The following is a 1,153,433-nucleotide window of genomic DNA, read 5'->3' as shown; positions in this document are numbered from 1 at the left end:
TATTTTATACATTAAAGAGGACATGGCAAGTGCTATAAAATAGAAATATGCCAATGTTCTCATGTCCCTGCTGTTTGTACATGCTCTCCCCCTTTGTTACAAAAACCTAGATGAAGTGGAATATAAGTTGGTATGCATGCACCTGTTCACACTGGCCACTACACAGACAAAATCTAAGATAAAAACAAAATGAGCAAGTACCATGCAATAAATAAATAAATAAATAGTAAATAAAATAGGGTACTTAGTTAACATAATTTTGATCAAAAAAGCGTAAAAGCTATCTCACCGCGTCAAGATGACCCTATTCAGGTTGGTCCTAACCTCTAGTGTTAAAACCTTACCATATGTCAAGTGATGCAAATGTAAATAAGGGTCGATATCTAGGTCATGTTGACCGTTATTCACATTTACATAATTTGACGTGTGTTAAGGTATTAATACTAGAGGTTAGGACAGTCCCGAATAGGGTCACCTTGATTCGGCGGGATGGCTTTTACTTTTTTTTAATTAAAATTATGTTAACTAAGTACCCCATGTTATTTTTAAGCACTATTGCTATTTATTTTTTACTGCAGGGTATTTGCTCATTTTGTTCTTATCTTAGGTTTTGTCTCTCCATTAATGTCTACAAAATACTCCCATAGAAAACACTTAAGGACCACACCCACTTGGATAAAAAGACCTAATTTCCATGAAGGGAAGTGGGGATCATATTTCAGGAATGGAGAGGAGCTGGAACAAAAGAACAATAACACCAGATTCAGGAGATCAGTGTAATTTACAACAGGTAAAGAAAATTACATATTTATGGAAATCTGACCAATCTGTCCTCATTAAAAGTACCTTTGGACCAGTGTAAGGCTGACTAATTGTTATGCTAGATAACTATTTAAATTGTAACAATCCTTGCCAAGTTCCTGTGTGTTGGTCTAAGAAACATAAGGAATAGTTTTTCTTGAGTAAATTGTCACGTGGCCTAAAATTTAGTTCGTAATTGAGTATAAAAAAGTTTGCAAAACTTATCAGTTCATAAACAAAGCAAACATATGATGGAGGCACCTATGGGCGCAGCATGTAGGGAGGATGGGCACCAGCTCTGGTTGGCACCTTTTCTATGGGTGCGGTATAATTCCAGAGGGATTCCCTTGTCTACAGGCACTTTGCTTGTAAACAAGGAACAGAAGTGGGGGAGAGGCAATGTGAATCATTCTGCTAAAAGCTAAAAAGTTAGATTGACTAAAAACAGGCAGTGCATCCTCCACCCAAGGGTGTGGATGGTGGTGATGGGTTCTCTATTTTATTATTATGATTAATTCTATTTTTTTTATTAGCCTAACTTGTATTGACCGAAATAAAAAAAACTTACTGTTCATGTGCAGATCTGACGAGTAATGAATGCCTGAAATCTTAATGACAGTGCAATCCAAAATTATGTGCAGGATACACCCATCGTGCTTATAACATTGCAAATATTAAGTGCCAGGAAAGTAGCAGAGCATGTGCGCAGGACGTGTCTCTGCAAAACCCTGTGAGAACTGACTTATCAGATGTGATATGACAATAGTCTAGTCGAAAAAGTCTCCACCTATATCTGGAAAACATCAACACCCATTAAAAAAGGTCTTAAAATAGCTTCTGCCTCAGCCCTATTCATGAAAACATTGTAATAATCATTTTCAAGGTGCAAAGAATCAGTAACATAATTATAAGAACAGGCACGTCATCAGAAGAAAATTTGCATTGTCCACAAAAGACCAAGGATTAACACTGGAATAATTGAATTATTAAGTGATTATTTGCCATCTACCAGAAAAACATGACGGCACCAAGCACATTACGTACTTAACCTCTGCTATTCGTTCCTATATTAAAGTGTGAAACTTGTTAATATTTCTAAAAGAAAGTCAATCATTACATAAAAATTCTAATCCTATTTTTATACATACACCCTCAGGCTATGGAGTTTTTGCAAAATTGTTATTATACTAGTGAGAACACTCTTTTCACAACAAGTAAATATTTGCCCTTGGAAAGGTTTTCTTTTGCCAACTTGTAGAACATTATGAACACTAGAGAACATCATACATACCTGCAATCCTTCCAAACCTAAGCTCACTCATGTTACGCTCTAGGTGGTGCGCCACAGACCGGACCTACCCTGGAGGGGCACAACTAAGCAGCTACCTTGGTGTTCGCTGGAGCCTCTAGTGGTGAAGTCAGACTTGTGCGGCAGGTAGCTGCCAGGTGCTACTCCAGGGCGTGTTTGGCAGTAGAAGCTGACCCCAAGGATCAACTACAATAATTCAGGGCAGGATGGCCATTTGGGACAGGTTCAGACAGGACGGCCACTTGGGACAAGTTCAAACAAGACGACCACTTGGAACCAGGATGGACTGTGTAGACAGGATGGCCACTTGGACAGGGTTCAGACTCACTGGTCTTCGGTAAGAGGCAGGTACCGTCGATGATGCCACGGGGTACAAATACCGCCGACATGGTTTCAGGTTCAGGGTTCTGACCTGGGTACTCAGCCACGAGGGGAGGCAGACTGGTACCACAGATGCGGTTTTAGGATACGGACACCGCCGAAGTGGTCACAGGAACAAGGGGAAACTAGACTAGACTAAGGGACTCAGGATACAGGATAATATACAGACTGGAGACGAGGACCTCAGTCTCTCTCCCTCGCACACCCTTCGAGGTCTCTGTCCCATACCGCTTGCTAGCATGTGTAACATACCTGGCGGCGTCCTTGCATGGTGGTCCATCTCCCACTGTGCAAGAGCGCGCACTTGATCTCCAGTCCAGAATGTCTCTCTGGCTTCCCTCCATGCTGTCTGTTTGTGTCTGTTTCTGCTGCTTAAGGGCGGCGCCCGATCACTTCCTGCTTTTTGTACCTGCTGTGGGTCACACCCCTTGTGCGTCCTCAGCCTATTGCTGTCTGTCACCTGGTATATAGCTCAGCTGCTCCCATCTATTCCTGCCTGAGCATAGTGTTTCTTTCAGTGTGTTCTTGCACTCTGAAGGTGCCAGGTCCCGTTCTGTGTTCTCTTGTCTGCCTATCCTGGAGGCTGTATTTCCAGGCCTGTCTGAACACGCTCCTAGCCTGTTCCTCCTGCCTTCTAGGGGCCGATTACCTAGACCCGTTCCTGTATCTTGTCTGACCTGTCTGAACACGCTCCTAGCCTGTTCCTCCCGCCTTCTAGGGGCCGATTACCTAGACCCGCTCCTGTATCTTGTCTGTCCTGTCTGAACACGCTCCTTGCCTGTTCGTCCTGCCTCTCTGGGGGCCGTATTCCCAGACCCGCTCCTGTATTCTGCTGCAGTGTCGGTCTCTTCCGTACACTCAGTTCCAGTCTGAACTCTCTCCTATCCTTTACCTGTTTTGCCTCTATGTCCGTTCCCTTCCTTTTTCTGCAGAGTCTGAACTCGTACCTAACTCCTGCTTGTTGTCTCTGTACTCCCGTTTGTGAGTTTGTGGTCCACTCGCTACTTCTCTGCAAGTACCCTGTGGGTGTCTGGCTCTGCCTTTCCCTTCCTGTCTGTTCCGTGTGAACAGAGCCCTGTCCCCCCTACTCAGCCTTGCCTGCTCTGACTCCTTTGCTCACCGCTCCGGCGGTTCTAGCCTGCTCTGGCTCCTTTGCTCACCGCTCCGGCGGTTCTAGTCTGCTCTGACTCCTTTGCTTACCGCTCCGGCGGTTCTAGCCTGCTCTGACTCCTTGCTCACTGCTCCGCAGCCTTGCTCCGCTCTGACCCTTTTGCTCACTGCTCCGGCAGTCCTGTCCTGCCCTGCTTCTGCCCGCTGCTCCGGCAGTCCTGTCCTGCCCTGCTTCTGCCCGCTGCTCCGGCAGTCCTGTCCTGCCCTGCTTCTGCCCGCTGCTCCGGCAGTCCTGTCCTGCCCTGCTTCTGCCCGCTGCTCCGGCAGTCCTGTCCTGCCCTGCTTCTGCCCGCTGCTCCGGCAGTCCTGTCCTGCCCTGCTTCTGCCTGCTGCTCCGGCAGTCCTGTCCTGCCCTGCTTCTGCCCGCTGCTCCGGCAGTCCTGTCCTGCCCTGCTTCTGCTCGCTGCTCCTGCAGCCCCGTCCTGCTCTGTTCTTGCCCTCGCTGCTCCTGCAGCCCCGTCCTGCTCTGTTCTTGCCCACCGCTTCGGGCGTTCCCTCTCTGCTGTGGTTGTCTACCGCATCTGCGGTTCTGTGACCCAGTCTGTACTGGGTCTTAACCTTTCTGTGCTCCAGCCCGTCCTTTCGGCCAGTACCTCCCTGCCTGCATACTCGCCTGTATCTACCCATCTGCATATCTGCCGTGTTTGCTTACATCCACCAGTCTGTGCCAGCCTAACCTGCCTGTTCCAGTAATCCCAGTGTGGGTCAACCCCCGTGTCCGGAGTTTTGACCTGGAGTAGCACCTGGTCCCTCTGCCCGGTTTCTCCCTGGTGCACTGGCGTCGTATGCCGTCGTGCCACCTTGGTCGGATCGGCCAGATACTTAGTCACGCCCCTCCAGGCACTCTCCGGTCCATGGTCCAGTGGAACCACAACACCCGCACACGCCAGTCAGTCCGGGCGTGTGCATAACAGCATGCTCAGGCCATGGTTCCCGTTGAGCCCCACGGCCTTCACTCTCTGAGAAGTTTTCCAGCGAATACATGCATTAAAATAAATAAATAAATTTTTTTTTCCCTTTAGCTGAGTTCCAGGCGATTTACGCACCCGTCCAGATGGATCTATCTGCTCTCGTTCCTGCGGATCCGCTACGTTATTATGGGGATCCAAGACAAAGTCGTGCATTTGTGGAGCAATGCATGCTACACTTCAAGTTCTACCCTCTATGTTTTCCCACCGATCGGGTTAAGGTGGCATTCATTATGTCTTACCTGGCGGGTGATGCCTTGGAATGGATCAACCCCCTATATGAAACACAGGATCCGATCCTCCTGGACCTAATGGCCTTCCTGGTGGCCTTTCTAATGGTCTTCGATGATCCTAACCCGGAGGCTCCTGCTGAAGCTTCACCTCCCAATATCCCGGAGCAGCCCCGATGGGTAATGTGTGTGGGTAGCGCAATAGTCCTCCAGCCCAATGAGACTACTGCCCACCCAGAATCCTCACAGGGTGACTACGCTTTCCGGAATACTTCTCCCAACCTCAAGAGGCAGTCCAGACGTGCTAGACGTAGAGGCAAGCCGTCACGCCAAGGTCTGTCCTCCCTGAGACCTCCTGACCCCAACCTTGAAGTCCCTACTGAAGCTTCATCTCCCTGTATCCTGGAGAAGCCCCAACGGGTAATGTGCGTGGGTAGTGCACCAGTTCTCCTGCCCGAAGAGACTTCTGCCCATCCAGACTCCACACAGGAGAACTTCCTGCACCCGGCATCAGATGCTTCACCCACTTTAACCGGTGTGCATGTCCAAGGATGCTCCAAAGCTGTGGTTACCTCTGAGTCTGTGCACCTCTACTACCTGGCGGAGGACCCCCTGTTGCCTCCTGAATCCTCCGGGATACCACTCGATGACAAATGGAGAGAGACTTCTCTACACTCGGTACTCGATACTTTGTCCGCTTCGTCCTGTGAGCCTGACAATGGGTACCCCAAAGTGGTAGTTACCCCCGAGTCTCTACACCCCTCCGACCAGGCGGAGGACCTCCAGTTGTCTCCAGAACCCTTCGGGGTGCTACCTGGTAGCGAAAGGACAGAGACTCTCCTATACTCTGTACCTGATACCTCGCTCGCTTCGTCCAGTGAGTCCAACCTAGTGTACTCTGAAGCAGAGGTTACTCCCGAGTCTCTACACCCCTCCAACCAGGCGGAGGACCTCCAGTTGTCTCCAGAACCCTACGGGGTGCTACCTGGTAGCGAAAGGACAGAGACTCTCCTATACTCTGTACCTGATATCTCGCTCGCTTCGTCCAGTGAGTCCAACCTAGTGTACTCCGAAGCAGAGGTTACCCGTGAGTCTCTACCCCCCTCTGACCAGGCGGAGGACCGCCAGTTGTCTCCAGAACCCTTCGGGGTGCCACCTGGTGGTGAATGGACAGAGACTTTCCTATATCCTGGATCTGATACCTCGCTTGCTTCGTCCAGTGAGTCCGACCTAGTGTACTCTGAAGCAGAGGTTACCCGTGAGTCTCTACACCCCTCTGACCAGGCGGAGGACCGCCAGTTGTCTCCAGAACCCTTCGGGGTGCCACCTGGTGGTGAATGGACAGAGACTTTCCTATACTCGGTACCCGATACCTCGCCTGCTTCGTCCAGTGAGTCCGACCTAGTGTACTCTGAAGCAGATGTTTTCTCTGAGCCTCTGCACTCTTCTGACCCGGCGGGGGATCTCCAGTTGTTTCCTGAATCCTCCGGGGTACCACCAGATAACAAAGAGACAGTGACTTTTTCTCATTATGTACCTGATAACCCGTCTATTTCTTCCTGTGAGCTTGACAAGATGTACCTCGAAGCAGAGATTACCCTCAAGTCTCTGTCCCCCTCCAACCCGGTGAAGGACTTCCAGTTGTCTCCTGTACCCTCTGGGGTGCCACCTGAAAATATGTGGAGAGAGACTTCCTTGTGTGCTGTTCCTGGTACTCCACCCGTTTCGTCTGTTGCTGAGGATGGCTGGATAGGAGGTAGCATCCTAGCTAACCAGATGAGATCAGTTTTTCCTGTGGACAGTGGAAGTGATCTCCTTGAAGTGAACGACTGGTCCTCGAATTCCCTGCGGAAGATTCTGGCAGGCCTGAAGAAGAGGGGGCGTAAGGGGGGGGGTACTGTAACATACCTGGCGGCGTCCTTGCATGGTGGTCCATCTCCCACTGTGCAAGAGCGCGCACTTGATCTCCAGTCCAGAATGTCTCTCTGGCTTCCCTCCATGCTGTCTGTTTGTGTCTGTTTCTGCTGCTTAAGGGCGGCGCCCGATCACTTCCTGCTTTTTGTACCTGCTGTGGGTCACACCCCTTGTGCGTCCTCAGCCTATTGCTGTCTGTCACCTGGTATATAGCTCAGCTGCTCCCATCTATTCCTGCCTGAGCATAGTGTTTCTTTCAGTGTGTTCTTGCACTCTGAAGGTGCCAGGTCCCGTTCTGTGTTCTCTTGTCTGCCTATCCTGGAGGCTGTATTTCCAGGCCTGTCTGAACACGCTCCTAGCCTGTTCCTCCTGCCTTCTAGGGGCCGATTACCTAGACCCGTTCCTGTATCTTGTCTGACCTGTCTGAACACGCTCCTAGCCTGTTCCTCCCGCCTTCTAGGGGCCGATTACCTAGACCCGCTCCTGTATCTTGTCTGTCCTGTCTGAACACGCTCCTTGCCTGTTTGTCCTGCCTCTCTGGGGGCCGTATTCCCAGACCCGCTCCTGTATTCTGCTGCAGTGTCGGTCTCTTCCGTACACTCAGTTCCAGTCTGAACTCTCTCCTATCCTTTACCTGTTTTGCCTCTATGTCCGTTCCCTTCCTTTTTCTGCAGAGTCTGAACTCGTACCTAACTCCTGCTTGTTGTCTCTGTACTCCCGTTTGTGAGTTTGTGGTCCACTCGCTACTTCTCTGCAAGTACCCTGTGGGTGTCTGGCTCTGCCTTTCCCTTCCTGTCTGTTCCGTGTGAACAGAGCCCTGTCCCCCCTACTCAGCCTTGCCTGCTCTGACTCCTTTGCTCACTGCTCTGGCGGTTCTAGCCTGCTCTGACTCCTTTGCTCACCGCTCCGGCGGTTCTAGCCTGCTCTGACTCCTTTGCTCACCGCTCCGGCGGTTCTAGCCTGCTCTGACTCCTTTGCTCACCGCTCCGGCGGTTCTAGCCTGCTCTGGCTCCTTTGCTCACCGCTCCGGCGGTTCTAGTCTGCTCTGACTCCTTTGCTTACCGCTCCGGCGGTTCTAGCCTGCTCTGACTCCTTGCTCACTGCTCCGCAGCCTTGCTCCGCTCTGACCCTTTTGCTCACTGCTCCGGCAGTCCTGTCCTGCCCTGCTTCTGCCCGCTGCTCCGGCAGTCCTGTCCTGCCCTGCTTCTGCCCGCTGCTCCGGCAGTCCTGTCCTGCCCTGCTTCTGCCCGCTGCTCCGGCAGTCCTGTCCTGCCCTGCTTCTGCCCGCTGCTCCGGCAGTCCTGTCCTGCCCTGCTTCTGCCCGCTGCTCCGGCAGTCCTGTCCTGCCCTGCTTCTGCCCGCTGCTCCGGCAGTCCTGTCCTGCCCTGCTTCTGCCCGCTGCTCCGGCAGTCCTGTCCTGCCCTGCTTCTGCCCGCTGCTCCGGCAGTCCTGTCCTGCCCTGCTTCTGCCCGCTGCTCCGGCAGTCCTGTCCTGCCCTGCTTCTGCCCGCTGCTCCGGCAGTCCTGTCCTGCCCTGCTTCTGCTCGCTGCTCCTGCAGCCCCGTCCTGCTCTGTTCTTGCCCTCGCTGCTCCTGCAGCCCCGTCCTGCTCTGTTCTTGCCCACCGCTTCGGGCGTTCCCTCTCTGCTGTGGTTGTCTACCGCATCTGCGGTTCTGTGACCCAGTCTGTACTGGGTCTTAACCTTTCTGTGCTCCAGCCCGTCCTTTCGGCCAGTACCTCCCTGCCTGCATACTCGCCTGTATCTACCCATCTGCATATCTGCCGTGTTTGCTTACATCCACCAGTCTGTGCCAGCCTAACCTGCCTGTTCCAGTAATCCCAGTGTGGGTCAACCCCCGTGTCCGGAGTTTTGACCTGGAGTAGCACCTGGTCCCTCTGCCCGGTTTCTCCCTGGTGCACTGGCGTCGTATGCCGTCGTGCCACCTTGGTCGGATCGGCCAGATACTTAGTCACGCCCCTCCAGGCACTCTCCGGTCCATGGTCCAGTGGAACCACAACACCCGCACACGCCAGTCAGTCCGGGCGTGTGCATAACAGCATGTATTGTTGGCAGAAATAAAGGATATGTTCAGAAGAATTGGTGAGTGCTACCTTTATTTTTTCTTCAATTTGATGAGAGAGAGAGAATGTTTAAGGTATTTTTATTACTTACTGCAAAGTCAAAAGTTTACATATAGTGATGAGCGAGCACATTCGCAAGTGCTCGGTACTCGCCCGAGTATCTCAGTACTCGAGATGCTCGGAGCTCGCAGAGTACTTGCGAGATTCTCGGGCGGATGATCGGGTCCCTTCGCTGCATGTTTGGCGCTCTTTACAGAGCCAATGAATATTGCCTGCCACTCACTGTAATGCCGCAGCCATGTTGATTATGGCATTACAGTGATTGGCTGGCCGCACAGCGTCATCAGGTCTATATCAGACCTGGCGCCGCCATGCTCGTCAGTCTACTCCGCAATCAGACAGTGTAGGGAGAGGTGCTGCTGAGCTAGGGAGAGATTTGCTTGTTAATTAGGTAATGTAGGTAGAACAGAAGTACATTACACATATCCATCTCAACAAACAGTCCTTCTGAGGACTAATCCATCTGCAGAGATATCAGGCAGGCAGGGTGTATAGGCAGGCAGTGTATATAGCAGACTGCAGTGCATATAGCACAAGATGCTCCATTCCACTTCTAGAAAACACTTTGGCCAACATATTAGAAAACTCACGGGTCAGTGATGACAACAAGGACCTGTTCACCACTCATGGCCGTGAGTAAAAGGTGCCTACTCAGAGAACAGATTGAAAACAGCAAAAATGAGTAAGAATGGCATAAAACAGCAAAATTTTATTAATCAATTAAAAATGTACAATAATGATACAAAAGATATATAAATACATATAAATGTAAAGACAATGGGTGATTATTGGATCAAAAAAAGAAAAATCCCCGTAACATCTTCAAACCCCTCATATATATATATATTCCAGGGTACAATAGGTACAGACAGAATCCACAGGAGATTAGGTAAAGAGGAAGGAAAGAAGAGAGGGGAAAGAGCAGACAAAAATATGCGGGGAGGGTGGAACCAAAGAGAGAGTATAAGGTATCAATCAGATAAGCAGGATGAGATAACCCTTAATTCTAATCCCCAAGTGGGAGACCATAGTAATAGTAAAGATGTTACGGGGATTTTTCTTTTTTTAATCCAATAATCACCCATTGTCTTTACATTTATATGTATTTATATATCTTTTGTATCATTATTGTACATTTTTAATTGATTAATAAAATTTTGCTGTTTTATGCCATTCTTACTCATTTTTGCTGTTTTCAATCCATTCCAGTTCTGTCTGCTGCTGCTGCTGCTGCTGTTAGACATTTGTAGACATAGGCCCAGATCTCAGGCCAGGAATAATTTTTTTGGGATCTTAATCCTCATTATTTGCTTAAAAAGCAATCCAGAGAACACCATTTATCTGCGCCATTTGCTTGTTGGCACTGCAGAATACAGCCAGGTCCTTTCCATATTATAGCGCTAAAAACCCAGCTATTTAAAACTGTGGTTTGTCCGTCACATGGATCACATATAATTGCGCTGAAAATATTGCCATTTCTGGACTCCATTGAAATTTTGTTGCAGTGTGTCAGTGAAGCTATTGACACCAGTTTGCTGTTCAAAATAGTTACCTACAGGCCAGGTATTTAAAACCGTGGTTTCTCCGTCACACGGATCACATATAAGTTTGCTCCAAATTCAGCCATTTCTGGTCTCCATTTAAATTTTGTTGCAGTGTGTCAGTGAACATGGATGTCAGACAGACATATCAACTTAATATCTCTTATTCTTGAAGCGGATAGGTCTGCAAAAATGGGGTAGTACCAGAAGGCCCTTGTTGCGGAACTATTAAAAAAATTCCCATCTGAAAACGCTGGCGGCAGAGGTCACAGTTCGCTGGACAACCAAGGACTACAGGCGAGAGAGACACAACTCCAATCCAGCAAAGGCAGGGAAACATTGTCAAAGTTCTGGGAGAATTTTCTCAGCCCCTCCCATCGCACAGGCCCTGAGGCGCGGGGTACTCTCACAAAGAGTGCAAAGTTTGGGAAGATGCTGAGGGAGTACCTTGCCGACCGTACCAACGTCCTCCGTGATTTCTCTGTGCCTTATACACTGTGTTCCAAATTATTATGCAAATAATATTTTCTCAGATTTTCCCAAATTACCTATATGAATTGCAGTCATTGTAATTTTCCAGTCAAATAACTATTAGAGTACAATTGAAAGGGTTTTGTACAAACTGTCTATGATAACAGTATATTTTAAAAAAAATAAAAAACTCAAACTGCACTCAAAATGCATGTTCCAAATTATTATGCACAGCAGAGTTTTCAACCTTTTCATTTTAATAAAGAACAAAAAAATGGTCATTTTTGAAATTATAAGCATTAGCAGGTTATTACAAACTGAAATCAAACAGTTTTCAACTCAAAACTTTATTCTAGGTGATGTTACATTTGCACATAGGACCCCTTGTTCGAAAGGAGCTTCTGAACTCTCTCGTCCATTGAATTTGTCAGGTTTTGGATGGTTTCTGCTTTAATTGTTTTGCATGAGGACAGAATACCCTCCCAGAGCTGTTGCTTAGATGTGAACTGCCTCCCGCCATCATAGACACTCCTTTTGATGATGCTCCAGAGGTTCTCAATGGGGTTGAGGTCAGGGGAGCATGGGTGCCACACCATAAGTTTGTCCCCTTTTATGCCCATAGCAGCCAGAGATGCAGATGTGTTATGTGCAGCATGAGACGGGGCATTATCATGCATGAAATGATCTCGATGGTCCAGATGGATGGAGTGGAGGACGGCTGGTTGATGGACACCCCATGCAAACATGGCTACGGCACTAACAAGGAGGAGGTCGAGTAATGTTTTGGGCTGGAATCATGGGGAGAGAGATTGTCGGCCCTTTTAGGATCCCTGAAGGGGTAAAGATGAACTCCATAATGTATGTTGAGTTTCTCAAACAGCACTTCCTTCCATGGTTCAAGAAGAAGAACCGTGTATTCCGCAGCAAGATCATTTTCATGCATGATAATGCCCCGTCTCATGCTGCACATAACACATCTGCATCTCTGGTTGCTATGGGCATAAAAGGGGACAAACTTATGGTGTTGCACCCATGCTCCCCTGACCTCAACCCCATTGAGAACCTCTGGAGCATCATCAAAAGGAGTGTCTTTGATGGCGGGAGGCAGTTCACATCTAAGCAACAGCTCTGGGAGGGTATTCTGTCCTCATGCAATACAATTAAAGCAGAATCCATCCAAAACCTGACAAATTCAATGGACGAGAGAGTTCAGAAGCTCCTTTCGAACAAGGGGTCCTATGTGCAAATGTAACATCACCTAGAATAAAGTTTTGAGTTGAAAACTGTTTGATTTCAGTTTGTAATAACCTGCTAATGCTTATAATTTCAAAAATGACCATTTTTTGTTCTTTATTAAAATTAAAAGGTTGAAAACTCTGCTGTGCATAAAAATTTGGAACATGCATTTTGAGTGCAGTTTGAATTTTTTATTTTTTTAAAAATATACTGTTATCATAGGCAGTTTGTACAAAAACCTTTCAATTGTACTCTAATAGTTATTTGACTGGAAAATTACAATGACTGCAATTCATATAGGTAATTTGGGAAAATCTGAGAAAATATTATTTGCATAATAATTTGGAACACAGTGTAATTATTGGGTATCCAAGCTGGATACGTAGAATGAACTGGCTCTCTACGCCTTGGAGGTCCTGGCCTGCCCTGCTGCTAGAGTTTTATCAGAGCGGGTTTTTAGTGCTGCTGGTGGAATTATAACTGATAAGGGCATCCGACTGTCAACTGAAAATGCTGACAGGCTGACTCTTATAAAAATGAACAAGGGCTGGATTGGGCCAGATTTCTCAACACCACCGAATGATAGCAGTGTAACATAAACTCAAATCCAGTGTCTTTTTTGGGAGGTGTATCCCCATGCACCCACACATGGGCATACACTTCCTGATTTTGGCTATTTGCTCTTGTCCTCCTCCTTCTCCTCATCTGCATCCTCCACCACCATATCACCAGGGTGACCGTGGTCCGTGATGCAACACCCACATAATTTTTTTAAAGGGTGTTTATGATGCCTGTAAAAAATTATTTTTATACAGTAAGTTGTATACCACCCAGGGGTAAATGTTTGTCAGCCCATACACTTAGTGCATGGGCATTACAAGTATAGGAGACCTGCTCCTTTCTAATGGGAACATTTTTTTATGAGGCCCTCCTCCATGTTTCTTCCAAGAGGCATTGTAGTGCCTCCCAATTTTCGGCAGCCCTTGCATTCACTGCATAGGCCAACACTATGGGAGACCCACTTCCTAATAATGGGAACATTTTTTCATGAGGCTCTCTGTTACGGATCCGGGTGGTGGAACCTCTGTACCGCGGTGGAAGGAGGGACCCAGAGGGGCGTGACTAAGTATCAACGCAGACCGACCCTGGTCGTACAGCGGCTAACGACTCCGTGACCAGGGAGGGACCGAGCAGAGGGACCAGGTGCTACTCTGAGGACGACCTTGTAAGAGAGCAGGTGGCTCCCACGGGTCAGATGAGTGGGACTGACCGGTATAGCGGATGGGCACAACAAGCAGGCAGAAGTCTCTGGGTTAGCTGACAGGTGGTCACGGCACGTGACGGCAGAGCAGGCAGAAGTCTCTAGGTTAGCAGACAGGTGGTCACGGCAAGTGATAGCAGGAGCCTCCAGGTAGGCTATCAGGTGGTCACGGCAAGTGACGGCCGAGCCTCCAGGTAGGCTAGCAGGTAACAGGTGAGTGCTCCCAGGTGAGCGGGCTAGCAGGCTTGGCAGGTAGCAGGCAGGTAACTGGCAGGTGCTTCCTGGTAAGCAGGCGGACTTGCCCATAGACAGACTGGCGGGTAGAACGGAAGACAGACTCTCGGGCTGGAGAGTAGTCAGGCTGGCGGACTGGAACAGTAGTCAGGCTGGCAACTGGACCTGAGGGCTGAAGCAGAGGTAAGTATACTGTGCAACAACTATTGCTCGGGCACCTCCATTTTGGAGGAGGTGCCTTATATATGGGAGGTCCTCCGGCTATTGGCCGGGGACTCCTTAGGACGGCGCACGCGGCCCCTTTAAGAGAGAGGGAGCGCGCGCGCGCCCTAAGCACAGTGCCCGGGAAGCAGCACGCGCTGACAGCAGCAGCAGGAAGAGGAGCGCTGGAGGACGCCGCGCGGGGAGCGAGGAAGTGAGAGGGACCGCGTCTCTGCCTGGCAGGGGACAGAGACGCCGATACTACAGTACCCCCCCCTTTACGCCCCCTCTTTTTTAGGCCAGAAAGAAATCTTTCAAGGAGAAGCGGGGCGTGGATGTTCTCCTTGGGTTCCCAAGTTCTCTCGTCTGGGCCAAACCCCTTCCAATCCACCAGAGAAAAGGTTTTTCCTCTTACCCTCTTGGTGGCCAGAATATTCTCTACCTCAAAAACGTCTTCAGCGGAAACCGGGGCAGGGGAAGTACCTGGATTGTTGGAAAAAGAATTAAAGACAACTGGTTTGAGGAGAGATACGTGGAAGGAGTTGGGAATCCGTAAGGTGGCTGGAAGCTTTAACTTGTAGGCCACTGGATTGATTTGTTTAAGAACTTCAAATGGACCAATGAACCGAGGACCCAACTTGTAGGAGGGTATTTTGAGCCGAACATGTTTGGAGGAGAGCCAAACCTTGTCTCCCGGATGGAATTGAGGCGGATCCAGACGTCTTTGGTCAGCAAATCTCTTCATCCGCTCGGAGGACTGAAGAAGTGCGGACCTAGTATTCTCCCAAATGGTGGAAAATTCGCTGACCAGAGACTCCGCGGCAGGGTTGTCCACAGAAGCGGAGACGGGAAACGGAATCCGGGGATGCTGACCATAGACTATAAAGAATGGGGACTTGGAAGTCGATTCGCTCTCATGGTTGTTGTAGGAGAATTCGGCCCATGGTAGGAGGTCCACCCAATCAGTATGGTGAGCATTAACAAAGTGCCGGAGGTAGCCGGTGAGGATCTGGTTGATCCGCTCCACTTGACCATTGGACTGTGGATGGTAAGCGGAGGAGAAATCTAGGGTGACATCCAGCAGCTTACACGTAGCTCTCCAGAAACGTGAGGTGAACTGAACCCCTCGATCCGACACAATGTGGAGGGGTAGACCATGGAGACGGAAGATATGAAGGAAGAAGTCCTTAGCTAGCTCTGGTGCAGATGGGAGACCAGGAAGAGGGATGAAGTGGGCCATCTTAGAAAAGCGGTCGGCGACCACCCAAATGACTGTACAACCGGCAGAGACAGGGAGATCTGTAATAAAGTCCATAGCAATATGTTGCCACGGGGCATCAGGTACGGGAAGAGGTAGGAGATGACCGGCTGGTAGATGTCTGGGAACTTTGTTACAGGCACAAGATGAACAGGCTGAAACGAAGTCTACCACATCCTTGCGCAGGGTAGGCCACCAGTAATGTCGGGTAACGAGCAGGAAGGTCTTTTTCTGGCCAGCATGGCCGGCTAGTTTAGATGAATGACCCAAGTGAAGAAGCTTCTTCCGATCTGGTACTGCTACAAACGTCTTGCCGGGTGGAAGACGAGTCAGATCCAAAGGTGCCACATTCATAACCTTGGAGGGATCGATGATGTGCATAGGCTCCTCCTCTTGGTCGGAGGACAGGAAGGATCGGGACAAGGCGTCGGCTTTGACATTCTTGTCCACCGAGCGGAAATATAGGATGAAGTCGAAGCGGGCAAAGAACAAAGACCACCGGGCCTGACGCGGATTGAGTCTTTGGGCATTTTGGAGATATGCCAGATTTTTGTGATCTGTATAGATGATCACCGGGTATAGAGCCCCTTCAAGCAGGTAACGCCACTCCTCCAGTGCCAACTTGATGGCAACAATTCTCGGTCTCCAATGGAGTAGTTGCGCTCAGACGAGGAGAAGAGTTTGGAGAAGAAGCCGCAGGTTACCATTCTCCCGGATGAAGATTTTTGGGGTGAGCACCGCTCCGGCTCCGGAGGAGGAAGCATCAACCTCCAGGAAGAACTGTTTGTTGCAATCCGGACGGTGCAGTACTGGGGCAGAGGAGAAGGCTTGCTTTAAGGAAAGGAAGGCCTCCTCAGCTTCGGGCGACCATACCTTGGGATTTGCTCCCTTACAAGTGAGCGCAGATATAGGAGCAGTCCGGGAAGAGATGTGCGGAATGAAGAGACGATAGTAGTTGGCGAAGCCCAGGAATCGCTGAATCGCCTTCAACCCCTCCGGACGGGGCCACTTTAGGACAGCAGAGAGCTTATCGGGGTCCATTCGTAAGCCTGTCTGGGAGATGACATAGCCCAGAAATGGAAGAGAGGTCTGCTCGAAGAGGCACTTCTCGTATTTAACATAGAGGTGGTTCTGCCTGAGCCTAATCAGGACCTGACGAACATCCCTCCGGTGTGTGAGAAGATCCGGAGAGAAGACCAAGATATCGTCCAGGTATACCACCACACAGGAGTAGAGAAGGTCACGGAAGATGTCATTGACCAATTCTTGGAAGACGTCGGGAGCATTGCAGAGACTGAAGGGCATCACACGGTATTCATAGTGACCGTCCCGGGTATTGAATGCCGTCTTCCACTCGTCTCCTTGATGGATACGGACCAGGTTATATGCTCCACGTAGATCCAACTTGGAAAAGATCCTGGCGCCCTTGAGGCGATCAAACAACTCGGAGATGAGTGGCAGGGGGTATTCGTTTTTTACCGTGATCTGATTGAGTCCTCTATAATCCATACAGGGGCGTAGCGAGCCATCCTTCCTCTTGACAAAGAAGAATCCGGCTCCAGCCGGGGAGGAAGATTTCCGGATGAATCCCCTAGCCAGATTCTCCTCAATGTATTCGGACATGGCCCGGGTTTCGGCCGCCGACAACGGATAAATACGCCCACGGGGTGGAGTGGCGCAAGGTACCAGGTCGAGTGGGCAATCATATGGCCTATGGGGTGGCAGTGTCTCTGCTTCCCTTTTACCGAAGACATCCGCATATGACCAGTAAGGAGCCGGAAGACCGGGTAAATTAGCTGGGGTAGGTGGTGGACGAGCCGGGCGAACCGGAACCAGGCCGGTCCTGTGGCAGTCCTGACCCCACCGGAGTACTTCACCGGATTGCCAGTTCAGCACGGGTTCATGTGTCTGGAGCCAGGGTAGACCTAGCAATAGGGAGTGGGAGAGTCCGGGTAGCACATGGAAGGAGATTTTCTCAGAGTGTAGCATTCCCACCTGCAGGGTTATGGGTTCAGTGACGAGCAGGATGGTCACCGAAAGGAGTCTTCCATCCACGGAGGCGACAGACAATGGTTCAGCCATAGGTTTGGTGGGAATCCGGTATCTCTCTACCAGGGACTGGGAAATGAGGTTTCCAGCAGCTCCAGAATCCAGGTGAGCAATTTCAAAGTGACGGTTTTCACCCCAGGAGATAGAGACGGACAAAGTCAGGGATGGAGAGGGCTTACTTTTGCCTAGGACGACCTCTCCGAGCGGTCCTAGACACTGGAGTTTCCCGGCTTCACCGGGCAGAAATGGATCAGGTGCTCCTTACTGCCACAATAGAAACAGCTCCCCTCAGCTCGGCGTAACTCTTGGCGAGATTTGACCATCTTGGTCTGGTCGATCTGCATGGGTTCGGGCGAGTGTGCCCGGGGAGTGACTGGTTGAGAGGCAGGTCTCTGGAAGGTGGGAGCAAGACGGGGAAACTTTCTCTCCCGGGTGGTCTCTTTGGTGCGTTCCTGGAACCGGATGTCAATCCGGGTGGCTAGTGACACCAGGTCATCCAGGGTGGTAGGAATGTCCCGACCAGCTAGCTCGTCCTTAATTCGACCAGAAAGGCCCTCCCAGAAGACGGACACCAGAGCCTCGTTATCCCAGGCAAGCTCAGAAGTGAGGGTACGGAAATGTATGGCATATTGGCCCACGGTGAGATTCTCTTGGCGGAGACGTAGCAGAGAGGAGGCTGAGGAGTATTTTCGTCCTGGTTCATCGAAGACTTTCCGGAAAGCAGCGAGGAAAGACGACAGGTCGGACACCAGGGGAACCCCTCTCTCCCACAGGGGATTTAGCCATGCCAGTGCCTCCCCAGTGAGATGGGACATGATGAATGCCACTTTGGCCCGGAAGGAGATGAACAGATGTGCCAAGAGTTCAAAGTGCAGGGTGCACTGGTTTATGAAACCTCGAGCTAAGATGGGGTTGCCACCAAAATGAGGAGGTGCAGAAAGCCGGGGACCGGAGCAGGATGCCATAGTATTGATGGGCAGCGGCGCTGCCGGAGCGGAAGTCGTACGACTCGAGGTGGACGCAGGAGGAACAGGCAGTATGTCCAGGCGGGAGTTGACACTCCGCAGGAAGTTCAGGATGGTTTCCTGTTGGGATCTCTGACGGGACACCTCCTGGTATAGGTCAGAGAGCGAGGGAGCTTGGGTGCCACCGGGTTCCATGGCCCGAGCAAACTGTTACAGATCCGGGTGGTGGAACCTCTGTGCCGCGGTGCAAGGAGGGACCCAGAGGGGCGTGACTAAGTATCAACTCAGACCGACCCTGGTTGTACGGCGGCTAACGACTCCGTGACCAGGGAGGGACCGAGCAGAGGGACCAGGTGCTACTCTGGGGACGACCTTGTAAGAGAGCAGGTGGCTCCCACGGGTCAGATGACTGGGACTGACAAGTATAGCGGATGGGCACAACAAGCAGGCAGAAGTCTCTGGGTTAGCTGACTTGTGGTCACGGCACGTGACGGCAGAGAAGGCAGAAGTCTCTAGGTTAGCAGACAGGTGGTCACGGCAAGTGACAGCAGGAGCCTCCAGGTAGGCTATCAGGTGGTCACGGCAAGTGATGGCCGAGCCTCCAGGTAGGCTAGCAGGTAACAAGCAGGTAACAGGTGAGTGCTCCTAGGTGAGCGGGCTAGCAGGCTCGGCATGTAGCAGGCAGGTAACTGGCAGGTGCTTCCTGGTAAGCAGGCGGACTTGCCCATAGACAGACTGGTGGGTAGAACGAAAGACAGACTGTCAGCCCGAGAGTAGTCAGGCTGGTGGACTGGAACAGTAGTCAGGCTGGCAATTGGACCTGAGGGCTAAAGCAGAGGTAAGTATACTGTGCAGCAACTATTGCTCGGGCACCTCCATTTTAGAGGAGGTGCCTTATATATGGGAGGTCCTCTGGTTATTGGCCAGAGACTCCTTAGGACGGCGCGCGCGGCCCCTTTAAGAGAGAGGGAGCGCGCGCCCTAAGCACAGTGCCCGGGAAGCAGCGCGCGCCGACAGCAGCAGCAGGAAGAGGAGCGCTGGAGGACGCCGCGTGGGGAGCGAGGAAGTGAGAGGGACGGCGTCTCTGCCTGGCAGAGGACAGAGACACCGATGCTACACTCTCCACGTTTCTTTCAAGAGGCATTGTAGTGCCTCCCAATTTTCGGCAGCCCTTGCATTCACTGCATAGGCCAACACTATGGGAGACCCACTTCCTAATAATGGGAACATTTTTTTCATGAGGCCCTCTACGTCTCTTCCAAGGGGCATTGAAGTGCCTCCCAATTTTTGGCAACCCTTGCATTCACTGCATAGGCCAACAGTATGGGAGACCCACTTCCTAATAATGGGAACATTTTTTTTCAGGAGGCCCTCCTCTACACCTCTTCCAAGGGGCATTGGAGTAGGTCCAAATTTTTCGCAACTCTTGCATTCACTGCATAGGCAAACACAATGGGAGACCCACTTCCTAATAATGGGAACATTTTTTTTCAGGAGGCCCTCCTCTACGTCTCTTCCAAGGGACATTGGAGTAGGTCCAAATTTTTGGCAGCCCTGCCACTCACTGCATACGCAATAACAGTATAGGAGACCCACTCTTTAGTAATGGGAACAAAAAAGCATAGCCGGCTGATGGCTCTCTAAGAATAGTGAGGGCCAACTGCTGGCCCTTTAAGAATAGTAAAGGCCGCCTGATGGCCCTATAAAAATAGGCTTTGTGACTTTCAGAGTCCCTCCTTCATAAATGAAACAGGATGTGTCTGATGATGTGTCACACACCACATGGCCAGATAAGGTTGTATAATGTTAAAATGACATTTCCCGTTGAATGCATTTGTCACGGTTGAAAGCAATACAAAAGTGCAAAAACGCATCAAAAACGCTACGCGTGAACATAGCCAATGGTGTGGAGGAGTATTTTTGTTTTTGGTTATTTATTTTGCCTTATATACAAGTCATTACCCTGGAAAGGATGTTCCTTAACATATTTCCCAGGAAAATCCATTTTGGTTTCGTTTTTGTATGTTTTATTGTGAATCCATAAAAGTGGCGTAATACCTCTGACAACATTGTTAACAGCAGTGACCTGGGAGTCAGAAATGCTTCCAGGGGTCTTCCCCATGCTGTTCCCATGTCATTTGAGCACTGTTCCCAGCGATTTGGGCAATTTTAGGCCCTCTGCAGACCGCCGGGGGGAGCCACCTGAAAAATGCTCGAGTTTCCCATAGACTTACATTGGGCTCGTTGCTCGGGTCGAGCACCCGAGTATTCCAATGTGCTCGACCCAAGCAACGAGCACCCGAGCATTTTGGTGCTCGCCCATCACTATTTACATACACTAAGATTACTATGCCTTTAAACAATTCTGGACTGCCCATATTATGATGTCATGTGTTTGGAAGCTTTAGATAGGTTTTAGGCAACATCTGAGTTAATTAGAGACACACATGTGGATGTATTTTAATGCACACCTGAAACACACTGCTTCTTTGTGTAGCATCATGGGAAAGTCTAAAGAAATCAGCCAAGATATCAGGAAGAGAATTGTGGACTTGCACAAGTCTGGCTCATCCTTGGATACAATTTCAAGATACCTGAAGGTGCCTCGTTCATCTGTACAAACAATTATACGCAAGTACAAACAAGATCGGAATGTCCAGCCATCATACCGCTCAGGAAGGAGACGGGTTCTGTATCCCAGAGATGAACTTGCTTTGGTCCGACATGTGCATATCAACCCAATTACAAAAGCAAAAGACCTTGTGAAGATGATGGCTGAAGCTGGTAAGATTTTGTCAATATCCACAGTGAAACAAGTACTGTATCAACATAAGCTGAAAGGCCACTCTGCCAGGAAGAAGCCATTACTCCAAAAGAAACATAAAAAAGCCAGATTAATGTTTGCAAATGCACACAGGAACAAAAACCTTAATTTTTGGAGACATGTCCTGTGGTCTGATGAAACTAAAATTGAACTTTTTGGGCATAATAACCATCATTATCTTTGGAGGAAAATGGGAGAAGCTTGGAAGCTTAAGAACACCATCTCAACTGTGAAACACGGGGGTGGCAGCATCATGTTGTGGGGTTGTTTTGCTGCATGAGGGACTGGTGCACTTCACAAAATAGATTGCATCATGAGAAAAGAAGATTATGTGGCAATACTGAAGCAACATCTCAAGACATCAGCCAGAAAGATAAAGCTTGGGCTGAAATGGGTCTTCCAAATGGACAATGACCCGAAACATACTGCAAAATGGTAACAAAGTGGCTTAAGGATAACAAAGTCAATGTTTTGGAGTGGCCATGACAAAGCCCTGATCTCAATCCTATTGAAAATTTATGAGCAAAGCTGAAAAGGCAGGTGTGAGCAAGGCGACCTACAAACCTGGATCAGTTACACCAGTTTTGTCAGGAGAAAGGGGCCCAAATTCCGACCAACTAATGTGAAAAGCTTGTGGAAGGATATCCCAAACGTTTGACCCAAGTCATTCAGTTTAAGGGCAATGGTACCAAATGCTAATGAAATGTATGTAAACTTTTGACTTTGCAGTAAGTAATAAAAATACCTTAAAACATTCTCTCTCTCATTATTCTGGCATTTGGCAAATATTAAAAATTAAGGTAATTCTAATTGACCTAAAAAGGGAAAGGTTTATTCTGATTTCATGTCAGATATTGAGAAAAATATGCCTATGTGTCTTTTTATATAGTGTATGTAAACTTCTGGTTTCAACTGTACATAGATACATCAGCTACATTCTGGACACGCACTTGGTGCAAAATAGATGCCAAGGACAAGCAAAACTAAAAATGAGATGCAGCATTCTAGTAGTTCAAGGGGAAATAAGTGAAAGTTCAATCCATCCACCTGTTAACTTTTTTCAACTTGATCTACTGGAGTGCTGCCTCTATATGTGATATTTATATTTATTACTTGTTCCTGCAGTGTCTGTTTCAGACAAAAAGTGGCCCTGGGCTAAATTAAAAGTGGAGCCCTTGCAGCATATTGCACTATTTTTGTTATTTTGTATCTTCCTATATTGGATAGAAAATAACCATCACGGTGCAATATGCTTGGTCAATGTACTGCAAGGGCTCCATTTATAATCTTGTCCAGGGCCACATTTTGTCTAAGACCGGATCTGCTACATGAATTATAAACTATTTTTACTAAATACAGTAAACAATGTGCAGACTTTCACAGATTCTTCAATTAAATTATAGGTTGGAATACGTTTTACCTGTAAAAATGGTTCTTCCACGTCTGACTCAGAGGCAAAGTCTCCCATCTCTCTGGAGCTAAGTTTCCTAGTCAGGACAATAAGTTGTAATTCATTATTTATTGCATGACCATATATTATTATGTTATTACATTTTTTAATCAGACAAGTCAGACGAGTGCAGAGAATAAATTAAAAACCTACAAATAATAAATATATTTGTAAAAAGTGCACAGGGAAAGAAACTAATCTATGGGTTAAAAGTTATATTATTAAAATATATTGGGCTGCGTTTACGTTTTTGGCATACCGTATTTTATAATATTATCCAGCTTGCTGCCCATATTTAAACCCAAAGTCTTGTGGTCTGGGCCCAGTTCTTCCGACTTATTTATAAACATTCAGAAGGAAGGAAATAAGCTTCTGCCAGACACAATCACAGCTGCGGCTCCCAAGATAAAATAGAGTCAGCATGTTAAAATCCAACGTACTTGATCCTTCTTTAACCCTCCTGGAGAGTTAAGAGGGTCCCATACACATAAGATATTCTTCTGATTTCTCCAAAATTGGTGCATTTGGCAACTTTTCTTTTTTTCTACTATAGTTTCCATTTTTTTTAGAAGAGCAAACACAGTAAGTTTAGTTTTTTCACTGTTGTAGATTAAAGTTTTACAAACTTTTAACCCCTTCACGACTTCCGACGTAAGTCAAAAGTTGTGCTCCTGACATCTTTCCCCGCACATGACAGCTGATTTAATTAGCCATCATGTGCCTTTAAACAGCCATGGGTGGATCGGAGCTCCGCCTCCAGCTGTTAACCTGTTAAATACCGCTGTCAATCTCTGACAGTGGCATTTTTCACGTGCTGGCAGGGGTGCACGTCATTCCATGTTACATTTGGTGCACGTGTGGCGTGTTCACGAGGCGCTGTTGGGTTGTCATCACAGCCAGGGGTCTGCTGATGACCCCCGTGCCTGTAATTCAGATCCTCCTGTGAAAGCCAGTTCGTGGCCAATGTTCATAGAAGATTGTGATTTTTCGCGATACATAGCAATGCTGAAGTTTTTAAAAAAAAATTTAAAAAAACACAAAAGTTCAAATCACCCTCCTTTTGCTACACTAAAAATAAAACAATTAAAAAAAAATAAAATATACAAATATTTGGTATTGCTGCGTTCATAAAAGTCCGATCTATTAAAATATAAAGTAAATTAATCTGATTGCAAAAAAAAAAAATCAAAATGCCAGAATTACGTTTTTTTGGCTGCCGCAACATTGCAGTAAGATGCATTTAGGTGATTAAAACATCAAAAAGGTATCAGTAAAACTGACAGCTCAGGGAGCAAAAAAATAAGCCATCACACAGCCCCACATCCCAAAAGCAAAAAAAAATTTTCTTACAAATTTCTGTTTTTTTTTCACCACTTAAATAAACAAAAACGTATACATGTTTAGTATCTGCGTCCTAGTACTAACCTGAAGAATCATATTGCCAGGTCTGTTTTATCATAGTGAACATGGTAAATAAAAAACGCAAAAAACAATTGTGGAATTGCACTTTTTTTTTGCAATTTCATCAAATTGGAATTTTTTTCCCCGCTTTCCAGTGCATCACATGATACAATGAATGGTGTCATTTACTAGCACAACTTATCCTTTCGAAAAAACAAGCCCCATACGGCTATGTGGAAGGAATAATAAAAAAAAGTTATGTTTCTTAGAAGAAGGGGAGGAAAAAACAAAAACAGGAAAAAAAAAGGAAAATCGCTCGGGGGTTAGGGGTTTAATAAAATACTGAAATATAAGAGTGGGATATATTACATGTTTTTTAATCAACACACAGGCTTCAAAACCCAACAAATTGGTACATACTCCATCTCTACTTATAAGAGTTGTCCAGAATAGAAATATAAACTGTCCTGTGCATGTCTATCGGTGGCGCGTGTTATTACAGATCTGTCCCATTCACTTGAATGGTGCTGTAATACCAGACATAACCCAATGGGGAGCTATTTTGGATGAAAGCGGTCATGTTTTTCTATTCCTAGACAATCCCTTTATATGTCATCTACAATTCTGAATTCTGAGTCGACGAGGCTTGGTTCTGTTCTGCTTGTTTACACAGGAGTTGATATAATAAATGCTGTGTCCACAACCGAGAAGAACTCGGCAATACAGAGAGAATACATAATGCTACAGACTTAGAATAATGAACGTCACCAGAGTGCAAGCCTCTATTATAAGGCTGAACACAAGATATATACCACTATTGCCGTCCATATGTTCCGTGCACTGCAATCAGTTTCCTCTCCATTAGGCATTTATCTGAGGCACCTGTAACTATATGACGGCAATATAAGTTAGCAAAAAGGATGTGTAGCCAGGCGTTAAAGAAAATAATAGTTGTCATTGCCTACAAAGTCCTGTTCACATGCAAATGTAGCGCCCCGAGGGTTCGGTCGCTACAGAGGTATTGCATCTCACCTAGAGGTGTGATATCTCACTTCCAGGTAAGGATGGAGTGTGGCTCAGGACCCTGACACCCACATGCACTACACCACATTTCCGGGGCGCAGGGCGACAATGCTCCCAAGAGTGAGCACAACTGCCCCTGTCCCTGGCTGGAGTGGGGGGAGGGAACACCTAGAAAGGGGGAACCCGGTAGTGTGTGGGTGGGGAGAGTAGATCCTGGGTGCACTGATGAGAGAGGTATAAAAGGTGGGAGCCATCTTAGAGTTCAGTTCAGTCAGAGGGAAGAAGTGACAGAGCAGGGCCTCTGTGGAGCTCTGCTCCGAAGGGGGGCCTAGCCTGTGAGGCCCTGCTAGGACTGAAAGAGAAAGGAGTAGAAAGTGAGAAAGAGCAGAGAGAGAGAAGGAGGCTTGGAGCAGGGGCTCTGCATGGGCTCTGCTCCGCAGGCAGGCCAAGTCTTAAGGCCTGGGCCTGAAGGAGAAGGAAGGAAGGGAGAAGAATGGAGGAAGCTCTAGGAGAAGACTGAAGGGATCCCAGGGGTGCGGACCGACCAGCCGCCACCGCATGCCCGCCGCTACCAGAGTAGGGGGGTCAGGCCAAGAAAAGGGAACCGGATCCCTCATCTAGTGGAGGAGAGCAACTACCCTCAGCTAGAAATTGGAGCCCGTGGCATTGCACGTGTTACGGCCCCTCACTACACCCGTTAGGAAGGCACAACATAGGACCCATGGAAACGGAACATATGTTTGCCCGCCAAGGCCCGAGGCAGCTGGACAGAAACGTGGTCAATTGTGGGGTACGACAGGTCAGAGAAAGGACACACGAAGGGGTCCTGAAAAGCACTCCAAAGGTACCTGGGAGTTGGCCGAGCCCCTCACCTGGTGAGCACAGCACGACGTGGGCAGCCATCATCTGCAGAAGTGGCTTGGAGTGTAAAACTGTGAGTAAAGACCCTGGACTGCATCACTGGACTCTAAGTCATTACTGCTGCTCCCGCGCACCATCACCCCCACCATCCGCACTCACTGCCCTGAGGCTATACTCCTCCCATGGGGAGTTATACTACCCCCTGCTGCGCACACAACATTAGCCTCAGCGGTCTGCCCGCAGCGGCGGTTCTCAGTGACCGCAATCCACGGGTGGCGTAGTCGGACATTTAAGCATTACAAAACCCAAATAAACAGATCCGCCACTGGTTTGACCACCCTGAGCCACGGGACCAGGTCGCCGCCACGGAGACTACAATCCCCAGCATTACACAGAGACCCGGCTCTGGGTATTCCCCCACATACGGCCCAGGGGGCGCGTCACATATACTCGCCAACATTAGTGTTGGGGTAAAATGCCCTTAACCCACTTGTTACCTCCCTCGTTTAGGTGGTGTTTACGATAATCCTGGACCTCTTCATTTGATTCTGGGATAGTCTGAAGTTTCCAGCAGAGCCGGTTTTAAGCTTTATTCACACATTTGTATTTTTAATCAGTATTTCATCAGTATACCAAAACCTGGAGTGTCTCCAAAACACAGACCAGGTGTCAATTTTTCAATTATAGTTTTTCTCTCTAAGTTTCACTCCTGGTTTTGGCATCAAAACACTGATGAAAAATACGGACTAAATACTGAGGTGTGAATTGGGCCTTACACAAAGTTTAGCTAATATATTGAACCATCATACAGACAAACTTAATGTGCATTTACACTAGCCCGTTAAACGATCAACATTCGACTATATTCAATTTCTTTGGCGCTTGTTTGCCGACCTCTTTACACAGGAAGCGCATCGTGTAAATGAATGACCATCATTTTGCTGGTTCCTTTGGTGATCGGCAACAAACTGTCCTTAGTAATGCCAGTATGTATAAATGTGGGTGCTGCACACACTGCGTGTTACATACACACAGTATGCTACATATACACACACTCCATGCCACACACACACTGTATGTTACATATACACACACTCCATGCTACACACACACTGTATGTTACGTATACACACACTCCATGCTACACACACTGTATGTTACATATACACACACACTTCCTGCTACACACACACAGTATGTTAAATATACACACACTCCATGCTACACACACACACACAGTATGTTACACATACACACACTCCATGCTACGCACACAAACACTGCATGTTACACACTTACGTACTTCATATTAAACACACACACACAGAATGTATGTTATACACCTACACACCAGTATATAACACACAAAGTATATAGGACGTACCATGCTCCCTCACCTTCTGATCCTCCATACTCCCGCAGGGTGAATGACTTTTGTCACATGACCATGATGTCAGAAAAGGTCCCTCTGACGGTCTAACCTTGTAAACTGCACTGATAATACAGGACTGGCATTATCTGTGCAGATTCTGGCTTTAAAGGCTGGGGCCAGAGGCATAGCTAGGGTTTCAGCACAGTGGAGGGGGAAATATCTGAGTTGACTCATAACTTAGGTTACCATGTTTACAACTATGATGGTGCAACCTAATCATAGTGGGTAAAGGGGAACCTCAGCAGATGACCATGCTGTTACTGAATAAGAAACACTATACAAAGACCTACACCGATATCATGGCTAAATGGTGACTGACACAAGAGCAGCATCCGAAACGCACGTAGGGGTTTTGGCATGCCACGCACAGGCTTCCGTACGTTCAGGTATTTCACCTTCCTTCCATAGATGACCGCATGTATACTGTATTGCATATAAATAATGGACACGAATCCTGTATCTAATATACCTACCTATATTGCATTTAACCCTATCTGATCCACAGCTTATTGCTGTGTTAGTCCATCATAGGAGGCTGTTTTTTATTTTTATTTCTACCTAAAAACAAATTCAGTTAATTATTTATATTCTTTGAGATCTCATTTCATTATTCCCTATTGAATGATCCAATTATGGGTGGTATTTATACATTATATGCTGCGTCTCTGTGGCAAAATATCATATATATATATATATAGGAATGGTGTTTAGAATTTATCACCATATGTTCATACAGAGTTAGCTATATATCTCTTTTACACCAATGTATATTTTGATCCTTGTATGATCTGTGATTTGATGTTACACTTTATGTATGATACAGCCATTGGTCCTTCTACATATTATATGTAAATAGATACCAGTCCTGCAGAACATATAAGAGATTACAGTGTAGTTATAGATACTGACAAACAGCTGAGGTTCTTTCTGATGGAGTCATTCACTCTTCCCATATCTTCCATTTGGCCCAGGCCTCCATGATAACTTTTCCAACTCATCTGCAGCGTTTAAAACAAAGACACATTTGAAGTTTAACACTTCCAGCCCCATCTTTATGTATTCTCACCCTACACAAGCTCTACTTTGTGATGATATCCCAATGCTGAGTGTGCTACTGCCATGTTTGTACCTATTACTACACCTGTGTGACATAGTGCCAATGCTCCTCTTAGTGTTCCACATAATAATGCCCTTTACATAGTAAAACGTGCTTTGTGCCCTTTAGATGGTACAGTTGCCCCCTACAAAATAGTAATGCCCTGTGCATAAGACAGTAATAATGCCTTCTACAATGGGGAAAATAAGTATTTGATCACTGCCGATTTTTGATAGTTTTCCCACCTACAAAGAATGTCTGTAATTTTTATCATAGGTACACTTCAACTGTGAGAGACAAAATAAAAATAAATCCAAAAATCACCCAATAGAAAATCTTTGGAGGGAGCTGAAATTCAATATTACCCAGCGACAAGCCCGAAACCTGAAAGATCTGGAGAAGATCTGTATGGAGGAATGGGCCAAAATCCCTGCTGCAGTGTGTGCAAACCTGGTCAAGAACTACAGGAAAGTGTGACTTCTGTTATTGCAAACAAAGGTTTCTGTACCAAATATTACGTTCTGTTTTTCTATTGCATCAAATACTTATTTCATTAAATAAAATGCTAATTAATTACGTAAAAATCATACAATGTGATTTTCTGTTGTTTTTTTTTAGATTCTGTCTCTAACAGGTGGAGTGTACCTACGATAAAAATTACAGACCTTTCCATTTTTTGCAGGCGGGAAAACTTGCAAAATCAGCAGTATATCAAATACTTATTTTTTCTACTGTATGTGCCCCTATAATCTACTAATGTCTTGTTAGTGCCCACTTAACATTTAATATTGTCCTGAGTTTAACTAAAAATTAATATTGTCCCCTAATGCTCCTACAGCCCCCACACAGTATGATGAACCCTCACACAGTGGAATAGTCTACACATTCCCTCCACACAGTATGATGACCCATACAGCCTCCATCCGCACACAGTATGATGGCCCCCCATACTACATTCCTCCACACAAAGTAGAATAGCCTCCCGTGCAGTATGATGGATCCACAGTAGACCCCAACAGTATAATGCCCCTACATTCCCCTCAAATACTGGCTCATAAAACAAAATAAAATAAACACTATATATTCACTTAACCCCTAATCCTTGCGAGTCTACCTTCATGCCCCATCCATTCTGTAGCTATTCAGAATGTAGTGTGGTAGGGCAAGGAAACCAAGATTCACTGCTCTATTGGAGACTTTAATTGTATCAGCATGCTATGCACGCCAATGCAGTTATAAGTAGCAGTCACTCTGGGTAGGTCCTGGTGTGTGGGCTCATGGCGATCACCCCCTCTGTCTCTCTAGTACTTGAGGAGGGCTTTTTGAGGAAGGCAGCTGTCACAATTCTGTTGTCGGGCATTCCAGGACCAGGGGCTCCTTCCCTGTCCCTAACGCTAGGGGCGCCCTAACTGGCCCTGTTTCCCGGATTACATCTGAAGGTGAAGACACGCGTACCTTATGTGAGCTCCTGAATCCGCCCTCAGTCTGTTCCCTCCCCCCACCCAGGAAAGTGGTGAGTAGTTGTGCATGACAGTACACGAACCAGACTAACAAGGTTATACAAACAGGGATAAAGGAAAATACCAATCATACAAATATATGCATACAAACAACAGAGGTTAACACTTGGGAGTGGAGGATGGGGAAAATCCAAAGTAGGAGAAGAAGGGGATTAACACACAACCAAAACCAAGCAACAGTCTTAGCTAAATCCACCAAACGCCTTCTCAAACAGTAAACCATCAAACTCCTAACCATGCAGCATGAAGCTAGCTGTGGCAATGACTGCTTGTCAGAGCCCAGAATATACACGAGGGGGTAGTGGTTAGCAGTGAAAAGCTGAGAGCATCACCCTGTGAAGCTTCTAAAAGCTCTCAGCAGCAGATTAACCCCTGCACTGCTAAAATAAACCTGCACCATTTAATATGAAGGTGAAAGGCTTCTAATGAGTGCAGGAGTGGGAGGAATGAGACGCTACGGTCTTCTGGCTCCTCTATGTCACGGTAAACCCGTGAAAGCGGCCCTGCACAAATGCCAAGCTTGCCCCCACCACCCCTAATGCCTACCCTGACTGCCAAAACTATGGGACCGATTCATCAATTTGTATCAGCGCAAAAATATTGTGACTTTTAGAGTTTTACATCAGTCCCAGGCAGCTCTGACTACTTTTTGAAAAGTGGCCAAAAAAGTATGAAAAAGTAGAAAAGCAGCAGATGGCTTAAATTATTACAGAAATGTATGCCAGTGCCTGACTCATGTACATTTCTTGGGCTGGCGCACAGCAGCTGAAAGATGCACCAAATTCATGAAGAGGCACATGCCTCCTAATCAACTTACTCCAGTACACTGCTCATCAAGGTTGGTACGCAAAACACTAGTCTTAATAAATCAAATTTAGGCACAGTGCAAGTATGCACGCATTCCCCATGCTATGGTGGACCCTTCTGACATGTAGTGCAGTGCATTGAGCTCCCTATCTTCCTCTCTATAAACAGAGAGAAATCTGTCAATCAGAGCAATCACAGTGAGGAAACATCAGATTTTCCTTTCATAATCATCTCCTTGAGGTGCAAGTAAACTTTCAAAGTTTCACGCTTTACTACGTTTGCTAACAGATTTGTATTTATTTGATTGGCTTTTTGAACAATAAAATAGACTTGGGCAACTGAAATGTTCTCACAGTTCCGCTGGTTATTTTTTAGAACAACCAGCTGTTAATTTTTTTTTACCAAAATATTAAGTTATCCCCTTGAGTCTGATCACTAAGACTACAAACAATCCAGAGATTGGATCATTGTTTTCGGCTTTCTCTGGCAGTTAACAATAGATGGAGTGGAGGTCGAGCATGTGCACCTCCACTCCATTCAGGATGGGTTTGCAAAGCAGAGCCGCATTCTTGGAAGCCCCAGCAGTCAGACCCCCACTGATGCGTTACTTATCCTGCCTACATGTGTGTGTGTGGGGGGGGGGTAATAACCCTTTAAAGGATGTAATTATAATATAATATCTATGATATGACCTAAAACAGTAAATGATGTGACAGTGTTAGTGGACAGCCTTCAAACTCCAGTTCAGGGAGCTGTCAAAAGTTGTGTGTAAAATCATATAGATTGCATTTAGTCTTATTGCAACCCATTAAAATCGGAACGGCTGTCTATAAATACATGTATATACATTTTACACAGGAAAAAGATTAAAGTGGGTTTCCACAAACAAAAGTTCATTTTAATCAATAGATCTTGGAATAATAATAACTTCCACAATTGGATGTGTTTAAATAAAATGTTCCTGTGCTGAGATAATCTTATAAATGTGCCCCTGATGTGTACTGTGTAATGGCTGTGTCTGACCGTGCTGGAACATGGTCTGATCATACCACATAAAAGGAAAAAAATAGGAACAAGTCCGCTCACCTTGAGGGGTGTGGAGTGTGTGCAATCCCAAACGGATTCTGTCAGAGCAGCTGTGATGAGGACTAGGAAAAAATACAAAACGATCCAGCGGGAACTGCTAAAAAGTTAGTAAAACTTAGCTTTTATTTAGCCTTTAAAACATAATACTCCACCATATATTGGCATTAGTGCACAATAAGAGTTACGACTTACGCGTTTCGATGTTATTCTTAATCATGGTCTGACTAGCCTGATGGTAACAGTGACATATATGAAAAAGGGGTGTTACCCCTATGTGCAGAAAAAACAATTAGAATAGAATCATTAACATACAATTAAAATCACAACAACAAAAGTCATTTCCTTAATGAAAATTACATAAAAACTTATTCAAAAAGTATATAAGCGACCAAATAACAAATCCATATACATTCCTGGCTAATACTGAAGAATCAAATCATGTCTGAGATTTAACCCATGAGGTGAACGTGTCTCCAATAAAAAAATCCAAAAGGATTCTCTGTTAAGCAGCTTGCATTTGTGATCACCACCATGTATAGGTCTATAAACCTTTTCTATCCCCTGAAATCTGAACGCTGATACATTTCCCCCATGTTTAATCAAAAAATGTTTAGAAACCGCAGACGTATTGACCGCTTGGGGATTAGCCGCATCAGACAGATGCCTCCTTATACGAACCTTGAGGGGTCCAGTAGTGCAAAAAAAGTGAAAAAATCAGCTGTGATCCCCTGCTGTCCTGTCTGCATACTATTTTGCGTCCTCACCTGCTCAGGAGATGTGGTATGATCAGACCATGTCCCTGTATGGTCAGACACAGCCATTACACAGTACACAGCAGGGGCACATTTATAAGATTATCTCTGCACAGGAACATTTTATTTAAACACATCCAATTGTGGAAATTATTATTATTCCAAGATCTACTGATTAAAATGATCTTTTGTTCGTGGGAAAATCCCTTTAATTTTGTTGCTCTAGTCCAGTTTAAATGCCTGGACAACACAGAGTTGAGTTGTGTGCTGGGCTTCCCCCTTGGCACCCTACGCTTGGTCCACATGGCCTAACAGCCTCCTTCTCCCAGCTACAGCCCTGCTGTAGGGTTAAATACGCTCTTAGTCGCTGCTCTCTGCTCTCAATCTAACTCTAGATTGAATGCACTGATGCTAGTCTATTGATGCCCTATTATAAAGGGGCCTTTCTTATGGCCGATCCTCTTCACTGCACACTCTGTAATCATCATTATTTAATAGTCAGTTACAGTTTCTGAAACGTGTCATCTTATCAACTAAGCATTATTATTGCCACAATAATTATCTAGCATTTACATTTAAACTATTTATGAAAGTAGGTCAATATTTTAACTGATTGGCAATTTAGAAATGTTCTGATTTGTGTGTTTAAGTCACATATATTAATTTTTATTATACACTGCTCAAAAAAATAAAGGGAACACTCAAATAACACATCCTAGATCTGAATGAATGAAATATTCTCATTGAATACTTTGTTCTGTACAAAGTTGAATGTGCTGACAACAAAATCGCACAAAAATCATCAATGGAAATCAAATTTATTAACCAATGGAAGCCTGGATTTGGAGTCACCCCGAAAAATTAAAGTGGAAAAACACACTAAAGACTGATCCAACTTTGATGTAATGTCCTCAAACCAAGTCAAAATGAGGCTAAGTATTGTGTGTAGCCTCCACGCACCTGTATGACCTCCCTACAATGCCTGGGCATGCTCCTGATGAGGTTGCGGATGGTCTCCTGTGGGATCTCCTCCCAGACCTGGACTAAAGCATCCGCCAACTCCTGGACAGTCTGTGGTGCAACGTGACGTTGGTGGATGGAGCGAGACATGATGTCCCAGATGTGCTCAATCGGATTCAGGTCTGGGGAATGGGCGAGCCAGTCCATAGCTTCAATGCCTTCATCTTGTAGGAATTGCTGACACACTCCAGCCACATGAGGTCTGGCATTGTCCTGCATTAGGAGGAACCCAGGGCCAACCGCACCAGCATATGGTCTCACAAGGGGTCTGAGGATCTCATCTCGGTACCTAATGGCACTCAGGCTACCTCTGGCGAGCACATGGAGGGCTGTGCGGTCCTCCAAAGAAATGCCACCCAGCACCGTTTGAAACCAGGGATTGAAGCTTGAAGAGGACAATTTGCATATTCCAGGTGCCTTCTGGGAAAAGCGAAGAGTCTCCTTCAGCTAGAAGATCGTTGGGTACAGCCGGGACCAGCTGCTTGAAAAGCATCACCAAACCAGGGATTGAAGCTTGAAGAGGACGATTTGCATATTCCAGGTGCCTTCTGGGAAAAGCGAAGAGTCTCCTTCAGCTAGAAGATCGTTGGGTACAGCCGGGACCAGCTGCTTGGAAAGCATCGCCAAACCAGGGATTGAAGCTTGAAGAGGACAATTTGCATATTCCAGGTGCCTTCTGGGAAAAGCGAAGAGTCTCCTTCAGCTAGAAGATCGTTGGGTACAGCATCGCCAAACCGCGCGCCGTCAGCGCGGTGACGGCGTGCGAATTTGTTTAATTTGTTTATCCTAGGGTATCACAAGAAAGAAGACAGACATCAAGTCAGCAGGGACAAGGAGCAGCATGGCAGATGTGACAACCTACATGGTGAGCTGCAACATGTGCTACATGTTCACAGATCGACCAGAAGCTGAAACCAACTTCACCTGCCATAAGTGTAGACTACTGGCTCTTTTAGAAGAAAAGGTGCGGGGACAGGAAGAAAGAATTGCGACATTAAAACTTATCAAGGAAAATGAAGACTTCCTGGACAGAACAGAAGCGTCACTACTGGTCACGGAAAGAGAACCTCCAGAGGCAGACAAGTGGAGGCAAGTGACCAAAAGAAGCAAGAAGACCATGGAGACACCACCAACCACACAACTGAGAAACAGATTCCAAGGACTTGTGGAGGACGAAGATGGCACACCTAAGGATGAGGCACTACCAGCAAGCAAAAAAGAAAAGAGCACCCAGAAACACCCAGAAGCGACAAGAAAAAGGACAGCCAAGAAGGGAAGAAGAGTGGTGGTGGTGGGAGACTCACTACTGAGAGGAACAGAAGCAGCTATCTGCAGACCGGACATAACCGCAAGAGAAGTATGCTGCCTCCCAGGGGCGAAGATCAAGGATGTTACCGATAGGATACCGAAGCTCATCAGTTCCAAGGATGTCCACCCATTTCTTCTGATACATGTTGGCACCAATGACACGGCAAAGAAGGACCTACCGACAATCTGCAAGGACTTTGAAGCATTGGGGAAGAAAGTAAAAGAACTGGATGCGCAGGTAGTTTTTTCTTCTATCCTTCCAGTAGACGGGCATGGCGTCAGGAGATGGAACAGGATCCTTGATGTGAACAACTGGCTGAGACGATGGTGCAGACAACAAGGATTTGGATTCCTGGACCACGGTGTGAATTACCTCTATAACGGACTCCTTGCCAGAGACGGACTACACCTCAACAAACCCGGGAAACACACATTCGCCAGGAGACTCGCAACACTCATCAGGAGGGCGTTAAACTAGAAGAAGAGGGGATAGTTACATAGTTACATAGTTTATAAGGCCGAAAAAAGACAAGCGTCCATCCAGTTCAGCCTATTTCTTGTGCACTGCAGCTATTCCGCTATTCCTATACCATGCGGTATAGGCCAATTTACATCATTGAGGAAAAATTCACTTCCCGACTCCAATCTGGCAGTCAGATTAAATCCCTGGATTAATTAACTAAGCATAAGATGTAATTTTATTGTTCTCAAGAAAGTTGTCCAGGCCTCTCTTAAACTCTTTAAGTGAGTTGGACATCACCACTTCCTCTCCCAGAGAGTTCCAGAGTCTCACGGCTCTGACCGTAAAGAATCCCCTTCTATGCTGGTGCAGGAACCTCCTTTCCTCCAGACGCATAGTGTGCCCCCTCGTCTTTGTCACCATCCTTCGTATAAACAGGTCATGGGAGAGATCTCTGTACTGCCCCCTGATGTATTTATACATGTTTATGAGGTCTCCCCTAAGCCTTCTCTTTTCCAATGTAAATAGGCCTAATTTTGACAACCTCTCTGGGTATTCTAGTCCCTCCATTCCCTTTATTACCTTAGTCGCCCTCCTTTGTACCCTCTCTAGCTCCAATATGTCTTTCCTGAGCACCGGAGCCCAGAACTGTGCACAATATTCTAAGTGCGGCCTTACCAGCGCTTTATACAGAGGAAGAACAATGTTCTCATCATATGCCCCTATTCCTCTTCTGATGCATGCCATGACTCTATTTGCCTTCGCAGCTGCTGCCTGACACTGGGCACTCCAATTTAATTTGCTATTAACCAAGACGCCCAGGTCCTTCTCCATGTCAGATTTCCCCAACGGTTTCCCATTTAATATGTATGGGTGACTGCTGTTTTTCTTTCCCATGTGCATGACCTTACATTTATCGGCATTGAACCCCATTTGCCATTTTTTAGCCCAACTCCCCAATTTATCCAAATCCTCCTGTAGCTGTGCCCTGTCCTCATCTGTATTAACTACTTTACAAAGTTTAGTATCATCTGCAAATATTGCTATTTTACTATGCAACCCTTCCACTAGATCATTAATAAATATATTAAATAATATAGGGCCCAAGACAGACCCTTGAGGCACCCCGCTAGTAACCCTGACACACCCTGAGCTTACTCCATTGATAACCACCCTCTGCTTTCTATCACTCAGCCAGCTATTTACCCACTTGCACACATTATCCCCCAGACCAAGCATTCTCATTTTATATACCAACCTTTTGTGTGGCACAGTATCAAACGCTTTGGAGAAGTCAAGGTATACAACATCCACTGACTCTCCCCGGTCCAGCTGTGAGCTCACCTCCTCGTAGAAGGCGATCAGGTTTGTTTGGCAGGAGCGATCCCTCATGAATCCATGTTGATATGGAGTTAGACAGTTATTATCATTAAGATATTCTACAATAGCATCTCTAAGAAATCCTTCAAACAATTTACCCACAACAGACGTTAAGCTGACTGGTCTATAGTTCCCAGGGTCACTTTTAGACCCCTTTTTGAATATTGGTACCACATTTGCTTGGCGCCAGTCTAGTGGGACAGTCCCTGTCCATAAAGAGTGCTTGAATATAAGATACAGCGGCCTGTCTATCACATTACTTAATTCTTTTAGTACCCGGGGGTGTATGTCATCTGGGCCTGGTGACTTGTCTATTTTGATATTATTTAGGCGTTTCTGAACTTCCTCCTGGGTTAGGTGGGTGATATTTAGCGGAGGGTTTACTTTATCACTCTGCATTTCCTCCGATAAATTGTTTTCTTTTGTGAAAACAGTGGAGAAGAAGCTATTGAGTAGGTTTGCTTTACCCTCATCGCCCTCTATGATTTTACCCAGGTTATTTTTCAATGGCCCAACGCCATCAGTTTTAATCCTTTTACTGTTTATATAGTTAAAGAACAGTTTGGGATTCTTTTTACTTTCCTTGGCAATTAGTCTCTCTGTCTCCTCTTTTGCTATTCTTATTTGTTTCTTACAGATTTTGTTTTTTTCCCTATAAGATATTAGCGCTTCCTCACTGCCTTCTTGTTTAAGTTTACCGAAAGCCCTTTTTTTGTTTTTCATTGCCCTCTTGACTTCCTTATTTAGCCACTGGGAAGAAAAACGCCGATGGGAATGGGAATGGGATGGGAAGAAAAACGCCGGACACGAACATGCAACCAGAGAACATACTAATGAAAGATATGAAGTGCGACAAAGAAGGTCCAAGACAAGATACTTGGAAGGGAGGTAAGAAAATTTCTAATATAATCCACAGGGATAAGATTGCAACAAAACAAAATCGTGTAAACTGCGTGCTAGCAAATGCCAGAAGCCTGACAAACAAGATGGATGAACTGGAAGCAAAAATATCTACAGGTAACTATGACATAGTGGGAATAACCGAGACATGGTTAGATGAAAGCTATGACTGGGCAGTTAACTTACAGAGTTACAGTCTGTTTAGAAGGGATCGAAGAAATCGGAAAGGGGGTGGAGTCTGTCTATATGTAAAGACGTGTCTAAAGCCTACAATACGGGAGAATGTATGGGAGGGAAATGAGGAGGTCGAGTCCTTATGGGTGGAGATACATGGGGCAAAAAACAATAATAAAATTATCATAGAAGTCTGTTATAAACCACCAAATATAGCAGAAGCCACGGAAAGTCTATTAATGAGACAAATAGGCGAAGTAGCAAAAAATAACGAGGTGATTATTATGGGGGACTTCAACTACCCCGATATAGACTGGGAAACCGAAAGCTGTAGATCTCAGAAAGGAAGCAGGTTTCTGTTAATTATCAAAGACAATTATTTGTCAAAACTTGTGCAGGAACCAACTAGAGGGACAGCCCTTTTAGACTTAATATTAACTAACAGGTCAGACAGAATAACTGAGGTGCAGGTCGGGGGGCACCTGGGAAATAGTGACCACAACATTATACAATTCCACATGTGCTTCAGTAGGGTGCCCAGCAAGGGAGTCACAAAAACACTGAACTTCAGGAGGGCAAAGTTTGATCAGCTAAGAGATGCCCTTCACCTTATAGACTGGGATAGTATCTTCAGTAATAGGAGCACGGATAGAAAATGGGAAATTTTCAAAACAGTCCTACATAGTCACTGTAGAAGGTACATACCTTATGGGAATAAAAGGGCTAGGAATAGGAGGAAGCCAATGTGGCTAAATAAGGAAGTCAAGAGGGCAATGAAAAACAAAAAAAGGGCTTTCGGTAAACTTAAACAAGAAGGCAGCGAGGAAGCGCTAATATCTTAAAGGGAAAAAAACAAAATCTGTAAGAAACAAATAAGAATAGCAAAAGAGGAGACAGAGAGACTAATTGCCAAGGAAAGTAAAACGAATCCCAAACTGTTCTTTAACTATATAAACAGTAAAAGGATTAAAACTGATGGAGTTGGCCCATTGAAAAATAACCTGGGTAAAATCATAGAGGGCGATGAGGGTAAAGCAAACCTGCTCAATAGCTTCTTCTCCACTGTTTTCACAAAAGAAAACAATTTATCGGAGGAAATGCAGAGTGATAAAGTAAACCCTCCGCTAAATATCACCCACCTAACCCAGGAGGAAGTTCAGAAACACCTAAATAATATCAAAATAGACAAGTCACCAGGCCCAGATGGCATACACCCCCGGGTACTAAAAGAATTAAGTAATGTGATAGACAGGCCGCTGTATCTTATATTCAAGCACTCTTTATGGACAGGGACTGTCCCACTAGACTGGCGCCAAGCAAATGTGGTACCAATATTCAAAAAGGGGTCTAAAAGTGACCCTGGGAACTATAGACCAGTAAGCTTAACGTCTGTTGTGGGTAAATTGTTTGAAGGATTTCTTAGAGATGCTATTGTAGAATATCTTAATGATAATAACTGTCTAACTCCATATCAACATGGATTCATGAGGGATCGCTCCTGCCAAACAAACCTGATCGCCTTCTACGAGGAGGTGAGCTCTCAGCTGGACCGGGGAGAGTCAGTGGATGTTGTATACCTTGACTTCTCCAAAGCATTTGATACCGTGCCACACAAAAGGTTGGTATATAAAATGAGAATGCTTGGTCTGGGGGATAATGTGTGCAAGTGGGTAAATAGCTGGCTGAGTGATAGAAAGCAGAGGGTGGTTATCAATGGAGTAAGCTCAGGGTGTGTCAGGGTTACTAGCGGGGTGCCTCAAGGGTCTGTCTTGGGCCCTATATTATTTAATATATTTATTAATGATCTAGTGGAAGGGTTGCATAGTAAAATAGCAATATTTGCAGATGATACTAAACTTTGTAAAGTAGTTAATACAGATGAGGATAGGGCACAGCTACAGGAGGATTTAGATAAATTGGGGAGTTGGGCCAAAAAATGGCAAATGGGGTTCAATGCTGATAAATGTAAGGTCATGCACATGGGATAGAAAAATAGCAGTCACCCATACATATTAAATGGAAAACCGTTGGGGAAATCTGACATGGAGAAGGACCTGGGCGTCTTGGTTAACAGCAAATTAAATTGGAGTGCCCAGTGTCAGGCAGCAGCTGCGAAGGCAAATAGAGTCATGGCATGCATCAGAAGAGGAATAGGGGCATATGATGAGAACATTGTTCTTCCTCTGTATAAAGCGCTGGTAAGGCCGCACTTAGAATATTGTGCACAGTTCTGGGCTCTGGTGCTCAGGAAAGACATATTGGAGCTAGAGAGGGTACAAAGGAGGGCGACTAAGGTAATAAAGGGAATGGAGGGACTAGAATACCCAGAGAGGTTGTCAAAATTAGGCCTATTTACGTTGGAAAAGAGAAGGCTTAGGGGAGACCTCATAAACATGTATAAATACATCAGGGGGCAGTACAGAGATCTCTACCATAACCTGTTTATACCAAGGATGGTGACAAAGACGAGGGGGCACACTATGCGTCTGGAGGAAAGGAGGTTCCTGCACCAGCATAGAAGGGGATTCTTTACGGTCAGAGCCGTGAGACTCTGGAACTCTCTGGGAGAGGAAGTGGTGATGTCCAACTCACTTAAAGAGTTCAACAGAGGCCTGGATGCCTTTCTTGAGAACAATAAAATTACATCTTATGCTTAGTGATAGTTAATTAATCCAGGGATTTAATCTGACTGCCAGATTGGAGTCGGGAAGTGAATTTTTCCTCAATGATGTAAATTGGCCTATAACGCATGGGTTTTTTTTTACCTTCCCCTGGATCAACGCTGCGGAATAGCTGCAGTGCGCAAGAAATAGGCTGAACTGGATGGACGCTTGTCTTTTTTCGGCCTTATAAACTATGTAACTATGTAACTATGTAACCATTACTGACCCACTGCCAAACCGGTCATGCTGAAGGATGTTGCAGGCAGCAGATCGCTCTCCACGGCGTCTCCAGACTCTGTCACGTCTGTCACATATGCTCAGTGTGAACCTGCTTTCATCTGTGAAGAGCACAGGGCGCCAGTGGCTACTTTGCCAATCCTGGTGTTCTGTGGCAAATGCCAAACGTCCTGCACGGTGTTGGGCTGTGAGCACAACCCCCATCTGTGGACGTTTGGCCCTCATACCACCCTCATGGAGTCGGTTTCTAACCATTTGTGCAGACACAGGCACTTTTGTGGCTTGCTGGAGGTCATTTTGCAGGGCTCTGGCAGTGCTCCTCCTGTTCCTCCTTGCACAAAGGCGGAGGTAGCGGTCCTTCTGTTGGGTTGTTGCCCTCCTACGGCCCCCTCCACGTCTCCTGGTGTACTGGCCTGTCTCCTGTTAGTGCCTCCAGCCTCAGGACACTATGCTGACAGACACAGCAAACCTTCTTGCCACAGCTCGCATTGATGTGCCATCCTGGATGAGCTGCACTACCTGAGCAACTTCTGTGGGTTGTAGAGTACATCTCATGCTACCACAAGTGTGAAAGCACAACCAACATGCAAAAGTCACCAAAACATCAGCCAGAAAGCATTGGTACTGAGATGTGGTCTGTGGTCCCCACCTGCAGAACCACTCCTTTATTGAGTGTGTCTTGACAATTGCCAATAATTTCTATCTATTGTCTATTCCATTTGCACAACAGCATGTGAAATTGATTGTCAATCAGTGTTGCTTCCTAAGTGGACAGTTTGATTTCACAGAAGTTTGATTTACTTGGAGTTATATTCTGTGGTTTAAGTGTTGCCTTTATTTTCTTGAGCAGTGTATTTTGACTTTTTGCTCATTATACATTCCTTAAAATATTTTTCTTTCCAGGAAGATTCTATTATTGTTTTAGGAAATAGATGCATCTACTGGCAATTACCTCTACAGTAATTAAGTTGTACCAAGCTGAACAAAGATGTTTTGCATTGCTGAAGAAACATTTAGTGGTCGCAGTGCATACCTCTTTTCTACAATAGATTAATTTAGGCTAGAAAATCATATATCAAATTCTTATAAAATTATTCTTTACCTTAAATTACATTTGCCAGGTAGATCACCAAGTTTTAAAATATATTATAGTTATACATATATGGTTTTAAAATAGATTTTAAAAAATGTATTTCATTTTTTTATATTGAATAACCCATATGAGTAAATGTTTCAGATGGAAAAAATGGGATATGAATAAACTATGTGAACCATCGAATTAATTTATTTTTATTACAATATATCTAAGATAAAAACTGAATCAACTTTAAAAAAATGTAAAATAAAAAACTGATGATTATTTAAAGATGTTGGCCACTACTTTTCTATTGATAGCCTATCCTTAGGATAGGTAATTAACATTTGATTGGCGGGGGTGTGGCACCCGGCCCACCCGCTGATCAGCTGTTACTGGTACTGGTGGCTGCAGAAAGTTCTTGGAAAACAGCTGCTCTGTCAAAACTATAGTAGCCGCAGTCAGGTAATGTAGATCCCCCCCTATATATGTATGTATGTATGTATGTTTGTAGTACCCAGCAGTGATCACTGTTGTTTTGATGTATCTGCTGTGTTCTGGCAGTATCCGAGAACGTAAGGCCACCAACACCAGTAACTGCTCATCGGCAGAGTGACGGTGTCACACCCCCACTAATCAGATATTGATGGCCTTTTCTTATGGATAGGCCATCAATAAAAAAAGTAGTTGCCAACCCCTTTAATTAAACTAGTTTTTCAAATCTAATAATCATAACACGCAGTTAGGTTGGTGCTCCAAAACTTACCATAACCCCTCTCTCTTTCTCTATACAGTGATTGACCAGCTTGTTAGGGATATTTAGCAGCATGTTGGAAAGTAACTGGTCTTCAGAAGCACAGCAATCCGTCATGGCGTAGTATCTTCTAGGTGTTGAAATATTTCTGTAGGAATATTGGACAGGATAGCTTCTTGACGTTGCTACAAGTTGTATGGAGGGTGCTGATGTTATAAACATCAAATTTCACCTTGTGTCTACCATGCTGTATTGAATTAAAATATCTGGGAACTGTGAAGACCAGGAAGACAAGAAAAAACTCATTACCATATTCCTGCTGCTACCAATTGTCCTGCTGAAAGCTTGGTAAACAGTTGCTATGAAGCTGCCATTAAGGGATGAACTTGGTAGGCCACAATGCATGGTTAGGCCCCACTGTCTGTCCATGGGTTTTAACTTGTTAATGGACTGTGAAGTACATTTTAGTGATTCGTCGCTAATAGTTGTAGGAAGAGAGCTCAGGAGCTGAGTGCACTTCATATGTGGCAGATATCTGTGTTAAATAGCCAGAATCTATAGTAGTGTACAAAATAATAGCAGTGTGTTCAAAAACATGAATTAAGCACAAAATCTTTATACTAGCTTTAATTTCCATGTATTGGGGACACTGCACACTGTTTTCTAATTCAAAACATGAAGAGAAATGTATATAATTTGTAACTACTTTACAGAAAATAAAAAAAATGAACATTAGGCTGTTCTAAAAAATAGTAGTGTCTGCATTTGTCTTTACAAACTCACAATATGTCTCTTTTTTGTGGATTTAGCATTCCTGTGAATCACTAACCTAATGTTTAGTTGTATACCCACAGTTTTTTAGAACTGCTTCACATCTATGTTGCATAGAGTCAACCAACTTCTGGCAGCTGTCAACTGTTATTCCAGCCCAGGATGCTTTGACTACATCCCACAATTTTTTGGCATTTGTTAGCTTGGCCTCATTACCTACATTTTTATGTCACCTTACAAGTGTTTTATCAGATTAAGGTCCTGGGATTGGGCTGGCCACTCCATAACCTCAATTTTGTTGGACTGGAACCAAGATTTTGCTCATTTACTGGTGTGTTTAGGGGCGTTGTCTTGTTGAAATTTCAAGGGCATAACCTCTTCAGCGTAAGGCAACTTGACCTCTTAAAATATTTTGATATATGTAAACTGGTACAAGATCCCTGGTACGCGGTAAATAGGTCCGGCACCATAGTAAGAGAAACATGCCGATATCATGATGTTTGCACCACCATGCTTCACTGTCTTCAGAGTGTACTGTGGCTTGAATACAGAGTTTTGGGGTCATCTGACGAACTTTACTTTCATCAGTCCACAAAATGTTTCTCCATTTCTCTTTAGGCCAGTTGATGTGTTCTTTGGCAAATTGGGTGTTCCAGCTTGCAGGCGCTTGCAGGTAAAACCTTTCCCCAATCACCTTATCCATTGGACTTTAATAGGGCATTAGTTAATCTCCCTGAGATATTTACAACACTCACCCAGAGGAATCCCTTGGTGACCTTTGGGGGTGTTTGGTGGTTGTCTATTTTGTGCCCCAGGTCTTGATATTATCAGGATCAAATATAAGAATTATCTTTCAATTTAAATTTATTCCTATGAGGGGAAAGGTTTTTATTAATGATTTTTACTATTTGTGGTAATATTAATTTAATTCCTGCTCTGCAAAGCCAAGAAGGTTCTTGAGTTATTATACTTGAACTTGTTATGCATATTGGAACAACTTATGTATTGATTGTTTTAAATGTTTTTTAAAAAAGGTTTTTTGCATATGCTTTGTCTGCTAAATGTTTAATAAAGGTCCTTTTGTATTTTTCAAAAATAATGTGAGTGCACGGCTCTTGTCTCTTGCCTTGCGTCTTTTCTCTCTTTAATCTACGTTAATTATCTGCAAGGCCCTCTTAGCACCCTTTTGATAATCATATTGATGTTCACATATGTATAGCTGTGCCTACCCATTTATATAATCTTCTTTGGCAAATTGTATCTGCTTCAGTACATCTATTTTTTTTTAACAGTGGGAGAGATTAGCTTCACACAGGCGTCTTCTAACTGTCACAGTACTCACAAGTAACTTGAGACTGTCACCCTGAAGCTGATCATTGGCTGAACCTTTGCCATTCTGGCTAGTCTTCAATCCATTCGAATGGTAGACTTCTATTTTCTTCCATGTCTCTCTGGTTTTGCTTTCCATTTTAAAGCACTGGAGATCATTTTAGCTGAACAGCCTATCATTGTCTGCACTTCTTTTTAAGTTTTACCCTCTCCAATCAACATTTTAATCAATGTACACTGTTCTTCTGAACAATGTCTCGAATGCCCCATATTTCTCAGACTTTCAAGGAGAAATACATGTACAACATGTGCTGGCTTCACCCTTAAATAAGGGCCACCTGATTCACTCCTGTTTCTTCACAGAATGATTGACCTCACTAATTGAACTCCACACTGCTATTATCTTGAACACACTCCCTTTCAATTTATTATTCAAATTCAGACTCAGAAACATGCAGATCATGAATGCGGAGTCTGTTGGTTTTCTTAGAATCTACTGCACCAACTGGTAAATTGTTTGACATGTGGTAATATAATTTACACCAAAAACAGTGATTAATCTGGTTAGTCATATTGGATTGCTATTTTTTTTAACACTACTGTACCTATGACTGAATCGATTGGCATTTACAGTAGGGGAATTAAGTATTTGATCCCTTGCTATTTTTATATGTTTGCCCACTGACAAAACATGAACAGTCTATAATTTTAAGGGTTGGTTAATTTTAACATTGAGAGATAGAATATCCAAAAAAAATCAAAAAAAAAATTGTATAAATTAGATAATTTTTTTTGCATTTGCAGTGAGAAATAAGTATTTGATCCCCTACAGACCATTATGAGTTCTGGCTCCTACAGACCAGTTAGATGCTCCTAATCAACTTGTTGCTTGCATTAAAGACAGCTGTCTTACATAGTCACCTGTATAAAAGGCTCCTGTCCACAGACTCAATTAATCAGTCAGACTCTAACTTCTACAACATGGGCAAGACCAAAGAGCTTTCTAAGGATGCCAGGGACAAGATCATAGACCTTCACAAAGCTGGAATGAGCTACAAAATGATAAGTAAGACGCTGGGTGACAAGGAGACAACTGTTGGTGCAATAGTAAAAAAATGGAAGAAATACAAAATGACTGTCAATCAACATCGATCTGGGGCACCATGCAAAATCTCACATCGTGGGTGCTTTTCTGCAAAGGGGACATGACGACTGGACAGTACTGAAGGGAAGATGGATGGGGTCATGTATTGCAAGATTTTGGCCAACAACCTCCTTCCCTCAGTAAGAGCATTGAAGATGGTTCGTGGCTGGGTCTTCCAGCAAGACAATGACCCAAAACATACAGCCAAGGCAACAAAGGAGTGGCTCAAAAAAAAAAGAAGCACATTAAGGTCATGGAGTGACCTAGCCAGTCTCCAGACCTTAATCCCATAGAAAAATTATGAAGGGAGTTGAAGCTCCGAGTTGCCAAGCGACAGCCTCAAAATCTTAATGATTTAGAGGTGATCTGCAAAGAGGAGTGGACCAAAATTCCTCCTGACATGTGCGCAAACCTCATCATCAACTACAAAAACGTCTGACTGCTGTGCTTGCCAACAAGGGTTTTGCCACCAAGTATTAAGTGTTGTTTGTCAGAGGGATCAAATACTTATTTCTCACTGCAAAATTAAAAAAAAATTATCTAATTTATACAATGTGATTTTCTTGATTTTTTTGGGGGGTATTCTATCTCTCAATGTTAAAATTAACCTACCGTTAAAATTATACACTGTTCATGTCTTTGTCAGTGGGCAAACTTACAAAAACAGCAAGGGATCAAATAATCATTTGCCCCACTGTAAATGCTGCTGTCAATGCCTAACATCTGCCCTTATATGATGCTATTGCCTGTGCTCACACTAACCAGCTCCCATTGTATGGCAGCATATAGAATAAAGAATCAAATGATCGCAAATTCAAGTCTCATAGGGGAAATAAAAATTTAGTGAAAATGAAGAAATATATATATATATATATATATATATATATATATATAATGTGTATATATATATTTTATACACACACATATACAGTGGTGGCCAAAAGTATTGGCACCCCTGCAATCCTGTCAGATAATACTCAGTTTCTTCCTGAAAATGATTGCAATCACAAATTCTTTGATCTTATTATCTTCATTTAATTTGCTTGCAAGGAAAAAACACAAAAGAGAATGAAGCAAAAATCAAAACATTGATCATTTCACACAAAACTCCAAAAATGGACCAGACAAAAGTATTGGCACCCTCAGCCTAATACTTGGTTGCACAACCTTTAGCCAAAATAACTGCGAACAACCGCTTCCGGTAACCATCAATGAGTTTCTTACAATGCTCTGCTGGAATTGTAGACCATTCTTCTTTGGCAAACTGCTCCAGGTCCCTGATATTTGAAGGGTGCCTTCTCCAAACTGCCATTTTGAGATCTCTCCACAGGTGTTCTATGGGATTCAGGTCTGGACTCATTGCTGGCCACCTTAGAAGTCTCCAGTGCTTTCTCTCAAACCATTTTATAGTGCTTTTGGAAGTGTGTTTGGGGTCATTGTCCTGCTGGAAGACCCATGACCTCTGAGGGAGACCCAACTTTCTCACACTGGGCCCTACATTATGCTGCAAAATTTGTTGGTAGTCTTCAGATTTCATAATGCCATGCACACGGTCAAGCAGTCCAGTGCCAGAGGCAGCAAAGCAACCCCAAAACATCAGGGAACCTCCGCCATGTTTGACTATAGGGACCGTGTTCATTTCTTTGAATGCCTCTTTTTTTTTCCTGTACACTCTATGTTGATGCTTTTTCCCAAAAAGCTCTACTTTTGTCTCATCTGATCAGAGAACATTCTTCCAAAACGTTTTAGGCTTTCTCAGGTACGTTTTGGCAAACTCCAGCCTGGCTTTTTTATGTCTCGGGGTAAGAAGTGGGGTCTTCCTGGGTATCCTACCATATAGTCCCTTTTCATTCAGACGCCGACAGATAGTACGGGTTGACACTGTTGTACCCTCGGACTGCAGGGCAGCTTGAACTTGTTTGGATGTTAGTCGAGGTTCTTTATCCACCATCCGCACAATCTTGCGTTGAAATCTCTCGTCAATTTTTCTTTTCCGTCCACATCTAGGGAGGTTAGCCACAGTGCCATGGGCTTTAAAATTCTTGATGACACTGCGCACGGAAGACACAGGAACATTCAGGTCTTTGGAGATGGACTTGTAGCCTTGAGATTGCTCATGCTTCCTCACAATTTGGTTTATCAAGTCCTCAGACAGTTCTTTGGTCTTCTTTCTTTTCTCCATGCTCAATGTGGTACACACAAGGACACAGGACAGAGGTTGAGTCAACTTTAATCCATGTTAACTGGCTGCAAGTGTGATTTAGTTATTGCCAACACCTGTTAGGTGCCACAGGTAAGTTACAGGTGCTGTTAATTACACGAATTAGAGAAGCATCACATGATTTTTCAAACAGTGCCAATACTTTTGTCCACCCCCTTTTTTAGGTTTGGTGTGGAATTATATCCAATTTGGCTTTAGGACAATTCTTTTTGTGTTTTTTCATTGAAGACAAATTAAATGAAGATAATAATACCAAAGAATTTGTGATTGCAATCATTTTCAGGAAGAAACTGAGTATTATCTGACAGAATTGCAGGGGTGCCAATACTTTTGGCCACCACTGTATACAGACCTGGCAAAAAATAAGAGACCACTGCACAGTTTTCTAAAAATCACCACCTCTACATGTCTGACAGCCATTCCATTCCAGTGTCAGTTGAATTCCAACCAAAGTCCACCTCATTCTACTTAATGTGCTGATTGGGTGATCACCTGAACCAAATCTTATGTAACAAGGGAAAGTACAAAAAACACTGCTGTGGTCTTCACAATCCTCTTGCAATAGGACAAGCTGGATGGTAAAACAAGTGCTTGGAATAGCCCAAAAGTAATTTGAATGAAAAAATAACTTTTAACTATGCCAAAGGAGTTGAAAAGAAAAATCTTGAGTGAGGAAAAGAAGGGCTCAATTCTGGCTTTACTAGCAGAGGGATACAGTGAGCATCATGTTGCCTCCATCCTTAAAATTTCGAAGACGGCAGTCCATTACAACAAGGTCAAGTAGCAGACATTGGGGACAACAAAGCTACAGACCGGCAGAGGGTGAAAGCGACTCTCCACTGACCGGTATGACCGTCATCTTATTCGAATGTCACTCAGAAACTGCAGGAAGACATCAAGTAACCTACAAAAGGAATGGCAAATGGCAGCTGGGGTGAAGTGCACGGCAAGAACAGTTCGTAATAGGCTCCTAGAGGCAGGCCTCAAGTCATGTAAAGCTAGAAAAAAGCCTTTCATCAATGAGAAGCAAAGGAGAGCCAGGCTGAAGTTTGCCAAAGACCATAAGGATTGGACCATAGAGGACTGGAGTAAGGTAATCTTCTCTGTTGAGTCTAATTTTCAGCTTTGCCCAACACCTGGTCGTCTAATGGTTAGACGGAGACCTAGAGAGGCATACAAGCCACAGTGTCTTGCACCCACAGTGAAATTTGGTGGAGGATCGGTGATGATCTGGGGATGCTTCAGCAAGGCTGGAATTGGGCAGGCTACTCTTTGCGAAGGATGTATGAATCAAGCCGCATACAAGGTTATCCTTGAAAAACACTTGCTTCCTTCTGCTCAGGCAATGTTCCTCAACTCTGAGGACTGTTTTTTTCCAGCAGGACAATGCCCCATGCCACACAGCTAGGTCAATCAATGTGTGGGTGAAGGAGCACCACATCAAGACCCTGTCATGGCCAGCCCAATCTCCAGACCTGAACCCCATTGAAAACCTCTGGAATGTAATCAAGAGGAATATGGATAGTCACAAGGCATCAAACAAAGAAGAACTGCTTCCATTTTTGTGCCAGGAGTGGCATAAGGTCACCCAAAAGCAGCGTGAAAGACTGGTGGAAAGCATACCAAGACACGTGAAAGCTGTGATTAAAAATCATGGTTATTCCACCAAATATTGATTTCTGAACTCTTCCTTAGTTAAAAGATGAGAATTTTTGTTTCTAAATGAATAAGAACTTGTTTTCTTTGCATTATTTGAGGTCTGAAAGCACTGTTTCTTTTTTATTATTTTGACGATTTCTCATTTGCTGCAAATAAATACAAAATTTGTAGCTTTGAATTTCGGAGACATGTTGTCAGTAGTTTATAGAATAAAACAACAATGTAGATTTTACTCAAAAATATACTTATAAAGAGAAAAATCAGAGAAAATGAAAATTTTGCAGTGGTCTCTTAATTTTTGCCAGAGCTACAGTGGGGTACGGAAAGTATTCAGCCTCCTTTAAATGTTTTACTCTTTGTTTCATTGCAACCATTTGGTAAATTCTAAAAAGTTCATTTTTTTTTCTCATTAATGTACACTCTGCACCCCATTTGACTGAAACAAACAGAAATGTAGAAATTTTTGCAAATTTATTAAAAAAGAAAAACTGAAATATCACATGGTCATAAGTATTCAGACCCTTTTCTCAGTATTGAGTAGAAGCACCCTTTTGAGCTAGTACAGCCATGAAATATACTTATAAAGAGAAAAATCAGAGAAAATGAAAATTTTGCAGTGGTCTCTTAATTTTTGCCAGAGCTACAGTGGGGTACGGAAAGTATTCAGCCTCCTTTAAATGTTTTACTCTTTGTTTCATTGCAACCATTTGGTAAATTCTAAAAAGTTCATTTTTTTTTCTCATTAATGTACACTCTGCACCCCATTTGACTGAAACAAACAGAAATGTAGAAATTTTTGCAAATTTATTAAAAAAGAAAAACTGAAATATCACATGGTCATAAGTATTCAGACCCTTTTCTCAGTATTGAGTAGAAGCACCCTTTTGAGCTAGTACAGCCATGAGTCTTCTTGGGAATGATGCAACAAGTTTTCACACCTGGATTTGGGGATCCTCTGCCATTCTTCCTTGCAGATCCTCTCCAGTTCTGTCAGATTGGATGATGAACGTTGGTGGACAGCCATTTTCAAGTCTCTCCAGAGATGCTCAATTGGGTTTAGATCAGGGCTCTGGCTGGGCCAGTAAAGAATGGCCACAGAGTTGTTCTGTAGTCACTCCTTTGTTATTTTAGCTGTGTGCTTAGGGTCATTTTCTTATTGGAAGGTGAACCTTCGGCCAAGTCTGAGGTCCAGAGCACTCTGGAAGAGGTTTTCATCCAGGATTTCTCTGTACTTGGCTGCATTCATGTTTCCTTCAATTGCAACCAGTCGTCCTGTCCCTGTAGCTGAAAAACACCCTCATAGCATGATGCTGCCACCATCATGTTTCACTGTTGGGATTGTATTGGGCAGGTGATGAGCAGTGCCTGGTTTTCTCCACACATACTGCTTAGGATTATCGCCAAAAAGTTCAATCTTTGTCTCATCAGACCAGAGAATCTTATTTCTCATAGTCAGGGAGTCCTTCATGTGTTTTTCAGCAAACTCTATGACTTTGTTGAACTTTCTCCCATCTCCCTACTGCATTTCTGGAGCTCAGCCACAGTGATCTTGGGGTTCTTCTTTACCTCTCTCGCCAAGGCTCTTCTTCCACGATTGCTCAGTTTGGCTGGAAGGCCAAAGGGTCTAGGAAGACTTCTGGTGGTCCCAAACTTCTTCCATTTAAAGATTATCGAGGCCACTATGCTCTTAGGAACCTTGAGTAATGCAGAAATTATTTTGTAACCTTGGCCAGATCTGTGCCTTGGCACAATTCTGTCTCTGGGGTCCTTGGGCAGTTCCTGTGAGCTCATGATTCTCATTTGGTCTGACATGCACTGTTAGCTGTGAGGTCTTATATAGACAGGTGTGTGCCTTTCCAAATCAAGTCCTATCAGTTGAATTAAACACAGCTGGACTCCAGTTAAGGAGTAGAACCATCTCAAGGAGGATCACAAGGAAATGGACAGCATGTGACTTAAATATGAGTGTCTGAGCAAAGGGTCTGAATACTTATGACCATGTGATATTTCAGTTTTTATTTTTTTGATACATTTGCAAACATTTCTAAATTTCTGTTTTTTTTCAGTCATGATGGGGTGCAGAGTGTACATTAATGAGAAAAAAAATGAACTTTTTAGAATTTACCAAATGGCTGCAATGAAACAAAACAAGAGTGAAAAATTTAAAGGGGTCTGAATACTTTCCGTACCCACTGTGTATATACAGTACAGACCAAAAGTTTGGACACACCTTCTCATTTAAAGATTTTTCTGTATTTTCCTGACTATGAAAATTGTACATTCACACTGAAGGCATCAAAACTATGAATTAACACATGTGGAATTATATACTTATCAAAAAAGTGTGAAACAACTGAAAATATGTCTTATATTCTAGGTTCTTCAAAGTAGCCACCTTTTGCTTTGAGGACTGCTTTGCACACTCTTGGCATTCTCTTGATGAGCTTCAAGAGGTAGTCACCGGAAATGGTTTTCACTTCATAGGTGTGCCCTGTCAGGCTTAATAAGTGGGATTTCTTCCCTTATAAATGGGGTTGGGACCATCAGTTGTGTTGTGCAGAAGTCAGGTGGATACACAGCTGATAGTCCTACTGAATAGACTCTTAGAATTTGTATTATGGCAAGAAAAAAGCAGCTAAGTAAAGAAAAACGAGTGGCCATCACTACTTTAAGAAATGAAGGTCAGTCAGTTCGAAAAATTGGGAAAACTTTGAAAGTGTCCCCAAGTCAGTTGCAAAAACCATCAAGCGCTACAAAGAAACTGGCTCACATGAGGACCGCCCCAGGAAAGGAAGACCAAGAGTCACCTCTGCTTCTGAGGATAAGTTTATCTGAGTCATCAGCCTCAGAAATCGCAGGTTAACAGCAGCTCAGATTAGAGACCAAGTCAATGCCACACAGAGTTCTAGCAGCAGACACATCTCTTCAACAACTGTTAAGAGGAGACTTTGTGCAGCAGGCCTTCATGGTAAAATAGCTGCTAGGAAACCACTGCTAAGGACAGGCAAGAATCAGAAGAGACTTGTTGGGCTAAAGAACACAAGGAATGGACATTAGACCAGTGGAATTCTGTGCTTTGGTCTGATGTGTCCAAATTTGAGATCTTTGGTTCCAACCACCGTGTCTTTGTGCGACGCAGAAAAGGTGAACGGAAGGACTCTACATGCCTGGTTCCCACCGTGAAGCATGAAGGAGGAGGTGTGATGGTGTGGGGGTGCTTTGCTGGTGACACTGTTGGGGAATTATTCAAAATTGAAGGCATACTGAACCAGCATGGTTACCACAGCATCTTGCAGCAGCATGCTATTCCATCCGGTTTGCGTTTAGTTGGACCATCATTTATTTTTCAACAGGACAATGACCCCAAACACACCTCCAGGCTGTGTAAGGGCTATTTGACCAAGAAGGAGAGTGATGGGGTGCTACGCCAGATGACCTGGCCTCCACAGTCACCAGACCTGAACCCAATCGAGATGGTTTGGCGTGAGCTGGACCGCAGAGTGAGGGCAAAAGGGCCAACAAGTGCTAAGCATCTCTGGGAACTCCTTCAAGATGGTTGGAAGACCATTTCCGGTGACTACCTCTTGAAGCTCATCAAGAGAATGCCAAGAGTGTGCAAAGCAGTCCTCAAAGCAAAAGGTGGCTACTTTGAAGAACCTAGAATATAAGACATATTTTCAGTTGTTTCACACTGTTTTGTTAAGTATATAACTCCACATGTGTTAATTCATAGTTTTGATGCCTTCAGTGTGAATGTACAATTTTCATAGTCAGGAAAATACAGAAAAATCTTTAAATGAGAAGGTGTGTCCAAACTTTTGGTCTGTACTGTATATGGGGTCATAAGGCAGATGCAGACCAGGAGCTGATAGAGGAGCAGAGCAAACAAATAGAACACAAGACCAGGAGTCTTAAAGGGAATCTGTCAGCAGGTTTTTCCTATGTAATCTGAAGACAGCAGGAGATAGAGGCTGAAACACAGAGTTCGGGGATGAGTCACTTGTCAAAGTGCGAGCTGTTCTTTACTAACTATGAAGGATTTATCACTAAGAGATTAACATTGCTGGACTAGCAGGCAACTAACCATGTCTATGGACTTTGTACATGGAGAGCCTGGTGGGGGCGGGGTTAGCTTTCTCAACTCTGCTTCTTTCTAAATCTAAAAGCTCTGATTGTTTCACAACTGCTGCACCCAGTAATCTAGGTGATACACTGTTGGATTCAGCTTCTCTTTGTCTACATCGTGCTGCTCTCAGATGAGGCAGCAAAACCTTGCTGACAGATTCTCTTTAATACCAAGACACAGGAGTGTGTCTTAGTGGGCCTTAAATAGGCCTGGGCAGATGATTTCATGGAGGCATGCCAGGCCACTTGTAAATCCCAATGTGGAGAACAGTAGAGAGCAGCAGCCATTGGGGAAGGTGGTAAAGCCCTGCCAAACTGAGGCAGATGCATAGCAGTTACGCTTCTGGAAGGAGAGTAAAAAATGAAAATGCAAAAATGAAAAATAGTCATGATGCAAAGGGGTTAAAACTGGTGTGGTTTAGTGAGAAAGGGATTAAGGTGCCAACATTTGGGTGCAAATATCTGCCACAAAGTAAGCTAATAGGTTGTGTAATCTTATGCTGTATAATCTACCATTGCGCTACATATATCAAGCAGCATGAACCACTATGATAAACCACAGAATTTTTAGACTGTCTAGTCTAAGTTTGCACTAAGAATTAGACAGTATTGATAAATATTCCTCAGTATATAAATCCAAGGCAGGTCATGTTTACTTAGACCGTGTGATGACATGTTGTACTGGGCATAGAATCAATTTCTGGAAGCAGAGGTTTGTTGCCATCTATACTGACATGGCAGCAGCATTCAGTGATGTGCCCAATAAGTTATATGATGGCTCGGCTTAATTAAACATAACTTACTAGTCAATCAAAACACAAAGATTTAAAAATTGGGTAGATTACAATTTGTTGTTTTTACGCATAAAAATATGAAATGGTCTTTTCTTATTTAAAAAAAAATGCTAAAAAATATCCAGTAAAATATATAAGATAAACCCATTTAAAGAATAGCTGCAGCCCCTGAGGACTCTCACATGTGGTTACTATTCACAAACAGGAATAGGGAGCGCTGGTAATATTTTTTTTCATAAAGTAATTTAATATTTATTGTGAGAAATTTAAGTTTACAGGAATACACAATTTATGGATTGTTGTGAAATCATTAATTTGTAATGCACAGATGCTACAACACTGTATGACTATAAACCTTATTCAGGAAGACACATAGATCTCGTAGGTTCCTCTGGGGTGGAGTCAGCATCAGAGGTCATACAAATAGTATAATTTTCTCTTGCTCAAGTAACAGATTTAATTGTGCACATTTTATATCATACGTAATAGAATTTATATAAGTTGTGCAAACTGTGTTTACATCCTTGAAGTGACTAAGAATGAATGTTAATATGAAAAAGTAAAGAATTACCTATGTAGAAATGTGCAAGGCTCAAAATCAATAAAAAATATTTTCTTTATTAGATAACATAATTAAAATCAAAGCATAAAAATAGACATACAAAAGTCAGACATACAAAATAATAAAGACTCCCTTGTTGAATACTACAAATGTGCTCCATAACAGTATTGAGGACAGATAAGCGTAAGGTAAAAGACAAAATAGCAAGTGCTGTTTAAGTTAAGGTACATACAAATAAACAGGGAGAGAGGGATATCACATAATTGTTCACATAATGATAGTAATGCACAGTGGCATGGAGTACACTTTATCTATCAAAGAAAAATGCACACAATGCGTGTTTCGCATCAAGCTTCATCAAGGGGTGAAAAAGTAATCAATCCTGGGTTTTAAAACTGCAGATATACTTCTTAAGATATTGCAAAAGCCTAAATGTGCCATTTCTCAATTTTTCAGCATAACAAAGTCAGTGGTACTTATTATGGTCTTAACTATTTGCTACAAATATTGCAATGAGAATTTTCTGTGGCTTTTTGTAATTATTAACTTAGAAATACGAATGGCTAAGAAAATATAACATGCCAAACTTTTCATACAAAGTAAATATGATTGCACAAAAAAGGAAGAATAAGATCCTCAAGGACTCAAAGAAATAAGAGTTATGAATCATAGAATGAAGATTAAATGGCCTTGCTGTGCTCTCGCCGCTAGCTATAAATACTTCAACCATGGATAAACTTTTCCGGTGTAGGCAATTTGCCTAAACAAAACATTTGATGAAAATACTTGTTGAACTGAAATAATAATTAATGTGAGGTGTTTTTTTTAATTGAAAAGGAAATCTGGTTTAAATGTCACTTACAGATTTAATCTTTGCAGTCAAAACAATGAAACCTCAACAGAACCCCGTGGACCCTATTGTAAGTCAATGAGGCCCATCAGGCGGCACATAGAAGCGTTAGGGCAGATGCAAACATAGCCTAATTTATTTGTTCATTTGACAGACATGAGATTTACTGTATGTGAATAAGTTGAATCACTAGATACATGTAAATATAAATATCACATATTATCATCACATCCCACCCCAACAGAAGCTGCACAACCCCCTGTGGCTTTATAGTACTTAGTGCTCAGCACTTCACATTCCACCATGTAGCCCCGTGTGCAGCTCACTATTACTGTAATATTCTACTTTTGAAGCAATGATTGAAAATTGAGACACATGGAGGTAGCAAGGTCCCATAGAAGTCTATGGAAGCTATGCTGGAGTTAAAAAGCCTATGTGCATTTGGCGTAGAAGAGAGAGGAGTGTAAACCCTCCTGCATTTTTATACCCCGGCACAAAATATGTAGTCATTTTATCACTGCTATTATATTGCTATATATTGCACTTTCAGCCTTTTTAGGGATTTATGTTATCAAGCAAGAAATAGAAACTCCCCTTTCATCCCGATATAAGTAAGAATGGGACATTATTGCCTGGTCAGGAGAGGACAGCATTATGGTGATTTTTAAGGTTGCAGTTGAAGGTTTGCAACACTGAAAAATGGCAGATGACATGAGGAAGGGAAGACAAGACCATAATTACTGTTCAGTGTCTTTAAAGGGAACCTGTCACCAGCTTTTGAGCCAGTGAACAAATGCCACCACATTTAACTGCTCGTGTGCTGCATCCCACAAATGTGTCTATCAGCTCCAGTCCTGGCTTATGCTCCCACACTGTATGTAAATGAGAGTAGTCCGGTCCAGTGGTTCTTTTTATTCAGGAGCATTATAATAACACTGTTATTTTTAAGGGCACCGCGTTGGAATGTGCTGCAGAAGACTGAAGAAGATGGAGATCTGCAGAGATTAGCTGTGCATGGGAAAAGTCATCATGGCACCAGGGCCTTTGAGGTACCTAGATCTAAGAGTGGCTAAATACATTAGCTAAATGCAGATTTTAAATGACCGCTGATGTGTTATATTAAGCAGATTGTCAGTCATTTACACTGTGTTCCAAATTATTATGTAAATAATATTTTCTCAGATTTTCCCAAATTACCTATATGAATTGCAGTCATTGTAATTTTCCAGTCAAATAACTATTAGAGTACAATTGAAAGGTTTTTGTACATACTGCCTATGATAACAGTATATTTTTTAAAAAATAAAAAACTCAAACTGCACTCAAAATGCATGTTCCAAATTATTATGCACAGCAGAGTTTTCAACCTTTTCATTTTAATAAATAACAAAAAAATGGTCATTTTTGAAATTATAAGCATTAGCAGGTTATTACAAACTGAAATCAAACAGTTTTCAACACAAAACTTTATTCTAGGTGATGTAATATTTGCACATAGGACCCTTTGTTCGAAAGGAGCTTCTGAACTCTCTCATTCATTGAATTTGTCAGGTTTTGGATGGTTTCTGCTTCATTTGTTTTGTAGGAGGACAGAATACCCTCCCAGAGCTGTTGCTTAGATGTGAACTGCCTCCCACCATCATAGACACTCCTTTTGATGATGCTCCAGAGGTTCTCAAAGGGGTTGAGGTCAGGGGAGCATGGGTGCCACACCATAAGTTTGTCCCCTTTTATGCCCACAGCAGCCAGAGATGCAGATGTGTTATGTGCAGCATGAGACGGGGCATTATCATGTATGAAAATGATCTTGCTGCGGAATGCACGGTTCTTCTTCTTGAACCATGGAAGGAAGTGCTGTTTGAGAAACTCAACATACATTATGGAGTTCATCTTTACCCCTTCAGGGATCCTAAAAGGGCCGATAATCTCTCTCCCCATGATTCCAGCCCAAAACATTACTCCACCTCCTCCTTGTTAGTGCCGTAGCCGTGTTTGCATGGGGTGTCCATCAACCAGCCATCCTCCACTCCATCCATCTGGACCATCGAGATCATTTGATGCATGATAATGCTCCGTCTCATGCTGCACATAACACATCTGCATCTCTGGCTGCTATGGGCATAAAAGGGGACAAACTTATGGTGTGGCCCCCATGCTCCCCTGACCTCAACCCCATTGAGAACCTCTGGAGCATCATCAAAAGGAGTGTCTATGATGGCGGGAGGCAGTTCACATCTAAGCAACAGCTCTGGGAGGGTATTCTGTCCTCATGCAAAACAATTAAAGCAGAAACCATCCAAAACCTGACAAATTCAATGGACGAGAGAGTTCAGAAGCTCCTTTCGAACAAGGGGTCCTATGTGCAAATGTAACATCACCTAGAATAAAGTTTTGAGTTGAAAACTGTTTGATTTCAGTTTGTAATAACCTGCTAATGCTTATAATTTCAAAAATGACCATTTTTTTGTTCTTTATTAAAATTTAAAGGTTGAAAACTCTGCTGTGCATAATAATTTGGAACATGCATTTTGAGTGCAGTTTGAGGTTTTTATTTTTTTAAAAATATACTGTTATCATAGGCAGTTTGTACAAAAACCTTTCAATTGTACTCTAATAGTTATTTGACTGGAAAATTACAATGACTGCAATTCATATAGGTAATTTGGGAAAATCTGAGAAAATATTATTTGCATAATAATTTGGAACACAGTGTAAATAGTCTGTTTAGACAGTCTGTGACCACACTTTCATGTGCACAGGACGATCTTTACATGATCGTCCTGTGCACATAGAATAGCATTGTTCTTGGCAGTATGTGTTCACAGGACAATGTGCTGCCAAGAAAGATGATATTTAAAGGGCGTCTGTCATCCCCCAAATGATAATTAAACTTCGTAAACATTTATTTAGGGAATGTAGCCCATATAAAAATCATACGAGGCATATACAGTTTAACCTAATAATGAAAAATCTTCTTTTATTTTTTATGCAAATGAGGGTGCGTTGGTGCTCGTTTGCAGCGGCCCATGCATTGGTGCACCATTACACCCTTCAATTTGCATATTAAAGCCAGTCACCTGTCTTGATTGACAGCGCTCTATCGATAGGAGCGAGCGTTGCCTAAAATCACTGCGCTCCAAGTGTCAGTGTGTCTGTGCACACAATGTGGTTGCAGGTGCGTTCTTATTTCTGGTTCCTGCCTGTCTTTGGCTGCCACTAGAGCAGCTTCAATGAGGAGGATGAGGGGTGCGAGCAGACAGCATGTACATGTCACATGTTGCTGTCCTCCCTGAAGTCACTCGCTACACTTACAGGAGCATCAAGTGGCGGCCACGGACAGGCAGGATCCACGTATCAGAGCACGTCCGTAACCACATTATGTGCACACCCGCACTGTCACTTGGAGCACTAGCTGTTTTCAGCGGACCGCTGTCAATCAAAACAAGGGACTATGCAAATATTGTAACAGTGCACCAATGCATAGACCACACCAAGGGTGCACTGAAGCACCCTCCTTTGTATATTAAATAATCGTGGCTGTTTCAGCAAATGTTAATATAAACTGTGTACACCTGGTATGATTTTTGTATGTGCTACGTTCCCTATTATAAATGTTTATGCAGTTTCATTGATATTTTGTGGGTGACATTCTTCCTTTAAGTAAGCTTAAAAATGTCACCCTATGAACAAATATTTTGCTCCTGCATCTGGTGATTGACAGCCTGTTTAGGTAGACAGATAATCGGCTGCAGTGTAAATGCATCTTAAAGAGTAAACGTTTGAGAGATTGTTTTATATGTTTTAGGGTCATTAATTCTGAGCAGATCTGTGGGGAACATCGTCCCGAGTCCCCTACCAATTGCTGAAAAGACCTTAGAAAAGCGCAGCTCAACAGACAGGAGAGGAGACACACAGAGCAGAGCGGATGCAGTAGAAAGACCGCAGCCTCTGCCCCCTGATGATGCTTCGTTTAAGTATCCCAGCATGCACTGGGATTCTTAAATGAAGCATCATCAAATAGGAAGTATAAAAAAAGAAAGAAAAGCAGTTAGTCTAGTTAAGGAAGGATAGGGAATTTTTAATACAAGTATATTTTAAAATAGTTTAGATTGTGACAATAAATATTTAAGGATTTAGAATGAAAAATTACTTTGCCTTTGGACCACCCCTTTAAGTTACTCTTTAAATGTTTGCTAGTGCTTCAGCCTGCAACTAATTAGTACTGTGGTTCCTGTATGGTCCATAGTTTGATGATGGTTGGTACAATAACTCCAATCATCTTCTTGCCATTGTTATGGACATACTGGGAGTTTCAGTTTCATGAGATACGAGTGTATAACTGGGTGCTAACCTGGCCTTGCAAAGTATCGCTGTACTAATCTTGGTGATGTATTTATCTACTGACTGCGGTTCTGGTGCTGTGTTTCTGTACTGATGATTGTTCTGGTGATGTAGTCATGTACTGACTGTGGTTCTGGTGATGTATCTACAGTGCAGACCAAAAGTTTGGACACACCTTCTCATTTAAAGATTTTTCTGTATTTTCATGACTATGAAAATTGTACATTCACACTGAAGGCATCAAAACTATGAATTAACACAAGTGGAATTATATACTTAACAAAAAAGTGTGAAAAAACTGAAAATATATCTTATATTCTAGGTTCTTCAAAGTAGCCACCTTTTGCTTTGATGACTGCTTTGCACACTCTTGGAATTCTCTTGATGAGCTTCAAGAGGTAGTCACCGGAAATGGTCTTCCAAAAATCTTGAAGGAGTTCCCAGAGATACTTAGCACTTGTTGGCCCTTTTGCCTTCACTCTGCGGTCCAGCTCACCCCAAACCATCTCGATTGGGTTCAGGTCTGGTGACTGTGGAGGCCAGGTCATCTGGCGTAGCACCCCATCACTCTCCTTCTTGGTCAAATAGCCCTTACACAGCCTGGAGGTGTATTTGGGGTCATTGTGCTGTTGAAAAATAAATGATGGTCCAACTAAACGCAAACCGGATGGAATAGCATGCCGCTGCAAGATGCTGTGGTAGCCATGCTGGTTCAGTATGCCTTCAATTTTGAATAAATCCCCAACAGTGTCACCAGCAAAGCACCCCCACACCATCACACCTCCTCCTCCATGCTTCACGGTGGGAACCAGGTATGTAGAGTCCATCCGTTCACCTTTTCTGCGTCGCACAAAGACACGGTGGTTGGAACCAAAGATCTCAAATTTGGACTCATCAGACCAAAGCACAGATTTCCACTGGTCTAATGTCCATTCCTTTAGCCCAAACAAGTCTCTTCTGCTTGTTGCCTGTCCTTAGCAGTGGTTTCCTAGCAGCTATTTTACCATGAAGGCCTGCTGCACAAAGTCTCCTCTTAACAGTTGTTGAAGAGATGTGTCTGCTGCTAGAACTCTGTGTGGCATTGACCTGGTCTCTAATCTGAGCTGCTGTGATTTCTGAGGCTGGTGACTCGGATAAACTTATCCTCAGAAGCAGAGGTGACTCTTGGTCTTCCTTTCCTGGGGCGGTCCTCATGTGAGCCAGTTTCTTTGTAGTGTTTGATGGTTTTTGCAACTGCACTTGGGGACACTTTCAATGTTTTCCCAATTTTTCGCACTGACTGACCTTCATTTCTTAAAGTAATGATGGCCACTCATTTTTCTTTACTTAGCTGCTTTTTACTTGCCATAATACAAATTCTAACAGTCTATTCAGTAGGACTATCAGCTGTGTATCTGTAGCGCCCCGAGGGTTCGGTCTTACAGAGGTATTGCATCTCAACCAGATGTGCGATATCTCACTTCCAGGTAAGGATGGAGTGTGGATCAGGACCCCGACACCGGCATGCATTATACCACATTTCCGGGAGGCAGGGCGACCATATGCTCCAAGTAGAGCACGACAGTCCCTGGCTGGAGTGGGGGGAGGGAACACCGAGGAAGGGGGAACCCTGTAGTGCATAGGAGGGAGAGGGCAGTTCCTGGGTGCACCTAGAGGGAGGTATAAAAGGTGGGCACCATCTTAGATCAGTGAGAAGTCAGTGGGAAGTCAGTGAGTTCAGTAGCTGGGAGCAGAGGCTCTGCATGGGCTCTGCTCCGCAGACAGGCCTGAGAGAGAGGCCGAGGCCTGGAGGAGGAAGAAGGAAGAAAGAGGAGTGGAGGAGGCTCCAGGAACAAGGAACGAAGGGACCCCAGGGGTGTGGACCAGCGAGTCGCCACCGCACGCCCGAATCTACCTGCGTAGAAGGGTCAGGCCAAAGGGGGAGACCGGTCCCCGAAACTAGTGGAGGCGGGGAACTACCTTCAGCTAGAAACCGGAGGCTGTGACATTTCACGTGGCGCAGCCCCTCGCTACACCCGCTAGGAAGGCACCATATAGGGTCAGGGAAACTGGCACCAAGGTTTACCAGAGAAGGCCCGAGGCAGCTGGACAGAAGCGAGGTCACTGGCGGGGTATAACAGGCCAGAGAAAGGACACACAAAGGGGGTCCTGTGAAGCGCTCCAAAGTTATCTGGGAGTGGGCCGAGCCCCTCACCTGGTGAGCACAGTGCGACGTGGGACGTTATGACCAGCTGTAGTAACGTGGATAAAGAACTGTGAGTAAATACCCTGGACTGCATTACAGGACTCATTACTGCTGCTCCCGCGCACCATCAGCCCCAACATCCACACTTGCTGCCCTGAGGCTATACTCCTCCCATGGGGAGTTATACTATCCTCTGCTGCACCCACAACACCAGCCTCAGCGGTCTGCCCTGCAGCGGCAGTTCACTCTGACCGCAATCCACGGGTGGCGTAGTCGGACATTCAGCATATAGACTGCCATTTGGTTTGACCGCCCTGGGCACGGACCGGATCGCCGCCACGGAGACTACAACCCCCAGCATCCACAAGAGGTCCGGTTCCGGGTATCCCCACACACACACGGCCTAGGGGGCACGCCATATCCACCAGACTTCTGCACAACACAACTGATGGTCCCAACCCCATTTATAAGGCAAGAATTCCCACTTATTAAACCTGACAGGGCACATCTGTGAAGTGAAAACCATTTCCGGTGACTACCTCTTGAAGCTCATCAAGAGAATGCCAAGAGTGTGCAAAGCAGTCATCAAAGCAAAAGGTTGCTACTTTGAAGAACCTAGAATATAAGACATATTTTCAGTTGTTTCACACTTTTTTGTTAAGTATATAATTCCACTTGTGTTAATTCATAGTTTTGATGCCTTCAGTGTGAATGTACAATTTTCATAGTCATGAAAATGCAGAAAAATCCTTAAATGAGAAGGTGTGTCCAAACTTTTGGTCTGTACTGTATGTACTGATGGTGGTTCTGGTGATTGTATTTACAGTGTGTACGAAAAGTATTCAGACCCCTTACATTTCTCACTCTTTGTTTCATTGCAGCCATTTGGTAAATTCTAAAAAGTTCATTTTTTTTTCTCATTAGAGTACACTCTGCACCCCATCTTGACTGAAAAAAACAGAAATGTAGAAATTTTTGCAAATTTATTAAAAAAGAAAAACTGAAATATCACATGGTAATAAGTATTCAGACCTTTTGCTCAGTATTGAGTAGAAGCACCCTTTTAAGCTAGTACGTCCATGAGTCTTCTTAGGAAAGATGCAACTAGTTTTTCACACCTGGATTTGGGGATCCTCTGCCATTCTTCCTTGCAGATCCTCTCCAGTTCCGTCAGGTTGGATGGTGAACGTTGGTGGACAGCTATTTTCAGGTCTCTCCAGAGATGCTCAATTGGGTTTACGTCAGGGCTCTGGTTGGGCCAGTCAAGAATGGATCTTAGAGTTGTTCTGAAGCCACGCCTTTGTTATTTTAGCTGTGTGCTTAGGGTCATTGTCTTGTTAGAAGGTGAAACTTCGGCCAGGTCTGAGGTCCAGAGCATTCTGGAAGAGGTTTTCATCCAGGATATATCTGTACTTGGCCACATTCATGTTTCCTTCAATTGCAACCAGTCATCCTGTCCCTGCAGCTGAAAAACACCCCCATAGCATGATGCAGCCACCACCATGTTTCACTGGTGGGATTATATTGAGCATGTGATCAGCAGTGCCTGGTTTTCTCCACACATACCGCTTACAATTATCACCAAAAAGTTCTAGCTTCGTCTCATCAGACCAGAGAATCTTATTTCTTATAGTCTGGGAGTCCTTCATGTGTTGTTGAGCAAACTCTATGCGGGCTTTCATATGTCTTGCACTGAGGAGAGGCTTCCGTTAGGCCACTCTGCCATAAAGGCCCGACTGGTGGAGGGCTGCAGTGATAGTTGACTTTGTGGAACTTTCTCCCATCTCCCTACTGCATCTCTGGAGCTCAGCCACAGTGGTCTTGGGGTTCTTCTTTACCTCTCTCACCAAGGCTCTTCTCCCACAATTGCTCAGTTTGGCTAAACGGCCAGGTCTAGGAAGATTTCTGGTGGTTCTGGTGGTCCCAAACTTCTTCCATTTTAGGATTATGGAGGCCACTGTGCTCTTAGGAACCTTGAGTAATGTAGAAATTATTTTGTAACCTTGGCCAGGTCTGTGCCTTGCCACAATTCGGTCTCTGAGCTCCTTGGGCAGTTCCTTTGAGCTCATGATTCTCATTTGGTCTGACATGCACTGTGAGCTGTGAGGTCTTATATAGACAGGTGTGTGCCTTTACAAATCAAGTCCTATCAGTTTAATTAAACACAGCTGGACTCCAATGAAGGAGTAGAACCATCTCAAGGAGGATCACAAGGAAATGAACAGCATGTGACTTAAATATGAGTGTCTGAGCAAAGGGTCTGAATGCTTATGGCCATGTGATATTTAAATTTTTCTTTTTTAATGAATTTGCAAATATTTCTACATTTCTGTTTTGATTTTTTTAGTGAAGATGAGGTGCAGAGTGTACTTTAATGAGAAAAAAATAAAAAAATGAACTTTTTAGAATTTACCAAATGGCTGCAATGAAACAAAGAGTAAAAATTGTAAAGGGGTCTGAATACTTTCTGTACCCACTGTATGTGCTGATAATGGTTCTGGTAATGTAGTGTACTGATGGTGGTTCTGGTGAATTAACAATGTAGATGCTGTAGTCTTTAATTTAGTAGACATGATACTAGATCATTATAGGTTTAGTGTGTGGGACTGATAATACAGCAGTCTGAATTAGACCACATTTGTCAGCTGAACAAGTGTTTAACTAATGCCCCATATAATATAGACAGCTGTCTGATCATTCGGCCAGCAGATATCTCGCCCCAACTCTCTCATATACAGGAGTCCTCATTTTGCCAAGCGCTTCTGTGTTCTCTATAAGAGAGCCGCTGCCAGACATCTCTGGAGACTTATCATTTAGAGAACATAAGGATTTCAGCCTTAAATCTGACATGCTGTATCCTTATCTCCCCAGACATCATCAGTCAGGAGCACCCATACACATTAAGGCCCCGTCACACTTAGCGATGCTACAGCGATCCCGACAACGATACGACCTGTCAGGGATCGTTGCTGCGTCGCTATGTGATCGCTGGTGAGCTGTCAAACAGGCAGGCTCACCAGCGATCAGGGGAGCAGCGACATCGTGGAAAGAATCTTTCCACGATGTCCTGCTCCTGGTTACCAGCCTGCTGAAGCAGGAGCAGGCTGGTAACCATGATAAACATCGGGTTACTAGGGGCATACGCGAACCTAGTAACCCGCTGTTTATCATGGTTACCACTCTGCTACGGTGAGCGGGAGGTTACCGCTCACCGTAGAAGAGTGGTAACCATGATAAACAGCGGGTTACTAACTGCGCGTGCGCCCCTAGTAACCCGCTGTTTATCATGGTTACCAGCCTGATCGCTGGTCCTGCTGGTCACACACAGCGATGTGTGCTGACCAGCAGGAGGGCAAAGACCAAAAAATGGTCCAGGACATTCTGCAGCGATCAGCGACCTCACAGTAGGGGCCTGATCGCTGCAAAGTGTCACACATAGCGACATCGCTGGTGAGGTCGCTGTTGCGTCACCAAAACCGTGACACAGCAGCGATCTCCCTAGCGATCTCGCTATGTGAGACGGGGGCTTTAGACTACCAGGGTAACCTGTGGATATAGGCGGATTCAGACAATTTTAGTCTGTATATGGTAGCGCTTAACTACTATCTAAAGGGTATGGGAGCACAATGTCTTTTAGACTTCTGCAAATTTAATGAGTTTTTCAGGCAGAAAGCTCTTCAGGACACGCCGGCATCTTTTTTGCTAAACCTACTTTTTTTGCTTCTTTTCAGTCATGTTTTCTGACATCTTTTGGGGACCATTTTTTAATTTAATTGTATTAAATAATCTAGTGAACAGTTTCCAAGTTTAAGTCATCTGAGGAATAGTCGGGTCACTTTGTTCAACCACTTCACATCTTTTGAAACCTGAAAGGGTAAAAGAAGCTCAAAAGACTGAACATATGATCAGCTAGTAATTTTTATTCTGCAATGCTTATATATTCAGTCTTTTTAGAGTTTATTTAGCAGTTTTTCAGGTGGGTAAATCAGCGGAACCGCCTGAAAAAGATATTGTGTGCTCATACCCTTAGTCTGACTTACCAGTAGAGGGCGTGAAAACTTAAAGTGCCTAGGGCAGCATGAACACGAAATATGGTCCTGATTAGTTGGTTTACAAACTATCTAGATGGGGGGTGGTTAAAAGGATATGTACTGTAGCCCACCTAGAGGTACAATAGTGTACTGGCAGATATACATGGAAAGCCTTAGAGAGGCGGGCAAAAACATACAAGAGAAAAACTGTTATCCCCCGCAAAAAAACAGCAAGCTACCTTCAAGTCATGCAGGAGACTGCAGGCTGCTTTCAACCCATGTTGTGTATCAGACTGCGAGATGCCTTCAGCATATGTCATGTATCAGACTGTAAGCTGCCCTTTGCCTATACTACGTATCAGGATGCAAAATGCCTTCAGCCTGTGTTATGTTTGCGACTGCAAGATGCCTTCAGGCTGTGCAACATGTGAGACTTGTTCACCGAACTGGGTAGAAGAGGCCTGACAACATAGGTATGAACATGTGTCTATGTCTGTGTGGGTAGGGAATGTGTGAGTTGTATGATGGCATTGTAAGAAGTAATGCACTAGCGATACATTACCCACACAGATGAAATATAGGGATATTAGTTGGGGGCTCCGGATGTATTAGCTCAGAATGACTTTGTGGCTTTTCTCGATTAAAATAGGGGTTCTTAATAATTATGGCATTGAGTACTCTATTGAAGTGTTACTTGGTGTCACGGGTGTGTCAGGTGTGACAGACAGTCGCTCTGGAGCCGGCTGCAGGTCACTGCGCTTGGGTTTGCAGACGCTTTCTTGATTCTCTCATCTCGTTAGTATTGGTATATCCTTCTTCTTTTAGGACCCAGGAGCTACCTCCATCTTCTGCTGCTGATTGACACACCCTTGCTTGGTAGTTAAAAACTATCAGCTTCTACAGAGAGGCGCCGGTGATAGTTCTATGTACTTCTGTGTTGGCTTGAGCTCTAGCAGTTGGCTAGTTTCTTCTCTGGTGCCCTTGGAGGACAGTTGGCGTTATCTCTCTCGTGTCTGCTCAAGCTAAGTGTATCCCCTTTGTTTGTCTACCTTGTTGTCTTTAGTTTGTAGTGGGGCTTGACTAGTGCTCACCCTGTCCACTCCCTATCTAGGGCCAAGCTCTAGGGAAATTCAGGGCTTAGGTTCCTGCTCGGCGATAGATGTAGAACCTATATAGGAATGATAGAGTAGGCAGGGTGATATTACATCTGCCTAGAGGTCTCCACTCCCCCTTTCCCTAGTGTTTGAGCTTCCTTCCCCTCTTCCCTTTGTGTTGCACTTAGTCTTTCCCTCACCTTGCGTGACACTTGAGTATTGTTGGTTGTAATGGTGACAATATAGTATAATATTTTGCTCATAAATTAAATTGTTTATGAGTTATGACTTTTTGGGTATTGCCTAAAGGGAATATGTCAGTAGGATCAATACCCCTAAGCTGTGTATATGGCCATGCAAGTCATAGAAAGTTTAATACATTTATACCTTGATCCAATGTTTTATTCCAGAGAAATTCACATTTTTCTCAATATGAAAATGAGCTGTTAAGGTCTAGGGGCCGGACATAGATCTCTCTGAGAATCTGTCTCCTGAGCTTATTTTAAATGAAAAGGGGGCATCACCAGTGTGAGACATGTAATGACTGACAGTCTACTCTGCTGATCTACATGTCTCACATTAGTAACGTTTCCTTTCATTTAAAAGAAGCTTTGGAAGCAGATTCTCAGGAACATCTGTGTCCGGACCATAGACAAATCAATTTACCTTAACAAATCATTTACATATTAAGAAAAGATGGATTTCCCTGGAATAGCACATCAGATCAAAGTAGGAGGGTTGATCCTACTGAGAGATTCCCTCTAAAATTCTCTTAATAAAGGGATTCTCCATATACAACAGAAGAGTTTCTAATCTGCTGTCACATGTTCTGCAATCATACCATTTTCAGACTGGTAAGGAGACTGATGTTAAAGCCTTAAACTCCACCCATGCCGTATCTCTAATGTTATTTGTAAAGCAAATATGGTATCAGACCAGTCACGCAAACATGGGCAATGGTCCAGGTCAATGCTCTCCGGCTGTGGACAGGAGCTGCGCAAATTTCCTGAGCTTCTAACATGTTATTCAACGGCCTACTGTGATGTCATCTGGGCAGCGTGCTGTGCGATGTCATGTCTCCCCAGTCTGGCTGATCATAAGCCTGAGATTCTGGAGGGTAAGGAAATTCGCACAGCGCCTGTCCACGGCCAGGGAGCACAGACCTGGACCATAGACCGGGGTTGTATGAAGTGAGCCACTCATCTCTACTCCTAATAGCAACATTTCCTTGGGACTATGTTCTCTGCACTTTTAGGGGCTGCAAAGTTGGACCATACAATTATCTGGAGAATGTATAATTTTGCTGAGGTTGTAGCAGGAATGAGTTATGGATTCAACCGCGAATTATTTTAATGCTCCGCTTGTTTAGTAAGCAGATCTCTAGTCTTTAAGTACAAAGGTCTTGTAAAGAGTAGACGTCGCCTTTCCTTTTGCCTGTTTGCCTTTACCAAAACTGATCATGTTGTCTTATTTTACACTACATTTATTTATTATTTATTTTACTCACTTATATAGCGCCATTAATTCCACAGCGCTTTACAGGTATTATCAGCACTGTCCCCATTGGGGCTCACAATCTAAATTCCCTATCAATATGTCTTTGAAGTGTGGGAGGAAACCGAAGAACCTGGAGGATACCAACGCAAACAACATACAAACTCCTTACAGATGTTGTCCTTGGTGGGATTTGAACCCCTTACCACAGTGCTGCAAAGCAACAGTGCTAACCACTGACCCTATTGATTCTGTGCAATTTTATTTAAATATGTTGCTAATTTTATGTTTAATTTAACAGTGTTTTGTTGTGTGGGTAAAAGTGGTTCTTTCCTCTTTAGTCGACAGGAGTTGTAGTCTCCTGTTGGATGGGTAACATGGGACCTAAGGGAATTTGCCCTTAAAGGGAGTGCATCATCAGAAAGTGACCTCTTGTTTAAATCAGGTTTTTTGTATAGCATGTATTTTTTTGGCAGTGTTTTTTTTTCATATTATGATCTTTATTGAAAGAAAAAAAAAAGTAAAGTTAGTTATCCAGCAATTTTCACAATTTTATAATTCTTGTTCTTTTAGGAAGCATTTACAGCAAGGCTCCATATTATTACAGGGAGGATTACAATGACGGGTAACACCTCTATACACAGCTTATAACACAGGATCCGCTAATCACAATAGGTGATGTCACAGCTCACCTGCTTCCCCTCCCTACACAATGATCTTTGCACACGCTCATTAGATGTTTTAATATAAAAGATCGGGTCAGATTCTGAAATTGTGGCTTATGTACATGTGTTATTTCCTGAAACAATAGAAAGTTAAAGTCTAAAAAATCCCCAGTGGCTAATGTGAAAATTGCAAGTGCACTGGCACTATGGAATTATTCCCCCTCATTGTTAAAGGGGTTGTCCAGGACTTTAACATTGGTGGCCTATCCTTAGGATAGGTCATGGATGTCGAATCGATGGGGGGTGTCTGATCCTTGCTGTTCAGCTGTTCCCAGTATCAGAGGTGGCTGGAACTGATCAGTTACGGATCCACACAGCTCAGCTCCATCAGCGGAATAATGGCAGTGGCCGAGTACTGCAGTCAAATCAATAGGGGGGCGGATGTGCAGCACTGAACCGCGGCCACTATTCCGTTGACAGAGCTGTGCAGCCCCATAACTGAGCAGATCCAGCCAACACTGGGAACAACTGATTGGCAGGGTGCTGGGTGTCGCACCCCCACCGATAAGACATTAATGACCTATACTACAGATAGGCCATCATTGTTAAAGTCCTGGAAAACCCCTTTAAATTAAACCTTTGCTATGTGAATATTTTGAATTAACCCATTCTGAATTCCCGTCTACATTGCTTCCCATGAGATGAATCACTCAGTCTGTCTCTGACAATAATACCCTGTTTATTACAGGTAACATGGGCGCAATCAGTCGACCGTACAACACGGATGACGAATGCATTGCAGTGGACGGACTGGCCGACGGCTTTCCTGAACTGAGCGTGACAGCATGTATTTCAATGCTCGAGTCAGGAGAGGCCGCCGGCCAGTCTGAGCATTGCGATGCGATCATCATCCGTGTTATACAGCCGTCTGACTGTGTCCTAACACTGTCTTTGCATTGTACGGTATTTTACCTAATAATTCTTGTTTTAGTTTTTTATATATATATATATATATATATATATATATATATATACAGTTATATGAAAAAGTTTGGGCACCCCTACTAATCTTAAGCTTATTGTTTTATAAAAATTGGTGCTTTTGCAACAGCTATTTCAGTTTGATATATGTAATAACTGTTGGACACAGTAATGTTTCTGCCTTGAAATGAGGTTTATTGTACTAACAGAAAATGTGCAATCTGCATTCAAACAAAATTTGACAGGTGCATAAGTATGGGCACCTCACCTGAAAAGTGACATTAATATTTAGTAGATCCTCCTTTTGCAAAAATAACAGCCTCTAGTCGCTTCCTGTAGCTTTTAATGAGTTCCTGGATCCTGGATGAAGGTATTTTTGATCATTCCTCTTTACAAAACAATTCCAGTTCAGTTAAGTTTGATGGTCGCCAAGCATAGACAGCCTCTTCAAATGATCCCACAGATGTTCAATGATATTCAGGTCTGGGGACTGGGATGGCCATTCCAGAACATTGTAACTGTTCCTCTGCATGAATGCCTGAGTAGATTTGGAGCGGTGTTTTGGATCATTGTCTTGTTGAAAGATCCATCCCCTGCGTAACTTCAAATTTATCACTGATTCTTGAACATTATTGTCAAGAATCTGCTGATACTGAGTGGAATCCATGCGTCCCTCAACTTTAACAAGATTCCCGGTGCCGGCATTGGCCACACAGCCCCAAAGCATGATGGAACCTCCACCAAATTTTACTGTGGGTAGCAAGTGTTTTTCTTGGAATGCTGTGTTTTTTTGCCGCCATCCATAACGCCTTTTTGTATGACCAGACAACTCAATCTTGGTTTCATCAGTCCACAGGACCTTCTTCCAAAAAGAAATTGGCTTCTCCAAATGTGCTTTTGCATACCTCAGCCGACTCTGTTTGTGGCGTGCTGGCAGAAACGGCTTCTTTCGCATCACTCTCCCATACAGCTTCTCCTTGTGCAAAGTGCGTTGTATAGTTGACCGATCCACAGTGACACCATCTGCAGCAAGTTGATGCTGCAGCTCTCTGGAGGTGGTCTGAGGATTGTCCTTGACTGATCTCACCATTCCTCTTCTCTGCCTTTCTGATGTTTTTCTTGGCCTGCCACTTCTGGCCTTAACAAGAACTGTCCCTGTGTTCTTCCATTTCCTTACTATGTTCCTCACAGTGGAAACTGACAGGTTAAATCTCTGAGACAGCTTTTTGTATCCTTCCCCTGAACAACTATGTTGAATAATCTTTGTTTTCAGATCATTTGACAGTTGTTTTGAGGAGCCCATGATGCCACTCTTCAGAGGAGATTCAAACAGGAGAACAACTTGCAAGTGGCCACTTTAAGTAGCTTTTCTCATGATTGCATACACCTGGCTATGAAGTTCAAAGCTCAATGAGGTTACAAAACCAAAAAAAGTGCTTTAGTAAGTCAGTAAAAAGTAGGTAGGAGTAGTTAAAACAAGAAAATGAAAAGGGTGCCCATACTTATGCACCTGTTCAAGTTTGTTTGAATGCAGATTGCACATTTTCTGTTAGTACAATAAACCTCATTTCAAGGCAGAAACATTACTGTGTCCAACAGTTATTACATATATGAAACTGAAATAGCTGTTGCAAAAACACCAATTTTTATAAAACATTAAGCTTAAGATTAATAGGGGTGCCCAAACTTTTTCATATAACTGTATATATATATATATATATATATATATATATATTTCATCCCTTTTTGCTTTAAAAAAACTGCCAGCGACAAAATCCAGACTAGCCATGTAAAAAGTACAATAGGTATGGAAATAGGAGAGAGTAAGTATTCTCATGGCAGGAATACAGCTTGCTGTTTGAGGTCTATTTTACACGGTTCAGAAGTAAACACTGCTCCTAGTTTTTGTTTGCTCTGTTAGAAATGTTAGGATCTGGCGAGGAATAAGCATAAACACAACCCCAGATAGTGTTCATCTGCTATAAACAGTCGCTCCAGGTGCAGGGAACATGTTCATTACATGACAAATCTGCAAATAAAATATTTTCTATCTTTAGGGTACAAGTATATTCTGCACCGATGATTCTTTTCTCCTACGGGCTGGAAACTACAATAGTGGAGCATCTATCAGGAACCTTGCGAGGAGTCTTATTATGAGTCTTGCATGGATCTACAGTAGAGGGAGTAGCACATATAAAGTTGTGATATAAAGCTCTTCATTTCTACTAAAATGTGCTATCATTTTGTGCTAAAAAAAATCATCAAACTATGACATATTCCAGCTAAGTTACAAAGCAGGAAACATGCAGGGCAGCTGGTCCCGAGCTGATATGCCGTCTGAAGACATAAAACCAGTAACTGACACAAGTAGGAAGTCATCTGAGACGTAGATAATACAAGAAGTACGGATGTCCCACTTGACATATAAAGCTTTTGTCAAACTGAAGATTTTAGTGTGAACTGATGACTTATATGACCAAGTGAACACATCCAAACATAAACCACAGAGATGAGAAGATAAAGTTGTCAATAATCAAAGTGTTTATGGCAAAAAACTGGAGTAAAAAATGTTGAAAAGTCGCTAAATATTTGTGCAACTTGCGTAAAAATGTTTTGACTTTTGGCATTTTCACACCAGTCATGGGCATGGACCAGAGGAATGTGGTGGCAATGCTCGCCCGTCAGATTCATGACCAGACATGGCGGGAACTGGAGTACGATGTCTGGCAAGGAGCAGAGAAGGGTATGCCACTTGTAAGATGAGCCTGATTCATTAAAGGGGTTGTCCAGTACTAGCAAAATCCCTTCTCGATCTTTATGTTTGCCCCGTTAAAATAAAAACACATATACTCTCATTTCTAATATTTCCGCAACGGAGAGGCGAAATAAAAAAAAATAATAGTTTAAGTGACAAATATTTTCTCTAAAAAGTAATTTGTATTCTTCCATGTTACACAAGGTTTATACACATATGTTCATAGAACATGCACCCTTCTGTTATATATGTGATATTTTCAAGTGAACCTTCTCCATTCAATCTCATTATAATGTAATCAAATTTTGCTAAAAAGAGGTTTTTCCCCACAATTTTTTTTCCTTTCACAAGATCTGTTAAACCTATTTGCTTAGGTTATGTCGACAAAAGACAGAAAAGTTTTCAGACACAGAAAAGAGGAAGCAAAAGTAAGTTTATTAACCTGCTCTACTGAACCTGATAGTGTCCGTTTACCTGCAGTGTCTCTGTTAGTTGCTTATATTCTGTTATTCAGTTAATAAAATAAGACAATCTGTAAGCCTGTAAGGGATGGGACTGGCCGGTGATTACTTCTGTGTCCTTATACATCCTGCTACGGTTATCTTTGAGTGTGCGTGCGCGTTGTGGGGACTTGTTGCTCACCCCTTATTGGGCCACAAGTGGTATGATGGAATGGGGACTTGAACTTCATGCGACGAACCAGACAGACTAACAACCGTTTAAAAAAAATTAAAACGTCTTTACTTGAATTCTTGAAAAGGTTTCCCAATATCTGATAAATGGCATGCATTTCTTTAACCATTTCTTCCACATAAAGCAGAGGCTCATATCTTAGTTTCTTTACAAATGTCATAATGATGATATTCAGTACAGTTGCAGAGTAACAGAGCATTTCCTCTACCACTGTCAATATTCTTCACTATGGTGCAATAACACCGTGCTCCTTCCTGGTCAGAGTAAGATTCTACTTAGTCCTCCAGGACCAGTTTGACACGGTGTCAGTAGCCCACTCCTCACTAGCTGCCTACGGGAATCACACTTCCATCACATGTATTTATGCCACTGCAGGTACTTACAGAAAGTGAAGAATCTTCTTTGTATATTAGTCACACGGGTCAATATGTGTCGCTGTGACTTCCTTTCTACCTCGGCACTCCAGCTGCCAAATGGTAAGATGGCTTCTGTAACTCCATTCTGCACTTTAACCCTTCAATAGAGATGAGCGGTGTTCGACTCGAACTGTTCGCCAATCTCAAATTCGAGCTGTTTTGGGCGGTGTTCGAGTCGTTCGACGAACTCGAACAATTTGCAAAAAATTCGGCTGTTCGAGGTTATGTTCGATAACTGTTCGTGCACCAAAATCATAACTGGATTTTTGCTCAGTAATGCTGAAAATTAATGTTAATAGACAGTTTCAGTGTAGAGTGGGCGGGGGGAGGGGCAGGGGATGGATCTCTGCAGAAATAATGAAGATCTCCATTTTTTTTTTCTTTCCCGCATTTACAGTGGGGCGGTGCAGTCTGTCAGCCAATCAGCAGCGCACACACGGAGCGAAGTGCTTTTTTTTCACACAAGCAAGGGCATGTGTTAATGGCTGTGTATGTCACATGTCCTTGCCCTATAAGATCTAGCCATTTTCCCCGTCGCCACCATTTTCTCACTGCTGCAGCTGAGTGTTAGACGGCACCGCTGCTGCTGTGGGCGCTATACAGTATAACTGTGTGAATTGCGAGCGAATTTCCAGTTCCATAGAGAGATAGGTTTAGGGAGTAGGGACTAGTTCTAATTGCAGCCCTTTTGAGGGCTAGGTTACAGCAGTTCATAGCACTTTTTGCCAGGCAGGTCTGTTCCAGTGCTGTGCAAGTGTTTTTCACAGCATTTGGCGAAATGTAGCTCAGACAATCCTTTTGGGCCTGTAGCAGTGTCTGTTAGTCATTGGAGTAGCCTATCTGTGTTGCAAGCTACACCACCTGTGTATCTAATACCAATTTTTTACTGCATCTAAGCCAGCCAATCCTTTTGGGCCTGTAGCAGTGTCTGGTAGTCAGTGGAGTAGCCCATCTGAAGCAAGCTACACCACCTGTGTATCTAATAACAATTTTTTACTGCATCTAACCCAGTAAATCCTACTGGGCATAGTAGCAGTGTCTGGTAGTCAGCGGAGTAGCCTACCTGTGAAGGAAGCTACACCGCCTGTGTATCTAATTCTAATTTTTTACTGCATCTAACCCAGGAAATCCTTTTGGGCCTAGTAGCAGTGTCTGGTAGTCAGTGGAGTAGCCCATCTGAAGCAAGCTACACCACCTGTGTATCTAATAACAATTTTTTACTGCATCTAACCCAGCCAATCATTTTGGGCTAGTAGCAGTGTCTCGTAGTCAGTGGAGTAGCCCATCTGAAGCAAGCTACACCACCTGTGTATCTAATAACAATTTTTTACTGCATCTAACCCAGGAAATCCTTTTGGGCTAGTAGCAGTGTCTCGTAGTCAGTGGAGTAGCCCATCTAAAGCAAGCTACACCGCCTTTGTATCTAATAACAATTTTTAACTGCATCTAGCCCAGGCAATACTTTGGGCCTAGTAGCAGTGTCTGCTATTCAGCGGAGTAGCCCAGCTGTTAAGCAAGCTACACCGCTTGTAGATCTAATTACAAATTTTTAACTGCATCTAGCCCAGGCAATACTTTGGGCCTAGTAGCAGAGTCTGCTAGTCAGCGGAGTAGCCCAGCTGTTATGCAAGCTACACCACCTGTGCTTTGGACACTTAATTTTTTCAAAGGAAACGCTTCGGGCCCCGGTGGCACTCAGTCAAGAGCACACTGTGGCGAATCTTTTGGGCCCAGGCATAAGAAGTCATCGAGGTAATGGATAATATTTGTCCCCTTAGAAACGTCCATGATGACCCATTCGAGGAAGCAACTAAACGCCTCAAATAGTGAGCAGGATATGGAGCACCCCATGGCAAACAGCAATCTATATAGTATGCTCCTTCCCAGAAGCAGCCCAATAGGCAGACACTATTTGGAGGCACAGGTAGTAAGTTACCGGAACACCCCCTAAATGTCAGTTTTGGCCATTAGGGTGCCCCTTCCCAACTTCTTGAGCCGCCTGATTGCCTTGTCAAAGGAGGTACAGTATATACTACTGTACTTGGTTCCGCGTCGATGTTGTCGTTTACTGACCTGCCCCTTGGATATGACAAATGGTGGATTAGTCCGAATGTATTGGGTTCCGTTTTTAGCACGACACCCAACGGGGATACCACTACGTCTTGTAAGGAAAGTGTTCTGAATGGAACCGCCATTCTACCTAAAGATATTTATTTTTTTAATTTTCTTGTCACGACGTCTGGGTGTTGGTAGGCTGATTTTAGATTTTTACTCCAGCCTTTCTTGATTTTAGAAGGGCATGACATGGCTATATCTGTGTCTCCTCCTCCTTTTACTCCTCCACCTCTTTTCTGTTCGCATGACTATATGTACTTGTCACTTTTCCATGTGTTAGTTGTGTCATCTGAGCAGTTTGTCAGCTTTTGGACACCTTTGAAGGTGTTTTCTATGTGTTTTCTATGTGTTTCTATGTGTTTTTGTTTGCCTGCCATTGGTTTTAACGGTGTTCGATGGTGTTCGACGAACCGTTCGACGAACCAAACTGAACCCGAACACTACGAGGGTGGCTCAACACTACCCTTCAATTCTCAATCGCAGTACACTTTCCACTAGTGGCCTGTAGCTGTATGATGCTCTTGCTACTTTAATTGCTCAACTCCATAAATGATTAACAGGAACTAGCTTTCTGTACAAATGCACCAGTAACTCTTCACCATCTGGGCTGGCATTAAGTGTTAACCCTGTCCTAGGCAAACAAGCTGCTGCAGGCTAGCGAATGTAAAATCATATAACTATGTCACGTAAAACAGCAGATCCATACAATAATATTAGAGAAGTCTTCAGAGAGGGTGTTTGGACAACTTCTCCACCTTTACAAGCTCACTATATAAAATATACCCTATCTACTAGATATTAGCAACTTTATATTCTATCTCTTGTATATTACAGTGACAATTTGGGGGTAAATTAATTGACAAGATCACCATCTTCTAGCTTAGATGGTTGGCACACAAAGAACTTTGCCCCAGCACAATGATTTTTCATTCAAAATCTATCCACATCCAGCTTTATTTTCTAAATGGGACCAGGAAGGATAGTTTAGCTCTGCGAGGACAGACCAGATCATGTATTGTGCTTTCCCTTCCCTCAATTTAACATGGTTCACATTTGTCTTTTTTCAACTGTATTAACTATGTAACTCTGTGTAGGGGAAGAAGAGCTCAATGAACTCAATGCACTACTAGTGATCACTCCATCGCTGGCATTGTTGCACTAAGGAGCGCAGTTAAAAAAATAAAGAAAAGTAGCACTGCACGAGTGTCGAAGACAAGGTGAAGGGCAACTAAGGGTGATAGAGGAAAGTCCCCCACCATGTAGTGGCACAACTGTTAGGCAATTAGAGCATTGGTAGAGACTGATTGGATTGTAGACGGTATGGCCAGCTCCTGGAGCAGGGACAGTCGTATATACAGTATGCCCTAGATCAAGGGTGCACAACCTTTTGTGGTCCGAGAGCCACACTGTCATATTGAACTATTTTCAAGGGTTGCAATAAAACTTAAATGGGTATTACCGTTTTGAGAGGTTTATTGCATGATATCAAAAGAATATCTATGTCATAAATGTGTTAGAGATGCAGATTCCACTACCAGGACTCCCACATATCTGGAGGATGGGGGTGCTCTTCTCTCCCAAACAGTATTCTAGAAAGGAGGAGACCCTGCACACCTGTAACTCTCTCTATTGAAGACTATGGGTGTTGCAGCAGCTGGCTGCATGTGACAGAACAGGGGGACATTAATAAGCACAGCTGCATACAGTATGTTTGGTAGGTTAGTAAGAAGCAGGGGACTAATAGATGAGGCAGAAGAACATGATTTACCTTTATCAAAGCATAGCAGAATACCTTTTGTGATGGCAGAACAATGTGTATCTTATACTTGTGTTTATTCTTTCCTATCACATTATCACATTTTAGCTCATTGCTCACTTCCTGGCACAAGTTCCCCTTTTACCTGATATGTATCAACACATGGTTACTTTTTTATTTTTTTTTTTCTTTAATTTACAATTTATATTTTTTGATTATTTTGAATATTTATCCTTTTTTTGTATAAGAACGTAGGAGGGTAAAAGCTTTAGTCAGGAAAAAAAACGGACTGTAATATCAGGGCTCAGGTACTCCGAATAAGCCGACTAATAACCTTCTTCCATACAGGAAGCTAAGGATAGAAAACTACAGTATATGAATAGAGGTGCAGAATTATTTTTGCCTTTTCATAAATAAGATTTACCTCTACAATTAAGGTCTCTTAGACATGGTTCACACATTGCATATTTGGTGCAGAGTTTGCATAGGAATTTTCCGCATGAAAAATACTCAGTTGTACAATACGAGAAAAGTTGGATGAGTATTAACTTGATCTCATCCACTTTGCTGCGTTTTATTTTTGGTGGAGAACACACATGGCTTTTGTTGTGTTCTTTAAATCAATATCATGTCAAATTGTGTTGCGGAAATGCACCTTTTTAATACGAACTTTACTCTTTTATATCAATAGTCTAAATCCACAGGTGAAATAGCTGAGCTGGTCTGGAATTAATTTGCTGCTTTTTTGGTGCAATTCTGCAACAGAAAACACACATAAAAATGCATTAATAAATGCGATAAATGTGCACTGGTTTTCGATGCTGCGGATTACAGTTTACAACACTTTCATAGAATTTGTGAATATAGAAAACAGATGTCAGATCACAAGAACAAGAGGGATCCTAGTCCTCTTTTTTTGTGTAGATCTAGTAATTTCATAGGAATTATTTATTATTTAATATTTTAATTGTGGTTGTAAAAAGTGGATGTCATATGGATGTAAAATAACATACATACCACCAAACCAATGATACATACCACCAAACCAATGAAAAATCATCCATTTTTTTTTACAAAATACAGATATTTCAAAGCTTGTGTGAACTTAACCTAAGAACTCGTTCAGATGAGCGTACTATACATGCATGTGCTCTCCACAGGCAAATTGGATAGCATATGGACAGCACACAGACCAATGCAAGTGTAGGGATGGTAAACTGTGCTGCAGCGTTCCTACCTCTGAAGATACCAATCGCGCTATGTGTATTGTGTAATGTGTATTATGTCATTCGTCTTAGTATATATTCTGTCATGTGAATTGTGTTGTAACGTATAATGTAAAATAAGTGATGCACAGTATAGGGTATATAGTGTAGGACATAGTGTATAAGATAGGTAGTATAGGGTAAGATAGGGTTAATGTTTGGGACTAGCCCAGAGTGGGAGGGGAAAGTGTTAGGGTAAGTGACTGCTTCCTGGATATACAGTGGTGTGAAAAAGTGTTGGCCCTCTTCCTGATTTTTTTTTTGCACATTTGTCACACTTACATTTTTCAGATCACAAAATAAATTTAAATATTAGACAAAGATAACACAAGTAAACACATAATGCAGTTTTTAAATGAAGGTCTTTATTATTAAGGGAAAAAAACCAAACCTACAGGGCCTTGTGTGAAAAAGTGATTGCCCCCCCCCCCTTAAAACATAAATTATCTGGGGTTTATCACATCTTTGGGAAGCTGAGTTCAATTTCCCTATCCACACACAGGCCTGATTACTGCCACACCTGTTCTCAATCAAGAAATCACTTAAATCGGACCTGCCTGACAAAGTGAAGTAGACCAAAAGATCATCAAAAGCTAGAAATCAAGCTGCGATCCAAAGAAACTCCGGAACAAATGAGAAACAAAGTAATTGAGATATATCAGTCTGGAAAAGGTTATAAAGCCATTTCTAAAGCTTTGGGAACCACAGTGACATCCATTCTCCACAAATGGCGAAAACAAGGAACAGTGGTAAACCTTCCCAGGAGTGGCCAGCTGACCAAAATTACCCTAAGAACGCAGAGACAACTCAACTAAGAGGTCCCAAAAGACTCCACAACAACAGACAGAAAACATCTTGATGATCGCCAAGACTTTTGGGTGAATACTCTGTGGGTTGACGATACAAAAGTTGAACTTTTTGGAAGGTAGATGTCCCATTATATCTGGCTTAGAAGTAACACAGAATTTCAGAAAAGGAACATCATACCAACAGTAAAATATGGTGGTAGTAGTGCGATGGTCTGGGGTTGTTTTGCTGCTTCAAGACCTGAAAGACTTACTGTGGTAAACGGAACCATGAATTCTGCTGTCTACCAAAAAATCTTTAAGAAGAATGTCTGGAAATCTGTTTGTGACCTCAAGCTGAAGCGCACTTGGGTTATGCAGCAGGACTGTGATCCAAAATACACCAGCAAGTACACCTCTGAATGGCTTAAGAAAAAAAAAATTAAGACTTTGGAGTGGCCTAGTCAAAATCCTGACCTTAATTTGATTGAGATGCTGTGGCATGACCTTAAAAAGACGGTTCAAGCTCGGAAACCCTCCAATGTGGCTGAATTACAACAATTTTGCAAAGATGAGTGGGCCAAAATTCCTCCACAGAGTTGTAAAAGACTCATTTCCAGTTATTGCAAATGCTTGATTGCAGTTGTTGCTTCTAAGGGTGACCCAACCAGTTATTAGGTTTAGGGGGCAATCACTTTTTCACACAGGGCCCTGTAGGTTTGGATTTATTTTTCTCTTAATAAAAGAACCTTCATTTAAAAACTGCATTTTGTGTTTACTTGTGTTATCTTTGTCTAATATTATTTTTTTTTTGTGATCTGAAACATATGTGTGACAATGTGAAATGCAAAAGAATAAGAAATTAGGAAGGGCGCAAAAATTTTTCACACCACTGTAGTTAGTTGGAGTTTAGAGTGTAATGTGAGCAGTGCTGCCGCTGGGGTAATCCACAGTAAGAGGACACTTAAGGACAGGGATAGGGAGATCCTAAAGAAGAGGTGACGGATTAGTCACAGTGGCCTCCCGAAGGAGCCATCCATGGATAGGACTCTAAGTCACGAACACCAGAGCTTGCACCGCTGAATGTAACGGACCTAAACAGGACTGAGTTTGTGGGATTGATGGGGTCCCAAGTAGTGTTGAGCATTCCGATACTGAAATATCGGGTATCGGCCGATATTCGCGGTATCGGAATTCCGATACTTAATTCCGATACTTTTACAATATCGAATACCGGAATCGGAAGTTCCCATAATGCCTGCGCTCTGCAGTGTCTCTGAAGGATGACAAGCTGGATGGCAGAGCTCAGCTAAGATCCAGCCTGTCATCAGAATGCCATCCCAGCGTGGGAGAATTCTCCTGATTGTTTAAAAGCCGGCGCGCGGTAAAAAGCCGCCGGCTTTTAAACAATCACACAGCCCCATACTGCTTCCCCGCAGCCTCCCACCCCGATCCTCCGCTCCCCTCGCCACCTCCCATCCCGATCGTAAGTTAGGACCGGGCGGGGAGCGCAGCACCAAGGAGCGGGGAGCGAAGGATCCGGGCGGGGAAGCCGGCAGTGAAAAGACTTCACCGCCGGCTTTCCCGTTCTGTGCTGCGCTTTCCCGCCGGTTATTTCAAATGAATAGCTGAGGTATCAGGTGATGCTGATCAGCTGTTCATTTGAAGTCGCCGCGGTGCCCTCAGAGGGTTCATGTGAGTTCATGCTTGACTGCATTGCATGAACTCACATGAACTTTCCCACGGCCGCACAGGTCAGCCTCACCTCCCAGACCGGTCATGATTGGTGTGTGTGGGTGTCTGTGCGGGTGTGCGCGGTGTGTGGGGTGTCTGTGCGGTGTCTGCGGGTGTGTGCGGTGTCTGTGCGATGTCTGCGAGTGTGTGCGGTGTCTGTGCGATGTCTGGGGGTGTGTGCGTGCAGGCAGACATAGGCCGATGTGACACTACTACTCCCATCGGCCTATGTCTGTCCCCCGTCCACTCGTGCCAGCAGGATCAGCTCGATGGGAGCAGTAGTTCCCATCAGCCTGATCCTGCTATTTAAATTGCCCTACTGTGTCCCCAATAAATTTTAAATACATGTCATTGGTGGCCAGTGGTTACCTACAATAAATTAGTTCATACATGACCTGTCCCCGCCGATCGCCACCTAAAATAAAGTAAAAAATAAAAAACTACACCTATACTCACCTAGACACCTAATTCCCCGAAGCCATCGATCTCCTGTAATAAAATATAAAATAATAAACCACAACCTTATCCTTACCCCTCCGTAGTAGTCCACGAGTGTCCCACGATGATCTCCAGTTCAGAGCAGCCACATAGAATGTGACCGCTCTGAACCGCTGCCGCCGCTAGAATGATGGGGCCGTAAAGCAGCCCCGTCATTGCATAAGCGAGTTCGCCGGAGTTCAGGCAGCGCTGCTCCGGTCAGCTCCTTTACGGCCCTGCTGTATCGTGAGAAATTCCCACGGTACAGCAGTGCCGTAAAGGAGGTCTCCGGAGCTGCGCTGCCTGAATGCACTCCGGTGACCTCAGTCAGTGGCTCCCGCTGCCGGGAGCGGACGTGTTCTCGGCAGTGTGAGCTTACAGCAGCCATGCACAGCTGTCACCATCTCCAGATGTGACAGCTGTGCATGGGAGATCAGCACAGGAACATGGACAGGTAACTATTTTTTTTTAGTAAACTAAGAATTAAATAAAATGGTGTGGTTTATTTCAAATAAATTATTTTTTTCTGGGTGTAGTGTGTGTTTTCTTTTTAACACTTTGTAGGTTAGTAATGGGGGTGTCTTATAGACGCCCATCATTACTAACCTGGGCTTCATGGCAGCTGGCGCTGACATGAACCCCAGCCCCATTACCCCCTGGCACCGCACCAGGGCAGCGTGGAAGAGCGAGGCTAAGTGCCAGAATTGGCGCATCCTATGGATGCGCCATTTCTGGGGCGGCTGACGGCTGGTGTTTCTAGCCTGGGAGGGGGCCAATATTCAAGGCACCCTTCCTGGGCTATTAATATCAGCCCCCAGCTGTCTGCCTAGCCTTTGCTAGCTATTAAAATAGGGGGGACCCCATGTCATTTTTTTGGGGGGGTCCCCCATTTTAATAGCTAGTAAAGGCTAGGTATTCAGATGGGGGCTGATATTAGTAGTCTGGGAAGCTCCGTGGGTATTACCCCCTTCCCAGGCTTCAAACATCTGCCCCAGCCGTCTGCTTAACCTCCGCTAGAGACTAAAATTATGGGGCATCACACGCCAATTTTTTTTTTAAATAAATCCTTTATTTTAACACTAAATGACATTTGAGGAGTTAATAAAGATGCAGTCCCTAAATTATTATTTATTTTTTAATTAATTTTTCCCAAAAATTTTGACGTGGGCTTTGCCATATTTTTGTATGCCAGCCAGGTACAGCATCCAGCTTCTATGAACGCGCCATTTTCTGGGGTGGCTGCGGACTGCAATTTGCAGTGGGGGGGAGGCCCAGAAAGCTTGGGTCTCCCTGCGCTGCAGATTCCATCCCCCAGCTGCCTAGTTGTACCTGGCTGGACACAAAAATAGGGAGAAGCCCCACTTATTTTTTTTTTTAATTATTTCATGAAATATTTTTTTTAAAAAAGGGCTTCCCGATATTGTTGTGTCCAGCCAGGTACAAATAGGCAGCTGGTGGTTGGGGGCAGCCCGTTCCTGCCTGCTGTACCTGGCTGGACACAAATATAGTGCGAAGCCCCACGTCAATTTTTTTTTAATTATTTCAGGAAATTCATGAAATAATAAAAAAAAATTGACGTGGGGCTTCGCACTATATTTGTGTCCAGCCAGGTACAGCAGGCAGGAACAGACTGCCCCCAGCCACCAGCTGCCTATTTGTACCTGGCCGGACACAACAATATAGGGAAGCCCTTTTTTTCTTAATTATTTCATGAATTTCATGAAATAATTAAAAAAAAAAATATGTGGAGCTTCGCCCTATTTTTGTGTCCAGCCAGGTACAACTAGGCAGCTGGGGGCTGGAATCCGCAGCGCAGGGAGGCCCAAGCTTTCTGGGCCCCACCCGCTGCAAATTGCAGTCCGCAGCCGCCCCGGAAAATGGCGCGTTCATAGAAGTGCCATCTTCTGGCGCTGTACCCAACTCATCCAGGGCCCTGGTGCGGTGGCTCACTGGGTAATAAAGGGGTTAAGGCCAGCTTGGCAATATCAGCTGGCCCTAAGCCCGAAATTCATGGGGTCACGCCAATATTAGACATGACCACCATGAATTTCTAGTAAAGTATTTAAAAAAAACACAACACCCAGAATAAAGTCCTTTAATTGAAATAAACACACAATTCTTTATTGTTCTAAATTAAACTATAATTACCATCACGCCCATTCCAGCTGAAGACAACGATCTCCTGCAATAAAAGAAAAATAATAAACCAACCTCATCCTTACCTTCCCATGGATCCCACGACAGCTTCAGCTCTGCTACATCGAGATGACAGGCTGGACCGCAGCAGAACGCTGCCATCCAGCCTGTCATCCCGCAGACACTGAGAAGCGCAGGCATGCTTGCGCTCCTCAGTGTCTCTCTGTGACGTCATCCAGATGAGCCGAGTTCATGTCCAATGAACTCAGCTCACCTCATGCACGTCACTGACAGCGTGGGAGAATTCTCCTGCACTCAGCGCTTCAGCGTGAGAATTTTCCCACGCTGTCAGTGACGTGCATGAGGTGAGGTCATGTCCAATGAACTCAGCTCACCTCATGCACGTCACTGACAGCGTGGGAGAATTCTCACGCTGAAGCGCTGAGTGCAGGAGAATTTTCCCACGCTGTCAGTGACGTGCATGAGGTGAGCCGAGTTCATTGTCGGCTCATCTGGATGCCGTCACAGAGAGACACTGAGGAGCGCAAGCATGCCTGCGCTTCTCAGTGTCTGCGGGATGACAGGCTGGATGGCAGCTTTCTCCTGCGGTCCAGCCTGTCATCTCGATGTAGCAGAGTTGGAGCCATCGTGGGAACCATGGAAAGGTAAGGATGAGGTTGCTTTATTATTTTTCTTTTATTGCAGGAGATCGTTGGCTTCAGCTGGAATGGGCGTGACGGTAAGTATGGTTTAATTTAGAACAATAAAGAATTGTATGTTTATTTCAATTAAAGGACTTTATTCTGGGTGTTTGTGTTTTTTTTTTAACTTTGACTATGGGGTTAGTAATGGGGGTGTCTTATAGACGCCTCTCCATTACTAACCTGGGCTTGATGTCAGCTGGTATTATAAGCTGACATGAACCCCACCACTATTACCCCCTGCCACCGCTACAGGGCAGTGGGAAGAGCGAGGCTAAGTGCCAGAATTGGCGCATCCTATGGATGCGCCATTTCTGGGGCGGCTGACGGCTGGTGTTTCTAGACTGGGAGGGGGCCAATATTCATGGCACCCTTCCTGGGCTATTAATATCAGCCCCCAGCTGTCTGCCTAGCCTTTGCTAGCTATTAAATTAGGGGGAACCCCACGTCATTTTTTTTGGGGGGTCCCCCATTTTAATAGCTAGTAAAGGCTAAGTATTCCGCTGGGGGCTGATATTAGCAGCCTGGGAAGCTCCGTGGGTATTACCCCCTTCCCAGGCTTCAAACATCTGCCCCAGCTGTCTGCTTAACCTCCGCTAGAGACTAAAATTAAGGGGAACCCCACGCCAATTTTTTTTTAAATAAATCATTTATTTTAACACTAAATGACAAGTACAGTAAGCAACACTGTCACTGTACTTCATATATATGTGACTGACATGTTTCTATCTATCTAATCTATGTATGATTCTCTATTCCTTCTATTCTAAATTGTCGGGTACAGATGCTGAATTGCCGGCCGGCTTTTTTAAAGAGATGGTGCATGAAAACACTATTATTTTTTTAAATAAATCCTTTACACTAAATGACAAGTACAGTAAGCAACAATGTCACTGTACTTCATATATATGTGACTGACATGTTTCTATCTATCTAATCTATGTGTGAAGCTCTATTCTTTCTGTTATAAATTGTCGGGTACCGCTGCTGAATTGCCGGCCGGCTTTTTTAAAGAGACGGTGCATGAAAACACTAATATTTTTTTTAATAAATCCTTTGCACTAAATGACAAGTACATTAAGCAACACTGTCACTGTACTTCATATATATGTGACTGACATGTTTCTATCTATCTAATCTATGTGTGAAGCTCTATTCTGTCTGTTATAAATTGTCGGGTACCGCTGCTGAATTGCCGGCCGGCTTTTTTAAAGAGACGGTGCATGAAAACACTAATATTTTTTTTAATAAATCCTTTGCACTAAATGACAAGTACAGTAACCAACACTGTCACTGTACTTCATATATATGTGACTGACATGTTTCTATCTATCTAATCTATGTGTGATGCTCTATCTTTCTGTTCTAAATTGTCGGGTACAGATGCTGAATTGCCGGCCGCCTTTTTTAAAGAGACAGTGCATGAAAACACTATTATTTTTTTTAATAAATCCTTTACACTAAATGACAAGTACAGTAATCAACACTGTCACTGTACTTCATATATATGTGACTGACATGTTTCTATCTATCTAATCTATGTGTGAAGCTCTATTCTTTCTGTTGTAAATTGTCGGGTACCGGTGTATGCGCTGATGAATTGCCGGCTTTTCGCATAATACATTCTACATTATTCTTAGTTGTTTTACTTCATGTAGAATTAACCTACAAGGAAAGAAAGGGTTTATTTTCATTCCGATATTTCTGTCCCATTGACTTGCATTGGTTTCCGGTATCGGAATCGGCGATATCCGATACTTTTTGAGTATCGGTCCGATCCAATCCGATACGATATTTCCTGATATCGGAAGGTATCGCTCAACACTAGTCCCAAGCGATAGATCCAGGGCACCAGTAGTGGAAGAAATAGGACGCGGAATGAAAGAGAGACTTGCTCTTCAGGACTGGGTTGTAGCGATGTAGGATGAAACAGTGTGCCTCACTAGCCCTGGAGTGGAACTACAGAGGAAGGATACGGTGTGAGGGGAGAATGCTTTATACCGTAGAGGAAATGTCCATGTTGTACCCGCTATCCCTTGTATATAACCTTGGCCAACTTATCGTTCAGTAAAGACTCTATGTCTGAATGACGGCCTCCTTTATTGAACTGTGGAACCTATGGTCATGACCAGCCTACACCACCGGCTACATGCAGCCTACACGGGCGTGATGCCCTCACAACAGAAGTCCACACACCCAGACAGGATCCACACTTTCAAGTAGGGAGCTAGAGTATAAAAGAAGACAAGTGCCTCGCCCACGGCTATTGCTCTGAGCTGCGCTACACAAGTCAATTGTGTTGTTCCCATAAATATTTCTACAAGAAGAACAGTTTCTTCGGTGTCTTCTTTGGGGGTGTGAGCTTTCACCCCTCCCTCCTAGATGCTTCCATTCACAGCTCAGCACCATCTGAGACTGATATACTGCCAGATCAGCTGCCGAGCTGCAATTAGCAGCGTCTGGGATGGAGGCGTGAAAGTGCAGAGAAGACTCTGAAGAAACGCCCAGTTGGACTGCAAAGCAGAAATTTTACATATTGCTTTCCAAAGGCAACAGTATCTGCAATAGAGTGACAGCACAAAAAGGACAAGAGTGGCAGAATCAGGGGAGCTAATTGATTTTTTCAACATATTTAACACAGTTTTTTATCAAGTGACGTATTCTCTTTCACACTTTGGAGAAATCTACATGAAACATGAAAAGTTTTGTTACTTTGTCATTACATTTCTGTTTGGTACTATATCTAAGGTACACTGCATTGTTCATCCACACCAACGGTGTCACAAGCACCTAACTAACATTTGAATAAAGGTTGAGGTTTTTTTTAGCAAATACAGGATTAAAACACTAAGGCTATGTTCACACATCTGGGTTTTTTCAGCGTTTTTTGATTCAATTTTTATGCAAATTTGCAGCTGTATTTTACATTACCAGCAAAGTCTATGAGATTCCAGAAATCTCATGCACACATCTTGGTTTTTTTTAATCAGGATATTGTGCTTTGCATGATTTTTTGCAAAATAGAGCATGTCACTTCTTTCAGCGTTTTTCACCCATTGGAAGTAATAGGTAGTGAAAAAAACGCTGAAAAAACGCCTAGTGTCAACATAGCTATCAGGTTTTGCTGAGTTTTTAGTGAAAATAAGCAAGTACAACAGTATGTGAAACACATTTATTCTTGTGATTTTACCATCTTGTCTTGGTCACTGAGATGGTTGCTTGTATTAGAAGAGTTTAATTAAATTAGTGATGTGTACAGTGTAAACATTCGCTGAGCTACCTGTAAGATTGAACAATACCTGTGGCCCAGGGAGGTGTGAAATTGAACAATGCCTGTGCAACTGAATGGCAGACCATAGTGTTAAAGTAAATAGTGTCATACAAACTCAATGCACTGCCAGTGTCTTAGGTAAACTATTCCTGAACAATTCACCTCCCCCACTGTTATGCCAAAACCAGAATGAGATTTTTTTCTTACTGAACTTTATGTACATGCATAAAAGAGACAAAATGACAGTGAAAAAAACACTGCAAAAACGCACCAAAAAAACAAGCAAAAAAGCAAGAAAAATCCTGAACAACCTCCTGGCAAGAGATCTGTCATGGATGTGTAAGGTGTGACAGACAGTCGATATGGAGCCAGCTGAAGAAGGTCACTGTGCTTGTCATTGCAGATGCCTTCTTTATTCTCTCATCTGTTTAGTGTTATTATATCCTTCTTCCTTTAGGACCCAGCAGCTACCTCCACCTTCTGCTGCTGATTGACACACCCTTGCCTGGTAGTTAAAAACTGTCAGTTTTTTCAGAGAGTCGCCGGTGATAGTTCTAGTACCTATGTGTTGGCTTGGAGCACTAGTAGTTGGCTAGTTTCTTCTCTGGTGCCCTTGGAGGACAGTTGGCGTTATCTATCTGGTGTCTGCTCAAGCTAAGTGTATCCCCTTTGTTTGTCTACCTCGCTGTCTTTAGTTTGTAGTGGGGCTTGACTAGTGCTCACCCTGTCCCCTCCCTATTTAGGGCCAAGCTCTTGGGACATTCAGGGCTTAGGTTCCTGCTCGGTGATAGGTGTCAAACCTATATAGGGACCATAGGGTAGGTAAGGTAATATTAAATCTGCCTAGGGGTATCCACTCCCCCTTTCCCTAATGTTTGGGCTCCCTTCCCCTTTTCCATTCATGTTGCACTTAGTCTTTCCCTCACCTTGTGTGACAAGATCAGGTTTTGTTGCAGTTTTGCTTCAGAAAAAAACGCTGAAAAAAACATGATGTGTGAACATAGCCTAAAGGTGCAATTTTTATTACAATGGTATTTGAAAGTTTGCTAACCCATGAGTAGTTTTCCTATTTGTACACAAATTTGACCTAAAACTATATCACATATTCACACAAGTCCTAGTAGATAAAAAGAACAAAATCATAAAATGAGTGAAAAATATTAGACTTTGTAATTTTTAAGTGAGGAAAAAGATCAAATATACCATGTCTGTAAGTGGAAAAAGTATGTGAACCTTTGCTTTCAGTATCTAGTTTGATCCCCATGTGTAGAAATAACTGCATCTGATTCTGATAATTGTTGATTAGTCCTGCACATCGGCTTGGAGGAATTTTTAGCCCATTCCTCCCTACAAAATAAATTCAACTCTGTTGCGTTGGGGGTTTTTCTCCCCTGAACTGCTCACTTCAGGTCTTTTCACAATATTTCGATGGGATTAAAGGGAGACTGTAACCTACAAAATGCATTTTAAATGGGCTATACAGGTTTTATAGGGGACTTTATAACAACCATACTAGAACTGTACCTGTTACTCAGGGGATACCCCCCATAGCAGCAGACCGAGCGACCGCTATGTGGCCAAAAATCTGTGGGGGCTTGATGCTGAGTGGCACCGCCATCCAATTTCCTCCGCCAGATGTTGCAATTTCAATGACAGCCAGTTCAGCAGTGCATTAGTACAGAGACAGCTGTCAGTCAGTGCCGGCCGCAAACCAAGCCGCACAGCTTCAGAAATCTATTAACCTGCAGATTAACCCCATATCTGCAGATCAATAGTGTTTTTTTGACATGACAGGTTCCCTTTAAAAAAATAAACAAAATACAGAATCACATGTTTTTGTTCATTTTGCCTAACAAAGAATGTAAGAAATAGTGATCAAAAGTCACATGTACCACAAAATGGTAACAGTGAAAACTACAGCTTGTCAAACACAAAATTCAAGCCATCATACAGCTCCAATAAGGGAATATTGTAAAACGTATGGGGAAACAAAGACAGATAATATTGTAAGAAATAATTAATTTGTTGTACAAAAATATTAAAACATAAAAAATATGTGACGCGCCCCCTGGGCCGTGTGTGTGTGGGGATACCCGGAACCGGACCTTTTGTGGATGCTGGGGGTTGTAGTCCTTGCGTGGCGGGGACCCTGTCCCGTGGCTCAGGGTGGTCAACCCAAATGGCGGTCTATTTATAAGGTTTTGTGATTAAATGTCCGACTACGCCACCCGTGGATTGCAGTCAGAGTGAACCGCCGCTGCAGGGGAAACCGCTGAGGCTGGTGTTGTGGGTGCAGCTGAGGGTAGTATAACTCCCCACGGGAGGAGTATAGCCTCAGGGCAGTAAATAGGGATGTTGCGCGGGAGCAGCAGTAACCATACGGAGTCTGTCATGCAATTCAGGGTCTTTACTGTTGGTGGTATTAAGGGACCCGTCCGGAATACAGGTTAACAAAGGAGGCCTGGTCAGTCTGAGAGCAACTGGGCAATCCCGCTGGTCAGGGGGAGTTTGTAGGCCTACCGTGCTGACTTCACTCTTTCTTGGCTATCCCGCTGTAGCGTGGTGGTAGCCCACATCTCTGAGTGTACCGTGTTGTTCTCACCCATATGACTGGCGACTCGGGCCCTCCGTACTTCTCACCCCTCTAGGGCAGTAGTGGTCCCTCTCGTGTGGCTGAGCCTCCGGGCTTCCTTGGGCCAGAGGACTTGAAGTCCCCTGCATGGTGGTTTTCAGCTGCTTATAACCCTCACAGCCTCGGACTCCAGTGTCCGGCTTTGCAAGTCTCTAGCCAGGATGAGCTCTGCTAGCTCCCCTCCTGGCCTTGTGTTCCTCCTCTGCCTACAGGGACTCCTCAGCCTGCTGCTGACCTGTCCCTATCTGCAACCTCACTGGAACTTGTCTGGAACGTCTCTGGAACTTGTCTCTAACTGGTCTCTCTAACCCCGCCCCAGATCCAGTTTATAAAGGGCAGATTTCTCCCCTCCCTGGACTGAGGCAGGAGATGCTGCATGCTAATTGTCCCCAACCAGGGAACCTCCCACCTGCTCTCAGACATGACATTGCTGCCACTGTGGCGACCAGACCTGGGGTGCCACATTCCCCCCTAGTGAAATTTAGTATTCCGGGACTAAACACATTTTGCAAAAACACAACAGGTAATAACAATACAGTAACATATATACAAGAAGTTTAGTCTTTTAAGGTCACGGCGCTCCCGTAACCAGGTGTCCTTGTCACACAAGATGCACTTTGAGGGACCGGTTCCAAACCCTCCACATAGGCCCTGGGGTGGCTACAGGGCATTGATGATCCGGAGTTGGACCACGTCTTCAGCCACCTCCACGGGTTTTGTGTTCTGTGGTCATCTTCAAAAGAGGGCACCTTACCAGTTGCAACTAAGTACAAAGTACAGTTCCGGCTATTCATTGTCCCATAACCTGTTAGTCCATGAACCCTGTCGGGTAACTAGAAAAACATAATTAGTATGTAGGCAACAAATACTTTAACATTTGCAATATACAGGCATTTATATCACATTTAGATTTAGATTTTCCAGCGAGCGGGCATCTGACCTCTAGTGCTCCTGGTGGACCTGCGTAACACACTATCTGGTGGTACTCTATTCGGGTCCCCTGTTTCCACCCCCTGTGTACTGGGTGTGCTCGTGTCTGCACTAGAGGTGTTTGCAGATGTTTCGGGTAGGTTGGGCAGCTTTCTGCGTACTCTTTGGCTCACCACGGGCATGGCAGGTTCACTACTAGCAGAGGGTTGATTCTCCTGAGCTGCTGGTATGTACTCTTCTGCCTCCGGGGCCACTTGCTCTTCCAACACTACTTGCTCTTCTGCAGGCCCTTGAGAGGCTGGCTGGAGAAAGGTAAGGACGGGTACCACTATAGCGTTGTTGATTTGTGTCCAGGACCGGGGAAATTCTCCGAGCACTGTACTGACCATTTCTTCCCTTTCCTCTGCGGGTTGAGGGCTATCTTGGTCTTCATCATCGCTTTGCAGCTGTTCGGGACACTTCTTCAGGTGGTCTCTGGAGACAGTGGCTGTGGTCTCTCCTCCATCCTTACTGATAACACATACCTTTGGGTTTTCATGGCTTGAGGGCAGTACATTGTACGGGTCTTTCTCCCACTAGTCATCCAACTTGTGGAGCCGTCTCTTCCTCTTCAAGACCTGCTCTCCAGGTGCCAGGGGAGCAGCAGGAGCATGCTGGTTGTAATTCCTCTCTTGCCTCTCTCTTGCTTGAGACAGACTTCGCTCCACACTCTCCTGTACTTTCCGGTACTGCTGCTGTCGTTCTGTGTCCCAGTCTGCTTCTGGTGAGGTGTCCTCGGGTGTCAGGACTCCCATCTCCAGGTCAATTGGCAGCTTACCAGGTCTTGCTCTCATTAGGTAAGCTGGGGTGCAGTTGGTAGAATTTACTGGGATATGGTTATACATGTCCACCAGATCCGGCAGTTTCTCAGGCCACAGGCTGCGTTCCTCCAGGGGCAACGTCTTGAGCAGGTCTATTACGACCTGGTTCATTTTCTCACACATCCCGTTGGTTTGGGGGTGGTAAGGCGTTGTCCTTATCTTCTTGCAGCCATACAGGTTGGAGAATTCCTGGAAGACTTCAGCCTCGAACGCTGGACCTTGATCAGTCACACTTGCTCTGGATACCCGTGTGGGCGGCAGAAATGCTGCTGAAAGGCTCTGGCGGCAGTCTGAGCTGTTAAGTCTTTGACAAGGACCACCACTAGGAACCGGGAGTAGTGATCTACGATTGTGAGGGCGTAGACGTATCCCGATCTGCTTGGAGCCAGCTTTACGTGGTCCAGGGCCACCAGCTTAAGGGGCTGCTTTGTGATGATGGGCCGCAGGGGAGTCTTCTGGCTGGTGCGGTCCTTCCTCCTTAGGTTGCACGGGCCACAGTCTCTGCACCATCTCTCTATAGCCCATCTCATGCCTACCCAGAAGAACCGCTCACGCAACAGGAACTCCAGCTTCTTCCATCCAAAGTGCCCTGCTCCGTCATGGCATGCTTCTAGGACCATAGCCGCATCCCGCCTTAGGACCACTACCTGCCAGGTCAGCTCATGTGTTCGACAGTTGACAGTTCTGCGGCACAGCCTCCCCTCGTAGAGAAACAGCTTGCTCCTTTCCTTCCACAGCTGTTTGGTCTCTTCTGGAGCATCCGGATCAAGGTGGGCATCAGCCTGGGTCAGCATCTCTTTTACCAGGTGGACTGCGGGGTCACTATCTTGTGTCTCTGCCCAGCTGTGGTGGGGTAAGGGATTGAACGTAGCGGTAGCAGAGCACCTCTCCTTTACGCAGTGGGAACACTGGGTGATCCCATGACGGTGGAATGCAGGGAGTTCAATTTCTTCCAGTTCTTCTGGATCCTCTCCCCCGTCCTGCAAGTGAGGCATTCTGGACAATGCATCTGCGTTGGCATTTGCGCGCCCTGTCCGGTATTTGATAGTAAATTCATAATTGGACAGCCGGGCCATCCATCTCTGCTCTAGGGCACCAAGTCTTGCAGCGTCCAGGTGTGTCAATGGGTTGTTGTCCGTGTACACAGTGAACTTAGAAGAAGCCAGGTAATGCTTGAAGCGTTCGGTGACTGACCACACCACTGCCAGGAACTCTAGCTTGAAGGAGCTATAATTCTCAGGGTTTCTCTCTGTGGGTCTCAGCTTTCTGCCAGCATAAGCAATTACCCATTCTCTGCCCTGTTGGATCTGGGACAGTACGGCTCCTAGCCCACCGTTACTGGCGTCGGTGTGGAGGATAAAAGGCTGGCCGTATTCAGGGTAGGCCAGGATCTCATCCCCCGTGAGGGCCATCTTCAGCTGGCGGAAAGACTCCTCCTCCAGCTTGTCCCACTTAAAGGGCGGCTTCTGACTTTTAGTCTTTGACTGATGTTAAAGGACGGGGTTTTCCTCCAAAAATATCAGTAATTAATGGGGGAACTCTCCTACTCCTCTATTGAGGTCCGATATTAACTATTAACATCAAACTTGATTATTAATAATTAATATCCCCTAACGTTATCTGTGCCTTATACTATACACCAACTGAGACAAAACCGTGTGCTAATAAAAGGTATTTATTACACAAAAGTCTGCAGTTAATATACTACTATTTATCCCACTAACACAGTACACAATAATAATAACAATATACAATTGCCAATTACCTATTTTCCACCCATGTTTCCTAATCACTCATGCAATATCAGCCCACCCAACTATACTAACTTTCCCTATATATATATATAGATACAAGGATAGTAAGGTTAGTACAATGTATGTAGGGCTAGTAAGTAAAGAGTTACAGGGGAAGAGAGATACTCAGCCATGTGTTATGTCCATCTCTCCATCTCTCCGTCCAAAGAGAAAAAAGAGGGCCTAGCACATAAGTGCTCTGGGGTTTTAAGTCCTGCACAGGAAATGAGGTGGTATTTCCCCCCCACTGGCTAAGGTCTTTGTTCATGTCCAACCATACTAGCAAAACCTGTTTTAGTACATGGCTGGACATTTTGTTGATCCTGCCCCCAACAGCAGCAAGCAGACTGAAACACATTAAGGAGATGGGGGCCAATATATACATGTATACTTATCTGCAAGCATGGCTAGTATGTAGATACATATATACATGTACAACCTAGGACACTTCCCTTTACAACTGACCTAACAGGAGGTCCTGCATAGGGGCTGCCATTTTGGTGAACCCGGAGATGAATCTTCGGTAGTAGCCTACAACCCGAGGAACTGCCGCACTTCCTTTATGCTGGGGGGTCTTGGCCAGTCCTTAATCACCTTGATCTTGTCAGGGTCTGGGGCTACTCCGTCAGCACTCACCACGTGTCCCAGGTACTGTACTTTTGGCTTCAGTAGATGACACTTGGAGGGTTTCACCTTTAGGCCGAAGCCTGCCAGGGCATCGAACACCTCTGCCAGGTGCTTTAGATGGTCCTCATAGGTCTTGGAATACACAATGACATCGTCCAGGTAGAGTAGGACCGTCTCAAAATTTCTGTGCCCCAGACAGCACTCCATCAGCCTCTGGAAGGTCCCTGGTGTGTTGCAGAGTCCGAACGGCATACAGTTGAATTCACTGAGACCCATCGGGGTGGTGAAGGCGGTCTTCTCCCTGTCTGACTCTGCTACAGGAACCTGCCAGTACCCGCTAGTGAGATCCAAAGTAGAGAAGAAGTTAGCAGATTTTAATGCAGCCAAAGACTCCTCTATCCTAGGTAACGGGTACGCATCCTTGTGTGTTATTCTGTTGACCTTTCTATAATCTACACACATCCTCATCGTGCCATCTTTCTTTTTTTACAAGAACTAGAGGAGCTACCCGGGGGCTACAGCTATCCCTGATCACCCCAGCCTCCTTCATTTCTCGTATCATACCCTTGGCATTCTGATAGTGTGCAGGGGGTACAGGCCAGTATCTCTCTTTTATGGGTGGATGGTCTCCTGTGGGGATTTGGTGTTCTACCCCCTTTACCTGCCCAAAGTCTAGCGGGTGTTTGCTCTTTTGTACTCCTGAACCACCCGGTAGACTCCCTGTTTGTGGTGTGAGGGAGTGGAGTCGGTGCCCACATGCAGTTTCTGACACCAGTCCTCCATTGGTTTCTTGGAGCCGTTACCCTCCTCTGGTTGAGATGGAGGCAAGGATTCCACGGCCTTTACAGAGTTTTGGTTAATGGTGAACAATTTGGCTAGAGTGGCATACCGGGGCAAGTGTACTTCTCTTTCCCCAATATTTAGGATGCGGACGGGTACCCTCCCATGGCGGACATCAACCACCCCCCGTGCTGTCAAAATGGTGGGCCTACTGTCTGAGTAAACGGGTTCTACCATAGCTTGGTAGTCTCTACCTCTTAACCCGATTGCAGTCCGGCACCAGATCATCATTTCGCTTTTTGGGGGCATGGCGATAGGGAATGGGTCACTTATCCTAACGCTACCAATCTCACCACCAGACAGTTCTACCTGTTGCCGCTTCATCAGGGCTCTGATCTCTTTTTGTAAGACACACCGCTGGCTGGTGCTGGCATTCATTGCAACCTGCTGTAATATAACAATTATCTCTGAAAGACAATTTTCAATAACGTTAGTACCCAAGGTTATTTTAGGGTGACTTTCACGACGGTCAATGTCCACAATAATCAGTCCTTGCGCCGGCAGTTCAACTTTACCAATTTTGATGGTCACCTCCTTGAACCCCATCTGCGGCATGGGCTGACCATTGCTGGCGATGATGCTCAAGTCATTATCTGGGTAGCGGGTAATATCCGTGTCATTCTAGTACCGCTTGAAAAGTACATAGGGGATGGTGGTTACCTGTGACCCGGTGTCCAACAGTGCACTAATGGGAATGCCATCCAGTACCACAGGCAAGACCGGTCCCCCCCCCCACATACTTGTCACGCCAGTTTGACGGGCCCAATGATCTTACGCCTGGGGGTTGGCCCTCTGCCCCAGGTTGGGCTCGTTTAAATTACAGTACCTCGCAATATGTCCTGGCTGGCTGCAGCGGCGGCAGATGGGTTGTCCATCCTGGTCGTAGCGGTCCGTTGGCTTCCCTCTGGACGGTGGGATCCTCTTCTGTCGGCGCCACGGGACGTCCTCCGGACTGGTAGCCAGCTGGATCTTTCCTGGAGAGGATACCTGTAACGACTGCACAGTCCTGGTTAGTGCGGCAACGCTTTTGGTCAGTTTTTGGACCTGATGGTGCAGGTCTGTAGACGGGGTACTATTCGTAGTCTGTGCATTGGCTCCTGCAGGTTCTATAGACTGGGGCGCTGCCTCCTGGTAATAAGTAATAGCAGGGCGCCTGGAGGCCGCAACGCCACCGGGTGCAGGTTCTCTGAGTACCCGGATGGCTCTGTCCTTAAACTGTGCAAAGTCTAACTCAGGGTTCTGCAGGGCCATTAGGCGTAACTGGGTTCGGTGGGAGCTGGACAGCAGACCCTCAATGAATTGTTCAGTCAGCAGTTTATCTGCATTCCGCACACTGTCAGGGTCTGCCTGCTTAATGGCTCTCTGGGCCTCTTGCGAATTCAAAGCATAGTCTCTTATACTGTCTTGGGCCCGCTGCTTGCACCCATAAAATCTCATTTTGATCTCTGCTGAGGTGCGAGTATCAAAGTGTCCTTTAGACGGGCTAAAATCTCCTTCACGGTTCCCTTGCCCCTGACTGACCAGGACTTTACTTCTCGTTGGGCCGCGCCGGTTAACTGGCCTATCAGCATGCTTACTTTTTGTTCCTCCGTCAGGGGATACACTTTGAATAGGCTATACAGTCTCTCTTTAAAGTCGCTCAGGGTATGCGACTCCCCTGAGTACTGGGGCAACCAGGCCGCTCCGGGGATATAAGGCATCGTGAACGGCATTACTGCGGCAGCGGCCGCGCTGGCGGTGGCAGCTCCCTCTGCTTCCGACATCTTCTTCCCCCCTAGTCAACCGTGGCCTATCTTCCTTTGCTTTTCTTCTGTAGGCCGCGGCTCCGCAGGCGACCGTCGGGGTTGAGGACCTTGCGTCGCGTCCTGGTGACGTCAGTGTCCGCTCGGTTCCTTTCAGGACCCTGCGCAGCGTCCGTGCGTAAGGCGGGGCTCCATTTCTTGCGCGCTTTCGTCGTCCACGCCCCTCTTCTTCCCACGCGGCGTCCCAAAGATGGCGCCCGATGGCGGGAAAATGGCTGTGGATGGCGGGAAACAGCTGCGGATGGCAGGAAACTCCACCAAGGTAAGTATTACAGTCTTTCTTCAGGCACGCAGTACCCGTTGGTGGCGGGCACGAAATCCTGCCGACTACGCCAAAAAGTTGACGAGCCCCCTGGGCAGTGTGTGTGTGGGGATACCCGGAACTGGACCTTTTGTGGATGCTGGGGCGTGGCGTGGCGGGGACCCGGTCCCGTGGCTCAGGGTGGTCAACCCAAATGGAGGTCTATTTATAAAGTTTTGTGATTAAATGTCCGACTACGCCACCCGTGGATTGCGGTCAGAGTGAACCGCCGCTGCAGGGCAGACCGCTGAGGCTGGTGTTGTGGGTGCAGCTGAGGGTAGTATAGCCTCAGGGCAGTAAATAGGGATGTTGGTGGTGATGGTGCGCGGGAGCAGCAGTAACCACACGGAGTCTGTCATGCAATTCAGGGTCTTTACTGTTGGTGTTATTAAGGGACCCGTCCGGAATACAGGTTAACAAAGGAGGCCTGGTCAGTCTGAGAGCAACTGGGCAATCCCGCTGGTCAGGGGGAGTTTGTAGGCCTACCGTGCTGACTTCACTCTTTCTTGGCTATCCCGCTGTAGCGTGGTGGTAGCCAACGTCTCTGAGTGTACCGTGTTGTTCTCACCCGTATGACTGGCGACTCGGGCCCTCCGTACTTCTCACCCCTCTAGGGCAGTAGTGGTCCGTCTCGTGTGGCTGAGCCTCCGGGCTTCCTTGGGCCAGAAGACTTGAAGACCCCTGCATGGTGGGATTTCTGCTGCTGGGATTATAACCCTCACAGCCTCGGACTCCAGTGTCCGGCTTTGCAAGTCTCTAGCCAGGATGAGCTCTGCTAGCTCCCCTCCTGGCCTTGTGTTCCTCCTCTGCCTACAGGGACTCCTCAGCCTGCTGCTGACCTGTCCCTATCTGCAACCTCACTGGAACTTATCTGGAACTTCTCTGGAACTTGTCTCTAACTGGTCTCTCTAACCCCGCCCCAGATCCAGTTTATAAAGGGCAGATTTCTCCCCTCCCTGGACTGAGGCAGGAGGTGCTGCATGCTAATTGTCCCCAACCAGGGAACCTACCACCTGCTCTCAGACATGACATTGCTGCCACTGTGGCGACCAGACCTGGGGTGCCAGATATGCAAAATTTGGCATTGCCATAATCGTACTGATCTACAGAAGAATAAAGTCCACACTTTATTTGTGAATCAAAGTGAATAGTGTAATATTTAAAATGTAAAAAAAACAGTGGAAGAATTGCTCCTTCCTTCAGACTCCTTCCCATAAAAAGTTAGTCAATGTTTATTAGTAGTGATGAGCGAGCACTAAAATGCTCGGGTGCTCGAAGCTCGGGTCGAGCACATTGGAATACTCGGGTGCTCGACCCGAGCAACGAGCCCAATGTAAGTCTATGGGAAACTCGAGCATTTTTCTGGCGGTCCCCCCTGGCGGTCTGCAGAAGGTCAAAAATTGCCCAAATCGATGGGAACGGTCTTCAATTAAACGTCAGGCAGGCAGAATATATAGGCAGACAGGCAGGCAGGGTATATAGGAGGGTGCATGAAAAACATAGCAGGGCAATTGGAACACACTAGTGCCCTCCGATTTTCATGCACCCGTCTCTTCAAAAAGCCGGCAATTCATCAGCGGCATACACCGGTACCCGACAATTTAGAACAGAAAGAATAGAGCATCACACATAGATTAGATAGATAGAAACATGTCAGTCACATATATAATAAGTAAAGTGACAGTGTTGGTTACTGTACTTGTCATTTAGTGTTAAAATAAAGGATTTGTAAAAAAAAAAGTAATAGTGTTTTTGTCTCTTTAAAAAAAGCCGGCCGGCAATTCATCAGTGGCATACACCGGTACCAGACAATTTAGAACAGAAAGAATAGAGCATCACACATAGATTAGATAGATAGAAACATGTCAGTCACATATATAATAAGTACAGTGATAGTGTTGATTACTGTACTTGTCATTTAGTGTTAAAATAAAGGATTTATTTAAAAAAAAATTGGCATGGGGTTCCCCGTAATTTTAGTCTCTAGCGGAGGTTAAGCAGACGGCTGGGGCAGATGTTTGAAGTCTGGGAAGGGGGTAATACCCACGGAGCTTCCCAGGCTACTAATATCAGGCCCCAGCTGAATACCTAGCCTTTACTAGCTATTAAAATGGGGGACCCCCCCAAAAAAATGATGTGGGGTCCACCCTATTTTAATAGCTAGCAAAGGCTAGGCCGACAGCTGGGGGCTGATATTAATAGCCCAGGAAGGGTGCCATGAATATTGGCCCCCTCCCAGGCTAGAAACACTAGCCGTGAGCCGCCCCAGAAATGGCGCAACCATAGGATGCGCCAATTCTGGCACTTAGCCTCGCTCTTCCCACCGCCCTGTAGCGGTGGCAGTGGGGTAATAGGGCTGGGGTTGATGTCAGCTTATAATGCCAGCTGACATCAAGCCCAGGTTAGTAATGGAGCGGCGTCTATAAGACACCCCCATTACTAACCCCATAGTCAAAGTTAAAAAAAACCCACAAACACCCAGAATAAAGTCCTTTAATTGAAATAAACACACAATTCTTTAATGTTCTAAATTAAACCATACTTACCATCACGTCCATTCCAGCTGAAGCCAATGATCTCCTGCAATAAAAATCAAATAATAAAGCAACCTCATCCTTACCTTTCCATGGTTCCCAGGACAGCTTCAGCTCTGCTACATTCACATGACAGGCTGGATCGCAGCCGAAAGCTGCCATCCAGCATGCCATCCTTCATAGACACTGCAGAGCGCAGGCAAGCTTGCGCTCTGCAGTGTCTCATCTGGATGCCGTCACAGCCAGACACTGAGGAGCGCAAGCATGCCTGCGCTTCTCAGTGTCTGCGGCATGGCAAGCTGGATGTCAGCTTTCGGCTGCGATCCAGCCTGTCATGTGAATGTAGCAGAGCTGAAGCTGTCCTGGGAACCATGGAAAGGTAAGGATGAGGTTGCTTTATTATTTTACTTTTATTGCAGGAGATCGTTGGCTTCAGCTGGAATGGGCGTGATGGTAAGTATGGTTTAATTTAGAACATTAAAAAATTGTGTGTTTATTTCAATTAAATGACTTTATTCTGGGTATTTGTGTTTTTTTTTAACTTTGACTATGGGGTTAGTAATGGGGGTGTCTTATAGACGCCTCTCCATTACTAACCTGGGCTTGATGTCAGCTGGCATTATAAGCTGACATCAACCCTAGCCCTATTACCCCACTGCCACCGCTACAGGGCAGTGGGAAGAGCGAAGCTAAGTGCCAGAATTGGCGCATCCTATGGATGCGCCATTTCGGGGGCGGCTGACGGCTGGTGTTTCTAGCCTGGGAGGGGGCCAATATTCATGGCACCCTTCCTGGGCTATTAATATCAGCCCCCAGCTGTTTGCCTAGCCTTTGCTAGCTATTAAAATAGGGGGGACCCCACGTCATTTTTTGGGGGGGTCCCCCATTTTAATAGCTGGTAAAGGCTAGGTATTCAGCTGGGGGCTGATATTAGTAGCCTGGGAAGCTCCGTGGGTATTACCCCCTTCCCAGGCTTCAAACATCTGCCCCAGCCATCTGCTTAACCTCTGCTAGAGAATAAAATTACGGGGAACCCTACGCCAATTTTTTTTTAAATAAATCCTTTATTTTAACACTAAATGACAAGTACAGTAATCAACACTATCACTGTACTTATTATATATGTGACTGACATGTTTCTATCTATCTAATCTATGTGTGATGCTCTATTCTTTCTGTTCTAAATTGTCGGGTACCGATATCTGCTGCTGATGAATTGCCGGCCGGCTTTTTTAAAGAGACGGGTGCATGAAAACACTATTATTTTTTTTTTAATAAATCCTTTATTTTAACACTAAATAACAAGTACAGTAACCAACACTATCACTGTACTTTTTATATATGTGACTGACATGTTTCTATCTATCTAATCTATGTGTGATGCTCTATTCTTTCTGTTCTAAATTGTCGGGTACCGGTGTATGCCGCTGCTGAATTGCCGGCTTTTCATGTTTCACTGTGAGCACTGTTCCCATCGATTTGGGCAATCACTGTAATGCCACAACCACCATGGCTGTGACATTACAGTGAGTGGCAGACAATCCCTGCATGATTGGTGCTCTAAATAGCGCCAAACATGCAGGACGGCGACCCAAGCTCCCGCCCGAGCATCGCGCAAGTACTCGGCGAGCTCCGAGCATCTCGAGTACTGAGATGCTCGGGCGAGTACCGAGCAGTGGCGAGCATGCTCGCTCATCACTATTTATTAGTAAGTTGTATCATGTATCCCAACATGATGCCAGTGGTTAATACTCTGTGTTTACTATATACAGTACTGTTTGCTACACTTCTTAACAATGAATAACATTTTGCTATTTCCTATAGGCATACAGAATTTTACACCTTTGCACCAACTACAGGAATGCTCAGCTATGAAGTTAACATGTCAGATTTTGTGCACGGTGAGTCAGACGTGCAGCTCCTATTTATAATGCATTAAAGTGAATCTGCCTCAAAATTGGGCTGAAAAAATGCTTTAAAGAACTAACATATTTTGGTGCAAAGATTACATCATTTGGCGAAAGCTGCGACTTTTGCGGTAAAAAGTTGCAAAACAGGTCAAAGAACAAAATATACATTTTTGCACTTTTGTTTTTTCCTCCCCTTCTTCCGAGAGCCATAACTTTTATATTTTTTCCACCGACATAGTTATATGAGAGCTTTTTTTTATTGTGAGAAGAGTTGTACAATTTGAATGACAACAAAAATTTTAAAATGTGATATACTGGAAAGAAGGGAAAAAAATTCCAAGCATGATGAAATTGTGAAAAAAAAATCCAATTCCACCATTGTTAAGTTTTGTTTTTACAGGAGTCATTATATAGTAAAAATAATCAGGCATAATGATTTTCCAGGTCAGTACGATTACAGCTATACCATCCATTATTTTTATTCAAGTGATAAAAAAAAATGTGGAAATTCCAAAAATTTCATGTGACGGCTATTTTCGAGACTCGTAACTAGTGTTGAGCAAGCATGCTCGACACTGCTCGGTACTCGCCCGAGCATCTCACTACTCGAGATGTTCGGCGAGCACCGAGCATTTCCGGGTTACTCGGGCGGGAGCTCGGGTCTCGGCCCTGCACGTTTGGCGCTCTTTACAGAGCCAATGAACATGCAGGGATTGCCAGCCAGTCACTATAATGCCACAGCCATGTTGGTTGGGGGCATTACAGTGATTGGCTAGCCGCACAGCGTCACCTCGAATATTTAAAACCGGGCGCCGCCATCTTGGACACAGTCGCTCCGGATCACACAATGTAGGGAGAGTGCTTCTGAGCTAGGGAGAGATTTATACTGCGAAATAGGTAGTGTAGGGTCTCTAAAGCCTGCAAAATCAAACAAACAGTCCTTCTTAGAACTAATATCCATCCCAGATATCAGGCAGGCTGTATAGGAGATGCAGTGGTTATACCAACAAACACTGCATTACAGTCCTGTGTGCTGCTGCTCAAATTGCTAGACTTAGCCCCAGGTCTCAGGGGCCAGGAAAAATCCTTTTTTTCCCTCAGTCAGACTGTACAAATACCGGTCTTATTAATCTTTTGGTATTTCCACCCCCCCAAAAAAAAAATTGAGTGTGTCTGTGAGTGTTCAGACACAAATATATCTGTTTAAAAGAGTCTGGTTTCGGCCAGATAACTAGAACTGTGGTTTTGCAGTTCCACGGTTCTAATATCTGTATTATCCATTTTTTTGCCTTTTTTTCCATAAAAAAAACAGTTTCAGTGTCTCACTGACTGTTCAGACACAAATATATCTATTAAAAAAAGTCTGGTATACGCCAGGAAATTAGAACTGTGGTTTTCCTCTTCCATGGATCTAATCTGGGTGTTATCCACCTTTTTGCCTTTTTTACATAAAAAAAATAGTTTGAGTGACTCGCTGACTGTTCAGATACAAATATAGCTGTTTAAAAGATTCTGGTGTAGGCCAGAGAACTAGAACTGTGGTTTTCCTCTTCAACGGTGCAAATCTGGGTGTAATCCAACTTTTTGCCTTTTTTACATAAAAAAAACAGTTTGAGTGTCTCGCTGACTGTTCAGACACAAATATATCTGTTTAAAAGATTCTGGTGTAGGCCAGAGAACTAGAACTGTGGTTTTCCTCTTCCACGGTTCAAATCTCGGTGTTATCCACCTTTTTGCATAAAAAAAACATTTTGAGTGTCTCGCTGACTATTCAGACACAAATATATCTGTTTAAAAGATTCTGGTGTAGGCCAGAGAATTAGAACTGTGATTTTCCTCTTCCACGGTTCTAATCTCCTTTTTATTACCATTTTGCCATTGATAGTGCGAGTGTAAGCTATTTTACTTCATTTACAATGGGGAAGGCGCGTGGCAAGGGACGTGGAACTGGACGTTCTGGTGATGGTGCGTGCAGAGGACGGGGCCGTGGCCAAGGTGAAAATGTGCCACAACCAACAGCCACATCTTCTCGCTTCCAATTCTTAACCTAATTACTAGGGAAGCACACAACAACACCACTATTGCGAACTGATCAGTGTGAACAGGTTATTAATTGGATAGCAGATAATACTTACAGTCACCTGGGCACCACAACCTCCGGTCTGTCTTTCACACGGTCAAGTCTTAGTAGCCGTGAGTCTCGACCACATACTCCTCCTCACCCTGATGCTCCTTCCTCCCACCATGCCAAGTGTCGTCAGACAGCAACTGATCCCACAGTTGGACACTCTGAAGAGCTGTTCACTGGTCCATTTCCATATTTGGGCCCCTCGCCTGCTCCGCTTGAAGTGGTGGAAGAGGAGATCCCATGTAGCGATGACCAAATATTTGAACAGCCACGGCCACGGGAAGGCGATGCTGGCAATTTGTCACAAGAGGTGGACAATGACGAGACCCAATTGCCTCGAAGTGAGGAGGAGGACCGTGGTGCTGAAGTGGAAGAGGAGGAGGTGGTCGATGATCTAGTAACTGACCCAACGTGGCAGGAGGACACGCAGAGCGAGGCCAGCAGCACACAGGAGGAGGGAGGCAAAGTACCCCAACAGGCAGGAAGAAGCAGTGTGGTAGCCGCAGAAAGAAGGTGGGCAACCGTTCATCGTAACACCAACACGAGGGACGTTGCCAGTACAACTGGTAGGTCTTCCAGAGTCTGGAATTTTTTTAAAGACTCTGCTGATAACCCCAAAAAGGCCATTTGTACCACCTGCCAGGCCAGCATCAGCAGGGGTGACAAAACTACCAGCCTGACCACCACCAGCATGATCAGGCATATGTCAGCAAAGCACCCGACTTTGTGGGGCAAACCCCAGGGTCCGCGACCAGTGTCAGCGGGTGTCACCACTGCTTCTTCCGCTGTTGTGCGTGTAAGAGAACCCCCTGTTGTGCGTGCAAGGCAATCCCCTGTCCATACTGCATGCAAAGATGCCCCCTCACTCAGTCTTCACTTGTTATGGCAGTTTCTCAAGAAACAGCATCAACGTCCACATCCACGTCATACCGCAACATTCAATTGTCCATATCCCAGACCTTTGAACGAAAGCGCAAATTCGCAGCCAACGCCCCACAGGCCACAGTCCTAAATTCGCACATTTCACGACTGCTTGCATTGGAAATGCTGCCTTTTAGGCTGGTGGAGACGGAATCCTTCCGCAACCTTATGGCGGTGGCCATCCCTCGGTACTCGGTCCCCAGCCGACACTATATTGCCCGGTGTCCCAAAACATCTGCCGTGCCCTCAACAATGCAGTTACTGGGAGAGTCTACCTGACAACGGACACGTGGACAAGTGCTTGTGGCCAGGGACGGTACATCTCCCTGACGGCACACTGAGTAAACATAGTGGAAGCCGGGACCCAGTCGGACCTTGGGACGGAACACATCCTCCCCACACCGAGGATTGTGGGCCCTATGTCAGTCAGAGTGGCCCCCACAGTGTACAGCTCCTACGCATCAATCTCCTCCTCCTCCTCATGTTCAGCCTCCATCTCAGATATCACCACATCAGTTACAAGCTGGAAGCACTGCAGTACTGCCTCAGCCAAGCGGCAACAGGCTGTGCTGAAACTCATAAGCTTAGGTGACAAACCTCACACTGCGAGGCGAGATCACACAGGTACCATGCCTGGCTCATGTGTTAACCTCGTGGTTCAGCGGATTCTTAAATCGTACCCCGATTTGCCAGATCTGCTCATCAAAGTACGCTGCATGTCAGCTCATTTTCGGAAGTCGGCTACAGCTTCCGCCGCCCTTGCTGTGTTGCAGCAGCGTTTGCAGCTTCTGGCACACCGACTGGTGTGTGATGTCCCCACACGATGGAACTCTACCCTCCACATGTTGCAAAGGATTTGTGAGCAGAAGAGAGCAGTTGTGGAGTACCAGCTGCAACAAGGCCGTCGATATTCAGGTCAGACTCCACACATAAGACCTCAAGGGTGGACCTGGATGTCTGACATATGTACCATCCTGACAAACTCTGAGGAGTCCACCAAGATGGTGAGTGGCGATGACGCCATCATTAGTGTCAGCATCCCACTTGTCTGTATTTTGCAACGCTCTCTGCAGAGAATTAAAGAGGAGGCATTGCAGCCAGAGTATGATGAGATGGATCAAGAAGCCGTAGCGGGTGATTACACACAGCCCAGACTCATCTAATAATAATAATAATAATAATAATAATCTTTATTTATATAGCGCCAACATATTCCGCAGCGCTTAACAATTCACAGGTTCATGTACAACAATCATAAGTAACATAACTAAAGATAATACAATAATTACAGCAAAAATAATGACGACCCTGCTCCTAAGAGCTTACAATCTACAATGAGGTGGGGGTGACACAAAGTACAATGGCTTATTTACAAGGATGGTCCAGCCATCTTGAGGGGATGAGGGATAGATAGAGGCTGCATGAGCTTATCACCAGCCAGTATCTGTAGTGCTTTTTGGTTAGGTGGAGACTTATGTTTGGAGAAATAAGGAATGGGCTATAAGAATATAAAAGGACTTTGATTAGGGAACGTGATAGGCCACCCTAAACAGATGTGTTTTTAGGGAGCGCCGAAAACTGTGTAAATTGTGGTTCATCCTAATTTCTTGGGGTAGAGCATTCCAAAGAATAGGTGCAGCTCGGGAGAAGTCTTGAAGCCGGGAGTGGGAGGTACGGATTAGTGCGGATGTTAGTCGAAAGTCGCTTGCAGAGCGTAGAAAACGGGTAGGCCGATAAACAGAGATGAGGGAAGAGATGTAGGGGGGTGCCACACTGTGGAGAGCTTTGTGGGTGAGAACAAGCAATTTAAATCGGATCCTATAATTCATGGGCAGCCAGTGCAATGACTGGCACAGAGCGGAAGCGTCTGAGTAACGATTAGCCAGATAGATGACCCTGGCTGCAGCATTAAGGATGGACTGGAGGGGGGAAAGTCGAGTGAGGGGGAGGCCAATTAAGAGAGAGTTACAGTAGTCAAGGCGGGAGTGGATCAGGGCAACAGTGAGGGTTTTTGTTGTTTCCAAGGTGAGAAAGGGGCGGATTCTAGAGATGTTCTTCAGGTGCAAGCGACAAGAGCGGGCAAGAGATTGTATGTGGAGGGTGAAGGAGAGATTGGTGTCAAACACAACGCCCAAGCAACGCGCCTGCTTGCTCGGCATTATTGTGGTGCCACACAATGAGAGAGAGATGTCAGATTTAGAGAGGTGAGTAGACGGAGGGAACAGAAGAAGTTCAGTTTTTGAGAGGTTGAGTTTCAGATAGAGAGCGGACATGATTTTAGAAACTGCGGCCAGACAGTCACTGGTGTTCTGTAGTATAGCGGGGGTAAGGTCAGGGGATGAGGTGTATAGTTGTGTGTCATCAGCATAAAGATGATACTGCAAACCAAATTTGCTGATTGTCTGTCCAATTGGGGCTGTGTAGAGAGAGAAGAGAAGAGGGCCAAGGACTGAACCCTGAGGAACCCCAATAGTGAGAGGAAGAGGGGAAGAAGTGGAGCCAGAAAACGATACACTGAAAGAGCGGTCAGATAGGTAGGAGGAGAACCAGGAGAGAGCAGTGTCCTTTATGCCGATTGAGTGAAACATAGAGAGTAGGAGGTGGTGGTCAACGGTGTCAAAGGCTGCAGAGAGGTCAAGAAGAATGAGCAAAGAGTGGTCACCATTACGTTTTGCTGTCAGAAGGTCATTGGTTACTTTGATCAGTGCAGTTTCTGTAGAATGTAGAGGGCGGAAGCCGGACTGTGATGGGTCTAGAAGAGAGTGAGTGGAGAGGTAGCTGGTAAGGCGGGAGTAGACCAGGCGCTCCAAGAGTTTAGAGATGAAGGGAAGATTGGAGACTGGTCTGTAGTTGTTTGTGCAGGAAGGGTCAAGAGAGGGCTTTTTTAATAATGGAGTGATGATGGAGTGTTTGAAGGAGGAGGGGAAGATACCAGAAGAGACGGAGAGGTTGAAGATTTTAGTTAGGTGAGTAGTGACGACTGAAGAAAGAGACTGGAGTAGATGTGAGGGGATGGGGTCAGTGGTGCATGTGGTGGGATGAGAAGAAGAGAGGAGCCTGGAGACTTTGTCTTCTGTGACTGGGTCAAATGTGGAGAGGGATCCAGAGGGGATGTGGGGGGGGTGGGAGTCACGGCACTTTGTGGCTGGGAGCTGATTTCCTGACAGATGGTGTCTATTTTCTCTGTGAAGTAGGAGGCCAGGTCCTCAGCACAAATGTCCGTGATGGGGGCCTGCGCTTTAGGACTGAGGAGGGAGTGAAAGGTATCGAAGAGTTTTTTGGGGTTGTTAGATAGTGAGGAGATCAGGGTGGTGAAGTAGGTCTGTTTGGCGAGGTGAAGGGCAGAGTTATATGTTTTTAACATAAATTTGTAGTGGATAAAGTTTTCTGGTGTCCGAGTTTTCCTCCATAGCCGTTCTGCACTTCTAGAGCATCGCTGGAGAAATCGGGTTTGCGGTGTGAGCCAGGGCTGTTTAACTCTGTGTTTAGAGATTCTGAGGGTGAGGGGTGCTAATTGGTCCAGCATGCTTCTGAGAGTGTCATTGTAGTGGTTTACAGCCAGATTAGGACAGGAAGAAGAGGAGATTGGGGACAGTGATGAGTGAAGGGAGTCTGTAAGTGTATGAGGGTTAATGGCTTGTAGATTTCTGAATGTGTAGTAGGTAGGAGTGTGTTGGGGCGGGCGAGGATTTGTGAGCGTGAAGGAGAGAATGTTATGATCAGAGAGGGGAAGAGCGGAGTTATTTAGGTGGGGGATTGAACTAAGCCGGACAAAGACCAGATCATCCCAACGTGCATTGGGAGACAATGAGGGAGAGGAGGAGGTGGAGGAAGAACAGGAGCTGGTATCATGCGCTGTAGACGGTAGTACCTGTACAACTGTCAGAACGTCGGTTCAGCGTGGGTGGCCTGAGGACAGGGGGGAGGAGGAGGAGAGCATGGTCAGTCGTCATCTTGGTGAGGACACGGAAGTCTTGCTCGTTACCAGTCTGGCACGCATGGCTGACTTTATGTTACGCTGCCTTAACCGTGACCCTCGCGTTGTCAAAATGTTGGGTGACAGTCATTACTGGTTGGTGACACTTTTAGACCCCCGCTACAAGGAGAACTTTCACTCTCTTATTCCTGAGGTGGAGAGGTCTACAAAAATGGGGCAGTAGCAGAAGGCCCTAGCTGCAGAACTGTTAAAAAAATTCCCATCTGAACACGCTAGCGGCAGAGGTCACAGTTCGTTGCCCAACCAAGGCGTACAGGCGAGAGAGACGCAACTCCAATCCAGCAGAGGCAGGGGAACACTGTCATCGTTCTGGGACAGTTTTCTGAGACCCCCCCAGCTTACAGGCCCTGAGGCGCGGGGTACTCTCACAAGGAGTGGAAAGTTTCAAAAGATGGTGAGGGAGTACCTTGCCGACTGTACCAGCGTCCTCCGTGATTTCTCTGTCCCTTTTAATTATTGGGTATCCAAGCTGGACACTTGGAATGAACTCGCTCTGTACGCCTTGGAGGTCCTGGCCTGCCCTGCCTCTAGCGTGTTATCGGAGCGTGTTTTTAGTGCCGCTGGGGGAATTATAACTGATAAGCGCACTCGCCTGTCAACTGACAATGCTGAAAAGCTGACCCTTATCAAAATGAACAAGGGCTGGATTGGGCCAGACTTCTCATCACCACCAAATGACAGCAGAGTAACATAAAGTCAAATCCACTGTGTTATTTCGGGAGGTGTATTCCCATGCACCGCTTCACACCCACACATGGGTATATGCTTCCACATTTCGGCTGTTTTTTGCTCTTCTCCTTATCCTCAGTCTCCACCACCACTATACCACCAGGGTGACCGTGGTCCATGTTGCCAGCATTGCAAGTTCCTCCGTCCTAATTTTTGGCAGCTTTTGCTTGGAAGGCATTGGCAAAGACTATGGGAGACCCACTCCCCAATAATGGGAATAATGTTTTTAATATGCGGTACTGCATGGCTCTTGTAAAGGGCATTGCAAGTTCCTCCGTCCTAATTTTTGGCAGCTTTTGCTTCGAAGGCATAGGCAAAGACTATGGGAGACCTACTCCCCAATAATGGGAATGTTTTAATATGCTGTACTGCATGGCTCTTGTAAGGGCCATTAAAATCGTCTTGTTAAGCTACTGTGACCTCCACGTCTCTTCCAAGGGTCATTGATATTGTCTTTTTATTCCACTGGGACCTCCACGTCTCTTCCAAGGGGCATTGACAGTGTCTTTTTATTCCACTGGGACCTCCACGTCTCTTCCAAGGGGCATTAAAACCATCTTGTTAAGCTACTGTGACCTCCACGTCTCTTCCAAGGGTCATTGATATTGTCTTTTTATTCCACTGGGACCTCCAGCACTCTTCCAAGGGGCATTGATATTGTCTTTTTATTCCACTGCGACCTCCACCACTCTTCCAAGGGGCATTGATATTGTCTTTTTATTCCACTGCGACCTCCACCACTCTTCCAAGGGGCATTGATATTGTCTTTTTATTCCACTGTAACCTCCACCACTCTTCCAAGGGGCATTGATATTGTCTTTTTATTCCACTGGGACCTCCACCACTCTTTCAAGGGGCATAAAAACCACCTTGCTAAGCTACTGTGACCTCCACGTCTCTTCCAAGGGGCATTAAAACCATCTTGTTAAACCACTCTGAACTCCACGTCTCTTCCAAGGGGCATTAAAAGCGTCTTGTTAAGCTACTGTGATCTCCACGCCTCTTCCAAGGGTCATTGATATTGTCTTTTTATTCCATTGGGACCTCCACCACTCTTCCAAGGGGCATTGATATTGTCATTTTCTTCAACTGCGACCTCCACAACTCTTCCAAGGGGCATTGATATTGTCTTTTAATTCCACTGGGACCTCCACGTCTCTTCCAAGAGACATTTTAACAGTCTTGTTAAACAACTCTGAACTCCACGTCTCTTCCAAGGGGCATTAAAACCGTCTTGTTAAGCTACTGTGACCTCCACGTCTCTTCCAAGGGCCATTAAAATCGTCTTGTTAAGCTACTGTGACCTCCATGTCTCTTCCAAGGGTCATTGATATTGTCTTTTTATTCCACTGGGACCTCCACCACTCTTCCAAGGGGCATTGATATTGTCTTTTTATTCAACTGCGACCTCCACCACTCTTCCAAGGGGCATTGATATTGTCTTTTTATTCCACTGTAACCTCCAACACTCTTCCAAGGGGCATTGATGTTGTCTTTTTATTCCACTGGGACCTCCACCACTCTTCCAAGGGGCATTGATATTGTTTTTTTATTCCACTGGGACCTCCACGTCTCTTCAAAGGGACATTAAAACCGTCTTGTTAAACCACTCTGAACTCCACGCCTTTTCCAAGGGGCACTAAAACCATCTTGTTAAGCTACTGTGACCTCCACGTCTCTTCCAAGCGGCATTAAAACCGTCTTGTTAAACCACTCTGAACTCCACAGCTCTTCCAAGGGGCATTGAAATGTTGTTTTTAATTACCTCTAACCTCCACGACTCTTCCAACGGGCATTGCAATTCCTCCTAATTTTAGTCAGCTTTTGCTTTTCAATGCATAGGCGAACACTAAGGGAGACCCACTCCCCAATAATGGGTAGAAGGTTTTTAGTACGCTGTAATCCACGTCTATTTCAAGGGGCATTGCAGTTCCTCATAATTTTTGGAAAGCCTTCAATTCACTGCTTAGGCCAACAGTGTACAGGAGACCCAGTTGCTATAAATGGAAAAAATGGTTTAGTTAAGGCCCTCTGACCTCCATGTCACTTCCAAGGGGCATTGGAGTGCTTCGAAATTTTTGGTAGGCATTGCACTCACTGTATGCCCTATAACTGTGTAGCCGAACCGCTCCTTTTGGTACAGAAACATATCCTACAAGACATGTGTGGTTGACTGGCCTGATATTGATGTGAATGGTCCCTGTTCCTCCTGCTCTTTCTTCTTTGCCACCACCTTATCCATCATTCATCACCTGAAGCTTTGTTTTAACGGGAGTCATAGAACTGGGATAGTAGCAGGAAAACATCCAGCAATCCTCGGAGGAGGTAGGATATGCGCCAAAACGCTGACCACCTCAGGCCTAGCCGCTACTACATACATGCTCTTGAATTCCAAGGAACAGAAAGCTAAGGAGATGGATGGCCTCATGATCATGAATAATTTACTCGGTGTGTAGGAGGCCGACCACTGCTGCGCTCTACCTTCTGAACTTTGTGTTGAAGCCTGATTGACTCAGGACCTGCAATCCTCTATGTCTGGAGGACGTGTTGCATCCCAGTGTCCAACTGTGTCCCGGCTTCCACAATATTAACCCAGTGTGAAGGCGTCAGTGAGATGGACCATGCCTGGCCACATTCACTTGTCCAGGTGTTTGTGGTTAGGCTGTCCTTCCCACTAAATGCACTGGTGAGGGCACAGGTAATGTTTTGGTATGCGCGCTTGTGTATAAGGCGCACCGGGAGAAATAGGGGTGGCTGGGGACTGTTTATGGACACCCGGCCGCCCCCAGGCGGCTGGAGACTGTGTGTGGGCACACGGCCGCGGTGCGGCTGGGGACCGAGTATGGACACCCGGCCGCCCCCTGGACAAAATGTTAATATTTTAATAATGCATTTAAAACATTTTCAGTAATGCAAATTTATGTAAACATATTTAAGTTTTGGGGTACATACGATGTTTTGATCGCTTCTTATTGCATTCTTTTGCAGTGTTGCGGCGGCCGAAAAGAAACACAATTCTGGCGTTTTTTTTTCTTTTCTTATTACAGCATTTACAGAGACTTAGAGTTGTGCTCAAAAGTTTACATACCGAATTGTCCCCTTGTTTCAGAGAATATGAATGATAACAAGAAACCTTTTTCTCCACTCATGGTTATTGGTTGGGTGAAGCCATTTATTGTCAACTGTATTGTAAACTGTAAACTGTATTTATTTAATCAAACTAGTTTGAAAGCAAATCGTTAGAGACAGATTTAAAGCTTTAAGGGCTCGAGCAGACAACCATATTTTCGGTCAAAGTGCGATCCGATAAAAGATCGGATCACACTTGGACCAATGTTGTTCTATGGGTCGTGCGCATGTTCGGTCTTTTCCTTGGCAAAGTCTGTCCAAGGAAAAAGATCGCAGCAAGACAGATTTGCATTCTACATTTGGATCAAACTCAACCATCCAAGTCCATGAGTCCGTGGGAAAAAAATCGGATGATTTTCATGGACTGACAGAATGGAGAAGATGGAGAAATTTTTTTATCATCTTCACCTCATCCGAGACAATCAGATCACACGGTGATCATACACTGATCTGAGTCTGATCATTGTGTGAGTAGCATAATCGGCCTGATTTTCTCGGATGAGAGAAAATACAATCGAGTGACCCTAGTCTAAAGAGGACCTGCCTCCAGGTCAAATGTGGTGAAAAGAAAAAGAGAAAAGGCGCTCCAAGTGTGTTACCCCTAATATAAGACACAGCGAGCAAAGGATTGTATATGCTCACCTGCCTGGGTTGTGACTTGTAAGAATGAAGGGCAGCTGCTCCGACTGCTGACCCACACTCTGGTGGGAAGAAACGGAACCAAAGAGCTGTAATTCCCGGGCGCTGCCACAGAGTGAAGACAAAGGTGTCTGTTCTCTAGATCTTTATCCATACAACGCGTTTTGAAGTTGGGTTGACTCCTTTTACTTTATGGCAGCACCCGGGAATCACCGCGCTTTTTCCTGTTTGGTTTGAATACATTTCTTCCCACTGGTGTGTGGGACAGCGGTCCGAGAAGCAGCCCTCCATTCTTATAAGTACGGAGTTCTGCCAGTCACAACCGAGTCAGGTGAAAATTCCAGGTCAAATGTGGCCAGAGTTGACTCTTATTGTATTCTCGCTGCTCACCTGAGTATTCTAATTATTGAGTCTTTTAAATCCGCCATACAGTTCCAGAGATATGAGACTTTTTACTTATTTAGTCAGAATTTGTATGGTCTTTACAAAAGGGGTGTTGTTCTTAGGGAAATAATACAGAGCAGCCTAAAGACACGACCCCACAGAATCCTGCTAGCAACACCCCATTGGTAAAGACCATACAAATTTGCCCTAAATCAAAAGGCACATATCTCTGAAACCATTTGGCAGATTTTAGAAAAAAAAATTACTCAGGAGATCAGCGGGAATAAAATAGAAGCAAAAACAAGTCCTTTTTGACCTGATGACATGTCCAGCATACAATAATTCTAAATACAGATGAGCACATAACATATTTCCATTGTTAGCGGACTGTGTGCCAGCATATAACAGCTTGTGTATTGATTGGGAATTAGAATGGCCGTCCTTTATCTCTGGAGTACCAGTCTCCACAATCGTGTCTCCATTTCTGATTGCTCAGCAGATGTTGACCAAACATAATCTACAGGACGTTCCTGAAAATGACCAATAATCCTTAAATAACATTTCCACGTAGAAGTAAAATGTCAGTGATAAAGGTGCAGTATACCGGTTACCAGAATGAAGATTTACTACAGTACTGTATATACCACATAAATAGAAGTTGATGAACACAATTTTAATGGGGTTTTCTGCTTTGGACACCTCCTTTCTGAGTATCAGGTACCCCAATAGCAAGTTCTCACATAGGGGTGTCCAAATGCAGAGTCCGCAAGTTCAAAATGAAACTGCCTATACTCAGGGCCGGCGTCAGCACCCGGGCAAGTGTCGGGGCCCTGAGCAGGTGGGGGGGCCCACTAGTCATCTGGGACACCGGCGTGCTATGTGACCCGTGAGAGGGGGAGTCTGGGCCTAGCGCCTGCAAAGCCCCCCCCCTCACGCTTGCTCAGGGCCCGGCACAATACTTACCTCTCCCAGTGCCTCCACAGCAGGTCTGGTCTCTTCCGCGGCTTCTGCACTGTGACGTCTCAGGTCAGAGGGCGCGATGACATCTTTCCACCGTGCCCTCTGCTCGTCAGTCACAGTGCAGAAAGTGGGAAGATGGCGACGCTGAGGAGTCCTGAGCTGATCAGCGGTTGTAGGAGAGGTGAGGTATTTGATTTTTTTATGTATGGAGACATGGAGCATTATGTAGAGCCCACTATGTAGGGAGCATTATATGGGGCCCATACAGCATTATATGGGGGCCAGTATTCTGCATGGAGCATTATATGGGGACCATACAGCATGGAGCATTATATGGGCCAAGTATTCTGCATAGAGCATGATATGGGGGCCAGTATTCGGTATGGAGCATTATATGGGGCCCATTGTACTGTATGGAGGACTATACTGTCCAGTCTGCTCTGTGCGCTGTGAGAATTCGCCGGTTTCTGAGCTATTGTAGAATTTACAATAGATATTGCTCATGTAATGTAAGAAGTGAAATCTTCGGCCTTGTACTATATATATATTTCTCTGCCGTATCGGTGCATCATGAATCGTGGTATGTGTTAAAGGGGCCCACTGAGACTCTTTCGTCCGGGGCACACGAAAACCTGAAGCCGGCCCTGCCTATGCTACTTGGACGTGGCAGGAAGAGGATGCTATGACCACCAAATTCCTGGGAAGGCAGGTGGCCAAAAACCCGCAAAATTTAGGAAATGCTGAAGGTCTCCATGTCAGGACTCAACGACACACACTTCACGCGACCCCAGGTAGAGCCGGTGCAGACATAGCCGGGATGGCAAAGGTGAGTATAGGCTGTAATTATTTTACTTGGGGGAAATATAGTGACAGAAAAGCAAAGCCTCAGAAAAGGGGATTAAAATCCCCCCCAAAATGTTAAAATTAACATAACAAAAAAGGGTAACAGTATTTACTTGCCCAGGTCCCAGAAGCTAATGCATCAGGATTAGTGTTGAGCGAGTATGTTCTGTCCGAGTATGCTCGGGCCGAGCTCCGAGTATTTATAGCTGCTTGGTGATATGGTTGAATTGCTCCCGTGTGCATGATTTGCAACTGTTTGACAGCTTTATTACATGTGAGGAATGTGTAAGAAATAGACATTCCTCACATGTAATAAAGCTGTCAAACAGTTGCAAATCATGCACAGGGAGCGATTCAAACATATCACCGAGCAGCTGTAAATACTCGGAGCTCGGCCCGAGCATACTCGGCGAAAGGGTAAATAGAAGATACTCGCTCAACACTAATCAGGATGCAAGAAATCCACTTAATAAAGATAGAGGCAACAAATGAGCAAAATACTGATGCAACAACCTCTCACAACCTACTATTCATGGAGGGGATGATAGCTTAGTATTAAAAGTGCACCCCATCAGGACAGACATTAATGGGCTTGGCTGCGCCTTGCATAAGAATATAACGTCCAAAAAATATATATAATATACAGTCATGGCCGAAAGTGTTAGCACCCTTGAAATTGTTCCAGAAAATAAAGTATTTCTCCCCGAAAATTATTGCAATTACACATGTTTTGTTATACACATGTTTATTTCCTTTGTGTGTATCGGAACAACCCAAAAAAACAGAGAAAAAAAAAGGCAACTTGGACATAATTTCACACAAAACCCCAAAAATGGGCCGGACAACATTGTTGGCACCCTTAACTTAATATTTGGTTGCACCCTTTCGAATAAATAACTGCAATCAATCGCTTCTTATAACCATCAACAAGCTGCTTACACCTCTCAACTGGAAATTTGGACTCTTCTTTTGCAACGGCTCCGGGTCTCTCATATGTGAAGGCGCCTTCTCCCAACAACAATTTTAAGATCTCTTCACAGGTGTTCAATGGGATTTAGATCCGGACTCATTGCTGCCACTTCAGAACTCTCCAGCGCTTTGTTTTCATCCATTTCTGGGGTCTTCTTGAAGTATGTTTGGGGTCATTGTCCAGCTGGAAGACCCATGACCTAGGATGCAAACCCAGCTTTCTAACACTGGGCACAACATTGTGACCCAAAATGCTTTGATAATCTTCAGATTTCATGATGCCTCGCACACAGTCAAGACAACAAGTGCCAGAGGAACCAAAACAACCACAAAACATCTTTGAACCTCCACCATATTTGACTGTAGGTACTGTGTTCTTTTCTTTGTAGGCCTCATTACATTTTCGGTAAACAGTAGAATGATGTTTTTTATCATAAAGTTCTATCTTGGTCTCATCTGTCCACAAGACGCTTTCCCAGAAGGATGTTGACTTACTCACATACATTTTGGCAAACTGCAGTCTAGCTTTTTTATGTCTCTGTGTCAGCAGTGAGGTTCTCCTGGGTCTCCTGCCATAGCCTTTCATTTCATTCAAATGTCGACGGATAGTTCGCGCTGACACTGATGAGATCTGAGCCTGCAGGATAGCCTATCAGACTCTGATAAGAGTTTGAACAGAGTGGGATCAGATTAGGTGGTGGAGGTGGAGAGAAAAAAAAAGATTCTCCACCTTCTCTATTCTATCAGTCCATGAAAATCGTACCGCACTCCAATGTCATCTGAGTGCAGTCTGACCCATAGACTTGAATGGCGATTTCTCAGATTCTTGGAGGTAAATTGTGCACGTCATGTGCACAAGCCCTGAGGCCATGTTCATATATTGCTGCCGCATTTACATTGTTTTCCTGCGCTTTTGAAAAGTGTCAAAATTTTGCTTCAAAAAAGGTGTTTTAAAAAAAAAAATGAAAAACCCACCGTGGCCGCAATGCTTGTGCTTAGTTTATACTGTCAGTTTCTGTGGGCAGCCCCCAAATGATTAGGCATCCCTTATGCACAGAATAGAGATAAGTTACTGATCACTGGGGTCCGACCACTGGGACCACCAATGACCCCAATCACTGGGCTCTGGACCCCAAGAAGGTGGCAGCTGAGCGCCATCCTGAATGCAGCGGCAATGTGCCTGCTCCACCTCCGCTCTCGTCATTGTCATGGGACTGCCGGATATACAGTACAGACCAAAAGTTTGGACACATCTTCTTATTTAAATATTTTTCTGTATTTTCATAACTATGAAAATTGTCCATTCACACTGAAGGCATCAAAACTATGAATTAACACATGTGGAATTATATACTTAACAAAAAAGTGTGAAAAAACTGAAAATATGTCTTATATTCTAGGTTCTTCAAAGTAGCCACCTTTTGCCTTGATGACTGCTTTGCACACACTTGGCATTCTCTTGATGAGCTTCAAGAGGTAGTCACCGGAAATGGTCTTCCAACAATCTTGAAGGAGTTCCCAGAGATGCTTAGCACTTGTTGGCCCTTTTGCCTTCACTCTGCGGTCCAGCTCACCCCAAACCATCTCGATTGGGTTCAGGTCTGGTGACTGTGGAGGCCAGGTCATCTGGCGTAGCACCCCATCACTATCCTGCTTGGTCAAATAGTCCTTACACAGCCTGGAGGTGTGTTTGGGGTCATTGTCCTGTTGAAAAATAAATGATGGTCCAACTAAACGCAAACCGGATGGAATAGCATGCCGCTGCAAGATGCTGTGGTAGCCATGCTGGTTCAGTATGCCTTCAATTTTGAATAAATCCCCAACAGTGTCTCCAGCAAAGCACCCCCACACCATCACATCTCTTCCTCCATGCTTCACGGTGGGAACCAGGCATGTAGAGTTCATCCGTTCACCTTTTCTGCGTCGCACAAAGACACGGTGGTTGGAACCAAAGATCTCGAAATTTGGACTCATCAGACCAAAGCACAGATTTCCACTGGTCTAATGTCCATTCCTTGTGTTCTTTAGCCCAAACAAGTCTCTTCTGCTTTTTGCCTGTCCTTAGCAGTGGTTTCCTAGCAGCTATTTTACCATGAAGGCCTGCTGCACAAAATCTCCTCTTAACAGTTGTTGTAGAGATGTGTCGGCTGCTAGAACTCTGTGTGGCATTGAACTGGTCTCTAATCTGAGCTGCTGTTAACCTGCAATTTCTGAGGCTGGTGACTCGGATAAACTTATCCTCAGAAGCAGAGGTGACTCTTGGTCTTTTTTTCCTGGGGTCGTCCTCATGTGAGCCAGTTTCTTTGTAGCACTTGATGGTTTTTGCAACTGCACTTGGCGACACTTTCAAAGTTTGCCCAATTTTTCAGACTGACTGACCTTCATTTCTTAAAGTAATGATGGCCAGTCATTTTTCTTTACTTAGCTGCTTTTTTCTTGCCATAATACACATTCAAACAGTCTATTCAGTAGGACTATCAGCTGTGTATCCACCAGACTTCTGCACAACACAACTGATGGTCCCAACCCCATTTATAAGGCAAGAAATCCCACTTATTAAACCTGACAAGACACGCCTGTGAAGTGAAAACCATTTCCGGTGACTACCTCTTGAAGCTCATCAAGAGAATGCCAAGAGTGTGCAAAGCAGTCATCAAAGCAAAAGGTGGCTACTTTGAAGAACCTAGAATATAAGACATATTTTCAGTTGTTTCACACCTTTTTGTTAAGTATATAATTCCACATGTGTTAATTCATAGTTTTGATGCCTTCAGTGTGAATGTACAATTTTAATAGTCATGAAAATACAGAAAAACCTTTAAAAGAGAAGGTGTGTCCAAACTTTTGGTCTGTACTGTAGCTGAGGACAGAGCTTGCTTTTCTCAGACGTGGGCTTCTCCACTGCATGCAGGACGCAGCTTTCTTGGGGTACAGAGCCAGTTATTGGGATCGCTACTGGCTCCAGTGGTCGGACCCCCAGCGATCAGTAAGTGGTCGGACCCCCAGCGATCAGTAAGTGGTCAACCCCCAGCCATCAGTAAGTGGTCAGACCCCTAGCGATCAGTAAGTGGTCGGACCCCCAGCGATCAGTAAGTGGTCGGACCCCCAGCGGTCAGTAAATGGTCAGACCCCCAGGGATCAGTAAGTAGTCGGACCCCCAGTGATCAGTAAGTGGTCGGACCCCCAGCGATCAGTAAGTGGTCAGACCCCCAGCGATCAGTAAGTGGTCCGACCCCCAGGGATCAGTAAGAGGTCGGACCCCCAGAAATCAGTAAGTGGTTGGACCCCCAGCGATCAGTAAGTAGTTGGACATTCCGCAATCAGTAAGTGGTCGGACCCCCAGCGATCAGTAAATGGTCGGACCCCCAGCGATCAATAAGTGGTCAGACCCCCAGCGATCAGTAAGTGGTCCGACCCCCAGCGATCAATAAGTGGTCAGACCCCCAGCGATCAGTAAGTGGTCTGACCCCCAGGGATCAGTAAGAGGTTGGACATTCCGCAATCAGTAAGCGGTCGGACCCCCAATGATCAGTAAGTTACTCCGAGCCATAAACAGCCCATTACTCCTCATTACCCCCATGGTTTATACCCTCAGTATTAGGGGAGTGGACCGAACTTGTGGGAGGGGTTCATAAAAAAAACTCCCCCAAGCTGATTGCTAAAAGTCGCAGGATGCGGTCACACTATACGATGCGGTCACACTGTGACTGATGGGGCTGAGCCTTTCTGCGCAGCGTCTCCACAGTAAAACAATAGGTGACTCCCAGCAAACACCGACTACTCAGTAACTTGCTATCTGCTATTAGTGCCGGTGATAAGGTGTGAGGCAGAGAAGTCGCAGAGCGCGGAGGAGAAGGCGCACAGTCCGGGCTGCACGCCCAATACACTGCGCTAGAGCCGGCAATCTGCGGCCGCCCTCCCCGAGGACGAGCATTGCTGTGTGACTCGCGCTGTGACTGCAGCCCGGGCGGGGGCGGAGCACACGGACTCCCCGCCCCTTTCAGGTGTTGTTTAATATAATACGGATTGCGGCGCCTGCGCACTGCTCTCCTCTCGGTGATGGCTCCGTAAGAAAAAGTTTTAGTTGCTGCAGTGAAACAAGTGATAAAAAGGCAGCGGGGGCGGGAAGCGGAAAAGACGCCTGGCCGGGAACGCGACACATACTGCGGGCAGAGCTTGGACGCGCTCACACACAGCGGCTGCGGGCGGCATGGAGTGACGGACATGTGAGTGCGGGTCTCTGCTGCTCGTTATTTCCGCCGCTTCGGACACGGGCAGGGGCTCATGGTTGTCTTTGCTCTGCTCGCACAGGTTGGTTGAGCACTAAGAAGGCGACGAGGAAGAAGACGGCGCTGGCCATGGATGAAGCGGCGCTGGAGGAAGCGCAGACCAGGGCGATGGTGACCGAGAAGAGGAAGGCCTGGGCGAAGAGCAGAGATTCCTGGCAAGCATCGGAGGCAGAGGATGTCTCAGCGGAAGCCAGACACATTACCCAGGCTGTGCAGGGGAAGCTGCAGCTGGGAGAGGGCTCCGGTCAGTAAGCGCGTCCCCCCGACTACTGCGAACTCTGCACCAGCTCCAGGCATGTAGAGAGCGATCAGCAGCCCCCCAGACTCATCAGCGACCCCCCCATTCTCCTCCTTATCAGCGAGCGACACCCCCCCTGTACTCCTTATCAGTGAGCGACCCCCCTCTATACTCCTCCTTATCAGCGAGCGACCCCCCCCTGCCTATACTCCTCCTTATCAGCGAGCGACCCCCCCCCGCCTATACTCCTCCTTATCAGCGAGCGACCCCCCCCACCCCCCGGCCTATACTCCCCCCTATACTCCTCCTTATCAGCGAGCGACCCCCCCCCCCCTGCCTATACTCCTCCTTATCAGTGAGCGACCCCCCTCTATACTCCTCCTTATCAGCGAGCGACCCCCCCCCCTGCCTATACTCCTCCTTATCAGTGAGCGACCCCCCTCTATACTCCTCCTTATCAGCGAGCGACCCCCCCCCGCCTATACTCCTCCTTATCAGCGAGCGACTCCCCCCCTATACTCCTCCTTATCAGCGAGCGACCCCCCCCTATACTCCTCCTTATCAGCGTGCGACCCCCCCCTATACTCCTCCTTATCAGCGTGCGACCCCCGCCCCATACTCCTCCTTATCAGCGTGCGACCCCCCCCCCTATACTCCTCCTTATCAGTGAGGGCCTCCCCCATACTCCTCTATCTTTGAGGTGAGACCCCCACACCCCTAATCAGCGAGCGCCCCCCCCCCCCCCCCCTCCCATACCCCTCATGTGCCGGTGCAGAATGTAAGCAGAAGGAATAATGTTAAACTGTTCCTTCGTTTCTTATACTTGTACTGTCCGGTTGCAGCCGGAGGGGCTCCGCTTCTATAAACCCCAGCCCCGACCTATAGATGCAGTGATACAATATTATACTTGTGTATATGTTTAGTTATAGAGACTCTAAAATCTGAGCTGATCTGCCAAAATTGTATTGAAAAGTCTCCATCTGGGAGGCTGCTCTGATCCTGGATGATGGGCAGAATGTATAATGTATAGCAGAACGGAAGATCTGGTCAGATAGGGTCTTTCTGAAGACGGTGGCGACATAATCCAAGGTATAGAGAAATCAGAAATGCCGTTACCAACCCCCGCCATGTGCTGGACCCTCATAGGCACCAGTCATGACTTTTGTGCCCAATTGTGCAGTCATTGGTCCATTATTCCCCTCACATTCACAGCTTCTTGATGTTGGCCACATACAAGTAGTGTGTTTTTGTTGGTTTTTTCTCTCTCCTAACTTGTGGTTATGTTGAACCTGTTGTTTTGATGATAATATTGTATTAAGGTCAGCACGGCGTGTTCTTAACCCATTACTTGCCCAATTAGCAATTTTCATTTTTTTTTTTTTTTTTTTGGACCTAATTAAAAAATCTAAGTTGCTAGAAGCAAAAAATTAGGCGTCCCAAAAAAAGGACATTGGTAGATAATGGGTTAAAGGAAGCTTGTATAGTAGCATTCATGTGGGCGACCCGGTTCTGTTATTGTGCGGGTAAACCAGGCTGATGGAGATCTGTCATAAGGACAGTCGGGTAACGTGTGCTGAAGGCGATGGCCACGAGTATAAATGCAGGCAGCAAACTTGCAACGGAGTTTCATGTAAAAGTTTGCAAATAGCCTTTTTTCTTGTCATCTTGTATAGTTCTAATCAAAATTAGCGCACCCCATTGCAAGATGTAGAAACTTTGCTGCTGTTTGCAATAAACCAATCAAACAAGAGCAATATAAATGACTTGACACAACTAAAATTACAAGTGGTTTTTGAAAATTCAACGCTTTTACTAACTATTGCCATGTCTGAATTGGTCATCCCCCTTCATGACAAGAGTCTTTAGGACTTGATGGAGCCCTGGCTGTTGTAACCTGAAACATTGCCAGACTCCAGCTTCTGACAGCTTTCCTGAGGAGTCTTGGCCCAATCCTCTTAGGTTATGGCATGAATCTTGGATTTTGGGCATGGAGACCTTCTGTGTTTATTATGCACTTGTGGCCAGGTTCAGACTGCCAGTGAGGCTTTAAGTGCATGTTCAGCCTAGGCGTTTGTGGACCATGAAATTCGGCCGTCTGGACTGTGCATACCTAAATCTCAGTCCCTGCTACCAGCGAATCTTGCAGATCTTTTGCAGTTATTCGTTGACTGTCTGCCTCCTCAGGAATCTGGTGGCAGCCGGTGACGGCTTCCTCTTTCTGCCACATCCAGGAAGTGTAACCAGCGTTCCTATAACTTTGAACTTGTGAATTATGTTTCCAACAGTATCTGCAGGTACATTCAATCACTATATCTTTATATCCTTGATTGTACAACGTCTCAATGTTGTGCTTCCTCTCTTGATTTCTGAAGCCCTTGCTTCCTTACATCAGATGAGCTTAAAACGCCTGATTTGCAAATGTGTGCGCTTATAAGTGATTCTATCCGGGGGGAGAACAATTCTGAGACTGCGGCATCAGGAAAAGCGTCACTTTGTGTTGAATGTGGAGAAACTGCTTATGACATTAGTTGTTTTATGCTGTTGAAATTGCAGTAAACCAGTGAGAAAAGAGCAAACTGCAAAAAGTTTGTAAAAGTTGCAAATTTAACTTGCAATTGTGGCTGTATGATTTATTTATTTTTGTCACTGTTGCTTTAAAATATGGATTTGATTACAGATATCTTAAACTTGCGTTACTATTTCTGTGTTTTACGTTCTATAAGTTTTCCTTTCTGCTATATTCATATACACAAGGCATCACAAGATTAGTAATGATCATTATTTTTATAGTAACCGTATATTCCACAGCACTTTACAATTAAGTGGGGACAGGTGCTAACAATAAAGGCAGTTACAGGAGAAGTGAAGGCCCTGCTGACCATCTACATACAACCTTTCTGTCTTGGAAGAAAAATGAACCACTTCCTGACTAGGTCCTCTGAATACCATGCAATGAAAAGACTTATTGACTTTTTAGGAAATTCCTCATGTTCGCTGCCATATTTTGGAAATTTTATGGTGCTCAAAGGTGTGTGTGTGTTGTGTTTTTTTTTTTTAATAGATCATTGTGTCTATTAACCCGGTGCATGTCCTAATCTCATCAGTTTACTCGAGTCAGACTCTGCCATTCATGTCTATGGGAATCGATGAAAGACCCCTAAGTTTTCTATTAGTTTTTAACTGACCTATTGCTAATGGACAGTGGAAAAATTTAGACAGTTTACCTCCTTTTAGCTATAAAAGCATGAGCAAAATGTAGGGCAAAAAACGGATGATAAATGAGAAATCCATGTCCGTTTTGACAGACAAAAACTGAAATGGATGTGTGAATGCAGCTTTGTAGCAACCAGTCTTGGCACGGCCGGCCAGTTATGTAATATGTATTTTGCCTGGTGTAAGGCAAACTCCAGCCCGTGGGCCAAATCTGGCCCGTAGGGTGCTTATGTTTGGCCTGCAACACCAGAACCGCCACTCCTATGTGGGGCCCGTTACCCAGTATGGAGGACTGTGTGGGGCTCATACTGTATACTGGTTGGCCTGTGACTTTGTCCAAGTTTTTCATTTTGGCCCTCTGTGTGTTTAATTTTAACATTCCTGGTGTAAGGGAATGGGGGATCCTAGGATCAGACATATTTGTTTTTTTTTTCATATGTCCAGCCATTTTGTTATGAAGTAAAAGCCACCTGAGCTGTCTGGCAGTGCTTTATTCCTCCTCCTCTTTATTGAGAACCCGTGCACTTGGTTGGTCCATAAAGACCCTTGTACACATTGAAGTCGTCTGCATCCACCAGAATTGACTGATAGTTTGAGTATGGAGGCCTCCTGACTCCCGGATGTCTATTTTCTTTTTGGTCTCCTTGGGGATGAGCCGCTGCCAAGTGATTTATTCATAGAGAACACAAGTTCCCGGCCGAGATTTCCGATGTATGAGGGAGTTGAGAGAGATGGCTCTCGCTGAACATACGATGTAATGTGTGTGTGGGTGGGGGGCCTTGCCTTAACTTTTATGGGGAGATCAGAAGAAACTGCTTACGGAAGGTGTGTGATGCCTTTGGGAAAGTGACACCCATGTGAAGCGTTGGCGCGATGTCCTTTTTATCGGGTAGCACACAGACCCATCGAGTCCTCCAGAATCTGATCAGAATGGGACATATTCTGGGTCTCACAGATATTTCACCCAGATGTGTGAATAGATCATGAGACTATAGGTCCTTGTGCTGTTAGGCTACACTCACACATCTGTGTGAAATTACTAAAGTGGCAACCACAGAGATTTTGAGACTGTCTGACCCAAGAATGGACTACAGAGATTTACAGTGATTATGTACAGCAGAAGAATCGCATGGATCGGTTGCTTGACTATAGGATACAAGTGTCTTGTGCTCAATGTGTTGCACTGTACATAGGACACCTCGGCGGCACTGATCCTGGACAATAAGAGAGTCCTTATCTAAAATGACCAGCAATGCAAGATTCTTCCCAAATCCAGGGAACATCATGTCTGTTTTCATAGTGAAACATCACTGTAAGAGAGACATTTGCAAATATTTTTCCTGCTTGTTCCCCCCCCCCCCCCCCCAATTAAAATCTGGTTATATTGTGGGAAATGTTTGTATTACCCACAAGTCTTTCACCAGACAATGACCCTACAAACTTGAGGCTGAGAATTTTTAATGCTTGTAGAGTTAAGCAACCAGTCATTTCTATGATCATCCACTGATCTGTTCTCATAAAATCACTTGTGTTCTTAACAATAGTCTGTGTCTGGTGTTTGGTCATTTCCGTTAGGCTATCTGCACACAACATCTTTAAGATGCTAACGCACCTGCCAAACTTTTCCTGGGTGAAGCCGCATCAGGCAAAAGCTGGTGGCCTTTTTCCTGAAGCGGTTTTTCCATTATTTTTGCAGAGTCCCCACCACCGGCATCTATTTTTTGCATGAATTTAAACTGACTTGAGGTTGTAAGTATGAACCTACTACTTCATTTACACTGTTTCTGAACCGTGAAGCGATTACTGTACAAGGTTACTTATTTTTTTTTTTTTCATCTGAAAGATGTTGTGTGCACATCTTCACCGGTTTTATTTTTGGAAAAGTGATTTTCATCTGTTGGAAAATTCCAAAATTGGGAAAAGTTGTAGACAACCCAACTTTTTTAGATGACCTATAGAGATTTTATGTCGATAATGGGATCTTTATGGTCACAGCCGTTTGGACTTCAGGATTTTTTTGCGACTCTCTAATGGGTTGTCCAAGACTTGTATATCAATGACCTAACCTTTATGACCTACTGTGGAGTCCGACACCCAGCACCTCCATGTACCTTCTGTGGCTGAATGTAGACAGTGTAGTGACTCCATGAGATTAACCCTAACAGTGTACAGAGCTGATTTGTTCTGACGCTCAACACTTTACAGCTCCTGCTGCAGTCAGATGTACAAACGTCTAATTTGTGAGCGTATCTGACCCATCACAAACCAAAAATCTGAGCTCGGTTCATTATTGCATTGATGCTTATTTTTGGGTTTATTTTCCTGTTTTGTTCCAAGTTTTTCTAAGTGGCACCTAATTTGAAATCTACTGTATTTTCTACTCTATTTTTTTCCCACAAAGTTCTTGAATCCACATGCCCCGTTTTGAAGAATTCTGCACTAATGTTGGCAATGAATACCAGAAGAGGGGGGTGAGGGGGAGTGATTTAACTCTGCAATGATGGCTTGGGTCCTGTAGAGCTTTTTGCAATTTGACTTTTGGGATCCATCATATGCATACAAGTTGGGCTATGTCTGCATTGAACTTATTTGCCAAAAATTTGCAGCACCAAAATCTGTCCCAAATCCTGAAGATTTTGATGTGGAAAAACTGTGTATTTACCACAAATTTCACCCTTTAAAGGGGCTGTCCACTACTTTGACAATTATGCCCTAGGATAGGGCATCACTGTATGATCGGCCGGGGTCCTGCACCCGGCACCCCCCCCCCCCCCCCTCCCTGCCGGCCGGTAGTGCTTACCTATGGTGCTTAGCCCTCAAGTTGTAGTGGCCGATGCTTGTTACTGCACATCTGCCTTCTATTCAATTAAATGGGAGGCGGATGTGCAGTACCCCACTGTGGCCACTACAGATGGACGGACAAGCACTGCAGGTGAGCACTGGCGGCCGCAGCCGGCACCAATGATAGCCGATCGGCGCTGCTGCTTGCGGGACCCCGGCCGATCATACATTAGGGCATCAGTGGGAAAGTAGTGGACAACCCCTTTTTAAGGAAAAAAAAAATAATGTAATACATGCTAAGGCTAGATTTGTCTTATGGGCATCATCATCCCCAGACGCACCCAGTTGACTTATAAATGGGTCACGGTGCCCATCCTTTTAATGAAAAACCTAGATCAACGTCCAATGCAATTAGAATACATATAGAAATGTTTCCTACATCTGAAATGGTGAAAGTGTTTAAGCTGCAGGAATGTGACCTTGTAGAAGTCATTGTAGTTTCCTTATGGTCCTGCACCCCGCTGAACAGTCAGTGCGCGCATAGTATAGATTACACAGTCTGACGGATGTGGCACCATATTGTCTAAGCCTTGTGTAAGCCTCTGTGTACACTGCATCTGATGGAGTCTGCTGGTATTATATAGGAATGCCTTTGCTGTGGTTTTTTTTTTTGCACGACCTGTGCGCAGAGCAGCCACATTCCTGGTGGTGGTTCTCATTATTATATCCTCACCTGCAGACCTGTACAGAAGTCTATCTAATGGATTTTTCTGGTTTTCTTTCTCAGCCAAAATGACAAGATAAGCAGGAATGGCCGGTTTAAGGTGCCTGCAATCTGTATCCTTTAGTTATGTGTCATGTTCTTCTGGAAGGGCAGGTGTTATAATATTTTAGCCCCATGTGTCAGATTAACTCTTTGGGAAAATGCTATAATTTTAAGGCGCTCCCTACAGTCACAGAGGAGCTTTATGAGGTCTCATTAAGGTCTAGTAATTGTTGTGCCGTAATGTTTGATATTCTGTGTAATATATAATTGGCTTTATAAGAAAGAAGGGGAAACACATACCATATTTTTCGTACTGTAAGACGCACCTAGGTTTTAGAGGAGGAAAATGGAAAAAAAAATTTAAGCAAAAAAAATGTGGTCACGATGCACCTTTAAGGGGGAGCGGGTTTGCTGCTGACACTGGAATAGGGGTAATGTCCACCAATTCTGATATCTCCCATTCTGTTAGATATGCCCCCCTTCCTATTATACTTGGCTCCCATCTCCATCCTGGTATGCATGGCACCCCTCATCCCTGTCCTGGTATGCATGGCACCCCTCATCCCTGTCCTGGTATGCATGGCACCCCTCATTCCTGTCCTGGTATGCATGGTCCCCCTCATCCCCATCAGGCTACTCATAAAAAATAAACACTCCTACTCATCTCTCTTCTCTCCTCCAGCGCTGTGTCCTGTCTGCCTGCAATGATCTCTACATGTGAGCCGCGCATGACGTCACTGCCATGCGCAGCTCACAAGGAGAGATCTGCTCCCCACACCGGGACTGTGTGCGTGGGGAGCAGTGACTTCACTCTCCTTTATAGCCGGCACACAGTGTAGGCGCAGCTCCTGCTGGGCGATCGCATGTGCCCGCTGTTAAAGGGCATGAATATTCATCCCCTCCCCACGCCTATGGGGAGAAGTGAATATTAATTTTCTTTAGCAGCATGGACGGTGTAGACTGCAGCAAGCGACTGCTGCCTCCTGTGCCCCGCTACCCCCAGCACTGTGTGTGTGTCTCTATCCCCATATCCCCCCAGCAACATTTGAACTATAAGACGCACCCCCCATTTTCCTCCAGAACTCCTCAAGAACGAACATTGCTTTTTTTTTTTTTTTTTTTTTTTTATATATAGGGCCCTAGGCTTAATGTACTGTATCTTGAAAAATTAAGTTAATGTAAGGATATGCAGTGGCAAAAAAACTGGCCTGGTCACATTAGCGACATCATTCCAGTGGTCCTCACCATTTATTTTCTGCTGCAGTGATGTGGTGAGTGCATCCAGTCGCTGCGCTCGAGGCTAATGCTCGCTTTTATGGCATGTCACCGTTGAGATTAATAATTGGCATCACATTCATGCTGCAGAAAAAAGGGACAACTGCAGCAGGGATTTGTAACGTGTTTTTTTTTTTTTTTGCCTGCATGTTCTTCGGACATTGGAGTACTTAAAGGGGTATCACACATTTAAGTTAATTTTAAAGTTGATTATAATCAATACATCTTAAAATAATAATTTCCACAATTAGATGTGTTTAAATAAAATGTTCCTGTGCTGAGATAATCTTACACAGTACACTGCAGGGAACATTTATAATACATGACCGTACAGGTACATGTTCTGATCATATCACATCTCCTGGGCAGGGGAGGATGCAAAAGAGTATACAGACAGGACAGCAGGGGATCATAGCTGATTCTTTTGGTGAGATAAAACATTTCCCTGCCTGTTTTTAAAAAAATCTTACTTCAAAGAGAGAGTTTTGTGACCCCCCCCCCTCTTTCCCCCATGCTGTCCTGTCTGTATACTATTTTTTTGCTTCCTTCCATGTCTAGGAGCTGTGGTATGATCAGACCATGTTTCTGTATTGGGCACATCCATAAGATTATCTCAGCACAGGAACATTTTATTTAAACATCCAATTGTGGAACTTATGGGAACTTTGTTCATGGGTCTGACATTCGTGGTAATAGTACGTCCTTGTGCATTGGGCCTATTACGCAGAATGCGATCGCGCCTGCACACAAGCTGTGCGGGGCGATCACCACCAGGTGTCAGCTATGTGCCATGAGTGGTCCCGCACAGCTCCCTACACATTAACCCCCGAAATGCTGCGATTGAAATCGATCACAGCATTCCGGTGGCAAGGGGAGGGAAGCGCCGATACTTGCCTCCTCTCCGGCGTCCCACGCTGTCTGTGCGGGGTCCCGGTAGTTGTCATGGTGACCCGATGTTGTCATTACAACATCCGGGTCACCAGACAGCAGGAAATTGAGTAGACCGTGCTCAATGCACGGTCTAACTAACTTGTGTGCGCAGGGCTGCAGCTTGCATAGCATAGAGATGCTGCTGCAGCATTTCTATGCTATGCAAGTGATCTGGGTGAAAAAAAGTCCCATAGTGGAACAAAGTGTAAAAGTTTAAAAAAAAATAAATAAATAATCCCCAAAAAATAAAAATATACTGTAGCCATGAATAAAATATTAGTCTGAAAAAAAACAATAAAAGTACATATTTAGTATCGCCGTGTCCAGAGCGACCTGACCTATAACACTGTCCCACTAGTTAACCCCTTTAGTGAACACGGTAAAAAAAAATGCTGCCAAACAAAAAATGGAATAAAACGCGATCAAAAAGACAAATATAAATAAAAATGGTACTGCTGAAAACGTCATCTTGTCCCACAAAAAACAAGCCGCCTACAGCACCATCAGCCAAAAAATAGTTATAGCTCTCAGAATAAAGTGATGCAAAAAATGAATTTCTATTTATTTTACTCGTGTAGTGCCATTAATTCCACAGCGCTTTACAGACATTCTATAAAATGGCTTTTATTGTGTAAAAGCGCCAAAACCTAAAAAAAATATAAATGTGATACCGCTGTAAACGTACTGATCTGAAGAATAAAGCGGTCTTATCAATCTTCACACGCAGAACGGCATAAAAAAAAAGTGTGACAGCTGTCAATCATAAAAAAAACCCGATATGAATCTGGTATCGCTGTAATCGCACCGAGCCGAAGAATAAAGTTGTCTAATCACTTATACCGCACGAGGAATGGCGTAAAAAATAAACGCTAGGGTCAGGGTTGGGATTTTTTCAAAAGTAAAGCAGAAAAAAATGACGATATGGCGACTAGTGTTGAGCGCAAGTGCTCGCTACTTGAGTTTGCATTGTGCACTCGTGTATGCATTGAGTATCGTGGGTGCTCGAGTCTCCGCCCCATATGCTTCGCGGCCAAAAAAAACCTTGCGGGGATTGCTTGCCATGCACGAGCGATCCCCGCCTGTTTTTTTTTTTTTTTTTTGGGATGTCTAATAACCGTGAAACATGCGGGCGGGGACTCGAGCATGTCACTCGAGCACCCGCGATACATGATGCATACCTGAGTACACGATGCAAACTCAAGTAGCGAGCACTTGTGCTCAAGACTAATGACCACTTATTCAATATGATGACCTAATGTTATCAAATTCTGTGTCGTACCTCTGGGTTCAAAATGTTCACTATACCCCTTGATAAAATCCTTGAGGGGTATAGTTTCCAAAATGAAGTCACTTGTAGGGGGATTCCACTGTTTAGGCACATCAGGGGCTCCCCAAATGCGACATGGCGTCTGCTCTCGATTCCAGACAATTTTTTTTTTTTTTTTTTTCCACATTCCAAAAATTCCTGTGAAGCGCCTGAATGGTTAATAAACTTCTTGAATGTGGTTTTGAGCACCTTGAGGGGTGCAGTTTTTAGAATGGTGTCAATTTTGGGTATTTTCCGTCATAAAGGCCCCTCAAAATCACTTCAAATGTGATGTGGTCCCTTAAAAAAAAAAATATGGTTTTGTTGGGAAAATGAGAAACTGCTGGTCAACTTTTAACCCTTATAACTTCCTAATCTAGCAAAAAAAAATTTGGTTCCAAAATTGTGCTGATATAAAGTAAACATGTGGGAAATGTTATTTAACTATTTTGTATGACATATCTCTCTGATTTAAGGGCATAAAAATTTAAAGTTTGAAAATTGCGACATTTTTGCCAAATTTCCGTGGTTTTTTTTTTGTTTGTTTTTTCCCCCCCCCAAATAAACGCAAGTGATATTGAAGAAATTTTCCGACAATCATGAAGTACAATATGTCACGAAAAAACAATCTCAGAATCAGCGGGATCCGTTGAAGCGTTCCAGAGTAATTACCTCATAAAGTGACAGTGGTCAGAATTGTAAAAATTGGCCTGGTCATTAACGTGCCAACCACCCTCGGGGGTTAATGTTCTCATCTTGCCTGTCTCATTGGCGCTGATATTCCACATTCAGAAATGTGTAACCCGCCATTCACTGGACATCAACATCCGGCTGTCTGTTTGGGCACTTGACATCTAAACACTCGCTCCTTTCTGTTTTCAAGGGAGATGAGCCGCTGCCAAACACCTGTGTTTTCCCATCCGCCAATTGAAAATCCATGAACGTTCATAGTATGGGGTAGTCGGGAGAGGTTCGGCTGATGCCGATCTTGGGAATGGCCGGCTTTATACATCTGTTTTAATCTATGGTTTTAGTAACTTTGTATATATGGCATTTTCTAGTGTTTTCTTCCAAACACTTCTCAATTTCTAAATAAAGTAAGAAATGCGTCTACAATGTTTGTTTTTTTTTGTGCATTGAACTTTTCTCATTGCCGTGTACACATGGTAATTAAATGCAGGAATTTGGTTCTATTACACAAAATCTGCTCATCAGCGTCTAAAAACACATTCCTGCCCGACTGGTTTATCAGCTAGGGAACTGCCTTTTTTTGTCCTCCTTGCAGAATATAATGGGCAGAAATATTGCTTTGACATTTATGTTGTAGACATGCGAAGAACATCAGCAATCCATTTATGAATGAAATCCCATATCCATCACTTTAGTTGGGGGCAATAGGGCCACATTTCATATGTAATGTTCATGCATTTTATTAGGTTGTCATCTCCACTTAATATGCCTAACCTTACATGGCACCTCTGGTATAATACTGCTGTAGGCTGCATTTAGTAAGAATATGGGCATAGGATGTGGAAACCTTTCCAGTTTTAGCCTGTTATCGAATATTTTCGGCAAATTTATAAAGCAACTGTAATATTTTCTATACCAATAAACTGCAATCCAGTTTTGATCCGGTTTATATCTTGTAGAAGAATCCCAAAAAACATCAATTGTGCTAAATTTTCTGCCTGCGTTATATTGGGGACCATTAATAAAGTTGATGATAAACCTTCTGTGCACATGATCAGGAATTTTCCTGACAATTTCATGTACGGAAAAAGAAGCAGCATGTCCATTCTGTGCCGATTTGCCTGTGTTTTTCCTATATAATGCACTGGCAAAAAACACAAAAAAGAAAAAAAAAAAAAAGTGCTTAATTTCCGCAGTGTTTTTGATGCCAAGAGGTGCAGAAATTTCTGCAAGCAATTCTGGATCGTGCGCACATAACCTTATTGTGTGTTAGACACTGGGCTGGATTCATTTTTGAATTTGTAGACTTTTTGGTGTGTGTTTTTTTTTTTTCTTCATTTGCTTCTAATTTTTAAAACCACATTTTTAATAAATCTTCTAGAGGTAACCTGTACTTTAGCTTGACAAAGGAATTTGTCCGCCTGTTAAGTTTTAACTCCTTTTTACACCTGTGTAATATATAAATATTTATACTATTTTTTTAAGGGTGTGCAAATGTATTTTAGTCCCTCCCCTTGAAGAGATGTTGTGCATTTTTTTTACAACTTTTTCACTAAAGTTGCAAAAAAAAGTTTAAAAATTGATTTATTTTTTTTTTATTCTTTTTACTTTGTGCAAAATTCAAGAACCGTGTACTCCAGTTTGAAGAATACCACAAGACAAAAAAAAAAAGTGACTTTTTATATATAAACCCAAATAATGAAGCAGGGCCTGAATGTTCCTTTCCAGACAAGGTTCTAGTTTCTAGACAGGGGTGCCGCCTAGCATGCAACACTGCAAAATTTCTTGCACCCAGTAACCCAACTAACAGGTGAAGTAAACTTAGACTAGACGTTATAAAGATGCAACATGAACTACTGACAAATCTGATGCATTACAAGACTGTCTGGTCTAGGGCTTGCACTGTAGTATAGATATTTATGCCACAGTGTGTAAATTGCAACATTTTTGTAAAAACTGTTGGTAAGATGATTCACGGTTCACTGTACTCTCCTATAACAGCTTCTTCTCATTTCCATATATTTGTATAGATAACAGTAATGTTTCAGTGCACTGATAATATGTATCCACAGTAGAATATACAAATATGGGTCTATTCAATAGACTTTATTGGGTATTTCCCCTTCATGACAATGTAATATGTCCAGTAAAGGGCACCTGTCAGCACGCCTGCCTTGCCGGGTTTAGTAAATAATGGAATGTCTTTATTTTTTCTTTCCCTGCAATCTGCTGTTCCTGGTCACTTCTCTATAGGTATGGGGCAGCATAATTCCTCCTAACATTGTATAAATTGACAGCTTGGCACAATCATTCTCATTTTCAATAGGGCTTATGTGTTCTTATGTACTCTTGTTCACAGAAAGGATCCCATATAGCTGAGATATGTGAACATGTCGTGTTTTTGCTACACAAAAAAAATGCAGCATTTCACTGTCCCAGCAAAGTCGATGAGAATTCAAGTCTCATGCACATGCTGCTTATTTTTTTATTTTTTTTTCTATGCAGATTGGAAGCAATATCCAATCTGCAGCATGTCAATTCTTTCAGTGCTTTTGCATCCTTCTTAACCCATTCTAGTGGCTGGGAATTTTTTTTTTTTTTAATAAAAACGTAGCAAACATTAGTTTTTGTTTTGTTTTTCTGCAGCATTTTTTTTTTCAACCATGGGAAGTAATGGATGGTGAAAAAAGAAAAAAGCGCACAAAAAACGCAGGTGTCAGGTTTTTCAGCATTTTTTTTTTAAGGTTTTTTGTGCCAAAACCAGAATAAGGTATTTTTTTTTTCAATGAACTTTATGTACATGCATAAGAGACAAAAGGACAAGCAAAAAAAGCAAGACAAGTTCTGGACAAACCTCCTGGCAAGAGATACGGTTTTGCTGCAGCAAAAAACGCAATGTGTGAACATGGCTTAAAAACGCATTTTTGATACACAATGGTCTGCAGTATATAGTGAACAACATGTGTACATGCCCTTGCTAATTATTCCACTGAATTACTTTTTGCCAAAACTGGTGCTCGGCTTTTTTTGTAACTTGCAAATGTGATTTCATAGTGTGGTGGCCGGAAATTGGTGAATGATGGCTGAGTTCTTGTTCTCCCTAAGAGGTGAGATCTGCACTTTCTATGAATTTATTTCCCATCTTGTGACCTTCTTCAGATGGCGATACTCCTTTACCTTAGTCCTCTAATACGGAGTTGCACAAGCAGCGATAGTCACTTACGGTAATAACTAGAGCATATCCTAGCTGGATCAGTCAGGACCTATTGACGAGGTTAGAGTCCGCTAGTGCTATCTGTAGCCCATTAAGGGCAGAAATGGCTGTATGTCACGTATCCAATCTGGTTTCTCGCTGCCTATATTGGCAATGTCTTGTTTCTTTCCCTGATGTAATGGTGGCCAAGGGACATATGTCATTTCCTACTGTGAACAATCTCCTGTCTATGGTCGGCCTGATAATGCTTCCTCCAAATTCTTATCGATGGCAAAGCTGAAACTGTTTTCAGCTGGTGGGAATGTATTTTCTGTGGTAGCATTATAGCATGTACTTGGTTTATTAATGGGGTTATCTTGTTAAAATGTCTTTTTCTATTTGCAGGTAATATTCCTAATGAAAAGATTGCAATATGGTTAAATGACTGCAGGTAAGGGTCTCCCCTTCCCCCCTTTTTTAAAATAGTTTTAAATTTTTTTCTTCTCTGCAAACTTCCTACTTTCCTTCTCTTCTTCCAGTGGTTCTTCTAACTTCTGTATCTTATTTCGACTTTCTGTCCTGACTTCCTTCCTGAAGTTTTCATGATTGTCCTGCTGTAATCTGCCTGCTTAAAGGTAACAAACTGTGTTCAACCGCATGGCAAATGTAGAGGTGGAAAAATGGGTTCCTGCAGTGTGTGCTGATCTGTTTTCTTCACATGTTGCCTCAAAATACATTGGTCGAGTGTGTGACATTTTTTGTTAAAAGGCAATCTGTCAGTAAGATGTTAGACCATATGAATGTGTCGCTGAATTTACATTTTCAGTCACTGCTCTTCCAAGTAATTAGCATTTTATACTTGTATGTAAATTATGCATTAAGTGCTCTGGGCGTGACAGAGCACTTAAGGAGCAACTGCCTTCCCAGGTTGTTTCCCTGCCTAGGGCCAATATCATTAGCTTAATGGCTCATTGTCTGATTTTCCTTTCCTGAAGTCACACAGACGTTGATCGATCATCAAGCAAAAGAGGCTGCTGCTGGGGGAGGAAACAACCTGAGGAGGCAGTTGCTCCTTACAAGGATTCTCAGATAAATGTAATAAAATGAAACGTTAAACATTTTTCTAAGTACCTTTTATTTGGCAAAAATATGTTTTATCTAGTGCAGTCTGTCAGGATTTTAAAGATGGCAATTATGCAGCCCATCATAGATTTCAGAAGACACGCAGTAGGACGGGCTGTGCGCAGAACAAGACAGACGCACTAAAATGATCAGGCTGAGTACAATGGATGTTCATTCTCAGTTAGCCTCAAAAAAAGTGTTTATCTTCTCCTTTAGTTCTGTCCACTCGGTGTCCTGTCAGGTTGACTGAACAGAGGAATGTGAATTTCACAATGCCTGGCCGGCCGCTTGCCTCGTGCAGATGTTCTTCATCTGATTTTCATGCAGCCTGCCCTACTGTGTGCCCTCTTGAAATCGAAGACTGGTTTTGATTGATGGCAGTTGCCATCTTTAAAATCCTGATAGTGTAGTAGATCAGGGGTGCACAACTCCAGTCCTCAGCGGCCACCAATAATTTTTATTTTTATAGCGCCAGCATATTCTGCAGCACTTTACAATTTTAGAGGGGACTTGTACAGACAATAAAGACATTACAGAATGTCTTCAGGATTTCCTTAGCATTGCACAAGATGTTGGAATCATCACATGTGTAGGTGATTTTGACAATAATGTTCATCCAGGCCAAATGCTCTCCCAAGAAGCCAGTGAACACTGTGGGTATATATTTTCCAAACTATCTTTATTTCTCAAGTAAATGCAACGCGTTTCGACAAGATTGTCTTCTTCAGGTATATCTCAGAAATTTTTAAGATGCAACTTCTTAAAGGAAGCAAAAGCACAGTTTTTTGTGGGGGATGTGTTCCCACAAAGCAGACACACCCATTCCCTTAGACATCAGTAATACTATAAAATCCAATTCATCAATCCACAAAAAGTCTTAAGTATAAAATATACTAGTTCATAACGCTTGTTATGTTAAATACTTTGTTAAAAGATATGTAAATGAATATTGTCCTGATTAAAAACAAAGAAATTAAAACAGGTGAAAATGAAAGTGTATTGATAAATAACAAATGGCGGTATAATTTTGTAACGGCGTATAATCGCAATAATACAGAGATTAGAAAAATTTTGAAGAAGTATTGGTACCTAATAAAAAAGGATGTATATTTGAAAAAAAAAATATTACTGCAAAAGCCAAATATAACTTTCCAAAGGGGACGAACTATAAAAGGTATCATTGCCCCCAGCAACCTAAAACAAATGGGTCAGAGGGAACATCAAAAAATGGATCATAGAAAAAAATCTTAATCTTAATAAGAGTCCTTAAATGCCATATTAAAAAAATGCTGCTGCTGTAAAATTATCGATCATAATGCCGACTCCATATTGTCAAATAATATGGGAGAACGAATCCAAATTACCCAGAGGCTTTCCTGTGATAGCGACTTTGTAGTATATGTGATTACTTGTACCTGTGGCCTTCAATACGTGGGTCGTACCACACAGACGCTCAGAACACGTATGAATGGCCACAGGCACAACGCAAAAAATAGACTGTGCTTCAACAATCTATCTAGACATTTATGCTTTAAACATAACAAAAAAATTTCATATAACTGTGACACCAGTCGAACAAATACCAGCTGATTGCTCAAATCGTGTGGAAAGATTGAACCGAAAAGAATCCTTCTGGATATTTAGACTAGGGACGCTGTACCCGGACGGGCTGAATGACATTCTAGAAGGTGTATAAGAAAACATGCAAAGGTTCTTCTGAAATAAAGTCTTATATTTATATTCGTATATAAAAAATAATTTTTAATAGGGTTTCATAAGTGTAGTTTTCTAGTGTTTTAAAAGTAAGGTATTTATTGTTTGTTTTTGTTTTTTTGGGACATTAATTTTGATAGGTTTGGACAATATTCATTTACATATCATTTAACATAACATAAGCGTTACGAACTAGTGTATTTTATACTTTTAAGACTTTTTGTGGAATGATGAATTGGATTTTATAGTATTACTGATGTCTAAGGGAATGTGTGTGTCTACTTTGTGTGGAACACATCCCCCACACAAAACTGTGCTTTTGCTTCCTTTAAGAAGCAGTTGTATCTTAAAAATTTCTGAGATTATACCTGAGGAAGAACTAAATCTTGTCGAAACGCGTTGTATTTACTTGACAAATAAAGATAGTTTGGAAAATATCTACCCACAGTATTCACTGGCTTCTTGGGAGCACATTTGGCCTGGATGAACATTATTCTCAATCTCTTTCCTATGATAACCCGAGCAGGGCTATCGAATAGCCGCCAGGTGTATGCCGCAAACCAGCTGAAAGGAGAAAATCCCTTTCTTTGTGATCCTTAAGGCCCCGTCACACATAACGAGATCGCTAGCGAGATCGCTATTGCGTCACCAAAACGTGACTCATCAGCGATCTCGCTAGCGATCTCGTTATGTGTGACGGGGCCTTTAGAGATCAGTAAGCTGAATTGAAAGACCAAATAAAGGTGAGTGCAAAAGACCATTATAAATATTCATATTACTGCTATATACTACACTTAGACTGGTGCGCTCTCTGTTTTCCTTTCTCTCTTTTGTGGAGATATATGTGCAGGTGATTAAACGATTATCACCTGTGCAATACTAAGAAAATCCTGGAAACATGCACTGTTGGTGGCACTTGAGGACTGGAGTTGTGCACCCCTGTACTAGATAAACATTTTTCTAAATAGCTTTTTGCTAAAAAAAAAAGTGTGCTTTAATATTTAATTGTGTATTTCATTAGCTTTCCTGGAGAACCCCTTTAAGTGCTCTGTCATGCCCAGTGCACTTGATGTGTAATTTGCATATCAGTTAAAATGCAAATTAATCTAGAATGCAGCAACAATTTGAAGATATAAAGATGTCCATGGATTTACATTTTAAAGACCTGCATGCCTATATATATATATATATATATATATATATATATATGTATGTGTGTGTATTTGGGGGTTGATCTTGCTGACACTCCCTGGCAAATAAAGTGCCTAGGCGTCATATTATACCCTGTAACTCAACCCTATCTTTGACATTCCTGCGGGGTGTTTTGGTCTTTGGTTAGATTTTAGGACCCTCTTCTATTACTGCTGGAGCCAATTCACCTTTTTACTCCAGGCTGCAGAGCTTCCACAGACATAAAAAATTCAACCTAAAACTCTGGCTGTACTTTTCTTGGGGTGGTCTCTAGTGATATGGCTCCTATGCAGGAAGTGACACAAACTTGCAATGCCTATGTTCACATGTTGTCATTGTGAGGATTTACACTAGAAAAAACACAACTTTGTGAAACCATGTAATAGAAAGACTAGCCTTTAGGAGAACCTGTGCGCCTTAGAGCAGATATTGAAGGGCCTGGAAATGTGCCCCTCTATAGTATGTCTTCTGAAAGCCTATTAACATGCATGACATTATAATGCAGATTTCAGTGGTTTTTGGTCTGAATCCATTAGAAATGGACGTGGCATGGTTTATCCGATGAAAATTCTCACAGTAATAGTGATGTACCAGATGCGGATAAAATGGCTCCAAAAAAACACACTAAAAAAACAGAAAAAAATGCATAATGAAAGGACACAATCTGTATCACCTATAGATGCCAAGACTAATGCCAATGCGTTCTTGGGGGTCTGTCAGACCCTGTTGTGTTACAGATCCTGTACTGCGCTGTGGTTTGCGTTTTATAGCTTATTTTGATGTGAACAGTACCGATATCATTTCATCTTGTATAATAACATGCAGTTGTGCCCACCAGGTGGCGCTCTGTTGCATTAGTTTGCGGCTGTAATTGCGGCATTTTTGCAAAAAAATAAATAATAATGAACACGCAGCTTTGTGACTTTAGCTTTCCAGAACTGCATCTGTAAAAAAATAAATAAATAAAATAAATTGGGAATGTTGGTTTATGATTTTTTTTTTTTTTTACATGCACCTTCAGGCCAGGAAGTAGGGTGCGGTGGGGGGGGGCGCTGCTTTGAGAGACACAGGTTATCCTCACACCAGTCTGTAAGTGAAACAGATAATTATTGCAGTCGGCCTGAGCTAGTGAAAGCTTGATCTGGCCAGCGGGGTTTCATTTGAGGCAAATCTTCAATCCGTTTCCGTCTTTTTCTTGTTATATGTAAGTACAGAAAGGCAATTCATTCTTTATGCCTTTGTAGTGTGAGCTTCGTTTTCAGACCATTGATGATTTTACATTTTTTGGGACCTTATGCTTTAGAAAGTGTCAGTATATATATTTTTTTTATTTAATAGCCAGGTCAAGGAGCCGGCTTCAGACGTGTTGTGCCAGTAATGTGCTGCTAGACTGGATCTATACAGCCTTCCCATTTTTTCCATTTCAGAGCAGCCCACTCTCAGCCCCCCACAATGTCTTTCTGCATAGTCAGATTAATTTTTGCACTTTCACTGCTACTTGCACTCATCCCAACTTCTTATGATGGATCTACATTTATGATTTGTAAGGTCCAATTTGTATTTGAGGTCTAATATTCTGTTAGAAATCTGACAGTTGCATTCAGGAACTCCATAGTAAATGAAGCCTCGCAGAACTTTCTGTACTTAGTAGAAGGTGTGCTTAAGGACCAGAGGGCCTCGCTGAATATCACTTGTAGCTCTATTGTGGAACATCTTCCACTCGTTTCCCATTTTTAGCTATTTTTTTGCATTAATTGCTCTTGTTGTCTTAACACCTGAAACTGGGTATTAATCTTATAAAGGAAAACCATCCTGTATTATAGGACATCCTCTTCTAGAGATGCTGACTGTTTACAATTAGCAGAATTGTGCTTGCAGCTCCTGTCTATAATGCAGGCTGGGAGCATTTATTATGCAGTGGTACTTATATATGTAGCTACTTACTATTCTTTTTTTTCATAGCCTAATGACTCGCTTTTAGCACTTTTCCAGTTTTGTGAACCTAGTTTTTTTCCAGAACCTTGTTTTAGGCCCATAGAGGGAGAAAAAAAACTGGCAGGTGGCTATCTGCCGGCACGGAGTGGCCATTATCCAGTCCTGCCAGCGATTCAGTAACTTCTGCTGACGTCATGTTGATAGAGCACCATCTTTTCTTCTGCTCTTTGTTGATGGGACTTGACAGCCGACTTCATGCTGATTGACAAGCGTCTCCCCACTGCATAACTGCGGGAAGCCAGCGGTCAATCAGCATGACGTCCGCAGTGATGCCCTGTCAACAGACATGAGGAAGAAGAGCTGCTCTGTTGACACTGAGCAGTTGAATCTCCAGCAGGAGCAATCTGTGACCAGTCTGTGCCAGCACTGGGTAGAACAAGCTGGTAGTTGGCAACTACCTGTCTGTTTTTAGTTTTTAGGACCATAGTATAAAGAAGAGAAATGAAGAAAAAAAACAAAAAAAAAATAACAGATGTAGATGGTCCAAGCTCCCGAGCTCAGGACCACATTGGAGACTCTGTGCTGGCTCAAGGAAGGTTAAAAAAAAGTGTGGTGTCTAATTGTTTTTTTACAATTAATTGGGCTAGTAGATAAGTGTTTCTCAAAGGAGATAAAACCCTTAAAGGGAACCGATCATGTGAAAAAAACGCTATTAACCTGCAGATATGGGGTTAATTGCGCCGTTACCGCCGCTGATCTATGTACACAGAGTGCTGACTGAACCATCGCCGCCCCGTGACTAAAACCTGATCTCTGCTGGGAGGAATAAAGTTAACTTCCTCCAGGTAGTGGGGCTCTAAGTGCCGGGGCCAGGCAGTTTCAGAGTGCTATTAATCTGCGGGTTAACCCCCTTATCTGCAGATTAATAGCGTTTATTTACCATGACAGGTTTCCTATAAAGTTTGTTCATGCTGAGGTTATAGGAGTACCACGGTCAGCATGATGCGACCTCTGATCGCTGCACGTTTACCAAATGCATGATTACACAGGAAGCAAACGATGCGCTTTGAGCAGTCCATACTGATCGCTTAGTGCGCGTAGGCGGCCATGGCCAGTGCCAGTACCATCGAGAGTGATCTTCTGCGCTGGGCAAAAAGATCATTCCTCCCGATGAACAAGCTCCTTCATCAGACGGTAGACGGCCTGTTTACAGTGCAAAATAACCGTAAAAAGCTGCATTTTTTTACAACGCTCATTCACAATTATCTTGCAATGTGAATGATCGTTATTTTGCAGTGCAAATACCCCTTTAGACAGTCAGGTCAGAGGATGGGTTGCTGGTAATTGTTACCAAAACTTGATTCTTCTTCTACACTGAATCTAATCCAGAGAGAACAATGATCATAAAGTCCAGCTAAATGCATAAATGTACAATATGTTCTTTTCAACTACACTATAACACAGCGACTTAAAACACATCACAAATAAAATGCAAGATTGTCTCTTTAAAAAGAAAAAAAAAAACTATGTAGGAGTGAATGAATTGGACTAGTTAATTGTTGCTTGGCCCGAGGGTGTCTGGTAGGTCTTCACTTGTCTTCAGTACTTGGGAATGCATTCATTTACAATGAAGTAAAACATATATGTATATTGTCAATCTAAATAATGTTAATAATGACCCTTTCTCAAAAGAAGCTTCATTCTAAAAACAAAAATTAATGTCAATTAGTTCTATTTCTTAAACACTTCTTCCCGGTTATATAGCTCTGACATATTCTGTATTGTTAGACTCGGCCCCGGTGGTGTGCACATCTCTAAAACGAGTGCACGAGTCTCGGCTGGTGAGCGGATATGGACATCGGCGGATAACTTTAATTTCTATGGAGCAGAGCCTTGTTCTAGTCCTCAGTTTGCAGCTATACTTTACTTTACATGCCTTCTATAGGCAAAAAATGTAGACAAATGAGAAGTCATTCCTTGTTTTCTGACTTTTGCATTTCATCTAGCAACACATTGTGTACACGTTGACGCGCGTCCATGTGTGTTTATGGCGTTGGTAGATGCTTTCTCTTCCACCTTGGCTTGCTGTGAGCTGATCGGCCTCCCACCCTTTCTCATATGTTTACTGTGTAACAGAGGAAGGATATGAGACAATTATCAGCACTATGAGACACACTAAGTTGGGTAATCTTGTGGTTTTCAGAACACCACTGGGAGCTTCCCTAGATGAACAGAGCGCCCCACCAGGCTTTCCGAAGGGTAAGTGATCATCTGCTTATGTCGCTATATTTACTGACATGCCAATTAATAACTTTGTTCTGTGTCTTATGCAAACGTAAAGTGGGATTATATCATTGGACTCGCGCTGCCCTAGAACAGACGCCTATAATCTCGCGTCCAAAATATAGATTGTCTGTCTTAAAGTTGCATATTTTTATACATGTGTATGTAAATTATATACACACTTTTTTTTTTTTTTTTTTTTTTTTTTTTTTGTTAGTGGGAAAGGAAGATCTGGCATAAATGTTATCACTACCAGTTCTATTAAAATCCTATTAATATTGCAGCATCCCCCCCTTCCACCCCTGGCAATCATCTGCTTCAGGGAGTCGTTCTATAATCAGCATTGCCAAAGGAGGCTGCCAAAAACCTTGCATTACCAAGCTTATTTGAATTTGCGTGCCCATCTATTACCGCCTGTCAGGATGAGCGCCCCTTGTTTGTGTTGAGAGCCATATATCATTATAGGAGGTTGGGCAGGAGGGGATTGTCTTGACTAATATTCCATGAAACCCTTGCCAAACTATGACAAATCCTCATACGTTTATAAGCTGAAAGTTCACGTGGAGTCAGCAAAACTTTCATTCATTTGAGAAAAAAAAAACTGAATAAACTTTTCCCAAAGTTTTGGAAAGAACTTTAGTGCAGCAAGAAGTAGCACTTGTATCCTTTTTTTTTTTTTTTTTTTTTTTTTTTTTTTTTTTTTTGCTTTCTTCATTCTTCACTTTAGCTTTACAATACGGAAGTGAAACATGTTGCATTAGCATTTGTCTGTCTTTTTTTTTTTTCCCCTTGTTTGAGCTGTGCTTAGTTTAGCTGAACACTGACCTTCAGTACGCTGCAGGCATCTGATATGGTAACAAGAAAAACATGTGGCACTTCTGGCTAAGCGGTCATTTTACATTTTTTTTTCCTAGGAATGATTTTAAAAAATGGCAGCAGTTTTGAAGATGACTTGTCCCTTGGAGCAGAAGGTCAGTATAGCACCCATGGTCTACGCCGGCAGTATCTTGCACTATAGAGGGTCTGCCGGGCTATTTAAGGCCTGTAATATGGTAAAATTTTTGCAGGTGTTGGGTTTTATTTTGTGTTGGATTTTGACACCTGATATAAGAAGGTATTGTGAAAACTTTTTCCTTGGGGCAAGTTCTTTTCAGACATAATATGCTGTTTTATATACCAGCTGTTATAGTTACATACATAAAGATTTCCGTGAGGGTCTTAGAGCCTTTTATTCCCAACTTCTTTGCCCAACGTGACTTTGTAGGAAAGCCTCCGTCAGGGATGTCATACCAGTCACTAGCTGCTCAGTAAAGTAGGATTTATGTATATCAGAATAATCTTCTTCAAGGGCGTAATTGTGCTACATTGTACATAAAACTACAGCGCGGTGTCAGGTAATAGATTTAATTACCCTTCGACGGTATAAAATCCTCGTGTATGAACACGCCAGTTTCGTTCACTGTGAAAATAATTTAGTCTTATGTAATCCGGATACAGAGCTCAGTATTCGAGTCTCAGGGGGGCGTCCCTTATGGTAAATTACGTTATATTGTTAGAAAATATCTAAATGTTTATTATGGGCTTTACTAATGTAACAATCCGGGTTTTTATTGTCATTGGTATCTCGGGCTGCATCCTGAATATATAGCCTTATTAATGTGTAGCGCTTGCTTTTTAGAAGTGGACTCGCCTTGTAAACCTACAGGAGTGCATTATAGGAGGAGTATATAAAGCACTAATGTGTCAGGCAGCTTTAGTTCTCAGCAGTAAATGTAACACTAATGTAAAGCTGGATCATCTACGGCTGCAAGTTGTGGCAGGCTCCGATATGGCGCGAGTTAGATGTGGAGCTGGGAGGAGGAAAATAAGTCTTCCAGAGCTTTAGCGAGTTGTAATGGTTGTTGTTTAGCTTGTGTATTAGCACAAGAACCAGATCTGTCAATTTGCTCCTTTTGTGTTCAGAATTAACTTCCTAGCAACCTCACGCGTGCCTATTTACCCTGATCTGGTGGATGTGACAAAGATTTAAAGTGTCGCTGGTCGCCATGTCAAATGTGGAGTTTGTGTGCAATCCTGGTCTAAGTGAAGTACAAAAGTAGGGAACAGAGTCATAAAGGGGTCATCATTGCTGATGGCTGCCGGTGTGGTTTGATCCTTAGTAAACTGTTACCTTTTTTTTTTTTTGCAGCTTTTTATACAACTTGCTCTTAATTTTCAGAACTGATAGAAACTGCTTTAATTTAGAGGGAAAATGGGCTCTGAATCACAGTAAGGGCACAGTCAGACGGCCGCATAAATCGGAGTGTAGTGCATGGACTGGTCGGCTGCTCTCCCGTGCCGAGCGTGATGGCCTCATGTACTTCTATGCAGCTGTCACGCTCTGGTCTGTAGAGCTGCTGGCCAGTCCGTGCACTGCGCTCCAATCCCGGTCTTGATTTAAACGGCCGTCTGACTGCACCTTTAATTTGTCTTTGAGCTCGTTCATGCCAAGTTTGCAAATTCTACTCTTCTGTTAAAGGGGAAGTTTTGTGTATGTTAATATTGATAGCTGTATGCTAGTGATAGTTCATCGGTATCACTGTTGGGAATTCAACACCTCCACTGTCTGGGGTTGACTGGCATCTGTTCCTCATCTGTTCCTCACCGATCTAATCCCAAAGATTTCTCATTATTGGAACCTCTTGATGTTCTTTCTGGGAGTATGGATTCAAAGGCTGGGCGCTCTCTTATGGCTCTGATGGACTGAACATTTTACCCTTTCATCAGCCGTTCTTTTGCTGGGTTGCATACAGCTCTTATTCTGCAGAGGAGCTGCATGACCACAAGCAACATCTCCCAAGAACAAACAGCTCATGCAAAAAAAAAAAAAATGCAGCATTTTACAGTAAAACTGCATACAGTTATTCGTCTAGGCAACTTAACACCCTATTCACATTTGTGTTTACACCAACATATGTCAAATGTAACACGGAGCTATGTGCTGTCTCATTCCTTAGACTCAGCATGTTTGGTCCTCCAATCAAACCGAAGTAGCAGATGGCTCTTTATCTCATGTCCGGTTGTATTTGCAGACTGATGGCCAGCAGCTAAAACAGACCTGTGATTTGGGCCAAAATGGGAATAAAAAATACCTAATTAAAGTCTTTTACCCTATAGGTCTAAGGGGTAACGTTACTCCTTATGGAGAGTGATATACTGCCTCTGCCACACTAATGTAAGGAGGCTTATTTTCCCTGCAATGCTCCTCTGGGAAATTTAATATGCAAATTGCCTCTTAATAGAGGAAGAGTATTTGAACTCTATATAGCGCCACCTGTTGGAAGCTGCAATCCTACAAGTAACTATCGACCCTTTAACGAGTAGCATTGCACGGCGATTAAGCCTCTTTACCTTGACATGCCAGAGCTGATACTTCACTCTCCACAAGGAGAAGCGTTACCCCTTAGACCTCAGTCCAGAGCCTCTCATGTAGCCAAATCAGGTCTCATACTTTGCACTGACGTGGGGCAACAGCCCGAAACACCGTGTCTGCAAATTGAGATTCTGATTTTGCCTTTATCCGAAGTCCTAATGTAAGACTCGTTAAAGGGTCGATAGTGCTTCCAACAGGTGGCGCTATAGAGTTCAAGAAGAGGCAATTTGCATATTCTACCCTATAGTCATGTGTTTTACACAAACTATGATCTACAAATTAGATTGTTCCCCGGCATTAAAGGTTATGTGGAGAATGAACAGGGGAAGCTCAGAATTGGGCCATAAATTAATGAAGGGTATTCTCAGTACTGGCAATTGCATTGTAAATTATTCTCACCCCCCACTCCCCACTCGAAACAGAAATCACTATCTCTTGACTAATTCCATATATAGTGATTTACATATTCAGCGGCAGTGGAAAGCACGCTTGTATGGGCACGCACCAGTCCTCCGCCGTGCGATGCAGTAGATGAGGACGTGTATGCGGTGGATCATCCCGTAAAAGGAATTCGCTGTTTCTGAAATAAATCCTGTAATTGATTTAACAAACAAAACCTGACTATTGGAGACATGAGCCCCGTCCTGTGAATGAGGCAGCTGCTGCTAATTGTTTAAAATCTGTAAAAGAATTTTCACAGTGGCGTGTACCTGCAAATCTGACAGGTTGGGTATTTAGAAAGTATTCTGAGACGCGAGCCCTTGCCAGCAAAAAATTTGAAGTTGTACATCCCTACAGTAACTAAAGCATGACTAACGTCTCCTTATTGTTTCTAGCTAATCATCTCCATCAAAGGTTCTTGCCGATGGAGCCCACCTTGTAAGTAGCATTTCTCGATGCCATGCTCCATCCTTCCTCCCTGAACTGATTATCATTATCAATTGTTCACGCTTGCGTCTTTCTGCTTTTAAAGCAATGGCATGCTGGCAAAAGATCGACGACTCCAGTTTCACCAGAAAGGGAGAAGCATGAACTCTACTGGATCTGGTAAAAGCAGCGCAACTGTATCAAGGTAGGCATTTCCCGGCACACTGCAAGTGTATGCAACGCTGATCTGTGTCTTCACCTCGGGATTATTGTATGGAAGCAACTTTGGGTCGGATTAAATCTCATGAAAAAAGAAAACCTACTAGTGTGAACTTTTAAGACCCCTTTATTTTCTGCATACCTGCCTGCAGTCTTCGGTCTTGCCTGCTGTTCTATGGCGAGCATTGGTAGTGGAATATCTATGTGGCTCTTTCAGGGAATTAAATGCTTTTGTAAAGCATTTTAATTGAGAGGTTTTTGGATCTGCATTGAATGTAGCATTTGTATGGATTTTGTAAAACCATCATTGGTTCAGAAAAAGAAAGCATTTGATGCAAAGGCAGTCTTCTAGTAGGAACGGTAATGCCTACACAGGACACCACTTTTGGCCTTGTGTTGCGGATTTTATTTTGTTTTTTGTTTTCTTGCGGGTCCTAAACACAAGTCCCTTCTCTAATTACTCAGTATTGCCCAATAAAGAATGATGGAGGCTTTTTTCTAAATTAGACAACCCCCTTTAAAACGTAACATGTAGTTTCCTGTGAACTTTCAGCAGATTGCCTCTTTCACCTCCATAGAACTTGATGAGCAGTAACTGTCATCCCCCGCTTTCTCCGTAGTGGGAAAATCTGTCTTCACTGAAGACAGATTTTACCTGTGAATTCAGTGTGAAAGATCAATCAAGCAGGAGAAAGAAGCAGATTTCTCTGCTAAGATATATTCTAAAGTTTCTTATGTACTTTTTATTTATGAAATAAAAATTAAACCGATGGTCACTCGAAGTCTCGTTGGTTGTTTTTCTTCCATGTCTAGTGTTTCAGAGCTTCTAGACCTCTATGAAGAAGATCCCGAAGAAATTCTTTATAATCTTGGGTTCGGAAGGGATGAACCAGACATTGCTTCCAAAATACCCTCCAGGTTTTTTAACAATTCCTCTCTCGCCCATGGGATTGATATCAAAGTTTTTTTAAATGCACAAATGCAACGGTTGGAGTTGGAGAATCCAAACTATGCCTTAACAAGTAAGTGTCCTGAAACTGTTATGAAAGTCTTCTCAGTGATTTGTTGAGTTTATATTTCATTTTTTTTTCTTTTATTTTTCTAAGCTTACTGGAGTCTGTGGGGCGTGCTAGTTAAGTACTGTGTGTGTGTGAGCACAAATGATGCCTCTAGTCATTGAATAGTCCATTGTTGCAGCCTAAAATTCCAGGCCTTTTTGGCATCATCCTCATGCTGCTTAGAGTAGAATACTTTACTGGAGTCCCTGCCAAAGCTCAGGCTCCTCTTGTTAATTGAATATAAAGCATTTCCTTATTTATCCTGAGCATTTTATTCTCATCTGTAGAACTTGTGTAAAGTAGCAGGGTAACTAAGCTCTCATAAACGTGTTTTTTTTTTTTTTTTTTTTGAGAAACGTTAAGTGTTTAGATTTAATTAAAAAAAAATTGTCTTTTGGATCCCGTGCAGTTTTAATTCAACATGTCCTCATAGAAGTTGGCCTCTTCCATGTCACTTCTCAGATTCTATTCTGTACATTTAGTCTGTCTTGAAAAAAGTGCACTTTCATCCCATGAAAATGAGTGGCTGTCATTATCAATAGGAGGTGTAATAATAAATTCAATAATTGATGTGCTTGAGCGTAGTGGATCTATTTCATAAATGCCTTTTTAAAAGTGTATTCCTATCTCCAAGATCCTATCCCAATATGTAGTAGGTGTAGTAATAATATTAGCAAATACCTCCAATTAGAAATGTAGTATAGTTCTCCTGATAACATATGTCACTTGCATAGTGTGCAGGGCATTGCAGTAGCTTAGGGATCCATGGTTACGACCACTAGCAACTGTCACTATATACAGTACAGACCAAAAGTTTGGACACACCTTCTCATTTAAAGATTTTTCTGTATTTTCCTGACTATGAAAATTGTACATTCACACTGAAGGCATTAAAACTATGAATTAACACATGTGGAATTATATACTTCACAAAAAAGTGTGAAACAACTGAAAATATGTCTTATATTCTAGGTTCTTCAAAGTAGCCACCTTTTGCTTTGATGACTGTGACGCGCCCCCTGGGCCAGTGCTGTAGTGCGGCGCACGTGTGCGCGGGGGGAATACCCGGAGCCGGATCCGATGGGGGTAGTAGTCTCCGAGTGGCGGGGACCCGGTCCGTGCCCAGGGTGGTCAAACTAAGTGTGTGGCAGTCTTTGTAGATGTTTAAGTGTCGACTACGCCACCCGTTGATTTGCGGTCGCAAGGCCGCCGCTGCAGAACAGTCCGCTGAGGCCGGTGGTATGTGTGCAGCAATGGTGGTATAACCCCCAACGGGAGAGGTATGGCCTCAGGGCAGCTGGTGCGGGTGAAGGGAGTGATAGAAAGGGCGTCCCGGTACCTTTAGTGCTGGTAGTGCGATGGAACACAGAGACTGATTGCAGTTTTCAATGCTTTACACACAGATGTTATCAGTGTCAGTCCTGCAGGTGATGACGACCCGAGCCGTGCTGCGTCCACCAGGTACGGGGCTCGACCAACCCCCAGGCAGTTCCAGAGTGTGACCTTGAACTCCTTTCTCCGTTCCTTTCTCTGGCCGTCCCCACTAGGGACCCACCCATGTCCAGCTTCCTCGGGCCTTCTGGTGGCGAAACCTATCTCCGGTTTCCCTGACCCTATGTGGCGTGCCTTCGTGGTGAGTGTAGTGAGTGGTCGCGCCAAGACGTGGCCACGACTTCCGGTTCCTGGCTGAGGATAAGTGGCCTCCACCAGTTCGGGATCCGGTACCCTGATCTGCCAACCCTTCACCCGCTGACTCCTAGCGTGTTCGGGTTCCCTCTTCCTTCATGTCTCTGGGCCTTTCTCCAGGTTCCATTCCTTCCTTGTTCCTTTCCTCTTGTCTTTCTCTCTCTTGCTCCCTTCAGGAGCAGCACCCAGACAGGGCTGCTGCTCCCTGTCACTACTCTTCTCCTCTTCTTCTGTCTGACTGAACCCCTAAGATGGTGCCCACCTTTTATACTCCCTCTGACACCCGAGCCCAGGTGACTAGCCACCAATGGGCTCCTTCCTATGCCCAGAGTCCCTCCCCTCTCTGCTCCTGCACCACTGGGATATTCCTCCCCCCCTCCCACTCCAGCCAGGGACAGACGCTGTCGTACCTGCACATCTATCTGGTGGGAGTACCGTTGATCTGTCCCCCGGAAATGGGATGTATGTGGTGCATGCAGCTAACTGAGTTCTAGTCCACACTCCATCCTTACCCGGGAGTGGAATACCACACCTCTGGTTCGAGGTGCAATACCCCTGTAGCAGCCGAGCCCTCGGGGTGCTACAACTGCTTTGCACACTCTTGGCATTCTCTTGATGAGCTTCAAGAGGTAGTCACCGGAAATGGTTTTCACTTCACAGGTGTGCCCTGTCAGGTTTAATAAGTGGGATTTCTTGCCTTATAAATGGGGTTGGGACCATCAGTTGTGTTGTGCAGAAGTCTGGTGGATACACAGCTGATAGTCCTACTGAATAGACTGTTAGCTGCTTTTTTCTTGCCATAATACAAATTCTAAGTAAAGAAAAACAAGTGGCCATCATTACTTTAAGAAATGAAGGTCAGTCAGTCCGAAAAATTGGGCAAACTTTGAAAGTGTCCCCAAGTGCAGTTGCAAAAGCCATCAAGCGCTACAAAGAAACTGGCTCACATGAAGATCGCTCCACGAAAGGAAGACCAAGAGTCACCTCTGCTTCTGAGGATAAGTTTATCCGAGTCACCAGCCTCAGAAATCGCAGGTTAACAGCAGCTCAGATTAGAGACTAGGTCAATGCCACACAGAGTTCTAGCAGCAGACACATCTCTACAACTACTGTTAAGAGGAGACTTTGTGCAGCAGACCTTCATGGTAAAATAGCTGCTAGGAAACCACTGCTAAGGACAGGCAATAAGCAGAAGAGACTTGTTTTGGCTAAAGAACACAAGGAATGGACATTAGACCAGTGGAAATCTGTGCTCTGGTCTAATGAGTCCAAATTTGAGATCTTTGGTTCCAACCATTGTCTTTGTGCGATGCAGAAAAGGTGAACGGATGGACTCTACATGCCTGGTTCCCACCGTGAAGCATGGAGGAGGTGGTGTGATGGTGTGGGGGTGCTTTGCTGGTGACACTGTTGGGGATTTATTCAAAATTGAAGGCATACTGAACCAGCATGGCTACCACAGCATCTTACAGCGGCATGCTATTCCATCCGGTTTGTGTTTAGTTGGACCATCATTTATTTTTCAACAGCACAATGACCCCAAACACACCTCCAGGCTGTGTAAGGGCTATTTGACCAAGAAGGAGGGTGATGGGGTACTACGCCAGATGACCTGGCCTCCACAGTCACCAGACCTGAACCCAATTGAGATGGTTTGGGGTGAGCTGGACCGCAGAGTGAAGGCAAAAGGGCCAACAAGTGCTAAGCATCTCTGGGAACTCCTTCAAGATTGTTGGAAGACCATTTCCGGTGACTACCTCTTGAAGCTCATCAAGAGAATGCCAAGAGTGTGCAAAGCAGTCATCAAAGCAAAAGGTATTTTCAGTTATTTCACACTTTTTTGTTAAGTATATAATTCCACTTGTGGTAATTCATAGTTTTGATGCCTTCAGTGTGAATATACAATTTTCATAGTCATGAAAATACAGAAAAATCTTTAAATGAGGTGTGTCCAAACTTTTGGTCTGTACTGTAAGTGGTTGTAACCATGGATCCCTAAGCTACTGCAATGCCCTGCACACTATGTAAGTGACATAGGTTATCAGGAGAACTGCTAATATTAATAATGTATTTATGTATTATTTAATAGAATATTTATTGGGATCTGATCTTAAAGATGGGAATAGCCCTTTAAAGCTGGGATTTAATAAAAATGTGAAGGAAAAGGAATTTTTTTTTTTTTGTTGTTTTTTTTTTGTCCCGTAATGAAACTTTACATTTTTGTAAAAAAAAGAAAAATAAATAGGACTTTCAAACCAGTCTTTGTTTGCCTTTTAGCTGCATTGATACCAGAACTTATTAACGTGGAGTACGGATGATTGCAGTGAAAAGATCAGCACCTGTACCTCAAATTCTGTGGATAAAATTGTTGCAGGAGACTATGGCGGAGGCACACAGTAGCCGATGCTGCAGCTGCCACGTGTGCCTGCTGCTAAAGGAAAATGAATATTCACCCTTCCTTGCGCCCCTGGGAGTGGAGAGGAGTGAATATTCACTTCTTTAATAGTGGGCGCACAGTGTCCGCAGCTCCTGCTGCGGTTCTGCAATCCTCTTTGCCTGCTATTAGAGGGTATGAATATTCACCCTTCTCCACGCCCCTGGGTCAGCTTATACTCGAGTATATACAGTATTTTGATGTGTTTTTAGTATTGCCCTAATTGTGAAGCTGCTTATTTTGTATCTATTGATCCTTTTTTCTCTCCAACCAGGTCGTTTTCGTCAAATTAAAGTCCTTACTGATGTTGCGAATGCTTTTTCATCTTTATACTCTCAAGTTTCTGGAACTCCACTCCAACAAATTGGCAGCTCAAAGTCTTTAACCTCTCCTACTACTGTTGAAGCCAAACCAGCACCTCTTACCAGGTCTTCCAGCCAGACCGCGGCTCGTCTTATGGAGACACTATCCAGACTTAATTTATGTGGCACCCGATCCTTAGGGGAAGCGAGCAATTCTCCTTCTCCGGATGACAAAGGACCTCATCCAAACTGTAACGATGATGAATCCACCAAGAATGATAAGAAATTACTGAAAACTTCCAAAAAGACTTCTCCGCCTCTTGCCACGGTTAAAGAGGAGGCGCCGAGTTCTTTAGTCACCGACTCAAATGGCCTTGATGGATCTGCCGTTCCCAATGAGAATGGTGTTTTACAGCCTCTAGCGAATTCCAGCACGAATGGACAAGGACAAACTTCAACAAACCTAAATAAATGTGATGTATGTGTTATGGATTCCCCCACTAATAAGGATCTGAGTGTATCTACTGATCAGGATTGTGAACACTATCTACCAGAAAAAGATCCATCCACATCGACACCGGAACGGGAGCTGACGGCGACTAACCCTTCCATATCCAATCTTAAGAAGCAAGATAAAGATTCTTTTGAGCTGGAAGAGGTATGAACACTGATCTATTTTTTTTTTTTTTTTACCTTTTGTCAGACCATATTTATGCACTTCACATACTTTAGTATTGGGCTGAAAATGAGCTGCTTGTAAATTCTGAGACTAGTTGGATTTTTGGAAAGTAAAATAAATCGGCCATCACGAGTGAATGAGCAAACACTATAATTTCTACTTTGTCATAGGTTAAGGTAGTGTTCCCTCATTTGACAAAAGTTTCCGCGCTGCTTTTTTATGCCGGTGTTTGCACTAAAATACGCAATAGCAATGTTTTTTTTTTTTTGGTGTTTTTTTTTTTTTTTTAGGTGCTTTGAAAATTGTTTTTTGCAGGATTATTTTATGTGCAGAAATGCTGGGATATTGCAATTACAAGCGCAGTTGTTTCCTAGTCGTTGTCCCCCACAGTCTCCCCATATAGGCCTGTTGATCAAAAATGCATGGGTATGAGTTTTCATGAAATCATCTGAGCATGGCATGATGTAGGGGCAGAGGCCATTATTCCAGCAATGTCATTTACAGTACTGCTTGTTGTCATTTTGATTAAAATCACTGTTTTATTTGCTGCGGATCTTTTAGCTCTTTGAATGCTCATCTTTGTATAATCCCGTCCACACCACTGTGCATAGGCAGAAAGTGTCCGATCCGTGATCGGGGCGTGGTTTTATAGAGATCAAGTCCTTTTAGTGATCTCCCTAAGTGATTTTTTTTTTTTTTTTTTTTCAAAACTACAGCAAGCGGCTCAGTAAGTGATATATCACTGGAATCCGGGTATATGCTGCTACATCATGCTTCTAAGATTAGAAGCAAAACCTGGTAACAAATTCCCTTTATTTTGCACTACATGGTTTTCTCACTAAAACATTTGGTCACTGCTGTTGTGCCCCCATTAGAGTCTGGAATGAAACTGCTTCTGCATTCCTAAAATATCGCCATGCCAGAAGTGTCATGTTGCCCCCTTCACTTTTTCACAGTGTTTAGACCTGCCTTTTAAAAAGATGTAATTATCTCAAAGCAAGATCTAGCGCAGAGACTAAAATCCCATGCACAAGGCTCAGACTTTATGTCAGTCTAGGTTCAAATCGTGAGTTTGAACTTTTTTTTTTGTGTGCATATACATTCTCCTAAACTTTCATTTAATACTTCTAATAATGGATTTGTCCATCTGATGCTCTTGGAGATTGTATGTATTTTTATATTTATATTTTTTTGGGTTTTATGTAATTTTTAATGTGTGATGGATGGTTTAGTCTCATGCATCGCTCAGCATATTCTCATTATAATGGCTAACGATTAACACTGATAACTGACAAGCCAGTGAGGCAAAGGTAAAATGGCGATGACACAGGTTTCTTGCAGATAGATAAGAAGATTGCTTACCGTCATAAACGATGGAGCACACGCTCGAACTTGCATGCTTCAGGCTGGATGCTTGAATTAAAGGGCTATTCCTATCGGATGTAGATCTAGGTGAAGTCATGGATACCTGAAGTGTATGGGCAGAATAAAGAGACTGCAATTCATTTCTATAGGTTTGCAATGTTGCAGATTCAGAGGCAATAGTAGTTGTGGCGAATGGCTGCCCAAATCTACAGCAATTTAAAAGGAATCTGTCACCAGGTTTTTGCTCTGCTTTTGAGAGCAGCCTGATGTAGGGGCAGTGACCCTGATTCCTGCGATGTGTCACTTACTGGGCTGCTTTCTGTCAATTTGATAAAATCCCAGTTTTCCCTTCTGCAGATCTAGCGGTTATTTGAATGTGGCGCTCTATAACCCCGCCCACGCCACTGATTGGCAGAAAGCTGCCAATCAGTGGAGGGGGCGGGGTTGTACAGAGCTCATGGTTATGCTTGATTACCTGGCAGCAAGCCAAGTAGTCCTCTAATGTCCTGCTGATTAAACAGTGATTTTTATGAAAACTACACTAAGCAGCCCAGTAAGTGACACATCGCTGGAATCGGGGTCTCTGTCTCTATTATGTTGCTCTCAGATTAGGTGGCAAAAACCTGGTGACAGATTCGCTTTAATGATAGAGCAAGGATGTTCCTTTTAGCATGACTAGTGATGTGCGATCTGTCCTGATGTTTCCCAATGTTTGGTGCAGATACATGTTGTTCCTGGTTACTGTCCTGCAGCATAAACCTTATGTATCTGCAGCAGTAATGTCTGAATTATTTCCTAAATCTACGCAGGATTATCACCCAGGTAATGGTGTTTTCTTTTAATCCAGCTTGTTAGAAAGTTTATGGTCTGCGTGGATGGCTATGACTCAGTTGTGGGTATGAATTCCTTATCACATGCTGCCACCCACTTGGCCCCCTCCCACCAAAGTTATGGCCATTGTTTTTCCTCCCGTCTCGGGTCTTATCTGTACTTGCCATTACTCCGCCCTTCCTAAAAAAAGAACAAGGGAGCCGGTTTCATAATCTTGGTAAATTTAGGTTCTGTTTTTCAGAAATGTATTATCTCTTGTTAAATGTTAAACACACTTGTGGTAGGTGCTCTTCTGTCCATAGAGCAGCCCTCGAATTATACGAACAAGTGTTTCAGGCCCTTCTTCAAACCAAGCAGAGAGGGCGCTATCCGGTGCTCACAGCAGTACATTGCATTATATAATGCGGCACAGACCAGACTGGAATCACCCATACACTGACTGTATATAGGAAATGCTAACCTCCAGTAATACAAGTGGATTCCTGCGTGTTACCTTTCTTCTTAAACATAATATCCATAGTTTATTCTATGATTGTCTGATAGGGAGAACGGGGCGCCCTCTCTCTTCTTCCACGGGGCGCCCTCTCTCTTCTTCCACGGGGCGCCCTCTCTCTTCTTCCACGGGGCGCCCTCTCTTCTTCCACGGGGCGCCCTCTCTTCTTCCACGGGGCGCCCTCTCTCTTCTTCCACGGGGCGCCCTCTCTCTTCTTCCACGGGGCGCCCTCTCTCTTCTTCCACGGGGCGCCCTCTCTCTTCTTCCACGGGGCGCCCCCTCTCTCTTCTTCCACGGGGCGCCCCCTCTCTCTTCTTCCACGGGGCGCCCCCTCTCTCTTCTTCCACGGGGCGGCGCCCCCTCTCTCTTCTTCCACGGGGCGGCGCCCCCTCTCTCTTCTTCCACGGGGCGGCGCCCCCTCTCTTCTTCTTCCACGGGGCGGCGCCCCCTCTCTTCTTCTTCCACGGGGCGGCGCCCCCTCTCTCTTCTTCCACGGGGCGGCGCCCCCTCTCTTCTTCTTCCACGGGGCGGCGCCCCCTCTCTTCTTCTTCCACGGGGCGGCGCCCCCTCTCTTCTTCTTCCACGGGGCGGCGCCCCCTCTCTTCTTCTTCCACGGGGCGGCGCCCCCTCTCTTCTTCTTCCACGGGGCGGCGCCCCCTCTCTTCTTCTTCCACGGGGCGGCGCCCGCTCTCTTCTTCTTCCACGGGGCGGCGCCCGCTCTCTTCTTCTTCCACGGGGCGGCGCCCGCTCTCTTCTTCTTCCACGGGGCGGCGCCCGCTCTCTTCTTCTTCCACGGGGCGGCGCCCGCTCTCTTCTTCTTCCACGGGGCGGCGCACGCTCTCTTCTTCTTCCACGGGGCGCCCTCTCCATTAAGTTTAATGGGAATAACTGGAACTAACCAGGTGATGGCTACCAAACTTTAAATAAGAAAAGCACCCCCAGTGGTAGGACCTCCATAGTTCTGAAGACTTTGTCTTCAGAACTCTAAAAGACCCAAAAAAGTTGAGTTTATAGAAACTTTAACCGCTTAGACCCTGGGATTTGTCCTGAATTGATGATATTTTTTGTTAGGTGGCACAATAAGTAACATGATGGCTCGGTGGTTAGCACTGTTTTGCAGCGCTGGGTTCAATTCCCCACCAAGGATAACATCAACACGGAGTTAGTACATTCTCCCCGTGTTTGCGTGGGTTTTCTCCCACATTACAAAGACATACTGATTGGGAATCTAGATTGTCATCACTGTCCCCATTGGGACTCACAATGTCTGTAAAGTGCTGCAGAATATGATGGTGCTATATAGGTAAGAATAATGAGGTACTATGTGAATTTCAACACTAGCCGAAACATACGTTTGACGTTCCTCGTTTCTAGAAAGAGCTACGTAAGGTGTTTCTTACAACTTGGGCATATCCCCTGTATAATATCCCTCCTAATTGTCATTAGTCATGATTTCTTAAATTTATTGCAGATCAATCAATATTGCTGAGTTTAAGGTGTTACGGGCCAAAAAAATGAAGCCGTCTTTGTCTTGGTCTGCAATCACACATCCAAGTTTCCTCATCCCTGTACAGACTGGGATATCCAGACCAGCCATAGATCTGCTGACCAGAGCTTGACATCTTTATTTAACCCTGTGAGGCTTGAGTTCAGATCAGGAGACCTCGTAACTTGGACAGGAGATTGCAGCCTAAAATGGGGCAAATGCAGCTTGGAAATGAGAAATTTGCAGTTCAGCAGATTTTCTGGGTTTACCATCTGTCTACTCATGATGAAGTGTGGTGTTGTATCATCTGGGTTTATAGGCCTGTAATAAAATGATTTGCAACAAGAAGAACTTGGCAGAATTGGCCCTTTAAACTTTTTCATGATGCTGATGTCTGGGCGTGAGGCTCCTGTTCTGGGGAAATGTAGATTCACATTTCATTTCCAGCTGCCGGGGTTTTAATCATGGACATGTGTATAAGGAAGACCGGACGGACTACCTGCTGTGGTACAATAAAGGAGATGAGGATGGATTTCTTAACTGTACCTAGATAGGATCACCCTGATTATATGCTTGCGTAAGAAAAGCAAACAGTGACTGACCTAGAACACCGCCTACGCAATGTGGCAAGGAAAAAATGCTTAAAGGGCAAGGAAAAGCTAATATGGATCATTTCTATAAAGAAGCCATTGTGTTACCTTTTGTTGCCTTTGAATTTTCAGTTACTTTGTTATCCTTTAAGGGCCCCATATACAAAAGAGAGCCATCAGACAAATGATGGTTTATCTCCCGACTCCTCCATACACAGGAGCGCTCCTGCGTTCTTTAAGGCTATGTTCACATGTTGCATGTTTTTTTTTTTTTTTTTTTTGCTGCATTTTTTTATGCAAATTTTAAGCTGCGTTTTACAGAACCAGTTCATTTTTAAAAAATGCAGCATGTCCCTTCTTTCAGCATTTTTTCACCCATAGAAAGCAATGAGTAAGTGCAAAAAATGCAGGTATCAAGTTTCGCTGCGTTTTTAGTGAAGAAAGTATGTACAGCAGCATGTGAAACCCATTTATTTTTGATAGAATTTTTTTTTCACCAAGTTTAAACCATAATGTCTTGGTCTCCTCACGTGAGAATAGCAGTTAGGATTAGTACAGTTTAATTAAATTAGTGATGTGTAAAGTAAACATTGTCTGACCAAGGTGTGAAACGAAACAATACCTGACAAGCTCAAGGGTGGACCAAAGTGTGAAAGTAAACGGTGTCCTACAGACTCAATGCTCTGCCAATGTCTTAGGTAAACTATTCCTGACCAATTCACCTCCCCTGCTGTTAGATTTGTAAATATGCATTTTTTTTCATGAACTCATGCACTTTTTTGTTCAGAATAGTCACTATTGATTCAGACCATAAAAAAAATCTTTTTTCCATAAATAATTTGATCAAATTGCTCTTTTTTTTTTTTTTTTCAAAAATGGTTTTATGGTTTCACATATGTCATGTATTGGTGACCTAACACCTTGCATTGTTCATGCTTCTGTGGTGGAAGCAAAACTGAAATTTGGGATCCTGAGAAACGCAGCAAAATCTGATTTTTGTAAGCTGCTTCTTTACTGCCAAGAGAGCAGGTTTTGCCTTCAGCAAAACGCAGCATGCAAACACAGCCTAAAAGAGAGCCACTGTCGCTCCTCAGTCAGCGCCAAGAACAAAATGGTCAGCAGTCTGTAATCGCACCCCCTCCATCCCTCCGGTCACACGTAATTTATCAGGGGTGGAAGGGAGTCGGGAGACCCTCGTACACATTTGACTCTTAGCCCAGCCTGTTATCGGCAGGTTTGGCTATAGTTTGTGTATCGGTGCCTTTAGACTAAACCATGCCCCCCACCTCCAAACAATTGACTTCATGTGCCTGATGTTGGGCCTTAAGAAAGGTAAATTCATATGATACAGTTGACTTCCCCCAAAATTATATTCTGCAAAAAATCTTCAAGATCTTGAGGTACCCCTATAAAGTTGGAAGCTAGCACACACGTGTTAAGACTGGCCTCTCACAGCCAGAAGGGTTTCCCAAAATCTGTAGAAAATTTCTTAAATGGAGGAAATGGCATAATATATCAAAATAACTTTCACCCACATTTTTTGTGGTGGCCTCGAACAGCAGCCGACTTAGTTTCTCTTGTCGTTCCTCCAGTTGACGAAATCCCCTTTTATTGTGCTAAAGTGGATTTTGCTGGCCCATCTGTGAGCGCTTAACGTAGGGGCAGATATCCTAATTCCACCATTGTTACTGCTTGACTTTTTGCTTTTGATTTGCTAAAACATTGTTTTATCTGCTGCAGTCTTCTCAGCGATAAGAGCATGCTATGTAGTCCTAGGCATGAATGAGCTACAGCTGTACCTGTCCTTGCCAGTGATTGACAGCTTACTGCTTACCCTGTGCATAGGCAAAAAGCTGATAATCGGTGGTCCAGAAGGAGTTATACCGAGCGCCTGATTGAGAAGACTAACAGCTGCATCATATAAAATTGTGCTTTTAAGAAAACTACAGCAAGAAGCCCAGTAACAGATACAACACTGAAACCAGTGTATCCCTGTTTTATGCTACTTTGCTTGGAATGAACAAACTTGACAGATTCCCTCTAGTATTGTGTTTGAGATCTACAGTAGTTGATCACTTGAAGTCACCGCTGACACCCACACCTTGCCTCCCTGTAGTAGAAGATGTAGGCTTTAGGTGGTTAGGGTCCCCCTCCATTCTATAAAAGCATACTTGCTTTGGCTGAGTGTGCATGTGTTCTCATGGGGGGAAAGGGAAATAAGCCGCTAGCAGACACGCCATTTTATCTTCAGCAAGGGTTAAGGATTGGCAGCTTTAAAAGTAAATATGCCTAATCGTCCTTTCACATGGCATTTTGGGGTATCCAATCTCATTGGCAACTTTGGCCAATGTTCATCTAATGGCCACCTTAAAGGGAATCTCTCACCAGGTTTCTTCTACTCCCACAAGAGAGCAGCATGATGAAGGGGCAGAAAGCCTGATTCCAGCGATGTTACTAGACTGCTGATACTAGTTTTAATAAAATCTAGTTTACTCTGCAGCAGTTCTCTGAATGCCGAGCCCTGTATAACCCTGCCCACATCACTGATTTTCAGCATTTTGTGTACAGTGCATAGGCAGAAAGCTGGCTATCAGTGGTGGGGGCGTGACTGGACTACCATGGCAGCAGGTTTACTAGCCCTCTTGTGACAGCTGATTTTTTCAGGAGGATATTACTAAACCTACAGCAAGCAGCCCAGTAAGTGACACATCGCTGGAATCAGCATATCTGTTAATACATTATGTTGCTCTCAAATTGTGTCAAAAACTTGGTGACAGATTCTTTTTTAAGGCTTTTCTCTCCCCTTCACTTCTTTATCTCACAACCCTCAGCTTTCTTGGTAATTATGGCAGTATTGGGTTTCTATTCTTCTCAGGTTTGTTGGTTTTTTTTTCCGATATTTGAAGTCTTGTTCTCTCCATATATCTTGAAAAGGTATTTGCTCAGTTAGAACATACTGAGAGGTGTAGTTCTCTTTTTTTTTTTTTTTTTTTTTTTAGAGCCCCAGGTCTAGACATTATGTAGAAATAATGTAGCATATCTAAATACCAGGAATATATGCTGACTCTACTGGTCATGAAATACATTTCCATGAACACTGAATTTGAGGAAACCAATGTGTGTAAAATTGCTTGGTTTTGCACATTTTCCCCTTGCACATGCCTTCCGGTTCACTCTACAAATTCAGCCGAGGAATGGGGAAGTTTTGATCGCTCTGGATAACTTTTGTGCATACTTTTCTACGCATTCTTTTAAAAAGAAAACGTATATCTTATCTGGTTTAATTCACTGCGATCATTGGATAGATGTATCAGACTGCCCTATCTGAATGCTTCTCCAGCGTATGAGCAAGACTTTTCATGCAATGCCTGGTTTAAACGTAACCGATCATCTCAAGAAATGTTTTTTACCTGCAGATTTGGGGTTAATCTGCTGATAAGTTTTCTTTTAAACCATATGTAGACTGCTTACTGGAGCAACAGCTACAGGGAGAAAATCAAGTTTTATTTTCCTTGTAGCTGCTCTCTTCCAGTCATTACTGGTTACTGTCTCTACTCGCTATACAGTGTTCATGGCTGTATATTGGTCACCGGTGCTGATGGTCAAAGCGCTAGGCCAGGGTCATTATTTAACAGTGACTGTAACTGCTCCTTGCACCGCCCCAATGACTTAAGCAAATGGCAACAGGGAGAATAAAACTTCTTTTTCTCCCTGTAGCTGCACTTCCAATTAGCCACATGAAGTGCACACTCAATAGATTTCAGTGATTTTCTTCTGGAAATCTGTGTTATGTAGATCTCTGTTTATAGACCTTTTAAACGGATGTGTTTCTGCCTGATCCATGATTGTTTGCTAGCAAGCAACATTTTAAGTGACACTCGCACCCCCCCCCCCCCTTTTTTTTCCCCCTTCTGTTTCGATAATGACGTTACAGGTTTGTTGTCTTATTCAGAATTCTTGTTGATTATTTGGGATAATCTCACCTTGTCTCATTAAAAAGCTGTTACTCTGAAAATGACGAGTGTATTGGTGACAGGAAACAGAAGTTTGGGTTGGAAGGCGACTTTTAAACAAAGGAAGACTTCTCCCTTATTTCTGTGTATTTAATTTTTTCCAGAAACTGTAAATGTCACTTGTTTTTCATATGGGTTTGGTCACTCAATGCCATGTGTTCCCTGCAGCATTAGATAAGCATACATTTCCTTTTTAATATACCACCAAAGAAAAAAAAGCTGAAAACTTGTTGATGTGACAGGCTTGAAAATAGATATACAAGAAGCACAGAGAGTCCTACGACTAAAGAAATTTTTAAGTTTGCTATTCATAAACGTGCCAGGTCTTCTCCGGCTCGGTCTCCACATTGTGCACTTCTTCCATCAAAATTTTTATCCTCTTAAAGGGATTGTCCAGTCTAAATTGATAAGTCTGCATTCACTCTGTGACTATAGACTCATGAATCCCCCCAACACGCACACAGTGCGCTGCAAGGATTCACTGGTTTCCGAGCCAGGATCGGCGGTGTACGTACAATTGCTCATTTTGCCTTTCTACCTGACAAATTCTTCTTTTCTCTGCTCTATGTAGAATCGGGAAGTCTCTTGTTCTTGTATTTAATCACTGTGACTGCAGACTCCTGAATCCCTCCAGCGCATGCACTGTGCGCTGCGAGGATTCACCAGTTTCTGACCCGGGACCGGCGATTATGTATGCGTTATACATATTCCTGGCCTGAGCCAGTCTAGTGGTCACAGCCTCGCTCCATACAAGTGTATGAGTGCAAGAGACTTACTGTTTCTATATGAAGCAGAGAAAAGAGAATTATCTGGGTAGAAAGGCAAAATGAGCAATTGTAAGTACACAGTGCTATATAATATGAAGACTGCAATATATTAAGAGGAGAAAAACTTGATGGTGGGGAGGAGGAGGGCTTCTTTAATTAATTATTGGTAGTTCCGAGGTCTTCCCAAAACTTAGCTTGCTTTAAACCAAGGACCCTCTTTCTTAGGGTCTCCAGACCCTAAATTAAATGGATCAACGTCTTTCATGTTATAATGTAAATGAGATTTAATTGTGGTTAGTGCTGGCATCTTAATATTTAATACTATTTTTTGTTTAATACTGCCAAGAGTTTGCTGCTATGAAGTAGCAGTACAGAGAACGAATAAAGTAAATGGCAACACTTTCTATAACCTAGGGAATAATAAGGTGTCCATAAGTGCCAAGTTTCTTCTTTGTGAGATACATTTCCAGCATCAGACCTCCCTCCATCACTATTGAGTATTTGTAGACCTTTCTCATGTTGTATTGTTAGACACTTTCAAGGATGTGGGGTTTTCTTTGGTTTTGTTTTTTTTTTGCCTAAAAAAAAACAAACATCTGGGTATCCGTAAAAATTTTGACCCTTTTTGGTTTCCTACGGACTAAATGTCTTCTTGCAAATTACTTAATGAAGGAGTTAACTGAGAACCTGTCAGTTCACTATAGAAATAAGTGGGTTTTGTTGAGTCTGATCTCTACTGTGCTGATTTTATGATCACAGACCATATCAAAGTTGAGCTAAACTTTGTGACTCTTATCGGTCTTCCTGAGCTTTCAGAGCATTTGATGTGGTGATAAAACAGGTGACTCCACTGCTTGCTGCAGAATGAGTGAACTGAAAATCCATCAATGAGCAGGAAAATACAAACTGTGAAAGCCAAACTGCAAAACGTATAATGATATGCAGTTGAGTATTTTTAGCCTAAAATGCATACCTAAATACACCACCAGCTGACGGGGCATCTCCTGTGCTAACTTGAGGTGTTCTTTATTAGCTATTAAACTTGAAACTCCTTGTGTGTTGTGTACTAAATTTTTGCAGTCACTGAGATGGAGACACTTGCCTGAAAAGCTATCCTGCCCGATGTGGCTTGATTGTCCCTGTGTATAAGACTTTGGGTGACATACAGTGGGTGCGGAAAGTATTCAGACCCCTTTAAATTTTTCACTTTGTTTCATTGCAGCCATTTGGTGAAATTCTCAAGGTATTTTTTTTTCTCATTAAAGTACACTCTGCACCCCATCTTGACTGAAAAAAAAAAACAAAAACAGGAAATGTAGAAATTTTTGCAAATTTATTAAAGAAAAACTGAACTATCACATGGTCATAAGTATTCAGACCCTTTGCTCAGACACTAATATTTAAGTCGCATGCTGTCCATTTCCTTGTGATCCTCCTTGAGATGGTTCTACTCCTTCACTGGAGTCCAGCTGTGTTTAATTAAACTGATAGGACGTGGTTTGGAAAGGCACACACCTGTCTATATAAGACCTCACAGTGCATGTCAGACCAAATGATACTCATGAGCTCAAAGTAACTGCCCAAGGAGCTCAGAGTCAAAATTGTGGCAAGGCACAGATCTGGCCAAGGTTACAAAAGAATTTTTGCATTGCTCAAGGTTCCTAAGAGCACAGTGGCCTCCATAATCCTTAAATGGAAGAAGTTTGGGACCACCAGAAGTTTTCCTAGACCTGGTCGTCCAGCCAAACTGAGCAATCGTGGGAGAAGAGCCTTGATGAGAGAGGTAAAGAAGAACCCCAAGATCACTGTGGCTGAGCTCCAGAGATGCAGCAGGGAGATAAGAGAAAGCTTCACAAAGTCCACCATCACTGCAGCCCTCCACCAATTGGGCCTTTATGGCAGAGTGGCCTGATGGAAGCCTCTCCTCAGTGCAAGACATATATGTAAGCCCGCATAGAATTTGCTCAAAAACACATGAAGGATTCCCAGACTGAGAAATAAGATTCTCTGGTCTGATGAGACAAAGATAGAATTATATCCAAAAAGTTCTAAGCGGTATGTGTGGAGAAAACCAGGCACTGCTCATCGTCTGCCCAATACAATCCCAACAGTGAAACATGGTGGTGGCAGCATCATGCTATGGGGGTGTTTTCCAGCTGCAGCGACAGGACGACTGGTTGCAATTGAAGGAAACCTGAATGCGGCCAAGTACAGAGATATATCCTGGATGAAAACCTCTTGCCGAGTGCTCTGCACCTTAGACTTGTCTTGTTGGAAGGTTCACCTTCAGCCAATATCCTAAGCACACAGCTAAAATAACAAAGGAGTGGCTTCAGAACAACTGTGACCATTCTTGACTGGCCCAGCCAGAGCCCTGACCTAAACCCAGTTGAGCATCTCTGGAGAGACCTGAAAATGACTGTCCACCAACGTTCACCATCCAACCTGATGGAACTGGAGAGGATCTGCAAGGAAGAATGGCAGAGGATCCCCAAATCCAGGTGTGAAAAACTTGTTGCATCATTCCCAAGAAGACTCATTTCTGTACTAGCTCAAAAGGGGGCTTCTACTCAATACTGAGCAAAGGGTCTGAATACTTATGACCATGTGATATTTCAGTTTCTTTTTTAATAAATATAGAAATTTTTGAAAATGTATTTTTTTTTTCAGTCAGAATGGGGTTCAGAGTGTACTTTAACCTCTTTAAAGCCCAAGACATATTTATACGTATCTGCGCCCTGGGCGTTAAGAGCCTGATACGTATTGGCACGTCTTTGCGATCGCGCCCGCACACAGGCTGTGCGGGCACCATCGCCGCCGGGTTTCAGCTGATTGTCACAGCTGACACCCGGTACACGGTAAGTCGATCGCAGCATTGAGGTGGCAAGGGGAGGTGATCACAATACTCGCCTCCTCTTCCAGCCTCCAGCGCCGTCTGCTGCGGCTTCCCGGATGTCGCCATGACAACATCCGGCTCACCAGACAGCACTAAGATAGTTTGGTCATGCGCAGTGCATGACCGAACTATCTTCTCCCTGTGCAGCACTGACAGCCTGTATAGCACAGGTATGGTGCTCCTTTCCTGTGCTATGCAGGCAATCAGAATAAAAAAAATTAAAGTCCCATAGTGGGACAAAGTGTTTTTTATTTATTTATATTTTTTACTTTTATAATCTACCAAAAATAAAAATATAATGTACCCATCAATAAATATTATCATGAAGGAAAAAACAAAACAAAAGTACACATTTGGTATCGCCGTGTCCAGAACGACCTGACCTATAAAGTTGTCCCACTAGTTAACCCCTTCAGTGAACACTGTAAAAAATAAACTAAGCAAAAAAACAATGCTTTATCACCATACCCCCAAACAAAAAATGGAATAACACGCAATCAAAGACTAATATAAATAAAAACAGTACCGCTGAAAACGTCATCTCGTCCCGCAAAACACAAGTCTCCATACCGCTCCATCATCCGAAAAATAGTTATAGCTCTCAGAATAAAGCGGTTTCAAAAAAGTATTTTTTTCTATAAAATTGCTTTTATGTAAAAGCGCCAAAACATAAAAAAACTATATAAATGTTGTACCGCTGTAAACGTACTGACCCGAAGAATAAAGCTGCCTTATAAATTTTACCACACGCGGAACAGAATAAAAAAAAACGGTTCCTGAATTGTTGGTTTTTGTTTATTCTGCCTCCCAAAAATCAGAATAGAAAGCGATCAAAAAATGTCGCATGCCTGAAAATGGCACCAATAACCACGTCAACTCATCTCGCAAAAAACAAGCCATCACATGACTGTCGGACAAAATATGGAAAAATTATAGCTCTCAAAATATGGCGATGCAAAAACTAGATTTTACAAAAAAATGCTTCTCAGTGTGTGACAGCTGTCAATCATAAAAACCCGATATGATTCTGGTATCGCTGTGATCGCACTGACCCGAAGAATAAAGTAGTCTAATCACTCATACCGCACAAGGAACGGCATAAAAAAATAAACTCTTGGGTTAGGGTTGGGATTTTTTTCAAAAGTAAAAAAAAAAAAAAAAAAAAAAAAAAAGCAAAAAAAAAACTATATGGCTACTAGTGTTGAGCGCAAGTGCTCGCTACTTGAGTTTGCGTTGGGTGCTCGGGTATGCATTGATTATCGTGGGTGCTTGAGTCTCTGCCCCATATGCTTCGCGGCCCAAAAAAAACTTTTGGGGATTGCCTGCCATGCACGCGTGATCCCCGCATGTTTTCTTTTGGGTGTCTAATAACCGTGAAACATGCGGGCAGGGACTTGAGCACCCGCGATACATGATGCATACCTGAGTACCCGATGCAAACTCAAGTAGTGAGCACTTGCGCTCAAGACTAATGACAACTTATTCAATATGATGACCTAATGTTATCAAATTCTGTCGTACCTCTGGGTTCAAAATGTTCACTATACCCCTTGATAAAATCCTTGAGGGGTGTAGTTTCCAAAATAAGGTCACTTGTGGAGGGTTTCCACTATTTAGGCATATCAGGGGCTCTCCAAACGCAACATGGCGTCCGCTCTCGATTCCAGCCAATTTTGCGTTCAAAAAGTCACACGGTGCTCCTTCCCTTCTGAACTCTGCCGTGCGCCCAAACACTGCATTTTCCCCACATATGGAGTATTGGCGTACTCAGGAGAAATTGCACAAAAGTTTTTGGGGTCCGTTTTCTCCTCTTACCCTTGTGAAAATAAAAAAATTGGGGCTAAAACATCATTTTTATGGAAAGTTTGTTTTTTTTATTTTCACGGCTCCCTGTTATAAACTTCTGTAAAGGACTTGGGGGTTCAGGTTGCTCACCACACATCTAGATAAGTTCCCTGAGGGGTCTAGTTTCCAAAATGGTGTCACTTGTGGGGGGTTTCCACTGTTTAGGCACATCAGGGGCTCTCCAAACGCAACATGGCATTTCCTAATTATTCCAGCAAATTTTACAATCAAAAAGTCAAATGGCGCTCCTTCCCTTCCGAACCCTGCCGTGTGACCAAGCAGTGGTTTTCCCCCACATATGGGGTATCTGCATGGCCAGGGGAAATTGCACAACAAATTTTGAGGTCTATTTTTTTTCTTGTTACCCCTGCAAAAATAAAAAAAATTGGGTCTAAAGTAACACATTTTTGTGAAAAAAGTTTAAATGTTAATTTTTTTTTCTTCCACATTCCAAAAATTCATGTGAAGCACCTGAAGGGTTAATAAAGTTCTTGAATGTGGTTTTGAGCTCCTTGAGGGGTGCAGTTTTTAGAATGGTGTCTCTTTTGGGTATTTTCTGTCATAAAGACCTCTCAAAGTGACTTCAAATGTGATGTGGTCCCAAAAAAAAAAAAAAAAAAGTTTTGTAAATTTTGTTGGAAAAATGAGATCGCTGGTCAACTTTTAACCCTTAGAGCTAATAAATTGGTTCCAAAATTGTGCTGATGTAGTAGACATGTGGGAAATGTTATTTATTAACTATTTTGTGACATATCTCTCTGATTTTAAGGGCATGAAAATTCAAATTTTGAAAATTGCAGAATTTTCTACATTTTCGCAAAATTTCCGTTTTTTTTCACATATAAACGCAAGTGATATCGAGGAAATTTTACCACAATCATGAAGTACAATATGTCACGAAAAAAACAGTCTCAGAATCAGGGGGATCCGTTGAAGCGTTCCAGAGTAATTACCTCATCAAGTGACAGTGGTCAGAATTGTAAAAATTGGCCTGGTCATTAACGTGCAAACCACCTTGGGTTGTAAAGGGGTTAATGAGGAAAAAAAAAAACCTTTTTTAAAATTTACCAAATGGCTGCAATGAAACGGAGTGAAAAAATTTAAAGGGGTCTGAATACTTTCCATACCCACTGTACCATCTCAAAATCCAGCACCTGCTTTGGCAGCTACAGAAACTTATTTAAAGTCTGCCACTTTCCCCTCTACCCTTTTTTTCTTTTTCCTTTTCATAGCGCCACCCTTTGTGCATTTGGGTGATGATGCCGATTCTCACAAAGCCTGCTTTCTGTGAAGTTTTAAGAGCCTTTTCTGGCTTTAAGGATATTTACGGACGTTTTCGTGTAGGATATCTATCCTTTTTCCATGAGTTGTCAGCTTTGCAGGAGGAGCACATTCGGCCAGTCGTGATGATTTTGTGATAAAAAAAATGCTGCTGACAAGTTGCCCTTTAAAGCGTTTGTCTCCATGGTAAGACAAACCAAATCTGCATAGTGTTTCCGTAGTTGCACTACTTTTAATCTGTCCCCATCTTCGTAATATACTGAATGTGATAGGGGGGTGCAGACTTTATTCTTTGTGATGCTCCTGTTAGTCCTCCCTAGACATTTATGCTTAAAATGGCCAACTGGTTGTTGCGAGCAGAGGGAAGGTGTCCCTGCATACATTTCACCAATTACTTCTGTCTTTATTACACTGTAGGGACACGTCCTTTGACAAGAGAAATGGTAACAAGTTATAAAATTATTCATCAATTTCCAAAAAGGATAACAAACGATACAACACAAAGTTAAGATGCCTGAGATTGAAGTTTCATGAGGAAAGCAAGTATTTAAAAGGGAATCTGTCACCGGTATTTTGCTATCCCATTTGCCTTTTCATCATTCTGGTCTGACACCCTGATTCCAGTCTTGTCACTGGGCTGCTAGCTGTAGTTTTGATGAAATCGCTTATCTGCTGCAGATCTACCATGCTGAGCTTAATATGACTCCACTGGTTGGCAGCTTTCTGCCTATGCACAGTGCACACAGAAAAGCTACCAATCAGTATTGGGGATGGGGTTATATAGAGCTCATGAATATGAAGCACGGCAGCAGATTTACTAGTCCTCTGGTAGTGAACTGATTTTTATACAAACTGCAGCAAGCGACACATCGCTGAAACAGGTCTGTCTCTACAATGAATGGCAAAAAGCTGGTGACAGATTTCCTTTAAGAGCCATGATCAAGGTCGTGAGAGCTCCACTTGTATTGTGGGATTTTTCGTTATCCTTACACATGTCCCCATCGAAATGCAAAGCTAGTCTATTGATACTTTATTTTTTTTTCTGCTAGGGTCGTAGCAGTTCTTACTATTTTAAAACTTTATCATTTGGGAATTTTCCATCTGCTGGCTTTTCTGTTCTGCTTAGCGTATTTATAGAAAGGCCGCTCTGATCTGCTGAAGAAAGCCTTTACATTCCCAGGTGAACACTGCTATCTTGTGGCTGTGGTGTGGAAACTTGCTTTGTCTTTTATTTTGCTTGAGTGAACATAGCATTAGGTTTTTCTGCAATCTAGTTGGGCCATCTTGACACACTTTTTTGTGTTTGCTGCTCCCCCCCCCCCCTTTAAATCCTAGTACAGATTGCCTGGTGCCTACAAGTTTGTTTTATTTTAGTACGAATTTTAGATTTTTTTTTTTTTTTTTTTTTTTGGAAGCACACATTTTTGAAGGTTGTGAGCGTCTCTATAGTTGTCTGAGTGCTCCTCCCATCAGTCTAAGGCCTCTTTCACACGTCCGTACGTGTGGTGACAGTTTTCACATGTTCTGAAGACTGACATGTGGCACCCCAGGGGTCTGGTTTCCACAGTAACAGCAGTGTTATGTCTGAGAGCAGGTGGGAGGTCTCTTGGTCAGGAATCCTATGCATGCCGCACCTCCTGCCCAGTCCTGAGAGGGGAAGAACTTCCCCTATAAAAACCTGGGGCTGAGGCAGGGTGAGGGAGTTCAGAGGGAGAGTTCAGCCAGGAGGGCTGACAGGGAGCTGTGGCTCCGGCTGGGCCCAGCTCCTGGGCCATGCCAGAAGTGGAGAAGAGTTGAGAAGAAGAGAAGCAGCATAGGAAAGAAAGATCAGGAGCTCTGTGGGAGCAGGCTAAAAGGAATCAGGGGCTGGCAGCTGAAGAGCTCGCCCTGATTGAAGAGTTACTACCGGAGTCCGAGGCTGTGGGGATTAACCCAGACCCAGCAGCAGAAACCGCCCGGCAGGGGATTTCAGGTCCTCTGGCCAAGAAACCCGAAGGCACGGTCACACGCGTGGGACCAGCACCGCCGTCGTGGAGCGGAAGCCACTAGAAGGCCCCGAGTCACCGGCCATACGGGTGAGCACCACACGGTACACTCAGGGACGTGGGCTACTTTTACCCGCCTCTAGCAAGGTAGCCAGAAGAGTACGATTAGTTGGGGAGGCCTACAACTCCGCCTGGCCAAGGGGGATCCCATCTGCTCAAGGACTGACCAGGCCCCGACCGCTAGCCAGTACTCCGGGAGGGTCTATCTTTGTCACCAGTAAAGACCCTGAACTACACCGCATCGTCTCTGAGTGGTTCCTGCTACCCCCATCATCCACGTCGGCTGCCCTGAGGCCATACTCCTCCCGTTGGGGGTTATACCATCTACGCTGCACTATCCTACCACCGGCCTCAGCGGTCTGCCCTGCAGCGGCAGCTCCATAGCTGCATTCAACGGGTGGCGTAGTCGTCCTACATCTACTGCTAATACTCAGCCACACAGTTTGACTCCCTGGGCACGGACCGGGTCACCGCCACGAGACTACTACCCCTATCAGATCCGGCTCCGGGTAGGCTCCCGCGTGCGCAACGCTACTCAGCACAGGCCCAGGGGCGCGTCAGACACACAGACCCATTTCTGTGCACATGTCAGTGTGTTTCCACGGACTGTGGGTTAGTGGGCAAAACACGTTGACATGTCGGGTTTTTTTTGTTTTGTTTTTTGTTTGTTTTTTCACGCCGCATGAGTCGCAAAACATCCCACACACATGCACACTGATGACATCCGTGTGTCATCAGTATTACACGGACCTACATCTGGGAATCTGTGTACAGTTCGTGCTGTTCCCTGGTGCTGAAGGAATCTCTCATCATTGTCCCCTGCCAGCACTGAGATCAGCACCAGTAGGGGACAATGTTGAGTAGTATTCTGCCCCGATCATCTCCTAGTGTAAATATAAGAATAAAATAAACACTTTATACTCTCCTTTTACACCTAATTCCCTGAAGACATTGTCCCCTTTAAACAAACCAAAAATAAAAAAGAATATACCTCACCTGTCCGAAGTTGAAATAATCCAATGTCCCATACTGTAATCAGTCTTGTGTGACATGTCTTCATCAGCGTGCGCGGTGGCTTGAGGTGACTGCACACGCAGAGGAGAATGACTCAATGCAGCAAGTGGGCCCCTGAAGTTCGCTGAGCTCAGTGAGCGGTGTCCTGTCACTCGGTGAGCTCAGCGCAGTTCAGGGGCCCACTTGCTTCTACAAGTGTTTCTCCTCTGCTCCTTGTTGTGTGCGGTTGCCACATGTATACCACACAGGTACACACTGATATCTCCGGTACTGTTTTTTCCAGTACTGGAAATATCCGGATGTGTGACGTGTGAAAGAGCCCTGAGGTTGTTTCTGAATTTTATAAGGCTGGACCCCTTTAAATTTAGTCCTTGGCTCAAGATGGGTATATTTGACAGCATCTTCCCGCCTACATTGCTTGTGGCAGTAATTGGCAAATTTTTGCTCTAAGTGCCGCAATTTTAGGGAAGCATGGTGGCTCAGAGCTGGATTCAAATCCCACCTAGGACATGTGCAACATAGTGTCTGCAAATTGGGATTCTGGTTTGGCTTTTATCCTGTCTCATATTGCAAGGGTCGATATTGACTCATAGGATTGCTACTTCCAATAGGTGGCGCTAGAGTTCAAGTCCTCTTCCTCTCCGAAGAGGCAATTTTTGCATATTTAATTTCTCAAAGGAGCATTGCAAAGACGTATGTCTCATACTGGCATGCCAGACCTAGCTTGTCACTCCCCACAAGAAGGAACCTTACCCCTTAGATCGATGTTCTCCTTGTATCTGTGTGGGTTTCCTCCCATACTCCAAAGACCTACTGATAAAGAATCTAGATTGTGAGCCCCAGTTGGGGGTTGGGGGGCAGAGATGAGTCTAAAGTGCTGTGGAATTAATTGCACTATATAAATGTGTAATAAGTACAGTCTATCTAGAGCAATAATAGAGTTCATATTTCCAATGTTTGCCTATAAGTTGGTCACAGTGCTGCTGATTTTTTTTATGCATATACTGCAGTCACAGCAGCTCGTTTCCTTCATTCTTTTTGGAGGTGCTGGTCATTTTTATTTTACCTGCCAGTTTATTATTTTTGACAATTGGTGGAAATGAATATCCCTTTTCTAGAAGTATTCCTGTGCAGTGCACAAAGGTTAGACCAGGATTGGCATGAAAGCTGAACTGCAAGAGCAGACCAGAGCCGTATGTACACTATGTGTGTGTTTTTATGTATGCCTGATAATCCGAGGGCTGGAGAGCCATCCGGGCTTTGTGGTCCATATGAAACCTGGACACACGAGTTCCGCCTTTAGTCATTTTGTTCTGACTAGTACATTACCCTTATGGAAAGTGAATTCTGAAGTCTTGTGGGTCTCTATCCTAATCCCAAGAGTATTAGATTGTGATAATGCTCTGCTGTGTGTATATATAGGTCAGCTGGTTATGTGCCTTATTGCTGTCATGCACTTTTATATTTACTTTGTTGCTGAGTAAACCTGCTTTATCAGATTGTGCGGCACATATTTTCCATTTGTGTGCTGTGTAATGTTCTCATGATTTGACTTTGCAGCTACAAGTGTTATGGATTTTGTTTTACTTTACTACTAACTGACGCAGCTTCTGAAATGTCCCATTTTTGCTGTTCACCTCGTGATTTTTTTTTTTTTTTTTTTTTTCCCAAGTGGATACAGCTATTAAGATCTAGATTAAAATATTGAATGTGCAATGATTTAATTGCCGCACAGTACAGATAGAAAAGCCTTTACTGCCCACAATGGATGTTTACCTCCCCGATGTCTTGCGTCTGCCAACCTATTGTAAGACCTCTTATTGCCGTACAGGAAGCCGGTGTGTGATTCATAGTTTCAGTAACTGCTTTTTACAACTGGAAGGCTTTGTTTAAAACGTGTCACAAGGTACTTCCTCTGTTCTCTGGAAAGTATTGTTGGGTTATGTTTTGTCGTTTTTTTTTTTTTTTTTTTTCCCCCCCGAAGATAGATGGATATATTTATTTTATTCAAGTTCTTGTGCTCCTATGTGGGCTGCTCAGAGTTTTGAGGCTTTATCACAAGAAAGACATTCTTGTTGCAGAGCCCGGTCACATTTATCTTCTGACAGCCACATTTTCAATCATCTTAAAATAGTCTGATGCTCCAGAATGTGTTTCCGTATTGGCCCATAAACATCGCTTCTAACTGTTCTATTCTTTGCAGTTGCAGAGCGCAGAGGAGGAACCTCCCCAAGTTACACCCTTATGTCATTTGGCTTTGGAAAAAATAGGCAAAGGTAAGTCACTCATGTTCCTACTTAAGCAGCGCTTTAGAAATGTTTGTTTTCCTTGCTAGTGTAATCTTCGATGATATTGAAGATTGTAGATGCTTTAATATGTTTGAGGGGTCTTCCCTGTTGATACTTTGTCTGATTTGGTTCCCTTAATGCAGACTACATTTCCAACACAGCCTCTAATTTCAAGGAGGGGGCAAGCTCTAATTTTAGGATTCTTGAAGAACAAGTGATAACTTAAGTTGCATCATACAGGATACATTAGCTCCACTGCCTGCTGCTGTTGAAGGATTTCTTCCTGTCAGTTGTCAAAAGCAGGAGGCAGTGGAGACTGCTACATAACTGTCCCATAATTTCTGCCTTATCTCGTCAGCTGCATGGGGACAAACAGAAGCAAGAAGAAAGTGGCCTCAGTTTAGGGAAAGGTGTCGAAGAGTTCCCAAGAGGGTTTTGATAGGTGATGATTCTATCCTGTAGTTTACAGCAAATTAGAAAGTGTCTTCCTGATACATATGAGATCATGTGATCCCCGGTCTAACTACTGATCCAGAACATATTGCTGACCGTAATGAACAGTTAATATATAGGTGTGCATCTGGCTTCTATTTTTTGTGTAATAATAGTCAGAGTGTACACAAGATATAGAGTGGCAATCATGAATGGGCTGTGATCAGCAGTTTAGAGAATTTTGTTTTACAGTGGTCACATGGACCCAAAAGTGGTCACACCTTTTCAGTAGCTGTTAGTTGAATTATCATTTCACCAATAACTTTCTACCAACCTTTTTTACCCCATTAACTGAGCATGTATGTGTTCTGAATAGCTTTAGAAATAATTTTTTTTTTTTCAGACAAATTCCCCAATTTGTCTTGTGTTCTGAATGGGGAGAAGCAGGCAAAGCTGCTTTCAGATACCTGTAATGGCAGCTTATCTAATTTTTTAAATGCAACATGCCCGATCCTTTCTCCCCATTATCTGCCTCTCTCTAAACATCATTCAAAAGTCAATGCATTCAAGATGATTGGCCTCAGTAGTGGGGATCTGTAAGTTTTGCAGGCTATTGTCTGTGTATAGCCAGCCGCGTTCGGCAATCTCCATTAAAGCTATACATATTGGAGGTGGATGAGATAGATGACGTCACGTCTAGTGGGATGCATGAGCGATTGGTAGATGTGATGTCACCATCTCCGCTCTCTTCCCTATGTGGAAGTGAACCAAGCCAGGCTGTGGAGTCGGTAAGCCAAACCTCCAACTCCTCAATTTCCATGACTTCGACTCCCTCATACACGGCTCATGTTTAAGTGATAAATTTACTGTAGCACAGATTCAGCTAAAAGTCTAGACCCTTAGATCAGGAATAGGACAGACATTTATAGGACATTTCATAACTTTCCCAAATTCTTATGAAAAAATATGCGGTCACATGACTGCACGCTGTAATTACTACCCCCAGGAACTGACATCACTGCCCACATGATCCCTGCAACCATAGCAACCGGGACGCAAGCAATACACATTGCACAGAATGCAGTCACATGACCACTACTGCCGCGATGTACCCGCCCACAGTCCTTAAAATCTGCCTGGATCTGTGGCCTGGGTTGGTTAAATATATAAGATTGTGGGTGTATATGCCACGGTAGTAGTGGTCATGTGACCGCATTCTGTGCAATGTGTAGGGTTTGCGTCCCAGTTGCTATGGTTGCAGGGATCATGTGGGCAGTGATGTCAGTTCCTGGGCGTGGTAATTAGAGTGCAGTCATGTGACTGCATACTGTGTGATAGCTTGTGCACTTATAACATACAAGGGATAGGAGGTCGTGATGGGTTCTTTGGTGTCCATGGAGATGAATCTCTGAGGGGTTTGGTTCATTTTATCCATGCCACCAGGTGAGATATATATTTTTAGTGTTAAGGTTGTTCATCTATGACTCTACAGAAGGTGATTGGTGGTCGGTGTCCGGGACGATGATGCATCTCACTGATTGGTTGGTGGGCGGTTTACACCTAGGTTAAATGTGTTTACATACTTGTTAAGCATTATATTTTCCATCTATTTATGTAACGATATATTGCTATGTTTGTATATATTTTGAAGTACTCTGTATGTGATGATGTTTCAGTGGGTGGGCCTCGTGTAGTGATTGGTCTGTTTGTTCACCACACTATATTAGGCCACCATGTTTGACTATGTGTATGCTGTTGATAAAGACTCCTTGGAGTTGAAATGTTGTGTGGTCTTTTTGACATGGCGGAATAAAAAAGGTTTATAAACGTATGACACCCTGAAGTGGATGCTGTCTGTTTTCCTTGCTCTTCACCAGCTGAAATCTATCAGTAATTAGAAAGCAATCCTGACACTTAGGGGGCAGACAGACGACCATATTTCTCATGCGAGGATCACATCACAATCCTCTGACTTAGTCGGCTCTCCTGACCTGAGCTTGACAGCTGCATAGAAATACATCACGCTGTCATGCTCGGGTCAAGAGAGGTGTCGGGCCAGTCCGTACACTGCGATGCGATCCTCGCACAAGATCTATGGCCATCTGTCTGCACCGTTGGTGAAAAATATGAGCTGGTTCAATTGATGGCCTGTAAAAAGGTCTCATTACCAAGGTGTCACAGAAGAAACTTCTCATGATGGGTAAAACTAGTGAGCTGTCTCAAGACCTTCACAACCTTATTGATGAAAAGCATACTGATTACATTGGTTACAGAAGAATTTCTAAACTACTGAAGGATCCAGTGAGCCCTGTTGGGGCTATAATTCAGAAGTGGAAAGAACATCATTTCACTATAAACCAGGTGCTCCATGTGAGGTTTCAGACAGAAGAGTGAGAGAAATTATCAAGAGTTGTCAATCAGCCAAGGACTACCTGTGGAGAGCTACAGAAAGACCTGGAAACAGCAATTACAATTGTTTCAAAGAAAATAAGTAATGCACTCAACCTCCATGGCCTGTATTCACGCTCACCACTCAAGACTCCATTTCTGAACAAAAAGCATGTTCAAGCATGTTTAAAGTTAGCTCAACATTTAGATAGGACTGTGAAATACTGGGAGAATATAGTCTGGTCAGATGAGACCAAAATTGAACTCTTTGGAGGCCAAAAAGAAATGTATATCTCCCCAAAAACACCATTCCACCAGTGAAGTTTGGAGATAAGAACATAATAGTGTTGGGCTGTTTTTCAGCATACAGCACGGTCAAACTTCATAAAATTTTAAGGAAGGATGAATGGACAAATGTACCGAGACATCGTTGATAAAAATCTGCTGCTATCTACAAGGATGATGTGAGTGTGGGCATTTCAGCAAGACAGTGAAACCAACTGAGCGTTTCCTTGGCTGTATTTGGAATCAGAGAGGGAAGATAATTCTGCTAGAATGGCCCAGCCAATCACCGGACCTGAATCCAATAGAAAATGTATGGAAGTAACTAAAGCTCAGATTTCATAGGCGCCCACGGGACCTCTAGGATGTAAAGTGTGTGGAAGTATGGGCCAAAATCCCACCTGAGCAATGCATGCAACTAGTTTCTCAATACAGGGGGCGTCTTAAAGCGGTCATCAGCAACAAAGGCTTGTGTTAGAAGTATTACATTTCAGTAAGTATGTTTAATTGCTCATTCTTGTACATAATTTTAATTTATGGACATTTATGGTTTGATTTCTTTACGTGTGTGGATTGGATGGGTTGTTGCTGACATCTGGTGAAATTTCATGTCCATGGCGCCTTCAGAAATATATTTACTTAGAAAATTGGTGAAGTGTTTGATAATTAATACTTATTTCACTGCATGTATATTAATACTTATTTCACTGCATGTATAATTGGTGAGATGTAAAGTCATACTTGTGCAAGGCTTAAAAAGCATTTTGAGATGTACGTTGAGCAGTTATTTTATGGTTAAGCTGATGGTCTACGTGACTGGTCATGACGGATCAGCATCCTCAACCAGAAGTAACACAAGAATGGAGTTTACCTTGGAATATGAAGACTCCCTTCTTTCAATACTATAATGATTGAAAAGAGACCTAATTTATCATTTCAGATAATCTGCTGAGGACTGCTAGCCAGCACTCCGATAGCAGCGGATTTGCTGAAGACACATCTGGTGACTGTCTGACAAATTCTCTTCCGGTAAGAAGTCGTCATGTTTTATTTTTCTTATTTTTTTCCCTTGGAATTAAGACTTTTATTGTAATACACACAATTGCTTAACTTGTAGGCAAATTATTCAATTACAGGTACCCATGTTTGAAATATTCCTTTTCCCTCCTCTCTATCAGAAGCTGACCTATTTAAAAAATGTCTTCGTTAAATCTAAAATATATAATGTATATATTAGTTTACATTTTTGTTTCTTTTTACATGTTTGAGTTGTTGGTTTTCCTTTTAATATAAATTTGAGATGGTGCCTAAATGTAGAAGTGTTGCAGTTTTCACACTGGCCAGTGGAGCTATTCTGTACTCATACTTTGTGTTCTTTCAGGTAGTCCTCGTGTACCACAATAGACTGACTTTCAATCTGTTTTTGTATTGAAACCTCTAAGGCTATGTGCCCACCATCAGGAAGAGCAGCGTTTTGGACGCAGCTCACCTGCGAAGTGTCCAAAACTCTGCGTTCTACATTAGAAGTACAGTGGATGGGATTTATAGAAATCTCCTGCTCACTGTTCTTCTATTTAACGCTGCATAAACTCACCCTCGGTGCGGGTTTACGAGCCGCAGCCTGTTAATTATCTGCAGTGGAGATGCTAGTTTCACCCATAGCCATTCATTAGATGATGGTAAATCCGCATGGTTCAATGAACACATGTGGATTTAACTGCGTGATTAGAATGCAGCGTTTTATTTTGAACTTTGCAAAAATACACTGTGTCCAAAACGGTGGTATTTGTAAGAGAGATCTACGGCAGTCTGTCTGCACTCTTAGTGAAAAATATCAGATGGTTCAACTGATGGCCTGTAAAAAGGACTCATTACCATGGTGCCACACAAGAAACTTCTCATGATGATTTAAACTAGTGAGCGGTCTCAAGACCTTCGCAACCGTATTGTTGCAAAACATACTGGTTACATTGGATACAGAAGAATTTCTAAACTACTGAAAGTTCCAGTAAGCCCTATTGGGGCCATAATTCAGAAGTGAAAAGAACATCATTTCACCATAAACCAGCCACGACCAGGTGCTCCCTGTGGGCACATAGCCTAAGGGGTTTGTGTGTGTGTGTGTGTGTGTGTGTGTGTGTGTGTGTGTGTATAGGGCATTGTGAAGGGAGGGAGAGCTGTGAGAACACCTACTGTGATTAGTGGACCCTGTGTTATCCGCTGTATGTAGAGGGGTCATCTGACAGTGATCGTGCCTCTGCACTTGAGAAACTGCTGAAAACTCTTCCTGAAAGGACAGGAACAATGGGTCAGAAACTGCCGCAGTGGCCAGAGTGAATATTACAAGATTACTAAAGTGTTTTTTTTTTTGTTTTTTTCCCCCATACAGATCATGATATGAAAAAGCCAAATATGAAAATACATGTGTAAAAACCTAATTTGAACAATGGGTCATTTTCAGATGACTCATTCCCTTCTTAGTATGTGCAGTAGTGAAAAAACCCTTTGTGCTAAGTTTATGCCTATGGGAGGGCCTGTATCCGGTCCTCAACATGTGCTATAAAAATTGTTAAATAGTAAGCATCCCAACAGGTTTTAATACTTTTGCACTCATATCAACAGTCTTCTAACAAGAGATTTTTAATACAAAGCATTTGCTGCTCCTTTTTCTTGGTGTAAATCCGCTTTTACATTTTTTAGAATCAAAATGTTATCATTTTTAATGTATCAGAACGGACATATTTTGTTCCTCTTTTTAAACATGTTTGCATGTTCTTCTTTATCTACTACTTTAACGCGGACCTAGTTCCTCTAATGTTTGGACCGTATTCATTACTGTTACTTTCCCTTTGATCTCCTATTTCTGCTTTTTGTTCTTAGGTGCAGGATTCTTTGCAGGCCATGGGAAGCAGCGCAGACAGCTATGACAGTGAAACTACTGTAACCTCCACAGGAGAGGACCTAAGGACTCCACTTGCACTTGATCAGTCGGAATCCATTGACCTGGATGATGAGTTCCTGACTCCTATTGACTTGGGAAGAAATGCTTTTTTTTCCGAAAAAGATTTGGCTACATTTAATATCAAGGTTGAAATGACATACAATCAAAATGAGGAGCTGAAGTCTAGTGAAGACCTTAACTCTGCTGCCGAGGACTCTCGTGACCTAAGTGAAGAAGACTCCGACTTACAAGCCGAATGTACGGCTGATAGCGAGTTGGAAGTAAACAGCGAATATGACTCCATTTCTTACACCACTCATCACATATCAGAAGCATTGGACAGTTTTCCTGAATATGATAGGTTTCCTGGTTTGGGTAGTTCAGAATCTCGGTCTCTGGATCGGGTTAATGTGGCATTACAACGGGCACAGAAGAAAACGTTTGGTTCAGAAATAGCGGAATCCAGAACTGGACGCAGCATGGTCACTTCAAAAGACCTGTTACACCGGAGGCTTAAGTTTTCCAACTCTGGGTACCCGCTGCGACGGACTCAATCCCTGCCCTCTCCACTGCTAAGTCCTGTAAGAGTGGTTTCCAAAGTAAACATAGTTTTAAATTCCGGAAAGGCAGCAGTGTGTAGCCCTCCATCATTCTCTTACAAGTATACACCAGAGGAAGATGAACTGTCTGAACAAACCGAGGAACCTAACACTACAAGTAAATCTAGAGTCTTCACTTCTCCTGCTTCTGATGCCAGAGATGCACAGAAAAGTGGCATGGGACAAATCGCGGAGGATCCGATCCGTAGACCGCAGTCATGTAATGCCCATGCCCCATCTCACAGGTCACAGTCTTCCTGTTCACTTCATTCCCTACAGTCCGATTGGCACGAACGGCCGCTGTGTGACCATGCAAGAGCCTGGAGCACGCACAGTGTCCCAAACTTTTCTGGTGCATCTTGCGGTGCGCTCATGTCCCCATTTTCCTGTCCAGTTAATCAGAGATTTGGCTACGGGTCTCTTCACCGATCTTGTTCTGGGTGCTCTTTACCGTTAAGTTCTCCACCGTCCACTACTGAAATGCAACTTCGGAGAGTACTGCATGATATAAGAAGCTCCCTGCAAAATCTTTCTCAGGTAACGGGAAGTGGTGCGTCTTCAGGGGTTACTGTAATGCAACCAGTCATATTAAAAAGTCCAATAGTAGGGAGCCTTGTGTAGCCTTTAGTCCACTGCTTGTATGTCTGGTGACATAAGGATAGTGTAGGAAACCAGCTGGAAGCTATCCGGGGAAAAATAAACTGGAAGCCTCTATATTTGTCTTCCTTGTGGAGGATATTTTTGTGAACGTCGCATTAAATAAACAGCTCTTCAACTTGTCTGTGAAAATGGAGACCACACAGGGGGCTAAAAGGCGCACACCCCAAAAGTTTTATATTTTTTAAAGATTTTCGTGTGTAGTTTATCGTAGCCCACGAAAATGACCAAAATTTATATAAAAAAAAAAAAGCTTGACTCTATAAAGTCTAATGTATATATCGGATATCTTGGTATCCTGGTCCCAAAGCCTTGAGATACAGTAATGTGTACAGACAAGTTTACTTTTATTTCTACATCCTGTGTCTGTGCACTTGGTTGAATGTGTCCCGGAGAAGCTCCCAGCATACATGTGTACGTTTCCATTCACCCGTCGGAGGCCGTATCCCTTTTTGGCCTCTGGCTGGTATGAATTGGCATAACCTATTAAACTGTAAAAGAAAGTGCTGCACTTTCCTCTAAAAAAATAGTGTACCAGTATGTCTCTTCATAATGGATGCTGTGACAACCATCCATCTTAGGGCTCCAAGTCTCTGGCCTCCGTCAGACTTGCACCTCCATGAGTATATTTGCGCGACAGTAAGTGCATGCGCTTTTATGCAATTTAGCCTAAATCTGTTTTATCTTCGGACATAAAATGCATAGATTAATTATTATATCATATTATTTTTCAGCACCCTGTGATGCGTGGACATGACTTGACTGCTGGCAGTTACAGCCAGAAATCCTCTATTCTCTCTCTGTATGAAGTGAGTGCTTTCTCTTTATTTTGATCCTTTTTTATATGAAGTTTTTTCTGAAGTGTATAATTGTATGTTAGAACAATATTGAAACATGAGTCCTCAGTAGTTTATACCTTTTTTTTAATGGCTAACTGAAAAGATGGTAACAATTAGGAAGTTTTCGAGACTACTCCGGTCGCTTCATCAGGGTCAGTATAACACCAAATCTGAAGAGTCACATATTTATTATACTCAACAGGACACAGGAATAATGCAGTAATAACTGTGGCTTAGTGGTTAGCACTGTTGCTTTGCAGCGCTGGGGTCCTGGGTTCAAATTCCACCAGGAGTTAAATCTGCAAGGAGTTTGTATGTTCTCCCCGTGTTTGTGTGGGTTTCCTCCCACACTACAAAGACATACTGATTGGGGCTCACAATCTAGATTCCCTATACGGACAGTGCCAGAAATGTATGTAAAGCCCCCGTCTCACATAGCGAGATCGCTGCTGTGTCACAGTTTTGGTGACGCAACAGCGACCTTACCAGCGATGTCGCTATGTGTGACACTTTGCTGCGATCAGGCCCCTGCTGTGAGGTCGCTGATCGCTGCAGAATGTCCTGGACCATTTTTTAGTCTTTGCCCTCCCGCTAGTCAGCACACATCGCTGTGTGTGACCAGCGGGAGCAGCGATCAGGCTGGTAACCATGATAAACATCGGGTTACTAGGGGCACACGCGCACTTAGTAACCCGCTGTTTACCATCGATACCACTCTGCTACGTGAGCTTCAGCAGGCTGGTAACCAGGAGCAGGACATCATGGAAAGATTCTTTCCGTGATGTCGCTGCTCCCCTGATCGTTGGTGAGCCTGCCTGTTTGACATCTCACCAGCGACCACATAGCGACGCAGCAACGATCCCTGACAGGTCGTATCGTTGTTGGGATCGCTGTAGCGTCGCTAAGTGTGACGGGGCCTTTAAGCGCTGTGGAATTAATGGTGCTACATAAGTGAATAAAATTAACAAATGGGACTAGTGACGGGAAGGGGAAAGACAGTCATTGCAGTAAATAGTAGAGGAGTTCTTAGATCAAGAGTGTAAAAGTTTTATTGTCCTGAGCTCTGGTTCAGGGTTGTGATCCCCCATGAGGTCTGAGGAGCACATTCCTTAAAGGGGTTGTCCACTAATTTTTCATTGGTCGAGGTCTGACACCCGGCACCTCTGCCATTCAGACATTGATGACCAATAAGCTGTTATCGGTGTCAGCGGCAGGGTACTGCGCACATCTGCCGCCTATTCAAATCAATAATGGGCAGATGTACAGTACCCTGCCGCGGCCACTATCAGAAGACTGCGGAGCCGAGCAGTTCTGGCCTGATCAGTTTTGGCAGAGAAAGAAGCAGATTTCTCTGATTAGATTACAAAGTTGCTTATTTCCATGTGTACTATTGATTGATGAAATAAAATAAAAAATACTATGCCTGATGAGAGCAGGGTAGTCTTGACAGCTATTTGTTAGCCATTAAAAAGGTAACCGGGAAGATGGTATCAACCACTGAGGACTGTTAATACTATTCTATTTACTGTCAACATGGTAGAAAGATATATCTTTCCTGATCTAATTGTATGTTGTCCTTCAGAATACATTCCAGGAGCTGCAGATCATGAGAAGAAGCTTAAATTTATTCCGGAGCCAAATGATGGACCTGGAACTGAACATGTTACGGCAGCAGACTATGGTTTATCAGCATCTAACCGAAGAAGAGAGGTGATTTAGGTTTTGTAAGGGTGTATGTGATCACCAATGTATCAGGACTTACTGTTGTCACAGTGCATGCTGGGACACTAAAGCGAAGAGTTATCAGGGGGAACAGGCTACTGTCACTGCCCCTGCCTCTCCCTGAAACCAAGCGCCATAAGTGACTCAATTCAGGGGCTGAGCTAGTGCCTGTGCAGTGTGCACAATGACAGCGTGCTCTCTGCCGCCTCAGATCAGCAGTAATGAGCCAGCAACCGAGCGGTGTCAAAATACCCAGCGTACAGAAACGAGTGACAGCTCCCCGCAAGTGACATCACTGGTCTGTGCACGCCAGGTATTCTGACAACACTCTCCTGACGGCTTGTTACTGCTGATCTGAGCCGGCAGCATAGAGCACTGTCATTGTGCACATCACCTAGCTCAGCCCCTGAAACGAGTGTCACCGATGGAGCTTTGTTTCAGGGAAAGGGCAGGGACTGTAGCAGTGACCGACGCCTCTTCCCCCTGACACTTCGTTTGAGTATCCTAGCATGCACTGTAATTCTCAAACGAACCGTCAGCAAAAAGGAATTAGGGGAAAAAAATAAAAAAAGCAGTTGGTGTAGATAAAGAATTTTTAATGGAAGTATATTCAAAAATAGTTTAGATTATGGCATTAAATAGGGATTTAAAATGGAAATGTCTTTGCTTTCGGGCCACCTCTTTAAGCTTCCAAAACTACAGTATAATCAAATGCTTTTGTTTTATTTGCATATATAGTCCTTGCTGATGCCTGAAAGGACCTGACTGATTTATGTATTAGATAAGTGGATACAAGAGTAAATTTGCTAAAGTCTGCTTTCTGCTGTAGGTATGAAGCTGATCAATTGCAAAGTCTGAGGAACTCTGTCCGAGTAGAGCTTCAGGAATTAGAACTACAGCTGGATGAACGGCTCCTCACCCTTGAAGAGCAGCTCCGTAGTTTTCACGTTTCTTCTCCTTTCCAACGACAAGCAGCAATGGTTCGTTTTTTTTTTCCCCATTTTTTTAATACATTATTATAGAGATGACCGGATCAAGCGAAATTCTAATTCACCTATATGTGAAGATTCTTCTAGGAAATTCAATTAACAGAAAAGTTATTCTTTGAGAATGTAATGTCCTTCATGCTCTAAGGTCTATCCAGACTGCAGAGAATAAAAAATAATATAGAAAAAACAATGATCCTTACTCTTCCAGCCCCACCACTCCTCAGTCACCCGTCCAGTCCTTTGTGGCACTTTCTATTTCTTGCTACTTGCATTGACTTGCACCGTGACCTTTCATGTGTATGCACAGGACCGTACAGTTTTGAAATAAATTGGCTAGGGACCACTATTTTGGTAAATGCAGATCTTCATAATATTTGAGTAGCATTCAACTCCTCTAATTGTTTGCTATAAAAAAAAAAAATTTTTGTAGATTAAATTAGTTACAAATGCAAATGAAGTTTAATTATGCTTTCTCTTTTAGGGAATGTATGGCGGAAGAGGAAGTACAGACAGTTTGGTATTTTCCACTCCACTGAATGTCATAGAACCAGTAAGAACTTTTTTCTTAACTTCTTACTATTTCATAACCTACATAAAGGGATTCTTTCACCCCCAAAATGTATTTTAAACTTGCTATACAGTGATATAGGGGACTTGAACCCTATAAAAATGAATGGGTATAACTGCACCAAGCTCTTGGCTATGCCAAGATGGCGCCACAACCCCTCATTTGCATTCAAATTATGTTTTCAGACACTAAACCAGTTATTAATAGTATGATTTATATAGGGGGCTTAGTTCCCCCATATCACTGCAAATTAACTCTTAAAGAGAGTCCGTCAGCCCCAAAATGCATTTTAGAGTTTATCAATCTCATACATTTATGGCATATTCATGAGTTCTCCCAAAAAAACGTGTCAGATGCTAGTCTCAAAAATTGATAAACTGTTTTCGGGACTCCCTCCAAGAGTTGTGAAAAAAGACTTGCTGCACTCTGGTGCAATGGCCAGTTAAAGGTCCTCATTCTCCAAATAGGTGTGGATTCCACCACTGGGCCTTTTATAGAATCATAAAATGTTAGCGTTGGAAAGTACCTCCAGGGTCATCTGGTCCAACCCCCTGCTCAATGCAGGATTCACTAAACCATCTCAGACAGATGTCTGTTCAGCCTCTGTTTGAAGACGTCCATTGAAGGAGAACTCGCCACCTCTCGTGGCCGCCAGTTCCACTCATTGATCACCCTCACTGTCAAAAAGTTTTTTTTAATATCTAATCTGTATCTTCTCCCATTCAGTTTCATCCCATTGCTTCTAGTCTTTGCAGAAATGCTCTGGATTTTTCCTGAGCGTTTCTGCATCTCCCTGGCAGAAAAAACGCATGCGGATTGTACTTGCTTTTTTCTTGCCAGGGACAAGCTGATGTGAAGCGTTCCTCACATGCATTTCCGCATGCGGGTTGTCAAGCGCTTTCCAAGCGATTTTAGCATCACTTGGAAAGTGTTTGACAACTTTGTCACACTATATAAATCCATGCCGGTTGCATGAATTTATATAGTGTGACCATAAAAGAATGGTAAAAAATAAATATTATACTTGCCTTCTGATGGCCCCCCGGTCTCCATAGCAATCCGTCCTGGCTTGCCGGCAGCTCGTGGTGGACTAAAAGGACCTGCGGTGACGTCATTTAGTCATGTGACGGGTCACGCGACCGTCTACGTCAGCAATAGTGTGACCCGTCACATGACTAAATGACATCACCGCAGGTGCTTTTAGTCCACTGCGAGCTGCCGGCAAGCCAGGACGGATCTCTATGGAGACTGGGGGCCATCAGAAGGCAAGTATAATGTATACTTTTTATCTTTATTCTTTTTTTTTTTTTTTTTTTTTTTTTTTTACAGGTACTATGTTACCTGGGTCTGGAGGAGAGTCTCCTCTTCTCCAAACCCGGGTACCATCCGCACATTGAATCCGCATGTGCAGATGCAGTGATGCAGATGTCATGCGGTCCAATGCAAGTCAGTGGCGGCGAAAACGCCGCAATTTCACAAAATAATTGGTAGTGCTGGTATATTTTCGCAATGATAATCCGCAGCGGAAATTTCTGCAGCATGTGCACAGCACATGCGGATTATCGTTGGGGAGCATGGCAGGCCTTCTACCATGCGTTTTTAAGTGTTGCTGCAGCGGAATTGCCGCTGCGGAAACGCTTAAACGCATAGTGGGCACACAGCCTTAAACTGATCCCTCTACAGTGTGACAGACCTTGAGATATTTGTAGACAGCTATTAAGTCTCCTCGCTGTCTTCTCTTCTGCAAGCTAAACATTCCCAAAACCTCTAACCGTTCCTCATAGGACATGGTTTGCAGACCGGTCACTATTTTGGTCACTGTTCTCTGAGCTTGCTCCAGTGTGGTGCCCAGACCTTAAACTCGTCTATTAGATTTAATGGCAAATCCTATGTGCATTCTCATTTTAGCAGTCACTATATCCAATCTTTATGTATTACACATTAATTTGTGTGTTCTGTTTTTATTTACTAGGTGAATGAGCTGATTAGAGAGCAGAGCCATCTAAAATCAGAGCTAGGTTTAGAAGATTCAAGATTGGAGCATGGAGTTGATCGGTGTGAATCTGTTTTATCCCCAGCACCTTCTGATTCTTCCTCTGTTTGCTCCAGTTCACTTAATAAATACAGGAAAGGTCCACTAAAGTCTTTGGACTCCCTTGATAAACCCAAAATCCAAACTTTGCCAGGAAAAGCTGTATATCGTGCTACTGTAGCTTTGACTCCAAGTCCTCCAACCAGAACTGGAGCCAGTGAGAACTTGACAGAGGAGTCACCAGAGGAACATGGGAGCCTAAATCTGGAGTCCACAGAAAAGCGAGAATCAGAATTTTACCAACCTGTTGCTGAAGCTGGTCCACGTTGGAGTCCTGAAGAAAATCAAGAATTGCAACAAGTAATCCGAGAGGTAGGTTACAGTATCTCAGACACTAATTCAAAACGGTTGCTTAAATGGAATGTGTAATCAGAAAATAACCAGTTGATTTAAGGGTATGTGCACACATTCAGGAATTGAAGCAGAAATTTCCTGAGCGTTTTTGCCTCTCCCTGGCAGAAAAAAACACATGCGGATTTACTTGCGTTTTTGACTCGTTTTTACTTTTTTTTTTTTTTTTAAGCGGTTTTTGAGCATCAATGAATGATTTTTGGAGCTAAATAAAGTTATTTGGTGGGACATTGCTTAAGCCCTTGGATTACTATAAGAACTGGGGTAAGTATTTTGGTTCATTTAAATGATTAAAGAATGGGTCTGCCATTAGGCAAACATTTCCCTGGCCATTAAATAACATTTCACAGCTGGTTCATTAGCCACTACATTCCCTGATCAGCACGCAGCAGCGATTTGGACACAATATATTTATGTTGCATCCAAAACGCGGATTTCTAATGCTGCACTTTTGTTGTCGGTACATGTGAATCCACTACATATAATGACACTTCAATCAGTCAATATCTGCAGCGGAGACTATAGTGTCCGCTTCAGAAATTGACATTCTGCGGGTGAGTTAGGGTATGTGGCCACGGTCAGGAGCCGTTACAGGTTTGACACTGTGTGTATATACAGCGTCCAATCCGCAGCGTCCAGATGTTACCACATAGTGTATGGGATCTCTAGAAATCCCATATCCGCTATGCTTGCATAAGAGGCTGCGAATCACTCGCTGACACTGACATTTCAGGACCGCAGCAGGTCAATTTCTCTTGCGGAGTCGCTAGTCTCCACAACAGAAATTTGACCACTAGAAAGTATTGAATGCGGTAATTCTCCATGGTTCAAGTGGCGTGGGCTCCCACGTCATTTTTATAACCAGCAGAGGGAATGCCGACCGCTGGGGGTTGGTATTAGTAGCCGCTGAAGGGGCCATTAGCGAACAATGTTTTCTGGCCATTAATATCAGCCCACAGCTGTTTGTTTATCCTTTACTGGCTAGATTACAGGGGGACCCCAGAAGAAAAATTGACGTGGGGTGCCCCTATAAAATCTAACTAGCAAAGGCTAAACTAGACAGCTGTGGGCTGATATTAATAGCCAGGGAAGGGGCCATGGATACTAGACCCCTTCACGGCTATTAATATCACCCCTCAGCAGTCCCAGAAATGGCGCATCCAGAAGATGCACCAAATCTGGCACTTAGCCACGCTGTTCCCACTTTAGCGGTGGGGTAATGGGGTTGGAGTTCACATCAGCCTTGTATTGGCGGCTGACGTGAAGCCCAGGTTAGTAATGGAGGGCATCTATAAGACTCCCCCCATTACTAACTGCGTGGTAAAATGGTCACCGCTTTTTCAATAAAAGACACGGCCCGAATAAAGTGTTTTAATGAAATAAAACACACACAGTTCTACAATTTTTTTTTTTTCATTTATTTATTTTTTTTTTTTTATTACACGCCTCCGAAGCCCGCGATCTCCTTAAAAAAAAAACGTAAAAAAAACCAAACCATATTCCTCACCTGTCCACCATCAACGACGCAGTCCACGTAATGCGAAGTCTCCACGGCAATCTGTGTCACTTCTACAGCAGTGAAATCAACCATCACTGATGTCACTGCTGTAGAATACAGCACTGTATACTGACAGGAGTGTAAAATCACCCCCTGTCAATATGCAGCAAGTTACTGGGGTTCATCAGCTAAAGATCAGCTGATGAGCCCTTGTGAGTTAGAGACCGTGGAAAAATTCTTGTGAATGTCCCCACGGTGAGCATCAGCTGATTACCGGCGTTGGTAATCAGCTGATGGTCACGTGACCAGCTGATCGGTGACGTCAGCGATCACCTCATGAATGCGTGACCATCAAGTGATCAGTGATGTCACCCCAGGTCCTGCCAGTACACTGTGGGGCACGAGCCCCCCCACTGGCCGCCAACAAGAGGATCGCCGCCAGGGACCAGGAGGCCACTGGGGGCCGCCAGACAGGTGAGTATGAGGGTTTTTTCTTTTATTTTTACTTTTTTTTTTTTTTTTTTTTTTTTTTTAATTTATTTATTCATTTTTTTTATATAATACTAGTGCGGGCTGGGAAGAGCAGACTGCTGCTTCTCCCATCGACCCTGCTCTCGCGGTTATCAGCCAGAGCAGCGGTCGGATGAGAGGAGTAGCAGCCTCCTCTTCTGACCGGGTACCAGCCGCAGCGCGATTTTGCGCCTATTGCGTTTCCATGGAAATAAGCAAATCCGCAGGTATGGATATTATACATGCGGATTTGCTGTGATTCAATGCAAGTCGGTGGGCGCAAATTCGCCGCGGAATCGTGCCTGAATTGCTTATGTTGCTTTTTTTGCTGCAATGATAATCCGCAGTTGAAATTTCCACATCATGTGTACTGCACATACGGATTATCATTGCTATACATGGCAGACCTATTACGAAGCGGTTTTAATGCGTTTCCGCAGTGGAAAAACCGCCGCGGAGACTCATTAAAACCGCATCGTGTGCACTCAGCTCAATTGTTTTGCATGCTTAAATAATACTTCTCCGAATTATACAGCCGCCTGACTCAGACCCCATTTACTTGTGTAGGAGAGGATGGTAACGCAATGCTCGGACTGGCCGTCTTCTCTATCGACCCGAGGATGACAGCGTGTATTTCTATGCAGCTGTCATGTTCTGGAGAGCAGACGGCCAGTTTTGCTATCTGGATACCATGGTGAGCAGGAGTTGAGCATTTCTCTACTAGGATTCAACAGAGTTTTGAATCCGAGTCATTTTAGGTCCTTTGACTTTTAAAACATTGTATGAAGATTTAAAATATAATTGTTCTAAATGAAAAACTTTAATGCTGTGGAAAGATGGCGCTTTTGACTGCAGAATTGGGGTTTAGCTTTGTAGAATAGTTATTCACTGGCGGGTTACTGTTGTGTGGTGGGAGTGAGCGGCATCATTCCTGGTAGAACAATGTGGAGAACAGATGATATTCTGTTCACTGCTGATATAAATGTACATACATTTCTGAATAGAAGGTGACCGAAGAAATGTGTGGCTGTAGTTACTACTACTCTGCTGGGAACAGAGTCTTATTCATCTCGCGGATCATGTGTCTGTGTTTGGGTGGTATGCATGACTGTAATGTGCCCTGGGCGCTGCCCACTGTACGCACCCACTGCTGAAGCCATAGATCGTGTGTCATCCAAATTCTAACCATTTACTCCTATTTGTGCGGCTAGGCCTCATTTGGTTGGGTGTTATCAGGGCACATTATAGCATGTATGTTACTATGGTTTGGGTTAGTAGCAATCTTGCCAGGTGACAGGTGTATATATAAAAATATATAATCTTACACGTCGGGGTGTAGGACGTCTGTTCATACGCTTGTTCCACTCTGCACATAGCCGGTGCCTGCTGCGTTATACTCCTGGCATCTGCCTTGGCTCCAGTCACTGCTGTTTTAACCATTTAAATGCCACAGTCAGTATGACGGCTGCATTTAAATGGTTGTGATCCGATTCGGACACCTTTTTGGACATGTTGCAATGCTAGTCGCCACGGCATCCTGAAGGCTCCGGTGGCTGCCATCTTTCTGATTCTATGAAGCACAGCCCGTGACTGGGTTTCTTGAGATTGCTTGTACTGTATACTCCAGTACTGAAGTGTTGCTTTATTGAGGAAAATTAATAATCAAATGATTGCAGTTTCAAGTTCCCTAGATGAACTAAAAAATCTTGGAAATTTTTTTTTTTTTTTTTTTTAAATACTTCATCGTCACCCTTTTTTTCTTTTATCCGTTTTTGTCACCACGCTCAGCCCCAAAAAGGAAATGCAAAGCGATCAAAACATCATATGTACAACAAAATATGTGGCTCATCCATGAAGTTATTAACTCTTGAATGCAGTAGAAAAATGCAGAGGTGCCAGAATGAAAGATGGCTGCATCCTTACTGTGTTAAAGTTGCCAAAGGGGTAGAATTTTCATAGCCAATATGGGGGTATTTTCAAGTTTGAAAGTTAACACCTTTCCTTTGATTCCTTCCTGATCACTGGAGTGCCAACTGCTATGGGCCCCCAGTGATCCTAAGATGGAGCAGCAACATGACTGATCGACCTCCACTTTGGTGATCCAGACAATCAGGCTCTGAAGAACCCGGTGTGAATAAAGTGGAGGTTGATCAGTCGTGTTGCCGCTCCATCTTAGGATCACTGGGGGCCCCTTGCCAAATTTAAGAATACCCCTTTAATGGTAAAGCCATGTGAAAACACAGGCACAGCTTTTCTCAGTGCTCTGCCCAGTCTATTAGGCTGAACCAGTTGAATTCTGTACTTTTTTTTTTTGTACCAGTTTTGCATAGAAAAATGTGAAGGCAGTTCAATGTTGGTTGGAAAGCTCCTGTGCGTGCGTATATTGTTTGCACATACTGTAGATGTTTCTGTAGCGGTTAGGTTTTAGCTGGATGATACTGATGTTGTAGAAGACTTGACCCGTAAACTCAACATTGTCCTGGAGACACAGGAGCGTCCGCCCATGAACCGTGTTTAGATTTCACAATCTGTTTTTCTAAGACTTGAATGGAAGTGTCTACTGATACTCTGCAGATCTCCAACTGGTTACTTGTGGGGCTGTGTCGTGCCCTTTCCTCATCACTTCTGTACACAACAACTGTTACATAAATGTTTATTATGTCATAGGTTTCTAAGAATAAATTGCCTATGTGCGATTCTGTGCCACTAAAGAATTTTTATTTACTTGGTGCTGTTCAGCCATGAATTAAAAAGAAATAAAAAAAAAAAAAAAATCCCAATTAATGACTTGTATGGACAGGATATAAAATAATTACCAAATAGACTAACTATAGAAATAATCACATCCTCTCTATTTTTAAGATTAAAGAAGCCATTGTTGGAGACATTCGACGAGAAATAGTAAGTGGACTTCTAGCAGCTGTATCTTCTCCAGTGCGATCAATGGATGGAAAAAATGATGGGAGGATTTAAAGGGTAAGTTGTCGGGATGCTTGATGTCATTCACTTGAGTAGGACAAAGCTGCAATCCCACTAAAAGCAAACTATTGTGCTTTACAAAAAATGTTACGCTGAGCGGTACCCAGCACTTGTAGGATTGTCAGTCCCTTTTAAAAGCTGATCACTGGGGGAGTCGGACCCCACCGTTCTGTTACTGGAGGCCTCAATGTTTAATAACGGTCTGATCCGTTTAACAGAGAAGAGGGAGTGGGCACGTTTAAGAGGTTGTCCTTTACTTTTACATTAAGATAGGTCATCAATGTCTGATTGGCCTGGGTCCGACACCCAGCACCCCCGCTGATCAGCTGTTAACGGTGGTGGTGGCCACAGGCTGGAAATGCTTGCGTTGCTGGCCGTCTACTTGTGGCTCCAGGAGGGTACTGCTCATCTGCCTCCTAGTCAAATCAATAGGAGACTGATGTGCAGTAACAAGCCCCGGCCACTACAAGTAGATGGCCAGGTCCGCAAGTGAGTACTTCTGGCCGGCAGCCACCGATATCAGCTGATGGGCAGAGGTGCTGGGTGATCACACATTGAGGACCTATCCTCAATGTCTTATCAGGCCATCAATCATGATCCTGATAGGCCATCAATGTAAAAGTATTGGACATCTTCTTTAACCAAAATATTATTATATTTATTTATTTATTTTTACCCTCCAGATGCCCATAATTGCTTCTTAAAGGGGTTGTCCTGGACAGATATTGAAGCGCTATCCTTAACATAGGTCATCGTTCTCACATTGGGGAATGAGGATCAGGCGTCCTCACCAATTACCTGAAATCTCCTGTGTTGTACAAAACAGAACTCGACAGGGCCATACATTGGTTACTGCACGTCATTAACCACTCACATGCTTAATGGCCACTGCCGTATGTTGCGCAACCACTGAGTGAGTAATAAAGCGCCGTACATGGCAGCAGATCTAAGCAATGTAATTACAAGGTTACAGAGTGAGAATTTCATGTGATTGGTGGGGGTCCCACTACTGGCACTGCCACCAATCTCATATTGGTGACCTATTCTATACTTTTTTTATTTTTTTTTTATTATTGTATTTAAAGGATGTACCACAAATTCTTTTGTTAAATATTAGACCGACAATTCTGCTATGTTCTTATCCTGTAGCATTGATACCCTGGGACAATAAACAGAACAATACATGTTCATGGCTTTAGAGGTCTTCGAGGTTTTCAGTGGCTCTTTTCTGTAGCTGATATGACCCAATAAACCTGTCATGAGTAGTATTGTAGACACCCATATAAAGAGATGGACTGTTGCTCTGTAGGACACTTGCACCTTTAAAATTAAGAGATAACCACCCTGCTCTGACTGTAGAGGTATAATACGTAGCTTGGCTCCACTCACTTCTCATGCGATCATAGAATGAATGCAGCAATTTGTGCCTTTTTTCGGCATTTCTCTTCTTTCTTGTACTTCTTTTAAATGCCTAAAGTTGTTTTGTTTTTTTACAGATTTGAGTTCACTCAAGTCGGTTGAACTCTTGGCAACCCATGAGAAGAATTTGGATGAAGCTATTGTGCCAAGTTCAAGAACCCAGGAGGACTATCTGCTGCTGAAACTATCTACTGTTCATCTTGTAACACCCCTGAGCTCTTAATGTTTGACCATGTACTTTGTGTAGTTTGGGCACTTTGCTTAGCTTTCTGCCAATAAGAGAACTGTGGAGGTTTAAAAAATATATATTTATTTTAATTGACCTATTTGCTAATTTTTTTTTTTTTTTTCTTTCAACTTGAACTTTTTTCTTTTTTTCCCTTATGTTGCCTACTCGCTATATGGGGATCTAGAAATGTGGCAAAGTAATGCATTTTTGGGTGAAATAAAATGACTAATATTAAAGTGCCTCCATGAGGTATAGACTGTGCAATAAGTGATTTTTGCTCTGAGCTTGTAAGGAACTTTTTTTTCTTTTTTTTTTCTCTACTGCTGTGGAGTGTCGCTCCATAAACAGTCACCTGCACTAAGAGAAAACAGCCATCATTTGATAATACGGATATAATGGAGCCAATGAGATATGTTAAGACATAATACAGACGTGCTTAGGTGGCACATTGCTTACACTTTACATGCCAAGAGCTGCCTTAGCTGTTACCTTTGTGGTGGATTTTATGCATTTACCTTTTTTAAGCTACTTTTTAAAGGGGTCGTAAACTAACGTCTAATTGTGGTAAACTGAGCGCACGGAATGCTTGCACTAAGCGGCAAAAGTGCGGCAAATATTGCAAAAAATAAAAGTGCTTCCTGAGAGTCTGGACTCACTGCAAAATCATATGTGCCTACAGCTCCAAGGTTGACGCTGCTTGGATTGACTACTCTTTTAGCAGCTCCATCTTCAGCTCTGTAACCATAAAATGCAATATCCTATTCCAGTAGATTGTACTGCAAAACATTTTTCTTCTGGTAATGTGAGCACTTAAAGGGATAAAGACTTTAAAGGGGTATTCCCATTTTCCAATATCTTTTCCCAATATGTAGTAGGTGTAATAATAGGATTAGCAAATACCTCCAATTAGAAATGTAGTATAGTTTTTCTGATTCACAATGTCTTTCCTCATGTGCAGGCATTGCAGGACCTTGGGTATCTAGCCAACTGTTACTAGATCAGTGGTTGTAACCATGGATACCTAAGGTCCTGCAATGCCTGCACGCTAGGAAAGAGACCTAGAAATGTAGTATAGTTCTTCTGATTTGCTAATTGGAGGTATTTGCTAATACTATTACACCTACTACATATTGGAATAGGATCTTGGAGATGTCAATACCCCTTTTAAGTAAAAAAAAAAAAAAAAAAAATACTAAAGGCAGGGACTGTGCAAAAATGAAGGGGAGAAAAAAATGCTTCTACTCGTCTGCCAATTCTCTGGCTGATCTAGTAGTCTGTCCTTTTTTCTTTTTGACTTGTTCTGCGGTGATCACATGCTGACCATGGACACAAGACCACCTCAGTCAGTCGCTGGACTCTGCAGTCTTGTGCCACATTGGCTACAGCATGGTCATCAACAAGACTAGCCGAACAATCAGGTCAATGAGGGAATTATCAGTTGAGTATAAGCCATTTTTAATTTTAGCACATCCCTTGCTTTTACTAGTTTTTTTTTTTTGTTGTTGTTTTTTTAATTTGGGACAATCCCCCCTAATATACTCCTCCTAAGCTGCTAGACTATACTAGACCCCTTTTTTATGAGTTTTTACACTGAAAGTAATTAATCTTCATACACCGGATTTCTCTAACATTAGCGGTCTGTAGCTCAGAAGCTACCTTCATGTGCCATATCTAACACTATGACTTTTCTGTCATTTACTCATTGCAGAAAGGTCTTTTTCTATTCTGCCAGCCCTTTCTGGTTTTGTTTCCTTAACACGGTCTGTTAATTGATATTAAAATATTTATGTGAGCGTGATGTTAAGAACTGGCTTATTATGGCACATTGGAGCAGAAGTGTTTTTTTTTTTTTTGTTGTTTTTTCTCATTTTTAGATTTTTGTTCTTATGAGCTCTTATCTGAACAATAGTTGAGAATAAAACTGTTGTGGAAAATCTAAAACTATATACATTTGTTACTCTATACACAAGGGCTGATTTCTAAATATATTAATAAAGTATTTATTTTGCATAAAAAATTGTTTTTGGATTTTGTCACTTTTTGTTTTCTGGGCATTAAAAGGATCTTGACGTGTCCAAAAAAAAATTTGCTAACAGATGTATGCTGAAATTGCACACTGACACATTGACAGCTCACGCACTCAACACGCATACTGATTGTAAGCTCTACTTATCCCGCCTCGATGACTGGAAGTGAGCGGCTGCAAGGAGCATATAAGTTAAGTGGCTGCTGCTCCAGTAAGGCAGATTAACCCTGTAATATGCCGGTAAATGGTGTTTGGTTTGTTTGTTTTGTATTATACATGACTGGACCCCCTTTGACAACAATTTAATAAACTTGTTGAGTTATTAAAGGTATTTTAACCTATAAAAGAACCACTAACCAAAAAGTGGAGCATACCCCTGAACTTAAAGCGCACCTGTCAGCAGGATTGTGCTTAGTAAACTACATAAACTGTCAGGTGGGCTCCGTTACACTAAGTAAAATGATACCTTTGTTGATGAAATCCGTCCTGTGGTTATTTTATAATCTTTATTTTCATTCCTGAGATGAGATGCTCGTGCTTTGGGCAGCCTTTGGGGAGGGGCTTTATCTGGTGCTCTGCTTATGTATTCCTATGTCTGCTTTCTGACAGGTCACTTTGCTTTCAGTCACCTGCCTCCTATTTTAAATGCTGCCTGTGTAATTGTGTTCGAAACCTGAAATTTACATGCAGCAAAACGGCCCGCGTATGCGCAGTATGCAGACAAATTAATTTTTTTTCCTCCAGCAAAATGGCGCCGCTAGCGGTGGTTGTGCAGTAGCATCTGTCAGCAAGCTTTAGATGCTACTGCGCAGGCACCATTTTGCTGGAGGAAAAATATAAATTTGCCTGCAGCAATATGGCACCGACAGCCGCGCTTGCGCAGTAGCCTATTTCGGCAACAGAGAGATGCTACTGCTCATGCAGAGGCCGTTTTGCTGCATGTAAATTTCAGGTTTGGAATATAATTACACAGGCAGTATGTAAAATAGTAGTCAGGTGACTGAAAGCACAGTGACCTGTCAGAAGGCATATAGTTGAATACATAAGCAGAGCACAAGATAAAGCCGCTCCCATAGCACAAGCATCTCATTATGTCAAATGAAAATAAAGATTATAAAAGAACTACAGGATGAATTTCATCAACAAAGGTATCATTTTACTCAGTGTTTTGTCGCCCACCTGACAGCAGGATTGTGCCCAGTAAACCACATACTGACAGGTACACTTTAACTATTCAACCAAAGAAGATGGGTTCTCTATCTACGTTCAACCTGACCAAGATGACATGTAGTAATACTACAAAATCTAAATTGTGTGGCCAGTCAAGAGATGATGGTGAAACCAAAAACACTTAAGGGGTTAATTAGAAAAGAGAATTTTATTGAACAATATTTTGATAAGCTTGCATAGGGAAGGAGAAAACATGGAGTAAGGGGAGAAAGACTACTAAAAACAGATATAGGAAATTATGTAAAAAGTCACATTGTCAAAAGGGAGACAACAAATCCCTCATAGTAAATGCATGCTCCTGAAAAATATGCTGAATACCCCTGCAGAGGTATCATACATAATGTCCTAATATAGAGTAACTATATATAGGTAACCTGTCGGACATAATTTGTTCCACACAATTGTAACAACACTAGGGGATCAAAAGGGATTTAATCTGAAAGATCACACTCGAGGCCATTGCACTATGCCCCATGTGTTCCTGTAACTTCTGACACCATGTCTCAAGGTAATTCCTGTCATTTACTTCACTTGGTTTATATGGTCTGATCAACTTAATCATAGTGACCAGGTAACTCTGATGGTATATGTTTTTGGGTCTATGGGTTATGAACGGATTTAAGCTTATTCTCTATTTATAACCTGTACTCTTCCAGATTAGATCCCTTTTTAGTCCCCTAGTGTTACATTCTAGCTACAATTTTGTGGAACCAGTCATGTCTATCTGACGGGTTACCTATATACAGTAATATATGAAGCACTGCTCTGAAGATGGCCAGATCACTGGGTCGGGCCATCTTTGGTGTCCCTCGGCTCCGTGAATGCTGCATCGTACAGCGCCCAGTCCGGACTAGAGACTCCACTATAGCAAGCGGGAAACTGGGAGGCCAGGGGCACGGTGTGCTACAGATGAAGGATTAGACTACACCTTTTAATACCAATTTATGCATCTTATTTCACCGTCAAAAGAAAATACTGCTTAATTGCTTTACTATGAAGCAATTACTGTAAATTTATGTTCTAGACCATATATCTGAAGTAAGATCGCACGCATGCCGATGTACAGAATTTATCTTGGAAAATGTAACTGCACCTTTAGCAAATCGCAAATGAAGTCATTGAAGTTTTCTACATCTGTATAGTTAAATTGTCATCTTGTCCTGCACAGCTTAGTAATTATAAATGGCTAGAATACATTCTGCCAATGTGATGTCTTGTAGTGAGTTTGAGGTCACCTTGCCTTGGTCTCAATAGGAACTAAAGAGGCTAGAGTGATAAAGGACTTTGTTACATTACAGAAGAAAAAAAAACAGGTGAAGTGATTTCCCTGTTCTAAATAGACACCCAGCCCTCTTGTTTTTATTGTTTTTATTATTGAGACAAGATGAGGGCATAGAAATGTATAGATTATGGCAGTCTGACCTATGACTTGAGTAGGAGCTCTTAATGCCACTTTACAAAGATGGGGGTCAATCGAACTCTGCTAATGGCGTTCATCTTCAGTAGTGTGTTCAAAAACATGAGTTAAGCACAAAATCTTTACACTAGTTTTTATTTCCAGGCATTGGGAACATTGCACGCTGTTTTCTAATTCAAAACCTGAAGAAATGTATATAATTAACTACTTTACAAAAAATAACAAAAAATGAACATTGGGCTGTTCTAAAAAATAGTAGTGTCTGCATTTGTCTTTGCAAACTCACAATATCTACTCTCTTTTTGAGGATTTAGCATTCCTGTGAATCACTAACCTTGTATTTAGTTGTATACCCACAGTTTTTTAGAACTGCTTCACATCTATGTTGCATAGAGTCAACCAACTTCTGGCACCTGCCAGCTGTTATTCCAGCCCAGGATGCTTTGACTACATCCCACAATTTTTGGGCATTTGTTGGCTTTGCCTCACAAACGATATTTTTTGATGTCGCCGCAGAAGTGTTGTATCGGATTAAGGTCCGGGGATTGGGCTGGCCACTCCATAATCTCAATTTTGTTGGACTGGAACCAAGATTTTGCTCATTTACTGGAGTGTTCAGGGTCATTGTCTTGTTGAAACACCAATTTCAAGGGCATATCCTCTTCAGTGTAAGGCAACATGACCTCTTCAAGTATTTTAATATATGCAAACTGGTCCAGCACCATAGTAAGATAAACATGCCCGTATCATGATGCTTGCACCACCATGCTTCACTGTCTTCAGAGTGTACTGTGACTTGAATGCAGAGTTTGGGGGTTGTTTGATGAATGGTCTGCGACCATTGGACCCAAAAAGAACCATTTTACTTTCATCAGTCCATAAAATGTGTCTCCCTTTTCTCTTTAGGCCAGTTGATGTGTTCTTTGGCAAATTGTATCCGCTTCAGTACATGTGTTTTGTTGTTTTTTTTTTTTTAACAGTGGGACTTTGTGGGGACTTCTTGCTAAGATATTAGCTTCACACAGGCGTCTTCTAACTGTCACAGTACTCACAGGTAACTTTAGACTGTCTTTGATCATCCTGGAGCTGATCATTGGCTCAGACTTTGTCATTCTGGCTATTTTTTTCGAATAGTAGTCTTCTGTTTTTTTCCATGTCTCTCTGGTTTTGCTCTCCATTTTAACCCCTTGATGGCCTAGGGCGTATTAGTACGCCCTAGGCAATCACCCCCGGGTCAGCGTGTGCTCCTGTGCTGAACTGGGCACATGTCAGCTGTAAGAATCAGTTGACATGTGCCCACAACAGCCGCAGGTGGAATCGCGATCCACCTGCGCCTGTTAACCAGTTAAATGCCGCTGTCAACAGCGGCATTTAACAGCACCGCACCGGAAACTTGGCATTAGCCCCGCCCATCAGTGACCCCGTCACATGATCGCAGGTCACCGATGGGTGGGCATGACAACCTGGGGTCTGCAGCAGATCCCTGTGGTTGTCATGTCTCGCTTGCTATGAGTGCCATCCAGTGGTCGGCGCTCATAGCGAGTGTGCATTTCTGCTACACAGAGGCAATCTGCTCATCACCTCTGTGTAACAGAGCCAATCAGATAACTGCAGCTTCTAGTCTCCTATGGAGACTATTGAAGCATGCAGAAAGTGGAAAAAAAAAATTTAAATATATATATATATATATATATATATATATATATTAGTTTAAATCACCCCCCTTTCGCCCCATTCAAAATAAAATACTAAATAAAAAAAACACATACACATATTTGGTATCGCCGCTTTCAGAATCGCCCGTTCTATCAATATAAAAAAAAGAATTAATCTGATCGGTAAACGGCGTAACCAGGAAAAAATTCTAACCGCCAGAATTACGTTTTTTGGTCGCTGCAACATTGAAATAAAATACAATAACGAGCGATCAAAACATCACATCTGCCCCAAAACAGTATCCATAAAATCATCAGCTCGACGCGTAAAAAATAAGTCCTCACCCAGCACCAGATCCCGAAAAATGGGAGATGCTACGGATCTTGGAAAATCATGCCCTTTTTTTTTTTTAAGCAAACTTTGGATGATTTTTTTTCACCACTTAAAAAAAAAAAAAAAAAAATCTATACATGTTTGGTATCTACGGACTCTTAATGACCTGGAGAATAAGAATGGCAGGTCATCTTTAACATTCAGTGAACGTGGTAAAAATAAAACAACTGTGGAATTGCATTTTTTTTTTTTTTTTTTTTTTTTGCAATTTCACCGCACTTGGAATTTTTTCCCATTTTCCAGTACACGATATGGTAAAACCAGTGATGGCGTTTAAAAGTACAACTTGTCCCACAAAAGAAGCCCTCACATGGCCATATTGACCGAAAAATAAAAAGGCTATGGCTCTGGGAAGAAGGGGAGCAAAAAATGAAAACTGAAAAACCCAAGGTTGTTAAGGGGTTAAAGCATTGGAGATCATTTTAGCTGAACAGCCTATCACTGTCTGCACTTCTTTATAAGATTTACCCTCTCCTATCAACTTTTTAATCAAAGTACTCTGTTTTTCTGGACAATGTCTCGAACAACCCATATTTCTCAGGCTTTCAAGGAGAAATGCATGTACAACATGTGCTGGCTTCACCCTTAAATAAGGGCCACCTGATTCACACCTGTTTCTTCACAGAATGATTGACCTCACTAATTGAACTCTACACTATTATTTTGAACACACCCCTTTCACTTATTTAGTCAAATACACAGACTCATAAACATGCAGATCATGAATGCGGAGTCTGTTGGTTTTCTTAGAATCTACTGAACAATCTGGTAAATTATTTGACGTGGTAATATAATTTAGCCCAAAAACAGTGATTAATCTGGTTGGTCATATTGAACTGCTATTATTTTGAACACTACTGTACATGGGTGCATAATTGCATATCACAGAATTAATTTTAGGCTTGAGATCAAGAAAAAAACAAACAAGAAGAGGTTTAATACCTGAAAATAAACATTCTACTAGAACAGCTTCAACAAACAATTAGTGGGTCTAAGGGATCAGTAATTACTACTTGTTTATTTGAAGCACAAAGTGTTGTCCAGTTCCCATTAGAATGAAGCCACCACAGCTGACAACATATCGCTGGTGGTCCAGCTTCATTCCTATTCCGACATGGGAAAGCCATTCAAATAAATGGACATCCATGTAATCAATGGTTAAATAGTGAAAGGACCCATCTAAGTCTGATGTCAAAAGCCCTGATGGGATGACTTGTGGGTTTGTAGGTTATCTATCTAGAATTTTTCTTTATTGGATGTCTTTAATGGTTTGTTTGTTTTTTAGTCGTTTTTTTTTTTTTCCTCTCCATTGCCTTCAATATTGCATGGGCGAGGAAAGCTCCACTTGCCTCCTTTTGTCATGCACTAAGGTTCCTTTCCCACCCCTCCTTATTAAATTTTCTCTCTTAAATGTGGCCTATCGGCAACATATCTCACTTTTACATGTATCCAGTAGGATACGTAGGAGCATTTCGTTGGATGTGCTAAGGTAGATGAACTTATACCTTTATCAAAAGGTTCTTGCCTTTTTAAAAACATTTTGCCCCAGTTACTGCCATGTTAGATATGTGATAACAGAATTTTTTGTAAAAGTAATTTAAAAGTTCAGCTATACTAATATCACGCATATATGTTCCAAATCTCAATTTTCAACAATGTTACAAGATACACTTTCTTCTCTATTTTGTTCTGAAGGGTTCATAGAAGCTAAATCCCTGTAGTTTTTGGAGCCCAATTCTAATATATGGTATATACTTTTTTTTTTCTTAATGAACTACTGTGGTGTTACAACGTTATTTCAGCAGCAGAAGGGAAGGAAGGGAGACACAAATCCATTACTTAGTGGGTAGGCGGAGCCCCATAGGATAGTTCACCTCAGATTAGAAAAAGTGACGACCGGCCCCTCCAGTATAAAGGCTCCTCCTACTCCCATGTTCTCCAGTCTTTTATCTGAGGTCTCAGAGGATAGTCGCTGCCTCGGCAGCTCCTTAGAAGAGTTTGTTTTTTTATATCCAGCGAGACCTGGACTCCCCGTGATCTAGAGGTCTCAGGGGGTCTCGGCACTACTGAGACCCCTGACCCTCCCCTGGCGGCTCTGTGTACCCCTTGAGGAGGTCCCCACAGAAGCCTGCCGGCCCTGGGGGATACAGGGCGCTCCCTGGCGGAGGCGCACACCACATCTGGGGGTCCCTGCGTGTTCCGCCGTAGGGGGGAGCAAAGGGCCACGGCGCCACACATCCCTGAGGATCTCTGTGGCGTTCAGCCGGGTAAGTGCTCTTTTGTATAAGAGTGCCTTAGGCTGAGTGCCCACGTAGCGTTTTTCAAGCGTTTATGCTGCGGAATTTCCACAGCATAAACGCTTGTGAAACGCTAGGTAATCCGCACCCCATGGTCCCCAAGGGGATTCCGCATGTTCTATGCACATGCTGCGGATTTTTCCGCAGCGTTTATGCTGCGTACAAAAATCCGCAGCATGTCATTTAATTTTGCGGAAGCGCAGCGGAACTCCCGCCATTGACTTGCATTGAGACGCCTAGAAACCGCGACTGTACATTTTTACAAGTGGCTTCTATGCGTCTCTATGTGCGGATGGTACCCAGTTCTGGAGGAGAGGAGACTCTCCTCCAGACCTGGGTACCATTGTACCTGTAAAAAAAGAATAAAATAACAAAGTTTATATTCACCTGTCCGGCGGCTTCTCTCTGAATGCTGGCATCGCTTGAGGACCTGCGGTGACGTCACAGTCATGTGACCGCAGGCCCTTCACCGCTCTGTCTCGCGATGTGCCGGCAACCCGGAAGAAGCCAGGACGACTGCTGCAGCACACGCCGGGGCCTCGGGGGTGAGTATAGCTTTATTTGTTTTCATTTTTACGGTTCACACTGTATAAATCCATGCTGTTTGCATGGATTTATACAGTGTGACCTAGTTGTCAAGCACTTTCCAAGTGATGCTATCGCATGGAAAGCGCTTGTCAATCTGCATGCGGAAACGCAAGTGAATCCGCATGTGGATCCGCATGTATTCTGCAGGAAAAACGCATGTACAATCTGCATGCGTTTTTTCTGCCAGGGAGATGCAGAAATGCTGCAGAAATTTTCTGCTTCATTTCTGCATCGTGGGCACATAGCCTTAACGGCTGCGGCAGCAGCCGCCGTTTCTATAAGTGTGACTGCCTGTGTGTTTTTGTCTATTGCAGACGCTGCCTTTACTGGGGGGAGCAGAGACGGAGGCCAGTAATGTTTATATGTGGCCCCACATTGCTTAGCTTCCTACCGTGTATCAGGCAGGAAGCTTTTTGTATAAGCGCACATTTTTTCTTTAAGTTTTTTGGCTTCCTGCCATCATTGGGGCAGGAAGCTCTCTTTATTAGCGCACACTTTTTCTTTTCTTGCTTCCTGCCTTCATAGAGGCAGGAAGCTCTCTGAATAGCGCGGGCTCTGTCGGGGGCGTGGCTTAGCGTCTCCTGGCTTCTTGCCGTTATATCTCAGGCAGAAAGCTCTTGGTTTGGGCGCGCACTGTGTCAGTCCCTGCTTCTCCTCCGGCTTCCGTGTTCCATCGGGCACCTCCTGCTCTCTGCTCCCCGTCCACCGACTCAGGAGGAGCGGTCGCCGCGGTATCGGTGAGTTCCCTCTGCCTGTAGCAGAAGTTCCCTGACAGCGTTTTTCACTTTGGCTAACCTGCTAGGGAGACATAGTGAGCGCTACCGCTTCTCTTTTGAAACTATTTACTTCGCTGACCTTAGTAGGCAGTGTAGTATTTTAGTTGCAGTGATATTAACCCCTTCTGAACAGGATGGTTCTTTAGGGTTGTTTTTGCTTTTCCTGGGGAAACACCTTGTGTTTGAGGGCGCTTCTCCCAGTTGATTAAGTTAAATTATTTGCTCTGCAGCTCTGGGGTAGCTCTCTCTAAGGGTGAGCTTTAACCCTTCAGAGCTTGAGGCATACAAAAAAAAAAAAAAAAAAAAAAAAAAAAAAAAAAGAAGAAGAGTTTTGAAAACAGGCTGTGCAACTTTCACACTTTTATTTGCCATCCTTATTGTAACATCCTGGCATCTGTTGTGGGTGGTATGTCGGATCAGGGGCCTGGGAGTGCGGACCGCTCTCCTGATCCGTTCCAAGTTCGGTCGCACGCTTCTGATACACCCAGGCCTTCCACGACGTCAAGTTCGACCCTTAGTGATGTTAAGGTGGAAGCGCTCACTCGCTCCATTGATAGTCTTTCTAGCCTCCTGGGTCAGTGGGTGTCAGCCAGATCGCATCCGTCGCCACAAGGAAAAAAGCGCCGCAGGACTGTGGCACTATCTCCCTCGCACAGCGCATCAGAGGTTTCGGTTTCACCAACGAGTTCGGTTGAGGAAATCTTTGATTCCGAGGAAGAGGATCGACGAGGTCGCTCTATTTCACTTTCAGGCCGCGTAGATGTGCTTATTAAGGACATGCGGGAAGTGTTACAGCTGTCTGAAGAGCCGGCAAGACCGTCTAAGTCTGCCCGGCTATATCAGGAAACGCGCCGTGCTCGTCCAACGTTGCCTGCGCATGAGGAACTTAACGAGGCAGTGGAGAAGGAGCGCCCTTGTCCGGATAAACGCTTCCAGGGGATGCGGTTTTTTGATGCTCTGTATCCCTGAGCTAAGGAGTAGTGTTGAGCCACCCCCGTAGTGTTCGAGTTCGGTTCGGTTCGTCGAACACCCGTGTGTTCGTCGAACTGTTCGTCGAACACCTTCGAACACCGTTAAAACCAATGGCAGGCAAACAAAAACACATAGAAACACAAAGAAAACACCTTCAAAGGTGTCCAAAAGCTGACAAACTGCTCAGAAGACACAACTAACACATGGAAAAGTGACAAGTACATATAGTCATGCGAAAATAAAAGAGGTGGAGGAGTAAAAGGAGGGGGAGACACAGATATAGGCATGTCATGCCCTTCTAAAATCCAAAAAGTGAGAAGCCGACACGGCCAGTCCGCTCCTGCCCGTGCCACCTCCGTGTCGCCGGGTTTGTGCCAGAGCCGCGGTGAACCCTGATGGCCAGCCCCCCTCTCCCAATACTGGTGCCTGTCCGCTGGTGGGTCGAGCGAGCCCCCCTGTGGTGGAGGCAGCTCTAAGCTTTTTAATTTAAATTGTCTCTCTAATTTGAATGAATACACTTTAAATCCATTTACAAGGATCTATTGGAGGGCAAGTCTCATGCCAGCAGCCGCGTAATTCCAGCTCCAGTAGCGTCCACTAAAGCTGCTGCAGTTAAAAAGCTTTTATAAGGATCGAGCTCGGCTGTCCACCGCAAGGCATCCTACTGCCAGTCCCAGCCCCTATGCCTTGGGGTGCCTCCTGATGCTCTTCACTGAGTATCCCATGGTCCCGAAGCATTTCCTTTGAAAAAATTAACTGTCTAAACTACAGGTGGTGTAGCTTGCTTAACAGCCGGGATAATCCGCTGACTAGCAGACACTGCTACTAGGCACAAAGTATTTCCTGGGCTAGATGCAGTTAAAAATTTGTAATTAGATACTCTCGGATGCTGAGAAAGCATTCCATAGAGTCTCCTGGCACGCCATATATGATTCTCTTAAAAAGCTTGGAGTAGGGGTCTAGGGGACCCTTTTATAGCCAAAATCACGGCCCTGTATCGCAATACGTCACCTAGGCTGAAGATAAATGGAACTGTAGCACCCTGAGGGCTCGGTTGCTACAGACGTATTGCACCTCACCCAGAGGTGTGATATCTCACTCTCAGGTAAGGATGGAGTGTGGATCAGGACCCGACACCTGCATGCATTACACCACATTGCCGTGGGGCAGGGCGACCAATATGCCCCTGAGATGGGCACGACAGTCCCTGTCCCTGGCTGGAGTGGGGGGAGGGAACACTGAGGAAGGGGAACCCTGTAGTGCAGGAGCAGGGAGGAAGCAGTTCCTGGGTGCATTGAGAAGGGAGTATAAAAGGTGGGCACCATCTTAGTTCAGTGCAGAGAAGTCTGAGCAGAAGTGGCAGGGAGCAGGGGCTCTGCATGAGCTCTGCTCCGGAGGCGGGCCTAGTAACAGAGGCCCAGGCCTGGAAGAGGGAGAAGGAAGGAAGAGGAGCGGAGAAGGCTCCAGGAACGAGGAATGAAGGGATCCCAGGGGTGCGGACGGGCGAGTCGCCACCGCACGCCCGAATCCACCTGCGTGGAGGGGTCAGGCCAAAGGGGGAGACCGGTCCCCGAACTAGTGGAGGCAGGAAACGACCCTCAGCTAGAAACCGGAGGCTCTGACATTTTATGTGGCGCAGCCCCTCGCTACACCCGCTAGGAAGGCACCACATAGGGTCAGGGAAACTGGCGCCAAGTTTACCAAGAGGAGGCCCGAGGCAGCCGGACAGAAGTGTTGGTAAGAAAGGCCAGACAAAGAACACACAAAGGGGGTCCTGTGAAGTGCTCCAAAGTTATCTGGGAGTTGTCTGAGCCCCTCACCTGGTGAGCACAGTACGACGTGGGCAGCCGTTACCTGCAGACGTGGTCTGGATAATAAGAACTGTGAGTAAAGGCCCTGGACTGCATCACTGACTCCGTGTCGTTACTGCTGCTGCCCTGCACCATCACCCCCATCCTCCACATACACTGCCCTGAGGCTATACTCCTCCCGTGGGGAGTTATGCTACGCTCTGCTGCACCCACAACACCAGCCTCAGCGGTCTGCCCTGTAGCGGCGGTTCACTCTGACCGCAATCCACGGGTGGCGTAGTCGGACATTTAAACATCAAAACCACATAAATAGTTCCGCCACTGGTTTGACCGCCCTGAGCCACGGAACCGGGTCGCCGCCACGAAGACTACAACCACCAGCATCCACCAAAAAGGGTACGGCTCCGGGTGTCCCAAGGCCCAGGGGGTGCGTCAGAACATTTTCATCACCTTTCACAATCACCAATGGGACAAGGCAGGGATGTCCTCTGTCCCCTCTCTTATACATCCTAGTGACGGAGCACCTGCTCTCATCAATTCGCCATAACCCCAATATTAGGTGGATTGAGGTGGGAGGCACCGAGTACAAGTGCTCTCTATTTGCTGATGATGTCCTAGTATATATCACTCAATCACATATATCCATCCATGCTGTTATGGCTGAAATAGATCACTTTGTTACATGGTAAAATTTTAAAATCAATGCAGCGAAGTCTGAGGCCCTCGATGTCTCCCTCCCCAAATCCATATAGGATTCCATCCAGTCCAACTTTCCCTTTGCCTGGCCCTCACAGGGTATCAAATACTTAGGAATTCCTATTCATAGAGACCTCTCCCATCTATGTTATCTTAATTTTGGGCCCTTTATTGAACAATTCCATACAGACCACGGTTGGCAAGTTAGAACTGTAAGATTCACTACGTGAACCGCTGGTGTTTTGTGGAAAAGCACATGTACACCGCGTTCCAAATTATTATGCAAAAAGTGTTTAGGAGTGATAAGGGAAGAATTTGTTTGTTTGTCAGTTAAACTCATTGATGGTGATGTGTGTCAGGGCTCTTTATATCACTGTAAGCAATTGCAGACACCTGTGCTAATTAGTTTGGCAGGTGTGTCCAATGAAAGGCAAGACTACTTAAGAAGGCTCTCTCACATTATTAAGCAGCCTACATTTTCTGCCAAAATGGGAAAGAAAAAGGATGTGTCGGCTGCTGAGAAGCAACAAATTGTGGAGTGTTTAGGTCAAGGCATGACTACAATCAACATTGTGCGATGATCAGGATGAAGTGTCTTGGCAATCAAGAAGTATGTAGCTGATTCACAGTACACACGTGTGCGTGCTGATAAGGGCAAATTGAGGACTCTTTCCTACAGGCAATTACGTCAGGTTGAAAGAGCAGCGGCAAAAAAGCCTTGTCATAGCAGCAGACAAGTTTTTGAAGCTGCTTGTGCCTCCAACGTCCCCCGAACAACAAGATGCAGGGTCCTTCAGAGGTTTGCAGCTGTGCATACGCCATCCTGTCGACCTCCTCTATCCACTTCACACAAGCAGAAACGGCTCCAGTGGGCCAAACATTACATGAAGACTGATTTCAAAACTGTTTTGTTCACGGATGAGTGCCGTGCAGCGCTCGATGGTCCAGATGAATGGAGTGGAGGATGGCTGGTTGATGGACACCCCACGCAAACACGGCTACAGCGCCAACAAGGAGGAGGTGGAGTAATGTTTTGGGCTGGAATCATGGGGAGAGAGATTGTCGGCCCCTTTAGGATCCCTGAAGGCGCTAAAGATGAACTCCATAATGTATGTGGATTTTCTCAAACAGCACTTCCTGCCATGGTTCAAGAAGAAGAACCGTGTATTTCACAGCAAGATCATTTTTCTGCATGATAATGCACCATCTCATGCTGCACATAAAACATCTGCATCTCTGGCTGATATGGGCATAAAAGGGGACAAACTTATGGTGTGACCCCCATGCTCCCCTGACCTCTACTCCATTCAGACCCTTTGGAGCATCATTAAAAGGAGTGTCTATGATGGCGGGAGGCAGTTCACATCTAAGCAACAGCTCTGGGAGGGTATTCTGTCCTCATGCAAAACAATTGAAGCAGAAACCATCCAAAACCTGACAAATTCAATGGACGAGAGAGTTCAGAAGCTCCTTTCGAACAAGGGGTCCTATGTGAAAATGTAACATCACCTAGAATAAAGTTTTGAGTTGAAAACTGTTTGATTTCAGTTTCTAACAACCTGCTAATGCTTATAATTTCAAAAATGACCATTTTTTTGGTCTTTATTAAAATGAAAAGGTTGATCGAAAAGTTTGGGGGATCTAAGAGTGTGGCAACCCAGTAGTCATGATTACTTCGAATTCTGACAATATGAGGGTCATGCTGCAGGTAGTGCAGCAAGAAGGCACTTATGTGTCTTGCGCAACTCGGAGCCCCAAAATTATTTTCCGGGCTAGATGCAGCTAAAAATTATTTTTAATTTTAAATCTGGTGGAGCTTATTATAGATGGCCTAATAGGATCAGTGCTGCACACTGCTACAAAGCCCAAATTATTTTCCAGTCAAGATACAGATAAACATGATTAGTAATTTGAAAGCTTAAAACGTTTGGTAGGGTGATTTTAACCAATCATCAAGCTTTTACTCTCCCCAGGATGACACAGGGGTAGAAAAGTCGTTTCGGATCCATGATTTGTTCATCTTTATGAACGTGAGTCTGTCTACATTATCAGTGGAGAGCCGCGTGCGCTTATCTGTCAGCACACCACCAGCAGCGCTGAACACACGTTCAGACAGAACGCTGGCTGCGGGGCATGACAAGATCTCCAAGGCGTAAGTGGCTAGCTCCAGCCATTTATCCAGATTGGAAGCCCAAAAAGAGCAAGGGTCCAGTGACACAGTCGTGGCTTCAATGTTTACTTGGAGATACTCCTGTACCATCGTCTCTAGGCGTTGACTATGTGTCAGACTTCTTGTCTCCTGTGGCCTTGCAAAGGATGGGCTAAAAAAGTGGTGAAATGATTCCGCAAAATTGATGTTACCAGCAGTTACTGTGGTTCTGTTACGGTTTGAGTGCTGAACACTTGACGGTCCCACGGTTGGCAAGTTGGAACTGTGAGATTCACTACGTGCACCACTGGTATTTTGTGGAAAAGCACATGTAAGATTCTGCAACAGTCTCTGCTGATACTCCTGCATGCGTGCATCCCTTTCTATGGCAGGAATAATTTCTGCAAATTTACTTTTGTACCGGGGATCTAACAGTGTGGCAACCCAGTAGTCAGGATTATTTCTAATTCTCACAATTCGAGGGTCATGTTGCAGGTAGTGCAGCAAGAAGGCACTCATGTGTGTTGCGCATCCAGGAGCACCAAGTCCCTGTTGTGTTGGTGGCGAGGTAACAATCATGCTTCCTTCCTCTGTCCTCTCCCCCCAACCTCGCACAACAGAAATGTGATCAAGGTCTCCCTCATCTGATGAGTCTTCCATCAGTTCGTCCTCCACTTCTTCCTGGGCTCCTGCACCTTCCTCACTAGTTTGGCTGCTACCATGCGCCCTGGTAAAACCATCTCCCCCACCCTCACATGCCTGCCGCCTTGGTGCTGCCGACCTTCTGGACCTTGCAGATGTTAGCCCTTCCGCATACAACTCCTCCTCCTCTACTTCCTCCACCTCCTCTTGTGCCACCACCTGACTCCGAATTCTGTTTAACATGTGCTCCAGCATGTAAATCACCGGAATAGTCATGCTGATAATGGCATCGTCAGCACTAAACATCTTCGTCGCCATTTCAAAACTGTGCAGAAGGGTGCATAGGTCCCTGATCTGAGACCACTCCTCCAGCGTGATTTGCCCCACCTCTGAATCTCGTTGGCCCAGGCTATACGTCAGAACGTATTGCACCAGGGCTTGTCGGTGCTGCCACAGTCGCTGCAACATGTGCAGAGTTGAATTCCACCGGGTAAGCACATCGCATTTTAGCCGGTGAAGTGGCAGGCCCAACGACTTCTGTAGAGATGTAAGTCGCTGAGCTGCGGGATGCGAACGGCGGAAGTGAGCACACAGCGACCGTGCCCTCTGCAGAAGGCCATCTAGTCTGGGATAGTGGGCTAAAAATTGCTGGACAACCAGGTTCAACACGTGAGCCATACAAGGCACGTGTGTGACATTGCCCCGGCGAAGGGCCGCACCCAGGTTTGCAGCATTGTCGCACACGGCCTTCCCTGGTTTCAGGTCCAGTGGAGACAACCATTCATGAAATTGGTTCTCCAGAGCTGACCACAACTCCTCAGCTCTGTGACTCACATTTCCCAGACATTTCAATGTAAAAACCGCCTGATGACGTTGAGCCCTACTGCCAGCATAGTAAGGAGGTGTGCAGGATCCCTTCTGCGCAGTTAGAAAGCTTGTGGCATGACCAGACAGGCTTTGGGTGCAGGTGGAAGACCGAGAGGAGGTTGAGGAGGCAGAAGCAGTGGAGGAACTTTGACATAAAGAGGATTGACGCACAACTCGTGGGGACGGCAAGACTTGGACAGCAGCCCCTTGTCCTGCTGTCACCATAGTTACCCAGTGCCCAGTCAGCGACATGTAACGCCCCTGTCCATGCCTACTCGTCCAAGTGTCTGTGGTGAAATGCACCCTGTCACACACAGAGTTTCTCAAAGAAGCGGTGATGTTGTGTGCGACATGCTGGTGGAGCGCAGGCACACCTTTCTTTGAGAAGTAGTGCCGACTGGGCATCTGGTACTGGGGCACTGCGACGGACATAAGGTCTCGAAAATCCTCTGTGTCCACCAGGCGGAAAGGCAGCATTTCTGTAGCCAAGAGCTTGCAGATGGTGAAATTCAACCTCTTAGCTTTCTCATGGCTAGGAGGAAATGGTCTTTTACTTGTCCACATCTGAGGGACCGAGGGCTGGCTATTGTGCTTAGACGGGGTTGATAAGGGTGTCCCCGGCAAACTGCCGGTCTGTGAGGAAGATGCAAGCGGACATGTTAGGTTGCCTTGATCCAAAGGTGGTGCTATCGATGTCGGACAGCGCTCAACACCAGCTGGTGTTACCACCTCCAAAGAAAACGATGACCTGCCAATCACGCTGGCTGTTGCGGGTAAAGAGGTGGCAGGTCTGCGCCCAAAAACAGGTGTGACTGCTGTCCCCCCAGTCACAGAGGATAAAGAGGCCGCGGATGCACAAGATATGGCAGACGGTGGTTGGCCCGGCCGGCTAGGCCGCATTGTAGCACACTGAGCTTCCCACTGCAACTTATGCTTCATGTCCATGTGCCGGTTCATGCATGAAGTACTCAAACTATGTATTTTTTGGCCTCTACTTAGCTTTTGCTGACAAATGTTACAGATAACACGAGTTGGGTCATCTTTATCGATCTGAAAAAATGCCCAGGCTATGCAAGGCTTAGCACCCATGCGACCTGAAGAGCCACCACGACTTGTGGTGAGAGGCAGAGTTGTGTTTGAGGATGCAGTTGTTGACGTGCTTCCAGTACTACGTCTCTGTCCAGGAAGGCGCAACCTGACCTCGTCGTCACTAGCATCTTCCTCCACCTCCTCTGCTGACCTCATCTCTTGGCTGACTGTGGGTTGACAGTAAGTGGGATCTCCGACCTCATCATCATCACCCTGTGCGTTATCACACCCGTCGTCCTCAGAGCCAACCTGTTCCTGCCCTGACAAAAAACTAAAGTTGTCGCTCCAATCAGGTATTTGAGTCTTATCATCGTCTTCCTCATTGTCTCCACCAACAGGAGTTACAGTTTGGGAATGAGGGTCTACATTATGGTCAGAACCTTCTGCGTCTGGTCCTGGATCCGACTCATAAAGATTCTGGGCATCAGTGCAGATCATTTCCTCGTCTGGATTCACAGAAGCGCTGGAGTCGACCTCTGATTCCCAGGCTATAGTATGAGTAAACAGCTCTGCAGACTCAACCATCTGTTCTACCTCATACTCAGACGGGCAGCTGGAGATTTGGGAGCTGTGAGGAAGCAAGTGCGATTTGGGTGACACCTTTGAGGACTGGAGTATTTGTGATGTTGAAGTTGATGTGGAGGAGAGCCCACTTAAAGGAGCACTTGATATCCGTTGAAGCACCTGCTGTTTTTGTGCCTCATCTGGAATTTGTAGCGATTGGCGTGGCCGTAAGAAAGGGATCTTATCACATTGTCCGCTAAAAGAAGTAGACATTTTAGTTTGGCTGGAAGATGGTCTTTCTTCTGCAGATGTTACTGTTGCTTTAACACCTACCCCACGGACACAACCTTTTTTCCCCTTCCCAACACGCCTATTCCCCTTTCCACCAGCAGCAGGCCTTTTTCCACTCATTTTGGTGGTTAACTAATTCACAACTCTGGAGTTGTTTGCACAAAAAAACAATGGATGGTAACCGAGCAGAGCTGAGTGGCCAAACTGTGGTATTAGGCCAAAACTATTGGCTGGGTTAGATGCAGAAAAAAAATATTTTGAATTTGCAACCTGATGGAGGTCAGTATAGATGGACTAATAGAGAAAGTCCGACACACTACTAGAAGGCCAAATATTTTTTCAGAGGTAGATGCAGAAAAAAATATATTCAGTTTGCAACCTGATGGAGGTCAGTATAGATGGATTAATAGAACAAGACCCACACACAGCTAGAAGCCCAATATTTTTTCAGAGGTAGATGCAGAAAAAACTATATTCAGTTTGCAACCTGATGGAGGTCAGTATAGATGGACTAATAGAACAAGTCCCACACACTGCTAGAAGCCCAAATATTTTTTCAGAGGTACTGTAGATGCAGATAAAAATTAGTTTTAATTTGCAACCTGATGGAGGTCAGTATAGATGGACTAATAGAGAAAGTCCGACACACTACTAGAAGGCCAAATATTTTTTCAGAGGTAGATGCAGAAAAAAATATATTCAGTTTGCAACCTGATGGAGGTCAGTATAGATGGATTAATAGAACAAGACCCACACACAGCTAGAAGCCCAATATTTTTTCAGAGGTAGATGCAGAAAAAAATATATTCAGTTTGCAACCTGATGGAGGTCAGTATAGATGGACTAATAGAACAAGTCCCACACACTGCTAGAAGCCCAAATATTTTTTCAGAGGTACTGTAGATGCAGATAAAAATAAGTTTTAATTTGCAACCTGATGGAGGTCAGTATAGATGGACTAATAGAGAAAGTCCGACACACTACTAGAAGGCCAAATATTTTTTCAGAGGTAGATGCAGAAAAAAATTATATTCAGTTTGCAACCTGATGGAGGTCAGTATAGATGGATTAATAGAACAAGACCCACACACAGCTAGAAGCCCAATATTTTTTCAGAGGTAGATGCAGAAAAAAATATATTCAGTTTGCAACCTGATGGAGGTCAGTATAGATGGACTAATACAACAAGTCCCGCACACAGCTAGAAGCCCAAATATTTTTTCAGAGGTACTGTAGATGCAGATAAAAATTATTTTTAATTTGCAACCTGATGGAGGTCAGTATAGATGGACTAATAGAGAAAGTCCGACACACTACTAGAAGGCCAAATATTTTTTCAGAGGTAGATGCAGAAAAAAATATATTCAGTTTGCAACCTGATGGAGGTCAGTATAGATGGACTAATACAACAAGTCCCACACACAGCTAGAAGCCCAAATATTTTTTCAGAGGTACTGTAGATGCAGATAAAAATTAGTTTTAATTTGCAACCTGATGGAGGTCAGTATAGATGGACTAATAGAGAAAGTCCGACACACTACTAGAAGGCCAAATATTTTTTCAGAGCTAGATGCAGAAAAAAATTATATTCAGTTTGCAACCTGATGGAGGTCAGTATAGATGGATTAATAGAACAAGACCCACACACAGCTAGAAGCCCAATATTTTTTCAGAGGTAGATGCAGAAAAAAATATATTCAGTTTGCAACCTGATGGAGGTCAGTATAGATGGACTAATAGAACAAGTCCCACACACTGCTATAAGCCCAAATATTTTTTCAGAGGTACTGTAGATGCAGATAAAAATTAGTTTTAATTTGCAACCTGATGGAGGTCAGTATAGATGGACTAATAGAGAAAGTCCGACACACTACTAGAAGGCCAAATATTTTTTCAGAGCTAGATGCAGAAAAAAATTATATTCAGTTTGCAACCTGATGGAGGTCAGTATAGATGGACTAATAGAGAAAGTCCGACACACTACTAGAAGGCCAAATATTTTTTCAGAGGTAGATGCAGAAAAAAATATATTCAGTTTGCAACCTGATGGAGGTCAGTATAGATGGATTAATAGAACAAGACCCACACACAGCTAGAAGCCCAATATTTTTTCAGAGGTAGATGCAGAAAAAACTATATTCAGTTTGCAACCTGGTGGAGGTCAGTATAGATGGACTAATAGAACAAGTCCCACACACTGCTAGAAGCCCAAATATTTTTTCAGAGGTACTGTAGATGCAGATAAAAATTAGTTTTAATTTGCAACCTGATGGAGGTCAGTATAGATGGACTAATAGAGAAAGTCCGACACACTACTAGAAGGCCAAATATTTTTTCAGAGGTAGATGCAGAAAAAAATATATTCAGTTTGCAACCTGATGGAGGTCAGTATAGATGGATTAATAGAACAAGACCCACACACAGCTAGAAGCCCAATATTTTTTCAGAGGTAGATGCAGAAAAAAATATATTCAGTTTGCAACCTGATGGAGGTCAGTATAGATGGACTAATAGAACAAGTCCCACACACTGCTAGAAGCCCAAATATTTTTTCAGAGGTACTGTAGATGCAGATAAAAATTAGTTTTAATTTGGAACCTGATGGAGGTCAGTATAGATGGACTAATAGAGAAAGTCCGACACACTACTAGAAGGCCAAATATTTTTTCAGGGGTAGATGCAGAAAAAAATATATTCAGTTTGCAACCTGATGGAGGTCAGTATAGATGGACTAATACAACAAGTCCCGCACAGAGCTAGAAGCCCAAATATTTTTTCAGAGGTACTGTAGATGCAGATAAAAATTATTTTTAATTTGCAACCTGATGGAGGTCAGTATAGATGGACTAATAGAGAAAGTCCGACACACTACTAGAAGGCCAAATATTTTTTCAGAGGTAGATGCAGAAAAAAATATATTCAGTTTGCAACCTGATGGAGGTCAGTATAGATGGACTAATACAACAAGTCCCACACACAGCTAGAAGCCCAAATATTTTTTCAGAGGTACTGTAGATGCAGATAAAAATTAGTTTTAATTTGCAACCTGATGGAGGTCAGTATAGATGGACTAATAGAGAAAGTCCGACACACTACTAGAAGGCCAAATATTTTTTCAGAGCTAGATGCAGAAAAAAATTATATTCAGTTTGCAACCTGATGGAGGTCAGTATAGATGGATTAATAGAACAAGACCCACACACAGCTAGAAGCCCAATATTTTTTCAGAGGTAGATGCAGAAAAAAATATATTCAGTTTGCAACCTGATGGAGGTCAGTATAGATGGACTAATAGAACAAGTCCCACACACTGCTAGAAGCCCAAATATTTTTTCAGAGGTACTGTAGATGCAGATAAAAATTAGTTTTAATTTGCAACCTGATGGAGGTCAGTATAGATGGACTAATAGAGAAAGTCCGACACACTACTAGAAGGCCAAATATTTTTTCAGAGGTAGATGCAGAAAAAAATATATTCAGTTTGCAACCTGATGGAGGTCAGTATAGATGGATTAATAGAACAAGACCCACACACAGCTAGAAGCCCAATATTTTTTCAGAGGTAGATGCAGAAAAAAATATATTCAGTTTGCAACCTGATGGAGGTCAGTATAGATGGACTAATAGAACAAGTCCCACACACTGCTAGAAGCCCAAATATTTTTTCAGAGGTACTGTAGATGCAGATAAAAATTAGTTTTAATTTGCAACCTGATGGAGGTCAGTATAGATGGACTAATAGAGAAAGTCCGACACACTACTAGAAGGCCAAATATTTTTTCAGAGGTAGATGCAGAAAAAAATATATTCAGTTTGCAACCTGATGGAGGTCAGTATAGATGGACTAATACAACAAGTCCCGCACACAGCTAGAAGCCCAAATATTTTTTCAGAGGTACTGTAGATGCAGATAAAAATTATTTTTAATTTACAACCTGATGGAGGTCAGTATAGATGGACTAATAGAGAAAGTCCGACACACTACTAGAAGGCCAAATATTTTTTCAGAGGTAGATGCAGAAAAAAATATATTCAGTTTGCAACCTGATGGAGGTCAGTATAGATGGACTAATACAACAAGTCCCACACACAGCTAGAAGCCCAAATATTTTTTCAGAGGTACTGTAGATGCAGATAAAAATTAGTTTTAATTTGCAACCTGATGGAGGTCAGTATAGATGGACTAATAGAGAAAGTCCGACACACTACTAGAAGGCCAAATATTTTTTCAGAGCTAGATGCAGAAAAAAATTATATTCAGTTTGCAACCTGATGGAGGTCAGTATAGATGGATTAATAGAACAAGACCCACACACAGCTAGAAGCCCAATATTTTTTCAGAGGTAGATGCAGAAAAAAATATATTCAGTTTGCAACCTGATGGAGGTCAGTATAGATGGACTAATAGAACAAGTCCCACACACTGCTAGAAGCCCAAATATTTTTTCAGAGGTACTGTAGATGCAGATAAAAATTAGTTTTAATTTGCAACCTGATGGAGGTCAGTATAGATGGACTAATAGAATGATGCTATGCCCAAAAGATTTTACTTCACTAGGTGCAGTAAAAAAATTGGTATTCTATACACAGGTGGTATATCTTGCAACACAGATAGGCTACTCCACTGACTAACACACTCTGCAATAGGCCAAAAAGGATTAGCTTTGCTAGATTCAGCCAAATGCTGTGAAAAAAACTTGCACAGCACTGGCACAGACCTGCCTGGCAAAAACTGATAGGAACTCATGTAACCTAGTCCTGAAAAGGACTGCAATTACAATTAGTCTTTACTCCCACAACCGATCTATTTAAGAGCACAGACCTCCCTGATAAAAGTCGTAGGAAATGCTGTAACCTAGTCCTTAAAAGGACTGCAATCACAACTATTCCCTACTCCCAAGCTATCTGTATATTTGTGCGAAAATTGGCTTGAAATTAACAAGGTATAGCGCACACAGCAACAGCGGTGCCGTCTAACACGCAGCTGCAGCAGTGAGAAAATGGTGGCGACGGGGAAAATGGCTTGGTCTTATAGGGCAAGGACATGTGACATACACTGCCAATGACACATGCCCTTGCTTGTGTGAAAAAAAGCACTTCGCTCCGTGTGTGCGCTGCTGATAGGCTGACAGATTGCACCTCCCCACTGTAAATGCGGGAAAGAGAAAAAAAAATGGAGATCTTCATTGTTCCTGCAGAGATCCATCCCCTGCCCCTCCCCCCACCCCGCTGTACACTCAAACTGCGTATTAACATTAATTTTCATCATTACTGAGAAAAAATCCAGTTATGATTTTGGTGCACGAACAGTTATCGAACATAACCTCGAACAGCCGAATTTTTCTCAAATTGTTTGTGTTCGCCGAACGGCTCGAACACCGCCCAAAACAGCTCGAATTTGAGATTGGCGAACAGTTCGAGTAGAACAACGCTCATTTCTACTAAGGAGATGGTCACTGATTGGGTTCCTTCTCCCGAGGTGGATATATCCCTGTCTCAGTTGAGCAAGTCCTCCTTGTTTCCGGTTAAAGGGAAAGCCAATCTTCAGGATCCTCTGGACAGGAGATCGGAGTCAGCGGCGAAATCCATCTATGAAGCCGCAGGTCATGGTTTCCGAGCGGCCTTAGGGGCCATGTGGGCCGGTGAGGCTTCCCTGCGGTGGTTGGATCAGCTGCGAACGGCATGGCAAGATGGGACTCCGCGTTCAGAAGTGGAAAGGCTTTTTCAGTTGATGGAAGAAGCCATGTGTTATGGCAGGGATGCAGTACTGGACACAACTTCAATTTTGTCCAAGGCTCAAGCTTCGGCCGTCACAGTTAGAAGAGCACTGTGGCTTAAGCAATGGACCGGAGATACAGTATCCAAGCAAGGTTTGCTTAGTCTTGCATATAGGGACGGTCAGCTTTTTGGTTCGGACCTTTCGGAGCTGATTGCCAAGGCCAAGGACAAGGATGTTTCCCTGCCTCTAAAGAAGACAGCGGCATCCACATCTGGCAGGTCAGGGTCCGGTAGAGGTCATCGGTCATTTCGGACCAGGGGACGATTCGGTCAGCCTTCTTGGAGATCAGGTCGTCCTTCGTCCTCTGGCAGATCCTCCCAGAAATCTCGTACTCCTTGGAAGCAACAGTCCTGTCAGGACAGACGGGAGGTTGACAAAAGATCCGCTAAGGCTAATTGACGCCAGAGATCCCCCCGAGGGGTTCTCGGGTGGGAGGTCGTCTGCTACAATTCAGGTCAATTTGGGCATCCCACATATCGGACGCCTGGGTGACGCGGGTTATGTCGGCAGGCTATTTCATAGAGTTTCATTCTCCACCTCCAGACAGGTTTCGTCAGACGTGCATTCCATCCATGCCAAGGCTGGCTGCTGCACTGTTACAGGAGGTCGACTCTCTCCTGCTGCAGGGTGTGGTGGTTCAGGTTCCTCCGGAAGACCAGGGAAGGGGTTTTTACTCCAACCTTTTTGTGGTCCCCAAAAAGGAGGACAAGTTTCGCCCGGTACTGGATCTCAGAGATTTGAACATTTACGTCCGAACAAGGAAGTTCCACATGGAGTCTCTCCGTTCGGTGATAGCGACACTGTCGCAGTACGATTTCTTGGTGTCTATCGACATCCGCGACGCCTATTTGCATATCCCTATCGCCAGGGCTCACCAGCGTTTTTTGCGTTTCGCCATAGGTCAAACCCATTACCAGTTTGTGGCCCTACCATTCGGGTTGGCCTCGGCACCCAGGGTTTTTACAAAGGTTCTGGCTCCTCTCATGGCGCTTCTTCGAAGACAAGGGGTTACGATCCTCCCCTACCTGGACGACCTGTTCATAGTGTCGCCCACAGCGGAGGAGGCGATAACAGCTCGCCACCTCTCCCTTCAGTACCTGATGGACTTCGGGTGGCTTATCAATTGGAAGAAGTCATCATTGGAACCAGCGCAGTCCATTCTGTTCCTGGGGATGCATTTCGATACAGTTCGGGCAGTTGTGTCTCTGCCTCCTGTCAAACAGGCGAACCTTCGGCTTCTGGTCCAGGCTATGAGGTCGGCGTTGTCAATGTCCCTTCGGGAATGCATGCGCCTTCTGGGTCAAATGGTGGCAGCTATAGAAGCAGTACCATTTGCGCAATTTCATTCCCGGGATCTCCAAAATCTTATTCTGACACATTGGGATCGATCTCTGACTTCTCTGGATCGCTCGGTCGTTATCTCCCGCAGGGTGCGAGAGTCTCTTGGATGGTGGTTACGTCCAGAGACTCTATCCCTGGGGAAATCCTTCCTTCTCCCGAGGTGGTCGGTGATTTCCACCGACGCCAGCCTGACGGGTTGGGGGGGAGTTTGGAATGACCTCTGGGTTCAGGGGGTCTGGTCGTCAGAGGAGTCGTCTATCCCGATCGACATTTTGGAGTTGAGAGCGATATTTCTCTGCCTCCAACATTGGACTGTCCTTTTGAACGGTCTACTGGTCCGGATTCAGTCGGACAATGCGACGGCGGTCGCATATATCAACCATCAGGGCGGGACGAGAAGTTCCAGACTCATGATGGAGGTCTCTCGGATCTTGGTTTGGGCCGAGTCCAGGATTCCAGCAATCTCTGCAATCCACATCCCAGGTGTGCTGAATATCTCGGCGGACTTCCTCAGTCGCGAGCAGGTGGATCCTGGGGAATGGAGTCTCCATCCAGATGTTTTTTCTCTGCTGTGTTCCCGTTGGGGGACTCCTCAGGTGGACTTGATGGCATCCAGGCTGAATGCCAGGGTTCCGACGTTCATGTCCAGGTACAGGGATCCGGAGGCTGTGGCGGTAGATGCTCTAGTAGCCCCGTGGGACCAGTTCGAGCTGGTCTATGTATTTCCGCCGATATCCTTACTTCCTCTGGTAATCCGACGGATCAAACTCGAACGAGTATCAGTAATCTTGGTAGCACCGGATTGGCCACGAAGAGCGTGGTATTCGACGCTGGTATCTCTTCGAGCGGCACTTCCGTTTCCACTACCCCTTCGCTCGGACTTGTTAAGCCAGGGGCCCATTCGTCATCCGGACCTGAGGTCACTTTGTTTGACGGCGTGACTCTTGAGACCGAGATCCTGACCCGTCGCGGGTTTTCGCCCGAGGTCATTGCTACCTTGCGGGCAGCCAGGGGTCCAGCTACGACTAGGATTTATCACAGAACTTGGGAATCTTTCTATTCATGGTGTTCTGGATCTTCAAGAAACCCGAGGGTTTTTTCCATCCCCAACTTCTTGGCTTTTTTGCAATATAGTTTGGCCAGGGGTCTAGCAGTTAGTACTGTGCGGGGTCAGGTATCTGCACTTTCCACACTTTTTAGAAGGGCTATTGCCTCACGCAGGGATGTGCGTTCTTTTTTTCGCGGAGTCGCACGTCAGTTTCCGCCGCGGTGGGCAGTTGTGGCTCCGTGGCGGCTTAATCTAGTCCTGGAAGCCCTTCAGCATAGGCCTTTTGAGCCTATGGATTCTGCTAAACTTTCGTTACTTTCTTGGAAGGTGGCCTTCTTGGTGGCAGTCACCTCTTTGAGAAGGGTGTCGGAGTTGGCGGCACTATCTTGCTCGCCTCCTTTTCTGGAATTCCTTCCGGATCGCGTGGTGCTTCGTACCCGTGAAGATTTTTTACCTAAGGTAGTGTCACAATTCCACATTAATCAGGACATTGTGTTGCCTTCTCTTTGTCCAAAACCTAAGAATCCAAGGGAGCGGGCCTTGCACTCGTTGGACTTAGTGCGGGCATTGAAGTTCTATCTTACAATCACGCAAGGTTTTCGGAAGTCGGACTCTCTTTTTGTGATTCCGGCTGGTCGTCGGCGTGGTCAACGTGCTTCCAAGGACACGATAGCTCGGTGGATCCGTTCAGCTATCCTGGAAGCGTACCGGCTCAAGGGCGAGCCTTGTCCGGTTAAAGTTCAAGCTCATTCCACGAGAGCCATTGGCTCATCGTGGGCTTTTCGTCAGGGGGCCTCGGCAGCGCAGCTCTGCCGGGCGGCCACCTGGCGCTCCGTTCACACCTTTACTAAGTTTTATAAAGTGGACGTGAGTGCTTCCGCTGATGCGGCCTTGGGACGCAGGGTCCTGCAGGCGGCGGTAGTTTAAGTTATCTCTTTATTGTTTATTTTTTCTTTATTCAGCGCGGTTTGCGCTCTTGCCTAAGTTGTTGGGGTGTTGGAGATTCTGCCACTATTTCCCACCCTTAAGTGAGGTACTGCTTTAGGACGTCCCACTAAGTAATGGATTTGTGTCTCCCTTCCTTCCCTTCTGCTGCTGAAAGTCGGATTTTGGTAAGAACTTACCTGCAAAATCCTTTTCAGCGAAGGAAGGAAGGGAGACACAGCACCCTCCCATGGCAGAAGTGGTTTTTTTGTGTTTCTAGATGCAGCGCGTCTCCTTCTTGATGACGATCATCTGGACTGGGTTTAGCGCTCTACGGCTCTCCTTCCAGTATCGCCAGCTCTACACAGTTGTCAGGTCCAGTGAGGTATGCCTAGGACTGTGTGTTTCTATTACATAACCTGTTTTCTCTCATTTCTGAACTTTCAGAAGGGGATGTGTTGTTCTGCTGGTGTTGTCTGCTCTTCCTTAGCTTGTGTACAGACTGGAGAACATGGGAGTAGGAGGAGCCTTTATACTGGAGGGGCCGGTCGTCACTTTTTCTAATTTGAGGTGACTATCCTATGGGGCTCCGCCTACCCACTAAGTAATGGATTTGTGTCTCCCTTCCTTCCTTCGCTGAAAAGGATTTTACAGGTAAGTTCTTACCAAAATCCGACTATTAGACTGATCCACTTAACCTATTAATCAATTTTTTATATAAAACTAAAGGCAATTTATTAGCTGTGAATGAATTTTATATTTCAATTTTTTTTTTACAAATATACTCACGCGACCGCTAGAAGTGGGAGTGCCCACTGGTGTGCAATTCCCTTCCCCGAGGAACACCATACAATGCAATCAATAAAACCTTCTAACTGATGGCTGCCCAATCAACAGCAGTTGCTGTCAGATGGATTACATTTGGAGAAATGGAAACAAACACCTACATGCCCATGTGCCATGAATTTGTCATATGGGCACAGAGTGTGTATGGAACTGCATCTGCTTTGTAACTGCAGCGACCAGAGTAAACTCCAATTGCTGCTTTTTAACAATTTAAAATCTTCTTTAAATCACTGATGTAGCATTTACATGGCTGGATTGCTGGTGCTCATGTGCAAAAAAAATAAATAAATCCAAGCCCTCACACAGCCCCCGTCAACATAAAAAAAAAAAGTTATGAATCTCAGAAAATGGGAGAATTTGGAATTTATTATTTGTAACCATTAAAACATAAAGAAAAGTTTTGCAAGTTTGGAATCAATGTAACTGTACTGACCTAAATAATTTTATTGCCACGTCACTTTTACTGCACAATGAACATTGTAAAAACAATGGCGCAATTGCAGTTTACTTTTTTTTCACCATTTCACCCTACCTAGAAATGTTTTCCCACTTTTCAGTACATTATATTATAAAGTGAATGGCAACATTCAAAACTACTTGTCAAACACAAAAAAAAAGTGAGTCCTTGTTCAACTAATATAGATGGAAACAAAAAAACGTATTGCCAAGAAAGAAGAATTCGGCTCACCACTTTCATTGCTCTGCACTTGAGTGGGAATGGAGACCTCGCACGGAGCTGCCCTGGTACGGGTCGAGGCGAATACAAAATAAGAAAAATAGAAATGCTCCAACGATGAAAAGGTTGGTATAAAACTTCACTTTTATTAGTGATTTAATAAATTGTGTCTGACCTACCTCAGAGGTTAGGGCAGCCGACTCATTTCAATGTTCAAGCATTAGTCATGGTTTGCATGGTTGTGTCCAACAAAAAAAGCGAGTACTCAGCCAACTATATTGATGGAAACATAAAAACAGAAAATTGTCCGGTCGTGAATGGGTTAATGAAATTTAGAGTTGCTTGAAATAGAAAGGGAATATCCAAAAATATCACCTAAACAGTTGTGGCTTCCTGCGACAACTCTAAATTGACCTTAACTAATTACTTGACTGACGTTTTCAATTTTCTCCTGCGCTGCTGACAATTAATATCAATTTGTTTGCCTTGTACAAAGGATGATAAACCTTTTTGTCTAAACATCAGGACAAGCTAAAAGTGGCGCGCTAGATCCATGGTACTACTGCCCTCCTCACTTTCGGATTTGTCACGATCAAATATTAATGGTCCATCAGCAATACTCGGAGGGAGCTTATATTGCATTTTTGAGTAGACTGTTAGTAATGTACAGTGGATCTATCCACTTTTCCAAATCCCAGGGCTCTAGGCCATTCAAGGCTAGCACTGCATTTTCAATTAAGCTCTGAGTGAATCCCTGGCATGTGTAGAAGCAGAACTGCTGCACAATTAGCTTATTGTTCCTTTAGCTTTGTGTGGAGAGGATCTAAAGGACTGAAGAAAAAAAAAAAGCGAACCAGTTACAAGAACTGCTATTGATGTGGAATAAGGGAGTTGCTCTTTTCATGCAGGAGCACTTGATAAGACTGAAAATACAGCTATCTCCAAACTGCATTGAGAGTCATCTTAAAAGCGTTAGCCAGAGGCTAGATACTTGGACTACTCGGCTTTAGCGGGGGTGCCAATTTTTTTTTTCTTCCAACCGCCATCTGTCCAAAATGGAACCCAACAGTCCTAAAAAGATACAGTTTGCTGTGCCATCATTTCAGAGTCAACTGGATCCGGAAGCATCAGAACAGGTAACATTAAAAAAAATACATAATTATAATATATATATTTTTTAATCTGTTTTTTTATAACATATTGATTCTTAGATAGCAATTATATTAATTAACATTATTAGGACGCGGGGCATTCATGTGCATGGTTCTCCTATGTATCAGTCTAGTTCTTTTTACATTCCATCGATCTAAGTATTTACTACATAAGACCTTGTATATATATATATATGGACCTTCGGGAGTTCCCTTTTTTTCTCCCAAAAATGGGAAAACACCTAGAAGGAGGAAGTGTAAAAATCTTTCCTTACGGAAATGTTTTCCTTCCAACCCTAACCAATCCCGTTTTTGGGGAAAAAAAAAGTCTAAGATCATGGCCCACCAATACAGCCATGTAGATGAGCCTGTAGAACATCTTGTGGTCTAGTTATCATAACATGGAAAATGTTGTGTTCTCCTAGAATGAGAAAAATATTGTGAATGGTGTTAAAATAGGATTATAATACAACATGGGGTATTGACGTCTGTTTACCTAGAACACTGTGTATATTAGATCGCTCACTTACAAATGGAAATTTCCATTAGCACTAATCTAGCTCAAATGTCTGGTCATAGTACGGCCGCCCCCCCACTCTTCACGTTGGAGTAAATATGCTTACATTCCCAACAGTACAATGCTTTCTCAGATACCAAAAATCATTTCCCATGTCCCGTTCTCTACTTTTTCAAATTTGGTATCGCAGAAGCTCAAACTGTATTACATAAACTGAAGTGCTGATCTCAGTCACGTATCACCTTCAAATTATTTGTTTTACATTAAGTTATAGTTTGCTAAAACAAGAAATATATATAAAGGGATAAATATATATAAAGGGGTATATATAAAAGGGTGTTGCAATATAATATACATATTTATACTGTATATATATTATAAGGGGTGTTATAATATAATATCTATATGTATATATATATATATTATATTATATTGTAACACCCCTTTAAATTTAAAATAGGCCATGTTCTGTTTTCTAAAAAGGAAAAATAAATTTATATATATATATATAGATTTTTTTAAGATTTTTTAAAAAAATGTTTCATATTTTATATAGAAAATGTTGGGAAAAAATGTTTAAAAGAATCTGAAATATATATAATTTTTCTGCTTTTATTTATTTTTTCTCTTTTTTTTAAAGTATACATAAATATGAAAAAGGTATACCTTTTTTTATAAAAAATAATATGAAAAAATATATAAAAAAGAAATTATATATTTTTATACATTATTTTTTATATAAAACAAAGAAATACAAATATAAAAATTTTTATATTTGTTTAATTTTTTATATAAAAAAAATATATGTTTATAAAAAACTGAAAAAGAAAAATAAATATTTTTTTCTGTTTATTTTTTTTCATACAGTACAGACCAAAAGTTTGGACACACCTTCTCATTTAAAGATTTTTCGGTATTTTCATGACTATGAAAATTGTACATTCACACTGAAGGCATCAAAACTATGAATTAACACATGAGGAATTATATACTTAACAAAAAAGTATGAAACGACTGAAAATATGTCTTATATTCTAGGTTCTTCAAAGTAGCCACCTTTTTCTTTGATGACTGCTTTGCACACTCTTGGCATTCTCTTGATAAGCTTCAAGAGGTAGTCACCGGAAATGGTCTTCCAACAATCTTGAAGGAGTTCCCAGAGATGCTTAGCACTTGTTGGCCCTTTTGCCTTCACTCTGCGGTCCAGCTCACCCCAAACCATCTCGATTGGGTTCATGTCTGGTGACTGTGGAGGCCAGGTCATCTGGCGTAGCACCCCATCACTCTCCTCCTTGGTCAAATAGCCCTTACACAGCCTGGAGGTGTGTTTGGGGTCATTGTCCTGTTGAAAAATAAATGATGGTCCAACTAAAAGCAAACCGGATGGAATAGCATGCCGCTGCAAGATGCTGTGATAGCCATGCTGGTTCAGTATGCCTTCAATTTTGAATAAATCCCCAACAGTGTCACCAGCAAAGCACCCCCACACCATCACACCTCTTCCTCCATGATTCACGGTGGGAACCAGGCATGTAGAGTCCATTCGTTCACCTTTTCTGCGTCGCACAAAGACACGGTGGTTGGAACCAAAGATCTCAAATTTGGACTCATCAGACCAAAGCACAGATTTCCACTGGTTTAATGTCCATTCCTTGTGTTCTTTAGCCCAAACAAGTCTCTTCTGCTTGTTGCTTGTCCTTAGCAGCAGTTTCCTAGCAGCTATTTTACCATGAAGGCCTGCTGCACAAAGTCTTCTCTTAACAGTTGTTGTAGAGATGTGTCTGCTGCTAGAACTCTGTGTGGCATTGACCTGGTCTCTAATCTGAGCTGCTGTTAACCTGCGATTTCTGAGGCTGGTGACTCGGATAAACTTGTCCTCAGAAGCAGAGGTGACTCTTGGTCTTCCTTTCCTGGGGCGGTCCTCATGTGAGCCAGTTTCTTTGTAGCGCTTGATGGTTTTTGCAACTGCACTTGGGGACACTTTCAAAGTTTTCACAATTTTTCGGACTGACTGACCTTCATTTCTTAAAGTAATGATGGCCACTCATTTTTCTTTAAATAGCTGCTTTTTTCTTGCCATAATGCAAATTCTAACAGTCTATTCAGTAGGACTATCAGCTGTGTATCCACCAGACTTCTGCACAACACAACTGATGGTCCCAACCCCATTTATAAGGCAAGAAATCCCACTTATTAAACCTGACAGGGCACACCTGTGAAGTGAAAACCATTTCTGGTGACTACCTCTTGAAGCTCATCAAGAGAATGCCAAGAGTGTGCAAAGCAGTCATCAAAGCAAAAGGTGGCTACTTTGAAGAACCTAGAATATAAGACATATTTTCAGTTGTTTCACACTTTTTTGTTAAGTATATAATTCCACATGTGTTAATTCATAGTTTTGATTCCTTCAGTGTGAATGTACAATTTTCATAGTCATGAAAATAATGAAAAATCTTTAAATGAGGTGTGTCCAAACTTTTGGTCTGTACTGTATATGTAGTTTTTTTTGCTAAAAATATATTTAATATGCAAAAATATGAAAAAATATAAACCCAAAAAAATATTTGTATATATAAATATTTATTTTCTTTTACTTTTTTTTTTTTACAAGACGACATGGCTTTTTATTTTAAATTTAAAGAGGACTTGCTGTTTCAGAAAATAAAGCTACCATGCTTTGTAGATTGGAAAAAAAAAAGCTGTACTTGCAGTTTTTAAAACCTCTATGTGCTGGATATTTTTGATTACTTGCCTCTGTCTCTTGACCTTTGTGTCAGTTATTTTGAAAGTTATTTTGTTTTGATGTTTATTACGGAAAAAAAATGTTTCTAAAATCTCTTCTTGCTGTTATTATTATATAGGAAATGTGGATACAAATCTGTCCTGATCCTGTGATGGATACGAAGTTGCACAGATCCTTACAAGACCGAACTGAAATATATGGATTGCTACTACCGTATATTCAGTCTTCCACCTGTGTGACCATCACATGGACAGGCAGATTATTATCCACTGAAGTGAAAATTTCTACTGAATGGCAACAAGCTGAGATCTGGAAAACGATAAGGAATTGATAGTGATGTGAAGGCTGATTACACTTACAGTACAGATCAGGGGCGGATATATCATTGGTGCAACCTGCGCCACCGCCGCACAGGGGCCACATCCAGCTCCAAAGCAGGTGCAATTTTGAATTCTGATGAATTATTGGACTGCAAAAGAACCATACACTGTTTTTGCACAGGGGCCTTTTTCTGTCTATGTCCGAGAGTGGTACTGAATTCAGAGCTCAGCAAGTAGAGATATTACAAATTGGGAAGAATTGATTGTGAAAATATTTTAGAAAATTGAAACGCTATATAGAAAGAATATCATGTATCATCAAAAATATTTGTAGTTTTAAGTAAACAATGACTTATCATGAAAACACTAATTATGATGCACCGTTAGAGGTTAATTTAAAGGGGCCACCATTTATCATGATAGTCGATGTACATTGTGGTCTAGGTGAAGGGCTGCACGTTTCTAGGACATTGCTCACATTCAGTGTCTATGTTTTAAACAGATCAGAAAAAGAAGGCCGACACCAGCGTCTCTGGTTATTATAAATGAGCCATCTCCGCCAGGTAAATGCCCTGTTGTATATAACACAAGGAATCTTCTAATATGCGCAGATCTCTCTGCTCCACCGGGGTCAGAGGATTCCACTTCCCAATGCTGTCAGTTGTATTGAAATGGCGCTTAGGATGTGAATTTGCTCGTTGCTTATAAAATGAAGGGTTTTTATTGTCTATTATACTTGTGAAAAACAGATCTCAGATCAAGTAGAATGAAAAATTAGGTAAATGTCCATCTCTGGTTAGTATTGGCTATGTACCTTTCTTTCCTTTTTATGCGGTTTCTGTTATTTTTCAGTGCAGTTTTTACTTTGTAGTGTGGAAAGTGTTGAGGCAGATCCATAATCAGATTGCACAGTACAAATGCATACATATTAGCAAGATCTCTTTGATCTGAAGAGGCTGGAGTATTTTGAAAATCCACTTAAAGGGGTTGTCCTGGACCTTTACATCGATGGCCTATCCTTATGACAGGTCCTCAATATTTTATCGGTATTGGTGCGACACCCAGCAGCTGTTGCCGATGCAGGAGGAGGCCAGAAGTGCTCAGTCATAGCCAGATTATAATGAGGACCATCTTGACTACCGCCTGGGACCCGAGGCCTGATTGCCCTCATAATAATGTTTTGTGTGCCTCCAATGTGACTCGCATATTCCGGGAGCCCCGGGCTGCTCCCCCAGCAGCTGTACAGGGCTGCCTGCTTCTTCTTCAGCCGGCCGCGTCACAGCTAACAGAAGCGGCCCTGTGCGCAGCTGTGTCTGCTAAAGTGACGTCATGCAATGCGCACTGCACTGCTGCTTCCCACCGGGGAGGAGCTGAACGCCGGGGGAAGGTGAGTGACATGTACTGCTTAGCAATGTAAAAATACCCCTAGTGTGTCTGTGTGTGCATATATGATTGTGTTTATCTATGTATGAGTGATATGTCTGTTTATATGTATTTTTGTGTATGTCTTCAAATATGTTTATAATACTGTGTCTAGGGAGCCACATGCAGGCTCATACTGTATATAGGAGGCTATATGGGTACTCATACTGTGTATGGGAGGCTATATGGGGGCTTTTACTGTACATAGGAGGCTATATGGGGGCTTATGCTGTATATAGGAGTCTATGTGAGGGCTCATACTGTATATAGGAGGCTATATAGATACTCATACTGTATATAGGAGGCTATATAGATACTCATACTGTATATAGAAGGCTATATAGATACTCATACTGTATATAAGAGGCTATATGGGTACTCATACTGTATATAGGAGGCTATATAGATACTCATTTTGTAAATAGGAGGCTATATGGGTACCCATACTGTATATATGAGGCTATGTGGGGCTCACACTGTATATAAGAGGCTATGTGGGGGCTCAAATTGCATATAGGAGGCTATATGCGGGCTCATACTATATATAGGAGGCTATGGGGGCTCATACTGTATCTAGGGAGGCATGTGCAGGCTCATACTATATCTAGGAGGCTATATGGGGGCTCACACTGTATATAGGGCGCTATGTGGGGGCTCATACTGTATGTAGTGGCTATGTGGAGGCTCATACTATATGTAGGGGGCTGTGTTGGGGCTCATACTGTATATAGGGGGCTATATGGGTGCTTATATTGTATGTAGGGGGCTATGTGGGGGTTCATACGATTTATAGGAGGCTATGTGGGGGCTCATACTGTATATAGGAGGCTATGTGGGTGCTCATACTGTATATACAGTGCTGGCCAAAAGTATTGGCACCCCTGCAATTCTGTCAGATAATACTCAGTTTCTTCCTGAAAATGATTGCAATCACAAATTCTTTGATATTATTCTCTTCATTTAATTTGTCTTCAATGAAAAAAACACAAAGAATTGTCCTAAAGCCAAATTGGATATAATTCCACACCAAACCTAAAAAGGGGGGTGGACAAAAGTATTGGCCCCCTTTGAAAAATCATGTGATGCTTCTCTAATTCGTGTAATTAACAGCACCTGTAACTTACCTGTGGCACCTAACAGGTGTTGGCAATAACTAAATCACACTTGCAGCCAGTTAACATGGATTAAAGTTGACTCAACCTCTGTCCTGTGTCCTTGTGTGTACCACATTAAGCATGGAGAAAAGAAAGAAGACCAAAGAACTGTCTGAGGACTTGAGAAACCAAATTGTGAGAAAGCATGAGCAATCTCAAGGCTACAAGTCCATCTCCAAAGACCTGAATGTTCCTGTGTCTTCCGTGCGCAGTGTCATCAAGAAGTTTAAAGTCCATGGCACTGTGGCTAACCTCCCTAGATGTGGACGGAAAAGAAAAATTGACGAGAGATTTCAACGCAAGATTGTGTGGATGGTGGATAAAGAACCTCGACTAACATCCAAACAAGTTCAAGCTGCCCTGCAGTCCGAGGGTACAACAATGTCAACCCGTACTATCCGTCGGCGTCTGAATGAAAAGGGACTGTATGGTAGGATACCCAGGAAGACCCCATTTCTTACCCCGAGACATAAAAAAGCCAGGCTGGAGTTTGCCAAAACTTACCTGAGAAAGCCTAAAACGTTTTGGAAGAATGTTCTCTGGTCAGATGAGACAAAAGTAGAGCTTTTTGGGAAAAAGCATCAACATAGAGTGTACAGGAAAAAAAAAGAGGCATTCAAAGAAAAGAACACGGTCCCTACAGTCAAACATGGCGGAGGTTCCCTGATGTTTTGGGGTTGCTTTGCTGCCTCTGGCACTGGACTGCTTGACCGTGTGCATGGCATTATGAAGTCTGAAGACTACCAACAAATTTTGCAGCATAATGTAGGGCCCAGTGTGAGAAAGCTGGGTCTCCCTCAGAGGTCATGGGTCTTCCAGCAGGACAATGACCCAAAACACACTTCCAAAAGCACTATAAAATGGTTTGAGAGAAAGCACTGGAGACTTCTAAGGTGGCAAGCAATGAGTCCAGACCTGAATCCCATAAAACACCTGTGGAGAGATCTCAAAATAGCAGTTTGGAGAAGGCACCCTTCAAATATCAGGGACCTGGAGCAGTTTGCCAAAGAAGACTGGTCTACAATTCCAGCAGAGCATTGTAAGAAACTCATTGAAGGTTACCGGAAGCAGTTGTTCGCAGTTATTTAGGCTAAAGGTTGTGCAACCAAGTATTAGGCTGAGGGTGCCAATACTTTTGTCCGGCCATTTTTTGGAGTTTTGTGTGAAATGATCAATGATTTGATTTTTGCTTCATTCTCTTTTGTGTTTTTTCCTTGCAAGCAAATTAAATGAAGATAATAAGACCAAAGAATTTGTGATTGCAATCATTTTCAGGAAGAAACTGAGTATTATCTGACAGAATTGCAGGGGTGCCAATACTTTTGGCCAGCACTGTAGAAGGCTATATGGTGGCTCATATTGTATATAGGAGGCTATATGGAGGATCATACTATATATAGGAGGCAATATTGGGCTCATACTGTATCTAGGGAGCCATGTGCAGGCTCATACTGTATCTAAACCTACAAAAGGCAAAAATATATCTCATACCCTACCATCATTATATATAAATGTAAAGCAAAGTTGCATAATAAATATAGGGTACTTAGTGAACTATTTTTGATCAAAAAAAATATACAAGCCGTCCCACCAGCGGCAAGGTGACCCTAAATTGGGACGGTACCTATACTGCCTATATTAAAAACCTTACTGTATATCAAAGTTGAAGTAATGCATATAAAAGGGTAGACAAATAGGACCGGGTCCCAACTCCAGACCACCTAGGCCCGTGGTAAGCTACATATATACTAATCAGCTCAACAAAGGGGATGCCACACCCTTAAATTGCACAGAATGCAAACAAGACAAAAAACCAAGCAATGTGAACTGAGGTCTAAGATGGTAGACATGCAAGAAATAGGAGCATGTTCACACTAGCAAAAAGAAGCAAAACCTACAAAAGACAAAAATATATCTCATACCCTACCATCATTATATATAAATGTAAAGCAAAGTTGCATAATAAATATAGGGTACTTAGTGAACTATTTTTGATCAAAAAAAATATACAAGCCGTCCCACCAGCGGCAAGGTGACCCTAAATTGGAACGGTACCTATACTGCCTATATTAAAAACCTTACTGTATATCAAAGTTGAAGTAATGCATATAAAAGGGTAGACAAAAATAGTTCACTAAGTACCCTATATTTATTATGCAACTTTGCTTTACATTTATATATAATGATGGTAGGGTATGAGATATATTTTTGTCTTTTGTAGGTTTTGCTTCTTTTTGCTAGTGTGAACATGCTCCTATTTCTTGCATGTCTACCATCTTAGACCTCAGTTCACATTGCTTGGTTTTTCATACTGTATCTAGGAGGCTATGTGGGGGCTCACACTATATAGAAAGCTATGTGTGGGCTCATACTGTATGTAGGGGCTGTGTGTGGGCTCATACTGTATGTAGGGGGCTATATAGGTGCTCATACTGTATATACGGGGCTATATGGTTACTCATATTGTATGTAGGGGGCTATGTGCAGGCTCATCCTGTATATAGGGGTATGCCAGCATACCTAATTGTGCTCAATATTAAGTCATACAATCAATGTAAAAAAAAATATATATATATTAATATTGAGCAGAATTAATTTCAGCCAATTGCTTCAGCTTCCACAACAGTCACGGTCTCTCATGTGGCCCCTTGAGAAAATTAATCTCCCACCCCTGTTCTATTATGTATAGCACTATGGTATGTATAATGCTGTATATAAGGGTACAATGTATCTCTGTCTTTTTCCATCTACAGATGTGCACCAGATCACCTGTATGTTACTCACATGACCTCTCACATGTTCTATCAAAGGGGATCATGTGAGATGTCATGTGATACATTGGGTACCTGGGGGGGGGCATGTCTTCTAAATTGCCCAGGGGCCCTGGCTACTCTTAACCTACCCCTGTGCTTAGTTGTGGAGCTATATAGCACAGCTCCATCAACATTATAGTGGCCATGGCTGGGTGCTGCACAATCACCCCCTATTTGAATCAACTGCAGCTGAGCACTCCCAGCTATCGCTAGCACTGGAAACAGCTGATCGGCGGAGGTGCCAGGTGTCGGACCCCCACAAATCAGATTTTGATGACCTATCCTAAGGATAGGGCATCAATGTAAAAGTCAAACACAACCCCTTTAAATGATATTACCTCCAAAAAACAAATTATTGTGTATTTATTGACAATCAATGTGTAGCAGAAGCTGTGCATTCGCACCTCCACTACATTCAAGATGGAGGCTGTAGAGCACTGCTTTCGGGATCACTGGGCATCCCAGCAGCCAGACCCTCAGTCATCAGCAAGTTATGCAGTATACTTTAGATATGGGATAGCTAGGTTTATTAGATTAACCCTTTAAGAATGGCTGTGTTATCGATTTTTAAAGTTGTCCTCCTTGCTAGTGAAATTAGCATTTTATGAGTCCAGATCTAGCTGGACTTATAAAATGCTCATTTTAATATAAGAACTATACAGCCATTTTGATATAGATTTTCAACGTAATTAAACTGGCGTCATCAGGTTTTTGAGATCTATTTAATTATGTATATACTGTTGTTTGCATGGTAAAATCTGGAGACAGATTCACTCTCACAAGCAAGTTAGTTGCTGTTGACAGATCTTATGAATTTGTGTTTCTAAGGTCTCATTCAGATGTATGTGATTTTTCGTAAACGACGATTTTTATCAGTGCTTTGAATATAACGGGTACAGGTTCTATTTGTGAAAATCACGGATAGAACATGTGCATGAAAAATGGACGCCAAAATGAAGCCTAAGAAGTCTCATTAATGTCTATTCTGCACTGGTCATATATCAATGCACAATAACAAAACTATTTTTTTTACATGTTGAGTCAGTTTCTTATAAAAATTCACCTGGGAAAGAGTCTGACCACAGAGGGTATTATAGTGTTAAAAGGTTATTCACCAGTTTTTTAATGGATAAAATTGTAAAGTGCAGGTAAAAGACATGCAACTTTGCAATTTACTAAGTTTTAAAAATACTCTTTCTCAAAAACTAAGGAATTAAAAATTTTATTCTTTACTATTTATTGCCTAGGTTACCCGCCACCTCTGCAGTCTATCAGCAGTGGCCGGTCTCCTAGGCTAGGAACGCAGTGCTTACAAAGTCTTTGCATTAGAGCTAGCAGATGGTGCTTTGCCGCTGGCTGGTCTGGCCAGATTCTGTACCCCTATAGTCCTCTGATGTTGCAGAGGCACGGGAGTAACTACAATAGGTACAGGAGTTGCAATTTCACCTGGTCAATGGAGCTTAAGGGGCCCAAAAAGTCCCTTTGTTCTATATGAAAAGATCAATATTATTTAACATTTTCAATAATTGGGGGCCCCATTGGAGCTTTTGCATTGGGGCCCATGAGCTTCATTGTTACACCACTGTGCAGCGGTTAAGCTTCCTGTGCTGCAGCATTGTAGAGAGCTCACAATTAGGACCAGCAGTGTAACAATGCTACCAGCCTGAATTGTCAATCAGGAGCACATTGCCCCCTGGCAAGCAGGAAACTGGGAGACGGGGGAGCGTTGCAATCTTGATAACATATGATGATAAAACCCCATTAATGGGCACTTCAAGTAGGAAATGGAAACACAATAATACAATAATTAGGGTAATGTAACTCAATGTATTTATATTTAAATAAATTATTAAATTATTCAGCTGATTTCTGCCTAAGGCCACGGTCCCACTATCAGTATTCGGTCAGTATTTTTTCTCAGGAGTGGGAGCCAAAACCAGGAGTGGGTGATAAATGCAGAATTGGTGACTTGTTTCTATTATACCTTTTCTATGATTGTTCCTCACCAGGTTTTGGTTCCCACTCCTGAAAAAAATATTGACCGAATACTGACCAAATACTGATAGTGTGGCCGTGGCCTAAGACTACCACTTTAGTGGTGTGGCTCTATAAATCCAGAGCTGTCAATCAAAGAGGAGGATGGAGATAGATGGAAAACAAGCAGGTGGGAGGGTCCAGTTAAATATTTGGCTCTGCCATGGTGCACCGAGCACCTGTACTTAGTTTGAACAGTCATTTTGTGCTGACTTTAAAGGGTTATTCCAATCTCAGTCTTTCAAGGCAAAAAACAGGTGTCGCTCGATCCAGTTCTGACCACAGGATGTGGAGCACAATGGCAGCTATCCAAACTAATTCCATCAACTAGATGGTTTCAAGAAGTGAGACCAAACCCCAGCATCCTAAAGATTGATCCTGCCATTCAGAGCTGAGAAGCCTCAATTGATGGACTTCCCTGCAGGACTATGAATATTATATATGTTCTTAACTCCGGTGCTGAGTCACGTGTTATCTGTAATTGACCAGCGTAAACATGACACGGCAAATCAAATTGGAATGATAACTGGAGACGATGACGTTGTAATGTCTTTTAATCTCCTACACTTACAAAAAAGCTGCGGATTCGCTCTATTCAAATGGAGTCGAGCCTGGATTCTCTGACCCATCTGCTGCAGAATTTACTTTTCGAAAAAAATCCAAGTTTTGCAAATCCGTCCAACATGAACATATCGTAAGGGTATATAGATGCCTATAGAATTTTTCTGGAAAATGTGTCATCTAAACATTAGCGGATCAATTCGCTTCTATTCAAATTCATTACTAAATTTCACAAAGATTTCTGATCCAAAGAATCCTCTGTGTATCGTGTCAAACGTGAGATCTAGTCAGCGCCAGAAGATCTGAAGACCAGATTGAGCGAGTGGAGGACCGGGTGGGCTGTTTAATTATTTTTTAACCCCTTCCCATCCTTCCTTTTATTATGTTCTTTGGTCTGGAGAGACCTCAGAACATAACAAAGCTCTTTTTTAGGGGGTAGGGTGGTGAGTTTTGATTCAGACTAAATTGAATTTCCTAATAGATTCAAGTGAATCTACCCAAAATAGATTTTGTGAAATTCACTCATCTCCAGTGCCATCACTTGGCTCATTACAAGTGCATAATGACACATTGTGTTTTAGACATATTTTTAGTTTTCGAGCTCAACAGGGAGATGTGACTTAAGATGCAACAAATTTGCTCCAAAATTTTGGAGGTGATGTAACGTTACAAAAAAAGTGCACAATGAACTAAATTTATCATACACCATTTTGCCTGAGCTTCTATTTTACAGCACCTCTATGATATGCCTAACAGCAGCCTCATAGACCTCTAGAAACTGTAGCCTGGAGATTTTTAATGAAAACCTGTCAGTTCCCCTAAGTCTCCTAAACTGCCACCATTATTCTGCATAGCCCTATTTGTGTATTATATTTATTTCCTTGAAAACAATCAACTTTTACTGTGAGACTTGTCATATGCTATTTAGCCAGGACTAGTCCAACAGGGCATTGCTTCCTCCAGGCTAGTCCAGCCGCAGATGCTGTAATCACAAACCCTGGATGCAGGCTCGTACTGGCCCATAGGGGAACAGGGGAATCCCCCGATGGGCCCCTGTGCAGATATGGGTCCCCAACCCCACTGTATGGGCAGTACTTGGCATAATTCACCTAATTCAATCTGTACAGAAATAAACAGCATATCATCATTAATTAATCAAACTACCCAGTTTATTATTATATAGAGATATAGGTAAATTTGTGAACAAGGGTAATGTAATATTTACATGCAGGTGAAAAGTGGGGCCCTCAAGGTCAAGGTTACTGGTGGGCCCTTGGCACTCCAGTCCGACACTGCCTGGATGTGATTGACGTCTTCTCTAGTGTCCACGTAATCTCAGGGCCACTGTAAATCTCATTTTTAGATACAGCAATAGATACAGGGTTCTGGAGCGCAATGGTGCCAGTTTAGGAGGCTTGAGGGAGCTAGCAGCTTTTTATTAATGACTGTATAGGAGTGTGTTGTGTGCTCTGTGATCTGTGCAGAGGTCATTGTGCGGGGAGGGGAGGAGGTGAGCTGTAGCTATCACTTATTTTGAATGGTGAGTCCTGTGTTATATACAGTACATATAGGGGTTACCTGTCACTGTATGCTTAACCCTTGATAATAATGTAATTCTTGAAAAGTGATCTCCATCATAAGATTCAGTAGTCAGTACTGCAAGATTTTATGATCTTTTTTTTTTTTATACAGTGACATGAAAGTTTTTATAATATTGAATTTTTATGGCAACACTGAAGAATCCGCTATGAGTTCTATGAGTTGTTCTGACTCTTTATATGAAACTACACTAGGAAGTAGGCATATTTTATACTCTTTATGAATAGTCAGTCTCCATTTCAATAGCTCTATTGTTAAACACAAAAACTGTTCTGCATAATATAGACAGACGGATGGAGAAAAATACCCTACTGTATATGTCATGCACTGTAGGTGCAAATCCTCCAATGTATCTGAAGATAAATATTTTCTGAATAATAATCTTTGGTCCCTAAAGACTTAGGGTCTGTTTATTTAGATGGACTGACCTGCAGCACTATATGATCGCCGATCGGTAAACTTTTACTGACTGGCAGTCATTTGATTGCTTGCTTGAACAGGCAGACCAAAGCAAATGATGCACACAGCCATCTGTGCTAGATGGCTCAGTGCGCATAGGCTGCCATTGGTCTCGACTGTGCGAGTCCTGTTTACACACAATGCGCCGCCGGGAACGATGATCTTTTATGCTGCATAAAAAAATCATTTCACTCGATGGACAAACGTGCTCATTGATTTAGCGATTAGCAGCCTGTTTAGATTGCAATATTACTATTATTTATTATTATAGCGCCATTCATTCCATGGCGCTTTACATGTGAAAGAGATATACATAGCACAAACAATTACAATAAATTTGAACAATACATGTCGGTGACTGGTACAGGAGGAGCGAGGACCCTGCCCACGATGGCTCACAATCTACAAGGGATGGGTGAGGATACAGTAGGTGAGGGTAGAGCTGGTCATGCAGCGGTATGGTGGAGCGAGGGTTTCTGCAGGTTGTAGGCTTGTCGGAAGAGGTGGGTCTTCAGGTTTCTTTTGAAGGTTTCCATGGTAGGCGAGAGTCTGATGTGTTGGGGTACAGAGTTCCAGAGTAGGGGCGATGCACGGGAGAAATCTTGTATGCGATTGTGGGAAGAGGAGATATGAGGGGAGTAGAGAAGGAGACTGTCTGACCCATGTGTACCCCACCATGAACTTAACAGCACCCTCTAAACCCAAGCCAAAGACCTCTCAATCATATATGGTGCATACATGATGCGTCAACAGATTGCGACTAATGAATACATGAACTCCAATATTGCTATAAACATTAAAAACGTAAGGTATTTTGTGTGGTTTTTTTGATCAAAGGGCGCAAAAGCCATCCAACCACGTCAAGGTGCACCTAAATATGGATGTTCCCTTTACACTAATGTCCTACCTCTCCATGTACCCAACCATACAATTATAACCTTGTGCTCAGCACACCTATCCAGTCATCTTTCTCTCACAAGATTTGAATTGTGAGCTACGCCTGGTCTACTTTCACTCCCCAATCAGATGAGGTCTGGTTTGGCACATGGAGAGGGAGGACAGTAGTGATAGGGACCATCCATATTTAGGTACACCTTGACGTGGTTGGATGGCTTCTGTGCTGTTTGATCAAAAAATATTGGAGTTCGTGTATTCATTAGTCGCAGTGTGCTGACACATCGTGTATGCATATTTCATTTTTTCTAAGACATCTCAATCAGTTGCTTAACCAGTATCCTGCTTGTGCTGATGAGAGTCAGACACCCCAAAACAGCTGTTTTTGTATGAGTCTCTGGGTTGGCTGATATCCTTACTTATGCTGTATGACTTGTTAAAGGGTTATTCCCTTGATCCATTGGATAGGGGATAACTTACTGGTCACTGGAGGTCCGACTGCTAAGTTCCCCCCCAGCAAACCCAAGAATGAGGCTCTGGAACAAATACGATTTTCGTTTAAGACTGTTAAGTGCAATGGAAATCATAGCCAGCTATTTATTGTTACAATCATCTAGGATACATTTTAGCAGTACTGTAAATTTATAAGAATGGAAAATATGGTGGTTAGCCAGTTGTTTTCCAGTTAAGGCCACATGCATCCCGACATAATGTTTCCGTTGGAATATCACTATGTTCCACCGATATATAATGCAGAATACTGCAGAATTATTTTTTGCTGATTTACAGAAAGCAGAAGTCAAGTTAAGGTTAACGCTATTTTACAGTATGAGAATAAAATAACCTTAAACCTCGCAGTCAATGTTAGCATGCTCCCTAAAGACCATGGTTGAGCCCTGTATTGTGTGAATTGGCCAAGTGCCAATCTCTGAGCTTTTATCCTTGGTGTTCTGCTTCCTCTTAATATTTTATGGCTGACAGTCGAATCTGATATCTTACTGTAACTCAAAAGGAAGTTGACTTCTTAGAAGCAGATGAAAAAAAATACAGCGCTCTGCATGGAAACATGTTTTGTTTTGCTTTATTCTTCACTTTAAATTCTTCAGTTGTGTTTATAATTAGCCTTTATAGATATTTTTTTAGCGCCTCCCAACTTGGTGTTTTAAGTTTCAAAAGTATTACGTTTTTGAGTGTTTTTTAAATATTTGCTGTTTTTGCAGTCATCTGCTGATCTGTAGCTGTATCAACCCTTTCTTACACTTTATACTTGTAAATTTGGAAGCTAAAAGTGAAGACCACAAATTAATTTCCAGCCAATCTGACACTGGAATTATTCTTGACCATTGCTAAATTAAAATGGATTCCAGATAAAACAGCTCAATATTAATCGTCCGGTGCAAAATTTTTTGTGAGTCTCTTTTAATGGTGTCCAACCAACTCCTTGTTCCCCCCCGTAATTTCTATTCTCTTCTTTTGGTTGGTACCCCTTAACCAACTATGAAGATAGACCACCCATGACTAGCCTCATAATTGTGCTTTCCTTGTTCCACTACAAAGGAAGGTGCGCAGGATGCGTCATATTCATACCGGGTAAAGACTCTTCCATGTCAGGGTTATATTAGTGATGTGACTTTGGTGCCTTGAGAGTTAGAGATGGCTTATATCCTGGAAAAACACAACTGTTAATGAACTTGCCTAACTGGTACAGCTATGTGTGAGCAGGGAAATGTCATAAAGGGTGGCAGAAATCTCTAACTGAATAGTACACATCTACATTTAGTAATCCATAAAATTATTAATTACTGAATCCCACTGGCTAAGTTTTGGCACCAGTAGCCCTATTGTTTGGTCCATGGCTCTTGTACTATGTAGGGTGATGTTTAAATTTGCTTGTTTTTCCAGACAACCTCATGTAGGGTAGATATAAAAAAGTCTACACACCCAGGCCCTGTCTGGTAATCTGCCCTATCGGCCAGATGCCTGCTGGGCTGCCAGGACACTGGGCTGCTAGGGTTGTTCATGTATAGGCACGGTAATGTTCTGCGGGCCAAATGCGACCCGCCAATGGGTTCGCTGTGGCCTGCTGAGCTCTCCAGGAGATGCCGGATTTCTTCTTCCTATATTCAAATGTATTTGCGTCTTTCAGACTCAAGTACATTTAAACAATGTGGCACCGGGACATGGGCCACCACCATGTGCAGCAGTGTGATGATGCTAGAGGCAGTGTGGAGAGATGGGGGCTACTTTATTCAGAGGGGCAGTGTGTGTGGGGGTATTTCTTCAGAGGGGAAGTGTGTGTGTAAGGGGATATTTTGCAGAGGGGCATTTTGTGTGTGTGGGGTGTTTTGTAGAGGGGCTGTGTGTGGGGGAATATTTTGCAAAGGGGCAGTGTGTGTGCAGGGGGGGATATTTTGCAGAGGGGCAGTGTGTGAGTTACAGGGATATTTTGCAGAAGGGCAAAGTGGCAGTGTGTAGGGGAAATATTTTGCAGAGGGGCAGTGTAGGGAGGATATTTTATGCAGGTAGCACAGCAGTTATTTATTCAGGGAAGCAGCATAGGAGATATTTATATTTATGTGGCAGTATAATGATACTTTTATTTTTAAGGGCACCATGTCGGGATGTGCTGCTGAAGATGGAGAAGAGGGACGTCTGGAGAGACTAGCTCTGGGCATGAAATCTCATCATGGCGTCTGTGCTATATGGAGACAAAAGTGATGGGAATGACTTTGTGAGATGGGAATGATTGGACATTGTTGTACTATTGGACTCCGGCCACAAGAGGTCACTGTTGCCTCTAGAATAGACTCTGACAGACCTCATAGTGTTCTAGTCAGTTGGAGCAGGAAGCTGACTGAGCAGGACAATCGTGTGGCATCCTGGAAGCTCAGCGTGTGCAGTTTGCTAGGAGCTGATCAGATTACTGAGGAAAGGTGTAACTGTTCCTGTGAGAGAGGAAGAATTACCTTGGGGGGTGGGGGGTGGGACTACCGTTTGAAGCAGAGCTGGATTCCACCCAATGCATCTGCTGTGATGTGAATGGCTGCCTGCTCTCCTTTCAGGCTAAAACTATGCTCCAGGTGACAAGTCCAGGATCCACTCCTTGGCCTCCCAGCTAAACAGCTGAAAGGACGATGAGGCAGCCTCTTCATGATCAGGTTACGGCCGGTAAGTCCTGAGTTCAGGCCCCACCATAGGGATCCCGGTGGGAGCAGGCTTGCAGACTTTAGAAAGAGTTTGGCGCCAAACATAGATTCTCAGAAACATTGTTTGCTAATAGGGCTATGTGAACCTTAGCTAGATACTCTCCTCAGTGGGTGAAATGTGTACAGATAGCATAACAGAATTGTAATCTTAGAGAATTGTTACGTTTGTGAATCTCTGCGCTGCACCACTGCAGAGACCGCCTCTTGCACCCATCTAATTACACCCTTGCTCTGGGTGACTCTCGGTTACCGCATTAGGCAGAACCACAGGTAAGGCAAATTATAGTGTTTCCAAAAGAACATACTGGGCATATTGGTTCCTAGCCAACCGGGGCTAGTTGTGTGTGAAATTTAACTGTGTTTCTTTCTTGTGCTGTCGGGGTATCTTTCGTTATTAGTAAAAAGTAGTTCCTTAACAAATTGCCTGGTCGTGTTCTTTGTCCTCGGCCCGCTGTATTCTGGGAGAGACCTCCCCGGTGCATGGTCTACAACTTCAATCAGAGAAGATGTCACCTAAAAGTTACCTGGATGTAAATGTTTACGTGTGATCCTGCCTGCATCTCTTCAGTTCTGTGGTTCTTGTATGGTCTGCAGTCTGATGATGACTAGTAACAGTAACTCCCAGCATCTCCCTACCATTTTTAAAGACATACTCGGAGTTATAGGTTCATGCGATACATGCAAATGTATATGGGGTTGACCTGTCATTGCAATTAATCGCTGTACTAAGCTTGGTGATTTATTCATGTACTGATGGTGAATCTGGTGCTGCATTCATGTATTGATGGTGGTTCTGGCGCTGCATTCATGTATTGACGGTGGATCTGGCGCTGCATTCATCTGCTGACAGTTGTTCTGGCACTGCATTCATGTGCTGACGGTGAGTCTGTCACTGCATTCATGTGCTGATGGCGGGTCTGTCGCTGCATTCATGTACTGACAGTCGGTCTATTGCTGCATTCATGTACTGACGGTCGGTCTATCGCAGCATTCATGTACTGACGGTGGGTCTGGCACTGCATTCATGTACTGACGGTGGTTCTGGTGCTGCATTCAAATGCTAACAATGGTGGTTCTAACATTGTACACATGTAGCAATCCAAAATGTGCTTCATGACTATGTTAAAATTTACAAATCCTCAGAGCTTAGAGTTTGGACATTATGGCATTTGATTTTTGCCACAGTTATAGCAAAAATGCACTGTTGTGCCACAATTTTCAAAAATTGCCATAGAAAACACTGCAATGTGTGAACGCAGTCTATAAAGTTTGCTCACTTCTGCATTAAGAGGTGAGTAGCGCTGGTAATGTCATGTTTGCACATACCTATAAGGACACATGAATAAATAGTCATATCCTATTCTGAGGAAAAGGACAGGTAAACTATACCTTGCGAATGTGCACACTTCCTAACAGGTATGTGTAGATATGACATCCTTAGTGCTGCTGATCTCCCAATTCAGAATTACTTTTCAACCCCTTTAGGAGAGTGGTGGGCGGTGTGACAAAGAAAATTATGCAATGGGAATGTTGCACTTTATTCTTGGGATCAGGGAGAGGCTGCATTGTATGTGAGCCGATGGGGTCAATGTGGCAGCGCTGTTTTTTAGTCCCAGTCTGGCCCTGTACACACCCCTGTTAAAATGACAGGTCTATGTCATGTAAAAAAAAAAGTTAAACCAAGAAGAATCATTTCAGAACTTTTTCCACCTTTAATGTCACCCATCATCTGTACAATTCAACTGAAAAATAAACATAATTCTTTTTAGGTAGAAAAAGAAAAATAAGGAACTAAAATAATGTAGTTACTTAAATATGTGCAGCCTTAAACTAATACTTTGCTGAAGTACCCTTAAAACTTATGGCAGAATTCAGTCTTTTGGGTAGGAGTCTATCAGCCTGGCATATCTAGAATTGACAATCTGTGCCTACTCTTCCTTGCAGTAGAGCTCCAAATCTGTTAGATTGTGATGGTATCTTCAGTTCAACCACAGATTTTAAATTTTTCTTCAGGTCTGGGCCATTTCAAAACTTTGATCATCTTTTGACTAAATCATTATTTTCTTTATTTGGAGTTATGATTAGGGTTGTTGTCATACTGAAATGTGAAATTCATCTTCAGCTTTTTAGCAGATGTCTGAAGATTTTGTTGCAAAATTGATGGATATTTGGAACTGTTCATAATTTCCTCCAGCTTGATTAAAGCCCCACTTCCAGCTGCCGAAAAACAGCCCCAAAGCATAATGCTGCCTCCACCATGTTTCACTGTGAGTATGGTGTTCTGTTGGTTATGCGCAGTGTTGGCTTTATGCCAAATATACCTCTTGAAATGATGGCTAAAAAAGTTTCATCTTGGTCTCATCAGACCATAACATGTTTTCCCACAAGCTTTTGGCAGACTTGAAGTAGGTTTTGGCAAAACATAGCCAGGCTTAGATGTTTTTCTTTGTCAGAAAAGGCTTCCGTCTTGCCATCCTACCCCACAGGCCAGACATATGAGGAATATGAGAGTTTGTTGTCACATAGAGTACATAACAAATACTTGCCAGAAATTCCTGCAGCTTCTTTAATGTTGCGGGGACATTCAGTCCTAGGTAATGTTACTGTTGTGCCAAATTTAAATCCCTTCTTGATGACTGGCTTCACAGTGTTCTATAGTATATTTAGTGCCTTGAAAAAAATTTGGTACCCTTCTCCTGATTAATAACTTTCATCAACGAGGTCCCTTTGCTGAGTTGTAAGCAGTTTACGGATCATAGCTTTTGATGTAAAATGCAACAAAGAAAATATCAGGGAAATCCTATTAGAACAACTAAACTTTATATGGGTTTAATCAAAATCACTTTAAATGATTCAACGTGAGTTAAAATGTGATTGGCTAATTCCGTAGACAACCACAGCCCCAATGATATACAACCACATTATTTTAATTTTGTTATTTTTCATTTTCAAAATGATTTCAGTTTGTTCATTAATTGATTGGTGCAAGTTATGGATGACATTAAAGGTTGAAAAAGTTCTGAAATAATTCTTGTTATGATTTTTTTTTTTTTACTTGACAAAAAACAGGAGTGTGTAAACTTTTTATATCCTCTTTAGATGTGCAGAACCTGATGGGCCTTAACCTTTTCGGGGCCTAGCAGTAGATATAGAATATGTAAAAAAAAATCTACCAAAAGTTGTTATTAACACTGAATCCATTAGTTCTGAGATTATATAATGTAGTGTCTTGGGGCTCATAAAAATGGTTACTCCTTCCACTTTACACTGCGGTTGGCAGTGACTAAGCTAATTTGTAAATAGGTATCAGTTATCCGTCTGGTAATTGCATTGCAATTTGAACTCTCAGTCTAAGTGCAAATTGTTGCTTTTCCCCTGTGATATAGTCTGAAGCTCATGGGCCCCAATGCAAAATCTCCAACAGGGCACCCAACTATAACAGGTCTTATTCTTCTCTTATGGATGAAATGGACCTTTTGGGCCCTTCTAAGTTCTAGAGCCTGAGTGCGACTTCAACAACACAACCTACTATAGTTTCACCCCTGTTGTTCCCTTACGTTGGCCAATCTATACATATTCTTGACTAAATTATGATGAATCATAATATAGTACTATGTATGATTTACATGAGTGTTGCATATTTATGCTATCAATTCTGAACTGACATTTATCAAATTTCTGATAATCCTATTAATCATTTCTAGGGTAAAGCCACCCATACACATTAAATAGTCAGCCAAACGATTGTTGTCAGCTATCTCCCCCGAGTTTTAGATACACAAAAATGCTGGGCTCAGCCAAATGCTGCTGTGTTCTCTATAAAAGAGCTGCAGCCAGATTCCTCTGGCAGCGATATATCTCCCAGAGAACAAATGGATAAGAGTTTGGATTCCTTTTCTCCCCTAAAATTACTATCAATCTGACACGTCATCTGAAATGCAGAAAAATGAAATCTGATTATCAACACATGTGGAATTTGCATTTTGATATTTAAATAAAACATGTCAGATCCCCCATCTCTTTTAAACTGTGCACTCATGACCTTTCAGTCCTTTATCTGGGAATTTCAGTAATATTTTATTTTCTAGCCCTGAATAAATTTGGATAAAATAGACTTATATACATACAGTTGTGCTCAAAAGTTTACATACCCCGGCAGAATTTTTGCTTTCTTCGCCTTGTTTCAGAGAATATGAATGATAACAAAAAAACTTTTTCTCCACTCATGGTTATTGGTTGGGTGAAGCCATTTATTGTCAAACTACTGTGTTTTCTCTTTTTAAATCTTAATGACAACCAAAAACATTCAAATGACCTTGATCAAAAGTTCACATACCCCAGTTCTTAATACCGTGTATTGCCCCCTTTAACATCAATGACAGCTTGAAGTCTTTTGTGGTAGTTGTGGATGAGGTTCTTTAATTTCTCAGATGGTAAAGCTGCCCATTCTTTGTCAGTCAGTAGAAAGCTTCATTATGATCTCAGCTCCACCTTCTAATTTACTGATCATATGTGTGATTTTTAAAGGACAGATTTTTATCCACTGAAATCTATTCTGTGATGATTATTACACAGTAAATAATGAATGTCCCTCTTGACTGCAAGCCAAATATCTTAGGAACTATAAAAATTACAAATGCAGTGAATAAGCTTTACTTGTGTCGACCATTAAAGTGGGTATTCTCAATTTATTAAATTACTTCACTTAGCATAAAAATAAGCAAGTTTGCATTTGACTTGCTTTTTCTATCTCCTGTCATTCTTCCTCAATAAGAGGATTTATCTTTCATAATGTACAGCTGATTCCCATGGAGTTCAACCTGGCCAGTGCCTGCTCAGACCCTGGCCTAGTGGGTGCAGTAGTTACATTCCAGGAGAGAGGCTAACTCCTAATACCCCAGTTACCTCTCCACCCCAATGTTTTCCATACAACGGTTAGCTGCTCAACTTCATCCCACTCCCTCTCACCTCCTGACAAGCTGCTGTTATAAATCTTGCAAACTCACTGTCCCCACCATCGACTGCTTTCAGAGTAGGTATCTTAATCACGCTCTCACTGAACCAAGATTTATCTAAAAGCGTTTCTTTACCCAGTATGGCACATGACAATGCTGATTACAATCCAGTATGCCAAAGCATTTCAAGTGTATACACCACTCCATTTCATAGGATGATACAAAAAGATTAACCATGTTCTAAATTTTAAAACAACCCAGGAAAGGGAGGTTCATCAATCATCAGAGGTGTTGCAAGGGCCCACATCATTAAATCTGTATGAGCCCCTTCAGTCACCTGATGTGTCATGTGAAATGTCACATGATGTTGGGAGGGTCATGTGATATGTCACATGATCAACATACAGGTGGGGAAGTTTTGCAGATGGCAGTAGACAGAGAAAGGAGCACACATTTAGTAGTACGGTGTGCCACTTTTTTCCCCTTGTGGATACACTATACATATCAAGAGAGGACACTTTGTAATAAGAAACAATGCTATACTTAATAAAAGATGACACTATGTAATAAAAGATGGCTCAATAAAAGATGATGCTATGTAATAAAGGATGGCACAATGTTTAATAAGAGAGGATGCTATGTAATAAGGTGTGGGCTATACATAACAAGAGAGGATGGTATGTAATAAGAGACTGCACTATACATAAAAAGATAGGATGCTATGTAATAAGGGATGGTGCTATATGTAAAAAAGAAAGGACATTACTGTACATACTCATAGATGGTTCTATACATTGTAAGAGAGGACACTGTAATAAGGGTATGAAGGGCATCTGTTGCCATGAAGCGAAATGAGCATCTCGCTTCAGGCAGCAGTCTAAGCTGTCTGATAAGGGTTGTCAAAATGTTGCTGCTCTGTCAGACTGAGATGTTGTGCATTGACCAGCAGTCAGCAGCCAGTCACAGCATTTCAGACAGAGGCATGAATATTGCGAGAGTAAGGAAGAGGGGAGCCTGCCGATGCCTACCCTATTCTCAGCTGAATGTGAGTCCTCTGACTCCAGTTAAAAACTATTGTGGAGCAGAGAGCCACTGACTCCATGCCCCACAATACCTTTACGTATAAATCAAAGAACAGCAGCAGCAACTGATGCAGGCAGTGCAATGATTTTACTGCATTGCACTGCCTTCAATGGGAGATAGATGACTGCTGAGAGGAATAAAACAATATACAGAAAACACTGGTACCCACTATAATAGCTACAGGCAGGACAGACAGGCCCTGTGTGTTGGCCTATTAGTAGTGATAGTAAATAAAGAATTATACATGTCATACTATTGCATTATGAGTGATTTAATAACCAGAACACATACAATGCGGTATGATTATTTGCCCACCATTTTGCACTTATGTATATGCTATTATTCTCAGTAAGGTGAGAGGAATAGTTATTTTTTTTAATCAACATGTAAAGAGTGCCACAGAGGGAGACATTATATTGTATGGGGCCAAAATGGGGGACACTATATGGTATGGGGGTCACAATGGGGGACATTATACTGTATGGGCACCACAGAGGGGGAGATTCGTGACTCTATTGGGGCTAAAATTGGGGACATTATACTGCATGGGAGCCACAGAGAGGGAGATTGGGGACTATATTGGTGTTATAATGGGGGGACATTATTACTCTATTGGGGCCAGAATGGGGGACATTATACTGCGTGGGGGCTAGAATGGGGATCATTATACTGTGTGGGGGCAACTGAGGGGGACATTGGGGACTATATTGGGGTTATAACAGGGGACATTATTACTCTGTTGAGGCCAGAATGGGGGACATTATACCGTATGGGGACACACTATACTGTATGTGGGCCACGATGGAGGACATCTACACTAGCCAACTTGCAGCTTTAGGCCATGTGCCCATGTAGCGTTTTTTGTAGCGTTTTTGCGGCATTTTTACGGCTGCGAAAACGCTTGTAAAACAGTCTGCCATGCAAAGCAATGTGAATTCGGATGTGCTGTGCACATGATGCGCTAATTTGCACGCCGAATTCGCATTGCGTTGCAAAACGCAGCATGACCATTTCTACTGCGATTACGCTGCAAATTCGCGGCCATTGAGGAACATTGAAACGCAGCAAACCCGCAGGTATATGTGGATTTGTTGCGTTTCAATTAAATTCAAAGGCCGCGAATTTGCAGCGTAATCGTGGTGCGTGTGGTACCCGGGATGAAGAGGAGACTACAACTCCTCTTCATCCCGGCTACCATGCGGTGAAAAAAAGAAATAAAAAAGTTAAAAATAAACAAAACCTGTATATTCACCTCTCCGGCAGCCCCCGGTCTGCTCTCCGGTCTCCTCCAGTCTGCTCCCGGTCATGTCCTCTTTCCTTGGCGTCCCGCGGTGTACTGTCAGGACCTGCGGTGACGTCCTTTAGTCACCTGATGGTCACGCGACCGCTGATGTCGGCGGTCAGGTGATGGTCTCGTGACCATCAGCTGACTAAATGACGTCATCGCAGGTCCTGACAGTACACTGCGGGACGCCGAAGAGAGAGGACCGCAGGATCGCCGCCGGGAGGAGACTGGAGGAGACCGGAGAGGTGAGTATACAGGTTTTTTTTATTTTTAACATTTTAATTCTCTTTTTTTTTTTTTTACTATAGATGCTGCATTTAAAGCATCAGTTGTTCACACATTATAAATCCATGCCGGTTGCATGGATTTATATAGTGTGACCAACTTGTCAAGCACTTTTCCAAGTAATGCTCAAAATCGCTTGGAAAACTGCTTGAAAAAACGCATGCGAAAACGCATGTAAAAACGCTCTCTACAAACTGGCTGTCATTATTCTTGAGCGAGCACATGCCCTCTTTACAAATGATGATGTGCTGCTGAGAATGATGATTTTTAAGCTAGCCTAAAAATCATTTTGCCTGCCTGAAAAGCATCAGTGAATGAGTATATGATGGAGGATTAGTGCATGTCATGATGGTTACTGTCAATATACAGACAGTGGGTATAATAATAATTTTATTTCTATAGCGCCAACATATTCCACAGCACTTCAGAATCCCGGTGGGATATGTACAGATAATAAAAACATTACAGAGTAATACTCAATCTTGCAGCATAGGTGCTGTGAGGCACTGGGCCGCCCGCTCTGCTGTTGTATTGTCACCTAGACTTTGGTCAGCACATGGCACCGCTCCTTTAAGGCTATAAAAAGTTAGGACACACTGAGAGGTTCACCGTGACGTGACAGTATGCTTCATACACTCTGATCAGAATGGTAAAGTTAGATCCTCATATTCAGTTATAGATATTTCTGCCAAGTGGCATTAGGTCAACAACTCAACATATGATTTTTGGATGTGCGGTCCATGTCCTTTTTTTCAGCATAATACATAATTCAATAGATACTAAGAGGAGTGAGGGTCCTGCTTGCAAGCTTACAATCTATGAGGAAATAGGGCAGGCGCAAAAGGTAAATGGTAAAATGTGTTTACATTCTATGGTCTAGTCATCAATATAATAGGGCATTCAAATAACGCTGCATAAACCAGTCACCAGTTAATATCTGTACAAGTAGAGAAACTGAGTGCTATTAAGTGCATGGAGAGTGTGTAAACAGGTGTTTCAATGGACCACATTTGTAGGAAAAATGTTGGAAGGGCGAAACAGGAATATTTCGATAAGTGAGGTGATAGGCCAGTCTAAAGAAATGCGTTTTTAGGGCACACTTAAGACTTTGAGTATTGGGAATTAATCTAATTGTTCAGGGTCGTATATTCCAGAGAATTGGCGCAGCATGCAAGAAGTCTTGGAGAAGGGAATGGGAGGTTTGGATTATTGAGGATGTTAGTCTTATGTCATTAGTGGCTAACTGATACGAGAGGCCCGGAGGGTGATACACAACCGTCACTTGCAGGAAGAAGGGTCAAAAAAGTCTGACAGTGTGGATCTCAAAAGAAGAGAAGATAAGTGTACTGGGGGATAACCTGAAAAGCACATTTTGTTGAAACACCTCCACCTGGTCTGTTTCAGGTCTTGTGATATGAAAAAAATGTAGGCCACCAAACAAGAGAGCAGGAGCGGTGCTGGTGTCAGACTGCTGGTTCCAGGTTTCAGTAAAAACCCGAAGGTATAGGGAATTTGAAAGGAAAAAGTCATGGATGTAGGAGATTTTGTTTACCGCTAACCATGAGTTCCAGAGGGCACAATTAAAGGAGACAGGAGAAGGCATGCAAAGAATATCAATGAGATTAGCAGGGTTTCTGAGTGTAGCAAACAAGGAGTTAGACTTACTATTATAGGAAGGGCCTGGGTTAAGGGAGAAATCTCCTGTGACCAGGAATAGAGAGAGTGACAGATGGTTCAGTGTTTGTGAGAAGAGTCTATTGTGTGGTATGATGAGAGTGAATGGATTTGTGGGGTTTTAGATTAAGGAAAGAGCATGAGAGCTGTACATAGGAGAAGGGAGTAGAGAGCGACAGATATGAATGGAGTGCATAGAGTGTGTGAAAGGGTGGTAGATATGAGTGATTTTGTAGTACAAATGAACTGGAAACAAGTTCGTTTGAATCTGTTACATATCATTCCTGTCTCCTGACCTGTCCAAATGCCATGTTTAACTGCCCTGGCACTTTGAAAAACATGGCACTTCGATACAATCTGCACAAGTGGCCCCCTGCACAAAGTGCCTTCCCCTTATCTCTGTCTAAATTTATAGGAAGATTTCTACTTAGATCTAGATCTAATTTAACTTGTTAATAATCAATCAACTGACTTAAGACAGCAGAAGGTATTAAGATGCAAAGACAAACAAACAATCTTGCAGGCCAACATGGATCATAAAGTCTTTGAACAAGTGAGATGACCTTACATCATCAGGGAACAAACTCAGTAAGATGAAATTAACATACAGGTGCATCTCGCTAAATAAGAATATCATCAAAAAGTTAATTTATTTCAGTTCTTCAATACAAAAAGCGAAACACATATTATATAGAGTCATTACAAACAGAGTGATCTATTTCAAATGTTTATATCTGTTAATGTTGATGATTATGGCTTACAGCCAATGAAAACACAAAAGTCATTATCTCAGTAAATTAGAATAATTAACAAAAAACACCTGCAAAGGTCCCTAAGCGTTTAAAAAGGTCCCTTAGTCTGTTTCAGTAGGCTCCACAATCATGGGGAAGACTGCTGACTTGACAGATGTCCAGAAGGCAGTCATTGACACACTCCACAAGGTCTCAGAGTTCCAATTTTCATTTGGAAATCAAGGTCCCAGAGTCTGGAGGAAGAGTGGAGAGGCACACAATCCAAGCTGCTTGAGGTCTGGTGTGACGTTTCCACAATCAGTGATGGTTTGGAGAGCCATGTCATCTGCTGGTGTAGGTCCACTGTGTTTTATCAAGACCAAAGTCAGCGCAGCCGTCTACCCGGAAATTTTAGAGCACTTCATGCTTCCCTCTGCCGACAAGCTTTTTGGAGATGGAAATTTCATTCTCCAGCAGGACTTGGCACCTGTCCACACTGCCAAAAGTACCAATACCTGGTTTAAAACCGACAGTATCACTGTGCTTGATTGGCCAGCAAACTCGCCTGACCTTAACCCCATAGAGAATCTATGGGATTTTGTCAAGAGGAAGATGAGAGACACCAGACCCAACAATGCAGACGAGCTGAAGGCTGCTATCAAAGCAACCTGGGCTTCCATAACACCTTAACAGTGCCACAGGCTGATCGCCTCCATGCCACACAGCATTGATGCAGTAATTGATGCAAAGGAGCCCAGACCAAGTATTGAGTGCATTTACTGAACATACATTTCAGTAGGCCAACATTTCAGATTTTAGCACTAGAACTACCGGAGGGGTCATTTTGACCCTTTTGCTATTTATTTTTCCTAGAATTTCTAAAATTTTAACAAATGAGTTCTGAGTTTTTGTGACTTTTATTTATTCATGGTAGTGTATATTTTAGGACACAAAAATTAATTGTAATTTTTTCAGGGGCCTGGATTTTACAATTCATACCTATAAGTACTGAAGGGGTCAATTTCACCCCATACATAAAAGTAGTAGTAGGCAAGTCACCTAATATTACAGAGTACAGAAAATCACAGTGCTTCTCGCTAGTTGTAGAGTGTAATAGTGTCTTTGCATATCAGGGATGATTCAGCATTTTGTTTTGTCTAAACTTGTCTGAACATGTTTGATCCATGTCTCTTCTAGCGATTTATGTCTGCACTTCAGTAGCAAACATTACAGTTGAAGCTACAACTCTGCATGTTTGTACAGTGTCGTTTTATTACTTCAGCGATCTTACAAGTCCCTTTTTGCGACGTATATTTGAAGCATGAGTAAGCAGAGGGGTCTAACAAGTGATGAAATTTTGAAATGTCTACAGAATTTATCTGAAAATGAGTCAGAAGAAGAAAATCAGGAACAAATAGACTCAGAGTCTGATGAAGAATATTTTCCTCATGATATTTCTGAAGAATCAGATTCAAGCAGTAACAGTGATATAATTGACGATACCGAATATTCTGGAGAGGATGATGGACGTCCTACTACGTCAACAAGATGTACGGCCACACCACAATTGCGGAGAGGTAGAGGAAGAGGGACCCAACCACAATATTTTGGATACGGAGTGAGAAAGAAAGGTACAGTGGACATTCCACCTGCTGTGGGTCATAAAGAGACTTGTCGCGATGGAACTGTGTGGGAAGTTGTCCCAATTGCTTCTGCATCTACTGGCCAACTGTCCCAACAAAACATTCTATGAGAAACAGCTGGACCCACCCCTTATGCCAAACGGGAGATCATCAATGGGAATGTATCAAGTGCATGGAGGTTGCTAATTGATGAACCTATACTTCGCCACATAAAAAAGTGTACAGAAATGGAGGCTCGTCAGAAACTTGAAGATGATAAATGGACAGTTTCTCTAATCGAGCTTGATGCATTTACTGCAATATTATATGCGAGGGGCGCATATAATGCAAATGGTCTTTCTGTAAAAACCTTGTGGTCAAGTACCTGGGGTCCTCGCTTCTTTCAAGACACTATGCCGAGAAGTAGGTTCGAAGAATTGATGCGATTTGTACGATTTGACATCAAATCCACCCGATCTGATACATTGAAGAATGACAAGTTTGCTTTATTTTCTGAAGTGTGGAATCGCTTCATTGGAAATTGTATACTGTGTTACAAACCTGGACAAAACCTGACAGTTGATGAACAACTTTTTCCAACTAAATCAAGATGTCCTTTCACCCAATATATAGCCAATAAGCCGGACAAATTTGGAATAAAATTCTGGCTGGTAGCTGACGTAGAATCCAAATACCTCTGCAACGGGTTTCCATATTTGGGAAAAGATGAACAACGACTGGCTGAGCGGTCTCTTGCACAACACATTGTTCTCAAACTAATGGATCCATTTTTGAACAAGGGAAGAAATGTTACTACAGATAATTTTTTCACTTCATTGAAACTTGCCAATACACTGAAAGCCAAGAGAACAAGGATTGTGGGAACGATGAACCGTGCAAGAAAAGAGATTCCATCTTTGGCAAAAAACCTACGAACAAATACATATGAGACTTCTCTGATGAAGAATGGTGACATCACTCTTACAGTTTACCAAGGTAAACCAAATAAGAATGTCATTTTGCTCAGTAGTCTTCACCCAGATGTAGCAGTTGGAAACAACAAGAAAAAAAAAATGGAAACGGTAAAATTTTACAATAAAACAAAGGTTGGAGTGGACACAGTAGACCAGATGGCTCAAAAGTACACCACAAAATCTGGACGCGCCGATGGCGTGTTCAGGTGTTTTGTAATGTACTTGATTTAGCAGCTATAAACGCAACAATACTCTATAAAAAAGCAACTGGGAGTCAAATTAGCAGACGGGAGTTCATTCTTCAGCTGGCATTAGACCTTCGCAAGATTTATTTGGAATCAAGAAGTGGCCCATCATCCGCAATGTCTGAACCACAAACAAAAGGACAAGAAATCCGCAAGCGTCGAAAATGTGGAGTTGGAAGATGCAACGAAAACAAAACAATTAAAACTTGCGCAAGCTGTAACAAACCAGTTTGTGGAAAATGCACTGGGAAAGTGGAAGAAAGTACTGTTTGTGTTAACTGTTGGACACCGCATGCTATGGCCATGTAAAAGGAAAATGCGTTTAAACTGCTGTACTTGATCTTAACACTGTTCCTACTAAGTTAAAATAAATGGTCTTTAATTTTTTGGCAAAAAAAAGTTATTTTTACTCCAGAGTCAGTACTTTTGAATGGGGGTCAAAATGACCCCTAATGGTAGTTATAGGTATTATGAAACATACGGTAGTTCTAGTGTTAAAAACGTTTTTCAAGCTGTTGTTATAAAGTATTCTAATTTACTAAGATAATGACTTTTGTGTTTTCATTCCATAATCATCAACATTAACCGAAATAAACACTTGAAATAGATCACTCTGTCTGTAATGACTCTATATAATGTATGAGTTTCACTTTTTGTATTGAAGAACTGAAATAAATTAACTTTTTGATGATATTCTAATTTAGTGAGATGCACCTGTATACCATTGATTGAGGCTTGCAAAGATGGAAGTGAAAATGCTGGCTTTAAAAGGGCTAAAACATAGCCGATGAAATGAACATATACCTGTATGAAGACAAGGGAAATGACTGCTAGATTGGTGCAATGCTTAAATGCCATGGCAAATGGCTTATGATGAATCATAACTTTGAATTATTATTACTAATGTTAATAAACCCAGGATGGTAGGTATGAATGATTACTGCAATAATTACAGTGATTATCATCTGGAGAAGGGATGCACAACATTTTTTGCCATACTGAACCAATTCCAAGGGCAGCAAAAAAATTAAAATGGTAATTCTGATAATTAATTTCACTCCTCTGTTTGAAATCTTGCGTGGAGCACCTGGTCATGGCTAATTTATGGTGAAATTATGTTCTTTCCACTTCTGGATTATGGCCCCAACAGGGCTCACTGAAATCTTCAGTAGTTTAGTGATTCTTCTGTAACCAATGCCATCAGTATGTTTTCTAACAATAAGCTTGCAAAGGTCTTCAGACAGATCACTGGTTTTACCCATCATGAGATGTTTCTTATGTGGCACCTTGGTAATGAGACACCTTTTTATAGACCATCATTTGAACCAGCTGATATTATTTTTCACTAAGTGGCAGGATTACTTTCTAATTACTGATAGATTTCAGCTGGTGTCATGACTTTCCATGGCTTTTTGCACCTCTCTTTCTTTGTGTTCAATACTTTTTCCCTGTGTGATTTCTCATTATTACTGTTATGATCTGCAACAAGAACTAAGGAAAGATAGGGGAAAGCTGTCCCTAAAGTAAGACTAAGCTGAATCCCTACGATGTAGCGGGCTGCCTGTTCCTAGTGAACAGACCCGCCTTCGTCCTCGGCTAGTCTGAACGAAGACCTATAGAATTAAGGGAGGGGTCCCTAAAAGGACTAAGGACTGGGACAAAATAGGGACACCTCCTAAACAGAAGTTGTTGCAGAACACAAAAGACAAACTGACAAAAAGTACTAGCGGTCCCAGAGGACCAAGCGAACTGACAGAGATAGGCACCGAAGCACCAGGCAAGCAAGACAGTCAAACAACACTGAAGTCCAGCAAAGCCAGAAGGGTGGAGCTGGAATATAAAGGCAGATGGTCACGGGACCGCAAAACACAAGATAGAAAAAACTAACAGGAGGGTTCTAACAGTACCCCCTCTTTTATGAGGATCCTCCGGATCATCCAGGCCCAGGCCTATCCGGAAACCTCCTGTGGAAAGCTTTAACAAGTCTAGGAGCAGAGACATCATCCGTCCTTACACAGGAGTTGTCTTCAGGACCGAAACCCTTCCAGGAGACAAGATACTGTAATGTCCCTCTATGCCATCTAGAATTCAAGATACGCAAAATCTCAAATTCGCCGTCTTCCACCACAGGAGGAACTGTGACAGTGGCGTCCCTATCAGAAACGTCAGCCTTTTTCAACAAGGAAACATGAAACACAGGATTAATTTTCCAAGAAGTAGGGACATCCAACCTAACAGCAGACGTGTTAACAACCTGAAGCACTTTAAATGGACCCACAAACTTAGGACTCAGTTTTTTAGAGGGAATCCTCAACCGCAGGCTCTTTGAGGACAACCAAACCATGTCACCCACAGTAAACAAAACCTCTTTACGTTTCCTGTCAAAATACTTCTTGGATTTCTTGTTAGCCTCTTGAAGGTTGCAACGTACATTAGTCCAAACTTTCTCCAAATCACAGGAAAAATTCTCCTCCGGCACCGCCGACCCTAATTTGGAGAATGAACCAAAAGACGGATGTCTCCCAGTACAACAAAAAAAAGGAGAACACCCAGCAGAGGAGGATGTATGATTGTTAAGAGCAAATTCTGCGAGAGGCAGAAACTCAGACCACACCTCTTGATTGTCTGCCACAAAACAACACAAAAACTGTTCAACATCCTGGTTCTTTCTTTCAGTCTGTCCATTAGACTCAGGATGATAACCAGACGAAAATGACAAATGGACTCCCAACCTGTCACAAAAAGCACGCCAAAAGCGAGCCACAAACTGAGGTCCTCTATCAGAAACAATATCTGTGGGAACGCCATGGAGCTTGACAATCACCTTAACAAACGCCTTAGCAACTGTCTTGGCGCAGGGCAACTTAATGAATGGAACCAAGTGACACATCTTACTAAAACGGTCCACGACCACCCAGGTGACAGTAAAACCCTCGGACACAGGAAGATCAGTAATAAAATCCATTGTGAGATGCGTCCAAGGCACACTAGGAACTTCCAGAGGGCAAAGCAACCCCGCAGCAGGAGTATGTGAAGCCTTTGACCTAGCACACACAGTACATTGACGCACCCACTTGATGACTTCCTTCTGCGGTCCAGGCCACCAAAAACTGCGACTGATAAGTCTCTTAGTTTCCGAAATTCCTGGATGACCTGCCAACCGAGACTCATGACACTCCACAAACAAATCTCTCCTAAAGGCTCTAGGCACGAACAACTTCCCATGGGGAGTGTTAGATGGAGCATCATCTTGAGCTTTCAGAATCCCATTCTCCAAAATGGAGTCCAAAGCCGCCACCACAACTCCTTTCTGTAAAATGCTCTCCTCCTCCTCGGCACCGACCGTAGGAGAGAAATTGCGAGATAAAGCATTGGCTTTAACATTCTTAGTACCAGGGATATAGGTAACAGAAAAATGAAACCGAGAAAAAAAAAGAGCCCACCTAGCTTGACGGGCATTCAAGCGCTTGGCAGCATCCAGATAGATCAAATTCTTGTGATCTGTGAAAACCTGAATAGGAAATCTAGCACCTTCCAAAAAATGACGCCAATGTTCAAATGCAAGTTTAATAGCCAGCAACTCCCGATTTCCAACATCATAATTCAGTTCGGTTTCTGAAAATTTCCTTGAAAAGAAGGCACAAGGATGTACTCCACCCTTGTTCTCCTGAGACAAAACTGCTCCGACCCCCACCGATGAAGCATCGACCTCGACCAAAAAAGGCTTGGTATCATCAGGCTGCATAAGGATAGGGGCAGAACTGAACCTCTCCTTGAGATACTCAAAAGCTTCAATGGCCTCAGTAGTCCACTGGGCCGTATTCGCACCTTTCTTGGTGAGATCGGTTAGAGGTTTAACAATTACAGAAAAATTCTTAATGAATTTCCTGTAATAATTGGCAAAACCCAAAAATCTCTGTATAGATTTCAAACCAATAGGCCTAGGCTATTCCTGCACAGCCTGAACCTTCACAGGGTCCATCTCAAAGCCCTCGCTTGAGACAATGTAGCCCAAAAAACTAATTTTCTGCACAGCGAACTCACATTTCTCCAGCTTAGCAAAGAGTGAATTATCACTCAATAACTGCAAAACTTCACGTACACTCTGCCAATGGGACTCCAGATCTGGCAAATAAATCAAAATGTCATCCAAATACGCAACCACATTCTTACCAATCAAAGGTCTCAGGATGTCATTAATAAGGTTCTGAAAAAATGCAGGTCCATTGGTAAGACCGAAGGGCATCACCAGATTCTCAAAATGACCTACCGCAGTGTTAAAAGCAGTTTTCCATTCATCACCCTCCTTCACTCGTAACAAATTGTATGCCTCCCGGAGATTAATTTTGGAGAACCACTTGGCTCCCACTAACTGGTTAAACAAGTCAGGAATTAACGGCAATGGGTAGGAATTGCGTGCGGTAATCTTATTAATTTCACGAAAATCCAGACATGGACGTAAACTGCCGTCCTTTTTTTTAACAAAGAAGAATCCAACTGCCACAGGCAACTTAGAAGGTCTAATGTGACCAGCAGCCAGGCTAGTCTCTATGTACTCCTCCAAAGCCTTTCTTTCAGGGATAGTCAGATTAAACAAGCGACTTTTGGGAAGAGTAGCACCCGGAACAAACTCAATGGCGCAATCATAATCCCTATGAGGAGGTAAAACTTGCGACTCCTCCTCCGAAAAAAACTTCCAAAAATCTTGAATAGGTACAGGTAATTCCCCTTTTACCACAGCCGCAATGCGACCATTACAACATTTATCATAGCACTTAGGACTCCAAGACTTAATCACATTAGCAGACCAGTCCAGTAAAGGATTGTGCACTTTTAACCAAGGCAATCCTAAAACAACTGGAGAGAGCAAATTATCCAAAACAACCAAGTCCAAAATTTCTTGGTGAACTCCATTGATAGTGAGGGAAAATGCAGCAGTCTTGTGAGTAATACATTTCAAAGGAGTGTTATCAATTGCAACCACAGAAATAGGTGATGACAAAGGTTTGGATTTCAATTTAAGGTTTTCCAAAAACCCTTTATCAATCACATTAAGTGTTGAACCACAATCCACAAATACCCAAAATTCAATCAAATCTCCCTGCAGAATGGTACTCCCAGAAAGAAATACTCCTGCAGAGCGTAAACAAGCTATACGGACGTAACTGACCTTTTTTTTTCTTTACTTAAACGACGCTCACAATACTTAATCAAATGGTCCGCTTTACCACAGTAAAGACACAAACCTTCGGCGAATCTCCGGTCTCTTTCCTGAGAGCGGATTGACATTGTCCCCACTTCCATTGGTTCTCCGCTGTCAGAGCAGATTTTCTGGGAACTAGGACCTGACGTTACAGGAGTCTTTACATCAATCACCCTGGACCTCAGTCTCCTGTCCACAGGAACAGCTAACTGCATAGCCTCCTGCAGTGTCTCAGGTGCAGGGAATGCAATTAGCAAATCCTTAACCCTTTCACTCAGACCAGCAAGAAATAAACATTTCAGCGCAGAATCGTTCCATTTAACTTCTGAGGCCCATCTCCTGAAGTGTGTGCAATAATTTTCAACATCATCTGACCCCTGATTCAAACGTCTAAGTTCTGATTCAGCAGATGAAATTCGATCAGGATAGTCATATAATAGCCCCATTGCAGAAAAAATTCCTCAACAGACCCCAAACACGGATCATTAGGTTGGAGAGAAAAGGCCCACCCCTGTGGTTCCTTGCGCAAAAGTGACATAATAAAACCAATGCGCTGTGATTCATTCCCAGAGGATCTTGGTCTCAAACGAAAATATAACAAACAAGCATTTTTAAAGGAAAAAAAATCTTGCTGTTTACCACAAAAAAACATCAGGCAGTCTTACTTTGGGTTCGACAAAATGCGCTCCAGAACAGCTACTCACGTGTTGCTGGAGCTCAGCCACCTCCAGAGACAATCCTTGCAAGCGTTGAGCCAACTCCTGGATGGAAACCATACTGATCCCCGAATTTCTTTCCTTTAAGTTTTTTTTGGGGGCTGTACTTACTGTTATGATCTGCAACAAGAACTAAGGAAAGATAGGGGAAAGCTGTCCCTACAGTAAGACTAAGCTGAATCCCTACGATGTAACGGGCTGCCTGTTCCCAGTGAACAGACCTGCCTTCATCCTCGGCTAGTCTGAACGAAGACCTATAGAATTAAGGGAGGGGTCCCTAAAAGGACTAAGGACTGGGACAAAATAGGGACACCTCCTAAACAGACGTTGTTGCAGAACACAAAAGATAAACTGACAAAAAGTACTAGAGGTCCCAGAGGACCAAGCGAACTGACAGAGATAGGCACCGAAGCACCAGGCTAGCAAGACAGTCAAACAACACTGAAGTCCAGCAAAGCCAGAAGGGCGGAGCTGGAATATATAGGCAGATGGTCACGTGACCGCAAAACACAAGATAGAAAAAACTAACAGGAGGGTTCTAACAATTACACATAATCTAATTTATGGACACTCTATGGTTTGATTTATTTGCCTGTGTGGACTGAATCGTTCATTACCGACATCTGGTGAGAATTCAATGTCAATAGCTCCTTCAAAAATATATTTACTTAGAAAATTGGTGACGCTTTCAATACTTATTTCACCCGCTGCATATATATAAATATAAATATATATATGAAATGAGTAGCAATGTTTTGAACTTTAGACTTTCAGGCTTCATATCTCACCATCCACTACTGCTTCGAACGTGAGACTACCATCTTTTTATAAACAATCATCTTGGCTATCTCATGCATAAATTTGACTTTCAACTATGTAGCATGTGATTAGTTATGCATCGTTACTGTTTTGCACCTGGTGGTGGAAAAATCTTTTGCTTCCTGTATACTACAAATTACAACCTGTTCTCACATTCCCTAATAGCTCAGTGTTTTTAGGTTGATTCCCAAGCAAAAAGTCACTGGTGCAAATCGAGGAGGAGCCATGAAGAAGATTTCCCAAGAAAAGAGAAACCGCATCATCCAGCTCATTGATAGTGGTCTCTTGGCCAAGAAAATTGCTAAACTACATCATGTGAGTGCCATGACAGTTGGAAAAATGTGAAAATAAGTCTGTCCATACGTTCAAAAGCCAAGAGGTGGACGTCCAGGTACAACAAGTCAGCTCATCACAAGGTCTTTCAGTTCTTGTGCAATAAACAAGGCAGTGGAGGTGGCTTGTATGCTTCGTAATAGTGAGATCACAGACATCCATGCAAGCATGGTGCTACGCACGTTACACAGATGTGGAATGGTGGCTCGAAAAAAGGTGAAGAAGCCTCAACTTCAATATCGTCATAAGAAGCGTTAGCTCGAGTTTGCAAAAAAATACGAAAAGTGGACAGTAGAAGATTGGAAACGGGAGACTTGGAGTGATCAGATGAAAGTCAATAGACTAGGCTCTGATGGGTGCAAATGGGTCTGGAAAAAAACAAGAGAAAAATAGGCTAATGGATCGAGAAATTGAAGGAACTGTCAAGTTTTGTGGAGGAATCCAGATGATATGGGGTTGTTTCACTGCCAAAGGCGTCGGATAGTTGACCAGGATTGATGGTGGTCTCAATGCTGAGCTATAGGTGAGTATCCTACAAGATGAGTTACTTCATACACTCGAGTACTATGGGTATGAAAAGGACCCAAAGCATACGTTGAGATTGGCAAAGAAATGGTTCAATGACAATGAAGTAGAGGTGCTGGATTGGCCCCCACTGTGACCTTCACCCTATCAAACACTTGTGGTTAGAGTTGAAGAAAAATCTGTATACATACCCAAGTGAGTCGACCAGTATGCACCAACTTTGGGAACGTGCAGAATAAATCTAGGATCAGATTTCAGTTGAGACATGCTTGAATCTGATCAAGTGTATGCTAAGAAGGATTCAGGCAGTGCTGAAAGCCAATGGTGGATTTAGAAAGTACTATCAATATAATAAAAATTTAAATTTAGATTTTTAGGTGCAAAACAGTAACAATGCAGTGACATGACAAGAATCTACATAACTAATCATATGCAACATTCATATGCAACATAGTTACAAGTCATATTTATGTATGAGATAGCCAAGATGATTGTCTATAAAATGATGGTAGTCTCACATTCGAAGCAATAGTGGTTGGTGAGATATAGAGCCTGATGGAGCCTGAAAGTCAAAAGTTCAAAACGTTGTTACCCTTTTGCTCATCAGGCTATGTATGTATATGTATTTATAAATATATATGTATACAGTCATGACCGAAAGTGTTGGCACCCTTGAAATTGCTCAAGAAAATGAAGTATTTCTCCAAGAACATGATTATAATTAGACATGTTTTGTTATACACATACTACTTGGAGCCTTCACTAGTTTAGAAATTTTTATGTAACCAATGCCATCAGTATGTTTTACAACAATAAGGTTGTGAAGGTCTTGAGACAGATCACTGGTTTTATCCATCATGAGATGTTTCTTGTGTGGTACCTTGGTAATGATATACCTTTTTATAGGCCATCAGTTGAACCAGCTGATATTATTTTTCACTAAGTGGTAGGATCGCTTTCCAATTGCTGATAGATTTCAGCTGGTGTCATGACTTTCCATGGCTTTTTGCATCTCTCTTTCTTCATGTGTTCAACACTTTTTCCCTCTGTCATTTCTCATTATTACACAACTTAATTTACACCGCGTGCAGAATTATTAGGTAAATGTGTATTTTGATCACTTTGATACTTTTTATACATGTTGTCCTACTCCCAGCTGCATAGGCTTGAGAGCCAACTACCAATTAAGTAAATCTGGTGATGTGCATCTCTGTAATGATGAGGGGTGTTGACTAATGACATCAACACTCTATATAAGGTGTGCTTAATTATTAGGCAACTTCCTTTCCTTTGGCAAAATGGGTCAGAAGAGAGATTTGATGGGCTCTGAAAAGTCCAATATTGTGAGATGTCTTGCAGAGGGATGCAGCAGTCTTGAAATTTCCAAACTTTTGACGCGTGATCACCGAACAATCAAGCGTTTCATGGCAAATAGCCAACAGGGTCGCAAGAAGCGTGTTGGCCAAAAAAGGCGCAAAATAACTGCCCATGAATTGAGGAAAATCAAGCAAGAAGCTGCCAAGATGCCATTCGACACCAGTTTTGCCATATTTCAGAGCTGCAACGTTACTGGACTATCAAAAAGCACAAGGTGGGCGATACTCAGGGACATGGCCAAGGTAAGGAAGGCTGAAAAACGACCACCTTTGAGCAAGAAACAAAAGATAAAACGTCAAGAATGGGTCAAGAAATAACTGATTTTTCAAAGGTTTTATGGACTGATGAAATGAGCGTGACTCTTGATGGGCCAGATGGATGGGCTAGAGGCTGGATCAATAAAGGGCAGAGAGCTCCACTCCGACTCAGACGCCAGCAAGGTGGAGGTGGGGTACTGGTATGGGCTGGTATCATCAAAGATGAACTTGTGGGACCTTTTCGGGTTGAGGATGGAGTGAAGCTCAACTCCCAGACCTACTGCCAGTTTCTGGAAGATAACTTCTTCAAGCAGTGGTACAGGAAGAAGTCGGTATCGTTCAAGAAAAACATGATTTTCATGCAGGACAATGCTCCATCACATGCATCCAACTACTCCACAGCGTGGCTGGCCAGTAAAGGTCTAAAAGAAGAAAAAATAATGACATGGCGCCCTTGTTCACCTGATCTGAACCCCATATAGAACCTGCGGTCCATCATAAAATGTGAGATCTACACGGAGGGAAAACAGTACACCTCTCGGAACAGTGTCTGGGAGGCTGTGGTGACTGCTGCACGCAATGTTGATCGAAAACAGATCAAGCAACTGACAGAATCTATAGATGGAAGGCTGTTGAGTATCATCATAAAGAAAGGTGGCTATATTCATCACTAATTTTTTTGGTTTTTGTTTTTGCATGTCAGAAATGTTAATTTCTAAATTTTGTGCACTGATATTGGTTTACCTGGTGAAAATAAACAAGTGAGATGGGATTATATTTGGTTTTTATTAAGTTGCCTAATAATTCTGCACAGTAATAGTTACCTGCACAAACAGATATCCTCCTAAGATAGCCAAATCTAAAAAAAACAAAACACTCCAACTTCCAAAAATATTAAGCTTGGATATTTATGAGTCTTTTCGGTTGATTGAGAACATAGTTGTTGATCAATAATAAAAATAATCCTCTAAAGTACAACTTGCCTAATAATTCTGCACACAGTGTATTGCCATCTATGGTTTGATTTCTTTGCCTGTGTGGATTGGATGGGTTGTTACCAACATCTGGTGAGAATTTCATGGCAATATCCTATGTATTGGACATTCACTTTGTAAGTCTTTAGTACCACCCATGTCATGGCCCAGGGCAGCCTCAAATTGCCTCTTTCTTTATATTTCATAGACATACTGTAGATGATATTGAAGAGGAGGGAGAGCTAAAATAAGCTGTCATCTTTAAGGGCATTTTTTTCTTAAATACATGCATTCATTGCTAAAAATCATTTTGCCATTGGATTGAATAAAAAAAAAATCTGCACAGTTTGCCTTCTATAGCCTCTGTGGTGCACTGTTTATTGCTAGCTGAAGAATGAGTTATCTGAGAATCTGGCAGTGAGCATGGCCTGATGGGAGCATTTGTAACTCTTTTATATGACTTTTCTGGCTTGAATTATCACCACAGACCACATCAAAGTTGAATGTGCAGGGAAATAAAGAACATATAAAAGCAAAACGGTGCAACATTTTTAATGAATCCCAATTGCAAATATGATTTTTACCCCAAATACATGCATTTAAGTAAAGAAAAAGAAAAAAAAATTACCCCCTTATGTTTGGCAGTAAAATCAAATAAGATATAAAACGTCTTTACTTACTTTTGAAGTCCCTTTACTTCTTTTAGTTTTGTGCTGATTTGTACAAGGTTTGATTAGTGACAGATGACACACATTGGACTTTTATGATTTTTTTTAGGTCATGTTATTCTGGGATACTTGTTCTGATCTGACTTTGTAGAGTGGCCCAACAGGGAATATTATATTTAGGCAGGTAAGTGGCAGGTTGCCAGCAGCTGCACATGGAATTGAACCTTAGTAGCCCAAAATTGTCTGCATCTGGAAGAGATGAAATTATATCCAAATAAACGCCAAGGACGTCTTTCAAGATCATTGTCTCATTCCATAGAGAAAGTTCGATAAAGGGCTGTAAAAGTGTAATTTCCATAGAGAAAGGGTACTGTGACATTAAGGCTATACAGGTATATGGATATCCTGATATCTCTATTCTAATATGCAGAACATTTTTTTGAATTCCAAAAATTAATTTACCGAATTAACCGAATCCTATGGAAAACATGGTAAATTGGCGTAACTGCAAGCGTGGCCATTCCTCTGTACCCAGCATATTGGGGATATTTGTAACCCAGAGAAAAACTCTTTTGGGAGACATTTTGGAATTGATTATTTAGCTGATATGAATAATTTTTTATTTGTTTTTAAGTTTTGATTTAGGATCCAAAAAGGGACACGACCTTGACAAATTGTGACATAGTTTAAGGGTTTCATCTCATTTAAAGTGTACACCTGAACACTATAGATTATAGATGTCAAACTGAGGCCCACAGGCCAAATCTGATCTGCAGTATAGTTATATTTGCCAATAAGAAAAAAAATACCAAATGTCTACTAGACCTGGCCCCCCGGTAGACAGTACATGCACCGCTAATACTACAAATCCCTCCTTTCTACTCTCTCTCTCTCTTCCACCGGAACTCTGATCATTGCAACAGACTTCCGGGAGAAGTCCATGTTCAGCGTTTAGCACCAGACACTACCTGTCCGGTACGAGCCCTGAACTTTTAAGGTTGGGTTCGTTCATGTCTACCTCCCTCCCGTCTAAGCCCTACAGTGTCCCTAAACCACTTTTAGAGTCTACATGTTTGGCATTTCTGAAGCGATGAGAGCCCGCTTCATTTACGAGGTCCATGTTTCCAGAAGCACGAGCTGGGCACAATGTATGGGCACTACAATGTCAGATTTGCAATTTTCACTCAGCAACATTCACTACTGCTTGTTTCTGGAAAATACCCATGGAGTCAAAATCGTCATTACACCTGTAGATAAATTCCCAGAGGCATGCAATTTCCTCCAAAATGGGGTCACTTCAGAGGGATTCTACTCTTTTGATACATAGTGGCTCTTTCTATGATACAGTAATTTGTTCTCCAAGAGTCAAACAGCACTACTTCCGTTCCGAGTCTTGCAACGTGGCTAAGCAATACTGTACAACCACATTTGGGGAATTGCCACGTTCAGCAGAAATTGTGTGACAAATTGTGGTGACATTTTTACCAATTTCCTTGTGTGGAAATGTAAAATCTAGGGTCAAAACAAAATTTTTGTAGCAAAAATGTAATTATTTTTTCTTCACTGCCGAATGGCATAAAATTCTGTGACACACCCATTGTGTCAATATGATCACTGCACCCCTAGATGAATTCATTGAGAGGTGTAGATTGTAAAATGGGGTCACTTATGGGGCGTTATGCTGTTCTGGCACCTCAGGGGACCTGCCAATGTGACATGACACCTTCAAACCATTCCAGCAAAATCTGCACTATAATATGGTGCTCCTTCCCTTCTAAGACTTGTGCCTCAAAATAACTCATTCTTCAGCTAGCAATAAATAGTGCACCACAGAGGCTATAGAAGGCAAACTGTGCAGATTTTTTTTATTCAATCCAATGGCAAAAATGATTTTTAGCAATGAATGCATGCTTTTAAGAAAAAAAATGTCCTTAAAGATGACAGCTCATTTTAGTTCTCTCTCCCCTTCAATATCATCTACAGTATGTCTATGAAATATAAAGGAATAGGCAGTTTGAGGGTGCCCTGGGCTATGACATGGGTGGTACTAAAGACTTACAAAGTGAATGTCCAATACATAGGATATTGACATGAAATTCTCACCAGGTGTCGGTAACAACCCATCCAATCCACACAGGCAAAGAAATCAAACCATAGATGGCAATACATTAAGTTATGTGTAATAATGAGAAATGACAGAGAGAAAAAGTGTTGAACACATGAAGAAAGAGAGATGCAAAAAGCCATGGAAAATCATGACACCAGCTGAAATCTATCAGTAATTAGAAAGTGATCCTACCACTCAACAAGATTTTGTGCCTCAAAAGTAGTTTTCGACCACATATGGGGTACTGGCATACTGAGAAGAAATTATGTAACAAATTGTACCATTTATTTTCTCCTATTATCCCTTTTGAAAATTGAAATCTTGGGGCCAAGAAACATTTTAGTGGAGAAAATGCTCACTACACCCCTAGATGAAATTTGTCATGAGGTGTAGTTTGCAAAATGGTGTCACTTGTGGGGATTTCTGCTGTTTTAGCATGTCAAAGGCACTTCAATTGTGACATGTCATTCGCAATCTATTCCAGCCAAAATTGCTCTCCAGAACGCAAGTGCCACTCCTTCCGTTCTGAGCCCTGCTGTGTGCCCAAACAGTAGTTTTCCACCACAGATAGGGTATATGTGTACTTTGGAGAAATTACATAACAAATTATACAATCCATTTGCTCCTGTTACCCTTGTGAAAATGAAATATTTGGGCCTAAAGCAACATTTTTGTGGGAAAAATTTATTTTGTTAATTTTTTCAGCTAAAGTTATAAAATTCTGTTAAGCACCTGGGAGTTCAAGGTGCTCACCACACATCTACATAAATTCGTTGAGAGGTCAGTTGAGGGAGGTTGGCACTTTTTATGTACATCAGGGGCTTTGCAAATGCGACATGGTGTCATCTATGTATTGCAGACAATTTTGTATTCCAAAAAGTCAAATGGCGTTCCTTCCCTTCCGAGCCCTGCCGTGCCCCCAAACAGTAGTTTTCCACCACATATGGGATATCGGTGTACTCAAGAGAAATTGCACAACAAATTGTATGGTTCATTTTTTCCTGTTACCCTAAATGGGCCTTTTTGTGGGAAAAATTTAAATGTTCATTTTTTCTTTCCACATTGCTTTAATTCCTATGAAGCACCTAAAGGGTTAATAGACTTCTTGAATGTGGTTTTGAGTACTTTGAGGGGTGCATTTTTTAAAATGGTGTAACTTTTGGGTATTTTCTGTCACATAGGTCTCTCAAAGTCACTTCAAAAGTGACGTGGTCCCTAAACAAAATGGTTTTGCACATTTTGTTGGAAAAATGAGAAATTGCTGATAAACTTTTAACTCTTCTAACTTCCTAACAAAAAAATATGTTTCAAAAATGATGCTGATATAAAGTAGACATATGGGAATTGTTATTTATAAATTATTTTGTTCAGCATGACTAACTGAATCAACTATAAAAAAATTAAAAGTTTGAAAATTGCAAAATTTTAAACATTTTCTCAAATTCTCATGTTTTCACAAATAAATGCAAAAATTTTAATTTAAATTTACCACTAACATAAAGTACAACGTGTCACGAAAAAACAATCTCAGAATCACTCGGATACATTGAAATTTTCCAGAGTTATGAAGTGACACTGATCAGAATTGTAAAATTTGGCCTGGTCAGGAAGGTGAAAGCAAGATTCGGGGTAAAGTGGTTAAACCATTTCTTTTCTGCATCATAATTCTCTGAGACTTTCAGCCTAAGGCCTCATTCTTATGTTGTTTTTTCTCTTCTCCTATAATGTTAAAAATGGACAACACTCGGATTGCATCACTGCTCTGTAAATGATTTTCATGGACTCACGGACACATAGACTCGTATGGGTGATCAAAAAGGAATATGATGTGCAGAAAGACACGGAAATGTGAACATCATCATAGACTATAAGGGGTCTGTGTTTTGTCCATGACAAACACAAATAGAACATGTACTGGAAAAAAGGGCGTCTGAATGAGGCCTTAATCAGATCAAAGATGTTATAATCTCAACCAAATGCTTGTTCATCGACGTTGACCTTCCCACAAAAACGCATCTGTTCCTCTCTCAATGGAGAGAGCATAATAGACCCCTGAATTTTATATTAAAAAATATATACTACTAGAGCTGTTTTTTATCATGTGCGATTGGGCATGTTGGACTTGAACATGTCCGATTCTCCTTTTCGCTTGTGTAAGCTATTAGAGAAATATCTACCTAACCACATATTGAAGCAAAACTTGAAGCTCCTGTCCCCAAAATGTTCCATTTATAACAGCCCCCTAACCTACTATGTGTAGCGTCGGCATCTCTGCCTCCTTCCAGGCAGAGACGCCGTCCCCCTTACTGCCGCGGTCCTGCTCCGGTGTCTTCCGGCCTCCCTGCTGCTGCTGGTGCGTGCAGCTTCCCCGGCACTGTGCTTAGGGTGCGTGCACTCCCTCCCTCTTAAAAGGGCCGCGTGCGCCATCCTAAAAAGTCCCCGGCCAATGGCCGGAGGACTTTCTCTATAAAAGGCACCTCCTCCAATATGGAAGTGCCCGTGCAAGGTTGTTGCTCTGTGATACTTACTTTGCTTCAGCCCTCAGGTCCTCTGCAAGTCTGTCTTGTCTGCCAGTCTGATCTTCAGGCCCGTCCTCCAGTCTGATCTTCAGTCCAGGCCGCCAGTCTGACTACTTTCCAGCCCGACAGTCTGCCTTCAGTCCAGTCCGCCAGTCTGTCTATGGGCTCTGCCCGTCTGCTTACTTGGAAGTGACGCGCCCCTGGGCCTGTGCTGAGTAGTGTTGCGCACGCGGGAGCCTACCCGGAGCCGGATCTGATAGGGGTAGTAGTCTCGTGGCGGTGACCCGGTCCGTGCCCAGGGAGTCAAGCTGAGTGGCAGTATATTAGCAGTAGATGTAGGACGACTACGCCACCCGTTGAATGTAGCTATGGAGTTGCCGCTGCAGGGCAGACCGCTGAGGCCGGTGGTAGGATACTGCAGCGTAGATGGTATAACCCCCAACGGGAGGGGTATGGCCTCAGGGCAGCCGACGTGGATGATGGGCGTAGCAGGAACCACTCAGAGACGATGCGGTGTAGTTCAGGGTCTTTACTGGTGACAAAGATAGACCCTCCCGGAGTACTGGCTAGCGGTCGGGGCCTGGTCAGTCCTTGAGCAGATGGGATCCCCCTTGGCAAGGCGGAGTTGTAGGCCTCCCCAACTAATTGTACTCTTCTGGCTTCCTTGCTAGAGGCGGGTAAAGGTAGCCCACGTCCCTGAGTGTACCGTGAGGTGCTCACCCGTATGGCCGGTGACTCGGGGCCTTCTAGTGGCTTCCGCTCCACGACGGCGGTGCTGGTCCCACGCGTGTGACCGTGCCTTCGGGTTTCTTGGCCAGAGGACCTGAAATCCCCTGCCGGGCGGTTTCTGCTGCTGGGTCTGGGTTAATCCCCACAGCCTCGGACTCCGGGTCCGGTGGTAACTCTTCAATCAGGGTGAGCTCTTCAGCTGCCAGCCCCTGATTCCTTTTAGCACTGCTCCCACAGAGCTCCTGATCTCTCTTTCCTATAGCTGCTTCTCTTCTTCTCTCTACTCTTCTCACTAACCCTGCCTCAGCCCCAGCTTTATATAGGGGAAGTTCTTCCCCTCCCAGGACTGGGCAGGAGGTGTGGCATGCATAGGATTCCTGACCAAGAGACCTCCCACCTGCTCTCAGACGTAATATTGCTATTACTGTGGAGACCAGACCCCTGGGGTGCCACATTCCCCCCTAGTGAAAGTTAGTACTCCGGGACTAAACATACTTTTGTAAACATAACAAGGTGCAAACAATAACATTCTAATATAGACAACACATAAGGTGGTCACGGCGTGTCCGCAACCGGGTGTAACTTTTGAGGAAAACAAGGGTGTCCATTTCACCAACACAGGGAGACGTAACCAGGTAGGGGTCTGTCCTGCCCCGAGTCCTTAACAGTCTTTCAGTCCGTACTGGGTTACGCTCCAACTATATACACAAAGGATTCCCGGTAAATCCACCAAAGACTCCGCCGGAGAGTTCCACTTGTTGCCGTCGCATCAGTGCCCGGATCTCTTTCTGGAGCACTCGCTGCTGGCCGGAGCTGGCGTTCTTGGCAACCTGCTGTAAAATGAAAATCACCTCTTGCCATATGTCCGGGTTGATTGCAGCGGCGGCAGATGGGTTGTCCGTCCTCGTTGTATCGGTCGCTGGGTCTTCCTCTGGCCGGTGGGGTCCTCCTTGGTCGACGCCACGGGATGTCCTCCGGTCCGGATGCCAGCTGGATCTTCCCTGGAGTGGAAACCTGTAAAGACTGCACAGTTCGGGTTAGCGCAGCAACGCTTTTAGCTAGCTCTTGGACCTGATGGTGCAGGTCTGGAGCCGGGTCATTGTTCAAAGCCTGCGCATCAGCCCCCACAGGCCCTGCCGACAAGGGCGCCGCCTCCTGGTGGTAAGTGATAGCTGGGCGCCTGTGGGTCACAACGCCACCCGGTGCCGGTTCTCGGAGCACCCGGATGGCTCTGTCCTTGAACTGTGCAAAGTCCAGATGAGGATCCTGTAAGGCTATGGCCCGCAACTGGGTTCGGTGGACATTGCAATACAGTCCCTCTATAAATTGTTCGGTCAACAGCCTGTCCTCGTTTCCCACGCTGTCGGGGTCGGTCTGCTTAATGGCTCTCAGGGCCTCTTGTAGGTTTAGTGCATAGTCCCTTATACTCTCATGTGCTCGCTGCTTGCACCCATAGAATTTAAGCTTAATCTCGGCTGAGGTGCGGGTATCAAAGGTGTCCCTCAGCCGGGTTAGTATCCCCGCGACAGTCCTCCTCCCAGGTGGCCAGGACTTTACTTCCCTTTGGGCTGCCCCGGTTAGTTGGGCCACCAGGATGCTCACTTTTTGCTCTTCTGTGAGGGGGTACACCTGGAAGAGGCTATCCAGCTTTTCTCTAAAGTCATTCAGGGTATGTGACTCCCCTGAGTATTGGGGTAGCCAGGCTGCTCCCGGGATATAGGGCATGGTAAAAGGCATGACTGCAGCAGCGCTGGCGCTGGCGGGGGTTGAGGCAGTGAAGCTCTCCTCCGTATCGGACATCTTCCTCCCCCCTAGTGGACCGTGGCCTACCTTGCGATGATCCTCTTCCGTAGGCCGCGGCTCCGCAGTGGATCGTCAGGGTTGAGGACCTTCCGTCGCGCTCCTGTGACGTCAGCGTCTGCTGGGCTCCTTCCAGGACCTTACGCGACGTCTGGACGTGAGGCGGGGCTTCAGTTCTCGCGCGCTTTTGGAGTCCACGCCCCTCTTCTTCCCGCGCGGCGTCTTCAAGATGGCGTCCAACGGCGGGAAAACTCCACGGAAGGCGGGAAGAAGGCTGAAAATGGCGCCGGATGGCGGGAAAACTTCACGGATGGCGGGAAGAAGGCTGAAGATGGCGCCGGATGGCGGGAATCTTCGCGGATGGCGGGAAGAAGGCTGAAGATGGTGCCGGATGGCGGGAATCTTCACCACAGGTTAGTTTAAAAGTCTCTTTTTCAGGCACGCAGTACCCGGCGGTTGCGGGCACGTAATCCTGCCGACTACGCCAAAAGCTGACGCGCCCCTGGGCCTGTGCTGAGTAGCGTTGCGCACGCGGGAGCCTACCCGGAGCCGGATCTGATAGGGGTAGTAGTCTCGTGGCGGTGACCCGGTCCGTGCCCAGGGAGTCAAGCTGAGTGGCAGTATATTAGCAGTAGATGTAGGACGACTACGCCACCTGTTGAATGCAGCTATGGAGCTGCCGCTGCAGGGCAGACCGCTGAGGCCGGTGGTAGGATAGTGCAGCGTAGATGGTATAACCCCCAACGGGAGGGGTATGGCCTCAGGGCAGCCGACGTGGATGATGGGGGTAGCAGGAACCACTCAGAGACGATGCGGTGTAGTTCAGGGTCTTTACTGGTGACAAAGATAGACCCTCCCGGAGTACTGGCTAGCGGTCGGGGCCTGGTCAGTCCTTGAGCAGATGGGATCCCCCTTGGCCAGGCGGAGTTGTAGGCCTCCCCAACTAATTGTACTCTTCTGGCTTCCTTGCTAGAGGCGGGTAAAGGTAGCCCACGTCCCTGAGTGTACCGTGAGGTGCTCACCCGTATGGCCGGTGACTCGGGGCCTTCTAGTGGCTTCCGCTCCACGACGGCGGTGCTGGTCCCACGCGTGTGACCGTGCCTTCGGGTTTCTTGGCCAGAGGACCTGAAATCCCCTGCCGGGCGGTTTCTGCTGCTGGGTCTGGGTTAATCCCCACAGCCTCGGACTCCGGGTCCGGTGGTAACTCTTCAATCAGGGCGAGCTCTTCAGCTGCCAGCCCCTGATTCCTTTTAGCACTGCTCCCACAGAGCTCCTGATCTCTCTTTCCTATAGCTGCTTCTCTTCTTCTCTCTACTCTTCTCACTAACCCTGCCTCAGCCCCAGCTTTATATAGGGGAAGTTCTTCCCCTCCCAGGACTGGGCAGGAGGTGTGGCATGCATAGGATTCCTGACCAAGAGACCTCCCACCTGCTCTCAGACGTAATATTGCTATTACTGTGGAGACCAGACCCCTGGGGTGCCACAGAAGCACCTGCCTGTTACCTGCCGTGCCCACCAGCCTGCTTACCTGGAAGCACCTGCCTGTTATCTGCCGTGCCCGCCTGCCTGCCTTTACCTGCCGTGCCCACCTGCCTGTTTACTGGGAAGCACCTGCCTGTTATCTGTTGTGCCCGCCAGCTTGCCTACCCGGAGCACCTGTCTGGCTATCAGCCGACTCAGCCTGCCTGACTACCTGGACCACCCGTCAGCCTGCCTGCTGTGCTCTTCCGCTGTACCAGTCAGTTCCTGCCTTCTGACCCGTGGGAGTCACCTGCTCTCATACAAGGTCGGTCCCAGAGTGGCACCTGGTCCCTCTGCTCAGTCCTTCCCTGGTTCACTGAGTCGACTGAGCTGCCGTGCGACCCTGGTCAGGCCGAGTAGATACTTAGTCACGCCCCTCTGGTCCCTCCTTGCACCGCAGCACAGAGGTTCCACCACCCGGATCCGTAACACTATGTACCATTTGGCAGAGATACGTTTGGGTGAGCTCAGACATATCAGAGTCCTGGAGTGACTTCTGCCTTTTCTCCCCCTATAGTTGATGTTTTACCGCATACATATTGGATTACCGTCACCACCATAGCCAGTCAGTGGACAGGTTTCTTTCTTTCTGAATTATGGATTAAAGCTCATGTAAGCCCATCCACGTCAGATATATCAAAGATAGGATTAGTTAATATCAGATAGGACTCTATTTTTCACAGTTTACAGCAATTATTATTTTTAGTCTGTGCATCGCGTACATCTTTCTAAAGTGCACTTCTCCTGGGATTAGTATTTATCTTACTTTTATAAGAATGCTATAAAGAATGAAAAGCCACTGAGTTGTAGCTATTATGCATTGTGTAGAACAATGAGACGCAAGAGAAAAAGAAAGGTTAACGGCGCCTTTGTTTGCTCTTTAAATGTCACGCACTGTTACTACATTGCAGGCTCATATTGTTCTTCAGAGTAAAATTTTCACAAATATTCAATGGTAAGAGAGTTTCTCTATAAACTTCCCATTGACCACCTCTGTCTATGAGATATCAGATCATATTTGATAAATGCATACCTAAAGTGGTATGCCAAAAGATTATGAGTCTCAGAATCAGTGTCCCTCCAACACTTCTGTAGTTTTGTATTTGGGCTATGTTGTAGTTCCTACATAGCGGACAGGCGACAGCACAGTTATTCAGTGAAAATCATTCTTAGGCATCATTTACATGTTAGTTTTTTGAGTATGCACCATCTGTGTTTTTCATGGATAGCAGTCGTAATTAATGGGTCATTCCCATATTTACAATTTTTCGCGGACATCTCGGTGTGCATAAAATCGCAGAAATATGTCTGACTTTGATCCAAGTGTCGAATCATGATCTGTAATGCAAGTCTATGGGTCTGTGAAAAAACGGATTTGCACTTGTATAACTGTTAGATAGGAGAAGGTAAAGAAAATAAGAAAAATTCTTCACATACAAGAAAAACTGATGACACTTGGACTAAAGTCTGATGAAACTCTAATGGAACTTGATCCGTTTTTCTTATATGTGAAAAAACTGACTTGTTAATGAGGCCTTAGGATCAGATCTATTCGATATCTCATTTCCTTTAGATATGAGCTTGCCATATACAGGAGCATTTGTTCTGCTGAGCGCTCCTGTGTTCTTTATGTGAGAGCCGCTGCCAGACATCTCCGGTGGTGGCTTCTCTGGTGGAGAACTAAAGGATCGGCAGTCCGAAATTGGTCATGCTGGATCCTTTTGTCCCCAAACATCATCTGTTGGGGGAGTACTGGTGGCCCACATGAACATTAGACTGACATTGTCCAAACCTGTTGATATTTGAGAGTTCAGCCAACATTACTCTCTATGGTGGCCTTAAGCCTAATGTAGAGTTTTCAGGTCAAACTTCTCACTCCTCTTTTTCATCTCTCCGACTTCAAGCTCGACTCCTCCTAAATAAATGGCTCTTGAATATTAATTAGTAATGTGCTGTAATTTATATGGCTTATCGTCGTCATCATCAGCATCATTCCTAAACTGCCATGACAATAAATATATGCTACAAGCTGGGCATTTAATAAATTTATATATTTCATATCATAATTTTTAATCCAATACATTTCTTTCAACTCTACAGCATTGGTTCTAAGTATAAAATAAAGCCGTTCTGTCATCGCTTTGTAAAACACGTAAATGATGTCTCCAGGCTGAAATATCATGAATTGTATCTACAACTAAAGTATGCATTACCTATAATATTGTTTTTATTATCCAGAAATCAATGACAACAGGACGAGCAGTACGCACGAAGAGGTGAGATGTCGGTTGTATATGTATTCGAGATGAACGTTAATAATTGGCCAAATCTGTCAAAGATTAGCAATAACAGCCAATCACAAGGCAGCTTTCATTTCTTTCCAGAGCAGTTTAAAAAATGAAAGCTCATTGGTAGAGATGAGCGAACCTGAACTGTAAAGTTCTGGGTTTGCACCAGCCACCTAGTGTCCAATGCTGAACTCCGAACACGGACTTCTCCTGGAAGTCTGTTTTACTGTTACAGACTAAAGTTCGGTCGGGTACCAGAACCCAAACTTTTACAAAAGTAATTCTACAATTAGATAGCTTAGATAAATTAGGCCCATTGTGTCAACCCTTCTTCTAGTTCAGTGTACCAGTTTCATCAACCGGGTGCATACATCATTTATCCTGTTGCAACATTCACCGTACATGCAGATGTACATGTTTAGAGCGAGCTCAGGAGCTGAGACTGTTCGGCACATGTGCCAGCTGTATAATGCTGTTGGCATTCAAGTGTAGCTGCTAAATCTGCAATTCACCACTTAGATGCAACTGCTAAATGTGACAAAAGCATTTAAATGGTTGAGAACCTGGGCAAGGGGGTCATTTTATCATTCTTCTCGGTGTCTGGGTTTAATAGGAGACTGTCAGTTTTATAATAGACTAATAGAATATCGTGTGAGTGATCAACAGATAGCAGGTTTATTATAAAAAATATTTTACAAAAATATCTACAAAAAAATAATATATGGTTCAAATCACTCCCCTTTTTCCAAAACCTATATATCAAAGTTTATAAAAAAATATATTAATTCTATACCGTGAAACAAAAAAAGAATGGAATGGCAGAATCGCTATTTTTTTCTTCACTTCATCTCTCAAAAAAAGAAAAAATTGAGTAAAAGAGATTAGAAAGTTGAATGAACATAAAAATGGAATCAATAAAAACGAAATCTTCCGTAGTAAAAATAAAAACAAGCACTCAGACAGCTCTATCGACCAAAAATTAAGAAAAGAATGTATGCCTACTAGAATTTTTTTTGTAAGTAACAAGACATAAAAAAAAAAAAAAAAAAATCTGTGTATCACCATAACCATCATAACTGTACTGACTCACACAACAAAGTTACCAGATCATTTTGCCAAGTCATACTGAAATGTAAATTTTGTAAAAACAAAACCCCCAAAAAACAAATAGCGGAATTGATGTTTTTTTGTTATTTTTTAAATCTACCTAACTTTTTTGTCCAATTTTTCAGTACATGATATGGTAAAGTGAATCATGTGATTAAAAACTTCAAGTCATCCTACAAAAAAAACCCTCATATGGCTATAACGATGGAAGATAAAATCAGTTTTTGATTTTAAAAGGTGAAAAGACAAAGGCCATGTCTCAAAGTGGTCTTCCAACAAATACCACTTGTTCAGTTAAATTTGTAAGTGTATTGTGAAAAGTGGCAGAAGTGCTTCAAAAGTATGCCTCTATAAAGAAAAACATAACAAAACCTTTAAAAAGTGCTATTAAAGGGTTTCCATGGTTTATAAAACCCATAGTCAAGTAACAAACTAGTGAATTGAACACCTTAAGGACCGGGAGATTTTGCATTTTTTCGCTTTCATTTTTTTCTCCCCTTATTCTAAGAGCCATAACTTTTTTATTCTTCTGTTGACATAGCTATGTGAGAGCTTATTTTTTGCAGAAAAAGTTGTACTTTTTAAAGTCACCATCCATTTTATCATGGGATGAACTGGAAGGCAGGAAAAAAAATTCATGTTTGACGAAATAGGAAAAAAAGTGCAATTACTCAATTGTTTTTGGGGTATTTTACTTACAGCATTACTTTTACAGTAAAAATGACCTGACAATATGCTTATCCAAGTCAGTATGATTACAGAGATACCAAACATGAATAGTTTTTGTTTTATTTAAGTAGTAAAAAAAAAAATCAGAAACTTGTAAACAAACCCCAAAAAATTTTTCTTGTGACACTGAGAGCCAGGCCCATAACGTTTTCAATTTTAGGGCAATGGAGTTGTGTGAGGGCATATTGTGGGATAGGTGCAATGTTTTGATCGCCTCTTATTACTTTTTTTTTGTGTTGTTATGGCAGCCAAAAAATCTAAATTCTGGAGGTTTTATTTTTTTTTCTCGTTCTCCGTTTACTGATCAGATTAATTTATTTTATATTTTGATAGATCGGACTTTTACCAACGCATTGATGTCAAATATTTGTATTTTCTTTTATTTTTTTATTTCTTAATTTTTAATGGGGGGAAAAAGAGATTAGTTACTTACCGGTAACGGGATTTCTCGGAGACCATGACAGCACCACGAGAGAGGGAATCCGCCCACCAAGGACAGGAAACCTACAGGCTTAAAAGGGGGCGGCCCTCCCTCTCGCCTCAGTTTGGATTACAGAGCATTGAGAGGAAAGCCCGGTTAGTAGACATAGCAACATAATCATGAAACAAGCAGTATATACATTTTCTTACAACACCAATGTGTGAGAATAAAGAATGAAAACAGATAAGAACTGCTCCCAAAAAGGGGTGAAGGGAGGGAATATAAGGGTGCTGTCATGGTCTCCGAGAAATCCCGTTACCGGTAAGTAACTAATTTCTTTATCGGTCGACCATGACAGCACCACGAGAGAATTGCAGAGATGAAGATTCTAGGGAGGGACCACCACTTGGAGCACCTTTCTCCCAAATGTGAGGTCAGATGAAGCACCCAGATCTAGTCTATAGTGCTTATAGAAGGTAGATGGAGAAGACCAGGTAGCTGCCTTACATATGTCCTCCATCAAGACGCCAGACCTCTCTGCCCATGAGGTTGCCACCGCCCGGTAGAGTGAGCTTTCAGGCCATGTGGTGCTTCCTCTCCGCTGGATACATAGGCTAGCGTAATGGCCTCCCTAATCCATCTAGCTATGGTGGATCTAGAGACCTTAAGCCCCTTCCTAACCCCCTGATAGGAGATAAACAAGGAACTATCTCTCCTAAAGGGCTGAGTGACAGCAAGGTACCTAACCACACACCTTCTCACATCTAAAGCATGGAAATCTGCTTCTCTCTGATTACTAGGGTTCGGGCAAAAAGAGGGTAATATTACTTCCTGAAGTCTATGAAACCGGGAAGCTACCTTAGGCAAGTATGCTGGATCTGCTCTAAGAATTATTCTGTTGTCCAGGACCTGGGTGAAGGGAGGGCCAGAGGACAGAGCCTGAATATCACCAAACCTCCTAGCAGATGTTAGGGCTACAAGAAGCGCTGTTTTGAGGGTAATAGATCTCATGGATACAGAATCTATCGGCTCAAAAGGTGACCCAGCTAACGCTTTCAGAACCAGGTTTAGGTCCCATGGAACGACATTATTTTTGGTAACCGGCCTGGACCTACCTACTGCTTTTATAAAGCGGGAAATCCAATAGTTTTCTGCGAGGACACAGTTATAGAGAGCACCTAGTGCCGACACTTGGACCTTCAAGGTGCTCATTGCTAACCCCAGCTCGAAGACCCTTTGTAGGAACTCTAAAATCTTCCCAATTGGCGCTCCCTTATCCACTGAAGATTTAGAAAAGGATAAAAACTTGTTCCAAATTTTTGCAGAAATTTTGGTAGTGACAGGCTTTCTACTACGTAATAAAGTAGATACTAGACTCTGGGAAAGCAGGGACCTCTCAAATTCCACGCCGTCAAGTGGAGGCCCGGAGCTCGCGGATGGAGCACTGGACCCTGGCTGAGGAGATCCGGAACTTCGGGCAGGACCCAAGGGTCCGAGATGGACATGTTCCTCAGGCATGAGAACCAGGGCCTTTTGGGCCAAAAGGGGGTGATCAAGAGGACCCTCGCCTTGTCCTCTCTGATCTTTCTTAGCACCATAGACAGAAGGTTTAACGGTGGGAAGGCATAGGCCAGACTGAAGTTCCAAGGGATTTGGAGAGCGTCTACTGTCAGGGGCCTTTCTCTCGGATCTAGGGAGCAAAAAACCTTTGTCTTCCGGTTTTGCTTTGTGGCGAAGAGATCCACCACCGGAAGACCCCATTTCCGGACTAATAGAGAAAAAATGTCCTGTTTTAGTTCCCATTCGCCTTGCCTTAAAAAATGACGGCTTAAGAAGTCTGCCTTTGAATTTTCTTTCCCTTTGATGTGGAGGGCTGTCAAAGAGAGGAGATGGCGTTCCGAGATCTGAAAGAGATGATCTGCCACTCTCATTAGCGATCCAGCATGAGTACCCCCCTGATGGTTAATATAAGCTACTGCTATATTATTATCGGACAGGATCCTAATGTTCTTATTGTGAAGGAATGGTAAGAAATGATTAACAGCCCTATCAACTGCCAGTAGTTCCCTGGTATTAAAGGAAAGAGCTCTCTCAGCGTCCGACCAGAACCCCTGGGCAATCATATCCCCCAAGTGAGCTCCCCATCCATGTAGACTTGCGTCAGTTGTAATTATTTCAGATATTCTGACCACCCAGGGAACTCCTTGAGATAAGTTTTCTAAATTCACCCACCACTGTAGAGAGTCAATAGACCGAGAAGATAAGAACATCCGTCTCTCCAAGTGCCCATGTAACGAGACCTCATTCTGTAGGACGTCCCACTGTAAAACTCTGGAGTGGTATTGTGCCCACATTACCCCCGGCAGACAAGATATTAGGGTACCAAGTAAGGACATTGCAGCCCTAAGGGACATGACCGGGTTCGCAAGAGCTCCTTCCACCAGCCTTTTGACCTTCTGTTTTTTGGCTTCAGGAAGGAAACACATCTGGAGGTCTGAGTCTAGCATGATACCTAGGAACTGCTGTACTCTCGAAGGGACTACCCTGGATTTCTCCAGATTTAGAATCCAGCCCAAGTCTTCCAGAATAGAGGAGACCAATTTAAGATGGGAGACACATTGAGAGGCTGAGTCCCCAATGATCAAAAAATCATCTAAGGGATAATTAGCACATTATGTTCCCGTACATGAGCCATCACCTCCGCTATCACCTTCGTAAATACTCTAGGGGCTATAGCGAGACCGAATGGCAAGGCCGCAAATTGGAAATGTTTGATTTCATCCCCTATGACCAAGGCCACTCTAAGGTATTTTTGGAAGCTTCTGTGTATAGGTATATGGTAATATGCGTCCTTTAGATCCAAAACTACCATGTGACAGCCTGAAAACAATAGTTTTATAGTAGACTTAATGGACTCCATTTTAAAGGTGGGAATTAACAAAAATTTATTTAGGGCCTTAAGGTTAATAATACACCTAAAGGATCCGTCAGGTTTAGTGACCAAAAATAACGGTGAGTAGAACCCCAGTCCCTTTTCTGCTATCGGGACCTCCACTAAGACGGCCTTATGGACCAGATTCAGAACCTCCACTTGTAGGACCATCTGCTCCCGTGTTGAGGACCGGTTTGGGGTCAGGACGAACCTCCCACGAGGGACTCGCTGAAAGTCGAGTCTCAGGCCGGAACCTACCAGACCAAGGATCCAATTATTAGAAGAAATATTTGTCCAGGCAGATAAGAAGCCCAATAACCTCCCCCCTACCTGGGCCGCGAGTCATTGGCTCGGTTTTCGGGGGCCTTGGCTAGCAGAAGAGGATCCGAACAGGAGCCCTTTACCTTTCGGTCTACGGTCTTCCCATTTATCCTGACCATTCTGGCGCTTATTACGTAGAAACCTTTTCTGAAAAGGACGTTTGTACGTGGGGGCAGATAGGTTAGGAAAGCCCCTTTTTGTGTCACTTGCTCTATCCAGTAGCTCATCCAGAACCGACCCAAAAAGATGTCCCCCTTCACAAGGGATAGCGCAGAGTCTTGTCCTCGCATGAATGTCCCCCGGCCAACATTTTAGCCACAAGGCTCTCCGGGCCGAGTTAGACATGGCGGCCGACCTTGCTGCTAATCTGACAGAATCTGCCGATGCGTCCGCTAGAAAGGCTGAAGCCCCCTGAAGAAGAGACATGTCCGCCAAGATTTCCTTCCTGGGGGTATTGATTTTAAGATGGGCTTCAAGCTGGTCCAGCCAGATCATTAGGGACCTGGCGGTACAAGTAGCTGCCACCGCGGGTTTTAGGGCTCCCACCGAAGTCTCCCAGGTCCCTCTAAGGAAAGAATCAGCCTTTCTATCCAGGGGATCTTTAAGAGCTCCCATATCATCAAACGGAAGGGAGGAACTCTTAGAGGCTTTGGAAATGGCCACATCTATCTTGGGGGCTTTTTCCCAGGAGGAAGAGGCCGATTCCTCAAAGGGGTACTTCCTTTTGAAGAATGGAGGTAGAGCGCCCTTCCTTTCCGTTTTTTTCCATTCACTAAGGATTAAGCCCTGAATCTTTTCGTTCAACGGAAAACTCCTTCTCTTCCTTTGACCCAGCCCCCCAAACATAATGTCCTGGACTGACTTCTCCTGCCTGGCCTCTGTGATGCCCATAGTGGACCGAACCATTTTAATCAATTCGTCCACTTCACCAAGGGGGAAGCAATTTTGTCCCACACCACTATCAGAGGAGGAAGCTGAGGAAAAGGTTGCACTATCTGAATCCGACTCATAGGGAGAGGATAGGGGGATCTCACAGTCCGAGTTCACTTTCTCTTTAACTCTCTTGTTGAGGACCTTGTGAATCTCTGTTTTAACTAAGGTTTTTAAACCAGAAGTTAGAGCAGGACCCTCTTCTGCCAGTGTCTGGTTTATGCATATCTGACATAGCTTTTTAGGGTATCCGTCAGGAAGAAGAGACTTGCATAGCGCACACTGTATATGCCTTGCCTTGGCGGTACATTTCTTCCCCTGTTAAAATTTAGAAGGGGAGAAGGGATACCATATTACTAAGTGAACTTACTCGAAGATCACTTACCCAGGTGGCTCAGGAAGAAAAAACAGCTGGTACCGGAATGGAGGAAGGACCCTTCTCAGCCGGGGGACCTTCCCTAGAGGCTGCAGATTCGTCCGTTCTACCAGAGGTATGGTGACCAGACCTAGACCCCGAGCTCCGTTTTCCTGAGGACCGGCTACCAGAACCACGTGCGCGATGCGTTTTTTGGGGCTCCCCAGACAGCCGCTGAGATGGTGAAGATGGCGGCTGCTCCACCTGCTGCTGCTGCTGCAACTGGACACCTTCAGACTCCATAATGAAAGAATGAAGCTTTGGGAAGCACTGAGCCATGTTACCTGATAGTTTAACTAGGTATTGACTCCTCCCCTCTAGCAGCGCATCACAACACTTTTTCCATTTTTTTTTTTTTTTTTTTTTTTAATTTCGCGCTCTTTTGACACCGGCACATGATCGCCGAGTCGCGGTGACGTCATCGGGCTGCGACTTACCGAAATCCGGAAGTACGCGCCGCACGAGCTTCGCGCGAGGACGCATGCTGTCAGCGCTCCCTCAGGTAAGCCGCGCTTTAGTGATGCACCGCGCTGCGTTCACCCAGGGCAGGGCGAGGGGCCTTGGCCCTCGCCCCCCCTCCCCATACTTACGGAGGGTGATGATGGGCTGTCACCCCCACTCGGGATGCAGACCCCACCGCACTTTTGGGGCTCAGCCAGGGCCTACACTCCCACGGGAGGCCCACCTGGCTTGAGGCAGAAAAGGGGATGCTACCCCAGACAGGGGCGCAGCCCCACTGCAAAAGGAACCCCCAGTGCTCGGGATGCTGTGCCTCTCCCATATAGGGGCGCACGAGCATAGGCCAACGCTGGAGCTGCCGTCCCCAGACAGGGGCGCAGGATCGACAGCCGTCGCCATCCACGTTCTTTTGCCTGCGACCGGCTTCCTCCATCAAGGACAGGAAACCAAACTGAGGCGAGAGGGAGGGCCGCCCCCTTTTAAGCCTGTAGGTTTCCTGTCCTTGGTGGGCGGATTCCCTCTCTCGTGGTGCTGCCATGGTCGACCGATAAAGGGGATGATTTGAACTTTTTAACTTTTTTTTCACATTTTAAAACTTTTGTTTAACTTTTCACTGTATTTGTTAGTCTCCTTAGGGACCACTTGTGCTATATATTGCAATAAATATAGTTATGACAGGCACAGGGGTCTTCAGCGGACCCCTGGCCTTCATTGCAACCCACTGGCGCCCCGCAATCATGTCACGGGAGCGCCGATGGGCACATAGAATGATGCGCCACCCTTCCGGTACACTGTAGCTGCCGCTGCCACAGATTAGAGGCAGATGATGGCTGATTATAACAGCCATCATCTGTCGGCAAAGATGCGGACTAGGGTCGTGAGTCCGCATCAGAGGCAGAGAGCAGGCATATGACGTACCCAGTACATCATATCCCGTTAAGGGGTTAAAGCAAATACAGGCGATTCTCCCATTGCGAATGCACAGAGTAGCTGTAAAGACTGTGTGCCGGAGTTATAAAGACCGGCATTGTTCATGCCTGTCTTAGTGATGGGGCGTACTGGAGTCATATGTTCCTGATTCTTGAAGAATTGCACGCCTCTTCATGAATCTGTAGCATCTGACTAGTGTCAGGGACTGGAGTGAGATTTCTGGCATATAGAACACCATGAATTAGACAAACAGTCGTATCACACACCTGCTGCGCTCTAGCCCTTCCAGCTCCGCTCATTTTGGGAGTTAAAAGGTCACAAATCGCAAAATTTAGGTGCAGCTCGGAGTTGTGCCTAAACTTCAAGACTTTTCAAAGCTTTTACACCAGAATTCTGGCATGAATGTTGTTAGGTGTTCCTAACATGTGCAGTGGTTAGTACCAACCAAAAATGGCCCAAAGAAGAACCACCGGTGAACCAGCAACAGGTTCATGGGTCTTCAAAGATCGAAATAATCAGTGCTGCCAATTATTGAAAGGTATCAGAGTGCAGTGTTTTGCAGCTTGCTGTGTATGACAGTGCGCTCACACTGACCCCGGTCCTACACATGAGGATCAGAACTGGACCGTTGAGAACTGGAAGAAGGTTGATCACTGTATAGTATGTGAGCTCAGTATCTCAATTCAGGTCCACTTCTTATTATCACTCTTAATGCTAATGTGTTATGCAAAACTGTGTGAAATCTCTTTTGTAATCCTGATGACGCAATGTGAACAAGTTTTTATTTGTTATATCTCATACCTAGAATGTTTCCCCCAAACAGAGGAAGCAAAGTGTCTACTCGGCCCCTGCCATGAAAGGTACTGTCCAGGTACTGTTCCATGTTCTGATGTATTAACTCTGTTCTAACTAAATGTGATTTATATCTAGATTAATCTGTGTGTTTCTTGTTTTTCAGCTGATAACAAGTATTAGGAGCACATTTACATTTGTGGGTCTTAGGACAGCTCATCCAACAACCAATAATCTTAAATGCTCTTTCAAGGAGTATTCCTTTACATATACTCATCCACAGGATAGGTGATGAAAACTTCTAGATCAGTGGACATCCAAACACTGGAACCCCCACCGATTGCCAAAACAGAGGACTTTTATCCCTATTAGAATGGAGTTGCAGTGCGATAGATATATACAGTAGATAGATAAAAGACAGCCAAATAGGTATGAGAGATGACAGATATATGCATATGAGATACATATGAGATATATGACGCGCCCCCTGGGCCGTGGGGTACTCGGTAGCCGGGCCGGTCGGTGCTGGGGATGTCACGGTGGCAATGACCCAGTCCGTGGCCCCGGGCGGTCAATTAATTAAAGGGAAAGTAAAAAGAAAGGGGAATAAAGTTTTTATAGAGATAATGTTCGTGATGCCACCTGTGGTATGCGGCTATATGGGGCCGCCGCTGCGGTGCAGATCCTCTGGAGCTGATGGTGACGCAGCAGGGTTGGTACAGCTCTCCACAGGCAGAGCTTAGCTCCAGGGCAGTAAGTGGTGATTTTATAGATGTTGCTGGTGTAGTGCAAGGCAGGCGCTGGAGCAGCAATTATTCAAGGACACAGTGGGGTGCAATCTTCAGGTTTTACTCACAGTTGTTAAGTTCCTCAGGTTACACTTTCCGGATTATAACCGCCCACGCTGTCCTGTGCCTTCCGGGGTAGTGATCCAGCAAACTCTCAGGTATTTCAGGAGCACTTGGACGGGACCCCATTCTATGTACCGTTCCTGGTCGTCTCACTGCGCTGGCTCTCACCCTCCTGCCCTGTGCCTCACAATCAGTGTCCCAAACCAGTGGCCTCGGGCCTTGTTGGGCGACTTGCAATCCCCTGGACTCTATGTGGCTGACTCGCCCAGTGGGGATATGGGGGAGAGACTCGGTACCTGGGCCTTTACTTTCTTTGTAGGATGTCACGGCAGTCGGCTCCCGGGCCCGTACCATGGGGTCACTCTTTAAAAGGGGTGTTAGTGTACAGTTTGTCTTGTGATGCCACCTGTGGTTTCCGGTAAGGGTTACCGGCGCTGCTGCAGACCTCCGGGGGTGATGGGATGGCGGCTGGGATGTTTCTGCTCCCCACAGGCGGAGCAGGCCCCCGGGGCAGGGCTGGTGCAGATGGTGATGCTGGGCATTGTAGTGCAGGTGCGGTGGGGTGATGGAAATAACCGACAGAGACAGTGGAGTGCAGTCATCCGAGTTTACTCACAGTTCCTTTCAGGTTCCTCGGGTACACTGTCCAGGTGTCAGACTCCCACGTCACGCTGCGGTAGCCAGGTAGGGGGTTCAGCACTCCTTCAGGTGGATCAGAAGCACTTCACAGGACCCCCTGTCTATGTTACTTCCCCAGCCGACTTCCCGCGCTGGGTCTTCTCCCTCCTGCCCTGCGCTCCCCACACACAGTCCCGATCGGGTGCTCTGAAGTCCCTCTAGGCAACCTGGAGTTCCCGGACCTACTTGATGCCCCTTCACAGCGACTATGGTGAGGCTGTGGCAATTGCACCATGGAAGTGCAGAAGCCTCTGGTTTTTCCAGCCGAGACCTGGAGTAACACGGCTGATTCAGGGACCGGTTCCCTTCTTGCGGCCTGATCCCTCTGACTCTTGGCAGATTCGGGCGTACGGGTGCCATCCTGCACTCACCGTACCCCCTGGGGGTCCCTTCTGTTACTGGAGCCTTCCTCCCTGACTCCCCTTGAATTCCTGGGCCTCCATCTTACTAGGCCCTTTTCTGGAGCAGAGCGCCTGAAGAGACTCTGCTCCCCTCCTCTCCTTACTGGTCACTTCACTGCACTCACTAACTAACTAAGATGGCTTTCCTTTTTATATCTATTCTCTAACTGCTCCCCTGTTCTACGTCCTCCACCCACACCCACTACTGTTTCCCCCTCTCTTTGGTTCCCCAAACTCCAGCCAGGGACAGGGCTCAGTAGAACACAGCGCATCTTGCCCTTCCAGCCAGCCTGGAGTAGTGTAGTGTTGAATGCGGGTGTTGGGGTCCCGGGCAGTACTCCATCCTTACCTGAGAGGAGGAGATGCCACACCTCTAAGTGAGGTGCAGTACCTCTGTGGCAACTGAACCCTCAGGGACACCACATGGCCACCTTTTCAGCGATATAATTGTGGGTTTTGGCTGCAACAACTTGCAAATGCTGTTGCCTCCGGTTTACTAGCTGAGCCTGGTTGTTCTCCACTAGTCTGGGGCCGGTCCCCTTCTGCAGCCTGATCCCTCCACATCCATGTGAATTCGGGCGCACGGGTGGCTTCCTGCACTCACCGTGCCCCTGGGATCCCTTCTGTCTCCGGAGCCCTTCCCTCTGCTTCCTTCCTCTCTCATTCTCTCCTCCTGGGCCTCTCTCACCAGGCCCGACTCCGCTCTCTCCTGAGCGGAGGTCCTTCTGAGCTCCCACTCCCAACTGTCTCTCCTCTGAACTGCTTCTAGATGGTTCCCCTTCTACTTATACTCTTCGTGTCAGTGCTCCCCTGATCTACTTCCTCCACCCACCTCCTCTACCTTGTTCCACCCTCCAGCTAGGGACCAGGGACTGTGCTCTCCCTTAGGAGCAATCTCGCCCTTCCCTCCTAAAGTGCAGTGTATTGGATGTGGGTGTGCCATCTTCTCCTCTATGACCCTCAGGTTTGGCAACACTTTCGCTTCTAAGGATATGTTCTCTTGTCCAGTAATCAGTCATCCATTAGAACTGATCCAGCAGCAGTCCATTGATAAAAAAGTTGAGCAGGCACAAATTTTATTATCAGTTTCTAAAAAACTGATTGTAATGTGTAGAATTCAGTGTATATGGAGTCTAGGCATGAGTGCAAAGGAAGTACGAGAAACACAGATCTTGATAAAGTGATATTCTTGTATTACGTCATACAAGCAGATGCACAGTAAAATACAAGTCTCTGAGCAAAAGAGAACACCTCCTGGTGTAACTGGATTAACCCTGGATTCCCCGGGGTCGCGAAAGGCACAAAAACAAAAGACAGTCTTTAAGCAATAAGCAAAGTCTCTCTCACGGGTGCTGAGAAGTCCTTTGAGTAGACCAATAGTCCAGTGATCCAGCAGGTAAGAAGACTCAGATCCATAAAGGGAAACCTCAGACAGGCAGGTAAACAATGAGGATTCCTCAGAGAGTGAAGCTGACTTGAAGAGCTTAGTCCAGAGGCTTCAGGAAGCAATGTTACAGACTGGCTGCAGACAGGATTCAGAAGCACTGAACTGACAGCTGAGGCTGCTTAAGTGCAAGTGGCAGCAAAACAGGGTGGAGATGTAGAGGCTGAAGACTCCATTACAACTGAGGGCAAAATGGATGCACAAAACAGAAAGCAAGATGGCTGCAGGGAAAAAACAAGATCCAAGCACAACATGACATAAAAACCATGATAGAAAGTCTCAGAACCTCACACTGATTTCGGTTGGATCCATTTTATTAACATTGAAGTCTATGGACAACGGATCCATTAATTAGCCATCTTCCATCTAATACTGATTCAGGAAGCAAAAGACGGATCCCTTTCAAATGAAAGAAAAACGGGTGGCTAATTAACAAATTTGTTTTCCATAGACTTTAATGTAAAAAAAACGGATCCAGCTGAAATCAGTTTTTTAAAAACAGACAAAAAAGCTGTGTCTGCACGTCTCTTTTGCCAACGGATTGCTGCTGGATCCGTTCTAACGAATGATTACTGGACATGTGAACATAGCCTTATCGAGTAAAGATTACATTTGCTGTAGGCCCCATTTGTCTTCTGCCACTTAATTCTTGTTTACTTCTGGACGTGCTATTCAAGTATGGTCTCCCTTCTCTGCACACTACACCCTTTTCAATGCAGCTCTGCTAACATTAGGACCTTAGGTCATTCTCCTTTATAGTGTACTTCCCTATCTGCCTAACAACAGGAACTGAGTTCCTTTTGCCCGCGCAACCCCTCTTTCCATGGGTTGGCCCCAATATTTAACCCTGTCTGTAGCTAACCAACTGTTGCAGGCCACAAAATAGATAAAACAACATTTAAAACATGACAATGACTTATATAACCATGTGATCTTCAAGGGGGGTGTCAACAGCTTCTCCACTCCTTTACATGTGCAAAAATGCAGTAAGAAAGACCAAGTGAAACCTAACACTGTATAAAAACTATAGCACAACCGCCACATGTAAACATATAACAAACATTTTTTTTTACTATTAGGCTACTGTAATACAACAGTAATTTCTCTCATCCGAGAGAATCGGGCCGATTATGCCAATCAAACCCTGATTACACTCTGATCAGAGTTTGATCAGAGTGTGATCATAGTATGATCCAATTTTGAGGAGAAGATGGAAAAAAAAATCTCCATCTTTTCCATTCTGTCAGTCCCTGAAAATGGAACTGCACTCCGATGTCATCCGAGTGCAGTCCAATTTTTTCCACTTACTCATTGACTACCAGTGAGTCAGTGAGGGAATGTCGGATGCAAATCAAGCGTGCCGCCACATGTGTGTGCATGGCCCCATAAAATAACATTGGTCCGAGTGTGAGCTGATGTTTTGTTGGATCGCACTCGGACCGAAAATATGGTCGTCTGCGCAAGTCTTTAGGGTGTTGACCCTTTTTTTTTGCATTTTGCTGTGGCATTACTTCTGATGGTCACTTTTACAAATCAGGACCACAACAAAGAGAGAAATGACAAAATCACCGTAATAACATAATAACCAAATAGTGCTGTGTGCTCTAACTTTCTAATTTATGTCAACATTATGTTTTGGGTTGGAAATGCTTTTTAACAACTGGAATTATGTGTGGATAACTCAAACATAAGTTGATCTTATATGTAAAGATTTCCTAACCTAATTGGGAGTGTGGTATACACGACGAGGTATTTTTACGGAAACATTGCATTTCTGCAACGTTGGAAACTGTAATTGGTCGTACAAATAAATAAATTAATTAATAAATTAATAGCTGCTGAATAAAAACGGATTGTATAAGGACTACACATGGATGACAAGTGAGAAAAAAATTGTCTGTGTTTTCTGAATGAAACTCTGAACGATTCTTTATACGCTCGTGTGAACCTGCCCTTACACTCAGTATTTCAAGGATTTCAAGTAATGATTTTGCTTTTATAGAAAACTCAGATTACATTGGATCTTTTATTTGCTTTGTTATGCTTTTTATGTTTTAATTTACTTTATTGCATGTACAGGCATCAATGAGCAGTCTAAATCTTTAATTTATACTGATGACAAACAGCAAACAGTTATTGAGAGAACTGAACTGCTTAAGAAACCAAGACGAAAAGACACTCCATACTATCTTGACTTGCCATTATTTCCAGGTAGGAGCTATAAACTAGTAAGGACTTAGTTGTCCACTGTCATTTCCAAAAAACTTTGCATAAAACAATCGTACACATGAATATAATGGACTTTATTATATATCTTGTAAAAAAGATGTTTCTTTGTCCACTTCTGAGCCATTTCTTCTCCTCCCTACTGACTTTTGAACTCATTATTCACTTAAAAAATTCATTTGAAAAACTCCAGATTTCAGCTGCCTATTGAGAAGGGAGAACGAGGAGGAGGAGGAGAAGAAGAGCAGCAACGCTGGTTTAGTTTGTAGTGTTTATCTCACCCTAGAGCTGGATTCGCAGATACATTGCTCAGTACTGCTGCTGCTGCTCTCGGCATGAAGAGCCGGCTAAATAAAACCCAAGAAAAAAAAACAATAAAACAAAATGAGCCTATACAAAAATTAGAAAAGCTTTATTCCAGCTCACCAGTTAAATAAGTCCAGTCTGCACGAAAATCGCGATCCAAACTTTCGTGGTGTACATGAAAAATAAAGAAAAAATTATTTCCAGCTCCTGGTAAAATTTCTTGTAAACTTTATTCCATGAAAAATTAAAAATTAGATTCAAGGTAGATATGTACAAAGCAATGCATTTTGAACGTATGCAAAATGCTGTGTGAAGACAGCCCAAGGGTAAAGTATTTACATAAATAGTATTTTCAGTAAATATGCAATTTTTTTGCAGTATTTTTTCCTGACATTGTTTTTTCAAAATGTATAGTAGGATTTTTTTTTATTCCAACTAGTGCACTATTCAAGTTTTAGGCTGTGTGCCCATGATGCGTTTTTTAAGCGTTTCTGCAGCGGCAAAAACACTGCAGAAACGCTTAAAAATGCATGGTAGAAGGCCTGCCATGTTTCCCAATGATAATCCGCATGTGCTGTGCACATGCTGTGGAAATTTCCGCTGCGGATTATCATTGCGGAAAAAAACGCAGCACTACCAATTATTTTGCAGAAGTGCTGCGTTTTTGCCGCCATTGACTTGCACTAGAACGCATGGATTACGCATCACTGTATATGTAGATGCGCATTCCATGAGTTCTAATGTGCGGATGGTATCCAGGTCTAGAGGAGAGGAGACTCTCCTCCGGACCCGGGTACCATAGAAAACTGTGAAAAAAAAGAATAAAATAAAAAATAAATATATACTTACCTTCTGGCGGCCCACGGTGTCCTTCTCTTCACTTGCCGGCAGTTCGCGATGGACTGAAGGACCTGCGCTGACGTCATAGTCATGTGACGGGTCACGCGACGCTGACGTCGGCAGGTCCTTCAGTGTACCGCTGCCGGCAAGGGAGAACGGAGGAAAACAAGACACCGGGGGCCATCAGAGGGTAAGTATATATATATTTTTTTATTTTTTACCATTCTTTCGGTCACAGTATATAAATCAATGCCGTTTGCATGGATTTATATAGTGTGACCAAGTTGTCAAGCACTTTACAAGTGATGCTAAAATCGCTTGGAAAGTGTTTGACAACCCGTATGCCGAAATGCATGTGATGAACGCTTCACATCCGCATGTCCCTGGCAGGAAAACGCATGTAAAAGCCGCATGCGTTTTTTTCTGCCAGGGAGATGCAGAAACGCTGAGGAAAAAATCCTAAGCATTTCTGCATCGTGGGCACATAGCCTTATTCCAAGTGCACTATCTCCCACTCATTGAAAGCCTAGACCATTGTGTATCCCACTCCTGGTTTTCACTTGTTCAATGGGTGATGTCAACCCCTTATTTATTCCTCACTGACATGGGGAAGAGAAGGAAAATCCCATATCGAGCCAAAAGCATAAGTGGGGCACTAGTGACCATCACTGACAGCGAGATATTGGTGGAGCTTAGTAAATTACAGTATATTAATTTGTATTAATTCTGAACACATGTAAAGCACGTATACACTCCTGGATAACCCTTTTATTACTTTGGTATGTTTCTTATTTAAATAGTCTAATATGAAAAAAAAATTGTGAAAACATGTTATGGAGTCTTGCAGAACAAAGAAAATATAATATTTATATAATAGAAAAGAATAGACTGGTGACAAGAGCTCTGGATAATTAGGAACAATGGAAGTTTGACAATACGTATAAAATAAGTCAGAACAGTCATGCTACATGCCAAAAATGCCCTAGAATCAGAGAACAGCAGTAGTCACGCATATATAAAATTTGACAAATCTTACAGGACAGGGTGACCCCTTGTTCTTGCCAATAACATTAAGTAAATGCAGTATGTGGAATATACAAAGAGTGCAAATAATAAAAGGACTTTGTAAGATGCATTGTAACATTGAGGCGCAGAGCAATATAGGATTGTTTACCAGGGGTAAAATAATTAGATTAACATTTGGACCATGTACGGGAAGACGATGGACACTTTTCATGATAAAAGGTGCACAATTGTATTCAAAAAAGATTTTATTAGATGCTGTAAAAATATTTAAATGATTGGTAAGTTTAGACTTCTGCTGATCCAGCAATGCAATTGATGGATTAGAAGATTTTAGGATTACTCCTTTCATTAAGCTGGATGCTAGGGCGACCATGCCCTTCATAACCTTCCAATCATAGGTGGAATCAAACCACCTGGACATTCCTTGGAGATAGGTGCTGAAGCCATCTTCAGCACGTTCCCTCCTGTCACAGAGAAAACCTAATGTTAAAAAGTGAGTAAACTATGGATTAACAAAAGGATTCGAACTACCCTGGCTTGGCATTCAGTTTGGTCCTTGGCTGCCAGGCAATCAGGGCAGTGTTCAGTCCTGTGCCCGGCATCCCTGGCTCCTCTGCCGCTTACTAGGTATTGCAATTACATGGTTTTACTGGGGTCTAGAAAGCAGCAGAGGATTGCCAATGCAGAAGTGAAATATTCCTTGGTCCAGCTTCTATGGAAGACTAAATTGTATGCAGGACCAGGGTAGTGCAAGTCTATTTGCTCTTCTCTAAAACTGATCTCTACTTCTTCTCTGACCTAGATAACCAGGAATGCTGAAGTTAATTCCTTTGCCAACCTAGACCATCAGGGATGTTACCATTAATTTCTTTACTAAAATAAATCACTGACCATGTTCTCTTGACATCAGGGATTTTATTTGCAAATGTCACATAACATTGAAAAACAGGATTTGATGGCTGCTCAAAGATACGTTCAGCAATCAAATCCTATTTTTCCTGTAATTCACACTGTGTTCTACATGCTCCCATGCACAATTTTTGTGTCTTGTATATCTTCACCTATATTTAATATGGAAGAGATGCCAGGAGAACTTACTGTGTTTCCCCAAAAATAAGAAAGGGTCTTATAATATTTTTTGTTCCAAAAGATGGCTTAGGGTCGGTATTATTTCAGGGGATGTCTTATTTTTTTCATGCACAACAATCCACATTTATTCTTGAATACAAAAAAAATCAACATTTATTCAAATATAATCATGTCATCTCACACACACTGCACATACACATGTATATACACACATACTGCACAAACATATACACACTGCACATACTGTCATGCAAGGTGTGTGAAAGACTAAGTGAAACACAAAGAGAAAGGGGAAAGGGAGCCCAGACTCTAGGGAAATGGGGGATTGGAGACCTCCTAGGCTGAACTGATATCACCCTGTCTCCACTAACATCCCTATATTGGTTCCTCACCAATCGCTGCATGCAAACCTAAACCCTGTGTTTCTCTAGCGCTAAGGCCTGGATAGGGAAAGGGGGATGAGCACTAGTCAATCCCCACTAATGACTAAAGACAACAAGGGAGACAAACACGGGGGGAAATAGCTTAGCTTTAGCCGAACTCAGAGAGATAACTACTAGCATCCTCCTAGCACCACAGAGGAAGATAGCAGTCTGAGTGCTCCAAGCATTCACAAGCAAACATGTGAGTATCACTGGCACCTTACTGCTGCAAAGTGAAACTATTTAAACACCCACGCCATGGTGTCAATTAGCAGGAAGGAGGTAGCCGCTGGGTCCTACAGTGAAACAGCTAAGAAGGTGTCTGTAATACCAAACAAAGAGATCTTCTGCAACCAACTGCAGGGTGACTGTCTGTCACATCTGACACACCCGTGACACATATGGTACATATCAGCCTGTCTCCTCTTCAGCTCATCTAGACTCCCACAGTTAAAGGACCTTTGTTGACATTATGGTCACATGACTGTGATGTCAACAAAGGTCCTTAAGCAGTCTTAATGCTCAGAATAGAAACTTTGGTGGCCCCTAAGACAATGGGGGGCCCTTGCCCCCCCTTAATGCCAGCCATGACTGTAACTAGGGCTTATTTTTGGAGTAGGGCTTATATTTCATGCATACTCCAAAAATCCTGAAAAATCATGCTAGGGCTTATTTTCAGGGAAACACATTATCTGCAGACTTGTGTTTAGTCGGTTAGCTGTTGAGAGCTAATATAGCTGATAAGTAGGCTGCTCTTCTGTCAGAAATTAAAGTCAGGATTGTGGAGCAGCCAATGGCTCAGAAATACTACGCACTGTTACTGTACATACATGTTCTCATTTTTGGCTAGCAGAACACTTACAGAAATAAAAACACAGTTTCATGGTTTTAAGGTTGAAAGTAGACCTAAGTCCATCAAATTCAACCTATAACCTAACATGTTGATCCAGATGAAGGCAAAATCCTATGAGGCAGATGCTAATAGCTCCATATTAGGTGAAAAATTATTTCTCAATTCCACATCTGCCAATCAAACTAGTTCCCTGGATTAACGTCCCATCACAGAATCTCTCACCCAGGTACTTGGTAGAATTGCACAGCACACTAAACTAATCTACTCATCAGGGCAAAAGCAAAACACATTGGAATAACTCCTAAATGTGAACAGAACCCACTACTGAGCATCCTCCTGCTTGCCCTATGCCAACAACAACAGCATGTTAGTGTTATGACTGCCAAAGCACATTCACACGGGTAACATGCAACCCAGAAGACAAATACCTGAACATGACCCGTCCCTGTTCACACTAGGGAAAGTCTTTCTCTGACCCTGGTCTGTCCTTGCCTGAATGCGGAGGTTGGCACCCTAAGGTAACGTAATGGCGCTCAAACTCGACGGCTGCTTACCCTGAATGTACTTAGCAGCTCCTAGGATAGCTAGAGTAGCAGTTCCCTAAGGAGAAAAGGAATCACACGCAAATCAACTACAACCAACTATGGCACAATGAATGAATCCAACAAAGTTTATCACCAGCAGGAAACACCAATAGGTTAAAGTATTTAAAGCTGCATCCGAAAGGTGATAGGACAGACAAACAGAGTGAATAAAAAACACCTGTTGCCAAAAACCAACAGAAACAAAGATAACAGTACTAAAATACCCAAAGAAAAGGTGTATCAGTTGTGGCTCAGTAGAAAGAGACGCCGATCACAGAACACAGAAGGTTTGAATCCAGAAGCATGACAGTTAGATACCCAGCACCTTTATTTGTGGATCTGACTTTTCTTCAATTTGTGGAGTTTTTGTTAGTTTGGTCCTTTCCATTATCCCTTATTGCTGTATTGTGGCTAGTCAGCATTTTATCCAGGATGTGCCTAGTCATTCAACTAGGTGACTCATAATGGGGCGCTTACTATAAGGAAACTTCCATAATTCATAATATCTGTGGGATAATGTGTGGCCTGCTGTAAATTGGACTTTCATTAGAAGACCTGGTTCTCCTTTTCTCGGTTGACGCATAGTACTTTAGCAGCATCCATCTTATACAAGCTGCCATCTACGTATATCGTCACCCCATTCCGCTCATACCTTCTTGACTTAGTTCAACAATAATAAATAGATTATTCTGAGAATAAATAGAGATTATGATTTGGCTATTATCCTAAGTCATATTGCAAGACTCATTAAAGGGTCAATTGTGACTTGTAGGATTGCAGCCTCCAATAGGTGGCGCTATAGAGTTCAAGTCCTCTTTCTCTCTGAAGAGGCAATTTCCACAATAATAAATATTAACAGTATTAATATACTGACAATAAAATAAATCCTTTCCAAAATCCTGGCTATAAAAGATATCACAGATATTTGTAATAATATATTATAAGGTCAGGGTCATTGGCTCACATTTACTAAGTAGTTTATACTTTTTTTTTTCATAAACCACTGCCAAATATGTTGCAAATAATGATGTTCTACATTTACTATATCCCCTTTAGAGGGATCAGTCTAGGCAATTCATCAACCAACAATCGGTGATCAGTAGTGTTATTTGCACATCCCACTCCATCGACCACAATGGTCTGTGGCAGCTGGATGGGAGAGAAAGGCGGTATCTTATTTTGATTAAGTGGTTTGGCGGCAATCATCACGCCAGGCTGGCTAATTAAAAGAAGAGCCATGGCCATCGCTAGGTAAGAGGCTTCCATTCATCGGCCACAGACCACTGCTGTGGTTGATGAAATGGGATGTACGCATGAATTCACACCAAGTCTAGCGATCATCTATATTCACTAGCTGAGGAACATGTGCACAGAATGATCTTTCATATGATCATTCTGTGCCCATAGAATATCATGTTGTTGGCAGCACATCACTGTTTACAAAGGGTGATGTGCTGCCGATAACCATAATTCTTACGTTGTCTTAAAAGTCATCGCACCCAAAGAATAAGTATTTTGATGGGTATTTGCTTGCTTGTTTAAACAGGATTGATAGTCAAGAACAAGAATTCTTATGAACATTCAGTCATTGATTATTGGCTTGTCTAAATGGACCTTATGCCAGTAAATGCTGGTTATTCTAGATAGTTTCATCGCTTTTAATGTTGAAGGTAGACTTAAGTCCTCTGAGTTCAACCATAAGCTAACATGTTGATCCAGAGGAAGGCAGCATGTCAGGCTATAGGTAGAGGACTAAGATTCAGGAATTACAAGTAGACCCTCATCACATTTATTGCACCAAAACTTTCTGATATTTACTAAGATAGTGGTAGTTTTAGCTGACCCCTATAGTGTCACTTCCAGGTATATTGTGTATTATATCTGGAAGGTTGGTAACAGTTACTTTCTGATATTTACTAAGATAGTGGTAGTTTTAGCTGACCCCTATAGTGTCACTTCCAGGTATATTGTGTATTATATCTGGAAGGTTGGTAACAGTTAAACTAATACCCACTAGATACTAGACAGTTCCCTTTATGGAGCAAGCATCAGAAGACTGGTGACACTGTTAACCATTGTCTTCTCGTCCACTCATCACTGGACCACAAGGTCATGGAGACCTTTTACTTAGCTTGAGAAGTACTTTTTTATGTATTGTGTTCTATTATAAATGCTAAGTACAGAATGGAAAACCCAATGATTTATATTTTGCCGCCCCTTTGATTTCTTATTTAGAAACCCCCTGTAGTATTTTATTTCTGTAATTTGTGAGGGTCAGATTGACTTTACAAGGAAACCATTGATTTATATAAGACAGGACCGACAGTCAGTCTGCTTGTAAAGACAATTTAATGTGACCTATATCTGTTCATTTACAGGGGTTACACAGATGAAAAAACAGGAGGAATCAGCTTTTCTCGAGGAAGAAGAAGGAGACGCTGAGGATGAAGAGTGTGACCACTGAATACATATGCGCCCATTTTTTATTAGAACTGCAAACTATTTTGTCATCTGATAACATATTGGGAGGTATTTGTCTCTCAGAATTATAGCGGGTGTTTTTTTTTTATAAGAGAGATTTCTTCCATGAACTGTAGAGCATCGATGCACCACTTCATCATAATCAGATACAGAATGAGCTCATACACGATGTCACATCCTCCAGATTTTCTGTATTACTGGATTCACTTTATTATTCCTACTAAGCGGCTAACAAATGTGTGCAGTGAGAAGACAATCATCTGTAAATAGGATAAAATAATAACCAATGTATAAATAAAGATTTAGAGAAAACGAATGTTAATTGTTTTCATGATTGGAAGCACAGATCAACTTCTTTGTTGTACAGTGATAGTTTGTTCTACTGAGTTTTTCCCCCTAATACAGCTACATTATAAAGTTTTGGACACCACTAGGAGGAACATACAGAATAGTGATTTCTTATTAGGCTATATAAATCCATGCAAAGTGAACTCCCTCTAGTGGTGACTGTAGACTGCAAATCTTACCTTTTTACTGTTTAGTTGGTTTAAAGGGGTTGTCCACTACGCATACAACCCCTTCTCAATCACCATATTTCCCTCATTTAAAAATATAAGCGATATACTCACATCTGGTGCGGGCCCTATTTCAGCAATGATGGCACCTCCTCTAACAGGGTTTGCGTGACATTATGTCATGTGAGCCCTGCAGTCAGTTAGAGCCCGGTTCACTCTCATTTCCTTTGGATGGAGCTGACACCCGGAACAAGTGAGAGTTGCTACTACCTTCTGACTTCTTCCGAATGTCAGTTACTTCTGAAGGAAGGGTTACACACGAGCGCTGGGAGAGCCGGTACCAACATTGCTGGAATGGCGCCTGCACCATGGGTGAGTACAAGTGTTACTATTTTACACAGGGTAAATATAGTGACTGAGAAGTTGTCCAAGTAGTGGAAAACCCCTTTTAAAAGTTATTCCCAAGAGTGTAAGCTTATCCCCTGTCTTGAATATAGCAGAAGTGCGCATGCTCGCCTTCTGTGCTATTAATTGTATATGTGACTGCCAAAATTAGCTGAGGCTGTCTCCCAGTGATCAGTTATTTATAACTTATCCTAATGATGAAGGATATCTTAATATTGTGGGATTAATTGTTTTAGGGAAGCAGAATATCTGAATTGCTGAAATGGAAAAACAAGATCAGCCCTATAGTGGTGTATTATGAAATTAATCGGCACAAAATTTAGGATATAAAAATTAGACATTTTAAGATAAAATCTGTAAAGATGTTTTGGGGTTTTTGTTTTTTAATAACTTAACCGAATAGATGATGTAAAATTTCAATTGATATGTTTACCAACTTTTTTTTTACCACCTTGAACAGGAGTTAGTTACACCTGTGCAGATGAAAAATATGTAAGTAAAGAACGTATATAGGTTGTCTAGTTTAGCTAACTAAAATACTGTACGTTGTTAGAGAATTTAATGTTAATCAAAGAGAGACCTTTATAAATTAACTAGAACAGCTGTGGAGGGGACGGAGAACTCAATTTCTCCATCTCCTCTGTTGCTGGCATCTGCGGTTATCGCACTGCACTCGGGTGATATTCGAGTGCAGTGCGATTGTCACACGCACCCATAGGCTTATATGGGTGCATGCGATCCGAATCCAACATGCAATCGCAATCCGATCGGAGCTGAAAAAAAACGCCACTGAGTACACCATCATAGAATTAAAATGGTCCGAATCCAATCCGATTTTTTATCGGATTGCATTTGTCCGATTTAATGGCTGGTGAGAGTGAGCCCATAGTTTTTTCCAAAGCCCCATTAATGTGAAGTTTGAAAAATTCCATGCAAAATTCAGGCATACATTTCAATTTTGGTCTGGATTTTGCTGCGGATTCACTGTGGACTTGCGTCAAAATCCACGGCAGTAAATATCTGCCACATCAGACATAAGAGTAAAGCCCTTAGTGTATATTAGAAATGTCAGATTAGTTGACTGAAAAATTAGTTCCCAATATCTCAATACTGTAAGGCTATGTTCACACATCATGGTTTTTTTTGGAGCACAAATCTGCAGCAAAACTTTATCTTCAGGAACATTTTGTTCTGTATTTTTCTTGCAGTTTTGGCGCTTTTTTGATGCGTTTTTGATGCGTTTTTTTCACTGTCCTTCTGTCTCTATTTATGAATGTACATAAATTTCTGTGAAAAAAGAGAACCCCATTCTATTTCGCCATCAAAAACGCTGGAAAAAACACGGATGCAAATTTTTTTTGTGCGTTTTTTGTTCACCACCCATTGCTTCCTATGGGTGAAAAAAACGCTGAAAGAAGTGACATGCTCTATTTTCCAAAAAAAGGCTGCAAGGCACAAAATACGCAACAGCAAAAAACCATGATGTGTGAACAGAAAATTCTGGTTTCTCATAAACTTTGCTCGTACTGCAAAAGGCAGCTGAAAATTTGCATAAAAATCTGCAGCAAAAAAACGCTGAAAAAACATCATGTGTGAACATAGCCTAATTTGTGTGGAATGAGCATGGATTTCTCAGGTCCTGCAACAGCTGAAGAAATCTGCACAAAAATTTTGCTGCATGTGAAAATATCCTATTCAGTAAGTAGCTTAGTTACATTTGAGAAAACTTTTTACATTGACAAGGAGTTTTTTGAGATGTTAATCATTAAGTTTTTCAAGTGGAAATTTTTGGGGAATTTCTGAAGTTTTTCTTTTCCAGAACTGGTTTTGAATAGTTTCTTTTCTGAAGCATTTTTTGCAGCCTTTTGATTGAACAGTGCCTAGTTTGGAGTGAATTCAATCAGAATCCACTTCAAAAAAGAGACTTGACACTTTTTTTTCCAGGTATTTTTCTAAACTTCTTCAGGAAAATGCTTAAAAAAGTCCTCACATGAACTGCATAGAGCAAAAGAATGAAGCTCAGGGAGAGTTTTTCTAGTATTTTTGAAAGTGGAGTTTAAAGGTGGATTTTGGAACAGATCCTCTCCAAAAACTACGTGAACATAATCTAATACTAATTAAAACAAAACTGCTCCTGCTGTGTGTCACGACCTAAAAATGTGGACACCAGATATTTCTTCCACCCAGAATTCTTTGGATTAAGATTGATAGATAAAGTAAGATGTCAGCAATCTTACGCAATCTTGTGCCTTATTTAGGCTGTCAGTACACTTTTAAGGCCACGTTCACACATTCAGTATTTGGTCAGTACCTCAGTATTTGAACGAGGAGTGAGAAAAAAAAAATCTCCTCAATAAGGCCATGTTCACACATTCAGTATTTTGTCAATATTTTACCTCAAAATGTCCATTATTTGTGCATTTACGCATGCAGAATTGCCTTCTACAATGCATTAGAAAACGCAAGGCAATTCCGCATATGCAAAACGCGCGAAAAACGTGCGAAAAACGCGTGTCAAATTCCGCACCCGTTTTTCCAGGCAAGGAGATGCAGAAATGAAGCGGAAATTTTCTGCTTCATTTCTGCATCGTGGGCACATAGCCTATGGCCATGGCCCCACTATCAGTATTTGGTCAGTATTCGGTCAGTATTTTTTCTCAGGAGTGGGAGCCAAAACCAGGTGAGGAACAATCAGAGAAAAGGTATAATAGAAACAAGTCACCAAGTCTGCATTTATCACCCACTCCTGGTTTTGTCTCCCACTCCTGAGAAAAAATACTGACCGAATACTGACCAAATACTGAGAGTGGGGCCGCGGCCCAAAGCCACATGCACACGTTGAGTATTTAATGAGTTTTATACATCAGTATTTGTAAGACAAAACCAGGTGAGGAACAATCAGAGGAAAAGTATAATAGAAACACGTCACCACTTCTGTATTTCTCACCCACTCCTTTTTCTCTTACAAATACTGAGGTAAAAAACTCCCCAAATACTCAATGTCTGCACGTGACCTAATCCCAAAGGCCACGGCCCCACTATCCGCATTTGGTCAGTATTTGGTCAGTATTTTTTCGCAGGAGTGGGAGCCAAAACCAGATGAGGAACAATCAGAGAAAAGGTATAATAGAAACAAGTCACCAATTCTGCATTTATCACCCACTCCTGGTTTTGGCTCCCACTCCTGAGAAAAATGACTGACCGAATACTGACCAAATACTGATAGTGGGGCCGTGGCCTTAGACAGATGCCCCGACGCAGCGCTCAGGGTAGAACATAGGATAAATGTGAACAAGGCCTAAGTCTTGCACCTGAATAACCTGTTCATAGTAAAGTGGCTTTATGACTCCCCCTGGCTCTCAGTAACCGGTGCGCCTGTCCTACAAGCTCCCCCCATCTACACCCCATGGCCCCCATAGCTCCATTACATGTCTCCTGTAGGTCTCTTAGTAAAGTCCCACCTTGTTGTGATTTTGGTTGTCTCCTCAAATACAATACTATTAGGTTTTTGCAAGAACTATGCTAAGTCCTAATTCATTGGTCCTTTTTTCACGGATGAAACACTTATGTAATATAGTCTATGGATACGCCTGTTTTTTAATGTGAGTCACGGATGACAATCTCCCATGTATCACATCCGTGTCGTATCCGTGTCTTTTCTGATGGGTAGCAGAAGCTTTGCAATTTTTTTACTTGTTTTGACAATCACTGATGATAAAAATGGACACACTGACCAAGCAGTGGTGAAAATCTGACCCACAACACTGATAACAATCGGTTTATTTTTATTTTTTTCGCGTAAGAGAAAAAACGGACATCTGAATGAGGCCTTATCTAGTTTCAAAGGATTTTCCATTTTTTTGATATCTTTATATGTAAATCAACTGTAATCAATAACCAAAGCAATCCCTTTATTTGTGATGAAATGTAAAGTGAGCAGTAATGGGGGATTCACATATCCTTCTTCCACAATGGTCACAAAGAGCACATTGCATAGCGCTTTCCATATACAAAATACAGGTGCTGTGAGCCGCTGCAGGACATTTGTGTCCTCCCTGCTCCCATATATAAACTCCACATAAGTTTATCAGATGTTGTCAGATTGGAATTATTATGTGAATGTTGTGAAAAATAACAAATTAATTTTTCAATGGACAGAGATTTACATATCCTACATATCCTCATAGTCTGGGTCTTGTCATTTGTATCTTTTCTTACAGACATGGTTAAAAAGGGAACCTGACACCAGATTCCAGCGATGATTCCACACCCTGATCCCAGCGATGTGTCACTTACTGGGCCGCTTCCTCTAGTTTTGATAAAATCACTGTTTTATCAGCAGGAGATTGCCAATTGAGGACTAGTAAACCTGCTGCCATGTAGTCCTCCATATTCATGAGCTCTGTACGACCTCACCCCCTCCACTTATTGGCAGTTCTCTGCCTATGCACAGTGTACCCAGAAAGCTGCCAATCAGTGGTGTGGACAGGGTTATACATAGCTCAGCATTCAGGGAACTGTTAGATCTGCTGCAGAGAAAACTGTTTTTAACCAAAACTGCAGCAAGCAGCCCAGTAAGTGATACATCAATGGAATCAGGGTCTCTGCCCCTACATTATGCTGCTCTCAGATGGGTTAGCAAAAAACTGGTGACAGATTTCCTTTAAGGGACATTAAACACGGGGCACCATTTTGTTCAGGATTTATTTTCAAAAAGATTGTCACGTCCGGCCATTTCTCCACGATTGCTTAGAATTTGATAATCATGTTTAGATGCATAGGGAAAATAGTATAAGGCTGTGTGCCCACCATGTGGCTTTTTTTAGCAATTCCACCGCAGAAACGCTTAAAAAACGCTTGGTAGAAGGCCTGCCATGTTCCGCAATGATAATCCGCATGTGCTGTGCACACATGCTGCGGAAATTTCCGCTGCGGATTATCATTGCGGAAAAATCCGCAGCACTACCAATTATTTTGCGTAATCGCGGCATTTTTGCCGCCATTGACTTGCATTGAATCGCTTAATATCCACATGACTAAATGTGCACATGCGGATATTAAGCGATTCAATGTGCGGATGGTACCCGGGTCTGGAGAAAGGGAGACTCTCCTACAGACCCGGGTACCATAGTACCTGTAAAAAAAGAATTTAAAATAAAAAAATACATTATACTCACCTTCTGATGGCCCCCAGTCTCCTTATCCGATGCGTCCGGTCTTCCCGGCGGCTCGCAATGGTCTAAAAGGACCTTCCATGCCGTCATTTAGTCATGTGACAGGTCATGCGACCGCTGACGTCGGCAGTCGCGTGATCTGTCACATGACTAAATGACGTCATGGAAGGTCCTTTTACACCACCGCGAGACACCGGGAAGACCGGACGCATCGGATAAGGAGACTGGGGGCCATCAGAAGGTGAGTATAATGTTTTTGTTGTTTTTTTTACCATTTTTATTCTTTTTTTTAACTAACTTGGTCACACTATATAAAATCCACGCCGGTTGTGACCAAGTTGTCAAGCACTTTTCCAAGTGATGCTAAAATCGCTTGGAAAGCGCTTGACAATCCGCATCCGAAATCGCATGTGCAAAACGCGTGAAAAACGCTTGTCCCTAGCTGAAAAAACGCATGTACAATCCGAATGCGTTTTTTCTGCCAGGGAGATGTAGAAACGCTCAGGAAAAGTCTGGAGTATTTCTGCATCGTGGGCTCATAGCCTAAGGGAATATTAAAACCCAACAAAACCAATGAGCTATCAGTGCAGGTTCTCATTATTTATTCATTTACCTGCTAGAGATAAGAAGCTGTTAGTGTAGAAGTAAACCATGATGTGCTGTCAGTCTGTAGTCCTCAGTTCACCTTTTATTACATTATTGAGGAACAACCCCCTAAATTGTGAGAGCCATAATTCTTGGCCAATTTATGGGCTAATTATCTTCATTTTACATTTTTCTCTATAGCAGCAATGCAATTCCAATTTCATATATTCCATGTTTGCAATGCTATAGCGTCACAGAGTGCAGCTTTAATTTGTTAGTTACATATGGAAGTGGCTCTCTTAGCTTGCACCTGTTCACACCAGTTTTTCTGTTTGGAAGTGACGGTCAGTCTTTGATATTCATAATTTTAACTAAGAAATTGTTGGAAACTAGTTAAAAAAAAAAATCTCAATTACATTTAATTCCCTTTTTTACAATTTTTTTGTGGAAATAAAGGGGTCATCTTGGACAGGGATACTCATGACAAAAGTTATCACCTATCCTGTGGATATTTTTAAGTGGATAGTTATCGCCACTGGACAACCCCTTTAAGTTAATTCTCCAGAAACTCTGCAACCATGTTTTTGCCTCAGTTACCATCCTAGATTTAAGTAAACACAATATAGACCTAAGGTCATCTCAGCCATGGTCTAAAGTTCTTTGGCCCATTCAGTTCAAACATCTGTACTTATGCTTTTGTTGAGGATTTTCATTCAGAGTACCGCTGTAATAATGCAGACTTAGAGCGACTTAAAGGGGACCTGTCACCATGTCAAAAGGAGCCGTGCTGTTACCAATGCTTCCCTAAGTATTCTGTCATTTTTATTTTTTTCCAATTCGCCATATGATTCCAGAGAAATGGGCCTTTTTATTTAGTGATAATTTTTATGGTCTTTACTAAGGGAGTGCGGCTCACAGGGTAATTATTCAGAACATGCCCCCCCAAGACACCCCCCCAGAAAATACTGTGAGCCACACACCCTTAGTAGAGACTATGAAAAATGACATTAAACAAAAAGTTCCATATCTCTGGAACCCCCATGGTGAATTAAAAAAATTAAAATCGAATACTCAGGGGAGCAGAGATCATAAAATAAGAGCAAAATCTGGCCACTTTTGACTTGGTGAGAAGTTCCCTTTAATCTGGACATACAGATTAGGTTGGTTTAATTCAATGATTTTCTTCTGGTTTTTGGGCGGTAAGCTGTCGCCAGAAGAGTACATACATTTATGTGCGGTCAGGGGCGTTGCACTAGTTCACCTAGTAATCTAGTAAAGGCCAGTCTGGTAATTTTTGTGCTATTTTTGCCAACAAAAAACTTTAATCGAAACACATAAATCAAAATGAACAAAGTTTTATTAACAGTCTGAAAAAGTGATGATGTCCACAGGGAACAACAAAGAAAAACAAACAGATTTTCCTAGTGTCAAAGTTTTTGGAAAAATTATAAAGGAAATGAGTGCATAGGTCAACAAACTATTTACATGCCCCTGATATTTACATGATTTTGTGTATATGTGATATATTCATAAATTATCATCTACTACAGAAATCCCACCATGCCACTGCATTCACTGTGTTTGGATTTGTGTCTTTTCCTAGTTTTCTAATCCTGGGTAATGAATTCTGAAGATAAATGTACGGTATACAATGCTTCATTTCTCCAGTGTCACTGTAGTTGGGCCGCACGTTCTTGTTCTTCTCCTCCTTCTTGTGCTTCCTCTTAGAATCTGCCTCCAGTTATCATTGATTATTATGCTTTTCCCCAGGTTCAGATTTCACAGTTCTCTCTCGCTTTCTTCATTGTTGTTTATGGATTTCAAATTTCTTTCTACAATGAAAAAGTGAAAATATTTCAGAAAAATTAAGCTTCATTCACAAATTGTGCAAAAAAAAAGGTAGTGAATATCAGGTGATAAAGCTATGTGTTTTTACGCTTTTTATGCCAACCTTTTGAAAACGGGTGTGACATCGCAAAATGTGTCAAATTTAAGAAACAAATTACATGTTTCTTGGCAATTATTTGTGTACATGTATATCAATAAAAGCTTTCCTTGCAGATTAAAGTGAATCTGTCAACTGTTTTTTGCCATCTAATCTGAGAGCAGCATGATATGGGGGTAGAGCCCCTGATACCAGCGATGTGTCACTTGCTGGGCTGCTTGCTGTAGTTTTGATAAAATCACAGTTTTGCAGATCTACCAATTCTCTGACTGCTGAGCTCTGTTTAACCCCGCCCACACCACTGATTGGCAGCTTTCTGAGTACACTGTGCATAGGCAGAAAGCTGCCAATCTGTGTCGATAAGACTGTGATTTTATCAAGAGGACTAGTAAACCTGCTTTCTGCCTATGCACAGTGTACCCACAAAGCTGCTACTCAGTGGTGTTGGCGGGGTTATACACAACTTCGCAGTCTGAGAAGTGGTAGATCTGCAAAACTGGGATTTTATCAAAACTGCAGCAAGCAGCCCAGGAAATGACACATCGCTGAAATCAAGGTCTCTGCCCCTACATCATGCTGCTCTCAGATTACATAGCAAAAACCTGGTGACAGATTCCCTTTAAAACATTTTAAATGTTTTATGATGTGTCAAAAGAAAATCAACTCTCAGCATCCAGCGAAGGACAGCCGCTGTGCATCTACCATTACTCTATTTAGATGCATGGGATGGTCAAGAATACTTTTGTGAGAAAACCCCTTAATCTTGTAATTATATTAGAAGCTTTGCAGACAAGGTGTTTAGCATTGAACATTTGTTACATTTTTTCTTGCATTTTCATGACACCTTGAACCTCAGCTGCCGTGTACCAGCGTACTACATGTACTCCAATCATTTACTGGAGTACATTTCTGTTGTAATTTACCCTATTCTTGTGGCATAAATTATGATTTTTCTGCTGTGTTCGGCTGGCCTCTCCTGACTAAGCTCTACTCACTTCAAAAAGGAAAAGAAGCTGACATTAAAAAGACAAAACTCTCAAAATAAATCCTTGCTTAACTACGAGTTGCTCAATAATTTTGCAACATTTCAAACAGTTTTACTGAAGAATTCTGCCACAAACTGATAATTCTGCCTCTTAATTTGCATTTTTTTCTTGGACAAAAATGTTGCAGCCAGATGCTGATATAAGAGAAACCTGTTGTAGAAACATGATCATTAAGCAATATCAGGGAGAGCACTCTGCATAGTAGGAAATTCTGGAATATGAAAAAGAGAAAAGGACAAACTATGCAGAAAAAGAAAAAGTCATATAATATACAGGTGCATCTCACAAAATTAGAATATCATCAAAAGGTTCATTTATTTCAGTTCTTCAATACAAAAAGCGAAAGTCATATATTATATAGAGTCATTACAAACAGAGCGATCTATTTCAAGTGTTTATTTCTGTTCATGTTGATGATTATGGCTTATATAATCCTAAAATCTGGACTGATAAGCTATAGAGATTTTGAGTTACTATTGTACTCTATTCCACTATATTAGGACTTTGTTGTACACTAATTTGTGGGCTGCAACGACTTACTCCAACTTTGTAACATATATCAACATTTTAGGACCAAAAATAGACCCAGCAGCACTTATATCCTGCTCATCTCAAGACTTTTCTATTTCTGGGAAGTTTTGTTTTTTTTTCCCAAGAAAACAACTTTAACATCTCATTTTAAGTCAGTATTTAAATTAAACAAAATCATTTCAGAATGATCCTATTTTCAGTAAGCCAGGACTAAACGCGGCGATGACATCAGTGATTTTCCATCTTGGCCTCGGCATTGTTCTAGTAAAATATGTTTCCATTTGATTCAGCAATCCGCGGTAGTTTGCTCACAGAAGGTAAGAGGTAACCTGACTCCTTATCAATCATATCAATGTGTATTCTTCGAGCACTAATGGACTGCAGATGGCTTTTTGTCTCCTTGATAATTGCAACTGAGCACATTACCCTATAGTTGTAAATGCCAGAGAGTCTCTTTGGAGAGATTTGTACTTTTCCAGACCAGCCTTGAAGCATTGATGGTTTCTTCTTACAGTCTCTCCTTCTGCCTGAAGTCTACGCTCTACAAGTCTAAGCAGACTAATTATAGAGCCATATGTCACTTTTATAGTTCCTTCTGTTTGAAAGGAAATTATATTTCTAATACAGGTTTTATGACCCTGTGTCAAGACGGGAATTTGATCTATTGCTATGTGATCACTTTACTCCTCATCATCATGTCGCAATAATGTGTTATTAAGGATGATTGGTAATTGTCCTCATTAGAGACGAGACTTGATTACTACAGATCTACCTATAATAATTACAATACTCTTAGATCAACTCTTTGACAATAATGAACAGTTCGGTCACAGTGTCACATGGTCCTAAATATGAAGGGAGAGATTAATTAAATTGGTGTTTTATACTGTAGTCTTACACTTAAAGGGATTGGCCACTACTTTTAAATTGATGACCTATCCTTAGGATTGGTCATCAATGTCTGATTGGCTGGCGTCTGACACCCGACACCCCCGCCGATCAGCTGTTATTACTGACTTGCCGAGCTGCTCCGTCTACTTGTAGTGGCCGAGGCTTGGTACTGCACAACAGCCTCCTATTCAAGTCAATAGAAGGTGGATGTGCAGTACCCTGCGGCGGCCACTACAAGTAGACGGAGCAGCTCTGCAAGTGAGTACTATCGCCTGGCGGCCACTGTCATCGATAACAGCTGATTGGTGGGGTTGCTGGGTGTCGGACCCCGGACGATTAGATGACTTATCCTAAGTAGAGGTCATAAATGTAAAAGTAGTGGACAACCTCTATAAGTACATGTAGTAAAATGCTCCCAAACTATTAAAAGAGACGTGCCACTTAACCCATCTGCCATATCTATAGAGCAGAAGTGTGGATGAGACGTACACTATCGTTCAAAAGTTTGGGGTCACATACTTTTATTTATCAAATGAGTTGCAAAATGAATAGAAAATATAGTCCAGACATTGACAAGGTTAGAAATAATGATTTTTATTAGAAAGAATAATTTTCTCCTTCACATTTTGCTTTGGTCACAGAATGCTCCTTTGCAGCAATTACAGCATTGCAGACCTTTGACATTCTAGCTGTTAATTTGCTGAGGTAATCTTGAGAAATTTCCCCCCATGCTTCCTGAAGCCCCTCCCACAAGTTGGATTGGCTTTATGGGCACTTTTTGCGTACCATACGGTCAAGCTGCTCCCACAACAGCTCAATAGGGTTGAGATCTGGTGACTGCGCTGGCCACTTCATTACAGATAGAATACCAGCTGGCTGCTTCTTCCCTAAATAGTTCATGCATAATTTGGAGGTGTGCTTTGGGTCATTGTCCTGTTGTAGGATGAAATTGGCTCCAATCAAGCGCTGTCCACACAGTATGGCATGGCGTTGCAAAATGGATTGATAGCCTTCCTTATTCAAAATCCCATTTACCTTGTACAAATCTCCCACTTTACCAGCACCAAAGCAACTCCAGACCATCACATTACCTCCACCATGCTTGACAGATGGCGTCAGAAACTCTTCCAGCATCTTTTCAGTTGTTCTACGTCTCACAAATGTTCTTCTGTGTGATCCAAACCCCTCAAACTTTGATTCGTCTTTCCATGAAACTTTTTTCCAATCTTCCTCTGTCTAATGTCTGTGTTCTTTTGCCCATATTAATCTTTTCCTTTTAGCCAGTCTCAGATATGGCTTTTTCTTTGCCCTGAAGGCCAGCATCCCGGAGTCGCCTCTTCACTGTAGACATTGACACTGGCGTTTTGCGTGTACTATTTAATGAAGCTGCCAGTTGAGGAGCTGTGAGGCGTCGATTTCTCAAACTAGAGACTCTAATGTACTTGTCTTGTTGCTCAGTTGTGCAGCAGGGCCTCCCATTTCTCTTTCTACTCTGGTTAGAGCCTGTTTGTGCTCTCCTCTGAAGGGAGTAGCACACACCGTTGAAGGAAATCTTCAGTTTCTTGGCAATCTCTCACATGGAATAGCCTTCATTTCTAAGAACAAGAATAGACTGTCGAGTTTCACATGAAAGTTCTCTTTTTCTGCCCATTTTGAGAGTTTCATAGAACAAACAAATGTAATGCTCCAGATTCTCAACTAGCTCAAAGGAAGGTCAATTTTATATCTTCTCAAATCAGCCAAACTGTTTTCAGCTGGGCTAACATACTTGTGCAAGGGTTTTCTAGGGTTTTCTAAACATCCATTAGCCTTCTTACACAGTTAGCAAACACAATGTACCATTAAAACACTGGAGTAGTGGTTGTTGGAAATGGGCCTCTATACACCTATGTAGCTATTGCAATAAAAACAAGATGTTTGCAGCTAGAATAGTCATTTACCACATTAACAATGTATAGAGTGTATTTCTGATTCATTTAATGTTACAGTAGCTTCATTGAAATGTGCTTTTCTTTAAAAAATAATGAAATTTCTAAATGACCCCAAACTTTTGAACGGTAGTGTATGGAGGGGGCTCAGGGTTCATCCCGCTCCGTACACTACAGGTGACAGCTGCACTGTAATCCCTTAGAAGCTGGGGTTAATAGCAACCGCGGAATCTAAGTAGTTTAACAGAAGGGGGCGCTCTGTCTCCCCATTGCCCTACCCACAAGATGTGGTCACAGCATGCAAATTATATTGTAATGGCAGCTGGGGCCAGAAGCGAACACCCCATGTCGGCCATATTGGTACTCCACTGAAGTCCTTCCCCTAACAGTTTCCTAAGTAACACTATGATAAAATCTTAAAGTATATTGAGCCAGAAATCCCTTGTAAAAGTCTCTTACGAAAAATAATTTGTTGAAAAATGTAGAAAACCCTATACTTGGCTTAATACGGAAGTCTTATAAAAAATGACTAAAGCAGAAATCAAGCATGTGCATCTCCACTCCACTCAAGACGGGACGGCAGAGCCCTATTCTTGGGGTTCAGTGTCCCTATGTCAGGATCACTGGGGGTCATGGCGGTTGGACCCCCACTGATCAGTAAGTTATCTCCTATCCATTGTCGAATAGCTATCCAAATACGCTTCCCCATATGGTGTATAGTACATTACATCCTATTCTAATGCTAAGTACTATAATATTCTGTTATTGAGGATTCTGCATGTTCTGCACTGGTGGTCTGCATTTCTTTGCTCTGCCAATGTGACTAATCCTTCACCAGTATTATTTCATTGCTGAGCTCAGAGGCCGGGCAACCAGGCAGTAATCACAATGCCCTATAAGAGGGTTCATAGAAGGACCGGACAGACATTATATTGATTTTTGTCATACACGGTCTCAGCCGTCATCACATCCTGCAGTTTATGTAGCCCATGACGTTGCCCCTTCCTGATTTTTATTACAGTCATATAGTTTATTGCTGTAGTTATTGTTTGTGTGGATAAAAGTCACTTGTAATATTAATTATTTATAGCACAGTTTACAGACAGGGTCCTTGTAATTTTATTTACACGGAAAAGGGTCACACGACATTGCATGATTTTTATGTATCCAGTTAATTACATTTCATTGTTCTATGATGCTGACAAATACAAAATATCCTAACATCTCCGTCTGTTATATCTTATCATTATTAAAGGCCTTATTCATATTAATACTAGCTCTATAATAAAAACGTACCTATAGTTTTTTTAAGATGCCCACAACGGCAGCAGGCACAGACTGTGTGTAACAGATGGGCTTTGCTGCTTATCTTATGGGTTCATGGTCAGCGATCGCAAGATCATAATGACTGACATATCAGTCACAGAGGGGAAACCAGCACTCACCAGTACGGATATATCTTTCACAGGTTGTAAAGGTATTAAAGAGAACCTAATATGTCATTATAATTGTTTAGTCTTTCCATTGCCAGGACACCAGTGAGATTGGAGCTAAGCAAAGTTCAAAAAACCCATTCAACACGCTTTGCAGTAAAAACAGATGAAATACAACTTTCCTGCATCTGTGATCTTTCCAGCAGAATCCACATTATCTAGGACTCTCCCTCTTCATCAGACTTCTAGCATCAGTGTATTCATCCAACGATATTGTTCTAAGTCCTGCTGAGATCAGTAGCTCAACAAGCGATTACCGTCAATGATACTGTCATGAACTTCCCTTAAAGAACAGCTGGATATAGAGCAGCACTATCGAATAAATAACTTCCAACTGTTTATTTTTTGTTTTTTAATATCGCTATACTCACAAGAATAATGCGTTAAAAACACACATAAACAGTAAGTCACACATGCAGTATCCTAGTTACTCCCCAACTGTGTTTCGCCTGTCGACTTCTTCCTGGGGCAAGATCAAGCATGCAGTATTTTAGGCAGTGAATGACACTTGTAGAACTATTGTTCTAAGTAGGACTAATACAACAAATATAGCCTTGATGATACTTTTAAAACATAACTTTTACTTCTTCATATAAAACTATACTATTCTTCATCAACATGGATCCGATAAGCATGCATCCTCATTAACAACCGGACATAGATTATGATCCTACATTAACCACATCAGAAATAAATCTCACTTGGCCTGGTTGTCAATTAACATCATTATTCATAAAAAAGTGCTTAAAAGTGCATTATTAGAAGGAAAAACATGTGTGGATCTCACCCATTTTGCTTGCAGACACCATCAGGGATTGTTGTTCATGCCCATATATTTGTCTTCTTTGACTAATACTACCCTGTCGTGCCCCAGGTTGTAGCTCCCGCCCTCGCAAGGGCAGTACCCAAGTATACCTTATGCTTTGTCCCATGTAAGACCCTCCCAACGTGTTTCTTTCTCTTTTCAGAGAAGTCATCAGGGGAGTCTGTTTGGTAATTGGGAAGGCACATATGCTGCAGAGAAAAATAGTAACTCAGTGATCTTAAAGTTCCAACAGTGCTAACAAAACGAAAAAATATTTCCAAGAACCTCACAGTGGTGAGTGTTCTTCATTTGCAGAATGCTGCCACCACTTCCTTCAGAAAAAATGTATGAGGAGATAACCCACACATTCCGCTTTCCTTACTTAAATAAGTTTCCTATTCCCACCATTTACCGGCTTCCTACCTCATTTCCGGGGTGGAGCCTGCGAGATTTCCGGTATTAGATTATTGATACCACCTTTCCTTAGCGCTCGTTTCAGCACCCATCCATCTTAATCTACTTCTAGGGAACACCACTTGGCCATCAATACTCCTCCCCAGCCCTTTTACCTCTATCTAATCATTCCGCGTTCCGCTCATGTGACATTTAAGTCACGTGATGCCGCCCGATCACATGACTTCCGGTCATGTACCTCCCGCACCATGTCACTTTCATGTTTATGTTATCTCCATCCACGTGGGGCCGCCCGATCATGTGACCGCCTTTCTCCAGTCACCTGATCCACTATGTCGCGCTTTACTCCCACTTAAGCTCATCATTACAACCAGCTATTCACCAATGTTGTGAGCTTTTACTTATTCATTCTCATTTCTGCACATATAAGAGGGATAACATTTAGCAGTTATGTCGCTTACTTATATTCAATCTCGCTTCTACACACATATCATGGATGACATTTAGCGAGTGTAGCGTCGGCGTTTTTGCCTCCTGCCGGGCAGAGACGCCGTTCCCCTCACTGCCCCGGTCTGGCATCCTCCTGCTCCCCTGCTGCACCGTGCCCAGCTTCCTGGGCACTGTGCTTAGGGCGCGTGCACTCCCTCTTAAAGGGGCCGCGCGCGCCGTCCTAAGGAGTCCCCGGCCAATGGCCGGAGGACCACTCCTATTTAAAGCACCTCCTCCAATATGGAGGTGCCTGTGCAAGGTTGTTGTTTGTGTGCTAACACTCTCCTCAGCCCTCAGGTTCCAGTGTCCATCAGCCTGTCTATCAGCCATGCACGCCTGCCTGTCTATCAGCCGTGCCCACCTGCCTATCTATCAGCCGTGCCCGCCTGCCTATCTATCAGCCGTGTCCGCCAGCCTGTCTATCTGCCGTGCCTGCCGGCTTGCCTACCCGGACCACCTGTCAGGTTACCTGCTGTGCCCGACTGCTTGCCTACCCGGATCACCTGTCTGGCTACCTGCTGTGCCCGCCTGCTTGCCTACCCGGTTCACCTGTCTGGCTACCTGCTGTGCCCGCCTGTTTGCCTACCTGGATCACCTGTCTGGCTACCTGTCGTGCTCATCCTCTGTACCTGTCAGCTTCAGCCATTTGACCCGTGGGAGTCGCCTGCTCTTACTCAAGGTCGGTCCCAGAGTGGCACCTGGTCCACCTGCCCAGTCCTTCCCTGGTTCATGAAGTCGACTAAGCCGCCGTGTTACCAGGGTCGGTCCAAGTCGGCACTTAGTCATGCCCCTCTGGTCCCTTCTTGCATCTCATCACAGAGGTTCCACCACCCGGATCCATAACAGCGAGGAGAGGAGACCTCCAAGGGGCATTATTGTTAATAAGCCAGTGGTGTATTTCTCATAAAGTGCATCAGATGGTTATATCATATTTAAGGGGTAATCTAATATGTTACAGTTTTTATTTTATCCATTTATTAACACATGCTCATCCGACAATTTCCCTTCCTTTTCGGGGACAGTGTAATTGACGCGCCCCCTGGGCCTGTGCTGGGGAACCCGGAACCGGGCCTGTTGTAGGATGCTGGGGGTTGTAGTCTCCGTGTGGCAGTGACCCGGTCCGTGCCCAGGGTGGTCAAACCAGTGGCAGTCTATTGGTGTTATAATAAGTGTCCGACTACGCCACCCGTGGATTGCGGTCAGTGGGGACCGCCGCTGCGCTGCAGACCGCTGAGGCTGATGTAGTTTGCGCAGCCGAGTATGGGATAACTCCCCACGGGAGAAGTATTGCCTCAGGGCAGCTAGTGTGGATGATGGGAGTGATGGTGTGAGCGTCCCAGTACTAATGGTGCTGGTGCGGCGATGAAACACAGAGACGTGTGGTTGCAGTTTCCAATGCTTTACTCACAGTTCTTTACTGGTCCTAGTCACCTTGGTACCGGCGGTGACTGCCCAAGCCGTGCTGCGTCCACCAGGCAAGGGGCTCGACCAACTCCCAGGCAATTCCAGAGCGTGGCACAGGACTCCCTTCCTTTCCTTTCTCTGGCCGTCCCCACCAGTGACCCACCTTTGTCCAGCTTCCTCGGGCCTTCTGTCGGCGAAACCTCTCTCCGGTTTCCCTGACCCTATGTGGTATGCTTTCCTGGTGGATGTAGTGAGGGGTCGCACCAAGATGTGGTCACAACCTCCGGTTTTGGCTGAGGATTAGTCGCCTCCACCAATTTGGGTTCCGGTACCCTGCTCTGCCAACCCTTCACCCGTTATCTCGTGGGTTCTTAGGGTTCCTTCTTCACTCGTGTCTCTGGACCTTTCTCTGTGTTCCTGTTCCTTGCTTCCTTTCTTACTGTCCTTTCTGTTCCTTCTCCTTTCTCTCTCTCTCAGGCTCCGGCCTCCTGACAAGGCCTGCCTGCGGAGCAGAGCCCATGCAGGGGCTCTGCTTCCTGTCTTCTCCTCTCACTCTTGACTTCTTCTCTGCACTGCACTGACTACTGTTCTAAGATGGTGCCCACCTTTTATACCTCCTTCTAACACCCGAGCCCAGGTGACTAGCAACCAATGGGCTCCTACCTATGCCCAGAGACCCACCCCTATCTGCTCCTACACCACTGGGTTTTCCTCCCCCTCCCCACTCCAGCCAGGAACAGATGCTGTCGTGCCTGCACTTCTGTCTAGTGGGAGCACCGTTGAGCTGTCCCTCGGAAATGGGGTGTGTGTGGTGCATGCAGCTTACTGAGCCCTAGTCCACACTCCATCCTTACCCGGGAGTGGAATATCACACCTCTGGTTTGAGGTGCAATACCCCTGTAGCAGCCGAGCCCTCGGGGTGCTACATAATAGCCATACCTATAACCTACCAAGGCTCAAAAAAATCTTTAAAAACATGATTTCTGACTGCTTCAAGGAAAAGGACCTCCTACATAAACATAACTATTGAGAGAGGGGATTTTACTTAAATAAAGCAGCTATAGTTAAGTTGTTCATTAAGGACTTTTGGGGTCATTGTGTCCAACCGAAAAATCCATCTAGCCTCTTTTTGCTGCAAAATCTTATCCATGTCCCCTCCTCTATCATTAGTCTTTACACAATCAATACCAATAAATGACATCACACTAGGATCTCCTCTATGCTCCAGATTTACATGTTTTGCAACGGGCATGTCTCTATTATTTGCAATATCATTTAAATGCTCACCTACTCTTCGTCTCATCTCTCATATGGTTTTTCCTTTCATTCTTTCCCACAAATACATGTTGCTTTATAGATCACAAATTTTGTCCTGCAATTAATAAAGTTTCTAATCTCAAAAAATTCCCCCGTAATGTTGCTTATGAATGTCTTAGTCGTTTTGACGTTACGGCAGGCTACACATCCACTACAGTGGTAACAACCATTTGGTCTAACAGTCAACCATGTCCTATCCTTTACTGGCTGCACAAAATGACTTTTTACCACCCTCTCTCCTATCGTTTTACTTTTACGATAGGTTATTTGTGCTCTTGTCCCAACTATATCTTTCAAATCTTCATCCATGACTAGGATACCCCAATATTTCTCTATGATCACCCTTGCTTATGGGGCATCATTATCATATGTTGTTATCAATCTAATTGGTTCTTTCCTTATTGCAGGACTCGCTTTCATTTTCGGGGTTAGTAGATTCACTCTGTTTTGTTTCAAGGCGAACTGGTATGCCCTTCTCAAGACCCAATCATGGTATCCCCTCCTTTTAAATCTCTCTCATCTCCTTAGCTTGCTGTACAAACTCTATTTCAGTGGAGCAATTCCTTCTTAAACGAATGTACTGCCCTTTTGGTATTCCCTTCGTCAGAGGGAGAGGATGGTGGCTCTCCCACCGAAGAAGGGAATTTGTGGCCGTGCGTTTACGAAAAATTGTAGTATGTATTGTGCCGTTGTCCTGCTTAGCAATCATTATGTCTAAAAATGGCAAATTAGTCCGCTCAATCTCATAAGTAAATTTGAGGCCCAATGAGTTTACATTAAGTTCAATAACGAATTCAACAAATTTCTCCTTGGGTCCCTTCCAGAATATTAGTATGTAATCAATATACAGTCATATGAAAAAGTTTGGGCACCCCTATTAATCTTAAGCTTTATGTTTTATAAAAATTGGTGTTTTTGCAACAGCTATTTCAGTTTGATATATGTAATAACTGTTGGACACAGTAATGTTTCTGCCTTGAAATGAGGTTTATTGTACTAACAGAAAATGTGCAATCTGCATTCAAACAAAATTTGACAGGTGCATAAGTATGGGCACCTCACCAGAAAAGTGACATTAATATTTAGTAGATCCTCCTTTTGCAAAAATAACAGCCTCTAGTCGCTTACTGTAGCTTTTAATGAGTTCCTGGATCCTGGATGAAGGTATTTTTGACCATTCCTCTTTACAAAACAATTCCAGTTCAGTTAAGTTTGATGGTCGCCGAGCATGGACAGCCCTCTTCAAATGATCCCACAGATGTTCAATGATATTCAGGTCTGGGGACTGGGATGGCCATTCCAGAACATTGTAATTGTTCCTCTGCATGAATGCCTGAGTAGATTTGGAGCGGTGTTTTGGATCATTGTCTTGCTGAAAGATCCATCCCCTGCGTAACTTCAACTTTATCACTGATTCTTGAACATTATCGTCAAGAATCTGCTGATACTGAGTGGAATCCATGCGTCCCTCAACTTTAACAAGATTCCCGGTGCCAGCATTGGCCACACAGCCCCAAAGCATGATGGAACCTCCACCAAATTTTACTGTGGGTAGCAAGTGTTTTTCTTGGAATGCTGTGTTTTTTTGCCACCATGCATAACACCTTTTTGTATGACCAAACAACTCAATCTTGGTTTCATCAATCCACAGGACCTTCTTCCAAAAAGAAATTGGCTTCTCCAAATGTGCTTTTGCATACCTCAGCCGACTCTGTTTGTGGCGTGCTTGCAGAAACGGCTTCTTTTGCATCACTCTCCCATACAGCTTCTCCTTGTGCAAAGTGCGTTGTATAGTTGACCGATGCACAGTGACACCATCTGCAGCAAGTTGATGCTGCAGCTCTCTGGAGGTGGTCTGAGGATTGTCCTTGACTGATCTCACCATTCTTCTTCTCTGCCTTTCTGATGTTTTTCTTGGCCTGCCACTTCTGGCCTTAACAAGAACTGTCCCTGTGTTCTTCCATTTCCTTACTATGTTCCTCACAGTGGAAACTGACAGGTTAAATCTCTGAGACAGCTTTTTGTATCCTTCCCCTGAACAACTATGTTGAATAACCTTTGTTTTCAGATCATTTGACAGTTGTTTTGAGGAGCCCATGATGCCACTCTTCAGAGGAGATTCAAACAGGAGAACAACTTGCAAGTGGCCACTTTAAGTAGCTTTTCTCATGATTGCATACACCTGGCTATGAAGTTCAAAGCTCAATGAGGTTACAAAACCCCAAAAAAGTGCTTTAGTAAGTCAGTAAAAAGTAGGTAGGAGTATTTAAAACAAGAAAATGATAAAGGTGCCCATACTTATGCACCTGTCAAATTTTGCTTGAATGCAGATTGCACATTTTCTGTTAGTACAATAAACCTCATTTCAAGGCAGAAACATTACTGTGTCCAACAGTTATTACATATATCAAACTGAAATAGCTGTTGCAAAAACACCAATTTTTATAAAACATTAAGCTTAAGATTAATAGGGGTGCCCAAACTTTTTCATATAACTGTATCTTGTCCATAATTCGATGCAAGCCATATAATTCTGTCTTTTCTCTGTGAAGACCTCGGTTTCCTCCCACCAGCCCAGGAATAGATTTGCATAGGTGGGCGCACAAGAATTGCCCATAGCAGTGCCCCTGAGCTGGTGGAAGGTTCTATCGTTAAACAAGAAGGTGTTATTGGTCAACACAAACCCTAAGAGTTCAAGTATAAATTCATTATGTAAATGTAATTGATTGCCTCTGGAATCAAGTAAAAACTTGATTGCTTCAATCCCTAAGTAGGACTAATACCAACATCAAAAGGTGAATATACCAATACTGGAAGTGTGACAAAGAGGGAGGATTCCAATCCTTTATTGCTGATAAGATAAAGGTGAATTTTATTTATTAAAGGGAATCTGTCACATAATTTATGTTGCTCAAACCACAGGCAGCATGAATCAGAGAGCATAGCCAGAATTCTTGGTATCTATGCTTTGCTCTGAAACACTGGAGTGGTTAAGAGAAAAACAGTTGAAAGATCAGCCTGGGACAAGGTGACTGTTTCAAACAGGGCTGTGGAGTCGGTAAGCCAAACCTCCGACTCCTCAATTTCCATGACACCGACTCCAACTCCAACTCCGACTACCTTATACGTGGCTCATATTTCAGTGATTAATTTACTGTAGCACAGATTCATCTAAGCTAAAAGTCTAGACCCTTAGATCAGGAATAGGACATTTCATAACTTTCCCAAATTCTTATGAAAAATTATTCCCCACAAACTTCATTGAACTACTGTACCCAATTTATTATATATTTTAAGAGTTGGTCCATTTTAGACCGAGTCTGACTCCACCAAAATGGGCTCCGACTCCATGACTCCGACTCCACAGCCCTGGTTTCAAGAGTCAGATCCCCATTGGCTTCTCTCCACCTGCCTAATTAGAATAAAAGGTCTTTCACTATCTGTGTATATAGGGAGAAGCCTGCAGAAAGCTGCCTCTCGGAATAGTCATCTCACGCCCAGCTTCTCTTTCAAATATGGTTTCCTCTTAAACACTGCAGCGTTTCAAAAAAACTTAGTTGTCTATAAACCAGGGACAACATACGAACTCCTTGCAGATGTTGTACTTGGAGGGAACTGAACCCAGGACCACAGCGCTGCAAAGCACTGAGCTAATGCCCAGACCCATGTGGACGTAGCCATAATGATGCATTCATACTGATTAGTAATACCTTGTACTGCCAGTTCTTTCCATCGCTCTTTGTTTTGCTGAATAATTTCAACCAAATTCTTTTTGAAATGTTGTAAATCTACAGTAGCCAAAGAGTAATCCATTGTAGGGCTTCCATCAGTTGGTGGCGTGCGAACACTGGGCTTCCTCTGTACATCAGTACCACGTCCAAAATCAGAATTATTCAGGCTGTAAAAGAAAATAATGCGATTTTGTCATGTGGATGCCAATATATTACTAGAATTCTAAAGGTTGATTATATACAAGCAAAAATCCTCAACATTGAAATTGCAACCAAGAAGGAAAATTAATCTCCATAAAGAATTATGGAAATCATAGGCTGGATAGACATGTTACTGATCTGCAAATAATGAAAAATAGCAACAAAGTTTTCAAAACATCACAATTTTTTCAGTATCATGGCGACCCAGATATGCTGGATGGGAGGCAATTCTGGAGATGCTGCGGGCCATGGTAGCACATTTAGGCTGCGTGCCCACTATGCGCTTTTCAAACGTTTTTGCTGCGGAATTTCCGCAGCGAAAACGCTTAAAAAACGCTTGGTAATAAGCGCCCTATGGTCATTATCATTGCGGAAAAATACGCAGCATGTCCATTAATTTTGCGGACACGCAGCGTAATCGCCGCCATTGACTTGCATTGGACCGCGTACCATCCGCATCACTGCATCTGTACATGCGGATATCACACGGTTCAATGTGTGGATATGCTTATATCACTGATAGAAACTGTGGAGAAGTAAGTGCAGCTCCAGCATCCTGTTACATCCTATTTGAGGAAGCAAAGTAAAAACTATTCCCTATATGTGTTTTTTTTACTTTGCTTCCTCAAATAGGATGTAACAGGATGCTGGGGCTGCACTTACTTCTCCACAGTTTCTATCAGTGATATAAGCAGGATGAGTGACAACAGCGCCGCCCCACAGCTTCTAATGGATTGTCATCATGGGGTGGCGCTGCGGTCACTCACCCTGCGTATATCACTGATAGAAACTGTGGAGAAATAAGTGCAACCCCAGCATCCTGTTACATCCTATTTGAGGAAGCAAAGTAAAAAAAAAACACATGTAGGGAATAGCAGGATTGGGAGAAGAGTAGGAAACATTTTAAAGCTAATAACAAAAGTGGTAAGGGCTTAAAGATAGATATTTATAGAGGGCTTTACCTAATCGGACCATCCCTTTAAACATTTTTGTGGTACAGGACACAACATAAACTACAGTGGGGAAAAAAAGTATTTAGTCAGCCACCAATTGTGCAAGTTCTCCCACTTAAAAAAATGAGAGAGGCCTGTAATTGACATCATAGGTAGACCTCAACTATGAGAGACAAAATGAGAAAACAAATCCTGAAAAATACCATTGTCTGATGTGGAAAGAAATTTTTTTCAAATTTTGGTGGAGAATAAGTATTTGGTCAATTACAAAAGTTCATCTCAATACTTTGTTATATATCCTTTGTTGGCAATGACAGAGGTCAAACGTTTTCTGTAAGTCTTCACAAGGTTGGCACATACTGTTGCTGGTATGTTGGCCCATTCCTCCATGCAGATCTCCTCTATAGCAGTGATGTTTTGGGGCTGTCGCTGGGCAACACGGACTTTCAAGTCCCTCCAAAGGTTTTCTATAGAGTTTAGATCTGGAGACTGGCTTGGTCACTCCAGGATCTTGAAATGCTTCTTACGAAGCCACTCCTTTGTTTCCCTGGTGGTGTTCTTCGGATCATTGTCATGCTGAAAGACCCAGCCACCTTTCATCTTCAATGCCCTTGCTGATGGAAGGAGGTTTGCACTCAAAATCTCACGATACATGGTCCCATTCATTCTTTCCTGTACACGGATCAGTCGTCCTGGTCCCTTAGCAGAGAAACAGCCCCAAATCATGATGTTGCCACTCCCATGCTTCACAGTAGGTATGGTGTTCTTTGGATGCAACTCATCTTTCTTTCACCTCCAAACACGACGAGTTGTGTTTCTACCAAACAGTTCAACTTTGGTTTCATCTGACCATATGACATTCTTCCAATACTCTTCTGGATCATCCAAATGCTCTCTAGCAAACTTCAGATGGGCCCGAACATGTAATGGCTTAAGCAGGGGGACACGCAGGATCTGAGTCCCTTGCGGCGTAGTGTGTTATTAATGGTAGCCTGTGTAACGTTGGTCCCAGCTCTCTGCAGGTCATTCACTAGGTCCCCCCGTGTGGTTCTGGGATTTTTGCTCACCATTGTTGGGATCATTTTGACCCCAAGGGGTGAGATCTTGTGTGGAGCCCCAGATCGAGGGAGATTATCAGTGGTCTTGTATGTCTTCCAATTTTCTAATTATTGCTCCCACAATTGATTTCTTCACACCAAGCTGCTTGCCTATTGCAGATTCAGTCTTCCCAGCCTGGTGCAGGGCTACAATTTTGTTTCTGGTGTCCTTCGATAGCTCTTTGGTCTTCACCATAGTGGAGTTTGGAGTGTGACTGTTTGAGGTTGCGGACAGGTGTCTTTTATACTGATAACGAGTTCAAACAGGTGCCAGTACTACAGGTAACGAGTGGAGGACAGAGGAGCTTCTTAAAGAAGAAGTTACAGGTCTGTGAGAGCCAGAAATCTTGCTTGTTTGTAATTGATCAAATACTTATTTTCCACCAAAATTTGAAAAAAAAATTCTTTCCAAATCAGACAATGTGATTTTCAGGATTTGTTTTCTCATTTTGGCTCTCATAGTTGAGGTCTACCTATGATGTCAATTACAGGCCTCTCTCATCTTTTTAAGTGGGAGAACTTGCACAATTGGTGGCTGACTAAATATTTTTTTTCCACCACTGTATATGGAAATTCTCATATTGAAAGAAAACTTCAAATCACAAAGAAACAGAAGGGTCTGGGAATACAAATTTTTGACAGTCTTTGATACACTCCACACAGGACTAAATCTGTCACAAGGATTCATGTCCTAAAACATCTGAGGAATCTGCTCCAGAGAAAGCGAGGACATCAGGCTCTGATCTTACATGGATTTTGGGACAATAAAACTTTCTCACCACTTATCTAACAAATTAAGGATTTTTTTTTTTAATGTTTATATGTCATGACTCTGCTCTCTATATTCATTTATATATTTGTGTTTCTTCAGATACTTTGTTATACCAAGCCTGATGAAGAGACCTAAGTATTCTCGAAAGCTGGCTTTGTAACATCACTTATTTTATGTTTGCTAGCTATTAAAAGGTATCATATCTAGAGATGAGCGGTGTTCGACTAGAACTGTTCGCCAATCTCAAATTCGAGCTGTTTTGGGTGGTGTTCGAGTTGTTCGACGAACCCGAACGATTTGCAAAAAATTCGGCTGTTCGAGGTAATGTTCGATAACTGTTCGTGCACGAAAAGCGTGTCCTGCATGTCTGGCGCTATTTAGAGCACCAATCATGCAGGGATTGTCTGCCACTCACTGTAATGCCACAGCCATGGTGGTTGTGGCATTAGAGTGATTGCCCAAATCGATGGGAACTGTGATCACAGTGAAACATGAAAAGCCGGCAATTCATCAGCGCATACACCGGTACCCGACAATTTAGAACCGAAAGAATAGAGCTTCACACATAGATTAGATAGATAGAAACATGTCAGTCACACATATAAGAAGCACAGTGACAGTGTTGCTTACTGTACTTGTCATTTAGTGTAAAGGATTTATCAAAAAAAATAATAGTGTTTTCATGCACCGTCTCTTTAAAAAAGCCGGCCGGCAATTCAGCATCTGTACCCGACAATTTATAACAGACAGAATAGAGCTTCACACATAGATTAGATAGATAGAAACATGTCAGTCACATATATATGAAGTACAGTGACAGTGTTGCTTACTGTACTTGTCATTTAGTATTAAAATAAAGGATTTATTATTAAAAAAAATTGGCGTGGGGTTCCCCGTAATTTTAGTCTCTAGCGGAGGTTAAGCAGACAGCTGGGGCAGATGTTTGAAGCCTGGGAAGGGGGTAATACCCACGGAGCTTCCCAGGCTGCTAATATCAGCCCCCAGCTGAATACCTAGCCTTTACTAGCTATTAAAATGGAGGACCCCCCCAAAAAAAAATGACGTGGGGTCCCCCCTAATTTAATAGCTAGCAAAGGCTAGGCAGACAGCTGGGGGCTGATATTAATAGCCCAGGAAGGGAGCCATGAATATTGGCCCCCTCCCAGGCTAGAAACACCAGCCGTCAGCCGCCCCAGAAATGGCGCATCCATAGGATGCGCCAATTCTGGCACTTAGCCTCGCTCTTCCACGCTGCCCTGGTGCGGTGGCAGGGGGTAATAGGGTTGGGGTTGATGTCAGCTTATAATGCCAGCTGACATCAAGCCCAGGTTAGTAATGGAGAGGCGTCTATAAGACACCCCCATTACTAACCCCATAGTCAAAGATAAAAGAAAACACAAACACCCAGAATAAAGTCCTTTAATTGAAATAAAGACACATTCCTTTATTGTTCTAAATTAAACCATACTTACCGTCACGCCCATTCCAGCTGAAGCCAACGATCTCCTGCAATAAAAGAAAAATAATAAAGCAACCTCATCCTTACCTTTCCATGGTTCCCAGGACAGCTTCAGCTCTGCTACATCGAGATAACAGGCTGGACCGCAGCAGAACGCTGCCATCCAGCCTGTCATCCCGCAGACACTGAGAAGCGCAGGCATGCTTGCGCTCTGCAGTGTCTGGCTGTGACGGCATAAAGATGAGACGAGTTCATGTCCAATGAACTCGGCGCACCTCATGCACGTCACTGACAGCGTGGGAGAATTCTCCTGCACTCAGCACTTCAGCGTGAGAATTCTCCCACGCTGTCAGTGACGTGCATGAGGTCAGCTGAGTTCATTGGACATGAATGAGCTCACCTCATGCACGTCACTGACAGCGTGGGAGAATTCTCACGCTGTAGCGCTGAGTGCAGGAGAATTTTCCCACGCTGTCAGTGACGTGCATGAGGTGAGCTGAGATCATTGGACATGAATGAGCTCACCTCGTGCACGTCACTGACAGCGTGGGAAAATTCTCCTGCACTCAGCGCTTCAGCGTGAGAATTTTCCCACGCTGTCAGTGACGTGCATGAGGTGAGCTCATTCATGTCCAATGAACTCAGCTGACCTCATGTACGTCACTGACAGCGTGGGAGAATTTTCACGCTGAAGTGCTGAGTGCAGGAGAATTCTCCCACGCTGTCAGTGACGTGCATGAGGTGCGCCGAGTTCATTGGACATGAGCTTGTCTCATCTTTATGCCGTCACAGCGAGACACTGAGGAGCGCAAGCATGCCTGCGCTTCTGAGTGTCCGCGGGATGACAGGCTGGATGGCAGCGTTCTGCTGCGGTCCAGCCTGTCATCTCGATGTAGCAGAGCTGAAGCTGTCGTGGGAACCATGGAAAGGTAAGGATGAGGTTGCTTAATTATTTTACTTTTATTGCAGAAGACATTGGCTTCAGCTGGAATGGGCGTGACGGTAAGTATGGTTTAATTTAGAACAATAAAGAATTGTGTGTTTATTTCAATTAAAGGACTTTATTCTGGGTGTTGTGTTTTTTTAAATACTTTACTAGAAATTCATGGTGGTCATGTCTAATATTGGCGTGACCCCATGAATTTCGGGCTTAGGGCCAGCTGATAATGCCAAGGTGGCCTTAACCCCTTTATTACCCAGTGAGCCACCGCACCAGGGCCCTGGATGAGTTGGGTACAGCGCCAGAAGATGGCGCTTCTATGAACGCGCCATTTTCTGGGGCGGCTGCGGACTGCAATTTGCAGCGGGTGGGGCCCAGAAAGCTTGGGCCTCCCTGCGCTGCGGATTCCAGCTCCCAGCTGCCTAGTTGTACCTGGCTGGGCACAAAAATAGGGCGAAGCCCCACGCATTTTTTTTTTTAATTATTTCATGAAATTCATGGAATAATTAAGAAAAAAAGGGCTTCCCTATATTGTTGTGTCCAACCAGGTACAAATAGGCAGCTGGTGGTTGGGGGCAGCCCGTCCCTGCCTGCTGTACCTGGCTGGACACAAATATAGTGCGAAGCCCCACGTCAATTTTTTTTAAATTATTTCAGGAAATTCATGAAATAATGAAAAAAAAATTGATGTGGGGCTTCGCCCTATATTTGTGTCCAGTCAGGTACAGCAGGCAGGAACGGGCTGCTCCCAACCACCAGCTGCCTATTTGTACCTAGCCGGACACAACAATATAGGGAAGCCCTTTTTTTCTTAATTATTCCATGAATTTCATGAATTTAAAAAAAAAATACGTGGAGCTTCGCCCTATTTTTGTGCCCAGCCAGGTACAACTAGGCAGCTGGGGGCTGGAATCCGCAGCGCAGGGAGGCCCAAGCTTTCTGGGCCACCCCCGCTGCAAATTGCAGTCCGCAGCCGCCCCGGAAAATGGCGCGTTCATAGAAGCGCCATCTTCTGGCGCTGTACCCAACTCATCCAGGGCCCTGGTGCGGTGGCTCACTGGGTAATAAAGGGGTTAAGGCCAGCTTGGCATTATCAGCTGGCCCTAAGCCCGAAATTCATGGGGTCACGCCAATATTAGACATGACCACCATGAATTTCTAGTAAAGTATTTAAAAAAAACACAAACACCCAGAAAAAAGTCCTTTAATTGAAATAAACACACAATTCTTTATTGTTCTAAATTAAACCATACTTACCGCCACGCCCATTCCAGCTGAAGCCAACGATCTCCTGCAATAAAAGTAAAATAATAAAGCAACATCATCCTTACCTTTCCATGGCTCCCACGACAGCTTCAGCTCTGCTACATCGAGATGACAGGCTGGACCGCAGCAGAACGCTGCCATCCAGCCTGTCATCCCGCAGACACTGAGAAGCGCAGGCTTGCTTGCGCTACTCAGTGTCTGGCTGTGACGGCATCCAGATGAGCCGAGGTCATGTCCAATGAACTCGGCTCACCTCATGCACGTCACTGACAGCGTGGGAAAATTCTCACGCTGGAGCGCTGAGTGCAGGAGAATTTTCCCACGCTGTCAGTGACGTACATGAGGTGAGCCGAGTTCATTGTCGGCTCATCTGGATGCCGTCACAGTCAGACACTGAGGAGCGCAAGCATGCCTGCGCTTCTCAGTGTCTGCGGGATGACAGGCTGGATGGCAGCGTTCTGCTGCGGTCCAGCCTGTCATCTCGATGTAGCAGAGCTGAAGCTGTCCTGGGAACCATGGAAAGGTAAGGATGAGGTTGCTTTATTATTTTTCTTTTATTGCAGGAGATCGTTGGCTTCAGCTGGAATGGGCGTGATGGTAAGTATGGTTTAATTTAGAACAATAAAGAATTGTGTCTTTATTTCAATTAAAGGACTTTATTCTGGGTGTTTGTGTTTTTTTTTTAACTTTGACTATGGGGTTAGTAATGGGGGTGTCTTATAGACGCCTCTCCATTACTAACCTGGGCTTGATGTCAGCTGGCATTATAAGCTGACATCAACCCCAACCCTATTACCCCCTGCCACCGCACCAGGGCAGCGTGGAAGAGCGAGGCTAAGTGCCAGAATTGGCGCATCCTATGGATGCGCCATTTCTGGGGCGGCTGACGGCTGGTGTTTCTAGCCTGGGAGGGGGCCAATATTCATGGCTCCCTTCCTGGGCTATTAATATCAGCCCCCAGCTGTCTGCCTAGCCTTTGCTAGCTATTAAATTAGGGGGGACCCCACGTCATTTTTTTTGGGGGGGTCCTCCATTTTAATAGCTAGTAAAGGCTAGGTATTCAGCTGGGGGCTGATATTAGTAGCCTGGGAAGCTCCGTGGGTATTACCCCCTTCCCAGGCTTCAAACATCTGCCCCAGCTGTCTGCTTAACCTCCGCTAGAGACTAAAATTACGGGGAACCCCACGCCAATTTTTTTTAATAATAAATCCTTTATTTTAATACTAAATGACAAGTACAGTAACCAACACTGTCACTGTACTTATTATATATGTGACTGACATGTTTCTATCTATCTAATCTATGTGTGAAGCTCTATTCTGTCTGTTATAAATTGTCGGGTACAGATGCTGAATTGCCGGCCGGCTTTTTTAAAGAGACGGTGCATGAAAACACTATTATTTTTTTTAATAAATCCTTTGCAGTAAATGACAAGTACAGTAAGCAACACTGTCACAGTACTTCATATATATGTGACTGACATGTTTCTATCTATCTAATCTATGTGTGAAGCTCTATTCTGTCTGTTATAAATTGTCGGGTACCGCTGCTGAATTGCCGGCCGGCTTTTTAAAAGAGACGGTGCATGAAAACACTATTATATTTTTTAATAAATCCTTTACACTAAATGACAAGTACAGTAAGCAACACTGTCACTGTACTTCTTATATGTGTGACTGACATGTTTCTATCTATCTAATCTATGTGTGATGCTCTATTCCTTCATGTCTAAATTGTCGGGTACCGGTGTATGCCGCTGCTGAATTGCCGGCCGGCTTTTTTAAAGAAAGCGTCTTCTGAGCAGTTTGTCAGCTTTTGGACACCTTTGAAGGTGTTTTCTATGTGTTCCTATGTGTTTTTGTTTGCCTGCCATTGGTTTTAACGGTGTTCGACGGTGTTCTAAGGTGTTCGACGAACAGTTCGACGAACAGTTCCTCGAACATCCCGGTGTTCGACGAACCGAACCGAACCCGAACACTACGGGGGTGGCTCAACACTAATCATATCTACAAGATTATTATATTGTTTCTCTCACTGAGAGCAATCAATCTTTTTTTTCAACTGACTAACACACTATCAAAACTTTTTTTTGCCTTTTGAATATTTCAAACACATGAAGTACGTGCATTAACCACTTGGTGGCAGTATTGTAAAGGAAATTAATTGGAAGAAAAAAAAACATACTGTAAAATGACATCTTTTCTGCAGAAACAAATCGTGACAATGTCATAAAAGTAAAGTGACAAACCTGGATTTATGGTAGACAGAATGATCAGCTTTTGTAGCTTCCTCTATAAGAGGCATAACAATTTTCTCAGTTGAATCAGTTAGAAGCGTGAATGTTGGCTCCACTATGAAGTCTATAAAACCTAAAAGTTATAATACAATAAATGACAAGATTAGAATTATCCATGCATGACATAGAGAACTAGACATAAAATGTGTTCCTAAAGTGGTTTGAATCGAACTGTGCGTGCACCTGCTATGGTTAGTCCAGTTTATTCTGCAGAAAAGATGTTTAGCATTTCATCACAATAAAATGATAGCAATAATCATGGTGCTACACATTCACCCAAGCCAATGTGTGCATAAAAAACAGATAAAATACGGCGTACATAGAAATCATGGGGCCCTATAGCCGAATTTCTATTTGTGCCTCCCACCCACAAAAAAATCCCTAATATTCGGCGGGGTCACAGAAAAGCATATCTCACAACTCTCCAGCCCTTACAAAGTCGTTTTCCTCCTATACAGTCCTCCATACAGTATTGTGGGCACCACATAGTCCTCCATACAGTACTATGGCCCCACATAGTACTCCATACAGAATAATGGCCCCACATAGTCCTCCATACAGAATAATGGGCCCCACATAGTCCTTCATACAGAATAATGGGCCCCACATAGTCCTCCATACAGAATAATGGGCCCCACATAGTCCTCCATACAGAATAATGGGCCCCACATAGTCCTCCATACAGAATAATGGCCCCACATAGTGCTCCATACAGTATAATGGAACCCACATAATCCTCCATACAGAATAATGACCCCGCGTAGTCCTCCATATAGAATAATGGGCCCCACATAGTCCTCCATACAGAATAATGGGCCCCACATAGTCCTCCATACTGTACTATGGCCCCACATAGTCCTCCATACAGAATAATGGGCCCCACTTAGTCCTCCATACAGAATAATGGGCCTCACATAGTCCTCCAAACAGAATAATGACCCCACATAGTCCTCCATACAGAATAATGGGACCTACATAGTCCTCCATACAGTATAATGGCCCCACATAATCCTCCATACAGTATAATGGGACCCACATAATCCTCCATACAGAATAATGGGCCCCACATAGTCCTCCATACAGTACTATGGCCCCACATAGTCCTCCATACAGAATAATGGGCCCCACATAGTCCTCCATACAGAATAATGGGCCCCACATAGTCCTCCATACAGAATAATGGCCCCACATTGTCCTCCATACAGTATAATGGGACCCACATAATCCTCCATACAGAATAATGGGCCCCACATAGTCCTCCATACAGAATAATGGGACCCACATAGTCCTCCATACAGTATAATGGCCCCACATAGTCCTCCATACAGAATAATGGGCCCCACATAGTCCTCCATACAGAATAATGACCCCACATAGTCCTCCATACAGAATAATGGGACCCACATAGTCCTCCATACAGAATAAGGGGCCCCACATAGTGCTCCACACAGAATAATGGGTTCCACATAGTCCTCCATACAGTATAATGTACCCACATAGTGCTCCATACAGTATAATAGCCCCACATAGTTGTCCATACAGTATAATGTACCCACATAGTGCTCCATACAGTATAATGGCCCCACATAGTCCTCCATACAGAATAATGGCCCCACATAGTCCTCCATACAGTACTATGGCCCCACATAGTCCTCCATACAGAATAATGGCCCCACATAGTCCTCCATACAGTACTATGGCCCCACACAGTCCTCCATACAGAATAATGGGCCCCACAGTCCTCCATACAGAATAATGGGCCCCACATAGTCCTCCATACAGAATAATGACCCCACATAGTCCTCCATACAGAATAATGGGACCCACATAGTCCTCCATACAGAATAATGGGCCCAACTTAGTGCTCCACACAGAATAATGGGTTCCACATAGTCCTCCATACAGTATAATGTACCCACATAGTGCTCCATATAGAATAATGGGCCCCACATAGTCCTACATACAGTATAATGTACCCACATAGTACTCCATACAGTATAATAGCCCCACATAGTCCTCCATACAGTATAATGTACCCACATAGTGCTCCATACAGTATAATGGCCCCACATAGTCCTCCATACAGAATAATGGCCCCACATAGTCCTCCATACAGTACTATGGTCCCACATAGTCCTCCATACAGAATAATGGGCCCCACATAGTCCTCCATACAGAATAATGGGCCCCACATAGTCCTCCATACAGAATAATGACCCCACATAGTCCTCCATACAGAATAATGGGACCCACATAGTCCTCCATACAGAATAATGGGCCCCACATAGTGCTCCACACAGAATAATGGGTTCCACATAGTCCTCCATACAGTATAATGTACCCACATAGTGCTCCACATAGAATAATGGGCCCCACATAGTCCTACATACAGTATAATGTACCCACATAGTACTCCATACAGTATAATAGCCCCACATAGTCCTCCATACAGTATAATGTACCCACATAGTGCTCCATACAGTATAATGGCCCCACATAGTCCTCCATACAGTATAATGGCTCCACATAGTCCTCCATACAGTATAATGAGCCCCACATAGTCCTCCATACAGTATAATGTACCCACATAGTGCTCCATACAGTATAATGGCTCCACATAGTCCTCCATACAGTATAATGGGCCCCACATAGTGCTCCACACAGAATAATGGGTTCCACATAGTCGTCCATACAGTATAATGTACCCACATAGTGCTCCATATAGAATAATGGGCCCCACATAGTCCTACATACAGTATAATGTACCCACATAGTACTCCATACAGTATAATAGCCCCACATACTCCTCCATACAGTATAATGTACCCACATAGTACTCCATACAGTATAATAGCACCACATAGTCCTCCATACAGTATAATGTACCCACATAGTGCTCCATACAGTATAATGGCTCCACATAGTCCTCCATACAGTATAATGGCTTCCACATAGTCCTCCATACAGAATAATGGCCCCACATAGTCCTCCATACAGAATAATTGCCCCACATAGTCCTCCATACAGTATAATGGGCCCCACATAGTCCTCCATACAGTATAATGGGCCCCACATAGTCCTCCATACAGTATAATGGGTTCCACATAGTCCTCCATACAGAATAATGGGTTACACATAGTCCTCCATACAGTAAACGGGCCCCACATAGTCCTTCATACAGTATAATGGGCCCCACATAGTGCTCCACACAGAATAATGGGTTCCACATAGTCCTCCATACAGTATAATGTACCCACATAGTGCTCCATATAGAATAATGGGCCCCACATAGTCCTACATACAGTATAATGTACCCACATAGTACTCCATACAGTATAATAGCCCCACATAGTCCTCCATACAGTATAATGTACCCACATAGTCCTCCATACAGTATAATGGCCCCACATAGTCCTCCATACAGAATAATGGGCCCCACATAGTCCTCCATACAGTATAATGTACCCACATAGTGCTCCATACAGTATAATGGCTCCACATAGTCCTCCATACAGTATAATGGGTTCCACATAGTCCTCCATACAGAATAATGGCCCCACATAGTCCTCCATACAGAATAATTGCCCCACATAGTCCTCTATACAGTATAATGGGCCCCACATAGTCCTCCATACAGTATAATGGGCCCCACATAGTCCTCCATACAGTATAATGGGTTCCACATAGTCCTCCATACAGAATAATGGGTTACACATAGTCCTCCATACAGTAAACGGGCCCCACATAGTCCTTCATACAGTATAATGGGCCCCACATAGTCTTCCATACAGTATAATGGGCCCCACATAGTCCTCCATACAGAATAATGGCCCCACATAGTCCTCCATACAGAATAATGGCCCCACATAGTCCTCCATACAGTATAATGGGCCCCATATAGTCCTCCATACAGAATAATGGGTTCCACATAGTCCTCCATACAGAATAATGGCCCCACATAGTCCTCCATACAGAATAATGTACCCACATAGTGCTCCATACAGTACAATGGCTCCACATAGTCCTCCATACAGTATAATGGGTTCCACATAGTCCTCCATACAGTATAATGGCTCCACATAGTCCTCCATACAGAATAATGGCCCCTCATAGTCCTCCATACAGAATAATGGCCCCACATAGTCCTCCATACACAATAATGGGCCCCACATAGTCCTCCATGCAGAATAATGGGTTCCACATAGTCCTCCATACAGAATAATGGCCCCACATAGTCCTCCATACAGAATAATGTACCCACATAGTGCTCCATACAGTAAAATAGCTCCACATGGTCCTCCATACAGTATAATGGGTTCCACAGTCCTCCATACAGTATAATGGCTCCACATAGTCCTCCATACAGTATAATGGGTTCCACATAGTCCTTCATACAGTATTATGGGTGCTGGCACTGGATCCCCTGACTCTCGGGCCCCATAGTGTTCAGGGGGTTACTCTCTGTATGTAATGTGTTTTTCATGGATCCATTTCCAGTTATTAACATAGGAAACTTTATTTGTCCTTTTATTATTTATTAAATTGTACATTTATAAACCGGATGTACAAAACAGATATAAGGAAAGATGGCATATGTGGCACCCCAGGGGTCCGGTTGCCACAGTGACTTTGCCTCCCTAAAAAGAGGTAATGCCATGCCTGAAAGCAAGCAGGGGTCCCCTAGTCAGGGATACTAAACATGCAACACTTTCCTGGCTCCAGACCAGCAAGGGGAGTCCCCTCCCCTTGGCAACTGGGATCTGGGGCGGGGTTAGTTAGTCTTAGTGTCAGGAGTTGAGTTTAGGACGTCGAGGAGACAAGAGCTAGGGACTGGAGCTGAGGTAGCTCGTCCTAGCTAGAGAAACACAGAGGACCGGACACCGGAGTCCGAGGCTGTGGGGCACTGAAGACCCAGCAGCAGATACCGTAGGGCAGGAGATTGAAAGTCTACTGGCCCCAGCAGACGCCCGGAGGCTCAGCAGCACAGAGGGACCAGCACCGCTATGGGGGAGCAATGCATGAGTAAGGCCAGAGCTGCAAGCCATACGGGTGAGCACAGAACGTTACACTCAGGGACGTGGGCTATAACACAGCAACAAGCAGCAAAGCCAAAGAGTATAGTGAGGAGGGGAGGCCTACAACTTCACCTGGCAAGGAGGACTCTATGTTTGCTTCCAGGCTGACCGGACTCTTACCTGTAGCCAGTACCCCAATCCAGGCTTGCCTAATTGTCATCAGTAAAGACCCTGGGCCTGCACTATACTGACTCTGTGGTTATTACTGCACTACGGCACCCTGCACAACCACCAACATCCACACCCTGCCCTGAAGCTAACTCTTCCTGTGGGGAGTCATAACATCCTTGCTGCAATACCATCAGCTTCAGAGGACTGCTCCGCAGCGGCGCCCCCCCCCCCCTTAGCCGCATTCCACAGGTGGCGTAGTCGGACTCTTTAATAAAACCTATACATACTGTAAAATTTCCCTTGGATTGACCGCCCTGGGTCACGGACCGGGTCACCGCCACTGTGACTACAACCCCCAGCATTTACCAGCCCGGCACCGGGTATCCCACGGCCCAGGGGGCGCGTCACATACAGATGTAAAAAAACAAAGATATAGATTGCATACATTCTGATGAAAATAGTCGTTTTTTCCTAGATGGAAAACGGACGATTTTGCATACACTCGTCTGAACCCGGCCATACTCACAGAATATCTACAGTATTTTAATAAGATATCTCCTTGTAAAAGTAGGCTAATTGCCAAAATGACTGTGTTTCCTAGCTCACTAAATACACTTTAGTTACCTTCAATGGTTATCTGGCAGTTATCTGACATACTTGCTTTGTAATAAGTACATTTGCAAAAAAAAAAAAAAGAAAAAACAAGACAAATGTAGTAGCTCTAAAATTAATCATTTATTCTCTAGTCTCTGATTTTTGCAATAAACTCTTTTACAGCTTGGTGTTGGTTGCAGCTGGAGCCCCCTCTTATTGTCGCACCTCAGGAGGTGTTAGATGTCCCGAATATACAGAGAGTACATTACACCCTGCCTGGTGACTTATTACTTTCAATTGTGGTAATAAAGAATTAGAAGAAAGCAGACCATTACCTATTTGTGACTGGGCCACCAGTGTTGACTTTCGGTCGCAGAGAGGTGAGAAAGGAAGCCCTAATTCAGCCTCTTTGTCCCCCTGTAATTATACATTTTTACTGTTAATATAAGAGGAAGAAGACCACAACTCTAGTGCCACCTACAGGAAGTAGCAATCCTAAAAGCCAATAGTGACCCTTTAACGAGCCTTATCACATGACTAAGGATATAAGCCAGAACCAGAAACTCAATTTGCAGCCACTGTGTTTCGGGGTATTGCCCCTCGTCAGTGCAAAGTGTGAGATCTCATTTGGCTGGGTGAGAGGCGTCAGACTGGTATCTAAGGGGTAACATTTCTCCTTGCGGAGAAAGACATGCTAAGCATGTCACAGTGAGGAGAGTTCTGGTCCTCTTCCTCTCTGAAGAGACAATTTGCATACTGTTAATATTAAAATCAATCAGTAATCATTACAATCCTGAAAGCTCCGCACTGCCGCACATGAGCTGTGTGCCCTTCTACAACTAATTGCTGCAATGGACCTAAAATAAAAAAGTAGAATCTTTGCCAAAATATTAAAAATATCCTTAGTGTACACAGCTCCAATGTAGATCGATGTGTGTCCATGGCTATGCTCTGCAGGTATACCCTGATCCCGCAGTCATGTGCTTGGTCATTTCCTCTGCACGGTGATTTTCCACAGACATATTTGTCCCAATTCAAGCTTGATAAGATGTAGACATTGACATTGATAATAAATGTAGTAAGCATGACTTGTCCTGCGCTGATGACCTGCTGACTTGTGCACTGACCTCAGCCGTTTGTAGCGTACATGCTGGCATTACCACTGAAGCCAGCGATTAGCTGAAGCGGTCAAATGTGCATGTATGGGCAAGTTATCCTTACTTAAAGGCCCCCAAGACCACCAGACTGGTGGTACTGGAGGAGCGAGTAATAGTTATTAACAGCTAAAACCTGGCCAAAGTCATTGAATCAGAGCCTGGCTACACGATTGGAGATCGGCACTTTAGAGAAAATATAGTTTGAAGATCTGGCTGAAGACCATACCTGGACACAAGACTAATCCGCTGCCACCACCGACTGGCTTCTTGCAAAGTTGCTCAAGGTGACAGGTTTCTCCCATAATGAGAGACCCGTGGGTCACCTGGGAGCGGCATCAGAGTGGTCTTGTCTCCGGCTATGGTCTTCAGTCAGATCTTCAAACTATATTTTCTCTGAAACACTGGAGCATTTCTGAGATTCATTCATCTGTGGTTTAGGCAGCATGTATCACTTGGCAGGTTTCCTTTAATTCTAAGAGCATGTCTGGGATCTGATTAATTTAGGCTGAATCGTCAGATTAATTTTATGGGTGTAATTTGGGATTTAATGATTTTAGAAGGCAGGCCTAGGTCAGACTTAATTTTGGGGGTTTGTTCCCAGGTCTGAATTAATTTGAAGAATTTAAAAAATGTGGGCGTATAAATTAATTTTAGAGTCTTGTCTGGTGTCTAAATTAATTTTAAGGGTGTAAGTTGAAGTCTGCATGAGTTGTGGGGTCTGATCTGTCATCTGAATAATTAAGGGGTTTGGGATTTTGTCTGAAATAATTTTTAGACCTGGTCTGCTTTTCTCACTAAAACCCTTCTTGGACCTTTTTCCGACCACTGACTTCTGCTCTCTGGTATCAGTCCCCAATGTGTGATTGGTGAGGTCATACCCCCCAGGAACTGTACAGATCAATATTCATTTAACAAAGAAACATGAATATTCACATGAAACAATCTAAAATCCCGCTCTGATTTAGTTAGAATTCAGTCACTCCCCTTTTGGGGGTTCCAACTTCTGGGACCATCACCACGGTCAACAAAATGGAGCTGCAGAGTGATGCTGTGTGAGTTACTGCTGTGATGGGGCCTCCAGCTCATTAGAATATGGTCACATACAGCAGATTGGGGAAAATTTCACAGCTGAACTGTTGCACATTGTCACTTGTACTGGAACTGCATAACAAACTTGTGCAAATGTATTCTACCTAAATCAGATCAGGATATAGGGGATTTCACTAAATCTTCTCTACATCATGCGGCAGTATATATATATATATCACTGTAAAAACTATTTTAATGAATTCATCAGTTATAGGACATTCTAAAACGTTTCTAAAAAAAAAAATGAATGAAACACAAATAACTGTTTTATAAACATGAATATTATGAATTTCAGGCTGAATTTTATAAGATAGTGAATGGAATATTGAACTAGCACCTGTCTAAAAAACTCCTCCATCAGTAAGTCCGTCCACCGCTGATGCATATCCCATGGTTTTGCAGGATGGCTGATATCAGCAGCATGGAGAATCAAGGACATGGCTTTCGATTTGTCTATTCTGTGAAATAAAGAAAACAATTCAATCATGTCCTGAAATGAAGCCGTGGCATTGAAAGGAAGAAGCATTTAGTATTTCTCATCAAGGTCGCTCTATTGCTGATTTATCTATTAATAGCTGTATATGAGAACTCATTATACACCCTAATACATGTTGGATTTTCACATTTATATGGGAAGATATAATACTATTATATAGGCTTTATGATACTAAAGACTACACCCAGAAATCCTAGGCTCAATAAGACAAAGAAATATGCACTCAGGCTTGGACTGGACAGCAGGAGAACAGGAGAATCCTCCGGTGGGCCACCACCCTCTTGTATGAGCAGTACTTAGAGCAATATACTTGAATCATTATATACAGACAAAGGCAGCATCTTATTCCACCCAGTTCATTGTTATATACATTTGTGATTGAGGATAATGTCACATTTGCCTGAAGCTGAAAAGTAGGCCCCTGGAGTTGGTTACTAGTGGGCCCTTGACACCCCAATCCAACACTGTATGCACTTCATGTACCACTGTATAATGTCTAATAATTGGAGGCATACAAAGGAAAAGCACAGTATGGCCACCATAATGCTAATTTATACATCACAGATCTATAATTTATTCACATGTATGAGGCTTTAACTGGGTTTTACAATTATAGCAATTTACCAACTACCCATAAGAGTCCAACTGCTGGGACCCACACTGTTAGCTAGAATAGGTTCTTTTGTCCCCCATTTAAATGGGGTGGTGGTTGCACCTGTGCACTTCCCATCCATTAAAAGCTTATCAGACTCACAGATATAATCAAGCGCTATGGAAAAGGGGGTATAGGACCCCAATTGTGACCAGTATTGAGGGCCTCAACAGTTAGATCCCCCACCTATCTAGCACCACCTGTTCTGTACTTAAGAAATACATTTTTTAAATAACTAGAATTACACGGTAAAGTGAATGTTCTTTAGGTTGGTTTCATGCTATTTACTAATCATAGCTAACAGCTATAATATCTTGATTTTTACATGTTTTCTGATGGATTGGCAATTGCTTCTGACACAATTCCCCCCTTACCATACTCTGGGATCATTCCTGTACTGTACATTGTGTCATGCTCGCAGGTGGTGCACGTGGTTTGCGGACCCACTGTGCCACGGGGCCGGGCTTACCTAGGAGGGGCGTAGCTAAACGGCTACCTGGTGTTCACTGGAGCTCCTTATGGTGGAGTCAGGCTTGAGCTGCAGGTAGCCGCCAGGTACCACTCCTAGGCAGTCCCCGATACCGCAGCTGTCGATCACAGGGGGCGGGTTCACTGGACAGGGACACGGGAGCAAAGTCACTGACAGGAAGGATTCGGAGACTTGTTAGACAGTCCGGACAATGTGGAATTCGGGAATAGGTTCTCGTTCAGACACACAGGTCTCGGGAAATGGTTCAGGCACCGCCGGAGTGGCTACAAGGTCACATATACCCTACTCAAAAGTATAGTTAAGAAATAACTATAATAGACAGAGGGCGGGGGACATAGCAACATACAGTCATGGCCAAAAGTATTGAGAATGAGACAAATAGTAATTTTTCCAAAGTTTACTGCTTCATTTTTTGTAATGGCAATTTGCATATACTCCTGAATGTCAAAGAGTGATCAGCTTAACAGCAATTACTGTACTTGCAAAGTCAATATTTGCCCAGAAAATGAACTTTAACCCCCAAAACACATTTCAACATCATTGCAGTCCTGCCTTAAAAGGAGCAGCTAACATCGTTTTAGTGATTGATCCATTAACACAGGTGTGGGTGTTGATGAGGACAGGGCTGGCGATCAATCAGTCATGATTAAGTAAGAATGACATCACTGGACACTTTAAAAGGAGGCTGGTTCTTGGTATCATTGTTTCTCTTCAGTTAACCATGGTTATCTCTAAAGAAACACGTGCAGCCATCATTGCACTGCACAAAAATGGCCTAACAGGGAAGAGTATCGCAGCTACAAAGATTGCACCTCAGTCAACAATCTATCGCATCATCAAGAACTTCAAGGAGAAAGCTTCCATTGTTGTCAAAAAGGCTCCAGGGCGCCCAAGAAAGACCAGCAAGCGCCAGGACCGTATCTTAAAACTGTTTCAGCTGCGGGATCGGACTACCAGCAGTGCCGAGCTTGCTCAGGAATGGCAGCAGGCTGGTGTGAGTGCTTCTGCGCGCACTGTGAGGCGGAGACTCTTTGAGCAAGGGCTGGTTTCAAGGAGGGCAGCAAAGAAGCCACTTCTCTCCAGAAAAAACATCAGGGACCGACTGATATTCTGCAAAAGGTACAGGGAGTGGACTGCTGAGGACTGGGGCAAAGTCATTTTCTCTGATGAATCCCCTTTTCGATTGCTTGGGACATCTGGAAAACAGCTTATTCGGAGAAGAAGAAGTGAGCGCTACCACAAGTCATGTCTCATGCCAACTGTAAAGCATCCTGAAACCATTCATGTGTGGGGTTGCTTCTCAGCCAAGGGAATCGGCTCACTCACAGTCTAGCCTAAAAACACAGCCATGAATAAAGAATGGTACCAGAATGTCCTCCAAGAGCAACTTCTCCCAACCGTCCAAGAGCAGTTTGGCGCCCAACAATGCCTTTTCCAGCATGATGGAGCACCTTGCCATAAAGCAAAGGTGATAACAAAATGGCTCATGGAGCAAAACATAGAGATTTTGGGTCCATGGCCTGGAAACTCCCCAGATCTTAATCCCATTGAGAACTTGTGGTCAATCATCAAGAGACGGCTGGACAAACAAAAACCAACAAATTCTGGCAAAATGCAAGCATTGATTATGCAAGAATGGACTGCTATCAGTCAGGATTTGGTCCAAAAGTTGATTGAGAGCATGCCAGGGAGAATTACAGAGGTCTTGAAGAAGAAGGGGCAACACTGCAAATATTGACTTGCTGCATTAACTCATTCTAACTGTCAATATGACCTATTGGTACTCATAATATGATTGCAATTATATTTCTGTATGTGATATAAACATCAGACAAACACTAATAAAAACCAGAGGCCAGCAGATCATGTGAAAATATAATTTTGGTGTCATTCTCAAAACTTTTGGCCATGACTGTACAGTTGCGCACACATTAACACTAATAAAACTATAGGGGTTGCTCAGGCACCTCCCTATTAGGATAGGTGCCTTTTATACATGATGCCTCCCAGCTATTCTCTTGGGACATCTTTGCAGGTGCGCACGCTGCCCCTTTAAGTGCAGGGGAGCATGTGTGCACTAGGCGCACCACTGGAATCCTGTTTGGCGTGCATAGGAGAAGAAGGCAGAGGAGCACGAGACCATTACCGTGGCCGGGGCAGTGCGTATGCCCGGGTCCCTGCATGGAGATAGAAGAGGAACCATGCGGAGGCGCCGGTAATGTGTGTTACACATTGCATTAAACGTTTGTGTTGTAGGAAGGAGGATACAATTTTATCCACATAAAACAGGACACAGATGACATCATTATTCTTTACCCTTCTGGCTGCTGTAACGTATTTCTCATGGTCTTTATCTGTTGGAAGTGACCGGACATATCTGTAGATAGAACCATCTCAATCACCAGTGTTCTCAAGTCTCTGCCAACAAAGCGTGAAGTAATAATCTGTTAGAGGTGGAGACAGTATGGTGGCTGACAAGTCTTTATAAAATATTCATGCTTATCTGATTGCATAAGAATTTACAGGGATTATCTGAGTGTTTTAAAATGAGGAGCTGCAAATGTACCCAATTCAGTCAGCTGCTCGGTGGTCCTTCTCTCTGCCACTTCCCCGGGAAAGGGAGAATAAGTGGCTATAGAAAAGACACCCCTTTTTCTGCTTAATTATATGGGTTATTTTGTTTTATTATATTTATTCAATACAGAGCTCTTTCAATAGGGAGGCAAAAGCAGTATGTAATTTTTTTACTTTGTTTTAATTTTAGGATATTTGTATGTTGAACGTGGAGGAAATGTCAGTAATTCTAATGTCTATAACGATCGTGACATATAAGTGGTTGGACAGAGGAAGAGAACTCCCTCTGTCAGGCCATCAAAGCTCATGTGATGCAATGGCAGAGTGCCAATGCCATGACAAGGAAGCCAGTGGCCTAGTGAAAGCTCTCAGGTCTGCAATTTTAGTACTCCTATTGTACTTCTGCAAAATATCATGGGATCCAATCTCAATCTGATCTCATAGGATGCCTGTCAATGTTATGCTGACATGCATAATACATTGCAATCAAAAAGTATTGCAATGTATTATAAAAGTAATCAACCAATCACATGGCCAAGATCAACTAGAGGAATTACAGAAAATGTGAAAAGGTTCATTTAAACCTTAAAGCACCACGAAGAACGTTCGCCAGAACGAAGCTCATAGACTCACACTGAGAGCCTGTGACCATTAGCTCTAACCTTCGGTCAGTCATAAGCTGCGGTCACAAGATGGTGGAGCAGGACCGGTGTATATTACTCAGGGCATGTAACTTACATTAATGATATCACTCCAGCGGTGAGATAAAGAAAAAAAATTGGAGTGATGTTGTAAAAAAATATTTAAAAAAGTGAAAAATTAATACATTTAAGCGAATGCTATACTCGACATTAATAAATGTCAGCACATAATGAATAAAAAAATATGCACATATTTGCAGTTGCCATAACTGTAACACTCTTGACTATAAATTAATGAATCGTTATTGAAAATAATTAGTGAATGCTGTGAAAAAAAAGAAACCTATATTTAAAGAACCTGTACCTTTTTCTTTATTTTAGGGAGAATAGTCCTAAATGAATTAGATTATTTTATACATATTTAACTTTAGTCAATTTATTACTGAAATAAAAAAAAAATGTTATACAGAAAAGCTGTTTAGTAAATGTGGTATTTTACCTCCAGTCATCTTTGGACAAATTTGCCAAAACATTCATGTCATCCTCTTGCATAATACGATAGGCAGCACTTACATGATGATTTTCTAGGACAGAACGGTCATTGTACAGTATTGCAGCATCAGACCTAACAGGAAAAACAAAAACACATTTTTTTTTAAGAAAAAAATTATTTTAGTGTTTCAAAAATTTTAGAAATTATTAGCTGAGGAAATATTTGCCTGATCATCTTTGAAAACAGAGCAGTTCGTAAATCCGTGCATTTTTTTAATGAGTTATTCCCATCTCCAAGATGCTATTCCAATATGTAGTAGGTGTAATAATGATAATATTAACAAATACCTCCAATTAGAAATTTTGTATAGTTCTCCTGATAACCTATGTCGCCTATCCCATGTGCAGGGCATTGTAGTATCCATGGTTACAACTACTCAGTGGTCATAACCATGGATACTTAAGCTACTGTAATGCCCTGCACATGGGGTAAGTGACATAGTGAATCAGAAAAACTATACTACATTTCTAATTGGAGGTATTTGCTAATATTACTATTATTATTGCACCTAATGCATATTGGGATAGGATCTTGGAGATGGAAATACCCCTTTAAGACCTCATTCACATGTTTGTGGATCACATAATTGTACGTGTATATTTCACAGATAGATCACATACCCATGATAGTATACGTTGATATTTACATATTCGTATTTTTTTGCAGACCGTGTGTCCACAAAAAATCACAGCGACATGTCCGTATTTGACCCAAGTCATGCTACTGAATATGCACATCCATTGGGACTTGTCACATTAGTTAGATGCATTGAGAAGAAATTGGAGAACACCATGGGGCACCATACAAGTATTTAAAAGCAATATATGGACACAGGAACATTTTAAAGTGGGTCATACACATTAGATCAAACTCCTTCAGAATTGAATGTCCCCAATCACGGATTTTAGGGTATAGATAGATGGGGCACGTTGGATTCCAATCTGGCTGATCATTTGTTGGAGTCAAATATAAGCTTATTCCCCTCTCCCCATAGATGTGAACTTACATACTTGGATGATGTCAGCTTTTTAAACTGTATAGCTTACATAAGATGTGTTATTATTGGCACTAAAGATTGATGGTGACAGGAGATGAGCGAACCTGAACTGTAAAGTTCGGTGCTCATACCGGTGCTGAACTCCGAACACGGACTTCTCCTGGAAGTCCGTTTTACAGTTGGGGAGGAGAAAGAGAGATTTTTCAGCTCCAAAGTTTGGGTCCCCATTGATTTCTGAGGGGTTCGGGTTCAGGTTCAAGTTCGGGTACAGTTTTGGTTCCCCAACCAAACTTTGGACTAAAGTTCGGTCGAACTCGACAAACGCGAACTTCCATAGGTCCACTCATCCCTAATGCTGAGATATTGCCATTCAGACAAGTAACCCCTTGAACCACCTGCACTACAGGGTGGCAATCGCTCACTTGTTCTATGTGACGGTAGAAGGACTGGTTGACCACATGTAAAATAATGAGTATTTTGAGTCACTAAACATGTTAACTCACCATAAATGGCCCAATAATTATTAATTGTCTGGATATATGCAAGATAGAAACTGGATCTTACCTCGTTTGTATGTGGAAGTTGTTTGTGGTCCCTGTGTGCTCATAGTCATGGATAGCAGCAGCTAAGATCATCGCCAAAATTTCCAGTTCTGTGAGCCAGTGCTGAAAAAGTCCAACATTATATATAGTCAATGTACCGAAACGGGACCTGAGGTGGCTCCTCTATCCTATTTTATGGGAGGAAGTCAATATTTAACCTAACATCCTGTACTAATCACCGTTCAACCTGCTCCAGTGGAGATGTGACCCCAATCCAACTTCTGTTCTACTCAACATAGAAACAATTTTCACACTGATGGCAAATGAAAGTCGCAGCCTGGAGAGACCGAACAATCTTCAAGGTAACCTCTTGGCCTTGAAACACTTATACATCATACCAATATCAGCATCCGGGACATGACTTACTATGTAGCCAAAGCAAAAAGAATCCTTTTGGACAGAGTTATCTATGAGAGTTTATAGCATTTTTCATAAATGAGTATTGTATTCTTATAGTTTTGGTCACCAAAAGAAAAAAGCAATTTTGCCAACGATCAACAAAACCACAATTATAATGCTTACCAAAGACTATCTTACCCTATAGACACTACCTTATGTTCTAACTTATTTCTTACTCTATACCTAATACTAAACATTACTTATGCATTACACATTATCATATCAACGTATACACCTAAAACCGAAAATACACAGTTCACACTTGACATGACACAACATATATATAAAATGCATGACATCATTTATATAACGTGATTGTTGTCTTCATGGGCAGGAACAAGATAGTACAGTCCACCACTCTTACACATATACAGTAGTGTATATGACGCGCCCCCTGGGCCGTATGTGTGCACGTGTGTGTGGATACCCGGGGCCGGGTCTCTGGGGGTTGTAGTCTCCGTGGCGGCGACCCGGTCCCATGGCTCAGGGTGGTCAAACCAGTGGCAGTCTATTTGTAAGGTTTTAGGTTAATTGTCCGACTACGCCACCCGTGGATTGCAGTCAGGATGAACCGCCGCTGCAAGGCAGTCCGCTGAGGCCGGTGTGGTGTGTGCAGCTAAAGATGGGATAACTCCCCACGGGAAGAGTATGGCCTCAGGGCAGGGAATGTGGATGATGGGAGTGGTGGTGCACGGGCGTCCCAGCACTAGTAGTGCTGGTGCGGCGATGAAGCACAGAGACGTGGGGTTGCAGTTCAAGTTCTTTACTCACAGTTCTTTATATTCCAAGTCACTCCGCCGACAATGACTGCCCAAGCCGTGCTGCGTCCACCAGGTGCGGGGGCTCGGTCAACCCCCAGGCAATTCCAGAGTGTGGCACAGGTCTCCCTTCTATTCCTTTCTCTGGCCGTGCCCCACCAGTGACACTACGTCTGTCCAGCTCCCGCGGGCCTTCTCTTGGGAGCGCTTCGTGCTCACCTCCCTGACCCTATGTGGTGTGCCTTTCTACTAGGTGTAGCGAGGGGTCGCACCAAGAGATGGCCACTACCTCCGGTTCTTGGTTAAGGATTAGTCGCCTCCACCATCTTGGGATCTGGTACCCTGTTCTGCCAACCCGTCACCCCTAATCTCCTGGGTCCTTAGGGTTCCTTCTACTTTCGTGTCTCTGGGCCTCTCTCCACTTTGGGTACTTCTCTTTCTTTGCTGTTCCTTTGTGTTTCTGTTCCTTTCTGTTTCTGTTCCTCCCTTTTGGCTCTGGCCTTCCTCCTAGGCCTGCCTCGTGGAGCTGGGCCCAGACTGAGCCACAGCTCCCTGTCAGCCCTCTCTAGCTGAACTCCTTCTCTCACTGAACTTCTCCTTCTTCTCCCAGAACTAAGATGGTGCCCACCTTTTATACCTCCCTCTAGTGTATGAGCCCAGGTGACTTGCAACCAATGGGCTCCTACCTATGCCCACAGACCGTCTCCTCCTGCTCCTACATTACTGGGTTTTCCTCCCCCCTCCCCACTCCAGCCAGGGACATGTTCTGTCGTGCCTGTGACGCGCCCCCTGGGCCATATTCTTTAGGGGAATATCCGGAGCCGGATCAGATGGGAGTTGTAGTCTTCCGAGTGGCTGTGACCCGGTCCGTGCCCAGGGTGTCAAACTCAGTTGTATGTGGCAGTCCTACAGATGTTATTAAGAGTTCTTTTGTGTCGACTACGCCACCCGTTGTGATGCGGTCACTGTGGCCGCCGCTGCAGCAGGGTCCGCTGAGGCTGATGGTGGGTGCGCAGCTTGGTGGGATAACCCCCAACGGGAGGGGTATAGCCTCAGAGGGGACAGGTGCAGAGGATGGGGGTTGTGGTGGTGCAGTGCAGACGGCAATGAAGACAGAGTCGGGTTGTGCAGTTAAGGGTGTTTACTTACTGCAGATGTTGTACTGGTCACTCCAGCTTCGAGTGACCACCCGAGCCGTGCTGCGTCCACCAGGTCCTGGATCCAGCCAACCCCCAAACAAGTCCGGAGCGTGGCCCTGAGCTCTCCTTCTGTCCCGTTCTCTGGCCGTCCCCACCAGTGATCCACCTAGGTCCAGCTCCCTCGGGCCTTCTGTTGGGACACCCATGGCCTTGGGTTCCCTGACCCTTCATGTGGTGTGCCTTCGGGGTGGATGTGGTGGGTGACCGTGGCAAACGCTGCCCACGGTCTCCGGTCTCTGGCTGGGGAATGTTTTTACCCCCACCAGCTTGGGTTCCGGTACCCTGATGCCGACTCTTCACCCGGGGATTTAAGTTGGGATCTTGGAGTCCTTTTCTGCTGTTTCCCCCTCTGGGTCTCTCTTTCTTCTCCTCTCTCTCTCTGGGTCTCTCTTCTCCTCTGCTCGCTGACTTGTTCTCTGCATCTGACTTGTTCTCTGCATCTGACCCTGTTCTTAGTTGGTGCCCACCTTATATACACCCTCTATGTGTGAGCTCAGGTGACCAGCACCCAATGAGCTCCTAACTTTACCCAGGCTGCTCCCCCTATCTGCCCCTACACTACTTGGGATGTACCACCCCCCTCCCACTCCAGCCAGGAACAGACTCGGTCGTACCTGCACATTTCTAAGTGGGAGTACCGTCGGTCTGCTCCTCGGAAATGGGATGTGTGTAGTGCATGCAGCCTACCGAGCTCAGTTCCACACTCCTTCCTTACCCGGGAGTGGAATATCACACCTCTGGTTTGAGGTGCAATACCCCTGTAGCAGCCGAATCCTCAGGGTGCTACATTCCCCCCTGGTAAATCACAGCACGTCCTCGGGCTGTAAGACATAACACCAAAAACATACAAATTTTTCATAAACATATAAAACATATAAAACAACATATATTAGCATAAAACTTTTCAGATAAAACATTCTCGTCGCCTCTGGCTCCTCCTCCGGTCACTGTGCAACGTGTGACCGGGTAAAGTGCGACAGTCTCTCTGGAAAACTGGTTTTCCTGTAAAACCAGTAGGGGGCGCTTTAGGAAGCGCAACTATATACAGGGGAAGTTGGCCGCTCTCAGTCCTCGGCCAGGTAAAGGGAAGGGAATGGCTGCTCACAGTCCTCAGCCTGGTATGGATACGGAATAACGGGTAAACAGTTCACTCATGCTGGTCCCAACGGGGACTATATATATGTAGCAACAGTTTCTTTGGTACCCGGTCGGGTAACTATTTACATCTACTGCTCTGCCGCACTCAACGGCGTCTTCCTCCTGCTCTTTGCTTGTAGCTGGTTGTAACTTCAGACCCGTCCGGATCCTCTTGCTCTTCCTCCTCGCACCGCAACTCCTCCTCCGTCAGGCGGTGTACGTGGAGGGCGTAAGGTCCTTTGGCACACTTGTGCCGGGTGAAGGTGACCTCGTTTCCGATGTAGAGGTCACGACCTCTGTGCCCCTCCGGCAGATGGGACTCCACATCTCTGCGCGTGACAAAGACGTCGCCGGGGGTGTTGTTGTCTCTGATGAAGCCCCACCCATGCTGCTGGTTGAACTTGATCACTGTCCCGATGGTGCGGGGACAATGCGCTGCACGGGGGTCCCTCCTGGTCCGGCTCTTCTGCTCGGCACTCCGTACTTGGGCCTGTTGCTCTCGGACCCGCCTCTCTCTCTGCTCCCTTGCGAACTCCGCGAGCTGCTGACGGCAACACTCAGCACGCTCCGCTGCAGCTGCCCTGGTTTCCTGAGTGAACCCCATTAGGTCTTCTCCGGTGGGGTCCCACTCAAATTGGGCTTCTTCCAGAGGAGGCGAGACCCGTGCCACGGGCTTCGGAGCTGGAATCAGGGGCTCACACAAGGGCCCTAGTCTCTGCTGCCGTTCCAGCTCATGGAATTCTTCGGGCCAGATGAAGGGCCGCCCGTCCGGCCATGTGAGCTGGCTGAACAAGTCCTCCCCCAGGTGTGGCACCCTTGGTTTTACGGGCGCGGGCGCGGTGGTGGTGGCGCCCGGATTGCCCAGGCCTTGCGGCCAGGCCTGGGGCACCTGGAAGGTGAAGGGCACCGTTAATACGGCGGCGCCCTGGGCTACCTGGCCTTGCGACCAGGCCGGAGGCTCCGCGGAGGTAGGGGGCGCTGTTGGTGATGCGGCGCCCGGGGGTACTAGGCCTTGCGACCAGGCTGGTGGTACTTCCTGCTTGGTCACGCTCGGGGTCGAGGCGTGTGACGTCACAGGGGTCGCTGCGGCGGCTTCCGGTCGGGGCCTAGTCCATAGCGGTGACATGGCGGCTACGGGCACAGCAGGGGGACTTTCGGGCTCTGCGACGGGGAGCTGGGGCAGGTGGGCGGTTTCCCGGCTTGGGGTATAGGCGTCCCCTTTACCTGCCTCCTTGCGTCCGGCTCCCTTCTCGGCGCCGTCTCCGGCCTTTGGTCCTCCCGCGCCATCCTCAGAGGCGGTCTGTTTCCTCTTCCAGGGTAGCGTGCTCCGTTGACTGGTCTCAGCTTGCTGGGCCATCTCCCGGCTCCATTCCGCCAATATCTCGCGCTGTACCCGGGCCATCCTCCGTGCGAGGCCCTCCAGGGCAGTCTGTGCACACTCCCGGTCTCGGGGGAGCTGTGCAAGGACCTCCACTAGGCCTAGTGGGGTCGTGGTGTCTAGCAGGCTCCTGACCAACGGGTCGGTGCTGCTCTGCTCTTCTTCCAGCAGGCTCCTGGCCAGCGGGCCGGTGCTGCTCTGCTCTCCCTCCTCTGTTTCTAGCAGGCTCCTGGCCAACGGGCCGGTGCTGCTCTGCTTTCTCGCCATCTCCGGGTAAGCTCCTCCGATACTCTTCTCCAGGCTTCTTGCCTCCGGGTGCGCTCGCTCCAGACTCCTCCAGGCGGCACCCAGCTTCGTTCTTTTCTTTCGTCTCCTCCCACTTCGAGGGCGGTCCCGGGGCAACTCGGTGACTGTCAGCTCCAGGGGTAGTTCTTTCACGCTGACAGACACCTCCAGCATCACAGTCTCTGTTGGTGGGGGCGGTTTCCACTTTTGGCGCCATTTTCTGTCCCGGCCCACGATGGGAGGCGGCCTCTTGCCCTCCTTTGGCACGCCCATAATGGCGTCCGCTGCTCTTCCAAGGCGGGAAATCTTCGGATTTGGCGGGAAGCGTCGCCCAGTGGCGGGAAACTCTGCAGATGGCGGGAACAAGCTGGAAATGGCGGACAATCGGCGGGAAACGACCTGTGATGGGGTCCGATGGCGTGGACCCTCCGGAACCGGCGGGAGACTTCTTTCTGAGGTAAACTTGCACTTTTCTTCAGGCACGCAGTACCCGGGTGTTGCGGGCACGTAATCCTGCCGACTACGCCAAAGTTGACGCGCCCCCTGGGCCATATTCTTTAGGGGAATATCCGGAGCCGGATCAGATGGGAGTTGTAGTCTTCCGAGTGGCTGTGACCCGGTCCGTGCCCAGGGTGTCAAACTCAGTTGTATGTGGCAGTCCTACAGATGTTATTAAGAGTTCTTTTGTGTCGACTACGCCACCCGTTGTGATGCGGTCACTGTGGCCGCCGCTGCAGCAGGGTCCGCTGAGGCTGATGGTGGGTGCGCAGCTTGGTGGGATAACCCCCAACGGGAGGGGTATAGCCTCAGAGGGGACAGGTGCAGAGGATGGGGGTTGTGGTGGTGCAGTGCAGACGGCAATGAAGACAGAGTCGGGTTGTGCAGTTAAGGGTGTTTACTTACTGCAGATGTTGTACTGGTCACTCCAGCTTCGAGTGACCACCCGAGCCGTGCTGCGTCCACCAGGTCCTGGATCCAGCCAACCCCCAAACAAGTCCGGAGCGTGGCCCTGAGCTCTCCTTCTGTCCCGTTCTCTGGCCGTCCCCACCAGTGATCCACCTAGGTCCAGCTCCCTCGGGCCTTCTGTTGGGACACCCTTGGCCTTGGGTTCCCTGACCCTTCATGTGGTGTGCCTTCGGGGTGGATGTGGTGGGTGACCGTGGCAAACGCTGCCCACGGTCTCCGGTCTCTGGCTGGGGAATGTTTTTACCCCCACCAGCTTGGGTTCCGGTACCCTGATGCCGACTCTTCACCCGGGGATTTAAGTTGGGATCTTGGAGTCCTTTTCTGCTGTTTCCCCCTCTGGGTCTCTCTTTCTTCTCCTCTCTCTCTCTGGGTCTCTCTTCTCCTCTGCTCGCTGACTTGTTCTCTGCATCTGACTTGTTCTCTGCATCTGACCCTGTTCTTAGTTGGTGCCCACCTTATATACACCCTCTATGTGTGAGCTCAGGTGACCAGCACCCAATGAGCTCCTAACTTTACCCAGGCTGCTCCCCCTATCTGCCCCTACACTACTTGGGATGTACCACCCCCCTCCCACTCCAGCCAGGAACAGACTCGGTCGTACGTGCACATTTCTAAGTGGGAGTACCGTCGGTCTGCTCCTCGGAAATGGGATGTGTGTAGTGCATGCAGCCTACCGAGCTCAGTTCCACACTCCTTCCTTACCCGGGAGTGGAATATCACACCTCTGGTTTGAGGTGCAATACCCCTGTAGCAGCCGAATCCTCAGGGTGCTACACCTGCATTACTGTACTAATGGGAGCACCATTGAGCTGTCCCCCGGAAATGGGGTGTGTGTGATGCATGCAGCCTACCGAGCCCTGGTCCACACTCCATCCTTACCCGGGAGTGGGATATCACACCTCTGGTTGAGGCGCAATACCCCTGTAGCGGCCGAACCCTCGGGGCGCTACATATATATACAGTAGTGTCTGTACTATGCAAACATTTTAAGCAGGTGTGAAAAAGTGATGCAAAGTAAGAATGCTTTCAAATATAGAGGTGTTCACAGTTTATTTTTATCAGCTAACAAAATGCAAAGAAAATGAACAAAAGAGAAATCTAAATCAAATTAATATTTGGGTGACCGCCCTTTGCCTTCAAAACAGCATCAGTTGTTCTAGGTACATTCCAACACAGTTTTGGAAGGAAGTTGGCAGGTTATCTGGAAGCAGCAAAGTTTGTGAAAACCAAAATTTGTGTCAGTTTCAAAACTGTGGACCAAGACTGTACAGAAATGTAGATTTATGTATAAAATGCCAGTATGAAGATACACAACGCACTGTGCCCATACATTCCAGCGCTGGGCATATAAATTATGCAAATCCTTACCTCTGATCCTTTGCATGTACATGTTATTATTGCCATGTTCATTAGCCCTGGATCCCTAGCAGTGGGGATAGGACTTCAGAGGAGTGGAGGTGGGAGCTATTGAAAGATAGCCATAATCTGGAGCAGATGTCTCCAGATGTCATCACTTCTCCTGTGACCAGAGCTCAGGAGCTAGTCATGTTATCAGCACACACAACAGGCATGTCACTCAACACATGTAGAGATCTTATCCCAGTCAGAGGCCTCTCATAGCAGCCAAATCAGATCTCATGTTTTGCACTCAGGAGGGGCAACATCCCGAAACATCATGTCTGCAAATTGAGATTCTGGTGTGGTTTTTATCTTAGTGACGAGTCTCACTAAAGGGTTGTTACTGACATTTTGGATTGCTAGTAGGTGGTGCACTGTAGTTAAAGTCCTCTTCCTCTCTGAAGAGGCTATTTGCATTTTTAATTTCTCAGAGGAGTATTAAATAGTCTTCTTACGCTGGCATATCAGGCATGTCACTCTCCACAAAGAGAGACGTTATCCTGTAGACCAGGGGTAGGGAATCTTTTTTTCTGCCAAGGGCCATTTGGATATTTATACCATTCTTCGGGGGCCGTACAAATTGTGTGCTAACTCCACCCACAAAGTGTGTCCTGACGCTGGCACTGTCCAGGACATAATCTTTCATTGCACGTGCCTCAGCGTTCGGTAGTGAACTCTGCGTGCCGGTGCTCACAGAGTGAGAATAAATGAATGGACCAGCAGTTGTCAAAATACAGCTGCTGGCCCAAGCACTGCGGTCCCCAGGAACCTGATTAGGGGCAGACAAAAGGTCATCGAGGTCGTAAATGGCCCGTGGGCCTGAGGTTCCCCACTTCTGCCGTAGACCATGAGCACATGCACCCGTGTGTACTGATTAGTTACTCTACTGCTGAACTTTGTTCAGGCTGAGACAGGTGTGGGATCTGGTATCAGAAATGATCAGAGCCGCACTGGCCAGAGCTACTGACCTAACTGGAGCGCCCCGGTCAGGTATCCTCCTGTGCAACAGACAGCTTTCTGCCAAGTCCCCACCCCCTCCTTCGTTGCTACTTATAGATATTCATTTATCTTGCTGAAGCACTTATGTCAAAGATAAATAAAATAATTTCTCTGTAAAGTGCTGCCCCTTCCTTCATGCCGCCCTAGGCACATGCCCTCTGTATCTTGCAATAAATACAGCCCTGGCTTTGGTTATAATTATACACCTTTAAACAGTGATGTGCCTGTTATAAGAACATCTCTAATAGGCGAGTTGATTATCTGGCACCTTAGACCTCTTCCAGACATCCGTTATTCACATACGTGTTCTATGCATGTTTTTCATGGACTGAACATGTACCTATTACAGTCTATACTGCTGCTCACATGTTTGTGTTTTTTGCAGACCGTGTATCTGCATAAAAAGTCATGAAGAAATGTCTGTATTTTATCTGAGTCATACATAGTGACATACATAGTAACATACTGTAGGTTGAATAAAGACCTAGGTCCATCCAGTTCAACCTTTCTCCACCAATTGTACTCCCTACACTAACATACTAACTTACTGGAACTAGGCCTCACAGATGTATTATTACCATTTTTATTATTGCCGCACTATTACAATTAAAAATGAACCCGTTTATAATTTTTTAATTAGTTTTATATTTTGTATTACTCTTGTCAGTCTAATAAGGGTATTACTAAAATCCCTATGCCTAAATCTGTTGATCCAGAAGAAGGCAAAAACTCCAGGACACATTCAGCCAATTTGCATCACGGGGAAAAATTCCTTCTTGACACCGAGAAAAGGCAATCAGTCCTAGAACCCTGGATCAAACCTAATTATGATACTAGTTATTTAATTGCTATTATCGTATTAAATGTACTACTATAGGTGTAATATTTTGTCTAATTTAACTGTAGCCCACAATATTATGTGTATCGAGGAAATCGTCCAGCCCTTTTTTGAAAGCTGTTATAATGTCAGCCATTACTACCTCTTGTGGTCGGGAATTCCACAGTCCGACTGCTCTGACTGTAAAGAACCCTTTCCTGTTTAGGTGCCGAAATCGCCTTTCTTCCACCCGTAATGAGTGCCCCCTGGTCCTTAGTATGGTCTTTGGAAGGAATAAGTCATGTGCTAGTGTACTGACCACACATATATTTATACATGTAAATGAGATCCCCTCTGAGATGTTGTTTTTCTAAGCGAAACAGACTCAAATTTTTCAACCTCTCATCATATGGGAGGCCTACCATCCCTTGTAATAATCTAGTTGCCTGCCTTTAAACTGACTCTAACTTCTGAATATCCTTTTTAAAATGTGGAGCCCAAAACTGGATCCCATATTCCATATGTGGCCTCAGCAGTGATTTATAAAGGGGCAACAGTACATTGGGATTGCGGGATTTTATTTCTCTTTTTATACATCCTAAAATCTTATTTGCTTTTGCGGCTGCTGCTTGACATTGAGTGCTGCTGCCCAGCTTACTCATAACCAGAATACCCAAGTCCTTCCCCTGTTCTGTAGTCCCGAGTATACTCCCATTTAATGTGTATGTAGCAATAGGATTACTCTGTCCTAGGTGCATTACTCTATATTTACACTGTGCGCAGAATTAATAGGCAAGTTGTATTTTAGAGGATTATTTTTATTATTGATCAACAACTATGTTCTTAATCAACCCAAAAGACTCATAAATATCCAAGCTTAATATTTTTGGATGTTGGAGTGGGGTTTTTTAGATTTGACTATCTTAGGAGGATATCTGTTTGTGCAGGTAACTATTACTGTGCAGAATTCTTAGGGAACTTAATAAAAACCAAATATAATCCCATCTCACTTGTTTATTTTCACCAGGTAAACCAATATCAGTGCACAAAATTCAGAAATAAAAATTTCTGACATGCAAAAACCAAAACCAAAAAAATGAGTGATCAATATAGCCACCTTTCTTTATGATGACACTCAACAGCCTTCCATCCATAGATTCTGTCAGTTGCTTGATCTGTTTTCGATCAACATTGCGTGCAGCAGCCACCACAGCCTCCCAGACACTGTTCCGAGAGGTGTACTGTTTTCCCTCCCTGTAGATCTCACATTTTATGATGGACCACAGGTTCTCTATGGGGTTCAGATCAGGTGAACAAGGGGGCCATGTCATTATTTTTTCTTCTTTAGACCTTTACTGGCCAGCCACGCTGTGGAGTAGTTGGATGCATGTGATGGAGCATTGTCCTCCATGTAAATCATGTTTTTCTTGAACGATACCGACTTCTTCCTGTACCACTGCTTGAAGAAGTTGTCTTCCAGAAACTGGCAGTAGGTCTGTGAGTTGAGCTTCACTCCATCCTCAACCCGAAAAGGTCCCACAAGTTCATCTTTGATGATACCAGCCCATACCAGTACCCCACCTCCACCTTGCTGGCGTCTGAGTCGGAGTGGAGCTCTCTGCCCTTTACTGATCCAGCCTCTGGCCCATCCATCTGGCCCATATCAAGAGTCACTCTCATTTCATCAGTCCATAAAACCTTTGAAAAATCAGTCTTAAGAAATTTCTTGGCCCATTCTTGACATTTTATCTTATGTTTCTTGTTCATAGGTGGTCGTTTTTCAGCCTTCCTTACCTTGGCCATGTCCCTGAGTATCGCACACCTTGTGCTTTTTGATACTCCAGTAACGTTGCAGCTCTGAAATATGGCAAAACTGGTGGCGAATGGCATCTTGGCAGCTTCACGCTTGATTTTACTCAATTCATGGGCAGTTATTTTGCGCCTTTTTTGGCCAACATGCTTCTTGCGAACCTGTTGGCTATTTGCCATGAAACGCTTGATTGTTCGGTGATCACGCTTCAGAAGTTTGGAAATTTCAAGACTGCTGCATCCCTCTGCAAGACATCTCACAATTTTGGACTTTTCAGAGCCCGTCAAATCTCTCTTCTGACCCATTTTGCCAAAGGAAAGGAAGTTGCCTAATAATTAAGCACACCTTATATAGGGTGTTGATGTCCTTAGTCAAACCCCTCCTCATTACAGAGATGCACATCACCAGATTTACTTAATTGGTAGTTGGCTCTCAAGCCTATGCAGCTTGGAGTAGGACAACATGTATAAAAAGTATCATGTGATCAAAATACTCATTTGCCTAATAATTCTGCACACAGTGTATGTACATTAAACGTTCAGTCATCTTATCCAGATCGTTCTGCAATATTGTAACATCGAGATCAGATTTTAATATCCTACATAGTTTGATGTCGTCAGCAAAAACTGACACTTTACTCTCAATCCCATCCCCAAGGTCATTAATAAAGAGGTTAAAAAGAATCGGTCCTAGCACAGATCCCTGCAGTCCCCACTGCTGACTATATCCCATTTAGAGAACGTACCATTTATGACGACTTTGTTTTCTATCATTTAGCCAATTCCTTAACCATCTGTATATATTTCCCCCAAGTCCTTGCTTCTGTAGCTTCAGCATAAGTCTGTTATGTGGTACAGTACCAAATGCCTTCGCAAAGTCCAGATAGATCACATCTGCCGCATTACCAACATCCATATTTTCACTTACCTCTTCATAGAACCTCGACATGTTGGTTAAACATGACCTATTTTGCATGAATCCATGCTGATTATCATTTATTATATCATTCTCTGCGATATAACTCTGAAGGTCATCTCTTATGATGCCCTCAAAAACTTTGCACACTACTGATGTCAGACCTACCGGACGGTAGTTACCTGGATCCACCTTTTTTACCTTTCTTAAATATCGGTACCACATTGGCTATCCTCCAATCCTGTGGCACTACCCCTGTTACAAGAGAGTCTAAGAATACGAGATACAGCGGTTTGTCAATTACTGAGCTCAATTCCCTCAGTATCCGTGGATGAATACCATCTGGGCCAGGGGATTTGTCAATGTTAATTTGCTCAGATGCAGGCGTACTTCTTTTTGTGTTAAAATAGTTATATTAGGTGGGGAACTTTGATTTTTGCCCTGTTGAAAGATCCCTGGAATGGACAGTTTGTTGGTGAACATGGATGAAAAATGCCTGTTTAATATCTCAGCCTTTTCTTTGTCCTCTATAATTATCTTGTTCTTATCGTTTTTTAAGTGGCCGATATCATCTGATTTTTTCTTTTTGGCATTGATGTATGTATAAAAATTTTTGGGATTTATTTTAATGTCGTTGGCGATTTGTTGCTCGGTAGATAATTTTGCTAGCTTGATTTCTTTTTTTACATTTCTTATTTAGGTTTTTTTACTCCTGAAATGCTATTTCTGTATTCTCGGCCTTCAAGATTTTGAATGCCCTTTGTTTTTGTCATGGATCAAAATCCCCGATTCAAGTCTAAGGGTACATTAAAATCACACTAGACATGTGCAATCCGTGCTTTGGCCGTTTCTAACATTGCAATGGATTGGAGAAGGTTTGCAAATTGTTTTTTTACTTTTACATATGAAAAAATCACTGATGAAAACCTGATGGTAAAAACTAACACACTGACCCAAATGATGAAATTAAGCGTGAAAATGAGGCCTTACCCTACATAAAAAGCAGTTTGTTCCTTATTTTCTGCTATAACGTTTCTGAGATAACCAAATTAGAGGAAGAACAATACAAATTTTCAGTACTTTAAAAAATAAAAAAAGGAAGCACAATACAGACATATCATTACCCTGACAATGTTCAGAGATGCAGACACGTAATGATAGTTTAGTAGTAATATGCCTTGAAGATTTTCAGACTACATTGAATATGTTTACATTCCTACATGTCATGTATCATTCACATTAATCACAATGTTGCCTCTGAGAAGCTTGCTCATAGTAGTTATGACTAAGAATATGGGAAGAAAAATCATTTGGAAGTACCAGATAATGTTTTTTTTGCTTTTTAACATACATTTTTTGTATTAATTTCCTTTGGTGACTGTTGATGCATTTTGCTGTCTATTTCCTGCCTTGCTACAGAAAGCTTAATAGCTATAATTTTACATAAGCTAAATATGTTATGATGATAGGTGGAAAGTACTATGGTGTAAGTGTAAGGAAGTGGAGGTGCTGCCCACACACCCCTTTAAGATATATGTAATGCACTGCACTGTTGTAAATGTGATTTTGTCTGTTTGGTAATTTGCATGCACTTAGTTGGGGAATAGATAGTGTTAAAAGTTGGGACTAGCCCATGAAGGGAGGGGCTATGTGAAAAGACAGAAGAAAATTTCCTGATAGTGAGTCAGTTACAGCCCAGTGTGTTGTGTGTGAAGAGGGAAGATCACAGGACATTAGATAATACGACCTATGGACCAAGGAAATGTGACAAAGACATTTGACAGATTGGAACCCAGGCTAGAGAGGCCACCTAACCGGTGCGAAACTTAACCCAGGGGAAGTAGAAGGCCCACTTAAAGGGGATTGAATGAAAAGGGATTGTATCAGCAGGACTTTAGCAACTTTAGTTGCCTACAGTGAAAGGGAACTCAATTGTGTGTATTGAAAGGAAGCAATGGTCACCATATTGGGACTTAAACTCTCCTACGGAGAACAGCAGACTTTCAAGGTTCTAGTGAGGAGTCATACTGACGTATTTCAATCAAAGGGGTCCTCATTAGTTAGCTGGGAACTGAGAGTAGCAGGGATCAGCCATAGCATTATGCCTCGATCCATGTAATGGAGAACTGCCTATGCCTGATAAAAGCAAGAAACATTTGTGAAGAAATGTGCCTATTATCTGATGTACATAGTTCTTATCAAGTTCATGTTCAGTAAAAATAAGTTTATTGTTGGACTTTGGTCTCCCTCAGTTCATTCCCTAACATCTGGTCCTGGCCTTCCCTATATAGCAGCACAATACAGTCTGCAGCCAGGACCCCCATTTTCATGTAGCGTGCTGGGGCATGAAACACGAGTACCTCGCCCACGGCTAACACCCTGAGCCATGTTACATAAGTCAGCAGATTTCTTAAGTTTGACTTCATGACTCTGCAGTGGGCTGTTCTGGATTTTAACCTGTGCAGAAATAACCACTAGATCGGGATGTGCCAAAAAGACATTATGGCAATATCCTGAAACTATGGGTTTCTGAGGGTACAACTTCTGCAACAGCCAGCCCCATTCATACACCACTTATGGGGATGTACATGTTACTTTGAAGGGAACCATTCTGTGCCTCCATGAGTTATCCTTGCTCATATGCCACTACTTCTCATAGACCCTCACCTTCCCATGGGCATGAGACCCACTGCATCACGACCATAGTGCCATTCAAACTCAAAAATATTTCCAGAATCCGTCCTTTCGCCAAGCCTGAATATACTAAAATGTTAGTGTATGTCCTCCACGCACCTCTCCAGCCGTCCTTAACTCTGCTGCCTGACTAAACTACCTATTTCCTCGCTACACCTGTGTTTCATCACTCTGCAAATCCTTTCATTAGCTCCCAATTCCTCAATGCATCCAGTTCAGACTACTGACATTAGGAAATCTAAATGGCGATCGACCCTCCACTCCTTGTGGTGCACGTGGAAGTAAGTTAAATGAAGTGAAGAATTCCCGGCACTCAGAGATATTGTGAATCTTGATTCTTTCATTTGTAAGAATCTGAACGTTTCAGGTCCACTGATTATAATCAGTGCTGTTAAAAGCACGGGAGGAGCTGAAATGTTCAGATTCTGACAAATAAAAGAATAAATATCTCTGAGTGCCGGGAATTCTTCACTTCATCAAACTACTGACATTGACCTACAAAGCCATCCATAATCTGTCTCCTCCATATACAGGACAGACCAAAAGTTTGGACACACCTTCTCATTTAAAGATTTTTCTGTATTTTCATGACTATGAAAATTGTACATTCACACTGAAGGCATCAAAACTATGAATTAACACATGTGGAATTATATACTTAACGAAAAAGTGTGAAACAACTGAAAATATGTCTTATATTCTAGGTTCTTCAAAGTAGCCACCTTTTGCTTTGATGACTGCTTTGCACACTCTTGGCATTCTCTTGATGAGCTTCAAGAGGTAGTCACCGGAAATGGTTTTCACTTCACAGGTGTGCCTTGTCAGGTTTAATATGTGGGATTTCTTGCCTTATAAATGGGGTTGGGACCATCACTTGTGTTGTGCAGAAGTCTGGTGGATACACAGCTGATAGTCCTACTGAAAAGACTGTTAGAATTTGCATTATGGCAAGAAAAAAGTAGCTAAGTAAAGAAAAATGAGTGGCCATCATTACTTTAAGAAATGAAGGTCAGTCAGTCCGAAAAATCTGGAAAACTTTGAAAGTGTCCCCAAGTGCAGTTGCAAAAACCATCAAGCGCTACAAAGAAACTGGCTCACATGAGGACCGCCCCAGGAAAGGAAGACCAAGAGTCACCTCTGCTTCTGAGGATAAGTTTATCCGAGTCACCAGCCTCAGAAATCGCAGGTTAACAGCAGCTCAGATTAGAGACCAGGTCAATGCCACACAGAGTTCTAGCAGCAGACACATCTCTTCAACAACTGTTAAGAGGAGACTTTGTGCAGCAGGCCTTCATGGTAAAAATAGCTGCTAGGAAACCACTGCTAAGGACAGGCAACAAGCAGAAGAGACTTGTTTGGGCTAAAGAACACAAGGAATGGACATTAGACCAGTGGAAATCTGTGCTTTGGTCTGATGAGTCCAAATTTGAGATCTTTGGTTCCAACCACTGTGTCTTTGTGCGACGCAGAAAAGATGAACGGATGGACTCTACATGCCTGGTTCCCACCGTGAAGCATGGAGGAGGAGGTGTGATGGTGTGGGGGTGCTTTGCTGGTGACACTGTTGGGGATTTATTCAAAATTGAAGGCATACTGAACCAGCATGGCTACCACAGCATCTTGCAGCAACATGCTATTCCATCCGGTTTGCGTTTAGTTGGACCATCATTTTTTTTTCAACAGGACAATGACCCCAAACACACCTCCAGGCTGTGTAAGGGCTATTTGACCAAGAAGGAGAGTGATGGGGTGCTACGCCAGATGACCTGACCTCCACAGTCACCAGACCTGAACCCAATCGAGATGGTTTGAGGTGACCTGGACCGCAGAGTGAAGGCAAAAGGGCGAACAAGTGCTAAGCATCTCTGGGAACTCCTTCAAGATTGTTGGAAGACCATTTCCGGTGACTACCTCTTGAAGGTCATCAAGAGAATGCCAAGAGTGTGCAATGCAGTCATCAAAGCAAAAGGTGGCTACTTTGAAGAACCTAGAATATAAGAAATATTTTCAGTTGCTTCACACTTTTTTGTTAAGTATATAATTCCACATGTGTTAATTCATAGTTTTGATGCCTTCAGTGTGAATGTACAATTTTCATAGTCATGAAAATGCAAAAAAATCTTTAAATGAGAAGGTGTGTCCAAACTTTTGGTCTGTACTGTATCTCTGAACTAATCTCCCAATATCTTCCCATACGTAATCTCCGGTCCTCCCAAGACCTCTCCTTCTCCTCTACACTCCTCACCCAATCGCCTTCATCCTCTGGAATTCTATGTCACAACACGTTCGATTATCTGCCACATTCAAAAATTTCAGACGGAACTTGAATAGTGAAGACCCATCTTTTAAAAAAAAAACACAGAAAAAAAACAGTGCTCTGTTATAGACACTGAACAAACAAATATGTACAAAAACAGAAATAAAAATGACAAAGAAAAGAATATAAGATGGCATTACAATTTTATTACTGCTTTTAACCAGGGAAGTGTGAAAATAAAACAGATTTTAAAAAAGTATTGGCACATTCTGAGAAAGGATTCCTTTCTCAAAAAGTGGCTACCGGAGAACCCTGGTATCACATTCCGGAGGGGGGTTACAATTAGGAACATTATTGTGCCTAGTATCTTAGGGAAACCCCTCTCTTCTTCAAGATCAAATAAGACTCCTTTGCAAAACCCCCATGGCATGGAGTTTTTAGATGTGAATCAAAAAAATGTCATTGCTGTGATATCATTAGTCACGAACAAAAATGTATTACATGAAGCAGCACAGGAGAGACAATAAACATAAACCAGCACCTTACTTGTGAGAGTGACCATGTTATTTACGTGATCAATTGTGCCTGTGGTCTTCAATACGTGGGCCGCACTACACGGACACTGCGGTCGCGTATGAATGGCCACAGACACAACACTAATAAAGGTTTTTTAAAACAGTTTGTCCAGACACCTTTTAGTTAAACATCGCAAAAAATTTGACATAAAGGTAACAAATATCACAGAATGACATAAATAGGATCCAGAAATTAAACAAAAAAGAGTCTTACTGGATCTTTCGATTGAAAACCCTATATACAGACGGTCTTAACGATATAGTGGAAAATGTGTGATAAAAGTAAGATCTCATTTCTGTAAAAATAACTGTCATATTTCATGAATTTTTATGAATTTTTACATACTAGATTAACAATCATTATGTATTTTTATGATTAGTACCATGTAATTTTTATAATCATCACCAGGTACATTTTAATCACAACTATGTATTTTAAAATTAATATTATATTATATATTATATATATTGAAAGAGAAAGAGAAACAAAGGTGGGGAAAGGGAAGGTAATGAAAAGTGAAAGGAATTTTTTATTTTTATTTTTACATATGTTCATTCTAATATCAAAAAGATACCATTCTAGTACATAGAATGATGTTAGAGTGGAATGTTGAACAACTACCCACTCTCCTAATCTATTTAAGGTGTGGTGTCAATCCTAATTAATCTAACTAAACAAAAGGGAAGGAGAAAGAAGGAAAAAAAGGGAAAAAAGAGGGGGGAGGGGGAATAAAAAGGAGAAAAAACCATGACATCTTAAGAGGAACCAGTCTATAAAGATTGTCTTCCTTTGAAGTCGACTCGTCACAAGTGCATATTATACCTGATGAAGGCCGTTGCTGGCAGAAACACGTTGTTTGTTCTTAGAAAAATTTTCGAATAAATCTGATATTGAGAAAAATAATTAATCTTTAACCATCCTTATCCTCTGGAAGCGCCGAAAAAGGGAAACCTTCTCTCCACTATACCCAACTTTTCAAGAAAGTTTACAGCCTGAAACTCCCTACCCTACTGTCTACTTCCCCATTATCCTGTAGAATGTAAGTTTGCAAGGGCAGGCGCACTGAGGGTCAAGTTGAAAAGGTGCCCACTTCCACCTCCAAAGCAGCAAGAAGCTTCCTTCACAGACACAAAGGGGTGCATTATGAGGAGCTATTGTACTGTAAAGGGTCTATATACTGCTCTTGAACAGGAGCCCTCCTTCTGTCTGTGTCCACCCCTAGCTAGAGAATCATCCCTGTATCTCACCAGCCCATAGAGTCTGGGTGTCTCTACAGGAGGGTATCTTACAATGAATTCTTTGGACAGGAACCCTGCCTGTCTAATGGTCAAAAGTCCAGCAGTTTCTCCTCAACTTCCCAAATTTCTCCATCTTTGGTTCTCAGCTCAGTAATCTTTCTCTTTATTACCCCTCTGTATATATTAGATGAAAGTTGGCCGAACCAGTCAATTTTGGAAAAACCCAGCTCTCTCCTGAAAGACAATGAAGGATGGGGCAGCTGGAATTCCAATGCCTGATCCTCTTCTTTTCAGAGGAGATTAGTCACTACCATAGGTGTGTAGCAGCAGCTTTCGTCTCTCTGCCAATTAAAAACACATGAGCACGCTGTTGTTCCAAGCTCTCAAGTGTATGGGAGAGTCGGGCTAGAAAGCTGTCTACTGAACAAACGTTCCCCCAACAACAATCTTGTGCATCTTTAGCTTTACTCTCTGGCCCGTCTTGTGAAAGCTCCGCTGGGTCTACTTCTATTACAGCACTCATGGCCCATCTTCTACTACTATTACAGCACTCATGGCCCGCCTTGTGACAGCTCCGCAGGGTCTACTACTATTACAGCACTCATGGCCCGTCTTGTGACGGCTCCGCAGGGTCTATTACTATTGCAGCACTCATGCGATGCTCCTTTGTCCGTACACAGTCAGAGCTTCACTCCACACTTCCTGCCAAAATGTCCACATCGGCGACATAGCAAGGTGCTCACCCCTAGTCAAAACTTGTTTGGGCCCACAATGAAGCTGGGCTCCTCCCTCTACTTGGCCGTGACACTAATTTGCTATTGCCTGCCAAACATGTGAATGGAAACAAGCAAACACAAGGGTGCAAAAAAATATTATTTTTTTTAATGAAAATTGGTTTAGACAAAAATTGGGATCGTTGCCCAAAGCAGCCAATCAGATTACTAATTTAATTTTAAAATCCTACAATTACACTATGTCCTCTACATGAATGTTAGCAACTGAGCTCTGGCTTACAGATGGGGATCCCGAGTAGGGCAGCCCTCACTATCACATCTAAATGCCCTAACAGCCAAATGTTATTAGCTGTGGAGCCACTCTGGGAGTGATAAGATATATTTTATTATAACATTTGGAATGACCACCTAAAAACGAGATCTCAGCAGAAAGAAACAGAAAAAGCTGTTCCCAAGCCTTCCTCTTTTCTCTACTGACAACCAATCCTATTTTTGGCAAAAGAAGTTCTGATGTGAACACGCACCTCAAATACCGTCACGTAATCAAGATCATGGATCGGTCTCAAGTTTCAAAGCCAGTGTCTCCGAGAGCCAAGAACGCTTTTTCTGATTAAGAGACAGACCTAAATACATCTATCGTAATTCACAAAGTCATATTCCATGTGAAAGTCAATGTCTACTGCGCATTATTGAGAGGGTTAATAAAAATCCAATAATTAGAAATAACAAAAAACAGCTGCGACAATTACAACATACGCTAATCTGGAGAAGTCGGAGATTACCATGAAGAGGATACAACGTGACAATTTACGGCCAGAGCAGATGCTTATTCTGAATCAGCTTCACTAGAAATAATTATACTGTAATATTCAGGATAAACATTTGTCAAGGGTGCGGCTGTATTACGCCTTGTAGAGGATTGGTATAATAATAATTCATTTATAGATAATCACACCCTTCATTCAGGGGTTTAATTATAGTGGTCGCAGGGGTTGTGGTCACACCCGGCATGTGGAACCTAGGGGGTCCCAAAAGATCTCTTTGATCCATATGAGAAGACCAATACTATTAAAAACTTGTAATAAATTGGGCTCCTGTTGGACATTTAGCATTGAGGCTCACAAATGTAAGATACATCACTACTTCTTTCCGTTTCAAATCTTTTAATTTTAAAGGGGGTGTTTCATGACACCCATTAGGATGACATCCCCTCTATCAGCAAGAGTACAGAAACGCTAATGAAAAACAGCTCTTGCTCCAACAAAACTAACCTGTTCAAGTATTACATGACATGTCTAGGTATTATATTCTAGCTGATCACAGCTAGTTCCAAAGTTCAAGGGCTTCTTAAAGGGAACCTGTCAGCAACTTTTACCCTCCAAAACCATTTACATGACTGTGTAGTCCTTTAAAGATAAGTCAGTCCAATCCATTATGACCCCAAAATGCTGCTCCAACAGCGAGAAATTGTGTTTTGAAATTCAGTCTTGAAATGCATTGTGGCGTGATGATACACTTACAGCTCCTCAGCCTCCGCTATATTCCTAAACAAGCAGCAGCCTTCCTGGACTGACTGACAGCTTAGTGGCCAGTGTACCAGAGCAAATGACTTGTCAATAGGCCAGGAAAGGGTGCTCCTAGTTTGGGAATAAACCGAAGATGAGAAGCTGTAAGTGTATGGTCACGCCCCAATGCACTTCCATAATGTGATTTCTTGTTGTTGGAGCAGCACTTTGGGGGTCATAAAGGGAGTGAATAGCTTATATTTTAAAGGGCTGCACAATCATATAAATAGTTTGGTGGGGGGTAAAAGTTGCTGACAGGTTCCATTTAAAATGTTTTATATCAAATTTAGAAGTTCTTGATTACTGTAGGAAAACTGATGGGATCCCCACTACTCCATTCATTCTATTTGGGACTATGTGAGTACAGTGCTCAGCTATCTGATTCAATCCAATACAGGATAAATGGTGCAAAGATGTGCAAGCTCAGCCTCCTCTCTACTCATATGGTCATCTGCAGAGCCCCTTTCTAAGAATCGGTAGTGGTCCAAGTAGTTGGACCCACAGCGATCAGGAAGTTATCTTCTATGTTATCAATAGTAAAAAAAACTTCTAAACTTGGTACGACCACTATAAGCCAAGACAGTGGTAATCAACTGATACTTGGGGCAGATAATTTGAAAAAAGGAGTTGCTTTCAAGAAACAACTCTTTTTTTCCTCAGTTGCACTAAGTAACAAACCAATGTATTCATGGCTTAGAAAAGCTTATAAGGGTTTTCTGGGATCACAATATTCATTTCCTATCCTTAGGATACCCCATCAATTTAAGATTTGTAATGGTCAGATTCTCGGCACCCCCGCTCTCCCTCAGCTAATTGACAGTATTCTGTCCATACTGTAAAAAGGGAGAGGACTGTCAGGCTATGTGCCCATGTTGCATTTATGAAGCAGAAAATTTCTGCTGCATAAATGCAAGTCCTCTCCCGGAAAAACGCATGCGGAATTCCGCACGCTTTTATCGCGCATTTTTCGCGCGTTTATCACGCGTTTTCCACATGCGGAATTGCCTTGCGTTTTTTATGCATTGGACAAAGGCAATTCCGCTTGCGGAAACGCAAAATTAAATGACATGCTGCGGATTTTTGAACGCGGCATAAACGCTGCGGAAAAATCCGCAACATGTGCATAGAACTTGCGGAATCCCATTGGGGACCATGGGGTGCGGATATACATGCGTTTTTCAAGCGTTTACGCTGCGGAAATTCCGCAGCATATACGCTTGAAAAATGCTACGTGGGCACACAGCCTCAATCAGCAGCAGGTGGGCGGGTGAACCACTGCTCATAAATACTAGATACACCGTGTTCAGTTCACACCAATACCGACATACAGTGATTTTATTTTTATGAAAACTTTGAAAAGTGACCCAGCACTGGAACCAGGGTCTCTCTCACTACTTTATACTATGCTCAGATAGGGCAGCTTAAAAATGGTGTCAGTGTCTCTTTAAAATGTCAATATGTCTCTATACTTTCCACTGTGCCCTAACGAGACAGGATATGTCGTTAAAAGAAGTACAGGAAATAAAATATAATAAAATACAGAACAGGTTCAGTCTATTTACTTTGGGAAAAGACATGTATATTAATGGCAAATATGTTAAGGACAATGCGGAGCTCTGTTTGATAAATCATTTATATTAAAAATAGCACAAGTCAAGTGTGGAAATAAAGTGGAGAAATAATTCTAGCTAACACGATAATGTCAATGGTGTGGGGTTAACAAATGGTTGTGGATATGTAGTGCAAAAACACATCCAACTAGACGTAAATTCACTTGTTAGGGTTCGCTCACATCTGCGTATATAAAATCGCTCAAATTCTCAGCCAGAAAAGTTGGCGAGTGCTAGGCGAATGTCATGAGTATATCATTCTGTATGTCATCCAATTGTGCATTTTTTTTCTCACCTAGTATCCGTATGACATCTGTATGCTATGAATTTTAATAATACTCTATGCAAATTAAATCTAGATATCATAAATAATAAAGCAATCTTATATAAACATATAGATAGAGGATAGAAAATATTATATATATATATAATAGATAGATTTTAGCTAGACAGATATATAGATATCCTGCAGATATATAATTTCACAAGCCCCATACATATAATAAACTTGCACCCTTTAGTGCCTTTCATGTGGCAGTAAAGGGTGCTTAGCTTTGTTTAACCTAATAAATAAAAAATAAAAAAAACTAAGTGGGTTTATTTAACCAGTTTTACCTTTGCTGGTTATATTTTTGATAACCAGCAAAGGTAAAGCAGACAGCTGCAGGCTGATATTACTAGGCTGGGAAGGTCTGTGGTTATTGGGCCCTTCCTAGCCTAAAAATATCAGCCCGCAGCTGCCCCAGAAGTGGCACATCACATTAGATGCGACAAATTCTGGTGCTTCGCCTCGGCTCTTCCCGATTGCCCTGGTGTGCAATATGGAAGCACAATACTGTACTTGCATAACTAATGTTATGATACAGCACACATTTACATATGCACCATCCTGTATTAACATATAAAGCAATGCTATGATGCAGCACATACAAAAGCATTACAACACTATTAAAGTGCTGGTCACATGCAAAATTATGCAAAGATAACATCTATCCAGGACAAAGCATGGACTCAATCAACAATATAATTACAAAAGAGAAAAAGCAGTATGCATTGCCGGGGATCACCAAATGGAATTAGAAAAAATATCAATTTATTGATTTAAACAAACAGACAAATAAGTATTTAAAAACAATTAAAAAAGCATGGCGCTTATACAAATATACAAAACCACAACATAATAGTGTTCTGGTAAAAACTCAAAATACATACATGAATTTATGCCACCAAGACATGATGTGTCCCTATAGTATGCATCCTGAAGTATCATATAAGGGTAAGAATCTTTTACTCAACATATGGCAAAAAATATACTGTATATAAACTTTGTTTAGACAACAAGGAAAAAACTGTGTGTTTAAAATTAGAAATAAACTACAGTGATTCAAAGGTTAAGTCCACTCAACAAAACTTGGTGAGGCATTATGGACCCCTGGACATAAAATTGTGATTTATGTGTCAAAATACAGCACCCCTAAAATTGCAGAACATTTCAAAGCATCATAGCATTCTACCCAAAGGCGCCCAAGCATGTGTAAGTATAGTAGTATATAATTAAAAAAAAAACATAGGATCTAGCATTGATAATGCAGAAAGAAATAAGCCAGTGGGCAATCGAAATAAGAAGAAACTATTGTTGCCAAATGATCAAGATAAGCACAGGTTATCCAAATGCCCAGCAGACCTGATGCGAGTTTCACACAACGTGCTTCCTCAAGGGAGAAGAAACGTGTGATTTTTTAGTGCTCGATCTTTTAGTTTTCTCATTATATTTATTACTATTATCATTATTGATCATACCTATACAAGCCTACCTGGGGGACCTTTGCTCAGAAATGTATGTTGCTTTTACATGCTGTGCTCTTTTAAGTGTATTTTAATTTGACATATACATTTTAACTTTATGACTAGGGGTCTGTGATGCCTCACCAAGTTTTGTTTTGTGGAATCAACTTTGTGAATCACTTTTGTTTATTTGTAATTTTAAATACTTACTTGTATCCTTGTCATTCAAATAAAGTTTATATATATGATTTATAAAGAACCCAGCACTCTTTATAACTACTATGTGGAGTGGAATCCTACATGTGCACCGCCACCAACCAACCTTAGGGAGTGCCACGCATCTTTCAAACTATATATATATACTGTATTATAATCCATATTGTTGATTGAGTTCATGCTTTGTCCTTGAAAGGTGGTATGCACACATATACACATGCTGCCATACTGTGCGAACATAATACCTAATGCTTCCATACAGCACACATAAACACATGTTCCCTACTAGGCTAACATACCTAATGCTTCCATACAGCACACATAAATACATGCTGCTATACTGTGCGAACATAATACCTATTACAACCATACTAGAGGATGGCTAGAAGACCCCCAATTGCCATGCCATCAGGATGCTAACATAACCAGTAGAGTGCCCCTCATATTTCCAGCTGAGTGCCCCTTGTACACAGTAGTTGCAGCAGACTACCCACCTAACCAATAGAGGCCATCTGTAAGTATTTTTTAATATAATTGAATATAGTTATAATGGAATAGAATAAACATATACGTTGATTCCTACGTGTAGGGTAGATTTTTCCTACCTCTGTGTGATTATGTTTGCTCTTTATACCAGGGTATATACTTGAGCCCTCTGTTAATTAACTCAAGGTTTTGAATAACACATTTGCCATTGCATAAATACACATAATCCAATCTAACTTAAAGGGTTTTTCCAGTCTAAGGCCCTGGCTCCACTATCAGTATTTGGTCAGTATTCAGTCAGTATTTTTCTCAGGAGTGGGAGACAAAACCAAGAGTGGGTGATAAATGCAGAATTGGTGACTTGTTTCTATTATACCTTTTCTCTGATTGTTCCTCGCCTGATTTTGGCTCTAACGCTTGAGAAAAAATACTGACCGAATACTGACCAAATACTGATAGTGGGGCCGGGGCCTTAGAAGAAAAGTCTGCAGTCACTCTATGTGAATTGTGACAGTGTGCTATGTAATCCTCAGCGGTCACATGACTGCATCTACACAATTTGCATACTTGTAGTCATGTGCCGGCTAGTCTCATCCGCATACTCTCAATTCTCTTCTATTGCATACACATGTGGTCAAGTATACGGGGTAATCGTGACAATGTGCACATTGTGCACTCTCACGATTTGGCAGCTTGCAGTCACATGGAATTAGTGCAGTCTATTATTCCTAGACAGGAAAACCTGTTTAAAGAGATAAAATTAAATTGCTCACCATGATACCCGTATGAAGCATTATGTAGTGCACAGTTTGGGTAACGTCAGCTGCATGAATCAGGTTGTGGTATGGATTTTTGTATTTGCTGTAGCCAACTTCCAGAGCTTCCACAAATGATACGAGACAGGCAACAGGGATCTAGAAGAGAATAGAACAGTTATGAGTAGAGATGAGCGTTGTTCTACCCGAACTGTTCGCCAATCTCAAATTCGAGCTGTTTTGGGCGGTGTTCGAGCCGTTCGGCGAACACGAACAATTTGAGAAAAATTCGGCTGTTCGAGGTTATGTTCGATAACTGTTCGTGCACCAAAATCATAACTGGATTTTTTCTCAGTAATGATGAAAATTAATGTTAATACGCAGTTTGAGTGTACAGCGGGGTGGGGGGAGGGGCAGGGGATGGATCTCTGCAGGAACAATGAAGATCTCCATTTTTTTTTCTCTTTCCCGCATTTGCAGTGGGGAGGTGCAATCTGTCAGCCTATCAGCAGCGCACACACGGAGCGAAGTGCTTTTTTTCACACAAGCAAGGGCATGTGTCATTGGCAGTGTATGTCACATGTCCTTGCCCTATAAGACCAAGCCATTTTCCCCGTCGCCACCATTTTCTCATTGCTGCAGCTGCGTGTTAGAGGGCACCGCTGTTGCTGTGTGCGCTATACCTTGTTAATTTCAAGCCAATTTTCGCACAAATCTACAGATAGCTTGGGAGTAGGGAATAGTTGTGATTGCAGTCCTTTTAAGGACTAGGTTACAGCATTTCCTGAGACTTTTATCAGGCAGGTCTGTGCTCTTAAATAGATAGATTGTGGGAGTAAAGACTAATTGTAATTGGAGTCCTTTTCAGGACTAGGTTACATCAGTTCCTATCAGTTTTTGCCAGGCAGGTCTGTGCCAGTGCTGTGCAAGTTTTTTTCACAGCATTTGGCTGAATCTAGCAAAGCTAATCCTTTTTGGCCTATTGCAGAGTGTGTTAGTCAGTGGAGTAGCCTATCTGTGTTGCAAGATATACCACCTGTGTATAGAATACCAATTTTTTTACTGCACCTAGTGAAGTAAAATCTTTTGGGCATAGCATCATTCTATTAGTCCATCTATACTGACCTCCATCAGGTTGCAAATTGAATATAATTTTTTTCTGCATCTAGCTCTGAAAAAATATTGGGCTTCTAGCTGTGTGTGGGACTTGTTCTAGTAGTCCATCTATACTGACCTCCATCAGGTTGCAAATTGAATATAATATTTTTCTGCATCTAGCTCTGAAAAAATGTTTGGCCTTCTAGCAGTGTGTGGGACTTGTTCTATTAGTCCATCTATACTGACCTCCATCAGGTTGCAAACTGAATATATTTTTTTCTGCATCTACCTCTGAAAAAATATTGGGCTTCTAGCAGTGTGTGGGACTTGTTCTATTAATCCATCTATACAGACCTCCATCAGGTTGCAAACTGAATATATTTTTTTCTGCATCTACCTCTGAAAAAATATTGGGCTTCTAGCTGTGTGTGGGACTTGTTCTATTAATCCATCTATACAGACCTCCATCAGGTTGCAAACTGAATATATTTTTTTCTGCATCTACCTCTGAAAAAATATTTGGGCTTCTAGCTGTGTGTGGGACTTGTTCTATTAGTCCATCTATACTGACCTCCATAAGGTTGCAAACTGAATATAATTTTTTTCTGCATCTAGCACTGAAAAAATATTTGGGCTTCTAGCTGTGTGTGGGACTTGTTCTATTAGTCATCTATACTGACCTCCATCAGGTTGCAAATTCAAAATAATTTTTTGTCTGCATCTACCTCTGAAAAAATATTTGGCCTTCTAGCAGTGTGTGGGACTTGTTCTATTAGTCCATCTATACTGACCTCCATCAGGTTGCAAACTGAATATAATTTTTTTCTGCATCTAACTCTGAAAAAATATTTGGCCTTCTAGCAGTGTGTGGGTCTCATTGTATTAGGCCATCTATACCAAGCTCCACCAGCTTTTCAATTAATAATAATTTTTCGCTGCATCTAGCCCTGAAAATAATTTTTCTTCCCAATAGTGGTAGCAATAGAAATATGGGGCGCGCTCCTGGCTTACAAAAATATACGCTTCATAACAAAAAACACCAGCTTAGCGCACTGCATTAATAAGATGGCATCATCGTCTCTCCCAGTGCTAGGCCTACTACCCAGGCTAGCATTCCTGTGCCTAAAACACAATGTATGGGTCCGCGCTAGCCACTATGCTGAGGGGTATAAAGCTGCTGCTAACGCTTTATAACAATTCAATTGGCAGATTTTCACAGAGCTCCTCCTCAACGCCCACCCATCGGGCAACAGTTGCCCACCTTCCCTATGGGATCTAGTGGCGAATAGTTGATGCCATTAATCAGAGCGTCAGTTGCCCCGTCGACGTGGCAAGCATACGGTAAGGCATGGGAAGAGTGGACACGACTAGTAGCAGGCAGACGGGTTGACCAATGTGAACAAGCCAGATCACAAGTCACCATAGAATTTCTCCACCAGCTAATGATGAGGGGCATATCAGGGGCGTCAGCGCAGCGGTGTCTGACCGGAGTAGCATTTCACTTCCAACTACTGAATTGGGGAGATGTGACAAAGATTCATCATCAGACAATCCATAAAAGGGTGGAAAAGGGGTCTGCCAAGTCAGGAGTGTAGACGTCCCGTCCCGTGTCACTAAAACTGATTTCTCACATCATATCCCTAACACCATTAACATGACACTCACAATTTGAAGCAACACTACTGTCTACTGCATTTGTGATCGCCTTCTTCGGGGCGCTATGCATAAGCGAATTAGTCCCTCAATCCAAAATTAGCACCAGTGGAGGCTTATTACACCAGGACGTAGTCATAGGCAATAATGCAATACGTCTACGCATACACAAATCGAAAATGGTTCCAGCGGGCAGGGGCACTTGAGTACTTCTACAACCCACAAACGGTACACTGAGTCGGGTAACAATAGTAAAACCATATCTAACAATCAGATCACAAAGTAATTTGTTCCTATCACACATTGATGGGACGCCATTATCAAGATACCAGTTCCAAGCTATATTTAATAAATGCATAACATCGGCAGGGAACCACCCCAAAGATTACGGGACACACTCCAGGGATTGAAGCTTGAAGAGGACAATTTGCATATTCCGGGTGCCTTCTGGGAAAAACGAAGAGTCTCCTTCAGCTAGAAGATTGTTGGGTACAGCCGGGACCAGCTGCTTGGAAAGCATCGCTAAACCAGGGATTGAAGCTTGAAGAGGACAATTTGCATATTCCGGGTGCCTTCTGGGAAAAGCGAAGAGTCTCCTTCAGCTAGAAGATCGTTGGGTACAGCCGGGACCAGCTGCTTGGAAAGCATCGCCAAACCAGGGATTGAAGCTTGAAGAGGACAATTTGCATATTCCGGGTGTGTTTAATTTGTTTATCCTAGGGTATCACAAGAAAGAAGACAGACATCAAGTCAGCAGGGACAAGAAGCAGCATGGCAGATGTGACAACCTACACGGTGAGCTGCAACATGTGCTACATGTTCACAGATCGACCAGAAGCTGAAACCAACTTCACCTGCCAGAAGTGTAGACTACTGGCTCTTTTAGAAGAAAAGGTGCGGGGACTGGAAGAAAGAATTGCGACATTAAAACTCATCAAGGAAAATGAAGACTTCCTGGACAGAACAGAAGCGTCACTACTGGTCACGGAAAGTGAAGGAAGCGTCAGAGAACCTCCAGAGGCAGACAAGTGGAGGCAAGTGACCAAAAGAAGCAAGAAGACCATGGAGACACCACCAACCACACAACTGAGAAACAGATTCCAAGGACTTGTGGAGGACGAAGATGGCACACCTAAGGATGAGGAACTACCAGCAAGCAAAAAAGAAAAGAGTACCCAGAAAAACCCAGAAGCGACAAGAAAAAGGACAGCCAAGAAGGGAAGAAGAGTGGTGGTGGTGGGAGACTCACTACTGAGAGGAACAGAAGCCGCTATCTGCAGACCGGACATAACCGCAAGAGAAGTATGCTGCCTCCCAGGGGCGAAGATCAAGGATGTTACCGATAGGATACCGAAGCTCATCAGTTCCAAGGATGTCCACCCATTTCTTCTGATACATGTTGGCACCAATGACACGGCAAAGAAGGACCTACCGACAATCTGCAAGGACTTTGAAGCATTGGGGAAGAAAGTAAAAGAACTGGATGCGCAGGTAGTTTTTTCTTCTATCCTTCCAGTAGACGGGCATGGCGTCAGGAGATGGAACAGGATCCTTGATGTGAACAACTGGCTGAGACGATGGTGCAGAAAACAAGGATTTGGATTCCTGGACCACGGTGTGAATTACCTCTATGACGGACTCCTTGCTAGAGACGGACTACACCTGAACAAACCCGGGAAACACACATTCGCCAGGAGACTCGCAACACTCATCAGGAGGGCGTTAAACTAGAAGAAGAGGGGATGGGAAGAAAAACGCCGGACACGAACATGCAACCAGAGAACATACTAATGAAAGATATGAAGTGCGACAAAGAAGGTCCAAGACAAGATACTTGGAAGGGAGGTAAGAAAATTTCAAATACAATCCACAGGGAGAAGATTGGAACAAAACAAAATTGTGTAAACTGCGTGCTAGCAAATGCCAGGAGCCTGACAAACAAGATGGATGAACTGGAAGCAGAAATATGTACAGGTAACTATGACATAGTGGGAATAACCGAGACATGGTTAGATGAAAGCTATGACTGGGCAGTTAACTTACAGGGTTACAGTCTGTTTAGAAGGGATCGAAGAAGTCGGAAAGGGGGTGGAGTCTGTCTATATGTAAAGACGTGTCTAAATCCTACAATACGGGAGGATGTATGGGAGGGACATGAGGCGGTCGAGTCCTTATGGGTGGAGATACATGGGGCAAAAAACAATAATAAAATTATCATAGGAGTCTGTTATAAACCACCAAATATAGCAGAAGCCACGGAAAGTCTATTAATAAGACAAATAGACGAAGTAGCAAAAAATAACGAGGTGATTATTATGGGGGACTTCAACTACCCCGATATAGACTGGGAAACCGAAAGCTGCAGATCTCAGAAAGGAAACAGGTTTCTGTCAATTATCAAAGACAATTATTTGTCACAACTTGTGCAGGAACCAACTAGAGGGACGGCCCTTTTAGACTTAAAATTAACTAACAGGCCAGACAGAATAACTGGGGTGCAGGTCGGGGGGCAACTGGGAAATAGTGACCACAACATTATACAATTCCACATGTGCTTCAGTAGGGAGCCCAGCAAGGGAGTCACAAAAACACTGAACTTCAGGAGGGCAAAGTTTGATCAGCTAAGAGATGCCCTTCACCTTATAGACTGGGATAGTATCTTTAGTAATAGGAGCACGGATAGAAAATGGGAAATTTTCAAAACAGTCCTACATAGTCACTGTAGAAGGTACATAACTTATGGGAATAAAAGGGCTAGGAATAGGAGGAAGCCAATGTGGCTAAATAAGGAAGTCAAGAGGGCAATGAAAAACAAAAAAAGGGCTTTCGGTAAACTTAAACAAGAAGGCAGCGAGGAAGCGCTAATATCTTATAGGGAAAAAAACAAAATCTGTAAGAAACAAATAAGAATAGCAAAAGAGGAGACAGAGAGACTAATTGCCAAGGAAAGTAAAACGAATCCCAAACTGTTCTTTAACTATATAAACAGTAAAAGGATTAAAACTGATGGAGTTGGCCCATTGAAAAATAACCTGGGTAAAATCATAGAGGGCGATGAGGGTAAAGCAAACCTACTCAATAGCTTCTTCTCCACTGTTTTCACAAAAGAAAACAATTTATCGGAGGAAATGCAGAGTGATAAAGTAAACCCTCCGCTAAATATCACCCACCTAACCCAGGAGGAAGTTCAGAAACGCCTAAATAATATCAAAATAGACAAGTCACCAGGCCCAGATGGCATACACCCCCGGGTACTAAAAGAATTAAGTAATGTGATAGACAGACCGCTGTATCTTATATTCAAGCACTCTTTATGGACAGGGACTGTCCCACTTGACTGGCGCCAAGCAAATGTGGTACCAATATTCAAAAAGGGGTCTAAAAGTGACCCTGGGAACTATAGACCAGTCAGCTTAACGTCTGTTGCGGGTAAATTGTTTGAAGGATTTCTTAGAGATGCTATTGTAGAATATCTTAATGATAATAACTGTCTAACTCCATATCAACATGGATTCATGAGGGATCGCTCCTGCCAAACAAACCTGATGGCCTTCTACGAGGAGGTGAGCTCACAGCTGGACCGGGGAGAGTCAGTGGATGTTGTATACCTTGACTTCTCCAAAGCGTTTGATACCGTGCCACACAAAAGGTTGGTATATAAAATGAGAATGCTTGGTCTGGGGGATAATGTATGCAAGTGGGTAAATAGCTGGCTGAGTGATAGAAAGCAGAGGGTGGTTATCAATGGAGTAAGCTCAGGGGGTGTCAGGGTTACTAGCGGGGTGCCTCAAGGGTCTGTCTTGGGCCCTATATTATTTAATATATTTATTAATGATCTAGTGGAAGGGTTGCATAGTAAAATAGCAATATTTGCAGATGATACTAAACTTTGTAAAGTAGTTAATACAAATGAGGATAGGGCACAGCTACAGGAGGATTTAGATAAATTGGGGAGTTGGGCCAAAAAATGGCAAATGGGGTTCAATGCCGATAAATGTAAGGTCATGCACATGGGAAAGAAAAACAGCAGTCACCCATACATATTAAATGGGAAACCGTTGGGGAAATCTGACATGGAGAAGGACCTGGGCGTCTTGGTTAATAGCAAATTAAATTGGAGTGCCCAGTGTCAGGCAGCAGCTGCAAAGGCAAATAGAGTCATGACATGCATCAGAAGAGGAATAGGGGCATATGATGAGAACATTGTTCTTCCTCTGTATAAAGCGCTGGTAAGGCCGCACTTAGAATATTGTGCACAGTTCTGGGCTCCGGTGCTCAGGAAAGACATATTGGAGCTAGAGAGGGTACAAAGGAGGGCGACTAAGGTAATAAAGGGAATGGAGGGACTAGAATACCCAGAGAGGTTGTCAAAATTAGGCCTATTTACGTTGGAAAAGAGAAGGCTTAGGGGAGACCTCATAAACATGTATAAATACATCAGGGGGCAGTACAGAGATCTCTCCCATGACCTGTTTATACCAAGGATGGTGACAAAGACGAGGGGGCACACTATGCGTCTGGAGGAAAGGAGGTTCCTGCACCAGCATAGAAGGGGATTCTTTACGGTCAGAGCCGTGAGACTCTGGAACTCTCTGGAAGAGGAAGTGGTGATGTCCAACTCACTTAATGAGTTCAAGAGAGGCCTGGACGCCTTTCTTGAGAACAATAAAATTACATCTTATGCTTAGTGATAGTTAGTTAATCCAGGGATTTAATCTGACTGCCAGATTGGAGTCGGGAAGTGAATTTTTCCTCAATGATGTAAATTGGCCTATACCGCATGGGTTTTTTTTGCCTTCCCCTGGATCAACACTGCGGAATAGCTGCAGTGCACAAGAAATAGGCTGAACTCGATGGACGCTTGTCTTTTTTCGGCCTTATAAACTATGTAACTATGTAACTATGTAACTCATTCCGCATAGGCGCGGCCACAGAAGCAGCAAGAGCAGGACTGTCAGAAACGGAAGTTCAGAGGATAGAGAGATGGTGATCCACGTGTTTGGCAAGATACATAAGACCGGACTTGTTATCCTAACGTGGTTTGTTTCTTTTACAGGTGACGCTAAGCCAACAGTGTGGGTGATAGGCCACTCGTATATATATTGGGCAGATTAAAGGGCGAAAGTCCGCCCAGGCGGGAGGAAATTAGAGCTTCATAACACATATTTCAACTGGAGAGGTATTAGAGGCCTGCTATGGCCACAGGTACTAATGGAGGTAATCAAGGTAGGGAGAGAGGCAAGATGTCTGGTCATCTTAGTTATACAGGCCGGGGGAAACAACCTAGGTCATCACAAGAGCGCATAACTAATGGCAATAATGAAACTAGACACTGAGCGCTTCAGAGAATTTTTCACAAAACTAGCTATAGTATGGTCAGAGATTGTGCCGATAGCGGTATGGCAAGGTGCGCGAGACATCACAGCCATCGAACGGACAAGGCGGGTAATAAATATTCGGATGGCAAAATTTAGAAGAGACAGAGGCGGTGTAGTGGTACGACACCGACAACTGGAAGGAGATAAAGCAGGCCTCATACGGCCCGACGGTGTTCACTTAATGGATATTGGACTGGACATATTCCTGTCAGGACTCCAGGACGGAGTGGAACAAGCGTTAAGAGTGATGGGTGGGGGTCAGAGTCCTGCATACGAGTACGCAGGATCCTCCGCGGCCTGGAAATAGAAAGGACATGTTGGAGAGTTACACTTGTTGGCCAAGTTGCCGGAGTGGAGACCCAGGGCATGCTGCAACAAGCTGAATTATTTTAGAAATAAAATGTCTTTCTAATGGAATGAGTATAAAGAGTTAATAAAGCTGTGACCGATCCTCACCCATCCAGTTGTAAGAGTTACATTATTGTATTGTCAAGGAAAGGGGGGCGGTAGGGGGGCTGAGCGTCTGGGTTTGGTTGGGGGTCCCCACAGTCTGCCTAGGCTAGATGCATTTAAAAATTCTTATTAGATACACAGGCGGTGCAGCTTGCTTCGCAGCTGGGCTACTACGCCCAAAGTATTGCCTAGGCTAGATGCAGTTAAAAATTCTACGCTGACTAGCAGACACTGAAGATTTGGAGCAGACCTCTGAGTAAACAGCTCTTCAGACTCAATCATCTGTGTTACCCCAAGCCATAGTGTATGTAGTTTCTTACAGTTAAAAGGGGGGGGGGGGAGCGACCCAACCCACCTGGAATTGACGATGCCAACGTCACGTAAGACACAGCAAGGGGACTCCAAAAAGAGTTTCCATTTTTTCCCAAAATTGTGGCACAGACACCACTTAACCCTAGAACGCATACCTGGGGCCTCGCAGTCCCGCCCTGTTAATTGTTTTCTATTTTCTGCAAGATTACTTTAGTTAGAATTTTGAAACTCTAGGTATTCTTCATGTATATAGTTGTTTGTCATTTGAGTTTGAGTTATTCAATGTTATTTGCACACGGGCCTAAAAGGCCCCAGGTATATGAAAGTGTAGATTTTTATGGTCATGCGTTCTAGGGTTAAGTGGTATCAATTGCCCCACAGTTGCTTAAAACGGTTGGTGAGGTGATATTACCAAATCCTCAAGCTTTTAGCCTCCCAAGGATAACACAGGATTAGAAAAGTCCTTGCGAATCCATGATTTGTTCATCTTTATGAACGTGAGTCTGTCTACATTCTCAGTGGACAGCCGCGTGCGCTTATCTGTCAGCACACCATCAGCAGCGCTGAACACACGTTCAGAGAGAACACTGGCTGCAGGGCATGACAAGATCTCCAAGGCGTGAGTGGCGAGCTCCGGCCATTTTTCCAGATTGGAATACCAAAATGAGCAAGGGTCCAGTGACACAGTCATGGCTTCGATGTTCACTTGGAGATACTCCTGCATCATCCTCTCTAGGCATTGACTATGTGTCAGACTTCTTGTCTCCTGTGGCCTTGCAAAGGATGGTCTAAAAAAGTGGTGAAACGATTTCACAAAATTGCTGTTACCAGCAGATACTGTGTTACTGTTACGGTTTGAGTGATGAAGACTCGACAGTCCCGCGGTTGGCAAGTTAGAACTGTGAGATTCACTTCGTGCACCACTGGTGTTTTGTGGAAAAGCACATGTAAGATTCTGCAACAGCGTCTGCAGATACTCCTGCATGCGTCAATCCCTTTTTATGGCAGGAATTATTTCGGCAAATTTACTTTTGTACCGGGGATCTAAGAGTGTGGCAACCCAGTAGTCGAGATTACTTCGAATTCTGCAATCTGAGGGTCATGTTGCAGGTAGTGCAGCAAGAAGGCACTCATGTGTCTTGCGCATCCAGGAGGACCAAGTCCTTGTTGTGTTGGTAGCGAGGTAAGAATCATGCTTCTTTCCTCTGCCCTCTCCCCCCAACCTCGCACAACAGAAATGTGATCAAGGTCTCCCTCATCTGATGAGTCTTCCATGCCCATCGCCAGTTCATCCTCCACTTCTTCCTCGGCTCCTGCACCTTCCTCAACAGTTTGGCTGCTACCATGCGCCCTGTTTAATCCCTCTCCCCCACCCTCCCATGCCTGCCTCCTTGGTGCTGCCAACCGTCTGGACCTTGGAGATGTTATCCCTTCCGCATACGACTCCTCCTCTACTTCCTCCACCTCCTCTTGTCCGACCACCTGACTCTGAATTCTGTTTAATGTGTGCTCCAGCATGTAAATCACCGGAATAGTTATGCTGATAATGGCATCGTCGTCAGCACTAAACATCTTCGTCGCCATTTCAAAACTGTGCAGAAAGGTGTGTGGCGCCCCTGAGGGTGCAGTCACCACAGAGTTACTGCATCTCACCCAGAGGTGTGGTATCTCACCCTCAGGTAAGGAAGGCGTATGGCTCGGGACCCTAACACCTGCATCCAACACATACCCGCAGTGGGGTTAGGGCGAGATTGCTCCTAAGGGAGAGCACAGTCCCAGGTCCCTAGATGGTGGGAGGATCCTATGTAGTGGGTGCTTAGGGGAGCAGCTTAGGGGAGCACATGACAGGGAGAGTATAAATAGGAAGCCATCTTAGAAAGAGCAAGCCAGTCAGAGGAGGAAAAGTGACAGGAGCAGAGGCTCGGCATGAGCTCTGCTCCGGAGGCGGGCCTAGCCTGGGAGGCCCAGGACTGAAGGAGAGAAGAGAGGAGTGGGAGCAGGAAGGCTCCAGGAACCGAAGGGACCCTAGGGCTACGGGCCGTGCAGAAGGCCACCTGTACTCCCGCTGCTACCAGGAGGTAGAGGGGTCAGGCCAGATAAGGGGAACCGGTCCCTCAACTAGAGGAGAAACAGCAAGGCTCAACTAGAAACCGGAGGCTGCAGCATTTCATGTACTGCAGGCAAAAGTCCACACCAGTCTCACTAAGAAGGTAGCCACATAGGACCCAGGGGACGGAACACAAGTCGCCCGCCATGGCCCGAGGATACCGGATAGAAGTGTCACTGGGTGTGAGGTGCAGGGAGAAGGCCAGAGAAAGGACACACAGAAGGGGGTCCTGCTAAGTACTCCGGAGCTATCTGGGGGTGGACTGAGCCCCTCACTGAGTACGCACAGCACGATGGGTGAGATAGCTCTGGTACCTGTAATCTGGACTGCAACAACTGTGAGTAAAGATCTTGGGACTGCATCACACGGACTCTGTGTTCATTACTGACTCCCTGCACTACAACCACCATCATCCACCCACACTGCCCTGAAGCTACACTCTTCCTGTGGTGAGTAATAATACCATTGCAGCAAAACCACCAGCTTCAGAGGACTGTTCCGCAGCGGCGGCCCCTTTGGCCGCACTCCACAGGTGGCGTAGTCGGACATTATAAAATCCATATATACAAATTACCGTTGGATTGACCGCCCTGGGTCACGGACCGGGTCACCGCCACAGTGACTACAACCCCCAGCGTCTACCGGCCCGGCTCCGGGTACCCCACGGCCCAGGGGGCGCGTCAACTTCATAGGTCCCTGATCTGAGACCACTCCTGCTGTGTGATTTGCCCCACCTCTGGATCTCGTTGGCCCAGGCTATACGTCAGAAACTATTGCACCAGGGCTTGTCGGTGCTGCCACAGTCGCTGCAATATGTGCAGAGTTGAATTCCACCGTGTCGGCACATCGCATTTCAGCCGGTGAACTGGCAGGCCCAACGACTTCTGTAGAGATGTAAGTCGTTGAGCTGCGGGATGCGAACGGCGGAAGTGAGCACACAGCGACCGTGCCCTCTGCAGAAGGCCATCTAGTCCGGGATAGTGGGCTAAAAATTTATGGACAACCAGGTTCAACACGTGAGCCATACAAGGCACGTGTGTAACATTGCCCCGGCGAAGGACTGCACCCAGGTTTGCAGCATTGTCGCACACGGCCTTCCCTGGTTGCAGGTCCAGTGGAGACAACCATTCATGAAACTGGGTCTCCAGAGCTGACCACAAGTCCTCAGCTGTGTGACTCACATTTCCCAGACATTTCAAAGTAAACACTGATGCCGTTGAGCCCTGCTGCCAGCATAGTAAGGAGGTGCGCAGTTAGAAAGCAGGTGGCATTACCAGACAGGCTTTGGGTGCAGGTGGAGGACCGAGAGGAGGTTGAGGAGGCAGAAGCAGTGGAGGGACTTCTAGATAAAGAGGATTGACGTACAACTCGCGGGGACGGCAAGACTTGGACAGCAGCCCCTTGTCCTGCTGTCACCATAGTTACCCAGTGCCCTGTCAGCGACATGTAACGCCCCTGTCCATGCCTACTCGTCCAAGTGTCTGTGGTGAAATGCACCCTGTCACACACAGAGTTTCTCAAAGAAGCGGTGATGTTGTGTGCGACATGCTGGTGGAGCGCAGGCACACCTTTCTTTGAGAAGTAGTGCCGACTGGGCATCTGGTACTGGGGCACTGCGACGGACATAAGGTCTCAAAAATCCACTGTGTCCTCCAGGCGGAAAGGCAGTATTTCTGTAGCCAACAGCTTGCAGATGGTGAAATTCAACCTCTTAGCTTTCTCATGGCTAGGAGGAAATTGTCTTTTACTTGTCCACATCTGAGGGACCGAGGGCTGGCTGTTGTGCTTTGACGGGGTTGAGTAGGGTGTCCCTGGCAAACTGCCGGTCTGTGAGGAAGATGCAGGCGGACATGTTAGGTTGCCTTGATCCAAAGGTGGTGCTCTCGATGTCAGAGAGCTCTCAACACCAGCAGGTGTTTCCACTTCCCAATGAACTGACGACCTGCCAATCACACTGGCTGTTGCAGGTAAAGAGGTGGCAGGTCTGCGTCCAAAAACATGTGTGACTGCTGTCCCCCCAGTCACAGAGGATGAAGAGGCCGCGGATGCACAAGATGGGGCAGACGGTGGTTGGCCCAGCCTGCTAGGCTGCATTGTAGCACAGTGAGCTTCCCACTGCAACTTATGCTTCATATCCATGTGACGGTACATGCATGAAGTACTCAAACTATGGATTTTTTGGCCTCTACTTAGCTTTTGGTGACAAATATTACAGATAACACGAGTTGGGTCATCCTTATCGATCTGAATAAATGCCCAGGCTATGCAAGTCTTAGAGCCCATGCGACCTGAAGAGCCACTACGACTTGTGGTCAGAGGCGGAGTTGTGGTTGAGGATGCAGTTGTTGACGTGCTTCCAGTACTCCGTCTCTGTCCAGGAAGGCGCAACCTAACCTCGTCGTCAATAGCATCTGTGACGCCCCGCTGCGCTTGGTATCACAGATCCTAGAAGAGTGTATTGATGGAATCCTCCACAAGAGGCCCCCATAAACATTCACACATCTCCACCTTCCACCTCAGACCAGCAGAGGGAGCCCGTTAGGGATATAAATAGGGAAGGTGGAGCTAGGCAGTTCAGTTCCTCTGAAGAGTTCCTGCAGTAGAGAAGCCTAAGAGAGGTCAGTCTGCAGTGGAGCTCAGTCTAGTCTAGAGAACTCAGTTAATAGCTCAGCAGTGGAGCACGAGGCTCCTGCTAGCTAGATTCAGGGAGCCCAGATAGAGCTTAAGGTGTGCCGGCGTCATAAGATCGGTGAAGCGCGGCAAGCTGCCGTTAGTGTGTATAGCCTAATGAGGGCCCGAGTAGGCCGAAGGCGAGTGGCGAGTTAGTACATAAGGGGCAGAGGAGCTTAACCAGCTCACCCCAAAGCATTTACCGGACACCGGATCTGAGCTTACCGGGATCTCTATGACCCAGTAAGGCATAACCGGAATCCCTGGAGAACTACAAGTCCCAGGATCGCTAAGGTGCTGATACGTAACAGAGCCAGGAGACGCTTAGGCCCCGCATACTGGGAGCGTGAACTTCAAGAGAAGGCCCTACCACAAGGTCAGCCAGCGCAGGACAGAGACAAAGTTAGGCCTAGCTCCAGGCAGGTCAGAAACTTACTGCGCAGAGGCAAGAAACAGGAGGCCCTACACCCGCTCATTGGGGAGGATCCTGATATGCACCCTTCACCCTACAGTGCCTGAATTTCCTCCAGTAAAAGGTACTGAAGTGACTACCGTGTCCGTTTCCGTTCTTGCTCTGACCCAGCTGGGTCTCGCCTGTCCTGCATTCCCCCTGCATACGCTGCCCTGAGACCTAGCTCCACCTGTGGGGAGCTATACCATCGAGCTGCCTTATCACGGGCCTCAGTGGACTGCTGCAGCGCTGGTGCTTCTCACCAGATACCACAGGTGGTGTCACAAACTCTTATAAAATTAACAATTATCCACCCTTTTAAAGAGTGACCGCAGGGTACGGGCCAGGGAGCCGACCACCGCGACATCCCAAAGGCCAGGCAAAGGCCCGGGTGACCTCATCGACTGGCTGACTGTGGGTTGACAGTAAGTGGGATCTCCAACCTTGTCATCATCACCCTGTGTGTTATCACACCCGTCGTCCTCAAAGCCAACCTCTTCCTGCCCTGACCGAAAAGTCAAGTTGTCGCTCCAATCAGGTATTTGAGTCTCATCATCGTCTTCATCATTGTCTCCACTAACAGGAGTTACAGTTTGGGAACGAGGGTCTACATTATGCTCAGAACCTTCTTCATCTGGTCCTGGATCCGACTTATAAAGATTCTGGGCATCAGTGCAGATCATTTCCTCGTCTGGATTAACAGAAGCTCTGGAGCAGACCTCCGTTTCCCAGGCTATAGTATGAGTAAACAGCTGTGCAGACTCAACCATCTGTGTTACCCCATACTCAGACGGGCAGCTGGAGACTTGGGAGCTGTGAGGAAGCAAGTGCGATTGGGGTGACACCTCTGAGGACTGGAGTATTTGTGATGTTGAAGTTGAGGTGAAGGAGAGCCCACTTGAAGGAGCACTTGATATCCGCTGAAGCACCTGCTGTTTTTGTGCCTCATCTGGAATTTGTAGCGATGGGCGTGTCCGTAACAAAGGGATCGTATCACATTGTCCACGAAAAGAAGTCGACATGTTAGTTTGGCTGGAAGATGGTCTTTCTTCTGCAGATGTTACTCCCCCCCCACCGCGGGGGGCTCGACCCACCAGCGGACAGGCACCAGTATTAGGAGAGGGGGGCTGGCCGTCAGGGTCCACCGCGGCTCTGGCACAAACCCGGCGACACGGAGGTGGCACGGGCAGGAACGGACTGGCCGTGTCGGCTTCTCACTTTTTGGATTTTAGAAGGGCATGACATGCCTATATCTGTGTCTCCCCCTCCTTTTACTCCTCCACCTCTTTTATTTTCACATGACTATATGTACTTGTCACTTTTCCATGTGTTAGTTATGTCTTCTGAGCAGTTTGTCAGCTTTTGGACACCTTTGAAGGTGTTTTCTATGTGTTTCTATGTGTTTTTGTTTGCCTGCCATTGGTTTTAACGGTGTTCGAAGGTGTTCGACGAACAGTTCGACGAACAGTTCGGCGAACACACGGGTGTTCGACGAACCGAACCGAACTCGAACACTACAGGGGTGGCTCAACCCTAGTTATGAGCAACTTCATCATCCAGCTCAATGCGATGGGGATAATGCAATCCTTATAAGAAGAGAAGCTATACAGTGAGGCCTCATGCATATGACTATATTACTGGTTCATAATGAGGTGCCATCTGTAGGTCCATACTATTTCTCCGTGTGACTCTGATGTTGTTAGGAGTCTTTCTCACAGATGCATCCATGAAAAAAAAAAATGGTATGCTACAACGCTCCACAAAATCATAACCTAAAGTTTCTGGGCCCCGACGTAAAATTTCACACTAGGTCCCCCACCTACCACGTGCCCTAATAGTTGTGCAAAAGGTGCCTGAGGAAGCTGTCATTGGCCTGTGAGAGCTCTGAGCCGGAGATCATTAATTAAATGGAATCCATCAGCAGGTTTTTGCTACCTCACCTCAGAGCAGCATTAAGAAGGGAAAGAGACCCTAATTCCAATAATGTATCACTTAGTTTACTGGGTGCAGTAATTGTGAGTTTTTAGTTGTAGCATGTAGCAAAGCCCAAAAGCCAACATCGCCCACACCCCTGATTAGCAGCTTTCTGGGTACCTTGTATATTAACAGTAAGCTGCTAATCAGTGCTGGGGGCGTGGTTGGACCAGGGCTTATGAAGTTGACGCGCCCCCTGGGCCTGTGCTGCTTCTGCTGCGCAGGGGGATACCCGGAGCCGGATCTGCTGGGGATAGTAGTCCTCGTGGCGGTGACCCGGTCCGTGCCCAGGGTGTCAAACTAAGCGGCGGAGTTTAGTATAAGATGTTATAGTGTTCGACTACGCCACCCGTTGAATGCGGTTATGAAACCGCCGCTGCAGGGCAGACCGCTGAGGCAGGTGGTACGGTTGTGCAGCGTGGATAGTATAACCCCCAACGGGAGGGGTATGGCCTCAGGGCAGCGGATGTGGATGATGGGGATAGTAGAATTGCTCGCAGGCACCAGGAACCACTCAGAGACGGTGCGGTGTAGTTCAGGGTCTTTACTGGTGGCAAAGGTAGACCCTCCCGGGAGTACTGGCTAGCGATCGGGGCCTGGTCAGTCCGTGAGCAGATAGGATCTCCCCTGGCCAGGCGGAGTTGTAGGCCTCCCCACTAATTGTACTCTTCCTGGCTACCTTGCTAGAAGCGGGTAAAAGTAGCCCACGTCCCTGAGTGTACCGTGTGGTGCTCACCCGTATGGCCGGTGACTCGGGGCCTTCTGGTAGCCTCCCCTCCACGACAGCGGTGCTGGTCCCTTGCGTGTGACCGTGCCTTCGGGTTTCTTGGCCAGAGGACCTGAAATCCCCTGCCGGTCGGTTTCTGCTGCTGGGTATGGCTCAGTCCCCACAGCCTCGGACTCCGTGTCCGGTGAGATCTCTTCAGTCAGGACGAGCTCTACAGCTTCCAGTCTCTGACCCCTTTTATCACTGCTCCCACAGAGCTCCTGATCTTGCTCTCCCTGTATCAGCTCCACTCCAGACCAGACTGTGTCTCTGTCTGGGACTCCTCTTCTTCTCCCTAACCCCGCCTCAGCCCCAGCTTATATAGGGGAAGTTCTTCCCCTCCCAGGACTGGGCAGGAGATGTTGCATGCTTAGGATTCCTGACCAGGAGACCTCCCACCTCCTCACAGACGTAATATTGCTATTACTGTGGTAACCAGACCCCTGGGGTTCCACATTCCCCCCTAGTAAAATTTAGTACTCCGGGACTAAACATATTTTTGAAAACATAACAGGGTATAAACAGGAGCAATACAATAAGGAAAAACACATTAGGGTGGTCACGGCGTGTCCGCAACCGGGTGCAATTTTTGAAGCAAAAAGGGTGTCCATTTCACCAAAGAACAGGGAGCCGTAACCAGGTAGGGGTCTGTTCTGCCCCGAGTCTTTAACAGTCTTTAGTCCGTTCCTGGGTTACGCTCCAAACATATATACAACAGAGTTCCGGTTAATCCACAAAAGATACCTATAAAATAACTAGAAAAAACATAATTATTTACAAGCAACAGTAAACAGGTAAATACCAATAAAACAGTCTGAACACTTTAGATCCTCCAACGTACGGGCAACTGGCCTCTAGTGGCCCTAGTAGACCTACGGAGCTTACTGACCGGTCCTGAGCTACAGGGTGTAGGAGCTGTCAAAGGTAAGCTGGGCAGCTGTCTACGGACTCTTTGGCTCACTAGGGGCACGGCAGGCTCACTATAAGCAGAGGGTCGATTCTCCTGGTCTGCTTGTGTGGGGTCTTCTGCCTCCTGGACCGGTTGCTCTTCCAGCTCTACCTGTTTTTCCGTAGGCACTTGGGATGCTGGCTGGAGGAAGGTGAGGAGGGGTACCACAACAGCGCCATTTACTTGTGTCCAAGACCGAGGGAAGTCTCCGAGTACAGTACTGACCATCTCTTCCCTTTCCTCTGCGGGTCGAGGGTTTTCTTGATCTTCTTCAGGGTTTCGTAGTTGCTCGGGACACTTCTTCAGGTGATCTCGGGAGACAATGGCTGTGGTTTCTCCTCCATCCTTACTGATTGTGCAGATTTTTGGGTTTTCATGGCTTGATGGCAGTACGGTGTACGGGTCCTTCTCCCACTGGTCGTCCAACTTGTGGAGCCGTCTTTTCCTCTTCAAGACCTGCTCTCCAGGTACCAGGGGAACAGCGGGAGCATGCTGGTTGTAAGTCTTCTCCTGTCTTTCTCTTGCTTGACAGAGACTTCGCTCAACGCTCTCCTGTACTTTCCGGTACTGCTGCTGCCTCTCTGTGTCCCAGTCTGCTTCTGGTGAAGTGTCCTCGGGTGTCAGGACTCCCATATCCAGATCAACAGGCAGCTTACCAGGTCTTGCTCTCATTAGGTAAGCCGGGGTACAGTTGGTAGAACCTACAGGGATGTGGTTGTATAGGTCCACCAGATCAGGCAGTTTCTCAGGCCACAGACTGCGTTCTTCCAGGGGCAATGTTTTCAGAAGGTCTATCACCACCTGGTTCATCTTCTCGCAGAGTCCATTGGTTTGCGGATGATAGGGTGTTGTTCTTATCTTCCGGCAGCCATACAGAGTGCAGAACTCCTGGAAGACTTCCGCTTCAAAGGCAGGTCCTTGGTCCGTCAGCACCTGCTCTGGGTATCCGTGTGGACGGCAGAAGTGCTGCTGGAAGCCTCTAGCTGCTGTTTGAGCCGTTAAGTCCTTGACGGGGACTACAACCAAGAACCGGGAGTAGTGATCCACGATGGTTAACGCATAGACGTAGCCACTTCTGCTGGGGGTCAGTTTTACATGGTCCAAGGCTACCAGTTCCAACGGCTGCCTGGTGACGATGGACTGCAGGGGAGTCTTCTGGCTGGCACGGTCCTTCCTTCTTAGGTTGCATGGGCCACAGTCTCTGCACCACCTCTCGATGGTTCCTCTCATGCCTACCCAGTGGAACCGCCCGCGCAGCAGGAACTCCAGCTTCTTCCATCCGAAGTGCCCAGCTCCGTCGTGGTATGCCTCCAGTACCATTGCCGCGTCTCTTCTTGGCACCACTACTTGCCAGACCAGTTCATGCGTCCGGGAGTTAACCATTCTGCGGCACAACTTCCCCTTGTAAAGGAACAGTCGACTCTTCTCAGCCCACAGTTGCTTGGTCTCCTCCGGAGCGTCTGGGTCAAGGCGAGCATCTGGCTGAGTCAGCATCTCCTTCACCAGTCGGACGGCGGGGTCACTGTCTTGTGTTTCTGCCCAGTTGTAATGAGGTAAGGGGTTGAACGTAGCGGATTGCTTACCCCTTACACGGTGGGAATACTGGGTAGTCCCATGACGGTGAAACGCGGGGAGTTCAACTTCTTCCAGTTCCCCTGGATCTTCCCCTACGTCCGGTAGGTTTGGCATTCTGGACAAGGCATCCGCGTTGGTATTGGAGCGTCCTGCCCGGTATTTGATCGTGAACTCATAGTTGGACAGGCGGGCCATCCATCTCTGCTCCAGGGCACCGAGTCTTGCAGTGTCCAGGTGTGTCAACGGGTTGTTATCCGTGTACACGGTGAACCGGGAAGAGGCGAGGTAGTGCTTAAAGCGTTCGGTGACTGCCCACACCACTGCCAGGAACTCTAGCTTGAATGAGCTGTAATTCTCAGGGTTTCTTTCGGTGGGTCGCAGTTTTCGGCTGGCGTAAGCAATTACCCGTTCTCTCCCCTGCTGGATCTGGGACAGTACGGCTCCCAGCCCGATGTCACTTGCGTCGGTGTAGAGGATAAAGGGCTGGCTGTAATCAGGGTACGCCAGGATTTCATCCCCCGTGAGGGCCATCTTCAGCTGGCGGAAGGACTCTTCTTCCAGCTTCTCCCATCTGAAGGGCGGCTTCTGGTTCTTGGCCTTCCTGGACTGGCCTATCAGGAGGTCCTGCATAGGAGCTGCCTTTTTGGTGAAACCGGGAATGAATCTTCGGTAGTAGCCTACCAACCCGAGGAACTGCCGCACTTCCTTTACGCTGGAGGGTCTTGGCCATTCCTTAATCGCGGTGATCTTATCAGGGTCGGGGGCCACTCCGTCAGCACTCACCACGTTTCCCAGGTACTGCACTTTTGGTTTTAGCAGGTGACACTTCGACGGTTTCACCTTCAGACCGTAGTTTGCCAGGGCTTCAAACACCTCCGCCAGGTGTTTCAGGTGGTCCTCGTAGGTTTTGGAATAAACTATAACATCGTCCAGGTACAGCAGGACCGTCTCAAAGTTCCGGTGTCCCAGACAGCATTCCATCAATCGTTGGAAGGTTCCTGGTGCGTTGCAGAGTCCGAACGGCATGCAGGTAAACTCGCTAAGTCCCATCGGGGTGGTGAATGCGGTCTTCTCCCGGTCCGCCTCTGCTACAGGAACCTGCCAGTACCCGCTAGTGAGATCCAAAGTGGAGAAGAAGTTAGCAGATTTTAAAGCAGCCAAAGACTCCTCTATCCTTGGTAAGGGGTACGCATCTTTGTGTGTGATACGGTTGATTTTCCGGTAATCTACACACATTCTCATAGTGTTGTCTTTCTTTTTAACCAAGACTAGTGGAGCTGCCCAGGGGCTACAGCTATCCCTGATTACCCCAGCCTCCTTCATGTCTCTAAGCATCCCCTTGGCGTGTTGGTAGTGTGCAGGGGGTACGGGTCGGTATCTCTCCTTTATGGGAGGATGGTTTCCCGTGGGGATGTGGTGTTCTACCCCCTTTACTCGCCCGAAGTCTAGCGGGTGTTTACTAAACACTCTCTCGTACTCTCGAACCACCCGATAGACTACCTGTTTCTGGTGTGAGGGAGTGGAGTCAGTACCCAAATGCAGTTGCTGACACCAGTCCTCCATTTGTTGCTTAGAGCTGTTACCTTCCTCTGGATGAGATGGAGGCAAGGGTTCCACGGACTGTACAGAATTTTGGTTGATGGTATACAATTTGGCTAGCGTAGCATACCGGGGCAGGTACACTTCCCTCTTCCCGATATTTATTATGCGAACGGGCACCCTCCCATGGCGTACATCAACCACCCCCCGTGCTGTCAAAATGGTGGGCCTACTGTCTGAGTAGACGGGTTCTACCATTGCTTGGTAGTCTCTACCTCTGAGACCAATAGCTGCCCGGCACCAAATCATCATCTCACTTTTTGGGGGCATGGCAATAGGGAACGGGTCACACATTCTCACGCTACCTATCTCACCACCGGAGAGTTCCACTTGTTGCCGTCGCATCAGTGCCCGGATCTCTTTTTGGAGCACTCGCTGCTGGCCGGAGCTGGCGTTCTTGGCAACCTGCTGTAAAATGAGAATCACCTCCGCAAGACAATTTTCAATCACATTAGTTCCTAGAGTTATCTTTGGGTGACTCTCGTGCTTGTCAATGTCTACAATGATCAGTCCCTGTGCTGCCAGTTCGACTTTACCGATTTTAATGGTCATCTCTTTAAATCCGATCTGTGGCACGGGCTGACCATTGCTGGCGATGATACTCAAGTCGTCGTCTGGGTAGCGGGTTATATCCGAGTCATTCCAGTACTGCTTGAAGAGCACGTACGGGATGGTGGTGACCTGTGACCCGGTGTCAAGTAGGGCACTCATAGGAATGCCATCCAGTACCACAGGCAAGACTGGACGTCCTCCCACGTATTTGTCACGCCAGTTCGATGGGCCTGGTGATCTTATTCCTAGGGGTTGGCCCTCTACCCCAGGTTGTGCCAGTTTAAAGGACAGTACCTTGCCATATGTCCGGGTTGATTGCAGCGGCGGCAGATGGGTTGTCCGTCCTCGTTGTATCGGTCGCTGGGTCTTCCTCTGGCCGGTGGGGTCCTCCTTGGTCGGCGCCACGGGATATCCTCCGGTCCGGATGCCAGCTGGATCTTCCCTGGAGTAGAAACCTGTAAGGACTGCACAGTTCGGGTTAGCGCGGCAATGCTTTTAGTTAGCTCTTGGACCTGATGGTGCAGGTCTGTAGCCGGGTCATTGTTTAAAGCCTGCGCATCAGCTCCCACAGGCCCTGCCGACAAGGGCGCCGTCTCCTGGTGGTAAGTGGTAGCAGGGCGTTTGTGGGTCACAGCGCCACCTGGTGCCGGTTCTCGGAGCACCCGGATGGCTCTGTCCTTGAACTGTGCAAAGTCCAGATGAGGGTCCTGTAAGGCCATGGCCCGCAACTGGGTTCGGTGGGCATTACAATGTAGACCCTCTATAAATTGTTCAGTCAACAGTTTGTCTTCGTTTCCCACGCTGTCAGGGTCTGCCTGCTTAATGGCTCTCAGGGCCTCTTGTAGGTTTAGCGCATAGTCCCTTATATTCTCATGTGCTCGCTGCTTGCACCCGTAGAATCTAAGCTTGATCTCGGCTGAGGTACGGGTATCAAAGGTGTCCTTCAGCCGGGCTAGTATCTCTGCGACAGTCCTCCTCCTCCCAAGTGGCCAGGACTTTACCTCCCTTTGGGCTGCCCCTGTTAATTGAGCCACCAGGATGCTCACTTTTTGCTCTTCTGTGAGGGGGTACACCTGGAAGAGGCTATCCAGCCTTTCTCTGAAGTCATTTAGGGTATGTGACTCCCCTGAGTACTGGGGTAGCCAGGCTGCCCCCAGGATGTAGGGCATGGTGAAAGGCATGACCGCGGCAGCGGTGGTGCTGGCGGTGGCTGTGGCAGTGAAGCTCTCCTCCGTATCCGACATCCTCCTCCCCGCTAGTGGACCGTGGCCTACCTTGCGATGATCCTCTTCCGTAGGCCGCGCTCCGCAGTGGATCGTCAGGGTTGAGGACCTTCCGTCGCGCTCCTGTGACGTCGGCGTCTGCTGGGTTCCTTCCAGGACCTTACGCAACGTCCGGACGTGAGGCGGGGCTTCAGTTCTCGCGCGCTTTCGGAGTCCACGCCCCTCTTCTTCCCGCGCGGCGTCCTCGAGATGGCATCCAACGGCGGGAAAACTCCACGGATGACAGGAAGAAGGCAAAAGATGGCGTCGGATGGCGGGAAAACTCCACGGATGGCGGGAAGAAGGCAAAAGATGGCGTCGGATGGCGGGAAAACTCCACGGATGGCGGGAAGAAGGCAAAAGATGGCGTCGGATGGCGGGAATCTTCACCACAGGTAAGTTTAACAGTCTTTTTCAGGCACGCAGTACCCGGTGGTTGCGGGCACGAAATCCTGCCGACTACGCCAAAAGTTGACGCGCCCCCTGGGCCTGTGCTGCTTCTGCTGCGCAGGGGGATACCCGGAGCCGGATCTGCTGGGGATAGTAGTCCTCGTGGCGGTGACCCGGTCCGTGCCCAGGGTGTCAAACTAAGCGGCGGAGTTTAGTATAAGATGTTATAGTGTTCGACTACGCCACCCGTTGAATGCGGTTATGAAACCGCCGCTGCAGGGCAGACCGCTGAGGCCGGTGGTACGGTTGTGCAGCGTGGATAGTATAACCCCCAACGGGAGGGGTATGGCCTCAGGGCAGCGGACGTGGATGATGGGGATAGTAGAATTGCTCGCAGGCACCAGGAACCACTCAGAGACGGTGCGGTGTAGTTCAGGGTCTTTACTGGTGGCAAAGGTAGACTCTCCCGGGAGTACTGGCTAGCGATCGGGGCCTGGTCAGTCCGTGAGCAGATAGGATCTCCCCTGGCCAGGCGGAGTTGTAGGCCTCCCCACTAATTGTACTCTTCCTGGCTACCTTGCTAGAAGCGGGTAAAAGTAGCCCACGTCCCTGAGTGTACCGTGTGGTGCTCACCCGTATGGCCGGTGACTCGGGGCCTTCTGGTAGCCTCCGCTCCACGACAGCGGTGCTGGTCCCTTGCGTGTGACCGTGCCTTCGGGTTTCTTGGCCAGAGGACCTGAAATCCCCTGCCGGTCGGTTTCCGCTGCTGGGTATGGCTCAGTCCCCACAGCCTCGGACTCCGTGTCCGGTGAGATCTCTTCAGTCAGGACGAGCTCTACAGCTTCCAGTCTCTGACCCCTTTTATCACTGCTCCCACAGAGCTCCTGATCTTGCTCTCCCTGTATCAGCTCCACTCCAGACCAGACTGTGTCTCTGTCTGGGACTCCTCTTCTTCTCCCTAACCCCGCCTCAGCCCCAGCTTATATAGGGGAAGTTCTTCCCCTCCCAGGACTGGGCAGGAGATGTTGCATGCTTAGGATTCCTGACCAGGAGACCTCCCACCTCCTCACAGACGTAATATTGCTATTACTGTGGTAACCAGACCCCTGGGGTTCCACATAGGCACTAGTCCAGGCAGTGATAATTTCCTGCTGACAAAACAATCATTGTATTGAAATAACAGCAAACAGCCTAATAAGTGACACATCTCTGGAATCGGGGTCTCAGCCCCTACATTGTGCTGACCTGCTGACAGATTCCATTCAAGGAGCACACTGGTGGACTGGAAGTTGAACGAGTGATGGTGGAAATTGTAGAGTGAATCTCCTGAAGTTGGGACACACATGGAGTGGCCTGAGTAGACATTAACACCACTCCGAGTCGCTGAGCTCAATTGCTTTACTGTGCTATCGATGCACATTAGTGCTGCAGCCAACACTGGGAGAAGTGGCAGACATTCTGGACCTGAGGACGGTGGGTAAAGAGCATTTTTTTTCATAATGAACTGCATCCCAGGATCAAGTTCTCTGAAAGGGTGACAACTTCTTTAACCCTTTAACCACCTTGGGATGTTCTGTTTTTGTGTTTTCGTTTTTTACTCCCCTTCTTCCCAGTGCCATCAATACGGCCATATGAGGGCTTATTTTTTGCGGGACAAGTTGAACTTCTGAACGACACCATTGGTTTTACCATATCATGTACTGGGAAACGCAAAAAAATAATTCAAAGTGCGGTGAAATTGCAAAAGAACTGCAATTCCACAATTGTTTTTTGGATTTTTTTTACCATGTTCATTAAATGCACAAACTGACCTGCCATTATGATTCCCCAGGTCAGTTCGAGTTAGCAGATACCAAACATGTTTAGGTTCTTTTTTATTTAAGTGGTGAAAAAAAAATTCAAAGTTTGCAAAAAAAGTCACTATTTTCCGAGACCTGTAGCATCTTCATTTTTCAGGATCTGGGGCAGGGTGAGGGCTTATTTTTTGTGCGCTGGGCTTACGTTTTTATTGATACCATTTTGGGGTAGATATAATCTTTTGATCGCCTGTTATTGCATTTTATTGCAGCGTTGCGGCAACCAAAAAATATAACTCTGCTGTTTTGATCTTTTTCTCATTACGCCGCTTACCGATTGGATTAATTCTTTTATTATATTGATAGATTTATATAACAACGAAATGGGGGCAGTTTAGATACTACACAGGACATGACAGGTTCCCTTTAAGGTGTTAAAATTCTTTACATCACCCACAGAGGTCGTCACTCAAACTCCTGAATATAAATGTGCCCAGTCATGCAGTGATACATTTCCTGTTCCAATATTGGTTGAAAATTAGATGAATTTGTCTATTTTGTAGGATAGATGAGTGACAACGTGATGGTGTTATTATAAGCTAGAGTGAATAGAAATTACTGCAGCACAGGATGAATGATCGTACCTTAAAGCGATTGATAAGGTCATATCTGGTAAACAATTCGTAGACCATGAATTTTAGTGAATGTTCTCCACTCGCCTCATTCAAAGAAAAAACATTAAATGACCACTGATCCACCTCCTGTGGGTAAAAGAAAGCAAAAGCAATACTTAGAATGCAAAAAAATAATATTTTAGAACTGTCTCATTAAATTGAATTTAAACAACATTGTTTTAAAAGTTCAAAAATTATCCGTCATATTAATTTTTTTCTTCATAAATGAATAATACATGTGAAAATAAGAAACTCTGTAACATATTATTAGAGAAATATGTTTTTTTTCTCCTCCTGACCTGATCTTTCTTTTCCATAATTCTCAATTCACGGGTAAAATCTGTCTTCAATGAAAACAGATTCTCTCATTACTGAGATAGGAGAATATGACAGTTGGTGCTCACAAAGTTCTATGCAGAACTGTAGCTGCCTGTTTCACGAGAACCTGCTGTAGAATATCTGTATCTGCCTCCAGCTCTTCATTCCTCCCCCTTCCACTGAACCTTGAATCCACTGAATCTTATAAACACCAACTGTCATCTTCTAACTCAGAAGTTGGAAAATCTGTCTTCATTGAATACAGATTTTATCCATAGGCCACGGCCCCACTATCAGTATTTGTTCAGTATTCAGTCAGTATTTTTTCTCAGGAGTGGGAGCCAAAACCAGGTGAGGAACAATCATAGAAAAGGTAGAATAGAAACAAGTCACCAATTCTGCATTTATCACTCACTGCTGGATTTGTCTCCCACTCCTGAGAAAAAATACTGACCAAATACTGACCAAACACTGATGGTGGGGCTGTGGCCTTAGGAATAGACCCACATCGTGCAGATTTTTTTATTTCAGCTCACAAAACAGGGCATCCCATAAATTAACACAGTTAACATATTTAATTACCTTTAAACAAGTGATGACAGCAGATGGGTAGGTGAGCCCGGCCATATTGGAGGATCGCCTATACATCCTAAAAACAGATACAAAATTGTCAGTGTTGAACTATTTAAGGAATGTGTAACATAAAAAAAATCCATGTATCAAACTAAGACCAAACTGACATTTATACAGTTATATGAAAAAGTTTGGGCACCCCTATTAATCTTAAGCTTAATGTTTTATAAAAATTGGTGTTTTTGCAACAGCTATTTCAGTTTGATATATGTAATAACTGTTGGACACAGTAATGTTTCTGCCTTGAAATGAGGTTTATTGTACTAACAGAAAATGTGCAATCTGCATTCAAGCAAAATTTGACAGGTGCATAAGTATGGGCACCCTTATCATTTTCTTGTTTTAAATACTCCTACCTACTTTTTACTGACTTACTAAAGCACTTTTTTGGGGTTTTGTAACCTCATTGAGCTTTGAACTTCATAGCCAGGTGTATGCAATCATGAGAAAAGCTACTTAAAGTGGCCACTTGCAAGTTGTTCTCCTGTTTGAATCTCCTCTGAAGAGTGGCATCATGGGCTCCTCAAAACAACTGTCAAATGATCTGAAAACAAAGGTTATTCAACATAGTTGTTCAGGGGAAGGATACAAAAAGCTGTCTCAGAGATTTAACCTGTCAGTTTCCACTGTGAGGAACATAGTAAGGAAATGGAAGAACACAGGGACAGTTCTTGTTAAGGCCAGAAGTGGCAGGCCAAGAAAAACATCAGAAAGGCAGAGAAGAAGAATGGTGAGATCAGTCAAGGACAATCCTCAGACCACCTCCAGAGAGCTGCAGCATCAACTTGCTGCAGATGGTGTCACTGTGCATCGGTCAACTATACAACGCACTTTGCACAAGGAGAAGCTGTATGGGAGAGTGATGCGAAAGAAGCCGTTTCTGCAAGCACGCCACAAACAGAGTTGGCTGAGGTATGCAAAAGCACATTTGGAGAAGCCAATTTCTTTTTGGAAGAAGGTCCTGTGGATTGATGAAACCAAGATTGAGTTGTTTGGTCATACAAAAAGGTGTTATGCATGGCGGCAAAAAAACACAGCATTCCAAGAAAAACACTTGCTACCCACAGTAAAATTTGGTGGAGGTTCCACCATGCTTTAGGGCTGTGTGGCCAATGCCGGCACCGGGAATCTTGTTAAAGTTGAGGGACGCATGAATTCCACTCAGTATCAGCAGATTCTTGACAATAATGTTCAAGAATCAGTGATAAAGTTGAAGTTACGCAGGGGATGGATCTTTCAGCAAGACAATGATCCAAAACACCGCTCCAAATCTACTCAGGCATTCATGCAGAGGAACAATTACAATGTTCTGGAATGGCCATACCAGTCCCCAGACCTGAATATCATTGAACATCTGTGGGATCATTTGAAGAGGGCTGTCCATGCTCGGCGACCATCAAACTTATCTGAACTGGAATTGTTTTGTAAAGAGGAATGGTCAAAAATACCTTCATCCAGGATCCAGGAACTCATTAAAAGCTACAGGAAGCGACTAGAGGCTGTTATTTTTGCAAAAGGAGGATCTACTAAATATTAATGTCACTTTTCTGGTGAGGTGCCCATACTTATGCACCTGTCAAATTTTGTTTGAATGCAGATTGCACATTTTCTGTTAGTACAATAAACCTCATTTCAAGGCAGAACCATTACTGTGTCCAACAGTTATTACATATATCAAACTGAAATAGCTGTTGCAAAAACACCAATTTTTATAAAACATAAAGCTTAAGATTAATAGGGGTGCCCAAACTTTTTCATATGACTGTATGTGTTAGAGGAAAATTCACTGGGAATCATTCAGATCTTTGAAGATGTTCATCATGCAGTGGCTTCCACCTCAGTTCTTCTCTGTAAATCTGGAGGCTGAATTACCCTTAAAAGTGTAATCCCATCTCCAAGATCCTATCCTAATGTGTAGTAGGTGTAATAATATTAATATTAGCAAATACCTGCAATTAGAAATGTAGTATAGTTCTTCTGATTCGCTATGTTGCTTACCTATTATGCAGGGCATTGCATTAGCTTAGGTATCCATGGTTACGACAACTCATATAGTGACAGTTAGTTAGCTGTTAGTGGTCGTAACTAGTGTTGAGCCACCCCCGTAGTGTTCGAGTTCGGTTCGGTTCGTCGAACACCCGTGTGTTCGCCGAACTATTCGTCGAACTGTTCGTCGAACACCTTCGAACACCGTTAAAACCAATGGCAGGCAAACAAAAACACATAGAAACACATAGAAAACACGTTCAAAGGTGTCCAAAAGCTGACAAACTGCTCAGAAGACACAACTAACACATGGAAAAGTGACAAGTACATATAGTCATGCGAAAAGAAAAGAGGTGGAGGAGTAAAAGGAGGGGGAGACACAGATATAGGCATGTCATGCCCTTCTAAAATCCAAAAAGTGAGAAGCCGACACGGCCAGTCCGCTCCTGCCCGTGCCACCTCCGTGTCGCCGGGTTTGTGCCAGAGCCGCGGTGAACCCTGACGGCCAGCCCCCCTCTCCCAATACTGGTGCCTGTCCGCTGGTGGGTCGAGCGAGCCCCCCTGTGGTGGAGGCAGCTCTAAGCTTTTTAATTTAAATTGTCTCTCTAATTTGAATAAATACACTTCAAATCCATTTACAAGGATCTATTGGAGGGCAAGTCTCATGCCAGCAGCCGTGTAATTCCAGCTCCAGTAGCGTCCACTAAAGCTGCTGCAGTTAAAAAGCTTTTATAAGGATCGAGCTCGGCTGTCCACCGCAAGGCATCCTACTGCCAGTCCGAGCCCCTATGCCTTGGGGTGCCTCCTGATGCTCTTCACTGAGTATCCCGTGGTCCCGAAGCATTTCCTTTGAAAAAATGAAGTGTCCAAACTACAGGTGGTGTAGCTTGCTTAACAGCCGGGATAATCCGCTGACTAGCAGACACTGCTACTAGGCACAAAGTATTTCCTGGGCTAGATGCAGTTAAAAATTTGTAATTAGATACTCTCGTTGGATGCTGAGAAAGCATTCCATAGAGTCTCCTGGCACGACATATATGATTCTCTTAAAAAGCTTGGGGTAGGGGTCTAGGGGACCCTTTTATAGCCAAAATCACGGCCCTGTATCGCAATACGTCACCTAGGCTGAAGATAAATGGAACTGTAGCACCCTGAGGGCTCGGTTGCTACAGAGGTATTGCACCTCACCCAGAGGTGTGATATCTCACTCTCAGGTAAGGATGTAGTGTGGATCAGGACCCGACACCTGCATGCATTACACCACATTGCCGTGGGGCAGGGCGACCAATATGCCCCTGAGATGGGAATGACAGTCCCTGTCCCTGGCTGGAGTGGGGGGAGGGAACACTGAGGAAGGGGAACCCTGTAGTGCAGGAGCAGGGAGGAAGCAGTTCCTGGGTGCATTGAGAAGGGAGTATAAAAGGTGGGCACCATCTTAGTTCAGTGCAGAGAAGTCTGAGCAGAAGTGGCAGGGAGCAGGGGCTCTGCATGAGCTCTGCTCCGGAGGCGGGCCTAGTAACAGAGGCCCAGGCCTGGAAGAGGGAGAAGGAAGGAAGAGGAGCGGAGAAGGCTCCAGGAACGAGGAACGAAGGGATCTCAGGGGTGCGGACGGGCGAGTCGCCACCGCACGCCCGAATCCACCTGCGTGGAGGGGTCAGGCCAAAGGGGGAGACCGGTCCCCGAAACTAGTGGAGGCAGGAAACGACCCTCAGCTAGAAACAGGAGGCTGTGACATTTTATGTGGCGCAGCCCCTCGCTACACCCACTAGGAAGGCACCACATAGGGTCAGGGAAACTGGCGCCAAGTTTACCAAGAGGAGGCCTGAGGCAGTCAGACAGAAGGGTTGGTAAGAAAGGCCAGACAAAGGACACACAAAGGGGGTCCTGTGAAGCACTCCAAAGTTATCTGGGAGTTGTCTGAGCCCCTCACCTGGTGAGCACAGTACGACGTGGGCAGCCGTTACCTGCAGACGTGGTCTGGATAATAAGAACTGTGAGTAAAGGCCCTGGACTGCATCACTGACTCCGTGTCATTACTGCTGCTGCCCTGCACCATCACCCCCATCCTCCGCATACACTGCCCTGAGGCTATACTCCTCCCGTGGGGAGTTATGCTACGCTCTGCTGCACCCACAACACCAGACTCAGCGGTCTGCCCTGGAGCGGCGGTTCACTCTGACCACAATCCACGGGTGGCGTAGTCGGACATTTAAACATCAAAACCACATAAATAGTTCCGCCACTGGTTTGACCGCCCTGAGCCACGGAACCGGGTCGCCGCCACGGAGACTACAACCACCAGCATCCACCAAAAAGGGTCCGGCTCCGGGTGTCCCAAGGCCCAGGGGGCGCGTCAGAACATTTTCATCACCTTTCACAATCACCAATGGGACAAGGCAGGGATGTTCTCTGTCCCCTCTCTTATACATCCTAGTGACGGAGCACCTGCTCTCATCAATTCGCCATAACCCCAATATTAGGTGGATTGAGGTGGGATGCACCGAGTACAAGTGCTGTCTATTTGCTGATGATGTCCTAGTATATATCACTCAATCACATATATCCATCTATGCTGTTATGGCTGAAATAGATCACTTTGTTACATGGTCAAATTTTAAAATCAATGCAGCGAAGTCTGAGGCCCTCGATGTCTCCCTCCCCAAATCCATATAGGATTCCATCCAGTCCAACTTTCCCTTTGCCTGGCCCTCACAGGGTATCAAATACTTAGGAGTTCCGATTCATAGAGACCTCTCCCATCTATGTTATCTTAATTTTGGGCCCTTTATTGAACAACTCCATACAGACCACGGTTGGCAAGTTAGAACTGTAAGATTCACTACGTGAACCACTGGTGTTTTGTGGAAAAACACATGTACACTGTGTTCCAAATTATTATGCAAAAAGTGTTTAGGAGTGATAAGGGAAGAATTTGTTTGTTTGTCAGTTAAACTCATTGATGGTGATGTGTGTCAGGGCTCTTTATATCACTGTAAGCAATTGCAGACACCTGTGCTAATTAGTTTGGCAGGTGTGTCCAATGAAAGGCAAGACTACTTAAGAAGGCTGTCTCACATTATTAAGCAGCCTACATTTTCTGCCAAAATGGGAAAGAAAAAGGATGTGTCGGCTGCTGAGAAGGAACAAATTGTGGAGTGTTTAGGTCAAGGCATGACTACAATCAACATTGTGCGATGATCAGGATGAAGTGTCTTGGCAATCAAGAAGTATGTAGCTGATTCACAGTACACACGTGTGCGTGCTGATAAGGGCAAATTGAGGACTCTTTCCTACAGGCAATTACGTCAGGTTGAAAGAGCAGCGGCAAAAAAGCCTTGTCATAGCAGCAGACAAGTTTTTGAAGCTGCTTGTGCCTCCAACGTCCCCCGAACAACAAGATGCAGGGTCCTTCAGAGGTTTGCAGCTGTGCATACGCCATCCTGTCGACCTCCTCTATCCACTTCACACAAGCAGAAACGGCTCCAGTGGGCCAAACATTACATGAAGACTGATTTCAAAACTGTTTTGTTCACGGATGAGTGCCGTGCAGCGCTCGATGGTCCAGATGGATGGAGTGGAGGATGGCTGGTTGATGGACACCCCACGCAAACACGGCTACAGCGCCAACAAGGAGGAGGTGGAGTAATGTTTTGGGCTGGAATCATGGGGAGAGAGATTGTCGGCCCCTTTAGGATCCCTGAAGGCGCTAAAGATGAACTCCATAATGTATGTGGATTTTCTCAAACAGCACTTCCTGCCATGGTTCAAGAAGAAGAACCGTGTATTTCACAGCAAGATCATTTTTCTGCATGATAATGCACCATCTCATGCTGCACATAAAACATCTGCATCTCTGGCTGATATGGGCATAAAAGGGGACAAACTTATGGTGTGACCCCCATGCTCCCCTGACCTCTACCCCATTCAGAACCTTTGGAGCATCATTAAAAGGAGTGTATATGATGGCGGGAGGCAGTTCACATCTAAGCAACAGCTCTGGGAGGGTATTCTGTCCTCATGCAAAACAATTGAAGCAGAAACCATCCAAAACCTGACAAATTCAATGGACGAGAGAGTTCAGAAGCTCCTTTCGAACAAGGGGTCCTATGTGAAAATGTAACATCACCTAGAATAAAGTTTTGAGTTGAAAACTGTTTGATTTCAGTTTCTAACAACCTGCTAATGCTTATAATTTCAAAAATGACCATTTTTTTGGTCTTTATTAAAATGAAAAGGTTGATCGAAAAGTTTGGGGGATCTAAGAGTGTGGCAACCCAGTAGTCATGATTACTTCGAATTCTGACAATATGAGGGTCATGCTGCAGGTAGTGCAGCAAGAAGGCACTTATGTGTCTTGCGCATCTCGGAGCCCCAAAATTATTTTCCGGGCTAGATGCAGCTAAAAATTATTATTCATTTTAAATCTGGTGAAGCTTTAGTATAGATGGCCTAATAGGATCAGTGCTGCACACTGCTACAAAGCCCAAATTATTTTCCAGTCAAGATACAGATAAACATGATTAGTAATTTTAAATCTGGTGGAGCTTATTATAGATCGCCTAATAGAATCAGTGCTGCACACTGCTACAAAGCCCAAATTATTTTTCAGCCAAGATACAGATAAACATGATTAGTAATTTGAAAGCTTAAAACAGTTGGTAGGGTGATTTTAACCAATCATCAAGCTTTTACTCTCCCCAGGATGACACAGGGGTAGAAAAGTCGTTTCGGATCCATGATTTGTTCATCTCTATGAACGTGAGTCTGTCTACATTATCAGTGGAGAGCCGCGTGCGCTTATCTGTCAGCACACCACCAGCAGCGCTGAACACACGTTCAGACAGAACGCTGGCTGCGGGGCATGACAAGATCTCCAAGGCGTAAGTGGCTAGCTCCGGCCATTTATCCAGATTGGAAGCAAAAAAGAGCAAGGGTCCAGTGACACAGTCATGGCTTCAATGTTTACTTGGAGATACTCCTGTACCATCGTCTCTAGGCGTTGACTATGTGTCAGACTTCTTGTCTCCTGTGGCCTTGCAAAGGATGGGCTAAAAAAGTGGTGAAATGATTCCGCAAAATTGATGTTACCAGCAGATACTGTGGTTCTGTTACGGTTTGAGTGCTGAACACTTGACGGTCCCACGGTTGGCAAGTTGGAACTGTGAGATTCACTACGTGCACCACTGGTATTTTGTGGAAAAGCACATGTAAGATTCTGCAAAAGTCTCTGCTGATACTCCTGCATGCGTGCATCCCTTTCTATGGCAGGAATAATTTCTGCAAATTTACTTTTGTACCGGGGATCTAACAGTGTGGCAACCCAGTAGTCAGGATTATTTCTAATTCTCACAATTCGAGGGTCATGTTGCAGGTAGTGCAGCAAGAAGGCACTCATGTGTGTTGCGCATCCAGGAGCACCAAGTCCCTGTTGTGTTGGTGGCGAGGTAACAATCATGCTTCCTTCCTCTGTCCTCTCCCCCCAACCTCGCACAACAGAAATGTGATCAAGGTCTCCCTCATCTGATGAGTCTTCCATCAGTTCGTCCTCCACTTCTTCCTGGGCTCCTGCACCTTCCTCACTAGTTTGGCTGCTACCATGCGCCCTGGTAAAACCATCTCCCCCACCCTCACATGCCTGCCGCCTTGGTGCTGCCGACCGTCTGGACCTTGCAGATGTTAGCCCTTCCGCATACAACTCCTCCTCCTCTACTTCCTCCACCTCCTCTTGTGCCACCACCTGACTCCGAATTCTGTTTAACATGTGCTCCAGCATGTAAATCACCGGAATAGTCATGCTGATAATGGCATCGTCAGCACTAAACATCTTCGTCGCCATTTCAAAACTGTGCAGAAGGGTGCATAGGTCCCTGATCTGAGACCACTCCTCCAGCGTGATTTGCCCCACCTCTGGATCTCGTTGGCCCAGGCTATACGTCAGAACGTATTGCACCAGGGCTTGTCGGTGCTGCCACAGTTGCTGCAACATGTGCAGAGTTGAATTCCACCGGGTAGGCACATCGCATTTTAGCCGGTGAAGTGGCAGGCCCAACGACTTCTGTAGAGATGTAAGTCGCTGAGTTGCGGGATGCGAACGGCGAAAGTGAGCACACAGCGACCGTGCCCTCTGCAGAAGGCCATCTAGTCTGGGATAGTGGGCTAAAAATTGCTGGACAACCAGGTTCAACACGTGAGCCATACAAGGCACGTGTGTGACATTGCCCCGGCGAAGGGCCGCACCCAGGTTTGCAGCATTGTCGCACACGGCCTTCCCTGGTTTCAGGTCCAGTGGAGACAACCATTCATGAAATTGGTTCTCCAGAGCTGACCACAACTCCTCAGCTGTGTGACTCACATTTCCCAGACATTTCAATGTAAAAACCGCCTGATGACGTTGAGCCCTACTGCCAGCATAGTAAGGAGGTGTGCAGGATCCCTTCTGCGCAGTTAGAAAGCTTGTGGCATGACCAGACAGGCTTTGGGTGCAGGTGGAAGACCGAGAGGAGGTTGAGGAGGCAGAAGCAGTGGAGGAACTTTGACATAAAGAGGATTGACGCACAACTCGTGGGGACGGCAAGACTTGGACAGCAGCCCCTTGTCCTGCTGTCACCATAGTTACCCAGTGCCCAGTCAGCGACATGTAACGCCCCTGTCCATGCCTACTCGTCCAAGTGTCTGTGGTGAAATGCACCCTGTCACACACAGAGTTTCTCAAAGAAGAGGTGATGTTGTGTGCGACATGCTGGTGGAGCGCAGGCACACCTTTCTTTGAGAAGTAGTGCCGACTGGGCATCTGGTACTGGGGCACTGCGACGGACATAAGGTCTCGAAAATCCTCTGTGTCCACCAGGCGGAAAGGCAGCATTTCTGTAGCCAAGAACTTGCAGATGGTGAAATTCAACCTCTTAGCTTTCTCATGGCTAGGAGGAAATGGTCTTTTACTTGTCCACATCTGAGGGACCGAGGGCTGGCTATTGTGCTTAGACGGGGTTGATAAGGGTGTCCCCGGCAAACTGCCGGTCTGTGAGGAAGATGCAGGCGGACATGTTAGGTTGCCTTGATCCAAAGGTGGTGCTATCGATGTCGGACAGCGCTCAACACCAGCTGGTGTTACCACCTCCAAAGAAAATGATGACCTGCCAATCACGCTGGCTGTTGCGGGTAAAGAGGTGGCAGGTCTGCGCCCCAAAACAGGTGAGACTGCTGTCCCCCCAGTCACAGAGGATGAAGAGGCCGCGGATGCACAAGATATGGCAGACGGTGGTTGGCCCGGCCGGCTAGGCCGCATTGTAGCACACTGAGCTTCCCACTGCAACTTATGCTTCATGTCCATGTGCCGGTTCATGCATGAAGTACTCAAACTATGTATTTTTTGGCCTCTACTTAGCTTTTGCTGACAAATGTTACAGATAACACGAGTTGGGTCATCTTTATCGATCTGACAAAATGCCCAGGCTATGCAAGGCTTAGCACCCATGCGACCTGAAGAGCCACCATGACTTGTGGTGAGAGGCAGAGTTGTGTTTGAGGATGCATTTGTTGACGTGCTTCCAGTACTACGTCTCTGTCCAGGAAGGCGCAACCTGACCTCGTCGTCACTAGCATCTTCCTCCACCTCCTCTGCTGACCTCATCTCTTGGCTGACTGTGGGTTGACAGTAAGTGGGATCTCCAACCTCATCATCATCACCCTGTGCGTTATCACACCCGTCGTCCTCAGAGCCAACCTGTTCCTGCCCTGACAAAAAACTAAAGTTGTCGCTCCAATCAGGTATTTGAGTCTTATCATCGTCTTCCTCATTGTCTCCACCAACAGGAGTTACAGTTTGGGAATGAGGGTCTACATTATGGTCAGAACCTTCTGCGTCTGGTCCTGGATCCGACTCATAAAGATTCTGGGCATCAGTGCAGATCATTTCCTCGTCTGGATTCACAGAAGCGCTGGAGTCGACCTCTGATTCCCAGGCTATAGTATGAGTAAACAGCTCTGCAGACTCAACCATCTGTTCTACCTCATACTCAGACGGGCAGCTGGAGATTTGGGAGCTGTGAGGAAGCAAGTGCGATTGGGATGACACCTTTGAGGACTGGAGTATTTGTGATGTTGAAGTTGATGTGGAGGAGAGCCCACTTAAAGGAGCACTTGATATCCGTTGAAGCACCTGCTGTTTTTGTGCCTCATCTGGAATTTGTAGCGATTGGCGTGGCCGTAAGAAAGGGATCTTATCACATTGTCCGCTAAAAGAAGTAGACATTTTAGTTTGGCTGGAAGATGGTCTTTCTTCTGCAGATGTTACTGTTGCTTTAACACCTACCCCACGGACACAACCTTTTTTCCCCTTCCCAACACGCCTATTCCCCTTTCCACCAGCAGCAGGCCTTTTTCCACTCATTTTGGTGGTTAACTAATTAACAACTCTGGAGTTGTTTGCACAAAAAAACAATGGATGGGAACCGAGCAGAGCTGAGTGGCCAAACTGTGGTATTAGGCCAAAACTATTGGCTGGGTTAGATGCAGAAAAAAATTATATTCAATTTGCAACCTGATGGAGGTCAGTATAGATGGACTAATAGAGAAAGTCCCACACACTGCTAGAAGGCCAAATATTTTTTCAGAGCTAGATGCAGAAAAAAATATATTCAGTTTGCAACCTGATGGTGGTCAGTATAGATGGACTAATAGAACAAGTCTCACACACAGCTAGAAGCCCAATATTTTTTCAGAGGTAGACGCAGAAAAAAATATATTCAGTTTGCAACCTGATGGAGGTCTGTATTGATGGATTAATAGAACAAGTCCCACACACAGCTAGAAGCACAATATTTTTTCAGAGGTAGATGCAGAAAAAAATATATTCAGTTTGCAACCTGATGGAGGTCTGTATAGATGGATTAATAGAACAAGTCCCACACACAGCTAGAAGCCCAATATTTTTTCAGAGGTAGATGCAGAAAAAAATATATTCAGTTTGCAACCTGATGGAGGTCTGTATAGATGGATTAATAGAACAAGTCCCACACACAGCTAGAAGCCCAATATTTTTTCAGAGGTAGATGAAGAAAAAAATATATGCAGTTTGCAACCTGATGGAGGTCAGTATAGATGGACTAATACAACAAGTCCCACACACAGCTAGAAGCCCAATATTTTTTCAGAGCTAGATGCAGAAAAAAATTATATTCAATTTGCAACCTGATGGAGGTCAGTATAGATGGACTAATAGAATGATGCTATGCCCAAAAGATTTTACTTCACTAGGTGCAGTAAAAAAATTGGTATTCTATACACAGGTGGTATATCTTGCAACACAGATAGGCTACTCCACTGACTAACACACTCTGCAATAGGCCAAAAAGGATTAGCTTTGCTAGATTCAGCCAAATGCTGTGAAAAAAACTTGCACAGCACTGGCACAGACCTGCCTGGCAAAAACTGATAGGAACTGATGTAACCTAGTCCTGAAAAGGACTCCAATTACAATTAGTCTTTACTCCCACAATCTATCTATTTAAGAGCACAGACCTGCCTGATAAAAGTCGTAGGAAATGCTGTAACCTAGTCCTTAAAAGGACTGCAATCACAACTATTCCCTACTCCCAAGCTATCTGTAGATTTGTGCGAAAATTGGCTTGAAATTAACAAGGTATAGCGCACACAGCAACAGCGGTGCCGTCTAACACGCAGCTGCAGCAGTGAGAAAATGGTGGCGACGGGGAAAATGGCTTGGTCTTATAGGGCAAGGACATGTGACATACACTGCCAATGACACATGCCCTTGCTTGTGTGAAAAAAAGCACTTCGCTCCGTGTGTGCGCTGCTGATAGGCTGACAGATTGCACCTCCCCACTGCAAATGTGGGAAAGAGAAAAAAAAAATGGAGATCTTCATTGTTCCTGCAGAGATCCATCCCCTGCCCCTCCCCCCGCCCCGCTGTACACTCAAACTGTGTATTAACATTAATTTTCATCATTACTGAGAAAAAATCCAGTTATGATTTTGGTGCACGAACAGTTATCGAACATAACCTCGAACAGCCGAATTTTTCTCAAATTGTTCGTGTTCGCCGAACGGCTCGAACACCGCCCAAAACAGCTCGAATTTGAGATTGGCGAACAGTTCGAGTAGAACAACGCTCATCTCTAGTCGTAACCATGGATATCTTAGCTACTGCAATGCCTGCACATAGGGTAAGTGACATAGAGTATCAGAAGAACTATACTACATTCCTAATTGGATGGATTTTCAAATATTATTATTATTACACATACTACATATTGGAACAGGATCTTCGAGATGGGAATACCCCTTTAAGGCTCGGATCACACGAACGTTTTTCTTTCATCAGAGAAAATGAGGCTGATTATGCTCAGATTCTGATCAGAGTTTGATCACAGTGTGATCAGAGTGTGATTCAATTTTCTAGGATGAAGGGAATAAATTAAAAAAATTCTCCATCTTCTCCATTCTGCTAGTTTGTGAAAATTCGACCCACTTGGATACAACCTGTGCATGCTGCAATTTTTTCCTTAGACTGACTCCTTTCAAGGAAAAAAATTGGACATGTGCAGACCTCATACAATAACATGGGGACAAGTGCGGATAGGACTTACCTTTTTGGTTTTTTACAGTCATGTGCATGAACCTTAAGGGTATGAATACAAAGGACCTCCTCCTACCCGCTTCTCAGGTATTTCATCTGGTCAGGGACAGAAACAAGGGAGGACCAGAAAGGGAGATGGGGATGTTTTGTAACAGATGATGTTTTGTGACTGCAAAAAGTAATCATTGTATTTTCAAGAAAATAAGGACTGTTATTACAGTTTATTTTTGGGGGGATTGTGGAGTTTAAAGGGATTTTCAGGAGTTATATTGATGAACTAACCTTAGGGTCGGTCATTAATATCAGATACAGGTGCATCTCATTAAATTAGAATATCATCAAAAAATTAATTTATTTCAGTTCTTCAATACAAAAAGTGAAACTCAAGTATAGAGTCATTACAAACAGAGTGATCTATTTCAAGTGTTTACTTCTGTTAATGTTGATGATTATGGCTTACAGCCAATGAAAGCACAAAAGTCATTATCTCAGTAAATTAGAATAATTAACAAAAAACACCTGCAAAAGCTTCCTAAGTGTTTAAAAAGGTCCCTTAGTCTGTTTCAGTAGGCTCCACAATCATCTGGAAGACTGCTGACTTGACAAATGTCCACAAGGCAGTCATTGACACTCCACAAGGTCCCAGAGTCTGGAGGAAGAGTGGAGAGGCCACAATCCAAGCTGCTTGAGGTCTAGTGTGAAGTTTCCACAATCAGTGATGGTTTGGGGAGCCATGTCATCTGCTGGTGTAGGTCCACTGTGTTTTATCAAGACCAAAGTCAGCGCAGCCGTCTACCAGGAAATTTTAGAGCACTTCATGCTTCCCTCTGCCGACAAGCTTTTTGGAGATGGAAATGTCATTCACCAGCAGGACTTTCTACCTGTCCACACTGCCAAAAGTACCAATACCTGGTTTACAAACAACAGTATCACTGTGCTTGATTGGCAGCAAACTCGCCTGACCTTAACCCCATAGAGAATCTATGGGGTATTGTCAAGAGGAAGATGAGAGACACCAGACCCAACAATGCAGACGAGCTGAAGGTTGCTATCAAAGCCACCTGGGCTTCCATAACACCTCAGCAGTGCCACAGGCTGATCGCCTCCATGCCACATTGCCGCATTGATGCAGTAATTGATGTAAAAGGAGCCCCGACCAAGTATTGAGGGCATTTACTGAACATACATTTCAGGAGGCCAATATTTCTGATTTTAAAATCATTTTTCAAGCTGTTGTTATAAAGTATTCTAATTTACTGAGATGATGATTTTTGTGTTTTCATTGGCTGTAAGCCATAATCATCAACATTAACAGAAATAAACACTTGAAATAGATCACTTTGTTTGTAATGTCTCTATATAATATAAGAGTTTCACTTTTTGTATTTAAGAACTGAAATAAATTTATTTTTTGATGATAATTGATATTCTAATTTAGTGAGATGCACCTGTATGTAGGTGTCCGACACTTGGCATCCCCACCGATCAGCTGTAAGGAGATACCACGGTGGTCGAATGTGCATAGTGTACCAAGCTGGGACATCTAAGCTCCGAAAATGTGTATCTCTTGGGTACTGCCGCTCAGCTCCCATTGACTTCAATAGGAACTTTGCTATTTGACTCTGTTCACTGTGTATTTCTCCCCACAGCAGTAGCTGCAAACTGCTGCTCATGGGGTTTCTGAGTTTCAGACTCTCATCGATCTAATATTGATGAACTATTCTAAGCATAGGTCATTAATAGGGATGAGCGGACTTGTGGAAGTTCGGGTTCTGGTACCCTACCCAAATTTTATTCAAACATTCGGTTTTGGTACTAGAACTTTACCTGAACCCGAACCCCATTGAAAACAAAGAGGACCCGAACTTTTGAGCTGGAAAATTCTCTGTCTCTCCCCGAAACTCCGAACATTGCAACGGACTTCCGGGAGAAGTCTGTGTTCGGCATTTAGCACCAGACACTAACCTTTTAAGCTCGGGTTCGCTCATCTCTAGTCATCGATAATTAATCATCGATAATTAAGTCCTGGATAACCAGTTAAAGAACACTTGATAAAAAAACTTTAATTGCATTTCATGTTATCCCATCTACAGAACCATCTCCCGAGTGGTTGTATTTATTGCATATGAAGCTGGTAAATATCACTGTCCTTGGACTCTTCGAGACTTGTGCAAACTACCAGCAACCAATTAAGGTATTTTAATTGGAAAATCAATATCATGCTAACCATACTCATGGGAACAGCGATTAGGACCTGTCTAACACAAATATAGATTACCTTTCCACAAATATACCAGCTTGGACTGCATGCACGATGCTACGAAATTTTGGTTTTTCTTCTGGGCGCCTTCGTCTCATTCCCATTTTTCTTGTGAAAGTGGATGCCAACCAGTCTCGTACTTCCAATGGCACAGCGTCTGTGTGGATATCAGAGAGCTCATCCTCCGTATCCAATAGTTTCCTATATATTTGATATAATAAGAACATAGGAAGAATACAATGATAAAAAAATGATGTAAAAGTCACAAAATCGGCCATAGACAAGTCATCTGTAGGTAAAGAATGTTTTAAATGTATTCATGTCATAATAAATGGGAAAAAAGTAAATTGTGTTTGGTAAGTTTCCTATTATTAATATGTAAGTATAATGATCTTGGTTATATAAAACCATTTTAGTGAAATACAGAGACAAATATTAAAGGCATCTTCGCAGATTTTATATTTGGTGCTGCCAATTGGATTTTGGGGAATAATTACTGTAAATATATTCATACATTCTCACTTACATCACCAGATTTTTCAATAAAAACTACATGTGTTATTAATTAGATCTCTTAGATCTGATGATGCTCGTGTACTTACTTCAAAAATCGACATCAGAATGGCTGTGTATACCCAATATTAAGATTTGCATTTTATAAGTTCATCTTCAGAATAAAACGGCTCATGAGTCCAAGTATAAACAGTCTCCATCTACCCAGGCTGACAGCTGCAGCTTGTACTCAGCAGTGTGGGATTCTAACAGCAGCTGGGAGGAGGGTCATTGAGGAGCTGTCAATCAGTCTGGGTGGGCGGAGACTGAGTTAAACTTTTACACAGTCAATATGCAGCCATTCTGATATGCATTTTCAAAGCAAATACACAAGCATCACCCGGTCTAACGTATGGAGTATTTGTCGTGAAATCGGGTGACAGATCTGCTTTAATCATTCTGCAGCAGAAGTAGACACATTTTTTGACATTTATCTCCTTACAAATACATGATTTGCCAGCCATAAGAATGTATTAGGACTCGGAGAAACAATCTGACGTGTTAGTGTTGGAAAATCAACAATAAAATATTCCTTAATTCAGTTGGTCCATTGTATTCTATCTTTTATAAGATCAGACAAACATGTCACGTTGGCAAATTCAAGATTGAGGCTAGGGCTCCATCATGGTTCTCTTTGGTGATGGTAAAAAAAAAAGATTCTAAGACCCTCACACAACATTCTTATGAATTGGCTGCATCTTTTTCCCAGCGAGGGAAACACTGAGGTCGCGAGATGTTCTGCTGCATATCCAAAAGTCCCAATGCAACCTGAACCAAATGTGGAGCTAAACATGCTGGCATTTTACATAGAGAGTCATTAAATCATGGCTGTGAAATTATCCTGTGTTCACTTTCTGCTTCACCACTCACCCCAATAAATGTTACTTCTATTGTTGTTCTGGCCCAATTTAGCAATTTTGATGACAGTATCTACTAAATATTTTCCATCAACAAAAGTATTGTGTTAAATTGCTTCTACACAAATACAATAAACATTTGTAGAAAAAATTATACATTTGTAGGGCAGTAGTTTAATGGACCAGATTAAAGTGTTGGTCTTAACAGGCATCTAATGAATAAATGTGTAAAACACCATGTATGAAGACTGGACTATTGTAAGACCTTTCAACAAGATTAAAGATTGGGTTATGACCTGCAGGAAAACAGTTTCTGACATTATTTATTCTCTTTATTGAACAACTAGTGTGTCCAATTAATACACACATGTCAAACTCTGGCCCGCAGGGTGATCATATTTGGCCCACAACACCAGAGCCACCACCCCTATGTGGGGCCATTATTCTGTATGGAGGACTATGTGGGGCCATTATTCTGTATGGAGGACTATGTGGAGCCCATTATTCTGTATTTCTGTATGGAGGACTATGTGGAGCCCATTATTCTGTATTTCTGTATGGAGGACTATGTGGGGCCCATTATTCTGTATGGAGGACTATGTGGGGCCCATTATTCTGTATGGAGGACTATGTGGGGCCCATTATACTGTATGGAGGACTATGTGGGCCCATTATTCTGTATTTCTGTATGGAGGACTATGTGGGGCCCATTATTCTGTATGGAGGACTATGTGGGGCACATTATTCTGTATGGAGGACTATGTGGGGCCCATTATACTGTATGGAGGACTATGTGGGCCCATTATACTGTATGGAGGACTACGTGGGGCCCATTATTCTGTATGGAGGACTATGTGGGGCCCATTATTTTGTATGGAGGACTATGTGGGGCCCATTATACTGTATGGAGGACTATGTGGGGCCCATTATACTGTATGGAGGACTATGTGGGGCCCATTATACTGTAAGGAGGACTATGTAGGGCCCATTATACTGTAAGGAGGACTATGTGGGGCCCATTATTCTGTATGGAGGACTATGTGGGGCCCATTATTCTGTATGGAGGACTATGTGGGGCCATTTTTTTGTATGGAGGACTATGTGGGGCACATTATATTGTATGGAAGACTATGTGGGACGTATTATTCTGTATGGAGGACTATGTGGGTCCCATTATACTGTATAGAGGACTATGTGGGGCCCATTATACTGTATGGAGGACTATGTGGGGCTCATTATACTGTATGGAGGACTATGTGGGGCTCATTTTACTGTATGGAGGACTATGTGGGGCCATTATACTCTTTGGAGGACTATGTGGAGCCCCTTATTCTGTATGGAGGATGTCAGGGATTCCTCAGAGATGACACCGGGGAGATCACACAATATCTCACCGCTGCCGTCACTCTGTCAGGATTTCGTCACTCTGTCAGGATTTCGTAGGGAGTATCGTTTGGCGATACTCCCTACGTAGGTATCGCCAAGCGACCAGTGAGCGTATGGAGTCACAACTTTGGATTCCAACGCATGGAATATGTGTTTACGCGCTTCGTATGGTCACTGTCAGCTTCACGATAGCCCGATTATTAATATTATTCGCTGCCACCACTGGCCCAATTTGAAATATAATACAGGCCTGGCCGGACGCCTGCGTTCTGGTAGCATATGGCTTTGGGGGAGGCAACAAAAGAAGTAGAACTATTACATTTTATATTTAATCCAAAAGGGAGGCAGTGTTTAAGAAAAATATACAAGATTTTATAAAGGAGACAATACAATACATATGCAGTTACACAAAATAATAAGGATTAAAGAAGAGACTTACTATAAGATCGCTGAGACGATTCAATATAGGTGGAGGACGGGCTCCCCGATTTGATTTGAACATTATCGAACGTGACCCGTTGCTTATAGTATCTATACCCCCTGGCAATGAGTACTTCTCCAACCTCGGCAAACTATTTTATGCTGAAGGCAAAGACCTGTCCACACCCCCTGTGCTGACATCACAGAGCTGGTCTCCAGCCTACAAATTTTTATTAAAAACGCTAACTTCTGCGATAACTTATCCCTGGTTGCTCGCAGAAGCTTGCAAGCGACGCCATTTTTTCCGTTATGAATTTGCCTTTCCGTAGAGACCACGCATGGCATAGCTGTGCTCTGCTATTTACCTACTTTTGCGCCACAGCCCCCTGGAGGGGATTACGGCTGTGGAACAATAAGCATATTGCTCCTTTGCTGACCCTGCCACTAAAAGTATAGGTCCCGTTATTTCACAATTATGGAACTTCACTTATTCCATATTTCATATCAGCTCCGGTCAGACTGGGGCTTCGGCCAAAACTCCCTTTGACGTCCCGGGAATCAAGCTTCAACAGTTACGTATAAATTGATCGCCAGCCTGTGTCTAATCACCCCCTGTTTCTGCCAGGGAGAAAGACCCTCGCATTTTAATAAGGTTGTAGCTTTACAAGTCACTTCTACTGTAGGTGATAATTTGCAGAGAGACAGATGCTGGACTGTCAGCTCTCCTATGACAAACGGGGAATAAGGGAGGGATGAGAGGGACTTCAGAAGGAGAAAGAATTCTTAATATCTATGACAGGGAGAACAAAAGATTTTACATTTTTCTATGACAGAGGACTATGTGGGGCCCATTATTCCGTATGGAGGACTGTGTGGGGCCCATTATCCTGGATACTGGTTGGCCCATGACTTTGTCCAAGTTTTTCATTTCAGCCCTCTGTTTGTTTTGAGTTTGACATCTTTGAATTAATAGATGCTTAAAGAGTACCTGTCACGTTGTTCATGCAGCCTGTGGACACCATGGTATAGAAATAAAAAAGAAACTGAGCAGAATGATATATAGGATTGTTGGAAAATATTCCAATGAAACAATGAAAAATGAAAAGCAATGAAAAAACAACGCAAAAACAATGAACATATTCACAGCAATGTTAAAACGACTTGCTGTGCAGATGCTCCATCTTCTTGAATGCCAAAAATTGCAACATTTTAGTGTAGTATTGAGTTGCACCAAAATTATTGCAACTTTTCAAAGCTTTTTATGCCAGAATACTTGCGTAAAAGCTTTGATGAATTGGGGCCATAGTGTAATCATTGAGTAGGACTGCCCACTAGTCCAGTGAGTCCCATGCATACAAACATCAGGGATATCAATAAATAACATCCAAAGTTTACTAAAACTTTTCCACCCAAAAATTTTTTTTGAACAAAAATGTGCAGTATTGTGCAAAACTGCTGATCCTTGTGAGGAGAAAGCCACCGTAAGTCTGTCTGCCCCAATGGTCATAGAATTTGTATTTTTAATGGAATAAAAGTTTAACCTGATTATTGGTGAGTACCTGCGTATTCTTGGACTTTATACTACATTCATTTATTCTCCATTCACTTGGATACATTCAATGGATATGTATAAGGACCTTATATACTGTACTATCAGGACATTGAGAAGTAAAGCGAAGAGCCCTTGGGCCTACTGGAAATTGTGAGAAAATGCCTTGCATTAATATAAAATGTGTAGCATACATGCTTGTACATTAAATTACCCAACAATAAATGTTTGGAATACAGCCCCATTTGAAGCAGAGTTTGGAGTCTATAGGGAGTATTGATATATGTGCACTAAGGTTTTTGAGGAATTTAAATAGGGAAGTGTCCATATCCTATATAAATGGAGTATGGGTCCTCAAAATATTTTTTTTTCTAGTTGGCCCAAGAAACCTTAATCCAACACTGGATCTGATTTGATGGTACTGCCGTCTTCAATTTTGATAGATAAAGCCTATTTTGCAATATTAACCTACCATGAGCTAAATCTGATCAAAAAACAGGATATTAATGTTAAATCTACATACCTGGTCTCATCGATGTAAACTGCTTCCAATACTGATGCTGCATATTCAATGTTATTCTTCAGGTCAGACACATTAATATCTCCTTTCTCAAGCTGCTTCACCAAACATCTTAATCTGAAAAAAAAAAGAAAGTAGAAAATACAGTCTGTTACTAAATATTATCCTCTATGATTAAGTGACACATTGTTAAAGGATAGAAATGGGGGACCCAAAGCAAAAATAAATATTAGCCTTCTTTTCAGGTTCTGTTTCACATTACCTCACTTGTGATTAAAGGGGTTGTCCACTACTCGGACAACCCCTTCTCAATCCCTATGTTTCCTCTTTGTAATAATAAAAATAATAATACTTATACTCACCTCCGGTGCCGACACCATTCCAACGGTGTCAACACTGGCTCCCGTGGATTGCATGACATTGTTATGTCATGCAATCGCTGCGGCTGATCAGTGGCTGCTTTACTTTTCCAGCCTTTGGATGAATCATATACACCCGGAGGAAGTGAGAGCAGCAGCTATTCAACTACTGCCGAGCGGTGGCAGTGATGCTTCTTCTGCTGCTAGTGGCTCCCACATTTTTAGCCATGGTATTTTTTTTTTCTCTTACACTATCTCGTCCATTGCCACTTTTTCTTTCCCCATATATTTTTCAGAACACTATAATTAACTTCTGAAATTTTTTTAACCCCAATTATTCTAAAATGACATAAAAGAAACTTTAGGTACATGTAGAGAAAGTCAAACATGGCAGCAGACCACAGTACATGTATGGAGTGTATGGCTGTTAAATTGGATTATTAAAACAGATGTGGAAAAACAAACATGCACAGTCAAATGTCTAAATTTTTTTTCATTTTCATTTTTTTTAACAAAATTCAACCACCTTCCCAAAAGTGACATAACAAGAAATGGTAGGTAGATACACATGCAAAAAGCCAGAACTGGCAATAGGACTCTGTATTAGTGTGGTGTGTGCAGGTGTAAAATTTGACTAGGAAAACAGATGGGCAAAAAAAAATAATTGTCTTATGCTTTAGGGCTTTCTTTTCCAATCTCTATTGCTGAACAGTGAGCTCTGATGTACTCTCACTATTCTAAATCACACTAGAATGGCTGCTGAATTCCCTGCCTCAGCTTTTTACAGGCTATGATAGTCCCAACTGAACGGGTGCGCTAAACCATGTAAAGTGATGGCTGCAAGGCGTTATTAGAAAGCCTGTATGGTCGCATCTGAGGTCATGTCAGCCTTCTGTGGCTGAAACAATCTTACGCAATGTATAAAATGTATAAAATCAAATCACAAAATGCTTGAGTTCACCAAGACTTGCGAATTTCCTGAAATTCAGCAAAAAATTTGATTTGCATTGAGTACATTTCTTCATGTTTAATGTCAACTACTATATAATGGAGGCATCCTTTAAGCCAACATCTAACCTTGTAATAGACCTTGCAAGATATAAGCCAAACTAGTCCCTACTATGGGTACCAAACACTACGCATCTTAACAAATTATTCTCATTTAGTTTAGAATCCATTATATGTTTAAGTTTCAGACTGCAATCTTCATTCCATAATTCATTATCAGAAAGAGATTTTCATCATTCAGAATATATAGTTTGCAGCCTGATATAAGTTGGCAATTTTTCTCTTGTGGTAGTGTCTCTCCAAATAATATAGATTTGATGTGATGTCTGCGTGTATCCAGAGTGCTACTGTCTTCACTTTTTTTCATATATTAGCACAGCTTCTATACTGTACCTATTTCCTTTTCCTATTCATATGTTTTCCTCCTTTTCTACAGCCTGTTTCCTCTTCCCTCCCTGAGTCTGCGCATGCTTCTCTTCCCTGTCCATATTGTGGAGGTCTGTGAGCAACCTCCTTCCTGCTGTTATCTCTAACACTGAAAGTGATAGTTGACAGATTTGTAACATTTTTGCAAAGCCCTCGTCTATATGAAGAACTTACAGACACTCTGCAGCAGCAAAATGGTGTAAAGTTTATTTTTGAATGAAAACTACTTAGAAAGTTGCTTAACTGCTTTTAGGAAACAAATGAACAATAAAATAAGATCTGAGAGGTACATAGCCTTCAATCTGTTCTTGTAATCTGAAGTATTGACTCTAATTCCTGCTGTGTGTGGTCCCCTGATGTCAATGCAGCATTGTTATCCACATCAGCCGATTCATTCATACATTACTCATCGGTGTTCTCCTGCCAGCTTCTGTGCCCATCACAGGACACGTACAACGGACATCTAAACAATATATTTATGTTCTTTAGCAGGAGATTCATTTATACCGCTGACAGCTCGGTGGAAATTCAGCCGTCTCTTATGTCACCTGATCAATTGCTGCAGACTGCTCTGTGCCCTTTTTACAGTGACTTATCTGCTCTTTTCCTTTCCAGACACCGCTGAGCTGAGTTGTGTTTCATTAATAAAAATAATTCAGAATAAAATCAATTCTGCTTGTAAAGAAACCATATAATTTAAAGGTGTTGTAGGAGAATAAAAAAGTCTGTATTTTACCCAAACAGCATTGCTCTTATCCATGGTATGTGTCTGGTACTACAGTTCCATACAAACGTGACTTTACCATCAATCTCTCTCAGTATGTACCAATTACAGATAAGTGAATGCAGCCCGAGACCTGATTTATCTGAACATCTGTAAACCTTTAGTTCTATTACACCAAATATAGATCATCATAACACTCTATAGTCATCTATGTTTGATAAGACCTTAAAATGTGACAGCCTTGGGAAATAGAAGCTATTCGATCTGCTCATGATTTTGTGGCATCTATACATAATTAGATTTTTCAAGGTCGAGCTATCTTCCTTAAAGATGGGTTTACATCACCCTATTTGCGGCACTTAAAGGGGTTTTCCCACGAGCAAAGTAAATTTTCATCAATAGATCTTGGAATAATAATAATAATTTCCACAATTAAGTGATTAAATAAAATATTCCTGTGCTGAGATAATCCTATAAATGTGCCCCTGCTGTGTACTGTGTAATGGCTGTGTCTCATTGTGCAGGAACATGGTCTGATCATACCACATCTCCTGGGCAGGGGGGGAGGAAGCAAAAAAGTGTACAGACATTACAGCAGGAGATCACAAATAATTCTTTCTTTGATGTAAAACATTTTTTATAAACAGGCAGGGAAATGTTTTACCTCACAAAACGAATCAGCTGCGATCCTGTGCTGTCCTGCCTGTATACTCTTTTGCTTCCTCCCCTGCCCAGGAGATATGGTATGATCAGACCATGTTCCTGCACAGTCAGACACGACCATTACACAGTACACAGCAGGGGCACATTTATAAGATTATCTCAGCACAGGAACATTATATTTAATCACATCCAATTGTGGAAATTATAATTATTCCAAGATTTATTGATTAAAATCAATTTTAAAATTAACTTTGTTAGTGGGAAAACACCGTTAAGTAGCTGATCGGCGGTCGTTTAATGGCCTGGTTAGACAGGCAGACCTCATTTAAGATGCGCACAGAAAAATCAGTAATAAATCATTCTGTGCTCAGGTCAGGTCATATTTACAAACAGGACAAAGTGCTGCCGAGAATATTGACCTTTTAAGAAAACCAAAAGATACTTTCATCTGGCGAATAAGAATTTTACTTGTTCGTTCTGTGATTGGCAGCCTGTTCCTAGGAATGCTCTTTTTCCGATAATCATTCAGTGCAAATGCACCTTAAAACAGTAGCACAAGATTATCACCTGTCTGTGATTAAATGAACAGATAAGTTTGTCTATATCATAAGAAGAAATTGGTAGATAATAAGAAAAATCACTATATGGAGAGCTGTTCTTTGTCATATACTAGACATTACACATTTAAATATCATACTTTTTTCTAAATACCATTATTTAGCAAAAAGGTATGCTTTATCTAGTGCACTCTGTCAGGACATCATTGTGCAACCCGTCCTAGATTTCAGAGAGCATGCAGTAGGACAGGTTGAGTGAAGAACATCTGCTTGAAATAGAGGTCATGTCAGAGCACTGTCCTGTCAGGCATCGTAAACACACTATCCTATGTTGTGTCAACCTTACAGGACACTGAGAGAAGGGGACTAAAGGAGAAAATAAACACCTTTCTTTAGCTGACTGAGAATGCACATGTGGCACCCCAGGGGTCTGGTGCCACAGTAATAGAAATACTATGTCTGAGAGCAAGTGGGAGGTTTCTCTGGTCAGGAGCCCTAAGCATGCAACACTGCCCACCCAGATCTGGGAGGGGAGGAATCTGCCCTTATAAACTGGGTCTGGGGCGGAATTAAGTCAGTCAGAGCTTGGAGAGGGAAAGATACAGCAGGAGCTCTGTAGGAGCAGGAGTGAGAGCCAGAGGCTGGAAGCTAGATAGCTCGCCTTGGCTGAAGACACTAAACCCGGACACGGAGTCCGAGGCTGTGGGGACATCCAGGTCCAGCAGCAGAATCCAACCGGCAGGGGATTCCAGGTCCTCTGGCCTTAGAAGCCCGGAGGCACGGTCACAAGCAAGGGACCAGCACCGCCGTCGTGGAGCGGAGGCTTTCAGAAGGCCCCAAGTCACCGGCCATACGGGTGAGCACCACACGGTATACTCAGGGACGTGGGCTACTTCTACCCGCATAGAGCAAGGTAGCCAGGAAAGAGTGCAGATAGACGGGGAGGCCTACAACTCCACCTGGCCAGGGGGAGATCCTGCTTGCTCACAGACTGACCAGGCCTCTACTGCTAACCAGTACTCCCGGGAGGGTCTGCTTTATACTATCAGTAAAGACCCTGAACTGCACAGATTTTACGGGTGCAAACAACGGGCACATCAAAGTATAAGAGACTATGCTCTAAACCTACAAGAGGTCCTGAGAGCCATTAAGCAGGCAGACCCTGACAGCGTGGGGAATGAAGACAAGCTGTTGACCGAACAATTTATTGAGGGTCTACTGTGCAATGCCCACCGAACCCAGTTGCGGGCAATGGCCTTACAGGACCCTGACCTGGACTTTGCACAGTTCAAGGACAGAGCCATCTGGGTGCTCCGAGAACCGGCACCAGGTGGCGCTGTGACCCACAGGCGCCCTGCTATCACTTATCACCAGGACGCGGCGCCCTTGTCTGCAGGGCCTGTGGGAGCTGATGCGCAGGCTTTGAACAATAACCCGGCTACAGACCTGCACCATCAGGTCCAAGAGCTGACTAAGAGCGTTGCCGCGCTAACCAGAACTGTGCAGTCTTTACAGGTCTCTTCTCCAGGAAAGATCCAGCTGGCATTCGGACCGGAGGACGTCCCGTGGCGCTGACTGAGGAGGACCCCACCGGCCAGAGGGAGACCCAGCGACAGGTACAACGAGGACTGACGACCCATCTGCCGCCGCTGCAATCAACCCGGACATATGGCAAGGTACTGTCATTTAAACGGGCACAACCTGGGGTAGAGGGCCAACCCTCAGGCATAAGATCATCAGGCCCATCGAACTGGCGTGATAAATACGTAGGGGGACGTCTGGTCTTGCCTGTGGTACTGGATGGCATTCCTATGAGTGCCCTACTAGACACTGGGTCACAGGTGACTTCCATCCCGTACGTGCTCTTCAAGCGGTACTGGAATGACTCGGACATAACCCGCTACCCAGATGACGACCTGAGCATTATCGCCAGCAATGGTCAGCCCGTGCCACAGATAGGATTTAAAGAGGTGACCATCAAGGTCGGTAAGGTTGAACTGCCGGCACAAGGACTGATCATTGTGGACATTGACCGTCGCGAGAGTCACCCAAAAATAACCCTAGGTACTAACGTAATTGAAAACTGTCTTGCAGAGGTGATTCTTATTTTGCAGCAGGTTGCCAAGAACGCCAGTTCCAGCCAGTAGCGTGTGCTCCAAAAAGAGATCCGGGCACTGATGAAGCGGCAACAAGTGGAACTATCTGGTGGTGAGATAGGTAGCGTGAGAATGTGTGACCCGTTCCCTATTGCCATGCCCCCAAAAAGTGAGATGATGATTTGGTGCCGGGCAGCTATTGGTCTAAGAGGTAGAGACTACCAAGCAATAGTAGAACCCGTCTACTCAGACAGTAGGCCCACCATTTTGACAGCACGTGGGGTGGTCGATGTACGTCATGGGAGGGTGCCCGTCCGCATCATAAATATTGGGGAGAGAGAAGTATACCTGCCCCGGTATGCCACGCTAGCCAAATTGTTCACCATAAACCAGAACTCTGTACAGGCCGTGGAACCCTTGCCTCCATCTCAACCAGAGGAAGGTAACGGCTCTAAGAAACCAATGGAGGACTGGTGTCAGCAACTGCATTTGGGTACTGACTCCACTCCCTCACACCAAAAACAGGGAGTCTACCGGGTGGTTCAGGAGTACGAGAGAGTGTTTAGCAAACACCCGCTAGACTTTGGGCGAGTAAAGGGGGTAGAACATCACATCCCAACGGGAGACCATCCTCCCATAAAGGAGAGATACCGACCCGTACCCCCTGCACACTATCAGCATGCCAAGGGGATGTTAAAGGACATGAAGGAGGCTGGGGTAATTAGGGACAGCTGTAGCCCCTGGGCAGCTCCACTAGTCTTAGTGAAAAAGAAAGACAACACCATGAGAATGTGTGTAGACTACAGGAAGGTCAACCGTATCACACACAAAGATGCGTACCCGTTACCAAGGATAGAAGAGTCCTTAGCTGCATTAAAATCTGCTAACTTCTTCTCTACTTTGGATCTCACTAGCGGGTACTGGCAGGTTCCTGTAGCAGAGGCGGACCGGGAGAAGACCGCATTCACCACCCCGATGGGACTCAGCGAATTTAACTGTATGCCGTTCGGGCTCTGCAATGCACCAGGAACCTTCCAACGGTTGATGGAATGCTGTCTGGGACACTGGAATTTCGAGACGGTCCTGTTATACCTGGACGATGTCAACGTTTATTCCAAGACTTACGAGGACCACCTGAAACACCTGGCAGAAGTGTTTGACGCCCTGGCAAGCTACGGCCTAAAGGTGAAACCCTCCAAGTGTCATCTCCTGAAACCAAAGGTGCAATACCTGGGACACGTGGTGAGTGCTGACGGAGTGGCTCCCGACCCTGATAAGATCACCGTGATTAAAGACTGGCCAAGACCCTCCAGCATAAAGGAAGTGCGGCAGTTCCTCGGGTTGGTAGGCTACTACAGAAGATTCATTCCCGGTTTCACCAAAATGGCAGCCCCTATGCAGGACCTCCTGATAGGTCAATCTCGGAAAGCTAAAAACCAGAAGCCGCCCTTCAGGTGGGAAAAGCTGGAAGAGGAGTCCTTCTGCCAGCTGAAGATGGCCCTCACAGGGGATGAAATCCTGGCGTACCCTGATTACAGCCAGCCCTTTATCCTCCACACGGACGCAAGCAACATCGGGCTAGGAGCCGTACTGTCCCAGATCCAGCAGGGGAAAGATCGGGTAATCGCTTACGCCAGCCGAAAGCTACGGCCCACGGAGAGGAACCCTGAGAATTATAGCTCATTCAAGCTGGAGTTCCTGGCAGTGGTGTGGGCAGTGACCGAACGTTTCAAGCATTACCTTGCCTCTTCCAAGTTCACCGTGTACACGGATAACAACCCGTTGACACACCTGGACACTGCAAGGCTCGGTGTCCTGGAGCAGAGATGGATGGCCCGCCTGTCCAACTATGAATTCACCATCAAATACCGGGCGGGACGCTCAAATGCCAACGCGGATGCCCTGTCTAGAATGCCAAACTTACCGGACGTAGGGGAAAATCCAGAAGATCTGGAAGAAGTCGAGCTCCTTGCGTTCCATCGTCAAGGGATTACCCTGTATTCCCACCGTGTGAAGGACAGGCGCTCTGTGACGTTCAATCCCTTGCCCCACTACAGCTGGGCGGAAACGCAAGACAGTGATCCCGCAGTCCGTCTGGTGAAGGAAATGCTGACACAGGCCAATGCCCGTCTTGACCCAAACGCTCCGGAGGAGACCAAGCAACTGTGGAAGGAGAAAAGTAAGCTGTTCCTCTACAGGGAGAAGCTGTGCCGAAGAATGGTTAACTCTCGAACACATGAGTTGACCTGGCAGGGAGTGGTCCCAAGACGAGACACGGCTATGGTTCTGGAGGCATACCACAACGGAGCAGGACATTTTGGATGGAAGAAGCTGGAGTACTTGTTGCGTGAACGGTTCTACTGGGTAGGCATGAGAGGAGCCATCGAGAGGTGGTGCAGAGACTGTGGCCCGTGCAACCTAAGAAGAAAGGACCGTGCCAGCCAGAAGACTCCCCTGCAGCCCATCATCACCAGACAGCCACTGGAACTGGTAGCCCTGGACCATGTGAAACTGGCTCCGAGCAGATCTGGGTATGTCTACGCCCTCACAATCGTAGATCACTACTCCCGGTTCCTGGTGGTGGTTCCCGTCAAGGACTTAACGGCTCAAACAGCAGCTAGAGCCTTCCAGCAGCACTTCTGCCATCCACACGGGTACCCGGAGCAAGTGTTGACAGACCAAGGACCAGCCTTCGAAGCAGAGGTCTTCCAGGAGTTCTGCAACCTGTATGGCTGCAAGAAGATAAGAACAACGCCCTATCACCCGCAGACAAACGGACTCTGCGAAAAGATGAACCAGGTGGTGATAGATCTGCTAAAAACATTGCCCCTGGAAGAACGCAGCCTGTGGCCTGAGAAACTGCCCGATCTGGTGGACCTGTACAACCACATCCCGGTAGGTTCCACCAACTGTACCCCGGCTTACCTAATGAGAGCAAGACCTGGTAAGCTGCCTATTGACCTGGATATGGGAGTCCTGACACCTGAGGACACCTCGCCAGAGGCAGACTGGGATACAGAACGGCAGCAGCAGTACCGGAAAGTACAGGAGAGTGTCGAGCGAAGTCTCTGTCAGTCAAGAGAAAGGCAGGAGAGGACTTATAACCAACATGCTCCCGCTGTTCCCCTGGTACCTGGAGAGCAGGTCTTGAAAAGAAAAAGGCGGCTCCATAAGTTGGACGACCAGTGGGAAAAGGACCCGTACACCGTACTGCCCTCAAGCCACAATAATTCAAAGGTGTACGTCATCTGCAAGGATGGAGGAGAGACCACGGCCACTGTCTCCAGAGACCACCTGAAAAAGTGCCCCGAGAAGTTGCAAAGCACGGATGAAGATCAGGAAGACCCTCAACCCGTAGAGGAAAAGGAGGAAATGATCAGCACCGTACTCGGAGACTTTCCCCGGTCCTGGACACAAGTAAACAACGCTATCGTGGTGCCCGTCCTCACCTTTCTCCAGCCAGCCCCTCAAGTGCCTACAGAAGACCAGGTAGAGCTGGAAGAGCAGCCGGCCCAGGAGGCAGAAGAGTCCACACCAGCAGCGCAGGAGGATCAACCCTCTGCTAGTAGTGAGCCTGCCGTGCCCCTAGTGAGCCAAAGAGTGCGCAGACAGCTGCCCAGCTTACCCATAACACCTCCTACACCCTGTAGTGCAGGACCAGTTAGTGAGCTCCGTAGGTCCACTAGAGTAACTAGAGGTCAGATGCCCGCTCGCTGGAAAATATAAAGTAATGCACTGTAAATTTACCTGTTTATTGAGAAATGTTGATGGTTTTTGTTGTTGCCTGTTATTAATTATGTTTCTCAGTTACCCTGCAGATTTATTTGGACTAACAGGTTATGGACGCTGGATAACCGGAACAATCTTGTAGATAGTTGCACACTGTGCCTCTTGCGAAGACGGCTGCGGAAGAGAAAACCTGTCTGGCGTGGCCTCCTTGCGGCCCAAAGTAGCTAGCTTCAGCCTTGCAGCCACGCCCAAGGCCAACGCAAGGGGTTTGCTTTGGAAAGGTCCTCTACTTCGCTTAAAGCTTCACCTTGGGTGATATGGACACCCGGTTGCGGACACGCCGTGACCTTTAAAGAACTAAAGCTTCTTGTAAATATGTTATTGTATTATCGTTTATACCCTTGTATTTATGTTTCTTTAAAAATGTGTTTAGTCCCGGAGTACTAAAATTTACTAGGGGGGAATGTGTCACCCCAGGGGTCTGGTTGCCACAGTAATAGAAATATTATGTCTGAGAGCAAGTGGGAGGTTTCTCTGGTCAGGAGCCCTAAGCATGCAACACTGCCCACCCAGACCTGGGAGGGGAGGAATCTGCCCTTATAAACTGGGTCTGGGGCGGGATTAAGTCAGTCAGAGCTTGGAGAGGGAAAGATACAGCAGGAGCTCTGTAGGAGCAGGAGTGAGAGCCAGAGGCTGGAAGCTAGATAGCTCGCCTTGGCTGAAGACACTAAACCCGGACACGGAGTCCGAGGCTGTGGGGACATCCAGGTCCAGCAGCAGAATCCAACCGGCAGGGGATTCCAGGTCCTCTGGCCTTAGAAGCCCGGAGGCACGGTCACAAGCAAGGGACCAGCACCGCCGTCGTGGAGGGGAGGCTAACAGAAGGCCCCAAGTCACCGGCCATACGGGTGAGCACCACATGGTATACTCAGGGATGTGGGCTACTTCTACCCGCATAGAGCAAGGTAGCCAGGAAAGAGTGCAGATAGACGGGGAGGCCTACAACTCCACCTGGCCAGGGGGAGATCCTGCTTGCTCACAGACTCACCAGGCCTCTACTGCTAACCAGTACTCCCGGGAGGGTCTGCTTTATACCATCAGTAAAGACCCTGAACTGCACCACACGTCTCTGTGTTTCATCGCCGCACCAGCACCATTAGTACTGGGACGCTCACACCATCACTCCCATCATCCACACTAGCTGCCCTGAGGCAATACTTCTCCCGTGGGGAGTTATCCCATACTTGGCTGTGCTTACAACATCAGCCTCAGCGGCCTGCAGCGCAGCGGCGGTCCCCACTGACCGCAATCCACGGGTGGCGTAGTCGGACATTTGTTATTACACTAAGACTGCCACTGGTTTGACCACCCTGAGCCACGGACCGGGTCGCCGCCACACTGAGACTACCACCCCCAGCATCCCACCAGAGGCCCGGTTCTGGGTTCCCCACGCGGCCCAGGGGGCGAGTCACACATCCATCGCAAGTCAACCTGTCAGTTCTAGTGAGTCTGTCTCGTTCTTCATGCAGCCCGTCCTACTGCATATCTTCTGAAATCAAGGACAGGCTGCACAATGATATAGGTGGCCATCTTTGAAATCCTGACAAAGTGCACTAGATAAGGGCTCTTTCACGCGTAAGTATCTCCCGTACGTGTGGTGTCCGTTTCCACACATACTGGAGACACTGACAAACGAAGACCCATTCAAATGAATGGGTCTGTGCACATGTCAGTGTGTTTTTATGGACCGTATGTCCATGGGCAAAACACGCTGACTTGTCCATTTTTTACCCACAGCACAGGCCACAAAATACCCCACTCACATGCACACTGATGACATCCGTGTGTCATCAGTGTGACATGTACTGGCCCCTGAGAATCAGCGGTACAGTTCGTGTGGTCCCAAGCACCGGGTGTTGCAAGCATCTGTCATCATTGTCCCCTGCTTGTGTTGCAATCAGCACGAGGAAGGGACAATGGTAACAGTTGTATTCTGCCCCCGCTGTGTCCAAAACTTGTAAAAATAAGAATAAAATAAAAAAATCCTTATACTCACCTGTCCTAAGTGTCCCCCGCTGTAACTCATATGTCCGCACAGGCTGAGGAGCAGAGCAGAATTACTTGCTGCAGCGAGGGGGCCCCTGACCAGTGCTGAGCTCACTGAGTGACAGGACACCTTTTGGTGAGCTCAGCGCAGGTCAGGGGCCCTCTCACTGGAGCTAATCATTCTCCTCTGCTCCTCAGCATGAGCAGTCAGATGGATTACAGTGTGGGACACTTAGGACAGGTGAGCATAAGGATTTTTTTATTTTATTGTTGTTTTTACAGGTTTTGGACAAAGCGGGAGCAGGATACTACTCTCAACATTGTCCCCTGCTGGCACTGATCGCAGCGCCGGCAGGGAACAATGATGAGGGCAGCGTTCAGCATCCAGCGCTTGGGAACAGCGCTAACTGTACTGCTGATTCCCAGGCGCAGGTACGTGTGATACTGATATGGAACACGAGTGGCACACGGTTGCCACACGGTTGCCACATGTATGCCACACGTATTATACACACATACACACGGACACAGATATCTCCGGTACTGTTTTTTACAGTGTCGGAAATATCCGGATGTGTGAAAGAGCCCTAAGGCATACCTTTTTGTTAAGTAAAGGTATTTAGAAAAATGTTTCATATTTTAAAGTATTTTATTTATTTATTTTATTACATTTCGAGGAGAATTCCTTAAATTTTTTAGTGTAAAGTATAATTCTCCTGTTAACCCAATTTCATAATTAAAAATCTATGTGGGTTTATTGGAGCTGATCTGTATACAGCTCTATACGGCTACTATTAACCTGATAAAAGTGGCATATCTATCAGCCAACTAGTGGAAGACAAGCACAGTATGTTATTAGGGGAATAGACTAATGATGCTCTATGCTCAAGATCCCTTAGCGTGTTTTATTTTTCCTCCTCTGATTTCAAGAGACATAACTTTTTTTTTATTTCAACATATTAGGAATTGTTTTTTTTCTGTGGGACAAGTTGTAGTTTTGAACGATACCATTTTTGTTTACCATATAATGTACTGGAAAATTAAGAAAAAATTCCAAGTCGGGTAAATTGATGAAAAAACGCAATTCAGTCATTGTTTTTTTGTTTTGTTTTAATGGCACACAGCATGCAGTAAAAATTATCTGGTATCAGGTCAGTACGTTAACATGGGTACCAAACTTGTATATTGTATGTCATCAATATTGTAGCCCTGGAAAACTCCACTAAAGAGGTTGTCGGAGACTTGACAATGATGGCCTGTCATTGGGATAGGTCACTAATGTCTGATCAGTGGAGAATGCCAAGAGTGTGCAAAGCAGTCATCAAAGCAAAAGGTGGCTACTTTGAAGAACCTAGAATATAAGACATATTTTCAGTTGTTTCACACTTTTTTGTTAAGTATATAATTCCACATGTGTTTGTTAATACATAGTTTTGATGCCTTCAGTGTGAATGTACAATTTTCATAGTCATGATAATACAGAAAAATCTTTAAATGAGAAGGTGTGTTCAAACTTTTGGTCTGTACTGTATATGACAGAAAATACCTAAAAGTGACACCATTCTAAAAACTGCACCCCTCACGGTGCTCAAAACCACATTCAAGAAGTTTATTAACCCTTCAGGTGCTTCACAGGAATTTTTGGAATGTGGAAGAAAACAATGAACATTTAACTTTTCTTCACAAAAATGTTACTTTAGACCCAAATATTTTTATTTTCGCAAGGGTAACAGGAAAAAAATGGACCACAAAATTTGTTGTGCAATTTCTCCTGAGCACGTTGATACCCCATATGTGGGGGAAAACCACTGTTTTGGCACACGGTAGGGCTCGGAAGAGAAGGAGCGCCATTTGACTTTTTGAATGTAAAATTTGCTTGACTAATTAGCAGACACCATGTCGCGTTTGGGGAGCCCCTGATGTGCCTAAGCAGTGGAAACCCCCCACAAGTGACACCATTTTGAAAACTAGGCCCCTCAGGGAACTTATCTAGATTTGTGGTGAGCACCTTGAACCCCCCCAGATGCTTTACAGAAGTTTATAAAATTGAGCCATAAAAATAAAATTTTCACATTTTTCCCGCCCCCAATTTTGCATTTTCATAAGAGTAACAGGAGAAATTACATCATACCATTTGTTGTGCAATTTCTCCTGAGTAAGCTGATACCCCATATGTGGGGGAAAACCATTGTTTGGGCACAAGGTAGGACTCGGAAGGGAAAGAGCACCATTTGACTTTTGAATGTAAAATTTGCTTGAATAATAAGCAGGTGCCATTTCACATTTGGGGAGCCCCTGATGTGCCTAAGCAGTGGAATCCCCCTATAAGTGACACCATTTGGAAACTACACCCCTCAAAGATTTTATCGATGGGTATAGTGAACATTTTGAACCCAGAGGTACGACACAGAATTTGTTAACATTAGGTCATCATATTGAATATGTTGTCATTAGTCTTGAGCGCAAGTGCTCGCGCTACTTGATTTTGCATCGGGTACTCGGGTATGCACCAAGTATAGCAGGTGCTCGAGTGACATGCTCGAGTCCCCTCCCCGCATGTTTCACGGTTGCTAGACACCCAAAAAAAAACATGCAGGGATTGCTTGTGCATGGCAGGCAATCCTAGCGTGTTTTTTTGGGCTGTATAACAGCCGTAAAACATATTGGGCGGAGACTTGGGAATGTCACTTGAGCACCTGCGATTAACACTCAAGTAGCAAGCACTTGCGCTCAACACCAGTCGCCATATCGTCATCATTTTTTTTTTTTAAATCCCAACCCAACACAACCCTAACACAACCCTTAACCCAGCACAAACCTAACCCCAACCCTAATACAACCCTAACCCTAACCCAACCCTAACACAACCCTAACCCTAACACAACCCTAACTGTAACCATAATCCTCCTAACTAACACAACTCTAACTCTAACACAACCAACCCTAAGCCCAACGCAACTCTAACACAACTCTAATCCTAACCCTAACACAACCCTAACCCTAATACTAATCTTAACACAACCCTAACCCTAATACTAATCCTAACACAACACTAACCCTAATCCTAACACAACCTTAACCCTATCACGAGGGATCCATTCAGTATAATGAGGCAGCAGAGTTACTCTGGACTCCGTCTGGCCTCTGTTTAGCGGTGTCCTTTTTTACCGAGGTTCACAAAACTGTGGCCAACGTCACTTTTATGCACGCCTAATAAAAAGATGGACATAGTGGGATCACAAGCCAAACAGCGTCCACGGTGCCTCCATCTGCCTCATTACAGGGAATCTTCTGCCGGGGGTTCTGTCTGAATCACATATTTCAGAGATTTACACGGAAACCCCGGTGTATGCGATCAACGCAAAGCGCAGGATAAATGTGAGCCGATCCATGCTGCAATCTTTGGGAGGCAGAATGCACAAATCATCAGCAGGTGAAGAATTGGTTTTATTTATTTTTTACACCGTTCCTCGTGTGGTATAAGTGATTAGACGACTTTATTCTTGGGTCGGTGCGATTACAGCGATACCAGATTTATAATGGGTCTTTATGCTTGGCAGCTGACATACACTAAAAGACGCTTTTTTGTGCAGACTAGTTTTTGCATCGCCATATTTTGAGAGCTATAACTTTTCCATATTTCGGCTGACAGAGTCATGTAAGGGTTTGTTTTTTGCGGGACAAGTTGACGTTTTTATTGGTGCCATTTTCGGACACGTGACATTTTTTGATCGCTTTCTATTCAGATTTTTGGGAGGCAGAATAAACAAAAACCAACAATTCATGAATTGTTTTTTAGGTTTGTTTTTTTTATGCCGTTTCGCGTGTGGTAAAATTGATAAGGCAGCTTTATTCCTCTGGTCAGTATGCTTACAGCGATACTAAATTTATATCTTTTCTATGTTTTGGCGCTTTTACACAATAAAAACAATTTTTTATAAAAAAATTTTTTTTGCATCACTTTATTCTGAGAGCTATAACTTTTTCATTTTTTGACTGAGGGAGCAATATGGTGGCTTGTTTTTGTGGGACAAAATGATGTTTTCAGCGGTACCATTTTTTATTTACATTCGTCTTTTTGATCGCGTTTTATTCCACTTTTTGTTTGGTGGTATGATAATAAAGTATCGTTTTTTGCTTCATTTTTTTATTATTTTTTTTTACCGTGTTCACTAAAGGGGTTAACTAGTGGGACAGTTTTATAGGTCAGGTCGTTCCAGATGTGGCGATACCAAATATATGTACTTTTATGTTTTTTTTTTATAATAATATTTATTTATGAGTACAATATATTTTTATTTTTTTGGATTATTTTTTCATCTTTTTTTTATATTTTTAAAAAAAATTGTTTCACTTTCTTTCACTTTCTGTCATTTCTGTGTGGGCACAATTAGTGAGGCGTAATAATACGTACCTGGTCATTAAGGCCCAGGGCACAGGGATGTATTATTACGCTTCATGTCAAAAAGGGGTTAAACAAAGTTTACATTGTAATAATTGTTATTTTTTAAAAAGCAAACACTGCTACCATTAATAATAATGCAATGTCTCATCTCATTCTAACAGATACTTAAATACTTTTCATAATTTATAAGTAACATTTTCACTAAATTGATCCCTGCTAGGAATTAGCGCACAGCAAGGGGTCTAGTCCCTTGAAGTATTGGCCCGGAAATTAACCTTTTGATACCTTTGCCAACAAATACAAAAGTGCTATTAAATATTTTAGGAAATGTTCATAATTTATTCATGAATTCCACTTTTATTCTTTATCAGTACTTATTAAATTATTTGCTGGTGCTTTCAACTACAATTTCTGATTATACCTCTTGCACAATATTTCTTTTGTGCTTTTCTCTATATCCTGTTCATTAACCATACGGCCAGGTTCACTTAAAATAGCCAGAAATGCTAAGATAATAGTTATATCGTTTAGTTTCAAGAATATTATTTAGAGAAGAGCTATGTGCACTGATTGATTAGAACTTAACAGTATTGTCCAATGACATAAAAAGTTCTTGAGTAGTTTGAAATGGAAATTAATTAATCTTGCTAATATTCTTTAATTTTTTACATTTCACCATTGGCCATATTTCATACCAAATCGCATTGTCCCAAAAGTATAGTTTGACACAATTTTCTGATCCAGCTTCAGTCTCTTCGGTGTGTCAGTGACATGATGAAGGGACTGACACTCTGGCTCCATCACAAGCTAAGTCAGCCCAGATTTTGTCTATGTAGATATAGAAGGGGTCTGGCTTAACTAATGAACTGATCCAGAAACTGAACTCCGAAACGCGTTGTCAATAAAATTCAATCTTTCAAATCGCCTGGTCAACCTGTCTTTTCTGGACTTGGCAGTGCCCCCAAACACTGGGTTTTTTATTTATTTTTTTCAAATTCCATGCCTGACCTTGTTAGGTTAAGCAGGTGGAGCAGCAGCCACGTCCTATGGTTCCTCAAGCTCTATGCAGTGTTGTATTTGAAACTTGCACATCTTTACCAAATGAGCTGCTCCCTTGAGTCTCTATTTGTTCATTTTATGCCACTGATTTCATACATGGAGCGCCCATGCTTATTTTTTTATTTTCAGGAAATATGAAGAGGACTCCAGATTTATAGAATACAAATCGAATGGAAAAGCGGCAATGAGTCAGTAGGAAACTCCGGGTAATTTCCACCCTAATGCCTGCCGAATTGTAACCTAATGTATAGTTTGTATTGCAGTTATAAGTGCAAGTAGTGCAGTGTATTTTATATATACAGATTTCTAACAAGACACGAGTCACAATGCAGCAAGATATCTTGAAGCAGAGAACTGACACAACCTGACATGTTCAACAGTTTGTGCTGTGTTTAGTCTCAAGTCACAGTTTTCTGTATCAGGATACTTTTCTGCATGATGGTAGTGATGAGCAAATCTTACGGACTTTGAATTTCTTAGTTCGTTAGGTAATTTGATTTGCATTAAATTTATTTGATCTGAATCAAATGTGTATTATTATGCTCAGGGGTCTGTCTAAATCGATGACATCATTCCATCGTGTCTACTGTGCGGAGAGTCAGTGCACTGGCACTGGAGACCAGAGGAGAGTGCCAGGGGAAAGAGAGCAAGGTGAGTATGTGTTGGATTTTTTTCATATGTGTACGGCATGTGTGCCCTTATATAGGGGGCTATGTGAGGGCTCATATTATATATAAAGAGGCTATGTGGGGGCTCATACTGTATATAGGAGGCTATATGGGGCTCATACTGTATATAGGAGGCTATGTGGAGGTTCATGCTGTATATCGGAGACTATGTAGGGGCTCATACTGTATTTAAGAGGCTATGTGGCGGCTTATACTGTATATAGGAGGCTATGTGGGGGCTCACACTGTATATAGGGGGCTATGTGGAGGCTGATACTGTATATAGGAGGCTATTTGAGGGCTCATACTGTATATAGGAGGCTATCTGGGAGCTCATACTATATATAGGGACTATGTGGAGGCTCATACTGTATATAGGAGACTATGTGGGGGCTCATACTGTAAATAGGCGGCTATGTGGAGACTCATACTGTATATAGGAGGCTATGTGAGGGCTCATACTCTGTATAGGAGGCTATGTGGGGGCTCATACTGTAATATAGGAGATTATCTGGGGGCTTTAGAATGCAAAATCAACTCCAGCCATGAAATGGCATAAATATTAGCTACAATGTACAGTACAGACCAAAAGTTTGGACACACCTTCTCATTTAAAGATTTTTCTGTATTTTCATGACTTTGAAAATTGTACATTCACACTGAAGGCATCAAAACTATGAATTAACACATGTGGAATTATATACTTAACAAAAAAGTGTGAAACAACTGAAAATATGTCTTATATTCTAGGCTCTTCAAAGTAGCCACCTTTTGCTTTGATGACTGCTTTGCACACTCTTGGCATTCTCTTGATGAGCTTCAAGAGGTAGTCACCGGAAATGGTTTTCACTTCACAGGTGTGCCCCGTCAGGTTTAATAAGTGGGATTTCTTGCCTTATAAAGGGGGTTGGGACCATCAGTTGTGTTGCGCAGAAGTCAGGTGGATACACAGCTGATAGTCCTACTGAATAGACTGTTAGAATTTGTATTATGGCAAAAAAAAAGCAGCTAAGTAAAGAAAAACGAGTGACCATCATTACTTTAAGAAATGAAGGTCAGTCAGTCCGAAAAATTGGGCAAACTTTGAAAGTGCCCCCAAGTGCAGTTGCAAAAACCATCAAGCGCATCAAATCTTTAAATGAGAAGGTGTGTCCAAACTTTTGGTCTGTACTGTAGATCAGTAGTTTTCAGCTGCAAATCTGTTGCGCTGTGCTAGGTCGTGTTGATAAGTTTTACCCACTTTTTACAAAAGAGCCGGGGCTAGCAGAGAAAAAGGGAAAAACATGTAAAATTCTGCTTAAAAACCATTAGAGACAAATGTTGTAACTTTGATAACAGAAAACTACTGTAGAGGGGTTGATAAAGTCCCTCCTTATTGTTTAAATGCAGGACTGAGCATGTGATAAACATGGAGAAAGTGGCAAGAAGAAGCTATGCTAGTGTCACATGGATAGACATCAGGTCCTATTGAATGTTGTGAATTTTGACCATCTCATCTCAGGACAGAACCTCAATTATCAACATTTACCCAGATGGCGGTAATAATTGATTCCAGGGAAACAACTGATTTTTATTTAAAGAGCTGGAAACATTTTTTCCATTCCAGAGTGTTTAGTTCTTCATTTTGCCTTGATGCCCTCTGGCCTTCTGACAAATTTTAACTCTTGTATGCTGTAAATTGCCAAAAAGTTAGATTCAGCACATACTGTAACCAGGACCTGGAGTTTATACAGGAAGTTTAAAACTAAATTAATAAATTCTGTATAAATTGTGAAATGGGAATGATTTATGTTCACTGTAGTAAAAAAAGTGTGCCAAAAAAATTTAATTCAGTTTTTTTTTAATGAACAATAGATCAGCGATCGAAGAGGAAACATGAAGTTACAAGCGTATGTTAAACTGACCTAACATGATATTCAATGCAGCAATTTAATAATGATGGATATCTGTCTGAGATTTGCCATTAATGGTGACTCAGAATCTGAACGCTGTTTTTATTAATATTTATTACAGCTCTCATAAAATTAGAGAAGTGACCCCATGTACGACCCGCAGAACGAATAGCTGCAAAATAATGGCACTTTTAAATATGGTCAGAATTTCTTTATAGCCTTGATTTAGAGTTTCATTTAGAAAAATAAGTTGGTTTTATGTTCATCTTTACTCATTATTACATTCTCTTTGCTTTATGGATCGAAAAGACTCATGGGAAAATGAAAAACCCAAACTCTACTCATATTTAAAAAAAGTTTGAAGAACCCCCCTGGCAAAACTAATAGGACCTGAGGGGGATGAGGGGGCTATACATGACATAGGCATTCAAAGAACACAAAGGGGAGAATCCTTGTCATGAAGCGTTTGTGCTTCTGCATATTAATAGTATCCTTATTCCCAGCTCTCAGTGGCCTCCTGTATTGGTTTTCACACTTTCTACAACATTGTAATAGCTACAAAACATGTAAATAGTAAACTTGTAAATAGTTGAAAATCTTAAAGGGGTTGTCCACCACTAGGACAATCCCTTCTTGACTAAATGAATGTTTGGCCCCGATAAAATAAAAAAGCCTATTCACACCTCCCGTGACGGCGCCATTCCAGTGGTGTACCAACCATACTGTTCCAAGATCAGTGTGGGGTAATTACTATAAACACTATTTGCCAAAGGCAACAAAAACCCCAACCTAAAGACCTTAAATTATAACTTTTATTTGACTAGTATAAAGGAATATAACTTTAAAAGTTTACAGAGGTCAGTATAACAACTAGCTAACTATCGAGGATCCATTGATCTCTCATTTCATCTATCTGTATGACTACTATATATCCTAAGGTAAGCAAGGTGCGGCCGCTACCTATACTCTCCTATGCTTATGTATGACTTTTGTAAACTGACTACTGCCATTAAAACAAAACACAGAGCCTCCCCAACATGTTTCACCAGAGATATGGCTTCATCAGAGGATAGAGGCTAAATGAGAATTCTAATAGCTACAAAACATGTGATTGTAAATAGTTGAAAAGCTTAAAGGGGTTGTCCACCATTAGGACAACTCCTTCTTGAACTAAATGTTTGACCCCGATAAAATAAAAAAACCTAGTCACACCTCCCGTGTCAGCGCCATTCCTGTGGTGTAGGCACTCACGGTCCCAAAGTTCTTGGTGTGTTGGAATGAAACGTGGTGCCCAGCGCTCAATCATCGCTGGCATAATTGTCTCCGCCTTCGGACAAATCGAACATGAAGAGGAAGTCTGTGCTGCAAGTGCTCTCTGACTTCCTCTTCATGTTCAATTCGACAGGAGACAGGGACAGTGACGCCAGCGCTGATTGGGCGCCGGGCACTACATGTCGTCACAGTCCCAGGACCGCGAGTGCTGACACCAATGGAACGGTGCCGGCACGTGAGGTTAGTATAGGTTTTTTTATTTTATCGGGGCCGAACATTTAGTTCAAGAAGGGGTTGTACTAGTAGTGGACAACCACTTTAAGAATTTAATATATAAACACCCATAAACTCTGTAGTTACCCAATGCAGACAAGTGAAACTCGGGTAAATTGAATTCTATAACTGTAACGAAAAGTTGTATTTTCAATTTTTGCTATTTCAATTTTTAGATTTTAAATTGTGGGGGTTATGCTATCCCCTTAGCTAAGGATAGGGGATAACTTTCTGTATTGTGTTGGAATCCCACACCACTCCTCCAAATCCATGCTTGATAAGAATCGATTTTCCAACCAATCACGCGATATAGTAGGAGAAATAGATTTGTTTCCATTATTACAACATATTTCAGAAATTACAGACTAGGCAAATATGGAGATGTTTTGGCTGAAAAGTGGCCTTTTTTCAAGGCAAAATTCAATGTAATAAAAACACCAAAGACATCTTTGTCATTTTTTAAATTTTATGTAATAAAGTTAAAGCTTGAGGAATATCTGGTGCTTAGGAAATCTTTTTCTTCTAGGGGATTACTTTCCAATCATTGGGTGTTGACCATTGGGACCTCCATCCAGCCTGAGACCAAAGCTCTGAAACTGTGTCCGGCTGGTCTCCAGCACTCCTTATGGAGCGGAGGTTGAGCTTTGATCATGAGGTTCATTCAAACTTCACAGCCTCGTTTTTGGGATCGGTGGAGTTCCTAAGGCTAGGGTATAACTTCGCAACTTGGCACAAGCCATTTAAGATCTCTGACAGAAAAGAGGAGAGAATATATATTCACCGACAGTCCTGATTTTTATTGGACAGTCCAAAATTGGGAAGTGAAGCTTTGCACCCCCAGGAGTGAATGTTGAGTTTTCCTAGGTGACTGATTGGCGTTCTGATGGGTGAGATTTAAAAATACTGGTCACTACTTTTTTATTGATGCCTATCCGTAGGATAGGCCATTAATAGCTGATCGGTGGAGGTGTGACATCCGGTACTCCTGACGATCATTACTGGTGCCAATGGTGACTGGAAGATTTCATGGGTGGGATTTAAAAATACTGGCGACTACTTTTTTATTGATGCCTATCCATAGGATACGCCATTAATATCTGATCGGTGGAGGTGTGACATCCAGTACTCCTGACGATCATTACTGGTGCCAAGGGTGACTGGAAGATTTCAGAAGTGCCGGAGCATAGCAACTCCGGAAAAACGACAGTAGCTATGGCTGGGTACTGCGTAGCTAGACCTTATTCTGCAGTACCCGGCTGCAGACACTATAGAAATGATGCAGCTGCTGTGTTCAAGCAGCATCAGAGAACTTCCGGCCGGTGCCGATTAACAGCTAATTGGCGGATGTGCCTGGTGTTGCACCCCCACCAATCAGATATTGATGGTCTATCCTAAGGATAGGCTATTAGTAAAAAAAGTAATGGCCAACCTCTTTAAATGTCCATAATAATGTTTTATAAATGTTTGTAAGTATGGAAATGCTACATTGCTTTGCTGTTTTTCTTCTTCCGCTGAAGGAAATTTCAGATACTTAGTGACAGTGAGCAGTTCACATACCAGCTGCACACACCCTGCACTGAATCACATACTGTTAGACCATGTTCACACATTCAGTATTTGGTGAGTATTTTACCTCAGTATTTGTAAGCCAAAATCAGGAGTGGGTGATAAATACAGAAGTGGTGACCTGTTTCTATTATACTTTTCCTCTGATTGTTCCACTCCTGGTTTTGGCTTACAAATACTGAGGTAAAATACTGACCAAATACTGAATGTGTGAACGTGGCCTTAAGCAAAAAGAAAATCCTCACAATTTTGCATGCAGCGATGAAAGCCAATACTTGGATATCTTTTCCTTGTGTTCATACAAATATATGAATTTATGGCTCTTTCAGACGCCAGTGTCTCCAGTACGTGTGGTGAGTGTTTTCAAATGAATGGGTCTGCACACATGTCAGTGTGTTTCCACGGGCCGTGCATCCGTGGGCAAAACACACTGACATGTCCATTTTTTGGACGCCCCACGGGCCTCTAAACATCGCACTCGTGCACACTGATGACACATGGATGACACGTACCGGTGCCTGTGAATTAGCGGAACAGTTCGCCCTGTTCCCAGGCACCGGGTGCTGAAGGAATCTCACATCATTGTCCCCTGCTTGCGCTGTGAGAATGACTCGCTGCAGCAAGCGGGCCCCTGACCTGTGCTGAGCTTATTGAGCGGTGTCCTGTCACTCACTGAGCTCAGCGCAGGTTCCCGCCCACTGCAACGCGTCATTCTCCTCTGCTCCTCAACATGTGCGGTAGCCTCAAGCCAGGTGAGTATAATGATTTTTTAATTTTATTCTTATTTTTATAGGTTTTGGAGACATCGGGAGCAGAATACTACTCTCAACATTGTCCCGTGCTGGCACTGAACGCAGTGCCAGCAGGGGACAATGATGAGAGATTCCTTCAGCACCCGGCGCCTGGGAACAGCGCTAACTGTGCCGCTGATTCCCAGGTGCCAGTATGTGTGATCCCAATCTGGAACACGGTTGCTACACAGGTACACACGGACACGGATATCTCTGGTATTGGTTTTTCCAGTACTGGAAATATCAGGACGTGTGAAACAGGCCTTACACATATTAGGTGTAGTCTTGAGCGAATTTGTTCGGCATTTCAAATTTGGGTTCGTGTTTGGGGTTCCGGCTTGTTCGCGCCAAAAATCGGCTCCCCCATGAACATCCCTGATTTGCCACGCAGATAACGGTTCTGGGTTGTTCGCGCCAAAAATTGGCTCCGCCCATGAACATCCCTGATTTGCCACGCTGTCACACAGATGTTATCTGCGTGACAGCGTGGCAAATCAGGGATGTTCATGGGTGAAGCCGATTTTTGGCGCGAACAAGCCGGAACCCCGAACACGAACCCAAATTTGAAATGCCGAACAAATTCGCTCAACACTAATTAGGAGAGCCAAAACCTAGAAGTAAGGCCTCAGTCAGACAGCTGTTTTTTGCACATAGAAATAAAGAGTCCAAAATTTTTTTTTACTCAATTTTTATTTTAGTTTTGATACGTGACTACTTTCAGCGTTGAGTCTGTTTTTCTTGTATGCAAAAAATAAAAATTCCAAGCAGAATTTGTGGACAGCACTCTGATGTAGCACAGATGGCATCCATGCGTTGTCTGTAGGGATGAGCGGACCCGTGGAAGTTAAGGTTCTGGTACCCGACCTGAACTTTATTCCAAATTTTGGTTCAGGTACCACAACTGTACCTGAACTTGAATCAGAACCCTAACCCCATTGAAAACAATGGGGACCCAAACTCTCTCTCTCTCTACAACGGACTTTCCCCGGAACTCCGAACTTTGTAACGGACTTCTGGGAGAAGTCCGTGTTCGGTGTTTGGCACAGGACACTAGCTCTCTGGTATGAACTCCGAATTGTTTAAGTTCAGGTTCGCTCATCTCTAGTTGTCTGTTGATTATGCAATTTTGATACGTAAATGTAATCAAAATAGGACGCGTCTAAAGTTTTTAAGGAGTCAAGACAGGCAGAATTAATGCCTCTGAAGGTACATAAAATAGCTTTTTTCACCATTTGGGTTGTAGAAACAAAGAAGAAGAGAATGCTATGGTCAGTTTTGTTCAAATATTTATGATTATTTTAAAAATGAATTGTCCTTTTACCCTGTGAATAAGTCCATATAGGATAAATCACTGGCGGACAGAGACAGAAGAGGTCTCTGTGCAGGAACAATATATGGGCCCTTTGCAGTCAGGTAGCTCATCGTAAAGCACAATTCCACCTGTTTTGGAGGTGTAAATGGTCCCCTTAACTCTTGGACACTTGTGCGGATGCACACGTTGCACCGATGATATGTCCACCCCTGAGATAAACCTTAATTATGTAGTTGAGAAGCTTAGTGAATTGCCCGCAAGAAGAATTTTTGGAGTGAAAAAAACTGACATGTTTTCATACTAGAATCAGCAGCAAAAATCACAAGCTGGCCCATCTACGGGTTTGCAAGTGGATTAAGCCCTTCCAATGTTATGTACCATGCTAAAGTAGATTTCAAATCCACCCCATCTAAATCCATTTTTACAAGGATTTATGTGTGGAATACACATCAAACATGAGTGAGGAAAACTCAGTGTAAACATAATAGAAAACTAATTTCTAGAAACCAAGGACTTGCAACCAGATCACCGTAAGTGAAACTACAGGACCACCAGGGACATGATACCAAAACCACAGGAATACCAAGGGCAAGTTACTGCATGACTAGTCATGAGGGACCAGATGCTTGCCCATTATGGTAAGCCGTAATGTACTAGCTGTCGTGTTATTTCCCAGTAGAGACGGAATTTTACAAACAAATAATGTCAATTATTATATGCACATTTTAGAATTGGTTCTTGAACATATAAGAGAGTTTATTACTAGTAACAACTAACACATGTTTAATAAATATTTTTTCTTATTATATTTCAATTTTGGAAAATAAATTGTTTTAAATATAAATTCTTCATTCAACGCCTTTGCTACTTTAGAAGGAAAATGTGACTTATTTTTCTAATAAATGTGGATTTTATTCTTACTTTATTGAAATCAAATGCAGCTTGAAAAAACACTGAATAACAAAAGGCACACCTATTAGCAATGGAAATAGTGAATGTTTGGTAGCTCAGTAAAAACTATGGTGATTTCATTTACAGTGCATCAGTGCAGAGTGGTCTGTCAGTCATTGCTGTCTGTCAGTCATTTCCGGCTGTCAGTCACTGCCGGCTGTCAGTCAGTGCCGGGCGGTGCTTGCAGTCACCGCTAAAAGTGCTGATTGGTGACTGTAGCCGCTCTGTTTCTCTTGGGAGCTGTTCTTTTAGTAGCACCTGGGCACCTTTCAAACTAGTTGTGGTACTCCTGACTAATGTTTTTGGTGAAAAACTGCTACCTCATCCTGGTTTCTATGGGTCAGGGCAAAGTTTGTGCAGGTTGCATCTAGTTCCTTATCATGGGTATTGGCAATATGGGCCTATGGTTAGATCATTCTTCAACCTTGTTAATTGGAGTGTTGATTATGCATAGATTCATTTCATAGAATCATAGAATCATAGAATCATAGAATGGTAGAGTTGGAAGGGACCTCCTGGGTCATCTGGTCCAACCCCCTGCTCAAAGCAGGATTCACTAGATCATCTCAGACAGATGTCTGTCCAGCCTCTGTTTGAAGACGTCCATTGAAGGGGAACTCACCACCTCTCGTGGCAGCCTGTTCCACTCATTAATCACCCTAACTGTCAAAAAGTTTTTTCTAATATCTAATCTGTGTCTCCTCCCATTTAGTTTCATCCCATTGCTTCTAGTCTTTCCTTGTGCAAATGAGAATAAAGATGATCCTTCTACAATGTGACAGCCCTTGACATATTTGTAGACAGCTATTAAGTCTCCTCTCAGTCTTCTTTTTTGCAAGCTAAACATTCCCAAATCCTGCAACCGTTCCTCATAGGACATGGTTTGCAGACCAGTCACCATTCTGGTCGCTCTTCTCTGAACTTGCTCCAGTTTGTCTATGTCTTTTTTAAAATGTGGTGCCCAAAACTGTACACAGTATTCCAGATGAGGTCTGACCAAAGAGGAGTAAAGACCGATAATGACTTCACGTGATCTAGACTGTATGCTTCTGTTAATACATCCCAGAATTGTATTTGCCTTTTTTGCTGCTGCATCACACTGTTGACTCATGTTCAGTCTATGATCTATTAGTATACCTAAGTCTTTTTCACATGTACTGTTGCTTAGCTCTATTCCTCCCATTCTGTATATGCTTTTTTCATTTTTATTGCCCAGATGTAGTACTTTGCATTTTTCCCTGTTAAAAACCATTCTGTTGGTTGCTGCCCACTGCTCCAGTTTATTTAGGTCTTTTTGAATCCTCTCTCTCTCTTCTCTAGTATTAGCTATCCCTCCTAGCTTTGTGTCATCAGCAAATGTAATCAGTTTACCCTCAATTCCTTCATCTAAATCATTGATAAAGATGTTGAACAATACAGGTCCCAGGACGGAGCCCTGTGGTACCCCACTTGAGACATTCATCCAGCTGGATGTGAAGCCATTTACAACCACCCTTTGAGTCCGATCACTAAGCCAGTTATGAATCCACCTAACAGTTGCCTGGTCCATTGCATACTTGGTCATTTTTTCAATAAGGATGATGTGAGATACTTTGTCAAATGCTTTGCTGAAGTCAAGATATACTATATCTACAGCATTTCCCTGATCCACCCAGTCAGTGATTCTGTCATAGAAGGAAATTAAGTTAGTCTGACATGACTTGTTAGTTACAAACCCATGCTGACTCTGGTTAATCACTTCATTCTTATCCATGTACTTACATACATGTTGTTTAATAATTTGTTCAAAGATCTTTCCTGGTATAGAAGTCAGACTCACCGGCCTATAGTTCCCTGGGTCCACCTTCTTCCCCTTTTTGAAGATAGGAACAACATTTGCTCTTCTCCAGTCTTCTGGGACTTCTCCTGTTCTCCAAGAATTTTCAAAGATTATGGAGAGTGGTTCTAAAATTTCTTCTACAATCTCCTTCAGTACTCTGGGGTGTAATTCATCTGGACCTGGAGACTTGAACTCATTTATGTTAGCTAAATATTCCCTCACAATCTTTCTGTTTACTGATAACTTGGATTCCTCTATTCCTTTAAAAGGACAGTGAAGATCAGTTGCTGTTACATTTTCTTTCTGAGAGAAAACAGATGCAAAATAGGAATTAAAAAGTTCGGCCTTCTCAACATCCTCTCTTACCATTTCTCCATTTTCATCCTGTAAAAATCCTATAGCATCTTTGACTTTTCTTTTACTTTTGACATACCCCCAAAATCCTTTTTTATTGCTTTTGACATCTCTTGCAAGCCTTAATTCATTGTCAGCTTTAGCTAACCTGATACGTGCCCTACAGGATCTGCAGACTGCATTATAATCTTCTTTAGATATGCCTCCCTCTTTCCATTTAATAAACATTTCTTTCTTTCTTTTTAGCATGTGTTTAAGTTCTGTGTTCATCCATCCTGGTTTCCTTAAATGCTTCCCATTCTTCCTACTTTTCGGGATTGTTAACGATTGTGCTTTGAGAATCTCATTTTTAAAAATTTCCCATCCTTCCTGGACATTTTTGTCCTTAAGGACATCCAGCCATTGGATCCCTCCTATTCTCTTTCTGAGTCTCTTAAAATCTGCCTTTCTAAAATCTAACCTTGAAGTTTGAGTCTTCACATGTCTTCCTCCTCTAGTTATCCAAAATTCTATAATAGCATGATCGCTGCCTCCTAGGGTCCCAGCCACCTTTACCTCCTCAACCATTTCCTCCCTGTTTATAAGGATTAGATCCAAAGTAGCAGATCCCCTTGTTTTCTCCCCTACCTTTTGGAAGATAAAGTTGTCAGCAAGAGAGGATAAGAATTTGCTTGACCTGTTAGTTTTACTTGAGAGAGATTCCCAACAAATGTCTGGATAGTTGAAATCTCCCATGACCACTACGTCATATTTTTTGGAGAACTTGGTCATTTGATACATAAAGAGTTCATCCATATCTTCAGCTTGCCCAGGTGGCCTGTAGTAAATGCCTACAATGGTGTCCTTTCCGTTGTTCTCTCCTTGTATTCTTACCCAAACAGTTTCCACAGAACTCCCAGTCTCTGAAGCTTCAATCTCTGTGCAGATATACGCTTTTCTAACATACAATGCGACACCTCCTCCTCGTTTATCAAGTCTGTTTCTTGCAAATAAGTTGTATCCTTTTAGCCTTTTATTCCAATCATGTGTATCGTCCCACCAAGTTTCAGTGATTCCAATGACATCATATTCCTTTTCCTGCATTAGTAGTTCCAATTCTCCTTGTTTGTTGCCCATGCTTTGTGCATTTGTATAAAAACATTTTAGTTTGTGATTGGTTTCTCTTCCTCCCATATTTTTATTATTTAGATTTTTTTGTCTTTGTTCTTCTTTTCCACTTCCAGTAGCAGAGATCTCAATAGTATTTGTCAGCTGTATGGCTTTTTCTGGCCTTTTGCTTCCCTTCCCACATTGTTCTAGTTTAAAGCTCTTCTGATGAGTGTAGCAAGGCGACTTCCAAATACATGTTTTCCAGTCTTCGTAAGGTGCACCCCATCTCTAGCAAGTAGTCCATCGATAATTTCAAAGTATTATCTTTGTCCATATAGTAAGATTTTACGGTGACACTGAGTTACATCTCACTGAAAAGCCTTGAGTTGGTATAGTCAAGGAATCCGAGGTAAAAAGTCAGGAGAGTACGTCATAAACAGAAGAAAGAGACAAAAGCGCAGTCAGGTAATGGTCCGAGGTCAAAATACCAGGAAGATAGTGGATCAGAACAAAGAGGTTAAACAAACTGATTGTCAGAATGAGGTCCAAGGTCAGGCAACAAAAGATCAACAAACAGAACACAAGGCACAGAGAGACAAACCACACAAAAGCTGAATGTACGTCTGGCAGAGACGTACTGACCATAGAAGATAACTGTCATGATTCGACCCCTCGGCGTGTCTGGGATGCAGTTTCTGATGGCTCAGCGGTCCAATCTGGTACAGGGGCATGCTGAAGCTGTCAGTACTTTGATTGACAGCTCAGTGCTCAGTGCTGTGAATGCATAATTAGAAAAAAAAATCTATGAAAAAATTACCGTAAATAAAAAATGGACGTTGTTATCCATGGCTACTAATCAGAGTTTAGCTTGGTAGCTTGGAATCCAAAGTTGACATTTTGAGAATACAATCAATTCCTAAGAGACTTGCAAATAGCCTTTTCAAAGAGGAAGAGGACTGGAACTCTAGTGCCACCTATTGGGAGTAGCAATCCTACAAGTCAATATCGACCGTGTAATGAGCATAGAAGAGGCATTTTGCATATTTAATTTCCCAGAGGAGCACTGCATAACGTATAAGCCTCCTTACATTGGCATGCCATTCTACACAAGGAGAAACGTTATCCCTTAGATTAGAGACTTGCAGCATTTATTTTCTTGCAAAATGTTAAAAAAGGTCAGGGTGCTTCTTTCATTCTAAACTCTGTAACACACGTTTCTGTTTTCATCAGGCTGTCTGTAAACATATGAGGCTCATACATCACATTCTTGCTGTGTTTGTACTTTCCTCATAGAGGAAGGAAAGGGGAATAATAAATATTACAATTGCTGTTCATTTTCTAAGAATAAATTGTATCAGTTAATTTTATATCTCCATTATTAATAATAAATATTACTGTAATATGTGGGGCCATAAATTATACTCTGCAATATATAAATAGATTCCCTTTGATACGGAAAAGCTGGAAGATGTAGCCTTATGTTTTATAACAGGGAAATGAAGAATGGAAGTTTTATTTAAACTGCAAGTCTTGGGTCTTCCTTCCTGACCTGTTTTATGTAAGATATGTCTTGTCTCACACTGCTTTGATATCTGAGCAGAAGCTTTATCTTGTAAACCAGGGATGTCAAACTCAAACACAGAGAGGGCCAAATTTAAAAACTTGGACCAGTATACAGTATAATGGGCCCCACATAGTCCTCAATAAAGAATAATGGGCCCTACATAGTCCTCCATACAGAATAATGGGCCTCACATAGTTCTCCCTCCATAATAATGGACCCCATAAAGTCCTCCATACAGAATAATGGGCCCTACATAATCCTCCATACAGAATAATGGGCCCCACATAGTCCTCCATACAAAATAATGGGCCCCACATAGTCCTCCATACAGTATAATGGACCCCACATAGTCCTCCATACAGAATAATGGGCCCCACATAGTCCTCCATACAGTATTATGGACACCACATAGTCCTCCATACAGAATAATGGTCCCATATAGTCCTCAATATAGAATAATGGACCACACATAGTCCTCCATACAGAATAATGGCCCCACATAGGGGTGGTGGTTCTGGTGTCGCGGGCCAAATAAAACCACCCTGTGGGCCAGATTTGGCCCATGGGCCAAAGTTTGACATGTATGTTCTAAACTATGCGGTATAAACACAAGAGTTGACTCTTATTACTAGATTTTTGTATAATCACGAGATCTTTTATCGCAAGGACACAGCGCTATGAACTGATAGATGAGGCAACCAGATGTTACTTTGGGACCCCAGTTCAGGAAAGCTCAAGTCCTGGTCACTTGAGGAGAGGGCTTTTATGTAGAGCCAGGGTCATAAGTTCTGCTGACCAGCATTATAGGGGAACTACTGAAGACTAGTAGGAAAGGAAGGAATGTTTACAACACTGGTCTAAGGCTTGGTCTGGGGGTTTAAAGTGCTGGGCAGCTCTCCAGGCTGAAAGAACTTCAATTAATGGGAGTCTGTCAGTACAAAATAACTGTTCAAACCAAGCACAAGCACTCAGTGCTCCCTTGGCGTGGCTAAGGAGTTCAGTGTATCTTCCCACCGGCTTGTTTTCCATCTATCTTTGCCTTTATCTGGCTTCTGTAAAGTCAGAGCTGTCAATCAAGGAAGAGGGGCAGAAATAGATGGAAAACAAGTAGGTGGGAAGGTGCACCGAACTGCTTGGTCACTCCAAGGGTGCACTGAGCATCTGTGCCTGGTTTGAACAGTCATTTTGTACTGAGAGATTTCCTGTAGCATTGGACATTGCTAGGGAGTGAGAGACAGAGACTACAGTGCTGTACTATGCCTGGACTTCACATGAGTACCAAGTTGGTAGCCATGAGGGCATCCAGCAGGCCCCCAGCTGCCATTGTAAATCATCGCACTGGTGATTACTCCATTTAAATGTCGCTAACAGTTACTCGCAGTAACAGCAAAATGGTTAAACATCAGCGATAGGCGCTAGCTGTAACACAGACGGCATCTACTATGTGTGTAGAGAGCTCAGCTCCCCAGACACCTACACGCTTGCAGACCCCAGTGCAGACATAAAGAAATGTCCATTTGTCCTAAAAAGTTAATATCTATACCAAAATATAAAAGTATTGGGTGACAATATAAAGCTTGATAATGATATTGTAAAATAATAATACAAATAATAAAATTGGCTCTAAGTGCACATACTGGGTAAAATAAAGAATAAATACATATAAATAAAGTGATTGTAAATTAATTTCTAGAATTCTGCGACCTGATCAATGGGATTTTCTAATTCTAGTTAACAAATTGCAGGGCACAGGAACACATAGGTATACTACACTGAGACGGCTGCAATCATTTGTACATGGACATTAAGGCTAGGGGTCTATATTTCTAGATTTGCACAGTAGATGATCAATTTAAAAGTATTTTTTCCTACTAAACACATTTTCATGCATTTTCTGATCTCTGTCTGTAAAGTCGACCACCTCTTTAAAGTGAAATGAACCTCTAAAATGAATAGTCCACAGTCACTCTTTAAGTTTTTTTTTTATTTATTTTTTTTTATTTTTAATGGCCTTCGAGCCATGGTGACTTGATGGATGAACAATCTGCAGGAATATTGATGCTGTGCAAGCTTAGATAGGTCCACCGGGGTCTTCTCCATCTTTATTTTGATAGTATCAAGCCATCGAGATGCTGGTCTTCATCTTTGCCTTGCTCCTTAATAATAATAATGTTTTTATTTATATAGCGCCAACATATTCCGCAGTGCTTTACAATTCAGACAATTTACAGAGATTATCATCTCTGTCCCCATTGGGGCTCACAATCTAGATTCCCTATCAGTATGTCTTTGGAGTGTGGGAGGAAACGAGAGAACCTGGGGGAAACCCACACAAACACGGGGAGAACATACAAACTCCTTGCAGATGCTGTCCTTGGTGGGATTTGAATCCAGGACCCCAGCGCTGCAAGGCTGCAGTGCTACCCACTGAGCCACCGTGCTCCTTCTATTCTTCCGGCCATGATGTCCTTCTCCAGTGATTGTTCTCTTCATATGATGTGTCTAAAGTTGGCAAGTTGCAGATTGATGACAGTCTTTGTGACTGCATACTGCCAAATTGTGATAGTGTGCAATGAGCACACTGTCACGATACACTGTATACTCTGTGAGGGGAGGGGGTTATGTGACCACATTTTTGGGATTTGCTTCAAAAGCATCCAGCAACTATAAGAGTTAACACAGTCACAGGATACAGGGAGTGGCTAGCATAGCCCCTGGGGATTGTGGGGGAGTTGTTTACTGTTATGGCTGGAGCCATAGAGAAAGGTGATGTGTGATCTGTATCTCACAGAAGACAAGGGAACAGAATTCAGGTCAGGGGGGAAGCTGTGGAAATACAAATGGACAGAATTGGTGAGCTGTATCTTCAGTTAACCTGTGAAGAATTGGAGAACAGTAGCAGAACATATAAAGATGAATCAGGAAGACAGTCCTCTAATACCACAAGTCACCATAAGGAGAGAATTCAAGATCCTGAGACAGATTGGAGAGTGTGAACAGAAAGAGAACTGTCTTATATGAACTTGTTGCACCACATCGATGCAGGCTTACAGAAAGGCTACCAGCCAGATGAGATCGTTGAGAGGGTGGTGAAAGCTCTCAGCTTAGGATTGAACCTCCATAGTATGCTAGAAATGAAGAGTCAATTGACCTTGCAACAGCTGAAGATGATTTTAAAAGGGAACTATAAAGAAGAGAGTACTTCAGAATTGTTCCACCGACTCATTAACCTCTCACAGAAAAATAATGAATCACCCCAAAGTTTCTTGTTCAGAGCAATTGAACTGAAGGATAGACTGTTGTTTGCATCCAGAGATGCAGAAGCGACGGAGAGGTTTGATGCTGGACTAGTCCAGAAGAAGCTCTTGAGATCATTGGGAACGGAGTTAATCAGCAAAGACATCAAATTGCAGCTGAAACAGTACCTAGAAAATCCGACATTCTAGACGACGTCCTAATTGAAAAAATGAATGAGGCAGCTAGTTTGGAGTCAGAAAGCAAACAAAAGTTAAAGAAAGTCTCTGCTCCTAAAATCAGCAAAATGAGTCAGCTGAAGTTAGAGACCCCCGGTGGCCAGTCCGAAGATAATCATGGAGACCCTCCAGTGCCACCTCCGAGAGGGAACCTTAAATCACTAACAAAAGAGAGGACCGCCAGCGCTGACTGGGAGGAAGTAATAGGAGAACTGCGAGCCGAGTAGATTGAGGTGAAAAAAGTTGATTCGTTCCAGGCCAGAACCTGTATCCCTCAGACCCAGGAGTGGGTTCCAAAACAGAAGATACCCAGCTTGTGAAGCGTGCTGTTCATCAAATCAGAGTACGGTGTGTGTCCACTGTCTAAGATGTGGTGAGGAAGGACATTATGCCAAGGAATGCCAATGGTCACGGTTGTTTGGGGTTAAAAGACAGGAGGTTGACAGTGCGGGGCGACTGGTAACCGCGACACGGAGGAGGCCCCAAAAGCAAATCCAAATCTCATCAAACCCCAGAACGGCGCGTGAGGTAAAACGGCTGCATCCGTACTATCCCCAAGTGTGTTCCCATCTACAACAACTGCAAGAGAGGCAGTTACTTAATGCCCAGTGTGGAGGTCAAATGATGTACTCCTGGGAGGAGGATTCCTCGGTCAGTAAAGATAGCCTCATCAGCCTAATCGATGAAAGATGCTTTATACAGTGCCAGCTAGATGAACTCCTGGTAAAAAAGCACTGTGGGACACAGGAGCCCAGGCGAGCCTTTTAAATGAAGAATGGAGAAGGCGCTACCTGCCACATGCCTGCCTTCGGTCGCTAAAAGAACTCTTAGGACCAGTGGAACTTTATGGAAAAGCTGTCAACCAGACCAAAATCCCTTTCATAGGCTGGGTGGAAGTGACTTTCCAACTCAGGGCCACAAAGAACAGCAACACCTTTTAAGCTTTTGGTACCTTTTCCCGTGACCAGTGATCAGAACGTGGCAGTGGATCCTACCCTGTGTTATAATGTAATCAGTGAGGTCATCACGAAACACAAGTCAGGGACGCTGGTGGTGGATGCAATTGCCACATCGCTTGCCATACCCAACGCCGTGGCGGAAAATGTGATTCATAGAGTAAAGAAAGCACAGAATACATTGGACCTAAAAGAAGTCAAGGTAGGCTGGCGCCCAACCATCATCCCTGCAAACCAAATGGTGGGGGTGAGGTATGGAGTCCGGGTAGAAGCGGGAAGAAAAGTCGAGAAAAGACTGTTAATGCCAAAAGTCTCCTCAGAACTTCCGGAAGGCCTAGTTCAAGGTGAGACTGTGCTTACGATTCCTACTGATGGGTTTGCTCGAGTGACGGTGATGAATACTACGAAACACGAAATTAGACTGGATCCAAAGACTGTGTTAGGTCACATCAAAACGGTTAAAACTGTATATCCAGACAGTGTGAGACCCGCCCATGGGTCTACCGTGAATTCAGTCTTCCCACCAAGGAACAGGAGTTGCCCAGGGGAAGAAATTGCATGACCCACCTTGGGGTCCTGGGATACCCCAGTACCACTGGAATGCTTGTGTGCTGAATATCGAGCGGTAGCAAAACATATGCTGAGAGAAGAGTGTCATGCATTCTCCAAAGATGACTCTGATATAGGCTGTATCCCGTCGTTGCAGCTGAAAATCAATTTGAAAGACACGACCACAGTAACCAGAAGTTACATGTCTGTGCCGAAACCATTACACCGTGAAGTGAAAGAGTATTTACAACACCTAATCAACAGAGGTTGGGTCCAAAAGTCAAAGTCATCTTATTCCTCTCCTATTGTATGTGTTAGGAAGAAGGGCAGTACGTTGAGACTCTGCTGTGATTACCGGGAACTAAACTGAAAGTTAGTACCTGATCGGTACCCGATACCAAAGATTCAAGATATGCTGGATAGCCTATCAGTAAGTACCTGGTTCTCTGTCCTTGATCAGGGTAAAGCATACCATCAAGGGTTTGTTGAAGAGACCAGTAGACCTTTGACAGCATTCATCACACTGTGGGGGTTATACGAGTGGATCCGCATACCGTTTTGGCTCAGTTCAGCTCCAGCAGAATTTCAGAGGAACATGGAGACATGTTTAGAAGGATTGAGGGACAATATCTGCCAGCCGTACTAGGATGGCAATGTGGTACACAGCAAAATCTTCCAGGAGCATGTTGTACACGTAAAGACCGTATTATAGTGGTATCAACATCATGGAGTTAAGATGACCCCAAAGAAGTGTGAACTGTTCAAAAGGCAAGTCCAATTTGTAGGGAAAATTGTGTCTGAAGAAGGATATACCATGGACCCAGCAGAAATCGCTCTGGTACTGGCCATAAAAGACAAGCGGCCCTCTACTGTCAGGGAGTTGAGGCAGATATTAGGATTCTTCTCCTACTATCGTATTTACGTCTGAAACTTCTCCAGAATTTCTGCCCCACCATACCTTCTCTTGGGGGTGATGACAGAGTCAACAACACCCACGGAGAAAAAGAAGAACGCGGAAAAGGACTGGGATTAACAGAAACAACGCCATTTCGTCCCAACAGCCCATTCTCTGGACAGCAGACCATCAGGAGGTATTGGAAGAACTAGTAGACTACCTGGTAAAACCACCCATCTTGAGATATCCTGATTTCAGCTTACCATTTGTTTTTCATTGTGACGCTTCTCAAGTTGGACTGGGAGCTGCCCTGTATCAGCATCAAGATAGAAAATCAGTCATCAGTTACGGTTCTAGAACATTGACAGATGCCAAGAAAAATTACCATCTACATTCTGGAAAATTGGAGTTCCTGGCGTTGAAATGAGCTATCTGTGAATTATTTAGAGATTATCTCTACTACAGCAAACAGTTTGAGGTATACACTGACAACAACCCTTTGACCTATGTCTTCACTACAGTCAAACTGAATGCAACAGGTCAGAGATGGGTCGCTGAGCTAGCTGACTTCAATTTCAGCATCAAGTACAGGCCAGGAAAATGCAATGCGGATGCTGACAGATTGTCGAGAATGCCACTAGAGCCTGAGGAGTTCATGCAAGAATGCTCAGAGGAAGTCAGTCTGGAAGCAATTGAGAGCACTACCCAAGCAGTGCAAGCTTATCAAGAGGAAGACACACCATTGTGGTGTCCATTGATGGTGGAAACCACCATAAAAGCGAGAAAACAAGATCACCCCCATCTATTCAACAACTACCAAAAGGAAAAATCTGTAGAGCACAACAGGAAGATCAGATAATTGTTAGAATACTACTTTATGTGGCCCAAAATCGGTTTCCAAGTAAATGGGAGAGAAATAATGAGTCACTAGCAGTATCTGTTTTAGTTAAAGAATGGACGAAGCTCTATCTCAGTGAAGACGGTATCCTGTATCGTAAAGGAGGTCAAAAACCAGCAGTTGGTAATACCCAGAGTATTCCGTAGGTTGGTCTTCAAAGAACTCCATGAAAATATGGGACACCGTGGAGTGGAAAGGACAACAAACTTGATCCGTGAACTTTTCTTCTGGCTGTACATGCAGAGAGATACTCAGAGGTACGTGACCAGGGAGTGTGGGTGTCTGAAAGATAAACGTCCCACCATATCAACCCGGGCACCTATAGGCAACATCCAAACTACGTATCCATTTGAGATGGTCTCAATAGACTTTCTGCATCTCGAGACGTGCAAGGGTGGTTATGAATACATCTTGGTGGTGATGGACCATTTTACTCGATTTGCTCCATATACCACCACCAATAAAGCAGGTCGAACAGCAGCAGAGAAGATATTCAATGATTTTGCTTTGAGGTTTGGGTTCCCTACGAGGTTACACCATGACCAAGGAAGAGAATTTGAGAACCAGCTCTTTGCAATGCTAGGAAAGTACAGTAGGATTCAGAGATCCCACACAATGCCCTATCGCCCAGAGGGTAATGGACAAGTGGAACGTTTTAACCGGACATTATTTAACAGCTGACGAGAAGAAAGACTGGAAGAGTTCTCTGTCAAAAGTGGTACATGCCTATAACTGTACAAAGAGCGATGCAACGGGTTACTGACCCTTCTTTCTATTGTATGGACGATCACCAAGACTGCCAATCAACATCATGTTCGATACTCTGGTGTCAGAGACTTACAGAACGTATCCGGAGTACATTCAGAAATGGAAGGAACGGATGGCAGAAGCATACAACATAGCGTCCAAAGTGTTTACGCAAGGACAGAGCAAGAGCAAGGAGTACTATTATTGAAAATGTTATGGAGCAGAATTGGCACTGGGATGCCGGGTGCTAGTCAAGAATGTACGTGAGAAAGATGGTCCAGGAAAACTTCGTTCATACTGGGAAGACAAGGTGTATGTGGTTGCAAGGAGGAAAGCTGATGACAGCCCAGTGTATGAAATCCGATTGGAAACGGGGACAAGAAAACCAGAATAGTCCATCTGAATTTACAACTACCCGGTGATTATCTTCCACCACAACAAGACTTCCCAGTAGTAGATCGACATCATCCAAGTTCGACTAAGGGACCACCACAGACTGAAGCTCCGAAGGTGGATAGTAACCTTGACAGCTCAGATGAAGAAGAACACACTGTTGTATTTCTTGGACCAGCAAGAAGAGGGATGTACCATCCTCAGGAAAGTGAACTAAGTCCCGAGGCTCCAGAGTTTGTACCAAGGAGTACAGATGAAGTCCAATTCAGATCTGATGATCAAACACCAGTCACTGAAGAGACCGATCAACACTTAGGAGTAGCTGAATTACCAGACCAGGTGGAAAAAAGACGATTCAAGAGAAGTACAGGAACTTACAGAGGCAGTTTCAAGATCATCTGAGGAAGTACGAGAAATGAGTGCGGCAGAAGAAACTCCTGCAACAGAGGAACCCGTGGTATCTGAGGAACAACCTACCAGGAGGATGTTGACTCGAGAAGTGAGGAGGCCTGTGATGCTGACATATGAGACACTTGGTGAACCGAGCCAAGTGCCAAGGACTGTCGATTGTAAGCAGGTAAGCGTACGGACCAGGTAAGCTCATTTGAGTGGTATTCACCACCGAGAGACAGTATGGACAATGTTACCTGGTGGAAAGTCTTGTTTTGGCCTAGTGAGAGAGAGAGCTGGTTGAAGACATACGAAAGGCTCCAGTGGAAGAGATGCTGATTGTTTTAATTGTGTATTTCTTACAGGAGTTCTACAATCTAAAGGTGGTAAGAATAGGTTGTTATCAATGTTTATGAACATTATACCAATTTGACAATGCCAATTTGTATATAAAGTTATTCAACTTTTACCACTGTCTCAGAATTGGTCAGATTGACCAATTAAGATGAATGTCAAGGACAACATTCAAAAAAAGGACGGAAGAGTGTGACATGCAGAAGTAGTGCTGTTGCTTCAAAAGCATCTAGCAACTGTAAGAGTTAACACAGTCACAGGAGACAGGGAGTGGCGAGCAGAGCCCCAGGGGATTGTGGGGGGAGTTGTTTACTGTTCTGGCTGGAGTGGTAGGGAAAGGTGATGTGTGATCTATATCTCACAGAAAACAAGGGAACAGAACTCAGGTCAGGAGGGAAGGTAAACACAGGTCAAATAGACTCCCTGAGCTAACACTGTGGAGTATTATTGGGCAGAAAGATAAGGACTGGAAGGAATCATGTCATAATGATCATCTCCCTCATCAAACTTTCCCCCCTCCATCTCCATGCAGGATAAAGAATGCTGTGTACTAGTGAGTCCTTGTGAAGGAAAAGCCTGTGGTTGTGTATGCACAGAAGTGTGCTGCTAAGAGATCTAATCTGTGCTGAATTATGCTACTGAAGAGACTGACGTTTCTGTGCCTGCTTTAAGAGACTGTACTGTAATGAAGATTGTTGCTGTAATATCCCTGAATTGCACTGGCCGTGCTTCAGATTAAATTCCACTGTTAAACTGTTGAAAAAGACTCTTGTCAGATGTGTCTGGTCAGCAACTCAATCTATCGTGTGCCTGAGAGAAGCTGCAGCCTATAGTCGCCCTGAGTAACGGCCAGGATCGCCCTATCTGAACCTAGCGGCGTGCGTGTAACATTAGGGTTTGTTGCTTAGATCTGTTTAGGGGTCTCAACTCTCCCTTTCCCTAGTTGTAGGGCTCCCTCCCCTTTTCACGTCGTTATGTGCTGGGTTCTCTCCATAACTAGCGTGATAGTATTATATGTAGTTTTACATAGGACTGCAGGCAGAATTACTGAGTTTTGCTAAACCAAAAAAGTATACATAAAAAATCAAAATATCTAAAATGAAAAGAATAACTGAATTAAGCAATTGAAGAATTTACATATTACAATTAAACTGTCAGCAAAAATCTAAACTGCAAACTACTCCAATGTCTTGAATGTTTTTTGTTTTTTTTTCAAAATGTCTAAAATGAAAAATGAAGCAACTTTGCAAACAGTCTTGACAAAATAAAAATCTGATTTTGCTTTGTGTCTACAATTCCAATGCAGACCTACATGTTTTCCATGGCCACAGACCACAAACACTTTGTAATCTTACAATGCATGTGAATGGAGCAGATCTGCAGGAACGATCATTACTTTCTAAAGTGGGAAAACCATAGGTAGATATAATTGAGGTTCATTTATACCACGATTCTGTACAGAGTTGTTGATTTTGTGACCTTACAGAGTACAATGTGTGAGAAGACACAAAAGACACAAAGCCAAGGATTGTAAATAAAGCAATGGAAAAGGAAAGAAGTAATAGAATGATTCCATAGATTGCTGGTGCCAAGGGTAGAAGCAGAATGTTCAAAATTGACTCACAGGGAGTTCATTTTTAAGAACAAGTAAAGTAAAAAAATTTATATTCTCATAAATATTGCAGGGCATTTTGTTTTATGACTATTATGATCACATTGAAGATTACATAAGGAGTTAGGATAAAGACAATTTCACTGTTTTTAATGGGATATTTATTTCGAACATATTCATATGCAAAACTAATAATTCCATATACTCATTAAACAAACCAGGGGATCTTTAATGCGCTCATCACGAGTCCCAATTCATCAACCAGTTCTCTCCACAATACTGGTTCTGGAAAACTTATAGTTGCGCAAAAATGTTGACTTAGGCCATGATTCATCAAAGAATTCTGGAAAAATTGTTCTGAAAAGTTGCAAAATTTTGGTGTAACTCAGAATTGCAACAAAATTTTATGACTTTTGCCATTTTCATGTCAGTTTATTTCCAACAAATAGGCAGATATTGGGCAAGATGCGGGTGTGACATCACAGCTCGTCTAATTCATGTGGTGTACCCTGTTTCAGAAACCTTACTCCAGGCGGGAACTGGAGTAAGATTTGTGGCCACTCATCAGACGCTCCTGATTCATGAAGGGGCAGTTACCTCTTCATGAACCAGCTGCATCTGACCTCCCAATGCTCTCACATCAAGACCGGCGAGAAAATAGTTGGTTTTGAAGTATTGAATCCTTAGTGTTTTTGTGCAAGTCTTGGACAACTCTGCCAACGTTTGAAAAAATAAATGCAGTTTCAAAAGAAAGAAGCATGGCTGAGTGTGTCCAGCTAGTTAATCATAATTTCTGCCGCAAAGGTGGCATAAATAAGAAATGTTATCTAGTCCCTGGCTGGCGTACATTTCTTGCAGTGGTGCATAGAAGCTAAATGATGCAAAAGTTCATTAACAGGAGCATGCCTCATAAATTTGACGCATCTTACGACCCTTCATCAAGACTGGCACACAAAACAGCAGTCTTGATTAATCGAAACCTTGGTGTCATTTCCACAAAAGTTGCTGATCGTTTCTAGAGTTTTAAACCTTATGAAGTGTAACATCTCTTTTACTTACCAACAGCTCAATGAATGTGTTAATCAGTACCGTATTTTATCAGAAATGATCCATTAGAAGATGAGGATTTTCCTCACAGTTTTAGGATAGATTTAAATGCAAGACTGTATTTGACTGCAAAAACGGCATAAAAAACGCTAGAAGTAATTTTTGATTTAGGTCTTCTAAACATACAATTTTTTCCACTTTTTTTCTTTTAAATATGCCTGAAATTTAAGCCCTAGTATTTTTGTCCAAGAAAAAAAAAAACAGGAATGAAAACCCAAAAAATGTCACTAAAAGTTGTCTTCTGTATGAAAAAAAACCTGTATGGGAAACCACACAAAAATTATGCAACCATGGTGCTCGCTGTATTTATTGTATAGAGTAAACTTGAGAAACACAGAGTTTTTTTATAGGCATAAAACATTCAAATTTTATTACGACATTTAAAATTACATATAGAATACAATATAAAGTGACAGTGTATAGATGGTGGCCAAAAAAATTTTTCACTGAAGAAGATAGCCAGCAATGAGAGTCCCCATGATCCCAAAATTCGTTCAGCAGAATAATACATATACTAAAGCCAGTAGTGAAAGTATATTACTATATATCGGAACACAACTGTAGGTACGTTCCGAGTAAAATGATTACTGCTAAAGAAAGGGATTCCCAGAGGGACAATTCTTATGTATTAGGTCATCTTACCCAGTGAGAGGCCGATCATAAGCCAGTGATAATAGCCGCGCAGTGGCAAACCCCGACGCGCGTTTCGCAGCCCAGGATGGCCGCTTCCTCAAGGGGAATGTGCAGAAGTGGGAGAGCGGGGCCCTTTACAGCCGTGGCGTCGGTCACGTGTGGCCACACGTGACCGATCACCTGATTAACAAGTAGGCATGGCTTGATGCCGGTGAACGGCGCATGCGTCGCCACCCCCCGCCCCAGGACGCGAGCCCAGGCCGTCAGGGGCCAGTGCGCAAGCGCAGGCGCGTGGCCAAAAAACAAGGCCAGGCGCCCGCGCACGCACCAGCCCCACAGAGACAGGCGGGCGCGCGACCCACAGCGGAGGGAGCGGAGCACGCGCACAGCATCAAATACGATAAAAACTAAAAACAAATATAAAATTAGAAAACTGGGGAAACCAGTTTGTTTTTAGTTTTTATCGTATGTCTGGAGCACCGGGCCCTTCTGTGCCGAATGATGCATATCTATGCCTGATCTGAATTACCTGTGAATCGGTTAGATGTTGGTGGATGCAGCTACTAAAACGCTATATGAAAATACCATTGTTTTGAAAGTGACCATCCCGTACACTGCATCAAGCTGGTGGACTAAACATTGACAAAGTGATTTGATAGTGTTTTCTTTAATTCAAATTGTCTATTTTGAGATATGATACACCTTTGTATGCAGTGTCACATTTACTATATGAAATCTGTATGTACCTTATCTTTTCCGCCTAGATCTGCACTTATTTGATGCTGTGCGCGTGCTCCGCTCCCTCCGCTGTGGGTCGCGCGCCCGGCTGTCTCTGTGGGGCTGGTGCGTGCGCGGGCGCCTGGCCTTGTTTTTTGGCCACGCGCCTGTGCTTGCGCACTGGCCCCTGATGGCCTGGGCTCGCGTCCTGGGGCGGGGGGTGGCAACGCATGCGCCGTTCACCGGCATCAAGCCATGCCTACTTGTTAATCAGGTGATCGGTCACGTGTGGCCACACGTGACCGACGCCACGGCTGTAAAGGGCCCCGATCTCCCACTTCTGCACATTCCCCTTGAGGAAGCGGCCATCCTGGGCTGCGAAACGCGCGTCGGGGTTTGCCACTGCGCGGCTATTATCACTGGCTTATGATCGGCCTCTCACTGGGTAAGATGACCTAATACATAAGAATTGTCCCTCTGGGAATCCCTTTCTTTAGCAGTAATCATTTTACTCGGAACGTACCAACAGTTGTGTTCCGATATATAGTAATATACTTTCACTACTGGCTTTAGTATATGTATTATTCTGCTGAACGAATTTTGGGATCATGGGGACTCTCATTGCTGGCTATCTTCTTCAGTGAAAAATTTTTTTGGCCACCATCTATACACTGTCACTTTATATTGTATTCTATATGTAATTTTAAATGTCGTAATAAAATTTGAATGTTTTATGCCTATAAAAAACTCTGTTTCTCAAGTTTACTATATATAACATGAGTTGGCATGATTTGGCGCTCAGGGTTAGTTCCTTTTTCCCTCAGATGCGCCAATTTAGCTATAAATGGGTTAAATTGTTGAATTTATTGTATAGATCAGTACACTTGGAGCAATATTAATTATGCACAAGCTATCTTCAAGATGCAGTGTTTACAGGGAGTCTGTCAGCACACAATGACTGCTCAAACCAAGTACAGTTGCTCGGTGCACCATGGCGGGGCCAAACTTTTAAGTGAACCTTCCTACCTACATGTTGTTCATCTATCTCCACCCTTCTCTGGCTATATAAAGCCAGAGCTGTCAATCAAAGAAGAGGGAGAGGTGGAGGTAGATGGAAAACAAGTAGGTGGAAAGGTGCACTGAACTGTTTGGCCACACCAAAAGTGCAATAAGCGCTTGTATCTTGAACATTCATTTTATGCTGACAGATTCCTTTTAAACTGTATTGGTGGATAACATAACATTGCAATGTTGTATCATTAAAAAATTTGCAAATTGTACAACTTAGTGACAAGTATTGTTCCTCTGACTTTTTGCCAGTGCATGCCTTCACCTTCCTAATTCTATTCTTTTGGTTTCTTCAATATATTTGTTTTTTGCAGTATACTTTTGAAGGTGGTGACTGCCTCTATATTTGGCTAAGCGCTTTTCCCATCAGCCTAAGGCTATTTTTAATTAGTGCTGGATCCTACCTGCCCTTCAAATTTGTTGGTTTTTAGCCCAGTAGAGGCATGTTTGATAAATATTAGGATAGAGACCCAGCAATGAGGCACGCCTTGTCATGGCTCATGGGCTCTCATGAATTGGCCAATTTATGCGCCAAGTAACTTTTTTATAACTATATTCTGTATAGCAGTAATGCAGTTCAAATTTCAAATATTCAATGTTTACATACATATGATGTAAGTCATGTACGCCTCCGTGCACCACGCAAGAAATCAGGAACTACAGTGAGATTTCTGGCATAGTGAATGTCGTGAATTAGTAGTGTTGAGCCACCCCCCTAGTGTTCGGGTTCGGTTCGGTTCGTCGAACACCGGGATGTTCGAGGAACTGTTCGTCGAACTGTTCGTCGAACACCTTAGAACACCGTCGAACACCGTTAAAACCAATGGCAGGCAAACAAAAACACATAGAAACACATAGAAAACACCTGCAAAGGTGTCCAAAAGCTGACAAACTGCTCAGAAGACACTCTCTTTAAAAAAGCCGGCCGGCAAATTCAGCAGCGGCATACACCGGTACCCGACAATTTAGACAAGAAGGAATAGAGCATCACACATAGATTAGATAGATAGAAACATGTCAGTCACACATATAAGAAGCACAGTGACAGTGTTGGTTACTGCACTTGTCATTTAGTGTAAAGGATTTATTAAAAAAAATATTAGTGTTTTCATGCACCGTCTCTTTAAAAAAGCCGGCCGGCAATTCAGCATCTGTACCCGACAATTTAGAACAGAAAGAATAGAGCTTCACACATAGATTAGATAGATAGAAACATGTCAGTCACATATATAATAAGTACAGTGATAGTGTTGCTTACTGTACTTGTCATTTAGTGTAAAGGATTTATTTAAAAAAATAATAGTGTTTTCATGCACTGTCTCTTTAAAAAAGCCGGCCGGCAATTCAGCAGCGGTACCCGACAATTTAGAACAGAAAGATAGAGCATCACACATAGATTAGATAGATAGAAACATGTCAGTCACATATATATGAAGTACAGTGATAGTGTTGGTTACTGTACTTGTCATTTAGTATTAAAATAAAGGATTTATTATTAAAAAAATTGGCGTGGGGTTCCCCTTAATTTTAGGCTCTAGCGGAGGTTAAGCAGACGGCTGGGGCAGATGTTTGAAGCCTGGGAAGGGGGTAATACCCACGGAGCTTCCCAGGCTACTAATATCAGCCCCCAGCTGAATACATAGCCTTTACTAGCTATTAAAATGGGGGACCCCCCAAAAAAAATGACGTGGGGTCCCCCCTAATTTAATAGCTAGCAAAGGCTAGGCAGACAGCTGGGGGCTGATATTAATAGCCCAGGAAGGGAGCCATGAATATTGGCCCCCTCCCAGGCTAGAAACACCAGCCGTCAGCCGCCCCAGAAATGGCGCATTCATAGGATGCGCCAATTCTGGCACTTAGCCTCGCTCTTCCACGCTGCCCTGGTGCGGTGGCAGGGGGTAATAGGGTTGGGGTTGATGTCAGCTTATAATGCCAGCTGACATCAAGCCCAGGTTAGTAATGGAGAGGCGTCTATAAGACACCCCCATTACTAACCCCATAGTCAAAGTTAAAAAAAACACAAACACCCAGAATAAAGTCCTTTAATTGAAATAAAGACACAGTCCTTTATTGTTCTAAATTAAACCATACTTACCGTCACGCCCATTCCAGCTGAAGCCAACGATCTCCTGCAATAAAAGAAAAATAATAAAGCAACCTCATCCTTACCTTTCCATGGTTCCCACGACAGCTTCAGCTCTGCTACATCGAGATGACAGGCTGGACCGCAGCAGAACGCTGCCATCCAGCCTGTCATCCCGCAGACACTGAGAAGCGCAGGCTTGCTTGCGCTGCTCAGCGTCTCTCTGTGACGACATCCAGATGAGCCGAGTTCATGTCCAATGAACTCGGCTCACCTCATTCACGTCACTGACAGCGTGGGAAAATTCTCACGCTGAAGCGCTGATTGCAGGAGAATTTTCCCACGCTGTCAGTGACGTGCAGGAGGTGAGCTGAGTTCATTGGACATGAGCTCACCTCATGCACATCACTGACAGCGTGGGAGAATTCTCCTGCACTCAGCACTTCAGCGTGAGAATTTTCCCACGCTGTCAGTGACGTGCATGAGGTGAGCCGAGTTCATTGGACATGACCTCGGCTCATCTGGATGCCGTCACAGCGAGACAGTGAGGAGCGCAAGCATGCCTGCGCTTCTCAGTGTCTGCGGGATGACAGACTGGATGGCGGCGTTCTGCTGCGGTTCAGCCAGTCATCTCGATGTAGCAGAGCTGAAGCTGTCGTGGGAACCATGGAAAGGTAAGGATGAGGTTGGTTTATTATTTTTCTTTTATTGCAGGAGATCGTTGGCTTCAGCTGGAATGGGTGTGATGGTAAGTATGGTTTAATTTAGAACAATAAAGAATTGTGTCTTTATTTCAATTAAAGGACTTTATTCTGGGTGTTGTGTTTTTTTTAAATACTTTACTAGAAATTCATGGCGGTCATGTCTAATACTGGCGTGACCCCATGAATTTTGGGCTTGGGGCCAGCTGATAATACCAAGCTGGCCCTAACCCCTTTATTACCCAGTGAGCCACCGCACCAGGGCCCTGGATGAGTTGGGTACAGCGCCAGAAGATGGCGCTTCTATGAACGCGCCATTTTCCGGGGTGGCTGCGGACTGCAATTTGTAGCGGGGGGGGGCCCAGAAAGCTTGGGCCTCCCTGCGCTGCAGATTCCAGCCCCCAGCTGCCTAGTTGTACCTGGCTGGACACAAAAATAGGGCGAAGCCCCACGTACTTTTTTTTTAATTATTTCATGAAATTCATGAAATAATTAAGAAAAAAAGGGCTTCCCTATATTGTTGTGTCCGGCCAGGTACTAATAGGCAGCTGGTGGTTGGGGGCAGCCCGTTCCTGCCTGCTGTACCTGGCTGGACACAAATATTGTGCGAAGCCCCACTTCAATTTTTTTTAATTATTTCATGAAATTCATGAAATAATTAAGAAAAAAAGGGCTTCCCTATATTGTTGTGTCCGGCCAGGTACAAATAGGCAGCTGGTGGATGGGGGCAGCCCGTTCCTGCCTGCTGTACCTGGCTGGACACAAATATAGTGCGAAGCCCCACTTCAATTTTTTTAAATTATTTCAGGAAATTCATGAAATAATTTAAAAAAAATTGACGTGGGGCTTCGCACTATATTTGTGTCCAGCCAGGTACAGCAGGCAGGAACGGGCTGCCCCCAACCACCAGCTGCCTATTTGTACCTGGCCGGACACAGCAATATAGGGAAGCCCTTTTTTCTTAATTATTTCATGAAATAATTTAAAGAAAATTGACGTGGGGCTTCGCCCTGTTTTTGTGTCCAGCCAGGTACAACTAGGCAGCTGGGGGCTGGAATCCGCAGCGCAGGGAGGCCCAAGCTTTCTGGGCCACCCCCGCTGCAAATTGCAGTCCGCAGCCACCCCGGAAAATGGCGCGTTCATAGAAGCGCCATCTTCTGGCGCTGTACCCAACTCATCCAGGGCCCTGATGCGGTGGCTCACTGGGTAATAAAGGGGTTAGGGCCAGCTTGGCATTATCAGCTGGCCCTAAGCCCGAAATTCATGGGGTCACGCCAATATTAGACATGACCACCATGAATTTCTAGTAAAGAATTTAAAAAAAACACAACACCCAGAAAAAAGTCCTTTAATTGAAATAAACACACAATTCTTTATTGTTCTAAATTAAACCATACTTACCATCACGCCCATTCCAGCTGAAGCCAACGATCTCCTGAAATAAAAGAAAAATAATAAAGCAACATCATCCTTACCTTTCCATGGTTCCCATGACAGCTTCAGCTCTGCTACATCGAGATGACAGGCTGGACCGCAGCAGAACGCTGCCATCCAGTCTGTCATCCCGCAGACACTGAGAAGCGCAGGCTTGCTTGCGCTCCACAGTGTCTCTCTGTGAGGGCATCCAGATGAGCCGAGTTAATGTCCAATGAACTCGGCTCACCTCATGCACGTCACTGACAGCGTGGGAAAATTCTCCTGCACTCAGCGCTTCAGCGTGGGAGAATTCTCACACTGAAGCGCTGAGTGCAGGAGAATTCTCCCACGCTGTCAGTGACGTGCAGGAGGTGAGCTGAGTTCATTGGACATGAGCTCACCTTATGCACGTCACTGACAGCGTGGGAAAATTCTCCTGCACTCAGCGCTTCAGCTTGAGAATTTTCCCACGCTGTCAGTGACGTGCATGAGGTGAGCCGAGTTCATTGGACATGAACTCGGCTCATCTGGATGTCGTCACAGAGAGACGCTGAGCAGCGCAAGCAAGCCTGCGCTTCTCAGTGTCTGCGGGATGAGAGGCTGGATGGCAGCGTTCTGCTGCGGTCCAGCCTGTCATCTCGATGTAGCAGAGCTGAAGCTGTCGTGGGAACCATGGAAAGGTAAGGATGAGGTTGCTTTATTATTTTTCTTTTATTGCAGGAGATCGTTGGCTTCAGCTGGAATGGGCGTGACGGTAAGTATGGTTTAATTTAGAACAATAAAGGACTGTGTCTTTATTTCAATTAAAGGACTTTATTCTGGGTGTTTGTGTTTTTTTTAACTTTGACTATGGGGTTAGTAATGGGGGTGTCTTATAGACGCCTCTCCATTACTAACCTGGGCTTGATGTCAGCTGGCATTATAAGCTGACATCAACCCCAACCCTATTACCCCCTGCCACCGCACCAGGGCAGCGTGGAAGAGCGAGGCTAAGTGCCAGAATTGGCGCATCCTATGAATGCGCCATTTCTGGGGCGGCTGACGGCTGGTGTTTCTAGCCTGGGAGGGGGCCAATATTCATGGCTCCCTTCCTGGGCTATTAATATCAGCCCCCAGCTGTCTGCCTAGCCTTTGCTAGCTATTAAATTAGGGGGGACCCCACGTCATTTTTTTGGGGGGGTCCCCCATTTTAATAGCTAGTAAAGGCTATGTATTCAGCTGGGGGCTGATATTAGTAGCCTGGGAAGCTCCGTGGGTATTACCCCCTTCCCAGGCTTCAAACATCTGCCCCAGCCGTCTGCTTAACCTCCGCTAGAGCCTAAAATTAAGGGGAACCCCACGCCAATTTTTTTAATAATAAATCCTTTATTTTAATACTAAATGACAAGTACAGTAACCAACACTATCACTGTACTTCATATATATGTGACTGACATGTTTCTATCTATCTAATCTATGTGTGAAGCTCTATTCTGTCTGTTATAAATTGTCGGGTACCGCTGCTGAATTGCCGGCCGGCTTTTTTAAAGAGACGGTGCATGAAAACACTATTATTTTTTTTGATAAATCCTTTACACTAAATGACAAGTACAGTAAGCAGCACTTTCACTGTACTTCGTATATATGTGGCTGACATGTTTCTATCTATCTAATCTATGTGTGAAGCTCTATTCTTTCGGTTCTAAATTGTCGGGTACAGGTGTATGCCGCTGCTGAATTGCCGGCTTTTCATGTTTCACTGTTGGCACTGTTCCCATCGATTTGGGCAATCACTGTAATGCCACAACCACCATGGCTGTGGCATTACAGTGAGTGGCAGACAATCCATGCAGGACACGCTTTTGGTGTACGAACAGTTATCGAACATAACCTCGAACAGCCGAATTTTTTGCAAATCGTTCGGGTTCGTCGAACAACTCGAACACCGCCCAAAACAGCTCGAATTTGAGATTGGCGAACAGTTCTAGTCGAACACCGCTCATCTCTATGAATTAGACGAGATATGATATCTTGCCCCTGCTGTACACCATCCCACTCCAGCTCCACCAAAACTTTAGAAGGAGGAGAAACTGGCGTAAAAAAGCCAGAGGTCACAAAAAAATGGCACAACTCCAAGTTGCAGCAAAATTTTGCAGCTTTTTACAGCTTATATGCCACTTTTTTGTCATTAAAGCTTTGATGAATCAGGGATACAGTCTTCAAAAATACAAGGGTATGTGACAAGCACCATAGACTAAACTTTAATGTGCATGTGTTCTATCAGTGAAAATCACGGATAGAACAATTATGTGATTCATGAATGTGTGACTGAGGCCTTAGGAAAATACTTATTTGCTGCATTACACATGCTTATGGTAAATGGACTTATTACTACAGACTTGCCCTTGCTACAACAAGTATATCAATACCAACTGTTACCAATAATGCCGCAGAAGTTGCACTTGGATGTGCAGAAGAAAAGGATTTTCTCACAAAATAATGTATCGAAAGAATATGCCTCTGGTCTAACAAAAATTGGATCACCATTTGACTACCAATCACAGTACTAGAAAAAGTCTCACAAGAATTACAGAAACTTTTACATAATTGAATGTGTTGATTCTTCAGAATGGGCTTCACTCGTTGATACAACTTTAAAAAATGGTGAAATTCATCTTTGTGTGTTACATAATGCGGGCTGAATGGGTGAGGTGGATCGTCTAAGCCCAAAGTCCAGATGGGCACATGGGCCACGGGCGTCGGTGCATCAGGTGGGTGCATCCTGGAAGCTGCAGGCAGACACATAGCAAAGGCAAAACTAAAAGACATAATAAAGTCCTGGAAGCCACAAGCAGATAGGAGACGTCCTGGAAGTTGCTGGCAGTCATTTAGAAGTGTTACCGGAAGCCGCAGACAGAAAGGTGAAGTCTTGGAGACCACTGACAGGAACTGTGCACAGACAAACTAAAACTCATACTAGAAAGTCTTAAAGCCATGACTCAGGTGTGTGTCTTATATAGGCCTAGGAAATAAAACACTTGGGAGCACACCGGCTACTTGCAAAGCCTGACGTGGAGCATAAGAAAGTTTAGAGGACCCAGGTGAGAGAGGCAAAGCACGGATCTGGGACAGATGTGTAACATTGTGTAGATCTAAGAGAATGCGATTGTCATGTGTAATTGGCAGTCATTCACTACCACACATAGCAGAAGAGTTTGCTGAATAAACTTTCTTCTACACTGAATTTCAAGAGTACTTATCGCCAAGTACTATTACATGAAGATAGTAAAGAGCTTATGGCACTTATTACGCGTCATCGTCTAGCATCATCACCCAGTAGATTCCAGTGAATGATGTGATTTAATTTAAAAAAAAAAATCAGGAGTACATTATTATCTGGTGATGAGATCATTTTTGGAAATACCCCAGAAATACATGATGCACATCACCGGGCTGCACTAGATTGAGTTGACTTTGCAGAACTAAATATGATCATATCTAAGTGCCACTTCTGCCAAACAGAGCTGTTCTTTCTGTTACATGTTATTACACAAGAACTGATACCAGATCTGGAGCATGTTGGTGCTATCATTGTCTAATCCCAACTGACCTGCAGATACTACGCTCTTTCTTGGGATTTACGTCCTGCCATCAAAGTTCATTCTCAATTATGCCACAGTTGTGGAACCTCTCAGAGCGATGCTTGAAATGCCACCGATTCTCCCTGGACACCTGCAGCACATTGTAGTTTTGACACTGACAAACGTCTTACCAGCACTGGACTCACATTGTTTGATTCTGCTTTACCTCCCGTTGTTACTAAAGATGCTTCAGATTATGGCTTTAGGATGCTTATGGTCAGCGGCACAAAGACACTGAATGCACTATGCGTTCGCGTAAAGAACACTAACAGACACTGGAAGAAAGTATTCAGCAGTGGAGAAAGAGGCACTAGCATGTGTGAAAAGAGGAAATCTTATCTTTGGGGATGGAAATTCACTTTCTGCATAGAACACAGACCATTGACATCTTTACTAACCCCAAAAGGATTTGGTTGAGTTGGAATGAGCCAGGTGGTCTGCAAAGCTTTTGTCATTTAATTATGATATCCAGTACATACCAGGTTCAGAAAATGTTGCTGCAGGTTGGGTGTCTCGCCTGCCTTTACCAGTATCAGATCCTAATTTTGATGAGGATGTAGACGTGGTTGCATTAACCACAGCACACCTTTCTGATGTTACAGAGGAACAGTTCAAAGCCGCTTGTCGTAAGTGTCCCACCTAAACCAAATTTCCAAACTTAACGATAGTTTCTAACAAGATAGCTGCACTCTGTACACATCGGGAGCTTGTTCCTGCTAGATTATAAGCAAGCTTCATATGCCAGCATATGACACACACCAAAAAATTGCTAAAACAAAGCAAAATGACCGATACTGGTGGCCAACGGTACCTGCTGAAGAAGAAGCCACTACTAGGTTTTATGCCACTTGTCAGATGCACAATAAGAGCAGTTACATATACACCACCATTGCAGCCGATTCCTTTCCATAAAAGCTCGTTCAGGCGACTGTATTATACGGACATGAGCTGTCTGAGTAAAAATCAGACAGAACACTGACAAATGTAAATCAATAGGGCTGTACAATAGACAGTTTTTTTCACATTAATCAAGCATTGAAAAAAATCATGGCACGTACTATTCTCTTTTGTATCGCGGATGAGACTCGCCCATTCAAGTCTACTGCTTTTGATTTTTATGGATACATTGCCAATATTAGCAGAGGAAACTATATTTGATCATGTACATTTTCAAATGTTGATGTATAAATATGGATTCCACGCCAATGTCACATGAATGTAAAATACAAACACATGGATGACAATGCAGATGTCATCTGAATTTTCTGGATGAAAATCGGATGATTTTTTAATACGCTCGTCTGTCCCTGGCCTAACACTGCGTGGGAACATCTAGCTATTAATATAGTGGGACCACTGCAGAATTCCTTTCCTGATTGCTTCTATGTCAGACCTAAGTAAAGTGCGGCCCATGGGCCACATCCGGCCCTCTGGCTGTTCCATCTGGCCCACAGACAGAGACAACCAAAGGTCTGAAAACAGTGGCCCACGGGCCCCACCATCCGCCACCCGCGTCCAGATATCACTGCTATAGGTAGCAGTGAATACATTGGAGGAGGACAGAGCCTCCGGCTCCCTTTTCCATCAATCAGTGTGTGCGACTGAGACAGCAGACATAATGACATCACTTCATCACGTCTGTTGTGGGGAGAGAGCACCGGAGAAGAGCGCCGGAGGAAAGGGAGCGAGGTAAGTACTTGTTACTTTTTAATATATGTGTATGGGATTCATACTGAATATAGGACAGCTTTGTGGGGGCTCATGATTCATATAGGGGACTCGCACTGTATAGAGGGGGCTATGTGGGGACTCAAGCTGTATATAGGGGACTATGTGTGGGGCTCACAGTGTATATGGGGGTTATGGTGGGGGGCTCACACTGTATATAGGGGGCTATGTGGGCGCTCACTATATATAAGTGGCTATGTGGGGTGCTGATACTGTACATAGGGGTATTTTGTGGGTCTCCTACTGTATATAGGGAACTATGTGGGAGCTCATACTGTATATAGGGGGACTGTGTGGGGGCTCATACTGTATATAAGGGAGCTATATGTGGACTCATTCTGTACATACGGGACTGTGTGCGGGCTCATACTGTATATAGAGGACTATGTGGGAGCTCATACTGCATATAGGGGGACTGTGTGGGGCTCATACTGTATATAAGGGGGCTGTGTGGGGGCTCATATTGTATAAAAGGGAGACTGTGTGGGTGCTCATACTATATATAAGGGGACTATGTGTGGACTCATTCTGTACATAGGGGACTGTGTGCTGGCTCATACGGTATATAGGGGAGTGTCAGCATAATTAATTCTGTTCAATATTAGGTGATACAATTAATATTAGTATAAAATAATAATTAGAATTAATTTATTAATATTGGGCAGAATTACTTTTAGCGTATTGGTTCGGCCTCCACAACAGTCACAGTCTCATGTGGCCCTACGAGAAAATTAATTGCTCATCCCTGTTTCATTCTATAACAGTAATTCTCTACTACAGTAAATGGCCAAAGTTTACTTTCACTGCACATGCCACTACTGCTACTGTCGTTACATTTTTCCCAATAGTTTTCAGCAGAGAAGGTTATCCTAAGGAGTTGATCTCCGATGATGAATATCAATTGACACACTTTATGAGAGAGTAATATTGCCCACAGAAAAACTTCTGTGTACTATATTCCAAGGCAAATGGCAAAATTGAACTTTTTGAAGAGAAAGTATCCAGACAGCCAATCTGAAGACAAGTCATTGAGATCTTTTGGTTCTTTCTCCTGATCTAATCCCCATACAGTTCACCTGCTAAGTTGTCGAAAGGTAGAGTAATGGATATAAAGCTGCTCATCATGAGTTTGCAGAACCTGACCTGTAATGCTTCATTTCCCCAACAAACAGCTCATATGGTGAGAGAAAAGCAGCACACATACGAGGTGTATAATGCTATGTGCCCACGATGCAGAAATGCTGCATATTTTTTATGCTTCTCCCTGGCAGGAAAAACGCATGCGCTTTTACATGCGGTTTTCCCGCCAGGTAGAAGCGTTTGTCAAGCGTTTTTGCATGCATTCCTGCATGCGGGTTATCAAGCACTTTTCCAAGTGATTTTAGCATCACTTGGAAAGTGCTTGACAACTTGTTCACACTATGTAAATCCATGCAACTGGCATGGATTTATAATAGTGTGACCAAGTTAGTTAAAAAAAAAGAATAAAATGGTAAAAAATAAAGTTTATACTCACCTTCTGGTGTCCTCCCGATGTTCTCTCTGCTGCGTCCGGTGTGTTGGGCGGCTCGCAGTGGTGTGAAGGACCTGCGGTGACGTCATTGAGCCATGTGATGGGTCACATGACTCAGTGACGTCATGGCAGCTCCTTCACAACAGCGCGAGCATTGCAATAGACCAGACGCAGCAGACAAAACACCGGGAGGACATCGGAAGGTAAGTATAAACTTTATTTTTTATTTTAAATTCTTTTTTTTTTACAGTTTCTATGGTACCCAGGTCTGGATGAGAGTCTCCTCTCCTTCAGACTTGGGTACCATCCGCACATAGAAACGCATAATATCCGTGTGTACAAATGTACTGACACGGATATTATGTGTTTCAATGCAAGTCAATGGCGGCGATTACGCTGCGTGTCCGCAAAATTAATGGACATGCTGCGGATTTTTGAGCGCAGCATAAACGCTGCGGAAAAATCCGCAGCATGGGTATTGACATTGCGGCTTGTCATTGGGGACCATGGGGGGCGGATTACCAAGCATTTCCCAAGCATTTACGCACATATGTTAGAATTAAAAATTGAGGAATATGACACAGAGCACATTCAAAATTGACACCACCACTGAAGGTTGTGGAAAAGAAAGGTCCACACTAGAGATGATTGAATCTTTTGAAATGTGAAAAATTTAATTTTCTGTGAATAAATTCATCACAAAGTTTAGGTACTCCAATTGCCCTGAAAAGATGGATGAGATTTGTCACAATTTCAAGCACTTTGCTAGAACTATATTCCACTGTGTAATTTGTACTCGGAAATCCAGATAAAATAGCCTCTGCATTTCTGCTACATGTGAACCTGCGCTAAAAGGTGGATGCGTTTTTTAATGTGTAATTGTCGAATATAGAATAGGCTGCATTTGGTGTTCTGCTGTTTGCTATGTATTCTAGGGAGAATATTCAGAGACATTAGATCAGAGCAGCAGAAAATGACCTAGATTGATAATATTTCATCTCTTGTTTTTGCAGGGTTAGGCTAAAGCCGCTTCAACAATCAAAGCCATTAGAAAAATAAAACAAGCCATCTGCCAACAAAACTTCAGGACAAGTGCTTGATTAGAGAACACTGCAAACAAGTTTGGAAAAACAAGCCTGCAAAAATATCATCATTAGGAAAAGTCAACTCAAATATACATACACGACTGTATACACTAAGCAATGTCAGCGAGAGCAAACACAAACATCTGGTGCCAACTTCGCTTGAGGTTAATGTGCGCAGACTGACGTTATAGCCTACTATGAATCACTGCGAACATTAAACTTGTAGACACAGTTACACGTCATTAAATTGGAAGTCCTATCATTTAAAGGATATCAGACTCGGTGAAGGAACGCAGAAAGGCTGCTAGCTCAAAAATCATAATAAATCATTGCAAGGTTTCTGTAAACCAACAGCAGCATTTCCTGTCTGGCATGTTCTCCTTTGGAAATGCACTTTAAGTATGGTAAAGCCTCTGAATCACGACTTTAATATTATCCACTGCAATAAAAAGCAGAAAGAATTGTAGATATAACAGTTACTTTTCCATGCCAATGCATTATTTTACACATACCTTCAAACTTTGAAAGCTAAGAAAGAAGAATATTCATACCTACAGTATTCCTATACAGTCATGGCCCCCACATTACCCACCAGACAGCATAATACTCCACGGACCCCGCACACAGTACAACCCACTTGGCACGCATGTAAATGCGAAATGAATAATCACCCCTTCCCCCGCCCATAATCCCGCCCGACCTCTTCGTTGGCAACACTGATAGGTTGCAGTCAGACTGCCATATTACTCGCCCAAGGATCACATCGCAATCCTCAGACTGGTCGTCTGCTCTCCTGACCTGAGCATGTATTTCTTTACAGCTGTCACTTCCCGGTCAGGAGAGCAGACGGCCAGTCTGAGCGTTGCGATGCAATCCTCAGGAATGCAGCAGTAGGACTGAATCACTGACACTGGCACAGAGGGGTGTGCGGGATTATGGGTGGGGGAAAGGGTGAATATTCATTTGGCATTAACATATATTTTACTAGCCAGCGCAACAATACATTTTCGGGGGCTTACAGTAACACAACGGGGTGACGTACATCAATAAAAGTTACATATCCTGAAAGTTCAAAGTAGAAAATTGGTCTGCACTCAGTAAAGGAGAGGTGCTGGAGGAGTGGGTTGTGGTCCTGGTAACAGACAGTTTTTTTTCTTCTTGAAGTAAGGGATATGGATAGTCTCAATCCAGAAATTTCTGAGACGTTTCATTAAGCCTACTGGAACAAACTGTTTGGTCAGATACAATTTTGGTTACTCTCTGAAATTGGGAACGTAGAAGACTATTTTTTATCGATTTGGGATGACAGCTGCTGTAGAGAAGTAGATTATTGCGGTCCGTCAGTTTGGAAAAAATGTTGGTATTTTTAATCACTAGAGTATCCAAAAAAGACATTTTGGTGTTATCAAAATTCAAAGTGAATTGTAATTCTGTCCAGATGGCATTAAGTTTACTAACAAGTTGTGACAAGGTGTCAACATGGAGATATTATTTATTTTGCTTTGTCTCATATTCATGTACATTTTGTATTGTGTGTTTTATTTTAGATATTCTGCGACCTTTTGAAAAACACCCGGCACGGGTTGAAACGTCTTTTCATTTTTGTCGCCAGTCTGTCTCATTTGGTTCATGTTCCTTTGATATGTACTAATTAGTGATGAGCAAGTATGCTCTGTTAACCCTTTCGGCAAGCATACTCGGGTACTCGCTGAGTATTTTCAGCGTGCTCGGGTGTTCCAGGCATTCCTCACATGTATTAAAGCTGTCAAACAGTCGCAAATCATGAGCAAAGAGTGACTCAAACATAACACCCGAGCACGCTGAAGATACTCAAAAAACACCCAAGCATGCTCGTAAATCTCAAGTAACGAGCATGCTCGCTCATCACTAGTACTAATCAATAAAAGTATTTTGGAAATATTGATTTTGAGCGTGTGGTGGGTATTCCTTCATATGCATATCCTGAAAGGGCTGCCCAAGTCCTATTTCAGGATACTATTAGCAGGCTACGCAGAAATGACCTGACTGATTCCCTTTAAGCTTGATGAATGTAAAGCTTCATCTGTGACCTGATTACACATTGTAGGTTCCATGGGGTTAATCTATACTGTTTTGCTATGATCGGTAATGATTTATTTTTCTATATTTTCAAGTGTATCATATTTTTCAAAATCTCTTATAAGACGTTATTCTCTTTTTATTGTGTTCACAAAAGCCCGTTACATCTTCCCAGATATATGTCTTACTTTTTCATTCTTTCGCCTTCAGTTGCAGGGTTCATCCTACGAGCAGCATAAAATTTTTATCTTTCACTATTTCGGCACCAATAAGCATAATTAGTAGCTGGAAATTGTATCCTAGTTGCCATCTAACAGAAAAGCCATTATGGCTACAATTGAAACTTGATATTTAAATTATATGTTCTTCCAAGCACGGTAACAAAAGCTGTAATATCTGTCTTGTACAATAAAGCACAAAAGGATATGGGAAATTACCTTGGTTACAAGCTCAGATAGGTTTAGCCTTGTATAGAATATCTCTTCTGCCATAGTTAAACTGAATGTTTAAGTTGATGCATTCGAAACACTTATTCAAGACATGAACGTTACGACTCTCATGAATATCAACCATCAAATGATTATGTAGGTAGTGCAGGTCCAGTCACTGGTGATACTGTCATTTTACTTTGCTAACTTTATTGGATTACTTTCTACAAAACAATTTTCTCATAGCAGAGTCGTGCTTATTCTTGGATTATGGCAAGGTACAATAGTAAAATTGGAGAAAATGGAATTGACGGCACAACCACTGACAATACAGACTATGATTAAGGGCGCTGTGTACGTCAAAACCGCGTAAGTCTATAACCTACGGTGATTACATTTTTAGATCCTTTTGATGAGTTTCTAATAAAGAAGAAGCATAGCTTTTGTATGTTCAGTGGTTGTGCCGTCAATTCCTTTTTCTCCAATTGTTTAATTTTGCTGGTCTGCAACGGAACTGGCACCCATGATTACAGGGGAGTATTCTTATATGGACTGTTTTTCGGAATATGGCAGCTTTCTCAATACTTCTGTATATTAGTAAAATCACTATAAAGTGCTCATATGATCATTAAAGAGCTGCTCCAGCCTACAAATGAACATCCTACAGTGCATTTATGTTCTGCACCATATGAGCTAGGAGAGTCCTCATGCCCATGTCACATAATCACTACAGACTTCGCTCTCCAAGCTCTTACTGGGAACCAGTGACCATAAGGTCTCTTGTAGACAACCGGAATGATTGGACGAGTGCTATCTGTCGTTTCGACGGATAGCACTCGTCCCCATGTTATTCTATGGGGCCGTGCACACGTCCGATTTTTATCTTCAGGTAGAGCCAGTCCTGGGAAACAATTTCAGCATATCTGGGCTTCATCCGATATCGGATTGCTCTCGGCTATGCAAGTCAATGAGTTTGTGGAAAATATCGGACTGTACTCGGATGACATCTGAGTACAGTCTGATTTCCATGGACTGAAACAATGGAGAAGATGGAGAAATTATTTTCTCCATCTTCTCATCATCCAACATAATCTGGCGAAGCTCTGATCATAGTTGATTAGAGTGTGATTTGAATAATTGACCTGATTCTTTTGGATGAAAGAATGACCCCAAACCGTCACTATGTAAACATTCCTGCCGGAGTGTATGGATTATGTGCTGCCTAATTACACATAGTACCAGCTGATGACTACAGAGGCAAGGTCTTCATCATTTTCATTGCATCTATCTTGTGACCAAATCCATTCAGTATGTCTATGGGAAATATGTATATCTAAAGTGTGTAAATTGCTGAAACCGTCTGTGCACCATGGCGTACCATTACATCATGAGGTTGGTGTTGGTGTATGGAGCAGATAGGTGTATATTACAGCATCCGCCTATAAAAGCAGTAATCAGAGCTGAGCTCTGATCGCTGCTGTTAACCTCTTACATGCCATTGTCAATCACTGCCAGCAGCATTTTAGCCACGCAATCCTTCCTGTCATTTGATTGGGGGGCCATTGCTCCTCCCTAACGCAGGGTGCCAATGAGTTGCCTTGGCAGAATACAGAATACCTGGTCGCTGTCATGTTGGTACTGCCGAGAAGCCCAGGCTGTGGCTGGTTCCATAGGAAACAGTTATTAGAACAATATGGTGCAATATAATATAGAACACGCGATTGAATGAATACAGGCTCAAGTCCCCCATCAAGATTAAATGAAAAAATATTTTTAAAAATATAAAAGAAAGTAAAAAACATAAAAATTCGAATCAGCTTACTTTTCTCCAGTTAAAAATAAAAAAAATATATAATACAAAAAGTAATACTAATAATAATAATAAAAAAAATTATATATATATATATATATATATATATATATATATATAAATATATATATACAGTGAGTACAGAGAGTATTCAGACCCCTTTACATTTTTCACTCTTTGTTTCATTGCAGCCATTTGGTAAATTCTAAAAAGTTTATTTTTTTTCTCATTAATGTACACTCTGCACCCCATCTTGACTGAAAAAAAACAGAAATGTAGAAATTTTTGCAAATTTATTTAAAAAGAAAAACTGAAATATCACATGGTCATAAGTATTCAGACCCTTTGCTCAGTATTGAGTATGTAACACCTGCACATGGAACTGTCAGGGCAGCTACTGGTATACTGGAACTTACAGCCTCTAAGAAGAGCTTTGCAGCTGCTGTTAAACAGGGACCTACAGACATTAACTGTTTTTCCCCTGAGCTGCAGTGGATTACAATTCCCAGGGACCCTTGTTTCAGTCAGATGACACAGCCTGGAAGGCTAGAAGGAGAGAGAGTGGATTGGAGGAGGAGGGACTTGGGGGAGGGAGCTGGGCAGGAAGTGAAAGTGAAAGTTCAGAGGAGAAGGAGCGTGGCAGCTTGCTGTGAAAGACGGAGCGGTGTGGATCTGCATTCCTCTATGCTGCAGAGTGTGGCGGCCCCCTCTGAGATACCGGCGCTGCTGGAGAGAGCGCGGTCCTGTCACCCTCTGAAGCAAGTTACATCAAGGACTCGGAGAGTTCTGCCGCACTCCCACTGTATAAAGGCCTGAACCCTGCCGCCCCCAGCTGGTGTCCAGAGACCCATCCGACTGTTTGAGACACACAGTGAGTGCCCTTCTGAGACTTGTGGTTCTACTAGCGCTATTTACAGTGAGTACACTACAACCCAGACTATTGACATTAATATTCATCTAAGTGCACCAACGGTTCTAATTTGCGTGCCAACATCCGCGGCAACTGGGCCCCAACGTTTGGACTGAGTTAATACAAAAAGGGAAAACCTGCTACGTTATATTTGCAGGGTCGAAGTAGAAGTAGATTGTGATGTGTATATGACTTTTATAGAGCACCGTTACTTGTATTGTATGTTATTCCTTTACACACACCTCAATTCTGCTGCATAGTAATAAACCTGTTAAACAGTTTTACTCCTGTTCCCTGTGTGTGTACTGAGCTGTGGCAGGGGCTTCCTGAATCAGCCCCTGGCAGAAGATAACAGTCCTTCTGCAGTCCCAGACAGAGAGCTCCAATCAAGATTCGGGTGGAGGCACTGCGCCCTAGAGAGGTGAGATCCTCCATATCACCCAGTGTACTGTGGTAGCCCTAAAGGGGTGTTACAGTGGAGGCACTGCTGAGATCCAGAACTAACACAGGAGTATTTACTATGGAGACTTTAATAGAGCAAGAAGTGTATTTGTGGTGTGAAGAGATGGATGTTACAGCTAAACAAAGTTTTGCAGTGAGTGGTGAGCTCTGTGATGCGTCTGATGAAGAGATACTGAAAATAGTTAACCGACTCACTGAACTTGCCCACCCTAAAGTGGTCGACCGCAGGAAGGAAAAGGGGGGACAGTTACACACAGCCCTGATCTCAACCGGGCAGATCTTGAGGAAAGAATACTTCCCATCCATGATAGCCGTGTCCCCAGAGTATGGTCGACAATGGAAGATCACTTGGCCTACTGAGTCCGAAGTTGAGACCCGGCAACAGGAATCAACCACTCAGCCTAGAAAGACTAGTATATGTCCGCCCTCTATTCCACTTAGAGCAAGTCCTGGCGAGACAGCGGCCCCTGCTGATGTGCTTATGACCGCTATGGAAAAGTTAGTCAGTCAGTTTGCAAAGATGCAGCCAGAAGGGAACTACCGTCGTCTAAGAACTTTCTCGGGTGCCCTCCCCACCCCTGCTGGAGAAGAAGGATATGATACTTGAAGGGATGTCACTTTACTGTGCTTAGAAGAGTGGCAGTGCACTTATGCCGTAAAGAAGCACAGAATAGTAGAAAGCTTGAAGGGTACTGCTATGGAAGTGGTGCAGGCTGCTTGGCGGAGCAAGCCACTAGCAACTTATCAAGATTATATGAGTACTTTAGAAGATGCTTTTGGATCCCCTGAAGATGCTACTGATCTACTCTATAAACTCCGTACCACCTACCAACTGCCAGATGAGAAGATGTCCGACTATCTATACCGACTAGATAAGCTGGTTCATAGAATAGTATCTAAAGGTGGAGTCAGCCCTAAAGAAGTTGATCAGTGTCATCTGGAACAAGTACTCAGAGGAGCTCTCACGCATGATCCAATTGCCCAGCGGATGAGGTCTTGTGATAAAGAGAAGATTCCTGGTTCTTTTCATGAGTTGCTTAAGGAAGTTCGCAAGGAGGAGGTTATTTTGGCCGCAAGAGAGAAGACATCCCCTCGGGTGACTACTGTTGCCCTGAAGCCAGCAGCCGACTGCCGAGAGATGGAACTGTTGAAAGTCATCGAGAAACAGGGGCAGCAGATTACACAATTGTTAAGTGCCCAGGCCAAGACAATACAGCGGCTACAAAGTGCTGCGGAGGTAGCCGAGAAGCAAACCCTGGCTTCAGGAAGCGAGAATGATGACCTCTGTAGAGTAGAGAATAGGAAACCAGAAGGGTGCTTTGTCTGTGGAAGTCCAAGTCATATAGCTCGTCAGTGTCCGAAGAGGTGGAGCTCAAAGAACTCTTCACATTTTCCCCATCACACTCAGAGGCAGTCAGGAAACGGGAAATGGGGGCCAGTAGAACCCCATACCGAGCCCCCATCAGCAACTAAGACCTACTCTCCTGCCCCATACAATAGTGCCTCATCGAAAACACTGCCTGAAGGTTTAGTGGGACCAGCCCCACATGTCCCCGCATATATCAATGGTCAACCTTGTGCAGTAATGCTGGATAGCGGGTCTCAAGTGTCCATAATCTTCGAAGGATGGTATAAGAGATATTTATCCAATGTGCCTCTGAAACCATTGTCTGGACTCGTGGTTTGGGGACTGAGTGAGCACAGCTACCCCTACAGAGGGTACGTGTCCGTGACACTACGATTCCCAAAGACTGTTGTTGGAGTGGATAAAGAGATACCCATCATAGCGCTAATCTGCCCGGAGGCAGAGGCAGATGAGAGACCAACACCTGTCATAGTGGGAACAAATGCCAACATCTTCCGTACGTTAGCTCAGTGGTGTCGGGAAGTTGGGGGAGAAAATTACTCGCAGACCCTATCCATCCACCCAGTCTGTCTGGAAGCCTATGTGAGAACGGAGGAGGAGAAGAGGGAACTACAGCCTGAAAGCTTTGACCCTTGTTTTGAAGAAAGTGAGCTGAAAGGAGAAGAGAGGAGGCTGGTCATCGACGACATGATGATGCGGGGGGCGGCTTTCTCTTTAGGCGAATGGGACATGGGCCTCGCTCAAGGAGTAAAGCATCGCATTCGGTTGAAGGATCAAATGCCTTTCCGAGAGAGATCCCGAAGATTGGCCCCGGCAGATATCGAAGATGTCAGGCAGCATCTACGTGGTATGTTAGACAAAGGAGTCATCATAGAGTCTAGTAGCCCCTATGCTTCACCCATCGTGATAGCTCGAAAAAAAAATGGAGCTATTCGGATGTGTGTGGAATATCGTACCTTGAACAAACGTATGGTCCCTGACCAGTACACTGTGCCCTGAATCGATGAAGCTTTGGATTGCCTGCAAGGGAGCCAATGGTTTTCTGTGTTAGATCTCCGGAGCGGCTACTATCAGATACCCATGTCAAAAGAAGATCAAGAGAAGACCGCTTTTATCTGCCCCATTGGGTTCTTCGAGTTTCAGAGACGGCCTCAAGGACTGACAGGTGCACCGGCCTCTTTTCAGGGATGTATGGACAAAGTAGTGGGGGACATGCACTTATGTGAGGTCTTGGTTTATCTAGATGATCTTATTGTTTTTGGGAAGACTCTGGAAGAACACAACCAGTGGTTGTTTAAGGTGCAGGATCGGTTGAAGGAGGCTAGGTTGAAGTTGTCCCTTGACAAGTGCCGGTTTTGCCAGACGACTGTGAAATATGTGGGGCACATAGTCAGCAGAGAAGGAATTTCAACCGCCCCGCCAAAGTGGAGGCTGTTGTAAACTGGCCTAAGCCCACCAAACTGAGGGAGCTTAGGTCCTTTTTAGGATTTTGTGGATATTACCGAAGATTTGTACCCCAGTACTCTCGGATTGCGAAGCCATTAACTGCCCTTACCCAGGGGTATCCCCATTCCGGGAGGACAGCCCACTCCTCAAGGTTAGGAAAGAGGGTCTACTTCCGAGTTAATGAACTTTTTCGGAAAAGATGGACACCTGTATGCGATGAGGCATTCGAGAAAATGAAGTCATGTTTTACCCAAACTCCAGTGTTGGCCTATGCAGACCCCAGTAAACCATATGTGTTACATGTAGATGCTTCTCTCGATGGACTAGGAGGGATTCTCTACCAGGACAATGATGGCTGTCTGCGTCCCGTTTACTACATTAGTCGAGGATTGACTCCCAGTGAATGCAACTACCCAGCTCACAAACTGGAGTTTCTGGCTCTGAAATGGGCTGTAGTGGACACGCTGCATAACTACCTCTATGGGGTACACTTCGTGGTTCATACCGACAACAATCCATTAACCTATGTGAGAACCACAGCAAAACTGGATGCCACGGGGTACCGGTGGCTTGCCACACTCTCTTTGTACGATTTCAGCTTAAAATATCGACCAAGGATCAGTAACATTGATGCAGACACACTCTCTCGCCTGCCTAGGGAACCCTTAAATGAGGAAGAAGAAGGAGGATGGATAGAGGTCCCTGCCCCTGAGGTGAAGACTCTGTGCCATAGACATCAAACTAATGCCCTCCCTATGCAGTGCTGTGCTAAATTCTTAGGAGCAGCCAGTGAAGAGCTCCCGTTGTTGTACTGCCGAGTGACAAATGTAACCCCAGACTCTCTCCCTCAACTGACTCGTAATCAAGTCAGAAAGGCGCAGCAAGAGGATCGGTCGGTGGGGGTAGTCCGATGGTGGGTTAAGAGGGGCTGGAGGCCCAAAAAGAATGCATTAAGAACAGAGGAGTCTGTCCTGCTGACTCGGCAGCTAGAGTCGCTAGTAGTAAGAAATGGACTGCTATACCAGGAGGCAAAGCGCCAGAAGGGAGGAGTCCGTAGACAGCTGGTGTTACCTACCCGATTTCGGAGGATGGTCATGAAGTCCCTGCATGATGATCATGGACATCTTGGCATCGAGAAGACCACGGGTCTTGTGGCCGACCGATTTTACTGGCCGCGGATGGAAGCGGATATTGAAGAATACTGCAAATCATGCTCCCGGTGTGTGTTGAGAAAAACCTTGTCTTTGAGAACATCCCCCCTTGTGAACATTACCAGTGATGGCCCACTTGAGCTAGTGTGCATTGATTTCCTCTCCATCGAGCCTGATGAAACAATGTCAGTAATGTGTTAGTGGTCACTTACCATTTCACCCGATATGCCCAAGCCTACCCCACTAAAGATCAAAGGGCAATTACTGTGGCAAAAACACTATGGGAGAAGTTCTTCGTACATTACGGGCTGCCAGCCTGCATCCATACTGATCAAGGAAGAGATTTCGAAAGTAGACTAATCAAGGAGCTATGCGCCATTTGTGGGATCAAGAAATCCAGAACCACACCATATCACCCCCAAGGGGACCCTCAACCTGAGAGGTTCAACCGTACCCTTCTGAACATGTTAGGCACTTTGGATCCCAGGAAGAAGGGACACTGGGGCAAGCATGTGAGTCAGTTGGTTCATGCCTACAATTGCACCACAAATGAGTCAACTGGATACTCGCCTTATTTCCTCTTGTTTGGAAGAAAAGCCCGGCTACCAGTGGATATTAGTTTTGGGACATCCTTTGACAGTTCTAATGGGAAGACCTACTTAAAATATGTGTCCCAGCTACAAGAAGATTTGAAAAAAGCTTACAGATTGGCAGAGCAGGCCTCTGGTTGGTCAGGGAGGCGCAATAAGACTCGCTATGACTGTAGAGTTCGAGAACAAGTTTTACTGCCAGGAGATAGAGTCCTTATTCAACTTCTGAGCCTTCCCGGGAAGCACAAGCTTGCTGATCGGTGGTGTCCTGACCCTTATGTGGTGATGGAGAAGCTGCCCGGTGTCCCGGCCTACAGAGTGAAGCCCGAGAAAGGGGGCGGTGCTGTCAAAACCTATCATCGACACCATCTGTTGCCTGTGGGAAAAAACATCCCTTTACCACCATTGCCAACCCAAGGAGGTCATACCACCCTTCCGTGCAATAGGAGAAGTCGTAGGTGTGAACAACCACCCCAGCCTGGGGTTGCCTCAGGAGGCAGTGACAGCGAGTCTGGGGATGAGTGGGGACCCGACGGTCAGGGGAGCTACAGATGGACCGAGGACCCATGCCTCATAGGCGCGGACCCTGTAAACCAGACTCCTGAAGTGGAAACACGAAAAAAGGACATTTGTCAGGAGGCGAGTGTGCTCTGCCCACAATTGGGGGAGAGTTCAGAAGAGGGACATTTATTGAATGAAGAGATCCATCTGGAGGAGCCCGTTTTTGAGAGACAAGAGTCGGGGGCTGAGGAGAGGGCCCCCTCGGTACACACTCGTCTCAAACGGGACACTAGGCCACCCATGATGCTGACCTATGAAAGAATGGGACATACCACTGAGGTCCCCAGGTTGATACACCCTAATTCAAATTCTGTTTGGCCTTATTTCCCGGTATCTCCCTTGTGTCCAGGTGGTGGTTTGTGTGCTTGTAAATTTGGTGTTAGTAAGGATGCTTTAACCACTATTCATGTTTCAGGTGGTGAGTCCTCATGTCCTGATGGGACACTTTCAATGACTCATCAGGGGGAGAATGTAACACCTGCACATGGAACTGTCAGGGCAGCTACCGGTATACTGGAACTTACAGCCACTAAGAAGAGCTTTGCAGCTGCTGTTAAACAGTGACATACAGACATTAACTGTTTTTCCCCTGAGCTGCAGTGGACTACAATTCCCAGGGACCCTTGTTTCAGTCAGATGACACAGCCTGGAAGGATAGAAGGAGAGAGAGTGGATTGGAGGAGGAGGGACTTGGGGAGGGAGCTGGGCAGGAAGTGAAAGTGAAAGTTCAGAGGAGAAGGAGCATGGCAGCTTGCTGTGAAAGACGGAGCAGTGTGGATCTGCATTCCTCTATGCTGCAGAGTGTGGTGGCCCCCTCTGAGATACCTGCGAGAGAGCGCGGTCCTGTCGCCCTCTGAAGCAAGTTACATCAAGGACTCGGAGAGTTCTGCCGCACTCCCACTTTATAAAGGTCTGAATCCTGCTGCCCCCAGCTGGTGTCCAGAGACCCATCCGACTGTTTGAGACACACAGTGAGTGACCTTCTGAGACTTGTGGTTCTACCAGCGCTATTTACAGTGAGTACACTACAACCCAGACTATTGACATTAATATTCATTTAAGTGCACCAACGGTTCTAATTTGCGCGCCAACATCCGCGGCAACTGGGCCCCAACGTTTGGACTGAGTTAATATAAAAAGGGAAAACCTGCTACGTTATATTTGCAGGGTCTGAGTAGAAGTAGATTGTGATGTGTATATGACTTTTATAGAGCACCGTTACTTGTATTGTATGTTATTCCTTTACACCCACCTCATTTCTGCTGCATAGTAATAAACCTGTTAAACGGTTTTACTCCTGTTCCCTGTGTGTGTACTGAGCTGTGGCAGGGGCTTCCTGAATCAGCCCCTGGCAGAAGATAACAGTCCTTCTGCAGTCCCAGAGAGAGAGCTCCAATCAAGATTCGGATGGAGGCACTGCGCCCTAGGGAGGTGAGACCCCCCATAACACCCAGTATACCGTGGTAGCCCTAAAGGGGTGTTACAAGTAGAAGCACCCTTTTGAGCTAGTACAGCCATGAGTCTTCTTGGGAATGATGCAACAAGTTTTGCACACCTGGATTTGGGGATTCTCTGCCATTCTTCCTTGCAGATTCTCTCCAGTTCCGTCAGGTTGGATGGTGAACGTTGATGGACAGCCATTTTCAGGTCTCTCCAGAGATGCTCAATTGGGTTTAGATTAGGGCTCTGGCTGGGTCAGTCAAGAATGGTCACAGAGTTGTTCTGAAGCCACTCCTTTGTTATTTTAGCTGTGTGCTTAGGGTCAGTGTCTTGTTGGAAGGTGAACCTTCTGCCAAGTCTGAGGTCCAGTGCACTCTGGAAGAGGTTTTCATCCAGGATATCTCTGTACTTGCCCACATTCATGTTTCCTTCAATTGCAACCAGTCGTCCTGTCCCTGCAGCTGAAAAACACCCCCATAGCATGATGCTGCCATCCCCATGTTTCACTGTTGGGATTGTATTGGGCAGGTGATGATCATTGCCTGGTTTTCACCACCCATACCGCTTAGAATTATCCCCAAAAAGTTTTATCTTTGTCTCATCAGACCAGAGAATCTTATTGCTCATAGTCTGGGAGTCATTCATGTGTTTTTGAGCAAACTCTATGCGGGCTTTCATATGTCTTGCACTGAGGAGAGGCTTCCATCAGGCCACTCTGCCATGAAGGCCCGACTAGTGGAGGGCTGCAGTGATAGTTGACTTTGTGGAACTTTCTCCCATCTCCCTACTGCATCTCTGGAGCTCAGCCACAGTGATCTTGGGGTTCTTCTTTACCTCTCTTATCAAGGCTCTTCTCCCACGATTGCTCAGTTTGGCTGGACGACCAGGTCTAGGAAAACTTCTGGTGGTCCCAAACTTCTTCCATTTAAGGATTATGGAGGCCACTGTGCTCTTAAGAACCTTGAGCAATGCAGAAATTCTTTTGTAACCTTGGCCAGATCTGTGCCTTGCCACAATTCTGTCTCTGAGCTCCTTGCCTTGGGCAGTTACTTTGAGCTCATGATTCTCATTTGGTCTGATATGCACTGTGAGCTGTGAGGTCTTATATAGACAGGTGTGTGCCTTTCCAAATTAAGTTCTATCAGTTTAATTAAACACAGCTGGACTCCAATGAAGGAGTAGAACCATCTCAAGGAGGATCACAAGGAAATGGACAGCATGTGACTTAAATATGAGCAAAGGGTCTGAATACTTATGACCATGTGATATTTCACTTTTTCTTTTTTAATAAATTTGCAAAAATGTCTACATTTCTGTTTTTTTTCAGTCAAGATGGGGTGCAGAGAGTACTTTAATGAGAAAAAAATGAACTTTTTAGAATTTACCAAATGGCTGCAATGAAACAAAGACTGAAAAATTTAAAGGGGTCTGAATACTTTCCGTACCCACTGTATATATATGTATACACTGCTCAAAAAAATAAAGGGAACTCTCAAATAACACATCCTAGATCTGAATGAATGAAATATTCTCATTGAATGCTTTGTTCTGTACAAAGTTGAATGTGCTGACAACAAAATCACACAAAAATCATCAATGGAAATCAAATTTATTAACCAATGGAGGCCTGGATTTGGAGTCACCCCCAAAATTAAAGTGGGAAAACACACTACAGGCTGATCCAACTTTGATGTAATGTCCTTAAAACAAGTCAAAATGAGGCTCAGTATTGTGTGTGGCCTCCACGTGCCTGTATGACCTCCCTACAATGCCTGGGCATGCTCCAGATATGGTTGCTGATGGTCTCCTGCGAGATCTCCTCCCAGACCTGGACTAAAGCATCCGCCAACTCCTGGACAGTCTGTGGTACAGCGTGACATTGGTGGATGGAGCGAGACATGATGTCCCAGATGTGCTTAGTCGGATTCAGGTCTTGGGAACGGGCGGGCCAGTCCATAGCTTCAATGCCTTCATCTTGCAGGAACTGCTGACACACTCCAGCCAGATGAGGTCTGGCATTGTCCTGCATTAGGAGGAACCCAGGGCTAACCGCACCAGCTTATGGTCTCACAAGGGGTCTGAGGATCTCATCTCGGTACCTAATGGCAGTCAGGCTACCTCTGGCGAGCACATGGAGGGCTATGCGGCCCTCCAAAGAAATGTCACCCCACACCATTACTGACCCACTGCCAAACCAGTCATGCTGAAGGATGTTACAGGCAGCAGATGGCTCTCCACGGCATCTCCAGACTCTGTCACGTTTGTCACATGTGCTCAGTGTGAACCTGCTTTCATCTGTGAAGAGCACAGGGTGCCAGTGGAGACTTTGCCAATCTTGGTGTTCTGTGGCAAATGCCAAGCGTCCTGCACGGTGTTGGGCTGTGAGCACAACCCCCATCTGTGGACGTCGGGCCCTCATACCACCCTCATGGAGTCGGTTTCTAACCATTTGTGCAGACACATGCACATTTGTGGCCTGCTGGATGTCATTTTGCAGGGCTCTGGTACTGCTCCTACTGTTCCTCCTTGCACAAAAGCGGAGGTAGCGGTCCTGCTGCTTGGTTGTTGCCCTCCTACGGCCCCCTCCACATCTCCTAGTGTACTGGCCTGTCTCCTGGTAGTGCCTCCAGCCTCTGGACACTATGCTGACAGACACAGCAAACCTTCTTGCCACAGCTCGCATTGATGTGCCATCCTGGATGAGCTGCACTACCTGAGCAACTTCTGTGGGTTATAGAGTCCGTCTCATGCTACCATGAGTGTGAAAGCACAACCAACATTCAAAAGTGACCAAAACATCAGCCAGAAAGCATTGGTACTGTGATGTGGTCTGTGGTCCCCACCTGCAGAACCACTCTTTTATTGAGGCTGTCTTGATAATTGTCAATAATTTCTATCTATTGTCTATTCCATTTGCACAACAGCATGTGAAATTGATTGTCAATCAATGTTGCTTCCTAAGTGGACAGTTTGATTTCACAGAAGTTTGATTTACTTGGAGTTATATTCTGTTGTTTAAGTGTTCCCTTTATTTTGAGCCGTGTATATATATACACACATATTTGGTATGGCCACTTCAGTAAAAAGTCTAATCTGTCAAAATATAAAATTGTTTACTTGTACAGTGTCGTAAAGAAAAAAAAATCAAAATGCCAAAATTGACATTGTTTTGTCACTGCACCACCCACAAAAAATTCAATAAAAAGCAATCAAAACACATTATGTTTCCCAAAATTATACCAATAAAATCTAACGCTCGGCATGCCAAATCCAAGCCCTCATATTACTTCATAGACAGAAAAATAAAAAGGAAAATGGTGCTCACTGGTTAGCACTGTTGCTTTGCAGCACTTCGGTCCTGAACTCAAATCCTGCCAAGGACAACGTCTGCAAGGATGTTTGTTCTCCCCGTGTTTGCGTGGGTTTCCTGCGGGTTCTCCAGTTTCCGCCCACACTCCACAGACATACTGATAGGGAATCTAGATTGTGATCCCCAATGGAGACAGTGATGATAATGCCTGTAGAGCGCTGTGGAACATGTTGGCGCTATATAAAATAAAGATTATTATTATTCTTTACCAAAGCTTAGAATTTTTTAAGCCACTAAAGTAGTAAAAAACTATGCATGTTTGGTATCGCCATAATCATACTAACCTGGAAAATCATGCTGCCAGGTCATTTTAACTGCAAAATTAATAGTGTAAAGAAACATTTTCTTATCACTTGAAAATTTTTTTTACCGTTCCTCGGTACATTATATTGTAAATTAAAAAAAAAAAAAAAAAAAGATGGCTCTTTGAAGAAAGGGAGGAAAAAATAAAAGCATAAAAAAATAAAATTGGTTGCGTCATCAAGGGGTTAAAAGCTCATAATGGGCAATAAGAAGTCTTTTCAGAAATTTAGGGAAAGAAGTCTTTGCACTAATGTATGGGATTCTATGGAAAAGACAACCTACACCCAGTGGCGGGCATATCAGTGGTGCAACCTGTGCAGCTGCACAGGGGTCCAAGAGATAAGGGGGCCACATTGACCTCCAAAGCAGGTGGAATCGTGCATTATGATGAGCTCTGGGGCTGCAAAGGGCCCATATATTGTTTTGGTACAGGGGCCTCTTCTATCTGTGTCCAACAATGCCTACACCAACACTTACAAATTTAGGAGCCATTTATGTTCTTGTTTTCTCTTGTTTACTTCTCCCAAAAGGGAAAACTAATTTATCATTACCAGTAAAAGCCAAAACCAAGGTCAAAACCTATTTTATAATAGTAATAAGACATAAATTGTGCAAGAGCCAAAGTAACCAATGAGGAAATACGACATGTGTTTGCAAAATAAAAATCTGTTCCATGAGAATTTAGTTAGATAAAAGGAATTATGATTTCCTGTAGTTTCAAAGCAGGTTCTGATCTAGAAAAAAAAATCCAGTTGTTGGTGGGTGTAAAACAGAATAACGAGTACACTGGGTCACATCATGTCAAGATTAGTACATAATGGTCCATGTGAGTGTTTAATTGTGCACACGCTAACAATCTTCCACTCCTAATGACTAAGCCTTGCCCTGATGTTAAATGCTTGTAATTTGTTCTGTACAGTTTAAAATAGCATTTGTTTTGTGCCAGCTCGGCGTTCACCATTATTCCTTTATGCATGCAGAGTTTAAATAGATTCTTTTCTGCGGCTGAGCTGCATATAGTACATGGGATAACATACATACAGTGCAGCATTGTAGTCCATAGTGACATAGCCCAGAAACATGTAGACTGCAAATAAAAAACTGGATGGATACAACCAATTAGAACATATTGTTACATAATTTAATCTAACTCTTTCATAGCCAGTATAAAATAAATATCTTACAAATGTATACAGGCTTGGACTGGCCCACAGGAGAACAGGAGAATCCTCCGGTGGGCCACCACCCTCTTATATGAGCAGTATTTGGCACAATACACTTGATTCACTATATATAGACAAAGGCAGCATCTTATTCATTTAACAATCTACCCAGTTTATTGCTATAGAAATTTGTGAATGAGGGTAAAGTCATACTTGCATGTAGATGAAAAGTGTTGCCCTGGAGTTGATGTTACTGGTGGGCATTTGGCATCCGTGTCCGACACTATGCCTCAAGCCTCATTCAGGCATCATTTTTTGGTTGTTTTATTGCATGCTAAAAGTGGACTGATTTTCATGATAGTTTTAGATCAGATTTGATCGGTATTTAGTCAATGTCCCTTTTTTTTTTGCATACGAGAAGATTTTCCAAACTATACTTATCTACAAACATAAAAGTCGGACAGCATGCTGATTGCAAACGGATGGTATCGGAGGGCTCTCCAATTTGTCCCATTCCATTACATCGGCACGTTTAATTTGTGATTAAAACCAGACCAGGCTCCGTGTTCCACTTGGGCAGCAGTTAAATCATGGACATGTAAACAGCCCCATATACTATAATTGGTACAAGTTCTATCTGTGAAAAACAAACATGAATAGAATTTGTATGTAACCCAACAGATTAAAAATGCTCAATAAATGTACTCAAATAGCACAACATGTTAGATTGACATCAGCAGACAAAATGCACTGCAATACAGAAGCAGCGCAGTGTATTATATGATTAATGAAAGGATCACATGTGGAAGTCCCCTAAAACCAATCCAAATCCATTCCTTTGCAAGAGTGCAAAAGATAAAAATATACTTAATTGGTATCTTCTATCTGTAATTACTTATACAATAAAGTAAAAGCATTACTTTTCCCACACAGTGAACTGTTAAAAATGTTTTGTTTATTTTAATGCCAAAGTTGCTGTTTTTTTGTTTATCCCAATCATTGATCAAAAAGGTGTACATACCGCAAAATGGATCTACTCAGCTCTATCAGGCCTCCATGTATAAGTAAAAATGATAAAAGTTAACATAAAGACAACTTATTTAAAAAAAAATAATTTCATGAAAAGGATTTTTTTAAGTCAGTATTTGATAAATTTCTCTCATCTTTAGGCCGGTTTCACACGTTCGTATATCTCCGGTACCGCAAAAAACGGTACCCGAAATATGCGTGTCCCGTGTGCCGCATTAGGATCACACGGACCGGCGCCTGGGAATCAGAGGTATAGTTCCTAAGCGCTGGGTGCTGAACGCTGCCCATATCATGGTTCCTGCCAGCGCCACGATCAGCACCAGCAGGGACAATGATGAGGGTAGAAGTGTCTGCTTCCGCAGTGTCCACCTGTGTAGAAATAAGAATAAAATAAAAATTCCATATACTCACCTGTCCTAAGTGTCCCCGCTGTAATCCATGCGACTGATCAGCAGAGGGGCCGGCAAGAATGAAGTGCTGTAGTGAGCGGGCCCTGGAGCTGCGCTGCAGCTCTTCTTTCTCCTCGACTCCTCTGCTGATCGGTCGCATAGATTACAGCGGGGGACCCTTAGGACAGGTGAGTATATGGATTTTTTATTTTATTCTTATTTTTACACAGGTAGACACTGCGAGAGCAGAAACTACTACTCTCATCACTGTCCCTGCTGGTGCTGATCGCAGCGCCGGCAGGGAACCATAATGAGGGCAGCATTCAGCACCGGCGCTTGGGAACAGCGCTAACTGAAGCACTGATTCCCAGGCGCCGGTACATGTCACACGGATGGTATCCGAGTGTGGTACGTGTTTACACGGACCCATTGACTTGAATGGATCAGTGTGATCTGTGCTGCCAGCTAAAAACAGACATGTCAGTGTGTGGAGCACAAGGACACAAGGTCTATGAAAACACACTGAGATGTGCACAGACCCATTCATTTGAATGGGTCTGCATGTGTCAGTGTCTCCGGTACGTGTGGAAACTGTCACCACACCTACCGGAGATACTGACGTGTGAAAGAGCCCTTAGACATACTATATACTAGACTGCAAACGAGCATATGAGAAATAGTCAGATTTTCATCCAGAAAATTTGGACAATTTTTTTTTCTAATTTTCATACGATTTTCGTCCATGTAACATTCATGTGTCCATTTTTACGTCCTTGTGACATCCGTGGGATATCCGTGTGAGATCCATTCTCATACAAATACACAAAAAAATGTATATCACCAAATACAGTCAGGGGTTTATAATAGAAATGTATCCAAACAATCGGATGCCACTTGGATGGTTTGAGTGGGATCTCATTTTTTTCTCGCACCCATAGACTTGAATGGGTGAGTCTCATCCGAGGCTCGGAAGAAATTAGTGCACACGGAAAAAAATTTCACACAGTTGGACCAAGAGGAAAAAAGTTCATCTGAACAGCCCTACAGAATAACATGGGTCAGTGTGCTGTCCATGTGCTATCAGATCAAAAATCGCACAGCACATATCCAATTTATACGCTCGACTGCATGAGCTCTGAAGCCGATTTTCCACCTTTAACAACACTTCAGTCTCTGAACTGAGTTTGTGACTTTTTGTGCTACTGTTTCAAAAAATCTCAAATTCATGAATCTGGCTTGAACATAATTGCATAGCTAACCATGTCCAGGTTATATCGACTTTTTAAAAGTGGTGAGAGTGGTGTAAAATAGCAAAAAGTAGAAAATTGTTGCACAAAACTGCTGTGTTTGCCCCAAATCCTTGAACGATTCTCCCAAAGTGTTTTTATTTTGCAACTAGAAAAACATTAAAATGATGCATACATTTTGTATTGCTGGAATCATAATAACCTGCATAATAAAAAAACAACTAAATTACTTTGTTTTTTTCTCTTAACTATTCTTCCCAAAAATTAATAAAAATTATCCCAACATCATATGTACCCAAAAATACGATTATTTAAGAATACAACTCCCTGATGTTGCTACATCAACAGAAAAATGAAAAATCTATGGCTATTGAGGTGGGGAGATGAAAAAAAAATCACAGTGTCATTAAGTACCACAGTAGGCTGTGTCATTAATTGGTTACAGTGGAAATCCCCTTGAATTTTAAACTGTATACATGCCCCATATCACATTGATTGCACATTGCCGAGGGTCTCTTTCCCTGAACCCTGACTGTTTACATAACTAAAGCTGATCCTGGGATTTTTCTAAGTGCCGAGATCCTTTTGTTGCTGTTCAGCTTTTTTTTCTTTTTGCTGGAAAATCTCACAGAGTCTGAGAATATTCACTGAATTTTAAAGGACTTTAGGATCAAAACATCTACTAACGTTGGCCAATTTTTCAAGGTCCCTTCAAAATATGGTTTCAGAATATTCAGCCGTATTGTATGGTTTATCGACATGCATTTTTAATTAAATATTTAGGAACTAAAAATTGGTTAGAAAAATGACTGACCCAAATCACAAAACTAATTATCGCTGAATATCTCCCATCTGATGGAGAAATGGATCCCATTGATTTCAATAGGATGGTTCCAATTTGTCTGGTTCATCATTTGTTTGCCGGTCTGGAGGCTGGATCCCAATGTTTCATGAAACTTATGATATTGTTCATGAAACTCATGATATTGTGATCCAGCCCCAGGCAGTGCCTGGGAGTAATCAGCAGCCTGATTGCTACTGATTTATTTTTACATTAGTTGACATCCCGTAAAGTTGCATCAGGCTAAGGCTTTATTCACACATAAGTATGGATCAGTATTTTTATGCCAAAACCAGGAGTGTCTCCAAAACACAGAACAGGTGTCAACCTTTCAATTTGAATTTTTTTCTGTAAATTCCACTCCTGATTTTTGTCTTACAAATATTGATACAAAATACTTATGTTTGAATGAGCCCTTATTCACTTTGTGAGGGACAACTGTAGTTGTCACTGATAGACACTATTCACCCCTTTCTGACGTATTATTATGTCTCAACGATGGCGCCCACACAGAGGCTGTGCGGGTGCGATCGCCGCAGGGTGTCAGCTGATTCTGACAGCTGAGCCTGGCACTCAGTGCCCGATCACTGCGATCGCAGCATTTAGCGAGCGAGCAGAGGAGCAAAAGTCCCTCTGCTCTTGGATCGGAGACCCCGCAACGTCATCGCGTGGTCCCGATCGTTGCCATGGTGACCTGATGTAGACGACATACTTGTCACCAGGCACTAGCAAACTAGTTTGATCTTGCGCAGTGCATGATCAAACATGTTTGCTTGCAGTGCAGCACTAACAACCCGCATAGCATAGGGATACTCCTGCATCTATTAACCCCTTTAGTGAACACGGTAAAAAAATAAAACTAAAAAACAAAGCAAAAAATGGTGCTTTACCATCATACCGCCGAACAAAAAGTGGAATAAAACGCGATCAAAAAGGCGAATGAAAATAAAAGTGGTACTGGTGAAAACATAATTTTGTCCCGCAAAAAACAAGCCACCATACAGCTCTATCAGTCAAAATATAAAAAAGTTATAGCTCTCAGAATAAAGAGATGCAAAAAAAAATCTTTTTTCTATAAAATAGTTTTTATTGTGTAAAGCTGTGTGCTCACGATGCGTTTTTTAAGCATTTCCGCAGCGGCAAAAACGCTGCAGAAACGCTTAAAAACGCATGGTAGAAGGCCTGCCATGTTCCCCAATAATAATCCGCATGTGCTGTGCACATGCTGTGGAAATTTCCGCTGCGGGTTATCATTGCGGAAAAAAATGCAGCACTACCAATTATTTTGCGGAAGTGCTGCGTTTTCGCCGCCATTGACTTGCATTGAATCACTTGGATTCCGCATCACTGGATCTGTAGATGCGGAATCCATGCGTTCCAATGTGCGGATGGTACCCGGGTCTGGAGGACAGGAGACTCTCCTCCGGACCCGGGTACCATATAACCTGTAAAAAAAAGAATAAAATAAAAAATAAATATTATATATACCTTCTGATGGCCCTCGGTCTTCTTGTCTTCACTTGCCGGCAGATCGCGGTGGACTGAAGGACCTGCGCTGACGTCATAGTCATGTGACAGGAGGTCCTTCAGTGCAGTGCACCGCGAGCTGCCGGCAGCCAGGACGGAGCGAAGCAAGACTCCGGGGGCCATCGGAAGGTAAGTATAGATTTATTTTTTATTTTATACCATTCTTATACCATTCTTTAGGTCACAGTATATAAATCCATGCCTTTTGCATGGATTTATATAGTGTGACTGACGCGCCCCTGGGCCCGAATCATGTCGTGCGGCATCGCGCGCACGGGGGCTTACCCGGAGCCGGATCAGATAGGGGTAGTAGTCTCGTGGCGGTGACCCGGTCCGTGCCCAGGGAGTCAAACTGAGGGGCAGTATTTAGCAGTAGATGTTAGAATGTTCGACTACGCCACCCGTGGATTGCGGTCACGGGACCGCCGCTGCACGGCAGTCCGCCGAGGCCGGTGTTGTTTGTGCAGCTGAGAATGAGATGACTCCCCACGGGAGGAGTATGGCCTCAGGGCAGATCTGTTAGAGATAATGATGGGAGTGATGGTGCGGGTGTCCCAGTGCTGAGGGTGCAGGTGTGACGGCAGGAACACAGAGGCGGGAAGTGCAGTTTCAAAAGCTTTACTCACAGTTCTTTATCAGATCCTTGTGCACAGTAGGACCACCCGAGCCGTGCTGCGTCCACGAGGTCAGGGACTCGGCCAACTCCCAGGCGATTCCAGAGCGTGGTCCAGAGCTCCCCTCTCTTCCTTCCTACTGGCCGTCCTCACCAGGGACCCACCTATGTCTGGCTTCCTCGGGCCTTATGGGGCAAAACCTCTCTCCGGCTTTCCTGACCCTATGTGGCGTGCCTTCCTGGTGGATGTGGCGAGGGGTCGTGCCAAAGCTTGACCACGACCTCCGGTTCCTGGCTAAGGATGATTGACCTCCACCAGTTTGGGATTCGGTACCCTTCTCTGCCAACCCTTCACCCGTTTTAGTTCACTCGTGGGATCTCAGGGTTCCTTCTGCTTGCGTCTCTGAGCCTTTCCTTGTGTTCCTCTTCTTCCTTCCCTCTCTATGCTTCAGGCCTGGCTCTGGAGCTGGGCCCAGACGGAGCCACAGCTCCCTGTCAGCCCTCTCTGGCTGAACCCTCTCTCAGCTTCTCCTCAGACTGAACAGACCCTGTCTAAAGATGGTGCCCACCTTATATACTCCCTCTGACACCCGAGCCCTGGTGACAATGCAACCAATGGGCTCCTACCTATGCCCAGAGTCCCTCCCCTATCTGCTCCTACACTACTGGGATGTTCCTCCCCCCCCCCACTCCAGCCAGGGACAGACGCTGTCGTACCTGCACATCTATCTGGTGGGAGTACCGTTGTTCTGTCCCCCGGAAATGGGGTGAGTGTAGTGCATGCAGCTATCTGAGCTCTGTCCCACACTCCATCCTTACCCGGGAGTGGAATACCACACCTCTGGTTTGAGGTGCAATACTCCTGTAGCAGCCGAGTCCTCGGGGTGCTACATTCCCCCCTGGTAAACCACAGCACGTCCTCGGGCTGGAAAAGAGCATAACATGATAAAACATACAAAATTTTTTTAAAGTACACCCTAACATATAAAACATTATAAAAAACATTATCAGATAATATAACATTACAGGTAACTTCTTATATTATAATCTTAGCAGCATAAACTTTCAATATAAAACTCCTTCATATAAAACGTTCTTGTTCTTCCGGCCACGGTGCAACTTGTGACCGGGTAAAGTGCAACAGTCACTAGTAGAAAAACAGTTCCTTATAAAACCAGTAGGGGGCGCCTTAAGAAGCGCAACTATTTACAGGGTATGGCCGCTCTCAGTCCTCGGCCAGTGGGGAATAAGGAAAATGGCTGCTCACAGTCCTCAGCCTGGTTAGGGATAGGGGCACACAGGAAACAGTTCCTTTAAACAGTTCCACACTAGTCCCAACGGGGACCACACTTCAATTAGCAGCATGTCAAGTACCCTTACGGGTAACTATATACAGTACTTTGTTTATGCTACTTCCCTTCAGTAGCGGTGTCCTCTCCTCATTTCCTCCTGAGGGTAGTCTTCAGACCCGTCCGGGTCCTCTTGGTCTTCCTCATACTGTATCTCCTCCTCCGTCAACCGGTGCACGTGAAGGGCGTATGGTCCTTTGGCACACTGATGCCGGGTGAAGGTGACCTCATCACCCGGGTAAAGGTCACGTCCACGGTGTCCCTCCGACAGGTGGCTCTCGACATCCCTGCGGATGACAAAGACGTCGCCGGGGGTTCGGTGGTCTCGGATAAAGCCCCAGCCATACTCCAACTGGAACTTTATTACGGTCCCGGTGGCGCGGGGACCGTGGGCCGCACGGGGGTTTCGTCGGGCTCGGCGTTTCTGCTCCGCGCTCTGGACCTGCAGCTGTTCTTCGCGGATCCGTCTCTCTCGTCGTTCTCTCCCGAAGACCTCTAGCTGCTGACGGCAGCACTCCTCACGCCGGGCTGCGTCCGCCCGGGTCTCCTGGGTAAACCCCATTAGGTTCTCACCGGTGGGGTCCCATGCAAACTGGGCTTCCTCCAACGGGAGCGGGACAATTTTGGCGGGCGCCGGAGCTGGGATTAGAGGCTCACACAGGGGCCGTTCCCTCCGGAGTCGGGGATTGATGTACTCCGGTGGCCAAACGAAGGGCAGCCCGTCCGGGCTAGTATGCTGTGCAAACAGATCTTCACCCAGGGGTGGCACGGTGGAGGTAGAGGGCGCTGTAGGGGCAGCGGCGCCCGGGGGTGCTCGGCCTTGCGTCCAGGCCGTAGGCATCCTGTCTGGATTCAAGTATGGCGCCTTCCGGGAGGAGGGCGCTGTTGAGACCGCGGCGCCCGGGGGTACTCGGCCTTGCGACCAGGCCGGAGGCATCCTCTTTGGGTCCAGGTATGGCACCTTTGGGGAAGAGGGCGCTGAAGGGGCAGCGGCGCCCGGGTTCACCAGGCCTTGTGACCAGGCCGGTGGCACTGTGGAGGTAGAGGGCGCTGTGGAGACCGCGGCGCCCGGGGGTACTCGGCCCTGAGACCAGGCCGGTGGTACTTCCTGCTTTGCCGCACTCAGGGTCAAGGGGCATGGCGTAACAGAGGGCGTGACCGTGGCTCCTGCCGCTTGAGGCCTAGTTAGGAGCGGTGGCGGTGCGGCAACGGGCGCGGTGAGTGGGACTTCGGGCTCTGCGACGGGGAGCTGGGGCAGGCTTTCGGCTACTGGGCTCGGGGTGATGACGTCCCCATTACCTGCTTCCATCCCTGCGGCTCCCTCCGCGGCGTCGTCTCCGGCCTTCGTCCCTCCTGCACCATCCTCAGGGGCAGACATGCTCCACGTTGCGGGTGGCGTCCTCTGCTGGCGGGTTCCAGCCTGCTGGACCATCTCCCTTCTCCACTCGGCCAGTGCTTCTTGCTGCACTCGGGCCATCTTCCGGGCCAAGGCCTCCAGCGCGGTCTGTGCACGCTCCCGATCTCTGGGGAGCTGTGCCAGGATCTCCACCAGGCCTTCTGGGGTGGCAGCCTGCAACAGGTTCCGGACCACAGGGTCGGTGCTGCTCGACTCTCCCTCCATCTCCGGGTGCGATCTGTCCAGACTCCTCCAGGCCGCACCCATCCTCTCTGTTTTGTTCCCTATCCGCCCCCATTGATGGTGGTCCCGGGGCAACTTAGTGACAGTCAGTTCCAGGGGCAGCCCCCTCACGCTGATGGACATTTCTATCATTGCAGTCTCTGCTGGTGGGGGCGGTTTCCGCTTTTGGCGCCATTCTTGGACCTGGCCCACGATGGGAGGTGGCCTCTTGCCACCCTCTGGCACGCCCATAATGGAGTCCGCTCTGCCAGGGCGGGAAATCGTCTCAGATGGCGGAAATCGTCTCCTTATGGCGGGAAACTCCGTGGATGGCGGGAAAAGGCTGCAGATGGCCGGCAAACGGCGGGAAACGACCCGAGATGGCGTCCGATGGCGGGAACCCTCTGGAATTGGCGGGAGACTCCTTTTTACGGTAAATGTGAACTTTTCTTCAGGCACGCAGTACCCGTCGGCCGCGGGCACGAAATCCTGCCGACTACGCCAAAGTTGACGCGCCCCTGGGCCCGAATCGTGTCGTGCGGCATCGCGCGCACGGGGGCTTACCCGGAGCCGGATCAGATAGGGGTAGTAGTCTCGTGGCGGTGACCCGGTCCGTGCCCAGGGAGTCAAACTGAGGGGCAGTATTTAGCAGTAGATGTTAGAATGTTCGACTATGCCACCCGTGGATTGCGGTCACGGGACCGCCGCTGCACGGCAGTCCGCCGAGGCCGGTGTTGTTTGTGCAGCTGAGAATGAGATGACTCCCCACGGGAGGAGTATGGCCTCAGGGCAGATCTGTTAGAGATAATGATGGGAGTGATGGTGCGGGTGTCCCAGTGCTGAGGGTGCAGGTGTGACGGCAGGAACACAGAGGCGGGAAGTGCAGTTTCAAAAGCTTTACTCACAGTTCTTTATCAGATCCTTGTGCACAGTAGGACCACCCGAGCCGTGCTGCGTCCACCAGGTCAGGGACTCGGCCAACTCCCAGGCGATTCCAGAGCGTGGTCCAGAGCTCCCCTCTCTTCCTTCCTACTGGCCGTCCTCACCAGGGACCCACCTATGTCCGGCTTCCTCGGGCCTTATGGGGCAAAACCTCTCTCCGGCTTTCCTGACCCTATGTGGCGTGCCTTCCTGGTGGATGTGGTGAGGGGTCGTGCCAAAGCTTGACCACGACCTCCGGTTCCTGGCTAAGGATGATTGACCTCCACCAGTTTGGGATTCGGTACCCTTCTCTGCCAACCCTTCACCCGTTTTAGTTCACTCGTGGGATCTCAGGGTTCCTTCTGCTTGCGTCTCTGGGCCTTTCCTTGTGTTCCTCTTCTTCCTTCCCTCTCTATGCTTCAGGCCTGGCTCTGGAGCTGGGCCCAGACGGAGCCACAGCTCCCTGTCAGCCCTCTCTGGCTGAACCCTCTCTCAGCTTCTCCTCAGACTGAACAGACCCTGTCTAAAGATGGTGCCCACCTTATATACTCCCTCTGACACCCGAGCCCTGGTGACAATGCAACCAATGGGCTCCTACCTATGCCCAGAGTCCCTCCCCTATCTGCTCCTACACTACTGGGATGTTCCCCCCCCCCCCCACTCCAGCCAGGGACAGACGCTGTCGTACCTGCACATCTATCTGGTGGGAGTACCGTTGTTCTGTCCCCCGGAAATGGGGTGAGTGTAGTGCATGCAGCTATCTGAGCTCTGTCCCACACTCCATCCTTACCCGGGAGTGGAATACCACACCTCTGGTTTGAGGTGCAATACTCCTGTAGCAGCCGAGTCCTCGGGGTGCTACATTACCAAGTTGACAAGCACTTTCCAAGTGATGCTAAAATCGCTTGGAAAGCGCTTGTCAACCCGCATGCGGAAATACATGTGAAGTACGCTTCGCATCCGCTTGTCCCTGGCAGGAAAAACGCATGTACAATCCACATGTACAATCCGCATGCGTTTTTTCTGCCAGGGAGATGCAGAAACGCTCAGGAAAAAATCCTGAGCATTTCTGCATCGTGGGCACATAGCCTAAAAGAACCAAAACATAAAAAAATTATATAAATGTAGTATCGCTGTAAGCATGCTTACCCAAACAATAAAGCTGCCTTATCAATTTTACCACACACAGTACAGCATAATAAAAAAAAAACAATTCCTGAATTTTTGCTTTTTGTTTATTCTGCCTCCCAAAAATTAGAATAGAAAGCGATCAAAAAATGTCACCTACCTGAACATGATACCAATAAAAACGTCAATTTGCCCCGCAAAAAACAAGCCCCTACATGACTCTGTTGACCGAAATATGGAAAAATTATAGCTCTCAAAATATGGTGATGCAAAAACTAGCCTTTGCAAAAAAAAGTGTTTTTTAGTGTGTGACAGCTGCCGAACATAAAAACCCAATATAAATCCGGTATTGCTGTAATCGCACCGACCCGAAGAATAAAGTCGTCTAATCAATTATACCGCACGGGAAACGGCGTAAAAAATAAGTAAAACCAATTCTTCACCTGCTGCTGATTTGTTTATTCTGCCTCCCAAAGATCGCAGTATGGCTCAGCGCACATTTATCCTGCACTCTGCGCTGAGCGCTTACACCGGGGTTTCCGTGAAAATCTCTGAAATACGTGATTCAGATGGAACCCCCTGCAGAAGATTCCCTATAATGAGGCAGATGGGGGCACCGTGGACGCCATCTGGCCTGTGATCCGGCGGTGTCTGTCTTCTTATTAGGAGTGCATAAAAGTGCCATCGGCCACAGTTTTGTGAACCAGAGTAACTCTGCTGCCTCATTATACTGAATGGATCCCTTGGAGATTTAATTTGAATTACGTCACTCGGAGATTTAAATGGAAACCCCGATATACGCGCTCAGCGTACAGCACAGGACGAATGAGAACATTTTACATAACATTTTGGATCACAATAAAAGCTTTGACTTAATCCACAATAAAAGTTCCGTCATCTGTTAACAAAAATATAGGGGGCTTCTGTGGCACCCTGCTACCCACAGGTACCTCAGGACACAAAAGGGTGCATGGACGGACTTCTCCACAAGAGGCCCTCAGTACACACAGACACCTCCACCCTTCCACCTCATACCACCAGAGGGAGCCCTGTTAGGGATATATATATACTGGAGGGTGGAGTTAGGTAGGCAGAGAGTGTGCTGACACTGTAGAGCAGTGAAGAAGCAGCACATGTTAGCTGCTGTGCTGAGGGCAAGTTAAAGTCTAAAGCACGTGCTGAAGCCTGAGGGCCTAGAGCGTGGCCGGAGGCAAGGAGAGAAGAGAGAAGTTTTGGGGGGCAGAGGTGCATCTTTGGCTCACCCCAGAACACAAGCCGGACACTGGGTCCGCGCCTACAGGGTCCTCTACGCCCAGTAGGAATAACCGGTATACCAAGGGGATTCTAGACCCCTGGTCAACCTGAAGCTGCAACCATCCAAAGAACTAGGAACCACGAAGGCCCCAGCGTCCAGGGATAGTGGTAGCCAGAGGAAAGTTCTTACCACCAAGCAGACAGGTGAGAGAGTGAGAAAGAGTACAGAAGCTAGGCCTAGTTCCAAGCAGGTGAGGAGCTTCAGAGAGAGAGAGGAAGAAACAGACAAGGAGGCCTTATACCCGCACACTGGGGAGAGTCCAGAAGTGCACCCTTCCTACCAAGTACCCTGGACCGTACCTGCCGTCTACACCAGTAAAGGTAATGAAGCGAATCCCCTGTGTGCGTGTCTGTTATTCTCCCCTGACCTGGCTGGGCCACCTCTCACCTGCATCCCTTCCATCAACCCTGCCCCGGGGGCCCGCTCCGCCTGTGGAGAGCAGAAACACCTCAGCTGCCATTCCATCACCCCCGGGGGTCTGCAGCAGCGCTGGTACCCATTACCAGGAACCACAGGTCGTGTCATGAGACAAAACCGTTTATTATGCCTTCAAGCAACAACCCCTTTTAAGAGTGACCACAGGGTACGGGCCCGGGAGCCAACCGCCGTGACATCCCAAGAAGGTAAAGGCCCGGGTACCGAGTCCCCCATATCCCCCTGGGCGAGTCACTTCCACATTACTAGTAGCACAAAGGCTCTGGAAAAACGAAAAGGCCCTTTTCCCCAAAAATAAATTCAGCAAATTCTGTGCTCCCAAATCCCAAATACAAATGCCCACCTCCCTTCTGAGCCCCACAGTGTGCCTAAACCGCAGTTAGCGTCCGCATGTTTGGCATTTCTGTAGAGATGAGACCCCGCCTAATTTACAGGTGCATGTCTCCAGAAATATGAGCTGGGCATAACGTACTGGTCACTACAATGGCAGTTTGCAATTTTCACTCAGCAACATCCACTGATGCTTGTTTCTGGAAAACTCATCAATCCTCACCACACCTGTAAATAAAGGGGTATAATTTACAAAATGGGGTCACTTGAGGGGGGATTCTGCTCTTCTAGCACTTAGCATCTCTGTATATGGAGTCTGCATACTATTCTATGAAAATCGGCACTCCGGGGTATTTCTACATTCAGCAAAAATTGTGTGACAAATTTTGGTGCCATTTTAGCCATTTCCTAGTATGAAAATCTAAAATCTGGGGCTGAAACAAAACTTTGATGGTAAAAATGTATTTTTTTTTTCTTTACCGCCCAATGGTGCAACATTCTGTGAGGCACATGTGGTGTCAACATGCTCACTGCACCCCTAGATGAATTCATTGACAGTTGTAGTTTATAAAATGGGGTCGCTTATAGGGGATTCTGCTGCTCTGGCACTTTAGGGGCTGCTCTGCCAATATGACATGGCACCGTTAAACCAGCCCAGCAACATATGAACTCCAATATGACGCTTGTTCCCTTCTGAGCTTTGCACTGTGCCTCAGAAGTAGTTTTACACCACATATGGGGTATTGGTGTACTCAGAAGAAATTGCACAACAATTTTGGGGTCCATTTTCTACTGCTATCCTTATGAAAATGAAAATATTGGGGGCTAAAACAACATTTTTGTGGGAAAAATATATTATTTTCATTTTTACAGATCCACGTTGTAAAATTCTGTGAAACACCTGTGGGTTCAAGGTGCTCACTACACATCTAAATAAATTCCTTGATGGGTCTAGTTTCCATAATGGGGTCACTTGCGGGAGCTTTCCACTATTTAGGCACATCAGGGACTCTCCCAAAGCAACATGGCGTCCGCTCTCAAATCCAGCGAGCTTTGAGTTGAAAAATATGGGGTATCAGCGAACTCAGGAGAAATTGCAAAACAACTTTTGGGGTCCAATTTTTCCTGTTACCTTTGTGAAAATAAAAAAATGGGTGCTAAAAGATCATTTTTGTAGAAAACAAAGTGATTTTTTTATTTTCACGGCTCTACGTTATAAACTTTTGTGAAACACTTTGGGGTTCAAAGTGCTCACCACACATCTAGATAAGTTCCCTGAGGGGTCTAGTTTCCAAAATAGGGTCACTTGTGGGGGGTTTCCACTATTTAGGCACATCAGAGGCTGTCTAAACGTGACATGGTGTCTGCTCATTATTCAAGCAAATTTTACATTCAAACAGTCAAATGGCGCTCCTTCCTTTCCAAGTCCTGTTTTGTGCCCAATCAATGGTTTTCCCCCACATATGGGGTATCAGCTTACTCAGGATAAGTTGCACAACAAATTGCATTGTGCAATTTCTCCTGTTACCCTTATGAAAATGCAAAATTGGGGTCTGAAAAACATTTTTGTGGGAAAAATGTGAAAATGTTATTTGTACGGCTCAATGTTATAAACTTCTGTGAAGCACCTGGGAGTTCAAGGTGCTCACCACACATCTAGATAGGTTCCCTGAGGGGTCTAATTTCCAAAATGGTGTCACTTGTGGAGGGTTTCCACTGTTTAGGCACATCAGGGGCTCCCCAAATGCGCCATTGCGTCCGCTAATTATTCAAGCAAATTTTACATTCAAAAATTCAAATGGCGCTCCTTCCTTCCAAACCATGCCGTGCACCCAAACAGTGTTTTTTCCCCACATATGGGGTATCGGAGTGCTCAGGAGAAATTGCATAACAAATTTTGGGGTAAATTTTTTTCCTGTTACCCTTGCGAAAATAAAACATTTGGGTCTAAAGTCAAATTTTTGTGAAAAAAGTTAGATGTTAATTTTTCCTTTCACATTCCATTAATTGCTGTGAAGCACCTTGGGGTTAATAAACTTCTTTAATGTGGTTTTGAGTACCTTGAGGGGTGCAGTTTTTAGAATGGTGTCACTTTTAGGTATTTTCTGTCATATAGACCAGGGCTGGCTCCATGTTTTTCTGGACACCGGGCGAAAGAGTCTCCGTGGGCCCCTTTAACACATACCATGATTCATGATGCACAGATAACGCAGAGAAATATATATATAGCACAATGCAAAGATTCACTTCTTACATTACATGAGTGATATCTATTGTAAATTCCACAATAGCTCAGAAACCGGCGAATCGTTCCACACAGTATATTGGCCCCCATAAAATGCTCCATTCAGAATACTGGCTCCCATAAAATACTCCATACAGAATACTGACCCCCATAAAAAGCTCCAGACGGAATACTGGCCTCCATCTAACGCTCCATACGGAATACTGGCCCCCATATAACGCTCCATACAGAAAACTGGCCTCCATAAAACGCTCCGTACAGAATACTGGCCCCCGTATAATGCTCCGCACAGGATACTGGTCCCCTTATAACGCTCCATACAGGATACTGGCCCCCATATAATGCTCCATGCAGGCTGTTACCCCCCACATAATGACCAATGCAGGCTGTTCTCCACCTATAATGCCCCATGCAGGATGTCACCCCCCATATAATGCCCCATGCAGGATGTCACTCCCCATATAATGCCCCATGCAGGATGTCACTCCCCCCCCAAATAATGCCCCATGCAGGATATCACTTCTCCTCCCCATATAATACCCCATGCAGGATGTCACCTCCCGTATAATGCCCCATGCAAAATGTCACTTCTCCACCCCATATAATGCCCCATGCAGGATGTCCCTTCCCCCCATATAATGCCCCATGCAGGATGTCCCTTCCCCCCATATAATGCCCTATGCAGGATGTCACTTCTCCCCACCATATAATGCCCCATGCAGGATGTCACCTCTCCCCCCCCCACATAATGCCCCATGCAGGATGTCACCTCTCCCCCCATATAATGCCCCATGCAGGATGTCACCTCCCATATAATTCCCCATGCAGGATATCACTTCTCCTCCCCATATAATACCCCATGCAGGATGTCACCTCCCATATAATGCCCCATGCAGGATGTCATTTCTCCACCCCATATAATGCACCATTCAGGATGTCACTTCTCCCCCCCATCTAATGCCCCATGCAGGATGTCCCTTCCCCCCATATAATGCCCCATGCAGGATGTCACTTCTCCCCCCATATAATGCCCTATGCAGGATGTCACTTCTCCTCCCCATATAATGCCCCATGCAGGATGTTACTTCTCCCCCCCATATAATGCCACATGCAGGATGTCACTTCTTCCCCCCATATAATGCCCCATGCAGGATGGCATTTCTCCCCCCATATAATGCCCCATGCAGGATGTCACTTCTCCCCCCATATAATGCCCCATGCAGGATGTCCCTTCCCCCCATATAATGCCCATTGCAGGATATCACTTCTCCCCCCATATAATGCCCTATGCAGGATGTCACTTCTCCCCACCATATAATGCCCCATGCAGGATGTCACCTCTCCCCCCCATATAATGCCCCATGCAGGATGTCACCTCTCCCCCCCATATAATGCCCCATGCAGGATGTCACCTCCCATATAATGCCTCATGCAGGATATCACTTCTCCTCCCCATATAATACCCCATGCAGGATGTCACCTCCCATATAATGCTCCATGCAGGATGTTACTTCTCCCCCCATATAATGCCACATGCAGGATGTCACTTCTTCCCCCCCATATAATGCCCCATGCAGGATGGCATTTCTCCCCCCCATATAATGCCCCATGCAGGATGTCACTTCTCCCCCATATAATACCTCATGCAGGATGTCACTTCTCCTCCCCATATAATGCCTCATGCAGGATGTCACTTATCCCCCCATATAATGTCACATGCAGGATGTCACTTCTTCCCCCCATATAATGCCCCATGCAGGATGTCCCTACCCCCATATAATGCCCATTGCAGGATATCACTTCTCCCCCCCATATAATGCCCTATGCAGGACATCCCTTCCCTCCCCATATAATGCCCCGTGCAGGATGTCCCTTCCCCCCATATAATGCCCCATGCAGGATGTCACTCCCCCCCATATAATGCCCCATGCAGGATGTCTCTTCCCCCATATAATGCCCCATGCAGGATATCACTTCTCCTCCCCATATAATGCCCCATGCAAGATGTCCCTCCCCCCATATAATGCCCATGCAGGATGTCCTTCCCCCCCATATAATGCCCAATGCAAGATGTCCCTTTCCTTCCCATATAATGCCCCATGCAGGATGTCACTTCCCCCCATATAATGCCCCATGCAGGATGTCACTTCTCCCACCCCCATATAATGCCCCATGCAAGATGTCCCTTTCCCCCATATAATGCCCATGCAGGATGTCCCTCCCCCCCATATAATGCCCCTTGCAGGATGTCCCTTTCTCCCCCATATAATGCCCCATGCAGAATGTCCCTTCCCCCCCATATAATGCCCCATGCAGGATGTCACTCCCCCAGCATATAATGCCCCATGCAGGATGTCGCCCCCCTCTTTATAATGCCCCATGCAGGATGTCACCCCCCATATAATGCCCCATGCAGGATGTCACCTCCCCATATAATACCCCATTCAGGATGTCACCCCCCCAAAATAATACCCCATGCAGGATGTCACCCCCCCATGTAATACCCCATGCAGGATTTCACCCCCCATATAATACCCCATGCAGGATGTCACCGCCCCATATAATACCCCATGCAGGATGTCACTCCCCCATATAATGCCCCATGCCTCCATACATTAAAAAAAAAAAAAATCAAATACTCACCTCACTCCTCCTCACCTGCTGCCACTGCTCAGGTCCGGATTCCAGCGTTGCCAGCGTCTTCCCGCTCTGCACTGCCTGTGATGGCTCAGGAGAGGGCACGGTGGAAAGACGTCACCGCACCCTCTGACCTGAGACATCACAGGGAACGCACAGCAGGAAGACAGCGGATCTGGGGAATCACAGGGAGATGTAAGTATCCAGCTGCCGGGGCCCTGAGCAAGCGGGGGAGAAGGGCGGGCACTGGCACCGCTCTGCTCCGCCCATAGCCCGGCGGGGTGCAATCGCGAGTGGGCCCCCCGCCTGCTCAGGGCCCCGGCACTTGCCCAGGTGCGCCGGGTGCTGATGCCGGCCCTGATATAGACCCCTCAAACTGACTTCAAATGTGATGTGGTCCCTAAAAAAATGGTTTTGTAAATTTTGTTGGAAAACTTAGAAATCACTGGTCAACTTTTAACCCTTATAACTTCATAAGAAAAAAAAGTTGGTCCAAAATTGTGCTAATGTAAAGTAGACATGTGGGAAATGTTATTTATTTAATTTTTTTCTTATTTATTAGCTATTTAAATCTCTATTATTTAACCCCTTCTCGACCTTGGGATTTTCAGTTTTTGAATTTTCGTTTTTTTTTCCCCTTGTTCCCAGAGCCATAGCGCTTTTATTTTTTGGGCAATATGGCCACGTGAGGGCTTATTTTTTGCGGGACGAGTTGTACTTTTAAACGCCATTGCTAGTTTTACCATATCGTGTACTAGAAAACAGGAAAAAAATTCCAAGTGCGGTCAAATTGCAAAAAAAATGCAATTCCACAGTTTTGTTTTTTTTCTTTCCACATTCACTGGATGATAAAACTGACCCCTGCCATTATTATTCTCCAGGTCATTACGAGTTCGTATACACCAAAAATGTATAGGTTCTTTTTTATTTAAGTGGTGAAAAAAAAATCCAAAATTTGTTAAAAAAAAAAAAAATGGTGCCATTTTCCGAGACCCGTAGCGTCTCCATTTTTCTGGATCTGGGGCCGGGTGAAGACTTATTTTTTGCGCGCCGGACTGACGTTTTTATTGATACTATTATGGGGTAGATCCGATGTTTTCATCGCCCGTTATTGCATTTTATTGCAATGTTGCGGCGACCAAAAAAACATAATTCTGGCGTTTGGAATTTTTTTCTTGTTACGCCGTTTACGATCAGATTAATTATTTTTTTATATTGATAGATCGGGCGATTCTGAACGCGGTGGTACCAAATATATGTATGTGGGGTTTATTTTTTATTATTTTATTTTGAATGGGGCAAAAGGGGGGTGATTTAAACTTTTATATTTTTTTAATTTGTTTAATATTTTTAAAAACATTTTTTTACACTTTTTGATTGCTTCTATAGTCTCCATAGGAGACTAGAAGCAGCACTTGTCTGATCACCTCTGCTACATAGAGGTGATGAACAGATCACCTCTATGTAGCAGAAATGCTCCTGTGCTATGAGCGCCGACCACTAGGTGGCGCTCATAGCGATCAGTACATGACAACCACTGGGGTCTGCTTCAGACCCAGGGTTGTCATGGCCACCCATCGGTGACCCAAGATCACGTGACGTGGTCACCGATGGGCGGGGTAAGTAACGCGGCGATGTTAAATGCCACTGTCAGAGATTGACAGCAGCATTTAACATGTTAACAGCCGCGAGTGGATCGCGATTCCACCCGTGGCTGTTGTGGGCACATGTCAGCTGTAAGAATCAGCTGACATGTGTCCGGTTCAGTGCGGGCTCACCGACGGAGCCCTCACTGAACGGGGGTGATGGCCTGGGGCGTACTAATACGCCCTGGGCCATTTTCACCAAATTTCTGATTTTTTCGCAAATAAATGCCAGTCATATCAAATAAATGTTACCACTATCATGAAGTACGATATATCACGAAAAAACATTCTCAGAATCAGTGGGATCCGATGAAGCGTCCAGAGTTATTACCTCATAAAGTGACACTGGGGTAAATGGATTAAAACAATGGCCTTATTACAATAACAATAGCACTTATTGAAAAGAACATAAAACTGCAAGGTAAGGAAATATCCACTTTATTATCTACAGTAACCTTAAGATTGTTGATATTGTTCAACAATTTTGGTTCTCAAGTCCTCAGACAGTTCTCTTCTCCTCTTTCTGTTCTCCATGCTTAGTGTGGCACACACAGACAAACAATGCAAAGATTGAGTCAACTTCTCTCCTTTTTATATGGTTTAGGTATAATTCTCACATTGCCCACACTTGTTACTTGCCACAGATGAGTTTGAATGAGCATCACATGTTTGAAACTCACAATTTTGGAAAGGTGCCACCAATTTTGTCCGGCCCATTTTTGGGGTTTTGGGTGACATAATGTTCAATTTGCCTTTTTTTTCCCAGTATTTTTGTGTTGTTCCAAAACACAAAAAGAAAATAAACATGTATAACAAAATGTGTAATTTCAATAATTTTCTAGGAAAAATACATTTTCTGGAACAATTTCAAAGGTGCCAACACATTCGGCCATGACTGTAGTTGTTGTCAGATGCAAGTATTTTATTTTAAAAAGTACTCCCCCCATCAAAGTTTTTATCCTCTTAATATATTGCAATCATCATATTATTTGGCAATGTGTAATTACAATTGCTCATTTTGCCCTTTTACCCAGTTAATTCTTCTCTTTTCCATTAGGTCTATGACATCACAGGATTAAAAACTGACTAGCTGAATCCTTCTAAGCTCTATGTAGAAACAGGAGGTCAATTATCCCTGTATGAGTCATAAGTCGCTGCAAAAGCCCCTGGCAGTGGGAGGAGGGAGCAGCTGGGTCAGGAGTTGAAGAGGGGAATGATTCATGCAGGGAAAAGAGACTTCCTGTTTCTACATATAGCAGAGAAATTAGAAGAATTAGAAAGACAAAATCAGCAATTGGAAGTACACAGTGCTATATAATATGGTGACTGCAATATATTAAGAGGATAAAAACTTTGATAGGAGGAGGAGTAGGGCTTCTTTAAATAATACAATATTATTAAATATTATTATTAATTGCCAAAATTAGCTATACTCACTAATTACTCCTGATTGATGCCAGATTTATGTTATGTACTATATTATAATAGTTGAATATATATGATAATACCAATTTCAGTGGCACAACAAAACTGAATACTCTCCAAGGAAGTCGTGATGGAGTTTATTTATAGGCTAATAAATTCCTCTGCTGCCTGGGAAATATTATAAATAGATTGCCGGATAATGATAAAACATTTACTTTCTTCCAATTCACTATTTCCAAAGCAACTAAATTTTGTAATGGAAAGTGCACAATGGAAATGAGCCATTACTTGCCATATAACTAGTTATTGCTATAGCTTTAATATGGGTATTGGGCTAATTTTCTTTGTGCACTGTGCGTTGTCTAACTTTCTTTTCTATATTTTTTCCCATATTGCTGATACAAACATGGGTGTAAAGTCTGATGTGTGATATCTTTTTGCAGACACACTTGACACTTGACTTTGATGTGGAGAATATAGCCACCTGCAAGACCATGGTGCTTGGACAGCACAATGTTAAGCCAAATTCAAGGGTTGTTTTTTTCTTGTAAGCAAAATATTGAACCCATTTTCATCAGTGTGCAGGATCTGATTTTCATATATTTTTGGTCCATGTGTCCGTATTTACCATTCGCGTGTCATCTATTTTTCTCGTATGAAATAAAAATCTATTGGAGGTTTTCCAAGCTTCTAAACATTAGTTATTGTAAAACAGACAGCACATGGGTGCAACTCGGATTGCATCTGTTTGCCGTCATTTTGAATTTTTTTGCAGATTTATTCACTTGAATGGGCAAGTTTGGTCTGCAAAACCATAAACTAAACTGTAGAGAGTCAAGTCACTTTAAAGAAAAACAAACAAACAAAAATATTGGATTTACCAGAATCCAGATCCAAAAATGTTGTGATTTAAGCCACTCAAATCCAGGAAAGTGTCAGACTGCTGACCATTTTGTGAATTTAAAGGAGCCAGGAAAATGTAGGAAAATAAAAGAATATTGTGGCCTCACCTGTCTGTTTCTATTATGAAATAGTTAAAGGGGATGTCCACAACTAGGACAACCCCTTTTTGATCTAAATGTTTGCCCCCAATAAAATAAAAAAGCATATACTCACCTCCAGCAGTGTCGGCACTCGTGGTCCCGGGGCTACCATGCGGTTGTTGTGACACGTGAGCCAGGCGCCCAATCAGCGCCGGAGTCACTGACCCTGCCTTCTGTCGAATTGAACATGAAGAGAAAGTCCACGCTGCAGCTGATCTCTGACTTCCTCTTCATGTTCAATTTTTCTGGAGGGGGGGCTGTGACGCCAGCGCTGATTGGGCGCCCGGCTCATGTGTCACAACACTGCACAGGTGCCCCGGGGAGAGCGAGTGCCGGCACCATGAGAACAGCGCTGACACGGAAGGTGAGTATAGGCTTTTTTATTTTATCGGGGCCAAGTGTGGGGTATGAAAAGGAGTTGTCCAAGTAGTGGACAACTTCTTTAAGTCTTTACTGGGTCATTCAGTCCTCACTGGCCATCTCCAGCATCTTCAGGCGCCCATCATCTTTGGTGTCTTCTGCGCTGATTAGGCTGTGATATCCTAAGTCAGTCTAGTAAGCATAGGAGACGCTGAAGATGCCAGGCGCCAAGTGAAGACCACATCAGTGACCAAACCAAAGAAGACAATTAGACTGGAGTGAGGCTGCACAGATAGTGTCCTGTCCATAAAAAAAATAGATAGATACAGATTTTGAATTGGGGCCAAGGAGCTTCAAGGTATGACTTTACTACAAAATACAAAAACAATGATGAACATCATGATCAATGCTAATTTGTATGAAAATTGAGGACAGTAAAAAAATTAGGCTCACTTTCTTAAAAGAAACACCTCTACAGATGTCTACAGTGCGGGATTTGGCGAATTACACAAGGGCAAAGCTGTCTTTAGAACTGTGTCTATATGGCAAAGTGTATTCTGGCAGACCCAGTGGCTTATGGTTCTCGATGACGGCATAGGACGTGATAAACACTAGTGTGTCAGGATTTCCACTGCATTGTATTATTACTTAATAAGTCTGGAAAAATACAGACTATCATGTATTATGTAATAAATGACTATTATATTAGAGGCCAGTACCTGGTATGTGCACACAGAAGAAAATCACACATCCCTGTCTATGATAGTCTTTTACTATCAGAACAACTTGATGGATTTACCGGGTATGAGATGGTTTTACTACCAAACATAAGGCAGGACATTACATATAAATGCCAATCCCAGCAGATAGTTCCCTCCAAAAGAGGGCTAAAGAGGAGGACCTGTCTTTGGCATAAATATGTCATTTTTAACCTGGTCTGTTTTCCTGAATTTGGTGTATTTTTTATTCCTGCTCTTCTCTGTTCCTGAGGTATCCCCCTTCTTTCTTTTTATGCCCTGTATGTAAATATAGTCTTGTTAGTCAACTGGGCGTGATCCTCAAGAAGACTTTCATAGTTTCCCTTAGCTTAGTAGTGACCTGTGTTGCTCATTTGCAAACTGAAGATCCCATGCATACTAAGGCACGCTTTCTGATAATATATTTGCAGGTAAATATTGTTTCTGAACATGGGAGGTTTAGATATAAAACGTCGCCCACTCACACATGATTGTCATCCCATTGATTGAAAACACCAGATTCACATTGCGTTTAGGCACCCGTTCAGTGGCCCCATCGGGGCTTATGTCCGAATCCCCCGCAAAACGGGATTTGGACGTATTGTCACGCCAGGCGTGGGGAAAACTTAGTGCAACACAGAGGGAAAAGGGAAAGGGAGCCCAGCCACTAGGGAAAGGGGGAAATGGAAACCTCCTAGTCTGGTCTAGCATCACCCTGTCTCAACTATTGTCCCTATATTGCCTCCTCAGCAATTGCCGCACTCGTGCCTCACCCTACTCACTAAAGTAAACCTCCACTAAACTCTATAGACAACAAGGGTGTACAAAACAGGGGAAATGGCTTAGCTTTAGATGAACTCCAAATAAGCACACGGCCTCAAGCTCCAGAGAGGAAGAAGTACTGCTCCTGCTATTATTCACAAGTAGAAATAGATATAGATGGTGACTCCCTCTCAGACACACCAGGTATATATACACCCAGGCCAGAGAGCTAATTAGCAAGAGAGAGGTAGCCGCTCGGTCCTAAAGACAGCCTCTTATCTAAGAAACTGTCTGCAATGCCAAACGTATAGATCTCCTGCAACCAACTGCAGGACGACTGTCTGTCACCTCTGACACACCCGTGAGAGTAAACCCCCTTTACGAGTGGCCTCCGGACACTCAGGACCGGGTTTCTCAGGAAAAAAGGTGTGGAATGAGCAAAACAATGTGGGAGAATTCACCTCTGACGCTGAAACCCACATCTTCTCCTCTGGATCATAGCCTTTCAAGTGCACCAAGTATTGTAGAGAATGACGTTGGAGATGAGAACCTACAATCCTCGAAATCTGGAACTCCAGATTACCATCAACCATTACTGGGGGCGGTGGTAGAGGTGAGGGCTCAAGAGGTTCCACATACCTTTTGAGTAAGGACCTGTGGAACACATTGTGGACCTTAAGGGCCTGAGGAAGTTCAAGATGAAACGCTGCTGGGTTAATAACAGCGGTTATTTTATAGGGACCAATAAACCTAGGTCCCAGCTTCCAAGAAGGATGGTAATTTAGCACACAAGCGGCTATTTAGGGGAACAGTAAGCAGATAGGAGGGGTTTGCTTGGCATCCCCCAGACGCTAAGCCTCTGGAAAACAGGCTTTATAAAACCAGATTTCTCTGCAATCAGACCTCTGCTATGGGCCATACAGGTAAGTATAGATTTACTTTTCTATCACTTGTATGCCCATAGTAGAGATCTGATATCGCCCAGGGGGGTGACAGATTCCCTTTAAGAGTTGTATGACAATTTGAGGTAGTTTTAGGTGCTGAAATCAAGAAAATTCTGACGGGTTCACAAACTTTCAAACACCACTGTAATTGATGATCTGAGCTTCTACTAAATTATGTAACAATGCATCCAAGTTTATTAAGGTGTTTAAGTTCACTGCTCCACAAACCTTACTAGTCAAGGATCTCCAAAAACACATAAAAAATGTTCCGTAAACATTAGCTACTAATGAAATTTCCATTCGTTGTTTCCAACTATCATTTTTTGCAGCTATAACATTTATTCATGTCCCTACATTTAGAATTGCCAATGCTTTTGTAGAGCAGATGGTTCTTCAAAGGAGAGAAAAGCACGCAATCTAAAAAAAAATCAAAGTACACCGATCAACAATTATAAAATATTCGTTTTGTGAAACTCCGAGCTGTAGACACAAAACAGTGTCTTCTGTTGCTTCAATAGTTTTTGATTTTTTATACATTAGAGGAATATAAAAAAGAATATGTTCACCAATTTATACAGTACATACCTCAGATGAGGGAATCAGGTCAATGCTAATGAAATTAGTTTCAAATTTTCAGGAGTTAGCTGAACCTGGCAAATTTTAACAATTTGGAGGAGACTAATCATTGCTTGCAAGCTCTGGTCTTGGTGGTGGTGATGGTTGTGGCAAGTCCTATGCGTGGTCATCTCAGGTTGGGAATTCTTTTCTGTGTTGCCATAGGATTAATCTATTGCAGTGTTCAGGCTCTACAGCCACAAAATAAGCTGTGGACATCCGGCACAAATCGATTTGGAACTACATCTTCCCATCAGCTAACGAATCATCTGCTCACATGGGAACACCAAACAGGCCTGCAAGATGAGCAAAGATCAAGCTTTTCTCTTCATTCTTCTCCTTGTGATTGTCCTCCTACTACCAAAGATTCTATCCACAATGACTTTGTATGTCTTCCTCGTGTTTGCGTGGGTATCCTACGGGTTCTTCTTTTTTTTCCCACACTCCAAAGACATACTAATAGGGAATCTAGATTGTGAACCCCAATGGGGTCAATGATGATGTCTATAAAGCGATGTGAAATATGATGGCGCTGTACAAGCATAATAAATAAATAATAATAGCCAGGTGGAATTCTCAAGAAGTGCCTAGTTGTTGTCATCGTCACCCTCATCCTCATCTACTGCTTTCCATACTTTTTACTCTTCCTTCCTTGCTTTCCTAGTTTTCCATAAGTATGGCCAAGAAACATCAATATGCATCCAGTTGTCCGTTTGTGTGGAAACTCAACTCCCATGTATCCAAGTTGAACACAGTCATTGCATACCACTGCCTTTTATGAAATTATAGTATTGCCTCAATGGAGGACACTTAGCCCCCATTATGTAAAGGGAATCAATCTACAGTTTTTTGCTATATTATCTGAGAGTAGATTGATGTGGGGGCTGGGATCCTGATTTAATCTATGTATCACTTACTGGGCTGCTTGATGCAGTTTTCATAAAATCCCTGTTTTCTCTGCTGCAGATCTAGCAGTGCTATGAATGCTGAGCTGTGTATAACCCCGCCCACACCACTGACTGGCAAAGTCAAGTGTAAACTGTGCATAATCAGCAAGCTGCTAGTTAGTCATGTTGGCCGGATAACACAGATTAGCTGGACTGGTTTGCACGTAAGACCTAGTCAGGCAGTGATATTATCATCCTGATAAAACACTGATTGTATTGAAACTACGCCACAAAGTCTAATAAGTGGCACATCCCTGGAATCAGGCATTCTACCCCTACATTTTGCTGCTCTCAGATTAAATAGTAAAAATCTGCTGATAGTTTCCTTTTAATGAAACAAGCCATCCCTGCTTTGCACTCTCATGCGGTAGAGACTTTGAGCCTCTCCTTGGCATTACCATTGTGTACCCCACTGTCAACCACAGCCATTATGGCCAGGGACAGCACATGTCTTTCATGGTCCTCTGAGTCAATGTTTTGAATGTGCTACCGAAGGCAGGCAGGGTGGTGACTCCACCACACCAGGCGCTTATAGATCTCCTTCAACTCCTCCTCAATGGACATCTCCAAGACCCTAAAGCAACAGGGCAGAACGTAATAACAAATGTCACGCTGGATGGCTGTCCTTCTACTACTGTGGCATCCTGCTGTTCACAGGTACCACAGGACCCAAAAGGGTGCATGGATGGACTTCTCCACAAGAGGCCCTCACTACAAACAAACACCTCCACCCTTCCACCTCATACCACCAGAGGGAGCCCGTTAGGGATATATATATGGAGGGTGGAGCCAGGCAGTTCAGTTTAGTTAGTTGTTCAGAGAGTGTGCTGCCACTGAGAGCAGTGAAGACGCCGCACGTCTGCTGCTGTATTGAGTGCCCCGAGTGTGGCCGGAGGCAAAGAGGAGAGGAGAGAGGAGTTGAGGGGGCAGAGGAGCATCACAGGCTCACCCCAAGACACAAACCGGACACCGGGTCCGCGCCTACAGGGTCCTTTATACCCAGTAGGGATCACCGGCATACCAGGAGGACTACAAGTCCCTGGTCGACCTGAAGCTAAACCCTTGACAGGGATAGTGGTTGCCAGAAAAAAGGTCTTATTACCAAATGACAGGTGAAGGATCAGCACGACACAGAAGCTAGGCCCAGTTGCAGGCTGACCAGGAGCTTAGAGAGAGGGAGACACGGACCAGGAGGCCTTATATTCGCACACTGGGGGGAAGTCCTAAAGTGCACCCTTCCTACCGAGTACCCTGGACCGTACCTGACATCCGCACCAGTAAAGGTACTGAAGTGAATCCCCTGTCTCTGTCAGTTACTCCTGCTGCACCATCTCTCCTGCACTGCAAGCCCCAGCATCACCACCATTTGCACCTACACTGCCCCGGGGGCCCGCTCCGCCTGTGGGGAGTAGAAACATCCCACCTGCCATCCCATCACCCCCCGGAGATCTGCAGCAGCACCGGTAACCATTACCGGAAACCACAGGTGGCGTCACAAGACAAACTGTACACTAAAACCTATTTTTAATGAGAGACCCAGAGTACGGGCCCGGGAGCCGACTGCCGTGACCTCCTAAACAAGGTAAAAGGCCCGGGTACCGAGTCCCCTATATTCCCCCTGGGTGACACATCTCTCTTTCCTGGCGTCACGAACAGGATTTCATGCCCGTTGCCACCGGGTACTGTGTGCCGTAATTGAACTTTGTTTTAACTGTGGTGAACATCGCCGCCATTACCGCGTCGCCGCGCAGGAAGAAGAGTTGCGTAACCGTGGGAATCAGAGAGGCGTGACTGCAGGAAGCGCGCGAAGCTCAAGCCCCGCCTCGCACTCTGATGCAGCACCAGGAAGCGTCAGGTCCTGGAAGGAGACCGTCGTCTGTGGAGCTGCGGCCTACCCGATTAAAGTAAAGAAGGTAGGCTACGGTTCACTAGGGGGGCGCAACCATGGCCGACGACCAGCAAAACACCGGAGCACCGGTTAACACTCCTGATGCTCAACTTGCGCCCGGCGCTGCTCAGGCCGGAGCGGCCACCCCACCAGCAGGGGTCGTGACTCCGTTGATACCCATGGCCCTGCCGTATATCCCTGGAGCAAAATGGCTTCCCCAGTATGACGGCAAACCAGACACCCTGTCTGGATTCAAAAGGAAAATATGCGGTGTACTGGATATGTACTCAATGACTGGAAAACAGAGAGCCGCTGTTGTGCTGGGACAATTGACTGGTGCCGCAGAGCGGGAAGTTGAAACCTGGCCAGCCGCAGACAAGGAATCAGTATCCATTATCTTTAAGAGACTGCAAACTGTTTTTAAAAACAGCACTGAGACAGATCTCCGGATGAGGTTCTACCACTGTACCCAGAAACCTGAGGACAGTATCCGGGACTACGCCTGGCGCTTACAGGAAGCCTTGTGGGCCCTGAAACAGGTTAGTCCAGCTAGCATACATGATGAGAACAAAATGCTGACAGAACAGTTCATCCGGGGGTTGAGGTCCAAGGAGGAGAGCAGAATCGTACCGTGGTGGGCCTTAGATCATCCAAATGCCACCTTTGACACCCTGAAGGACATGGCTATTAAGGGTCTGCAGCCCCTGGAACCAACAGATACTGCTATCCAGCATTACCAGGATGAGGCCACCCCAGTGCCCACAGCAACCACTGCTCCTTCAATAACGGCTGAAGCAAAAATGCAAACAGTGCCCCCTAGCGAGCTGGACAGCCTGCGCTCTGAAGTGCGTCAGCTAAGTAAAACCCTGACCACTGTCCTGAGCACCCTGCAGCTACAGACGGAGCCCGAGCCGGAAGGAAGGATCCTACTCGCTGACAGTCCTGAGGATGTCCCCTGGATGAGGAGAAGAAGGAGGACAACGCCACCCCGTATGAGGACAACACCACCCCGTGGGAGGACCAACGACCAACGTCGCCATCCAGGAGACTTCATCTGCTACCGTTGCCACAAGGCAGGCCACTCTGCGCGGGACTGTCCTTTAAACGGGCAAACCCTGGGGCCAGGGGCCGACACCCAGGAGTAAATCAACCAGGCCAATCAAGCTAGCACGACCAGTTTGTAGGAGGAAGGCCTTTCCTGTCCATCGTGCTGGACGGCATAGCAACACCTGCATTACTGGACACCGGCTCACAGGTAACCATCATACCTGATGTCCTCTACAAAAGGTACTGGTCCATTGATGAACTGCACCCGCCAGCCCCGAACCTCTCTGTGTATGCCTCTAACGGCCTTCCTCTTAACTAGTGTTGAGCCACCCCCGTAGTGTTCGAGTTCGGTTCGGTTCGTCGAACACCCGTGTGTTCGCCGAACTGTTCGTCGAACACCTTCGAACACCGTTAAAACCAATGGCAGGCAAACAAAAACACATAGAAACACATAAAAAACACCTTCAAAGGTGTCCAAAAGCTGACAAACTGCTCAGAAGACATAACTAACACATGGAAAAGTGACAAGTACATATAGTCATGCGAAAATAAAAGAGGTGGAGGAGTAAAAGGAGGGGGAGACACAGATATAGGCATGTCATGCCCTTCTAAAATCCAAAAAGTGAGAAGCCGACACGGCCAGTCCGCTCCTGCCCGTGCCACCTCCGTGTCGCCGGGTTTGTGCCAGAGCCGCGGTGAACCCTGATGGCCAGCCCCCCTCTCCCAATACTGGTGCCTGTCCGCTGGTGGGTCGAGCGAGCCCCCCTGTGGTGGAGGCAGCTCTAAGCTTTTTAATTTAAATTGTCTCTCTAATTTGAATGAATACACTTTAAATCCATTTACAAGGATCTATTGGAGGGCAAGTCTCATGCCAGCAGCCGCGTAATTCCAGCTCCAGCAGCGTCCACTAAAGCTGCTGCAGTTAAAAAGCTTTTATAAGGATCGAGCTCGGCTGTCCACCGCAAGGCATCCTACTGCCAGTCCCAGCCCCTATGCCTTGGGGTGCCTCCTGATGCTCTTCACTAAGTATCCCATGTGCCGAAGCATTTCCTTTGAAAAAATTAAGTGTCTAAACTACAGGTGGTGTAGCTTGCTTAACAGCCGGGATAATCCGCTGACTAGCAGACACTGCTACTAGGCACAAAGTATTTCCTGGGCTAGATGCAGTTAAAAATTTGTAATTAGATACTCTCGTTGGATGCTGAGAAAGCATTCCATAGAGTCTCCTGGCACGCCATATATGATTCTCTTAAAAAGCTTGGGGTAGGGGTCTAGGGGACCCTTTTATAGCCAAAATCACGGCCCTGTATCACAATACGTCACCTAGGCTGAAGATAAATGGAACTGTAGCACCCTGAGGGCTCGGTTGCTACAGACGTATTGCACCTCACCCAGAGGTGTGATATCTCACTCTCAGGTAAGGATGGAGTGTGGATCAGGACCCGACACCTGCATGCATTGCACCACATTGCCGTGGGGCAGGGCGACCAAAATGCCCCTGAGATGGGCACGACAGTCCCTGTCCCTGGCTGGAGTGGGGGGAGGGAACACTGAGGAAGGGGAACCCGGTAGTGCAGGGGCAGGGAGGAAGCAGTTCCTGGGTGCATTGAGAAGGGAGTATAAAAGGTGGGCACCATCTTAGTTCAGTGCAGAGAAGTCTGAGCAGAAGTGGCAGGGAGCAGGGGCTCTGCATGAGCTCTGCTCCGGAGGCGGGCCTAGTAACAGAGGCCCAGGCCTGGAAGAGGGAGAAGGAAGGAAGAGGAGCGGAGAAGGCTCCAGGAACGAGGAATGAAGGGATCCCAGGGGTGCGGACGGGCGAGTCGCCACCGCACGCCCGAATCCACCTGCGTGGAGGGGTCAGGCCAAAGGGGGAGACCGGTCCCCGAACTAGTGGAGGCAGGAAACGACCCTCAGCTAGAAACCGGAGGCTCTGACATTTTATGTGGCGCAGCCCCTCGCTACACCCGCTAGGAAGGCACCACATAGGGTCAGGGAAACTGGCGCCAAGTTTACCAAGAGGAGGCCCGAGGCAGCCGGACAGAAGTGTTGGTAAGAAAGGCCAGACAAAGGACACACAAAGGGGGTCCTGTGAAGTGCTCCAAAGTTATCTGGGAGTTGTCTGAGCCCCTCACCTGGTGAGCACAGTACGACGTGGGCAGCCGTTACCTGCAGACGTGGTCTGGATAATAAGAACTGTGAGTAAAGGCCCTGAACTGCATTACTGACTCCGTGTCGTTACTGCTGCTGCCCTGCACCATCACCCCCATCCTCCGCATACACTGCCCTGAGGCTATACTCCTCCTGTGGGGAGTTATGCTACGCTCTGCTGCACCCACAACACCAGCCTCAGCGGTCTGCCCTGTAGCGGCGGTTCACTCTGACCGCAATCCACGGGTGGCGTAGTCGGACATTTAAACATCAAAACCACATAAATAGTTCCGCCACTGGTTTGACCGCCCTGAGCCACGGAACCGGGTCGCCGCCACGAAGACTACAACCACCAGCATCCACCAAAAAGGGTCCAGCTCCGGGTGTCCCAAGGCCCAGGGGGTGCGTCAGAACATTTTCATCACCTTTCACAATCACCAATGGGACAAGGCAGGGATGTCCTCTGTCCCCTCTCTTATACATCCTAGTGACGGAGCACCTGCTCTCATCAATTCGCCATAACCCCAATATTAGGTGGATTGAGGTGGGAGGCACCGAGTACAAGTGCTCTCTATTTGCTGATGATGTCCTAGTATATATCACTCAATCACATATATCCATCCATGCTGTTATGGCTGAAATAGATCACTTTGTTACATGGTCAAATTTTAAAATCAATGCAGCGAAGTCTGAGGCCCTCGATGTCTCCCTCCCCAAATCCATATAGGATTCCATCCAGTCCAACTTTCCCTTTGCCTGTCCCTCACAGGGTATCAAATACTTAGGAATTTCTATTCATAGAGACCTCTCCCATCTATGTTATCTTAATTTTGGGCCCTTTATTGAACAACTCCATACAGACCACGGTTGGCAAGTTAGAACTGTAAGATTCACTACGTGAACCGCTGGTGTTTTGTGGAAAAGCACATGTACACTGCGTTCCAAATTATTATGCAAAAAGTGTTTAGGAGTGATAAGGGAAGAATTTGTTTGTTTGTCAGTTAAACTCATTGATGGTGATGTGTGTCAGGGCTCTTTATATCACTGTAAGCAATTGCAGACACCTGTGCTAATTAGTTTGGCAGGTGTGTCCAATGAAAGGCAAGACTACTTAAGAAGGCTCTCTCACATTATTAAGCAGCCTACATTTTCTGCCAAAATGGGAAAGAAAAAGGATGTGTCGGCTGCTGAGAAGCAACAAATTGTGGAGTGTTTAGGTCAAGGCATGACTACAATCAACATTGTGCGATGATCAGGATGAAGTGTCTTGGCAATCAAGAAGTATGTAGCTGATTCACAGTACACACGTGTGCGTGCTGATAAGGGCAAATTGAGGACTCTTTCCTACAGGCAATTACGTCAGGTTGAAAGAGCAGCGGCAAAAAAGCCTTGTCATAGCAGCAGACAAGTTTTTGAAGCTGCTGGTGCCTCCAACGTCCCCCGAACAACAAGATGCAGGGTCCTTCAGAGGTTTGCAGCTGTGCATACGCCATCCTGTCGACCTCCTCTATCCACTTCACACAAGCAGAAACGGCTCCAGTGGGCCAAACATTACATGAAGACTGATTTCAAAACTGTTTTGTTCACGGATGAGTGCCGTGCAGCGCTCGATGGTCCAGATGAATGGAGTGGAGGATGGCTGGTTGATGGACACCCCACGCAAACACGGCTACAGCGCCAACAAGGAGGAGGTGGAGTAATGTTTTGGGCTGGAATCATGGGGAGAGAGATTGTCGGCCCCTTTAGGATCCCTGAAGGCGCTAAAGATGAACTCCATAATGTATGTGGATTTTCTCAAACAGCACTTCCTGCCATGGTTCAAGAAGAAGAACCGTGTATTTCACAGCAAGATCATTTTTCTGCATGATAATGCACCATCTCATGCTGCACATAAAACATCTGCATCTCTGGCTGATATGGGCATAAAAGGGGACAAACTTATGGTGTGACCCCCATGCTCCCCTGACCTCTACCCCATTCAGAACCTTTGGAGCATCATTAAAAGGAGTGTCTATGATGGCGGGAGGCAGTTCACATCTAAGAACAGCTCTGGGAGGGTATTCTGTCCTCATGCAAAACAATTGAAGCAGAAACCATCCAAAACCTGACAAATTCAATGGACGAGAGAGTTCAGAAGCTCCTTTCGAACAAGGGGTCCTATGTGAAAATGTAACATCACCTAGAATAAAGTTTTGAGTTGAAAACTGTTTGATTTCAGTTTCTAACAACCTGCTAATGCTTATAATTTCAAAAATGACCATTTTTTTGGTCTTTATTAAAATGAAAAGGTTGATCGAAAAGTTTGGGGGATCTAAGAGTGTGGCAACCCAGTAGTCATGATTACTTCGAATTCTGACAATATGAGGATCATGCTGCAGGTAGTGCAGCAAGAAGGCACTTATGTGTCTTGCGCATCTCAGAGCCCCAAAATTATTTTCCGGGCTAGATGCAGCTAAAAATTATTTTTAATTTTAAATCTGGTGAAGCTTTAGTATAGATGGCCTAATAGGATCAGTGCTGCACACTGCTACAAAGCCCAAATTATTTTCCAGTCAAGATACAGATAAACATGATTAGTAATTTGAAAGCTAAAAACGGTTGGTAGGGTGATTTTAACCAATCATCAAGCTTTTACTCTCCCCAGGATGACACAGGGGTAGAAAAGTCGTTTCGGATCCATGATTTGTTCATCTTTATGAACGTGAGTCTGTCTACATTATCAGTGGAGAGCCGCGTGCGCTTATCTGTCAGCACACCACCAGCAGCGCTGAACACACGTTCAGACAGAACGCTGGCTGCGGGGCATGACAAGATCTCCAAGGCGTAAGTGGCTAGCTCCGGCCATTTATCCAGATTGGAAGCCCAAAAAGAGCAAGGGTCCAGTGACACAGTCGTGGCTTCAATGTTTACTTGGAGATACTCCTGTACCATCGTCTCTAGGCGTTGACTATGTGTCAGACTTCTTGTCTCCTGTGGCCTTGCAAAGGATGGGCTAAAAAAGTGGTGAAATGATTCCGCAAAATTGATGTTACCAGCAGATACTGTGGTTCTGTTACGGTTTGAGTGCTGAACACTTGACGGTCCCACGGTTGGCAAGTTGGAACTGTGAGATTCACTACGTGCACCACTGGTATTTTGTGGAAAAGCACATGTAAGATTCTGCAACAGTCTCTGCTGATACTCCTGCATGCGTGCATCCCTTTCTATGGCAGGAATAATTTCTGCAAATTTACTTTTGTACCGGGGATCTAACAGTGTGGCAACCCAGTAGTCAGGATTATTTCTAATATTCACAATTCGAGGGTCATGTTGCAGGTAGTGCAGCAAGAAGGCACTCATGTGTGTTGCGCATCCAGGAGCACCAAGTCCCTGTTGTGTTGGTGGCGAGGTAACAATCATGCTTCCTTCCTCTGTCCTCTCCCCCCAACCTCGCACAACAGAAATGTGATCAAGGTCTCCCTCATCTGATGAGTCTTCCATCAGTTCGTCCTCCACTTCTTCCTGGGTTCCTGCACCTTCCTCACTAGTTTGGCTGCTACCATGCGCCCTGGTAAAACCATCTCCCCCACCCTCACATGCCTGCCGCCTTGGTGCTGCCGACCGTCTGGACCTTGCAGATGTTAGCCCTTCCGCATACAACTCCTCCTCCTCTACTTCCTCCACCTCCTCTTGTGCCACCACCTGACTCCGAATTCTGTTTAACATGTGCTCCAGCATGTAAATCACCGGAATAGTCATGCTGATAATGGCATCGTCAGCACTAAACATCTTCGTCGCCATTTCAAAACTGTGCAGAAGGGTGCATAGGTCCCTGATCTGAGACCACTCCTCCAGCGTGATTTGCCCCACCTCTGAATCTCGTTGGCCCAGGCTATACGTCAGAACGTATTGCACCAGGGCTTGTCGGTGCTGCCACAGTCGCTGCAACATGTGCAGAGTTGAATTCCACAGGGTAGGCACATCGCATTTTAGCCGGTGAAGTGGCAGGCCCAACGACTTCTGTAGAGATGTAAGTCGCTGAGCTGCGGGATGCGAACGGCGGAAGTGAGCACACAGCGACCGTGCCCTCTGCAGAAGGCCATCTAGTCTGGGATAGTGGGCTAAAAATTGCTGGACAACCAGGTTCAACACGTGAGCCATACAAGGCACGTGTGTGACATTGCCCCGGCGAAGGGCCACACCCAGGTTTGCAGCATTGTCGCACACGGCCTTCCCTGGTTTCAGGTCCAGTGGAGACAACCATTCATGAAATTGGTTCTCCAGAGCTGACCACAACTCCTCAGCTGTGTGACTCACATTTCCCAGACATTTCAATGTAAAAACCGCCTGATGACGTTGAGCCCTACTGCCAGCATAGTAAGGAGGTGTGCAGGATCCCTTCTGCGCAGTTAGAAAGCTTGTGGCATGACCAGACAGGCTTTGGGTGCAGGTGGAAGACCGAGAGGAGGTTGAGGAGGCAGAAGCAATGGAGGAACTTTGACATAAAGAGGATTGACGCACAACTCGTGGGGACGGCAAGACTTGGACAGCAGCCCCTTGTCCTGCTGTCACCATAGTTACCCAGTGCCCAGTCAGCGACATGTAACGCCCCTGTCCATGCCTACTCGTCCAAGTGTCTGTGGTGAAATGCACCCTGTCACACACAGAGTTTCTCAAAGAAGCGGTGATGTTGTGTGGAACATGCTGGTGGAGCGCAGGCACACCTTTCTTTGAGAAGTAGTGCCGACTGGGCATCTGGTACTGGGGCACTGCGACGGACATAAGGTCTCGAAAATCCTCTGTGTCCACCAGGCGGAAAGGCAGCATTTCTGTAGCCAAGAGCTTGCAGATGGTGAAATTCAACCTCTTAGCTTTCTCATGGCTAGGAGGAAATGGTCTTTTACTTGTCCACATCTGAGGGACCGAGGGCTGGCTATTGTGCTTAGACGGGGTTGATAAGGGTGTCCCCGGCAAACTGCCGGTCTGTGAGGAAGATGCAGGCGGACATGTTAGGTTGCCTTGATCCAAAGGTGGTGCTATCGATGTCTGACAGCGCTCAACACCAGCTGGTGTTCCCACCTCCAAAGAAAATGATGACCTGCCAATCACGCTGGCTGTTGCGGGTAAAGAGGTGGCAGGTCTGCGCCCCAAAACAGGTGTGACTGCTGTCCCCCCAGTCACAGAGGATGAAGAGGCCGCGGATGCACAAGATATGGCAGACGGTGGTTGGCCCGGCCGGCTAGGCCGCATTGTAGCACACTGAGCTTCCCACTGCAACTTATGCTTCATGTCCATGTGCCGGTTCATGCATGAAGTACTCAAACTATGTATTTTTTGGCCTCTACTTAGCTTTTGCTGACAAATGTTACAGATAACACGAGTTGGGTCATCTTTATCGATCTGAAAAAATGCCCAGGCTATGCAAGGCTTAGCACCCATGCGACCTGAAGAGCCACCACGACTTGTGGTGAGAGGCAGAGTTGTGTTTGAGGATGCAGTTGTTGACGTGCTTCCAGTACTACGTCTCTGTCCAGGAAGGCGCAACCTGACCTCGTCGTCACTAGCATCTTCCTCCACCTCCTCTGCTGACCTCATCTCTTGGCTGACTGTGGGTTGACAGTAAGTGGGATCTCCAACCTCATCATCATCACCCTGTGCGTTATCACACCCGTCGTCCTCAGAGCCAACCTGTTCCTGCCCTGACAAAAAACTAAAGTTGTCGCTCCAATCAGGTATTTGAGTCTTATCATCGTCTTCCTCATTGTCTCCACCAACAGGAGTTACAGTTTGGGAATGAGGGTCTACATTATGGTCAGAACCTTCTGCGTCTGGTCCTGGATCCGACTCATAAAGATTCTGGGCATCAGTGCAGATCATTTCCTCGTCTGGATTCACAGAAGCGCTGGAGTTGACCTCTGATTCCCAGGCTATAGTATGAGTAAACAGCTCTGCAGACTCAACCATCTGTTCTACCTCATACTCAGACGGGCAGCTGGAGATTTGGGAGCTGTGAGGAAGCAAGTGCGATTGGGGTGACACCTTTGAGGACTGGAGTATTTGTGATGTTGAAGTTGATGTGGAGGAGAGCCCACTTAAAGGAGCACTTGATATCCGTTGAAGCACCTGCTGTTTTTGTGCCTCATCTGGAATTTGTAGCGATTGGCGTGGCCGTAAGAAAGGGATCTTATCACATTGTCCGCTAAAAGAAGTAGACATTTTAGTTTGGCTGGAAGATGGTCTTTCTTCTGCAGATGTTACTGTTGCTTTAACACCTACCCCACGGACACAACCTTTTTTCCCCTTCCCAACACGCCTATTCCCCTTTCCACCAGCAGCAGGCCTTTTTCCACTCATTTTGGTGGTTAACTAATTCACAACTCTGGAGTTGTTTGCACAAAAAAACAATGGATGGTAACCGAGCAGACCTGAGTGGCCAACTGTGGTATTAGGCCAAAACTATTGGCTGGGTTAGATGCAAAAAAAAATTATATTCAATTTGCAACCTGATGGAGGTCAGTATAGGTGGACTAATAGAACAAGTACCACACACTGCTAGAAGGCCAAATATTTTTTCAGAGCTAGATGCAGAAAAAAATTATATTCAGTTTGCAACCTGATGGAGGTCTGTATAGATGGATTAATAGAACAAGACCCACACACAGCTAGAAGCCCAATATTTTTTCAGAGGTAGATGCAGAAAAAAATATATTCAGTTTGCAACCTGATGGAGGTCAGTATAGATGGACTAATACAACAAGTCCCACACACAGCTAGAAGCCCAATATTTTTTCAGAGGTAGATGCAGAAAAAAATATATTCAGTTTGCAACCTGATGGAGGTCAGTATAGATGGACTAATACAACAAGTCCCACACACAGCTAGAAGCCCAAATATTTTTTCAGAGGTACTGTAGATGCAGATAAAAATTATTTTTAATTTGCAACCTGATGGAGGTCAGTATAGATGGACTAATAGAGAAAGTCCGACACACTACTAGAAGGCCAAATATTTTTTCAGAGCTAGATGCAGAAAAAAATTAGATTCAGTTTGCAACCTGATGGAGGTCAGTATAGATGGATTAATAGAACAAGACCCACACACAGCTAGAAGCCCAATATTTTTTCAGAGGTAGATGCAGAAAAAAATATATTCAGTTTGCAACCTGATGGAGGTCAGTATAGATGGACTAACAGAGAAAGTCCCACACACTACTAGAAGGCCAAATATTTTTTCAGAGCTAGATGCAGAAAAAAATTATATTCAGTTTGCAACCTGATGGAGGTCTGTATAGATGGATTAATAGAACAAGACCCACACACAGCTAGAAGCCCAATATTTTTTCAGAGGTAGATGCAGAAAAAAATATATTCAGTTTGCAACCTGATGGAGGTCAGTATAGATAGACTAATACAACAAGTCCCACACACAGCTAGAAGCCCAATATTTTTTCAGAGGTAGATGCAGAAAAAAATATATTCAGTTTGCAACCTGATGGAGGTCAGTATAGATGGACTAATACAACAAGTCCCACACACAGCTAGAAGCCCAAATATTTTTTCAGAGGTACTGTAGATGCAGATAAAAATTATTTTTAATTTGCAACCTGATGGAGGTCAGTATAGATGGACTAACAGAGAAAGTCCCACACACTGCTAGAAGGCCAAATATTTTTTCAGAGCTAGATGCATACAAAAAATTATTTTGAATTTGCAACCTGATGGAGGTCAGTATAGTTGGACTAATAGAACAAGTCCCACACACTGCTAGAAGGCCAAATATTTTTTCAGAGCTAGATGCAGAAAAAAATTATATTCAGTTTGCAACCTGATGGAGGTCTGTATAGATGGATTAATAGAACAAGACCCACACACAGCTAGAAGCCCAATATTTTTTCAGAGGTAGATGCAGAAAAAAATATATTCAGTTTGCAACCTGATGGAGGTCAGTATAGATGGACTAATACAACAAGTCCCACACACAGCTAGAAGCCCAATATTTTTTCAGAGGTAGATGCAGAAAAAAATATATTCAGTTTGCAACCTGATGGAGGTCAGTATAGGTGGACTAATAGAACAAGTCCCACACACTGCTAGAAGGCCAAATATTTTTTCAGAGCTAGATGCAGAAAAAAATTAGATTCAGTTTGCAACCTGATGGAGGTCAGTATAGATGGACTAATAGAATGATGCTATGCCCAAAAGATTTTACTTCACTAGGTGCAGTAAAAAAATTGGTATTCTATACACAGGTGGTATATCTTGCAACACAGATAGGCTACTCCACTGACTAACACACTCTGCAATAGGCCAAAAAGGATTAGCTTTGCTAGATTCAGCCAAATGCTGTGAAAAAAACTTGCACAGCACTGGCACAGACCTGCCTGGCAAAAACTGATAGGAACTGATGTAACCTAGTCCTGAAAAGGACTCCAATTACAATTAGTCTTTACTCCCACAACCTATCTATTTAAGAGCACAGACCTGCCTGATAAAAGTCGTAGGAAATGCTGTAACCTAGTCCTTAAAAGGACTGCAATCACAACTATTCCCTACTCCCAAGCTATCTGTATATTTGTGCGAAAATTGGCTTGAAATTAACAAGGTATAGCGCACACAGCAACAGCGGTGCCGTCTAACACGCAGCTGCAGCAGTGAGAAAATGGTGGCGACGGGGAAAATGGCTTGGTCTTATAGGGCAAGGACATGTGACATACACTGCCAATGACACATGCCCTTGCTTGTGTGAAAAAAAGCACTTCGCTCCGTGTGTGCGCTGCTGATAGGCTGACAGATTGCACCTCCCCACTGTAAATGCGGGAAAGAGAAAAAAATGGAGATCTTCATTGTTCCTGCAGAGATCCATCCCCTGCCCCTCCCCCCACCCCGCTGTACACTCAAACTGCGTATTAACATTAATTTTCATCATTACTGAGAAAAAATCCAGTTATGATTTTGGTGCACGAACAGTTATCGAACATAACCTCGAACAGCCGAATTTTTCTCAAATTGTTCGTGTTCGCCGAACGGCTCGAACACCGCCCAAAACAGCTCGAATTTGAGATTGGCGAACAGTTCGAGTAGAACAACGCTCATCTCTACTCTTAACCTAGTAGGGGTTAAGGACATGACAGTGAAGGTGGGGAGAGTGAACCTAAGGACAAAGAACTTATTGTTATAGAACCTAACCCTGGTGATACCAATCCGTATATGATACTTGGTACAAATATTGTTGGTAACTGTTTGGGAGAAGTGTTGTTTTTACTCCAACAGATTGCTGACACTGCCAAACCAGGGCAGAGGAAGGTGCTCCAGATAGAAATTCGAGCCCTCATGTACCAGCAACAGGTAAAGCTAACAGGTGGTGAAATTGGTACTGTACGGGTGACAGACCCGATACCCATTGTGATTCCCCCAATGAGTGAGATGCTGATTTGGTGTAGGGCAGCAATAGGTCTCAAGGGACAGAACTACCAGGCGGTAGTGGAGCCCATTAGCTCAGAGCACAGACCTACACTCCTAACTGCTAGAGGGGTAGTTGATGTACGCAATGGGAGGGTACCTGTACGTCTCCTAAATTGTGGGGGGGGGGAGTTAAATTGCCAAGATACGCCACTGTTGCCAGATTGTATACTGTGAATAATGATGCCATACACACAGTGGAATCCTTGACCCCACCAGATACAGTGGAGGACAATGACTCCGAAGCTCAGCTGGAGGAATTGTATCAACAGCTCCATGTTGGGACTGACGCCACTCCTGTCCATCAGAAACGCAGTGTCTACAGAGTGGTTCAGGAATATGAACAAGTGTTTAGTAAACACCCACTTGATTTTGGAAGGGTTAAAGGGGTACAACACCACATACCCACAGGTAACCATCCACCCATTAAGGAGCGTTACAGACCCATACCACCAGCACATTACCAAAAAGCCAAGGAAATGTTGCATGACATGAAAAAGGCAGGGGTAGTAAGGGATAGCTGTAGCCCCTGGGCAACTCCCCTGGTCCTGGTCAGAAAGGATGGTAGCTTGAGGATGTGTGTAGATTATAGACAAATTAATCGAATAACACATAAAGATGCATACCCTTTGCCCCGTATAGAGGAATTCCTGGCTGCACTAAAATCTGCCAATTACTTCTCTACATTGGATCTCACTAGCGGGTACTGGCAAGTCTCTGTTGCTGAGGAAGACCGGGAGAATACAGCCTTCACCACCCCGATGGGACTGTGCGAATTCAACAGGATGCCGTTTGGACTCTGCAACGCATCCGGAACGTTCCAGAGGTTGATGGAGTGTTGCTTGGGACATCGGAACTTTGAGACAGTGCTACTATACCTGGATGACATTATCGTGTACTCGAGGACATATGAAGACCATCTGAAGCACCTGGCGGAGGTATTTGAAGCATTGTCCCGGTATGGGATGAAACTAAAACCTTCTAAGTGCCACCTGCTCAAACAGAAGGTTCAATACCTGGGACACGTAGTCAGCTCAGAGGGAGTAGCACCAGACCCGGAGAAGGTCACTGCCATCCAGAAGTGGCCTGAACCGAGAAACATCAAGGAAGTAAGTCAGTTTCTGGAACTGGTCGGGTACTACAGGAGGTTCATAAAGGATTACACCAAAAAGGCAGCACCTTTACAAGATCTCCTGGTAGGACAGTCCAAGAGAGGTAAAAGTCCCCCATTCAAGTGGGGTAAGGAACAGGCTGAATCCTTTGCAGTAATGAAGGAAGTCCTAACCGGTGATGAAATCCTGGCTTATCCTGGCTTACCCTGACTACAGCCAGCCTTTCCTGTTGTACACCGACGCCAGCAACGAGGGACTGGGAGCTGTGTTGTCCCAGAAGCAAAATGGCAGAGAAAAGGTAATTGCGTATGCCAGTAGGAAGCTTCGCCCTACTGAGAGGAACCCGGAGAATTACAGTTCCTTTAAGCTGGAGTTCCTGGCTTTGGTCTGGGCTATCACTGAAAGATTCAAGCATTACCTAGCCTCAACTAAATTCACAGCCTTTACCAACAATAATCCCTTGACACATCTGGAGACAGCCAGGTTGGGAGCCATGGAACAGCGTTGGGTGGCCAGACTGTCAAATTATCAGTTCACAATCAAGTACCGGGCAGGTCACAAGAACACCAATGCAGATGCCCTGTCAAGGATGCCCCACCAGTCAGACACCGAGCATGAAGTGGATGATCTCGAAGAAATTGAACTACCTGCTTTCCACAGAAATGCAATGGTCCACGAGCTGCACGCCTCCAGAAGATGTCATCACAGCTGGAAGGAGACCCAGGACAGTGACCCGGTTGTCAGCCTCATCAAAAGACTGATAACCCAAGAAGGTTCTCACCTGGAGAAGGATGCTCCCTCACAAGCCAAACACCTGTGGAATGAGAGAAGCCGGCTGTTCATCTACAGAGAGAAGCTGTGCAGAAGGTATGTCAACCTCAAGACCCATGAAATGGTGTGGCAGATTGTTGTACCCAGGAAAGATATCCAGATGGTGTTAGAGGCCTACCATGATCAAGCAGATCACTTTGGCTGGAAGAAGCTGAAAACCTTGTTGAAGGACCGATTCTATTGGGTTGGAATGCGGAGTTCCATAGAGAGGTGGTGCCGGAATTGTGGGCCCTGTAGCCTTAGAAGAAAAGACTACGGCAGCCAGAAAGCACCCTTGCAGTCCATCAAAACAACCCAACCCCTGGAGATTGTCGCTCTGGATCACGTCAAACTGTCACCCAGCAGATCAGGCTATTCCTATGCCCTGACCATAGTGGATCACTATTCCCGGTTCCTGGTGGTAGCCCCTGTCAAGGACCTGACAGCAGAAACTGCAGCAAAAACGTTCCAAGCCTACTTCTGCAGACCCCATGGATATCCGGAAAAGGTGCTCACAGATCAAGGCCCTGCTTTCGAAGCCAAGCTATTCAAGGAATTCTGCCACCTGTATGGATGCAAGAAGATCCGGACTACGCCATATCATCTGCAAACCAACAGTATGTGCGAGAAAATGAACAACATCGTTATAGACCTGTTGAAAACCCTACCTTTGGAAGAAAGGAACCAGTGGCCAGAAAAGCTGCCTGACCTAGTGCACCTGTATATCCACATACCCGTGAGTTCTACAAACTGTACCTCAGCATACCTCATGAGAGCAAGACCTGGAAAATTTCCCATGGACCTGGAGCTCGGAGTGGTAGAACCTTCTGCAGATACGTCCACCGAAGATTGGGACACAAGTCGGCAAGAACAGTACAGGAAGGTACAGGCCTGTGTCGAAGACAGTCTAAACAAGGTGAGGGAAAGACAGGAAGAGCAGTATAACAAACATGCACCAGCAGAAACCTTGGCACCAGGAGAGATCGTGCTAAAGTGGAAAAGAAGAGGTCACAAGCTCGATGACCAGTGGGAAAGAGAGCCTTACACTGTGCTAAACTCCAGATTTGACAACAGTAAAACCTGCCTGATTAGTAAGGATGGAGGTAAGACAACCACAACAGTCTCAAGAGACCACTTGAAAGTGTGCCCAGGTCTACTGAAGACAACGGAGGAAGAAGTACCTCCCATAGCACCGGAAGAACCCAAGGAAGATGTGCTTCACACAGTTCTAGGAGATTTCCCTGCAGACTGGCCTCAACTTGATGGAGCAGTTATTATACCAGTAATACACTTCTATCAACTACAAGAAGAACCTGTGAGCGCCCTAGGAGAGCCTGCTCAGGAACAGGAAGAGTCCCCAGTCAGAGGAGGATCACCCGTTGAAGCAGAGCCTGAAGGCCCAGTAATCAGTGCACTTGCCAGTCCCATAGAGAGATTGAGGCAGTTTTATAATCTACCAGCACGTACATCGGATAGGTTGATGTGGCGCCCTGCTATGCCTAGATGCCACAGAACCCCGAAGGGTGCATGGATGGACTTCTCCACAAGAGGCCCTCACACATTCACACACCTCCACCCTACCACCTCAGACCACCAGAGGGAGCCCGTTAGGGATATATATAGGGAGGGTGGAGCCAGGCAGCTCAGTTTAGTGTTTAGAGACAGAGAGGAACAGAGCTCAGAGTTGAGCAGAGAGCGTGCTGATGCTCAGAGAGCAGCGAAGAGGCAGCACGCTGGCTGCCGTGCTTAGGCGCGTCAAGGCCTACAGCACAAGTGAAAGCCTAGTGAGGGCCCTGAGTGTGGCCGAAGGCGAGAGGAGAAGGAAAAAGTAGCGAGGGGGTAGAGGAGCATACCAGGCTCACCCCGAGATTTATACCGGACACCGGGTCCGCGCCTACGGGGACCCTTTATACCCAGTAGGGACCACCGGAGCCCCTGGAGAACTACAGGTCCCAGGTTTACCAAACGCTGACTACAGTACCAGGGCTAGGAGTCACGGAGGCCCCAACAACCAGGGAGAGTGATCTCCAAGAGAAGGCCCTACCACCAGGTCAGCAGGTGCAAGGGAGAGAGAGACAGTAACCAAGCTAGGCCTAGTTCCAGGCAGGCCAGAAGCTTAGCGAGTAAAGCCATGGATCAGGAGGCCCTACACCCGCTCACTGGGGAGAGTCCAAAAGTGCGCCCTTCGTCCGGAGTACCCTGGACCGTGCCTGCATTATCACCAGTAAAGGTACTGAAGCTTACCCCCGTGTGAGTGTCCGTCTTTCCTCCGGGGCCGTCCTGCCGTCTCTCCCCAGCATCCACCATCTACCCCTATACTGCCCTGGAGCTAGCTCTACCTGTGGAGAGCCACACCATCTCTGCTGCCGTAACACCAGCTCCAGAGGACTGCTCCGCAGCGGCGGCTCCTTTTAGCTGCATTCCACAGGTGGCGTCACGACAAATCCCCTATAAATAATTCCCCTTTTTAGTGACCGCCCTGGGTCACGGACCGGGCCAGCCACCGTGATATCCCCCACCAGCATCCAGATGCCCGGCTGCCGAGCACCCCATGGCTCTGGGGGCGCGTCATCTTCTGGCGTCACGAACAGGATTCCGCGCCCGTTGACACCGGGTACTGTGCGCCTTAAAAGACTTTAACACTCACTGTAGTGAAGGTTTCCCACCATTCCTGAGGTTTCCCGCCATTATCCGCCATTTTCCTGTCACCGCGCGGGAAGAAGAGGGACGTAACCGCGGGAAACCGAGAGGCGTAACCGCTGGAAGCGCGCAAAGCCTAAGACACGCCCCGCTCCTGACGTCGAACCAGGAAGCGTCAGGTCCTGGAAGCAGTCCAGTGGACGCTCTGACATCAGACGCGAGCGACGCAAGGTCCTGGAAGAAGACTGTCGCCCGCGGTGCTGCGGCCTACCTGATAAGAAGTGAAGAAGGTAGGCTACGGTTTACTAGGGGGGCGCAACCATGGCCGACGACCGGCAAGCCGCCGGAGTACTGGTTAACGCTCCTGATGCCGAACCAGTGCCCAGCGCTGCACAGGCCAGAGCGGCCGCTCCACCAGCAGGGGTCGCAACCCCGTTGATAACCATGGCCCTGCCGTATATCCCTGGAGCGAAATGGCTTCCCCAGTATAATGGCAAACCAGACACCCTGTCTGGATTCAAGAGAAAAATATGCGGTGTACTGGACATGTATTCTATGACTGGTAAGCAGAGAGCCGCTGTTGTGCTGGAACAATTGACTGGTGCCGCAGAGCGGGAAGTTGAAACCTGGCCTGCCGCAGACCAGGAATCAGTATCCATTATCTTTAAGAGACTGCAAACTGTGTTTGAAAACTGCACTGAGACAGATCTCAGGATGAGGTTCTACCACTGTGTCCAGAAACCTGAGGACAGTGTCCGGGACTACGCCTGGCGCGTACAGGAAGCCCTCCGGGCCCTGAAACAGGTTAGTCCAGCCAGCAAACAAAATGAAAATAAAATGCTGACGGAACAGTTCATCCGGGGGTTGAGGTCCCAGGAGGAGAGCAGAACTGTACGGTGGTGGGCCTTAGATCATCCAGATGCCACCTTCGACACCCTTAAGGACATGGCTATAAAGGGGCTGCAGTCTCTGGAAACAACAGACACTGCTATCCAGCGTTACGAGGGTGGGGCCACCCCAGTGCCTGCAGCACCCACTGCTCCTTCATTAACGGCTGAAACAAAGATGCAAACAGTGCCTCCTAGCGAGCTGGACAGCCTACGCTCTGAAGTGCGCCAGTTAAGTAAAACCCTGGCCACTGTCCTGAGCACCCTGCAGCTACAGACGGAGCCTGAGCCGGAAGGAAGGATCCTACTGGCCGACAGCCCTGAGGACGTCCCCTGGATGAGGAGAAAAAGGAGGACAACACCACCCCATAGGAGGAAAACGCCGCGCCGGAGGAGGACAACGCCACCCCGTGGCAGGACCAACGACCAACGTCACCCTCCAGGAGAATTCATCTGCTACCACTGCCAGAAGGCAGGCCATACAGAGCGGAACTGTCCTTTAAACGAGCAAACCCTGGGGCCGAGGGTCGACATCCAGGAGTAGATCAAGCAGGCCCATCAGGCTGGTACCATCGGTTCGTGGGAGGAAGACCTTTCCTGTCCATTGTGCTGGATGGCATCGCATCACCTGCCCTGCTGGACACTGGATCTCAGGTAACCATCATACCTGATGTCCTCTGCAAAAGGTACTGGTCCGTAGATGAACTCCAGCCGCCAGCCCCGAACCTCTCCGTGTATGCCTCTAATGGCCTTCCTCTTAACCTAGTAGGGGTTAAGAACGTGACAGTGAAGGTGGGGAGAACGGAACTAAAGGACCAAGGACTAATTGTAGTGGAGTCTGATCCTGGTAATACAGACTTGTATATGATACTTGGTACAAATATTGTCGGTAACTGTTTGGGAGAAGTGTTGTTTTTGCTCCAACAGATTGCTGACACCGCCAAACCAGGGCAGAGGAAGGTGCTCCAGAGAGACATACGAGCCCTCCTGTATCAGCAACAGGTAAAGCTAACAGGTGGTGAGATTGGTAATGTACGGGTGACAGACCCGATACCCATTGTGATTCCCCCGATGAGTGAAATGCTGATTTGGTGTAGGGCAGCAATAGGTCTCAAAGGACAGAACTACCAGGCGGTAGTGGAGCCCATTTGCTCAGAGCACAGACCTACACTCTTAACTGCCAGAGGGGTGGTTGATGTACGCAATGGGAGGGTACCCGTACGTCTCCTAAATTGTGGGGAGGATGAAGTTAAATTACCAAGATACGCCACTGTTGCCAGGTTGTATACTGTGAATGATGATGCCATACACACAGTGGAATCCTTGACCCCACCAGATACAGTGGAGGACAATGACTCTGAAGCTCAGTTGGAGGATTGGTGTCAACAGCTCCATGTTGGGACTGACGCCACTCCTGTCCATCAAAAACAAGGTGCATACAGGGTGGTCCAGGAATACGAACAGGTATTCAGCAAACACCCACTTGATTTTGGGAGGATTAAAGGGGTACAACACCATATACCCACAGGTGACCATCCACCCATCAAAGAACGTTACAGGCCCATACCACCAGCACACTAACAGAAAGCGAAGGAAATGTTGCATGACATGAAGAAGGCAGGGGTAATAAGAGATAGCTGTAGCCCCTGGGCAGCTCCCCTGGTCCTGGTCAGGAAAAAGGATGGAAGCATGAGGATGTGTGTAGATTACAGACAGGTAAATCGCATAACACACAAAGATGCATACCCTTTGCCCCGTATAGAGGAATCCATGGCTGCACTAAAGTCTGCAAATTACTTCTCTACCCTTGACCTCACTAGTGGGTACTGGCAAGTAGCAGTTGCTGAGGAGGACCGGGAGAAGACGGCATTCACTACCCCGATGGGACTCTGCGAGTTCAACAGTATGCCGTTCGGACTCTGCAACGCCCCTGGAGCGTTCCAGAGATTAATGGAGTGCTGTTTGGGACACCGTAACTTCGAGACCATGCTGCTATACCTGGATGATGTGATAGTGTACTCCAAGACATATGAGGACCATTTGAAGCACCTGGTAGGAGGTATTTGAGTTGTTGTCCCGGTATGGGATGAAATTGAAGCCTTCCAAGCGCCACCTGCTCAAACAGAAGGTTCAGTACCTGGGGCACATCGTCAGTCCAGAAGGAGTAGCACCAGACCCGGAGAAGGTCACTGCCATCCAGAAATGGCCGGAACCGAAGTATCTCAAGAAGGTACGTCAGTTCCTGGGACTGGTCGGGTATTACCGGAGATTTGTAAAGGACTACACCAAGAAGGCAGCGCCTTTGCAAGATCTCCTGGTAGGACAGTCCAACAGAGGCAAACCCCCCCCCCTTCCAGTGGGGTAAAGAACAGGCTGAGTCCTTTGCAGTGATGAAAGAGATCCTGACCGGCGAAGAAATCCTGGCCTATCCAGACTACAGCCAACCTTTCCTGCTGTACACTGATGCCAGCAACGAGGGACTAGGAGCTGTGTTGAGTCAGAAGCAGTATGGCAAGGAGAAGGTGATTGCCTATGCTAGCAGTAAGCTTCGTCCGACCAAGAGGAATCCGGAAAACTATAGCTCCTTCAAGTTGGAGTTCCTGGCCTTGGTCTGGGCCATCACTGAACGATTCAAGCACTACTTGGCCTCCAGTAAGTTCACGGCGTACACTGACAACAAGCCCTTGACACATTGAGAGACAGCCAAGTTGGGAGCCATGGAACAGCGTTGGATGGCCCGACTGTCAAACTATCAGTTCACCATCAAGTACCGGGCAGGCCACAAGAACGCCAATGCCGATGCCCTATCCAGAATGCCTTACCAGTCGGACACTGAAGAAGAAGTGGATGACCTGGAGGAGATTGAGCTACCTGCCTTCCACAGAAATGGGATGGTCCACAAGCAGCGCACCTCCAGGAGGTATCGTGGTAAGACATTAAACCCTTTACCTCATCACAGTTGGAAGGAGACCCAGGACAGCGACCCGGTTGTCAGCCGTATCAAAGAACTGATAACCCAGGAAGGTTTCTCCCTGGAGAAGGACGCTCCTCCACAAGCCAAGCGACTGTGGAATGAGAGAAGCCGGCTGTTCATCTATAGAGAGAAGCTGTGCCGAAGGTATGTCAACCCTAGGACCCATGAGATGGTATGGCAGATCGTAGTGCCCAGGACAGACATCCAGATGGTATTGGAGGCCTACCACGATCAAGCAGGGCACTTTGGCTGGAAGAAGTTGGAAACCCTCCTGAAGAATCGGTTTTATCGGGTTGGAATGCGGAGTTCCATAGAGAGGTGGTGCCGGGATTGTGGACCCTGTAGCCTCAGAAGAAAAGACTACAGCAGCCAGAAGGCACGCCTGCAGTCCATCCAGACAACCCAGCCCCTGGAGATCGTTGCTCTGGACCACGTCAAGCTGTCACCCAGCAGGTCAGGCTACTCGTATGCCCTGACCATGGTGAATCACTACTCCCGGTTCCTGGTGGTAGCCCCCGTCAAGGATCTGACGGCAGAAACTGCAGCAAGGACATTTCAAGCATACTTCTGCAGGCCCCATGGATACCCGGATAAGGTGCTGACGGATCAAGGCCCTGCCTTTGAAGCCGAGCTGTTCAAAGAGTTTTGCCATCTGTACGGGTGCAAGAAGATCCGGACTACAACGTACCACCCCCAAACCAATGGGTTATGTGAAAAGATGAATAACATAGTCATCGACCTGTTGAAGACCTTACCTCTAGAAGAAAGAAACCAGTGGCCAGACAAACTACCTGACCTGGTAGATCTGTACAATCACATACCTGTGAGTTCCACCAATTGTACTCCAGCGTACCTCATGAGAGCAAGACCCGGAAATTTGCCCATGGACCTGGAGCTTGGAGTGGTAGAGCCGGAAGCAGATATGTCCACTGAAGACTGGGATACGACTCGACAGGAGCAGTACAAGAGAGTACAGGCCTGTGTCGAAGACAGTCTAAATAGGGTGAGAGATAAGCAGGAAGCACAGTACAACAAGAGTGCACCAGCCGAAACCTTGACACCTGGAGAAGTTGTGCTGAAACGAAAGAGAAGAAGCCACAAGCTTGATGACCAGTGGGAAAGGGAACCTTACACTGTGTTGAATTCCAGATTCGACAATAGGAAAACCTGTCTAATTAGCAAAGACGGAGGAAGAACAACTGCAACGGTATCAAGAGACAATCTGAGGTTGTGCCCAAGTCTGTTGAAGCCGCAAGAGGAAGTATCTCTCACCGTACCGGAGAAGCCTAAAGAAGAAGTACTCCACACTGTCTTAGGAGATTTCCCGGCAGATTGGCCTCAACTGGATGAAGCGATAATAATACCTGTGATACACTTCTACCAACAGCCAGAAGACTCTCCACTGCAAGTAAGCCCTGTAAGTGCCCCGGAAGAGCCTGCTCAGGAAGAATCCCCGGAAGAAGGATCACCAGTAGAAGCAGAGCCAGTAGGCCCAGTAACCAGTGTACTTGCCAGTCCCGTAGAGAGGTTAAGGCAGTTTTGCAGTCCACCAACACATAGAGCTGATAGAATGGAAAATAGCGCAAGCATCCATACTACACGCATCCCAGTACTACGTAGGTCATCGCGTAGCACAAAAGGCCAGACCCCTGTCAGGTATAGGGAGCAAATAGAGAAACACTGACAGTATAAATAGTTACCCCGTAGGGTATGTTCTTACAATAATTTCATGTATTTATTTATTGATTTATTTTGCCTTGCTAATGGACAATTTATGTGACACGGACACTTCTAATTGCATTTAGTTACCCGTAAGGGTATGTATATAAAGGACTCGGTGGCTGAGGACTGTGAGCAGCCCAAAAACTGTCATGTACATAGTTGCACTCCCTGGAGTACCCTTTAAGAGACCTCAGAACAAAAACCTGTTTGGCGTGGCAGAAGTCGTGGTCCGACGCCGGATCACCTGTGCCCTACAGCCACGCCCAGGGCCTACGTGGAGGGTTTACAGACAGGTCCCTCAAGCTACCTTTGCACTTTAATCAGTGAGAGGGATACCCTGTTGGGATCTCACTGGAACTGATTTGAGAAACTCTGAAGATACTTTATATTATTGTACTATAATGTTACCTGTAAAGTTCAAGAAAAGTGCCTCCCATAAAGGGAAGAAATGTTATTGTTTAACCTGTATTAAGGAAAAAAATGCTTCAGTCCAGTAGTACTGAGTTTTACTAGGGGGCGATGTGACGCCCTGCTACGCCTAGGTGCCACAGAACCCAGAATGGTGCATGGATGGACTTCTCCACAAGAGGACCTCACACATTCACACACCTCCACCCTACCACCTCAGACCACCAGAGGGATCCCGTTAGGGATATATATAGGGAGAGTGAAGCCAGGCAGCTCAGTTTAGTGTTTAGAGACAGAGAGGAACAGAGCTCAGAGTTGAGCAGAGAGTGTGCTGATGCTCAGAGAGCAGCGAAGAGGCAGCACGCTGGCTGCCGTGCTTAGGCGAGCCAAGGCCTACAGCACAAGTGAAAGCCTAGTGAGGGCCCTAAGTGTGGCCGAAGGTGAGAGGAGAAGGAAGAAGTAGCGAGGGGGCAGAGGAGCATACCAGGCTCACCCCGAGATATATACCGGACACCGAGTCCGCACCTACGGGGGACCCTTTATACCCAGTAGGGACCACCGGAACCCCTGGAGGACTACAGGTCCCAGGTTTACCAAATGCTGACTACAGTACCAGGGCTAGGAGTCACGGAGGCCCCAATGTCCAGGGAGAGTGATCTCCAAGAGAAGGCCCTACCACCAGGTCAGCAGGTGCAAGGGAGAGAGAGACAGTAACCAAGCTAGGCCTAGTTTCAGGCAGGCCAGAAGCTTAGCGAGTAAAGCCACGGATCAGGAGGCCCTACACCCGCTCACTGGGGAGAGTCCAAAAGTGCGCCCTTCGTCCGGAGTACCCTGGACCGTGCCTGCATTATCACCAGTAAAGGTACTGAAGCTTACCCCCGTGTGAGTGTCCATCTTTCTTCCGGGGCCGTCCTGCCGTCTCTCCCCAGCATCCACCATCTACCCCTATACTGCCCTGGAGCTAGCTCTACCTGTGGAGAGCCACACCATCCCTGCTGCCGTAACACCAGCTCCAGAGGACTGCTCCGCAGTGGCGGCTCTCTTTAGCCGCATTCCACAGTTGGCGTCACGACAAATCCCCTATAAATAATTCCCCTTTTTAGTGACCGCCCTGGGTCACGGACCGGGCCAGCCACCGTGATATGCCCCACCGGCATCCAGAGGCCCTGCTGCCGAGTACCCCACGGCCCTGGGGGCGCATCATTAACAGAGAGTGCATGCACAGACACCAGTATCACCCAAGTGCTACGAAGGTCCACACGCAGCACACAGGGACAAATCCCTGCCAGGTTTAGGGAATAAGCACAAAGTGCCTACATTATAAATAGTTACCCAGTGGGGTATTGTCTATTGTTTATTGTGTAAACTGAAAATAATGTGTGCATTTAGTTACCCGTAAGGGTACAAAGACTTGTAAACAGAGGACTGTGAGCAGCTAAAAACTGTCCTTGTAAATAGTTGCACTTATCAAAGTGCCCCCTTATTTGACCACAGAACAAAAACCTGTTTGGCGTGGCCGAAGACGTGGTCCAACACCTGGATCACTTATGCCCTGTAGCCACGCCCAGGGCCTATGTTGAGGGTTTTCAGGCGGGTCCCTCATGTTACTAATTTTGCACTTTCATCGGTGAAATGGACACCGGGTTACGGGACTTACTGTAACTTTATTATTGTTATTGATATTATAATTATTGTTACTTGTTGTTACCTGTTTAAAAATGCTTCAGTCCATGAGTGCTGAAATGTACTAGGGGGGAATGTGGCACCCTGCTGTTCACAGGTACCACAGGACCCAAAAGGGTGAATGGATGGACTTCTCCACAAGAGGCCCTCACTACAAACAAACACCTCTACCCTTCCACCTCATACCACCGGAGGGAGCCCGTTAGGGATATATATATATGGAGGGTGGAGCCAGGCAGTTCAGTTTAGTTAGTTGTTCAGAGAGTGTGCTGCCACTGAGAGCAGTGAAGATGCAGCACGTCTGCTGCTGTATTGAGGGCCCCGAGTGTGGCTGGAGGCAAAGAGGAGAGGAGAGAGGTGTTGAGGGGGCAGAAGAGCATCATAGGCTCACCCCAAGACACAAACCGGACACCGGGTCCGCGCCTACAGGGTCCTTTATACCCAGTAGGGATCACCGGCATACCAGGAGGACTACAAGTCCCTGGTCGACCTGAAGCTAAACCCTTGACAGGACTAGGAACCACGAAGGCCCTGGCGTCAAGGGATAGTGGTTGCCAGAAAAAGGTCCTACTACCAAGCGACAGGTGAAGGAACAGCAAGACACAGAAGCTAGGCCCAGTTGCAGGCTGGCCAGGAGCTTAGAGAGAGGGAGACATGGACCAGGAGGCCTCATACCCGCACACTAAGGGAGAAGTCCTGAAGTGCACCCTTCCTACCGAGTACCCTGGACCGTACCTGACATCCGCACCAGTAAAGGTACTGAAGTGAATCCCCTGTCTTTGTCAGTTACTCCTGCTGCGCCATCTCTCCAGCACTGCAAGCCCCAGCATCACCACCATTTGCACCTACACTGCCCCGGGGGCCCGCTCCGCCTGTGGGGAGCAGAAACATCCCAGCTGCCATCCCATCGCCCCCCGGAGGTCTGCAGAAGTGCCGGTAACCATTACCGGAAACCACAGGTGGCGTCACGTGACAAACTGTACACTAAAACCCCTTTTTAAAGAGAGACCCAGAGTACGGGCCCGGGAGCCGACTGCCGTGACCTCCTAAACAAGGTAAAAGGCCCGGGTACCGAGTCCCCTATATACCCCTGGGTGACACACTACAACTGGACAACTTAGTAAACGACAATGCCAAAAAACATTGTGGCTGCAATGCACTTTGGAAAGTAATAAATGCTTCCTGCATGTCACACAGCTCCAATTTGATCGTGGAACATTCAACAAATATATCTGCTTGAACAAAGTGATGATCATTGACAGGACAGTGTGTAGGGACTTGAACTGTTCTTAAATGGTAAAAAAAAAATGGCCTCTAGAATTTGCATCCATTGGGCAGTATGGCCGAGCCCCGCCTGATTTACGGCATTGCAATGTTATGAAATTCAAAGCTGCATTTGTTGGAGCGTCTGTACAAGCAATGAGTAGTGCTGACTGATTATATTATGCCGCAGAGAAACTGAAGCTTATGTTACCTTTTGATCCGCCATTGGCAGGTGTTGGCTGTTGAGCGATGCAAGTAACTTACTGAGGCCTTTAGAAGAGGCTACAAAATTTGTTAATGGGACAACTATGGCATTAACACTGTCATTCCCCTTTTAATTATATAGGAAAAAAATGCAGACGAGGATGTAATAAAGGACAGAGAGCGAATATTTAATTCCAAACTTATCCTTTTATCCCGCCGCCTTGGGTATGTTGAGGCCACATGGTGTTTCTCATTGCTTTTTTAAAGGATGTAGCATGTGGACCTACACCTATTGCTTTACATTGTCTTATAAAAATCTTTAATAGCTCCTGGGGGTTTTCTTTGTAGTGTGGTGGGCAAGAAAATGTAAGATTTCTAGGTATTTTATTGCTCCGCTGCCAAAAAAAAATGTTTTGTCACAGCTTAACAATAAGCCATTGCTTCCATGATTAACTACAGTATTTACAATCTTTATTATTTGTTTCCAACTAAATAGTAGTATACATTTGGCCTCCTATCTTAGCATATATCACAAGAGCCTTTCTGTCTCTTCCCTGGTTCTTACATTCAGCACACACAATAAAGAAACATTTCATTTTATTTTATTTGCAGTATAATACGATAATCTCGGGAATGAAGGTCCTGTGTTGATTCACAATCAGTGGAACAGGTGAAGGATACCTTTTCAGTATGCAGGGATCCTGGTAATGTAAAGGTCACACCACACAGTTCCTTTGTAAATGTCAACCTCTTATTATGCAAGTGTCTATCATAAGCACATTAACATTTACAGCTTCCCAGATATTAAATAGCAATGCAAAAATCTTTACATTGCTTGTACTGTCTGCTATTTCTTTTTATTTATATGCTGTTTAGGGGGCGAATCAGTGTAAATATATTTATGTTTATGAAACTATATGGAAACTGTATGGTATCGAAATCGTTAATTGATCAAAAAAATGTTCATTATATTACACAGCTGTGATATTACAGACAATCTTATATTATTTGTCTCTATCTATCTATCTATCTATCTATCTATCTATCTATCCATCTCTCTATCTATCTATCCATCTATCCATCCATCTATCTCTCTATCCATCTCTCTATCTCTCTATCCATCTCTCTATCTATCTATCCATCTCTCTATCCATCTCTCTATCTCTCTATCCATCTCTCTATCTATCTATCTATCTATCTATCTATCCATCTCTCTATCCATCTCTCTATCCATCTCTCTATCTCTCTATCCATCTATCTATCCATCTCTCTATCCATCTCTCTATCTCTCTATCCATCTGTCTATCTCTCTATCCATATATCTATCTATCTATTTATCTATCTATCTCTCTATCCATCTCTCTATCTATCTATCCATCTCTCTATCTATTTCTCTATCCATCTCTCTATCTCTCTATCCATCTATCTATCTATCTATCTATCTATCCATCTCTCTATCCATCTCTCTATCTCTCTATCCATCTATCTATCTATCTATCTATCTATCTCTCTATCCATCTCTCTATCTATCTATCCATCTCTCTATCTATCTCTCTATCCATCTCTCTATTCATCTCTCTGTCTATCTATCTATCTATCTCATATCTATCTATCTATTTATCTATCAATCTATCTATCTATTTATTTATCAATCTATCTATCTATCTATCTATCTATCTTTCTATCTATCCATCTCTCTATCTATCCATCTCTCTATCTATCCATCTCTCTGTCTATCTACAAACAAAGAATACAGCAGCATTCTGTAATTGCTAAGATGTATGCAGACATTGAATAAATGAAATTTGGATTGCATTACTGCTATGTAAAATATATTTATAAAAATGAAGTTACTTAGCACAGTTACTCAGTGTTAAACATGTACAGCAGACAAATGGCACACCGATACCATCCGTGGGCTGTACGTGTTTTTCACGGACCCACAGATTTGTATTGGCCTTGTCTTCTGTGCTGCCGGATAAAAACAGACATGTCTCCGTGTGTTTTGCATAGACACACATTCCATGTAAAAACACGGAAATGTGAACAGCACCATAGGTTTTAATGGGTGCACGTGGTATCCATGAAAAAAAAATGGATACCACACGTACTGGAAACATATATGTCTGAATGAGGCTTTATGCTGATGGGAGGAGTGCACATTGAGAAAAAGGAGGCAGTCAAAACCTCCAATACTATAATGCACAAACCAAAAAACTGACTAGCACCTCCAAACAGACTAAAAGAAGTGTGAACAGGTGCAAGCTGCTATGACTGCATAATATACAAACAAAAGAATATAGCAGCACACCTACCTTATGCGCTAAGTACCTTCATTTTTATTTTATGTGCTATATAGCAGTAATGCAAACAAAGAACAAAATGGAGCAGCCATGAACCACCAAATGGAATAAAAGCCAACGTTTATTAGCAAAACATCATTAAAATATACATAAACAATAACCAGGAGGTCTTGGGTGAAGGAGGAACAACAAGAAAAAAGGGGCCCATCCGTATACAATATTACCCATGGGGAGATATATAAAAAAATAATAATCCTACAGCAGATCAGTATCAACACATCCACAGAGAGATCACTGGCTGAATGAATAGTCAATGCAAAGTCAAATGAATGTGCAGAGTCACACTGTACAAATCAGAAAAGGGTAGATGTAAAAACCATCAGTCACCAACCATGAGTGTGCAGATGTCATTAAAAACCGCAAGTATAGTGTACAACTTACCCATGGTGTATAGAGATGGGATACCCCACACTGCCCCAAGTTTTACTTCCACTTTCTCAAAGGGAGGTGCCTTTACTTTCAAAACAGGATGTATATATATATATATATATATATATATATATATATATATATATATATTTATATATATATGTCCCTGCCAGTGGAGCCAATTAAGCAGCGCATGATCAGAGCAAACCACGCTGTGTAATGTATCCGCCCGTCGCCATCAATGCGTCGCGCTCATGTTGGGTCCAAAATGACCCTGTGACGCCAATGACATGCGAGTGACGCGTCATTGATGGCCAGCACTGAATAGCATGGCGTTCGGTGCACGGAGCATGCGCACAGATGGCGGCCATTTTATTGAAGTCCAGATTGGCGCAGCCATATACTATGGGTCTGTAGGAGTCAACATGCAGAATAATGATATCATATAAGAAAAATCCCTACGCTCTGAAGATGAGAATCAGTTTAATGCCTACTAATATAGACAAGAAAACAAATAATAGGGTTGGAAGGAGAGGAAAGGGGCTCCCCTTAGTGTAGTTAGGGGAGTATAGGGGATTTTAATTATAATGTATTACAAAATAGATTAGATTGTGGCATTATCTAATGCCTGAGCTTTTGCCAGCAGTAGTGATGTACAGTATATGCTTTATACTCTGATTCATTGACTTTCATAGGAGTACTTTGTAGGCGTACTGTGTGATCAGTGAAAAGGTCATTGTGCAAAGAGGGGGAAAAGGTAAGCTATGATCATCATCTGTTGTGAATGGTCGATACTGTGCTATCTTTTCCTGCGCTATAGGTATTTGTAAAAGTCTGAGATTGCTTTTGTCAAGATAGGTAGTGTTTTTTCTTATATAATTTGCAGTACATATAATTTGTTAGTTTTTAATGAAACAGTGATTCTGCATTTCTTTTTTACTAAAACAAAAAACATTTTAAATATTGTTTCCCTTTTCGTAGAAATTATTTTTATTTATTGTACAGATTTTTTTTATGGGGGCACAGCTAGAAACAGTGATTAGGACTGACAGTGACTTTTTTAAAAAAAAATGTTTTCTTTCTTTTTTTTTGCAATTATTTACTCACTTATTTCACATGCTGTGCCCCCCATAAGGCTCCTGTTCTCTCCCTACACTCAGCAATCACATGATCAATGGGTTCAGAGGAGGAAGCACTATCAGTTCTTCCTAACGTGTTTACATAAGCACTGGTTCAGCCGCCCCTGTGAGGAGTCTGTCTGTATCTGAAAGCCATCTTCCTGCCCTGTAGGTTTGGATTTCTTTTTCCCTTAATGATAAAGACCTTCATTTAAAAACTGCTACTTGTGTTATCTATGTGTAATATTTAAATATATTTTGTGATCTGAAAAATTTAAATGTGACAAACATGCAAAAGAATAAGAAATCAGGAAGGGGGCAAACACTTTTTCACACCACTTTATTAGCCAAGTTGGAGAGTCTTTGAAAACAGCGGCTCCTATTCTGGAGGTCTTAGCACAACTATATATTACATTGCTGCCCAGTCATTTCAATAGGTACCATGTAGGTACCATGTAACACCACATTTCATCTGTAGTGGCCAACATCTTCATACAGCAACAGCAACTGATCATCGAGAGTTTTAGCTTCCAGACTTTTAGTGATCACCTGAGGGTCCTCATTTTTGGAAGGGATGGACTGGGTGGACTAGACAGCTAATGTTTATTGCAGGTAAGGCTTGACTAGATCAAGATGTGACAGTTCTTTGAACAGACATGTAAGTCTAACATAAGATAACATATTAAAATCATTCATATAAAAGTTTAATACTGATTAAGTTGCATTGTTAGAAAGAATAAAGTGCATCGTGATGAGAGCACATCCTGCACATGTGGTATAAAGACCTCTGCTGACCGTTCTAACTTTACTTAACTCTCAATCTTTCTGAAGCGATACAATAATTATGTTTCCCCTGTAAAAGATATATCAAAAGTTGAGCCTCCATTCAAGTATGTTACATATTTCCAGAAAATGTAATCACACTTTAATCCCTACTTGTACGTCAGAGGAATAGGCTTCAAAATGACAGAACCCAGACTCTTCTCAATGGAAAAGATTGCACTTGTTAAAGTCACATATTTTAATCTTAAAGGATCATCATTTTTATGAGAACTAAAATTTAGCCAAAGTGAAACAAAACACATACGCTCACATCACAGACGTTTATCATTACAGTCGTTACACAGAAGCAGCAGCTCATTTTTCAGTCTTTTGCATTTGTAACACATAATAGTTGTTGGAACTAGTTATAGTCGGTGATGGCAGTAAGTGCGAGATAGCACATCAGTGCTTGCAACCTGTAAGAACTCTGCAGAGACCACCAGAGCATCTGCAATAGATTAGCAAGTGACTAAAGAGGTGAGTTTTTCTGTTTGTTTTATTGTTATTTTATTTGCAATTCCTCTTTTTTACGTTTTTAAATTACAAGACTAGGGATGAGCGGACTTGTGGAAGTTCGGGTTCTGTTACCCGACCCAAACTTTATTCTAAAGTTCGGTTCGAACTTGAACCAGAACCCGAGCTCCATTGAAAACAATGGGGACCCAAACTTTTGAGCTGGAAAATTCTCTTTCTCCTCCCGTACTAACCCAGGAACGCCGAACATTGCTACAGACTTCCGGGAGAACGGGAGAAGTCCATGTTCGGCATTTAGCACTGGACTCTAACTCTATGGTACGAATCCCTAACTTTTAAGTTCACCTTCGTTCATCTCTATACAATACAACCTCTTTACGAGTATGTTTACACAGAGGGTTTTTTATGTGTAATTTGTACTGGATTCTTCTCCGAAATACACATCACAAAAAGCTTTGAATACTGTTTCGAAAACTTCCTATTCATTTCAATCAGAAAACAGACCTAAAGTGCACATGGTATAGTTGTTCCCACTTATTGCTTTTCACATGGAAAAAGAAGCAACGTGTTAATTCTTGAATCTTGAGTTATTTCTGCTTGAATAAACAATTCAAATTTGACTATTATATCAAAGAAGCAGAACGAAGCACCACAGACACAAATTAAATACCATATGAAAAAACATGCTAAGAGCTGCTTCAAAAAACATAGTTTTCTTATGTTTTTTTTTTACATTGATTTTTCAGCCAGAAAAAATCCACATAGAAAAACTCCATATGAACGTACCTTAACAAGGTTTTCTCAAAATTGCAATTTATTCCCTACAGTGGCATAGCATGGGTTGCAAGCACCCAGGGAAAGGCAAGTATTTTACACGCTACAACCAACTGAATGTTAGACATAAAAATCTAAAAGTAGTTATATGTTGTTATACTTTTTACTTTATATTTTTTATTACATTTTTCAGGGCTTTTTTATGCAACTGTTTTATTTCCCTAATCATAAACCTAACTCTAATTAGCACTGTACCTAAAACTAGTCCTAACCTTGACCTTAATCCTCATCCAAACCCAATTATCTCCCTAACTCGAGTCCTAGTCCTAACCCTATCCTTAGTCCTAACCTTATTCTTAGCCATATCCCGAGTCCTAACCCTAACAAGTTAGGGTTAGAAAAAGCATACAAAACTTTCAGTTAATTATAACAGTAGTGTTTTATTTGTTTTTGTACAGGGGACAATATTTGAATTTGGGACAACTTTCCTAGCAGATCTCTATCTCTTCTCTCACAAAATTACAAGTGAAAGGAAAAGCGTTGAGCTGTAGCAAAAGAACAGTGCAGCCTTCGACATCACAGTTGCTACCTATGCAGAGTGCTGTTGTCTAGATGAGTTTGTCATCGGCTGTTGCTCTTTGTATAGGCAGCTAATGAGCTGACAAAGTTCACTCCATCATACTGAAAGGTTTGCCATCTTGGTTGCTGACTATGCAGAGCACAACAGTCAATGACAAACTCATCTCAACTTTTGAACTCTGCATAGTAACCTGTGGCACCAACCTATATATCAAAGCAGCCCTTAGCTGCTTTAATCATCTACTTTACCATCCAACAGGTGACCAGTGGGAGAGGTGGCAAAATTTTGCACCACCATAGAATTTGGCTCCAAGAGCAACCAATTCTGTGTCCCACCACACCATGCTATGCCACTGATCCTCCATCCTAAGGAAAGAGGATAGCTTGCTGATTGCTGTGGGTACGACTTCGGGGATCTTTAGTAATCCCAAGAATGGGGCTCTGCCGAGCTCTGTCTTGTATGGAGCAGAAGGACTCTGCCTCAGCCTCTGCTGCTGCTCTTCAGCCTCTACTCCATTCATTTTCTATGGGACTGCCCAAGAAAACAGAGTACAAACCTCAACTATTTCTGGTAGTTCCGTTGACAATGAATGAAATGGAGCCTGAGGATGCACAGCTTTGCTTTATTCAAGACAGGGCTTTACAGAGCAAAATTCCCAGGTTTGCTTGGAGTCCCACGAATCGGACCCCCCGTGATCAGCACATTATCCCCTATTTTCTAGATAGGGGATAACTTGAATAAGTTGTGATTTTAGAGAAACTTCTAGCCAAAATCAGGAGAAACACGTCACTACTTCTGCATTTTTCACCCATTCCTGGTTTTGGTTTAAAAATACTGGTGTAGAATACTGACGAAATACTGAACGTCTGAACATGGCCTTAATGACATGCTTAGGTCCGGGTCTGCTATGTAACCTTGAAGTGAAAATCCAACAATTATATTTCCTGCTTTAATATACATAGGTCGCAAATTCAATACTGATTAATTTTATAGCATATCTTTACGCAGTTGTAACTCGCTTTTATTGATGAAAAACTCAAATTATTACACATAAACCTCGGGATAAAAAAATAACTTTAGGGAGAGCTTAGAAAGCTACTCCACCCAGTTTGGGAAGGGGTAGACTGATTTATTTGTAGGAGATCCAGTTAATACATGGAGTCATACAGGCAAGACTAATTGACTAATATCCTCAGTACTGTTGCAAAACTTGTAAAAGGGTGCGACATTAACTTATAGGCTAATAGCTACCTCTAATAGTTGCCACTTTCTTTATTCTGTAGGAAAGCTAATTTGCATCAATACTGTTTATACACTGAGCTCAATATTAATACAGCATACAGCAAGTAAGGCTGTGTTCACATCTACAGTTAGGTCCAGAAATATTTGGACAGCGACCAAATCTTTGTGATTTGGACTCTGCATGCCACTATTTTTTATTTAAAATTAAACAACTGAGATCTGGTGATGACTCGGCCATTGCAGAATATTCCACTCCTTTGCCTTAAAACACTCCTGGTTTGCTTTCGCAGTATATTTTGAGTCATTGTCCATCTGTCCTGTGAAGCGGCGTCCAAACAACCTTGCTGCATTTGGTTGAATCTGAGAAGAAAGTATCCTCCTGTACACTTCAGAATCCATCCGGCTGCTTCTGTATTCAGTCACATTATAAAATAAACACTAGTGACCGAGCACCATTGGAAGCCATGCATGCCCGCCCCATCACACTCCCTCCACCATGTTTTACAGAGGACGTGCTGTGCATTACATCATGAGAAGCTCCAAGCCTTCTCCATACTTTCTTCTTTCCATCATTCTGGTACAGTTTAATCTTAGTTTGATCTGTCCAATGAATGCTTATCCAGAACTGGGCTGGTTTCTTGAGATGTTTTTTTGGCAAATTCTGATCTGGCCTTTCTATTTTGAAGGCTAATAGTTTGTACCTTGTGGTGAACCCTCTGTAGTTGCTCTCATAAAGTCTTCTCTTTATGGTAGACTTATATACTTAAACACCTACTTCCTGGAAAGTGTACTTCACTGGGGTGGATGTTGTGAAGCGTTTTTTCTTCACCATGTAAAGGATTCTGTGATCATCCACCACTGTTGTCTTCTGTGGACATCCAGGCCTTTTTGAGTTCCCAAACTCACCACTGTGCTCTTTTTTTTGCACAATGTATCAAACTGTTGATTTGGCCACTCTTAACATTTCTGCCATCTAGCTGATTTCTTCTTTTTTTTTCAGCCTAATGATGGTATGTTTCTCTTCCATTGAGAGCTCCTTTGACTGTATGTTGTGGGTTCACAGCAACGACTTCCAAATGCAAATGTCACACCTGGAATCAGCTCCAGACCTTTTACCTGCTTAATTGATGATGGATTAACAAGCTAATAATCCATGCAGCCCATTAAAGAGCTTTTGAGATAATTGTCCAATTACTTTTGGTCCCTTTAAAAAGAGGCAGCTACATATCAAAGAGCTGTAATTCCTAAACCTGACCCTCAAAATTAAAGCTGAGAGTCTGCACTTTAAGCCCATGTTGATTATATAACTCTATCTTGAATATGTTTTGGTAAAAAGCTAAAATGTCAAAACTTGTGTTCCTGTCCAACTATTTCTGGACCCAACTGTATATTTGGGGCTGTATTTGGAGTGTCTGTTACAGTTTCCTATAAAACTATCAGTATATATTTTTTCCAGTAAAATGCCAGACACCATGAAGGAAACCAGCAGTAGGAACAGGAGCGCGCAAGTCACAAAATATCGCCTCTGTGACCAAACATTTAGGCAAACTCTGTTTCCTAATCAATGTTTTATCATAAAGAACATAATATAGTGAATGCATTTTTCAGATTCCACCGTGTCTACTACTATCTATATCTATCAGTAGTGATTAAGTTCTCTAACATACAGGGTCATTGTCAAAGTAATCACCTCATTTAGAAAGAGGGTGTGTATGTCTAGCAATGCGTCCTAGCCAAGTTACACAGAACACGTCAATGATTACAGGAGTAACACTTTATCATTCATATCTTCGCTGAAATGTTCCATCAGTAATCTACAGTGGGTTTGGAAAGTATTCAGACCCCTTTAAATGTTTCACTCTTTGTTTCATTGCAGCCATTTGGTAAATTTTAAAAAGTTCATTTTTTCTCATTAAATTACACTCTGCACCCCATCTTGACTGAAAAAAAACAGAAATGTAGAAATTGTTGCAAATTTATTTAAAAAGAAAAACTGAAATATCACATGGTCATAAGTATTCAGACCCTTTGCTCAGTATTGAGTAGAAGCACCCTTTTGAGCTTTGTACAGCCATGAGTCTTCTTGGGAATGATACAAGTTTTCACACCTGGATTTGTGGATCCTCTGCCATTCTTCCTTGCAGATCCTCTCCAGTTCCGTCAGATTGGATGGTGAACATTGGTGGACAGCCATTTTCAGGTCTCTCCAGAGATGCTCAATTGGGTTTAGGTCAGGGCTCTGGTGGGCCAGTCAAGAATGGTGACAGAGTTGTTCTGAAGCCACTCCTTTGTTATTTTAGCTGTGTGCTTAAGGTCATTGTCTTGTTGAAAGGTGAACCTTTGGCCAAGTCTGAGGTCCAGAGCACTCTGGAAGAGGTTTTCATCCAGGATATCTCTGTACTTGGCCACATTCATGGTTCCTTCAATTGCAACCAGTTATCCTGTCCCTGCAGCTGAAAAACACTCCCATAGCATGATGTTGCCACCACCATGTTTCACTGCTGGGATTGTATTGGGCAGGTGATGAGTAGAGATGAGCGTTGTTCTACTCGAACTGTTCGCCAATCTCAAATTCGAGCTGTTTTGGGCGGTGTTCGAGCCGTTCGGCGAACACGAACAATTTGAGAAAAATTCGGCTGTTCGAGGTTATGTTCGATAACTGTTCGTGCACCAAAATCATAACTGGATTTTTTCTCAGTAATGATGAAAATTAATGTTAATACGCAGTTTGAGTGTACAGCGGGGCGGGGGGAGGGGCAGGGGATGGATCTCTGCAGGAACAATGAAGATCTCCATTTTTTTTTCTCTTTCCCGCATTTGCAGTGGGGAGGTGCAATCTGTCAGCCTATCAGCAGCGCACACACGGAGCGAAGTGCTTTTTTTCACACAAGCAAGGGCATGTGTGATTGGCAGTGTATGTCACATGTCCTTGCCCTATAAGACCAAGCCATTTTCCCCGTCGCCACCATTTTCTCACTGCTGCAGCTGCGTGTTAGACGGCACCGCTGTTGCTGTGTGCGCTATACCTTGTTAATTTCAAGCCAATTTTCGCACAAATATACAGATAGCTTGGGAGTAGGGAATAGTTGTAATTGCAGTCCTTTTAAGGACTAGGTTACAGCATTTCCTACGACTTTTATCAGGCAGGTCTGTGCTCTTAAATAGATAGATTGTGGGAGTAAAGACTAATTGTAATTGGAGTCCTTTTCAGGACTAGGTTACATCAGTTCCTATCAGTTTTTGCCAGGCAGGTCTGTGCCAGTGCTGTGCAAGTTTTTTCACAGCATTTGGCTGAATCTAGCAAAGCTAATCCTTTTTGGCCTATTGCAGAGTGTGTTAGTCAGTGGAGTAGCCTATCTGTGTTGCAAGATATACCACCTGTGTATAGAATACCAATTTTTTTACTGCACCTAGTGAAGTAAAATCTTTTGGGCATAGCATCATTCTATTAGTCCATCTATACTGACCTCCATCAGGTTGCAAACTGAATATAATTTTTTTCTGCATCTAGCTCTGAAAAAATATTTGGGCTTCTAGCAGTGTGTGGGACTTGGTCTATTAGTCCATCTATACTGACCTCCATCAGGTTGCAAATTAAAAATAATTTTTTTCTTAATTTAGCTCTGAAAAAATATTTGGGCTTCTAGCAGTGTGTGGGACTTGTTCTATTAGTCCTTCTATACTGACCTCCAGCAGGTTGCAAATTGAATATAATTTTTTTCTGCATCTAGCTCTGAAAAAATATTTGGGCTTCTAGCAGTGTGTGGGACTTAGTCTATTAGTCCATCTGTACTGACCTCCATCAGGTTGCAAATTAAAAATAATTTTTTTCTGCATCTAGCTCTGAAAAAATATTTGGGCTTCTAGCAGTGTGTGGGACTTGGTCTATTAGTCCATCTATACTGACCTCCATCAGGTTGCAAATTAAAAATAATTTTTTTCTTCATTTATCTCTGAAAAAATATTTGGGCTTCTAGCAGCGTGTGGGACTTGTTCTATTAGTCCATCTATACTGACCTCCATCAGGTTGCAAATTAAAAATAATTTTTTTCTGCATCTAGCTCTGAAAAAATATTTGGGCTTCTAGCAGTGTGTGGGACTTGGTCTATTAGTCCATCTATACTGACCTCCATCAGGTTGCAAATTAAAAATAATTTTTTTCTGCATCTAGCTCTGAAAAAATATTTGGGCTTCTAGCAGTGTGTGGGACTTGGTCTATTAGTCCATCTATACTGACCTCCATCAGGTTGCAAATTGAATAAAAAAATTTTCTGCATCTAGCTCTGAAAAAATATTTGGGCTTCTAGCGGTGTGTGGGACTTGGTCTATTAGTCCATCTATACTGACCTCCATCAGGTTGCAAATTAAAAATAATTTTTTTCTGCATCTAGCTCTGAAAAAATATTTGGGCTTCTAGCAGTGTGTGGGACTTGGTCTATTAGTCCATCTATACTGACCTCCATCAGGTTGCAAATTAAAAATAATTTTTTTCTACATTTAGCTCTGAAAAATATTTGGGCTTCTAGCAGTGTGTGGGACTTGTTCTATTAGTCCTTCTATACTGACGTCCAGCAGGTTGCAAATTGAATATAATTTTTTTCTGCATCTAGCTCTGAAAAAATATTTGGGCTTCTAGCGGTGTGTGGGACTTGGTCTATTAGTCCATCTATACTGACCTCCATCAGGTTGCAAATTAAAAATAATTTTTTTCTGCATCTAGCTCTGAAAAAATATTTGGGCTTCTAGCAGTGTGTGGGACTTGGTCTATTAGTCCATCTATACTGACCTCCATCAGGTTGCAAATTAAAAATATTTTTTTTCTGCATCTAGCTCTGAAAAAATATTTGGGCTTCTAGCAGTGTGTGGGACTTGTTCTATTAGTCCTTCTATACTGACCTCCAGCAGGTTGCAAATTGAATATAATTTTTTTCTGCATCTAGCTCTGAAAAAATATTTGGGCTTCTAGCGGTGTGTGGGACTTGGTCTATTAGTCCATCTATACTGACCTCCATCAGGTTGCAAATTAAAAATAATTTTTTTCTGCATCTAGCTCTGAAAAAATATTTGGGCTTCTAGCGGTGTGTGGGACTTGGTCTATTAGTCCATCTATACTGACCTCCATCAGGTTGCAAATTAAAAATAATTTTTTTCTGCATCTAGCTCTGAAAAAATATTTGGGCTTCTAGCAGTGTGTGGGACTTGGTCTATTAGTCCATCTATACTGACCTCCATCAGGTTGCAAATTGAATAAAAAAATTTTCTGCATCTAGCTCTGAAAAAATATTTGGGCTTCTAGCGGTGTGTGGGACTTGGTCTATTAGTCCATCTATACTGACCTCCATCAGGTTGCAAATTAAAAATAATTTTTTTCTGCATCTAACCCAGCCAATAGTTTTGGCCTAATACCACAGTTTGGCCACTCAGCTCTGCTCGGTTACCATCCATTGTTTTTTTGTGCAAACAACTCCAGAGTTGTGAATTAGTTAACCACCAAAATGAGTGGAAAAAGGCCTGCTGCTGGTGGAAAGGGGAATAGGCGTGTTGGGAAGGGGAAAAAAGGTTGTGTCCGTGGGGTAGGTGCAGAAGAAAGACCATCTTCCAGCCAAACTAAAATGTCTACTTCTTTTAGCGGACAATGTGATAAGATCCCTTTCTTACGGCCACGCCAATCGCTACAAATTCCAGATGAGGCACAAAAACAGCAGGTGCTTCAACGGATATCAAGTGCTCCTTTAAGTGGGCTCTCCTCCACATCAACTTCAACATCACAAATACTCCAGTCCTCAAAGGTGTCACCCAAATCGCACTTGCTTCCTCACAGCTCCCAAATCTCCAGCTGCCCGTCTGAGTATGAGGTAGAACAGATGGTTGAGTCTGCAGAGCTGTTTACTCATACTATAGCCTGGGAATCAGAGGTCGACTCCAGCGCTTCTGTGAATCCAGACGAGGAAATGATCTGCACTGATGCCCAGAATCTTTATGAGTCGGATCCAGGACCAGACGCAGAAGGTTCTGACCATAATGTAGACCCTCATTCCCAAACTGTAACTCCTGTTGGTGGAGACAATGAGGAAGACGATGATAAGACTCAAATACCTGATTGGAGCGACAACTTTAGTTTTTTGTCAGGGCAGGAACAGGTTGGCTCTGAGGACGACGGGTGTGATAACGCACAGGGTGATAATGATGAGGTCGGAGATCCCACTTACTGTCAACCCACAGTCAGCCAAGAGATGAGGTCAGCAGAGGAGGTGGAGGAAGATGCTAGTGACGACGAGGTCAGGTTGCGCCTTCCTGGACAGAGACGTAGTACTGGAAGCACGTCAACAACTGCATCCTCAAACACAACTCTGCCTCTCACCACAAGTCGTGGTGGCTCTTCAGGTCGCATGGGTGCTAAGCCTTGCATAGCCTGGGCATTTTTTCAGATCGATAAAGATGACCCAACTCGTGTTATCTGTAACATTTGTCAGCAAAAGCTAAGTAGAGGCCAAAAAATACATAGTTTGAGTACTTCATGCATGAACCGGCACATGGACATGAAGCATAAGTTGCAGTGGGAAGCTCAGTGTGCTACAATGCGGTCTAGCCGGCCGGGCCAACCACCGTCTGCCATATCTTGTGCATCCGCGGCCTCTTCATCCTCTGTGACTGGGGGGACAGCAGTCACACCTGTTTTGGGGCGCAGACCTGCCACCTCTTTACCCGCAACAGCCAGCGTGATTGGCAGGTCATCATTTTCTTTGGAGGTGGTAACACCAGCTGGTCTTGAGCGCTGTCCGACATCGATAGCACCACCTTTGGATCAAGGCAACCTAACATGTCCGCCTGCATCTTCCTCACAGACCGGCAGTTTGCCGGGGACACCCTTATCAACCCCGTCTAAGCACAATAGCCAGCCCTCGGTCCCTCAGATGTGGACAAGTAAAAGACCATTTCCTCCTAGCCATGAGAAAGCTAAGAGGTTGAATTTCACCATCTGCAAGCTCTTGGCTACAGAAATGCTGCCTTTCCGCCTGGTGGACACAGAGGATTTTCGAGACCTTATGTCCGTCGCAGTGCCCCAGTACCAGATGCCCAGTCGGCACTACTTCTCAAAGAAAGGTGTGCCTGCGCTCCACCAGCATGTCGCACACAACATCACCGCTTCTTTGAGAAACTCTGTGTGTGACAGGGTGCATTTCACCACAGACACTTGGACGAGTAGGCATGGACAGGGGCGTTACATGTCGCTGACTGGGCACTGGGTAACTATGGTGACAGCAGGACAAGGGGCTGCTGTCCAAGTCTTGCCGTCCCCACGAGTTGTGCGTCAATCCTCTTTATGTCATTTTTCCTCCACTGCTTCTGCCTCCTCAACCTCCTCTCGGTCTTCCACCTGCACCCAAAGCCTGTCTGGTCATGCCACAAGCTTTCTAACTGCGCAGAAGGGATCCTGCACACCTCCTTACTATGCTGGCAGTAGGGCTCAACGTCATCAGGCGGTTTTTACATTGAAATGTCTGGGAAATGTGAGTCACACAGCTGAGGAGTTGTGGTCAGCTCTGGAGAACCAATTTCATGAATGGTTGTCTCCACTGGACCTGAAACCAGGGAAGGCCGTGTGCGACAATGCTGCAAACCTGGGTGCGGCCCTTCGCCGGGGCAATGTCACACACGTGCCTTGTATGGCTCACGTGTTGAACCTGGTTGTCCAGCAATTTTTAGCCCACTATCCCAGACTAGATGGCCTTCTGCAGAGGGCACGGTCGCTGTGTGCTCACTTCCGCCGTTCGCATCCCGCAGCTCAGCGACTTACATCTCTACAGAAGTCGTTGGGCCTGCCACTTCACCGGCTAAAATGCGATGTGCCTACCCGGTGGAATTCAACTCTGCACATGTTGCAGCGACTGTGGCAGCACCGACAAACCCTGGTGCAATACGTTCTGACGTATAGCCTGGGCCAACGAGATTCAGAGGTGGGGCAAATCACGCTGGAGGAGTGGTCTCAGATCAGGGACCTATACACCCTTCTGCACAGTTTTGAAATGGCGACGAAGATGTTTAGTGCTGACGATGCCATTATCAGCATGACTATTCCGGTGATTTACATGCTGGAGCACATGTTAAACAGAATTCGGAGTCAGGTGGTGGCACAAGAGGAGGTGGAGGAAGTAGAGGAGGAGGAGTTGTATGCGGAAGGGCTAACATCTGCAAGGTCCAGACGGTCGGCAGCACCAGGGCGGCAGGCATGTGAGGGTGGGGGAGATGATTTTACCAGGGCGCATGGTAGCAGCCAAACTAGTGAGGAAGGTGCAGGAGCCCAGGAAGAAGTGGAGGACGAACTGATGGAAGACTCATCAGATGAGGGAGACCTTGATCACATTTCTGTTGTGCGAGGTTGGGGGGAGAGGACAGAGGAAGGAAGCATGATTGTTACCTCGCCACCAACACAACAGGGACTTGGTGCTCCTGGATGCGCAACACACATGAGTGCCTTCTTGCTGCACTACCTGCAACATGACCCTCGAATTGTGAGAATTAGAAATAATCCTGACTACTGGGTTGCCACACTGTTAGATCCCCGGTACAAAAGTAAATTTGCAGAAATTATTCCTGCCATAGAAAGGGATGCACGCATGCAGGAGTATCAGCAGAGACTGTTGCAGAATCTTACATGTGCTTTTCCACAAAATACCAGTGGTGCACGTAGTGAATCTCACAGTTCCAACTTGCCAACCGTGGGACCGTCAAGTGTTCAGCACTCAAACCGTAACAGAACCACAGTATCTGCTGGTAACATCAATTTTGCGGAATCATTTCACCACTTTTTTAGCCCATCCTTTGCAAGGCCACAGGAGACAAGAAGTCTGACACATAGTCAACGCCTAGAGACGATGGTACAGGAGTATCTCCAAGTAAACATTGAAGCCACGACTGTGTCACTGGACCCTTGCTCTTTTTGGGCTTCCAATCTGGATAAATGGCCGGAGCTAGCCACTTACGCCTTGGAGATCTTGTCATGCCCCGCAGCCAGCGTTCTGTCTGAACGTGTGTTCAGCGCTGCTGGTGGTGTGCTGACAGATAAGCGCACGCGGCTCTCCACTGATAATGTAGACAGACTCACGTTCATAAAGATGAACAAATCATGGATCCGAAACGACTTTTCTACCCCTGTGTCATCCTGGGGAGAGTAAAAGCTTGATGATTGGTTAAAATCACCCTACCAACCGTTTTAAGCTTTCAAATTACTAATCATGTTTATCTGTATCTTGACTGGAAAATAATTTGGGCTTTGTAGCAGTGTGCAGCACTGATCCTATTAGGCCATCTATAATAAGCTTCACCAGATTTAAAATTAAAAATAATTTTTAGCTGCATCTAGCCCGGAAAATAATTTTGGGGCTCCGAGATGCGCAAGACACATAAGTGCCTTCTTGCTGCACTACCTGCAGCATGACCCTCATATTGTCAGAATTCGAAGTAATCATGACTACTGGGTTGCCACACTCTTAGATCCCCCAAACTTTTCGATCAACCTTTTCATTTTAATAAAGACCAAAAAAATGGTCATTTTTGAAATTATAAGCATTAGCAGGTTGTTAGAAACTGAAATCAAACAGTTTTCAACTCAAAACTTTATTCTAGGTGATGTTACATTTTCACATAGGACCCCTTGTTCGAAAGGAGCTTCTGAACTCTCTCGTCCATTGAATTTGTCAGGTTTTGGATGGTTTCTGCTTCAATTGTTTTGCATGAGGACAGAATACCCTCCCAGAGCTGTTGCTTAGATGTGAACTGCCTCCCGCCATCATAGACACTCCTTTTAATGATGCTCCAAAGGTTCTGAATGGGGTAGAGGTCAGGGGAGCATGGGGGTCACACCATAAGTTTGTCCCCTTTTATGCCCATATCAGCCAGAGATGCAGATGTTTTATGTGCAGCATGAGATGGTGCATTATCATGCAGAAAAATGATCTTGCTGTGAAATACACGGTTCTTCTTCTTGAACCATGGCAGGAAGTGCTGTTTGAGAAAATCCACATACATTATGGAGTTCATCTTTAGCGCCTTCAGGGATCCTAAAGGGGCCGACAATCTCTCTCCCCATGATTCCAGCCCAAAACATTACTCCACCTCCTCCTTGTTGGCGCTGTAGCCGTGTTTGCGTGGGGTGTCCATCAACCAGCCATCCTCCACTCCATTCATCTGGACCATCGAGCGCTGCACGGCACTCATCCGTGAACAAAACAGTTTTGAAATCAGTCTTCATGTAATGTTTGGCCCACTGGAGCCGTTTCTGCTTGTGTGAAGTGGATAGAGGAGGTCGACAGGATGGCGTATGCACAGCTGCAAACCTCTGAAGGACCCTGCATCTTGTTGTTCGGGGGACGTTGGAGGCACAAGCAGCTTCAAAAACTTGTCTGCTGCTATGACAAGGCTTTTTTGCCGCTGCTCTTTCAACCTGACATAATTGCCTGTAGGAAAGAGTCCTCAATTTGCCCTTATCAGCACGCACACGTGTGTACTGTGAATCAGCTACATACTTCTTGATTGCCAAGACACTTCATCCTGATCATCGCACAATGTTGATTGTAGTCATGCCTTGACCTAAACACTCCACAATTTGTTGCTTCTCAGCAGCCGACACATCCTTTTTCTTTCCCATTTTGGCAGAAAATGTAGGCTGCTTAATAATGTGAGAGAGCCTTCTTAAGTAGTCTTGCCTTTCATTGGACACACCTGCCAAACTAATTAGCACAGGTGTCTGCAATTGCTTACAGTGATATAAAGAGCCCTGACACACATCACCATCAATGAGTATAACTGACAAACAAACAAATTCTTCCCTTATCACTCCTAAACACTTTTTGCATAATAATTTGGAACGCGGTGTACATGTGCTTTTCCACAAAACACCAGTGGTTCACGTAGTGAATCTTACAGTTCTAACTTGCCAACCGTGGTCTGTATGGAATTGTTCAATAAAGGGCCCAAAATTAAGATAACATAGATGGGAGAGGTCTCTATGAATAGGAATTCCTAAGTATTTGATACCCTGTGAGGGCCAGGCAAAGGGAAAGTTGGACTGGATGGAATCCTATATGGATTTAGGGAGGGAGACATCGAGGGCCTCAGACTTCGCTGCATTGATTTTAAAATTTTACCATGTAACAAAGTGATCTATTTCAGCCATAACAGCAGGGATGGATATATGTGATTGAGTGATATATACTAGGACATCATCAGCAAATAGAGAGCACTTGTACTCGGTGCCTCCCACCTCAATCCACCTAATATTGGGGTTATGGCGAATTGATGAGAGCAGGTGCTCCGTCACTAGGATGTATAAGAGAGGGGACAGAGGACATCCCTGCCTTGTCCCATTGGTGATTGTGAAAGGTGATGAAAATGTTCTGACGCACCCCCTGGGCCTTGGGACACCCGGAGCCGGACCCTTTTTGGTGGATGCTGGTGGTTGTAGTCTTCGTGGCGGCGATCCGGTTCCGTGGCTCAGGGCGGTCAAACCAGTGGCGGAACTATTTATGTGGTTTTGATGTTTAAATGTCCGACTACGCCACCCGTGGATTGCGGTCAGAGTGAACCGCCGCTACAGGGCAGACCGCTAAGGCTGGTGTTGTGGGTGCAGCAGAGCGTAGCATAACTCCCCACGGGAGGAGTATAGCCTCAGGGCAGTGTATGCGGAGGATGGGGGTGATGGTGCAGGGCAGCAGCAGTAACGACACGGAGTCAGTGATGCAGTTCAGGGCCTTTACTCACAGTTCTTATTATCCAGACCACGTCTGCAGGTAACGGCTGCCCACGTCGTACTGTGCTCACCAGGTGAGGGGCTCAGACAACTCCCAGGTAACTTTGGAGCGCTTCACAGGACCCCCTTTGTGTGTCCTTTGTCTGGCCTTTCTTACCAACACTTCTGTCCGGCTGCCTCGGGCCTCCTCTTGGTAAACTTGGCGCCAGTTTCCCTGACCCTATGTGGTGCCTTCCTAGCGGGTGGAGCAAGGGGCTGCGCCACATAAAATGTCAGAGCCTCCGGTTTCTAGCTGAGGGTCGTTTCCTGCCTCCACTAGTTCGGGGACCGGTCTCCCCCTTTGGCCTGACCCCTCCACGCAGGTGGATTCGGGCGTGCGGTGGCGACTCGCCCGTCCGCACCCCTGGGATCCCTTCATTCCTCGTTCCTGGAGCCTTCTCCGCTCCTCTTCCTTCCTTCTCCCTCTTGCAGGCCTGGGCCTCTGTTACTAGGCCCGCCTCCGGAGCAGAGCTCATGCAGAGCCCCTGCTCCCTGCCACTTCTGCTCAGACTTCTCTGCACAGAACTAAGATGGTGCCCACCTTTTATACTCCCTTCTCAATGCACCCAGGAACTGCTTCCTCCCTGCTCCTGCACTGCAGGGTTCCCCTTCCTCAGTGTTCCCTCCCCCCACTCCAGCCAGGGACAGGGACTGTCGTGCCCATCTCAGGGGCATATTGGTCGCCCTGCCCCACGGCAATGTGGTGTAATGCATGCAGGTGTCGGGTCCTGATCCACACTCTATCCTTATCTGAGAGTGAGATATCACACCTCTGGGTGAGGTGCAATACGTCTGTAGCAACCGAGCCCTCGGTGCTACAGTTCCATTTATCTTCAGCCTAGGTGACGTATTGTGATACAGGGCCGTGATTTTGGCTATAAAAGGGTCCCCTAGACCCCTACCCCAAGCTTTTTAAGAGAATCATATATGGCGTGCCAGGAGACTCTATGGAATGCTTTCTCAGCATCCAACGAGAGTATCTACTTACAAATTTTTAACTGCATCTAGCCCAGGAAATACTTTGTGCCTAGTAGCAGTGTCTGCTAGTCAGCGGATTATCCCGGCTGTTAAGCAAGCTACACCACCTGTAGTTTGGACACTTAATTTTTTCAAAGGAAATGCTTCGGGACCACGGGATACTTAGTGAAGAGCATCAGGAGGCACCCCAAGGCATAGGGGCTGGGACTGGCACTAGGATGCCTTGCGGTGGACAGCCGAGCTCGATCCTTATAAAAGCTTTTTAACTGCAGCAGCTTTAGTGGACGCTACTGGAGCTGGAATTACGCGGCTGCTGGCATGAGACTTGCCCTCCAATAGATCCTTGTAAATGGATTTAAAGTGTATTCATTCAAATTAGAGGGACAATTTAAATTAAAAAGCTTAGAGCTGCCTCCACCACAGGGGGGCTCTCTCGACCCACCAGCGGACAGGCACCAGTATTGGGAGAGGGGGGCTGGCCGTCAGGGTTCACCGCGGCTCTGGCACAAACCCGGCGACACGGAGGTGGCACGGGCAGGAGCGGACTGGCCGTCTCGGCTTCTCACTTTTTGGATTTTAGAAGGGCATGACATGCCTATATCTGTGTCTCCCCCTCCTTTTACTCCTCCACCTCTTTTCTTTTCGCATGACTATATGTACTTGTCACTTTTCCATGTGTTAGTTGTGTCTTCTGAGCAGTTTGTCAGCTTTTGGACACCTTTGAAGGTGTTTTCTATGTGTTTCTATGTGTTTTTGTTTGCCTGCCATTGGTTTTAACGGTGTTCGAAGGTGTTCGACGAACAGTTCGACGAACAGTTCGGCGAACACACGGGTGTTCGACGAACCGAACCGAACTCGAACACTACGGGGGTGGCTCAACACTAGTGATGAGCAGTGCCTGGTTTTGGGCAGGTGATGAGCAGTTCTATTTTTGTCTCATCAGACCAGAGAATCTTATTTCTCATAGTCTGGGAGTCCTTCATGTGTTTTTGAGCAAACTCTATGCAGGCTTTCATATGTCTTGTACTGAGGAGAGGCTTCCGTCGGGCCACTCTGCCATTAATGTCCGACTAGTGGAGGGCTGCAGTGATAGTTGACTTTGTGGAACTTTCTTCCATCTCCCTGCTGCATCTCTGGAGCTCAGTCACAGTGATATTGGGGTTCTTCTTTACCTCTCTCACCAAGGCTCTTCTCCCACGATTGCTCAGTTTGGCTGGACGGCCAGGTCTAGGAAGACTGCTGGTGGTCCCAGACTTCTTCCATTTAAAGATTATGGAGGCCACTGTGCTCTTAGGAACCTTGAGTAATGCATAATTTCTTTTAGAACCTTGGCCAGATCTGTGCCTTGCAACAATTTTGACTCTGAGCTCCTTGGGCAGTTCATTTGAGCTCATGATTCTCATTTGGCCTGACATGCACTGTGAGCTGTGAGCTCTTATATAGACAGGTGTGTGCCTTTCCAAATCAAGTCCTATCTGTTTAATTAAACACAGCTGGACTCCAATGAAGGAGTATAACCATCGCAAGGAGAATCACAAGGAAATGGACAGCATGCGACTTAAATATGAGTGTCTGAGCAAAGGGTCTGAATACTTAAGACCATGTGATATTTCAGTTTTTCTTTTTTAATAAATTTGCAAAAATTTCTACATTCCTGTTTTTTGTTCAGTCAAGATGGGGTGCAGAGTGTACTTTAATGAGAAAAAAAATGAACATTTTAGAATTTACCAAATGGCTGCAATGAAACAAAGAGTGAAAAATTGAAAGGGGTCTGAATACTTTCCGTACCCACTGTATGCAGTAAATTATATTTTTTCCCTAAAATTATTTTTCAGGTGTAAGTGGATCTATCATAATGAGTAAATCTGTTATTTTACTATATATTTAACTTTTGTGGTGTTTTATGAAATTTAAGATATATTGTATATGACTACTAAGATGTAAAGTGTTGTAAAAAGTCCTCCCCCCACAAAATGTTTAATGGACATATCACACTGTTTGGACCAGACAATGGGAGCCCGAGTAAGCAATCTGATATTTATCAGTGCATTTATATAAGCAGGAAAGTTACACACAGCCATATTCCTTATGTGGATAAGGAGAAATTTGACCCTACAATTAGTAATAATTTAAAAAAATCTTTGATATCATAAACTATTAGATACGCAATAATTTAGCACTTCTAGAAAGGGACAAATCCTATTTCAAGGTACAGTATACAGAGTATAAATGTCATAGAAAACCTGCATAAACATCTATAACAAAATAATATTATCATTAATTACCCACCAGTACGACAAGTACAGTTTTTCTTTATTTATCTTGTATAGCGCCATCATATTCCACAGCGCTTTACAGACATTATCATCACTGTCCCCATTGGGGCTCACAATCTAGATTCCCTATCAGTATTCCTTTGGAGTGTGGGAGAAAACAGGAATACTCTGTGTGAACACAGCCTAACCCTTTTTCACCACGGCAAATGAAGTCTCTATAGTTTCATTCCATAGGTCTATATTATGGATTAATACGCACCCTGAAAGGCACCAATTTTTCACTTTTTCACCCAAAATAAAACCTTATTCAAGACCAATTACACACAAATGCAATATGGACGTATTTCTATGCACAAGAGGCTTTGGGCATTGTAATACAAATCCACACAACACAGGTCATACAAATCCGGACAACTTGGATCCCACTGAAGTCCACCTTCAATAATTTGCTTTTGTTATCTGGTAATTTGCTAATATATTTTACATGATAGAGATAAATAGAATCTGTCATTAGATTGTTTGCTTCCCTGTCTGAGAGCAGCATAAAATAGGGGCAGAGACCCTGATTCCAGCACAGTGTCAGTTACTGGATTCCTTGCTGTAGTTTGGATGAAATCACTGTTTTATCTGCTGCAGTTCTGCTAGCCCTCTCAGTAATAAGTTTCTGCTATATAGTAAAAAAAAAAACATAGCGGAAAAAAAAGTCAGCCGTATTTACCAACACAGATCAGAAAACTAATGTACTTACAGGATGCAGCAGCCCCCGTGATAAAGGCAGGGGCAGCACAGGTGCAAAATACTGATGAAACAACCAATCACAGACCTATCAATTCATGGAGGGGGCAGTCACCTAGTATTAGACCTGCTCGCAGATAAGGCTTGTATAGGGCGCCAGTCACACAGGTACGTGTAGTGATGCCCATACTGTTACATTAGGTGTCTGCTCACAAGGACAGACACCCTAATTTACAAGGCCAACATTGATGGGCTTGGCTGCATCCTACATAAAAAAATGAAAAAAATGTGCAGTAAAATATAAATAATATGCAGGACGCATTGGTCATGCAAGCTCGCAATCCATGTCTAAGACCAATACCTGATGCATAATTATATATATTCATATATATATGTATATATATATATTATCTTTTTTTTATATATATATATATATATGACGCGCCCCTGGGCCTACTTGGTGTAGCGTTGCGCACGCGGGGACTACCCGGAGCCGGGCCTGTTGGGGGTAGTAGTCTCGTGGCGGTGACCCGGTCCGTGCCCAGGGAGTCAAACTGTGTGGCTGAGTATTAGCAGTAGATGTTGGACGACTACGCCACCCGTTGAATGCAGCTATGGAGCTGCCGCTGCAGGGCAGACCGCTGAGGCCGGTGGTACGATTGTGCAGCGTAGATGGTATAACCCCCAACGGGAGGGGTATGGCCTCAGGGCAGCCGACGTGGATGATGAGGGTAGCAGGAACCACTCAGAGACGATGCGGTGTAGTTCAGGGTCTTTACTGGTGATAAACATAGACCCTCCCGGAGTACTGGCTAGCGATCGGGGCCTGGTCAGTCTTTGAGCAGATGGGATTTCCCCTGGCCAGGCGGAGTTGTAGGCCTCCCCAACTAATTGTACTCTTCTGGCTACCTTGCTAGAGGCGGGTAAAAGTAGCCCACGTCCCTGAGTGTACCGTGTGGTGCTCACCCGTATGGCCGGTGACTCGGGGCCTTCTAGTGGCTTCCGCTCCACGACGGCGGTGCTGGTCCCACGCGTGTGACCGTGCCTTCGGGTTTCTTGGCCAGAGGACCTGAAATCCCCTGCCGGTCGGTTTCTGCTGCTGGGTAAGGATTAGTCCCCACAGCCTCGGACTCCGGGTCCGGTGGTAACTCTTCAATCAGGGCGAGCTCTACAGCTGCCAGCCCCTGATTCCTTGTAGCACTGCTCCCACTGAGCTCCTGATCTCTCTTTCCTATAGCTGCTTCTCCTCTTCTTAACTCTACTCTTCTCTCTAACCCTGCCTCAGCCCCAGTTTTATATAGGGGAAGTTCTTCCCCTCCCAGGACTGGGCAGGAGGTGTGGCATGCATAGGATTCCTGACCAAGAGACCTCCCACCTGCTCTCAGACATAATATTGTTATTACTGTGGAAACCAGACCCCTGGGGTGCCACATATATATATATATATATATATATATATATATATATATATATATATATATATATATATATATATACAGTACAGACCAAAAGTTTGTACACACCTTCTCATTTAAAGGTTTTTCTGTATTTTCATGGCTATGAAAATTGTACATTCACACTGAAGGCATCAAAACTATGAATTAACACATGTGGAATTATATACTTAACAAAAAAGTGTGAAACAACTGAAAATATGTCTTATATTCTAGGTTCTTCAAAGTAGCCACCTTTTGCTTTGATGACTGCTTTGCACACTCTTGGCATTCTCTTGAAATCATGTCATGAAAATACAGAAAAATCTTTAAATGAGAAGGTGTGTCCAAACTTTTGGTCTGTACTGTATATATATGAATATATATAATTAATATATATATATTTTTTTTCATTTTTAAGCAGGATACAACCTTTTATTGCTATGTTTTTTGAATTTTTCTTGTATCATTTTCTTGTGACATTTTGCTGTGTTTCTGATATATGGTCATTAATATTCATGAGCACCATCTATTTGCCCCAGTTTTATCTAAACTAGAGCAAAGAGCTCAGTAAGTGACACTGTGCTGGAATCAGGGTCTCTGTATCCACTTTGCGATTCCCTTAGATTGAGATATATAAACCTGGTGACAAATTCCATTTTATGTAAAAGTACTTTTGTATCACCCAAATACTAATTCCCATTGAATTTGAATGCCAATAAAAGAGAAAGTACAGATTTAATCAACATTTGTGTAAATGCTGACTCATACAAGGATAATTGACCTCCTGCTTCTACATAGAGCTTAGAAGGATTCAGCTAGTCAGTTTTTAATTGTTAGAACCTTGCTCTTAGGTTTTTTCCTTTGCTGGTCACATGACCTTGTTGGCCTATTAAATCCTGCTCCGCCCTTCTGGCTTTGCTGGACTTCATTGTATAACTACTTTCTAGCTAGCCTGTGCTCTTTATCTAACTCTGTTAGTTTGCTTGGTCTACGGACCTCAGTGTTCTATATATTTTGTTTGTTTGTCTGTCTGCTACTATTTCTGTTAGGAGGTGTCCCATTTTCCTCCCAGTCCTTAGTACTTGTAGGGATTCCTTCCCCACATCTATAGATCTCCGTACAGACTAGCTTAGGACTTTAGCAGGTCTGATCGCAGGATCAGGTTCCCTGTTACATCGTAGGGATAAAGCTGAGTTCTATCGTAGGGACAGATCTCCTTTCTTTCCTTAGCTCTGGTAGCAGAACATAACAGTAAGTCCAGCCTGCAAATTCTCTAAGGAAAGATTTTTCTGTTCCATCATGGTGTCGGTTCAGGATTTGGCTCATCGCCTGCAGGGACTCTCTCTGGAGGTGGCCGAGCTCCGTCAGCACGTGAGTAACTGTCCTGGAGCACATTTCTTGAAGCCTAAGGTATGTTTGCCGGATTTATTTTTTGGTGAACACCGAGAATTTTTTTCATTTAAAAATGCTTGCTTATTGTATTTTCGTTTGAGACCCAAGTCCTCTGGGGATGAATCCCAGCGCATAGGGTTCATAATGTCACTTTTGCGCAAAGAGCCTCAGGAGTGGGCCTTTTCTTTGCAACCTAGTGATACATGCTTCAGATCAGTGGATAGTTTTTTTTCTGCTTTGGGGCTATTATATGATGATCCTGACCGTGTCGCATCAGCTGAGACTGAGTTGAGACGTTTGGAACAGGGATCAGGTAATGTGGAAAAATATTGTACTGATTTCCGTCGTTGGTCTAATCAAACAGGGTGGAACGATTCTGCTCTGAAAAGTCTATTTCTTGCTGGGCTCAATGAAAGGGTTAAAGACCTGCTAATTGCTTATCCTACACCTGAAGATTTGCAACAGGCTATGCAATTAGCTATACGGGTGGATAGGAGACTGCGTGCAAGGGTTAATGAGAGCAAATCCTCTGCTATGTCAGTTTCTGGTTATGAGAATGTGTGTACTAACAGTGGTGAACCGATGGAGATTGGATCGGTGGCACCTCGCTCTCAAGAAAAAGATCGCAGATTTTTTGAAGGCTTGTGTTTCTATTGCGGAAAATCTGGTCATTTGATTAAAGGCTGTGAGCTTCGTATGAAGAAAGAAAAAAAAATGGTCAGTCATGCCCGTATTGCCTGCTTAAATTCCAAGGGTGTATTTTTAGCTGCTTCCACGATTGCTCAGGAAAAATTAATGGAATTTCGGGTGTTTGTTGATTGTGGGTCTACTCTGAATGTAATTGATGGGGGATTCTTGGAAAGACTCAATTTAAAACCCGAACCTTTATCATCCCCCATTGCTGTGGTTTCTGTGGATGGTTCCCCTTTGAAGAATATTACTCTCAAGGTCTGTGAATTTCCTCTCACTATTAATGGTGTTCACCATGAGAAATAGGATTTGGTAGTTTTGAATAACTTGCCTTCTCCAGTAATATTGGGATTGCCCTGGTTAAAATTTCACAATCCTGTACTGGATTGGTCTACCAGTGAAATTAAATCCTGGAGCCATAAATGTTATGACAAGTGTTGTAACGGGCGTATTGCAGCTTTGGATAGGGGAGAATTGCCTGTTCCTATTCAGGATTTTTGGAGAGTTTTTTCTGAGAAGGAATCGCAGGTTTTGCCTCCCCATAGAGACTATGATTGTTCTATTGAATTTGTCCCTGGAGCGACTCTTCCTAAAAGTCATTTATTTAACCTTACTATTCCTGAGAGGAAAGCTTTGGAGGAATACATACAGACAAGTTTGGCCGCCGGTCACATTAGGCCCTCTAAGTCTCCTGTGGCGGTTGGATTTTTTTTTGTAAAAAAAAAGGACGGCGGTTTACGTCCTTGTCTGGATTTTCGTGAGATTAACAAAATTACTGTACGCAATCCTTACCCACTGCCATTGATTCCTGATCTGTTTAACCAGTTAATGGGGGCCAAGTGGTTCTCTAAAATTGACCTTAAGGGGGCATACAATCTGTTGCGCATGAAGGAGGGTGACGAATGGAAGACTGCTTTTAACACTCCTGTGGGTCATTTTGAGAATCTGGTTATGCCTTTTGGTCTTACTAATGCTCCTGCATTTTTTCAGAATCTTATTAATGACATCCTTAGACCTTTGATCGGCAAAAATGTGGTTGTGTATTTGGATGACATTCTGATTTATTCGCCGGATCTGGAGTCTCATTGGCGGAGCGTACGTGAGGTATTACAATTGTTAATGGACAATTCGCTTTTTGCTAAGCTGGAGAAATGTGAGTTCGCTGTACAGAGAATTAGTTTTTTTGGGTTACATTATCTCCAGCGAAGGTTTTGAGATGGACCCGGTTAAAGTTCAAGCTGTACAGGAATGGCCTAGGCCTATTGGTTTGAAATCGATACAGAGGTTTTTAGGTTTCGCCAATTATTACAGAAAATTCATAAAAAATTTTTCTAGTATTGTCAAACCTCTGACCGATCTCACCAGGAAAGGTGCTGATGCGGTTCAGTGGTCTTCTGAGGCCATTGAAGCTTTTGTGTATCTCAAGGAGAGGTTCACCTCTGCTCCCATCCTTATGCAGCCTGATGTGACTAAGCCGTTTTTGGTTGAGGTTGATGCTTCCTCTGTGGGGGTTGGCGCAGTATTGTCTCAGGATAACGGGGATGGATTACATCCCTGTGCCTTTTTTTCAAAAAATTTTTCGGAGACTGAACTGAATTACTATATTGGTAATCGGGAATTATTGGCTATTAAACTCGCATTTGAACACTGGCGCCACTTCTTGGAAGGTGCAGAATTTCCCGTTCAGGTTCTTACGGATCATAAAAATCTGATTTATCTTGATGCTGCCAAGCGCCTGAATGCCCGTCAGGCTAGGTGGGCACTGTTTTTCTCGCGGTTTAATTTCTCCGTTACTTACATCCCTGGTACTAAGAATGTTAAGGCGGATGCCTTGTCTCGCAGTTTTTCTCCCATAGTCGGTGCTGAGAAAGAGGAGAACATTTTACAAGAAGGTGTTGTGATAGCTGCTTTGGACTCCGTTTTGGAAGATGAGATTCTTAAAGCACAGGAGAATGCCCCATCTAACACTCCTCATGGGAGGTTGTTTGTGCCTGGGACCTTTAGGAGAGATTTGTTTGTTGAGTGTCACGAATCTCGGTTGGCAGGTCATCCCGGAATCTCTGAGACCAAGAGACTGGTGGGTCGCAGTTTTTGGTGGCCTGGATGGCAGAAGGAAGTCATTAAGTGGGTGCGTCAATGTACTATATGTGCTAGATCTAAGTCCTCACATACTCCTGCTGCGGGGTTGCTTTGTCCTTTGGAGGTTCCCAGTGCTCCTTGGACACATTTGACTATGGACTTTATAACTGACCTTCCCCCCTCTGAGGGTTTTACTGTCATCTGGGTGGTCGTGGACCGTTTTAGCAAGATGTGTCACTTGGTTCCCTTCGTCAAACTGCCCTGCGCTAAAACTCTCGCTAAGGCCTTTGTCAAGGAAATTGTCAGACTTCATGGCGTTCCTACTGACATTGTTTCTGATAGGGGTCCTCAGTTCGTGGCTCGTTTTTGGCGTGCCTTTTGTGACAGGTTGGGAGTTCATTTGTCGTTCTCGTCCGGATATCATCCTGAATCTAATGGCCAGACAGAAAGGAAAAACCAGGATGTTGAGCAGTTCTTGCGTTGTTTTGTGGCAGACAATCAAGAGGGGTGGTCTGAGTTTCTGCCACTTGCTGAATTTGCTCTGAACAATCATACATCTTCTTCTGCTGGTTGTTCGCCTTTTTTTTGTTGTTCTGGGAGACATCCGTCGTTTGGGTCGTTCTCCAAGTTGGGATCTGCCGTGCCTGAGGAGGAGAATTTTTCCGGTGATTTGGAGAGAGTTTGGACGGATGTGCGTGGTAATCTTCAGGAGGCCAACAGAAAATCTAAAGACTACTTTGATAGGAAACGACAGGAGGTTTTGTTCGCTGTTGGTGACATGGTTTGGTTGTCCTCTAGGAATCTGCGGTTGAGGATTCCTTCTAAGAATTTGGGTCCCAAGTTTGTAGGGCCCTTTAAGGTGCTTCAGGTTGTCAACCAATCTGCTGTTAGGTTGGAGGTTCCTACCTCCTGGAGAATTAATCCGGTATTTCATGTCTCTCTGTTAAAAAAAGCTGTTGTGTCGGATGGTGACGCCTCTGCCTCTGTTCCTCCGGTGGTGGAGGACGGGGAATATGAAATTTCTCGCATCCTTAACTCTAGACGGTATAGAGGTAGTTTGCAGTATCTTGTGGCCTGGAAAGGTTTCGGACCCGAGGATAACTCTTGGGTGAGGTCAGATGATGTTTCCGCGTCCAGACTTATCAGAGCGTTTCACAGGAGATTTCCTGATAAGCCTGGTCCTAGGGGATCCGGAGGATCCTCTTAGAAGGGGGGGTACTGTTAGAACCTTGCTCTTAGGTTTTTTCCTTTGCTGGTCACATGACCTTGTTGGCCTATTAAATCCTGCTCCGCCCTTCTGGCTTTGCTGGACTTCATTGTATAACTACTTTCTAGCTAGCCTGTGCTCTGTATCTAACTCTGTTAGTTTGCTTGGTCTACGGACCTCAGTGTTCTATATATTTTGTTTGTTTGTCTGTCTGCTACTATTTCTGTTAGGAGGTGTCCCATTTTCCTCCCAGTCCTTAGTACTTGTAGGGATTCCTTCCCCACATCTATAGGTCTCCGTACAGACTAGCTTAGGACTTTAGCAGGTCTGATCGCAGGATCAGGTCCCCTGTTACATCGTAGGGATAAAGCTGAGTTCTATCGTAGGGACAGATCTCCTTTCTTTCCTTAGCTCTGGTAGCAGAACATAACATTAATCATGTGATGTCATAGACCTTATGGAAAAGAGAAAAATTAGCTGGGTAGAAAGGCAGAACGAGCAATTGTAAGTACACAGTGCCATATAATATGATGACTGCAATATATTAAGAGGATAAACACTTTAATGGGAGGGGTGCTTCTTTAAATGGGTATTTTCATGGCATATCATACCTATATTGATATTGTTCATGATCATGGTATTTCTTACAGTTTCCACCTTTGGAACCAGTCCAGAACAGTCCTTACCATCTCCCTAAATCCCTATCAAGCCTGAATTCCTGATCCTTTTCTTTGACCCCTACAATTTAATGTTTCATGCAGAAAACACAAACAAGGCATTTGTTTCAATATAGGATCTGGCATAAACTCAACCTGTCACCAGATTTTGAAATACAAACTGCACACATTGTTAAATAGATCTAACAGACCCGATGAGGCTGGTGTACTTTCTTTGAAAATCCATGTCAAATTGGTTGTAGAATCCTTCATGAAATTTCCCCTGCACTACCTCTACTCATAACATTTTATGTAATCCTATGTTTCCCCGAAAATAAGACCTACCCTGAAATAAGCCATAGCATGATTTTTCAGGCTTTTTGGAGTAAGCTTAAAATATAAGCTCTGCACCAAAAATAAGTTGCAGTTGAACAAAAAAGTGTCCAGGCAGCTAAAAAAGTTAAAGAATACAGCAGGACCCTTCATCAAAGAAAGCAGGAACCCCCAAAAGAAAGCAGACACCCCCAAAAGAATCACACTCGGTAGACCCAAAGTGCCAATGGTGGGTGGGCTCTCATACAGAGATCTGTGTCACTGTCATAGGTCGGGTACCAGTATCACTCCACTCGAGGGCAATCGTTCTTTCTTCTTCCGGTTACCAGGGGGAGCCAACAGTTGTCAGGGGGACCTGACAGTGACGCAGATATGTGTCTGAGAGCCCATCCACTTGCCAACTTTACCATAATTGTTTGGGGTCTCATGAGTGCGATTCTTTTGGGGGTAAACAAATATTAGCAATCAGTCCAAGTACATGGAGAATAATAATTGTAAGTTTAAGTAGGTAATTTAAACCCTAGTAAATACGGTTTGCGCCCACCACTATGGGACTGCTATATATGGTTTTACACCATGAGAACAGCAGATCAGATAAGAAAATGTGCAACTGAACCAATAATATGATTAACACAACATTTATTAACAAAATTTAGATCAAATACAGTTTATTGAAAAATGCAGATTAAAATAGAAATATATCAATTACAGTGCATTGTGAAAGTATTTGGCCCCCTTGAACTTTTCTACCTTTTGCCACATTTCTGGCTTCAAACATAAAGATATAAAATTCTAATTTTGGGGGGAAGAATCAACAACAAGTGGGACACAATCGTGAAGTGGAACGAAATTTATTGGATATTTTAAACTTTTTTAAAAAAAGAAAAACTGAAAAGTGGGGCGTGCAATATTATTCGGCCCCTTTACTTTCAGTGCAGCAAACTCACTCCAGAAGTTCAGTGAGGATCTCTAAATGATCCAATGTTGTCCTAAATGACTGGTAATGATAAGTAGAATCCACCTGTGTGTAATCAAGTCTCAGTATAAATGCACCTGCTCTGTGATAGTCTCAGGGTTCTGTTTCAAGTGCAGAGAGCATCTTGAAGACCAAGGAACACACCAGGCAGGTCCGAGATACTGTTGTGGTGAAGTTTAAAGCCGGATTTGGATACAAAAAGATTTCCCAAGTTTTAAACTTCTCAAGGAGCACTGTGCAAGCGATAATATTGAAATGGAAGGAGTATCAGACCACTGCAAATCTACCAAGACCCGGCCATCCCTCTACACTTTCATCTCGAACAAGGAGAAGACTGATCAGAGATGCAGCCAAAAGGCCCATGATCACTCTGGATGAACTGCAGAGATCTACAGCTGAGGTGGGAGAGTCTGTCCATAGGACAACAATCAGTCATACTCTGCACAAATCTGGCCTTTATGGAAGAGTGGCAAGAAGAAAGCCATTTCTCAAAGATATCCACAAAAAGTCTCGTTTTAAGTTTGCCACAAGCCACCTGGGAGACACACCAAACATGTGGAATAAGGTGCTCTGGTCAGATGAAACCAAAATCGAACTTTTTGGCCACAATGCAAAACGATATGTTTGGCGTAAAAGCAACACAGCTCGTCACCCTCAAAACACCATCCCCACTGTCAAACATGGTGGTGGCAGCATCATGGTTTGGGCCTGCTTTTCTTCAGCAGGGACAGGGAAGATGGTTAAAATTGATGGGAAGATGGACGGAGCCAAATACAGGACCATTCTGGAAGAAAACCTGTTGGAGTCTGCAAAAGACCTGAGACTGGGACGAAGATTTATCTTCCAACAAGACAATGATCCCAAACATAAAGCAAAATCTACAATGGAATGGTTCAAAAATAAACGTATCCAGGTGTTAGAATGACCAAGTCAAAGTCCAGACCTGAATCCAATCGAGAATCTGTGGAAAGAGCTGAAAACTGCTGTTCACAAACGCCCTCCATTCAACCTCAATGAGCTCGAGCTGTTTTGCAAGGAAGAATGAGCAAGAATTTCAGCCTCTCGATGTGCTAAACTGATAGAGACATACCCCAAGTCACTTGCAGCTGTAATCGCAGCAAAAGGTGGCGCTACAAAGTATTAACTCAAGGGGGCCGAATAATATTGCACGCCCAACTTTTAATTTTTTATTTTTTTTAAAAAATTTAAAATATCCAATAAATTTTGTTCCACTTCACGATTGAGTCCCACTTGTTGTTGATTCTTTCCCCAAAAATTTGAATTTCATCTCTTTATGTTTGAAGCCAGAAATGTGGCAAAAGGTAGAAAAGTTCAAGGGGGCCAAATACTTTCACTATGCACTGTAGCTATGGGATGGCACCAGATAACAATAAATAATCAAATGATAAGACCTACAGTTTCCAAAAGGAATTGATACCACATCTATTTGTCATATACAGGTTAGGTAAAATTCCTTTTGGAGATTGTAGGTCTTATCATTTGACAAATACCCCACTCAGGGTTACTATGGTAATTTATATGTTCATACCTTTCCCAATTAATTTATGTGGTGCCATGCACTGGCCAATTGATACATTTATATTTTAATTTGCATTTCTCAATAAATTGCATTTTAACTAAATGTTGTTAATACATTTTCTTTTCGGGATTGTTGTTCATGGAATATAAGACATCACCTGAAAATAAGCCCTAGCGCATCTTTTGGAGCAAAAAATAATATAAGACCCTGTCTTAGCGCAAGCCACTCCATTTACCAGCTCTTAAGGGGTGCCCTAGCCTTCACCCTTTAAACCCTGTACACGGATGTGGACTTACACAGGTGCCCCTGAGTTTGGGCCATGGAGTCAGCTGCTGGCCAATGGAGCAGGATGGCAGGAATAGTCAAGTAGTTGGCGGAGGGAAGGAGGTTGTCACTCAGGATTTTACGGTACATGGCTCCATCCATTCTCCCATTGATGCAGTGAAGTAGTCCTGTAACCTTAGCAGAGAAACACCCCCAAAACATAATGTTTCCACCTCCATGCTTGACAGTGGGGACGGTGTTCTTTGGGTCATAGGCAGCATTTCTCTTCCTCCAAACATGACGAGTTGAGTTAATGCCAAAGAGCTCAAATTTTGTCTCATCTGACCACAGCACCTTCTCCCAATAACTCACAGAATCATCCAGGTTTTCATTGGCAAACTTCAGACGGGCCTGCACATGTGCCTTCTTGAGCAGGCGGACCTTGCGGGCACTGCAGGATTTTAAACCTTTAAGGCGTAATGTGTTACCAATGGTTTTCTTGATGACTGTGGTCTCAGCTGCCTTGAGATCATTAACTGTGACTTCCTCAGCGCCTGCGCACTAGAGAACTGCAGGGAAAAATGGGGCCGGAGGAAAAAAAGCTCTCCTGATGTTAGCGGCACTTTGGGCATGCGCAGGATGTCAATGAGAAGAGTGCACGTCACAGGGCCCTGTGACATGCAGGGGAAGGGAGGAAAATGCCAAACAAGCTGGTAGGTTGGGATTTCTGGGCTTCCTAAGTAGATAGGCGGGCATTTCTGGGCTTCATAAGTAGATAGGCGGGCATTTCTTGCCATCCTCCGGGCACCAAGCAGATGAAAGCCGATTTTATAAAATTACATTTCTCTTCAAGCAGACCGCTAGTATGGGACATACAGGTATGTATAGATTTACATTTCTATAACCTGTATGCCCATATTAGAGGTCTGATATCTCCCAGGGGGTGACAGATTCCATTAAAAGGGAATCTGTCACCAGGTTTTTCCCTATGTAATCAGAGAGGAGCATGTTGCAGGGTTTGAGACCCTGATTCCAGTGATGTGTCACTTACTGCTAAGTGTAGTTTTAAAAAAATCACTGTTTTATCAGCAGGAGATTATCACTAGAGGACTAGTAAACCTGCTGTCAAGTAGTTCTCCATATTCATGAGCTCTGTATAACCTCACTCCCACCACTGATTGGTAGCTCAGTGGGCGTGGGTGGGGTTTTACAGAGCTCAACATTCAGAGAATTGCTAGATCTGCACATTTAAAACAGTGATTTTAGCAAAACTACAGTAAGCAGCCCAGTAAGTGACACATCACTGGAGTCAGGGTTTCTGCCCCTACATCATGCAGCTCTCAGATGGGGTAGCAAAAACTTCATGACAGTTTCCCTTTAATGACATGAAAATTCAAAGTTACAATGTATGAAACAACAACCAAGTTCCAAAAACTGATTCCTGCATTCTTCTCCACAGGTCACACTTGATCATAAATTACACTTTATTCATTTGTTCTGCTCTGCTGCCAGTACTTTTTATTACTACGCCAATGGGTGGAATATTATCACATCTGTTTTTATTAAAGTAACCATGTGATTTCCATAAACAGAAAAAAAAACACAGCAATTTCCTTTTGAGTCAAATGAACCATCATACAAAGTAGAATTGTGTTCCCTATATACCCAACGCACCAAAGTAGAACATAATCTTGTCTAATCAAAAGCTACACTTGAAGCTGGACATGTGTAAGTGGAAAAGTGGGGATGGGTGCCAGAAATACCGAAACATCTGCTTGTTTTGAGCTTAGGGCTCTTGAAGTTCAGGGGACAAGTTGCTTGTAATCCACTGATGATCAGGATTAAGCATCCGAGATAAAAACAGATTCCACAGCCATTAACATCAAAATCTGTTTTTCATTGTATAGCGGTTTTAGCGAGATTTAGTGCATCAGAGTATCTGAAATATCCACCATTATTACAGTGCAATGACATACATACTTCATAATAAAATACAGCAATACACTACTACCTGATCATGAATTACAAGTGATAGTGCTACTTATTGACAATACCAGCAACAGCAATATACAGGTGCATCTCACAAAATTAGAATATCATCAAAAAGTTTATTTATTTCAGTTCTTCAATACAAAAAGGGAAACTCATTATATCATTACACACAGAGTGATCTATTTCAAGTGTTTATTTCTGTTAATGTTGATGATTATGGCTTGCAGCCAATGAAAACACAAAAGTCATTATCTCAGTAAATTAGAATACTTTATAACAACAGCTTGAAAAATGTTTTTAAAATCAGAAATGTTATGGCCTACTGAAGTGACTGTTCAGTAAATGCACTCAATACTTGGTCGGGCTCCTTTTGCATCAATGCGGCGTGGCATGGAAGCGATCAGCCTATGGTACTGCTGAGGTGTTATGGAAGCCCAGGTGGCTTTGATAGCAGCCTTCAGCTCGTCTGCATTGTTGGGTCTGGTGTCTCTCATCTTCCTCTTGACAATACCCTATAGATTCTCTATGGGGTTAAGGTCAGGTGAGTTTGCCAATCAAGCACAGTGATACTGTTGTTTGTAAACCAGGTATTGGTACTTTTGGCAGTGTGGACAGGTGCCAAGTCCTGCTGAAGAATGACATTTCCATCTCCAAAATGCTTGTCGGCAGAGGGAAGCATGAAGTGCTCTAAAATTTCCTGGTAGACGGCTGCGCTGACTTTGGTCTTGATAAAACACAGTGGACCTACACCAGCAGATGACATGGCTCCCCAAACCATCACTGATTGTGGGGACTTCACACTAGACCTCAAGCAGCTTGGATTGTGGCCTCTCCACTCTTCCTCCAGACTCTGGGCCCTTGATTTCCAAATGAAAATTGAAACTCTGGGATCTTGTGGAGTGTGTCAATGACTGCCTTCTGGACATCTGTCAAGTCAGCAGTCTTCCAGATGATTGTGGAGCCTACTCAAACAGACTAAGAAACCTTTTTAAACGCTTAGGAAGCCTTTGCAGGTGTTTTTTGTTAATTATTTTAATATACTGAGATAATGACTTTTGTGTTTTCATTGGCTGTAAGCCATAATCATCAACATTAACAGAAATAAACACTTGAAATAGATCACTCTGTTTGTAACGACTCTATATAATATATGAGTTTCACTTTTTATATTGAAGAACTGAAATAAATTAACTTTTTTATGATATTCTAATTTTGTGAGATGCACCTGTAAGTAATTGTAACACTAGTAACAAAAATAAGTAATAGCTATACTAGTATATGACATCAAAAAATATTAAGAGCCTAAAATGTCTGAAATGGGGATACATGCCTTATGTGCAGTCTGAGCTGTTGGGGCACAATAGTTAGAGAGTCACCTTAAAGGGGTATTTCAGTATATAAAAATATATCTAATGATTAAGGCTATGTGCCCACGATGCAGAAATGAAGCAGAAAATATCTGCAGCATTTCTGCATCTCCCTGGCAGAAAAAACACATGCAGATTGTGCATGCATTTTTCCTGCAGAATACATGCGGATCCACATGCGGATTCACATGCGTTTCCGCATGCAGATTGACAAGCGCTTTCCAGGCGATTAGCATCACTTGGAAAGTGCTTGACAACTAGGTCACACTGTATAAATCCATGCAAACAGCATGGATTTATATAGTGTGAACCGTAAAACAATGCTTAAAATAAAGCTATACTCACCCCCCGATGACCCGGCGTGTGCTGCAGCGCTCGTTCCTGTCTGGCTCCCGGCTGCCGGCAAATCGCAAGACACAGCGGTGAAGGGCCTGCGGTCACATGACTGTGATGTCACCGAAGGTCCTTCAGCGCTGCCGGCATGCAGAGAGAGCCGTTGGACAGGTGAATATAAACTTTATTTTTTATTTTATTCTTTTTTTTACAGGTACAATGGTACCCAGGTCTGGATGAGAGTCTCCTCTCCTCAAGAACTGGGTACCATCCGCACATAGAGACACATAGAATCCGCGTGTACAAATGTACAGACGCGCATTCTATGCATCTCAATGCAAGTCAATGACGGCGCTTCCGCTGCGCTTCCGCAAAATTAAAGAACATGCTGCGGATTTATGAGCGCTGCAGAAACACTGCGGAAAATTCCGCAGCATGTGCATTGACATTGCTGAATGCCATTGGGGACCATGGAGTGCGGATTACCATGCGTTTTTGATGCGTTTCCACTGCGGAAATTCCGCAGCATAAACGCATGAAAAACGCATCGTGTGCACGCAGCCTTAATGCTTGGGTTTTTGAATAGTAAGTCAGATATCTCACTAACCTATACTTTAGCACAGAAGCCCAGTTTCACCTCTGGCTTCTCCACTGTTGCTTTCCATCTTGTGATCGACACTGAACCGTGTTCCCTGTGTTGTCATGTGAACATGAACAGAGCTTTATGTGAAGGGCGTCTACTTAGAAGAAGCACTCCTCCTCCTCCCATCAACATTTTTAGCCTTTTAATATATTGCAGTCTTCATATTATATAGCACTGTGTACTTACAATTGCTCATTTTGCCTTTCTACTCAGCCAGTTCTTCTCTTTTCCATTAGGTCTATGACATCATGTGATTAAAAACTGCCTAGCTGAATCCTTCTAAGCTCTATGTAGAAGCAGGAGGTCAATTTTTAGAGCAAAAAGTCACATGTTCTACAACAGGTCGTAAAATCTGCACAAAAATTTCTGGCGTACAAACAATTCATTCCAGAGGAGGATTAGAGAAAATTGGTCCGATTATGCTAAACACACTCTGATTAGATTTTGATCAGAGTGTGATCTGGTTTTCTTGGAGGTGGAGAGAAAATAAACAAATGCGGTCTGATATTTTCCATGGACCTATAGACATGAATGGGCGAGTACCATCCTATTATCATAAGCAAATCTTGCATGCTGTGATGTCAGCAATGGTCCCGCAGGTTACAGGACCATTGTTGACATATTGGTCACATGGTGATGTCACCAAAGGTCCTGCTGCACTCTCAAATTCGGAAACTACACTGATAATACAGACTGGCTATTATCAATGCAGGGGGCCCCTAAGGTAGTGGGGGTCCTGGTAAATTACCCAGTTTCCGCCTCCCAACATCAGCCCTATGCTGTCTGCATCTATCTTGAAAAGTGGGCCCCATTGCGCTATCAGCAATAGAGAGTTAGCTCTTGTACGGCTTTCACAATTAATTTCTATGGAAACTCCAAAAATTGCTGAGCATGCTTGCTTGTCATTTTTTTTGAGGTCTCATATAAATTAGGAGAGAGAGCTGGGCATGAGCAGTCACCTCTCTTCTGGTAGCACCGCATAATGGGGGCTCATTTTCAAGAATAGATGTGTTTCTCAGTGATGGGACCTGCATCTATTGGTCACTTATGGCATATCATGTACATTTTAATAATGCATAAATTAGACAGATTGGATAACTCTCTTTAATGATATTGCAAAATCAAAGAATGCTGTAAAAAGGATCTTGTGCAGTATGAGCATTTTATCTAATATCTTTTATCACGCCTGTCAAAATTTCTCCTTGATCAACTCTGCACCAATAACTGTGGGGCACCCTGCTGTGCACAGGTACCACAGGACCAAGGGTGCATGGATGGACTCCTCAACAAGAGGCCCTCATTACATACAAACACCTCCACCCTTCCACCTCACACCACCAGAGGGAGCCCGTTAGGGATATATATATGGAGGGTGGAGCCAGGCAGCTCAGTTAGTGAGTAGTCAGACTGAGAGAGAGTCTGAGAGCGTTCTGATGCTGAGTTCTGATGGTCCCGAGTGTGGCCAAAGGCAAGAGGAGAGAGGAGTTAAGGGGGAAGAGGAACATCATAGGCTCACCCCGATATACAAACCGGACACCGAGTCCACGCCTACAGGGTCCCTTTATACCCAGTATGGATCACCGGCATTCTAGGAGGACTACAAGTCTCTGGCTGACCTGAAGCTAGACCCACACAGGACCAGGAACCACGAAGGCCCTGACGCCCAGGGATAGTGGTTGCTAACAGAAGGTCCTACTACCGAGCGACAGGTGAAGGAACAGCACGACACATAAGCTAGGCCCAGTTGCAGGCTGGCCAGGAGCATACAGAGAGGCAGACACAGACCAGGAGGCCTTATACCCACTCACTGGGGAGAAGTCCTGAAGTGCACCCATCCTACTGAGTACCATGGACCGTACCTGACATCCGCACCAGTAAAGGTATTGAAGCAAATCCCATGTCTCTGTCAGTTACTCCTGCTGCGCCATCCCGCCTGCACTACAAGCCCCAGCATCACCACCCACTATCAAATTCTACACTGCCCCAGGGGCCTGCTCCACCTGTGTGGAGCAGAAACACCTCATCCCATCACCTGCCATCCCATCACCCCCCCCGGAGGTCTGCAGCAGCGCTGATAATCCTTACCAGGTACCACAGGTGGCGTCACGAATAGTGTTGAGCATTCCGATACTGAAATATCGGGTATCGACCGATATTCGGTGTATCCGAGTTCCGATACTGAGTTCCGATACTTTTACAATATCGAATACCGGAATCGGAAGTTCACATAATGCCTGCGCTCTGTAGTGTCTCTGAAGGATGACAAGCTGGATGGCAGCGCTCAGCTGCGATCCAGCCTGTCACCAGAATACCGTCCCAGCGTGGGAGAATTCTCCTGCTCAAGCGCTGACATTACATTATCTCCCTTACATTACAATTAAATGAAATAGCAGGAATTAATATTTTTTTAAGAAGTTAATGCCACAGCCATGGTGGTTGTGGCATTACAGTGGTTGCCCAAATCGATGGGAACAGTGCTCACAGTGAAACATGAAAAGCCGGCAATTCATCAGCGGCATATACCGGTACCCGACAATTTAGAACAGAAAGAATAGAGCTTCACAAATAGATTAGATAAATAGAAATATGTCAGTCACATATATAAGTAGTACAGTGACAGTGTTGCTTACTGTACTTGTCATTTAGTGTAAAGGATTTATTTAAAAAAATAATAGTGTTTTCATGCACCGTCTCTTTAAAAAAGCCGGCCGGCAATTCGGCATCGGTACCCGACAATTTAGAACAGAAAGATAGAGCATCACACATAGATTAGATAGATAGAAACATGTCAGTCACATATATAATAAGTACAGTGACAGTGTTGGTTACTGTACTTGTCATTTAGTGTTAAAATAAAGGATTTATTAAAAAAAAAATTGGCGTGAGATTCCCGTAATTTTAGTCTCTAGCGGAGGTTAAGCAGACGGCTGGGGCAGATGTTTGAAGCCTGGGAAGGGGGTAATGCCCATGGAGCTTCCCAGGCTACTAATATCAGCCCCCAGCTGAATACCTAGCCTTTACTAGGTATTAAAATGGGGGACCCCAAAAAAAAATGACGCGGGGTCCCCCCTATTTTAATAGCTAGCAAAGGTTAGGCAGACAGCTGGGGGCTGATATTAATAGCCCAGGAAGGGTGCCATGAATATTGGCCCCCTCCCAGGCTAGAAACACCAGCCATCAGCCGCCCCAGAAATGGCGCATCCATAGGATGTGCCAATTCTGGCACTTAGCCTCGCTGTTCCCACTGCCCTGTAGCGGTGGCAGTGGGGTAATAGGGCTGGGGTTGATGTCAGCTTATAATGCCAGCTGACATCAAGCCCAGGTTAGTAATGGAGAGGCGTCTATAAGACACCCCCATTACTAACCCCATAGTCAAAGTTAAAAAGAACACAAACACCCAGAATAAAGTCCTTTAATTGAAATAAACACACAATTCTTTATTGTTCTAAATTAAACCATACTTACCGTCACGCCCATTCCAGCTGAAGCCAACGATCTCCTGCAATAAAAGTAAAATAATAAAGCAACATCATCCTTACCTTTCCATGGTTCCCAGGACGGCTTCAGCTCTGCTACATTCACATGACAGGCTGGATCGCAACAGAACGCTGCCATCCAGCCTGTCATCCCACAGACACTGAGAAGCGCAGGCATGCTTGTGCTCCTCAGTGTCTGGCTGTGACGGCATCCAGATGAGCCGACAATGAACTCAGCTCACCTCATGCACGTCACTGACAGCGTGGGAAAATTCTCCTGCGCATGCGGTGAGCGTGAGAGACTTGGCTCATTTGGATGCCATCACAGCCTGACACTGAGGAGCGCAAGCATGCCTGCGCTTCTCAGTGTCTGCGGGATGACAGGCTGGATGGCAGCTTTCTGCTGCGGTCCAGCCTGTCATCTCGATGTAGCAGAGCTGGAGCTGTCCTGGGAACCGTCGAAAGGTAAGGATGATGTCGGTTTATTATTTTTCTTTTACTGCAGGAGATCGTTGGCTTCAGCTGGAATGGGTGTGATGGTAAGTTTGGTTTAATTTAGAACAATAAAGAATTGTGTGTTTATTTCAATTAAAGGACTTTATTCTGGGTGTTGTGTTTTTTTTAAATACTTTACTAGAAATTCATGGCGGTCATGTCTAATATTGGCGTGACCCCATGAATTTCGGGCTTAGGGCCAGCTGATAATACCAAGCTGGCCCTAACCCCTTTATTACCCAGTGAGCCACCGCACCAGGGCCCTGGATGAGTTGGGTACAGCGCCAGAAGATGGCGCTTCTATGAACGCGCCATTTTCCGGGGAGGCTGCGGACTGCAATTTGCAGCGGGGGGGGCCCAGAAAGCTTGGGCCTCCCTGCGCTGCGGATTCCAGCCCCCAGCTGCCTAGTTGTACCTGGCTGGACACAAAAATAGGGCGAAGCCCCACGTAAATCCTTTACACTAAATGACAAGTACAGTAAGCAACACTGTCACTGTACTTCATATATATGTGACTGACATGTTTCTATCTATCTAATCTATGTGTGATGCCCTATTCTTTCTGTTCTAAATTGTCGGGTACCGGTGTATGCCGCTGCTGAATTGCCGGCTTTTCATGTTTCACTGTGAGCACTGTTCCCATCGATTTGGGCAACCACCTCCCCCAATACATTCTACATTATTGTTAGTTGTTTTCCTTCATGTAGAATTAACCTACAAGGAAAGAAAGGGTTTATTTTCATTCCGATATTTGTGTCCCATTGACTTGAATTGGTTTCCGGTATCGGAATCGGCGATATTCGATACTTTTTGAGTATCGGCCCGATCCAATCCGATCCGATATTTCCTGATATCGGAAGGTATCGCTCAACACTAGTCACGAACTATTTATTTTATTTTTTACTTTTATCCAAGTTACAATCCCCTTTTTGGTTGACCGCCCTGGGCCACGGACCGGGCCAGCCACTGTGACATATCCCCCCAGCATCCATAGGCCCGGCTGCCGAGTACCCCATTGCCCTGGGGGCGCGTCAACTGCTTGGCCTCCTCACTACTAAGGAACTCCTCACTGTTTCAGAAGCTCTGATTTTATTGTCTATCGCCCCTTTCGTAGAATTAATGATAACAAAAACAATTCTCCCACTTTGCTCTCTTTTGAGTTTGTTATGTAATATGCACATTCTCCATAAAAAAAGTAAATAGAAATCCAATACTTTCACAATGTTCTTTAAAGTCCATCAAAACAGAAACGGACTTGACTGAAAGTAAACTCTCAGAGGAATGCTGTAAGCACAGTTAGCCAAGTTCAGTTGCTTCTGGCCTATTTTCAGGCTCTTACCCCTCATAATCTTGCAATTTAAGTGATCTCTTAACAATAAAGGAGAGCTTTATGGAACTACCATGGATGATTGCAAGGGTCACATCTGACTTGTGCACCACATCACTTTAGCTTTCCTTGTGATTGTGCTCTCTGTAGTTTTATAGAGTTCATGAAAACTTAAAGATGTGAAGACGTTGCAGCTGTAAAGTTGCAGGACTGCAACAAATATGAGAATCATTATTGGAAATGAGAAATCTTTACTTATAGGGGTTATCTAAGAGACCATGATATTGATGATCTAACCTCAGGATAGGATATCAATATCAGATTGGTGCAGGACACCTGGCTGATACTTGAGCCTGTGGCCGCTGAAAGTTCACACTGAGTGAGCTGGAACACCACAGCTCCGTACACTGTTAGGGTATGTGCCCACAATGCGTATTTCATGCGTATTTGGTGCGGAAATTTCCGCAGCGTAAACGCATGATATACGCATGTTAAGCCCTCTGCCATGGTCCCCTATGTAATTCCGCAATGGCATGCCCATGCTGCGGAATTTTCCGCAGCGTTTTTGATGTGCGGAAAATTCCGCAGCATGTCCATTATTTGTGCGTTTACGCATGCGGAATTGCCATCTACAATGCAGTAGAAAACGCAAGGCAATTCCGCATGTGCAAAACGCGCGAATTACGCGCAAAAAATGCATACCAAATTCCACATGCGTTTTTCCAGGAAAACGACATGCGGAAATGAAGCGCAAATTTCCGCTTCATTTGCGCATCGTGGGCACATACCCTTACTTAGTTAATATGTTGAGAAAAGACAGATGTCAGGTTTAACCGAGAAAAGAGAAAGGACAAAGGGAAAGGGCACCTGCCCAACCACAATTCATGATCTAGTCTGCTCCACAAGAACAAAACTTTCCCTCCTGATCCTAATTTTTCATCCACTGGACCGAATATTCAGAAAAAAAAAATTTAACCATTTACATAAAAATTTATATTAATTTTTTTTATAAAAAAAATCATCTAAGCCTTTTTTAAACCATTGAGGGTTCCTGCTGTGACCAGCTGTTGAGGTAGACTATTCCACAGGTTAATACTTCTTATGGTAAAGAAGGCCTGTTTCCTCTGGAGATTGAACCTTTTTCTCCAGAAGGTGGGAGTGCCGCCTTGTCTTTAGAGGGGGTTTACCTTAAACAGCTTTTGACCATTCCTTTTGTATAGACCATTTATGTACTTGAACAAGTTAATCATGTCCCCCCTCCTGAGATGGCTCTTCTCAAAACTAGGTAAATGTAATTATTTCCTCCTAACTAAGATCCTTTATACCCCTTTTCAGCTTTGTGTCTCTTCTCTGTACCTTTTCTAACTCCGGGACCTACTTTCTATGAACTGGTGTCCAGAACTCAACTGCATATTCCAGATGATGTCTCACTAATGCTTCGCAAAGTGGTAGTATTACACTCCTGGTATGCGAGTCCATGCCTCTTTTAATGCTTGGACTATAGTGGTCATTTCTGGGAAATGCAGCTCAGCCCCCATTGACGTTAATGTGATCTGAGCTGCAGAAGCTGAGAATGGCCACTACCCAGTGAACAAAACTGGTGTTCTCCAGTGGCTGTGACTCAGGGTGTCAACTGAGTGTTGGACCGATCTGATGTTTAGGACTTCCCAAGATAGAGCAACAATATTTTAGCCATGGGCAGCTTTTTTAACTCTTTAATAGACAATAAGGAGATGAAAATAGGCGTAAATACAATCAACCTTCACTTAGGTTGGTTTATTCATTGTAATGTTTCGCTGATCATTACTCTTCTACATTTTGGTGGTCAATGATCTCTGACACCATGTTCATTGCCATCTGCACTTCCCAAGCTAAAGCTGCCCATACATGTTAGATTGTTAGAAATAACAATCTAACATGAATTTTAAGAAAAAGGCTATAGGAGATAGCAAAAGCTATCTGGAATCAAGTGTAACTCAATTATACTATTGGGGAGGGAATATATTAATCTTGGCTGATTAGGATGATCATCAGTTTTCATCAGCTTGATTATAGCTTCGGGTAAAGCTGTTTCAGATGGACTGTGACATCGAGTCTGTGCTTATTTCTCTATTATTTTATTTTTTTTAATTTTTTTATTTAGGTCTCCAACTAACTTCTCTTGGTGTGCTTACAGCCCATCATTTGAATATAACTATGATCTGTTTTCAGGCACCATTGACCATATCGTGATCCCATTACAGTGTTACTCTCTTATTAATTCCATTTATATGTAATCACGAACTACTACTTCTGCACCACAGTGAAAAAAACATCTAACACTGTTAAGACCCGGCTCAAACCAACCTGTTTCTTAAGTTATTCCTTAGTCGTGTCCATTGTTCTGCACTGTTACTTTGTGATGGTGATGAGCATAGCCAAAAACACTGAAACCGAGAGTACAAATCTAAGATTTAGGACTGACAATTTGAATGAATAAATTGCTTGTTTTGTTACAATTCTTATTCCAGGTAATTTATAGAATTCTTTTCCATCTGAAGTCACGGAAAAATAGTTATTTTCTGTCTGAAGATGAGATAGTAATTATAGAATTATAGACAGGCAGACAAATATTTCAGTCCAAGAGTTGCACCCAAAATAACTGTTGGCTTTTGCCCATTCAACAGTGCCCATCGTAACGGCAGTGTGGCACATTGCTCAGCACCACAACACGCTCCACTACATCAGTGTTGGGCCCCACTGGGCCAGAACTGACTCTGACAACTGTTATGGTGACTGTCTCCTGGTGAATAAAAGTTTTCTGAGAATACACAATTTATTTCACGAAATATGACGTTTAACCCCCTGATAAAATGCTGGAGGGAAGATATGTTTCCCTGAGGATATTACCTTCAGTGAATTAAAACGGTTAAGTCTCTTCCAGCATGTTATGTGCAAAGGAGTGTTAATCCACCATTTGCAAAAGGGCGTGTTTTTTTTAGAACAACCATAGAGCGGGTGGGAGGTTGTACTCCATATCTCCACCTCAGGGTGTGGTCTGGGGTTTAAATACAAGGCCTGCTGAGGCTTTAGTTGTTCAGTGGGTCTGGGGAGGTAAACTCCAGACATGTTTGTGTTGAGCTGACCTGAACCATGTGGAGTTGCTAAACTCTGAGCAGGTAGACCCCTGCTAACACAAGGGCTGTGTTGAGCGTGACCACTTTGTTTTGTTTGTTTTTCCCGTTTTGCCCAAAGGGTTGTGTTTATTTTTTATGGGCTCAATGTTGGTTTATGCCACATTCTAATAAACCAACAAGAGATTTAAAGAGACAGCATACCTGTGTCTACCTCCGTGTGCAGCTGAATGAGCGATCTACTACACCCCTTGCATATAGATAGATAGATAGATAGATAGATAGATAGATAGATAGATAGATAGATAGATAGATAACACATTCTGATGACTCCATAATGGCAGTGTCCAAACTTCTTCTAGCATTAACACCAGCACAAAACTTTGCGGCGGCAGCTTTATAGCATGGTTTTCCATGGCCGAGCAGCTTCACGGAAGCCTTACATCACCAAGCACAATGCCAAACATTGGATGGAGCAGTGTAAAGCCGCCACCACTGGACTCTGGAGCAGTGGAAAAGTGTTCGGTGCAGGGATGAATCACTCTTCTCTATCTGCATCTTACGGATGAGTCTGGGTTTGGTGAATACCACAAGAACTTTACCTGACTGACTGCATTGTTACAACTGTAATGTTTAAGGGAGGAAGAATAATGCTTCGGGGCTGTTTTTCAGGGGTCAGGTTAGGCTCCTTAGTTCCTGTGAAGGGAAATCTTAATGCTTCAACATGCCAAAGCTTTTTGGACAAATGTAGCTTCCAACTTAGTGGGAAAAGTTTGGAGAAGGCCCATTTCTGTTCCAGCATAACTGTGCCACAGTGCACAAAGCAAGGTCCATAAAGGCATGGTTGGAAGAGTTTGGTGTGGAAAAATTCAACTGGTCTGCACAGAGCCTTAACCTCAATCCCATTCAACACTTTTAGGATTAACCAGAACAGAGATTGTGAGCCTCATCCATCATCAGTGTCTGACCTCACAAATGCTCTTCTGAAAGAATGGGCAAAATTTCCCACAGACATAATCCAAAATTGTGTAAGAAGCCTCCCCAGAAGAGTGATCAACTCCATATTAATGCCTCTAGATATAGAATGGGTTGTCATAAAATCTCTTATAGGTGTAATGTGTACCTGTCCCAATACTCTTGTCCATACAGTGTAGATATTCTTCTCTGCAATATGGCAGCAATGCAATATAACAAAAAAAAAGAATGAAAGAGCAAAAGAAAAATAAGGTTGTTTCATAAATGCTTTGAATAAGAGTAATTACGTATTCCTGGCCTTAGCTTTAACCCCCATAACTCTAATAACCAGCCTTTTTAACAGTATCACGTTATTATTTCTCCATTATTACAGAACAGCCTATAGAGAATGGAGGTGCTATCTTTCTGATATTATAACCTATACTGAGATTGCACTTGCCTTGGACCACAAAAAATGTATTGTAGAATTTATAGTAACCTGTTGGTTTAGTTATCACTAGTGATGAGCGAGCACTGAAATGCTCGGGTGCTCGAAGCTCGGGTCGAGCACATTGGAATACTCGGGTGCTCGACCCGAGCAACGAGCCCAATGTAAGTCTATGGGAAACTCGAGCATTTTTCTGGTGGTCCCCCCCGGCGGTCTGCAGAAGGTCAAAAATTGCCCAAATCGATGGGAACAGTGCTCAATTAAACGTCAGGCAGGTAGAATATATAGGCAGACAGGCAGGCAGAGTATATAGGAGGGTGCATGAAAAACATAGCAGGGCACTTGGAACACACTAGTGCCCTCCGATTTTCATGCACCCGTCTCTTTAAAAAAGCCGGCCGGCAATTCAGCAGCTGCATACACCGATACCCGACAATTTAGAACAGAAAGAATAGAGCATCACACATAGATTAGATAGATAGAAACATGTCAGTCACATATATAAGAAGTACAGTGACAGTGTTGGTTACTGTACTTGTCATTTAGTGTTAAAGGATTTATTAAAAAAAAATAATAGTGTTTTCATGCACCCGTCTCTTTAAAAAAGCCGGCCGGCAATTCAGCATCGGTACCCGACAATTTAGAACAGAAAGAATAGAGTATCACACATAGATTAGATAGATAGAAACATGTCAGTCACATATATAATAAGTACAGTGATAGTGTTCATTACTGTACTTGTCATTTAGTGTTAAAATAAAGGATTTATTTAAAAAAAAATTAGCGTGGGGTTCCCCGTAATTTTAGTCTCTAGCGGAGGTTAAGCAGACGGCTGGGGCAGATGTTTGAAGCCTGGGAAGGGGGTAATACCCACGGAGCTTCCCAGGCTACTAATATCAGCCCCCAGCTGAATACCTAGCCTTTGCTAGCTATTAAAATGGGGGACCCCCAAAAAGAATGACGTGGGGTCCCCCCTATTTTAATAGCTAGCAAAGGCTAGGCAGACAGCTGGGGGCTGATATTAATAGCCCAGGAAGGGTGCCATGAATATTGGCCCCTTCCCAGTGGGGTAATAGGGCTGGGGTTGATGTCAGCTTATAATGCCAGCTGACATCAAGCCCAGGTTAGTAATGGAGAGGCGTCTATAAGACACCCCCATTACTAACCCCATAGTCAAAGTTAAAAAAAACACAAACACTCAGAATAAAGTCCTTTAAGGGTATGTGCACACGATGCAGAAATGCTCAGGATTTTTTCCTGAGCGTTTCTGTATCTCTCTGGCAGGAAAAAACGCATGCGGATTGTACATGCGGTTTCCTGCCAGGGACATGCGGAAATGAAGCGGTCTTCACTTTCATTTCCGCATGCGGGTTGACAAGCGCTTCCCAAGCGATTTTAGCATCACTTGGAAAGTGCTTGTCAACTTCACACTATATAAATCCATGCAACCGGCATGGATTTATATAGTGTGTGATGTCAAAAAATAAAAAATAAATCTATACGTTACCATCTGATGGCCCCCGGTGTCCTGCTTCATCGGTCCCGGCTGCCGGCAGTGAAGACTGTAGGACCTTCCGACGTCAGCGTCACGTGACCCGTCACATGACTCTGACGTCAGCGAAGGTCCTTCATTCAACCGCGAAGTGCGCGGGAAGCCGGCAGGACGCAGCGCGGGCAGTCAGAAGGTGAAAATATATATATTTTTTATTTTATTCTTTTTTTTTTAATGGTACCTGGGTCTGGATGAGAGTCCTCTCATCCACACCCGGGTACCATCCGCACATTAGACCGCATGAAAAGCGCATCAACATATACAGTGATGCGGATTCCATGCGGTCTAATGCAAGTCAATGGCGGCAAAAGAGCAGCGTTTCCGCAAAATTAATTGACAGGCTGAGTTCACACGATGCGTTTTTCATGCATTTCCACGGCGTTTTTGCAGTTGCGTAAACGCCGCGGAAACGCATGAAAAACGCATGGTAGAAGGGCAGCAATGTTCCCCAATGGAAATCCGCATGTGCTGTGCCCATGATGCGGATTTTTCCGCAGCGTAAACGCTGCGGTCAAAAATCCGCAGCATGTCAATTAATTTTGCGGAAACGCTGCTCTTTTGCCGCCATTGACTTGCATTAGACCGCATGGAATCCGCATCACTGTATATGTTGATGCGCTTTTCATGCGGTCTAATGTGCGGATGGTACCCGGGTGTGGAGGAGAGGACTCTCATCCAGACCCAGGTACCATTAAAAAAAAAGAATAAAATAAAAAATATATATATTCTCACCTTCTGACGGCCCGCGCAGCGTCCTCCTGGCTTCCCGGGCACTTCGCGGTTGAATGAAGGACCTTCGCTGACGTCAGAGTCATGTGACGGGTCACGTGACGCTGACGTCGGAAGGTCCTAAAGTCTTCACTGCCGGCAGCCGGGACCGATGAAGCAGGACACCGGGGGCCATCAGAGGGTAAAGTATAGATTTATTTTTTATTTTTGACATTCACACACTATATAAATCCATGCCGGTTGCATGGATTTATATAGTGTGACCAAGTTGACAAGCACTTTCCAAGTGATGCTAAAATCGCTTGGGAAGCGCTTGTCAACCCGCATGCGGAAATGAAAGTGAAGACCGCTTCATTTCCGCATGTCCCTGGCAGGAAACCGCATGTACAATCCGCATGCGTTTTTTCCTGCCAGAGAGATGCAGAAACGCTCAGGAAAAAATCCTGAGCATTTCTGCATCGTGTGCACATACCCTAATTTAAATAAACACACAATTCTTTAATGTTCTAAGTTAAACCATCCTTACCGTATCGCCCATTCCAGCTGAAGCCAATGTCTTCTGCAATATAAGTAAAATAATAAACCAACCTCATCCTTACCTTTCCATGGTTCCCAGGATGGCTTCAGCTCTGCTACATTCACATGACAGGCTGAATCGCAGCCAATAGCTGCCATTCAGCTTGCCATGCCCCAGACACTGAGAAGGGCAGGCAAGCTTGCGCTCCTCAGTGTCTCGCTGTGACGGCATCCAGATGAGCCGAGTTCATGTCCAATGAACTCAGCTCACCTCATGCACGTCACTGACAGCGTGGGAGAATTCTCCTGCGCATGCGGTGAGCGTGAGAGAATTCTCCTGCGCATGCGGTGAGCGCAGGAGAATTCTCCCACGCTGTCAGTGACGTGCATGAGGTGAGCTGAGTTCATGGGACATGTCCAATGAACTCAGCTCAACTCATGCATGTCACTGACAGCGTGGGAGAATTCTCCTGCGCTCAGCGCTTGAGCAGGAGAATTCTCCCACGCTGGGATGGCATGGAGATGACAGGCTGGATCGCAGCTGAGCGCTGCCATCCAGCTTGTCATCCTTCAGAGACACTGCAGAGTGCAAGCATGCCTGCGCTCTGCAGTGTTTCTGAAGGATGGCATGCTGGATGGCAGCGCTCAGCGGCGATCCAGCCTGTCATCTCAATGCCATGCAGCTTGTCATCCTTCATAGACACTGCAGAGCGCAGGTATGCTTGGATGCGCCATTTCTGGGGCGGCTGACGGCTGGTGTTTCTAGCCTGGGAGGGGGGCAATATTCATGGCACCCTTCTTGGGCTATTAATATCAGCCCCCAGCTGTCTGCCTAGCCTTTGCTAGCTATTAAAATAGGGGGGACCCCACGTCTTTTTTTTTGGGGGTCCCCCATTTTAATAGCTAGTAAAGGCTAGGTATTCAGCTGGGGGCTGATATTAGTAGCCTGGGAAGCTCCGTGGGTATTACCCCCTTCCCAGGCTTCAAACATCTGCCCCAGCCTTCTACTTAACCTCCGCTAGAGACTAAAATTACGGGGAACCCCACGCCAATTTTTTTTTTAATAAATCCTTTATTCTAACACTAAATGACAAGTACAGTAATCAACACTATCACTGTACTTATTATATATGTGACTGACATGTTTCTATCTATCTAATCTATGTGTGATGCTCTATTCTTTCTGTTCTAAATTGTCGAGTACCGATGCTGAATTGCCGGCCGGCTTTTTTAAAGAGACGGGTGCATGAAAACACTATTATTTTTTTTTAATAAATCCTTTAACACTAAATGACAAGTACAGTAACCAACACTGTCACTGTACTTCTTATATATGTGACTGACATGTTTCTATCTATCTAATCTATGTGTGATGCTCTATTCTTTCTGTTCTAAATTGTCGGGTACCGGTGTATGCCGCTGCTGAATTGCCGGCTTTTCATGTTTCACTGTGAGCACTGTTCCCATCGATTTGGGCAATCACTGTAATGCCACAACCACCATGGCTGTGGCATTACAGTGAGTGGCAGACAATCCCTCCATGATTGGTGCTCTAAATAGTGCCAGACATGCAGTGAGGGGACCCGAGCTCCCGCCCGAGCATCTCGAAAGTACTCGGCGAGCTCCGAGCATCTCGAGTACTGAGATGCTCGGGCGAGTACCGAGCAGTGACGAGCATGCTCGCTCATCACTAGTTATCACCTATATAGTTATTCTTCATGCTATTGTATGTTAGAATCTTCCATTTTCAATACTTAATGTATCTATCCAAAGCCAGCTATAAATATTCATGTGCTGGCATGTACCAGTCATAAATGTTAACTCGAGTGTTACAGAAACTGGAACAAAACCGCATTAAAGCAGCTCCGTCCTTGTAGGCTAATACCTGTACAACATGTTTTACAATCACCTGACTGATGTGACACAATCCACTTTTTTCTAGAACTAAATGGAGCTAATGATGATATGGTTTTGCATTAACTAGTGTAAAGTAATGTATTGCTGAACAGCAATGACACCCACAGAGCCATTATTGGTTAATGTATTCAGAAGCAGCCTTTATCTAAGGAGACATTGAAGAAAACAGAAGAATGTACAAACAACAATATGAGCGTTGGTGCCTTTAAGGCAGCGAATTTGTTTTTCGCACTAAAATTGTGGGAGAACTAAAAAAATGGTGCCACATGAAATTGGCATATTGTATGAAATGAAATTAGATTAAAGGGAGCCTGTCAGGTGCTATAACACTATTAATCGGCAGATACAGGGTTAATCAGCTGCACTGCCACTGTACTGAAAGTGCGGCACGCAGGAGAAAAAGAACTTTATTCCAACCGGGAGCCGCTGGCTTTCAGTCATACAGACGTGCCGCTACGGCTACATTCACCGCTCACAGCACTGAGGGGCGGCTATGAGCGCGCTCCGGCACTGACTGACAGCCAGCTCTGCTCTGGTGTAAGGGTGTGACAGAGACTGTTGTGTTCCTTCCCCTGAAAACAACAACTGCGTAGTGTGAATACTGTTATGCGTTTTATGGTGTCAAGTGTAATGTAACTAATGTAGAGTGTTATAAGTACTGATGTGTGAGTACTGCAAAGGTAATGCCTAAAGTAACTCTGGTACACTCAGCTCAGGTATAGGGAAAGTATAGGATATAGTTTAGTGCTTAGAATAGAGATAGATAGTGAGAGAGTTCGTTGGAGGCAAGGTGAAGTTCAAAGTATAATGTGCGGGAAGCATGGTGTGGAAAAAATGTTCTGGCGGTATGAGGTGGTACAAAACTCTCTGTGGACTCTCCTGCAATGTCCGGAGCCTACGGCTCGATCGAGGTGCTATGGAGAGTACCCTAACTCCACCCGTACAGAGGAAGATGGATGTGGAACCGCGTGAAGGAAACGTAGCGGATGTCTGGTATACTGCGGTGCCAGATGGGGAAACCTTAGGGCTAACAGGACCAGTTAAAGTAGGGATAGTCCGAACTGAACGTAAGAAAATGATGGAAATGCAATGTGTGAACGAAGCAAGTGGTGAAGGGTGCTGTGCCCAATACTGTGTGTTAAAGACGGATGTACTTGAACCGTCCAGTAAAATTGAACTTGTTAAAATTAACCGGGTGTCCCCTGATGTGTGATGTCCTAGAACCTTACACAGCAGAACACATATGGACCGGGACATGATTTGTTTGTAAGGTTCCAGGGCATTATGGAGTAGCAGGTCAACCACGGCTACCGTCCTGGGCACCATACACTGATGCACTCCAAAGCCGGCTGTTGGTGAGTGCCAGGACGTGCTCATAGCTGCCGATCAGATGTATAACTGAAAGCTGGCGGCTGCCGGTAGGAATAAAGTTCATTTTCTCCCGGGTGCTGCACTTTGAGTACAGCAACCAGACACCTTCCTAATGCTATTAACCTGTTCATTAACCCTATATCTGCAGGTTTATTGCATTATCCGTCCTGACAGGTTCCCTTTAACATCATTGTGAACAAATGTACGCATGCTCTTTATCCAAATGAAATATTGTCTAAATTATGGCTGAAATAGCGGATCGAATAGCAACAATTTTGACCAATATGGAATCTCCTAGTTTATTCTATGAAAAATAACCAAAAATATGAATTTTGGAGGACAAGTCCTGTCCCAATGTTGAATTTGACACCTATAGGATACTATATATGGATGTTTTAGAGGAGGGACCCCTGACTTATTGCTGCTATGTAATACCGCATTTCTCTCTGAGTCAGACTACATTACAACCAAACTAAAATCCAATCTCTGTTGCAAAACCTGTTGACGGTGCAGCACAATTTATCTCTAAAATCAAAAGAGTATTAAAATTTAGTTTTCTTTGGTAAAACTAGCTTTTACTACGAAATGATCTAATTTTATTCAGTAATTTGCGTACCATTCTTCAGAGAAGACATTAGCGGGGAACCAAAGCAACGTTACAACATTCCACTAGTATAATATATCACATCACAAAATAAAAATTACTTTTAATTTTTATTGCCTATTTCTGTATTCTGGAATTTAGATTTTTTTCTAATAAAATTATATTTGTGAATGCTTGTACGTAAAAAAAAAAAAGTATTCTGCACGCTCTCATGATCCTCCTCACAGCGTGAGTTGTCAGTGCAGTATTACATCTGTGATTGATTACACTCACCTAATATAACAAACATATGCTTTCCACATGTTCTTGGCCCAAAACAAAACTTTGCTGCAAAATCCAAAAGCAGGGCACATATGTGGGCAAATATATAGAAGCCTTTATATTACTTCAACATTGTTTTTTAGTTAATAAATACAATTTTATCCTTCTTTGTATTTACAAACTCGGTACTAACCATGAACTTCTCAAAAAGTGACACTGCTGTGCAGGGAGTCAAATGTCATGTATTTTTGACATGACCAGATGTGAAATATACACAGTGTCCACAATCAGCTGATTTGTATAAATTTTCTTTTGTTTTTCCACTTTACAAGCTCATTGTCAGCCAACTGCCAAGAAAGGAGAAACTTTTTGCAATACTTTAGTAACATAATAAAAGTCACTAGAAGTGTCTGTAAGTCCAAGTAGTTCAGTCTATGATCCTAAAGTTGTGATCTCTGGAGCAAGCAGCTCTCTGCTGCCCTCTATCGCCCGGACAATTGCACGATTGGCCGACGATCAACCTCGGGGACCACAGATCGTTCTCACTTATTAGTTATTGGAAAGATAACAGTAAGCACATGGCATACACATCTCTTTCTAACACATGGAATATATGTATACACCCTCGTACAATCACTGCTAGCTTCACGATAACCCAAGAAAGATTATTAGCTACCACCACCAATCCGTTCTGGCCGATTGGACGCCTTATAGGTAGCGTGTGGCTTTGGGGGAGGCATGATTACAGAGTAAAAGAAACAGAACTATTACATTTTATATTTAATCCAAAGGGAGGCAGTGTTTATGAAAAAATATACAAAAGATTTTACAAAGGGGAACAAAACAATACAGCATATACAGTTACACAACATAAAAGGGATTAATAGAAGAACTTACTATACTGATCACAGAGACAATTCAGTTTAGTCGGAGGAGAGCACCCCAATTTGGCCGTTTCGGTGAATGTGACCCCTGCTTACACGAAAATATGTATCTCCCAGCATGAGCGAAGATCAATATTCGGCTTGATCTTTTATGCCGAATTCGGCCCTGCCCATACACTCACCTGTGATGACCTCACGTGGGCTGGTCTCTGCCCTTCATGGTTTTATTAAATCTCTAATTTCTGTGATGTCTCCTCGCTCGATGATCGCAGAAGTTTTTTATTGCGATTTTACCTTTCCTTAGAGATCAAACATGACATGGCCGTTATCTTTGCCCTGTTGTGTTACAGCTCACCGGCAGGGCTCACAGATATGGAAAAATATGCATACTGTTCCTTAATTAGCCCTGCCGCTAAAAATATATGTCCCATCACCATCGGAATTATAGAAATTCTGCTATTCCATATTTCATTTCGGTGCCTAAGAGTCTGGAGATTAAACGCATTTGCAGCTGGGAATGACCCGGCTATTCTAAGGAGTGTGATAGATTCCCTTTGAAGCCGAAACTAGATGTTTCCTATCTCTCTCAGGTGTCTTACCTCTAATCAAATACACAACTCATTCAGTCTCTCGCCTATATGTTCAAAGATGTCTATTTGTCACACATGTCTCTTTTACCAGGAGATTCCTTTAGTATGGTAAATACCCTGGATAATTACGTTTTGGCACTTCTGGTGTACACTGCCATTTTGTATAGAAGCAGCTTTTAGATTGCTATCTCTTCTCCTTACTGCAAATGGTATAGGGGAAGGGGGACGAGGGGTTTGGTGAGAGACTTCAGAGATTTGTAATATTTTGCTATGACAGTTCTGGTGCTGTAACCATGTACTATTGATAGCACTGGTGTTCCATTTATGTACTGATGATTATTTTGATGTCATATTCATTGACTGATGATGATTTTGGCGTCATATTCATGTACTGGTGATGGTTTTGGTGATGATGACTACAGAAATACATAACCACTATCAGTACAGGAATACATCACAAGAACCACCAACAGTACATGAATACATCACAAGAGCCATCAGTAGTACATACATCACCAGAACAACCATCCCTACATGAATACGTCACCAGAACCATTATCACTACATAAGTCACCAGAATCACCATCAATACAGGAATACTGCACAAGAACCACTATCAGTTTTGTTGCAAGATGTATCTGTCACATGATGGACGCAAACACCATGAGACGTATCCCTTTATCTATAGTGTAGTCTGTTTGGTTTCCATTAGGGTATTCGCCAAATGCTGGACACCGTAATTAAAACCAAATGGCCCCCATTATAGTTAAGCAATATTAGTTTCAATGACTATCCTTGGGTTTGACATTTAAAATATAGGATGTCAGAGATGAATATCGCTATTTCTCCCTGGTATTGTGTAAATGGCCCAGAAACAATGAGTGATTGCTTAATCTAACTGTGAAATTTCACCTCCTGTTAAGCGTCACCCCTTAAGTACACAAGTTTTTTTCCTTTTGCTGGTATTTTATGGTGAAAAAGGTAACAATTTTAGTTAAAGTGGTCTACAGAGCTTGTTACCTGACCCATTGGAGCGAAGGGGGGTATTAGTGATCTTGTTACCTTAGTCTCTGACCCATTATATTGTTTGGGGGTGAGGGTTTCCATTGGCTTCGTCTGCCTAGGGAACCAAAATACCTTGTCCTGTCCCTGGTTTACAGTATGGGCTAACTAATTTTATATTTTGATAGATCAACTGCTCCATACATGAAGACCCTATGTAGGAAGTACTATTACCTCCTATGTCGGGAAGGGGTAAAGTAATCAATCAGAGATCATTTGAAATATTGTTACTTTCTGGAATGGCATCCAAACTCTATTCAATGAATCGGCCTGACAGCTTCATATGTGAAGATAGTCCCACTGCTCTTAGAGCAAGGGTAGGTTCACATAAACACAAAAAAGTAGTTCAGAGTCTCATCAAGAAAGCTTGGGTGATTTTTTTTTCACTTCTCATCTGTGTGCAGTCCGTTTGCAATCCGTTTTTTTACAGAAGCAGCTATTAATGATTTACAAGACCATTAACAGTTTCCAATGTCACAGAATTGCAATGTATCCATAAAAACACATGATATACTGTGGCTCCATATGTCATCTGAGTTTTTTGTGCACCCATAAACTTGAGTGGGCAAGGAGCGGAGGGGTGAGCATTGAGGTGAGTAAAACGATTTTACCCAATCTTTACATATTACGTTTAGTATGCTGTGGGGTCTGGAGAAACCCCAGAGTATAAGGTTAAGTGCCCACGTAGCGTTTTTGTAGCGTTTTTGCGGCGTTTTTACGGCTGTGAAAACGCCGCGAAAACGCTTGTAAAACAGTCTGCCATGCAAAGCAATGTGAATTCGGATGTGCTGTGCACATGATGCGCTAATTTGCCCGCCAAATTCGCATTGTGTTGTAAAACGCAGCATGACCATTTCGACCGCGATTACGCTGCAAATTCGCGGCCATTGAGGAACATTGAAACGCAGCAAACCTGCAGGTATATGTGGATTTGCTGCGTTTCAATTAAATTCAATGGCAGCGAATTTGCAGCGTAATCGCGGTGCGTGTGGTACCCAGGTTGAAGAGGAGACTACAACTCCTCTTCATCCCGGCTACCACGCGGTGAAAAAATGAAATAAAAAAGTTAAAAATAAACAAAACCTGTATATTCACCTCTCCGGCGGCCCCCGGTCTGCTCCCGGCCACGTCCTCTCTGCTTGGCGTCCCGCGGTGTACTGTCAGGACCTGCGGTGACGTCATTTAGTCACCTGATGGTCGGCGGTCAGGTGATGGTCGCGTGACCATCAGCTGACTAAATGACATCACCGCAGGTCCTGACAGTACACTGCGGGACGCCGAGGAGAGTGGACGCCGCCGGGAGCAGACTGGAGGAGACCGGAGAGGTGAGTATGCAGTTTTTTTTTTATTTTTAACGTTTTAATTCTTTTTTTTTTTTACTATAGATGCTGCATTTAAAGCATCAGTTGTTCACACATTATAAATCCATGCCGGTTGCATGGATTTATATTGTGTGACCAACTTGTCAAGCACTTTTCCAAGTGATGCTCAAAATCGCTTGGAAAACTGCTTGAAAAAACGCATGCGAAAATCTTCTCTCTGGCAGGAAAAACGCATGTAAATCTGCATGCGGTTTTTTTCTGCCAGAGAGAGGCAAAACGCTCTGCATCAAATCTGCTACGTGGGCACATAACCTAATAAGGAACATTAAATTTGCAAAAAAAAAACTTTTCTGCGAATCGAATTCCCTGAGAAAATCCATGTGAACAGGTGAATTTGAATCTTGCCTGATCTGCTCATTTCTAAAAAAAATAATTCTATAAGTCAGAACTACTTGTAATTTGTAAAACGGTAGATCTGTGTCTCATCGTGTGTTCTTAGGCATGTTTTGATGCATCCCATGATTTTATTTGCTTTGGCAGCAGCTGCCTGGCACTGGTTCAGTTTGACGAAGTTGATAAAGAAGTCTCCCATTTCATTCTGTTTGATAAATCTCTTTTTTCATATTATTATTTCTCCATCTTTCTTTACCTGCACTCTAACGTGTTCTTACATTGCTTGCAAAGAGAATAGAATTCTCCAGAATATAAAACATTTTCCACCCATGACTATAATCCGGGGTTCCATTATTACAATTCCTGACCTAAAGCTGAAATCTAAACCTCATTTAGGCTGAGTTCACACGATGCGTATTTCATGCGTTTCCGCGGCGTTTTTGCAGTTGCGTAAACGCCGCGGAAACGCATGAAAAACGCATGGTAGAAGGGAAGCAATGTTCCCCAATTGAAATCCGCATGTGCTGTGCCCATGATGCGGATTTTTCCGCAGCGTTAACGCTGCGGTCAAAAATCCGCAGCATGTCAATTAATTTTGCGGAAACGCGGCGATTTCGCCGCCATTGACTTGCATTAGAACGCGCCAATTCCGCAAGACAGCATTTGTACTTGCGTAATTGGTGCGTTCTAATGTGCGGATGGTACCCGGGTGTGGAGGAGAGGAGAGTCTCATCCACACCCAGGTACCATTAAAAAAGCTGTAAAAGAAGAATAAAATAAAAAATAAATGTATTCTTACCATCTGTCGGCCCGCGCAGCGCTCCCGCTTGGTTCCCGGCACTTGCAGTGAGTTGTAGGACCTGCGGTGACGTCAGAGTCATGTGACGGGTCACGTGACGCTGACGTCGGCAGGTCTTTCAATTCAAAGTTGCCGGCGAGGGAGAACAGATTGAGCAGGACAGCGCGGGCCATCGGAGGTAAGTATATACACTCTCTCGGTTCACACTGTATAAATCCATGCTGTTTGCATGGATTTATATAGTGTGACCTAGTTATCAAGCACTTTCCAGGTGATGCTAACATCGCCTGGAAAGCGCTTGTCAATCTGCATGCGGAAACGCATGTGAATCTGCATGTGGATCCGCATGTATTCTGCAGGAAAAACACATGCACAATCTGCATGCGTTTTTTCTGCCAGGGAGATGCAGAAATGATGCAGAAATTTTCTGCTTCATTTCTGCATCGTGTGCACATACCCTTATAGCTTCCAACAACAACACTTTATAAATCACGCAGCAAATTTTGAAAAGAACTATCAATTTCCCAATAACATTTACATCTCTTAACCTTCTGGTGAACTCATTGTAAAATAATGGTTAATGGTTCTTACGCCAGATTACACTTTTGTTTTGCATGAATGAATATGATTGCCAAGAAACAATATTCATAAGTGCCTTACGACTTAAAAACAAGTGAAAATTTCAGCATAGCGAGCATTGCGCGCACCATGTGAATCTTGCTATAATTGGCATGCCTTGTTTTGTTATGTTAAGTACAGCTCTAAACATCTGCCCATAAAAGTTAATGATGGAGCAGAAATTACATAGCAGAACAGGTCCCCACTGCATCTTCCTGCAATTACCGCTCTCAAAAGTAAAGATAATATTTTCTTTAATCCTGTAAACCACAGAATTTGTCCGCATTGCAGTGTGCAGGATTTTTAAGGAAAATGACGTTTTTTTTGTGATAAATATATGTATTGATAGCATTGTAAAAACGTTACAGCACCACTTTTTTATATTGTTTTTATTTTATTTTCTTTCATAGACATTGTTAAGAAGTTAAAAGCTATTATTTCTGCCAGGAATATCCAGAAAATAAAATACTAAAATTCTGCAAGACCATATTTACCCATAGACACAATGGGTTTTGGCCTATAGGTTCCTCTGGGGGGAGGGGAGAATTATTTATGAATACTTATATAAATATATATATATAATAATTAAATTTTCTGGGGGAATGAAAGGAAGACCTGTATCAAAGGACAAAGGGAAAGCTGCTGAGAATATAATGTTGTGAGTACTGCACCCCAATATCCTGCTTTCTTTTAGCAGACATTATAATTCCATCTGTCAAACTTGCCAACTTTTGATGATGCACATTCAAGAAAAGAATGAGTGCGGTGCGCATAACTGTACTCACTTTTTAAGCCACATCGCCTTCAAGTGCTTTTCACAATGTCTATGTCTATATCTCATTTCTCTTTTCCCTGCAGACTTGGACTGGCCCACAGGAGAATAGGTAAATCCTCCGGTGGGCCCCTAGACAGCAATAAGCCACTTACCCCCAAACATGAGCAGTAGTTGGACCAAGACATTTGATTCACTATGTACAGACAAAAGCAACATCTCATCATTTATTCAATAAACTACCTAGTCTATTACTATATAGACATATAGGTAAATTTGTGAATGAGGGTAATATTTGCATGTAGCTGAGCAGCGGGTCACCTGAGTCAATGTTAATGGTGGGCCCTTGTTACCCCAGTCTGACACTGCCCCCTTGAATATCTGTTTGGTCATCGGGACTCCATCTCATAACCAATTACCCCAGCTTTACTAAATAAAAAACTTCAGGTTTCCAATCCTCTTTAAGGTGAGCCCAGGAACTAGAAACACAACTGATGAATTTGGCGAACATAAAGGGACTGGAAATCATTATAGCATTAGACCATTATGATTGCCTTACAATTAAAGGGAGTTAAAGCGCTGTGGAATTAACAACGCTAAATAAGTGAGTAAAAGAAATAAAAAATAAATCCAGGCTTGGGGCTCAAGTCTGCAGTCTCTCTATGGAACTGCAGACTTGTGAATCCTCACAGTGCACACAGTGCACGCTTTCATTATTCACCAGCAGTCTCGTGACTGCAAGTATGTGATTTGCATACTTCTGGCCACATTCCAAGCAGACGTTTCTGACCTTGCTGAAATTCACTTGTACGAGAAAGGCCGCACACGTCTAGTCGGCATGTTCAAATCACATACTTGTAGTTACGCCCTAGCTCGCTCCCGGCACCCGAGAATCCTGACACGGCGTACGCTGCACGCTGCGAGGACTCACAAGTCTACAGTCACATAGAGTGACTCCAGGCTTCATCCCAAGCTTGGAAAATCCCTTTAAGGCCAAAAAGGGTTCAGTCCTATGCTGAATGCCTGAACTCCTTTGCTTAGGGCACCATCATTAGTCCCAGTTCCTGAACCTCCAAATACTTTGTTCTCTGTATTGACATTTAAGGTTAAATTAAATCTGATCCTGTTCATATTTTGTTATAGCTTTGGTAATAATGGACACATGACAGCAATGTAAAATCTATTGTTTATAGGGTCCGTTGTCAGATTTTGTGATATTCTGGTTATGTGATGACAAGAATTGCTCAGACTAAGTTATTTTGGCATTTTCTGAATATTTTTTCCTGAAAAATAAGTAGAACCCCTGATTTTACTTCTATCCAAAATCTGTGTCACATGTTGGGTCCTGATGTATAGAGCTATATTATATGGCCAACATCCGCCTCTAACTGCAGTTATACCATGTCGATAGCGACATCTAGGTAGTTAAAGGGAGGATCTCTGTGTATTGGAGGATGAAAAAAACAAAAGCAAAAAGAATGAAAAATTGTTGTACTAGAAAGGATTTAATACTAAAAAACTCCCACCACTCACTTTGTGTGTTTCTACTTATTTATTTTACTCCCATTAATTCTGCAGGCTTTACATACATTATCATCACTTTCCCCATTGGGACTCACAATCTAAACTCCCTATCAAGATGTCTTTTGAGGAAACCCATGCAAACACAGGGAGATCATACATACTCCTTGCAGATGTTGTCCTTGGTGGGATTTGAACCCAGGACCCCAGCGCTGCAAGGCTGCAGTGCTAACCACTGAGCCACCATGCTGCCCAGACTGTGAGCCTTATATCCATATAGAACTGTCCTACTTAAAGTTACTTCATAGAAATCGACATCCGGTCATGCACGATAAACCCTCTTATATCGCCAAATATTAACTATGTTTCTTAATTTGAAATAAACACTTGGAGTAGTAAATGGAACGTGTGGATTTCATTCAACCATTTGATGTTCATTATGGAAGGAGATTTTCGAGCACGCGGGGATGTTGCTTCCATTTATATGAAACCCAGATGTTTGCGTGGCTGGTATATTAATCGGCTTTCCTTCTCGGCAATGCCTCACATCCTTAAAGAAGATTTTCACACAGAGTATATTTATACACGCCTGTGATCCTGGAAATATTAGTACAGAATAAGTCTCTGATTGATCAAAGTGTTTAACGCTATAAAAAGTCACAAGTGTTTTGCGCAACATGGAGTTGCTCAAAATTTCTGTGACTATAGGGCGTTTTCACACTAGTTTCAGGCAGCTGCGACTAATGGGACATAGCCTAGGTGTCGCAACGCTCGCCCGTCAAATTCATTAATATTAGCGCCAGACAGAAATGTCACTGACATTTTTGGAGAGGCGCATGCCAATGATAAAATGCACCGAATCATTAAGTAGCCTCTTAATGAATTTGTTGCATCCTACTCCAGACCGAAGTGTCCCCTTATTAAGGCTGGCTTGTATAACGTGAGTCTTAATGAATTGTGGCCTCAGTCTTTTGCTATTCTATTCCTATGCTTTCTGATTTTATGACCCCTTATGGCAAGCATTGTAGTACTAAAATAGGCAATGCATATAAACGGTTTTTGCAAAACTGTTTCCATTTTTCTGTTGCTCTGCTGTGTAAATGTGTCCACTGAAATTCATTTTATAAACCGGTAAGATCAGGATGAACAGAGCAGCAGGTCACCCTCATACTTTCATATGTTGTACAATATAAGAATTTTATTTAATACATTTTTAATTAAAACTTGTGGACTTTATTCATCCACAAAAAATGGATAAAAATATTAACATGTTCCTTATATTAATTTTTTTATTGTTCCAGATCAGGTCCTTACAAAGGTTTGTGATACAATGAAACAAAGTTCCCATCCCCATATATTCTGGGCAAGGAGGAAAGGGACAGCCTTATCTTGCTCAGTGCAGTTATCCAAGTATGCCTCTAAACGATCATTACCCCAGCGCACACATGTACAATGTAAAGTGAAAGTTGAGTTGGAGCCATAATATATTAGGTAATTCTATCCAGTGGAAACCTCTACCTGAGGTAACAATTTTGTGGCTTATCTATACTGTAGAACATCTAACAGCAAGTTATTAGATTGTAAAGATCTCATCTCCAGCAGTCAGTCTGGGGGAAAGTGTCAAAGCTGACAGCACTGTGTGGTGAGATCTGGAAGTGTTTGTAATGACACATTACTCAGCACTGCTGTATCTTTACACAGTAGCTGTAGAGTTAAGTATCATTACAAACACTTCCAGATCTCACCTCACAGTGCTTTTAGCTCTCACACCACCTCACGCTGACCACCATGAGACTAGATCTGAAAGCGTTTGTAATGATACATAACTCAGCTCTACTGTATCTCTACACAGTATCTGTAGAGTTATGTATCATTGCAAACACTTCTAGATCTCATCTTACAGTGCTGTCAGATCTCACCATCTCCTCAGACTGACCACCGTGGGACTAGATCTGAAAGTGTTTGTAATGATACATAACTCAGCTCTGCTGTATCTCTACACAGTAGCTGCAGAGTTTGTATAATTACAAATACTTCCAGACGTCTTCTAACAGTGCTGCCAGCTCTCACAAGCGCTCCATACTGACTGCCATTAGATGAGATCTGGAAGAGTTTGTAATGAAAATCCAGTCAAGCTCTGGATTTTCAATTTAGATTTGTTCACTTTGATTGGCCAATTTCTCTCCATAGCCATTTCTCACTATTGATTGGCATTATAAGATTATCTCCCTTTATAACTTGAATCGATCTAATAATGGCCTTGAAGCCTGCAGGATTTTTTTTGTACTTGACCTCTTGATTCCGCAGCAGAATCCATATTTTTTCTTATTCTTATAGACAAGTCAAAAGCCTTAAAGGGGGTGTCCCCTACTTAGACCTCTCCTTCTTAAATGCTGTAGTCCCCAGTGTAGAATAAACAAGCAAACCTTATAGTCACCTTCCGTGCCATCTCCCGGAGCTCGTATTACATTGGTATGCCACGTGAATGCTGCAACTAGTCAGTGGCCACTGATGGGCTGATTCACTCATACTGTTACTGCCATTGAATGTCTGAGTTTTGTCTTAGGGACGTGTGAGCACTGCAGCCCATTAGCGGTTGCTGATAGGCTGCAGCGCTTATGTCATGCAAGCATTGGACCAGCCCACATCGCTGGAGTGACACTGTTGCAAGAACTGAGTATAAGTTTTTTTTATTTTACATGGGGGAATACAGAAATTAAGAAGGGGTTGTCCAAGTCATGGCCGAGTTTAGACAAATTTAGACCCTGAGCAGAAATTAAAGGTGGGGTCCCAAATGCTAACATATTGAAGCAGTACCCTAAAACAGTTAGAGTACATTTACACAAACTGATTTCAGAGCATTAAACAAGTGCCAATAGCTTCTATTCAAGTGAATCAGCGCTTGTTTGAGGTCCTCTTTACACAGGCTGACAAAGAATGATAGTGACAGAACAGTCGCTAATACATCATATCAGCAATGTAGAAATTAGAATTTGGCACTTGTATGATGTAAATGAAATTGTGATTTATTGGGAAAATGCAATCCAACAAAGCGTGATGTTTTGGTCAGTAACTTAGACCTTCATGAGACGGATTGCTGAAGGAACAGATTAAAGTGATATAGTGCATGGAGGATAGGGTATTTTCAGACACACACTTCATGTTACACACACACACACACACACACACATTTCATGCTACACACACATTAGATGTTACATACAGTTGCAAAGCCAGCTAGGCTAGAGTTAAATTCTAGCTCTACAGGTTCTAATTAGATGCACCTGCCTTGCTTTGTCTAAGAACCAGGGAATGGGCTCACCTTGTGTCAGTCTGCTGGATATTGAGCAGAGTGGAGTGTGTTGAAGCTGAGTGACCAGCCAAAATGTTAGCAGTAGCTGGGAGCAAGACAAGCCAGGATTTCTCTATAAATGGAGACTGCATGGGTCAGCTAGGAAAGCTGAACAGTCTGTCTGTTGAAGCTGCAGAGTAACATATGGAAGCTGCAGCCTCTTCAGTGTGTACTGTGCATGGAGTTGAACACTTCTATTTGGCGATGGAAGCTGCTGGAGCTTGGGCTGAAGGGGAGACCGAAACTGGTACAACCGTACCTCTTCTGTGTGTAAAATTAGCTCCAGGAAAAAGGACTATAATCTGTTCAGGATGAGCCCACATTGACATGTACATGCCTGCTGAATTAACTGGTTGCCATTTTACCTGTGTGTCCAGAAGAGCCTGTTTTTGGTTTGAATCTCTTAGCGTTTTATGAAAGCAATAAAACTGCACATGTTTAGACCAAACCGCATTGCCTGTGTGCATGATACCTATTGCCTATCTAAGAGTGTGAATTCCTACAATACACACTGCAGGTTACACACTCACAAGGCATGTTATACGCACATGTGTCACCCTGGCCTGGAGGCCACAAATATAATAAAGCTGTGTCTGAGAGCAAGGGGGAGGTCCTCTAGTCAAGGATCATTAGCATGCAGCACCTCCTGTCCCAGACCAGTAGGGGGAGCAGGCTGCCCCTATAAAAGCTGGAACTGGGGGCAGGGTTAGGGAGAACTGGACAACCTGTCTCTGGATAGAGAGGTGTCCCAGAGCAGGGACAGACAGTTGTGTTGCAGCCTAAGAGGACGTGTGGCAGTAGGAGAGCCACGAGCCAGGGACAAAAGGCAAAGTGAGTCTGTCCTGGCAGATAAAGAAACTAATCTACCAGACTTTTGTGTCTGAGGCTGTGAGGATTCCACATCCTACAGCAGATAACCAGTCCACAGGGGACTGTATGTTCCTTGGCCTAAGAAGCCCGGAGGCTCCGCCACAGCAGAAGGGACCAGCAGAGCAGTACCAGGCCGGGAGTAGCAAGGGACCCAAGTTGCAGGCCATACGGGCGAGAGGACACGGTGAGCTCAGGAACGTGGGCTGTTACATTACCAGAAGGGAAACAGCCAGAAGGAGCACAGAGAGCACGGTAGGCCGACACCCTCACCTTGACCAGGGCCAGCTTCCTGCTTGCTCTCAGACATCCAGGCCCCCTCCTAGCCGGGCCTGTTTCTGGGTCATTTTACCTGTTCTAATAAAGACCCTGAACTGTTTAAGAGGCCTCCGTTTCCTGGCTAACGCGGTCGGAATCATCCCCTCCATCATCCATCATACACTGCCCTGGGGCCCTACTCTTCCCGTGGGGAGTTGTACTATTCGGAGCTGCACATTTACTTGGGCAACCGCCCCAGAGGTCTGCACTGCAGCGGCGGTTGGCACTGACCGCAATCCACGGGTGGCGTAGTCGGACATTACTTATAAAGGACTGCCACTGGTCTGACCACCCTGAGACACGGACCGGGTTGCCACTACTACCCCCATCGTCTCCCTATTGCCCGGCTCCAAGTGCCCCACGGCCCAGGGGGCGAGTCAGCTTTGGCGTAGTCGGCAGGATTGTAACCAACCCGCCACAAACGGGTATTGCGTGCCTGAAAAAGACTGTACACGTACCTGAAGAAGAGGTTTCCCGCCTTCCGGAGCCGTTTCCCGCCATTTTCAGCCGTCTCCCGCCATCTTCCGTCTGTTCCCGCCGTCTTCAGCCGTTTTCCTGCCATCGGACGCCATCTTCAGGACGCCGCGCGGGAAGAAGAGGGGCGTGGACGTCCAAACCGCGTGAGGCCCGAAGCACCGCCCCACGCACCGACGCTGCGCAAGGTCCTGGAAGGGAGAGAGAGCGACGCTGACGTCACCAGGACGCGACGCAAGGTCCTCGTCCGGAGCAACAGCAGCGGAGCCGCGGCCTACAGAAGAGGATCGTCGGAAGGTAGGCCACGCTTAACTAGGGGGGAAGAAGATGACGGACGCGGAGGGACCTTCTACCACCAGCGCCGCTGCAGCAGCGGTGATGCCATTTTCCCTGCCTTACATCCCTGAAGCGGCCTGGCTGCCCAAGTATTCAGGGGAGCCCCATGCCCTAACTGACTTTAAGGAAAGGCTGTACAGTTTGTTCCAAGTTTACCCCCTGACAGAGGAACAGAGGATTAGCATACTGACAGGGCAGTTAACTGGCGCAGCCCAGCGGGAGGTAAAGTCATGGCCCGCTGAGGAGAAAAGGACCGTAAAGGACATTCTGGCCCGACTGCGGGGTACCTTTGATGCACGTACCTCCACTGAAATTGAAATGCGGTTCTACGGATGTAAGCAGCGGGCACAGGACAGCATCAGAGACTATGCCCTAAATTTGCAGGAAGCCTTGAGAGCCATCAAACAAGCTGACCCTGGCAGCGTGCAGGATACGGATAAGCTACTAACAGAACAGTTCATAGAAGGTCTGCTGTCTAGCGCCCACAGGACTCAGCTGCGCCTCATGTTCTTCCAGAACCCTGACCTGACCTTTGCCCAATTCAAGGACAGGGCCATAAGGGTGCTCCGTGAACCCGCAACAAGTGGCGCTATAAACCCCCGGCGCCCTGCTCTCACCTACCACCAGGAGGCGGCACCCTCCTCTATGGACTCTGTGGGGGCCGATGCACAGGCCCTGAACCAAGCCCCGTCGAAAGATCTGCATCACCAAGTCCAGGAGCTGACCAGGAGCGTCGCGGCGTTGACCAGGACCGTCCAGGCGTTACAAGTGGACCCGTCAAGACCCATCGAGTTGGCTTCTAGTCCGGAGGATGTCCCGTGGCATCGACAGAGGAGGACCCCGTCGTTCCGAGGGAGGCCCACAGACCGCTACACTCAGGATGGACAGCCCATTTGCCGTCGATGCAACCAGCCCGGACACATTTCCAGGTACTGTAATTTAAACGGGTCCAACCTGGGGCAGAGGGCCAACCCCCAGGAATAAGATCACCAGGCCCTTATAATTGGTGTGATAAGTACGTTGGGGGGCGCCCGATTTTACCTGTGGTGCTGGACGGCATCCCCATGAGCGCCTTGCTGGATACCGGGTCGCAAGTAACTACTATCCCTTATGTACTTTTTAAGCAGTATTGGACTGATGCTGATATAACACGGTATCCAGACAGTGACTTGAGCATCATCGCCAGTAATGCCTTGCCCGTGCCGCAGATGGGGTTCAAGGAGATGACCATTGAAATTTGTAAAGTTGAACTACCGGCACAGGGAGTGATTATTGTGGACATTGACCGTCGTGAAAGTCACCCTAAAATAACTGTGGGTACTAACGTGATTGAAAATTGTCTTTCAGAGGTAATTGTAATTCTACAACAGGTGGCGGTGAATGCTAGTTCCAGCCAACAGAGAGTCCTCAACAAGGAGATAAAAGCCCTGATGAGACAGCAGCAGGTAGAACTGTCTGGTGGTGAGATCGGTAGCGTAAGACTGAGTGACCCATTCCCCATTTCCATGCCTCCCAAAAGTGAAATGATGATCTGGTGTCGGACTGCAATCGGGTTGAGAGGTAGAGACTACCAAGCCATGGTAGAACCCATGTACTCAGACAGCAGGCCCACCATTTTGACAGCCCGGGGGGTGGTTGATGTCCGTCATGGGAGGGTGCCCGTTCGCATTCTCAACATTGTGGAGAGGGAGGTACACTTACCCAGGTACGCTACACTTGCCAAACTGTTTGCTGTTGAGCACAAAGCTATCAGGGCCGTGGAACCTTTGCCTCCATCTCCACAGGTGGAGAGTAATGGCTCCCAGAAACAAAAGGAGGACTGGTGCCAGAAACTCCATGTGGATGCTGACTCCACTCCCCTGCACCAAAAACAAGGAGTCTACCGGGTGGTAGAGGAGTACGAGAGAGTCTTTAGTAAGCACCCGCTAGACTTCGGCAGAGTAAAAGGGATAGAACACCACATCCCCACAGGGAGCCACCCACCAATAAAAGAGAGACACAGACCTGTACCCCCCCCCCCTGCACATTATCAGAACGCAAAGGGCATGCTAAGAGAAATGAAAGAAGCTGGGGTCATTAGAGATAGCTGTAGCCCCTGGGCAGCCCCCTTGGTTCTGGTAAAAAAGAAAGACGGCACCATGAGAATGTGCGTGGACTATAGACAAATCAACCATATCACCCACAAAGACGCATATCCGCTGCCTAGAATAGAGGAGTCTTTAGCCGCACTAAAATCAGCTAACTTCTTTTCTACTTTGGACCTTACTAGCGGGTACTGGCAGGTTCCTGTGGCAGAGGCTGACAAGGAGAAGACTGCCTTCACCACCCCGATGGGACTGAGCGAGTTCAACTGTATGCCCTTCGGGCTCTGCAACGCACCAGGGACCTTCCAGAGGCTGATGGAATGCTGTCTAGGGCACCGAAACTTCGAGACGGTCCTCCTTTACCTTGACGACGTGATCGTCTATTCGAAGACTTACGAGGACCATCTAAAGCACCTGGCCAAGGTGTTCGAAGCCCTGGCAGGCTATGGCCTGAAGGTGAAACGATCAAAGTGTCACCTGTTGAAACCGAAGGTCCAGTACCTAGGGCACGTGGTAAGTGCGGAAAGAGTAGCCCCCGACCCTGACAAGGTCACGGCAATCAAGAGCTGGCCAAGCCCTTCGAACATCAAGGAAGTGAGGCAATTCTTCGGGTTGGTAGGCTACTACCGAAGGTTCATCCCCGGGTTCACTAAGATGGCAGCTCCTATGCAGGACCTCCTGATAGGACAGTCTAAGTCCAGAAGCCAAAAGCCACCCTTCAAGTGGGATAAACCGGAAGATGAGTCCTTCCGCCAGTTGAAGATGGCCCTCACAGGGGATGAGATCCTGGCCTACCCTGATTATGGCCAGCCTTTTATTCTCCACACAGATGCCAGTAATGTGGGACTGGGAGCCGTACTGTCCCAAAACCAACAGGGCAGAGAAAGAGTGATCGCGTACGCCAGCCGGAAGCTGAGGCCCACCGAGAGGAACCCGGAGAATTACAGCTCCTTCAAGCTAGAATTCTTGGCGGTGGTGTGGGCCGTAACGGAACACTTCAAGCATTACCTGGCCTCCGCAAAGTTCACTGTGTACACGGACAACAACCCGTTAACACACCTAGACAGTGCAAGACTTGGTGCCCTGGAGCAGCGGTGGATGGCCCGTCTCTCCAATTATGACTTCGTGATCAAGTACCGGGCAGGCAAAACCAATGCCAACGCTGACGCCCTGTCGAGAATGCCTCACTTACCAGAAGGTGACGAAGACCCAGAAGAGCTGGAGGAGGTAGAACTCCCCCCGTTTCACCGGTATGGGGCCGCTCAATACTCCCACCGCGTGAAGGAGGAAGATTTAACAACCGTTATGATCAATCCCCTACCTCACCACAGCTGGGCCGAGACCCAAGATAGTGACCCTGCAATCCACCTGGTGAAAGATCTGCTGACCCAGGAAGACGCCCGCTTAGATCCGGATGCTCCAGAGGAAGCCAAGCAGCTATGGAAAGAGAAGAGCAAGCTGTTCCTCTATGAAGGCAAGCTGTGCAGAAGACTTGTCAACCACCGGACACACGAGCTGACCTGGCAAGTCGTGGTCCCAAGGCGGGATGCAGCTATGGTCCTGGGGGCTTACCATGACAGAGCGGGGCACTTCGGTTGGAAGAAACTGGAGTTCCTGCTAAGAGGACGGTTCTTTTGGGTCGGCATAAGAGGGGCTGTAGAGAAGTGGTGCAGGGACTGTGGCCCTTGTAACTTAAGGAGAAAAGACCGCACCAGCCAGAAGACACCCTTGAAGCCTATCGTCACCCAGCAGCCTCTTGAGCTGGTAGCTCTGGACCACGTCAAATTGGCTCCAAGCCGGTCAGGATACATCTACGCCCTGACAATCGTGGACCACTATTCCCGTTTTCTAGTGGCGGTCCCGGTAAAAGACTTGACAGCCCAAACGGCGGCCAGAGCCTTCCAGCAATACTTCTGCCATCCACACGGGTATCCGGAACAAGTCCTGACAGACGAGGGTCCAGCGTTCGAGGCCGAAATCTTCCAAGAGTTCTGCAACCTCTATGGCTGTAAGAAGATTCGGACAACGCCTTACCACCCACAAACCAACGGGATGTGTGAGAAAATGAACAATATAGTCATTGATCTCCTGAAGACATTGCCCCTGGAGGAACGCAGCCTGTGGCCAGAAAAACTGCCGGACCTGATAGACTTATACAACCATATCCCGGTGAACGCTACAAACTGCACCCCGGCTTACCTGATGCGAGCCAGACCAGGTAAGCTGCCCCTAGATCTGGAGATGAGAGTCCTAACACCTGAGGACACCTCCCCGGATGCGGACTGGGATACGGAGAGGCAACTGCAGTACAAGAAGGTACAGGAGAGTGTGGAGAAGAGCCTGGCCCAGGTGAGAGAAAGGCAAGAAAGACTCTTCAACCAACACGCCCCTGCTGGTCCCCTAGAACCTGGTGAGCAGGTCCTGAAGCGAAAGAGAAGGCTACATAAGTTGGACGACCAGTGGGAAAGGGAACCCTACACCGTACTGCAGTCTGATCACGACAACTCGAAGGTGTGCGTGATCACCAAGGATGGAGGAAAACCACTAGTACCGTCTCAAGAGACCACCTAAAAAGGAGCCCCGAACAACTCCGTAGTGCAGAAGAGGATCAAAGTGACCTTGAACCCGCAGAGGACAAGGAAGAAATGATCAGCACCGTTCTCGGAGAGTTCCCTCAGTCCTGGACTCGAATAAACGATGCCATAGTGGTACCCGTCCTGCATTTCCTGCAACTGGCTCACCAACAACCTGCACCAGAGCCGGAAGGTGAAGAAGAGCAAGCGGTTCCAGAGGCGGAAGAGCCTGTACCAGCAGCCCAGGAGAGTCAACCCTCTGCTGACAGTGAGCCTGCCATGCCTGCGGTAAGCCAAAGGACCTGCAGACAGCTGCCTGCCCTACCTGTACACCAAGCTGGTAGCTCTACCCCTAACGCTAGTGAAGAAAACCAGGTCGGTCCACCACCAGACAGTGGGTTACGCAGGTCAACCAGGAGCACAAAGGGGCAGATACCCGCTTGCTGGAGAATATAGGGTGCACTAAAACTGTAAATAACCCTGTTGCCCAGTGTTGAAATGTTTGCAAAGTTACATGCATGATTAGTAATTGTGTATTTCAGTTTCTTACAGTTACCGTACGGACTCAAAGGTTATGGACTTTTAATAACTGGGACTTTGTATGGACTGCGTTCGGAGCCTAACCAAGGAATGAACTAAGACTGTAAAGGACTTGGGGCTAGGACAGACCCCCACCTGGTTAAGGCTCCCCGTTGTGTTGGTGAAATGGACACCCGGTCACAGACCACACTGTGACCTTAAGAACTCAACCTGTGCATCGTTTGTCTATTAATGTTTTATAGTCATGCCTATTATCTTTGTTCATTGTTTAGTCTCGGAGTACTAAATTCTACTAGGGGGGAATGTGTCACCCTGGCCTGGATGCCACAAATATAATAAAGCTGTGTCTGAGAGCAAGGGGGAGGTCCTCTAGTCAAGGATCATTAGCATGCAGCACCTCCTGTCCCAGACCAGTAGGGGGAGCAGGCTGCCCCTATAAAAGCTGGAACTGGGGGCAGGGTTAGGGAGAACTGGACAACCTGTCTCTGGATAGAAAGGTGTCCCAGAGCAGGGACAGACAGTTGTGTTGCAGCCTAAGAGGACGTGTGGCAGTAGGAGAGCCACGAGCCAGGGACAAAAGGCGAAGTGAGTCTGTCCTGGCAGATAAAGAAACTAATCTACCAGACTTTGGTGTCTGAGGCTATGAGGATTCCACATCCTACAGCAGATAACCAGTCCGCAGGGGACTGTATGTTACTTGGCCTAAGAAGCCCGGAGGCTCCGCCACAGCAGAAGGGACCAGCAGAGCCGTACCAGGCCGGGAGTAGCAAGGGACCCAAGTTGCAGGCCATACGGGCGAGAGGACACGGTGAGCTCAGGAACGTGGGCTGTTACATTACCAGAAGGGAAATAGCCAGAAGGAGCACAGAGAGCACGGTAGGCTGACACCCTCACCTTGACCAGGGCCAGCTTCCCACTTGCTCTCAGACATCCAGGCCCCCTCCTAGCCGGGCCTGTTTCTGGGTCGTTTTACCTGTTCTAATAAAGACCCTGAACTGTTTAAGAGGCCTCCGTTTCCTGGCTAACGCGGTCGGAATCATCCCCTCCATCATCCATCATACACTGCCCTGGGGCCCTACTCTTCCCGTGGGGAGTTGTACTATTCGGAGCTACACATTTACATCTGCCCCAGAGGTCTGCACTGCAGCGGTGGTTGGCACTGACCGCAATCCACGGGTGGCGTAGTCGGACATTACTTAAAACTTATAAAGGACTCCACTGGTCTGACCACCCTGAGCCATGGACCGGGTTGCCACTACTACCCCCATCGTCTCCCTATTGCCCAGCTCCGAGTGCCCCACGGCCCAGGGGGCGAGTCACACACACACTGCATGCTACAAACATCACATGTTACACACATAAACTCGATGTTACATATGCACTGCATGTTACACATACACACAGTAAAGGACATAGCAGGATTTCTCCCCCTCTTCAGTTACTTGAAACACCAGTAGGGTCAAAGACTTTTGGTTACATGACCATGATGTCTCCAAAGGTCTTTCTTCACTTCCAATCTTAGACACTGCAGTGATAATGCACGACTGTCATTATCAGAGCAGTTTCTGACTTGTCAAGCCTGGGGACGCTTTTGAGCATAAAAGCCCTGGTCAATTGCCTAGTGAGCTCCTCTTTTCCACAACACTGGCCCTGATTCAAGAAGTGGACAACCCCTTTAATGGAAGTGTCAAAGACCAGCCGAATGCTGCGCTCGGCAGTGCCATTAAAAAAAGAAGAACTTAAGTAGCAGAGAACAACTTTAATGTCAATGGTGTTTATAGAGATTCCATGATGTGAGCATTGTAGCCTCTTTCTACATATAAATAATCATTTGTAACATAGATATCTCTCACATTCATCATCCATAAATAATGGGTCATAGAAAGTAACAAACTGTGACGTGACCATTTGTCGATTGAAGCTGAGCAGTAACATAGATCTCTCCTGCCCACATAACGCTTGTATATCTGGCAAAGTTCTTCAAGTCAAACTGTAACCTAGACTACAACTATTAATGATGGCGTCTGAAGAGATGTGTTTAGATAAAGGCCACATTGAATGTATAACTTGGTGAATGTACAATACTATTAATAATTTGGATCACTCATCGTTTTATAAACTAACTTAGCAGCTATAGCAGCCGAGCACAATGCTTGTGTATTGAATGCCATAAATAGAGTATATATTGATATATAATATGCACAGTGTGACAGATAAAAAATGAATGCTAAACACAAACAGAAAAAAAAAGTTTATAGAACTTAAAGGGAATCAGTCACCCATAAAAAACGAACTAAAGCAATTATACAGATTTGTAAGGGACTTAAGCTGCACTTACACTGAAAGCTAATCGTGAACGAGCGTTCCCGTTTCACAATTATCTTGCCCTTTAAACAGGCTGCCGATCACCCGATAAACAAGCAAAATGCTCTTTCATCAGGTGAAATTATTGCATACAAAATACATTTCTTTTTATGCCAACTGAACTGCTAAAAGCAATACTAGAGGTATTTTTTTATAGCTGCTATGTCCCCTCCATACCTCTATAAGTGGTTTAGTTAGAGTATTGGGGGTGACAGACTCCCCTTAAAAGGTTTGGCTACTTTGGACAATCCTGTTTTCTTAGAGCAGTCAAATAAAAATGAGATAATCACAATGTTTTTCTATTGGGATTCTCAGCGATCAGCTTCAATCTGCTCAGGAATCCTGGTCAAAACTGCTCAACGGGAAAGTATCAAAGAATGACCTATTGCTTGAATCAGGTTTTGGGTTAAATTTATTTCTAAGAAACGTTTGGCAAGTTTTTTTTTCATTTGATAACACAAAAAAAAAATAGAAATCTTGTAATTTTCACATTGCTCACTTGGGCTATTATAGATTCATACATTCTGTTCTTAACAGAAGATTTTTCAGAAGTCTCATTATCATCAGGGGCAGGAGTCTAGAGTAGCCACTGTGGCAAGTGTGAAAATTGCAAGATTTCTAATTAGTTTTAATATAGATTGTTGCTATGTTCATCTAATGCAATAAAAAATTGACTGCTTTTAATCCATAAAATGAACGATTTTTCATGTGTATTGTCATCCGTTTGCAATCCAAGTGGCATCTGTTTTATACATCAGCAGTTATTAACATTCACATGACCAAATACAGTTTCCTATTTTAATAATTGCAATGTATCATTCATTAAAAATCATCGGATGCTACATGGATGAACCAAACAGGATCCTTTTTTTTATTTCGTGCACCCATACACTTGAATGGGTGAGCCTTATCCAAAATACAGAAGACAATAGTGCGTGCTGTGATTTTTTACAAGCAGGACATTTGGCCCATGTAAAAATGTTTTTTTTTTCCATGAACAGCACTCAGACCGAAAATACGGTTGTGTGAATGTAGCCAAAGAGAGTAAAACAGACAATTTTTTGTAAATTCTCCCTACTCCATATAATTAAAGAGAACCTGACAGCAGGAATATACATGTTTAATTAAAGGTATGGGGAGAATGGCGCTGTCATGATGATTTAATACATACCTTTAGTGTAAAAATCTGCAGCCTGCTGTTCTTTGAATCATCATGATAAATTTTGGTTTCCTCAGCACTTCGGACATTGGGGCGGGACTTGTGGGCAGGACTGTGGGTAGGGTCTTTGGCTCAGATTGCTCATCCACTGCCTCTGTTGCATTCATCATCTTGGTCATTTAAATTTTGGGATGGCGCCGTCCTAGTTGTGTGCGGCGCTCTCGCAGATTAAGCTGGTGGCAGTCTTCATGAAAATGGCACTGACTCATGCGCAGATCGACCTCTGGCGGTCTTCAAGAAAATGGCGCCGGGAGGCAGTGCATGCCGAGATCTCATTCTGAGCATGCGCCACCTCTTGCCGCCACTTTTCGGAAGACCATCGGAGGTCGATCTGCGCATGCTGCATTTTTTGTCTTTGCTTGGCGTGTCATGTTTTATATAAAGCTGCTTTGTTTTTGATAATTCTTGGTATTTGGCTTTGACAAAACTTCATGTGCAGATTACATGCATTTTTAGAGTGTTACCGCTGTGGAAACGCATGTGGAAGAAGCTGGCGGCAAAACGCGCGTCAGGATGAGGTGACTTAGGACCTGGCCTACAGGACTGCCGCACTTTGTACCCTGTTACCATCATTTCAGGTATTTATGATTTGGCAGCTTACACCTTATTTCAGTCACAGTAGAACACTGCCCACTTCCTTTGTAGTGGGATATCCAGCATTCTGACACCTTTTATCTTTGTTTTTCTCTACATGTGTGAACAGTGTTTTGGCATACCTTATTTACTAGGACTTGTTGTCTAGATATATACCTTACTGGTGTCAGTGGATACCGATTGAGCATGTCATTTTATTTCAACTTGTTGTTTCATTCCTGATATTTGGTGGCGGTGTCCCGACTTTTATTGTACATTCAGGGGGGTCATAGCCCCCACATTATTGACATTGTATTTCCTGCATGATATTAATATTTATAATGTATTCGTCCCTGTTCCTATGTCCCCTTATGGTACTTTGCTTTTTTTCATGGTTTTAATAATTTTCAATAAACTTTGGGATTTTATATTACGTATCTCTTCATCGCTCTTCCTTGCGTACTCTGAGTTAGAACAGGTTGTTGTTTCAGTTATATATGGAGTGCCATCCTTCTTGATTTATGGACATTAGTGTTTAATTAGAGTTTTTGATGTTGCACAGTTTCTGCACCTATTAAGTAAATTAAGTTACTTGCAATTTTTCACTGAATTTTTGAGTGCATTTTTTTTACATGTGTTTTTATTGCGTTTTTAATGCTGCATTTTTTTCTCTTATTGGTGTGTCATGTTTTAAATTAACCTGCTTTGTTTTTTATACTTCCTGATATTTGGCTTTGACAAAACGTCATGTGCGCATTACATGAATTTTTACTTTGTTTCCGCCACAAAAAAACATACTTAAAACACATGTGCACTTTTTTTACCTGTGGTTTTTCCGTATCTAATGCAATTTTATGGAGAAAATCCGCACATAAGCGTACCGGCAAAAGAAATTGACATGTTGCAGATTTGAACCATGAACCGCAGGTCAGTTTACCCTGAGTAAAATAAAAGCACAGTGGGCACGAGATTTCCATAAATCTCATCCACTTTACTGGAACTGTAAGACGCAGCATTTTTGACACAGAACAAATACTTAGTGTCAAAAACTAATTGTGGGAACATAGCCTAATACTTGAGAATGCCATAATAGAGAACTTTAAAAAAAAACATATAATCCCTCTAATGGCCAAACAATGGTTTTTACTTTTTTATTTACCAATGATGACAGCAAAGGCAGAAGAAAAACGAATGTGAACCAAGTAGTTTAGAGGACGATGATAATTTGTCTGCGCAGTCTGTTCTCACTGTACATTGTGATTATATATAAAGGCGTTCATGGTCGTTCAGTATAAACAGTTACCTTAGTGGTGACCTTGGAAGAACTTATTTTCGAAGCCTCTAAGAAACGCATATCATCTATGCCAGAAAAGCCATTACAAGTCCATGAACTGTTTAGTTTAAAATAAAAGTAGAATTGGCTGTACTGCAACTTTAAATACTTGTAAGGTTAAAGGCATATTTGGATGAAATTCCCATAAAACATTTCATAGTCAGGTCATTGGGGGTTAAACAGCGAGGAGAAACTAATTAGCAAAATCATGGTTTTCCTTTTCTCATTTTAATGGCGAGGTGGCAGTACCTGAACCATGTGAGAATTTGGAGATTTTTGAAGTTCCCATTATTTCTCATTGACATTTGTCTACTTTGAATAGAGCTGGAGTGACTGAGGCTTCAGCTCTATAATAACTCTTCATTTGCATATCAATTATAACGCTGATTTCTCAGTAAGGGAGGAAGGGACTGGCCATGTAAAGGTGTTGCTCGACTTGTCTTTGAAAATGGAGAAAAAAGAAGAAAGGGGAAGCGCTCCTTGTGCAGGTCAGACAATAAGAGAACAGAGTAGAGCAAGTAATCTACTCATCTATGTGAGTTGTGTGATTCCAGGCACAATTCTGATGATAGCATATAGACACTCCAATGACTACTGCTCAACCCACTGGATCCAGGACTTGGACCCAGAAAATACAATGAAGAAGTTGAAAAAAAGAGGGTTTAAAAAGCGCTGCCAATTCTGGACCAAGGGATGGGTACTAAAATATTGAGTATAAAAATAAAAAATATTAAAATGCTACGCGTTTCAGAGCTGAATTAGCTCTTTCTTCAGGCATATACATAGGTATATTTTTATACTCGATATTTTGGTACCCATCCCTTGGTCCAGAATTGGCAGCGCTTTTTAAACCCTCTTTTTTTCAACTTCTTCTTTGGACTTGTCTTTGAAAGAGCTACATGTGCATATAAAATAGTCTAAGGGTAAAATACTGCTGACAGATTCCTGTTAAAGGGAATGTGTCACCACCCTGGGAGATATCAGACCTCTACTATGGGCATACAGGTGATAGAAAAGTATATCTATACTTACCTGTATGGCCCATAGCAGAGGTCTGATTCCAGAGAAATCTTCTTTTGTAAAGCTTCTTCTCCAGAGGCTTGGCGTACGGGGGACGCCAAGCAAACCCCTCCTATCTGCTTATTATGCAGCTAAATCCTCGCCTCTTTGCTAAATTATCACCCCCCCTTCCCCTGTGACATGCCCTGCTGTCTCCCCTGACGCGCATGGAGCGCGCTTTGTTTCTCCCCGGCCCACACTGCGCCGCAGCACTTGTATTGGAAGCGGCGCTGTGCGCATGCGCGTTAGGATAGACAGCAGGGCACGTCACAGGGCTTGTCTCAGGGCCCTGTGACGTGCAGGGGAGGGGGGAATATGGTAATTTAGCACAGAGGCAGCAATTTAGGGGAATAGTAAGCAGATAGGAGGGGATTGCTTGGCATCCCCCGGACGCCAAGCCTCTGGAGAAGAAACTTTATAAAAGAAAATTTTTCTGCAATCAGACCTCTGCTATGGGCCATACAGGTAAGTATAGATTTACTTTTCTATCACTTGTATGCCCATAGTAGAGGTCTGATATCGCCCAGAGAGGTGACACATTCCCTTTAAAGTGAATCTATCTTTTATTATTAAGTCATCTTAAGGTCAAACATTCTGTGCTGAATAATTTAGAAGATATATCTTTATAGTTGACAATTATCAGCATAGATTTAGAGATAAATGATAACATTCTGTTGTCGACAGAATGCCACATACTTTTTAATTATTGAGTTAAAGGGGTTGTCCTCTACTATGACAACCGCTTCTCAATCTGTATGTAACAACTTCACATGAGCCCTGGAAACACGAGTGCCGACACCGCTGGAACGGCGCCAACACCGGTGAGCATAGGTGTTTTTATTTTAACAGAGACAAACATACAGATTGAGAAGGGTTTTTTTTAGTAGTGGACAACCCATTTAAATGTATAAACAGTATGGACCGATTCATCATTTATGATTTCTTTTAATTCACTTTTCCTTTTTTTTGTGGTTTCTGTTGACTTTTATAATGCACCAGATTCAAAATGGAGCACGTGATTCATGATTTTTTTGCCCAAAATGATAAAATGCTTTTCGTCTTTAACCTTTTTTTGAGACTTTTTAGCACAAGTATCTTGCACCGCTAAAAAATGTTGTAAAATTTGGGGAAAAATATATATTTTTTAACATAAAATTCACTCCAAGAGGGGACTGTGCTAAAGTTTTGGGTCTTTTTAAAAAGTCACAAATGGTGAATCAGCTGACAACATCTGGAAAATCCAAACCTCACCCACAATGGCAAGCCTAAAAAAAAAAACAGGCAAACACATAAAATGGATTTTTAAAAAGTGGCAAAGTCAAAGAATAAGGTGCAAATGAAAAAAACTAGGCAAAAAAAGGCGCGAATGCAATAATGAATGGGACCCTATGTAATGTATGTAATAGTGGTGGTAGTAGGCGGAGTAGTTTTGTCATTCAGCTCTGTCCAGGCAGGAGATTTGTAACTCTATCAGGAAAAACAGCATTGACTATTATAAAGATAACTTAATGGGTTGTTCGAGATTTTAAAATATTTTGTGACAGCTTTGAAAGTGAAAAAATAAAATATTAACCATTACCCACCTGTTAAATCCTCCATCACTCTAGTGATCCCAGATGGACTTTATTTACTTTGCTACAGTAGTCACATGCTGTACACCCACATGACTTCTGCAGCCGGTGATGCCCCCATGTGTGGCCTCAGAAGTCTTTTACCATACAGGCAGGCGTTACTGCTAAGCCAGTGATTGGCTTTAGCGGTCATATAACTGTATGGACTGTAAACGCTGCAGCAAAGTAAACAGACAGATAGGGACCACCGAAGCAGTAGCACTGGATTGGCAGGGACCTAACAGGTGACTAAAAGTTGCAGTTAGATAAGTATTCAAAAGTCAAGGACAATACTTTGAAGAAATTACTCCAAAGTGATTGGAACCTTTTAGATAAAATTTAAGGTTTGCATTCACATTGAGGTTCTTTACACTTACAAAAAAAGTTTACTTAACTTTCTTGTGACTAGGGATGAGCGGAACCGTGGAAGCTTGAGTTCTGGTACCCAACCGAACTTTAGTCCAAAGTTCGGTTTAGGTACTAGAACTGTACCTGAACCTGAACCCCAGTGAAATCAATGGGAACCCGAACTTTGGAGCCGGAAAATCTCTCCTCTCTGGAATATCTCTCTCCTCTCTCCTCCGTGGATTCCCGAACTGTAAGACGGACTTCAAGGAGAAGTCCGAGTTCAGCCCCGGACACCAGACACTAGGTGTCTGGTACGAACTCCGAACTTTACAGTTCGGGTTCGCTCATCTCTACGTACGACCATCCAACTGGAGCAGTCACTAATATTGCAGTCACATGGACAAAATATCACTTATGGTAACTACGTACTTCATACTTTAGTTCAATCTTGGAAATCTAGACTTGGACAAGATATCATATTAGGTTTAGAAATTTTGCTTTCTCCCCTGGCAATTTAACAAAAAGATTTGCAAGAATTTATTTCTAACAATCAATCATCAACCATCTAGTGGTTGATTAATAGTTTTGCAAATATTTTTGTTAGAACCACTTAACGAGTGTTTTCAAATCCTAAAATTATGATCTAGTCCTGTACTTCCCTTTTCACTAACACGAGAGGTCCAATTACAGCTAATACCATATGCAGCATCCACACCCCAAATACCAAACAGATGTAATAAAGCTAAATAGTTTCATATGAAAAACATGTATACGGATGTGAACAAAAAAGTTGCTTTATACAACTGTGCAACGATTCTGTGCATATTCATTAAACCTTATATATGCAAATAAATGATATATGGATTTAAGATGGGAAATACATGTATACAACTCCTTAATCAGAAACACTAATAAGGGCACCATGTGTTTCGCATCAATCTATTACAAACTCTGTTGACTTAGGACAGCTCAGAAATTGTTCTTTTTGCATATGAAAATGGCTGCAGCGCAGCAGTCGCAATATCGCCGTATTTATCAACTTATGATAAGTTTATTGCCAGACCTGGAACACAGATGTTCTAGATCAAACTGCATCAAATTGAGTTATTGCGTAACATATTACAAGTATACTAGCGAGAACAAGGAGAATAAATGTGCAATATAAAGTGTATGCACCCCCAGCAGGTCTTCAGTAAAAACAGAAAACTTTATAACAATAGCTACAATAAATATAATGCAGAACTGAAGCTGAGCTATTCTCTGATGTGAACCGAGCATCTGAAAACTTTTAGCATAACCCAGCGTTCTGCATCCACTTCTGGAAATGTATTATTAAACGACACAGCAGATGCCAACAATACAGTTTAGTAACAAAAGCATCCAAAGGCTGCATTGATCAAAGAGCAAAGTATTAAAAAAAAAAAACCTCTTCATGCCACTCTCCTCATAGGAGCAAAAGTAATAGAAAACTTTATCTCGCTGTCAAAGTTCACAATTAACCCTTAGTTTCCATCCCACACTATTGGCATACACCGCATATAAGTTTGTTGTTAAAACAACAACAAAAGTTTCAATAAAGCCGTAACAATAGTAAATAGAGTAAAAGTAACTTACCGAAATATTGGCTTTTGAAGATGCTTTTTCTTAACTGTGATGGCGTCACCCATTTAAAATCAGAGGAAAAGTATAATTTGGTTTTCCAGAGAATGAAAAAAAAAAAAGTCAAAAAGTCAAAAAGTCCAGCGAAGAAAAAAAAAAAGTAATATTGACCTTCAGCTATTGTGCGACAGTCACTTTCCAAAGTAGGTTGTGCGTTGTGTGTTCTCTTTCTTTAACTGCTGTGAAAAAAACAATCCATTGAGGCCACAGCAGTTTGCACACAACTGGAGAGAGCAAACCGTACTAAAGCACATGTTCAAAGTTGACTGAGAAAGGAGAAGGGCCACAGTCACAGACGGCTCAGGTCTGCAAGGAAAAGTGAAACTCAGCCAAGAGCTTTCAAACTTCAGAAAAAAAAAAGTGCTCAGCAAGTTCTCATACTAGAGCTATGAGAATAAGTGCTGCTCATATCCGTCATAGCTCCTAAAACATATGGGCAATCCAGAGCGTCCCAACCACTGCTGAAAGACAAACTGATTTTTTTTTTTTTTTCAGAATAAAAGTTTTGGGGCTGTCCTTAAGTTTTCCATGTAAACGTCTTTAGAAAGTTTGTTCAGTTTGAAGAACTGCGCACAGATTAATGAAGACGGATCGTCTGTGCGGCTGGCCGCCTTTCAAGAGATTATAATTACTTTACAATCTGGCTTTTATTCACTCCTGGATGATGTTGAGATATAACAACATACAAATTAAAGAGTTATTCTGTGTTATGGCAAAATTTTTGTTTTTTTCTGCCTCATAGGGAATTCCTGAATGAGACATTTAGAAAACATATAATCCGTCATTGTGATGTTATATAATGGTAGTATATGCGTGTGTGTGAAACATGACTGTGCCGATGGAATAAACTGTAATGTTCCTCTTGGAAAATATAAGAAAACACAAGCATGTTTAGGATTCCCCCACAATTTTTTTGGGCTGCGTAGCTACTTAAAATGTTTGTTTTTTTATGGTACAATATTTTCTTAGGTGTCATTTTAGGTAAATTTATGGTAGAGTTTAATAACTTTTTTTAGCATGTAGGAATGCATAAACAGCAATTCCACTATTAGTTTCTTTTTTTTCCACTGTTAAAATTAAAGGGAACTTGTCAGCAGGTTTTTTTCTATGTAATCTGAGAACACTATGAAGTAGGGGCAGAGATACTGATTTTAGCGATGTGTCACTTATTAGTCTGTGTGCTGCTATGTCAATACAATGAGTGTTTTATCAGCAGTAGATTATCACTGGTGCCCTCCTGCCACCTGGTCCAAACGCCCCTAGCACTGATTAGCATAGACAATGGACACAGAAAACTGTGGTGGGGGGGCGGCTTTCTGAGCTTTGCTACATACTACATCTAAAAACTCTGCACTCAGTAAACTAAGTGATACATCGCTGGAATCATGGTCTCTGCCCCTACATCATGCTGCTCTCAGATAAGGCCGCAAAAACCTGCTGACAGATTCCCTTTAATAGAATTTTATTGTATGTCTGAGATGAGAGTGGGGAAATATAATAAGTATACAGAATGTTTTATGTGATTTTGTAACTTTGATTAAATGGTTAAATAAAATTGATTTAAAAAAATACTTTTTTTTCTATGGTGGTTAAAGCCTTTTTTGTCCACTTTAGTCACAGTTTTTTTTAACTTTGGATGCTGTTATCTTTTTTATCATAATTGGGCATTTTTATCAACACTGTGTAATTTTTAGACACTGCAAACTTAGACTAAACGGTCTAAAAATGCACCAAATTTATCACACTTTTTAATGCTATTTGAGAAATCTGGAGCTGGTTTAGAGTTGGCTTAGTTTGTTCTAGAAATGTACACATTTTGGCACATGGTGTCCCATGTTAAAGCACGCCTCTTTCCAGTGAAGGCTCATCCCCTTTCAATGAGACCACGTCCACTTTTCGGTCAAGGCACCGACAAGTGTCTAAAAGTGTCAGAAAAGTGTCTAAAATACATAACTAGAGATGAGTGGAATTTGCCTGATTGTCCCAATTTTCCTGGGGAATTCGATTTGCAGAGATTGTTCTCTGCAAATATAGCATCCCTTATAATGCTCTATGGTATCTCCACACCCCATAGCATAATAAATGTTAAAATGTAGAAAATAAACAAAATCCTTATAGTCACCTTACTGCGCTCACCTCTCCAGCCCTCCGCTCCTCACCATCAAAAAACGTCCAGTCACATTTGCATCTTCTGATTCCAGTCCCGAGTGCTGAAATCCCAGGTTCTTTCACGCTGAGCCAGAACTTCCGGCCTTGATGATCCCCAGGAGGCGTCTGTGCAAGCGCGCGAAAAGTCACAACCTCATCAGAGCCGGAAGTCCCAGCTCAGTATTTTTTAACCTTCTGATGGCCCTTTAAGGTCCAGAAAAATGGAAGTGGCTGCCATTTTGCTGAATCCACACGAAAGCGAATTTTAAAAAAACTGCATTTTGAAAGATGCAGATTTTTTTTTAGAATTCAAGTAGAATTCAATTCCGCTCATACGTATTCGCTCATCTCTATATATCACTAATATAGTTCTAGGTGCAAATTGTGCCAGAATTTTGGTGCACTTAATCTCATAAATTTCCCTCAATAACTCATTTATCAATAAACCAGCACATTAACAGACACTCCTACAAAACAGTCCTGGAGGCCTTTAACCCCTTCCCGACCCGTGTCACACCGTTTGTGACATGGAAAACAGTTCCTCCCCGACCCGTGTCACACCGTCTGTGACATGGAGGGAAAGAGCCCCTGCAGCGCCTGCGAGCGTGGTCACTCAGGGGTCACAGTTGCTGATGCAACTAGACAACCTGAAGTTGACCCCAGGGGGGGTGGATTAACCCCCCTGTGCCTGGGACCCCTCCGATTGGTAGTTTCATTTTCACTTTTAGTGAAACTGCCAATCGGAATGAATGAAACATTTCACCAATGAAAATTGGTGAAATATTTCAATCTGGGCATAGCCTGATGCTTACAGCATCAGCCATTGGCTGGGGGGAGTGTCACCTCTGTCCCCCCCCCCAGATCTGATTGGGGCTAGTGTCCATGTGACGCTAGCCCTCCAATCAGATGTGGAGGAGGAAATTTAAATGGCTAACCAAATCCCTCAGCTTTTATCCTGTCCGTGGATGCTGAGGAGATTGGTTAGCCGCCGCCGACGTCGACCCCAGACCCGCCAGCGACCCGCCAGAGACCCGCCAGCGACCCCCGCCAGAGACCCGCCAGCGACCCTCGCCGCCAGCGACCCCCGCTTCCTGCGATCCGCTGCCGCCCGCGATCCGCTGCTGCCCCACATTGCTGCCGCCGGTAATTGTTTCTCCCCTTGTCTCACTCCAGCCCCCACTTAGCCCCTGACCCCCCCCTCCATCCCCTACCACCCCCCACCATCCCCTACCACCCCCCACCCCTCCACCCCAGCCCAATTTCCTACCGCTCCCTCCGCTCTCTCCCACGTCTTCATCCACCGACTGCTGCTCTACTTCTGACAGCCGGTGGCAGCAGCAGCAGGCTCCGTGTAAATCTCCTGCGCCTGTGATCACAACACCATCCCCCAGTCCCAGGGATCACAACACCATCCCCCAGTCCCAGGGATCTCACCCCCCCCCAGGGATCTCACCCCCCCCAGGGATCTCACCCCCCCCAGGGATCTCACCCCCCAGTGATCTCACCCCCCCAGTGATCTCACCCCCCCCAGTGATCTCACCCCCCCCAGTGATCACCAGCCCCCTCCCGCCATCCGAGTGATCACCCCCCCTGCTGCCTGCCGGCTCCTACCCCCCTTTCTGCCCAGTGATCACTGCTGGCTCTTCCATCTCCTCAACCCCCTCCTGCGCCCCGTACGCCTGAGCGCGCCCTCTCCTGTGCCCCGTACGCCTGAGCGCGCCCCCTCCTGCGCCCCGTACGCCTGAGCGCGCCCCCTCCTGCGCCCCGTACACCTGAGCGCGCCCCCTCCTGCGTCCCGTACGCCTGATCGCGCCCCCTCCTGCGCCCCGTGCACCTGACTGCGCCCCCTCCTGTGCCCCATGCGCCTGACTGCGCCCCCTCCTGCGCCCCATGCGCCTGACTGCGCCCCCTCCTGTGCCCCGTGCGCCTGACTGCGCCCTGTGCGCCTGACCGTGCCCCCTCCTGTGCGCCTGACCGTGCCCCCTCCTGTGCCCCGTGCGCCTGACCGTGCCCCCTCCTGTGCCCCGTGCGCCTGACCGTGCCCCCTCCTGCGCCCCGTGCGCCTGACCACCCCCACACGTGATTTACACCAAGCACTCACACATACACACGTACACTCATACTAATAATAAAGTTTAGATTTTTTTTTTCCCCACAGCACACAAAATGTCCCGCCCGTCCCGCCCTAGGGCGTACTCAGCTGAGGAGGCATATTCATTTATTGCCTCCGAAGCTGATAGTGAGGGAGAGGACCCCACGTTCCTCTATTCCTCTCATTCTTCCTCCTCCAGTGACACCGAGCCGGCACCAAGACGACGTCAGAGGTCAAGGCATCGTCCGGAGGCCGTGGAAGAAGACCCACAGCCATCTGTAAGTAACCCTCAACCTGGTGCTAGTCACGCCCAACCTAGCACCAGTGCCCCGGTGTGGACCCCCGTCCCTGAAAATTACGCTCCGCGGATTCCTGATTTCCTTCCCCAATCAGGAATCCAGTTTGAGACCGCAAACCTCAGGGAAATAGACTTTTTCAAAGTCTATTTCTCTGAGGCCATTGTCAGTCTCATGGTGGAGCAGACTAACATTTACGCCCAACAATTTTTGTCTGCAAACCCAAATTCATTGTTTTCTACTTGGAGTCCCGTTGAAATATTAAATATTGGGGACTGGTGCTTCACATGGGGATTGTGAAGAAACCAGAAATCCGTCAATACTGGAGTACCGATTGTTATGCACACGCCCGGACTGACTGGCGTGTGCGGGTGTTGTGGTTCCACTGGACCATGGACCGGAGAGTGCCTGGAGGGGCGTGACTAAGTATCTGGCCGATCCGACCAAGGTGGCACGACGGCATACGACGCCAGTGCACCAGGGAGAAACCGGGCAGAGGGACCAGGTGCTACTCCAGGTCAAACTCCGGACACGGGGGTTGACCCACACTGGGATTACTGGAACAGGCAGGTTAGGCTGGCACAGACTGGTGGATGTAAGCAAACACGGCAGGTATGCAGATGGGTGGATACAGGCGAGTATGCAGGCAGGGAGGTACTGGCCGAAAGGAGGGGCTGGAGCACAGAAAGGTTAAGACCCAGTACAGACTGGGTCACAGAACCGCAGATGCGGTAGACAACCACAGCAGAGAGGGAACGCCCGAAGCGGTGGGCAAGAACAGAGCAGGACGGGGCTGCAGGAGCAGCGAGCACAAGCAGGGCAGGACAGGACTGCCGGAGCAGCGGGCAGAAGCAGGGCAGGACAGGACTGCCGGAGCAGCGGGCAGAAGCAGGGCAGGACAGGACTGCCGGAGCAGCGGGCAGAAGCAGGGCAGGACAGGACTGCCGGAGCAGTGAGCAAAAGGGTCAGAGCGGAGCAAGGCTGCCAGAGCAGTGAGCAAAAGGGTCAGAGCGGAGCAAGGCTGCGGAGCAGTGAGCAAGGAGTCAGAGCAGGCTAGAACCGCCGGAGCGGTAAGCAAAGGAGTCAGAGCAGACTACAACCGCCGGAGCGGTGAGCAAAGGAGTCAGAGCAGGCTAGAACCGACGGAGCGGTGAGCAAAGGAGTCAGAGCAGGCTAGAACCGCCGGAGCGGTAAGCAAAGGAGTCAGAGCAGGCTAGAACCGCCGGAGCGGTGAGCAAAGGAGTCAGAGCAGGCTAGAACCGCCGGAGCGGTGAGCAAAGGAGTCAGAGCAGGCTAGAACCGCCGGAGCAGTGAGCAAAGGAGTCAGAGCAGGCAAGGCTGAGTAGGGGGGACAGGGCTCTGTTCACACGGAACAGACAGGAAGGGAAAGGCAGAGCCAGACACCCACAGGGTACTTGCAGAGAAGTAGCGAGTGGACCACAAACTCACAAACGGGAGTACAGAGACAACAAGCAGGAGTTAGGTACGAGTTCAGACTCTGCAGAAAAAGGAAGGGAACGGACATAGAGGCAAAACAGGTAAAGGATAGGAGAGAGTTCAGACTGGAACTGAGTGTACGGAGGAGACCGACACTGCAGCGGAATACAGGAGCGGGTCTGGGAATACGACCCCCAGAGAGGCAGGACGAACAGGCAAGGAGCGTGTTCAGACAGGACAGACAAGATACAGGAGCGGGTCTAGGTAATCGGCCCCTAGAAGGCGGGAGGAACAGGCTAGGAGCGTGTTCAGACAGGTCAGACAAGATACAGGAACGGGTCTAGGTAATCGGCCCCTAGAAGGCAGGAGGAACAGGCTAGGAGCGTGTTCAGACAGGCCTGGAAATACAGCCTCCAGGATAGGCAGACAAGAGAACACAGAACGGGACCTGGCACCTTCAGAGTGCAAGCACACACTGAATGAAACACTATGCTCAGGCAGGGATAGATGGGAGCAGCTGAGCTATATACCAGGTGACAGACAGCAATAGGCTGAGGACGCACAAGGGGTGTTACCCACAGCAGGTACAAAAAGCAGGAAGTGATCGGGCGCCGCCCTTAAGCAGCAGAAACAGACACAAACAGACAGCATGGAGGGAAGCCAGAGAGACATTCTGGACTGGAGATCAAGTGCGCGCTCTTGCACAGTGGGAGATGGACCACCATGCAAGGACGCCGCCAGGTATGTTACAGTACCCCCCCCTTACGCCCCCTCTTCTTCAGGCCTGCCAGAATCTTCCGCAGGGAATTCGAGGACCAGTCGTTCACTTCAAGGAGATCACTTCCACTGTCCACAGGAAAAACTGATCTCATCTGGTTAGCTAGGATGCTACCTCCTATCCAGCCATCCTCAGCAACAGACGAAACGGGTGGAGTACCAGGAACAGCACACAAGGAAGTCTCTCTCCACATATTTTCAGGTGGCACCCCAGAGGGTACAGGAGACAACTGGAAGTCCTTCACCGGGTTGGAGGGGGACAGAGACTTGGGGGTAATCTCTGCTTCGAGGTACATCTTGTCAAGCTCACAGGAAGAAATAGACGGGTTATCAGGTACATAATGAAGAAAAGTCACTGTCTCTTTGTTATCTGGTGGTACCCCGGAGGATTCAGGAAACAACTGGAGGTCCTCCGCCGGGTCAGAAGAGTGCAGAGGCTCAGAGAAAACATCTGCTTCAGAGTACACTAGGTCGGACTCACTGGACGAAGCAGGCGAGGTATCGGGTACCGAGTATAGGAAAGTCTCTGTCCATTCACCACCAGGTGGCACCCCGAAGGGTTCTGGAGACAACTGGCGGTCCTCCGCCTCGTCAGAAGGGTGTAGAGACTCACGGGTAACCTCTGCTTCAGAGTACACTAGGTTGGACTCACTGGACGAAGCGAGCGAGGTATCAGGTACAGAGTAAAGGAGAGTCTCTGTCCTTTCGCTACCAGGTAGCACCCCAAAGGGTTCTGGAGACAACTGGAGGTCCTCCGCCTGGTCGGAGGGGTGTAGAGACTCGGGAGTAACCTTTGCTTCGGAGTACACTTGGTTGGACTCACTGGACGAAGCGAGCGAGGTATCAGGTACAGAGTATAGGAGAGTCTCTGTCCTTTCGCTACCAGGTAGCACCCCGAAGGGTTCTGGAGACAACTGGAGGTCCTCCGCCTGGTCGGAGGGGTGTAGAGACTCGGGGGTAACTACCACTTTGGGGTACCGATTGTCAGGCTCACAGGACGAAGCGGACAAAGTATCGAGTACCGAGTGTAGAGAAGTCTCTCTCCATTTGTCATCGAGTGGTATCCCGGAGGATTCAGGAGGCAACAGGGGGTCCTCCGCCAGGTAGTAGAGGTGCACAGACTCAGAGGTAACCACAGCTTTGGAGCATCCTTGGACATGCACACCGGTTAAAGTGGGTGAAGCATCTGATGCCGGGTGCAGGAAGTTCTCCTGTGTGGAGTCTGGATGGGCAGAAGTCTCTTCGGGCAGGAGAACCGGAGCACTACCCACGCACATTACCCGTTGGGGCTTCTCCGGGATACAGGGAGATGAAGCTTCAGTAGGGACTTCAAGGTTGGGGTCAGGAGGTCTCAGGGAGGACAGACCCTGGCGTGACGGCTTGCCTCTACGTCTAGCACGTCTGGACTGCCTCTTGAGGTTGGGAGATGTATTCCTGAAAGCGTAGTCACCCTGTGAAGATTCTGGGTGGACAGTAGTCTCATTGGGCTGGAGGACTATTGCGCTACCCACACACATTACCCATCGGGGCTGCTCCGGGATATTGGGAGGTGAAGCTTCAGCAGGAGCCTCCGGGTTAGGATCATCGAAGACCATTAGAAAGGCCACCAGGAAGGCCATTAGGTCCAGGAGGATCGGATCCTGTGTTTCATATAGGGGGTTGATCCATTCCAAGGCATCACCCGCCAGGTAAGACATAATGAATGCCACCTTAACCCGATCGGTGGGAAAACATAGAGGGTAGAACTTGAAGTGTAGCATGCATTGCTCCACAAATGCACGACTTTGTCTTGGATCCCCATAGTAACGTGGCGGATCCGCAGGAACGAGAGCAGATAGATCCATCTGGACGGGTGCGTAATTCGCCTGGAATTCAGCTGAGAAAAAAAATAAATTTTATTTATTTATTTTTAATGCATGTATTCGCTGGAAAACTTCTCAGAGAGCGAAGGCCGTGGGGCTCAACGGGAACCATGGCCTGAGCATGCTGTTATGCACACGCCTGGACTGACTGGCGTGTGCGGGTGTTGTGGTTCCACTGGACCATGGACCGGAGAGTGCCTGGAGGGGCGTGACTAAGTATCTGGCCGATCCGACCAAGGTGGCACGACGGCATACGACGCCAGTGCACCAGGGAGAAACCGGGCAGAGGGACCAGGTGCTACTCCAGGTCACACTCCGGACACGGGGGTTGACCCACACTGGGATTACTGGAACAGGCAGGTTAGGCTGGCACAGACTGGTGGATGTAAGCAAACACGGCAGGTATGCAGATGGGTGGATACAGGCGAGTATGCAGGCAGGGAGGTACTGGCCGAAAGGAGGGGCTGGAGCACAGAAAGGTTAAGACCCAGTACAGACTGGGTCACAGAACCGCAGATGCGGTAGACAACCACAGCAGAGAGGGAACGCCCGAAGCGGTGGGCAAGAACAGAGCAGGACGGGGCTGCAGGAGCAGCGAGCACAAGCAGGGCAGGACAGGACTGCCGGAGCAGCGGGCAGAAGCAGGGCAGGACAGGACTGCCAGAGCAGCGGGCAGAAGCAGGGCAGGACAGGACTGCCGGAGCAGCGGGCAGAAGCAGGGCAGGACAGGACTGCCGGAGCAGTGAGCAAAAGGGTCAGAGCGGAGCAAGGCTGCCGGAGCAGTGAGCAAAAGGGTCAGAGCGGAGCAAGGCTGCGGAGCAGTGAGCAAGGAGTCAGAGCAGGCTAGAACCGCCGGAGCGGTAAGCAAAGGAGTCAGAGCAGACTACAACCGCCGGAGCGGTGAGCAAAGGAGTCAGAGCAGGCTAGAACTGACGGAGCGGTGAGCAAAGGAGTCAGAGCAGGCTAGAACCGCCGGAGCGGTAAGCAAAGGAGTCAGAGCAGGCTAGAACCGCCGGAGCGGTGAGCAAAGGAGTCAGAGCAGGCTAGAACCGCCGGAGCGGTGAGCAAAGGAGTCAGAGCAGGCTAGAACCGCCGGAGCAGTGAGCAAAGGAGTCAGAGCAGGCAAGGCTGAGTAGGGGGGACAGGGCTCTGTTCACACGGAACAGACAGGAAGGGAAAGGCAGAGCCAGACACCCACAGGGTACTTGCAGAGAAGTAGCGAGTGGACCACAAACTCACAAACGGGAGTACAGAGACAACAAGCAGGAGTTAGGTACGAGTTCAGACTCTGCAGAAAAAGGAAGGGAACGGACATAGAGGCAAAACAGGTAAAGGATAGGAGAGAGTTCAGACTGGAACTGAGTGTACGGAGGAGACCGACACTGCAGCGGAATACAGGAGCGGGTCTGGGAATACGGCCCCCAGAGAGGCAGGACGAACAGGCAAGGAGCGTGTTCAGACAGGACAGACAAGATACAGGAGCGGGTCTAGGTAATCGGCCCCTAGAAGGCGGGAGGAACAGGCTAGGAGCGTGTTCAGACAGGTCAGACAAGATACAGGAACGGGTCTAGGTAATCGGCCCCTAGAAGGCAGGAGGAACAGGCTAGGAGCGTGTTCAGACAGGCCTGGAAATACAGCCTCCAGGATAGGCAGACAAGAGAACACAGAACGGGACCTGGCACCTTCAGAGTGCAAGCACACACTGAATGAAACACTATGCTCAGGCAGGGATAGATGGGAGCAGCTGAGCTATATACCAGGTGACAGACAGCAATAGGCTGAGGACGCACAAGGGGTGTTACCCACAGCAGGTACAAAAAGCAGGAAGTGATCGGGCGCCGCCCTTAAGCAGCAGAAACAGACACAAACAGACAGCATGGAGGGAAGCCAGAGAGACATTCTGGACTGGAGATCAAGTGCGCGCTCTTGCACAGTGGGAGATGGACCACCATGCAAGGACGCCGCCAGGTATGTTACACCGATATTTTATATCAAACTCCAGTGTTCGGAATGGTGATGACCCGCAAAAGATTTGAGGTCATTCACAAATTTTTACATTTCAGGGATAACACGGACAGCCTTCCCCGCGATGACCTGAATTTTGACAGACTGTTCAAAATTCGTCCGGTCATAGAACACTTCAGCAATAAGTTTGCTGAAGTGTACGTTCCCCAAAGGGAAATTTCTGTGGATGAATCCCTCATCCACTTCAAAGGGAGGCTTCAATTCCGACAATACCTGCCCAGTAAGAGGGCCAGGTATGGAATAAAGCTCTACAAGCTGTGCGAGAGTGCCTCAGGGTACACTCACAGCTTTAGAGTTTACGAAGGAAAGGATTCGAGGATTCAGCCCCCAGAATGTCCACCTGCTCTGAAGGTAAGTGGGAAAATAGTGTGGGATTTGATCCGCCCACTGCTTGATAAAGGTTACCATCTATACGTTGATAACTTTTATACAAGCATTCCCCTATTTCAGTCCCTCTCTGCCAGAGCTACCACCGCTTGCGGTACTGTGCGCAGAACCCAGAGGGGTCTCCCTTTGACGCTAATTGAGCAGGTTTTCCCAAAGGGTGAGAGCCGAGCTCAATGTAGCGGCAACATGGTTGTGGTGAAGTACAAAGACAAAAGGGACGTCTTTTTCTTGACCACAATCCATGGTCCCGGCACCACGGCCACCAACGTCAGAGGTACCCCAGCACCGGTCCGCAAACCGGACTGTGCCCAGGGGTACAACAAGCACATAGGGGGAGTTGATCTTTCTGATCAAGTCCTCCAGCCCTACAGTGCGATGAGGAAGGCGAAAGTCTGGTATAAAAAACTGGCCGTGCACATCGTTCAAATGGCACTGTATAACGCATACGTGCTGTCACGATGTGCAGGCCAGACCACCAACACCTTCCTCAACTTCCAGGAGGCGGTGATAAAGGCCCTGATTTTTAGAAGCGAAGAAGAAGCGGGCCCCAGCACCCCTGGAACTCGAGTCTCCCGTGTGGAACCAGGGCAACATTTTCCTGGTGAGGTCACGGTAAGAAAAAGGTGCCGGGTCTGCCATAAAAGGGGGATAAGAAAGGTCACACGTTTCCAATGTGAAACGTGTCCTGATAAACCGGGACTGTGTTTGAATGAATGCTTCAAAATTCATCACATGTCCCCGGACTAAACACATCCTGACCTTCCCTACAGAACTCACCCACACTAGCATGACATACAAAACATCACGCACACACACAACAACCTCACGTACACTACAACACACACCAACCTATGTCAGGTTGGTGTGTGTGTTGTAGTGTATATGAGGTTGTTTGTGTGTGTGTGTGGTGTATACACCACACCACACACCAAACTCACATACACTACATCTAGATAAGTTCCCTGGGGGGTCTAGTTTCCAAAATAGGGTCACTTGTGGGGGAGCTTCAATGTTTACACACAGGGGCTCTCCAAACGCAACATGGTTCCAATTTGTTAGCGGACACCATGTCGTGTTTGGACAGCCCCTGTGTGCCAAAACATTGGAGCTCCCCCACAAGTGACCCCATTTTGGAAACTAGACCCCCCAAGGCACCTATCTAGATGCATAGTGAGCACTTGGAACCCCCAAGTGCTTCACAAATTGATTCGTAAAAATGAAAAAGTATTTTTTTTCCACTTTTTCATTTTTACGAATCAATTTGTGAAGCACCTGGGGGTTCCAACTGCACACTATGCATCTAGATAGGTGCCTTTGGGGATCTAGTTATCAAAATGGGGTCACTTATGGGGGAGCTCCAATGTTTACACACACAGGGGCTCTCCAAATGCAACATGGTTCCAATTTGTTAGCGGACACCATGTCGTGTTTGGACAGCCCCTGTGTGCCGAAACATTGGAGCTCCCCCACAAGTGACCCCATTTTGGAAACTAGACCCCCCAAGGCACCTATCTAGATGCATAGTGAGCACTTGGAACCCCCAAGTGCTTCACAAATTGATTCATAAAAATGAAAAAGTATTTTTTTTCCACTTTTTCATTTTTACGAATCAATTTGTGAAGCACCTGGGGTTCCAACTGCTCACTATGCATCTAGATAGGTGCCTTGGGGGATCTAGTTTCCAAAATGGGGTCACTTATGGGGGAGCTCCAATGTTTACACACACAGGGGCTCTCCAAACGCAACATGGTTCCAATTTGTTAGCGGACACCATGTCGTGTTTGGACAGCCCCTGTGTGCCGAAACATTGGAGCTCCCCCACAAGTGACCCCATTTTGGAAACTAGACCCCCCAAGGCACCTATCTAGATGCATAGTGAGCACTTGGAACCCCCAAGTGCTTCACAAATTGATTCATAAAAATGAAAAAGTATTTTTTTTCCACTTTTTCATTTTTACGAATCAATTTGTGAAGCACCTGGGGGTTCCAACTGCTCACTATGCATCTAGATATGTGCCTTTGGGGGTCTAGTTTCCAAAATGGGGTCACTTGTGGGGGAGCTCCAATGTTTAGGCACACAGGGCCTCTCCAAACTCATCATTGCGATAGCATAGATTGGGGTCCTTCCTAAAAGTGCTGGAGGGCCCCTTCTATGATGTCAATTTTGTATATAATCACATGGGAAAGGGTTAAATGGGTTGTGCCATGACCACCCATGTCTGTGGTCCAAAGCTTGCAAACATGGGCAGAGAGCATGACAAGCATGCAGAGAAATCACAGCATCCATGCATGGAAGAATGGACGTATTATTATGGAGTAGTGCTAATGCCACATATTTACCCCAAATCAAGGGCAATTTGCTACTTGCAATGATGTGGAGCCCTAGACCTTGCATGTTTCAAATTGTCAAAATTTAATACATTTTGCATGAATAAATAGTACAAACAAATATAATTAAAAAAGTAATATATCTTATCAGAGAATTCTGCTTCTTTCTCCTCTTATGAGCCACATATTCTTCTCTCTCCTAAACTCACCAGACACTCTGACAAACAGCTCAAATCTGTTCTACGACACTGAGGTGTCAGGGTTCACCACCTATTATACTCTATGGTGAAGGCAGGGGGAAGAAGGAGTGAGGGCTGCATTGAGAAAACAAGCAGAGGGAAATAAGACAGGAAGATCGTGCTGAAGTGAATGATGTAACTTATGCCAGATCTGGATTCACAGCTACAAAGCTCAGCACTGCTGTGTAATTTACTGCTGAGCTACGTCTGAGCATAAGCTATACAGACAAAGAAGAGCAGGAATGCGTACTGAGTATAGGAGATATCAAAGTATGTAATCATCTCACACTGGTTCATAGAAAACTGAAAACTACAGATAAAGCCTGCAAATGAGAAAACTTTTCAAAAATGCAGGATACATGTCATATAATGGCCATTAATCTGGTTATTCCTCAGGTAACACACACAACAGCATTTTTCGGAGACGTTATCTGAAATAATAGGTATTAGGTACACTTTCATTTCTTAAATCAAATCTTCTGCTTCTATAAACTTCAATTTAATCACAAGAAGATGAGCTCCTGATGTGACAAGTTGGCAGATATCATCCCTTTCTCAGAACTTACACACATCGCAGAAGGCTTTCTCTTTGTTGAAGGAAATAAGTAGAATCATTTCATCTCAGCAGTTTTCCAAAAAACAACATGCAATACCGTTCTTCAGAAGTATTCAGGTCATCTGAGGCCAGTTGTGTGGTGGGTTAGATTATGTCATCTGTATGATGTCCTCCGCTGCAGGTAATTGTGGCATGTGACCCTTCTTGACTACAATTCTGCTATCATTTCCAACCACCTAATCACCATTTTACCAAACCATCACACTAACATCTACTATCACACAGCCTTATGGGGCTTTCAGTAATTTCCCGTTACCCATGTTTCAGTCTATATTTAAAGAGAACCTGTTACTTTTGTAATGTAAACTAATGTCATGACTGTAATGGTGCCGTAATACTGATTACATTGTTATCTTTGGTGAAGAAATTCACTTTTGTGGTTCTTCTTTAAGAATTTTGACTTCGGTGCACAGGGGCCGGACTGTGCACTAGGTCTTCTCCTCCCTGTCGGTGATTCCCCAGCCCCTCCGCGGCCTCCGGTCTATCATTGACAGGTCACTGCTGAGACTTCAAAGAAGGCAGGTCATTCATAGACCAGAGGCAAGGGGAGGTGCGGGGAATCACCGACAGGGAGGGGAAGACCCCATGTACAGTCCGGCCCCTGGTTAACGAAATCTACTTATAAGAAAACTTCAAATGGTAATTAAAGAAGAACAACAAAGTGGATTTCTTCACCAAAGATATCAATGTAATCAGTATTACTGTGACATTACAGCCAGGTCTTTACTTTACATTACAAAATTGTGCTGACAGGTTCTCTTTAAGGATTGACATTATGTCTTTAATACTTGTACAATCATGATGTCTCTGAATACAGAAGCGTTGGAGATATAGACGAGCGGATGTGATAAGATTCGAGTTTGTCAAATCCGCCGGATTTTACACAGCAAATTTATTCTCCACAAACTAAATTTTCCTTTGAGAAACATCTAAAACATAAGAAGCGTAAGAAGCAACACTCAATGTCACCTATATGATCCTCAGATCCTCTTCTTACCACTGCTGTGCAATGCAATCCTAAGGCATCTTCAAGATAGGCCGAGACGTTTGGCCTAGTCGTGGTCAGAAGTCCCAGCCTAGAATGCATGTCGTAAGATCGTGGCGCACATCCTGACATCACAACGTTGCTGTGACCCTATAACGCGCATGCGCAAAGACGTCCTAGGACTGCTCGCAGATGAAAGTCCCAGTCTAGCATGACTAGACCCAGGGATTCATTGAAAGAAGAATTGGTGAGAACTGTACGGGTCACATTGAGAAGCAAAGGAGACTGGAAGGTGACCTAAATATTAGTTGTTTTTTTAACCTTTTGCTGGCCCACTATGGTTGGGTAAGTCATCTAGCTGACTTCACACAGAGCGAACTACAAAACATCTGCAATCTGGAGAATACAGATTTTTGCAAAATTAGAGTAGAGTTTAATTTCACTTGAATAAATTTTCTCACCTCAAATTGGAGACAGTATTTTATAAAGAATTAGACCATGAAAGGGACTGAATAGTGTTGAGCGAGTATGTTCTATTGACCCTTTCACCGAGTATGCTCGGGCCGAGCTCCGAGTATTTACAGCTGCTCGGTGATATGGTTGAATCGCTCCCGTGTGCAGGATTTCCAACTGTTTGACAGCTTTATTACATGTGAGGAATGTCTATTTCTTACACATTCCTCACATGTAATAAAGCTGTCAAACAGTTGCAAATCATGCACACGGGAGCGATTTAACCTTATCACCGAGCAGCTGTAAATACTCGGAGCTCGGCCCAAGCATACTCGGAACAGAACATACTCGCTCAACACTAGTACTGAATACTGATTCTACATACGGAGATCCAACTGGCAGAGCGTTCTTAAGATAATGCTCCTTGGGACGTATGCTAAACAGAGCTACTCCTGAAAACTGTCTCCAGTCCCACCAGTGGGTGACTACCCATGAATTAAGTGTCCTAAAAGTGGCTATCCTTTAGGTTAATGACCTATAGGTGGCAGTCCAGAGACAGTTTCCTTTATGTTGGATAAGAGCTATTTTGCAACAGTTATTTAATAACCCTCAGTGAGTCCCACACATCACAATGCTTTGCTTACTGAATCCCTAGAAAAACATTTTTGAGAAAATCTGATTTAAGGAACATAGCTAAATAATGCTCCAATGATAATATTGATCAGCAGCTGCTTGCCTGCTTACTGATGGTTTCCAGACTGCAACATATCTTTTTTTCAAAGCTGTCCACTGTAAAAACAAACTGAAAATAAGTACACATAGGCAAAAGGATAATAAACATATAATACATGGATACAATACATATATAGATTTTTGTCTGAGAGTTGACACTTATTGACAGTGTACACATACATCACATGTGGACGTATGAGTCCCACGTATGGAGTGATGATAATATCACTGTTGTGCACGGCTACGCTTGTATAATAGTCTGTACTGTAAATCACCAAAATGCTGTGGTTAGCCCATGTTGAACACATCACTGGCATGAATTGCTGTTTCTTTAACTACAGCTGCTGTAAATTGGAGTCTTTGACAAGAAACTCTCCATTTGGGACTCAGTTGTCACAGTGCCAGTGTTCCCAGCATGAAACACATTTTTTAATTTTTTTACACTGGTTCATGCAGAAACTCCGGTAATCTTGTTCTTAAATGTGATACAAAAAAAGTTAGCAGCAGATTTGTCATTATATGCACTTTACAGATTCTGATCAAATGTCATAAAAAAAATCGTTAAATCTTATTCATGAATATCATTTATTCTACAGTAGTTACTTCCATGTTTTCTGGCTCTTTTGTAGTGTCTTGTAAATGCAGATTCACGGATTATAGTAAACCTCATTTATCAAAACTGTCTAAAAGAAAAATTGCCTTTGTTGCCTATACAGCAACCAATCAGAGCCCAGATTTCATTTTTTAATCCCTTCCCAGCCTATGACGTACTATTACATCATAGGCAGATTGAATTTAATGTAAACTGCAATACTATTATGGCAGTCGCATTGTGTGGGTTCAGGAGTAGAGATGAGCTGATCAGATCCAACAAAATTCGAATTCGCCTGTTTGTGCATTTTTTTCCTGTGAAATTCGTTTTGCAGAGAAGTCATTATCCAGAAATGTAACATCCCTTGTTATCCTTTGGATTCACACAACCTTCCGGGCGCCAGCGGTGCTGGAAGTCCTGCACATTGTGAGAGGTGGAAGTATTCCATTGCAAAATGGCAGGGATCAGAAGATGAGGTGAGGAGCCAACGAGTGGCGGTCACAGTAATCAAAATAAAAAAAAAAATAATCAAACCCCTTTTTGTCCCCCCTCTATTTAACCTCTTTACAACCCAAGGTGGTTTGCTCGTTAATGACCAGGCCAATTTTTACAATTCTGACCACTGTCACTTTATGAGGTAATTACTCTGGAACGCTTCAACGAATCCCCCTGATTCTGAGAATTGTTTTTTCGTGACATATTGTACTTCATGATAGTGGTAAAATTTCTTCGATATCACTTGCATTTATTTGTGAAAAAAACTGAAATTTGGTGAAAATTTTGAAAATTTTGCAATTTTCAAAATTTGAATTTTTATGCCCTTAAATCAGAGAGATATGTCACAAATTAGTTAATAAATAACATTTCCCACATGTCTACTTTACATCAGCACAATTTTGGAACCAAATTTTTTTTTTAAGTGACACCATTCTAAAAACTGCACCCCTCAAGGTGCTCAAAACCACATTCAAGAACTTTGTTAACCCTTCAGGTGCTTCACAGGAATTTTTGGAATGTGGAAGAAAAAAATTAACATTTAATGTTTTTCACAAAAATGTTACTTTAGACCCAATTTTTTTTATTTTCGCAGGGGTAACAGGAAAAAATGGACCCCAAAATTTGTTGTGCAGTTTCTCCTGAGTAAGCAAATACCCCATATGTGGGGGAAAACCACGGTTTGGACGCACGACATGGTTCGGAAGGGAAGGAGCGCCATTTGACTTTTGAATGTAAAATTTGCTTGAATAATTAGCGGACGCCATATTGCATTTGGGGAGCCCCTGATGTGCCTAAACAGTGGAAACCACCCACAAGTGACACCATTTTGGAAACTAGACCCCTCAGGGAACTTATCTAGATGTGTGGTGAGCACCTTGAACCCCCAGGTGCTTCACAGAAGTTTATAACATTTAGCCGTAAAAATAAAATTTTCACATTTTTCCCACAAAAATGTTTTTCAGCCCCCACTTTTGCATTTTCATAAGGGTAATAGGAGAAATTGCACCATGCAGTTTGTTGTGCAATTTCTCCTGAGTAAGCAGATACCCCATATGTGGGGGAAAACCACTGTTTGGGCGCATGGCAGGGTTCGGAAGGGAAGGAGCGCCATTTGACTTTTTTAATGTAAAATTTGCTTGAATAATTAGCGGACGCCATGTTGCATTTGGGGAGCCCCTGATGTGCCTAAACAGTGGAAACCACCCACAAGTGACACCATTTTGGAAACTAGACCCCTCAGGGAACTTATCTATTAGAAACTAGGAGGGGTATCAGGAGAAAAAAAAAAAGGGGTGTGTGAATAAGATTTAACTTTTATTAATACAATAAAAACATTTTTTTTATATCTAAAATTTTTTGGTGGATTAATTAGCATACATCAAAAGATGTATATTGGGCCGCTGCTATTGTGAATTCTAAGCACTATCGGCCCACAAGATCCTGATTTCAATAGGATAGCACTGATATAAATAGTCCACAACCAATGTCCCTACAATTATTTGGTTGGGTGTTATAAATTAATTGTCCCAGCTACCTCCACTGTACCTGTCAATTTATTTTTGTAATATATAAGCCATGTATTAAGGTAACATCTCGATATAAGAGATGATCATTTCAATCACCTTTATGCAGCCCCCTATTAACCTCTCAGTTGTATATATATAGCTGATGAGTCAATGGAAATATTATGGAGAGACGTATGTTGTTATAATTGTGCGTGCCTGTAACGGGGAGTAGTCATGCAAGCAGCGATAGAATCAGCTTGATCAACTAATGTCCCCTCTCAGATGGAGCCCGCACATTGATATCATACAGGTAATTCACATGCGGTCAATGCCGCTAACTAAACCAATGGAAACAATCTCGTGGCAATCAAATTACCCTGTCTCTCCCGCAGCGTTCTCACTCTGATCGCGTGCAGGTGATATGCACGCGGTCAGTGCCGCTTATAGTATTTAGCTGGCAAAGTGTAGTTTGCAGCGAGATAATGACAGTACATGGCTAGGCCACGAGATAGCATGAGATGCTTTTATGTGCTAGCATATTGAAAGTATCAGGATGATCGTCCCTGATGCGCATTTCGCCGGGGTTACCGGCTTTTTCTTATCTAGATGTGTGGTGAGCACCTTGAACCCCCAAGTCCTTTACAGAAGTTTATAACATGGAGCCGTGAAAATAAAAAAATCAAACTTTTTCCACAAAATGATGTTTTAGCCCCAATTGTTTTATTTTCACAAGGGTAAGAGGAGAAAATGGACCCCAAAAACTTTTGTGCAATTTCTCCTGAGTACGCCAATACCCCATATATGGGGAAAATACAGTGTTTGGGCGCACGACAGAGTTCAAAAGGGAAGGAGCCCTGTGTGACTTTTTGAACGCAAAATCGGCTGGAATCGAGAGCGGACGCCATGTCGCGTTTGGAGAGCCCCTGATGTGCCTAAATAGTACTCAGGTATGCACCATGTATTACGGGTGCTCAAGTGAAATGCTCGAGTCCCCCCCTGCATGTTTCACGGTTATTAGACACCCCCAAAAAAACATGCGGGGATCGCTCGTGCATGGCAGGCAATCCCCGCAAGTTTTTTTTGGCCGCAAAGCATATGGGGCGGAGACTCGAGCACCCGCGATACTCAATGCATACCCGAGCACCCGATGCAAACTCAAGTAGCGAGCACTTGCGTTCAACACTAGTTGCCATATCGTCATCTTTTTTTTTTTTTTTACTTTTGAAAAAAAAACCCTAACCCCAACCCTAACATTAGCACAACCCTAACCCCAACCCTAACATTAGCACAACCCTAACTCCAACCCCAGCCCTAGCGTTTATTTTTTACGCCGTTCCTTGTGCAGTATAAGTGATTAGACGACCTTATTCTTCGGGTCGGTGCAACTACAGAGATACCAGAATGATATCGGGTTTTTATGATTGACAGCTGTCACACACTGAAAGACGCATATTTAGTAAAATCTAGTTTTTGCATCGCCATATTTTGAGAGCTATAATTTTTCCAGATTTTGGCCGACAGAGTCATGTGACAGCTTGTTTTTTGCGGGATGAGTTGACGTTTTTATTGGTGCCATTTTTAGGCAAGTGACATTTTTTGATCGCTTTCTATTCCAGCTTTTGGGAGGCAGAATAAACAAAAAAGAACAATTCAGGAATTGGTTTTTTTTTTAATTTTTTTATTTTACTCTGCGTGTGAAGATTGATAAGACCGCTTTATTCTTCGGGTCAGTACGTTTACAGCGGTACCACATTTATATTGTTTTTCTATGTTTTGGCGCTTTTACACAATAAAAGCTTTTTTATAGAAAAAAATATTTTTTTTGCATCTCTTTATTCTGAGAGCTATAACTTTTTGATTTTTCGGATGATGAAGTTGTATGGCGGCTGTTTTTTGTGGGACAAGATGACATTTTCAGCGGTACAATTTTTATTTATATTCGTCTTTTTGATCGCGTGTTATTCCATTTTTTGTTTGGCGGTATGATGATAAAGCATTGTTTTTTGCTTCGTTTTTTTTTTTTACCGTGTTCACTGAAGGGGTTAACTAGTGTGACAGTTTTATAGGTCAGGTCGTTACAGACGCGGCGATACCAAATATATGTACCTTTTTTGTTTGTTTGTTTGTTTTTTCATAATAATATTTATTGATGGGTACATTATATTTTTATTTTTGGTGGATTATTTTTTTTATTTATTTTTTTCATATTTTTACAATTTTTTTTAATTTTTTTTTTCACTTTCTGAAAGTATTTTTACTTTTTTACTTTGTTCCACTATGGGACTTTCACTTTTTTTACTCTGATCGCCTGCATAGCACAGGAATGGAGCACCATCCCTGTGCTATGCAGGCTGTCAGCGCTGCACAGTGAAAAGATTGTTTGGTCATGCACTACGCATGACCAAACAATCTTCCTGCTGTCTGGTGACCCGGATGTTGTCATGACGACGTCGGGTCGTCATGGCAACACCCGGGAAGCCGTGGCAGACAGCGCTGGAGGCCGGAAGAGGAGGTGAGTATTGCGATCACCTCCCCTTAGCCACCTCAATGCTGCGATCGACTTCAATTGCAGCATTGCGGGGGTTAATGTGCCGGGAGCAGTGCGGGACTGCTCCCTGCACATAGTACCGGGTGTCAGCTGTGACAATCAGCTGACACCCGGCGGCGATCGCGCCCGCACAGCCTGTGTGCGCGCGCGATCGCGATGACATACTAATACGGGTCAGGCTCTTAAGTCCCAGGGCACAGACGCATATTAGTACGTCATGGGCTTTAAAGGGGTTAAATAAAAATTATAAAATAAAAAAATATTTTTGTTTCCAGGGTTAGGGTTAGGGTTGTGTTAGGGTTAGGATTAGGGTTGTGTTAGGGTTAGGGTTGTGTTAGGGTGGTGTTAGGGTTAGGTTTAGGATTAGGGTTAGAGTTGTGTTAGGGTTATGGTTACAATTAGGGTTAGGATTATGATTAGGGTTAGGGTTGTGTTATGGTTATGATTAGGGTTGGGGTTGTGCTAGGGTTGGGGTTAGAATTGTGTCAGGGTTGGGATTTTTTTTCAAAAGTAAACAAAAAAAAATTATAATGATATATGCCGACTAGTGTTGAGCGCAAGTGCTCGCTACTTGAGTTTGCATCGGGTGCTCTGAGAACGACGCTCCATAGGTTGCAGGAGAGAATCGCTAGACACCGTGAGAAACACAATGGATTACATCGGAGCTGCTGGGATTATTTTTTAATAAATGGGTTAACCAGGGACTGTGTGTGGAAGTCTTTATTCAAATATATTTTATTTTCCGGTGTGTGTGTCTTTTTAATTTTAAATATGGGGTTAGTAATGGGGGTGTCTGATAGACGCCTCCTCATTACTAATCCCTGGGATTGACGCCAGCTGGCATTACAAAGCTGACATCAACCCCAAAAACTATTACTCCGATTGCCACTGCACCACGGCATTCGGGAAGAGCCGAGGCTAAGCGCCAGAATTGTTGCATGTAATTGATGCACCATTTCTGGTTCAGCTGACGGCTGGTCTTATTAGGCTGGGAAGGGGAAAAATCATTTTAATATCCCAAACGTCATTTTTTTTGGGTCCCCCATTTTAATAACCAGCAAAGGAAAAACAGACAGCTGGGGGCTGGTATTAATAGGCTGGGAAGGTCCATGGATATTGCTCCTTTCCCAGCTCACAGCTGTGTGCTTTTCATTGGTTATTAAAAATAGGAGGAACACCACATTGTTTTTTTTAATTATTTTTTTTACACTGTCGCTATGCTAGTCAGATCACAATGGCGGCGCCAACAGTAATCCGGTGTTAATACAGGCCGGGTCACATGATGCGTTGGCCAATACACAGCCAATACATGGCATGGCTGTGATGACTCCGGAAGTGCCCACAGCCTAAAAGCTTGTTGATTGGCTGCGCTGCAGCCTTTTAACTAACGTTTTTTCGACATTAAACCCGAACAGAAAAACGGACTTTCGGAAAAGAAGTCCAAGTGTCCAGTACGAACCCTGATCTTTACAGTTCAGGTTCGCTCATCCCTACTTGGCACTAATGCAACGTCATATGTAACACAATGCCCATATACTTTTCATCACTATGCACAGTGGGAATTAGTGGATTCATTTTTTGAGTAAATCTCATTCATTGAAAAACTACCATACAACAGAGCTGAAATATGAAAAATACAATATTAATTCCCATTTCTGATTATTTTTCCTAAAATAAGAACTAAAAATTAATTGATACAATATCTGCTCCAACTTTGAATAGTAATAAAGCCTATATTTACCACAAAAAAAAAGAAACAAAATTTGGTATAGAATAATAAAATGTAAAAACACTAATCAACTTTAGGGCTCAGCCGAGTGCTATACGATGTTTTGTTGGATTGCACTCGGCCCAATGTTATACTATGGGGCAGTGCTGATATAAGATTATTTTCTTATGCCGATTCGGCAAGAGAAAACAATCGCAGTATGCTACGAGTGGCTCCGATATTTGGATCACGTGCACCCATACAAGTCTATGGGTGTGTGTGAAACAGTGGACTGCATTCGGATATCACCAGAGTGCAGTCCGATGTACGCTCACAGAGACAATGGAGAAGATGGAGAAATGATGTTCTCCATCTTCTCCGCCCATGTGCTGCAATTCTCTCATGCGAGAGAATCAGATCACACTCAGATGACACTCGACTCAAACTCTGTCAGAGTTTTAGTCGAGTGTCATTAGCAAAATTGCCTCAATTCTCCCACATGAGAGAATATATGGAAGTGTGAACGAACCCTTAAAATGTAGAATTCCAAAAGGCAAAAGATTTCTCTGGGCATGAAGGCTCAAAAGAACACCAGTCATGAGAGGGTTAATACAAGACGCATAAACTACACATGATTTCTGCTATTTGCCTTTTGGCTGGGAGAATATTAAGATGTTGGAGATTTCCATACGGCTGATTTCATAGTAATAAAAGCATTAGCTCTATCTTTACTTTCTCCACTCTAAAAGCTTTCCTTCTGTAGAGTCCATTGAAATTAGCTCTATCTTTACTTTCTCCACTCTAAAAGCTTTCCTTCTGTAGAGTCCATTGAAATGTGTGCATATCTTTTGTGGTTATAAACATGAAGCTGATACAATCAACGTAACGTAGCAGAGATCAAGTCAAGTAAGGCAATGAGCGCAGAAAAGAAGAGTCACTTTGACTGTAGGAAAGGAGCCAAATACGTGGGAAAATGGATGTTAGATGTTCATTCTTCAAGATATTAAATATTTGTAAGCTAGAACTGATGAGCCTTAGGCCAGGTGCAGATGAGCAGGTTTTTTTCTCATCCGAGAAAATCGTATCAATCATGCTAATCACACTCTAATCAGAGTGTGATCACAGTGTGATCTGATTCTCTCAAACAAGGAGAAGATGGAAAAAAAAAATTCTCCGTCTTCTGTATTCTGTCAGTGTGTGCAAATCGGATTGCACTCAGGTGTCACCCGAGTGCAGTCCAATGTTTTCCATGTACTCATTGACTTGCGTGGTTGAGTGCGATCCGAATATCAGATCAAACTCGGGCATGCTGCATTTTTTCCTCGGGTCTGTCCGACAAAAAAAATTGGACATGTGCATGTCCCATTGACTAACACTGGTCCAGGGACGCCTATACGGTCGCCTGCCCCTGGCCTAATTGTTTATCAGTGGTTCATGTGGGATCATCAGAATTTTTCCATGGAATTGTAATGAACACTCAATAAAGGAGCAGCAATCTTCTCTGTATTTCAGATCAGTGGTTGGTCTGACTGGTGAGCTGCCCCCCAGTTATTGGTAAGAAGTGACATAAATGACCACATGAAGTGCACTCTTGTAAGTCATATACTGATAAACTACAGTATCAGGAGACATTAATGGAAATGTATAATTCTGGGACTATATACGAGTCATATACAGGTAATTTATACATCAGCTAAGAACACTGGAGTTGGTATGTTTTTATGTGTCAGTCTTATCCTGAATGATATGTTGTAGTTCATCAGGATGTGAGTTAGAAGAGTGCACTTTATGTAGTAATTTATGTCATTTAGAATCGTCATCTTATTAATAATATTATACAATAAAAGCTATGTTTATAAAAATAGTCCACTATTCAGTGAAGCGTTTAATAATAGGGTTTTCCATAATAATGATGCAAAAGTAAATTGAGGAGTGAGAAAAAATGTTTCGCCTTTAGATGATTGCACCAATGTCTGTGATTGTGCTTTTATGCCACATCAGGTTCAAAAGACAAATTAAAAACGTTAGTATCAATTTTTAATATTGCCATAGGCCTCAACCAACAGTGAGACCAAAGTATCCAACACGGGGTGACTGATGAGGCCACACTGGAGAATGCTGGAAATTACTAGATAGTAGAGATGAGCAGATCTTTTAAAATTCTAATTTGACAAATTTTTCCAAAAATTGTGATTTCCAGATAATACATATGAGCAAATATTAATAATGGAAAGCTTGTAATAGCTCTGAAAATACACTTGAAGGAGAGGAGAAAGAGTGAGGACCCCATTGACAATAAAAGCTTACACTCTACAGGAGAGAGAGAGGACACCGCTGACCATAAGAGCTTACACTCTACAGGAGAGTGAAGACCCCGCTGACCATAAGAACATAGAATCTACAGAAGAGATTACTTACCTAATGACTCTGCTGTACAAACTGTGCTCCACTTGGAACCGCTGATCTGTGATGGCCCCGGTACTGCCCACCACTGTACAAGGTATGATAATCCGCTAGAAGTCAGAGCTGCTGGACATTATGGATAAGCCCTCACGGCAAGGCAAAATGACATAAACCCACTCTCTGATGCTTCAGCAGTGTGGGAAATGGTGCCTGGCAAGTTTTTTATTTTTTTTAATTTGCAAATCTCAAAATGTTCAATTTAAAATAAAACCGTGAATTTCAGGAAATTGGTCTCAAACCTTATCCTCTGCGGATCGATTCTCTAATCTCTACTGGATATGTAAGTTTTAGAAAATTTCTAAATAGTTTAATTTGAATTGTACAGTGCACATGATTTGAATTGATATCTTCCTTTAGTTCCCACCTTTTGCACATCTGGTTTTGGGTAAAATTTGGAATAAAAAGGTTCCGTTTCAGCCTGATGAATATAAAGTACATGTTTTACATCCTCAGAGTTTAAGATAGCATGAAGAAGAACACTGTACAAAAACAATGCATGTTGCCTCTGGTGAATATCTAAATCAATATGTTCTCTGGAACCTTACTTTACTCAATAATATCCAGTACTCTTTTTGTTCACATAGAACCATTAAGGTACTGATGACGTCTTTTAGGATTGCCAAAAACATCCATTTCAATCTCCTTTTTCTGACATTTTGTAAACCTGAAGCGTCGTTTCTTAGAATTTTTTTAGGTATGTCCTGAGCGCTTTTCCAAAGTTTTCAGCTGCCAGCATTCTTGGTTGGCTTCTTTCCACCATTTTAGGGACATCTTTTGCGCTGGCATTTTCCAGACTTGCTTTTAGGTCCATTCAACAATATAGAACCTGCTAGCGGTTTATGAAGGAAAAATACTGAGAAAAAGCTCAGAAAGATGCATATGCTTCTTCTGGGCGTCTAGGCTTCTTTGCTGTCAGATCACTTCTGTAAACCACCTGGTATTTTTGGAAACCTAAAGTGGTTAAAAGACTAAATCAAAAGCCTGAACATGTGCACAGCCAGTTATTTTACCATATAAATGTTCAGTCTTTGAGCATTTTGTTTGCGCTTTTTCAGGCGGGTTTAGGAGCAGACATTCTCCAAAACTACCTGAAAAAAACATTATGTGAACACACCTAAACCTGAATGCTGTCAGTTTGCAAATATCCCATGTGCAGATTTATGGATATTTTGTCTGAGTTGCCAGTTTTCCAAATCTTACAATATGCAAATTTGTCCAAGGAAACTTGAATCAGGCTAAAACATATGTTCATCACTAGTTCCATACCGTTTCTAGTGAGAATCCATATAGAAATCACATGAACAGGTAGAATTCTTGCTCTTCCTGCCTAACAAATGTAGGCCACCCTAGTCATCAAGAATGAATTAGGAGCGTCAGACAAGCAGAGTAAAATTTCTGATGTAAAGAACACCAACAGTCATCATGAATTAGAAGAGCTGTGGTGTTTCGCTCTGGCTCAGCCAATTTTTAGGAAATGGGAGAACCAGAAGCCAAAAGTCGCAATTTTGTTGCACAACTATGAGTTGCACAAAAACTTTTCAACTTGTCACAACAATTTAGTGCAGAATTTTGGCAAAATTGCTTTGACGAATTGGGGCCTTAAAGTCCAATGCATCATAACAGCTACCCCCCAAATCAAGTATCAACCTCCTCATAGTGTATTTCTTCCCACCACACAACATCTATCCCTTGTACACTTTCCATACAGTATTATTTTTCCACTACTTTAATGTTTTAGTGCATACCTAACATACAGTACAGACCAAAAGTTTGGACACACCTTCTCATTTAAAGATTTTTCTGTATTTTCATGACTATGAAAATTGTACATTCACACTGAAGGCATCAAAACTATGAATTAACACATGTGGAATTATATACTTAACAAAAAAGTGTGAAACAACTGAAAATATGTCTTATATTCTAGGTTCTTCAAAGTAGCCACCTTTTGCTTTGATGACTGCTTTGCACACTCTTGGCATTCTCTTGATGAGCTTCAGGAGGTAGTCACCAGAAATGGTTTTCACTTCACAGGTGTGCCCTGTCAGGTTTAATAAGTGGGATTTCTTGCCTTATAAATGGGGTTGGGACCATCAGTTGTGTTGTGCAGAAGTCTGGTGGATACACAGCATACACATAGCAGCTCAGATTAGAGACCAGGTCAATGCCACACAGAGTTCTAGCAGCAGACACATCTCTTCAACAACTGTTAAGAGGAGACTTTGTGCAGGAGGCCTTCATGGTAAAATAGCTGCTAGGAAACCACTGCTAAGGACAGGCAACAAGCAGAAGAGACTTGTTTGGGCTAAAGAACACAAGGAATGGACATTAGACCAGTGGAAATCTGTGCTTTGGTCTGATGAGTCCAAATTTGAGATCTTTGGTTCCAACCACTGTGTCTTTGTGCGACGCAGAAAATGTGAACGGATGGACTCTACATGCCTGGTTCCCACCGTGAAGCATGGAGGAGGAGGTGTGATGGTGTGGGGGTGCTTTGCTCGTGACACTGTTGGGGATTTATTCAAAATTGAAGGCATACTGAACCAGCATGGCTACCACAGCATCTTGCAGGGCATGCTATTCCTTCCGGTTTGCGTTTAGTTGGACCATCATTTATTTTTCAACAGGACAAAGACCCCAAACACACCTCCAGGCTGTGTAAGGGCTATTTGACCAAGAAGGAGAGTGATGGTGTGACGCCCTCCCTGAGCGGATGGGGTGGGATACTCGGAGCCGGGCCTTGCAGATGTTGGGGGGATGCAGTCGTGGCCTTGACCTGTTCCGTGCCCAGGGCTGTCACATGAAAAAAAAATGGGCTTTTGGATAAGTGGTTGTTCGACTATGCCACCTGTGGTTTCTGGTGAAGGCCACCAGCGCTGCAACAGTCCTCTGAGGCTGATGTTCTGGCAGCTTGGTTGATACTACTCCCCACAGGCGGAGTAGGCCTCAGGGCAGTGTTTGATGAACTGTGTGGAGGTATGGTGGGTGCAGTGCCGCGCAGGAATAAACAAGCGGAGGCGGTGAATGAAGTCATCCGGGTCTTTACTCACTTTAGATGAACTTTCAGCCGCAAAGCTTCCCTCTGCTACACACGGCGCACTGCGGCCACCAGGAAGGGGGTTCAGCACTTCCCAGGTAGATCAGGAGCACCTGTCAAGACCCCGCTGGTGTGTTCCTCTCCTTAGTAAGTTCTCCCACTGAGTCTTCTCCTGACTGTGTGTGGTATGAACGTGGTGTAAGGCCGGGTCCCACTGTGTAAACGCAGTTTGAGAGATACAGGTGGCGACTCCGCTCCGTCCCTATCCCCCAGGGATCCACGAAGCCTCCGGGCTTTTCCGACTGAGACGTGAAGTAACAAAGTCAGATATCGGGGGACGGTTACCCCTTTTGCAGCAGGAGTCCCTCTGGCTAGGCCAGAGTGAAGAATACAGGTGGCACCTCCGCTCCATCCGTATCCCCCTGGGATCCTTTTGCCTGTGGAGCCAATCTCCTCTGCTCCCCTCCAAGGCCTTCTTAGAACATGACCCTGACCGGGCAGAGACACTTGTTAACTCTGACCCGCTCCTCGTCTCAAGGCCAGAGAGCGAGGACCGCGAATCTTCAGCCAGCTACAGACTCTTGCTGGACCCTGACAGAAGACTCTCAATCAAAAGACCTTGAACTAAAGATGGCCATATAATATATATGATTCTATAAGTGCTTCCTGTAAGTGTTTCCTCCACCCTCACCCACTACATGGTTCCCCCTATCTTTGGTTCCCCCCAACTCCTCTATCCCGGGCCGGGGCAGCATCCTGGTGCATTTAGGCCCCCTACAGGACAGGAGTGGTGTAGTGTTGAGTGTGAAGTGGGGTCCTGAGTGATGCTCCATCCTTACCTGGAAAAGGAGATACCACACCTCTATCTGAGGTGCAGTACCCCTGTGGCGACTGAACCCTCAGGGGCGCCACATTCCCTCCTGGTGAAACACAGCACGTCCGTCGGCTGCAATAGAGCAAAGAATTGGTACAGACATTCAACATTTTAAATGCTTTTGTAAACAGTAAAACAATCTTCCCTTTATGGGAGGTGCGGACACTTTTAACGTTGCAGGATATATATAGCATAAATATATAAAACATTAAAGAGACATTATGCCAGTAGAAAATACTGTAGAAAATACGATAGAAAGTGCTAGTTCAGCAGCATGAGGGACCTGCCCAAAACCCTCAACGTAGACCCTGGGGTGACTGCAGGGCATGGAGATCCTGAGTTGGACCTCCAGTAGAGCCATACCTGACAGGTTTTGCTTCTGAGGTCAGAGGTAGAGGTGGTTTTGCATAAAACCAATAGGGGGCACCTAAATAGGTGCAAACTATATACAATGTTAGTCCGTCTCATGCTCAGTGTCCGCAGGGACAAATGTTTGTTTCAAATGAACCGGGTGCAAAAAGAACATGAAAACAAAAGTTCAAACAACAGGGAGGTGCATCTCCCGGGGCTGCTCAACAGTGGAATCCCCACCGGGGAAACGGCTCAATCTTTCCAACGGAGCCTGACCGATCCTCTGTAGCTAGGTGCTTGGGGGCATCTTCCTTGAATACCCTGTGGACATCCAGGGCATACCACCCACGCTCCCCGTGGTGGCGGGTGTAGGACACTAGATCACCCGGGTAGAGATTCCAGCCAAGGTGGCCCTGCTCCAGCCGCGGCTCGACGTCCCGCCGGTTGACGAAGACGTCCCGGTTGAACTGTGGGCTACGGATAAAGCCCCATTCTGCCTCCTGGTGGAAACGCACGATAAGGCCTTCTTCCCGGGGGCTTGGACGGGTGGCCTCCGCCTGATGGGCCTGTGATTTGGCAGCCTTGGCGCGCACCTCCAGGCGCTCACAGCGGATCCTCCTCTCTCGCCGCTCTTTCTCGAGCTGGAGGAGCTCCTTACGGCAGGACTCCTCCTGCCTCTGCGCTTCGGACTGGGTCTCCCGGGGGAAGCCCATCAGGTCGCCCCCCTGGTTGTCCCAGGCAAACTCTTCAGCCGCCAGGCAGGTGACCGGAGATGCGGGTAGCGGCAATAGCAGGGGTTGCTGCGGGCCCTCTATTGGTGCAGACCAGTCCGGGTTGGGGCAGGTGTACACCCAGGAGAGTGCAGGGTTTTCCGGATCGGGAGTCGGGAGGCATAGCAGGCCTCTGGGAGTGGCGGTGGCTTGGGCCTCGGCCTCCGGAGCCAGGAGTTGCTCCCAAACGATGGCGCCCGGGGACAGGGGTGACGGCAGGAGATCTAGGAGAGTTTCGATGCGTCCCGCGCCCGGGATAGGGGTTTCATCCTTACCCGCTCTTGGGCTGCACAGGGCCTCCTGGGCTTCCTCCGCCTGGGCTTGAGCCTCAATGGTCAGGCGCGACGAGCTCTGGCGGGCGGGCCTTGATCTTCCGCAGCACCTCTTCCCTCCATTTGGCGGCGGCCAGTCGTTGGGCCACTTCGACCCTCCGGGTCAGATACTGCGTTTCACCGCGGATGAACTCGGCCTCCTCCGCGGTGAGGTGGATTCCCTCCATAGTGAGGGAGGTAGCAGCTGGTGGGACAGCGACGGAGGGCTTCTCCTTGGCTGCGTCCATCTCTGCTGCAGGGTGCGGTCTGCTTCTCCTCCTAATTTTGGGGCGGCTCCAGAACGGCTAGCTGACGGGCACTCTTTGGGACATCCCATCCGTCTTGACGGACACTACTATGCGGACTGTCTCTGCTGGAGGGGGTGGTCGGCACTTTTGGCGCCATTGGGGAGCCAGGCCCACGATGGGAGGTCTTAGGTTGCTGTCGTTTTTGCACATAATGGCATCCGTTCTTCTTGGGCGAGCGCCACTTTGAGTGTATAAAGACAGTCTTTTGCGAGAGGCGCACAGTACCCAGCAGCAATGGGGATTAACTTCTTCCGTTGCTGCGGGCATGTATCCTGCCGACTACGCCAGTTTGTGACGCCCTCCGTGAGCGGATGGGGGGAGATACTCGGACCTAGGACTTGCAGATGTTGCGGGGATGCAGTCGTGGCCTTGACCCGTTCCGTGCACAGGGCTGTCACATGAAAAAAAATGGGCTTTTGGATAAGTGGTTGTTCGACTATGCCACCTGTGGTTTCTGGTGAAGGCCACCAGCGCTGCAACAGTCCTCTGAGGCTGATGTTCTGGCAGCTTGGTTGATACTACTCCCCACAGGCGGAGTAGGCCTCAGGGCAGTGTTTGATGAACTGTGTGGAGGTATGGTGGGTGCAGTGCCGCGCAGGAATAAACAAGCGGAGGCGGTGAATGAAGTCATCCGGGTCTTTACTCACTTTAGATGAACTTTCAGACGCAAAGCTTCCCTCTGCTACACACGGCATACTGCGGCCACCACGAAGAGGGTTCAGCACTTCCTAGGTAGATCAGGAGCACCTGTCAAGACCCCGCTGGTGTGTTTCTCTCCTTAGTAAGTTCTCCCACTGAGTCTTCTCCTGACTGTGTGTGGTATGAACGTGGTGTAAGGCCGGGTCCCACTGGGTAAACGCAGAGAGATACAGGTGGCGACTCCGCTCCGTCCGTATCCCCCTGGGATCCACGAAGCCTCCGGGCTTTTCCGACTGAGACGTGAAGTGACAAAGTCAGATATCGGGGGCCGGTTACCCCTTTTGCAGCAGGAGTCCATCTGGCTAGGCCAGAGTGAAGAATACCGGTGGCGCCTCCGCTCTGTCCGTATCCCCCTGGGATCCTTTTGCCTGTGGAGCCTATCTCCTCTGCTCCCCTCCAAGGCCTTCTTAGAACAGGATCCTGACTGGGCAGAGACACTTGTTAACTCGGACCCGCTCCTCGTCTCAGGGCCAGAGAGCGAGGACCGCGAATCTTCAGCCAGCTACAGACTCTTGCTGGACCCTGACAGAAAACCCTCAATCAAAAGACCTTGAACTAAAGATGGCTATATATTATATATGATTCTATAAGTGCTTCCTGTAAGTGTTTCCTCCACCCTCACGCACTACATGGTTCCCCCTATCTTTGGTTCCCCCCAACTCCTCTATCCCGGGCCGGGGCAGCACCCTGGTGCATTTAAGCCCCCTACAGGACAAGGGTGGTGTAGTGTTGAGTGTGAAGTGGGGTCCTGAGTGATGCTCCATCCTTACCTGAAAGTGGAGATACCACACCTCTGTCTGAGGTGCAGCACCCCTGTGGCGACTGAACCCTCAGGGGCGCCACAATGGGGTGCTACGCCAGATGACCTGGCCTCCACAGTCACCAGACCTGAACCCAATCAAGATGGTTTGGGGCGAGCTGGACCGCAGAGTGAAGGAAAAAGGGCCAACAAGTGCTAAGCATCTCTGGGAACTCCTTCAAGATTGTTGGAAGACCATTTCCGGTGACTACCTCTTGAAGCTCATCAAGAGAATGCTAAGAGTGTGCAAAGCAGTCATCAAAGCAAAAGGTGGCTACTTTGAAGAACCTAGAATATAAGACATATTTTCAGTTGTTTCACACTTTTTTGTTAAGTATATAATTCCACATGTGTTAATTCATAGTTTTTATGCTTTCAGTGTGAATGTACAATTTTCATAGTCATAAAAATACAGAAAAATCTTTAAATGAGAAGGTGTGTCCAAACTTTTGGTCTGTACTGTGTATATATATATATATATATATATATATATATATATATATATATATATATATATACACAGTATATATATATATGTATATATATATATGTACAGTACAGACCAAAAGTTTGGACACACCTTCTCATTTAAAGATTTTTCTGTATTTTCATGACTATGAAAATTCTACATTCACACTGAAAGCATAAAAACTATGAATTAACACATGTGGAATTATATACTTAACAAACAAGTGTGAAACAACTGAAAATATGTCTTATATTCTAGGTTCTTCAAAGTAGCCACCTTTTGCTTTGATGACTGCTTTGCACATTCTTGGCATTCTCTTGATGAGCTTCAAGAGGCGTCACAACCATTCCCCGTCTCATGCTGCACATAACACATCTGCATCTCTGGCTGCTATGGGCATAAAAGGGGACAAACTTATGGTGTGGCCCCCATGCTCCCCTGACCTCAACCCCATTGAGAACCTCTGGAGCATCATCAAATGGAGTGTCTATGATGGCGGGAGGCAGTTCACATCTAAGCAACAGCTCTGGGAGGGTATTCTGTCCTCATGCAAAACAATTAAAGCAGAAACCATCCAAAACCTGACAAATTCAATGGACGAGAGAGTTCAGAAGCTCCTTTCGAACAAGGGGTCCTATGTGCAAATGTAACATCACCTAGAATAAAGTTTTGAGTTGAAAACTGTTTGATTTCAGTTTGTAATAACCTGCTAATGCTTATAATTTCAAATATGACAATTTTTTTTGTTCTTTATTAAAATGAAAAGGTTGAAAACTCTGCTGTGCATAATAATTTGGAACATGCATTTTGAGTGCAGTTTGATTTTTTTAAAAATATACTGTTATCATAGGCAGTTTGTAAAAAACCTTTCAATTGTACTCTAATAGTTATTTGACTGAAAAATTACAATGACTGCAATTCATCTAGGTAATTTGGGAAAATCTGAGAAAATATTATTTGCATAATAATTTGGAACACAGTGTAATTGCGCTCCATGTTGCCAAGATAGTCAAATTACCAGCCAATCAGCTACCAGCATTTAGTGGAATATACCATATTTTACATCATAGGGGGAGGAGAATGTCTTCTATTTATTTAATTATGTAATATTTTGATGAAGAACATGTGAAAGTCAATACATTCTTCATCAAATTACACAATATATCATTATTATATGTGACTGCATGCAAAAACAGTATTTAGAAGACAGGGGCACTTTAAATAAGAGGTGAATACGACCCTGCAGCAAGTAGTGGTGACCAGTGAGCGATGGCATCACAAACTGCCTCATGATGCAACAATCCAAACATTCCATCTCTATGGAAACCGGACATTCCGCCAGTAACCGCTTTACTGACACAGTAAAAACGCGATGTTTCATATCCGCTTTCTGTGAAGTGAGAACCAAAATCGAGATTGTTATCCCCAATTATGACTGAAAGAAGGTCTACCAGAGCAAATAAAGGGGCCAGATACAAGGAATTTGTAGCTGATGGCCTGTTCAACTTTTTCTGGGAAAAGGAAAAACCATGTAAGTGTAAAATGAAGACCTAAAATAGCTGTGCAATAAAGTTTCTTTAACAAGAACCCCAGTCATTAGATAAATACTTCCCGAACTATGGGCAGCATGAGTCTGAGCTTGGTGCACGACTGCAGCCAGGTATGTTTTTTTCTGAAATGCTCCAGTGGCTTTTCCCCGCACCACTCTAGTTGATTGATAGGTCTCTCAAGTGTGAATATAGGGAGCGATCGGTCAATCAACAGCAGGGATAACCCAGGATGGTCACTGGACGGTGGCAGGGAGACGGACGACTCTTTAAATTATGTTTTCTCTGAAACACCAGAGCATTTTTAGAGAAAAACATACCTGGCTGAAATCGTGTAACCAGGCTCTGATTTATGCTGTACGTGGATTGGGCAGGATGAATTGATTTACAGGTTCCGTTTAATATGGTATTAGAGCAGCCTGACAAGTGCTGGATTAACAGATATTTGCTGATATTTATTATCACCAATATTCCTAGCAAAATAGATCTAAATTATTGATAAGGGGAGAAAACCTTCAGGAAGGAAGTTCAACATAAAATTTAAACCCAAAATCTGCTGCTATCATTTCCTAAGGAGATAATTCTCCTAATAATCCCCATTTTCTCCAATAGTAGTTGTACGTCGTCTTGAAACAGTATACCCAAGAAAGGGAAGAACACTAAAATACATCTTGGAACAGACCGCCGTACTCCCTGAGATCGGAGATCCCGATAAAGAAGTAGACGGCAGACTGTACACAACGTAAGTCACCATTTGTATAGTACTGTACCTGCCGTGTCAGAGGGGTCATTAACTTTTATGTTCATGTATCAGGGGTAGAAGGGGTCTTGTTTCTTTATATATTAAGTGCAAAATCTCACAGTTCTAAATGCATTCATTGCCTTCTCTAAATAGAGAGGAGATTGACGCATCGCTCGCTCTTGTGAAAATGTCAAGAAAATTTGAGAAGAAGAGAATCCCTAACCAGTGAGTTACACTCAGCGATGGCCCCGGCCTCACTCTATAACTTCATCTGAACTTCTTATTTCTTGTCCGTTACACAGACTCACTGAGAAAGGGATAAAACGTAACTTATAATCATCATAGCATTAAACAACCCCAATAAGTAATTACAATTAGAGCAGTAAAGTATAAGTCCTGATTCCACAATATGTCACTCAGGAGATGACTGAGACATAAATATACAAAATACATACAAATACCCGACGTCTCTTAAGCCTCATAGCTGGTGTACGTCAAAGCAGCAACTCTCTCCCATCAGACCCATGACTGAATGCGACTGGCTGCATCTGAGCCAAATGCACGGCTAACCCTAATGTATTCATTGTCTAATCTAAACAGAGAAGAGATTGATGCAGCGGTCGCTCTTATGGATCTATCAAAGAATTGGGAGGAGCGCAGAGCAACTGAGCAGTGAGTTACAGCGATGGCCCCGGCCTCACTCTATAACTTCATCTCAAGATCTTATTTCTTGTCCATTACACATGTAGAACGTCAGGACTTTTTATTCATTTTCAGAGCTAAAAATACAAAAGAGGAAAAGAGCTCAAGGAAAACTCAAGGAAAACAGCAAAAAACTCAAAACTCAGGGAAAAGAGCTAATCAGACCAGCAAGCCGCCCCCCAAGAAAAGAGCAAAAAAGAATAGTGATGAGGTAAGGCAGAGCGCCGCTACCTTCATTTCTCTGTGGGGGAAGGGAGAGGAGGACCGAGCGATTGGGAAACACATAAGATAATGACATGCAACATATTGTAACAAAGTCCGACACATCACAGTGGTCAGGAATGGTAAAAAGAACTGACGCGCCCCCTGGGACATATTCCTTTTTGAGGGGAATACCCGGCACCGGATCAGATGGGGGGTTTGTAGTCTCCGAGCGGCTGTGACCCGGCCCGTGCCCAGGGCGTCAAGCTCAGTGTTATGTGGCAGTCCTACAGATGTTATTAAGAGTTCTTTTGTGTCGACTACGCCACCCGTTGTGATGCGGTCACTGTGGCCGCCGCTGCAGCAGGGTCCGCTGAGGCTGATGGTGGGTGCGCAGCTTGGTGGGATAACCCCCAACGGGAGGGGTATAGCCTCAGAGGGGACAGGCGCAGAGGATGGGGGTTGTGGTGGTGTAGTGCAGACGGCAGTGAAGACAGAGTCGGGTTGTGCAGTTAAGGGTGTTTACTTACTGCAGATGTTGTACTGGTCACTCCAGCTGCTAGTGACCACCCGAGCCGTGCTGCGTCCACCAGGTCCTGGATCCAGCCAACCCCCAAACAAGTCCGGAGCGTGGCCCTGAGCTCTCTTTCTGTCCCGTTCTCTGGCCGTCCCCACCAGTAATCCACCTAGGTCCAGCTCCCTCGGGCCTTCTGTTGGGACACCCTTGGCCCTGGGTTCCCTGACCCTTCATGTGGTGTGCCTTCGGGGTGGATGTGATGGGTGACCGTGGCAGACGCTGCCCACGGTCTCCGGTCTCTGGCTGGGGAATGTTTTTACCCCCACCAGCTTGGGTTCCGGTACCCTGATGCCGACTCTTCACCCGGTGCTTTGAGTTGGGATCTCAGAGTCCTTCTCTTCTGTGCTCTGGGTCTCTCTCTTTTCTCCTCTCTCACTCTGGGTCTTTGTCTTTCTTCTCTCCTCTGCTCCTGACTTGTTCTCTGCAGCTGACTGACTCTCTGCATCTGATCCTCTGCATCTGACCCTGATCTTAGTTGGTGCCCACCTTATATACACCCTCTATGTGTGAGCTCAGGTGACCAGCACCCAATGAGCTCCTATCTTTACCCAGGCTGCTCCCCCTATCTGCCCCTACACTACTTGGGATGTACCACCCCCCTCCCACTCCAGCCAGGAACAGACTCGGTCGTACCTGCACATTTCTAAGTGGGAGTACCGTCGGCCTGTTCCCCGGAAATGGGATGTGTGTAGTGCATGCAGCCTACCGAGCTCAGATCCACACTCCATCCTTACCCGGGAGTGGAATATCACACCTCTGGGTTGAGGTGCAATACTCCTGTAGCAGCCGAATCCTCAGGGTGCTACATTCCCCCCTGGTAAATCACAGCACGTCCTCGGGCTGTAAGACATAAATAACACCAAAACATACAATTTTTTTTTTTTTTCATATAAACATAATAAAACATATAAAACATTATATATATAAAACTTTTCATATAAACATTCTCGTCGTCTCTTGTTTCAGGTTCCTCCTCCGGACACTGTGCAACGTGTGTCCGGGAAAAGTGCGACAGTCTCTTAGAAAAACTGGTTTTCCTATAAAACCGGTAGGGGGCGCTTTAGGAAGCGCAACTATATACAGGGGAAGTTGGCCGCTCTCAGTCCTCGGCCAGGTAGAGGGAAGGGAATGGCTGCTCACAGTCCTCAGCCTGTGGGATTAAGGGAAATACGGGTAACAGTTCACACATGCTGGTCCCAACGGGGACTATATTATATGTAGCAACAGTTTCAGTTTCTTTATACCCCGATTGGGTAACTTATTTACAGCACCTGCTCTGCCGCACTCAACGGCGTCTTCCTCCTGCTCTTTGCTTATAGCTGGTGGTAACTTCAGACCCGTCCGGGTCCTCTTGCTCCTCCTCCTCGCACCGCAACTCCTCCTCCGTCAGGCGGTGTACGTGGAGGGCATAAGGTCCCTTGGCACACTTGTGCCGGGTAAAGGTGACCTCGTCTCCGATGTAGAGGTCACGACCTCTGTGCCCCTCCGGCAGATGGGACTCCACGTCTCTGCGCGTGACAAAGACGTCGCCGGGGGTGTTGTTGTCTCTAATGAAGCCCCACCCATGCTGCTGGTTGAACTTGATTACAGTCCCGGTGGTACGGGGACTGTGCGCTGCACGGGGGTCCCTCCTGGTCCGGCTCTTTTGCTCGGCGCTCCTTATTTGGGCCTGTTGTTCCCGGACCCGCCTCTCTCTCCGCTCCCTCGCAAACTCCTCTAGCTGTTGGCGGCAGCACTCCGCACGCTCTGCTGCAGCTGCCCTAGTTTCCTGAGTGAACCCCATTAGATCTTCTCCGGTGGGGTCCCACTCAAACTGTGCTTCCGCTAGCGGGGGCGAGATCCTTATTACGGGCTTCGGAGCCGGAATCAGGGGTGCACACATGGCCCCAACCCTCCTCTGGTGCTCCAGTTCGTAATACTTCTGGGGCCAGATGAAAGGCTGCCCGTCCGGCCACGTGTGCTGGGCAAACAAGTCCTCTCCCAGACGCGGCACCCTTGGTTTTACGGGTGCGGGCGCGGTGGTGGTGGCGCCCGGGTTGCCCAGGCCTTGCGGCCAGGCCTGGGGCACCTGGAAGGTGAAGGGCACCGTTAATACGGCGGCTCCCTGGGCTACCTGGCCTTGCGACCAGGCCGGAGGCTCCGCAGAGGTAGGGGGCGCTGTTGGTGTTGCGGCGCCCGGGAATTCTAGGCCCTGCGACCAGGCTGGTGGTACTTCCTGCTTGTTCACGCTCGGGGTCGAGGCGTGTGACGTCACAGGGGTCGCGGCGGCGGCTTCCGGTTGGGGCCTAGTCTGCGTCGGTGACATGGCGTTTTCGGGCACAGCAGGGGGACTTTCGGGCTCTGCGACGGGGAGCTGGGGCAGGTAAGCGGTGTCCTGGTTTGGGGTATAGACGTCCCCTTTACCTGCCTCCATGCGTTCGGCTCCCTCCTCGGCGCCGTCTCCGGCCTTGGGTCCTCCCGCGCCATCCTCAGAGGCGGTCTCCTTCCTCATCTCGGCTGGCGTGCTCCGGGTCTTGGTTTCAGCTTGCGTCTTGGTTTCAGCTTGCTGGGCCATCTCCCGGCTCCATTCCGCCAATATCTCGCGCTGTACCCGGGCCATCCTCCGTGCGAGGCCCTCCAGGGCAGTCTGTGCACACTCCCGGTCTCGGGGGAGCTGTGCAAGGACCTCCACTAGGCCTAGTGGGGTCGTGGTGTCCAGCAGGCTCCTGACCAACGGGTCGGTGCTGCTCTGCTCTTCTTCCAGCAGGCTCCTGGCCAGCGGGCCGGTGCTGCTCTGCTCTCTGGCCATCTCCGGGTGAGCTTCTCTGCTACTCCTCTCCAGGCTTCTTGCCTCCGGGTGCGCTCGCTCCAGACTGCTCCAGGCGGCACCCATCTTTGTTCTCTCCTTTCGTCTCCTCCCACTTCGAGGGCGGTCCCGGGGCAACTCGGTGACTGTCAGCTCCAGGGGTAGTTCTTTCACGCTGACAGACACCTCCAGCATCACAGTCTCTGTTGGTGGGGGCGGTTTCCACTTTTGGCGCCATTTTCTGTCCTGGCCCACGATGGGAGGTGGCCTCTTGCCCTCCTTTGGCACGCCCATAATGGCGTCCGCTGCTCTTCCAAGGCGGGAAATCTGCGGTTTTGGCGGGAAGCGTCGCCCAGTGGCGGGAAACTCTGCAGATGGCGGGAACAAGTTGGAAATGGCGGACAATCGGCGGGAAACGACTGGTGATGGAGTCCGATGGCGTGGACCCTCCGGAACCGGCGGGAGACTTCTTTCTGAGGTAAACTTGCACTTTTCTTCAGGCACGCAGTACCCGGGTGTTGCGGGCACGTAATCCTGCCGACTACGCCAAAGCTGACGCGCCCCCTGGGACATATTCCTTTTTGAGGGGAATACCCGGCACCGGATCAGATGGGGGGTTTGTAGTCTCCGAGCGGCTGTGACCCGGCCCGTGCCCAGGGCGTCAAGCTCAGTGTTATGTGGCAGTCCTACAGATGTTATTAAGAGTTCTTTTGTGTCGACTACGCCACCCGTTGTGATGCGGTCACTGTGGCCGCCGCTGCAGCAGGGTCCGCTGAGGCTGATGGTGGGTGCGCAGCTTGGTGGGATAACCCCCAACGGGAGGGGTATAGCCTCAGAGGGGACAGGCGCAGAGGATGGGGGTTGTGGTGGTGTAGTGCAGACGGCAGTGAAGACAGAGTCGGGTTGTGCAGTTAAGGGTGTTTACTTACTGCAGATGTTGTACTGGTCACTCCAGCTGCTAGTGACCACCCGAGCCGTGCTGCGTCCACCAGGTCCTGGATCCAGCCAACCCCCAAACAAGTCCGGAGCGTGGCCCTGAGCTCTCTTTCTGTCCCGTTCTCTGGCCGTCCCCACCAGTAATCCACCTAGGTCCAGCTCCCTCGGGCCTTCTGTTGGGACACCCTTGGCCCTGGGTTCCCTGACCCTTCATGTGGTGTGCCTTCGGGGTGGATGTGATGGGTGACCGTGGCAGACGCTGCCCACGGTCTCCGGTCTCTGGCTGGGGAATGTTTTTACCCCCACCAGCTTGGGTTCCGGTACCCTGATGCCGACTCTTCACCCGGTGCTTTGAGTTGGGATCTCAGAGTCCTTCTCTTCTGTGCTCTGGGTCTCTCTCTTTTCTCCTCTCTCACTCTGGGTCTTTGTCTTTCTTCTCTCCTCTGCTCCTGACTTGTTCTCTGCAGCTGACTGACTCTCTGCATCTGATCCTCTGCATCTGACCCTGATCTTAGTTGGTGCCCACCTTATATACACCCTCTATGTGTGAGCTCAGGTGACCAGCACCCAATGAGCTCCTATCTTTACCCAGGCTGCTCCCCCTATCTGCCCCTACACTACTTGGGATGTACCACCCCCCTCCCACTCCAGCCAGGAACAGACTCGGTCGTACCTGCACATTTCTAAGTGGGAGTACCGTCGGCCTGTTCCCCGGAAATGGGATGTGTGTAGTGCATGCAGCCTACCGAGCTCAGATCCACACTCCATCCTTACCCGGGAGTGGAATATCACACCTCTGGGTTGAGGTGCAATACTCCTGTAGCAGCCGAATCCTCAGGGTGCTACAGAACCATAATTATATGTTTGCTGCGAATGAAGATTTCACTAAACTTTGGTTTTCTTTTGTTTTCTTGTTCTAGGTGGTGACTGCATCACCATCACCAGCTCCGTCCACCAGCCACTCCAACCATACAAGAAAAGCTGCCACTAAATGCCAAGATCAACTGCCAGCTACCACCATAATTTAGGATATTTCTATTATCTATTTATTTATAGGACTAGTTTTTTATTCTTATTCATCCATTGATATTTTTAGATTTAATTAATGTTTGAGCATTTATTTTAATAGTTAATGATTTTTATATTTTTTATTCTATTTCTATTTTTGTATATTATATTTATTATAAATAAGAGATCTATATTTTTTTATACCAAAGTGGCTAACATCCATCTGCCACGAACAACTATGCCTAATTACCACCAGCCAGTACCATCAATGCCGAACTACCACCAGTCAGTACCATCAATGCCTAATTACCACCTGCCTGAACCATGAATGCCTAACTACCACCTGCCAGTATCATCAACGCCTAACTTCCACATGACAGTACCATCAACGCCTAACTACCACCTGCCAGTACCATCGGCTAACTACAACCTGCCAGTACCATCGGCAAACTACCACCTGCCAGAACCATCACCGCCTAACTACCACCTGCCAGTACCATTAGCTAAATACCACCTGCCAGTACCATCAATGCCTAACTACCACCTGCCAGTACCATCGGCTAACTACCATCTGCCAGTACCATCAACGCCTAACTACCACCTGCCAGTACCATCAATGTCTAACTACCACCTGCCTGTACCATTTACGCCTATCTTGCGCCTGCCAGTACCATCTATGCATCATTTCCACCACCTATTGTTATTTTTACTGAGTTGTATATTTACTTTTATATTTTTACTCTATTGATTTTTTTTTAGATTTTGTATATAGTGTAAATATTGTAAATATTGTAAATAAGAGATATATATTTTTATACCAAAGTGCTGGTGTCGATTGTGTTCTTTATTTGTCTACAAAAATTCTCTGTCCTAAGAGATGTTTAATTGATGATCCTTTACTTGCCTAAAACTTGTTCCCATTGTTAACACGACGGCTGACACATTAGGCTATTAATGTCGTGTGCCACGATGCATTACACAATTTGTGCAGTGTGGCCCCATACACCGATAGAGTGGTTTTCCACAGAAATTAATAATCCTGCCGATCCCTACTGATTCTGATCTCTATTGTTGCTTCCCTGCGCTGCTCTCAACACAACATAACAAAGCTCTTACACTAACTCTGGCAGGAGCAGAGAGCAAGAGAAAGGGGTATCAGAGGGTAAGATGGGGTTGTAGGAAATAACCAGAGGTGACATGGGGCGATGGGGAATAACAGGGGGGTAATGAGAGATAAGAGATGGGAGTCACATATGGTGGCAAAGAAAAAAAATACGGAGCAGAACCAACGGCTAAGGACCACAGACCCTGGACTATGAATAAAGTCTGTCTGTCTGTCTGTCTTTCTGTCTCTGTCCAGGAAATCCCGCGTCGCTGATTGGTCCGGCCGCGGCCAATCAGTGACGCGAGATTTCAGAAAAAGATGGCGGCCGTTAGCGGCTCATCTGCCGGACGGAAGTCAGCGGCGATGCAACCGGGAGATGAGCGGCGCTAGCCGCTCATCTCCCCGCTGCTGGCAGCACAAGTACCCCGACGGGCGGCGCCGCTGACCTCCATGCGGCTAACGTCGGGAGATCAGCGGCTTGGGCCGCTGATCTCCTGCAGGCAAGTGTGAAGGGAGGGACGGCGCCGCTGCCCGGTCATCAGTAATGTGGTTCGGTGTCAAATTTAAATACCGCTCTGCTGATTGGTCGTGGCCGCCAGCCGCGACCAATCAGCGAGATTGGCGCAAAGTTTAAACACCGCTCTCCTGATTGGTCGCGGCCGCCTGCCGCGACCAATCGGCGAGATTGGCGCAAAATTTAAACAACGCTCTGCTGAGTGGTCGCGGCCGCAGGCTGGCCGCGACCAATCAGTGAGATTGGCGCCAAATTTAAACAACGCTCTGCTGATTGGTCGCGGCCGCCGGCCAACCAATCAGCGAGATTGGCGCCAAATTTAAACACCCCTCAGCTGATTGGTCGCGCTCGCCGGCTGCGACCCATCTGCATTATGGGCACCAAATTTAAACACCACTCTGCTGGGTGGCATGGTAGCGCAGTGGTTAGCACTGCAGCCTTGCAGCGCTGGGGTCCTGGGTTCAAATCCCACCAAGGACAACATCTGCAAGGAGTTTGTATGTTCTCCCCGTGTTTGCGTGGGTTCCCTCCCGTTTCCTCCCACACTCCAAAGACATACTGATAGGGAATCTAAATTGTGAGCCCCGATGGGGACAGCGATGATATTGTATATAAAGCGCTGCGGAATATGTTAGCGCTATATAAAAATAAAGATTATTATTATCCAGGTGATGACTCACACGTCAGGAAGACAGTAAGAAGAGCATTACAAAAGATGACCCCGAGTGATGACGTTGAGGCGTTCCTGACAGTCTTTGAGAGGGTGGCAGAGTGGGAGAAATTGCCTCCAGAGCAGTAGGCGGAGATACTGGTGGCATATTTGATAGGCGAGCTGCAGAAGGCCTATTATGACTTGGCCTTGCAGGACGCGAAAGAGTACGCTAAATTGAAAACTGAGATTTTGGCATGCTTGGCAGTGACTCTGACTGTCAGGGCGCAACGGGTGCACCACTGGGCCTATTGCAGTGACAAACCTCCCCGGTCCCAGATGTTCGACCTCCTACACCTGGTCCAAAAGTGGTTGCAACCTGAATCTTCCTCCGCAGCACAGATGGTGGAGAAGGTCGTTATAGACAGGTTTATACACTCTCTCCCTAAGTCGGTGAAATCCTAGGTTGCCCAGGGAGATCCCCATAATGCAGTGGGGTTGGTGGAAAGATACCAGGGGGTTGAGAGTCCGTTGGGAAAACAAGGGGTCGTAGCCTCTGAATACTGGGGTTCCCAAAAGGCGGCGGACACCCAAACGAAGGGAGCTAGCGCCACACCTGGGGTGCGTCCTAGAGCTCAGGAGGGGTCTGAGTTGCTGCCCAAGGTCCCACCACATAATATAGTGTGTTGGAGATGTTATACCCCTGGCCATATTGCCGCCCTGTGTCCCATAAACTCTGAGCCAATGGACTGCAACATGGGCCGGCATTGCGGTTTCTCAACATGGCGAGGGCCCTCAGGCATGCTCAGTGTCAGTAAAAGGGGCACAAGTCTCTGGACTATTGGACTCAGGAAGTTTGGTGACCCTGATAAGGGCCACACTTCCTCATCGACTGGTTCCTGGTGGGTGTCCGGTGTAACCATGGGGATGCTAAGAACTATCCTGCGGCCCAGGTGGATGTAAATACGGACTGTGGCACCATATCTCATGAAGTGGCGGTCGTTAAGGACCTATTGCATCCCATAATAATTGAACGTGACTTTGCATTTTTCTGCGAAATGTGGGGGAAAGCGGGGACACCTGGTTGCTCGGACGACAGCCAGATCGCCCCTACGGAAGCTTACCCGCAGAACATGGTAGATGAGTTTCCCATCTGTGTGTTTGTGTTCGATGAGGATGAGGCAACATCCCCTGAGGCCAATATCCCTGAGCTGGAGGTGTCCGAGGGAAACTTTGGAACTGCCCAATTCAGGGATTTAACTCTGAAAGGGGCCTTTGAAAATGTTACTGTGTTAAATGGGGTGTCTCAGGAACCGGGAGCTGACACTCGGTTCCCTCATTTTGCTGTGAATGGGGATTTGCTGTACATAGTAACCAAGCCCAGGGGTGAGGTAATAGAACAGTTGCTGGTGCCAGGGCCCTATAGATGCAGGGTGTTAGACATGGCTCATTCTCATGTGTTGGGTGGTCACCTGGGTGCAGACAAGACTCAAGAACGGATCCTCCAGAGATTCTACTGGCTAGGTTGCTATAGAGAAATAAAGAGTTATTGTCGTTCCTGCCCCACATGCCAGATAACCTCCCCAGTGGCCCACTTCCGCAGTCACCTAGTGCCCCTACCCATCATCGAGGTTCCATTCGAACGCATAGCAATGGATCTAGTGGGGCCTCTGGTCAAGTCCGCCCGAGGGCATCAGTATATCCTGTTGGTATTAGGTTATGCTACATGGTATCCAGAGGCCGTACCACTACGAAACTCCTCTGCCAGGTGTATAGCCTGGGAGTTAGTCCATATGTTTTCAAGAACGGGGTTGTCTAAGGAGATCCTAACAGACCAAGGAACTTCATTTATGTCGAAGGTCATGAGGGATTTGTTCAAGACATTGCAGATTGCACAACTGAGAACCTCTGTGTACCATCTACAGATGGACGGACTGGTCGAAAGGTTTAATAAAACCTTGAAAGCAATGTTGAGGAAAGCAGTGGAAAAGGATGGCCGAGACTGGGACCGTCTGCTTCCCTATCTGTTGTTCGCCATCAGGGAAGTTCCCCAAGCTTCCTCAGGTTTCTCCCCATTTGAACTACTCTATGGACGACACCCTCGAGAACTCCTGGATGTGGCGAAAGAGTCTTGGGAAGCAGAGACCACTCCCTATAGGAGCGTGGTGGAGCCCGTTGCCCAGATGCAAGAGAGGATTGCCCACGTGATGCCCATTGTGAGGGAGCACCTCCTCAAGGCACAAGAGGCACAGTCCAGGGTGTATAATAGGTCGGCCAGAGTGAGATAGTTCAACCCAGGAGATTGAATGCTTGCGATAGTGCCCACAGTGGAGAGCAAGTTCATGGCCAAATGGCAGGGCTCCTATGAGGTGGTAGAGAAAGTGGGGGAAGTCAACTATAAAATTCACCAACCGGGGAAGAGGAAGCCCTACCAAATTTACCATGTTAACTTGGTTAAGCCATGGAAAGATAGAGAGCCCGTGGAATCTCCCTGTTTAGTGGCTGAGGCTGAGGCCGGTGTAAAAGAGGTCATGGTGGCAGAGTCACTGTCACGGGCCCAAAAGCAACAGTGCAAAGAGTTGCTACAGCGAAATAAAGACCTGTTGTTGGAGTTGCCAGGACTCACTCAGGTCATAGAGCATGAGGTTCTCACAGAGCCTCATGTTCGAGTCAATCTAAAACCATGCCGGATCCCCGAGGCCCGCAGAGAGGTGATCTCAAAAGAAGTGAGCGAATGCTTAACCTGGGAGTCATTGAAGAGTCCAAAAGTGGATGGTCCAGTCCTATAGTCTTAGTGCCGAAACCAGGTGGCGAATGGCGGTTTTGCAACAACTATAAGAAGCTGAATGAGGTCTCGAAGTTCGAAGCCTACCCAATGCCTAGGGTAGATAAGCTTATCGAAAGGCTAGGACCCGCTCTTTACATCACCACTCTGGACCTCACCAAAGGATATTGGCAAATTCCCCTGTCCAAAGAGGCCAAGGAGAAGACAGCCTTCTCGACGCCAGACGGATGTTATCAATACGTCAGGATGCCGTCTGGGTTGCAGGGGGCGCCGGCCACCTTCCAGAGAGCCATGGACCGGATCTTTGCACCCCACAAAAAGTATGCAGCGGCCTTCTTAGATTACATGGTCATATTAAGCCAGGACTGGGAAAGTCATGTGGACAAAGTTCAAGCCATACTTGATGCCCTAAGGAAGGCGGGCTTAACTATCAACCCATGTGCCATGGGGATGGAGGAAGCCAAGTACCTAGGGTATGTGCTTGGTAGAAGGGAAATAAAACCACAAATAAATAAGGTCGAGGCGATCTTGAACTGGCCACAGCCCTCTCGAAGAAGCAGGTCAGGGTGTTTCTAGGCATTGTGGGCTACTATTGAAGATTTGTCCCTAACTTTGCACTGATAGCAGCCCCGCTGACGGATCTTTTGAAAGGGACGAAGTCTTCTATGGCCAAGTGGTCCCTGGAAGCAGAAGCGGCCTTCCAGGAATTGAAACTGGTCCTCTGTAAACAGCCAGTCTTGGTGGTGCCCAACTTCTCCAAGGAGTTTGTGGCCCAGACGGATGCATCGGATGTCGAACTGGGAGCAGTCTTGTCCCAGAAGATTAACGGAGAAGAACACCCTGTAATATACCTCAGTCGGAAGCTCTCCACTTGTGAGAAGAACTACTCCATTGTAGAAAAAGAATGTTTGGCCATTAAGTGGGCGTTAGACACTCTGAGGTATTACCTGTTAGGTTGAAGGTTCAGGTTAGTGTCAGACTATGTCCCACTGAGGTGAATGCGAGAAAAGAAGGGGAACAATGCCAGAGTGACTAGGTGGTTCCTGGCTCTACAAGATTTTAGTTTCCGGGTAGTGCATAGGCCTGGAAAACAACATGGGAATGCTGATGCATTGTCAAGGGTTTATTGTATGGTGACAGAAGGTGCCAAGCCCCCCCGGCTTAGGGCAGAGGTGGGGGGTATGTAAGGTGGCTGCCGGACAGGTCATGGACGGGAGGTATGTGTCCCCGAAGTGCCAAGCTTCGGTGATGTAGGACCCGGAGAAGCAGCCTCCAGCACACATAGTGTTCAGAGGAATTTAATGGGCCCGGATTACAGGGTCGGGTTTTACGAGCAGCTGAAAGAGCTGGGGGGGAACAGCGGCTCACTTACCTCCAGTCCAGGTCTTGGAAGGCTGATTTAAGACAGCTGCGCCTGTCTCAGTCTGTCTGTGTGTATTGGGCAAGGTGAGCAGACCTTGCATGAGCTGCTTAGACTCTGCAGGAGGCAGAGAAAAGCACTTTGTTTAAACGGCTGAGGCCGTGCTGCATGGTCTTGTTATTTTGAGCTTTGTTCTGTTATTCCTTTTTGTGCAATTAAAAGGCTATTACTTTTGTTTCCTCACTGGTGTATGGACACTAAATAAATCACTAGTTTGCTTGAACCCTCGGACTGCATCACTGTGTGAATCTGTGCCTATGTGGCACCCCAGGTCTGGTCGCCACAGTGGCAGCAATGTCATGTCTGAGAGCAGGTGGGAGGTTCCCTGGTTGGGGACAATTAGCATGCAGCACCTCCTGCCTCAGTCCAGGGAGGGGGGAAATCTGCCCTTTATAAACTGGATCTGGGGCGGGGTTAGAGAGACCAGTTAGAGACAAGTTCCAGAGAAGTTCCAGATAAGTTCCAGTGAGGTTGCAGATAGGGACAGGTCAGCAGCAGGCTGAGGAGTCACTGTAAGCAGAGGAGGAACACAAGGCCAGGAGAGGAGCTAGCAGAGCTCATCCTGGCTAGAGACTTACAAAGCCGGACACTGGAGTCCGAGGCTGTGAGGGTTATAAGCGCAGCAGCAGAAAACCACCACGCAGGGGACGTCAAGTCCTCTGGCCCAAGGAAGACCGGAGGCTCAGCCACACAAGAGGGACCACCACTGTCCCGGAGGGGTGAGAAGTACAGAAGGCCCGAGTCGCCAGTCATGCGGGCGAGAACAACACGGTACTCTCAGAGATGTGGGCTACCACCACACTACAGCGGGATAGCTAAGAAAGAGTGAAGTCAGCACGGTAGGCCTACAAACTCCCCCTGACCAGCGGGATTTCCCAGTTGCTCCCAGACTGACCAGGCCTCCATTGTTAACCTGTACTCCGGACGGGTCCCCTAATACCGCCAACAGTAAAGACCCTGAATTGCATGACAGACTCCATGTGGTTACTGCTGCTCCCGCGCACCATTACCACCAACATCCATATATATACTGTCCTGAGGCTATACTCCTCCCGTGGGGAGTTATACCACCCTCTGCTGCACCCACAACACCAGCCTCAGCAGTCTGCCCCGCAGCGGCGGTTCACACTGACCGCAATCCACGGGTGGTGTAGTCAGACATTTAATCACAAAACCCTATAAATAGACCGCCATTTGGGTTGACCACCCTGAGCCACGGGACTGGGTCCCCACCACGCAAGGACTACAACCCCCAGCATCCACAAAAGGTCCGGTTCTGGGTATCCCCACACACACACGGCCCAGGGGGCGCGTCAACTTTTTGGCGTAGTCGGCAGAATTTCATGCCCGCCACCAACGGGTACTGCATGCCTGAAGAAAGACTGTAATACTTACCTTGGTGGAGTTGTGGCACCCCAGGGGTCTGGTTACCACAGTAATAGAAATATTATGTCTGAGAGCAAGTGGGAGGTTTCTCTGGTCAGGAGCCCTAAGCATGCAACACGGCCCACCCAGACCTGGGAGGGGAGGAATCTGCCCTTATAAACTGGGTCTGGGGCGGGATTAGGTGAGACAGAGCCTGCAGAACAAGCAGAGCAGTCAGAGCCTGGAGTGAAGTTCCAGACACAGGGAGAGTTATAACAGGAGCTCTGTAGGAGCAGGAGCGAGTGCCAAAGGCTGGAAGCTAGAAAGCTCGCCTTGGCTGAAGACACTAAACCCGGACACGGAGTCCGAGGCTGTGGAGACATCCAGGTCCAGCAGCAGAATCCAACCGGCATGGGATTCCATGTCCTCTGGCTTTAGAAACCCGAAGGCACGGTCACAAGCAAGGGACCAGCACAGCCATCGTGAAGCGGAGGCTAACGGAAGGCCCCAAGTCACCGGCCATACGGGTGAGCACCACACGGTATACTCAGGGACGTGGGCTACTTCTACCCGCATAGAGCAAGGTAGCCAGGAAAGAGTGCAGATAGTCGGGGAGGCCTACAACTCCACCTGGCCAGGGGAGATCCTGCTTGCTCACAGACTGACCAGGCCCCTACTGCTAACCAGTACTCCCGGGAGGGTCTGCTTTATACCATCAGTAAAGATCCTGAACTGCACCACACGTCTCTGTGTTTTATCGCCGCACCAGCACCATTACTACTGGGACGCTCACACCATCACTCTCATCATCCACACTAGCTGCCCTGAGGCAATACTTCTCCCATGGGGAGTTATCCCATACTCAGCTGTGCAAACAACATCAGCCTCAGCGGTCGGCAGCGCAGCGGCGGTCCCCACTGACCGCAATCCACGGGTGGCGTAGTCGGACATTGTTATTACTTAAGACTGCCACTGGTTTGACCGCCCTGGGCACGGACCGGGTCACTGCCACGGAGAACTACAACCCCCAGCGATCCGGCTCTGGGTATTCCCCTGCACAGCACAGGCCAGGGGTCGCGTCAACTTTGGCGTAGTCGGCAGGATTTCGTGCCCGCAACCACCGGGTACTGCGTGCCTGAAAAATACTTTTATACTTACCTGTGGTGAAGTTTCCCGCCGTCTGGAGCCGTTTCCCGCCATCGGACGCCATCTTGGGTCATTTCCCGCCGTCTTCTGCTGCTTCCCGCCTTCGGACGCCATCTTCGGGACGCCGCACGGGAAGAAGAGGGGCGTGGACGCCGAAAGCGCGCGAGATCCGAAGCTCCGCCCCACGCTCCGACACTGCGTAAGGTCCTGGAAGGGAGGAAGAGCGACGCTGACGTCATCGGAGCGCGACGCCAGGTCCTCAACCCCGACGATCGACTGCGGAGCCGCGGCCTACGGAAGAAGAGCATCACAAGGTAGGCCATGGTCCACTAGGGGGGAAGAAGGATGTCGGACACCAAGGGGAGCTCCACTGCCACAGCCACCGCCAGCGCAACCGCTGCAGCGGTCATGCCATTCACCATGCCCTATATCCCGGGGGCAACCTGGCTACCCCAGTACTCAGGGGAGTCACATACCCTAAGTGACTTTAGGGAAAGACTGGATAGCCTCTTCCAGGTGTACCCCCTCACGGAAGAGCAAAAAGTGAGCATCCTGGTGGCCCAGTTAATCGGGGCAGCCCAAAGGGAGGTAAAGTCCTGGTCACATGAGAAGAAGAGGACTGTCAGAGAAATACTAGCCCGGCTGAAAGACACATTTGACACCCAAACCCCAGCCGAGATAAAACTAAGATTTTACGGGTGCAAACAACGGGCACATGAAAGTATAAGAGACTATGCTCTAAACCTACAAGAGTCCCTGAGAGCCATTAAACAGGCAGACCCTGACAGCGTGGGAAATGAAGACAAGCTGTTGACCGAACAATTTATTGAGGGTCTACTGTGCAATGCCCACCGAACCCAGTTGCGGGCAATGGCCTTACAGGACCCTGACCTGGACTTTGCACAGTTCAAGGACAGAGCCATCCTGGTGCTCCGAGAACCAGCACCAGGTGGCGCTGTGACCCACAGGCGCCCTGCTATCACTTATCACCAGGACGCGGCGCCCTTGTCTGCAGGGCCTGTGGGAGCTGATGCGCAGGCTTTGAACAATAACCCGGCAACAGACCTGCACCATCAGGTCCAAGAGCTGACTAAGAGCGTTGCCGCGCTAACCAGAACTGTGCAGTCTTTACAGGTCTCTTCTCCAGGAAAGATCCAGCTGGCATCCGGACCGGAGGACGTCCCGTGGCGCCGACTGAGGAGGACCCCACCGGCCAGAGAAAGACCCAGCGACAGATACAATGAGGACGGACGACCCATCTGCCGCCGCTGCTATCAACCCGGACATATGGCAAGGTACTGTCATTTAAACGGGCACAACCTGGGGTAGAGGGCCAACCCCCAGGCATAAGATCATCAGGCCCATCGAACTGGCGTGACAAATACGTAGGGGGACTTCCGGTCTTGCCTGTGGTACTGGATGGCATTCCTATGAGTGCCCTACTAGACACCGGGTAACAGGTGACTACCATCCCGTACGTGCTCTTCAAGCGGTACTGGAATGACTCGGACATAACCCGCTACCCAGATGACGACCTGAGCATTATCGCCAGCAATGGTCAGCCCGTGCCACAGATAGGATTTAAGGAAGTGACCATTAAGGTCGGTAAAGTTGAACTGCCGGCACAAGGACTGATCATTGTGGACATTGACCGTCGGGAGAGTCACCCAAAGATAACCCTAGGTACTAACGTAATTGAAAACTGTCTTGCAGAGGTGATTCTTATTTTGCAACAGGTTGCCAAGAACGCCAGTTCCAGCCAGCAGCGTGTCCTCCAAAAAGAGATCCGGGCACTGATGAAATGGCAACAGGTGGAACTATCTGGTGGTGAGATAGGTAGCGTCAGAATGTGTGACCCGTTCCCTATTGCCATGCCCCCGAAAAGTGAGATGATGATTTGGTGCTGGGCAGCTATTGGTCTAAGAGGTAGAGACTACCAAGCAATGGTAGAACCCGTCTACTCAGACAGTAGGCCCACCATTTGGACAGCACGGGGGGTGGTCGATGTACGCCATGGGAGGGTGCCCGTCCGCATCATAAATATCGGGGAGAGAGAAGTATACCTGCCCCGGTATGTCACGCTAGCCAAATTGTTCACCATCAACCAGAACTCTGTACAGGCTGTGGAACCCTTGCCTCCATCTCAACCAGAGGAAGGTAACGGCTCTAAGAAACCACTGGAAGACTGGTGTCAGCAACTGCATTTGGGTACTGACTCCACTCCCTCACACCAAAAACAGGGAGTCTACCAGGTGGTTCAAGAGTACGAGAGAGTGTTTAGTAAACACCCGCTAGACTTCGGGCGAGTAAAGGGGGTGGAACATCACATCCCAACAGGAGACTATCCACCCATAAAGGAGAGATACCGACCCGTACCCCCTGCACACTATCAACACGCCAAGGGGATGCTAAAAGACATGAAGGAGGCTGGGGTAATTAGAGACAGCTGTAGCCCCTGGGCAGCTCCACTAGTCTTAGTGAAAAAGAAAGACAACACCATGAGAATGTATGTAGACTACAGGAAGGTCAACCGTATCACACACAAAGATGCGTACCCGTTACCAAGGATAGAAGAGTCCTTAGCTGCATTAAAATCTGCTAACTTCTTCTCTACTTTGGATCTCACTAGCGGGTACTGGCAGGTTCCTGTAGCAGAGGCAGACCGGGAGAAGACCGCATTCACCACCCCGATGGGACTCAGCGAATTTAACTGTATGCCGTTCGGGCTCTGCAACGCACCAGGAACATTCCAACGGTTGATGGAATGCTGTCTGGGACACCGGAACTTCGAGACGGTCCTATTATACCTGGACGATGTCATCGTCTATTCCAAGACCTATGAGGACCATCTGGAACACCTGGCAGAAGTGTTTGAAGCCCTGGCAAACTATGGCCTAAAGGTAAAACCCTCAAAGTGTCATCTACTGAAGCCAAAGGTACAGTACCTGGGACACGTGGTGAGTGCTGACGGAGTAGCCCCCGACCCTGACAAGATCACCGTGATTAAGGACTGGCCAAGACCATCCAGCATAAAGGAAGTGCGGCAGTTCCTCGGGTTGGTAGGCTACTACCGAAGATTCATTCCCGGTTTTACCAAGAAGGCAGCTCCTATGCAGGACCTCCTGATAGGCCAGTCCAGGAAGGCCAAAAACCAGAAGCCACCCTTCAAATGGGAAAAGCTGGAAGAGGAGTCCTTCCGCCAGCTGAAGATGGCCCTCACGGGGGATGAAATCCTGGCGTACCCTGATTACAGCCAGCCCTTTATCCTCCACATGGACGCAAGCAACATTGGGCTAGGAGCCGTACTGTCCCAGATCCAGCAGGGGAGAGAACGGGTAATTGCTTACGCCAGCCGAAAACTGCGACCCACGGAAATAAACCCTGAGAATTACAGCTCGTTCAAGCTAGAGTTCCTGGCAGTGGTGTGGGCAGTAACCGAACGTTTTAAGCATTACCTTGCCTCTTCCAGGTTCACCGTGTACACGGACAACAACCCGTTGACACACCTGAACACTGCAAGACTGGGTGCCCTGGAGCAGAGACGGATGGCCCGCCTGTCCAACTATGAGTTCACAATCAAATACCGGGCAGGACGCTCCAATACCAACGCGGACGCCCTGTCCAGGATGCCAAACCTACCGGACGAAGGGGAGGATCCAGAAGAATTGGAAGAGATCGAACTCCCTGCGTTTCACCGTCATGGGATTACCCAGTATTCCCACCGTGTGAGGGGCCAGCGATCCGCTACGTTCAACCCCTTACCCCACTACAACTGGGCGGAGACACAAGACAGTGACCCCGCAGTCCGTCTGGTGAAGGAGATGCTGACCCAGGCTGACGCCCGCCTGGACCCAGATGCTCCGGAAGAGACCAAGCAACTGTGGACGGAAAAGAGCAGACTGTTTCTCTACAAGGAGAAGTTGTGCCGCAGAATGGTCAATTCCCGGACACATAAGCTGATCTGGCAGGTTGTGGTACCGAGACGGGACGCAGCTATGGTGCTGGAGGCCTACCACAATGGGGCAGGGCACTTCGGATGGAAGAAGCTGGAGTTCCTGCTGCGTGAACGGTTCTACTGGATAGGCATGAGAAGAGCCATTGAGAGGTGGTGTAGAGACTGTGGCCCCTGCAATTTAAGAAGAAGGGACCGTGCCAGCCAGAGGACTCCCCTGCAGCCCATCATCACCAGGCAGCCGCTGGAACTGGTCACTCTGGACCATGTTAAACTGGCTCCAAGCAGAAGCAGGTATGTCTACGCCCTAACCATCGTGGATCACTACTCCCGGTGATAGATCTGCTAAAAACATTGCCCCTGGAAGAACGCAGTCTGTGGCCTGAGAAACTGCCCGATCTGGTGGACCTGTATAACCACATCCCGGTAGGTTCCACCAACTGTACCCCGGCTTACCTAATGCGAGCAAGACCTGGTAAGCTGCCTGTTGACCTGGATATGGGAGTCCTGATACCCGAGGACACCTCGCCAGAGACTGACTGGGATACAGAACCGCAGCAACAGTACCGGAAAGTACAGGAGAGCGTCGAGCGAAGTCTCTGTCAATCAAGAGAAAGGCAGGAGAGGACTTATAACCAATATGCTCCCGCTGTTCCCCTGGTACCTGGAGAGCAGGTCTTGAAAAGAAAAAGGCGGCTCCATAAGTTGGACGACCAGTGGGAAAAGGACCCGTACACCGTACTGCCCTCAAGCCACAATAATCCAAAAGTGTACGTCATCAGCAAGGATGGAGGAGAGACCACAGCCACTGTCTCCAGAGACCACCTGAAAAAGTGCCCCGAGAAGTTGCAAAGCACGGATGAAGATCAGGAAGACCCTCAACCCGTAGAGGATAAGGAGGAAATGATCACCACCGTACTTGGAGACTTTCCCCGGTCCTGGACACAAGTAAACAACGCTATCGTGGTGCCCGTCCTCACCTTTCTCCAGCCAGCCCCTCAAGTGCCTACAGAAGACCAGGTAGAGCTGGAAGAGCAGCCGGCCCAGGAGGCAGAAGAGTCCACACCAGCAACGCAGGAGGATCAACCCTCTGCTAGTAGTGAGCCTGCCGTGCCCCTAGTGAGCCAAAGAGTACGTAGACAGCTGCCCAGCTTGCCCATAACACCTCCTACACCCTGCAGTGCAGGACCAGTTAGTGAGCTCCGTAGGTCCACTAGAGTCACTAGAGGTCAGATGCCCGCTCGCTGGAAAATCTAAATTAATGCACTGTGAATTTACCTGTTTCTGTTTAACTGTTTATGGTTTATGTTTGTTGCCTGTTATTAATTATGTCTCTCAGTTACCCTGCAGATTTTTATGGACTAACAGGTTATGGACACTGGATAACCGGAACAATGCTTGTAGATAGTTGCACCTTGGTGCCTCTTGCGAAGACGGCCGCGGAAGAGAAAACCTGTCTGGCGTGGCCTACTTGCGGCCCAAAGTAGCTAGCTCCAGCCTTGCAGCCACGCCCAAGGCTAACGCAAGGGGTTTGCTTTGGACAGGTCCCCTACTTCGCTTAAAGCTTCACCTTGGGTGACATGGACACCCTCTTGTTTCACAAACTTGACCTTGGGTGATATGGACACCCGGTTGCGGACACGCCGTGGCCTTTAAAGAACTAAAGCTTCTTGTAAATATGTTATTGTGTTATTGTTATACCCTGCATTTATGTTTCTTTAAAAAATGTGTTTAGTCCCGGAGTACTAAAATTTACTAGGGGGGAATGTGGCACCCCAGGGGTCTGGTTACCACAGTAATAGAAATATTATGTCTGAGAGCAAGTGGGAGGTTTCTCTGGTCAGGAGCCCTAAGCATGCAACACGGCCCACCCAGACCTGGGAGGGGAGGAATCTGCCCTTATAAACTGGGTCTGGGGCGGGATTAGGTGAGACAGAGCCTGCAGAACAAGCAGAGCAGTCAGAGCCTGGAGTGAAGTTCCAGACACAGGGAGAGTTACAACAGGAGCTCTGTAGGAGCAGGAGCGAGTGCCAGAGGCTGGAAGCTAGAAAGCTCGCCTTGGCTGAAGACACTAAACCCGGACACGGAGTCCGAGGCTGTGGGGACATCCAGGTCCAGCAGCAGAATCCAACCGGCAGGGGATTCCATGTCCTCTGGCTTTAGAAACCCGAAGGCACGGTCAAAAGCAAGGGACCAGCACCGCCATCGTGAAGCGGAGGCTAACGGAAGGCCCCAAGTCACTGGCCATACGGGTGAGCACCACACGGTATACTCAGGGACGTGGGCTACTTCTACCCGCATAGAGCAAGGTAGCCAGGAAAGAGTGCAGATAGTCGGGGAGGCCTACAACTCCACCTGGCCAGGGGAGAATCTGCTTGCTCACAGACTGACCAGGCCCCTACTGCTAACCAGTACTCCCGGGAGGGTCTGCTTTATACCATCAGTAAAGATCCTGAACTGCACCACACGTCTCTGTGTTTCATCGCCGCACCAGCACCATTACTACTGGAACGCTCACACCATCACTCTCATCATCCACACTAGCTGCCCTGAGGCAATACTTCTCCCATGGGGAGTTATCCCATACTCAGCTGTGCAAACAACATCAGCCTCAGCGGTCGGCAGCGCAGCGGCGGTCCCCACTGACCGCAATCCACGGGTGGCGTAGTCGGACATTGTTATTACTTAAGACTGCCACTGGTTTGACCGCCCTGGGCACGGACCGGGTCACCGCCACGAAGAACTACAACCCCCAGCGATCTGGCTCCGGGTATTCCCATGCACAGCACAGGCCCAGGGTGCGCGTCAGAGTTTCTCACCATCCGCAGCCTTTTCCCACCATCCGCAGCCATTTTCCCGCCATCGGGCGCCATCTTTGGGACGCCGCGCGGGAAGAAGAGGGGCGTGGACGACGAAAGCGCGCGAAAACTAGAGCCCCGCCTTAAGCACGGACGCTGCTCAAGGTCCTGAAGGGAGCCGAGCGGACGCTGACTTCACCAGGACGCGACGCAAGGTCCTCAACCCCGACTGTCGACTGCGGAGCCGCGGCCTACAGAAGAAAAGCAACGGAAGGTAGGCCACGGTTGACTAGGGTGGAAGAAGATGTCGGAAGCGGAGGGAACTGCCGCAGTAATGCCGTTCACGATGTCTTATATCCCCGGAGCGGCCTGGTTGCCCCAGTACTCAGGGGAGTCACATACCCTGAGCGACTTTAAAGAGAGACTGTATAGCCTATTCAAAGTATACCCCCTGACGAAGGAACAAAAAGTGAGCATACTGATAGGCCAGTTAACCGGCGCGGCCCAACGAGAAGTAAAGTCCTGGTCAGTCAGGGACAAGGGGACCGTGAAGGAGATTTTAGCCCATCTGAAGGACACTTTTGATACCCGCACCTCAGCAGAGATCAAAATGAGATTTTATGGGTGCAAGCAGCGGGCCCAAGACAGTATAAGAGACTATGCTTTGAATTTGCAAGAGGCCCTGAGAGCCATTAAGCAGGCAGACCCTGACAGTGTGAGGAATGCAGATAAACTGCTGACTGAACAATTCATTGAGGGTCTGCTGTCCAGCGCCCACCGAACCCAGTTACGCCTGATGGCCCTGCAGAACCCTGAGTTAGACTTTGCACAGTTTAAGGACAGAGCCATCCGTGTACTCCGAGAACCCGCACCCGGTGGCGTTGCGGCCTCCAGGCGCCCTGCTATCACTTATTACCAGGAGGCGGCGCCCCAGTCTACAGAACCTGCAGGAGCCAATGCACAGACTATGAATAGTACCCCGTCTACAGACCTGCACCATCAGGTCCAAGAACTGACCAAAAGCGTTGCCGCACTAACCAGGACTGTGCAGTCGCTGCAGGTATCCTCTCCAGGAAAGATCCAGCTGGCTACCAGTCCGGAGGACATCCCGTGGCGCCGACAGAAGAGGATCCTACCATCCAGAGGGAAGCCAACGGACTGCTACGACCAGGATGGACAACCCATCTGCCGCCGCTGCAGCCAGCCAGGACATATTGCGAGGTACTGTAATTTAAACGAGCCCAACCTGGGGCAGAGGGCCAACCCCCAGGCATAAGATCAACAGGCCCGTCAAACTGGCGTGACAAGTATGTGGGGGGACAACCGGTCTTGCCTGTGGTACTGGATGGCATTCCCATGAGTGCACTGTTGGACACCTGGTCACAGGTAACCACCATCCCCTATGTACTTTTCAAGCGGTACTGGAATTACACGGATATTACCCGCTACCCAGATAATGACTTGAGCATCATCGCCAGCAATTGTCAGCCCGTGCCGCAGGCGGGGTTCAAGGAGGTGACCATCAAAATTGGTAAAGTTGAACTGCCGGCGCAAGGACTGATTATTGTGGACATTGACCGTCGTGAAAGTCACCCTAAAATAACCTTGGGTACTAACGTTATTGAAAATCGTCTTTCAGAGATAATTGTTATATTACAGCAGGTTGTAATGAATGCCAGCTCCAGCCAGCAGCGTGTCTTACAAAAAGAGATCAGAGCCCTGATGAAGCGGCAACAGGTAGAACTGTCTGGTGGTGAGATTGGTAGCGTTAGGATGAGTGACCCGTTCCCTATCGCCATACCCCCAAAAAGTGAAATGATCTGGTGCCGGACTGCAATCGGGTTAAGAGGTAGAGACTACCAAGCTATGGTAGAACCCGTTTACTCGGACAGTAGGCCCACCATTTTGACAGCACGGGGGTGGTCGATGTACGCCATGGGAGGGTACCCGTCTGCATCCTAAACATTGGGGAAAGAGAAGCATACTTGCCCCGGTATGCCACTCTAGCCAAATTGTTCACCGTTAACCAGAACTCTGTAAAGGCTGTGGAACCCTTGCCTCCATCTCAACCAGAGGAGGGTAGCGGCTCCAAGAAACAAATGGAGGACTGGTGTCAGAAACTGCATGTGGTCACCGACTCAACTCCCTCACACCAAAAACAGGGAGTCTACCGGGTGGTTCAGGAGTACGAAAGAGTCTTTAGCAAACACCCGCTAGACTTTGGTCAAGTAAAGGGGGTAGAACACCAAATCCCCACAGGAGACCATCCACCCATAAAAGAGAGATACCGGCCTGTACCCCCTGCACACTATCAGAATGCCAAGGGTATGTTACGAGAAATGAAGGAGGCTGGGGTGATCAGGGATAGCTGTAGCCCTTGGGCAGCTCCTTTAGTTCTTGTAAAAAAAAAAGATGGCACGATGAGGATGTGTGTAGATTATAGAAAGGTCAACAGAATAACACACAAAGATGCGTACCTGTTACCTAGGATAGAGGAGTCTTTGGCTGCATTAAAATCTGCTAACTTCTTCTCTACTTTGGATCTCACTAGCGGGTACTGGCAGGTTCCTGTAGCAGAGTCAGACAAGGAGAAGACCGCCTTCACCACCCCGATGGGTCTCAGTGAATTCAACTGTATGCCGTTCGGACTCTGCAACGCACCAGGGACCTTCCAGAGGCTGATGGAGTGCTGTCTGGGGCACAGAAATTTCGAGACGGTCCTACTCTACCTGGATGATGTCATCGTGTATTTCAAGACCTATGAGGACCATCTAAAGCACCTGGCAGAGGTGTTCGATGCCCTGGCAGGCTTCGGCCTAAAGGTAAAACCCTCCAAGTGTCATCTATTGAAGCCAAAAGTACAGTACCTGGGACACGTGGTGAGTGCTGACGGAGTAGCCCCAGACCCTGAGAAGATCACAGTGATTAAGGACTGGCCAAGACCCTCCAACATAAAGGAAGTGCGGCAGTTCCTCGGGTTGGTAGGCTACTACCGAAGATTCATCTCCGGGTTCACCAAATGGCAGTCCCTATGCAGGACCTCCTGTTAGGTCAGTCAAAGACTAAAAGTCAGAAGCCGTCCTTTAAGTGGGACAAGCTGGAGGAGGAGTCTTTCCACCAGCTGAAGATGGCCCCCACGGGGGATGAGATCCTGGCCTACCCTGATTACGGCCAACCTTTTATCCTCCGCTCTGACGCCAGTAACGTGGGGCTAGGAGCCGTACTGTCCCAGATCCAGCAGGGCAGAGAACGGGTAATTCCTTATGCTAGCAGAAAGCTGAGACCCACAGAGAGAAACCCTGAGAATTATAGCTCCTTCAAGCTAGAGTTCCTGGCAGTGGTGTGGGCGGTCACCGAACGCTTCAAGCATTACCTGGCTTCTTCTAAGTTCACTGTGTACATGGACAACAACCCGTTGACACACCTGGACACTGCAAGACTTGGTGCCCTAGAGCAGAGATGGATGGCCCGGCTGTCCAATTATGAATTTACCATCAAATACCAAACAGGGCGCGCAAATGCCAACGCGGATGCATTGTCCAGAATGCCTCACTTGCAGGACGGGGGAGAGGATCCAGAAGAACTGGAAGAAATTGAACTCTCTGCATTCCACCGTCATGGGATCACCCAGTGTTCCCACTGCATAAAGGAGAGGTGCTCTGCTACCGCTATGTTCAATCCCTTACACCACCACGACTGGGCAGAGACACAAGATAGTGACCCCGTAGTCCGCCTGGTAAAAGAAATGCTGACCCAGGCTGATGCCCACCTTGATCCGGATGCTCCAGAAGAGACCAAACAGCTGTGGAAGGAGAGGAGCAAGCTGTTTCTCTACGAGGGGAGGCTGTACCGCAGGACCATCAACTCTCGAACACATGAGCTGACCTGGCAGGTAGTGGTCCCAAGGCGGGATGGGGCTATGGTCCTAGAAGCATACCATGACGGAGCAGGGCACTTTGGATGGAAGAAGCTGGAGTTCCTGTTGCGTGAGCGGTTCTTCTGGGTAGGCATGAGAGGGGCTATAGAGAGATGGTGCAGAGACTGTGGCCCGTGCAATCTAAGGAGGAAGGACCACGCCAGCCAGAAGACTCCCCTGCAGCCCATCATCACAAAGCAGCCCCTTGAGCTGGTGGCCTTGGACCACGTAAAGCTGGCTCCAAGCAGATCGGGATACGTCTACGCCCTCACAATCGTAGATCACTACTCCCGGTTCCTAGTGGTGGTCCCTGTCAAAGACTTAACAGCTCAGACGGCCGCCAGAGCCTTTCAGCAGCATTTCTGCCGCCCACACGGGTATCCAGAGCAAGTGTTGACTGATCAAGGTCCAGCGTTCGAGGCTGAAGTCTTCCAGGAATTCTGCAACCTGTATGGCTGCAAGAAGATAAGGACAACGCCTTATCAACCCCAAACCAACGGGATGTGCGAAAAAATGAACCAGGTAGTAATAGACCTGCTCAAGACCTTGCCCCTGGAGGAACTCAGCCTGTGGCCTGAGAAACTGCCGGATCTGGTGGACTTGTATAACCATATCCCAGTAAATTCTACCAACTGCACCCCAGCTTACCTAATGAGAGCAAGACCTGGTAAGCTGCCAATTGACCTGGAGATGGGAGTCCTGACACCCGAGGACACCTCACCAGAAGCAGACTGGGACACAGAACGACAGCAGCAGTACCGGAAAGGACAGGAGAGTGTGGAGCGAAGTCTGTCTCAAGCAAGAGAGAGGCAAGAGAGGAATTACAACCAGCATGCTCCTGCTGCTTCCCTGGCACCTGGAGAGCAGGTCTTGAAGAGGAAGTGACGGCTCCACAAGTTGGATGACCAGTGGGAGAAAGACCCGTACACTGTACTGCCCTCGAGCCATGAAAACCCGAAGGTATGTGTTATCAGTAAGGATGGAGGAGAGACCACAGCCACTGCCTCCAGAGACCACCTGAAGAAGTGTCCCGAGCAGCTGCAAAGTGCTGATGAAGATCAAGATAGCCCTCAACACGCAGAGGAAAGGGAAGAAATGGTCAGTACAGTGCTCGGGGAATTTCCCCTGTCCTGGACACAAATCAACAACGTTATAGTGGTACCCGTCCTTACCTTTCTCCAGCCAGCCCCTCAAGGGCCTGCAGAAGAGCAAGTAGTGATGGAAGAGCAAGTGGCCCCAGAGGCAGAAGAGTACATACCAGCAGCTCAGGAGAATCAACCCTCTGCTGGTAGTGAACCTGCCATGCCCGTGGTGAGCCAAAGAGTACGCAGAAAGCTGCCCAACCTACCCGTAACATCTTCAAACACCTCTAGTTCAGACAGGAGCACACCCAGTACACAGGGGGTGGAAACAGGGGACACGAATAGAGTACCACCAGACAGTGGGTTACGTAGATCCAACAGGAGCACTAAAGGCCAGGTACCCGCTCGCTGGAGAATCTAATATGTCGTATTTACCTGAATAGATGCAAAAGTTGAAAATGTTTAATGTCTGTGTTACCTGGTTACTAATTATGTTTTTCTAGTTTAATGGACTAACAGGTTATGGACAATGAATAGCCGGAACTGTACCTTGTACATAGTTGCACCTGGTAAGGTGCCCTCTTTTGAAGACGACCACTGAACACAAAACCCGTGGAGGTGGCTGAAGACGTGGTCCAGCTCCGGATCATCAAAGCCCTGTAGCCACCCCAGGGCCTACGTGGAGGGTTTGGGATGGGTCCCTCAAAGTGCATCGTGGGTTACAAAGACACCTGGTTACGGGAGAGCCGTGACCTAAAAAGACTAAACTTCTTGTATATATATGTTACTGTATTGTTGTTACCTGTTGTGTTTTTTGCAAAATGTGTTTAGTCCCGGAGTACTAAATTTCACTAGGGGGGAATGTGGCACCCCAGGTCTGGTCGCCACAGTGGCAGCAATGTCATGTCTGAGAGCAGATGGGAGGTTCCCTGGTTGGGGACAATTAGCATGCAGCACCTCCTGCCTCAGTCCAGGGAGGGGAGAAATCGGCCCTTTATAAACTGGATCTGGGGCGGGGTTAGAGAGACAAGTTCCAGACAAGGTTCCAGTGAAGTTGCAGATAGGGACAGGTCAGCAGTAGGCTGAGGAGTCCCTGTAGGCAGAGGAGGAACACGAGGCCAGGAGGAGAGCTAGCAGAGCTCGTCCTGGCTAGAGACTTACAAAGCCGGACACTGGAGTCCGAGGCTGTGAGCGTTATAAGCCCAGCAGCAGAAAACCACCACGCAGGGGACTTCAAGTCCTCTGGCCCAAGGAAGACCGGAGGCTCAGCCACACAAGAGGGACCACCACTGCCCCGGAGGGGTGAGAAGTACGGAAGGCCCGAGTCGCCAGTCATACGGGCGAGAACAACACGGTACACTCAGAGACGTGGGCTACCACCACCCTACAGCGGGACAGCCAAGAAAGAGTGAAGTCAGCACGGTAGGCCTACAAACTCCCCCTGACCAGCGGGATTTCCCAGTTGCTCCCAGACTGACCAGGCCTCCATTGTTAACCTGTACTCCGGACGGGTCCCCTAATACCGCCAACAGTAAAGACCCTGAATTGCATGACAGACTCCATGTGGTTACTGCTGCTCCCGCGCACCATCACCACCAACATCCCTATTTACTGTCCTGAGGCTATACTCCTCCCGTGGGGAGTTATACCACCCTCTGCTGCACCCACAACACCAGCCTCAGCGGTCTGCCCGCAGCGGCGGTTCACTCTGACGGCAATCCATGGGTGGCGTAGTCGGACATTTAATCACAAAACCCTATAAATAGACCGCCATTTGGGTTGACCACCCTGAGCCACGGGACCGGGTCCCCGCCACGCAAGGACTACAACCCCCAGCATCCACAAAAGGTCCAGTTCCGGGTATCCCCACACACACACGGCCCAGGGGGCACGTCAACTTCCTCCAACGTGGCTCAGTGAGTACAAATCCCTACTATATATATAAATATACACAGTGGGTACGGAAAGTATTCAGACCCCTTTACATTTTTTACTCTTTGTTTCATTGCAGCCATTTGGTAAATTTTAAAAAGTTCATTTTTTTTTCTCATTAAAGTACACTCTGCACCCCATCTTGACTGAAAAAAAACAGAAATGTAGAAATTTTTGCAAATTTATTAAAAAAGAATCTGAAATATTACATGGTCATAAGTATTCAGACCCTTTGCTCATATTTAAGTCACATGCTGTCCATTTCCTTGTGTTCCTCCTTGAGATGGTTCTACTCCTTCTTTGGAGTCCAGCTGTGTTTAATTGAACTGATAGGATCTTTTGTGAATTTATTAAAAATGAAAAACTGAAATATCACATGGTCATAAGTATTCAGACCCTTTGCTCAGTATTGAGTAGAAGCACCATTTTGAGCTAGTACAGCCATGAGTCTTCTTGACAATGATGCAACAAGTTTTTCACACCTGGATTTGGGGATCCTCTGCTATTCTTCCTTGCAGATCCTCTCAAGTTCCATCAGGTTGGATGGTGAACGTTGGTGGACAGTCATTTTCAGGTCTCTCCAGACGTGCTCAATTGGGTTTAGGTCAGGGCTCTGGCTGGGCCAGTCAAGAATGGTCAGAGTTGTTCTGAAGCCACTCCTTTGTTGTTTTAGTTGTGTGCTTAGGGTCATTGTCTTGTTGGAAGGTAAACCTTCGGCCAAGTCTGAGGTCCAGAGCACTCTGGAAGAGGTTTTCATCCAGGATATCTCTGTACTTGGCTGCATTCATGTTTCCTTCAATTGCAACCAGTCATCCTGTCCCTGCAGCTGAAATATACCCCCATAGCATGATGCTGCCACCACCATGTTTCATTGTTGGGATTGTATTGGGCAGGTGATGAGCAGTGCCTGTTTTTCTCCACGCATACCACTTAGAATTATCACCAAAAAGTTCTATCTTTGTCTCATCAGACCAGAGAATCTTACTGCTCATAGTCTGAGAGTCCTTCATGTGTTTTTGAGCAAACTCTAAGAGGGCTTTCATATGTCTTGCACTGAGGACAGGCTTCCATCAGGCCACTCTGCCATAAAGGCCCGACTGGTGGAGGGCTGCAATGATAGTTGACTTTGTGGAACTTTCTCCCATCTCCCTACTGCATCTCTGGAGCTCAACCACAGTGATCTTGGGGTTCTTCTTTACCTCTCTCACCAAGGCTCTTCTCCCACGATTGCTAAGTTTGGTTGGATGGCCAGGTCTAGGAAGACTTCTGGTGGTCCCAAACTTCTTCCATTTAAGGATTATGGAGGCCACTGTGCTCTTAGGAACCTTGAGTAAACAGAAATTCTTTTGTAACCTTGGCCAGATCTGTGCCTTGCCTCAATTCTGTGAGCTGTGAGGTCTTATATAGACAGGTTTGTGCCTTTCCAAATCAAGTCCTATCAGTTCAATTAAACACAGCTGGACTCCAATGAAGGAGTAGAACCATCTCAAGTAGGAACACAAGGAAATGGACAGCATGTGACTTAAATATGAGCAAAGGGTCTGAATACTTATGACCATGTGATATTTCAGTTTCTTTTTTAATAAATTTGCAAAAATTTCTACATTTCTGTTTTTTTTCAGTCAAGATGGGGTGCAGAGTGTACTTTAATGAGAAAAAAAATGAACTTTTTAAAATTTACCAAATGGCTGCAATTAAACAAAGAGTGAAGGGGTCTGAATACTTTCCGTACCCACTGTGTATATATATATATATATATATATGTATGTATGTACTGTATATATATATATATATAATATATCCTTCACCAGCATGTGTCCGCTTCTTCATAATTATTCTCCTCTGACTATGTAGTGTTAGCTAACTCAAACACAATATTCCACCACCATCAGGTCACTAATATAAAATATTAAAATATTCCCAACCAACTGCTACATAGGTACAAATGCAACAACTATCCCATTCAGTTACATTAGGTAAATATCAACTAAGTGCACTCTTGCCACATACCACACCCACCAATCAGAAGTTAACTGTGTACTTAGTCCCTGGTGGGGGTGATACAGTTAAAATAGGTATACCACTCACCAATAACCCCTTCATGACTAGACGATTTTCCATTTTTATGCTTCTGTTTTTTCTTCTTCTTCTTCCAGGAGCCATAACTTTTTTTAATTTCCATCACCTAAGCCATATAAGAACTTTTTTTTTTAGATACAAATTGTAGTTTTCACTTACATCATTTACTTTACAAACAGGTAAAATTCTGAGTGGGGTTAAATAATTAGGCAGGGAGAAATCAGAATTACTTTGTCAAAATTGTAAATTTCAAATTAATGATAAAAAAAACCAACTTGATACTTTCAAAACAATTTAATTAAAAAATTGAAATGTCAACTATTTATTTGCAGTGCGGTTACAGAGTTTGGTTTAGTGTTTGCAGTTATCCATCTCCTGCATTTTATGAACAGGAACAAAAGTGTTCTGTCTGTGATATTTACCTTGAGGATTATTGTATGGCAACATAGCCTCCAGGCAGGCACGCCTTGCTCCGAACAGTCAAGCTTATCCTCAAGTATCTGTTGTCTAAACTAATGATTCTTCCATAGAAACCACAACCTCCATTGCCCGCAGGACAAAAGGAAAAAGAACACAATGTATTTTTCATCTCTATAAAATGTATGTGGTTTGTATTATATTTATTTAGTAATTAATAGTTTTTTCCAGGATTTCATGGAGCAATTATATCAAATTGCATTATACGTGCCCTACATAACATGCATGACAGCCTTAGTTCGGTTACCCATGAATACTTTCTAAATTTTAGATATTCTCATTCTGTAATAAATCCAAAATGAAAAAAAAATATAATCCAAATTAAATAAAAAATGTAAAAGGATATCTGTAATATCATAAAACTTTTTACATACAATTATGAGATACACCAGAAGCTTTGATGCTTGGGAGTCTAAGTATTCATTGCATTTGTGCCTGTTTTTTTTATTTTATTGAGTTTTTGGAATTTTTTTTACCCTCTTTTTTGTTTGCAGCAAATTCATGCTTACATTTGCGCCTTCTTTGCGCCTTCTATTTTCCATGTTTTTGTTTGTCTTTTTTAGTTTGCCACTGTGTCTGTGGATTACGGTTTACGGATGTTTTTTCGCCTGATTCATCATTTGCAACTTTTCAGAAAGTCAAAAGATTTGTAACAAATGTATTCCAGTCCCCCTCTGGAGTGATTTTATGTACACGAGAAATTTTTGAGCAATTTTTGCAGAATTTTGAAAAATGTGCAGACAAAAAGTCATAAAAATGGTTAAAGAGAGAAAAAAAAGACCATTGTTCACATTGTTTACGCAAAATAATGAAGATCTCAGCACCTGGATACCAACCAATCAAAACCTTTGCAATAGTCAGCACCGCCTGAGGCCTCATTTAGACGTCCGTTTTTCATGTATGTATTCTATCCGTGCTTTTCACAATTATAACATGTCCATTAAAGTCTATGGTGCTATTCACATGTCCATAGGTATTGCAGAATGACTGTCTGCCCAAAAAGATGCAAACACGTCCGTTTTTAGTTGGAGTCATGGATCAAAGTTATCTATACAAGTTTATGGGTCCATGAAAAATCACAGACAGCACACGAATGGCAACAGTGTGCAATCCGTGTGCTGTCCGCGATTAACATTGCAATGAATAGGAGAAGATTTGATATTTATTTTTTTATTCATACGTGAAAATCACTGATGAAAATTGATGGTAAAAACTGATGAAAAGTTGATGAAACTTGAAACGTTTTTAGCGTACGTGAAAAATCACAGATGTCTGAATGAGGGCTAACCAGGTAGATCAAACGTTGGGTGATCTCCTTTCCAGAGATAGGTGTGCACATATCACACATTCATTGCAGATCATGTGGGTAAGATAAGAATACCCCTAGAACTCATTTTTATTACATTATAAAGCCTCATTCAGATATCCGATTTTCACGCACGAGTGCTATCTGTGGTTTTCACGGATAGCACTCATACCTGTGATAGTCTATTCGGCCATTCACATGTCCGATTTTTTTCCTCGGACTGAGTGGTCTGTGAAAAATAACAGAGACATGTCCGATTTTGATCTGAGGGTCGGATCAAAATCAGCAATGCAAGTCAATGGGTCAGTGAAAAAACTCGGACAGCACTGAAGTCCGATTTTCACGGACAGACAGAAAGGAGAAAGTGGAGAAAATCAAATGACACTCATACCACACTGATCAAACTCAGATTGCAGTCTAATTAGAATAATAGATACATTTTTTTCGTACTTGGCAAAATCAGACGTGTGAATAAGACCTAACTTAAGATATTATTAATTGTATGCAAGCCACCCAGAGCCAAGGGAACAAATTAAACATTTTAAAATATTGGAAAAAAAATGTTGGAATGGTTAAAAATCATTAAAATCTAAGGAACTGATTCATCATTTACGCTTTTTTTAAGTCACTTTTCCTGTTTTGGTCTTATGATATTCATTGACTATTTTTTTGTACAACATTTTTCAGAATGGCACAGGTGGTTAAAGAATTTGTACTAATTCATAGATGCTCTTTATTTTTGTTTTTAAACTATTTTGTGTCTTTTTAGCTCAAAAAGCAGTATGTTGCAGGAAATGAAGTAGGCTTTGCGCCACAATTTCATGCGTACATAAAATTGCTCCAGGGGAATACATTTACAGAAAAAGAATTGTTGACTTTTTAAAACTTTGTAATTGATGAATCAACTGAAAACAACTGGAAACCCAAAACTACACCCATAATGATAAACATAAAAAAACAGGCAAACATATATGAGATAGACTTTCGAAAGGCTCAAATTAGAAGCAGAATAAGGCGGAAGAGAAAAATAGCCGAAAAAAATGCAAACACAAGGAATTGAGCCCTATATATCTATAGCCATTTTCAAAGAAAACTCCAGAAGACAATCTTCATAATTCCTTAGTGTCACAAGTTCTGTAACAAATCATTCTAAAATCCAAAAGTGCTAGGCTGATGCTGCACAGGGACTTTTGTTTGTGCATAGATGGCAAAACAGCCTCACTGACCAAACTCCCTTTTTGCTACCAGTAGAGATAAACATTGCTGCAGTTGAACTGGTGCCTATTACCTTGCTAGTCCTGACAGATGCCAACATTAGTAACTTCTTGTGATGTTTCTACAGATATACTTGATTAAAAGTAGCAAGCGGAAATTAAGTGCTGTCTTGTCTGTTCAGATAAACTATTGAGTAGTAGATTGGCTTTTAGGTGCACCCATTGGACTGGGAGTCAGAGCTCCAGGATTTATCCACAAGATAAGTTGTAAATATTAGATTGGTGGGGCATCGGCACTGGAGTCAAGTCCCCTATGGGCTGTAATCTGGTCATCCACCAAAAAAAAAGTTGAGGCAAAAGGCTGTGAGTTATGGAGACAGTCTGAAATCTGTAACTCCCATGAAATCCATAACTCCCAACACGCTGCTATTTCTGGCAATGCCATAGACAATGAATGAAGTTAAGGTCAAGCATGTGCACCTCCGATCCGTTCAATACAGGACTGTCCAAAGCCTGGCACTTGGCCTTGGGAAGGTTCACCGCTGTTCCAAGTTGTCTCCATTAATGGGTAATGGGTCTCCTGGACTTCCAAGGTGTTTAACAATGGTTTTATGACCCTTATCAGACTGGTACATTGTAATAACTATGGTTTCTTGAATCCATCTAGAACATGGCCCAGCCATCAGTAACCATGGCTGGATGTGTCTAGTGAAATTAAACCAAATTGTCAATGACATTTATTTCATTGGTTGATAGAGATGGTGCAAATCAATTCCCAGGACTGGAACCAGCAGCCAAGTCTTTTATCTATGGTCGCTGGACGGGAGCCCTGTGAACCACTTCTTAGCTGACATAACGTCATCATTGCTTTGCGACACAAATGTGCCTTTGCTCCAATCAACAGAATAGCTGAGGATGCTGGCGGGAAAGGAGGTTGTTCACAGGTCTCCCATCCAGCGGCCATACTCGTAGATCATGGAGGTGGCCGCTGGACTGGATCCTGGATTCACACCATCTTTACTGGTTAATTTAGTAGCTAATAGGGCATTACTTTTCCCCTTTGGACCAAGTTGAACTGAAGAGAATTTTTCCTTCAATGAATGAAATCATTATTTAAAAACAGCATTTTGTGATACTTATTGATTCTGTAGCATCGGCGTCCCTGCCTCCTGCCAGGCAGAGCCGCCGTTCCCTTCATCGCCGCGGTCTCGGTCCAGCGTCTTCCTGCTCCCAGGCTGTTGCTGTGGCGCGCACTGCGCGCAGCTTCCCGGGCGCTGTGCTTAGGGCACGCGCGCTCCCTCCCTCCCAAAAGGGCCACACGTGCCATCCTAAAGAGTCCCCGGCTGACTTTCCCTTTATAAGGCACCTCCTCCAAAATGGAGGTGCCTGTGCAAGGTTGTTGCTTGTGTGCTAACACTTTCCTAAGCCCTCAGGTCCCGCTGTCTGTCAGTCTAGCCCGCCAGTCTGTCTGTCAGTTCTGCCCGCCAGTCTGTCTAACAGCCATGCCCGCCAGCCTGCTTACCTGGAGCACCTGCCAGTTACCTGCCATGTCTGTCAGCCTGCCTACCTGGAAAACCTGCCAGTTACCTGCTGTGCCCCCCAGCCTGCTTACCTGGAGCACCTGTCAGTTACCTGCCGTGCCAGCCAGCCTGCCAACCCGGAACACCTGCCAAGTAACCTGTCGTGCCTGCCAGCTTGCCTACCCAGAGCACCTGTCTGGCTATCTGCCGTACCTGCCTGCTTGCCTACCCGGAGCACCTGTCTGGCTATCCGCCGTACCCGTCTGCTTGCCTACACAGAGCAACTGTCTGGCTATCTGCCATACCTGCCTGCTTATCTACCCGGACCACCCGCCAGCCTTCCTGCCGTGCTCATCCGCTGTACCGATCAGCTCCTGTCATCTGACCCGTGGGAGTCGCCTGCTCTCACAAAAGGTCGATCCCAGAGTGGCACCTGGTTCACCTGCCCGGTCCCTCCCTGGTTCACGGAGTCGACTAAGCCGCCGTGTGACTTGGGTCGGTCCGAGTAGGCACTTAGTCACGCCCCACTGGTCCCTCCTTCCACCGAAGCACAGAGGTTCCACCACCCGGACCCGTAACAGATTCTAATGGTTGCTATTGTTAATATTTTTATTGTCTTTAAAAAGTGAAAAAAAGCCTTTTAAAAAAACAGCATTTTGTGTGTACATGGTGGATTTTGTCTAATACTAAAAGTAGTTTTAAGATCTGAAAGATTCTAGTGCTATAAATTTGCAAAACAGCAGTAGAAGAAACTGGGGGTGGGGGGCAAATACTTTTTCATTGTAGTATTTGTATATATAGATTTATAAGAAATAAGGAGTTTTAAATGAAGATACCATTGGCATATTTCTTCCTGGTCCACCTTCAAGTTAAAAAATGCATTTTGTATTCTTCCTCCTGTTATTTGTAGAGTGATATGTCACAGGGTGTTTACTTTCGTTGTTCTGGGGTACGACACTCCTTTTGTATCCTCAACATGTGATTTACCTATGACTAGAAGGAATGTTAATGTCATAGCCGAGGGCACAACAAAGAAACAAATGTCTGTTGACATACATTACCAGCTAAATATCATTAACCTGCAGTGAAAGCTGTAGGACAGCACATACACATCAATAAACTAAAATCATTAGCAGGTGGATAGACAGGCTGGATTGAAGCCCACTCATTTAGACGTCCGTGATTCATAAATGTGTTGTAATCATGGTTTATGGACCCTTTATAGTCTATGAGACTTTTAACATGTCTGTGTTTATTTGTCGACTGAGTGACCACAAAAAAACCTAGACACTTGTCCAGTTTTGATCCAATACATGATCCAATTCAAATTTATGGGTCTGCAAAAAACTTGGACAGTACCTGGTTGCCATTTGTGTTCCACGGGTCTCGGTCCAGCAGTTACAGCTCTGCAGCCCCTCTCCCTCTTTCCCCGCTCACTGCCGTCCTGCAGGCGGCCATGCACCACCCTAGGGAATGATAGAGCGTGCAGGAAGTCTCCGGTGGGGAAGGCAAGTCACTCAGTGACCTGTTATTCAGCAACCAGAGGATGGTGTTAGGTGGGAAAAGAGGGAGAGATTTTTGAGCCACTTAACCACCACCTCCTGAACTCACCATCCACTCTGAAAAACAACTCAAATTCATGTTGGTCAATGCAAGATAGGCTGCCAGCCCATTGTGGTGTCTGGTTACCCAGTATGTTGAAGTCTATGGAGAGGGAAGGGAGGTAGAGGAGTGAGGAGGACTCAGCAGTGAGATACCAGGCAGACACATGCAGATCATGCTGCAGCTTTTAGCAAATTTATTTTACTTTAGTGCTGGATTCACAGCGGCACAGCTCAGTAGTGCTGTATAAAGCCCTCCATGCTGCTGCTGCTGATAATTTTGTTTGTATACCATAGAAACAAAGAAAAATAATCTCTCATGTCCATGTATGCTGTGCAGGGCTGGTTTTATACAAAGTGGGGCCCTGGGCAAAAGTTTAAAGTGGGGCCCCAATTGCTCACATATTGCACCATCACAAAGAAACATTTTGATTGTATTTACATGCGCTGAGTTCACGTCGTTAAACAAGCATGTTCCACAATATTGAAGTCATTCGACACTTATTTCCTGGCTTCTTTACACCGATTGAAGAAGAATGAAAGGCATAGAACGATCACTAGGAGATCAATCTGTCCCCATACAGTATCATGCTATCAGCAGCATATCTACAGTTTACACCAGGTGATGTGCTACTGAGAACAATGATTTTTGTTCCACTATAAACAATCAAATCACTCAATGAATAGGCAGCAGTTTGCTTGTTTAGTATAATGCACACCCTTTAGTCCTCCATATAGTATAATGCACCCCATAGTCCTCCATATAGTATAATGTACCCCATAGTCCTCCATATAGTATAATGTACTCTCCATAGTCCTCCATATAGTATAATGTACTCTCCATAGTCCTCCATATAGTATAATGCACACCCTATAGTCCTCCATATAGTATAATGCGCCCCATAGTCCTCCATATAGTATAATGCACCCCATAGTCCTCCATATAGTATAATACACTCCCCATCGTCCCCCATATAGTATAATGCACTCCCCATAGTATATTGCACCCCATAGTCCTTCATATAGTGTAATGCATTCCCCATAGTCATCCATATAGTATAATGCACTCCCCATAGTATATTGTACCCCCATAATCCTTCATATAGTGTAATGCATTCCCCATAGTCCTCCATATAGTATAATGCACTACCCACATTCCTTGATACAGTATAATGCAGCCCCCATATAGTACATACAGTATAATACACACACTATAGTCCTTGATAGAGTATAATGCCGCCCCCACAGAGTACAATGCCGCCCCACAGAGTATAGTGCCACTCCACAGAGTATAGTGCCTCCCCCACAGAGTATAATGCAGCCCCCATAGAGTATAATGTAGCCCCCATAGAGTATGATGTAGCCCCCATACAATATAATGCAGCCCCATATAGTTTAATGCAGCCCCCATACAGTATAATGTAGCCCCATATAGTATAATGCAGCACCTATACAGTATAATGCAGCCCCATAGAGTATAATGCAGCCCCATATAATCTAATATAGCCCCCATATAATCTAATATAACCCCCATATAGTATAATGCAGCCCCCATACAGTATAATGCAGCCCCATAAAGTATAATGCAGCCCCATATAATCTAACGTAGCCGTACAGAGTATAATGCAGCCCCATAGAGTATAATGCAGCCCCATATAGTATAATGCAGCCCCATATAATCTAGTGTAGCCCCATATAGTATAATGCAGCCTCATAAAGTATAATGCAGCCCAATATAGTGTAATGGAGCCCCACATAATCTAGTGTAGTCACCATATAGTATATTGCACTCCCATATTATCTAATGTAGCCCCCATATAGTATATTGCAGCCTCCATAGTCCTGCAGTATTATGGCCACCATATACTCACTGATTTAAAAAATAAATAAATACAATACTTACCACTCCTCATTTCTCTGGTCTCAGCAGCGCGTCTCAGCAGCTCCACTGCCCAGCGTGTGATGAAGTGATGTCATCGCACCGCTGAGTCAGAGGCAGAGGGGGAATGATGGGAGAGGGAGCGTCACATGATGTTCCCTCCTCCATCATTGCTTTCAACTGTATAGGCATCTATGATGCTGATACAGTTAAATACACAATGTGGGGGAGGGGTGGACAGCACTGGCGCCAGACCCCCCTTGACTCACGGGCCCCATAGCGGCCGCGTGGTGAGAGTGGGGGCCTTGGGTAAATGCTTAGTCTGCCTGCCCTGATGCTGTGCATCGGAGACATCATAGCAGCTTGTTTCCACTCATTAGCTCAGGGACAACTGAAAATTTAGAGTCAAAGCCTGCACAGATGAAACCGGTGAAAATGCAGTCATTTATTGGTCAAAGCAGTATTATTTCACACTGAAGCTTATTCTGTTAAGCTACCTGAAATGACTAGTATGCTTAAGTTATTATTTCTACAATTAGATTATACACAATAAATGTTTTTCACCAAGACAAACAAAAAAGGATAAATGTGCACATAATATAATGTAACAAATTTAAAGGGAATCTGTCAGCAGGATTTCACCTCCCTAACTATGTATATCTGTATGTAGCTCTTTCAAGGACAAGTCCAGCAAAACCTTTACATGGCCACTCTGTTCCTCTGTTACTGAGAAATAAGCATTTGAATTTATATGCAAGTGAGGCTGGAGCTCTGTAGCCTGTGTCACTCCAGCTCTATTCCCCACTCAGTGCCACCTCCTCCTGCTTGACTCACAACCTCTATGCTGCTAACAAAGTAGCCATCAGTCAAGCAGGAGGAGGCGATGCTGGGCGGGGAATAGAGCTGGACTGACAGAGGCTTCAGATCTACCATAGCTCTTCAGACTCATTTGCATATCAATTCAAACACTTATTTCTCAGTAACAGAGCAACAGACTGGCCATGTAAAGGTATTGCTGGACTTATCCTTGAAAGAGCTACATGCCCATATACATAGTTTGGGGGGAAACCATGCCCAGGTATGCTCATGCAGTGTAGATATCCTGTGGATTTTCTGAGTGGAAAATCTGCATAATGTCACAGTAGGAAGAAGGTGGAGACACTATACTCACCATTCCTGGCAGATCAGTGGCCCCATTGTCTGTCCCGCCACCTACATCTGTATAACCTGTCAGCACTGTAGAAGATCACAGGCTGCGGTGGTCCAATGGGACGGGATGTCCTCACTGAAGGCTGGGTTATACAGAGACAGGCAGAAGAACAGGAAAAGGAGCCATTGAAACACCCGCAGACGTCTATAGATTTCTTTTTTAGTTTACACTATCTGCAGCAGAAAATCTATGGAGGAATCCATACAGAAATACCAATAATTTCACAGAGATTTGCAGCTGCAGTTTCTATCAGAATTGATACAGAATATACCCTAATATTTCCTGTGTGTAATAAAATCTGCAGACGTCACTATAGGGCATACAGCAATTTTTTTACTGTCTTTACTAATAAGCGTATATTTACTTATGACGAGAACATTGGGATATGAGCCAAATAACTCCACCCTAAATACGTAGGGCCTCGCCTCTTATTCAAACATCAGGTAAGCTAAAGAGAAAAGCTTAGAATTGGTAACATATTAAAGTAGCTAACAAAAAAATAGTCTATCAGCACTTTTATAGAGAGATCCTTATTGGTCATACTGTACATTGTGATTGCTATCATAAAAGACGGAAACTCACTGGGGCAAATTTTTCAATACTGTCTAATTTTTAAGTGGAAACTTACACTAGACAGTCTTAAAATGATACACGTTTATCAAAGTGGTTCATGGTGTTTGATAAATTAGGTGCATCTTCAGATTGTCTAGTCTAAGTTTATGCCCCTAATTGGATTACTGAGTGCTAGAAATTTCCTACAAAATTCTGGCTCATTTCTTGGCACATAGTGTCACATTATGGTTACCCCCAGTCCTCCTTTTCCACAAGACCACGCACCTTTCCAGCAAGGTTGCACCCCCTTATCAGGCAAGGCACAGAAAGTGTCTAAAACACAATGTATGGTGGTAAAAATGGTATTTGGTGCAAATTGTGCCAAAATTCTGGCATGCAGGAACGGCTCACAAAAGAACATAAATTTAAAACAAAATCACTGAAAAGGAAACAGCCTTATCTACACCAGGTCAGATAACCAATGCACGAGCAGGATGCAGTAGACCCTCATCTGTGTGCATTTATAATATTAGGCAGCTGCCCCTCCATAAATTGGTAGTTTTGTGAGTGGTTGCTCATCAGTATTTTGCACCTGTGCTGCCCCCGCCTTTAGCATTGGGGTCTAATGCATCCTGCTAGTGCATTGGTATTGTTTTCTGGTATTTGTAAGTCTGTTTCTTTTTCTGCAAAATTCTGGCATGCATAGGATAATAAATCTCCAGTCTCATTCCCTATGGCCAGAACTTTATTGTATATGGTCAAGTCACCGTGAGTAAATCCAGAGTTTTAATACACATCATTTGGATGTACGCAACTCATTGACGAAAGGAGTTAGAAGAGGGTGTCAAAAATCGGTGTGACAAACAGGTGTTGCACTTCCAAGCAAATTACAGCAAGATACAATGCGGGCGCTCCAACTGATGGGAGATGCACAACTGGTTGTTCTTTAGGTCAGGTGGGCTGTAATAGCAGATAACTAGTAAGAGTATCAATGGTGTATCCAGTGGGCAAAAGAGTGCAAAAAAATGGATAACTGAGCAGTAGAAGAGCATTACCTGGTCAGATAAAACCACCCTTCTTTTGTACTATGATGATAGGTAGCAAAAAAATATTCCAAAGATATAAATGATATATACTGGCTAGAGATAGACAAATCATATCTCCCCATTAGATTAACATAGACAAAAACTATGTAGTGGATCCCCAATCATAACACCTAAACTTGGAAAAATCCACTGACAAGTGAAAAAGTAACAATCTTTATTGATAAATAGTATTTAAAAAGTTCATAGTCAAATAATCACAGAAATCCTCAGGAGCATTTGAAAGAGGGAAAGGATGAAACAGACAAAGGAATCAGCACAAAGGGACACATGTAATAGTTCTATGTGAGAATTGTTCTCAGTTCCTATGGGTAATATTACCTATAGTAAAGAGGTGAGTGATGTCATGAAAATAGTAACTCACATGTGATCTAGTGACAATAGTCATATAGATCAGTCAGGTCATAAGGCAGGGCATCTTGATAATAGAGTGTTCAAGCTCTTAAAAAGGGCAGTAACCAAAATGCACCCATCAAATAAAAGGACTTACTCATAGGGATTGTCACTGAGTATGGTCCCGTGCCGAATATAACGCCCCGACGCGCGTTTCGCACACTAGATGCTTTCTCACACTGGGGTATTACACGGCCGAGTACTATCTGATGTCTTTTCCGAAAGCACACGGCCCAATGTTATACTATGGGTGCATGTAAACCATCGGACTGCACTCGGATGTCATCCAAGAGCAGTCCGATTACCACAGACAGGGAGCATGGAGTAATTAAGTTCTCCGTCTTTTCCACACCTGTGCTCCAATTTTCTCACGTGGGAGAATCGGATCACACTAACATGACACTCGGCTAAAACTCTGACAGAGTTTGCTCCGAGTGCCATTAGCAATGTGAGCAAGCCGTAAGGAACAATGTAGGACAGGCTGGCCTCAGCATGTCTCCACTGCCATCTTTTTTGCAGCAACTGAAAGAAGCTATCCTGTCAAATTCTGCCAATATGCCAGAAGAATGATATAAACACTTATGGAATATATGCCATTATAATGCCACAATAAATTTCTGGAATGGAATAAATGCCACAATAAATTTCTGCGGTTCTGAAGGCCAAAGTAGGTCCAACACCCTACAAGATGACTGTGAAGTGGTCACTCAGTGTATATATAATGTGTAATGCATGAATCAATGTTAGAGACACATTAATAGAGCTACATATTTATATGTCAAATCTATATAATTAAAATGGAAACATTTTCATTGCTCACAGCACGGAAGGCACGGCTGAATATATTTTCTCACAACTAGGAATTTCAAGTACCGAACCAACAGTTAGGGCAGTTGAACAAGAGCGCATTTTTTGTCTTCGAAAAAAATTGGATCAATTATGCAAATGACACTCTGATCAAACATTGATCAGAATTTGATCAGAGTGTGATCATATTGTGATCCAATTTTCTAGGATGAGGACAAGATTGAAAAAAAAATTCATCTTCTCCATTCTGTGAGTGCACGGAAATCTGACTGCACTCAGATCTCATCTGATCAGGGCAGGTGTTAAGGGAAGACACTGGGCAATTGCTCAGGGACCCCACCCCCTTGGGGGTCCGTATCGTCTACAGCAGGAGCTACACGGATAATAGCATTAGAACAATAATAAAAAAACACATATTTGGTATCACTGCATTTGTAAAAGTCCGATCTGTTAAAACATAAAGTAAATTAATCCAATCGGTAAACGGCGTAACGAGAAATAAAATTAAAATGCCAGAATTACGTTTTTTTGGTTGCTGCAACATTGCAATAAAATACAATAACAGGCGATCAAAAGATCGTATCTGCCCCAAATTGGTAAAAACGTCAGCTCAGGATGCAAGAAATAAGTCCTCACTCAGCCACATATCTCAAAAACTGAAAAGGTTACGAGTCTCGGAAAATGGCAACAAAAGCAAATTTTCTTTTCAAGACTTAAATAAAAAGAACCTATACATGTTTGGTATCAGCGTACTCATACTGACCTGGAGAATTATATTGTCAGGTAAGTTTTACCACATAGTGAACATGGTAAATAAAAAAACTCAAAAAACATTGTGGAATTGCATTTTTTTTACAATTGAAATGCACTTGAATTTTTTTTCCTGTTTCCTAGGACACTGTGTGGTAGAATGAATGAATTCAAAAGTACAATACCCCCCGCCAAAAAACAAGCCCTCATACAGCTGTTTGGATGGAAAAATAAAAAAAGTTATGGCTCTTGGAAGAAGGGAAGGAAAAAACAAACAAAAAAAACAAACAGAAAATCGCCTGGGAATGAAGGGGTCAAAATCCTTGTAATAGCAATATAATAACAGCATGAGAGCTCCCTGCTGACTTCATTCTGCGGACGTTCATGATGGGTTTACTAACAAACTAAAAAAATAATAATATCTATAAAATATATTTAGGGTTGGTGTACCTCCTTTTTTCCTAAATGTGTAGACCAGTTATCGGGCAGAACCTGCAAGTCATTAAGTTAACATTTCCATTAATGACCACGCTAGTGACCCCATAACACCACAAGACAGGAAGTGTTGTTATATGGATTTTGGAACACCAGGATGGTGCTTAATAATTCAACTTTTTTGTATGTAAAATAGACTTTAGTATGAAGTATATGGGAGCTCTTTATCAAAAATTACAGTTAGATAGATGATCCTATGAAAACGTTCTTCTTACTGACTCTTACTGTCAGGGGTTTCCACTGTTTAGGCACATCAGGGGCTCTCCAAATGTGACATGACACCCACAGAACATTCCATAAAAGTCTGTGTTCAAAAACGTCACTCTTTCCTTTCTGAGCCCTGCGGTGTGCCCAAACAGTAGTTTTCCCCACATATGGGATATCGGCGTACTCAGAAAAAATTGCACAGCAAACTGTATGATGCAATTTCTCTTGTTACCTTTGTGAAAATAAAAAAAATTGAGGCTAAAATAACATTTTTGTGGGAAAAATGTGATGCTTTTATTTTCACAGTTCAACGTTATAAACTTCTGTGAAACACCTGTGGGTTCAAGGTGCTCACCACACATCTAGAAACATTCCTTGAGGGGTCTACTTTCCAAAATGGGGTCACTTGTGATGGGTTTTCACTGTTTAGGCACATGAGGGGTTGTCCAAACTGGACATGGCATCTGCTAATTATTCCAGCAAATGTTACATTCAAAAAATCAAATGGCTCTCCTTCCCTTCCAAACTGTGCCTTGCGCCAAAACAGTAGTTTTTCCCCTCGTATGGGGTATCGGCATACTCAGGAGAAATTGCACAACAAATTGTAGTGTGCGGTTCTTCTTGTTACCCTTGTGAAAATACAAAATTTGGGTCTAAAAAACAAGTTTGTGGGAAAAATGTGATTTTTTTATTTTCACGGCTCAACGTTATAAACTTCTGTGAAGCACCTGGAGGTTCAAGGTGCTCACCACACATCTAGATACATTCCTTGAGGGGTCTAGTTTCCAAAATGGTGTCACTTGTGGGGGGTTTCCACTGTTTAGGCACATTAGGGGCTCTCCAAACGCGACCTGGCATCCGCTAATTATTCCAGCAAATTTTACATTCAAAAAGTCAAATGGTGCTCCTTCCCTTCCAAGCTCTGCCATGCGCCCAAACAGTGGTTTTCCCCCACATATGGGGTATTGGCATGCTCAATAGAAATTGCACAACAAATTTTGGGATCTATTTTTTCCTGCTACCTTTGCAAAAAAATACATTTGGGTATAAAGTACAATTTTTGTGAAAAAAAGTTAAATGTTAATTTTTTTTTTCCACATCCCAAAAATTCCTGTGAAGCACCTGAAGGATTAATAAACTTCTTGAATGTGGTTTTGAGCACCCTGAGGGGTGCAGTTTTTAAAAAGATGTCACTTTTGGGTATTTTCTGTCATATAGACCCCACAAAGTCACTTCAAATGTGGTGTGGTCCCTGAAAAAAAATGGTTTTGTAAATGTTGGAAAAATGAGAAATCACTTCCTAACAAAAAAAAATTATGTTTAAAAAATTGTGCTGATGTAAAGTAAACATGTGAGAAATGATATTTATGAACTATTTAGTGTGACATAACTCACTGATTTAAGGGCATAAAAATTAAAACTTTGAAATATGCTAAATCTTTGAAATTTTTGCCAAATTTCCATTTTATTTTTCACAAATAAACACAAATCACATCGAATAAATTTTACCACTATCATGAAGTACAATATGCCACAAAAAAAACAATCTCAGAATCAGTGGGATACTCTGAAGTGTTTCAAAGTTATTACCTCATAAAGTGAGTCTGGTCAGAATTGTAAAATTTGGCCTTGTCATGAAGGTGCAAACAGACTTGGGGGGCAAAGGGGTTAAGTCCATGAAGCCTTGGTCTGAGTCTTGTAGGCTTAGACCTGGAGAGCAGTTACCACTCCACATAGTAGATGATGTGTGAGCCGGCAAAGCTGAAGAGCGGTCATGTAGTCCAGAAGAGGAACGGAGCGGCGCTAGAAACCAGAGAAGACTTCAATTGGTAAGTATTTTAATACACTTACAATACATCACATACATATTTAGAGAGAATTAGGAAAAAATTGCAGGCAGTGCTAATTTAATAAGCACAGAATTTAGGACCTAACAGAACAGTCATATTTGGAGAGACACTTCAAGTACACATTGACAAAGACATAATAAGGAGAAAGAAAAAAACGAATTGAGGTTAAGGTTTGCTTGGCCATCTGTCATCTTGGGAGACAGATGGGAAGTCAGAATAAATAGAATACAATCTAAAAGAAACCCACTCCAAGGAAGTTGCATTATTTAAAAAGCAGGTAAAGCCGCTGTTAGATATTATGCAATAAAAATTCTGAATTAAGTCAGGTTTACTCAAAATCATCACTGACAAGCAATGGGATGAGATGAACTAATGTAAGATGTCTAAGAAGTTTATAAAACCGTATAAACATCCATAAGGAACAGCTATAGTCTTCAAAAACATAATCCCTTTTAAATCCCCTTTTATTCAAAGGGTCCACCCCCCCAAAAAAAGCATTACAAGGTGTCCATATCCATATATACCCCAAGTAATCAACTGTGATCTTCAGGAGACCTTTAGGACAGGTGTTCAACTCCGCTGCGAGCCCATCTCAAACCACAGTACAAAACTGAGGTCAGGAACGGAGACATCAGACAGGATGGGTACACGAGCTAGGTCAATAGCAGGAGAGACAGAACAAATATGCATCCTCAGGATCCAGAGACAAGCAATCGGGCAAGGAGTAGTGAGAGCAGCTGCCTAATAAACCCCCGGCTGCCTAGGGATAGACTGGGGAAGGCAAATTCTGCAGGACACAGCAGGGTTAGATTCTTGCTGGATCTGGCTGCACCTTGCTATAGCTATGGCAACCCTCTAGGAGCAGAGCTGGCAGTGAGCACAAGGCAGCTCAGGGAGATGGTCTGATGCTGGGGAAGCAGAGCGGTGGATGCAGTGAGTAGGACAGCGCTGAGACACCGGCGTGATAGATCCTTTTGCTCTTTAGGAGATTTGCTGCTGCCAGAGCTTTATGGCAGCAGCTTTCTCCTCTTTCCCAATTGAAAAGACACGATCATTTAACCATGTATATAGGGGAGTCAAAAAAGATAGCTGCTAGCCAAATGATCTTTCAGCTGACAGCTATCTAATAATGTGGGATCTTTACTCCCAACCTGGCATACTTGTGCACATTTTGTTTGTTTGAGGTTGCTTGTGTTCTTAATGGAGAGGGGACAGTAAGGTATTACCCGATACTTCTACCTGGGGCTTATCTCCTTTCAGAACAAAATAATGGGTTTGTTATTCAGCGTGCCTGACCCCCCATAAACTCAACATTTGCCATTAAAGAGTTTGGACACCCTCACACACATTAGGGCCAGCTGGTTATGCTGCCTGACACTTCTAGTTGTGGCTCATCTCCCTTCAGAACAAAATGATGGGGCCTACTGTTATTTAGCATGCCCGACCACCCTTAAACTTGACATTTGCCATCAAAGAGTTAGGAGCCAGCTGAGGACTGTTGTAAATTTTTATTGTGTAAATCAAACTTTACTCCTCTCTCCTCTTTAAATAAATATATTAATGTGGGGCTCAGGTGAAAGGGCGGGAACTCGTAGCAATATAATGCTAATGATATGCTTTAGGACCTATATGAAATGCATATAATCTCTTTGCTAGATATCGTGATTTACTAAAACAATCTGATTGTTCTACATAATACTCATAGTACAGTAGCAGATGGTGCAGAAAAGCATAAATAAATAAATGGAAAGATAAATTGTGTGTTTAGCTTCAAAAGCGCAGTTCAGAAAGCTAAAAATACAGCTGTAAAGTACAGCCAAAGTTGAAACATATAATTCAATGCGTTGCTGCTTTAATGTTCCCTCTTGACAGATAATCCATGAAAATGCCTTCTGTCCTAAACATATAAAAACAATATGCGGATTTTTTTCGGATTTGTTCTGCGTAAAGCACAATATATTATAGTATAAACATGTCAGGTAAGTTAACGTGATATTCGCCGAATCCGACATCTTGGAACGTTAGTATAAATCTTTCAAGGTTACATAAACCTAAGTTTTCTATCAAAAGTCTGAGAAATAGAAAAGAAATTCTGGGCAATAGCAGACACCGATATTGACCTGCGGGAAAAAAATAATGGAAAACTAAAACAAAGCAAAGTTAAAAAAAAACTTTGTAAAAGTTTGTCTAAGTATTTGGTAAATTTAGTAAGTTTATTTGAAATTGCATTTTATGGAAACAAACTTGAATCTTGGAATTATTTTGCTAATGGTACATTCAAGAAGCTACAATCAAGGGAATTTTAGTATCCACATTATGGAGGCAAGCTGATAATTAACCCATTCACCACCTTGGGTTTTTCCATTTTTGCATTTTCATTTTTTGTTCCCCTTATTCCCAGAGACATAACCTTTCCATTTTTCCGCCAACATGGCTAAGTAAGGGTTTGTTTCTTTCGGGACGAGTTGTACTTTTGAACGACACCATTGGTTTTACCATATCGTGTACTGGAAAACAGGAATAAAATTTCAAGTGCGGTGAAATTGCAAAAAAGTGCAATTCCACAATTATTTTTGGGGATTTTTTTTACCATTTTCACTAAATGCAAAAACTGACCTGCCATTATGATTCTCCAGGTCAGTATGAGTTTGTAGATACCAAACATTTATAGGTTCTTTTTTATTTAAGTGGTGAAAAAAAAATCCAAAGTTTGTAAAAAAAAAAAAATAGTCGCCATTTTCCAAGACCCATAGTGTCTCTATTTTTCAGGATCTAGGGCTGGCTGAGGGTTTATTTTTTTGTTTGCCAAGCTGATGTTTTTATTAATACCATTTTGGGATAGATACGATGTTTTGATCGCCCGTTATTGCATTTTATTGCAATGTTGCGGCGACCAAAAAAATGTAATTCTGGCTTTGAGATTTTTTTTCTCGTTACGCCGTTTATCGATTTGATTAATCCTTTTTATATATTGATAGATCAGGCGATTCTGAATGCAGCAATACCAAATATGTGTATTTTTTTAATTGTTTTATTTTGATTGGGTCAAAAGGGGGGTGATTTGTACTTTTATATTTTTTAAATTTTTTAAAAACTTTGTTTTTTACTTTTTACTGGCTTCAATAGTCTTCATGAGAGACAAGAAGCTGCTATCATCTGATTGCTTGTGCTACACATAGCAGGGCTCATTTGCTATGACCGCCGGCTGCTGGGCGGCGCTAATAGCAGATTGGCTGTGACAACCACAGGGGTCTCCTGCAGACCCCGGCTTGTCATACCAACCCATTGGCGGCCCGCGATCATGTGACAGGCCATATCTTGTGTTTACCTTTATCTTTTATTTTTTTTTTTTCGGTTTAGTGCTCCTTTAAGATTTTACCAAAAGCAAACAATGGACTTTGCCGTAAGTGTCAAGAAACCCTGAATATACTTTATTAAAGAGAGATGCTTCAAAGAAAAGATATATATATCTCAGACAAAAACAGCTTTTTAATGAATGTAGATATCTTTTATTGAGATCTGTAGATCTTACACTTCTTGCCTAACATGTTGCACAAGTCTCTGCCAGATCTCCCAGCGCATTTTTTTTGGTTAGACATCTGGATTTCATCAACTCTCAGATAAATGTTTAGGGGCTGCAATGTTTTATGAAAAGGAATTTTCCGAAAAAACCCACCAGTAACTTTTATGTCTTCTTACATGAGCGAACTATTTAAATGACGCCATTTTATAGTCAGATAGTTGCCCTTCTATTTTTTGCTTATGTCTTTTTTTGGCAGCCAGAAGATGGAAACCAGCCAGCTAGAACATGGATGTGTTTTTATATACTACATGTTTATAGTTTTAGAAATCCTTTGAGTAAGAAAAACAAACATCGGATAATTTTAATTAGAGATCGGCGTAATCTGAAATTAACGGGCCCCAACAGGGCAACCTACTATGTGCTATAGTATGCACCTACCGTGCACCATTTCTAATAGTTGCATCTCTTTTTGTGGTAGAAGGCCATTGGGCTTTCCTCAGACACAGAGGCACAGCTATGGGTCTTCAACCAGCTCTCTCTCTTACTAGGCCTTAACAGTTCTTTGTTTCTGCAAAGTTTTTTAAGGAAAATCAAAGCATGAAAACAAGTCTTTCCACAAGGCAACATCTTCCATACTGCCTCTCGGTGGTGAATACTACTCCTGTGGGCTTACCTGGTTCATAGGCAGTGATACCTGTTTCCAGTCGACAGTCCTTGGCACTTGACTCAGTTCACCAAGTGTCTCATACTTCAGCATCACGGGCCTCCTCACTTCTCGAGCCAACATCCTCCTGGTGGGTTGTTCCTCAGATACCACGGGTTCTTCGGTCACAAGAGTTTCTTCCTCAGTTCCTCAGATGCTCCTGGAACTGCCTCTGTAAGTTCCTGTACTTCTCTGGAACCACCTGGTTCCACACGGTCTGGTAATTCCACTTCTCCTGAGTGTTGATCGGTCTCTCCAGTGACCGGTGGTCGATCATCAGAAATTAGTTGGACTTCATCTGTACTCCTTGGCACAAACTCTGGAGCCTCGGGACTTAGTTCACTCTCTTGAGGATGGTACATCCCTCTGCTTGCCGGTCTGAGATATACAACGGTGTGCTCTTTTTTATCAGAACTATCCACCACCAGAGCTACAATCTGTGGTGGTTTCTTAGTCGACCTCGGTCAATGTCGGTCTGCTTCTGGGAAGTCTTGTTATGGTGGGAGATAATCACAAGGTAGTAATAAATTCCGATGGACTATTATGGTTTTCTTGTATCCTGTTTCCAATCGGATTTCATACACTGTCATCGGCTTTCCTCTTTGCGACCACATACACCTTGTCTTCCCAGTGCAAACAAAGTTTTCCTGGACCGCCTTTCTCATGTACGTTCTTGACTAGCTCCTGGCTTCCCGGTGCCAATTCTGCTCCATAACATTTTCGATCATAGTACTCCTTACTCTTGCTCTGTCCTTGCGTAACCACTTTGGACGCTATGTTGTATGCCTCTGCCATCTGTTCCTTCCATTTCCGAACGTACTAAGGATACTTTCTGTAAGTCTCTGACATCGGAGTATCAAACATGATGTCGATTGGCAGTCTTGGCGATCGTCCATACAATAGGAAGAAGGGTGAGTAACCCGTTGCATCGCTCTTTGTACAGTTATAGGCATGTACCACTTTTGACAGAAAACTCTTCCAGTCTTTCTTCTTGTCAGCTGTTAAAGTGCGCAACATCGACAAAAATGTCCAGTTAAAACATTCCACTTGTCCATTACCCTCTGTGTGATAGGGCGTTGTGTGGGATCTCTGAATTCTACAGTACTTTCCTAGCTTGGCAAAGAGCTGGTTCTCAAATTCTCTTCCTTGGTCGTGGTGTAACCTCGTAATGAATCCAAACCTCAAAGAAAAATCATTGAAGATCTTCTCTGCCGCTGTTCGACCAGCTTCATTGGTGGTGGCATATGCTTGGGCAAATTGAGTAAAATGGTGAATGACCACCAATATGTATTAGTAACCACCCTTGCACGTCTCGCGATGTAGAAAGTCTATTGAGACCATCTCAAACGGATACGTAGTTTTGATGTTGCCCATAGGTGCCCGGGTTGATGTGTTGGGACGTTTATCTTTCAGACACACACACTCCCTGGTCACGTACCCCTCAATATCTCTCTGCATGTACGGCCAGAAGAAAAGTTCACGGATCAAGTTGGTTGTCCTTTCCACTCCCAGGTGTCCCATGTTTTCATGGATTTCTTTGAAGTCCAACCTACGGAATACTCTGGGTAGTACCAACTGCCGGTTTTGTCCTCCTTTATGATACAGGATACCGTCTTCTCTGAGGTAGAGCTTCGTCCATTCTAAAACAGATACTGCCGGTGACTTATTTTCTCTCCCGTTTACTTGGAAACCGATTTTGGTCCACATAAAGTAGTATTCTATCAATTATCTGATCTTCCCGTTGTGCTCTACGGATTTTCCCTTTTGGTAGTTGTTGAATAGACCGGGGGTGATCTTGTTATTTCACTTTTATGGTGGTTTCCACCGTCAACGGACACCACAATGGTGTGTCTTCCTCCTGATAAGCTTGTACTGCTTGGGTAGTGCTCTCAATTGCTTCCAGTTTCAAGAGAATATAGTCGGTACTCCATACAGCTGGGGTGGTGCACGTGGAGAGTAGTGTTCTAAGAAAAGCAAATCCCGGCACTCAAGTGTGGGTGGTCAATTTGTTTATTCCACAACTCAAAAAAAACGTTTCAGGACTTGGACAGGCTGAAACGTTTTTATTGAGTTGTGGAATAAACAAATTGACCACCAACACGTAAATGCCGGGATTTGCTTTTCTCAATTGCTTCCAGACTGACTTCCTCCGAGCATTCTTGTATGAACTCCTCAGGCTCTAGTGGCATTCTTGACAATCCGTCAGCATCCGCATTGCGTTTTCCTGGCCTGTACTTGATGCTGAAATTGCAGTCAGCTAGTTCAGTGACCCATCTCTGACCTGGGCATTCAGTTTGGCTGTAGTGAGGACATAGGTCAAAGGGTTGTTGTCAGTGTATTCCTGAAACTCTTTGCTGTAGTAAGGATAATCTCTAAATCGTTCACAGATATCTAATTTCAATGCCAAGAACTCTAATTTTCTGGAATGTAGATGGTAATTCTTCTCGGCGTCTGTCAACGTTCTAGAACCGTAACCGATGACTCTCAATATTTCACCTTGATGCTAATTGTAGCATCGGCGTCTCTGCCCCGTGCTAGGCAGAGACGCCGTCCCTCTCACCTCCCCACACCTGGCGCGGCGTCCTCCAGCGCTTCTCTCCCCGCTGCTTCCGGCACGCGCTCCTTCCCCGGCAGTGTGCTTAGGGCACGCGCGCGCGCGCTCCCCCGCTCTTAAAGGGACCGCGCGCGCCGTCCTAAGGAGTCCCCGGCCAATTGCCGGAGGATCTCCCATTTATAAGGCACCTCCTCCAAAATGGAGGTGCCCGAGCTATGTTGTTTGCACTGTGTCTCACCTGTGCTTCAGCCCTCAGGTTCCGCTGCTAGCCTGACTTCCCGTCCTGCATGCCAGCCTGTTACTTGCCTAGTCCGTCAGACCGCTCACCTGGGAGCATCTTCTACTTACCTGCCTTGTCTGCCAGTCCGCTCACCTGGGAGTCCTTCAGTTACCTGCCTGTTACCTGCCTCGTCTGTCAGACCGCTCACCTGGGAGCGTACACCAGTTACTTGCCTGTTACCTGCCTTGTCTGCTGACTGCTCACCTGGGAGCGCCCACCAGTCACCTGCCTGTCTCCTGCCTCGTCTGTCAGACTGCTCAACTGGGAGCGTCCACCAGTTACCTGACTGTTTCCTGCTGTCTCAGTCTGCCCGCTCACCTGGGAGCGCCCGCCAGCTACCTGTCAGGTACCCGCCTCGCCTGTCTACCCAGAGACTGCCCCGGTCACTTGCCGTGACCACCTGCCTATCTACCCAGAGACTGCCCCGGTCACTTGCCGTGACCTCCTGCCTATCTACCCAGAGACTGCCCCCATCACTTGCCGTGACCACCTGCCTGTCTTCCCAGAGACTGTCCCCCGTCACCTGCCGTGACCACCTGCCCGCTTACCCAGAGACTGTCCCCGTCACTTGCTGTGACTACCTGCTTGCCCTCCCTGGGAGTCACCCGCTTCCTTACAAGGACTTCCCCCTTGTATTGCAGCTCAGAGGTTCCACTTCCCGGACCCGTAACACTAATATAGGGCAGCTCCCAGTCCAACTTGAGAAGCGTCACAATGAAGAACAAATGGTAAGTTGAAATCAGGATATTCCAATATGGGTGGTTTTACCAGGTAGTCTACTAGTTCTTCCAATAACTCTTGGTGGTTTGCTGTCCAGAGAATGGGCTGTTGGAACGAAATGGCATTGTTTCCTTTAAGCCCGATCCTTCCCGCGTTCTTTTTTTTCTCCGTGGGTGTTGTTGACTCTGTCGTCCGCCCCAAGAGGAGGTATAGTGGGGCAGCAATCCTGGAGAAGTTCCGAACTTAAGTACAATAGTAGGAGAGGAATCCTAAGATCTCCCTCAACTCCCCGACAGTAGAGGTCCACTTGTCTTTTATGGCCAGTACCGGAGCGATTTCTGCTGGGTCCATGTTATACCCTTCTCTGGACACAATTTTCCCTAGAAATCAGACTTGCCTTTTGAACAGTTCACACTTCTTTGGGGTCGACTTAACTCCATGTTGTTGATACCGCTGTAATACGGTCCTCACGTGTTCAACATGCTCCTGGAAGGTTTTGCTGTGTACCACATTGTCATCCAAGTACGGCTGGCAAATATTGTCCCTCAATCCTTCCAAACAGGACTCCATGCTCCTCTGAAATTCTGCTGAAGCTGAACTGAGCCCAAACGGTATGTGGATCCTCTCATATAACCCCCACAGTGTGATGAATGCTGTCAACGGTCTACTGGACTCTTCAACAAACCCTTGATGGTAGCTTTACCCTTATTGAGGACAGAGAACCAGGTACTTCCTGAAAGGCTATCCAGCATATCTTGAATCTTTGGTATTGGGTGCTGATCAGGTACTAACTTTCGGTTTAATTCCTGGTAATCACAGCATAATCTCAACGTACCGTCCTTCTTCCTAACACAAACAATAGGAGAGGAATAAGATGACTTCGACTTTTGGACCCAACCTCTGTTGATTAGATCTTGTAAATACTCTATCACTTCACGGTGTAATGGTTTCGGCACAGACATGTAACTTCTGGTTACTGGGGTTGTGTCTTTCAAATTGAATTTCAGTTGCAATCATCTTTAGAGTCATCTTTAGAGAATGCATGACACTCTTCTCTCAGCATCTGTTTTGCTATTGCTATATCTTCAGCACATAAGTGTTCCAGGGATACTGGGGGATCCCAGGACCTTGAGGTGGTTCGTGCAATTTCATCCCTTGGGCAACTCCTGTTCCTTGGTGGGGAAACTGAATTCACGGTAGACCCCTGGGTGGGTCTCACACTGGCTGGATATACCATTTTAACAGTTTCAATGTGATCTAACATAGTCTTTGGATCCAGTCTAATTTTGTGTTTCATAGTATTCATCACCGTTACTGTCACTCGAGCAAACCCACCAGTAGGAATCATAAGCACAGTCTCACCTTGAACTAGGCCTTCCGGAAGTTCTGAGGAGTCTTTTGGCACAAACAGTCTTTTCTGGGCTTTTATTCCCGGTTCTACCCGGACTCCACACCTCATCACCACCATTTGGTTTGCAGGAATGATGGTTGGGCGCCAGCCTACCTTGACTTCTTTTAGATCCATTGTATTCTGTGCTTTCTTTACTCTATGAATCACATTTTCCACCACGGCATTGGGTATGGCAAGTGATGTGGCAATTGCATCCAACAGCAGTGTTCCTGACTTGTGTTTCGTGATGACCTCACTGATTACATTATAACCCAGGATAGGATCCTCTGCCACGTTCTGATCACTGGTCACGAGAAAAGGTACCAAAAGCTCAATGGTGTTGCTGTTCTTCGTGACCCTCAGTTGGAAAGTCACTTCTACCCAGCCTATGAAAGGGATTTTGTTCTGGTTGACAGCTTTGCTGTAGAGTTCCACTGGTTCTAAGAGTTCTTTTAGCGACTGAAGGCAGGTATGTGGCAGGTAGTGCCTTCTCCAATCTTCATTTAAAAGGCTCGCTTGGGCTCCTGTGTCCCACAGTGCTTTTACCAGGAGTCTATCTAGCTGCCACTGTATAAAGCACCTTTTACTGATTAGGCTGATGAGGCTATCTTTACTGACCGAGGAATTCTCCTCCCAGGAGTACATCGTTTGACCTCCACACTGGGTATTAAGTAACTGATGCCCCTGTCTCTCTTGCAGCTGTTGTAGATGGGAACACACTTGGGGATTGTACTGACGCAGCCGTTTTACCTCATGCACTGTTCTGGGGTTTGCTGAGATTTGGATTTGCTTCTGGGGCATCCTCCGTGTCGCGGTTACCAGTCGCCCCACACTGGCAACCTCCTGTCTTTTAACCCAAAGGACCGTGACCATTGGCATTCCTTGGCATAATGTCCTTCCTCACCACATCTTAGACAGTAGACACACACCGTACTCTGATTTGATGAACGGCACGCTTCACAAGCCGGGTATTTTCTGTTTTGGAACCCACTCCTGGGTCTGAGGGATACAGGTTTTGGCCTGGAACCAATCAACTTTTTCACCTCAATCAACTCGGCTCGCAGTTCACATATTACTTCCTCCCAGGCAGCGCTGACGATCCTCTCTTTTGTTGGTGATTTAAGGTTCCCTCTCGGAGGTGGCACTGGAGGGTCTCAATGATGATCTTCGGACTGGCCACCGGGGGTCTCCAACTTCAGCTGACTCATTTTGGTGATTTTAGGAGCAGAGCCTTTCTTTAACTTCTGTTCACTCTCTGACTCCAAACTAGCTGCCTCATTCATTTTTTCAATTAGGACTTCGTCCAGAATGCCAGGATCTCCAAGGTACTGTTTCAGCTGCAACTTGATGTCTTTGCTGATTAACCCTGTTCCCAATGATCTCAAGAACTTCTTCTGGACTAGTCCAGCATCAAACTTCTCATCCACTTCTACATCTCTGGATGCACATCACTGGATGCAAACAGCAGTCTATCCTTCAGTTCACTTGCTCTGAACAAGAAACTGAGTTGAGTTATTATTTTTCTGTGAGTGGTTAATGAGTCGGTTGAACAATTCTGAAGTACTCTCTTCTTTATTGTGCCCTTTTAAAATCATCTTCAGCTGTTGCAAGGTCAATTGACTCTTCATTTCTAGCATACTACGGAGGTTCAGTCCTGGGCTGATCGCTTTCACCACCCCCTCGATGATCTCATATGGCAGGTAGCCTTTCCGTAAGCCTGCATCGATCTAGTGCAACAACTTCATATAAGACAGTTTCTCTTTCTGTTCACACTCTCCAATCTGTCCCAGGATCTTGAATTCTCTCCTTATAGTGATTTGTGGTGTTAGAGAGGACTGTCTTCCTGATTTATCTAACCTGAGCAGGGTAAAGGTTCTGTCTGAGTCTTTCACCTGTTCAGAGGTTTTGGTCAATTCCTGCAGGGCTGTTGTTAGGGCTTTGAATTGTTCTTTCAATTCCTATAGTTCTGTCTGCGGACGGAGATTCACGCTTTTGCTAATTGGTGCCGCCTCTGCATCCCCCAACTTCAACCTGGTTAGAAACTGTGGTAGCTCCTGGAGGAACGTCCCCATGACATCTTCAGCTTCTTTCTCCCCCAGCTTATCCATTTTTGCATTAATGGCAGCTAACAGTTGCCTGCGGTTGTGTGTTTTAGAAATCTGTTCTTCTGACATCTTTATATGTTCTGTTACTGTTTTCAATTCTTCACAGGTTAACTGAAGAAGCAGCTCACTAATTCTGTCCATTTGTATTTCCACATCCATTTCTGCTAGTGAGTTTTCTTTAGGGCTGGTCCCCTTTAAATGGTGTAGCAGAGTTGAATGGTGCTGTGCTGCTGTGTTTTTCCAGACACTTTTCCTCTTCTCCCTCTACACACTAATTCCCACTCAGGATTCACCGTACGGGCCACCAATGTAACACGTACGCCGCTTGGTTCAGATAGGGTGAGACGGGTTTCATGAATTCTTTGGAATCCTGGGGGAACCGTTACTCAGGGCAACCATAGGCTGCAGCTTCTCTCAGGCACACGATAGATTCAATTGCTGACCAGACACATCTGACAAGAGTCTTTTTCAACAGTTTAACAGTGGAATTTAATTTGAAGCACTGCCAGTGCAATTCAAGGATATTACAACAACTATCTTCATTACAGTACAGTTTGAGTTTCTTGAGCAACTGGCTCCAGTAACAACACTGTAGTTTCTTCACAAGGCACAGTATTACAGTCTCTTCAGTAGCATAATTCAGCATAGATTAGATCTCTTAGCAGCACACTTCTATGCATACACAACCACAGGCTTTTCCTTGACAAGGACACAATAGTACACAGTATTGTTTATCCTTCATGGAGATGGAGGGTGAGGGTTTGATGAGGAAGATGATCCCTGTGACACAATTCATTCCAGTCCTTATCTTCCTGCCCAATAATACACAGGGATGAATATACTAACTATTTTTTCCCCTCTATTGTGTAAATGGTCCACAAAAAATGATTTATTCTGTATCTCACTTTTTTTTTTTACTTTTGATGATTTTTTTTAAAAAAAAGGTAACAATTCTAGTGAAAGTGGTCATCAGAGTTTGCTACCTAACGCATCAGAGGGAAACGTTAAGGGAGTTTATCTGAGCTGTGTTTAGCTTCTCTCCTGATCTGAATCCTGTTCAGTTGCCTTCTGTCAGATCCAGATAACACACCACCTTTCTCTTCGGCTTCAGCCAGACTACAATAACAAGCTCTCCACAATCCCCCTGGGGCTCTGCTAAAACACTTCCTGTCTCCTGTGACTGTGTTAACCCCTCTAGTTGCTGGATGCTTCTGAAGAACAACATTTCCTGTCTCCTGTGCATGTATTATTTTTAACAGTTGCTGGATGCTTTTGAAGCAACAGCACTACTTCTGCATGTCACACATATCGTAAGAATTAACATACTGCTTAAAAAAGAAATAAATCCACCAAAGGTCAAAAAACCCAAAGAAAAAAATGCACCATGTGAATGAGATATAGAAATCATTTTGATGTGTTAGGCTAGATTCACTCAAAGTTTTTCAACATGGATTTTGAGACAGAAAACTTCAAAATCTGCTTTAAATACTCTTTTGATTTTCTAAAATCTTATACACTATGCTGGTGATGTAAAATGGAGGAGATTTTCCACAAGCAAATGCCCTGGAAGATCTACTGCATTTTCACTACATGGGAAAGTATAGCTTCAGATGCGGATTTTTTGATGTGGATGCACTTAAAAATTTAAGTCCAAAAACTGTGAACGTAGGCTACAACCGTGTTCACACTATGTGTTTGCGATATGATTTATGCCATGATTCTCTGAAAACTCGGTGATTTGACAGCATTTTCAGAGAATTGTGGCAAAAAATGCATTGGAAAGGCATCGTGTGAACAAGACCAAGACAGCATTCACACGTTATGTCTGCGCTATGTTTCTTTTCCATGATAGCGGTACAAGCACATCATTTTTGCTATGATTTTGAAATGCAATTTTATTGAGGGCACTATCCTGTGTGATTTAAATAGGAATCTGTCAGTGAGATTTGCCCTTGGCAAGCAGAGCACTGCAGGCTAGGGCTGTGTAAAACCTTTCCAAGCATACCTTTTTTGTCTCTATTTGCCCCTGCTCTTGAAATTCATTTATTCATTTGCAAAATGGCACCGCAAGTGCATTGATGTGTGTATCCTTGCACCTATACCCTATAGATCTTCTTCTTTTTGCCTCTTCCCACTGGTGCTAGCCCCGCTGTAGCATCGGCATCTCTGCCTCCTGCCGGGCAGAGACGCCGTTCCCCTCACCGCCACGGCCTTGGTCTGGCGTCTTCCGGCTCCCGTCCTGCAGCTACTGTGGTGCGCACTGCGTGCAGCTTCCCGGGCACTGTGCTTAGGGCGTGGACTCGCTCCCTCCCTCTTAAAGGGGCCACGCGCGCTGTCCTAAAAAGTCCCCGGCCAATGGCTGGAGGACTTCCCCTATTTAAAGCACCTTCTCCAATATGGAGGTGCCTGTGTAATGGTTGTTGTTCCGTGTGCTAACACTTGCTTCAGCCCTCAGGTCCCGCAGCCTGTCAGTCCTGCCCGCCAGTCTGCCTGTCGGTCCTGCTCGCCAGTCTGCCTGCCAGTTACCTTCCATGCTCACCAGCCTGCTTACCTGGAAGCACCTGCCTGTTACCTGTTGTGCCCGCCAGCCTGCTTACCTGGAAGCACCTGTCTGTTACTTGTTGTGCCCGCCTGCCTGCCTACCTGGAGCACCTGCCTGTTACCTGTCGTGCCCGCTAGGTTGTCTACCCGGACCACCCGTCAGCCTTCCAGCCGTGCTCATCCGCTGTACCTGTCAGTTCCTGCCATCTGACCCGTGGTAGTCATCTGCTCTCACACAAGGTCGGTCCCAGAGTGGCACCTGGTCCCCCTGCTCGGTCCCTCCCTAGTTCACGGAGTCAATTGAGCTGCCGTGCGACCTTGGTCAGGCCGAGTAGGTACTTAGTCACGCCCCTCTGGTCCCTCCTTGCACCGAAGCACAGAGGTTCCACCACCCGGATCCGTAACACCCGCTTATTGATTTACAATGGAGACGAAGGTTCTGCTGCATTACATCACCTCTGCTCTTCACCATCAACCATGAGCGGAAGCGGCGCCAACAGAAAGAAGCCAATAGATGCCATAGCCATTTGCATATGAATAAACTCTTTTCTCAGCAAGGAAGAATCGAAGAGGGACAAAAAGTTATCTTTGGAAAGGTTTTACACAGTCCTAGCTTGCAGTACCACTGCTTGTCTAGGTCGAAACTTACTAACAGATTCCCTTTAAACCACTAACTATGCAGTGCACAGCAGTCAAATCATCACCGGCTATTGATCTCTGCGCACTGAACACTTACTGAGCTCGGCTTTGTCAATTCAACTGCTGCCTCTGCAGAGAGCAACAGATGGGTTTGCTACTGCAGTAGACAAGCTGACTTTGTCCCTGTGCTTTGTACATTAAAGTTGAATGTGTTCAGCATACCAGCTGGTGACAAAGTTAGCTTGTGTGCTGCTCACTGAATAGGCAACAGTTGAACTGACAAAGCCAGGCTCAATAAGTGCTCAGTATACAGAGCGCAGCAGCCAGTGTTAATGTAGGTCTTGATGATGGGGCATGCTGGAGTCATACGATCCTGGTTCATGAAGAAGTGCATCAGCGTCAGACAAGTGGCGTGTGCCTCCGTGCACTATGCTAGAAATCTCACTTCAATCAGAGACTGGAGTGAGATTTCTGAAGTATGGAACTCCACAGCTCACCATGAATCACACGAGCTGTGGTGTCACACCTCCTCCAGGTCCCGTCCTGCCTCAACTCCACCCATTTTGGTGGAGCTAGGAGAAACACTGGTGTGAAAATGCAAAAGTACTTAAATTATAATGCAACTCTGAGTGTTGCGCCTAAAATGTGTGACATTTTGAGACTTTTATACCAGAATTCTGGAGAGAAAGCTTTGATGATTTTGGACCTGAATGAATGGTGTAAGGCGGCGGTGTTCACACCGTGCAGTAACTGAGGCAGTGACCCAAGCTAGTCCAACATAAGCAGCTTTTATTCAGCAACTCACGGGTAAAATAGAAAGTCCTCTGGTTCGTATCCGGGTTAACATAAGTCCATAAACAACGGTTGCCGTGGGCAATGGCCGCGCCGGGCCGCTCAGAGCCTGTCGGGTGCAGAGCCTTCCCAGGCGTGGTTTCAGCAACACACAGGTCCGCCGAGCTTTCCTGCTATGCTCCTAGCAGGTCCCAACACTGAACAACACTAATCCTTAATTCAGGGTTTTTAAAGGACCTGTGGCAAGAGCCACTGGAAAACCCGGGTAGGAGGGAGGAGGCCGCCCCACTGCCTTCCTGTAGCCTCCTCCAAGAAATGAAGGCCCTGCCAGGTTTTACTTAATCTGCCTTAGCCAGATAGCCTGACCAGGTCAATGCTCACCTTCATTCCTCCATTGCAGTGAAAAAGGGGGTATAATACAAGAACAATTACAATAATCTTGAACACAATGTGACAGCGACTGGTACAGGAGGAGCGAGGACTCTGCCCGCGAGGGCTCACAATCTACGAGGATATATAATGTCCCTCGTATATGATCCCAGTCACTGCCTCACATATCCTTCCCCTCTGTTCAAACTTGTGGGGTTGAACATTTGTCACCAAACAGGGTGCCCAGGACAGGGCATCCGCGTTTGCCTGCGACTTCCCAGCGCGATGTTCTATAGAGAAACTGAAATTTTGCAGTGACAGAAACCACCTGGTGACTCGCGCATTACTCTCCTTTGTGTTCCTCATCCATACAAAGGGTGAATGGTCCGTCACCAAGCGGAACTGACGCCCGAGCAAATAATAACGTAGCGATTCCAAGGCCCACTTAATAGCCAAACACTCCTTCTCTACCATGCTATAGTTTTTCTCCGCCGGGGTAAGCTGTCTACTCAAGTAGGTAACCGGGTGCTCTTCACCATTCACTTTTTGTGACAATACTGCCCCTAGGCCTACCTGTGAGGCATCTTTCTGTACAATGAAGGTTTCCTTGAAGTTGGGGCTGATGAGGACCGGCTATCCACACAGGGCCAACTTCATGGACTGAAATGCTTATTCTGCCTGAGGGTTCCACCGAACCATTACTGATTTTTTTCCTTTGAAGATATCGGTCAGAGCCGCCTTTCTCCCAGCAAAATTAGGTATAAACCGGCGGTAATACCCAAAGATGCCAAGGAACGCCCTCATCTGTTTTGTACTCGACAGTTTAGGCCAGTTTTTAATGTCCTCAAGTTTATTGATTTGGGTCTTGATAACTCCTCGAGCCCTATCGCACATTTTTTGGGGTTTGCCGTTAATCCTGTAGCTCTGAGAGAATCCAGCACTGCTTGTACATGGGATAGGTGCGTATGCCAGTCGGTGCTAAAGATGATGACATCATCTAGATATGTGGATGCGTAATCCTGATGGGGCTTGAGCACTATGTCCATCAGCCTCTGGAATGTCGCCGGGGCCCCATGTAACCCAAAAGGAAAGACCACATAGTGATATAGACCCTCCGGAGTTATGAAGGCGGTCTTTTCCTTAGCAGATTTCGTGAGAGGTACCTGCTAGTAACCCTTGGTGAGATAGAGTGTGGTAAAGTACAGGGCCTACCCCAGTCTCTCAATCAGCTCATCCACCCTGGGCATTGGATAAAGGTCCAGCTTCGACACTTCATTTAATTTCCGGAAATCGTTACAGAAGCGTAACAATCCGTCGGGTTTCGGGATCAATACGATGGGGTTAGCCCACTCACTCCGTGATTCCTCGATGACGCCGAACTGGAGCATTTGTTTTACCTCAGCCGTGATGGCTTGTCTCCGGGCTTCGGCCACCCGGTATGGTCTCATTTGTACCCTTACCCAAGGTTTGGTGACAATGTCATGTTGGAGAACCGTAGTCCTACCCGGTAGCTCTGAGAACACGTCGGTATTCTGCTGCACCAGCGAGCGAGCCTCCTGTCGCTGCTGTTTAGTGAGAGCATCACTTATCCTGACCTCTCCCCGGACGCATCCCTGGCTGAAGGTAGAGAACTCTCTGGCGGCATGCCCGGAGTGACATCTGTAACTAAACACTCTCGATCTTTCCAAGGTTTTAGCAGGTTTACATGATAAAGCTGCTCAGGTTTCCTCCTTCCGGGCTGATACACCCGGTAATTTACCTCCTCCACCTTTTCACGAACTTCATATGGCCCTTGCCTCTTGGCCATGAGCTTACTTTCGGCTGTGGGTACAAGTACTAATACCCGATAGCCCTTGTTAAAAGACCTGACTGTGGCACTTTTATTATATGTGCGCCTCTGTGCTGCTTGGGCATCTAACAGATGTTCTTTCACAATGGGCATGACCGCCGCGATTCGGTCCTGCATACCAGCCACGTGTTCAATTATACTCCTATGTGGAGTTGGCTCTTGTTCCCACGTCTCTTTGGCTATGTCCAACAGACCCATAGGGTGTCTGCCGTACAATAACTCAAAGGGAGAGAACCCTGTGGAAGCCTGGGGTACCTCACGGACGGCGAACATCAAACAGGGTAGCAACATGTCCCAATCTCTTCTGTCCTTAGAAAGCACCTTTTTTAACATGGACTTGAGGGTTTTATTGAACCGTTCTACTAGCCCATCGGTTTGAGGGTGGTACACCGAGGTGCGCAATGGTTTTATTTTTAGCAGCTTGCACAGTTCCCTCGTCACCTTGGACATAAAAGGGGTCCCTTGATCCATCAGGATCTCCTTAGGTAGCCCAAGGCGACAGAACATGGCAAACAGCTCCCGTGCAATCAGTTTCGCCAAGGTGTGGCGTAGCAGTATAGCCTCCGGGTACCGGGTGGCATAGTCAACGACCACCAGTATTTGTTGGTGGCCACGAGCGGATTTTACAATGGGCCCTACAAAGTCCATTGCAATCCGTTCAAAAGGTACCTCTATCACTGGCAGAGGTACCAATGGGCTACGGAAACTTGCGGTGGGTGTGGTCAGCTGACATTCGGGGCAGGATTCGCAGTACTTTTGTACCTCTGCATAAATTCCCGGCCAAAAGAACCGCTGCAAGATATGCTCTTGCGTCTTTTTAACCCCTAAGTGTCCACCCAGCAAGTGTGTGTGTGCCATCTCCAGAACCGCTCAACGGTACGACTGAGGTACCACTAACTGTTCCACGACCTCGTCCCTGATTTTGTCTACCCTATAGAGCAACTCACCGTTGACCACCATGCATGGAAACACAGTATCTGCACCGGGCTGTTGAGCTACGCCATTTACCTCTAACACCCTTTCTCGCCCCGAGTCAGGGTGGGATCCTGTAGTTGAGCTGTCTCAAATGTGCCCCGGGACGCTTCCAGCTCGGGGATTGATGGGATCTCCTTGACCTCTCCTGCCAGCACCTCTAGGGGAAACCTATCGGGGTCACACTCTGTCCCTAGGTTGTACACCCCTACAGCACGTAGCCCTGACTTGGGTTCTTCAGGTACAGCACCCGTAATAAATTTTACCGGAGGAGAGTGGTTTTTGTTTTTCCACAGAGTCCAGAACAGGGGCAAGTCTGTTCCCAACACAGTCCCATAGGGAAGAGTTTTTACCACCCCCACCAAATGTGTTGGGTCCCCACATGGCATGGACAAAACTACCTCCGTGGTTGGGTATTCTCTGAGGATACACACAACCCCGACTGTTTGTCCACTGGGGTTGTCCCCTGCCACCAGCGACTCATGTACCAAAGTTACTAGGCTCCCCAAGTCTAAGAGGGCCTCCGTTGGGTACCCATTAACCAGTACCTGGCACAGTTGGGGTTCACTGTTCGGGGGGTCAGCACTTGCAGTGCAGATGGTCTGGTTGTACAGTGAGACCCGGCGGTTATACATGCAGTCCATGGGCTCCGTAGTCAGGGGGCAGTTAGCAGCCACATGTCCCGGCCCCTGACACCACCAGCACCTAATGGTGGAGGCACTGTTAGTTCTTGTGACCATTTGGGAGGGAACCGGTCTCCTTCCACTCTCACTCCCGGGTACCCTTTCAGCACAGGTACGGTGCTGACTGTCCTCAGCAGAGAGACGCGACCCCTTTCCCGGTTCCTGCTTTGGCAGAGTCCGGCGTGACAGCCGCGAGGGAGCAGAGCCCTCTATAAAGTCCTGAGTGGCCGAGTACCGTTCGCTCAGGTTGACCACCTGGTCGAGGGTGCCGGGGTCTCCTTGCCCCACCCAACGTTGGATAGCGGCTGGTAGAGTCCTCACCAGCCGGTCGACCACCACCCTCTCCACCATCTGGGCTGGAGTCAAAGTCTCAGGCTGGAGCCACCTCTTTACCAGCTGCAGAAGGTCATAAGCCTGAGACCGGGTGGGTCAGGTCTCCACAAAGGCCCATGAAAATACGCGCTGAGCCCTCACGTATGTATTGACCCCTAGTCGGGCAAGGATCTTACCTTTGAGCCTCTGGTAGTCCTGGGCGTTCTCCCAACAGTTTAGAACAGAAAGAATAGAGCATCACACATAGATTAGATAGATAGAAATATGTCAGTCACATATATAATAAGTACAGTGACAGTGTTGGTTACTGTACTTGTCATTTAGTGTTAAAATAAAGGATTTATTAAAAAAAAATTGGTGTGGGGTCCCCCCGTAATTTTAGTCTCTAGCAGAGGTTAAGCAGATGGCTGGGGCAGATGTTTGAAGCCTGGGAAGGGGGTAATAGCCACAGAGCTTCCCAGGCTACTAATATCAGCCCCCAGCTGAATACCTAGCCTTTACTAGCTATTAAAATGGGGGGACCCAAAAAAAATGATGTGGGGTCCCCCCATTTTAATAGCTAGCAAAGGCTAGGCAGGCAGCTGGGGGCTGATATTAATAGCCCAGGAAGGGTGACATGAATATTGGCCCCCACTCAGGCTAGAAACACCAGCCGTCAGCCGCCCCAGAAATGGCGCATCCATAGGATGTGCCAATTCTGTCACTTAGACACGCTCTTCCCACTGCCCTGTAGCGGTGGCAGTAGGGTAATAGAGTTGGGGTTGATGTCAGCTTATATTGCTAGCTGACATCAAGCCCAGGTTAGAAATGGGGAGGCGTCTATAAGACGCCCCCATTACTAACCCCATAGTGAAAGTGAAAAAAAACACCAACACCCAGAATAAAATCTTTTAATTGAAATAAACACACAATACTTTAATATTCTAAATTAAACTCTACTTACCGTCAAGCCCATTCCAGCTGAAGCCAATGTCTCCTGCAATAAAAGTAAAATAATTAACCAACCTCATCCTTACCTTTCCATGGTTCCCACGACAGCTCCAGCTCTGCTACATTGAGATGTCAGGCTGGATTGTAGCAGAACGCTGCCATCCAGCTTGTTATCCTTCAGAGACACTGCGGAGCACAGGCATACTTGCGTTCCACAGTGTCTCGCTGTGACGGAATCCAGATGAGCCGAGTTCATGTCCAATGAACTTGGCTCACCTCATGCACGTCACTAGCAGTGTGGGAGAATTCTCCTGCGCATGCAGTGCCGGCAAATGATGTCACCGCGTGAGCAGGAGAATTCTCCCACGCTGTCAGTGACATGCATGAGGTGAGCCGAGTTCATTGGACATGAGGATATTTGCATATGTAGAAAATACACCTTACAAACTAATCAGAAAAATGATCAAAAATGATTTTAGTTAATTCTGTGGTAAGAGTAGTAGGACCATTTTGTATATATGATTTTTCAAAACAAAAGCATAAAAGAGTCACAAACAGAATGAAATATAGTAATAAAATATAACATGTGCTAAGTATTTGTCCGGGTCAGATGATTCTTATTAGTTACGGTACTTTATGTTTTTCACACTATATATTAATGTTGAAAACGGAAAACAATTTTCCTCCTCAACGTTTCACCATAAAACCTCTAGAGGTATTGAACAAGATATGAAATTTTGGCTTCTTAACCAGAGATAAAATAATTTTTACAGTGAAACATATCATTGACTGGGTTGTCAATCATCCATAAATTCACAGTCAATCTATTAAAATTAAGTCACTGTGAATACCATTATCATTATTAAAGGGATTTTCATTTTCAAAAAATCCTTGTCCCCATAGGCAAACAAATAAAATGTGCTTTACTCACGCTCCCCTGGCCATTACTCAGTCTTCACCATTGTTCCAAATGTATGTTATTCTCTACTTCACATCGACAGCGCTGCAGCTGCTCAGTGAGCTCTGCCTGAGTAGACAGCATGAGCCCCTCAGACCTGCTGAGTTGAATGATTGGCTGCAGCGCTGCCAATCTGATGTCAGCACTACAGCCAATAACAGACTTGGGGAGCAACGACAGAGACTCAGCACTAGATCAGGGGAGGGTGAATAGCAGAGTTTTTGTTTTTAAACAAAATGCATCTGGGGACAGGAGTTTTCTGAAACCAGAAAACCCTTTTAGGTGTAATCATACAACTGCAATGAAAATTATTCTACCCTCATCGCAAATTAAGTTTATTAGCAATAATAACAAACTTTTTGCTGTTTGTAATAAACCAATCAAATAAGAACAATGTAATTAGCTCAGCACAACTAATTCAACACAAACTCAACATTTAAAGACAACTGCATTTTCAAAATTAAATAACCCCTTTATGACAAGTGTCTTTAGTACTTATTAGTAAAGTTCTGGCTGGTATAACCTGCTGCAAGCAAGTGTAATGCATTGATACATTACCAGACACCAGCTTCTGGCAGCATTCTTAAGGAATCCTAGTCAGTTCCTCATGGGCAATGGCATGCAGTTCACTAATAACCTTCCACCAAACATTTTCTACGGTGCTCAAGTCAGGCGACTGTGACGGCCACTCCAGAATCTTCCAGGACTTATTCTGAAACCAAGCCTTGGTGGACTTTGAGGGATGCTTGAGATCATTGTCCTGTTGGAAAGTCTAATGATGCTTCAGCTTCTTCACAGAAGATATGACTTTTTCTCCTATGAGTTCCCTACACTTGATTGACACCATGTTGCCTTCCACAAGCTGCAGGTTTCAAGTGCTAAAGAAAAAAAAATCAGCTCCAGTGTATCTCGAGCCACAGTCATGCTTCACTGTAGATATTCCTTTCAGCATATGCTTAATTCTGCCTTCTCCAGACATACCGCTGATCCATAGGTCTGAAAAGTTCTAGTTTGATTTTATTGTTCCACAGAAAGCAATGTCAAAACTTCTGTGGTTTATTTATTTAGTTTTCAGCATATTGGAGCCATATTTTCTTGTGTTTTTTTGGTCAGCATAGGTGTAAGTCTTAGAGTTTGGGCATGGAGACCTTCAGGTTTTAATATGCCTGTAAGGCTAGGGTCACACGATCATATTTTCACTCATCCAATAAAATTGGTCTGATTATTCTAATCACACTCTGATCAAACTTTGATTAGAGTATGATCATAGTGTGCTCCGATTTTCTCAGATGAGGAAAAGATGGAAAAAAAATACTCCATCTTCTCCATTCTGTCAATCTGAGCTCATCCAAGTGAGGTCCGATTTTTTTCCCACAAACTCATTGACTTGCATGGCCGAGTGTGATCCGAGTATCAGATGCAAACTGTGCATCCTATAAATTTTCTAAGAAAAACTCTGTGTACGGCCCCATAAAATTACATTGGTTCGAGTGTGATCCGATGTTTTGTCAGATCGCACTTGTCACGCTGTGACAGTAGGAAAGCCGGGGAAGAGGGACCCTATACTGTCTCTCAATCTAGGGAAGCCCTAGACTATCACTAACCCCGGGGTAACTTCCGTTCCGTGTTTGTGCAGGGCAATGATTTTTTCTTTTAACTTTTTGACCACTCTCTCGACAACCCAACAATATTAGTTACCTGGAGACGATTGCCTATTAAGAATAGACTAAGATTCTTAAGGATCGTTGCCAGAAACTGGTGTCTAGCTATGTGTCACAATTGCAGGCATAACATCCAAAGGAGCTCTACTATGTATTAAAGATGAGACTGCAGTAGTCAGTAAACATTTTGTGTTGACTTTGGAGAAAACACTTCTTAGTAGTGTTGAGCTATATCAGTGATGTCAAACTCAAACAGACAGAGGGCCAAAATGAAAAACTTGGACAAAGTCGTGGGCCAACCAGCATACAGTATTATGGGCCCCACATAGTCCTCCGCACAGTATAATGGGCCCCACATAGTCCTCCATACAGAATAATGGGCCCCACATAGTCCTCTATACGGAATAATGGGTCCCACATAGTCCTCCATACAGAATAATGGGCCCCACATAGTCCTCTATATAGTATAATGGCCCCACATAGTCCTCCATACAGAATAATGGGTCTCACATAGTCCTCCATACAGAATAATGGGCCCCACATAGTGCTCCATACAGAATAATAGGCCCCACATAGTCCTCCATACAGAATAATGGGCCCCACATAGTCCTCCATACAGAATAATGGGCCCCACATAGTCCTCTATACAGTATAATGGGCCCCACATAGTCCTCCATACAGAATAATGGGTCTCACATATTCCTCCATACAGAATAATGGACTCCACATAGTCTTCCATACAGAATAATAGGCCTCACATAGTCCTCCATACAGAATAATGGGCCCACATAGTCCTCCATACAGTATAATGGGCCTCACATAGTCCTCCATACAGAATAATGGGCCCCACATAGTCCTCCATACTGAATAATGGGCCTCACATAGTCCTCCATACAGAATAATGGCCCCACATAGTGCTCCATACAGTATAATGTGCCCCACATAGGGGTGATGTTTCTGGTGTCGTGGGCCAAATATAACCACCCTACAGGCCAGATTTTGACATGTATGTGCTACATCATTCTTGTTTGATTGTTTTATTGCAACCACCACAAAGTTAGTAAATTTAGCAAATAAACCTGAATTGCCATAAGGGTTGAATAATTTTCATTGCAGCTGAATGTGCTAATAGACATTCTTTATTTATGTAATACAACTTCTACAATGTAAACTTCATACAATGCCATAGCTAGGATTCCATCCATATCCCTTCCTTGAACATCGCTTCCCGTAGTGCTCCCAGACACCCGCTGTGAGGGAACGTTCCATAACAGTTTCTGAATGCCAAATGTACTGTGTCAAATGTCAGTGTATTTAAGCACATTGGGGAATCCTTACAAAGCAAGTATGCCAAAATTCTGTCACGAAAAATGTGTTTTATGTAGCATCTGCACCAAATTTAATATGTGTGTTGGACCTTTTCTCCAGGCTGCCATCCACAAAAAGTCATAAACTCAATAACATTAAAGATTTGCACCATATTTTGCTGAACGATATTGCTGTAGAGGTATGCCAGATGTGAGGTGGTGTAAAGAAAAAGACCTAAAACATTTAGTGATTTGACCCAAATGAACGTTGTTAAGTGCACCCATTTTCTTTCAAGCGAACCTGTCAGCAAGCTTTTAGACATAGAAGAAATGGTTTGGCTATGTAGGCCTTTTTACCCCAATAGAAATTATACTATTTTTGCAGAGATCTGATGTGCCAGTCATGACAAATCTATTGTTGAAGTAAAATCCAAATCAGGCTGGAAGTGCACTGGGGGTGTGTCAATGCACTGGGAAGGAGCGTCTAAGGACAGTAACAGGCCCCAGTGCACATCTAGCATGATTTGTGTATACTGTAGCATCTATGCTCGATTTCTCATGATCTCTTAGATCTCTGTAGAAAAGGTATAATTTTTATTAAGGGACAAGTGTCTTATACAGCCACACCATTACTTAAGGCATACACATTAGACTAATGTTGGACGCACTCGCCGATATCAACGTATTCGGTCAACACTCTAAATGGTGGAATGTGGGCGCCGGCTGACAAATCGTCTGGGAAGATGTTAATGGGGTATATCCAATTTTGAATTGTCTATTGCTTTGTTCTCCTAAAGATGAGCAGCTGACACAGAAGCCTATAGGTGGCTTTCTGGTAGAGAACACAGGAGCGCTTGGCCAAGCTAGCGATCCTGTGTATAGGATAGTCAGGTGAGATGGCTATCCACTGAACAATTGTCCAAAGCATTATTTGCCTGATAGCCATCTAATGAGTATGGCTTTTCATATGTAAAAGAACGCTGAGGCTATCCCTTTAGTGCTTACATGCTATAATACTAAGAGTATAGTCCCTTAAACCCTTTCGCGCCAGAACCTATTTTCACGGTGACCAAGCCAATTTTTTTCAATTCTGACCATTGTCAAACATGAGGTAACAATTTTGCAGTTCTTCAACATATCCCAGTGATTTGATTCTGAGATTGGTTTTTAGTGACAAATTGTACTTCATGTTAGTAGTAAATTTAGGATGATATTTTTTGCATTTCTTTGTGAAAAGATTGCAAATTTGGAGAAAATTTAGCATTTTGCAAAAATTGTAATGCTTATGCCCCCTAAACCAGAGAGATATGTCCCACAAAATAGTTAATAAATAATGTTTGCCACATGTCTACTTTATATCAGCATAATTTTTGAAACATAATTTTTTTTTGTTATTAAGTTAGAAGAATTAAAAGTTAATCATCAATTTCTCATTCTTCCAACAATATTTACTAAACCATTTTTTTAAGGACCACATTACATTTGAATTGACTTTCAGTGGCCTATGTGTCAAAAAATACCCAAACATGACACCATTCTAAAAACTGCACCCCTTAAACTGCTCAAAACCACATTCAAGAAGTTTATTAACCGTTCACATGCTCCACAGGGACTAAAGCAATGTGGAAGGAAAAAATTAACATTTTACATTTTCAAACAAAAATGTTATTTTATCCCCAAATTCTTCATTTCACAAGGGTTAAAGGAAAAATTGGACCATACAATTTGTTGTGCAACTTCTCCTGAATACGCCGATACCCCATATGTGGTGCAAAACTTTTGTTTGAGGGCTTGGAAGGGAAGGAGTGCCATTTGACTTTTGGAATGTAAAATTGGCAGGAATCGATAGCAGACATCATGTCGCGTTTGGAGAGCCCATGATGTGCCTAAACAATGGAAACCTCCTACAAGTGACCACATTTTGGAAAATAGAGCCTTCAAGGAATTTGTCTAGATGTGTCGTGAGCACCTTGAACCCCGAGGGGCTTCGCAGAATTTTATAATGTTTAGCCACAAAATGTTGTTTTAGCCCCAATTTTTTTATTTTCACAAGGGTAACAAGAAAAAAAATACCCCAAAATTTGTTGTGCAATTTCTCCGGAGTACACCCATACCCCATATACGGTGGCGAACTACTGTTTGGGCACACATCAGAGCTTGGAAGGGAAGAAGCACCTTTTGACTTTTTGAACATAAAATTGGCTAAAATTTATAGCGGACGACATATCGTGTTTGCAGGGCCCCTGATGTGCCTAAACAGTGGAAACTCCCCACAAGAGACCCAATTTTGGAAACTGCACTCTTTGAGGAATCCATCTGCAGATGTGAGTACCATCTTGATACCCCAGGTGCCTCACAGAATTTTAAAATATTGGAATGTGAAAATAAAATATTAAGTTTTTTCATGAAAAAGTTGATTTAGCTTCAAATTTCTCAGTTTTACAAGGGTAAAAGGAGAAAGTGGACCCCGCAATCAATTACGCAATTTTTCCTGAATACGCCAATACCCCATATGTGGTAGGAAACTGCATTTCAGCCACAATGCAAGGCTCAGAGGGGAAGGAGCTCCATATTGGAGAGCAGATTTTGCTGGAATGGTTTGTGGGTGACATGTCACATTGTCAGAGCCCCTGAGGTGCCAGAACAGCAGAACACCATTTTACAACCTACTCCCCTGAATGAATTCATCCAGTGTTGCAGTGAACATACTAACACCACTGATGATTCATAGAATTTTATACCATTGAGTCGTGAAGAAAAAATAATTACATTTTTATCACGAAAATGTTGTTTTAACCCCAGATTTTACATTTTTAGATGGGAAAATAGGTCAAATTGGCCCCTTAATTTGTCTCACATTTTTCACAAAACCCCATATGTGGCTGTGCAGCACTGTTTGCAACACAACATAACTGATAAAGGAAGGAAATTTATTTGACTATTGGAGTACAGATTTTCCTAGAATAGTTTGTGGACTCCATTTACAGAGCCGCTAAGTGCCAGAACAGCAGAATCACATCTGAAGTAACCCCATTTTGGAAATGACACCCCTCTGGGAATTCATCTATGGTTGTAGTGACTAGTGATGAGCGAGCAAGCTCGCTACTGCTCGGTGCTTGCCTGAGCATCTCACTGCTCGAGATCCTCGGCGCTCGCCGAGTATTTCCGGGTTGCTCGGGCGGGAACTCGGGTCCCCTCCCTGCATGTTTGGCGCTCTTTAGAGAGCCAATGAACATGCAGGGATTGCCTGCCATGCACTGTAATGCCGTAGCCATGTTGGTTGTGGGCATTACAGTGATTGGCTGGCCGCACAGCGTCATCAGGTCTATATCCGACTGGGCACCGCCATGCTCATCACAGTCACTCCGGATCAGACAGTGTAGGGAGAGCTGCTGCTGCGTTCGGGACAGATTTGATTGTGTATTAGGTAGTGTAGGGAGAAAAAAACGTACATTACACATATCCATCTTAACAAATAGTCCTTCTGAGGACTAATCCATCTGCAGAGATATTAGGCAGGCAGGGTGTATAGGCAGGCAGTGCATATAGCAGACTGCAGTGCATATAGCACAAGAGACTCCATTCCAATTCTGCCTTCTGCTGCTGTTAGATATTTCTATACAAAGGCCCAGGTCTCAGGGGCCAGGAATACTTTTCTTTGGATCTTAATCCTCATTATTTGCTTAAAAAGCAATCCAAAGAACACCATTTTTTCTGCGCCATTTGCTTGTTGGCACTGCAGAATACAGCCAGGTCCTTTCCATATTAGAGCGCTAGAAATCCAGCTATTTAAAACTGTGTTCTCTCTGTCACACGGATCACATATACGTTGTCAGAAAATACTGCCATTTCTGGCCTCCATTAAAAATTTCCTTTAGTGTGTCATTGAAGCAATTCACCGCAGTTTGCTGGTCAAACTACTTACCTACAGGCCAGGTATTTAAAACTCTGTTTTCTCCATCACACGGATCACATATAAGTTCGCTCCAAACTCAGTCATTTTTAGTCAGCGTGGAAGATACTGTCCTCCATTTAAAATGGGCAAGGCATGTGGCAAGGGACGGGGAACTGGACATGATGGTAATGGTGCATGCAGAGGCCGAGGACAAGGCCGTGGGTAAGCCGAAATTGTGCCACAAAAAACACCCACATCTTCTCGCCTGACCTTCCTGTACCAATTTCTAGGGGACCGCAGCACACCACTATTGAACCCAGAGCAGTGTCAAACGGTGGTTGGTTGGATAGCGGATAATGCTTCCAGTCACTTAGCCACCACCACCACCCTGTCTTCCACACGGTCAAGTCTCAGTAGCCGTGAGTCGGGACTGCATATTCCTCACTCTGATCCTCCTTCCTCCCACCATGCTGAGTACCCAGAGACAACTGATCCCACACTTGGACACTCTGAAGAGCTGTTCACTTTTCCATTTATAGATTCGGGCCTCTCGCCCGGTCCACTTGAAGCGTGGCAAGAGGTGATCGCGTGTAGCGATGCCCAAATATTTGAGCAGCCACGGTCACACGAAGGCGACGGTGGGAAAGTTTCACAAGAGGCGGACGATGATGAGACACAATTGCCAGAAAGTCAGGAGGAGGACCAGGGTGCGGAAGTGGAAGACGAGGTGGTGGATGATATAGTAACTGACCCAACCTGGCAGGAGGACATGCAGAGCGAGGACAGCAGCACACAGGGGGAGGGAGGCAGAGCACCCCAACAGGCAGGAAGAATCTGTGTGGTGGCCGCAGACAGAAGGCAGGCAACCGCTCCCCGTAACACCAACACAAAGGAAGTTGCCAGTACAACTGTTAGGTCTTCCCGAGTCTGGTTGTTTTTTAAAGACTCTGCCGATAACCCCAAAAAGGCTATTTGCACAACCTGCCAGGCTAGCATCAGCAGGGGTGGCAAAACGACCAGCCTGACCACCACCAGCATGATCAGGCACATGGCAGCAAAGCACCTGACTTGTGGGCCGAACCCCAGGGTCTAGGAACAGTGTCTGCGAGTGGCACCATTGCTTCTTCCGCTGTTGTGCATACAAGCCAATCCTCTGCCCATGGTGCATGCGAAGACGCCTCCTGCCCTGCACCTGTCGTTGCACACTCTCAAGTAGCAGCATCAGGAAGCACATCCATGTCCTTGTCCCAGCGCAGCATTCAGTTGTCCATACCCCAGTCCTTGTAACGCAAGCGCAAATATGCAGCCAACGCCCCACAGGCCACACTACTAAATGCTCACATTTCACGACTGCTTGTGCTCGAAATGTTGCCTTTTAGGCTAGTGGAGATGGAAGGATTCCTCAAACTGATGGTGGCGGCTATCCCTCTGTACTCAGTCCCCAGCCACCACTATTTCTCCCGGTGTGCTGTCCCCGCATTACACAAGCACGTGTCCCAAAACATTAGCTGTGCTCTCAACAACGCAGTTACCGGTAAAGTCCACCTAACCACGGACACGTGGACAAGTGCTTGTGGTCAGGGACGGTACATCTCGCTGGCGGCACACTAGTGGAAGCCGGGACCCAGTCTGACCTTGGGACGGAACACGTCCTCCCGACGCCAAGGACTGCGGGCCCTAGGTCAATCAGGGTTGCCCCCATGGTCTACAGCTCCTGCTCCTCATCCTCCTCAGCCTCCTCCTCCTCTTCAGCCTCCATCTCCGAAATGACCACATCAGTCACAAGCTGGAAGCTGGTCGTGTGTGACAATGGCCGGAACCTGGTGGCGGCACTGAGGCAAGCTCACACACGTACCATGCCTGGCCCATGTGCTTAACCTCGTGGTTCAGCGGTTTCTCAAATCCTACCCGGAGCTGCCGGATCTGCTTGTTAAAGTACGCCGCCTGTGTGCCCATTTTAGAAAGTCAGCTACAGCTTCCAATGCCCTTGCCGTGCTTCAGCAGCGTTTGCAGCTTCCGGCTCACAGCCTGGTGTGTGATGTCCCCACGCGTTGCAACTCTACACTGCAGATGTTGGGAAGGATTTGTGAGCAGAAGAGGGTATTGTTGAGTATCAGCATCAACAAGGCCGTCTGCATTTAGTTCAGACTCCACACATCAGGAGTGAACATGGATGTCAGACATATGTACCATCCTCCAAAACTTTGAGGACTTCACCAAGATGGTGAGCAGCGATGACGCCATAATTAGCGTCACCATCCCGCTTCTCTGTCTTCTGAAACGCTCTCTGCTCACAATCAAACAGGATGCATTAGAGGCGGAGCACGATGAGATGGAGCAAGGAACCATACAGGGTGATTACACACAGCCAAGCCTCATCTCTTCCCAACGTGGATTGGGTGACAATGAGGAAGAGGAGGAGGAGGAGGAAGGACAGGAGCTAGTTTCATTCACTATAGACGGTACTACCTGCACAGCTGTCATACCGTCTGTTCAGCGTGGATGGCCAGAGGACAGAGAGGAGGAGGCGGAGAGAATAGTCAGTCTTCCTATTGGTAAGGACACGGAAGTCTTGCCTGTTAGTAGTCTGGCACGCATGGCTGAGTTTATGTTACGCTGCCTTTCCCATGACCCTCGCGTTCTCAAAATTTTAGGTGACAGTCATTACTGGTTGGTGACACTTCTAGACCCACGCTACAAGGAGAACTTTCTATCTCTTATTCCTGAGGCGGACAGGTCTACAAAAATGGGGCTGTACCAGAAGGCCCTTGTTGCGGAACTATTAAAGAAATTCCCATCTGAAAACGCTGGCGGCAGAGGGCACACTTCGTTGGACAACCAAGGAGTACAGGAAAGAGAGACACAACTTCAAACCAGCAGAGGCAGAGGAACACTGTCAAATTCTGGGAGAGTTTTCTCAGACCCTCCCATCGCACAGGCCCTGAGGCGCGGGGTACTCTCACAAGGAATGCAAAGTTTGGGAAGATGCTGAGGGAGTACCTTGCTGACCATACCAACATCCTCCATGATTTCGCTGTGCCTTATAATTATTGGGTATCCAAGCTGGATACGTGGAATGAACTGGCTCTCTATGCCTTGGAGGTCCTGGCCTGCCCTGCCGCCAGCGTTTTATCAGAGTGGGTTTTTAGTGCCTCTGGTGGAATTATATCTGATAAGCACATCCGCCTGTCAACTGAAAATGCTGACAGGCTAACTCTTATAAAAATGAACAAGGGCTGGATTGGGCCAGACTTCTCAACACCACCGAATGATAGCAGCGTAACATAAACTCAAATCCAGTGTCTTTTCTTGGGAGGTGTATTCCCATGCACCTTTTAACACCCACACAGGGGTATACTCTTCCTGATTTGGGCTATTTGCTCTTGTCCTCCTCCTTCTCCTCATCCTCCACCACCATATCACCAGGGTGACCGTGGTCCGTGATGCAACACCCACATAATTTTTTTAAAGAGTGTTTATGATGAATGTAAAAAATTTTTTTTATACAGTATGTTCATGTATACCCCCCAGGGGTAAATGTTTGTCAGTCCATACACTTAGTGCATGGGCATTACAAGTATAGGAGGCCCACTCCTTTCTAATGGGAACATTTTTTTATCAGGCCCTCCTCCACGTCTCTTCCAAGGGTCATTGAAGTGCCTCCAAATTTTTGGCAGCCCTTGCATTCACTGCATAGGCCAACACTATGGGAGACTCCTTTCTAATGGGAATTTGTGGCCCTGCTCTATGTGTCTTCAAATTCTTAGTGGGTTTTTTCCTAAAATTGGTCAGTCGTTGGTCTCACTGCATACCCTATAACTATATAGAAGACCCTCTCCTTTCTAATGGGAACATGTTGTACCTTGTTACTGTGGCCCTGCTCTGTGTCTTTTTTTTTTTCCCTTTTAAATGTCGCAGAGTGTATCTTCTTACAGTCACCACTGTACTTACAAGAGCTTCAATCAGCAAGATATCTTGAGTAAACAGTATTTACTTCATACTGGTTAAACATGAGATACAATTCAGTGTCACACAGTCCGTGTGCTGCTGACATAACACATTCAGGAAAGAAAGAACACAGGAAGTAAAAACAACCAACAATTGAGAGCTTTCCTCCCCTCAATATAGCAAGCATATAACTTTACACACTATCGCTATCTACTGTCTGGTTAGTATAAAGTCCTCCTTTCACTTATAATAAGTTCTAATCTGTTGTATATGCCAACACCCTTTCTCAACAGTAAGGACTTATTCAATCAAACCCAACATTTTTATTAGTCTCTGGTGTTTATCAGCATTCAACGCCTTTGTGAAGATGTCTGCTGTCATTTCTTCAGTAGGACAATACTCTAACTTCAAGACTCCTTGTTCCTGATGATCTCTCAAGAAATGATATTTCACATCAATATTAGTGTTGAGCGAACATGCTCGACACTGCTCGGTACTCGCCCAAGCATCACGCTACTCGGGATGTTCGGCGAGCACCGAGCATTTCCGGATTACTCGGGCGGGAGCTCGGGTCTCCGCCCTGCATGTTTGGCACTCTTTACAGAGCCAATGAACATGCAGGGATTGCCAGCCAGTCACTGTAATGCTGCAGCCATGTTGGTTGTGAGCATTACAGTGATTGGCTGGCCGCACAGCGTCACCTCGAGTATTTAAAACGGGGCGCCGCCATCTTGGACACAGTCGCTCCGGATAAGACAGTGTAGGGACAGCGCTGCTGATTTAGGGAGAGATATAAACTGCGAAATAGTTAGTGTAGGGTCTGTAAGGCTGCCAGAACAAACAAACAGTCCTTTTCAGGACTAATATCCATCCCAGATACCAGGCAGGCAGGCTGTATAGGAGACACAGTGGTTATACCAGCAAATGCTGCATTACAGTCCTGTGTGCTCCTGTTGCTGAAATTGCTGGACTTAGCACCAGGTGTCGGGGGCCAGGAAAAATCCTTTTTTTTTCATCTAAATCCTCCGTTTTTTTCCCTCCTTCACACTGTACAAATACCCGTCTTATTAACCTTTTGGTGTGCCCCCCCCCCCCAAAAAAAAGCGTGTCTCTGATTTTTCAGACACAAATATAACTGTTGAAAATAGTCTGGTGTAGGCTAGAGAAACAGAAGTGTTGTTTTGCACTTCCACGGTTCAAACCTCTGTATTATCCATTTTGGGCCATTTGTATCTAAAAAAAAAAACAGTTTGAGTGTGTCGCTCACTGTTCAGCCGCAAATATCTCTATTTAAAAAAGTGTGGTATACCCCAGTAAACAATAACTGTGGTTTTGCCATCCCACGGTAAAAAATCTCTATTATTCAGCTTTTGGTAGTTTTTTCCGTAAAGAAAAACAGTAGTGTCTCCTGACTGTTGTGACACAAAAAAATATCTGTTGAAAATAGTCTTGTGTAGGCCCGACATCCCAGTGTGGTTTCGCAGTTCCACGGGTCAAATCGCTGTACTATCCAGTTTTGGGCCTTTGGTATCTAAAAAAATAGCAGTTTGAGTGTGTCGCTCACTGTTCAGCCGCAAATATCTCTATTTAAAAAAGTGTGGTACACCCCAGTAAACAATAACTGCGGTTTTGCCATCCCACGGTAAAAAATCTCTATTATTCAGGTTTTGATAGTTTTTTCCGTAAAGAAAAACAGTAGTGTCTCCTGACTGTTGTGACACAAAAATATATCTGTTGAAAATAGTCTTGTGTAGGCCCGACATCCCAGTGTGGTTTCGCAGTTCCACGGGTCAAATCGCTGTACTATCCAGTTTTGGGCCTTTGGTATCTAAAAAAAAAGCAGTTTGAGTGTGTCGCTCGCTGTTCAGCCGCAAATATCTCTATTTAAAAAAGTGTGGTATACCCCAGTAAACAATAACTGTGGTTTTGCCATCCCACAGTAAAAAATCTCTATTATTCAGCTTTTGGTAGTTTTTCCGTAAAGAAAAACAGTAGTGTCTCCTGACTGTTATGATACAAAAATATATCTGTTGAAAATAGTCTTGTGTAGGCCCGACATCCCAGTGTGGTTTCGCAGTTCCACGGGTCAAATCGCTGTACTATCCAGTTTTGGGCCTTTGGTATCTAAAAAAAAAGCAGTTTGAGTGTGTCGCTCACTGTTCAGCCTCAAATATCTCTATTTAAAAAAGTGTGGTATACCCCAGTAAACAATAACTGTGGTTTTGCCATCCCACGATAAAAAATCTCTATTATTCAGCTTTTGGTAGTTTTTTCCGTAAAGAAAAACAGTAGTGTCTCCTGACTGTTGTGACACAAAAATATATCTATTGAAAATAGTCTTGTGTAGGCCCGACATCCCAGTGTGGTTTCGCAGTTCCACGGTTCAAATCGCTGTACTATCCAGTTTTGGGCCTTTGGTATCTAAAAAAAAAGCAGTTTGAGTGTGTCGCTCACTGTTCAGCCGCAAATATCTCTATTTAAAAAAGTGTGGTATACCCCAGTAAACAATAACTGTGGTTTTGCCATCCCACGGTAAAAAATCTCTATTATTCAGCTTTTGGTAGTTTTTCCGTAAAGAAAAACAGTAGTGTCTCCTAACTGTTGTGACACAAAAATATATCTGTTGAAAATAGTCTTGTGTAGGCCCGACATCCCAGTGTGGTTTCGCAGTTCCACGGGTCAAATTACTGTACTATCCAGTTTTGGGCCTTTGGTATCTACAAAAAAAGGAGTTTGAGTGTGTCGCTCACTGTTCAGCCGCAAATATCTCTATTTAAAAAAGTGTGGTATACCCCAGTAAACAATAACTGTGGTTTTGCCATCCCATGGTAAAAAATCTCTATTATTCAGGTTTTGGTAGTTTTTTCCGTAAAGAAAAACAGTAGTGTCTCCTTACTGTTGTGACACAAAAATATATCTGTTGAAAATAGTCTTGTGTAGGCCCGAGATCCCAGTGTGGTTTCGCAGTTCCACGGGTCAAATCGCTGTACTATCCAGTTTTGGGCCTTTGGTATCTAAAAAAAAAGCAGTTTGAGTGTGTCGCTCACTGTTCAGCCGCAAATATCTCTATTTAAAAAAGTGTGGTATACCCCAGTAAACAATAACTGTGGTTTTCCTCTTCCATGGTTCTAATCTACTCTTTATTACCCTTTTTCCATTGATAGTGCAAGTGTAAGCTATTTTACTTCATTTACAATGGGCAAGGCGCGTGGCAAGGGACGTGGAAGTGGACGTTCTGGTGATGGTTCGTGCAGGGGATGGGGCCATGGCCAAGGTGAAAATGTGCCACAACCAACAGCCACATCTTCTCGCTCCCACTTCTTGACCGAATTACTAGGGAAGCACAGAACAACACCAGTATTGAGAACTGATCAGTGTGAACAGGTTATTAATTGGATAGCAGATAATACTTCCAGTTACCTGGGCACCACCACCTCCGGTCTGTCTTCCACACGGTCAACTCTTAGTAGCTGTGAGTCTCGACCGCATACTCCTCCTCACCCTGATGCTCCTTCCTCCCACCATGCCGAGTGTCATCAGACAGCAAGTGATCCCACACTTGGACACTCTGAAGAGCTGTTCACTGGTCCATTTCCATATTTGGGCCCCTCGCCTGATACGCTTGAAGTGGTGGAAGAGGAGATCCCATGTTGCGATGCCCAAATATTTGAACAGCCACGGCCACAGGAAGTCGACGTTGGCAATCTGTCACAAGAGGTGGACGATGACGAGACACAATTGCCAGGAAGTGAGGAGGAGGATCGTGGTGCGCAAGTGGAAGAGGAGGAGGTGGTGGATGATCTAGTAACTGACCCAACGTGGAAGGAGGACATGCAGAGTGAGGCCAGCAGCACACAGGGGGAGGGAGGCAGAGTACCCCAACAGGCAGGAAGAAGCAGTGTGGTGGCCGCAGACAGAAGGCAGGCAACCGTTCCCCGTAACACCAACACGAGGGACGTTGCCAGTACAAGCGGTAGGTCTTCCAGAGTCTGGAATTTTTTTAAAGACTCTGCTGATAACCCCAAAAAGGCCATATGTTCCACCTACCATGCCAGCATCAGCAGGGGTGACAAAACTACCAGCCTGACCACCACCAGCATGATCAGGCACATGGCAGCAAAGCACCCGACTTTGTGGGGCGAAACCCAGGGTCCACGACCAGTGTCAGCGGGTGTCACCACTGCTTCTTCCACTGTTGTGCGTGCAATAGAACCCCCTGTTGTGTGTGCAAGGCAATACCCTGTCCATACTGCATGTAAAGATGCCCCCTCCTCTCAGTCTTCACTTGTTATGGCAGTTTCTCAAGAAACAGCATCAACGTCCACGTCCACGTCCCACCGCAGCGTTCAATTGTCCATATCCCAGACCTTTGAACGAAAGCGGAAATTCGCAGCTAACGCCCCACAGGCCACAGTCCTAAATTCGCACATTTCACGACTGCTTGCATTGGAAATGCTGCCTTTTAGGCTGGTGGAGACGGAATCCTTCCGCAATCTTATGGCGGTGGCCGTCCCTCGGTACTCGGTCCCCAGCCGACAGTATTTTGCCCGGTGTGCCATCCCCGCACTACACAAGCACGTGTCCCAAAGCATCTGCCGTGCCCTCAACAACGCAGTTACTGGGAGAGTCCACCTGACAACGGACACGTGGACAAGTGCTTGTGGCCAGGGACGGTACATGTCTCTGACGGCATACTGGGTAAACATAGTGGAAGCCGGGACCCAGTCGGACCTTGGGACGGAACACATCCTCCCCACACCGAGGATTGCGGGTCCTATGTCAGTCAGAGTTGCCCCCACAGTGTACAGCTCCTGTGCATCCTCCTCCTCCTCCTCATGTTCAGCCTCCATCTCAGATATCACCACATCAGTTACAAGCTGAAAGCATTGCAGTACTGCCTCCGCCAAGCGGCAACAGGCTGTGCTGAAACTCATAAGCTTAGGTGATAAACCTCACACTGCTTGTGAGTTGTGGACAGCTGTGAAAGAGCAGGCAGATCTGTGGCTGAGACCGCTGAACCTACATCCCAGCATGGTCGTGTGTGACAATGGCCGTAACCTGGTGGCGGCTCTGAGGCGAGGTGAGATCACACACGTACCATGCCTGGCTCATGTGCTTAACCTCGTGGTTCAGCGGTTTCTTAAATCGTACCCCGAGTTGCCAGATCTGCTCGTGAAAGTACGCCGCCTGTCAGCTCATTTTCGCAAGTCGGCTACAGCTTCCGCCGCCCTTGCTGTGTTGCAGCAGTGTTTGCAGCTTCCGGCACACCGACTGGTGTGTGATGTCCCCACACGTTGGAACTCTACCCTCCACATGTTGCAAAGGATTTGTGAGCAGAAGAGAGCAGTTGTGGAGTACCAGCTGCAACAAGGCCGTCGATATTCAGGTCAGACTCCACACATAAGACCTCAGGAGTGGACCTGGATGTCTGACATATGTACCATCTTGACAAACTTTGAGGAGGCCACCAAGATGGTGAGTGGCGATGACGCCATCATTAGTGTTAGCATCCCACTTGTCTGTCTTTTGCAACGCTCTCTGCAGAGAATTAAAGAGGAGGCATTGCAGCCAGAGTATGATGAGATGGATCAAGAAGCCGTAGCGGGCGATTACACACAGCCCAGCCTCATCTCATCCCAACGTGCATTGGGGGACAATGAGGGAGAGGAGGAGGAAGAACAGAAGCTGCTATCATGCGTTGTAGACGGTAGTACCTGTACAAGTGTCATACCGTCGGTTCAGCGTGGGTGGCCTGAGGACAGGGGGGAGGAGGAAGAGGAGGAGGAGGAGGAGGAGAGCATGGTCAGTCGTCATCTTGGTGAGGACACGGAAATCTTGCCCGTTACCAGTCTGGCACGCATGGCTGACTTTATGTTACGCTGCCTTAACCGTGACCCTCGCGTTGTAAAAATGTTGGGTGACAGTCATTACTGGTTGGTGACACTTGTAGACCCCCGCTACAAGGAGAACTTTCACTCTCTTATTCCTGAGGTGGAGAGGTCTACAAAAATGGGGCAATACCAGAAGGCCCTTGCTGCAGAACTCTTAAAAAAATTCCCATCTGAACACGCTAGCGGCAGAGGTCACAGTTCGTTGCCCAACCAAGGCGTACAGGCGAGAGAGATGCAACTCCAATCCAGCAGAGGCAGGGGAACACTGTCAACATTCTGGGACAGTTTTCTGAAACCCGCCCAGCTTACAGGCCCTGAGGCGCGGGGTACTCTCACAAGGAGTGGAAAGTTTCAAAAGATGGTGAGGGAGTACCTTGCTGATCGTACCAGCGTCCTCCGTGATTCCTCTGTGCCTTTTAATTATTGGGTATCCAAGCTGGACACTTGGAATGAACTCGCTCTGTACGCCTTGGAGGTCCTGGCCTGCCCTGCCGCTAGCGTGTTATCGGAGCGTGTTTTTAGTGCCGCTGGGGGAATTATAACTGATAAGCGCACTCGCCTGTCAACTGACAATGCTGACAAGCTGACCCTTATCAAAATGAACAAGGGATGGATTGGGCCAGACTTCTCATCACCACCAAATGACAGCAAAGTAACATAAAGTCAAATCCACTGTGTTATTTCGGGAGGTGTATTCACATAAACCGCTTCACACCCACACATGGGTATACGCTTCCTCGTTTCGGCTGTTTAATCTTCTTCTCCTTATCCTCAGCCTCCACCACCACTATACCACCAGGGTGCCAGCATTGCAAGTTCCTCCATCCTTATTTCTGGCAGCTTTTGCTTGCAAGGCATAAGCAAATACTATGGGACACCCACTCCCCAATAATGGGACTTATGTTTGTAATATGCTGTACTGCATGGCTCTTGTAAGGGGCATTGCAAGTTGCTCCGTCCTAATTTTTGGCAGCTTTTGCTGGGAAAGCATAAGCAAATACTATGGGACACCCACTCCCCAATAATGGGACTTATGTTTGTAATAGGCTGTACTGCATGGCTCTTGTAAGGGGCATTGCAAGTTGCTCCGTCCTAATTTTTGGCAGCTTTTGCTGGGAAAGCATAAGCAAATACTATGGGACACCCACTCCCCAATAATGAGACTTATGTTTGTAATATGCTGTACTGCATGGCTCTTGTAAGGGGCATTGCAAGTTACTCCATCCTAATTTTTGGCAGCTTTTGCTGGGAAAGCATAAGCAAATACTATGGGACACGCACTCCCCAATAATGGGACTTATGTTTGTAATATGCTGTACTGCATGGCTCTTGTAAGGGGCATTGCAAGTTGCTCCATCCTAATTTTTGGCAGCTTTTGCTGGGAAAGCATAAGCAAATACCATGGGACACCCACTCCCCAATAATGGGACTTATGTTTGTAATATGCTGTACTGCATGGCTCTTGTAAGGGGCATTGCAAGTTGCTCCGTCCTAATTTTTGGCAGCTTTTGCTGGGAAACCATAAGCAAATACTATGGGACACCCACTCCCCAATAATGGGACTTATGTTTGTAATATGCTGTACTGCATGGCTCTTGTAAGGTGCATTGCAAGTTGCTCCGTCCTAATTTTTGGCAGCTTTTGCTGGGAAAGCATAAGCAAAAACTATGGGACACCCACTCCCCAATAATGGGACTTATGTTTGTAATATGCTGTACTGCATGGCTCTTGTAAGGGGCATTGCAAGTTGCTCCGTCCTAATTTTTGGCAGCTTTTGCTGGGAAAGCATAAGCAAATACTATGGGACACCCACTCCCCAATAATGGGACTTATGTTTGTAATATGCTGTACTGCATGACTCTTGTAAGGGGCATTGCAAGTTGCTCCGTCCTAATTTTTGGCAGCTTTTGCTGGGAAAGCATAAGCAAATACTATGGGACACCCACTCCCCAATAATGGGACTTATGTTTGTAATATGCTGTACTGCATGGCTCTTGTAAGGGGCATTGCAAGTTGCTCCGTCCTAATTTTTGGCAGCTTTTGCTGGGAAAGCATAAGCAAATACTATGGGACACCCACTCCCCAATAATGGGACTTATGTTTGTAATATGCTGTACTGCATGGCTCTTGTAAGGGGCATTGCAAGTTGCTCAGTCCTAATTTTTGGCAGCTTTTGCTGGGAAAGCATAAGCAAATACCATGGGACACCCACTCCCCAATATTGGGACTTATGTTTGTAATATGCTGTACTGCATGGCTCTTGTAAGGGGCATTGCAAGTTGCTCCGTCCTAATTTTTGGCAGCTTTTGCTGGGAAAGCATAAGCAAATACTATGGGACACCCACTCCCCAATAATGGGACTTATGTTTGTAATATGCTGTACTGCATGGCTCTTGTAAGGGGCATTGCAAGTTACTCCGTCCTAATTTTTGGCAGCTTTTGCTGGGAAAGCATAAGCAAATACTATGGGACACGCACTCCCCAATAATGGGACTTATGTTTGTAATATGCTGTACTGCATGGCTCTTGTAAGGGGCATTGCAAGTTGCTCCATCCTAATTTTTGGCAGCTTTTGCTGGGAAAGCATAAGCAAATACCATGGGACACCCACTCCCCAATAATGGGACTTATGTTTGTAATATGCTGTACTGCATGGCTCTTGTAAGGGGCATTGCAAGTTGCTCCGTCCTAATTTTTAGCAGCTTTTGCTGGGAAACATTAAGCAAATACTATGGGACACCCACTCCCCAATAATGGGACTTATGTTTGTAATATGCTGTACTGCATGGCTCTTGTAAGGGGCATTGCAAGTTGCTCAGTCCTAATTTTTGGCAGCTTTTCCTTGGAAAGCATAAGCAAATACCATGGGACACCCACTCCCCAATAATGGGACTTATGTTTGTAATATGCTGTACTGCATGGCTCTTGTAAGGGGCATTGCAAGTTGCTCCGTCCTAATTTTTGGCAGCTTTTGCTGGGAAAACATAAGCAAATACTATGGGACACCCACTCCCCAATAATGGGACTTATGTTTGTAATATGCTTTACTGCATGGCTCTTGTAAGGGGCATTGCAAGTTGCTCCATCCTAATTTTTGGCAGCTTTTGCTGGGAAAGCATAAGCAAATACTATGGGACACCCACTCCCCAATAATGGGACTTATGTTTGTAATATGCTGTACTGCATGGCTCTTGTAAGGGGCATTGCAAGTTGCTCAGTCCTAATTTTTGGCAGCTTTTGCTGGGAAAGCATAAGCAAATACCATGGGACACCCACTCCCCAATATTGGGACTTATGTTTGTAATATGCTGTACTGCATGGCTCTTGTAAGGGGCATTGCAAGTTGCTCCGTCCTAATTTTTGGCAGCTTTTGCTGGGAAAGCATAAACAAATACTATGGGACACCCACTCCCCAATAATGGGACTTATGTTTGTAATATGCTGTACTGCATGGCTCTTGTAAGGGGCATTGCAAGTTGCTCCGTCCTAATTTTTGGCAGCTTTTGCTGGGAAAGCATAAGCAAATACTATGGGACACCCACTCCCCAATAATGGGACTTATGTTTGTAATATGCTGTACTGCATGGCTCTTGTAAGGGGCATTGCAAGTTGCTCCGTCCTAATTTTTAGCAGCTTTTGCTGGGAAACATTAAGCAAATACTATGGGACACCCACTCCCCAATAATGGGACTTATGTTTGTAATATGCTGTACTGCATGGCTCTTGTAAGGGGCATTGCAAGTTGCTCAGTCCTAATTTTTGGCAGCTTTTGCTTGGAAAGCATAAGCAAATACCATGGGACACCCACTCCCCAATAATGGGACTTATGTTTGTAATATGCTGTACTGCATGGCTCTTGTAAGGGGCATTGCAAGTTGCTCCGTCCTAATTTTTGGCAGCTTTTGCTGGGAAAACATAAGCAAATACTATGGGACACCCACTCCCCAATAATGGGACTTATGTTTGTAATATGCTTTACTGCATGGCTCTTGTAAGGGGCATTGCAAGTTGCTCCATCCTAATTTTTGGCAGCTTTTGCTGGGAAAGCATAAGCAAATACTATGGGACACCCACTCCCCAATAATGGGACTTATGTTTGTAATATGCTGTACTGCATGGCTCTTGTAAGGGGCATTGCAAGTTGCTCAGTCCTAATTTTTGGCAGCTTTTGCTGGGAAAGCATAAGCAAATACCATGGGACACCCACTCCCCAATATTGGGACTTATGTTTGTAATATGCTGTACTGCATGGCTCTTGTAAGGGGCATTGCAAGTTGCTCCGTCCTAATTTTTGGCAGCTTTTGCTGGGAAAGCATAAACAAATACTATGGGACACCCACTCCCCAATAATGGGACTTATGTTTGTAATATGCTGTACTGCATGGCTCTTGTAAGGGGCATTGCAAGTTGCTCCGTCCTAATTTTTGGCAGCTTTTGCTGGGAAAGCATAAACAAATACTATGGGACACCCACTCCCCAATAATGGGACTTATGTTTGTAATATGCTGTACTGCATGGCTCTTGTAAGGGGCATTGCAAGTTGCTCCGTCCTAATTTTTGGCAGCTTTTGCTGGGAAAGCATAAGCAAATACTATGGGACACCCACTCCCCAATAATGGGGCTTATGTTTGTAATATGCTGTACTGCATGGCTCTTGTAAGGGGCATTGCAAGTTGCTCCATCCTAATTTTTGGCAGCTTTTGCTAGGAAAGCATAAGCAAATACTATGGGACACCCACTCCCCAATAATGGGACTTATGTTTGTAATATGCTGTACTGCATGGCTCTTGTAAGGGGCATTGCAAGTTAATCATAGAATCATAGAATCATAGAATGGTAGAGTTGGAAGGGACCTCCTGGGTCATCTGGTCCAACCCCCTGCTCAAAGCAGGATTCACTAGATCATCTCAGACAGATGTCTGTCCAGCCTCTGTTTGAAGACGTCCATTGAAGGGGAACTCACCACCTCTCGTGGCAGCCTGTTCCACTCATTAATCACCCTAACTGTCAAAAAGTTTTTTCTAATATCTAATCTGTGTCTCCTCCCATTTAGTTTCATCCCATTGCTTCTAGTCTTTCCTTGTGCAAATGAGAATAAAGATGATCCTTCTACAATGTGACAGCCCTTGACATATTTGTAGACAGCTATTAAGTCTCCTCTCAGTCTTCTTTTTTGCAAGCTAAACATTCCCAAATCCTGCAACCGTTCCTCATAGGACATGGTTTGCAGACCAGTCACCATCCTGGTCGCTCTTCTCTGAACTTGCTCCAGTTTGTCTATGTCTTTTTTAAAATGTGGTGCCCAAAACTGTACACAGTATTCCAGATGAGGTCTGACCAAAGAGGAGTAAAGACCGATAATGACTTCACGTGATCTAGACTGTATGCTTCTGTTAATACATCCCAGAATTGTATTTGCCTTTTTTGCTGCTGCATCACACTGTTGACTCATGTTCAGTCTATGATCTATTAGTATACCTAAGTCTTTTTCACATGTACTGTTGCTTAGCTCTATTCCTCCCATTCTGTATATGCTTTTTTCATTTTTATTGCCCAGATGTAGTACTTTGCATTTTTCCCTGTTAAAAACCATTCTGTTGGTTGCTGCCCACTGCTCCAGTTTATTTAGGTCTTTTTGAATCCTCTCTCTCTCTTCTCTAGTATTAGCTATCCCTCCTAGCTTTGTGTCATCAGCAAATTTAATCAGTTTACCCTCAATTCCTTCATCTAAATCATTGATAAAGATGTTGAACAATACAGGTCCCAGGACGGAGCCCTGTGGTACCCCACTTGAGACATTCATCCAGCTGGATGTGAAGCCATTTACAACCACCCTTTGAGTCCGATCACTAAGCCAGTTATGAATCCACCTAACAGTTGCCTGGTCCATTGCATACTTGGTCATTTTTTCAATAAGGATGGTGTGAGATACTTTGTCAAATGCTTTGCTGAAGTCAAGATATACTATATCTACAGCATTTCCCTGATCCACCCAGTCAGTGATTCTGTCATAGAAGGAAATTAAGTTAGTCTGACATGACTTGTTAGTTACAAACCCATGCTGACTCTGGTTAATCACTTCATTCTTATCCATATACTTACATACATGTTGTTTAATAATTTGTTCAAAGATCTTTCCTGGTATAGAAGTCAGACTCACCGGCCTATAGTTCCCTGGGTCCACCTTCTTCCCCTTTTTGAAGATAGGAACAACATTTGCTCTTCTCCAGTCTTCTGGGACTTCTCCTGTTCTCCAAGAATTTTCAAAGATTATGGAGAGTGGTTCTAAAATTTCTTCTATGATCTCCTTCAGTACTCTGGGGTGTAATTCATCTGGACCTGGAGACTTGAACTCATTTATGTTAGCTAAATATTCCCTCACAATCTTTCTGTTTACAGATAACTTGGATTCCTCTATTCCTTTAAAAGGACAGTGAAGATCAGTTGATGTTACATTTTCTTTCTGAGAGAAAACAGATGCAAAATAGGAATTAAAAAGTTCGGCCTTCTCAACATCCTCTCTTACCATTTCTCCATTTTCATCCTGTAAAAATCCTATAGCATCTTTGACTTTTCTTTTACTTTTGACATACCCCCAAAATCCTTTTTTATTGCTTTTGACATCTCTTGCAAGCCTTAATTCATTGTCAGCTTTAGCTAACCTGATACGTGCCCTACAGGATCTGCAGACTGCATTATAATCTTCTTTAGATATGCCTCCCTCTTTCCATTTAATAAACATTTCTTTCTTTCTTTTTAGCATGTGTTTAAGTTCTGTGTTCATCCATCCTGGTTTCCTTAAATGCTTCCCATTCTTAATACTTTTCGGGATTGTTAACGATTGTGCTTTGAGAATCTCATTTTTAAAAATTTCCCATCCTTCCTGGACATTTTTGTCCTTAAGGACATCCAGCCATTGGATCCCTCCTATTCTCTTTCTGAGTCTCTTAAAATCTGCCTTTCTAAAATCTAACCTTGAAGTCTGAGTCTTCACATGTCTTCCTCCTCTAGTTATCCAAAATTCTATAATAGCATGATCGCTGCCTCCTAGGGTCCCAGCCAACTTTACCTTCTCAACCATTTCCTCCCTGTTTATAAGGATTAGATCCAAAGTAGCAGATCCCCTTGTTTTCTCCCCTACCTTTTGGAAGATAAAGTTGTCAGCAAGAGACGATAAGAATTTGCTTGACCTGCTAGTTTTACTTGAGAGAGATTCCCAACAAATGTCTGGATAGTTGAAATCTCCCATGACCACTACGTCATATTTTTTGGAGAACTTGGTCATTTGATACATAAAGAGTTCATCCATATCTTCAGCTTGCCCAGGTGGCCTGTAGTAAATGCCTACAATGGTGTCCTTTCCGTTGTTCTCTCCTTGTATTCTTACCCAAACAGTTTCCACAGAACTCCCAGTCTCTGAAGCTTCAATCTCTGTGCAGATATACGCTTTTCTAACATACAATGCAACACCTCCTCCTCGTTTATCAAGTCTGTTTCTTGCAAATAAGTTGTATCCTTTTAGCCTTTTATTCCAATCATGTGTATCGTCCCACCAAGTTTCAGTGATTCCAATGACATCATATTCCTTTTCCTGCATTAGTAGTTCCAATTCTCCTTGTTTGTTGCCCATGCTTTGTGCATTTGTATAAAAACATTTTAGTTTGTGATTGGTTTCTCTTCCTCCCATATTTTTATTATTTAAATTGTTTTGTCTTTGTTCTTCCTTTCCACTTCCAGTAGCAGAGATCTCAATAGTATTTGTCAGCTGTATGGCTTTTTCTGGCCTTTTGCTTCCCTTCCCACATTGTTCTAGTTTAAAGCTCTTCTGATGAGTGTAGCAAGGCGACTTCCAAATACATGTTTTCAAGTCTTCGTAAGGTGCACCCCATCTCTAGCAAGTAGTCCATCGTATAGGTAATTCATTCCGTGATCCAGAAATCCAAATCCTTGTTGACGGCACCAGTTGCTCCGTCCTAATTTTTGGCAGCTTTTGCTGGGAAAGCATAAGCAAATACTATGGGACACCCACTCCCCAATAATGGGACTTATGTTTGTAATATGCTGTACTGCATGGCTCTTGTAAGGGGCATTGCAAGTGGCTCCGTGCTAATTTTTGGCAGCTTTTGCTGGGAAAGCATAAGCAAATACTATGGGACACCCACTACCCAATAATGGGACTTATGTTTGTAATATGCTGTACTGCATGGCTCTTGTAAGGGGCATTGCAAGTTGCTCCGTCCTAATTTTTACAGCTTTTGCTGGGAAAGCATAAGCAAATACTATGGGACACCCACTCCCCAATAATGGGACTTATGTTTGTAATATGCTGTACTGCATGGCTCTTGTAAGGGGCATTGCAAGTTGCTCCGTCCTAATTTTTGGCAGCTTTTGCTGGGAAAGCATAAGCAAATACTATGGGACACGCACTCCCCAATAATGGGGCTTATGTTTGTAATATGCTGTACTGCATGGCTCTTGTAAGGGGCATTGCAAGTTGCTCCGTCCTAATTTTTGGCAGCTTTTGCTGGGAAAGCATAAGCAAATACTATGGGACACCCACTCCCCAATAATGGGAATTATGTTTGTAATATGCTGTACTGCATGGCTCTTGTAAGGGGCATTGCAAGTTGCTCCGTCCTAATTTTTGGCAGCTTTTGCTGGGAAAGCATAAGCAAATACTATGGGACACCCGCTCCCCAATAATGGGACTTATGTTTGTAATATGCTGTACTGCATGGCTCTTGTAAGGGGCATTGCAAGTTGCTCCGTCCTAATTTTTGGCAGCTTTTGCTGGGAAAGCATAAGCAAATACCATGGGACTCCCACTCCCCAATAATGGGACTTATGTTTGTAATATGCTGTACTGCATGGCTCTTGTAAGGGGCATTGCAAGTTGCTCCGTCCTAATTTTTGGCAGCTTTTGCTGGGAAAGCATAAACAAATACTATGGGACACCCACTCCCCAATAATGGGACTTATGTTTGTAATATGCTGTACTGCATGGCTCTTGTAAGGGGCATTGCAAGTTGCTCCGTCCTAATTTTTGGCAGCTTTTGCTTGGAAAGCATAAGCAAATACTATGGGACACCCACTCCCCAATAATGGGACTTATGTTTGTAATATGCTGTACTGCATGGCTCTTGCAAGGGGCATTGCAAGTTGCTCCGTCCTAATTTTTGGCAGCTTTTGCTTGGAAAGCATAAGCAAATACTATGGGACACCCACTCCCCAATAATGGGACTTATGTTTGTAATATGCTGTACTGCATGGCTCTTGTAAGGGGCATTGCAAGTTGCTCCGTCCTAATTTTTGGCAGCTTTTGCTGGGAAAGCATAAGCAAATACTATGGGACACCCACTCCCCAATAATGGGACTTATGTTTGTAATATGCTGTACTGCATGGCTCTTGTAAGGGGCATTGCAAGTTGCTCCGTCCTAATTTTTGGCAGCTTTTGCTGGGAAAGCATAAGCAAATACTATGGGACACCCACTCCTCAATAATGGGACTTATGTTTGTAATATGCTGTACTGCATGGCTCTTGTAAGGGGCATTGCAAGTTGCTCCGTCCTAATTTTTGGCAGCTTTTGCTGGGAAAGCATAAACAAATACTATGGGACACCCACTCCCCAATAATGGGACTTATGTTTGTAATATGCTGTACTGCATGGCTCTTGTAAGGGGCATTGCAAGTTGCTCCGTCCTAATTTTTGGCAGCTTTTGCTGGGAAAGCATAAGCTAATACTATGGGACACCCACTCCCCAATAATGGGACTTATGTTTGTAATATGCTGTACTGCATGGCTCTTGTAAGGGGCATTGCAAGTTGCTCCGTCCTAATTTTTGGCAGCTTTTGCTGGGAAAGCATAAGCAAATACTATGGGACACCCACTCCCCAATAATGGGACTTATGTTTGTAATATGCTGTACTGCATGGCTCTTGTAAGGGGCATTGCAAGTTGCTCCGTCCTAATTTTTGGCAGCTTTTGCTGGGAAAGCATAAGCAAATACCATGGGACACCCACTCCCCAATAATGGGACTTATGTTTGTAATATGCTGTACTGCATGGCTCTTGTAAGGGGCATTGCAAGTTGCTCCGTCCTAATTTTTGGCAGCTTTTGCTGGGAAAGCATAAGCAATTACTATGGGACACCCACTCCCCAATAATGGGACTTATGTTTGTAATATGCTGTACTGCATGGCTCTTGTAAGGGGCATTGCAAGTTTCTCCGTCCTAATTTTTGGCAGCTTTTGCTGGGAAAGCATAAGCAAATACTATGGGAGACCCACTCCCCAATAATGGGACTTATGTTTGTAATATACCTGTACTGCATGGCTCTTGTAAGGGACATTGCAAGTTGCTCCGTCCTAATTTTTGGCAGCTTTTGCTTGGAAAGCATAAGCAAATACCATGGGACATCCACTCCCCAATAATGGGACTTATGTTTGTAATATGCTGTACTGCATGTGACGCGCCCCCTGGGCCGTGTGTACACGTGTGTGGGATACCCGGTGCCGGGTCTCTGGGGTCTGTAGTCTCCATGGCGGTGACCCGGTCCCGTGGCTCAGGCTGGTCAAACCAGTGGCAGTCTTTCTTAGGTTTTGAGGTTAATTGTCCGACTGCGCCACCCGTGGATTGCGGTCAGGGAGTACCACCGCTGCGAGGCAGACCGCTGAGGCTGGTGTTGTGTGTGCAGTATAGAATGGGATAACTCCCCTCGGGAGGAGTATAGCCTCAGGGCAGTGAGTGTGGATGATGGGGGTGATGGTGCACGAGCGCAGCAGAAATGACTCAGAGTCTTTGCAGTGCAGTTCAGGGTCTTTACTGATGATTATAAGGTAGACCCTCCCAGGAGTACTGGCTAGCATAAGAGGCCTGGTCAGTCTGTGAGCAAGCAAGAGTTCCCCTGGCCAGGTGGAGTTGTAGGCCTCCCCGTCTCTCTGCACTCTTCCTGGCTACCTTGCTGTAAGCGGGTAGAAGTAGCCCAAGTCCCTGAGTGTACCGTGTAGTGCTCACCCGTATGGCTGGTGACTTGGGGCCTTCTGTTAGCCTCCGCTCCATGACGGCGGTGCTGGTCCCTTGCTTGTGACTGAGCCTCCGGGCTTCTATGGCCAGAGGACCTGAAATCCCCTGCCGGCTGGTTTCTGCTGCTGGATATATAAGTCCTCACAGCTTCGGGCTCCTGTGTCCGGTTCCTATTGTCTTCTGCCAGGGCGAGCTCTGCTCAGCTTCCAGCCCCTGGTCTTTAGCTCCTAGCTCCTACAGAGCTCCTTGCTGTTACTTTCCCTTGCTCTCACTCTGACTCTGACTGTTCTCTGACTCACTCAACCCCGCCCCAGATCCAGTTTATAAGGGCAGAATTCTCCCCTCCCAGGATTGGGGCAGGAGGATGTTGCATGTTTAAGGGATCCTGACCAGGAAACCTCCCACTTGCTCTCCGACGTAATATCTCTATTACTGTGGTGACCAGACCCCTGGGGTGCCACACATGGCTCTTGTAAGGGGCATTGCAGTTCCTCATAATTTTTGGAAAGCCTTCCATTCACTGCTTAGGCCAACAGTGCACGGGAGACCCAGTTGCTATAAATGGAAAAAAAGGTTTAGTTAACGCTAGAGATGAGCGTTGTTCTACTCGAACTGTTCGCCAATCTCAAATTCGAGCTGTTTTGGGCGGTGTTCGAGCCGGTCGGCGAACACGAACAATTTGAGAAAAATTCGGCTGTTCGAGGTTATGTTCGATAACTGTTCGTGCACCAAAATCATAACTGGATTTTTTCTCAGTAATGATGAAAATTAATGTTAATACGCAGTTTGAGTGTACAGCGGGGCGGGGGGAGGGGCAGGGGATGGATCTCTGCAGGAACAATGAAGATCTCCATTTTTTTTTCTCTTTCCCGCATTTGCAGTGGGGAGGTGCAATCTGTCAGCCTATCAGCAGCGCACACACGGAGCGAAGTGCTTTTTTTCACACAAGCAAGGGCATGTGTGATTGGCAGTGTATGTCACATGTCCTTGCCCTATAAGACCAAGCCATTTTCCCCGTCGCCACCATTTTCTCACTGCTGCAGCTGCGTGTTAGACGGCACCGCTGTTGCTGTGTGCGCTATACCTTGTTAATTTCAAGCCAATTTTCGCACAAATATACAGATAGCTTGGGAGTAGGGAATAGTTGTGATTGCAGTCCTTTTAAGGACTAGGTTACAGCATTTCCTACGACTTTTATCAGGCAGGTCTGTGCTCTTAAATAGATAGATTGTGGGAGTAAAGACTAATTGTAATTGGAGTCCTTTTCAGGACTAGGTTACATGAGTTCCTATCAGTTTTTGCCAGGCAGGTCTGTGCCAGTGCTGTGCAAGTTTTTTTCACAGCATTTGGCTGAATCTAGCAAAGCTAATCCTTTTTGGCCTATTGCAGAGTGTGTTAGTCAGTGGAGTAGCCTATCTGTGTTGCAAGATATACCACCTGTGTATAGAATACCAATTTTTTTACTGCACCTAGTGAAGTAAAATCTTTTGGGCATAGCATCATTCTATTAGTCCATCTATACTGACCTCCATCAGGTTGCAAACTGAATATAATTTTTTTCTGCATCTAGCTCTGAAAAAATATTTGGGCTTCTAGCAGTGTGTGGGACTTGTTCTATTAGTCCTTCTATACTGACCTCCAGCAGGTTGCAAATTGAATATAATTTTTTTCTGCATCTAGCTCTGAAAAAATATTTGGGCTTCTAGCGGTGTGTGGGACTTGGTCTATTAGTCCATCTATACTGACCTCCATCAGGTTGCAAATTAAAAATAATTTTTTTCTGCATCTAGCTCTGAAAAAATATTTGGGCTTCTAGCAGTGTGTGGGACTTGGTCTATTAGTCCATCTATACTGACCTCCATCAGGTTGCAAATTAAAAATAATTTTTTTCTTCATTTATCTCTGAAAAAATATTTGGGCTTCTAGCAGCGTGTGGGACTTGTTCTATTAGTCCATCTATACTGACCTCCATCAGGTTGCAAATTAAAAATAATTTTTTTCTGCATGTAGCTCTGAAAAAATATTTGGGCTTCTAGCAGTGTGTGGGACTTGGTCTATTAGTCCATCTATACTGACCTCCATCAGGTTGCAAATTAAAAATAATTTTTTTCTGCATCTAGCTCTGAAAAAATATTTGGGCTTCTAGCAGTGTGTGGGACTTGGTCTATTAGTCCATCTATACTGACCTCCATCAGGTTGCAAATTGAATAAAAAAAATTTCTGCATCTAGCTCTGAAAAAATATTTGGGCTTCTAGCGGTGTGTGGGACTTGGTCTATTAGTCCATCTATACTGACCTCCATCAGGTTGCAAATTAAAAATAATTTTTTTCTGCATCTAACCCAGCCAATAGTTTTGGCCTAATACCACAGTTTGGCCACTCAGCTCTGCTCGGTTACCATCCATTGTTTTTTTGTGCAAACAACTCCAGAGTTGTGAATTAGTTAACCACCAAAATGAGTGGAAAAAGGCCTGCTGCTGGTGGAAAGGGGAATAGGCGTGTTGGGAAGGGGAAAAAAGGTTGTGTCCGTGGGGTAGGTGCAGAAGAAAGACCATCTTCCAGCCAAACTAAAATGTCTACTTCTTTTAGCGGACAATGTGATAAGATCCCTTTCTTACGGCCACGCCAATCGCTACAAATTCCAGATGAGGCACAAAAACAGCAGGTGCTTCAACGGATATCAAGTGCTCCTTTAAGTGGGCTCTCCTCCACATCAACTTCAACATCACAAATACTCCAGTCCTCAAAGGTGTCACCCCAATCGCACTTGCTTCCTCACAGCTCCCAAATCTCCAGCTGCCCGTCTGAGTATGAGGTAGAACAGATGGTTGAGTCTGCAGAGCTGTTTACTCATACTATAGCCTGGGAATCAGAGGTCGACTCCAGCGCTTCTGTGAATCCAGACGAGGAAATGATCTGCACTGATGCCCAGAATCTTTATGAGTCGGATCCAGGACCAGACGCAGAAGGTTCTGACCATAATGTAGACCCTCATTCCCAAACTGTAACTCCTGTTGGTGGAGACAATGAGGAAGACGATGATAAGACTCAAATACCTGATTGGAGCGACAACTTTAGTTTTTTGTCAGGGCAGGAACAGGTTGGCTCTGAGGACGACGGGTGTGATAACGCACAGGGTGATGATGATGAGGTCGGAGATCCCACTTACTGTCAACCCACAGTCAGCCAAGAGATGAGGTCAGCAGAGGAGGTGGAGGAAGATGCTAGTGACGACGAGGTCAGGTTGCGCCTTCCTGGACAGAGACGTAGTACTGGAAGCACGTCAACAACTGCATCCTCAAACACAACTCTGCCTCTCACCACAAGTCGTGGTGGCTCTTCAGGTCGCATGGGTGCTAAGCCTTGCATAGCCTGGGCATTTTTTCAGATCGATAAAGATGACCCAACTCGTGTTATCTGTAACATTTGTCAGCAAAAGCTAAGTAGAGGCCAAAAAATACATAGTTTGAGTACTTCATGCATGAACCGGCACATGGACATGAAGCATAAGTTGCAGTGGGAAGCTCAGTGTGCTACAATGCGGTCTAGCCGGCCGGGCCAACCACCGTCTGCCATATCTTGTGCATCCGCGGCCTCTTCATCCTCTGTGACTGGGGGGACAGCAGTCACACCTGTTTTGGGGCGCAGACCTGCCACCTCTTTACCCGCAACAGCCAGCGTGATTGGCAGGTCATCATTTTCTTTGGAGGTGGTAACACCAGCTGGTCTTGAGCGCTGTCCGACATCGATAGCACCACCTTTGGATCAAGGCAACCTAACATGTCCGCCTGCATCTTCCTCACAGACCGGCAGTTTGCCGGGGACACCCTTATCAACCCCGTCTAAGCACAATAGCCAGCCCTCGGTCCCTCAGATGTGGACAAGTAAAAGACCATTTCCTCCTAGCCATGAGAAAGCTAAGAGGTTGAATTTCACCATCTGCAAGCTCTTGGCTACAGAAATGCTGCCTTTCCGCCTGGTGGACACAGAGGATTTTCGAGACCTTATGTCCGTCGCAGTGCCCCAGTACCAGATGCCCAGTCGGCACTACTTCTCAAAGAAAGGTGTGCCTGCGCTCCACCAGCATGTCGCACACAACATCACCGCTTCTTTGAGAAACTCTGTGTGTGACAGGGTGCATTTCACCACAGACACTTGGACGAGTAGGCATGGACAGGGGCGTTACATGTCGCTGACTGGGCACTGGGTAACTATGGTGACAGCAGGACAAGGGGCTGCTGTCCAAGTCTTGCCGTCCCCACGAGTTGTGCGTCAATCCTCTTTATGTCATTTTTCCTCCACTGCTTCTGCCTCCTCAACCTCCTCTCGGTCTTCCACCTGCACCCAAAGCCTGTCTGGTCATGCCACAAGCTTTCTAACTGCGCAGAAGGGATCCTGCACACCTCCTTACTATGCTGGCAGTAGGGCTCAACGTCATCAGGCGGTTTTTACATTGAAATGTCTGGGAAATGTGAGTCACACAGCTGAGGAGTTGTGGTCAGCTCTGGAGAACCAATTTCATGAATGGTTGTCTCCACTGGACCTGAAACCAGGGAAGGCCGTGTGCGACAATGCTGCAAACCTGGGTGCGGCCCTTCGCCGGGGCAATGTCACACACGTGCCTTGTATGGCTCACGTGTTGAACCTGGTTGTCCAGCAATTTTTAGCCCACTATCCCAGACTAGATGGCCTTCTGCAGAGGGCACGGTCGCTGTGTGCTCACTTCCGCCGTTCGCATCCCGCAGCTCAGCGACTTACATCTCTACAGAAGTCGTTGGGCCTGCCACTTCACCGGCTAAAATGCGATGTGCCTACCCGGTGGAATTCAACTCTGCACATGTTGCAGCGACTGTGGCAGCACCGACAAGCCCTGGTGCAATACGTTCTGACGTATAGCCTGGGCCAACGAGATTCAGAGGTGGGGCAAATCATGCTGGAGGAGTGGTCTCAGATCAGGGACCTATGCACCCTTCTGCACAGTTTTGAAATGGCGACGAAGATGTTTAGTGCTGACGATGCCATTATCAGCATGACTATTCCGGTGATTTACATGCTGGAGCACATGTTAAACAGAATTCGGAGTCAGGTGGTGGCACAAGAGGAGGTGGAGGAAGTAGAGGAGGAGGAGTTGTATGCGGAAGGGCTAACATCTGCAAGGTCCAGACGGTCGGCAGCACCAGGGCGGCAGGCATGTGAGGGTGGGGGAGATGATTTTACCAGGGCGCATGGTAGCAGCCAAACTAGTGAGGAAGGTGCAGGAGCCCAGGAAGAAGTGGAGGACGAACTGATGGAAGGACGAACTGATGGAACTGATGGAAGACTCATCAGATGAGGGAGACCTTGATCACATTTCTGTTGTGCGAGGTTGGGGGGAGAGGACAGAGGAAGGAAGCATGATTGTTACCTCGCCACCAACACAACAGGGACTTGGTGCTCCTGGATGCGCAACACACATGAGTGCCTTCTTGCTGCACTACCTGCAACATGACCCTCGAATTGTGAGAATTAGAAATAATCCTGACTACTGGGTTGCCACACTGTTAGATCCCCGGTACAAAAGTAAATTTGCAGAAATTATTCCTGCCATAGAAAGGGATGCACGCATGCAGGAGTATCAGCAGAGACTGTTGCAGAATCTTACATGTGCTTTTCCACAAAATACCAGTGGTGCACGTAGTGAATCTCACAGTTCCAACTTGCCAACCGTGGTCTGTATGGAATTGTTCAATAAAGGGCCCAAAATTAAGATAACATAGATGGGAGAGGTCTCTATGAATAGGAATTCCTAAGTATTTGATACCCTGTGAGGGCCAGGCAAAGGGAAAGTTGGACTGGATGGAATCCTATATGGATTTAGGGAGGGAGACATCGAGGGCCTCAGACTTCGCTGCATTGATTTTAAAATTTTACCATGTAACAAAGTGATCTATTTCAGCCATAACAGCATGGATGGATATATGTGATTGAGTGATATATACTAGGACATCATCAGCAAATAGAGAGCACTTGTACTCGGTGCCTCCCACCTCAATCCACCTATGGCGAATTGATGAGAGCAGGTGCTCCGTCACTAGGATGTATAAGAGAGGGGACAGAGGACATCCCTGCCTTGTCCCATTGGTGATTGTGAAAGGTGATGAAAATGTTCTGACGCACCCCCTGGGCCTTGGGACACCCGGAGCCGGACCCTTTTTGGTGGATGCTGGTGGTTTTAGTCTTCGTGGCGGCGATCCGGTTCCGTGGCTCAGGGCGGTCAAACCAGTGGCGGAACTATTTATGTGGTTTTGATGTTTAAATGTCCGACTACGCCACCCGTGGATTGCGGTCAGAGTGAACCGCCGCTACAGGGCAGACCGCTAAGGCTGGTGTTGTGGGTGCAGCAGAGCGTAGCATAACTCCCCACGGGAGGAGTATAGCCTCAGGGCAGTGTATGCGGAGGATGGGGGTGATGGTGATGGTGATGGTGCAGGGCAGCAGCAGTAACGACACGGAGTCAGTGATGCAGTTCAGGGCCTTTACTCACAGTTCTTATTATCCAGACCACGTCTGCAGGTAACGGCTGCCCACGTCGTACTGTGCTCACCAGGTGAGGGGCTCAGACAACTCCCAGCTAACTTTGGAGCGCTTCACAGGACCCCCTTTGTGTGTCCTTTGTCTGGCCTTTCTTACCAACACTTCTGTCCGGCTGCCTCGGGCCTCCTCTTGGTAAACTTGGCGCCAGTTTCCCTGACCCTATGTGGTGCCTTCCTAGCGGGTGGAGCAAGGGGCTGCGCCACATAAAATGTCAGAGCCTCCGGTTTCTACCTGATCGTCGTTTCCTGCCTCCGCTAGTTCGGGGACCGGTCTCCCCCTTTGGCCTGACCCCTCCACGCAGGTGGATTCGGGCGTGCGGTGGCGACTCGCCCGTCCGCACCCCTGGGATCCCTTCATTCCTCATTCCTGGAGCCTTCTCCGCTCCTCTTCCTTCCTTCTCCCTCTTGCAGGCCTGGGCCTCTGTTACTAGGCCCGCCTCCGGAGCAGAGCTCATGCAGAGCCCCTGCTCCCTGCCACTTCTGCTCAGACTTCTCTGCACTGAACTAAGATGGTGCCCACCTTTTATACTCCCTTCTCAATGCACCCAGGAACTGCTTCCTCCCTGCTCCTGCACTGCAGGGTTCCCCTTCCTCAGTGTTCCCTCCCCCCACTCCAGCCAGGGACAGGGACTGTCGTGCCCATCTCAGGGGCATATTGGTCGCCCTGCCCCACGGCAATGTGGTGTAATGCATGCAGGTGTCGGGTCCTGATCCACACTCCATCCTTATCTGAGAGTGAGATATCACACCTCTGGGTGAGGTGCAATACGTCTGTAGCAACCGAGCCCTCGGTGCTACAGTTCCATTTATCTTCAGCCTAGGTGACGTATTGTGATACAGGGCCGTGATTTTGGCTATAAAAGGGTCCCCTAGACCCCTACCCCAAGCTTTTTAAGAGAATCATATATGGCGTGCCAGGAGACTCTATGGAATGCTTTCTCAGCATCCAACGAGAGTATCTACTTACAAATTTTTAACTGCATCTAGCCCAGGAAATACTTTGTGCCTAGTAGCAGTGTCTGCTAGTCAGCGGATTATCCCGGCTGTTAAGCAAGCTACACCACCTGTAGTTTGGACACTTAATTTTTTCAAAGGAAATGCTTCGGGACCACGGGATACTTAGTGAAGAGCATCAGGAGGCACCCCAAGGCATAGGGGCTGGGACTGGCACTAGGATGCCTTGCGGTGGACAGCCGAGCTCGATCCTTATAAAAGCTTTTTAACTGCAGCAGCTTTAGTGGACGCTACTGGAGCTGGAATTACGCGGCTGCTGGCATGAGACTTGCCCTCCAATAGATCCTTGTAAATGGATTTAAAGTGTATTCATTCAAATTAGAGGGACAATTTAAATTAAAAAGCTTAGAGCTGCCTCCACTACAGGGGGGCTCTCTCGACCCACCAGCGGACAGGCACCAGTATTGGGAGAGGGGGGCTGGCCGTCAGGGTTCACCGCGGCTCTGGCACAAACCCGGCGACACGGAGGTGGCACGGGCAGGAGCGGACTGGCCGTCTCGGCTTCTCACTTTTTGGATTTTAGAAGGGCATGACATGCCTATATCTGTGTCTCCCCCTCCTTTTACTCCTCCACCTCTTTTCTTTTCGCATGACTATATGTACTTGTCACTTTTCCATGTGTTAGTTGTGTCTTCTGAGCAGTTTGTCAGTTTTTGGACACCTTTGAAGGTGTTTTCTATGTGTTTCTATGTGTTTTTGTTTGCCTGCCATTGGTTTTAACGGTGTTCGAAGGTGTTCGACGAACAGTTCGACGAACAGTTCGGCGAACACACGGGTGTTCGACGAACCGAACCGAACTCGAACACTACGGGGGTGGCTCAACACTAGTTAACGCCCTCTGACCTCCATGTCATTTCCAAGGGGCATTGGAGTGGCTCGAAATTTTTGGTAGGCATTGCACTCACTGTATGCCCTATAACTGTGTAGCCAAACCGCTCCTTTTGTTACAGAAACATATCCTACAAAACATATCTAGTTGACTGGCCTGATATTGATGTGAATGGTCCCTGTTCCTCCTGCTCTTTCTCCTTTGCCACTACCTCATCCATCATTTATCACCTGAAGCTTTATTTTAATGGGAGTCATAGAACTTGGATAGTAGCAGGAAAACATCCAGCAATCCTCGGAGGAGGTAGGATATGCGCCAAAACGCTGACCACCTCAGGCCTAGCCGCTACTACATACATGCGCTTGCATTACAACAAAACAAAGCAGATGCTAACTTCTATCATCCTCATCATGCTCCTCACCTTGGCACTCTCAACTCCCCTGATGGAGAAGCCAGGGCCCACCGGAGGAGTCTGATAGTCCGGTGGGCTCGGCCAATGCTGCCCTAAAGCAGGCAAGGCTAAGAAAAGTGTGGGAAAGGTTACCGGGACAAATAGGGGTGGCTGGGGACCGAGTATGGACACCCGGCCACCCCCTGGAGGCTGGGGAGCAAGCGGGGACACCCGGCCACAAGGCGGCTGTGGACTGAGTATGGATACCAGGCCGCCGACACAGCCATGGCGTGGTGGCCAGATTCTGCCTCCACATGCCTAAAAGGCCCAATTTAAAGTGCAAGCAAGCAAGCAGTATGGTATTGCAGCCTGGGGGTGGGTGGGTGGCAGGCTGCATACTTGCGCTTGCATTGCAAGGAATGGGAGAGGTACAATTGAACACTGCCCTGGGACAAGGACTTGAATGGGGATAGTTGCAAGTCTGCAACGACAGGTGCAAGGTGGGAGGCATCTTCGCATGTACCATGAACAGGGGTTTGGCATGCACACACTACAGCGGAATAGGCACTCCTTCCCACTAAATGCACTGGGGAGGGCACAGGTAATGTTTTGGTATACGCGCTTAATCTTATGTATAAGGCACACCAGGACAAATAGGGGCGGCTGGGGACTGAGTATGGATACCTCGCTGCCGAAGCAGCCATGAGGTAGTGGCCAGCTTCGGCCTCCTCCAAACTAAAAGGCCCCATTTCAAGTGCAAGCTAGCAGTATGGAATTGCAGTCTGGGGGTGGGTGGGTGGCAGGCTGCACACTTACACTTGCATTAAAAGAAAACATAGCAGATGCTAACTTCTGTCATCATCATCATGCTCCTCACCTTGGCACTCTCAACTCCACCGATGGAGAAGTCAGGGCCCACCGGAGGAGTCTGGTTCTCTGGTGGGCTCGTCCAATGCTGCCTAAAGCAGGCCGGGCTAAGAAAAGTGTGTGGGGGGATGTTCCAAGGAGAAATAGGGGCGGCTGGGGACCGTTTATGGACAACCGGCTGCCCCCAGGCGGCTGGGGACCGTGTGTGGACACCCGGCCGCGGGGCGGCTGGGGACCGAGTATGGACACCCGGCCGCCAGGCGGCTGGGGACTGAGTATGGATTCCAGGCCGCCAACACAGCCATGATGTGGTGGCCAGATTACGCCTCCACATGCCTAAAAGGCCCAATTTCAAGTTCAAGCAAGCAAGCAGTATGGTATTGCAGCCTGGGGGTGGGTGGGTGGCAGGCTGCATACTTGAGCTTGTATTGCAAGGAATGGGGTAGGTACAATTGAACACTGCCCTGGGACTAGAACTTGCATGGGGATAGTTGCAAGTCTGCATCTTCTGATGCGGTAAGGATCACTTATGATGGGCACACTTTTAAGCAGTGACCTGGGAGTCAGAGATGCTTCCAGGGGTCTTCCCCATGCTGTTCCCATGTCTTTTCAGCACTTTATGCATGTGTCACACAGCACATGGCCAGATAAGGTTGCAAAATGTTAAAATGACATTTCACGGTGAATGCATTTGTCATAGTTGAACGCAATACAAAAGTGCAAAAACGCATAAAAAATGCTACTTGTGAACATAGCCGAAGGTGTGGAGGAGTATTTTTGTTTTTGGTCATTTATTTTAACTTATACACAAGTCTTTACCCTGGAAAGGATGTTCCTTAACATATTCCACAGGAAAAAAGTTTCACTTTTGTTTTTGAACGTTTTATTGTGAGCCTGTAAAAGTGGCTTAATACCTCTGACCACGTTGTTGACAGCAGTGACCTGGGGGTCAGAAATGCTTCCTGGGGCGATCCCCATGCTGTCCCCATGTCATTTGAGCACTGTCACTATCGTTTTGGGCACTTGTTAGGCTTTTAAAAGACTGCCGGGGGTGCCACCGCAAAAATGCTCGAGTCTCCTATAGACTAACATTGGGCTCGTTGCTCGGGTCGAGCACCCGAGTATCACGGCGAGCTCGGCCCGAGCTTCGAGCACCCGAGCATTTTAGTGCTCGCTCAACACTAATCAATATGCTTGATTCTTGGATTGACTCTTTCCATCTGAGCAAGAACAAGACATCCTTGATTGTCCTCTTTCAGTTTTATTGGTTCCAACTGTGGTTGTCCTAATTCTGTCAACAATTGTCTTAACCACAGTACTTCTTGACTCGCATGTGCTGCGGCAACATATTCTGCTTCTGTTGAAGACAGTGTCACAATTGACTGTTTCTTACTTGTCCAACTTATTGGTCCACCTGAGAGAAAAAAAATATGTCCACTGGTAGATCTTCTGTCAGTTGGATCTCCAGCCCAATCTGCATCAACATCTCCTGTTAAAATGCAATTATCACTTGTGGGTAATTTCAGCTTAACATTGCTAGTTCCTTTCAAATAACGCATTACTCTCTTCAAGGCATTCCAATCAGCTTTATTTGGTTTTGATACCTTTCTACTCAGGATTCCTACTGCAGCTGCGATGTCTGGTCTTGTAACGGTCGCTAGATACAGTAGTTTTCCTATTGCTGTTCTGTATTCTTCATTATTTGGTAGAATATTTTTTTTCACTGTTCATCTCTTTGAGATAATTAGTTTCCATTGGAGACTTTACTTTTCTTGCATCCTTTAATCCAAATTTTTCTGTTATGTCTTGAATCATGTGATTTTGATTCAGTAGGAAACTTCCGTCTTCTTTTCTTTCTACCTGTGTTCCTAGGTACTGTTTTACATTTCCCAAGTCTTGGATTCCGAAATGTTGCTTCCGGATTTTTAGAATGTTTTCTTTATCCCTTTCTTGTTTGAAACAAATCAAAATGTCATCTACATATATGAGTACATAAATCCATCTATTAATAATCAGCCTTTTTGTGTACAAGCATGGATCAGCTTTGCTTCTTTGAAATTTTTCATTTGTAAGTACTTCCGTGATTTTGTCATTCCACTCTTTAGCTGCTTGCTTTAAACCATATATGCTTTTCTGTAGTTTGCACACTTTGTTTGGATTTCTTTCATCTTTGAATCCTGGAGGATGTTCCATGTAAATGTCTTCTGTTATATCTCCATTCAAAAAAGCTGTCTTTACATCCAGATGTCTCAGTTCCATCTGTTTCATTGCTGCAACTGTAAGTAAAGTTCTTATTGTAGTGTGTTTGACAACTGGAGCAAATGTCTCATCATAGTCTTCTCCATATTTTTGAGAATACCCTTTAGCTACGAGTCTTGCTCGGTATCTTTCAGCTGTGCCATCTGTTTGGTATTTTACTTTAAAAATCCATTTACATCCTATGGCTTTTCTTCCATCTGGTAAATCTGTTAGTGTCCATGTATTTGAATCATGCATGGATTTAATTTCTGTTTTTGTTGCTTCTATCCATTTATTAGCTTCTTCTTCAGGAAGTTTAGATATGTCTTCCCAAGAGGTGGGCTCATAGATTTTTCTTATGCTTGTCTTGTATGAGAGACATTTTGGTGGTTTTCCTTTGTTCTCTCTCATTGAACGTCTTGGTTCTGTGTCTGTTTGTAGTTGTGATTCTTCACTTTCAGTATTTTGTTCTTTATTGATTTCTACTTCTTTCTCATCAGATATTTCTTCAGTTATGTCACTATTGTTTTTCTCATTTTTTGTTTCAACTGAAATCATAATGTCTTCATTTAAATCTTCAATGAATGTCACACTGTTACTCACCGTAATTCTGTCTGTTTTGGGATCTAGGTTTCTAGATCCTTTGCAATTTTCACTATATCCAACGAATATTCCTTCCATGGATCTGTTTTGAAGTTTGGAACGTTTTTCTGTTGGAATGAATATAAAAACTTTACATCCAAAAACTTTTAAATGATTGACACTTGGTTTCATACCTTGCCACAGTTCATATGGAGTTTTCGTCAGTTTTCTGGAAAAAAGTTGGTTCTGTAGATATGTAGCTTTCATTGCTGCCTCACCGGAATATTTCTCTGGTAGTTTGGAATCCATCAGCATACATCTTATCATTTCTGTTAGAGTTCTGTTTTTCCTTTCTGCTACTCCATTTTGTTCAGGTGTGTATGGAACAGTTTTCTGGTGTTCTATTCCATTTTGTTTTAAGTAGTATTCTATTCTGTGACCTGTAAATTCACCTCCATTATCATTTCTGATGACAATTGGCTTCCTTTGAAATTTGTTACTTGATCTTGTTACATAGTCTACAAGTTTATCAAAAACTTCACTTTTGTTCTTAATTAAGTATGGGACTGTGTATCTTGATTAGTAGTCTATAAAAGTCAACATGTATCTATTGCCTCCTGATGTAGTCACTTTCATGGGTCCACATACGTCAGTATGCACCAAATCAAGTGGTCTTTCGCTTTTCATCTCACTTTCTTTTGGAATAGATATCCTTGTGGCTTTGGATTTTATACAACATTCACATCTTACAGTAATTGAGCAATCTGATATCTTTAAATCTTTTGTCAATTCTTTTCTCTGTAGTTCCCTTATACTGTCAGGGTGTCTATGTCCTAGACGTCTATGCCACATGTGAATACAGTTTTTGTGATCATGTGTACATACCTTCATCTGTTCCTTTGGTGTGTCAAAATGATATAATTGTTCATCTGCCTTGACTTTGGTGATCACCTTGTTTCCTGCAATAATTGCACACTCATTGTCTTTGAATTTTACTGTAAGTCCTTTTGCTGTTAAACGTTTCACAGATAATAATCCACCTTTCAATTTTGGAACAAACAACACATCCTGTACAAGTATCTTTGAATCTTGTCCGAACTTGTTTGAACAATTTAGCATACCTTGTCCGATACCTTCTGCGGTTATTTTGCTTCCATCTGCAAGATAAATGGCTTCTTTCTTATCTAAATCAAGATCAGTAAAGAAATTCTTGTCACTTGTCATATGACTCGTTGATCCTGAATCAATAAACCAACCAAGTGATGATATCTTGTCTGTTACTTTAAATGTGACATTCCAATTATTCTCACATGAATCGGAAATTGTGTTTTTTACTTTCTGTGTATGCTTTTTATGTTGTAATTTTTGTTGTTCTACTTTCCATATGGTACAGTCTTTCTTTAAATGACCTTTTTTCTTACATCTGAAGCATTCTCTTGTCTCTTTATTATAGAGTTTTTTAAATTCTATAGCTTTAAGAGCGTTTTCACTGTCCTTTTCAGTAGAAGAATCATTTCTTTGTTCTTTTCTTCTCTGATATTCATCTACTAGTCTTGTTTTCACAAAATCTAATGTAATGTCAGTTTCTGGTCTCGTCTCAAGGGCATTTATCAAGGCTGTATACGAATCTGGTAAACTGCACGATAATATGGCTGCTACATGACTTTCTTCAATGTCTTCACCAATAGATCTTAGCTGTGATATCACTTCCATCATTGAGACTATGTGCTTCTGCATGTCGTCATTTGCACTCAATCTCATACTGTAAAGCTTTCTTAATAAAAATAACTTGTGATTCAAGCTAGGTCTTTCATACAGTTTTCTTAATTCTTCCCACATTCCTTTAGCTGTTTCTTCATTTCTTATATGTATTAATTGAGCATCATCCACTAATAAGCTAATGGTGGCTCTCGCTTGTCTATTCTTATTATTCCATGTCTGATTATCTTGATCTTGTCTTTCTGTAACAATTACTTCCCATAAATCATCCTTAGATAACATCTCTACTAGTGTTGAGCCACCCCCGTAGTGTTCGAGTTCGGTTCGGTTCGTCGAACACCCGTGTGTTCGCCGAACTGTTCGTCGAACTGTTCGTCGAACACCTTCGAACACCGTTAAAACCAATGGCAGGCAAACAAAAACACATAGAAACACATAGAAAACACCTTCAAAGGTGTCCAAAAGCTGACAAACTGCTCAGAAGACACAACTAACACATGGAAAAGTGACAAGTACATATAGTCATGCGAAAAGAAAAGAGGTGGAGGAGTAAAAGGAGGGGGAGACACAGATATAGGCATGTCATGCCCTTCTAAAATCCAAAAAGTGAGAAGCCGAGACGGCCAGTCCGCTCCTGCCCGTGCCACCTCCGTGTCGCCGGGTTTGTGCCAGAGCCGCGGTGAACCCTGACGGCCAGCCCCCCTCTCCCAATACTGGTGCCTGTCCGCTGGTGGGTCGAGAGAGCCCCCCTGTGGTGGAGGCAGCTCTAAGCTTTTTAATTTAAATTGTCCCTCTAATTTGAATGAATACACTTTAAATCCATTTACAAGGATCTATTGGAGGGCAAGTCTCATGCCAGCAGCCGCGTAATTCCAGCTCCAGTAGCGTCCACTAAAGCTGCTGCAGTTAAAAAGCTTTTATAAGGATCGAGCTCGGCTGTCCACCGCAAGGCATCCTAGTGCCAGTCCCAGCCCCTATGCCTTGGGGTGCCTCCTGATGCTCTTCACTAAGTATCCCGTGGTCCTGAAGCATTTCCTTTGAAAAAATTAAGTGTCCAAACTACAGGTGGTGTAGCTTGCTTAACAGCCGGGATAATCCGCTGACTAGCAGACACTGCTACTAGGCACAAAGTATTTCCTGGGCTAGATGCAGTTAAAAATTTGTAAGTAGATACTCTCGTTGGATGCTGAGAAAGCATTCCATAGAGTCTCCTGGCACGCCATATATGATTCTCTTAAAAAGCTTGGGGTAGGGGTCTAGGGGACCCTTTTATAGCCAAAATCACGGCCCTGTATCACAATACGTCACCTAGGCTGAAGATAAATGGAACTGTAGCACCGAGGGCTTGGTTGCTACAGACGTATTGCACCTCACCCAGAGGTGTGATATCTCACTCTCAGATAAGGATGGAGTGTGGATCAGGACCCGACACCTGCATGCATTACACCACATTGCCGTGGGGCAGGGCGACCAATATGCCCCTGAGATGGGCACGACAGTCCCTGTCCCTGGCTGGAGTGGGGGGAGGGAACACTGAGGAAGGGGAACCCTGCAGTGCAGGAGCAGGGAGGAAGCAGTTCCTGGGTGCATTGAGAAGGGAGTATAAAAGGTGGGCACCATCTTAGTTCAGTGCAGAGAAGTCTGAGCAGAAGTGGCAGGGAGCAGGGGCTCTGCATGAGCTCTGCTCCGGAGGCGGGCCTAGTAACAGAGGCCCAGGCCTGCAAGAGGGAGAAGGAAGGAAGAGGAGCGGAGAAGGCTCCAGGAACGAGGAATGAAGGGATCCCAGGGGTGCGGACGGGCGAGTCGCCACCGCACGCCCGAATCCACCTGCGTGGAGGGGTCAGGCCAAAGGGGGAGACCGGTCCCCGAACTAGTGGAGGCAGGAAACGACCCTCAGCTAGAAACCGGAGGCTCTGACATTTTATGTGGCGCAGCCCCTTGCTCCACCCGCTAGGAAGGCACCACATAGGGTCAGGGAAACTGGCGCCAAGTTTACCAAGAGGAGGCCCGAGGCAGCCGGACAGAAGTGTTGGTAAGAAAGGCCAGACAAAGGACACACAAAGGGGGTCCTGTGAAGCGCTCCAAAGTTATCTGGGAGTTGTCTGAGCCCCTCACCTGGTGAGCACAGTACGACGTGGGCAGCCGTTACCTGCAGACGTGGTCTGGATAATAAGAACTGTGAGTAAAGGCCCTGAACTGCATCACTGACTCCGTGTCGTTACTGCTGCTGCCCTGCACCATCACCCCCATCCTCCGCATACACTGCCCTGAGGCTATACTCCTCCCGTGGGGAGTTATGCTACGCTCTGCTGCACCCACAACACCAGCCTTAGCGGTCTGCCCTGTAGCGGCGGTTCACTCTGACCGCAATCCACGGGTGGCGTAGTCGGACATTTAAACATCAAAACCACATAAATAGTTCCGCCACTGGTTTGACCGCCCTGAGCCACGGAACCGGATCGCCGCCACGAAGACTACAACCACCAGCATCCACCAAAAAGGGTCCGGCTCCGGGTGTCCCAAGGCCCAGGGGGTGCGTCAGAACATTTTCCTCACCTTTCACAATCACCAATGGGACAAGGCAGGGATGTCCTCTGTCCCCTCTCTTATACATCCTAGTGACGGAGCACCTGCTCTCATCAATTCGCCATAACCCCAATATTAGGTGGATTGAGGTGGGAGGCACCGAGTACAAGTGCTCTCTATTTGCTGATGATGTCCTAGTATATATCACTCAATCACATATATCCATCCCTGCTGTTATGGCTGAAATAGATCACTTTGTTACATGGTAAAATTTTAAAATCAATGCAGCGAAGTCTGAGGCCCTCGATGTCTCCCTACCTAAATCCATATAGGATTCCATCCAGTCCAACTTTCCCTTTGCCTGGCCCTCACAGGGTATCAAATACTTAGGAATTCCTATTCATAGAGACCTCTCCCATCTATGTTATCTTAATTTTGGGCCCTTTATTGAACAATTCCATACAGACCACGGTTGGCAAGTTAGAACTGTGAGATTCACTACGTGAACCACTGGTGTTTTGTGGAAAAGCACATGTACACCGCGTTCCAAATTATTATGCAAAAAGTGTTTAGGAGTGATAAGGGAAGAATTTGTTTGTTTGTCAGTTAAACTCATTGATGGTGATGTGTGTCAGGGCTCTTTATATCACTGTAAGCAATTGCAGACACCTGTGCTAATTAGTTTGGCAGGTGTGTCCAATGAAAGGCAAGACTACTTAAGAAGGCTCTCTCACATTATTAAGCAGCCTACATTTTCTGCCAAAATGGGAAAGAAAAAGGATGTGTCGGCTGCTGAGAAGCAACAAATTGTGGAGTGTTTAGGTCAAGGCATGACTACAATCAACATTGTGCGATGATCAGGATGAAGTGTCTTGGCAATCAAGAAGTATGTAGCTGATTCACAGTACACACGTGTGCGTGCTGATAAGGGCAAATTGAGGACTCTTTCCTACAGGCAATTACGTCAGGTTGAAACAGCAGTGGCAAAAAAGCCTTGTCATAGCAGCAGACAAGTTTTTGAAGCTGCTTGTGCCTCCAACGTCCCCCGAACAACAAGATGCAGGGTCCTTCAGAGGTTTGCAGCTGTGCATATGCCATCCTGTCGACCTCCTCTATCCACTTCACACAAGCAGAAACGGCTCCAGTGGGCCAAACATTACATGAAGACTGATTTCAAAACTGTTTTGTTCACAGATGAGTGCCGTGCAGCGCTCGATGGTCCAGATGAATGGAGTGGAGGATGGCTGGTTGATGGACACCCCACGCAAACACGGCTACAGCGCCAACAAGGAGGAGGTGGAGTAATGTTTTGGGCTGGAATCATGGGGAGAGAGATTGTCGGCCCCTTTAGGATCCCTGAAGGCGCTAAAGATGAACTCCATAATGTATGTGGATTTTCTCAAACAGCACTTCCTGCCATGGTTCAAGAAGAAGAACCGTGTATTTCACAGCAAGATCATTTTTCTGCATGATAATGCACCATCTCATGCTGCACATAAAACATCTGCATCTCTGGCTGATATGGGCATAAAAGGGGACAAACTTATGGTGTGACCCCCATGCTCCCCTGACCTCTACCCCATTCAGAACCTTTGGAGCATCATTAAAAGGAGTGTCTATGATGGCGGGAGGCAGTTCACATCTAAGCAACAGCTCTGGGAGGGTATTCTGTCCTCATGCAAAACAATTGAAGCAGAAACCATCCAAAACCTGACAAATTCAATGGACGAGAGAGTTCAGAAGCTCCTTTCGAACAAGGGGTCCTATGTGAAAATGTAACATCACCTAGAATAAAGTTTTGAGTTGAAAACTGTTTGATTTCAGTTTCTAACAACCTGCTAATGCTTATAATTTCAAAAATGACCATTTTTTTGGTCTTTATTAAAATGAAAAGGTTGATCGAAAAGTTTGGGGGATCTAAGAGTGTGGCAACCCAGTAGTCATGATTACTTCGAATTCTGACAATATGAGGGTCATGCTGCAGGTAGTGCAGCAAGAAGGCACTTATGTGTCTTGCGCATCTCGGAGCCCCAAAATTATTTTCCGGGCTAGATGCAGCTAAAAATTATTTTTAATTTTAAATCTGGTGAAGCTTATTATAGATGGCCTAATAGGATCAGTGCTGCACACTGCTACAAAGCCCAAATTATTTTCCAGTCAAGATACAGATAAACATGATTAGTAATTTGAAAGCTTAAAACGGTTGGTAGGGTGATTTTAACCAATCATCAAGCTTTTACTCTCCCCAGGATGACACAGGGGTAGAAAAGTCGTTTCGGATCCATGATTTGTTCATCTTTATGAACGTGAGTCTGTCTACATTATCAGTGGAGAGCCGCGTGCGCTTATCTGTCAGCACACCACCAGCAGCGCTGAACACACGTTCAGACAGAACGCTGGCTGCGGAGCATGACAAGATCTCCAAGGCGTAAGTGGCTAGCTCCGGCCATTTATCCAGATTGGAAGCCCAAAAAGAGCAAGGGTCCAGTGACACAGTCGTGGCTTCAATGTTTACTTGGAGATACTCCTGTACCATCGTCTCTAGGCGTTGACTATGTGTCAGACTTCTTGTCTCCTGTGGCCTTGCAAAGGATGGGCTAAAAAAGTGGTGAAATGATTCCGCAAAATTGATGTTACCAGCAGATACTGTGGTTCTGTTACGGTTTGAGTGCTGAACACTTGACGGTCCCACGGTTGGCAAGTTGGAACTGTGAGATTCACTACGTGCACCACTGGTATTTTGTGGAAAAGCACATGTAAGATTCTGCAACAGTCTCTGCTGATACTCCTGCATGCGTGCATCCCTTTCTATGGCAGGAATAATTTCTGCAAATTTACTTTTGTACCGGGGATCTAACAGTGTGGCAACCCAGTAGTCAGGATTATTTCTAATTCTCACAATTCGAGGGTCATGTTGCAGGTAGTGCAGCAAGAAACCACTCATGTGTGTTACGCATCCAGGAGCACCAAGTCCCTGTTGTGTTGGTGGCGAGGTAGCAATCATGCTTCCTTCCTCTGTCCTCTCCCCCCAACCTCGCACAACAGAAATGTGATCAAGGTCTCCCTCATCTGATGAGTCTTCCATCAGTTCGTCCTCCACTTCTTCCTGGGCTCCTGCACCTTCCTCACTAGTTTGGCTGCTACCATGCGCCCTGGTAAAATCATCTCCCCCACCCTCACATGCCTGCCGCCTTGGTGCTGCCGACCGTCTGGACCTTGCAGATGTTAGCCCTTCCGCATACAACTCCTCCTCCTCTACTTCCTCCACCTCCTCTTGTGCCACCACCTGACTCCGAATTCTGTTTAACATGTGCTCCAGCATGTAAATCACCGGAATAGTCATGCTGATAATGGCATCGTCAGCACTAAACATCTTCGTCGCCATTTCAAAACTGTGCAGAAGGGTGCATAGGTCCCTGATCTGAGACCACTCCTCCAGCGTGATTTGCCCCACCTCTGAATCTCGTTGGCCCAGGCTATACGTCAGAACGTATTGCACCAGGGCTTGTCGGTGCTGCCACAGTCGCTGCAACATGTGCAGAGTTGAATTCCACCGGGTAGGCACATCGCATTTTAGCCGGTGAAGTGGCAGGCCCAACGACTTCTGTAGAGATGTAAGTCGCTGAGCTGCGGGATGCGAACGGCGGAAGTGAGCACACAGCGACCGTGCCCTCTGCAGAAGGCCATCTAGTCTGGGATAGTGGGCTAAAAATTGCTGGACAACCAGGTTCAACACGTGAGCCATACAAGGCACGTGTGTGACATTGCTCCGGCGAAGGGCCGCACCCAGGTTTGCAGCATTGTCGCACACGGCCTTCCCTGGTTTCAGGTCCAGTGGAGACAACCATTCATGAAATTGGTTCTCCAGAGCTGACCACAACTCCTCAGCTGTGTGACTCACATTTCCCAGACATTTCAATGTAAAAACCGCCTGATGACGTTGAGCCCTACTGCCAGCATAGTAAGGAGGTGTGCAGGATCCCTTCTGCGCAGTTAGAAAGCTTGTGGCATGACCAGACAGGCTTTGGGTGCAGGTGGAAGACCGAGAGGAGGTTGAGGAGGCAGAAGCAGTGGAGGAAAAATGACATAAAGAGGATTGACGCACAACTCGTGGGGACGGCAAGACTTGGACAGCAGCCCCTTGTCCTGCTGTCACCATAGTTACCCAGTGCCCAGTCAGCGACATGTAACGCCCCTGTCCATGCCTACTCGTCCAAGTGTCTGTGGTGAAATGCACCCTGTCACACACAGAGTTTCTCAAAGAAGCGGTGATGTTGTGTGCGACATGCTGGTGGAGCGCAGGCACACCTTTCTTTGAGAAGTAGTGCCGACTGGGCATCTGGTACTGGGGCACTGCGACGGACATAAGGTCTCGAAAATCCTCTGTGTCCACCAGGCGGAAAGGCAGCATTTCTGTAGCCAAGAGCTTGCAGATGGTGAAATTCAACCTCTTAGCTTTCTCATGGCTAGGAGGAAATGGTCTTTTACTTGTCCACATCTGAGGGACCGAGGGCTGGCTATTGTGCTTAGACGGGGTTGATAAGGGTGTCCCCGGCAAACTGCCGGTCTGTGAGGAAGATGCAGGCGGACATGTTAGGTTGCCTTGATCCAAAGGTGGTGCTATCGATGTCGGACAGCGCTCAAGACCAGCTGGTGTTACCACCTCCAAAGAAAATGATGACCTGCCAATCACGCTGGCTGTTGCGGGTAAAGAGGTGGCAGGTCTGCGCCCCAAAACAGGTGTGACTGCTGTCCCCCCAGTCACAGAGGATGAAGAGGCCGCGGATGCACAAGATATGGCAGACGGTGGTTGGCCCGGCCGGCTAGACCGCATTGTAGCACACTGAGCTTCCCACTGCAACTTATGCTTCATGTCCATGTGCCGGTTCATGCATGAAGTACTCAAACTATGTATTTTTTGGCCTCTACTTAGCTTTTGCTGACAAATGTTACAGATAACACGAGTTGGGTCATCTTTATCGATCTGAAAAAATGCCCAGGCTATGCAAGGCTTAGCACCCATGCGACCTGAAGAGCCACCACGACTTGTGGTGAGAGGCAGAGTTGTGTTTGAGGATGCAGTTGTTGACGTGCTTCCAGTACTACGTCTCTGTCCAGGAAGGCGCAACCTGACCTCGTCGTCACTAGCATCTTCCTCCACCTCCTCTGCTGACCTCATCTCTTGGCTGACTGTGGGTTGACAGTAAGTGGGATCTCCGACCTCATCATCATCACCCTGTGCGTTATCACACCCGTCGTCCTCAGAGCCAACCTGTTCCTGCCCTGACAAAAAACTAAAGTTGTCGCTCCAATCAGGTATTTGAGTCTTATCATCGTCTTCCTCATTGTCTCCACCAACAGGAGTTACAGTTTGGGAATGAGGGTCTACATTATGGTCAGAACCTTCTGCGTCTGGTCCTGGATCCGACTCATAAAGATTCTGGGCATCAGTGCAGATCATTTCCTCGTCTGGATTCACAGAAGCGCTGGAGTCGACCTCTGATTCCCAGGCTATAGTATGAGTAAACAGCTCTGCAGACTCAACCATCTGTTCTACCTCATACTCAGACGGGCAGCTGGAGATTTGGGAGCTGTGAGGAAGCAAGTGCGATTTGGGTGACACCTTTGAGGACTGGAGTATTTGTGATGTTGAAGTTGATGTGGAGGAGAGCCCACTTAAAGGAGCACTTGATATCCGTTGAAGCACCTGCTGTTTTTGTGCCTCATCTGGAATTTGTAGCGATTGGCGTGGCCGTAAGAAAGGGATCTTATCACATTGTCCGCTAAAAGAAGTAGACATTTTAGTTTGGCTGGAAGAAGGTCTTTCTTCTGCACCTACCCCACGGACACAACCTTTTTTCCCCTTCCCAACACGCCTATTCCCCTTTCCACCAGCAGCAGGCCTTTTTCCACTCATTTTGGTGGTTAACTAATTCACAACTCTGGAGTTGTTTGCACAAAAAAACAATGGATGGTAACCGAGCAGAGCTGAGTGGCCAAACTGTGGTATTAGGCCAAAACTATTGGCTGGGTTAGATGCAGAAAAAAATTATTTTTAAATTGCAACCTGATGGAGGTCAGTATAGATGGACTAATAGACCAAGTCCCACACACCGCTAGAAGCCCAAATATTTTTTCAGAGCTAGATGCAGAAAATTTTTTTATTCAATTTGCAACCTGATGGAGGTCAGTATAGATGGACTAATAGACCAAGTCCCACACACTGCTAGAAGCCCAAATATTTTTTCAGAGCTAGATGCAGAAAAAAATTATTTTTAATTTGCAACCTGATGGAGGTCAGTATAGATGGACTAATAGACCAAGTCCCACACACTGCTAGAAGCCCAAATATTTTTTCAGAGCTAGATGCAGAAAAAAATTATTTTTAATTTGCAACCTGATGGAGGTCAGTATAGATGGACTAATAGACCAAGTCCCACACACCGCTAGAAGCCCAAATATTTTTTCAGAGCTAGATGCAGAAAAAAATTATATTCAATTTGCACCCTGCTGGAGGTCAGTATAGAAGGACTAATAGAACAAGTCCCACACACTGCTAGAAGCCCAAATATTTTTTCAGAGCTAAATGAAGAAAAAAATTATTTTTAATTTGCAACCTGATGGAGGTCAGTATAGATGGACTAATAGACCAAGTCCCACACACTGCTAGAAGCCCAAATATTTTTTCAGAGCTAGATGCAGAAAAAAATTATTTTTAATTTGCAACCTGATGGAGGTCAGTATAGATGGACTAATAGACCAAGTCCCACACACCGCTAGAAGCCCAAATATTTTTTCAGAGCTAGATGCAGAAAATTTTTTTATTCAATTTGCAACCTGATGGAGGTCAGTATAGATGGACTAATAGACCAAGTCCCACACACTGCTAGAAGCCCAAATATTTTTTCAGAGCTAGATGCAGAAAAAAATTATTTTTAATTTGCAACCTGATGGAGGTCAGTATAGATGGACTAATAGACCAAGTCCCACACACTGCTAGAAGCCCAAATATTTTTTCAGAGCTAGATGCAGAAAAAAATTATTTTTAATTTGCAACCTGTTGGAGGTCAGTATAGATGGACTAATAGAACAAGTCCCACACGCTGCTAGAAGCCCAAATATTTTTTCAGAGCTAAATGAAGAAAAAAATTATTTTTAATTTGCAACCTGATGGAGGTCAGTATAGATGGACTAATAGACCAAGTCCCACACACTGCTAGAAGCCCAAATATTTTTTCAGAGCTAGATGCAGAAAAAAATTATATTCAGTTTGCAACCTGATGGAGGTCAGTATAGATGGACTAATAGAATGATGCTATGCCCAAAAGATTTTACTTCACTAGGTGCAGTAAAAAAATTGGTATTCTATACACAGGTGGTATATCTTGCAACACAGATAGGCTACTCCACTGACTAACACACTCTGCAATAGGCCAAAAAGGATTAGCTTTGCTAGATTCAGCCAAATGCTGTGAAAAAAACTTGCACAGCACTGGCACAGACCTGCCTGGCAAAAACTGATAGGAACTGATGTAACCTAGTCCTGAAAAGGACTCCAATTACAATTAGTCTTTACTCCCACAATCTATCTATTTAAGAGCACAGACCTGCCTGATAAAAGTCGTAGGAAATGCTGTAACCTAGTCCTTAAAAGGACTGCAATCACAACTATTCCCTACTCCCAAGCTATCTGTATATTTGTGCGAAAATTGGCTTGAAATTAACAAGGTATAGCGCACACAGCAACAGCGGTGCCGTCTAACACGCAGCTGCAGCAGTGAGAAAATGGTGGCGACGGGGAAAATGGCTTGGTCTTATAGGGCAAGGACATGTGACATACACTGCCAATCACACATGCCCTTGCTTGTGTGAAAAAAAGCACTTCGCTCCGTGTGTGCGCTGCTGATAGGCTGACAGATTGCACCTCCCCACTGCAAATGCGGGAAAGAGAAAAAAAAATGGAGATCTTCATTGTTCCTGCAGAGATCCATCCCCTGCCCCTCCCCCCGCCCCGCTGTACACTCAAACTGCGTATTAACATTAATTTTCATCATTACTGAGAAAAAATCCAGTTATGATTTTGGTGCACGAACAGTTATCGAACATAACCTCGAACAGCCGAATTTTTCTCAAATTGTTCGTGTTCGCCGACCGGCTCGAACACCGCCCAAAACAGCTCGAATTTGAGATTGGCGAACAGTTCGAGTAGAACAACGCTCATCTCTAATCTCTACTTTGAATTTCCAGAACTGATAATTTTCACTATTCAGTTTAGCTACTGTGAATTTCAGTTCTGTGTTACTCATCATCTTTATATAGTCTTACTTGTTTAGAGAGTTGTACTGAAGATATTCTCCTGGTTTTTCATCTTGGTGATAGTTCCTGTATGTCCTGCCTGTGTTGAATTCTCTGTAATTATATCCAGCTCCTGGGATCATGAATTCCTCTGTCACTCTGTTTCTGGATTTATTTCCTTCTGTTTACAGAGCTTATCTGTGTGCTCCGTTATCTGGGGTTATAAACCAGGATCCTCTTGTAGTGCAGTCCTGTAGTGTTTGGGCTTTAGTATCTGGGTTCCGGGCTGGGCCCATAACCTGTCGCAGAGTGCATATTCTTACAGTCACCACTGTACTTGTTGTACCTTGTTACTGTGGCCCTGCTCTGTGTCTTTTTTTTTTCCCTTTTAAATGTCGCAGAGTGTATCTTCTTACAGTCACCACTGTACTTACAAGAGCTTCAATCAGCAAGATATCTTGAGTAAACAGTATTTACTTCATACTGGTTAAACATGAGATACAATTCAGTGTCACACAGTCCGTGTGCTGCTGACATAACACATTCAGGAAAGAAAGAACACAGGAAGTAAAAACAACCAACAATTGAGAGCTTTCCTCCCCTCAATACAGCAAGCATATAACTTTACACACTATCGCCATCTACTGTCTGGTTAGTATAAAGTCCTCCTTTCACTTATAATAAGTTCTAATCTGTTGTATATGCCAACATTAAATAGAAACAGTCAGTTCATTTAGGGTTAAAACTGAGTTTTCTGAGACTCTGGACTCATGTGTAATTGAGCTTCTGAACAGGTGATGTCGGTGGGTGGCTACTTTCTCCATATGCCTTAAAAGTTTTTCCATTTCAACATTGTATTATGCTATGAATAAGTATCTACATATCTGAAACGCGTAAGCCTCTGTACGCTTTTATTTGCACTATGGTCTCATGTTTTTAATTTTTTCAAAATAAAGGCTATTTTTTAAGTCAGTTTCACACAGAGTTGTTGAAAGCTGTAACACAGCAGCCTGATCTGTGGCTCTCACCGCTGAACATACAGCCAGGCATGATCGTGTGTGACAATGGGCGGAACCTGGTGACGGAGAAATGACAGCCGGGGTAGATACTGTTTCTCTCTATGCCAGTCCTTTCACCGAGCTAAAGAATATGGCTGTGGTGAAATACAACTCCCACTGAGAAGCTGTTTCAGATTGAAAAACATTATGCCCATCAGAGGATTTGATTCTGAGGCTCACCTTTCTCACCCACTCAAGAGCCCCATAGCAGCTGCAAAGTTAGCGCTATCATGAACTCTCCTGAGGTAGAAGCCAGAGCACACCAGAGGATTCTCTGGTGGGACCGTTCAACCCTGCCGAGAAGCAGTCCTTGCTAAGAAAAGTGTGTGGGAAGGTTCCCAGACACTCTATTTTTACTGAGGAGGAAACACACACAAACACGGGGAGAACATACAAAGTCCTTGCAGATGTTGTCCTTGCTGGGATTTGAACCCAGGATCCCAGCGCTGCAAGGCTTCAGTGCTAACCACTGATCCAATGTGCTGCCGTTCACCCTCTAATATCTAACAGGCTGGAGAAACTTGCACCTACTGCCACTCTATCTTCAGCTGTTTGTGAGAAAATGTATTTGGGCAGGCACTCAGTCTACCAAATAATATTCCTGAGAAGGAAATTGGGGATGGCTTCGCTACTGGTACTGGGGGCAGTGCTAATACCATGGCGTCGTACCATAGTTTGCTGGAAATATTCCAGGCTGGTAGGAGGCAAGCAAATTCCCACAGAAAAGTACCAGTAGTAATGTTCAGGCCACATTTCAAGTGCAAGCAGCTTTAGAGGACTTCCTGGGAGAAATGACACGCAGGGTAGATAGGGTTTCCCTCTATGCCAGTCCTTTCACCGCGCTAAATACAACTCCCAGCAAAAAAAGTTGTGGACTGGCTCCGTACCGTCCCTGGCCACATTCACCTGTCCACGTGTTTGTGGTTAGGCGGTCCTTCCCAGTAAGTGCACTGGGGAGGGCACGGGTAATGTTGTGGGACCCGTGCTTGTGGAAGGCGGAGGCAATACCGGGAAATATAGTGGCGGCTGGGGACCGAGTATGGACACCCGGCCGCCTCCGGCATGAGGTTGTGAAAACCTTCTGCCTCCACGAGCTTAAAAGGCCATATTTCAAGTGCAAAGAGCTGCCCAGATATCTGGCATTTTAGTGTTGCGGCCTGTGGGTGGGTGGGTGGCTGGCTGCATACTTGCACTTGCATTCCAAGTAACAGAAAACTAAGCAGATGGTGGCCTCTATCATCATCATGGCCTCACCTCGGCACTATGAACTCTCCTGAAGGAGAAGCCAGAGCCCGCCGGAGGAGTCTCCGGTTCTCTGGTGGGCCAGTCCAACCCTGCAGAAAAGCAGCCCTGGCTAAGAAAAGCGTGGGGGAATGTTCCCGGACACTCTATGGCTGCTTTTTTAATGTGGATCGGCCATGCTTTTGCATGTTATTTCTCAAAACGCATTACAGATCAGGCCATTGTCCAACTCTGTATTCAAGACATTAAATGCGCAAAGAAAGATGTGTGTGTCAAAGCACCACCGACACGTGCGAGTTGATGTTGAATGGGCTGCCATTGCTTCTGCAACAAGCTCAATTACAGCACTTCCTGGGAGAAATGACACGCAGGGTAGATACGGTTTCCCTCTATGCCAGTCCTTTCACCAAGCTAAATACAACTCTCAGCAAAAAAAAGTTGTGGACTGCCTCCGTATCGTCCCTGGCCACATTCATCTGTCTACGTGTTTGTGGTTAGGCGGTCCTTCCCAGTAGGTGGACTGGGGAGGGCACGGGTAATGTTGTGGGACCCGTGCTTGTGGAAGGCGGTGGCGATACCGGGAAATATAGTGGCGGCTGGGGACCGAGTATGGACACCCGGCCGCCGCCGGCATGAGGTTATGAAAAGCTTCTACCTCCACGAGCCTAAAAGGCCACATTTCAAGTGCAAGCAGCTGTCAAAAATTTGGCAGTTTAGTATTGCAGCCTGTGGGTGGGTGGGTGGCTGGCGCTTGCATTCCAAGGAATGGGGTAGGGACAACTGAACGCTGCAGTGGGACAATGACGTGGACGGTGATTGTTGCAAGTCTGAAACGACAGGTGCATGGCGGGAGGCATCTTCGCATGCGCCAAGGATCACTTATGATGGGCACACTTTTAGGCAGTGACCTAGGAGTCAGAGATGCTTCCAGAAGTCTTCCCCATGCTGCTCCCATGTCTTTTCAGCACTGTATGCATGTGTCTGGTGATGTGTAATACACCACATGGCCAGATAAGGTGGTAAAATGTTAAAATGACATTTCCTGGTGAATGCATTTGTCTTGGTTGAAAGCAATGCAAAAGTGCAAAAACGCATCAAAAACGCTACGTGTGAACATAGTCCAAGTTGTGGAGTATTTTTGTTTAGTATTTGGTTATTTATTTTGCCTTCTATACAAGTCATTACACTGGAAAGGATGTTCCTTAATATATTTCCCAGGAAAATCCATTTTGGTTTCGTTTTTGTATGTTTTATTGTGAGTCCGTAAAAGTGGCGTAATACTCTGACCATGTTGCTGACAGCAGTGATCTGGGAGTCAGAGCTGCTTCCATGGGTCTTCCTTATGCTGTTCCCATGTCATTTGAGCACTGTTCCCATCAATTTGTGCAATTTTTAGGCCCTCTGCAGACCGCCAGGGGGAGCCGCCTGAAAAATGCTCGAGTTTTCCACAGACTTACATTGGGCTCGTTGCTCGGGTCGAGCACCTGAGTATTCCAATTTGCTCAACCCGAGCAACGAGTACTCGGGCATTTTAGTGCAGAAACAAGCATGCAGCAGATGTTTTAGAGCAAAAATTGCAAATATGGCATTGTAGTGCCCAATGTATTGTGCCCAGCTTGTGTCTCTGGAGACATCCACCCTGGAAATTGTTAAGTGAGCTCTACTCAAATGTGTCATTCACTAAATAAACCATATGCTTGAATGACAAAATGGGATAAATTAATACAGTTTAAAAACGTGGTTCAGTGTAGAAGATTTTAAAGCAGTCAGTGAAGGATAAGGGATGGTAATGATGGGCAATGTGGGCAATAATAGCAGGTATTGTGGCGCCCCTGTGGGTTCAGTCACCTGAGAGGTACTGCATCTCACCCAGAGGTGTGGTACCCCACTCTCAGGTAAGGATGGAGTACTGTCCGGGACCCAAACACCTGCATCCAACACTACACTACTCCAGACCAGCAGGAGGGGCAAGATGCTCTGCTACATGACTGAGCCCTGTCCCTGGCTGGAGTGGGGGGAACCAAGAGAGGGGGAACCATGTAGTGGGTGTGGGTGGAGGAAGAAGCTCAGGGGAGCACTTCAGAAGGAGGATATTAAAAGAGAAGCCATCTTGTGAAGAGAGTCCAGTCCAGCCCAGTCTGAGGGGAGTAGTAGTCAGAACAGTCTGAGAGTTCAGTTCAGAGGAGGAAGGAGAGGGCCTAAGCTGAGAGGCCCAGGACAGACTGAAGAGAGGAGAGGAGCAGGGAGAAAGGCTCCAGGAAGACAGAAAGGATCCCAGGGGCACGAGCAGTGCGGATGCCACCCGTGCGCCCAAATTCACACTGACGTGGAGGGATCAGGTCGCAGAAGGGACCGGCCCCTAAACTAGCGGAGTTCTTCAAGTCTCGGCTAGATAACCAGAGGGTGCAGCATTTCAGGTGCTGCAGCCAGCAGCCACATCTAACTCGCCAAAAAGGTGGCCATAGAGGACCCAGGGGTCAGAGAAGACGTCGTCCGACAAGGTCCGCGGTCACTGACTTGGGACACTGGGTGTGAGGCGCAGGGCAGGAGCGTGAGAGCCAGCGCAGGGAGACGACCAGGAGGAACACACAGAAAGGGGTCCTGTTACGTACTCCGGAGGTACCTGGGAGTTTGCTGAACCCCTCCCATGGTAAACACAGGACGGCGTGGGAAGTTACCCTGGCCCTGGTAACTTGGAGTCTAAAAATCATGAGTAAAACCCTGAAGACTGCACCCCACTGTCTCTGCGAATTATTACTGCGCCATCATCCTCTGCACAACCCTACACACCTACTTCATCTATAACATTCCTGCAACGCCCTGGAGCTAAGCTCTACCTATGGAGAGCTAAACCAACTCTGCTGCATCAACAACAGCTCCAGAGGACCTGCTCCGCAGTGGCGGCTCCCTTTAGCCACATACCACAGGTGGCGTCATGAACATTAAACTTTAAAAACTATAATTCCCCTTTTATTGACCGCCCTGGGTCACGGACCGGGTCACCGCCACTGTGACATCTCCCCTAGCAATGACCGGCCCGGCTACCGAGTGCCCCACTGCCCAGGGGGCGCTTCATACTTGGCGTCACGAACAGGATATGAACCCACCCGTTATCACCGGGTATTGTGCGCCTAGAAACTATGTTCTTTACTGAATATGGCGCCCGCCCCAGAAGAACGGGCGCCATTATGTGGGTTATCAAGGACAGCAAAGAACCTCCCATCATGGCCAAGTCCCAGAATGGCGCCAAAAGCACAACCCGCCCCATACGCCTGTGGCCATATACCTATCTGTCCATCAGTCTGGGGAAGCCGCCTTCGGGTGTGGCCGACAGCAAGCTGCCATGGGACTGCAACAGAAAGGGGAGAGGAGAGAAGAAACCTTGGAGACTGGGTGGAGTCTCCAGCAGTCTAGACAGAACGCACCGGGTAGGCAAGATGGAGAGTGTTAGAACCTTGCTCTTAGGTTTTTTTTCCTTTGCTGGTCACATGACCTTGTTGGCCTATTTAATCCTGCTCCGCCCTTCTGGCTTTGCTGGACTTCATTGTATATCTACTTTCTAGCTAGCCTGTGCTCTGTGTCTTGCTCTGTTAGTTTGCTTGGTCTACTGACCTCTATGTTCTATATATTTTGTTTGTTCGTCTGTCTGCTACTATTTCTGTTAGGAGGTGTCCCATATTCCTCCCAGTCCTTAGTACTTGTAGGGATTCCTTCCCCACATCTATAGGTCTCCGTACAGACTAGCTTAGGACTTTAGCAGGTCTGATCGCAGGATCAGGTCCCCTGTTACATCGTAGGGATTCAGCTGAGTTCTATCGTAGGGACAGATCTCCTCTCTTTCCTTAGCTCTGGTAGCAGAACATAACAGTAAGTCCAGCCAGCAAATTCTCTAAGGAAAGATTTTTCTGTTCCATCATGGTGTGGGTTCAGGATTTGGCTCATCGCCTGCAAGGACTCTCTCTGGAGGTGGCCGAGCTCCGTCAGCACGTGAGTAGCTGTCCTGGAGCACATTTCTTGGAGCCTAAGGTATGTTTGCCGGATTTATTTTTTGGTGAACACCGAGAATTTTTTTCATTTAAAAATGCTTGCTTATTGTATTTTCGTTTGAGACCTAAGTCCTCTGGGGATGAATCCCAGCGCGTAGGGTTCATAATGTCACTTTTGCGCAAAGAGCCTCAGGAGTGGGCCTTTTCTTTGCAACCTAGTGATACATGCTTCAGATCAGTGGATAGTTTTTTTTCTGCTTTGGGACTATTATATGATGATCCTGACTGTGTCGCATCAGCTGAGACTGAGTTGAGACGTTTAAAACAGGGATCAGGTAATGTGGAAAAATATTGTACTCATTTCCGTCGTTGGTCTACTCAAACAGGGTGGAACGATTCTGCTCTGAAAAGTCTATTTCTTGCTGGGCTCAGTGAAAGGGTTAAAGACTAGAGATGAGCGTTGTTCTACTCGAACTGTTCGCCAATCTCAAATTCGAGCTGTTTTGGGCGGTGTTCGAGCCGGTCGGCGAACACGAACAATTTGAGAAAAATTCGGCTGTTCGAGGTTATGTTCGATAACTGTTCGTGCACCAAAATCATAACTGGATTTTTCTCAGTAATGATGAAAATTAATGTTAATACGCAGTTTGAGTGTACAGCGGGGCGGGGGGAGGGGCAGGGGATGGATCTCTGCAGGAACAATGAAGATCTCCATTTTTTTTTCTCTTTCCCGCATTTGCAGTGGGGAGGTGCAATCTGTCAGCCTATCAGCAGCGCACACACGGAGCGAAGTGCTTTTTTTCACACAAGCAAGGGCATGTGTGATTGGCAGTGTATGTCACATGTCCTTGCCCTATAAGACCAAGCCATTTTCCCCGTCGCCACCATTTTCTCACTGCTGCAGCTGCGTGTTAGACGGCACCGCTGTTGCTGTGTGCGCTATACCTTGTTAATTTCAAGCCAATTTTCGCACAAATATACAGATAGCTTGGGAGTAGGGAATAGTTGTGATTGCAGTCCTTTTAAGGACTAGGTTACAGCATTTCCTACGACTTTTATCAGGCAGGTCTGTGCTCTTAAATAGATAGATTGTGGGAGTAAAGACTAATTGTAATTGGAGTCCTTTTCAGGACTAGGTTACATCAGTTCCTATCAGTTTTTGCCAGGCAGGTCTGTGCCAGTGCTGTGCAAGTTTTTTTCACAGCATTTGGCTGAATCTAGCAAAGCTAATCCTTTTTGGCCTATTGCAGAGTGTGTTAGTCAGTGGAGTAGCCTATCTGTGTTGCAAGATATACCACCTGTGTATAGAATACCAATTTTTTTACTGCACCTAGTGAAGTAAAATCTTTTGGGCATAGCATCATTCTATTAGTACATCTATACTGACCTCCATCAGGTTGCAAACTGAATATAATTTTTTTCTGCATCTAGCTCTGAAAAAATATTTGGGCTTCTAGCAGTGTGTGGGACTTGGTCTATTAGTCCATCTATACTGACCTCCATCAGGTTGCAAATTAAAAATAATTTTTTTCTTCATTTAGCTCTGAAAAAATATTTGGGCTTCTAGCAGCGTGTGGGACTTGTTCTATTAGTCCATCTATACTGACCTCCAACAGGTTGCAAATTAAAAATAATTTTTTTCTGCATCTAGCTCTGAAAAAATATTTGGGCTTCTAGCAGTGTGTGGGACTTGGTCTATTAGTCCATCTATACTGACCTCCATCAGGTTGCAAATTAAAAATAATTTTTTTCTGCATCTAGCTCTGAAAAAATATTTGGGCTTCTAGCAGTGTGTGGGACTTGGTCTATTAGTCCATCTATACTGACCTCCATCAGGTTGCAAATTGAATAAAAAAATTTTCTGCATCTAGCTCTGAAAAAATATTTGGGCTTCTAGCGGTGTGTGGGACTTGGTCTATTAGTCCATCTATACTGACCTCCATCAGGTTGCAAATTAAAAATAATTTTTTTCTGCATCTAACCCAGCCAATAGTTTTGGCCTAATACCACAGTTTGGCCACTCAGCTCTGCTCGGTTACCATCCATTGTTTTTTTGTGCAAACAACTCCAGAGTTGTGAATTAGTTAACCACCAAAATGAGTGGAAAAAGGCCTGCTGCTGGTGGAAAGGGGAATAGGCGTGTTGGGAAGGGGAAAAAAGGTTGTGTCCGTGGGGTAGGTGCAGAAGAAAGTCCATCTTCCAGCCAAACTAAAATGTCTACTTCTTTTAGCGGACAATGTGATAAGATCCCTTTCTTACGGCCACGCCAATCGCTACAAATTCCAGATGAGGCATAAAAACAGCAGGTGCTTCAACGGATATCAAGTGCTCCTTTAAGTGGGCTCTCCTCCACATCAACTTCAACATCACAAATACTCCAGTCCTCAAAGGTGTCACCCAAATCGCACTTGCTTCCTCACAGCTCCCAAATCTCCAGCTGCCCGTCTGAGTATGAGGTAGAACAGATGGTTGAGTCTGCAGAGCTGTTTACTCATACTATAGCCTGGGAATCAGAGGTCGACTCCAGCGCTTCTGTGAATCCAGACGAGGAAATGATCTGCACTGATGCCCAGAATCTTTATGAGTCGGATCCAGGACCAGACGCAGAAGGTTCTGACCATAATGTAGACCCTCATTCCCAAACTGTAACTCCTGTTGGTGGAGACAATGAGGAAGACGATGATAAGACTCAAATACCTGATTGGAGCGACAACTTTAGTTTTTTGTCAGGGCAGGAACAGGTTGGCTCTGAGGACGACGGGTGTGATAACGCACAGGGTGATGATGATGAGGTCGGAGATCCCACTTACTGTCAACCCACAGTCAGCCAAGAGATGAGGTCAGCAGAGGAGGTGGAGGAAGATGCTAGTGACGACGAGGTCAGGTTGCGCCTTCCTGGACAGAGACGTAGTACTGGAAGCACGTCAACAACTGCATCCTCAAACACAACTCTGCCTCTCACCACAAGTCGTGGTGGCTCTTCAGGTCGCATGGGTGCTAAGCCTTGCATAGCCTGGGCATTTTTTCAGATCGATAAAGATGACCCAACTCGTGTTATCTGTAACATTTGTCAGCAAAAGCTAAGTAGAGGCCAAAAAATACATAGTTTGAGTACTTCATGCATGAACCGGCACATGGACATGAAGCATAAGTTGCAGTGGGAAGCTCAGTGTGCTACAATGCGGTCTAGCCGGCCGGGCCAACCACCGTCTGCCATATCTTGTGCATCCGCGGCCTCTTCATCCTCTGTGACTGGGGGGACAGCAGTCACACCTGTTTTGGGGCGCAGACCTGCCACCTCTTTACCCGCAACAGCCAGCGTGATTGGCAGGTCATCATTTTCTTTGGAGGTGGTAACACCAGCTGGTCTTGAGCGCTGTCCGACATCGATAGCACCACCTTTGGATCAAGGCAACCTAACATGTCCGCCTGCATCTTCCTCACAGACCGGCAGTTTGCCGGGGACACCCTTATCAACCCCGTCTAAGCACAATAGCCAGCCCTCGGTCCCTCAGATGTGGACAAGTAAAAGACCATTTCCTCCTAGCCATGAGAAAGCTAAGAGGTTGAATTTCACCATCTGCAAGCTCTTGGCTACAGAAATGCTGCCTTTCCGCCTGGTGGACACAGAGGATTTTCGAGACCTTATGTCCGTCGCAGTGCCCCAGTACCAGATGCCCAGTCGGCACTACTTCTCAAAGAAAGGTGTGCCTGCGCTCCACCAGCATGTCGCACACAACATCACCGCTTCTTTGAGAAACTCTGTGTGTGACAGGGTGCATTTCACCACAGACACTTGGACGAGTAGGCATGGACAGGGGCGTTACATGTCGCTGACTGGGCACTGGGTAACTATGGTGACAGCAGGACAAGGGGCTGCTGTCCAAGTCTTGCCGTCCCCACGAGTTGTGCGTCAATCCTCTTTATGTCATTTTTCCTCCACTGCTTCTGCCTCCTCAACCTCCTCTCGGTCTTCCACCTGCACCCAAAGCCTGTCTGGTCATGCCACAAGCTTTCTAACTGCGCAGAAGGGATCCTGCACACCTCCTTACTATGCTGGCAGTAGGGCTCAACGTCATCAGGCGGTTTTTACATTGAAATGTCTGGGAAATGTGAGTCACACAGCTGAGGAGTTGTGGTCAGCTCTGGAGAACCAATTTCATGAATGGTTGTCTCCACTGGACCTGAAACCAGGGAAGGCCGTGTGCGACAATGCTGCAAACCTGGGTGCGGCCCTTCGCCGGGGCAATGTCACACACGTGCCTTGTATGGCTCACGTGTTGAACCTGGTTGTCCAGCAATTTTTAGCCCACTATCCCAGACTAGATGGCCTTCTGCAGAGGGCACGGTCGCTGTGTACTCACTTCCGCCGTTCGCATCCCGCAGCTCAGCGACTTACATCTCTACAGAAGTCGTTGGGCCTGCCACTTCACCGGCTAAAATGCGATGTGCCTACCCGGTGGAATTCAACTCTGCACATGTTGCAGCGACTGTGGCAGCACCGACAAGCCCTGGTGCAATACGTTCTGACGTATAGCCTGGGCCAACGAGATTCAGAGGTGGGGCAAATCACGCTGGAGGAGTGGTCTCAGATCAGGGACCTATGCACCCTTCTGCACAGTTTTGAAATGGCGACGAAGATGTTTAGTGCTGACGATGCCATTATCAGCATGACTATTCCGGTGATTTACATGCTGGAGCACATGTTAAACAGAATTCGGAGTCAGGTGGTGGCACAAGAGGAGGTGGAGGAAGTAGAGGAGGAGGAGTTGTATGCGGAAGGGCTAACATCTGCAAGGTCCAGACGGTCGGCAGCACCAAGGCGGCAGGCATGTGAGGGTGGGGGAGATGATTTTACCAGGGCGCATGGTAGCAGCCAAACTAGTGAGGAAGGTGCAGGAGCCCAGGAAGAAGTGGAGGACGAACTGATGAAAGACTCATCAGATGAGGGAGACCTTGATCACATTTCTGTTGTGCGAGGTTGGGGGGAGAGGACAGAGGAAGGAAGCATGATTGCTACCTCGCCACCAACACAACAGGGACTTGGTGCTCCTGGATGCGCAACACACATGAGTGCCTTCTTGCTGCACTACCTGCAACATGACCCTCGAATTGTGAGAATTAGAAATAATCCTGACTACTGGGTTGCCACACTGTTAGATCCCCGGTACAAAAGTAAATTTGCAGAAATTATTCCTGCCATAGAAAGGGATGCACGCATGCAGGAGTATCAGCAGAGACTGTTGCAGAATCTTACATGTGCTTTTCCACAAAATACCAGTGGTGCACGTAGTGAATCTCACAGTTCCAACTTGCCAACCGTGGGACCGTCAAGTGTTCAGCACTCAAACCGTAACAGAACCACAGTATCTGCTGGTAACATCAATTTTGCGGAATCATTTCACCACTTTTTTAGCCCATCCTTTGCAAGGCCACAGGAGACAAGAAGTCTGACACATAGTCAACGCCTAGAGACGATGGTACAGGAGTATCTCCAAGTAAACATTGAAGCCACGACTGTGTCACTGGACCCTTGCTCTTTTTGGGCTTCCAATCTGGATAAATGGCCGGAGCTAGCCACTTACGCCTTGGAGATCTTGTCATGCCCCGCAGCCAGCGTTCTGTCTGAACGTGTGTTCAGCGCTGCTGGTGGTGTGCTGACAGATAAGCGCACGCGGCTCTCCACTGATAATGTAGACAGACTCACGTTCATAAAGATGAACAAATCATGGATCCGAAACGACTTTTCTACCCCTGTGTCATCCTGGGGAGAGTAAAAGCTTGATGATTGGTTAAAATCACCCTACCAACCGTTTTAAGCTTTCAAATTACTAATCATGTTTATCTGTATCTTGACTGGAACATAATTTGGGCTTTGTAGCAGTGTGCAGCACTGATCCTATTAGGCCATCTATAATAAGCTTCACCAGATTTAAAATTAAAAATAATTTTTAGCTGCATCTAGCCCGGAAAATAATTTTGGGGCTCCGAGATGCGCAAGACACATAAGTGCCTTCTTGCTGCACTACCTGCAGCATGACCCTCATATTGTCAGAATTCGAAGTAATCATGACTACTGGGTTGCCACACTCTTAGATCCCCCAAACTTTTCGATCAACCTTTTCATTTTAATAAAGACCAAAAAAATGGTCATTTTTGAAATTATAAGCATTAGCAGGTTGTTAGAAACTGAAATCAAACAGTTTTCAACTCAAAACTTTATTCTAGGTGATGTTACATTTTCACATAGGACCCCTTGTTCGAAAGGAGCTTCTGAACTCTCTCGTCCATTGAATTTGTCAGGTTTTGGATGGTTTCTGCTTCAATTGTTTTGCATGAGGACAGAATACCCTCCCAGAGCTGTTGCTTAGATGTGAACTGCCTCCCGCCATCATAGACACTCCTTTTAATGATGCTCCAAAGATTCTGAATGGGGTAGAGGTCAGGGGAGCATGGGGGTCACACCATAAGTTTGTCCCCTTTTATGCCCATATCAGCCAGAGATGCAGATGTTTTATGTGCAGCATGAGATGGTGCATTATCATGCAGAAAAATGATCTTGCTGTGAAATACACGGTTCTTCTTCTTGAACCATGGCAGGAAGTGCTGTTTGAGAAAATCCACATACATTATGGAGTTCATCTTTAGCGCCTTCAGGGATCCTAAAGGGGCCGACAATCTCTCTCCCCATGATTCCAGCCCAAAACATTACTCCACCTCCTCCTTGTTGGCGCTGTAGCCGTGTTTGCGTGGGGTGTCCATCAACCAGCCATCCTCCACTCCATTCATCTGGACCATCGAGCGCTGCACGGCACTCATCCGTGAACAAAACAGTTTTGAAATCAGTCTTCATGTAATGTTTGGCCCACTGGAGCCGTTTCTGCTTGTGTGAAGTGGATAGAGGAGGTCGACAGGATGGCATATGCACAGCTGCAAACCTCTGAAGGACCCTGCATCTTGTTGTTCGGGGGACGTTGGAGGCACAAGCAGCTTCAAAAACTTGTCTGCTGCTATGACAAGGCTTTTTTGCCGCTGCTGTTTCAACCTGACGTAATTGCCTGTAGGAAAGAGTCCTCAATTTGCCCTTATCAGCACGCACACGTGTGTACTGTGAATCAGCTACATACTTCTTGATTGCCAAGACACTTCATCCTGATCATCGCACAATGTTGATTGTAGTCATGCCTTGACCTAAACACTCCACAATTTGTTGCTTCTCAGCAGCCGACACATCCTTTTTCTTTCCCATTTTGGCAGAAAATGTAGGCTGCTTAATAATGTGAGAGAGCCTTCTTAAGTAGTCTTGCCTTTCATTGGACACACCTGCCAAACTAATTAGCACAGGTGTCTGCAATTGCTTACAGTGATATAAAGAGCCCTGACACACATCACCATCAATGAGTTTAACTGACAAACAAACAAATTCTTCCCTTATCACTCCTAAACACTTTTTGCATAATAATTTGGAACGCGGTGTACATGTGCTTTTCCACAAAACACCAGTGGTTCACGTAGTGAATCTCACAGTTCTAACTTGCCAACCGTGGTCTGTATGGAATTGTTCAATAAAGGGCCCAAAATTAAGATAACATAGATGGGAGAGGTCTCTATGAATAGGAATTCCTAAGTATTTGATACCCTGTGAGGGCCAGGCAAAGGGAAAGTTGGACTGGATGGAATCCTATATGGATTTAGGGAGGGAGACATCGAGGGCCTCAGACTTCGCTGCATTGATTTTAAAATTTTACCATGTAACAAAGTGATCTATTTCAGCCATAACAGCAGGGATGGATATATGTGATTGAGTGATATATACTAGGACATCATCAGCAAATAGAGAGCACTTGTACTCGGTGCCTCCCACCTCAATCCACCTAATATTGGGGTTATGGCGAATTGATGAGAGCAGGTGCTCCGTCACTAGGATGTATAAGAGAGGGGACAGAGGACATCCCTGCCTTGTCCCATTGGTGATTGTGAAAGGTGATGAAAATGTTCTGACGCACCCCCTGGGCCTTGGGACACCCGGAGCCGGACCCTTTTTGGTGGATGCTGGTGGTTGTAGTCTTCGTGGCGGCGATCCGGTTCCGTGGCTCAGGGCGGTCAAACCAGTGGCGGAACTATTTATGTGGTTTTGATGTTTAAATGTCCGACTACGCCACCCGTGGATTGCGGTCAGAGTGAACCGCCGCTACAGGGCAGACCGCTAAGGCTGGTGTTGTGGGTGCAGCAGAGCGTAGCATAACTCCCCACGGGAGGAGTATAGCCTCAGGGCAGTGTATGCGGAGGATGGGGGTGATGGTGCAGGGCAGCAGCAGTAACGACACGGAGTCAGTGATGCAGTTCAGGGCCTTTACTCACAGTTCTTATTATCCAGACCACGTCTGCAGGTAACGGCTGCCCACGTCGTACTGTGCTCACCAGGTGAGGGGCTCAGACAACTCCCAGATAACTTTGGAGCGCTTCACAGGACCCCCTTTGTGTGTCCTTTGTCTGGCCTTTCTTACCAACACTTCTGTCCGGCTGCCTCGGGCCTCCTCTTGGTAAACTTGGCGCCAGTTTCCCTGACCCTATGTGGTGCCTTCCTAGCGGGTGGAGCAAGGGGCTGCGCCACATAAAATGTCAGAGCCTCTGGTTTCTACCTGAGCGTCGTTTCCTGCCTCCGCTAGTTCGGGGACCGGTCTCCCCCTTTGGCCTGACCCCTCCACGCAGGTGGATTCGGGCGTGCGGTGGCGACTCGCCCGTCCGCACCCCTGGGATCCCTTCATTCCTCGTTCCTGGAGCCTTCTCCGCTCCTCTTCCTTCCTTCTCCCTCTTGCAGGCCTGGGCCTCTGTTACTAGGCCCGCCTCCGGAGCAGAGCTCATGCAGAGCCCCTGCTCCCTGCCACTTCTGCTCAGACTTCTCTGCACTGAACTAAGATGGTGCCCACCTTTTATACTCCCTTCTCAATGCACCCAGGAACTGCTTCCTCCCTGCTCCTGCACTGCAGGGTTCCCCTTCCTCAGTGTTCCCTCCCCCCACTCCAGCCAGGGACAGGGACTGTCGTGCCCATCTCAGGGGCATATTGGTCGCCCTGCCCCACGGCAATGTGGTGTAATGCATGCAGGTGTCGGGTCCTGATCCACACTCCATCCTTATCTGAGAGTGAGATATCACACCTCTGGGTGAGGTGCAATACGTCTGTAGCAACCGAGCCCTCGGTGCTACAGTTCCATTTATCTTCAGCCTAGGTGACGTATTGTGATACAGGGCCGTGATTTTGGCTATAAAAGGGTCCCCTAGACCCCTACCCCAAGCTTTTTAAGAGAATCATATATGGCGTGCCAGGAGACTCTATGGAATGCTTTCTCAGCATCCAACGAGAGTATCTACTTACAAATTTTTAACTGCATCTAGCCCAGGAAATACTTTGTGCCTAGTAGCAGTGTCTGCTAGTCAGCGGATTATCCCGGCTGTTAAGCAAGCTACACCACCTGTAGTTTGGACACTTAATTTTTTCAAAGGAAATGCTTCGGGACCACGGGATACTTAGTGAAGAGCATCAGGAGGCACCCCAAGGCATAGGGGCTGGGACTGGCACTAGGATGCCTTGCGGTGGACAGCCGAGCTCGATTCTTATAAAAGCTTTTTAACTGCAGCAGCTTTAGTGGACGCTACTGGAGCTGGAATTACGCGGCTGCTGGCATGAGACTTGCCCTCCAATAGATCCTTGTAAATGGATTTAAAGTGTATTCATTCAAATTAGAGGGACAATTTAAATTAAAAAGCTTAGAGCTGCCTCCACCACAGGGGGGCTCTCTCGACCCACCAGCGGACAGGCACCAGTATTGGGAGAGGGGGGCTGGCCGTCAGGGTTCACCGCGGCTCTGGCACAAACCCGGCGACACGGAGGTGGCACGGGCAGGAGCGGACTGGCCGTCTCGGCTTCTCACTTTTTGGATTTTAGAAGGGCATGACATGCCTATATCTGTGTCTCCCCCTCCTTTTACTCCTCCACCTTTTTTCTTTTCGCATGACTATATGTACTTGTCACTTTTCCATGTGTTAGTTGTGTCTTCTGAGCAGTTTGTCAGCTTTTGGACACCTTTGAAGGTGTTTTCTATGTGTTTCTATGTGTTTTTGTTTGCCTGCCATTGGTTTTAACGGTGTTCGAAGGTGTTCGACGAACAGTTCGACGAACAGTTCGGCGAACACACGGGTGTTCGACGAACCGAACCGAACTCGAACACTACGGGGGTGGCTCAACACTATTAAAGACCTGCTAATTGCTTATCCTACACCTGAAGATTTGCAACAGGCTATGCAATTAGCTATACGGGTGGATAGAAGACTGCGTGCAAGGGTTAATGAGAGCAAATCCTCTGCTATGTCAGTTTCTGGTTATGAGAATGTGTGTACTAACAGTGGTGAACCGATGGAGATTGGATCGGTGGCACCTCGCTCTCAAGAAAAAGACGTCGATTTTCTGAAGGCTTGTGTTTCTATTGCGGAAAATCTGGTCATTTGATTAAAGGCTGTGTGCTTCGTATGAAGAAAGAAAAAAAAAAGGTCAGTCACGCCTGTATTGCCTGTTTAAATTCCAAGGGTATATTTTTAGCTGCTTCCACTATTGCTCAGAAAAAATTAATGGAATTTCGGGTGTTTGTTGATTGCGGGTCTACTCTGAATGTAATTGATGGGGGATTCGTGGAAAGACTCAATTTAAAACCTGAACCTTTATCATCCCCCATTGCTGTGGTTTCTGTGGATGGTTCCCCTTTGAAGAATATTACTCTCAAGGTCTGTGAATTTCCTCTCACTATTAATGGTGTTCACCATGAGAAATTGGATTTGGTAGTGTTGAATAACTTGCCTTCTCCAGTAATATTGGGATTGCCCTGGTTAAAATTTCACAATCCTGTACTGGATTGGTCTACCAGTGAAATTAAATCCTGGAGCCATAAATGTTATGACAAGTGTTGTAACGGGCGTATTGCAGCTTTGGATAGGGGAGAATTGCCTGTTCCTATTCAGGATTTTTGGAGAGTTTTTTCTGAGAAGGAATCGCAGGTTTTGCCTCCCCATAGAGACTATGATTGTTCTATTGAATTTGTCCCTGGAGCGACTCTTCCTAAAAGTCGTTTATTTAACCTTACTATTCCTGAGAGGAAGGCTTTGGAGGAATACATACAGACAAGTTTGGCCGCCGGTCACATTAGGCCCTCTAAGTCTCCTGTGGCGGTTGGATTTTTTTTTGTAAAAAAAAAGGACGGCGGTTTACGTCCTTGTCTGGATTTTCGTGAGATTAACAAAAAATTACTGTACGCAATCCTTACCCACTGCCATTGATTCCTGATCTGTTTAACCAGTTAATGGGGGCCAAGTGGTTGTCTAAAATTGACCTTAAGGGGTCATACAATCTGTTGCGCATGAAGGAGGGTGACGAATGGAAGACTGCTTTTAACACTCCTGTGGGTCATTTTGAGAATCTGGTTATGCCTTTTGGTCTTACTAATGCTCCTGCATTTTTTCAGAATCTGATTAATGACATCCTTAGACCTTTGATCGGTAAAAATGTGGTTGTGTATTTGGATGACATTTTGATTTATTCGCCAGATCTGGAGTCTCATTGGCGGAGCGTGCGTGAGGTATTACAGTTATTAATGGACAATTCGCTTTTTGCTAAGCTGGAGAAATGTGAGTTCTCTGTACAGAGAATTAGTTTTTTGGGCTACATTATCTCCAGCAAAGGTTTTGAGATGGATCCGGTTAAGGTTCAGGCTGTGCAGGAATGGCCTAGGCCTATTGGTTTGAAATCGATACAGAGGTTTTTGGGTTTCGCCAATTACTACAGAAAATTCATAAAAAAATTTTCTAGTATTGTCAAACCTCTGACTGATCTCACCAGGAAAGGTGCTGATGCGGTTCAGTGGTCTTCTGAGGCCATTGAAGCTTTTGTGTATCTCAAGGAGAGGTTCACCTCTGCTCCCATCCTTATGCAGCCTGATGTTACTAGGCCGTTTTTGGTTGAGGTTGATGCTTCCTCTGTGGGGGTTGGCGCAGTATTGTCTCAGGATAACGGGGATGGATTACATCCCTGTGCCTTTTTTTCAAAAAAATTTTCGGAGACTGAACTGAATTACGATATTGGTAATCGGGAATTATTGGCTATTAAACTCGCATTTGAACACTGGCGCCACTTCTTGGAAGGTGCGGAATTTCCCGTTCTGGTTCTTACGGATCATAAAAATCTGATATATCTTGATGCTGCCAAGCGCCTGAATGCCCGTCAGGCTAGGTGGGCACTGTTTTTCTCGCGGTTTAATTTCTCCGTTACTTACATCCCTGGTACTAAGAATGTTAAGGCGGATGCCTTGTCTCGCAGTTTTTCTCCCATAGTCGGTGCTGAGAAAGAGGAGAACATTTTACAAGAAGGTGTTGTGATAGCTGCTTTGGACTCCGTTTTGGAAAATGAGATTCTTAAAGCACAGGAGAATGCCCCTTCTAACACTCCTCATGGGAGGTTGTTTGTGCCTGGGACCTTTAGGAGAGATTTGTTTGTTGAGTGTCACGAATCTCGGTTGGCAGGTAATCCCGGAATCTCTGAGACCAAGAGACTGGTGGGTCGCAGTTTTTGGTGGCCTGGATGGCAGAAGGAAGTCATTAAGTGGGTGCGTCAATGTACTATATGTGCTAGATCTAAGTCCTCACATACTCCTGCTGCGGGGTTGCTTTGTCCTTTGGAGGTTCCCAGTGCTCCTTGGACACATTTGGCTATGGACTTTATAACTGACCTTCCCCCCTCTGAGGGTTTTACTGTCATCTGGGTGGTCGTGGACCGTTTTAGCAAGATGTGTCACTTGGTTCCTTTCGTCAAACTGCCCTGCGCTAAAACTCTCGCTAAGGCCTTTGTCAAGGAAATTCATAGAATCATAGAATCATAGAATCATAGAATGGTAGAGTTGGAAGGGACCTCCTGGGTCATCTGGTCCAACCCCCTGCTCAAAGCAGGATTCACTAAATCATCTCAGTCTGTCCAGCCTCTGTTTGAAGACGTCCATTGAAGGGGAAGTCACCACCTCTCGTGGCAGCCTGTTCCACTCATTAATCACCCTAACTGTCAAAAAGTTTTTTCTAATATCTAATCTGTGTCTCCTCCCATTTAGTTTCATCCCATTGCTTCTAGTCTTTCCTTGTGCAAATGAGAATAAAGATGATCCTTCTACAATGTGACAGCCCTTGACATATTTGTAGACAGCTATTAAGTCTTCTCTCAGTCTTCTTTTTTGCAAGCTAAACATTCCCAAATCCTGTAACCGTTCCTCATAGGACATGGTTTCCAGACCAGTCACCATTCTGGTCGCTCTTCTCTGAACTTGCTCCAGTTTGTCTATGTCTTTTTTAAAATGTGGTGCCCAAAACTGTACACAGTATTCCAGATGAGGTCTGACCAAAGAGGAGTAAAGATCGATAATGACTTCAATCTCTGTGCAGATATACGCTTTTCTAACATACAATGCGACACCTCCTCCTCGTTTATCAAGTCTGTTTCTTGCAAATAAGTTGTATCCTTCTAGCCTTTTATTCCAATCATGTGTATCGTCCCACCAAGTTTCAGTGATTCCAATGACATCATATTCCTTTTCCTGCGTTAGTAGTTCCAATTCTCCTTGTTTGTTCCCCATGCTTTGTGCATTTGTATAAAAACATTGTAGTTTGTGATTGGTTTCTCTTCCTCCCATATTTTTATTATTTAAATTGTTTTGTCTTTGTTCTTCCTTTCCACTTCCAGTAGCAGAGATCTCAATAGTATTTGTCAGCTGTATGGCTTTTTCTGGCCTTTTGCTTCCCTTCCCACATTGTTCTAGTTTAAAGCTCTCCTGATGAGTGTAGCAAGGCGACTTCCAAATACATGTTTTCCAGTCTTCGTAAGGTGCACCCCATCTCTAGCAAGTAGTCCATCGTATAGGTAATTCATTCCGTGATCCAGAAATCCAAATCCTTGTTGACGGCACCATCGACGTAGCCAGTTGTTCACCTGTAGAATCTTATTCCACCTCATTGTTCCATGGCCATCCACTGGGAGGATGGATGAAAAGACCACCTGCGCTCCCAATTCTTTCACTTTCTTGCCTAAGTCTTCAAAGTCACTGCAGATGGTTTCCAGGTCCTTTCTTGTGGTGTCATTTGTCCCCACATGTATTAGCAGGAATGGGTAGTGATCTGTAGGTCTGAAGAGTCTTGATATCCTGTCAGACACATCTTTAAGTTTTGCTCCTGGAAGACAGCACATTTCTCTTGAGGTTATGTCTGGTCTGCAGATAGCGGCCTCTGTTCCTCTTAACAGGGAATCCCCCATGACCACCACTCTCCGTTTTTTCTTCACAACATTCTTCTTTCTCCATCCAGGAGGATTCTGAGGGCTTACAAGGTTATTCATTGCTGGCAAAGTCTTATTTTGCTGTATTTCTTCATGGTTCTCCTGCGTGAGAGCCGGGTACTGGTTCCTGAGCAGTATGGGTGCTGACTGCCTCTCGATCCTCCTGCTTCTGTGGGTCACATGCTTCCATTCCTCTGTTTCATCAGGTGCAGTTCGAATTTCTTCTCTTTCTGAATCATGAAGAGATAATTCTGCTCTGTCTAAGAACTCTTCACCTTCCTTAATGATTTTCAAGGTAGTTAACCTCTCTTCTAGATTTCGCAACTTTTCCTCCAACAGACTTCATGGCGTTGTCAGACTTCATGGCGTTCCTACTGACATTGTTTCTGATAGGGGTCCTCAGTTCGTGGCTCGTTTTTGGTGTGCCTTTTGTGATAGGTTGGGAGTTCATTTGTCGTTCTCGTCCGGATATCATCCTGAATCTAATGGCCAGACAGAAAGGAAAAACCAGGATGTTGAGCAGTTCTTGCGTTGTTTTGTGGCAGACAATCAAGAGGGGTGGTCTGAGTTTCTGCCACTTGCTGAATTTGCTCTGAACAATAATACATCTTCTTCTGCTGGTTGTTCGCCTTTTTTTTGTTGTTCTGGGAGACATCCGTCGTTTGGGTCGTTCTCCAAGTTGGGATCTGCCGTGCCTGAGGAGGAGAATTTTTCCGGTGATTTGGAGAGAGTTTGGACGGATGTGCGTGGTAATCTTCAGGAGGCCAACAGAAAATCTAAAGACTACTTTGATAGGAAACGACAGGAGGTTTTGTTCGCTGTTGGTGACATGGTTTGGTTGTCCTCTAGGAATCTGCGGTTGAGGATTCCTTCAAAGAAATTGGGTCCCAAGTTTGTAGGGCCCTTTAAGGTGCTTCAGGTTGTCAACCAATCTGCTGTTAGGTTGGAGGTTCCTACCTCCTGGAGAATTAATCCGGTATTTCATGTCTCTCTGTTGAAAAAAGCTGTTGTATCGGATTGTGACGCCTCTGCCTCTGTTCCTCCGGTGGTGGAGGACGGGGAATATGAAATTTCTCGCATCCTTAACTCTAGACGGTATAGAGGTAGTTTGCAGTATCTTGTGGCCTGGAAAGGTTTCGGTCCCGAGGATAACTCTTGGGTGAGGTCGGATGATGTTTCCGCGTCCAGACTTATCAGAGCGTTTCACAGGAGATTTCCTGATAAGCCTGGTCCTAGGGGATCCGGAGGATCCTCTTAGAAGGGGGGGTACTGTTAGAACCTTGCTCTTAGGTTTTTTTTCCTTTGCTGGTCACATGACCTTGTTGGCCTATTTAATCCTGCTCCGCCCTTCTGGCTTTGCTGGACTTCATTGTATATCTACTTTCTAGCTAGCCTGTGCTCTGTGTCTTGCTCTGTTAGTTTGCTTGGTCTACTGACCTCTATGTTCTATATATTTTGTTTGTTCTTCTGTCTGCTACTATTTCTGTTAGGAGGTGTCCCATATTCCTCCCAGTCCTTAGTACTTGTAGGGATTCCTTCCCCACATCTATAGGTCTCCGTACAGACTAGCTTAGGACTTTAGCAGGTCTGATCGCAGGATCAGGTCCCCTGTTACATCGTAGGGATTCAGCTGAGTTCTATCGTAGGGACAGATCTCCTCTCTTTCCTTAGCTCTGGTAGCAGAACATAACAGAGAGAGGTCAGCCTAAAGCTCCATCTTGTGGTCTGCAGCCTGCGGTGGAACCCCTCACCCTGGAAGGGATACTAACAAAGTTGTCCCTGGAGGACATCAGCTTCATCCAGGATGAGATGCAAGAACTGGGCAGGAGGATGGAAGAGGCCCAGCAAGTCGCGATTGCTGCCTGAAGAGCGGAGCTGATAGAGAAGATGGTGACCTGGCAGCAGTCGGCGCTGCCAGTGACCAGGAGCTTCCCGGCCCTGGCGGAGCTGCACACAGACCAGGAGGTGTCAGTCGCGGGAGCAGGTAGGAGTGAGGTCCCTGTCCCAGACGCGGCTGGCGCTGCTCCGTCCCTGGTCCCCCTGCAGGAACCTCTGTCCCCGGGCGCTCACGCCCCAGATCTGCTCCTGGGCCCGGAACCATCAACCCTGGGCACTGCTGATGCAGACCTCCTCCTGGGCCTCCTGCAAGAACCACTTGCCCATACACCCGAATGGGTGTACGGGCGCATGCCCTGGGACTGGTCCGTGGAGGTAGAGGATCGGAGCCTCCCGTTACTGCCAGCTCCTGAGTCCTCAGCCACCCATGGGAGTGAGGAAGACCAGTTCCTGTGGGATAACCCGGGGGGGACTTCATGGGTTTTCCCCGGGAGACCCGAAGGGAGGCTGAGCGTCGGGAGGAGCATTGCCGGTGGGAGCTCCTGCAGCTGGAGAAGGAGTGGCGCATCCGGCGGGTGCGCTGGGAGAAAATGGAGGCCTGAAAAATGGAGGAGAAGACTCGGGCCCGCAAGACAAAAACAGCCACACCCAGTCCCCGCGTGGAAGGGACTGTCGTCAAGTTCGACCTGGACGCCGGGTGGGGCTTCATCAGAGAGCCAAAGGCCACAACGGATCTATTTTTTAACCGGAGGGACGTGGAGTCCCACCTCAAGCAAGGACATCCTGACAGAAATCTGTACCCTGGTGACCGAGTCACCTACACCAGGCACAGAGGTGAGCGGGGGTGGTATACCCTGAATGTCTACAGAGTGGTGGAGGAGGGCATGCCCTTGCAATTGGAGGCTGATGACCCGGCTGGGCCAGCCTATAGAGAACAGGTGTCTCCCAGGAGGGAGCACCACTACTAAGCACAGTATGTGAAACTGAACTGAACTGTATATAGTTACCCGGAAGAGTATAGCAGGAGTGCTGCAGGTTTAAAAAAGTTGATGTGTGTGTGTATTTACTTAATTACCTGGTAAGGGTACCAGAACTTGTAGGCTCAGGACTGTGAGCAGCCAAAAACTTTTAAATTGTACATAGTTTGCACTTATTAAAGTGCCTCTTATTGGTTTTATATAAATAGACCGCAGAACAAAAACCCGTTTGGCGTGGCGGAAGACATGTTCCAACAACCGGATCACCTATGCCCTGCAGCTATGCCCAGGGCCTACGTTGAGGATTTGCGGATGGGTCCCTCATGTTGCTCAAATTGCACCTTCTCCAGTGAGATGGACACCGGGTTACAGATCTCACTACAGTTTGCTGAACTTACTTGAAAAGTGCTAAAAATGTTTTATGTGTGAAAGAATGTTATTAAAAATGGTTTTATAATGTTTGATATAATGATAGAAACCTATAAATTTCAAGAAATGTGCCTCCCATAAAGGGAAGAAAAAATTGTTTGAAAATTCTTCTAAGTGATGCATCTAAAAATTTGCATGTCTTTAAATTGCTTTGTTTTTACTTTGTTCCAGCCCGCGGACGTGCTGTGTTTTGCCAGGGGGGTATGTGGCGCCCCTGCGGGTTCAATCACCACAGAGGTACTGCATCTCACCCAGAGGTGTGGTACCCCACTCTCAGGTAAGGATGGAGTACTGCCCGGGACCCAAACACCTGCATCCAACACTACACTACTCCAGACCAGCAGGAGGGGCAAGATGCTCTGCTACACGGCTGAGCCCTGTCCCTGGCTGGAGTGGGGGGAACCAAGAGAGGAGGAACCATGTAGTGGGTGTGGGTGGAGGAAGAAGCTCAGGGGAGCACTTGAGAAGGAGGATATATAAAAAGAAGCCATCTTGTGAAGAGAGTCCAGTCCAGTCCAGCCCAGTCTGAGGGGAGTAGTAGTCAGAACAGTCTGAGAGTTCAGTTCAGAGGAGGAAGGAGAGGGCCTAAGTTGAGAGGCCCAGGACAGACTGAAGAGAGGAGAGGAGCAGGGAGAAAGGCTCCAGGAAGACAGAAAGGATCCCAGGGGCACGAGCAGTGTGGATGCCACCCGTGCACCCAAATTCACGCTGACGTGGAGGGATCAGGTCGCAGAGGGGACCGGCCCCTAAACTAGCGGAGTTCTTCAAGTCTCGGCTAGATAACCAGAGGGTGCAGCATTTCAGGTGCTGCAGCCAGCAGCCACATCTAACTCGCCAAAAATGTGGCCATAGAGGACCCAGGGGTCAGAAAAGATGTCGCCCGACAAGGTCCGCGGTCACTGACTTGGGACACTGGGTGTGAGGCGCAGAGCAGGAGCGTGAGAGCCAGCGCAGGGAGACGACCAGGAGGAACACACAGAAAGGGGTCCTGTTACGTACTCCGGAGGTACCTGGGAGTTTGCTGAACCCCTCCCATGGTAAACACAGGACGGCGTGGGAAGTTACCCTGGCCCTGGTAACTTGGAGTCTAAAAATCATGAGTAAAACTATGAAGACTGCACCCCACTGTCTCTGCGAATTATTACTGCGCCATCATCCCCTGCACAACCCTACACACCTACTTCATCTATAACATCCCTGCAACGCCCTGGAGCTAAGCTCTACCTATGGAGAGCTAAACCAACTCTGCTGCATCAACAACAGCTCCAGAGGACCTGCTCCGCAACGGCGGCTCCCTTTAGCCGCATACCACAGGTGGTGTCACGAACATTAAACTTTAAAAACTATAATTCCCCTTTTATTGACCGCCCTGGGTTATGGACCGGGTCACCGCCACTGTGACATCTTCCCCAGTATCATGACTCAGTCCTCTCTTGGTACATACACGACATCTCTGGTTTTTTTTCTTGTTTCTGGTGCTGGATGGAGTGCAATAAATTTTCACTCAGTGAGTCTTTTGACATCTTCAGATTCTAATGGATGAGCGGGGCCAACAAGATTTTCAATGACTTTTTCCTGATAATCAAGGAAAGTATCTGAATTTCCAGTTTTTTTGTATAACACAAAAGAATTGTATGTGGCCACCTGAAACAAATAAATAACTCACTTTTTATACCAGGTATATGATTTTCTTAATACCTGGCATGGCTGTAGAACCTGATCTGCAAGGTCCACACCCCCATGTGTTTGTTGTAGTCAATGACTGACACAGGTTTTTGCTTTGCAGTGGTGGATCCTAGTTCTACAGTGGCCCTTGTGGCATCTGTGTGGATCGAGCTGAGGATAAAAACGTCTTTCTAATCCTTATACTTGAGGGCAAGCAGCTCTCCATTGCGTACAGCTCCTTTTGGAACTTTTTGTTGACCAATGATAGTGGAAACCCCTGACGGTTTTTAATATCCCCCAAGCCCCTATGTTGAGTTCATTAAAGCAAAAAATCCCGGCACTCATGTATTGGTTAATGCTCTGAAGATTCACATAGAAAATGTTTCAGCCCATCCCAGGCTTTTGTCAATTGATTTGTTAATTTGTCTATGTGGATCTTCATTAAAGAGCTATATGAGTGCCGGGATTTGCTTTAATGGATTGTCGTTTTCCATGTGCACCACAATCTATAACGGAGTGCTGACCTTCCTTTGAATTACCTATGTTGAGTTCAACTAGACTTTTAAATAGGGGTATGTTGGTGTTGTAGTTGTCTGCATATAGGTTATAGCCTTTTTGTAAAAATTGACTTATCAGCTCCCAAACAGATGTCACCAGATAAGTAGGGCATCCTGGTGGATTTAGTTGGCTAACTTTCCCCTCATAAATGCAAAAAGCTGATGTGTATCTCGTTAAACTCTAACACATTTTATGCAGCTTTATTCCGAACCTTGCCCTCTTAGATGGAATAAATTACTCAAGGTGCAGTCTTCCTTTGAATTTTACAAGAGACTCATCGATAGAAATGTTTTGTGTTGGGGTGTAGAGCCTTAAGAAATTTTCTGTCAACTCTTTGATGATGGGTCTGCCTTTATACAGTCATGGCCAAAAGTATTGATAATGAGACAAATAGTAATTTTTCCAAAGTTTACTGCTTCATTTTTTGTAATGGCAATTTGCATATACTCCTGAATGTCAAAGAGTGATCAGCTTAACAGCAATTACTGTACTTGCAAAGTCAATATTTGCCCAGAAAATTAACTTTAACCCCCAAAACACATTTCAACATCATTGCAGTCCTGCCTTAAAAGGAGCAGCTAACATCGTTTTAGTGATTGATCCATTAACACAGGTGTGGGTGTTGATGAGGACAGGGCTGGCGATCAGTCAGTCATGATTAAGTAAGAATGACATCACTGGACACTTTAAAAGGAGGCTGGTTCTTGGTATCATTGTTTCTCTTCAGTTAACCATGGTTATCTCTAAAGAAACACGTGCAGCCATCATTGCACTGCACAAAAATGGCCTAACAGGGAAGAGTATCGCAGCTACAAAGATTGCACCTCAGTCAACAATCTATCGCATCATCAAGAACTTCAAGGAGAGAGCTTCCATTGTTGTCAAAAAGGCTCCAGGGCGCCCAAGAAAGACCAGCAAGCGCCAGGACCGTATCTTAAAACTGTTTCAGCGGTGGGATCGGACTATCAGCAGTGCCGAGCTTGCTCAGGAATGGCAGCAGGCTGGTGTGAGTGCTTCTGCACGCACTGTGAGGCGGAGACTCTTTGAGCAAGGGCTGGTTTCAAGGAGGGCAGCAAAGAAGCCACTTCTCTCCAGAAAAAACATCAGGGACCGACTGATATTCTGCAAAACGTACAGGGAGTGGACTGCTGAGGACTGGGGCAAAGTCATTTTCTCTGATGAATCCCCTTTTCGATTGTTTGGGACATCTGGAAAACAGCTTATTCGGAGAAGAAGAGGTGAGCGCTACCACCAGTCTTGTCTCATGCCAACTGTAAAGCATCCTGAAAGCATTCATGTGTGGGGTTGCTTCTCAGCCAAGGGAATCGGCTCACTCACAGTCTTGCCTAAAAACACAGCCATGAATAAAGAATGGTACCAGAATGTCCTCCAAGAGCAACTTCTCCCAACCGTCCAAGAGCAGTTTGGCGCCCAAAAATGCCTTTTCCAGCATGATGGAGCACCCTGCCATAAAGCAAAGGTGATAACAAAATGGCTCATGGAACAAAACATAGAGATTTTGGGTCCATGGCCTGGAAACTCCCCAGATCTTAATCCCATTGAGAACTTGTGGTCAATCATCAAGAGACGGGTGGACAAACAAAAACCAACAAATTCTGGCAAAATGCAAGCATTGATTATGCAAGAATGGACTGCCATCAGTCAGGATTTGGTCCAAAAGTTGATTGAGAGCATGCCAGGGAGAATTACAGAGGTCTTGAAGAAGAAGGGGCAACACTGCAAATATTGACTTGCTGCATTAACTCATTCTAACTGTCAATATAACCTATTGGTACTCATAATATGATTGCAATTATATTTCTGTATGTGATATAAACATCAGACAAACACTAATAAAAACCAGAGGCCAGCAGATCATGTGAAAATATAATTTTGGTGTCATTCTCAAAACTTTTGGCCATGACTGTATAGTCTGTCATGTTGTGGGGCATTTTTGGGCAGGCATTGACTATTGTCGTTAAAATGCCAAAATCTCATAAGCATTTCATAGCGGGTGCTAGGAAGAACGACAGAAAACATAGGGGTGGCTTGAACTGGGAGGTTGGACCAGTAAGACCGAATGCTAGTTTTTTTAACAAGCCCCATGGCAAATGTAAGTCCTAAAAAAAATGTCATTTCAGGAAGATTAGTTGGCGTCCATAAATTTGACCTAACATAATAGGATCATGGATTCTGACTGATAAATTTGGAAGCATATAAATTTGTTTGCAGGACAATATGCTCTAGCAATCCATCTGTCTTAAACAAATTAAAAAAATTAACTGGTCCAAAATCTTCCACCTCCACATTTACACCAGGAATGCATTAAAATCAGGGATGAATGGAGTATCCGAATGCAAAGCTTTCCTTCTGTGAAATGCTACATCAAGTGGAAAATCTCCCTGTACATTGGCATGCGTCAATTCACTACTGCTAGTGACATTGCTTGTACTGGGCAGTGTTCCCTGATTTGGAGACATTTCTCCAGTAGCGCTATTTGCCCCTCTTGTACTGGTCTTTGTTGTTTTTGAGGATGGACCAGAATGATTGCTCATTTTTGAACTATCACTGTCGCTGCAACTAAAGCCCTCGAAATCATCATCGCCATCTCAAATTACACTTCAAAATAAAAGAAATCCGGCACTCACCAGTCCTTAAAAACGTACATCTCCCTTTCCCCGCACCCCCTGCTTGCCACAAATTTGTCCCACACCATGGAATAAAGGACTGAATTTTTTAAGGAATGGTGAGTACCACATTTCTTTTATTTTATATGCATTACAGTTGGAATCCTATAAAGAGCTGAGAACCTCCATTAATTTTACTGACTGCCTAAGTTCATAAAAAAGGTAATACTTATCCCTGTGAAAAGGTTGGTGCCAATATTGTCTAATATACTATTTACTCAAATTACACTTTCTGCACTGTAAGAACATAAAAGGGCATACACCTTCTCTGCACTATAAGACGGATGTGCCATTTTATTACTTTTTATATTTTTTATATATAAATGTACATTCTACAGTATTACATAGTTTCATAGTTACATAGTTTATAAGGCCGAAAAAAGACAAGCGTCCATCCAGTTCAGCCTATTTCTTGTGCACTGCAGCTATTCCGCAGCATTGATCCAGGGGAAGGTAAAAAAAAAACATGCGGTATAGGCCAATTTACATCATTGAGGAAAAATTCACTTCCCGACTCCAATCTGGCAGTCAAATTAAATCCCTGGATTAATTAACTATCACTAAGCATAAGATGTAATTTTATTGTTCTCAAGAAAGGCGTCCAGGCCTCTTTTGAACTCATTAAGTGAGTTGGACATCACCACTTCCTCTCCCAGAGAGTTCCAGATTCTCACGGCTCTGACCATAAAGAATCCCCTTCTATGCTGGTGCAGGAACCTCCTTTCCTCAGGACGCATAGTGTGCCCCCTCGTCTTTGTCACCATCCTTGGTATAAACAGGTCATGGGAGAGATCTCTGTACTGCCCCCTGATGTATTTATACATGTTTATGAGGTCTCCCCTAAGCCTTCTCTTTTCCAACGTAAATAGGCCTAATTTTGACAACCTCTCTGGGTTTTCTAGTCCCTCCATTCCCTTTATTACCTTAGTCGCCCTCCTTTGTACCCTCTCTAGCTCCAATATGTCTTTCCTGAGCACCGGAGCCCAGAACTGTGCACAATATTCTAAGTGCGGCCTTACCAGCGCTTTATACAGAGGAAGAACAATGTTCTCATCATATGCCCCTATTCCTCTTCTGATGCATGCCATGACTCTATTTGCCTTCGCAGCTGCTGCCTGACACTGGGCACTCCAATTTAATTTGCTGTTAACCAAGACGCCCAGGTCCTTCTCCATGTCAGATTTCCCCAACGGTTTCCCATTTAATATGTATGGGTGACTGCTGTTTTTCTTTCCCATGTGCATGACCTTACATTTATCGGCATTGAACCCCATTTGCCATTTTTTGGCCCAACTCCCCAATTTATCTAAATCCTCCTGTAGCTGTGCCCTATCCTCATCTGTATTAACTAATTTACAAAGTTTAGTATCATCTGCAAATATTGCTATTTTACTATGCAACCCTTCCACTAGATCATTAATAAATATATTAAATAATATAGGGCCCAAGACAGACCCTTGAGGCACCCCGCTAGTAACCCTGACACACCCTGAGCTTACTCCATTGATAACCACCCTCTGCTTTCTATCACTCAGCCAGCTATTTACCCACTTGCACACATTATCCCCCAGACCAAGCATTCTCATTTTATATACCAACCTTTTGTGTGGCACGGTATCAAACGCTTTGGAGAAGTCAAGGTATACAACATCCACTGACTCTCCCCGGTCCAGCTGTGAGCTCACCTCCTTGTAGAAGGCGATCAGGTTTGTTTGGCAGGAGCGATCCCTCATGAATCCATGTTGATATGGAGTTAGACAGTTATTATTATTAAGATATTCTACAATAGCATCTCTAAGAAATCCTTCAAACAATTTACCCACAACAGACGTTAAGCTTACTGGTCTATAGTTTCCAGGGTCACTTTTAGACCCCTTTTTGAATATTGGTACCACATTTGCTTGGCGCCAGTCTAGTGGGACAGTCCCTGTCCATAAAGAGTGCTTGAATATAAGATACAGCGGTCTGTCTATCACATTACTTAATTCTTTTAGTACCCGGGGGTGTATGTCATCTGGGCCTGGTGACTTGTCTATTTTGATATTATTTAGGCGTTTCTGAACTTCCTCCTGGGTTAGGTGGGTGATATTTAGCGGAGGGTTTACTTTATCACTCTGCATTTCCTCCGATAAATTGTTTTCTTTTGTGAAAACAGTGGAGAAGAAGCTATTGAGTAGGTTTGCTTTACCCTCATCGCCCTCTATGATTTTACCCAGGTTATTTTTCAATGGGCCAACTCCATCAGTTTTAATCCTTTTACTGTTTATATAGTTAAAGAACAGTTTGGGATTCGTTTTACTTTCCTTGGCAATTAGTCTCTCTGTCTCCTCTTTTGCTATTCATATTTGTTTCTCACAGATTTTGTTTTTTTCCCTATAAGATATTAGCGCTTCCTCGCTGCCTTCTTGTTTAAGTTTACCGAAAGCCCCTTTTTTGTTTTTCATTGCCCTCTTGACTTCCTTATTTAGCCACATTGGCTTCCTCCTATTCCTAGCCCTTTTATTCCCATAATATTATTATTTATAAATATTATTTATATTATTATATATTTTTTTATATTTTATTCATATTTTATATTTTTTTATTTATATTATATATATTTATATTATATATTATATGTATATATATATATATATATATTATATTATATATATATTATATCATATATTATATTATATATATTATATTCTATATATTATATTATATATATATATATTATATATTTATATTATATATATTTTTATATTTTTTTTATTTATATATTTTTTTTATATTATTTATATTTTTAAATATTATTATTTATAAATATTAGTTATATTTTAGTAGAAAATACATCCCTATCAAATTATGTATGTCTATAGTATTGTGTACAGTATTTGTATGTGTATATTAGTACAAAAATGAGCAAACTAATTAACGCAACTAAATGATTAATGTAACTAATTGATCAAATACTTGATGGAACTACTAATAAGTGATAGATCAAACTATTGCAATTTTTACAATGTGACTGGGGAATAGAAAATGGGCTCCTATACTGTTCCTCAGGCTAGAGGTCCCCAGCTATCCCTGCCCCTAGGATTACCCCTGATGGTGGGGACGCCTGGGTCTGGTTCCTCACTGAGTAAGCACTAATCTGTTAAGTATATGGGGAGAACACAAACAAGACAGACAGGGCAAAACAGAATCCCAGTCACACAGTACTCTCACAGGGAAAAACACTAAGGAACAAAAGTGTAAAGCCCATGAGGCAACAAAGTAACATAAAGACACCAAGGGAAGAGGAAATGTTTCACCAAACACCACTCGGAACAACTTTGGAATAGCCTCCAGTAAACCAGAATGTGTCTACCTCACCAGACCAGTATAGAATAACTATAGCTGGCATTACCTGCATAGTAAAGCCAGCATATATAAGAAGAGCAGACATGACTGGTTCTCCCACAGTCAAAGGAAAGGAAAGGAAATTAACAACCCCAGTCCAGCAAAGACTTAACTCTTGCAAACCTGCCTTGGAGTTGCAGCTCTTTGAGTTAACGCCTGAGTCACCCTGCGCTGATCATAGCTATCAATGGAGTTAAAAGGAAGCGTGCAAGAATCTGTGGATTCCACAGACCCTGACACTGCCATGACAGTGATACTTGCAAAAAACTCCTTGTGACAGAGATCAACCCTAAGCTTAAGACTGCGCCTAACCCTAACCTTAATCATAAGCCTAACCCTAACCATTTATTTTAATTTTAAGAATATAAATCTATTAGTTAATCATGAATAAACTAATTTATCTAATCAACCTATTCTATACTTAACACTTACCCTATCTAACCCTATATCCTAACAAATAAATTGATGGGACTAACTGGGAAAGAGGGGAATCTATTGATTTTTGTGTGTTTTTATACAGTATCACAAGATTGCTCAGTCACCACTGACAAAGCTCTTGTCAGAAGCAATTGTCACATTGTTTCTCCTTTGATTGCTCACTGACAGAAGATCAGAGGAGAAACAGTGTTTTATATGAGGCAAATCATCTGGGAAAGTTTGTTACTACAACAAACTTTCCCAGTGATTGCTCTCATTGGCTGGCATGATGGTGACGTCATGAGGACCTGAACCAATCATGTCTCGATGAGGTCAGGGGTTACAGTCAGTGTTCTGCAAAGACCTGGATCCCAGTGCTAAGAGGTACGTGGGGGTACAGGTCTGTGCAAAACTGCTGACTGTAGACAAATGTCGGCGCTGCACAAAGCCCAGCAAGCGCCAACGTTTACCATATTTTTCGGACTATAAGACGCACTTTTTTCCTCCAAAATTTTGGAGGAAAGTAGGGGGGCACGTCTTATAGTCCGAATGTACTATTCTGTTGCTGTGGATGGTATGGGTGTGTAGAGCACTGAATATTCATTCTCCTTAATAGCGGACGCACAGTGTTAGCATCAGCCAGGAGCGGCTCGACGGTCACGTGTGCCCACTACTAAAGAGCATGAATATTCACTCCTTTCCACGGCCATGGGAGTGGAGAGGAGTGAATATTCATGCTCTTTAATAGCGGGCACACACGATACCCCAGCCTCTGCAGGAGCCGTGGCCGCAGCTACAGTGTGCGCTCGCTATTAAGGAAAACGAAAAATCACTGCTCCCCATTCACATAGTCCCGGCGTGAAGAGCAGTGATTATTCCGGTAGCTCATCTCACCGTGTGAGGGGACATGGCAGTGACGTCATGCGCTGCTCACACGGTGTGATCAGCTGTTGGTAGCAGAACAGGACGCAGCGCAGGAGAAGAGGGGAGATGAGTAGAATCCTTTATTTTTTGTGTGCAGCGTGATGGGGATGGGGGTGCCATGCATAACAGGATGAGGGGTGCCATGCATACCAGGATGAGGTGTGCCATGCATACCAGGATGGGAGGTGCCATGCATGCCAGGATGAGGGATGCCATGCATACCAGGATGAAGGGTGCCATGCATACCAGGATGAGGGGTGCCATGCATACCAGGATGAGGGGTGCCATGCATACCAAGATGAGGAGTGCCATGCATACCAGGATGGGGATGAGGGGGGTCATGCATACCAGGATGGGGGGGTGTCATGCATACTAGGACGAGTGGTGCCTTGCATACCAGGATGAGGGGTGCCATGCCCACCAGGATAGGAAATTGGGGTGCCATGCATACCAGGATTGGGATTGGGGTGCCATGCATACCAGGATGGGGATTGGGGTACCATGCATACCCGGATGGGGATGAGGGGTGCCATGCATACCAGGATGGAGATTGGGGTACCATGCATACCAGGATGGGGATGAGGGGTGCCATGCATACCAGGATGGGGATTGGGGTGTGGTCGGTGTGATCAGCTGTTGGCAGCAGAACAGGACGCAGCGCTGGAGAAGAGGGGAGGTGAGTAGAATACTTTATTTTTTGTGTGCAGCGTGATGGGGATGGGGGTGACATGCATAACAGGATGAGGGGTGCCATGCCTACCAGGATGGGAGGTGCCATGCCTACCAGGATGAGGGGTGCCATGCCTACCAGGATGAGGGGTGCCATGCATACAAGGATGAGGGGTGCCATGCATACCAGGATGGGGATGAGGGGTGTCATGCATACCAGGATGGGGGGTGCCATGCATACTAGGATGAGTGGTGCCATGCATACCAGGATGAGGGGTGCCATGCCCACCAGGATAGGGAATTGGGGTGAAATGCATACCAGGATTGGGATTGGGGTGCCATGCATACCAGGATTGGGATTGGAGTACCATGCATACCAGGATGGGGATGAGGGTTGCCATGCATACTAGGATTGAGATTGGGGTACCATTCATACCAGAATGGGGATGAGGGGTGCCATGCATACTAGGATGGGGATTGGGGTACCATGCATACCAGGATTGGGATGAGGGGTGCCATGCATTCCAGGATGGGGGGTAAGTGGTGGCATGCATACCAAGATTGGTATGAGGGGTGCCATGCATACCAGGATGGGGATAGGGGCCACGTATAACTGGAAGGGGAGCCATATATACCAGGATGGGGGCATATATATATCAGAATGGGGGATATTAGTACAGAATTGGGGGACATTACCCCTATAACAGTGTCAGCAGCAGACCCCCTCCCCCATAACAGTGCATCATGACCACATTTTTTGCTTCAATTTTTTTTATATTTTTCTTCTCTAAAACCTAGATGCATCTTATGGTCCAGTACGTCTTATAGTCCAAAAAATATGGTATCTACTGCCAGCGGTCGTGAAGCGGTTAATTACAATATATGTAGTACATTGAACATTAAATTGATCAAAGTTGATCCAGATACATGTTCATTTCATACTTTTAGCCTTGACAGCATAGAAATGTGCTTTCTTTTGTATAATTGATCAACATCAACATGATCAGCCATGAAAAGAAGATTAGCTGTCAAGTCATAATTGTTTCCTCCAGTTAGAACAATGCAAGCAACAATTTCCCACCTACATATATTTTTTATTTTAGTGCAGTATCAAAGTACATGGCAAATAACTGTATTCTGCTTTCTATTCAACACGGGAGACAACATAAAATATAATAAAATGCAATTATTTTAAGAACTATAGACTCCCAAGCCGAGAACAGTCAGAAAATATCCTCCGCAGATCTTGTAATATTACAGAATTGTCCATAAAAGCCTACTACACCCAGCATGATCTATTCATCTAGAAAATCAGCAATATTTATGTGGATCACTGAAAAACCTACAATTGATGTTGATGTAGTGTTCACGCGCTGCTTTCTCATGAACATTAATAATAGGCTGTTAGATCACAGAGAACAGATACCCAATATTTTCAACTGTCTACTAGTGAATTATGGATTTTCTTTTCTTGTAGTAATCATTTGATTTTCATAAAGGGGTTCCAAACAAAGAAACTGATAGACAGCACTCACCAGGAGTAGAAAATATGGAAACAATTCCTTTTTTGCTCCATGCACGTAGCAGAGCAACATTTAGACTGTTCAGGTCTTTCTCAAGCTTATAAGTTATACTATATGTATCTCCTGTCAGGATTCTCTGGTGTCGGGAGCAGGCAGGCACATGACTGCAAGTATACGATTTGCATACATGAGGTCATGTACAGACTAGACGTGAGGCCTCCCTTAATACAAGTGGCTTGAATGAGTCCAGAAATGTCTAGTTGGAATGTGGCTGGAAGTGAGCAAATCATATACTTGCCGTGACATCACCGTCCACAGTCCTGGGACCAGAGAATCCTAACAGCGTGCACTTTGCTTGCTGTGAGGATTCACAAGTCTGCAGTCACATAGAGTGACTGCAGACTTATACCCCAAGCCTGGACAACCCCTTTCACTCTCCCATCATTAATATCCCACATCCCGGGTTGAGTGACCCTCATACCATTCCTCTCTCACATTTGCTAACTATGCTGTAGGGTGTCCCTTACACTGTGTTCCAAATTATTATGCAAATAATATTTTCTCAGATGTTCCCAAATTACCTATATGAATTGCAGTCATTGTAATTTTCCAGTCAAATAACTATTAGAGTACAATTGAAAGGTTTTTGTACAAACTGCCTATGATAACAGTATATTTAAAAAAAAATAAAAACTCAAACTGCACTCAAAATGCATGTTCCAAATTATTATGCACAGCAGAGCTTTCAACCTTTTCATTTTAATAAAGAACAAAAAAATGGTCATTTTTGAAATTATAAGCATTAGCAGGTTATTACAAACTGAAATCAAACAGTTTTCAACTCAAAACTTTATTCTAGGTGATGTTACATTTGCACATAGGACCCCTTGTTCGAAAGGAGCTTCTGAACTCTCTCATCCAGAGATGCAGATGTGTTATGTGCAGCATGAGACGGAGCATTATCATGCATGAAATGATCTTGATGGTCCAGATGGATGGAGTGGAAGATGGCTGGTTGATGGACACCCCATGCAAACACGGCTACGGCGCTAACAAGGAGGAAGTGGAGTAATGTTTTGGGCTGGAATCAGGGGAAAAAGATTGTCGGCCCTTTTAGGATCCCTGAAGGGGTAAAGATGAACTCCATAATGTATGTTGAGTTTCTCAAACAGCACTTCCTTCCATGGTTCAAGAAGAAGAACCGTACATTCCGCAGCAAGATCATTTTCATGCATGATAATGCCCCGTCTCATGCTGCACATAACACATCTGCATCTCTGGCTGCTATGGGCATAAAAGGGGACAAACTTATGGTGTGGCACCCATGCTCCCCTGACCTCAACCCCATTGAGAACCTCTGGAGCATCATCAAAAGGATTGTCTATGATTGCGGGAGGCAGTTCACATCTAAGCAACAGCTCTGGGAGGGTATTCTGTCCTCATGCAAAACAATTGAAGCAGAAACCATCCAAAACCTGACAAATTCAATGGACGAGAGAGTTCAGAAGCTCCTTTCGAACAAGCGGTCCTATGTGCAAATGTAACATCACCTAGAATAAAGTTTTGAGTTGAAAACTGTTTGATTTCAGTTTGTAATAACCTGCTAATGCTCATAATTTCAAAACTGACAATTTTTTTGTTCTTTATTAAAATGAAAAGGTTGAAAACTCTGCTGTGCATAATAATTTGGAACATGTATTTTGAGTGCAGTTTGAGTTTTTTATTTTTTAAAAAATATACTGTTATCATAGGCAGTTTGTACAAAAACCTTTCAATTGTTCTCTAATAGTTATTTGACTGGAAAATTACAATGACTGCAATTCATATAGGTAATTTGGGAAAATCTGGGAAAATATTATTTGCATAATAATTTGGAACACAGTGTATTTTTCAACTTCATTTTTTTTTAACGCATACCCTCTTATTTTTTGTGTCTAATGTCAAAACACTTGGAAATCAAATTTTATGCTGTTTGGTGTATGTTAACCCATGCCGAGTTGAACTCAAACATGTTAGTACTTAGGAGCGCGTACTCTTAAGATTCCCCGCCCATACCTCGTAGTTATCGGTTGTTTTTGGCAGAGGACAAATTGTTTTCAGTGAAACATCATATCGGTAGAATTGCACAGTTCTAAAAAAACTATATTTTTAGTGGGGGACGTAAGCCATCAAACAGAGCAGTCCAAACTACTGTCAAATCATCAAGTTGTCGCAGTTTTATTTCATAATATTCATAAAGTTAAATGAACTGTCAGTGAAAGAGAAAATCCCGCTATTCGTGAGTGTATTATATTTTGGGAAAAGCCAAACCTACAAAATCTTTACCTAATTGTGTAAAAAGGCTAGCGAATCTGCATCCCGTTTGGAGAGAAGCAAAAAAAAATGCAAAGAAGACACAAGACGTATTCGAGGGTCATAGAGTAGAGTTTTCAAGCAATTTGGATAATCTATTTGACATTGCACACGCCGATGCACTTCAGTTATTGAAAATAGAAGAAGACAAGATCTTTTTGCAGCATCAGAGAGAGCTAGGCCAGCCAGGTAACTTAGCTGGAGTGGATAGAAAACTCTCTGAAAAAGGAGCGTATGAGACAAAGGGATACAGAAGAGGAAAATTGGCATATCATGATAAAGCTGACCAAGAAATAAAAGCAAGGATGGTGAATGGTGACAAAGTTAAACAACTAAAATATATCGGCCCCTAGGAAATGACACTGTTACGATTCTGGCGTACTACTGCTGGAAACCAGTGGCCAAAGGAGCACAAGTAGGAACAGCAAGCAGTGGTAGAAGTTCTTGGAGATAGCAGGGAGATGTAGGAAACAATCCATAGATAAATTAGAACAGGCTGGGTAAGAATGTTCAGGAGCTGGAGACTGAAGCTAAGCTAACAGCTAGACATAATCCTCAAGCAGTGAGTGAGAGGTCCATGCAGCTTTAAGTAGGCGCAAACAGGAAACAAGATGGATTCCATAGATTCAAAATCCGCCAACTTGGAAAAGGGAAATTGTAGAATACAACAGCAGCCTCCAGTGGTAAGGAATGAATCTGCAGCACAATTATTAAAGTGAACAATAGCGGCCACTACTGGTCAAACTGTAAAAGGCAAAAGAATTCCTGACAGACACATGCCCATGGTAAACGATACATGTCAACGAAGGAAGAACTTTGCTGTTCTTTGTATGGTAAGTTTATTGATAAATTTCTTTATTCTCTTATCACTCTCATGCTAACAATTTTTCTTTTATTTCAGAGAAAAACATTAATGATTTTTATATCAATCAAGAGCAAGGACTTGTTCTCTCGTCTCAAGATTGATGAATGATAGTTTTCTCCAAGAAGATCTTTCTTCATGGGAGACTAATGCCTCATTTTTGGAAGCCAAAAATAATGTATTGTATTGGTTAATTACTGCAGAAGAGGAACAAAAACAATTTTTGTTACATTGTGTACAAGAACACAGAAAGTTGTACCCTGACTGCAAGAAATAAACTTTAAAAAGAAAATATCCCAATTAATTATTAGGAGCATATTAAGATATTATCTTTTTAAAGTATTTATTTCTTTTTTTAATGTAAAATAATAAATAATGGACTATTTCAATAAATTCTTGCTTTTTTCCCTTAACTAAATGAAATGTGAAATCATAGCTTAGTGACTTAATACTAGTTTCCATATAGTAACTTTGACGTCAAGCCGGCACGGGTTAACGTCATCTTAGGGAGATAATATTTCATAAATGAGTGTTTAGAACGAAATGGAAAAAAAGTTAGAGGGTATGCGTATCAGATTTCTTAAAAATAAGTTTTTGCCTCATATAAGGGACACCATACGATGCTGTGCCAGTAGTAAGACCTTGCTCCAGCTCAAATTGTCTAAGGGAAACAAGATGAGGACAACCAGAGCTGAGACTCCCTATTTAACAGCATCACATTATATTAAATGGGACAAATATGGTATAGTAGTTAAAGATTTAAAGTGAACCTTTCACCAAATTTTACATGCTGAGCTGCACACAGGATGTAATAGTGGTTGCAGAGCGGAATAAAATGTTTCTGTTTGTTTTTATTTTCGACTTTCTATTGCAGATATATTAGCAATCAAAGTATTGTTTTCAAAGTAAATTCCCAAGGCCATGTTACTTCATAAATCAAAGGACTCAATTCATCTTTTGCGTTTTTTCAAATCACTTTCCTTTTTTCTCTTGTGGTATTCGTTTCTGTTTTTGGAGCCAAATTCATCAAATAGATGCATACGATTCAAGAATTTGTTTCAAAGTCAAAAATGTCATTTTTTTCTTGTCTTCAACTGCTTTTTTGGACACACTCAAAAATACACTGGATTAAAGATGTATTAGCCTGATTCAATTGCAACTTTTTAAAAAGTTGCAAAATTTAATGCAATTTCACTTCAGTTGCCCACCTTTCCCCAGTTTATTTTCAAACCAAAATTTTGTGCAATTTTTAGCACCAAATACAGACTTTTAATGCCAAAAGTCACAAAATCAGTTAAAGACAGGAGAAAGGCTCATTTTTATTTTGCGCCAAATTCATGAATATGTGATTCATGAATTTGGCGCCATTTGTATGAATTTGGCGCCAAAAAAGGCAACAAGAGGAAAAAAAGGAAAGTGATTTAAAAAAATAAAAAATGATGGATTGAGGCCAAAAATTAAGCTGTGGTTGAGGTGCATATAGTTACCTATCAGTAGTCCTGGGTCTCCTGTTAGAATATGTTTACCAGTACCAGTACAGCATATCACATCCTCAGTATCTGGCGGGTGATTACAGGCCAACGGTGGTGAAGGAACAAGTATGTATGGTGAGTACATGCTTTTTTTCATCAGGGTATAAAATAAGGTTTTTAAATAATAAGCGTATTTTACATTTTTATTTCATAAATCAATAACATGAAAATAATCAACTTTGTAATATACTTTAAGAGAGAAATCTGCTTCTTACTCCTGGATTGATCTTTCACTCTATATTTATGGATAAAATCTGTGAGATCTGTATTCGGTGAAGACAGATTTTCCCATTACTGAGATAGGAAATGACAGTTGGTGCTTTTAAAATGTTATGTAGAGGGAGGTGGGAGGAGGAGGGAGGAGCTTACAGTTCTCCATAGAACCTTATGGGCAGCAACTGTCATCTACTTATCTTAATAGTAGGAAAATCTCTACTGAATACAGATTTCATCCATGAATTGAGAATTTAGAGAATGAAGGATCAGTCCAGGAGGAGAAAGAAGCAGATATATTACAAAGTTTCTTATTTTCATGTGTACTTTTGATTTAGGAAAAATAATTAAAACGACAGTTACACATTTTTTATTAGTTCAAAATAATCCTTTCAACTTTCACAAAGCCTAAATCCAACTTATACAGTGCTGGCCAAAAGTATTGGCACCCCTGCAATTCTGTCAGATAATACTCAGTTTCTTCCTGAAAATGATTGCAATCACAAATTCTTTGGTATTATTCTCTTCATTTAATTTGTCTTCAATGAAAAAAACACAAAAAGAATTGTCCTAAAGCCAAATTGGATATAATTCCACACCAAACCTAAAAAAGGGGGTGGACAAAAGTATTGGCATTGTTTGAAAAATCATGTGATGCTTCTCTAATTCGTGTAATTAACAGCACCTGTAACTTACCTGTGGCACCTAACAGGTGTTGGCAATAACTAAATCACACTTGCAGCCAGTTAACATGGATTAAAGTTGACTCAACCTCTGTCCTGTGTCCTTGTGTGTACCACATTGAGCATGGAGAAAAGAAAGAAGACCAAAGAACTGTCTGAGGACTTGAGAAACCAAATTGTGAGGAAAAATGAGCAATCTCAAGGCTACAAGTCCATCTCCAAAGACCTGAATGTTCCTGTGTCTTCCGTGCGCAGTGTCATCAAGAAGTTTAAAGCCTATGGCACTGTGGCTAACCTCCCTAGATATGGACGGAAAAGAAAAATTGACGAGAGATTTCAACGCAAGATTGTGCAGATGGTGGATAAAGAACCTCGACTAACATCCAAACAAGTTCAAGCTGCCCTGCAGTCCGAGGGTACAACAGTGTCAACCCTTACTATACGTTGGCGTCTGAATGAAAAGGGACTGTATGGTAGGATACCCAGGAAGACCCCACTTCTTACCCCGAGACATAAAAAAGCCAGGCTGGAGTTTGCCAAAACTTACCTGAGAAAGCCTAAAACGTTTTGGAAGAATGTTCTCTGGTCAGATGAGACAAAAGTAAAGATTTTTGGGAAAAAGCATCAACATAGAGTGTACAGGAAAAAAAAAGAGGCATTCAAAGAAAAGAACACGGTCCCTACAGTCAAACATGGCGGAGGTTCCCTGATGTTTTGGGGTTGCTTTGCTGCCTCTGGCACTGGACTGCTTGACCGTGTGCATGGCATTATGAAGTCTGAAGACTACCAACAAATTTTGCAGCATAATGTAGGGCCCAGTGTGAGAAAGCTGGGTCTCCCTCAGAGGTCATGGGTCTTCCAGCAGGACAATGACCCAAAACACACTTCCAAAAGCACTATAAAATGGTTTGAGAGAAAGCACTGGAGACTTCTAAGGTGGCCAGCAATGAGTCCAGACCTGAATCCCATAGAACACCTGTGGAGAGATCTCAAAATGGCAGTTTGGAGAAGGCACCCTTCAAATATCAGGGACCTGGAGCAGTTTGCCAAAGAAGAATGGTCTACAATTCTAGCAGAGCATTGTAAGAGACTCATTGATGATTACCGGAAGCGGTTGTTCGCAGTTATTTTGGCTAAAGGTTGTGCAACCAAGTATTAGGCTGAGGGTGCCAATGCTTTTGTCCGGCCCTTTTTTGGAGTTTTGTGTGAAATGATCAATGATTTGATTTTTGCTTCATTCTCTTTTGTGTTTTTTCCTTGCAAGCAAATTAAATGAAGAGAATAAGACCAAAGAATTTGTGATTGCAATCATTTTCAGGAAGAAACTGAGTATTATCTGACAGAATTGCAGGGGTGCCAATACTTTTGGCCAGCACTGTATATCCTTTTTTTAAAAAAGTGAAAAAATAGGTGTAACTACACTTTTTATTAATGGGGGTCCATGTGCAGAGATGCTAAAATGAAGGAGCAGAAGAAGCATAAATCCATAGACTTTCTGATTACTCAATCTTTTCTTGGCTGAGCACTTCTGAGTACTTCTTTATATTACCAATCAGTGGAGGTGTCAGCACCCAGACACCCACCAATCAAAACTCATGATGTGTCCCTATGACATGTTAAAAGGTGTCTAAGAGTGCAGTTACGTTTAATGCATAGAGTTTCAGTCCATCTTGCCTTTCCTTACCCTATCTGTCAACTACTTCTCTCACATTTGCATGTACTTACACTCTAAATACTCACTGCCATTTCAACAAGTTTTGCATAAATCAATAGAGCAAGCATATATAAGAAACTTTCTAATATATTTTATCAGAGAAATCTGATTCTTTCCTCACTTATAAGACACTTCTTCTCTTTCCCTCACCGTACTGAACCCATCGTTCACTTTGATGTTGGCCAATGCACAATAGACTGGCAGTTCACTGAAGTGTCAGGTTACAGCTCCTAGTAAATGCTATGGAAGAAAGTGGAGGAAGGAGGTATGAGGAGCACCTCAGCACAATGAGAGAAAAGGCAGATCCAGGCAAAGAGACGGACAGACTGTTCAGCAGCTTCTAGAAACATTTTTTCACTCCAGTGATGGATTCCCAGCCACACAGCTTAGTGAGTCTGTATAATTTCCTCCATGCTGCTGCTGCTGCTTTTTCCTGTATGCTAAAGAAAGAGAGCAGGAATCCATCTCTGTGTGTGTACGTGTATGGGAGACATCATAGCAACAAGTCTCCACCCACAAGAACCGACACAAATGAAAATTGTGAAAAATGCAACAAAAAAGTCATATCAAAAATTACAATGCATGTGGTAAAAGCAGACAAACTTATTTTATATCTCTGATCTCAACTGAGCATTTGCAGGTGCCATAACAGCACATAATTCAAGTCATGCTATCAGCACAGAATGAGTAATTTATTTTGGAGAATTTTAATTATAATTAAATTAAATTTAAATTAAATTTAATTAAATTAAATTTTAATTATCTCTATGATGACAACGATGAAGGATAATTTCAAGTAAATCTTCAATTTCTATATTTCTATTTGTTTACAAATGCAATAATTGTTGGAAAAAGCGCTGGATCCATGTTGTGTGAGGACAATACGAGTGGTCAGCTAATGGTTGTTACACTTGGCTTTATAATAATTCCAGCAAAACAGCTATTATCCAGAATAAATGTATGAGCTGGTTGTCTTGGCAACTTTACTATATGGAGTTGGTCTTTTCTTGGCAGTTAAACAATTTTCCCGTCCAAACTTTCCAATCTTATGATATATAATTATGCCCAGCATGTTAAATATTTTTCATGAACAGAATTTAAAGGGATAATTAGATTATTTTTTTCTTCTATTTCATGTTTATAGGCAAATGTAGGTAAAAGCATTAGAAATACTGCACTTGTATATATTTTTTTTCTACAAGTAGTCGTAGAATAAATGTATACTCTCAGATTTCACAGTGAACATATAGCTGACCTTTTAAAATTAAAATATTATAAAAAAAATAGCTGTGTAGGGTTCTCTAGAATTTCCATAGGTTAATGAGCCTCCTCTGTCATTATTAAGGCTCCCAAGCATATTAGAGAGGTTGGCCACTACTTTTTATCGACAGCCTATCCTTAGGATAGGCCATCGGCCCATCGATATCTGATTATCTGATCTGTGAAGGTCAACCCCACCGATCAGCTGCTACCGGTGCCAGTTCTCTGATGCATCTGTAACACAGCAGCCCCGTCAAAACTATAGTGGCCACGGCCGGGTACTACAGATGCACCCTCTAGTCATTTGAATAAGGGATGGATCTGTAGTACAGAAATGACAGAGCTGCTATGTTCTCGCTGCATTTGAGAACTTCTGACCACCAGTGCTAACAACTGATCAGTGGGGGTAGTGCCGAGTATTAAACTCCCACCTATCAGATATTGACCATCAGTAAAAAGGTAGTGGCCAACCCCTATTTGTACACAATCTGTCTGACTGTGGAATGGTAGAGTTCAAACTCATTAGAGATGGTTTTGTAACATTTTCCAGTTGAGCATCAACAACTCTTCTTCTGATCGCCTCAAAAATCGAATTTATTTGTGCCATGATAAACTTCTATAAACACATGTTGCCAGTGTCTGACTGGGGTGCCAAGGGCCCACCAGTAACCAACTCCAGGGCCCCACGTTTCATCTACATGCAAATCTGACATTATCCTCAATAACAAATTTCTATAACAATGGACCAGGTAGATAGTTAAATGAATAATTTTCTGCCATTGTCTACATATAGTGAATCAAGTGTATTGTGCCAAATACTGCTTATATAAGAGAGTGGGGATAACTCTTGCAAAGGGGCCCACCAGAGGATTCTCCTATTTTCCTGTGGGCCAGTCCAAGACTGTGTGTTGCGACAGTAAGGCTGCGTTCACACATGTCAGTGTTTTTTGCTGCAGATTTTTATGCAAATTTTCAGCTGTGTTTTGCAGTACCAGCAAAGTCTATGAGAAACCAGAATTCTCTGTTCACACATCATGTTTTTTTTTTGCTGCGTATTTTGTGCCTTGGTTGGGTTTTTGGAAAATAGAGCAGGTCACTACTTTCAGTGTTTTTTTCAGCATTTTTTCACCCATAGGAAGTAATGGGTGGTGAAAAAAAGCTGAAAAAACGCATGAAAAACGCACTAAAATTTGCATCAGCGTTTTTGATGGCAAAATAGAAGGGGGGGTTCCTTTTTTTCACAGAACTTTATGTACATGCATAAATAGAGACAGAAGGACAGTGAAAAAAACGCCAAAAAACGCACAAAAAAATGCATGAAAAATGCAGTAAAACCTGTGTTTTTGACGAGACTGATTTCCTGCCAGAGATCAGTTTTGCTGCAGATTTGTTGTGTAAAAAAAAACAACATGTGTGAACATAGCCTTAGGCTCACCTGGGAGGTGGATTCACTAAACCGCAAGTAAGGTTGGACGCACGTACTCAAGTCATTGGCTGGAAGTCATGAGGAATAATGTGAAATAGTAGGACCCAGACAACTGATTATGCTGGACAGCGGACAAACAGAGCCATGAGTGAAGACGAAAAGGACAATGGCAGGTCTGAAGCAGCACATAGACGTAGGTGGCAGAATCACTTAATGTGAACAGTCTCTAATAGGAGTTTGTGATATTCACAGCATACAATGAGTTAATCTGTAGAGAGCTTGCAGAGGGTTAATCACAGGTCTGAGTGTTTGTAGAAATCACAGGAGTATGCAATGATAAATGCAGCAATGCAGCATAGTGATGCTAAATGTCTCTAAATGTCAGTTCATGGTGCTTATTGGAAACGATGAATTAACCAGCTGTTCTTGTGGAGTTGAAGGAGCTTTACGCAGAAACACAGAAGTCTGAGGAGATAGTGGCAAAAGAAAAAGTAGTCCAAGAAATGGCAGCTGAACAAGGTACTGCTCTAACAGTCAGACACAAGGGTGTGTCCAACTGAGGCTTAAGAGGCGAGGGAGATGATGTCAAAGAGACACGCGGGTCAACATGTAAAATCCAACGTGGAGCGCAACAAAAGGCGGCGGCCATAGGGGAACTGAGACAGGTGAATAACTAATCATTTACTAAATAGTTTCAAGTCAAATTTATGTATGAGATAGGCAAGATGATTGTCTATAAAATGATGGTAGTCTCAAGTTGGAAGCAATAGTGGATGGTGAGATATGGAGCCTGAAAGACAAAAGTTCAAAACATTGTTACCCTTTCACTCGTCAGTGTAAATATATTTTTTAAATGGTATAAACCCAGTTACGGCTGCATTGACCCTGTCAGGGAAGTTGTGTGATGGCATAAAATGTCCCATGCAGTGCTGTATTGTTCTATATTAGGCATGAATCCTATCGGTGGATCTTGGTCTTACTGAAGCAAGAAACACAAGTGACAAGCTTTTGAGTGATGCCCATTAAAGGGAACCTATTACCATTTTTTAAAAAAAATAGGTGTTACGAAATAATAAATTATCCAAATATAAATAATTATTACCTTTGACGGTGTTTATGAATATTAAAAAATATCCCAAAAAATCCAATTCTGAAAAAAATCTGAAAAAAAAACATTTTGCATCAACGCATCTGTAAGAATCCAATCTATCCGATACCCATACTGTAAACACCAAAATCGCTATTTTTCAGTTACCACATTTCCCCCACACAGTTGATAAAAAGCAATCAAAACATTTTATGTACTACAAAATGGTATGAATTAAAACTACAGATCACCAAAGCAAAAAACAGGCCTTCATACAGCTCCATCGCCTAAATAATGAATCTCAGAAAATGGGGCCAAGAATCAATTTTTTTTAGAAAAGTGAAGAATTTTTTATAAGCGGTAAATAAAAAAAAAAGCCGTATAAAATTGGTATCTCTGTAATTCATTGGTGGAATTTTTTTCAACATTTCCTTCCACTTGGAATTTTTTCCAACACTTTTCAGTACATTATATGGTGAATAGTGTAATTCAAAAGTACAGCTTGTCCCGCAAAAACCTTGGCCTCATATAGCTATGTAAATGGACAAATATGAAGAATGAAAAGGAAAGGGCAAAAATGAAAAATGGCTGCGTCCTTAATGGGGTTAAAATAATACAAAAAAAAATGTTTATATGCCACTGAATGCAAGTGAATCAAGTCACCACAGGAGACGGTTATGAACCATTGGGTGAGGAGAGTCCGGTCATGCCCCTGGCATCTTCCAATAATCCCCAGTGGTATATAGATCCTAAGACACAAGATCTCAGCGTTACATTAGATGCTTCTAACACTGCAAAAAGGTCTCAATAGATGAAATGTGCATACATGTGGTCACATGCCGACTAGACGTGTGCAGTCTCACTTAATACAAGTGAACTGAGCGAAGGCTGGACATGTCTAGTTGGGATGTGGCCTGAAGTATGCAAATCGCATAGTTGCAGTAACATGACCTCCTGCTCCCGGCATCGTAAAATCGTGACAGTACGTACTCGGGTTCATGCTGTGGCCTGAGCGTTGCTCTCGTGAAATTAATTATAACGTCTATTTCAATCTTCTACGACTTTCAGTTTTTCACAAGCCACATAGAGTGACTGCAGACTTGCACCTCAAGTCTTGACAACCCCTGTAAGTAGCAAGATCTTGTGGCTCCATATGCTGCTAAGGATTATGAGAAAGTGTCCAAAAAACAAAAAGTGTACCAGCTCAACGGGTGTAGATAGGCTTAAACAAGGCACGGACCATGCTCTTGTGTAGCATTCCAATGAAGATGCAAAAATGCATCTTTAGTCCAGCCACATGGATGGAGCATAAAATCTTCTTTATTGAATATTGAGTAACATTATAAAATGAGATATGGCGCCTACGTGTTTCGAGCGATTAACCTGCTCTCAATCATGGCATGATTATGGGAAGGTGCCAGTGGCATCATGAGATTCTACTTTCCTGAAAGTTTGGATCTAACTCCAGCGCTGAGTTACGTCATTTTAATTACATATATTATTTTTTTTTCATACTAGTGCTAAGACCTCTTTAGAAACTTTCAGATAGTATATTGAAGCGAAGTGATCTGAAATGAATGTAATCTGTTAGCAAGTGTAGGTGTAAAACAGTTGGAAGTAGTGATTATACACCTGTGCTTTACAGAAAGAATTCACAAACATGAATGTAAATCAATGATGAAGATATGTATCTAAATTAACCGAAGACATTCGGTAACAACAAGCCGACACCTGGAAAAACACCAAATCTATTTATAAGATTTGCAGCATTAATTTTTCAGTCCTTTTGGATCAAAGCTGTTTTTCCTAATTCCTTTTGATTCATAAGTAAGCACTAGAGACAAGGCATTTCATTTTACAGCTTAATAATCTTGGGAAATAATAAAGTGGATACATTGTTAAAGTTCATTCAATGCATCGCACATACAAAGAGTCATCCACGTTTACAAGGCAGTATGACTAAGTGGAGATGCTCGATTCTAAATGTGTAAAACATCTATGATTCATTATACACATTGACACAAATTACCACGGGGCACACAGTCATGTCACATCAAAATCCGACAGAATGCGAGGCATTTATCAAACTAATGTGCACCTGTTTGCAATTAATTACCGAACTGTGCAGGCTGAGCGAAGGAAGACCTCTTTAAACGACTGAAGTTGATTTGTAAAACCGCTTCAAGGAAATGTTGGGGAATAGTTAAAATCATCTGTTTAACAAGATTTGCATGACTTACAATTGGATTCTAGTCATTTCATTCTGTACAGTATTACTGACGTCTATATGATCGGCTCTAAATGCATTCAATGTAACATTCTGAATTAAAATTAAATTCATTTGAGATTGAGAACTTTCATCAGTCTACGCAGTTTGATCAAATCACCATTTACAAAACTAGTAGCCATTCACATGATGTTTGTTTATACTGAGACAGCTGCAGTCCTTGACAGCACTAAATCTTCATTCACTTTAACAGCTGAAAGTCAGTCAGACGTAATTTAAAAATACCACTCACAGCCTCGCTGACATATTTTGCCTCGTACAGTTGGTTTTAATACTTGAGAAAGACACCAATGTGCGTTTTGGAATAAAAACTGCTGATTTATATTTTTGGATCAAGGATCTTCATTTTGGTTAGTGCAGACCAAAACTGTGAATTGTCTTTTCCTTCATGTTTCGCCTATAAGGCCAATAATTTCCAACAAATCCTGGTTAGTAAATGAAAAAACATACAGTGTTATCAAATATTAGTGACATGTGTGGATCTCACCCATTTTTTGTGCATGTGGGCATCATTCGGGTTTCTTCATCCCCTTCAGTCCATTGGTTCCTCAGGAGAAAATTTACCCTGTCGTGCCCCTGGTGTTAACTCCCGCCCTAACAAGGGCAGTACCAAGATATGTCCTAACAATGTCACCAACAAAAAAAAAGATCCCTCCCAATGCGTTTCTTCCTCCTTATCAGGGATTCATCAGGGGAGTGTATTTGGTATTTTTTGGGGGGCATCGGCCATACAAAAGAGTAAAAAAGTGACTCTGTGCCATTAAAGTGCCAAGTGACTTAAAAAATGTAATGAACCTCACAATGGTGAGAGTCCATCTCTGTGGTACATAGTACTGCTACTACTATCTCCAGATGCAAAAATGGGGGATGCACACACATCAACCTTCTCTGTTTAAATGCATTCTTTTTCCCTCCATTTCTTAGCGCTCTATGTTATTTCCTGGGTGGGGCTTATTCCCAGTTTGAATTTTTACTGGATGTATTGAGTTTTGGACAAGCTATATTGATGATATACTGGTATTCTGGAAGGGACCCAGGGAGGATTTTGAAAAATTTGTTGAAAACTGGAACGACAATACATTAGGACTTAGATTCACACTCGAGATGCATCAAACAAGCTTGCCCTTCCTAGATATATTGATCACCAAACGGGAAGGAGGGGAAATACACATGTGTGAGATCCACACATGTCACTAATATTTGATAACACTGTATGTTTTTTCATTTACTAACCAGGATTTGTTGGAAATGATTGGCCTTTCTGTAGGTCATATGTTTGCATTCTAATAGGGTGGTCTAGGCATTACGTGTTTTAGAACTATTTTTGTTATTACCTGGCATCCTCTGCCTCTTGTTTTGATATTTCTAGAGGTAGTATTTGTCAATTTGGTTATAAACAGGATTTAATTGAGGACTGGTATCGAATTTTGGAGGTATTTACTATATACTCTTTTTTTTAGAGATTTATTAAAGGTTATATTTTAAGAGATACCTCGTGGCTGTTATATGTTGTTAATACCGAGGAATATTGTCTGCCATATGTTAAGCAGATTATAGCTATTCTATTGTGTTTATTCTGTTATCTGATGGCGGGGTTCCTGGAGGTGGGTCTAAATACAGAGCAGTGGCTGTCTGAAGTGAAGGAAGTATTCTCTGAGAAAAAGAACAAATTTTCTCATGGGGGTATACAAAGCATAGAAAATTACGTAAAAAATGGTATAGTTCCAAGAGGATTAAGGATCACACTACTTCCAGGACAGAGGAGTAGGAATACTGAATTGTTATCTAAATGGGAACAAAAAGCTACTAGTAGCTCGATACAGTTTATGCAGTTGCTCCTTGATGAGGAGAAACAGAATTTATTAAGGCTGAATGAGAAATTGAAGGAACAAATAGAGGTTACAAAACAATTTCAGAGTGAACCAGATTTTAAGAACAAAGAAACCCTCTTACAAAATACAATAGAGAGGTTTCAATACCATCTAAAAGAGAGCAAGCATAAACAGTATCAAAGGGACCTACAAGAGTTTAAGGAGAATAAAGCTTATAGTTTCTTGGAGGAGAGACCAGAACGAAAAGATACGGTTACTGATCTCTCATCCACAAAAACAGATTTTTCTGATAACGAAAGTACAAGTAAACCCTTTAGGGGTAGACAGAGAGGAAGAGGTAGAGGTAGGTATAGAGGGGATAGAAATAATAGACCATCACCAAATGGAGGTTTTTTAGAGAGGAATTATTACCTCAGGAGCCAAAATACCTAGAGAAGTCCTCAGTTATAAATTTATCTGATCGTCCTCTCAGATAAACAGAAATGAATGTATTAAGCAAAGGTCTATCATATGTACCAACGAGCGACTTCAATCTTTTTTTTTTGGGGTCAAAGACCTCAACTTATTTACCCGGAAGTTGAGGTGGGAAATTTTTTTTATGACTAAAGATAAACAATTATGTGTCGATTTGAATATTCCTCTTGATTTGCTATCTGATGTAGCTAGCTGGTTTAAATGAGTAACCCAATGGGTCAGATGGCATGGAACCTTACACATCTTTAAGAAATAAAAGCACAAAAATGCCTCCACCCACTGGAGATTTATCAGCAATAGATGTTTTTACAAATATGGTAACAGAAGACTTAGTAGAACTAGAGAGTAAAACTTCTAAACCAAACTGTTCTAGAGAAGAGATTCAAGCACTCAAAACCCTAGAAAGTGATGACAAAATAGTGATTAAAAAATCAGATAAAGGGGGAAACATAGTCGTCATGGGGGCAGAAACCTATGAGAACATGTGTATGAAAATATTAGCGGAAAAGAATAACTATGCCGTTCTATCGAATAATGCCACTACAGACATGAGAAATAAATTGGGAAAAATTCTTAAAAAAGCTAGGGAAGACAATTTGATAAGCAATAATGAGTTGGATTTTCTCTTACCTCAGAATCCCAAATTAGCAACTTTTTATTCAATGCCAAAGATACATAAGGGTCTAGAAACTTTGAAAGGGAGACCAATAGTTTCAGGTATTGGTAGTTTGGGACAAAATGTAGGTGTATACTTGGACCAGATACTTCGTTCCTTTGTTGAAGCATTGCCTTCATATACAAGGGACACCATGGATCTTTTACAGAAATTAGAAGGTGTGCAACTTGATAGGGATGTGCGGATAGCAAGCATTGACGTGGAGGCCTTATACTCATCGATACCACATGACAAAGGTATTGAGGATGTAAAGTTCTTCCTGGGATCCCGAGGGAACCAATTTCAAGCACATAATATGTTGATACTCACCCTTCTAGAATTTGTACTCACTAATAATATCTTTTTATTCAACGGCAAAACCTTCCTCCAGCTCAGGGGCACAGCCATAGGTAATTCCTGTGCGCCAACTTATGCTAATCTGTTCCTGGGCTGGTGGGAGGAAACCGTAGTCTTCACGGAAGAAAGACCGAATTTTACTGGATGTATTGAGTTTTGGACAAGGTACATTGATGATATACTGGTATTCTGGAAGGGACCCAGGGAGGATTTTGAAAAATTTGTTGAAAACTGGAACGACAATACATTAGGACTTAGATTCACACACAAGATGCATCAAGCAAGCTTGCCCTTCCTAGATATATTGATCACCAAAACGGGAAGGAGGGGAAATACACACTTCAATTTATCGAAAACCTACGGCCACTAATTCCCTCCTTCGGTGGGAAAGCCACCACCCTTTCCCCCTGAAGAAGGGAATACCAAAGGGCCAATACATTAGGTTAAGAAGGAATTGCTCCACAGACGAGGAATTCATACAACAAGCAGAGGAGATGAGAGAGAGATTCATGAGAAGAGGTTACCCAGATTGGGTTCTTAGACGAGCATATCAATTTTCTCTGAAACAAAAAAGAGAGACCTTACTCACCCCAAAAATATTGAGTAAAGGAAAAGATAATGCAAACTCTATGAGATTTATTGCGACTTTTGACAATGGTGCCACGGAAGCAAAAAAAATTATAGAGAAATATTGGAGAATTTTAACAATGGACGAGGATTTGAATGGAATAGTGGGTGATACACCACAGATTACATTTCGTAGGGATAGAACAATTGGAGAAAGAGTGGTTAGAAGTCATTATGTCCCCCCAAAAAGAGATCAATCATAGTTACCAACAAGACCAAGAGGCTGCTACAAATGTAGCGGTTGTGTGGCCTGCCCGAATATTAGAACTACAAAAACATTCGTTAGTAGAGTTACTGGTGAGTCTTTTGAAATCAGTAATTTCATAAATTGTAGAACCAAATTTGTGGTGTACAAAGCAATATGCATTTGCAATAAGGAATATGTTGGAAAAACTATAAGAGAGTTGAGGAGATGAGTGGGAGAACATTTGAATGATATCATAAATCAGAGAGAGACACCTATTGCGAAACATGTGAATGTGGTACATGGGGGAGATCCCAAAGTCATTTCTTTTATTGGAATTGATTGTATGAAAATCAACAATAGAGGTGGAGACATGGATAAGATCTTGCAACAAAAAGAAGCAAGATGGATATTCCGTCTAGGTACCATGACCCCTAGGGGACTAAATGAGCAGATTAGTTATAGCAGTTTCATTTAAATGTCATATTTAGCTATCAGTAGTAAATTTATGCTCCAGAAGACCCTCTTACAGGGACCCGTCTAAAATCATATTTTGTTTTTTTTAAAAAGATGATGATAAAGGCCATTTTATAGAAAAAAGGGGGCTTAAGGTTTATATGCCCCTAAATATTAAAATGAGCAATAAAAGCCTCTGATGTTCTGATACTAAAACTGGCCTAAATAACAACCTTTGGATTTGAGTGATGTTTAGAACGATTGATTAATATATATGAAGAACATGCGTTTATTTTCATATATGGAGAACATAGACTTCTATAATGAGAATAAGAACGATAATTGGCTCCCATGAGGTGTGGAAATGAGAGATTAACTTCTATAATGAGAATAAGGACGACATTTGGCCCCCCTGATATGTGAAAATTAGATGAAATTCCCCTAGGAGAGAGGAGAGTGGTATATAATAATAAGAAAATCTATGAGAGATTCATGTCTTAAAAACCGCCTTTGACAAAGGAGCAGGAGAGATGCGGCATAGACACCTCGCAACAAAGTGAATGGTGCATGTGTTGGATATCCAGAGATACTGCTATGTTTTCAAAGTGCCAGGAGATGACGCGGACAATGTGCGTTCCAGGCACCCAGAACTGTTGTCGGTGCGTGCGTTTCAGATGCCCGGCAATGACGTGGCTGGGGGAGACGTAAGCGGTGTGCGTTCCAGGCGCCCGGAAATGACGCGAACAAGATACGTCCCGGGCAGCCGGAAGTAACGTAAGTGATGTGCGTTCCAGACTCCCGGAAATGACAGGATATGCGTTCCGGACGCCTGAAAGGACACGATAAACAAATGTCCCGGGCATTAAAGATAATAATTTGAGTTGCGACTTAGCAATAGCCTAGGTCGCGTTTTTAAAGATTTATAACAGGAAAAAGGTTAAGAAAAGCCACATGGGGAATTTAAATATACAGCTTTTGACTGGGGGATAGGTCACATGATATTACTATGGGAGTATGCGGAGTCACATGACATTATTATGAAAATATATGAAATAAATGTAGTGCATTTAAATCTATTTGATCTCAGTTTATTACAAGTTGAATCTGGAGGAAGTAAAATATTATACTTCATGGAAAAGAAATGATGGATTATGGCAAGAGATTCAAACTGGGAATAAGCCCCACCTAGGAAATGACATAGAGCGCTAAGAAATGGAGGGAAAAAGAATGCATTTAAACAGAGAAGGTTGATGTGTGTGCATCCCCCATTTTTGCATCTGGAGATAGTAGTAGCAGTACTCTGTACCACTGAGATGGACTCTCACCATTGTGAGGTTCATTACATTTTTTAAGTCACTTGGCACTTTAATGGCACAGAGTCACTTTTTTACTCTTTTGTATGGCCGATGCCCCCCAAAAAATACCAAATACACTCCCCTGATGAATCCCCGATAAGGAGGAAGAAACGCGTCGGGAGGGATCTTTTTATTGTGGGTGACATTGTTAGGACATATTTGGGTACTGCCCTTCTTAGGGCCGGAGCTAACACCAGGGGCACGACAAGGTAGATTTTCCTCCTGAGGAACCAATGGACTGAAGGGGATGAAGAAACCCGAATGATGCCCACATGCACAAAAAATGGGTGAGATCCACACATGTCACTAATATTTGATAACACTGTATGTTTTTTCATTTACTAACCAGGATTTGTTGGAAATTATTGGCCTTTCTGTAGGTCATATGTTTGCATTCTAATAGGGCGGTCTAGGTATTACGTGTTTTAGAACTATTTTTGTTATTACCTGGCATCCTCTGCCTCTTGTTTTGATATTTCTAGAGGTAGTATTTGTCAGTTTGGTTATAAACAGGATTTAATTGAGGACTGGTATTGAATTTTGGAGGTATTTACTATATACTCTTTTTTTAGAGATTTATTAAAGGGTATATTTTAAGAGATACCTCGTGGCTGTTATATTAAACTAATCCCCCAGCTGATGGCAGGCAAAACTGGGGAGGCTATGACCGGTGTTTTTACATTTTTCAATGCCAGAATATGTGAATGGCTACTACACAATGAACTGTTATTTCAAACCTGTGAAAGGTCATAATTATTATTATTATTTATATTATTATAGTGCCATTTATTCCATGGTGCTTTACATGTGAAAAAGGGGGGGTATACATAGCAAAAACTATTACAAAAATCTTGAACTAAAACGTCATAATGAATTGCATCAAATGTTGGCAGTATTTCAATAGCTGATCAGTTCTTGAACGTGGTTTTAATCACTTGTGTAGTATATATTATATAAGTTGACTAGACTAATAATAGAAATAAATAAAGGTTAAGCTTTTCCTACAGTCCTGAGCTAAATGATATTATTTGTCTACGATAATTTGTAAATAGTAGTGATTACCTTCTATCCTGCCCTGGGCTGTTGGGCAATAAATTGTATTATACTGTACATATGATAAAATCACCAAATTCAGTCTAGTGGGGTTTTGGTTTTTCATACAGCTGACATCAAGGACCTGGCATGTAGTCTCATAGTGTGGGAGGTTAAGGTGATCATTTTTTCAAATAATGGAGAAAAATATACAGAAAGAAATGGGAATAATCACAATCGTTACCTTTTTGTAATGTGTTCCGTTGTTCTATTGTTTAGAGTTCTTGGACTCAATGTTTATACTAATCAGTACAGTACACAGAGTTTCTCTCTCACTGATTCATTTGTTCAGGAAGAAAACAATAGAAATAGAAAACATTCTTTATCGTATGCCATATTAGAATAGTGTTCTCCTTTAGAAGCACTGTTTCAAGGAGAAAATACCGTATCTCATGGCGACACATGGAGTGCACACAAATCTGTTATATACAACCATACAGGGTCCAAAAAGATGACAAATGAGTTAAATAATGGCACACTCGTCATGCATTGCATCAGCTTTTCCTTTTATTGAGCTATCAATTTTGATATAAAGCACAAGTAAGTGGCAAAGGATGTCAACGTTTTGGAATGCAAACTGGATTCAGATTTCACAACACAAACTGCATACTTTCTCACACACATCTTTTCAACCTGATGGATCTGGTGAACTTACTTTGAAAATCCTTGTCAGTAGAGCATGATAATCATAATATTAAAATAAGCATTTTTATGATTCCAAATAAGAAGGGATGGAGCTCGAGTCAAAAAGGATTTTACCATCCCTGATGTAATAAGCAACATAAAATGAATCAATGAATGACTCTTCTATAGTGACAAAAGGGTTATCCCACAGAAAGTAATATTTATAGACTAACTGGATATTAAAACATAAGTGAGTGAGCAGGATAAATGCATGAATACATTAGATCCTGGGTTAAAATAATTTAAATTGGTGCCACTGGTAGAATACCCTAGAGTCTTTGCTTTTTATGGCTGTCCACCTTCTTTATTCAGCACCAGTGGGCATCAAAACTGGGCAGATATAACTGTTATACAGTAGGTTTTATCTACACAATTTATCTGAGCTGATACTCAGGAATGAGAGTTTGTTAGTGTGCTTGTTCATTGATTGTTCAATGATTATCAGCTTGGGGTAACATACCGGCCATTGCTTGATGAATGAGCAAAATGCTTACAATCATACAAGAGTTAAAACCAATGTTATCAGCAGCACCGTCATTTGCTGCAGATAATGATGATACCATATTAACAATTGTTCTTTGCTTGTACAATTCTGGCCGACATCAGGGTTGCCCACTTGACGTTTTATTTTTTATGGACAGATTATCAAAAAATCACAGACAGACAAAAAAAATTTACGCACACAATGGAAAACCATAATAAATCATTAAGGTTGTAAGTAGTGATGAGCGAGAGTGTTCTGTCAACCCTTTCGGCGAGCATGCTCAGGTGCTCACCGAGTATCTTCAGCGTGCTCGGGTGTTATGTTTGAGTCGCTCCGTGTGCATGATTTGCGACTGACATAACACCCGAGAACGCCGAAGATACTCGGAAAACACCCAAGCATGCTCGTAAATCTCGAGTAACGAGCATGCTCGCTCATCACTAGTTGTAAGTGATACATGTCTACAGCCCAAAATCCTGAGAAGGAGACATCAGCTGTATTCATTTTAAAGTCTAAAATTGTCATGGTTCTACTAAGCGGGTCGATCCGGTGACCTCTGGCTGTGGGTCGGTTTCCGTCTCTGTTGGACCACAGCCTGTGCTGTATCTGTCCAAGTGCTGATAATGCTCTTGCTTTGTTTTGCTGTGTTGCTTCTGTGCAGGTGTTTTCACTCCCTCGTTTTGGTTTGTCCTATCATATCTTTGGAGGGGCTATTTATACTCTCCTGGCACATGCAGCCTATGCTGGCTAAATTCCAAGTTAGATGGACGTTTAGAGTCCCAGCTCCCCAGTCAAGGATTATCTTGCTGAGGTTTTCTCTATTGCTTCTCCTGCAGCTTGTTTGCATATTCGACTTCTCAGCTCTTTTCCCATTTTGTTACATTCAAGGTCTGGGAGTTTTCACGTATATCAAAGGTGTTTTTGGGTTCCTTTCTTATTCTTCCATCTTCCATGTATGACTGCTTGAACACGTCTTTAGCTCTGTGTCTCACCCTCTGCCTGTGTGCACTAGGTTCTGTTGTTGTTGTTTTGGATTACACTCTGTATATAGTTGAAGGTGCAGTTAAGGACAATCAGGGTCTGCTCACGTTGAGTTGGGGCGGCACTGCGTAATTTTAGGGTTCCAACCTCTGCAGTCAGGCAAGGACAAATGAGAGTCAGGTTAGAAAATTTGCCTAGTCTATATAGTAACCTGTGGGGTGGAGGTTTAACATCTCCCTTGGTTTGTTCATCACCGTGTGTTAGGGCTTAGTCATAACAAAAATTATGATAATTACAGTCAAAATAATTGGCATGTTTTTAAAGAGGTTGTCCACTAATTTTACATTGATGGCTTATCCAACAATGTCTGATAGGCAGGATCTGACACCCAGCACTCCTACCGATCAGCTGCTATCGATGTCGGCAGCGGCAGCCACTGGCTGGCAGTACTCCCACTGCCGGGAGGAAATGAACTTTATACTTCCCAGTAACATTCGGGTTTCAGTCATCAGGGCGGCGCTGGGCGGTTTCAGTCAACGCTCTGTGTATAGAGAGCGGCAGCGTCCCCTCCACTGACTGACAGCTCACTCATCATTAGAGCCAGCTGTCAGTCAGTGCGGGGGGCTCTGTGAATGCAACTTTTAGCAGCTTTGGTACAACCTTTTTCCCTAAAAAAATATTTTGCACATAGCACTATGTGTAAAAATCTGCTAAACAATGTATTGTATAACTAGTAGCTATGACAATGAATTGGCTGGATCAAGTACTTGAATTCTGAAAAAGAAAAAAACCTTAAAAGTTAATTTTATTTCCGCTCAGTAAGAATATATTTCCCAGACAATTCATTACCATGGATACACACAGCACATGAAATACCAAGCCAGACATTTTTCAGCAGACTAAGAATATTCTATAATTAAATATGAGGACATTACAAGTTTACTAAGCAGTGTATCCTATTGGTATGGGGACAGCATGAATTGTACTTTTATATCCCAACACGGGGACGTGTGACTGCTGCAGTCAGTTATTGGCTGCAGGGGGCCTACTGCAGCTAGTGAGTGGTTGACAAAATCATATGTTCCTTTGTGAGAATGTCATCGCTGCAGCAGGAAGTCAAGACTGGTCGGTGATAAAGCACAGGTGGAACGTGGGTGGCAGAAAATCATTGAGGTATTACATTATGATTTTGGCCTACTCCCACCCCTAAAAAAATTGTGGAAGTGTTCCACCTTTTTAAATAGTTTATGAGAACTGTTCTGTCCATTTTATCTCATTTATTGCAGTTACTATAACACACGCACACACACACTTCACTGCACTATTTATACAGACAAGATACTAATGATGTGTGCTCCTTTGATTTGGCAGCCCACAGGGAACTTTAAAAAAAGCAAAACACAAATCAGGCTTATTGGTCTTATTTTTGTATTTTGTATATAAAGAACTGTGATGAAAGCCGGCCGGTGGGTGCAGCTCTCTGGCGCCCCCTTACCTCTCAGGTCAGTTAAGGTACTGCACCTAGAGAAAGTGGTGCCAGGTAGCTGCAACCAGCGCAGGGAACACGGTAGAGTGTTATCCCTTCAACGTCACTAAACCGTAACGTCACTACACAGCACAACTCGCTAGCGCCCTCTTAGCCTCAGGTCAGTCAAGGAACTGCACCTAGGATAAGCGGTCACCAGAGAGACTGTCCTGTGACCTACTGGGTATCGGGGCCCTCTGTAGTGAGGGCGGTATATATATCTTCCTTGGCCGCGCCAGGAATATATATATCTGAACCTCCGACCGTCACTACCAGCCTTCCCCAATCCCCAGTTGGTATGCTGCCACCAGTCCCTATTTTAGATATACGCCCAGTCCGTGAATGGGCCTATATCGGGTCAGGAACCAACCCTGGGTAGCGTTTTTGGCTTGAGCCGAGCTCACACGGACGTGCGTTCGTTATGCAGAATAAAAGGCAGGCCCACATTTACTTGAGGTAATTGATTATAATAATACACTAGATACACGATATACAACTAAATATACACAGGTATAAGGTCAGGCTAAACTATACAACAATGGAATACAACACACAGAATCACCACAGCATATCAGTTACCGGTTTCTTGATTTTCTTGTGACGCAGGGAGAGGATTCTGCGGTCGCAGGCACGGTTCTTTGTTACAGGCTGAGGCCTACCACCGCATGGTCAAACTGCTCCTCCCCTTGGTGGCCTCAGCTGGTGCTCAGATGTTCAGCACCCCACTCTTGGGTCAAGACTGACTTATCTCTTGTCTGTCCTGCTATCTTACCTGCCCCGTCCCGCCCACTGCTGGTGAGGTCAGCTGGCTCAGTCTCCACCCTCAGGTCTAACTTCGATCAGAAGCCCAAATTCTACGGAACCCAATAACTTCTTCTGGGATGGTCTCATGATACCCCCAGGGGTTCCCATGGATTCGGGCCGCCGTAACCGACCTTTTGATATCAATTATGACACCATACGGTCCTCAGGAATGGCTCAGCGCTATATCTTGGCTTCCAGAGCACGTACAAACGTCTACCGCGGAGGCTTGTGTGCGCAATGGCTCCGGGACGCCGTGATATTTTTTTATTGGCCCATCCCACGCAACATGCGTGTACTTTTCATGTTTCTATATCTTATGCCTCCATGCTTGTGACAGACAAAGAAACTAGTCCTATGGGACAAATGGTCAGTTACAGATGGACGAAGCACCCCCCCCCTGCTGGCTGTGTTTCCTCTCGAAGTCTTTGAAGCTCCTAGCATTCAAGTGTTAAGTAGGCCCTGGGGCTTCTTATCTTACAGGAGCCTGGATGGGGGGAAACTATCTAATTGACGTTTTAACAGAAGGTCCCAAGGGTGGGGGCTGCTGAAGTGTGGCCATCCCTGGATATGATTTATCATTACCAAGATGGCGGCTACGGGTTCATCACAAGAACATAAAAATTAAGTGCATTTTCCTAAACAAAAACTCAAAACATTTGAAAAAAATTTGTGTGCAATTAGTAGTGTAGGAAAGCCAGTGTTAAATCCTAGCACGACAGGTCCTGATTAGCTTCACCTGGAAAGCTATGACTAGAACCAGGCCATGTGTTCACTGGTCATTCAGCTGGGGGAGCTGAGCAGAGTGGATTGTATTGGAGCTAGAGAGAGAAACAAGCCAGCATCTTTCTGACAGTCCTTGTGCACCAAACTGCAAGTATCAATGGTTGCAATGGATTATAGCTGATTTGTGGGACCGAACTGAGACTAGTTCTGCCATGTTTCATTAGCCAGGTTCTGTATTGTTTAGTTTGCTCCTGGACAAGGCAAAATATTTTGTGTTTATGGTTTTGTTTTTGGTACCAGTGGAAATAAACATTATTCAGTTTTTTATATAAAACCCCTTTAGCTTCATGTTCCAAGTAGCCTCCCGAGAGAGTGAACCCCCAACAGTAGATAAAATAAATACACACTTAAAAAAAGGCGCCTTTTGGTTTTTGACTGTCTGGAAGATAATCCAATCATATAAGAATCATATATCATAAGATTTTAATCTTACACCCATACTTTGTAGAGCATGAGTTTCCAGTTAAAGGGGTTATCCAGGACTTTTATTATTCTTTTCATATGCAGCCAAGAACTAGCAGACAGGTAGTTAGAATTTACCTGCCTGTTCTGCACAGGGCTGATCTCTGCAAGCAGCTCTTCCTCTTCCAGTTCGTTCTGTTGACGGGACAAATGCCGGAAAATGGACTTTAAGAAGGAAAAGTTGGTGTAGTTTTCCACGCTGCTGAAGGACATCATGTGGTTGTGTCCTGAACAAGAAGTGCGATATACTTTGAAATGTGTCGAATAAAAACAGCATTGTTATATTCCTCGGCACCGGACTTTTTTCATTCTTTCAGCAGCATGGAAAACTCCACCAACTTTTCCTTCTTATTCTTCAATTGGTCTCTTTGACCCGTGGATCTGCAGCAGCTGATCCCCTATCAAACGCGTGATTTCACTACATCAGGTTAGTGTACTCTGTTTTTAAATAAATTAAGTGTTGTTGGATAAGACCCTATTTGCGCTTTTTTCTCTCCAGCTCTCCTACTAGAAAAGGGACTTTCTTATATTTTGTGTATACATACAGTACAGACCAAAAGTTTGGATACACCTTCTCATTTGAAGATTTTTCTGTATTTTCTTGACTATGAAAATTGTACATTCACACTGAAGGCATCAAAACGATGAATTAACACATGTGGATTTATATACTTAACAAAAAAGTGTGAAACAACTGAAAATATGTCTTATATTCTAGGTTCTTCAAAGTAGCCACCTTTTGCTTTGATGACTGCTTTGCACACTCTTGGCATTCTCTTGATGAGCTTCAAGAGGTAGTCACCGGAAATGGTCTTCCAACAATCTTGAAGGAGTTTCCAGAGATGCTTAGAACTTGTTGGCCCTTTTGCCTTCACTCTGCGGTCCAGCTCACCCCAAACCATCTTGATTGGGTTCCGGTCTGGTGACTGTGGAGTCCAGGTCATCTGGCGTGGCACCCATCACTCTCCTTCTTGGCCAAATAGCCCTTATACAGCGTAGAGGTGTGTTTGGGGTCACTGTCCTGTTGAAAAATAAATGATAGTCCAACTAAACGCAAACAGGATGGAATAGCATGCCGCTGCAAGATGCTGTGGTAGTCATGCTGGCTCAGTATGCCTTCAATTTTGAATAAATCCCCAACAGTGTCACCAGCAAAGCTCCCCCACACCATCACACCTCCTCCTCCATGCTTCACGGTAGGAACCAGGCATGTAGAGTCCATCCGTTCACCTTTTCTGCGTCGCACAAAGACATGGTGGTTGGAACCAAAGATCTCAAATTTGGACTCATCACACCAAAGCACAGATTTCCACTGGTCTAATGTCCATTCCTTGTGTTCTTTAGCTCAAACAAGTCTCTTCTGCTTGTTGCCTGTCCTTAGCAGTGGTTTCCTAGCAGTTATTTTACCATGAAGGCCTGCTGCACAAAGTCTCCTCTTAACAGTTGTTGTAGAGATGTGTCTGCTGCTAGAACTCTGTGTGGCATTGACCTGGTCTCTAATCTGAGCTGCTGTTAACCTGCGATTTCTGAGGCTGGTGACTCGGATAAACTTATCCTCAGACGCAGAGATGACTCTTGGTCTTCTTTTCCTGGGGCGGTCCTCATATGAGCCAGTTTCTTTGTAGCGCTTGATGGTTTTTGCAACTGCACTTGGGGACACTTTCAAAGTTTTTCCAATTTTTCGGACTGACTGACTTTCATTTCTTAAAGTAATGATGGCCACTGGTTTTTCTTTACTTAGCTGCTTTTTTCTTGCCATAATACAAATTCTAACAGTCTATTCAGTAGGACTATCAGCTGTGTATCCACCAGACTTCTGCACAACACAACTGATGATCCCAACCCCATTTATAAGGCAAGAAATCCCACTTATTAAACCTGACAGGGCACACCTGTGAAGTGAAAACCATTTCCGGTGACTACCTCTTGAAGCTCATCAAGAGAATGCCAAGAGTGTGCAAAGCAGTCATCAAAGCAAAAGGTGGCTACTTTGAAGAACCTAGAATATAAGACATATTTTCAGTTGTTTCACACTTTTTTGTTAAGTATATAATTCCACATGTGTTAATTCATCGTTTTGATGCCTTCAGTGTGAATGTACAATTTTCATAGTCATGAAAATACAGAAAAATCTTTAAATGAGAAGGTGTGTCCAAACTTTTGGTCTGTACTGTATGTGTCATCCATCTAATGTGAAGTACCCACTGGATAGTATTACTATGATGGTAGCATTTTACCTGCTTTTCTACCTGATGGTCAACTGACTTAAAGAGAATGTGTCATGTCCAAAAATGCTATTTACCTGCAGATAAAGGGTTAATCTGCAGGTTATTAGCATTAATATTCTGCCTTGCTGCTTTGCAGGAGCAGCAGCTACAGGGAGAAAATTAAGTTGTATCCTCCCTGTAGCCCCTATCTTCCAGTCATCAGTGTGGAGCAGGGAGAGGTTACTGTCACTGCTGACTATGCAGTAAGTGCACTGTAATCACTCACAATCATATTGATTGAAAGCCTGATCTGCAGTGTGTGTGTTCAGAGCAGACTGTCAATCAATGTGCAGGGGAGTGATTGCAGCCACGCACACTGTATAGTGAGCTAGAGAGCAGTGACTGTAACAGCTGCTTGCACCATCCCGATGACTGGAAATGAATGGCAGCAGGGAGGATATAACTTCATTTTCTACCTTTTGCCGCTGCTCCAGTAAGCCGGCCAGGCAGGATTTTAATGCTACCTACATGAAGATTAATCGTATAAAAGCAAATAAATATCATTTTTAGGCATGACAGGTTCCCTTTAATCATGTATATAGTCTATGTGTGGTCTAAAGCAGCATTCCTATACCCTTCCTCTTCACAACTCCTAGATAATAGCAGTGTTTCCCAACTCCAGTCCTCACGGCCCCCAACAGATTATGTTTTCAGGATTTCCTTAGTATTGCACAGGTGATGGAATTATCATCAAGGCACCAGGAATTCTCTCACCTGTGCAACACTATGGAAATCCTTATTAGAATGACTATAAGAAAAAGGCACAATATTACACACATTTATGATGGTAAACCATATCAAAATTGTATAGTCAGAATTACTGGTACCCATAATACTACTTTCCAATGGACCCGTATCTATGGACCAATCGTCACAACATGACTAACAAGGAGAGGCTAAAAATAAAAAAAAGACGATCTATTGGTCACTCAAAGTATAAAACTAGAAATCTTTATTAAACATGTAATACAGACAAGGTAGTTGAAAAAGGTTGACATAATCCAGACATGCATACATAAAAACAATGGACAGCGTGCAACAAATGCAGGAACCACATCATCTTATAATGTAACAGATAATATCCACATATTGATAAGAAAAGGGGGTGGTCACACATCAAAGGCCTATATCAATGGACATATATAGAATACGCATTCCACATGGATAGTCATACAGCTATATACCACAGACAGGTGTAATAGGGCATATAGCTAATTAATTTATTTCTATCAGTGCATTAATTCACTAGTTATCATAGCCCTTATACCTTATAAGATATGTGGCCACCACACTGTCCTGCACCCGGATGCATCACCCCGACGCACGTTTCGCCGCTAGCCTTTCTCAAGGGGTATATTTCTATCAAAATCCTGAAAACATGACCTGTTGGGACCCTGAGGACAAGAGTTTGAGAACCACTGATCTATAGAATGTTAACCAAAAATAGGGGGTAATCAGAATAGCATACGACTGCAGGATCAGTTTACACAGTTTGTTAGTAGCCTATAACCATGGGACATAGGCTGTTATAATAGCGCAGTCACACAAAGGCAAGGTTTTTTGGCAATTACGTGATAGGATGTATAGGACAGTGTCTTTACTACTTTGTGGGAAACTTGTAAAATGATGGAGCAGAAAGAGAGGATAAAGTTCCCATCAATCCAGGGTGTGGCCGGATTTGGGCTGCATAATGAGTTATTAGGTAGCCACTGAAAAAGACATACAAGCTGGTGAGGTTTACTCATACTGGGCTACCATAAATATTGGTTTTGAATAATATCTGTTTAGGGGTGGCAGGCAGCAGGACTTTGATCTACACAGCTAGGGAAGCTATTATGTCTGTTAGTAAGTACACGAAAGACTATCCGAAATATAAGGCCATAAAGTATAAACAGCATAAATATCTCCAACAAAAAAACTTTACAGAAAGGCCAAATATATTTTAGTTAAACACAATTTTTATTAATCAATATTTTAAAAAACATACCGTAATAAAGAAACATGTAAAAAGATGTGAGACATAATACACATAAGGCACAAGGTGGGTGTGTGGCACCCCAAGCGTCTGGTTGCCACAGTGGCATTGCCTCCCTCAAAAGAGGTAATGCCATACCTGGAAGCAAGCAGGAGTTCTTTTAGCCAGGTACACAATACATGCAACACTTCCTGGCTCTAGACCAGCAAGGGGGGGACCCCCCCTTGGCAACTGGATCTGGAGGCGGGGTTAGTTTAGTTTAGTGCAGGGAGTTGAGTTTAGGACATCAAGGAGAGAGGAGCTAGGGACTGGAGCTGAGGAAGCTCGTCCTAGCTGAAATACACAGAGGACCAGACAACGGAGTTCGAGGCTGTGGGGGATTCCAGACCCAGCAGCAGATACCGTAGGGCAGGAGATTGCAGGTCTCCTGGCCCCCATCAGACGCCCGGAGGCTCAGCAGCACCGAGGGACCAGTACCGCCAAGGAGGAGCAAGGCATCCACAAGGCCCGAGTTGCCAGCCATACGGGTGAGCACAGCACGTTACACTCAGGGACGTGGGCTACAACACAGCTACAAGCAGAATAGCCAAAGAGTATAGTAAGAACGGCAGGCCTACAACTCCACCTGTCCAGGAGGACTCTATGCTTGCTCCCAGACTGACCGGACTCTTATCACTAGCCAGTACTCCAGTCCAGGCCTGTTTAAAGTGTCATCAGTAAAGACCCTGGGATTGCACTATACGGACTCTGTGGTTATTTCTGCACCGCGACACCCTGCACAACCACCATCATCCACACACACTGCCCTGAAGCTACACTCTTCCTGTGGGGATTTATACCACCCTTGCTGCCAAACCACCAGCTTCAGAGGACTGTTCCGCAGCGGCGGCCTCATTAGCCGCACTCCACAGGTGGCATAGTCGGACATTATATATAACCTTTACACAGATACTACCCTTGGATTGACCGCCCTGGGTCACGGACCGGGTCACCGCCACTGTGACTACAACCAACAGCGTCTACCGGCAGGGCTCCGGGTACCCCACGGCCCAGGGGGGCACGTCAGGTGCACCCGGGTAAAAGTACAATATAGATATGTGCTAAGTAACTAATTTACAATATATCAATTGCAATCACTAAATATAGCTAATCTACCTGTTGTCAACAGGAATAGACATAACAAGAATTACATAATACCATGCATATATTAAGTATAGGACAAATATGAATAGAGTCTAAGTCAGTGTTTCCCAAACCCCATCCTCACAGCCCCCCACAGGTCATGTTTTCAGTATCTCCTTAGTATTGCACAGGTGAGAGAATTCCTGATGCCTTGATGATACTTCAATCACCTGTGTAATACTAAGGAGATCCTGAAAACATGACCTGTGGGGGGCCGTGAGGATGGAGTTTGGGAAACACTGGTCTAAGTAGATCAAAGTAAAAGTGTAGCGCACATTACCTCAGTCATTGTTTCGGGAGACCCACCACACCCAACGCGCGTTTTGCATTGAAATCCTTCTTCCAGGGATCAAAGCATAAGTCTGTATAGAAAATTGCTTCTGTGCATTGGCACATAGACTAATATTGATCAGTGCGCTGTCCATGTGCACAACCAGTAGTAATCAGCAAGCCAAAGCACATCAGCGATTCTCCACATGGATAGCTGTCAACAATTTGGCTCACGCTAGTTTAAAACGATATCCCTCCACATTGAAATGATCTTTATTGTATCCCGGCCGATGCATGCTAGTCTATCCCTATTTCTTTTTTTAGTTTTGATGAACTGGAGCAATGAAAAATATTGAGTGCAATGATAGATATAAATATATACAGTGTAAATTAATATTTGAACATATGAAAGTTTCCTTCAAACTAAGGAATTAAAGAATCATTATTTATTATCTTATCAACAAGCCCATATACTTGTAATTAGGTGACATTCCGCTTCGTATGATGCAAGAAGGAGCTTTGCATCGAAATTCTAATAAACAGTATTTATGAAAAGTGCATAACAATGCAAAAAGTTATTTCTTTAGCAAAGTAAAGGCCCATTTACACACACGAATAGCAGTTTGCAAAACTGAATTTCAAGAATATGATGGTCAGTGTAATTTTTACCTAGCGATGGCAAACAAGAAATGTATAAAAGTGCCTTGTGTAAAAGTAGATGTGTGCATGCAAATACTCAGTGCGGCACCGACCATGTGTTATTGGTAATGATGAATTTTACAGTTGAATGACTAATGAAAATCGATAAACATTCATTTTATAGTTGTTGTTCTTCTTCATGACAATTACCATTGCGATGGCTTGAAAACAATCATGACAAGAAAGAAACATGGCTGACTTCTTCCAAAAAGGTTGTATGTGGTATTTAATCTAAGCCCCATTTACTTCAATTGACCTGAACAGCAATAATGGACACAACCCATGGAAGGAAGCGGATATATTTTTCAATCCTGAACAACCTCTTTCCAAGACTTGATATCATACAACTATAAAATCAAATGGAAGAATCATTTGTTAGAATTATTAGCCCCAATAGAAGTGTGTCAAATGCACACCACCTAAAAACACAATACCTAAAAATGCATAAATCACAGCGGCAGCAGCTTCCAACAGATATATATACAAGTGTGCCAAGAGTGATGGAAGTATCCTGCGTTGCTGATAAATTACAAGCCACGATGAAATGAAGAATTGTTGGTTTAATGTCAACGCGTTTCGGAGTCACTCCGTCTCCTTTTTCAGGACAAACCACAAATAAAAAAAAAGTTTCATTTGTGGTTTGTCCTGAAGAAGGAGTCAGAGTGACTCCGAAACGCGTTGACATTAATCGATACTTACATCGCCCTTGGCACACTTGTATATCTATCCTTTGGAAGCTGTAATTTATGCAATTTTAGGTGTTGTGTCTCACACATCCCCTTTAGTTGAGCACCCTGCACCCTTTTGTTTTCTCTTTAATACTTGGATAAGACCCTATTGCGCTTTTGCATTGTTTATCTAGTCCGAAAAGAAGGCACTCAATTAAATGAAATGTAGGTTGAACACAACACATCCAGGTTTGACAAGAACAAAGATCTTTGCATGGTTAAATATTGTGCTCATGTGACTATTCGGGTAGACATTGTTGGCAACATTGTAAGTAAAAAAAACCATAACAAATCTGTAGACCTAACCAATGGACCAATGGTTGGCAGAAAGAAGGTCCACACAGTCAAAACAAGTCTGATTATTTTTACCAGTAAGATTTCTAAAATGTTCACTACAATGGTCCATGTTTCCCTAGTGAAAATATTCATCCATTTTATAGCTCAAAACAATTTCATCCAAAACTGAAAACAAGCCTAAAAATTCTCAATCAAAATTATCATATTGTTTTGCTTCTACACATTCCATGCGGACCTATGTGTCTCTGTCATTAGAGGCTACAAGCTATATAGTTTGACCCTGCAGTCCTTGTTGATGTCTAATTCTTCTAATGTACATTTGAAAAAATAGTTGATATTGGAAGAAAGTTTGACTACAGGCTAAGTTTGTAGTCTGTTACTAAGGAGTCACAAAGGTCTGCATAGGTAAAATATGTAAACTGTTAAAACAAATTTTAGCTTAATCTGTTTGAAGAGTTGTTTCAATTTTTACTTTTAGATTTAATGGCGCTACGGAAATGGTAACAAAGGTGTATATTCCCTTTAAATTGAATTTATTAAAATTCTGTAAAAAGCCACTTGTTTTCATGTAAATCTCATAAAAATTATATCCTGAAAATATGTTTGTTTTGCAAACAATTTGCTCTGTGGTTCAGACATTCTTTGTTCATTTTTCAGGTCCTCTTGGCAAAGCTATTATCAGGGAATCTTGCACATAGTAACCCTCTAATTAGCTGTTATCTGCCAGGAATCCAAAGGATAAATGTTCATTTTCTTTGTATGAAACACTGAGAACTACAAAGTACCCAGTGAAAAGAAATGTGTAATTATTGTTTCTACTTATCTTTCCTTTTTAAACTTTATATAATCTACGCAGACAAATCCAAAAATAAAGCAAACTGCCCCCCATATACTTATACTTATAAAACTGAATTTTGAGATCAGTGTCCAAACTGCCTCTATATACTTGCAAAACAAAAACATTTCCATCCCCATTAGTCATCACGATTATAAAGTATAATCAAGTTACAGAATCTGAGTGTATGAGTGATACGTATCTAACCAAACGGAACTCGAAATAGAGCAAGACTGCAACGAAGCATAATCACAACAAGTACACTCCTAAAAGAAAATTTGGAAGCACTTCTTATACAAGAACAGTGGGTCATCCGTATTGCACACTAGTAATAATACTAAACACATCACAAGCAATCATTAATAGAGTGGTCTATGATACTCACATCCCTTGCAAACGTTGGACCATTTTGTCATTTGATTCCTTTTTTTTAATTTTGGAAGAAGTATACCGATTCTCCAAGGATTCGGATGCTGTAGAATCCATTGTATGTGCCTTAAGGTGCAACAGTTACATTGACAGTAAGTCCCACCAAGCAAAAGCATTCCTTAGTCCATTGTATGTCAGTAAACCAAGTCATGTAAGAAGAAGCGATACTAGAATCTAGTCCATGAATGAAGTCAAGGGATTCAAAAAAATTGACGGAATTTAACTTAATGGATAATCCCACTATTTTGTCTCCTGTGAAATTGTGCAGTTGAAACTATCCTCCTGCTCTGATAAGTATGAGCAGCGTACGATGGTAAGAATACCGCTGCCTGCCTATACGCTCAAGCACTTCCCACATGCAGTTCAGTTTTACAGTTGTGCTCACTGAAGCACAAAAGCACTTTGCAATATCCAAGGATTCATTGTCATTTAGAATAAAGGAGAATTACTTAAGCTCTCCACGAGAGACAGATTTGCGGTGGGGAAAATAAAAGTACTAAAGCAGGTATAAGAAAAAAGGAAAAGAATAAAAAAGTCAAAATTATCAGACCTCCAGGACAAGACACAATTTTGTATATCTTATATGTAGATGGAAAAGAGTTAATGGATGGATTTGCGCTATTACAATAATCTATTTGCTAACCCCGGTGGACAGGATATAAAAGAGGCGCTTGCATCAGCTGCTCATGAAATCATTGTATGATTATTCATCTTTTCTTAGCATCACCACCACGTAGTAGGTAAATGTCACTCACACCAATAATCACTGTTGCAGCTGCCACATACTGTACACCATTCATCCGCTAAACCCTTTAGGTCATGTAGCGAGAAAGAGAATAGCAAGTAGTTCAAGCTAAACAAGTGTGTATGAGTCAGAAGGGCTTTGAAATTACACGTTAATGTTGCCAAAACTTTGCATTTATTCTCCACCTGATGTGCGTAGCATAGAAAGAAGTGTTGGCAGTGTCATTAAAGGAATGTTACACATTATGCAGAATTAAATCACCTGCACAATAATGAAGGCCATTGGTGTACATCTAGCTGCCTCTAAAATGCATCTGTAACTAAAAAGGTGTATAATAAAAATAAACCTAAAAAGTGAAGTAGTAGGCTCTAGTGATGATCGAGCATGCTCGTTGCTCGAGATTTATGAGCATGCTCGGGCGAGCACCTATTATCTTCAGCGTGCTCGGGCTTTAAGTTTTCGTCGCTCTGTGAACATGATTTGCGACAGTTTGACAGCTGTAATACATGTGAGGAATGCTGGAAAAACAGGCATTCCACACATGTATTAAAGCTGTCAAACAGTCGCAAATCATGTTCACGGAGCAACGAAAACTTAAAGCCCGAGCACGCTGAAGATAATAGGTGCTCGCCTGAGCATGCTCGTAAATCTGGAGCAGCGAGCATGCTCGATCATCACTAGTAGGCTCTAAAGCAATCAGGATGGGCATACATTTTTTTCACCAACACAAAGTTTTGGTCAGAGCTATGGAATCGCAGTAAATGATAGAAGCTTCATAGGCAAGTTACAGTATGTCCATCTTGATTGGCAGTTTATTGTATTGCTTAGAGGGCACACTTGGTGCCTACTAATTTAGCTCTTTATGTATTCAACTTTTTAGGTAGATTTTTGTAGGATACTTTTTCTGGTAAACCATTTCATTGTTAATTTGCCAAGAGAAAAAAACAAACGGCCTCCACTATCATCCTACACCATCACAACCTTATCGGTCCTCTGGCCTCTTAAATGTCTAAGTTGTGCCTTGTAGATAGATAATTAGCGTGCACTCTGTCTATAATCAATGAAGAGCTGATGAAATGGACTTATAATGCCCGGTAAATGTACAAAATTTAATTCATCGCACATTATTTGAATGTTTTTGGTTGTCATTAAGATTTAAAAAGAGAAAACACAGTAGTTTGACAATAAATGGCTTCACCCAACCAATGACCGTAAGTGGAGAAAAAGTTTTTTTATTATCATTCATATTCTCTGAAGCAAGGCCAAGAAAGGAACAATTCTGCCGGGGTATGTAAACTTTTGAGCACACCTGTATATATGTTTTCTCTATGTTATCTGGAGAATAAATGTTTTGGTGTGGGCTCTACCATAATGGGAATGAGGTGATCCTAAGATTAAGATTAATTCTTTACCATCCTTCCTGTCAGCTTTCTGCAGAGTGTATGATGAACCAGGTTGTGTCTACTCAGCCACTGATTCCATATTGTGGCTGAGATAACAGTGTAACTCTATGGGACGTTATGCCATCCAATTCCATACCCTGACTGCTGAATTGGCCAGGAGCAATGATGCTCTCCAGACTATTTTCTTCGCTGGCCTATCCATCTCGATCAATGAGGCCATCTTCCCTTGATAATTTAATTTTTCTTCCCACCCGAGTAGTCTCATTTTAAAGAGAGGTCAAGAAAAAAGCTCAGGATTCCCGTGTCCTACATCCCAGAACATCTTCAAAATCTACTCTCAATCTACTCTCAAAGAGGCCATACTGAAACCCATGCAAACTGATAGGAAGAAATTGTCGTAGTGCCGAAAGATCCTGTCGCCATACTGAAGGACTTTGTCTATATTGTGGTTAAAAGAGTGAAAACTCAATTTGTTTCTTTATGGAGGACTGTGAATGGCTCCACAATTCCATATCCAATATCGTACTGAAAAGATAGCTCTTCAGATTTGAACGTTATGCGTTAACGACATTTTTTTATGATTGGTTAGATCTTCCATTGGGGATCATTTTGCTTTCAAAATTGCCTCAAAGCTGTACCTTAATCACCTTCTCTGAAACTTTGCTCTGCCTCCATTGCCTCCAATTTGCCAACCTTTTCTAAATTGTCAGCCAAGACACTACCTTCATATCAGCCATTTGACTGTGTCATTCCCCTTCTTCCAGGTGCTGAACCACCCAGAGGGAGAATTTATCATTCATCTCTTCTTGAGACTGATGTAATATCCACATACATTAAAGAGAATTTGGAGAGGGGGTGTAACACCATACAACTCATTCATTCATGGAAACCAAGGCAGAACTTAGACATTTACAGTTGAAACCAGAAGTTTACATACACTATATAAAAAAACCACATATGCATGTTTTTCTCAATATCTGACATGAAATCAGAATAAACCTTTCCAGTTTTAGGTCAATTAGGATTACCATCATTTTTAATATTTGCCAAATGCCAGAATAATGAGAGAGAGAGAATTTTTTAAGGCATTTTTATTACTTATTGCAAAGTCAAAAGTTTACATACATTTCATTAGTATTTGGTACTATTGCCCTTAAACTGAATGAATTGTGTCAAAAGTTTGGGATATCCTTCCACAAGCTTCTCACAATAGTTGGTCAGAATTTGGGCCCATTCCTCCTGACAAAACTGGTTTAACTGATCCAGGTTTGTAGGTTGCCTTGCTCGCACATGCCTTTTCAGCTTTGCCCATACATTTTCAATAGGATTGACATCAGGGCTTTGTGATGGCCACTCCAAAACATTGACTTTGTTATCCATAAGCCACTTTGTTACCATTTTGGCACTATGCTTCGGGGCATTGTCCATTTGGAAGACCCATTTACTTCCAAGCTTTATCTTTCTGGCTGATGTCTAGAGATGTTACTTCAGTATTGCCACATAATCTTCTTTTCTCATGAAGCCATCTATTTTGTGAAGTGCACAAGACCCTCCTGCAACAAAACAACCCCACAACATGATGCTGCCACCCCATGTTTCACAATTGGGATGGTGTTCTTAGGCTTTAGAGGCTTCTCCCTTTTTCCTCCAAACATAACGATGGTCATTATGACCAAAAAGTTCAATTTTAGCTTCATCAGACCACAGGACATGTCTCCAAAAATTAAGGTCTTGGTTATTAACACAATCTTACCAGCTTCTACCATCATCTTCATAAGGTCTTTTGATTTTGTCCTTGGGTTGATATGCACATGTCGCACCAAAGCATGTTCATCTCTGGGACACAGAACCTGTCTTCTTTCTGAACGGTATGATGGCTGGACATTCCCATCTTGTTTGTACTTGCGTATAATTGTTTGTACAGATGAACAAGGCACCTTCAGGTATCTTGAAATTATACCCAAGGATGTGCCAGACTTGTGCATGGCCACAATTCGCTTCTTGATATCTTGGTTGCTTTCTTAAGACTTTCCCATGATGCTACACAAAGAAGCAGTGTCTTTCGGGTGTGCATTAAAATACATCCACAGGTGTGTCTCTAATTAACTCAGATGTTGCCAAAAACCTATTGGAAGCTTCCAAACACATGACATCATCATATGGTCAGTCCAGAAATGTCTAAGGCATCGTAATCTTAGTGTATATAAACTTTTGACTTTGCAGTAAGTAATGAAAATGCCTTAAACATCATTATTCTGGCATTTGGCAAATATTAAAATTATCCATTGCCCCTCATATCTGAGTTATTTGACCCGAATAAAGGTGCAACCATCTTCACCAAGTTAGACTTGCATGCAGCCTATAACCTAATCTAGATCAAACAAGGTGATGAATGGAAGAATGTGATAAAAACACGTGATGGTCACTATTTCTTTATTATTTCATTCACTCCACATACCTCCATTAATTTCCACAGCACTTCACAGACATCATCATTACTGTCCCAGTTGGGGCTCACAATTTAAATTCCCTATCGGTAGGTCTTTGTTGTATGGGAAAAAAACGGAGAACCCGGAGGAAACCCACGCAACCACAGGGAGAACATACAAACTCCTTGTTCAAGCCTTCCAGGAACATAAATCTTGTTTTCCACTACTCCTGTCCTACACCATCCTGATGTCAACAGCCCATTTTCCCTTGAAGTAAGTGCCTCTGCAATTGGTCTAAGATAGGATGTGACCTAAGAGGAAGGGGAAAATGCGGGAGCGCTATCTAAGCTTAATATTAAAAGACAAAGATCAGAATTAGGTAAAATAAGTTTTGCTCACCTTATAGAGTTGTGACTGGTTGGTTCATTGCTTCCAATTGAGACAAGTGCATGGGGGCATGGGGAGGAATAAATGTATTGGCAGATCTGCTAATCCGCCCGCCAACCTCTAACATTAGTAAAGGGTATAAATAATTTACTTCAAACTATACCAGACATACACCTGATGAAGGCTACACAGCCAAAATGCGTTGTGTTTCTCATGGTTTTTATAGAGCTTGTATATGTTTTTTATGTGTCAATGTGACATACTTTATGCCAGAGTTCTTAAAATAAAAGAAATCGTTTTATACACCTGGATCCTCGTTTTTATCAATCAAGTGGAAGCACCCTGGGATTGGCTCATCTCCTCCTCTGCTGCACAATTGGTGTAAGAGAATTTCTCTCAGAAAAACTACTCTGGATCAAGAAATCTTCTGTGTAGATTATGCTCCAAAAAATTTTCTCCAACAGAACGGACTTATTCCATTGGTGACCATGAGTTCTTAGATATAAAATTAGCTCTTGAGGAATGATGGCATATACTTGTAGGAGCTAAGTTCCCGGTGACCATCCATATTGACCATAGAAATCTGGAATATCTTCAGTTAGGCCATAGTTTGAAATTCTGCCAAGATTGTTGTTTACTATTGTTATGCAAGGTGTGGGAAAGACTTAGTGCAACACAGAGGGAAGAGGGAAAGGGAGCTCAGACACTAGGGACAGGGGGGAGTGGAGACTTTCTAGTCTGGACTAGTGTCACCCTGTCTCAACTACAGTCCCTATATTGGCTCTGCACCAATCGTCGCACGCGTGCCTCGCCCTGACTTTCCCTGGCGTATGGCTAAGGCTAGGGAAGGAAGGAGATGAGCACTAGTCAATCTCCACTAAACTCTACAGACAACAAGGGTAGACAAACAGGGGGGAATTGCTTAGCTTTAGACGACTCCAAACAAATGCGCACGCGGCCTCAAGCTCCAGAGAGGTGCGAAGTACTGCTCTTGCTAAAGCCTCATAAGTAGTAATGAATGTCACCGGCACCTACCTCTCAGACACATCAGGTATTTATACACCCAGGCAAGGGAGCTAATTAGCCAGGGGGAGGTAGCTGCTGGGTCCTAGAGCCTTTAAGAAGATGTTTGTAATGCCAAATGTAGAGATCTCCTGCAACCAACTACAGGGCGACTGTCTGTCACTTCTGACACACCCATGACCTCTACGAGTGGCCTCTGGACACTCAGGACCGGATTTTTCAGGAAAAGAGATGTGAAATGAGGGAACCAATCTGGGAACATTCACCTCTGACGCTGAAACCCACATCCTCTCCTCTGGACCATGGCTTTTCCAGTGCACCAAGTTTTGTAGAGAACGACGTTGGAGACGAGAATCTACAATCCTCGAAATCTGGAACTCCAGATTACCATCAACCATTACTGGGGGCGGTGGTAGAGGCAAGCGCTCAAGAGGTTCCACATATTTTTTAAGTAAGGCCCTATGGAACACATTGTGGACTTTAAGGGCCTGAGGAAGTTCAAGACGAAATGCTGCTGGGTTAATGACGGCGGTTATTTTTTAGGGACCAACAAACCTAGGTCCCAGCTTCCAAGAAGGAAATTTCAATCTTATATTCCTGGTAGACAGCCACAAAAAGTCATTCACATTCAGGTCTGGACCTGGCAAGGGTTTTCTGTCAGCCGTATGTTTATACCTGTCTCCCATGATCTTTAAATTACTCAGCACACCCTGCCATACCGAGGAGAGCGACAAAGCAAACTGTTCCTCCTCAGGAACTCCTGAAGCTTCTCCCCCACTAAAGGTACCAAACTGTGGGTGATAACCGTATGCACCGAAGAACGGTGACCCGTGAGTGGATTCTTGACAATGATTATTAATGGCAAATTCTGCCAGAGGTAGGTAGGATGCCCAATCCTCCTGATTTTCAGAAACGAAAATGTTCCTTGATTATTTTGCGGCGCAGATCAGATGGTACAAATAACTTTCCTGAAGTGCAGGAGGCAGGGGCATCCCCCTGTGCCTCCAACACCTCACCCTTGAGTTCAGGATAAAGTGCTGAAATGACTATCCCTTTCTGTAAAATCGGGGCGGGGTTCTCATGGTCACCACCACCAGGGAAGCTCCGGGACATTCCCAGTCAAGGATTGCACAGATCTTCTCCGGATTCATCCGAAAACCCAAAGATGACAACAAGTACCCCAAAAACTGCACCTCCTGAACAGCGAAAACACATTTTTCTAGTTTAGCATAAAGTTTGTTATCCCTTAATATCTGGAGCACTTGCTTAACATGCCCCCGATGAATCTCAAAATCAGGTGAGTAAACCAAAATATTGTCCAGATAGACCACCACAAACCTCCCCACCAAATGATGGAAAATGTAGTTTATGAAATGCTGGAATACCGCAGGTGCAGTGGTCAAACCAAAAGGCATAACCAGACTCTCAAAATGTCCTTCCAAGGTATTAAACGCTGTTTTACATTCGTCCCATTCTCTGATTCTAACCAGGTTGTAGGCTCCCCTTAAATCCAACTTGGAGAATACCTTAGCTCCCACAACCTGGCTGAACAAATCAGGAATCAGAGGAAGAGGGTATGGATCACGGAAGGTAATTTTATTTAATTCCCGGAAATCTAAACAGGGACGTAGACCGCCATCTTTTTTCTTCACAAAGAAAAACCTTGCCACCACGGGAGAAGATGAGGGTCTGATATGTCCCTTCTCCAGACTTTCCGCAACGAAATGCTTCATGGCTTGTCTCTCAGGGCCAGAAAGATTATAGAGTCTAGACTTCGGTAGTTTAGCTCCAGGGGTCAGGTTAATAGGACAGTCATAAGCACAATGAGGAGGCAAATCCTGACACCCCCCCTCTCAGAAAAATGTCCTAAAAACCATACAGAAAAGCAGGTATTATTTCCATAGAAACAGTAGCAACGGAAATATCTAAACAGTTCTCATGGAAGTAATCTCCCCATCCAATAATGTCCCCGGTTTGCCAATCCACCAACAGATTATGTTTAACAAGCCATGGGATACCCAAAACAATCGGTGTGGGAAGATTGTCCAGAACGTAGCAAGGGATTATTTCACAATGAACTGACCCCACCCTCAGTTTTACATTATGTACAATCTGAGTAAATGCTTTCTGTGCAAGTGGCGCCAAGTCGATGGCGAAGATGGAAATAGGTTTAGCTAAAGTACAGCAAGCAAGACCATGAGTTTTCAAAAACTCAGCATCAACCATGCTGACTCTGGGTTTGCTCTCTAGCATCACCTCTGCTGTCAGGTCAAAGAGGGAACTGCAGTTTAGCCACAAATGCACCCCTTGTTTATCCAACTCCAGACTACCAAGAGTTAATCGAGTCTCCTTTTGTTTAGGAATTGAAGGACAGGTCCCAACAAAATGTCCCTTTTTCCCACAATAAAAACATACTCATTTTTCATGCGAATCTCCAGGGAGATGTATGATGTTCCTTCACCTCCCCCCAGTACTGGTTCACTCCCAGACCGCTCCCCTGGCAGAGATACACAACCCCGACAAGAAGACCCCAGATAAGGTGGTCTCACCAGTCTATCCAGAAGCCATCTATCAAGACATATGGCCAAATATATGTCAGCCTCCGAGGACTGAGGGGTTTCATATACTGCCAAGGCATCTTTTAATCTTCCAGTAAGCCCCTCACAAAATTGACTTCTAAGGGCTGAGTCATTCCATTTGGAATCCGTTGCCCATCTATGGAATTCAGAACTGTACGTCTCCACTGACCGATTCCCCTGCTGAAGGCAACGTAGCCTAGACTCAGCCAAGGGGACTCAGTCAGGGTCATCATAGGTAAGGGCCAGAGCCCAAAAAACTCCTTTACAGACTGGAGACAAACCGAGTCCTGCCATAAAGAAAATCCCCAGGATTGAGAATCGCCCTGCAGTAGAGAGATCACAATTCCAACCCGTTGCTCCTCATTTCCGGAGGAATAGGGACGAAATTTAAAATACAATTTGCAGGCCTCCTTGAATACAAAAAAACTTGTCCCTACCTCCAGAAAACCTGCCCAGCCTTGAGTTCAGGCTGGGCAGGACTACCTGCAGAGACCCCCATATTGGTGACCTGTAGCTAGCCACTGATGCTGCTGCTGTACCTCATCGCGGATGTCATTCTCCTCCAGAGACAGCATGTGCAGCCGCTCTGCAACTGAACCCATACCAAAGGAGAAAGGAAAAAAAAAAAAGACCAAAAACACACAGGGAAAAAAAAAAGTCAGGTTTTTTTTTTCCTTTTCAAAACGTGCTCAGCCGGCGATAATGTCATGCAAGGTGTGGGAAAGACTTAGTGTAACACAGAGGGAAGAGGGAAAGGGAGCCCAAACACTAGGGAAAGGGGAGAGTGGAGACCTCCTGGTCTGGACTAATGTCACCCTGTCTTAACTATAGTCCCTATATTGGCTCTTCACAAATCGCCACATGCGTGCCTCGCCCTGACTTTCCCTGGCGTATGGCTAAGGCTAGGGAAGGAAGGAGATGAGCACTAGTCAATCTCCACTAAACTCTATAGACAACAAGGGTAGACAAACAGGGGGGAATTGCTTAGCCTTAGATGACTCCAAACAAATGCGCACACAGCCTCAACCTCCAGAGCGGTACGAAGTACTGCTCTTGCTAAAGCCTCACAAGTAGTAATGAATATCACTGGCACCTCCCTCTCAGACACACCAGGTATTTATACACCCAGGCCAGGGGGCTAATTAGCCAGAGGGAGGTAGCCACTGGGTCCTAGAGACAGACAGCCTTTAAGAATATGTCTGTAATGCCAAACGTAGAGATCTCCTGCAACCAACTGCAGGGCAACTGTCTGTCACCTCTGACACACCCGTGACAACTATTCTTCCTATGGTTTGACTTCATCCTCACCTACTGTCCTGCTGAGAAAAAAACACAGGGCTTATGCTCTATCCTGGCCTTTTGATTCTTGTGATGACTCTGAAGATGCACCATCACTTGTAATTGAATCTGGACTTATCATTGCTACCACTCTTCTTCTTCCAGCTCTCCACCTGAATTACATTCTCTAGTCTCAAAAGAACTCTGCAGGAAAGTCTTATTTTGGACTCATTCTTCTCTTCTCTCTGGTCAACCAGGAGTTAAACAAACTGCTGAACTCCTTTCTCGTTTCTACTGAATTCGCAGCATCTTGACTTAAGTTTGCACTGTTCAAACCCTCATGTCAAGTGCCTCTTGGTCCTCTTCAGGCTCTTCCTATACCTGACGTTCATTTCCCATATAATATATCTATATCTTTGAAACAAGATGAGAAAACCCCAAATACAATACACTATTTCTCATTCCTCATTCTAGATTAGTAATTAAGTAAAGAGATCAAAATACTCCGTAAATCTGCTTATTCAAACATTATTTTTAGTATTATTATCACAAAACATACAGACATCCCATAAAATTATATCAAAAGCCCCTAAAACAAAGAAAACCCCATTAAAATTGAGGCAGTGTGGTCAGAGGTATCACTTTTTACACCAAGGATGATTATAGTTTAGAGAATCAAAATATAAAGTTGTAAAATTTAGCACATATGATTAGAATTCAGTACCTCATAATTCGGGGAATATACCCCATATACAAGCCATTAAATTGTCACATAACATATGTAGCTAGAATACAAAGCCTCATAGTCCGGGGAATATATCCCATATACAAGCCAGTATAATTATCACACTTATTGCATCAGTTACAACTTATATATAAAACATTACACAATACATTAAACTTTGGTGCACATCACCACTGATAGGGATCATGCCTGAGTTCTAGTTAAACAACCAAGTGGTATCAAGGTTATAGTACCCCCAAGGCAGGCATAATACAAACCAGTGCCAGAATATTAGAAGACCACACTGCCTCGTACCCCCTTCCTATACCTGGACTGAGATTTTTATGGACTTTGTTACAGATCTCCCTGAAATACAAGGGTTCACTCCTATCTGGGTTGAAGTGGACCTCAACAACAACAACTAAGCAATGTACGAGCTGTAAGAAGGAGATCAGGGTTCTCTGTCATACATCTCGCACACTGAGAAGCCTGCTCTGAGCTATAGTGGGGAGTGTTCTTTTCTTGGAGTGTTCCTTACTCATTATGATTGGTCAGAATCATACAAGGGAAGAAGTACACGCCTCCAGTGACAACTGTCTTATAACATCAACTTGGACTTAACAAAATTCAACTCATTAGATGCCAAATACTTTGATTGCTAATTTCTCTGCAACACAGAAATGAAAAAAGAAAAAAAAAAGGTATTCCGCTCTACATAGTAACATAATTTTTAAGGTTGAAGGAAGACTTAGTCCATCTAATTCAACCCATAGCCTAACATGTTGATCCAGAGTAAGGCAAAAAAAAAACATGTGGCAAACACTAAGCTCCACACTGGGGGAAAAAATTCCTTGCTGACTCCACATACGGCAATCAGACTAGCTCCCTGGATCAACGCCCTATCAAGGAATCTAGTGTATATAACCAGTAATATTATACTTTTCAAGAAAGGCATCCAAGCCCTTCTTAAATTTTAGTAGTGAATCACTCTTTACAACATAATACGGCAGAGAGTTCCATAGTCTCACCGCTCTTACAGTAAAGAATCCCCGTCTGTGATTATGATTAAACCTTCTTTCCTCCAGACGTAGAAGATGCCCCCTTGTCCCCGTCTCAAGCCTCAGAGTAAAAAGATCAGTAGAAAGGTCTTTGTACTGTCTCCTCATATATTTGTACATAGTAATAAGATCACCCCTAAGCCTTTGTTTATCCAAACTAAATAACCCCAAGTGTGATAACCTGTCTTGGTATGGCAGACCCCCCAGTCCTCTAATAACCTTGGTCGCTCTTCTCTGCACCCGCTCTAGTTCAGCTATGTCTTTCTTATACAGCGGAGACCAGAACTGTACACAGTATTCTAAGTGGGGTCGCACTAGTGACTTGTATAAAGGTAAAATTATGTTCTCCTCATGAGCATCTATGCCTCTTTTAATGCATCCCATTATTTTATTTGCTTTTGCAGCAGCTGCCTGACACTGGCCACCAAACGTGAGCTTGTCGTCCACCAATACACCCAGGTCTTTTTCAGTGACAGTTTTGCCCAGTGTTTTACAATTAAGCATATAATAATACATTTTATTTCCTCTGCCCAAGTGCATTACCTTACATTTATCCCCACTAAAGCTCATTTGCCATTTATCAGCCCAAGCTTCTAGTTTACATAGATCCTCCTGTAATATAAAATTGTCCTCCTCTGTATTGATTACCCTGCAGAGTTTAGTGTCATCTGAAAATATTGAACTACTACTCTGTATGCCCCCTACAAGGTCATTAATAAATATGTTAAAAAGAAGCGGGCCCAAAACTGACCCCTGTGGTACCCCACTGTTAACTGTGACCCAGTATGAGTGTGTTCCATTAATAACCACCCTTTGTTTCCTATTACTGAGCCAGTTCTTAACCCACTTACATATATTTTCCCCTGTCCCCATTGTTCTCATTTTATGTATCAACCATTTGTGTGGAACCGTATCAAAAGCTTTTGAAAAGTCCATATATACAACATCCACTGCATTTCTTTGGTCCAGTCCGGAACTTACCTCTTCATAAAAGCTGATCAGATTAGCTTGACAGGAACGACGGTCCCTCGTAAACCCATGCTGATATTGGGTCATGAGGTTATTCTTCTTCAGATACTCTAGTATAGCATCTCTTAGAAAACCCTCCAGGATTTACCCACAGTAGAGGTTAAGCTTACTGGCCTATAATTTCCAAGTTCGGTTTTTGTCCCCTTTTTGAATATTGGCACCACATTTGCTATATACCAGTCCTGTGGTACAGATCCTGTTATTATGGAATCTTTAAAGATTAAAAATAATGATCTATCTATGATGTTACTTAATTCCAGCAGTACTCGCGGGTGTATCCCATCCGGGCCAGGGGATTTGTCAACTTTAGTGATTTTTAGACGCCGCCGTACTTCCTGCTGGGTTAAGCAAGTGACATTTAATGGAGAATTTTTGTTATCACTGATCATGTTTTCTGTTATTCGATTTTCTTGTGTAAATACTGTTGAAAAAAAATAATTTAGCATATTGGCTTTTTCCTCATCCTCATCCACCATTTTACCTAGACTATTTTTAAGGAGGCCAACACTATCATTTTTAGTTTCTTACTATTTATGTAGTTAAAGAATATTTTGGGATTATTTTTACTTTCTCTGGCAATGAGTCTCTCTGTCTCAGTCTTTGCTGCCTTGATTTGTTTTTTACAGAATTTATTTAATTTTCTGTATTTATTTAATGCCTCATCACTACCTACTTGCTTTAGTTCTCTAAATGCTTTCTTTTTGTCACTTATTGCGCCCCTTACAGCTCTATTTAGCCATAGTGGTTTCCTCCTATTTCTAGCATGTTTATTATCATAGGGTATATATTGTGCACAGGTCCTATTCAGGATGCTAATAAATGTCTCCCATTTGCTTTGTGTAGTTTTATGTCCCAGGATATCGTCCTAGTTTATAGCACTAAGATCATCTCTCAGCCGTTGGAAATTTGCCTTCCTGAAGTTTAGTGTCCTTGTAACCCCTCTACTACACATCTTACTAAAGGATACATGAAAACGTATTATTTTGTGATCACTATTACCCAAGTGACCCCCAACTCGTATATTTGATATGCGGTCTGGCCTGTTGGTTAATATTAGGTCTAGCAGTGCCCCCCTTCTTGTTGGGTCCTGAACCAGTTGTGAAAGGTAATTATTAGTGTTGAGCGAGTATGTTCTGTTCCGAGTATGCTCGAGCCAAGCTCCGAGTATTTACAGCTGCTCGGTGATATGGTTGAATCGCTCCCGTGTGCATGATTTGCAACTGTTTGACAGCTTTATTACATGTGAGGAATGTGTAGGAAATAGACATTCCTCACATGTAATAAAGCTGTCAAACAGTCGCAAATCATGCACACGGGAGCGACTCAACCATATCACCGAGCAGCTGTAAATACTCGGAGCTCGGCCCGAGCATACTCGGCGAAAGGGTTAATAGGACATACTCACTCAACAATAGTAATTATCTCTCATAGTTGTAAAAAAACTATTACTTTTACTGGAACTACAGGTTTCTGTTCCCCAATGTATTTCAGGGTAGTTAAAGTCCCCCATAATATTGACTTCTCCTTGAGTCGCTGCTTAATCTATTTGCTCTATGAGGATATTCTCCGCTGCTTCCATTATTTTTGGAGACTTATAACAAACCCCTAACAGTAATTTATTATTTTTCCCCTTCCCCTCATCTCCACCCACAGGGACTCTACATTTTCATTAGATTCACAGTTATTCTCACCCAAGATGGGTTTTAAGGATGATTTTACATATAAACACACACCTCCCCGCTTGTTTGTATGGTCATTTCTGAACAGACTATAGCCCTGTAAATTAACTGCCCAGTCATGGCTCTCATCCAGCCATGTCTCAGATATCCCCACCATGTCATAATTATTTTCCAACAAAATTAATTCTAATTTCTCCATTTTGTTGGTGAGGCTTCTGCCATTAGTGTACATGCATTTTAAGTATCTCTCAGTACCTCTAAACCTTCTTACTATATTGACTGCTTTAACCCCACCCCCAATTTCTTTATTTGTGCCCAGGTCACTATCTGCATTATCTTCCCCATTTATAAAATGAACCCCCCCCCCCCAATCTCTAGTTTAAACACTTCTCCAACCTTCTAGCCATTTTCTCCCCCAGAACAGCTGCATCCTCCTCATTGAGGTGCAGCCTGTCCCTAGCGTAGAACCTGTAGCCAACTGAGAAGTCGGCTCAGTTTTCCAGGAACCAAAACCCCTCCTTCCTACACCAATTGCTGAGCCACTTATTTATCTCCCTAATCTCTCGTTGCCTCTCTGGCATGGCACGTGGTACAGGCAGTATTTCAAAGAATACCACCTTGGAGGTCCTTGCTTTCCGCTTGAAGCCTAATTCCCTGAAATCATCTTTAAGGACCTTCCACCTACCTCTAACGTTGTCATTTGTGCCAATGTGCACCATGACCGCTGGGTCCTCCCCAGCCTCTCCCAGTAATCTGTCAACCCGATCAGCGATGTGCCGGACTCGAGTGCCAGGTAGGCAGCACACTGTTCGACGATCCTTGTCTTTGTGACAGATTGCCCTATCTGTTCCCCTAATAATTGAGTCCCCCACTACCAGCACCTGCCTGGCATGCCCTGCTCTACTATTCCCCCCTTACTGGAGCTGACACTCCTCCGGCTTTCAGAGGACATGCCTTGATGCAGCAGTGCTACCCCTTTACTGACACTCCCCTCATCTGCCAACTTTGCAAACTTATTGGGGTGTGCCAAATCAGGACTATCCTCCCTGGCACTCTTCCCTCTACCCCCCTTCTAACTGTCACCCAGCTAGCTGCCTCACTGTCCTGCAGCTCCATACTACCACACCCCCCACACACATCTACAACAGTGAGCAGCTGCTCAGTGAGCAGAAGACTCCTTTCCATATTGTCTATGGATCTCAGTGTTGCCAGCTGCTCATTTAGATCCAGTACCTGGGCTTCCAAACGCACAATGTGCTCACAACTCGCACAGCAGTATGCACCCACGACCGGCTGTTCAAGGATTGCATACATGTGGCAAGATGTACACTGGATAGCATTGCCAATAATGGAGCTCATTTCCTAATGGGGATTGCACTAGGCAGAAATGTTAAGTAAAAAGAAATGTAAAGAATTAATAAAAACTCCCTGAATACAAAGTCACTGAATCACAAGTCACACACTTCCGTTTGCACCTATGCTCCGGTCACACTCAGCTCATTCACACTCACTAAGGAAGAAGATTTAGGCTATGTGCCCACGTTGCGGAAATTAAACATATTTTTTACGCTTCTCCCTGGCAGGAAAAACGCATGCAGATTTTACATGCGGTTTTCCCGCCAGGTAGAAGCGTTTGTGAAGCGTCTTTGCATGCATTTCCGCATGCAGGTTATCAAGCGCTTTTCCAAGCGATTTTAGCATCATTTGGAAAAGTGCTTGACAACTTGTTCACTCTATATAAATCCATGCACCTGGCATGGATTTTATATAGTGTGACCAAGTTAGTTAAAAAAAAGAATAAAAATGGTAAAAAATAAAAATAAAAAAGTTTATACTCACCTTCCGATGTCTTCCCAGTGTTTTGTCTGCTCCGTCCGGTGTCTTGCACTGCTTGCGGTAGTGTGAAGGACCTGCAGTGACGTCATTGAGCCATGTGATGGGTCACATGACTCAGTGACCTCATGGCAGGTCCTTCACATCAACGCGAACATTGCAAGACACCGTCCCGGAGCAGACAAAACACCGGGAAGACATCGGAAGGTGAGTATAAACTTTATTTTTTATTTTAAATTCTTTTTTTACAGTTTTCTATGGTACCCAGGTCTGGATGAGAGTCTTCTCTCCTCCAGACTTGGGTACCATCCGCACATAGAAACGCATATAATCCGTGAGTACAAATGTACTGACACGGATTATATGCGTCTCAATGCAAGTCAATGGCGGCGATTACGCTGCGTGTCCGCAAAATTAATGGACATGCTGCGGATTTTTTAGCGCAGCATAAACGCTGTGGAAAAATACGCAGCATGGGCATTGAAAGTGCGGCTTGTCATTGGGGACCATGGGGGGCGGATTACCAAGCGTTTCCCAAGCGTTTATGCTGCCGCAGCATAAACGCTTGTAAAAAGCTACGTGGGCACACAGCCTTAGGCTATGTGCCCACGATTCAAAAATGCTACGGATTTTTTCCTGAGCGTTTCTGCATCTCCCTGGCAGGAAAAAACGCATGCGGATTGTACATGCGGATTGTACATGCGTTTTCCTGCCAGGGACATGCGGAATTGAAGCGTTCTTCACTTGCATTTCCGCATGCGGGTTGACAAGCGCTTTCCAAGCGATTTTAGCATCACTTGGAAAGTGCTTGTCAACTTGGTCAGACTATATAAATCCATGCAAACGGCATGGATTTATATAGTGTGACCCGAGAGAATGTAAAAAAATAAAAAAATAAATATATACTTACCTTCCGATGGCCCCCGCAGTCTTGCTTCACCGTCCCGGCTGCCGGCAGCGGTACAATGAAGGACCTGCCGACGTTAGCGTCGCGTGACGTGTCACATGACTATGACGTTAGCGCAGGTCCTTCAGTCCATCGCGAACTGCCAGCAAGCAAGGAGGAGTGCAGCGGGGGCCGCCAGAAGGTAAGTATAATATTTGTTTTTTATTTTATTCTTTTTTTTTTTTTTTACAGTTTTCTATGGTACCCGGGTCCGGAGGAGAGTCTTCTCTCCTCTAGACCTGAGTACCATCCGCACAATAGAACGCGTGGAATGCGCATCTACATATACAGTGATGCGTAATCCATGCGATCTAATGCAAGTCAATGGTGGCAAAAACGCAGCACTTCCGCAAAATAATTGGTAGTGCTGCGTTTTTTTCCGCAATGATAATTTGCAGCGGAAATTTCCGCAGCATGTGCACAGCACATGCGGATTATCATTGGGGAACATGGCAGGCCTTCTACCATGCATTTTTTAAGCGTTTCTGCAGCGGAAACGCTTAAAAAACGCATCGTGGGCACACAGCCTTAAAGAGTTTTTTTTCCCTTTAGCAGCAATCCAACCTACAGCTCAATGCACTTCCAAAGGACTGGAAACCCCAACCAGCTGCCACTTATAAACACTTAATTATGACCCCTCACCCTTAATTAACCCCTTGTGAGTATAGCTACAACTCAGGACTTAAGTGCAATGTAGTTAACCCTTAAACACACAGGTAGTAAAATAAGAGACTGTAAAACTGTACAGAGAAAATAGTTTTTAAAAAGCCAAATAAAATTAAACAGGTAGAAAAGCACTCAACAGTTCACAGTTCAGCAACTCACAGCAATTCACACAGATATTTGCTGCAGGATTCCCAAATACCTCTTCACTGAATCACAAGTCACACACTTACTTCCCTTCGCACTTACGCTCCGGTCACACTCAGCTCGTTCACACTCGCTAAGGAAGAAGATTTAAAGAGGGTTTTTTTTGTTTCTTTTTTTTCCCTTTAGCAGCAATCCAACCTACAGGTCAGTGCACTTCCAAAGGATTGCTACATTCAATGTGTAAGGACCGTTTCCAAGAACCTATAAAGACTAGCCTGGGGCTGGCATTCATAGCAGGCCCTGATTTTGACTATATGATGTGGAATTCTAGTATATAGTATAAGTGATCAGGTGATCGCAGGTTAAAGTTCCATAAGGAAAGTAATAAGTAGAAAAAAAATTATTCTAAAATAATTAAAAACAAATACTAATCTTACTCGTTTCCTTCTTTCTAAAAATTAAAGTATTAAAAAAATTAAAATATTTGGTATCACATCTATAAAAATTAGATCTATTAAAATATAAAATATGACAGAAAAATGAAAATGTTACAGGTTTTAGAAAATTGGGATACAAATATTTTTATTTTGCAAATTTCCAATTTTTTTTCCATTGTTTAAATTTAAAAAAATGTGTAACTTTTGTATCTCCGTAATCATATTGACCTGTAGAATTATATTTCTAGGTCAGTTTTACTGCAAAATGAATGCCATAATAACAGTACCCAGAAAAAAATTGTGGAATTGCATTTTTTTTCGCAATTTCTCTGCACTTGGTATTTTTTTCCTGTTGTCCAGTACATTGCATAACAAAATGGATGGTTTATTTCAAAAGTACAACTGGTCCCGCAAAACGCAAAAAAACAAGAACTCATATGATTATGTTGATGATAAAAAAAAACTTATAGTTCTTGGAAGAAGGCGAGGAAAAGTAAAAGTGTAAAAACAAAAAATAAAGGGTTAAAGATAGGTCATGAATATCATATTCTGGACAACTCCTGTAATAAATAAATAAATATCTATTATGTCTGCTTTATACTTATCACTAAACACAAAACAGTCTAACCCTGATCTGCATGTTGGTGCCATCTGTATATACTGTATTTATATGTCAAGCTGCTATTTTCCTACAGAGGCTTCTGTTTTTTCAGCATGAAAATCTGCTAAGCCATTTCAATTTATGGTAAATCCTTGTGCTACAGAGTGTTATTATGGATTTTAGTAACTTTAGAATAGCAACCTATTTTTTATGTTAGGATGACATGCCAAAGGCAATGGACGGCACATAAAATTTTAAAGTGAATCTTATTGTGGGCAGTAGAAAATGAAGATTTCTCTTTGATGGGATGACGTTACACATAAGCTTTCTTCTGTCTTTATTGTAGAGTGACCTAGATTTACCAGAGTCCATTAATGCCAAGTTGATGTTGCAGTCAGTTAAAATAACTGTACATTATGCTGAAAGCTTTTACCAGATTATGACGGAATATCTTATTGATGTTCTGTAGGAAGAAAACCTGTTCTTTTTATTATGTGGACCAATGAATATTTGTCTATGTATGAATGTGTGTAATATATGTGTGCATTCTATTTATGCATGTGTGTAATATATGTGTGCATTCTATTTATGCATGTGTGTAATATATGTGTGCATTCTATTTATGCATGTGTGTGATATATGTGTGCATTCTATTTATGCATGTGTGTAATATATGTGTGCATTCTATTTATGCATGTGTGTGATATATGTGTGCATTCTATTTATGCATGTGTGTAATATATGTGTGCATTCTATTTATGCATGTGTGTGATATATGTGTGCATTCTATTTATGCATGTGTGTGATATATGTGTGCATTCTATTTATGCATGTGTGTAATATATGTGTGCATTCTATTTATGCATGTGTGTGATATATGTGTGCATTCTATTTATGCATGTGTGTAATATATGTGTGCATTCTATTTATGCATGTGTGTGATATATGTGTGCATTCTATTTATGCATGTGTGTGATATATGTGTGCATTCTATTTATGCATGTGTGTGATATATGTGTGCATTCTATTTATGCATGTGTGTGATATATGTGTGCATTCTATTTATGCATGTGTGTATTATACAGTTGAAACCAGAAGTTTACATACACTATATAAAAAGACACATATGCATGTTTTTCTTAACATCTGACTTGAAATCAGAATAAACCTTTCCTGTTTTAGGTCAATTAGAATTACCATAATTTTTAATATTTTCAAAATTCCAGAATAATGAGAGAGAGAGAGAGAGAATGTTTTAAGGCATTTTTATTACTTATTACAAAGTCAAAAGTTTCCATACACTATGATTACTATGCCTTTATACAATTCTGGACTGCCAATATGATTGTTAGAACCCTCCTGTTTTCTTCCATCTTGTGTTTTGCGCTCACGTGACCATCTGCTTTTATATTCCAGCTCCGCCCTTTTGGCTGTGCTGGACTTCAGTGTTTGACTGTTTCTCTAGCCAGGTGCTTAAGTGCCTTTTTCTGTCAGTTCGCTTGGTCCTTCTGGGACCTCTAGTACCTTTTTGTCAGTTTGTCTTTTTGTGTTCTGCAACAACTTCTCTGTTTAGGAGGTGTCCCATTTTTGTCCCAGTCCTTAGTTATTTTAGGGACCCCTCCCCTTATGCTATAGGTCTTCGTTCAGAATAGCCGAGGACTAAGGCGGGTCTGTTCGCTAGGAACAGGCAGCCCGCTACATCGTAGGGATTCAGCTTAGTCTTACTGTAGGGGCAGCTTTCCCCTATCTTTCATTAGTTCTTGTTGCAGATCATAACAGTAAGTCCAGCCCAAAAAACTAAAAGGAAAGAAATTCGGGGATCAGTTATGGTTTCCATCCAGGATTTGGCTCAACGCTTGCAGGGATTGTCTCTGGTGGTGGTCGAGCTACAGCAACACGTGAATAGCTGTTCTAGAGCACATTTTGTGGAACCCAAGGTAGGACTGCCTGATGTTTTTTATGGTAAACAGCAAGATTTTTTTTTCCTTTAAAAATGCTTGCTTTTTAAATTTTTGTTTGAGACCAAGGTCCTCTGGGAATGAATCACAGAGCATTGGTTTTATTATGTCACTTTTGCGCAATGAACCACAGGGGTGAGCTTTTTCTCTCCAACCTAATGATCCATGCTTAGGGTCTGTAGAAGAATTTTTTTCTGCTATGGATCTATTATATGACAATCCTGATAGAATCTCGTCTGCTGAGGCAGAACTCAGGCGTTTGAATCAGGGGTCAGGTGATGTTGAAAATTATTGAACACACTTCAGCAGATGGGCCTCGGAAGTTAACCCTAGAATGCATACCTGGGGCCTCGCAGGCCCGCCCTGTTAATTGTTTTCTATTTTCTGCAAGATTACTTTAGTTAGAATTTTGAAACTCTAGGTATTCCTCAGGTATATAGTTGTTTGTCATTTTTGCTTGAGTTATTCCATGTTATTTGCACACGGGCCTAAAAGGCCCCAGGTATGTGAAAAAGTAGATTGTATGGTCTAGGGCTAAATGGAATGATCCAGCTCTGAAATGTCTATTTCTTGCTGGTCTGAGTGAAAGGGTTAAGGATATGCTTATTGCATTCCCCGCACCTGAGACTCTGCAGGATGCCATGCAATTAGCTGTTCCTGTGGATAGGAGACTGAGATTTAGACAGAATGAGGTAAAGACTCCTGTAATGCCAGGTCCTAGTCCCCAGAAAATCTGCTCTGACGGCGGAGAACCGATGGAGGTTGGGGCGATGTCACTCCGCTCTCAGGAAAGAGACCGGAGGTTCGCTGAGGGATCGTGTCTTTATTGTGGTAAAGCTGACCATTTGATCAAGTATTGTGAGCTTCGTTTAAGTAAAGAAAAAAAAAAGGTCAGGTACGCCCGTATTGCTTGTTTACGCTCTGCATAAGTATTTCTTTCTGGGAGTACTACTTTGCAGGGAGATTTGATTGAATTTCAGTTATTTGTGGATTGTGGATCAACACTTAATGTGATTGATAAAGGGTTTTTGGACAAACTTAACTTGAAATCCAAACCTTTGTCATCACCTATTTCTGTGATTGCAATTGATAACACTCCCTTGAAATGTATTACTCACAAGGTTGCTGCATTTCCCCTGACTATCAATGGAGTTCACCAAGAAATGTTGGACTTGGTTGTATTAGATAATTTACCCTCTCCAGTTGTTCTAGAATTGCCTTGGTTAAAACTGCACAATCCTTTACTGGACTGGTCTACTAATGTGATTAAGTCTTGGAGTCTGAAGTGCTATGATAAATGTTGTAATGGTCGCATTGCGGCTGTGGAAAAAGGGGAATTACCGGTACCTATTCAAGATTTTTGGAGGGTTTTTTCGGAGGAGGAGTCGCAAGTTTTACCTCCTCATAGGGATTATGATTGTGCCATTGAGTTTGTTCCTGGAGCTACTCTTCCCAAGAGTCGATTGTTTAATCTGACTATCCCTGAAACAAAGGCCTTGGAGGAGTACATAGAGACTAGCCTGGCTGCTGGTCACATTAGACCTTCTAAGTCGCCTGTGGTAATTGGATTTTTCTTTGCTAAAAAAAAGGACGGGGGTTTACGTCCATGTCTGGATTTTCGTGAAATTAATAAGATTACCGAATGCAATTCTTACCCATTGCTGTTAATTCCTGACTTGTTTAACCAGTTAGTGGGGGGCCAAGTGGTTCTCTAAAATTGATCTCCGGGGGGCATACAATTTGTTATGAGTGAAGGAGGGTGATGAATGGAAAACTGCTTTTATCACTCGGGTAGGTCATTTTGAGAATCTGGTGATGCCTTTTGGTCTTACCAATGCACCTGCATTTTTTCAGAACCTTATTAATGACATCCTGAGACCCTTGATTGGTAAGAATGTGGTTGTGTATTTGGATGACATTTTGATTTATTCACCAGATCTAGAGTTCCATTGGCAGAGTGTACGTGAAGTTTTGCAGTTATTGAGTGATAATTCACTGTTTGATCGCTGGAAAAATGTGAGTTCACTGTGCAGAAAATTAGTTTTTTGGGCTACATTGTCTCCAGCGAGGGCTTTGAGATGGACCCTGTGAAGGTTCAGGCTGTGCAGGAATGGCCTAGGCCTATTGGTTTGAAATCTATACAGAGATTTTTGGGTTTTGCCAATTATTACAGGAAATTCATTAAGAATTTTTCTGTAATTGTTAAACCTCTAAGGGATCTCACCAGGAAAGGTGTGGATACGGCCCAGTGGACTACTGAGGCCCTTGAAGCGTTTAAGTATCTCAAAGAGAGGTTCAGTTCTGCCCCTATCCTTATACAGCCTGATGAGACCAAGCCTTTTTTGGTCGAGGTCGATGCTTCATCGGTGGGGGTCAGAGCAGTTTTGTCTCAGGAGAACCTTGGATGGAGTACATCCTTGTGCCTTCTTTTCGAAAAAAAATTCGGAAACCGAACTGAATTATGATGTTGGAAATCGGGAGTTGCTGGCTATTAAACTCGCGTTTGAACATTGGCATCATTTTTTGGAAAGCGCTAGATTTCCTATTCAGGTTTTCACAGATCATAAGAATTTGATCTATCTGGATGCTGCCAAGCGCTTGAATGCCCGTCAAGCTAGGTGGGCACTTTTTTTTTCTCGGTTTCATTTTTCTGTTACCTATATCCCTGGTACTAAGAATGTTAAAGCCGATGCTTTATCTCACAGCTTCTCTCCTACGGTTGGTGCCAAGGAGGAGGAGAGCATTTTACAGAAAGGAGTTGTGGTGGCGGCTTTGGACTCTGTTTTGGAGGATGGGATTCTGAAAGCTCAAGATGATGTCCCATCTAACACTCCCCATGGGAGGTTGTTCGTGCCTAGAGCCTTTAGGAGAGATTTGTTTGTGGAGTGTCATGAGTCTCGGTTGGCAGGTCATCCAGGAATTTCTGAGACTAAGAGACTCAACAGTCGCAGTTTTTGGTGGCCTGGATGGCAGAAAGAAGTCATCAACTGGGTGCGTCAATGTACTGTGTGTACTAGGTCAAAGGCTTCACATACTCCTGCTGCGGGGTTGCTTTGCCCTCTGGAGGTTCCTAGTGCGCCTTGGACGCATCTCACAATGAATTTTATTACTGATCTTCCTGTGTCCGAGGGTTTTACTGTCATCTGGGTGGTCGTGGACCATTTTAGTAAGATGCGTCATTTGGTTCCATTCATTAAGTTGCCCTAAGCCACGACACTCGCTAAGGAGTTTGTTAAAGAGATTGTCAAGCTTCATGGCGTTCCCACGGATATTGTTTCTGATAGAGGACCTCAGTTTGTGGCTCGCTTTTGGCGTGCTTTTCGTGACAGGTTGGGAGTCCATTTGTCATTTTCATCTGGATATCATCCTGAGTCTAATGGACAAACTGAAAGCAAGAACCAGGATGTAGAACAGTTTTTGCGTTGTTTTGTGGCTAACAATCAAGAGGTGTGGTCTGAGTTTCTGCCTGTTGCGGAATTTGCTCTTAACAATCATACATCCTCCTCTGCTGGGTGTTCTCCTTTTTTTTGTTGTACTGGGAGACATCCGTCTTTTGGTTCGTTCTGCAAATTGGGGTCGGCGGTGCTGGAGGAGGAGAATTTTTCTGGTGATTTGGAGAGAGTTTGGACTAATGTACGTTGCAACCTTCAAGAGGCTAACAAGAAGTCCAAGAAGTATTTTGACAGGAAACGTAAGGAGGTTTTGTTTACTGTGGGTGACATGGTTTGGTTCTCCTCAAAGAACCTGCGGTTGAGGATTCCCTCTAAAAATCTGGGTCCTAAGTTTGTGGGTCCATTTAAAGTGCTTCAGGTTGTTAACCCGTCTGCTGTTAGGTTGGATGTCCCTACTTCCTGGAAGATTAATCCTGTGTTTCATGTTTCCTTGTTGAAAAAGGCTGATGTGTCAGATAGGGATGCCACTGTCACAGTTCCTCCAGTGGTGGAAGACGGCGAATATGAAATTTCTCGTATCTTGAATTCTAGATGGCACATAGGGAGATTTCAGTATCTTGTCTCCTAGAAGGGTTTCGGTCCCGAAGACAACTCCTGGATAAGGACGGATGATGTCTCTGCTCCTAGGCTTGTTAAAGCTTTCCACAAGAGGTTTCCGGATAGGCCTGGGCCTGGAGGATCCAGAGGATCCTCATAAAAGAGGGCATACTGTTAGAACCCTCCTGTTTGTTTTCTTCCATCTTGTGTTTTGCGGTCACGTGACCATCTGCCTTTATATTCCAGCTCCGCCCTTTTGGCTGTGTTGGACTTCAGTGTTTGACGGTTTCTCTAGCCAGGTGCTTCGGTGCCTTTCTCCGTCAGTTCGCTTGGTCCTTCTGGGACCTCTAGTTCCTTTTTGTCAGTTTATCTTTTTGTGTTCTGCAACAACTTCTCTGTTTAGGTGTCCCATTTTTGTTCCAGTCCTTAGTTATTTTAGGGACCCCTCCCCTTATGCTATAGTTCTTCGCTCAGACTAGCCGAGGACTAAGGTGGGTCTGTTCGCTAGGAACAGGCAGCCCGCTACATCGTAGGGATTCAGCTTAGTCTTACTGTAAGGACAGCTTTCCCCTATCTTTCCTTAGTTCTTCTTGCAGATCATAACAATGATGATGTCATGTGTTTGGAAGCTTCTGATTTGTTTTTGGCAACAACTGAGTTAATTAGAGACACACCTGTGGATGTATTTTAATGCACACCTGAAACACACTGCTTCTTTGTGTAGCATCATGGGAAAGTCTAAAGAAATCAGCCAAGATATCAGGAAGAGAATTGTGGACTTGCAGAAGTCAGGCTCATCCTTTGGTACAATTTCAAGATGCCTAAAGGTGCCTCGTTCATCTGTACAAACAATTATATGCAAGTACAAACAAGATGGGAATGTCAAGTCATACCGCTCAGGAAGGAGCCGGGTTCTGTGTCCCAGAGATGAACGTGCTTTGGTCCGACATGTGCATATCAACCCAAGGACAAAAGCAAAAGACCTTGTGAAGACGATGGCGGAAGCTGGTAAGATTGTGTTAATATCCACAGAGAAAAGAGTACTATATCAACATGGGCAGAAAGGCCACTCTGCCAGGAAGAAGCCATTACTCCAAAAGAAACATAAAAAAGCCAGATTAATGTTTGCAAATTCACACAGGAACAAAGACCTTAATTTTTGGAGAAATCTCCTGTGGTCTAATGAAACTAAAATTTAACTTTTTGGGCATAATGACCATCACTAAGTTTGGAGGAAAAAGGGAGAAGCTTGGAAGCCTAAGAACACCATCCCAACTGTGAAACACGGGGGTGGCAGCATCATGTTGTGGGTTTGTTTTGCTGCAGGAGGGTCTGGTGGACTTCACAAAATACATGGCATCATGAGAAAAGAAGATTATGTGGCAATACTGAAGCAACATCTCAAGACATCAGCCAGGAAGTTAAAGCTTGGGTGGAAATGGGTCTTCCAAATGGACAATTTTCCGAAGCATACTGCCAAAATGGTAACAAAGTGACTTAAGGATAATAAAGTCAATGTTTTGGAGTGGCCATCACAAAGCCCTGATCTCAATCCTATTGAAAATTTATGGGTAAAGCTGAAAAAGCAGGTGCGAGCAAGGCAACCTACAAACCTGGATCAGTTACACCAGTTTTGTAAGGAGGAATGGGCCCAAATTCTGACCAACTATTGTGAGAAGATTGTGGAAGGATATCCTAAACGTTTGACCCAAGTCATTCAGTTTAAGGGCAATGGTACCAAATACTAATGAAATGTATGCAAACTTTTGACTTTGCAATAAGTAATAAAAATGCTTCTCTCTCTCTCTCATTATTCTGGCATTTGGCAAATATTAAAAAATTATGGTAATCCTAATTGACCTAAAACGGAAAAGGTTTATTCTGATTTCATGTCAGATATTGAGAAAAACATGCATATGTGTTTTTTTATATAGTGTATGTGAACTTCTGGTTTCAACTGTATGTGTGCATTCTATTTATGCATCTGTGTAATATATGTGTGCATTCTATTTATGCATGTGTGTAAAATACAGTACAGACCAAAAGTTTGGACACACCTTCTCATTTAAAGATTTTTCTGTATTTTCATGACTATGAAAATTGTACATTCACACTGAAGGCATCAAAACTATGAATTAACACATGTGGAATTATATACTTAACAAAAAAGTGTGAAACAACTGAAAATATGTCTTATATTCTAGGTTCTACAAAGTAGCCACCTTTTGCTTTGATGACTGCTTTGAGAAAAACATGCATATGTGTTTTTTATATAGTGTATGTGAACTTCTGGTTTCAACTGTATGTGTGAATTCTATGTATACATGTGTGTAATATATGTGTGCATTCTATTTATTCATGTGTGTAATATATGTGTGCATCCTATTTATTCTTGTGTGTAATATATCTTTGTGTGTATATATTCAACGGGTTCATGTGTGTTTGTATAATTATTCAACCACATATAAATTACACAATAAATTACACAACCCCTTATTTAGTTTTCACTATGTACATGCGCGGGTAATTTTTCTACAGTATATGACAAACCTCCACCAACTTCATTTAGTGCAAATATATTTTTGGAATAAATTCATATTTGCAGATTTTTTTAGTATCTTTGTGTGATCGCACCTGTTTAAGTTTCACTCATTCTCACCACTTTATACTGCATCCTCCCCCCGAACTGCGTTACTTAATCACGGAGCTTCTTCTGAGCTCTGCCTGGACCTCCCCCCACCAATCTACCCACATATTATTTTTTATAGCAAATGAAAATACAGAGAAATAATAGCACATAGAAAAATAACAAAAAACAAAGACAAAAAGAATCATCCCACTGTATAAGGTCTTAAGATACGTTGTACTTTCGTATGAAACCTAGTTAGTTGGATATTGTAAAGTATAACTAAGGCTGTCAGCTTAAAAAAGGCTGCCTCTGAAACACTTGGTGCTAGCCACTCCATCTAGCAGATCCCAGAGAAATTACAGCCTTCACTCTTTAACCCCTATAGGTGGATCTGGACTTAAAACAGGAAACCCTGTGTTGTGCCCATGGAGCAGCTGCTGGCAGGAAGAGTAAGTCTGACGAAAGGATCATCAAATTAACTGGGTCAGTAACAAAAGGAACAGAACTAGGGACAGAATCAAAGGGCGATACCATAGTCAGTGGAGTAGCAGGTGTTGGATAGCAAGAGGTCAGTCAAAAGGAAAGTTAGATCAGGGGGGATAACGGAGACAAATGTAGCCAGGGCCACAAGTCGGTGTAGAACAGGATGAGTACAACAGAAGTATACAGGGTGTAAACCAAGCACAATAAATGGCAATTGCTGGGAGTTTAAGAAGGGTGTGGTGCTGCTCTATAGACCACAGCAGAGAGATGATTACTCCTGTTGAGCCGCTGGACAGGAGACTTCCATTCTGTATGGCTGGACGGCAAAACAAGTCCCAGCATCACCAGTAAAGCTGACTAGACAGTACCTATGCCGTTTAATGATATGGGCCATGATTTCTCTTCCATCAATAGTGCGACTCGCAGAGTGAATGCAGAGGCAAACAGATGTTGCTGGAGCTGGTATGGATATCATAGATATTATAGATTCTAATAGTACTGCACGAGCCGTGTGTCACTGCTTCAACTGTGCTTGACCAGAGAGGATATTAATTACATAAGAGTCTTGAGGTCCAGTATGCCACAAAGCGTGTATAACAATTTTGAGGAATTTCCTTTTATTTCTCCATTCTACGTTTTCACTACACCAATATTTTGGAATCAGACTGTGTTCAGCTGAAAAGAAAGAGCATTATTTTCTTGTAAGGAGGCAAAGAAACAGAGAAAATTGAGTAGAATATTGCTTTTAGGTCAATTATTAAAGTACTGCTCCGCATTTTTTTTATTTTACAGCTGGAGTGCTGCTTCAAATCTCAGGTTCCTGCCCCTAGTCTTATTCTTACCAGCTGCCGTCTTCACCTTTTATTGACGTCACTCCGGTCGGTCTCCAGTAGTTTGTGACTACTCGGATCGCTCCAGTGTTTGCTGAAGCAAGCCGGAAGTCACTTTTCAATGCAAGTCTACGAGATCCTCGTTCTGGCTCTCATATACTTACAATGAGCGCTTATGAACGTTACTTCTGACTTCCAGCCAGTCAAAATTGCAGTCACAAGATGGTGGCGCAGGACCTGAGCAACGCCAATAACAGATGAAGACAGTGGCTGGTAAGTATAAGACTATGGTCAGAGACCTTAGATTGGAAGCACCACGCCTGTGCTGAAAAACAAACAATCGCTGGAGTGGTGTCTTAAATTTGATGCCAGGCGTCAATACTAGAGATGAGCGGTGTTCGACTCGAACTATTCGCCAATCTCAAATTCGAGCTGTTTTGGGCGGTGTTCGAGCAGTTCGGCGAACACGAACAATTTGAAAAAAATTCGGCTGTTCGAGGTTATGCTCGATAACTGTTCGTGCACCAAAATCATAACTGGATTTTTTCTCAGTAATGCTGAAAATTAATGTTAATACGCAGTTTGAGTGTACAGCGGGGCGGGGGGAGGGGCAGGGGATGGATCTCTGCATAAATAATGAAGATCTCCATTTTTTTTTCTCTTTCCCGCATTTACAGTGGGGAGGTGCAATCTGTCAGCCTATCAGCAGCGCACACACAGAGCGAAATGCTTTTTTTCAAACAAGCAAGGGCATGTGTCATTGGCAGTGTATGTCACATGTCCTTGCCCTATAAGACCCAGCCATTTTCCACGTAGCCACCATTTTCTCACTGCTGCAGCTGCGTGTTAGATGGCACCGCTGTTGCTGTGTGCGCTATACTTTGAGTGTTAATTTCAAGCCAATTTTCGCACAAATCTACAGATAGCTTGGGAGTAGGGAATAGTTGTGATTGCAGTCCTTTTGAGGACTAGGTTACATCATTTCCTACGACTTTTATCAGGCAGGTCTGTGCTCTTAAATAGTGTTGAGCCACCCCCGTAGTGTTCGAGTTCGGTTCGGTTCGTCGAACACCCGTGTGTTCGCCGAACTGTTCGTCGAACTGTTCGTCGAACACCTTCGAACACCGTTAAAACCAATGGCAGGCAAACAAAAACACATAGAAACACATAGAAAACACCTTCAAAGGTGTCCAAAAGCTGACAAACTGCTCAGAAGACACAACTAACACATGGAAAAGTGACAAGTACATTTACTCATGCGAAAAGAAAAGAGGTGGAGGAGTAAAAGGAGGGGAGACACAGATATAGGCATGTCATGCCCTTCTAAAATCCAAAAAGTGAGAAGCCGACACGGCCAGTCCGCTCCTGCCCGTGCCACCTCCGTGTCGCCGGGTTTGTGCCAGAGCCGCGGTGAACCCTGACGGCCAGCCCCCCTCTCCCAATACTGGTGCCTGTCCGCTGGTGGGTCGAGCGAGCCCCCCTGTGGTGGAGGCAGCTCTAAGCTTTTTAATTTAAATTGTCTCTCTAATTTGAATGAATACACTTTAAATCCATTTACAAGGATCTATTGGAGGGCAAGTCTCATGCCAGCAGCCGCGGTAATTCCAGCTCCAGTAGCGTCCACTAAAGCTGCTGCAGTTAAAAAGCTTTTATAAGGATCGAGCTCGGCTGTCCACCGCAAGGCATCCTACTGCCAGTCCCAGCCCCTATGCCTTGGGGTGCCTCCTGATGCTCTTCACTAAGTATCCCATGGTCCCGAAGCATTTCCTTTGAAAAAATTAAGTGTCTAAACTACAGGTGGTGTAGCTTGCTTAACAGCCGGGATAATCCGCTGACTAGCAGACACTGCTACTAGGCACAAAGTATTTCCTGGGCTAGATGCAGTTAAAAATTTGTAATTAGATACTCTCGTTGGATGCTGAGAAAGCATTCCATAGAGTCTCCTGGCACGCCATATATGATTCTCTTAAAAAGCTTGGGGTAGGGGTCTAGGGGACCCTTTTATAGCCAAAATCACGGCCCTGTATCGCAATACGTCACCTAGGCTGAAGATAAATGGAACTGTAGCATCCTGAGGGCTCGGTTGCTACAGACGTATTGCACCTCACCCAGAGGTGTGATATCTCACTCTCAGGTAAGGATGGAGTGTGGATCAGGACCCGACACCTGCATGCATTACACCACATTGCCGTGGGGCAGGGCGACCAATATGCCCCTGAGATGGGCACGACAGTCCCTGTCCCTGGCTGGAGTGGGGGGAGGGAACACTGAGGAAGGGGAACCCTGTAGTGCAGGAGCAGGGAGGAAGCAGTTCCTGGGTGCATTGAGAAGGGAGTATAAAAGGTGGGCACCATCTTAGTTCAGTGCAGAGAAGTCTGAGCAGAAGTGGCAGGGAGCAGGGGCTCTGCATGAGCTCTGCTCCGGAGGCGGGCCTAGTAACAGAGGCCCAGGCCTGGAAGAGGGAGAAGGAAGGAAGAGGAGCGGAGAAGGCTCCAGGAACGAGGAATGAAGGGATCCCAGGGGTGCGGACGGGCGAGTCGCCACCGCACGCCCGAATCCACCTGCGTGGAGGGGTCAGGCCAAAGGGGGAGACCGGTCCCCGAACTAGTGGAGGCAGGAAACGACCCTCAGCTAGAAACCGGAGGCTCTGACATTTTATGTGGCGCAGCCCCTCGCTACACCCGCTAGGAAGGCACCATATAGGGTCAGGGAAACTGGCGCCAAGTTTACCAAGAGGAGGCCCGAGGCAGCCGGACAGAAGTGTTGGTAAGAAAGGCCAGACAAAGGACACACAAAGGGGGTCCTGTGAAGTGCTCCAAAGTTATCTGGGAGTTGTCTGAGCCCCTCACCTGGTGAGCACAGTACAACGTGGGCAGCCGTTACCTGCAGACATGGTCTGGATAATAAGAACTGTGAGTAAAGGCCCTGGACTGCATCACTGACTCCGTGTCGTTACTGCTGCTGCCCTGCACCATCACCCCCATCCTCCGCATACACTGCCCTGAGGCTATACTCCTCCCGTGGGGAGTTATGCTACGCTCTGCTGCACCCACAACACCAGCCTCAGCGGTCTGCCCTGTAGCGGCGGTTCACGCTGACCGCAATCCACGGGTGGCGTAGTCGGACATTTAAACATCAAAACCACATAAATAGTTCCGCCACTGGTTTGACCGCCCTGAGCCACGGAACCGGGTCGCCGCCACGAAGACTACAACCACCAGCATCCACCAAAAAGGGTTCGGCTCCGGGTGTCCCAAGGCCCAGGGGGTGCGTCAGAACATTTTCATCACCTTTCACAATCACCAATGGGACAAGGCAGGGATGTCCTCTGTCCCCTCTCTTATACATCCTAGTGACGGAGCACCTGCTCTCATCAATTCGCCATAACCTCAATATTAGGTGGATTGAGGTGGGAGGCACCGAGTACAAGTGCTCTCTATTTGCTGATGATGTCCTAGTATATATCACTCAATCACATATATCCATCCCTGCTGTTATGGCTGAAATAGATCACTTTGTTACATGGTAAAATTTTAAAATCAATGCAGCGAAGTCTGAGGCCCTCGATGTCTCCCTCCCCAAATCCATATAGGATTCCATCCAGTCCAACTTTCCCTTTGCCTGGCCCTCACAGGGTATCAAATACTTAGGAATTCCTATTCATAGAGACCTCTCCCATCTATGTTATCTTAATTTTGGGCCCTTTATTGAACAATTCCATACAGACCACGGTTGGCAAGTTAGAACTGTAAGATTCACTACGTGAACCACTGGTGTTTTGTGGAAAAGCACATGTACACTGCGTTCCAAATTATTATGCAAAAAGTGTTTAGGAGTGATAAGGGAAGAATTTGTTTGTTTGTCAGTTAAACTCATTGATGGTGATGTGTGTCAGGGCTCTTTATATCACTGTAAGCAATTGCAGACACCTGTGCTAATTAGTTTGGCAGGTGTGTCCAATGAAAGGCAAGACTACTTAAGAAGGCTCTCTCACATTATTAAGCAGCCTACATTTTCTGCCAAAATGGGAAAGAAAAAGGATGTGTCGGCTGCTGAGAAGCAACAAATTGTGGAGTGTTTAGGTCAAGGCATGACTACAATCAACATTGTGCGATGATCAGGATGAAGTGTCTTGGCAATCAAGAAGTATGTAGCTGATTCACAGTACACACGTGTGCGTGCTGATAAGGGCAAATTGAGGACTCTTTCCTACAGGCAATTACGTCAGGTTGAAAGAGCAGCGGCAAAAAAGCCTTGTCATAGCAGCAGACAAGTTTTTGAAGCTGCTTGTGCCTCCAACGTCCCCCGAACAACAAGATGCAGGGTCCTTCAGAGGTTTGCAGCTGTGCATACGCCATCCTGTTGACCTCCTCTATCCACTTCACACAAGCAGAAACGGCTCCAGTGAGCCAAACATTACATGAAGACTGATTTCAAAACTGTTTTGTTCACGGATGAGTGCCGTGCAGCGCTCGATGGTCCAGATGGATGGAGTGGAGGATGGCTGGTTGATGGACACCCCACGCAAACACGGTTACAGCGCCAACAAGGAGGAGGTGGAGTAATGTTTTGGGCTGGAATCATGGGGAGAGAGATTGTCGGCCCCTTTAGGATCCCTGAAGGCGCTAAAGATGAACTCCATAATGTATGTGGATTTTCTCAAACAGCACTTCCTGCCATGGTTCAAGAAGAAGAACCGTGTATTTCACAGCAAGATCATTTTTCTGCATGATAATGCACCATCTCATGCTGCACATAAAACATCTGCATCTCTGGCTGATATGGGCATAAAAGGGGACAAACTTATGGTGTGACCCCCATGCTCCCCTGACCTCTACCCCATTCAGAACCTTTGGAGCATCATTAAAAGGAGTGTCTATGATGGCGGGAGGCAGTTCACATCTAAGCAACAGCTCTGGGAGGGTATTCTGTCCTCATGCAAAACAATTGAAGCAGAAACCATCCAAAACCTGACAAATTCAATGGACGAGAGAGTTCAGAAGCTCCTTTCGAACAAGGGGTCCTATGTGAAAATGTAACATCACCTAGAATAAAGTTTTGAGTTGAAAACTGTTTGATTTCAGTTTCTAACAACCTGCTAATGCTTATAATTTCAAAAATGACCATTTTTTTGGTCTTTATTAAAATGAAAAGGTTGATCAAAAAGTTTGGGGGATCTAAGAGTGTGGCAACCCAGTAGTCATGATTACTTCGAATTCTGACAATATGAGGGTCATGCTGCAGGTAGTGCAGCAAGAAGGCACTTATGTGTCTTGCGCATCTCGGAGCCCCAAAATTATTTTCCGGGCTAGATGCAGCTAAAAATTATTTTTAATTTTAAATCTGGTGGAGCTTATTATAGATGGCCTAATAGGATCAGTGCTGCACACTGCTACAAAGCCCAAATTATTTTCCAGTCAAGATACAGATAAACATGATTAGTAATTTGAAAGCTTAAAACGGTTGGTAGGGTGATTTTAACCAATCATCAAGCTTTTACTCTCCCCAGGATGACACAGGGGTAGAAAAGTCGTTTCAGATCCATGATTTGTTCATCTTTATGAACGTGAGTCTGTCTACATTATCAGTGGAGAGCCGCGTGCGCTTATCTGTCAGCACACCACCAGCAGCGCTGAACACACGTTCAGACAGAACGCTGGCTGCGGGGCATGACAAGATCTCCAAGGCGTAAGTGGCTAGCTCCGGCCATTTATCCAGATTGGAAGCCCAAAAAGAGCAAGGGTCCAGTGACACAGTCGTGGCTTCAATGTTTACTTGGAGATACTCCTGTACCATCGTCTCTAGGCGTTGACTATGTGTCAGACTTCTTGTCTCCTGTGGCCTTGCAAAGGATGGGCTAAAAAAGAGTTGAAATGATTCCGCAAAATTGATGTTACCAGCAGATACTGTGGTTCTGTTACGGTTTGAGTGCTGAACACTTGACGGTCCCACGGTTGGCAAGTTGGAACTGTGAGATTCACTACGTGCACCACTGGTGTTTTGTGGAAAAGCACATGTAAGATTCTGCAACAGTCTCTGCTGATACTCCTGCATGCGTGCATCCCTTTCTATGGCAGGAATAATTTCTGCAAATTTACTTTTGTACCGGGGATCTAACAGTGTGGCAACCCAGTAGTCAGGATTATTTCTAATTCTCACAATTCGAGGGTCATGTTGCAGGTAGTGCAGCAAGAAGGCACTCATGTGTCTTGCGCATCCAGGAGCACCAAGTCCCTGTTGTGTTGGTGGCGAGGTAACAATCATGCTTCCTTCCTCTGTCCTCTCCCCCCAACCTCGCACAACAGAAATGTGATCAAGGTCTCCCTCATCTGATGAGTCTTCCATCAGTTCGTCCTCCACTTCTTCCTGGGCTCCTGCACCTTCCTCACTAGTTTGGCTGCTACCATGCGCCCTGGTAAAACCATCTCCCCCACCCTCACATGCCTGCCGCCTTGGTGCTGCCGACCGTCTGGACCTTGCAGATGTTAGCCCTTCCGCATACAACTCCTCCTCCTCTACTTCCTCCACCTCCTCTTGTGCCACCACCTGACTCCGAATTCTGTTTAACATGTGCTCCAGCATGTAAATCACCGGAATAGTCATGCTGATAATGGCATCATCAGCACTAAACATCTTCGTCGCCATTTCAAAACTGTGCAGAAGGGTGCATAGGTCCCTGATCTGAGACCACTCCTCCAGCGTGATTTGCCCCACCTCTGGATCTCGTTGGCCCAGGCTATACGTCAGAACGTATTGCACCAGGGCTTGTCGGTGCTGCCACAGTCGCTGCAACATGTGCAGAGTTGAATTCCACCGGGTAGGCACATCGCATTTTAGCCAGTGAAGTGGCAGGCCCAACGACTTCTGTAGAGATGTAAGTCGCTGAGCTGCGGGATGCGAACGGCGGAAGTGAGCACACAGCGACCGTGCCCTCTGCAGAAGGCCATCTAGTCTGGGATAGTGGGCTAAAAATTGCTGGACAACCAGGTTCAACACGTGAGCCATACAAGGCACGTGTGTGACATTGCCCCGGCGAAGGGCCGCACCCAGGTTTGCAGCATTGTCGCACACGGCCTTCCCTGGTTTCAGGTCCAGTGGAGACAGCCATTCATGGAATTGGTTCTCCAGAGCTGACCACAACTCCTCAGCTGTGTGACTCACATTTCCCAGACATTTCAAAGTAAAAACCGCCTGATGACGTTGAGCCCTACTGCCAGCATAGTAAGGAGGTGTGCAGGATCCCTTCTGCGCAGTTAGAAAGCTTGTGGCATGACCAGACAGGCTTTGGGTGCAGGTGGAAGACCGAGAGGAGGTTGAGGAGGCAGAAGCAGTGGAGGAACTTTGACATAAAGAGGATTGACGCACAACTCGTGGGGACGGCAAGACTTGGACAGCAGCCCCTTGTCCTGCTGTCACCATAGTTACCCAGTGCCCAGTCAGCGACATGTAACGCCCCTGTCCATGCCTACTCGTCCAAGTGTCTGTGGTGAAATGCACCCTGTCACACACAGAGTTTCTCAAAGAAGCGGTGATGTTGTGTGCGACATGCTGGTGGAGCGCAGGCACACCTTTCTTTGAGAAGTAGTGCCGACTGGGCATCTGGTACTGGGGAACTGCGACGGACATAAGGTCTCGAAAATCCTTTGTGTCCACCAGGCGGAAAGGCAGCATTTCTGTAGCCAAGAGCTTGCAGATGGTGAAATTCAACCTCTTAGCTTTCTCATGGCTAGGAGGAAATGGTCTTTTACTTGTCCACATCTGAGGGACCGAGGGCTGGCTATTGTGCTTAGACGGGGTTGATAAGGGTGTCCCCGGCAAACTGCCGGTCTGTGAGGAAGATGCAGGCGGACATGTTAGGTTGCCTTGATCCAAAGGTGGTGCTATCGATGTCGGACAGCGCTCAACACCAGCTGGTGTTACCACCTCCAAAGAAAATGATGACCTGCCAATCACGCTGGCTGTTGCGGGTAAAGAGGTGGCAGGTCTGCGCCCAAAAACAGGTGTGACTGCTGTCCCCCCAGTCACAGAGGATGAAGAGGCCGCGGATGCACCATATATGGCAGACGGTGGTTGGCCCGGCCGGCTAGGCCGCATTGTAGCACACTGAGCTTCCCACTGCAACTTATGCTTTATGTCCATGTGCCGGTTCATGCATGAAGTACTCAAACTATGTATTTTTTGGCCTCTACTTAGCTTTTGCTGACAAATGTTACAGATAACACGAGTTGGGTCATCTTTATCGATCTGAAAAAATGCCCAGGCTATGCAAGGCTTAGCACCCATGTGACCTGAAGAGCCACCATGACTTGTGGTGAGAGGCAGAGTTGTGTTTGAGGATGCAGTTGTTGACGTGCTTCCAGTACTACGTCTCTGTCCAGGAAGGCGCAACCTGACCTCGTCGTCACTAGCATCTTCCTCCACCTCCTCTGCTGACCTCATCTCTTGGCTGACTGTGGGTTGACAGTAAGTGGGATCTCCAACCTCATCATCATCACCCTGTGCGTTATCACACCCGTCGTCCTCAGAGCCAACCTGTTCCTGCCCTGACAAAAAACTAAAGTTGTCGCTCCAATCAGGTATTTGAGTCTTATCATCGTCTTCCTCATTGTCTCCACCAACAGGAGTTACAGTTTGGGAATGAGGGTCTACATTATGGTCAGAACCTTCTGCGTCTGGTCCTGGATCCGACTCATAAAGATTCTGGGCATCAGTGCAGATCATTTCCTCGTCTGGATTCACAGAAGCGCTGGAGTCGACCTCTGATTCCCAGGCTATAGTATGAGTAAACAGCTCTGCAGACTCAACCATCTGTTCTACCTCATACTCAGACGGGCAGCTGGAGATTTGGGAGCTGTGAGGAAGCAAGTGCGATTGGGATGACACCTTTGAGGACTGGAGTATTTGTGATTTTGAAGTTGATGTGGAGGAGAGCCCACTTAAAGGAGCACTTGATATCCGTTGAAGCACCTGCTGTTTTTGTGCCTCATCTGGAATTTGTAGCGATTGGCGTGGCCGTAAGAAAGGGATCTTATCACATTGTCCGCTAAAAGAAGTAGACATTTTAGTTTGGCTGGAAGATGGTCTTTCTTCTGCAGATGTTACTGTTGCTTTAACACATACCCCACGGACACAACCTTTTTTCCCCTTCCCAACACGCCTATTCCCCTTTCCACCAGCAGCAGGCCTTTTTCCACTCATTTTGGTGGTTAACTAATTAACAACTCTGGAGTTGTTTGCACAAAAAAACAATGGATGGGAACCGAGCAGAGCTGAGTGGCCAAACTGTGGTATTAGGCCAAAACTATTGGCTGGGTTAGATGCAGAAAAAAATTATATTCAATTTGCAACCTGATGGAGGTCAGTATAGATGGACTAATAGAGAAAGTCCCACACACTGCTAGAAGGCCAAATATTTTTTCAGAGCTAGATGCAGAAAAAAATATATTCAGTTTGCAACCTGATGGAGGTCTGTATAGATGGATTAATAGAACAAGACCCACACACAGCTAGAAGCCCAATATTTTTTCAGAGGTAGATGCAGAAAAAAATATATTCAGTTTGCAACCTGATGGAGGTCAGTATAGATGGACTAATACAACAAGTCCCACACACAGCTAGAAGCCCAATATTTTTTCAGAGGTAGATGCAGAAAAAAATATATTCAGTTTGCAACCTGATGGAGGTCTGTATAGATGGATTAATAGAACAAGTCCCACACACAGCTAGAAGCCCAATATTTTTTCAGAGGTAGATGCAGAAAAAAATATATTCAGTTTGCAACCTGATGGAGGTCAGTATAGATGGACTAATACAACAAGTCCCACACACAGCTAGAAGCCCAATATTTTTTCAGAGGTAGATGCAGAAAAAAATTATATTCAGTTTGCAACCTGATGGAGGTCTGTATAGATGGATTAATAGAACAAGACCCACACACAGCTAGAAGCCCAATATTTTTTCAGAGGTAGATGCAGAAAAAATATATTCAGTTTGCAACCTGATGGAGGTCAGTATAGATGGACTAACAGAGAAAGTCCCACACACTACTAGAAGGCCAAATATTTTTTCAGAGCTAGATGCAGAAAAAAATTATATTCAGTTTGCAACCTGATGGAGGTCTGTATAGATGGATTAATAGAACAAGACCCACACACAGCTAGAAGCCCAATATTTTTTCAGAGGTAGATGCAGAAAAAAATATATTCAGTTTGCAACCTGATGGAGGTCAGTATAGATGGACTAATACAACAAGTCCCACACACAGCTAGAAGCCCAATATTTTTTCAGAGGAAGATGCAGAAAAAAATATATTCAGTTTGCAACCTGATGGAGGTCAGTATAGGTGGACTAATAGAACAAGTCCCACACACTGCTAGAAGGCCAAATATTTTTTCAGAGCTAGATGCAGAAAAAAATTAGATTCAGTTTGCAACCTGATGGAGGTCAGTATAGATGGACTAATAGAATGATGCTATGCCCAAAAGATTTCACTTCACTAGGTGCAGTAAAAAAATTGGTATTCTATACACAGGTGGTATATCTTGCAACACAGATAGGCTACTCCACTGACTAACACACTCTGCAATGGGCCAAAAAGGATTAGCTTTGCTAGATTCAGCCAAATGCTGTGAAAAAAACTTGCACAGCACTGGCACAGACCTGCCTGGCAAAAACTGATAGGAACTGATGTAACCTAGTCCTGAAAAGGACTCCAATTACAATTAGTCTTTACTCCCACAACCTATCTATTTAAGAGCACAGACCTGCCTGATAAAAGTCGTAGGAAATGCTGTAACCTAGTCCTTAAAAGGACTGCAATCACAACTATTCCCTACTCCCAAGCTATCTGTATATTTGTGCGAAAATTGGCTTGAAATTAACAAGGTATAGCACACACAGCAACAGCGGTGCCGTCTAACACGCAGCTGCAGCAGTGAGAAAATGGTGGCGACGGGGAAAATGGCTTGGTCTTATAGGGCAAGGACATGTGACATACACTGCCAATGACACATGCCCTTGCTTGTGTGAAAAAAAGCACTTCGCTCCGTGTGTGCGCTGCTGATAGGCTGACAGATTGCACCTCCCCACTGTAAATGCGGGAAAGAGAAAAAAAAATGGAGATCTTCATTGTTCCTGCAGAGATCCATCCCCTGCCCCTCCCCCCACCCCGCTGTACACTCAAACTGCGTATTAACATTAATTTTCATCATTACTGAGAAAAAATCCAGTTATGATTTTGGTGCACGAACAGTTATCGAACATAACCTCGAACAGCCGAATTTTTCTCAAATTGTTCGTGTTCGCCGAACGGCTCGAACACCGCCCAAAACAGCTCGAATTTGAGATTGGCGAACAGTTCGAGTAGAACAACGCTCATCTCTACTCTTAAATAGATAGGTTGGGAGTAAAGACTAATTGTAATTGCAGTCCTTTTGAGGGCTAGGTTACATCAGTTCCTATCACTTTTTGCCAGGCAGGTCTGTGCCAGTGCTGTGCAAGTTTTTTTCACAGCATTTGGCTAAATCTAGCTAAGCAAATCCTTTTTGACCGTTTGCAGTGTGTGTTAGTCAGTGGAGTAGCCTATCTGTGTTGCAAGCTACACCACCTGTGTATAGAATACAAATTTTTTTACTGCACCTAGCCAAGTAAAACCTTTTGGGCATAGCATCATTCTATTAGTCCATCTATACTAACCTCCACCAGGTTTCAAATTCAAAATAATTTTTATTTGCATCTAGCTCTGAAAAAATATTTGGGCTTGTAGCAGGGTGTGGGACTTGTTCTATTAGTCCATCTATACTAACCTCCACCAGGTTGCAAATTCAAAATAATTTTTATCTGCATCTAGCTCTGAAAAAATCTTTGGGCTTGTAGCAGTGTGTGGGACTTGTTCTATTAGTCCATCTATACTAACCTCCACCAGGTTGCAAATTCAAAATAATTTTTATCTGCATCTAGCTCTGAAAAAATATTTGGGCTTGTAGCAGTGTGTTGGACTTGTTCTATTAGTCCATCTATACTAACCTCCACCAGGTTTCAAATTCAAAATAATTTTTATCTGCATCTAGCTCTGAAAAAATATTTGGGCTTGTAGCAGTGTGTGGGACTTGTTCTATTAGTCCATCTATACTAACCTCCACCAGGTTGCAAATTCAAAATAATTTTTATCTGCATCTAGCTCTGAAAAAATATTTGGGCTTGTAGCAGTGTGTGGGACTTGTTCTATTAGTCCATCTATACTAACTTCCACCAGGCTGCAAATTCAAAATAATTTTTATCTGCATCTAGCTCTGAAAAAATATTTGGGCTTGTAGCAGTGTGTGGGACTTGTTCTATTAGTCCATCTATACTAACCTCCACCAGGTTGCAAATTCAAAATAATTTTTTATCTGCATCTAGCTCTGAAAAAATATTTCGGCTTGTAGCAGTGTGTGGGACTTGTTCTATTAGTCCATCTATACTAACCTCCACCAGGTTGCAAATTCAAAATAATTTTTATCTGCATCTAGCTCTGAAAAAATATTTGGGCTTGTAGCAGTGTGTGGGACTTGTTCTATTAGTCCATCTATACTAACTTCCACCAGGCTGCAAATTCAAAATAATTTTTATCTGCATCTAGCTCTGAAAAAATATTTGGGCTTGTAGCAGTGTGTGGGACTTGTTCTATTAGTCCATCTATACTAACCTCCACCAGGTTGCAAATTCAAAATAATTTTTTATCTGCATCTAGCTCTGAAAAAATATTTCGGCTTGTAGCAGTGTGTGGGACTTGTTCTATTAGTCCATCTATACTAACCTCCACCAGGTTGCAAATTCAAAATAATTTTTATCTGCATCTAGCTCTGAAAAAATATTTGGGCTTGTAGCAGTGTGTGGTACTCAATGTATTAGGCCATCTATACCAAGCTCCACCAGCTTTGAAATGAATAATAATTTTTTGCTGCATCTAGCCCGGAAAATAATTTTTCTTCCCAATAGTGGTAGCAATAGAAATATGGGGCGCGTGCCTGGCTAACAAAAATATACGCTTCATAACAAAAAACACCAGCCTAGCGCACTGCATTAATAAGATGGCATCATCGTCTCTCCCAGTGCTAGGCCTACTACGCCGGCTAGCATTCCTGTGCCTAAAACACAATGTATGGGTCCGCGCTAACCACGATGCTGAGGGGTCTAACTCTGCTGCTAACGCTTTATCACAATTCAATTGGCAGATTTTCACAGAGCTCCTCCCCAACGCCCACCCATCGGGCAACAGTTGCCCACCCTCCCTATGGGATCTAGTGGCAAATAGTTGATGCCATTAATCAGAGCGTCAGTTGCCTGGTCGACGTCGCAAGCATACGGTAAGGCATGGGAAGAGTGGACACGACTAGTAGCAGGCAGACGGGTTGACCAAGCCAGATTACAAGTCACCATAGAATTTCTCGACCAGCTAATGATGAGGGGCATATCAGAGGCGTCAGCGCAGCGGTGTCTGACCGGAGTAGCATTTCACTTCCAACTACTGAATTGGGGAGATGTGACAAAGAGATTCATCATCAGACAATCCATAAAAGGGTGGAAAAGGGGTCAGCCAAGTCAGGAGTGTAGACGTCCCGTCCCGTGTCACTAAAACTGATTTCTCACATCATATCCCTAACACCATTAACATGACAATCACAATTTGAAGCAACACTACTGTCTACTGCATTTGCGATCGCCTTCTTCGGGGCGCTATGCATAAGCGAATTAGTCCCTCAATCCAAAATTACCACCAGTGGAGGCTTATTACACCAGGACGTAGTCATAGCCAATAATGCAATACGTCTACGCATACGCAAATCGAAAACGGTTCCAGCGGGCAGGGGCACTTGGGTACTTCTACAACCCACAAAAGGTACACTGAGTCGAGTAACAATAGTAAAAACATATATAACCATCAGATCACAAAGTAATTTCTTCCTATCACACATTGATGGAATGCCATTATCAAGATACCAGTTCCAAGCTATATTTAATAAATGCCTAACATCGGCAGGGAACCACCCCAAAGATTACAGGACACACTCATTCCGCATAGGCGCGGCCACGGAAACAGCAAGAGCAGGACTGTCAGAAACGGAAGTTCAGAGGATAGGGAGATGGCGATCCACGTGTTTGGCGCGATACATAAGACCGGACTTGTTATCCTAACGTGGTTTGTTTCTTTTACAGGTGACACTAAGCCAACAGTGTGGTTGATAGGACACTCGTATATATATTGGGCAGAAAAAAGGGCGAAAGTCCGCTCATGCGGGAGGAAATTCGAGTTTCAGAACACATATTTCAACTGGAGAGGTATTAGAGGCCTGCTATGGCCACAGGTACTAATGGAGGTAATCAAGGTAGGGAGAGAGGCAAGAGGTCCGGTCATCTTAGTTATACAGGCCGGGGGAAACGACCTAGGTCATCACAAGAGCGCATAACAAATGGCAATAATGAAACTAGACACTGAGCACTTCAGAGAATTTTTCACAAAACTAACTATAGTATGGTCAGAGATTGTGCCGAGAGCGGTATGGCAAGGTGCGCGAGACATCATGGCCATCGAATGGACAAGGCGGGTAATAAATATTCGGATGGCAAAATTTAGAAGAGACAGAGGTGGTGTAGTGATACAACACCGACAACTGGAAGGAGATAAAGCAGGCCTCATACGGCCCGACGGTGTTCACTTAATGGATATTGGACTGGACATATTCCTGTCAGGACTCCAGGACAGAGTGGAAGAAGCGTTAAGAGTGATGGATGGGGGTCAGAGTCCTGCATACGAGTACGCAGGATCCTACGTGGCCTGGAAATAGAAAGGACATGTTGGAGAGTTACACTTGTTGGCCAACTTGCCGGTGTGGAGACCCAGGGCATGCTGCAACAAGCTGAATTATTTTAGAAATAAAATGCCTTTCTAATGGAATGAGTATAAAGAGTTAATAAAGCTGTGACCGATCCTTACCCATCCGGTTGTAAGAGTTACATTATTGTATTGTCAAGGAAAGGGGGGCGGTAGGGGGGCTGAGTGTCTGGGTTTGGTTGGGGGTCCCCACAGGCTGCCTAGGCTAGATGCATTTAAAAATTCTTATTAGATACATAGACAGTGCAGCTTGCTTCGCAGCTGGGCTACTACGCCCAAAGTATTGCCTAGGCTAGATGCAGTTAAAAATTCTACGCTGACCAGCAGACACTGAAGCTTTGGAGCAGACCTCTGAGTAAACAGCTCTTCAGACTCAACCATCTGTGTTACCCCAAGCCATAGTGTATGTAGTTTATTACAGTTAAAAGGGGGGGGCCACCCAACCCACCTGGAATTGACGATGCCAACGTCACGTAAAACACAGCAAAAAGAGTATCCATTTTTTCCAAAAATTGTGGCACAGACACCACTTAAGTGGCATCAATTGCCCCAGAGTTGCTTAAAACGGTTGGTGAGGTGATTTTACCAAATCCTCAAGCTTTTAGTCTCCCCAGGATGACACAGGGGTAGAAAAGTCCTTGCGGATCCATGATTTGTTCATCTTTATGAACGTGAGTCTGTCTACATTCTCAGTGGACAGCCGCGTGTGCTTATCTGTCAGCACACCAACAGCAGCGCTGAACACACATTCAGAAAGAACGCTGGCTGCAGGGCATGACAAGAACTCCAAGGCGTGAGTGGCGAGCTCCGGACATTTTTCCAGATTGGAATCCCAAAATGAGCAAGGGTCCAGTGACACAGTCATGGCTTCGATGTTCACTTGGAGATACTCCTGTACCATTCTCTCTAGGCGTTGACTATGTGTCAGACTTCTTGTCTCCTGTGGCCTTGCAAAGGATGGTCTAAAAGAGTGGTGAAACGATTCCACAAAATTGCTGTTACCAGCAGATACTGTGTTACTGTTACGGTTTGAGTGATGAAGACTCAACAGTCCCACGGTTTGCAAGTTAGAACTGTGAGATTCACTACGTGCACCACTGGTGTTTTGTGGAAAAGCACATGTAAGATTCTGCAACAGCCTCTGCTGATACTCCTGCATGCGTGAATCCCTTTCTATGGAGGAACTATTTCGGCAAATTTACTTTTGTACCGGGGATCTAAGAGTGTGGCAACCCAGTAGTCGGGATTACTTCCAATTCTGACAATCAAAGGGTCATGTTGCAGGTAGTGCAGCAAGAAGGCACTCATGTGTCTTGCGCATCCAGGAGGACCAAGTCCTTGTTGTGTTGGTAGCGAGGTAAGAATCATGCTTCCTTCCTCTGCCCTCTCCCCCCAACCTCACACAACAGAAATGTGATCAAGGTCTCCCTCATCTGATGAGTCTTACATGCCCATCGCCAGTTCGTCCTCCACTTCTTCCTCGGCTCCTTCACCTTCCTCAACAGTTTGGCTGCTACCATGCGCCCTGGTTAATCCCTCTCCCCCACCCTCCCATGCCTGCCGCCTTGTTGCTGCCGACCGTCGGGACCTTGGAGATGTCATCCCTTCCGCATACGAAACATCCTCTACTTTCTCCACCTCCTCTTGTCCCACCACCTGACTCTGAATTCTGTTTAACGTGTGCTCCAGCATGTAAATCACTGGAATAGTCATGCTGATAATGGCATCGGCGTCAGCACTAAACCTCTTCGTCGCCATTTGAAAACTGTGCAGAAGGGTGTGTGGCGCCCCTGAGGGTTCAGTCGCCACAGAGGTACTGCATCTCACCCAGAGGTGTGGTATCTCACCCTCAGGTAAGGAAGGAGTATGGCTCGGGACCCTAACACCTGCATCCAACACATACGCGCAGTGGGGGTAGGGCGAGATTGCTCCTAAGGGTGAGCACAGTCCCAAGTCCCTAGCTGGCGGGAGGGTCCTATGTAGTGGGTGTGGATGGAGAAAGCAGCTTAGGGGAGCACATGACAGGGAGAGTATAAATAGGAAGCCATCTTAGAAAGAGCAAGCCAGTAAGAGGAGGAGAAGTGACAGGAGCAGAGGCTCTGCATGAGCTCTGCTCCGGAGGCGGGCCTTGCCTGGGAGGCCCAGGACTGAAGGAGAGAAGAGAGGAGTGGGAGCAGGAAGGCTCCAGGAACCAAAGGGACCCTAGGTGTACGGACCGTGAAGAAGGCCACCCGTACGCCCGCTGATACCAGGAAGTAGAGGGGTCAGGCCAGATAAGGGGAACCGGTCCCTCAACTAGCGGAGAAACAGCAAGGCTCAACTAGAAACCTAAGGCTGCAGCATTTCATGTACTGCAGGCCAAAGTCCACACCAGTCTCACTAACAAGGTAGCCACATAGGACCCAGGAGACGGAACACACGTCGCCCGCCAAGGCCCGAGGATATCGGATAGAAGTGTCACTGGGTGTGAGGTGCAGAGAGAAGGCCAGAGAAAGGACACACAGAAGGGGGTCCTGCTAAGTACTCCGGAGCTATCTGGGGGTGGACTGAGCCCCTCACTGAGTACGCACAGCACGACGGGAGAGATTGCTCTGGTACCTGTAATCTGGACTACAACAACTGTGAGTAAAGATCTTGGGACTGCATCACACGGACTCTGTGTTCATTACTGACTCCCTGCACTACAACCACAATCATCCACCCACACTGCCCTGAAGCTACACTCTTCCTGTGGTGAGTAATAATACCATTGCTGCAAAACCACCAGCTTCAGAGGACTGTTCCGCAGCGGCGGCCCCTTTGGCCGCACTCCACAGGTGGCGTAGTCGGACATTATAAAACCCATATATACAAATTACCCTTGGATTGACCGCCCTGGGTCATGGACCGGGTCGCCGCCACAGTGACTACAACCCCCAGCGTCTACCGGCCCGACTCCGGGTACCCCACGGCCCAGGGGGCGCGTCAACTTCATAGGTCCCTGATCTGAGACCACTCCTGCAGCGTGATGTGCCCCACCTCTGGATCTCGTTGGCCCAGGCTGTACGTCAGAACTAGTGTTGAGCGATACCTTCCGATATCAGGAAATATCGTATCGGATTGGATCGGGCCGATACCCAAAAAGTATCGGATATCGCCGATTCCGATACCGGAAACCAATGCAAGTCAATGGGACACAAATATCGGAATGAAAATAAACCCTTTCTTTCCTTGTAGGTTAATTCTACATGAAGTAAAACAACTAAGAATAATGTAGAATGACATGAAAAGCCGGCAATTCATCAGCGGCATTCACCGGTACCCGACAATTTACAACAGAAAGAATAGAGCTTCACACATAGATTAGATAGATAGAAACATGTCAGTCACATATATATGAAGTACAGTGGCAGTGTTGCTTACTGTACTTGTCATTTAGTGTAAAGGATTTATTAAAAAAAATATTAGTGTTTTCGTGCACCGTCTCTTTAAAAAAGCCGGCCGGCAATTCAGCATCTGTACCCGACAATTTATAACAGACAGAATAGAGCTTCACACATAGATTAGATAGATAGAAACATGTCAGTCACATATATAAGAAGTACAGTGACAGTGTTGCTTACAGAACTTGTCATTTAGTGTAAAGGATTTATTTAAAAAAATAATAGTGTTTTCATGCACCGTCTCTTTAAGAAAGCCGGCCGGCAATTCAGCATCTGTACCCGACAATTTAGAATAGAAGGAATAGAGAATCACACATAGATTAGATAGATAGAAACATGTCAGCCACATATATAAGAAGTACAGTGACAGTGTTGCTTACTGTACTTGTCATTTAGTGTAAAGGATTTATTAAAAAAAATATTAGTGTTTTCGTGCACCGTCTCTTTAAAAAAGCCGGCCGGCAATTCAGCATCTGTACCCGACAATTTATAACAGACAGAATAGAGCTTCACACATAGATTAGATAGATAGAAACATGTCAGTCACATATATAAGAAGTACAGTGACAGTGTTGCTTACAGAACTTGTCATTTAGTGTAAAGGATTTATTTAAAAAAATAATAGTGTTTTCATGCACCGTCTCTTTAAGAAAGCCGGCCGGCAATTCAGCATCTGTACCCGACAATTTAGAATAGAAGGAATAGAGAATCACACATAGATTAGATAGATAGAAACATGTCAGTCACATATATATGAAGTACAGTGACAGTGTTGATTACTGTACTTGTCACTTAGTGTTAAAATAAAGGATTTATTTAAAAAAAAATTGGCGTGGGGTTCCCCTTAATTTTAGGCTCTAGCGGAGGTTAAGCAGACAGCTGGGGCAAATGTTTGAAGCCTGGGAAGGGGGTAATACCCACGGAGCTTCCCAGGCTACTAATATCAGCCCCCAGCTGAATACCTAGCCTTTACTAGCTATTAAAATGGGGGACCCCCCCAAAAAAATGACGTGGGGTCCCCCCTAATTTAATAGCTAGCACAGGCTAGGCAGACAGCTGGGGGCTGATATTAATAGCCCAGGAAGGGTGCCATGAATATTGGCCCCCTCCCAGGCTAGAAACACCAGCCGTCAGCCGCCCCAGAAATGGCGCATCCATAGGATGCGCCAATTCTGGCACTTAGCCTCGCTCTTCCACGCTGCCCTGGTGCGGTGGCAGGGGGTAATAGGGTTGGGGTTGATGTCAGCTTATAATGCCAGCTGACATCAAGCCCAGGTTAGTAATGGAGAGGCGTCTATAAGACACCCCCATTACTAACCCCATAGTCAAAGTTAAAAGAAAACACAAACACCCAGAATAAAGTCCTTTAATTGAAATAAAGACACAATTCTTTATTGTTCTAAATTAAACCATACTTACCATCACGCCCATTCCAGCTGAAGCCAACGATCTCCTGCAATAAAAGAAAAATAATAAAGCAACCTCATCCTTACCTTTCGATGGTTCCCAGGACAGCTCCAGCTCTGCTACATCGAGATGACAGGCTGGACCGCAGCAGAAAGCTGCCATCCAGCCTGTCATCCCGCAGACACTGAGAAGCGCAGGCATGCTTGCGCTCCTCAGTGTCTCTCTGTGACGTCATCCAGATGAGCCGAGTTCATGTCCAATGAACTCAGCTCACCTCATGCACGTCACTGACAGCGTGGGAAAATTCTCCTGCACTCAGCGCTTCAGCGTGAGAATTCTCCCACGCTGTCAGTGACATACATGAGGTGAGGTCATGTCCAATGAACTCAGCTCACCTCATGCACGTCACTGACAGCGTGGGAAAATTCTCACGCTGAAGTGCTGAGTGCAGGAGAATTTTCCCACGCTGTCAGTGACGTACATGAAGTGAGCGGAGTTCATTGGACATGACCTCGGCTCATCTGGATGCCGTCACAGCCAGACACTGAGGAGTGGAAGTATGCCTGCGCTTCTCAGTGTCTGCGGGATGACAGGATGGATGGCAGCGTTCTGCTGCGGTCCAGCCTGTCATCTCGATGTAGCAGAGCTGAAGCTGTCCTGGGAACCATGGAAAGGTAAGGATGAGGTTGCTTTATTATTTTACTTTTATTGCAGGAGATCGTTGGCTTCAGCTGGAATGGGCGTGGTGGTAAGTATGGTTTAATTTAGAACAATAAAGAATTGTGTGTTTATTTCAATTAAAGGACTTTTTTCTGGGTGTTGTGTTTTTTTAAATACTTTACTAGAAATTCATGGTGGTCATGTCTAATATTGGCGTGACCCCATGAATTTTGGGCTTAGGGCCAGCTGATAATGCCAAGCTGGCCTTAACCCCTTTATTACCCAGTGAGCCACCGCACCAGGGCCCTGGATGAGTTGGGTACAGCGCCAGAAGATGGCGCTTCTATGAACGCGCCATTTTCTGGGGCGGCTGCGGACTGCAATTTGCAGCGGGGGTGGCCCAGAAAGCTTGGGTCTCCCTGCGCTGCGGATTCCAGCCCCCAGCTGCCTAGTTGTATCTGGCTGGGCACAAAAATAGGGCGAAGCCCCACGCATTTTTTTTTAAAATTATTTCATGAAATTCATGGAATAATTAAGAAAAAAAGGGCTTCCCTATATTGTTGTGTCCAACCAGGTACAAATAGGCAGCTGGTGGTTGGGGGCAGCCTGTTCCTGCCTGCTGTACCTGGCTGGACACAAATATAGGGCGAAGCCCCACGTCAATTTTTTTTAAAATAAGTCCTTTATTTTAACACTAAATGACATTTGAGGAGTTAATAAAGATGCAGTCCCTAAATTATTATTTATTTTTTAATTAATTTTTCCCAAAACTTTTGACGTGGGCTTCGCCATATTTTTGTATGCCAGCCAGGTACAGCATCCAGCTTCTATGAACGCGCCATTTTCCGGGGTGGCTGCGCACTGCAATTTTCAGCGGGGGGAGGGGGGGGGCAGAAAGCTTGGGCCTCCCTGCGCTGCAGATTCCATCCCCCAGCTGCCTAGTTGTACCTGGCTGGACACAAAAATAGGGAGAAGCTTCACGTATTTTTTTTTTTTAATTATTTCATGAAATTCATGAAATAATTAAGAAAAAAAGGGCTTCCCTATATTGTTGTGTCCAACCAGGTACAAATAGGCAGCTGGTGGTTGGGGGCAGCCCGTTCCTGCCTGCTGTACCTGGCTGGACACAAATATAGTGCGAAGCCCCACGTCAATTTTTTTTAAATCATTTCAGGAAATTCATGAAATAATTTAAAAAAATTGATGTGGGGCTTCGCCCTATATTTGTGTCCAGTCAGGTACAGCAGGCAGGAACGGGCTGCCCCCAACCACCAGCTGCCTATTTGTACCTAGCCGGACACAACAATATAGGGAAGCCCTTTTTTTCTGAATTATTCCATGAATTTCATGAATTTAAAAAAAAAAAAACGTGGAGCTTCGCCCTATTTTTGTGTCCAGCCAGGTACAACTAGGCAGCTGGGGGCTGGAATCTGCAGCGCAGGGAGGCCCAAGCTTTCTGGGCCCCACCCGCTGCAAATTGCAGTCCGCAGCCGCCCCGGAAAATGGCGCGTTCATAGAAGCGCCATCTTCTGGCGCTGTACCCAACTCATCCAGGGCCCTGATGCGGTGGCTCACTGGGTAATAAAGGGGTTAAGGCCAGCTTGGCATTATCAGCTGGCCCTAAGCCCGAAATTCATGGGGTCACGCCAATATTAGACATGACCACCATGAATTTCTAGTAAAGTATTTAAAAAAAACACAAACACCCAGAAAAAAGTCCTTTAATTGAAATAAACACACAATTCTTTATTGTTCTAAATTAAACCATACTTACCATCACGCCCATTCCAGCTGAAGCCAACGATCTCCTGCAATAAAAGAAAAATAATAAAGCAACCTCATCCTTACCTTTCCATGGCTCCCACGACGGCTCCAGCTCTGCTACATCGAGATGACAGGCTGGACCGCAGCAGAACGCTGCCATCCAGCCTGTCATCCCGCAGACACTGAGAAGCGCAGGCATACTTCCACTCCTCAGTGTCTGGCTGTGACGGCATCCAGATGAGCCGACAATGAACTCGGCTCACCTCATGTACGTCACTGACAGCGTGGGAGAATTCTCCTGCACTCAGCGCTTCAGCGTGAGAATTTTCCCACGCTGTCAGTGACGTGCATGAGGTGAGGTCATGTCCCATGAACTCGGCGCACCTCATGCACGTCACTGACAGCGTGGGAGAATTCTCACGCTGAAGCGCTGAGTGCAGGAGAATTTTCCCACGCTGTCAGTGACGTGCATGAGGTGAGCTGAGTTCATTGGACATGACCTCGGCTCATCTGGATGACGTCACAGAAAGACACTGAGGAGCGCAAGCATGCCTGCGCTTCTCAGTGTCCGCGGGATGACAGGCTGGATGGCAGCGTTCTGCTGCGGTCCAGCCTGTCATCTCGATGTAGCAGAGCTGAAGCTGTCCTGGGAACCATGGAAAGGTAAGGATGAGGTTGCTTTATTATTTTACTTTTATTGCAGGAGATCGTTGGCTTCAGCTGGAATGGGTGTGGCGGTAAGTATGGTTTAATTTAGAACAATAAAGAATTGTGTCTTTATTTCAATTAAAGGACTTTTTTCTGGGTGTTTGTGTTTTTTTTAAATACTTTACTAGAAATTCATGGCGGTCATGTCTAATATTGGCGTGACCCCATGAATTTCGGGCTTAGGGCCAGCTGATAATGCCAAGCTGGCCTTAACCCCTTTATTACCCAGTGAGCCACCGCACCAGGGCCCTGGATGAGTTGGGTACAGCGCCAGAAGATGGCGCTTCTATGAACGCGCCATTTTCCGGGGCGGCTGCGGACTGCAATTTGCAGCGGGTGGGACCCAGAAAGCTTGGGTCTCCCTGCGCTGCAGATTCCAGCCCCCAGCTGCCTAGTTGTACCTGGCTGGACACAAAAATAGGGCGAAGCGCCACACATTTTTTTTTTTAATTATTTCATGAAATTCATGGAATAATTAAGAAAAAAAGGGCTTCCCTATATTGTTGTGTCCGGCTAGGTACAAATAGGCAGCTGGTGGTTGGGGGCAGCCCGTTCCTGCCTGCTGTACCTGGCTGGACACAATTATAGGGCGAAGCCCCACATAATTTTTTTTTAATTATTTCATGAATTTCCTGAAATAATTAAAAAAAAATTGACGTGGGGCTTCACACTATATTTGTGTCCAGCCAGGTACAGCAGGCAGGAACGGGCTGCCCCCAACCACCAGCTGCCTATTTGTACCTGGTTGGACACAACAATATAGGGAAGCCCTTTTTTTCTTAATTATTCCATGAATTTCATGAAATAATTAAAAAAAAAAAAACGTGGAGCTTCTCCCTATTTTTGTGTCCAGCCAGGTACAACTAGGCAGCTGGGGGATGGAATCTGCAGCGCAGGGAGGCCCAAGCTTTTTGCCCTCCCCCCCCCCGCTGAAAATTGCAGTCCGCGGCCGCCCCGGAAAATGGCGCGTTCATAGAAGCTGGATGCTGTACCTGGCTGGCATACAAAAATATGGCGAAGCCCACGTCAAAAGTTTTGGGAAAAATTTATTAAAAAATAAATAATAATTTAGGGACTGCATCTTTATTAAGTCCTCAAATGTCATTTAGTGTTAAAATAAAGGATTTATTTAAAAAAAAAATGGCGTGGGATCCCCCATAATTTTAGTCTCTAGCGGAGGTTAAGCAGACGGCTGGGGCAGATGTTTGAAGCCTGGGAAGGGGGTAAAACCCACGGAGCTTCCCAGGCTACTAATATCAGCCCCCAGCTGAATACCTAGCCTTTACTAGCTATTAAAATGGGGGACCCCCCCAAAAAAAATGACGTGGGGTCCCCTCTATTTTAATAGCTAGCAAAGGCTAGGCAGACAGCTGGGGGCTGATATTAATAGCTCAGGAAGGGTGCCATGAATATTGGCCCCCTCCCAGGCTAGAAACACCAGCCGTCAGCCGCCCCAGAAATGGCGCATCCATAGGATGCGCCAATTCTGGCACTTAGCCTCGCTCTTCCACGCTGCCCTGGTGCGGTGGCAGGGGGTAATAGTGGTGGGGTTCATGTCAGCGCCAGCTGCCATGAAGCCCAGGTTAGTAATGATGGCCGTCTATATGACACCCCCATTACTAACCTACAAAGTGTTAAAAAGAAAAAACACACTACACCCAGAAAAAAATAATTTATTTGAAATAAAACACCATTTTATTTAATTCTTAGTTTACTAAAAAAAAAATAGTTACCTGTCCACGTTCCTGCGCTGATCTCCCATGCACAGCTGTCACATCTGGAGATGGTGACAGCTGTGCATGGCTGCTGTAAGCTCACGCTGCCGGGAACACGTCCGCTCCCGGCAGCGGGAGCCACTGACTGAGGTCACCGGAGTGCATTCAGGCAGCGCAGCTCCGGAGACCTCCTTTACGGCAGTGCTGTACCGTGGGAATTTCTCACGATACAGCAGTGCCGTAAAGGAGCTAACCGGAGCAGCGCTGCCTGAACTCCGGTGAACCCTTACGGCCCCGTCATTCTAGCGGCGGCAGCGGTTCAGAGCGGTCACATTCTATGTGGCTGCTCTGAACTGGAGATCTTCGTGGGACACTCGTGGACTGCTACGGAGGGGTAAGGATAAGGTTGTGGTTTATTATTTTATATTTTATTACAGGAGATCGATGGCTTCGGGGAATTAGGTGTCTTGGTGAGTATAGGTGTAGTTTTTTATTTTTTACTTTATTTTAGGTGGCGATCGGCGGGGACAGGTAATGTATGAACTAATTTCTTTTAGGTAACCACTGGCCACCAATGACATGTATCTAACATTTATTGGGGACACAGTAGGGCAATTTAAATAGCAGGATCAGGCTGATGGGAACTACTGCTCCCATCGAGCTGATCCTGCTGGCACGAGTGGACGGGGGACAGACATAGGCCGATGGGAGTAGTAGTGTCACATCGGCCTATGTCTGCCCGCACACACACCCGCACACACACACACCCCGCACACACTAATCATGACGGGTCCGGGAGGTGAGGCTGACCTGTGCGGCCGTGGGAAAGTTGATGTGAGTTCATGCAGTCAAGCATGAACTCACATGAACCCTCTGAGGGCACCGCGGCTACTTCAAATGAACAGCTGATCGGCATCACCTGATACCTCAGCTGTTCATTTGAAATAACCGGCGGGAAAGCGCAGCACAGAACGGGAAAGCCGGCGGTGAAGTCTTTTCACTGCCGGCTTCCCCGCCCGGGTCCTTCGCTCCTTGGTGCTGCGCTCCCCGCCCGGTCCTAATTTACGATCGGGATGGGAGGTGGCGAGGGGAGCGGAGGATCGGGGTGGGAGGCTGCGGGGAAGCAGTATGGGGCTGCGTGATTGTTTAAAAGCCGGCGGCTTTTTACCGCGCGCCGGCTTTTAAACAATCAGGAGAATTCTCCCACGCTGGGATGGCATTCTGATGACAAGCTGGATCGCAGCTGAGCGCTGCCATCCAGCTTGTCATCCTTCAGAGACACTGCAGAGCGCAGGCATTATGGGAACTTCCGATTCCGGTATTCGATATTATAAAAGTATCGGAATTAAGTATCGGAATTCCGATACAGTGAATATCGGCCGATACCCGATATTTCAGTATCGGAATGCTCAACACTAGTCAGAACGTATTGCACCAGGGCTTGTCGGTGCTGCCACAGTCGCTGCAACATGTGCAGAGTTGAATTCCACCGTGTCGGCACATCGCATTTCAGCCGGTGAACTGGCAGGCCCAACGACTTCTGTAGAGATGTAAGTCGTTGAGCTGCGGGATGCGAACGGCGGAAGTGAGCACACAGCGACCGTGCCCTCTGCAGAAGGCCATCTAGTCCGGGATAGTGGGCTAAAAATTGCTGGACAACCAGGTTCAACACGTGAGCCATACAAGGCACGTGTGTGACATTGCCAAGGCTAAGGGCCGCACCCAGGTTTGCAGCATTGTCGCACACGGCCTTCCCTGGTTGCAGGTCCAGTGGAGACAACCATTCATGAAACTGGGTCTCCAGAGCTGACCACAACTTCTCAGCTGTGTGACTCAAATTTCCCAGACATTTCAAAGTAAACACCGCCTGATGCCGTTGAGCCCTGCTGCCAGCATAGTAAGGAGGTGTGCAGGATTCCTTCTGCGCAGTTAGAAAGCGGGTGGCATTACCAGACAGGCTTCGGGTGCAGGTGGAGGACCGAGAGGAGGTTGAGGAGGCAGAAGCAGTGGAGGGACTTCTAGATAAAGAGGATTGACGTACAACTCGTGGGGACTGCAAGACTTGGACAGCAGCCCCTTGTCCTGCTGTCACCATAGTTACCCAGTGCCCAGTCAGCGACATGTAACGCCCCTGTCCGTGCCTACTCGCCCAAGTGTCTGTGGTGAAATGCACCCTGTCACACACAGAGTTTCTCAAAGAAGCGGTGATGTTGTGTGCGACATGCTGGTGGAGCGCAGGCACACCTTTCTTTGAGAAGTAGTGCCGACTGGGCATCTGGTACTGGGGCACTGCGACGGACATAAGGTCTCGAAAATCCTCTGTGTCCACCAGGCGGAAAGGCAGCATTTCTGTTGCCAACAGCTTGCAGATGGTGAAATTCAACCTCTTAGCTTTGTCATGGCTAGGAGGAAATGGTCTTTTACTTGTCCACATCTGAGGGACTGAGGGATGGCTGTTGTGCTTAGACGGGGTTGAGTAGGGTGTCCCCGGCAAACTTGCCGGTCTGTGAGGAAGATGCAGGCGGAAAAGTTAGGTTGTCTTGATCCAAAGGTGGTGCTCTCGATGTCGGAGAGCGCTCAACACCAGCTGGTGCTTCCACTTCCAAATAAAATGATGACCTGCCAATCACACTAGCTGTTGCTGGTAAAGAGGTGGCAGGTCTGCGTCCAAAAACATGTGTGACTGCTGTCCCCCCAGTCACAGAGGATGAAGAGGCCGCGGATGCACAAGATGGGGCAGACGGTGGTTGGCCCGGCCCGCTAGGCCGCATTGTAGCACAGTGAGCTTCCCACTGCAACTTATGCTTCATATCCATGTGACGGTTCATGCATGAAGTACTCAAACTATGGATTTTTTGGCCTCTACTTAGCTTTTGGTGACAAATATTACAGATAACACGAGTTGGGTCATCCTTATTGATCTGAAAAAATGCCCAGGCTATGCAAGGCTTAGAGCCCATGCGACCTGAAGAGCCACTACGACTTGTGGTCAGAGGCAGAGTTGTGGTTGAGGATGCAGTTGTTGACGTGCTTCCAGTACTCCGTCTCTGTCCAGGAAGGCGCAACCTAACCTCGTCGTCAATAGCATCTGTGATGCCCAGCTGCGCTTGGTATCACAGATCCTAGAAGAGTGCATTGATGGAATCCTCCACAAGAGGCCCGCATAAACATTCACACATCTCCACCTTCCACCTCAGACCAGCAGAGGGAGCCCGTTAGGGATATAAATAGGGAGGGTGGAGTTAGGCAGTTCAGTTCCTCTGAAGAGTTCCTGCAATAGAGAAGCCTAAGAGAGGTCAGTCTGCAGTGGAGCTCAGTCTAGTCTAGAGAACTCAGTTAATAGTTCAGCAGTGGAGCACGAGGCTCCTGTTAGCTAGATTTAGGGAGCCCAGTTAGAGCTTAAGGTGTGCCGGCACCATAAGATCGGTGAAACGCGGCAAGCTGCCGTTAGTGTGTATAGCCTAGTGAGGGCCCGAGTAGGCCGAAGGCGAGTGGAGAGTTAGTACATAGGGGGCAGAGGAGCTTAACCAGCTCACCCCAAAGCATTTACCGGACACCGGATCCGAGCTTACGGGATCTCTATGACCCAGTAAGGCATAACCGGAATCCCTGGAGAACTACAAGTCCCAGGATCGCTAAGGTGCTGATACGTAACAGAGCCAGGAGACGCTTAGGCCCCGCATACTGGGAGCGTGAACTCCAAGACAAGGCCCTACCACAAGGTCAGCCAGCGCAGGACAGAGACAAAGTTAGGCCTAGCTTCAGGCAGGTCAGAAACTTACTACGCAGAGGCAAGAAACAGGAGGCCCTACACCCGCTCATTGGGTAGGATCCTGATATGCACCCTTCACCCTACAGTGCTCCAGGATGTGCCTGAATTTCCACTAGTAAAAGATACTGAAGTGACTACCGTGTCCGTTCCCGTTCTTGCTCTGACCCAGCTGGATCTCGCCTGTCCTGCATTCCCCCTGCATACGCTTTTCTGAGGCCTAGCTCCACCTGTGGGGAGCTATACCATCGAGCTGCCTTATCACCGGCCTCAGTGGACTGCTGCAGCGCTGGTGCTTCTCACCAGATACCACAGTGGCGTCACGAACTTTTATAAAATTAACAATTATCCACCCTTTTAAAGAGTGACCCCAGGGTACGGGCCCGGGAGCCGACCACCGCGACATCCCCAAGGCCAGGCAAAGGCCCGGGTAAAGAGTCATCCCCATCCCCTGGGCTAGTCACATCCTCCTCCACCTCCTCTGCTGACCTCATTGACTGGCTGACTGTGGGTTGACAGTAAGTGGGATCTCCAGCCTCGTCATCATCACCCTGTGTGTTCTCACACCCGTCGTCCTCAGAGCCAACCTCTAACTGCCATGACCGAAAAGTCAAGTTGTCGCTCCAATCAGGTATTTGAGTCTCATCATCGTCTTCATCATTGTCTCCACCAACAGGAGTTACAGTTTGGGAATGAGGGTCTACATTATGCTCAGAACCTTCTTCATCTGGTCCTGGATCCGACTCATAAAGATTCTGGGCATCAGTACAGATGATTTCCTCGTCTGGATTAACAGAAGCTCTGGAGCAGACCTCCGTTTCCCAGGCTATAGTATGAGTAAACAGCTGTGCAGACTCAACCATCTGTGTTACCCCATACTCAGACGGGCAGCTGGAGACTTGGGAGCTGTGAGGAAGCAAGTGCGATTGGGGTGACACCTCTGAGGACTGGAGTATTTGTGATGTTGAAGTTGAGGTGGAGGAGAGCCCACTTGAAGGAGCACTTGATATCCGTTGAAGCACCTGCTGTTTTTGTGCCTTATCTGAAATTTGTAGCGATGTGCGTGTCCGTAAGAAAGGGATCGTATCACATTGTCCACGAAAAGAAGTAGACATCTTAGTTTGGCTGGAAGATGGTCTTTCTTCTGCAGATGTTACTCCCCTCCCACAGCGGAGGGGCTCGACCCAACAGCGGACAGGCACCAGTAATGGGAGAGGGGGGCTGGCCGTCAGGGTCCACCGCGGCTCTGGCACAAACCCGGCGACACGGAGGTCGCACGGGCAGAAACGGACTGGCCGTGTCGGCTTCACACTCCAGCGTAGTCCGTCTGCCCGCTCGTGCCCGTAACCTCAAAGGGATGCGCAAGCGGCTTTTCTTTCCAGGGCTGTTCCTCGCCCAGCAGGAACGTGGGGGAGCTCAGGTCGGCCTTCCACTGTACTCCCTTACCTCCCTCACCCTCTTTCCTACTTCCGTTCTCCATCTAACCCATCGGCTCTGTGGTGTCCACTCTCACTCCAGCTCTCTCCTTCTCACAGGTGGACTACCGCGTGTATTCACACTGTGGCGAATCTTTTGGGCCCAGGCATAAGAAGTTGTCGAGGTAATGGATAATATGTGCCCCCTTAGAAACGTCCATTACAACCCATTCGAGGAAGCAACTAAACGCCTCAAATAGTGAGCAGGATCTGGAGCACCCCATGGGCAAACAGCGATCTATATAGTATGCTCCTTCCCAGAAGCAGCCCAATAGGTGGACACTATTCGGAGGCACAGGTAGTAAGTAACCACAACGCCGCATCAATGTCTGTTTTGGCCATTAGGGTGACCCTTCCCAACTTCTTGATCCGCCTGATTGCCTTGTCAAAGGATGTACAGTATATACTACTGTACTTGGTTCCGCGTCGATGTTGTCTTTTACGGACCTGCCCCTTGGATATGACAAATGGTGGATTAGTCCGAATGTATTGGGTTCCATTTTTGGCACAACTCACAACGGGGATACCACTACGTCTTGTAAGGAAAGTGTTCTGAATGGAACTGCCATTCTACCTAAAGATATTTCTTTTTTTAATTTTCTTGTCACGACGTCTGGGTGTTGGTAGGCTGATTTTAGATTTTTACTCCAGCCTTTCTTGATTTTAGAAGGGCATGACATGCCTATATCTGTGTCTCCCCCTCCTTTTACTCCTCCACCTCTTTTCTTTTCACATGACTATATGTACTTGTCACTTTTCCATGTGTTAGTTGTGTCTTCTGAGCAGTTTGTCAGCTTTTGGACACCTTTGAAGTATTTTCTATGTGTTTTCTATGTGTTTCTATGTGTTTTTGTTTGCCTGCCATTGGTTTTAACGGTGTTCGACGGTGTTCGACGAACAGTTCGACGAACAGTTCGGCGAACATACGGGTGTTTGACGAACCGAACCAAACTCGAACACTACGGGGGTGGCTCAACACTAGTCAATACTATTGTATTAATGGACATGTCCACCAGAAAATAGAGTTTCCAAACAACCTTCACACTGCCAACAATTCGAAGGGGGCACTTGACTCTATATCAGAGCCAATGAAGCTAACTCACAGGTATCAAAATATAGGCACGTTGCATTTTGGTCCAAATAACAGTATGTTCAAATAAATATGACAAAGACAGTAACACATAGATGAATAAAGTGTATGTGATTGGTACCTTGAGGATTAAATAAAAGTATGCAACTGTAAACATAGGATACTGTTACGGTTTGAGTGATGAAGACTCGACAGTCCCACGGTTTGCAAGTTAGAACTGTGAGATTCACTACGTGCACCACTGGTGTTTTGTGGAAAAGCACATGTAAGATTCTGCAACAGCCTCTGCTGATACTCCTGCATGCGTGAATCCCTTTCTATGGAGGAATTATTTCGGCAAATTTACTTTTGTACCGGGGATCTAAGAGTGTGGCAACCCAGTAGTCGGGATTACTTCCAATTCTGAAAATCAAAGGGTCATGTTGCAGGTAGTGCAGCAAGAAGGCACTCATGTGTCTTGCGCATCCAGGAGGACCAAGTCCTTGTTGTGTTGGTAGCGAGATAAGAATCATGCTTCCTTCCTCTGCCCTCTCCCCCCAACCTCACACAACAGAAATGTGATCAAGGTCTCCCTCATCTGATGAGGCTTACATGCCCATCGCCAGTTCATCCTCCACTTCTTCCTCGGCTCTTGCACCTTCCTCAACAGTTTGGCTGTTACCATGCGTCCTTGTTAATCCCTCTCCCCCACCCTCCCATGCCTGCCGCCTTGGTGCTGCCGACCGTCTGGACCTTGGAGATGTTATCCCTTCCGCATACGAAACATCCTCTACTTCCTCCACCTCCTCTTGTCCCACCACCTGACTCTGAATTCTGTTTAACGTGTGCTCCAGCATGTAAATCACCGGAATAGTCATGCTGATAATGGCATCGGCGTCAGCACTAAACATCTTCGTCGCCATTTCAAAACTGTGCAGAAGGGTGTGTGGCGCCCCTGAGGGTTCAGTCGCCACAGAGGTACTGCATCTCACCCAGAGGTGTGGTATCTCACCCTCAGGTAAGGAAGGAGTATGGCTCGGGACCCTAACACCTGCATCCAACACATACCCACAGTGGGGGTAGGGCACGGGGAGCTATACCATCGAGCTGCCTTATCACCGGCCTCAGTGGACTGCTGCAGCGCTGGTGCTTCTCACCAGATACCACAGGTGGCGTCACGAACTCTTATAAAATTAACAATTATCCACTCTTTTAAAGAGTGACCCCAGGGTACGGGCCAGGGAGCCGACCACCGCGACATCCCCAAGGCCAGGCAAAGGCCCGGGTACCGAGTCATCCCCATCCCCTGGGCTAGTCACATCCTCCTCCACCTCCTCCGTTGACCTCATCGACTGGCTGACTGTGGGTTGACAGTAAGTAGGATCTCCAACCTCGTCATCATCACCCTGTGTGTTATCACACAGGTCGACCTCAAAGCCAACCTCTTCCTGCCCTGACCGAAAAGTCAAGTTGTAGCTCCAATCAGGTATCTGAGTCTCATCATTGTCTTCATCATTGTCTCCACCAACAGGAGTGACAGTTTGGGAACGAGGGTCTACATTATGCTCAGAACCTTCTTCATCTGGTCCTGGATCCGACTTATAACGATTCTGGGCATAAGTGCAGATCATTTCCTCGTGTGGATTAACAGAAGCTCTGGAGCAGACCTCCGTTTCCCAGGCTATAGTATGAGTAAACAGCTGTGCGGACTCAACCATCTGTGTTATCCCATACTAAGATGGGCAGCTGGAGACTTGGGAGCTGTGAGGAAGCAAGTGCGATTGGGGTGATACCTCTGAGGACTGGAGTATTTGTGATGTTGAAATTGAGGTGGAGGAGAGCCCACTTGAAGGAGCACTTGATATCCGCTGAAGCACCTGCTGTTTTTGTGCCTCATCTGGAATGTGTAGCGATGGGCGTGTCCGTAAGAAAGGGATCGTATCACATTGTCCACGAAAAGAAGTCGACATCTTAGTTTGGCTGGAAGATGGTCTTTCTTCTGCAGATGTTACCCCCCCCACCGCGGGGGGGCTCGACCCACCAGCGGACAGGCACCAGTATTGGGAGAGGGGGGCTGGCCGTCAGGGTCCACCGCGGCTCTGGCACAAACCCGGCGACACGGAGGTGGCACGGGCAGGAACGAACTGGCCGTGTCGGCTTCTCACTTTTTGGATTTTAGAAGGGCATGACATGCCTATATCTGTGTCTCCCCCTCCTTTTACTCCTCCACCTCTTTTCTTTTCACATGACTATATGTACTTGTCACTTTTCCATGTGTTAGTTATGTCTTCTGAGCAGTTTGTCAGCTTTTGGACTCCTTTGAAGGTGTTTTCTATGTGTTTCTATGTGTTTTTGTTTGCCTGCCATTGGTTTTAACGGTGTTCGAAGGTGTTCGACGAACAGTTCGACAAACAGTTCGGCGAACACATGGGTGTTCGACGAACCGAACCGAACTCGAACACTACGTGGGTGGCTCAACACTAGTCATCATTTCATTTGGAAGTGGAAACACCAGCTGGTGTTGAGCGCTCTACGACATCGAGAGCACCACCTTTGGATCAAGGCAACCTAACTTTTCCGCCTGCATCTTCCTCACAGACCGGCAAGTTTGCCGGAGACACACTACTCAACCCCGTCTAAGCACAACAGCCAGCCCTCGGTCCCTCAGATGTGAACAAGTAAAAGACCATTTCCTCCTAGCCATGACAAAGCTAAGAGGCTGAATTTCACCATCTGCAAGCTGTTGGCAACAGAAATGCTGCCTTTCCGCCTGGTGGACACAGAGGATTTTCGAGACCTTATGTCCGTCGCAGTGCCCCAGTACCAGATGCCCAGTCGGCACTACTTCTCAAAGAAAGGTGTGCCTGCGCTCCACCAGCATGTCGCACACAACATCACCGCTTCTTTGAGAAACTCTGTGTGTGACAGGGTGCATTTCACCACAGACACTTGGGCGAGTAGGCATAGACAGGGGCGTTACATGTCGCTGACTGGGCACTGGGTAACTATGGTGACAGCAGGACAAGGGGCTGCTGTCCAAGTCTTACTGTCCCCACGAGTTGTGCGTCAATCCTCTTTATCTCGAAGTCCCTCCACTGCTTCTGCCTCCTCAACCTCCTCTCGGTACTCCACCTGCACCCAAAGCCTGTCTGGTAATGCCACTGTTATGTTCTGCTACCAGAGCTAAGGAAAGAGAGGAGATCTGTCCCTACGATAGAACTCAGCTGAATCCCTACAATGTAACAGGGAACCTGATACTGCGAACAGACCTGCTAAAGTCCTAAGCTAGTCTGTACGGAGACCTATAGATGTGGGGAAGGAATCCCTACAAGTACTAAGGACTGGGAGGAAAATGGGACACCTCCTAACAGAAATAGTAGCAGACAGACGAACAAACAAAATATATAGAACATAGAGGTCCGTAGACCAAGCAAACTAACAGAGTTAGATACAGAGCACAGGCTAGCTAGAAAGTAGTTATACAATGAAGTCCAGCAGAGCCAGAAGGGCGGAGCAGGATTAAATAGGCCAACAAGGTCATGTGACCAGCAAAGGAAAAAACCTAAGAGCAAGGTTCTAACAGCCACCCTCTTTCTAACTGCGCAGAAGGAATCCTGCACACCTCCTTACTATGCTGGCAGCAGGGCTCAACGGCATCAGGCGGTGTTTACATTGAAATGTCTGGGAAATGTGAGCCACACAGCTGAGAAGTTGTGGTCAGCTCTGGAGACCCAGTTTCATGAATGGTTGTCTCCACTGGACCTGCAAACAGGGAAGGCCGTGTGCGACAATGCAGCAAACCTGGGTGCGGCCCTTAGCCTTGGCAATGTCACACACTTGCCTTGTATGGCTCACGTGTTGAATCTGGTTGTCCAGCAATTTTTAGCCCACTATCCTGGACTAGATGGCCTTCTGCAGAGGGCACGGTCGCTGTGTGCTCACTTCCGCCGTTCGCATCCCGCAGCTCAACGACTTACATCTCTACAGAAGTCGTTGGGCCTGCCAGTTCACCGGCTGAAATGCGATGTGCCGACACGGTGGAATTCAACGCTGCACATGTTGCAGCGACTGTGGCAGCACCGACAAGCCCTGGTGCAATACGTTCTGACGTATAGCCTGGGCCAACGAGATCCAGAGGTGGGGCACATCACGCTGCAGGAGTGGTCTCAGATCAGGGACCTATGAAGTTGACGCGCCCCCTGGGCCGTGGGGTACCCGGAGCCGGGCCGGTAGACGCTGGGGGTTGTAGTCACTGTGGCGGTGACCCGGTCCGTGATCCAGGGCGGTCAATCCAAGGGTAATTTGTATATATGGGTTTTATAATGTCCGACTACGCCACCTGTGGAGTGCGGCCAAAGGGGCCGCCGCTGCGGAACAGTCCTCTGAAGCTGGTGGTTTTGCAGCAATGGTATTATTACTCCCCACAGGAAGAGTGTAGCTTCAGGGCAGTGTGGGTGGATGATGGTGGTTGTAGTGCAGGGAGTCAGTAATGAACACAGAGTCCGTGTGATGCAGTCCCAAGATCTTTACTCACAGTTATTGCAGTCCAGATTACAGGTACCAGAGCAATCTCACCCGTCGTGCTGTGCGTACTCAGTGAGGGGCTCAGTCCACCCCCAGATAGCTCCGGAGTACTTAGCAGGACCCCCTTCTGTGTGTCCTTTCTCTGGCCTTCTCCCTGCACCTCACACCCAGTGACACTTCTATCCGGTATCCTCGGGCCTTGGCGGGCGACTTGTGTTCCGTCCCCTGGGTCCTATGTGGCTATCTTCTTAGTGAGACTGGTGTGGACTTTTACCTGCAGTACATGAAATGCTGCAGCTTCCGGTTTCGAGTTGAGCCTTGCTGTTTCTCCGCTAGTTGAGGGACCGGTTCCCCTTATCTGGCCTGACCCCTCTACCTCCTGGTAGCAGCAGGAGTACGGGTGGCCTTCTGCACGGCCCGTAGCCCTAGGGTCCCTTCGGTTCCTGGAGCCTTCCTGCTCCCACTCCTCTCTTCTCTCCTTCAGTCCTGGGCCTCCCAGGCTAGGCCCGCCTCTGGAGCAGAGCTCATGCCAAGCCTCTACTCCTGTCACTTTTCCTCCTCTGACTGGCTTGCTCTTTCTAAGATGGCTTCCTATTTATACTCTCCCTGTCATGTGCTCCGCTAAGCTGCTTCCCTAAGCACCCACTACATAGGACCCTCCCACCAGCTAGGGACCTGGGACTGTGCTCTCCCTTAGGAGCAATCTCACCCTACCCCCACTGCGGGTATGTGTTGGATGCAGGTGTTAGCGTCCCGAGCCATATGCCTTCCTTACCTGAGGGTGAGATACCACACCTCTGGGTGAGATGCAGTAACTCTGTGGCGACTGAACCCTCAGGGGCGCCACACACCCTTCTGCACAGTTTTGAAATGGCGACAAAGATGTTTAGTGCTGACGACGATGCTATTATCAGCATGACTATTCCGGTGATTTACATGCTGGAGTACACATTAAACAGAATTCAGAGTCAGGTGGTGGGACAAGAGGAGGTGGAGGAAGTAGAGGAGGAGTTTTTATGCGGAAGGGATAACATCTCCATGGTCCAGACGGTTGGCAGCACCAAGGCGGCAGGCATGGGAGGGTGGGGGAGAGGGATTAACCAGGGTGCATGGTAGCAGCCAAACTGTTGAGGAAGGTGCAGGAGCCGAGGAAGAAGTGGAGGACGAACTGGCGATGGGCATGTAAGACTCATCAGATGAGGGAGACCTTGATCACATTTCTGTTGTGCGAGTTTGGGGGGAGAGGGCAGAGGAAGGAAGCATGATTCTTACCTCGCTACCAACACAACAAGGACTTGGTCCTCCTGGATGCGCAAGACACATGAGTGCCTTCTTGCTGTACTACCTGCAACATGACCCTCAGATTGTCAGAATTCGAAGTAATCTCGACTACTGGGTTGCCACACTCTTAGATCCCCGGTACAAAAGTAAATTTGCCGATATAATTCCTGCCATAAAAAGGGATTGACGCATGCAGGACTATCTGCAGACGCTGTTGCAGAATCTTACATGTGCTTTTCCACAAAACACCAGTGGTGCACGTAGTGAATCTCACAGTTTTAACTTGCCAACCGTGGGACTGTCGAGTCTTCATCACTCAAACCGTAACAGTAACACAGTATCTGCTGGTAACAGCAATTTTGTGAAATCGTTTCACCACTTTTTTAGACCATCCTTTGCAAGGCCACAGGAGACAAGAAGTCTGACACACAGTCAATGCCTAGAGAGGATGTTGTAAGAGTATCTCCAAGTGAACATCGAAGCCATGACTGTGTCACTGGACCCTTGCTCATTTTGGTATTCCAATCTGGAAAAATGGCCGGAGCTCGCCACTCACGCCTTGGAGATCTTGTCATGCCCTGCAGCCAGTGTTCTCTCTGAACATGTGTTCAGCGCTGCTGGTGGTGTGCTGACAGATAAGCGCACGCGTCTGTCCACTGAGAATGTAGACAGACTCACGTTCATAAAGATGAACAAATAATGGATTCGCAAGGACTTTTCTACCCCTGTGTTATCCTTGGGAGACTAAAACCTTGAGGATTTGGTAAAATCACCTCACCAACCGTTTTAAGCAACTGTGGGGCAATTGATGCCACTTAACCCTAGAACGCATGACCATAAAAATCTACACTTTCATATACCTGGGGCCTTTTAGGCCCGTGTGCAAATAACATGGAATAACTCAAACTCAAATGACAAACAACTATATACATGAAGAATACCTAGAGTTTCAAAATTCTAACTAAAGTAATCTTGCAGAAAATAGAAAACAATTAACAGGGCGGGCCTGTGAGGCCCCAGGTATGCGTTCTAGGGTTAAGTGGTGTTTGTGCCACAATTTTGGGAATAAATGGAGACTCTTTTTGGAGTCCCCTTGCTGTGTCTTACGTGACGTTGGCATCGTCAATTCCAGGTGGTTTGGGTCGCCCCCCCCCCTTTTAACTGTAAGAAACTACATACACTATGGCTTGGGGTAACACAGATGGTTGAGTCTGAAGAGCTGTTTACTCAGAGGTCTGCTCCAAATCTTCAGTGTCTGCTAGTCAGCGTAGAATTTTTAACTGCATCTAGCCTAGGCAATACTTTGGGCGTAGTAGCCCAGCTGCGAAGCAAGCTACAATGCCTGTGTATCTAATAAGAATATTTAAATGCATCTAGCCTAGGCAGACTGTGGGGACCCCCAACCAAACCCAGACGCTCAGCCCCCCTACCGCCCCCCTTTCCTTGACAATACAATAATGTAACTCTTACAACTGGATGGGTGAGGATCTGTCACAGCTTTATTAACTCTTTATACTCATTCCATTAGAAAGGCATTTTATTTCTAAACTAATTCAGCTTGTTGCAGCATGCCCTGGGTCTCCACACCGGCAAGTTGGCCAACAAGTGTAACTCTCCAACATGTCCTTTCTATTTCTAGGCCACGGAGGATCCTGCGTACTCATATGCAGGACTCTGACCCCCACCCATCACTCTTAACGCTTGTTCCACTCCGTCCTGGAGTCCTGACAGGAATATGTCCAGTACAATATCCATTAAGTGAACAACGTCGGGCCGTATGAGGCCTGCTTTATCTCCTTCCAGTTGTCGGTGTCGTACCACTACACCGCCTCTGTCTCTTCTAAATTTTGCCATCCGAATATTTATTACCCGCCTTGTCCGTTAGATGGCCGTGATGTCTCGTGCACCTTGCCATACCGCTATCGGCACAATCTCTGACCATACTATAGCTAGTTTTGTGAAAAATTCTCTGAAGCGCTCAGTGTCTAGTTTCATTATTGCCATTAGTTATGCGCTGTTGTGATGACCTAGGTTGTTTCCCCCGGCCTGTATAACTAAGATGACCGGACATCTTGCCTCTCTCCCTACCTTGATTACCTCCATTAGTACCTGTGGCCATAGCAGGCCTCTAATACCTCTCTAGTTGAAATATGTGTTATGAAACTCTAATTTCCTCCCGCCTGGGCAGACTTTCGCCCTTTTTTCTGCCCAATACATATACGAGTGGCCTATCACCCACACTGTTGGCTTAGCGTCACCTGTAAAAGAAACAAACCACGTTAGGATAACAAGTCCGGTCTTATGTATCTTGCCAAACACGTGGATCGCCATCTCCCTATCCTCTGAACTTCCGTTTCTGACAGTCCTGCTCTTGATGCTTCCGTGGCCGCGCCTATGCGCAATGAGTGTGTCCCGTAATCTTTGGGGTGGTTCCCTGCCGATGTTAGGCATTTATTAAATATAGCTTGGAACTGGTATCTTGATAATGGCATTCCATCAATGTGTGATAGGAAGAAATTACTTTGTGATCTGATGGTTAGATATGTTTTTACTATTGTTACCTGACTCAGTGTACCGTTTGTGGGTTGTAGAAGTACCCAAGTGCCCCTGCCCGCTGGAACCGTTTTCGATTTGTGTATGCGTAGACGTATTGCATTATTGGCTATGACTACGTCCTGGTGTAATAAGCCTCCACTGGTGGTAATTTTGGATTGAGGGACTAATTCGCTTATGCATAGTGCCCCGAAGAAGGCGATCACAAATGCAGTAGACAGTAGTGTTGCTTCAAATTGTGAGTGTCATGTTAATGGTGTTAGGAATATGATGTGAGAAATCAGTTTTAGTGACACGGGACTGGACGTCTACACTCCTGACTTGGCTGACCCCTTTTCCACCCTTTTATGGATTGTCTGATGATGAACCTTTGTCACATCTCCCCAATTCAGTAGTTGGAAGTGAAAAGCTACTCCGGTCAGACACCGCTGCGCTGACGCCCCTGATATGCCCCTCATAATTAGCTGGTGGAGAAATTCTATGGTGACTTGTGATCTGGCTTGTTCACATTGGTCAACCCGTCAGCCTGCTACTAGTCGTGTCCACTCTTCCCATGCCTTACCGTATGCTTGCCACGTCGACGGGGCAACTGACGCTCTGATTAATGGCATCAACTATTCGCCACTAGATCCCATAGGCAAGGTGGGCAACTGTTGCCCGATGGGTGGGCGTTGTGGAAGAGCTCTGTGAAAATCTGCCAATTGAATTGTTATAAAGCGTTAGCAGCAGCTTTAGACCCCTCAGCATAGTGGCTAGCGCGGACCCATACATTGTGTTTTAGGCACAGGAATGCTAGCCTGGGTAGTAGGCCTAGCACTGGGAGAGACGATGATGCCATCTTATTAATGCAGTGCGCTAGGCTGGTGTTTTTTGTTATGAAGCGTATATTTTTGTAAGCCAGGCGCGCGCCCCATATTTCTATTGCTACCACTATTGGGAAGAAAAATTATTTTCAGGGCTAGATGCAGCTAAAAATTATTATTAATTTAAAAGCTGGTGGAGCTTGGTATAGATGGCCTAATACAATGAGTCCCACACACTGCTAGAAGGCCAAATATTTTTTCAGAGCTAGATGCAGAAAAAAATTATATTCAATTTGCAACCTGATGGAGGTCAGTATAGATGGACTAATAGAACAAGTCCCACACACTGCTAGAAGGCCAAATATTTTTTCAGAGCTAGATGCAGATAAAAATTATTTTTAATTTGCAACCTGATGGAGGTCAGTATAGATGGACTAAAAGAGAAAGTCCCACACACTGCTAGAAGGCCAAATATTTTTTCAGAGCTAGATGCAGATACAAATTATTTTTCATTTGCAACCTGATGGAGGTCAGTATAGATGGACTAATAGAGAAAGTCCCACACACTGCTAGAAGGCCAAATATTTTTTCAGAGCTAGATGCAGACAAAAAATTATTTTGAATTTGCAACCTGATGGAGGTCAGTATAGATGGACTAATAGAGAAAGTCCCACACACTGCTAGAAGCTGAAATATTTTTTCAGAGCTAGATGCAGATAAAAATTATATTCAATTTGCAACCTGATGGAGGTCAGTATAGATGGACTAATAGAACAAGTCCCACACACTGCTAGAAGGCCAAATATTTTTTTCAGAGCTAGATGCAGATAAAAATTATTTTTAATTTGCAACCTGATGGAGGTCAGTATAGATGGACTAATAGAGAAAGTCCCACACACTGCTAGAAGGCCAAATATTTTTTCAGAGCTAGATGCAGATAAAAATTATTTTTCATTTGCAACCTGATGGAGGTCAGTATAGATGGACTAATAGAGAAAGTCCCACACACTGCTAGAAGGCCAAATATTTTTTCAGAGCTAGATGCAGATAAAAAATATTTTTAATTTGCAACCTGATGGAGGTCAGTATAGATGGACTAATTGAGAAAGTCCCACACACTGCTAGAAGGCCAAATATTTTTTCAGAGCTAGATGCAGATAAAAATTATTTTTCATTTGCAACCTGATGGAGGTCAGTATAGATGGACTAATAGAGAAAGTCCCACACACTGCTAGAAGGCCAAATATTTTTTCAGAGCTAGATGCAGACAAAAAATTATTTTCAATTTGCAACCTGATGGAGGTCAGTATAGATGGACTAATAGAGAAAGTCCCACACACTGCTAGAAGGCCAAATATTTTTTCAGAGCTAGATGCAGACAAAAAATTATTTTGAATTTGCAACCTGATGGAGGTCAGTATGGATGGACTAATAGAGAAAGTCCCACACACTGCTAGAAGGCCAAATATTTTTTCAGAGGTAGATGCAGAAAAAAATTATATTCAGTTTGCAACCTGATGGAGGTCAGTATAGATGGACTAATAGAACAAGTCCCACACACAGCTAGAAGGCCAAATATTTTTTCAGAGCTAGATGCAGAAAAAAATTATATTCAATTTGCAACGTGATGGAGGTCAGTATAGATGGACTAATAGAACAAGTCCCACACACAGCTAGAAGCCCAAATATTTTTTCAGAGCTAGATGCAGAAAAAAATTATATTCAATTTGCAACCTTATGGAGGTCAGTATACATGGACTAATAGAATGATGCTATGCCCAAAAGATTTTACTTCACTAGGTGCAGTAAAAAAATTGGTATTCTATACACAGGTGGTGTATCTTGCAACACAGATAGGCTACTCCACTGACTAACACACTCTGCAATAGGCCAAAAAGGATTAGCTCTGCTAGATTTAGCCAAATGCTGTGAAAAAAACTTGCACAGCACTGGCACAGACCTGTCTGGCAAAAACTGATAGGAACTGATGCAACCTAGCCCTGAAAAGGACTGCAACTACAATTAGTCTTTACTCCCAACCTATCTATTTAAGAGCACAGACCTGCCAGATAAAAGTCGTAGGAAATGCTGTAACCTAGTCCTTAAAGGACTGCAATCACAACTATTCCCTACTCCCAAGCTATCTGTAGATTTGTGCGAAAATTGGCTTGAAATTAACAAGGTATAGCGCACACAGCAACAGCGGTGCCGTCTAACACGCAGCTGCAGCAGTGAGAAAATGGTGGCGACGGGGAAAATGGCTGGGTCTTATAGGGCAAGGACATGTGACATACACTGCCAATGACACATGCCCTTGCTTGTGTGAAAAAAAGCACTTCGCTCCGTGTGTGCGCTGCTGATAGGCTGACAGATTGCACCTCCCCACTGTAAATGCGGGAAAGAGAAAAAAAAATGGAGATATTCATTATTCCTGCAGAGATCCATTCCCTGCCCCTCCCCCCGGCCCGCTGTACACTCAAACTGCGTATTAACATTAATTTTCATCATTACTGAGAAAAAATCCAGTTATGATTTTGGCGCACGAACAGTTATTGAACATAACCTCGAACAGCCGAATTTTTCTCAAATCGTTCGTGCCGAACGGCTGGAACACCGCCCAAAACAGCTCGAATTTGAGATTGGCGAACAGTTCGAGTCGAATATGGCTCATTTCTAATGATGACCAGCCAATCACACTAGCTGCTGCGGGTAAAGAGGTGGCAGGTCTGCGTCCAAAAACATGTGTGACTGCTGTCGTCACAGAGGATGAAGAGGCCGCGGATGCACAAGATGGGGCAGACGGTGGTTGGCCCGGCCCGCTAGGCCGCATTGTAGCACAGTGAGCTTCCCACTGCAACTTATGCTTCCTATCCATGTGACGGTTCATGCATGAAGTACTCAAACTATGGATTTTTTGGCCTCTACTTAGCTTTTGGTGACAAATATTACAGATAATACGAGTTGGGTCATCCTTATCGATCTGAAAAAATGCCCAGGCTATGCAAGGCTTAGAGCCCATGCGACCTGAAGAGCCACTACGACTTGTGGTCAGAGGCAGAGTTGTGGTTGAGGATGCAGTTGTTGACGTGCTTCCAGTACTCCGTCTCTGTCCAGGAAGGCGCAACCTAACCTCGTCGTCAATAGCATCTGTGATGCCCAGCTGCGCTTGGTATCACAGATCCTAGAAGAGTGCATTGATGGAATCCTCCACAAGAGGCCCGCATAAACATTCACACATCTCCACCTTCCACCTCAGACCAGCAGAGGGAGCGCGTCAGGGATATAAATAGGGAAGGTGGAGTTAGGCAGTTCAGTTCCTCTGAAGAGTTCCTGCAATAGAGAAGCCTAAGAGAGGTCAGTCTGCAGTGGAGCTCAGTCTAGTCTAGAGAACTCAGTTAATAGTTCAGCAGTGGAGCACGAGGCTCCTGTTAGCTAGATTTAGGGAGCCCAGTTAGAGCTTAAGGTGTGCCGGCACCATAAGATCGGTGAAGCGCGGCAAGCTGCCGTTAGTGTGTATAGCCTAGTGAGGGCCCGAGTAGGCCGAAGGCGAGTGGCGAGTTAGTACATAGGGGGCAGAGGAGCTTAAACAGCTCACCCCGAAGCATTTACCGGACACCGGATCCGAGCTTACCGGGATCTCTATGACCCAGTAAGGCATAACCGGAATCCCTGGAGAACTACAAGTCCCAGGATCGCTAAGGTGCTGATACGTAACAGAGCCAGGAGACGCTTAGGCCCCGCATACTGGGAGCGTGAACTCCAAGAGAAGGCCCTACCACAAGGTCAGCCCACGCAGGACAGAGACAAAGTTAGACCTAGCTCCAGGCAGGTCAGAAACTTACTACGCAGAGGCAAGAAACAGGAGGCCCTACACCTGCTCATTGGGGAGGATCCTGATATGCACCCTTCACCCTACAGTGCTCCGGGATGTGCCTGAATTTCCACTAGTAAAAGATACTGAAGTGACTACCGTGTCCGTTCCCGTTCTTGCTCTGACCCAGCTGGGTCTTGCCTGTCCTGCATTCCCCCTGCATACACTTTTCTGAGGCCTAGTTCCACCTGTGGGGAGCTATACCATCGAGCTGCCTTATCACCGGCCTCAGTGGACTGCTGCAGCGCTGGTGCTTTTCACCAGATACCACAGTGGCGTCACAAACTCTTATAAAATTAACAATTGTCCACCCTTTTAAAGAGTGACCCCAGGGTACGGGCCCGGGAGCCGACCACTGCGACATCCCCAAGGCCAGGCAAAGGCCCGGGTACCGAGTCATCCCCATCCCCTGGGCTAGTCACATACTCCTCCACCTCCTCTGCTGACCTCATTGACTGGCTGACTGTGGGTTGACAGTAGTGTTGAGCCACCCCCGTAGTGTTCGAGTTCGGTTCGGTTCGTCGAACACCCGTGTGTTCGCCGAACTGTTCGTCGAACTGTTCGTCGAACACCTTCGAACACCGTTAAAACCAATGGCAGGCAAACAAAAACACCTAGAAACACATAGAAAACACCTTCAAAGGTGTCCAAAAGCTGACAAACTGCTCAGAAGACACAACTAACACATGGAAAAGTGACAAGTACATATAGTCATGCGAAAAGAAAAGAGGTGGAGGAGTAAAAGGAGGGGGAGACACAGATATAGGCATGTCATGCCCTTCTAAAATCCAAAAAGTGAGAAGCCGAGACGGCCAGTCCGCTCCTGCCCGTGCCACCTCCGTGTCACCGGGTTTGTGCCAGAGCCGCGGTGAACCCTGACGGCCAGCCCCCCTCTCCCAATACTGGTGCCTGTCCGCTGGTGGGTCGAGAGAGCCCCCCTGTGGTGGAGGCAGCTCTAAGCTTTTTAATTTAAATTGTCCCTCTAATTTGAATGAATACACTTTAAATCCATTTACAAGGATCTATTGGAGGGCAAGTCTCATGCCAGCAGCCGCGTAATTCCAGCTCCAGTAGCGTCCACTAAAGCTGCTGCAGTTAAAAAGCTTTTATAAGGATCGAGCTCGGCTGTCCACCGCAAGGCATCCTAGTGCCAGTCCCAGCCCCTATGCCTTGGGGTGCCTCCTGATGCTCTTCACTAAGTATCCCGTGGTCCCGAAGCATTTCCTTTGAAAAAATTAAGTGTCCAAACTACAGGTGGTGTAGCTTGCTTAACAGCCGGGATAATCCGCTGACTAGCAGACACTGCTACTAGGCACAAAGTATTTCCTGGGCTAGATGCAGTTAAAAATTTGTAAGTAGATACTCTCGTTGGATGCTGAGAAAGCATTCCATAGAGTCTCCTGGCACGCCATATATGATTCTCTTAAAAAGCTTGGGGTAGGGGTCTAGGGGACCCTTTTATAGCCAAAATCACGGCCCTGTATCACAATACGTCACCTAGGCTGAAGATAAATGGAACTGTAGCACCGAGGGCTCGGTTGCTACAGACGTATTGCACCTCACCCAGAGGTGTGATATCTCACTCTCAGATAAGGATGGAGTGTGGATCAGGACCCGACACCTGCATGCATTACACCACATTGCCGTGGGGCAGGGCGACCAATATGCCCCTGAGATGGGCACGACAGTCCCTGTCCCTGGCTGGAGTGGGGGGAGGGAACACTGAGGAAGGGGAACCCTGCAGTGCAGGAGCAGGGAGGAAGCAGTTCCTGGGTGCATTGAGAAGGGAGTATAAAAGGTGGGCACCATCTTAGTTCAGTGCAGAGAAGTCTGAGCAGAAGTGGCAGGGAGCAGGGGCTCTGCATGAGCTCTGCTCCGGAGGCGGGCCTAGTAACAGAGGCCCAGGCCTGCAAGAGGGAGAAGGAAGGAAGAGGAGCGGAGAAGGCTCCAGGAACGAGGAATGAAGGGATCCCAGGGGTGCGGACGGGCGAGTCGCCACCGCACGCCCGAATCCACCTGCGTGGAGGGGTCAGGCCAAAGGGGGAGACCGGTCCCCGAACTAGTGGAGGCAGGAAACGACCCTCAGCTAGAAACCGGAGGCTCTGACATTTTATGTGGCGCAGCCCCTTGCTCCACCCGCTAGGAAGGCACCACATAGGGTCAGGGAAACTGGCGCCAAGTTTACCAAGAGGAGGCCCGAGGCAGCCGGACAGAAGTGTTGGTAAGAAAGGCCAGACAAAGGACACACAAAGGGGGTCCTGTGAAGCGCTCCAAAGTTATCTGGGAGTTGTCTGAGCCCCTCACCTGGTGAGCACAGTACGACGTGGGCAGCCGTTACCTGCAGACGTGGTCTGGATAATAAGAACTGTGAGTAAAGGCCCTGAACTGCATCACTGACTCCGTGTCATTACTGCTGCTGCCCTGCACCATCACCCCCATCCTCCGCATACACTGCCCTGAGGCTATACTCCTCCCATGGGGAGTTATGCTACGCTCTGCTGCACCCACAACACCAGCCTTAGCGGTCTGCCCTGTAGCGGCGGTTCACTCTGACCGCAATCCACGGGTGGCGTAGTCGGACATTTAAACATCAAAACCACATAAATAGTTCCGCCACTGGTTTGACCGCCCTGAGCCACGGAACCGGATCGCCGCCACGAAGACTACAACCACCAGCATCCACCAAAAAGGGTCCGGCTCCGGGTGTCCCAAGGCCCAGGGGGTGCGTCAGAACATTTTCATCACCTTTCACAATCACCAATGGGACAAGGCAGGGATGTCCTCTGTCCCCTCTCTTATACATCCTAGTGACGGAGCACCTGCTCTCATCAATTCGCCATAACCCCAATATTAGGTGGATTGAGGTGGGAGGCACCGAGTACAAGTGCTCTCTATTTGCTGATGATGTCCTAGTATATATCACTCAATCACATATATCCATCCCTGCTGTTATGGTGAAATAGATCACTTTGTTACATGGTAAAATTTTAAAATCAATGCAGCGAAGTCTGAGGCCCTCGATGTCTCCCTCCCTAAATCCATATAGGATTCCATCCAGTCCAACTTTCCCTTTGCCTGGTCCTCACAGGGTATCAAATACTTAGGAATTCCTATTCATAGAGACCTCTCCCATCTATGTTATCTTAATTTTGGGCCCTTTATTGAACAATTCCATACAGACCACGGTTGGCAAGTTAGAACTGTAAGATTCACTACGTGAACCACTGGTGTTTTGTGGAAAAGCACATGTACACCGCGTTCCAAATTACTATGCAAAAAGTGTTTAGGAGTGATAAGGGAAGAATTTGTTTGTTTGTCAGTTAAACTCATTGATGGTGATGTGTGTCAGGGCTCTTTATATCACTGTAAGCAATTGCAGACACCTGTGCTAATTAGTTTGGCAGGTGTGTCCAATGAAAGGCAAGACTACTTAAGAAGGCTCTCTCACATTATTAAGCAGCCTACATTTTCTGCCAAAATGGGAAAGAAAAAGGATGTGTCGGCTGCTGAGAAGCAACAAATTGTGGAGTGTTTAGGTCAAGGCATGACTACAATCAACATTGTGCGATGATCAGGATGAAGTGTCTTGGCAATCAAGAAGTATGTAGCTGATTCACAGTACACACGTGTGCGTGCTGATAAGGGCAAATTGAGGACTCTTTCCTACAGGCAATTACGTCAGGTTGAAACAGCAGCGGCAAAAAAGCCTTGTCATAGCAGCAGACAAGTTTTTGAAGCTGCTTGTGCCTCCAACGTCCCCCGAACAACAAGATGCAGGGTCCTTCAGAGGTTTGCAGCTGTGCATATGCCATCCTGTCGACCTCCTCTATCCACTTCACACAAGCAGAAACGGCTCCAGTTGGCCAAACATTACATGAAGACTGATTTCAAAACTGTTTTGTTCACGGATGAGTGCCGTGCAGCGCTCGATGGTCCAGATGAATGGAGTGGAGGATGGCTGGTTGATGGACACCCCACGCAAACACGGCTACAGCGCCAACAAGGAGGAGGTGGAGTAATGTTTTGGGCTGGAATCATGGGGAGAGAGATTGTCGGCCCCTTTAGGATCCCTGAAGGCGCTAAAGATGAACTCCATAATGTATGTGGATTTTCTCAAACAGCACTTCCTGCCATGGTTCAAGAAGAAGAACCGTGTATTTCACAGCAAGATCATTTTTCTGCATGATAATGCACCATCTCATGCTGCACATAAAACATCTGCATCTCTGGCTGATATGGGCATAAAAGGGGACAAACTTATGGTGTGACCCCCATGCTCCCCTGACCTCTACCCCATTCAGAACCTTTGGGGCATCATTAAAAGGAGTGTCTATGATGGCGGGAGGCAGTTCACATCTAAGCAACAGCTCTGGGAGGGTATTCTGTCCTCATGCAAAACAATTGAAGCAGAAACCATCCAAAACCTGACAAATTCAATGGACGAGAGAGTTCAGAAGCTCCTTTCGAACAAGGGGTCCTATGTGAAAATGTAACATCACCTAGAATAAAGTTTTGAGTTGAAAACTGTTTGATTTCAGTTTCTAACAACCTGCTAATGCTTATAATTTCAAAAATGACCATTTTTTTGGTCTTTATTAAAATGAAAAGGTTGATCGAAAAGTTTGGGGGATCTAAGAGTGTGGCAACCCAGTAGTCATGATTACTTCGAATTCTGACAATATGAGGGTCATGCTGCAGGTAGTGCAGCAAGAAGGCACTTATGTGTCTTGCGCATCTCGGAGCCCCAAAATTATTTTCCGGGCTAGATGCAGCTAAAAATTATTTTTAATTTTAAATCTGGTGAAGCTTATTATAGATGGCCTAATAGGATCAGTGCTGCACACTGCTACAAAGCCCAAATTATTTTCCAGTCAAGATACAGATAAACATGATTAGTAATTTGAAAGCTTAAAACGGTTGGTAGGGTGATTTTAACCAATCATCAAGCTTTTACTCTCCCCAGGATGACACAGGGGTAGAAAAGTCGTTTCGGATCCATGATTTGTTCATCTTTATGAACGTGAGTCTGTCTACATTATCAGTGGAGAGCCGCGTGCGCTCATCTGTCAGCACACCACCAGCAGCGCTGAACACACGTTCAGACAGAACGCTGGCTGCGGGGCATGACAAGATCTCCAAGGCGTAAGTGGCTAGCTCCGGCCATTTATGCAGATTGGAAGCCCAAAAAGAGCAAGGGTCCAGTGACACAGTCGTGGCTTCAATGTTTACTTGGAGATACTCCTGTACCATCGTCTCTAGGCGTTGACTATGTATCAGACTTCTTGTCTCCTGTGGCCTTGCAAAGGATGGGCTAAAAAAGTGGTGAAATGATTCCGCAAAATTGATGTTACCAGCAGATACTGTGGTTCTGTTACGGTTTGAGTGCTGAACACTTGACGGTCCCACGGTTGGCAAGTTGGAACTGTGAGATTCACTACGTGCACCACTGGTATTTTGTGGAAAAGCACATGTAAGATTCTGCAACAGTCTCTGCTGATACTCCTGCATGCGTGCATCCCTTTCTATGGCAGGAATAATTTCTGCAAATTTACTTTTGTACCGGGGATCTAACAGTGTGGCAACCCAGTAGTCAGGATTATTTCTAATTCTCACAATTCGAGGGTCATGTTGCAGGTAGTGCAGCAAGAAGGCACTCATGTGTGTTGCGCATCCAGGAGCACCAAGTCCCTGTTGTGTTGGTGGCGAGGTAGCAATCATGCTTCCTTCCTCTGTCCTCTCCCCCCAACCTCGCACAACAGAAATGTGATCAAGGTCTCCCTCATCTGATGAGTCTTCCATCAGTTCGTCCTCCACTTCTTCCTGGGCTCCTGCACCTTCCTCACTAGTTTGGCTGCTACCATGCGCCCTGGTAAAATCATCTCCCCCACCCTCACATGCCTGCCGCCTTGGTGCTGCCGACCGTCTGGACCTTGCAGATGTTAGCCCTTCCGCATACAACTCCTCCTCCTCTACTTCCTCCACCTCCTCTTGTGCCACCACCTGACTCCGAATTCTGTTTAACATGTGCTCCAGCATGTAAATCACCGGAATAGTCATGCTGATAATGGCATCGTCAGCACTAAACATCTTCGTCGCCATTTCAAAACTGTGCAGAAGGGTGCATAGGTCCCTGATCTGAGACCACTCCTCCAGCGTGATTTGCCCCACCTCTGAATCTCGTTGGCCCAGGCTATACGTCAGAACGTATTGCACCAGGGCTTGTCGGTGCTGCCACAGTCGCTGCAACATGTGCAGAGTTGAATTCCACCGGGTAGGCACATCGCATTTTAGCCGGTGAAGTGGCAGGCCCAACGACTTCTGTAGAGATGTAAGTCGCTGAGCTGCGGGATGCGAACGGCGGAAGTGAGCACACAGCGACCGTGCCCTCTGCAGAAGGCCATCTAGTCTGGGATAGTGGGCTAAAAATTGCTGGACAACCAGGTTCAACACGTGAGCCATACAAGGCACGTGTGTGACATTGCCCCGGCGAAGGGCCGCACCCAGGTTTGCAGCATTGTCGCACACGGCCTTCCCTGGTTTCAGGTCCAGTGGAGACAACCATTCATGAAATTGGTTCTCCAGAGCTGACCACAACTCCTCAGCTGTGTGACTCACATTTCCCAGACATTTCAATGTAAAAACCGCCTGATGACGTTGAGCCCTACTGCCAGCATAGTAAGGAGGTGTGCAGGATCCCTTCTGCGCAGTTAGAAAGCTTGTGGCATGACCAGACAGGCTTTGGGTGCAGGTGGAAGACCGAGAGGAGGTTGAGGAGGCAGAAGCAGTGGAGGAAAAATGACATAAAGAGGATTGACGCACAACTCGTGGGGACGGCAAGACTTGGACAGCAGCCCCTTGTCCTGCTGTCACCATAGTTACCCAGTGCCCAGTCAGCGACATGTAACGCCCCTGTCCATGCCTACTCGTCCAAGTGTCTGTGGTGAAATGCACCCTGTCACACACAGAGTTTCTCAAAGAAGCGGTGATGTTGTGTGCGACATGCTGGTGGAGCGCAGGCACACCTTTCTTTGAGAAGTAGTGCCGACTGGGCATCTGGTACTGGGGCACTGCGACGGACATAAGGTCTCGAAAATCCTCTGTGTCCACCAGGCGGAAAGGCAGCATTTCTGTAGCCAAGAGCTTGCAGATGGTGAAATTCAACCTCTTAGCTTTCTCATGGCTAGGAGGAAATGGTCTTTTACTTGTCCACATCTGAGGGACCGAGGGCTGGCTATTGTGCTTAGACGGGGTTGATAAGGGTGTCCCCGGCAAACTGCCGGTCTGTGAGGAAGATGCAGGCGGACATGTTAGGTTGCCTTGATCCAAAGGTGGTGCTATCGATGTCGGACAGCGCTCAAGACCAGCTGGTGTTACCACCTCCAAAGAAAATGATGACCTGCCAATCACGCTGGCTGTTGCGGGTAAAGAGCTGGCAGGTCTGCGCCCCAAAACAGGTGTGACTGCTGTCCCCCCAGTCACAGAGGATTAAGAGGCCGCGGATGCACAAGATATGGCAGACGGTGGTTGGCCCGGCCGGCTAGACCGCATTGTAGCACACTGAGCTTCCCACTGCAACTTATGCTTCATGTCCATGTGCCGGTTCATGCATGAAGTACTCAAACTATGTATTTTTTGGCCTCTACTTAGCTTTTGCTGACAAATGTTACAGATAACACGAGTTGGGTCATCTTTATCGATCTGAAAAAATGCCCAGGCTATGCAAGGCTTAGCACCCATGCGACCTGAAGAGCCACCACGACTTGTGGTGAGAGGCAGAGTTGTGTTTGAGGATGCAGTTGTTGACGTGCTTCCAGTACTACGTCTCTGTCCAGGAAGGCGCAACCTGACCTCGTCGTCACTAGCATCTTCCTCCACCTCCTCTGCTGACCTCATCTCTTGGCTGACTGTGGGTTGACAGTAAGTGGGATCTCCGACCTCATCATCATCACCCTGTGCGTTATCACACCCGTCGTCCTCAGAGCCAACCTGTTCCTGCCCTGACAAAAAACTAAAGTTGTCGCTCCAATCAGGTATTTGAGTCTTATCATCGTCTTCCTCATTGTCTCCACCAACAGGAGTTACAGTTTGGGAATGAGGGTCTACATTATGGTCAGAACCTTCTGCGTCTGGTCCTGGATCCGACTCATAAAGATTCTGGGCATCAGTGCAGATCATTTCCTCGTCTGGATTCACAGAAGCGCTGGAGTCGACCTCTGATTCCCAGGCTATAGTATGAGTAAACAGCTCTGCAGACTCAACCATCTGTTCTACCTCATACTCAGACGGGCAGCTGGAGATTTGGGAGCTGTGAGGAAGCAAGTGCGATTTGGGTGACACCTTTGAGGACTGGAGTATTTGTGATGTTGAAGTTGATGTGGAGGAGAGCCCACTTAAAGGAGCACTTGATATCCGTTGAAGCACCTGCTGTTTTTGTGCCTCATCTGGAATTTGTAGCGATTGGCGTGGCCGTAAGAAAGGGATCTTATCACATTGTCCGCTAAAAGAAGTTGACATTTTAGTTTGGCTGGAAGATGGTCTTTCTTCTGCACCTACCCCACGGACACAACCTTTTTTCCCCTTCCCAACACGCCTATTCCCCTTTCCACCAGCAGCAGGCCTTTTTCCAATCATTTTGGTGGTTAACTAATTCACAACTCTGGAGTTGTTTGCACAAAAAAACAATGGATGGTAACCGAGCAGAGCTGAGTGGCCAAACTGTGGTATTAGGCCAAAACTATTGGCTGGGTTAGATGCAGAAAAAAATTATTTTTAATTTGCAACCTGATGGAGGTCAGTATAGATGGACTAATAGACCAAGTCCCACACACCGATAGAAGCCCAAATATTTTTTCAGAGCTAGATGCAGAAAATTTTTTTATTCAATTTGCAACCTGATGGAGGTCAGTATAGATGGACTAATAGACCAAGTCCCACACACTGCTAGAAGCCCAAATATTTTTTCAGAGCTAGATGCAGAAAAAAATTATTTTTAATTTGCAACCTGATGGAGGTCAGTATAGATGGACTAATAGACCAAGTCCCACACACTGCTAGAAGCCCAAATATTTTTTCAGAGCTAGATGCAGAAAAAAATTATTTTTAATTTGCAACCTGATGGAGGTCAGTATAGATGGACTAATAGACCAAGTCCCACACACCGCTAGAAGCCCAAATATTTTTTCAGAGCTAGATGCAGAAAATTTTTTTATTCAATTTGCAACCTGATGGAGGTCAGTATAGATGGACTAATAGACCAAGTCCCACACACTGCTAGAAGCCCAAATATTTTTTCAGAGCTAGATGCAGAAAAAAATTATTTTTAATTTGCAACCTCATGGAGGTCAGTATAGATGGACTAATAGACCAAGTCCCACACACTGCTAGAAGCCCAAATATTTTTTCAGAGCTAGATGCAGAAAAAAATTATTTTTAATTTGCAACCTGATGGAGGTCAGTATAGATGGACTAATAGACCAAGTCCCACACACCGCTAGAAGCCCAAATATTTTTTCAGAGCTAGATGCAGAAAAAAATTATATTCAATTTGCAACCTGCTGGACGTCAGTATAGAAGGACTAATAGAACAAGTCCCACACACTGCTAGAAGCCCAAATATTTTTTCAGAGCTAAATGAAGAAAAAAATTATTTTTAATTTGCAACCTGATGGAGGTCAGTATAGATGGACTAATAGACCAAGTCCCACACACTGCTAGAAGCCCAAATATTTTTTCAGAGCTAGATGCAGAAAAAAATTATTTTTAATTTGCAACCTGATGGAGGTCAGTATAGATGGACTAATAGACCAAGTCCCACACACCGCTAGAAGCCCAAATATTTTTTCAGAGCTAGATGCAGAAATTTTTTTTATTCAATTTGCAACCTGATGGAGGTCAGTATAGATGGACTAATAGACCAAGTCCCACACACTGCTAGAAGCCCAAATATTTTTTCAGAGCTAGATGCAGAAAAAAATTATTTTTAATTTGCAACCTGATGGAGGTCAGTATAGATGGACTAATAGACCAAGTCCCACACACTGCTAGAAGCCCAAATATTTTTTCAGAGCTAGATGCAGAAAAAAATTATTTTTAATTTGCAACCTGATGGAGGTCAGTATAGATGGACTAATAGACCAAGTCCCACACACTGCTAGAAGCCCAAATATTTTTTCAGAGCTAGATGCAGAAAAAAATTATTTTTAATTTGCAACCTGATGGAGGTCAGTATAGATGGACTAATAGACCAAGTCCCACACACCGCTAGAAGCCCAAATATTTTTTCAGAGCTAGATGCAGAAAAAAATTATATTCAATTTGCAACCTGCTGGAGGTCAGTATAGAAGGACTAATAGAACAAGTCCCACACACTGCTAGAAGCCCAAATATTTTTTCAGAGCTAAATGAAGAAAAAAATTATTTTTAATTTGCAACCTGATGGAGGTCAGTATAGATGGACTAATAGACCAAGTCCCACACACTGCTAGAAGCCCAAATATTTTTTCAGAGCTAGATGCAGAAAAAAATTATATTCAGTTTGCAACCTGATGGAGGTCAGTATAGATGGACTAATAGAATGATGCTATGCCCAAAAGATTTTACTTCACTAGGTGCAGTAAAAAAATTGGTATTCTATACACAGGTGGTATATCTTGCAACACAGATAGGCTACTCCACTGACTAACACACTCTGCAATAGGCCAAAAAGGATTAGCTTTGCTAGATTCAGCCAAATGCTGTGAAAAAAACTTGCACAGCACTGGCACAGACCTGCCTGGCAAAAACTGATAGGAACTGATGTAACCTAGTCCTGAAAAGGACTCCAATTACAATTAGTCTTTACTCCCACAATCTATCTATTTAAGAGCACAGACCTGCCTGATAAAAGTCGTAGGAAATGCTGTAACCTAGTCCTTAAAAGGACTGCAATCACAACTATTCCCTACTCCCAAGCTATCTGTATATTTGTGCGAAAATTGGCTTGAAATTAACAAGGTATAGCGCACACAGCAACAGCGGTGCCGTCTAACACGCAGCTGCAGCAGTGAGAAAATGGTGGCGACGGGGAAAATGGCTTGGTCTTATAGGGCAAGGACATGTGACATACACTGCCAATCACACATGCCCTTGCTTGTGTGAAAAAAAGCACTTCGCTCCGTGTGTGCGCTGCTGATAGGCTGACAGATTGCACCTCCCCACTGCAAATGCGGGAAAGAGAAAAAAAAATGGAGATCTTCATTGTTCCTGCAGAGATCCATCCCCTGCCCCTCCCCCCGCCCCGCTGTACACTCAAACTGCGTATTAACATTAATTTTCATTACTGAGAAAAAATCCAGTTATGATTTTGGTGCACGAACAGTTATCGAACATAACCTCGAACAGCCGAATTTTTCTCAAATTGTTCGTGTTCGCCGACCGGCTCGAACACCGCCCAAAACAGCTCGAATTTGAGATTGGCGAACAGTTCGAGTAGAACAACGCTCATCTCTAGTTGACAGTAAGTGGGATCTCCAACCTCGTCATCATCACCCTGTGTGTTCTCACACCCGTCGTCCTCAGAGCCAACCTCTAACTGCACTGACCGAAAAGTCAAGTTGTCGCTCCAATCAGGTATTTGAGTCTCATCATCGTCTTCATCATTGTCTCCACCAACAGGAGTTACAGTTTGGGAATGAGGGTCTACATTATGCTCAGAACCTTCTTCATCTGGTCCTGGATCCGACTCATAAAGATTCTGGGCATCAGTACAGATCATTTCCTCATCTGGATTAACAGAAGCTCTGGAGCAGACCTCCATTTCCCAGGCTATAGTATGAGTAAACAGCTGTGCAGACTCAACCATCTGTGTTACCCCATACTCAGACGGGCAGCTGGAGACTTGGGAGCTGTGAGGAAGCAAGTGCGATTGGGGTGACACCTCTGAGGACTGGAGTATTTGTGAGGTTGAAGTTGAGGTGGAGGAGAGCCCACTTGAAGGAGCACTTGATATCCGTTGAAGCACCTGCTGTTTTTGTGCCTTATCTGGAATTTCTAGCGATGGGCGTGTCCGTAAGAAAGGGATCGTATCACATTGTCCACGAAAAGAAGTAGATATCTTAGTTTGGCTGGAAGATGGTCTTTCTTCTGCAGATGTTACTCCCCTCCCACAGCGGAGGGGCTCGACCCACCAGCGGACAGGCACCAGTATTGGGAGAGGGGGGCTGGCCGTCAGGGTCCACCGCGGCTCTGGCTCAAACCCGGCGACACGGAGGTCGCACGGGCAGAAACGGACTGGCTGTGTCGGCTTCGCACTCCAGCGTAGTCCGTCTGCCCACTCGTGCCCGAAACCTCAAAGGGATGCGCAAGCGACTTTTCTTCCCAGGGCTGTTCCCCGCCCAGCAGGAACGTGGGGGAGCTCAGGTCGGCCTTCCACTGTACTCCCTTACCTCCCTCACCCTCTTTCCTACTTCCGTTCTCCATCTAACCCCTCGGCTCTGTGGTGTCCACTCTCACTCCAGCTCTCTCCGCGTGTATTCACACTGTGGCGAATCTTTTGGGCCGAGGCATAAGAAGTTGTCGAGGTAATGGATAATATGTGCCCCCTTAGAAACGTCCATTACAACCCATTCGAGGAAGCAACTAAACGCCTCAAATAGTGAGCAGGATCTGGAGCACCCCATGGCCAAAAACAGAGATCTATATAGTATGCTCCTTCCCAGAAGCAGCCCAATAGGTGGACACTATTCGGAGGCACAGGTAGTAAGTAACCGCAACGCCGCATCAATGTCTGTTTTGGCCATTAGGGTGACCCTTCCCAACTTCTTGATCTGCCTGATTGCCTTGTCAAAGGATGTACAGTATATACTACTGTACTTGGTTCCGCGTCGATGTTGTCGTTTACGGACCTGCCCCTTGGATATGACAAATGGTGGATTAGTCCGAATGTATTGGGTTCCATTTTTGGCACAACTCACAATGGTGATACCACTACGTCTTGTAAGGAAAGTGTTCTGAATGGAACCGCCATTTGTTATGTTCTGCTACCAGAGCTAAGGAAAGAGAGGAGATCTGTCCCTACGATAGAACTCAGCTTGATCCCTACGATGTAACAGGGAACCTGATCCTGCGATCAGACCTGCTAAAGTCCTCAGCTAGTCTGTACGGAGACCTATAGATGTGGGGAAGGAATCCCTACAAGTACTAGGGACTGGGAGCAAAATGGACACCTCCTAACAGAAATAGTAGCAGACAGACGAACAAACAAAATATATAGAACACAGAGGTCCGAAGACCAAGCAAACTAACAGAGTTAGATACAGAGCACAGGCTAGCTAAAGAGTAGTAATACAATGAAGTCCAGCAAAGCCAGAAGGGCGGAGCAGGACTAAATAGGCCAACAAGGTCATGTGACCAGCAATAGAAAAAACCTAAGAGCAAGGTTCTAACAGTACCCCCCCTTCTAAAAGGATCCTCCGGATCCCCTAGGACCAGGCTTATCAGGAAATCTCCTGTGAAACGCTCTGATAAGTCTGGACGCGGAAATATCATCCGACCTCACCCATGAGTTATCCTCGGGTACGAAACCTTTCCAGGCCACGAGATACTGCAAACTACCTTTATACCGTCTAGAATTAAGGATGCGAGAAATTTCATATTCCCCGTCCTCCACCACCGGAGGAACAGAGGCAGAGGCGTCACAATCCGACACAACAGCTTTTTTTAACAGAGAGACATGAAACAACGGATTAATTCTCCAGGAGGTAGGAACCTCCAACCTAACAGCAGATTGGTTGACAACCTGAAGCACCTTAAAGGGCCCTACAAACTTGGGACCCAATTTCTTAGAAGGAATCCTCAACCGCAGATTCCTAGAGGACAACCAAACCATGTCACCAACAGCGAACAAAACCTCCTGTCGTTTCCTATCAAAGTAGTCTTTAGATTTTCTGTTAGCCTCCTGAAGATTATCACGCACATCCGTCCAAACTCTCTCCAAATCGCCGGAAAAATTCTCCTCCTCAGGCACGGCAGATACCAACTTGGAGAACGACCCAAACGACGGATGTCTCCCAGAACAACAAAAAAAAGGCGAACAACCAGCAGAAGAAGATGTATGATTGTTCAGAGCAAATTCAGCAAGTGGCAGAAACTCAGACCACCCCTCTTGATTGTCTGCCACAAAACAACGCAAGAACTGCTCAACATCCTGGTTTTTCCTTTCTGTCTGGCCATTAGATTCAGGATGATATCCGGATGAGAACAACAAATGAACTCCCAACCTGTCACAAAAGGCGCGCCAAAAACGAGCCACGAACTGAGGTCCCCTATCAGAAACAATGTCAGTAGGAACGCCATGAAGTCTGACAATTTCCTTGACAAAGGCCTTAGCGAGAGTCTTAGCGCAGGGCAGTTTGACGAAGGGAACCAAGTGACACATCTTGCTAAAACGGTCCACGACCACCCAGATGACAGTAAAGCCCTCAGAGGGGGGAAGGTCAGTTATAAAGTCCATAGCCAAATGTGTCCAAGGAGCACTGGGAGCCTCCAGAGGGCAAAGTAACCCCGCAGCAGGAGTATGTGAGGACTTAGATCTAGCACATATAGTACATTGACGCACCCACTTAATGACTTCCTTCTGCCATCCAGGCCACCAAAAACTGCGACCCACCAGTCTCTTGGTCTCAGAGATTCCGGGATGACCTGCCAACCGAGATTCGTGACACTCAACAAACAAATCTCTCCTAAAGGTCCCAGGCACAAACAACCTCCCATGGGGAGTGTTAGATGGGGCATTCTCCTGTGCTTTAAGAATCTCATCTTCCAAAACGGAGTCCAAAGCAGCTATCACAACACCTTCTTGTAAAATGTTCTCCTCTTTCTCAGCACCGACTATGGGAGAAAAAGTGCGAGACAAGGCATCCGCCTTAACATTCTTAGTACCTGGGATGTAAGTAACGGAAAAATTAAACCGCGAGAAAAACAGTGCCCACCTAGCCTGACGGGCATTCAGGCGCTTGGCAGCATCAAGATATATCAAATTTTTATGATCCGTAAAATCCTGAACGGGAAATTCAGCACCTTCCAAGAGGTGGCGCCAGTGTTCAAATGCGAGTTTAATAGCCAATAATTCCCGATTACCAATATCGTAATTCAGTTCAGTCTCCGAAAAAATTTTTGAAAAAAAGGCACAGGGATGTACTCCATCCCCGTTATCCTGAGACAATACTGCGCCAACCCCCACAGAGGAAGCATCAACCTCAACCAAAAACGGCTTAGTCACATCAGGCTGCATAAGGATGGGAGCAGAGGTGAACCTCTCCTTGAGATACACAAAAGCTTCAATGGCCTCAGCAGTCCACTGAACCGCATCAGCACCTTTCCTGGTGAGATCGGTCAGAGGTTTGACAATAATAGAAAAATTTTTAATGAATTTTCTATAATAATTGGCGAAACCCAAAAACCTCTGTATCGATTTCAAACCAATAGGCCTAGGCCATTCCTGCACAGCTTGAACTTTCACCGGGTCCATGTCAAAACCTTCGCTGGAGAAAATGTAGCCCAAAAAACTAATTCTCTGTACAGCGAACTCACATTTCTCCAGCTTAGCAAAAAGCGAATTGTCAATTAATAACTGTAATACTTCACGTACGCTCCGCCAATGAGATTCCAGATCCGGCGAATAAATCAAAATGTCATCCAAATACACAACCACATTTTTGCCGATCAAAGGTCTAAGGATGTCATTAATAAGATTCTGAAAAAATGCTGGAGCATTGGTGAGACCAAAAGGCATAACCAAATTCTCAAAATGACCCACAGGAGTGTTAAAAGCAGTCTTCCATTCGTCACCCTCCTTCATGCGCAACAGATTGTATGCCCCCCGAAGGTCAATTTTAGAGAACCACTTGGCCCCCACTAACTGGTTAAACAGATCAGGAATCAATGGCAGTGGGTAAGGATTGCGTACAGTAATTTTGTTAATCTCACGAAAATCCAGACAAGGACGTAAACCGCCGTCCTTTTTTTTTACAAAAAAAAATCCAACCGCCACAGGAGACTTAGAGGGCCTAATGTGACCGGCGGCCAAGCTTGTCTGTATGTATTCCTCCAAAGCCTTTCTCTCAGGAATAGTAAGGTTAAATAAACGACTTTTAGGAAGAGTCGCTCCAGGGACAAATTCAATAGTACAATCATAGTCTCTATGGGGAGGCAAAACCTGCGATTCCTTCTCACAAAAAACTCTCCAAAAATCCTGAATAGGAACAGGCAATTCCCCAATATCCACAGCTGCAATACGCCCGTTACAACACTTGTCATAACATTTATGGCTCCAGGATTTAATTTCATTGGTAGACCAATCGAGTACAGGATTGTGCAATTTTAACCAGGGCAATCCCAACACCACCGGAGAAGGCAAGTTATTCAAAACTACCAAATCCAATTTCTCATGGTGAACACCATTAATAGTGAGAGGAAATTCACAGACCTTGAGAGTAACATTCTTCAAAGGGGAGCCATCCACAGAAACCACAGCAATGGGGGATGACAAAGGTTCGGGTTTTAAATTGAGTTTTTCCAAGAATCCCCCATCAATTACATTCAGAGTAGACCCACAATCGACAAACACCCGAAATTCCATTAATTTTTCCTGAGCAATAGTGGAAGCAGCTAAAAATACACCCTTGGAATTTAAACAGGCAATACGGGCATGACTGACCATTTTTTTTTCTTTCTTCATACGAAGCACACAGCTTTTAATGAAATGACCAGAATTTCCGCAATAGAAACACAAACCTTCAGAAAATCTGCGGTCCTTTTCTTGAGAGCGAGGTGCCATCGCTCCAATCTCCATCGGCTCTCCACTGTGAGTACACACATTCTCATGACCAGAAACTGACATAGCAGAGGATTTGCTCTCATTAACCCTTGCACGCAGTCTCCTATCCACCCGTATAGCTAATTGCATAGCCTGTTGCAAATCTTCAGGTGTGGGATAAGCAATTAGCAGGTCTTTAACCCTTTCACTAAGCCCAGCAAGAAACAGACTCTTCAGAGCAGAATCGTTCCACCCTATTTGAGTAGACCACCGACGGAAATGAGTACAATATTTTTCCACATTACCTGATCCCTGTCTCAAGCGTCTCAACTCAGTCTCAGCAGATGAGACACGGTCAGGATCATCATATAATAGCCCCAAAGCAGAAAAAAAACTATCCACTGATCTAAAGCATGTATCACTAGGTTGCAAAGAAAAGGCCCACTCCTGAGGCTCTTTGCGCTAAAGTGACATTATGAACCCTATGCGCTGGGATTCATCCCCAGAGGACCTGGGTCTCAAACGAAAATACAATAAGCAAGCATTTTTAAATGAAAAAAATTCTTGGTGTTCACCAAAAAATAAATCAGGCAAACGTACCTTAGGCTCCAAGAAATGTGCTCCAGGACAGTTACTCACGTGCTGATGGAGCTCGGCCACCTCCAGAGAGAGTCTCTGCAGGCGTTTAGCCAAATCCAGAACCGACACCATGATGGAACAGAAAAATCTTTCCTTAGAGAATTTGCAGGCTGGACTTACTGTTATGTTCTGCTACCAGAGCTAAGGAAAGAGAGGAGATCTGTCCCTACGATAGAACTCAGCTTGATCCCTACGATGTAACAGGGAACCTGATCCTGCGATCAGACCTGCTAAAGTCCTCAGCTAGTCTGTAAGGAGACCTATAGATGTGGGAAAGGAATCCCTACAAGTACTAGGGACTGGGAGCAAAATGGACACCTCCTAACAGAAATAGTAGCAGACAGACGAACAAACAAAATATATAGAACACAGAGGTCTGAAGACCAGGCAAACTAACAGAGTTAGATACAGAGCACAGGCTAGCTAAAGAGTAGTAATACAATGAAGTCCAGCAAAGCCAGAAGGGCGGAGCAGGACTAAATAGGCCAACAAGGTCATGTGACCAGCAATAGAAAAAACCTAAGAGCAAGGTTCTAACACCATTCTACCTAAAGATATTTCTTTTTTTAATTTTCTTGTCACGACGTCTGGGTGTTGGTAGGCTGATTTTAGATTTTTACTCCAGCCTTTCTTGATTTTAGAAGGGCATGACATGCCTATATCTGTGTCTCCCCCTCCTTTTACTCCTCCACCTCTTTTCTTTTCGCATGACTATATGTACTTGTCACTTTTCCATGTGTTAGTTGTGTCTTCTGAGCAGTTTGTAAGCTTTTGGACACCTTTGAAGTATTTTCTATGTGTTTTCTATGTGTTTCTATGTGTTTTTGTTTGCCTGCCATTGGTTTTAACGGTGTTCGACGGTGTTCGACGAACAGTTCGACGAACAGTTCGGCGAACATACGGGTGTTCGACGAACCGAACCAAACTCGAACACTACGGGGGTGGCTCAACACTAGTCAATACTATTGTATTAATGGACATGTCCACCAGAAAATAGAGTTTCCAAACAACCTTCACACTGCCAACAATTCGAAGGGGGCACTTGACTCTATATCAGAGCCAATGAAGCTAACTCACAGGTATCAAAATATAGGCACGTTGCATTTTGGTCCAAATAACAGTATGTTCAAATAAATATGACAAAGACAGTAACACATAGATGAATAAAGTGTATGTGCTTGGTACCTTATGTGTTAAAAAGGACAGCAATTACTTATCCCACAAATTATATCTCAGATAATGCTTCAATGTCTCTTAATTGCATGATACAAAATGTCACACTAGGTGAGGGGAGGACCAAGTGTCCAACAATGGGAAAAGGGGGAATCCCAAGCATCTAGGGAAAGGGAGAGTGGAGACTCCTAGGCAGATCTTACAACACCCTGACTTCCCTACCGTCCCTAAATAGGTTCCACATCTATTGCCGAGCAGGATACCTAATCCCTAACTGTCCCTAGAGCTAGGCCCTAGGTAGGGAGGGGAAGGGGTGAGCACTAGTCAGCCCCCACTGCAACTAAAGACAAACAAGGAAAACAGACCAGGTGATACACTTAGCTTGAGAAGACACCAGAGAGAAGATGACAATAATCCACCAAGAAACTCCAAGAAGAAACTAGCTGACTGCTAGTACTCCAGGTCTGAGCAGGGGAAAATAGTTCTATCACCGGCACGACTCTCTGGAGACACTGAGAGTTTTTATATATCAAGCAAGGGTGTGTCAATTAGCAGCAGAAGGTGGAGATCACTGCTGGGTCCAAGCAAAAGAAGGATATCACTACACTCCAGAGATGAGAGGATCAAGAAGGTGTCTGCAAAGCCAAGCGCAGAGACCTTCTACAGCCGGATCCAGATCGACTGTCTGTCAAACCTGATACACCCGTGACACAAATGCAATAGCACATGGATGAATCAGATACCTGTGCTTGGTACTTTTAGGATTGAATCCAGATATATATATGTGAACAAAAAGATGGTCTATTAAAGTGCTATGTGCCTTGCATGGTAATGATAACAGGGGTTACTTATCCCTCAGATGCAGTCTCAGATAATACTTCCATGCTATTTTGCAAATAATAAAAAATATTTGACAAAAAAAAAATAGATAAGAACCCCAATTGAGATTCCTCTATTGTTTTCTGCCTAGCAGCGGTGGCTGAATATGGACAGTGCGTACAAGCTCTCTGGTGCTGAACTGGTAAGCCCTACACTGGAGTGATCTGTTAGGTTCCTGTTCCTGGTCGGCCTCGGTCCTGTTGTGGTTCCAATGCTGCAGAGGCAAAGTTACTTTATCAGAGCGCACACAGTAGAGGCTAGAAGCTCGACAATGTTTCTGGTCTGAAGTGCCAATCTAATAGGAGAACTTGCCTCAAGCAATCAGTTGGTTATGTGGGGGAACTCTATGCTCCTGAAGAGACAACGTGGCACATCAACCGGCTCTGTATGGATACTAAGTTCTGATTCTTTTGACGTTGGATCATTCCAACGGGCAGATGACCCGGTTTCTTGGAAGACTTGAAAATATATAATTTTTCTCTATTCAACACCTTTTTTCTATCTCAATTAATAAATCCTCTAATTCAGACCTTTTTTTGAAGCAGTTTTTGTCAGATCTCAGATAAGGTCTGTGCTATAGACATCATAAAATTCTCTGAAAATACGAGTGAGCTCCAGACATATTTTCAAGAATATTTATTTCCCACTCCACGAGGACACAGAACTTGTTATCCAAGCTCATTTCCGTGCAATTTTTTATGATTTCATGGTGAAGTAATACTTTATTGTTCGGCATTTACTAAACACATTTGGACAGCATTACTAATGAAAGTGTCTTTCCCAATAGAGACTGATCATTAGAGCATAGCAGTGGTGCATAATTGTCTACTTTTAAACATTAATTGCTAGAATGCCACAATATTTCTCATTCCCGAGTGAGCACCAGTCAGCTTCAGCACATAAAGTGAACAGTTTAGTAAATTGGAGTTAATTAACAGTTTGGTGCAACTATGCATTGCAACATCCTTCAGGATGACAGTGGGTTCATTTATTTCAGGTCACAGAGTACGTATTAAATTATGGATTATGATTTTACCTGCAAAATGTCAAATTAACTCAATTAGTCAAGTATTGGAATAAAAACAATAAAAGAATATAAGTAAGTTTAAAGACTTTAAATAACTCTTTAGCACCCTTTCCACTTACTAATATAATACAGGGGTTCTCAACTAAAGACATTTTCCTATGTCCTATTATTTCCTATTACAAAAAAGTGCAGTGTCCCACACTGAAAACAAGACTTTTCCCGTCCCTCCAAATGATATACAGAAAATAGGGGAAGGGGTTAATTCACATCTGGGGGAAGAAGTAGGGTATAAAAGGGGATTAGTTTGAACACCTAATATGCCTGAAAAGGGTTTAATTCCGAAATGCGTTGTTTTACTTGTTCATTTTTTTTAAACAAATTAATTAGTGATGACCGAGCACTAAAATGCTCAGGTACTCATTGTTCGAGTCGAGCAAATTGGAATGCTCGAGTGCTTGAACCGAGTAACGACCCCAATGTAAGTCTATGGGAAACTCAAGCATTTTTCCCACGGCTCCCCCCAGCGGTCTGCAGAGGGCCTAAAAATTGCCCAAATCAATGGGAACAGTGCTCAAATGACATGTGAACAGCATGGGGAAGACCCCTGGAAGCATTTCTGACTCCCAGGTCACTGCTGTCAACAACGTTGTCAGAGGTATTACGCCACTTTACGGACTCACAATAAAACATACAAAAAGGAAACCAAAATGGATTTTCCTGGGATATATGTTAAGGAACATCCTTTCCAGGGTAATGACTTGTATATAAGGCAAAATAAATAACCAAAAACAAAAATGCTCCTCCACATCTTGGGCTATGTTCACACATAGAATTTTGATGCGTTTTTGCACTTTTGCATTGCTTTCAACCAAGACAAATGCATTCACCAGGAAATGTCATTTTAACATTTTACTACCTTATCTGGCCATGTGGTGTGTGACATCATCAGACACATCCTGTTTCATTTATGAAGGAGGGACTCTGAAAGTCATAAAGACTATTTTTATAGGGCCATCAGGTGGCCCTTACTATTCTTAAAGGGCCATCAGTCGGCCCTCGCTATTGTTAGAGAGCCATCAGCCGGCTATGCTTTGTTGTTCCCATTATTAACAAGTGGGTCTCCTATACTGCTATTACGTATGCAGTGACTACAATGGCTGCCAAAAATTTGGAGGAATTCCAATGCCCCTTGCAAAGACATGGAGGTCGGAGAGCCTCCTGAAAAAAATGTTTCCATTATTAGGAAGTGTGTCTCCCATACTGCTTGCCTATACAGTGAAGCAACGGCTGCCAAAAATTTGGAGGAACTCCAATGCCCCTTGCAAGAGACGTAGATATGTTGATATGGTACATATGGTGGTGATATGGTGGTGGAGGATGAGGATGAGAAGGAGGAGGACAAGAGCAAATAGACAAAATCAGGAAGCGTATATCCATGTCTGGGTGTGAAGACAGAGGTGCATGGGAATAGAGTTAGACCTCCCCAAAAAGGACACTGTATTTGAGATTATGTTACGCGATCATTCGGTGGTGTTGAGAAGACTGGCCCAATCCAGCCCTTGTTCATTTTTATAAGAGTCAGCCTGTCAGCATTTTCAGTTGACAGGCAGATGCGCCTATCGGTTATAATTCCACCAGCAGCACTAAAAACCCGCTCTGACAAAACGCTAGTGGCAGGGCAGGCCAGGACCTCCAAGTCTTAGAGAGCCAGTTTATGCCACGTGTCCAGCTTGGATACCCAATAATTATAAGGCACAGAGGAATCACGGAGGACGTTGGTACGGTCAGCAAGGTACTCCCTCACCATCTTCTGAAACTTTTCCTTCCTTGGGAGAATACCCCGCGCCTCAGGGCCTGTGCGATGGGAGGGTCTAAGAAAACTGTCCCAGAACTTTGACAGTGTTCTCCTGCCTCTGCTGGATTGCATTTGTGTCTCTCTCGCCTGTACTCCTTGGTTGTCCAACAAACTGTGACCTCTGCCCTTGTTTAATAATTCCGCAACAAGGGCCTTCTGGTACTGCCCCAATTTAGTAGACCTGTCCGCCTCGGCAATAAGATATCGAAAGTTCTCCATGTAGCGTGGGTCAAGAAGTATCACCAACCAGTAATGACTGTCACCCAAATTTGGACAACGCTAGGGTCACGGGAAAGGCAGCGTAACATAAACTCAGCCATGAGTGCCAGACTGCTAACAGGCAAGTCTTCCGTGTCCTCACCAAGAGGACGACTGACCATGTTCTCCTCCTCATCCTCCTCCTCATCCTCCTCCTTTTCCCCATCCTCAGGCCATCCAGGCTGAACAGGCAGTATGACAGTTGTGCATGTAGTACCGTCTATAGCGCATGAAACCAGCTCCTGTTCTTCCTCCGCCTCCTCATTGTCACCCAATCCAGGTTGGGATGAGATGAGGCTGGTCTGTGTGGAATCACCCTGTATGGTTCCTTGCTCTATCTCATCGTGCTCTGCCAGCAATGCATCCTCTTTGATTGTGAGCAGAGAGCGTTTCAGAAGACAGAGAAGCGGGATGGTGACGCTAATTAGGGCGTCATCGCCACTCACCATCTTGGTGGAGTCCTCAAAGTTTTGGAGGATAGTACATATATCTGACATCCATGTCCACTCCAGAGGTCTTATGTGTGGAATCTGAACTGAATACCGACGGCCTTGTTGATGCTGGTACTCAACTGCCCTCTTCTGCTCACAAATCCTTCCCAACATCTGCATTGCAGAGTTCCAAAGCGTGGGGACATCACACACCAGTCGGTGAGCCAGAAGCTGCAAACGTTGCTGAAGCATGGCAAGGTTGGCGGAAGCTGTAGCTGACTTTCTAAAATGGGCACACAGGTGGCATACTTGTTAGAACCTTGCTGTTAGGTTTTTTTTCCTTTGCTGGTCACATGACCTTGTTGGCCTATTTAATCCTGCTCCGCCCTTCTGGCTTTGCTGGACTTCATTGTATATCTACTTTCTAGCTAGCCTGTGCTCTGTATCTAACTCTGTTAGTTTGCTTGGTCTACGGACCTCTAGGTTCTATCTATTTTGTTTGTTCGTCTGTCTGCTACTATTTCTGTTAGGAGGTGTCCCATATTCCTCCCAGTCCTTAGTACTTGTAGGGATTCCCTCCCCAAATCTATAGGTCTCCGTACAGACTAGATTAGGACTTTAGCAGGTCTGATCACAGGATCAGGTTCCCTGTTACATCGTAGGGATTCAGCTGAGTCTTATAGTAGGGACAGATCTCCTCTCTTTCCTTAGCTTTGGTAGCAGAACATAACAGTAAGTCCAGCCTGTAAATTCTCTAAGGAAAGATTTTTTTTGTTCCATCATGGTGTCGGTTCAGGATTTGGCTAAACACCTGCAGGGACTCTCTCTGGAAGTGGCCGAGCTCCGTCAGCACGTGAGTAACTGTCCTGGAGCATATTTCTTGGAGCCTAAGGTATGTTTGCCGGATTTATTTTTTGGTGAACATCGAGAATTTTTTTCATTTAAAAATGCTTGCTTATTGTATTTTCGTTTGAGACCCAAGTCCTCTGGGGATGAATCCCAGCGCGTAGGGTTCATAATGTCACTTTTGCGCAAAGAGCCTCAGGAGTGGGCCTTTTCTTTGCAACCTAGTGATACATGCTTCAGATCAGTGGATAGTTTTTTTTCTGCTTTAGGACTATTATATGATGATCCTGACCGTGTGGCATCAGCTGAGACTGAGTTGAGACGTTTAAAACAAGGATCAGGTAATATGGAAAAATATTGTACACATTTTCGTCGTTGGTCCACTCAAACAGGGTGGAACGATTCTGCTCTGAAAAGTCTATTTCTTGCTGGGCTCAGTGAAAAGGTTAAAGACCTGCTAATTGCTTATCCTACACCTGAGGATTTGCAACAGGCTATGCAATTAGCTATACGGGTGGACAGAAGACTGCGTGCTAGGGTTAATGAGAGCAAATCCTCTGCTATGTCAGTTTCTGGTTATGATAATGTGTGTACTAACAGTGGTGAACCGATGGAGATTGGATCGGTGGCACCTCGCTCTCAAGAAAAACACCGTCGTTTTTCAGAAGGCTTGTGTTTCTATTGCGGGAAATCTGGTCATTTGATTAAAGGCTGTGAGCTTCGTATGAAGAAAGAAAAAAAAATGGTCAGTCACGCCCGTATTGCCTGTTTAAATTCCAAGGGTATATTTTTAGCTGCTTCCACGATTGCTCAGGAAAAATTAATGGAATTTCGGGTGTTTGTTGATTGCGGGTCTACACTGAATGTTATTGATGGGGGATTCGTGGAAAAACTCAATTTAAAACCTGAACCTTTATCATCCCCCATTGCTGTGGTTTCTGTGGATGGCTCCCCTTTGAAGAATATTACTCTCAAGGTCAGTGAATTTCCTCTCACTATTAATGGTGTTCACCATGAGAAATTGGATTTGGTAGTGTTGAATAACTTGCCTTCTCCAGTAATATTGGGTTTGCCCTGGTTAAAATTTCACAATCCTGTACTGGATTGGTCTACCAGTGAAATTAAATCCTGGAGCCATAAATGTTATGACAAGTGTTGTAACGGGCGTATTGCAGCTTTGGATAGGGGAGAATTGCCTGTTCCTATTCAGGATTTTTGGAGAGTTTTTTCTGAGAAAGAATCGCAGGTTTTGCCTCCCCATAGAGACTATGATTGTTCTATTGAATTTGTCCCTGGAGCGACTCTTGCTAAAAGTCGTTTATTTAACCTTACTATTCCTGAGAGGAAGGCTTTGGAGGAATACATACAGACAAGTTTGGCCGCCGGTCACATTAGGCCCTCTAAGTCTCCTGTGGCGGTTGGATTTTTTTTTGTAAAAAAAAAGGACGGCGGTTTACGTCCTTGTCTGGATTTTCGTGAGATTAACAAAATTACGGTACGCAATCCTTACCCACTGCCATTGATTCCTGATCTGTTTAACCAGTTATTGGGGGCCAAGTGGTTCTCTAAAATTGACCTTAAGGGGGCATACAATCTGTTGCGCATGAAGGAGGGTGATGAATGGAAGACTGCTTTTAACACTCCTGTGGGTCATTTTGAGAATCTGGTTATGCCTTTTGGTCTTACTAATGCTCCTGCATTTTTTCAGAATCTGATTAATGACATCCTTAGACCTTTGATCGGTAAAAATGTGGTTGTGTATTTGGATGACATTTTGATTTATTCGCCAGATCTGGAGTCTCATTGGCGGAGCGTGCGTGAGGTATTACAGTTATTAATGGACAATTCGCTTTTTGCTAAGCTGGAGAAATGTGAGTTCGCTGTACAGAGAATTAGTTTTTTGGGCTACATTATCTCCAGCAAAGGTTTTGAGATGGATCCGGTTAAGGTTCAGGCTGTGCAGGAATGGCCTAGGCCTATTGGTTTGAAATCGATACAGAGGTTTTTGGGTTTCGCCAATTACTATAGAAAATTCATAAAAAATTTTTCTAGTATTGTCAAACCTCTGACTGATCTCACCAGGAAAGGTGCTGATGCGGTTCAGTGGTCTTCTGAGGCCATTGAAGCTTTTGTGTATCTCAAGGAGAGGTTCACCTCTGCTCCCATCCTTATGCAGCCTGATGTTACTAGGCCGTTTTTGGTTGAGGTTGATGCTTCCTCTGTGGGGGTTGGCGCAGTATTGTCTCAGGATAACGGGGATGGATTACATCCCTGTGCATTTTTTTCAAAAAAATTTTCGGAGACTGAATTGAATTACGATATTGGTAATCGGGAATTATTGGCTATTAAACTCGCATTTGAACACTGGCGCCACTTCTTGGAAGGTGCGGAATTTCCCGTTCAGGTTCTTACGGATCATAAAAATCTGATATATCTTGACGCTGCCAAGCGCCTGAATGCCCGTCAGGCTAGGTGGGCACTGTTTTTCTCGCGGTTTAATTTCTCCGTTACTTACATCCCTGGTACTAAGAATGTTAAGGCGGATGCCTTGTCTCGCAGTTTTTCTCCCATAGTCGGTGCTGAGAAAGAGGAAAACATTTTACAAGAAGGTGTTGTGATAGCTGCTTTAGACTCCGTTTTGGAAGATGAGATTCTTAAAGCTCAGGAGAATGCCCCATCTAACACTCCTCATGGGAGGTTGTTTGTGCCTGGGACCTTTAGGAGAGATTTGTTTGTTGAGTGTCACGAATCTCGGTTGGCAGGTCATCCCGGAATCTCTGAGACCAAGAGACTGGTGGGTCGCAGTTTTTGGTGGCCTGGATGGCAGAAGGAAGTCATTAAGTGGGTGCGCCAATGTACTATATGTGCTAGATCTAAGTCCTCACATACTCCTGCTGCGGGGTTGCTTTGTCCTTTGGAGGTCCCCAGTGCTCCTTGGACACATTTGGCTATGGACTTTATAACTGACCTTCCCCCTTCTGAGGGTTTTACTGTCATCTGGGTGGTCGTGGACCGTTTTAGCAAGATGTGTCACTTGGTTCCCTTCGTCAAACTGCCCTGCGCTAAAACTCTCGCTAAGGCCTTTGTCAAGGAAATTGTCAGACTTCATGGCGTTCCTACTGACATTGTTTCTGATAGGGGTCCTCAGTTCGTGGCTCGTTTTTGGCGTGCCTTTTGTGACAGGTTGGGAATTCATTTGTCGTTTTCGTCCGGATATCATCCTGAATCTAATGGCCAGACAGAAAGGAAAAACCAGGATGTTGAGCAGTTCTTGCGTTGTTTTGTGGCAGACAATCAAGAGGGGTGGTCTGAGTTTCTGCCACTTGCCGAATTTGCTCTGAACAATCATACATCTTCTTCTGCTGGTTGTTCGCCTTTTTTTTGTTGTTCTGGGAGACATCCGTCGTTTGGGTCGTTCTCCAAGTTGGGATCTGCCGTGCCTGAGGAGGAGAATTTTTCCGGTGATTTGGAAAGAGTTTGGACGGATGTGCGTGGTAATCTTCAGGAGGCCAACAGAAAATCTAAAGACTACTTTGATAGGAAACGACAGGAGGTTTTGTTCGCTGTTGGTGACATGGTTTGGTTGTCCTCTAGGAATCTGCGGTTGAGGATTCCTTCTAAGAAATTGGGTCCCAAGTTTGTAGGGCCCTTTAAGGTGCTTCAGGTTGTCAACCAATCTGCTGTTAGGTTGGAGGTTCCTACCTTCTGGAGAATTAATCCGGTCTTTCATGTCTCTCTGTTAAAAAAAGCTGTTGTGTCGGATGGTGACGCCTCTGCCTCTGTTCCTCCGGTGGTGGAGGACAGGGAATATGAAATTTCTCGCATCCTTGACTCTAGACGGTATAGAGGTAGTTTGCAGTATCTTGTGGCCTGGAAAGGTTTCGGACCCGAGGATAACTCTTGGGTGAGGTCAGATGATGTTTCCGCGTCCAGACTTATCAGAGCGTTTCACAGGAGATTTCCTGATAAGCCTGGTCCTAGGGGATCCGGAGGATCCTCTTAGAAGGGGGGGTACTGTTAGAACCTTGCTGTTAGGTTTTTTTTCCTTTGCTGGTCACATGACCTTGTTGGCCTATTTAATCCTGCTCCACCCTTCTGGCTTTGCTGGACTTCATTGTATATCTACTTTCTAGCTAGCCTGTGCTCTGTATCTAACTCTGTTAGTTTGCTTGGTCTACGGACCTCTAGGTTCTATCTATTTTGTTTGTTCGTCTGTCTGCTACTATTTCTGTTAGGAGGTGTCCCATATTCCTCCCAGTCCTTAGTACTTGTAGGGATTCCCTCCCCAAATCTATAGGTCTCCGTACAGACTAGATTAGGACTTTAGCAGGTCTGATCGCAGGATCAGGTTCCCTGTTACATCGTAGGGATTCAGCTGAGTCTTATAGTAGGGACAGATCTCCTCTCTTTCCTTAGCTTTGGTAGCAGAACATAACAATACTTTTAAAAGCAGATCCGGGTAGGTTTTGAGAAACCGCTGAACCACGAGGTTAAGCAAATGGGCCAGGCATGGTACGTGTGTGAGCTCGCCTCGCCAGGAGGTTCCGGCCATTGTCACACACGACCATGCCTGGCGGTGTCAGCCACAGATCTACCTTCTCTTTCAGAGCTGTCTACAACTCTTCAGCATTGTGCGGTTTGTCACCTAAGCATATTAGCTTCAGCACAGCCTGTTGCCACTTGGCTGAGGCAGTGCTGCAGTGCTTCTAGCTTGTGACTGATGTGGTCATTTCGGAGAAGGAGGCTGAAGAGGAGGAGGAGGATGAGGTGCAGGAGCTGTAGAATGTGGGGACAACCCTGAATGACCTAGGGCCCGCAATCCTCGGCGTCGGGAGGACGTGTTCCTTCCCAAGGTCCGACTGGGTCCCAACTTCCACTATGTCAATCCAGTGGGCTGTCAGCGAGATGTACCGTCCCTGCCCACAAGCACGTGTCTGTGGTTAGATGGACTTTCCCAGTAACTGCATTGTTGAGGGCACGGCTAATATTGTGGGACACGTGCTTGTGTAATGAGGGGACGGCACACCGGGAGAAATAGTGGCGGCTGAGGACCGAGTACCGATGGACGGCTGCCGCTATCAGTTTGCGGAAAGCTTCCATCTCCATGAGCCTAAAAGGCAACACTTTGAGCACAAGCATTCGCGAAATGTGTGAATTTAGCCTGTGGGATGTTGGCTGCATATTTGCGCTTGCGTTCCAAGGACTGGGGTAGGGAAAACTGAACGCTGCGCTGGGACAAGGACGTGCATGCTGATGGTGCTAGTTGAGAGTATGCAATGACAGGTGCAGGGCAGGAGGCATCCTCGCATGTGCCATGGACAGGGGATTGGCGTGCACGCACTACAGCGGAAGAAGCAGTGGTGCCACCCGCAGACACTGTTCCTGGACCCTGGGGTTCGTCCCACTTAGTCGGGTGCTTTGCTTCCATGTGCCTGATCATGCTGGTGGTGGTCAGGCTGCTAGTTTTGCTACCCCTGCTGATGTTGGCCTGACAGGTGGTGCAAATGGCCTTTTTGGGGTATTCTGCAGAGTCTTTAAAAAACAACCAGACTCGGGAAGACCTAACAGTTGTACTGGCAACTTCTGTCGTGTTGGTGTTACGGGGAACGGTTGTCCGCCTTCTGTCTGCGGCCACCACACTGTTGTTCTTGCCTGTTGTGGTGCTATGCCTCCCTCCTCCTGTGTGCTGCTGTCCTCGCTCTGCAGGTCACCTTGCCAGGTTGGGTCAGTGACTTCATCGTCCACCACCTCATTTTCCACTTCCGCACCCAGGTCCTCCTCCTGACTTTCTGGCAATTGTGTGTCATCATCATCCACCTCTTGTGAGAGTTTCCTACCGTCGCCTTCGTATGACCGTGGCTGCTCAAATATTTGGGCATCGCTACATGCGATCTTCTCTTTCCCCGCTTCAAGTGGACTGGGCAAGATGCCCGACACTGCAACAAAATTTAAATGCATTCCAGAAATAGCTGAATTTGGAGCGCACTTACAGTACAGACCAAAAGTTTGGACACACCTTCTCATTTAAAGATTTTTCTGTATTTTCATGACTATGAAAATTGTACATTCACACTGAAGACATCAAAACTATGAATTAACCCATGTGGAATTATGTACTTAACAAAAAAGTGTGAAACAACTGAACATATGTCTTATATTCCAGGTTCTTCAAAGTAGCCACCTTTTGATTTGATGACTGCTTTGCACACTATTGGCATTCTCTTGATGAGCTTCAAGAGGTAGTCACCGGAAATGGTTTTCACTTCACAGGTGTGCCCTGTCAGGTTTAATAAGTGGGATTTTTTGCCTTATAAATGGGTTTGGGACCATCAGTTGTGTTGTGCAGAAGTCAGGTGGATACACAGCTGATAGTCCTACTGAATAAACTATTAGCTGCTTTTTTCTTGCCATAATACAAATTCTAAGTAAAAAAAAACGAGTGGCCATCATTACTTTAAGAAATGAAGGTCAGTTAGACCGAAAAATTGGGAAAACTTTGAAAGTGTCCCCAATTGCAGTCACAAAACCCATCAAGCGCTACAAAGAGACTGGCTCACATGAGGACCGCCCCAGGAAAGGAAGACCAAGAGTCACCTCTGCTTCTGAGGATAAGTTTATCCGAGTCACCAGCCTCAGAAATCGCAGGTTAACAGCAGCTCAGATTAGAGACCAGGTCAATGCCACACAGAGTTCTAGCAGCAGACACATCTCTACAACAACTGTAAAGAGGAGACTTTGTGCAGCAGGCCTTCATGGTAAAATAGCTGCTAGGAAACCACTGCTAAGGACAGGCAACAAGCAGAAGAGACTTGTTTGGGCTAAAGAACACAAGGAATGGACATTAGACCAGTGGAAATCCGTGCTTTGGTCTGATAAGTCCAAATTTGAGATCTTTGGTTCCAACCACTGTGTCTTTGTGTGACACAGAAAAGGTGAACGGATGGACTCTACTCTCCTGGTTCCCACCGTGAAGCATGGAGGAGGAGGTGTGATGGTGTGGGGGTGCTTTGCTGGTGACACCTTTGGTGATTTATTCAAAATTGAAACCATACTGAACCAGCATGGCTACCACAGCATCTTGCAGCAGCATTCTATTCCATCCGGTTTGCGTTTAGTTGGACCATCATTTATTTTTCAACAGGACAATGACCTGAAACACACCTCCAGGCTGTGTAATGGCTATTTGACCAAGAAGGAGAGTGATGGGGTGCTACGGCCTCCACAGTCACCAGACCTGAACCCAATCGAGGTGGTTTGGGGCGAGCTGGACCGCAGAGTGAAGGCAAAAGGGACAAGAAGTGCTAAGCATCTCTGGCAACTCCTTCAAGATTGTTGGAAGACCATTTCCGGTGACTACCTCTTGAAACTTATCAAGAGAATGCCAAGAGTGTGCAAAGCAGTCATCAAAGCAAAAGGTGGCTACTTTGAATAACCTAGAATATAAGACATATTTTCAGTTGTTTCACACTTTTTTATTAAGTATATAATTCCACATGTGTTAATTTATAGTTTTGATGCCTTCAGTGTGAATGTACAATTTTCATAGTCATGAAAATACAGAAAAATCTTTAAATGAGAAGGTGTGTCCAAACTTTTGGTCTGTACTGTATATGTGATACGTGTGACGGAAAATCAGTTTTAAATAGCTGACCTGTAGGTTACTATTTTTCACAGCGACCTCGTGTCAATAACTTCACTGACACACTGCAACAAAATTTAAATGGTGGCCAATATTTTCCACGTTCACTACAAATTTCTGGATTTTTATCGCTGTAATATGGAAAGGATCTGGCTGTATTCTGCAGTGCCAACAAGCAAATGGAGCAGAAAAACGGTATTCTCTGGATTGCTTTTTAAGCAAATAATCAGGATTAAGATAAAAAAAATTATCCCTGATACCTGGAGCTATTTCTACAAATATCTGTAAGAACAGCAGCAGCAGGAACGTTCAATGGACCCTCTTGCTATATGCACTGCAGTCTGACACATGAGCTGCCTGCCTAACTCCTGCTGTCACCACTGAATAGATGCAGCTGGATTAGTCCTCAGAAGGACTGTTAGTTGAAATGGATATATTTATATATGTTGTGGAATACCTATACTAACTATAACCAAGCAGATCTCTCCCTGACTCAGCAGCACCTCTCCCTACTCTGCCTGTCTGAAGGTGAGACTGTGACGAGCATAGCGGCGCCAGGTCTTATATAGACCTCATGACGCTGTGCGGCCAGCCAATCACTTTAATGCCCCAACCAATATGGCTACGGCATTATAGTGTGTGGCAGACAATCCCTGCATGTTCATTGGCTCTATAAAGAGCGCCAAACATGCAGGGAGGGGATCCGAGCTCCCGCCCGAGCCAACTGGAAATACTGTGTGGAAACTGCAGGCTAACTCACTATCACAAGGACTTTATACGTGTGTGGCTTGGGAGGCACCCACAAAATGTAAGTGTTTTGAGCGATTTTTATGCAGACATCCATTATATATGTAGCACCCTGAGGACTCGGCTGCTACAGGGGTATTGGACCTCGACCCAGAGGTGTGGTATTCCACTCCCGGGTAAGGATGGAGTGTGGGACTGAGCTCAGTAGGCTGCATGCACTACATACATCCCATTTCCAGGGGACAGAACTACGGTACTCCCACCAAGTAAATGTGCAGGTACGACAGCGTCTGTCCCTGGCTGGAGTGGGAGGGGGGTGGAACATCCCAGTAGTGTAGGGGCAGATAGGGGGAGTACTCTGGGTAAAGCTAGGAGCTCATTGGGTGCTGGTCACCTGGGCTCACACATAGAGGGAGTATATATGGTGGGCACCATCTTAGAATAGGGTCTTTGGTCGAGTTCAGCCTGAGGAGGAGCAGAGCAGAGGAGCTCAGCCAGGAGGGCTGACAGGGAGCTGTGGCTCCGGCTGGGCCCAGCTCCAGGGCCAAGCCTGCAGTGAAGAGAGAGGAGGAAGAAAGGCCCAGAGAAGCAGAGACAGAGGGAACCCTAAGATCCCAGAATTAAGCCAAAAGGGTGAAGGGTTGGCAGAAAAGGGCACCGGATCCCAAGCTGGCAGAGGCAGAAGTAACCCTTAACCAGGAACCGGAGGTCGTGGTCAAGTTTTGCCACGACCCTCACCATATCCACCAGGAAGGCACACCACGAGTAGGGCCAGGGAAGCCAGAGAAGGTTCAACCACTAAGAGGCCCGAGGGAGCCGGACAAAGGTGGATCCCTGGTGGGGACGGCCAGGAGAAAGAGAGTGAGAGGGAAGCTCAGGACCACGCTCCGGAACTGCCTGGGGGTTAGCCGAGTCCCACACCTGGTGGACGCAGCACGGCTCGGGTGGTCACTCAAGGCCAGAGTGACTGAGGGAACATCAGTGAGTAAAAACCCTGAAACTGCATCTCACGTCCCTGCCTCTCCTTCCTGCATCATCACAACCCCCATCATCTACACCTGCTGCCCTGAGGCCATACCCCTCCCGTTGGGGGTTATACCAGCACGCTGCACATCCTTACACACGTGGCCTCAGTGGACTGTTCTGCAGCGGCGGCTTCAAAGCCGCACTCAACGGGTGGCGTAGTCGACATCCAAGTTAACATCTACTGCCATAGACTGCCACTTAGTTTGACACCCTGGGCACGGACCGGGTCACCGCCACAAGGACTACTACCCCTATCCAGATCCGGCTCCAGGTATCCCTTGAACATGGCCCAGGGGGCGCGTCATATACAGTACATCAGATCGGAAGCGCTGCGATTTAGACCTCTTTTCTGTTTGTTTCCGAATGATAAGGGTCAGGAAGTCAGGAATAAGTGGCTTCTCCTTGTGAAAGCTTATGGAGAGCCCAGCTTTCACCTGGACTGCAACCCTAGTAGCCACCAAAAGTTTGCGTCAAGGTCTATTCTCCCACTGAAGCGGGAACAAGGATTTGCATAGGGAAAAGTGGAACCAAGGCATACCACTATTAAATGGTTTATAGAAGGGAGAAGGTGGTACTGTGTATCATTGAAGACATATAGTCAAACTAGACAACCATTTGTAGAAAGTTTTGTGGTCATTGCCACTAATCAGAACAAAGGAGGGTAATGGTTGGCTGGAGTAGATACCTTTGATAAAACATAGGGGGTACTGATTCTCATTAAAGAGATCAAGCTATATGGAAACTTCTTACAGACAATGATACATAAGGCACATTTAAATTTCCCAAAGGAGCATTGTAAGGCTTAAAAGTCTCCTCACATTGGCATACCAGGGTTGGCATGTCACTCTCCTCAAGGAGAAACGTTACCTCTTGGAGCACCTGAAAGGTCGCCCCAGCGAGATTACCACAATTAAATTAACAGTGTCATTTAAGTGGTTACACCGCAGCAATCAGGTCTAGCTGTCTTATAGCTGGGCCTATTAGCTGTCCATAATAAAAGGAGAAAAAGTAAAATATACATCTGTAGTTATTAAAATTATTATATACGGAGTTATAATTTGATTCTTATTAGTATATATAATACAAATTGATCCCTAAGTTTTGTACTAGCCTAGCCAGCAGTTTGGAATGCAGATGTTTTATTACTACGGCCGCATCAACTGAAAATAATTTAGATCCCATTCGTTCCCATAAACATTCATCTTTTCCTGTGTACGACTATATACACAACTCTACAAGTCACATAAATAGTGTCCCCTTTATTGTAATGGAGAATATTTCAATGTTAATCCGTGTTTCCGATTCATTTCATAACACGCTCTATGTGGATTAAATCAGACACAACTGTCTGCTAAGTATTGTCTCCAGACTTCATATTTTGTCAGTATTATGTTCAGTCTAATGGAGTGGATGAACAAAGTACAGTATACTCCTACATCCTGTAGTCTATACCCCGCTTTCTTTGTGTCAGGTGAATCACTCATATGATTAAATAGATCATATATTAAGAATGATGTCCCCATTCTGTAAATTATAAGAATAAAAAATAGCAGCAGCCACAGAGGACTTTCATAACTCTATAAAAGATCAAGGGCACAAGCCAAGTCCATGTGTACAGGTTATAGAGGTGGCTCTTAATATTACTAATAGTGTATAATATGTGTACTACTTATTTTAATGCAAAACTCAGCTGCTGCATAAGCTCTATCTGAAGATGAAAGGGCATCTGTTAGCAGGTTTTCACTCCACAAACTATGTATATTGGCATGTAGCTCTTACAAAGACAAGTCCAGCAATACAAGTACATGGCCAGTCCATTCCCCCGCTACTGAGAAATCAGCATTTCAATTGATATGCAATTTGATAGGGTAGATCTGAAGTCTCTGTCACTCCAGCTCTATTCCCCACCAAGCACCGCCTTCTCCTGCTTGAATGACAGCTATTTTGCCTGCAGTCGCACAACATAGAGACTGTCATCAAGCAGGAGGAAGCAGGACTGGGAGAGGAATAGAGCTGGAGTGACAGAGGCTTCAGATCTATCATAGCACTTCAGCCTCAATGTTGATTTCTCATTACTGAAGGAACAGACTGGCCATGTAAAGGCTTTGCTGGACTTGTCATTGAAAGAGCTACATGCACATATCAATAGTTTGGGGGGGGGGGGTAAAATCCTGCTGACAGATTCTCTGCCCATAGAATCATAGAATGGTTGAGTTGGAGGGGACCTCCAGGATCATCTGGTCCAACTTCCTGCTCCCCTTTTTAAAATATCCACTATTTAGATAACTGAAATGAACCCCTCCTTCCCTTTTTAAAAAAATAAAAAATATCTACAGTATATATTTTATGTTCTGCAACATCTTGGCATACAACATTATACATACAAATACTGAAGAGCCTCTTTTTAGGCCTTTTCGAACATGCAAATCACAAGTGGATTTGTACACCTCTATTCTGGATGTAGATTCCAGCCCCACCGGTTGGTCTAAGGTTAAACACACACTTCATTTATGGCCACTGACATCCTAATATATAATCACCCCCTTGATGGTGAATGCCCTCAATCAAGATTCTAAACTTCAAAGTTTCTTGGTCAGTGGCCAAGTTTCACAGCAACTCTGTGGATTCAAGGAAAATGACCTATGGATGCCTATGCGGGAACAAAAGGGATAGAAAGCAAGCGCTCCAGATATAATATAGGCCTTTACACCTACATGAACTATATCCCACAAAAAGGGTAAAGGTAGTTGAGATCCAGCAATAGAACTATTCAAATTCAATACTTTATTGGATGAACGTTAAAGGGAATCTGCCAGCAAGTTTTGTAATCTAAAGACAGCGGGAGATAGAGGCTGAAACACAGAATTCAGGCATGTGTCACTTGTCAAACTGCGTGGTGTTGTTTACTAACTGTAAATGATTTATCACTTACAGATTAACATTGCTGGACTACATTAGTCTGGTAACACCCCTCCTGTGATAAGTACCTCACTGTCTATGGACTTTATACATGGAGAGCCTGGTGAGGGCGGGGCTAGCTGTGGTGTGGGCGGGGTTAGCTTTCTCAGCTCTGCTTCATTGTAAATCTAAAAGCTCTGATTGTATCAGAGCTGCTGCACCCAGTAAACTAAGTGATACATTGTTGGATACAGCTTCTCTTTACCTATATCAGGCTGCTCTCAGATGAGGTAGCAAAAAAATCTGCTGACAGATTCCCTTTAAAAAACAATAAAACACGCCATGAGGGACATGAAACACCTGATGCATTTCGGACATCCCTAGACATAGATATAATACCTATCATTAAGGACATCACTGTCCAAAACGGGTCAGAGTTTCAAATCTCCCCATGGTGTCTTTTATTGTTTTTTAACGTTGATCCAATAGAGCATTGAATTTTAATAGTTCCGGTGCTGGATCTCAACTACCAACTTATGTAGTTAGCTGTAGTACAGTAAGAAAGTCCCTAAAGCTACAGTATCCCTGGGGAGAGGGAGAATCTATGAATTCTTATATTGAATTATTCTTGAAAACTTACTGTATTTAAAGGGAATCTGTCAGCAGGTTTTTGCTAATTTGAGAGCAGCATAATATAGGGGTAGAGAGCCTGATTCCAGGGGTGTGTTACTTGCTCAGCAGATTGCTATAGTTTCAAAACAAATAAGTGTTTTATCAGCAGGAGATTATTACTAGAGGACTAGGTGTCCCGTGTAAGGCAGTCAGGCTAATCTGTATAACTCCGCACCCACCACTGATTGGCAGTTTGCTGACACTGTACAGTGTACACAGAAAACTGCCAATCAGGTGTGTGGGCGGGGTTATACACAGCTCAGCATAAATAGCACTGCTGCATCTACAGCAGAGAAAGCAGGGATTCTATCCAAACTACAGCAAGCAGCCCAGTAAGTGACACATCGCTGGAATTAGGCTCCTCCCTATATCATACTGCTCTCTCCGATTCCATAGCAAAACCCAGCTGACAGATTTCCTTTAACAATACGGCACAATAATTTAGATATTCATTAAATTAAAGAGATCTGCTAAAGTTGTTAGGACTATCAGGAGAGAAATCAGCACATATCTTAAAAAAAATCCACGATTCGTTGAATAGTAGGTCATAGTATTTAATTCTTAAAGTTTTAATCTTCCTGTCTTTCCTACTTTACAGATTAGTAGTGATTATAAATTAGATTTACATGAGAACGCTTCATATAATCGTTTTATTTTGCCAAAGACTATTGCATAACAGAAAATATTTAATCATTTTGTATCGCAACCTTGAATTTTAGCTTGGAAATTAATTTAAAATTATTTTAATGTTCATATTGTTTATAGAATTATTTAATAAATGTATTTCATATTGCATTCTTATGAAAAACACTCATGTATTTCGAGATCACAAATGTTCTAAAAACCATGAATTAATCCTGGTTAATTGCTTATCATGCTGCAATGATGTATAACTCCTCCTTATTTCTCCACCCCAGCAGCTGGAATTTACATTTAATAGTAACACAAATGTGACAATAAATGAAAAATACTCGTGTGTACATGTGGAATAACATCTGGAGGGAGGGAGGAAGTCAAAATTAAAACAGACATTTTAATCCTCAGGTTAGCATTTACGTGAGATGGAAATAAATACATGGCTTATATTGATATACTTGGGTTATGGTTGGTAATCATTAGACAAACTTCATTGTTTGAAGTCATAAAGTCGTAAAATCTGTGCAACATGATTGGAAAAATAATTTTATTTAAAAAAAAAATGTAATGAATAATGTGATTTTCTCTTGAAGTTTGCAAGTTATCCCTCTTCCTAATAGCTGGGGATCTGACTGCTGGGACCCCCACTGACCCAGAGAACAGGGCTCTGAAGAGCCTCATATATGGCTCTTCGGATCCCCGTTTTAGGTAGAGGTGGGGGTCCCTGGTGTTGAACCTCCAGGGATCAGGAAGATATCTCCATATAGATAGGGAATAACTTCCAAACTTGGTAGATACCATTTAATTCACAATAATTAGACTGACCTGGAATGTTAACAGACCGCTACTATTTCACAATGTGAAGGCTCTTAAAGGACAACAGTAAGTTAGTAACCATACTCTTCTAACATAATATCAAGTCTAATTGTGTTTTGTATCTATATCAGTCCCCCATCTGAGAATACATATAGTATAAAAACATAGACCTAGGATTTTATAAAATTCTTAAACTCACAGGATCTAGAATTTCAATAGGAATCAAAAGCTCCTAAAGGTAAACTTAGGGGATAGAAGAGTAATCAAGATCAGACCAAATGCCACAGGCAGGTAGCAGGGTACCTAGCAGATATATAGACACTGTCATTTCTACAAATTTTGGATACATCATAAGCACAGGTGTACTTAATAAAGTTTGTGTTATGTTATTAGAGACGTCTTCTTCTTTATCCACTTATGAGCTACTTCTTCCCTTCCCTTCCCCTCAGCCTTCTGAACTGACCATCCACTCTGAAAAAAAAAACAGCTCATATCCATCATGGTCAAAGCAAGATGGGCTGTCAGTACAGTGAGATGTCAGTCCATTAAACTGTATGGAGATGGAATGGAGGAGGAAGAGTAAGGAGTACTTAGGCATAGGTAAAACGAGCTGCAGCTTCAAGTAACTGTTTTACTTCACTCCATTCCTTGGTTCACGGGAACACACCTCAGAGCTGGTGTATATTTTCTTCTATGTTGCTGCGCTTATCCCTGTGTGCTACAGAGAAAGAAGAGAAGAAATACATCTCTCAGCATGTACTTTGTATAGAGGATACATCAATGCAGCTAGTCTCTCCCCAGTAGCTCAGAGAAAACAGAAAACTAGAGATACAGCCCCAGAGAGAGGCAAACTGGTGAAAAATGAGGGTTATAAGTAGTGTTGAGCATTCCGATACTGAAATATCGGGTATCGGCCGATATTCGCGGTATCGGAATTCCGATAATTAATTCCGATACTTTTACAATATCGAATACCGGAATCGGAAGTTCCCATAATGCCTGCGCTCTGCAGTGTCTCTGAAGGATGACAAGCTGGATGGCAGCGCTCAGCTGCGATCCAGCCTGTCATCAGAAAGCCATCCCAGCGTGAGAGAATTCTCCTGATTGTTTAAAAGCCGGGGGGCGGTAAAAAGCCGCCGGCTTTTAAACAATCACACAGCCCCATACTGCTTCCCCGCAGCCTCCCACCCTGATCCTCCACTCCCCTCGCCACCTCCCATCCCGATCGTAAGTTAGGACCGGGCGGGGAGCACAGCACCAAGGAGCGGGGAGCGAAGGACCCGGGCGGGGAAGCCTGCAGTGAAAAGACTTCACCGCCGGCTTTCCCGTTCTGTGCTGCGCTTTCCCGCCGGTTATTTCAAATAAGCAGCTGAGGTATCAGGTGATGCTGATCAGCTGTTCATTTGAAGTAGCCGCTGTGCCCTCAGAGGGTTCATGTGAGTTCATGCTTGACTGCATTGCATGAACTCACATGAACTTTCCCACGGCCGCACAGGTCAGCCACACCTCGCAGACCATCAGACCGGTCATGATTGGTGTGTGTGGGTGTCTGTGCGATGTCTGCGGGTGTGTGTGCAGTGTCTGTGCGATGTCTGCGGGTGTGTGCGCGGTGTCTGTGCGATGTCTGCGAGTGTGTGCGGGTGTGCGCGGTGTCTGTGCGATGTCTGCCGGTGTGTGCGGGTGTGCGCGGTGTCTGTGCGATGTCTGCGGGTGTGTGCGGTGTCTGTGTGATGTGTGTGGGTGTGTGCGGGTGTGCGCGGTGTCTGTGCGATGTCTGGGGGGTGTGTGCGTGCAGGCAGACATAGGCCGATGTAACACTACTACTCCCATCGGCCTATGTCTGTCCCCAGTCCACTCCTGCCAGCAGGATCAGCTCGATGGGAGCAGTAGTTCCCATCAGCCTGATCCTGCTTTTTAAATTGCCCTACTGTGTCCCCAATACATTTTAAATACATGTCATTGGTGGCCAGTGGTTACCTACAATAAATTAGTTCATACATTACCTGTCCCCACCGATCGCCACCTAAAATAAAGTAAAAAATAAAAAACTACACCTATACTCACCTAGACACCTAATTCCCCGAAGCCATCGATCTCCTGTAATAAAATATAAAATAATAAACCACAACCTTATCCTTACCCCTCCGTAGTAGTCCACGAGTGTCCCACGATGATCTCCAGTTTAGAGCAGCCACATAAAATGTGACCGCTCTGAACCGCTGCCGCTGCTAGAATGACGGGGCCGTAAAGCAGCCCCGTCACTGCATAAGCGGGTTCGCCGGAGTTCAGGCAGCGCTGCTCCGGTTAGCTCCTTTATGGCCCTGCTGTATCGTGAGAAATTCCCACGGTACAGCAGTGCCGTAAAGGAGGTCTCCGGAGCTGCGCTGACTGAATGCACTCCGGTGACCTCAGTCAGGGGCTCACGCTGCCGGGAGCGGACGTGTTCCCGGCAGCGTGAGCTTACAGCAGCCATGCACAGCTGTCATCATCTCCAGATGTGACAGCTGTGCATGGGAGATCAGCGCAGGAACGTGGACAGGTAACTATTTCTTTTAGTAAACTAAGAATTAAATAAAATGGTGTGTTTTATTTCAAATAAATTATTTTTTTCTGGGTGTAGTGTGTTTTTTTCTTTTTAACACTTTGTAGATTAGTAATGGGGGTGTCTTATAGACGCCCATCATTACTAACCTGGGCTTCATGGCAGCTGGCGCTGACATGAACCCCAACCCTATTACCCCCTGCCACTGCACCAGGGCAGCGTGGAAGAGCGAGGCTAAGTGCCAGAATTGGCGCATCCTATGGATGCGCCATTTCTGGGGCGGCTGACGGCTGGTGTTTCTAGCCTGGGAGGGGGCCAATATTCATGGCACCCTTCCTGGGCTATTAATATCAGCCCCCAGCTGTCTGCCTAGCCTTTGCTAGCTATTAAAATAGGGGGGACCCCACGTCTTTTTTTTGGGGGGGTCCCCCATTTTAATAGCTAGTAAAGGCTAGGTATTCAGCTGGGGGCTGATATTAGTAGTCTGGGAAGCTCCGTGGGTATTACCCCCTTCCTAGGCTTCAAACATCTGCCCCAGCCGTCGGCTTAACCTCCGCTAGAGACTAAAATTATGGGGGATCCCACGCCAATTTTTTTTTAAATAAATCCTTTATTTTAACACTAAATGACATTTGAGGAGTTAATAAAGATGCAGTCCCTAAATTATTATTTTTTTTTTATTAATTTTTCCCAAAAATGTTGACGTGGGCTTTGCCATATTTTTGTATGCCAGCCAGGTACAGCATCCAGCTTCTATGAACGCGCCATTTTCCAGGGTGGCTGCGGACTGCAATTTGCAGCAGAGGGGGGGCCCCAGAAAGCTTGGGCCTCCCTGCGCTGCAGATTCCAGCCCCCAGCTGCCTAGTTGTACCTGGCTGGACACAAAAATAGGGAGAAGCCCCACGTATTTTTTTTTTTTAATTATTTCATGAAATTCATGAAATAATAAAGAAAAAAAGGGCTTCCCTATATTGTTGTGTCCAACCAGGTACAAATAGGCAGCTGGTGGTTGGGGGCAGCCCGTTCCTGCCTGCTGTACCTGGCTGGACACAAATATAGGGTTAAGCCCCACGTCAATTTTTTTTTAATTATTTCAGGAAATTCATGAAATAATTTAAAAAAAATTGATGTGGGGCTTCGCCCTATATTTGTGTCCAGCCAGGTACAGCAGGCAGGAACGGGCTGCCCCCAACCACCAGCTGCCTATTTGTACCTGGCCGGACTCAACAATATAGGGAAGCCTTTTTTTTTTTTTAATTATTTCATGAAATAATTAAAAAAAAAATTGACGTGGGGCTTCGCACTATATTTGTGTTCAGTCAGTTACAGCAGGCAGGAACGGGCTGCCCCCAACCACCAGCTGCCTATTTGTACCTGGCCGGACACAACAATACAGGGAAGCCCTTTTTTCTTAATTATTTCATGAATTTCATGAAATAATTTAAAAAAAAAATACGTAGAGCTTCGCCCTATTTTTGTGTCCAGCCAGGTACAACTAGGCAGCTGGGGGCTGGAATCTGCAGCGCAGGGAGGCCCAAGCTTTCTGGGCCCCCCTGCTGCAAATTGCAGTCCGCAGCCACCCCGGAAAATGGCGCGTTCATAGAAGCGCCATCTTCTGGCGCTGTACCCAACTCATCCAGGGCCCTGGTGCGGTGGCTCACTGGGTAATAAAGGGGTTAGGGCCAGCTTGGCATTATCAGCTGGCCCTAAGCCCGAAATTCATGGGGTCACGCCAATATTAGACATGACCGCCATGAATTTCTAGTAAAGTATTTAAAAAAAAAACACAACACCCAGAATAAAATCCTTTAATTGAAATAAACACGCAATTCTTTATTGTTCTAAATTAAACCATACCTACCATCACGCCCATTCCAGCTGAAGCCAATGATCTCCTGCAATAAATGAAAAATAATAAACCAACCTCATCCTTACCTTTCCATGGTTCCCAGGACAGCTTCAGCTCTGCTACATCGAGATGACAGGCTGGACCTGCAGAACGCTGCCATCCAGCCTGTCATCCCGCGGACACTGAAAAGCGCAGGCATGCTTGCGCTCCTCAGTGTCAGGCTGTGACGGCATCCAGATGAGCCGAGTCTCTCACGCTCACCGCATGCGCAGGAGAATTCTCCCACGCTGTCAGTGACGTGCATGAGGTGAGCTGAGTTCATTGTCGGCTCATCGGGATGCCGTCACAGCCAGACACTGAGGAACGCAAGCATGCCTGCGCTTCTCAGTGTCCGCTGGATGACAGGCTGGATGGCAGCTTTCTGCTGCGGTCCAGCCTGTCATCTCGATGTAGCAGAGCTGAAGCTGTCCTGGGAACCATGGGAAGGTAAGGATGATGTTGCTTTATTATTTTATTTTTATTGCAGGAGATCGTTGGCTTCAGCTGGAATGGGTGTGACGGTAAGTATGGTTTAATTTAGAACAATAAAGAATTGTGTGTTTATTTCAATTAAAGGATTTTATTCTGGGTGTTTGTGTTTTTTTTAACTTTGACTATGGGGTTAGTAATGGGGGTGTCTTATAGACGCTTCTCCATTACTAACCTGGGCTTGATGTAAGCTGGCATTATAAGCTGACATCAACCCCAACCCCATTACCCCACTGCCACCGCTACATGGCAGTGGGAAGAGCGAGGCTAAGTGCCAGAATTGGCGCATCCTATGGATGCGCCATTTCTGGGGCGGCTGATGGCTGGTGTTTCTAGCCTTGGAGGGGGCCAATATTCATGGCACCCTTCCTGGGCTATTAATATCAGCCCCAGCTGTCTGCCTAGCCTTTGCTAGCTATTAAAATAGGGGAGACCCCACGTCATTTTTTGGGGGGGTCCCCCATTTTAATAGCTAGTAAAGGCTAGGTATTCAGCTGGGGGCTGATATTAGTAGCCTGGGAAGCTCCGTGGGTATTACCCCCTTCCCAGCCTTCAAACATCTGCCCCAGCCGTCTGCTTAACCTCCGCTAGAGACTAAAATTAGGGGGAACCCCACGCCAATTTTTTTTTTAATAAATCCTTTATTTTAACACTAAATGACAAGTACAGTAATCAACACTATCACTGTACTTCTTATATATGTGACTGACATGTTTCTATCTATCTAATCTATGTGTGATGCTCTATTCTTTCTATTCTAAATTGTCGGGTACAGATGCTGAATTGCCGGCCGGCTTTTTTAAAGAGACGGTGCATGAAAACACTATTATTTTTTTTAATAAATCCTTTACACTAAATGACAAGTACAGTAAGCAACACTGTCACTGTACTTATTATATATGTGACTGACATGTTTCTATCTATCTAATCTATGTGTGATTCTCTATTCTTTCTATTCTAAATTGTCGGGTACCGCTGCTGAATTGCCGGCCGGCTTTTTTAAAGAGACGGTGCATGAAAACACTAATATTTTTTTTAATAAATCCTTTACACTAAATGACAAGTACAGTAAGCAACACTGTCACTGTACTTCATATATATGTGACTGACATGTTTCTATCTATCTAATCTATGTGTGAAGCTCTATTCTTTCTGTTATAAATTGTCCGGTACCGGTGTATGCCGCTGCTGAATTGCCGGCTTTTCATGTTTCACTGTGAGCACTGTTCCCATCGATTTGGGCAACCACCTCCCCCAATACATTCTACATTATTGTTAGTTGTTTTCCTTCATGTAGAATTAACCTACAAGGAAAGAAAGGGTTTATTTTCATTCCGATATTTGTGTCCCATTGACTTGCATTGGTTTCCGGTATCGGAATCGGCGATATCCGATACTTTTTGGGTATCGGCCCGATCCAATCCGATCCGATATTTCCTGATATCGGAAGGTATCGCTCAACACTAGTTATAAGTTATATAATATATATTTCTCATGTTTACAGCTTTACATAAAAAATTACCTGAAATAATAGGTACACTTTAAAGTCAGTGATATTATAAAAAACATGGTGATATATCTCGCCACAAGACAGAAATGTGGTCAAAAACAAGTAAACATTAGAATGAGTTGTGCTGTTAGCACAGTGTAGTGTGAACATAAAAATTGATATTTTGAGTCCATATTGAAATATACAGAATGTATTCAAACCAGTATTGATCTGGTTAGATATTCACAGATAGATAAGGCTCATTCTGTTTTAGCCTTACCTGATGTTTAGACACAGACAATGTTCATAGTAACAAAATCTTGAGAACTGTTTACTCACAATGTTTGGAAATTCAACTCTCAAATAAGTCCTATGTTTATTGCTTGTTATTGCAAAACATGAACCTTTGTCTGTAGTTTACTTATGTGATTCCTGAGAGCTTTTGAATTGTGTGCGTTTATTGACCCCATTGTCTGAGAGCCTTGTACCTCTGATTCATCTTTTGCTGAAGGCTGGCCACTGGAAGGTAAAAGTAAACTAGACTTACTAGTGCAGATTCATAATATATAAAGCCAGAGAAATATTACTGAGACGGAAGCCTTGTACCTGCATAAGTGGGACGTCCATGCAGTGTTGTGATTTGTCCAGGGGTTCTCGGTATTGGTGATTGCTTCTCTGATTTTCCAGATGGATGATGTTTAAAAGCTCCTTTGTGATGACGTGGGTATATATACTTAACCTTTGTATGTTAACATATACAAAAGTGTATACAATATCATAATATCATACTATTCCTTTAATTGTGTATTTTATCTTTTAAATCAACTATTATAAATAAAATTGCGTTATATCGCAAGTGGTTGCCTTGTTTAAAGCCATATCCGAACCTTAGTGTTAAAAACTTGGCAGAACACACAGTCTCAGGTAATAGACTAGGAAACAGCAGCCACAATTACATACTGATTGCTCTAGCTCCACAGCCATGCATTCTTACATTACCTGCTGATGTTCCCAATTGTCCTGTTTTTGGTAAGTGTATGAGACATACAAACTACCGTAATAGCACAGGTCACACACAAGTACCTATATGATAAGCCAATAAGTATTTCACTAAAAAAGGTGGCAACAGTAAGCTTAGAGGGTTATTCTCACCTTAGTTATAATATGCCATGAATAAAGTAGATAGAATCCAACTAATAGGACCTGCACCAATTTTGAGAATGCAGGTCTACTGATACCCTGATCTTCCTGATGCCGTGGCTGCTGTGAGCAGAGATGTAGTTAAACCTGCATAGCCTTATCATGCTACCATAGCATGCAGCATTTCTGGACGTGTCTCCCAACAAGTAAGTTATGTTGAGCAATTGCAATTGCAAAGGAAGCTGCCAGCAGCGGATCTTGATGATTTGCATTCAGCATGGCAGAACATTCCTCAGACAACCAATAATGACCTCATTAATGCAGCTAAGGGGTATAAGTGTGTATTTCTGTGCAAGGTGCTCATACTTGATACTTAATAAATTGAAATTTTTGAACATTTTATTTCCATTTTTTCATCATTTGCATAACAGTAACTTGCCCATTGATCCAGTAATTTTGATAATTCCACAACTTTTTCTTCTTGGTGTTGCAATTTCAACGTTGAGTGTTTTTACAATGGTGCAAAATCCTGGGCTTCTAGTTCCATTATATGTAAGGACATTACACTATATAGAATCTATAAATCTCATAAAAGTATCAGTTCATATAGCACAGATTGTGGTTCTACATTCCAACTTCATATTTTATGTAGCAGGGAATCTTTGGACCATTGAAAATAGGACACTGCAGACTCCGTATAGCTATTCCACTGTCCAACCTCAGGACTGTGAGTGATCATCAATTTTAATGGTATGAAAGGACAACTAAAGCTACACTTATGTTGGCACACATCTCCCAAAAATTGTGCAGCTCATCAATAGCATATCATAAATATTTCAAACATTTGTTTCATGTCACAAAAAGCATTACCGAAATCTCCTCAAACGTAACATACAATTTTAAAAGTGCAATTAAAGCCTACTTCTTCAAAGCGTTGTCTCAGCAAGTAGAACACGGCACCCGGCCAAACAGGTGCTTTTCTGACACAACAATTTTCCAGAATTTTTATGTAATCAAGGATGTATTTGTTAGAAAAAAAAAGCAGAAAAGATTCTTAACAAAAAAGAATTATTTGGTGATTGATGCTTCAAACATTACAACAAGGGAATTGTTATTTCAGAGCCTGTACTTAGGTAAGCTTTAACATTTACTGCAGATTGTTGAGCAATAAAAACAGGATTATAATTTCAGTGGAGTGTGCTGGAATCAATGCGGTAATTCTCTTACAGAATAAGCAAACATTCCCTTTTCCCAATGTTCAAAACAAAATATCACTTTCACATATGGTCAAAAAGTAGCATTTACACTAACTACAGATGAAAACTAATATTTATCATCTCCGGAGGAGAACTGGGTGCGTCTCATGTCGGATGGAAAAAAAACAGTAGAGTGATGTCTTTGAGCTAAATAATTAACAAAATGCACCAAAAAAATACCATTGTTTATAACCTATTAAAGGGCTAGTCTTGTTAAAGGGGATCTGTCACCAGATTTCGGCCACCTAATCTGAGAGTAACATAATGTAAGCGTAGAGACCTTGATTCATGTGATGTGTCACTTACTGGGCTGCTTGCTGTAGTTTTGATAAAATCACTGTTTTATCAACAAGAGATTATAACTAGAGACTAGAGGACTAGTAAACCAGCTGCCTTGTAGTCTTCCACATTCATGATCTCTGTATAGCCCTGCCCCCACCACTGATTGGCAGCTTTCTGTGAACACTGTATATGAGCAGAAACCAACCAATCAGTGGTGTGGGCGGGGTTACACAGAACTCAGCATTCAAAGAACTGCTAGATCTGCAACAGATAAAACAGTGATTTTATCAAAATAACAGTAAGCAGCTCAGTAAGATGTATGGAGGTGAAGATAATACATGAACGGACATCTGGAAGCAAACACCGCTATCTGCTGGCCAAAGACTATAAGGGATAAAAAATAAAGAGAATTGTTTCAACAGGAACGGTAGAACCCAGGTAGGAAGGGATTAGAAAAGACACCAGGTCAGATGATAGCTGTGTCGCAGTTAGGAACTATAAAAGGCCAAGGAGGGTAGAGTAGGGGAGGAGTCGGCTCCTTATCGTATAACAGGACATACGTGTGGAAGCAGGCTTATAGCCACCATTGCTAGTGCAGGGCGAGTCAGTGGAAAGGAGCCCCAGCATCGCGGAAGATGCCAGGAGACCAGAGCTGAGTGGCCAGATCCAAGTAACCAAAACCGGGTGACCAGAGCTGAGTGGATAGAACCAGACGCAAGTAACCAGAACTAAGTAACCAGAACTGAGTGACCAGGACCGAGGGAATGGAGCCAGAGATGAGCGAACGGGGCTCGAGACAAGTGTGCAGAGCTAGAACCATATGAGCGGATACAGGGCCACCATCAGGGCATTACTGCCCTTACTATTGTATGGGGCCCGGTGAACAGAAGCAAAAAGGAGGGCCCCCCTCTCTTTGCCTCTACTCACTGGACCTCAGGGAGTCAGGGGCAACAGTTCAGACCTTAATGCACCCAGCGGCCGGAAATGAGCGCTATACCTTTAAACTGCCGCCGGGTGCATCATGGTCCTGATACCGGTCATGTGACACAGTACGCGCTCACTTTCATTTTGGAGCAGAGCAGCAGCATGCCACATGTGCAATGGAACCCGGGACAGGCAGGCAGACAGACTTCAGCAGCGGCGGCAGGAGGAAGTAGACAGACTGTGTGTGTCAGTGTCTGTGTGTGTCAGTGTCTGTGTGTGTCAGTGTCTGTCTGTGTGTGTCAGTGTCTGTCTGTGTGTGTCAGTGAGGAGGCCACAGCGGCAGTATATGTATGAGGACTGGGGGAGGCTGCTGGGGGGTTTCTGGCCCTGTGAAGGGGCTGTTTCTGGCCCTGTGAGGGGGCTGTGAGGGGCTATCTCTAGCCCCGTGAGGGGGCTATTTCTGGCCCGGTGTGGGGACTATTTCTCGCCCTGTGAGGGGGCTATTTCTGGCCCTGTGAGGGGGCTATTTCTGGCCCGGTGAGGGGGCTATTTCTGACCCTATGAGGGGGCTATTTCTGGCCCTGTGAGGGGGCTATTTCTGGCCCTGCGAGGGGGCTATTTGTGGCCTGGTGAGGGAACTATTTCTGGCCCTGTAAGGGGGCTATTTCTGGCTGCGGAGTTGGAGGTGGACCCTGGGCGGAGTCTCAAGGGGTCCCCAAAATTTAACCAGTATGGGGCCCCAAAATTCCTAGTGGCAGCCCTGAGCGGATAGCAGGAAAGGGACATTCGTGTGAGTTACGACTCGAGGTGTGGAATAGAGGTACAAAGGGGACCAGGGCTGCACGTTACGGAATGGAGGCGTCCAGCAAGACGGCTGATCGGAACGACTCATTGATCAGGGCCTTTCGGCCAAACAGTGTAGTACCCTCGACTCTCGTTAAGGTCTGTACAACAATCAGTGTTGTAGAAGGAGTGAGAGAGCAACAGGGTGACCACAGTGAGGGGCACGAGATTAACTGAGAAGTAATTTAGCCTAGGACATTAGGACCAAGACATCATTGACTATAATAGTTGTTTATTCGTAGTAGGAGAGTAAAAGTGTGTGATTAGAATTGTGTCAATATCCTGTATAGCCGAATTGTCGTATTTCCATCACAAAATAACTTATTATCAGTTTGATGTGTCACATGACCCTCTACCGATTGAAAAAAATAAACTTGGATCCAAAATGGCTGACTTCAAAATGGCCGCCATGGTCACCACCCATCTGGAAATTTTTTCCCCCTCCCATATACTAATGTGCCACAAACAGGAAGTTGATATCACCAACCATTCCCATTTTATTTAGGTGTATCCATATAAATGACCCACCCTGTAGATTGCTTCTACAAAGAAAAGCCAAGTGGATTTCTCGCCTATATGCTAATAGCCCTTTAGGGTTAAATGATCGATCTGATTTTTCTATGTTTTTATAATGTTTTATTGACAATTTTAAATTGTGTTGTAAACTGTGACATATGCCGCTTTGCCACCTGTTAAAGGAAGTGATGTTGCGTAACCGATTACCTGAACTCGCAGAAGCACTCTTGGAAGCGCAAAACGGCTGTTGTCCGTTTACTCTCCCTGCTTGCCACTGTTTTTTATCCGATGTATGTAATAAAGGATATTTGATTTTACCGGAACAGTGAATGCAGCTTTTCATTACTCTTTTTTCTGCATTACATAGTCTTCTGATTTTGAAGCAAACCACCACAAGTTCCATATTTGCTGGTATCGTACTTGCTGGTATCGTTGGGACTTTAGGCAAAAGCTTTGTCTGATGATGTCAATCTTCTGCTTGAAGAATGAGGCTAAGTGTTCAGATGAGATGAGAGGAGAGGGTGGAGGTGCTGGGGGACAGAGAGAATTGAAAGTGTTCAATAGCTGTTTAGGGTTGTGAGACAGGGAGGATATGAGATATGAGAAGTATGTTTGTTTTGCTGCAGTAAGTGCAGACTTGAAAGTAGTGAGGGACTGTTTGAATGCAATGAAGTTCTCGTTGGAGTGGGACCTTTTCTATCTCCGCTCAGAAACCCTGGAAGTCCTTCTCAGTTTTTTAGTCAGTTTGGTGTGCCAGGGTTGCCTGTTGATTGTGCGAGCTTTGGTATGTGTGAGGGGGCGACCGAATTAAGAGCTGCAAGTGTTGTGGTGTTATATAAAGTGGCAGCAACATCTGCATCATGTAAGGAACTAATGTCTGTAAGAGGGAGAAGGGATTCAGAGAGTGAGTGTAGGTTAAAGTGTTTTAAGATTTCTGCGAGGATGTGAAAGTGTGTGGAGCGGAGATTGAGTACCTGGAGAGGAGAGGGAAAAGAATGTAAGTAGGTTATGATCAGAAAGAGGGAGAGGTGAGTTAGAGAGGTTAGATAGGAAACAGAGGCGGGTGAAGATGAGGTCCAGTGTGTGGCCATCTTTGTGAGTGGCTGCGGAAGACCATTGAGCAAGGCTGAAGGAGGAAGTGAGGGATAGAAGCTTAGAGACAGCTGAGAGGGAAGTGTCAATGGGGATGTTGAAGTCGCCCATGATGATAGTGGGGATGTCAGAGGAAAGGAAGTGAAGTAGCCAGGTGGTGAAGTGGTCGAAGAAGGTGGTGGCTGAGCCTGGGGGGACAGTAAATGACAGCTAGCTGGAGGTTGGAGGGGGAGTAGATGCGCACACAGTACACTTCAAAAGAGGGGAGTGTAATAGAGGGTGGCAGTGGGATTTGGGTGAAGGAGCAGTTATCTGACAGGAGAAAACCTACCCCTCCACCATGCTTGCCGCTGGGGCGGGTTGTGTGGGAAAAGTGGAATCCACCATACGAAAGTGCATCTGGAGAGGCTGTGTCAGAGAGAGTGAGCCAGGTTTTGGTGATGCCGAGAAAGGAAAGTTTGTTAGTAATGAAAAGATCATGGATGTAGGAAAGTTTGTTGCAGACAGAGCGAGCGTTCCATAGAACACCGTTAGTGGGACTGGGGAAGCGGGGGCAATGCGGATGACTAAAAGGTTAGAAGGTATTAGAGAGAAGAGTGCCAGCTCCCCTGTACTTGCAGCACATCACAAGTTTGGAGCACGGAAACAGTCCTGACCCAGACGTGAACTTGTAGGAAAAAACTGTGAATTTTCCAGCTCCAGATAAAAACATTTAAATTTATTCAATCAATTTAAAAAGACATATTTACTTGTAAAGAGTAAGGGAGGGTTGCTTTAGGCGTTTCAGACACTATCCTGCATCCTTTATCAAAAGGTTAAGAGGGTTTCGAGAGTTTGTGATAGATTGTGGATAGGAGGTGGAACTGACTGTTGGGATGTGGTGGGGAGGACCAGGATTTGGAGAGATGTCTCCGGCAGTGAGGAAGAGCAACGAAAGTGTTAGTAGGTGGGAGCAGGAGAGAGCATGTGCTGCCTGTGTTTGGAGACACCGGATTGTATATTGAGGAATAGTTCTGAGTAGGAGGTGAGATAGATGGGGAGTATTGAGGGAGAGATGAAGAGTTCATTGCTAGGTGTAGGGATTAGGGGGGCTAGTAGAAAGTGGAGGATTTTAGGGGAGAGAGTGAAAACAAACAGAAACATTGTTTACTTTGCCTGGGTATCCAGTTTCCTTCAGTTCCCTTCTGGTCCAATTCAGATCTAATTCATGCATCACACTTGTCTGATACACGCTGGCAGACTATGTCAGCAGACTAACTACTCACAATATACGAGTGCTAGCTAATGCATTCAGGTGTTAAAGTTAGGTCAGAGGCCTCTCCCCTCTGCTAATCAGATAATTACAAATTGAGCCAGATGCAAGGTATAAAACACAGGCAAAGTCATAAAGAAAAGTGGTGAGCAGGGGTCGTACAGGGTCCGCTTACAAACATACTGAGTTAGTGAACAGAAGTTAAGATTTCTCACAAAGATGGAAAGGTAGGTGATCAAATACACAGTTAGAAAGCTGGGTGATGACATACTTGGTGATACACGCTCTGAAGATATCTGTGTGATCACTACAGGTCCAATACACCTGCCCCATTCACTGACTACAATGAGACACCATGAAAACCGTGAGGAACTGATATATAAGGTTTATAAGAAAATGTTACAAAGTGCCTTTTTAACAAAAAGTTGGATAAAAAAATTAACGTTGCTGTTGTGTTTAGCTGAAAGGAACTCCACTAATGTAGAGATTGGGGGAAACCAGCCTGTTTTTAGTTAAAAGCGTTGATTACCTTTGGGGACAATTTTCTTTGCCTTAAAGTTTTGTAATTGGATGTTCATTACAAGTCATAGTTTGCCTTGTAAAACCTGTGTGTTACACTGTCTATTGCAGGTTGCCGAATGATTTAACTCAGAACCCGTCAGTGAGTTCGTTCTACTGGTATAACGGGAAATTTTCTGTTTAATCACTCTTTTTATGAGCTGCACTCAGCTGATTCATGACCAAATACCACATCAAAGTTTAATGTGCAGGGAAACGGAGTCTGCAAAAGTCAAATGTCAACATTTTTTAATGAAAGCCAATTACCAAAATGATTTTTTGCACCATAAACATGCATTTAAGTAAAAAAAAGAAATGAATGGCAATCTCTTTAAGCGGTGACTATGTAAGTGTGTCGACCACTCTATTGAATTAAATAGGACTTGAGGATAACATATATAGACCATGCATATGGCCTAAATTAAAAAGTTAATCTACATGTAAAACAGTAATCCTGAAATCCAAAATTTATCAGTCCTATCTTTCAGACCTCAAGTCATTAAATGCATTTGTCAGAAATGTTCATTGTAGGAAATCTCTAGGTGATTATCAAAATCAGTGAAATAAATGGTTGTAGAAGACGCCAAATCTTCTGTACATGAGGTGATGTTTTATCAACAAGACCGACCTGAGAAATAGACAAGTGCCCTTTGCCCTAAACTGACAGTCATTAGAATTTGATCATCAGGAAGATATTATTTAAAGAGTTTACTTGGTAACCATAGTAACGGGAAGTGTTTTGTATTGTAATTGTTCCATATAATACACTGTGTGCAGTCAGCATTAGTTAAGAAAACTAACAGCAAATAAGAAGATGGAAAGATCAAAAATACCTTTCCTAGATTAATGATTAGTATTCATTTTCCAGTGTTTTTTATAACTTTTTTAGTAGGTTCATTGTTATTGGTTTAATTTGAAATTGACTTAAAGGGGTAGTCGACTACTCGGACAACCCCTTATAATAATAATATTTTTATTTATATAGCGCCAACATATTCCGCAGCGCTTTACAATTCAGACAATTTACAGACATTATGGGCACAGTCCCCATTGGGGCTCACAATCTACATTCCCTATCAGTATGTCTTTGGAGTGTGGGAGGAATCCGGAGAACCCGGAGGAAACCCACGCAAACAAGGGGAGAACTAACTCCCTTCTCAATTCATATGTTTCTCCCTTACAAAATAATACTTATATACATCTTCGGTGCCGGTGCTGTTCCAGTGGTGTTGGAACTTGCTCTCATTGGGATCACGCGACATTGTTATGCTACGCGATCCCTGTAGCCAATCAACGCTGGCTTCACTCTCCTCTCCTTCAAACAAATCACATCCAAATGAAGAGAGAGAGCAGTAGCAGCTCTCACTTCCTCTGGATTTATGTGATGACCGAAGAAGGTGAGAGAGAAGCGACTGCTGATGGTCCGCAGGGATCGCGTGACATAACAATGTCACACAATCCCAAGGAAAGCAAATCCCAACACCACTGGAACAGCACAGGCACCGGCAATGTGTATACAGTCCTGCTCATTGTTATAGGCACCCATGAAGTTTAAGTACATAATGTGAAATATCTCCTGAAAAAAATTAATCAAGTGAAACAGTTTTTCTGTATAGAGCACTTGTGTTAATTACAAAATAGATAATGATAAACAATAGTTTAAAACAAAACACAATGGGAGGGAAAAATAGAAAAACCTAAAGCTTGCTGTGTCACTGCTATTGGCACCCTTTACATTAATTTAGTATGGAAACATATTTTGACTCGCCTGTGGTAAATCACAAAAGAGATGAATGATGACTTCAGTATTTTAAAAACTGTTCCTTTGTCATAATGGTAAAGAGAAATGAGCTTTCTGAGGACATCAGAACTTCTATTATTAGCAAACACAAGACTTCCAAAGGGTATAAGGCCATCTCCAAAGACCTTGGTATCCCAGTTTCAACAGTGTGCAATGTTATTAAGAAGTTTGCCAAGCATGGAACCGACAAGAACCTGCTGAGACATGGAGGAAAGAGGAAAATTGACAAGTGAGGTCTTCAAAGGTTGGTGCAAATTGTGGAAAAAACACCACGTCAAACATCCAAAAGACCTGAAGGCCAACCTGGAACAGTCTGGGGTCATGGTTTCAACAACTACCACACGCCAAGCAGAGCTTTGTGGACGAAGTCCAAGAAAGAAACAATTGCTGCAGAAAAGACATAAAAATGAACGACTGATCTTTGCCAAAGAGACCGTGACAAATCACAATTAGTGTTGAGCGATACCTTCCGATATCGGGAAATATCGGATCGGATTGGATCGGACCGATACCCAAAAAGTATCGGATATCGCCGATTCCGATACCGGAAACCAATGCAAGTCAATGGGACAGAAATATCGGAATGAAAATAAACCCTTTCTTTCCTTGTAGGTTAATTCTACATGAAGGAAAACAACTAAGAATAATGTAGAATGTATTGGGGGAGGTGGGGGAGACAATAAAGGCATAGAGGTTTAGCCCAATCAAATGGAATAGCAGGAATTAATATTTTTTTTAAGACGTTCTGAGTTACGGAAATATTGACTATGTTAAGTATTTTTATATTTTGTCAGATATTTATGTTTCACTACTTCCATGCTCTTCACCTTCTTTTTTACTTCTCCCACACTTTCTCCTTCATCATCCTCAGCATCAGCATCAGCATCTTTTTCATCTTCTTCTTCTTCACCTTCTTCGTATTATTCTCATATTCTACTTCTTCATCTTCTTCATATTCTTCTTCTTCATCATATTCTTATTTGTGACAGGCATTCCTGTAGTTGTTATCTATAAAAGTTTGAACATTACACCTTTCGTTCTGCCCATCACAAAAGATTTACAACAGGATTTGTCCGCGTTCAGTTTGGCCTGCAGCAGCAGGTCTTTTCCAGGGGCACCACGAGGAGGAACGGACTCTCCCCCATACACTGCTTGGTCATCTTCTGCTTAAAATTTAGATATTATCTTTTGCTCTGATTTTTAGTCTTATGCTTAATGTTCTTCCGCTTTTTGTTCTGCAGCTTCTTGTACTTCTGCTTCTTGGTTTTCTGTCTCTTGTTCTTCTGCATCTTGGTGGTTGTCTTCTTCTTCTTTGTCCTCTTGGTCAACTTCTTCAGGGTCATCTTCTTGGTCTTCTTCGGGGTGGTCTTCAGGGTCCTCGTCTTCAGGGTCCTCGTCAGGGAGATCCAGAGTGATTACCAAGAACCATTTCAAAAATTTTGAACTTGGAAATGTACAGAAGGTACAAGAAGGCTGAGGAACTGCCGAGAACCAGCTGATGGTACTGGAACCCGGATGGGTAGCAGAAGGTACAAGAGCAAATGGAACTACCGAGGACCAGCTGACGGTACTGGAACCCGGATGGGTAGCAGAAAGTACAAGAGCCAATGGAACTACCGAGGACCAGCTGACGAAACTGGAACTCGGTTACTAAGCAGGAGGTACCTGTGCCAGAAAGCACTACCAAGGACCAGCAGACGTTGGTGGAACTTGGATACCGAGAAGGAGGCACCTAAGCCAAAGGCACTGCCGAGAACCAGCTGACGGTACTGGAACCCGGATGGGTAGCAGAAGGTACCCATGTAAAAAAAAGTTGCAAGGCCGCGAGCCGGCCGCAGTTACCAAAACCCACAGTCCTACAGGGGGTGCTTGTCTTATTGGCACTATGGAACCAGCCGTCATTGCCAGATCCCGCAGCCCACATAGGAGTCACCTAAACTGCAGGCACCATAGAGTCGGCTAACCCGACCACAACACGACAGGACAACGCATTGGAGGCAAAGTGACGTTGACACTACCCGGAAACAGCTGGCGTGCTGGAACCAGGCTGGGCAGGAGGGAGTACCCGTGCCAAAGACACTGCCGAGAACCAGCTGACGGTACTGGAACCTGGATGGGTAGTAGAAGGTACAAGAGCAAATGGAACTACCGAGGACCAGCTGACAGTACTGGAACCCGGATGGGTAGCAGAAGGTACAAGAGCCAATGGAACTACCGAGGACCAGCTGACGGCACTGGAACTCGGTTACTAAGCAGGAGGTACCTGTGCCAGAAAGCACTACCAAGGACCAGCAGACGTTGGTGGAACTTGGATGCCGAGAAGGAGGCACCTAAGCCAAAGGCACTGCCGAGAACCAGCTGACGGTACTGGAACTCGGATGGGTAGCAGAAGGTACCCATGTAAAAAAAAGTTACAAGGCCGCGAGCCGGCCGCAGTTGCCGAAACCCACAGTCCTACAGGGGGTGCTTGTCTTATTGGCACTATGGAACCAGCCTTCATTGCCAGATCCCGCAGCCCACATAGGAGTCACCTAAACTGCAGGCACCATAGAGCCGGCTAACCCGACCGCAACACGACAGGACAACGCATTGGAGGCAAAGTGACGTTGACACTACCCGGAAACAGCTGACGTGCTGGAACCAGGCTGGGCAGAAGGGAGTACCCGTGCCAAAGACACGGCTGGGAAACAGCTGGCGGTGCTGGAACCCAGGGTAAATACTAAAAACAGAGTGGAGCCAGAGGCGTAATTGGAGCAACTTTAAAATCTGTAGTAGTGTGAATGTGGACAGAGCAGGAGAATTTGCCGGACACACAGCTGGGGATCAGCTGACGTTACTGAACCCCAATAACACTGGAGCAAGCGTTGACTGTGCAGACAGCACTTCTGAGCAGCAACTAGCGGTATTGGAGCCCAGGGTAAATACTAAAAACAGAGGAGCCAGAGGTGTAATTGGAGCAAGTTTTAAATCAGTAGTACAGTGGATGTGGACAAAGCAGGAGAATTTGCCGGACACACAGCTGTGGATCAGCTGACGTTACTGAACCCCAATAACACGGCAGCAAGCGTTGACTGTGCAGACGGTACTTCTGAGCAGCAACTAGCGGTATTGGAGCCCAGGGTAAATACTAAAAACAGAGGAGCCAGAGGTGTAATTGGAGCAAGTTTTAAATCAGTAGTACAGTGGATGTGGACAAAGCAGGAAAATTTGCCGGACACACAGCTGGGGATCAGCTGACGTTACTGAACCCCAATAACACTGGAGCAAGCATTGACTGTGCAGACGGCACTTCTGAGCAGCAACTAGCGGTATTGGAGCCCAGGGTAAATACTAAAAACAGAGGAGCCAGAGGTGTAATTAGAGCAAGTTTTAAATCAGTAGTACAGTGGATGTGGACAAAGCAGGAGAATTTGCCGGACACGCAGCTGGGGATCAGCTGACGTTACTGAACCCCAATAACACTGGAGCAAGCGTTGACTGTGCAGACGGCACTTCTGAGCAGCAACTAGCGGTATTGGAGCCCAGGGTAAATACTAAAAACAGAGGAGCCAGAGGTGTAATTGGAGCAAGTTTTAAATCAGTAGTACAGTGGATGTGGACAAAGCAGGAGAATTTGCCGGACACACAGCTGGGGATCAGCAGATGTTACTGAACCCCAATAACACTGGAGCAAGCGTTGACTGTGCAGACAGCACTTCTGAGCAGCAATTAGCGGTATTGGAGCCCAGGGTAAATACTAAAAACAGAGGAGCCAGAGGTGTAATTGGAGCAAGTTTTAAATCAGTAGTACAGTGGATGTGGACAAAGCAGGAGAATTTGCCGGACACGCAGCTGGGGATCAGCTGACGTTACTGAACCCCAATAACACTGAAGCAAGCGTTGACTGTGCAGACGGCACTTCTGAGCAGCAACTAGCGGTATTGGAGCCCAGTACTAAAAACAGAGGAGCCAGAGGTGTAATTGGAGCAAGTTTTAAATCAGTAGTACAGTGGATGTGGACAAAGCAGGAGAATTTGCCGGACACACAGCTGGGGATCAGCAGATGTTACTGAACCCCAATAACACTGGAGCAAGCGTTGACTGTGCAGATGGAACTTCTGAGCAACAACTAGCGGTATTGGAGCCCAGGGTAAATACTAAAAACAGAGGAGCCAGAGGTGTAATTGGAGCAAGTTTTAAATCAGTAGTACAGTGGATGTGGACAAAGCAGGAGAATTTGCCGGACACACAGCTGGGGATCAGCTGACGTTACTGAACCCCAATAACACTGGAGCAAGCGTTGACTGTGCAGACGGCACTTCTGAGCAGCAACTAGTGGTATTGGAGCCCAGGGTAAATACTAAAAACAGAGGAGCCAGAGGTGTAATTGGAGCAAGTTTTAAATCAGTAGTACAGTGGATGTGGACAAAGCAGGAGAATTTGCCGGACACACAGCTGGGGAACAGCTGACGTTACTGAACCCCAATAACACGGCAGCAAGTGTTGATTGTGCAGACGTCACTTCCGAGTGCCAACTGGCGGTGTTGGAGCTCAGGGATAATACTGAAAACAGAGGAGCCAGAGGTGTAATTGGAGCAACTTTAAAATCTGTAGTAGTGAGAATGTGGACAGAGCAGGAGAAATTGCCGTCCGCACAGCAGGGGAACAGCTGACGTTACTGAACCCCAATAACACGGCAGCAAGTGTTGATTGTGCAGACGTCACTTCCGAGCGCCAACTTGCGGTGTTGGAGCTCAGGGATAATACTGAAAACAGAGGAGCCAGAGGTGTAATTGGAGCAACTTTAAAATCTGTAGTAGTGTGAATGTGGACAGAGCAGGAGAAATTGCAGTCCGCACAGCAGGGGAACAGCTGACGTTACTGAACCCCAATAACACGGCAGCAAGTGTTGACTGTGCAGACAGCATTTCCGAGCGCCAACTGACGGTGTTGGAGCTCAGGGATAATACTGAAAACAGAGGAGCCAGAGGTGTAATTGGAGCAACTTTAAAATCTGTAGTAGTGTGAATGTGGACAGAGCAGGAGAAATTGCCGTCCGCACATCAGGGGAACAGCTGACGTTACTGAACCCCAATAACACGGCAGCAAGTGTTGACTGTGCAGACGTCACTTCTGAGCGCCAACTGGCGGTGCTGGAGCTCAGGGATAATACTGAAAACAGAGGAGCCAGAGGTGTAATTGGAGCAACTTTAAAATCTGTAGTAGTGAGAATGTGGACAGAGCAGGAGAAATTGCTGTCCGCACAGCAGGGGAACAGCTGACGTTACTGAACCCCATTAACACGGCAGCAAGTGTTGACTGTGCAGACGTCACTTCCGAGCGCCAACTGGCGGTGTTGGAGCTCAGGGATAATACTGAAAACAGAGGAGCCAGAGGTGTAATTGGAGCAACTTTAAAATCTGTAGTAGTGTGAATGTGGACAGAGCAGGAGAAATTGCCGTCCGCACAGCAGGGGAACAGCTGACGTTACTGAACCCCAATAACACGGCAGCAAGTGTTGACTGTGCAGACGTCATTTCCGAGTGCCAACTGGCGGTGTTGGAGCTCAGGGATAATACTGAAAACAGAGGAGCCAGAGGTGTAATTGGAGCAACTTTAAAATCTGTAGTAGTGAGAATGTGGACAGAGCAGGAGAAATTGCCATCCGCACAGCAGGGGAACAGCTGACGTTACTGAACCCCAATAACACGGCAGCAAGTGTTGACTGTGCAGACGTCACTTCCGACCGCCAACTGGCAGTGTTGGAGCTCAGGGATAATACTGAAAACAGAAGAGCCAGAGGTGTAATTGGAGCAACTTTAAAATCTGTAGTAGTGTGAATGTGGACAGAGCAGGAGAAATTGCCGTCCGCACAGCAGGGGAACAGCTGACGTTACTGAACCCCAATAACACGGCAACAAGTGTTGACTGTGCAGACAGCACTTCCGAGCGCCAACTGGCGGTGTTGGAGCTCAGGGATAATACTGAAAACAGAGGAGCCAGAGGTGTAATTGGAGCAACTTTAAAATCTGTAGTAGTGTGAATGTGGACAGAGCAGGAGAAATTGCCGTCCGCACAGCAGGGGAACAGCTGACGTTACTGAACCCCAATAACACGGCAGCAAGTGTTGACTGTGCAGACGTCACTTCTGAGCGCCAACTGGTGGTGTTGGAGCTCAGGGATAATACTGAAAACAGAGGAGCCAGAGGTGTAATTGGAGCAACTTTAAAATCTTTAGTAGTGAGAATGTGGACAGAGCAGGAGAAATTGCCGTCCGCACAGCAGGGGAACAGCTGATGTTACTGAACCCCAATAACACGGCAGCAAGTGTTGACTGTGCAGACAGCACTTCTGAGCGCCAACTGGCGGTGTTGGAGCTCAGGGATTACAGTTCAGGTGGTAGAAACATGAACACAACAGGAGACCTGGATACTGTTGCCAACCAATTATTTATTCTGGAAGAGGACTGGCAAATTCATGAGAGATCCAGGCCTTGTTCATTTTGAGAAAAGTAAGCCGGTCAACGTTATCGGAGGATAGTCGCATGCGACGGTCTGTTAGTACACCACCTGCGGCACTAAAGACGCGTTCTGATAATACACTAGCAGCAGGGCAAGCTAGCACCTCCAATGCATACTGGCTAAGCTCTGGCCATGTATCCAGCTTACAGACCCAAAACTTGAAGGAAGAAGAGCCGTCTGGGAGTACACTGAGAGGTCAAGACATGTAGTATGTCACCATCTGACGGAAACGTTGCCTCCTGCTGACTGGAGCCGTCTGTGATGCTGTAGACTTTTGTGGCGGCGGGGACACAAAACTTTGCCACATTTCAGCCATACTGGTCTTGCCTTGTGCTGAGGCACTGCTTCTGCTCCCTCTTTGTGCAGAGCTTCCTCCACTGCCTTGACGCACTGAGCTGCTTTGTAAAGCACTAGCAGCACTGCTCTCTGTTGGAATGGAGAACATGATGGAATGCACCAGTGCGTCTTGGTACTCCCGCATTTTACGCTCCCGGTTCAATGGTGTTATGAGGCTTTGTAAGTTGTCCCGGTAGCAATGATCTAGGAGGGTGGACACCCAATAATCAGCCGTGTTGAGAATGTGGGCGATGCGGCGGTCGTTTCTCAGGCACTGCAGCATGAAATCAACCATGTGCTGCAGACTGCCAACTGGCCAAGAAACGCTGTCCCCTGCTTGAGGCGTGATCTCTGCCTACTCTGCATCACCCCACCCTCGCTCTAGATACTGACTACTAGAGCATTGTGTACCTCCTTCCTCTGGACAGATGTCTTCCTCCTCCATTGACTCCTCCTCATCCTCCTCACAAAGTGTCCCCTGCCTAGACCTTTGTGAGGAACCACGTTGCGCAGACTGTAGAGAATGTGTGCAAGTGGGTAAATAGCTGGCTGAGTGATAGAAAGCAGAGGGTGGTTATCAATGGAGTAAGCTCAGGGTGTGTCAGGGTTACTAGCGGGGTGCCTCAAGGGTCTGTCTTGGGCCCTATATTGTTTAATATATTTATTAATGATCTAGTGGAAGGGTTGCATAGTAAAATAGCAATATTTGCAGATGATACTAAACTTTGTAAAGTAGTTAATACAGATGAGGATAGGGCACAGCTACAGGAGGATTTAGATAAATTGGGGAGTTGGGCCAAAAAATGGCAAATGGGGTTCAATGCCGATAAATGTAAGGTCATGCACATGGGAAAGAAAAACAGCAGTCACCCATACATATTAAATGGGAAACCGTTGGGGAAATCTGACATGGAGAAGGACCTGGGCGTCTTGGTTAACAGCAAATTAAATTGGAGTGCCCAGTGTCAGGCAGCAGCTGCGAAGGCAAATAGAGTCATGGCATGCATCAGAAGAGGAATAGGGGCATATGATGAGAACATTGTTCTTCCACTGTATAAAGCGCTGGTAAGGCCGCACTTAGAATATTGTGCACAGTTCTGGGCTCCGGTGCTCAGGAAAGACATATTGGAGCTAGAGAGGGTACAAAGGAGGGCGACTAAGGTAATAAAGGGAATGGAGGAACTAGAATACCCAGAGAGGTTGTCAAAATTAGGCCTATTTACGTTGGAAAAGAGAAGGCTTAGGGGAGACCTCATAAACATGTATAAATACATCAGGGGGCAGTACAGAGATCTCTCCCGTGACCTGTTTATACCAAGGATGGTGACAAAGACGAGGGGGCACACTATGCGTCTGGAGGAAAGGAGGTTCCTGCACCAGCATAGAAGGGGATTCTTTACGGTAAGAGCCGTGAGACTCTGGAACTCTCTGGGAGAGGAAGTGGTAATGTCCAGCTCACTTAATGAGTTCAAGAGAGGCCTGGACGCCTTTCTTGAGAACAATAAAATTACATCTTATGCTTAGTGATAGTTAATTAATCCAGGGATTTAATCTGACTGCCAGATTGGAGTCGGGAAGTGAATTTTTCCTCAATGAAGTAAATTGGCCTATACCGCATGTTTTTTTTTTGCCTTCCCCTGGATCAACGCTGCGGAATAGCTGCAGTGCACAAGAAATAGGCTGAACTGGATGGACGCTTGTCTTTTTTCGGCCTTATAAACTATGTAACTATGTAGAGAAGCAGATGGCATTTGTGACTCCTCATCCTCCACCTCTTCCAAAACCTCCTCCCTTAGTGCTTGCAGTGTTTTTTCAAGCAGGCAGATAAGGGGGATAGTCATGCTGACTAGTGCATCATCTGCACTCGCCATCCGCGTCGAATAATAGAAGGCACGCAAAACGTGGCAAATGTCCTTCATAGAGGCCCACTCAGTGAAGTGTGAACGGCGCGCACTGTGACTTGTTTGCGCTTGCTGCAGCTGGTACTCCATTACTGCTGCCTGCTGCTCACACAACCTCTCCAACATATGTAACGTTGAATTCCACCTGGTGGGTAGGTCACATATGATGCGATGTTCCGAAAGACATAATCGGCGCTGCAGAGCTGCAATGCGCGATCTTGCGTTGCTGGAACGCCGCAAGTGAGCGCACTCTATGCAGACCTTGTGAAGCAGTGCATCAAGATTCGGATAGTCCCTCAAAAAACTCTGCACGACCAAGTTGAGCACATGTGCCAGACATGGGATGTGAGTGAGGTTGCCTAGGCCCAGAGCTGCCACCAGATTTCGGCCATTGTCACACACTACCATGCCTGGCTGGAGATTCGCTGGCACAAACCACACGTCGCTCTGCTGCTTGATGGCATTCCAGAGCTCCTGCGCTGTGTGGCTTCGATTCCCCAAAGAAATTAATTTTAATACGGCCTGTTGACGTTTGGCCACGGCTGTGCTCATATCGGTCATCATAACAGGTAACCGTTCACGGGTCGATATGGAGGTAGACCGTGATGGCTCCTGCAGCGCTGAATCAGAGGAACTGGAGTATGAGGAGGAGTCAATGTGTACAGACTAGATTCCTGCAATCCTTGGAGTTGGCAGAACACGTACAGTGCCACTCTCAAGATCTGTAACCGGCTCCACAACATTTACCCAATGGGCAGTGAGGGAAAGGTATCGTCCCTGTCCATGCTTACTGGTCCACGCATCGGTGGTCAGGTGGACCTTGCTACTGACGGCGTTTTGTAGCGCATGTTTAATTTTTCCCTCCACATGCTGTTGCAGGGCAGGGACGGCTTGCCTGCTGAAATAAAAGCGGCTGGGCACGTTGTATTGTGGGACTGCCAATGCCATAAAGTTACGGAAGGTGTCAGTCTCCACCAGCCTGAATGATAGCATTTCAAGGGCCAGTAGTTTAGCAATGCCAGCATTCAGAGCCTGTGCTCGGGGGTGGTTTGCCGAGTATGGGCGCCTTTTCTCCCATGCCTGTGCTAACGATGGCTGTAGACTGGCCTGGGAGTGTGAGGATGACAGGGAAAGTGGTGCTGTGGGTGGGATTACACGGTGTCTCTGTACAACAGTGCCAGAGATTCTTCCATGGCGATCCTGTTAGGAAGCCAAACCAGCTGTGTGTGAGCTGGAGGAAGAGGCTACAACACGAGCTGAAGAGGTGGTAGGTGGCGCTGTAGGTTGGCCTAGGTCTTCAGTGTGTTTTTGTAACTCCACCACGTGCTTGGTCCTCACATGTTTCCACATATTTGTGGTATTGAGGTTGCTGACACTTTTCCCTCTTTTCACCTTCTGATTACACAGCTTGTATTTGACAAAGCAAATGTCATCTGCAACTGTGTCAAAAAAGGACCAGGCACTGCAAGTCTTGGGAGCGCCCGCTTTGGATTTTGGAAGAGCCATGCTCCTAATGGGTGCCGAAGTGGAGGCTACAGGCAACTAAGTCTGCCCCCTCCCTCTCCTTCCTTTTTCGGCCGTTCGGGGAATCTCTTCCTCAGAGCTGCTCCCACCACCTTCCTGTCCCTCACGCCATGATGGGTCAAGGACCTCATCATCTACACCACCCTCTTCAAACAACTGCTTCTCCTGGGTAGCCTCGACAGCACAGTACGCACCAGAAAGTGGCACCTGAGTCTCATCATCAGATGCGTACTGAGGTGTGCTGCTGACCATAGGCACTGGCCCACCCGCCTCTTCAGATTCAGAGAGACAAAACGGTTGCGCATCACTGCATACTACCTCTTCTTCAAATTCTCGAATTCTGCTTGGCTGGCCCCCTCTTTCCAAGCCAAGAGATTCAGAGAACAGAAGTAGAGATGGCTCCTGTCCAGGGCTCTCTGACTGCCTGGGCAATTTGGCAGGTGGTGAAGAGACAGATGGGTGCTCTTCAGTGCTCAGGACCTGAGAGGATCTGGAACTAATTGAAGTCGATGCGTTAGCTGCCATCCATCCGACAACGGCTTCAATTTGGTCCTCCCGCAGCAGTGGGGTACGGCTAGCTCCTACAAAGCTGCGCATAAAGGACTGTTCCCTGGTAAAACTGGGGGATGCTGAGTCACTGGTGCCCGCAACAGGCACAGAATCCCCACATCCTCTCCCTGCAGGCACAGAATGTTATGTTCTGCTACCAGAGCTAAGGAAAGAGAGGAGATCTGTCCCTACGATAGAACTCAGCTTAATCCCTACGATGTAACAGGGGACCTGATCCTGCGATCAGACCTGCTAAAGTCCTAAGCTAGTCTGTACGGAGACCTATAGATATGGGGAAGGAATCCCTACAAGTACTAAGGACTGGGAGGAAAATGGGACACCTCCTAACAGAAATAGTAGCAGACAGACGAACAAACAAAATATATAGAACATAGAGGTCCGTAGACCAAGCAAACTAACAGAGTTAGATACAGAGCACAGGCTAGCTAGAAAGTAGTTAAACAATGAAGTCCAGCAAAGCCAGAAGGGCGGAGCAGGATTAAATAGGCCAACAAGGTCATGTGACCAGCAAAGGAAAAAACCTAAGAGCAAGGTTCTAACACAGAATCCTCACGTCCTCTCCCTGCAGAAACTCCACGCCCACGACCACGACCACATGCCTTACTCCCTGCCTTCTTCATCTTGGTAGACTGATAAAGATAGGCAGAAAAGTACTAAGGGCTTAGTGTGCTTATTCCTGAACAGCTGCTAACAGTTATAAGAAACACTAATTTTATAAAGTGTGGACTAGACTTTAATATGAGCTAATGTGGCCTACACAACTGTAAAGTGGAGTGTTTGGTGAACTTTATTTAGGGTTTTTTTGTCACAAAAAGACACTGGATGTGCCCAAAGATGTAATACCGATAGTATCACAAACTTTTTGCAGCTATTACAATGTAGGAAGGTAACCTACAATGCAATAGATGAGGCTACAAAAAATTGGTTAATACTAATCTGGCTGGGGCTGCAGGGCACAATGCTGCAGAAAGGCTCCTCTAACTACTCCTATATAGTGTGTTTGGAACCAATTTAGCTGAATACGGATGGAACCACCACACTAATAGGAGAAATCAGGAAAAATTATGAATTGGCAAAAAAGGACAATGTATGAGGCAGTGACACACACTGAGTGCACTACAACCAGACTTGGCTGAAGCACACACTACAGGGTGAGCTGCACTCACACACACAGACCTTGCAGACAGCGGTGAACAGTGCAGATGCAGAGCACTGTGCACTATCGCTGCAAGACCAAAAAAAATTCTCTATCTACGCCTATATAGTGTGTTTGGAACCAATTTAGCTGAATACGTATGGAACCACCACACTAATAGGAGATATCAGGAAAAATTATGAATTGGCAAAAAAGAACAATGTATGAGGCAGTGACACACACTGAGTGCACTACAACCAGACGTGGCTGAAGCACAGCACACACTACAGGGTGAGCGGCACTCACACACACAGACCTTGCAGACAGCGGTGAACAGCATAGAGAACTGTGCACTAGCGCTGCAAGGCACAGCGATTTATAAAGTAGCTTGAGTAAAGCAGAATAGACCAAATAGGTAGCTAAAACTGTCCCTCAGAACAACAGCGTCCTATCCCTAACTGAATTCACAGCAGAGTGAGCTGAAAATGGCGGCGGCTTATATAGTGCATCATGACATCATTTCAGCAGCCAATCACAGCCATGCCATTAGTTAAGATGCCTACATGCCTAACAGGATGTGCCCACACTTCTTAGGATCCTCATTGGCTGAATAAAATGAAACTGGCTCATTGCATTATGGGAACTTCTGATTCCGGTATATGATATTGCAAAAGTATCGGAATTAAGTATCGGAATTCCGATACCGCGAATATCGGCCGATACCCGATTGTTCAGTATCGGAATGCTCAACACTAATCACAATCCTTTCGGGAAAATGTTCTGTGCACAGATGAAACAAGAATAGAGCTTTTTGGCAATGCAAAGCAACAGTTTGTTTACAGACAGGGCAATGAAACTTATAAGGAAAAGAACACCTTACCAACAGTTAAGCATGGTGGAGGATCCATAATGCTGCGGGGTTGCTTTATTGGGTCTGGAGGCCTTGACCGCATCACAGGAATCATGAAATCAGAGAATGATCAAGAGATTTTAGAGCGTAATGTCCTACCCAGTGTAAGAAAACTTGGTTTGAGTTGAAGATCATAGGTCATCCAGCAAGACAATGACCCAAAGCACACATCCAAAAGTACACAGGAAAGGTTGAAAATGAAAAAATGGACTGTTTTAAAATGGCCAGCAATGAGTCCTGATCTCAATCCCATTGAAAATCTTTGGGGTGAGCTGAAATCTGCCATTGGGAAAAAGAACCCTTCAAACATTCAAGAGCTTGAACAATCTGCAAAGGAAGAGTGGGAGAAATTTTCAGCTGAGAAGTGCAAGAAGCTTATAGATGGCTACAAGAAACATTTGAAGGCAGTCAGCAATGGCAAAGGGGGTGCAACCAGGTATTAATTAGGGGTGCCTTTATTGCTGCACCTCCTGTGCATTCTGTTTTTTCTTTGAAATTGCAACATGGAAGTTGAAAAACAATGTTTTATTGTAGTGTTACTTTGGACCACTAATTAAAAAAATTCTGAGGATATAACTTTGGTACATTTCCATCTATTTCTGAAGATATTGTACAGTCTATGAAAAAATTGAAGGGGTGCCAATAATGGTGAGCAGCACCGTAGGTGTTATTATATTATAAGGGAGAAACTGCATAAGTGTTATTTTCTTGGGGGGGGGATATATGAATTAAGAAGGGGTTGTCGGAGTAGTGGACAACCCATATAAAGTGATAAAACTATTCAAACTATTGTTTTAAATTTTATTTCCACACGTTGTAATTTGATAGTATTTCGATCTACAGGATAAAGTAACAGTTTCACTTCACAGCAAGCTGATGGCAAACTGTCACTATTAAGCTCTGGCTACACAATAACCTTGACCGTGATATTTATTGCACAACTAAAATTCGCTAGGTGTCGCTGCTACATTGTAGTGAATTAGATTGCATTGCGACCCTGAAGGTACCGAATTTGCGACAATCAAGTTACAAAAAATCCGACGTGGTTAGACTTCTTGTGACTCGCTTGTCGCAGTATGCCTAGGGTTGCAATGTGACCCCATTCACCTGTATTGGACTGTGATGTAGCAGTGACACCTAGCGAACAAGTATCACAGCCAAAGTCGCTGTGTTTGGTCACAACCAGGGGTGGAGACAAAGGTATTTTGAAATCATCACCTTCATCTTCTTCTGTATAAATCTACCAAAGGCTAATACCGAGATCTCACTGGTGATCTATTCAAATCCAGGACTGTAATCATACTAGGATAACATTCACTACGTCTAGAGGGAAGAAGCTTTATAGCCCTACACAGAAGGGGATTCTTTGCAGTAAGAGGAGTGAGACTGTGGAACTTTTTTGCCAGAGAAGTAAATAGCCATAGTAAATCCATTTATATGTTCAATAGAGGCCTGGATGCATTTTTTGAGTATAATATCACATTATTACAGATTAAGGATACTAGATTTCTGGAGATAGGACATTAACCCAGGGATTTGTTCTGATTGCCACTTACTTTTTTTACAATAAAGAATATACTGTAGATTTCCATGTTATGAAGATTTGTGCCTTCTTCTGGACTAACATTCAAGACTGAACTGGATGGATTTTTATTTGTCACTTTAAAAGATCTCTGACAGCAGAGTGGCCCTCAGCTGGCATCCTCAGTATATTCTCCAAGAACTTCTTGAAGATCATATTTCCAAAGCAAAATACTAGAATAAAAAACCTGAAGCACAGTTGTACAAATCCACGATCAGGGCTCCCAGAGTTCATACAAGAAAATAAGTCAGATACAAGATAGGGCAGGTAGTGATCAGAGTCAGAAATCTGTCTGGGTCAAATCCAAAATAGTGAACACATGGACAGTATCATAGGAAACTCTTGGCTCAGTTAAAGGTGTTGTCCGTCTCGATGTTGAGCCTTTCTAATCATCAATATAGCTAGCTGGTTTATTTTGCTAGTATACTTTGAGTACTCTCTGTGTCTTGTTTGTCTAAATCAGCTATAGGTCAGATATCTGCACTATTTGGATCTTTCGGAACTTTCAGGTGCCTCATGAGTCTCTGCAGCATCTCAACGCACCTGCCACAATCAACTTCGTTAATGCATTCTCATTTAAAAAAAATGAGAACCCAATGAGGGTCAGATGAAACATGAACCTGTCTCAATGTTTTACAGACCAATCAGATTGCAAGAAAACAAGGACATGGGAACGGCCCAATAAAATATAATGGGTTCATATTCTATCCATGAAAAGCAAATAGAAGATGTGAACATCTCACAGATGTCTGAAGAAGGCCTTCGGTTGGTTTCTCATTCCATGTTAAATACCGCTGTCGGAGATGGACAGGAGCATTTATTATGTTAACAGCCGCAGGTAGATCACGATTCCACCCGCAGCTGTTAGGGGCACATAACAGCTGATCTGATCAGCTATCATGTGCCTGAAAAGATGGAGGCTTAACGCCAGAGCCTGCATCAAAGAGGGGGAGGCGACCTATACATCATAGGTTGTAAAGGGGTTAATGCGATAGCCGGTGGATTGTTATGGCAGCTACAGACCTGATGAAGGCCCCCATGGCTGCCATCTTAGTCGTCCTATAAAGCAACTACATACTGTAATAGAACAGTATTGCAGTAAATAGGATTGTTGAAATTATTGCAGATTCCAAAGGGGACTAAAAAAAATAAAGTAAAAAAAATAAAAAAGTTTTTAAAAATCTAAAAAAAAATAAAAAAAATATAAAAATTTGAATCAACCCACAATTACATCTTTAATAATAAAGAAATAGAAAAGAAAGTATATTTGGTATTGCTACTTAAATAAAAGTCTGATCCATGAAAATATAAAAATAATTAACCCATATAGTAAACTCTGGAAAGAAAGAAAAAAAATCAAAACACTAGAATTCCGTTTCCTTGGTCACAGCCCCCAAAAATGTAATACAAAGTATTCAAAGAGCTGGATGCATTCCAAAATGATATCAATAAAAATGTCAACTTTTCACACAGAAAACAAGCCCTCAGATAGTTTCATTGATGGAAAAATAAAGAAAATTGACAGGTATCAGAAAATAGTTACACATGGTTTGTTTGTTTTTTTTTACAAATTTATGAATTGTTTTTGCGGTACCGATTTCTTGGTGGAATTATTTTCCGACAAACTTAAAATCATCATTAGAAAGATATGTAATGGTTCTCAAATCAAATCAACATAATTGAAAATCCTTTCTATCTGGGACAGTATTTATCGGAAGGCCAGCATATCACCGTCATGTGTAAATCAGAATGCCAGGTCCTTTTTTTTCCCCATAAAATGAACTATGTAAAAGCATATCCCAATTAGAAAAATGGCAGAATGGTTGTTTTTTTTCCCAATTCATCACACTTAGAAATGTTTCCTCTGTTTTCCCGTACATTCTATGATAAAATAAATGCTGTTATACAAAACAACAACTCGTCCCGTAAAAAACAAGTTTTTATATGTCAACAGAAAAATAAGAAATGTATGAATCTTGGAAGAAGAGGAAACGAAAACGGAAGTGCAAAAAGGAAAGAAAAAAAGACCAGTCATGAAGGGATTAAACGTGTTATCCTGTAATATGAAAACATTGTCGTTTTTAAATTATAGCAATTTTGTTAAACATATTTAATTACACAGACTTACAATGCTAAGTTAATTACATCAATATTATTCTGTGTATAAAAAACTGATCCTGTGGGTTTCTGAGTTTCGCATAATGTAAACTGTAAAAACTCTGAATATAAACAATGGTTATTCTACATCAACAATACTTTAGAGCAACAAATAACATTTATGAAGTGAGAAAGCTGCAAACTAAGTAATGATGTAAAAAGATCGCCATCTAGTGTTCCACCCAGAGCACACACAGTTACGTTCACGTCTCTTTCATTGCACAGTATTTGGACCACATCTGCCTTTTTCTCTAGGGCTGGAGAGCTTACAGTACATGTTGAAATTCAGTCACATAAAATTGCATAACAAAAAAATGTTTTCCTTTATTAGCTGTTATAAATATCATGAGCATAGTGCTTCCAAGCCTCGAAGGGTTTTTAGCTGAAAAATAGACACCAGATATCCTAAAAATGAAGATAATTTACTGTCTACTAGCCAATTATCACAAGTCCAGTTTATGGTATACTGGCAGATCCTATTAGGTCTTCGATAAACAAGCTTAACACTAGTAACTCCGTCTACAAGATGCCAGTTGTTGCCTTGGCCTTTACCCTTTAGCCCCTATACAGGGATCTGGATAGACACAGGGGCTCTTGCGTGGTGTCATTACCAGGAGGTCAAAGACAGAATCGAAAAGCAAGTGGGTGGTCAAAATACAAGCGGAGGTCAGAAAATTTAATAATCAAAATAACTCCAGAGGAGCAGGGAGCAAAGATGTGGTTTAGGTAACTTGAACTTAATAACTGGCAGTGTGGAACATGGGCCACATGGAATTCATGGGGCCCAGTAGCAAAAGTCCTAATTGGGCACCACTTTGTAGGCCTCATTCCATTTTCGGTAAACAGTAGAATGATGTGCTTTACCAAAAAAGCTCTATCTTGGTTTCATCTGTCCACAAGACACTTTCCCAGAAGGAATTTGTCTTACATACATTTTGGCAAACTGCAGTCTAGCTTTTTTATGTCTCTGCGTCAGCAGTGGGGTCCTCCTGGATCTCCTGTCATAGCGTTTCATTTCATTCAAATGTCCACGGAAAGTACAGGCTGACACTGATGCACTTTGATCCTTCAGGACAGCTTGAATTTGTTTGGGACTTGATTGGAGTTGCATCTCCACCATCTGGACTATCCTGCGTTGCAACTTTTCAACAATTTTTTGTCTGTAGTCAACCAATTTCTGATGGTTAAACCTGACACACTAATCAAACTCTTAAGACTCTGATTAAAAACACTGATAGGCCGTTTTTTGCATGAGAAACAAATGAGAACTTAGTCAGTACTTGTAGGTGACTGCGGGAGACATTATATTGAGTATAGGGACCTTGTGGACATCATACTGTGGGGGGGGGGTCACTGTAGGGGCAGCATTTTGTATGTGGGAGGCTGTAAGGACACGGTACTGTGTTTAGAATCACTGGGGTCCTTATAATACCGTCATGGCCGAAAGTGTTGGCACCCTTGAAATTGTTCCAGAAAATAAAGTATTTCCCCTAGAAAATTATTGCAATTACACATGTTTTGTTATACACATGTTTATTTCCTTTGTGTGTTTTGGAACAAAGCAAAAAAGCAGAGAAAAAAAGGCAAATTGGACGTCATTTCACCCAAAACAACAAAAATGGGCAGGACAAAGTTGTTGGCACCCGCAACTTAATATTTGGTTGCACACCCTTTGGAATAAATAACTGCAATCAATCGCTTCCTATAACCATCAACAAGCTTCTTACACCTCTCACCTGGAATTTTGGACCACTCTTCTTTCGCAAACTGCTCCAGGTCTCTCATATTTGAGGGGTGCCATCTCCCAACAGCAATTTTTAAGATCTTTGCACAGGTGTTCAACGGGATTTAGATCCGGACTCATTGCTGCCACTTCAGAACTCTCCAGCGCTTTGTTTTCATCCATTTCTGGTGTCTTCTTTAAGTATGTTTGGGGTCATTGTCCTGCGTGAAGACCTATGACCTATGATGCAAACCAAGCCTTCTGACACTGGGCACTACATTGAGATCCAAAATCTGTTGGTAGTTTTCAGATTTCATGATGTCTTGCACATAATCAAGGCACCCGGTGCCAGGGGCAGCAAAACAACCACAAAACATATTTAAACCTCCACCATATTTGGCTGTAGGTACTGTGTTCTTTTCTTTGTAGGCCTCATTCCATTTTCGGTAAACAGTAGAATGATGCGCTTTACAAAAAAGCTCTATCTTGGTTTCATCTGTCCACAAGACGCTTTCCCAAAAGGTATTTGTCTTACTCTCGTACATTTTGGCAAACTGCAGTCTAGCTTTTTTATGTCTCTGTGACAGCAGTGGGGTCCTCCTTGGTTTCCTGCCATAGCGTTTAATTTCATTCAAATGTCCACAGAAAGTATGGGTTGACACTGATGCACCGAACCTGCAGGACAGCTTGAATTTCTTTGGAACTTGATTGGAGTTGCTTATTCACCATCTGCATTATCCTGCGTTGCAACTTTTGAACAATTTTTTGTCTGCCGTCGATGTCCAGGGAGATTAGCTATAGTGCCATGAGTTGTAAATTCCTTAATTATGTGGCGCACCTGTAAGGGTGTGGACTGCGACTGCCCTGTCCCTGAAGACAGTGTCGAGTGATAAGAATAGTGGTGTGTGGTTTTACTGCGTTTTATTGTGTCATGTGAAATGTGAACTTTGTCATGCAGTTTTCATTAATGCAATGTAACTAATGTATAGTGTTGTAGGTACTGATGTTGCTGTGTAGATACGGTAAAGGTAATGCCTAGTGTGAGTAATATACACTCAGCTCAGGTGTAGGGAAATTATAAGATATAGGTTAGTGTTTAGGTTAGAGATAGATAGTGACTGTAGGTACATTAGGGCAAGATACAGTTAATGTTTGGGACTAGTCCAGATTGGGAGGGCAAGTAAAAAGGGAACCACTTCCTCGTTTAGACAATTAAAGTGTTCGTTGAAGGCATAGTGAAGTTCAAGGTACTGGGCTGGAGGCACGGTGTGTACAAAATGTTCTGGCAGTAGGAGGTCATACAAAACTCCCTGCAGACATTCCTGTAATGTCCAGAGCCTACGGCTCAATATAGGTGCTATGGTGAGCATCTTAACCTCTTCCGTGCAGAGGAATATGTACATGGAACCACGTGAGGGAAACATAGCGAATCTCGGGAATCCTCCTGTGGCGGATGAGGAATCCCTGGGGCTAACAGGATCTGTTAAAATAGGAATAGTCTGATCTGAACGTAAGAAAATGATGGAAATGTACTGTGTGAACAAAGCAAGTGGCAAAGGGTGCTGTGTCCGATACTGAGTGATAAAGTCTGATGTCCAGTAAAGTTGAACCTGTTAAAACGAACCGTGGGTCCCCTGATGTGTGTGTAGCTGTTCCTGGAAATATGGATGTGGATACATTGAAGGCTTTCAGACTGCAAGTGAGTGTAACACACCTTACGCAGCACAACACATATGGACTGGGACACGATTTTCTTGTAATGTGCCTGGTCGTCATGTTGCAGCAGCTCGCCCACAGCTACAGTCCTGAGCACCTTAAACTCCGTGGACAAAGGAACATCAAGATCTCTTGAGATGAACTTGTAACTTTGAGCTTGTTGATATTTTTCAACAATTTTGAGTCACACAAGGTGTGGGAAAGATTTAATGCAACACAAAGTGAAGAGGGAAAGGGAGCCCAGACTGTAGGGAAAGGGGGAAGTGGAGACTTCCTAGGCTGATCTAATATCACCCTATCTCCACTGACGTCCCTGTATTGGTTCTTCGCCAATCTCCACACGTGAACCTCACCCTGTCTTTCCCTGGCGTTAGGCCCTGGCTAAGGAAAGGAGGGGGATGAGCGCTAGTTGATCCCCACTGACAACTAAAGACAACAAGGGGGAACAAACAAGGGAAGATAGCTTTTAGTCGACTTCAGAGAGATTAACACCCGTCCTCATAGCTCCAGAGAGGATGAAGTAAAGCACTTGCTCCGAGCCTTCACAAAGGGTAATGTGAGTATCGCCGGCACCTCCCTCTACCAGACAGCAGGTATTTATACACCCAGGCCAGGGAGCTAATTAGCCAGAGGAAGGTAGCCGCTGGGTCCTAAAGAGATAGCCTGTAAGAAGGTGTCTGCAATGCCAAACGTAGAGATCTCCTGCAACCAACTGCAGGGAGACTGTCTGTCACTTCTGACACACCCGTGACATTTTGATTCTCAAGTCCTCAGACAATTCTCTTCACCTCCTTCTGTTCTCCATGCTTAGTGTGGCACACAGAGGCACACAATGCAAAGGTTGAGACAACTTTTCCCTTTTTATCTGGTTTCAGGTGTGATTTTTCATACTTGCCACAGGTGAGTTTGAACATGCATTATATGTTTTTCCAACATTTTGGAAAGGTGCCAACAATTTTGTCCAGACCATTTTGGGGATTTTGTGTGAAGTTAAGCCCAATTTGCCATTTTTTCAGGTTTTTTTTGTGTTATTCCAATATACACAAAGGAAATAAACATGTGTATAACAAAAATGTGTAACTGCAATAATTTTCTAGGAGAAATACTTTATTTTCTGGAACAATTTCAACCGTGCCAACACTTTCGACCATGACTGTATTATAAGGCCCCTAGTGACTCGAAACACAGTATCATGTCCTTACAGCCTCCCACATACAAAATGATGCCCCCACAGTGATCCCCACACAGTATGATGTCCCCAAGGTCCACACACTCAATATGATGTCCCCCATAGCCACCTACAAGGACTAAGTTCTCATTTGTTTCTCATGCAAAAAATGGTCTATCAGTGTTTTAATTAGTGTCTTAAGAGTTTGGTTAGTGTGTCAGGTTTAACCATCAGAAATTGGTCAGAATTTCATTAGTTTTTTTTTCAGATGAAAAAAAACTGATGTAAGTGTCTGAAGCTTTTCCTTTCAAACAGTTCAAGAAAAATGGACAGCACATGGAGATGGCATCTGAGTGCTGATTTTTTTCACAGATCCATAGACTTGCATTGGCGAGTTTGATTTGACCCTTGGATCAATATTGGACAAGCCTTATGTGCTTTTGTGGAAAAATTGGACATTGGAACTACCTTATAGACTATCATGGGTACGAGTGATATCTGTGAAAAACACAGATAGCACCAGCACGAGAAAAAGTTGTTAAGAAGCCCTAATGAAAAAAAAAACTACTCACCTAGCCTCATTCCCCTGATGCAATGCTCCAGTTCATGGAGCACTGTACGGACTAAAGCTCCACACAGCATGAGCGCTCTAGTGATGTCATCACGACTGATAAGTTGAAACTCAGAAGTACAGGATAAATGGGAGAAGGATGTAGATACTGTTAAAAGTGTGACATCAGGTGGGGGAGTGAGTTTGGGGGAGTAATGCTGAGATCGGCCCCAGGCCCCCCTGACTCACAGGCCCCATATTAGCTTTGTGGCCTGCTGCTATTAGCGGTATACCACTGGTGTGGAAAAGGGACACAGGACCTCAAATAACAGCAGCCCCATCTAGGGTTAATCAACAGGGAGCAAACACAAATCAGAGATAGAAATAACCCTTAGGGTGCAGACAGACAGATGCATAACATGGTCAACGATCACATCGCAATGCTCAGACTGGCCATTAGCTCTTCTAACCTAAGTGTAACAGCTGCACTGAAACATAGGCTGTCATGCTCGGGTCAGTAGAGTCGCTGGCCAGTCTGATCACTGTGATCCGATTGTCGTCCATGTTATAAGGCCATCTATCTATACACATGGTCAAAATTGTTGGTACCCCTTGTTTAATGAAAGAAAAACCCACAATGGTCACAGAAATAACTTGAATCTGACAAAAGTAATAAATTAAAAATCTATGAAAATGAACAAATGAAAGTCAGTCATTGCTTTTCAACCCTGCTTCCACAGAATTTTAAAAAAAATTAAACTCATGAAATAGGCCTGGACAGAAATTATGTTACTCTTAACTTAATGTTTTGTAGAACAACCTTTTGAGGCAATCACTCCAATCAAACGATTCCTATATCTGTCAATGAGACTTCTGCACCTCTCGACAGGTATTTTGGCCCACTCCTCATGAGCAAACTGCTCCAGTTGTCTCGTGTTTGAAGGTTGCGTTTTCCAGACGGCATGTTTCAGCTCTTTCTGACACCGAGCAGCACATTTCTCTCTAGAATCCCTTGATAGTCTTGAGATTTCATTGTACCCTGCACACATTCAAGACACCCTGTGCCAGATGCAGCAAAGCAGCCCCAGAACATAACAGAGCCTCCTCCATGTTTCACAGTAGGGACAGTGTTCTTTTCTTGATAAGCTTTATTTTTCTGTCTGTGAACATAGAGCTGATGTGCCTTGCCAAAAACTTCCATTTTGTCTCATCTGTCCATAGGACATTCTCCCAAAAGCTTTGTGGCTTGTCAGCATCTAGTTTGGCAAATTCCAGTTTGGCTTTTATATGATTTTTTTTTCAACAATGGTGTTTCCTTGGTCGTCTCCCATGAAGTCCACTTTGGATCAAACAACGACGGATGGTGCGATCTGACACTGATGTTCCTTGAGCTTGAAGTTCACCTTTAATCTCTTTAGAAGTTATCCTGGGCTCTTTTGTTACCATTTGTATTGTACGTCTCTTTGATTTGTCATCAATTTTCCTCCTGCGGCCACGTCCAGGGAGGTTGGCTACAGTCCCATGGATCTTAAATTTCTCAGTAATATCTGCAACTGTAGTCACAGGAACATCAAGCTGCTTGGAGATGGTCTTATAACCTTTAACATGCTTTTCTATAATTTTCTTTCTAATCTCCGGAGACAACTCTTTCCTTTTCTTCCTCTGGTCCATGTTGAGTGTGGTACACACCATGTCACCAAACAGCGCAGTGAGTATCTGTAGCCCTATATACAGGCCCACTGACTGATTACAAGATTGTAGACACCTGTGATGCTAATTACTAGACACAACTTGATTTAACATGTCCCTTTTGTCACATTATTTTCAGCGGTACCATCATTTCTGTCGAGGCCTATTTCATGAGTTTAATTTTTCAAAAATTCTGTGGAAGCAGGGTTGAAAAGCAATGTCTGACTTTCATTTGTTCATTTTCATAGATTTTTAATTTGTTATTACTTTTGTCAGATTCAAGTTATTTCTGTGACCATTGTGGGTTTTTCTTTCATTAAATGAGGGGTACCAACAATTTTGACCACATGTGTACACCCTTGAAGCGTACCAGCCATATCCCCAAAGGCCTTTAACCTGTAGATATGGGGTTGATCTTCAGTTTATTAGCATTCTAAAGCAATGTGTCCGCCACACTGAAAGTGCGGCTACCGGGAGGAAATGAACATTCAGTCAGAGGCATAGCGGTGTGGCTACAGTCACCACTAAGTATACAGTTTGCGGCATCGTAAGCACACCCTGATGGAGAAAGGAGAAATGGGTTTTCTGCACTATTAATGTGTTGATGTGGTTTAGTTTCTTTATTTACACCCTGGCACATTGACTGACAGCCGTCTCTGCCCATTTTCGCTGTAAACAAGGCTGTCAGTCAATGTGCCAGGGCGTGCTTAAAGCCGTCACTTATTATGAGTGGTGACTGAAGCCGTGCCAGCTGCGCCTCTATGACTGAAAGCCGGAGGCTGGCAGGAGGAATACAGTTACGGTAATTTCCTCCCTCTGCAGGTTAATAGCGTTTGAGGACATGGTGGATATCTTGAACGGCACAACAAGTCCCAAGGAATACACAGAACAGTCACGTTATCGCCCAGCATCGCCTGTAGCGAAAGCAGGCATTGACACGGATGTCATACCTATGCAATAATGTAACTCATGGCCTTAACCAATATTATGTTGACCTAAAGTAGTGGATTCAGAGTTTATGCTATGGTAAGATACCATAGTTGTTTATTTTAAAATATAAAAATTTGAGGCTTGTCCTTTTATAGATTAGGGCTTTTTTGTATTTTTTTATGCTACATATCCCCTATAAAATCATAAAAGACCTTGATAGTTTTGGCACCATTTATTTGACTGAGAGTAATAAAATTGCAATGTTTTGTTAGGGCTCTTTCACATGTCAGTATCTCCGGTACAAGTGGTGACAGTTTCCACATGTATCGGAGACACTGACACACACAGACTGAATGGGTATGTGTATACCTCAGTGTGTTTTTGCGGACCGTGTGTCCGTGTGCTCCACATAGAGACAAGTCCTTCTTTTTGCAGACACGCGGTCCACAAAACATACCACACGGATGACATCCTTGTGTGACACGTACCAGCGCCTGGGAATGGCACTGTTCCCAAACGCTGGGTGCTGAACGATGCCCTCATCATGGTTCCCTGCCGGCGCTGTGATCAGCACTAGCAGGGACCATGATGAGGGTAGTAGTAGTGTACTCTCAGTGTCCCCACCTATAAAATAATAAAATCCATATACTCACCCCTCCTAGGGGTCCCCCGCTGTCATCCATGCGACCGCTGCTGCCGAGAAGCCGGAGACAATGAGTGGCTCCGGAGCTGCAGCTCAGGAACGGTGTCCTGTCACTCACTGAGTTGCAGCTTCGGAGCGGCTCATTCTCCCCAGCTTCTCGGCAGCAGCAGTCGCATGGATGACAGCGGGGGACTCCTAGGAGAGGTGAGTGTATGAATTTTATTATTTTATTCTTAATTTTACAGGTTGGGACACTGAGAGTACACTACTACTACCCTCATCATGGTCCCTGCTGGTGCTGATCACAGCGCCGGCAGGAAACCATGATGAGGGCAGTGTTCAGCACCGTCACCTGGGAACAGCGCTACCTGTAGTGCTGATTCCCAGGTGCCCGTCTGTGTGATCCAGATGCGGCACACGTGCCGCACACGGATGCTACACGTACAGGACACACGGGGCATGGATATTTCTGGTACCGTTTTTTCCGGTACCGGAAATATCTAGACGTGTGAAACCGGCCTTAGTTGTAGCATTGTATAACAATATATTTCATTACAGACATTTACATAGCAAAGTTAGCTATATATATAATATTCAATGTATGAAAGCCTGATGCTGTGACATTCTCATGATCTACACAGTAATAGCATAAAGCTAGAGCAACATGGCAACATGTGTCACGCAACACTGAAATCACAGCGACACATTGTAACATTGGATGTAATGATTTCCTATGAAGTCGCATTGTGACCTGCGACATACTGCGACTGCAGCACTCAGTCTCATATGTTACCAAATGTTTTGGATTTTTAGTCGCTGGTAACAAGTCAGGTGCAACACACTTGCCATGGACTTCAATGCAAGTCATGCATGTGACTTGTCTCCAACTTGCAAAATAGAATGAGAGCGGCAGCATGTCGCAGACAAGATATTTATATAGCCTATACACACTTCCTCCTCTCATTATAATAATCAATTAATAAGAAATAGCCATCTATTATTTCATGATATTACTTTATTTCAATTATTTTAACACAGCAAGCAAAGTAAAAGACAGCCCCTAAAAAAAATCCCATAAAACCACATGGGTGGTGTGGTCCACCACTATCTTATTGACATGAGGTAGTATGTTGTACAAATTAGCTCAATATACAGTACAGACCAAAAGTTTGGACACACCTTCTCATTTAAAGATTTTTCTGTATTTTCATGACTTTGAAAATTGTACACTCACACTGAAGGCATCAAAACTATGAATTAACACATGAGGAATTATATACTTAACAAAAAAGTATGAAACGACTGAAAATATGTCTTATAGTCTAGGTTCTTCAAAGTAGCCACCTTTTGCTTTGATGATTGCTTTGCACACTCTTGGCATTCTCTTGATGAGCTTCAAGAGGTAGTCACCGGAAATGGTTTTCACTTAACAGGTGTGCCCTGTCAGGTTTAATAAGTGGGATTTCTTGCCTTATAAATGGGGTTGGGATCATCAGTTATGTTGTGCAGAAGTCAGGTGGATACACAGCTGATAGTCCTACTGAATAGACTGTTAGAATTTGTATTATGGCAAGAAAAAAGCAGCTAAGTAAAGAAAAATGAGTGGCCATCATTACTTTAAGAAATGAAGGTCAGTCAGTCCGAAAAATTGGGCAAACTTTGAAAGTGTCCCCAAGTGCAGTTGCAAAAACCATCAAGCGCTACAAAGAAACTGGCTTACATGAGGACCACCCCAGGAAAGGAAGACCAAGAGTCACCTCTGCTTCTGAGGATAAGTTTATCCGAGTCACCAGCCTCAGAAATCACAGGTTAACAGCAGCTCAGATTAGAGACCAGGTCAATGCCACACAGAGTTCTAGCAGCAGACACATCTCTACAACAACTGTTAAGAGGAGACTTTGTGCAGCAGGCCTTCATGGTAAAATAGCTGCTAGGAAACCACTGCTAAGGACAGGCAACAAGCAGAAGAGACTTGTTTGGGCTAAAGAACACAAGGAATGAACATTAGACAAGTGGAAATCTGTGCTTTGGTCTGATGAGTCCAAATTTGAGATCTTTGATTCCAACCACCGTGTCTTTGTGCGACGCAGAAAAGGTGAACGGATGGACTCTACATGCCTGGTTCCCACCGTGAAGCATGGAGGAGCAGGTGTGATGGTGTGGGGGTGCTTTGCTGGTAACACTGTTGGGGATTTAATAAAAATTGAAGGCATACTGAACCAGCATGGCTACCACAGCATCTTGCAGGGCATGCTATTCCATCCGGTTTGCGTTTAGTTGGACCATCATTTATTTTTCAACAGGACAATGACCCCAAACACACCTCCAGGCTGTGTAAGGGCTATTTGACCAAGCAGGAGAGTGATGGGGTGCTACGCCAGATGACCAGGCCTCCACAGTCACCAGACCTGAACCCAATCGAGATGGTTTGGGGTGAGCTGGACCACAGAGTGAAGGCAAAAGGGCCAACAAGTGCTAAGCATCTCTGGGAACTCCTTCAAGATTGTTGGAAGACCATTTCCAGTGACTACCTCTTGAAGCTCATCAAGAGAATGCCAAGAGTGTGCAAAGCAGTCATCAAAGCAAAAGGTGGCTACTTTGAAGAACCTAGAATATAAGACATATTTTCAGTTGTTTCACACTTTTTTGTTAGGTATATAATTCCACATGTGTTAATTCATAGTTTTGATGCCTTCAGTGTGAATGTACAATTTTCATAGTCATGAAAATACAGAAAAATCTTTAAATGAGGTGTGTCCAAACTTTTTTTCTGTGCTGTACATCGGTATTACCAGCATATATAATGCACAGCATGAGTCAATAAGTTTGGCTAAGTTACAATCAAGATATATTATACAGTTCTATCCAATATATGTCAGTGTAATTACCATGTATATTGCTTAGCATCAACCATTTAATAACACATGTATAATCCTCAACATAAGCTGAATGTATAACAGCTAAAATACAAACCAGATGCCATGGCGGTATCTCCACACCACCCAAGCACCCCAACGCACATTTTGCGTATGTTGCTTCCTCGGGGGGTACTTAGGGCAGTGAGCAGTCTGATCATAAATAGCTGCCCAAAGGGGTTGGACCAATTATTATGCTCTATCATGCATCGTTAGTCTAATGAGTGAATAATAATTAATTCCAATCTATTACCTTCTGGGATCCAGCGGAGTTGCATATTCAGTGCTGTATATGATGTACATGATGGCGCAGCCATGCTGCCCGTCACGCATCGCGTATTGCTCACCCGAGGCCGGCGTCCCGGAAGTTCTACCGCGTATGCATGCGCTATCTAGCAACCGGTTGGGCGCCGGGCTCAGAGAGGGAGGCACGACGGCACAGCACAAGCGCGCACACATCACAAACTACAAAACTCCATTTTGGTAATGGGCATAGAGTGCCAATAGTGCTGCACATAGATAACTGAGCATACAAAAATGTTATTAATAGATCAACATAACATGATTATGTTATTATGTTATCACAGTATTAGGCGTAGCATAATTATAGCACACTATTATAACATAATCCAGAATACGATTAAATACATAATTGGTACAGAATAAATTATTAATTATTAAAGACATATATCATATACCAATTCTCCTCAGATCGAATTGAGATGTAACAAGGTTAGAACATACATCCTGTTAACATAATCAGCAGCAAATCATATAGTCATGTCAATAGTCATAAATTCCAATGTTGCTGCTTGAATCTTGAATAAGATTTCCTTAGTCACATCTCCCTCGTGGTTTTTTACAAAAATTGCAGGGGTTATATAGGTCCTTAAAACTGCAATCTGAAGGTACAGACATCATATTATAAATTCAAGTGTTAGGCTATGTGCCCACGATGCAGAAATGCTCCAGATTTTTTCCTGAGCGTTTCTGCATCTCCCCTGGCAGAAAAAATGCATGCGGATTGTACATGCGTTTTTCCTGACAGGGACATGCGGATGTGAAGCGTTCTTCACTTGCATTTCCGCATGCGGGTTGTCAAGCGCTTTCCAAGCGATTTTAGCATAACTTGGAAAGTGCTTGTAACTCGCCCCCTGGGCCGCGTGGGGAACCCGGAACCGGGCCCTTTTTGTGGGATGCTGTGGGTTGTAGTCACCGTGGCGGCGACCCGGTCCCGTGGCTCAGGGTGGTCAAACCAGTGGCAGTCTATTTATGGGGTTTTTATGGTTTAATGTCAGACTACGCCACCCGTGGATTGTGGTCAGGATGAACCGCCGCTGCAGGGCAGACCGCTGAGGCTGGTGTTGTGGGTGCAGCAGAGTGTAGTACAACTTCCCACGGGAGGAGTATAGCCTCAGGGCAGTGTAGAGTGATGATGGTGGTTGTGGTGCGGGGCGTCCCAATACTAGTAGTGCTGACGCGGTGAGAAAGTACAGAGACAAGGTGCTACAGTTCAGGTTCTTTACTCACAGTTCTCATCCAGGTCACTTGTGCACAGATAGGACCGCCCGAGCCGTGCTGCGTCCACCAGGCAGGGGGCTCGATCAACCCCCAGGCAATTCCGGAGTGTGGCACAGGACTCCCTTCTATCCTTTCGTCAGCCGTGCCCCACCAGTGACACTACTTCTGTCCAGCTGCCTCGGGTCTTCTCCTGGGAGGACTGGGTGTCCACTTCCCTGACCCTATGTGGTGTGCCTTCCTAGTAGGTGTAGTGAGGGGTCGCACCAGTAAATGGTCACAACCGCCGGTCCTTGGTTAAGGATTCGTCGCCTCCACCAACTTGGGATCCGGTACCCTGTTCTGCCAACCCGTCACCCGCAATCTCCTGGGTCCTTAGGGTTCCTTCTGCTTTCGTGTCTCTGGGCCCTTCTACACTTTGGGTACTTTTCTTTCTTCGCTGTTCCTTTCTGTTTCTGTTCCTTCTGACTCCGGCCTTCACCCTAGGCCTGCCTCGTGGAGATGGGCCCAGACTGAGCCACAGCTCCCTGTCAGCCCTCTCTGGCTGAACTCCTCTTCTCTTCTCCTCCTGACTGAACTGACCCAGAACTAAGATGGTGCCCACCTTATATACCCTCCCCTAGTGTGTGAGCTCAGATGACAAGCAACCAATGAGCTCCTACCTATGCCCAGAAACCGTCCCCTCCTGCTCCTATATCACTGGGTTTCCCTCCCCCCTCCCCACTCCAGCCAGGGACATGATCTGTCGTGCCTGCATTACTGTACTAATGGGAGCAGCGTTGAGCTGTCCCCCGGAAATGGGGTGTGTGTGATGCATGCAGCTAACTGAGCCCTGGTCCACACACCATCCTTACCCGGGAGTGGGATATCACACCTCTGGTTGAGGTGCAATACCTCTGTAGCGACCGAACCCTCGGGGCGCTACATTCCCCCCCGGTAAACCACAGCACGTCCTCGGGCTGGAAAAGAGTAAAGACAATTAATTTACCAGACATGCAAAACTTTTTTTTTTTTCAAAACATTTCTACATTAGAAAACGGACGACATTGTTCAACTCCCTTTATGGGAAACACTTTTCTTTGTCACTGTTAATACTACCGGAACTCTTTTGTCATATAAACATCATATAGCAGCATATAAAACTTTTTCATATAAAACATTTTTAAGTAAAACATATTCTTGGATACTGGCCGCGGTGCAACTTGCGACCAGGTGTCCTTTCTTCTTAAAGGTGCAACAGTCCATTAAATTTGTCTTGAGGTAGACGTTGCAGTCTTTTTATAAAACCAGTAGGGGGCGCTTTAGGAAGCACAACTATTTACAGGATGGCCGCTCTCAGTCCTCGGCCAGGCAGGGAGAAGGGATGGCTGTTCTCAGTCCCCAACCAGATAAGGGATATAGGGGGCAACTTTCAAAGAGGTAGCAGTCCCAACGGGGACCACTCTTTCAGTGGAAACAGCTCCACAACAGTTCTGATACCCTGACGGGTAACTTTACATTTGTGCGCTGCCACTTTTCAGTAGCGGTGTCCTCCTTGCGCACCTTCTTCCAGGTAGTCTTCAGGCCCGTCCTGGCCCTCTTGGTACTCGGGGTCCGAGTGGTACTGCTCCTCTTCTCCTACCACTCTATGGACACGGAGGGCGTATAGTCCCTTTGCGCCCTTGTGCCGGGTGTAGGTGACCACGTCACCAGGGTATAGATCTCGCCCGCAATGTCCCTCTGGCAGGTGGCTCTCGACATCCCTGCGGGTCACAAAGACGTCGTCGGTGGTTTCAGGATCCCTGATGAAGCCCCAGCCGCGCTCCATCTGGAATTTCACCACGGTCCCGGTGGCTCGGGGACCGCGGGCGGCTCGGGGATCCTGTCGGGCTCTCCTCTTTTGCTCCGCACTCCGTGCTTGGAGCCGCTCCTCCCTGACATGTTGCTCCCGCCGCTCCCTCTCAAATGTCGCCAACTGCTGGCAGCAGGACTCCAGTCGACGGGCTGCGTCCGCCCGGGTTTCCTGGGTGAACCCCATCAGGTTTTCTCCAGTGGAGTCCCACTCGAACTGGGCGTCCTCCAGCGGGGGATGGCTTATCTCTCTGGGCTCCGGAGATGGTATCAGGGGTTCGCGCGGGGGCTGGTCTCTCCATTGGCGGCTGCAGACCAGGTCAGCTGGCCATACCAGGGGCAGTCCGTCCGGGCCGGTGTGCTGGGCGAATAGATCCGCGCCCAGGGGCAGTATGGCAGGGGGCCCCGGTTGGGGAGCAGCGCCTGGGGGCACTCGTCCTGGCGACCAGGCCGGTGGGCGTCTTCCGGTTGTGCCCGGGAGTGGCGCAGTCAAGGCAGGGGGCGCTGGTGAGGCAGTGGATGCCCGGGTGCACTAGGCCTTGCGACCAGGCCTGTGGCGCCTGTTTCTTTATTGCGCCCGGGGTTAAAGGGCACGGCGCGGGGCGGGGCGTGACAGCAGCGCTTGCAGCCTGAGGCCTAGCTGGTAGCGGCGGAGGCGTGATGTCAGGTACGGTTCCCGGGGCTTCGGGTCCCACAACGGGAGGCGGGGGCAGGCTTGCGGCCTCAGGGCTTGGGGTGTTGACGTCCCCTTTACCTGCCTCGGTCTCTGTGGCCTCCTCCGCGGCGGCGTCCCCGGACTCCGGTCCACCTTCACTGCCCTCAGAGGCAGGCGTGCGGTTGGGCGGTGGTAGCGCCCCCTACGGTCGGGTCACGGCTTGCCGGGCCAACTCCTCCCTCCACCCGGCGATCACATCCCGCTGTGCCCGGACCATCCTCCGGTCCAGGTCTTCTAGCGCGGCTTGCGCATGCTCCGGGTCTCTGGGGAGCTGTGCCAGCAATTCGGATAGGCTGCATGGCGGTTCAGCCTGCAACAGGCTACGGGCCAAGGTGCTGGTGGTGTTTGGCGTTCCTTCCATTCCCGGGTGCAGTCTGTCTAGACTGATCCAGACTGCACCCTGCCCCACAGTTTTCTTTCCTGTCCGCCCCCATTAGGGGTGGTCTTGGGGCCATCTGCTGACAATCACTTTCAGGGGCAGCCCCCCCACTTTGATGGACATCTCTACAGCCGCACTCATGGCTGTTGGGGGCGGGCTCCTTCTTTGGCGCCATTCTGGGACCTGGCCCACGATGGGAGGTGGCTTCCTGTTGTCTTTTGGCGTGCACATTATGGCGTCCATTCTGCTGGGGCGGGCGCCATTTTCAACACAGTCAACTTTCAATAAAACAGTCTCTTTCTCTTCAAGCGCGCAATACCCGTTTGTGACGGGTTGGTCGCAATCCTGCCGACTACGTCAAAGTTGACTCGCCCCCTGGGCCGCGTGGGGAACCCAGAACCGGGCCCTTTCTGTGGGATGCTGTGGGTTGTAGTCACCGTGGCGGCGACCCGGTCCCGTGGCTCAGGGTGGTCAAACCAGTGGCAGTCTATTTATGGGGTTTTTATGGTTTAATGTCCGACTACGCCACCCGTGGATTGCGGTCAGGATGAACCGCCGCTGCAGGGCAGACCGCTGAGGCTGGTGTTGTGGGTGCAGCAGAGTGCAGTACAACTCCCCACGGGAGGAGTATAGCCTCAGGGCAGTGTAGAGTGAAGATGGTGGTTGTGGTGCGGGGCGTCCCAATACTAGTAGTGCTGACGTGGTGAGAATGTACAGAGACAAGGTGCTGCAGTTCAGGTTCTTTACTCACAGTTCTCATCCAGGTCACTTGTGCACAGATAGGACCGCCCGAGTCGTGCTGCGTCCACCAGACAGGGGGCTCGATCAACCCCCAGGCAATTCCGGAGTGTGGCACAGGACTCCCTTCTATCCTTTCGTCAGCCATGCCCCACCAGTGACACAACTTCTGTCCAGCTGCCTCAGGTCTTCTCCTGGGAGGACTGGGTGTCCAATTCCCTGACCCTATGTGGTGTGCCTTCCTAGTAGGTGTAGTGAGGGGTCGCACCAGTAAATGGTCACGACTGCCGGTCCTTGGTTAAGGATTAGTCGCCTCCACCAACTTAGGATCCGGTACCCTGTTCTGCCAACCCGTCACCCGCAATCTCCTGGGTCCTTAGGGTTCCTTCTGCTTTCGTGTCTCTGGGCCCTTCTACACTTTGGGTACTTCTCTTTCTTCGCTGTTCCTTTCTGTTTCTGTTCATTCTGGCTCCGGCCTTCACCCTAGGCCTGCCTCGTGGAGATGGGCCCAGACTGAGCCACACCTCCCTGTCAGCCCTCTCTGGCTGAACTCCTCTTCTCTTCTCCTCCTGACTGAACTGACCCAGAACTAAGATGGTGCCCACCTTATATACCCTCCCCTAGTGTGTGAGCTCAGGTGACAAGCAACCAATGAGCTCCTTCCTATGCCCAGAAACCGTCCCCTCCTGCTCCTACATCACTGGGTTTTCCTCCCCCCTCCCCACTCCAGCCAGGGACATGATCTGTCGTGCCTGCATTACTGTACTAATGGGAGCACCATTGAGCTGTCCCCCGGAAATGGGGTGTGTGTGATGCATGCAGCTAACTGAGCCCTGGTCCACACACCATCCTTACCAGGGAGTGGGATATCACACCTCTGGTTGAGGTGCAATACCTCTGTAGCGACCGAACCCTCAGGGCGCTACATTTGCAACCGGCATGGATTTATATAGTGTGACCGAAAGAATGTTTAAAAATAAAAAATAAATCTATACTTACCTTCCGATGGCCCCCGCAGTCTTGCTTCCCTCCGTCCTGGCTGCCGGCAGATCGCGGTACGCTGCACTGAAGGACCTGCCGTTACATGACTATGACGTCAGCGCAGGTCCTTCATTCCATCGTGATCTGCCGGCATGGGAGGACGAGCGCAGCGCGGGCCGCCAGAAGGTAAGTATAATGTATATTTTTTATTTTATTCTTTTTTTTACAGTTTTCTATGGTACCCGGGTCCGGAGGAGAGTCTCCTCTCCTCCACACCCGGGTACCATCCGCACATTGAAACGCATGGATTCCACATGTGCTTATCTAGTGAAGCGGAATACATGCGATCTAATGCAAGTCAATGGCGGCGAAAACGCAGCAATTCCGCAAAATAATTGGTAATGCTGCATTTTTTTCCGCAATGATAATCCGCAGCGGAAATTTCCGCAGAATGTGCACAGCACATGCGGATTATCATTGGGGAACATGGCAGACCTTCTACCAAGCGTTTTTTAAGCGTTTCTGCAGCGTTTTTGCCGCTGCGGAAACGCTTAAAAAAACGCTTCGTGGGCACACAGCCTTACAATGCCATATAGCCAATACCTAACCACAGTTGCCACACAATATCATGTAGACCTAGGGTTTATATTACAGAAATATACACTCATTATGAATTAACTAGATGGTGGCCCGATTCTAATGCATCGGGTATTCTAAAATAGGTATGCGGCCGACCGGGCGCAATTAGCAGAGCTGTGTTTAAATTTTGCGCCAAAATCGCTGATTGGTCGAGGCCGGCAACCGTGACCAATCAGCAAAGCGGTGTTAAAATTTGGCGCCTATATCGCAGATTGGTCGCGGCCAGCGGTCGCAACTAATCAGCAGAGCGGGGTTTAAATTTGGCGCCAATAATGCTGATTGGTCACGTTCACTGGCAGCGACCAATCAGCAGAGCGGTATTTAAATTTGGCGCCAATAATGCTGATTATTCGAGACCGGTAACCGCGACCAATCAGCAGAGCGGTGTTTAAATTTGGCGCCAATTTCGCTGCTTGGTCGCGGCCGGGCCACCGCGACCAATCAGCAAAGCGGTGTTTAAATTTGGCACCAATATGGCTGATTGGTCACGGCCGGTGGTTGCGACCAATCAGCAGAGTGGTGTTTAAATTTGGCGCCAAAATCGCTGATTGGTTGTGGCCGCCGGCCGCGACCAATCAGCGATTTTGGCGCAAAATTTAAACAACGCTCTGCTGATTGGTCGCGGCCGTCAGCCGCTACTAATCAGCGATTTTGGGGCCAAATTTAAACCCCGCTCTGCTGATTGGTCGCGGTCGCCGGCCTCGACCAATCAGCAGAGCGTTGTTTAAATTTGGCGCCAATCTCGCTGATTGGTCGTGGATGGTGGCCGCGACCAATCAGCAGAGCGGTGTTTGAATTTTGCGCCAAAATCGCTGATTGGTCGCGGGCGGTGGCCGCGACCAATCAGCAAACCGTGTTAGTGAGGACTGGAGAGCGTGTTTAAATTTGGCACCAAAATCATTGATTAGTCGCGACCGCGACCAATCAGCAAAGAGGTGTTTAAATTTGGCGACAATACTGCTGATTGGTCGCGGCCGGCGACCGCGACCAATCAGCAGAAAGATGCAGAGCGGGGTTTAAATTTGGCGCCAAAATCGCTGATTAATCGCGGCTGACGGCCGCGACCAATCAGCAGAGCGTTGTTTAAATTGGGCGCCAAAATCGATGATTGGTCGCGGCCGGCGGCCTCAACCAATCAGCAGAGCATTGTTTAAACTTGGCGCCAATCTCTCTAAGACAGTCTCTAATTGCAGTTATGACGTTCTCTAAAGTGCTTAGGGATATTTTTTTAAAGTAGCTATTTCCTCAGGTTTCTCACATTTTGCTGCATTTTTTATAACCTTAATATGTTCAAGTATCCTTACCCGAAATTCATGAGATGTAAGTCCCACGTAGATTAGATTGCATGGACATGTTGCCCCGTATATTATCCCCGTCGATCTACAATTGATAAAGTGAAAGATTTTATATACACGTTTTCCTGAGGAATCAGAGAATTCCTTTACTCTATCTATTTGGGGACAGGCACAACACGATCCTCATAAAAAACTGCCATAGTTTTGAGTTGTATTACCAGCTAACATATTTGGAGATCTTGGGGGGATGTAATGACTCCTCACCAAAATATCCATTAAGGATAATACCCTGTAGTTACTAAATAGCAATAGTGCATCAAAATAACATAGTGTACTTAGTTAACATAATTTTGATTAAAAAAATGTAGAAGAAAGCCCACCACATCAAGGTGACCCTTTACTGACTTTCAGTCAGTAAATGACTATTCTGAATAATTATTATTAATAATAGTTATTATAATAGTTAATATTATTATTATTATGAAAGTAATCAGCAAACTAAGTAATAGTGCAAGAAGATTGCCATCTAGTGTTCACTTCGTACACAGGTGTTCTGTATATATCTCTTGTACTATATAGGGTTTGGACCATATTTACTGCCTTTTTGCGTAAGGTTGGTGGTCTTACATGTTGCCATTATATCATATGCAATACATAACAAAACCTTGATGTCATTTTTGTAAGTTAAAGGAGTTGTCCCCATTCAGAAAACTTTCGACCAAAAACTCTATTAGCGTTAAAAACAAACAGTGCTTAACTTACCATCACCGGGTAGAGTACAGAGTCACCGTCACTGCCCTGGTCTATGTTGTTTGTCTCATCAAAAGCGCTGCAACCAATCACTGAGCTCAGCGGTTCTGGCTGAGTAATTGGCTGCAGCGCTGATGATGTGATATCACCACTGCAAGTAAACAACAGAAACCAAGTCAGCGGTGGAGAAACAGCGCTGAACCCAGGAAGGGTAAATAAAGCTCAGGTTTCTTTTCTTAACCTTCATGGAGCCAGCGGACAAAAGACTTCTGTAAGGGGACAATCCCATTGACCATATTGTCACCATTCCTTCCACGAAGGGGTTTTCTGGGCTTATGAAATAGCATAATTACGTAAATAAGTGAAAGGGTTTTCCAACATGTTTATAGAATTTGACAAGGACGCTTGTCATGCGACTACTCCATATGCCATAAAAGGGAATCTGTCACCAGAGTTTTGCTCCCCCTTCGGAGAGCAGCATTATGTATAAACTGCCTTCCAGCGATGTGTCGCTTATTGGACTTCTTGCTGCAGTTTTGATAAAATCACTGTTTTCTCTGCCGCAGATCTACCAGTTTTGTGAATGCTGAGCTCTGTATATGCCCGCCCACACCATTGATTGGCAGCTTTCTGTGTACACTGTGCATAGGCAGAAAGCTGCCAACCAGTGGTGGGGTTATACAGAGCTCATGAATATGGAGGATTACATGGCTGCAGGTTTATTAGTCCTCTAGTGATAATCTCCTGCTGATAAAACATTGATTTTATCAAAACTACGGGCCAGCAAGTGACACATCACTAGAATTAGGGTCTTTGTCTCTACATCATGCAGCTCTCAGAGTAAGTGACAAAAACATGACAGATATATAAAAAGGACGTTTCACCAAATTTTTCATGTTGAACTGGACACATTAAGCAATAGTGGCTGCAGGGTGGAATATAATGGTTTTTTTTTTCTTTTCATTTTCACCTCTCTGTTGCGGAGATATTAGCAATCAAAGTATTATTCACCTAATGGGAACATTTTTGTTAAGTCCAAGTGGGTGTTATCATAGTTTTCACTGGATGCATGTACTAATTCTTTAAAGATGTTGCCCAATCACAGCAAAACACAGGAGAAAAAGAACACGCCCCCACCACAGCTTAGAGCAGATTTATCAGTGTGTGAGATGTAATGACAGAATGACAGACAGTCTTGATCTCCTGGTCTAACATAGTACATGATTTGAAAATGCTTAAGGCCCCGTCACACTTAGTGACGCTGCAACGATCCCGACAACGATACGACCTGTCAGGGATCGTTGCTGCGTCGCTATGTGGTCGCTGGTGAGATGTCAAACAGGCAGGGGAGCAGCGACATCGTGGAAAGAATCTTTCCACGATGTCCTGCTCCTGGTTACGAGCCTGCTGAAGCAGGAGCAGGCTGGTAACTATGGTAAACATCGGGTTACTAGGGGCACACGCGCTCCTAGTAACCCGTTGTTTATCATGGTTACCACTCTGCTACGGTGAGCGGGAGGTTACCGCTCACGTTAGCAGGCTCGTAACCATGATAAACAGCGGGTTACTAGGTGCGCGTGTGCCCCTAGTAACCCGATGTTTATCATGGTTACCAGCCTGAACGCTGCTCCCGCTGGTCACACACAGCGATGTGGAGAGCAACGACCAAAAAATGGTCCAGGACACTTTGCAGCGATCAGCGACCTCACAGCAGGGGCCTGATCGTTGCAAAGTGTCACACATAGCGACATCGCTGGTGAGGTCGCTGTTGCGTCACCAAAACCATGACACAGCAGCGATCTCGCTAGCGATCTCGCTATGTGAGATGGGGGCTTTAGAGTAGAGCAAAGATAACTAGCACCTTTTAGATAAGATCCCTGTGGGAAGGGGCAGCCAGTTGAGTTTAGTTGTGTCATATTACAAAACCTTCTATCAGCTCTCCTCTTCTCATAGCACTGTCACCTCTGCTGTATGCCCCCATTCTAATCATGCAGGAGGTTAGACCAGGAGATCAGAGCTGTCTGATATTATACATCTCACACACTAATAGCCCTGCTCTAAGCTATTGTGGGACATGTTCTTCTTTCCCCCTGAGTATTACTGCTTGCTTATGATTATTATGTCATTCAGGAGGAAGAAGTACATGTTGCCAGTGAACACTCTCTGATAATGCCCACTTGGACTTAAAGGGGTGGTCCGGTCTAAAATGAAAAGTCTGCAGTTACTTTGTGTGACTGCAAACTTTTGAATCCCTCCAGCGCACGCACTGTGAGGTGCGAGGATTCGCCAGTTTCTGAGCCGAAACTGTTAGAATTCTGCATGTTAGAGTCCTTGTCAATTTCAACAAATGTCCGGTACAACCCTTTAACTTTATTTTTTTCTATAACGTAGCTACTAACATGCACCAATTAAGCTGTTCATATCCATGCAATAAATAATGGTTAAACTTGAAAATTTTGGGATAGCTTTCTTCTTTATTCATATGAACACACACACATAAAACAAAAAATGTAAATCCAGTGGTCCTAATCGTTTCGACCATACTGGTGGTCTTAATCATGGCATACTGTGTTGGACAAGACTCCAGACTAGAGATGAGCGTTGTTCTACTCGAACTGTTCGCCAATCTCAAATTCGAGCTGTTTTGGGCGGTGTTCGAGCCGGTCGGCGAACACGAACAATTTGAGAAAAATTCGGCTGTTCGAGGTTATGTTCGATAACTGTTCGTGCACCAAAATCATAACTGGATTTTTTCTCAGTAATGATGAAAATTAATGTTAATACGCAGTTTGAGTGTACAGCGGGGTGGGGGGAGGGGCAGGGGATGGATCTCTGCAGGAACAATGAAGATCTCCATTTCTTTTTTCTCTTTCCCGCATTTGCAGTGGGGAGGTGCAATCTGTCAGCCTATCAGCAGCGCACACACGGAGCGAAGTGCTTTTTTTCACACAAGCAAGGGCATGTGTCATTGGCAGTGTATGTCACATGTCCTTGCCCTATAAGACCAAGCCATTTTCCCCGTCGCCACCATTTTCTCACTGCTGCAGCTGCGTGTTAGACGGCACCGCTGTTGCTGTGTGCGCTATACCTTGTTAATTTCAAGCCAATTTTCGCACAAATCTACAGATAGCTTGGGAGTAGGGAATAGTTGTGATTGCAGTCCTTTTAAGGACTAGGTTACAGCATTTCCTACGACTTTTATCAGGCAGGTCTCTGCTCTTAAATAGATAGATTGTGGGAGTAAAGACTAATTGTAATTGGAGTCCTTTTCAGGACTAGGTTACATCAGTTCCTATCAGTTTTTGCCAGGCAGGTCTGTGCCAGTGCTGTGCAAGTTTTTTTCACAGCATTTGGCTGAATCTAGCAAAGCTAATCCTTTTTGGCCTATTGCAGAGTGTGTTAGTCAGTGGAGTAGCCTATCTGTGTTGCAAGATATACCACCTGTGTATAGAATACCAATTTTTTTACTGCACCTAGTGAAGTAAAATCTTTTGGGCATAGCATCATTCTATTAGTCCATCTATACTGACCTCCATCAGGTTGCAAATTGAATATAATTTTTTTCTGCATCTAGCTCTGAAAAAATATTGGGCTTCTAGCTGTGTGTGGGACTTGTTGTATTAGTCCATCTATACTGACCTCCATCAGGTTGCAAACTGCATATATTTTTTTCTTCATCTACCTCTGAAAAAATATTGGGCTTCTAGCTGTGTGTGGGACTTGTTCTATTAATCCATCTATACAGACCTCCATCAGGTTGCAAACTGAATATATTTTTTTCTGCATCTACCTCTGAAAAAATATTGGGCTTCTAGCAGTGTGTGGGACTTGTTGTATTAGTCCATCTATACTGACCTCCATCAGGTTGCAAACTGAATATATTTTTTTCTGCATCTACCTCTGAAAAAATATTGGGCTTCTAGCTGTGTGTGGGACTTGTTGTATTAGTCCATCTATACAGACCTCCATCAGGTTGCAAACTGAATATATTTTTTTCTGCATCTACCTCTGAAAAAATATTGGGCTTCTAGCTGTGTGTGGGACTTGTTGTATTAGTCCATCTATACTGACCTCCATCAGGTTGCAAACTGAATATATTTTTTTCTGCATCTACCTCTGAAAAAATATTGGGCTTCTAGCTGTGTGTGGGACTTGCTCTATTAATCCATCTATACAGACCTCCATCAGGTTGCAAACTGAATATATTTTTTTCTGCATCTACCTCTGAAAAAATATTGGGCTTCTAGCTGTGTGTGGGACTTGTTGTATTAGTCCATCTATACTGACCTCCATCAGGTTGCAAACTGAATATATTTTTTTCTGCATCTACCTCTGAAAAAATATTGGGCTTCTAGCTGTGTGTGGGACTTGTTCTATTAATCCATCTATACAGACCTCCATCAGGTTGCAAACTGAATATATTTTTTTCTGCATCTACCTCTGAAAAAATATTGGGCTTCTAGCTGTGTGTGGGACTTGTTCTATTAGTCCATCTATACTGACCTCCATCAGGTTGCAAACTGAATATATTTTTTCTGCATCTACCTCTGAAAAAATATTGGGCTTCTAGCTGTGTGTGGGACTTGTTCTATTAATCCATCTATACAGACCTCCATCAGGTTGCAAACTGAATATATTTTTTTCTGCATCTACCTCTGAAAAAATATTTGGCCTTCTAGCAGTGTGTGGGACTTTCTCTATTAGTCCATCTATACTGACCTCCATCAGGTTGCAAATTAAAAATAATTTTTATCTGCATCTAGCTCTGAAAAAATATTTGGCCTTCTAGCAGTGTGTGGGACTTTCTCTATTAGTCCATCTATACTGACCTCCATCAGGTTGCAAATTAAAAATAATTTTTATCTGCATCTAGCTCTGAAAAAATATTTGGCCTTCTAGCAGTGTGTGGGACTTTCTCTATTAGTCCATCTATACTGACCTCCATCAGGTTGCAAATTGAATATAATTTTTTTCTGCATCTAACCCAGCCAATAGTTTTGGCCTAATACCACAGTTTGGCCACTCAGCTCTGCTCGGTTCCCATCCATTGTTTTTTTGTGCAAACAACTCCAGAGTTGTTAATTAGTTAACCACCAAAATGAGTGGAAAAAGGCCTGCTGCTGGTGGAAAGGGGAATAGGCGTGTTGGGAAGGGGAAAAAAGGTTGTGTCCGTGGGGTAGGTGTTAAAGCAACAGTAACATCTGCAGAAGAAAGACCATCTTCCAGCCAAACTAAAATGTCTACTTCTTTTAGCAGACAATGTGATAAGATCCCTTTCTTACGGCCACGCCAATCGCTACAAATTCCAGATGAGGCACAAAAACAGCAGGTGCTTCAACGGATATCAAGTGCTCCTTTAAGTGGGCTCTCCTCCACATCAACTTCAACATCACAAATACTCCAGTCCTCAAAGGTGTCACCCCAATCGCACTTGCTTCCTCACAGCTCCCAAATCTCCAGCTGCCCGTCTGAGTATGAGGTAGAACAGATGGTTGAGTCTGCAGAGCTGTTTACTCATACTATAGCCTGGGAATCAGAGGTCGACTCCAGCGCTTCTGTGAATCCAGACGAGGAAATGATCTGCACTGATGCCCAGAATCTTTATGAGTCGGATCCAGGACCAGACGCAGAAGGTTCTGACCATAATGTAGACCCTCATTCCCAAACTGTAACTCCTGTTGGTGGAGACAATGAGGAAGACGATGATAAGACTCAAATACCTGATTGGAGCGACAACTTTAGTTTTTTGTCAGGGCAGGAACAGGTTGGCTCTGAGGACGACGGGTGTGATAACGCACAGGGTGATGATGATGAGGTTGGAGATCCCACTTACTGTCAACCCACAGTCAGCCAAGAGATGAGGTCAGCAGAGGAGGTGGAGGAAGACGCTAGTGACGACGAGGTCAGGTTGCGCCTTCCTGGACAGAGACGTAGTACTGGAAGCACGTCAACAACTGCATCCTCAAACACAACTCTGCCTCTCACCACAAGTCGTGGTGGCTCTTCAGGTCGCATGGGTGCTAAGCCTTGCATAGCCTGGGCATTTTTTCAGATCGATAAAGATGACCCAACTCGTGTTATTTGTAACATTTGTCAGCAAAAGCTAAGTAGAGGCCAAAAAATACATAGTTTGAGTACTTCATGCATGAACCGGCACATGGACATGAAGCATAAGTTGCAGTGGGAAGCTCAGTGTGCTACAATGCGGCCTAGCCGGCCGGGCCAACCACCGTCTGCCATATCTTGTGCATCCGCGGCCTCTTCATCCTCTGTGACTGGGGGGACAGCAGTCACACCTGTTTTGGGGCGCAGACCTGCCACCTCTTTACCCGCAACAGCCAGCGTGATTGGCAGGTCATCATTTTCTTTGGAGGTGGTAACACCAGCTGGGGTTGAGCGCTGTCCGACATCGATAGCACCACCTTTGGATCAAGGCAACCTAACATGTCCGCCTGCATCTTCCTCACAGACCGGCAGTTTGCCGGGGACACCCTTATCAACCCCGTCTAAGCACAATAGCCAGCCCTCGGTCCCTCAGATGTGGACAAGTAAAAGACCATTTCCTCCTAGCCATGAGAAAGCTAAGAGGTTGAATTTCACCATCTGCAAGTTCTTGGCTACAGAAATGCTGCCTTTCCGCCTGGTGGACACAGAGGATTTTCGAGACCTTATGTCCGTCGCAGTGCCCCAGTACCAGATGCCCAGTCGGCACTACTTCTCAAAGAAAGGTGTGCCTGCGCTCCACCAGCATGTCGCACACAACATCACCGCTTCTTTGAGAAACTCTGTGTGTGACAGGGTGCATTTCACCACAGACACTTGGACGAGTAGGCATGGACAGGGGCGCTACATGTCGCTGACTGGGCACTGGGTAACTATGGTGACAGCAGGACAAGGGGCTGCTGTCCAAGTCTTGCCGTCCCCACGAGTTGTGCATCAATCCTCTTTATGTCAAAGTTCCTCCACTGCTTCTGCCTCCTCAACCTCCTCTCGGTCTTCCACCTGCACCCAAAGCCTGTCTGGTCATGCCACAAGCTTTCTAACTGCGCAGAAGGGATCCTGCACACCTCCTTACTATGCTGGCAGTAGGGCTCAACGTCATCAGGCGGTTTTTACATTGAAATGTCTGGGAAATGTGAGTCACACAGCTGAGGAGTTGTGGTCAGCTCTGGAGAACCAACAGTTTTGGGCACCACATTTTAAAAAAGACATAGACAAACTGGAGCAAGTTCAGAGAAGAGCGACCAGAATGGTGACTGGTCTGCAAACCATGTCCTATGAGGAACGGTTGCAGGATTTGGGAATGTTTAGCTTGCAAAAAAGAAGACTGAGAGGAGACTTAATAGCTGTCTACAAATATGTCAAGGGCTGTCACATTGTAGAAGGATCATCTTTATTCTCATTTGCACAAGGAAAGACTAGAAGCAATGGAATGAAACTAAATGGGAGGAGACACAGATTAGATATTAGAAAAAAAATTTTGACAGTTAGGGTGATTAATGAGTGGAACAGGCTGCCACGAGAGGTGGTGAGTTCCCCTTCAATGGACGTCTTCAAACAGAGGCTGGACAGACATCTGTCTGAGATGATTTAGTGAATCCTGCTTTGAGCAGGGGGTTGGACCAGATGACCCAGGAGGTCCCTTCCAACTCTACCATTCTATGATTCTATGATTCTATGATTCTATGAATTTCATGAATGGTTGTCTCCACTGGACCTGAAACCAGGGAAGGCCGTGTGCGACAATGCTGCAAACCTGGGTGCGGCCCTTCGCCGGGGCAATGTCACACACGTGCCTTGTATGGCTCACGTGTTGAACCTGGTTGTCCAGCAATTTTTAGCCCACTATCCCAGACTAGATGGCCTTCTGCAGAGGGCACGGTCGCTGTGTGCTCACTTTCGCCGTTCGCATCCCGCAGCTCAGCGACTTACATCTCTACAGAAGTCGTTGGGCCTGCCACTTCACCGGCTAAAATGCGATGTGCCTACCCGGTGGAATTCAACTCTGCACATGTTGCAGCGACTGTGGCAGCACCGACAAGCCCTGGTGCAATACGTTCTGACGTATAGCCTGGGCCAACGAGATCCAGAGGTGGGGCAAATCACGCTGGAGGAGTGGTCTCAGATCAGGGACCTATGCACCCTTCTGCACAGTTTTGAAATGGCAACGAAGATGTTTAGTGCTGACGATGCCATTATCAGCATGACTATTCCGGTGATTTACATGCTGGAGCACATGTTAAACAGAATTCGGAGTCAGGTGGTGGCACAAGAGGAGGTGGAGGAAGTAGAGGAGGAGGAGTTGTATGCGGAAGGGCTAACATCTGCAAGGTTCAGACGGTCGGCAGCACCAAGGAGGCAGGCATGTGAGGGTGAGGGAGATGGTTTTACCAGGGCGCATGGTAGCAGCCAAACTAGTGAGGAAGGTGCAGGAGCCCAGGAAGAAGTGGAGGACGAACTGATGGAAGACTCATCAGATGAGGGAGACCTTGATCACATTTCTGTTGTGCGAGGTTGGGGGGAGAGGACAGAGGAAGGAAGCATGATTGTTACCTCGCCACCAACACAACAGGGACTTGGTGCTCCTGGATGCGCAACACACATGAGTGCCTTCTTGCTGCACTACCTGCAACATGACCCTCGAATTGTGAGAATTAGAAAGAATCCTGACTACTGGGTTGCCACACTGTTAGATCCCCGGTACAAAAGTAAATTTGCAGAAATTATTCCTGCCATAGAAAGGGATGCACGCATGCAGGAGTATCAGCAGAGACTGTTGAAGAATCTTACATGTGCTTTTCCACAAAATACCAGTGGTGCACGTAGTGAATCTCACAGTTCCAACTTGCCAACCGTGGGACCGTCAAGTGTTCAGCACTCAAACCGTAACAGAACCACAGTATCTGCTGGTAACATCAATTTTGCGGAATCATTTCACCACTTTTTTAGCCCATCCTTTGCAAGGCCACAGGAGACAAGAAGTCTGACACATAGTCAACGCCTAGAGACGATGGCACAGGAGTATCTCCAAGTAAACATTGAAGCCACGACTGTGTCACTGGACCCTTGCTCTTTTTGGGCTTCCAATCTGGATAAATGGCCGGAGCTAGCCACTTACGCCTTGGAGATCTTGTCATGCCCCGCAGCCAGCGTTCTGTCTGAACGTGTGTTCAGCGCTGCTGGTGGTGTGCTGACAGATAAGCGCACGCGGCTCTCCACTGATAATGTAGACAGACTCACGTTCATAAAGATGAACAAATCATGGATCCGAAACGACTTTTCTACCCCTGTGTCATCCTGGGGAGAGTAAAAGCTTGATGATTGGTTAAAATCACCCTACCAACCGTTTTAAGCTTTCAAATTACTAATCATGTTTATCTGTATCTTGGCTGGAAAATAATTTGGGCTTTGTAGCAGTGTGCAGCACTGATTCTATTAGGCCATCTATAATAAGCTCCACCAGATTTAAAATTACTAATCATGTTTATCTGTATCTTGACTGGAAAATAATTTGGGCTTTGTAGCAGTGTGCAGCACTGATCCTATTAGGCCATCTATACTAAAGCTTCACCAGATTTAAAATTAATAATAATTTTTAGCTGCATCTAGCCCGGAAAATAATTTTGGGGCTCCGAGATGCGCAAGACACATAAGTGCCTTCTTGCTGCACTACCTGCAGCATGACCCTCATATTGTCAGAATTCGAAGTAATCATGACTACTGGGTTGCCACACTCTTAGATCCCCCAAACTTTTCGATCAACCTTTTCATTTTAATAAAGACCAAAAAAATGGTCATTTTTGAAATTATAAGCATTAGCAGGTTGTTAGAAACTGAAATCAAACAGTTTTCAACTCAAAACTTTATTCTAGGTGATGTTACATTTTCACATAGGACCCCTTGTTCGAAAGGAGCTTCTGAACTCTCTCGTCCATTGAATTTGTCAGGTTTTGGATGGTTTCTGCTTCAATTGTTTTGCATGAGGACAGAATACCCTCCCAGAGCTGTTGCTTAGATGTGAACTGCCTCCCGCCATCATAGACACTCCTTTTAATGATGCTCCAAAGGTTCTGAATGGGGTAGAGGTCAGGGGAGCATGGGGGTCACACCATAAGTTTGTCCCCTTTTATGCCCATATCAGCCAGAGATGCAAATGTTTTATGTGCAGCATGAGATGGTGCATTATCATGCAGAAAAATGATCTTGCTGTGAAATACACGGTTCTTCTTCTTGAACCATGGCAGGAAGTGCTGTTTGAGAAAATCCACATACATTATGGAGTTCATCTTTAGCGCCTTCAGGGATCCTAAAGGGGCCGACAATCTCTCTCCCCATGATTCCAGCCCAAAACATTACTCCACCTCCTCCTTGTTGGCGCTGTAGCCGTGTTTGCGTGGGGTGTCCATCAACCAGCCATCCTCCACTCCATCCATCTGGACCATCGAGCGCTGCACGGCACTCATCCGTGAACAAAACTGTTTTGAAATCAGTCTTCATGTAATGTTTGGCCCAGTGGAGCCGTTTCTGCTTGTGTGAAGTGGATAGAGGAGGTCGACAGGATGGCGTATGCACAGCTGCAAACCTCTGAAGGACCCTGCATCTTGTTGTTCGGGGGACGTTGGAGGCACAAGCAGCTTCAAAAACTTGTCTGCTGCTATGACAAGGCTTTTTTGCCGCTGCTCTTTCAACCTGACGTAATTGCCTGTAGGAAAGAGTCCTCAATTTGCCCTTATCAGCACGCACACGTGTGTACTGTGAATCAGCTACATACTTCTTGATTGCCAAGACACTTCATCCTGATCATCGCACAATGTTGATTGTAGTCATGCCTTGACCTAAACACTCCACAATTTGTTGCTTCTCAGCAGCTGACACATCCTTTTTCTTTCCCATTTTGGCAGAAAATGTAGGCTGCTTAATAATGTGAGACAGCCTTCTTAAGTAGTCTTGCCTTTCATTGGACACACCTGCCCAACTAATTAGCACAGGTGTCTGCAATTGCTTACAGTGATATAAAGAGCCCTGACACACATCACCATCAATGAGTTTAACTGACAAACAAACAAATTCTTCCCTTATCACTCCTAAACACTTTTTGCATAATAATTTGGAACACAGTGTACATGTGCTTTTCCACAAAACACCAGTGGTTCACGTAGTGAATCTTACAGTTCTAACTTGCCAACCGTGGTCTGTATGGAGTTGTTCAATAAAGGGCCCAAAATTAAGATAACATAGATGGGAGAGGTCTCTATGAATAGGAATTCCTAAGTATTTGATACCCTGTGAGGGCCAGGCAAAGGGAAAGTTGGACTGGATGGAATCCTATATGGATTTGGGGAGGGAGACATCGAGGGCCTCAGACTTCGCTGCATTGATTTTAAAATTTGACCATGTAACAAAGTGATCTATTTCAGCCATAACAGCATGGATGGATATATGTGATTGAGTGATATATACTAGGACATCATCAGCAAATAGAGAGCACTTGTACTCGGTGCCTCCCACCTCAATCCACCTAATATTGGGGTTATGGCGAATTGATGAGAGCAGGTGCTCCGTCACTAGGATGTATAAGAGAGGGGACAGAGAACATCCCTGCCTTGTCCCATTGGTGATTGTGAAAGGTGATGAAAATGTTCTGACGCGCCCCCTGGGCCTTGGGACACCCGGAGCCGGACCCTTTTTGGTGGATGCTGGTGGTTGTAGTCTCCGTGGCGGCAACCCGGTTCCGTGGCTCAGGGCGGTCAAACCAGTGGCGGAACTATTTATGTGGTTTTGATGTTTAAATGTCCGACTACGCCACCCGTGGATTGCGGTCAGAGTGAACCGCCGCTCCAGGGCAGACCGCTGAGGCTGGTGTTGTGGGTGCAGCAGAGCGTAGCATAACTCCCCACGGGAGGATTATAGCCTCAGGGCAGTGTATGCGGAGGATGGGGGTGATGGTGCAGGGCAGCAGCAGTAATGACACGGAGTCAGTGATGCAGTCCAGGGCCTTTACTCACAGTTCTTATTATCCAGACCACGTCTGCAGGTAACGGCTGCCCACGTCGTACTGTGCTCACCAGGTGAGGGGCTCAGACAACTCCCAGATAACTTTGGAGCGCTTCACAGGACCCCCTTTGTGTGTCCTTTGTCTGGCCTTTCTTACCAACCCTTCTGTCCGGCTGCCTCGGGCCTCCTCTTGGTAAACTTGGCGCCAGTTTCCCTGACCCTATGTGGTGCCTTCCTAGCGGGTGTAGCGAGGGGCTGCGCCACATAAAATGTCACAGCCTCCTGTTTCTAGCTGAGGGTCATTTCCTGCCTCCACTAGTTTCGGGGACCGGTCTCCCCCTTTGGCCTGACCCCTCCACGCAGGTGGATTCGGGCGTGCGGTGGCGACTCGCCCGTCCGCACCCCTGAGATCCCTTCGTTCCTCGTTCCTGGAGCCTTCTCCGCTCCTCTTCCTTCCTTCTCCCTCTTCCAGGCCTGGGCCTCTGTTACTAGGCCCGCCTCCGGAGCAGAGCTCATGCAGAGCCCCTGCTCCCTGCCACTTCTGCTCAGACTTCTCTGCACTGAACTAAGATGGTGCCCACCTTTTATACTCCCTTCTCAATGCACCCAGGAACTGCTTCCTCCCTGCTCCTGCACTACAGGGTTCCCCTTCCTCAGTGTTCCCTCCCCCCACTCCAGCCAGGGACAGGGACTGTCGTGCCCATCTCAGGGGCATATTGGTCGCCCTGCCCCACGGCAATGTGGTGTAATGCATGCAGGTGTCGGGTCCTGATCCACACTACATCCTTACCTGAGAGTGAGATATCACACCTCTGGGTGAGGTGCAATACCTCTGTAGCAACCGAGCCCTCAGGGTGCTACAGTTCCATTTATCTTCAGCCTAGGTGACGTATTGCGATACAGGGCCGTGATTTTGGCTATAAAAGGGTCCCCTAGACCCCTACCCCAAGCTTTTTAAGAGAATCATATATGGCGTGCCAGGAGACTCTATGGAATGCTTTCTCAGCATCCAACGAGAGTATCTAATTACAAATTTTTAACTGCATCTAGCCCAGGAAATACTTTGTGCCTAGTAGCAGGGTCTGCTAGTCAGCGGATTATCCCGGCTGTTAAGCAAGCTACACCACCTGTAGTTTGGACACTTCATTTTTTCAAAGGAAATTCTTCGGGACCACGGGATACTCAGTGAAGAGCATCAGGAGGCACCCCAAGGCATAGGGGCTGGGACTGGCAGTAGGATGCCTTGCGGTGGACAGCCGAGCTCGATCCTTATAAAAGCTTTTTAACTGCAGCAGCTTTAGTGGACGCTACTGGAGCTGGAATTACGCGGCTGCTGGCATGAGACTTGCCCTCCAATAGATCCTTGTAAATGGATTTAAAGTGTATTTATTCAAATTAGAGAGACAATTTAAATTAAAAAGCTTAGAGCTGCCTCCACCACAGGGGGGCTCGCTCGACCCACCAGCGGACAGGCACCAGTATTGGGAGAGGGGGGCTGGCCGTCAGGGTTCACCGCGGCTCTGGCACAAACCCGGCGACACGGAGGTGGCACGGGCAGGAGCGGACTGAACGTGTCGGCTTCTCACTTTTTGGATTTTAGAAGGGCATGACATGCCTATATCTGTGTCTCCCCCTCCTTTTACTCCTCCACCTCTTTTCTTTTCGCATGACTATATGTACTTGTCACTTTTCCATGTGTTAGTTGTGTCTTCTGAGCAGTTTGTCAGCTTTTGGACACCTTTGAAGGTGTTTTCTATGTGTTTCTATGTGTTTTTGTTTTCCTGCCATTGGTTTTAACGGTGTTCGAAGGTGTTCGACGAACAGTTCGACGAACAGTTCGGCGAACACACGGGTGTTCGACGAACCGAACTGAACTCGAACACTACGGGGGTGGCTCAACACTACTCCAGACCTTCTGTTACTCATAGTCCCCTAAAGGGGACGGGAGCAGAAAACAAGGAAGGAAAGAGGAGGAGGCTGGACAACACTCCATTCATTGGCATTTAGGTATTGTATAATAGCTGGCATGGACAACACATCTCCGAGCCGAACTATCAGTAAGTCATCAATGTATAATCTGTACCAACTCAAACGCAGAAGGAATGGATTTATCACTGAATATATATGTACTGATCCTTCAACGACGCCATGTATAAAATGAATATCGCAGGGGAGAAACAGGCACCCATTGGACAGCCACAAATGTGTAATTAAAGCTTAAGGGTGTCCCAATATTGAAGAGTTTCAACATCCATTACTCCCCTGCTTTAGACAATTGAATAATCAAGAGGATAAACTAGTCAGGACAGATGAAGTTCAACAATTAAACAACCAATCAACAGTTTTTGGTGTCTTGGAGAAGAGGAATCCTGTCTACAATGTCTCCAATATAACAACATTCTTAAAATGGATACAATCATCATCCACATACAGGAGAGGACATTCCAATTCAAGGATACTACACATGTGAATCATCCTTTATTGCATATGCCAAATAATGTCTGTGCATACTCATCTATGTGGGGGAAACTACTCAACATATAACCGACCATATATCACAACACAAGTTCAGTATATGGTGCAAGAAAGTTGGACTTCCATTACCCTATCATTTCCAACATTCCAACCATATCATTGCCAGATTTCAGGTATTGGAACATGTTCCCCCAACAAGATGAGGTGGTGACCTTCAGTAAAACATTAAATGTAAGGAAGCATTATGGATTCATCAGTTACAGACTCTTCATCCCAAAGGTCTCAATAGAGAATATGATCTTTTCAGTTTTATACACTAACATAATTTCTTTCTTTTAACTGACTATTACAGTATATAGGTCTACTTATGTATCTCTTCTTCTCTTTACAGAATCTCTAGATCATGATGACAGTTGTATATTCCACATTATCAGTATATTCTTCTGCCAATAACCTTTTAATTCTTATTTATTTCACTTTACTCATCCTAATCTATCTCTATTCGTACATACCTTCTTTTATTTCTCACCTTTTCTTCTCTCCTATTTACACTTTTTTGTATGCCTATACTTAATTTCACTATATTTCATCCTTTTTCATTGGTATCTAAATTCTAACTTATTTCAATGTATCCTTTTCGTATTTTCTGGTCCTTATCTTATCCCTTGTAATTCTTACACCATCTGTAGTCTGCCGTTAGTTCTATAAGTCGTAGACATGGCCCAAATACTATGTTGTTTTTCAAATAGACTCCCACATATCTCTAGACGCATGCGCCATCGTTATGCTAACCATACGTATATAATTTGCATGTATGCCATCTTAGAACTCCCATACACCTCGGTATATGCATTCATCACACATAACCCTAGTGTATGCGCAATAATGGCCTAACCTCATTAAGTGATGTCATTATGTAAATGCCCCCTTCCTTCCCGCCTACATCACAGCATGGCGGAGCTAATCACATCCAGTGAGTGCAGAGATAAATATACTGTACATGAAGGACAGTCACATTGGACTCTGCTTGGCCTCTGTTCCAGTGGTGTCCAGTGACGTTAGGTATCTTTTTAGCACAAAAAAGTGTGGTCGACCACAGATGTGTGCATTCCAAAAAAGACAAAAAACCTCCCAAACAGAGGCCAGGCGGAGACCAAAGTGACTCTATCTCATTAAGGTTTGTTTCATCTGAATCAGATTTCTGGGGAATTTAGATGGAAACCTCGACATAAGTGCTCACCGTAGAACACAAGAATGTGATCCCAGCCCTATACTGAAAGTGGTCAAAAAATGTTATGTACCCTGTAATGTTGCCAAAAAAAAACATAATGTATCCCGTAATAAACAAGTCCCCACTTAGGTCCATTGTCAGTCATTGGATAACTCATGACCTGGACATATCTTAGGTCTGATTACATATTCCACTCTTACACCACTGATTATTATAACATCATTAATCTTTTATAGAAATACTTACCTCTGTTACATCAAGATGAAGTTTTATTCAAAATATTATCAATTGGATGACCGAAAGAGCAACTATTATGGCCAATTTGTTATCTCCAAGTTTATACACCATTGGAGAAAATCACAATTATATAGGGTGGGCCATTTATATGGATACACCTAAATAAAATGGGAATGGTTGGTGATATCAACTTCCTGTTTGTGGCGCATTACTATATGGGAGGGGGAAAACTTTTCCAGATGAGTGGTGACCATGGCGGCCATTTTGAAGTCGACCATTTTGGATCCAACTTTATTTTTTTCAATGGGAAGAGGGTCATGTGACACATCAAATGTATTGAGAATTTCATAAGAAAAACAATGATGTGCTTGGTTTTAACGTAACGTTATTCTTTCATGAGTTTTTTTACAAGTTTCTCTTTGTTTACAGCCATTGACATGTTGCAGAGGTTAACACATGAGAAGCGGATAGAAATTGTGTTGATGTCTGGTAAACGCAGTACCCGGGTCATTGCAGCAGATTTCAATGCAAGACCCCCTACGAGACCACCCATCTCCCATGCTACAGTTAGCAAACTGCTTGCCAAATTTTGTGAAACAGGTTCAGTGTTAGATTTGCCAAAATGTGGAAGCAAGAAAACTGTCACTAATGAAGAAACATCAGTGGCTGCCCTAGCTTCATTCAGCAAGAGCCCACAGCGTAGCACTCGCCGCATTTCACTGGAGAGTGGCATCAGCGAACATCCCTTCGGCGGATATTAGCTACTCACAAATGGCACCCTTACAAAATCCAGCTGCTGCGGCATCTCAACGAGGATGACCCAGATTGGCGCACTGAATTTGCTGAATGGGCAAAACAAAAATTGGAACAGGACCCTCAGTTTACACAGAACATTATGTTCAGTGATGAGGCAAACTTTTCTGTGAATGGTGAAGTTAACAAACAAAACCACCGCTATTGGTCTGACACTAACCCACAGTGGATAGATCCCTCCAAGATGTGGTATATGGGGTACAAAGATAGTGGGGCCATTCTTCATCAATGGAAACCTCAATGCCACTGGATATCTGAAATTGCTACATGATGATGAGTTGCCCTCTTTATGCACTGAAAATGGCATGTTCCCTGAGTTTTTCCAACAAGATGGTGCACCACCACATTATAGGTGTCAGGTCCGAGCATTCCTACATGAACAGTTTCCTGGAAAGTGGATTGTTCATCGTGGGCCAGTTAAATGGCCACCAAGGTCTCCCGATCTGACCCCCTTAGACTTTTATCTTTGGGGTCATCTGAAGGCAATTGTCTATGCCGTGAAGATATGAGATGTGCAGCATCTGAAACAAAAGATACTGGAAGCCTGTGCTAGCATTTCTTCTGCGGTGTTGCTATCAGTGTGTCAAGAGTGGGAGAAGAGGGTTGCATTGACAATTCAACACAATGGGCAGCACTTTGAACCAGGGCTGTGGAGTCGGTAAGCCACAGTTGCGACTCCGACTCCTGGATTTTATCAGGTTCCGACTCCGACTCCGGCTCCGACTCCTTCATAAATGGCCAATTCGTAACAATAAATTTACTGTTGTAAAATATTAACATCGTGCGTATTCAGTTTCTCACCATCATATAAGTAATCAGACCACTTAGAGCAAAAACTATATTTATTAGAATACAATTAGAATATAGCAAATAACTTTTATAAACTTTTCTAAACTCTTGTAAGTAAATATGCAATAAACACTGTTATGCAGTTAATAAGAAGAAATCTATAAATTTGTCCTCAGAAAAAGTATTGCCTCTGTCAGATCCTCCTTCATGGATGCCCTCAAATCTGATCTAATTATTTTGAGAGCAGGGAACAACCTCTCTACACTAACTTGGGTTGGTGGCAAAGCAGTAACCACTCGGGCAACATCTCTGACAATGTCAGGATACAGAGGAATCGCTTGTTGCACTGTTATTTTTGATGAACGGTCAAATTTCTCAATTTCTTTTAGTGCACATGAAAAATTCTGCTGAAATGTACTGGCTGTGTTCTTTGATGGGGATGACTCTTCTTCTATGTGGGAACGCTTTGCACGGTCCTTGTGATCCAAATATTTTTCGAAATTAAATTCTTCATCAGTTGATGATGAGGGTGAAGATGTGGCAGGACGACCAAATTCTTCTTGTTCCTCCTGACTGTTCTGCAACCCTTTCATCCTTACTGCTATTTCAAACAGAGCTTCTTTTCCTTTAGTTAGCTGTTGATCATCTAGAAGAATCCGATGCATTGGGTCTACATAAACAGCTGCCAAAAGAATGTTATTTTGTAATAGTAGCTCCTCTCTCCTTTCATTGATGTAGCAATGCCACTTGCAATTAACCCTCCTCTTTGGGACAGGCGAAACATCAGGTTCTTCCACTCCTTTAAGAAAATACCTGGAGTTAAGTCCTCTGCTTGTAATTTTTTAGTCACTGTAAATGGGTGCTCTAGCAATTTTTCCAGCTCGGTCACCTGATTCCACTGACTTTCATTTAGCGTCAGTTGAGGGTTAGCCATGTCTACAAGAAAGGTTTTCAGTTCAACCAAGCGCTGAATCATTAAGTAAGTACTGCCCCATCATGTGGCTTGATCAATAATTGCCCCTTTTTCAGCACTTCTCTTCAAAATTGAGTCAACTTTAGGGGTTCTGGCAACAGTAGCCAATTTTCTCACCTTGCCAATCAGTGCAGCAGCATGTCCTTCTTGCAGACTGTCTCTTATAGCCAGCTGTAGCGTATGCACAACACAGCGCATGTGATGAAAGAACGTATTAACACAGTTTCAGCAAGATCATCTAAACTATCATGTTGCTGTTCATCTGAAGCAACTTCAGTTTGCTCCTCAGTTACAATACTGTGTTCCTCTATTTCAAACATTTCTGTGTCTGTGGACCCAGAATGTTCTTCTAGCTGCTGGTCACCATCATTACTCTCATTCATTAGCTTAATAGTGCTTATCATATTTGAAGCATTGTCAGTTACGACAGAAAGAACTTGCTCTTTTTTAAGTTCATAGTCTTGCAGAACCTTTTCCACCAAGACCTGGAGAAACTCACTGGTGTGATGAGCTTTGGTGTCTTTTACTGCCAATGTCTTGGTAACTATTTCATTTTTGTCACAAACAAATCGGACGTTGATGGCAAAATAGTTCACTCTGTGACGTGTGCAGGCATCCATTTTAAGAAACAGAAAGCGTCCCTTGAGAGTTTTTTTAAGTTCTTCCTTTTGTTTAAAAGCTTCTTCGATTACTAATTTTCTAATACTCTCTCTCTCCAGAGAAACACCAAGCTTGCGGGCCATTTCCCCATTCAGACACATAAAAGCTGGTCGTGAAAATAATGAAATAGGCACACTATCCTTTACAACAAGCTCTATGATCTGTTTTTTAAATGTATCTACTGTCATTGTCACAGTAACTTTGTCACTGACAATATATCTTGCAACTGATGGCTGCAAAGTTCTCTGCTCCTTTGTTTGGCTGGAAGAGCTGGGCACTGGTTCATTGGTTTGGATGCAGTCTTTCTCATCCACTGCTTTCAGTACTTCTGGATGAAAGAGCTGTAAATGTCTCTTTAGATTAGAAGCTCTGGTAGGAGCATTTTTATCTTTGCCTGAATATGCACTGATCTTGGCTTCACAGCGTTTGTTTTCGTCTGGATAATTTGTCATACACTGACAGACATAATGTTTTCTATCTTGAGTGATGGTGAAATGTTCAAATACAGCTGATTTAATGTGACGCTTCTTTGACATTCTCAGGTTTTTAATTCTGCATTCACAATCCAAATGACAATTGTTTTTCCTAAAAACAATTGTACAAAATTATTGCCAGGTCGTACAACTGATATAGTGGTCAGTAATACTGTTATTCCTCATGTACTCACAGTTAACTGATGCAAAGTTTGTTGAAAGGATAATACTTCTTACAGTCTTCCTCTTCTGAGTAGCAGCTGTGAGATGCTTGGAAGACGCACACCTAGTAAACATCTAGTCTAGAGGAGGAGCTTTACTACTAAGAATTTGCAACACATTTTCACTTTCAGTTTCATACATTGTAAGTAGGGGGGTTGGGGCAACATGAGGTTAACCAAGTATAAGATTAGATAAGGGCAGTGGAGAACAGTGACACACAAGAAGTAAGAAATGTCTCTATCTCCAGCAGAACTGCTTATCACTGTTGTTCATAGTTTGATAGAACATATATATTTGAGTAACATTTATAAAATTCATATGAAAGTTCAATTATGAAATATTAATAATTTTTTTTTAAAGCTGGAGTCGGAGTCGGTACATTTCTACCGACTCCGACTCCAACCAAAACTAACTCCAACTCCGTCTCCACGACTCCGACTCCACAGCCCTGCTTTGAACACATTTTATAAGTGGTCATAAACTTGTAAAAAACTCATGAGAAAATAAAGTTACGTTAAAACCAAGCACACCATTGTTTTTCTTATGAAATTCTCAATAAGTTTGATGTGTCACATGACCCTCTTCCCATTGAAAAAAATAAAGTTGGATCCAAAATGGCCGCCATGGTCACCACCCATCTGGAAAAGTTTTCCCCTTCCCATATACTAATGTGCCACAAACAGGAAGTTGATATCACCAACCATTCCCATTTTATTTAGGTGTATCCATATAAATGGATCACCCTGTACATGGCTGACTTCTAAACGATCGTACAGATGTGGAGGCAACAGATGCGATCTTTGTAAATTCATCACTACAATTACAACTTTTTTGAGTAATTGTAGCACCATCTATTCCATCAAGTCAATTGCAATACTACACATGTAGTTCTTTTATCTCTATGTCATGTATTGGTTTCAGTATGTGACGTACTTACTTTGTAGTTTGACAATATTAATTGCTGTGAATTTAATCCTTAGCATTCCTATAATTAAGGACTCATGAGAGTTTGAAATGAGTCAGGTGGCCATATGTTCTCTCTCTAGAAATAAAATACATTTTTTTTACGTTTTTCAGCTTGTGTTGGTTTTGCAACTTTCTTTCTTAAGAAGAGACAACCTCATTAAAGAAAATTCTTATGTCTGGCTTGTTCCATGTTAATGTCACCTTTCAGGTCTAGTCTGCCTATCCATATCTGTCTGCCTCTAAAGCAATTGTTTTGGGGGTTTTTTAACTAAAAGTCCATTTACTTCCTCTTTTACCCTTAGTTGAAATTATTCCTGTTGAACAGGATTCCACTATTAAGATTCCAGATGTGCACTTAATGGAATTTTCTTGGTCCAAACATAAGGCAAAGCTGAGCTGACATGCTGGAAATCTACATATTCCAGCGTACAATGTGGACATCAGATGTTTTTGTATTCATAGAACATATGCCGCAGTAGAAGTGACGCTCATTTTTTTGATGATCACTGTGAAAGGTAATGCACTGTACAAAAAATCTACCATGTATAGCATTTTATGTTAAAGTGGTTGTCTACTACTGGACAACCCCTGCTTTATCAATCCAGGAACCCAATTAAGACAGCGGCGCCGCTAATCCCGGGTGGTGACATGACATTGTTGTGTCGCATGACTGCTGCAGCCAAGTCAATATTCCTTCAGGGCAGACGTCCACGCTGATAGAATAGTAAAGGGGTGCAGCCAAACAGCACTACTGATTGGTTGCAGAATAGTAAAAGGGTGCAGCCAAACAGTGGTGTGTGGGATGCTTTTATTTTAATTGGGGCACTGAATTGATAAAGCAGGGTTTGTTCAGTCTTGGACAACCCCTTTAATGCTTCCCATCTTCTCTTCAACTGCATCCTCTTATGAGAAATTCCATATAAATTCTTAGGAAAAATACTGAGGCTTAAAATGTTGTGCAGGATCGTCAATAACATGGAAATCTCTCAGCCGTGCCAAAAAAGTTTGAGAGCTTTAATCCTGTAAATCAATAGTGATCCGAAGTCTCAGACTTCACCGAATTGATCATGTTATGTTTCTCCATACACTTCAGATGATCATTTTCACTGGATTTCTCTTTTAAATACAAGGTCTTCAGATAGAATTTTTTGTTGCTGCGCCCCAGGCCTCAGTATTCAGCTCCCAATGCTCCGCAGTCATCAGTGAGCAGTAAATACAGTTTCAATTATGCTCCTTAAAGCAGTCCAAAATATGGGGAAATCCTCTGCCATCCGAGCTACTAGCCCCACTGTCCTATCAACTGAGCAAATACACCAAGTTCTGATCATAACAGGCCTGGGCCTTACTTATCTTTGCGGCCTGCAATTTTACATTCTCCACTCTTAGCGGCAGGGCCACATTAGGCATTATTTCATTATTCAGCTGCCAGCTGTGGCGGAAACTTGCCTTGTATGATGTGATTTGCGGCAATGTGACGCGATCCCCGGGAGAGCCAGTGCTGATACCACCGGAATGGCGCCAGGACTGGAGGTGAGCAGAAGGGCACAGTCAGACGGCCATATAACACCGATGACGATTGCATCGCAATGCTCAGACTGGAAGTCGGCTCTCCTAACCCAAGCGTGAAAGCTACAATGAAATACATGCTGTCACATTGGGGTCACGAGAGCCGACGGCCAGTTTGAGCATTGTAATGCGATCGTTGTCCGTGTAATACAGCCGTCTGACTGCGCCCTAAATGTTATTATTTAACTGGAGGCAAACATACAGATTGAGAAGGGATTGTTTGAGTAATGGACAACCCCTTTAAAAATAGTCATGCAGATATTGTGCTTTGTAAAAAAAAATATTGCCCTTTAATAAGGGGTTGGCCAGCATTGGACAACGTTTTTAAAATGACGTGTTACAAATCTGTATGAGCCGGAAATTACACTAGAATTTTATATTTTGTCTTTAGGGGGGTGTAGACAATATGAATTATCAGCCATCTAATCACTGAGCCTATGCCCACAGTGTTGAACCTTGCCAATGCAACAAGTGAGACAAATGTAATTGTCCCCAAAAGCCAGACATCCCATACTATGGCTACTTCTCAGCATCTTGACCTCAGAGTTACATCCGATGTCACCCCTGTGCTAGTGAAAAGAGATTGTGCCACATAAAAATCATGTGAAAATTTAGATGGAACTCTAAAATTAAAGATGCCATGGTAACAGAGTGAAATAAACCAATCACAAAAGATACTCCTTGTTACAATTGTTTCATTTTATCTTGTTGCTATGGTGTTGGTACATCACAGATACTTTCATGAAAACCAAAACACGATGAGAGCTAAGATTAGAGAATTTTAATACAGCAAGGTTATCACTACAGAATGCAGCTCTGCAGGTAAACATCCTCAGGGTGTCCAAAATGTATATAATGCAGTTTTAATGAATCAAGAGGAATCACTTCTACACCACAACCTGTACCTTATGAGGTAAGAATAATACCTTATCACATATTGGTTGGAAATAATAGAACAATGTTGAATCAGCATCAAACACATTGCAGTCTATCTGGGGCTCTGTCACGGGTGTGTCAGAAGTGACAGACAGTCGCCGTGCAGTTGGTTGCAGGAGATCTCTGAGTTTGGCATTACAGATATCTTCTTGATGAGAGGCTGTCTCTAGGACCTAGCGGCTACCTCCCTCTGGCTAATTAGCTCTCTGGCCTGGGTGTATAAATACCTGGTGTGTCTGAGAGGGAGGTGCCGGCTATAATTATTTCTACTTGTGAAGGCTTTAGCAAGAGCAGTACTTCATCCTCTCTGGAGCTTGAGGCCGTGTGCACATTTGGAGTCGTCTAAAGCTAAGCAATTTCCCCGTTTGTCTACCATTGTTGTCTTTTAGAGTTTAGTGGAGATCGACTAGTGATCATCTCCTCTCATCCCTAGTCTTAGCCATACGCCAGGGAAAGACAGGGCGAGGCACGCGTGCGGTGATTGCTGAAGAGGCAATATAGGGATGATAGTTGAAACAGGGTGACACTAGACCAGACTAGGAGGTCTCCACTTCCCCCTTTCCCTAGTGTCTGGGCTAACTTTCCCTCTTCCCTCTGTGTTGCACTAAGTCTTTCCCACACCTGGCGTGACAGGCTCTCAGTACTATATATGGATAGAGAACAAGTTTTGATTCGGGGAAAATCCCTTACTGGATTTTTTTTTATTTAAACTGTGTACTTCTTCCAGTTGACTCTTTTCTACTGACTCTGGAATGGTATTTCTTTTTTCTGTTCCCCTCCATTCTAAGGTTATGCCATTTGTAATAATGATGCAAATGTTCAAATCAATCAACTGGGCGTACACCACAGATCTTTTCGGTGGGCATTTGCTTTACCTCCTCTATGAAGCTGGCCAATCAAAACATGGCCACATCATTTGCATCTTTATTACATGGAGCATAACTTTGGAATGTAAGGCTCAGAGAGTAAAGAAAATTTCCCGAATCAATGGAAGTGTGGCCACTGTAGGTACTCAGTTTACAAATAAAAAAAATCCAATGAAAGGTCCTCTTTAAATGGAATGTGTCATCAGAAAATTACTAGTGTTGAGCGAGTATGTTCTATTAACCCTCTCGCCGAGTATGCTCGGGCCGAGCTCCGAGTATTTACAGCTGCTCGGTGATCTGGTTGAATCACTCCCGTGTGCATGATTTGCGACTGTTTGACAGTTTTATTACATGTGAGGAATGTCTATTTCTTACACATTCCTCACATGTAATAAAGCTGTCAAACAGTTGCAAATCATGCACACGGGAGCGATTCAACCAGATCACCGAGCAGCTGTAAATACTCGGAGCTCGGCCCAAGCATACTCGGACAGAGCATACTCGCTCAACACTAAAAATTACCTATTGCTTCAATAAGGTTTGTGTGTTACATACTGGACTCAGACAAGATGAGCAGTGAACACTAGGAGACACAGAGCCAGAAATTATACACACAGGAACTGAAAGTGTATAGTCAATTCAAGGCTTGCAGCAGAGCTACTAGTGTGAACAGCTTGAGAGAAAAGCTTGCTATACTTACAGCAAAGGGTTAATCAGAAAACAAAAGGAAAGCTGCTGGCAACAATGGTGAACAGGCAAACATGTTTGTGTAGATGATAAAATCTGATGCAGCACCATTGTAGTGGGAACAACTCCAGAGATGAGTTTGCGATGATTACAGTAGATGGAAAGTTAGTTGCACATCTCAGCCAGGAAATAAATACAGACTGTAAACGAACAGGACTTTGCTAAGATGATTGCCAGGTGAGAGAACAGCAGAGGAAAGGAGCGGTAGCCACAGGGAAAGAAAGCAGAGCCCGGCCCTGGAGCCACGACAGCAATTGTGAAAAATGTAAGATTGAAATTTAATATTTTTAATACAGGTTATATGGAAAATATATGTAAAAATAGATCTCTAAGATATATATATATATATATATATATATATATATCTCACAGAAACCTGATATAAACAATCGGCCATATTCTGATGACACATTCCCTTGAAGCTCAAAACAGAATTGACAATATGTTGACAGTATAAAGTATGCGAGCAGCAGCTTTTGCAAAAATTATATAATGCCTAGGCGCCATATTACAATTGATCTCTTCTTGCGATTTTTGCTTTTGTTCTGAGCTAAAACCAGAATTGGATCAAAATTTTTTTATTTTATTTAAAAGCTTTAAATTTAGCTTCAAAATGCATCAAATTCTACTGTTTGAACAAGGGCTTAAGGATTTTTTTTTTCTATAATCATAACTTATTATTCACAGGGAGCAAGAAAATTGGTGACCTCTAGTGTTGATCGAGCACTAAAATGCTTGGGTGCTCGAAGCTCAGGCCGAGCTCACTGTGATACTCGGGTGCTCGACCTGAGCAACAAGCCCAATGTTAGTCTATGGGAGACCAGAGCATTTTTGCAGCGGCACCCCCGGCAGTCTGTAGAAAGCGTAAAAAGTGCCCAAAACGATAGTGACGGTGCTCAAATGACATGGGGACAGCATGGGGATCGCCCCAGGAAGCATTTTTGACCCCCAGGTCACTGCTGTCAACAACGTGGTCAGAGGTATTAAGTCACTTTTACGGGCTCACAATAAAACATTCAAAAACGAAACTGAAACGGTTTTCCTGTGAAATATGTTAAGGAACTTCCTTTCCAGGGTAAAGACTTGTGTATAAGGTAAAATTAATAACCAAAAACAAAAATACTCCTCCACACCTTGGGCTATGTTCACAAGTAGCATTTTTTATGCGTTTTTGCACTTTTGTATTGCTTTCAACCATGACAAATGCATTCACCAGGAAATGTAATTTTAACGTTTTACAACCTTATTTGGCCATGTGCTGTGTGACACATGCAAACAGTGCTGAAAAGACATGGGAACACCATGGGGAAGACCCCTGGAAGCATCTCTGACACCCAGATCACTGCCTAAAAGTGTGCCCATCAGAAGTGATGCTTGCCGCATCAGAAGATGCAGACTTGCAACTATCCCCGTGCAGGTCCTTGTCCCAGGGCAGTGTTCAATTGAACCTCCCCCATTCCTTGCAATGCAAGCGCAAGTATGCAGCCTGCCACCCACCCACCCCCAGGCTGCAATATCATACTGCTTGCTTGCTTGCACTTGAAACTGGGCCTTTTAGGCATGTGGAGGTGGAATCTGGCCACCACGTCATGGCTGCGTCGGCAGCCTGGTATCCATACTCAGTCCCCAGCCGCCCGGCAGCCGGGTGTCCACGCTTTGTCCCCAGCCGCCAGGGGGCGGCCAGGTGTCCATACTCGGTCCCCAGCCACCCCGAGGCCGGGTGCCCACTCACAGTCCCCAGCCACCCGGGGGCGGCCGGGTGTCCATAAACGGTCCCCAGCCGCCCCTATTTGTCCCGGTGCGCCTTATACACAAGCGCATACCAAAACATTACCTGTGCCCTCCCCAGTGCATTTAGTGGGAAGGACAGCCTAACCACAAACACATGGACAAGTGAATGTGGCCAGGGATGGTCCATCTCACTGACGCCTTCACACTGGGTTAATATTGTGGAAGCCGGGACACAGTTGGACACTGGGATGCAACACGTCCTCCAGACATAGAGGATTGCGGGTCCTGGGTCAATCAGGCTTGGAAGAGACGTGGAGGTCCCAGTGGAATAAAAAGACAATATGAATGCCCCTTGGAAGAGACGTGGAGGTCCCAGTGGAATAAAAAGACAATATCAATGGCCCTTGGAAGAGTGGTGGAGGTAGCAGTGGAACAAAAAGACAATATCAATGACCCTTGGAAGAGAGGTGGAGGTCACAGTAGCTTAACAAGACGATTTTAAGGCCCCTTGGAAGAGACGTGGAGTTCAGAGTGGTTTAACAAGACTGTTTTAATGACCCTTGGAAGAGACGTGGAGTTCAGAGTGGTTTAACAAGACGGTTTTAATGCCCCTTGGAAGAGACGTGGAGGTTACAGTAGCTTAACAAGAACGTTTTAATGCCCCTTCGAAGAGACGTGGAGTTCAGAGTGGTTTAACAAGACGGTTTTAATGCCCCTTGGAAGAGACTTGGAGGTCCCAGTGGAATAAAAAGACAATATCAATGCCCCTTGGAAGAGTGGTGGAGGTCCCAGTGGACTAAAAAGACAATATCAATGCACCTTGGAAGAGTGGTGGAGGTTACAGTGGAATAAAAAGACAATATCAATACCCTTGGAAGAGAGGTGGAGGTCGCAGTGGAATAAAAAGACAATATCAATGCCCTTTGGAAGAGATGTGGAAGTCACAGTAGCTCAACAAGGCGATTTTAATGCCCCTTGGAAGAGACGTGGAGTTCAGAGAGGTTTAACAAGACGGCTTTAATGCCCCTTGGAAGAGACGTGGAGGTCATAGTAGCTTAACAAGACGGTTTTAATGCCCCTTGGAAGAGACGTGGAGTTCAGAGTGGTTTAACAAAATGGTTTTAATGCCCCTTGGAAGAGACGAGGAGGTCCCAGTGGAATAAAAAGACAATATCAATGCCCCTTGGAAGAGTGGTGGAGGTCCCAGTGGAATAAAAAGACAATATCAATGACCCTTGGAAGAGACGTGGAGGTCACAGTAGCTTAACAAGACGATTTTAATGCCCCTTACAAGAGCAGTACAGCATATTAAAAACATTATTCCCATTATTGGGGAGTGAGTCTCCAATAGTCTTTGCCTATGCTTTCCAAGCAAAAGCTGCCAAAAATTAGGACGGAGGAACTTGCAATGCCCCTTACAAGAGCCATGCAGTACAGCATATTAAAAACATTATTCCAATTATTGGGGAGTGGGTCTCCCATAGTCTTTGCCTATGTTTTCCAAGCAAAAGCTGCCAAAAATTAGGACGGAGGAACTTCCAATGCGCCTTACAAGAGCCATGCAGTACAGCATATTAAAAATATTATTCCCATTATTGGGGATTGGGTCTCCCATAGTCTTTGCTTATGCCTTCCAAGCAAAAGCTGCCAAAAATTAGGACAAAGGAACTTGCAATGCCCCTTACAAGAGCCATACAGTACAGCATATTAAAAACATTATTCCCATTATTGGGGAGTGAGTCTCCCATAGTCTTGCCTATGCCTTCCAAGCAAAAGCTGCCAAAAATTAGGATGGAGGAACTTGCAATGCTGGCAACACGGACCACGGTCACCCTGGTGGTATAGTGGTGGTGGAGGCTGAGGATAAGGAGAAGAGCAAAAAACAGCCGAAATGAGGAAGCGTATACCCATGTGTGGGTGTGAAGCGGTGCATGAGAATACACCTCCCGAAATAACACAGTGGATTTGACTTTATGTTACTCTGCTATCATTTGGTGGTGATGAGAAGTCTGGCCCAATCCAGCCCTTGTTCATTTTGATAAGGATCAGCTTGTCAGCATTGTTAGTTGACAGGCGAGTGAGCTCATCAGTTATAATTCCCCCAGCGGCACTAAAAACACGCTCCGATAACACACTAGCGGCAGGGCAGGCCAGGACCTCCAAGGCGTACAGAGTGAGTTCATTCCAAGTGTCCAGCTTGGATACCCAATAATTAAAAGGCACAGAGGAATCACGGAGGACGCTGGTACGGTCGGCAAGGTACTCCCTCACCATCTTTTGAAACTTTCCACTCCTTGTGAGAGTACCCCGCGCCTCAGGGCCTGTAAGCTGGGCGGGTCTCAGAAAACTGTCCCAGAACGTTGACAGTGTTCCCTTGCCTCTGCTGGATTGGAGTTGCATCTCTCTCGCCTGTACGCCTTGGTTGGGCAACGAACTGTGACCTCTGCCGCTAGTGTGTTCAGATGGGAATTTTTTTAACAGTTAAGCAGCAAGGGCCTTCTGGTACTGCCCCATTTTTGTAGACCTCTCCACCTCAGGAATAAGAGAGTGAAAGTTCTCCTTGTAGCGGGGGTGTAAAAGTGTCACCAACCAGTAATGACTGTCACCCAACATTTTGACAACGCGAGGGTCACGGTTAAGGCAGCGTAACATAAAGTCAGCCATGCGTGCCAGACTGGTAACGGGCAAGACTTCCGTGTGTTCACCAAGATGACGACTGACCATGCTCTCCTCCTCCTCCCCCCTGTCCTCAGGCCACCCATGCTGAACCGACGGTATGACAGTTGTACAGGTACTACCGTCTACAGCGCATGATACCAGCTCCTGTTCTTCCTCCTCTCCCTCATTGTCCCCCAATGCACGTTGGGATGAGATGAGGCTGGGCTGTGTGTAATCGACCGCTACGGCTTCTTGATCCATCTCATCATACTCTGGCTGCAATGCCTCCTCTTTAATTCTCTGCAGAGAGCGTTGCAAAAGGCAGACAAGTGGGATGCTGACGTTAATGATGGCGTCATTGCCACTCACCATCTTGGTGGACTCTTCAAAGTGTGTCAGGATGGTACATATGTCAGACATCCAGGTCCACTCCTGAGGTCTAATGTGTGCAGTCTGACCTGAATATCGACGGCCTTGTTGCAGCTGGTACTCCACAACTGCTCTCTTTTGCTCACAAATCCTTTGCAACATATGGAGGGTAGAGTTCCAACGTGTGGGGACATCACACACCAGTCGGTGTGCCGGAAGCTGCAAACGTTGCTGCAACACAGCAAGGGCAGCGGAAGCTGTAGCCGACTTGCGAAAATGAGCTGACAGGCGGTGTACTTTGACGATCAGATCTGGCAACTCGGGGTACGACTTAAGAAACCGCTGAACCACGAGGTTAAGCACATGAGCCAGGCATGGTACGTGTGTGATCTCGCCTCGCCTCAGAGCCGCCACCAGGTTATGGCCATTGTCACACACGACCATGCCTGGATGTAGGTTCAGTGGTCTCAGCCACAGATCTGCCTGCTCTTTCACAGCAGTCCACAACTCACAAGCAGTGTGAGGTTTATCACCTAAGCTTATGAGTTTCAGCACAGCCCGTTGCCGCTTGGCTGAGGCAGTACTGCAGTGCTTCCAGCTTGTAACTGATGTGGTGATATCTGAGATGGAGGCTGAACATGAGGAGGAGGATGATGCGCAGGAGCTGTACACTGTGGGGGCAACTCTGACTGACATGGGGCCCGCAATCCTCGGTGTGGGGAGGATGTGTTCTGTCCCAAGGTCCGACTGGGTCCCGGCTTCCACTATGTTTACCCAGCGTGCCGTCAGGGAGATGTACCGTCCCTGGCCACAAGCACTTGTCCGTTGTCAGGTGGACTCTCCCAGTAACTGCGTTGTTGAGGGCACGGCAGATGTTTTGGGACACGTGCTTGTGTAGTGCGGGGATAGCACACCGGGCAAAATAGTGTCGGCTGGGGACCGAGTACAGAGGGACAGCCACCGCCATAAGGTTGTGGAAGGATTCCGTCTCCACCAGCCTAAAAGGCAGCATTTCCAAAGCAAGTAGTCTTGAAATGTGCGAATTTAGGACTGCGGCCTGTGGGGCTTTGGCTGCGAATTTGCACTTTCGTTCAAAGGTCTGGGATATGGACAATTGAACGCTGCAGTGGGACGTGGACGTGGATGCTGTTTCTTGAGAAACTGCCATAACAAGTGAAGACTGAGAGGAGGGGGCATCTTTGCATGCAGTATGGACAGGGGATTGCCTTGCACGCACAACAGGGGATTCTCTTACACGCACAACAGCGGAAGAAGCAGTGGTGACACCCACTGACACTGGTCGTGGACCCTGGTGTTCGCCCCACAAAGTCGGGTGCTTTGCTGACATGTGTCTGATCACGCGGGTGGTGGTCAGGCTGGTAGTTTTGTCACCCCTGCTGATGCTGGCCTGGCAGGTGGTACAAATGGCCTTTTTGGGATTATCAGCAGAGTCTTTAAAAAAATTCCAGACTCTGGAAGACCTACCTACCGGTTGTACTGGCAACGTCCCTCGTGTTGGTGTTACGGGGAACGGTTGCCCGCCTTCTGTCTGCGGCCACCACACTGCATCTTCCTGCCTGTTGGGGTACTCTGCCTCCCTCCCCCTGTGTGCTGCTGGCCTCACTCTGCATGTCCTCCTGCCATGTTGGGTCATTTACTAGATCATCCACCACCTCCTCCTCTTCCACTTGCGCACCACGATCCTCCTCCTCACTTCCTGGCAATTGTGTCTCGTCATCGTCCACCTCTTGTGACAAATTGCCAGCGCCGCCTTTCTGTGGCCGTGGCTGTTCAATTATTTGGCCACCGCTACATGGGATCTCCTCTTCTACCACTTCAAGCGGAGCAGGCGAGGGGCACAAATATGGAAATGGACCAGTGAACAGCTCTTCAGAGTGTCCAAGTGTGGGATCAGTTGCTGTCTGACGACACTCGGCATGGTGGGAGGAAGGAGCATCAGGGTGAGGAGTATGCAGTCGAGACTCACGGCTACTAACACTTGACCGTGTGGAAGACAGGCCGGAGGTGGTGGTGCTCAGGTGACTGGAAGTATTATCTGCTATCCAATTAATAACCTGTTCACACTGATCAGTTCACAATAGTGGTGCTGTTGTGTGCTTCCCTAGTAATTCGGTCAAGAACTGGGAGCGAGAAGATGTGGCTGTTGGTTGTGGCACATTTTCACCTTGGCCACGGCCCCGTCCTCTGCACGCACCATCACCAGAACGTCCAGTTCCACATCCCTTGCCACGCGCCTTGCCCATTGTAAATTAAGTAACATAGCTTACACTCGCACTATCAATGGCAAAGGGGTAATAATAAGGAGATTTGAACCGTGGAAGAGGAAAACCACAGTTCTAGTTCTCTGGCCTACACCAGAATCTTTTAAACAGATATATTTGTGTCTGAACACTCACAGACACTCAATTTTTTTTTATTTTTTCTTTGGGGGGGGGGGGGGGATACCAAAAGGTTAATAAGATGGGTATTTGTACAGTCTGACTGAGGAAAAAAAAAAGAGGATTTAGATGAAAAAAAATGATTTTTCCTGGCCCCTGAGACCTGGGGCTAAGTCTAGCAATTTGAAAAGCAGCACACAGGACTGTAATGCAGTGTTTGTTGGTATAACCACTGCATCTCCTATACAGCCTGCCTGCCTGATATCTGGGATGGATATTAGTCCTCAGAAGGACTGTTTGTTTGATTTGGCAGGCTTTAGAGACCCTACACTACCTATTTCGCAGTATAAATCTCTCCCTAGCTCAGCAGCACTCTCCCTACACCGTCTGATCCGGAGCGACTGTGTCCAAGATGGCGGCGCCCGGTTTTAAATACTTGAGGTGACGCTGTGCGGCCAGCCAATCAATGTAATGCCCACAACCAACAAGGCTGCGGCATTACAGTGACTGGCTGGCAATCCCTGCATGTTCATTGGCTCTGTAAAGAGCGCCAAACGTGCAGGGCGGAGATCCGAGCTTCTGCCCGAGTAACCCAAAAATGCTCGGTGCTTGCCGAACATCCCGAGTAGTGAGATGCCCGGGCGAGTACTGAGCAGTGTCGTGCATGCTCGCTCAACACTAGTGACCTGTTTTTAGGTCAGTGTCTGTCACTGATTCTAAATATGTCTCACATAAAAAAAACATAAAAAATAACCTTTACTAGATATCATTAAAATATTGCCTTAAGGCACACAAACAAATAGTGTATAACATAGAAATAGACATAAAATTTGTGAAAAGATGATCAAATGTTGTTACCTCAGATGGATATATAGAAAGACATCAAGCTATAGGCTATAACGTCTAACAAGACGACATGTAGTCCAGAGAGCCCTCTAGAACATATTACTCATTTATTTTGATTCAAAAAAAGAGATCCCTGGTGGAGGCGACATCAGTACAATATAAGATGATTCCTGAATCCTCTAATTCATCTCAGCATATCACCTGTTAATGTGAATATGCTTAATAACTAGCTGCAGTTAGCAGTATAATCACCAGGTGATAGTAGTACTCCAAAATTACAAACTAATATATAGATAAATAGCTTCCCCAGGCTGGGATATAACAGCAGGTTCCCTTGCAAAAAAAAAAGGTTCATATAATATGAAGTATGCACAGATGAAGCAATACCTCCCACTACAGTTGTAGATATTTCAGATAAAGTGCATATAGAGTTAAAGTGCATAAATAATTACTCATCTTAATATGCAGGGACACTGCCTTCCCAGTATAGTATAGGGGTTCCACATTCCTCGACGCGTTTCCCCGTGGACTGCAAACCATCAGCAGGATACCTAATTACATTATCATCCCATTTTTTCTCCTGATGAACCTTGATTTATACGGGGAACCTGCTGTTATATCCCAGCCTGGGGAAGTTATTTATCTATATATTAGTTTGTAATTTTGGAGTACTACTATCACCTGGTGATTATACTGCTAACTGCAGATAGTTATTAAGCATATTCACATTAACAGGTGATATGCTGAGATGAATTAGAGGATTCAGGAATCATCTTATATTGTACTGATGTCGCCTCCACCGGGGATCTCTTTTTTTAATCAAAATAAATGAGTAATATATTCTAGCGGTACTCTTAGTGGCTAATCTTGCTATTATGATCTATGACTGTTATATAAGAATAGGCTTTTGTGAGAGACTCTGAATGGTTGGGCCTCTCTGGACTACATGTCGTCTTGTTAGACGTTATAGCATATAGATTGATGTCTTTCTATATATCCATCTGAGCTAACAGCATTTGATCATCTTTTCACAAATTTTATGTCTATTTCTATGTTATACAGTATTTGTTTGTGTGCCTTAAGGCAATATTTTAATGATATCTAGTAAAGGTTATTTTTTATGGGTTTTTTGATGTGAGATATAATTATATACCTATGAGGTTATCCTATTTCTGTAATCTGATTCTAAATCTGACCTTATTTTTCTTCCATCTGCTGTAGTTAATGAGATGTGATATACCCTATTTACATCCATACGACCGATTGAACGACTGGTATCTACTAAACATTATTATTTTTGCCTTCTTGGTTATTAAAAAAAATCATACATGTAGATTTCTGTTACTTATGAAGAATTGACATCACAGAATAAGAATTAAACATGTATGAAAAGTCGCCATTGATACACGGATCATTTACTGAGATACCTCGCAAAAGCGACGCTTTAAAAGATTTCTTGTGGATAATTATCTCGCTGGGGGTCTGACAGCCAGAAACCCAACCAATAATGAGATTGAGGGTCTCCAAATCTCTTGTGTGAATAAGCATTAGTGCGCGCATTGGATTCTACAAAGAAGTGCTGTGCTTGGCATAAACAGAGAATGGAATCAAGATTATGAGAAAAATCCTTTAATCGGTCCTCATTATGAATAAAACACCATGTAAACAGCACTTGTAAAATGTAATTGTGATGAACAATCTGGTCTGTAGCTGTGTACACAAAAGATGTCGTGTTTCTGTCATAGTTGTCAAAGTTTTGCTGTAGTTAAAAGCTGGTGAACTTGTTAGTCAGCACTTCTTGTTACTCCAGATATACTTCACTATTGTGACTTGCCCGTGTACCGGATTCACTGCACTAGAGAGATCCTGCAAAGCCACGTCAGCACCAAGGCTCAGCACAATGGCACAAGGAAAAAAAAGGATTTTGTTTGATAAAGGTGGTTCCTTGGCATTTACTGTCAGCTACTCTGTATTTTCTGATGCATTAAACTGCAAATCTTTCAAATTGCTGCAGGTGAGCTTTAGATTAAAAATATTTATACTACAAAAATGGCTTTATTACAATATGAAGTCTTACTTGCAGTATAATCACATCTCACTACACTTCAATTTGCATTTTTATGCAGACTGGTAACTTATTTGCGATCTATAAGCGCTACATTTATGGACATCAAGGTATAGACAAGCCTACTTGTAGCTGTAACACATTTATTAGAAGAAATCTATTTAATAGGGAACGGCATGCAATAAAAACCAGGTCACAGCATAGTATAAACACAGGATACGGCACATTATAAACATAGTATAATAAAAAACAGCACAATGTATTATAAATAAGGGGCCTCATATATTCATGCAATATGCACTGCCCCCCAAAATATTAAAACAATTGAGCATCGCAATAAAACCTCAAGTCATTTAAAATTCAGAGTTAATCTGTCCAGTTAGGAAGCATTCGAGATTGAAAATGAATTTATCTGCTTTGGTGTAAATACTTTCATGACAAAAAGGACAAAAGTATTTATTGGTTAAGCAGGAAAAAATAATTTGTTAGCGTTGAGAGCTCAAAGAACTCGTTCAATACTTCTTGTCCTTTTTGGACATAACAGTATCTACATCGTTTTTTTCTGGCTAACTCACGACAATCTGACTTTTCTGGCACCTGCCTTGGTGTGATAAGTGCAGGTGCAGACGAGAATATTTGTTGTCCGAGTTTAATCCGACAAAACATCAGATCGCATTTGGACCAATGTTAGTCTATGGGGCCATGCACATATCCAATTTTTTCCTTGGACAGAGACTATCCGAGGAAAACAATCACTGTATGCCTGAGTTTATCTGATATCCTGTTCGTACTTGGCCATGCAAGTTAATGAGTGCGTGGAAAACATCGGACTGCACTTGGATGGCATCTGAGAGCAGTCCAATTTCCGTGGTTTCTCAGAATGGAGAATTTTTTTTCTCCACCTTCCCCTCATCCGAGAGAATCGGAGCGCACTGTGCTCACACTCTGATCAGAATATCATTTGCATCTGCAGATTTTCTCAGATGAATCTACGATTGTGTGTCTCTGCCCTAAGGGACAGGTGCAGTAGAGAGGTAACAGCAAGAAAGCCCCAAAAAGGGAATTATTTTCCAGGTGGTAGCCACAGACTACTCTCCCGTCATCCTAAGTGATTCATCTCTAGTTTTGCATTTTGCTAGTGTCCTTGACACCACTGGTAGCATAAGGAGATACCTGCAGCTCATTTAGGCTGAACAGGTGGTCTAGCTATTCTAGGCTGGGACATACATACTTGCCATTGCAATTTTTAATATGTTTCCCAGCAAAGTCTTACAGGAACATGGAGTAGTTACCAGTTACACAAGGACAGCTGAATAGAGCCATAGAAGCACAACAACCAAGCAGCGGGATCAGTATCTGTTCCTTTCTGTGATGCTGAAAAGGAGGACTGCCAGAGCCCTACAAAGTGACCTCCTGCAAGCTACTGGTGTGCATGAATCTGACCGAACCGTTAGAAATAGACTTCATGAAAGAGGCACGAGGGCCTGACGTCCAGTGGTGAGACCTGTAGAGTCACAGATCATACACCTAAAAACACTGTTTATTAGTAATACTAAAAATGCAAAAAAAGATAGAAAACCTTCCCTCAAAAGAGTAAATCACCAAAACCAGTAAAAATTCCAAAGCAGGGTAATACATGCCGGGGGGAGGAGGGTCACAGTACACTACATTGGCTCCCTGTGTCCTAGCTATCAGCGGAGGTTGGCACCCTCTTGAACGCAAAATGGCGACCCCGCTCGACGGCTTGCTCCAACAGTCCCTGTCAGGCTCTCACCAGATGAAAGGTGATGCGGGTTATACACAGAAGTGAGGGGGCAAATGCAGGTTAACCAACATATGGATCTGGACAATTCACAATGGTCAATACATCACAACAAAAAAGGACTAAGTTATATCAAAGGATGTGCATGTTGTAGGTCTGAATGATCAGGACAGGAAAAAGAGTAGATTGGGGACAGTGATGAGTGAAGGGAGTCTGTAAGTGTATGAGGGTTAATGGATTGTAGATTTCTGAATGTGTGATAGGTAGGAGTGCGCTGGGCCGGGTGAGGATTTTTGAGCGTAAATGCCACATCACTTGTCTCAGTCACAGTAGGAAGATCTCTAAGGCTATATTCACATGTTGCGTTTTTTTATGCAAATTTTAAGCTGCGTTTTACAGTACCAGCAAAAGCTGAAATTTCAGAAATCTCATGCACAATTTTTTTTTTCCAGACTGAACTGGAAAACTGTTGCGTTTTTGCAGTCTGCAGCACGTCACTTCTTTCAGCATTTATTCACTCATAAAAAGCAAAGTGCAAAGAACGCAGCAAAAAATGCCTTTATCAGGTTTTGCTGCGTTTTTGGTGCAGAAAACTCAGGAAGTTACATCATGGGTTTTTTTTGGGGGGGGGGGGGGCGCTAAACTTTTATCAGCATGCACAAGAGACAGCTGTACTTGACAGCAAAAAAAAGTTGAAAAAAATTAAGGCCCCTGAGCAAGGGCAGAATTGTCACTGACTGTAATTATTTTACAATGCAGACTGCTTCATTTAAAATAGTGTTTGACCAGGTTGTGGACAATCCCTTTAAGAATCACAGCACTATTAGTGCCTCTGTAAGTCCTCAGTGACCGTCCCAAATGTCAGACATTATCCAGCCAGACTATAGAACAGGGACTGACCAGCCAGTAAATATGGCCGCTGTGAGGGGCTGAGGAACATCTGGGGTCCCACAGCCCCTCTGACGAGAAACCTACACGACTGCGATCCCAAGACAGTTCTCCTAATCTCCTGTAAAGTCTTCATCCACCCGGACCAATCCGTGCGCGCCATGACACAAACCCCGCCCTAATCCCACAATCCTGTGCGGCGCAGCCTTAGGGATACTGATGTGGGCGGGGCTAAGCGTGTGCAGCGTCACAACCCGGAGCGTCACCCTGCTGTGTGCGGCTGCTTCCGGCTCTCTCACGCTGCAGTCAGTGCCGGCTCCGGGCTGGAGGTAAGAGCGCACAGTGTGCACTGTGTATAGAGATAATCGCACGTCCTCAGCGCAGCAGCACAGACTGGGACGCTCAGAGTCAGACCAGGGGGTGCGCGGAGAGATCATTGCTGCCTGCAGGGACTTCAGACACTTTAGTGATGGACTTTGCTGGTCCTGTGTCTCAGACTGTTATCGGATGCTCCGGCTCAGACTTTTTTCCTTGTGTTTAGGAACTGATGAGTTGGGAATGGGAATTAGTTTATTTTAGTATTTTTAGTTTTTTCTTAATTCCTCCTGCTGTTGATGCATTTACCTGCAGATTTCATGCACTATTTTGTGTCCTGGCAACAGAACATGCAGAAAATCCACAATCTGCTGCAGGGATTTTTTTTTGTTCAGGTTTTGATGAATTTGGTACAAATTCTTCCATCCTCATCCAACCCACATTGAAGTGAATGGGATATTTTACCTCCCCCCGGCGCCCCCTCCCCCAATCAGTGCAACTTTATTCTAGCAGAAAAAAAGGGATTTGTAAGAGGAATTATGCCAGAAAGGCTTCAATGAAGACTGGGCTGATCTCGGTGCGGCTCCACCACTACATCCACTCCAACCCCCTGATTCATGATTTGCATTTTTTATTTTTTGCAGCGGCAAATTTTGCATCAGAATTTATCAAAATGGGCACAAAGTGTTTGATGACAGTGGCACAAATTGAGATTTATTTTTTTTGGAGGGGGGGGGGGTGTTCTTTTTAGAGCTCCATGTAGCATAATCCTTTGAACATGCTTAAAATGTTGAATATTCGCCTTCAATTGAACCAAAATAAGGTCAGACGGGGTTGCACTCCACTAGAGGACTCCAGGACAACTATGATGAGTTGGCCGCTCAGTTTCAGGCACAGATTTCTCTTGCAAATATCGGTAGCTTAGGCAAATCTTGCAGGTGTGAAGGTACAGCGACACCCCCCCCCCCCCCCTTCGGCCTCCGGCTCCCTGCTTGTTGGAGGGGGTGGGCGCTTTGGATTGCTGGACACTTCGGACCAGTGAAATGGTTGCGTGGCTGACTCTTGAATGCTGTAAAGGGCAGCTCTGGAGCACTACGGCACCGAAGCTGGTCGGATTGGGAGCTGACAATGAGCTAAAGCGATCCGGACAGTTTCAAAGCAGCTTTATAGAAGAGAGCTTGTAAGTGCTGCTCTCCTCCAAGACCGGCCACGTCCAATACACTGCAGAGGTGGCTGGTGACCTAGGACACCCTCTTTTATGGGTTTTTTTTTCTTTTAAAGAACAGAGGATTTTTAATAAAAAGTTGGATTGCAAAGTTGCTGTTTGTAATTTAATGAAAATAACCTTAAAGGAGTTGACTAATTTCTCCTAAAAAATCATCGTAAAATGCTGCATACTGCTGTGGGAAACTCTGTAACTGCACATTCCTTACCACAGGACTGACGATAAATCCCCCCTGCTGCATCAAGATGGCTGCAGTCAGGTTTCTCTGATGCTTCCTCTTCTTCTGCCCAAGTACTGAGAGCGGTCAGTACAGGAGACTTCTCTGCACACAACAGAGGATGTCCCGCAAGATGGTTATGTGGATACATTTTCTTGAAGGGTTTGTCCGGGACTTTGACAGAGGTTGACAATCCTTAGCTTTGGAGCTGCACAGCTCGGCTCCATCAATGAAATAGCGGCCGATATTGCACATCTGCCCATATTGAATTAGGTAAATAGGTCGTGGATGTGCAGCATCCAGCTGCGACTACTCTACAGTTAATGAAACTGTGCTGTGCAGTTCCAGAACTGAGCAGTTCCGGACGTCACTGGTACCAGTAACAACTGATTGGCGAGGGTGCCTGGGTGTTGCCCCTTCAGTGATCAGACTCTGGTGACCTATCCTTAGGATAGGTCATCGATGATAAAGTTCCAGACAACCTTTTTAAGAGTGATGGACTCAATAACCAACTTGGCCAGTGTTTACACACTGTATCCATGCAAGGGGCTTCAATTTTTGACATCCATTAAATGGGTACTCTAATCTCCAAGATCCTATCCCAATATGTAGTAGATATAATATTTGCAAATACCTCCAATTAGAAATGTAGGAGAGTTCTTCTGCTTAGCTATGCCTATTACCTCATTTGCAGGGCATTGCTGTAACTTAGGTATCCATGGTTACGACCACTCATATAGTGACGTTGTTAGTGGTTGTAACCATAGATACCTAAGCTACTGCAATGGCCTTCATATGGGGTAAGCAACATAGTGAATCAGAAGAACTATACTACATTTCTAATTGGATGTATTTTCTCATATTATTATTACACCTACCACATATTGGCGTAGGATCTTTGAGATGGGAGTACCCCTTTTAAGGATAAAGGGCCTCGACTCATCAAGAAGTTTTCACAAAAATTCTGACGTTTGAAATGTCACACGTTATGCACATCTCAATGTTGCGCACAAATATTGGGACTTTTGGAGGTTTTTACAGCAGTAGCTGCCAGCTCCACCTAGTTGTTGACAAGTGGGTGGAGCACTGATGGAGCGCAGCCAAGCAGAAGTGTTGTAAATGACAATAACATATGTCAGCCCGACTGGTGCACATCTTTGGCGCTGGCGCATGGACCTCTTAAAGAATTTGCCACATTTTACTCCGAGCGCTCCCATATAAAACACATTTCCTATGCAGGTACAGTACATGATAGTTATGGCATTTTGGAAATTCCATCAGAATATGGACAACCTCTTCCAAATTTCATTTTCTTACATTGTACTGTATTTGTGAAGTTTTGGTGCAGACTCCACAATAAATAGATATACATACAGGACACACCTTCTCATTTAAAGATTTTTCTGTATTTTCATAACTTTAAAAATTGTACATTCACACTGAAGGCATCAAAACTATGAATTAACACATGTGGAATTATATACTTAACAAAAAAGTGTGAAACAACTGAAAATATGGCTTATATTCTAGGTTCTTCAAAGTAGCCACCTTTTGCTTTGATGACTGCTTTGCACACTCTTGGCATTCTCTTGATGAGCTTCAAGAGCTAGTCACCGGAAATGGTCTTCCAACAATCTTGAAGGAGTTCCCAGAGATGCTTAGCACTTGTTGGCCCTTTTGCCTTCACTCTGCGGTCCAGCTCACCCCAAACCATCTCGATTGGGTTCAGGTCTGGTGACTGTGGAGGCCAGATCATCTGGCGTAGCACCCCATCACTCTCCTTCTTGGTCAAATAGCCCTTACACAGCCTGGAGGTGTGTTTGGGGTCATTGTCCTGTTGAAAAATAAATGATGGTCCAACTAAACACAAACTGGATGAAATAGCATGCCGCTGCAAGATGCTGTGGTAGCCATGCTGGTTCAGTATGCCTTCAATTTTGAATAAATCCCCAACAGTGTCACCAGCAAAGCACTCCCACACCATCACACCTCCTCCTCCATTCTTCGCGGTGGGAACCAGGCATGTAGAGTCCATCCGTTCACCTTTTCTGCATCGCACAAAGACACGGTGGTTGGAACCAAAGATCTAAAATTTGGACTCATCAGACCAAAGCACAGATTTCCACTGGTTTAATGTCCATTCCTTGAGTTCTTTAGCCCAAACAAGTCTCTTCTGCTTGTTGCCTGTCCTTAGCAGTGGTTTTCTAGCAGCTATTTTACCATGAAGGCCTGCTGCACAAAGTCTCCTCTTAACAGTTGTTGAAGAGATGTGTCTGCTGCTAGAACTCTGTGTGGCATTGACCTGGTCTCTAATCTGAGCTGCTGTTAACCTGCGATTTCTGAGGCTGGTGACTCGGATAAACTTATCCTCAGAAGCAGAGGTGACTCTTGGTCTTCCTTTCCTGGGTGGTCCTCATGTAAGCCAGTTTCTTTGTACCTCTTGAAGCTCATCAAGAGAATGCCAAGAGTGTGCAAAGCAGTCATCAAAGCAAAAGGTGGCTACTTTGAAGAACCTAGAATATAAGACATATTTTCAGTTGTTTCACACTTTTTTGCTAAGTATATAATTCCACATGTGTTAATTCATAGTTTTGATGCCTTCAGTGTGAATGTACAATTTTCAAAGTCATGAAAATACAGAAAAATCTTTAAATGAGCAGGTGTGTCCAAACTTTTGGTCTGTACTGTATATACTACTATATAGGTACTATTAATAACACATTGTAGAGTAACCACTACAGATATTAGTACAATCTAGATAAAGTATTGAGGTTGTTTCCATCCGGTCTGTCCCGTAGAAGTTTTCTGCACCCAAGCTTAGGTCCCGCATTACTGTGCTACTCCGCTTTTGCTTGTTTGTGCTGTTAGTATTGCGGTATAGTATTGCCTTATTCCTCACAGCTTCTGGTTTTGTGCAGGTGATTTCCTGTCCCCAAACCTTCCCAGTATTTGTGCCATCACGGTGGATGAGATCTTATGAACTGTTTCCAATGCAGAAAATCCGCTGCTTAAATTTACGGCCGCTGCGGGTTTTAAATCTGTCAATGTACGTCACCTGCCGAATTTCATCATGGATTTTGCAGCTGGTGAAAGCTGTATTATATATCTGCACAACAGTTTATTTGCTGGGCACTCACTTTAAGCTCCCCCACAGACACAGTTGTTCACGGGTGAACAACCTTATCAGGTCCAAGGGCCACGTGTCATATTGAATTATGCCCAAGGACCACAATAGAGCTTAAAGGGATAATACCAACAAAACAGTTGTGTATGTGAAATAGATGCCCGATTAATAGGGCAATGAAAGTTGATATTGCACCTGTAAGAATAGGGGGTCACCTCCTCAATCCAGTTAGGACTACAGAGACTAAATGCAAAGCATTGATGACCACCCATAACCTATACAGAGGAACTTTTTTTTGTTTGCACTGCCAAACAAGCATCAAGGGACCCCATTCTCCTAATATGTACAGAGTCCACCCAGAGTACAATTAGCACTTCCCCCATCTCTTCTCCAGAGCTGTATCGCACAGAGTGGTACTTCGGGCCACATTGTGTTACATTAAAAGGAATCTGTCAGCATGTTTTGCTGTGTAATCTGAGAGCAGCACAATATAAGGCAAGAGACCCTGATTCCAGCAATGTGTCACTTACTGGGCTGCTTGGTGCAGTTTTGATAGAATCCCTGTTTTCTTCTGTAGATGTAGCAGAGGTCACATTGCTAACCTGTATATAAACCTGCCCACACCTCTGATTGGCAGTTTGTTGGCAATGTACAGAGGAAGCTGCCAATCAGTGGTGGGGGTGGGGTTACGCAGATTAGCCTGATGTAACGGGTCTGGGAGGCGGAACCTCTGAGCTACTATACAAGGGGGCGGTCCTTCTAAGGGAGCGGGTGGCGACCAGGGAAGACGGGCAGGCAGTCACAGCAGGTGACCGGGACAGTCTCTGAGTGAACGGGCTGGAGGTCACGGCAAGTGACCGGGGCAGTCTCTGGATGAACGGGCTGGAGGTCACGGCAAGTGACCGGGGCAGTCTCTGGATGAACGGGCAGGAGGTCACGGCAAGTGACCGGGGCAGTCTCTGGATGAACGGGCAGGAGGTCACGGCAAGTGACCGGGGCAGACTCTGGATGAACGGGCAGGAGGTCACGGCAAGTGACCGGGGCAGTCTCTGGGTAAAGGGTTGGTACGACCTGTGGCGGCTGATGGTAGACGTGAGCTCCCAGGTGAGCAGGCGAGAGTCTCTGGATAAACGGGTGGTCACAGCATGTGACGGCGGAGCCTCCAGGAAGACCAACAGACAGGCGGCAGATGAGCGCTCCCAGGTGAGCGGGCAGAAGTCACTGGACAGGCGGGTGGTCACAGCACGTGACGGCAGAGCCTCCAGGTAGGCTAGCAGACAGGCAGCAGATGAGCGCTCCCAGGTGAGCGGGCAGGAGTCACTGGACAGGCAGGTGGTCACTGCACGTGACGGCGGAGCCTCCAGGTAGGCTAGCAGGCAGGTAGCAGATGTGCGCTCCCATGTGAGCGGGCAAGCTGGTCCATAGACAGACTGACAGGAGTTGGAAGGCAGACCGTCGGACCTCAGGCAAGCAGGCAGGTAGCTGATGTGCGCTCCCAGGTGAGCGGGCAAGCTGGTCCTTAGACAGACTGACAGGAGTTGGAAGGCAGACCGTCGGACCTCAGGCTAGCAGGCAGGTAGCAGAATATCAGGCAGGAATAAGACAGCAAGCTGGCAGGAATCTGGCAGGTAACTGGCAACGGGACCTGAGGGCTGAAGCAGAGTAGTGAACAGTGCAACAACATTGCTCGGGCACCTCCATTTTGGAGGAGGTGCCTTATATATGGTGAAGGCCTCCGGCCATTGGCCGGGGACTCCTTAAGACGGCGCGCGCGGCCCCTTTAAGAGGGAGGGAGAGCGCGCGCGCCCTAAGCACAGTGGCCGGGAAGGAGCGCGCGCTGCCAGCAGAGCGGGAGGAGGACGCCGGGCACGGAGCAGAGAGGTGAGGGGAACAGCGTCCCTGCCTAGCAGAGGGCAGGGACGCCGGCGCTACAGTACCCCCCCTTTAGGCCCCCCCTTTTTTAGGCCAGACAGAAATTTAGCAAGGATAAGAGGGGCATGGATGTTCTCCCGGGGCTCCCACGTTCTCTCCTCAGGACCAAACCCCTTCCAGTCTACTAGAAAAAAGGTCTTTCCTCTTACCCTTTTGGTGGCAAGAATGTTCTCTACCTCAAACTCGTCCTCAGCAGAAACCGGAGCAGGAGGCGTACCTGTAGACTTGGAAAAAGAGTTAAGTACCACAGGTTTGAGGAGAGATACATGGAAGGAGTTAGGGATCCGTAAGTTGGCCGGGAGTTTCAATTTATAGGCCACCGGGTTGATCTGACTGATGACCTCCAGAGGACCGATGAACCGAGGCCCTAACTTGTAAGATGGTATCTTGAGTCGGACATATTTAGATGAGAGCCAGACTTTATCTCCAGGATGAAATTGTGGAGGATCCAGGCGTTTTTTGTCAGCGTGTCTTTTCATCCGTTCGGACGACTGAAGGAGTGCGGATCGGGTACTCTCCCAAATGGAGGAAAATTTGCTAACGAGAGATTCCGCAGCCGGATTGTCCACAGAGGTGGAGACAGGAAAAGGAATCCGAGGATGCTGACCGAAGACTACAAAAAACGGGGATTTGGAGGAGGATTCGCTCTCGTGATTGTGATAAGAGAACTCGGCCCATGGTAGGAGATCCACCCAGTCTGAATGATGGGCATTAACGAAGTGCCGGAGGTAACTGGTCAGGTTCTGATTGATCCGCTCCACTTGACCATTGGACTGTGGGTGGTAAGCGGAAGAGAAGTCCAGGGTGACGTCTAGCAGTTTACAAGTGGCTCTCCAGAAGCGTGAGGTGAACTGTACCCCACGATCCGACACGATGTGGAGGGGCAGGCCATGAAGACGAAAGATGTGACGAATAAAGTCTTTAGCTAGCTCGGGTGCAGACGGGAGGCCTGGCAGGGGAACAAAATGAGCCATCTTGGAGAAGCTGTCAGCGACCACCCAAATGACCGTACAACCGGCAGAGACTGGGAGGTCAGTTATAAAGTCCATTGCTATATGCTGCCAGGGGGCAGCAGGTACAGAAAGCGGAAGGAGGCGACCGGCTGGCAGATGTCTCGGAACCTTGTTGCGGGCGCAGGACACACAGGCAGAAACAAAGTCTATTACGTCCTTGTGCAGGGTAGGCCACCAGTAGTGCCGGGTAATAAGCTGGAGGGTCTTTTTCTGACCGGCGTGGCCAGCCAGTTTAGACGAGTGACCCCAGTGAAGGATCTTCTCCCGATCAGGTACTGATACGAACGTCTTTCCGGGAGGGAGACGATTTAGACTCACGGGAGCCACCTGCATTACTCTGGCGGGATCGATGATGTGTTTCGGATCTTCCTCGAGATCAGACACCAGAAAGGATCGAGACAAGGCGTCCGCCTTGACGTTTTTGTCAGCCGGGCGAAAATGAAGAACAAAATCAAAGCGAGCAAAAAACAAGGACCACCGGGCTTGGCGCGGGTTAAGTCTCTGGGCATGCTGGAGGTAAGCCAAGTTCTTGTGGTCAGTGTAAATTATTACCGGGTGAAGAGCCCCCTCGAGCAGGTAACGCCACTCCTCCAATGCCAGTTTGATGGCCAATAACTCTCGGTCTCCTATGGAATAATTGCGCTCTGAGGAGGAGAAGAGTTTAGAGAAGAAGCCGCAAGTTACCATCCTCCCGGAAGATGATTTTTGAGTAAGTACCGCTCCGGCTCCAGAGGAGGAGGCGTCAACTTCCAGGAAGAACTGCTTGTTGCCGTCCGGGCGATGCAGCACCGGGGCGGAAGAGAAGGCCTGTTTTAAGGAAAGAAAGGCCTCCTCTGCTTCGGGCGGCCACTCTTTGGGATTAGTACCCTTACGGGTGAGCGCGGAAATTGGGGCAGTCCGGGAAGAGAAGTGCGGTATGAAGAGGCGGTAGTAGTTGGCGAAGCCCAGGAACCGCTGAATGGCCTTCAACCCCTCCGGTCGAGGCCATTTCTCGATGGCAGACAATTTCTCTGGATCCATTCGTAGGCCGGTCTGAGAAATAATGTAGCCCAAAAACGGAAGCGAGGTCTGCTCAAAGAGGCACTTCTCGTATTTAGCGAAGAGGTGATTCTGCCTGAGCCTGAGCAGGACCTGACGAACGTCCCTCCGGTGAGTCTGGAGATCCGGAGAGAAGACCAAGATGTCGTCCAGGTACACCACTATGCAGGAGTAGAGAAGGTCCCGGAAGATGTCATTGACCAACTCTTGAAAGACGGCAGGAGCGTTACAGAGACCAAAGGGCATTACCAGATATTCATAGTGGCCGTCCCGGGTGTTGAATGCCGTCTTCCATTCATCCCCCTGACGGATACGAACCAGGTTGTACGCCCCACGGAGGTCCAGTTTGGTGAAGATTCTAGCCCCCCTCAGACGATCAAATAACTCCGGAATGAGCGGAAGGGGGTACTTATTCTTCACCGTGATCTGGTTAAGGCCTCTATAGTCTATACAGGGACGGAGAGAGCCGTCCTTCTTTTTGACGAAAAAGAAGCCTGCTCCCGCCGGGGAGGTAGATTTCCGGATGAATCCCCTGGCCAGATTCTCCTCAATATATTCGGACATCGACCGGGTCTCAGCAGCGGATAATGGATAAATACGCCCACGGGGAGGAGTAGTACCGGGTAACAGGTCGATAGGGCAGTCGTATGGTCTATGAGGGGGTAGTGTCTCTGCCTCCTTTTTATTAAAGACATCAGCATAAGACCAATAAGGAATCGGAAGTCCAGGTAGATTAGCTGGGGTAGGAGAAGGACGGACGGGATGGACGGGAACCAGACAGGTCTTATGGCAGTCCTGTCCCCAGCGAAGGACTTCTCCGGTCTGCCAGTCAAGCACGGGTGCATGTCTCTGGAGCCAAGGTAGACCTAGCAAGAGGGCGTGAGAGAGTCCAGGCAGAACATGAAAGGAGATACTCTCAGAATGCAGCATTCCCACCTGCAGAGTAATGGATTCGGTGATGAGTTGGATGGGGCGTGGTAAGAGACCCCCATCCACGGCAGCAACAGACAAGGGTACAGCCAGAGGTTTGGTGGGGATGCGGTATTTCTCTACCAGGGACTGTGAAATAAGATTCCCGGCTGCTCCAGAGTCAAGTTGGGCTAGTTCGAAATAACGGTTCTCCCCGCAGACGATTGAGACTGACAACAGCAGAGATGGAGAGGATTTATTCTTGTCTAGGTCGACCTCTCTGAGCGAACCTAGACACAGGCGTTTCCCGACCTCTCCGGGCAGGCACGGATCCGGTGCTCCTTACTGTAACAGTAGAAGCAGCTCCCCTCGGCACGGCGTAAGTCCTGACAGGTTTTGACCATCTTGGTCTGGTCGACCTGCGTAGGCTCAGGAGAGTGTACCTGGGGAGAGACGGAGGGAGTGACGGGTTTCTGAAAAGTAGGAGCTAGACGTGGAAACCTCCTCTCACGGGTGACCTCTTTGGCACGCTCCTGGAACCGTAGGTCAATCCGGGTGGCAAGAGTTATTAGGTCATCGAGAGTGGTAGGAATGTCCCGACCGGCAAGTTCATCTTTAATACGGCCGGACAGACCCTCCCAGAAGACGGATACCAGAGCGTCGTTATCCCAGGCCAGCTCCGAGGCAAGGGTACGGAACCGTATGGCATATTGGCCCACGGTGAGACTTCCCTGACGGGGGCGTAGCAATGATGATGCGGATGAGGTCTTCCGTCCGGGTTCGTCGAAGACTTTCCGGAAAGCCGTGAGAAAGGCAGGCAAGTCGGACACCAGGGGGTCTCCTCTCTCCCATAGAGGATTTAGCCAGGCCAGGGCCTCCCCGGTGAGATGGGACATGATGAAGGCAATTTTGGCCCGGTCGGAGTTAAACTGGTGGGACAGGAGTTCAAAGTGCAGGGTGCACTGATTTATGAAGCCCCGAGCCTGGGCGGAGTTGCCTCCGAAGCGAGGAGGTGCAGAAAGCCGGGGTCCGGGGTAGGATACCATGGTATTAGTGGGCAGCGGAGCTGCCGGATTGCGAGTCATGGCACTGGCGGAGGTTGCTGGCGGAGCAGTCAGAGTGTCCAGGCGAGAATTGACATTCCGCAGGTGACCCAGGATGGACTCCTGTTGGGACCTCTGACGGGACAGTTCATGACACAGGTCCGAGAGCGAGAGAGCTTGGGTGCCACCGGGTTCCATGGCCCGAGCAAACTGTAACTGGTCTGGGAGGCGGAACCTCTGAGCTACTATACAAGGGGGCGGTCCTTGTAAGGGAGCGGGTGGCGACCAGGGAAGACGGGCAGGCAGTCACAGCAGGTGACCGGGACAGTCTCTGGATGAACGGGCTGGAGGTCACGGCAAGTGACCGGGGCAGTCTCTGGATGAACGGGCAGGAGGTCACGGCAAGTGACCGGGGCAGTCTCTGGATGAACGGGCAGGAGGTCACGGCAAGTGACCGGGGCAGTCTCTGGATGAACGGGCAGGAGGTCACGGCAAGTGACCGGGGCAGACTCTGGATGAACGGGCAGGAGGTCACGGCAAGTGACCGGGGCAGTCTCTGGGTAAAGGGTTGGTACGACCTGTGGCGGCTGATGGTAGACGTGAGCTCCCAGGTGAGCAGGCGAGAGTCTCTGGATAAACGGGTGGTCACAGCATGTGACGGCGGAGCCTCCAGGAAGACCAACAGACAGGCGGCAGATGAGCGTTCCCAGGTGAGCGGGCAGAAGTCACTGGACAGGCGGGTGGTCACAGCACGTGACGGCAGAGCCTCCAGGTAGGCTAGCAGACAGGCAGCAGATGAGCGCTCCCAGGTGAGCGGGCAGGAGTCACTGGACAGGCAGGTGGTCACTGCACATGACGGCGGAGCCTCCAGGTAGGCTAGCAGGCAGGTAGCAGATGTGCGCTCCTAGGTGAGCGGGCAAGCTGGTCCATAGACAGACTGACAGGAGTTGGAAGGCAGACCGTCGGACCTCAGGCAAGCAGGCAGGTAGCTGATGTGCGCTCCCAGGTGAGCGGGCAAGCTGGTCCTTAGACAGACTGACAGGAGTTGTAAGGCAGACCGTCGGACCTCAGGCTAGCAGGCAGGTAGCAGAATATCAGGCAGGAATAAGACAGCAAGCTGGCAGGAATCTGGCAGGTAACTGGCAACGGGACCTGAGGGCTGAAGCAGAGTAGTGAACAGTGCAACAACATTGCTCGGGCACCTCCATTTTGGAGGAGGTGCCTTATATATGGTGAAGTCCTCCGGCCATTGGCCGGGGACTCCTTAGGACGGCGCGCGCGGCCCCTTTAAGAGGGAGGGAGAGCGCGCGCGCCCTAAGCACAGTGGCCGGGAAGGAGCGCGCGCTGCCAGCAGAGCGGGAAGAGGACGCCGGGCACGGAGCAGAGAGGTGAGGGGAACAGCGTCCCTGCCTAGCAGAGGGCAGGGACGCCGGCGCTACACCTGACTGGTCTGTACATGAGACCTGGTCCTGCAGTGATAATTTCCTGGTAATAAAATACTGAGTGTCTTGAAACTACAACATACCAGGGGCGGACATATCATTGATGCAACCTGTGCGGCCACATAGGGGCCCAAGAAGTAAGGGTCCCATTTATACCTCCAAAGCAGGTGCAATTTAGCATTTTTAGGCGTTCTTGGGCTGCAAAGGGCCCATATGCACAGGGGCCCTTTTCTGTCTTTGTCCACCAGTGCAACAGACAGTCAAATAAGTGACACATCCCTGGAATCGGGGCTCATAAGCCTTATATATGCTGCTCTCAGATTGAATAGCAAAAATCTGCAGCCAGATTCCCTTTAAAAACTAACCAGAACTTATCTAATGTTTACAGTGGCCTCCCAAATCTCCCACCAACAGTGACAGATCTGACAGTTTTATATTAAGAGCCAGATCTTTTTCTTTTCCTTGGACATAAGTCATTGTCAGAGGTGTCTGACAGCTTCTTATTCCATTCTCCAGAACACTCGGCGGAGCGTTCCTGTGTATGGCGGAGTCGGGTGAGATTGCGGTCAGCCAACACAGCATTCAGCCGGCAGCGATCTAAGATTTAAGGGCACCTTAATGATCTCCACCTTTATGGCTGAGACCAGAATAAGTGCGTCCTGCTCCGACCTCTGGTACTACAGAATTAGTCAGTGACCAAACTTGTTCTATAACCACCATATACATGTAGCGAAGTTACAGAAACAACGTAGCATGGCGGGCTACAATGTTTCCATCGCGTTATTTCTGTCTGAGCTATGACACGTTGGGATAGGAATAACCACTTAAGCCCCTGCATGAGCTGATATTCTGTATTATTTCCCTTCCATTCAGTAGTAAGCAAGTAGATTGTTTGCACTAAGATTGTGATGTATTTACTTTAGGAATAACATGATTATAATCTCCTGGACATAGTCCTGTGTACAGGAATAAAACGGAACATGATACAAGAATCTGCCCACAGTTCCCATATATAGTTATTATGAATGGGAGTATTACAGGCACCAGCAGACCCTTCCAGTTATCTCTTCTTCACTAGGTGCGGGATCATATAAGGTTTAGCTTCTTCCCACAGCTGCTCACTTCTCGTCCACCCATAGCAGTAACAAGCATACAATGGGTACGGAAAGTATTCAGACCCCTTTACATTTTTCACTCTTTGTTTCATTGCAGCCATTTGATAAATTCTAAAAAGTTTATTTTTTTCTCATTAAAGTACACTCTGCACCCCATCTTGACTGAAAAAAACAGAAATGTCGAATTTTTTGCAAATTTATTAATAAAGAAAAACTGAAATATCACAGTCATAAGTGTTCAGACCCTTTGCTCAGACACTCATATTTGTCACATGCTGTCCATTTCCTTGTGATCCTCCTTGAGATGGTTCTACTCCTTCATTGGAGTCCAGCTGTGTTTAATTAAACTGATAGGACTTGATTTGGAAAGGCACACACCTGTCTATATAAGACCTCACAGTTCACAGAGCATGTTAGACCAAATGAGAATCATGAGCTCAAAGGAACTGCCCAAGAAGCTCAGAGACAGAATTGTGGCAAGGCACAGATCTGGCCAAGGTTACTATAGAATTTCTGCATTACTCAAGGTTCCTAAGAGCACAGTGGCCTCCATAATCCTTTAATGGAAGAAGTTTTGGGACCACCAGAAGTCTTCCTAGACCTGGCCGTCCAGCCAAACTGAGCAATCGTGGGAGAAGAGCCTTGGTGAGAGAGGTAAAGAACAACCCCAAGATCACTGTGGCTGAGCTCCAGAGATGCTGTAGGGAGATGGGAGAAAGTTCTACAAATTCAACTATCACTGCAGCCCTCCACCAGTCGGGCCTTTATGGCAGAGTGGCCCGACTGAAGATTCTCCTCAATGTAAGACATATGAAAGCCGGCATAGAGTTTGCTCAGAAACACATGAAGGACTCTCAGACTATGAGCAATACGATTCTCTGGTCTGATGAGATGAAGATAGAACTTTTTGGTGATAATTCTAAGCGGTATGTGTGGAGAAAACCAGGCACTGCTCATCACCTGCCCAATACAATCCCAACAGTGAAACATGGTGGTGGCAGCATCATGCTATGGGGGTGTTTTTCAGCTGCAGGGAGAGGACAACTGGTTGCAATTGAAGGAAACATGAATGTGGCCAAGTACAGAGATATCCTGGATGAAAACCTCTTCCAGAGTGCTTTGGACCTCAGACTTGGCCGAAGGTTCACCTTCCAACAAGACAATGACCCTAAGCACACAGCTAAAATAACAAAGGAGTGGCTTCAGAACAACTCTGTGACCATTCTTGACTAGCCCAGCCAGAGCCCTGACTTAAACCCAATTGAGCATCTCTGGAGAGATCTGAAAATGGCTGTCCACCAACGTTCACCATCCAACCTGACGGAACTGGAGAGGATCTGCAAGGAAGAATGGCAGAGGATCCCCAAATGTAGGTGTAAAAAACTTGTTGCCTCATTCCCAAGAAGACTCATGTCTGTACTAGCTCAAAATGGTGCTTCTACTCAATACTAAGCAAAGGGTCTGAATACTTATGACCATGTGATATTTCAGATTTTCTTTTTTAATAAATTTGCAAAAATTTTCTAAATTTCTGGTTTTTTTTCTGTCAAGATGGGGTGCAGAGTGTACTTTAATGAGAAAAAAAATTAACTTTTAGAATTTACCAAATGGCTGCAATGAAACAAAGAGTGAAAAATGTAAAGGGGTCTGAATACTTTCCATACCCACTGTATATTACCAGGTTTAAAGGGAACCTGTCATGTTGTGCCTGCAGTCTGATCTGTGGACAGCACGTATAGAGGAGGACATGAGCAGAATTATACACTGCTCAAAAAAATAAAGGGAACACTTAAACAACACAATGTACCACATGTAAAGCGCCATGGAATAAATGGTGCTATAATAATAATAACTCCAAGTCAATAACACTTCTGTGAAATCTACCTGTCTAGTTATGAAGCAACACTGATTGTGAATCAATTTTTCCTGCTGTTGTGCAATGGAACAGACAACTGGTAGAAATGATAGGCAATTAGCAAGATACCCCCTATAAAGGAGCGGTTCTGCAGGTGCTGACCACAGACCATTTCTCTGTTCTCATCCTGTTTGCCTATTGTTTTGGTCACTTTTTCATTTTTCCATTGCTCTCACCCCTAGAGGTACAGTAGCATGAGCCGGTGTCTACAGTACAACCCACAGAAGTTTCTCAGGTACTGCAGTTCATCCAGGATGGCACATCAGTGCGAGCTGTGGCAAGAAGGGTAGCTGTGTCTGTCTGCACAGTTTCTAGAGCATGGAGCAGATACCAGGAGATGTGGAGAGAATCCATAGGAGGGCAACAACCCAGCAGCAGGACCGTTACCTCCTCCTTTGTGTAAGGAGGAGCACTGGCCAGAGCCCTGCAAAATGACCTCCAGCAGGCCACAAATGTGCATGTGTCTGCACAAATGGTTAGAAACCGACTCCATGAGGTATGGTATGAGGGCTCAACGTCCACAGATGGGGGTTGTGCTCACACCCCAACACCGTGCAGGACGCTTGGCATTTGCCACAGAACACCAGGATTGGCAAAGTCGCCACTGGCACCCTGTGCTCTTCACAGATGAAAGCAGGTTCATACTGAGCACATGTGTCAGACGTGACAGAGTCTGGAGGCGCCATGGAGAGCGATCTGCTGCCTACAACATCCTTCAGCATGACCGGTTTGGCTGTGGGTCAGTAATGGTGTGGGGTGGCATTTCTTTGGAGGGCCGCACAGCCCTCCATGTGCTCGCCAGAGGTAGCCTGACTGCCATTAGGTACCGAGATGAGATCCTCAGACCCCTTGTGAGACCATATGCTGGTGTGGTTGGCCCTGGGTTCCTCCTAATGCAGGACAATGCCAGACCTCATGTGGCTGGAGTGTGTCAGCAGTTCCTGCTAGATGAAGGCATTGAAGCTATGGACTGGCCCGCCCGTTCCCCAGACCTGAATCCGATTGAGCACATCTGGGACATCATGTCTCGCTCCATCCACCAACGTCACGTTGCACCACAGACTGTCCAGGAGTTGGCGGATGCTTTAGTCCAGGTCTGGGAGGAGATCCCACAGGAGACCATCTGCAACCTCATCAGGAGCATGCCCAGGCGTTGTAGGGAGGTCATACAGGCACATGGAGGCCACACACAATACTGATCCTCATTTTGACTTGTTTTAAGGACATTACATCAAAGTTGGATCAGCCTGTAGATTGTTTTTCCACTTTAATTTTGGGGCGACTCCAAATCCAGGCCTCCATTGGTTAATAAATTTGATTTCCATTGATGATTTGTGTGTGATTTTGCTGTCAGCACATTCAACTTTGTACAGAACAAAGTATTCAATGAGAATATTTCATTCATTCAGATCTAGGATGTGTTATTTGAGTGTTTCCTTTATTTTTTTGAGCAATGTATATTTGGTTTCAGCACAACTTGTACTCTATTCATTGAAATCCCTGGTGTCTGTTTGTATATAAGTCCAGTGGGCGGTCCTACTAGTGATTGACAGCTGTCTGCATGCAAGGAAGGTCACTGTAGGTCACTTGTAGGACCTCCCACTGGACTCCTATCCAAACAAACATCAATGAATGAAATTAATGTTTTTCTAAAACATTTCACAAAAAATGAATATCAATCTGAACAGCCTCCTGTTCTATAACATCCCGGCTGCAGATTACATGCCATATTCAACATGACAGGTTTTCTTTGGGTTCACATTCAGCGACCGCACTGTGCCATGGATTCCACTACGGTGACCATCCCTAAATAATGCATGTGAATTGGGTGGGGAAAAAAAAATCCCTCCATAATACTTATTTTGGGTTGAAAAGCTGAGGATTAACCCCTGTGAATGACAATCTGTAGAGAAGCTGCAATGTTAGAAGAACGGAAGGGTGTGGGGGGAATCCTGTGAAATACAACCATTGCCTTCTGTCCTGGGGGGCACAATCTGGCATCATACCCATGAGCCCCATGTTAATCTTTGCTGAGCGTCCGCTCTCTGCTATGTATGCCAGCACTTTCACCCAATTTAGAGGTGTAAAAAAAGTGAAGTTGTATGACAGTATTTAAAGTTTACATGTAACTTAGTAATTATTTTTTTCCTTTTTTTTTTTATTTCAGCCCAAAGGAAGGAAGACGGCATGGAAAATCACTGAGAAGCAGAACACAAATTAGTCGTCTACCAGACACATTAGTATTTTAGTTTTCCGATATTTATATGAAGGATGGATGGTTTCACTGTAAGAACTGGTAGTAACTGGAGGAGAACTGCTCTAGGTTTTCTCCTCTTCTCTTTGGCCGTGCTGGTCTGCACAGATGAGGACTACTATGGTTTACTGGGCACATCCAGGGCATCCAGTACTAGAGAAATTAGACAAGCATTCAAGAAATTAGCCCTAAAACTACATCCTGATAAAAATCAGGTAAGTGCAGTCTTCGATATTGTTCAGTGTTAACCAACAAATTTCCTTTAAGAATGAGTTATCCCCTGTCCAACAGGTGTCTGACTGCTAAGACCCCCCCCCCCCCCCCAAACCTCGCACAAGAACTGGACTTCAGATCCCCATCTTGAATGCAGCATAGGTGCTCATGCTTGGTCCATTCATTGTCTATGAGACTGATTCAGAAAGTAGAGTTTACCTCCTATTTCCTGCAGTCCCATTGAATATGAATGCTGCGGGGTCCAGGCATGCTCACATACGCTCCATGCGAGAAGGAACCCCATTTTCAGAACTGCTGGATATTAGAGGTTAGACTCTTAGCGATCAACAAGTTATCCCCCATCCTATGTATAGGGGATAACTTGCAGTTTTGGAAGCACCCCTCCCCCCTCTAAGTTAAAGCAGAAGTTTATTTTAAATAAGGAATATTATATTAGGTATTTCAAAAAGGTGAGACATTGAGATGGACTGTAAAAAGTGGGGGCAAGGCTTCCTCTGCTTTTATGTCTATCGACCTGCATATGAGCTTTCAGTGTAGGGATAGACAAGCCATTGAGCAGTGACAGGAAGAATGCATGCTGGGAAAAGTTAGAAAGTTCCAGTGCCTGTAGTGCTGGCAGATTGGTGATGAATATGAAATAGCCAAAATATTTAAAAGCCCAATGACCTGACATATGTAGACAATTACTTGGTTAATTTAAGAGTTGGGTTTATGTGACTGCCCTGAATGGAGGTGATCTTTTCATGTATCAGCAATATAGCAATGATTTTATTTATTAAAAAATTATCCTTAGGCCAGCTTCACGCATTTTACAGACCATGTATGGATTACAATATCCAAATCAACCATGGGTCTCCCGACGTAACGGCCTCATAGGCACATATTAGAATAAATTCTCCTATTCAGATTACAGTTTTACTACAAGACAAGTTGACCATCTTAGGTGAATGGGGTCCTCTGACTATTATCTATCTTGTAAGGACCTAAAAAACGCATATCTTTAGACTCTCTTATCGCCCCACCTCACTTATCTAACTATCCCTATTTGGCCCATACAATACTTTCTTCAAAATCATGACCCCCCCCATAGCATCTGTTCACACACCATCCATGCACTTAATAGCCTCTGTGTCTGTACTGTACACTCAGTGTCGGACTGGGGTGTCTGGGGACCACAGGAGGAATTGGTCCTCAGGGCCCACCCTACAGCTATATGTAAATACCTGTTAGCCGTTATCCTTGTTATAGTGGAGCGTCGACTGTAAATCACAGGCGGCTCCTGCACATATACTGTGCACCACTATAACCGGAACGTACAATTATGGTAGTTTGCGTTAAAGAGGTTCTTTGGTTAAAACACGTTATCACCGATCCATGGGCTCAACAGGATCGGTGATCACTTATTAATTGTTTGAGTCCGAACATAGGTGCATTTTCCAGTCGGAAGAATGGGGAAGTTTTATCCCTGACAGGACACTTATCCCCATTTTAAAATGCAGCAGCAGGTGGGACGTCTGACCGCAGCTCCATTCATTCTCTTTGGGGTTTCCAGAAAAAAACAAGAACAGCCATGGATCATCATTGCCATATCTCCCCCCACCTCCTCCACCATCATCATTGCCATATCTCCCCCCCACCTCCTCCACCATCATCATTGCCATATCTCCCCCCACCTCCTCCACCATCATCATTGCCATATCTCCCCCCACCTCCTCCACCATCATCATTGCCATATCCCCCCCCACCTCCTCCACCATCATCATTGCCATATCTCCCCCCACCTCTTCCACCATCATCATTGCCATATCCCCCCCCACCTCCTCCTCCACCATCATCATTGCCATATCCCCCCCACCTCCTCCACCATCATCATTGCCATCTCTCCCCCCACCTCCTCCATCATTATCATTGCCATCTCTCCCCCCACCTCCTCCACCATCATCATTGCCATATCTTCCCCCACCTCCTCCATCATCATCATTGCCATATCTCCCCCCACCTCCTCCATCATCATCATTGCCATATCTGCCCCCACCTCCTCCATCATCATCATCATTGCCATATCTTCCCCCACCTCCTCCATCATCATCATCATTGCCATATCTCCCCCCACCTCCTCCACCATCATCATTGCCATACCCCCCCACCTCCTCCACCATCATCATTGCCATATCTCCCCCCACCTCCTCCATCATTATCATTGCCATATCTTCCCCCACCTCCTCCATCATCATCATTGCCATATCTTCCCCCACCTCCTCCATCATCATCATTGCCACATCTCCCCCACCTCCTCCATCATTATCATTGCCATATCTCCCCCCACCTCCTCCACCATCATCATTGCCATATCCCCCCCCCACCTCCTCCATCATCATCATTGCCATATCTCCCCCCACCTCCTCCATCATCATCATTGCCATATCTTCCCCCACCTCCTCCATCATCATCATCATTGCCATATCTCCCCCCACCTCCTCCACCATCATCATTGCCATACCCTCCCACCTCCTCCACCATCATCATTGCCATATCTTCCCCCACCTCCTCCATCATCATCATCATTGCCATATCTTCCCCCACCTCCTCCATCATCATCATTGCCATATCTTCCCCCACCTCCTCCATCATCATCATCATTGCCACATCTCCCCCACCTCCTCCATCATTATCATTGCCATATCTTCCCCCACCTCCTCCATCATCATCATTGCCATATCTTCCCCCACCTCCTCCATCATCATCATCATTGCCACATCTTCCCCCACCTCCTCCATCATCATCATCATTGCCACATCTCCCCCACCTCCATCATTATCATTGCCATATCTTCCCCCACCTCCTCCATCATCATCATTGCCATATCTTCCCCCACCTCCTCCATCATCATCATCATTGCCACATCTCCCCCACCTCCTCCATCATTATCATTGCCATATCTCCCCCCACCTCCTCCACCATCATCATTGCCATATCCCCCCCCACCTCCTCCACCATCATCATTGCCATATCCCCCCCCACCTCCTCCATCATCATCATTGCCATATCTCCCCCCACCTCCTCCATCATCATCATTGCCATATCCCCCCCACCTCCTCCATCATCATCATTGCCATATCTCCCCCCACCTCCTCCATCATTATCATTGCCATATCTCCCCCCACCTCCTCCACCATCATCATTGCCATATCTCCCCCCACCTCCTCCATCATCATAATCATCATTGCCATATCTCCCCCCACCTCCTCCATCATCATAATCATCATTGCCGTATCTCCTTCATCATTATTGCTCTCCCTCATCCCCAGTGTATTAGTTAAAAAACCACACTTACCTCTCTGCTCATTCCCCTGCAGCATCCTCGTTGTCTGCAACTTTCTCTCTGACACAGGCCTGCTCTGAATCATGACGTCATCAAGCCACGTGAGCCTGTGTCAGGGAGGAAGCACCAGGCCGGAAGCAGAGGACGGATCCCTCAGCTCCGCTGCCATTTTCCTCCTGTCAGCAGCGAAGCTGGAGAGATCGCTCCCTGCCCGCTGCACACAATGAGGGCAATCTGGCCATGGGCCCCCCGAGAAGCTGGCTACATTGTCCTCATCAGCCGCACTGCAAGGGCTTCCCTGCACCCCAGGTGCAGGTGCACCAACGGCCATGTTAACCAGCTGGCCCCCGTGCGTCCTGCTCAACCGGGACCCAGGCCCAACGGAGAATTCTCCGGTGTCCCGGCGACCCTGTGTACATATACTGGCTGGTGACTGGTTCATGCATCATTATGTGCATGCCCTATTTAGTATATTATGGCTGTATTGTACAATATAAGCACATTTTATCATTTACCTTTCGTGTCTCCCCTATTTCCTCATAGATTATAAGCTTGCGAGAATGTGAGCAGGGAACTCCCTCCTCCTGGTATCTGATTTATCTGATGGTATCTCCAGATTTGCTATGTCGCTTACCCCATGTGCAGGGCATTGCTGTGGCTTAGGTATCCATGGTTACGACCACTCATATAGTGACAGTTGCTAGTGGTCTTAACCATGGATACCTAAGCTACTGAAATGCCGTACAAGAGGTAAGCAACATAGTGAATCTGAAGAACTATACTAAATTTCTAATTGGAGGTATATGTTATTGTTGTTATTATTATTATTATTATTATTATTATTATTATTACACCTGCTACATAGATGAGAGTACCCCCTTAAGTCTTCATGACAATACAGTCGTATAAAATATTAGCACGTTATCTTTTAGCAGAACAATTTTTTTATTACAATTGATTAGAAAAAGAAAAGGAAAATGCGCCTTGTCTAATTACATTAGGGCTGCGCTCTTCTTTTCTTCAGAGGTGCTCAGCTCGCTGCTGCCGGCCGCCTCGTGCCAGTGGCGGTGCACTCCTGAAGATTGATAATTTGGTCTGGCTACGTGGTGGTGAAGCTGGCCCGATGTGTGCTCTCCTCTGCCTGTGCGCGCAGAGGAGAGCACTTATCTTACCCAGATAAGCTTCCATGCAGTTGCTACAGGGGGGGTTGATAACCCAGGCAACAAGTTGTACATTATAGATTTAAAAAACCCTTTGTCGTGAGGATGGAGATGATTTTTAACAAGTGGTAAATTACAAAGTTTCTTGTTTTTTTACAAGCACTTTTCATTTAACCATTTTAAAACTTGAGACAGTCCCCTTAATTTCATGTTGGTGTCTCACTAGCATGCAACCCCCAAATATTTGTCTTAGGCAACTGATACTAAGCCTATTTTGATGTGTTTCCTAATGTGGGAAAGAATGTTGGAATCCAGCACATATTACCATCTGAATAGGCAACTGTGCAGAATATCATTGAAGACTGCTGTAGGTGTGAATGTGGCTGTAGTTACACTGTGTACAATAGAGCTCACCCTCTAGTATAGGGAAGAGGAGATGTGGATGAGCTCCTTGTCCCTCAGGCAAACAGCTTCTGAACACAGAAAATGTCCCTTTTTAGTTATTTTTCCATGGTAATCTAATTCCAGATTGTGCACTCTCTTCTCTTACATACAGACTTCTGATGATGTCACTTTGCTGGCTCTCTCATCTAAGTTACACCCCTCTGCAAATGTTGGTTTTGAGCCTGTGTTTAAATAGTGGTAACATTTTTTTCTTATGAAGAATGTCTCTAAAGGCGCTACACTCATGCGACAGCTGATGGGCGAGTGCTAATTCGTTGACCTTGGCTGAGCGTTTGTGTTTCCAATGTGGACCTTGCCCCCCCCCCCCCCCCCCCCCCCACCCCGAGACCTTGCCTTCTCATCCCCCTCGAGGCCTTGCCAACTCCCCCCCCCCCCCCCCCCTCCCCCCTCGAGGCCTTGCCATCTAAACCCCCCCCCTCTAGGCCTTGCCATCTCCCCCCCACGAGACCTTGCCCATAATACAGACTTGTTCGGACAACAGTCTGTATTAGGGGCCTTACGACTCCATGATGCCAGCTCCGTGAATCTTGAAGTGCATCGGAATCTACCGCCCAGCAGAACCACATAATATCTTGAAAGAAATCCAAAACGCAATCTAGCACGTCATTAAAAATTATTATCTTGCCTTATTAAATTCCAGTATATAATGCATTGAGATAGACCAACAAATTGATGGAAGAGTAGATAGATGATAAACTAACATCTCATTCTCAAATGAAACCTGTTTATTTAGGATTTCCTATCTAAGTAAAGGCAATAAAAAGACTAAAGTAGAGTCCAGGATTTGGGAAAAGACTCCACACCCCCCCCCTTCCCAGAAATGGTACCACTATAAACCAGGGGCTCAGTGTGGTACTACACCTCAACCCTATGAAAGTGAATGAGAATGAACTGAAGTGCCAGACAAACCTCAGTGTTGGACAGGATTCTATTTCCAGAGAAAAAGCTGATTTTTTTTTTTGTTTGTTTTGTTGCATAAAAAGGACGTTTTAAAGGAAATCTGTTACCATGGTTTTCCTATGTAATCAGAGCAGCATGATGTAGATGCTGAAGCCCTGATTCCAGCGATGTCATTTCCTAGTCTCCATTCAGTTATTTTGATAAAATCACTGTTTTCTCTGCTGTTGATTTTCCAGTTCTCTGAATGCGGAGCTCTGTATAACCCCGCCCATACCACTGATTGGCAGCTTTCTGTGTAAACTGTGCATAGGCAGAAAAGCTGCTAATTAGTGGTGGGGGCCAGGTTAGACAGAATATCAGGACTACATGGCATGGAGCAACTAGTCCTGTAGTGATAATCTCCCGCTGATAAAGCACTGATTTTATTGAAACAACAACACACAGCCTAATAAGAGACACATCACTGGAATCAGGTCCCTAAATGATGTTGCTCTCAGGTTCCCTTAAACCTTCCCTTAGGAAGGTTCCCTTATGATCTGATTGTAATTCTGCTTATAATCAAATTCTAATCTTTCCAGAATGATCCAAGTGCACACGACAAATTTTTGAAAATTAACCGCGCGTACGAGGTTTTAAAGGATGAAGATCTTCGCAAAAAGTATGATAAATATGGGGAGAAAGGTCTAGAGGAGAACCAAGGAGGCCATTATGAAAGCTGGAGCTACTATCGATATGATTTTGGTATGTGGTTGTTTTTTTTTTATTCCTTTACTTTATACCTTTTTTGTCGTTTTTTGAATTGGATACTGATTTTCCCAATTATTTCTGATTTTACTAGTAGCAGAGCAGAACGACCATTCTTCTTATTTGCAGAGTGGTCGTGCTCCCCTACAAAACAGGATGCAGCTCCGTAAATCACCTGCTAGTCCTGTTATGGTTCAGTATTCTGCCCGTCGTCAGACTGACTTTTCTACTTGTATTGTTGAATTAGAGAGTGAAAATAGTCATATTTCTTGTAATTTCCCTAAAATCTGTGGGTATAATAACTCGTACCCCTTGACATAACCAGAGAGCTTAAAGCTTTATCCCATCTGTCACTGTACCCTTAATGCACATGGACACCATAGTGGGAGCATTATGGTTCCCTCGCCTTGGTACCCCCTCTATATGTGAGAGCCATGACCTGTGAACAAGCAGCCAAAGGCGAGACCAAATGTTTGTCTGGAGGCAGACCCATGGCCATTGGGTGATCGTACTTGCACCTTCCATAATGGATTTATGAGCGATGATACAACACCTTTTGAACTTTCATATGTTAGTTAACATCGTCCATATTTTGGTAAATGAAAAGTTGGAGCAATAGCTAGAGTTTGCTTTGTTCACAGAGACAAAACCTCTGTTCCCAGGTGTAGTTTTTATTTTTAATTAACAAACTGTGCTCTATTCACTCTCCCAGGGTCCAGTGCTGAGAACCTGCCGCCACTCCAAGTGTTTAAAATTGTCTGCAGTGCTGAAGTCACGTCAACAGTGCTAATCATTGAGTTAGCGATTCTGCCCGGGTAGACGGCACGATCCGCTCGGAGCCGCTGAGCTCACAGATTGGCTGCAGACGTGACGTTGATCTGTGAGCTCAGCGGCTCGTGCCGTCTACCCGGGCAGAATCGCTAACTCAATGATTAGCACTGTTGGCTTGACGTCAGCGCTATAAACAGTATTGGGCAACAGGAGCAGTGGCAGACACTCAGGACCTGGGAAGGGTGAGTAAAGTGCAGTTTGTTTTCAATGACACCTCAACTTGAAGTCATCGTCCACTATGTTTATAATGATAAACTTTTGTAGGTTAGGTCATCAGTGCCAGTTCAGTGGTGATCCTACACCCCGCACCCCAACCAGTTAGCTGTTACCAACTCCGCTAGCGGCTGGATGTAAATGACGTAAGGAGTGGAAGCCAGCAGCTCCGTACACTGTAGTGGCTGCTGCCGCATGCTGCAGATCCGCGCTCATTCTCTTCAAGAGGTGCAGCACTTGGCAGCAGGCTCTGTGTACAGATCTGTGCCGTTCCGCTCTATACACCAGTTAATTTGTCCGGAGCTGCTAACAGCTGTTCAGAGGGGGTGCCACGTGTTGGGCTGAATAAATCGCAGCATATTCGTGACGTAACCTTTTAACCTTTTTTTTATGAGGAGCAGGGTCACATTCCACAATTTCTAAAATTCTGACCAGATTGGACATTTTGATTTTATTTTGAGAAACTTTCAAGGGGGACAATGCCACTATTTTACTGTGACTACATATAAAGCTATATATCCCCATGATTCTCTATGCTGGTCTGATAGTATAGAGCTATAGTAGACCCAGCGGAGCGGAGCCGCAGGCTGATACAGACCACCCTCCTGAGGTCCGTTCTGCCAGCGATAGAGTTAAAATAATCACCATTTCTTATAAATTACTAATCTTTTGTTTTATTTCCGATTTTAAGGTATTTATGATGATGATCCTGAAGTTTTTACTTTGGATAAAGGAGAATTTGGTAAGTGTTTAGTGTGTTTCTACCTACACTGTGGTTTGTGTTCACTCAAGCAAAAAAAAACCTTCCAAATTCAAAATGTTCATATCTCTTGAATAGGGATATATCTGGTGCTAAAAAGGGATTTTGATGGTGCTCGCTTGCCCAGAGTGAGCGCTGCATGAACACAATCTGTTCTCCTACGTGTGCGCACTGACACTGGAGGAGCCCAGCGGCACGCACACAGTGTCAGTGTGGACACTCTGATCCATTGCTGCTTTCTGAAGCTGCTAGTTTGCTACACTTCCCGGCGTACAAGTGTAGCGAGCTATGGCCTCAGACAGAAGCCAGGGATCAGAGCGCGCCGCACTGACATTGTGTGCACACCGCTGGGTTCCTCCAGTGTCAGTGCTCATGCTCATGCTCATGCTCAGGAACATGGATTGAGTTCAGGTAGCGGTCACTCTGGGCAACCGAGCGCCATCAATCAACATCAGGCAAAGTGCTCAACATACAAAGTAAAGGGTGTCAGGGAGATCAGGAAGATATCCCACGGCTGCCACCAATTGTCAGGACAATCAGACAATTGACAGACGATTGATGGACGAGGCAGCAACTGCTATAGCTACCCCAACGCGCGTTTCGCATCAGCTTCCTCGCATTGGGTTCCAGATATTCATCTTGAAGTGCGTTTTATAGTGGACGGCATTATTTATATTGGGATACTCGTTGCCATAGCTACTAGTCAGGGTATTGGGCACCTTCAAAGTGAGTGTATAGTATATACACACTCGATTCGACCCTTGACCAGGGTACGGTCACCGTCACGTCAAGTTCCGTAATGACCACAAAAAAAAAAACTATCCGCCATCTCCAATAGTTTATTACCTGCTGATTGGACGCCCGTTACTTGTAACGTTGAGCCTTACAAGGCTTCTGGGGTGCAGTTTATAGATTGAGGACCCACTATTAAATTTTATATATTTAATCCAACAATTGGGCAGTGCTTATAAAAATATGCAAGAGCTGTCACAAAGGGCACAAAACAATACAGTATATACAGTGACATAAAAAATAAGAGTTAAACAAAAGAAAGTTACCAGACCTGTTGTCATAGAAATGGTGAAAATCTTGCAAAGGGGAGAACTCTGTTTTAGAAAATGTCACCGTGCTTACAGCGTGCTCTATCTGCCATAACCTGCTTTTTGTCAGGTACCAACCACTCTCACCTACCCTGCCTGGCGACCTCAGATGTGGGCCTGTAAATAAGATGCGGCCTTAGGTACCATTAAATTATGAGATCCCCAATTTTAAAGATATCTGCCCCCCTGGATGTCCTATCACTGTTTTAGTTTTCTTTACATATGAGTAGCAATGAGCGAGCATACTCGGATATAGAGCGTGCTTGGGTTTGGATAGAAGAGCCGGCGTGCTCGAGTCAAATGCTCGCGTAGCTGCGGGCACATGTATCATGGCTGATACACTGCCACTAAATATGCGGAGAATGCCCGGTGCATGCGGCTAAGCAAGCATTTGACTCGAGCACGCCGGCTCCTCTATCAGAACCCGAGATAACTTGGATAACTCCATATCGGAGTATGCTCGCTCATCACTACATATGAGGCATGGCATATGCAACTTTATCTACCTGGCCGATATTAGTTCAGGCCTCATGAGCAGGCCGCACGGCAGCGCAAGTTTTCGTTGGTTTCTGCACTGCACTAAGATACTGAAAATATCTCCCGTATCTATAGAACCTACACCTGTCACTAAAAACCCAATATTCATAATGTCTGGTACATTGGCCATGTTGCTTTGAAGTCAGGAAGAGCCTAATTACAAAGGGACAGAAAAGTGTCACCACACAAGCTGTTTCATATTCGTACTGACCGCATTACAGGACATGGGTGGCCGCATCACAGACCCTCTGCTTAGTGGGGGGATCATTGAACAGATTATTAGCTCTTCTTCCCATGGCCCTGATTCACAATTCATAGTGAAGTCATGCTCCTTTGCTAGATATGAGATGACGGGGCGTAACGGTGCTCTGAGCCCTTCAATTTTGGTTCGTTTTTGCCGTTCTCTCCCGTAAGTTTTCATGCCATCTTTAGATAAGTCTAGAATAAAACAAGAGTTATAACATTATTAGAGAAAATTACACTCTGATATCCATACATGATATTTTTTTTCTTTAGATGGGGCTGTTAATACAGGAGAAGTTTGGTTCATTAATTTCTATTCACCTGGTTGTTCTCATTGTCATGACCTTGCACCAACGGTAAGTCTAATATGGTATCCACATGCTACACTGTGTTCAGTGTAACCTCATAATCTTTGGATTCTTTTTTTTTTTTTCTGTGGTTTTATTTTCAGTGGAGAGACTTTGCTAAGGAAATGGATGGACTTATACGAATAGGAGCAGTGAACTGCAGAGATGAAAGAAACCTGTGTCGGACCCGGGGAATCAATAGTTATCCAAGTCTCTACATCTTTAAGACGGGAATGGTGAGTCTGAATGGTACTGTCAATGGCGAACCATCCTAAAGTTTTCTAAATATTGCATATTGCGGTCACTGCCACATACTTTGTACCCACCCTGAAACAAAGCGTCATAGGTGACATTCATTTTAGGGGCTGGCATAGTCCCTGCTGTATTGAGCATGCATCAGTACAAGCTCCCTTCTAGCTGTGCAATATTTTTTTCATTGCGCAGTGACAGTACGCTCCTTCATCTGCTGTAATGAGAATTGAAGAGCCAGCAAGAGTGCACTGTCAGTGCACATTGTAAGGAGAGAGCGCAGCAAGCAGTGACCAGTCCTGTCTCTGTAAAATAAAGACATTAGATTTAGAGAAGGAAGAGTAGGGATTTTTTAATTAAACAATGTTAGAAAAACTATTTTATTAAAATAAATAGACATTTAGAATGAAAATGAATATTAATTTCGGATCATCCCTTGACTACCTTTGACGTATCCGTATGTACTGGTCGGATAGGGGTTCCCAACCTTTGTATGGGTACGTCATGGCGATCACCACTGGGAGCTCGGTTTACATGATGGCTAAGCCCCGGCTCTCACACCCAGGGGGCTCCCTCTCCCTTCCGATCAGCGCCCCCATGACGTCATCACGAGGGCCCAATCGATGCCATGGCAACCCGAGGACATCATGATGATCTCCAGTCCAGCCAACTACCACAAGCCTGTTAGTCCATGCTGAGGGGCTTTTGTCAGTGTAATACTGGCAGGTATAATCCATATCAATGTTTTATACCAGTGATCAGAGTAGTGAAAGTTAAAGTCCCATAGGGGGACTAAGTAAAGAAGTAAAAAAAAAAAAAAAAAATTGTAAAAATATTTTTTAAAAAAAATTACTATAATGTTAAACCAATAAATAGGTATATTTATGTAAAAACAAAAATAAACAAAAGTGCACGTTTGGTATCGCCGTCTCTAGAACGAACCGACCTATAAAACTGTCACACTAGTTAACCCCTTTAGTGAACATCATAAAAACAATTAAAGAAAGTGGCAAAAACGATGCTTTATCATCATACCGCCAAAAAAAGTGGAATAAAACGCAATAAAAAAAAAGAATGTAAATAAAAATGGTATCGCTAAAAACATCATCTTGTCCCGCAAAAAATAAGCCGCCATACTGCTCCATCAGCGGAGAAATAAAAAAGCTATAGCTCTCAGAATAAAGCGATGCAAAAATAACTTTTTTCTATAAAATAGTTTTTATTGTGTAAAAGTGACAAAGCATAAAAATGATATAAATGTGGTCTTGCTGTAATCATACCGACCCCCAAGAATAAAGCTGCCTTATCACTTTTACCATAGGGTCAATGGCATAAAAAAAAAATCCTGAATCGCTGTTTTTTGTTCATTCTGCCTCCCAAAAATCGGAATAGAAAGCTATCAAAAATGTTATGTGCCCAAAAATAGTACCAATAAAAACGTCAGCTCTTCCCGAAAAAAGCAAGCCCTCACATGACTGTCTGCAGAAATCTAGGAAAAGTACAACACTCAAAATACGGTGATGCAACAAGTTTTTACAAAAAAAAAAGCATCTTTTAGTGTGTGACAGCAGCCAAGCATAAAAACCCGATATATCTCTGGTATCACTGTAATCGCACCGACCCGAAGAATAAAGTCGTCTAATCACTTATACCGCACGAGGAACGGCGTACAAAATAAATAAAACCAATTCTTCACCTGCTGCTGATTTGTTCATTCTGTCTCCCAAAGATCGCAGTAAGCCTCGGCTCACATTTATCCTTCGCTCTGCGCTGAGCGCTTACACCGGGGTTTCCATGTAAATCTCTGAAATACGTGATTCAGACGGAACACCCGGCAGAAGATTCCCTATAATGAGGCAGATGGAGGCACCGGACTCAGTCTCACCTGTGATCCAGCGGTGTCCGTCTTTTTAGGCGTGCATAAAAGCGCGGTCGACCATAGTTTTGTGCACTTCTGAAAAGCAGGTCACCGCTGAACAGAGGCCAGACTGAGTCCAGAGCAACTCTTCTGCCTCATTATAATGAATGGATCCTTTGGGTGTTTCATCTGAATCACGTCATTCAGAGATTTCGATGGAAACCTCAATATAAGTACTCAACGTAGAGCACAGGATAAATGTGATGTAAAATGTTCCCAATAAAAGCTTCAAATCAATCCACAAAAAAAGTCCCCACTTAGGTTCGTCACCTGTTAACGGAAATATAGGGGGCTTCCTCGTTACTGGTAACACAAAGTCTCTGGAAAAACGAAATGGCTTCTCGCCCTCCAAAAGAAATCCAGCGAATTCTGCGCTCCCAAATCCAAATACCCCCCCCCCCCCCCCTCCCTTCTGACCTCAGAGTGTTTAAACCGAATTTAGCATCCACGTGTTTGGCATTTCTGTAGCATTGAGGACCCACCTAATTTACAGGGTCCATGTCTCTAGAAGCATGAGCTGGGCACAATGTATGGTCACCACAGCGTACTGGTCACTACAACGGCAGATTTGCAGTTTTTCACTCAGCGACATCCACTACTACTTGTTTCTGGAAAACAAACATGGAGTCTAAATCATCACTACACCTGTAGATAAATTCCCAGAACAGATGTAATTTCCAAAATGGGGTCACTTGAGGGGGAATGCTGCTCTTCTAGCACTTAGGGGCTCTGTATATGGAGTCTGCAAACTATTCTACGAAAATTTGTTCTCAAATAATTTGTGTACCCAAACTATTGAAATTGCACAACAAATTGTATGGTCCATTTTCTCGTGTTACTCTTTTGAAAATGCAATATTTTTATGGGAAAAAGTAAAATTTTCATTTTTTTTCCTTCCACATTGCTTTAATGCCAGTGAAGTCCCTAAAGGGTTAATAACATTTTTGAATGTGGTTTTGAGCACTTTTAGTGGTGTCGTTTTTAAAATTGTCACTTTTGGGTATTTTCTCTCACATACAGTGGGGAAAATAAGTATTTGATACACTGCTGATTTTGCAAGTTTTCCCACCTGAAAAGAATGGAGAGGTCTGTAATTTTTATCATAGGTTCAACTGTGAGAGACAGAATCTAAAAATAAAAAACAGAAAATCACATTGTATGATTTTTAAATAATTAAATTGCATTTTATATTTTTGTATTTGATCACCTACCAACCAGCAAAAATTCTGTCTCTCACAGACCTGTTAGTTTTTCTTTAAGAAGCCCTCCTATTCTGCACTCATTACCTGTATTAATTGCACCTGTTTCAATTCGTTACCTGTATAAAAGACACCTGTCCACACTCTCAATCAATCACACTCCAATCTCTCCACCACGGCCAAGACCAAAGAGCTGTTTAAGGACACCAGGGACAAAATTATAGACCTGCACAAGGCTGGGATGGGCTACAGGACAATAGGCAAGCAGCTTGATGAGAAGCCAACAACTGTTGGCACAATTATTAGAAAATGGAAGAAACACAAGATGACTGTCAATCTTCCTTGGTCTGGGGCTCCATGCAAGATCTCGCCTCTTGGGGCAAGAATGATTCCGAGAAAGGTCAGAAATCAACCCAGAACTACACTGGATGACCTGGTCAATGACCTGAAGAGAGCTGGGACCACAGTCTCAAATATTACCATTAGTAACACACTACACTGTCATTGAATAAAATCCTGCAGGTTGCGCAAGGTCCCCCTGCTCACGCCAGCACATGTTCAGCCCCGTTTGAAGTTTGTCAGTGACCATCTGGATGATCCAGAGGATGCATGGGAGAAGGTCATGTGGTCAGATGAGACCAAAATAGAACTTTTTGGTATCAACTCCATTCTCAGAGTTTGGAGGGAGAAGAATGAGTACAACCCCAAGAACACCGTCCCAACCGTGAAGCATGGTGGGGGAAACATCATACTTTGTGGGTGCTTTTCTGCAAAGGGGACAGGAAGACTGCACTGTATTAAAGGGAGGATGGATGGGGTCATCTATGGCGAGATTCTGGCCAACAATATCCTTCCCTCAGTACAAGCATTGAAGATGGGTCGTGGCTGGGTCTTCCAGCATGACAATTACCTGAAACACAGCCAGGGCATCTAAGGAGTGGCTCTGTAAGAAGGATTTCAAGGTCCTGGAGTGGCCTAGCCAGTCTCCAGATCTGAACCCAATAGAAAATCTTTGGAGGGAGCTGAAACTCAGTGTTGCCCAGTTACAGCCCCGAAACCTGAAAGATCTGGAGAAGATCTGTATGGAGGAGTGGGCCAAAATCCCTGCTGCAGTGTGTGCAAACCTGGTCAAGAACTACAGGAAATGTCTGACCTCTGTAATTGCAAACAAAGATTTCTGGACCAAATATTACATTTTGTTTTTCTATTGTATTAAATACTTATTTCATGCAATAAAATGCAATTTAATTATTTACAAATCATACAATGTGATTTTCTGGTTTTTAATTTTAGATTGTCTCTCACAGGTGAAGTGTACCTACGATAAAAATTACAGACTCCATTCTTTGTAGGTGGGAAAACTTGCAAAATCGGCAGTGATCAAATACTTATTCTTCCTACTGTAGGCCGCTCAGTTATTTCAAATGTGATGCAGTCCCTAAAAAAAAAATTAGTTTTGTAAATTTTATTGGAAAAATGAGAAATTGCCAATAAAATTTTAACCCTTCTAACTTCTTAACAAAAAGAAATTATTTAAAAAATGATGCTGATGTAAAGTAGACATTTGGTAAAAGTTATTTATTAACCATTGTGTATGATATCATTATGTGGTTTAAGGGCATCAAATTTCAAACTTTGAAAATAGCAAAATTTAATGAAGAATTTTTTTTGTCAAATTTTCGATATTTTCATAAATAAACACACATCAATCAAAATTTACAACTAACACGAAGTACAACGTGTCACGAAAAAACTGTTCTTCGAATCACTGGGATATGTTGAAGTGTTCCAAAGTTATAACCTTATAAAGTGACACTGGTCAGGAAGGTGAAAACAGGCTGGGGGTGAAGGGGTTTAGTTTTTCAAGCTGTAATTTTCAGAATTTTTGTAAAATGTGTTTGAAGTTTTTGTCACGTTTGTAAACTATTTTAATACATATTTTACATAAGGTCAAACTCCACCCACTATTTCCCATTTGTATTTAAAAAAAATAAATATATATATGTCAAAAAAAACTGACCAGCTCATCCCAAATGTGAACAGGTGCAAGCTGCAGAAACTGCATAAGATATATAAAAAGAAAGCACAGCAGCACTCCATTATGGCCAAGATACATAAAGACAATAAAACCATTTAATTTAAACTGTGTTATTACTCAATAAGCTTTACTTACAAAAAATGGAGGTTCTTAGCGCATAAATTGGCCAATTCATGTGTGCCCATCAACCGCTGCAAGGTGACCTCCCATCTGGTGGGTACTACTCTGCCTACATGCCTCTCTTGGGCTACAAGCCTATAACTCTGGACAGAACATGTCACTTCTGGGCTAAAACACCTACAATTTAAATGGGCTGGTAGAATAGAATATACATCACCTGCTGGTTAAATGGGGGGAGTGCAAGGTCAGACAGGAGGCAGTTACCACCTCCTATAGTAATATGTCAAAAAAAACTGACCAGCACATCCCATTTGACACATCCACATTTTTGACATATTACTATAGGAGGTGGGAACTGCCTCCTGTCTGACCTTGCACTCCCCCCATTTAACCAGCAGGTGATGTATATTCTATTCTACCAGCCCATTTAAATTGTAGGTGTTTTAGCCCAGAAGTGACATGTTCTGTCCAGAGTTATAGGCTTGTAGCCCAAGAGAGGCATGTAGGCAGAGTAGTACCCACCAGATGGGAGGTCACCTTGCAGTGGTTGATGGGCACACATGAATTGGCCAATTTATGCGCTAAGAACCTCCATTTTTTGTAAGTAAAGCTTATTGAGTAATAACACAGTTTAAATTAAATGGTTTTATTGTCTTTATGTATCTTGGCCATAATGGAGTGCTGCTGTGCTTTCTTTCTTTATATATATATACATATATATATATATATATATATATATATATATATATATATATATATATATATATATATATATATATATATATATATATACATATATATATATATATACATATACACATATACATATATATATATATATATATATATATATATATATATATATATATATATATATATATATATATATATATGTATATGTGTGTGTGTGTATATATATATATATATATATATGTATGTATGTATGTATGTTTTCAGGATTTTTGTATTTTTATGTAATTTACAGAACCCAGTCAAGTACTTTGGGGACCGTTCAAAGGAGAATTTGGTAAATTTTGCAATGAAGTATGTTTCAAGTGCTGTAACAGAGTTATGGGCAGGTAAGGGTATAACGTACCATAGTAACTAAGCCATAAAATATTTATAAAGTGAATGTCTACCTTCTGTCGGATGACACAGAGTGGGAGGAATTTTTTTCTTTTCTTAATATATACCTTAGTTTTGTCAGTTCTTTTGCTCATTATCTTCTCAGGCTACTTCTTATGTATATGTCAGATTATTATTTTTTTTTTAATTTGCTTCCTTAATTTTTACCCTCAGTGTTCACTGTTGTTCTAACAAACTTTGCATACATTAATTGTACTGCTGAATACAAGAAACTTTGTATTATACACTCCTCAGCATTGCTACTGCAACACCAAGAAGGAAAAGTTGTGGAATAATGGAAATCATAGGATGGATAGATATGTTACTGATCTGCAAATGATGAAAAAATGAAAAGAAAATTTTCAAAATGTCTCGATTTATTCGGTACCGAGCATGAGTGCTATATGCAGTAACAAACGCACTTACACATATCATTTTGCATATCATAACCCTGTAATTTTCTAAACTCCATGACTTTTCCCCCTTGGTTTTGCAATTTCAATGTTGGTGTTTATATTAGAGAAATCTGCTTTTCTCCACTCATGAGCCGCTTCTTCCACGCTCTCTGACGACACTGAAAGTTTTAACCATCAAGCAAGGGTGTGTCAAATAGCAGCAGAAGGTGCAGGTCGCTGCTGGGTCCTAAAGGGAGAAAGATATCGCTACACTACAGAGATAAAAAGATCAAGAAGGCGTCTGCAAAGCCAAGCTCACTGACCTTCTACAGCCAGATCCAGAATAACTGTCTGTCACACTTGATACAGCCGTGACAGATTACAGCTTCTGTTAGTCTATGTAGGGAGGAGCACTTGGCACAGTGAGAAAACAAGCAGAGACACGGGCAGATCCTGCTACAGCTTCTAGTTGGGCAATTATCTCCAGTTTGGTGCAGCTCTATAATCTCTTCCATGCTACTTCTCTGAGTGCTCCATAGAGACAAGAGAGCATGTATCCCTCATATCTGTGCACTGTGTATAGGGGACATCCGAGCAGCTAGTCTCCAACCACCAGCTCTGGGACAACCGAAAATTAGAGAGAGGGACAGAGGCGAAAGCTGTTGAACATGCAGAATAACCATCATATAATGGCCACATTAGTGCTATTCCTCTTGTGTATATGCAACAGCTTACAGTGGCTTTGCACGGTTATATTCAGTCTCTATTATGACTGCAATACATGGCCATAATAACCAGAATAATAAAATAATACAGGTTTTTGCTACCCAATTGGAAAGCAGCATGATGTAGGGGCAGAGAGGTCAGCAATGTGTCACTTACTTTACTGTTTGCAGCTTTGGTTAAAAACTGTTTTGTCTGCTGCAGATCTGCCAGCTCTCTAAATGCTGAGCTCTGTATAACCCCGCCCACACCACTGATTGGCAGCTTTCTGTGTACAATGTGCGTAAGCAAAAAACAGCCAATCATTGGTGGGGGGCGGGGTTGGTCTACATAGCAGCAGGTTTACTAGTCCTCTAATGATGTCCTACTGAAAAATCTGTGATTTTATAACCACTACATTAAGCAGCCCAGTAAGAGGTACATCACTAGAATCGGGGTCTCTTCCGCTACATTATTCTGCTTTCGGATGAGGTAGCAAAATCTGCTGACGGATTCCCTTTAATCCAGTTTGCTTCCATTAAGGAGAAGTTATCACTTATTGTCCTGAATACTACAACCCCTGGCAAAAATTATGGAATCAGCGGACTCGAAGGATGTTCATTCAGTTGTTTAATGTTGAAAAAAAGCAGATCACAGACATGGCACAAAACTAAAGTCATTTCAAATGGCAACTTTAGGGCTTTAAGAAACACTAAAAGAAATCAAGATAAAAAATGTGGTACTCAGTAAGGGTAATTTTTTTCAGACCAAGCAGAGGGAAAAAATTATGGAATCACTCAATTCTGAGGAAAAAATTATGGAATCGCCCTGTAAATTATCATTTCCAAAACTAACACCTGCATCAAATTAGATCTGCTCATTAGTCTGCATCTAAAAAGGAGTGATCACACCTTGGAGAGCTCTTGCACCAAGTGGACTGACATGAATCATGGCTCCAACACGAGAGATGTCAATTGAAACAAAGGAGAGGATTATCAAACTCTTAAAAGAAGGTAAATCATCACGCAATGTTGCAAAAGATGTTGGTTGTTCAGTCAGCTGTGTCTAAAATGTCTCAAACAGGAAATTCACAACAAAACAAATGAGGAACGAATGGGAGGAAACTGAAGTCAATGTCTGTGACCGAACTGTAAGAAACCGCCTAAAGGAAGTGGGATTTACATGCAGAAAAGCTAAACATAAGCCATCATTAATACCTAAACAGAAAAAAACTAGGTTACAACGGGCTAAGGAAAAGCAATCGTGGACTGTGGATGACTGGATGAAAGTCATATTCGATGATGAATCGTGAATCTGCATTGGGCAAGATGATGATGCTGGAACTTTTGTTTGGTGCCATTCCAATGAGATTTATAAAGATGACTGCATGAAGAGAACATGCAAATTTCCACAGTCATTGATGATATGGGGCTGCATGTCAGGTAAAGGCACTGGGGAGATGGCTGTCATTACATCTTCAATAAATGCCCAAGTTTACATTGATATTTTGGACAGTTTTCTTATCCCATCAATTGAAAGGATGTTTGGGGATGATGACATCATTTTTCATGATAATGCATCCTGCCATAGAGGAAAAACTGTGAAAACATTCCTTGAAAGAAGACACATAAGGTCAATGTCATAGCCTGTAAATAGTCCGGATCTCAATCCAACTGAAAATCTTTGGTGGAAGTTGAAGAAAAAGGTCCATGACAAGGCTCCAACCTGCAAAGCTGATCTGGCAACAGCAATCAGAGAAAGTTGGAGCCAGATTGATGAAGAGTACTGTTTGTCACTCATTAAGTCCATGCCTCAGAGACTGCAAGCTGTTATTAAAGCCAGAGTTGGTGCAACAAAATACTAGTGATGTACTGGAGTGTTCTTTTGTGTGTTTGTTTTTGATGATTCCATAATTTTTTCCCTTTGCTTGGTCTGAAAAATTTACCTTTACTGAGTACCACATTTATAATCTTGATTTCTTTTAGTGTTTCTTAAAGCCCTAAAGTTGCCATTTGAAATGACTTTAGTGCCATGTCTGTGATCTGCTTTTTTTCAACAACATTAAACAACTGAATGAACATCCTCCGAGCCCGGTGATTCCATAATTTTTGCCAGGGGTTGTAGATTGATGGGATCCAACTGGTGAAATCTTTGGAACTACTGGAGAATGGTGAAGAGTGGTAGTGATACTCGGCAATCTCCAGAGTAAAGGAAGCTGCAGTGCACAGGCCTGACCACTGCTTCCCTCACAGAAGTGCCCTATTCTGGCAATTTTGGTGGGGGTCTAGTAGTTATCACCTATGTGTAGATATTAATACTAGAAAGGTGGTTATAATTTTTTTTTTTTTGCAATTTTATCTTTTTGAATAGGCAATTTCAGAAGCTCTATAGAAAATTCCTTTGCATCAGGAGTCGGCTGGCTAATTACATTCTGCGCGGACAGTGGAGGTAATGTAATCGCTTCATACAATATGCATGCGTAACCGTGTCTCCAGGTTCACCGGCTGTAGCATTGGGTGTAATTGCAGCACTCGGTCACATTTATGTATCTCTGCTCTATGGGCCCTTTCATAAGAAGCCTCTGTGTAGCCCCTGCAAGAAATTTGTGAGAGGTTTGTATGTACATTCAGGCTGGATGTGCACATGGGTCTTAATAGAAACCATGCAGACGGTACGCGGGAAAGTCGCCCACCCCAGCCAATCACTTTGCTAAAATATTATACAGTGAGAGGAAATAAAGCTGTCATTAAGGGTAAGACTTGTGCCAATTTTTTTTCATTAAGGGGTATTCCCATCTCCAAGATCCTATCCCAATATGTAGTAGGTGTAATAAAAATAATATTAGCAAATACCTCCAATTAGAAATATAGTATAGTTCTTCTGATTTGCTATGTCTCTTTCCTCATGTGCAGGCATTGCAGGACCTTAGATATCCATGGTTACGACCACTAGCAACTAGCTAACTCACTGTTACTATATCATTGGTCGTAACCATGGATATCTAAGGTCCTGAAAGATATATTTCATATATATCGTTATATTTCATATGAGGTACTAAAGAAACTATAACATTATAGTGACTGTGTGGTGTCCATGGATTTCAATCTATGTCATGGCAGATCCTTGCTGGGCAATAAATTAGAACTATTTTCTCAGCTTCATTTCTTTTTTCACCTATCTCAAAAAAAAAAAAAAAAAAAAAAAAAAAAAGTTACTTTAAATTTGATCACTCCTGAACATAATTTCCACAGCGCTGTCACAAAAGTGGAATGAACAGCAGTCTTTATTAAAGAAGACATGATGTGGAATCCATGCTGGTTTCTAATGTAATAATTGATTTGGACCTATACGCATAGCAAAGGATGGTAAAATCAGTCCTGTAAATACATCTTCCAGCACGTTTCAGCCAGTTCATGGCATTTTATACTAACGTGAAGTTCTGTTCTGAATGTGTGCAGAGTTTCCTGCAATCTGAAAGTCTCTCTTTATTCCAGACTGCCTGTCCTCACAGACGCGGTTGAAACTCGCAGGAATGCTTGTAAGTGATCTACAAATGTGTACAATCCTGTAGGAGAAAATGTTTTACTGATCCTTGAAGCCACAAATGTTAGTTGGAAAAAAAAATATTTTCACTTATGTTTCGCAACCACTTCTCGACCCATTTAGAATTGTTATACTTACCACTTATAAACTATATAAAGGGGTCGTCCACTACCGGAAAACCCCAACTTAAACAATTCAGGACCCTAATTATAATAAAACTAGTGTATACACCCCTCCTGTATTGGCACGGCAGGTGCAGGCGGATCCTGCAGATATATGAATGGGCACTGCAGGTGCAGGCGGATCCTGCAGATATATGAATGGGCACTGCAGGTGCGGACGGGGCTGGCTGATAGGCAGGCAGGTGCTGGCGCGCACTGCTGGTATACAGGCAGGCAAGCGGGCTGGAAGATATAACTGTAACCCAGGCAGGCATGGCAGACGTGTATATACTGGGCAAGTATACTGGGATAAAAGCACTGGGGATCTGAAAACTAGCAAGCATGCAAGACAAAGCTAACACGCTGCTCAGGCACCGCCCACAGAAAAAAAATCTTACTAAAAAGTGTTGGCGTCTTAGAGGCAGATTCCTCTGCGATCCTGAGGAGAGGTTGTACAGTGTCCTTCCCAATCACTAAGAAAACAATGCAGCTGCACAGTTCTCTCTCCTCCTGCCCTACACTGATCTGTGTGATTAGTGCAAGAAGGAAAAGAGGAAGCTGAACCTGCACATCTCTACCGCTGAGTGGGACTGCACATGCCTCACGCTGTGCAGATCCTGAAACTGCACCTCAATGAACACTTAAGCTGGAGGACCTTCCAGGATATCTGTCATGGGGTCAGTCACCTGCAGAGAGGAAACTGTAAAGTATGGGGAATAAGGCGACTGTATATCTGGTACTAAACCACTCATAATTAAAGTTGATGTAGGATGCTTGCAGCAGAGCTGTGTGTGTGCCTATGTATGCAGCAGAGCTGTGTGTGTGCCTATGTATGCAGCAGAGCTGTGTGAGTGCCTATGTATGCAGCAGAGCTGTGTGAGTGCCTATGTATGCAGCAGAGCTGTGTGAGTGCCTATGTATGCAGCAGAGCTGTGTGAGTGCCTATGTATGCAGCAGAGCTGTGTGAGTGCCTATGTATGCAGCAGAGCTGTGTGAGTGCCTATGTATGCAGCAGAGCTGTGTGTGTGCCTCTGTATGCAGCAGAGCTGTGTGTGTGCCTCTGTATGCAGCAGAGCTGTGTGTGTGCCTCTGTATGCAGCAGAGCTGTGTGTGTGCCTCTGTATGCAGCAGAGCTGTGTGTGTGCCTCTGTATGCAGCAGAGCTGTGTGTGTGCCTCTGTATGCAGCAGAGCTGTGTGTGTGCCTCTGTATGCAGCAGAGCTGTGTGTGTGCCTCTGTATGCAGCAGAGCTGTGTGTGTGCCTCTGTATGCAGCAGAGCTGTGTGTGTGCCTCTGTATGCAGCAGAGCTGTGTGTGTGCCTCTGTATGCAGCAGAGCTGTGTGAGTGCCTATGTATGCAGCAGAGCTGTGTGAGTGCCTATGTATGCAGCAGAGCTGTGTGTGTTCCTCTGTATGCAGCAGAGCTGTGTGTTCCTCTGTATGCAGCAGAGCTGTGTGTGCGCCTATGTATGCAGCAGAGCTGTGTGTGCGCCTATGTATGCAGCAGAGCTGTGTGTGCGCCTGTGTATGCAGCAGAGCTGTGTGTGCGCCTATGTATGCAGCAGAGCTGTGTGTGCGCCTATGTATGCAGCAGAGCTGTGTGTGCGCCTATGTATGCAGCAGAGCTGTGTGCGTGCGCCTATGTATGCAGCAGAGCTGTGTGCGTGCGCCTATGTATGCAGCAGAGCTGTGTGCGTGCGCGCCTATGTCTGCCGCAGAGCTGTGTGCGTGCGCGCCTATGTCTGCCGCACAGCTGTGTGCGTGCGCGCCTATGTCTGCCGCGCAGCTGTGTGCGTGCGCGCCTGTCTGCCGCGCAGCTGTGTGCGTGCGCGCCTATGTCTGCCACACAGCTGTGTGCTTGCGCGCCTATGTATGCCGCACAGCTGTGTGCGTACGCTCCTATGTATGCAGCACAGCTGTGTGCGTGCGCGCCTATGTATGCAGCACAGCTGTGTGCGTACGCTCCTATGTATGAAGCACAGCTGTGTGCGTACGCTCCTATGTATGCAGCACAGCTGTGTGTCTTCTGTGCTTGCACCCGTGATGTGTGTGCTGCAGAGGTTTGTGTCTGTATTGTGTTTGTCTGCTGTGCATGCAGCACGGTTTGTGTATTGCAGAGCTGTGCGCATCATGTGAATGCTGTAGTGAAACTCTATCAGGAGCTGACTGTTGATGTGACTTTTACCTCCCTATAGCACTTTATTTACTCCTGTGATACTGACCCCTCCGCTTATTGATTTTTAATCCCATTGCTTATGTACACCGCCTGGGAAGTGTTAATTAGTAGAAAATATATTTTACCTCTCTTCTGATGTCTAAGACTGGGGATTTTCTTATATTAAGATGCGTCCTACAGCTTAAAAAATATGATAATCGGTAAAACAAAATCATGAAAGGATAAATCTGAACAGATCAACAGATTGTATACAGAAGCACATTTATATGGACCTGCTTTTCTTGTAAATTAGGATGGACTTGTGAGTGTGGGGTGGATGGACTGCACCGCTCAGCCTGACCTCTGTGACAACCTGGACATCTCCACCAGCAGCACGGCTTACTTCCCACCAGGAGCCAATCTGTCTGATAAAGAGAGGAGAGGTGTTCTGGTAAGAACAATGTCGTTGCAGTGGCAGAACGCTCAGATCCAATGTGTCTGTGTATTAACACTCTTTTTTGAATCGTTTAGTTCTTCAATTCATTAGACTCCAAAGAAATCTACAAAGAAGTGATGGAACATCTTCCAGATTTGGAGACTCTTTCTCCCGATTCCTTAAAGGTAAGAAGAGGAGGAGGAGGTCCACTGGATATGTGCATTTTTGCTATAAATGTCTGTGTTGAGAATACCCCTTTAAATAGCAAGTACTTTTACTCTGCCACATGAGTTAATTATTGTGATAGAAGTTTTACCATTAAATATGCAACATCAACCCCTCACCTCTCAGCCAACTTTTTTTTTTTTGATGGGGGGGGGGGGGGGGTTCCACTTTTGTTTTTCCTCCACTTCTTCCAAGAGCTAGACTTTTCTATTTTTCCATTGGCAAAGTCAAATGAGGGTTTAATGTTTGTAGATTTGAATTACACCATTAATTTTACCATATAATGTACTGAAAAACAGGAAAAAAAATCCCTAGTGGGTGAAATGGGAAAGGGGATTGCAATTCCCCTTCCCTTTTGTTTTTTGGGGTTTTGTTGTTACTGCATTCATTGTATTCTCCGGGTTAGCAGGAGTATGGCCATATCAAATTTGCATACATTTTTATATACAAGTGAATTGAAAAAAATTCAAAAGTTAGTTAAAAAAATGGATTGTGTCTCCATTTTCCATGACCCATAATGTTTTTATTTTTCAGTCAATGGAGCTGTAAGAACTTTGTTTTTTTTTGCACCATGAGCTAATGCCAGTTTGGGTTACATGTGATGATTAGTGTTGAGCGATACCTTCCGATATCAGGAAATATTGGATCGGACCGATACCCAAAAAGTATCGGATATCGCCGATTCCGATACCGGAAACCAATGCAAGTCAATGGGACACAAATATCGGAATGAAAATAAACCCTTTCTTTCCTTGTAGGTTAATTCTACATGAAGTAAAACAACTAAGAATAATGTAGAATGTATTACACGAAAAGCCGGTAATTCATCAGCGGCATACACCGGTACCCGACAATTTACAACAGAAAGAATAGAGCTTCACACATAGATTAGATAGGTAGAAACATGTCAGTCACACATATAAGAAGTACAGTGATAGTGTTGCTTACTGTACTTGTCATTTAGTGTAAAGGATTTATAAAAAAAATAATAGTGTTTTCATGCACCGTCTCTTTAAAAAAGCCGGCCGGCAATTCAGCATCTGTACCCGACAATTTAGAATAGAAGGAATAGAGAATCACACATAGATTATATAGATAGAAACATGTCAGTCACATATATATGAAGTACAGTGACAGTGTTGATTACTGTACTTGTCATTTAGTGTTAAAATAAAGGATTTATTTAAAAAAAAATTGGCGTGGGGTTCCCCGTAATTTTAGTCTCTAGCGGAGGTTAAGCAGACGGCTGGGGCAGATGTTTGAAGCCTGGGAAGGGGGTAATACCCACGGAGCTTCCCAGGCTACTAATATCAGCCCCCAGCTGAATACCTAGCCTTTACTAGCTATTAAAATGGGGGGCCCCCCCAAAAAAATTACGTGGGGTCCCCCCTAATTTAATAGCTAGCAAAGGCTAGGCAGACAGCTGGGGGCTGACATTAATAGCCCAGGAAGGGTGCCATGAATATTGGCCCCCTCCCAGGCTAGAAACACCAGCCGTCAGCCGCCCCAGAAATGGCGCATCCATAGGATGCGCCAATTCTGGCACTTAGCCTCGCTCTTCCCACTGCCCTGTAGCGGTGGCAGTGGGGTAATAGGGCTGGGGTTGATGTCAGCTTATAATGCCAGCTGACATCAAGCCCAGGTTAGTAATGGAGAGGCGTCTATAAGACACCCCCATTACTAACCCCATAGTCAAAGTTAAGGACTCAGTGTCTCTCTGTAACGGCATCCAGATGAGCCGACAATGAACTCTGCTTACCTCATGCACGTCACTGACAGCGTGGGAGAATTCTCCTGCACTCAGCGCTTCAGCGTGAGAATTTTCCCACGCTGTCAGTGACGTGCATGAGGTGAGTTCATTGTCGGCTCATCTTTATGCCGTCACAGCCAGACACTGAGGAGCGCAAGCATGCCTGCGCTTCTCAGTGTCTGCGGGATGACAGGCTGGATGGCAGCTTTCTGCTGCGGTCCAGCCTGTCATCTCGATGTAGCAGAGCTGAAGCTGTCGTGGGAACCATGGAAAGGTAAGGATGAGGTTGCTTTATTATTTTTCTTTTATTGCAGGAGATCGTTGGCTTCACCTGGAATGGGCGTGATGGTAAGTATGGTTTAATTTAGAACAATAAAGAATTGTGTGTTTATTTCAATTAAAGGACTTTTTTCCCCTCCCCCATGACAGCACACCTTGAGAGGATCCGCCCCACCAAGGACAGGAAACCGTCTGAAATAAAAGGGCGGTACCTCTCCCTCGCTTCAGTTGGTTTCCTGTCCTTGATGGGGAACCTGTCTGGAAGAAAGAAGACTTACCTGGGGCTGTCCCGGTGTGGAAGAGCGGGCACTGGCCTGTGCACCGGGTTCAGTATCCCAGAAGCGCCGTCCGCAGCTTCCCCTGGGGTCTCTGCGCCGAGCGGGGCGCACGCGGTGAGGCAGGCTCTGTCCTCCCGGAGACCGCGGCGCCGTCCTCCCCCTGCAGTGTGGAACGCTTCCGGGTGTGACGCGCCTGACGTCACGGCGCAGGGCACGCTGGGAGCGGCGCGCTGGGTGACGTCAGGAGGCGGCGCCGATCCAAGATGGCGGCGCCCATCGGAGCGTCCCAGGCCGGTTTTTTTCAACGGAGCTCCGGCCTGGCGAAGGGGGAGGACCCACAGACCGGAGGAGGCTGGATGGCCCTATATTTAAGGGGGGGGAGCTTTCCTGGAAGCGTGGTGCGCTTCTGAGACATGGCTGATCCAGATAGCCAGGAGCAGCAGCTTACCCCCCCACCTCAGCAACAGAAGCAGAGGGATGCATCGTATACAGACAGCCGCTCGAGTAATCGTAGCTTGGGAGAGCGGAAGAGACGCTCATTTCCGGTGAACAGTAAGATTCAGGGCCTCATTGACCGGGAGTGGAGGAGACCTGAGAGATCAGGGGCTTTACCCTCCTTCTCCAAAAGAAGGTACCCCTTCGAAGAGAAGGATGCGGAACCTTGGGATAAGATCCCCAAGGTGGACGGGACTGTGGCAAGGTCATCAAAGAGATCTTCCCTGCCCTTGGAGGACTCTGGCGTCCTAAAAGATGCCCTGGATAAAAGAGCTGACTCCTTCCTGCGCCACACGTGGGAGGCGGCAGCAGGTGGCCTAAAACCAGCGGTGGCTAGCACCTGTGTGGCGAGGTCCTTGATGGTGTGGCTTCAACAGCTGGAAGACCAGCTTAAAGATAAAAAGGTCTCCAGACAGGCAATACTTGCAGAGCTACCTTTAATTCAAACAGCATCGGCCTTCCTGGCCGACTCTTCAGCTGACTCGGTCAGACTGTCAGCTAGGGCAGCGGGACTATCCAACGCAGCCAGGCGGGCCTTGTGGCTCAAGGGTTGCCCAGGCGACCTACCTTCGAAACAGAAACTGTGCTCCCTCCCGTGTGACGGTAGACTCCTGTTTGGCCAAAAGTTAGAGGACCTGTTAGAAAAAGCAGGCGATAAAACCAAAGGGTTCCCGGGATTTTCGGGGGAACCAAGAAGATTTAGTTTTCGGAGGAGAAAATTTAACCGGGGTCGTCCTCCGGGAGACAAAAAGAAATGGGAAGCCAAGTCCAAAAAAGAATCGGGCTACATGTTTGGAGGACCATCCTCGAGTTCGAAGAGATCCTCCCAATGACGCCAGGCTGGAAGTGGGTGGAAGGCTTTCCCACTTTTTTCCAGCTTGGGACGCGATAACAACAAACCCATGGATTCTGAAAATTATCAGTGGGGGCCTGAAGATCCAGTTCAGCCAGACCCCCTGGCGGACCTTTGTGGTTACCCCCCTACGAAAGGTCCAGGAAGAACAATTAGCCCTGGAAACAGAAGTGTTAGAGTTAGTAGGAAAGCAGGTCCTTCTCGAAGTACCAGCAACACAGAGAGGGAGGGGGTTCTATTCCCCACTATTCATGATAAAAAAACCAAACGGGTCCTTAAGGACCATCATCAACCTCAGGAGTCTGAACCAAGTAGTAGAAAACCAGACTTTCAAAATGGAGTCAGTAGGCTCGGCAGTGAAGCTCTTACATCGCAACTGCTTTATGGCTGTAATAGACTTGAAGGACGCATATTATCACGTCCCAATCCATCCGGAGTATCAGAAGTATCTGAGAGTAGCCCTGTTTATTCAGGGGAAGCTGAGGCATTTTCAGTTTGCTGCCCTACCCTTTGGCCTCTCCATTGCCCCGAGAATATTTACGAAACTAATAGCAGAAGTGACAGCCTTCCTACGGATCAAGAATGTAGTGATCGTGCCATATTTAGACGACTTCTTGATAATAGGGAAAACAGAAGCCCACTGCTCCAGTCAGCTCCTAGTGGTCACGGAAGTGTTGCATCAGCTGGGGTGGTTAGTAAATTTCCAAAAATCAAGACTAACCCCCTCCAGGACTCAGACCTTTCTGGGTCTAATCCTAGACTCTCGTCGTCAAACCTGCTTCCTCCCAGAGGACAAAATCTGCAGGTTAATTGCATTAGTCTCGAAGGCCATTCAAGCTCCAGAGATGTCTCTGAGAGAGGCAATGTCCCTCCTGGGTTCTATGACGGCCTGTCTCCCAGCAGTAATGTGGGCCCAGGGGCATATGAGGCGGCTTCAGTGGGAGGTCCTGTCAGCACAGAGGTCCTGCAACGGGCGTTTAGAAGGCAGGCTCTCTCTCTCCCCAGAAGTAGTAGATTCTCTTTCGTGGTGGACAGTCAGGGGAAATCTGACCACAGGCGTTCAATGGTCCAGATCGATAGATCGGGTAGTTACGACCGACGCAAGCAGTTCCGGATGGGGGGGTCATCTGGCAGAACTCTCAATACAGGGTCACTGGGCTTACCACGAGAGGGGATCATCCTCAAACTTAAAGGAGCTTTGGGCAGTAGAAAGATCCCTCAGGGGCTTCCTCCCTCACATCCAAAATCACCATGTCCAGGTCAGGTCCGACAACCGGACCGCAGTAGCCTATGTGAATCACCAAGGAGGGACAAGGTCACGCCCTCTGATGGTGGTGGCAGACAGGATCCTTGGTCTAGCAGAGCGAAACCTCCTATCCCTCAGCGCCCTTCACATAAAGGGGATAGAAAACGTGAAGGCAGATTTTCTAAGCCGCCATACCCTAAGACAGGGGGAGTGGGGGTTGAACCCGGAGGTCTTCCATCAGATTGTCCAGTTATGGGGGCAGCCAGACATAGACCTGTTCGCCACAAGGGCAAACAGAAAGGTGCAGAGATTTTGCTCCCTAAATCCGGCAGAAAATCCCCATGCCATAGATGCCCTCCAGATTCCTTGGGGGTTCAGGAAGGCCTATGCCTTTCCGCCATTAGTGATGATTCCAGTAGTGGTGAGGAAGATCCGGGAGGAAGGCGCCAGGGTGATTTTGATAGCCCCTTTTTGGCCCAAGAGGCCTTGGTTCTCTCTGCTTCGGCTAATGTCTGTGTCAGATCCCTGGATTCTACCAGAGAGGCCGGACCTTCTCATGCAGGGACCAGTATTCCATGCCCAGGCCAGGGGATTCCATCTTTCGGCATGGAATTTGAGAGGTTGCTATTGAGTAGCAAGGGGTTTTCACCAGGCTTAGTTTCTACTTTATTGGGGAGCAGAAAACCGATTACAACTAAGATTTATAGCAGGGTTTGGGGTAAATTCCTAGAGGTTATAGATATTCCGCTATCGAGCAAACCTCCGATCAGAGGGATCCTGGAATTTCTGCAAAAGGGGCGGGACCTGGGTCTAGCTACAGGGACCCTTAAGGTTCAAGTTTCAGCTTTGGGAGCACTCTACAATTGTAATCTGGCTGGGAATAGGTGGATCTCGAGGTTTATCAAGTCCTGTGCCAGAGCTGGACCGGTTAGGTCCATGGGTGTTCCTCCTTGGGACCTGAATTTAGTCTTGAACGCTCTTACTAGTGAACCATTCGAACCCCTACACAAGGTTTCTCCAAAAATTCTCACCCTTAAGACCATCCTTCTAGTGGCCTTAACATCAGCCCGTAGGGTGGGGGATCTGCAGGCCCTCTCGGTTAATCCTCCTTACACACAAATCTTTGAGGATAGGGTCACCTTGCGGCCAGATCCAGCATACCTTCCCAAGGTGGTATCTAGATTTCACCGTAGTCAGGAGATTGTGCTACCCTCGTTCTGCAGCAATCCCAAGAACCCAGGGGAAGTCAGGTTCCATAGCCTAGATGTTAGGAGGTCCCTGCTACAGTACATTCACATGACTAGTCTGTGGAGGAAAGACTGTTCTCTGTTCCTGGCCTTTCAAGGGTGTAGGAAAGGTCATGGGGTGTCCAAGAGTACCATCTCTAGGTGGCTCAGGGAGGCCATTTGCTTAGCCTATACGTCCACAGGGGTTCCAGCCCCGGACAATGTGAGGGCTCATTCCACCAGAGCCGTTGCAACCTCCTGGGCAGAGAGAGCAGACGTCTCGATCGAGCAGATATGTAGGGCTGCTACTTGGTCTACACCATCCACCTTCTTTAAGCACTATCGGTTGGATCTATCCTCTTCTGATCTCACCTTTGGGAGAAGGGTACTTCAGGCGGTGGTCCCTCCCTAGGGTGCTCATAAATTCTCCAAAATTCTCTCAAGGTGTGCTGTCATGGGGGAGGGGAAAACACCAAGGTTACTTACCGGTAGCCGGTTTTTCCTGAGCCCATGACAGCACCCGTAGTTTCCCCCCCTTATTTTTTCTATGTTTCTCACACCCTGGTGTGCACTGTGTGGGGTGGTGTGTATTTGTATATTGTGGTGTTGGTTATGTGCCTAACCTGTTTAGGGAGGTCCTCTCAATGCTCTGTAAACAACTGAAGCGAGGGAGAGGTACCGCCCTTTTATTTCAGACGGTTTCCTGTCCTTGGTGGGGCGGATCCTCTCAAGGTGTGCTGTCATGGGCTCAGGAAAAACCGGCTACCGGTAAGTAACCTTGGTGTTTTCTGGGTGTTGTGTTTTTTTTAAATACTTTATTAGAAATTCATGGTGGTCATGTCTAATATTGGCGTGACCCCATGAATTTCGGGCTTAGGGCCAGCTGATAATGCCAAAGCTGGCCCTAACCCCTTTATTACCCAGTGAGCCACCACACCAGGGCCCTGGATGAGTTGGGTACAGCGCCAGAAGATGGCGCTTCTATGAACGCGATATTTCCTGGGGTGGCTGCGGACTGCAATTTGCAGCGGGGGTGGCCCAGAAAGCTTGGGCCTCCCTGCGCTGCAGATTCCAGCCCCCAGCTGCCTAGTTGTACCTGGCTGGACACAAAAACAGGGCGAAGCCCCACTTCAATTTTTTTTTAATTATTTCATGAAATTCATGAAATAATTTAAAAAAAAGGGCTTCCCTATATTGTTGTGTCCAACCAGGTACAAATAGGCAGCTGGTGGTTGGGGGCAGCCCGTTCCTGGATGCTGTACCTGGCTGGCATACAAAAATATGGCAAAGCCCACATCAAAATTTTTGGGAAAAATTAATTAAAACATAAATAATAATTTAGGGACTGCATCTTTATTAACCCCTCAAGTGTCATTTAGTGTTAAAATAAAGGATTTATTAAAAATAAAATTGGCGTGGGATCCCCCATTATTTTAGTCTCTAGCGGAGGTTAAGCAGACGGCTGGGGCAGATGTTTGAAGCCTGAGAAGGGGGTAATACCCACGGAGCTTCCCAGACTACTAATATCAGCCCCCAGCTGAATACCTAGCCTTTACTAGCTATTAAAATGGGAGACCCCCAAAAAAATGATGTGGGTCCCCCCTATTTTAATAGCTAGCAAAGGCTAGGCAGACAGCTGGGGGCTGATATTAATAGCCCAGGAAGGGTGCCATGAATATTGGCCCCCTCCCAGGCTAGAAACACCAGCCGTCAGCCGCCCCAGAAATGGCGCATCCATAGGATGCGCCAATTCTGGCACTTAGCCTCGCTCTTCCACGCTGCCCTGGTGCGGTGCCAGGGGGTAATAGGGTTGGGGTTCATGTCAGCGCCAGCTGCCATGAAGCCCAGGTTAGTAATGATGGGCGTCTATAAGACACCCCCATTACTAACCTACAAAGTGTTAAAAATAAAAAACACACTACACCCAGAAAAAAATAATTTATTTGAAATAAAACACACCATTTTATTTAATTCTTAGTTTACTAAAAAAAAATAGTTACCTGTCCACGTTCCTGCGCTGATCTCCCATGCACAGCTGTCACATCTGGAGATGGTGACAGCTGTGCATGGCTGCTGTAAGCTCACACTGCCGGGAACACGTCCGCTCCCGGCAGCGGGAGCCACTGACTGAGGTCACCGGAGTGCATTCAGTCAGCGCAGCTCCGGAGACCTCCTTTACGGCACTGCTGTACCGTGGGAATTTCTCACTGTACAGCATGGCCGTAAAGGAGCTAACCGGAGCAGCGCTGCCTGAACTCCGGCGAACCCGCTTATGCAATGACGGGGCTGCTTTACGGCCCCATCATTCTAGCGGCGGCAGCGGTTCAGAGCGGTCACATTCTATGTGGCTGCTCTGAACTGGAGATCATCGTGGGACACTCGTGGACTACTACGGAGGGGTAAGGATAAGGTTGTGGTTTATTATTTTATATTTTATTACAGGAGATCGATGGCTTCGGGGAATTAGGTGTCTAGGTGAGTATAGGTGTAGTTTTTTATTTTTTACTTTATTTTAGGTGGCGATCGGCGGGGACAGGTAATGTATAAACTAATTTATTGTAGGTAACCACTGGCCACCAATGACATGTATTTAAAATTTATTGGGGACACAGTAGGGCAATTTAAATAGCAGGATCAGGCTGATGGGAACTACTGCTCCCATCGAGCTGATCCTGCTGGCACGAGTGGACGGGGGACAGACATAGGCCGATGGGAGTAGTAGTGTCACATCGGCCTATGTTTGCCTGCACGCTCACACCCGCACACATCGCACAGACACCGCGCACACCCGCACACACTCGCAGACATCGCACAGACACCGCACATACACCGCGCACACACATCGCACAGACACCCACACACACCAATCATGATGGGTCTGATCGTCTGGGAGGTGAGGCTGACCTGTGCGGCCGTGGAAAAGTTCATGTGAGTTCATGCAATGCAGTCAAGCATGAACTCGCATCAACCCTCTGAGGGCACCGTGGCAACTTCAAATGAACAGCTGATCAGCATCACCTGATACCTCAGCTGTTCATTTGAAATAACCGGCGGGAGAGCGCAGCACAGAACGGGAAAGCCGGCGGTGAAGTCTTTTCACTGCCGGCTTCCCCGCCCGGGTCCTTCGCTCCCCTCTCCTTGGTGCTGTGCTCCCCGCCCGGTCCTAACTTACGATCGGGATGGGAGGTGGCGAGGGGAGCGGAGGATCGGGGTGGGAGGCTGCGGGGAAGCAGTATGGGGCTTTGTGATTGTTTAAAAGCCGGCGGCTTTTTACCGCCCGCCGGCTTTTAAACAATCAGGAGAATTCTCTCACGCTGCGATGGCATTCTGATGACAGGCTGGATCGCAGCTGAGCGCTGCCATCCAGCTTGTCATCCTTCAGAGACACTGCAGAGCGCAGGCAATATGGGAACTTCTGATTCCGGTATTCGATATTCTAAAAGTATCGGAATTCCGATACCGCGAATATCGGCCGATACCCGATATTTCAGTATCGGAATGCTCAACACTAGTGATGATATGTCTTTTTTTTTTTTACCCTATTTTACCAAATGGGATAATTAATTTTACTGGAACAAACTTTTTTTTTACAGACGAGGCTGTATCAAATTTGTTTATTTTTTTTAAACCACATAAAGTTTGAGGAGATGTAAGCGATCATATTACGGATACAGACATTTATTTCTTTATTTTTAATGGAAGAAAAAAGATGATTTTTATATTTAAATACTTTTTTTTTTTTACTTTAATTAGTTTGTTTTAAGGGAATTTAACCTGTCATTACTTTAACTCTATATTGGAATATGGTAGTGTTGCAGTATAAAATGAAAAACACTGTCTCCTATATCACAAGAGTGCCAAGATGGCAACAATGGGGGCCTTCAGCAGACCTTTCTCTGCCATGATTACCAATCACTGCCCCGCAATCGTGTATTCGGTTGCATCAGCAACTGCTCCATTTAAATGCCGCTGTGCGTGATTGACAGTGACATTTAAATGGTTAACAGCGGCAACTGGAGCTCAACTCCAACTGCTGCTGTTAGACAAAAATGGCAACTGTTGCAAAGCCGGCATGTACCGCGTGTAGCTATATCCTGGGCACACCGCCAGACCCTTAAACAATGATTGGTGCGATTATGCGACCACCGCTTCATTCACATGGGGCTCTGCAGAACAGGGTAATGTCATTGTTCACATTATTTCAGCTTTTATCACACCTACTACATATTGGGATAGGATCTTGGAGATGGGATTATCCCTTTTAATGTTGTGACCTTGGTAAGGCTGCCGTAGAACGTACGTGTTTAAGTAATTCACTGACAATCACTGCATATATTGCCGCTTTCTGTATGGTGTAATGGAGAATAATGCTTGATAGTTCTTCCTTTTTTTTTTTCCTTTTAAGGACAGATTAACATATCATCGATGGCTTATATTCTTCATTTACGGACAAGATCAAGCGTTTTATCTCACAGAATTCAAGAAGCTGAATGTTTTACTGCGCGGTGACCATGTACAGGTAAGTTATCTCATGCTTAAGTCCCAATGGCTTAAAGGGGTTGTCCATTAATTTTATATTGATAGATCGGTGGAGGTGCCTGGCAGCTGATGACAGCGGCAGCCAGATGTGATCAGTTGTGGATGTGCACAGCGCCATCAACTATTAAGTGTCCGCAGCTTGGTACTGCACGTCTGCTCTTGTTTGGATGAATAATGGTGGCTCTGCAGTACCCGCTGCAGCCTCTTTGCAGGTGACAGAGTTGTGCTGTACCGCAACTGATCGCATCCGACCGGCTACAGCTGATCGAGGGGCACCATTGGTTGCCCTACCACCTACCTGATATTGGTGACCTACCCCAAAGATAGCTCATCAGTATAAAAGTAGAGGACAGCCCTTTTATTACTGTCGCCTTTCATGTGAAGGGTTTATTTCTAGTCACAGGGCATTCTCTACTGTTATCAGATGCGTGCTCTCTGTCATTGTTAGGCCATGTTCACATTAAAGAGTTGCTGTATGTTGAGCGTTATGTCTGCGTACCCGAAAACTGCATTCAGATGTCCTGACCATTCACTGCAGTGAGACAAAGGGGGTCCTTATGTAAACTCAATATATGTGTGGCTATTATCAGACAGGAGGAGGAGTAAAGAAGCATGTTGTGCCCCTCCTGACATAAGCGGTGGTCTTCATGTTAACTCTTGTTAGATGCAAACTAATTCCCACATGTTGGATATCACCCATCCATGGTGATTTACAGCTAGACTTCTGTATTGAATTGTATTAACCCTCTCCCTACTGTGTCTTTCAAGGTCGGACGTTTTGACTGCCAGTCTCATCCATCAGCCTGCAGTTCCCTATATATCCACAAGCCTTGTGTGGCAGCATTTAAAGGAAAAGGCACCAATGACTTTGAAATCCATCATGGTAAGAATAAGTGGGAAATGGAGCAAATTTAGGATTACTTTTAAGTATAGAAAGCGATAAGTGACTAACTTAATTCCTAATAATCTGAAACTATGGATGACTCCCTGAAGATCGGTGAAGATATTGCTAGAAAAAGCTTTTGTGATGTTTCAGGATTGTCCCTGCTTAGAATACCCAGAGATCTCATTAAAGGGAATCTGTCACCAGGTTTTTCCCATCTCATCCTAGAGCAGCTTAATACAGAGACTCTGATTGTAGCGATGTGTCACTTACTGGGCTGCTTGCTGTAGTTTTGATAATCTCCTGCCGATAAGTGAATTTATCACTAGAGGACTAGTAAACCTGCTGCTTTGTAGTCCTCCATATTGACGAGCTCTGTATAACCCCGCCCCAACACTGATTGGCAGCTTTCTGCCTATGCACAGTGTACACAGAAAGCTACCAATCGGTGGTGTGGGCGGGGTTATACAGAGCTCAGCATTCAGAGAACTGCCAGATCTGCTGCAGAGAAAACAGAGATTTTATCAAAACTGCAGTAAGCAGCCAAGTAAGTGACACATCGCTGGAATCAGGGTCTCTGCCTCTGCATTATGCTGCTCTTATATGGGGTAGCAAAAACTGGGTGACAGATTCCCTTTAACCTACATTGTGATCAACCTGGTTCTGCTAAAGTGTCCATTGTTTCCATGGTAAAAGTAGCCCTTGTCTAGTTTGTATTTACGGCTGTATGCCTTCATATATGTCTTTATATATATTTAATGATGCTGGAAACAATGGGGTCCGTTTAGATAGTATAAAGGACTGGGAAAGATGCTGTTATATAGGCCGTGTATTACAGTATTAGTGTCGGTGTCACAAATTTCCGCCTAGGTTTACTAAATTTGACAAAGAAGGAGGTAGGGGAGAGGGGAAAAGTTGGAGCTGGTAGTATAGATGTCTCCATAGCTGTAATTAGAAACCAGTGGGTGCCGTACCTGCTGGTGATTGCAGCTGACAAAGGAAAAAAATAGAGTAGTATCCGTCACAACCGACTGGATAAAAACTGTAAGTTTATTGCATCAAGTTAAGTCCATAAAAGTTAAAAACCTCAACTCCCGGTTGGTGTTAGGTGTTGAGGTTTTTAACTTTTATGGACTTTTAACTTGATTCAACAAACTTACAGTTTTTATCCAGTTGGTTGTGATGGAAACTACCCTTGTTTTTTCTTGAATTTGACATAGATCACTCTAGCATCCTGTAGATCTGAGCCTGGATCGGTCGAGTCATGTACAACAGATGTAGAGATGGGCAAAAATGTATAAAACTGAACATGAGGTTCTTAGTTAACATTGTGATCAGAGTGTATGAAGCCCACTGCCACATCACGGCGAACCTCTGTGGGTCCCTAAATTTTTATAGCCTTAAAGGAGCAGCGTCGCTAACCACCGCCGCAGTGACAGTGCACCAGCAGGGCGGGCGACCTGGTGCCTCACAGCACCCAAACTGCAGCTCTTCAGCTGTGGTATATCAGTAGAGTCATGTACTATATTTACTACAGATGTTTAGTAAAAAGAAATTAGTAAATTAATTTGAAACTGGCTTAAATTTCTTTATAGAGAAAGTTTAAATTTGTAACTTATATTTACTTAAGTAGAAATTCTATCATAATTTACTGGCATTTTTATATATTTTTCTTATATTTTAAAGGAAAAACAAATGTTTATGAATTGGTGACTTTTGCAAAAGATAGTGTCAACTCTCACGTTGTTACACTGGGACCGAAGAATTTCCCTGGAAATGAGCGAGAACCGTGGCTGGTGGATTTTTTTGCTCCTGTGAGTAGAAGTTGTTGGGTTGTTTTTTTGTTGTTTTGTTTTTTTTGCACAGTATTTCTTAGGCTATGTGCCCACGATGCAGAAATGAAGCAGAAAATTTCAGAAGCATTTCTGCATCTCCCTGGCAGAAAAAACGCATGCAGATTGTGCATGCGTTTTTCCTGCAGAATACATGCGGAATACATGCGGATTCACATGCGTTAACGCATGTGTTTCTGCATGCGGACCGACAAGCACTTTCCAGGCGATAGCATCACTTGGAAAGTGCTTGACAACTAGGTCACACTGTATAAATCCATGCAAACGGCATGGATTTATATAGTGTGACCGTAAAAATAAAAAAATAAAAGCTATACTTACCTCCGATGCCGCCGCGTGTGCTGTCGCGCTCGTCCTGGCTTCTTCCGGGTTGCCGGCATCTCGCGAGACAGCCTGCGGTCACATGACCGCGACGTCATCTCAGGTCCTGGAAGGGGAAGCGCTGCAGGGGCCGCCGGACTGGTGAATATAAACTTTATTTATTATTTTATTCTTTTTTTTACAGGTACAATGGTATCCAGGTCTGGATGAGAGTCTTCTCTCCTCCAGAACTGGGTACCATCCGCACATTGAACCGCATATTATCCGCTTGTACAAATGTACAGACACGGATTCTATGCGTCTCAATGCAAGTCAATGGCGGCGCTTCCGCTGCTCTTCCGCAAAATTAATGAACATGCTGCGGATTGATGAGCGCTGCAGAAACGCTGCGGAAAAATCCGCAGCATGTGCATTGACATTGCTAAATGCCATTGGAGACCATGGGGTGCGGATTACCATGTGTTTTTGATGCGTTTCCTCTGCGGAAATTCCGCAGCATAAACGCATGAAAAACGCATCCTGTGCACGCAGCTTTATAGTGTGAAAAAATCTGGCGATGTTTTTGGCTATGTAAAGGGTTTGTTCTCTCTTGGCATTCTTTTAACATTCACAGTGCTGCTACTGTAATTTATAGCGGATTTTCCAAATAGACAATGTGCTGTGCATGCTCCGTGTTTGCCATGCACAGAAAAATGTTGGTTTGTGACTAGAGATGAGCGAACCCAAACTGTAAAGTTTGGGGTTCGTACTGGACACCTAGTTCCGGTCCTGAACTCCGAACACAGACTTCTCCTGTAAGTCTGTTTTACATTTCGGGGAGAGATTTTTTTTTTCCAGCTCCAAAGTTCGGGTCCCCATTGATTTCTATGGGGTTCGGGTACAGGTTTAGTACCCGGACCAAACTTTGAACTAAAGTTCGAACGACCCCGAACTTCCACAGGTTCGTTCATCCCTATTTGTGACTCCAGCGATATTACTTTTACTATTTCATATCGATCACTTTTATTGCTCCTGAAACATGATGAATTCTACATTTCGTCATTCCTCTTTTTAGTGGTGGACGTAAGGTACCCACCTTGTTAGTGGGGCTTTTCACTTTTGGCACTAAGTAAACATTTCCGAGAGAGATGCCCGGTTGACAAAGGAAATGTTTGCACTTTATTGATCTATTTCCTAAAGGATGGGCACAATGTACGGTTCTAGGAAAGCCGCCACCAGCAGTGTGACACTGCTATGTCTTTGATGTGCAGTGGTGTCCTCCATGTAGAGCAGGGGTTTCAAACACAAGGCCCGCGGGCCGCATGCGGCCCCTCCGGCTACTTCTTGCGGCCCGCAGGCACATAGACCCCGTAACAATCGCGGCTCGCTCCAGCAGCCCCGGACATCAGTGCAGTGTATTGCCGCACAGAGACCGTCTCTCTGCACAGCAATACCAGTGTCGCCAGCAGCTGACATGTGCGCATATCAGTGACGTCATACTCCGCTGCGCTGGGACGCCAATGTCAGCTGCTGGCTTCTGATAGGCCGGCGGGTGACACTGGTATTGCTGTGCAGAGAGACGGTCTCTGTGCGGCAATACACTGCACTACAGCGCTGATGCCCGGGGCTGCTGGAGCGAGCCGCGATCGTTACGGGGTCTGTTCCTGTGGGCCACAGATGCAGAAAGGACGCCGAGGGAACGGAGGACGGGTGAGAAGAATTTTTTTTTTTTTCTGTCATGTCTATGTGAAATACAGCACAGGGGACCTGTGCTCAGTAGGGGGGGGGCACTGTGCGCAGTATGGGGGATGGGGACCCTGTGCGCACTATGGGGACGGGGGCACTGTGCTCAGTATGGGGGGACAGGGACCCTGTGCGCAGTATGGGGGGGGGGCACTGTGCACAGTATAGTGGGGGGGCACTGTGCGCAGACTGGGGGGACGGGGATCCTGTGTGCAGTATGGGGGGATGGGGACCCTGTGCGCAATATGGGTGGGGACCCCTGTGCGCAGTATGGGGGGGGGGACACTGTGCGCCGTATGGGGGGGACCTGGATGAGGGACATGTCTGCAACATGGGGACCTGGATGGGGGACCATGTCTGCAATATGTGGGACCATGTCTGCAATATGGGGGACCATGTCTGCAATATGGGGGGGACCTGGATGGGGGACCGTCTGCAATATGGGGGACCTGGAGGGGAGACCATGTCTGCAATATGGGGGACCTGGAGGGGAGACCATGTCTGCAATATGGGGGACCTGGAGGGGAGACCATGTCTGCAATATGGGGGACCTGGAGGGGAGACCATGTCTGCAATATGGGGGACCATGTCTGCAATATGGGGGGACCTGGATGGGGGACCGTCTGCAATATGGGGGACCTGGATGGGAGACCATGTCTGCAATATGGGGGACCTGGATGGGGGACCGTCTGCAATATGGGGGACCTGGAGGGGAGACCATGTCTGCAATATGGAGGACCTGGAGGGGAGACCATGTCTGCAATATGGAGGACCTGGAGGGGAGACCATGTCTGCAATATGGGGGACCTGGAGGGGAGACCATGTCTGCAATATGGGGGACCTGGAGGGGAGACCATGTCTGCAATATGGGGGACCTGGAGGGGAGACCATGTCTGCAATATCGGGGACCTGGAGGAGAGACGTGTCTGCAAGATGAGGACCAGTTCAAAAGGTGTATAGAAAATAAAATGGTATCACTAAAAATGTCACTTTGTCATGCAAATAATGCAACCCCCCAAGTTTTTTCGTGTGCGGCCCATATACCCAGCTGAGTTTGAGACCCCTGATGTAGAGCCTTAAGTATACATGTGATTTTATAGATTTTTATTTCTTTGATGTGCAGTGGTGTCCTCCATGTAGAGCCTTGCTGCCAGAATTGAGGAAAGCATCAAAGCGAGTATTCGGGCATGTGCGGTTTGGCACTCTGGACTGCACAATTCATGAAAGTCTCTGCAATACAGTAAGTGAATTATGGAATACAAGATTTGTGTAGTGACACTAGTGTGTATCATACAATATAGAAGCGCCTTTCACTGTCTGTTATAAAAGGTTAATATTCTCGTTAACTATTCATGCCCACATTAGGGAAACGTTAACATATTCTTACCGTTCCCTTACAGCATCACATAAGAGCTTACCCGACAACCGTAGTGTTCAATCAGTCCAATATCCACGAATACGAGGGACATCACAGTGCGGAGCAAATCTTGGAGTTCATTGAGGTAATGGATATATATTAGTTGCAGCTGTTGAGTCAAACATACATGTAGATGTTATCACTGTGAGCCGCATTTAAAGGGGTTGACCAGTGCCGCTCACTTTCATATCGGAAGGTAAGCAGCGCAAATCACGTAGAGTCTGCACATACTTAGCAGAACGTGATCATGATTGGGCACCTGTCCTGTTCAATAAAATGCAAATATAAGCCGAACTGAACAACCCCTTTAAAGAAGCACTCCTCCTCCTCCCATCAACATTTTTATCCTCGTAATATATTGCAATCATCATATTATATGGCACTGTGTACTTACAATTGCTCATTTTGCCTTTCTACCCAGATAATTCTCCTGTCTTCCATAAGGTCAATTAAAAACAGACTAGCTGAATCCTTCTAAGCTCATTGTAGAAACAGGAAGCCCCTCTTCCCTGCATGAGTCATCACTAGAACTACAATTCTACATCACTGGAAAGTCCCTGTCAGGGGGAGAAACGGAGCAGCTGGGTTAGGAGTTGAAGAGGGAAATTATTTCTGCAGGGACAAGAGACTTCCTGTTTCTACATAGAGCAGAGAAAAGAGAAGAATTATCTGTGTAGAAAGGCAAAATGAGCAATTGTAAGTACACAGTGCTATATAATACACTGCTCAAAAAATATAAAGGGAACACTTAAACAGAATATAACGCCAAGTAAATCAAACTTCTGTGAAATCAAATTGTCCACTTAGGAAGCAACACTGATTGACAATCAATTTCACATGCTGTTGTGCAAATGGAATAGACAATAGATGGAAATTATTGGCAATTATCAAGACACCCTTAATAAAGGAGTGGTTCTGCAGGTTGTGACCACAGACCACATCTCAGTACCAATGCTTTCTGGCTGAGGTTTTGGTCACTTTTGAATGTTGGTTGTGCTTTCACACTCGTGGTAGCATGAAAAGGACTTTACAACCCACAGAAGTTGCTCAGGTAGTGCAGCTCATCCAGTATGGCACATCAATGCGAGCTGTGGCAAGAAGGTTTGCTCTGTCTGTCAGCGTAGTGTCCAGAGGCTGGAGGCGCTACCAGGAGACAGGCTAGTACACCAGGAGACGTGGAGGGTGCCGTAGGAGGGCAGCAACCCAGCATTAGGACCGCTACCTCCGCCTTTGTGCAAGGAGGAAGAGGAGGAGCATTGCCGGAGCCCTGCAAAATGACCTCCAGCAGGCCACAAGTGTGCATGTGTCTGCACAAATGGTTAGAAACCGACTCTATGAGGGCCCGACGTCCACAGATGGGGGTTGTGCTCACAGCCCAACTCCATGCAGGACGCTTGGCATTTGCCACAGAACACCAGGATTGGCAAAGTCGCCACTGGCGCCCTGTGCTCTTCACAGATGAAAGCAGGTTCACACTGAGCACATGTGACAGACGTGACAGAGTCTGGAGACGCCGTGGAGAGCGATCTGCTGCCTGCAACATCCTTCAGCATGACCGGTTTGGCAGTGGGTCAGTAATGGTGTGGGGTGGCATTTCTTCCATTTATTTTTTTGAGAAGTGTATGATGACTGCAATATATTAAGAGGAGAAAAAGTTTGATGGGAGGAGAGCTTTTTTAACACTGTAAAATGAGATCAAGGGAAATTTGACATAAAATCCATGTCCTACAAAATGGTATTTCTGAAATATCGGTCTCTGCATTTACTAATTCCAAGGGCCTGTGGTGTTGTGGAGCAGAGTCCTGCAAATTCATCAGTGCTGTTCTCCTGCTACCTCCATATTGATTTCCATGTGGATGCATGCCATGTTGTTTATTTGGGTGGAGGCAGACCTGGCAAATTCATGCAAAATTCATCAGAAATAAAGTCTTCATTCCTCCAATTACAATCTGAGACCCCCCAGGTGCACTGGCTCAGTGTGTACTTCTGTGTGCCAGATCATGGGTCTGTATTACTACTAAGTTTGCCCATTGTGGGTGATGTATCCTTTATCTTTTAGTGTAATCCTACCTGCTGAGATGACTTCTAATAAGTGATCTCTGCTGAACATAACGTTTAAGCCAGAGAAAACTTCTGCATTTATTTATATATTACATTGAGATTCTGGTTTGGCTTTTACCATAAGTCATATTGCAAGGCTCGATAAAGAGTCGATATTGACTTTTAGGATTAATGTAGATGGTAATATGGAAAATGGGGAAAAAAAAATATGTATCATCCCACCAATAATTTTTATCACCCCATTAAATCACAGGGATCGCAGATCTGTGTCCCCCACGTGATTGGTAGTCACATACATTACCAATGAATGAATAATGTAGTGGTCACGTATTTGCACTGCAGTGGGGTCCCAGCGATCAGATGCTGATGGACAGATCTGGTCACATGACCATCCATCAGTGGCCACTTTGCGCAGTCTGGGAGGAATATTATTTCTTGGTCGCTTCATTGGGGGACACAGGAACCATGGGGGAGGGGCACTCGTTCGGCGTTCCCCTATTGTTCCTGTGTGTCCCCCCCCACCCCCAAATGAAGACTACAAAGAAGAAATTATACTGTGTGTTTCAAAAATCTTAATATTAGAACACAATGAAATCTGTTTTTTTTTATCACCTACAAAATGTGTGACTTTCTTCTTATCCTTTGGTAAATTTAGGATCTTCGCAATCCTTCCGTGGTCGTTCTCACACCCATAACTTTTAAAAAACTGGTGAAGGGACGGAGTCGGGATGAGATCTGGATGGTGGATTATTACGCTCCTTGGTGTGGACCCTGTCAGGCCCTGATGCCTGAGTGGAAGCGCATGGCACGGGTACACGATACAGTCTTACTTGTGGTGTCGTGTTTTTTTTTTTTTAATATTGTAAATTTTATTGAAAATTTAAAGGTTTAACAATAGAACCAAAGAAATAACGCATAAACTGAAATTAATAGAGCATGTTGGAAATCTGCTATGGATCATACACTTATCTGCGTTCTTCTTGTAGTCTTCTAATAAACAGTGTTTAGTCCAAGCACTATTATACGAGCAGTTTCAGAAACACTACAAACCTTTATGACACAGACAGGAAAACAACAGGGGGAGGGGGAAGGGTAATACGGCAAAATACCGGAAGAGTTCAGCAGTAAACTCTGTTCTCCTTTCCTTGAACAAATATCAGATATTAGATTGGGCCCAGTAATAGTCCCAAGGTCCCCACACCTTATTGAGTACATCTAATTTGGCGTTTATTACTGCCGTCAGGTGTTCCATTCTTCGTATATCCGCAATTCTACTTAGTAAATCTCTATTAGAGGGGGGGGGGCTTTTTTTTCCAATGAAGAGCTATGAGGCATCTAGCTGCTGTTAGGATGTGGAGAAGCAGCTGAGGAGTTTTTACCCATCCCTCTTGGAGTAACATTTAATAAATATATAGCCGGGTCTAGAGGGATTTCAGTGAACAATACTTCCCGCAGGAGGGATCTGACATTTTCCCATAATGGGGTCAGGATCGGGCATGTCCAGAAAATGTGGGTAAGGGACCCCGTAGCAGCTCCACAGCGCCAGCAGCAATCCGGAATAGAGGGGGTTAATTTGTGTAGTAGTTCAGGGGTATGATACCAAAACATCATTAATTTATATTGATTCTCTTTGCATAAAGTGCAAAGAGAGGTTTTGGATGCTTTATCCCAGATGGACTGCCAACACCGCGGTGATGGTTCCCTTCCCAGAAACCTCTCCCACTTAGTCATGTATGAGTGTTTAGGAGGTGGATCCCCCCGGGGAGTGTTAATTAGACCATATATGTCCGATATCAGACCCTTTGTTGACCGGCCCCTTTTACGTATCTTTTCAAACTCAGTAGGAGAGGACACCTTCAACGACCCAAGCAAAGAAACTGCAAAAGATTTAATCTGCATAAATTGAAAGAATTCCCCGTTTGTTATTCTAAAGTCAGCTTTAATGTGGTCAAAAGTGTGTAATTCCAATGAGGTTCCATCTACCAGGTCTGCAAATCTAAAAAGGCCTGCCTTTATCCATGGGAGCACTATGTCCGAGCTCAAGCTATTTGGAATTAGCGGTTGATATATGAAGGATATCATTGGCGATCTTGGGGAAGTTGGTTCAAATCTCTTACTGCAGGTCTGCCATATTTCCCTTGTGAACTTGATAGGACCCAAAAGGGGACGACTTATGTTTAAGGGTCTACTGGTCCAAAGCAGGGCGTTTGGATGAATGGGAGCCAGCCATAGCTTCTCTATTTCAGTCCATTTATTGTATGCCCATAACGAAGCCCACGAGGGGACCCTTCTGAGATGAACCACCCAATAATACTTAATAACATCCGGCACTGACATACCTCCCTGATTTCTGTGAGTGGTTAAGATTTGTTTGGCTATTCTATGTCTTTTTATCATTCCATATAAATCTCATTATTGCTGCTTGAAGGGATTTGAGTTCTCCCATAGGGACTCTCACCGGAAGGGTCTCAAAGTGATAAATTAATTTAGGGAGGAGGGTCATCTTGACCGAGGCTATTCTCCCCATCATGGAGATAGAAATAGATTTCCATTTTGTTAGCAAGTTTTTCAGCTCTCTAAATAAGGATGGGAAATTCCTAGCATATAGGATATTATAGGATGAGGAAAGGTTGACTCCTAGATATTTCATTTCATCTGTTTTCCAACAGAATTTGTAGTTTGATTTCAGATGATCAAGGGCTTGGGGGATAAAGTTCAGGGGTAATGCCTCCGTTTTAGCTGTACTTTGTATCCTGACATAAGCCCATATTCCTTTAGTGTGGCCATAAGGTTGGGAAGTGATACGTGAGGAGAGGTTAGGGTCATTAGGACGTCATCCGCGAACAGTGATATCTTGAAAATTTTCCCCTTAATCTCCACACCAGAGATACTAGAATTTTGGCGAAAGCCACCGCCAACGGCTCTATGCACATGGCAAAGAGGAGGGGAGATAAAGGGCACCCCTGTCGTGTTCCTTTCGAAGTTTTAAATTTAGGGGAATGGTGGTGTTGTGGTTTTAATAGTAAGGGTATGTTCACATGCTGCATTTTTTTCCCACAGGAGAAAAATTGAAGCAGTCGTCAAAAAAAAAAATGCTGCCGCGATTCCTCATTAAAAAAGGCGTTTTTGATTCATTTTCTGTGCGGTTTTTGCTAAGTTTTTTTTTTTTTTAGATCTTTTTGAAGGAAAAAACTCCATGCTGTCTTTTAGAAGAAAAGTATAAAAAAAAAAATAATGCAACATGTGAATCAGATTTTAGAAATTTACTGTGAAACACTGCATTTTTTTCTGCTGTAAAAAAGTAATATATTCTCTACGTGTGAACAAGTCCTCACAGTTGTTTCAAGGAACCTGATAATTTATATACATGTAGTTGGACCTGGTCGGCATCTGTCCCATCTGGAAATTGATGCGTCATTACAAGGTGTGTTTTCTTATATGATACCATTGTTCTGCAATAGGATTTTATTTTTATATATTTCAGCATTTAAGCGGATTGATCAATGTTGGAAGCGTGGACTGTCAGAAATACAGCGCACTGTGCAGTCAGGAATATGTCCAGGCGTATCCGGAAATCAGACTTTACCCAGCAAACCGGGACAATCTTAATTATTACCAGTGAGGGCCAGTCATGTTCCTTATGTATGATGTGTTGCTCTTCAGACTGGAGCTGCCCCATATAATCACCGGCTCTTCTTTTCTTTCAGCACATATAACGGCTGGCACAGAGACTCCTATTCTCTAAAAACCTGGGGACTTTCGTGAGTAGCGATTTACAAGGTTTTCAAGCAATGGATGTTGAAATAATTTGCACTTTTCCCATGAATGGGATGGATGATAAATGTCTGATCCCTAGGGGTCCCGCACTGGTCACTAGAATGTGGGTCCTAAGCTGTGGGCAGAATTGAATGTAGTGGCATGGTCATGCATGAGACCCTCCATTCGGTGTCTAAGGAACTGACTGAGATGGCAGAATTCATCGCTCTGCTATAGACGTCAGTCCAGTAGCTAATGACTAAGTGCCAATACGCCCGTGCAACCATGCAGCTCAATTCAAAGCACTTCTCTTCATTAGATGTCCGCTTTCATTTGTTTATAGGGCTAGTCTGCCAAATATCAACTGTAATCCACTCTGGGGTATAATTTTATAGGGGAAAAACTAAGAGGGTTCTAGCATCCGCCAATGATTAGAAGTTTAAAACATGACTTTTAATGAAATCAATTTAAAATTAAAAAAGTTTTTTTACAAAAGCATGTCAATGAAGGGGAGGGGAATAAAAAGGACACGGTTCTACGCGTTTCAAGCTGTGAAGCTCTTAGTCCTAACAATGAATGAATCTAAATAGTCTTATTGTATAAAAGGAGTAGACCAAAGATCTGACACGAGGTTTCAGAAATTGTTTGGTCACTATGTTTGCCTGGAAATATCTATAGAGGATCAATTACTAACTTAATGTGGATATAATTGCTTAATTGCAAGGGTTCTTTGGTCTACTCCTTTTATACAATAAGACTATGATTTAGACATCTTTTATACCATTATTATGTTTGACATATAGGGCTATGTTCACACTGGCTACACTACCTGCCTTGGTAAGGGATTGCTTCCAAACATTGTCTTACAGCCTGGTTTCATCTACACACCACCCAGAGACAGACCTGACATAATCATGTTCTCCATGTGCTAATCTTTTTTTTTTCCTGTTTGCTATAAATTCAGACCATTTGGACACATTCATTGTCAGAACTAAGAACTTCACAGATTGAAACGCGTAGACCCGTGTCCTTTTTATCCCCTTTCTCCCCCTTCATTGACATGTTTTTGTAAAAAAAAAAACTTTTAATTTAATTTATTTTTCATTAAAAGTCATGTTTTAAACTTGTAATCATTGGAGGATGCTAGAAACCCCTCAATTTTTCCTCTGCTGCTGCCCAGCTGCCTGTTAAATGAGGCCCCTATCATAAAAAGGATTTAGATTTTTTTTTTTCTTTCTGTATTCAAACAGATATTTGCCAAAAATGGCTACTGAACTCACACCTGAAAGTTTCAATGAGATTTTAACAAGCAAAGATCATTGGCTTTTAGATTTCTATGCGCCTTGGTGCGGTCCGTGTAGGAGTTTCGCTCCTGAGTTTGAGTTTGTGGCCAGGGTAAGTAGTCAGCAACTTTTGGTGTATAAATCATTGATGTATATTAGTATGGAGTAAGCAGTTAAAAGGGTTTTCACCCCTTAGTCATTAGTTGGTGATCAGTGGGTATCTGAGCACCTTATCCCTATCCCTTCTATCCTCTTATCTTCTCATGCTACTTCTTCACTTTTGCTGAACATTGTGCAATCACTTTCACTGTATGCATTGCTATTTATTGTGTGTTGCGTGTGCGTGTGTGTGCGTGTGCAATAAATACCGTTCAAAAGTTTGGGGTCAACTAGACAATTTTGTGTTTTCTATGAAAACTCATGCTTTTATTTATCAAATCAGTTGAATAATGATTATAAATTATAGTCCAGACATTGACAAGGTTAGAAATAATGATTTTTATTAGAAAGAAAAATTTTCTCCTTCAAACTTTGCTTTGGTCACAGAATGCTCCTTTGCAGCAATTCCAGCATTGCAGCCCTTTGGGATTCTAGCTGTTAATTTGCTGAGGTAATCTTGAGAAATTTCCCCCCATGCTTCCTGAAGCCCCTCCCACAAGTTGGATTGGCTTGATGGGCACTTTTTGCATACCATACGGTCAAGCTGCTCCCACAACAGCTCAATGGGGTTGAGATCTGGTGACTGCGCTGGCCACTCCATTACAGATAGAATACCAGCTCCCTGCTTCTTCCCTAAATAGTTCATGCATAATTTGGAGGTGTGCTTTGGGTCATTGTCCTGTTGTAGGATGAAATTGGCTCCAATCAAGCGCTGTCCACAGGGTATGGCATGGCGTTGCAAAATGGAGTGATAGCCTTCCTTATTCAAAATCCCATTTACCTTGTACAAATCTCCCACTTTACCAGCACCAAAGCATCTCCAGACCATCACATTACCTCCACCATGCTTGACAGATGGCGTCAGGCACTCTTCCAGCATCTTTTCAGTTGTTCTGCGTCTCACAGATGTTCTTCTGTGTGATCCAAACACCTCAAACTTTGATTCGTCTGTCCATAAAACTTTTTTCCAATCTTCCAATGTCTGTGTTCTTTTGCCCATATTAATCTTTTCCTTTTATTAGCCAGTCTCAGATATGGCTTTTTCTATGCCACTTTGCCCTGAAGGCCAGCATCCCGGAGTCGCCTCTTCACTGTAGACGTTGACACTGGCGTTTTGCGTGTACTATTTAATGAAGCTGCCAGTTGAGGAGCTGTGAGGTGTCGATTTCTCAAACTAGAGACTCTAATGTACTTGTCTTGTTGCTCAGTTGTCCAGCGGGGCCTCCCACTTCTCTTTCTACTCTGGTTAGAGCCTGTTTGTGCTCTCCTCTGAAGGGAGTAGTACACACCCTTGTAGGAAATCTTCAGTTTCTTGGCAATCTCTCTCATGGAATAGCCTTAATTTCTAAGAACAAGAATAGACTGTCGAGTTTCACATGAAAGTTCTCTTTTTCTGGCCATTTTGAGAGTTTCATAGAACAAACAAATGTAATGCTCCAGATTCTCACCTAGCTCAAAGGAAGGTCAATTTTATAGCTTCTCAAATCAGCCAAACTGTTTTCAGCTGGGCTAACATACTTGTGCAAGGGTTTTCTAGGGTTTTCTAAACATCCATTAGCCTTCTTACACAGTTAGCAAACACAATGTACCATTAAAACACTGGAGTGGTGGTTGTTGGAAATGGGCCTCTATACACCTATGTAGATATTGCAATAAAAACAAGACGTTTGCAGCTAGAATAGTCATTTACCACATTAACAATGTATAGAGTGTATTTCTGATTCATTTAATCTTAGCTTCATGGAAAAAAAATGTGCTTCTCTTTCACAAATACTGAAATTTCTAAATGACCCCATATAGTGTGTATATACACACTATATATATATATATATATATATATATATATATATATATATATATATATATATTATGTATAATATTTTTTTTCTTTTTACATTTGTTCACTGTATTTTGCATTTTCCGATAAATGTTGTCTTTGTGCATTTTTTTATAGCTTTTGAAAGGAAAAGTCAAAGCTGGAAAGGTGGACTGCCAGGCTTATGAACAAATCTGCCAGTCAGCGGACATCAGAGCATACCCTACTGTGAAATTTTTCCCTTACGTGGGATCTAAACAGGTATTTAACATGCATGTTGCAGATACAGTAGCAGATCTGCAGAGTTTGGAGGATCGCTGCTGTGATGTGACTGCTACCTGCTCCCAGTCACCTGGTCATACTTATTTGCATTTTGCATGGCCGAGCTTTTCTGAATGTGCCATTGGACAAGAAAATGGGTTCATCTGGAGATTTGTCTTTTGTGCAGAAAAATGTGCAAGGTGAACATGTGGATACAAGAGATGCCAAAGAAATAGTGAAGGTGGTTACTGCAAGAATCGGGTTCATACAGAAGCAAAACAAGCCGTCTCAGAAGGTACTGCCTGCTATAGCAGCACTAACCCATGCTCTTCTGGGCTTGCAAAGAGTATTTCTATATAGCACATATATTGATATTTGCCCCTCTTTTGGTCATATATTTATCAACATTTTTTAAATCCCATTTAAAGGGTTAAATAAGCCTAAGTATGGGTATACATTACCCAATCTTCAAAGCACCTCTGCGGGGAAGGTTAAGGTTTGCTTATACAGACGAGTGCAGCAGACGACTAGTCTTACACTCCTACACAGGCCAATACAGACTGTATGGAGACAGAAGCAAACGTTAAAGGAATAGTCCAGGCTTGGGACAATATTCTGCACTCACTCTACACTGTGTTCCAAATTATTATGCAAATAATATTTTCTCAGATTTTCCCAAATTACCTATATGAATTGCAGTCATTGTAATTTTCCAGTCAAATAACTATTAGAGTACAATTGAAAGGTTTTTGTACAAACTGCCTATGATAACAGTATATTTTTAAAAAAATAAAACTCTCAAACTGCACTCAAAATGCATGTTCCAAATTATTATGCACAGCAGAGTTTTCAACCTTTTCATTTTAATAAAGAACAAAAAATGGTCATTTTTGAAATTATAAGCATTAGCAGGTTATTACAAACTGAAATCAAACAGTTTTCAACTCAAAACTTTATTCTAGATGATGTTACATTTGCACATAGGACCCCTTGTTCGAAAGGAGCTTCTGAACTCTCTCATTCATTGAATTTGTCAGGTTTTGGATGGTTTCTGCTTCAATTGTTTTGCATGAGGACAGAATACCCTCCCAGAGCTGTTGCTTAGATGTGAACTGCCTCCCGCCATCATAGACTCTCCTTTTGATGATGCTCCCGAGGTTCTCAATGGGGTTGAGGTCAGGGGAGCATGGGGGCCACACCATAAGTTTGTCCCCTTTTATGCCCATAGCAGCCAGAGATGCAGATGTGTTATGTGCAGCATGAGACGGGGCATTATCATGCATTAAATGATCTCGATGGTCCAAATGGATGGAGTGGAGGATGGCTGGTTGATGGACACCCCATGCAAACACGGCTACGGCGCCAACAAGGAGGAGGTGGAGTAATGTTTTGGGCTGGAATCATGGGGAGAGAGATTGTCGGCCCTTTTAGGATCCCTGAAGGGGTAAAGATGAACTCCATAATGTATGTTGAGTTTCTCAAACAGCACTTCCTTCCATGGTTCAAGAAGAAGAACCGTATATTCCACAGCAAGATCATTTTCATGCATGATAATGCCCCGTCTCATGCTGCACATAACACATCTGCATCTCTGGCTGCTATGGGCATAAAAGGGGACAAACTTATGGTGTGGCACCCATGCTCCCCTGACCTCAACCCCATTGAGAACCTCTGGAGCATCATCAAAAGGAGTGTCTATGATGGCGGGAGGCAGTTCACATCTAAGCAACAGCTCTGGGAGGGTATTCTGTCCTTATGCAAAACAATTAAAGCAGAAACCATCCAAAACCTGACAAATTCAATGGATGAGAGAGTTCAGAAGCTCCTTTCGAACAAGCGGTCCTATGTGCAAATGTAACATCACCTAGAATAAAGTTTTGAGTTGAAAACTGTTTGATTTCAGTTTGTAATAACCTGCTAATGCTTATAATTTCAAAAATGACCATTTTTTTGTTCTTTATTAAAATGAAAAGGTTGAAAACTCTGCTGTGCATAATAATTTGGAACATGCATTTTGAGTGCAGTTTGAGTGTTTTATTTTTTTAAAAATATACTGTTATCATAGGCAGTTTGTACAAAAACCTTTCAATTGTACTCTAATAGTTATTTGACTGGAAAATTACAATGACTGCAATTCATATAGGTAATTTGGGAAAATCTGAGAAAATATTATTTGCATAATAATTTGGAACATAGTGTATATGACTGCTGAATTTAGACCGCAATTGCCGGTGCGAGCGGGCGGCCACTTGAAATCATGTATTCGATTTGCATAATGGCGGTCACATGCCAACTAGATTCCTCTACATAGAAGTGAATTGAGAGAAGCCAGTCACTTCTAGTCGGCTTGTAACCACAAGTCACGTACATGTGGTCACAGGTCGGCTCACTAAGTGGAGCAAGTTTTCTTATGAACACTGCTTCGGCTGATGAGTGAGCAACCCGCATGAAGAGGCCTTTAAACAAGAACATTCAGGAGATACTGATCAACAACTATCTTAAAATTAACTCTTAAGACATCTGAGTGTATGGCTGGCGGACATAGGTTGGTGTATAAGCATCCAATTTAAAAGGATGTTTGGGGACAAATTATGAGCTGCACTATTTGCTTGATCTGCTCTTGGGGTCCATTCACACAGACCGACCGGAGAAACTAAACAAATGGCGATCGGTGGTCGATTAATAGTCTGTTTTATATAGGCAGACCATAATAAATGATGTGCACTGATGTGTGATCTGGAATAAATCGCTTAGTGCGCATGAGCAGCCATTGTTATCGGCAGCGCGTTTCCTGTTTACACAGGACAATGCGCAGCCCAGAACGAAGATCTTTTGCGTTTCACAAAAGATAGTTTCACCCTACGAATGAGCCAGTTTACACTGCGAAATAATCGCAAACGAGCTTTAAGAACCCACATTCACAATAATCATTCAATGTAAATGCAGGTTTAGCTATTTGGTGTTAAAAGGATGTTCTCAGCTTCTGCCAGCAAGTTAGAATTGCAAACAGACAAGGCTCCTGCTATTAGTGCCATTTCTTAAAGTCCTTTTCAGCTGAATGTCAGGCACACTATGTAGAGCCCAAAAATCTAGATCAAATCTAGATCCAGTCTGGAAAAGCCTAGAAACATGAGAGATGCCCATGTTAGTCTAGAAACAATAACCATTGGCTTATTTAAGCTTGGGTACTACTGATACTTCATATACGTGTATGTGTTTCAGGATGAATTGTGATGGAGAAGATGATTTGGGGTTCACTGGTTTCATCTTCGGTGTGGACTTCGTATAAAATGTAAAACCTGTACATTGGATCGACGTGAAGGCCCGTGCCTGATGAGTAGGAGAAGCTGACGTCTACTCTGAAGAAACTGTTGCCTTTTCATTCAACAATACGTTGGAAGGAGGATTTTTGCTGTTACCGGTGTTTCATTTCTAGATTTATGAGTTTAGTTGTATGGAATGGAGAACCCTTGACGCTTGTGATCTGAACATTGACACTTGCAAGCACTGGTGGTGTCCTACAGGATGGACATGTCTTCATCCATGTCTGTCCGGCTGTGCTCTGTCCATTCACTGTCAGTGATTATCGTATTTTGCGGATTATAAGACTCACTTTTTTCCCCAAAATTTGGGAGGAAAAAGGGGGTGCGTCTTATAATCCCAAGTTACGCTTTTACCTGCGGGGGCGGCGTCTGATCGGTTCACAGAGGTTGGTGGCGGCTGTGGTGGTAGCGGGGCGATGCTGCTTGCAGCAGCGGTGGAGGTGACAGGCTGCGGCTCCGTCCTCCAGAAGCCGGCGACGAGCGGTGTGAAAGTCCCCTGTCCCGTGAATAGCTAGCTCTGTGCCTCAGCAAAATGGCCGCCGGAGCAAGCGCAGATAGAGATCTCGTCTCCCGAGATCTCGATCTGCACATGCTGCGGCGGCCATTTTGCCGAAGCTCAGCGCTGGCTATTCAGAGGACTTTCACATCGCTCGTTGCTTCTTCTGGAGGACGGGACCACAGCTTGTCACCTCCACCGCCGCAGCCTGTGACCCCCGCTCCACCACCGCTGCCCCCCAGAATTATAAGGCGCACCATTTTATTTATAAACATATTTTTCCTATTTTGCACCCCAAAACTTGGGGTGCATCTTATAATCCGCAAAATACGGTAATTGAAATCTAGCCAACGTTGGTAACAATGAAGCCAATTTAATAGGATTATCATAATTTTGCCTTAATGGAATATGAGAAGCTTATTACTGTTTGTTACATACACAGAGAATACTAAGGTGTGACATAAGTTATCTTATACATTTCTGGTATATTCACAGGATATTCCAAATAAGTATGATGGGAGAACGGGTGTCCAAATTTAGGACAGTGCTTGCCATAGACTGTTTGGGAGAGGTTTGGCTCCTTCCATTGTAGTCGATGGGAGTTAAGGAAAAACTAGTGCGCGCCCGCTTTGCCACTGCCGTCTGAGGGGCACGGTGTCAATATAACGGCATACAAGGGTCCTAGGACCTGACTCCTGTTCTCCCACGTCTACCACACATTTATGGCATATGACGGGAATTTACCATATTTCTTTACATTTACAAAAAAATATTTTCAATATTCGATCACTTTTCTTCTCAATAATTTTTGCACCTTTACAAATATTACAGAAATTGTGAATGTATTTTTTTTACTTTTTTTATTTAACTCTTGATGCATCTTTGACCTGTAACACTCCTTTTGGTAAACCATCTTCCCAGCCCTAATTCAGGACTGTCAAACAATGTAGATTTAGAAATAAACGGTAAAAAAAGAAATCTAAAACAAACTGTTAAGGACTGTGTCTGTCAGTCTTTTCAGTGATGCAACTTTGCAAAAAGTATTTATCAAAGCAATATCCTACCGTTGACTATACAGCTCTTATGCAGACCTACAATCTGTGGATAGAAGTATTGGGACATGTACACAATACACCCACTGGAGCTTTTATGATTTCCCATCCTAAATCTATAGGCAATAACATGGGTTGACCCGACCTTTGCTGCTATATTGGCTTCCACTCTTCTAAGACTTTGCAAGACTTTGGCATTGTGATTGGTGATAAAAGGCTTGCTTGCAGCTGTTCTGCATTGTGCTTGGTGACGTAAGGCTTGCATGTAGCAGCTCGATTGTAAAGCTCTCAGCGATCATTTTTGTGCTAATGCCAGAGGAGGTTTGGACTCTGCAGTTATGGAATCATTAGAGCGTGGGTGACTTTTTTTGCACTATACTTTTCAGCACTCGACCGCGCTCTGTAATATTACAGAAAGGAAGAGATGTCATGATTAGAGATGAGCGAATCCGAACTGTAAAGTTCTCGGTTCGTACCTGAATTCTGAACACAGACTTCTCCTGCAAGTCCGTTTTACAGAGAGAGAAGAGAGCCCAACCGAACTTTTAACTAAAGTTTGGTCGAACCCGAACTTCCACGGGTCCGCTCATCCCTAGTTATGATCTGACTTGTTACACCGGTGGCTCCTATTACTGGACCGCACCGGTATCGGTGAGCTCTGCACCACCGGCCCTTCTGCTACACACGTTAGTAAAAGCAGACTGCGTGGCGATTTTATACACTTGTGATAATTGGTCTGAATGAAAATCTTGATTTCATTGATTAAGGTGTGTCCCAGTAGTTCTGTCCATACGGTGTGTGCGTCTCCATGCTTACAGACCAGAAAGCAACCCCATGTAGTCTGATCTAGTTATGTTACTTTATTCTCTGTTACACTACTGTCTGTAGATTAGAAAAAAAGGGGAGTGATGTAATATATGACCTAGTTTATCTGTTCCCATGGAAACACATGGGTCTGAATAGGAGCTGTATACACCACAGGTTATTGTTAATTATAGGGAACCTGTCACCATGATAATGCAGTCCAATCTGCAGGCACCAAGATATGGAGCAGGGGCAGCTGAGTATATAGTTTTGTGAGAAAATATTCCGTATAATCTGTGTTTTCATCATTTCATCCTCTGCTCTTTCTGGGATTTTCGGTCCAGTGGGCAGGGCTAGCAGTGATTGACAGGTCTCTCTGTGTGCATACAGACATAGATGTCAATCACTGATCGGACCGCCCACTGGACCGAAAATCCCAGAAAGAGCAGAGGATTAAACAATAAAAATATAGGTTATGCTGAATCTTTTGTCACCAAACTAGATATCAGTCCACTCTGCTCCTCCTGCTCTATAACATGGTGCCTGCAGATTATACTGCATTTTAATAGGTTCCCTTTAAGGTTAAGTTCCCACGATGAGGTTTTGGTGAGTTTTTGATGTTGCAGATTTTCTGCACCTATTAAAGGGGTTTTCCAATGAACAAAAGTTAATTTTGATAAATGGCTGTGTCTGACCCTGTATGGAACATACCACATCTCCTGTGCAGGGAGGAAGCAAAAGAGTATACAGACATTACAGCAGGGGATCGCAGAGGATTCATTTTTGAGGTAAAACATTTCACTGCCTGTTTTTAAACAATATTTTACCTCACAAAATGAATCCTCTGTGATCCCCTGCTGTCCTATCTGTATATTCTTTTGCGTCCTCCCTGCCCAGGAGCTGTGGTATGATCAGACCATGTTCCGTACATGATCAGACACAGCCATTGATTAAAATGAACTTTTGTTTGTGGGAAAACCCCTTTAAGTATGGTAAAACTTGCATTTTTTTAAAAAAAACACTCACCAAAAGCTCATCATGGGAACGTAACCTAACACTATTCACACCATTGCCTTACTCTAATTTTTGTTTTTTTTTCACTGCATGTTTTCGAGAAATGCAAGAAAAAAAATGGTTGCAGAATGGACCTTATCTTTTAAGGAGAGAGGCTTTCTAGTAGCATAAAAGTACCTCATAGCCCCAAGTAAAGTACTACATTTTATTTTATTTATTTTTTTTATCGAGCTCTTTTGTAATTTGTTATCTTACCTGAGTATTTCTGTTCAGTTTTTACAAAATTCTACAGTTTCAGGCCGCGCTACGTTATTCAAGGACACCAAAAGTGTCATAGTATAAGTACAAGCCTGGTCTTTTTGTTGGCCTTCCTTATAATCCTAAAGAGTCACAGGAATAGTTCCAAATTAAAAATGGTCTTCGGGACGGTTAATTGATGGTGGATCAATGGGGCTCATTTGAGTTTTGGATGAATTTTACTACGGTCACTAAACTGGCAAATCCCAATTAAGTTCTAATTAATGTATTTATTCACCTATTCTCCAAAATGCAATGTGAGCCAGCAGGCTTGTAAGGCAAGAGACAAATGATGGGCTGCAGCTACACAGTGTCTGTAACATGGCAGGTAACAAGGAAGAAATAGAGGTCTGCAGCTAAAACAGCTGAACCCTGAAGGGAAATCGACACTTTCTACTAAATATTAGGATCATAGACCATTGTCAGGTTTTAGTTTCCACTTTAAGTGTTCTGGAGGTTGTCCATTCTTGCACAAAAATAAACCCAAAATCTTAGTTACCATCATTTTAATTTTTATTTCAGAAATCAATAGTACACATGAAAATAAGCAACTTTGTAATATACAGTGCATTGTGAAAGTATTTGGCCCCCTTGAACTTTTCTACCTTTTGCCACATTTCTGGCTTCAAACATAAAGATATAAAATTCAAATTTTTGTTGGAAGAATCAACAACAAGTGGGACACAATCGTGAAGTGGAACGAAACTTATTGGCTATTTTAAACTTTTTTAAAAAAAAAAGAAAAGTGGGGCGTGCAATATTATTCGGCCCCCTTGAGTTAATACTTTGTAGCGCCACCTTTTGCTTCGATTACAGCTGCAAGTCGCTTTGGGTATGTCTCTCTCAGTTTTGCGCATCGAGAGTCTGAAATTCTTGCCCATTCTTCCTTGCAAAATAGCTCGAGCTCATTGAGGTTGGATGGAGGGCATTTGTGAACAGCAGTTTTCAGCTCTTTCCACAGATTCTCGATTGCATTCAGGTCTGGACTTTGACTTGGCCATTCTAACACCTGGATACGTTTATTTTTGAACCATTCCATTGTAGATTTTGCTTTATGTTTGGGATCATTGTCTTGTTGGAAGATAAATCTCCGTCCCAGTCTCAGGTGTTTTGCAGAATCCCAACAGGTTTTCTTCCAGAATGGTCCTGTATTTGGCTCCGTCCATCTTCCCATCAATTTTAACCATCTTCCCTGTCCCTGCTGAAGAAAAGCAGGCCCAAACCATGATGCTGCCACCACCATATTTGACCGTGGGGATGGTGTTTTGAGGGTGATGAGCTCTGTTGCTTTTATGCCAAACATATCGTTTTGTATTGTGCCAAAAAGTTTGATTTTGGTTTCATCTGACCAGAGCACCTTATTTCACATGTTTGGTGTGTCTCCCAGGTGGCTTGTGGCAAACTTCAAACGAGACTTTTTGTGGATATCTTTGAGAAATGGCTTTCTTCTTGCCACTTTTCCATAAAGGCCAGATTTGTGCAGTGTACGACTGATTGTTGTCCTATGGACAGACTCTCCCACCTCAGCTGTAGATCTCTGCAGTTCATCCAGAGTGATCATGGGCCTTTTGGCTGCATCTCTGATCAGTCTTCTCCTTGTTCGAGATTAAAGTTTAGAGGGACGGCCGGGTCTTAGTAGATTTGCAGTGGTCTGATACTCCTTCCATTTCAATATTATCGCTTGCACAGTGCTCCTTGAGATGTTTAAAACTTGGGAAATCTTTTTGTATCCAAATCCGGCTTTAAACTTCGCCACAACAGTATCTCGGACCTGCCTGGTGTGCTCCTTGGTCTTCATGATTCTCTCTGCACTTGAAACAGAACCCTGAGACTATCACACAGCAGATGCATTTATACGGAGACTTGATTACACACAGGTGGATTCTATTTATCATTACCAGTCATTTAGGACAACATTGGATCATTTAGAGATCCGCACTGAACTTCTGGAGTGAGTTTGCTGCACTGAAAGTAAAGGGGCCGAATAATATTGCACGCCCCACTTTTCAGTTTTTCATTTGTTAAAAAGGTTTAAAATCTCCAATAAATTTCGTTCCACTTCACGATTGTGTCCTACTTGTTGTTGATTCTTCCCAAAAAAATTAGAATTTTATATCTTTATGTTTGAAGCCAGAAATGTGGCAAAAGGTAGAAAAGTTCAAGGGGGCCAAATACTTTCACAATGCACTGTATCTTATCAGAAAAATCTGCTTCTTTCTCCTCCTTGACTGAACTTTCACTCTCAATTCATAGGTAAAATTCAGAGAAGACAGATTTCCCCATTACTGAGATAGGAGATGACAGATAAAACTGAGCTGCCATCACAAGGATGATGATGAGGAGCGAGGAATCCAAAGTGTGCGGTTTATTAGTCAAACTTTATCAGGACAATCTACAGTGATACATACAGCCAACACATGCAGGTATAAATGGACGTAAAATTCAAATAAAGGCGCGTAAAAACAGACCCAAGAGAGATGACCGGGATGACATATAACTCAAAAGAAGTATATTGTGTGTAACACATTGTAACATTTTATATAATACACTGTCATAACCATATAATAAAAATACATGCAGAAAACAGCACATTTTGCAGGCGAAATAATAAAAAATGTAATCCATTGTTTGGCCTACAAAATGTGTCACATATGATCTTTTAGGTCCATTTTTAAGCACTTTTATTGGAATTTTTATGTCTATTTATACCTGCATGTGTTGGCTGTATGTATCACTGTGGTTTGTCTTGATGAAGTGTGAAACTTCGAAACGCGTTGACTAATAAACCGCACACTTTGGATTCCTGTCTCCTCATCATTCTTCTGATGGCAGTGCAGTTTTAACCCATTTATTTCCAGCTCTCCATGTTTCCTTCTCTGTTGGTCTGTAGCAGCCAAAGCTTTTTTTCAGTGGTTCTGCACACACAACCTGACTACGAATGTCCATATTTTCCCATCTTATAACGGGTAAGACCCTATTATTATTATTATTATTATTATTTATTCTTCTTTATTCCATGGCGCTTTACATGTAATTGCTTTATTTATTTATTTATTTATTTTTTTACATCAGGAGATGACAGTTGGTGCTTTTAAAATGCAGTGGAGAAGAGGGAGGAGCTAGAGGCAGTTACAATTCTCCATAGAACTTTACGAGCTCCAACTGTCATCTATCTTAGTAATTGGAAAATCTGTGTTCAATGAAGAGAGATTTTACCTGTGAATTGAGAATAAATGACCAATCCATGAGGAGAAAGAAGCTGATTTCTTTGATGAGATGTATTAGTTTCTTATTTCCATGTGTATTATTGATTTAAAATTGATTTAAAAATGGTTTAAAGGAGAAAAAAAGTGGAATATCCCCATTTTTTTGATGACTTGGTACCTCCTGCATTTCTGGCTGTTGTAACTGTAATTGATTTATATGACTTTCATTGACTTTGTTACACCTATTGCTGAGTAGTTCTCTCGGAGATCCTTCTATGGGGGTCAACATTCGTGAACCTTCACAATTTAATTTGTTGTCATAAACTGAGATTATTTCCAATTGTCATGATATTTAATCCTTGGTCTATAAACCGTGAACACAACCAAGGTATAGACAGATGCAGTATTCCTGTAACGTGCATTGCCCCCAATAAACACGAGTCTACGCTCTTCAGCTGTTGCCTCACACTTGTCACATTTCCACTTGTAAATGTCACAAATTTAGTATTTTCTCTACAGCTGGATTTAGTCCTGGTTGCATTGACTGTCCTCTTTTCTGGTTTTCATCAGGTAATATTTTTGGTTAGCCCTTTAGCAATATAAGATTAGAATATTTTTTTTCAGATGGCAAGGTTAATTCCAGCATTCTAAATATCTCTTGTTCACGTCTTGAAAATTTCCGTTAAATGTCTTAACTTGTTTTGCCAAGAAAAAAAAACGTATCATAGTTTGTTCTATTTTATGGAAATCTTGTTTTTTTTTGTAAATGGTTTTGTAATAAAACTTTTAAAAGCTAAAACTTGTGTTGTGTTCTTCTCTTTTGAAAGTATTTGCACGAGAGAGGAATCCAAGCTGCCCCACACCTGTCTTGTGATTTGGCTCCCCATACGTGGCATTATTATTGCAGAAATGATCACCGCTCCAATGAATTACCAGATGAAGAAAAGGGAAGCCGTCATCATTTTTGCATCTGGTGGCATCCTCATCTAGGTTATGGCTGAAAGCCTAAACATCTATGCTGCCAAAAGCCCTCGTAATCTGTAGCCACAGATCCAACAGATTTCCCCTAGCCAGATAAGTTGGACATTACTATGGCTTTGTCTGCATTAAATGGCTCAAATCGGGTTTGATACAGTCCTAGGAGACCTCGGAGTGTTATTGACATGCAAGATGTGGGAAAGACTAAGTGCAACACAAAGGGAAGTGGGGGAGGAAGCCCAAACACTGGGGGAAGTGGAGACCCCTAGGCTGATCTAATATCACCATGCCTACCCTACTGTCCCTATATGGGTTCCACACCTATCACTGAGCATGGCCCTAAGCCCTGGATGTCCCTAGAGCTTGGCACTAGATAGGGAGGGAGAGGGGTGAGCACTGGTCAGGCCTCACTACAAACTAAAGACAACAAGGTAGACAAACAAAGCGGATTAACTTAGCTTGAGCAGATGCCAAAGGAGTAACGCCAGCTGTCCTCCAAGGGCACCAGAGAAGAAGCTAGCCGAGTGCTAGTGCTCCAAACCTGCACAAAGGTACATAGAAGTATCACCGGCGATTCCCTGGAGCAAACAGTGTTTTTAACTCCCAGGCAAGGGAGTGTCAATCAACAGTAGGAGGGAGGTCGCCGCTGGGTCCTACAAGAAGAAGGATTAAGAAGGCATCTGTAATGCCAAACACAGTGACCTTCTACAGCCAGATCCAGAGCGACTGTCTTATTACACCTGACATATCCGTGACAGTTATACATGTATTTTATGGGCAATTAGGATTTTTAGTATAGCAAATTTATTCACCCCAAATTTAATTTGGGAGAAAAATTCTGAAAAGCTGGCAAACTTGAATTTTTAATAATCTGCCCAATTCTATATTCTACCAATATATGTCTAAAGGCTCGCTCACACTGGCATATATTCTTTCATGTGAGAGAGTCGGACTGATTATACTAATGACACTCGGCTCGGTCAGTTTGATCCAAGTGTCTTCTGATTGTCTCACATGAGAGAATGGCATCACAGGTGCGGAGAAAATTGAGAACTTAATTTCTCCATCTTCTCCATTGTCTGTACACTTTCATCGGACTGTATTCTGACATCCGAGTGCACTCCGATGGTTCACTCGCACCCATAGATTTGTATGGGTGCGCGTGATTCGTATATTGGAACCATGCTGCTATTTTCTCATGCCAAATCAGCATGAGAAAATAACCACAGATCTGCACTGCCCCATAGTATAACATTGGGCTGAGTGCTATCCAATAAAACATCAGGGGGCACTTGGCCATATTATACGTCAGTGTGAGCGAACCCTACAAACTAACCCTTTGTGGTCTTGTCCCGCAGTCCTGCTCCCTTGCATCTCTACTTACAGTGGGTACGGAAAGTATTCAGACCCCTTTACATTTTTCACTCTTTGTTTGATTGCAGCCATTTGGTAAATTCTAAAAAGTTCATTTTCTTTCTCATTAAAGTACACTCTGCACCCCATCTTGACTGGAAAAAGACAAATGTAGATTTTTTTGCAAATCTATTAAAAAGGAAAAACTGAAATATCACATGGTCATAAGTATTCAGACCCTTTGCTCAGTATTGAGTAGAAGCACCCTTTCGAGCTATTACAGCCATGAGTTTTCTTGGGAATGATGCAACAAGTTTTTCACACCTGGATTTGGGGATCCTCCGCCTGGCAGATCCTCTCCAGTTCCGTCAGGTTGGATGGTGAACGTTGGTGGACAGCCATTTTCAGGTCTCTCCAGAAATGCTCCATTGGGTTTAGGTCAGGGCTCTGGGTGGGCCAGTCAAGAATGGTCACAGAGTTGTTCTGAAGCCACTCCTTTGTTATTTTAGCTGTGTGCTTAGGGTCATTGTCTTGTTGGAAGGTGAACCTTCAGCTAAGTCTGAGGTCCAGAGCACTCTGGAAGAGGTTTTCATCCAGGATATCTCTGTACTTGGCCGCATTCATGTTTCCTTCAATTGCAACCAGTCATCCTGTCCCTGCAGCGGAAAAACGCCCCCATAGCGTGATGCTGCCAACACCATGTTTCACTGTTGGGATTGTATTGGGCAGGTGATGAGCAGTGCCTGGTTTTCTCCACACATACCGCTTAGAATTATCACCAAAAAGTTCTATCTTTGTCTCATCAGACCAGAGAATCTTATTTCTCATAGTCTGGGCGTCCTTCATGTGTTTTTGAGCAAACTCTATGCCTGCTTTCATATGTCTTACATTGAGGAGAGGCTTCCGTCGGGCCACTCTGCCATAAAGGCCCGACTGGTGGAGGGCTGCAGTGATAGTTGACGTTGTAGAACTTTCTCCCATCTCCCTACAGGATCTCTGGAGCTCAGCCACAGTGATCTTGGGGTTGTTCTTTACCTCTCTCACCAAGGCTCTTCTCCTACGATTGCTCAGTTTGGCTGGACGGCCAGGTCTAGGAAGACTTCTGGTGGTCCCAAACTTCTTCCATTAAAGGATTATGGAGGCCACTGTGCTCTTAGGAACCTTGAGTACTGCAGAATTTCTTGTGTAACCTTGGCCAGATCTGTGCCTTGCCACAATTCTGTCTCTGAGCTCCTTGGGCCGTTCCTTTGAGCTCATGATTCTCATTTGGTCTGACATGCTCTGTGAGCTGTGAGGTCTTATAGAGACAGGTGTGTGTCTTTCCAAATTAAGTCCTATCAGTTTAATTAAACACAGCTGGACTCCAATGAAGGAGTAGAACCATCTCAAGGAGGATCACAAGGAAATGGACAGCATGTGACTTAAATATGAGTGACTGAGCAAAGGGTTTGAATACTTATGACCATGTAACATAGTAACATAGTTTTTAAGGTTGAAGGAAGACTAAGTCCATCTAGTTCAACCCATAGCCTAACTTGTTGATCCAAAGGAAGGCAAAAAAAAACCATGTGGCAAACACTAAGCTCCACATTGGGGAAAAAAATTCCTTCCCGACTCCATACGACAATCAGACTAGTTCCCTGGATCAACGCCCTATCAAGGAATCTAGTATTTATAACCTGTAATATTATACTTCCATGCCCTTCTTAAATTTTAACAGTGAATCACTCATTACAGCATCATGTGGCAGAGAGTTCCATAGTCTCACTACTCTTACAGTAAAGAATCCCCGTCTGTGATTATGATTAAACCTTCTTTCCTTCAGACGTAGAAGATGCCCTCTTGTCCCCGTCTCAGGCCTCAGATTAAAAAGATCAGTAGAAAGGTCTTTGTACTGTCCCCTCATATACTTGTAGATAGTAATAAGATCACCCCTAAGCCTTCTTTTTTCCAAACTAAACAAGTGTAATAACCTGTCTTGGTATTGCAGACCCCCCAGTCCTCTAATAACCTTGGTCGCTCTTCTCTGCACCCGCTCTAGTTCAGCTATGTCTTTCTTATACACCGGAGACCAGAACTGTACACAGTATTCTAAGTGTGGTCGCACTAGTGACTTGTATAGAGGTAAAATTCTGTTCTCCTCATGAGCATCTATGCCTCTTTTAATGCATCCCATTATTTTATTTGCCTTTGCAGCTGCTGCCTGACACTGGCCACTAAACGTGAGCTTGTCGTCCACCAATACACCCAGGTCTTTTTCAGTTACAGTTTTGCCCAGTGTTTTACAATTAAGCATATAATTATACATTTTATTTCCTCTGCCCAAGTGCATTACCTTACATTTATCCCCATTAAAGCTCATTTGCCATTTATCAGCCCAAGCTTCTAGTTTACATAGATCCTCCTGTAATATAAAATTGTCCTTCTCTGTATTGATTACCCTGCAGAGTTTAGTGTCATCTGTAAATATTGAAATATTACTCTGTATGCCCCCTACAAGGTCATTAATAAATATGTTAAAAAGAAGGGGCCCAATACTGACCCCTGTGGTACCCCACTGTTAACTGAGACCCAGTCTGAGTGTTTTCCATTAATAACCACCCTTTGTTTCCTATCACTGAGCCAATTCTTAACCCACATACATATATTTTCCCCTATCCCCATTGTTCTCATTTTATGTATCAACCTTTTGTGTGGAACCGTATCAAAAGCTTTTGAAAAGTCCATATACACAACATCCACTGCATTTCCTTGGTCCAGTCCAGAACTAACCTCCTCATAAAAGCTGATCAGGTTAGTTTGACAGGAACGGTCCCTCGTAAACCCATGTTGATATTGGGTCATGAGGTTATTCTTCTTCAGATACTCTATTATAGCATCTCTTAGGAAACCCTCCAGGATTTTACCCACATTAGAGGTTAAGCTTACCGGCCTATAATTTCCAAGTTCAGTTTTTGTCCCCTTTTTGAATATTGGCACCACATTTGCTATACGCCAGTCCTGTGGTACAGACCCTGTTATTATGGAATCTTTAAAGATTAAAAATAATGGTCTATCTATGACGTTACTTAATTCCTGCAGTACTCGCGGGTGTATCCCATCCGGGCACAGGGATTTGTCAACTTTAGTGATTTTTAGACGCCGCCATACTTCCTGCTGGGAAGTGACATTTACTGGAGAATTTTTGTTATCACTGATCATGTTTTCTGTCATGCGATTTTCTTGTGTAAATAGTGTTGAAAAAAAATCATTTAGCATATTGGCTTTTTCCTCATCCTCATCCACCATTTCACCCAGACTATTTTTAAGGAGGCCAACACTATCATTTTTTAGTTTTTTACTATTTATGTAGTTAAAGAATAATTTGGGGTTATTTTTACTTTCAGCAGCAGAAGGGAAGGAATGGAGACACAGACTTCATTACTTAGTGGGTAGGCGGAGCCCCACAGGGATAGTTCACCTCAGATTAAAAGAGTGACGACCGGCCCCTCCAGTATAAAGGCTCCTCCTACTCCCATGTTCTTCAGTCTTAAATTTGAGGTCGCAGAGGATAGTCGCTGCCTTTGCAGCTCCTCAGAAGATTTTTTTTGTTTTTTTCCAGGGAGACCTGGGCCCCCCGTGGTCTAGAGGTCTCAGGGGGTCTCGACGCTGCCGGGACCCCTGACCCTCCCCTGACAGTCCTGTGTACCCCTTAAGGAGGTCCCCGCTGAGACCTGTCGGCCCCGGGGGATACAGGGCGCTTCCTGGCGGGGTCACACACTGCCTGTGCGGTCCCTGCATGCTCCGCCGTGGAGGGAGCAAGGGCCACAGCGCCACACATCCCTGGGGGTCCCTGTGGCGCACAGCGGGGTGAGTGCTCAGTAATGTGGAGTGCTTCAGCGGTTGCTGCCACTGTTACTTGTCATAGTGTGACTGCCTTTCTTGTCCCTTGCAGGTGCTGCATATGGACAAGGGCTGGCAGGGGAGCAGAGAGGGGCGTGGGCTCCGTTTGTTTAGAGTCTGCTGGGAGTGATAGTCCTTTGGTTGGGCAGACAGCTGTGGGGGCGTGGCTCGCGCATTTTTTTGTTTTCTTCCTGGCCTCTAAGGCTGTGTGCCCTCGTAGCGTTTTTCAAGCGTATATGCTGCGGAATTTCCGCAGCGTAAACGCTTGAAAAACGCATGTAGATCCGCACCCCATGGTCCCCAATGGCATTCCGCAATGTCAATGCCCATGCTGCGGATTTTTCCGCAGCGTATATGCTGCAGTCAAAAATCCGCAGCATGTTCATTAATTTTGCGGAAGCGCTGCGGAATCAATGTGCGGATGGTACCCAAGTCTGGAGGAGAGGAGACTCTCATCCAGACCTGGGTACCAAAGAACCTGTAAAAAAAAGAATAAAATAAAGTTTATACTTATCTTCTGATGTTTTCCCTCCGTCGCGCTGTTGTCTGAAGGACCTGCCACGTCATTGAGTCATGTGACCCACCACATGACTCAATGACGTCACCGCAGGTCCTGCACACAACAGCGTGAGCCGCTCAAGACTCCGGACGGGGCAGAGAATGCATCAGAAGGTGAGTATAAAGTTTATTTTTTTATTTTTTACCATTCTGAACAAGTTGTCAAGCACTTTTCCAAGTGATGCTTGGAGAAGTGCTTGATAACCCGCATGCGGAAATGCATGCAAAGACGCCTCACAAACACTTCTACCTGGCGGGAAAACCGCATGTAATATCCGCATGCGATTTTCCCGCCAGGGAGAAGCGTAAAAAATATGCTTCAGGTCCGCAACGTGGGCACATAGCCTTAGTCAGGCAGGAAGCTCTGGTACCTAGCGCTTACTGAAGCTCCGCCCCTTCCTCCTCCGGGCTCTGCAGTCGGCTTCTCCTCGACAGAGCTTTCTGCCTTCTGCTCGCCTGCTCCCCGTTCTCTGCCACACCGCACACTCACTCTGGAAGAGCCGTCTCCGCGGCTGGTAAGTCACTCCTGCCTTTTAAGGTGGAAGACTGTCTTTTTTCTATTACAGCGTGGGGGCACTTTCCTGCTTGTCTATTAGGGCAGGCAGGGTGCGATATACAGCGCTGCTATTTTCTCTGCCAGGCACACCCTTGTCTTTTAGGGCAAGGTGTATTGCGTGACTTCAGCATATTAACCCCTTCTGAACAGGACCTGCTCATCAGAGTGGTTAACTATTTCTGGTGCACACTTTGTTTCCAGTTTTGTTAAGTTAACTGTTTTTTTGCCCAGCAGTGCTGGGGTAGCTCTTGCTAAAGGAGAGCTTTAACCCTTCAGTGCCTTATAGAGTGGGAAGAGGAAAAAAAAAAAAGTAGATTTTTTTTTTTTTTTTTTTTTTTTCCTTTGAAGCAGGCTGTGTTGGTTGAATTCACACACTCTAGGTTGCCATACGCATTATAACAGGCTGGCATCTGGTGTGGGGGGCATGTCTGATCAGGGACCAGGAGGCGCGGACCTCTCTCCCGATCCGTTCCAGGTTCGGTCGGGTGTTTCTGGTACACCTAGGCCCTCGACGGCATCAAGTTCGACCCTTAGTGATGCTAAGGTGGAGGCGCTCACTCGCTCCATTGATGGTCTTTCTGACCTCCTGGGTCGTTGGGTGTCGGCTAAATCGCAACCAACGACTCAAGGCAAGAAGCGCCGCAGGACTGTGGTGGCGCTGTCTTCTCCGCACAGCACATCAGAGGCTTCAGAATCACCAACAGGTTCGATGGGTGAAATCTCCGACTCTGAGGTAGAGGATCGGCAGAGTTGCTCTGCTTCGCTTTCTAGCCGCGTGGATGCGCTTATTGGGGCAATACGGGAAACTTTACAGCTGTCTGAAGAGCCGACTAAACCTTGTAAGTCGGCCCGGCTGTTTCAAGATTCGCGTCGGGCTCGCTCATTTTTTCCAGCACATGATGAACTTAACGAGGCAGTGGAGAAGGAGCGCCGTTGTCCGGATAAACGCTTTCGGGAGATGCGTTTTTTTGATGCTCTGTATCCCTGCGCTACGGAGACTATCGCTAATTGGGTTCCCTCCCCTGAGGTGGATGTATCTCTGTCACAGCTGAGCAGGTCTTCCTTGCTTCCTGTTAAGGGGAAGGCCAGTCTTCAGGATCCCCTGGACAGAAGATCAGAGTCAGCGGCGAAGTCCATCTATGAAGCCGCAGGTCATGGTTTTCTGGCGGCCTTAGGGGCCATGTGGGCCAGTAAGGCTTCTCTGCGGTGGGTGGATCAGCTGCGGACAGCATGGCAGGATGGGACTCCGCTGTTGGAAGTAGAAAGGCTTTTTCAACTTGTGGAAGATGCATTACGTTATGGCAGGGATGCAGTACTGGACACTATTTCTGTTCTGTCTAAAGCTCAGTCTTCAGCGGTCACTGTCAGGCGAGCACTGTGGCTCAAACAGTGGACCGGGGATGCAGTATCCAAGCAAGGTCTGCTTAGTCTGGCGTACAGGGGTGGTCAGCTTTTTGGTTTAGACCTTACAGAGCTGATTGCCAAGGCCAAAGCTAAGGATAGTGCTTTGCCTCAGAGAAGGGCAGCGGCATCCACATTTGGCAGGGCAGGGACCAGTAGAGGTCGTCAGTCCTTTCGGACCAGGGGATGGTTCGGTCAGCCCTCTGGGAGATCGAGCCATCCCTCATCTTCTGGTAGATCCGCCCATAAATCCCGTGTTCCGTGGAAGCAACATTTCCGTCAGGACAGACGGGAGATTGACAAGAAACCCGCTAAGGCTGACTGACGCCAGAAATCCCCCCGAGGGCTCTCGGGTGGGAGGTCGTCTGCTACAATTCGGATCAAATTGGGCATCCCACATATCAGACGCCTGGGTGACGCGGGTTATGTCAGCAGGCTATTTCATAGAGTTTCATTCTCAACCTCCAGACAGGTTTCGTCAGTCATGCATTCCGTCCGTGCCAAGGCTGGCTACCGCTCTGTTACGGAAGGTCGACTCTCTTCTACAGCAAGGTGTAGTGGTTCAGGTTCCTCCGGAGGACCAGGGAAGGGGTTTTTACTCCAACCTGTTTGTGGTCCCCAAAAAGGAAGACAGGTTTCGCCCTGTGCTGGATCTCAGAGATCTGAATATTCATTTCCGGACCCGGAAGTTCCGCATGGAGTCTCTCCGCTCTGTGGTAGCGGCCTTGTCGCAGTTCGACTTCTTGATTTCAATCGACATTCGCGACGCCTATTTGCATGTCCCTATCGGCAGGGCTCACCAGCGTTTTCTGCGTTTCGCCATAGGTCAGGCTCATTACCAGTTTGTGGCCCTACCATTCGGGTTGGCCTCGGCTCCCAGGATCTTTACAAAGACTCTGGCTCCTCTCATGGCGCTTCTTCGAAGACGGGGGTTTACGATTCTCCCCTACCTGGACGACCTGTTGATAGTGTCGCCCACAGCGGAGGAGGCGATAACAGCCCGCGATCTCTCCCTTCAGTACCTGGAGGACTTCGGGTGGCTGATCAATTGGGAAAAGTCATCATTGGAACCGGCGCAGTCTATCCTGTTCTTGGGGATGCACTTCAATACAGTTCGGGCAGTTGTGTCCCTGCCTCCTGACAAACAAGCAAACCTTCGTCGCCAGGTCTGGCTTATAAGGTCGGCGTTGGCAATGTCCCTTCGGGAATGCATGCGCCTTCTGGGTCTTATGGTGGCGGCTATGGAAGCCGTACCATTTGCACTATTTCATTCCCGAGATCTCCAAAATCTTATTCTGACCCGTTGGGATCGATCACTGGCTTCGCTGGATCACTTTGTCATTATCTCCCGCAGGGTGCGAGAGGCTCTTGGATGGTGGTTACGTCCGGAGACTCTATCCCTGGGGAAATCCTTCCTTCTCCCGAGGTGGTCGGTGATTTCCACCGATGCCAGCCTGACGGGCTGGGGGGGGAGTTTGGAACGACCTCTGGGTTCAGGGGGTCTAGTCGCCAGAGGAGTCGTCTCTCCCGATCAACATTTTGGAGTTGAGAGCAATTTTTCTCTGCCTCCAACATTGGACGGTCCTGTTGAGAGGTCTGTCGGTCCGGATCCAGTCGGACAATGCGACGGCTGTCGCGTACATCAACCATCAGGGCGGGACGAGGAGTTCCAGTCTCATGACGGAGGTCTCTCGGTTCCTGGTCTGGGCCGAGTCCAGAGTTCCAGCAATCTCTGCAATTCACATCCCAGGGGTGTTGAATATCTCGGCGGACTTCCTCAGTCTCGAGCAGGTGGACCCTGGGGAATGGAGTCTCCATCCAGAAGTGTTTTCACTGCTGTGTTCCCGTTGGGGGACTCCTCAGGTAGACTTGATGGCATCCAGGCTGAACGCCAGGGTTCCGACGTTCATGTCCAGGTACAGGGACCCGGAGGCTGTGGCGATAGATGCTCTAGTGGCCCCGTGGGGTCAGTTCAAGCTGATCTATGCGTTTCCGCCGATATCCTTACTTCCTCTGGTGATCCGACGGATCAAACTCGAAAAGGTATCAATAATTCTGATACCACCGGGTTGGCCGCGGAGGACTTGGTATTCGATGCTGATGTCTCTTCAGGCGGCGCCTCCGTTTCCGCTACCCCTTCGCCCGGACTTGCTCACTCAGGGGCCCATTCGTCATCCGGACCTGAGGTCCCTTCGTTTGACGGCGTGGCTCTTGAGACCGAGATCTTGACCCGTCGCGGTTTTTCGCCCGAGGTCATTGCTACCTTGCGGGCGGCCCGGAGTCCAGCTACGTCCAGGATTTATCACAGAACTTGGGAGTCTTTCTATTCATGGTGTTCTGGATCCTCAAGAAACCCGAGGGTTTTTTCCATCCCCAACTTCTTGGCCTTTCTGCAATCTAGTCTGGCCAGGGGTTTGGCAGTTAGTACGGTGCGGGGACAGGTATCTGCTCTTTCTGCACTTTTTAGGAAGGCTATTGCCTCTCGTAGGGATGTGCGCTCTTTTTTTTCGCGGAGTCGCACGTCCGTTTCCGCCACGGAGGGCAGTTGTGGCTCCATGGCGGCTTAATCTAGTCCTGGAAGCCCTTCAGCATAGGCCTTTTGAGCCTATGGATTCTGCTAAACTTTCACTACTTTCTTGGAAGGTGGCCTTCTTGGTGGCAGTCACCTCTTTGAGAAGGGTATCGGAATTGGCAGCACTTTCTTGCTCACCTCCTTTTCTGGAATTTTTTCCGGATCACGTTGTGCTTCGTACTTGTGAAGATTTTTTGCCTAAGTTAGTGTCACAATTCCACATTAATCAGGACATTGTGTTGCCTTCTCTTTGTCCAGGACCTAAGAATCCAAGGGAGCGGACCTCGCACTCGTTGGACTTAGTGCGGGCATTGAAGTTCTATCTTACGATCACCCAAGGTTTTCGGAAGTCGGACTCTCTTTATAATTCCGGCAGGTTGTCGGCGTGGTCAACGTGCTTCCAAAGACACGATAGCTCGGTGGATCCGTTCAGCTATCCTGGAAGCGTACCGGCTCAAGGGCAAGCCTTGTCCGGTTAAAGTTAAAGCTCATTCCACGAGAGCCATTGGCTCATCGTGGGCTTTTCATCAGGGGGCCTCGGCAGCGCAGCTCTGCCGGGCGGCCACCTGGCGCTCCGTTCACACCTTTACTAAGTTTTATGAGGTGGACGTAAGTGCTTCAGCCGATGCGGCGGTAATTTAAGTTATCCCTTTACTTAGTTTTCCGTTATTTTAGCGCAGTTGCGCTCTTGCCTAAGTTTTGGGGTATGGAAGCTTCTGCCTCTATTTCCCACCCTTAAGTAGGTACTGCTTTAGGACGTCCCACAAAGTAGAGAATCTGTGTCTCCCTTCCTTCCCTTCTGCTGCTGAAAGCCGGATTTTGGTAAGAACTTACCTGTAAAATCCTTTTCAGCGAAGGAAGGAAGGGGAGACACAGCACCCTCCCACGGCAGAAGTGTTTTTTTGTGTTTCTAGATGCAGCGCGTCTCCTTCCTGATGTCGATCTTCTGGACTGGGTTTAGCGCTCTACGGCTCTCCTTCCAGTTTCGCCAGCTCTACACAGTTGTCAGGTCCAATGGGGTATGCCTAAGACTGTGTGTTTCTATTACATAACCTGTTTTCTCTCATTTCTGAAATTTCAGAAGGGGATATGTTGTTCTGCTGGTTGGTCTGCTCTTCCTTAGCTTGTGTACGGACTGATGAACATGGGAGTAGGAGGAGCCTATATACTGGAGGGGCCGGTCGTCTTTTTCCAATCTGAGGTGACTATCCTATGGGGCTCCGCCTACCCACGAAGTAGAG

At 44.6% G+C, this 1,153,433-nt stretch overlaps 4 protein-coding genes across 7 annotated transcripts; 3 read left to right on the top strand and 1 right to left on the bottom strand.

The window, feature by feature from the left end:
* Positions 1 to 121,432: 121,432 nt before the first annotated feature.
* On the top strand, positions 121,433 to 198,152 carry ITPRID2 (ITPR interacting domain containing 2). The gene is made up of 19 exons (XM_073646794.1): positions 121,433 to 121,857; positions 121,943 to 122,164; positions 136,718 to 136,763; positions 144,477 to 144,532; positions 145,471 to 145,527; positions 148,805 to 148,847; positions 148,942 to 149,040; positions 149,868 to 150,076; positions 154,507 to 155,192; positions 176,043 to 176,115; positions 180,170 to 180,258; positions 182,110 to 183,306; positions 184,161 to 184,235; positions 185,848 to 185,975; positions 186,817 to 186,967; positions 187,458 to 187,526; positions 189,517 to 189,948; positions 194,858 to 194,971; positions 196,471 to 198,152. Exons 2-18 carry the CDS (start codon positions 121,990 to 121,992, stop codon positions 194,966 to 194,968), a joined length of 3,696 nt encoding a protein of 1,231 aa, XP_073502895.1. The 5' UTR covers positions 121,433 to 121,857; positions 121,943 to 121,989; the 3' UTR covers positions 194,969 to 194,971; positions 196,471 to 198,152.
* A 29,213-nt stretch (positions 198,153 to 227,365) lies between these two features.
* On the top strand, positions 227,366 to 302,752 carry PPP1R1C (protein phosphatase 1 regulatory inhibitor subunit 1C). 2 transcript variants are annotated; one of them, XM_073646793.1, is made up of 6 exons: positions 227,366 to 227,776; positions 231,874 to 231,934; positions 280,154 to 280,191; positions 289,271 to 289,307; positions 294,693 to 294,824; positions 302,338 to 302,752. In XM_073646793.1, exons 1-6 carry the CDS (start codon positions 227,696 to 227,698, stop codon positions 302,421 to 302,423), a joined length of 435 nt encoding a protein of 144 aa, XP_073502894.1. In that variant the 5' UTR covers positions 227,366 to 227,695; the 3' UTR covers positions 302,424 to 302,752. The 2 variants fall into 2 exon arrangements, with proteins under 2 accessions (XP_073502894.1, XP_073502893.1); XM_073646792.1 differs by having other exon boundaries at positions 227,369 to 227,776; positions 289,253 to 289,307.
* Positions 302,753 to 310,458: 7,706 nt separating this feature from the next.
* PDE1A (phosphodiesterase 1A) lies at positions 310,459 to 860,544 on the bottom strand. Of its 3 annotated transcripts, none has more exons than XM_073646788.1 (14): positions 860,187 to 860,544; positions 421,846 to 421,959; positions 416,577 to 416,759; positions 401,665 to 401,731; positions 400,735 to 400,851; positions 375,124 to 375,264; positions 349,091 to 349,191; positions 347,476 to 347,601; positions 346,078 to 346,179; positions 342,461 to 342,581; positions 340,213 to 340,294; positions 334,050 to 334,170; positions 325,093 to 325,280; positions 310,459 to 310,951 (listed from the first exon to the last, which is right to left on the bottom strand). In XM_073646788.1, exons 1-14 carry the CDS (start codon positions 860,285 to 860,287, stop codon positions 310,899 to 310,901), a joined length of 1,617 nt encoding a protein of 538 aa, XP_073502889.1. In that variant the 5' UTR covers positions 860,288 to 860,544; the 3' UTR covers positions 310,459 to 310,898. The 3 variants fall into 3 exon arrangements, with proteins under 3 accessions (XP_073502889.1, XP_073502890.1, XP_073502892.1); XM_073646789.1 differs by lacking the exon at positions 860,187 to 860,544 and adding an exon at positions 633,603 to 634,137; XM_073646791.1 differs by lacking the exon at positions 860,187 to 860,544 and adding an exon at positions 493,951 to 494,104.
* A 201,492-nt stretch (positions 860,545 to 1,062,036) lies between these two features.
* Positions 1,062,037 to 1,134,536, top strand: DNAJC10 (DnaJ heat shock protein family (Hsp40) member C10). Its single transcript, XM_073646787.1, has 23 exons — positions 1,062,037 to 1,062,168; positions 1,079,295 to 1,079,596; positions 1,086,041 to 1,086,203; positions 1,087,942 to 1,087,992; positions 1,090,164 to 1,090,246; positions 1,090,342 to 1,090,473; positions 1,096,747 to 1,096,840; positions 1,100,354 to 1,100,431; positions 1,101,478 to 1,101,521; positions 1,104,155 to 1,104,292; positions 1,104,373 to 1,104,462; positions 1,115,035 to 1,115,148; positions 1,115,937 to 1,116,051; positions 1,117,738 to 1,117,865; positions 1,121,071 to 1,121,187; positions 1,121,348 to 1,121,449; positions 1,124,081 to 1,124,236; positions 1,126,910 to 1,127,043; positions 1,127,133 to 1,127,186; positions 1,128,432 to 1,128,576; positions 1,130,578 to 1,130,700; positions 1,130,888 to 1,130,995; positions 1,133,923 to 1,134,536. Exons 2-23 carry the CDS (start codon positions 1,079,399 to 1,079,401, stop codon positions 1,133,932 to 1,133,934), a joined length of 2,379 nt encoding a protein of 792 aa, XP_073502888.1. The 5' UTR covers positions 1,062,037 to 1,062,168; positions 1,079,295 to 1,079,398; the 3' UTR covers positions 1,133,935 to 1,134,536.
* Positions 1,134,537 to 1,153,433: the final 18,897 nt, after the last annotated feature.

This window comes from Phyllobates terribilis, unplaced genomic scaffold (assembly GCF_046119375.1).
Source record: "Phyllobates terribilis strain yellow unplaced genomic scaffold, ASM4611937v1 Scaffold_9__5_contigs__length_417890890, whole genome shotgun sequence".
Lineage (NCBI taxonomy): Eukaryota > Metazoa > Chordata > Amphibia > Anura > Dendrobatidae > Phyllobates > Phyllobates terribilis.
Note: the sequence above shows the minus strand (reverse complement) of the source record. Positions and strands in the feature narration are given on the sequence as shown.

Bases quoted from the DNA above. Each gene is read 5' to 3' on its own strand.
- ITPRID2 (XM_073646794.1), top strand. From the start codon at position 121,990: ATGGATGAAGCGGCGCTGGAGGAAGCGCAGACCAGGGCGATGGTGACC. The intron at 144,533-145,470 runs GTAAGTGATCAT...TTTTTTTCCTAG, and splicing joins CCCACCAGGCTTTCCGAAGG to GAATGATTTTAAAAAATGGC. The intron at 149,041-149,867 runs GTAGGCATTTCC...TTCCATGTCTAG, and splicing joins AGCAGCGCAACTGTATCAAG to TGTTTCAGAGCTTCTAGACC.
- PPP1R1C (XM_073646792.1), top strand. From the start codon at position 227,696: ATGGAACCCAACAGTCCTAAAAAGATACAGTTTGCTGTGCCATCATTT. The intron at 289,308-294,692 runs GTACTGTCCAGG...TTGCATGTACAG, and splicing joins CTCGGCCCCTGCCATGAAAG to GCATCAATGAGCAGTCTAAA. The intron at 294,825-302,337 runs GTAGGAGCTATA...GTTCATTTACAG, and splicing joins TGACTTGCCATTATTTCCAG to GGGTTACACAGATGAAAAAA.
- DNAJC10 (XM_073646787.1), top strand. From the start codon at position 1,079,399: ATGGATGGTTTCACTGTAAGAACTGGTAGTAACTGGAGGAGAACTGCT. The intron at 1,104,293-1,104,372 runs GTAAGAACAATG...TGAATCGTTTAG, and splicing joins AAGAGAGGAGAGGTGTTCTG to TTCTTCAATTCATTAGACTC. The intron at 1,115,149-1,115,936 runs GTAAGTTATCTC...GTGTCTTTCAAG, and splicing joins TGCGCGGTGACCATGTACAG to GTCGGACGTTTTGACTGCCA.
- PDE1A (XM_073646788.1), bottom strand. From the start codon at position 860,287: ATGGATTCTACAGCATCCGAATCCTTGGAGAATCGGTATACTTCTTCC. The intron at 421,960-860,186 runs GTGAGTATCATA...TTTTTTTTTCAG, and splicing joins GTCCAACGTTTGCAAGGGAT to ATTAAGATGTTTGGTGAAGC. The intron at 400,852-401,664 runs GTAATTAAATAT...TTTTACCCACAG, and splicing joins CTGTCATCACTTGTTTAAAG to GAGGTGGATCAGTGGTCATT.